This window comes from Rhinopithecus roxellana, chromosome 1 (assembly GCF_007565055.1).
Source record: "Rhinopithecus roxellana isolate Shanxi Qingling chromosome 1, ASM756505v1, whole genome shotgun sequence".
In the NCBI taxonomy this organism is placed as follows: domain Eukaryota; kingdom Metazoa; phylum Chordata; class Mammalia; order Primates; family Cercopithecidae; genus Rhinopithecus; species Rhinopithecus roxellana.
The window spans coordinates 54,864,940-55,992,752 of NC_044549.1; the positions used below are offsets into that span (position 1 = coordinate 54,864,940).

The 1,127,813-nt window shown below is 43.5% G+C and overlaps 9 protein-coding genes, 2 long non-coding RNA genes and 3 pseudogenes across 45 annotated transcripts; 7 read left to right on the forward strand and 7 right to left on the reverse strand.

Annotated features, from left to right (window-relative positions):
- Positions 1-387: 387 nt before the first annotated feature.
- On the reverse strand, positions 388-124,051 carry RAD54L2 (RAD54 like 2). 4 transcript variants are annotated; one of them, XM_010381604.2, is made up of 23 exons: positions 123,819-124,051; positions 121,084-121,145; positions 67,203-67,395; positions 31,895-32,096; positions 30,146-30,285; positions 29,225-29,341; positions 28,685-28,911; positions 25,783-25,965; positions 25,505-25,638; positions 23,769-23,965; positions 22,320-22,662; positions 21,504-21,681; positions 19,836-20,087; positions 19,507-19,625; positions 17,311-17,429; positions 15,218-15,317; positions 13,949-14,154; positions 13,395-13,567; positions 12,675-12,871; positions 7,768-7,967; positions 6,281-6,370; positions 3,535-3,627; positions 388-1,578 (listed from the first exon to the last, which is right to left on the reverse strand). In XM_010381604.2, the coding sequence occupies exons 3-23, from the start codon at positions 67,339-67,341 to the stop codon at positions 584-586; spliced, it is 4,404 nt and encodes a 1,467-aa protein (XP_010379906.1). In that variant the 5' UTR covers positions 67,342-67,395; positions 121,084-121,145; positions 123,819-124,051; the 3' UTR covers positions 388-583. The 4 variants fall into 4 exon arrangements, with proteins under 4 accessions (XP_010379906.1, XP_030790307.1, XP_010379914.1 ...); XM_030934447.1 differs by having other exon boundaries at positions 121,084-121,227; positions 123,819-124,002; XM_010381612.2 differs by lacking the exon at positions 121,084-121,145 and having other exon boundaries at positions 123,819-124,002.
- Positions 124,052-130,661: 6,610 nt separating this feature from the next.
- LOC115899581 lies at positions 130,662-131,498 on the forward strand (annotated as a pseudogene).
- Positions 131,499-162,075: 30,577 nt separating this feature from the next.
- Positions 162,076-276,363, forward strand: DCAF1 (DDB1 and CUL4 associated factor 1). Of its 2 annotated transcripts, XM_030934608.1 has the most exons (25): positions 162,076-162,223; positions 164,661-164,707; positions 184,069-184,186; positions 197,251-197,327; positions 201,054-201,127; positions 204,677-204,790; positions 224,087-224,224; positions 226,075-226,587; positions 226,901-227,002; positions 235,409-235,567; positions 238,763-238,942; positions 239,523-239,732; positions 241,407-241,576; positions 246,995-247,119; positions 248,725-249,988; positions 250,840-251,038; positions 251,841-251,923; positions 253,138-253,222; positions 258,929-259,162; positions 259,743-259,836; positions 260,401-260,505; positions 261,035-261,108; positions 261,617-261,718; positions 270,913-271,165; positions 275,381-276,363. In XM_030934608.1, the coding sequence occupies exons 3-25, from the start codon at positions 184,077-184,079 to the stop codon at positions 275,437-275,439; spliced, it is 4,524 nt and encodes a 1,507-aa protein (XP_030790468.1). In that variant the 5' UTR covers positions 162,076-162,223; positions 164,661-164,707; positions 184,069-184,076; the 3' UTR covers positions 275,440-276,363. The 2 variants fall into 2 exon arrangements, with proteins under 2 accessions (XP_030790468.1, XP_030790503.1); XM_030934643.1 differs by lacking the exons at positions 162,076-162,223; positions 164,661-164,707; positions 201,054-201,127.
- RBM15B (RNA binding motif protein 15B) lies at positions 276,308-282,860 on the reverse strand. Its single transcript, XM_030934718.1, has one exon. It carries the CDS (start codon positions 282,735-282,737, stop codon positions 280,065-280,067), a length of 2,673 nt encoding a protein of 890 aa, XP_030790578.1. The 5' UTR covers positions 282,738-282,860; the 3' UTR covers positions 276,308-280,064.
- A 1,914-nt stretch (positions 282,861-284,774) lies between these two features.
- MANF (mesencephalic astrocyte derived neurotrophic factor) lies at positions 284,775-288,913 on the reverse strand. The gene is given in 5 exon segments (XM_010381592.1): positions 284,775-285,219; positions 286,265-286,406; positions 287,799-287,926; positions 288,686-288,874; positions 288,877-288,913. Coding segments are annotated over 5 exon segments (681 nt in total). The 3' UTR covers positions 284,775-285,034.
- Positions 288,914-289,894: 981 nt separating this feature from the next.
- On the reverse strand, positions 289,895-956,733 carry DOCK3 (dedicator of cytokinesis 3). Of its 7 annotated transcripts, none has more exons than XM_030934886.1 (54): positions 956,381-956,733; positions 891,307-891,390; positions 828,544-828,584; positions 786,886-786,941; positions 750,996-751,092; positions 619,168-619,316; positions 608,706-608,790; positions 586,463-586,504; positions 585,355-585,509; positions 523,461-523,542; positions 506,328-506,388; positions 504,694-504,841; positions 458,258-458,346; positions 452,750-452,875; positions 440,627-440,751; positions 438,963-439,125; positions 438,313-438,419; positions 437,571-437,742; positions 436,494-436,591; positions 429,588-429,671; positions 428,441-428,541; positions 418,861-418,942; positions 408,640-408,810; positions 397,960-398,152; positions 393,509-393,636; positions 391,003-391,107; positions 388,529-388,627; positions 365,846-365,940; positions 364,110-364,185; positions 363,611-363,711; positions 363,286-363,344; positions 361,038-361,186; positions 344,916-345,001; positions 342,147-342,173; positions 341,921-342,016; positions 336,764-336,824; positions 336,169-336,262; positions 333,822-333,970; positions 325,730-325,816; positions 324,276-324,380; positions 319,368-319,509; positions 318,141-318,307; positions 317,906-317,992; positions 317,258-317,437; positions 316,222-316,305; positions 315,984-316,100; positions 313,379-313,500; positions 312,013-312,151; positions 311,339-311,420; positions 299,455-299,555; positions 298,210-298,297; positions 294,500-294,622; positions 293,863-293,945; positions 289,895-293,018 (listed from the first exon to the last, which is right to left on the reverse strand). In XM_030934886.1, the coding sequence occupies exons 1-54, from the start codon at positions 956,415-956,417 to the stop codon at positions 292,509-292,511; spliced, it is 6,090 nt and encodes a 2,029-aa protein (XP_030790746.1). In that variant the 5' UTR covers positions 956,418-956,733; the 3' UTR covers positions 289,895-292,508. The 7 variants fall into 7 exon arrangements, with proteins under 7 accessions (XP_030790746.1, XP_030790714.1, XP_030790675.1 ...); XM_030934854.1 differs by having other exon boundaries at positions 299,455-299,573; XM_030934815.1 differs by having other exon boundaries at positions 311,339-311,486.
- Positions 787,569-796,788, forward strand: LOC104667919 (annotated as a pseudogene).
- LOC104667928 lies at positions 851,510-883,239 on the forward strand (annotated as a pseudogene).
- Positions 956,734-982,341: 25,608 nt separating the features above from the next.
- MAPKAPK3 (MAPK activated protein kinase 3) lies at positions 982,342-1,015,483 on the reverse strand. 9 transcript variants are annotated; one of them, XM_010368961.2, is made up of 12 exons: positions 1,015,352-1,015,483; positions 1,014,780-1,015,050; positions 991,202-991,341; positions 989,884-989,948; positions 989,315-989,394; positions 987,109-987,232; positions 986,150-986,305; positions 985,862-985,937; positions 985,386-985,510; positions 984,825-984,910; positions 984,448-984,528; positions 982,342-983,752 (listed from the first exon to the last, which is right to left on the reverse strand). In XM_010368961.2, exons 2-12 carry the CDS (start codon positions 1,014,996-1,014,998, stop codon positions 983,600-983,602), a joined length of 1,305 nt encoding a protein of 434 aa, XP_010367263.1. In that variant the 5' UTR covers positions 1,014,999-1,015,050; positions 1,015,352-1,015,483; the 3' UTR covers positions 982,342-983,599. The 9 variants fall into 9 exon arrangements, with proteins under 9 accessions (XP_010367263.1, XP_010367257.1, XP_010367269.1 ...); XM_010368955.2 differs by having other exon boundaries at positions 1,015,337-1,015,477; XM_010368967.2 differs by having other exon boundaries at positions 1,015,322-1,015,475.
- Positions 1,015,484-1,018,091: 2,608 nt separating this feature from the next.
- LOC115899099 lies at positions 1,018,092-1,020,700 on the reverse strand. Of its 2 annotated transcripts, none has more exons than XR_004058744.1 (3): positions 1,020,591-1,020,700; positions 1,019,820-1,019,914; positions 1,018,092-1,018,742 (listed from the first exon to the last, which is right to left on the reverse strand). It is a non-coding gene; the product is annotated as an uncharacterized LOC115899099 (long non-coding RNA). The 2 variants fall into 2 exon arrangements; XR_004058739.1 differs by lacking the exon at positions 1,020,591-1,020,700 and adding an exon at positions 1,020,052-1,020,475.
- A 170-nt stretch (positions 1,020,701-1,020,870) lies between these two features.
- CISH (cytokine inducible SH2 containing protein) lies at positions 1,020,871-1,026,002 on the forward strand. 4 transcript variants are annotated; one of them, XM_010368994.2, is made up of 4 exons: positions 1,020,912-1,021,086; positions 1,021,581-1,021,690; positions 1,023,905-1,024,125; positions 1,024,355-1,025,994. In XM_010368994.2, exons 3-4 carry the CDS (start codon positions 1,023,984-1,023,986, stop codon positions 1,024,888-1,024,890), a joined length of 678 nt encoding a protein of 225 aa, XP_010367296.1. In that variant the 5' UTR covers positions 1,020,912-1,021,086; positions 1,021,581-1,021,690; positions 1,023,905-1,023,983; the 3' UTR covers positions 1,024,891-1,025,994. The 4 variants fall into 4 exon arrangements, with proteins under 4 accessions (XP_010367287.1, XP_010367296.1, XP_010367302.1 ...); XM_010368985.2 differs by lacking the exon at positions 1,021,581-1,021,690 and having other exon boundaries at positions 1,020,871-1,021,086; XM_010369000.2 differs by lacking the exons at positions 1,020,912-1,021,086; positions 1,021,581-1,021,690 and adding an exon at positions 1,021,704-1,022,121 and having other exon boundaries at positions 1,024,355-1,026,002.
- A 4,877-nt stretch (positions 1,026,003-1,030,879) lies between these two features.
- LOC104666870 lies at positions 1,030,880-1,034,235 on the forward strand. Of its 2 annotated transcripts, none has more exons than XR_748606.2 (3): positions 1,030,880-1,030,963; positions 1,031,524-1,031,587; positions 1,033,809-1,034,235. It is a non-coding gene; the product is annotated as an uncharacterized LOC104666870 (long non-coding RNA). The 2 variants fall into 2 exon arrangements; XR_004059710.1 differs by lacking the exon at positions 1,030,880-1,030,963 and adding an exon at positions 1,031,368-1,031,436.
- Positions 1,034,236-1,043,649: 9,414 nt separating this feature from the next.
- Positions 1,043,650-1,063,575, reverse strand: HEMK1 (HemK methyltransferase family member 1). Of its 11 annotated transcripts, none has more exons than XR_004058791.1 (12): positions 1,063,159-1,063,575; positions 1,061,205-1,061,606; positions 1,060,736-1,060,827; positions 1,060,328-1,060,421; positions 1,055,509-1,055,643; positions 1,055,122-1,055,186; positions 1,054,820-1,054,869; positions 1,053,808-1,053,913; positions 1,052,810-1,052,905; positions 1,052,520-1,052,633; positions 1,052,255-1,052,368; positions 1,043,650-1,048,254 (listed from the first exon to the last, which is right to left on the reverse strand). XR_004058791.1 is itself a non-coding variant. In XM_030936108.1 (12 exons), the coding sequence occupies exons 4-12, from the start codon at positions 1,060,476-1,060,478 to the stop codon at positions 1,052,332-1,052,334; spliced, it is 846 nt and encodes a 281-aa protein (XP_030791968.1). In that variant the 5' UTR covers positions 1,060,479-1,060,480; positions 1,060,736-1,060,827; positions 1,061,243-1,061,606; positions 1,063,159-1,063,575; the 3' UTR covers positions 1,043,650-1,052,331. The 11 variants fall into 11 exon arrangements, 6 of the variants coding, with proteins under 6 accessions (XP_030791968.1, XP_030791668.1, XP_010367313.1 ...); XR_004058788.1 differs by having other exon boundaries at positions 1,043,650-1,048,700; XR_004058781.1 differs by having other exon boundaries at positions 1,043,650-1,051,615.
- Positions 1,063,576-1,064,951: 1,376 nt separating this feature from the next.
- On the forward strand, positions 1,064,952-1,074,624 carry C1H3orf18 (chromosome 1 C3orf18 homolog). Of its 2 annotated transcripts, none has more exons than XM_030936193.1 (5): positions 1,064,952-1,065,303; positions 1,066,631-1,067,255; positions 1,070,959-1,070,984; positions 1,071,640-1,071,787; positions 1,072,922-1,074,624. In XM_030936193.1, exons 2-5 carry the CDS (start codon positions 1,067,022-1,067,024, stop codon positions 1,073,000-1,073,002), a joined length of 489 nt encoding a protein of 162 aa, XP_030792053.1. In that variant the 5' UTR covers positions 1,064,952-1,065,303; positions 1,066,631-1,067,021; the 3' UTR covers positions 1,073,003-1,074,624. The 2 variants fall into 2 exon arrangements, with proteins under 2 accessions (XP_030792053.1, XP_030792016.1); XM_030936156.1 differs by having other exon boundaries at positions 1,066,860-1,067,255.
- The last annotated feature ends 53,189 nt before the right edge of the window (positions 1,074,625-1,127,813 follow it).

Sequence of the window (1,127,813 nt, forward strand, 5' to 3'; positions counted from 1 at the left end):
TGCTCTGTTCCATACATATACATACATACATACATAAACATACACCCACACACTCATAAACACACATACCTGGTCAGCTTCCTTCCCAACCCCTAAAAAGACCCCACTTCACATGGGATCACAGTCTGCTCCCGCTACCCACCCTCCTTCTCTCACTCATTCTCCCTCCCTTCAATCCCCTCCCCAGGCCAAGCTAAGTCACCTAGTAAGGCAGCTCTCTTGGGAGAGAATGTTCCCAAAAACAGAAATGGGATGTGCGCTTCTACACTCAGATGGGCGAGCAAGCAAGCAGACAGCATAAGCAAGGCAGGAAGGAAAAGAGGCTGCACTGCCCCTCCATCCCTGTTTTGGGTCCCTGATTTCCCACTATTGCTGCTCTGTTGGACCTTTTTTTTTTTTTTTTTTTTTTGCCTCTTTTGTTAAACAGCAACAGAGCTCTGCCACTTTGGCCAACCACCCTCCTTTGTCCTCTTCCTTTTCCCTCCTGCCAAGTGTCCTATTCTCAAAAAGTCTAAATCACTGCCTTCCAGCTTGGTGGGCAACCTGCTGGGGGCCCCAAGTGAGGTGGGGAGGGGCTCCCCAGCTATTTCCCAGTGACCTCTATCACGTCATCATCCTTATCCTCATCATCATTGGAGCTGAACCCCACCTCGGCGACCTCATGAGAGTCAAATGGAGGCACCTGGGACCGTAGAAGGCCACCAGCTGGGTAGCCTGCATGTGGGGACATGTAGCCTGGATAGATAGACATGCCCCGCGAAAGGTTGCTGGGCAAGACAGGGGAAGGAAAAGGCGCAAACATCCTCGGCTCGGACAGGAGTGGCTGTGAGAATGGGAGTGAATAGCTGGGTAGTATCCCTGGCACAGAAGGGTTGAGCATGAAGGAGGGGTTGCTGGCAGTGACTGAGGTAGCCGTGGAAGAGGAACTGACGGGGCCTGCTGGCACCAGAGGGTCAGTAGTCACTGGAAACACCAGGCGGGCATCTGCCAGCAAATTGGACAGCTGGTAGTAGGAGGGGGTACTGCCCATAAACAGGGAGTTCTCCCCAGCCTGGGAGGTGAAGGGGGTGGTGAGGTTATGGTTTAAGGAGACGGGTGGCATGGCAAACCCGCCAGAGACTGGATACCCGTGTTCATACGGCTGCACGGGGACTGGCAGATGACCCTTCCTGGACCGCCGGCGGGATGACTCCTGGGCAGCAGGTGGTGTGGCCAACTTTCGCTTGTGGCCCCTTAAGTCCAGCACTGGGTGCCTATCACCACAGGGCTGGGCAGTCACCAAGAGAGAACTATTGAGGCAATGACCCCCTAGTCGAGGCTCAGTTCCGAGAGCTGTCCCAGGAACAGCACTGCTGTCCATAAGTTGGGCCGGGGGGCCAGGCAGGGCGGCATTGGCGCCTGGGGAGCTCTGATGGGATTCCCGGGCAGCAGCCACATCTGCATACTGCTGAAGCTCACTGATGATCTCTGGGCTGTCAGGAGAGACGGGCCTGGCCAGCCCCTCAGGATCGGGGGCTTTGGGTGATGAGGCACTGTGTCTGCCGTTGCTTGTGGACTCACAAGAAGGTCCCTGGGAACCTGGGGACAAAATGTAGGTAACTGAGAACCAGAGTGGCCAGGGAGAGAAGAAGGGTAGAGGAGAAAACTCCATTAAAGAAAATCCTATCCTGTAGTCCCCAAAATTATAATAGTTTGACATCTAAACAACATCACCCAGTCAACCTTTTCCAGTCACAAAGAAATTCTTTGACCCCAGAAATAAGTCTATCTATGACAAGACATGTAACTTTTCTGCACCCCAGTTCCCCAAACTGTAAAAGTATACCAAAGTGAATCCTATGAGATAAGGGATATGAAACACTAAGAGATCATTCTTAAAACTAGTCAAACTTTTTCTGGCAGTAAGAGACAGTCAGTGATCAGTGTGGGAGAAAGAGGAAAATCAAGCTAAAAAGCACTTCATTCTGATTTGAAAACAAAACAAAATCCATAGCTATGAAAGACAACTGGGACAAATAGGAAATCTCAATTTTGGAATACTAGGTAATTTTATGGAACTGTTAGCTTTCTTTAGTGTAATAATGATATTGTGGCTAGGAACAGAATATCTTTAATCTTAACAGATGTATGTTGAAGTACTTAGAGATAAAATGACATGATGAAAAACATGACATGATATCTTCAACTTACAAATGACTCAACTAATAGAAAGGGAGGGAGAGAAAGAAGGTTTATGAAAACCAACAATCATTAAATCTAGGTGCAGGATATATGTGTGCTCATAGTGCTATTTTTCAACTTTTCTGTATGTATGAAAATTTGAAATTTCCATAATACAAAGCAGGGAATAAGAGCATTCTAGCCCTCTAGAATTCTAGCTTGGGATGGGAGGATTCAATGAGAACCACTCCCACTGAGGGGAACTTGGCAAGAGTTCTTAACACTGTTCATGTGCCACACATATACCCTTTGACCTGGCAATCCCACTTTAAGGAACATATCCTATAGATATAACCACCTCTGAAAAAGCACTGTCAGTGATGGTGGAGTATAATAATCAAAATGTATGTTGATAGGGAACTAGTTAATACATTGTGTTATAGCTCATCCTGTGCGAACCTTCAAGGAGACATATCTAGAAGAAATGATAAGGAATAAACTATTACTGGTGAGTGAAAAAAGGAGTAAATAGTATTTTATGGTATGTTAGCATTTGTTTTAAAAATACAAAGAAAGTTGGCTGGGCAAGGTGGCTCACACCTTGACACCAGCAATTTGGAAGGCCGAGGTGGGTGGATCACTTGAGGTCAGGAGTTAGAGACCAGCCTGGACAACATGGTGAAACCCCATCTCTACGAAACATGCAAAAATTAGCTGGGTGTGGTGGCACGCACTTGTAATTCCAGCTAATCGGGAGGCTGAGTCAGAAGAATCGTTTGAATCCGGGAGGTGGAGGCTGCAGTGAGCTGAGATTGCACTACTGCACTCCAGCCTGGGTGACAGAGCAAGACTCTGTCTCAAAATATAAAATAAAATAAAATAAGGAGGAGCAATGGATGGCTGCGACCATGGTGGAGGAAAAACTTATGGCCCGGCATGGTGGCTCACGCCTGTAATCCCAGCACTTTGAGAGGCCGAGGCAGGCGGATCACGGGGTCAGGAGTTCGAGACCAGCCTGATTAACATGGGGAAATCCCACCTCTACTAAAAATACAAAAATTAGCTGGGCGTGGTGGCACGCTCCTGTAATCGCAGCTACTCAGGAGGCTGCGGCGGGAGAATCACTTGAACATGGGAGGTGGAGGTTGCAGTGAGCCAAGATTGCACCATTGCACTCCAGCCTGGGCAACAGAGCGAAACTCCATCTCAAAAAAAAAAAAAAAAAAAAAAACTTACTTTTCACTTTACCTCTTTGTGTACATTCTGAATTGTGAACCACGTACATATTATCTGTTCACATAATAAGTTAATACCTAACCAAAACAAAGCAAACGAATGTTTGAAAAGTAAAATGGAAAGTAAAAGCCATCACACCTGAGGCAGCCATCCGACCATCTTCAGGAACCTTTGGTTTGCCAGTTGCCCGGACAGCAAAGATCCGTCCATCACTGGTACGGATGTATGTCCCTAAGAATAGATATGAGGAAGACAGTTAGAAGCAGACATTTAATACAGCCAATCCTGGGAAACTCCAGGCTATGCACCATGGGCTTGTAAATAGCTATGCAATTAGCTATACCATCTCCCAAGATCCCTGAAATAAGGAGTGGGGTGACTGAGCTATGGACTCATAATTATTCATTTATTTCACAAACATTGATTACATGACTACCATGTGCCAGGCACTGTTCTAGACACTAGAATGCAGAAGGCAGAAAAAGGCCCTGTCTCATGGAGCTTAGTCTCTAGAGAGGGAGACAGAGACTTACACCACAAACTATCAGGAAGGGTTCAATGCAATGGAGAAATAAATAAGGTACTACAAAAGAGAGTAAGTTGGCATCCTATGTTCCCAGGCACTCTGGCCCAGGTCCTCCTCTTGATCTGGAAGGAAGGAACCTTATTGCTTCAATATCCTCTCTCCCCTAGTAGGAATAATTCAAGAAAGACCTGCATTCTATTCCCACAAGGCACTAATCTATCTTCTCTTCAGCCTTGGGTATGTCATTTGATCAACCTCCTTGAATGTCAGTGCTGCCTTTAGGCCAGGAGTTGGCAAACTTTTTTATAAGAGCCAGATAGTTTTTGGGCCAGGCATGGTGGCTCACGGCTGTAATCCCAGCACTTTGGGAGGCCGAGGCAGGAGGATCACGAGGTCAGGAGATTGAGACCATCCTGGCTAACATGGTGAAACCTGGTCTCTACTAAAAATACAAAAAATTAGCTGGGCGTGGTGGTGGGTGCCTGTAGTCCCAGCTACTTGGAAGGTTGAGGCAGGAGAATGGCATGAACCTGGGAGGCAGAGCTTGCAGTGAGCTGAGATCACGCCACTGCACTCCAGCCTTGATGACAGAGCGAGACTCCGTCTCAAAAAACAAAACAAAACAAAACAAAAACAAGAGCCCGATAGTTTTTATAAGAGCTTTATAAGCCATAAAGTCTCTGTTGTAACTCCTCAATTCTGTTGCTGTAACACAAAAACAGCTTGGCATGACTTCTCCAATAAATCTTTATGGACACAGAAATGTGAAATTCATGTAATTTCACATGTCACAAAATATTACTCTTTTGATTTTTTTTTCAACCAATTGAAAATGTAAAACCCATTCTTATCTTGCAGATATTATAACAGGTAGCAGGCTAGATTTGGCCCATGGGGCATAGAGTTTGGTGACTCCTGCTATACACTAGGAAGAGAGCAGTAAAGGGGGCTGGGATCTAGACTAGGAAGAATCCAGTAAGGAGGCTGGGAATGGTGTTTTCTGTGAGTCCGGGTATTTCATGGCACTTTTTCCCTAACCTCAAAGGTATTCTAATCCAATAGAAGCTAGGGCAAAATCTCTTTACTGAACAAAAAGTCTTAAAGAGGCTCACACAATCATGGGGCTTAAAGGCTAATATGTAAAACAGGCTTGGTTAGAAGATGTGGGTGCAGAAAAGAGGGGGAAAAACAGGCTTAGATTGTGTCTCAACACTGTTTAGCCCAGCTTTTTTATTCCACCAATCTCATGCCCCTCTGTAAGGAAGACAGAGGCAGATGTGGACTTTTCAAATTACCACATGCAAAAATTCTATCATGCAACCCATGTGTAATTCATCCACATAATACATTTCCTATCAGGGGACTCCCACCCTGCTCCAAGCAAGTGGGTAAATATATGTAGGCTTATAACCCATTCCACCACTCTTTCCCTCCAATTTTGGTCTCCTTGTGTCTACTTGTCCCATCCCAAGATTCTCATAAAAATGACAGTAAGGGCCGGGTATGGTGGCTCACGCCTGTAATCCCGGCACTTTGGGAAGCCAAGGTGGGCGGATCATGAGGTCAAGAAATCCAGACCATCCTGGCCAACATAATGAAACCCCATCTCTACTTAAAAAAAAAAAGGCCGGGCGCGGTGGCTCAAGCCTGTAATCCCAGCACTTTGGGAGGCCGAGACGGGCGGATCACAAGGTCAGGAGATCGAGACCATCCTGGCTAACACGGTGAAACCCCGTCTCTACTAAAAAATACAAAAAACTAGCCGGGCAAGGTGGCGGGCACCTGTAGTCCCAGCTACTCCGGAGGCTGAGGCAGGAGAATGGCGTAAACCCGGGAGGCAGAGCTTGCAGTGAGCTGAGATCCGGCCACTGCACACCAGCCCGGGCGAGAGCGAGACTCCGTCTCAAAAAAAAAAAAAAAAAAAAAAAAGTACAAAAATTAGCTGGGCGTGGTGGCACGTGCCTGTAGTCCCAGCTACTTGGGAGGCTGAGGCTGAAGAATCGCTTGAACCTGGGAGGTGGAGGTTGCAGTGAGCCAAGATCGTGCCACTGCACTCCAGCCTGGCAACAGAGCGAGACTCCGTCTCAAAAAAAAAACAAACAAAAAAAAAGACAGCAAGATAAGAGAAATGTAGGGAACCTAATTTCCTTCTTTTAAACCACTGACTAATATCCTATGGGCTCAACTCAACTCCCCTAAGCTCCTACAAATGCTATTTTCTCATTCAGTTCCCAAATGTGACATCCTAATGGGATGATTCCTATGCCCTGTCTAGCTCAAGTCACACATATTTATTCTTCTTCCCAGCCCAGCACATTCAACCAAAGGCAGGGGACAGGTCCTTGGTCAAGCTCTTACCTTTTGTCCCACGGATGATGTGGATGCTCTCACCAGCATTAATTCTTGCCTGTACATCTGTGGAGCTGTTCAGTCCAGGAATAACAATATCTAGGAAAAACACAGATCTTAAATTTAGATTGCACGGGGCCTGACTGAAGGAAGGGGGGAAAACTGCAAAGTCCTACATCTACCCCAGTTCTTCACTGGTTTCCCTACAGCCTCTCAGTGGGGCATAGGTCCAAAACCAAGGAAGGTAAAGCAAGCAGGATCTTTCACAATTGTCTAAACAAAGAATACTATGAAAACAGGAACCTCGCCAGAAATTTGAGCTGATTATCTTTGTAATCAATTTCCCTTGATTTAAATAGAAATTCATAGTTTCTGGTGTGAAAAATGTTTTAGTTCAGATGGTTGTTTCTATGTATTTTTTTCCTCCTCCCTAAACTATTTGCACGTATCTGCTCCACATCACTTTAGGCTCCAAAAATGGCCTAATCTTCTTCCTTGCTGGCATTACCCACACCTGGGAAACAGTATTTTCAAGAATTAGTAGATAATAGGATTACAAGGGGCTCTCTTTTTCACTTGTTTCAAATTTTTTACTTAGAAAAATCAGTTAAGATCTTTTCATTAAAATGTATATATTGGCCGGGTGCAGTGGCTCACACCTGTAATCACAGCACTTTGAGAGGCCACGGCGGGTGAACTGCCTGAGCTCAGGAGTTTGAAACCACCCTGGGCAATATGGTGAAACCCCATCTCTACCAAAATACAAAAAAGTTCACTGGCATGGTGATGCATGCCTGTAAAATCCCAGCAACTCGGGAAGCTGAGGCAGAAGAATCGCTTGAGCCTGGGAGTGCAGTGAGCCAAGATCATGCACTCCAGTCTGAGCAACAGAGCAAGACTCCATCTTCAAAAAAAATAATAATAATAATTTATATATTACAAATATTTCTAAATAACAAGATAAAAAATAGGATCACAAAATGTTTTCCATACTAATCATACTGAATTACAAAACAAGAGTGGATGGGTTGGCTACCTCCCACCACTGCTGACTGGCCCACCATGCTCAATTTACATCAGACTCGCAAAGGTAGAGGCAAGTGACAATTCAGATCTTCTAATTATGTACAAAGGTTGACAGCTGTCTTTTAAACCCAGATGGCTCTACAGTCAGGCAGGGCTCAGCATATTCACAGCTCTATAAGAACCTGAGACCGACCCTGTGTTCCAGCGACATTTCCACAATTCATGCAGCACTCAGAGTCTATCTCACCCACCAAATCCAAGAAAACCCAGTTCTGTGTTGTTATTCTTAAGATATTTCACTAGAATCCAAATTCCTCAAGACCAGGGACTGTTGTCTTCCCTATTTTTTACCAACAGTGCCAAGTGTAGTAAGGTCAAAAATACAAAAGGCGTTTAATAGATACTTCCTAAATGAACAAAGTAATTTTAAAAGGGACAGCAGCTCTGCCACAGAACCTAGGAGTTCCCACCTGTCGTGGTGACCACCTTTTGCACAAGGACTCCTGCACGCTGCAAGTAGTTGATCGGAAAGTTCATGGATGGATTTGTGCTGGAGGCAGCGCTTACGCTGCCTCCCAGTGGGACATGCCGGGGCATCATGGGGATGGGGGTGGACTGTACAGGACGAACACTGGCCACAGGTTTTTCATCACCCTTCAAAGTTGGCTGCCTGTAAGAGAAAGACAAGGACACTAAAAGAGTTTGGCAGAACAACTCTTACCTTTCTCCAAAGGCTACAGAGCCTCTCTAGGCTGCCCCATTCTACACCATCAGTTGCTGCTCAGAGAAGGATCAGAAGAATCTGCAGGGTGTGGTTAATTCAAAAGGAGACTAGAAGGCAGGACTCAATTGCAGCAAAAGAGGCAGAAGGATAAAATCTGTCAAAGTCTAAGGATAATCAGATGCTGGTGGAATAATATTTTCTGGACACGCAAGACAGTATTTGCTCCTCTAGAACCTGGACTATCTACACTAGGAGTTAGTCCCTAAAGGGAAGTCAGGAAGCTGTCAAGATGCAATAAGGCAGGAAAAGTTCTCCTGACCACAGCGTATGTTAAGTTGAGATGGGCAGAATTTTCCCCACTCACCCATGGAAAATGGGCCATGTAATGACACATGTTTAGGTGATCCTAAAAAACAGTCTGTCCCAACTTTAAACATCTTTACTTTCTCTCTGAAACCGTGAGTCTCAATAAGTAATACAGACACCTCTCTCTCTCTTCTGCATTACTTTTCATTGAGTTCATCCTAGCTCCAGCCTGGACCAACCCTCAAAGTGCCCCTCCAGTCATGACAACAACACAAGCAGCAGCTGCCAAAGCACTATGTACAAAAGCCAGGCTTCTACTGATTTAAGATTTTTGAAAAGTCCCTGTCTACAAGCTTTCTTCAGTCTGCATCTTTTGTCTTTGGGCCTGGGGCCGGGGGGACGGGGTGTGGAAACCCTTGGACTGATACATTCTTCCTCATCTGACTGAAGATTGGCACATAAAATAACACTTTTATACCACTCTGCTGTTGGAGCTGGTCTGCATGACTCCTCAATCACATTGCTCTTAGGTTTTTAAAGGCCCCTTTGGTCAGCCCCTTGTCCCTGTGGACCTCCAACTTCCCAGATGGGCCCCAGACCTGTGCTATCTGGCCTGTTTCCCCAATGTCTTCCTAGGATGGTTTGGCAGGAGTTAGAGGCCCTGGTCAGGTATCAATGTAACAGAAACCCAGCCCAAGCCTCATACCCTGCAGGGGCTAAGACTAAGAATTTGGGTAAGAAGTGTTCCTCACATGTACCCATGTGGACAAAAAAAAAAAACTCAGCAGGATCATGAACTCATCAAATGCTGTGAGAAGCTGGTGCCCCCATAGGGCCAGAACTAAGCCAGAAACAAAGCTGACATCTCCTTATAGCCAGCCTGGACCATTTGTCACATCTTCTCTCCATGTGGCTTTTCTCTCACTGGGCTCAGATTTAGTCCACTCCTGATGTTACACAGAAAAGCCCAAAAAAGGGGGGCGGGGGGAAGAGGGGGACGCTGGTAGAGGAAAAGAGAAGAGACCATTCCTGAGCAATACTATCTTGGGAAATGACAGAAATAAAGTCTGAAACTTTTGAAAGAGAGTGACTTTCTCTTTTGAGATTGGGTCCCACTATATTGCCAAGGCTGGTCTCCAATTACTGGAGTTTCCGCCCAGAGATCCACCGTTAGTCTGACGGGCTTCCCTTTGTGGGTAACCCACCCTTTCTCTCCAGCTGCCCTTAACATTTTTTCCTTCCTTTCAACCTTGGTGAATCTGACAATTATGTGTCTTGGGGTTGCTCTTCTCGAAGAGTATCTTTATGGTGTTCTCTATATTTCCTGAATTTGAATGTTGGCCTGCCTTGCTAGGTTGGGGAAGTTCTCCTGGATAATATCCTGAAGAGTGTTTTCCAATTTGGTTCCATTCTCCCTGCCACTTTCAGGTACACCAATCAAGCATAGATTTGGTCTTTTCACATAGTCCCATATTTCTTGGAGGCTTTGTTCGTTTCTTTTTACTCTTTTTCTCTAAACTTCTCTCGCTTCATTTCACTCATTTGATCTTCAATCACTGATACCCTTTCTTCCAGTTGATCAAATCGGCTACTGAAGCTTGTGCATGCGTCACATAGTTCTCATGCCATGGTTTTCAGCTCCATCAGGTCATTTAAGGTCTTCTCTACACTGTTTATTCTAGTTAGCCATTTGTCTCATCTTTTTTCGAGGTTTTCAACTTCCTTGCAATGCATTTGAACATCCTCCTTTACCTCAGAGAAGTTTGTTATTACCGACCTTCAGAAGCCTACTTCTGTCAATTTGTCAAAGTCATTCTCTGTCCAGCTTTGTTCTGTTGCTGGCAAGGAGCTGTGATCCTTTGGAGGAGAAGAGGTGCTCTGGTTTTTAGAATTTTCAGCTTTTCTGCTCTGGTTTCTTCCCATCTTTGTGGTTTTATCTACCTTTAGTCTTTGATGCTGGTGACCTACAGATGGGGTTTTGGTGTAGATGACCTTTTTGTTGATGTTGATGCTATTCCTTTCTGTTTGTTAGTTTTCCTTCTAACAGTCAGGTCCCTCAGCTGCAGGTCTGTCAGGGTTTGCTGGAGGTCCACTCCAGACCCTGTGTGCCTCGGTATCACCAGCGGAGGCTGCAGAACAGCAAATATTGCTGCCTGAACCTTCCTCTGGAGGCTTCGTCTCAAAGGGGCACCTGGCTGTATGACGTGTCAGTCAGCCCCTACTGGGAAGTGTCTCCCAGTTAGGCTACACGGGGGTCAGGGACCCTCTTGAGGAGGCAGACTGTCCGTTCTCAGAGCTCAAACATTGTGCTGGGAGAACCATTGCTCTCTTCAGAGCTGTCTGACAGGGACATTTAAGTCTGCAGAAGTTTCTGCTGCCTTTTATTCAGCTATGCCCTGCCCCCAGAGGTGGAATCTACAGAGGCAGGCAAGCCTGGTTGAGCTGTGGTGGGGTCCACCCAGTTGGAGCTTCCAGACTGCTTTGTTTACCCATTCAAGCCTCAGCAATGGTGGACACCCTTCCCCAAGCCAGGCTGCCGCCTTGCAGTTCGATCTTGGAGTGCTGTACCAGCAGTGAGCAAGGCTCCGTGGGCGTGGGACCCACTGAGCCAGGCATGGGATATAATCTCCTGATGCGCCATTTGCTAAGACCATTGGAAAAGCGCAGTATTTGGGTAGCAGTGTACCAATTTTCCAGGTACAGTCCGTCACGGCTTCCCTTGGCTAGGAAAGGGAAATCCCCAGACCCCTTGTGCTTCCCAGGTGACGCGATGCCCTGCCCTGCTTTGGCTCACCCTCTGTGGGCTGCACCCACTGTCGAACCAGTTCCAATGAGACGAACCAGGTACCTCAGTTGGAAATGCAGAAATCACCTGTCTTCTGCATCAATCATGCTGGGAGCTGCAGCTTGTTTGTTTTTAACATGAGAATCTTAATAAGGAAAAAAAATTTTAGGCTGGGCATGGTGGCTCACGCCTGTAATTATGACATTTTGGGAGGCTGATATGGAAAGATCACTTGAGCCCAGGAGTTCAAGACCAGTCTGGGCAACACAGTGAGACCTCATCTCGACTAAAAGAAAAAAAAAAATTTTTTTTTTTTTTTTTTGAGACAGAGTTTCGCTCTTGTTGCCCAGGCCAAAGTGCAATGGCACGATCTTGGCTCACCATAACCTCTGCCTCCTAGGTTCAAGCAATTCTCCTGCCTCAGCCTCCCAAGTAGCTGGGATTACAGGCACATGGCACCACACCCAGCTAATTTTTGTATTTTTAGTAGAGATGGGGGTTTCTCCGTGTTGGTCAAGCTGATCTTGAACTCCCGACCCCAGGTGATCTGCCCGCCTCAGCCTCCCAAAGTGCTGAGATTACAGGTGTGAGCCACTGTGCCCAGCCAAAAAATTTTTTTTAATTAGTCAGGCATGGTGATGCACACCTGTAGTCCCAGCTACTTGGGAGGCTGAGGTGTGAGGATCACTTGAGCCCAGCAGGTCGAGGCTGCAGGGAGCTGTGATTGCACCCCTGCACTCCAGCCTAGGCAACAGAGTAACACCCTGTCGCAAAAAAAGAAAGAAAATTTAAATCTATTCCCATCAAATAATTATTTTTAATTCAAGATAATCAAATAATTAAAAATGCAAACTACTGAATCAGGTAGCAGATCTGATCAGTAAGTGGAGGGTGAGAGCTGTGAGGCACTCTCTTGAAATTAAAAAAAAAAAATTAAACCTAGATAACTATTCTGTAATATCTTACAAGGAGCCTCTCTCTCTGCTTAGCAGTTGGCTTCTATTCTGTTAATATTCTGAACAACTCTAGATGTTGTACTCAAAAAAGAGATTTTTTGGTTCCAGATCATGGCACAGACATAGAATGAAATCCCCTTAGGAGCAGCAGAATTCCCTGACTATAATCCGAGAGAACAGATCCTTCATCCTTGAACATCACTGCTAAGTGAGGCCTAGAACTAAGGTGCTAGGGGTAAGATGCACCTGTGTGGAATGGCTGGGCCTCTTTTTGGGAAGTTTTATCCCCGACTCCTACCCAGGTGTCCAGAAGGACTCTCCTGGGTCATGGACCAGCAGCTCACTTTTCCAGCTAGGGCAGTCAAAACCAGAACCATTCAAAACACCAGGGCTGCTGAACTACTTTCACACCTACCCTAGAGCAGAGCCTGTCAATTCACAGCAGTCAAGGAACAAGTTGTAGGCTCTGCTTTTGTTTAAAATATGAACAAGTTGAAAGGTGTTTGTGCCCGGCCCAGCAGGAGATCCTCCCCTTTCTGGCCATAATGGTATACCCAACATACCGCCTGGGCATCATCGCAAGGGTTCCAGGAAGCATCAACTCACCAGTTTCTCTGGCTGAAGGCGGGGATGCTGGTCAGGCTCTGATCACTGGCAGGGTAATACTGCGCATACGATGGGCGGGTATAGGGGACTGATGTGCGTTTGTCTTCCTCATAGCTTTTCTTTGCTGCTTTTTTCTCAGCCTTGGTTAGCTTGTGATCCTTTCGGTTCAGGAGCAATGACTCATGCTCGAAAGGCTCCTGGGGACACAGGAGGATGTTGATTTAGTTATCAACATGGCTGATGGATAATGAGCCTTACTTTAAGACCAAGAAAAGAGCTGGCTGTCTCCAGCACTAGTGAAGAGACTGCTCATAAATACACAGGCTGGTTTACTGTCTTTCTGTCAAGAGTGTAATTTATAGCTCTAACCTAGTACCAGCTTTAGACATCAAAGCCTGCCTTCCCTATCAAAAGAATGGGGGAGTTCAGATAATTAACAAACTACATTTTTAGAAATTTCCCCTCTCTTTCTGCTAAGAAGACTCACACTGGTCAAATTATTATACATGGCTAACCTTAGCACTCCCAGGACCAGATTAGGGGAGGGGGTAAGTGGTTGGGGAAAGGGAGGGGGACTGAGTGGGGCAAGAAAAAGAAGCCCTTGAGTCCAAGTCACCTGCATGAAACATCACCTTGGATGAAGAAAACAAGCTTATAAGACAAGCCTCCCTTGACAGAGAGACTCCCACTCCGGGGACTGCATGCATACCAAGTTCTTACCTTGGTGATGAGGTGAGGGTACTTCAGACAGGCCAGTTGCAGGACTGACTCCTTGATCCCCTTTATGTTCAAGGAAACTTGGGGAGCTGGCTCCTTCTCAACAAAGTGCAGTAGGTTTTCCACCTCTTTCCGGGTAAAGTTCAGCATTGGATTTAGATCATCCACCACCCGATCTAGAAGGATAAAAACATGGAGAAAGTCAGCACACCGCATTAAAAACTGTAAAGGTCAACAGAGAGAAGTAGCATAACTGTCACTAATAATGAAAAGTCATCCCATATCTGAAAGTCAAAGACTAGGTCTGAGGTTCTGGTGACACTGGAAACATCATATAAAGGGAGAACTTGTATAACGAGCTTGGTTGTTATCACTAAACTCACCTTCAACAAGTTGAGGTCAATTACCTTTTAAGCAATTTGAATCAGAATGAGATAGGAGGAAATGATGGTTTTCTTGAAGCCTGCCTGTGTTCCCATATCCTGCTCCTCCTCTCCCACCCTTGATACTAAAAGGCTGTATAGATGTGCCTCTCTGAAGTCTGGAAGATGGCCCACCTGACATGCCCTGCTTGGAAATCTGACGGTCATAGATCTTCTTTTCTAGAGTGTAATCAGCCACAAGGCGATAGATGTAACAGGGCTTTTTCTGGCCATAACGGTATACCCGACATACTGCCTGGGCGTCATGGCAAGGGTTCCAGGAAGCATCAAACACCACCACTCGGTTGGCACCAATCAGATTCACACCCAAGCATCCGGCCCTTTAAAAGACAAGCCAACAATCACAGAGTCTTTAGTCTTAAAAAAGGTTTTCAAATCAGTTTTGCCTTCTGTGACTTCTACCCCAATATTACTCTGTCCTAAGCCCTAAGCACAACATACTCAAGGATTCTGCTGTCCTGCTGATAAACAGTGCATTCCTCAAGCACTGAAAATTGTGCCCTGAAATCCAACATGAAAGTGTCTACCAGCTCAGAAAGAAAACTTACTCTCCTCTTCTCTGTACCAAGTAAGGCCCCCACATCCTGGCCTTGGAGTGATGTTCTTTGGTGAGGGGAAACTTCTGCACACAGATGTTTCCACTATTTTTAGTCTAACAGCTTAGGAGAATGACTGGCTCACAGCCTGCCAAGGGCATTATGATGGCAGAAGGCGGCACAGCCTTCAAGCTGCTTGGCATGAGACAATGCCATCAGCTTTTTACATTTACCTTGCATTTTCTCCTTTTTAAAGCACCTTCACATTCACCACATCATCTAAGCCTCATAACACTCCTGAGAGAAAAGCCAATTAAAACCCTTGTGTATTTTTTGTTGCTGTTGTTTGTTTTTTTCAAAAATGAGACAGGGTCTCACTCTGTTGCTCAGGCTGGAGTGTAGTGACTCAATCAGAGCTCAATGCAGCTTCAACCTCTCAGATTCAAGCCATCCTCCTGCCTCTGCCTCCCAAGCAGCTGGGACCACAGGTGCATGCCACCACACTCAGCTAATTGTTTGATTTTTTGTAGAGACAAGGTCTTAGTACGTTGCCCAGGGTGGTCTTGAACCCCTGGGTTCAATCAATCCTCCCACCTTGGCCTCCCAAAGTGCTGGGGTTACAGGCATAAGCCACAACCATTGTTAATGAAGGTCTCAAAAAACTTTATGATACTATCATGACTGCCCTGCTAACATAATTTCCTTTTGAAGTCCCCTCTCTGACCCCAAAAACAATTACAAACCTAAGCTGATCTCTTCTGAGTGAACTTGGAGTTTTAGGGTAGCAGCCCAGGTGGCCAACAGCCTGTACAGATTCCTTTGACCTCGCCTCTTGGGATCCACTCACCTTGTAGAAAGAAGGAACAGCCAGGTGGTGAGGTTGCTGGGATCATTGAACTGATTAATGAGCCGCTCCCTCTCAAAGGCAGGGGTGCTACCATCTAGCCCTAGGAGGAAGGAAAACCATAAGAAGTGGATATATTAGAGCAAGGATATACAGCAAAATCACTGGGCAATGTTTTAAAGAGCAAAACAAACAGAAACACAACAATGCTCAGATCTCACCCCTTGGACATATCATGGGCCTATAGTAGGTAAGGCCCAGGCATCTATAATTTGAAAATATCCCCAGGTGATTCTCAGGTGCACCATGGATTATAAACTACATTTCTCCCCTTTAGTTCTTAGGTCAATTCTAAAGCCAAGAATCCTAGACTTCAGAGTGTATAGTAATCACCTAGGGTATTTGGAAAATACTGGCTCAAGGTGACCTCTCTGCCTCAGTCTTGTGAGTCCTGGTGAGTGCAGAAGGACTAAGAGTTTGTGTTTTGATATGGATTATGTTCCTCCACTAGGAATCTGCATTTTTAACAAGCTCCTGAGGCTAAGAACTTGCTGTAAGGAGACATAAAGGAAATACATCTGGAACAGTAGGATGAAACACATGAATGAAAGGCGGGAAGCTCAAAAGAGGGAGAAAAAATAGCCTTTAGGGCCGGGTGCAGTGGCTCACACCTGTAATCCCAGCACTTTGGGAGGCCAAGGTGCGCAGATCACGAGGTCAAGAGATTGAAACCATCCTGGCCAACATGGTGAAACCCTGTCTCTACTAAAAATACAAAAATTAGCTGGGCGTGGTGGCCTGTGCCTGTAGTCCTAGTACTTGGGAGGCTGAGGCAGGAGAATCGCTTGAATCTGGGAGACGGAGGCTGCAATGAGCTGAGATCGCGCCACTGCACTCCAGCCCGGCAACAGAGTGAGACTTTGTCTCCAAAAAAAAAACTTCAGTTAAGAAACATAAATAGTAAGGGCAACACTTATCATCTTGAGTAAATAGCAAAATTAAGGGCATGAAATACCACATGGAAAACTAACTGAATTACTACTGTTGTAGGAAGCAACAGTTTAATTGCTTGGTACTGGGGTTCTATGTCAGGACCCAACCTACCTTTCCAACCTGAGTTCCAACAGTTTCCAAGCACAGCTCACCACTGAGTTATAGGGCAAGCTCTGAGCCACACCTTGTGCTGGGGGTCTTCCTGCTACTCCCTGAACCTCCAGCTCTCTAAATCCTTCCATTAGGGCAGTGGAATGAGGGCGATTTCTCCACACTCCCACTCCCCACGGGATATTTGGCAATGTCTGGAGATATTTTTGGTTGTCAAGACTGAGAGATACTACTGCCATCTAGTGAGTAGAAACCAGGGATGCTATTAAATGTCCTATAATATACAGGACAGCCCCTCAAAACAAAGAATTATCTGGCCCAAATGTCAGCAGTGCTGAGGTCTGTATTTCTCAACTTTTTTTTCATTACCACCCCACTAAGGAATGACTTTTTTTCCCCAATGACACTATGTTCTCCATGAAATTTAATACCACAGATATACTGTTTATCTGTTTATGTACTGTATGTATATCTGTGACTTACACATTTTAAAAGTTAAGATTTCCACCCCCTGCTCAAAAAAAAAAAAGTTCATCCCCTTAAAGTATTATCTCCCCCACAGAGAATGCATGATCTAGGCTTGTGTTCACTCTGATCTTTCAGCCTGGAATGATCCTCAGGCAACAATAGCCCTGTATATTCAAATCCTCCCCATTTTTGAGACGCCTTGGCCAATCATCCTCACCAGAGCGATTCTATCCTCCTTAGAACCCCAGTTAGGGCACTCAATTGTTCTTGAATTGTCACATCTCAGATGAAGAGAAGGCCTATGCCTTCTATTTCTCTATACTCTCCCATCTCTCTCAATCCCCCAGCCCCTAGTACGGTACCCTGTACGCAACGGCTGGCTCTTAGTATCCCCCTGCTCCTTGGCTAATCACAAATATTCCTATGCATTTGATGGAGTGGAGAAAAAGAAAAGAGAGAGAAGGAAAGGAAACCCTTAAGCAGACCTTGCCAAGGCTTCAAGAACAACGCAACAATGAACTCACGGAAGTAGCTAATGTTTCGAACCCACTTCTGTGCTCCTTGCCCCTCGGCACCAGGTGGACAGGGTACTTCTCGTTTTCCAAGGAATTCCTCAATGAGAGCCAAGGTGGAAAGGCTCTGGCTGAAATGGAAAACATTTCGTTCAGATAGCTCCCAGAATCGAGGGAACACTGTTCCCAACAGGTTCATACTCTTGTACAACTTTCTGATAATGGGAGCTCCACAACCTAGCACTGGTAAGAGGTAACTCTAGGCTGGGCACGGTGGCTCAAGCCTACAATCCCAGCACTTTGGGAGGCCAAGGCAGGTGGATCACTTGAGGTCAGGAGTTCAAGACCAGCCTGGCCAACATGGCAAAACCCCATCTCTACTAAAAATACAAAAATTAGCTGGGTGTGGTGGCACATGCCTGTAATCCTAGCTATTTGGGAGGCTGAGGCAGGAGAATCACTTGAACCCAGGAGGCGGACGTTGCCGTGCAGGATCACGTCATTGCACTCCAGCCTGGGCAACAAGAGTGAAACTCTGTCTCAGAAAAAAGAAAAAAAAAAACGAGGTAACTCTCGGTTCGGCACAGTGGCTCACGCCTGTAATCCCAGCACTTGGGAGGCCAAGGTGGGTGGATCACCTGAGGTCAAGAGTTCGAGGCCAATCTGGCCAACATGATAAAACCCCATCTCTACTAAAAATCCAAAAATAATTAGCCTGGCATGGTGGCACGTGCCTGTAGTCCCAGTTACTTAGGAGGCTGAAGCAGGAGAAACGCTTGAACCTGGGAGGTGGAAGATGCAGTGAGCCAAGATCGCGCTACTGCACTCTAGCCTGGGCAAGAAGAGTGAAACTCCATCTCAAAAAAAGAAAAAAGAAAAAGAAAGAGGCAACTCTACCAAGAACAACCAAGGGTATCCTTCCTAGCACATAATGGGAGCAGAGTCATCCACATACTTATGACTACCACCACACTGAAAAAATACTCTCTTCATTCTTCACTTCCACAATTGAAAGTTTCTGGGGTTTAGCTCAATGCAGAGTAACAAATAGCATTTAGCATTAAACACTACCACTGCATGAATATACATCAGATATGATTATGGGTTTTACTAGAGACAAAATCACTCAACTGCTTCCAAGATATTATGAGAGCCAGTGTCCTTAGAAGTGATCCATAAAATCAACACTAGGCTCTCCCCAAGCTAGAATCACTGCTGTCCTCTCAAGGTGTGTCACATATGGAAGCCCTCACTCTGAGGCTCCTGAGCCAGGCTCCTGCCACTTGGTTCTTCTTGGAGCATAATCTGGTCAGATTATAAAGGAGGAGAAGCAATCAACTTCATTTTCCTGGGGAGTCAAGTCTTTTTTTTTTTTTTTTTTTTTTTTTTTTTTTTTTTTTAAGACGGAGTCTCGCTCTGTCGCCCGGGCTGGAGTGTAGTGGCCGGATCTCAGCTCACTGCAAGCTCCGCCTCCCGGGTTTACGCCATTCTCCTGCCTCAGCCTCCGCAGTAGCTGGGACTACAGATGCCCGCCACCTCGCCCGGCTAGATTTTTGTATTTTTTTAGTAGAGACGGGGTTTCACCGTGTTAGCCAGGATGGTCTCGATCTCCTGACCTCGTGATCCGCCCGTCTCGGCCTCCCAAAGTGCTGGGATTACAGGCTTGAGCCACCGCGCCTGGCCAGGAGTCAAGTCTTAATGAGACTCAAAGCTCTAGCCAGATTGAGAATATAACTTGGAGCAAACTACATCACTTATTTGGCTTTATAGACAAAGCTTAAAACTAAAATAAAAGGTTGGGGAGGGATAGAAGATTAAACCAAGGGTCAGCAAACATTTTCCGTAAAAGGACAGATAGCAAATATTTTAGGCTTTCTTGGCCACATAAGAGTCTCTGTCGCATATTCTTTGTATGTTTTTTATAACGCTTTAAAAATGTGAAAACTATCCTTAGCTCTCAAAGTAAACAAAAACAGGCCAGAATTTGAAAGATTAGACTCCAATGCTAACCTAGGGTTCTAAATTGTTCTCTGTGGAGAAATCAAATTGGGCAATGAAAGAAACTCCAGGAGACAGACAACATGCAAGAAGGTCCTCACCATAAGCACTTGTTGGGGGGGGGGGGGGATGGCCTTGGTCTTGTTCTGTGGTGGTTTTGTCATTCTTTACCATAGACACACAGCCTCAACTGGAAGTTTCTCATCCTACCTAAACACAAGGATCTTGTCCCCAAGCTTCACACTTTCCTCAATCAGGTGGAAAAGCAGTACCATCTTGGGAGAGTTTTCTAAGACTCCAGTCTGGTAATTAGTCAGAAGGTCCTTGGCCTGCAAGAGAGAAACAAGGCAGCTTGGAGCAGGTGCAAGGTCAGATCACTAGAAATAAAATTCTTTCCTTCCAAGGCAGCAGCTCACTGGCCACCTTTGTAATTCCATAAAGAGACCCTAGCTGTGCATCCCCACCCTTTCCCCAGGCAGGACATGCACCACCCCTTCTCAGCAATAGTTTATGGTTCCTGAAGGATTTGTTTGACTTACCCATTCATATGTGACGATGTTGTTGCCTCGCTCCTGGAAAGGGTTGAAGCCAACACCCTGTAGGAACTTGCTATTGGTTGCCTCTCCCATTGAGGAAGCCAAGGGGCTATCCTCTCCCTTGCCTTTTGTTCCCTGTGGTGGACAGCGGGCACTGGTCCCCGCAGAGCCAAGTTCTTCCACGTCTAGGTCTTGCTCATTGGCCAAGCTTTCCTTCTGAAGGGCTTCATACAGCACATCAGGGTGATTCCAGATCTGAGGTTCAAGGAAAGGGAGAGGGGACACAGGACAAAGAACAATCCAAGGGTGTCCCAGGAAGTCTGGAAACACATACTTGCTCAAACACACACGTCCCACAGTAAACACTGTCACACCAAAAATTAAAGTCAGAGCCCTTCACAGCCAAAGAGCCTGCATATTTGTTTTCTTTTTTTTTTTTTTCAGAGACGGAGTCTTGCTCTGTGGCCTGGGCTGGAGTGCAGTGGCCGGATCTCAGCTCACTGCAAGCTCCGCCTCCAGGGTTGACGCCATTCTCCTGCCTCAGCCTCCCGAGTAGCTGGGACTACAGGCGTCCGCCACCTCGCCCGGCTAGTTTTTTGTATTTTTTAGTAGAGACAGGGTTTCACCACGTTAGCCAGGATGGTCTCGATCTCCTGACCTCGTGATCCGCCCACCTTGGCCTCCCAAAGTGGTGGGATTACAGGCTTGAGCCACCACGCCCGGCCTAATTGCATATTTGTTTTCATTACCAGTTCTGGTCACCATGACACATGAATGGGAGCATTCATACCAGGAGCCATGCCAGTAAGTATGTTTGCTACATAATTAAAAAAGCTGTCACAAGCCTTTTTGACATTCTTATTCAAATAAGAGTAAGAATGTTCCAGTTTCACAGTGTGGCTACAGTCTGCTACTGTATAAAACTATAGAAAAAAATGTATCTGACTTATAGTAGACCAATCACATATCATTTCAGGGAGTATTCCTAGCAAGAGTTGAGAACTCCCAGGAGAAGAGAGGCAAGGAAGAAGGAAGGATGCAGTGACATCAAAGCATCATCATAGACCATGTTTGCCTTAGTTTCCTGGCCTTGACCCAGCACTGTGGCTATAAAAGAAATATTTGGAAACCCCTCCTATTCCCAGACACATACCTTCTGCTGACTTATTAAAGCAGTGGTCAATTAAGAATAATACCTAACAGGTCTGCTAAAGAGTAGCCAGAGGTAGAGGTACAAAGTCAACGAAACAGGTCCCTCAACAAAAGAATGAAAGTGATCTCAATCTGATTAGTATGGAATCCAATGGAAGGTATCCCTAATAACTTGTCTAAGCTATATATCTCTTGAATTCTGATTATGCTAGCAGTCAAAAACACACTGCCCCACAGTATTTTTCCATTATCCCCCTTGGTATAACAAGTTGTGCAGCTGAGTTGCACACTGCAGGGAGCATCAGTTACATTACACTGTGTGAATGGCACCCCCAGGAGTTATGTGGTACACAACCAGCACCTCTCTCCTTGGAGCCCCCAAACCTCCAGTGCAGTGAACTGAGGTGGCCCCTTCTCACTTTATTCTTTCTTTATTGAAGACTCTCAGTAGGAGTAACTCCCTTGGGACCATGTGTATCCTTAGTACCCATCTCAATCTTTCCTGAGGCCCCAATGCACCTTGCAACACACGCAGAATGCCTTAAGGGGGTTCAGCCCCAGCCAACCGCTGCTACCACAGTCCCGGAAGCGATCCATGAACTGCGTGTACAAATCTCGCTGGATCTTGGAGAGCCGCACAAGGATCACATTTTCTTCCTTGGCAGGGAGATGAATCTTCAGCACAGTGTGGCCTCTCCTACGGAGGCAAACAGATCAGAAATGGCAAGGTAGTGTGGCCAGGAGGGGTCAGAGCAAGATAAAAACAGAGCCTTTTGCACTTCTACCACACCTCCCTCTTGAGGATCTCAACATGCACTGCAACCTTGCAATAATGCAGAGTGGTTCAACAACCAAGAAGAAACTCACCTTAAGGATGAAAACTAACACTAAGGCAGAGTGACCTGTCCCAGGTCATGTCTGACTGCATGACAGAGACAGGGGAACCTGAGGTTCTTACTTTAATTTGGGCTGCCTCTCTGAGCTTTCGCTCCATATGCCATGTTAACAAGGAAAAACGAGGGGTCTGCTTTAGACTAGCCTAAGGTAAGTCAGCAGAATGGTACCTTTTACTTGCTTCTCTCAGCAAGTAAGAGAGGTGTCTCCAGTACCTTTAAAGATAATTTTTGAGAGAAGCACTTCTAGGCCAAACTTTCAGAGAATTGAAACAGTGGATATCCACCATCTGCTAGCTTGTCACAGGAAGCAAAGTTTTACTACTGCCCCAGGGAAGGGGCCCTCCTACTCCAACACCCTACCCTGTATAACAGGCTTGGCATGCCCTTGGCAACAGGGCGCTCTGAAAATTCAGGAAGCAGGACCCTGAGGATGGCTCACCTCTGCACAAAGCCCTCCAGAAGACTGTGCAAGACATGGCTCCGGTACCGCATGAGGCGGACGTCCTGAGGTGTGCTGTCAATACATTGCCCGTTCAGGATAGGGCGTTCAAACATGTTGCTGAACTCCTGCCGGGTGCCAAGGAAGTCTGGGCGCACAAAGTCCACCATGCACCAGTACTCAATGAGGTTGTTTTGCAGAGGGTACCCAGTCAGCACCACCCGGCGGCGAGAGCGGATATTCTTCAGAGCCTGTGAGGTGCTGGCCTGGCAGTTTTTGATGCGGTGTCCCTCATCACAGATTACTACATCAGGACCAGGGCGGCATAAAGCCTTCTCAAACTCTAGGGAGGGAAGAGGATCCAGAGTCAGAGGGTGACAGGGCCTGCTCTTAGTCAATAATATGAGAAGTAGGGGTGCACCCTGGAGGAGACAGAAGAAATGAAGGAAGCAGGAAGCAAGAGTCAGCCCCCCTTGGTGAGAGGGTGCCAGCCATTCAAGCTCCTGGATATGACTGGTATGACTTGGTATGACACTAATCTGGCAGTTGACTCTTGCAATAAATATCCCTTTCCCCTGTTCCTTTCCTTACTTTGTTTTTCTTTATGTGAAAAGTATAACTGACTTGCATTCCTAGGGCTTGGACCAACTGGGCAGCAGAGAGAGGGACCTTACAGAGTGCCAGCCTAGGATTAAAAATGCATCTGGATGAAACCAATGGGAATAATCCAGACACTTTAGTGTGCTCTCACCATTGCCAGCGTCTTGACTCCATCTGAAGGCTGGCTGGTAGGAGCTAGCTAAAGGACAGGGTCTTCCCGCAGTTATTCTCCAGTCATTGCTAAATGGCAAATTCATCCCAGCTCTACCATAGAAGCAAACCTAAAGCAAACATAATCTCATAGATGAAGAGACTTATAAAGTGAAATGGCCTCTGAGCCCTTAAAAACTTTCTTTCCCAAATGAGCAAAGGCCCCTTAGAAGATGGAGTAGAATTAGAACTATGACAGGAATGGTTTTCACTAAAAGCAACTGGGATACATTCTTTTTTATAAATTCACAAACAATAGTATTACTACTTTATCTTTATATTAGTGATTTAAACACTTTATATTTTCTTCATGCTTTCTCAGAACATCTCTAGAAAGTGGTAAAGGAAATGGTTACTATTCCAACTGTTCTGTGAGAGAAACAGGGACAGACGAACAGAGGAATCTCCCCCAAGCCAGTGTGTGGCCTGGCCTAACCATAACTGCACAGCTGGCAGAGAAAGCAGTACCTTCTAAGAGCCATTGGAAGTCATCCTACTCAACTTGGGAACCAGGATTTTTGATCCATGGTAACAATTCACATTAATAATGCACTTTACATCTGACTAGGTGCTATTAGTAGACATGATTTCTTTTTTCGTGAAACACCAACAAGAGTATTCCTGGGATAGGCTGCCCACCTCTCCGAAACTCCTGCTGCCGATCTTCCTCATCTAGATCAATGATGACTGGGTGAGAACGTTTCTTGGTTTTCTTCGGTCTGCCTGTGGCAAATGATTTCTTCAGAGTGAGGAGTCTGTACATCTCGTACCCCATCAGCAGCACCCCACCCTCTGACACCCAATCAGCCATCACTTTAGCACGAGATGCCATCGTCCTGCAAGGTAAACAGAGAAAACTGTGTGAGATGTGAATTATATCTCAAGAATTATTGTTTCCACTGCTCCCAAGGAAGAATTGCTCACAATCAAAGCTGTGTTGATGTACATTCAGAACTTCTTATTACCAAAGATTTCATGTGGCAGCAAGCACAGGGCTAGCCTACCACCCAAGGACCTCCCATCATCCCAGAGAAACTAATTGCACTCAGGATGAACTGGATCATTGATGGTTGTTAAACAACAAGAAACATAGCAATTCAACTACATAAGGCAACAGAAAATGACAATCCCCTTGGATATTCAGGCATGACTACAACTCAACATTTGAAGGAGCATTTCAATCCCATGATAAATACAAGGTCACAGAAGGAAGGGCAAATTCTGCAGTTTACTTGCCTGGGCTCAAGTGAATAAAGAGCCACAAACAGTAAAGAGGAAAGAGAAGAGTTACCAGATGACCCTCAGTAAGTCACTCCACTTCCAAACACCAGAGCCCTCACTGTATTTCATTGATTGCATGTGGACTAAAAGTCCTGAAATCTAAGAAAGCAGAGCAACCACCTGTGAGGTCAACTCATCATCTCCTCATTTTTATGTGCGTGTCCAAACATCACAAAAGGCACCCTCTGCAAAAAATACAGTAAGTCTACCTTCTCAATTATCCGTACCACTGAGGGGAAAGGTTAGCATATAGAGCTGGTTTGTTGGACCAAGAAATAGCTTTAGACTTTTGGAAATCAGGTTGACTTTATGGCATACATAGATAGATAATTTTATTTAAATCTAAAACAAAGCGAGACTTACACCTTTCAAAGCTTTGGGAGTTGTACCATTAAAGGTCAACTGCAGACCAGTGCTTAAGTGACTGATTAGGTTTTTAAGAAAAGTGAAATGTAATAAGTAAAAAATTAGACAGTAGAGGCCAGGTACGGTGGCTTACGCTGTAATCCCAACACTCTGGGAGGACAAGGCACGTGGATCACCTGAGGTCAGGAGTTCGAGACCAGCCTGGCCAACATGGCAAAACCCTGTCTCTACTAAAAATACAAAAATTAGCCGGGCATGGTGGTAGGCGCCTGTAAACCCAGCTACTCGGGAGGCTGAGGCAGGAGAATCACTTGAACCCGGGAGATGGAGGTTGCAGTGAACTGAGATCGTACCACTGCACTCCAGACTGGGTGACAGAGCAAGACTCCGTCTCAAAAAAAAAAAAGTGACAGTGGAAAGATCCATTGTTTCGTGTTGAATTTTACTACAATATGCATGGGGAAAATATGACCATCCCCACATATTTTTCAAGATATAAAAGCCTCCTAAAGCAGAACATAGGAAATTTCTCAGGCTACTTAACTCTGGCTTTCCTGAAAAGCTAGGTAAGGAAAAAAATGAGTAGCAAGAACAGAGAAAGTGACACATCAAGAAACCAAAACAAATCTGGATGCATGGGCTACATACTCAAAGAGACTGCCTTAACATCAGATCCCAGACAGAAGTCTAACAGGAAAGGGGCAGAGAGGAAAGGGCAGGCCACCTACTTGTGTTCATCATTTAAGATGTGAACTTTAAAGAACCGAGGCTGGACTTCTTCAGGCTTGTTGTCAGCCGGGAGGGCTTCAGGAGGTGGAAGCCACATGTTGAACTCTGCCAGCCAATTCTGAAGAGTATTAACCTATTAGAAAGCCAAGTCCAAAAAGAGAGTTTTATGGAACAAACTCAGAGCTGAGCTCATCAAGCCTTTTGGTGCCCAATAAAGGCATTAACGCAGAGCTCTTCAGAGGAATGACTTAAGTGGTGCCTTCCCAAAAACTCTTACCGGCACAATGGCAAGGACTGTTTTGGCTGGCGTGTGGCGGAAGAGGACATCGACGAAAGAGATCACTTGCAAAGTTTTCCCCAGACCCATGCTGTGGGCCAGAATACAGCCAAAGCCACTGCTGGTCTTAAACCTCTCCAGGGATTCCACCAAGTTATCGTAAAGGAACCGGATTCCGCCAATCTGACAAGGGACAAAGACAAATGTCAGAGGGGCTCAAAAAGATGAAGGCTCCAGTTTTTACTCACTTTGTAATTAGTTAAGAATTAAGTAAATGAGAAGGCATTATAATAGATAGCAGGTGTGGATGGCCATAGAAGATTCCCTGTACCTTGACTGGTCTATTTGCTGGTGACAGTCCTCTTGGAAAAAACAGAAAAGCATTCACTAGTACAGCGTAATGCCCCATGTAATGCATGAATCAGTAGTGTCAAATTCCTGACGGGATCTTTCAGTCTGGTTTCCCTCAGCGTTGGAAAGCTCACCCTCTTAAGGCAGCCCATTCCATAGGAGTAGTTTTTTGGTTTTTGTTTTTGTTTTTGAGACAGAGTCTCGCTCTGTCACCCAGGCTGGAGTGCAGTGGTACTATCTCGGCTCACTGCAACCTCTGCCTCCCAGGTTCAAGCGATTCTCCTGGCTCAGCCTCCAGAGTAACTGGAACTACATGCATGCGCCACCATGCCCAGCTAATTTTTGTATTTTCAGTGGAGACAGAGTTTCATCATGTTGGCCAGGCTGGTCTTGAACTCCTGACCTCAGGTGACCTGCTTCCCCTCGGTCTCTCAAAGTGCTAGGATTACAGGCATGAGCCACTGCGCCCAGCCACATAGGAGTAGTCCTTATTGCTAAGAGTTCTTTTTTTTTTTTTTGAGACGGAGTTGCGCTCTGTCGCCCAGGCTGGAGTGCAATGGTGCGATCTCAGCTCACTGCAACCTCCCATCTCCCAGGTTCAAGCAATTCTCCTGCCTCAGCCTCCAGAGTAGCGGGACTACAGGTACGCACCACCATGCCCACCTAATTTTTGTATTTTTAGTAGAGACGGGGTTTCACCATGTTGGCCAGGATGGTCTCAATCTCCTGCCCTGGTGATCTGCCCGCCTCGGCCTCCCAAAGTGCTGGGATTACAGGTGTGAGCCACCGCGCCCGGCCTGTTAAAGAGTTCTTAAGGCTGGGCTCGATGGCTCATGTCTGTAATCCTAGAGCTTTGGGAGGCCACGGTGTGCAGATTACCTGAGGTTGGGGGTTCAAGATCATCCAGGCGAACATGGTGAAACCCCGTCTCTACTAAAAATACAAACGATTAGCTGGCTACAGTGGCGCACAACTGTAATCCCAGCTACTTGGGAAGCTGAGGCAGGAGAATCATTGAGCCTGGGAGGCAGAGATTGCAATGAGCCAAGATTGTGCCACTGCACTCCAGCCTGGGCTACAGAGCGAGACTTCATCTCAAAAACAACAACAGCAGCAGAGTTTTTAAGCTGAGTTATGCACAATAGCCAAAATATGTAATCAACCCAAGTGTCCATCAGTGGAAGAAAGGATAAAGAAAATGTGGTGCCTATGCACAATGGAATATTATTCAGCCATGAAAAATGAAATCCTGTTATTTGCAGCAACATGGATGGAACTGGAGGTCATTATGTTAAATGAAACCCGCCAGGCACAGAAAGACAAATATCACACATTCTCACTCATGTGGGAGAGCTAAAAAAGTCAATCTCATGGAAGTAGAAAATAGAATGGTAATTACCAGAGGCTGGGAAGGGAGAGCAGGGGGAGGAAGAGATGTTGGTTAATGGGTACAAAAATACAGTTAGCTAGGTCAGGCATGGTGGCTCATGCCTGTAATCCTAATGCTTTGGGAGGCCAAGGCAGGAGGATCACTTGAGCTCAGGAGTTCAAAAACAGACTAGGCAACACAGTGAGACCTCATCTCTACAAAAAAATTAAAAATTAGCTGGGCATGGTGGCATGAGTCTATAGTCCCAGTTATTCAGCCTGAGTTGGAGGATCACCTGAGCCCAGGAAGTGAAGGCTGCAGGGAGTCACAATCACTGCACTCCAGCCTGGGTGACAGTGAAAGAGTCTGTCTCAAAAACAAAAAGTTCTCAGCCAGGCACAATGGCTTATGCCTGTTATCCCAGCACTTGGGGAGGCTGAGGCGGGTGGATCACTTGAGCTCAGGAGTTCAAGATGAGCTTGAGCAACATGGTGAAACCTCATCTCTACAAAAAAAAAAAAAAAATTAGCTGGGTGTGGTGGTATAGGCCTATAGTCCCGGCTACCTGGGAGGCTGAGGAGGGAGGATCACTTAAGCCAGGGAGGTCAAGGCTGCAATGAGCAGACATTGTGCCACTGCACTCCAGCCTGAGCAACAGAGCAAGACCCTGTCTCAGAAAAAAAAAAAAAAAAAAAAGTTCTTAATTGTAAACTGAGTCAATGTCTGTCTTCATGGAACTTTTACTCACCAGTCCTGGTTCCAGGGTCTGGATCAACACAAACTTCTCTACTCCCTCCTATCAGAAAGTCCCTCCATCTTCTGACTCTCACATCTCTTCTAGATACAGACCTTCCTAATCAAAGCACTGCTCGCCAGAGAGCACCTCAGTCGTGGGATCCCACAGAAAGAGGCTCAAATTATTAGGTCAAGAGATCCAGTGCTTTCTACAGGGTAGGGCAAACCTGAAGCTTGTCTCTTCCCTTTCCCCATCCCTTCCTATTCATCAGGAATCCTGAAGCATCAACTGTTAGAAGGAAGTAGCAGGTCTTTCCAATAGCTGAACAAGCTGCTCTTGGTACCAAACAAGTACTTCACAGGCTGTGATGCTAATAACCACCAGCAGGCAATGTTCACAACAAGGAAACAAAATGGAAAAGGAGAAACAGTCAAGGTTTGCTGTACCTGATGAGGTTTCACAGCCCGTGCCAACTGTGGGGCAAGGAAGACATTTTCCTCCTCTGGAGGGTGGTTTAGGTTGACAAGGACCCGCCCAAGGGCATCACGCTGGTTTAAGACATCATTGACATGGGTGCCACCCTTCTCTTCTTCCTCGTCGTCTTCACTGACAGACTCACTGCTGTCCACAATGTGCAGAGTGTCCTCCTCTCCAGAGCTCAGTTCTATCACCTCTGAGACAGCAAAAAAGCAAAACCAAAAATCCAGGGAGTGAAGGTAATTTACTGCACACAGTCAGAGCAGAAGACTACAGAAACTTAAAGTTAGAACTTCTCATCACTTATTAAAATTTTGACTTTTACTATTTCTCTCTTTCAGCTCAAGTTAAGACAAGCAAAAAACTTACATTTACCAATGAGACACAGGGAAATCAGTCAAAGCCACATCCCAAACTGAATGAGGAAGGACTGGACTCTTTTCGAAGTACAGTCAATCTCAGCATGAACACCAGGTCGGAAGAAAGGGAGTCACCTGGTTTCATCTTACCATCTCGACTGCTTTTTTCATCCTCACTGCCACTGCTACTGTCCAAACAAATGACTTCCTGGGCCAAGACCCGAGGAGGCAGTTGGGGACCATCACTTGCTCTTAAAGCAATTTCCTCTAGGAAAAGCAAAATGGAAGGGAACGATGTCAAGACCACATTTGGCTCTAACATATTTCCCAAAACAATTCACCACCCTTTTTCTTTTATAGCTTTCTTGGGGAGTATCCACCGAGAAGAGAAACAGAGCCCATCTCAAAAACCTCAGCCCTCCTTCCAAATTCCCTTTCTCTACTGGTTTTTCCTTCCTGCTATCCACCTGACCACTAGAAAAGGTCCCAATCCTTTGGCAAGTTAAAATCCAAAGTTATGAGAAAAAATCTAGATAAAACCTATTTAAAGAGTACATTTTTATTCATTTTAGCTTTTAAGATGATTTTCTTCTGATTGTGTGCTCTCAAGAAGCTGAATGACTTTAAAGGATTCCTGAGAGGCCACAATCATTTTATTTTTATTTACTTATGTATTTATTTTTGAGATGGAGTCTCACTCTGTCGCCTAGGTTGAAGTACAGTGGCGCAATCTCAGCTCACTGCAACGTCCACCTCCCTGGTTCAAGCTATTCCCCCTGCCTCAGACTCCTAGTAGCTGGGATTACAGGTGCACGCCACCACACCTGGCTAATTTTTTTTTTATTTTTAGTAGAGATGGGGTTTCACCATGTTGGCCAGACTGGTCTCAAACTTCTGACCTCAGGCAATCCGCCTGCCTCGGCCTCCCATAGTGCTGGGATTACAGGCGTGAGCCACAGCCCCCAGCCAAGAGGCCACAATCTTATTCCAGATCTGCTTTTGACCACTGTGTGCACCTAGGGCTTCTTCCTCCTGAAGCAAAGGGCCTTCACTGCCATGTCCACTGCTTACCAGGGAGGAATTCCAGCGGAACAGTAGGAATAGGGGCTGCATAATCTTTCCTCTGCTGCTCCAGGCGCTTCCTTCTTTCCAACTCTTCTTGCTGTGCTGCTTTGGTAACAGGCTCCAATTGATCCTCCCGGAGTAGCTTTCTAAACATTCACATAAGAGACAGCACTTGGGTTCAATTAAGATTTGGGCAATGTAATGGCAAGCTAAAGAGAGAAATAGCCATTGCTGATCTCAGAGAGTTGAGGCAGGAGAAAGAGAAGCTACATCAGCCCCACCACACCCATGCAAGGAACAGCATTAAAAAAAATAGGACATCAAGCTCAGATGGCTCTAGAAAAACATACTTTCCATATTATTTAACTCCCTGACAGATGCCTCTGCCAACTCATCTCTCCACATAACAGATCAAGAATAAACTAGAGTAATACTTGATTCACAAAGCTGAAAAGCAGTATTAAAAATAGTGTTGTTGGCCAGGCGCGGTGGTTCATGCCTATAATCCCAGCACTTTAGGAGACTGAGGCAAGTGGATCACCTGAGGTCAGGAGTTCGAGCCCAGCCTGGCCAACATGGCAAAACCCCGTCTCTACTAAAAATACAAAAATTAGCCAGGTGTGGTGGTGCACACCTGTAGTCCCAGCTACTCAGGAGGCTGAGGCAGGAGAATCGCTTGAACCTGGGAGGCAGAGGTTGCAATGAGCCAAGATTATACCACTGCACTCCAGCCTGGGTGACAGAGTGAGACTTCATCTCAAGAAAATAATAATAATAATAATAATAATAATAGTGTTGTCATGTAGAAAAGAAACTAGGATTGGCCAGGCAAAGTGGCTCATGCCTGAAATCCCAGCACTTTGGGAGGTGAAGGTGGGCAGTTCACTTGAAGCCAGGTGTTCGAGACCAGTTGAACCAACATGGCAAAATCCTGTCTCTACTACAAATACAAAAATTAGCCAGGGGTGGTGGCAGACACCTGTGGTTCCAGCTACCCAGGAGGCTGAAGCACAAGAATCGCTAGAACACGGGAGGTGGGGGTTACAGTGAGCCGAGACTGCGCCACTGCACTCCAGCATGGGCAACAGAGAGAGACTTTATCTCAAAAAAAAAAGAAATAAAAAAAAAAAAGAAAAGAAACTAAGGTTATAGGGATTTTATATTATTTTCAAACTCAGAGTAATATTTCAAGTTGTCATTATTGTTATTCTTTTTTAAGTGGAGGCAGGAGGAGAAAAAGATATCACTCATTTCCTTTCAATGGCACATATTGTTATTTGATAGAAGGAAGAACTGTTGAGGATTTGGACAGTTAAAGAAGTTCACATTTTTGCTCTTAGAAGGAGCCTTGCTTTGGGTTAGACAGTCCTCTACCATTAGAAGTTGACATCTAAGAAGATGAGAACTCAACTTGTAAAGTCTTGTTTTGAGACATAAGGAAAAATAGAGGAAAAAACCGGAAAGTCCAGCTCAGAGCACCCTATCATCTTTGGGCTGCCACCTGGGGTCTCCAGAGAGTAGAACACCCTCCCACAGTGGTCAAGGCCTTTCTCATTTTCCCTACAGTCCTCTGAAAGCCCAAGTCCAGTGATCCTGAGCTGCACCTTCACTATTAACGGAGACACACACCTGACACTTTTCTCCTTTGGAGAGAGAATTCTTCTTCCCAAATCAGTCTTTCTGCTATTGACAGCCTTAAGATGAAGGTAAAACCTCTATTCCCTTCCCTCTCCTCTTACACAGAGGACAGCTCACCGTATGTTTCTTCTCATGTGGGAGGGCTTCTGAGCTCTCTTCTTTTTGGGGTCCTCTGAGGCTAGGTTCTTGCCTTGGTGGCGCCTAAGCTGCTCTGAAGGCTCAGACTGAGATGAGGTAGTTGAAGTGCACCGCGGTGGCTGCTGCCCATCTTCTCCCAACTGGGCATGCTCAGTGCCACACATGCCTTCCAGGGATGGGTCTGAAAAACAAAGGGAAAGACATTGCTTTACAGGGGTGAGGAGGAATGAGTTTTGATGCCAGACACACCTGGCATCAAACTCAAAATCTCAACTCAGTAACTTATTAGCTGGGAATCTAAGGCAAATTATTTACATCTCTCTGAACATCAGTAGATGTATCTACAAAATGAGGATAGTGAGGCCCATACCTCAGAGCTATTGTGAGGACTGAATAGTGTGCATGCCTAGAACCAAGCCCGGCCCAGAGTAAGCCCACAACAAATGATAGCCATCACTCTTACTATAGTTTAGTGCTATGATCAGAGTGAGGAAGTTTCATGGCCTCAGAATGCTCAGAAAGGGACAATCTGAGCAGCCAGGCTCCAAATATAGCTCATAATCAGTTGTATGACTTTAAGCAAGTCCATTCACCTCTCATCTGACAACAGGAACAATATTATTCCTTTCAGTGTTGTAAAGCATTCACTCATTCAAACTTGCCAGTCATTTCATGAGGGCTTATGGCAAGCAATATCCTAGATGCTTCAAGGGATATTTCTAAGACTCCTTCCCTTCAAGAAGTTTAGAAGGTTTTGTAAGACTCCTTCCCTTCAAGAAGTTTGTGTTCTGCTTAGGGAGACAGGGCATGCACAAACACAGACTCAACATGGCAAGGTGTGCTAAATATCACAGGAAGGGCAGATCAACAGATATAAAGAACTTTAAGGTTGACGACATCACAGGAATTTGAAAGACACTAATACATGTGATGATCATGCAGGAACTATATGGGAGGTAAAATGTGAGTCAGGCCTTGAAAGATAAGCAGAATGTCTAAAGGTAATACCTTAAAAGATGGTTGGGGGCCGCGCGTGGTGGCTTATGCCTGTAATCCCAACACTTTGAGAGGCTGAGGCGGGAGGATCACCTGAGGTCAGGAGTTCGAGACCAGCCTAGCAAACATGGCAAAACCCAGTCTCTACTAAAAATACAAAAATTAACCAGGCATGGTGGCAGGTGCCTGTAATCCCAGCTACTCGGGAGGCTGAGGCAGGAGAATCACTTGAACCCAGGAGGCGGAGGTTGCAGTGAGCCAAGATCACACCACTGCACTCCAGCCTAGGCGACAGAGTGAGACTCTGTCTATTAAAAAACAAAAAAAAAAAGGTTGGGGGTCCAGGGAAGATTCCCGGCAGCGGGAATGTCATTTGTAACATCCAGTACCAGCAAGGACTGGGGTTGGAGTAGGCGGATCCATGTGCACACCCTGTCCTCAGCCTGCTGAGTAGCATTCTGTTCAATGGGTAGACAGGCTTTGAGAGTCACATAGACCACAAGCCTGTCCCCAAATTCATCAGAGCTTCCCAGACACAAGCACTACACAACCAAAAGGTCTTTCCCAAAGGTAACAGGAATTCAGAACTAGAATATAAATGCCAGAACTGAGGTGCTCTAGACAATGCCATTTGGATCTTAGGCAGGAAGGACCCAGGAGCTTTGTGGGGTTTTTTTGTTAGGTTTTTTTTTTTTTTTTTTTGAGGGGGGCAGTCAGGGGGCTGGTGGCTTATTGTTTGCTTTTAACTATAGACTTTATTTGGATTTCACCAGTTTTCCATTAATATCCTTTTTCTGTTACAGGATCCCATCCAGGATACCATGTTGCATTTAGCTGTCATATCACCTTAGTCTCCTCTAAACTATAGCAGCTTCTCAGTCTATTCTGGTCTCTCATGACCATAACACTATTTTTTAGAGACAGGGTCTTGCTCTGATGCCCAGGCTGGGCATCAGTGGCCCAATCACAGCTCACTGTAGCCTCAAACTCCTGGGCTCAAGAGATCTCTCAGTCTCGGCCTCTCAGGTAGCTGGGACTACAGGTGCATGCCATCACACCCAGCTAATTTTTTTTTTCTTTTTTGTAGAGACAAGGTCTCGATATGTTGGCCAGGCTGGTTTCAAACTCCTGGACTCAAGTGATCCTCCTGCCTCACATTTCCAATGTGCTTGGAGTACAGCCATGAGCCACTGCACCAAGCCTTACCCACTAATTTTAATGTTCATCAATGGGTCTTACCTAGAACCAATTATTACTGTAGTATGTTAATGGTGGTTTTCTATTTTCCTCTTTCCTTCTACATTTATTATTTTGGAATTTTTCTGTAGGGAAGAATTGTCCTATTGATTGATTGATTGATTGATTGGAGACGGAGTTTCGCTCTTGTTGCCCAGGCTGGAGTACAATGATGCGATCTCGGCTCACCTCAACCTCCACCTCCCAGGTTCAAGTAATTCTTCTGTCTCAGCCTCCCAAGTAGCTGGGATTACAGGCATGCACCACCACGCCCAGCTAATTTTGTATTTTTAGTAGAGACGGAGTGTCTCCATGTTGGTCAGGCTGGTCTCGAACTCCCAACCTGAAGTGATCCACCCACCTTGGCCTCCCAAAGTGCTGGGATTACAGGCGTGAGCCACCGTGCCTGGCCTCCCATTTATTTATTTATTCAATTTTTTTTCTATGAGCATGCAGTCAAGAGTCTTTGGGGTAAGAAACATTCAACCTGAGAGCCTTTGGTAAAGAGAGGTTGGGCTGTCATTAAGTCTTGATGAATGAACCTGTAGGCTGATGTCCCTAGGCCAAAAGAATGCTGTACCGTGGGTCATCATCCTATGCACTCAGTCACTACTAAGAAATAACATATGACTGTCTCACCACTCACTGGCTGAATCAGGGAATCATGAGTATCCATGTTATTGCTCACCTTCCATAGCTTGGTATGGCCTCCTCCTTGTCATATTACTACTCCAGTTTCCTTATGGTCCCTTTCAGATTGATGCCAGATTCTCTAGAATCTGTTCTAACAGCATGAAGTTAAAAACTAATGTTTGCTAAGAGTTAACATGGCATAGGGGTACAGTAAGGACACTGGAACCAGACCGATGGAGTGTGAACTCCAGCTATGCCCCTTATTATACCTTTCTGTTCATGTTTAAAAAGGGACTGGAGGAGAACAACTGTAGTAACCTCTAAGGGTTGTGGTGATGATTTTATGAGATAGCCTAAATTAAGAACTAAAACAGGCCAAGTGTGGCTCACGGCTGTAATCCCAGCACTTTGGGAGGCCATGGTCGGGGAACAGCTTGAGCCCAGGAGTTTGAGACCAGCCTGGGCAACATAGCAAAACCCCATCTCTACAAAAAAAAAAAAAAGAAAGAAAGAAATTAAATTAAATTAAAATGAGCACGGTGGCATGCGCTTATAGTCCCAGCTACTCGAGGCTAAGGCGGGAGGATTGCTTAAGCTTGGGAGGTGGAGGCTGCAGTGAGCCATGATCACACCACTCACTGTACTGCATGCAGCCTGGGCAACAGAGCAAGACCCTGTCTCCAAAAAAAAAAAAAAAAAACGAAAGAAAGAACTAAAACAGTGTCTGCCACATAGTAAACACTATATTTAAAAAACAAACAAACAAAAAACAGCTGCTGCTTTTACTGTGACTACTACTATTCCAGGTATGAGGTATGGATTTAGTTTTTTACATTGCCTCCTTTCTCTCTTATAATAACTCTATAAGAGTTTTGCTCCCCTAATTCTAAACATGAGAATTTTTGCTCCCCTCTTTTTTTTTTTTTTTTTTTTTGAGATGGAGTCTCGCTGTGTCACCCAGGCTGGAGTGCTGTGTGGCGCAATCTTGGTTCACTGTAAGCTCCGCCTCCCGGGTTCACACCATTCTCCTGCCTCAGCCTCCTGAGTAGCTGGGACTACAGGCACCCGCCACCACGCCTGGCTAATTTTTTAATATTTTTAGTAGAGATGGGTTTCACCATGTTAGCCAGGATGGTCTTGTCTTCTGACCTCGTGATCCACCCGCACTGGCCTCCCAAAGTGCTGGGATTACAGGTGTAAGCCACTACGCTCGGACTTTGCTCCCCTAATTCTAAATATAAGATACTGAAGCCCTGAAAAGTTAAAAATACTTGCCTATGGGAATATAAGAAATTAGCAGAAAAACAGGAGCAGGCAGTTAAAAGTATGAGCTTTGCATTCAGGCAGTGCTGGCTTTAAATCCTGTAGCTCTATGTTTACAGACGCAACTTCTCTGAGCCACAGTTCCCACATCTGCAAAATTAGGGATGTCAATGGTTATCTTGTGGAAGATAGTATTCTTCAAACCCTTGTCTGCCTAACACGCTGGAATTCCATACTCCCAACCACATTGAACGGTCTGGGAGCATGCAAAGCTTGGGGGCCTTGGTCAGACATGCTGAGAGGTGACATTTGTGTGACCACATGGGGAAACACATATGCTATATGGAAAGTGCCCAAGAGCAATAACACTTGAGGAAAAGACACCAAATCCAGGCTTACTGGCTGGGCATTGGGGCGCTTTCTTGGGAAGAGCGAGACCTGGGTTTGATCTAACAGAATGGGTAGGCACCAGCCAAAATGAAGGAAGTAAAGCAGCAACAGGAAGGACCTTCCAACCCAAGAACCACTTTCCTGTGCCTTTCCTAGAGCTCCTCATCCAAGGGAGACTTAGATGAGGACCCAAGATCCTTCTCTGTATGCTGGTACAGAAGTCAACCCCAGTCCTGGGGAAGACTACTCCCAAACCTCTCCTTCCTGGCATTCTACTTTCCACTGTCCCGGTGTTTGGGTGGAGAGGGGAGGCTAATGTGGTTACAGTAAAAGTGGACAATGGGTGGGTCTCACATGTGGATGCCCAGGATGATTCACTCCCCTGCAGCAGCACTGGCAGCAACTTCCTTGGTCCTCAACTGAGAGAAGGTTTCAGGTAGACAGCTTTTGCTTTTCGAAAAGCAGAGGGGACATGGTCAAGAAAGGCATCAGACAAGAAATGCTCATGATGGGACACTGCAATACCATTAACATGAGCAAGAGGTTAAAATGTCACACTCCCTTCTCCATTACCACTGGTCTATAGTAGGCCTACTACAAAAAGCCTCCCAAAGAAAGCAGAGCCTAGGGTGGCAAGCAGCACTAGGAATGTACTGTGTGTGTAAGCCTTGGCTCATGGACATGTTCTACCTGCTGAGGAAACAAAGTGCCATTGCTTATGTGCCCAGCCAGACATGAGAACTAAAAGAGAAGTTTCAAAATAACAGCTCCAAGTCTGACTAGTTGCCCTCCCAAATTCACTAACCTCTTCAAACAGTGCTCTCCAATTTCCATCTGAAACATCACAGGAGCAAGTTCAGCAATTCCCTGTTTTCCTTTAAAAGAACTATCACTCTTTCAGGCCCCCTACCCCTCCAAAGACCTAACACTTCCACAGCATTTCACATAATACTGCTGTCAACTTCTTCCTACTTCACAGCCCTGAATTCTTCCCTCCTAAAAGGGGAGGCCATCAAATTTCTCCTCCCAAACAAACAGTTGGCTGGGCAGCAGACTCCCCAAGAGGGGATATCCACTGCTAAATGACTACTTCCACCAATACTGCAGCTTGGCCTACAACATACCAACTACACTTGGGGCTGGGTTGACACATTTCAACTTAGTGTTTTGCTAGGTTCTCTGGCCTGGTTCTGATAATGACCCCTGATGCTCTCCTGGTCTTTTTTGTTTTGTTTCTATTTCACAAACAAATTTATTGAGCAATCACTTGGAGAAACAGTTGGAGGCAAGATTAGAGAGTAAGCAGATAGGACAGAGTCAGAGAACAGAGCGCAAGTCCAGAGGGTTTGAAATTGATCTGCTGGGCAGGGGGAACTTTTTGCCAACTGCTGTATTTCCTTGTTCTGGCTTCTGCCTTGCGGAATGGGCTGTTCCTGGGAGGAGAAAGAATAGAACCTGCTGACCTTTCAATATCACCAACAGATTTATTATCAAACATTCATCCCAAGTTATAAGGCTTGTGACCCAACTGTGAACTCCTGTCTGACGTGGGGCTGAATGTGGCCAAGTGCAGTAACAATTTTAAAATCATCAGGCACAGTATATTTAATTCTCATGCCTTATACAGATGATACATGTCTAAACCAGCTCCTTACCACCCAGCATTATTTGAGTGAATCCTCAGCTTCTGGGTTCATCAACTACTTTTAGCTTATTAAAGGAATTTAGTTTACAGATGTGCTAATATTTAAAGCTCATTGTCATGTAAATCAATGTCTTTCAAGTGCTTCATTTTTTCTGTTTCATGATGATTATGGTTTTTACATAACATAATAACAGATGCTATACCTTTAATAAACTATTCTTAATAAATAAATCTGTTATTTCAAAAATTCTATAATTAAATTTCCTTCAGTCAAAATGTAACTTTTCACTATGTGTTCTTTTTTTACCTTCTGAACACTGAATCAAGTGAATTCACAACCTAAGCAAAATAATTTAACTTCCAAAAAATAGCCCTTCCCCAGATTCTAGACTATAATCCACCAACAGTTACTGAAAGAAAAGAAAAAAAGTTCAATAAGGAGGAAAAGAGACATGTGCTTTGACAGACAACAAATGTAAATTAAATTAGTATCTGCATAGCTTAAAAGTCAATGACTATTACCACCACAATTCAGGATTACAGAATCAGACCTAGTTGCAAATACCCGTGAACTTTCTCCTTCACGTGAGCCAGCTGTGAGCAGTAACCGCAAGAGTTATATAAACACCAAAGAACACTTACATAAGTTTCTTGGGAATGAATTATGAACACCACCACTATAAATTTGACTAGGCAAATGAGTAGCTTTGAAAGAAAAATTCCTACATTACATTCAATGAAGGCACAAGGTACAAACACTTCCAGGACTCTTTCTCCAGGGATTCCATCTCTTCTCTCTCCTATGGTATAAAAAAGACTAACCAAACTCCTGAGAGATGCAATTTACCTATATAACAAACCCACACATGTACCCCTGAACCTAAAAGTTAAAAAAAAAAAAAGACCAGTAGGACCAGGCCCAGTGGCTCATGCCTGTAATCCCAGCATTCTGGGAGGCTGAGGTGGAAGGATCACTTGACCCCAGGAGTTCAAGACGAGCCTGGGCAACATAGGGAAACCGCCATCTCTACAAAAAATAAATAATAATTAAAAAAAATAGCTGAGCATAGTGTTGCAGGCCTGTAGCAACCCAGGAGGCTGAGGTGGGAGGACCGCTCGAGCCCAGGAGGTTGAGGCTACAGTGAGCCAAGGTTATACCACTGCACCGCACTCTAGTCTGGGCAACAGAGCAAGACCCCGTCTATTAAAATAAAATAAAATAAAATAAAATAAAATAGACTCAAAGTCACACCATATTTCTCCTGATGTGATGCAACTGGATGCACACACTACAACCTACGATGTATGTGTGCCAAAAACTCTGCACTGGAGCCTGAACACACCTTAAGATCTCACTCTTAGTTTACAAAAATACAGAGGACAACAGCAGAATGCAGTCTCTACAATGCATAATGCACAGAGACCATTGTTTAATCAAAATTCACTAGATATGCAAAGAACAGGAAAATATGATCCATAGCCCAGAAAATTCAGTCAAGAGCAATGTAGATAGACTAGTTGTTAGACTGCCAGCCAGGACCTTCCTGAATTGTTTACCTTCAGAAGCCAAGAGAAATAATAGTTTTAAGCCACTAAGTTTCAGGGTGATTTATGACACAACAGTAGTAATTGAAATAGAAATTTGGTACATGGGTCCTGTCACACAATAAAAAATTAAACCATGACATTGTATTTGAGATAAGGTGGTGAATGGAAAACTGTAAAGGCCATGAGGAGACTGATAGTAAAAGCCTATAGGTCATCAAGGATATTGTTGGTAAAGTGTAAAGGAAAACATTAAAGGAAGCTGGAAAAAAAAAAAGAGAGGGACACATTGCACTGTGTCAGAAACTTTAGCAACTTTGTCGCCTGCAATAATACGAAAAACAGAGATTGAATCCAGAGTAGGCCTACGAGACCTTTTGTTACAGTCTCAGAAATATTTAAGATAGTGCCTAGGCCAGGCACAGTGGCTCACGCCTGTAATCCCAGAACTTTGGGAGGCCAAGGCGGGCAGATCACGGGGTCAGGAGTTCGAGACTGGCCTGACCAACATGGTGAAATCCTGCCTCTACTAAAAATACAAAATACAAAAAATTAGCCACTCATGGTGGTGAGCGCCTGTAATCCCAGCTACTCAGGAGGCTGAAGCAGGAGAATTGCTTGAACCCGGGAGGCGGAGGTTGCAGTGAGCTGAGATCGCGCCACTGCACTCCAGCCTGGGCAACAGAGCGAGACTCCGTCTAAAACAAACAAACAAAAAAGATAGTGACTCATAGACCTTTTCCAACAGACAAGAGGCCTCCTGAAGATCTTAAAGGCATACCTAGCAGACCTTCTCCATTAAACAGAGCTTAGAAAAATCTTAGAGTTATCCCACAGCAGCTCCAGGAATTCCTTTCCCACCCATGTTCAAGGGAAATTAGAATCCACCTCTCAATTGGAGGAGTTATCAAGGTCAACTCTAGAAAAGCATGTGGGATAGAATATATTGTTGTATTCATCTATGGAAAAAAGTCTGTTATATTCCACTTTCTGGCCACAGTAACTCACATTCTTCTCATATGCAAAATACACTTCCCTCTCTGAAGAACACCCCCCAAGTCATTACAGCATCAGCTCAAAGTCCAAGATCTTATTGTCTAACTCAAATTGATGTATGGATGTGGCTCTCCTTTGTAGTTCCTTGGATACACTTCTTAAGTATAGTTTCTCTTTCCTTCTTTATTTTTTCAGACAGAGTCTTGGTCTGTCACCCAGTCTAGAGTATGATGGCACAATCAATGCTCACTGCAGCCACCACCTCCAGTATTCAAGCAATCGATCCTCCCACCTCAGGCCCCTGAATAGCTGGACCACAGACACACACCATCACATCTGGCTAATTTTGTAATAAAGATTTAATAAAGAAGGACACAAAAAGCTCAAATCACAAATAAAAAACCTGGTAAAATGTACTTCATCAAAATTTAAAACCTCTGCTCCTCAAAAGACACCAACAGAAAAAAGAAAATCAAGTCACAATCTGGCCGGTTGTGGTGGCTCACGCCTGTAATCCCAGCACTTTGGGAGGCCAAGGCAGGCAGATCACGAGGTCAGAAGATTGAGACCATCCTGGCTAACACAGTGAAACCCCGTCTCTACTAAAAAAAAAAAAAAAATACAAAATATTAGCTGGGCGTGGTGGCACGTGCCTGTAGTCCCAGCTACTCATGAGGATGAGGCAGGAGAAATGCTTGAACCCGGGAGGCGGAGGTTGCAGTGAGCCAAGATCGTGCACTGCACTCCAGCCTGGGTGACAGAGTGAGACTCCCGTCTCAAAAAAAAAAAAAAAAAAAAAAGACTTATATATCTAGAAACATGTATGTATTAAGTATACATCATTTATTATATATTTAAAATGTGGTGTATTTATATTTTAGAGACAGAATTTTGTTCTGTCATGAGAGTTGAAGTGCAGTGGCACAATCATGGCAGCCTGAAACTCCCAGGTTCAAGTGATCCTCCTGCTCAAGTAGTTCTCCTGAGTAGCTGGGACTACAGGCAAGCACTACCACACCTAGCTAATTTTTAAATTTTTTGTAGGGACAGGGTCTCACTATGTTGCCCAGGCTGATCTTGAACTCCTAGCCTCAAGTAATCCTCCCGCCTCAGCCTCCCAAAGCTCTGGCCTAGAGTCACCACACCTGGCTTAGAATATATTTTTAAAGCTCTTACAATTCAGTAAGACTACACAGAATCCAATAAAAAGGGGCAAATGAGGAGAAACATACTTTACAAAAAGAGATATACAAAGAGCCAATGAACATGTGAAAAGATGCTCAATATCATTAGAAAAATGCAAATTTAAAATATGAGATGACATTTGACACTCACTAGAATGACTAAAACTAGTAAGACTGACCATACCAAGTGCTAACAAAGATGTGGGGCACTTGGAACTCTCATACACTGCTGGCAGGAGTAGAGTGGTATAATCATTTTGGGAAACACTTTGGCAGTTTCTTATCAAGTTAAACACATCTATTATATAACCCAGCGATTCACTTCTTGGAATTTTATCTAAGAGAAACAAAAACATATCTATAATTTTGAAAAAAAACAGCAAACCATCTCTAGATGAATGTTCAGAGCAGCTTTATTCATAAGAGTCAAATGTCCATCAACAGGTGAATGGGTAAACAAGTTTTAGTACACTGATACAATTGGAATACTACTCAACAATAAAAAGGAACAAACTATGGACACGTGCAACAACACAGATGAATCTCACAGACATTACGCTGAGCAAAAGAGGCCATACACAAAAGAATACGTATTGTATAATTTCATTTTTATCAAATTCTAGAATAGGCAAAGCTAATCTATAATGACAGAAATCAGTTCATTGGTTGCCTGGAAAATTAAAGTTCCCAGAAAGAGGAATTTCTGGGACAATGGCTATTTTCTTTTTTCTTTCTTTTTTTTTTTTTGAGACAGTCTCACTCTGTCACTCAGGCTGGAGTGCAGTGGCACGATCCCCACTCACTGCAACCTCCGCCTCCTGGGTTCAGGCAATTTTCCTGCCTCAGCCTCCCAAGTAGCTGGGATTATAGGTGCCTACCACCAAGCCTGGCTAATTTTTATTTTTAGTAGAGATGGGGTTTCACCACATTGGCCAGGTTGGTCTCGAACTCCTGACCTCAGATGATCCATCCACCTCAGCCTCCCAAAGTTCTGGGATTATAGGCATGAGCCATCACGCCCAGCCAACAGTGGATATTTTCTTTACCTTGATTATGGTGGTGATAACCTGGATGTATACAACCAATAGTCATGTACATGTGAAATATGTGAGTTTTATTGTATTTAAATTATACAATAATACTGATTTTAAAAAAAGCTTATGATATTGCTAAAGTTATGCTTAGGAGGAAATACATAGCCTTAAATGAACATGTTTAAAAAGAATAAAAGGTAAAAAGTCAATGATATCAATTTTCTTCTCAAGAAATTAGAGATACCAGAAGTTGGAAAGGTAGGGGAGAGAGGATAAAGAGAGATTGATTAATGGGTATAAATATACAGTATAATAGAAGAAATTAAGACCTAGTCTTTGACAGATCAGTAGGATGAGTATATAATACTCTACTGTATATTTCAAAATAGTTAGAAGGGAATAATTTAAATGTTTCTAGCATAAAGAAAAGACAAATATCGAAGGTTATGGATATCCCAATTACACTGATTTGAACTAGAAACATATGAATGTACAAAATTATCACGTGTGCCCCCCAAATAGGTACATCTATTATCCATCAATTTAAAAAAAACTTTTTTTGAAAAAGAAAGAACTAGAAATTAAACACCAGAAAAGTAGTAGGAAGAAAACAAAAAGCAGATTAATAAAACAGAGAAATGAAAAATAATGTTAAGAACAAAAACATTGTAATATTCTTTATAAACCAGACATAAGTTTAAAAAAAGAACAAAACCACAACCAAGTTGATTGTTTTGAAAAGACAAGTACAAATGCTGCCTCCTCAGAAGACTCCTGACCACTCTAGCTGAAATAGGCCCTTCCTCCCTACTGCTGGGGCTCACTCCTTTATTGTCTACATGGTTCTTACCAAGATCTTATCAATTTTAGTAATTTGATCAAAAACTTGTCATCTGTCTTCCCTTCTAGAATGCAGCTCCTTGAGGGCAGGGATTATGTCCATCTCATTCACCATTGTATCATTATGCCTGACAAAAATGCCTGTCACATAACAAGCATTCAATAATTAATTTTAAATGAGCTTTTAAAATTTTCTAAATTTTAAAAATTTTGCCACTCGAGTAAAATATGGTATGAATAAAAAATCCACTGACGTATATCAGATCTTATTCAATATGTTTATTTATCATCCACAATCACATGTTGATATTCTCTGTGGACCACACTTTCCCTAATTCTTCGTGTTATACAAAGCCAATATATTTGCCAAGAGGCCTAAATAAATTAAAAACTCAGCCGGGCGCAATGGCTCATGCCTATAATTCCAGTACTTTGGGAGACCAAGGTGGATGGATCACCTGAGGTCAGGAGTTCAAGATCAGCCTGGCCAACATGGTGAAACCCCATCTCTACTAAAAATACAAAAAATTAGCTAGGCATGGTCATGGGCACATGTAATCCCAGCTACTTGGGAGGCTGAGGCAGGAGAATTGCTTGAACCCAGGAGGTGCAATAAGCCAATAAGCCAAGATCAAGCCATTGCACTCCAGCCTGGGCAACAAGAGCAAAACTCCATCACAAAAAAATAAAATAAAATAGAATAAAATAAAATAAAAAACTAATTAAAAACTCATGCAAACCAAAATGTAATTCACCTTTGAAATACTCATGAAGCCAGCTTTAGAAAAAAAAAAATTCCTCATCATAGTTACACCCTGGGACAAAAAAAAAAAAAAAAAAATCATTATAGCATTAATATTAAAGGCGGCAGGGGATTCTAAATAAATCTTTAAAAATGGGATTAGAGGCCAGGCGCTAGTGGTTCCCGCCTGTAATCCCAGAACTTTGGAAGGCCAAGAGAGGAAGACTGCTTGAGCCCAGTAGTTCAAGACCAGCCCAGACAACATAATGATACCTTGTCTCTACTAAAATTTTAAAAATTAGCCCGATATGGTGGCACATGCCTATATTCCCAGCCACTAGAAGGCCAAGATGGGAGGCTCACTTAAGCCAAGGAGTTCAAGGTTGCAGTGAGTTATAATTGCACCACTGCACTCCAACTTGGGCAACAGAGCAAGATCTTGTCTAAAAAAAACAGATCTGAGAGCAAGGGGACCAAGATCATTCTGACTGCTCAAGAAACAACCTAAGCCAGGTGTGGTGGCTCATGTTTGTAATCCCAGCGCTTTGGGAGGTTGAGGCAGAAGGATCGCTTGAGGTTAGGAGTTTGAGACCAGGCTGAGGAACACAGCAAAAGCCCATATCTACAAAAAATATTAAAAAATTAGCCGGGCATGGTGGCACATGCCTGTAGTCCTAGCTACTTGAGAGGTTGACATGAGAGGATTGCTGGAGGCCAAGACATCTAGGTTACAGGGAACTAAGATCATTCCACTGCCCTCCAGCTTGGCAACAGAGTAAAACTCTTTTTCTAGAGAGAGAGAAAAAAAAAGAAAAAAAAAATGAAGAAATGAAATGGCCAGCCTTTCCACTCAGCTCTCACAAGGGATGGGAACAACTACAGACCATTTTTAAAAGATAGCAAGGCTACACGGGGTTTCTCAACCTTAGCACTACTAACATTTGGGATTAGATAACACTGTGGTGGGAGAAGCTATCCTGTGTGCTGTAGGACGTTTAGCAGCATCCCTGACCTCTATCCACTAGATTCCAGTAGCAGCATCCTGATTGTAACAACCAAAAATATCTCCAGACATTGTCAAATGTCCCCTTCAGGGCCAAATCACTCACCCAGTTGCGAATCACTGCTTTAGTAGAATTAAGGCTGAAACAGTAGTAACGAAACAATCATTCCTAAACACAACTACATGCTTTTTTTTTTTTTTTTAGACAGAGTCTCACTCTATAGCCCAGGTTGGAGTGCAGTGGCATGATCTCAGCTCACTGCAACCTCCGCCTCCTGGGTTCAAGCAATTCTCCTGCCTCAGCGTCCAGTAGCTAGGACTACAGGTGCGCGTTACCACGCCCAGCTAATTTTTGTATTTCTACTAGAGACGGGGTTTCGCCATGTTGGCCAGGCTGGTCTCAAACTCCCGATCTCATGATCCGCCCGCCTTGGCCTCCCATAGTGCTGGGATTATAGGCGTGAGCCACCACGCCCGGCCTACATGCCTTTTTAACCATCTTAAATTCTATCCCTGTACTGAAGACAGAATTAATTTTGACTCTGCTTAGCATCATGATGATTTTTGGCCACCACTGCAACCATAGGCAAGAATTACCATGTTCTCAGCAAACCAGCCACAAAGTGGGAACGTCTCAGCTAGAAGTAAAAGAAGAAAGACTAAGTATGATAACGTGAAGGGTTCTAGTTTAATTTCTGAATAACACAGAGTTATGAAAACATATAAAGTATATGCCTGGGGCCAGGCATGGTGGCTCACGCCTGTAATCCCAGCACTTTGGGAGGCCGAGGTGGGCGGATCATGGGGTCAGAAGATGGAGACCATCCTGGCTAACACGGTGAAACCCCATCTCTACTAAAAATATTTAAAAATTAGCCAGGCGTGGTGGCGGGCGCCTGTAGTCCCAGCTACTCGGGAGGCTGAGGCAGGAGAATGGCGTAGCGTGAACCTGGGAGGGAGGGCTTGCAGTGAGCCGAGATCGCGCCACTGCACTCCAGTCTGGGCAACAGAGCAAGACTCGTCTCAAAAATAGTAATAATAATAATAAATAAAATAAAGTACATGCCCGGTTCTACTAAAATCTTTTTTTTTTTTTTTTTTTTTTTTTTTTGAGGCGGAGTCTCACTCTGTCGCCCGGACTGGAGTGCAGTGGCCAGATCTCAGCTCACTGCAAGCTCCGCCTCCCGGGTTTAAGCCATTCTCCTGCCTCAGCCTCCCGAGTAGCTGGGACTACAGGCGCCCGCCACCTTGCCCGGCTAGTTTTTGTATTTTTAGTAGAGACGGGGTTTCACCGTGTTAGCCAGGATGGTCTCGATCTCCTGACCTCGTGATCCGCCCACCTCGGCCTCCCAAAGTGCTGAGATTACAGGCGTGAGCCACCAAGCCCAGCCCCAAAGATTCATTCTTTAATAATGAATGAGATACAGGTAATAATAATAAGCACAAATCTGTAGCCTCGGGGGATTGTGATCCTTCCCTAAGGGCTCAGCTAGGTAACGCCTCATGTTATAGTGCAGAATCACACCCATTCTCCCTCCCCAAAATCCATTTATTTTATTTATTTATTTATTTATTTATTTATTTATTTATTTATTCATTCATTCATTCATTCATTTAGAGATGGAGTCTCACCTCGCTCTGTCGCCCAGGCTAGAGTGCAGTGGCTCACTGCAAGCTCCGCCTCCCGGGTTCACGCCATTCTCCTGCCTCAGCCTCCAGAGTAGCTGGGACTACAGGCGCCTGCTGCCACGCCCCGCTAATTTTTTTACCCCCAATCCATTTTAAATGGTGACAGAGATATGGAATAGTATACAAATCTTTCCATAACACACAAACTCCTCTAAGGCCCCGTGTAGAGGTGGCCACATCAAGCGAGAAGAAACTAGGAGAGGAAACTACTGTCCCTTTTAAGAAGGAATGGGCAAAAAGGAACAATAGCTCATTCTGCTTATTTTATTTGAGAGGACTTAGGTATACAAACTAAAGTGATAATCCTCCCCAATTTTTTGCTATTATGTCTGTTACCTTAAGAGAGAAGACGACAATAAAATTGATCCTATGAACAAACAAAAGCATGCTAGTAACCTGTGGGGTGTGGGGGTGGAAGCAACAGAACTCAGTTTACTATTCCATTCTACTGGTGAACACTTTGGAGGACTGAGACTATAAACCACACACACACACTTACACACACACACATACAAATGCCCAAAAGGATTCAGTAGTTGAGGAAAAAAGGACTGAACGAAGACTGGGGTTTCACAAGCAGAGCATCAGATGTCACAGCAAATACCATGCTAGGAAAGCACAAGAGCCAAGGAAGAAATAAGAAACCTTTACAAAATCACAAATTAAAGAATATTGCCATAGCCCATAATTTCCTCCACAAAACGCACTTAAGTATAACTGAAAATTTTACATGATCCCTTCAGAACCTTAATGATGATAAGAATTGCTGATTCGGGAGTAGAGAATAGAGTAGGTTGAAGAGCATATGCTGTGGAGGGCAGGGCCAAGTTACCAGTTCCCACACCCCAGCCTAAGAGAAAGCATAAAGCAAACATCATTTAAAGCCATGCCTTGGCAAAATAATAAACTAATGCATGTAATGAGCCTTCTGAACTATCTCATTAGTTGAAACCCTAAATCTTAACACTGTGAATGCAAAAAGCTGGAGAGTAAACTCTGGTCAGAGAAGGCAGGTAAAGCCTTTTCTGACTGGCCATTCAAAAAACAAAACAGGCTGGGCGCAGTGGCTCACACCTGTAATCCCAGCACTTTGGGAGGGCAAAGCAGGCAGATCACTTGAGACCAGCCTAGCCAACATGGTGAAACCCCATCTCTACTAAAAATACAAATATTAGCCGGGCGTGGTGGTGGGCACCTGTAATCCCAGCTACTCAGAAGGCTGAGGCAGGAGAATCTCCTGAACCTGGGAGTACTCCAGCCTGTGCAACGAAGCTACATTCTGTCTCAAAATAATAATAATAAATAAAACAATAGGCAAAGCACGGTGGCTCATGCCTGTAATCCCAGCACTTTGGAAGGCCAAGGTGGGGTGATCACCTGAGGTCAGCAGTTTGAGACCAGCCTGGCCAACGTGATGAAACCCCGTTTCCACTAAAAATACAAAAATTAGCCAGGTGTGTGGCAGGCGCCTATAACACCATCTACTTGGGAGAGTGAGGCTGGAGAATAGCGTGAACCCGGGAAGTGGAGGCTGCAGCGAGCCGAGATTGCACCACCGCACTCCAGACCGAGGGACACAGCAAGACTCTGTCTCAAAATATACACATACATACATACATACATTTAAAAAAATAAACTTTTTCCATAGGGTGATAGAAAATTCAAAGAAAATATGTATTTATCTGGGACCATGGTGTAACATTGCTTCCTGATGGGTGAAAAGAAAGGAACAATGAAAAGAAGAAAAGAACAAAGAAAAGAAGAACACAATACAAAGTCTCTAAGCTAGAAGGGCATTTTTAGAGCAGTGGCTCTCTCAAGATCCTACACTCCACAACGTCACCATCAAGGAAAAGAAAATCTCATCCTTGCCTTTTCTCATGTCCATCATGGATTCTGTACCTAAAGAGTATACCTAAGTATCTCAGGCTACTCCTCTCTGTACCATTGCTACTACGTGGTCTGGATTCCTATACCAACCTCCACATAGTCTCCCTGCCTCCTAACTTGCTTCCTCTCCAACCCACAATGCAGGGAGTGTGAGCTTTCTGAATTTGACCATGTGAGTCTTCACCCACCCAGGATCTTTTAAGACACTACACCTATCCCTTTTGCGCTTAGGATAAAAATCTAAAATGTTTAAGGGTTCTTTTGATTGCTCACCTCTTGCCTTCTCTCTGACCACCTAATACCTCCCTCCAACCACCTCCACCCACACAGCTTCTGCTCAATGGTCTTCAGCCTCAAAATCACAGTGCTCTCACAGGTCTCTGGGCCTTTGCTGATGCTGTCTCCTTCTTTCCCCACCTCTTAATCCAACAGTTATGAATGACTTAATTTTAATTCATGTTCTCAGGTTTCAGTTTAATGGTTATTCCTCCAGAAAGCCTTCTCTAGGTTCCTTTCACTTTACTACAGTGTGCCCAACATTGCCGTACTGCAGTGCCTATCAGTAAAGCTGCAGAGAGAAAGGCAATGGCTGCTGCTGTCTCTAATTATAATTACTGTTTGAGAAACTACATTCAAAACTAGATGTATTTAAAATACACAAAATTCAGGCCGGGCGCAGTGACCCATGCCTGTAATCCCAGAACTTGGGAGGCCGAGGCAGGTGTGGGTCACTTGAGGTCAGGAGTTCGAGACCAGCCCAGTCAACATGGTGAAATCCTGTCTCTACTAAAACTACAAAATTAGCCAGGTGTGGCGGTGGGCACCTGTAATCCCAGCTACGCAGGAGGCTGAGGCAGGAGAATCGCTGAAAGCTGGGAGGTGGAGGCTGCAATGAGCCAAGATCACGCCACTGCATTCCAACCTGGGCAACAAGAGTGAAACTCTGTCTCAAAAAAAACAAAACAAACAAACAAACAAACAAAAACCCCTCAAATTCAAGCAAATACATCCTGTTTCTGTAATCTTAATTGTATCAAAAGCCACTGGAAGGCCAGGTGCAGTGGCTCACACCTCTAATCTCAGTACTTTGGGAGGCTGAGGTGGGTGGATCACTTGAGGTCAGGAGTTTCAGACCAGCCTGGCCAACATGGTGAAATCCCATCTCTACTAAAAATACAAAATTAGCTGGGCATGGTGGTGGGGGCCTGTAATCTCAGCTACTCGGGAGGTTGAGGCAGGAGAATCACTTGAACCCGGGAGGCGGAGGTTGCAGTGAGCAGAGATTGCGTCACTGCACTGCAGCCTGGGCAATAGATCAAGACTCAGTCTCAAAAAAAAAAAAAAAAAAAATTAGCCAGGTATGGTGGTACACACCTGTAATCCCAGCTACTAGGGAGGCTTAAGCAGGAAGAATCACTTGAACCTGGGAGGCGGAGATTGCAGTGGACCGAGATCACACCACTGTCGCCTGGGCGACAGAGTGAGACTCCATCTCAAAAAAAAAGAAAAGAAAAAGAAAAAAGAAGACCACTGGAAGACTCCAGAAGATAACAATTCAAAGAAGAGTTAACCAATTTCCCTTCAGAAGGGTTGGCAGAACAAACTATTGCCTACAGCCCCAGTCCCAAGTCTGTGGTGAGCCCTTCTAGAGAGGAATTCTATTGTATTCCCACTCATGTCCAAGGCCATCCAACAACTACTCCAGTCACTCCTGCAGGAGCACTGGGTCCAGCCCATCAGCAATGCTTATTATCCTTCTTCAGCTATTTAGTCACCTTACAACATAAACTAACTCAGTCATCAAACAACCCTATTAAGATCATGCTCTAATTGTTCCCATTTTACAGATGAGGATATTTACCGCACAAAGCCCTAAGGGGTAAAGATAAGATTTGATTCCAAGTGGTTGATTTGTCTACAAGGTCCATGCTCTAACTCACCACACTGCACTACCTCCCCTCTACTCCCATTTCCCTGAAAGCTATGTGGGAACAAAATAGAGAGTTCAGATCCACACATGTACTATACCTTGGTTTACAACAAAGGGTACAACAAAAATGCAATGCAGAGCGCTGGATCAATTAGATAATCATATTGGGGCAAAGGGGGATGAACCTCGACCCCTATCTCACATCACACAAAAATCAATTCCAGATGGATTACAAACCTAAACGATGGATTCCAAAACCAAACTCCTATCTGGTCCCCGTCTGTACCTCCCCAACAATCTTCCCAAGCTCAGAAAATGGCATCTTCCAGTTTATCAGTCCAAGTACCATGGAATTCATCCTTAATTTCTCTCATACAATTTATATCCATTTGACTAACAAATCCAATTAGTTCTATCTTCAAAACATATCCAGAATCCAACTACTTTCACCACCTCCACCAAGCTATCATCACCTCCTGCGTAGATTTCTGCAATATCTTCCTAGCTGGTCTCCCTGCTTGATCCCTTATCCCCCATACAGGCAATTACCTCCATATCAGCCAGAATGATCTTTTAAAAGTCAGATTGTGTCACTCCTCTGCTCAAACTCTCCAACAGCTCTTGCTATTCCACTTGTCTACAATATTTTTTCCCTAGACAACCACCTGAGTAGCCCACTTACTTCCCTCAGGTGCAGTGGCTGATATCTGTAATCTCATCACTTGGAAGGCTGAGGTGGGAGTACTACTCAAGGCCAGGAGTTCAAGATTAGCCTGGGCAACGGAGCAAGACCCCACCTCTACCCCCAAAATTATTTATTCATTCATTCATTCATCCATTTATTTTTCAGGCAGCCTTCCAAGCCACAGTAGGCTTGGAGACTCCCATTTACTTACTTATTTATTTATTTATTTAGAGGCAGAGTCTCATTCTGTCACCCAAACTGGAGTGCAGCAGCACAATCTTGGCTCACTGCAATCTCCGCTCCCAGGTTCAAGCAGTTCTCCTGCCTCAGCCTCCCGAGTAGCTGGGGTTACAGGTACCTACCACCACGTTCAGCTAATTTTTGTATTTTTTAGTAGAGACGGGGTTTCACCTTGTTGGCCAGGCTGGTCTCAAACTCCCAACTTCAAGTGATCTACCTGCCTTGGCCTCCCAAAGTGCTGGGATTACAGGCATGAGCCATTGTATCCAGCCTATTTATTTATTTTTTGAAACAAAGTCTCACTCTGTCACCCAGGCTGGAGTGCAGTGGCACAAAGTTGACTCACTACAGCCTCAACCTCTGGCTCAAGTGATCCTCCCACCTCAGCCTCCTAAGCAACTGGGACTACAAGTGTTTGACACCATGCCTGGCTTTTTTTTTTTTTTTGGTAGTAGTAATGAGGTCTCACTCTGTTGCCTAGGCTAGTCTCAAACTCCTGACCTCAAGTGATCGTCCCACCTCAGTGTCCCAAAGTGCTTGGATTACAGGCATAAGCCACTAGTCTCAGCCTCTCTACAAAAAGTTTTTTAAAAATTAGCTGGAGTGGTGGTATGTACCTGTAGTCCTAGCTACTTGGAGGCTAAGGCAGGTGGATCCTTTCAGCCCAGCAGTTCAAGGCTATAGTGAGCTGTCTCTAAAAAAGAAGCACCACCCCAGACTTTACCTACTCTCCCTTTCTTCATAACACTTACACCTTCTGATATATTGTTTATATACTTGTTTACCATCTATCTCTCCCTACTAAAATGAAAATCCCATGAGGAGAGGCATTTTTGTTCCCCATTCCCAATGCCCACGACAATGCCTGGCAAAAAACAGGTGCTCAATTATTAGTGAATGACTGGATGAATGTATCTCTTTCCCCTGCTGCTCTCACACACTGTTATTGCTTTCCTAATGCCCACTGGTCTCTTTGATACTCATGGGGCTACACAGCTTTTCAAGTAACTTTCACTCCAAGCTGACTCTTAACTACCAGGTACATACCTAACAAGAAATTAATTTCAACTGGCCGGGCACGGTGGCTCAAGCCTGTAATCCCAGCACTTTGGGAGGCCGAGATGGGGGGATCACGAGGTCAGGAGATCGAGACCATCCTGGCTAACACGGTGAAACCCCGTCTCTACTAAAAATACAAAAACTAGCCGGGCGAAGTGGCGGGCGCCTGTAGTCCCAGCTACTTGGGAGGCTGAGGCAGGAGAATGGCGTAAACCCAGGAGGCGGAGCTTGCAGTGAGCTGAGATCCGGCCACTGCACTCCAGCCCGGGCAACAGAGTGAGACTCTGCCTCAAAAAAAAAAAAAAAGAAATTAATTTCAACTAACGCTTTTGACAAAGTCTATTCTGATAGTCCTATAGATCATATGGTGATCTGTGGGCTGGTGAGTAGTCACATAGATTCAGAGACAGATGAAAAACCTTATTCACTGAATGATAATGGTTCAGCTAAAAGGAGATCTCTAGCAAAGTGCCACTAAGTTCTATTCTCAGTTTTAATCTATTCCATTTTTTCCCCATAATGTGGATAGTCAGCAGTGTGGCAGAATCCATTATCTAAGCAAAATGAAAGCACATGCCCCACAAAGACTTGTACCTGAATGTTCATAGTGGTCTTTTTTGTAACTGAAAACAAAAACAAAAACAAAAAAGCAACGTCTTGGGCCAAAAAAAAAAAAGAAAGAAAACGAAGCTGAGTGCAGTGGCGCAAGTGTGTAATCCCAGCATTTTGGGATGTGAAGGAAGGCAGATCATTTGAGTCAGGAGTTCAAGACCAGCCTGGCCAACATAGTGAAACCCCATCTCTATTAAAAATACAAAAACTTAGCTGGGCATGGTGGCAGGCGCCTACAATCCCGCCTACTCAGGAGGTTGAGGCAGAGGTTGCAGTAAGCCAAGATCGCACCACTGCACTCCAGCCTGGGCGACAGAGCAAGACTCTTTCTCAAAAAAAAAAAAAAAAAAAAAAAAAAAAAAAGATAAACAAATTGGGATATATATCCATAAAGTGAAATACTACTGAGTAATGAAAGGGAATGAGCTATTCAAACATACAAGAATGAATCTCTGGCCAGGCGTGGTGGCAAATGCCTGTAATCCTAGCACTTTGGGAGGCAGAGGTGGGCGGATCACGAGGTCACAAGTTTGAGACCAGTCTGACCAACATGGTGAAACCCCATCTCTACTAAAAATACAAAAATTAGCAGGGCGTGGTGGCATGCACCTGTAATCCCAGCTACTCAGGAGGCTGAGGCAGGAAAATTGCTTGAACCCCTGAGGCAGAGGTTATAGTGAGCCAAGATCATGCTACTGCACTCCAGCCTAGGGGACATAGCGAGACTCCCTTAAAAAAAAAAAAAAAAAAAAAAAACCGGACACAGTGGCTCATGCCTGTAATCCCAGCACTTTGGGAGGCTGAGGCGGGTGGATCACGAGGTCAGGAGTTCAAGACCAGCATGGCCAAAATGGTGAAACCTCATCTCTACTAAAAATACAAAAAAATTAGCTGGGCGTGGTGATTAGTTAGTTAGGAAATACATTTATTTTAAAAATCATGTGTTCATAACAATACTCTTAATTTCAGTTCTCCTATTCCATATCTGTATCTCTTCTGTCCCCCAGTGAGAACCTTGTTTCCAACAGCATCAATACATTTACTTATTTGCCCAGTCCTACTCAAAATAGGTGGGTTTTGTTTTTGTTTTTTTGAGATGGAGTCTTGCTCTGTCACTGAGGCTGGAGTGCAGTGGTGTGATCTCGGCTCACTGCAACCTCTGCCTCCTGGGTTCAAGCGATTCTCCTGTCTCAGTCTCCTGAACTGCTGGAATTACAGGTGCATGCCACCACACCCGGCTAATTTTTGTATTTTTAGTAGAGACGGGGTTTCACGATATTGGTCAGGCTTGTCTCTGATTCCTGACCTCATGTGATCTACGTGCCTTGGCCTCCCAAAGTACTGAGATTACAGTCGTGAGCTGCCACGCCCAGCCTCAAAATAGTTTCAAATAGTTTCATTACAAACAATAAATCTAAGTAAAGATCAAGGTTTTACTTTATTTTTTTGAGACAGAGTCTCACTCTGTCACCAAGGCTGGAGTGCAGTGGCATGATCATAGCTCACTGCAGTCTTGACCTCCCAGACTCAATGAGTCTTCCTGTCTCAGCCTCCTGAGTAGCTTGGACTACAGCTGCACACCACCATGACTGGCTAATTTTTAAATTTTTTGTAGTGATGGAGTCTCATTATTTTGTTCAGGCTGGTCTTGAACTCCTGGGCTCAAGGGATCCTCCTGCCTTGGACTCCCAAAGTGCTGGGATTATTGGTGTAAACCATTGTGGCCAGCAATAAGATTTTTATTTTTTTACAGTTTTTTTTCCCCCATATAATATATTCCACTGAGTGGTATAGACAGAGTACTATATTAAAAGTTACTTGGGGCCAGGCACGGTGGCTCATGCCTGTAATCTCAGCACTTTGGGAGGCCGAGGCAGGCAGATCACAAGGTCAGGAGTTCGAGACCAGCCTGGCCAGCATGGTGAAACCCCATCTCTACTAAAAATATACTAAAAATACAAAAATGAGCCAGGCATGGTAGCAGGTGCCCGTAGTCAGTCCCAGCTACTTGGGAGGTTGAGGCAGGATAATCACTGGAACCCGGGAGGTGGAGGTTACAGTGAGCCAAGATCACGTCACTGTACTACAGCCTGGGTGACAGTGAGGCTCCGTCTGAAAAAAAAAAAAAGTTACTTGGGGCGAGGCACAGTGGCTCATGCCTGTAATCCCATCACTTTGGGAGGCTGAGGCGGGTGGATCACTTGAGGCCAGGAGTTTCAGACTAGCCCGGTCAACATTGTGAAATCCCATCTCTACTATTTGATTGGTGCAAAAGTAATCGCGGTTTTTGTGGGGTTTTTTTGTAAAAAATACAAACACTAGCCGGGTGTGGTGGGGTACACCTACAATTTCAGCAATCTCAGCTACTCGGGAGGCCGAGGCAGGAGAATTGCTTGAACCTGGGGGATGCAGGTTATAGTGAGCCAAGATTGCGTCACTGCATTCTAGCCTGGGTGACAGAGCATGAGACTCTGTCTCAAAAAAAAAAAAAAAAGATACTTGGATTTTTTTTTTTTTCACATTTTTCCCACCTTTATTCAGGTTTGATTGTATACTATTTATATAAAACTAATAAAAATCAAGAAAATGATCATGTGTCACCCCGAAAGTTTTTCTTATGCCCCTTTAAAGTCCTTCTCTCCTCTCTCTGCCCCTAATCCTATTCCTAGAGAAGCACTAAGCTGCTTTCTGTCATTAAGGATTGGTTTGTATTTTCTAGACTTTTAATATAAATGAAATCACATGATGTATTCTCTCTCTCTTGCTCTCTCACTCTCTTTTGGAAAAACTCTAAAACCATGGTTTTCCTCTGCTCTCACACCACTACAACAACAATCACCACCACAGAAGACTTCTAGTGACCAAATGTGTGGGGATTTCTCCCCACCGCCAAGCGACCAATTAATTCTGCAGTAGATACCAGCTAGGTGCCCTCTAAATCAATTCTAACACTATCTACCTGGAGATAATGTCAGATCCCACTAAGTCAGAGAGTATCAGATCCATTTAAGTGTTCAGTCCCAAGACTGCCCCCTGACACACACCAGTTGATAGGCTTCCTGTTGCGGTTCCCATGAACCCCTCCTTGGGTTCAATTAATTTGCCGGAACCACTCACAGAACTCAGAGAAACACGTTTACTGCTATTAAAAAGGATATTACAAAGGACACAGATAAGGAGATGGTAGGGTAAGGCATGGGGGAAGGGGTGCAGAGCTTCCATACCCACCCTTTGTATGACACCCTCCAGAAACTTCTACATGTTCAGCTATCCATAAGCTCTCCAAACTCAGTCCTCTAGGGTTTTTTGTTTGTTGGAGAGTCTTGCTCTGTCACCCAGGCTATAGTGTAGTGGTGCAATCTTGGCTCACTGCAGTCTCTGTCTCCTGGGTTCAAGCAATTCTCCTGCCTCCGTCTCCCGAATAGCTGGGATTACAGGTGTGCACCACCACGCCCAGCTAATATTTGTATTTTTTAGTAGAGATGGGGTTTCAACATGTTGACCAGGCTGGTCTCAAACTCCTGGCCTCAGGTGATTCTCCCTCCTCGGCCTCCCAAAGTGATGGGATTACAGGCCTGAGTCACCACGCCCATCCCCTCTAAGGTTTTTATGGAAGCTTCACGTCAGTATTACTTCCCGCAGCGTATAAGTGGGACCCTCTCTGGAATGAGGGTCTTATGACCCATAATTAGAAAGGGGGGCTTGGAATTTTAGAGTCCTGCCTTGGGGCAGGTAAAAGGACGGCAAGAGTAGGTCAGAGAGATTCTGTTTCCTGAGATATCCCCCTGAGGCCTAACACATGCACCATTGTAACAAAAGACTGCAACAAAGACTATGGGAGTTAGAAGCCAAGAACTGTGGAAGAAAACCAATATATATGGCTATATATATATGTATGTGTATATATATAGCCATATATATTGGTTTATATATAAATATATATATTTTTAGATATATATATCAGTGTGTATATATACATACACACATATATACATATATATACACACACACACATATATATATAGCCCCTAATCCTATCCCTAGAGAAGCACTAAGCTGCTTCTGTCATTAAGGATTGGTTTGTATTTTCTAGGCAATATATATGTATAGCCATATTACATGGCTATACATATATTTAATATGGCTATACATATATATATAAAATGGCTATTTTAGGCTTAATACCACATTCTTCCTTATTCTCTCTCTCACTCTCTTGCTCTTTTTCTTTCTCTCTCAGGAGTTCTGGCTTTCACTCAGCATAATTATTTTGATATTCATTCTTTTTTTTTTTTTTTTTTTTTTTGAGACAAAGTTTCACTCTGTAGCCCAGGCTGGAGTGCAGTGGCGTGATCTCGGCTCACCACAACCTCTGCCTCTCAGGTTGAAGCAATTCTCCTGCCTCAGCCTCCAGAGTAGCTGGAATTACAGGCGAGCACCACTGTGCTCTGTCACCCAGGCTGAAGTGCAATGGCACAATCTCGGCTCGCTGCAACCACTGCCTCACCAGTTCAAGTGATTCTCGTTCTTCAACCTCCCAAGTAGCTGGGACTACAGACACGGGCCACCACACCCAGCTAAGTTTTGTATTTTTAGTAGAGATGGGGTTTCGCCATGTTGGTCAGGCTGGACTCTAACTCCTGACCTGAGGTGAACCACCCTCCTTGGCCTCCCAAGGTGCTGGAATTACAGGCATGAGCCACCGCGCTGGGCCAAAATATCTTACTTCATCTTAAAAAATGTATGTGAATTTTTATTTCTATGTTATAATTTTCATTATAAAAAAAGCATTTAAATTCTTTACCAGTTAAAGTACCGAACCTCATAACCTTGACACCACTTCACCAATCTTCCGGTAAAACTGATGTTCCAACAAGTTTGTCAAGTTCATCCTAAAGCTTCATAAACTCCCAGTTACCCCCAACCACAAATGAAGGACCTAAGTTTGGAAATAAAACCCTTTGGCAAGCAGTCATGCTTAGAATAACCAGTAAGTTACTTATGTCTGTAGTTTCTGGTCTGGGCTTTGATTTGTTTTACAATAAAATTCTTGACAAAAGTTCTACTCTTTTTTTTTTTTTTTTTTTTGAGATGAAGTCTTGCTCTTGTACCCAAGGCTGGAGTGCAATGGCGCGATCTCAGCTCACTGTAACCTCCGCCTCCCGGGTTCAAGCAATTCTCCTGCCTCAGCCTCCTGAGTAGCTGGGATTACAGGTGCCTGCCATCACGTCCGGCTAATTTTTGTATTTTTAGTAGAGACGGGGTTTCACCATATTGGCCAGGCTGGTCTCGAACTCCTGACCTCAAGTGATCAACCCACCTCGGCCTCCCAAAGTGCTAGGATTACAGGCATGAGCCACTGCGCCTGGCCGAGAAAACCCCTACTCTTGTCTTAGCTGAATATGGCTATCCACAATGTAGGCCAAACAGTTTCGATGAGCAGTGTGTTCTCAGAAGAAAAGGATGGTGGTGGCTCATGATACCTTCTTGGAGAACCAAAGACCAAAGAAACCAGCACAGGTAACAAAGTAAAAGCAATGGAGGAAAAGAACTGGGACATCTGGCTTTTCCTTGCAAATATTCACATGAGAAAAACGGTAGCCTAAAAGAAATGTAAGTGGTACTGGGAAGGGGAATCTCATTATTAACTAAGATTTGACATATATCTGGAAAGTAGCTGAAATTCTGGAGTGAAACTAGGAACTGCATCCATAAGTCTGCATGAATAAGAAACATAAAGTTCTTGTTAAACAAAGAAAACATATTAAATTCTAACAGTCTCCTTTACCCTCCAAACTTTAGTGCATATTCAAGCCCAGGTTTCTTCTTGTTATTTTTCTCCCATGTTTTTCTGCTGCAGGAGGACAAGAAACTACTTTGGAGAAATAGTATTAGGATTTTTGCCATTTGTACAGACTGACAGACCCTTGGACATCTCTCTTAGTCTGGGCTCCCTATCATGGACAGTTGACAGAGCTATCAACCATTAAGGAAGAGTCTACTGCAGGCTTAAAGAGTGATGTACAGCCAGGAGCAGTGGCTCACGCCTGTAATTCCAGCACTTTGGGAGGCTGAGGTGGGTGGATCACTTGAGGTCAGGAGCTTGAGACCAGCCCAGCCAACATGGTGAAACCGGTCTCTACTAAAAACACAAAAATTAGCCAGGTGTGGTGGTATGTGCCTGTAATTCCAGCTACTCGGGAGGCTGAGGCAGGAGAATCGCTTGAACCTGGGAGGCGGAGGCTGGGAACCTGAGCCGAGATCCTGTGACTGTACCCCAGCCTGGACAACACAGTAAGACTCTGTCTCAAAAAAAAAAAAAACCCAAAAAACAAAAAACAGTGAAGTGACATCAAGGAAATAAATGTGCCAATGAACCAGCAATACACTGGAAAATCCCTTTACAAAGCCACAAAAACATAGGACTCTACCTGCGACATGTATCCAACCATTCTACACTTTCACATCCACTGGAACATACATTAAGCAGCAACTGGAAATAAACTTTTTAAAATAAAGGCTGGATTATTCCAGGAGTTCTTTTCATCTAAATATTCCAAAGTACCTCATGTGGGGCAATAGACTGGACCTGAAGCTAAGCTAGGAGAAAATATGGAGCTCCAAAACCATTACCAGGCCAAGTGTGGTGGCTCACGCTTGTTATCCCAGCACTTTGGGAGGCTGAGGCAGGCAGATTGCTTGAGTCCAGGAGTTTGAGACCAGCCTGGGCAACATGGCAAAACCCTGTCTCTGCAAAAAAACAAAAAAATTAGCTAGGCTGGGCGCAGTGGCTCATGCCTGTAATGCTAGCACTTTGGGAGGCCAAGGCAGGAGGACTGCTTGAGGCCAGGAGTTCAAGAGCAGCCTGGCAACATAGAGAGACCCTGTCTCTATTTTTAAAAAAAATTTTAAAAGCCTGTAATCCCAGCACTTTGGGAGACTGGGGTGGGCGGATCATTTGAGGTCATAAGTTTGAGATCAGCCTGGCCAACATGGTGAAACCCCAGCTCTACTAAAAAAAACACACACACAAAAATTAGCCAGGCATGGTGGCACATGCCTGTAATCCCAACTACTTGGTAGGCTGAGGCAGCAGAATCGCTTGAACCTGGGAGGTGGAGGTTGCAGTGAGCTGAGATAGCTCCACTGCACTCCAGCCCAGGCAACACAGTGAGATCCCGTCTCAAAATAAAATATTTTTTTTTAATTTTAAAAATTAGCTGGGCATGGTGACGCACGCCTGTAGTCTCAGCTACCTGGGAGGCTAAGGTGGGAGGACCACCTGACCCTGGGGGGCTGCAGGGAGTCGTGATCATGCCACTGCACTCCAGTCTGGGTGATCCTGGATGAGACCCTGTCTCAAAAAAAAAAAAAAAAAAAGAATGAATGAACGAATGAAAGAAAGAAAAACCATCACATAAGGAAAGCCAATCCCAGAGGTATCAAATTTTGAACCTCTACCTTTAATAACAACAGACCCTAAAGGTGTTAACACCCTACTTTCCCTACCATTCTGAAAGAATAGAGAAAGCTAAGGACAGATATCAGGAGACAAGAAAAAGAGGGGGAGTGAAAAACCAAATCTAAAATGTCTCACAACATGTCATGGGTCCTTTAACATGTTATAAACAAAAAGCACTATCTTCTCCTCACTTGAAGGTTGGTTTGAAGATAAAAGTCATGGGGCTATTCTCCAACAGCCAAACCTCTGTGTTCTATTATAACCAGTTCTTGCACTACTATCCCACTACTCAACATACAAAGGTCAGTATCAAGGAGGAAACAATGCCCCAACTTATTGTAGTAAAGCCAAAAATAGCTTTCACTCCCCCATCCACTCTCTATCCTGTTCATCCCACCTTTGTAAAAGATTTCATGATCTTCCTAGGCTTTTACCCATCCCTCTTCAATCTGCCCTACAAATCCAATAAGTCACCAAGCTGTATAAAATCCAATGCAACCAGTCTGACCATTTACTTCTCCTGTGTGATTGACACAAACAGTTCTAATCCTCATTACCCTTTCCCATAGAGTTCTACTACAGACCTAATTGATCCTGCCTATCTACAGGCCATGTCTTTGATGCAGTGCTAGAGTAACATTCCTGAAGTCAAAGGTCTGATGGATGCTCCTCAGTAAAAGCGCCCATCGGCCAGGCACAGTGGCTCACGTCTGTAATTCCAGCACTTTGGGAGGCTGAGGCAGGTGGATTAATTGAGGTCAGGTGTTTGAGACCAGCCTGGCCAATGTGGTGAAACCCTGTCTCTACTGAAAACACAAAAAATTAGCAGGGTGTGGTGGTGGGTGCCTGTAGTCCCAGCTACTCAGGCGATTGAGGCAGGAAAATCGCTTGAACCTGGGAGGTGAACCTTGCAGTGAGCCAAGATTGTGCCACTGCACTCCAGCCTGGATGACAGTGAGACTCCGTCCAAAAAAAAAAAAAAAGCACCCATCAATTCCATGTTGCCTATAAAACAAACTCTAAAATACCCCATGATCTGACCATAGGTCATCTCTCCAGTCTCACTCCGGTGATCCCCCTCTTGTATCCAGTGCATTAACAAATAAGACAGCTCATCATTCCTTAGCATTTGCCATACTTTGCCTTCTACTTTGCCTTATACCTGCAGTTACTTCTAACTGTCCTTCCACCTCTGCTCAACAGTAATCGATAATCACCTTCTTCCCTCAAAGCAGAAACTAGGAAAGAAAGCAAAATTATCACAGGAAAGGGTATTGTAAGAATCTATGGTCTCAGAAGCAGCATTGGTTTGAAAAAAGAGCACTGCCTTCAAGACCAAAAGTCTAGCTTTGCCACTTTCTTGTTAAGTTATACTGAGTAAGCTACTCACCTTTCTGAGTCTCAGTTTCCCCATATGTAAAATGTATCTACCCTACCTAACACACAAGATTATCCAGACCATAAACTATGGGCTGGGCGTGGTGGTTCATGCCTGTAATCCCAGCACTCTGGGAGGCCGAGGCAGGCGGATCACCTGAGGTCAGGAGTTTGAGACCAGCCTGGCCAACATGGTGAAACTATGTCTCTACTAAATACAAAAACTTAGCCAGGCATAGTGGTGCATGCCTGTAATTCTAGCTACTACTTGGGAGGCTGAGGTGGGAGAACTGCTTGAACTCAGGAGGCAGAGGTTACAGTGAGCTGAGATCACACCACTGCACTCCAGCCTGGGTGACACAGCAAGACTCCATCTCAAAAAAAAAAAAAGGAAAAGAAAAAAGAAAGACAATAAAGTATGATAAAGTGTGTCAAAATGCTTATGGGGGAATGGAGCTAAAGCTTATAGGGAAAATTATACCTTTAAATGCTTATATAGAAAAAAATCTAAAAATTAATGAGCTATGCACATTCTTAAAAAGTTTGAAAGAAAGCTTTAAATACTTATATAGAAAAACATCTGAAAATTAATGAGCTACACACATTCATAAAAAGTCTGAAAGAAAGGCAAAATAAACCCAAAAGGAATAGAAAACAAAATTATAAAGTAGAAATTACAAAGAAAACAAACACAATACACCAAAGCCAAAAGACAGTTTTTTGAAAAGAATAAGATTGTTCACATGCTTGTGTAAACTATGACAAACAATATAAAAGTAAGCTATGTTTATCCATTAGAAATGAAACTTCAGGCTGGGCGCGGTGGCTCACGCCTGTAATCCCAACACTTTGGGAGGCCGAGGCGGGCGGATCATGAGGTCAGGAGATTGAGACCATCCTGGCTAACACGGTGAAACCCCGTCTCTACTAAAAATACAAAAAATTAGCCGGGCATGGTAGCGGGCGCCGGTAGTCCCAGCTACTCGGAGGCTGAGGCAGGAGAATGGCATGAACCCAGGAGGCGGAGCTTGCAGTGAGCCGAGATCGCGCCACTGCACTCCAGCCTGGGCGACAAAGCGAGACTCTGTCAAAAAAAAAAAAAAAAAAGAAATGAAACTTCAAATAAAAAGGGCTGAAGTAAATTTCCTTTGTGAAATGGGTTTCTCATATCTCAGTACTATTGACATTTGGGACAGATAATTCTTGGTGTGAGCTGGGGGCTCTCCGGTGCATTATAGGATGTTTAATAGCATCCTCATCCTCTATCCACAAGATGACAGTAACATCCCTAACCCATCCCCAAGAATCCTGACAACCAACGTCTTCACACATTGTAAAGTGTTCCCTAAGAAGCAAAATCATACCAGGATGAGAACCACTGCTCTAAGAAAATAAAAAGGCCACATCACACTACGCCAACTAAAACCAGATTATTCATAGCTATTCTTTTTTTTTTTTTTTTGAGACAGAGTCTCGCTCTGTTGCCCAGGCTGGACTGCAGTGGCGTGATCTCGGCTCACTGCAAGCTCCGCCTCCCGGGTTCACGCCATTCTCCTGCCTCACCCTCCCAAGTAGCTGGGACCACAGGCGCCTGCCACCGCGCCTGGCTTTTTTTTTTTTTTTTTTTTTTTTTTTTTTTTTTTTTTGTATTTTTAGTAGAGACGGGGTTTCACCGTGTTAGCCAGGATGGTCTCAACCTCCTGACCTTGTGATCCACCTGCCTTGGCCTCCCAAAGTGCTGGGATTACAGGTGTAAGCCACTGCACCCAGCCTATTCACAGATACTCTTAATGGTGGAATAGCTAGCTGCTCTACCCATGACTATGGGATGGCAGCAAGGACAAGACTAAAGACATAGGCAGGTCTTGGATTTTTCAGGAAAATTGCATAGAGTGCTCAACATGAGAGGAAAAGAAAAGCTTTGGGCTGGGCTTGGTGGCTCACGCCTGTAATTCCAGCACTTTGGGAGGCCAAGGTGGGTGAATCACCTGAGTCAGGAGTTCAAGACCAGCCTGGCCAAAATGGAGAAACCCCGTCTCTACTAAAAATACAAAAATTAGCTGGGCGTGGCGGCAGGCACCTGTAATCTCAGCTACTCAGGAGGCTGAGGCAGGAGAACTGCTAGAACCTGGGAGGCAGAGTCTGCAGTGAGCCAAGATCACGCCATTGCACTCCAGCCAGGGCCGACAAAAAAAAAAAAAAAGCTTTAAGAGGTAAAATAGGGTAAAAGACACTATAAGTAACAGAAGTATCACTTTTACTTTTGTGGCTCTAACACTGTAGTGAAATATAAAAGATGGTCCATGAGTCAAATTCCAAGAAGTCAGTTAACCTAGCAGAGCACAGCAGGACATAGTGCCTAACGGAACTTTTGTTTATCACTCTGAACTTCAATAAAAATGAGTCATTTCAAAATCTGAAAAAAGTATTTAAGGCCGGGCACAGTGGCTCACCCCTGTAATCCCAGCACTTTGGGAGGCCAAGGCGGGCAGATCACCTGAGGTCAGGAGATCGAGAACAGCCTGACCAACATGGAGAAATCCCATCTCTACTAAAAATCCAAAATTAGCCAGGAATGGTGGCAGGCACATGTAATCCCAGCTACTCGGGAGGCTGAGGCAGGAGAATCGCTTGAACCTGGGAGGTGAAGGTTGCAGTGAGCCAGCTGGCACCATTCCACTCAGCCTGGGCAACGAGAAAAACTCTGTCTCAAAAAAAAAAAAAAAAAAAATCGAATTGCACAGTTACACTATTCTGAGACAAATCAAAATTAAATTGCTGTCATTTCTTTTTTTTTTTTTGAGACGGAGTCTCGCTCTGTCACCCAGGCTGGAGTGCTGTGGCCGGATCTCAGCTCACTGCAAGCTCCGCCTCCCGGGTTCACGCCATTCTCCTGCCTCAGCCTCCCCAGTAGCTGGGACTACAGGCGCCGCCACCTCGCCCGGCTAGTTTTTTGTATTTTTTAGTAGAGACGGGGTTTCACCGTGTTAGCCAGGATGGTCTCGATCTCCTGACCTCGTGATCCGCCCGTCTCGGCCTCCCAAAGTGCTGGGATTACAGGCTTGAGCCACCGCGCCCGGCCTGTTGTCATTTCTAAATAATGGTAAAGTCCACAGAAGCATATCATAATTTTTTTTTTTTTTTTTTTTTTTTTTTTTTTTTTTTTTGAGATGGAGTCTTGCTCTGTCGCCCAGGCTGGAGTGCAGTGGCCAGATCTCAGCTCACTGCAAGCTCCGCCTCCGGGGTTCACGCCATTCTCCTGCCTCAGCCTCCCAAGTAGCTGGGACTACAGGCGCCCGCCACCTCGCCCGGCTAGTTTTTTTGTATTTTTTAGTAGAGACGGGGTTTCACCATGTTAGCCAGGATGGTCTCGATCTCCTGACCTCGTGATCCGCCCGTCTCGGCCTCCCAAAGTGCTGGGATTACAGGCTTGAGCCACCGCGCCCGGCCCATAATTTTTGAATAATTAACAATTTTACAAGGAAAAGAGAATTCCAAGAAGCCAACAGGGAAGACAGTGTGTATATATCCATTACATTCACCAGAAGCATCTAAATCCAATCTAAACCTGATGGGAGTTCTAAGGGTGTCTGTAAATACAGTTATGAGAACCCAAATGATGAAAAGCAAAAAGTGATGTTCATACCTAGGGACTCTAACATCATCTCAGGAACAATAAGAGCCAAGCAAACATTACTGTCTTCCATTGTTTCTATTCATTCTACTTTCTAGAAATAAGACTCCAACTGAATAAGCTAGCAATGGACAGCAAATGCTATTGGGGGGATAAAAGTGAATGGTCATTTCCCTGCAGAAATGGAGAGAGGCTTCTGGACAGTGTAAAGGAGGGCAAATGGATCCCAAGCCACATGACAGCTGTTAGGATGAATGAGAACTGAAGATAGTAAACATCAGAAAAGACGGAGGATCAGTGCTTATCCTCCTGGAATCTGGAGAATGGCAGGAGTGCATTTTCCTATGTTCCTTCAGATTCAAGTAATTAGATGATCTAATGCAACATTCAGTTCCACTAGGGGGTCTGCTATGAACAGACAAAAACCCTATTCCTCAGTCAGTAGGAAGCTTACAAACAACTAAATCCCATGCCATAAAAGGCTGGAATTAATTGAGAAGTCTTGTGGCTGGCCAAATGACCTAACATTAGACTGAACATTAAAAGTCCAATGCCATTTCAAGAAGCTGAGGGCAAAGGAAGGAGTGAGCTGAGCAAACCAAATAGAAGGCATCAAAAGGGGGCCTACCAGGCATGGAGATGCAGTGCCTTCCCAGTAGGAGCAATTTATAGTCACTGGAAAGGCTAAGAGGTAGAGCAGCAATGCAGGAGATGCAGTGTCCTTTCTGAAGTTGTGAAACTGTCTGAGAATCTCTGCCTGGGGAATTCCCTCATGTACACACAAGCAGAACTGTATGTATAATTTCAGAAAACTTACAGACCACTCACAGTTACCCTCACATCTACCTGAAGAGCCCATGGCCTCCAGACTGCAAAGTCTTACCATAGGGACTCTGCCATTGACTCCTCCATGACTTGGGCAAGTATGCAACACTCGAATCTCTGGACCTGAGTCCATAAATCTGTCAGAGACAAGCTAAAGGCTAAAGGTTCTTCCAGCAGTAAAAGAAAGCTTATGTGGAGGAACAATAATCCATTTCCTAGGAAAGAGCAGCTGAGTTCATTGCATCTGAGTTCCTAGTCTGTGTCTTCTCACTATGGATGGCCTAAGAAATCCCACTGGAAACACCAAAGTCTCCCAGCAAAAATTCCATTGGAGGAAAATATAAGGCAATTTCTGTCACTCAGTAGAGCCCACTTACCATCCAGCAGGTCTTCTTCATCATCCCTGTCACACTCCTCCACTGCCACCTCCTCCTCCTCCTCCTCCTCTTCCGCATCCTCCAGCTCCACGTCCGGGTCCAGGTCTGGATCGCTCCCTGAGGCAGATTCGTCTGACATGGCTCCCAGAGGTCCTCAGTGGGCATTACCGACTCATGGTCCACTGCAGGGGTGCTAGGAGGAGGATAAGAGGCATCAGAATCACCAAGGGTTTTGCTTAGAAGCACAAGTCTTTCAAAGAAAAAACTGCCAGCTGGGCACAGTGGTTCACGCCTGTAATCCCAGCACTTTGGGAGGCCAAGGTGGGTGGATCACTTGAGGTCAGGAGCTCGAGACCAGCCTGGCCAACATGGTGAAACCCCATCTCTACTAAAAATACAAAAGTTAGTAAGGCATGGTGGCACACACCTGTAATCCCAGCTACTCAGGTGGCTGAGGCATGAGAATTGCTTGAACCAGGGAGGTAGAGGTTGCAGTGAGCCAAATGGCGCCAATGCACTCCAGCCTGAGCGACGAGGTGAGACTCTGTCTCCAAAATAAAAACAAAGAAAAAAAGCTGAACATGAATTCCCTGGAACTTCTCTAAGAAAGGAAAGCTAACCGTACCCAAATCACAACATTCTCTATGAATGTACTGGCTCTGAGTCATGTTTTGGTGACTCTGCATAGCTCAAACATCTCTTGGCTATTTTGACAAGAAAACACCTTAAAGTAACAGTAACAACAAAACTATAAACCTTGAAATTCCCATTTGTTCATTCCTTCCTGCATCAACTGTTTCCTAAGCACCAACTCTCTGTATCTCTTTATACATATACATATATGTGTGTGTGTGTGTGTGTATATGTGTGTGTGTGTATGTATATATATATGTACATATATATACACACAGAGTCCCCAACCTGCAATGGTTTACCTTACAATTGTGCGAAAATGATACACATTCACTACAAACTGTACTTCAAATTTTAAATTTTTCCCAGGCTAGTAACATATGGAACTATACTCTCTGGCAATGCTGAGTAGTGGCAACGAGCCGAAGCTTCCAGTCCACCATGCTATCATAAAGTGTGCAGTTTTCTGTGCTGCCAGATGATTTTGACTGTAGACAATGTAAGTGCTCTTTATTTTATTTATTTATTTTTAGACAAGGTCCAGCTCTGTTGGCCAGGCTGGAGTATGGGTGGAGAACAGTGGCACAATCATAGATCACTGCAGTCTCAAATTCCTGGGTTCAAGCAATATTCCTGCTTAAGACCTCCTGAGTAGCTAGGATGACAGGCACATACAACCATGCCTGGCTAAGACAGTGTTAAGTGTTCTGAGCATCTTTAAGGTAGTCTAGGCCAAACTATGATGTTCAGTAAGGTAGGTGTATTAAACAGACTTTCAACTTACCATATTTTCAACTTATGATGCATTTATCAGGATGTAACTCCACTGTACGTGGAGGAACAGCTGTATATAATCGTAGGTGCTATTCTAGAGTTTGGGGACACAGAAGGAAGCAGAACAAAGCATGCAGGGAGTACTCAAGGCTGGTGTGTGGCAGGAGGAGCTGTTAGTTTATATAGGGGAGGTCAGTGAAGTTCTCACTGAGCAGAAACTAAAAGAAAGGAAGAAAGCCATACAGACATCTGGAGGGAGAGTGTTCCAGGTACAGTGAACACCAATGGCAGAGGAGGATTGGCTGGGAGTACTCAGAAGCTAGAAGTATGTTTTACCCAAGTTATTCATTCATTCACATTCAGTCCATCATTTGCTAACCTGCTATATTATGTCTACCATGTGTCAGGTACTGTGCATGTCTGTCTCTCATCACTTTACCATTAGCTATAAAGGCCACTCCTTCTTGAGGGTTAAATAAATAACACCATGGTAAAGAGATGGCCAGTTGGGTAGCTCTGTGATAAAGTAAATATAGCAAAATGTTAACTAGTAAGTTCACTGGCCAATTATTTCCATTTTTTCTGTATATTTCAAATTTTCTTTTCTTTTCTCTCTTTTTTTTTTTTTTTTTTTTTTGAGATGCAGTTTCACTCTGTTGCCCAGGCTGGCATGCAGTGGCACGATCTCGACTCACTGCAACCTCCACCTCCTAGGTTCAAGTGATTCTCCTGCCTCAGCCTCCCGAGTAGCTGGGACTACAGGTGTGTACCACCACACCCAGCTAATTTTTGTATTTTTAGTAGAGAAAGGGTTTTACCATGTTGGCCAGGCTGGTCTCAAACTCCTGACCTTAGGTGATCCTCCCTCCTTGGCCTCCCAAAGTGCTGGGATTACAGGCATCAGCCACTGCACCCAGGCTCAAATTTTCATACTAAAATCAGGGAAGAGGTAAATCATCTTTCTTTTTTTTTTTGAGACGGAGTCTCACTCTGTCACCCAGGATGGAGTGCAGAGGCGCAATCTTGGCTCACCGCAAGCTCCACCTCCCAGGTTCACGCCATTCTCCTGCCTCAGCCTCCCCAGTAGCTGGAACTACAGGCGCCCGCCACCTCAAAATAAAAACTGAAGTACAAGTCTCTAGTCATTTAACATAAAAAGTACTGCAGAACTGCAATCTCTTACTAAGCTTCAGATAATTTGAAACATAACATCTATCTTCTCCTGAACAGAGAAGAAGAAAAGAAAAGCAAACTAGATTATTTAGAGTTTTGGAAAACTAGAACTTTAGGATTGTTCAGAGTTAGAAATAACAGGAATTAAGAGTATGTGTGTCCAGATGGTTCATGTACTTAGCCTCTCAAGACAAAGTAAAAAACAGCTGTGAAAGGATCTAGTAATAAAATTTAAATTTTTGCATTAATAACTCACTTTCAAAAACATCTGCAAAGGGCATTAAGGGACAGGGGAGAAATGTGATCAACAAATACAAATTCATATAACTAATGCTGAGCTACCATTCACTTAGTGACCTGGCAGATTTTAAATCTCTGTAGAAATGACTATCTGGACGGGTGTGGTGGCTCACACCTGTAATCCTAGCACTTTGGGAGGCCGAGGCGGGCAGATTACGAGGTCAGGAGTTTGAGACCATCCTCACCAACATGGTGAAACCCCATCTCTACCAAAAATACAAACATTAGCTGAGCATAGTGGCGCATGCCTGTAATCCCAGCTACTCGGGAGGCTGAGGGGAACTGCTTGAACTCCAGAGGCACAGGTTGCAGTGAGCCGAGATCATGCCACTGCACTCCAGCCTTGGCAACAGGGCGAGACTCTGTCTTTAAAAAAAAAAAAAAAAAGGGCCAGACATGTTGGCTCATGCCTGTAATCCCAGCACTTTGGGAGGCCGAAGCGGGCGAATCACGAGGTCAGGAGATGGAGACCATCCCGGCTAACAGGGTGAAACCCTGTCTCTACTAAAAGACAAAAAATTAGCCAGGCATGGTGGCAGGTACCTGGAGTCTCAGCTACTCCGGAGGCTGAGGCAGGAGAATGGCGTGAACCCAAGAGGCGGACCTTGCAGTGAGCCCAGATCGCGCCACTGCGCTCCAGCCTGCGCGACACAGTGAGACTCCGTCTCAAAAAAAAAAAGAAAGAAAGTAATGACTAACTATCCTGTGTCACTGGTTCATTTAATAGGTTTTAGAAAGGAAGTAGTAAATCAATTAGCTATCAACAACTTTGGAAGTAAAATTTACTTCTTAATAGTTGCAGTGAAATTTATTTTTGAATGTTAGTATATTCATCAATAACTACTCTGTGTTTGGAAGTCAATGGTTCTAATCAGCATAACCCCTCTCTTTCACCCTAGACTCCTTGAGATAAGAGCGTTTTGGCCAGGCACGGTGACTCACATCTGTAATCCCAGCACTTTGGGAGGCCGAAGTGGGCAGATCACCTGAGGTCAGGAGTTCAAGATCAGTGCAGCCAACATGGTGAAACCCCCATCTCTACTAAAAATACAAAATTAACCAGGCATAGTAGCGCATGCCTGTAATCCCAGCTACTCAGGAGGCTGAGGCAGGAGAATCGCCTGAACCCGGGAGGCGGAGGTTCCAGTGAGCTGAGATCCCGCCACTGCACTCCAGCCTGGGCAACAAGAGTGAAACTCCACCTCAAAAAAAAAAAAAAAGAGTGTTTTCTCTGCAGTGTACTTGGCTGATTTTAAAGAACCATTTTTAATTAGCAAGTACTTCTAGGTAATCTGAATGCCTGTCATTCTAGGGAAGAAACTGTGTAGTGGCGACAAAGAGAGACTCCCCGGCCCCTGCCCAAAAAAAAAAAAAGGCAACAAAGAGCCTGGTGTGGTGGTTCCCGCCTGTAATCCCAGCACTTTGGGAGGTCACAGTGGGGGAATTGCTTGAGCCCAGGAGTTCAAGATCAGCCTGGACAACACAGCGATGCCCATATCTACAAAATATACAAAAACTAGCTGGGCATGGTGGTGTGCACCTGTAGTCCCAGCTACTTGGGAGACTGAGGAGGGAGGATCACTTGAGCTCAGGCAACAAGTGAAAATGGCAGAGGAAAAGCTGGCCTTGGTGGGCAGCAGCAGTCAACTATATTCTGTCTCTAAAGGGCTCCACCCTCATACACACATACCTCTATGGGGGCATAGCCTTTAAGAACACAAGGCAGCCTTGATTCAGTACTCAGCTCTTAGTAGAACTGTTAGACGGACATGGTTGGTGGCGGTGGGGGAGGGGTGGTGATAAAGCAAATAATCCATCTCCCTCATTTGCTCCTCATTCTAGGCAAAACACTGCTTCAATCTCCATGACAAGGAGCTCTGCCTCTAATGCAGAGAAACCACAAGAGCAATAATGGGTATGCTGCACCTTAATGAGGACCTGTGTTCTTACAAAGCAAATTCTGGGAATCAAATTATATTTTAATGAAACTGGAGAACTAGCTATTTAAAGGAATTCTAAAGAGGACCACTCTGAAAAGCAAATATTCAACCCCTAAGTGTTTTAATAAGTCTACAGTTTAATATATTGGATTTGTTAAAAGGAGGCTATAATTATTAAGAAACCCACAGACAATCCTAACTAACCTAGCACCTCATGGCAATCTTGAGAGTGAAGGAAAATGTTGTTCGGCTTTGCTAAGTTCCAAGACAACAACAACTGTCAGTAGAGTGGTACCTGGCCAAGAATCAGAATTAATCATGCAGGCACAGCCCTTTGAGACATGAGGCATGGCAAGGTGGGGACATTAGGATATAAACAAGAGGAAACACACACACAAACAAAGCCTTTGTTCACAATGCAGACCACCAGACTTGCAGAGTTCACATTGAAATCATAAGACTCCGAGCACACATGCGGTCTCATCATTGTGAGGCAGCTCATGAAATTTCAAAGATGTCATTATGGTCCTTGATAGCATCATGATTGTTCCTTTTAAATAAAAGGATCCTTCCCAGACTGCCATGTCCTCATTAATTTTAGTTACTTTGAGTAGTACTAAACTCTGTCAAATGGTCTCAAAGCAAGTCCACGGCAAGCGGAAATGACTTGTTTTTCTCTTGAAGAATATCTACACAAAACACTGGATTTGAGCTAATTTACAAGGGGAAGAAACTCTTTTAAGAGTAGAAAAACAGGCCGGGCGCGGTGGCTCAAGCCTGTAATCCCAGCACTTTGGGAGGCCGAGACGGGAGGATCACGAGGTCAGGAGATCGAGACCATCCTGGCTAACCCGGTGAAACCCCGTCTCTACTAAAAAATACAAAAAAACTAGCTGGGGGAGGTGGCGGGCGCTTGTAGTCCCAGCTACTCGGGAGGCTGAGGCAGGAGAATGGCGGGAACCCGGAAGGCGGAGCTTGCAGTGAGCTGAGATCCGGCCACTGCACTCCAGCCTGGGCGACAGAGCGAGACTCCGTCTCAAAAAAAAAAAAAAAGAGTAGAAAAACAGGCCAGGCGAGGTGGCTCACGCCTGTAATCCCAGCACTTTGGGAGGCTGAGGCGGGTGGATCACGTGGTCAGGAGATCGAGACCATCCTGGCTAACACGGTGAAACCCCGTCTCTACTAAAAATACAAAAAATTAGCCGTACTTGGTGGCAGGCGCCTGTAGTCCCAGCTACTCCGGAGGCTGAGGCAGGAGAATGGCGGGAACCCGGGAGGCGGAGCTTGCAGTGAGCCGAGATCACCCACTGCACTCCAGCACTCCAGCCTGGGCGACAGAGCGAGAGTACGTCTCAAAAAAAAAAAAAAAAAAAAAAAGAGTAGAAAAACAGGCCAGGCATGGTGGCTTACTCCTATAATCCCAACACTTTGGGAGACTGAGGCAGGATAATGCACTCCAGTCTAGGTAATAGAGCCAGTCTCAAAAAATAAATAAATAAATAAAAATTTTTAAAAAAGAACATCAGGAAAACATTCAGTCCAAAGCTTTGGTCAATACCCTTAAAAAATTAGACAAGGAATTTATATAATTCAAAGACAAAAGAAAGAGTTCAGTTACTCCACAGTACTAGAGTATATATAGTACAGTATATATAGCACATATATATATAGTATATATAGTACTATATAGTACTCACTAAGTACCCACAGAATTCTTCCAGTCTGCTGAGAGATCCACCGTGGATTGTTAAAGTTCTTTCCAAACACCTTCCTATGCAAAACAGACACTACTCCAATCACAACCAATGCATACTTCAAACCTCCATGTAGCCCAATGCCTTTTGAGTGTCTATTAGTTACTTAAAAAAATTTAGATCACACAAAGCAGCCACAGAGCTAAACTGACACAACAGCTCAACATTTTACTTGGAAATATAAAGATGATTTTGGCAATTTGAAACTTAAGAGAAAATAAGAAACAAAAGGTGAACAAACGCATTCAAGACTTGAAGGACCAGGGCCACAGGAGACAACTCTCTCCACAGGAGACAACTACCTCCAAAAGATAGCACAATGGAGCCTGGCCCCAGGGAATCAGAACCTAGCATTGCACTAGACACATATTTGCAGAATCAGTCAAGAAACCTAAATCCAGCCACAGCTCTATGAGTAACTAGCTGCATGACTTTGGGCAAGTCAGTCCTCCCTCAGCTTCAATCACTCCTCTTATTCCAACCCAGGGGAGAAATGGGCCTGAGTTAATCTTCAAGATCTCTTCCAGATTCTAAAACAGCAATTCTCAAAGTGTGGCCCGGGAACCCCTCCCTGGGAGTCCCCAAGACCCTTTCAATGGAACTACAATGTCAAAATTACAGTTTAAAGAGACATTCAGGGCATCTCTGAGCCCACTCTGGCTCAAGAGGCTACCCCAATTAAAAAACAACAACAAAAAAAGCCATTCAAAGCACAAGATAAAAAATGGATTTTTATGTTAACAAAGTATAAAAAAATTTCTTCAGGTAATTTTTTCAAACTCTGTATTACAATTAACCTTTAAGAAGCTACCACTTGTCAGCCGGGCGCAGTGGCTCACGCCTGTAATCCCAGTGCTTTGGGAGGCCGAGGTGAGTGGATCACGAGGTCAGGAGATCGAGACCACCCTGGCCAACACAGTGAAACCCTGTCTCTACTAAAAATACAAAAATTAGCTGGGCGTGGTGGCACGTGCCTGTAATCCCAGCTACTTGGGAGGCTGAGGCAGGAGAATCGCTTGAACCCGGGAGGTGGAGGTTGCAGTGAGCAGAGATTGCTCCACCGCACTCCAACCTGGAGGTAAAGCAAGACTCCATCTCAAAAAACAAAAACAAAACAAAACAAAAAACTTAGTCTTTGCTGTTCTAAGACTACAAAACTCTAAGATCTATGATCTCCTCCCTCAAATTTTCAGGTGTCACAAAGAAAAAAATTTTACTTTTTTTTTTTTTTAAAAACAGAGTCTTGCTCTGTCACCCAGGCTACAGTCCAACGGCACAATCTTGGTTCACTGCAACCTCCACCTCCTGGGTTCAAGCAATTCTCCTGCCTCAGCCTCTTGAGTAGCTGAGATTACAGGCACCTGCCACCACGTCCGGATAATTTTTTGCATTTTTAGTAGAGACGGGGTTTCACCATGTTGACCAGGCTGGTCTCAAACTCCTGACCTCAGGTGATTCACCCACCTCAGCCTCCCAAAGTGCTAGGATTACAGGCATGAGCCACCGTGCCCAACCAAGAATTTTTACATTTTAAAAATATAATATGCAGAGGACCAAATTACATGTGAACATCATAAAATATCTGAACTGTTCCATATTGTCTTCAAATAGGCCGGGCATGGTAGCTCATGCCTACAATCCCAGCACTTTAGGAGGCCAAGATGGGAGGAATGCTTAAGCCCAGAAGTTTAAGACCAGCCTGGGAAGCCCGTGGTTGAGACTGCAGTAAGCTGTGATCGTGCCACTGCCCTCCAGCCTGGGAAACAGGGAGACTTTGTCTCAAAACAACAACAGGCTGGGCGCAGTGACTCACACCTGTAATCCCAGCACTTTAGGAGGCCGAGGCGGGTGGATCACGAGGTCAGGAGATCGAGACCATCGTGGCTCACATGGTAAAACCCCGTCTCTACTAAAAATAGAAAAAATTAGCCCGGCGTGGTAGCGGGCGCCTGTAGTCCCAGCTACTTGGGAGGCTGAGACCCAGGAGGCGGAGGTTGCAGTGAGCCGAGATCACACCACTGTACTCCAGCCTGGGCAACAGAGCGAGACTCCATCTCCAAAAAAAAAAAAAACAACAACAAAATATAAGATTAATCTGATAGATAAATGATATATGTATTTTACAAATGTGTTATTGATAGGTTATTTTATATATGTAAGTAGCCATCAAAGGGCAAGCTTTCTCAATGACTGAAATTAATGCTGTATTTGCAAAGTCAGCTTTTTACTTTTACCACTGAATCTGCTATCCACAACTGGTTTAAAATGGACAAGAGCTAAGAGGTTCTCTGTGGTCCCCCTCAAGACTTCCCTGGCTTAGGCCCTTCAAGTAGGAAGTCATTGAATAGCACACCCCTACAGGATTATTCCCAGATGTTTTGAGTAAATAGATGTAAAGTTCTAGAAAGCCATTCTGAAGGGAGCAAATGAAAGGTTCGTTTCCTTCTCCATGGAATCATGGCCAGCAGGAAAAAAAAAAAAAAAAAAAAACGGCTGAATTGTGGGGGGTGGAGGGTGGAAAACAATTAGGAAGAGATGAGCTAAAGCAGGGATGACAGTTTGAGCTATAAGAAGCCTATGTGACAGACACCGCTCCACCCTCTAGAAAGCTGAGCTCTGAAAAATTCACTCACAAACACACACACAAAACAAAAAACATCAGACCAGTGTAATATGAAGTGATAAAAAGAGGAAAAACATAAGATCTCTGGATACAGGGGATGAGGCAAGAATGAGAAAGAAATTCTTTGCTTGTGAACAAAGGCTTTGTGTGTGTGTTTCCTCCTGTGTATGTAGTATGTTACCATTCGACCTGTGAGTCCTGTGTCTTTCCACACAGCTCTAACTTCTTAAAATGGTGATTACTGGCCAGGCAGAGTGGCTCATGTCTATTATCTCAGAACTTTTGAGAAGCCAAGGTGGGAGGATCGCTTGAGCCCAGGAGTTTGAGACCAGCCTGGGCAACATAGTGAGATCCCATCTCTACCAAAAAATTTAAAAATTAGCCAGCATGCTAGTGCCCACCTATAGTCCCAGCTACTTGGGAGGCTGAGGCCAGAGGATCACTTGAGCTCAGGTGTTCAAGGTTCCAGTGGGTCATGATCATACCACAGCACTTTAGCCTGGGTGACAGAGTACGACCCTGACTCAAAAAAAGAAAGAAAAGAGAGAGAAAGAAAGAAAGGAAAGAAAGAGGACAGGAGACTACAGAAACAAGAACCCACATGGCAGGGACACGGAGGGCCCACTTTCCTCAGAATTCCCTAAGCCTAAATCAGCCCTGAGTTCAGAAGGGCTTAAAAGCAGATCAGGTTTATCTGCTAGACAATGAGACTGAAGAGGCTTGGAAAAAAGCCAAGCCACGCTCAGTGTCTCATCCTTCCAACTCCCCAATCACCACTGCCTCCATTCTCCCTTACCAGTCTCTTCTCAAATTTCAAGCCCTCTGAGGATCCTCCCTCTCCTGAGAGCTCTATCACAGAGCCACAGAGCTCAGTCTGGGTGCTTTCAAGCCCAGACCAAAACAAGGTGTGCACAGAGGAGATGTTTTGCCCTTCATAGCCTCACGAACATTCAGTATGAAATCCGTGACAAAGATTATATCTAGTCAAACTACTCACCAGACATGATCCCAAAAAGCTCTGTGGAAATAGCATTTCAACAAATCAAAGCTTTTAAATAAGACTTGCGGCCGGGCGCGGTGGCTCAAGCCTGTAATCCCAGCACTTTGGGAGGCCGAGACGGGCGGATCACGAGGTCAGGAGATCGAGACCATCCTGACTAACACAGTGAAACCCCGTCTCTACTAAAAATACAAAAAAAAACTAGCCGGGCGAGGTGGCGGGCGCCTGTAGTCCCAGCTACTCGGGAGGCTGAGGCGGGAGAATGGCGCAAACCCGGGAGGCGGAGCTTGCAGTGAGCTGAGATCCGGCCACTGCACTCCAGTCCGGGCGACAGAGCGAGACTTCGCCTCAAAAAAAAAAAAAAAAAAAAAAAAAAAAAAAAAAAAAAAGACTTGCAGGAATTCTACATGAATCCTTTTATAATGCAAATAGGCACAGTGCTCACGCCTGTAATCCCTGCAATTTGGGAGGCTGAGGTGGGTGGATCACTTGAGGCCAGGAGTTCGAGACCAGTCTTGCCAACACAGTGAAATCCTGTTTCTACTAAAAATACAAAAATTAGCCAGGTGTGGTGGTGGGTGCCTGTAGTCCCAGCTACCTGGGAGGCTGAGGCAGGATAATCGCTTGAACCCAGGAGACAGAGGTTGCAGTGGACCCAGACTGTGCCACTGCACTCCAGCCTAGGCGACAGAGTCAGACACCGTCTCGATAAGAATAATAACAACCACTGCCGATTTTCTGAGCTGACACTGGTCACTTTAGCTTTTCAATTACCAATTCTTTTAAAATAGCTACACCTACATGGTATATAGGTTGTTTCTAGACTACAGTTTTTCCTTAATTGGCATCTACTACAAATAAAAGTTTTAATGGATGACTACTAAAGTTGTGATACATACTTTTGTATTTTCAAAATATTCTACAGAAAATAATATACTAATATTATTGCATTTGTATGGTTATTAACGCTTTTCCACTGTAACTTTGCCAGTGACTTGGGCACTCTATGCACTTAGCTTCAAGACAGGAGTAAACTCTTTTGGCTCTGCTTCTCACAGTTTAAAATCAATGGTAATGTTAGTCAGCTGCAGGCCCTTTGTGGTGCTTTGGGTATAAGACAAAAGATATTTGGTCTTTCTGTCCCAGGTTCCCAGCACAGAACTCCTAAAACCCTTGGAATTTCCTAAGTGATAGGAGTGTCTTTTGTTATTTATAATCAGCCCCTTTTGATCACACCAGAGTTTATGCTAATAAACTTAGGGGTGGGGCCCCTAGATAGCCTCAGGATGGGACTGGAAAGACCTAGAAAGACCCTGTCCCTAGAATGACCAGGGACCACAGGGTGGAACTTTCAGCCCCCACCCAATGAACTCTAAGAAGTAGGGTTGTCGGGGCTGGAAATGGAGCTATATAAAAATTATTGAACAATGAGATTCAGAGCACTTCCAAGTTGGAGAACACATCAAATTGCTGGGAGGGTGACACTCCAGGATAGGGCACAGAAGCTCTGCCCTCCACTCCCTCCATACCTTGTCCTTGGCAGCTCTTCCACTTTGCTGTTCCTGAGTTGTATCCTTTATGAGAAACAGGTAAACCTAAGTAAAGTGTGTTCCTGAGTTCCATGGGCCATTCAGGCAAATTATTAAACCTGAGGAGGGGTCTTAGGAATGCCCTATTCATAGCTGGTTGGTCAGAAGTTACTGGTGGGCCAAGACTTCAGACTAGTGTCTAAAATGGGGGTGTTGTTGTAAGACTGAGCCCTTAGCCTGTGGTATCTGCTCTAACTCCCAGCAGTGTCAGAATTGAATACTGTTGAACATCTAGTCGCTGTCCAGAGAATCGGACAATTGGTTGTTAATGCTGGAAACACCACGGTGCTGTTTGGAGAAGTGATTGTACAAGGATTTAAGTGGCAAATAAGGGTAACAAGTTTCTATCTGCAAAGTGCAACAGAAAGTTTGAAGATTCATTTCTTGACTTCCCACATGTAAAAATAAACTGTGAAACACAACAGGTAAACTGTATCTTTTTTTATCTATATACTACTTATTTAACTTTTTTGTTTGCCTATGATACAGCCTCAGAGATCCTGAGAACACATGCCCCTAAACTGTACCTTTAAACTACTAAATGTCACATTTCTAGTTATTAATTTAATGACTTAGTCATTAAATGGTACAGGGGTTTGTAAATAGAAATATGTAGTGAGTTTCACCCCCTCAATACACAAAGGAGGACAAGAATCTCACATGAACCAAATTTGTTTCAGATGTACTGTTTTCCATATTTTAAGTAATAATAAAACTGATAATGAGAATTAGGAGAAAACTGATGGAAACAGGAGGAAGGGAAATTCTGGGCAGAAGAGGGCAGGTCCCTGGCAAGGGCCCCACCCTCAAGCCTGGAACCATGGCCCAAAGTGAGAACTTACATCTGTTTTCCCAATCAAATGTCTGCTTTTCCAAAACCACCCAAGGCCTGCCCTGCCCCCCATCCTGCACCCATAAAAACCCCAGGCTCGAGGCAGAGTTTGCAGTGAGTCGAGATCGTGCAGCTGCACTCCAGCCTGGGTGACAGAGCAAGACTCCGTCTCAAAAAAAAGAAAGAAAAAAAAAAACAGGCTCAGCCAGCAGAGAGAGAAGCAGGTGTGCATCAGAGACTATGTTTGGATGTCACAGAAAAGCAGTTTGACTTCAGAGGGATAGCTTGATGGTGTAGCTTCGGAGAGGAGTCCAGCCAGGGAAGGCCTACAGAGAAAGATTACAGTCCCGCTCTGTCCCCTTTTCAGCTCCCCTTCTGGCTGAGAGCCACTTTCCTCAGCAATAAAATCCCCCGCATTTACCACCTTCAATTCGTTCCTGCAACCTCATTCCTCCTGGATGCCAAACAAGAACTCAGGTGCTATGAGGGTGGGTGCAAGAGGCTGTCACACGGACCCTCCGCTGAGCTGTTAACACTTAAGCCATCCACAGATTACAAAGCTAAGAAAGTACTGCAACACTTCTTCAGCCTCACCCGGGAAGCACAAGGGGTCGGGGAATTCCCTTTCCTAGCCAAGGGAAGCCGTGACAGATGGTGCCTGGAAAATAGGGACACCCCCACCCTAATACAGCGCTTTTCCAGTGGTCTTAACAAAGAGCACACCAGGAGATTATATCCTGCGCCTGGCTCAGCAGGTCCCACGCCCACAGAGCCTTCCACACTGCTAGCACAGCAGTCTGAGATTGAACTGCAAGGCGGCAGCAAGGCTTGGGGAGGGGTGTTCGCCATTGCTGAGGCTTGAGTAGGTAAACAAAGCAGCCAGGAAACTCGAACTGGGGGGAGCCCACCGCAGCTCAACGAGGCCTGCCTACCTCTGTAGACTTCACCTCTGGGGGCAGAGCAGAGCTGAACCAAAGGCAGCAGAAACTTCTGCAGACTTAAACATCCCTGTCTGACAGCTTTGAAGAGAGTAGCGGCTCTCCCAGCACAGAGATCTGAGAACGGACAGACTGCCTCCTAAATGGGTCCCAGACCCCCGAGTAGCCTAACTGGGAGATACATCCCAGTAGGGGCCGACTGACACTTCATACAGCCAGGTGCCCCTCTAAGATGAAGCTTTCAGAGGAAGGATCAGGCAGCAACATTTGCTGTTCTGCAACATTTGCTGTTCTGCAGCCTCCGTGGGTGATACGCAGGCAAACAGGGTCTGGAGTGGACCTCCAGCAAATTCTAACAGACCTGCAGCTGAGGGTCCTGACTGTTAGAAAGAAAATTAACAAACAGAAAGGATCTCCACACCAAAACCCCATCTGTACGTCACCATCATCAAAGACCAAAGGTAGATAAAACCACAAAGATGGGGAGAAACAAGAGCAGAAAAGCTGAAAATTCAAAAAATCAGAGCACCTCTTCCCCTACAAAGGAACGCATCTCCTTGCCAGCAGTGGAACAAAACTGGACAGAGAATGACTTTGACGAGTTGACAGAAGAAGGCTTCAGACGATCGGCAATAACAAACTTCTCCGAGGTAAAGGAGGATGCCCGGAGCTTGCAGTGAGCTGAGATCCCACCACTGCACTCCAGCCTGGGTGACAGAGCGAGACTCCGTCTCAAAAAAAAAAAAAAAAAAAAAACCTTTAAAAAAACAGTAGATGAATGGCTAACTAGAATAAACAGCGTAAAGAAGACCTTAAATGACCTGATGGAGCTGAAAACCATGGCACGAGAACAATGTGATGCATGCACAAGTTTTAGTAGCCAATTCAATCAAGTGGAAGAAAGGGTATCAGTGATTGAAGATCAAATGAATGAAATGAAGCAAGAAGAGAAGTTTACAGAAAAAAGAGTAAAAAGAAATGAACAAAGCCGCCAAGAAATATGGGAATATGTGAGAAGACCAAATCTCCATCTAATTGGTGTACCTGAAAGTGACGGGGAAGACGGAACCAAGTTGGAAAACACTCTTCAGGATATTATCCAGAAGAAATTCCCCAACCTAGCAAGGCAGGACAACATTCAAATTCAGCAAATACAGACAATGCCACAAAGATACTCCTCGAGAAGAGCAACTCCAAGACACATAATTGTCAGATTCACCAAAGTTGAAATGAAGGAAAAAATCTTAAGGGCAGCCAGAGAGAAAGGTCGGGTTACCCACAAAGGGAAGCCCATCAGACTAACAGCAGATCTCTTGGCAAAAACTCTACAAGCCAGAAGACAGTGGGAGCCAATATTCAACATCTTAAAGAATTTTCAATCCAGAATTTCATATCCAGCCAAACTAAGCTTCATAAGTGAAGGAGAAATAAAATCCTTTACAGACAAGCAAATGCTGAGAGATTTTTGTCACCACCAGGCCTACCTTACAAGAGCTCCTGAAGGAAGCACTAAACATGGAAAGGAACAACCGGTACCAACCACTGCAAAAACATGCCAAATTGTAAAGACCATCGATGCTAGGAAGAAACTGTATCAGCTAACGAGCAAAATAACCAGCTAACATCATAATAACAGGATCAAATTCACACATAACAATATTAACCTTAAATGTAAATGGGCTAAATGCTCCAATTAAAAGACACAAACTGGCAAATTGGATAAAGAGTCAAGACCCATCAGTGTGCTGTATTCAGGAGACCATCTCATGTGCAGAGAGAGACACACAGAGACTCAAAATAAAGGGATGGAGGATGATCTATCAAGCAAACAGAAAACAAAAAAAAGCAGGGGTTGCAATCCTAGTCTCTGATAAAACAGATTTTAAACCAACAAAGATCAAAAGAGACAAAGAAGGCAATTACATAATGGTAAAGGGATCAATTCAACAAGAAGAGCTAACTATCCTAAATACATAAACACCCAATACAGGAGCACCCAGATCCATAAAGCAAGTCCTTAGAGACCTACAAAGAGACTTAACTCCCACACAATAATAATGGGTGATTTAACACCCCACAGTCAACATTAGACAGATCAATGAGACAGAACGTTAACAAGTATCTCCAGAATTTGAACTCAGCTCTGTACCAAGTGGACCTAATAGACATCTACAAAATTCTCCATCCCAAATCAACAGAATGTACATTCTTCTCAGCACCACATCACACTTATTCCAAAATTGACCACATAGTTGGAAGTAAAACACTCCTCAATAAATGTAAATGAACAGAAATTATAAAACACTGTCTCTCAGACCACAGTGTAATCAAACTAGAACTCAGGATTAAGAAACTCACTCCCAACCGCCCAACTACATGGAAACTGAACAACCTGCTCCTAAATGACCAGTGCATACATAACAAAATGAAGGCAGAAATAAAGATGTTCTTTGAAACCAATGAGAGCAAAGACACAACTTACCAGAATCTAGTGTGTAGAGGGAAATTTAGAGCACTAAATGCCCACAAGAGAAAGCAGGAAAGATCTAAAACTGACACCCTAACATCACAATTAAAAGAACTAGAGAAGCAAGAGCAAACACATTCAAAAGCTAGCAGAAGGCAAGAAATAACTAAGATCAGAGCAGAACTGAAGGAGATAGAGACACAAAAAACCCTTCAAAAAAATCAATGAATCCAGGAGCTGGTTTTTTGAAAAGATTAACAAAATTGATAGACTACTAGCAAGACTAATAAAGAAGAAAAGAGAGAAGAATCAAATAGACACAATAAAAAATGATAAAGGGGATATCACCACCAATCCCACAGAAATACAAACTACCATCAGAGAATACTATAAACACCTCTACACAAACTAGAAAACCTAGAAGAAATGGATAAATTGTTGGACACATACACCCTCCCAAGACTAAACCAGGAAGAAGTTGAATACCTGAAGAGATCAATAACAGGCTCTGAAATTGAGGCAATAATTAATAGCCTACCAACCAAAAAAAGTCCAAGACCAGACGGATTCACAGCCAAATTCTACCAGAGGTACAAAGAGGAGCTGGTACCATTCCTTCTGACACTATTCCAATCAATAGAAAAAGAGGGAATCCTCCCTAACTCATTTTATGAGGCCAGCATCATCCTGATACCAAAGCCTGGCAGAGACACAACAAAAAAACAGAATTTTAGACCAATATCCCTGATGAACATCGATGCAAAAATCCTCAATAAAATACTGGCAAACCGAATCCAGCAGCACATCAAAAAGTTTATCCACCACGATCAAGTTGGTTTAATCCCTGGGATGCAAGACTGGTTCAACATATGCAAATCAATAAATGTAATCCATCATATAAACAGAACCAAAGACAAAAACCACATGATTATCTCAATAGATGCAGAAAAGGCCTTCGACAAAATTCAACAGTCCTTCATGCTAAAAACTCTCAATAAACTAGGTATTGATGGGATGTATCTCAAAATAATAAGGGCTATTTATGACAAACCCACAGCCAATATCATACTGAATGGGCAAAAACTGGAAGCATTCCCGTTGAAAACTGGCACAAGACAGGGATGCCCTCTCTCATCACTCCTATTCAACACAGTGTTGGAAGTTCTGGACAGGGCAATCAGGCAGGAGAAAGAAATAAAGGGTATTCAATTAGGAAAAGAGGAAGTCAAATTGTCCGTTTGCAGATGACATGATTGTGTATTTAGAAAATCCCATCGTCTCAGCCCAAAATCTCATTAAGTTGATAAGAAACTTCAGCAAAGTCTCAGGATACAAAATCAATGTGCAAAAATCATAAGCATTCCTATACGCCAATAACAGACAAACAGAGAGCCAAATCATGAATGAACTCCCATTCACAATTGCTACAAACAGAATAAAATACCTAGATATCCAACTTACAAGGGATGTGAAGGACCTCTTCAAGAAAAACTACAAACCACTGCTGAATGAAATAAAATGGAAGAACACTTCATGCTCATGGATAGAAAGAATCAATGTTGTGAAAATGGCCATACTGCCAAAGGTAATTTATAGATTCAATGCCATCCCCATCAAGCTACCAATGAGTTTCTTCACAGAATTGGAAAAAACTACTTTAAAGTTCATATGGGCCCAAAAAAGAAGCCATATTGCCAAGACAATCCTAAGCAAAAAGAACAAAGCTGGAGGCATCATGCTACCTGACTTCAAACTATACTACAAGGCTGCAGTAACCAAAATAGCATGCTACTGGTACCAAAACTGAGATATAGACCAATGGAACAGAACAGAGCCCTCAGAAATAATACCACACAACTACAACCATCTGATCTTTGACAAACCTGACAAAAACAAGCATTGGGGAAAGGATTCCCTATTTAATAAATGGTGCTGGGAAAACTGGCTAGCCATATGTAGAAAGCTGAAATGGGATCCCTTCCTTACACCTTATACAAAAATGAATTCGAGATGGATTAAAGACTTAAATGTTAGATCTAAAACCATAAAAACCCTAGAAGAAAACCTAGGCAATACCATTCCGGACACAGGCATGGGCAAGGACTTCATGACAAAAACACCAAAAGCAATGGCAACAAAAGCCAAAATTGACAAATGGGATCTAATCAAACTAAAGAGCTTCTGCATAGAGAAAGAAATGACCATCAGAGTGAACAGGCAACCTACAGAATGGGAGAAAATTGTTACAATCTACCCATCTGACAGAGGGCTAATATCCAGAATCTACAAAGAACTTAAACAAATTTACAAGAAAAAATCAAACAACCCCATCAAAAAGTGGGCAAAGGGTATGAACTGACACTTCTCAAAAGAAGACATTTAATTTATGCAGCCACCAGACACATGAAAAAATGATCATCATCACTGGCCATCAGAGAAATGCAAATCAAAACCACAATGAGATACCATCTCATACCAGTTAGAAAGATGATCATTAAAAAGTCAGGAAACAACAGGTGCTGGAGAGGATGTGGAGAAATAGGAACACTTTTACACTGTTGGTGGGACTGTAAACTAGTTCAACCATTGCAGAAAACAGTGTGGCGATTCCTCAAGGGTCTAGAACTAGAAATACCATTTGACCCAGCCATCCCATTCCTGGGTATATACCCAAAAGATTATAAATCATGCTGCTATAAAGACACATGCACACGTATGTTTACTGCAGCACTATTCACAATAGCAAAGACTTGGAACCAACCCAAATGTCCATCAATGATAGACTGGATTAAGAAAATGTGGCACATACACACCATGGAATACTATGTAGCCATAAAAAAAGATGAGTTCATGTCCTTTGTAGGGACACAGATGAAGCTGGAAACCATCATTCTGAGCAAACTGTCACAAGGACAGAAAACCAAACACAGCATGTTCTCACAGGTGGGAATTGAACAACGAGAAAACTGGGACACAGGGTGGGGAACATCACACACTGGGGCCTGTCATGGGGTGAGGAAGGAGGGAGGGATAGCATTAGGAGATATAGCTAATGTAAATGACGAGTTAACGGGTGCTGCACATCAACAAGGCACATGTATACATATGTAACAAACCTGCACGTTGTGCACATATACCCTAGAACTTAAAGTATAATTTTAAAAAATAAATTAAAAATAACTTTCTAGAAGACAATTACAAGGAAGAAAACAAATATTTCTGTCCCTAGTTCTCCAAAGATTTAAACACTTAAAAAAATCCCAAAACATCTCATTTCAAAGTATAGATTTGGCGGGCACGGTGGCTCACCTGAGGTTAGGAGTTCAAGACCAGCATGGCCAACATAGCAAAACTCCATCTCTACTAAAAGTACAAAAATTAGCCAGGCGTGTTGGCACACCTATACTCCCAGCTACTCAGGCGTAGTGGCACACGCCTGTAATCCCAGCTACTTGGAGGCTGAGACAGGAGAATCACTTGAACCCAGGAGGCGGAGGCTGCAGTGAGATCGTGCCACTGCACTCCAGTCTGGGCAACAGAGCAAGACTCCATCTCAAAAAAAAAAAGATAGATTTGAAATATAACCTAACTGACCATTCTCTATAGTTAGTTAATAACAAATTAGTAACAAACTTCTTTTCCTTTAAGACACAATGACTTAGGGTTAAAAAGGCTAATTAAGCCTACCTTCTAAAGGGGTGAGTCTCTTTCCTTCTTCCTCTGAGCACAGCAGGAACTAGAACGATCTCTGAGGAAAAAGTCTCACTTGGCCTGTCTCTGGAAGGCTCTAGGCATGATCAATGATGTAAATAACAGCACCCCACATGCAGGTAGAAATTGTACTCACCAGCTTGCCCTCCCTCTGTGTATGGATGTGGCCCAGTTCTGAAGAATCTTGTAAAGAGACTTATGTATCCATCTAGATTACATATTTCACTATTACTTTATGGACAAAGTTATTCTAACCTGTGCCCACATTTTGTTTCTGTTTTAGGCTCCTACACACACACATACACACACACACACACACACACAACTCAGCATCGTAGAAATAAGAGAGCTTAAGATTTACAGCACCTTTTGCCAGGCGCAGCGGCTCACACCTGTAATACCAGCACTTTGGGAGGCTGAGGTGGGCGATTCACAAGGTCAGGAGTTCGAGACCAACCTGGCCAACATGGTGAAAGGCCATCCCTACTAAAAATACAAAACATTAGCTGGGCGAGGTGGCGGGTGCCTGTAATCCCAGCTACTTGGGAGGCTGAGGCAGGAGAATCACTTACATCTGGAAGGCAGAGGTTGCAGTGAGCCGAGATGGCACCACTGCACTTCAGCCTGGGTGACAGACAGTGTGAGGCTCCATCTCAAAAAAAAAAGATTCATAGCATTTTTTTTTTTTTTTTTTTTTGAGACAGAGTCTCACTCTGTCGCCCGGGCTGGAGTGCAGTGGCACAGTCTCGGCTCACAGCAAGCTCCACCTCCCAGGTGCACGCCGTTCTCCTGCCTCAGCCTCCCGAGTAGTTGGAACTACAGGCGCCCGCCACCACACCCGGCTAATTTTTTGTAGTTGTAGTAGAGATGGGGTTTCACCATGTTAGCCAGGATGGTCTCGATCTCCTGAACTCGTGATCTGCCCGCCTCAGCCTCCCAAAGTGCTGGGATTACAGGCGTGAGCCACCGCGCCCGGCCTATAGCACCTTTTATTTTGTTTTGAGACACCTTGTTCTGTTGCCCAGGCTGGAGTGCAGTGGCACAACCATAGCTCACTGCAACCTCCACCTCCCAGGTTCAAACCAAACAATTCATGTGCCTCAGCCTCCCAAGCAGGTGGGATTACAGGTGTGAATCACCTTGTCCAGCCTTTTTTTTTTTTTTTTAATATGGAGTCTCACTCTGAAACCCAGGCTAGAGTGCAATGGCACAATCTCAGCTCACTGTAGCCTCCATCCTTCAGGTTCAAGTGATTTTCCTTCCTCAGTCTCCTGAGTAGCCAGGATTACAGGTGCCTGCCACAACGCCTGGCTAATTTTCATATTTTTAGTAGAGACGGGGGGGGTTTTACCATGTTGGCCAGGCTGGTCTCGAACTCCTGACCTCACGTGATCCACCCACCTCGGCCTCCCAAAGTGCTCAGATTATTGGTGTGAGCCACCGTGCCTGGCCAGATTTATACCACTTCTAACCAAGCACAGTTACATATGTACAAGTAATGTATAGAGCCCTGTAAGTCTCTCTCTAGTCTAACGCTGGACATAAATACTGAAGAAAATAGTGACAAGTGAATATTAGCAAAGATAGATGAGAAAGAAAATGTACATTTCACCTAAAACCAAAATAGCACAGTAGAAAAAAGGCTTCTTTTAAACTAATATTCCTATAACTTCTCTGGGGAAAAGTATATGCAGTCTGGACAAAATCCAGACTACAGATTTTTCAAGTAAGAGGAAGTGCAGCAAAATTCTATTTCCAAAAGTAAATAAATAAATAATAAAAAATAAAGTAAAAAAGAAATAAAACAAACCCCTATTTCTGTAAGTGGAAAATAATAGATGTTAATTATTGGGAAGAAGGGGCATCTGTCAAAGAATAGAAAATGCCATGTGCGTGTGCATGCGTGCATGTATACATACCCAACTATGCATGTCCCACCACTCATCAGATAAATAAGCTATTTGAGGACAGGCATGGTGGTTCACGCCTATAATCCCAGCACTTTGGGAGGCCCAGGTGTGTGGGTGATCACCTGAGGTCAGAAGTTTGGGACCACCCTGATCAACATAGTGAAATTCCATCTCTACTAAAAATAGTGGTGCACCTATAGTCCCAGCTACTTGGGAGGCTGAAGCAGGAGAATTGCTTGAACCTGGGAGGCAAAGGTTGTAGTGAGCCGAGATCACACCACTGCACACCAGCCTGGGCAACAGAGCAAGATTATGTCTTTAAAAAAAAAAAAAAAAAAAGGCAGGTATTCCACAGAGACAAAGCCAAATTTCATTAGACACCAAAATGGGAGGTATAAAGACCAAAATAATTCATACAAGGACCTTATGGTCAGGAAATACTGTCACAGTAGAGGGAACAAGGGGCAAAGGCTGGGATGAAGTAAAAGCCTGAGAAAATATTTTAATGGAAAAAGTGGCTGACCTTTATTTTGAAGAAAAACAAAACGATGATCAAAGGGAAAGGCAGAAAGGCTAACAATTTATTTAGTTCAAAGCCTATGCATTTTCTGGCTGAGCGCAGCGGCTTACTCCTGTAATCCCAACACTTTAGGAGGCTGAGGCGGGTGGATCATCTGAGGTCAGGAGTTCGGGACCAGCCTGGACAATATGGTGAAACCCTGTCTTTACTAAAATATAAAAATTGGCCGGGCGCGGTGGCTCAAGCCTGTAATCCCAGCACTTTGGGAGGCCGAGACAGGCGGATCACGAGGTCAGGAGATCGAGACTGTCCTGGCTAACACGGTGAAACCCCGTCTCTACTAAAAATACAAAAACTAGCCGGGCGAGGTGGCGGGCGCCTGTAGTCCCAGCTACTAGGGAGGCTGAGGCAGGAGAATGGCGTAAACCCAGGAGGCGGAGCTTGCAGTGAGCTGAGATCCGGCCACTGCACTCCAGTCCGGGTGACAGAGCCAGACTCCGCCTCAAAAAAAAAAAAAAAAAAAAAAAAAAAAAAAAAAAAAATTAGCCAGGCACAATGGCGGGCACCTGTAATCCCAGCTACTCAGGAGGCTGAGGCAGGAAAATCGCTTGAACCCCTGAGACAAAGATTGTAGTGGGCCAAGATCATGCTATTGCACTCCACGTGGGCAACAAGAGCAAAACTCCATCTCAAAAATAAATAAATAAACAAAAGCTTATGCATTGTCTGCATAAAGACACCACGCCAATGACAAAACATTCATTCTTAAAAATCAAAATTTAAAAGATGGCCAGGTGCGGTGGCTCATGCCAGTAATCCCAGCACTTTGGGAGGCTGAGGTGGGTGGATCGAGAGAGGTCAGGAGTTCAAGACTAGCCTGGCCAAGATGGTGAAACCTCGTCTCTACTAAAAATACAAAAGTTAGCCAGGCGTGGTGGTGGACGCCTGCAATCCCAGCTACTCGGGAGGCTGAGGCAGGAGAATTGCTTGAACCCAGGAGGCAGAGGCTGCAGTGAGCTGAGATCGCGCCACCGCACTCCAGCCTGGGTAAGAATGAGACTCTGTCTCCAAAAAAAAAATAAAAAATAAAAAAGCTGGGCACAGTGGCTCATGCCTGTAATCCCAAAATTTTGGGAGGTCAAGGCAGGAGGATCACTTGAGGCCAGGAGTTTGAGAACAGACTGGGCAACATAGTGAGACCCTGTCTCTATAAAAAACTAAAAAATCAGCTGGGCATGGTGGTGCACGTCCATAGACCCAGCTACTCAGGAAGGTGAAGTGGAAGTATTTTGCGCCCAGAGCGTCAAGGCTGCAGTGAATTGTGATTACATCACTGCACTCCAGCCAACAGAGCGAGACTGTGTCTTGAAAATACAATAAAATAAAACAAATGATAATAAATAAAATGCTAGCATATTATAAAAATATAAATTAAAAAGACACTGTGCCAGCCACTATGATGCACAAATATAAGCATCAAATAAAAGAACTCAGATAAGAACAAAAAGCGGTAAGACTATTTGACTCAAAAATAGAGAGAATTAGGCCAGGCACAGTGGCTCATGCCTGTAATCCCAGCACTTTGGGAGGCCAAGGCGGGTGGATCATGAGATCAGGAGTTCAAGACCAGCCTGGCCAACATGGTAAAACCCCGTCTCTACTAAAAATACAAAAATTAGCTAGGCATGGTGGCAGGCGCCTGCAATCCCAGCTACTTGGGAGACTGAGGCAGAAGAATTGCTCAAACCCAGGAGGCGGAGGCTGCAGTGAGCTGAGATCGTTCCACTGCACTCCAGTCTGGGTGACAGAGCAAGACTCCATCTAGGAAAAAATAAAAAAGAGAGAGAGAGAATCAACAAAAATACCCTATTTGGTCATCAAAGAAGTCTGTATCATTTCGTGAAAATAAATAATTCAAACTTAAAGCTGTCAGAATTTTAAATTATTCTGAGCCTTGAGAGGAATGTGGCTATGCTGTCTGAGTGACTTGGCATGCAGCTATAACTACTGTATTTTTTTCTATAAACAATTAGGAAGACCAGTGGCACTAGAGATAAGATCTCTCAGATCCCTGCCCCTACTTATTAAGTAATAAAGTAATCTTGCTTGAAATGTAGCAATCTGTAACCAATCAAATGGCTGTAGATATGCATTGGTCTTCTGTGGAAAATGTTATAATCCTGCTGGAACTTCTCTGTCTCTACCTACGTAAGTAAAACCTTAACTCTTCCACTTTGGAATGCTGACCCCATTTGTTTGGACTCAGTGTTTCCAGATGGCCATCCTCAAGCTTTGCACTCAAATAAACTCCATATTATTTAAGGTTGACAATTTGAATAAACACTAAATTAAAACATATCATAATATAAAATTATATCCCTAATACAAAAATGAAAGATAGCACTACATTCCCCACCAGGAAATTTACAATCCTTTTTCTTCCCTAATTACACATCCTCCCCTGAACACTTCTACACGCTCCAACCTGGTACCCTACTGCTCAAGGATACTCAGTTAAGAGTACCATGTAGGTCTGCATGATTTCTAACCATGGGGCCGCAGCCTGGAATTAAACCCCAAATCCCTGCCTCACCAGTGCTCACTGTGTCAACCTATAACAGTTGGCAACCATTCATTGTCTCAGACAATCTAGCTGACTGAGAGTGAAAAATAAAAGTGGAACACCTAGAAAAAACTGCCAAAACTCAAGGACAGAGACTCTAGGCCTGCATTTGAGTAGGAGGGTTAATGAAGTTACAATCTTCCGGTTATTCAGTCAACAAGTAGTTATTAAACATTCTTGTGACCTAGTCTCAAGTGAACATTTCCCCAGCACTGTAGCCAAAATAAAAATGTCTGTCCAAAAAAGGGAAGAGGAGTGAATGACAGAAAAAGGACAGGATGAGGAGCTAATCCTCCCTCCTGCTCACCACAGCATACAAGAATGAGGACTGCAACTCACTGTTACATAACAGTGAAGCTGAACAAAAGGACCAGCTAAGTCAATGGTGACAGCTGCAGAACATTATAAACCAGGGCTGGAGACTGCCACTCAGCCATACTAAGTAATAAACTACCAAATGCCCCACACCACAGCCACTTCTATTTCTAGAATCTCATGATCTCTCCCACTAAAGCTAAAAAACATGAGCTACCATAACAATTCGAAAGGAGTGCACCTTCACATCCAAATGTCCCCATTTTTAAGATATTCCTGTTCTTTTTTTTTTTTTTTTTTTTTGAGACAGGGTCTTGCTCTGTCACCCAGGCTCAAGTGCAGTGGCACCAACATAGCTCACTGCAGCCTCAACCTACTGGGCTCAAGGGATTCTCCTGCCTTATTCCTGCACTAAATTATTTTTTGTGCTAGCTTGGATATGACATACTGAAAAGGCCTCTACTTAGATTTCTGACTACATATTAATACTATACCAACTGGAGTTTACTCTTTACAGTAATTAAAATATTAAAATTAAAAGAATGATTATGTATTTTGAGCTTGGATAGAATCTGAAAAACACCATTCACATAAAAGGATGAAAAGGACCCATGTCGTTTTACAAACACCTTTAGTGCTGCTGCTGTCTTGATCAATGACTATGAAATACGCCCATTTCAAATTTCAGAATTAACACAAACCAAGATTAAGTATGTCATTTTATAGCTTCCCTACTGATTCCATTTTTGCAGCAAAAGCCTATAAAATTATTATCTGCAAAAACAAAAAAATTGCAAAAGTTAACCAAAAAAAGTACTGAGAGGAAGTACTTAAATAACTGGTAGAAACCAACAAGATAACACAATGAAAAAGGTACATCTAACAAGTTGGACAATAACTTCCTACTTGGTACCTTGGCAGTTAAAGAAAACATGCAACTTATCCCAATGCAAAACACCTAGAAATGTGGATAAAATTATAGTAACTGTCCTTTTTAAATGATTCACAGCTATGCTTATAAAAAAGGTAATATAAACCCCCAAGGACCAAGAATGAAAAACAAACTGAAAACATAGATTAATACTCCTGAGAGCTGACACTGCAGCAGTTCTGGGAGAAGAGGTTGCCAATCTTGGGGAACAAATAAAAGATAAGAGATAATGCCTTGGGCTCAAAAAAGCTAAAAAGAAGTAACTATGACCTCTACCTAAAGCCAGGACCTTAAGGAGTTATAATCTCATGAAAGAGTGAACTAGAAAAAAATCTGCCAGCCAATACAGAAGACAACATAAAAGCTGCGTCAACCTAGGTTGGAGGATGGAGACAAAATGGGAGCCTGTAATCATCAGTCGGCCCTCAAATCAGTTTGAGGTTTAAATACGTACTTACCTACACTGTCCAAGAAATTAACCAAAACTAAAGTGGTCCTAGGTAAATGATACATCTTAGTTGCCTAGAAGCAAATGCAAAATAGCTCAGGCACATATCTCAACCCAGGCCATGTGAGATTCCCACAGATAAAGTCTTGCTCACAATCCAAACATACAAACACACAAGGAACTAATCAAACAGAATAAAGAGCCAATAGGGTCAACAGACATAACTATCTCTAAAAATGCAGAAAAGATGGTGGTGCATGCCTATAGTCACAGCTACTCAGGAAAGCTTGAGCCTGGCAGTTCGAGGCTGCAGTGAGCTGTGACAGCACCACTACACTCCATCCTGGGTGACAGAGTGAGACTGCCATTAAAAAACAAAAACAAATGCAGAAAAGGCTGTGATAAAATTCAGAACCTATTCATGATTACAAAAGCATACAAACTCTTAGCAAACTTGAGGAAAACTTCCACTGGATAAAACGAGTCTACTAGAAACAAGCCCCACACAGTATGACTGGGAGCGTACCCTTTAAATTCAGAACAAGATAAGGTTGCATGCAGTCAGTCAGTGTTTCTCTCTACATCAAACTGGAGTCTACAATACGTAAGATGAAAAAAAAGGCAAAGGGACTGGAACAAAGAAAGAAAAGTGTAAAGTGTCAAGGACTACATTATTTCAACATAGAAAATCCATAGTCAAACTACTAGACATAACAGGAGCTCAGAGCTGGGCGCAGGGGCTCATGCCTGTAATCCTAGCACTTTGGGAGGCCAAGGTGGGTGGAGCACGAGGTCAGGAGATGGAGATCATCCTGGCTAACACAGTGAAACCCCATCTCTACTAAAAATACAAAAAATTAGCCGGGCGTGGTGGTGGGGGCCTGTAGTCCCAGATACTTGGGAAGCTGAGGCAGGAGAATGGCATGAAACTGGGAGGTGGAGCTTGCAGTCAGCCGAGATGGCACCACAGCACTCCAGCCTGGGTGACAGAACAAGATTCCGTCTTAAAAAAAAAAAAAAAGGGAGCTCAGTAAGGTGGCTACATGAAAGATCAATAAAGAAAAATCTATTTTAGGCTGGGCACAGTGGCTCATGCCTGTAATCCCAGCACTTGGGGAGGCTGAGGCGGGTGGATCACCTGAGGTCAGGAGTTCAAGACCAGCCTGGCCAACACAGTGAAACCCCATCACTACTAAAAATATAAAAATTAGCCTGGCATGGTGGCACGCACCTGTAATCCTAGCTACTCAGGAAGCTGAGGCAGAATTGCCTGAACTGGGGAGGCGGAGGCTGCAATGAGCTGAGATGGCGCCACTGCACCCCAGTGTGGGTGACAGAGCGAGACTCCATCTCAAAAAATAAATAAAAATCTATTTAATTTCTATGTAGTCAATACCTACAAGTATAAAAACACACAAACACACACACACACACACACACACACACACACATATATATGTATATATATTTTTTGAGACAGAGGCTCACTCTGTCGCCCAGGCTGGAGTGCAGTGGTGCCATCTTGGCTCACTGCAAGCTCCGCCTCCTGGGTTCAGGCCATTCTCCTGCCTCAGCCTCCTGAGTAGCTGGGACTACAGGCGCCCGCCACTACGTCCAGCTAATTTTTTTTTTGTATTTTTAGTAGAGACGGGGTTTCACCGTATTAGCCAGGATGGTCTCGATCTCCTGACCTCGTGATCTGCCCGTCTCGGCCTCCCAAAGTGCTGGGATTACAGGCATGAGCCACCGCACCGGCCTTTTTTGTGTTTTTAATAGAGACGGGGTTTCACCGTGTTAGCCAGGATAGTCTCGATCCCCCGACCTCATGATCCGCCCGCCTCGGCCTCCCAAAGTGCTGGGATTACAGGCCTAAGCCACCGCACCACACATATATATTTTCTAAGACAGGGTCTCATTTTGTCACCCAGGCAGCTGGAGTACAGTGGTGAGATCTCAGCTCACTGCAGCCTGCAGCCTCTACCTCCCAGGCTCAAGCCATTCTTCCATCTCAGCAACCCCAACCCCAACCCCAGTAGCTAGGACTTACAGGCATGCACCACCACACCAAGCTAACTTTTTTTTCACTTTTTGTAGAGACAAGGTCTATGTGGCCCAGGCTGGAAAGTATAATTTTTTTTTAAGCCTATTTACCTTCGCTACAATAACTATCAGTATGTTTTTGACATTCTAGCACCTCATGCAGGCTTCTCCAAGCACCTGAGGACTAGCAATTAGACTGAGTAGTGAGTAGTGTACAGGAGTGAAAACGCCTCTTTGTTCTAATCTCAGGTCTAGACACTGACTTCAGAGTGTCATCAACAAAATGGGAAGAAATAAGGCTTCCCTCATTTGAACTTACAGAAAAGAATCAAACACATGATCTTCAAATGAAAAGCTGTTTCTTACCAGCATTCTAACATATAAGTAACATGTACTACATGCTCCTGCAAAGCTGTGACTGCTCTCTCTTAACTCTTTTTCCCCTATTATATTTGAGCCAGTTTTTTTTTTTTTAATTTTAAAAGCTTAATAAACAGAAAATTAAAAAAAAAAAAAAAAAAAAAGAGATGTGGTTTCACCATGTGGCCCAAGCTGGTCTCGAACTCCGGGGCTCAAGCCATCCACCCACCTCAGCCTCCCAAAGTGCTGGGATTACAGGTGTGAGCCACTGTGCCTGGCCTGAGCCAGTGTCTTCAACAGACAATATAGTTAAGCCAAGAAGCCAATGTCTAAGTTTTGCTGAATCCTAATAATACTAATTTGCCTTATTTAGAAGGCTAAAGGAAAGGGCAGACCCCAAGGGCTCCCTTTATACCTCCTCCTATCCAGTCTCTCCATTCCTAACTCCTGAGTCTATGTTTACATGTAGATAACAAACCTCCTATCTGCAGTTACAGGACTCCAAATCTAATGTATTCTGTGGCCCAGAGTAAAGCTTTCCCTGTTTTCCTGTGTAAGGCAGAGACATATTGCTTCATTGCAATTTAAAAGAAGAATAGAAAAGAAGCCTGGCCTGAGATTTCCTAAGGCTTTACCAGGCACTGGCAGCAGCCCCAAACTCTTCAGAAGGATTTGTATCTATACAAGTCATTAACATCAGAATTAAAATACTATAGCCAGCAGACTCAAAACCTTGAAAAGCCCATTGATACCTAAATCAATTATTTAATTTTGCTTTCCATAAGTTGTCCCCCTCTGGGCTGCCTCTAAACTTGACAGGAAGTGGCATGTTTTAAGAAAGATTTACAAATAACCACAGGACATTTAGGGAATTATTTAAGAGAAACGTCAGTGAAACAAAAGGGATCATGATCTGTGCAGAACAAGCTGATAGTCTACCACCTAATAACTAATCCTCCCACACCTGGGCCTTTTCCAGTGTCAATGAGAGTCAACACTTTCATTATCTGCAGGCTTAACAATCAGTTAAAACTCACTAAATGTATTACCAAATGCTTAAACACAGAAAAAAATAAAAAATAAACCCTTCTCAGCAAAATGATGAAGCAAATACTACAGTATTATTACTTTCTAACTATTGACCCTGATGATCTCTGATAAACACACCGGGGAGGGAACCATGGCAAAAACCAGGAGGTCGTTCTACTAAAATGCACATTCTATGCACCCTGACATAAAGAGGCTCTCAGGGCTTGGATCAGGCTGTTCTATGAAGCTTCAGAGAAAAAGTAGATGGGATGGATGAGAACCAATACTTGGAAAGCTCTTATACCACATGAAATGAAAGCCATTAAAATAAGGAACAGTCTCCTACGGTACTAATCCAAAAATGAATACTAAATAGTAATAGAAGTTTAAAAAGGAGGAAGAAGATGGTTCTACAAAGATAGTTCTAATACATCCAGGTGCCAAAATCTAAACATGCTCTTATTAATAGGTTTATATCCTTCAAGTCAGAAATTGACCCTTACCTACTCAGGTTTTTTAAATTTACAAAACAGCTTACCAATGTGGAAGTTTTGGTGGTCTCTGGAATGTCTGCTTCTAGAGAGTCACATCTCCAAAGATTCTGTTCAGCTCAACCAAGACTTACTAAACAACTACCATCTACTGGAGACACAAAGATACACAGGTCAGGTCAGGAAAGGCTAAAAACACTAAGAGTGAGGCTCAAAGAGAGTTTTGAAGAAAGAATTGGACTGTTAGGTAATGTCCAGGGAATGGGGTAGGCAGAGGTATTGACTGGGAATGACTGGGAATGACTGGGAAGAATTTCAAAGATAAGAAATTTCTGGCCAGACTCGGTGGCTCATGCCTATAATCCCAGCACTTTGGGAAGCTGAGGTGGGAGAATGGCTTGAGTTCAAGAGTTTGAGATCAGCCTGGGCAACAAAGTGAGACCTCATCTCTACAAAATATCAAGCTGGGTGTGGTGGCTTTCACCTGTAATCCCAGAACTTTGGGAAGCCAAGGCGGAAAGATCGCTGAGCACAGACTTCGAGACCAGCCTAAGCAACATAGGGAGACCCCATCTCTACAAAAAAGCAAACAAAAAAATTAGCTGGCCAGGCACGGTGGCTCATATCTGTAATCCCAGTACTTTGGAAGGCCGAGGCAGGTGGATCACCTGAGGTCAGGAGTTCAAGACCAGCCTGGCCAACATGGTGAAAACTTGTCTCTACTAAAAACACACACAAAAAAAAAACACACAAAAAAAATGTGAGCAGGGCACAGCGGCTCACGTCTGTAATCCCAGCACTTTCAGAGGGCCAGGCAGGCAGATCACCTGAGGTCCAGAGTTCAAAACCAGCCTGGCCAACATGTATATTTAGTCTCTACTAAATATACAAAAATTAGCCAGATGTGGTGGCAGGCGCCTATAATCCCAGCTACTCCGGAGGCTGAGGCAGGAGAATTGCTTGAACCCAGGAGGTGGAGGTTGCAGTGAGCCAAGATCACACCACTGCACTCCAGCCTGGGCAACAAGAGCAAGACTCCATCTCAAAAAAAATTAAATTTAAAAAATTTAAAGAATAAAAATACAAAAATTAGTTGGGTGTGGTTGCTCATGCCTGTAGTCCCAGCTACTTGGGAGGCTGAGGGACAATAATCGCTTGAATCCAGGAGGCAGAGGTTGCAGTGAACTGATATCACACCACTGCACTCCAGCCTGGGCAACAGAGCGAGACTCCATCTTGGGAGGAAAAAAAAATTAACTGGGCAGGGTGCCACACACCTATAGTCCCAGTTACTTGGGAGGCTGAGGTGTGGGGATTGCTTGGGCCCAGGAAGTCAAAGCTGCAGTGAGCCACAATTGCGTCACTGTACTCCAGCCTAGGCAACAAAGTGAGACCTTGTCTCAACAATAAATAAATAATCAAAAAATCAGCCAAGTCAGGCGTGATGACCCACACCTGCAATCCCAGCACTTTGGGAGGCTGAGGCAGGAGGACTGCTTAAGCATAGGAATTCAAGACCAGTCTGGGCAACATAGGGAACAAAAAACAAAATAAAATAATTAGCCAGGAATGATGACATGCTCCTGTGGTCCCAGCTCCTCAGGAGACTGAGGTGGGAGGATTGCTTGAGCCTGGGAAGTTGAGGGTGCAGTGAGCTGTGATTGCAATACTGCACTGCAGCCTGGGCAAAAGAGTGAGACTGTTTCAAAAAAAAAAAAAGATACAGATAAAAGGGAATTTCAGCGGGGCGTGGTGGTGCATGCCTGTAATCCCAACTACTTGGGAGGTTGAGGCAGGAGAATCACTTGAACCCATGAGGCGGAGGTTGCAGTGAGCCGAGATCACATTTCAGCCCTCCAGCCTGGGTGACAGAGCAAGACTCTGTCTCACCAAAAAAAACAAAGGCGGCGGGGAGGGGAATTTCATGAACAACGATTCAGAAATAAGAAAGCAGAATGTTTTCTTTTTCTTTTTTTTTTTTTTTTTTGAGACAGAGTCTCGCTCTGTCGGCCCAGGCTGGAGTGCAGTGGCCGGATCTCAGCTCACTGCAAGCTCCGCCTCCCGGGTTTACGCCATTCTCCTGCCTCAGCCTCCCGAGTAGCTGGGACCACAGGCGCCCGCCACCTCGCCCGGATAGTTTTTTGTATTTTTTTTTTTAGTAGAGACGGGGTTTCACCGCGTTAGCCAGGATGGTCTCGATCTCCTGACCTCGTGATCCGCCCGTCTCGGCCTCCCAAAGTGCTGGGATTACAGGCTTGAGCCACCGCGCCCGGCCGAAAGCAGAATGTTTTCAAGGAAATCCAAGAAGTCTGTATTACTAAAGCATAAAGTAGGAAGTATGGGAGAAGAGTAGGAAGTGAGCCTGGAGAAATAACAGGGTCAAGAACATAGAGCAACTGGAGACCTGCTAAGGAGATAGGATTTTAGCCTCCAAGCAAGAGCTGAATGGTATAAGTAGATCTGTCTTTTATAAAGGTCACTCTGTGGCACAGACTGTTAATGCTTAAAAGCAATTTCAAACTGAAAACAAGTACCAGCTCATTTTGCTACATGAGCTTCAGCAAGCTACCTAAATTCTTTGGACCACAGTTTGTTTCCTCACTTGTAAAATGAAGATATTCCCTACCTTCAAATTTTCTTAAGAGGATCAAGTGGTGAATGAATATAAATTGTACAATAAAGATACCTGGCTCAGTATTTAGCACACTGTATTCAAAACATGGCCTAGAAGAAAAATTTGCTGGAAGAAATGTGGAAGGCGGAATAAAAGGGGATTGAAAATAGAAGGCCAGTTAAAAAGCCAGAGGAAAGGCCAGATTTAAAAACTATTTGGGGGGCCAGGCACGGTGGCTCACACGTGTAATCCCAGCACTTTGGGAGGCTGAGGCGGGCAGATCACGAGGTCAGGAGATCACATCCTGGCTAATGCAGTGAAACCCCGTCTCTACTAAAAAATATAAAAAATTAGCCAGACGTGGTGGCGGGCGCCTGTAGTCCCAGCTACTCAGGAGACTGAGGCAGAAGAATGGCGTGAACCCGGGAGGCAGAACTTGTAGTGAGCCGAGATTGCACCACTGCACTCCAGCCTGGGTGACAGAGCGAGACTCCATCTCAAAAATAAATAAATAAATAAATAAATAAAAGAAAACTACTTGGAAGGTAAAATAAACTACGCTAGTAAAGTACCGCTCTTCAAGCCTCAATAAAAGAGTAAAAGACACATGAGGTTTCTTTTCCAGGTTTCCCTAACTGGGGCCTAGAGTGCTATTGTCACCTCCTCCTCAAACACCAGCCCAGGCTGAAGACCAGAAGCCACACATATTTCAGCTTTTACTATCAACACTGCTGAAGGGGCCATAGGTATATCATGGGGTGGGAGCTCTTTGGTGTCAGACACCTGGTTTAACAGCACCACTTAACTGGAGCAAATCACTTAGTTTCTCACCTGTACAACTGGCATAATGGCATCCACAGCTCTGTGCTGTGAGGATTCACACAGCATACAACATGGCAATCACTCAATAGCAGCACATCACAAACAAATCCTATATAGATGTGAAACATACTAAACAGTGTGTCTTATGAAAATACTACATAGCCTTATTATATCTGTAGTCCATTTGGAAGCTCCTGTAGCTGAAACTGCCCAGTACTCATCAGTATGTTGGCTCTCATATAGACAACCGGTGTTCCATTTAGAGCAAGATTGTTTTTATTTTCAATATAGGTATAACATCTTCCACCATAATATGTGCCATCTGGTTCCTAAACAAACAAAACTGATTTCAGAGAGTTCATCTCTAGAACAGCAGCTGGGATACAGTTTTACCCAAAAGTTAAGTAAAAATTTGGCCCCAAGCCCAGAAAACATGCATTCCTCACAGACAAAACTAGATAAACCAAATCTACAATGAGTGGATAAAACAGTAGGGAAAGGAAGAGCTCTAAGACAGCTAGAATAACCCAGATGGAAAGACCCACCCAGATTCAAGTGTAATCAAGTAAGGCAGTGGGATGAATCAGTTTGGATCTGATGAAGCACTCAGGGGAGGCACTGTGTTACCAAGTATAAGACATCAAACTTACTAAATTTAAGATATCTGGGACATAAATATTCTACATGTTATTTATGTAACATGAAAGATTTATGCAAGCACAAAAAGCCAACGTTCTACCCTCATTAAGATTCAAGATTCCTTATGAGAGGTTAGGAAGCTGGAGAGTATAACCTGGGGAGAATATCAGTGGAGATAGAATTTAGACACATTAAATGTGAAAGAGTAACCCTTTCCATTTCAGTGGGCTATTGTTGGCCAGGCATGGTGGTTCATGCCATTAATACACGCCTGTAATCCCAGCACTTTGGGAGGCCGAGGAGAGTGGATCACCTGAGGTCAGAAGTTCGAGACCAGCCTGGTCAACATGGTGAAACCCCCTCTCTACTAAAAATACAAAAAATTATCCGGGTGTGGTGATGTATGCCTGTAATCCCAGCTACTAGGGAGGCTATTGCAGGAGAATTGCTTGAACGTGGGAGGCAGAGGTTGCAGTAAGGCAAGATCATGCCACTGCACTCCAGCCTGGGCAAGAGTGAGACTCCGTCTCAAAAATAAATAGGCTATTTGTTAATGCTGCTACTGTTACACAGTTGATTTCTATTAAGGAATGTATTGACTGTATACTTCACAAGGCATTCTTTGCTATTCCACTTACGGGATAGTAAAAGAAGTGCCAGTATGGTGCCTCATGCCTGTAATCTCAGCACTTTGGGAGGCAGAGGTGGGAGGATTGCTTGAGCCCAGGAGTTCAAGACCAGCCTGGGCAACATAGTAAGACCCCCATCTCTACAATAATTAAAGAATTAGTCGGGCATAGTGGTACATGTTTGTGGTCCCAGCTACTCTGGAGGCTAAGGTCGAGGGAGTCACTTGCACCCAGGCAGATGAGGCTGCAGTGAACCATAATCATGACACTGCACTCCAGCCTGAGCAACACAGCAAGCAAGACCCTGTCTCAAAAAAAAAAAAAAAGAGAGAGAGAGAGAAAAGCGGCCCTTCAAGGGAAAAAAGCTTGCCAAAATCACTTTGAAATGAAATTGATCTTTAAGATGCTGATATGGCACATGATTTTGATTAGAAAAAAAATAGTCTTCCTCTAAACATCTAAGAAATTTTTCAAACATTTAATCTAAGAAAAAAATTAAAACATTTAAAACAGGAGCCAACTGACAGATAAGACCAGGTCACACGTCTCTGGTGGAGAAACTGGTTCTGAGAGCACGGATTAGGTCAATCAGTAAATTCTACTTTGCCCTAATCAGCTTACAAGCCAGACTTCATAAGATTCATAAACAAATCGGCCAGGGGCGGGTGGCTCACACCTGTAATCCCAGCACTTCGGGAGGCTGAGGCAGGTAGATTGGTTGAGTTTATAAATTTTAGACCAGCCTGGGCAACACAGTAAAAACCCTCTCTCTACAAAATATACAAAAATTAGCTGGGCATGATGGCACATGCCTCTGGTTTCAGCTATTCCTGGGGCTGAAGTAGGAGGATCACTTGAGCCTTGGGAGGTGAAGGTTGCAATGAGCAGAGATTGCACCACTGCACTCCAGCCTGGGCAACAGAGCAAGACCTTGTCTCAAAAAAATAAAATAGAATGTTCTTTTTTTTTTTTTTTTTGAGATGGAGTTTCGCTCGTTACCCAGGCTGAAGTACAGTGGCACAATCTCGGCTCACTGCAACCTCTGCCTTCTGGTTTTAAGCGATTCTCCTGCCTCAGCCTTCTGAGTAGCTGGGATTACAGGTGCCCACCACCACGCCTGGCTAATTTCTGCATATTTAGTAGAGATGGTGTTTCACCATGTTGGTCAGGCTGGTCTCCAACTCCTGATCTCGTGATCTGCCCACCTCAGCCTCCCAAAGTGTTGGGATTACAGGCGTGAGCCGCCGTGCCCAGCCAGAATGTTCTTATTAATTAAAGATAAACACTCAGTGTCAATGTCTAGGATCTAGGTTTAAAATAAGCCAACAACAGCCTGGTGCAGTGGCTCACATGTGTAATCCCAGCACTTTGGGAGGCTGAGGCAGAAGGATAGCTTGAGCCCAAGAATTTTGAGACCAGCCTGGGCAATGTGGTGAGACCCCATCTCTACAAAAATTTAAAAATTAGCTGGGCATGGTGATGTGCACTTGTAGTCCCAGCTACTCAGGAGGCTGAGGTTGGAGAATCCTTTGAGCTGCGAGGTCAAGGCTGCAGTAAGCCATGCCACTGCATGCCAGCCTGGGCAACAGAGTGAGACCCTGACTCAAAAAAAAAAAAAAAAGTCAACAGGCCGGGCGCGGTGGCTCAAGCCTGTAATCCCAGCACTTTGGGAGGCCGAGATGGGCGGATCACGAGGTCAGGAGATCGAGACTATCCTGGCTAACACGGTGAAACCCCGTCTCTACTAAAAAAATTTTAAAAAAAACTAGCCGGGCGAGGTGGCGGGCGCCTGTAGTCCCAGCTACTCCGGAGGCTGAGGCAGAAGAATGGCGTAAACCCGGGAGGCGGAGCTTGCAGTGAGCTGAGATCCGGCCACTGCACTCTAGCCCGGGCGACAGAGCAAGACTCCGTCTCAAAAAAAAAAAAAAAAAAGTCAACAACAAAAATTAGGGAATATATTGAAAAAGATGGGGAAGGATTGATCATTGTTAAAATTGGGTGACAGGTACATGAGGCTTCATGATGCTATACTCTCCATAGTTGTACATGTATGCCACGCATGTGCAACATCCCTCCCAGCAAGGATGATGGGAAAGGGGAAGTTAGTCAGAACAAGGGAGAATAAACATCAGGAAAAGAATCTTTGGTACAGGCAACTAGGAACTCACCTCAGAGATATTGCTCAGGAGGAATGTAGGACCAAGCCAGACAATAAAGGATTAAGAGATATACAGGGCTGGGTGCGGTGGCTCACGCCTGTAATCCCAGCACTTTGGGAGGCAGAGGCGGGTGGATCACCTGAAGTCAGGAGTTCGAGAACAGCCTGACCAACATGGAGAAACCCCGTCTATGCTAAAAATACAAAATTAGCCAGGCATGGTGGCGCATGCCTGTAATCCCAGCTACTCTGGAGGCTGAGGCAGGAGAATCGCTTGAACCCGGGAGGCAGAAGTTGCAGTAAGCCAAGATCACACCACTGCACTCTAGCCTGGGCAACAACAGTGAAACTCTGTCTCAAAAAAAGAGAGAGAGCGAGAGATAAAGCTTCTGGTTGGCACTGAGCGAGGTGGACCACACCTGTAATCCCAGCACTCTGGGAGGCCAAGGCAGGAGGATCACTTGAGGACAGGAGTTTGAGACCAGCCTGGGCAACATAGGGATACCCTGTCTCTACAAAATAAAAAATAAAAAGTGAAATCTAGCCAGCCATGGTGACACCCACCTAAGAGGATAGCATGGGCCAGGGAGGTTGAGGCCACAGGAAGCAGACCGCACCACTGCACTACAGCCCGGGTAAAAGAACGAAACCCTGTCTCAAAAACAAAACAAAACAAAAAGGCAGTTGGTAAGGAAATGGCAGTAAAACTTAATGAGAGGATGATAAAAAATAAACCAAAGGAGGACAGGAAGGAGAAGGCTAGGCTATCATGAGAGGCACAGAGCTAAGCAGTTACTGTGGTCCTACTGTTTATGTAGGAAAAAACAAAAGGGGAGGGGGTCAAGGCTAGGAAAAACTATAGGAGGACCTTAGAAAGGATGTAACAGGTAAATCAAGGTTACAGAAAAAACAGGAATAGATAAAATTCAATTGGAAGGGGTTAGATTGAAAAAACAATGAAGACCATCTCTTCTGGGAGAATGAATACAGAGAAAGGTAACATTCTGAAACTAGAATGCAAAAGGGGCCATGTAATATCACAGTTAAGGGAGGAGGCTCTGACATTCAACCATCTGACCTTGATCTCAGCTTGTTACCGTCACTGAAGTTGACATAAGTAAAGTACTTGTGTCTGGGGGTAGATACAGACATATGCTGTTTCATTACTGTCGATGAAATGAATCTAACTGTAAAATAATTAGAGATTTATTCTGAGCCAAAAATGAATGACCATGGCCCAAGGCACAGTTTCAACAGGTCCTGAAAACATGTGCCAAAGGTGGTTGAGTTACAGCTTGGTTTTATACTTTTTTTTTTTTTTTTGAGATGGGGAGTCTTATTCTGTCACCCAGGCTGGAAAGCACTGGTGCGATTTCAGCTCATTGCAACCTCCGCCTACCCCGGGTTCAAGCAATTCTCCCGCCTCAGCCTCCGAGTAGCTGGGATTACAGGTGTGCAACACCATGCCTGGTTAATTTTTGTGTTTTTAGTGGAGACAGGGTTTCACCATATTGGCCATGCTGGTCTCCAACTCCTGACCTCAGGTGATCTGCTCACTTTGGCCTCCCAAAGTGCTGGGATTACAGGTGTGAGTCACTGTGCCCGGCCAGTTTTATGTATTTGAGGGAAACATAAAACATCATCTCAGTATCTATGAAGTATATATCAGTTCTGTCCAGAAAGGTTGCACAACTACAGTGGGGGAGGGGAGAGGCTTTACAGATCACAGATTAAAAGATTTTCTGATTGGCAATTGGCTGAAAGAGTTATCATCTAAAAACCTGGAATCAATAGAAAGGAGTGTCTGGGGCCACCACAATGGCTCACACCTGAAATCCCAGCATTTTGGGAGGCTGATGGGGGCGGGTCACTTGAGGCCAGGAGTTTGAGACCAGCTTGGCCAACATGGCTAAACCCTTTCTCTACAAGAAATACAAGAATTAGCCAGGCATGGTGGCACACACCTTTCATCCCAACTACTCAGAAGGGAATCGCTTGAACCTGGAAGGCAGAGGCTATAGTGAGCAGAGGTCGTACCACTATACTCTAGCCTGGTAGAGAGAGGGAGACCTTGTCTCAAAAAAAAAAAAAAGAGAGAGAAGAAACGAAATGAGTGTCTGAGTTAAGACAAGGGATGGTGGAGACCAAGGTTCTTATTATGTAGATGAAGTCTTAAAGGTGGCACCCTTAGAGGCAATAGATGGCAAATGTTTCCTAGTCAGACCTTTAAAAGGTACTAGACTCTCAGGTAATCTCTCCAGGACTGAGAGAACCTGGAAGGGAAAAGATCTAGTTGTGTTCATGGAGACTCTTTACAGATGCAAATTTTCCACCACAAATAATGGCTTTGCAGATGTCAAAATATAGCAAAGAAATATATTTTGGGTAAAATATTTTGATTTCTTCATCTGACTTTTATTTACTTTTTTTTTTTTTTTTTTTTTGAGACGGAGTCTTTCTCTGTTGCCCAGGCTGTGGTGCAGTGGCCAGATCTCGGCTCACTGCAAGCTCCGCCTCCCGGGTTTATGCCATTCTCCTGCCCCAGCCTCCGGAGTAGCTGGGACTACAGGCACCCGCCACCTCACCCGGCTAGTTTTTTTGTATTTGTTAGTAGAGATGGGGTTTCACCATATTAGCCAGGATGGTCTCGATCTCCTGACCTCATGATCCGCCTGTCTCGGCCTCCCAAAGTGCTGGGATTACAGGCTTGAGCCACTGCGCCCGGCCTGTTTACTTATTTTTTGAGATGGAGTTTCACTCTTATTGCCCAGGCTGGAGTGCAATAATGTGATCACTGCAACCTCCGCCTCCCGGGTTCAAGTGATTCTCCTGCATCCCGAGTAGCTGGGATTACACCTGTGCACCACCACCCAGCTAATTTTTTTTTTTTTTTTTTTTTTGAGAGAGAGTCTTGCTTTGTCGCCCAGGCTGGAGTGCAGTGGTGCGATCTTGGCTCACTGCAACCTCCACTTCCATGGATTAAGAGATTCTCCTGCCTTAGCCTCCAGAATAGCTGTGATTACAGGTGCGTACCACCAAGCCCGGCTAATTTTTGTATTTTTTGTTTTTTTTTTTGAGATGGAGTCTCGCTCTGTCGCCCAGTCTGCAGTGCGGTGGCGCGATCTCAGCTCACTGCAAGCTCCGCCTCCCAGGTTCACACCATTCTCCTGCCTCAGCCTCCTGACTAGCTGGGACTACATGCGCCCACCACCGCGCCCGGCTAATTTTTGGTATTTTTTTTAGTAGAGACGGGGTTTCACCGTGTTAGCCAGGATGGTCTCGATCTCTTGACCTCATGATCCGCCCATCTCGGCCTCCCAAAGTGCTGGGATTACAGGTGTGAGCCACTGTGCCTGGTCTAATTTTTGTATTTTTAGTAGAGACGGAGTTTCACCATGTTGGTCAGGCTGCTCTCCATCTCATTTCACCATGTTGGTCTCTTGACCTCGTGATCCACCCACCTTGGCCTCCCAAAAGTGCTGGGATTACAGCCACCACGCCCAGCCTACAGAGATCTCTTTTGTGAGAGGAAAAGCTGATCAATGCAGCGAATTTCACTGTTGTCTTATTTTCAGAAATTGCTACAGCTACTCCAATCTTCAGCAATCACCACCCTGATCAGTCAGCAGCCATCAATGTCTAGGCAAGATCCACAACCAGCAAAAGGATTCCAAGTCCTGAAGGCTCAGGTGATTGGTCTTTTTTTTTTTTTGAGACGGAGTCTTGCTCTGTCTCCCAGGCTGGAGTGTAGTGGCACAATCTCAGCTCACTGCAATCTCCGCCTCCTGGGTTCACACCATTCTCCTGCCTCAGCCTCCCAAGTAGCTGGGACTACAGGCACCCGCCACCGTGCCTGGCTAATTTTTTGTATTTTTAGTAGAGATGGGGTTTCACCGTGGTCTTGATCTCCTGATCTCGTGATCCGCCCACCTCCGCCTCCCAAAGTACTGGGATTACAGGCATGAGCCGCTGCACCCGGCTGGCTCAGGTGATTGATAACATTTTTTGGCAATAAAGTATTTTAAAATTAAGGTATGTACATTGCATTTTTTAGACATAATGCTATTAGGAACTTAATAGACTATACTATGGTGCAAACATAACTTTCTTTCCACTAAGATGGGATCTTGTTCTGTCGCCCAGGCCAGAGTGCAGTGGTGCAATGATAGCATACTGCTGCCTCAAACTCCTGGGCTGGCAAGTGATTCTTCCACCTCAGCCTCCAGAGTATCTAGGACTAAACAGTTGTACACTGCAACACTCGGCTTTTTAAAAACTTTTTTGTAGCGGCAGGGTCTCATTATGCTGCCCAGACTGGTCTTGAACTTCTGGCCTCAAGTGATTCTCCCATCTCCACCTCCCAAAGTACTGAAATTATGGACATAAGCCACTATGCCAAGCCTGTACACATAACTGTTATATGTACTGGGAAACAAAAAAATGTGTGTGACAGGCTTTATTGCAATATTTGCTTTATTGTAATGGTCTAGAACTCAACCTGCAATATCTCCAAAGCATGCCTGTATACAGTATGTGAGCTGCTATTATTATTACTATTAAAACCAAAGATAGGCCAGGTGCGGTGACTCACACCTGTAATCCCAGCACTTTGGGAAGCCGAGGCAGGTGGATCACGAGGTCAAGAAATTGAGACCATCCTGGCCAACATGGTGAAATCCTGTCTCTGCTAAAAATACAAAAATTAGCTGGGTGTGGTAGTGGGCACCTGTAGTCCCACTTTGGGGGCTGAGGCAGGAGAATCACTTGAACTTGGGAGGCGGAGGTTGCAGTGAGCCGAGATTGCACCACTGCCCTCCAGTCTGGCAATAGAGCAAGACTCCCTCTCAAAAAAAAAAAAAGAAAAACCAAAGTTAAAATTCATAATAGTCAAAAACTTCTCACAAATCAACAAAATAAATTAAATCAGCCAAAAAGTTGACAAAGGACAAGAAATGAATACACAGATGAAATAAACACATGAAAAGATGCTCATCCTCTTCAATAAAGAAATATAAATAAAAATTAGTTACCTAGGCTTCAAATTGGCAAAGATTCAAAATATTGATTTCCTGCCTGGCATGGTAGCTCACATCTGTAATCCCAACACTTGGGGAGGCCAAGTGGGGAGGATTGTTTGAGCCCAGAGGTTCAAAACCAGCCTGGGCAACACAGTGAGACTTCATCTCTACAAAAAATGGACATGGTAGTGAGCGCCTGTAATCCCAGCTACTCAGGAGGCTAAGGTGGAAGGATCACTTGAGCCCAGGAGACAGGTTGCAGTGAGCCATGATCATTGTGCCACTGCACTCCAGCCTGGGCAAGAGTCAGACCCTGTCTTTAAAAAAAAAAAAAGCCAGGCACAGTGGCTCGTGCCTGTAATCCCAGCATTTTGGGAGGCTGAGGCGGGCGGATCATGAGGTCAGGTGATCAAGACCATCCTGGCTAACACGGTGAAACCCCGTCTCTACTAAAAATACAAAAAATTAGCTGGGTGTGGTGGCAGGCGCCTGTAGTCCCAGCTACTCAGGAGGCTGAGGCAGGAGAATGGCGTGAACCCGGGAGGCGGAGCTCGCAGTGAGCCGAGATCTTGCCACTGCACTCCTGGCCTGGCAACAGAGCAAGACTCCGTCTCAAAAAAAAAAAAGAAAAAGAAATGTATCCTACAGGCTGGGTGCAGGGGCTCACGCCTATAATCCTTGCACTGTGGGAGGCCGAGGTAGGCAGATCACTTGAAGTCAGGAGTTCGAGACCAGCCAGGCCAGCATGGTGAAACCCCATCTCTACTAAAAATACAAAAATTAGCCGGGCGTGTGGTACACGTCTATAATCCCGGCTACTTGGAAGGCTGAGGCACAAGAATCACTTGAACCCAGGAGACGGAGGTTGCAGTGAGCCGAGATCACGCCACTGCACTACAGCCTGGATGACAAAGTGAGACTCCACCTAAAAAAAAAAAAAAAGGCCGGGCGCGGTGGCTCAAGCCTGTAATCCCAGCACTTTGGGAGGCCGAGATGGGCGGATCATGAGGTCAGGAGATCGAGACCATCCTGGTCTACACGGTGAAACCCCGTCTCTACTAAAAAATACAAAAAAAAAAAAAACTAGCCGGGCGAGATGGCGGGCGCCTGTAGTCCCAGCTACTCAGGAGGCTGAGGCAGGAGAATGGCGGGAACCTGGGAGGCGGAGCTTGCAGTGAGCCGAGATCGCGCCACTGCACTCCAGCCTGGGCTACAGAGCGAGACTCCGTCTCAAAAAAAAAAAAAAAAAAAAAAATTAAATTAGGCTGGGTATGATGGCTCATGCCTATAATCTCAGCAGTTTGGGAGGCCAACACAGGTAGATCACTTGAGCCCAGGAGTTCAAGACCAACCTGGGAAACAGCAAAATCCCATCTCTACAAAAAATACAAAAATCAGCTGGGCATAGTGGCATGCACCTGTGTCCCCAGCTTCTCAGGAGGCTGAGGCAGGAAGACTGCTTGAGCCTGGGAGGTCAAGGCTACAAAGAGCTATAATCACACCACTGCATTCCAGCCTGGCTGACAGACTGAGACCTTGTCTCAACAACAAAAAAGATTAAATGAAAAAAAAAGAAAAGTCACAGAAAGGTAGATAGACTATGACCCCATTTCTGTACAAAGGAATTACTTTCTCTTACACATGTACACACATCTGTTAGTATGACTATCACTCAGGCTGGAGTACAGTGGCACCATCTCAGCTCACTGCAACCTCCACCTCTGGGGTTCAAAGGATTCTCGTGCCTCAGACTCCCAAGTAGCTGGGATTACAGGCATGTACCACCACACTGGCTAATTTTTATATTTTTAGTAGGGACAGGGTTTCACCATGTTGGCCTAGCAGTTCTTGAATTCCTGGCCTAAAGTGATCTGCCTACCGCAGCCTCCCAAACCAAAATGCTGGGATTACAGGTGTAAGCCACCGTGCCTGGACTTTATTTATTTATTTTTAGAGACAGGATCTCATTCTGTTGCCCTGGGCCAGAGTGCAGTGGCAAAATCATAGCTCACTGCATCTTCTACCTCCCAAGGTCAGGCAAAACTCCCACCTCGGCCTCCTGAGTAGCTGGGAACACAGGGGCGCACCACCACACTGAGCTAATTTTTGTGTTTTTGTAGAAATAGAGCCTCCCTATGTTGCCCAGGCAGGTCTCGAAATCCTGGGCTTAAGCAATACACCCGCCTCAACCTCCCAAAGTGTTGGAATTACAGGCATAAACCACCGCACCCAGCAGGCCTAAATTCAAGGTAGTTAACAATGAAACATCAAATTATGGTTTCCTTTCCCTATTTAAAAATGCCTGAATTTTACTGTACTCATACATTGTTTATGTAACCAGAGAAAAAAGGTCAAGGACTTTCTACAAGCAAGAAACTGGATGACGAAAGTATGGTGACAGAAAGAATGGGGAAAATATTTGCGAGCACAAGCCCTAAAATGAGGTCACTGGTCCAGAGCCTGGGGAAAAGGCACCTTTGGGAAACGCAAACAGCTGCTGTAGGAAATGGGATCCTTAGGAGGCAGCACAGGAGCACCCTGAGGGGCAGAGAGAGCTCAGCTCAAGTGAGGCAGTAGGAACTGCTAGCAACCAAGATAGCACATGTTCCTGACTATCCAGAAACACTAGGAATGAGCAGCCTAGGGGCAGTGAAAAGCAGCTAGGCAAGAGAATTCAAAGATAGCAACTAGCATAGCCGGCAGAGCACAAAGTGAGGCAAAGGGTTCTAATACCTGGGGAAGGAACACTGGAACTGTGGACCATGACCAACCAGAGCTAAGCTAGTAGGGGAGGTAGGTGAAACACAGAGCAAGAAAAATGAAGAGATAGGGTGTGGGGGACAGTGGGACTGGAAGGCACAATGACAGCAGAGCTCAAGCCAGAATACACCCATTTTTCTTCCCCCTTTGTGACTCGCTCTATCACCCAGGCTGGAGTGCAGTGGCGTGATCTCAGTTCACTGTAACCTCCACCTCCCGGGTTCAAGTGATTCTCCTGCCTCAGCAATACCGAGTACCTAGGATTACAGGTGTCTGCCACCACGTCTCGCTAATTTTTGTATTTTCAGTAGAGACGGGGTTTCACCATGTTGGCCAGGCTGGTCTCAAACTCCTGAGCTCAGGTGATTCCCCTGCCTCGGCCTCCCAAAATGCTGGGATTACAGGTATAACCACCGCACCCAGCCTTTTTCTTCCAATTTCTATACAATATACATTAGGAGAAAGGCTCCTACTTGTTTCATGGGCCTCAATTGCAGAACCATCTCCACCTGGTTCTGGATTTTTCTCCTGACCACTAAGCAATCTGTGAAGAGAGTAGAGCTCCCTCTAGGTTCCTCCAGCAGCCAGCTCTTCCAGAGTTACTGGGCTGCTAGGCCGGGAGCGATGATTCACACCTGTAATCCCAGCACTTTGGGAGTCCAAGGCAGGTGGATCACCTTAAGTCCAGGAATTTTGAGTCCAGCCTGGCCAAATGGCAAAACCTATCTCTATTAAAAATACAAAAATTAGCTGGGCGTGGTGATGGATGCCTGTAATCCCAGCTACTCAGGAGGCTGAGGCAGAGAGAATAGCTTGAACTCAGGAGGCAGAGGTTGCAGTGAGCTGAGATCACGCCGTTGCACTCCAGCCTGGGCAACAGAGCGAGACTCTATCTCAAAAAACAAATACAAAAAAATTAGCCGGGTGTGGTGGCCCGTGCCTGTAATCCCAGCTACTTGGGAGGCTGAGGTAGAATCGTTTGAACCCCGGAAGCGGAGGTTGCAGTGAGTGGAGACAGCACCACTGCACTCTAGCCTGGGCAACGGAGCAGGACTCCATCTAGGAAAAAAAAAAAAAAAGCAGAGTTACTGGGCCACTAGAGCAGAGATTCTACTCGCTAGAGCAGAGATTCTACTCACTGTGTAGCACTATCTTCTTTGTGAGTATCCCCTATTGGCCAGCAGCCTGAAATAAGGGGTGACTGCCATGCCAAACTGAAGCCCTAACAATATCCTATGAGGAGATAAAAAGAGATCTAAACTTAGAATCGGAAAACAGGCAGCAATTCCCAGCTTTTCCTATTAGCAGCTCCGTGTACTGGAAAGCAAGCCACTTCACCTTTTTGGGTTTGCTTCCTCATCTGTATAATGGGGATATTTGCCTCACAGGGTTGTTGGGAGGATGAAGTAAATATATATATGAAAATGTTGGCCGGGCGCGGTGGCTCAAGCCTGTAATCCCAGCACTTTGGGAGGCCAAGGCGGGCGGATCACGAGGTCAGGAGATCGAGACCATCCTGGCTAACACGGTGAAACCCCGTCTCTACTAAAAAAATACAAAAAAAACTAGCCGGGCGAGGTGGCGGGCGCCTGTAGTCCCAGCTACTCCGGAGGCTGAGGCAGGAGAATGGCGTAAACCCAGGAGGCGGAGCTTGCAGTGAGCTGAGATCTGGCCACTGCACTCCAGCCTGGGTGGCAGAGTGAGACTCCGTCTCAAAAAAAAAAAAAAAAAAAAAAGAAAGAAAATGTTGGCCGGGCGCAGTGACTCACGCCTGTAATCCCAGTACTTTGGGAGGCCAAGGCAGGCAGATCACCTGAGGTCAGGAGTTCAAGACCAGCCTGGTCAACATGGTGAAGCCCCATCTCTACAAAAATACAAAAATTAGCCAGGCATGATGATGGGTGCCTGTAATCCCAGCTACTTGGGAGGCTGAGGCGAGAGAATCACCTGAACCCGAGAGGCAGAGGTTGCAGTACGCTGAGATCACACCACTGCACTCCAGCCTGTGCGACAGAACAAGACTTTGTCTCAAAAAAAAGAAAGTGGCCGGGCGCGGTGGCTCAAGCCTGTAATCCCAGCACTTTGGGATGCCGAGACGGGCGGATCACGAGGTCAGGAGATCGAGACCATCCTGGCTAACACGGTGAAACCCCGTCTCTACTAAAAAAAATACAAAAAACTGCCAGGCGAGGTGGCGGGCGCCTGTAGTCCCAGCTACTCGGGAGGCTGAGGCAGGAGAATGGCGTGAACCCAGGAGGTGGAGCTTGCAGTGAGCTGAGATCACGCCACTGCACTCCAGCCTGGGCGACAGAGCGAGACTCCATCTAAAAAAAAAAAAAAATAAAGTGGCTGGGCGCAGTGGTTCACACCAGTGATCCCAACATTTTGGGAGGCCGAGGTGGGCAGATCACCTGAAGTCAGGAGTTCAAGACCAGCCTGCCCAACACGGCAAAACCCCATCTCTACTAAAAATACAAAAAATTAACTGGGCGAGGTGGCGGGAGCCTGTAATCTCAGTTACTCGGGAGGCTGAGGCAGAAGAATCACTTGAATGCAGGAGGCAGAGGTTGTGGTGAGCTGGGATCGCACCACTGCACTCCAGCCTGGACGAGCAAAACTCCGTCTCAAAAAAAAAAAAAAAGTATTTTATAGGCTGGGCACGTCTGTAATCCCAGCACTTTGCGAGGCCAAGGCGGGTGAATCACTTGAGCTCAGGAGTTCGAGACTAGCCTGGGAAACACGGCAAAAACCTCTCTCTGCAAAAAATACAAAAATTAGCTGGGCACAGTGGCACATGCCATTAGTCTTAGCTACTCAAGAGGCTGAGGAGGGAGGATGACTTGAACCCAGGAGGTGGAGGCTGCAGTGAGCTGAGATCATGCCACTGCACTCCAGTCTGGGTGACAGAGCCAGATCCTGTCTCAAACGTAAAAAAAAAAAAAAAAAAAAAAGTGTTTTATAAACAGTATACGTATGCAAAGTATACTTATCACAGTAAAGCAAACATTTTTCATTTCTGCCTACTATTGATGGTACTATAAAACCATAAGCACATGTTAGTACCTCCAATGTGCCTCCACTGGCTGAAATTTTCTGTGTTTGTATCACTTTCAACCTATATTATAACATCTTCCTTCCTTTTTTTGTTTTTGAGGCAGGGTCTTACTCTGTCGCCCAGGCTGGAGGATAGTGGCACAATTACAGCTCACTCCAGCCTCTGTCTCTGGAGTTCAGGCAATCCTCCCACCTCAGCCTCCTAACTGGGACACTGGTAGCTCAGATGTGGCCCATAACTTCTAGGTGTGTGTCACCTTGCCCAGCTAATTTTTATTTAATTTTTATGTAGAGATGAGGTCTCACTATGTTGCCCAGGCTAGTCTTAAACTCCTGGGGTCAAGCAACCCTCCCACCTCAGCCTCTCAAAGTGCTGGGACACTGCACCTAGCCAACCAACAACTTCCTTTTTTTTTTTTTAAGACAAAGTCAAGTCTCACTCTGTTGCCCAGGCCAGAGTCCAGCGGTGAGATCTCGGCTCACTGCAACCTTTGCCTTCCGGGTTCAAGCAATTCCCGTGCTTCAGCCTTCCAAGTAGCTGAGACTACAAGGCATGCGCCACCACATCCAGCTAATTTTTGTATTTTTAGTAGAGACGGGGTTTCGCCATGTTAGCCAAGCTGGTCTCAAACTCCTGACCTCAGGTGATCTGCCTGCCTCAGCCTCACAAAGTGCTGGGATGATAGGCGTGAGCCACCGCCCCCAGCCTCAACAACTTCCTCCTAACATCTCAACGCCACAAAATGTCATCAATTTTTAACAGCTACTGCCAAATTGAAAGTGCCTCAGTGTTTTTGTTTTTGTTTTTAACTGAGATGGAGTTTCGCTCTTGTTGCCTGGGCTGGAGTGCAATGGCGTGATCTCAGCTCACCACAACCTCCGCCTCCCAGGTTCAAGCGGTTCTCCTACCTCAGCCTCCCAAGTAGCTGAGATTACAGGCATGTGCTAGTATACCCGGCTAATTTTGTACTTTTAGTAGAGATAGGGTTTCTCCAAGTTGATCAGGCTGGTATTGAACTCCCAACATCAAGTGATGCGACCGCCTCAGCCTCCCAAAGTGCTGGGATTACAGGCGTGAGCCACAGTGCCTGGCCCTCAGTTTTCCTTTTTATCTGATATCAACTTTTATCTTTAACCTAATTACAGTTACTTTACATGCTTTTATTTTCTGCAGTCTGCTATTTTATCACTTGCATGAAAGAATAATTGCATTTGGCTGGGCATGGTGGCTCACGCTTGTAATCCTAGCACTTTGGGAGGCCGAGGGGGGAAGGGGAGGGGGGGGATCACCTGAGGTCAGGAGTTCAAGACCCGCCTGGCCAACATGGCAAAACCCTGTCTCCACTAAAAATACAAAAATTAGCCAGGAGTGGTGGCACATGCTTGTAATCCCAGCCACTTGGGAAGCCGAGACAGGAGAATCACTTGAACCCAGGAGGCAGAGGCTGCAGTGAGCTGAGATCATGCCATTGCATTCCAGCTGGGCTACAGAGTGAGACTCTGTCTCTAAAAAAAAAAAAAAAAGAATTGATGTAGGCTTTGATAAGCTTCCTAACACCCAGCCTTCAGTAGGGATTTCTATGCAGTCTAATCACCCATAAAAACTAATTTGATTGGGAGGCCAATGCAGAGGGATCACTTGAGCCCAAGAGTTCGAGACCAGCCTGGGCAACATAGTGGAACCCCCACCTTTACAAAAAATATAAAAATTAGCCAGGCAAGGTCATGCATGCCTGTACTCCCAGCTACTCAAGAAGCTGAGGTGAAAGGATTGCTTGAGGCTGAGAGGTCAAGGCTACAGTGAGCTATGATCATGCCACTGTACTTACTCTAGCGTGGATGACAAAGAGAGACTGTCTCAAAAAAAAAAATTAAAAATTAAAAAATATCGGCCGGGCGTGGTGGCTCAAGCCTGTAATCCCAGCACTTTGGGAGGCCGAGACGGGCGGATCACGAGGTCAGGAGATCGAGACCATCCTGGCTAACATGGTGAAACCCCGTCTCTACTAAAAAAAATACAAAAACTAGCCGGGCGAGGTGGCGGGCGCCTGTAGTCCCAGCTCCTCGGGAGGCTGAGGCAGGAGAATGGCGTAAACCCGGGAGGCGGAGCTTGCAGTGAGCTGAGATCCGGCCACTGCACTCCAGTCCGGGCGACAGAGCGAGACTCCGCCTCAAAAAAAAAAAAAAATTAAAAAATATCTTAAAAAAACTAATTCAAAGTAATTTAGATAGTATACTCAAGTTATTTTACCACTAAGATCCAGGAGGGTGGCTGGGCGCAGTGGCTCACGCCTATAATACCAGCACTTTGGGAGGCAGAAGCAGGCAGATCACAAGGTCAGGAGTTCGAGACCAGCCTGACCAACATGGTGAAACCGTCTCTACTAAAAATACAAAAACTAGTCAGGCATGGTGGCACGCGCCTGTAATCCCAGCTGCTCAGGAGGCTGAGGCAGGAGAATCACTTGAACCTGGAAAGCGGAGGTTGCAGTAAGCTGAGATCGCACCACTGCACTCCAGCCTGGGTGACAGAGCAAGACTCTGTCTCAAAAACAAAACAACAACAAAAAAGATCCAGGAGGGTAAATAAATTGGCACAATTCTGTAATTTCTAGGTAAATAACTCAAAACATACAGCTCCAGACGCTTCAGAATTAGTACAGTATTAGACTGAGCAGAAAACGGATACAGATAATTTTACAGTCACTGAATTCTAACCCCTGAATACAGTTTGCTCAAATAATTGTATTTCCTGAATATGGTGACACTGAGCTCAGATAGGTCTCCAAAAGGCCACCCAGGCAGCAAAAGTCACAATATCCTAGTGTTAAATTCATTACCCATTCCCAGGCCAGGCGCAGTGGCTCATGCCTGTAATCCCAGCACTTTGGGACGCCAAGATGAGCGGATCACTTGAGGTCAGGAGTTCAAGACCAGCCTGGCCAACATAGAGAAACTCCGTCTCTACTAAAAACACAAAAATTAGCCAGGTATGGTGGCGCACCTATAGTCCCAGCTACTTGGGAGGATGTGGCAGGACAATAGCTTCAACCCAGGAGGTGGAGGTTGCAGTGAGCCTAGATTGTGCCACTGCACTCCAGCCTGGGTGACAGAGCAAGACTCCATCTCCAATCAATCAATCAATCAATCAATCAGGTCATTCCCCATTCCCAGCAGGTGGTGGTTCACCAGTAGTTAGTTGTCCAGATACCCTGTGGCCCAAACTAGTCACTTCTTTACATATGAGGACAAAGTACTCAGAGCAATAAATGGCCTGCAGAAGATCAAACAATACCAATGAAGAACTGTCACATTTTCTCCCAAAGGAAATGTTTGCAAAACCCAAAAAAGGCAAGTAACAGCCCTCCAGCCTCAAAATTATGAACAAATGAATAAGCAACACATTCTCACAACAAAGTGTTGCCTTTAGCAACCTGGAAATACAAAAGCGGAGATACTGCTTCAGCCAGGATCAGAGGCAGCCACGAAGTCAGAACTCTCATCACATCACTAGCTCCACAGTGAATTATTTCCTGTTATTTCATAAGCAAAGGTTATTCATTTGTTCACTCAACAAACATTTGCCAAGTAGTTACCCTGTGCCAGAAATGGTCAGGTGCTGGGATATAAACAAGACAAGCTCCTGCCTTCAAGTAGGTAATAAACTAGGTATGGGAAACACAAAAAAAAAATACCAAAACATGGTAAAAAGGAATCTGAGGGGAAAAAAATAAAAATAAATATAATTTTTTAAAAAAATACCAAAACTTAGCAGGACAGAATGATTATAAAAGCTTGCACAGACTGCAATGTCATACAGAAGAGAGGCATTCTGCTGAACCTGGAGGGAATCAAGGAAGGCTTAACTCCTGGCTCAAGCCTTAGAGTCAGCCAAGCTGTAGAATAGAGAGCAAAATATCACAGAAGGAATAGCCTGAGAATGCTGGGACCTTCAAGGAGTTCACTATAACTGAGCCTCACGTGCCAGAGTAACTGTGGCAGGGGAGAAAGGAAGATAAAGAAGTGACCAGGTGATAAAGGTCCTTATGAGATGCTGAAGCAGACACAGGCCAGGGTCTAGATGTTCAAGACCAGAGGTATATTATTTACTCTTATCTGGATTTAAAGACCACCAGAATGGAGAGGGCATTTGACTACAGCAAGACTGGAAGAAATTAGAGACCAGTTATTTCAAATCACTTCTGGCCTCTACTTATTTTTCTCTTAAATATTAGTGGGACTTTTTTTTTCCCTCTCTTATTGGGAAAAAATAAAACTGAAAATTCTATAACTAAGTCTGTGAGCCGTCTGTTCATCAAAAACATGCCTGAACAGAGTGCTAGATTCTACCAAAGTAGCCCCAATTAAAGAAGATGACAAATCTCTCCTGCATCTGGAGAATTCCTGGCAAAAACACCAAAGCCAGGTCTCTGGTACCAGCAGAAGAAAGCTAGAAAAATGTCCTGATCGGGGCGATACAGAACACAATGCTGCCTGGTATACCGCAGTGTTCTATCAATGGGAATGCCCACTGTTCCCAAAGAACATGCCAAACGGTTACCTCCTGGTTTCTCCATACGAACTGTCAGGAAAAAAACCTTCTACTGCCAGGAATGACCCTGAGCTTTATAGTGTGGACTCCTGCCTACCAGCACTGAATAAAGACAATCTCAAAATTCCCTCACCTGTCCAGAGTGCCAACAGGTACAGACAGCTGCCTTCCTCACCAGACAAGGAAACTGGACACTTGAACCCTGCACAGCACCACAGCACCCAGCCACATTCCTACTATTAATACTACTGAGATTAGAGGTCCTATATAATAACACACATTAACTACTACTGACAGCCAGCACTGACCACCCCAGAGCTTGAGGCCCTCATCTCCAGTCCTCAATGCAATCTGCAAAGAAGGCTGTATTAGGCCTATGTTACAGATGGAAAAACAAAACAAAACCAAAGCTCAGAGAGGTTAACAGCTTATCCAGGGTCAAAAATTGAGCAATAAAAAGTGTGAAGACTCCAAAAACCAAGCTCTTCCCATTGTACCAGACATTTCTTCTCTCAGACTTTTTCTGAAGAAATAGAAGGCCGGGCGCGGTGGCTCAAGCCTGTAATCCCAGCACTTTGGGAGGCCGAGACGGGTGAATCACGAGGTCAGGAGATCGAGACCAACCTAGCTAACATGGAGAAACCCCGTCTCTACTAAAAAATACAAAAAAAAAAACTAGCCGGGTGAGTTGGAGGGCGCCTGTAGTCCCAGCTACTTGGGACGCTGAGGCAGGAGAATGGCGTAAACCTGGGAGGCGGAGCTTGCAGTGAGCTGAGATCCAGCCACTGCACTCCAGCCTGGGCGACAGAGCGAGACTCCGTCTCAAAAAAAAAAAAAAAAGAAATAGAAATACTCAAAGCCTTATTTCCAAGAATTTCTGAAGTTGATCCATTTAACTAAGAGGTGGCCAAAAACATTTATTTAAGCAATCACCTTGCCTTCAAGGCAACAAATAAACAAGTTTTTATTTTCTTTGATCAAGTGAATAGTCCAGATGGAAAATGAGAGCTATTTTGAAGAATTCACTTATTATCTAAATACCTTGATTTTATATTTCTTCATTTATTTTTGCCCAAGATACATACACAGAGAGATAGAGAAGACAGCAAAAGGCAGAATTTCATTTTACTAGATCAGAATGAAAAGTAACAAAGCAAAAAACATTCAGATTTACATTATATTTTATGCAGTAAAAATTAAGAGACAAGTGACTTTCAAACAGACTGAGCCTTACCTCAATCTTACTCCTCCTGTTCCAAGGGACAGCACTCCAGGTGATCAGCAGACACTCCCAGCCTACATACAGTGAACCAGACACAGGGGATAAGCAACGCCTTCATGCTCCCAAAACCACAGTGGGAAGGAGTGTGATGGCCTCCTAGGGAATCCGAACACATATAGTATTTGTAAATCACTTCTCGTTGAGACATACACCAAAACAAAATGTTTTACCTGTAGTTTGTCTACAGGAGTACTTAAAATTAACAGGTGTATAAAATAATGCAAAAATAATCCCACATCAACATGAACTCACAGTGATAGCTAAACTTTTTCCATGGAGATGTTAAGATAATTAACTGTCACCAGTCAAAATTAATACATTATAAAAACTTTATTCAATGGCTTTACTGATTACAAGCTTGATATACCTGAATCACTTCTTTCTTCAAAGATCTATAACCACATCTAAACCAGGAACTACCACTAACAAAATGTTAAAAATATCATCAGCATTTTGGCGGTGTCCAAAGCAGTGCCTGGCATAATGCAGTAAATGTTGGTTTATGAAACAATGAATGGAGAGAGAGAAAGAATACCACTTTTTTTTTTTTTCAGTCGGAGTCTTGCTGTGTCGCCCAGGCTAGAGTGTAGTGGCACAATTTGGGCTCACTGTTACCTCTGCCTCCCAGGTTCAAGTGATTCTTGTGCCTCAGCCTCCAGAGTAGCTGGGATTACAGGCACATGCCACCACACCCAGCTAATTTCTGTATTTTTAGTAGAGACAGGATTCTGCCACGCAGGCTCGAACTCCTGACCTCATGTGATCCACCTGTCTCGGCCTCCCAAAGTGGTGGGATTACAGGCGTTAGCCACCACACCCAGCCAAGAGAGAAAGAATACCATTGAAGAAAAATAATTATTTAAAGCTTAAGAAAAAAGATAATGTTTACAATAATGAGAACTATCAGTACAACTACAAACAGAATTACCTAACATTGCACTTGAAAGTTTATACTAGACTCCAGTTAGGCTATACTTCCTACCACTCTAAACTCAGAAGGTATAATGATTCTGATACTGTTTTTGTACATGTTGGGTTCCCTTTATACCTCACCTACAGCCAACACACCAACTTTTGCCTGAATAATACATACAGAGCTCTGGCCCACAGCTGCAGGCCTCAGAGTTGGAGTTTGCGTACTGTCTTTCAATGATACAGATTGTCAAAGGGAGACAGTGTACAGGCCAAATTCACTGAAGATGGATAATACTTCTAGTGAAGACAATGTCCTGTGAGAGTAAACAAGGATGCTGAAATGAGAGTCACTAAGATTTAACAGATTCAACGAACTCACTTCATGGCAGTAAGAGAAGATGAAATTTCATGGATTTAAGGATGGAAAGACCATTTAACAACATAAATGTTAAGGTTTTCCTATCCTTCTTTAGTGTTGCACACGTTAAACAATGGCACACAAATTAGTGAAAAGAAGCTTTTAAATTAATTTAGATTTATAAGAATTGGACTAAAAACACCTGGAACTTACATGTATGATGAAGTCTAAGTTTGTCTATCATTTCAAACAATAGCCACAGTGCTGAAAAGAAAGTATGAGTCACAATTCAAAAACAACGGAGGAAAGAAAAAAATGAACAAAGAAAAGCTTTGGATCCAAATACCACAAAGAAATTCCTTACTTAAAATGTTGTCAAATGACAGCCACCACTCTGACTTGGAGTAAGAAAGAAAGGTCCACACTGTCCTCTACATGGGAACAAACTCATCCAGCCCCACATAACCCTTCCAGTTGCATACACCTCAATGTTCAGCCACCAATACAGTCAGCCACAATCCCTAGCAAGCAACAGGAATCCTAACAGATAATGAGTCACCCACTCCCACGCAGTAAGAGGTCATTCTCCATCAGGAAGCCCACTCTGCAAAGTTTCCTTGTTCATTTCCCAGGCTGCCACCACCATGACCCAAATAAAGCTGATTCTCCAATCTCAGTAGCCTATCAACTCTCGTCTACACTCCCCAAACCACAACTCCCACCGGCCTCACCCTAACGACAAGACAGCTAGCACTACTCACCGTGTGTCACTACTCACTCCTCTGATAAGTTCCTTGCCTGTGAACCACTCCTCCTCAGGGTGCATCAGGGCCCCGGAGGATCCAGTTCTCTGCTTAACTCTCCTGTGCCCAGTTGAGCTCCTGCCTTTCCAGGAACTAATCACCAGTTACCTCAGACAAGCTAAACTCTCAATGCCTTTTCTGCCCCAGCCCGACCGCAGTCTGCCAAATTCCCAGACCTCAGGAGACGGAGTCCGGGAGACGCATCCAGATGCGCCTTAGGGATTAGACACACAGAGGCCCCTAAAATTCCAAATACTTCCCCTACCCCACACCGCGCTCTGGTCATCCTCCGGGGCGCCAGCATCCAGAGCCAAAAGCGCAGGGCGACCACAGTTAGGTCTCCGTGTCCCTATGACTCCCTTCCCCGGCTACGAAATCCTCAAATATCAAGCCTCTGAGGCCCCGCGTCGAGGCCCAAGACCCCCGCCAAGCCTCTGGTCACTGGAGTTTCCCGGGTGGGACCCTGTGTCCCGAAGGCCCGGGGCGCTGGGTCCATCTAGCTGCCCCGAGCCACTGCATGCCAGGGGCCCAGGCCGCGTCTCCAGTCGGTCCCCATTGTTGCGGGACCCGGCGGCCCCGACCGGGAGCGAGGAACCGGCACCGGCTCTCACCTCCTGCGCCGCGGCTCTGGGCCGCGCCGGACCGCGCAGGGCCGAGGGATCTCACGTTCCGCTGCGCCCGCCTAGGCAAAGTCTGCGGCGGCGGAGGCGGAGGCGGCGGCTGAGGCGGGAAGCAGCCGGCCAGGCCCGGGCGCAGCGGGCTGGCTCTGGCCGAGCGTCGGTCTCCACCGGCGGCGGCGCTCGCCAGCCTCCGCTCGCGGTCCGCGCCAGAAAGCGTCCCCCTCTCGGCCCGCGCGCCCGACCGTACGGACGGGAACACGCGCCGCGGAGAGGAAAGTTCCGCTGAGAGCCGACTAAAGGCAGTTCCCCGGCGCCGGTTGTACCGCGATTCCTTCCTGTATGGGACCGTTTCTGGAGTGAATGCCGTACGGAAATCCCAAGCCAGAAGCTGCCTGAGAATGGTTCTAGGGGTGGGTCCAACGGAATGGTTTTGCACTCGCCAGCCATTTAGCGCCTCAATTGAGCCTCAGTTTCTCCTCATTTCTCATTGGGAATAATCTAGGCGGCTTGTTAGAATTGAATGAAGCGATGCTAATACCTCGCTCAGAGATAGGGAGCTCTACACTGGGGTTACGATCGTTACTGATCCTGCCAATGCTGCTGCTACTATTGCCTCCAACGTAGGTTGTGCTCAGCCCTCAAGGGCCCTTGAAATTATGCGTACCCTGTAACTCTTCCTTTTTCACCCTTGGTCCCCACCTAGCATCCTGTTTCCTGTTAAGCTGTCTTCAGAATTCCCTGGAAGAGAAGCAGAAGCAAAAGGGGGCTTTCTTGATTGTTGACACTCAAGTGGAGGTTAAGGATGCAGGTTCTCCTTCCTCAAGTTGGGAATTACTGCCATGTGGGCTCCAGTTACTGATGGGACTATAACAGCTCTCTCCACTACAGCCTCAGGTTCTCTTCTCCTCTTCCCAAGAAGTGAATGTTAACAAAATCATCTTTTTTTTTTTTTTTTTTTTTTTTTTTTTGAGACGGAGTTTCGTTCTTGTCGCCCAGGCTGGAGTGCAGTGGTGGGATCTTGGCTCACTGCAACCTCCGCCTCCCAGGTTCAAGCCATTCCCCTGCCTCAGATTCTCCAGTAGCTGGGATTACAGGCGCCCGCCACCACGCCCGGCTAATTTTTTGTATTTTTAGTAGAGACGGGATTTCGCCATGTTGAGCAGGCTGGTCTCGAACTCCTGACCTCAGGTGATCCGGCCCACCTCGGCCTCCCAAAGTGCTGGGCCACCAGGCGTGAGCCACCGCGTCCGGCCGACAAAATGATGTTTTAAATTATGAAAGTGGATCTTTCTTTGAAGATTTTGTATTTTATTGATGAAATCAAGAGGATAACAATTCCTTTCTCGTCCCCACTTCCCTTTTCTTCTAGGCCTTCACACCTCTAAGATACCAGATGCGGTTATTTTTGGAGCTAACTATCGATGGGAATTAGGTCTGCAGAAGGTGTTCCAGCAAAAAAATCCTAGATTTCAAGTGTTCTCAAATTTCCCATTTTTACATATCCCCTCAGATAGCACTTTGCTATCTGATATGGATCTGTGTCCCCACCAAAATCTCATGCTGAATTGTAATCCCCAATGTTGGAGGTGGGGTCTGGTGGGAAGTAATGGGATCATGGGGGTAGATCCTTCATGAATGGCTTAACACCGTGCCTTTGGTTCTCTTCTGGTGATGGTGAGTGAGTTCTCACAAGATGTGGTTGCTTAAAAGTGTATGGTGCCGGCTAGGCCTGGTGGCTCACACCTGTAATCCCAGCACTTTGGGAGGCCGAGGCAAGTGGATCACCTGAAGTTAGTAGTTTGAGACCAGCCTGGCCAACATGGCAAAACCCTGTCTCTACTAAAAATACAAAAATTAGCCAGGCATGATGGTGTGTGCCTGTAATCCCAGCTACTCAGGAGGCTGAGGCAGGAGAATCACTTGAACCCAGGAGGTGGAGGTTGCAGTGAACTGAGATTATGCCACTGCACACCAGCCTGGGCAACAGTGAGACCATCTCTAAAAAAAAAAAAAAAAGTGTATGGCACCTCCCCCCACTTCTCTTTTCCTCCTACTCCAGCCTTGTGAGGTGCTCGCTCCCCCTTTGCCTTCCACCATGAATGTAAGTTTTCTGAGTCCTCACCTGAAGTCTAGCAGATGCTTTCTGTACAGCCATGAGCCAATTAAACCTCTTCTTTATAAATTACCCAGTGCCGGGCATTTCTTTATAGCAGTGTGAGAACAGACTAATAGAGTGTCCCTTCTGGAAACAGCAGGCTCATGGGTTAGAAAACAGCACAGTCAAAGCCTCCGGAAGATCCTCTGCTCCCTCAGGTGAGAGGAACTTCATTCCAGGTTCTTCAGAGGCAAAGGATGCCTCAAAAGCTGGTTCCAGCCAAGTGCAGTGGCACATTTATGTAGTCCCAGCTTCTCAGAAGGCTGAGGCAGGAGGCTCACTTGAGCTCAGGAATTCAAGTTCAGCTTGGGGAATATAGCAAGACACTGCCTCTTAAAAAAATAAATAAAAATTTTAAAAGGCTAGTTAACTTCTCTCAAGCAGCCTGAGGTCAGATCAGCATTCCAATCCCTTCCAGCTTCATGTCTTGCATTTTACCCATTTGGCCTCTTAGCTGGGACTCTCTGGGTGACACAGAGAGCAGATTTGGCCTCAGGAGTTGCAACAGGTTCACATGAGAGCCCAGAGACTACCAAAGAGAGAAGAAAGAAACCAGGTTGTTCAGATTAAAAAAACACTCCTACTGTTAATCCCCCCACCTCCATCCTCCGACCCCCAATTAAAAGACTTAAGGCACAACCACCAAAACATAGGCACTTACCTTTCTAAAGGCCAGAGCTAGCTCCCCTGGGGATGAAAGCCTCTTCCATTCCCTCCTCCCAGGATGACATTGCCCTTCTGTAACATCTGTTTCCTCACCCTCCTAGAGCTTCCCTGACTATTTGAATGATGTCACGCCCTCACAACAACCTCTGAGATTCATGGTACCCCCAAATTCACCTGTAGAAAGATGGGTTCTACTGGGGGAAGTCCCTAGAGTGATTTATGCATATACCTGCTTATTGTTGGCTATACCTTTAAATGAGTTTAAAAGATCTGGGACTGCCCTTCTGGGATTAGGCAAAATTCTCCATGGACTTGTTGATTAATCAGAAACCAGAACAAGGCTTTCTTCATCACCATGAAAACACAAATGGAAAAACACCCTCTTCGTTTTTGTTTTGTTTTGTTTTGTTTTGTTTTTGAGATGGAGTCTTGCTCTGTTACCCAGGCTGGAGTGCAGTGTCGCGATCTCGGCTCACTGCATCCTCCGCCTCCCAGGTTCAAGCCACCCTCTTCATTTTATCTGTTTCACCTCCTCCTTATTCTATGAGAGTTAGCTTAATCCTGCATCCACCAGCCACACTTAATGGCCCTCCCTCACTTCTGAATGCCAAAACCATGATCATTCTGAACCAGATTCCAAGGTGACAAAGAGTTGTATTGCTTTCTTCAACAGTTATCCCATTCTTGGGATTTTTTTACCTTTCTGCTTGTATAACACTCATCACCCAGATTATAATGTCCTAGGAGATTTTTTAAAAATCGACCCCAGTTTCTAATGACAGCCTAGTATAATTGCTACACCATAAAATTCCCCATTCAGCAACTATGTACTGGGTACCAATATGTACCAGGCACTGGCCAGGCGTGGTGGCCCATGCCTGTAATCCCAGCACTTTGGGAGGCTGTGGTGGGTGGATCACGCGGTCAGGAGATCAAGGCCATCCTGGCTAATATGGTGAAACCCCATCTCTACTAAAAATACAAAAATTAGCTGGGCGTGGTGGCGGGCACCTGTAGTCCCAGCTACTCGGGAGGCTGAGGCAGGAGAATGGCGTGAACCGGGGAGGCAGAGCTTGCAGTGAACCGAGATCATGCCACTGCACTCTAGCCTGGGCGACAGTGTGAGACTCCATCTCAAAAAAAAAAAAAAAAAAAAAAAAAAAAAAAATACGTACCAGGCACTGTACCCAATGCTGGGGAATAGTAATAAGACATGACAGGCATGACCATAAGCATTTTACAGTTATTAACTCCTTTAATCCTCACATCAACATTCCACTTCAAAGGTGGAAAAATAAGCTGAGAAGTAAGAAGAGGGATGGGGTTTGAGTGCAGACCATCTAGGTCCAGAGCCCATGCTTATAACCATCCCTATCATGAATGAAGAAGTATGTTCAGAGTTGAGCCTGGAAGAGTGTGGTCTGTAAAGTGTGACTAATAGAAACCTATCCTATATGGATGTTCATTCAGATGAACAGATGTTTATTGTTCCCCAGTTGTATTTCAGATGCTGATATGCCCTGGGGAACACAGCACTAAACAGGAGGGAACAGGTCTCTGCCCTCAAGTAGCTTACCTTCTAAACAGGGGAGAAAGACAGTACAAAATAATTGCAAATTCTAATAAGTGCTGAAAACACAAAACAGAGACCAGTATGGGAGAGAGGGTGTTGGAAGAAAGAAGGCATTGGGTAAGACCAACCCAATGAGGTGACCTGTGAGCTGAATCCTGAATACCAAGAATGCTAGAGAGAACCACGTAAAGTCTGGAGGAAGAGGAATTCTAGGCAGAGGGACCAGAACTTGGGGGCAGTATGGTGTGCAGGTGTAGTGAGAAGCCCCAGATAACTGCTCTGTGAAAGATTCTCCCCGGGGCCTGAAAGCTTGAAGGAATGAGTAACTCCTCCTGTCTCAGGCCCAGTCCCAAGGCAAAAGGCCACTTGCGCCAGCAGTATGTGTCAGCAAGATAGCAGAAGCATGAAAAGAGCCGGCCAGAAGATACCTACCCTGGCCGGAAGACACCTACCCTGGCTGGAAGACACGTAACCCCAAAGATCAAGAAAAAGGCCACCCAGATACCACGTAGCAGTTACTCCAGACTGGGACACTTCCTGTTTACAGGAGACTATAAAACCCCTGCCCCGTCCTCACTTGGGGCTGATGCCATTTTAGGCCTCAGCCCACCTGCACCCAGGGGCTCATTAAAACAGCGTGTTGCTCCACACCACCTTGTGTTGTCTGTTGGCGTGCTCCCAGGTTTCGGCATCCGATGAAAGTTCTTGTATCGGTTCAAACCCCGAGGGCATGCCAACAGACAACACGAGGAGGTGTGGAGCAACACGCTGTTTTAATGAGCCCCTGGGTGCAGGTGGGCTGAGGCCTAAAATGGCATCAGCCCCAAGTGAGGACGGTGCAGGGGTTTTCCACTCCTCCTAGGCACCACCTCCCAAAAAGCTGAACTCATTGCTCTCACTCAAGCTCTCACTCTAGCAGCTGGACAACAAATTAACATATATTTGGGTTCTCGTTATGCATTCCATATAGTACACTCACACTCATCTATCTGGAAAGAACGAGGTTTCCTAACTGCAAAAAACACTCTGGTCATAAATGATTCTCTCATCAGCAAGCTCCTTCAAGCTACCAGGCTCCCACAGAAAGTTGCCATCATCACTGCAGGGGCCACCAAACCCCAGATAATCCCGTATTGGCCAGAAATGCTTTAGCAGATCAGGTAGCCAAACAAGTAGCTCTACAACCTGTGCAAGGCCAGTTTCTGTCCCTGTCCTCGTTCTCTCCTCTTTACTCCTTAGAAGAAAAGGAGGACTTCCAGGCCCAGACCCTCCAAAAGCAAGGACCACGGTATGTCAAGGAAGGGCACTTCGTTCTTCCTCACTCTCAAACAATTCCTATCCTCCAAAGTCTCCACAACTCTTCATGTCGTTATAAACCTCTCTTAAAACTTCTCTGCCCTATTCTCACTTGTTCTCACCTTTCCAGCTGTGTCTGAGTGATTTTCCAGTCCTGCTCTATCTGCCACTCAGTGTCACCCCCGGGTTCCCTCCAGCCACTGCCTTTTCCTACCCACCAAGCCCAGGGCCAGATACCCCGGCAAGATTGGCAAGTAGACTTCACTCACATGCCGCCCGATAAACGGCTCTGCTATCTTCTAGTCTTTGTACTTTCTCCAGGTGGGTAGAAGTATTCCCAATAACTTCAGAAGGTGCAAATATCGTCACACAAACTCTCATCATGCCTATAATTTCCCGTTTCGGACTCCCAACATCCATCCAGTCTGATAACGGGCCTGCCTTCATCAGCCAAATTACCTAAGGCGTCTCTACATCCTGAGGAATAAAGTGGGTTCTCCACATACCTTACAGGCCTCAATCTTCAGGCAAAGTTGAAAAGGTCTACTCTGTCCTTAAAGCCCAACTCACTAAGCTAGCTCTAGAAACCCGTCAGTCATGGACAAGAAATCTCCCTGTTGCCCTCATGGGACTCTGCGCAACACCAAAAGCACCCTCTTTTTATAGTCCCTTTGAAATCATGTATGGCCAAACTTTTGTCTTCCTCCCCAGAACTCTGAGCCACTCAGGAATTACCTCCCCTCCGTAATCCAGACACGGTCTTTCATCTGTTAAGCAGCAAATGAGGCAATGCCTCTTCTGGTCGACACCTCCTTGTCCTCTCAACATAACTGTCTTACAGGCACAGAGGCGTTCATCTGCCAATCCGACCCTCACAAAAAGCTACGACCGAAGTGGACAGGCCCCTACACTGTGATACTCAGCATGCCAACTGTAGTGAGAGTCCAAGGACTCCCCCACTGGATCCATCACACCAGGGTTAAACTCATCCCGAAGGCTACGTCTTCCTCCAAAACATTAACAGTTAAGTGGTCATCAAGCACAATTTCTCCTACCACGCTGAAATTAACCAAAAAACTTTCTTAAAACCAAAAACCCCCTAGAAAGCATAAACACAGGGAAGACTAATTACCTGCTTCCAGAAATGGCCTGTATCTACCCAACCACTTGCTATGCCTCACTTCCAACCAAAAGTCTTTTTTTTTTCTTTTTTTGAGATGGAGTCTCACCCTGTTGCCCAGTCTGGAATGCAGTGCTGCTATCTTGGCTCACTGCAACTTCCACCTCCCAGGTTCAAGCAATTCTACTGCCTCAGCCTCCCTAGTAGCTGGGATTATAGGCGTGCACCACCACGCCAGGCTAATTTTCTGTATCTTTAGTAGAGATGGGGTTTCACCATGTTGGCCAGACTGGTCTTGAACTCCTGACCTCGTGTTCCACCTGCCTCCACCTCCCAAAGTGCTGGGATTACAGGCGTGAACCACCGCGCCTGGCCCCAGCCAAAAGCCTCAATACAGGAATATCCCTCATCACAATCCTAATGCTGTCAGTAGCCAGCCTGCTGTCCACAGCAGCCCTTCAAGTTGCCATGAGTGTTATCAGTCTTTCTACTATGGAGGAAAAAATGCAACAGTCCTTTACTTACCATACCCATATAGAAAGATCCTGCTATGGCACCTTAGTTGAAAAATGTGTTGAATCAGGGAAAAGTTATTATAAAGTAAAAAATCTAGGAGTATCTGGCAGTCGTAATGGGGTTATATGCCCCAAAGGGAAGCAGTGGCTTTGCTTCACCAAAATTGGACACCGGGGAGTAAACACTCAAGTGCTAGAGGACATAAAGAGAGAACAGTTTATAGCCAAAGCAAAAGCAAAAGCCAACAACTATCACCCAAAAACCACCCATAGTATTTCCATCCCTGTATTTAAAAAACTACGAGCAGACATATCCCTTCCCAAGCCAAGAAAAACCTGTTTGTAGATCTAGGAGAATGCATCGTGCTTACCATGAATGTGTCCAATTGCTGGGTATGCAGGGGAGCCCGTATGAGTGAACAGTGGCCATGGTATGGCATAGACATTCTCCCTTACTAATATCCCAAAACTACAGCCTCACTTTCACTCCTCAGGAATGCCCGCAGTCCTGGACACTTACCAACCCAGTAAGAGGGATGGTGTGCATATCCTACAAGTGGACTAATAAAACCCATTGCATTGTAGGTGAAAGCATTTGTCACCAAACCCTAACAGTCAACGCCTCCACAGCCGAGTGGTGGCCAAGGTTACCCCACAGAGCCTGGTCTCTCTCTAACTTAAGCTACCTCAATTGTGTTCCGTCAAAAGGGCCTGGAACTGTACAAATACCACTAACCCCTATGCCACATACCCCCGCCTAAGTGCACTATGGGACAATCCTATGAACACCGGCCTACAATGGATTGCCCCGATGGATTCTTTTTTTTTTTTTTTTTGAGATGGAGTCTCGCTCTGTCGCCCAGGCTGGAGTGCAGTGGCCGGATCTCAGCTCACTGCAAGCTCCACCTCCCGGGTTCACACCATTCTCCTGCCTCAGCCTCCTGAGTAGCCGGGATTACAGGCGCCTGCCACCACGCCCAGCTAATTTTTGTATTTTCAGTGGAGACGGGGTTTCCCCATGTTGGCCAGGCTGGTCTCGAACTCCTGACCTCAGGTGATCCAGCCCACCTCGGGCTCCCAAAGTGCTGGGATTACAGGCGTGAGCCACCACGCCTGGCCTAGATGCCCACTTTTGCTGCTTCTATTTAACATAGTTCTGGAAATTCTAGCCAGAGCAATTAGGCAATAAAAAGAAATACAAGAAATCCAAATTGGAAAGGAAAAAGTAAAATTATCTCTATTTTCAGATGGCCATGATTTTTTATTCATTTCTTTATTTTTTAGAGACAGGGTCTCACTTTGTTGCCCAGGCTGGAGTGCAGTGATGCAATCGTAGCTAAGTGCAGCCTGGGACTCCAGGAAACTTAAGCAGTGCTCTTGCCTCAGCCTCCAGAGTAGCTGGGACTATAGGTACATCAGGCTTTTTTTTTGTTGTTTTTTTGTAGAGAAAGGGTCTCACTATGTGCCCAGGCTGGTCTCAGAACTCCTAGCCTCAAATGACATTCTTGCCTTGCCTCACCCTTCCAAAGTGCGGGAGCTACAGGCATGAGCCACCACACTCAGCCAGCTGACATGATTTTATATGTAGAAAACCTAAAGAGTCTACTAAAAAAAAAAAAAGTGTGAGAACTAATAAAGGCAGCAAGGTTGCAGAATACAAAATGAACACACAGGCTGCATGCAGCGGCTCAAGCCTGTAATCCCAGCATTTTGGGAGGCCAAGGCGGGTAGATCACCTGAGGTCAGGAGTTCAAGACCAGTCTGGCCAACAAAGTGAAACCCTGTCTCTACTAAAAATACAAAAAATTAGCCAGGCATGGTGGCAGGTGCCTGTAATCCCAGCTGTTTGGGAGGCTGAGCTAGGAGAATTGCTTGAACCCAGGAGGCGGTGGTTTCAGTGAGCCGAGATTGCCCATTGCACTGCAGCCTGGGCAACAAGAGCAAAACTCTGTCTCAAAACAAAAACAAAATCAACACACAAAAATCAGTTGAAGCCAGGTGCAGTGGCACACACCCATAATCCTTCAAACTCATGAGGCTGAGGCGGGAGGATTGCTTGAGACCAGGAGTTCAAGTTCAGCCTGGACACAACAATGAGACACTGTCTCTAAAAAATAAAAAATTAAAAAATTAAAAACTCAGTTTAATTTGTATACACTAACAATGAACAATTCAAAGGAAATTAAGAAAATAGGCCAGGCATAGTGGCTCATGCCTGTAATCGCAGCACACTGGGAGGCCAAGGCAGGCAGATCACTTGAGGTCAGGAGTTGGAAACCAGCCTGAGTAACATGTTGAAACCCTGTCTTTACTAAAAATACAAAAATTAGCCAAGCATGGTGGCAAGCACCTGTAATCCTAGCCACTCAGGATGCTGAGGCAGGAGAATCACTTGAACCCGGGAGGCAGAGGTTGCAGTGAGCTGAGATTGACCCACTGCACTACAGCCTGGGTGACAGGGTGAGACTCCATACGAAAAGAAAGAAAGAGAGAAAGAGAGAAAGAGAGAAAGGAAGGAAGGAAGGAAGGAAGGAAGGAAGGAAGGAAGGAAGGAAGGAAGGAAGGAAGGAAGGAAGGGAAAGAAAGAAAGAGACAGAGATAATTCCATTTGCAATAGCATCAAAAAGAGCAAAATAGGTTAGGCATGGTGACTCACAACTGATTTTGGGAGGCCAAGGCAGGAGGATCACTTGGGGTGAGGAGTTTGAGACCAGCCTGGGCAACATAGAGAGACCCTGTCTCCATGAAAATATTTAAAAAGTAGCCAAGTGGCGAATGTCTATAGTCTTAGCTACTCAGCTACTCAAGAGACTGAGGTGAGAGGATAGCTTGTGCACCAGAGTGAGCTATGGCCATGCCAGTGCACTCCAGCCTGGGCAAAGAAGTAAGACTCTATTGCAAAAAGAAAAAAAATACTTAGGAATAAACTTAACTAAGGAGAAAAAAAGATGTGTACACAGAAAACTACAAAACTGCCGAAATAAAGACACACATAAAAATCCTGTGTTTGGCCGGGCGCGGTGGCTCAAGCCTGTAATCCCAGCACTTTGGGAGGCCGAGACGGGTGGATCACAAGGTCAGGAGATCGAGACCATCCTGGCTAACACTGTGAAAACCCGTCTCTACTAAAAAATACAAAAAACTAGCTGGGTGAGGTGGCGGGCGCCTGTAGTCCCAGCTACTCGGGAGGCTGAGGCAGGAGAATGGCATGAACCCGGGAGGCGGAGCTTGCAGTGAGCTGAGATCCGGCCACTGCACTCCAGCCCCGGTGACAGAGTGAGACTCCGTCTTGAAAAAAAAAAAAAAATCCTGTGTTCATGGATTGAAAGACTTGATGTCACTAAGATGGCAATATTACCAAAAGTGATCAACAGATTCAATGCAATCCTATCAAATTCCAACAGTATTTTTGCAGAAATAGAAAACCCCATCCAAAAATGCATGTGAACTCTCTAGAGATCCCCAAATACCCAAAACAATCTTGAAAATGAAGAACAATGTTGGAGATCCCACACTTGCTGATTTCAAAACTTATTACAAAGCTACAGTAATTAAAACTGTGTGGTACTGGCACAAAGAACACCTCATAGACTAATGGAATGGAATAGAGAACCCAGAAGTAAATCCTTCCATATATGGTCAGATGATTTTCAGCAGGGATGCTAAGGCCATTAAATGGAAAAAAAAAGACAGTTTTTTTCAACCAATGGTGCTGGGAAAATTGGCTATCCACATACAAAAGAATGCAGTTGGACCCTTAGCTTACACTATATACAAAAATTAAGTAAAAATGCATAAAAAACCTAAATGTAAGAGTGAAGACTGTAAAACTCTTGGAAGGAAATATACAGGGGAAAACTTCAGGACATTAGATTTGGCAATGAGTTCTCGGAAATGACAACAAAAATACAAGCAACAAAGTAAAATAAATAAATTGGACTTCATCAACATTAAAAACTCGTGTGCATCAAAGGACACTATTAACAGAGTGAAAAAGCAACCTATGGAATGGGAGAAAATATTTGCAAGTTATATGTCTGATAAGAGATTGGTGTCTGGAATGTATAAAGAACTTCTGCAGGAGCCAGGCATGGTGGCTCACAGCTGTAATCCCAGGTACTCAGGAGGCTGAGGTAGGAGGATAGCTTGACCCTATGAATAACATACCCTTAGCAACATAGTGAGATCCCAGCTCTCAAAAAGTAAAAAAAAAAAAAAAAAATGCTGGGCATGATGGTGCACACCTGTAGTCCCAGCTACTTGGGAGGCTGAGGTTGGAAGATCAGATAACTTCAGCCCAGGAGTTTGAGGCTGCAGTAAGCTATGATTGTGCCACTGCACTTCAGCCTGGACAATAGAGTGAGACTCTGCTTCTAGAAATAAATAAATAAATAAATAAATAAATAAATAAATAAAGACAGAAAGAACTTCTACAATTAAACAACAACAACAACAAACACCTGATTCAAAAGTGGGCCAAGAATTTGGACGTTTCTCCAAAGAGGAGCTATATAATGGCCAATAAACATGGGGAAGGATGTCAAACATCACTAAATAGGGAACACAAATAAAAACTACAGAAAGATATTGCTTCACATTTATTAGGATGGATGTTTTAAAATACAGGACGTTATTTTTTAAAAAACGAAAAATAACAATTCTCAGTGAGAATGTGGAGAAACTGAAACCTTTGTGTCTTGCTGGTAGAGATGTAAAAACTACAGCAACTGTGTAAACAGTATGGCCATTTCTCAAAAAACTAAACACAGCATCACTGTAATTCCACTTCTGGAAATATATCCAAAAGAAACAAAAGCGGCCGGGCGCGGTGGCTCAAGCCTGTAATCCCAGCACTCAGCACTTTGGGAGGCCGAGACGGGTGGATCACGAGGTCAGGAGATCGAGACCATCCTGGCTAACACGGTGAAACCCCGTCTCTACTAAAAAATACAAAAAACTAGCCGGGCGACGTGGCGGCGCCTGTAGTCCCAGCTACCCGGGAGGCTGAGACAGGAGAATGGCGTGAACCCGGGAGGCGGAGCTTGCAGTGAGCTGAGATCCAGCCATAGCACTCCAGCCTGGGTGACAGAGCGAGACTCCGTCTCAAAAAAAAAAAAAAAAAAAAAAAAAAGAAACAAAAGCAGGCCTTGAACAGATACTTGTACATTCATGTTCATAGCAGCATAATTCACCATAGCTAAAAAGTAGAAGCAACCCAAGTGTCCACAGACAGATAAATGAATAAACAAAACGTGGTGTATAAATTGATGGAATATTATTCAACCTTTAAAGGAAAGGAAAATATGACACATGCTATAGTATGGGTGAACCTTGAAGAAATTATGCTAAGTTAATTATGCCAGACATAAAAAGGACAAATATTATATATTCGACTTATATGAAGTACCTAGAATAGTCAATTTTATAGAGACAGAAAGTAGAATGGTGGTTGCCAGAGACCATAGGGAGTGGGGAATGGGCAGTTATTCTTTAATAGGTACAGAGTTTGTTTGAGAAGATGAAAAAGTTCTGGAGATCGATGGTGGTGATGATTGCACAACAATGTGAATGTAATGCCACTAAACTGTACACTTAAAAATAGGTAAAATGGGGCCGGGTGCGGTGGCTCACGCCTGTAATCCCAGCACTTTGGGAGGCCGAGGTGGGCGGATCATGAGGTCAGGAGTTCGAGACAAGCCTGGCCAACATGATGAAACCCCGACTCTAATAAAAATACAAAAAATTGGCCGGGCGCGGTGGCTCAAGCCTGTAATCCTAGCACTTTGGGAGGCCGAGACGGGCGGATCACGAGGTCAGGAGATCGAGGCCATCCTGGCTAACACGGTGAAACCCCGTCTCTACTAAAAATACAAAAAACTAGCCGGGCGAGGTGGCGGCGCCTGTAGTCCCAGCTACTCGGGAGGCTGAGGCAGGAGAATGGCGTGAACCCGGGAGGCAGAGCTTGCAGTGAGCTGAGATCTGGCCACTGCACTCCAGCCTGGGTGACAGAGCGAGACTCCATCTCAAAAAAAAAAAAAATTAGCCAGGGGTGGTGGCACGTACCTGTAGTCCCAGCTACTCAGGAGGCTGAGGCAGGAGAATCACTTGAACCCGGGAGGCAGAGGTTGCAGTGAGCCGAGATCGCACCATTGCACCCCAGCCTGGGGAACAGAGCAAGACTCCCTCTTGAGAAAAATAAATAAATGTATAAAAATAGCTAAAGTGGGTCGGGTTCAGTGGCTCACGCCTGTAATCTCAGCATTTTGAGAGGTCGAGGTGGGTGGATTACCTGAGGTCAGGAGTTTGAGAACAGCCCTACCAGTGTGGTAAACCCCGTCTCTACTAAAATACAAAATTAGCCAGGCATGGTGGTGGGCGCCTGTAGTCCCAGCTACTCAGGAGGCTGAGGCAAGAGAATTGCTTGAACCTGGGAGACGGACGTTGCAGTGAGCTAAGATCTCGCCATTGCACTCCAGCCTGGGAACACAGACTCCATCTCAAAAAAAAAAATTTTTTTTTTAAAAAAACTAAAGTGATAAATTTTGTTATGGATATTTTGTCACAATAAAAAAGCATTGGCCGGGCACGGTGGCTCAAGCCTGTAATCCCAGCACTTTGGGAGGCCAAGCCAGGCGGATCACAAGGTCAGCAGATCGAGACCATCCTGTCTAACACGGTGAAACCCCGTCTCTACTAAAAAATCCAAAAAACTAGCCAGGCGAGGTGGCGGGCACCTGTAGCCCCAGCTACTCGGGAGGCTGAGACAGGAGAATGGCGTAAACCCGGGAGGCAGAGTTTGTGGTGGGCTGAGATCTGGCCACTGCACTCTGGCCTGGGCAACAGAGCGAGACTTCGTCTCAAAAATAAAAATAAAAATAAAATAAAATAAAATAAAATAAAATAGCATTATGAAGGCCGAGTGCAGTAGCTCACGCCTGTAATCCCAGCACTCTGGGAGGCCAAGGTGGGCAGATCACCTGAGGTCGGGAGTTTGAGAACAGCCTAACCAACATGGAGAAACCCCATCTGCACTAAAAATACAAAATTAGTCAGGCGTGGTAGCATATGCCTGTAATCCCAGCTACTCAGGAGGCTGAGGCAGGAGAATCGCTTGAACCTGGGAAGCAGAGGCTGCAGTGAGCTGAGATGGCGCCATTGCACTCCAGCCTGGGCAAGAAGAGCAAAACTCCATCTCAAATAAATAAAAAAAGGAAAAAGCATTATAAAAATAGATAAATTGTATTTTATCAAAATTTAAAGTTCGGGAAATCACAGACATTATCCAAAGAGTGAAAAGTGCTGGATGCAGGGTCTCATGCCGAGGTGGGAAGAAAACTTGAGCCCAAGGGTTTAAGACCAGCCTAGCCTATCTCTACAAAAAATTTAAAAATTGGCCGGGCACCGTGGCTCACGCCTGTAATCCCAACACTTTGGGAGGCCGAGGTGGGCGGATCACGATGACTTCAGGCGATCGAGACCATCCTGGTTAACATGGTGAAACACCGTCTCTACTAAAAATACAAAAAATTAGCCAGGCGTGGTGGTGGGCACCTGTAGTCCCAGCTACTTGGGAGGCTGAGGCAGGAGACTGGCGTGAACCCGGGAGGCAGAGCTTGCAGTGAGCCAAGATTGAGCCACTGCACTCCAGTCTGGGCGGCAGAGCAAGACTCCATCTCAAAAAAAAAAAAAAAAAAAAAATTTAAAAATTAGCCATATGTGGTGGCACGTGCCTGTACTCTCAGCTACTTTGGGGCTGAGGTGGGAAAGTCACTTGAACCCAGGAGTTTGAGGCAGCAGTGAGCCGTAATCTTACCACTGCACTCCACTCTGGGTGACAGAGCGAGACCCTATTTCAAAAAAAATTAAAATTTAAATTAAATTTTTAAAATGTAAAACAAAAAAGAAAAAATGTGTACAGGATTTTATTTTGGGGTGATGAAAATGTTTTGAAACCAGATAGAGACTGGACACAGTGGCTCACGCCTGTAATCCCAGTACTTTGGGGGGCCGAGGTGGGTGGATCACCTGAGGTCAGGAGTTCAAGACCAGCCTGACCAATATGGCAAATACTAAAATTACAAAAAAGTCAGGCATGGTGTCGTGCTCCTGTTCTCCCAGCTACTCAGGAGGCTGAGACAGGATAATTATTTGAACCCGGGAGGGGGAGGTTGCAGGGAGCTGAGATCATGCCAGTGCACTCCAGCCTGGGGGACAGTGCCAGACTCCTTCTCAAAAAAGGTCTTCATTATCTAGGCCGGATTATAGTGGCATGATCATAGCTCACTGCAGGCTTGACCTCTTGGGTTCAAGTGATCCTCTCTCCTCAACCTCCTGTGTACCTGGAACTACAGGTGTGCAGCATCACATCTGGCTAATTTTTTTTTATTTTTTGTAGAGACAAGGTCTCACTATGCTGATGCTGGTGTTTTTCTGAGAGCAGGTGTTTGTAAGGGAGAAGGGATGATGCCTTCTGCATAGTAGGCACACAATTTCTGTTTCTCTGAGGAAGGAAAGAGCAATGATTCCCACTGATAAGGCTCTGAAGTCTGGAGAGAACTTAGGATGTTTAGGAGGGACCATAACTCCCTCAAAGCAATGAAAGGCTCTTCCTTAGGGATGGGAGGGAGGGACTAGCTTCTTTCACATGCTGTGTGACCTTGGTCAAATTACTTAACCACCCTGAGCTAGGTTCTTCATCTGTAAAATGGGAATAACATGCTTGCAGTGGTGAGAAATGGGGAAATGCCTATAAACACTTTTTAAAATGCTAAATGGGCCACGTATGGTGGCTCATGCCTATAATCCCAGCACTCTGGGAGGCTGAAGCAGGAGGATCCCCTGAGCCCAGAAGTTCAAGACCAGCCTGGGCTACACAGTGAGACACCATCCCTACCAAAAATAAAAATAATAGCTGGGCATGGTGGTGTACACCTGTAGTCCCAGCTACTTGGGGGAGCTGAGATGGGAGGATTGCTTGAGCTCAGGAGTTTGAGGCTGAAGTGAGCTTTGATCATGCCACTGCACTCTGGGCAACAGAGCAAGACCCTGTCTCAAAAAAAAAAAAAAAAAAAAACTAGCTGGGTTCCCCAGACTCAGCTGCACTTTTGCAGTTATCTAGATTAGAGCATCCCATTCTTACTGGAATTGTATCTGATTGCTCCAGATGGGACCAGGTCAGTCTATTGCAGTAGCCCCAAAAGCCCCAAAGTCTGGATGAGGATTGGCTTCTGTGAGCATGTACTGAAGAGGATATTAGGGTTGCTACTGCCCACACATTTGCCATCTGGGGATTCATTTTCATCCAGCAGACCCAGGGGATTTGTTATACCGAGATGAAAACCTCACAATCCCTAAGGCCCCTGGGAGAAACAGGTACACAAACATAATTTTTTTTTTTTTTTTTTGAGATGGAGTCTCACTCTATTGCCCAGGCTGGAGTGCAGTGGCACAATCTCGGCTCACTGCAACCTCTGCCTCCTGGGTTCAAGCGATCCTCCTGCCTCAGCCTCCTGAGTAGCTGGGATTACAGGCACTTACCACCATGCCTGCCTAATTTTTGTATTTTTAGTAGAGTCAGAGTTTCACCATGTTGGCCAGGCTGGTCTTGAACTCCTGAGCTCAAATGATCCACCTGCCTCAGTCTTCCAAGGTGTTGGGATTACAGGCGTGAGCCACCGCACCTGGCCAACAAACATAATTATAATACAGCCTTAACTCCTGTGAGAACAGAACTATCAGCAGCGGGGTTCAGAAAAGCAAATATTTGCCTCAGACATTTAGGAGTCAAATCCCTCCTTTGGCCACTCCTCACCCATTTCCAGGCCTCATCCTAATCCCATAAAGTCACCCAATGGGTTGGATGCACAGTAATGTGTGACTGGTCCAGTTCAAGCCAGAGGGTTATCTTTCCCTCCCAGCTAGTAAATCTACTCCCTCTAATGTCCAGCCCAAATGTCACCTGTTTTGTTATGGCGCCAAGAACTTGAAGGCTAGCCTTTTTTCTGTGCTTTCTTTGCACTTCATCCCACAAATACTTACTGGGTAAATTTCATTTTGGCCCTGGAGATGGATTTATACCACTTGGCTTCTGTCCTAAGCATGTATATCCACTGGGGAAGAGAGAACAGCAGCAGGCAGTGGTAGTTACACCACTGCAAGAGGGGAGCACAAGATAAATACTCCCTGAAGGAGCTATAGGAGACACCTTTGGGGTCTTTTTAGCCCATCTTGCCCTCTGTAAAACTGCTTACCCACTCAGAATTGAAGCTTGCAGACCCTGTGTATCTTGTGAGTCTTAGTTCCCTACCAGCAGCTGAGTGGCCCAGGGAGATTACCTCATTACAGGTGGGCCAATTCGATTCTATATCCCAGGATTTGGAATCAAGTTTCAAAGATGCAGAGAGCTGTGAAACAATCAGGCAGAAAGCCCTGGGCTGAGAGTACCAGAGGAGGGAGGGAGGGAAGGACAAGGGTTGTTGCCTGTGGAGTCTAAAGAACACCCCCATACAATCGTTCTTTACAATCCTTACAATCGTCTCCTTGTTTTGCTTAAAGGAGCTTCAAGCATTCTGGATACCATTACAATGGTCCTTATTGAGGCAAGAGTAGCCAGGCAGGCTCCCAACCTATGCTGAGGTAAAGGACAGCAGGGAGCAGGCAGGACAGGCCAGGGCCAGAAGTTGGGGTTGGGTGAAAGATGCAGGAGAGGATTCTGAGCAAGGGGAACAGCATAGGCAAAGGCCAAGAGATGGGAACTCCAGGAGTAAGGTGCAAAGAGGCAAGGCTGGAGATAGGGCCAGGGCCACACAGGAACTTGTAAGCCACAAGAACGTTTAAGACAAATTGCAATTTAAATGGACCATAAGGGCACTAAGAGTAGAAGCCTGGGGATGGGGAAACTCTATAATGGCCCCTTTGGGGAGATGGTGGTGCCCTACATTGAAAGTGAGAGGACTGGACCAGGTGTGGTGGCTCACACCTATAATCCTAGCACTTTGGGAAGCCAAGGGGAACAGATCGCTTGAGCCCAGGAGTTCGAGACCAGCTTGGGCAACATAGTAAAATTCTGTTTCTACAAAGAAGACCAAAATTAGCCAGGCCTGGTGGCACATGCCTGCAATCCCGGCTGCTTGGGAGGCTGTGGTAGGAGGATTACTTGAGGCTGGCAGGTGGAGGCTACAGTGAGCCAAGATCACACCACTACACTCCAGTCTGGATGAGAGAGAAATCCTGCCTCCAAATAAATTAATTTAATTTAATCAAATAATTTAAAAAAAAATTTTTTTTTTTTTTGAGATGAAGTCTCACTCTTGTCGCCCAGGCTGGAGTGCAATGGTGCGATCTTGGCTCACTTCAACCTCCGACTCAAGGTTCAAGTGATTCTCCTGCCTCAGCCTCCCAAGTAGCTGGGATTACAGGCGCCTGCCACCATGCCAGGCTAATTCTTTTAGTTTTGTTTTATTTATTTATTTATTTAGAGACTGAGTCTCGCTCTGTCGCCTAGGCTGGAGTGCAGTGGCACAATCTCAGCTCACTGGAAGCTCCGCCTCCTGGGTTCACGCCATTCTCCTGCCTCAGCCTCCTGAGTAGCTGGGACTACAGGCCCCCACCACCACACCCAGCTAATTTTTTTTTTTTTTTAGTAGAACCGGGGTTTCACTGTGTTAGCCAGTATGGTCTCAATTTCCTGACCTCATGATCCACCCGCCTCAGCCTCCCAAAGTGCTGGGATTACAGGCATAAGCCACCATGCCCGGCCATTTTTTTTTTTATTTTTAGAAGAGATGGGGTTTCACCATGTTGCCAGGCTGGTCTTGAACTCCTGATCTCAGGAGATCCACCTGCCTCAGCCTCCCAAGGTGCTGGGATTACAGGCGTGAGCCACTGTGCCTGGCCCTAAATCAAATAATTATAAAAAGAGGTTGGGCACGGTGGCTCACACCCGTAATCCCAGCAATTTGGGAGGCCGAGGTAGGTGGATTACCTGAGGTCAGGAGTTCAAGACCAACCTGACCAACATGGTGAAACCCCGTCTCTACTAAAAATACAAAAATTAGCTGGGAATGATGGCGCATGCCTGTAATCCCAGCTACTCAGGAGGCTAAGGCAGGAGAATCACTTGAACCTGGGAGGCACGCATCTGTAGTTCCAGCTACTCAGGAGGCTGAGGCAGGAGAATTGCTTGAACCCTGGAGGCAGAGGTTGCAGTGAGCCGAGATCACACCACTGTGCTCCAGCCTGGGTGACAGAGCAAAACTCCATCTAAAAAACAAAATAATAATAATAATAATAATAATAATAATAATAATAATGATGATGGAACCAAGCAAGAAAAGCTAAAAAAAAAAAGAGAGAGACAGAGAGAAAGAAAACTGCATGTGGCTAGATGGAGGAGCAGGGGAGAGATCAGGGGAATGGAAGAGAAAACCTGTTGGAGTCTGTGGAGAATCAGGCCTTCAGCTCCAGCAGCCCCAGCCCCAGCCCCAGCCCCAGGTCCCTAAGGAGACGGTTGAGATCCTTCCTTCCTTCCTTCCTTCCTTCCTTCCTTCCTTCCTTCCTTCCTTCCTTCCTTCCTTCCTTCCTTCCTTCCTTCCTTCCTTCCTTCCTTCCTTCCTTCCTTCCTTCCTTCCTTCCTTCCTTCCTTCCTTCCTTTCTTTCTTTCTTTCTTTCTTTCTTTCTTTCTTTCTTTTGAGATGGAGTCTTGCTCTGTTGCCTAGGCTGGAGTGCAGTGATGCGATTTCACCTCACTGCAACCTCTGCCTCCTGGGTTCAAGCGATTCTCCTGCCTCAGCCTCCTGAGTAGCTGGGATTACAGGCGTGCACCACCACACCTGGCTAATTTTTGTATTTTTAGCAGAGACAGGGTTTCACCATGTTGGCCAGACTGGTCTTCAACTCCTGACCTCAGGTGATCCGCCCACCTCGGCCTCCCAAAGTGCTGGGATTACACTTGTGAGCCACCGCACCCAGCCAATGCTTTCTTATTCTTCCCCCAGGGCAAGTGTCCCAACAGACCTGGTGGAACCACCAAGCTACTCCAGCCCCCCTGGGAAGAAGAGGCAGTACTCCAAGGTGGCCTTTTCATTAGGCCGCTGAGGGTGTGCGGTTGGAGTGTGCCTGGGGTGCTGGTGGAATGTTCACTTCTGTGCCTCCTTCCTGATAGAGGAGAGCAGAAACTTTGCCTGGACTGTTCTTGTAGCTGAGTAGCCTTGAATGTGTAATTTAACTTCCCTGGGGCTCATCTTACTCATCTGTTTAAAAAAGAACATAATGCCTACCCTACCTTGTCAGACTGTTGAGAGAATAATTTGAAGGCTGAACATAGGACCTGGCACAATTCTGTCCCCAACAGGGATTAGTAACTGTCATCAGAGGCCTGGCTTGTAGCATCACCAGTTAAGCCATGTGCCTGAGCCAGTGACAAAGCCTCTGATGCTTCAGCATACTGAGATAAAGGGCAAGAGGGACCTGTTCCCACCATCTCCCTCCCATGAATGACAGCTGAGAGGGAACCATGGGACAGAGACGGCAATAAAAGAAAAAGCCAACTCATATTGAACACTTATCTGTCCTAAGTTAAGCCCTTCCCATCCCTTAGCTCATGTAATCCTTGCAAACCCCATGGGAAGGGGTTTGCATGTATGAGTATTTATTTATAAATATACAGATGACCTTTGAACAACACAACATAGATTTGAACTGTGAGGGTTGGTTGGACATGGTGGCTCATGCCTGTAATCCCAGTACTTTGGGAGGCCAAGGTGGGAAGATGGTTTGAGGCCGGGAGTTTGAGATCAGCCTGGACAACACAGTGAGACCCTGTGTCTACCAAAAAAAATTTTTTTTTGAGACAGGGTCTGGCTCTGTCACCCAAGCGAGAGTGCAATGGTGCAATCTCGGCTCACTGTAACCTCCACCTCCCAGGCTCAAGCAATCCTCCTGCTTCAGTCCCCCTAGTAGCTGGGACTAGGGGTGTGTGCCATCACACTGGCTAATGTTGCTATGTTGCCCAGGCTGGTCTTGAACTCCTGGACTCAAGCCATACACCCATCTTGGCCTCCCAACATACTGGGATTACAGGCATGAACTACCATGCCTGGCCTCTATAAAATTAAAAATAATAATAATAATTGTGCCGGGTGTGGTGGCTCATGCCTGTAATCCCAGCACGTTGGGAGGCCGAGGCAGGTGGATCACCTGAGGTCAGGAGTTTGAGACCAGCCTGGCCAACATGGTGAAACCCCATCTCTACTAAAAATACAAAAATGAACCGGGCATGGTGGCACATGCCTGTAGTCCCATCTACTCGGGAAGCTGAGGCAGGAGAATCACTTGAACACAGGAGGCAGAGGAAGTTGCAGTGAGCAACTCATCATTGCACTCCAGCCTGGGCAACAAAAGTGAAATTCCGTCTCAATTAAAAAAAAAAAAAAAGAATTGTGCAGGTTCACTTATACAAAAATGTTTTTCAATAAATACATTGGAAAAAATTTTGGTGCAACAATTTTAAAAACTTGCAGATAAACCTTATAGGTTAGAAATATTTTTAAAATTTAAGAAACAGTTATATCATGAATGCATAAAATATAGGTAGATATGAGTTCATTTTTTCATTTACCACCATAACATATTCACAAATCTGTTATAAAAACTTAAAATTTTTAGCTGGGCATGGTAGTGCACACCTGTAACCGAAACTACTCGGGAGGCTAAGGCAGGAGAATCACTGGAACCCAGGAGGTGGAGCTTGCAGTGAGCCAAGCAAGACTCTATCTCAAAAAAATAAAAAATAAAATAAAATAAAACAAAAAGTTAAAATTTGGCAGGGTGTGGTGGCTCAAGCCTGTAATCCCAGCGCTTTGGGAGGCCGAGAAGGGCGGATCACGAGGTCAGGAGATTGAGACCATCCTGGCTAACACGGGGAAACCCCGTCTCTACTAAAAAATGCAAAAAACTAGCTGGGCGAGGTGGCAGGCGTCTGTAGTCCCAGCTACTTGGGAGGTTGAGGCAGGAGAATGGCGTGAACCCGGGAGGCAGAGCTTGCAGTGAGCTGAGATCTGGCCACTGCACTCCAGCCTGGGCGACACAGCGAGACTCCGTCTCAAAAAAAAAAAAAAAAAAAAAAAGTTAAAATTTATCAAAACTTACACATACAAGGCCACACACGTGACTCACGCCCGTAATCCCAGCACTTTGGTAGGCCAAGGTGGGTGGATCACCTGAGGTCAGGAGTTCGAGATCAACCTGGCCAACATGATGAAACCCAGTCTCTACTAAAAATACAAAAATTAGCTAGGCGTAGTGGTACACATCTGTAATTCCAGCTACTTGGGAGGCTGAGGCACAAGAATCACTTGAACTTTGGAGGTGGAGGTTGCAGTGATCTGAGATCGTGCCACTGCACTCCAGCCTGGGCAATAAATCGAGACTCCGTCTCAAAAAAACAAAACGAAACAAAACCTTATATATACAAACACTTAAAGACTATATATAGCACCATTTACAGCCAAGAAAAATGTGAACAAATGTAAAGATGCAGTGTTAAATCATAATTGGCTGAGTGCAGTGTCTCATGCCTATAATGCCAGCACTTTGGGAGTCTAAGGCAGGAGGATCACTTGAGCCTAGGAATTTGAGACCGGCCTGGGCAATGTAGGCAGACCCCATCTACACAAACACACACACACACACAACACACACACACACACACACAACACACACACACACACACACACACACATACATTGCTGGCAGAGCATGGTGGTGTGTGCCTATAGTCCCAGTTAATAGGGAGGCTGAGGCAAGAGGATTGAGCAAGCCCAGAAGATCGAGGCTGCAGTGAGCCATAGTTGCACTACCGTACTCCAGCCTGGATGATAGGGAGAGAAGATCCAGTCTCAAATAATTGAATGATAAATAAATAAATAAATAAATCATAACTGCACAGAATTAACTGTAGTATGTACGGTACTATTGTAATAATTTCCTAGCCACTTACTGTTGCTGTTGTGAGCTGAAGCTTAAAACATCATGTACTGCTAATAATCACATGAGCAATTCGTCTCTCCAGTAAACTGTGTATAGCACTAAAAGTGACCTCCCCTAGTTCTCTTGTATTTTTCATCCTGTTAAGTACAATACTGTAAACTTCGAATAACGCCATGGGACCCATGTGAAGTATCACTATTGATGCTGGAAGTGCTCCCAAGAAGCTGAGAAAAGTCATGACATTACAAGAAAAAGTTAAATTCCTTGATTGAGGTTTGCAGCTGTGGTTACCCCCATTTCAGTCAGATATCATTGTAAACAGATAATGTAAACTTACGATATTGATCAATAGAGTACTGTAAATGTATTTTCTCCTATGATTTTCTTTCTTTCTTTCCTTTCTTTCTTCCTTTACTTTTTATTAGAGCCATAGTTTCACTATGTTGCCCTACAGCCTCAAACTCCTGAGCTTGGATCCTCCTGCCTCAGCCTCCTGAGTATCTAGGACTATAGGAGGGTCACCATGCCTGGCTTGATTGTCTTATCATTTTCTTTCTCCTTTCTTTTTGTAGAGACAGGGTCTTGCTATGTTGCCCAGGCTGGTCTCAAACTTCTGGCCTCAAGGGATCCTCCCGCCTCAGCCTCCCAGAGCTGCCACTTCATCTTCCTTCTTCTTTTTTTTTTTTTTTTCTGGCTCTGTCGCCCAGGCTGGAGTGCAGTGGCACCATCTCCACTCACTGCAACCTCCACCTCCAGAGTTAAAGCCATTCTCCTGCCTCAGCCTCCTGAGTAGCTGGGATTACAGGCACCTGCCAACATGTCCAGCTAATTTTTGTGTGTGTTTTTTTTTTTTTTTTTTTTTTGAGACTGAGTCTCACTCTGTCGCCCAGGCTGGAGTGCAGTGGCCGGATCTCAGCTCACTGCAAGCTCCCCCAGCCAGGTTTACGCCCGCCATTCTCCTGACTCAGCCTCCCGAGTAGCTGGGACTACAGGCGCCCACCACCGCGCCCGGCTAATTTTTTGTATTTTTTAGTAGAGACGGGGTTTCACCATGCTAACCAGGATGGTCTCGATTTCCTGACCTCGTGATCCGCCCGTCTTGGCCTCCCAAAGTGCTGGGATTACAGGCTTGAGCCACCGCGCCTGGCCTAATATTTGTGTTTTTAGTAGAGACGGAGTTTCGCCATGTTTGCCAGTCTGGTCTCAAATTCCCGACCTCAGGTAATCCACCCACCTCAGCCTCCCAAAGCGCTGGGATTACAGGCCTGAGCCACCACAACTGGCCCTGGCCAGCGTTTTGTTTTTCCTAGTTACTTTATTCTAACAATACAGTATATAGGCCGGGTGCGGTGGCTCATGTCTGTAATCCCAGCACTCTGAGAGGCCGAGGCGGGCAGATCACCAGAGATTGGAAGTTCGAGACCAGTTTGGCCAACATGGCGAAACCCTGTCTTTACTAAAAACACAAAAATTAGCGGTGTGTGGTGGCACATGCCTGTAATCCCAGCTACTGGAGAGGGTGAGGCAGGAGAATTGCTTGAACCTGGGAGGCGCAGGTTGCAGTGAGCAGAGATAGTGCCATTGCACTCCAGCCTGGGCAACAAGAGGGAAATTCCATCTCAAAACAAAACAAAACAAAAAACAAAAACAAAAACCAAAAAACCGAATATAATACATATATAACACACGAAGTATGTGTTAATTGACTGTTAATGCTATCAGTAAGGCTTCTGGTCAAAAGTAAGCTATCAGTAGTTAAGTTTTGGGGGAATCAAAAGTTATACATGGGGCCAGGCGCAGTGGCTCACGCCTGTAATCCCAGCACTTTGGGAGGTTGAGGCAGGCAGATCATCTGAGGTAAGGAGTTCGAGACCAGCCTGGCCAACATGATAAAACCCCGTCTCTACTAAAACTACAAAAATTAGCCGGGTGTGGTGGTGGGCACCAGTAATCCCAGCTACTTGAGAGGCTGAGGCAGGAGAATCGCTTGAGCCTGGGAGGTGGAAGTTGCAGTGAGCTGAGATTGTGCCACTGTACTCTAGCCTGGGTGATACAGTAAGAGTGTCTCAAAAAAAAAGTTATACATGGATTTTCTACTGTGGTGGGGGGTCAGCACCACTAACCCCCATGCGAGAGTCAACTGTACTACTTTTTTAGAGTAATCTTAAAACAGCAAAATTGAGCAGAAAGTACAGAGTTCCCATATGCCCCTGCTCCCACACATTATCAACATCCTACGACAGGGTGGTACATTTGTTACAATCAATGAACCCATACTGATATATCATTATCAACCAAAATCCATAGTCTACATTAGAGTTTACTCTTGGTGTTGTATATTCTATAGGCTTTGAAAAATATATAGTGACATGTATAGCTTTACTTTTCTTTTCTTTCTTACTTTTTTTTGGAGACAGAGTCTTGCTCTATCCCCCAGGCTGGAGTGCAGTGGTGCGATCTCAGCTCAGTGCAAAGTCCGCTTTCTGGGTTCAAGCGATTCTCATGCCTCAGCCTCCCAAGCAGCTGGGATTACAGGTGCCTGCCACCACAACTGGCTAATTTTTGTATTTTTGGTAGAGATGGTGTTTCGCCATGTTGGCCAGGATGGTCTCAAGCTCCTGACCTCAGGCAATCTACCTGCTTTGGCTTCCCAAAGTGCTGGGATTACAGGTGTGAGCCATTGCACCTGGCCCATGCTTTACTTTTCAGTGTAATTTTATTTTTATTGAAGTGGTACATGCTCAGCCAGGTGCAGTGGCTCATGCCTGTAATCCCAGCACTTTGGGAGGCTGAGGCAAACGGATTGCTTGAACCCAGGAGTTCGAGACCAGCCTGTGCAACATGGCGAAACTTTGTCTCCACAAAAAATACAAAAATAGCTGGGCATGGTGTCATGCATCTGTATTCCCTGCTACTTGGGTGGATGAGATGGGAGGATCACTTAAGCATGGAGTTTAAGGCTACAGTAAGCTGCGATTGTGCCATGCACTCCACCTTGGGTGACAGTGTGAGACTCTGTTTCAAAAAAGAAAAAAAAAGCCACGTATACTCAGTGGCTTAAAAGTCAAAGAATATGTCGGGTGTGGTGGCTCATGCCTATAATCCCAGCACTTTCTTTTTTTTTTTTTTTGAGACGGAGTCTTGCTCTGTCGCCCAGGCTGGAGTGCAGTGGCCGATCTCAGCTCACTGCAAGCTCCGCCTCCCGGGTTCACGCTATTCTCCTGCCTCAGCCTCCGGAGTAGCTGGGACTACAGGCGCCCGCTACCTCGCCCGGCTAGTTTTTTGTATTTTTTAGTAGAGACGGGGTTTCACCGGGTTAGCCAGGATGGTCTCGATCTCCTGACCTTGTGATCCGCCCGTCTCGGCCTCCCAAAGTGCTGGAATTACAGGCTTGAGCCACCGCGCCCGGCCTAATCCCAGCACTTTCAAAGGCCAAAGCGGGTGGATCATCTGAGGTTGGGAGTTCGAGACCAGCCTGACCGACATGGACAAACTCCATCTCTACTAAAAATACAAAATTAGCTGGGTGTGGTGGCACTTGGCTGTAATCCCAACTACTCAGGAGGCTAAGGCAGGAGAATCGCTTCAACCCAGGAGGCGGAGGTTGCAGTGAGCCGAGATCACGTCATTGCACTCCAGACTGGGCAACAAGAGCGAAACTCTGTCTCCAAAAAAAAAAAGTCAAAGAATACAAAAAAGGCTTATATGGAAAACCCAGCATCTCTCTTCCCTGCCTACCCCACCCACTTCTTTTTTTTTTTTTTGAGACGGAGTGTTGCTCTGTGGCCCAGGCTGGAGTGCAGTGGCGTGATCTCGGCTCACTGCAAGCTCCGCCTCCCGGGTTTACACCATTCTCCTGCCTCAGCCTCCTGAGTAGCTGGGACTACAGGTGACCGCCACCACACCCGGCTAATTTTTTGTATTTTTAGTAGAGACGGGGTTTCACCATGTTAGCCAGGATGGTTTCGATCTCCTGACCTCGTGATCCACCTGCCTTAGCCTCCCAAAGTGCTGGGATTACAGGCGTGAGCCACCGCGCCCGGCCCCCACCCACTTCTTAACCCCAGCCCAGGCAGAGTGGCATCTTCTTATGTAATCGTCAGCCTTGGGATGGCCATACCCTTGCCACTGAGGTAATGAACCTTCTTCTCTGTATCAGGAACATCAAAGGGGACTGGAGCCAAGTGGTCAGACTGGCTTCTACTTCAAGGATCAGTCAGGCAACTCAGATAAGATAGCCTAAAGGTATTTTTAAATCCCTGCTTGCTGCTTTAGAAGCCCCAGTAGGCTGGGTAGGGTGGCTCACACCTGTAATCAGAGCAACACAGTGGGACCCTGTCTCTACAAAAAATAAACAATATATAAAAAAACTAGCTGGGCATGGTGGCATGTGCCTGTAGTGCTAGATACTAGGGAGGCTAAGGTTGGAGATTGACTGAGCCTGGTAGGTTGAGACTGTAGTGAGCTATGATCGTGCCACTGCACTGTAGCCTGGGTGACAGAGTAAAACCCTGTTTAAAAAAAAAAAGAGAGAGAGAGAGAAAGAGAGAAGAAGCCCCTATAGTAATTTTAAGAGTTTTGCTGAGAGAGGAAAACTAAAGTTCAATACAAAAAGACTGCTGTGATGTGAAGCTGCCTAGGAGGCGGCAGATTAAGATTCTTGCTGGCTGCGTGTCTGGAGCAAACCTCTCTCCTTTGGACATTGAGATCTTCACGTGAAAAACAAGGGGACTGGGTAGACGATCATTAGAGCTTTGTCCAAGCTGACAGAGGGAGCTGGAGTTGTGGCTGCTGCTGCTAGCAGCTTCATCTCTGGAGCCCTTCCTGTAAGCCAGTGCTTCCCGTTGTCCTCCTTGCAACCACCCTCAAAGCAGGTATTACTACCTCCATTTTTTTTTTTTTTGGAGACAGAGTCTTGCTCTGTTGCCCAGGCTGGAGTGCAGTAATGCAATCTTGGCTCACTGCAACCTCCGCCTCCCGAGTTCAAGAAATTCTCCTGCCTCAGTGTCCCAAATAGCTGGGATTACAGGAACATGCTACCACACCCAACTAATTTTTTATTTTTAGTAGAGACAGGGTTTCACCATGTTGGAAAGGCTGGTTTTGAGCTCCTGACCTTAAGTGATCCGCCCACCTCAGCCTCCCAAAGTGTTGGGATTTCAGGCATGATCCACTGTGCCCGGCCTACTACCTCCATTTTACAGAGGAGGAATTGAGGCTCAAAGGGTTGCCAGGCCCACACAACTAGAGAATCCAGGGTCATGATTCTAACCTAGAGTGTATGTTTCTTCCCCTCCCTGGAGCTGGGTTCCTGAGCCTTCTGTTTTGCTTTCCCCACAAGAGGTGCTGGGTGTGTGTGGGATGTGTGTGGAGGATGTGCAGGGGTGGGTAAGAAGGAGCCCTGTGGCTTCCAGGAGCAGAAAGGTACAGCTTACTAGACCCCAACATTTTAGGCCTCTAGGCCCCACCTCAGGGTAAAGGTCATCATGCCCACATCCTAGTTTTTTTTTTTTTTTTTTTTTTTTTTTTGAGATGAAGTCTAGTTCTTGTCCCCCAGTCTAGAGTGCAATGGCGCAATCTGGGCTCACTGCCACCTCCACCTCCCAGGTTCAAGCGATTCTCCTGCCTCAGCCTCCCGAGTAGCTGGGATTACAGGTGACTGCTACCATGCCTGGCTAATTTTGGTATTTTTAGTGGAGACTAAAAATACAGGCACCTGCCACCATGCCCAGCTAATTTTTGTATTTTCAGTAGAGACAGGGTTTCACCATGTTGGCCAAGCTGGTTGGTCTTGAACTCCTGACCTCAGGTGATCTGCCCGCCTCAGCCTCCCAAAGTGCCGCGATTACAGGCGTGAGCCACCACACCTGGCCTGCCCACATCCTGTTTAATGCCAGTCTTCCTCCTAGACCAGAGGTTCTCCGCCTCAGCGGAGTATGCGGAGTATTCATTATCTAGGGAGCTTTGGAAAACATTGTTGCTTGTGCCCTAGAGATTCTGACTTAATTGAACTGGGATAGGGTCTTGACACTAGAGGGTCAGAAAGGCTCTGCAGGTGATTTGAATTGCAGCCAGGGTTGAGAACCTAGTACTAGCCTGTCAGCTTAGTCTTGTTCGTTCGCCATGCCTGGTCCTAAGGAATGTTCGCTTTTCTTTGCCCTGCCTCGCTAGCCACAAGGCAGAGAGCAGCCTTTGCTCTCAGTTATAATGCAGCTCCCTTTCCCTGCAACAAGGCTCATGGCACCATAACTCTGCTCTCCTGACTTGATCTTAGAATGAGCCAACGCCATGATGCTTCTCATGAATTCTTTGAAACAAAAGCTCATAGAATTCAGACATGCCTGCCTTGTGGGGTGGGAAGCCCATCTTGCCTGTCTTCCCTCTGATCTGTATCTTAGGAGAAAAGAAAATGGAGATGGCAGGTTTTGTACTGAACTCTGGCTATCCTGAGCATCTTCTGGCAGATGAGGTTGGCAGCCCATGAAATGAAATATGCCTTGCATCCAAAAAAGGACCAGGACAATTCCAGAGGCTACAGGGATCTCAGAAGAGAGTTAGGCAAAGATGAATGTTACCTGGAGAAAGCCTCCTGTCTCCTGCCTATTGGATTCAGGTACAGAGAGGTGACTGTTGTACTCCTGACTTAGAACCAATGTGGACTTCGAGCCCCTAAGGTCTAGATGCTGATTTCAGAGCCTGTAAGAGAGGAGCAAAGGTAGGAGCAGAGGGCCCAGTGAGAGGTGGGCTGGGGACACGCTGGTGGCTGGAAATAAGCTGAACGAGAAATAGTTCTGGCAAAAATATTCAGAGCAGGACTCTTGAGGTGGCCACTACATGTGGCATTCTTTGTCCTGTTCCCATCTTTCATAAAGCCCAGGCTTTGCAGTCACAGATTCACAGCACCTGAAAGGGTCTGGATGTTTTTTTTTTTTTTTTTTTTTTTTTTGAGACAGAATCTCGCTCTGTCACCCAGGCTGGAGTACAGTGGCTTGATCTCTGCTCACTGCAACCTCTGCCTCCCAGGTTCAAGCAATTATCCTGCCTCAGTCTCCTGAGTAGCTGGAATTACAGGCGCCCGCCAACACACCCAGCTAATTTTTGTTTGTATTTTTAGTAGAGACAGGGTTTCACTATATTGCCCAGGCTGGTCTTGAACTCCTGACCTTGTGATCCACCAGCCTCGGACTCCCCAAGTACTGGGATTACAGGCGTGAGCCACCACGCCCGGCTGGCTGATGCATGGTTTTTAAACTGCATTCCTTGTAACGCTAGGAGTTTCTCTGCTACATCATGTCTTAGAATCCCTTGCATCATTCCTTTTCTCTACTTAACGAAGAGGTGTACAAGATTTCGCTGGGACCAAAAGGACTCTGTGGTAAAATTGTAATACTAATATAATTTGAAAATCATGGACCTAGGCCAGGCACAGTGGTTCACACCTGTAATCTCAGCACTTTGGGAGGCTGAGGTGGGTGGATCACGAGGTCAGGAGTTAAAGACCAGCCTGGCCAACTTGGCGAAACCCTATCTCCACTAAAAATACAAAAATTAGTTGGGCGTGGTGGCATGCGCCTGTAATTCCAGCTACTTGGGAGGCAGAGGCAGGAGAATCGCTTGAACGGGTAAGGTAGAGGTTGCAGTGAGCCAAGATTGTGCCATTGCACTCCAGCCTGGGCAGCAGAGCAAGACTCTGTCTCAGAAAGAAAGAAAGAGAGAAAGAGAGAAAGAGAGGAAGGAAGGAAGGAAGGAAGGAAGGAAGGAAGGAAGGAAGGAAGGAAGGAAGGAAGGAAGGAAGGAAGGAAAAGAAAGAAAAGAAAGAAAGATCATAGATCTAGTAAAGCCCTCTTTATGGGGGATGGATGAGGAAACTTGCCCAGAGTCACATCTAGTCTCCTGTACGTCAGACCAGACCTGTCCTACAGGATGCCTGTTGGCTCTGTAGAGCAGATGGCAGAAACCCTCAGTGGAGGCATGGCTTGAACACAAAATGGCCAAGAGGTCTCCTTGGTCTGGAGGAGACACATGGTGGTGAGCCACTCTCAACATAATGACACCAAGACCCAGACCTGCAGACCCTGAGAGGCAGTGAGATGCTGTCTTAGCTTAACTGCCAAAAGTCCACAGGATTTGGTCTGTTTTTGCCTTCGTGAAATGTAGTGCCCTGGACAGGGATACGAGGCTCTTGGGTTCCAGGCTGCCCCTGACTTCTGGGAATAGCAGCCTTCATTTTAAGGGAGTGAGCTGCACATGGTCATTCAGGCCTTAGACTGTGAGCCTTGAGGGCAGGGTCTGTGCTGCATTCTCCTCAGCACTGAAGACACAGGGTGCAGGGACAGGCACAGGACAAGGGCTCAGGAATCCTAACTTAAAACACAGTTTAGTTCTTTTTTTTTTTAACGGAGTCTCTCTCTGTCGCCCAGGCTGGAGTGCAGCGGCATAATCTTGGCTCACCGCAACCTCTGCCTCCGGGATTTAAGCGATTCTCCTGCCTCAGCCTCCTGAGCAGCTGGGATTACAGGAGCACCCAACTGATTTTTTGTATTTTTAGTAGAGATGTGGTTTCACCATGTTGGCCAGGCTGGTCTTGAAATCCTGACCTCAGGTGATCTGCCCACCTCGGCCTCCCAAAGTGCTGGGATTACAGGCATAAGGTACCCACGCCTTGCCACTTGTTTTTAAGATAAGGTTTCCATTTAGTGGCTGCCCCCATGCCCCACTTACGAGGTATGACCTTCCAAGGCAGTAACTGAGTTTCCACATTTTATGGAATGACACTTTTTCCCTCGGGTTGTTTTCTGTTTTCTCCCCTGGGTTGCCTCTTCAGGAGGTGGGAGTCTCTACCCTCTGGAGAGAGTGGGCAATGAGTGCTCCAGTTTCTTCTCTTGATACTCTTCTTCCTCTGCATAATCCAACAGGTAGGGGTGCCCCAAGGCTACCAGGGCTGCTTTTCAATGCAGCAGAATTTGGTAGCATGTGCTTGCCCAGGAAACAGGTAGAAAATGGATGGTCAGGCCAGGTGCAGTGGCTCATGCCTGTAATCCCAGCATTTTGGGAGGCCAAGGCAGGTGGATTGTTTGAGGTCAGGGGTTCGACACCAGCCTGGCCAACATGATGAAACCCCGTCTCTACTAAAAATACAAAAATTAGCCAGGTGTGGTGGCAGGCACCTGTAATCCCAGCTACTCGGGAGGCTGAGGCATGAAAATCGCTTGAACCCGGGAGGTGCACATCTCAGTAAGCCAAGATCATGCCACTGCACTCCAGCCTGGGCGACAAGAGTGAAAATCCATCTCAAAAAAAAAGAAAAGAAAAGAAAAGAAAGTGGATGGTCACAGAGGAATGGCACTGAGGAGAGAAGATCTGGTCCCTGGCTCAGGGGCCTCCTCCAGCCCTAGGGTCTCAAGGGACAGGACAATGGTCAAGGAATACAGGCACAGGCCCCAGCTGTTCTCATCTTTTGGCGATCACTGAGACATGAGAAACTAATTCCATCCTGAGTCTCCAATAACCCTTCTTGCCCACTACAGCCTGAGGCTGGTCCACTGAGCCCCTCCAGACTCCACACCCCTCTCCAGAGCCTACAGGCTGTTGTGAAGTCCTTTCTCCCCTAAAGTCATGCCCACTAGTCCCTGGTTGTCCTGGTCTCTGGTCCTGTGGGGAGGCAACCAGGTTTGTGACTTCACAAAAGGCTATCTTGTGAGAAGCCTGGACCTGGTGAAGCAGGAGCAGGGCAGAGGTGGCTCCCCTCAGGAACATCATGTGACTTTTCATAGAGAGACATCTCCACCTCTAAGGGATGAAGAACTTCCCCACGGTAAGAGCCCATGATACCCTCTACACCTAGAAACTCCCCTCCTTGATGATTTTGGCTCCCAAGCCTAACTGGGTACCCCAGGTTGTATCTGGCAACATCTCCAAGAGGGATAGGCCCATGGTAGAGGTATTTACTTCGGGTGGCGGGGTGAGTCTCTGACCTCTGAATTTGTCCCATTTGACAAAGCCATTCTTCTCTAGGCCTTCTCTTTTTTTAATTTAAAAAATTATTATTATTAATTTTATTGCTATTATTATTATTCAAGACAGAATCTTGCTCTCTTGCCTAGGCTGGAGTGCAGTAGCATGATCTCAGCTCCTGGGTTCAAGCAATCCTCATGCCTCAGACTCCTGAGTAGCTGGGATTACAGGCGTGCACCATCACACCTGGCTAATTTTTGTAATTTTTTAGCAGAGATGGGATTTTGCCATGTTGGCCAGGCTGGTCTTGAACTCTTGGCCTCAGGTGATCCACCTGCCTTGCCCCCCTGAAGTGCTGGGATTATGGCATGAGCCACCACACCTGGCCATAATAATTATTTTTATTTTTATTATTTTTTATAGAGACAGGGTCTCACTATGTTGCTCAGGTTGGTCTTGAACTCTTAGGCTCAACAATCCTCCTGTCTCAGCCTCCCTAAGTGCTGGAATTACAGGTATGAGCCACCGTGCCAGGCACAGGCCCTCTTAAAATGAAAGAACCGATAGAGTGGTAAACTCTTTCTGACCTGAGTCATTATGAGGGTCTGCCCCAGCAGTCTCCAGAGTACCTTCAAATGGGTCAGGCCAGAGATCCCTGAATCCTGTAGAATGGTCTTTCTAAAAATCCAGGGGTGGCCAGAGCACAGTGGTTCACACCTGTCATCCCAGCAGTTTGAGAGGCCAAGGTGGGTGGATCACTTGAGGTCAGGAGTTCGAGATCAGCCTGGCCAACACGGTGAAACCCCATCTCTACTAAAAATACAAAAATTAGCCAGGCGTTGTGGCAGGCACCTGTAATCCCACCTACTCAGGAGGCTGAGGCAGGAGAATCACTTGAACCCAGGATGCAGAGGTTGCAGTGAGACGAGATTGCTTCACTGCACTCCAGCCTGGGGACAGAGTGAGGCTCCATCTGAAAATAAATAAATATATAAATAAAAATTCAGGGGCTTCTGAGAGCTTGGAGGCCAGGCCAACACACACTCTCATCCCAATGTTGACTCCACTCTTCCTCCTGGAAGGAGTTCCAACCCTAGGAACCTGAGGCAAAAGAGGCTAGGTGTGCTTGCTTTTTTATCTCCCTGTTACCTGTGCCCACTGGTCGATGTGGGCACTTAAGTTGTTGACTTTGTGGAGTCTGTTTCTTTCTCTGTAAAGTGAGAGTAGTGGATGTAGATGTAATCAGACATAATTACACACCCTTTGGGAAATGTTGTGGTGTTCCCTCTCATTTTATGGGGGTGGGGTATAGGGGCCATCAGGCAGGAGCAGGGTACCCAGTGAATGATTGGGATTTCCTCTTTGTCCAGGCTGGTGTTCCCAAAGCCTGGTAGTCTTGAGCCTCTAATTGGTAGCTCCTGTGACACTCCTGGACCCTTGCAGTAGCAGTCTTGTCTAGCCAACAGGAGAGCAGGGGTGGATATGAGACAGCTGGCCTCACTTCCCAGCCCCAGGGAATTGCTGGAGGAAGCGCAGGAGTTGTGGGGTGGCACCAGGGTGAGGATGGGCTGGTGGGAGCACCTGGGTAAGCCTAGAAGGAGGTGCTGGGAGTGAAAAGCTCACAGAAGGATGGGAGCGGGAGAGGGAGGAGAATGAAGGAGAAGCTTGAAGCTCAGAGGGCTTGGTGCTGTCCATTTTCCTAGCCAGGGAGTGGGCGTGCTTGGAGGTGGGAGTAGGTAGAGCATGCCTATCTGTAGGCCTTGGTCCTGGGGCCAGGGTTGGGGTCTTCTTGCCTTTTCTCTGCTGCTGGGCAGCCCCCAAAGCACTCCTCACTCTTTCAGATGGGGCTTCCTCTTTCTTGGGCACACTATGGAGCAGGGGGTGGAACAGGCAGAGCAAGGTGAGAGGGAGTCCAGAGATGTCCTACCAACGAGGCCAATAAATCTCTTCCCAGTGGTGCAGGACCCATGTGCCAGAACTAAGCCAGGTGTGTGGGCCTGGATTGTCTGTAGCTTTGTGTGTGCATATGCTTAGATGTGAAAGTATTTGTTGTGAGGACTAGATGCCTAATGTGTATGTGCATGCTTGTGTATCTGGCACCTGTGGGTAATACTTGAACTGTGAAATATGCCACCAAGCACACTTGGAATGCGTGAGCAGTTGGGAAAGCCTGGGTGCTACCTCTTCCCCTTCCCAGAGGTGGGAAGGAGATGTTTGAAGGTGCCTGCAGGTGTGTGCCTGTGGGTGTGTTGGGGAGGGGGAGGTGTTGGCAGGGGCAGAGGAGGCTGCAGGAGTTAAGAATGCAGAATCCTGAGGGTGTGGCTGCTGGACAGGCCCTGTTTGTCTCCTGCTCTGCTTCCCCTGCTTCCTAGGCCCTGGCTTCTCCAAAGCCCCTTCTTAATGCTTCTTGCTCCCATCACCAACCCAGGACCCCAGGCTGGGTTTCTGTTTTTAAAAAAAATTAAGAAAAAAAAATTTTTTTGAGATAGAGTCTCTGTCTGTCACCCAGGCTGGAGTGTAGTAGCACAATAACAGCTCACTGCAGCTTCAACCTCCCAAGCTCAAGCAATCCTCCCACGTCAGCCTCATAAATAGCTGAGACTACAGGCATGCACCACCACGTCTGGCAATTTTTAAGATATTTTGTAGAGACAGTGGAGTTGGGGTGGGGGGCGGGGGGAGGTGTCTCTCTATGTTGCCAAGGCTGGTCTTGAACTCCTGGGATCAAGAGATTCTCAGCCTCTCAAAGTGTTGGGATTACAGGCGTGAGCCACAGCGCTCTGACCAGGTTGGGTTTCTGAAATGAAGCATTGCCATCTGGTGGCAGGCTGAGGCAGTGCCAGGAGCTGGTGAGCTGGGCCTTGAGTTCCCTTAAGGGCTCTGCCTTTTAGGACCCCAGCCAGTGGAGAAGTCATCACTGGGCCGGCTAGACCATAGACAGAGGGGAGATATCTAAGGCTTAAATGTCCCATCTCCATACATTTTAGGTTCATGGCCCAGGAAAGTCACCTGAAGGAATGCTGGAGGAAAGGCATGTGGGTTCCATTCCTTGATCTACCTCTCTGGGTTCAGATTTCTCATCTGTAAAGGTGATTAACCATATCTTCCCTGTGTGTGTGACAGGGTAGTGAGGGTTAAATGAGAGAGTGTGGCTAGAACACTTGGCTCAGAGCCCAGCATGCTCTAAAGTTGAAAGAAATAGTAGTGGCCATTACTGATAGAGGCAAAGTTCCAGAAGCACAGAGAAGAGAGCTGTGTGTTGTCGCAGGAGAAAGAAGTGAAGAGAGGTGACATGTCTGTGGCGCTCCCAGCACACAGTAGAGTACACATTTAAGAGAAGGAGGATGGTCTCTTTTCTGGAAAGAGGGAAGTGGGATCTAGTGGGGAGTGAAACCAAGGGACCCAGGATTCAGGTTTCTTACTAGCTGTGGAACACTGAGTCTAGTGGCAGGCTTGCTGTGTCTTGTGTTCATGTGACAGTATTGTCCGTGAAGACTCATGGAAATGCATGGAGACTTGCTCAGCATTCCCAGAGAGATAATGAGCTGCGTAAGGCCTTGAAGGTTGGGTAGGATCTTGTCAGGTCAAGATTCTCCTCAAATGTGGAGTCATGTTTATCTTCTATGTCCTGCAAAAGGGACTGCTGGTCAGAGTAAGGAGTCTTCTGGTTCTGCTGTTAATTGGTTGTGTGATGCTGGGCAAGTCACTCACTCCCTCTGGGCCTCATTTTTCCCAACAACATGAAGAAATTGAATTAAGTGACCTCTGAGGTCAGTCCTGCCTCAATCTATGAGCTTTTGATTTTTCACTTCTCTGCCTCACGTATAATACCTGGCAATAAATATCTATTGATTCCTACAGGCTAGGTCTTGAACAAAAAGAGAGGCTGGGCGCAGTGGCTCATGCCTGTAATCCCAACACTTTGGGGGGCTGAGGCAGGAGAATCACTTGAGCCTAGAAATTCAAGACCAACATGGACAACACAGTGGGACCTCGTCTCTACAAAAATTTAAAAAAATTAGCTGGGTGTGGTGGTGCACACCCGTAGTCCCAGCTACTTGGGAGACTGAGGTGGGAAGACAGCTTGAGCCCAGGAGGTTGAGGCTGTAGCGAGCTGTGATTGCGCCATTGCACCCCAGCGTGGGTGACAGAGCGAGGCCCTGTCTCAAAAAAAAAAAAAAAAAAAAAAAAAAAGAAAAAAAGAAAAAAAAAAGGGACGGAGAACGAAGAGGCTGGGAGGCCCCGGTGGGTGGACCGCTTCAGCCCAGGAGTTCGAGACCAGCCTGGCCAATATGGCGAAACCATGTCTCTACCAAATACACACACACAAAACAAAAATAAAAATTAGCTGGGTGTCGTGGCATGCACCTGCAGTCTCAGCTGGAGGCTGAGGTGGGAGGACTGTTTGAGCCCGGGAGGCGGAGGTCACAGTGAGCTGAGATCCTCACTGCACTCCAGCCTGGGCAACAGAGCGAGGCTCTGTCTCAAAACAAACAAACAAATAAAAAACAACCAGTGCCTTCTGTTTTAATGAGTGCTGCGATTTCTGATATGTTTATGAGAAAATATTTTCTTAGATCACGGTATGTTCTAGGTAAGATGAGGCAAATGGCCGAATAAAACACAGGCTCTTTGCGCACACACGTCAGAACAAGACACTGAAGCATCAAGCGATTATAGTACTGTCTTGGAAGGATTGACTCCCTCACTTTTCACTTCCGCCTTCCGAAGCAGCCAATGAGTACTCAGCAGTTCGCATTTATCCAAAAAAAACTACAAATCCAGAAGTCAATGCGCGGGGCGAAGAGCTCAGGCGCCAATTGGGACTGGTGGGCCCGCCCCTAGACGCGGAACTTCATTTCCCAGGCGTCCCCGGGGCTCTTCGATTTTTCCTCGGATCGTGCAGGCGTTCTCCTCCCGCCCCTTGCTCACTGTCCTCGCGCCAAGTAGGCGCGCGCGCGCGGTGCACGTAGCGCGGGAGTGACGCATAATATGTGGGCCGCTGTGGAGCCGTGGTCGCGCTGTGTGTGTGTGTGAGTGAAGAGTGAGTGCGGGACCTGAGGCTGTGTGTGTGAACTGTGGCCACTGGCGGGGTCGGGGGGGGGGGCAGTGGCGGAGCCGCCTCGGACGGTAAGTGGGAAATGGAGGGAGGCGACTCTACGGGAGGGGCGCAAGAAAGCAGGGCGCTCGGCTAGCCGGGCGGCAGAGTGGGCGCCGGGCTGGGGGAGGGGCGGCACCTGCTTGGGCCGCCGGCGAGGAGGGGGCGGGCCGGTCAGCCAGGAGGCTGGGCCCGGGGCCTGACAGGACTTTTCCTCCTCCTGATTCTTGTCCCGGGGGCGGGGCCTCCACGTTTTTCCTCCACTCCCGACGAGAAGCTTCCCGAGAGTAACTCTTCCGCCCGGAGTGGGGGGGCGGGGTGTGTCCGCCCCTACCTGGAGGGAGGGGCGTATTTCATATACCTTGTCATCTTTTCCCTTCCAATCCTCCTAGTCTCTGTTCCGTACGGGCTTGGGGGGGCTCCATCTTCCGTACTATACGGCGGGCCCCTTCACGGACTGTGTCTCCGCCTCCAGCTCCAATCACCTGGGCGGGCTCTCCCGTCTCTCGGCCTCGTGCCACCTCTCCCTGTACCCGCCCGGCTCTTGGACCTTGCGACGGGGGCGGAGCTTTCTGGTCACGCCTCTCATCCCCATGAAGAAGGGAAGGGTTGGAAAGAGATGCGCGGGTCCCGCAGCCTGGAGTCAAACCTCAGAGTGCCCGCCAAACTTCCCGGGAGTCTGTTTCCGGGGCTTATAGTCGTTTTCAGCTGGGGTTTCAGAAGCGTTTGCTTCACAACTTCACTTCTTAGACGGTTTTCTGTCTGGCTTCCTCTTACTGCAGTGGCAGCGCTCTGGTTTTCCATTTGTTGAGGAAATAGTTTTGGAGTGTTTGTATTAGTTATTTTTGAGTCACAAATGACTCGTCCTTGGCCACGTCATGTTGGTCTCGGTTTTTCCTTACCCTGTTTTTTCGATGAAGCCTTTTAATTAGTCTTTAATTACACGTTTTAATTTTTTATGTTAGTAGCATCTTCCTGTTCAAATGCATTGTTAATGTACAGAATGAGAGGTTAATTGGTAATATCCTATATTTTCTTTTTCCAGCTTACTGGAGTTTACCTTTAATGTTTATGTAAGTGTGTATATTTAGACTTTAGGAATCGATTTAGTATTTTTCTTAATGATACGAACATTTGGATTTTCTATATAGCAGTTATTCGTTACTCATTTTTGAGTAGGTATATATTTTTGGATGTTGAGATAATAGAGAATTTGGGGAATGCAGGGAAATCATTTTTTGCTTAGTATCTCTTGGGTAGTTGCTGAGTACAGTGTTTTACTGTTCTGCCTATTATACAGTTTTCAAATTTTTTTTTTTATTCATTTATTTTTTGTAGAGACAGTAGTCTTACTGCGTTGCCCAGGCTGGTCTTGAACTCAAGTGATCCTCCCTTGTCAGCCTCCCAAAGTGTTGGAATTACAGGCATGAGCCACTACACCTGGACTATTTTTTTAAAATACAGGATCTTGCTCTATAGCCTAGGCTGGAGTGCAGTGGTGTGATCATAACTCTTTTTTTTTTTTTTTTTTGAGACTGAGTCTCCCTCTGTCGCCCAGGCTGGAGTGCAGTGGTGCGATCTCGGCTCACTGCAAGCTCCGCCTCCTAGGTTCACGCCATTCTCCTGCCTCAGCCTCCTGAGTAGCTGGGATTACAAACGCCTGCCGTCACGCCCAGCTAATTTTTTGTGTTTTTAGTAGAGACAGGGTTTCAGTGTGTTAGTCAGGATGGTCTCGAGTGTGATCATAACTCATTGCAGCCTCTAACTCCTGGACTCAAAGGAGCCTGCTGCCTCAGCCTCCTGAGTAACTAGGACTGCAGGCACAGGCTACCATGATTGGGTAATTTTTAAATTTTTGTGTAGACTGTGTCTCGAAATGTTGCCCAACTGACCTCAAGTAATCCTCCCGACTTGGCCTCCCAAAGTGTTGGGATTATAGGCTTGAGCCACTGTGCCTGGCAAATTTTTAATTTTTTTTTTTTTTTTTTTTTTTTGAGACAGAGTCTTGCCCTGTTGCCCAGGCTGGAGTGCAGTGGCGTAATCTCGGTTTACTGCAACCTCCGCCTCCCGGGTTCAAGTGATTCTCATGCCTCAGCCTCTGGAGTAGCTAGGGATTACAGGTGTGTGCTACCGCGCCTGGCTTTTTTTTTAATTTTTAGTAGAGATGCGGATTTGCCATTTTGGCCAGTCTGGTCTTGAACTTTGGCCTCAAGTAATCCACCTACTTCAGTCTCCCAAAGTGCTAGGATTACAGGCATGAGCCATTGTGCCCGGCAAACAATTGTTAATATTATGCCATGTTTTTTCTGTTTTTGGTGTGGTATCTATGTATTTATTTTGTGGAATACGCTAGCAGACACTTGAAAGGATAAGGAAATTTTACATAGGTATTTCTTGAGGCTTTATATTTCCCACCATGGGGACAATATTGTCATTTAACCCCGTACAACAATTGTTTCCATCTTACAGATAAGGAAATTGAGATTTGGAGAAGTTAAATAACCAAGACTTCACAGGTATGTCAGCAGAATTGGGATTTGAATCCTTGAAATACTTTTTCTACCTAGTACTAGCTGGTCTTGGGGACCTCGGAGCTTGTTTCTTCATGTATAAAAAAGGGTAGGATGGTTGTGAAAATTCAGAATAATGTAAGTATAGTAAATTACTTAGCTCAATGTCTGTTCCATACTAGATATTCACTAATTGGTAACTATCGTGTCACCATTGGACAGACCATCATTTCTTCATAGCACTTAAAGAACTCAAGAACTTGAGTAATGCACCCTCACGGTCTTGGGCATAACAAGGTGAAGATGACTGTTTTTTTGCTCTTGTTGCCCAAGCTGGAGTGTAGTGGTGTGATCTCGGCTCCCCACAACCTCTGCCTCCCGGGTTCAAGTGATTCTCCTGCCTCAGTCTCCTGAGTAGCTGGGATTACAGGCACGTGCCACCATGCCCGGCTAATTTTTTTTGTATTTTTAGTAGAGATGCAGTTTCACCATGTTGGCCAGGTCTTGAATTCCTGACCTTGTGATCCACCGGCCTCGGCCTCCCAAAGTGCTGGGATTACCAGGCGTGAGCCACTGTGCCCGGCCTAATTTTGTATTTTTAGTAGAGACGGAGTTTCTTCATGTTGGTCAGGCTGGTCTCAAACTCCCAACCTCAGGTGATCCGCCTGCCTTGGCCTCCCAAAGTGCTGGGATTACAGGCATGAGCCACCGTGCCCAGCCTTTTTTTTTTTTTCTTGAGACAAGGTCTCGCACTTTTGCTCTGGCTGGAGTACAGTGGTGCAGTCATGACTCACTGCAGCCTCCACCTCCTAGGCTCAAGTAGTTCTCTTGCTTTAGCCTCCCTGAGTAGCTGGGACTACAGGTTGCAGTGAGCCAAGATCGCGCCCCTGCACTCCAACCTGGGCAACAGAGCGAGATTCCGTCTCACAAAACAAAAAATCAAAAACAAAAAACAAACACTGAAGTAGGTACTACTATTACTAATTTTTAAATTTTTTTCATAGAGGCAGGATTTCACCATGTGTTGCCCAGGCTGGTCTCAAACTCCTGGGCTCAAGCGATCTGCCCACCTAGTTTTTCCAAAGTGCTGGGATTACAGGTGTGAGCCACCACACCCAGTTGCTGACTGCTTTCATTGATACTAAATTAATTCACATTGCTATTATTAAGTCTGTTATAAGTTTATATTTTGCTTTATTTATGTATTTAAATAATAGAGACAAGGTCTCACTGTTACCCAGGTTGGTCTCAAACCCCTGGGCTCAAGTGATCCTCCCACCTCAGCCTCCCAAAGTGCTGGCATTACAAATGTGAGCCACCACGCCTTGCCTTTATATTTTTTTATTCTTTATTATTATTAATATTTTTTTGAGATGGAGTTTTGCTCTTGTCACCCAGGCTGGAGTGCAGTTGTGCGATCTCGGCTCACTGCAACTTCTGCCTCCCGGGTTCAAGTGATTCTCCTGCCTCAGCCTCCCGAGTACCTGGGATTACAGGCGCCTGCCACCACGTCTGGCTAATTTTTTATATTTTTAGTAGAGACGGGGTTTCATCATGTTGGCCAGACTGGTCTCGAACTCCTGACCTCAGATGATCCACCCACATCGACCTCCCAAAGTGCAGGGATTACAGGCGTGAGCCACCACGCCTGGCCTATTTTTTATTATTTTTTTAAATAATAGAGACAAGGTCTCACTAAGGTTTATATTTTCCTTGGGCAAATGATTATTCCGAAAGGTTTTTTTTTTTTTTTTTTTTTTTTTGAGATGGAGTCTCGCTCTGTCACCCAGGCTGGAGTACAGTGTTGCGATCTCGGCTCACTGCAAGTTGTGCCTCCCGGGTTCATGCCATTCTCCTGCCTCAGCCTCCTGAGTAGCTGGGACTACAGGCTCCTGCCACTGCGCCCGGCTAATTTTTTGTATTTTTAGTAGAGATGGGGTTTCACCATGTTAGCCAGGATGGTCTCGATCTCCTGACCTCGTGATCCGCACCTCAGCCTCCCAAAGTGCTGGGATTACAGGCGTGAGCCACCATGCCTGGCCTTATTCCCAAAGTTATAATTATCTTCAGGCATAGATTAGTTGGAAGTTCTGAAAATGATACCAGAAGTATATATGTTTCTAAGTTGAACTCTAAAATTTTAGTGTTTTAGACCAGGCATGGTGGCTCATGTGTACAATCCTAGTAATTTGGAAGGCCAAGTGGAGAGGGTTGCTTGAGCCCAGCAATTTGAGATCAGCCTGGGCAACATAGCAAGACCCTGTCTCTACAAAATAATAAAAATTAAAAAATTTAAAAAATATAAAATTTTAGTGTTTTAATGCCCTTGAATTCATCTTTATTAGAGGTAGTGTTTTTTTAAAAATCATGTCTTTATGTGCTCTAGTAAGCTAACTGCTTAAATTATGTAAGAAGTAGTCTCTTCTGGATCATTTCTTTTCTCATTAAAAAACTGTGGTATATTTACATAGCATAAAATTAACCACTACCGATTTTGAAGTGTACAAATCAGTGGCATTTGTAGATTCACAGTGTTGTGCAACCGTTATCTCTTTCTAGTTCTAGAATGTTTTTATCACCTTAAAAGGAAACCTCATACCCGTTTAGCAGTCACTACCCATTTTCCCCCTTCTTCAAGCCCTTGGCAACTACTAGTTAGCTTTCTATATATTGGTTTACCTATTTCAAGGTTTTTTTTTTTTTTTTTTTTTTTTTTAAATTAATGAGACGGAATCTGTCTCTGTCGCCCAGGCTGGAGTGCAGTGGCGTGATCTTGGCTCACTGCAACCTCCACCTCCCGGGTTCAAGCGATGCTTCTGCCTCAGCCTCCTGAGTAGCTGGGACTACAGGCGCACACCACCACGCCTGGCTAATTTTTGTACTTTTAGTAGAGATGGGGTTTCACCATCTTTAGCAGGCTGGTCTCGAACTCTGGACCTCGTGATCCACTCACCTTGGCCTCCGAAAGTGCTGGGTTACAGGCGTGAGCCACCGCGCCCAGCCTTCAGTGTTTTATATTAATAGAATCATACAATATATGCCCTTTTGTGTCTGGTTTCTTTCACTTACTGATTTCAAGGTTTTTCCACATCTGTAGCATGTTACTACTTCATTCATTTCTATGGCTGAATATTCCATTGTATGAATATACCACATTTTGTTTATCTGTTCATCTGGTGATGGACTTTTTGGGTTGTTTCTACTTTTTGGCTATTGTGAATAATGCTACCCTGAACATTTGTGTATAAGTCTTTGTTTGAATTCCTTTTTTTTTTTTTTTTTCCTGAGATAGAGTTTTGCTCTTGTAGCCCAGGCTGGAGTGCAGTGGTGTGACCTTGGTTCACTTCAACCTCTGCCTCCTGAGTTCAAGCAGTTCTCCTGCCTCAGCCTCCGCAGTAGCTGGGATTACAGGCATGTGCCACCATGCCTGGTTAATTTTGTATTTTTAGCAGAGATGGGGTTTCTCTATGTTGGTGAGGCTGGTCTCGAACTCCTGACCTTAGGTAATCTGCCCACCTCAGCCTCCCAAAGTGCTGGGATTACAGGTGTGAGCTACCACACCCAGCCCTGTTTTCAGTTCTTTTGGGTATATATCTAGTAGTGAAATTGGTGGGTCGTATAGTAATTCTACATGTGACGTAAAAAAAAAACCCTACAACTTTTTGAGACAGTCCCAAACTGTTTTTTATAACTACTGTACTCTTACATTTCTACCAGCAATATGTGTTCCAGTTTCTTCACATGCTTGCCAATGCTTATATTTTCTCATTTCTTAAACTATAGTCATCTTAGTAGGTGAGAGGTGATATCTCATTGTGGTTTTGATTTGCAGTTCCCTGGTGACTGATGTTGAGTATGTTTCATGTGTTTCTTGGCCGTTCTTTTTTTTTTTTTTTTTTTTAAGACAGAGTCTCACCCTTTTGCCCAGGCTGGTGTGCAGTGGGCAACCTCCGTCCCCTCCGAGTTCAAGTGATTCTCCTGCCTCAGCCTCCTGAGTAGCTGGGATTACAGGTGCCCTCCACCATGCCCGGCTATTTTTTGTATTTTTAGTAGAGATGAGTTTCAACTTGTTGGCCGTGCTTGTCTCAAACTCCTGACCTCAGGTGATCTGGCTAAAGTGTTGGGATTATAGGCATGAGCCAAAGCACTTGGTCCTTTTTTGCATATATTGTGAGGCAAAGATCCAGCTTCACTGTTTTGTGTGATAATATCCAATTGTCTCAGCACTATTTTTTTTTTTTTTTTAGACGAGTCTTGCTCTGTCACCAGACTGTAGTCCAGTGGCACAGTCTCAGCTCACTGCAACCTCTGCCTCCCAGATTCAAGCGATTCCCCTCCCTCAGCCCCCCTAGTAGCTGGGACTACAGGCGTGTGCCACCACACCTGACTAATTTTTTGTATTTTAGTGGAGATGAGGTTTCACCATGTTGGCCAGGATGGTCTCGATCTCCTGACCTCCTGATCTGCCCACCTCAGCCTCCCACAATGCTGGGATTACAGGCTTGAGCCACCGCGCCCAGCCTCATCAGTACTTTTGTGTGTGTGTGTGTGTGTTTTTTTTTTTTGAGACAGAGTCTTGCTCTGTCACCCAGGCTGGAGGGCAGTGGCTCTATCTCGGCTCACCGCAACCTCAGCCTCCTGGCTTCAAGCAGTTCTCCTGCCTCAGCCCCGTGCGTAGCTGGGGTTACACGTGCGCCACCACCCCCCGGCTAATTTTTGTATTTTAGTAGAGATGGGGTTTCACCATGTTGGCCAGTCTGGTCTCGAACTCCTGCTCAAGTGATCTGCCTGTCTTGGCCTCCCAAAGTGCTGGGATTACAGGCATGAGCCACTGTGCCTGGGCAGCATTACTTATTGAAAATACTTTTTTCCTATTGAATGGTCGTGGTACCCTTATTGAAAATTGATCATAAATGTGAGTGCTTATTGCTGGATTATCAATTCTATTGTATTTGTCTATACGTTAATCCTTATGTCAGTGCCATGCTATTCCATTTACTATAGTTTTGTAGCAAGTTTTGAAATCAGAAGTGTGATTTTTTCCAACTTTTTTTTTTTTTTTGAGACGGAGTCTCAGTCTGTTGCTTTGCTGGAGTGCAGTGACACAATCTTGGCTCACTGCAGCCTCTGTCTCCTGGGTTCAAGTGATTCTCCTGCCTCAGCCTCCCGAGTAGCTGGGATTACAGGTACATACCAACACACCCAGCTAATTTTTTTATTTTTACTAGAGATGGGGTTTCACCATATTGCCCAGAATGGTCTCGATCTCTTGACCTCATGATCCACCTGCCTTGGTCTCCCAAAGTGCTGGGATTACAGGCGTGAGCCACCAAGCCTGTTCTGTCACTGGGATTTTGATAGCGATTGCATTTAATTTGTAGACCACGTTGTAGTGTATTACCATCTTGATACTAAGCTTTCTAATCCGTGAACACAGGATATCTTTTTATTTAAGTTATTTAAAATTTAGGTCATCATGAATTGACTCCAGCAATGTTTTGTAGTTTTCAGTATACAGGTCTTGTGTTTGTGCCTTTTTTGTTGTCGAGACAGGGTCCCACTGTGTCTTCCATGCTAGAGTGCAGTGGTATGATCTTGGCTCACTGCAGCCTCAACTTTCTGGGCTCAGGTGATTCTCCCACCTCAGCCTGCCGAGTAGCTGGGAGTACAGGTGCACACCTCGTACAGTTTCATACCATGCCTGGCTAATTTTTTGCCTTTTTTGTAAAGGCTAGGTTTTGCCATGTTGCCCCAGCTGGACTTGAATTCCTGAGCTCGAGCAATCCACTCACCTTGGCCTCCTAAAGTTCTGGGATTAACAGGTGTGAGCCAACCTTCCCGGCCTTGTGCCTTTTAAATTAAATTTGTTTCTAACTATTTTGTATATTTTTGGTGCTATTGTAAATGAAATTGTTCTCTTTATTATTTTTTATTTTTTTATTTTTTTGAGACGGAGTCTCGCTCTGTCGCCCAGGCTGGAGTGCGGTGGCGTGATCTCAGCTCACTGCAAGCTCCGCCTCCCGGGTTTACGCCATTCTCCTGCCTCAGCCTCCCGAGTAGCTGGGACCACAGGCGCCCGCCACCTCGCCCGGCTAGTTTTTGTATTTTTTAGTAGAGACGGGGTTTCACCGTGTTAGCCAGGATGGTCTCGATCTCCTGACGTTGTGATCCGCCCGTCTCGGCCTCCCAAAGTGCTGGGATTACCGGCTTGAGCCACAGCACCTGGCCTGTTCTCTTTATTTACTTTCATATTGTTCTTGGCTAGTGTTTAGCAGTACAATTGATTTTTGCGTGTTGCTCTCGTACCCTACAACTTTGCTGAATTCATTTATTCTAATAATTTTTATGTGGATTCTTCAGGATTTTCTGTATATGGATTATGTCATCTGGGAATAAAGATAATTTTACTTCTTTCTTTTCCACTTGGAATACCATTCACACACACACACACACACACACACACACACACACACACAGACACATACAGACTTTTTGTTTTTCTTTTGAGACGGAGTCTTGCCTGTCACCTGGGCTGGATTGCAGTGGTGCAATCTCAGCTCACTGCAACCTCTGTCCGCTCCTGGGTTCAAGCCATTCTCCTGCCTCAGCCTCCCCTGTAGCTGGGAATTACAGGTGCACACCACCATGCCCAGCTGATTTTTGTAATTTTAGTATAGACGGGGTTTCACCATGTTGGCCAGGCTGATCTTGAACTCCTGACCACATGATCTACCCGCTTTGAGATTGCAGGCATGAGCCACCGTGCCCAGCCTATATTTCTTTTTCTTGCCTAATTACTCTGGCTAGGACCCTAGTAGAGTGTAGTTTTTTTGTTTTGTTTTTTGAGACGGAGTCTCACTCTTTCGCCCAGGCTGGACTGCAGTGGCACAATTGTGGCTCATTGCAATGTCTGCCTCTTCAGTTCAAGCAGTTCTCATGCCTCAGCCTCATGATCTGGGATTACAGGTGTGCCCCATCATACCCTGCTAATTTTATATTTTTATTGGAGACGAGATTTCACCATTTTGGCCAGGCTGGTCTCAAACTCCTAGTCTCAAGTGATCCGCCTGCCTCGGCCTCCCAAAGTACTGGGATTACAGGTGTGAGTCACCACGCCAGGCCGAGGACTCCAGTACAGTGTTTTAATAGAAGTGGCAAAGGCAGACATTCTTGTCTTGTTTCTGACTTTTGGGGCCAAGCTTTCAGTCTTTCACCGTTGAGTATAATGTTAGTTGTGGATTGCTCATAATCCTCTTTATCATGTTGTAGAAGGTCTCTTCTGTTCCTAGTTTATTGAGTGTTACCTTCCCCCCTGCCCCCCTGCGCTGAGATGGAGTCTCGCTCTGTTGCCCAGGCTGGAGTGCAGTGGCATGATCTCGGCTCACTGCAACCCCTGCCTCCCAGGTTCAAGCAATTCTGCCTCAGCCTCCTGAGTAGCTGGGATGACAGGCGCACACCACCACCCCCGGATAATTTTTTTTTTTTGAGGATTTTAAAATTTAATATAAAGCTACAGTAATCAAGTAACATTGTGCTATTTTTATAAAGACAGACACATGTATGCATGTGTACAACAAAATACAAAATCTAGAAATATACTCACATTATATAAATTTTTTTTTTTTAGGCATTTTAATTATTGAGTATTTTTTTTTTTTTTTTTTTGAGACGGAGTCTCGCTCTGTCGCCCGGGCTGGAGTGCAGTGGCCAGATCTCCGCTCACTGCAAGCTCTGCCTCCCGGGTTTACGCCATTCTCCAGCCTCAGCCTCCCGAGTAGCTGGGACTACAGGCGCCCGCCACCTCGCCCGGCTAGTTTTTTGTATTTTTTAGTAGAGACGGGGTTTCACCGTGTTAGCCAGGATGGTCTCGATCTCCTGACCTTGTGATCCGCCTGTCTCGGCCTCCCAAAGTGCTGGGATTACAGGCTTGAGCCACCGCGCCGGCCGTATTTTTTTCTTTTTTTTAAATTTTTTTTTTTATTATACATTAAGTTCTAGGGTACATGTGCATAACGTGCAGGTTTGTTATATATGTATACTTGAGCCATGTTGGTGTGCTGCACCCATCAACTCGTCAGCACCCATCAATTCATCATTTATATCAGGTATAACTCCCAATGCAATCCGTTTCCCCTCCCCCCTCCCCATGATATGCCCCGGTGTGTGATGTTCCCCTTCCCGAGTCCAAGTGATCTCATTGTTCAGTTCCCACCTATGAGTGAGAACATGCGGTGTTTGGTTTTCTGTTCTTGTGATAGTTTGCTAAGAATGATGGTTTCCAGCTGCATCCATGTCCCTACAAAGGACGCAAACTCATCCTTTTTTATGGCTGCATAGTATTCCATGGTGTATATGTGCCACATTTTCTTAATCCAGTCTGTCATAGATGGACATTTGGGTTGATTCCAAGTCTTTGCTATTGTGAATAGTGCTGCAATAAACATACGTGTGCATGTGTCTTTGTAGTAGAATAATTTATAATCCTTTGGGTATATACCCAGTAGTGGGATGGCTGGGTCATATGGTACATCTGGTTCTAGATCCTTGAGGAATTGCCATACTGTTTTCCATAATGGTTGAACTAGTTTACAATCCCACCAACAGTGTAAAAGTGTTCCTATTTCTCCACATCCTCTCCAACACCTGTTGTTTCCTGACTTTTTAATGATTGCCATTCTAACTGGTGTGAGATGGTATCTCATTGTGGTTTTGATTTGCATTTCTCTGATGGCCAGTGATGATGAGCATTTTTTCATGTGTCTGTTGGCTGTATGAATGTCTTCTTTTGAGAAATGTCTGTTCATATCCTTTGCCCACTTTTTGATGGGGTTGTTTGCTTTTTTCTTGTATATTTGTTTGAGTTCTTTGTAGATTCTGGATATCAGCCCTTTGTCAGATGAGTAGATTGCAAAAATTTTCTCCCATTCTGTAGGTTGCCTGTTCACTCTGATGGTAGTTTCTTTTGCTGTGCAGAAGCTCTTTAGTTTAATTAGATCCCATTTGTCAATTTTGGCTTTTGCTGCCGTTGCTTTTGGTGTTTTAGACATGAAGCCCTTGCCCATGCCCGTGTCCTGAATGGTATTGCCTAGGTTTTCTTCTAGGGTTTTTATGGTATTAGGTCTAACATTTAAGTCTCTAATCCATCTTGAATTAATCTTCGTATAAGGAGTAAGGAAAGGATCCAGTTTCAGCTTTCTACTTATGGCTAGCCAATTTTCCCAGCACCATTTATTAAATAGGGAATCCTTTCCCCATTTCTTGTTTCTCTCAGGTTTGTTAAAGATCAGATGGCTGTAGATGTGTGGTATTATTTCTGAGGACTCTGTTCTGTTCCATTGGTCTATATCTCTGTTTTGGTACCAGTACCATGCTGTTTTGGTTACTGTAGCCTTGTAGTATAGTTTGAAGTCAGGTAGCGTGATGCCTCCAGCTTTGTCCTTTTGACTTAGGATTGTCTTGGCAATGCGGGCTCTTTTTTGGTTCCATATGAACTTTAAAGCAGTTTTTTCCAATTCTGTGAAGAAACTCATTGGTAGCTTGATGGGGATGGCATTGAATCTATAAATAACCTTGGGCAGTATGGCCATTTTCACAATATTGATTCTTCCTATCCATGAGCATGGTATGTTCTTCCATTTGTTTGTGTCCTCTTTTATTTCACTGAGCAGTGGTTTGTAGTTCTCCTTGAAGAGGTCCTTTACATCCCTTGTAAGTTGGATTCCTAGGTATTTTATTCTCTTTGAAGCAATTGTGAATGGAAGTTCATTCCTGATTTGGCTCTCTGTTTGTTACTGGTGTATAAGAATGCTTGTGATTTTTGCACATTAATTTTGTATCCTGAGACTTTGTTGAAGTTGCTTATCAGCTGAAGGAGATTTTGGGCTGAGACGATGGGGTTTTCTAAATATACAATCATGTCATCTGCAAACAGGGACAATTTGACTTCTTCTTTTCCTAACTGAATACCCTTGATTTCTTTCTCTTGCCTGATTGGCCTAGCCAGAACTTCCAACACTATGTTGAATAGGAGTGGTGAGAGAGGGCATCCCTGTCTTGTGCCAGTTTTCAAAGGGAATTTTTCCAGTTTTTGCCCATTCAGTATGATACTAGCTGTGGGTTTGTCATAAACAGCTCTTATTATTTTGAGGTACGTTCCCTCAATACCGAATTTATTGAGCGTTTTTAGCATGAAGGGCTGTTGAATTTTGTCAGAAGCCTTTTCTGCATCTATTGAGATAATCATGTGGTTCTTGACTTTGGTTCTGTTTATATGCTGGATTACGTTTATTGATTTGCGAATGTTGAACCAGCCTTGCATCCCAGGGATGAAGCCCACTTGATCATGGTGGATAAGCTTTTTAATGTGCTGCTGAATCTGGTTTGCCAGTATTTTATTGAGGATTTTTGCATCGATGTTCATCAGGGATATTGGTCTAAAATTCTCTTTTTTTGTTGTGTCTCTGCCGGGCTTTGGTATCAGGATGATGTTGGCCTCATAAAATGAGTTAGGGAGGATTCCCTCTTTTTCTATTGATTGGAATAGTTTCAGAAGGAATGGTACCAGCTCCTCCTTGTACCTCTGGTAGAATTCAGCTGTGAATCCATCTGGTCCTGGACTTTTTTTGGTTGGTTGGCTATTAATTATTGCCTCAATTTCAGAGCCTGCTATTGGTCTATTCAGGGATTCAACTTCTTCCTGGTTTAGTCTTGGGAGAGTGTAAGTGTCCAGGAAATTATCCATTTCTTCTAGATTTTCTAGTTGATTTGCGTAGAGGTGTTTATAGTATTCTCTGATGGTAGTTTGTATTTCTGTGGGGTCGGTGGTGATATCCCCTTTATCATTTTTTATTGCGTCTATTTGATTCCTTTCTCTTTTCTTCTTTATTAGTCTTGCTAGTGGTCTGTCAATTTTGTTGATCTTTTCAAAAAACCAACTCCTGGATTCATTGATTTTTTGGAGGGTTTTTTGTGTCTCTATCTCCTTCAGTTCTGCTCTGATCTTAGTTATTTCTTGCCTTCTGCTAGCTTTTGAATGTGTTTGCTCTTGCCTTTCTAGTTCTTTTAATTGTGATGTTAGAGTGTCAATTTTAGATCTTTCCTGCTTTCTCTTGTGGGCATTTAGTGCTATAAATTTCCCTCTACACACTGCTTTAAATGTGTCCCAGAGATTCTGGTATGTTGTATCTTTGTTCTCATTGGTTTCAAAGAACATCTTTATTTCTGCCTTCATTTCGTTATGTACCCAGTAGTCGTTCAGGAGCAGGTTGTTCAGTTTCCATGTAGTTGAGCGGTTTTGATTGAGTTTCTTAGTCCTGAGTTCTAGTTTGATTGCACTGTGGTCTGAGAGACAGTTTGTTATAATTTCTGTTCTTTTACATTTGCTGAGGAGTGCTTTACTTCCAACTATGTGGTCAATTTTGGAATAAGTGCGATGTGGTGCTGAGAAGAATGTATATTCTGTTGATTTGGGGTGGAGAGTTCTATAGATGTCTATTAGGTCTGCTTGGTGCAGAGATGAGTTCAATTCCTGGATATCCTTGTTAACTTTCTGTCTCGTTGATCTGTCTAATGTTGACAGTGGAGTGTTGAAGTCTCCCATTATTATTGTATGGGAGTCTAAATCTCTTTGTAAGTCTCTAAGGACTTGCTTTATGAATCTGGGTGCTCCTGTATTGGGTGCATATATATTTAGGATAGTTAGCTCTTCCTGTTGAATTGATCCCTTTACCATTATGTAATGTCCTTCTTTGTCTCTTTTGATCTTTGATGGTTTAAAGTCTGTTTTATCAGAGACTAGGATTGCTTCCCCTGCTTTTTTTTGTTCTCCATTTGCTTGGTAGATCTTCCTCCATCCCTTTATTTTGAGCCTATGTATGTCTCTGCATGTGAGATGGGTCTCCTGAATACAGCAGACTGATGGGTCTTGACTCTTTGTCCAGTTTTCCAGTCTGTGTCTTTTAATTGGAGCATTTAGTCCATTTACATTTAAGGTTAATATTGTTATGTGTGAACTTGATCCTGCCATTGTGATATTAACTGGTTATTTTGCTCATTAGTTGATGCAGTTTCTTCCTAGCCTCGATGGTTTACATTTTGGCGTGTTTTTGCAATGGCTGGTACCGGTTGTTCCTTTCCATGTTTAGGGCTTCCTTCAGGGTTTCTTGTAAGGCAGGCCTGGTAGTGACAAAATCTCTAAGCATTTGCTCATCTGTAAAGGATTTTATTTCTCCTTCACTTATGAAACTTAGTTTGGCTGGATATGAAATTCTGGGTTTAAAATTCTTTTCTTTAAGAATGTTGGGCCGGGCGCAGTGGCTCAAGCCTGTAATCCCAGCACTTTGGGAGGCCGAGACGGGCGGATCACGAGGTCAGGAGATCGAGACCATCCTGGCTAACACGGTGAAACCCCGTCTCTACTAAAAAAAAATACGAAAAGCTAGCCGGGCGAGGTGGCGGGTGCCTGTAGTCCCAGCTACTCGGGAGGCTGAGGCAGGAGAATGGCGTAAACCCGGAAGGCGGAGCTTGCAGTGAGCTGAGATCCGGCCACTGCACTCCAGCCCGGGCGACAGAGCAAGACTCCGTCTTAAAAAAAAAAAAAAAAAAAAATGTTGAATATTGGCCCCCACTCTCTTCTGGCTTGTAGAGTTTCTGCCGAGAGATCTGCTGTTAGTCTGATGGGCTTCCCTTTGTGGGTAACCCGACCTTTCTCTCTGGCTGCCCTTAAGATTCTTTCCTTCATTTCAACTTTGGTGTATCTGGCAATTATGTGTCTTGGAGTTGCTCTTCTCGAGGAGTATCTTTGTGGCGTTCTCTGTATTTCCTGAATTTGAATGTTGGCCTGCCCTACTAGGTTGGGGAAGTTCTCCTGGATGATATCCTGAAGAGTGTTTTCCAAGTTGGTTCCATTTTCCCCCTCACTTTCAGGCACCCCAATCAGACGTAGATTTGGTCTTTTTACATAATCCCATACTTCTTGCAGGCTTTGTTCATTTCTTTTTCTTCTTTTTTCTTTTGGTTTCTCTTCTCGCTTCATTTCATTCATTTGATCCTCAATCGCTGATACTCTTTCTTCCAGTTGATCAAGTCGGTTACTGAAGCTTGTGCATTTGTCACGTATTTCTCGTGTCATGGTTTTCATCTCTCATTTCGTTTATGACCTTCTCTGCATTAATTAGTCTAGCTGTCAATTCTTCCACTCTTTTTTCAAGATTTTTAGTTTCTTTGCGCTGGATGCGTAGTTCCTCCTTTAGCTCTGAGAATTTTGATGGACTGAAGCCTTCTTCTCTCATCTCGTCGAAGTCATTCTCTGACCAGCTTTGATCCGTTGCTGGCGATGGGCTGCACTCCTTTGCAGGGGGAGATGCGCTCTTATTTTTTGAATTTCCAGCTTTTCTGCCCTGCTTTTTCCCCATCTTTGTGGTTTTATCTGCCTCTGGTCTTTGATGATGGTGACATACTGATGGGGTTTTGGTATAGGTGTCCTTCCTGTTTGATAGTTTTCCTTCTAACAGTCAGGACCCCCAGCTGTAGGTCTGTTGGAGATTGCTTGAGGTCTACTCCAGACCCTGTTTGCCTGGGTATCAGCAGCAGAGGTTGCAGAAGATAGACTATTGCTGAACAGCGAGTGTACTTGTCTGATTCTTACTTTGGAAGCTTCTTCTCAGGGGTGTACTCCACCCTGTGAGGTGTGGGGTGTCAGACTGCCCCTAGTGGGGGATGTCTCCCAGTTAGGCTACTCAGGGGTCAGGGACCCACTCGAGCAGGCAGTCTGTCCCTTCTCTGATCTCAACCTCCATGTGGGGAGATCCACTGCTCTCTTCAAAGCTGTCAGACAGAGTCGTTCGCGTCTGCACAGGCTCCCGCTACTTCCCCTGTTGGTCTTCAGCTGTGCGCTGTCCCCAGAGGTGGAGTCTACAGAGACAGGCAGGTTTCCTTGAGCTGCTGTGAGCTCCACCCAGTTCGAGCTTCCCAGCGGCTTTGTTTACCTACTTAAGCCTCAGCAATGGCGGGCACCCCTCCCCCAGCCTCGCTGCTGACTTGCGGTTAGATCGCAGACTGCTGTGTTAGCAATGAGAGAGGCTCTGTGGGCGTTGGACCCTCCCGGCCAGGTGTGGGATATATTCTCCTGGTGTGCCTGTTTGCTTAAAGCACAGTATTGGGGTGGGAGTCACCCGATTTTCCAGGTGTTGTGTGTCTCAGTTCCCCTGGCTAGGAAAAGGGATTCCCTTCCCCCTTGCGCTTCCCAGGTGAGGCGATGCCTCGCCCTGCTTCAGCTCTCGCTGGTCGGGCTGCAGCAGCTGACCAGCACCGATTGTCCGGCACTCCCTAGTGAGATGACCCCAGTACCTCAGTTGAAAATGCAGAAATCACCGGTGTTCTGTGTCGCTCGCGCTGGGAGTTGGAGACTGGAGCTGTTCCTATTCGGCCATCTTGCTCCGCCCCCAATTTTTTTTTTTTTTTTTGACGAAGTCTTGCTCTGTCACCGAGGCTGGAGTGCAGTGGTGCGATCTTGGCTCACTGCAACCTCTGCCCCCTGGGTTCAAGCGATTCTCCTGCGTCAGCCTTCCAAGTAGCTGGGATTACAGGCGCGTGCCACCATGCCTAATTTTTGTGTTTTTAGTAGAGATAGCATTTCACCACGTTGGCCAGGGTGGTCTGGAACTCCTGAACTCAGGTGATCTGCCCGCCTTGACCTCCCAAACTGCTGGCGTGAGCCACCAACCAGTCCTAACTTTTGTATTTTTAGTAGAGACAGGGTTTCACCATGTTGACCAGGTTGGTCTCGAACTCCTGACCTGATGATCCACCTGCTTTGGCCTCCCAGAGTGCTGGGATTACAGGCATGAGCCACGTGCCCGGTCTTAATTTTCTGAATACACTGTTGGATTCTGTTTGCTAGTATTTTGTTGAGGATTTTTATGTGTACGGTCATAAAGGATATCCGGCTGTGGCTTTCTTTTTTTGTGATATCTTTATTTGGCTTTGGTGTCAGTGATGATGGCTTCATGGGTGAATTAGGAAGTATCTTTCCTCGTCAGGTTTTGGAGAAGTTTGAGAAGGATTGGTGTTAATTCTTTAAATGTTTGGTAGGCCTGGTGCAGTGGCTCACGCCTGTAATGCCAGCATTTTGGGATGCCGAGGCGGGCGGATTGCCCGAGGTCAGGAGTTCAAGACCAGCCTGGTCAACATGGTGAAGCCCCCCCGTCTCTGCTAAAAATACAAAAATTAGCTGGACGTGGTGACACATGCCTGTAGTCCCAGCTACTCGGGAAGCTGAGGTACGAGAATCGCTTGAACCCAGGAGGTGGAAGTTGCAGTGAGCCAAGATCACACCTCTGCACTCCAGCCTGGGCGACAGAGCAAGATTCCATCTCCAAAAAAAAAGAAAAAATGTTTGATAGGCTGGGCATGGTGGTTCATCCCTGTAATCCTAGCACTTTGGGAGGCTGAGGCAGGAATATTGCTTGAGCCCAGGAGTTCAAGACCAACCTAGGCAACATGGGAGGGAGACCCCGTCTTTAAAAAAGAAAAAAAGAGAGAGGAGAGAGAGAGGAGAGAGAGAGAGGAGAGAGAGAAAGAGCAGAGAGGAAAGAGAGGAGAAAGAAAGAATTGGTTAAATTGTTGCCACATTCTACCAGCCTGGCTAGTACTCTTCAGGATTATCAAGGTCATATAAAACAAAGTCAAGCCCCTAAACTATCCATCATAGACCAGAGGACACTAGATAGACGTGACAGCTGAATGCAGTGTATCCTAGATGAGATCATGGAACAAAGCACATGATTTGAAAAATGGTGAAATCTGAATCAGGTCTGGAGCTTAGTTAATGTAACAATGCTGGTTTCTTAATTTTGACAGTGTACCACTATAAGGTGGTAACCTTAGTGAAAATTGAACTGGGTGAGAGGTATGTGGGAACACTGTTATCTTTGCAGCTTTTCTGTGAATCTAAAATTACTCCAAATAAAAAGTTTGTTTTGGCTGGGTGCAGTGGCTCACGCCTATAATCCCAGCACTTTGGGAGGCCGTGGTGGGCAGATCATGAGGTCAAGAGATTGAGACCAGCCTGGCCAACATGATGAAACCCTGTCTCTACTAAAAATACAAAAATTAGCTGGATGTGGTGGCGCGCGCCTGTAATCCCAGCTATTTGGGAGGCTGGGGTGTGAGAATCGCTTGAATCTGGGATATGGAGGTTATAATGAGCTGAGATTGCGCCACTGCACTCCAGCCTGGTTACAGAGTGAGACTCTGTCTTAAAAAAAAAAAAAGAAAATGTGTTTTAAAAGTATATATATCAAGGCCGGGCACAGTGGCTCACACCTATAATCCCAGCACTTTGGCAACCGAGGTGGGTGGATCATGAGGTTAGGAGTTCGAGACCAGCCTGGCCAATGTGGTGAAACCCTGTCTCTACTAAAAATACAAAAACTAGCTGGGCGTGCTGGTGTGCACCTGTAGTCTCAGCTACTTGGGAGGCAGAGGCAGAAGAATCACTTGAACCTGGGAGGTGGAGGTTGCAGTGAGCCGAGATCGTGCCCCTGCATTCCAGCCCGCGTGACAGAGCAAGATGCTGTCTCAAAAAAAATAAAATAACAATGTATATATAGTTAGTAGACAGTAAAATATGCAACCTGAGTTTTCTCAGGTTGAAGTCAGAAGTCCATATTAGTCTGTCACACCTACAGCATTTCCTTTTTGTGGCTTTGGTTAGAAAGTCTGAAAATGTGGCAGGGTGTGGTGGCTCATGCCTGTTGTTTCAGCACTTTGGGGAGCTGAGGCAGGAGGATCACTTCAGGCCAGGAGTTTGAGACCAGCCTGGGCAATAGTGAGACCCCACCTGAACAAATCATAAAAATAAAAATAAGCTGGGCATGGTAGCACATACTGTAATCCCAGCTACTCTGGAGGCTGAGGTGGGAGGATCCCTTGACCCAGGTGGTTGAGGCTGAGGTGAGCTAGGACCGCGCTACTGCACTCAAGCCTGGGAGGCAGAGTGAGACCCTTAAAAAAAAAAATGTGTCAGACATGGTTTTCACGGCTGTAACCCCAGTACTTTGGGAGGCCAAGGCAGGCAGATCATGAGGTCAGGAGATCGAGACCATCCTGGCTAACATGGTGAAACCCTGTCTCTCCTAAAAATACAAAATATTAGCCAGGTGTGGTGGCACGAGCCTGTAGTCCCAGCTACTCGGGAGGCTGAGGCAGGAAAATGACTTGAACCCAGTGGGTGGAGGTTGCAGTGAGCCGAGATTGCGCCACTGCGCTCCAGCCTGATGACAGAGCGAAACTCCACCTCAAAACAAACAAACAAACAAAAAAAAACAACTTTTTGATTTCGTTAAGTTTTGGGGGTGGGGCAGATATTTTCCTTTGGAGTTATGTGTAACCCAGGTGACGTGAATCACTACTACTGGAATTGCGTCTACTTGATTAAAACACAAATATGTGCGTTTTACAATGCAGTGCAATAATGCAATGCAATAATGATATCATCTTTTACATGTATTTTATTTGGTTTTATAATAGATATCTTTAGAAGTGTTCATTTTAGATCAGCTAGTAATTCCTTTGTGATGTGAAACTCTTTTTATGGAATGGTTGCTATTTCTGAGAAGATAATGCATTTTGCTTGGCAGAATATGACATTTTGATTTTAAGGCTACTTTTATAAGGAAGTTGATGCTCTAACCTGTCAGATATTTGCGTCTCATTTATCCCTTTTGGATCCCCTTGTAAGCCTCTTGCATGTGGGTGTCTTATTTGGACCGCCAAAGCCCACCTCAGCTCCCTGCCCTTCTGCATTCCTAGTTTGACCACTCAACCCAACCAACCTTCTCTGCCTCTCTTCCAACGTCTTCTTTCCAGGAAATCAGCTGTGAGAGAGGTTAGGAAGCTTGAAGGATAAATGAGTTTATAGTGTTCCTTCTCCACTTTCATGCTGGCAATAGGGTCCATTTCATTTCTTGGCCTTCTCCTTAAGAATTAATGGAGCTGGGCATGGTGAGTCATGCCTGTAATCCCAGCACTTTGGGAGGCTGAGGTGGGTGGATCACCTGAGGTCAGGAGTTCGAGACCAGCCTGACCAACATGGTGAAACCCTGTTTCTACTAAAAATACAAAAATTAGCTGAGCATGGTGACGCATGCCTGTAATCCTAGCTACTTGGGAGGCCGAGGCAGGAGAATCACTTGAACCCGGGAGGCGGAGGTTGCAGTGAGCCGAGATCATGTCATTGCACTCCAACCTGGGCAATAAGAGTGAAACTCTGTCTCAAAAAAAAAACCAAAAACAAAAAACAGAGTTCAAGACTAGCCTGGCCAACGTGGTAAAACTGTGTCTCTACTAAATATACAAAAATTAGCCAGGTGTGGTGGCGGGCACCTGTAATCCCAGCTATTCGGGAGGCTGAGGCAGGAGAATTGCTTGAACCCGGAAGGTGGAGGTTTCAGTGAGCCGAGATTGTGCCATTGCACTCCAGCCTGGGTGACTGAGACTCTGTCTCAAAATGAAAAAACAAAACAAAACAAAAAAACAAAAACAGGAGTGTGCCATTTATCTTTGATAGAACTTCCCTCAAAGAACTAACGAGCAAAATATTTTTAGGAGTAGTTTTAGCCACATTTTGTACTTAAAAAAATGTAAGCACAAACCTCAGAGATCTAGGCTTGGGATTATTGTATAACAGGTAGGCATTAGGTAAATCTATTTTTTTTTTCTTTTTGAGACAGAGTCTTGCTCTGTCGCCCAAGCTGGAGTGCAGTGGCATGATCTTGGCTCACTGCAATCTCTGCCTCCTAGGTTCAAGTGATTCTCCTGCCTCAGCCTCCCAAGTAGTTGGGATTACAGTCACCTGCCACCACGCCCAGCTACTTTTTGTATTTTTAGTAGAGACAGGTTTTCACCATGTTGGCCAGGCTGTTCCCGAACTCCTGACCTCAGATGATCCACCTGCCCCAGCCTCCCAGAGTGCTGGGATTATAGGCATGAGCCACCATGCCTGGCAGTAAATGCATTTTTGATGAGGGAAAGGTACCATATCTTTTGTCTGATTTTCAAAGGGGTTCCTCAAAAGGTTAAGAGTCATTGTTTTGATCCAGCTTCTTGCCTTATTTGACAGTTGAAGCTGAGGCTGAGAAAGGTGAAAGTACTTGTTCTTCATGACTGAATGGGTATCTAGGCTTGATGAGTATCCCGAGTTTTCCACTGTACCACAAATAAATCCAAAGGTTTCAAGGGGTTCAATTAAAATTTCCCTTTTTAATTATTTCTCTTACTTTCTCATCCCTTTTCTACCCCTTCTTCACTTTTATTTGCTTGTGTTCACTTATTGGTTGTTTTTTTAATTTTTATTTTTGCTTCCTTAGGCAAAGCAATGACTACAGTAGTGGTACATGTGGACTCCAAAGCTGAGCTCACTACCCTGCTGGAGCAGTGGGAAAAGGAACATGGCAGTGGGCAGGACATGGTACCTATCCTTACCAGGTATGAATAATTTTTTTAAAACCTAGTTTAATAAAAAACCTCAGACACAACTCATATGCTAGATTTCTTGATACACACACATACACACACACAAGCTAGTTTAAAAGAAGCAAAAATTGGTTTGGAGGATAGCATAGGAACATTTTCACCTAGACTGTAAATTCTAAATCAATTTTTTTCTTTCCTCAGATTTAGTCTTCATTCCTCTACTTCCTGAAGCTGTTTAATTTTCTTAATTTAATTTTTTTTTTTTTTTTTTTTGAGACAGAGTTCTGCTCTGTTGCCCAGGCTGGAGTACAGTGGCGTGATCTCGGCTCACTACAACCTCTGCCTCCCGGGTTCAAGCGATTCTCCTGCCCTAGCCTCCCGAGTAGCTGGAATTACAGGCTCCCACCACCATGCCCGGCTAATTTTTCTGTTTTTTAGTAGAGATGGGGTTTCACCATGTTGGTCAGGCTGGTCTTGGACTCCTCACCTTAGGTGAGCCACCCGCCTTGGACTCCTCCCAAAGTGAGTGCTGGTATTACAGGCATGAGCCGCCGCGCCTGGCCTTTCTTCATACGGAGTTTCGCTCTTGTTGCCCAGGCTAGAGTGCAATGGCATGATCTCGACTCACTGCAACCTCCGCCTCCTGGGTTCAAGTGATTCTCCTGCTTCAGCCTCCTGAGTAGCTGGGATTACAGGCCCCTGCCACCACGCCCAGCTAAGTTTTGTATCTTTTTAGTAGAGGTAGGGTTTCACCATGTTGGCCAGGCTGGTCTTGAACTCCTGAGCTCAGGTGATCCACCTACCTCGGCCTGCCAAAGTGCTGGGATTACAGGTGTGAGCCACCATGCCCGGCCTATTTTTAAATTAGAAAAATAAAAAAAAAAAAAATTGACTCATTTCGTAACTGTTTGGTGAATGTATCTTTTTTTTTTTTTTTTTTTTGAGATGGAGTGTCGCACTGTCTCCTGGGCTGGAGTGCAATGGTGCAATCTTGGCTCACTGCAACCTCCGCCTCCCGGGTTCAAGCGATTCTTCTGCCTCAGCCTCCTGAGTAGCTGGGATTACAGGTGTGCGCCACCACATCTGGCTAATTTTTTGTATTTTTAGTAGAGACGGGGTTTCACCATGTTGGCCAGCCTGGTTTTGAACTCCTGAGCTCAGGTGATTCACCTGCCTCGGCCTCCCAGAGTGCTGGGATTACAGGTGTGAGCCACCGCACCCGTCCTGGTGAATATATCTTTACCTGGCTCTTCTGGCTCCGTTTTTTTTGGAGACAGGGTCTCACTCTGTTGCCAGGCTGTAGTGGCATAATCTCAGCTCACTGCAGCCTTGATCTCCTGGGCTCCAGCCATCTTCTTACCTCAGACTCCATACTAGATGAGACCACAGGTGTGCACCACCACACCTGACTAATTTTTACATTTTTTGTAGAGGGAGGGTCCCCCTGTGTTACCCAGTCTGGTCTTGAACATCTGGGCTCAAGCAGTCCTCCTGTCTCAGCCTCCCAAAGTGCTGGGATTACAGGCGAAACCACTGTGCTGGCCTACTGGATACCAGGCCACAGATACCTGAAGCAGACTATGTCCAAAATTGAGGTTATCATCCTCATTTCTGTGTACCTTCTCATTTATTCATATCTTAACACTTTTTTTATTCCCTACTTAGTTTTAAACTAAATGATTTTAAACTGAAAAACTTTATTTTGTTTTTATTTTTTGGGGGGATGGAGTCTCACTCTGTTGCCTAGGCTGGAGTGCAGTGGCGCGATCTCAGCTCACCACAACCTCCACCTCCCGGGTTCAAGGAATTCTCCCTGCCTCAGCCTCCTGAGTACCTGGGATTACAGGTGCCTGCCACAACGCCGGCTAATTTTTGTATTTTTAGCAGAGGTGGGGTTTTGCCATGTTGGCCAGGCTGTGCTCAAACTCCTGACCTCAAGCGACCTGATTGCCTCGGCCTCCCAAAGTGCTGGGATTACAGGTGTGAGCCACTATGCCCGGCCTATTTTTACTTTTATTTTTTTTTGAGACGGAGTCTTGCTCTCTGCCCCAGGCAGTGGTGCGATCTTGGCTCACTGCAACCCCCACCTCCTAGGTTCAGGTAATTCTCCTGCCTCAGCCTTTGGAGTAGCTGGAATTACAGGCATGAGCCACCATGCTCGGCTAATTTTTCTGTATTTTTTATTAGAGACAGGGTTTTGCTGTGTTGGCCAGGCTGGTCTTGAACTCCTGACCTCAGGTGATCCACCCACCTCGGCCTCCCAAAGTGCTGGGATTATAGGAGTGAGCCATTGCGCCTGGCCTTTGTTAGGTATTGCTCATGTGGACTGGCCCTTTAAGCAGTGTGCCTTATAAGTTTGTCTCCAGTTTACCCTCTTAGTACATCCTCCCCCTTGCAGAAAGATTCCTTTTTCTCATACACAAATATGATTTTCCTACATTCATTCATAATTCTTCTCTGGCTTCCTTTTTCCTACAGAATAAAATGTGAAGTTTTTAGTGTGGCCTATGAGGCCATTTATGATGTGGCTCACTTTTATAATATTGTAGTTCTTTCTCTATAAAAAGTAAGAAATCAATGCGTAAAAAGTTGTTTTCACAGCTATGATATTGGGGATGGGATGTTGAGGATTCCCACGTTCCAGTGACCTTCTCCTTAGAGAACCCATGAGCACCTCTACCCAGCCTTTACTTTTCTCTCTTTCTACCTTAACACGTTTTTTTCAATAAAGTTATGTACCACACAGTTATTAAGTACCGGTAGTGGGTAAATCATTATTTGAGGAGACACCAATAAAAAGACATAGTATCTGCTTTCAAGAATTTTACAATTTAGTTAGGAAACGTGAAAAAAACAATTATAGTGTGGTATAATGGTGGAAAATAAAAATACGTACATGTGAATGATAGGAGTATCAAAACAAATCAAGGGGTGCTGGGTTTGGTGCCTCACACCTGTAATCCCAGCCTGTCATAAATGGTGTCACAACATATATAGCCCCATAGGATGAGAAAAAGAAGGATGGCGTCTTTTTTCTCCCTTGTAGTATTAGTCTCTTTCTGTAAGTATTAACTTTTTTTTTTTTTTTGAGATGAAATCTAGCTCTGTCGCCCAGGCTGGAGTGCAGTGGCACAGTCTTGGCTCACTGCAACCTCTGCCTCCTGGGTTGAAGCGATTTTCCTGCCTCAGCCTCCCGAGTCGCTGGGATTACAGGCGCCCACCACCACACCCAGCTTATTTTTGTATTTTCAGTAGAGATGGGGTTTCACTGTGTTGGCCAGGCTGGTCTTGAACTCCTGACCTCGTAATCTGCCCGCCTCGGCCTCCCAAAGTGCTGGGATTACAAGCGTGAGCCACTGCACCCGGCCGGATTAACATATTTTTAATGTCTATGTGCCTTTACACTTGATATTTCTTTGGCCTGAAATGCCTTTCATTGGCATGTCTGCATTGGCAGGCCTAGTCCTTACAAGAAGTAGTTCAAGAATCATGTCTGTAAAACCTTCACTGACTGACTTCCATAGGTAGGTTTGGGATCCCCATCATTAAACAAAAAAAAATTTTTTTTTTTTTTTTTTTTTTTTTAGTGACAGGGTCTCACTATGTCACCCAGGATGAAGTGCACTGGTGTGATTATAGCTCACTGCTAAATTTTTATTTTTTAATTTTTTTGTGTGAGACAGGGTTTCACTATGTTGCTTAGGCTGTTCTCAAACTCCTCACTTCAAATGTTCCTTCTGTGTTCTCTCCCAAAGTGCTGGAATTACAGGTGTGAACCACCATACCGGCCACCACTTTGTTTTAATACTCCCATCATTCATATGTATGTATTTTAATTTTCACCCATTATGCCACGTTGTTTTATATATATATATACATATATATATATATTTTTTTTGAGACAGGATCTCACTCTGTCGCCCGGGCTGGAGTGCAGTGGCGCGATCTTGGCTTACTGCAAGCTCTGCCTCCCGGATTCACACCATTCTCCTGCCTCAGCTGCCCGAGTAGCTGGGACTACAGGTGCCCGCCACCATGCCCGGCTAATTTTTTATATTTTTTGGTAAAGATGGGGTCTCAGGTTTCACCGTGTTAGCCAGGGTGGTTTCAATCTCTTGACCTTGTGGTCCTCCTGCCTCAGCCTCCCAAAGTGCTGGGATTATAGGCATGAGCCACCGTACCCAGCTATAATTGTTTTTTTATATGTCTCTTCACTAAATTGTAAGCTTCTTGAAGGCAGAGACTATGTCCTTTTTTTTTTTTTTTTTGTTTTGTTTTTGAGACAGGATCTCCCTCTGTTGCCCAGGCTGGAGTGTAGTGGTATGATTTCGGGTCACTGCAACCTCAACTTCCTGGGCTTAGTTGATTCTCCCACCTGAGCTTCTTGAGTGGCTGTGACTACAGGCACACACCACCCTGCCTGGCTAATTTTTTGTATTTTTAGTAGAGATAGGTTTCATTATGTTGCCCAGACTGGTCTTGAACACCTGGACTCAAGCAATCCACCTGCCTCGGCCTCCCAAAGTGCTGAGATTACAGGCGTGAGCCACCATGCCTGGCCTGCGACTATGTTTTTTTATTGGTGTCTCCTCAAATGATGATTTATCCACTGCCTGGTTCATAATAACCGTATGGTATATAATTTTATTTAACAAATGTGTCAAGATGGAGGAAAAGTGAGAAGTAAAGGCTGGGGAGGGGTGCTCATGGGTTTTCTAAGGGGAAGGTCACTGGAATGTGGGGATCCTTAACGTCTCATCTTCAATACCATAGCTGTTAAAAAATTGTTTTGTTTGTGCAGTGATCTCTTACTTTTTATGGAGAAAGAACTATGATATTATGAAAGTTTAAATGGGGATAAATGCATTGTTCCTAATTGCTTTTAATACATAGGGAACGTGAGAATACCGCGTTTTTTTTTTTAAGGAACAGGATTATTGCTGGCTGGTGGAAACTGGATTTTAATTGGTAGAGGCATTGGAGATTAAGAAAGTTAGGCCAGGTGTAGTGGTTTATGCCTCTAATCCCAGCACTTTGGAAGGCTGAGGTAGGAGGATCGCTTGAGGCCACAAGTTAAAGACCAGCTTGGGCAACATAGTAAGACCCCGTCTTAATTTAAAAACAAAACAAAAAATGAATAATTAAACACCAGCTATTAAACAAGATACTTGAAATGCAGCCACAGTGAGTTAGAGAATCTAAATATTGTGCTGTTAACATGTGTATAATTGATGTAACTGTGAAAGGAGGAGAGTGTTGTTAATGAAGATGGTTATGTGGATTCATTCACTTGTTCAAGAAATATTCTTTGAGCACTTATACTAAAAGTACTTAATGTTTTTATTTTCAACATTATTCTACATTATCATATTTTATCCTCAACTTTTTCACTATGCTATGCTCTTCAGCAATGCAAAACCTAAAATTTGTTTGGACAGAGAGGTACTGTCCTCAAGGAGATAACTACCTGGGAAGCAACTAAGACTAACAGAGGCCTGGCATGGTGGCTCATACTTGTTACCCTAGCAGTTTGGGAGGCCAAGGCAGGTGAATTGCTTGAGCCCAGGAGCTCAAAACCAACCTGCCCAACATGGTGAGACTCTTGTCTCTACAAAAAATGCAGAAATTAGCCAGGCATGGTGGCACGTGCCTATAGTCTCAGCTACTCAGGAGGCTGAGGTAGGAGGATTGCTTGAGCCAGGTAGGTCGAGCCTGCAGTGAACTGAGATTGTGCCACTACACTCCAGCCCGGGCAACAGAGACACTTCTCAACAACAACAACAAAAACTAACAGATAAGGAACAATGCATAGTAGCACAAAATAGTATATAATGATGAAGTGCCAAATCAGGCAGTATGGTGGTCTGGGTGTGTGTATATATATAAAACACACCTACTGGAATGGGAAGGTTTATAAGTATTAAAGGGGTTATCAGAATGGAAAGAAAATGAGTGAATCGGTTCATTCCACTCAACAAATATTTGAGGACGTTGCTTTGGTGTCAGAACTGTAAGAGGCACTTATCTGAACTTCCCCTTCCTCATTTGTCACTCAAAGTATCTCTGAAAGATACATCATTAAATGATAGACATTCTCAGATTTACTTGCAAAAAACTGCATAGTGAGGCAGTGGAAACTTAGTTTAGAATCCTGGGTTTTGACTTCAATTCCAATGTTTTTTTTTTTTCCCCCGAGGCTGGAGTATAGTGTTGTGATCATAGCTCACTGCAGTCTCAACCTCCTGGACTCAAGTGATCTTCCCACCTCAGCCCTCTGAGTGGCTGGGGCACATGCTACCATGCTCCACTAATTTTTTTTTTTTGTAGAGACGGGATTTTGCCAGGTTGCCCAGGCTGGTCAGTTTATTTTATTTTAATCGGGGGCAACTTCCCTCCTTCACCAAATTGCGGGTCTGTTTACTGGATATTTTCTAAAATAGTTTTAGGGTTTTGTTTTTTGTTTTCTTCCCTCATCTGGCTGCAGGTTTGGGTGTTTTAGTGTATTCCATGAAAAGCTAATGAATTTTAGGCCTGCTTGCTTTTTTATTGACCATTATTTTTATGATCTTTTGACAGTTTCGTAAGAACAATGTATGTCATTTTGTAACTTGAATCATCCTTTTATTAGTTTTTGACTTGATTCTGCTGAAAGAGGCTGGCTTTGGGCCAAACTGTGTGAGTGGGCAATTTTTTTTTAAAATTTTTTAAGTGTTTTTTTTTTTTTTTTTTTTTTTTGAGATGGAGTCTCACTCTGTCGCCCAGGCTGGAGTGCAGTGGTGTTATCTTGGCTCACTGCAACCTCCGCCTCCCAGGTGCAAGCGATTCTCCTGCCTCAGTCTCCCGAGTAGCTGGGATTACAGGCACCCACCTCCACGCCCGGCTAATTTTTTGTATTTTTTTAATAGAGGTGGGATTTCACTATGTTGGCCAGGCTGGTCTTGTTTTTGAGACGGAGTCTGCTCTGTCGCCCAGGCTGGAGTGCAGTGGTGTGATCTCAGCTCACTGTAAGCTCCACCTCCCGGGTTCACGCTATTCTGCCTCAGCCTCCTCAGTAGCTGGGATTACAGGCGCCCACCAACACGCCTGGCTAATTTTTTTGTGTTTTTAGTAGAGACGGGGTTTCACCACGTTAGCCAGGATGGTCTTGATCTCCTGACCTCGTGATCTGCCCACCTATGCCTCCCAAAGTGCTGGGATTACTGCTGGCATGAGTCACCGCACCCAGCCGTTTTTTTTTTTTTGAGATGTAATTTATATACTGTAAAGTACTCTGCTAGATGGATTTTTTTTTTGTAAGACCATTATCGAGATTCAGTTACAGTAGAACTTGAGTACCAGATTGCACCCTCCTGCCTCATCCCAGTCAATAGCTACCCTAAATTAACTGTTTTTCCTATTTTTGATTCTCAGTTTTTTGTTTGTTTGTTTTGAGATGGAGTCTCACTCTGTCACCCAGGCTGGAGTGCAGTGGTTTGATCTTGGCTCACTGCAGTCTCTGCCTCCCTGGCTCAAGTGAGTCTCCTGCCTCAGCCTCCCGAGTAACTGGCATTATAAGTGCCCACCACCATGCCTGGCTAATTTTCGTATTTTAGTATAGATGGGTTTTACCCTGTTGGCCAGGCTGGTCTTGACCTCCTGACCTCAAGTGACCCACCTGCCTCAGCCTCCCAAAGTGCTGGGATTATAGGTGTGAGCCACTGCGCCTGGCCCAATTCCCAGTTTTTATAATGCCAATTACTCTTGGAAAATGAGAAGAGAAGACTAAACAGAAGGAAAAAACCCCACAGTTAACACTTAAAGAGCTCTTACTTGTCAGGTTTTGTTCTAATTAACTTAAACCCAGGGAAACTCTAACATAGAGACTATTATCTTGAGGCACAGAGAGGTTACATAATTTACCCAGAGTGTCTCACACTGTGGAAGAGCTCAGATTTGAACCCTGAAAATCTGGCTCCAAAAGTCACTTTTATTATTATTATTATTATTATTATTATTATTATTTTTTTTTTTTTTTGAGACGGAGTCTCGCTCTGTCACCCAGGCTGGAGTGCAGTGGCCGGATCTCAGCTCACTGCAAGCTCCGCCTCCCAGGTTCACGCCATTCTCCTGCCTCAGGCTCCTGGGTAGCTGGGACTACAGGCGCCGCCACCTCACCCGGCTAGTTTTTTGTAGTTTTTAGTAGAGACGGGGTTTCACCGTGTTAGCCAGGATGGTCTCGATCTCCTGACCTCGTGATCCGCCCGTCTCGGCCTCCCAAAGTGCTGGGATTACAGGCTTGAGCCACCGCGCCCGGCCCACTTTTATTACTTTTTTGGAGACATGGTGCAGCAATTTTTCTTCTTCTTATTATTTTTTATTTATTTTTTGAGACAGTCTCCCTCTGTTGCCCAGGCTGGCATACAGTGGCACAATCTTGGCTCACTACAAGCTCCGCCTCCCGGGTTCACGCCATTCTCCTGCCTCAGCTTCCCAAGTAGCTGAGACTACAGGTGCCTGTCACCACGCCTGGCTATTTTTTTTGTATTTTTAGTAGAGATGGGGTTTCACCATGTTAACCAGGATGGTCTCGATCTCCTGACCTCGTGATCCTCCTGCCTCGGCCTCTCAAAGTGCTGGGATTACAGGCATGAGCCACAACTCCCCGCCCTGGAGTGCAGCAGTTTTATCATAGCTCACTGCAGCCTTGAATTCCTGGGCTCAAGCCATCTTCCAGTCTCAGTCTCCTGAGTAGCAGGGACTATAGGATGTGTTGCCACCATGCCTGGCTAATTTTTAAATTTTTAGAGGAGATGGGGGGGATTTCCCTATATTGCCCAGGCTGGTCTCTTAACTCCTTATCTCTAGTGATTTTCCCGCCTTGGCCTCCCAAAGTGCTGGGATTATAGGCATGAGCCACTGTGCCTGGCCCAGAGGCCATATTTTTAACTTCTCTGCTATATTGCTTAGTTTCAACTGAGGATACTAGTAGATCTTTTTGTTTTTTTCTTTTTTGATACTAGTAGATCTTACAATATATAATTCTAAATATATTTTGTGAAGCTGAGGTGGAAGTATTGCTTGAGTCCAGGAGTTCAAGACCAGCCTGGGCAACATAGCAAGATACTGTCTATATAAAACATTAAAAAAAATAGCCAGGTAATAAGGCCAGGCACAGTGGCTCACGCCTGTAATCACAGCACTTTGGGAAGCTGAGGCAGGTGGATCATGAGGTTAGGAGTTTGAGACCAGCCTGACCAACATGGTGAAACCCCATTTCTACTAAAAATACAAAAACTAGCCGGGCATGATGGCATGTACCTATAACCCCAGCTACTCAGGAGGCTGAGGTAGGAGAATCGCTTGAACCTGGGAGGCGGAGGTTGCAGTGAGCCGAGATTGTGCCACTGCACTCCAGCCTGGGTGACAGAGCGAGACTCCGTCTCAAAAAAAAAAAAAAAATAAATAAATAAATAAATAAATAAATAAATAAAAAAGTAAAAACCATCACCAACAAAAAAAATATGTACACATACATTATTTTGTGTGATTGCCCTTTGTGTCAAAGAGAGGTTTCAGAATTTAGAGGGAAAGGAAGAAAAAGCGGAAATACTTCTGAAGCTTGATTAGAGTGGACCGGTAATTTTTGCAGAGATTTAATTCTTTTATTTATTTATTTTTTTGAGACAGAGTTTTGCTCTTGTTGGCCAGGCTGGAGTGTGATGGCATGATCTCGGCTCACTTCAACCTCCGCCTCCCGAGTTCAAGCGATTCTACTGCCTCAGCCTCCAGGCATTCACAGGCATGCACCACCATGCTTGGCTAAGTTTTTGTATTTTTAGTGGAGACGAGGTTTCTCCATCTTGGTCAGGCTGATCTCAAACTCCTGACCTCAGGTGATCAGCCCGCCTTGGCCTCCCAAAGTGCTGGGATTACAGGCGTGAGCCACCACACCAGCCAAGAGAGTTTAACTGTTAAGATTAGAAAGGGCTGGGCTCACACCTGTAATCCTAGCACTTTGGGAAACCAAGATGGGCGGATCACCTGAGGTCAGGAGTTTGAGATCAGCCTGACTAACATGGCAAAACCCTGTCTCTACTAAAAAAAAAAAAAAAAAAGTACAAAAATTAGCTGGGCATGGTGGCACATGCCTGTAATCCCAGCTACTTGGGAGTCTGAGGCAGAAGAATCGCTTGAACCCGGGAGGCGGAGGTTGCAGTGAGTTGACATCGCGCCATTGCACTCCAGCCTGGGTGATAGAGCAAGACTCTATCTCAAAAAAAAAAAAAAAAAAAAAAAAAGACTAGCAAGGCTGGGTGTGGCAGCTGAACGCCTGTAATCCCAGGACTTTGGTAGACCAAGGTGGGCTTGAGCCCAGGAGTTTGAGTCAGCCTGGGGAGCAAATTCCCCATCTACAAAAAATTTTTAAAGTTAGCTGGGCATGGTGGTGTGCCTGTAGTTCCAGTTATTCAGGAGCCTGAGGTGGGAGGATCACTTGAGGCTTCAGTGAGCCATGAGTCGTGCTGTTGCACTACAGCCTGAGCAACCGAGTGAGACCCTGTTTTTTTTTTTGTTTTTGGTTTGTTTTTTTGGGAGAGTCTCATTCTATCGCCCATGCTAGACCTTGTTTCTTTAAAAAAAAAAAAAAAAGAAAAGACTAGAAAATATGGTGTCCTGGAAATAAGCATATAGGAGAGTTTGACTTAGGACAGAGCATGTTAGATGAAGAGTATGATAGTCTTATATTGGCTTGTCATTGTAATACAGTGTCAGTCTTAGGGCACTCAAATAGTAATTTTTCTTGTTTTCTTTTTATTTGAGATGGAGTTTTGCTCTTGCTTCCCAAGCTGGAGTGCAACCTCTGCCTCCTGGGTTCAAGCGATTCTCCTGCCTCAGCCTCCCGAGTAGCTGGGATTACAGACATGTGCTACCATGCCCGGTTAATTTTGTATTTTTAGTAGAGATGGGGTTTCTCCATGTTGGTCAGGCTGGTCTTGAACTCCCGACCTCAGTTGATCCACCCACTTTGGCCTCCCAAAGTGTTGGGATTACAGGTGTGAGCCACTGTGCCCAGCCATTTTTCTTGTTTTATAAATAATTCATGAGTAGCCAGGCGCAGTGGCTCACACCTGTAATCCCAGCACTTTAGGAGGCTGAGGCGGGCAGATCACCTGAGGTCAGGAGTTCGAGACCAGCCTGACCAACATGGAGAAACCCCATCTTTACTAAAAATACAAAAATTAGCTGGGCATGGTGGCACATGCCTGTAATCCCAGCTACTCAAGAGGCTGAGGCAGGAGAATCGCTTGAACCGGGAGACAGAGGTTACAGTGAGCTGAGATAGCACCATTGCCTGGGCAACAAGAGTGAAACTCCTTCTCAAAAAAAAAAAAAAAAAAAAAAAAGACTGCATGAATAAAATAGAACTTTTCATACATTCAGCAATATGGATGACTCTCAGAACATGCTATATGAAAGTCAGATGTAAAAAGATTATATATGGTTCAATTTATGTGAAAGTCTGGAACAAGCCAGACACAGTGTTGCGTGCCTATAGACCCAGCTACTTGGGTGGCTGAGGCAGGAGGATTCCTTGAGGCCAAGAGTTTGAAGCTGTAGTGTGCTATGTTTATGCTTGTAAATAGCCACTATCCTCCAGCCTGGGCAACATAGGAAGACCCCATCTCTACAAGAAAAAAAAGAAAAAAAATTCTGGATCAGGCAGAACTCACCTGCAGTGAGAGAAAGCAGATGTATGGTTACTTGGGGCAGGGGTGGAGGCTTAGATGGTGGGAAGAATGTTACAAGCTGAGGTAATAGCACTGTAACCCTGAAATAGGAGTGAAATTGGGCTCTTTGAAGAACAGTGACTGAAGCTTAATGCGGGGAGGTGGGGATGAGTGGAAGAAATGGTCAGGAAGCAGCAGGCAGAAGCCAGATAATTGCAGGCCATAGTAGTACTTGGATTTAATTCAGGGTATTGTGGTAAGTCATTGGAAGTTGGAGAATGAATTGCGTCAGGTCAGACATGGAAGCGGGAAGCAAGGAGACTGGTAAAGAGACCATTGGAAGTAATCCAGGCAGTTGATGATGGTGGTCTGGATGAGGATAGGAGTGGTAAAGAGTTAGAGAAGTGATGTGAGTCAGGAAATACCTTGTAGTAGAGCTAATAGAAATTGTTGTGGGAGAGGGAGTAGAAAAGGAAGAATTTTTGTTTTTCTTTTTTTTGATACGGAGTTTCGCTCTTGTTGCCTGGAGTGCAATGGCGCGATCTCAGCTCACCGCAACCTCTGCCTCCTGGGTTCAAGCGATTCTGCTGCCTTGGCCTCCTGAGTAGCTAGGATTACAGGCATGTGCCACCATGCCCGGCTAATTTTGTATTTTTAGTAGAGACGGGATTTCTCCATGTTGTTCAGGCTGGTCTCGAAGTCCCAACCTCAGGTGATCCTTCTGCCTCGGCCTCCCAAAGTGCTGGGATTACAGGCGTGAGCCATCGCGCCTGGCAGGAAAAGGAAGATTTTAAAGATGACTCCTAGGTTTTTGGTTTCTGAGGTGAAGGTAATGTTATTTTTTGAGGCAGGGAAAGTTTATATAAGAATGAGTTTGGGGGCTGGGTGTGGTGGCTCACGCCTGTCATCCCAGCACTTTGGGAGGCCGAGGCGAGCAGATCACGAATTCAGGAGATTGAGACCATCCTGGCTAACATGGTGAAACCCCGTCTCTACTAAAAATACAAAAAATTAGCTGGACGTGGTGGCGGGTGCCTGTAGTCCCAGCCATGCAGGATGCTGAGGCAGGAGAATGGTGTGAACCTGGGAGGCAGAGCTTGCAGTGAGCCAAGATACACACCACTGCACTCCAGCCTGGGCGACAGAGCGAGACTCCCATCAAAAAAAAAAAAAAAAAAAAAAAAAAGAATGAGTTTGGGAGAAGAAACTGTTTTATGAGATAATTGCTTGGATTTCTGTGTACGTCAGAAGAAATAGCCTTTTTCTAACTTTGGTTTTATTTTCTACCTTGACTGTCGAGTTGACTGTTGTAGGTGGTGGTGCATTTTTTAATGCTTGTCCAGAGTTGACTCCTTGTTCCCTTTGTGCTAGGATGTCTCAGTTGATTGAAAAAGAAACTGAAGAGTATCGTAAAGGGGATCCAGACCCATTTGATGATCGACATCCTGGTAAGACTTGTGCTCCTAAGTGTGGGTCTTTTTTTTCTCTTTTTTTTCTTTTAAGACACTTTTATTAAAGCAAGAGTCTTTTTTTCTTTTTTAAAAAAGAAAAATTGCTTATGGGAATATTTTTGAGTTGCAATAGCATCTTCTGTGGTAAGTTTTAAGACCTTTTATTTGTTAAAATGTTGCTCAAGGTGGAACCGGTGAGGAAAAATAAATTTCTGGAAAAAATTGGAAATATTTTTGATATTTGCTGATCAAATATCACTTAACTAACCTAAAGAAACAAAAGTAGGTGTACTTTAGTTAACTCAATTGGTATGATGACAAAGAATTAAAAAGAAAAATGATCTTCCTTTCGGAAGACTTTTTCCTTTTTGTAGACGGGTACTCACTCCATTACCCAGGTTGCAGTGCAGTGGCATGATCATAGCTCACTGCAGCCTGGATCTCCTGGCTCAAACTATCCTCCCACTTCAAGCCTCTTGAGTAGCTGGTACTACAGGCGTGTACCATCATGCCTAGCTGATTTTTATTTGTTTGTAGAGATGGGGTCTTGCTTTGCTGCCCAAGTTGGTCTCGAACTCCTGGACGCAAGCTATCCTCCTGCCTGGGCCTCCCAAAGTGCGGGGATTATAGGCTTGAGCCACTGTGCCCAGCCAACTTTTTTAAACCATAAAAGCAAAAGGTGTTCTTCTCTGTGCCTTCATGTTTCTAATAATAATTATCCTTTTAATAATTATCCTTTTACTGTTGGAGAAATATAGTTGAGAAAACATTCAGTGTCCTGCTTTTAGTTAGGAAGTTGGTATTTGGAACGTTGATGTTTATGTCTGCTTTGGTGTCTTGAGAACTAAAGTGTGCCTTCTTGTGTTAATTTGGTTTTATTTTGGGCTTATTTATTTATTTGTTTTTTGAGATGGCGCCTTGCTCTGTCGCCCGGCCTGGAGTGCAGTGGCACGATCTTGGCTCACTGCAACCACCGCTTCTTGGGTTCAAGCAATTTTTGTGCTTCAGTGTCCCAAGTAGCTGGGATTACAAGCATGCGCCACCACAGTCGGCTAATTTTTGCATTTTTAATAGAGAAGGGGTTTCACCATGTTGGCCAAGCTGGTCTTGAACTCCTGACCTCAAGTGATCTACCCGCCTTTGGCTTCCAAAGTGCTGGGATTACAGGTGTGAGCCACTGAGCCTGACCAATTTTGGGCTAATTTAAAATTAAGGCCATGACAGCACTTGCTTTGGTATGGAATTTGCTACTGTGGTACAGAATTATGAGGGACTTGGGACTGCCATTTTATGTTTACTATAAAGTAGATCACCAGTAGGCAAAGCTGAAGTCATGCATGGGCCCATAGTGCATATAAGCTCTATAGCCTGAAGCAGTCCTTTGTGGAGAGGAGTCTGAAATTTTGGCCTGGTGCAGTGGCTCACGCCTGTAATCCCAGCATTTTGGGAGGCCGAGGCAGGAGGAACACCTGAGGTCAGGAGTTTCCCACCAGCCTGACCAACATGGAGAAACCCCGTCTCTACTAAATATACAAAATTAGCTAGGCATAGTGGTGCATGCCTGTAATCCCAGCTACTCAGGAGGCTGAGGCAGGAGAATTTCTTGAACCTGGGAGGCGGAGGTTGTGGTAAGCCGAGATTGCTCCATTGAACTCCAGCCTGGGCAACAAGAGCAAAACTCTGTCTCAAAAAAAAAAAAAAAGAAAAGAAAATTTGTGTGTGGAAAGAGAGTGTGAATGAGTGGGAGTTATAAAAATAAGAACATTGTATATTCACCTGAATGTTCCAGGGTTTACTGCTATTTCTTAAACTTTTATTCTCACATGTAAGCTAGGCATTTCAGATTGAGAGTCTAGTTGCTTATGTGATGTTATCTGCTGCTCTTGTCCTGGACATCCGTACTTGTGACTACAGAGGAATATTCACGATTTAACCCACATCTTCAGTAACTCAAATCAGAGCATGAAGAAAGTAAGAAAGTGAATGTGAAATCAGAAATTAAGTTAATGCATAGGATTATGAAAAGCATTAAAAGATAGATGATCATGCTGAGTGTCATTGCCTGGAGATGGATTAAATGGCAATGAGGAAGAAGGGAGAGACAGAGAAAGATATGCCATTTTTCAGTAGAGCTTAAAAAGCAATTTTTTCCTAACTCTTAATGTTAAGCAATATTTGTCAGTGGCATTATTTCTTTCATTAAAAATAAGGATTTCAGTTTCATGATTTATAAACAGCTAACATTAGGTAATGTATAATCTTTTTTTTGGTGGTGTTTTTCTCTAATGTTTCTTTTTGTGAATTACTTTGAGATACTGATTAACAGCTTGGTAAAAACATCAGCAGCTCACATCTTGTCTTCATCCTCTATTGTATGTTTTGACTAAATTTGCCTCTCTAAATGCTCTGAAAGGAAATGAAATAAAGTAGAGGTTTCTGCTTTAAAAGCAAACCAGCCGTGCACAATGGCTTATGCCTGTAATCCCAGCACTTTGGGAGACTGAGGCGGGCAGATTACCTGAGGTCAGGAGTTCGAGACCAGCCTGGCCAACATGGTGAAACCCCGACTCTACTAAAAATACAAAAATTAGCCGGGCGTGGTGGCAGGCACTTGTAATCCTAGCTACTTGGGAGGCTGAGGCAGGAGAATTGCTTGAATTTAGGAGGTGGAGGTTGCAGTGAGCCAAGATTGAGCCACTGTACTCCAGCCTTGGCGACAGAGCAAGACTCCGTCTCAAAACCCAACAACAACAAACCGTAATTCTCCCTTCCATCAACTAATTCTTCTATCATTAGGCTATGCATTGAGTTGATCCTAGGCCCCTGGCCTCCTTTCTTTCTACAAGAGCTAGGAAGTTAAGATGGCCAAGGTTACTGTATCTTTAGGGTTAGTGATTGCTTGGTGGAATTCACCCCTGTCACCTTGACCCAGGGTGTCCTTACATGTTTGAGGATGCATCTCTGTTGCTGTTGTCATTGTAGTGGAAGGAGAGGTTGGACTTGGAGCCTGTCTTCTCCAGGCCACCCATGGTTAGAAGCATGCTTCCCACCTTTTTATGGATGGGAAGTCAGAAGTTTTCTCTCTTAGGTTCCTTTATGATTCTTTTGTAGACCTTGTATACTCTTGGTATTGCTAGTCTGGATCTAGTACTTGTTTAATTCAGCAGTGCTGTATAGGCAGTATGCTAGGAGATGGGAAGGCTAGAGAGCAGTGTCTCAGGTTTTTACATTGTTATTTTTAAAGCATGTTTCTTTTTTTATTTTTTTCCAGACGGAGTCTTGCTCTGTCACCCAGGCTGGATTGCAGTGGTATAATCTTGGCTCACTGCAACCTCCACCTCCTAGGTTCAAGCAATTCTCCTGCCTCAGCCTCCTGAGTAGATGGGATTACAGGTGCCCACCACTGCACCTGGCTAGTTTTTGTATTTTTAGTAGAGATGGGATTTCACTATGTTGGCCAGGCTGGTCTCAAACTCCTGACCTCGTGATCTGTCCACCTCGGCCTCCCAAAGTGCTGGGATTACAGGCATGAGCCACCGCACCCAGCCTAAAGCATGTTTCTTATGTAATCTAATTTAGCACAATAATCTTTTGTTTCTGATTATTTTTGCTGGCATTTTATTAGTGCTTGTAACAACCCAGGTGCCTTTCCAGAGGTCTAAGTTGCTTGACTGGGGTGACTTACTCATTCCTTTGTTTGTTCCTCCCCTCTTCTCTTGGTAGGTCGAGCTGATCCAGAGTGTATGCTGGGCCACTTGCTGAGAATACTCTTCAAGAATGATGATTTCATGAATGCAGTAGGTTTGCTTCTTACTTTTCTCCAGCAATTATCACCTGTAGATTTTGTATCTTTATTGTTTTTTCGTGAATAGTTTGCCTTCTCCTAAGGCCTTGACAAAGTTGGGAGTAGAGTTTTTTGCCAAAGTCCTGGTTGTGGCCATAATGCTTTCTCTTTGGTATGTACTTTGATATTGGTGAGGCCTCCCAAGGTATCTACGCTCATTCTTGGGCAAAATGATTTTGAATTTGAGAGTATAGGGGCCCTCTTGAGTTTTTGAATGGAAAAATAAGAGTGATGCATACAGCATGCTTCTGCACTGACACTGTGGTGTATGCATTGGGCATGCAGAGGGATAGAAAGGTGCTTTCTCTCTATCTTGAGGGGCATGTGAGGAGTAAATAAGAATATACATATTTTACTCAGCTCCTGAGCATAGTAATTGATCAACAAGTTGTGGCTGATAGTTTTGTTTTTGGAGGTGGGATGGCATGATGTTTGAGAACGTGGGCTTTGGGAGTCGATGTTTTGGATTTAAATCCAGCTCCATATTTCACTGACAGACTTAAGTCCCTTCAAGCTTTATTTTCTCCCCGCCTTCTTTTTCTTTTCTTCCTTTTGAGACAGGGTCTGGCTCTGTCACTCAGGCTGGAATGCAATGGCACAGTCTTGGCTCACTGCAACCTCTGCCTTCCGGGCTCAGGCTATTCTCCTGCCTCAGCCTCCCGAGTAGCTGGGACCACAGGCACCTGCCAACCACACCTGGTTTATTTTTTTGTATGTTTAGTAGAGATGGGCTTTCACCATGTTGGCCGGGCTGATCTTGAACTCCTGACCTCAAGTGATCCACCCACCTTGGCCTCCCAAAGTGCTGGGATTACAGACGTGAACCACTGTGCCCCGCCACAGCCTTATTTTTCTAGTCTATAAAATGGAGTTAATAGCATTTAAAACCTTTTTTGTAATCCTTGAGTGAAATTAAGCATGAAGGTGCTTGGCAGAGAGCCTGGCACATGATGAAGGCCAAATAGGTATTAGCTGTTATTATCATTTATTTATTTACTTATTTATTTTTTGAGACAGAGTTTCACTCTTGTTACCCAGGCTGGAGTGCAGTGGCGTGATCTCAGCTTACTGCAACCTCTGCCTCCTGGGTTTCAAGTGATTCTTCTGACTCAGCCTCCCGAGTAGCTGGGACTACAGGCATGCGCCAGCACGCCTGGCTAATTTTTGTATTTTTGGTAGAGACGGGGTTTCTCCATGTTGGTCAGGCTGTTCTCAAACTCCTGACCTTGGGTGATCCACCTGTCTTGGCCTACCAAAGTGCTGGGATTACAGGCATGAGCCACTGTACCCAGCCAGTGTTAGCTATTATTATCTGTATTGTGTTGACTCCCAGATTTATTTCTGTATCACCAATGTGACTTTCTTAGTTTCAGATCACTTCCAACTGCCTTCTAGACATTTCCTTCTGGGTATCTCCCATATACACCTTGAATTTTACGTGTCTAACCCCGTTTGCTCCATAATTTATTTCTCTTGTTCTCTAGCTCAGTAATGATGTCCTTGTCTAGTCAGCTAGAAAGCATCCTTTACACCTCCAAACTCTCTTATACAGTGGATTTACAGATGTCATTATTCCCTTCACCTTAAACTTCACAAATCCTTCTAGTTCTGTTCTTGTCACCAGACCCCAGTTTAGCTAGACCACAGCTGAGCCAACCATTTCTCACTTGGTTTCTTCTTGTCTTGTCCTCCTCTAATTCATTCTTCACTTTATAGCCCAGAAATTGTGGTACCCTCTTGCTTAAAATCCATTAATGGCTTTCTATTACCTTTAGGATAAATTTTAAGTTGCTTAGTTTGGTATAAAAACCAAATCTGTCTCTGAACTTTGTTCTCTGCAGTTTCAGTTCTTGCCTTCTGGCCCTCCTCTCCTCCAACGTTTCTTTAGATACTTCTTCTCGTCTTTTACATCCTGGCTTGGAATCCCTTCTTCTCTTAAGTCTTCTCTGATTCCTCTGCAGGGGCTGTGTGCCCTCCTAGGGGCTTCTGTAGCATCCTTTGCTCATGGTATTACCTGTTTTCCCAAATGTCACCTCTACTGAATCACACATCTTTTTTTTTTTTTTTTTTTTTGAGACAGGATCTCACTCTGAGTGCATTAGTACGATCACTCACTGCAGCCTTGACCTTCCATGCTCAAGGATTCTCCTGCCTCAGCCTCCTGAGTAGCTGAGACCATAGGCATGTGCCACCATGCCTGGCTAAGTTTTTAATTTTTTTGTAGAGATAAGATTTCACTGGGTTGCCCAGGCTGGTCTTGAATTCTGGGCTCAAGCGATCCTCAGATTTTGGCCACCCAGTGAGCTGGGATTACAGGGATGAGCCACCACACCCAGCCTGGATAATCTTGGGATGGTGGGACTGTGTCAGTTATTTACTTTATAGGCCCAGCACAGAACATAGTTCTACTTAATGTTAGAGATTCAGTAAATAAGTGCCAAATGGAGATTTTATTAATACATATTATTATATGTATTAATTATATATATAATTTATTATAAAATCTGAGTTTTTCATTAACCATTGTCAAGAATATGGGGCTCATATTGCCCTGCTTATGCTTTTAAAAAAGTATATGCAGTGGTGTGGGGGCTAGATGTGATGGCTCATGCCTGTAATCCCAGCACTTTGGGAGGCTGAGGTGGGAGGATCACTTGAAGCCAAGAGTTAGAGGCTAGCTCGGGCAACGTAGTGAGGCCCTGTCTCTACTAAAAATTAAAAAATTAGCTGGACATGGTGGTGTGCACCTGTGGTCCCAGCTGCCTGGGAGGCTGAAACTGGGGATCACTTGAGACTGGGAAGTTGAGACTGCAGTAAACCGTGCTTGTGCCACGGCACTCCAGCCTAAGTGACAGAATGAGACCCTGTCCATAAAAAAAATAAATAAAGTGTATATGGAAGGGGATAGGTTTCTTTGTGGCATTCTTTTCTTTTTTTTTTTTTTTTTCTTGGAGATAGGGTCTCACTGTTGCCCAGGCTGGAGTGCAGTGGTGATTAGGGCTCACTGCAGCCTTGACTTCCTTGGCTCTGGGCATCCTCTCACCTTAGCCTCCCATGTAGCTGGGACTACAGGCATGGGCCACCACCCTTGACTGATTTATGTATTTTTGGTAGAGATGGGGTTTTGCCATGTTGTCTAGGCTGGTTTCAAACTCCTGAGCTTAAGTGATCCTCCTGCCTTGGCTTCCCAAAGTGCTGGGATTACAAGTGTGCATCACTGGCGTCAGCATTTGAGCTTTAATTTCTATGATTGCTGAGTTGTTTTGAGGGGATTTGGCTTTAAAGCTGCAGAAGAAATTATGTATGATATCATCATGGCTCAGCAGGATCGTAAGTGTTTATAATAATTAAAGGTTTTATTAGTAAAAGTTTAATTAGTTACATACAGTCTTCTTTCATACCCGTTAAGAAAGTAATGGGAATATGTTGAGGTTTTATTAGATGTCCTTAGTTTCACTGGGTTGAATTTTAGATGAACACTATTTCTTTTTTTCCTTTACAGTTGGTGAATGCATACGTGATGACAAGCCGAGAGCCCCCTTTAAACACTGCAGCTTGCAGACTCCTACTAGACATCATGCCAGGGCTGGAAACTGCTGTTGTCTTTCAAGAAAAGGTACTTAGTGAAAAGTAAAGTCATAATTTTATTTTATAATTGAATTATGTTCTATTTGATTTGTGTTTGTGGTTAAAATCATTGTTACAGTTTTTGTTATTCATATAGTAATATATGTTACAAAAATCTAAGAGATCCTGACAGGCAATAATAAAATTATTTATTTTTTATTATCATTTTTAAAATTGAGATGGGGTCTTGCTGTATTGCCCAGTGAGCAACTGGGCTCAAGTGATCCTCCTACTTTAGCATTTCAGATTGCTGGGATTATAGTCGTGAGCCTCTGCGCCCAGCCAAAAATTTAAAAATAGTTATTTTGATGAATACTTGTTGCTTGGGTGCTCCAGTATTTTTTTTTTTTTTTTTTTTTTTTTTGAGATGGTGTCTTGGTTTGTCACCTGTGCTGGAGTTCTGTGGTGCAATTTCGGCTCATTACAACCTCTGCCTCCTGGGCTCAAGCGATTCTCCTGCCTTAGCCTGCCAAGTAGCTGGGATTACAGGGGCCCACCACCATGACCAGTTAATTTTTGTAATTTTAGTAGAGATGAAATTTCACAATGTTGGTCAGGCTGGCTTCGAACTCCTAACCTCAGGTGATCCACTGCCTTGGCCTCCCAAAGTGCTGGGATTACAGGTGTGAGCCATCGCGCCCAGGCAGTATTTTAAATTTTATTTTATTTACTTTTTTTTTCTTTTTTTGAGACTGAGTCTCGCTCTGCCGCCCGGGCTGGAATACAGTGGTGCAGTCTCAACTCACTGCAACTTCCTTCTGGGTTTAAGCAATTCTTGTGCCTCAGCCTCCTGGGTACCTGAGATTACAGGTGTTTGCCACCATGCCTGGCTAATTTTTGTATTTTTGGTAGAGATAGCATTTCACCATGTTGGCTAGGCTGGTCTCAAACTCCTGACCCAAGTGATCTGGTCACTCTCCTTGGCCTCCCAGAGTGCTGGGATTACAGGCGTGAGCTGCTGCACCTGGCTGTTATAGTATTTTTTTAAATCTTGAGATTATATGTTGTGTAGGTTTTTTTTTTTTTTTCTTTTTTTGAGACAGAGTCTTGCTCTTGTCGCCCAGGCTAGAGTGCAGTGGTGTGATCTTGGCACACTGCAACTTCCGCCTCCTGGGTTCAGATGATTCTTTTGCCTCAGCCTACCGAGTAGCTGAGACTACAGGCTTGTGCCACCATGCCTGCAAATTTTTGTATTTTTAGTAGAGACGGGGTTTCACTATATTGGTCAGGCTGGTCTTGAACTCCTGACCTTGTGATCCGCCCGCCTCAGCATCCCAAAGTGCTGGATTACAAGTGTGAGCCACCGCACCCAGAGTTTTTTTTGAGATGGGGTCTCTGTTGCCCAGGTTGAAGTGTTGAGATCACCATGGCTCACTGCAGCCTTGACCTCTTGGGCTGAAGCTGTTCTCCCACCTCAGCCTCCTGAGTAGCTGGGAGTACAGGCATGTGCCACCATGCCCAGCTAATTTTTAAATTTTTTTGTAGAGACGAGGTCTCACTATGTTGCCAGGCTAGTCTCGAACTTCTGGGCTAAAACCATCTTCCTGCCTTGGCCTCCCAAAGTGCTGGGATTACAGACGTGGGACACCATGCCTGGCTCATGTGTTTCTGGAATGGATTTATGATCTCAGTCAAACTCTTACTCTTGATGAACGATCTTCCCAGTGATGAAGAGCTTTGTATTTGAGGAAGCCTTTTCTACGTGGTATTTAGTATTCGTGTAGCTAATATTAGAAGATCTCTTTTGTGCTGTGTTTGTTGTAGGGGCTTGGAATATTTTGTTAGCAATATGAGAGCTTTACATTCATGTAGGTGTTTGGGGGTGGGCAAACAAATAAACTGATAATTTGAAATAAGAGTAAGTGTTAGGAAGACAAGCAAATGTTAAATTGATAGTGACTATGCACATATACTTCAACTATCAAAAATTAGGGACTGGGTTGGCCGGGCATGGTGGCTCACGCCTGTAATCCCAGCAATATGGGAGGCCAAGGTGGGTGGATCACGAGGTCAGGAGATTGAGACCATCCTGGCTAACACGGTGAAACCCGTCTCTACTAAAAATACAAAAAATTAGCTGGGCGTGGTGGTGGGCTCCTGTAGTCCCAGCTACTTGGGAGCGTGAGGCAGGAGAATGGTGTGAACCTGGGAGGTGGAGCTTGCGGTGAGCCGTGATTGTGCCACTGCACTCCAGCCTGGGCGACAGAGTGAGATTCCATCTCCAAAAAAAAAAAAAAAAAATTAGGGACTGGGCATGGTGGCTCACGCCTGTAATCCCAGCACTTTGGGAGGCCAAGGCGGGTAAATCACTTGAAGCTGGGAGTTTGAGACCAGTCTGGCCAACATGCCAAAACCCTGTCTGTACAAAAAAATACAAAAATTAGTTGGGTGTGGTGGGGTGCGCCTGTAGTCCCAGCTCCTTGGGAGGCTGAGGCATGAGAATCGCTTGAACCCAGGAGGTGGAAGTTGCAGTGAGATAAGATCATGCCACTACACTCCACCCTGGGCAACAGAGCGAGACTCCATCTCAAATGAAATGAAATGAAATAAATGAAATGAAATGAAATGAAATGAAAAAAAATAAAATATCAGAACAAAATAAAAATAAAGAAAAATGAGGGCCAGGTGAGGTGGCTCATATCTGTAATCCCAGGACTTTGTGAGGCTAGGGCAGGAGGATTGCTTGAGCCCAGTAGTTCAAGCCCGGCCATACAGCCTTGGCAATACAGCAAGACCCTGTCTCTACAAAAATAAATCATTAGCTGGGCACGGTAGGTCATGCCTGTAGTCCCAGATATTTGGAATGCTGAGGTGGGAGGATCGCTTCAACTTGGGAAGTAGAGGCTGTGGCGACCCCTATTCATGCTACTGCACTCAAGCCCTGAAAAGAGAGTGAGACAGAAAAAAAAATTAGTTGCTCAAGTTTTAGAAGTAATGTAAATATTTTGTTTTGTATCTTAGCTTTAAGAATTTGCTATGTGAATTGGATATGCCCCATGGCTTGTTTTTTTTTTTTTTTGTTTTTTTTTGTTTTTTTTTTGTTTTTTGAGATGGAGTCTCGCTCTGTCGTGCAGGCTGGAGTGCAGTGGCGCAGTCTCAGCTCACTGCAACCTCTCCCTCCCGGGTTCAAGCAGTTCTCCTGCCTCAGCCTCCTGAGTAGCTGGGATTACAGGTGCGTGCCACCACGCCTGGCTAATTTTTGTATTTTTAGTAGAGACGGGGTTTCTCCATGGTGGTCAGGCTGGTCTAAAACTCCCTACCTCAGGTGATCCACCTGCCTCAGCCTGCCAAAGTGCTGGGATTACAGGTGTGAGCCACTGCGCCTGGCCACTTGCTTTATTTTTAAAGCTATTAAAATTTTAATCTTCTTAAGCACTCTGGAAATCCTTTTTTTTTTCTTTTCTTTTGAGACAGGTCTCATTCTGTTGCCCAGGCTGGAGTGCAGTGGTGCGATCACAGCTCACTGCAGCCTTGACCTCCTTGTCTCAAACCATTCTCCTGCCTCAGCCTCCCAAGTAGCTAGGACCATAGGCAAATGCCACCATACCTGGCTAATTTTTAAAAATTTTTTTGTAGAGATGAGGTCTCCCTATGTTGCCCAGGCTGGTCTCACACTCTTGGGCTCAAGCAGTCCTACCGCCTCAACCTCCCAAAGTGCTGGGATTATAGGAATGAGTCACTGCACCCAGCCTGGAAGTCTTATCATAGTTAAGTGTATGACCCAAATGAAAGATCTGGAATCTTATTTAGCTTTTAAGAAAATTCGTATTAACTTTTATTGCAGAATAATTGTGCCACATAAAGTATTTTAGAGAATAGCATTGTGATTAATGTTAATAATTTGCAGTATTTCTTATAGACTAATATCTCCAGTTAGCAACCCCTGTGTGAGACTAGAAGAATCTATATCTTTGTAAAACCATTTTGATATGGATTCTTTTGAAAATCAGGATAATAAAAGCATTTATGTCAATATATTTGTATACACAAGGTTTATCTAAGATTACAGATTTTTTTTTTTTTTTTTTTTTTGAGACAGAGCCTCACTCTGTTGCCCACGCTGGAGTGCAATGGTGTGATCTCGGCTCACTGCAACTTCCGCCTCTTGGCTTCAAGTGATTCTCATGCCTCAACTTCCTGAGTAGCTGGGATTACAGGCGCCCGCCCCCATGCCTGGCTAATTTTTTTTTGTATTTTTAGTAGAGATGGGGTTTCACCACATTGGCCTGGCTGGTCTCGAACTCCTGACTTCAGGTGATTCACCTGCCTCAGCCTCCCAAAGTGCTGGGATTACAGGTGTGAGCCACCGCACCCAGCCAATTATAGATGATTTAGCTGGGCTTTTTGAAAATTTCCATGTTGTCCTTGTAGGAAAATCATCTCTGGTTCTTTATAGTTTCATCATTGTAGATCTAAAAAGAAATGAATACCCTTTGGAGGTTAGAAACACTAAGGGAAATTATGGATAATAAAGCTTTCTGCAAGAACAGTTTTAGCATTTCTTAATTAATGGTTTATTGGGAGAAGTGACTTACTCCATTGTGCGTTAGATTGGAAATTGTCTTGAATCCAGTGTTTAGAGGACAGATTGCAAGCCTCTTTCATATTGTGTTACTTGATTACATGATGATCTGTACTCTTCAGAAGTATCTATCCTATGCAGTTTTTTTTAATGAATCAATATTTCTTAAAATACTTTAATTATAGCAATTAATGAGTCAGAAATCATTATTTCTCAACAAATTGACTATTGGTGTTCCTCAAAGTTATAATTAAGAGTTATTCAGCCTGGGTAACCTAAGGAGAACTCATCTACAAAGAGGTGGAGTCTCTTTGTGGGTGTAGTGGTGCACACTGTAGTCTCAGCTGCTTGGGAGGCTGAGGTGGGAGGGTTGCTTGGGCCCAGGAGGTGGAGGCTGCAGTGAGCTGTGATTGTGCCCCTGCTTTCCAGCCTGGGAGACAGAATAAAACCCTGTCTCAGAACAGAAAAGAAAAAGACTTATTGCTCTAGGACAGTGTTTTTCAAATTTTGTGAAACATAGTTATGTACTTTTTTTTAAAAACTTGAAACCCAGTCCATACATTATATGTATGAAAAAGAAGTTTTAAAAACACTATTTACTCTTAGTGCAATTCATTCTGATACTTTTTTACTTTATTTCTTTTTTAAAATGCTGGTTCAGTGTACTAAGTTGATTTTATTCAGCCACTGTTTTTAAAAAGTTGTTGACTTTTACTTTCAGAGATATTGAAAAAAAAGCTTTACAATTTTTTTTTGAGACTGAGTTTTGCTCTTGTTGCCCAGGCTGGAGTGCAGTGATGCGATCTCAGCTCACTGCAACCTCTGCCTCCTAGGTTCAAGAGATTCTTCTGCCTCAGCCTCCCGAGTAGCTGGGATTACATGGACCTGCCACCATGCCCAGCTAATTTTTTGTATTTTTGGTAGACATGGGGTTTCACCATGTTAGCCAGGCTGGTCTCAAACTCTTGACCTCAGGTGATCCACCCGTCTTGGCCTCCCATAGTGCTGGGATTACAGGTATGAGCCACTGCACCTGACCTAAAATCTATTTATTTTTAAAATATATATGAAAAAATAGAGACAGAGTCTCATTATGTTGCCCAGGCTGGTCTCGAACTCCTGAGCTCGAATGATCCTCCTTGACTTGGTTTCCCAAGGTGCTGGCATTACAGGCATGAGCAACTCTGTCTGGGCTAAAATTTATTTTTATTTAAAAGTATTTGACTGCAGGCTGGGCAACATAGTGAGACCCCTTCTGTAAATATATATATATGTGTGTGTATATATATATGTGTGTGTGTATATAAATATGTGTGTGTATATATATGTGTGTGTGTGTATATAAATATGTGTGTGTATATATATATGTGTGTGTGTATATAAATATGTGTGTGTATATATATATGTGTGTGTGTATATAAATATGTGTGTGTATATATATGCATATATATATATGCTGAGTGTGGTGGCACATGGCTGTAGTCCTGGCTAGTCGGGAGTTTGAGGCAGGAGGATTGCTTCAGCGCAGGAGTTCGAGGTTGCCATGGGTTATGATTATGTCACTGCATTCCGGCCTGGGTGACAGAGTGAGACCTTGTCACTTAAAAAAAAAAAGAATTTCCTTTTTATATTTTTCATTGCTAGTGTGTAGAAATGCAACTGATTTTTGTATGTTGATTTTGTATCCTATAACTTTGCCAAATGTGTTTCTTGACAGGTTTTTTTGTGTATGGAGTCTTTAGGGTTTTATACATATAAAACATGTCATTTGGCAACAGATGTGATCTTCTTTTATTTATTTATTTATTTATTTTTATTATACTTTAAGTTCTAGGGTACATGTGCATAACGTGCAGGTTTGTTACATATGTATGTTTGTGCCATGTTGGTGTGCTGCACCCATCAACTCGTCAGCACCCATCAATTCATCATTTATATCAGGTATAACTCCCCGATGCAATCCCTTCCCCCTCCCCCCTCCCCATGATATGCCCCAATGTGTGATGTTCCCCTTCCTGAGTCCAAGTGATCTCATTGTTCACTTCCCACCTATGAGTGAGAACATGCGGTGTTTGGTTTTCTGTTCTTGTGATAGTTTGCTGAGAATGATGGTTTCCAGCTGCATCCATGTCCCTACAAAGGACGCAAACTCATCCTTTTTTATGGCTGCATAGTATTCCATGGTGTATATGTGCCACATTTTCTTAATCCAGTCTGTCACAGATGGACATTGGGGTTGATTCCAAGTCTTTGCTATTGTGAATAGTGCTGCAATAAACATACGTGTGCATGTGTCTTTGTAGTAGAATAATTTATAATCCTTTGGGTATATACCCAGTAGTGGGATGGCTGGGTCATATGGTACATCTAGTTCTAGATCCTTGAGGAATTGCCATACTGTTTTCCATAATGGTTGAACTAGTTTACAATCCCACCAACAGTGTAAAAGTGTTCCTATTTCTCCACATCCTCTCCAACACCTATTGTTTCCTGATTTTTTAATGATTGCCGTTCTAACTGGTGTGAGATGGTATCTCATTGTGGTTTTGATTTGCATTTCTCTGATGGCCAGTGATGATGAGCATTTTTTCATGTGTCTGTTGGCTGTATGAATGTCTTCTTTTGAGAAATGTCTGTTCATATCCTTTCCCCACTTTTTGATGGGGTTATTTGTTTTTTTCTTGTATATTTGTTTGAGTTCTTTGTAGATTCTGGATATCAGCCCTTTGTCAGATGAGTAGATTGCAAAAATTTTCTCCCATTCTGTAGGTTGCCTGTTCACTCTGATGGTAGTTTCTTTTGCTGTGCAGAAGCTCTTTAGTTTAATTAGATCCCATTTGTCAATTTTGGCTTTTGCTGCCGTTGCTTTTGGTGTTTTAGACATGAAGTCCTTGCCCATGCCTATGTCCTGAATGGTATTGCCTAGGTTTTCTTCTAGGGTTTTTATGGTATTAGGTCTAACATTTAAGTCTCTAATCCATCTTGAATTAATCTTCGTATAAGGAGTAAGGAAAGGATCCAGTTTCAGCTTTCTACTTATGGCTAGCCAATTTTCCCAGCACCATTTATTAAATAGGGAATCCTTTCCCCATTTCTTGTTTCTCTCAGGTTTGTTAAAGATCAGATGGCTGTAGATGTGTGGTATTATTTCTGAGGACTCTGTTCTGTTCCATTGGTCTATATCTCTGTTTTGGTACCAATACCATGCTGTTTTGGTTACTGTAGCCTTGTAGTATAGTTTGAAGTCAGGTAGCGTGACGCCTCCAGCTTTGTCCTTTTGACTTACGATTGTCTTGGCAATGCGGGCTCTTTTTTGGTTCCATATGAACTTTAAAGCAGTTTTTTCCAATTCTGTGAAGAAACTCATTGGTAGCTTGATGGGGATGGCATTGAATCTATAAATAACCTTGGGCAGTATGGCCATTTTCACAATATTGATTCTTCCTATCCATGAGCATGGTATGTTCTTCCATTTGTTTGTGTCCTCTTTTATTTCACTGAGCAGTGGTTTGTAGTTCTCCTTGAAGAGGTCCTTTGCATCCCTTGTAAGTTGGATTCCTAGGTATTTTATTCTCTTTGAAGCAATTGTGAATGGAAGTTCATTCCTGATTTGGCTCTCTGCTTGTCTGTTACTGGTGTATAAGAATGCTTGTGATTTTTGCACATTAATTTTGTATCCTGAGACTTTGTTGAAGTTGCTTATCAGCTGAAGGAGATTTTGGGCTGAGACGATGGGGTTTTCTAAATATACAATCATGTCATCTGCAAACAGGGACAATTTGACTTCTTCTTTTCCTAACTGAATACCCTTGATTTCTTTCTCTTGCCTGATTGGCCTAGCCAGAACTTCCAACACTATGTTGAATAGGAGTGGTGAGAGAGGGCATCCCTGTCTTGTGCCAGTTTTCAAAGGGAATTTTTCCAGTTTTTGCCCATTCAGTATGATACTAGCTGTGGGTTTGTCATAAATAGCTCTTATTATTTTGAGGTACGTTCCCTCAATACCGAATTTATTGAGCGTTTTTAGCATGAAGGGCTGTTGAATTTTGTCAGAAGCCTTTTCTGCATCTATTGAGATAATCATGTGGTTCTTGACTTTGGTTCTGTTTATATGCTGGATTACGTTTATTGATTTGCGAATGTTGAACCAGCCTTACATCCCAGGGATGAAGCCCACTTGATCATGGTGGATAAGCTTTTTGATGTGCTGCTGAATCTGGTTTGCCAGTATTTTATTGAGGATTTTTGCATCGATGTTCATCAGGGATATTGGTCTAAAATTCTCTTTTTTTGTTGTGTCTCTGCCAGGCTTTGGTATCAGGATGATGTTGGCCTCATAAAATGAGTTAGGGAGGATTCCCTCTTTTTCTATTGATTGGAATAGTTTCAGAAGGAATGGTACCAGCTCCTCCTTGTACCTCTGGTAGAATTCAGCTGTGAATCCATCTGGTCCTGGACTTTTTTTGGTTGGTTGGCTATTAATTATTGCCTCAATTTCAGAGCCTGCTATTGGTCTATTCAGGGATTCAACTTCTTCCTGGTTTAGAGTGTAAGTGTCCAGGAAATTATGGGAGAGTGTAAGTGTCCAGGAAATTATCCATTTCTTCTAGATTTTCTAGTTGATTTGCGTAGAGGTGTTTATAGTATTCTCTGATGGTAGTTTGTATTCCTGTGGGTTTGGTGATGATATCCCCTTTATCATTTTTTATTGCGTCTATTTGATTCCTCTCTCTTTTCTTCTTTATTAGTCTTGCTAGCGGTCTGTCAATTTTGTTGATCTTTTCAAAAAACCAACTCCTGGATTCATTGATTTTTTGGAGGGTTTTTTGTGTCTCTATCTCCTTCAGTTCTGCTCTGATCTTAGTTATTTCTTGCCTTCTGCTAGCTTTTGAATGTGTTTGCTCTTGCCTCTCTAGTTCTTTTAATTGTGATGTTAGAGTGTCAATTTTAGATCTTTCCTGCTTTCTCTTGTGGGCATTTAGTGCTATAAATTTCCCTCTACACACTGCTTTAAATGTGTCCCAGAGATTCTGGTATGTTGTATCTTTGTTCTCATTGGTTTCAAAGAACATCTTTATTTCTGCCTTCATTTCGTTATGTACGCAGTAGTCATTCAGGAGCAGGTTGTTCAGTTTCCATGTAGTTGAGCGGTTTTGATTGAGTTTCTTAGTCCTGAGTTCTAGTTTGATTGCACTGTGGTCTGAGAGACAGTTTGTTATAATTTCTGTTCTTTTACATTTGCTGAGGAGTGCTTTACTTCCAACTATGTGGTCAATTTTGGAATAAGTGCGATGTGGTGCTGAGAAGAATGTATATTCTGCTGATTTGGGGTGGAGAGTTCTATAGATGTCTATTAGGTCTGCTTGGTGCAGAGATGAGTTCAATTCCTGGATATCCTTGTTAACTTTCTGTCTCGTTGATCTGTCTAATGTTGACAGTGGAGTGTTGAAGTCTCCCATTATTATTGTATGGGAGTCTAAATCTCTTTGTAAGTCTCTAAGGACTTGCTTTATGAATCTGGGTGCTCCTGTATTGGGTGCATATATATTTAGGATAGTTAGCTCTTCCTGTTGAATTGATCCCTTTACCATTATGTAATGTCCTTCTTTGTCTCTTTTGATCTTTGATGGTTTAAAGTCTGTTTTATCAGAGACTAGGATTGCTTCCCCTGCTTTTTTTTGTTCTCCATTTGCTTGGTAGATCTTCCTCCATCCCTTTATTTTGAGCCTATGTATGTCTCTGCATGTGAGATGGGTCTCCTGAATACAGCAGACTGATGGGTCTTGACTCTTTATCCAGTTTTCCAGTCTGTGTCTTTTAATTGGAGCATTTAGTCCATTTACAATTTAAGGTTAATATTGTTATGTGTGAACTTGATCCTGCCATTATGATATCAACTGGTTATTTTGCTCGTTAGTTGATGCAGTTTCTTCCTAGCCTCGATGGTCTTTACATTTTGGCGTGTTTTTGCAATGGCTGGTACCGGTTGTTCCTTTCCATGTTTAGGGCTTCCTTCAGGGTCTCTTGTAAGGCAGGCCTGGTGGTGACAAAATCTCTAAGCATTTGCTCATCTGTAAAGGATTTTATTTCTCCTTCACTTATGAAACTTAGTTTGGCTGGATATGAAATTCTGGGTTTAAAATTCTTTTCTTTAAGAACGTTGAATATTGGCCCCCACTCTCTTCTGGCTTGTAGAGTTTCTGCCGAGAGATCTGCTGTTAGTCTGATGGGCTTCCCTTTGTGGGTAACCCGACCTTTCTCTCTGGCTGCCCTTAAGATTTTTTCCTTCATTTCAACTTTGGTGAATCTGGCAATTACGTGTCTTGGAGTTGCTCTTCTCGAGGAGTATCTTTGTGGCGTTCTCTGTATTTCCTGAATTTGAATGTTGGCCTGCCCTACTAGGTTGGGGAAGTTCTCCTGGATGATATCCTGAAGAGTATTTTCCAAGTTGGTTCCATTTTCCCCCTCACTTTCAGGCACCCCAATCAGACGTAGATTTGGTCTTTTTCATAATCCCATACTTCTTGCAGGCTTTGTTCATTTTTTTCTTCTTTTTTCTTTTGGTTTCTCTTCTTGCTTCATTTCATTCATTTGATCCTCAATCGCTGATACTCTTTCTTCCAGTTGATCAAGTCGGTTACTGAAGCTTGTGCATTTGTCACGTATTTCTCGTGTCATGGTTTTCATCTCTGTCATTTCGTTTATGACCTTCTCTGCATTAATTAGTCTAGCTGTCAATTCTTCCACTCTTTTTTCAAGATTTTTAGTTTCTTTGCGCTGGGTACGTAATTCCTCCTTTAGCTCTGAGAAGTTTGATGGACTGAAGCCTTCTTCTCTCATCTCGTCAAAGTCATTCTCTGACCAGCTTTGATCCGTTGCTGGCGATGGGCTGCACTCCTTTGCAGGGGGAGATGCGCTCTTATTTTTTGAATTTCCAGCTTTTCTGCCCTGCTTTTTCCCCATCTTTGTGGTTTTATCTGTCTCTGGTCTTTGATGATGGTGACGTACTGATGGGGTTTTGGTATAGGTGTCCTTCCTGTTTGATAGTTTTCCTTCTGACAGTCAGGACCCTCAGCTATAGGTCTGTTGGAGATTGCTTGAGGTCCACTCCGGACCCTGTTTGCCTGGGTATCAGCAGCAGAGGTTGCAGAAGATAGACTATTACTGAACAGCGAGTGTACCTGTCTGATTCTTACTTTGGAAGCTTCTTCTCAGGGGTGTACTCCACCCTGTGAGGTGTGGGGTGTCAGACTGCCCCTAGTGGGGGATGTCTCCCAGTTAGGCTACTCAGGGGTCAGGGACCCACTTGAGCAGGCAGTCTGTCCGTTCTCAGATCTCAACCTCCGTGTTGGGAGATCCACTGCTCTCTTCAAAGCTGTCAGACAGAGTCGTTCGCGTCTGCTCAGGTCTCTGCTGCTTCCCCTGTTGTTTTTTTAGCTGTGCCCTGCCCCCAGAGGTGGAGTCTATAGAGACAGGCAGGTTTCCTTGAGCTGCTGTGAGCTCCACCCAGTTCGAGCTTCCCAGTGGCTTTGTTTACCTACTTAAGCCTCAGCAATGGCGGGCGCCGCTCCCCCAGCCTCGCTGCTGCCTTGCGGTTAGATCGCCGCAGACTGCTGTGTTATCAATGAGGGAGGCTCCGTGGGCGTGGGACCCTCCCGGCCAGGTGAGGGGTATATTCTTCTGGGGTGCCCGTTTGCTTAAAGTGCGGTATTGGGGTGGGAGTTACCCGATTTTCCAGGTGTTGTGTGTCTCAGTTCCCCTGGCTAGGAAAAGGGATTCCCTTCCCCCTTGCGCTTCCCAGGTGAGGCGATGCCTCGCCCTGCTTCAGCTCTTGCTGGTCAGGCTGCAGTAGCTGACCAGCACCGATTGTCCGGCACTCCCTAGTGAGATGACCCCAGTACCTCAGTTGAAAATGCAGAAATCACCGGTGTTCTGTGTCGCTCGCGCTGGGAGTTGGAGACTGGAGCTGTTCCTATTCGGCCATCTTGCTCCACCCCCCTAGAATCGATGTGATCTTCTTTCTCTCTAATCTGGATTCCTTTAATTTCCTTTTTTATGTCTAATTAGTTTCACTAGAACTTCCAGTACTATGTTTAATAGAAGTGGCAAAAGTGGACACCTTGACCAGGTGTGGTGGCTGACGCCTGTAACCTCAGTACTTTGGGAGGCCGAGGTGGGAAGATAGTTTGTGCTCAGGAGTTCAGGACCATCCTGGGAAACACAGGGAGACTTTGTCTCTTAAAAAAAAAGTGGACAATTTTTTCTCGATCTTAAGGGAAAGCCTTTGAATCTTTCACTGTTGAGTATGATATTAGCTGTGAGTTTTCATAAATGGCCTTTATTATGCTGATGTTTCCTTCTATTTCTAGTTTATAGTTTTTTCATTATAAGGTATTGACTTGTCAACATTTTTTTGGTATCAGTTGCAGTGGTCATGTGGCATGTTGAACTATCTTTAAATTCCTGAAATATGGTTTATTTAGTCATGATGTATAATCCTCTTATGCTGCTGAATTCATTTTCCTAGTATTTTGTTGAGGATTTTTATAAGTATAGTCATTAGTGATATATTAGTCTATAGTTTTCTTTTCTCATAGTGTCTTTAGCTTTGGTAATGCTGGCATCATAAAATGAGTTACAAAGTGCTACTTCCCGGTCAATTTTTGGGAGGAGTTTTGAGAAGGATTGGTGTTAATTCTTCTTTATTTTATTTAATTATTTAAAGAGATGGTTCTGGTTTTGTTGCTTATGTTGTCTCGAACTCCTAGCCTCAAGCGATCCTCCTGCCTCAGCCTCTCAAATTGTTGGGATTACAGATGTAAGCCACTGCACCCGGCTTTATTTAATTCTTCTTTAGATGTTTTGTAGAATTTACTAGTGAAGTCATTGTGTCCTGGGTTTTTCTGTTTTGGGAAGTTTTTGATTATTGATTCAATTTTCTTGCTACTTATAGGTCTGTTTAGTTTTTCTGTTTCTTTATGAGTCAGTTTTGGTAGATTTGTCCATTTTATCTTGGTTATCCAATTTGTTGTTGTACAATTGTATATGGTATTCTCTTATAAATTTTTTTATTTCTATAAAGTTGATAGTAATGAGGCCTGTTTCATTTCTGATCCTAGTAATTTGAGTCCTCTCTTTTATTCTTGACCTGTCTTGCCAAAACTTTGTCAATTTTGTTGATCTTGGTAAGGAACTTTTAGTTTCATTGACTTTATGTATTTTTCTGTTCTCTATTTCATTTTTCTCCACTATAATCTTTATTATTTCTTTTGCTAGCTTTGAGTATTGTTTTTTTCTAGTGTCATATGGAATAAGGCATAGTTAGGCCTAGTTCCGAATTTGATTTGAGATCTTTCTTCTTTTTTAATTGTATGTGTTTGCAGCTATAAATTTCATTCTGGCTGGATGCAGTGCCTCACGCCTATAATCCCAGTGCTTTGGGAGGCCGAGGTGAGTGGATCACCTGAGGTCAGGAGTTCGAGAGCAGCCTGGGCAACATGGTGAAACCCCATCTCTACTAAAAATACAAAATTAGCCAGGCGTGGTGGCATGTGCCTGTAGTCCCAGCTATTTGGGAGGCTGAGGCAGGAGAATCACTCAAACTCAGGAGGCAGAGCTTGCAGTGAGCCGAGATTGTGCCATTGCACTCCAGCCTGGGCAACAAGACCAAAGCTGCGTCTCAAAAAAAAAAGAGAAATAAATAAATAAATTTCATTTTAACCACCGCCTTTGCTGCATTTCATAGGTTTTGGTATGGTTGTGTTTTCATTTGTCCAAAGTGACTTTCTAATTTCCCTTGTGATTTCTTTGACTCATTAGTTATTCCATGATGTTTAATTTCCGTGTTTAATTTCCATGTATTTGTGAATATTATAGTTTTCTGATATTGTTGATTTCTAGTTTCATTGTGTTGTGACTAGAAAAGATTGTGAGATTTCAGTCATTTTAAAAAATTTATTAAGACTTGTGGCCTAACATATGGTTTACTCTGGAAATAAAAAAAACGTAAAAGAACATGGAAAAAGTTCTATGTGTACTCGAGAAGACTGTGTAATCTGCTGTTATTGGATGGAGTTTTCTGTGTACATCTTTTAGGTTCAATGTCTTATAGTGTTCGCGTTCTCTATTTCCTTATTTATCTTCTGTCTGGTTGACTTAATCGTAATTGAAAGTGACGGGTATAGAGTTTTTGTCTGCATAGTGAAGAAGTTCTGAAAATAGATACTATACCGGTAATAGTTATTTAACATTGTGAATGTACTTAGTCCTACTGAATTATACTCTTAAAAATGGTTAAACTATTGGATGTAAAATAAGGAATCTGAACTCTAAGAAAAGTCCAAGACTCTATGAAAAAACAAAAATTATAGTTACGGAATTTAAAAACTTAGTAAATGAGCTGGGTATAGGGATGCATGCTTATAGTCTCAGTTGCTCAGGAGGCTGAGGCAGGAGGATCCCTTGAGGCCAGGAATTCAAGATCAGCCCAGGCAACAAAGTGAGACCCCTGTCTCTATGAGTTAGAGTGGAGTTTAGACAGAGCTGAAGATACAATTAATGGACTGGAAGATCTGACAGGATAACTAATAATGAAGCTCCTAGAAATAAGAAATGAAAAGTATAAAAGAAGTTGAAACATGGACTAGAATTAGAAAGTTCAGAATATCTAAAGGGAGTTTCAGGTAGAGGGAGTAGAGAGATGAGAAAGGACAAAGGCATATTCAGAGAGATGACAGTAGAATTTTAAAAATTAATGAAAGACATCACCATTCAGATTCACGAAGTATAGTGAAGATTACCAAAGAGGAGATCTTAAAAGCAACTAGAGTAAAAAAAATTCCTGCAAACAATCAAACAGAACAAACTTTGCCACAGTGGCAGTAGAGGTCAGAAGATAGTAGAAAATATCCTCAGTGTCTGTTTGTAAACATAGGACTATTTTTTTTTTTAATTGAGTCAGAGTTTTGCTCTGTTGCCCAGGTTGGAATGCAGTGGTCTGATGTCGGCTCACTGCAACTCTGCCTCCTGGGTTCAAGTGATTCTCCTGCCTCAGCCTCCTGAGCAGCTGGGATTATAGGCATGTGCCATCACACCCAGATAATTTTTGTATTTTTAGTAGAGATGTGGTTTCGCCATGTTGACCAGGCTGATCTCAAACTCCTAATCTCATGTGATCCACCCGCCTCCGCCTCCCAAAGTGCTGGGATAACAGGCATGAGCCACCGTGCCTGGCCTGTAAACCTAGAACTGTTAATCAAAAGAAACAGTTTAGGAGGACAAAAGGTGGAACAGAATTCTTCATAACATGTCAGTGGAAGAGAATAGATAGAATTAATATTTTAAGTTTCTTATACTGTTTGGAAAAAGGGCACAAAGAGATACACTGAAAATACGTGGTAAATATATTCTATATCGATAGTAGAAATTTTACAACAAAATTTCCAAAAATGTGTTCTTCAGAGTAGATTTTTTTTTTTTTTTGAGAGACAGTCTTGCTCTGTCACCCAGGTTGGAGTGCAGTGGCGCAATCTCAGCTCACTGCAACCTCAAGCGATTCTCATGCCTGAGCCTCCCGAATAGTTGGAACTACAAGCACGCGCCTCTGTACTCAGCCAATTTTTGTAATTTTAGTAGAGACGAGGTTTCGCCATGTTGGCCAGGAGGCTGGTCTTGAGCTCCTGACCTCAAGTGATCCACCCACCTTGGCCTCCCAAAGCGCTAGGATTACAGGCATGAGCCACCATCCCCAACCCATAGTAGGAATTTTTAAAAAATGGTAAAAACTTTTGGTAATAATATAGGAGAATGAGCTGATGACTCTTTTGAAGAATTTAAGAAAAAGAAAATACTGTTTTAGAAAATATTTAAAAATTATTATTATTATTATTATTATTATTATTATTATTATTTTTGAGACAAAGTTTTGTTATTGTTGCCCAGGCTGGAGCACAGTGGCACGATCTCGGCTCACTGCAACCTCCATCTTCTGGGCTCCGATTCTCCTGCCTCAGCCTCCTGAGTAGCTGAGATTACAGGCACCCGCCAAAATGCTGGCTAATTTTTGTATTTTTGTTAGAAACGGGGTTTCACCATGTTGACCAGGCTGGTCTCAAACTCCTGACCTCAGGTGATCCACCCTCCTTGGCCTCCCAGAGTGCTGGGATTACAGGTGTGAGCCACAGTGCCCAGCCAGTATTTTTTTTATTTTTAAATTTATTTTTATTTTTATTCTTTTTAGGGATGGAGTCTCGCTTTGTCACCCAGGCTGGAGTGCAGTGGTGCAGTCCTAACTCACTGCAGCCTTGAACTGCTGGGCTCAAGTGATCTTCCTGCCTCAGCTTCCCAAGTAGCTTCGACTACAGGTGTCCACCACAATGCCCAGCTAATTTTTAGATTTTTTTTTGTGTGTGGAGATGGGGTCTTGCTATGTTGCCTAGGCTGGTTTCAAACTCCTGACTTCAAACACCTGACTTCAAGTGATCCTCCTGCTTTGGTCTCCCAAAGCGTTAGGATTACAGGCACGAGCCACTGCTCCCAGCCTTAAGTACGCTTATAAGAAAATTAAGAACTTGGCCAGGTGCGGTGGCTTACACCTGTAATCCCAGCTCTTTGGGAGCTGAGTGGGAGGTGGGTGGATCCCCTGAGGTCAGGAGTTCGAGACCAACCTGGCTAACATGGTGAAACGCCATCTCTACTAAAAATACAAAAATCAGCTGGGCGTGGTGGTGTGCACCTGTAATCCCAGCTACTTGGGAGGCCAAGGCAGGAGAAACGCTTGAACCTGAGAGGCAGAGGTTGCAGTGAGTCGAGATTGTGCCACTGCACTCCAGCCTGGGTGACAGAGCAAGACTGTGTCTCAAAAAAAAAAAAAAAGAACTGTTGTTTAGCAAAAGACACTGGCAAAAGCAAGAGTACTTCACAGAAGCAAAAACCTGAATGGTCAACACATAAATGAAAAAATGCGGAACTTATTTAATAACTGAGGAAATTCAAATTAAATGAAATGCTATTTTTACACCCATCAGACTGATAGTGGTAGTGTTGGCAAAGATGTGGAAAAAGGAAGAGAACTTTTATTCACTATTGGTGGAAATGTGAATTGTTGCAATCACTTTGGAAAAGTTTGGCCTCATCTAGTAAAGTTGAGCATGCACATACCCTATGACCTAGCAGTTCTGTTCCTAGGTTTGTATGTTAGATACTTGGCTAGCACAAACATAGTTTATATCATCATTATTGGTCAAGCGAATAAAATGACAGAGTATGGCAGTGAAGAGCATCTGTAGGGGTACACTGTCTAGGTTCACATCCTAGCTCTGCCACTAACTAGTTTTGTAACTTTTGGTTCATTAGCCTCATTGTGATTCATTTTCCTCATCTATAAATATAGTACCTGCCCAATCCTACAGGCTTGATATGAGGATGAGATAAATTAATATTTGTAGCCTGTCTTGAGTGCTATTTAAGTGTGCTACATGCAGCAATATAGATGAATCTAAAAAACATATGCTGAGTAAAAAATAAGTTGCAGCAGAATATATACACTATCACAATTTATGTAGTTCAAAAGCATATAGCAGTTAACAAAGTTTAACAAGAAAATTCTTAAAATTTAGGAGTGTTTAAACCTCCTTGCAGGAGGTGGCATAAGGAGGGGTACATTGGAGGTTTCTATTTCTTTAAAAATTTTTTTATTTTTAAATTTGTGATCTGGAAAAGGCAAAAGAATTTTAATGTATTATTTATTTTTATTTTATGTTTTTGTCAATCTTGGCTTACAGAAGGTTTCTATTTCTTAAACTGGGCAGTAGGACATAGGTGATTTTCAAGTTCTTTGGACCATGCATGTTTATATGTATTTTATTTCATAATAAAAGAAAATTAGAAAATAAGTTTGAGAGGCCAGGCATGGTCGCTCACGCCTATAATCCCAGCACTTTGGGAGGCCGAGGTGGGCGGATCACTTGAAGTCAGGAGTTCGAGACCAGCATGGCCAACATAGTGAAACCCCGTCTCTACTAAAAAATAAAAAACTTATCGGGAGGCTGAGGCAGGAGAATGGTGTAAACCCGGGAGGCGGAGCTTGCAGTGAGCTGGGATCCGGTCACTGCACTCCAGCCTGGGCGACAGAGCGAGACTCTGTCTCCAAAAAAAAAAAAATCAGCCGGCTGTGGTGGCACATGCCTATACGCCAAGGTACTCAGGAGGCTGAGGCAGGAGAATTGCTTGAACCTGGGAGACAGAGGTCGCAGTGAGCCAAGATTACACCACTGCACTCCAGCCTGGGCGACAGAGTGAGACTTTGTCTAAAAAAAAAAAAAAAAAAAAGAAGGTTCTGGTATGTGGGGCTGAATTAAACACTGCTTCTCAGAACGTTAATATATTATTGTGAGCTTCTTATGAGGGTTACTTTTCAGTGATCCCCAGTTGATCATGGAGCCTTTTGGAAGTTAACATCTAGATTAGGACTATATTCTGGAGATTGTTAATTTTTAGCTTGAGTTTTATTTATTTTTTAATTATTTTTTTCTGACTGCAAAAACCTAAAAGAGATAGATTGAGTTTTATTGGCTGAATAGGCTTCTTTTGCACAGATACTTTATATAACTAAGGAACTTATTGGATGCTGTAGTAGTGCTTTTTTTACTCTTATGAACATTGAAATATTAAAATTTTTTTAATGAGACTGAAATCTTTGCTTATATTGTTAATCATGAACGTGGACTTTTCCCGAAATATACTATTTAATTTCCTTTACTATAGGAGGGCATTGTTGAGAATCTTTTCAAATGGGCCCGAGAGGCTGATCAACCATTGAGGACATACTCTACTGGACTGTTAGGAGGTGCTATGGAAAATCAAGACATTGCTGCCAACTATAGAGATGAAAATTCACAGCTGGTAAGGACTGTATTAGAATAAATTTTTGTATAAGTTGGGAGAGTATTCACAAATTCTTTGTTACCTGAATCTGAATAAGTAGATCATATTGATTACCTTGTACTGGAGCATGGCTATAATTTCAATATTAGTTTCCATAAGAGTTTTTAAAAATAGAAAATAGCTGCTTTTTTTTTTTTTTTTGGAGACGGAGTTTTGCTTTGTTGCCCAGTTTGGAGTGCAGTGACGTGATCTTGGCTCATTGCAACCTCCACCTCCCAGGTTCAAACAATTCTTCTGCCTCAGCCTCCTGAGTAGCTGGGATTACAGGTGCCCGCTACCATGCCCAGCTAATTTTTTGTATTTTTAGTAGAGACAGGGTTTCACCATGTTGGTCGGGCTGGTCTCGAACTCCTGACCTCATGATCCACCCACCTAGGCCTCCCAAAGTGCTGGGATTACAAGCGTGAGCCACTGTGTTCGGCACAAAATTGTCAAGGATGATGACGTTGTATGCCAATAAAGAATAGTAACATTCCCTGTTTCCCTTTTCATAATTTGTGTTATGAAAATTTTCAAACATGTAGTAAAATTGAAAGCATTTTACAGTGAACAACTACATATATACGTCACCTAAATTGATTGTGAACACTTACAATATCCATCCATCTGCCATTTTTTTTTCCCTCCCCCCCATCAACTTTTATTTTAAGTTCTGGGGTACCTCTCCTCAATGTGCACATTTATTACATAGGTAAACATGTGTCATGGTGATTTGCTGCACAGATCAACCCATCACCTAAGTATTAGGCCCAGCATCCATTAGCTCTTCATCCTGATTCTCTTCCCACTCCCCTTCGACAGGCCCCAGTGTGTGTTGTTCCCCGCAATGTGTCCCTGTGTTATCATCGTTCATTTCCCACTTATAAGTGAGAACATGCAGTGTTTAGTTTTCTTTTCCTGTATTAGTTTGTTGAGGATAACAGCTTCTAAGTGCCCTTCCTTTTATCTTTCCACTATTCTAATTTAAAAAATGCAATTCAAAGTAAAGTGCACACATAATCCCTCTCTTTTTTTTTTGAGACGGAGTTTCACTCTTGTTGCCCAAGCTGGATCACTGCAACCTCCGCCCCCCGGGTTCAAGCAATTCTCCTGCCTCAGCCTCCCCAGTAGCTGGGATTACAGGCGAGCGCCTCCATGCCTGGGAAATTTTTTGTATTTTTTGTAAAGACGGGGTTTCACCATGTTGGCCAGGCTGGTCTCCAACTCCTGGTCTCAGGTGATCCACCCATCTTGGCCTCCCAAATTACTGGGATTACAGGTGTGAGCCACTGCGCCTGGCCATCCCTCTCTGTTTAAAATGAAACACAGTACAACTTTATAGGGTTGGCCCAAAAAGTAAGTACTTAGGAAGTAAAAAAAAAAAAAACTTGAAAAATGATAATGTAGTTATGTATAATATAAATGGCAATATCTAATGGAATACAACCTGCAGTAGATAAAAGTTTGAGAAACTTTCATGTTTGGTTTTCAACGACACATGAGAAAAATCATGAATATATCTATTTTCTGCCTCTTCAGGTGTGATGGTCCAGGTCAAGTTGACCCAAACAGATCAGTTGTCAATGATGTATTTTATGTGCAAATCTTCTGGTTTGGGTTCTCTGGAAAATTTTATGAGGAACAATACTTAGCTGTTACTTATTTCATCAATTTATAGGAATCAAAGCAACATATTTATCAAATTGTTGCTATTACCAGGTATTGGGCTCACTGTATGAGTCTCCAGTTATATGGAAATAAGAATTATTAAGGATTAGTTAATCCTTAATAAAGAGGCACCCTGTTTTTCTCCAATTATCTGTTGATAGGTGGCAATAGTGCTTCGAAGACTGAGGGAGCTACAGCTACAGGAAGTGGCTTTGCGGCAGGAAAACAAGCGTCCCAGTCCACGGAAACTCTCTTCTGAACCCCTTTTGCCTCTGGATGAGGAGGCTGTGGATATGGACTATGGTGACATGGCTGTAGATGTAGTGGATGGAGACCAAGAGGAAGCTTCTGGAGACATGGAGATCTCCTTTCATCTTGATTCAGGCCACAAGACCAGTAGCAGAGTGAACTCAACAACCAAACCTGAGGATGGAGGATTAAAGAAAAACAAGTCAGCAAAACAGGGTGACAGAGAGAACTTTAGGAAAGCCAAGCAAAAGTTGGGTTTCTCATCTTCTGATCCAGATCGCATGTTTGTTGAGCTGTCTAACAGCAGCTGGTCAGAAATGTCCCCCTGGGTGATTGGCACCAATTATACCCTTTATCCTATGACTCCTGCTATCGAGCAGCGACTCATTCTCCAGTATTTGACCCCTCTAGGAGAGTATCAGGAGGTAAGCTTATTGGAAAGAGTACTGTTCACACATAGGAATTATTGTGTTCATTTCTCTGGTATTTTATGGTAGCATTTTATACAAAGATACATTCTAACTCTGCCACAAACAAGACTTTGCATGAAACTGGTCAAGTCTTAAGCAGGTTGTTCCTGATATGGTCTGTTTGATTACAGTGCGTGTATACATTTATCTTCATAGGGAGGGAGGAAGAGGTGTGTCATTTCTTTAGGCTTCTATCCTCAAAGAGTGGAATAGGAAATACATGAAAATAAAACCAAAATTTAAGACTTGTATTTGGTCTTCATTTCAGCTACTTCCCATATTCATGCAACTTGGATCACGGGAGCTGATGATGTTCTATATTGACCTGAAGCAAACTAATGATGTCCTGCTTACATTTGAGGCACTAAAGGTAAAGTTCTTAAAAATATTGGATCACTGGGGATTTTTTAAAAACTTTATTTTTTTTTAAATTTATTTTTTTAAGATGGAGTCTCACTCTGTCTCCCAGGCTGGAGTGCAGTGGCGCGATCTCGGCTCACTGCAACCTCCGCCTCCCGGGTTCAAGTGATTCTCCTGCCTCAGCCTCCTGAGGAGCTGAGATTACTGGCACATGCCACCGTGCGAGGCTGATTTGTATATTTTTAGTAGAGACGGGGTTTCACCATGTTGGCCAGGCTGGACTCGAACTCCTGACCTCAAGTGATCTGCCCGCCTTGGCCTCCCATAGTGCTGGGATTACAGGCGTGAGCCACCGCGTCTGGTGACGCTTTATTTATTTATTTTTAGAGATAGGTCTCACTCTGTCATCCAGGCTGGAGTGCAGTGGATGATCATAGCTCACTGTGGCCTTGACTTCCTAGGCTCAAGCAATGCTCCTGCCTCAGTCTCCTGAGTAGCTGAGACAAGTGCATGCCACCATGCTTAGCTAATTTTTAAAAAATTTTTGTAGAGACGGTCTTGCTATGTTGCCCAGGCTGGTTTTTTTTTTTTTTTTTTTTTTTTTTTTTTTTTTGAGACGGAGTCTCGCTCTGTCACCCAGGCTGGAGTGCAGTGGCCGGATCTCAGCTCACTGCAAGCTCCGTCTCCCGGGTTCACGCCATTCTCCTGCCTCAGCCTCCCGAGTAGCTGGGACTACAGGCGCCCGCCATCTCGCCCGGCTAGTTTTTTGTATTTTTTAGTAGAGACGGGGTTTCACCGTGTAGACCAGGATGGTCTCGATCTCCTGACCTCGTGATCCGCCCGTCTCGGCCTCCCAAAGTGCTGGGATTACAGGCTTGAGCCACCGCGCCCGGCCCAGGCTGGTTTTAAACTGGGCTGAAGCAATCCTTCTGCTTTGGCCTCCCAAAGTACTAGGATTATAGGTATGAGCCACCATACCCTGGGTCACTGACCATTTTATTGACAGAGATGTGCCTGTGTGTTTTAGCATGTAATTTCTCTGCATTTTATTGCCCAGGATATTTCTATAGCCAGATGCATCAGAATAGTAACAACCAAAACATTCTTGTTTAGATAGAAGAGAGGAGGCTTACTGTGTATCTCTACAGAAACTTAGGTGTTAATCTAAAGGGCTGAGTGTTGAGATAAAAAGTGGATCTAGACATGGGTTGGCCTCCATTATTGTGGCTGAATAGGAGAGGAAAAATATGAAATAGTGCTTGCTTATGCCCTACATTTTAGATATTACCTGTATCAACTAATAACAGTTTTTTCTTTTTTGAGATGGAGTCTTGCTCTGTCGCTGGAGTGCAGTGGCGTGATTTCTGCTCACTGGAACCTCCGCTTCCTGGGTCAAACAGTTCTCCTGCCTCAGCCTCCTGAGTAGCTGGGATTATAGGCACCCGCCACCATGCCTGGCTAACTTTTTGTATTTTTAGTAGAGATAGGGTTTCACCATGTTGGCCAGGCTAGTCTCGAACTCCTGACCTCAAATGAACCACTCACCTCGGCCCCCCAGAGTGTGGGGATTACAGGTGTGAGCCATCACGCCCAGCCACAAAAATTTTTTCTAAACTATGTACATATTGTATATGTAAAATTACCTAGGGGTAACAAAATATAAACTGGAAAATGAGTAATGAAATAGCAGACAGAATTAGCTGGCCGTGATGGCAGGTACCTGTAATCCTAGCTACTCAGGAGGCTGAGGTGGGAGAATCGCTTGAACTTGGGAGGCGGAGGTTGCAGTGAGCAGAGATTGTGCCATTGTACTCTAGCCTGGGCAACAGAGTGAGACTCCATCCCCCCCAAAAAAAAGGTCGCAGGCAGGCCAGGCACGTTAGCTCACACCTATAATCTCTACACTTTGAGAGACTGAGGCAGGAGGATAGCTTGAGCCCAGGAGTTTGAGACCAGCTTGGTCAACATGGGAGACCTGGTCTCTACAAAAAATACAAAAATTAGCCTGGCATGGTATCTTGCGCGTGTAATTCCAGCTACTCAGGAGGCTGAGGCATGAGAATCACTTGAACTCGGGAGGCGGAGGTTGCAGTGAGCCAGGATCACTAGGATGAGCCTGAGCGACAGGGCGAGACTCTCTCGGAAAAAAACAAGACAGGCAGACCCTAATTCAGTAAAGGTTGCAAAGGAGCTAAACATAGGAGGGCAACTAAGTCTAATTCACAAAGTCCACATTTAATTCAAGGTGACTAAACTGATCTGAATGGAGAGAGTTGAATGAGTAACAATGTAGCTATCATACAGTTCTCCTCAATAGGTAACTGTTGAGAGATGAGGTCATTAAAATTACTTTTTTAAAAAAATGTATAACACTTTGTCTGGCACGGTGGCTCATGCCTGTAATCCCAGCACTTTGGGAGGCTGAGGCAGGTGGATCACCTGAGGTCGGGAGTTCGAAACCAGCCTGACCAACATGGAGAAACCCTGTCTCTACTAAAAATACAAAATTAGCTGGGTGTGGTGGCACATGCCTGTAATCCCAACTACTCAGGAGGCCGAGGCAGGAGAATCACTTGAACCCAGGAGTCGGAAGTTGTGGTGAGCTGAGCTCCTGCCATTGCACTCCAGCCTGAGCAATAACAGCGAAACTCTGAAACTCCCTGTCTAAAAAAAAAAAAAATAGTATAACATAAACAACATTGTAATAATCCTGAAAGCCCAAAAGAAAATAATATTCGGTCTCGCTTATAATAAAATAACTTTTTATTTTTGTGCTTCATTCTAATCTTTATTAATAGACACAGTTGCTTTGAAAATAATTGTTAGCAAAAATAACTTTTTACTTTTGTGCTTCATTCTATTCTTTATTAATAGACACAGTAGCTTTGAAAATAATTGTTAGCTAGACTTTACAGTTCAGCTTCACTTGTATCCTAAGAATGTTTACATGTAGGTATATGATTGTTCTATACAAATTAGATGCTCTGTAATTTTCTTAGTTTTGTGAGATAACTATGCTGTTTCATTTTTTTGTTACAAAGGACATTGCAGTGAACATCTTTGCATATAATTTTGAGGGTTTTTTAAAAAGTTTTCTACTGCTTAGAACAGGGATTGGTATATGGTAAGCAATCAACAAATAGTAGTCACTTAGTAACTGAATGAATTCCCTTAATATTTGTTTGTTGAACCATGGAAATAAGGATTTTCATGAAAAACTAAAGTTACCCTGCTAGGCTAAAGTTTAATTTTAAAGTGAAATTACAGTTAAAAAAAAAAAACATAACCACACCAAACTTTCAGTGAAATCTTGGGTATGCAGAAGTCAGAAAAGAATGAATGAATATGTAACAAGTAAAATTTTAAGATGAACATGTAACAGGTATAAAATTAGCCAAGATTTGAATGGAACACAAAGATGATAAGTTACTTTGTTATAAGTGAGACTGAATATTACTTTTGTTTGGGTTTCTAGGATTGTTACAGTGTTTTCTTTCTTTTTTTTTCTGGCATAGTGACTGGACTACAACAATATTGTTTGTGTTATACATTTTATTTTATTTATTTTTTGTTTTTTTTGAGGACAGGGTCTTACTCTGTCACCCAGGCTGGAGTGCAGTGGCGTGATCTTGGCTCACCGCAACTTCCACCCCCCAGGCTCAAGCCATCCTCCTGCCTCGGCCTCCTGAGTAGCTTGGACCACAGGTGTGCACCACCCTGCCCAGCTAATTTTTTGTATTTTTGGTAGAGACTGGGTTTCATTATGTTGCCCAAGCTAGTCTCGAACTCCTGGGCTCAAGCTTTCCATGTGCCACCCTCCCAAAGTGCTGGAATTACAGATGTGGGCAACCGTGCCCAGCCCCCTGTTATACATATTATAATTAAGTAACTTTAATGACCTCATCTGTCAGTAGTTACCTGTTGAGAACTGTATGATAGCCACATTGTTATTCATTCGACTGTATTGCTCCATTCAGATCAGCTTAGTCATCATGGGTAAGTGGGGACCTTGTGAGTTAGTCTTACTTGCTCTCCCATGTTCAGCCCTTTTGCAACCCAGGAAATAATTTCCCTTTACTGAGTTTTGGGTCTTCTTGCTCTTTTTTTTTTTGACATGGAGTCTTACTCTGTCACCGGGCTGGAGTGCAGTGGTGCTCTTTGCTCACCGCTACCTCCGCTTCCCGGGTTCAAGCAGTTCTCTTGTCTCAGGCTCCCAAGTAGCTGGGACTACTGGCATAAGCCACTACACCCAGCTAATTTTTGTGTTTTTAGTAGAGACAGGGTTTCACCGTGTTTACCAGGCTGTTCTAGAACTCCTGATCTTAGGTGATCCGCCCGCCTCAGCCTCCCAAAGTGTTGGGATTATAGGCAAGGGCACCCGCACCTGGCCTATTTTTTTTTTTGACTGAGTCTTGCTCTGTCTCCCAGGCTGGAGTGCAGTGGCATGATCTCAGCTTACTGCAACCTCTGCCTTCCGGGTTCAAGTAATTCTCCTGCCTCAGCTTCCTGAGTAGCTTAGATTACAGGCATGTGCCACCACGCCTGGCTACTTTTTAAATTTTTTGTGGAAACAGGGTTTCACCATATTGGCCAGGCAGGTCTCGAATTCCTGACCTCAAGGGATCCGCCTGCCTCAGCCTCCCAAAGTACTGGGATTACAGGTGTGAGCCACTGCATCTGGCTCTTTCTTTTTTTTTTAAAGACACTCAAATATGTCAACTTTATTATTTCTCTATACATACCTTTATTTGTACTGAAAATTGTAAAAATAGCACGAAGTTTCATCTGATTGCAGTCCAGATTTTTGAAAGCCAGAAAATCTATTATACTCTAGCTAAACTACCCAATGCTCTCTTTACATTCTTTCCCCACAAGTGAGTTTGCTTCAAATTCTTGATGTTGGGTTTTGTCTCACTGACTTTGGGCTTCTAAAACACATGGGAATACTTTTGTCCTCTTGGTGCTTCTTTGGGTCAAATCAAACAGTAGAGCTGAAGTATACTGAAGTTATTCAGATACGTTCAAACTACGCAGATCCTTTATAAATTATTAGTATCATGGTAGGAAGGAAAAGATACAAGAAGAAAAATACATCCTAGAACTCATTTCAAAATTATCGGTATACAGTCTATCCTAGCATAGGGTAGCTTTTTCAATCTGCTACATAAAATTACTAGCAAGAAAGAAAAGTACAAGAATAAGGGTTATGGCTGATGTGGCTCAGTGTCGTAATTCTGTATTCTAGCATCCTCAGAAGGATCCCATCAATTAGACATGCAGAAACTGCAGCGACATCTGAATGGTCTACTACTTGATTCATTCTGAACTCTCTTAAACCGATTGTTAGTTCTCTTTCAAGCCTAGGAACTCTGCTGAGTAACATGTATCTCAATTTTGCCATCCTTTTCTTTCTACGCAGACAGCAGTGTTCTTACCCCTCTCCTGTAGAGCAAGTCATTTCTGACTTCCCTGAGGATCATTGCTCCTGTATATTGTTGGGGTGAATTTTCTGGTAGATGGTAAGGGAATTCAGTACTAGGGTGTGTAGTCAAGTTACTAAGGTTCTTTGTCAATGTCTCATAGCAGAAGTTTTGAGAGGCCCCCAAATCGTCCTGGGAATTTTCTTCAGTGAGCATTTGTGAAAACTCTGGGACCAAGGTTGGATCAAACTTTTGTGATGTGCCCATCGGTAATCTTGACACAACACTCTTCTTGCTTTTTCTTTAATCATCTTCTAGTTTATCTTCCCTTTGCCGAACTGCTTATTTTACTGCCACTTGGTAACTTTATTTTTGTGTTTGTTCTTTACTGAACATTTATTGAGTGTTTTTTATGGGCCAGATGCTTATGTTCAGGTACGAGGGATACAAGGAGGCCAATGAATAAATAAATCAAGTCTTTGCCATTTTTTGTTTGTTAAGAGATACAGACATATAAACCTATAATTTTTTTTCTTTTTTTTGAGACAGAGTTTCACTCTTGTCACCCAGGCTGGAGTGCAGTGGCACGATCTCTGCTCACTGCAACCCTGGCCTCCCGGGTTCAAGTGATTATCCTGCTTCAGCCTTCGGAGTAGCTGGGATTACAGACATGTGCCAGCATGGCCGGCTAATTTTTGTATTATTAGTAGAGGCTAGGTTTCACCATGTTGGCCAAAGTAGTATAGTTCCGAAGTATTTTGAAATGGAATAGAAATGAGGAAATTTGCCTTTCAACTTTCAGAAATTTCAAGTTTGGAGGAGGTCAGACATAATTAGAGTAACGTGTTTCTACATGTGGGATTTGGTGTGTATGTATATTAAGTGTGTAAGCTCATGGTTATACTTTGCACAGTGGGATGAAGCTGGAGGTCAAAGTTGTCTCCAGTGGCCCAACGATATTGCTTTCAGATGCAATTTCTGGTCCTGAACAGGGTGCAGTGAAAGAAGGGATTGGGCAGTTGCTATTTTTATAGGTTTTTGTGTGGAGAATTATAATGGGTGTCACATAGTTTAGCTGTGTCTTGCGGGAAGGAGTGTGTGGAAGTGTGGTAGAGTGTTGTGTAACAAACAAAAAGTAGGGTAATGATAGAAGGGATTTGAATTATATGTAAGGGTTAGCCTGAGCCTGGTTGTTGAGAGAACTTTTTTGAAGAGGGCACATCCCTGTTTTTTTCCATTCACTGTAGTGAGATTTGTGCAGATATCAAATCATGTAATTACAGATCTATGTTGTTGGTACCTGGAAGACACCTTGACATGGGAAACAGTAGGGGGAGCTCTAGCTTTCCCAAGGCCCTGTTTATGTTGGCCTAGGTTCAGAGTCATCAAGCAGCCTGCTGCTTGGATTATATTCTTTGCTCATAACATTGTGCAGGAGATCAAGTCCACCCAGGGAGGCTAGTGGGACTTGAACAGGCAGTTAAAAAACCTTAAAAGATAAACTTTAAGACATCTATTTAAAATGCACATGGTTAGTTCTAAAAATATACTTGTTTAGATAATTTGCTCAAGATTCTTCTTTTGGGGATATATTGATCAATTTAAAGGAAGGCAGATTTTGGGAATTCATTAGTTGATGAGTCATTGAGCAAAAGCTAGGATATAGAGCTATTTATATTAAAAGGATTAAAATGGGAAAGCTAGCAGAAGTCCGTTAGGGAAACTATTAAGTTGGTGCAAAAGTAATTGCGGTTTTTGCTATTGCTTTCAAAGGCAAAAACTGCAGTTTTTCACTAACCTAAATATGTAATAGTAAAATGGTTGTAGGGTTACTGATTGATTGATTGACTGACAGGGTCTTACTTTGTCACCCAGGCTGGAGTGCAGTGGTACAATTGATCCTAGCTCACTACAGCTTTGAACTCTCTGGCTCAAGTGATCCTCTTACCTCACCCTCCCAAGTAACTGGAACTACAGGCATGTGCCACTACATTTGGTTAATTTTTAAATTTTTTCTAGAGATGGTGTTGTGCTATGTTGTCCAGGCTGGCCCTGAACTCCTGACTTTAAGCAATCTTTTCACCTTGGCCTCTCAAAGTACTAGAATTACAGGAGTGAGACATGCCACCTGACCAATATCATTACTTACAGTAAATTTTTTTTTTTTTTTTTTTTGAGACAGAGTCTCCTTCTGTTGCCCAGTCTGGAGTGCAGTGGTGTAATCTTGACGCACTGCAACCTCTGTCTCTCGGGTTCCGGCAATCCTCCTGCCTCAGTCTCCCGAGTAGCTGGGATTACAGGCACCCACTACCATGTCTGGCAAATTGTTTGTATTTTTAGTAGAGACAAGGTTTCACCATGTTGGCCAGGCTGATCTCGAACTCCTGACCTCAAGTGATCTGCCCACCTCGGCCTCCCAAAGTGCTAGGATTACAGGCGTGAGCCACCGCACCCAGCCCTTATAGCAGTATTTTTCACCTTCATAAAAAAATCAGTCTGGGCATGGTGGCTTACGCCTGTAATCCCAGCACTTTGGGAGGCCCCAGTGGGCGGATTACCTGAGGTCAGGAGTTCAAGACCAGCCTGGCCAACATGGTGAAACCCTGTCTCTACTAAAAAATACAAAAATTAGCTGGACGTGGTGGCAGGTGCCTGTAATCCCAGCCACTCAGATGGCTGAGGCAGGAGAATCGATTGCACCCAGGAGGCGGAGGTTGCAGTGAGCCGAGACTGCGCCATTGCATTCCAGCCTGGGCAACAAGAGTGAAACTCCATCTGAAAAAAAAAAAAAAATCCCTGGTGTTAGGAAAGAAAAGAGAAATGTTAAGGAATCTTAGTCTTTTTGTTTATTTTAAATAATATTAGGTTTTCTTTTGTGGGGGGTTGGTTGTCTCCTTAGAGGACTTTTGTATTTAACAGTTTAACTGAATATTAGGTCAAGAGATTTTGTTAATTTTCTAGGTTATTTTGTGGTAATTTGTGTCCTCATTTTTTAGCACCTAGCATCTCTCCTGCTCCATAACAAATTTGCCACAGAATTTGTTGCGCATGGTGGAGTACAGAAATTACTGGAAATACCTCGTCCTTCTATGGCTGCAACTGGTGTATCTATGTGTTTGTATTACCTATCCTACAATCAGGATGCCATGGAAAGAGTAAGTCTCATCTATACAGGTTTGTGGATATGAGATTTGGTTGGGGACAACCTCTTTAAAAGATCACATTTGTAGAATGACTTTTGGATAAGAAAAAAAAAATAGTTGAATAAATAAATTTTAATGAAAGAAGCAAGGAACGTGAATGTCTAGTCTTTATAAAGCATTCTAAAAATGTAAAATTGTTTAGAAATGATTCTATTTTTTTCTGATTCTACTGGGAAAATGCTGGGTGGATTGGAGTCTGGGAGCTTTATTTAGTTTTTGCCATTTCTATGGCATTGAGATTAGCCTTCAGGTACTTTTCTGATGTCTTAGTGGAGTGACATTTATGAGTTATTGTAAAAACAACAGGCTGGGCACAGTGGCTTACACCTGTAATCTCAGTGCTTTGGGAGGTTGAGGCGGGTGGATCACCTACGGTCAGGAGTTCAAGATCAGCCTGGGTAACATGATGTAACCCTGTCTCTGCTAAAAGTGCAAAAATTAGCCAGGCATGGTGGCAGATGCCTGTAATCCCAGCTACTTGGGAGGCTGAGGCAGGAGAATTGCTTGAACCCAGGAGGCGGAGGTTGCAGTGAGCAGAGACTGCCATTGCACTCCAGCCTAGGCTACAGAACAAGACTCCGTTTAAAAAAAAAAAAAACCACACACAACAGACCTAGTCTCTCACTGATTCATTCACACACAAATTTATATTGTATATAGGGGTGTATGTGTGTGTATATTTTTAGAGACAAGGTCTCGCCCTATTGCTCAAGTGCTCAGCCTGCTAGGTAGCTAGGACTATAGGTTTGTGCCACCATGCCTGGCTACTTTTTATACTTTTTTTTTTTTTTTTTTTTTGACAGAATCTTGCTCTGTTGCCCAGGTTGGAGTGCAGTGGTGCCATCTTGGCTCACTGCAGTTTCCAACTCCCAGGTTCAAGCAATTCTCCTGTCTCAGCCTCTGGAATAGCTGGGATTACAGGCGCCCACCACTGTGCCTGGCTAATTTTTGTGTTTGTAGTAAAGACAGCGTTTCACCATGTTGGCCAGGCTGGTCTCGAACTCCTGACCTTGTGATCCCTGCGCCTTGGCCTCCCAAAGTGAGTGCTGGGATTACAGGCATGAGCCACCACGTCTGGCCTTTTTTTTTTTTTTTTGAGACGGAGTCTGGCTCTGTGGCCCAGGCTGGAGTGCAGTGACCGGATCTCAGCTCACTGCAAGCTCCGCCTCCCAGGTTCACACCATTCTCCTGCCTCAGCCTCCCGAGTAGCTGGGACTACAGGCGCCCACCACCTCGCCTGGCTAGTTTTTTGTATTTTTTAGTTGAGACGGGGTTTCACCGTGTTAGCCAGGATGGTCTCGATCTCCTGACCTCGTGATCCACCCGTCTCGGCCTCCCAAAATGCTGGGATTACAGGCTTGAGCCACTGCGCCCGGCCCTTTTTTTTTTTTTTAATGATAGTTTCTCGCTCTGTTGTCCAGGCTGTAGGCTGTAGTGCAGTGGTGTGATCACAGCCTGCTGTAGCCTTGACCTCCCGGGCTCAAGCCATCCTCCCTCTTCAGCCTCCCAAGTAGCTGGGACCATAGATGTGCACCACCACACCCGGATAATTTTTCTACTTTTTTTTTTTTTTTCTACTTTTTGTAGAGATTGGGTTTCACTATGTTGCCCAGGCTGGTCCCGAACGCCTGGACTCAAGTACTCCTCCCACCGTGGCCTCCCAAAGTGCTGAGATTACAGGCATGAGCTACCACACTCAGCTGATGCTTCTTTTATATTAACAAATAGTTTGTTATGGAGATAATAAACCATCCCAACTGTTATTAGGGCTGCAGAGAGGTTTTCTGTTTGGTTCTAGTGTTCTTCTAGTTAAGACTCTTTCATATATAATAAATTTTTTTTTTTTTTTTTTTTTGAGATGGAGTCTTGCTCTGTTGCCCAGACTAGAGTGCAGTGACAGGATCTCAGCTCACTGCAACCTCTGTCCCTTTGGTTTAAGTGATTCTTCTGCCTCAGCCTCCTGAATAGCTGGGATCACAGGCACGTGCCACCATGGCTAATTTTTTTTTTTTTAGTAAGTGACAGGGTTTTACCATGTTGGCTAGGCTGGTCCTGAACTCCTGACCTCAAGTGATCCACCCACCTCAGCCTCCCAAAGTACTGGGATTACAGGCTTGAGCCACCATGCCTGGCCTTGTGATTTTTTTAAAAGTATAAATGGGTTATACATATGTATGTGGTTTTTCATTTTTGTTTTTGTTTTTGTTTTGAGGCAGGGTCTGACTCTGTCGCCTGTGCTGGAGTCCAGTGGCATGATCTTGGCTCACTGCAGCCTCTGCCTCCTGGGTTCAAACCATCCTTGCAAGTAGCTGGGACAACAAGGGAACACCACCACACCTGGTTAATTTTTGCATGTTTTGTAGAGGCAGGGTTTTGCCATTTTGCCCAGGCTGTGGGTTGTACATTTGAAAAGTGATGGGCTCCTGGGATCCCCTAGGAAAGCAAAGCTCTTGTTAGTTCTATTCCTGGAACATTTTTCTAATATTCTTATTTGGGGGTGTGTCTTTTCTGGTAGAGTGAAATGGGTAATTTCTTCTTGAGCTATGACATTATCTTTGCTTATTAATAATATCAGTTTTAATTTGTTTTTCTTTTGGTGTTTATACAAGATAAGTAGTCTTTTGGGAGTAATAAACTAATCTGTGTGTGTACATACAAAATTACGGCTAAGATAGAGAAAAAAATATCAAGGAAACCTGGGGATGCTTTACAATTTCATTTTGTGACCCATAGTAGACATCAAAATGTGTGTGAATTAACCAGAGAATGAATACCAAACTCGTAGACTTAGGATCAGAAATCTGAGCCACTTTTATCACACTGGAGAAGTTCTTTACCTCTTCCTCTTCTTTTAAGTGAGAATCCTAATGCCTGTATAATGGAGCCCTTGTGAGCGGTAAATGATGTAAATATTTGTTGGAACTCAAAGTATAGGTTGTATTTAAATATTTATCTAAAATTAGGTCGTTTTCAGGTTTAGAATGGATTGTGTTCTAAAATTGCCTTTGTGTTATAACCTAAACTTTGTACTAAGAGGGAAGTGGTCATTGTATTCTGTAGATATCTATACTGGTGAATTTTTCATCCTGTTCAAGGGCTCCTTTGCCCACAATTTAAAAGCATTGTTTTATTTGTATTTTTTTGCAGGTTTGCATGCATCCCCACAATGTTCTGTCTGATGTGGTGAACTATACCCTGTGGTTAATGGAGTGTTCTCATGCTTCAGGATGCTGCCATGCTACCATGTTTTTTTCAATTTGCTTCTCATTTCGGGCCGTCTTGGAGCTCTTTGACCGCTATGATGGTCTTCGTCGTCTGGTGAACTTGGTGAGATTCTTTCAGTGCTTTTCTCACTAGGATTAAGGGTCCTGGTTGTCTTGGCTGCCCTTTAATAGCACACCGTTGAAGAAAGGAAGCTTTTGGTTAGAGGAGTTTTGCTGCCATTCTTTTTGTGAGGTTTTTTTTTTTGTTTTTTTGTTTTTTTGTTTTTTCCTTCCTTCACAAATTTCTCTTTTTCTTTAGTAATTTGAGGACACTGTGCCATTGTAGACTTGCCTTGGATATAGTAATCTTATCACGGGGATTGGCAGTTGATGATCTTGATCTTTCTAAAAGCAATAGTTTTATGCCTGTATATTTTTTGCTGTGATTAAAAGCTTGTTCATTTTTCGGTATGGGTTTAATGTTTTGTTTTCATATAGCTACTGTTACCATGTTATATACATAGATATACATAAATATGCTTTGATATTTGTCAGTATTGTTAAGCATAAAAGTTTACTGATACATAAGCAGAATGTGTGTGGGAAATAAAAAAAGTTTACTAAAATATTTTCCCATTTTTTAATCTTTTTACCTAACTCTTGCCTTTTCCCCTCTTTTACCCCAATATTTTGTATCTTAATAGATCAGTACTTTGGAGATTCTAAATTTGGAAGATCAGGGTGCACTTCTGAGTGATGATGAAATATTTGCTAGCCGCCAAACTGGGAAACATACGTGCATGGCCTTGCGCAAATACTTTGAGGCTCACCTGGCCATTAAATTGGAACAAGTGAAGCAGTCACTTCAGAGGACTGAGGGTGGCATTCTTGTCCACCCGCAGCCCCCGTACAAGGTGAGAGGACCTTGCCTTGAAAGGGAAAGTTCTGTTAGCCCTCTCTGTAGCATCTCAGTCCTGAAACTCACATTCAGATCAGCGGACTCTGTGTTATGCCCATTGTTGGAGTATACTTCCCTGTTTGAAGGCAGAACCAATTGAAAAATGGATGTAATAGGTGAATTTCAGGGAATTATTTTGCTTCCTATTGTAAGTTGCTGGGATTCTAGAACTAAAAGATTAACTGAAGTGTGTATAAAAAAGCTTTCTTTTTTTCTTTTTGAGATAGTCTCCCTCTGTCGCCCAGGGTGGTGTGCAGTGATGTGACCACAGCTCATTGCAACATTAACCTCCCAGGCTCAGGTGATCCTCCCACCTCACCCTCCTGAGTAGTTGGGGGACTAGAGGCACATACCATCATACCCAGCTAATTTTTAAAGTTTTTGTGGAGATGGGGGTCCAACTATGTTGTCCTGGCTGGTCTTGAACTCCTGGGCTCAAAGAGGCCTCCCACCTCGACCTCCCAAAGTGCTAGAATTATAGGTGTAAGCCACTGTACCTGGCAAAGAACTTTTTTGTATGAAAAGTACTAGATGATTTGCCTTCTGTGCAGAATTTCTTTTCTGAAAATGTGTTTATAACTCCACTTCTCATCATTGTGGAGTTTGATATGTTTTGGGATACAGATGAGTAGCTGCATGTTTTTTAAAAAATCACCAACTGATTTCTTGAGGCCAGTAGTTTGAGACCAGCCTGGGCAACAATAGTGAGACCCTGTCTTTACAAAAATTTTAAAAATTGGCTGGGCCCTGTGGTGTGCATCTGTAGTTCTAGCTACTTGGGGGCAGAGGTGGGAGGATCATTTGAACCCAGGAGTTCAAGACTGCAGTGAGCTATGATCATACCACTATACTCCGGTCTGGGCACAGACTGTCTCAAAAAAAAAAAAAAAAAAGACATGGTGGTGCATGAGTAGCCTCAGCTACTCTGGAGGCTGAGGTGGAAGAATCAGAGTGAAACCCAGTCTCAAGAAAAAAAAGTCACAAATTGAAAAGAAATCAGTCACATGATGCTTCTTTCTCTTGAGCTATAACTTATATGCACAAAGGAAACTTGTTACCTTTTTGGACAAATCATATTGTGAGTCTAGTTATAAATAAGATAAAAGATTAAGCAATATATGGTCATGATTTCACATATGGGCTTTTGACTCAAGAATTGTGGAATTTGAAAGGTATTATTATTTACTTTTTAATTAAAACCTTGGCCAAGCATGGTGGCTCATGCCTGTAATTCCAGCACTTCAGGAGGCTGAGGTGGGAGGATCGCTTGAGTCTAGGAGTTCAGGGCTGCAGTGAGCTATGATCGTGCCACTGCACTCCAGCATGGGCAACAAAATGAGACCCTGTCTCTATGAAAGATAAAATAATTAGCTGGGTGTGGTGGCATGTGCCTATGGTTCTAGCTACTTGGGATGCTGAGACAGGAGGATAGCTTGAGCCTGGGAGATTGAGGCTACAGTGAGCCGTGATCAAGCCACTGCCCTCCAGCCTGGGTGGCAAAGTGAGACCCTGTCTTGAAATAAATAAATAAGATAAAATAAAATATCTTGGCCAGTGAGCTGCGCTCAAGAAGGTAGTAGGCAGATGTGGAGTTATATATAATAATAATACTGTATATCTCTCCTTATAGGCATGCTCATATACTCATGAACAGATTGTGGAAATGATGGAATTTTTGATAGAATATGGCCCAGCACAGCTATATTGGGAACCAGCTGAAGTCTTCCTCAAACTTTCTTGTGTGCAACTCTTGTTGCAGCTGATTTCTATTGCCTGCAATTGGAAGACCTATTATGCAAGGTGGGACCAGAGCGAGATTTCAAATGAAGTTTGATGTATCTTTTTACTAAAGTTGATGTTGGTTTGCGCATGGTATATGCTTAACAAAATTTGTTGAATTGAATTTAAATTTTGGACTTGAAACTGAGAAATTAGATTAGGCATGAAAATATGATTTTTAATTTACAGCACACTTGTTCATATGTATGGTCTTGGTGATTGTAAATATTATATAATAGGCAAGGATCAGCGTCTGTACTGTCAGAGAAGGTACATGATTTACATGGCCACAGCTGCAGAGCTGGGGTTAAAGTCTTGTCTTGAGGCTAGAGTCCAGGATTCTTTAGTACTTAGACTTTAAGTGTCTTGCTAGTACTTGACAACCATATATAATGTTTATATTATGTTCATATAAAATTGTCCTTTTACTCTTGAAATTCAGCACACTGTTAGGATTTTCACAAAGTAGTTGAAGGCAGAGCAGGACAAGGCCCAGAAAAGGGTGGCTGATGTAATCAGGAAATTGGGTAGGTTCTATTTGAAGATGATATAAAAAGAAATAAAACTCTTTTGAAAAAGATGGGATCTTAAGAGAAGATAGTAAAAAAGTTTACAGAGTGCTTGACCTTCTTTTCCTATTTAATCACAGCCATAAAGATAAGAGGAGCTTATTTAGGGGAATATAGTATGTTAAGTCCCAGTGTTTAAATATAGTGAGGTACTCTTGGAGCAGGTGTAATTAAACTTTTTGGGTTCAGGATACCTTTACCATATTAATAATTACTGAGAACTCTAAAAGGCTTTTGTTTTTGTGATGTATTTATCAGTGTTTACTGTATTAGAAATTAAAACAAAAATGTAAAAATATTTATGCATTAAAAAAATGTGGGCCAGGCACAATGGCTCATGCTTGTACTCTCAGCACCTTGGAAAGATGAGGTGGGCAGATCACTTGAGGTCCAGAGTTTGAGACCAGCCTAGGCAACATGGTGAAACCCCATCTCTACTAAAAATAGAAAAATTATCCGGGCGTGGCATTACACACCTGTAATCCCAGCTACCTGGGAGGCTGAGGCAGGAGAATCGATTGAACCTGGGAGACAGAGGTTGCAGTGAGCTGAGATCATGCCATTGTACTACAGCCTAGGCAACAGAGCAAGTCTTCCTCTCAAAAAAAAAAAAAAAAAGTGAACCCATTGCATGTTTGCATTATTCATGAAAAATTTCCAAAATAAAACCAGATAATTTTAGCAAGTTTGAAAAAATGTCTGGCCTAATATCTCATATCTGCTTCTGTATTCAGTTTTTGTGATATCACATAATCTCTGGAAGACTCTCTTACTATGCAATGAGAGAATGAGAGTGCAAAAGGAAAGTAACATCGTATTATTATGAAAATAACTTTGACTTCACAGGACCTTCTGAAAGGGTTGCAGACTTCTCGAGGTCTCCAGACTATACTTTGAGAAGTGCTGTTTTAGAATATTGGAAAAGTAGGTTATTATATTTATTTGGAGAATTGTTTAAAAAGTGATGACAGACCAGGCATGGTGGTTCATACCTGCAATCCCAGCACTTAGGGAGGCTGAGGCAGAGTTCGATGCTTGAGATCAGGAGTTGGAGACCAGCCTGGGTAATATGGTGAAACCCCGTCTCTATGAAAAATAAAAAAAAATTAGCATGGTGTGTTGCCGCATGCCAGTAGTCCCAGCTACTAGGGAGGCTGAGGTTGGGAGGATTGCTCGAGCCCAGGAGGTGAAGGGTGCAGTGAGCCAAGATTGTGCCACTGCACTGTAGCCTGGGCAACAGAGCGAGACTCTGTCTCCAAAAAAAAGATTATGACAGCTCACAAGATAACTAGAAAGGGTATAAATACATTTTTTAAACTGGTACATATGTATTTCTTTTTTTTTTGTTGGTTTTGGAGACAGAGTCTTGCTCTGTTGCCTAGGCTGGAGTGCAGTGGCACGATCTCAGCTCACTCCAACCTCCACCTCCCACGTTCAAGTGATTCTCATGCCTCTGAAGTAGCTGGGATTACAGGTGCACACCACCAAGCCCAGCTAATTTTTGTATTTTTTAGTAGAGATGGGGTTTTGCCATGTTGGCTAGCTGGTCTCCAACTCCTGGCCTTGAGTGATCTGCCTGCCTTAGCCTCTCACAGTGCTGGGATTATAGGCATGAAACGCTGTCCGGCCTGTATTTGGATTATTGAAAAAATAGTCCTTGATTTTACAAGTTTATTTTTAGAAATAAAATTAGTAAATGTTTTTGCTTTAGAATATGCGAATCTTTTAAAGAGAAAATTGCTTAGCATTCATTACGTAATATTTGTAAGTACACATAATTGATATTATACTTTTTAATTAAATTCATCTTTTTTATGAATGTTTTCAAAACATAGAAAGGCACAGAGAATAGTATAACAACTGCTCCATCATTAACCAGGATTGGCATGTTGTTGTATTTGCTTTCCCCTCAGTTCTTTTTCTGCCTCCCCAGAGTCACCCATCTTCTGAATTTGAACCATATTCTCCCCACTCATGTTTTTATACTATATACATCTGTGCTGTGTTCATAAATAATAATATAGTACTGCTTTGCATGTTTTTAAATTGTATTTTCCTAAGTTCATCTTTTGCAGCTTGCTGTTTTTACACTTATATTCTTGAGATTTATATATGTTAATATTTATTTAAAACGCTGTATTTCTATACTGCAGTTTATTCTGCCATTGATGGCTAATTTAGTGTTTTTGTTTTTGTTTTTTTTCCTGTTAAATAAATGGTATCATGAACCACCTTTTGGAGGCTCTCTTGAGGATATGATGTAGAGTATCTGGTTTTGTAGGGTATCTGTGTTCTTACCTTTGTTGGATATTGCCAAATTGCTTCTAAAAACGTTCATGCCATTGTCATTCCCCACCAGCAATATATAGGAGCTTTCATTTCTCTACTTTTTTTTCTTTTTTTTTCAAGACGGAGTCTTGCTCTGTCACCCAGGCTGGAGTGCAGTAGTGGTGTGATCTTGGCTCATTGCAACTTCCGCCTCCTGGGTTCGAACCATTCTCCTGCTTCAGCCTCCCGAGTAACTGGGACTGCAGGCGCCCACTACCACGCCCAGCTAATTTTTGTGTTTTTAGTAGAGATGGGGTTTCACCGTATTGGCCAGGCTGGTCTCAAACTCCTGACCTCGTGATCCACCCGCCCTGGCCTCCCAAAGTGTTGGGATTACAGGCGTGAGCCACCGCACCCAGCCAGTTTTTTTTTTTAACTACAAAAGACATCCAACATTTCTCTACTTTCTTGCCAGTACTTGGTATTGTCTGATTTTTAATTTTATATCTTAACATTTTTTATTTTTGTATCATTAATGTTGTATTTTGAACCCTTTCCCTCATTCTTTAGAGTTCTTTGAAAATGATTGTCATTGACTGTAGTTTATGAGTGTACTGTAACACATATGTTGCTCTTGTCTATGTGAGTTTTCTCATTCTTTTGCTATTTTAATGTGGCTAATGAACATCTTAATACATAAATTCTTCTGATTATTTCTTTCTTTTTTTTTTTTTTGAGACTGAGTCTCACTGTGTTGCCAAAGCTGGAGTGCAGCAGTGTGATCTTGGCTCACTGCAGCCTCTGCCTCCTGGGTTCAAGCAGTTCTCCGTGCCTCAGTCTCCCGAGTAGCTGGGATTACAGATGCCCACCACCACGCCTGGCTGGTTTTTGTATTTTTTAGTAGAGATGGGGTTTCAACATGTTGGCCAGGCTGGTCTTGAATTCCTGACCTCAGGTGATCTGCCTGCCTCAGCCTCCCACAGTGTTGGGATTACTGGCATGAACCACTGCACCCGGCCTGAATCTTTTTTCTTTTCTTTTTTTTTTTTGGAGACAGAGTCTCTCTCTGTGGCCCAGGCTGGAGTGCAGTGGCTCAATCTCAGCTCGTGGCAACTTCCGCCTCCTGGGTTTAAGCAATTCTCCTGCCTCAACCTCCCGTGTAGCTGGGACTACAGGTGCCCACCACCAAGCCTGGCTAATTTTTTTTTTTTTTGTAGTTTAGTAGAGACAGGGTTTCACCATGTTGCCCATGCTAGTCTTGAACTCCTGAACTCAGGCAGTCTACCCGCCTCAGCCTCCCAAAGTGCTAGGATTACAGGCATGAGCCACCATGCCCGGCCCCGGCCCGATTGTTTCTTTAGGACAGATTGTTAGAGGTGAAATTTCTAGGACAGGGTTTATGAACATTTTAAGAATCTTGTTTCATATTTCCAGATTACTTTCTTTTTTTTTTTATTTTTTTATTTTTCTTTTTTTGTTTTTCGAGACAGGCTCTCACTCTGTTGCCAAGGCTGGAGTGCAGTGGTGTAATCATGGCTCACCACAGCCTCAACTTCCTGGGCATAGGTGATCCTCCTACCTCAGCCTTCTGAGAAGCTGGGTCTACAGGCAGGTGCCACCACATCCGGCTAACATCATTTATATATATAATATATATATAATATATAATATAATATAATATATAATATATATAATATATAATATATAATATATAATATATAATATATAATATATATAATATATAATATATATATAATATATATAATATATAATATATATATAATATATATAATATATAATATATATATAATATATATATATATAAAATATATATTTTTTGAGACAGAGTCTTGCTCTCTCCCAGGCTGGAGTCCAGTGGTGCGATTTCGGCTCACTGCAAGCTCCGCCTCCCGGGTTCACGCCATTCTTCTGCTTCAGCCTCCCAGGTAGCTGGGACTAAAGGCACCCGCCACCATGCCCGGCTAATTTTTTGTATTTTTATTAGAGACATGGTTTCACTGTGTTAGGATGGTCTTGATCTCCTGACCTCGTGATCTGCCCACCTCGGCCTCCCAAAGTGCTGGGATTACAGGCGTGAGACACCGCGCCTGGCCTGTATTTTTTTTAATAGAAAAATATAAAACCATGTTGCCCAGTCTGGTCTCAAACTCCTGGGTTCAAGTGATCCTCCCATCTTGGCCTCCTAAAGTGTTGGGACTATAGGCATGAGCCACCGAGCCTGGCCTCCAGATAACTTTCCGGAAAGAGTGTGCTAATTTCTACTCTCACTAAAAGTTTGAGAGTGTGTGTCTCTATATATTTTCACTAGAATGAAAGGATTCAGGATTATTCTGTGTGTTTTTTTTTTATTGTAGAAGTTTGATAGGTAAAAATTCCACTGCTATATTTTTTGAAAGTAATGTCATTGTGACTATAAAATCCTCTCTTGTTGTGATAGCTTGAGATAGAGCCACACTGGTAGCGGTTCTGATTTATTGTCTCTCTGTGTGTGTGTGTCTGTTTGTGTTTCTCTATCTCTGTCTCTCTTGGTTCTTGTGGCTATATTCTAATTTCCCTTTGACTAATTCTTCTTCCTGTCCAGGAATGACACTGTGCGCTTTGCTTTGGATGTCCTGGCTATTCTAACTGTGGTCCCTAAAATCCAGCTCCAGTTGGCAGAATCGGTGGACGTGTTGGATGAGGCTGGATCTACAGTCTCTACTGTAGGTAGGTTGTACTTTTCCATTTTTGTTGTTTCTTGGTCTGGGTTTGTTTTTTCTTTGCCACTCTGGTCGTGGTTACCTACCTGACCTAATTTTGGATTTTAGAACAAAAGTAGTAGAGGGGGGCTCCTTGTCTGTGCTTTATAAGGAGTACCATTCAGCAGATCAGAAGCTAATTAAAAAAAAAAAAAAAAAAAAGAAAACAAAAATACAAACGTAGTACCAGATAATTTGATTTAAGGGGGTCATGCTAGTAAACTCAGGTTCTGGCATTTCTGCTATAATGGTACATTATAGCTTTCCTGAAAAGCTCACACTCTGAAGAGTCTTGCACTAAAAATAAAGTTAATGGGAAAAATAGGTTGAGGCAGATAGTAAAAAACTTAAGCATCACAGCTTTCCAGGAGTTAAAGGGAAAAAAAAAAACAAAGTAAGCAATTTTGTAACCTGAGTCAGTAATTGGCAGGTAGCTCAAAATGGGTAGAACCCATCATACATATATAAAAAAAGGAAAATACACTTTGATAAGATACATTATTAAGAGCAAGGGTGATCAGGGCACTGCTGGGGTGAGCATGGGAAGTTGTGTGACAGGACAAGATGCAGGAAAGGACTAAGACACAGGCACTTGTTTTTAATTTTCTTAAAATAGAGTAGAAAGGGTTCAGCTTCCACAGTAGCAGCCCAACTGAGGGCTTTCTCCATTCCTAAGGTTTTTTTTTTTTTTTTTTTTGAGACGGAGTCTTGCTCTGTCGCCCAGGCTGGAGTGCAGTGGCCGGATCTCAGCTCACTGCAGGCTCCGCCTCCCGGGTTTACGCCATTCTCTTGCCTCATCCTCCCGAGTAGCTGGGACTACAGGCGCCCGCCACCTCGCCCGGCTAGTTTTTTTGTATTTTTTAGTAGAGACAGGGTTTCACCGTGTTAGCCAGGATGGTGTTGATCTCCTGACCTCGTGATCCGCCCGTCTCGGCCTCCCAAAGTGCTGGGATTACAGGCTTGAGCCACCGCGCCCGGCCCATTCCTAAGGTTTTAATGTATTAAAATTAATAAATCAGAAAAGGCCGAGCGCTTGTAATCCCAGCACTTTGGGAGGCTGAGGCGGGTGGATAACCTGAGGTCACGAGTTCCAGACCAGCCTGGCCAACATGGTGAAACCCCATCTCTACTAAAAATACAAAAATTAGCTGGGCGTGGTGGCGGGCGTCTGTAATCCCAGCTCCTCAGGAGGCCGAGGCAGGAGAATCACTTGAACTGGGAGGCGGAGGTTGCAGTGAGCCAAGATCGTGCCGCTGCACTCCAGCTTGAGTGACAGAGCAAGACTCTGCCTCAAAAAAATAAAACCAGAAAAAATTACACACGAGCCTTGATGACTTTTCCATAATTATGACATAATTTCCCTATTTAATAACCGCATATGAGATCATAAAAATACATTGTAGTAGAACTGATTGTACTTTATACAAACAATTCCTTGCAGTTTTTACAAAAATAATGTAGTTTTTTAAAGTAAAACAAAGTGAGTGAAACACCAAATTTTGACTCGAACAACTATTGAAATTGGTCATTAGTTTTATGATGAATAATACATAATTTTTTTTTTTCCCATTAGGTATCAGCATTATTTTGGGAGTGGCTGAGGGTGAGTTCTTCATCCATGATGCTGAAATTCAGAAGTCAGCACTTCAGATTATCATCAATTGTGTGTGTGGCCCAGATAACCGAATATCCAGTATTGGTAAATTTATCTCTGGTACTCCTCGGAGAAAGCTGCCTCAGAACCCCAAAAGCAGTGAGCACACCCTGGCCAAGATGTGGAATGTGGTTCAGTCCAACAACGGCATCAAGGTGCTCCTGTCCTTACTGTCCATTAAGATGCCCATCACAGATGCAGACCAGATCCGGGCCCTGGCCTGCAAGGCCCTGGTGGGCCTGTCTCGCAGTAGCACTGTCCGGCAGATCATCAGTAAACTGCCCCTTTTCAGCAGCTGCCAGATCCAGCAGCTGATGAAGGAGCCTGTGCTGCAGGACAAGCGCAGTGACCATGTCAAGTTCTGCAAGTATGCTGCTGAACTCATTGAACGGGTGTCAGGAAAACCACTTCTCATTGGCACTGATGTTTCCCTAGCACGACTGCAGAAAGCAGATGTTGTTGCCCAGTCAAGGATCTCCTTCCCTGAGAAAGAGCTGCTTTTGTTGATACGAAACCATCTTATTTCTAAAGGGCTTGGAGAAACAGCAACCGTGCTGACAAAAGAGGCCGACCTGCCCATGACTGCTGCCTCCCATTCTTCTGCCTTTACCCCAGTCACTGCTGCTGCTTCTCCTGTCTCTCTACCCCGAACCCCTCGTATTGCTAATGGCATTGCAACTCGACTGGGCAGCCATGCTGCCGTGGGTGCCTCTGCCCCTTCTGCCCCCACTGCCCATCCTCAGCCACGGCCTCCCCAGGGTCCACTAGCTCTGCCTGGCCCATCTTATGCTGGCAACTCCCCTTTGATTGGTAGGATCAGTTTTATCAGAGAGAGGCCGTCACCCTGTAATGGCAGGAAAATCAGAGTGTTGCGGCAGAAGTCGGACCATGGCGCCTACAGCCAAAGCCCAGCCATAAAAAAGCAGCTGGACAGACATCTTCCTTCCCCACCTACGCTGGACAGTATAATCACAGAGTATCTTAGAGAACAACATGCTCGCTGCAAGAATCCAGTTGCCACTTGCCCACCTTTCTCCCTCTTTACTCCTCACCAATGTCCTGAGCCAAAACAGAGGCGGCAAGCGCCAATAAACTTTACCTCAAGGCTAAACCGCAGGGCATCATTTCCAAAGTATGGAGGGGTGGATGGCGGATGCTTTGATAGGCACCTTATCTTTAGCAGGTAAGAAGAGGCCCCTTCTTGCTCTCTGGGAATTGGAACGATTCTTTTATTTAAATCAAACTGGGCAGTATCAGCATAGTTGGCCTGAAATACCACTGATTGTCACTTGGTGTAATACTTGAACAATGTAATTGTATCACCTTTTGTCAACCATGGGCTCCTTGTGTGATTGTTGGCAGTATATTGATATAATCCTTTGTGTTCTCATCTCAACTAGTATGTGTTCTAGAACCCACACCCCCTCATTACTGTCCATAAGGAGGCTCCCAAACTTGTGCTGTTGCAAGTTGCTTCCTGTTCTGATTCTTGACAAATCTTACCTAAAGGTTACGGGATCACAGGTTTTAAACATGGGAATTTTTTTGTTGTTGTTTTTTTGAGATGGAGTCTCTCTATCGCCTCGGCTGGAGTACAGTGATGCAATCTTGGCTCATTGCAACCTCTGCCTCCCAGATTCAAGTGATGCTCCTGCTTCAGCCTCCTGAGTAGCTGGGATTACAGGCAGGCGCCACCACATCTAGCTAATTTTTGCATTTTTAGTAGAGATGGGGTTTTACCATTTTGACCAGGCTGGTCTTGAATTCCTGACCTCAATTGATCCCCCCACCTGTGCTAGGATTACAGTTGTGAGCCATTGCGTCTGGCCTAAACATGGGAATGTTTGTTATTTAAATTTGTAAGTGGAAATCTTTTTCTTATTTAAAATAAAAAGCACTGAAGGTCACTGTGATTTTGGAAGAACCGATTTGAAACATTAATGGTCTGTGCTTTTTCTTCTGTCCTAGCAGTTTGCTTTTTCTGAGTCCCTGCACATTCTTGGCCTCTGATTCTCTCCTTTTTTTTGTGCTTAGATTCCGTCCTATTTCAGTGTTCCGTGAAGCCAATGAAGATGAGAGTGGCTTCACCTGCTGTGCATTCTCAGCTCGGGAGCGGTTCCTGATGCTTGGCACCTGCACAGGGCAGCTGAAGCTCTATAATGTGTTTAGTGGACAGGAGGAGGCCAGCTATAATTGTCACAACTCAGCCATCACACATCTTGAACCTTCCAGGGTAAGGGTTCCTTCCTAGGATGCTGTCTGTCATTCTTCCAAGATGAATTGGTGAACTAGAGTAAAGGAGGCTTACCCTTTATTGAGCTCTTTTATTTTTTTTTTTATTATTATTTATTTATTTATTTTTTTGAGATGGAGTCTCGCTCTGTCGCCCAGGCTGGAGTGCAGTGGCCGGATCTCAGCTCACTGCAAGCTCCGCCTCCCGGGTTTACGCCATTCTCCTGCCTCAGTCTCCTGAGTAGCTGGGACTACAGGCGCCCGCTACCTCGCCCGGCTAGTTTTTTGTATTTTTTAGTAGAGACGGGGTTTCACCGTGTTAGCCAGGATGGTCTTGATCTCCTGACCTCGTGATCCGCCCGTCTCGGCCTCCCAAAGTGCTGGGATTACAGGCTTGAGCCACCATGCCCGACCTGAGCTCTCTCTTTTAAATGAGTTCTCAACTGGAAAGTCTGGTTGAGGTTAACTCATATTTCAGATGGAAACTGAGGAATATGGCAAAATTACTAGGAAGAAAGGAACCATCTTTGACATCGTCTCATTTTCCCCCCCTCTTATCTATTCTATTTTTGTGGCTAGTTCAGTAGGAGTTAATACTCTCTTTAGTTATTTTCTAGGACACTATAGGTATATGTACTCAAATCCTAATGGCTTCTGACCATTTCTTGGTTTCTGTGGGTTATAAAATTTTCTCTTTAATTCAACAACATTTTTATGCATATATTTAAAAATGCTAATGGCAGGTAGTGACATATGCATGTATGTAAATACATGGTTACCCACCTTGCACCTTCTTCTTTTAGGATGGGTCCTTGCTGCTGACATCTGCTACTTGGAGCCAGCCTTTGTCTGCACTTTGGGGAATGAAATCAGTATTTGATATGAAGTATGTATCTGCTTTTGGAACCTAGTCTGTGCTTTATTTACCTAGTTTATACCCCCTTTCATTTGGTTTTTAGACGAAGCCTTTTGGGGAAAGAGGATGCTATCAGTTATTGTTAACTTCTCTCTTCCTCATCTAAGACTCATGTTTAATAAGACTTTATCTTTCTTAATTTATACATTCTTATTATGCAGCGGACGCCGACCCAGAATCTATGTATTTTCCCATGTTCACATAGGACATTGCAGTCTTTCCTGTGTCCCCTCCCCTCCCCTCCCCTCCTCTCTTTCCTCCTCTCCCCTCCTTTTCTCTCTCCTCTCTTCTCCTTTCCTCTCCTTTCCTTTTCTTTTTTTCTTTCTTTCTTTTTTTTGGTGAGACAGAGTCTCACTCTGTCGCCCAGGCTGGAGTGCAGTGACGCGATCTCAACTCACTGTAAGCTCCGCCTCCTAGTTCATGTCATTCTCCTGCCTTAGCCTCCTGAGCAGCTGGGACTACAGGTGCCCGTTACCACGCCTGGCTAATTTTTTGTATTTTTAGTAGAGACAGCGTTTCACCATGCTAGCCAGGATGGTCTCGATTTCCTGACCTTGTGATCTGCCCACCTCGGCCTCCCAAAGTGCTGGGATTACAGGCATGCGCCACCGTGCCCGGCTTTTTCTTTTCTTTCCTTCTTTCGACAGGGTCTCACTCTGTCACTTAGGTTGGAGTGCAGTGACACAAGCATGACCTACTTCATCCTCTGCCTCCCAGGCTCAAGTGATCCTCCCACCTCAGCCTGCTGATTAGCTGGGACCACAGGCATGTGCTGCCATGCCTGGCTAATTTTTTGCAATTTTGGTAGAGATAGGGTTTTGACATGTTGCCCAGGGTGGTCTTGAACTCCTGAGCTCAGACATTCCACCTGCCTCAGCTTCCCAAAGTGCTGGGATTATAGGAGTGAGCTACCGTGGCTGGCCCCTTTGCTGCGTGTTTCACAGGAACATGTGCCCTGTTTGTCATTTCTCTAAGGAATTCCCATTCATTATTTTGTGTCTGCTTGGACAAGCTGATAGAAGAAATTTTCTTTGTAATCTAAGTATATGATTGTTTCCTCTTTGGGAGTCCAGGATCTTTAGGTGAGTGTGATTGTGCAAGAGGCTGGGGGTCACCCATGTTTCAGTTGGTTGCAGGAATATGTCCTGAAGATCTGTCACTTCAGTGCTCCTGTTTGTCCATAGGCATTCCTTCACAGAAGATCACTATGTTGAGTTCAGTAAGCACTCCCAGGATCGGGTCATCGGCACAAAAGGAGACATTGCCCACGTAAGTACTTAAGAACCACTGTTTTCAAGCTGATTATGCCCGTTTGTTCATATTGAAATCTTGATAGAATGTGAGGACCTAAGTCCTTTGGGCAACTAGAAATCAATGATATTCCTTCCAGTTAGAATCTGAAAGTATGATAATATAGTTCTGAGCTGTATGGGAAAAATGTGTAAGGGCTCAACGTGACATTGAGAAAGATGTCATTAGCGCCACAGATATTTTTGAATTCTTAGTAAGTTTTACATTAGAAATGAAGTACCTGCCTTTAGGGACCCTCTTTGGGGAGACAATAAAGAAGCAAATAAATATATGGTGAATTTAGGTGGTAAGTGTTTCAGAGAAAATGAAAGCAGGGTAAGAGGTAGGAAATTGGTGGTGGTGTGGGGGGACTTCTCTTTTATCTAGGGTAGACAGCATCACTGATGGGGTAATGTTTAAGCAGAGCCTTGAAGGAAACACGAGGTTCAGGAAGATACCTGGAGGAACAGCGTAAGGCACAGGAAATGGCAAGGGAAAGCCCTTGCTTGGGAGGTAGGAGGAGAGCTGAGGTCAGTGAGGGGCCCATATCTGGTAGCATCTTGTAGGTGATAGTTAGGACCTTTAGCTTTTCTTTTGAGTGAGATGAACACACTGGAGGGTGAGTAGAGGATACATGAGTGGATGTAAAGTTCCTAAAGTGTGACTCTGGTTTTTGTGAGAGAAGCAAGAGCAGCCTTCCAGGTTAGAGGGAGTTGTACCGCTTGACATATGAGAGGAGCTGTGGGTTTGGGCCTGGGTAGGCATGGTAGAGGCTATGAGAAATGGAGGGCCTTGGCCATGGGATTTTGGACACATGAAATTTGAGATTCTGTTAGACATTCAAGTAGAGAATGGGGATTCAATACGAAAGTTGGGAATTGGCCAGACTTAGTGGCTTATGCCTGTAATCCCAGCACTTTGGGAGGCTGAGATGGGAGGCCAGGAGTTCGAGACCAGCCTGGGCAACATAGAGAGACTCCCCCCATCTCTACAAAAAATAAAATTGGCTGGGCTTGGTGGGCTTGGGACCTGTGGTCCCAGCTACTCAGGAAGCTGAGGCAGGAGGGTTGCTTGAGCCCACGAGTTGGGGGCTGCTGTGATCTACGACTGTGTCACTGTACTCCAGCCTGACTAAACAAGTGAGACCCTGTGTCTGAAAACAAAAACAACAAAAAATTGGGAGTTCAGGAGAGAGGTGTGGGTTGGGAAATATAAAATGGGACTTGTCCACATATTGATAGTATTTATTTATTTATTTATTTATTTATTTATTTTTGAGATGGGGTCTTGTTCTGTCACCCAGGCTGCAGTGCAGTGGCACGATCACAGCTCACCACAGCCTTGACTGCCTGGACTCAAACAATTCTCTTACCTCAGCCTCCTGAGCAGCTGGGACTACAGGCGAGCACCATCACATCTGGCTACTTTTTTTGTACTTTTGTAGAGATGGCGTCTCCCCAACGTTGCCCACGCTGGTCTCCAACTCCTAGGCTCAAGTGATCTACTTTCCTTGGTGTCCCAAAGTGTTGGCATTACAGGCATGAGTCACTGTCCCCAGCTGATAGTATTTAGAGCCATGAACTTATATGAGATCATCAAGGGGACTACAGAAGAGTTGTGGGTACATAACCCTGGCATGTGTTTAGGAGTTGCCAAATGAGGAACTTGGGAAGGAAATCAAATATAGTGGCCAGTGAGGCAGAATGGAACCCCGAGAAAAAGATGTGCCTGGCCAGGAGTGGTGGCTCACACCTGTAATCCCAGCACTTTGGGAGGCAGAGGTGGGTGGATCACGAGGTCAGGAGTTCGAGACCAGCCTGGCCAATATGGTGAAACCCCATCTCTACTGAAAATACAAAAGTTAGCTGGGCGTGGTGACGCATGCCTTATTCCCAGCTACTCAGGAGGTTGAGGCAGAAGAATTGCTTGAACCTGGGAGGCGGAGGTTGCAGTGAGCCGAGATCGTGCCACTGCACTCCAGCCTGGGCGACAGAGTGAGACTCCATCTCAAAAAAAAAAAAAAAAAAAAAAAAAAAAAGAGGTGCCCTAGAAGCCAAGGGAAGACTGTGCTTCAAGGAAGGATTGATCAGCTGGATCAGAAACTGCCGATGAGTTGCATAAGCTGAGAACTGAGAGGTGGCCTTTGACTGAACAATGTGGAGGTCATTGTTAACCATGTCAAGAAATACTTCTGAGGTCGAGGTGGGAGTCTGAGACCAGCCTGGGAAACAGAGTGAGACCCCCGTCTCTACAAAAAAAATTAGCCAGGTGTGGTGATGTGAAACTGTAGTCCTAGCTACTTGGGAGGCTGAGGTGGGAGGATCACTTTGAGCCCAGGAGGTTGAGGCTGTGGTGAACTGTGATCATACCACAGCATTGCAGCCTGGGTGAGAGAGAGAGAGACCCGGACTCAAAAACAGCAACAACAACAAAAAACTTGTGTACACGGGTGGGGCAAAAACCTCATTAGAGTTGGTTCATGAGAACAAGGGAGAAATGGACACACAATACAGACAATTATTTCAAAGTGTTTTGCTGAAAAATGAAGCAGAGAAGTAGGGTACTAGCTTGAGGGAGCGATATGAAGTGGTAAAGGGCAGCTTTCCTCTTTGACAAACCAGACAAAAACAAGTGATGGGGAAAGGATTCTCTATTTAATAAGTGGTGTTGGGAAAACTGGCTAGCCTTATGCGGGAACCAAACTGGATACCCTCCTTACACTTTATATAAAAATTAACTCAAGATGGATTAAAGACTTAAATGTAAAGCTCAACACTATAAAACCCTAGACGAAAACATAGGCAATACCTTCAGGATATAGGCATGGGCAAAGATTTCACCAAAAGAAATTGCAGCAAAAGCCAAAATTAACAAATGGGATCTAATTAAAACTGAAGAGTTTCTGCACAGCAAAAGGAGCTACCATCAGAGTTAGCAGGCAGCTTACAGAATAGGAGAAAACTTTTGCAATCTATCCATCTGACAAAGGGCTAATATCCAGAATCTATAAGGAACTTAAAACAAATTTATACAAGGAACTTAAATTTACAAGAAAAAAAAACCCCATCAAAAAATGGGGAAAGGATATGAATAGACACTTCTCAAAAGAAGACATTTATGTGGCCAACGAACACGTGAAAAAAACTCAGCGTAGGCTGGGCGCGGTGGCTCATGCTTATAATACCAGAACTTTGGGAGGCTGAGGCAGGCAGATCACAAGGTCAGGAGTTTCAGAACAGCCTGGCCAACATGGTGAAACCCTGTCTCTACTAAAAATACAAATAAAAGTTAGCCAGGTGTGGTGGCGGCCGCCTGTCATCCCAGCTACTCGGGAGGCTGAGGCAGGAGAATTGCTTGAACCCAGGAGGCCGAGTTTGCAGTAAGCCGAGATCATGCCACTGCACTCCAGCCTGGGGGACAAGAGCAAGACTCCATCTCAAAAAAAAAAAAAAAAAAAAAAAGCAAAGCTCAGTGTCACTGATTATTAGAGAAATGCACATGAAAACCACAATGAGGGTGGGGTACAGTGGCTCACACCCGTAATCTCAGCACTTCAGGAGGTCGAGGTGGGGGGATCACCTGAGGTCAGGAGTTCAAGACCAGCCTGGCGAACCTGGTGAAACTCTGTCTCTTCTAAAAATAAGAAAATTAGCTAGGCATGGTGGTGCGCACCTGTAGTCCCAGCTACTTGGGAGGCTGAGGCAGGAGAATTGCTTGAACCAGGGAGGTGGAGGTTGCAGTGAGCTGAGATTGCGCCATTGCACTCCATACTGGGTGACAGAGTGAGACTCTGTCTCAAAAAAAAAAAAAACAAAAAAAAAAAACAAAAAAAACCCCAAAACAAAACACAAAAATAGCACAATGAGGTACCATCTTACACCAGTCAGAATGGTGATCATTAAAGAGTCAGGAAACAACAGATGCTGGAGAGGATGTGGAGAAATAGGAATGTTTTTATACTGTTGATGGGAATATAAATTAGTTCATCGATTGTGGAAGACAGTGTGGCGATTCCTCAAGGATCTAGAACCAGAAATACCATTTAACCCAGCAGTCCCATTACTGGGTTTATACCCAAAGGATTATAAATCAATTCTGCTATAAAGACACATGCATGTGTATGTTTATTGCTGCAGCACTATTTACAATAGCAAAGACGTGGATCCAAGCCAAATGACCATCAGTGATAGACTGGATAAAGAAAATGTGGTACATATACACCATGGAATACTATGCAGCCATAAAAAAGAATGAGGTGATGTCCTTTTCAGGGACATGGATGAAGCTAGAAGCCATCATCCTCGGCAAACTAACACAGGAACAGAAAACGAAACACCACATGTCTTCACTCACTTATAAGTGGGAGTTGAACAATGAGAGCACATAGGCACATACATGGAGGGGAACAACACACACTGGGACCTGTCGGGTGGTGGCATGGGGGCAGGGAGAGCATTAGGACAAATACCTAATGCATGCAGGGCTTAAAACCTCGATGATGGGTTGATAGGTGCAGCAAACCACCATGGCACGTGTATACCTATGTAACAGACCTGCACATTCTGCACATGTATCCTGGAACTTAAAGTAAAAATAAAAAAGTCAACAAGGTCAACTGATAAAGAAGGTACCTTGTAATCTCTACTTCTACAACAGGAATCCAGGCCCAGTCAGTAGTTTTTCTTATTTACCAACTGTAATTAAGGTATAAGCTTCTCCCTGATATAATAAATGATTAAACGTATCAATAAGTAACTTCACATAGGTCTGGCCAAAAAAAAGAAAAAAAAGGGAGGTGGTGGGGGGAGATTTTCCCCCTCAACTTTTCATTTGAAAATGTTAAAATATACAAAGAAATGAAAAGAAGGGTCCGTATACCTACGACATAGATTCATCAATTTAATATTTTGTCATATTTTCTTTCTATGAAATGTGTTTTTGTGAACCATTTGAAAATTGCAAGCATCATGACATTTTATGGCTAAGTCTTACAGCACGTGTCTCCTAACAATGATATTACACAATGACACTATTACCAAATTTAAGAAAATTTATAATCCCTACATAATCATCTAATAGCCAGTCCATACTTACTCAGTTTTTTCATTGTTCCTGACGTGTTTGGTTTCAGTTTTTTGTTTTTTTTTTTGTCAACCAGGATCCAGCCGTGATTCACATACTGCATTTGGTTGTTATGTCTTACTAATGTTTTAAAGCCAAGAACCATTTTTCCAGTTTTCATGACATTGACTTTTGAAGAGACCAGGCTAGTTTTCTTTTCCCATGATCTGAATTTGTTTGATTGTTTCCTTCTGGTGTCTCCTTATTTGTTCCTATGTTAATGGATATTTTTTTTTTTTTAAAGATTGGAAATGTTACAGCATGCATGTTTATAAGCTGATGAGAAAGATCTGGTCTCTGGATGGGTTGTACATTATATAGACTTTGGAAACTTTTAATATGGCAGGGCTAAAATATGTACATTGGGTGATTTTAAGGAGAAAAGCGTGTTTCATTGATGCCTTTCTCCAAAAAGTAACCCTTCAGGAGTATTCTGTGGTAATCATTGATCCATGTGGAGAATTTGTGTATTAATCTTAGAAACTGCTTTGCACATTTTCTCTTTAAATTTGTCAGTGGATGGATTGGTCTGATTTTTCTCTTCCCACCCCTTCTTCTCTAAAGATTTATGATATTCAGACTGGCAACAAGCTGTTGACTCTGTTTAACCCAGATCTTGCCAACAACTACAAGAGGAACTGTGCCACCTTTAATCCTACAGATGATCTTGTCTTAAATGATGGCGTCCTCTGGGATGTCCGCTCTGCGCAGGCCATCCACAAGTTTGACAAGTTCAATATGAATATCAGTGGTGTTTTCCATCCGAATGGACTGGAGGTGATCATTAATACTGAGATTGTATCCTTTACACTCATGTCTTACCTTCCATTTGTTGTCTGGTTTGTGGTGCAGAAATAATTTGCTCTATCTTTACACCAAAACCTGGTTAAAGTATCCACACTGGTAATAATATGGTGCCTGTCCTTTGGTTTGAAATGTTAGTGAAATCTCCAAAGCACTGTTGCCAGTTGTTAGTAATTACTGACAACTTTCACTAGCATGTTTTCTGTGTGTTTGGTAAGAGTGACCAGTTTCCTACCTCCCAATTCTGCAAGAATTCAGTTAGCTCTTATCTGTCTTCAGAAGGATATTACTTTTGCACTATAAAAATCAGTTGCCACATAAGAGGAAAATGAAGTACTACTGTTGGGAGGAAAAGAGCTCTTAAAGCATTCCTGTATATGAGGATACCCTAGGATATTTTCAGAGACATCATTCAATAATATGCATTCTACATGTATTTGTTTTACCTTGATCTCATTGACTTTTAAAGTGTCAATACCTGGCAGGAGGAAAAAACGTGATATTTTAGAATTTCCTCCCATGAGATTAGATAAGTTTTGTGTAAAATAGCTTTCCTTGACCATTCCCCTCCTAGTGGGACCTTCGAACTTTTCATCTTTTGCATACTGTTCCTGCTCTGGATCAGTGTCGCGTGGTGTTCAATCACACGGGAACAGTGATGTATGGAGGTAATAAATCTTATTGTTCATTATTCTCTTTCCTTCTGCTCTACCCCTTCACTTAATTTGATACTTCTTTTTGGAACCATCTCTCACTTGTGAACTGGAAAGCATTTGAGAGTTGTAACATAAAAGATAAAAAAATTGGTAGTACAAATGGTGACAAAAGATGTGAAAATAATGTTGATTTAGGGTGAAAGGCAGCTGACTTTGAAGATAACAAGGAAATCTTGTGTGGAAAGAAATTTCATGCAGTATTTTCCAGTGTATCATTATGAACTTAAGAGCTTTTGCATTTATTCTCTTGTGGTGTTGTAAGTCTTGTAAGTACTGTAACACTTCTTGGAGGTAGATGAGAGGCTGAGGATATTATTTGTCACAATAGGTGGGATATGCAAGGAAGATGCTCTGAGAGGAGCTAACTAGATGCAGAGTAGATTTATGTACAAGGGAATCTGTATGTAAACTTATATACAAGTAGATTGTTTTGATTGACCATTAACGTTTTCTGCACTTGTGAAGAGGGGATGTTTGTGATTCTTAGTAGTGTTTCCTCCCCGACCCCCGCTCAAGCTATGTTGCAGGCAGATGATGAAGATGACTTAATGGAAGAGAGGATGAAAAGCCCCTTTGGGTCATCCTTCCGAACATTTAATGCAACTGACTACAAACCTATAGGTAAGCAGGAAGGGACAGACGTTGATCATGTTGTCATGTTTTGGTGTTCCTTATTCAAGGTCCTTCATTTTCTGGAGGCCTGTAATTTTTTATTGAAAAACAGAGGAGTTATAGGCCGGGCACGGTGGCTCAAGCCTGTAATCCCAGCACTTTGGGAGGCCGAGACAGGCGGATCACGAGGTCAGGAGATCAAGACCATCCTGGCTAACACGGTGAAACCCCGTCTCTACTAAAAAATACAAAAAAACTAGCCAGGCGAGGTGGCGGGCGCCTGTAGTCCCAGCTACCCGGGAGGCTGAGGCAGGAGAATAGTGTGAACCCGGGAGGCGCAGCTTGCAGTGAGCTGAGATCCGGCCACTGCACTCCAGCCTGGGCAACAGAGCAAGACTCCGTCTCGAAAAAAAAAAGAAAAACAGAGGAGTTATGGAAATACTTTTGAGCAATCATCCTGAATTCCTTTAGAGGAAAAGCGGGTTTTAGGGTCACAGCAATAGTCCAATCCCAAGTCTTCTCACGTTCTATTTTCCAGCAACCATTGATGTGAAACGGAACATCTTTGACCTGTGTACAGACACCAAAGACTGCTATCTTGCTGTCATTGAGGTAAAGGGAGCTTGCAGAGGCCCTGCTCTTTTGTTCTGATGTTTAGGATAATTTTCAAGTTATACTACATTTTGTCTGATATAAGATGTAAAGTCAATACATTCCTGAAGATAGATTATTGATAACCTATTCATTTGATGGGGCTTGGGATATGTACAGTACAAAGAGAAATAGTAAGAAAATCCCAATATAAGACAGCTTAGAGCATCCTATCTCCTTTTTTTCTGGACTCACACTGTCATCCCTTTCTCAGAGGAATCTGGATCTCTCACCAGAGCAAGACTGGTTTGTTCCCAGGGTGATGGTTCCTCACCAAGTCTTTTCATTCTGTTTTTATTCCCCTTTATGTGTCCTAGGTATAACATTTTCAGAGTCAGCTCAAGAATTTAGGGTATCAGAAGCTTTGATAATTACAGGGTCAAGGTCATGGGCACCAGTCAGGGCTCAGGCGTGGATGTGGACCTTGTGAAAACTAACTGCTCCTTATGGACTGGGTGTTCTATTTCAGAATCAAGGCAGCATGGATGCGCTGAACATGGACACAGTATGCAGGCTGTATGAAGTGGGCAGGCAGCGTCTGGCAGAGGATGAGGATGAAGAGGAGGACCAGGTCAGTGGTCTTTGAGATTTCTTTCTGCTGAACAGTGCTTAATAGAGGTTATGCTCTGCTTTTTGCTGTAGGAGGTTTTAAAGGTCTATTCAGCCTTTGCTACCTGTTGCCATATTCATAAGGCTTATCATGTACCCTTGATCACTGAAACTCAGAAGAAATTTTATTATAAGATTTTAACCAGTATCTGATGGTCCTATAAATTCTATTTGCAGATCAATTTAAAGCTTAGCAATCTCTGATTTTTTTTTTTGAGAACGGAGTTTTGCTCTTGTTGGCCAGGCTGGAGTGCAATGGCATGAGCTTGGCTCACTGCAGCCTCTGCCTCCTGGGTTCAAGTGATTCTCCTGCCTCAGCCTCCCAAGTAGCTGGGATTACAGGTGCCCACCACCACACCTGGCTATTTTTGTATATTTTTAGTAGAGACGGGGTTTCACAATGTTGGCCAGACTGGTCTCGAGCTCCTGACCTCAGGTGATCTGCCCACCTCGGCCTCTCAAAGTGCTTGGAGTACAGGCGTCAGCCACCGCACTCATCCTAGCAATCTCTGATTTTCATTTAGAGATTTCTTTGTGCCCTGTTCTGGCTTCAGATAAGCATCCCTTTATACTCCCAATGTCAATAAAAAACAGAACAGTCACTTTGCTGAGATGGAGGTAAAGATAAGATTTTGATGCTTTGGAGAAATTAAAGATATATAAAATGTGGGTAGATAATATCATGTCCCTCAGTCTTTGCATTTTGTTTTCATAGGGAATTTTAATTTGTGGTTGTATTATGCTAGGTACTAGCCTGTGTGGTGTGTCAGTATGGGTTCTGAAGAGTTTCTCAAACTTCTGAGTTTCAGCAGATTTTTTCCAGCCTACAGGGCTCACACCACATTCTCTTTCCAAGAGTACACTCTCCAGGGCAGATTCTTTTGTCTACTTTTCTGAGAAGTATTTATTGCTGAGTGAGTACTATAAAGTTGAAAATGAATGACTAGGATTTGACTTTGCTCTTCAGATATTAAAGCAGCTAAAAATGTTTTCTTTTCCAGTTCTTGAGTTCATTTCTGTTTTCCCCCCCGTATTCTTTAGTCTTGGTGCTCTGTCCCTTTTTTTTTTTTGAGATGGAGTTTTGCTCTTGTCACCCAGGCTGGAGTGTAATGATGCAAACTCGGCTCACTGCAACCTCCACCTCTGGGGTTCAAGCGATTCTTCTGCCTCAGCCTCCTGAGTAGCTGGGATTACAGGCACGTGCCACTATGCCCAGCTCATGTTTGTATTTTTTTTTTAGTAGAGACGGGGTTTCACCATGTTGGCCAGGCTGGTCTGGAACTCCTGACCTCAGGTGATCCACCCGCCTCGGCCTCCCAAAGTGCTGGGATTACAGGCATGAGCCACCGTGCCCAGCCAGCTTTGTTTCCTCTTTAAGGGCACAGAGGTGCTCTGGATGAGGAGCAGTGGCATCACAGGACCGGGGAAAGTACAATTCCCTCAGTTTGTATTGCCACAGCTCTCTTGCCCTCATCCCTCCCCTACTTTTTGATAAATCATGCTCAATGGTTAGGGCTAATGTAATAGTTTTCTCTTAGCGTCCTTCCGGAAGAGCTTGTACTTAGATTTAAAATAATTCTTTAAAAGCAAAAATTTTTGAAAATGGTAATTTTTGAAAATGGTAATTTTGTAAGGATGCAAGTCTAATATTAGGGCAAAGGACCCATGTTTTTCTCTAATAGGGCTTAGTACGAACTAAGCAAGGGTGTTTTGTTGAGATTTAGCTAGTTTGAGATTTAGCTATGTGTTTTACTGTTGGACGTTACAGGTTATGAGCATATAATTTGTTCTGTAAATCAAATCCTTTGAATACTGCATCACCTGTACATCAAAGATGACACAGTATACCTGGATCAAATACACCTGGGTGAAAAAGCTAGAACAGAGACTCAACCTAAAATCCCCTGTGTGTGCTCTCTTGGTCTTCACTGTTCTGACTGCCTAAGCATGCGTTTTATTAGAGGCCCGAGATGATTCATGATCTGCAGAAATGGGCTTCTGAGCAGAGTGAGGAGACTCTTGTGTGGTGGGCAGCTGGTGGCCACTGTGGGATCACAGCAGAGCTTTCCTCAGGGCCTGGTAAAGGATAATTAGGCTGTAGAGTTTGAAACAACTTCACCAAAGGCTGCCAAGGATCTCCTAGTGTAGAAAGGCTTTCCTTTACTGCTTTCCAGCTATATGGGCTCTATAGGGGCCTTGGTTTCATGGGTGAGAGGAGCCAGCAGTGTCTAAAGCTCATGTGAGTTATGAGATGTGCATAGAAGGGAGAGGTTTTCTGATGGATACTTGAGATCTTTGATTTATTTGTGACATGAATTTTAGTGTTTTCTTGAGTGCTGTGCTGTTACAGCTTGTACATGTTTCTAGTCTTTCTGGGTAGCAGAACTTGGTATTAGGTCCTCCAAATTTCATGTGGTTGCCTTGAGTGGGTTTCTTAATACTGCCTGTTCTTTTATTCTCACTTCAGTTTGCTACCTTAGACACCTCACTCCCTTAATGCCTACTTTTTCATGTTAGTTATCATGAAACAAGACGTAGTTTATTCTTGGGTCGATATAGAGGGTACAGTTGTCAAGCCATTTGTGTGTACATTGCAATGGTGTGGGTGACTGTCGACTGCTTTGTCCTCCATGGGTTTATTAATGACTACCAGGTATCAGTTCTGAATCAGGCTTCTTGGATGTTACATGTTGAAGCATAAATCTGAGGCCAAAACTGGGTTATTTGTCAACATCATTATCCCAGCCCTCCCATATCCTTGCATTTTATAAGGCAGTGGGCAGCAGTCTTCTCTGGGAACCATCACCTGGGTCCATGTGATGCCTGGTGTCTGTCTCTGAGCAGGAGGTCAACTCAGAGGAAAGTTGAGATTGCCCTAGACACCTTGGGAGTTGGAAGACTATTCTCTGGGTTGGCCTTATTTTTGCAGACATGGAGTGGTGAGAGGCAAAGGCACTGGTGATTGGTGGCTGGCTGTGGAAGCAAGAGGCCACCATAAGGGAATAATTTAAGAGTCACACTCCTCTTATCCCACCCTCTCCAGGGAGGCTTGGGTCAGGAAAAAGACTGACTAATTCTTCTTTTTTTCTGCTTAATTTTTGAGAAGTTAAGGGAGAAAGATATTAGGAAGGGCATATGGTAGTGGTCAGGACTTTGGACTTGGGTGCAGGAAGGAAAGCAAGAGGCTGCCTCAGCATGACAGCCAAGAGTGAGAGGGGCAGGCTCAAGAGGACTCTGAGGAGTGGCTCTGGGGCCCAGCCTATAAAAGAGCCAGAAAGCTTTCTAGCTCAGAGAAGACTATGTGGCAGGGTAGGTATGCAACATGGCTAAGTTATTATTGTGGCTACCAGATTTCTTAGGATCTAGGCATGTTTCACTCCATACTGATATTACAGCCCTTACTGATGATCTGGTGCATTTCATGTTTGAAGGACCTCTGTTAGAGAACTGCTTATCTGCTCAAACCCTTGGGATTTTGATTTTTGATTTAGAGATGTTTCAGGTGGGATAATATATCTATTTGAGTAGGTCTCCTTTGTAACCTTAATTCTGTTGATCCATGCTCCTTCTAGAAACTCATGGTGGGGTTTGGCTGTTTTTACTATCTCCATCAGATTTCTTCCCACTGCCTCTCATGCACAGTGTGCCAGCTTGATTTTTTTTTAAACTCACTTTCCTTTGTAGGAAAACCAGTCTCTAGTTTTACTTTGCTTTGTACGCTTCACCTGATTTTAAAACTAGAGACTTTACATTTTCCTATGAATCATTTGCTATTCAAAGTTTTGTCCTAGTCTAGATATCTGTTCTCAGGTTTTCTCAGATGTTCCAGATATGACTTATATGGCTCAAGGATACAGGCACCTGTTACCAACACCTTTGAATTTGCCTTTTCATTATAGTAAAATAAATTCAGAAACCTGAATGGTCAGCCGCCATCTAATAAAATGGTCCAGCTTATATAAAGAGCTTTATTGAGATATAATTGACATGCCATAAAATAGTTGTCCTTTGTCCTTAACTTAAATAAGTTTGGAGATTAAGAGGAAAGGATGAAAGGTACAGCTGTATCTAGATGAATGAAAACCTACACAATGTATTGGACAGCCATAAATATTTGGTCCCCGAGGCTGCTAGTCTGCCTACCTTCAGGCATTTGATGAAAGTGGAGATAAGCTAGTCACCTATCAAAGCTCATTATTATCCATTAGAAGTTTGGTATCTGTTTCTTTTGAGACGGAGTCTCACCCTGTCACGCAGGCTGGAGTGCAGTGTTGCGATCTCAGCTCACTGCAACCTCTGCCTCCCAGGTTTAGGCAAATCTCCTGCCTCAGCCTCCCGAGTAGCTGGGATTATAGGTGCCCACCACCATACCCAGCTAATTCTGTATTTTTAGTAGAGATGGGGTTTCACCATGTTAGCCAGGTCGATCTCGAACTCCTGACCTCAGGTGATCTGCCCATCTCGGCCTCCCAAAGTGCTGGGATTATAGGCATGAGCCACCGCGCCAGGCCTGGTGCCCGTGTTTTTAGAAATCTTTCATCTTTGATTTGGCTTTTAGAAAAGTTATAAAACTAAAGATGAGTAATTGATCATGCTCCTAGATTTTGACAAGCCAATACATTTTAGCTAATTATACTTAACCTTAAATTTATAAGAAAAAGCTCAACAAAGGAATAGTGCTGTCTGTGTTCTACTCCATTTTGGCATCTGGGACACACTGTGTGCCATGCTTCCTGTGTGTTCTCCACTGTCTAGAAGCAGATGGTAAAAGTCTTTACTCATTACATACACCTGGTCAGAGCTGAATGCGATGATTCCTGAAAGGCTCTTTATCCTAAAGAATTAAAATGTAACTTGAGTTAGATTCTGCCAATGAGGAAAAAAAAACACAAACATTTAGGACCCTAAAGTGATGAACCTTTAGCTTTTAAGTACAGAAAAAGTATTTTTTAAAAAGTAGGCATTTATACATTTAGCAAAATATGACATGTTACACAAAGATCAGGATCAGATTTGAATGACTTTTTTTTTTTTTTTTTTTTTTTGGAGACGTAGTCTCGCTCTATCTTGCCCAGACCTCCACCTCGTAGGTTTAAGCGATTCTCCTGTCTCAGCCTCCCAACTAGCTGGGACTATAGGCATGTGCTTGGCATGTGCTACCATGCTGGACTAATTTTGTATTTTAAGTAGAGATGAGGTTTCACTATGTTGGCCAGGCTGGTCTCGAACTCCTGACCTCAGGTGATCCACCCACCTTGGCCTCCCAAAGCGCTGGGATTACAGGTATGAGCCACCATGCCCGACCAAAGTGTAGGTAGAAGGCATCTGAAGCCTATGTAGATTGAGAGCTTATTAGGTTTGGGAGGACTGAACCTCTTGGCATGGAAGGTGAGAAGCCAGTGTGAAGGTGGTGGTGAGGTGGGGATGAGAACAGTGTCTGTGGTAACAGGGTCTCAGGGTTGGCTGAGATCCAGAGCAGGAGTAGGCAGCATGCTTCCTCCTCAGACCAGGGCTGAAGGCAGGTTTAGATGTGGAGGGGACCAGAGAGCAGCAGAAGGAGCTTATGCCAGTTGGCCTATTTTCTGTAAAGGAAAGGGGTGAGTTGTTTATCTGCAGGGTTTGGGGGCTTTGGGTAACCATGAAATTGATGTAGGTGGAATTAAGGAGAGAAGAGTTTTAGAATTCTTTCTGTAGGGAAATTTATTAGTACTTTAATTTAAAATGACCTGACCCTGAATTCCTTTGAGCCCTAAAAGAAGTCTTAGAGAATTGAAAAAAAAAAATATCCCTGGATCCAAAACATTATCTAAATGTTGTCAGAGTTGAGTCAGGATTCTAGCAAAATTTGCTTTTTATTTTTTATTTTTTATTTTTTTTGAGACAGAGTCTTGCTCTGTCACCCAGGCTGGAGTGCAGTGGCATGATCTTGGCTCACTGCAAGCTCCACCTCCCGGGTTCAAGCAATTCTCCTGCCTCAGCCTCCTGAGTAGATGGGATTACAGGTGCCCGCCATCATGCCTGGCTAATTTTTTGTATTTTTAGTAGAGACAGGGTTTCACTGTGTTAGCCAGGATGGTCTGGATCTCCTGACCTTGTGATCCGCCCACCTCGGCCTCCCAACATGCTGGGATTACAGGCATGAGCCAACGTGCTCAACCTTTTTTTTTTCTTTCTTTCTTTTTTTTTTTTAAAGAAATGGGATCTCACCCTGTTGCCCAGGCTGGAGTGCAGTGGCACAGTCGTAGCTCAGTGTAGCCTTGAATTCCTGGGCTCAAGTGATCCTCCTGCCTCAGCTTCCTGAGTAGCTGGGAGTACAGGTGCGTGCCAGTGTGCCCAGCTAAGCTTTGCTTTTTCATTAAATAATTATTTTTAGTTTTTACTTTTTGGACCACTCATTATTGGAAGCTTTATTCTTTAGATCTGAAGGAGAGGAGCTCATGCCACCAATCAGTTACTTGACCAGCAGAGAATGCTCCTAAAATTGCTTCTTAGAATCTCTTTTGGGTTCTGCCACAGCATTTTGGATGGGTCTTGTGAGCATCTGCTTCATGATCCCGGTTTCAGATTTAAAATTTGGAAAGTGAGTTTATGACTGTGTCCATGTGTGACAGAATACATGGTGAGAAATCAGCATTGGGCAATAAATACAAAGTAGAGACAACAAAGTGAGGTGCTCAACTGGAGATTCAGGTAGATCTCTTTCCTACTGATTTCCCCTCCTCTCTCATGGTCACATATGATGTGTTCGTGGCCTTCTGGGATGACTATATATACATCTGCTTCTTCTGCTATAAAACTAAGTAAAATTTGGGTTTGTCTGCTGCTGGAAGAGTTTGGAATGGTATGTAGTTCAAAGCTTAGACCCTGCTTGAAAAATTTCCAGGATTGCTCTTGATTTGGAAGCTTTTTGTTCAGTTTTCTGGATCAACTAACCCTCGATGTTCTTCAAAATGAAAGAGAATTGTCTTCATGAATTTTCTGGCTAGCCTATGCCTATTTGAGCAGTTTAACCTTTCATGTACCCACTCAACCGTGGACCTTTAGTTATGCTATCTTAAATTTTAAATATAAGTGTTCTGTCCATGAAGCCTAAAGAGACACAGGGCCCTGGATGCTTTCTTCTTTACTTACTTTTAACTGCGGCACTTTGTTAGTGGATTAGCTAATTTTGGTCAAGTCTATGAAAATATGCCTGTAAAAAGAGGCAAAAGTTGTAATCTGGTAAGCACTTGGATGATTTTCCCTGTATTTGGACCCTGCTCTCCTTTCCCAGTTATTTGTATGAGCTTGTGTGCTTGTAGGGGCTGAGAGCCTGTCTGTGTTTCAGTTTATCATTGTTGCCTCCAGACACTCGTAGTTCCTTTGAGGCGGGTAAATGCTTAGTATTTATCCACTTACCTCTGGAGGGGATGTGTGGCCAAGGCTATGGAATAGTCTCAGGCCTTCTATGTGTGCGTGTGTTGGCACATACACAAATGCTCCCACAAAATCTGGTACAGACCATACATGCACTTGCACAAGTGTTAGGAGTACTAGGTATTTAAAAGGGGCTCAGTTTTTCCCCTTTTCATAGCTGACAGAAATTTTGAAGACTCTAAATTACTGAATTACACAGTTTATCAAAAAGTCACTAGTGGTGGTTCCAAAATTACCAGAAGTCCGCAAAGTGGAGCTACCCTGCTGAATGATCCTAGCTTATGTTACACACTGGTTTCTAATGACTGGGTAAGCACAAAATGCTTGGTTTTTAAGTGCTTGGCAGGCACTTTAACCTTTCAAATGAAAAAAGATGTAACCACTCAGTATAAGTTTTAAAATAATAATAACCAAAAAAAAATTTTTTTGTGCCTACGTTGGGCTTATTCCATCTTGACTTTCATTAGGTTGATGTATTAAATGAATTTTACAATTTATTATTGTAACAATTAGAATCCTTTGCTATTGGCAAGGCTGACAATTGATGTTTGAGCAGAAAGATAAGTGTCCTGAGTGGCAGCTACATTTACTTGGGAATGCCTGTTATCCCTGTTAAAGCAAAGAGGTGGGTATCTTTGTGTCCTCTCCCTTTTGAAGGGAAACAGTTGGGATTCTAATGCAAACCTGAAATCTGTGGCAGATGCCAGAATGTACCATTTACAAAGCCCAGGGTTCCTAGAACAAAGTATTTCATTGATGTTCTGGTAATTTTCTTGCCTTTGGCAAGTTCTTGTAAGAATGGAAAGAAAGATAGTTTCTCTAGCATACTTTTTTTTTTCTTTTTGGCTTATAACAGGAAATATGGGTTTCTGTTAGTGTTCTATATTTTAAGTCTTGTTGCAATGTTCTGATCAAATGTTTATGATAGCATGGTTAAGGAGCTTATTCACATTCTTGGTTAGAAGATCAAGGGCAAGAGCTTGAAGGGCTGAGGAGATAATGAGCAGCTGTGTTCTTCCATTTTGTTAAAGTGTTGCATTTTAGATTCCAGGTAAAAGGATTTTTTCTTTTTTTTTTTTTTTTTTGAGATGAAGTCTCACTCTGTCGCTCAGGCTGGAGTGCAGTGGCCAGATCTCAGCTCACTGCAAGCTCCGCCTCCCAGGTTTATGCCATTCTCCTGCCTCAGCCTCCCGGGTAGCTGGGACTACAGGCACCTGCCATCTCGCCCGGCTAGTTTTTTGTATTTTTTAGTAGAGACGGGGTTTCACCGTGTTAAGCCAGGATGGTCTCGATCTCCTGACCTCGTGATCCGCCCATCTTGGCCTCCCAAAGTGCTGGGAATACAGGCTTGAGCCACCGCGCCCGGCAAAAGGATTTTTTCTAGTGCCTCAGCTGATTTCCCTTGCTTTGGTTGATGCAGGTGAGAAGGAAGAGCCCCCTTGGGTTCCTAGAAGATTGATGGGAGAGACTTCTGTGAAGCGAGTAGTCTTTTTCCTTGCATAAGGGCTGTGTGGCCATTAATCCTTGTCTGAGGGTTGCTTTGACAGTCTTGGGGGACATGTGTGTCTATCTCAGCCATCACTGACAACTCTGGCTGGCTCATGAAGTCTGCATTCGTCTAGATCACTACCCCTTCTACTGACAGTTTCCCACCCTGTCCCTTTGGTCAACTCGCCATGTGGCCTACATGGGTCAGGCCTCTGTGTTTGTACTAATGAACCTTTCCTCTTTTCTTACCAGGAAGAGGAAGAACAGGAGGAAGAAGATGATGATGAAGATGATGATGACACCGATGATTTAGATGAGCTTGACACTGACCAGTTGCTGGAGGCAGAGTTGGAGGAGGATGACAATAATGAGAACGCAGGGGAAGATGGGGACAATGACTTCTCTCCGTCTGATGAGGAGCTAGCAAACCTTCTAGAGGAGGGAGAGGATGGGGAGGATGAAGACTCTGATGCAGATGAGGAGGTGGAACTGATCCTAGGGGACAGTAAGTACAGGGCAGAGTTCAGGCTGAGCCTTGGCACCCAGGGCAAAATCCCTTCTTTTGTGCCCATACAACTTAGAGGGCAAAGCCATACCATGGTTCTGTGCCCTGTAACTTGATTCACTGTTCTGGTCTCTTGAGGCAAAGCACCTTTGCATCTCTGCCCTCCTCTCCTTTCAGACTATGGAACCCAACCAAATGGCTGTCATCTCTTACCTTTCAAGTAGAGATTGGCAGACTTTTTCTGTAAGACCAGACAGTAAATATTTTATGCAGCCGGGAACGGTGGCTTATGCCTGTAATCCCAGCACTTTGGGAGGCTGAGGCGGGTGGATCACCCGAGGTCAGGAGTTCGAGACCAGCCTGGGCAACATGATGAAACCCTGTCTCTACTAAAAATACAAAATTAGCCAGGCGTGGTGGCACCTGCCTGTAAATCCCAGCTACTTGGGAGGTTGAGGCAGGAGAATCGCTTGAACCTGGGAGGCAGAGGTTGCAGTGAGCTGAGATCACACCACTGCACTCCAAAGCATATATATATATGTGCTTTGTAGGCCATATGGCCTTTATTGCAGCTCTTCAACTCTGCTGTTGTAGTGAGAAAGCAGTCATAGACAATACATAAATGAATGAATGTGGCTGTGTTCTAATAAAACTTTGTTTTGCAAAAATAGGTGGTGGGCTTGTAGTTTGTCAGCTCTTGCTTTAGAGAATTATCCTTAGAATGAAAGGCCAAAGCGTAGCTCTCCGCTGAGAGGCAGGGCTAGAATCAGTCAGAAGTAGCCCGTAATGGGGTGCTGTTCTTTTTGGGGTGAATTATAAAGAAATGCAGGCCTTCTTGTGGAGGAGCCCTTTCCTGTCTCCCTTTGGCTAATCCCTCCTAACAGCCAAGGGACAAATATTTTCCCTTTGGCTTCTGGTTTATTCACTTCCTTTTATTTACCTTTTTTTCTTAATCCAAATTTTGAGGAACAAACTCTAGTTTTTCTGGTTACTTCCCATTAGGTTTCTGAAGTCAAGTTGTCCCCTGACTATGGTAATGAATCCTGCAAAAATCAGCAGATAATTCAGAGAGCCTATTAGCTCTGCAGCTGTACATGAATCTTCTTACCAAGGCTGTATTTTGAGGAAGCTTGAGGGTGGGAGGGTAGGGGAGTGTCTTCTGTTCATCTGCTGTTGATCAACTTCTGTTTTTTCATACTTGGAGGCTGAGGTGATTCAGTGGAGTAGGCTGAAGCCATGGTCAGACATCGGGCAAGTTTTAGTGAATGTTTTTGTCATATGTGAATAGTGAGACATGGGAAACAAGTTATACCTCATTTCAATTACAAGTAGTTAGCAGGGCAGGTTGGCAGGGTCAACAAACAGCAGGCCAGCTGATGGTGGTGCTCCCAGAATAAGAGAGTATCACTTTAATTTTCCATTCTTAATTTGAATATAAAGCCACTCAGTTTGTATTTGGCCTGTACAATTACTACCCCTTTTAGCTGTTTAGGAAATTCCTTCTCTCAAGCCAAAGGTAAGCTGGAAAACTTTAACTCTATCAGTTGTGAGAATGTTGTAACTTTATGAAACTATTTACGATGTGAAAATAATGGATCACAACTTGAGGACGTCTCAGAGTGGACTTCAGAATTGAGGTGGAGATGCAGAGGTGGCATCTGGTGCACACTCCATAGCTCTTTTTGTGTTTCATAGAAGATCCCAGCTGCTGTCAGCAAGCAGAGCATTCTTAGCACCCATAGTTTTGCCTCACACTAATCCTTTAGAGCAGTAGCTCTGAACCTTACTGGGCTTATGAAGAGCCCTTTTAGGATAGGGTGAAAACCATAGAAATGATAGAAAACCACACCCATGTGCCCCCACGTACCTTTACATAGACCTTGGAGTCTGCAGGGACTCGATGATTCCAGATGCAGAGCACTGGCCCTAGGAAGAGAAACACCTTGATTCTGAGACGTTTTTTTTGAGACAGAGTCTCGCTCTGTTGCCCAGGCTGGAGTGCAGTGGCTCAATCTTGGCTCACTGCAAGCTCCGCCTCCCGGGTTCATGCCATTCTCCTGCCTCAGCCTCCCGAGTAGCTGGGACTACAGGCGCCCGCCACCTCACCTGGCTAATTTTTTGTATTTTTAGTAGAGACAGGGTTTCACCTTGTTAGCCAGAATGGTCTCGATCTCCTGACGTCGTGATCCACCCGCCTCGGCCTCCCAAAGTGCTGGGATACAGGCATGAGCCACCGCGCCCGGCCTGATTCTGAGATCTTTATGTGTCTGTGCTTGTCAGCCCTGCCTCCAAAGCCTGTATGTTGTGGATTGATAGGTTAAACACTACAGGGATTAATTATACCTAGATTGTCTTTGCCTTAGTGACCTTTCAGAATGGGAGGTCCCAACCAGGGTTTAGGACTGGGTCACTTCAACACTTGGAGAATGAGGAAAGGATAAGGAAGGTAGAGAAAGGCATCCGACGATCTGACCACCAGAGGGGAGTTGGTGCCCAAGCCCTGGAGGTTTTCTCTCAGACTCTGAGCCTGACAGTTATTTGCTTAAAGAAGATTGTGCTGTGATCTCGTTAAGCTGCATTTACAGTTCTTAGATGTGCTACAGCGTGGTTAAGATTCTTAGTTCTTAAGAGCTGCATAGCTGCTGGGCAGAAGGGTCTCGCGCCAGCAGGTCTGGCATTGTTGGCTTGTGGAGAGCATGAGTCCTGGGGGATGCAGTGGATGCTGCCACAGGGATCAGGCAAGTTTGTGGTGTGGGGTGGGGACACAGTGCTGGACTTGGCTCTGGGGAGGAGGCCCTACACCTTCCTGTGACACTTCCTCCTGGAGCTCTTATAGCAGAGGAGCTGAGGCTTGCTTTGTTCAGCTGTGTCAGAAAATAGTTCTTTGCCATCTCCATCTTGTTTTCCTACTCTTCACCAGTACAGTCAGTGTGCCCACTTAGACCCAGGAACACTGGTTTTGTCAGCCATTTCTTTTGCTTACTTCAAGACTTTTCGGTATCATTGCGATGCTTTTCTTGGTTTTCCTTTGTCCACTTCAGTTTTCCTCCTAAAGGAAATTGTGTTTGGGGATGGTGAATGAAGGAAGGTTTGGGAACATGAATTGTTCTTTCCCTGTTTATCTAAGAGTTGATTCTCTTAGGCACTGGAAGAGGCTGATGAGGGATTCTTTGCATCTAGTGACTGCCCCTTAACACATGGGGCATTTGCAGGGCTCCGGCTCAGGGTTTGTCTGTTTTATGGGGGACCTTGTTAAAATGGTTTCATAGCCTCCTGAGCTACGAGTAATCAAATTGGGCACTGAGAACTTTCCTTTTCTTTGACTCAGCGAATATTAGAGTCCCTACAGCTAGGTACCCTGTTTCTTTCTGATTTTGATTAGCCAGATATGGTGTATCTACCTCATCTCGAGGGTCCTTTTTGCTACCACTTAAGTTTCACCCCTTAACAGATCCTTCCAGAAGTGTTAATGTGTCCATGTGCTGCCAGAGAAGGCAGATTATCAAACAGAGAGGGTCCTCATCAGAGACAGTGCTATCTTCCAGGGCGTCACACTGCTCCTGCTGGCCTCCTGCCTCTGGATGGGTAGCTGCTTCTCCTGTATTGCTACAAACTGGCCTGCACCTTTTTGGGAATATAATTTGCAGACCATATTCCGAAATTACAGAGGCATGAATCTAGGGTGACTATCTCTGTCTTGGTGGTTGGTCTTCTGAGGATTGAAGGGCGTGACTAAGGTGTTTCAGAAAAGTTACATCTCTCACTTTTGCCTGGTCTCAGCCTGCCTTTCTAGTAGTGGTCTCTTGAGGTCAGGCAGGCCTGTGCCCATCCTTGAAGGACACCAGAGGCCAAGGGCCATAGAGGCTCACTCACTCCTCCCCTCAGCTCTGCCCCTTTGCAGCCATTTAAAGTGGCATGGGGGGGAAGCTTCAGATGGCACTCGCTTGATTCCTTCAGCACCTCCCAGGCAGGAAGCAGGGGCACTGTGTCCAGGCCCTTAGGAGAGCAAAAGGTCCCAGGGAGAATACAGTTGCCAAGCAACAGGAGTATTCTCCAGAGCCAGCTCCAAGCAGTTAATTGATGTGTTTTCTTCTTTCTGGAAACTGGTATTTAACCTTGCTTGGCCATGAATGTATGTGAGTGCAGGTGCTTCCTTATGAAAGTTTCCTATAAGCCTAGTGTGTAATCTTGTCTCTCCCTATTCTTCCCTTTCAGCTGATAGCTCTGACAACTCTGATTTGGAAGATGACATCATCTTATCCCTGAATGAGTGAGGAACCATCACTGCTTGGAAGAGATTCTTGGCAGGCGAGAAACTGAGTCAAATGAATTCACAACATATTCCCTTCTCTTTCTCCCAGGGCTGTCTGTCTTTTAAGGAGCTGCATGCCCTGCATTCAGAGGATTATGGCTTAGAGAGCCTCATTGGCACCCGAGAGTCCTTCCAGAAACAATAACAACCACAAAAATGACAACAGGGACTACTAGGCCCTACTCTGCACCCCCCCACCCCCACCCCCCACCATTTCCTAGAATGGACATATCTTTCAAGGGAAAAAAAAACATGTCTCTGGGGTATTTCACAATATATTTTCTTTGTATAATGTTCTTTACTTAAAGAACAAGAAATAGTTTTTTATAAAACTTTAAAAAGGAAAAAAAAACAGGCATTTATAACTGAGGGTATGAACTTATATCCACCAGGTCTCTTGTCCCTGCACTTCATTTTCTTTGGAAGAAAATGATGTCTAAATAACAATATAGAGGCATTTTTACATACGTATTTAAATGAAAAGGAAAATCGTGGTTTCTTAAATTGATAAGGATTAAGAATATTTTATTATAAATATAATATATGATTTTTTAACCTGTTTTGTTGCCTCATATGCTGTCAGGTTAATTTGTTTTCCTTCGTGCCAGAGTGGGGGAGGAAGACACTCTGTCTGCTGGGTAAATGCCTAAATTCACTCACCTTCATGATTTGGGGGCAGCATGGTCATTGTGGATACTGGTTTTGTGGAGTTGAGGGAACTTAGGATATAAGTTCACTCCCTCTATTTTTCTTTGTGATTCAGTTTTTCAAAAATCTTTTTTTCTTCCCTTTCTCCCCAATGTGGAAATTACAAATCAAAGGCCTTTTTCTTTAATGTAAAGTGTATTTATTTAAAAAAAAATACAAAATAAACTACAAGTCTGTCTTTGTTTATGGCCTTTCCCTATTTTCTTTTACCCAAGTGGGGTGTGTCCCTTTTTTGCAGCTCTAGCCACGCCATAGAGGAGACGCCTTCCAGGAGAGGCAGGGAGAGCATGTTCTGCCCACATAGAGCACTCCAGGGAGGAGAGTAGCTTACTCACAGTGTCTGCCTCTGCCCTGTAGCTCTCTCATGGGGAGGACCTGTTTTTGTAAGGGTAATGTGGAGAGAGGAGAGGTCAGGGCTTTGTCCTCTGTGGGCGCAGCTCTCTGTCCTCATGTTCTGGATCCAACAGGCTGCTCCCAAGTACAGATTTGGTGGAACTGGAAAGGGAGGTATTCTGGGAAGTTTTGGAGGATGCAGCTGGTAAAGCTAAGGAGTGAAAAAGCATTTTGGCCTTCTGTGTAGCTAGGGCAACAGCTACTAATGTTTTCTGAGAGGGATTGTGACAGTGGACTTGAGCAGTCCTGGCAGGTTTGGGGTAGTGGAGCTTGGTCTGCGTTTGTAGAAAGATACTTCAGAGGCCCCTAAAATTGGCCTATGGTGAAACTGTGTAACCAATAGGCAAAGGACCAGGGATTTCTACCTTTTCACTCACCCACCCACCCCACCCTGTTTTCCATTCCCACAATAAATACAAAATCATAGTCTTTCTTCATTTGATTTTGCCCAAATAACAGCTGCTCAGTTTGTTACATAGGTATTATCCAGCTAAAGTGACTTCTCTCCCTTAACAGAGAGAAGAGGGGACAAATTTGTGAAGTAAACAAGAAACACAAGATGGCTAAAACTCTCCAGGGGCAGGTAAAGCCTTGCTGGGCTTAGGAGCACTATAGAATTTGCTGTACACACTGAAGTGGGTCTGTGTCACACAGGTATTTCTTAGTCCTCTGGAGAGCAGAGGACTCAGCTCTTTTGCTTCATGCCTCACTTTAATGGTAGTTAACACTTAACCAGTGGAATAGTCTGACTGCTGGTACTGACCAGCATCAGAAGAAAACAGGTTAACAATCAAGAAGTAGTGAAAGCACTATATTCTAGTCATTAACTCAGTGGAGCCAGTCTCAACTCTGCTGGGAGCACCCACAGGTCTCTAAGGGGCAGATAGGAACTATAATAGGGAGGCAGAATTCGGGTTGGCTTGACAACACACCCTTAGGAACATGTGCTAAGGGTCTGAGGAAGCATCAGCTCTCTTCCTTATTCTACCAGGGCTCAAAATCAGAGTCACATAGGAGGCAGCATGAGAACAGTGGCACACCACCGGTGAGGCAAATGTTGCCTTTTTGTCTTTAAGCAACACCTTAGACAGGACCTGAACCCTGGGTGGGGGCACTGGATGCCTGAGTTTTCTCACTGGGGCAGTTTCATAAAATCATCAGGGCATTGACTACCTGACTTCCCCTCACTAGTACTGGCCAAGGCCTGAGAGTTCACAGAACCTGCTGGGTCTTAAGAGCCAGAGGAAGTGGTTGAGGGCCAAGAAGCAGAAGGAAGGTCATGCCAGGGTGTTACTCCTCACCAAAACTTAGCAGTTCTTTTTGGGGCCATGGGGCACCTTTCTCTGAAGAGGGGTTGGATAAGGCAAAGGTTGAAGTGTCTTCTCCAGGCACGTTTTCTAGCATGTTTCCTTTTACTTGGTTCTGTCTCAGAAAGCTGGGAGGTAGCTTCTTCTGGGTCCTGAGCACCCGCTTCATGAAGGAAGATAGGTAGCCCAGAGAAGTTTTGGACTTACATACCAAGGCAGCTCTGGCCTGTGACTCAGGCGTTTGTTGGAGATCTGCAGGAAAAACCCTGCAGTGTGCCTTCAACAGGACAAGACCCACTCCTGTTTCTGGCAGTACCAGCTACCCTGGAATGGTGGCATGTCCTGCTGTACCCAACTGACTTGCGTAGGTACCTGGCAGCTGTGACCACAGCTCAAGTAAAAACAGGCAAATAAACATGTTTAACATGTCCTTGTGTTGCTGTTTTGTTATGAACGTGCTTGCTCTCTTGCAAAGCGCCTGTCCATTCCACATCACCGAGGGGGTCTACAAGAGCACTGCCAAGTGTTCCTGTGGACCAGCGTGGCCTCTCCACAGCCTGCACTGAGCCCCAGCCTCTAATCTCAGGTGTCACTCATGCTGCCTCATCCCAGCTCGGGTAAGGGACTAGACCTGGAGAGAGGATGCCATGGCCAGCAGAATCTGGAGTGAGTTCCTGGTTATCTAGGGGCTCATTCACTTACCAGAGCTTCTGTTCTCATCAGCCCTCACGATGTTCCGTCTGAACATCCTAGGTGCCACACAGACACTCTGAACAATGGCATTTGGGGTGTTCCATGGTGACAACTGTGTGCTCTGGTTTTCCTCCCTGGCCCACACTGTCCACACCACCTTAAATCTCACCCTTCCAGCTAGAGGGTACCTCTGCATCCCTTTCCTCCCCAACTGGCTTGAGTGGCTTCAACCTCTAGCACTGCCTGACCCCTCAGTGACTTGTGACTTACCTCCAGAAAAATATCTACTATTTCCCAATGGTCTCCACCTCAACATCAGGGCACAAAGTGTAGGCACATGCTCTGATCTTGCACCTAGGAAACCATCATGTCAGTTACCAAGGGCATCCCCTAGTCCACTGTGCTCCCCTGTAGCTTTGTAAAAGTACTTCAGTCTAGAGGTTCGGTATCCCCCACAAAGCTCTAGGTATGACTGGGCACGGGCCTGCTCTATTACCCATCAGCCCTGAACGACCCAGAGAAAGCCAAAAATCACAAACATCTAGGCACAGTTCATGAGTAAATCCAAGGAAGGCTGCCTCCAACCCTCCATTCCAGTATTTGGACTGCTGGGCCCCTGGGAATCTGAGGCAACTCCGTCTCCCAACACTGGATGTCCCCCGGGTTGAGTGAGGCTAGAAAGGAGGCCAAAACAGAGGGAACCTGGACAGATCAGGGGCCCTGAGACCCCCTGGCATCAACAGTGCACAGCGTCTCTTTGTACAAGACTGCACAGCTGCTGAAGGCTACCTGCTGCCAAACATGCTGAGTGGGCACTCTGTCCAACAGCTACAGCTCAAACTGATGATGGACACACACCGTTTAGGGCAGAAAAAAACCATCAGTAGCTGCTAACCACGGGCCTTGGGCTCACCTCATCCCTTCCTTTGCATGGGCTCTACTTGGGCTTGTGTGGCAGGGTCCAGAGCCCAAACTGAAGCTTGCCTGTCAGCCAAGATAAAAATGAGTGATTAGAGTCCAGACTCAGCCTGAAGAACTGAGAGGCCGAGAGTGACCTATGCAGCAGTGGTGCTGGAAAGATGACGTAGGACATTCGTGTACATGCACTAGGGAAGTCTTCAATTCTTAGCTTGATTAAACCAGGACTCCGAACAGGTTTAAAAATCCATCCTGACAAAGGTTTTACTGACAACTTTCCATACAGTTGGTCAAAAAATAAAAAAATACAGAACCACAGCAGACAGTATCTTGTACACTAGAAATCAACATAACCGGATTCCCTTCTCATCGTTTGGAAAAAAAAAAAAAAAATTCCCCCAAAATCTAAGAACTTAGTTTTGGTGCTGGACAGGACTTTGATCCCCACCCAAATGAACCAAAATAACCCAGGAGATAATTCAAACCAAAGTGGTAGGGTAGAGAGGGGATCAGATTAAAATAACTGCTTTTGTGACACAAACATGACGCTGGGAAAGACAGGCTTGGGCTAGGCAGTGTCTCTGACGATGACTATCACCATGTGTTCTTCTTCTAGCTTGCCCAATGTCCTTAGTGCTGACTGGAGGTACTGCTGGGAAAAGTCGCAGGGTGGGAAGGCGTAGAGCATGCCTGTGCCATCTCTGCCCTTGGACCCCCCCACTGGCAGGCTGATCACCCCTGCGGCCTGCTTCTGTTTCAAGTAGGAGACCAGGTTCCTGAGAAGCCGCCTCTGCAGACCTGGCTCCACTGTGGGCATCCCCTCAGTGCCAAGGCCACTGGGGGTTGCCTGGGTGGCTAAGAGGACCGCATAGCCGTTGGGGCTCCCCTGCTTGATGCGTCGTGTGACCTCGTCGAGCTTGGGCTGGTCCAGTCGAAGGCGCTGGGCGATCTTCAGCTGGGTCAGCTTGCTCCCAGAAGTGTGGTCTTTGAGCAGACTGCTGATCACCCCCTGGTCCCCCTCTAGGATGTGCATAGACGTGGGGAAGCAGCTGTTTTTCAACACCAGAAGCCCATTCCAACCCAGCTGTAGTGTCTGAGCATACTCTGAAAGATTCTTCAGCTTTTTGGTCTCATGTTTTGGCTCTTCAAGAGGCTTGGGCTCGGCCTCCGTGGGCCGGTGATTGCGCTCGCTGTCTCTTGCCTTCTTCCCATGGGAAGAGTCTGCAGCCTCGTGGTGGTGGTGGTGGTGGCCCCGTTCCTCAGCCCCGTGTCTGCTGTTGCTGAGGGAGTTGCTGCTGGACTCCTTGGTCCCTTCACTGGAGTGGTTCTCCTTGCGGCTGCGCTCAGGGGTGCGGTCGGAGCCCCGCTCTGACTGCTGCCCACTGCCCTTGGTCCTGCTGCGTTCCTCATATGGGGAGTGGGTTGTCCTCCCACGGTCACTGGAAAGGCTCCTCCGTTTCCGCCTCTCTTCCCAAGGCTTGGGCAAACCACGGTCCCCATCTCCCCCCCAACGCTCACCACTCCGGCTGCGCACTGAGCGACTGTAGCCCTCAAGGCTGTTTCGGCGGTCAGAGCTTTTACTGGGGCTGGTCCAGTCCCCTTCCAAAAAAGTCCGGTCTCGGTCTGAGTACAGAAGGTGTGGGGGCGTCCTGTCCCGCACCAGGTCAGTGTCCAGGTTGCGGTGCCGGGTGTATCCATCTGTCAGCAGCTCATAATGCACAGGGAGTGGTGAGGGCTGGTACTGCTGGGGGTACCGAGTCTCCTCTGCTTTGGCAAAATCCACGCGGAGCCTGCGGTCTGGTCCACCCAAGGGAAAACCCCTCATTTTAGCACAGGCGGCCTGGGCTGCATCCAAGCTCTCGTACTGGATATAGGCAAAGCTATCTCCTTTGACGTGATCAATGGTCCGAATGCTCCCAAAGCGGTCAAACTCCCGGGCCAGAGCTGCCAGTGAGGTGTTAGGTCCCAGGCCACCCACCCAGAGACGAGTGGTGGGGTTGGCCTTGCCATAGCCTATCTTAATGGGGTTGCGACCAATCACTCGGCCCGACATGGCCACCTTAGCCCTATGGGCCATATCCAGATTCTGGAACTTGAGGAAGGCATAGGCACCACCTTGGCCACGGGCAGGTCTCTTGATGACCACCTCCTCGATGATGCCGTATTTCTCGAAGGCCCGTCGCAGCTCCACCTCAGATACGCTGTGGTCCAGGTTCCCAATGAAGAGGTTGCGCGTGGCCCGCTGGTCGTCCTCGGGCATCAGGTCCTCCTCGCACACAGTTGGGTAGCCATAGGGGCGCCCACGGTCGTCGTACAGCCCGTAGTAGTCCAGGGCCCGCTCTCGGGACAGTCCCACAGCGGCGGCAGCCGCGGCATCCAGGGCGAAGGCTGCGGCGGCGTGGCGGGCGCGGGGCTCCCGCAGGGGCGGGGCAGCGACGGGGGACAGCGAGCGCTGCTTGTACTGGTAGCCTCCATGCAGCGGGAGGTAGCCGAGCGGGTCGGTGGGCGCGGGCGGCCCTTGGGGAGGCGTGGAAGCGGCGGCGCTGCTGCTGCTACTTCGTCGACTGCTCCCGCCGCCGCCGCGCAGGTACACAGGCTCTACCTTGAGCGGACGGTCGTAGAGCAGCAGCTGGCGGGCCAGGGCGTGCTGGCGGGCCTCGCGCGCGTCCTGTGGATGCCGGAAGTTCACGTAGGCCACACGGCCCAGCTCAGGCGTGTGCGACAGGCGGAGGCTGATCTCGCCGAAGCGCTTGAACTGGTGGAAGAGCCGGTCTTCGAGGTGCTCGGCAGGCAGCGCGGGGCTCAGGCTGCTGATGAGCAGCGTCTTGTACTCAGGCGCGGCTGCGGATGAGCCGGGACCCGCGGGCTCGGCCCCAGGCGGTGGTGGAGGCGGCGGCAGAGGAGACGCGCGGGGCGACAAGCCGGAGGCGCCCGGGTCCCCCGAGGCCTTGCCGCCGCGTCCCCCGCCGCCAGCGCCGGAGCCCGAGGAGCGCCCGCTACTCGCACGGTGATTCGCGTCCCCGGTGCCGCGGCCGTCGCGATGCCCACTCCCGCCGCTTCCGCTGCCGCGGGGTTTGTCGCGGGCCCGCGCTGGAACCGGGTGCTTGGCGCCGCCAGAGGCCTTGTGCGCCGCCCGCCGCCCGCCCGCCTCCGCCTCCCGTTCGCGCTCCCGCGGACGCTTGGCCGACGATGACGAGCCGCGCCCGCTCGGGCTAGAGTCTCGCTCGCTCTGCCGCTTCATGGCGCTGGCGCGGCGGGCGGGCGGCCCGTAGGTTTCTCACAGCGGCGGCGGCGGCGGCGGCCGAGGAGGCAGCGCCCCCGGCGCCGCCATCTTGGACAAAAGGACTCGGCGCGGCGGTGGCGGCGGGGCGGGGCGGGAGCGGCGCCGAGGGGCCGGGCATTGCGTTATCAAGCTGCGCCGGCCGTGCCACGTGACCCTGCGGCGGGCGGGGCGAGACCCGCGCTGGGCCTGCCTCATCGCGCAGCGTCGCCCAGTGCCACGTGACCCTGTGAGTGCCGGGAGAGTGGGCCTGGGTCGCGCGCTCTGGCGCCACCGCGCGGCCTGTATGGCCGATGCTTGAGGCTACGCGGAGTGTAGGGAACCCTGAGAGGCCGGCGGGACGACCTAACGCTTTGTGCTCCCTGGCGTGCTTTGCCGCTTTGGGTCCAACTACCTCCTCCTGCAGGCGCTGGAGCCCGCGCTGATTGGAGCAAGAGTGGCAGTTTCCATGGGCGTTGGGGTCTGGGGCATTAACCCAGTCAGTGGTCTCTTTATATAGTATCCCCTCAGTTCCAGGACTAGGCTTGAGCAAACCCCGCATCACCCTCCTTGGTATCTCCTGCCTGGGATCTGGGGTTGACAACCCCAAGGACTGATGCATGCCCTTCCTTAGCCCCTGCCCAGGATCCAAGGCCCACATTCCGTGCATTCTCCACGTGTAGGATCACCTGCAGGAGTCCCTGAAAAGGCCATGAGGACAATTGTTGTCATTCAGGTAGTAACCGAAAGCGGAGACAAGCCTGCAGTTGCAGTTCAGTTGGAATAGACTCTTTAACACCACTCTTGGGTCCCACCCTCTTCTGTGGGCATCTGGGCAGACAGCAGGCTGGAAAGGTAGGGTCACAAGAGCTAAGGATGAAGAGGCCATATGCACAGATAGTGCCAGCCGTTATCAGTTTGCCACGCTGAGCCCTCGCTGGCCAGTACCCTCCTGTTCATCACCTTCAGGAGGACCTCTTCTCCCCAGGTGAGGTGAGGGAAAGGGTGCCCAGGTGCTCAAGCCCATTGAGGAAGCTTTCATTCTCCAAGGACAGTTGCTGGAGCCATGGTAGAACCTGACCCAATTCCCGGCACAGAATCCTTGCGATGGGGAAGAGCACACCAAGTCATGCCCTCTTCTCACAATGAGAAAGCAGCTCCTGGAGCAGCTCAGGCAGGTGCAGGGGGAAAGGTCTTGGAAGAAAGCAAGGGGTTCCACAGCAGCCTGTAAGGTCTCCTACTGGCAAACTTGAGGTTAGGAGACAAAAGTGATCTGAGGCAAGAGCAATTCCTTGGAAAGCACTGGTTCTTAGTTCGTCCTTTCAGGTGGTTTCTACAGGTGTCTTCATTGAGCCACAGCTCACACTAACAACTGGGTTTCCTAAGCACCAATGCCACAGAGCGTGGCTTAAGCAGCAGACTCCAGAAAAACCCTGGACCTCAACTGTTAAGACTAATCTAGGGTAAACAAAGGCAAAAGGCAGCTTCCCACTCCCTCCTTGTATAAGCTGACTCCTGCTAGTCTTGCAAAAACTGGAATAGACATCAGAGGCTTGGGATGGACAAAAGAGCAAGTAGGTGGCCAGGCCAACAGCATCGAGATGTCAGTGCTGACATGCACTGTTACTGAAGACATCCTTGCAGAAAACCGCATTCCACACACCGTCTTGCTTGTACTGAGCCACAATTTAAGCCCCTCCAATGTATCCAGACTCACTCCTCCTAAAGCTGTGGCCTCCAGCTCTCTTGGGTGGCTAAGACAGATATGGTATCAAGGGGCTGGGTATCAAGCCCAGCACCCCCTACCTGCTTTCTGCTGAGGTGCCTGCTGCCCTCTAGTGGCACACACCCAGGCACATCAGCGGGCCCTAGCCCCTATGTCCTGCTCTGGTCTTTTCAGCGCTGGTGGGTTGAGGGATAAATGGAAATGAATATCCCCCCAAACTTTGCAACTGGAAAGCATAAACTGGTAGGAACCTCCTGGGGCAAAACCCCATTTCAGCATTCACTATAATTCTCCAAAGACAGCTAGAAATTTATTTTCTTTAATAAAAAAAATCCCAGACACACTTTGAAGTCCTAGAGTACACCAGCAACAGAAGGAAGGGAATCCCCTCACGGGGGTACTGTAGGGCCAGCATCATCAGGAAAGCTCCAGGCTTCACATCTGATACAGTATTGTCAGGAACCCACTTAAAAAATAAATTACAAAAAGGCTGTTTTGGGAGCAAGCAGTTGAACTGTTTTTTCCCCCTCAGGTGCAACAGAGATTGAGCAGACTACAAATCAGTCCGTGCACTGGCTGCCTTGGGGGCATATTTAGGCATCAGTTCATTTATCTTCCGGATGTAGTCAGACTTTTCTGCACAGCCTTTGCATGTCTCCCCCCAGTCATCCAGAATCTTCTTCAGCTCTTTAACTCGGAGCTTCTTCAGGTCCACTGTGCTCAGGTCGATCTGCTTGTCTGGAGGAGAGAGCAGGGAGAGTCACTGGCTGGGTGGAGCAGCTGCAGTCCCCCAGTAGTCCCAGAATATATCACTCCCTGAATGGCCAAACCAGCCCTACTGGTTTCAGAGGAAGAGACATTTCCAGACACATTTACAGGCATGTCAGTGCCTACTGCCCCCACAAGAGGGAACTAGCCTCTTCACCAGGAAGGCTGGCCACATATTGTGTCTACTACAGATATGCAGTGTGGACAAGGATAGGGACAGAGGCCACACTGTCCTTACAGGAGAAACATGGTTCCCATCTTCCAAGGGCCTTTGACATAGTCACCACAGACTAACAGCTCCAGGCTGGTGACAAAGAGCAGCCCTGCTCAGGCCCTTGAGGAACTTACTCTCCATGACCACAGTGACCTGGAGCCAACTGGACCTGTACCAGGATGACTCTCAGAAGACCCAAGTGGGCGAACACAGGTCCTTGGCCATTCAAGTTTTTCAGAAGACGCCCTGTTTCTGAAGACTGGGACTATATACAACCAGAGACCCGGTCAGCAAGAGACATGCTGTAGTTCCTAACTCTTGGACTTGCATACTTGGACATAGCATTTCTTTTCAGAATAGTAAAGATCACTGGGGCTTCAGAGCTTGCAACCAGAACCAGGCTGATAAACCCAAGTCGTACCATGTTGCTTCTCTGCTCAAAAACTCCTAAATGCTCCTAACTTCATGCAGATTAAAAGCCCTCACCAGCCTGCAATGCTCTCTGACTTGCCATGCCACTGGCCACCTTTATCCTGCCTGTATCTTCTGCCTGGAATGCTCTTCCATTAGTTGGCCTCTTGGCTAATCCTCACCTCCTTCAAAGTTTGCTGAAATATCACCTATTCAATAAGGCCTATTCTGACCTCCATCCACTTCCATGCCAGAGCCCTCCAGCATTTAGCACCATCTGTCAAACGATACAATCCACTCATGACTCTAGCTCATCATTTTCCTCTCCCAGATGGGAAATAAACCCAGAAGGTGCACAGCATTCATTAAGTAAGGACTAGGCGTACTCACCATACTTTAGCTCACAGATCTGGCTGTCCTTCTTCTTAAGCTTCTCACAGATCTTCTCCACAGGGATGTGGTGGGCCAGAGGCTTTGATACCTCATTGATGATTTTGGTGGCTGCATCATCTGTGGCCCCGATATAGTAGCACTGCATCAAGAAAGGACAATGGCCTTCAGGAGGTGCTTGAGAGCCATCGCCTCCAAACATACTGACACCTTGAAACATCATCTCTCTGTTAGGGCCTAACTTTTTTTTTTTTTTGAGATAGGGACTCCCTGGCGCCCAGGCTGGAATGCAGTGGCATGATCATGGCTCCCTGCAGCTTCAATCTGTTGGGTGGTGATCCTTCCCGCTCAGCCACCCTAGTAGCTGGGTCTACCAGTGTGGGCCACCACATCCAGCTAATTAAAACTTTTTTTTTTTTTGAGACAGAGTTTCGCTCTGTCACCCAGGCTGGAGTGTAGTGGCATGATCTCGGCTCACTGCAACCTCTGCCTCCCAGGTTCAAGCAATTCTCCCTGCCTCAGCCTCCTGAGTAGCTGGGATTATAGACACCTGCCACCATGCCTGGCTAATTTTTGTATTTTTTAGTAGAGACGGGGTTTTGCCATGTTGGCCAGGCTGGTCTTGAACTCCTGACCTCAGGTGATCCACCCACCTCGGTCTCCCAAAGTGCTGGGATTACAGGTGTGAGCCACCGTGCCCGGCTGAAACATTTTTTTGTGGAGATGGGATTTCACCACTTTGCTCAGGCTGATCTCAAACTCCTAAGCTCAAGCAATCCTCCCACCTTGGCCTCCCAAAGTGCTAGGATGACAGGCATGAGCCACCGCACCTGGCCCACAGCTGCATTTTTCAGTGCCCTGCCTGTACTGGTAGTCAGATTCAGTCAGTGTAAACCCTGGACTCTTAACACATGCTCAGTCCGAGCTGACAGCTACCAAATGAGTTTAAGTGTCACCAGGGTTCAAACCTTTAACAGAGAGATAAGCCAGAGACTGCCAGGGAAATTAAAGTTAGAAAACGCATTGTTTCACTAGGGCTCCTGTCTTGATTTGGCCCTTGCCTATCCTGTGGGCACCCTGTCACCTTCTCCTGTCCACATACATGCCAAACTCGTTCAGGCCTCTGGGCACGCACACTGCTCTTCCTTGTATGGGATGTTCTTACCTCACTTCAATGATAACCTTTCCTCAGAGACTTCATGGCCACTCTAAATCAGCACCTACTGGTCCATTTTCTTCATGACACCCAGACACTGCATTATTTGTGTGCCTGTCACTTCTTTCCCCTGATACTCCCAGTGCCCAGCACATAGTAGGTGCTTAACAAAGACTAACAGGATTAAAAAAAAAATCACAGTTGCAGAATACATGCCTGCTTTGGGAAGGATATAGAAGCACTTCAGTCTCACATTAGTACATGGAGAGTAGCTGGCTTCCTGAATAGAGAGGTGGGCAAGGCCTTTTATCAAATGGCTAGTGAAGCTGAGGGTTAACATGAGCCAGGGCCAGCTGGGGAGGGTCACCAACTACTTACCAACCGATTCTCTTTGCCTCTTGCTTCTCGGCAGAACTTTATAAGCTCGTTTTCAATAGTGGCTGGTGAGAATGTGACATCTCTGTCTTTGAGGTCCTGGTAAAATCTTCCCAGATAAGAAATACAAACTGGAAAAGAGAGGGACGGGAGATGCTCAGCAATCACCAAGCTGTTCCAATCCACCAGGAAGGAACTCCGCCAACAATTTTAATAGGAGACATGGGGATGAATCATTAGAGGTGAGCTTTTCCATCACCGATTTTTTCAGTTGCGTACAGGTAGACGGAACCCGGTTCAAGGTGGCAAGGGTCCCCTGGTACACCCAGGGAATCAAAAGACCAAGCATCACCCAATGACCTATAAACGACTCCTCCCTGCTCCTTTCATCAAGTTTAAGCCCATGGTGAACACGTGTCCTTGAGACGGGACTCACTGTGACCTCGTAAATGGAGAGACTGGAAGGTGAGGAGAAAAACCATCAAAATGCTGCTGCTAATTTCCAAATACAACAGCGGACCCAGAGGTGCAGCTTTGTGATCCCAACAGACAGGGCGCAGCACCCACGGCCAGCCCTGGGGCTCCCGACGTCGGACGGGGAGCGGTAACCTCTGGACGGTGGTGGGGACAATAACTCAGGCGTGATGGAGATTTCAGGCCAAGTTTTCAACGGTATCTAGTCTCAACTTTTCCTCCTCCGACCAATGTTTTCTAGGCCCGGGCAAGATTTACCAGGGCGGGTGCCGAAGCCTCCTCGTGCAGGCCCCGCCGGGACCCCCCGTCACCCCCGCCCCCGCCCTCTTGGCCCCCGCCGTCGGGTGATTTTGTGGGGTTCAGCGCCGTCGCCAGAACGGTCACGGAGCGCGGCCCCAGGCCCCCCCATCCAGCACCTTCGCAGTCGCCCGGCCGCAGCGCCCGGCCGCCCGGCAGCACGCTCAGAGCCAGCGCCACCGCCAGCCCCTGCGTAGCCCACATCCTCCTCCTCCTCCTCCTCCGCGGCCGCCGCCGACCGACTGAACCGCACCCGCCGCGCCGCACCGCCTCCAAGTCCCGGCCGCGCGCCGTAGCTCCCCATTGGCAGGGGTCCCTCCGCGCCCTCCCACACGCCACATCTCCATTGGTCCATAAGCCGTGGAGCCCAGACGGGCGGCTCCACGCTGCCCTCCCTCATTGGCTGGTGGTGTCTGAGCCCTAGACAGCTGTCGGCCGCTGATTGAACCCGGGCCGGCCGCAGGAAGCGGCTACAGCAGCGACGGAAGCGGTGTGGACCGCCATATTGGGTAAGGGCAGCGACTCTGCTGAGGCTGGGTACCGCTAGCTGAAATGGGGTTCGGCCACTGCCTTACATCTGTTGAGTTGACCCGCGTACCCCTGCTCTGGGCCCCAGGCTTGCTCGAAAAGCCCTGCGGATCTCCTCGCCCGGACTCCGACTCGTGGCGCAGTTGTTTTGGGGTCAGCCAAGACAGGTTAGGCAGGGAGGGAAGGCGGGCGACCGCAGGCAAGACTCAAAAGTTTCTTTCCTTTTTTCTTCTTTCATTCGCTTGGGCAAGGGACCCAACCTTTGGAAGCCCACCTCCTGAACCTCCACCTGACCGGAGACCGCCGTGCATAGCCTGACAGGAGACGTGCGGGGTGGACGGACGCCGGGACATCCGGAGGAAGGGCTCAAGGCGCGCCAAGCTCAAAGCTGGGCCGCCACTCTAGACCGTGGAGGGAAGCGCCCGGGCCGGATCATCGGTCGAGGTTATGGGGTCGCCTCAGAGTGGGAAGGTGAGGGACTCGGGAGGTGCCCTTACAAGCTCAGAAGCGTGGCTTGGTGGCTGGCCCGCCTCCTCCTGCCTCCCCGCTAGGCCTTCGGGGTCCCCTGCTGCTGAGGGGCCTCCTGAGTGGGGTCCCGGGGATCAGCAGAGAAGCACTGGAGGATGTTTCCATTTCGACTGCCCTCCTTCCAAGTGCCCTCCTGGCTGCCTGCCTTGAGGAAGGGTTGGCTCTACTCAGTGCAAAAAGGACATGTCTATGGGGCTAAAAAGGGCTTGGAGCCCGGCGACAAGGGTTGGAGAGGGGCACATCCTCTGCTCCCATTCAGTGAATTCAGTGGATCATTACCAGATATTCATCTTTAATTCACATCACAGCAGTCAAGGAAGTGGGGAAAGGGGGAAAAATCAAGTGGCAGATATTTACATCTAAAATTCACATTACTTGTTGGATTTTGAACATGCTACCACAATATATACAGTAAAATACCTCTTGGGACAATGGTACAATTTTGTTTCCTTTAACTTTGCTTTTCTGGTACAGGTAAGATCATTTTTAAATCACTTGTTTTCTTTAAACATGAATACAGAAAAGAATGGTTAGAAGTTTTCTTGTTTTAAATAAGCACAGAATGCGTGAGGTTAAAAACACATTTATAGTGCTGAATACCAATTGGACATCACACTCTATACATTTTTTGCTCAAATTCCTGTACAAATACACAGCATTCAAATAGGTATTTACAAGTAAGCTTGAAAGAATGAAAATCAGTATTTTACAATCTTCTCAAAGGGTTCTCATCTCTGGCCTCCCATTTCCCCTCAGACTGAATAATTCTCCAACAAAAGGGATTTCAGAATGTGTCCTTTTCATTCAGTTAGGGAAAATGGAGAGGGGAAACAAACGGTTTCAACTTGCATAATGCGAAGCCAAATGAACCCATACTCCTCTCCTTACCTCTTGTGCCACGAAGTGGAGAAGGTAGCTGTTCTTATGTGATGGCTGCCTTGTCCAGGGATTGACGTTCAGAAGTGCCTTAAAATCTAAGCTCTCCTACCTTTGAATCAAATCTGAAGCTAGCCCCGACCCTCTAACACCTGTGAACACCAGATGGTCCAGAGAGTGAAGCTTGCAAATAAATGTAGGCTGAGAAGCAGGCCAGCCCTTTGAGGGCCCACATCCTTAGCAGCCTTCTGCCCCACTCTGCCTGGAGTGAGCCTGATGGTATCAGAAGGGACCCACACTGATGATAAAGCCCCAGAAAAACCCTGGAGGTAATTTAGACCTCCATCTTTCCCAGTAGGTTACGAGCATTTCTGTTGAACAAGCTGGGGTTTGTTTACAAGTGAAAAACACCCTGACCATGGCCTTTACTGTCTGGAAATAGGGGCAGTGGAGAAGGGATGAGGGGCTTGGGCCCAGGGCCTGGCTGTGAAGGTCACACAGGCCGGCAGAAGAGGAAATGGGGGCAACATGCCTGCCCAACAAGGCAGCCTTGTGACCATCATTAATATGAACTTGAGCAAATAAAAGAAAAAATAAATTTTGTAGGCTTTTTTTTTTTAAAGTAACTTAAAAGCACCCTGGTGAAGTACTACTATACCCACCTGACCCTATCCCCCCAAATAATAAACTGAGAGGAAAATCAGTGCCCTGACTTGAATGAGTTTCCTCTGAAGACACCACTGCTCTGCTTTATAGTTTCCTATAAAGACACCAACAGACTGGGGAGACTGGAGAAACTGCCCTCCTGCCAGCCCCAAACCCTGAGTGGTGGTCCCCATGGCCTGGAGCGGATTGCTGTATGTGGCCACTTGGGAGATGACAATTCTACCTGCACGGCTATCTGCTTCCAAAAGGAGAAGCTCCTTCCCACCCTCTTTACCCAGGAGCCTGCTGAACCTGACCACATGTCCTCAGGGCCTGGAAGCCTGGCTAGGCAGCCACCCCCATGGCTCAGAGGTAGTGCTGAAAATCCCTGATTCAGGAGCTGATGGTAGGCATTCTGAACGCTTCTGAAAGCTTCGAGGATTTCTGGCGCCTGCCACACCCCAGACTCACTCTTACACCAGTCTCTACCACATAGGAAGGGGACCAGCTCTCCCTAGGAGGAAGGTGGCTAAGATAGCCCCTCTGGCTCCATACCTCCACTCAAACCCCAGAGGGTGGGAGATAACCTTTGCAGATCCAGTCACCACTGGGGCTCCTGTGGGGCATGAGGTGTTTCAAGAATGGAAGAGAGCAAATGGTCAGAAATAATGTGATGGAGAGAAAAATCCAAGATGGAGTAGGAGACGGCTGGCCCATTGAACCCTGGCAGTTCCCTGGGCATGCAGTTAGGCCAGTCACATGCCTGAGCCAGCAGGTTGGTCCAGCCAGCCCCTCAGTAGCACACTCCTGGATGGAAGAGGGGCAGGTGGACAGGCATTTGTGCAAAACGGCTTGTGGCCCTTTTTCCACCTGTGACATGTCTATATGGTCCTTGCAATCCCTGAATGCAACCATGAACTCTTCTGTCCATACAGCAAAGGAAGAGGTCCTTAGTGCAATTTCCATTCTGTGCATCTCTACCCTGGAGGGAGGGCCTGGGCTCCCGCTCCTGGGCCCTGCAGTGTGGCAAAGTGATTCTGTCTGTGCAATTTCTCCATATAGCTCCACATGGTCCAGAACTGCAGGAGGAAGAAAGCATCTACTGCATAAAGGAAAGAAAGGAAAACCCATAGAAATGGAAATGTAAAAAAATAAAAAGGGAAGCCACAACCCTTCATGCTGCTGTGGCCTCTGTACATGGCAACACATGAGTTCACGGCAGTAGAATGGAGACTTGGGGTGGTTCTCTCCTGAGTGCCAAGCCTCTCTGGCTCCCTGCGGTCGGGCTGGGGGACTTGCTTTTCAGACCTGGAGTGGTTGGCAAGCTGCTTACTGAGGGCGGCATCCCAGCCGCCTCATTGCCCCTTACTGCTCCCCTCGGCCGTGCTCCCAAGCCATGCGGGCCTGCTCCTCCTTAGCGCTCCCAGGAGGCAATGAAGCCTTGCGGTGCAGGCCTCGAGGCCTCTCAGTCTCTTCACGCAGCAGCACCCCCTCATCGTGCTCCAGGGCTGGCAGGCGGGGGTGGTAGGGCTTGGGCGGCAGCGCAGGCGGGTCCATGGGGTCCTGAGGGATGACGCACCCTGGGGCTGAGTGGCTTCGGCATGGCTGGGCCTTGATGGAGTCCAGGACGGCAGATTCAGAGAGGCTGTAGTGGACAGGGAGGTAGGGTGGCTCAAGATCTTCGTCAGCATTCCAGGCCTGGCTTGGCATGGAGTCCATGGTGTCAGTGCGAGGTGGGACCTCCGAGGAGTGCCCAAAGTTACTCTCACTCAAGGAGGACACACCGCTGCTGGCACTGCCGGACAGCGTAGAGTTGCTGCCGTCCAGACCTGACTGGGGGCTTGTTGGGGAGGCTGGGATAGGGTGGAGAGGAGACTGTGAAGGAAAGGGTGGGCATGTTAGAATCCCTCTCTCCAGACAGGCTGACTTGCCCGCCATGGGAAGACCAAGAGCCTGCTTATAAATGAACTTTAACCCTCACCAACAGCATGTTTCTTGTTTCTTCAGCAACAAGCTCCCAGCTCCTCCCACCACCCTGAAGTAAGCCAGTGGAACTCCAGAATCATCTGCATTTCTGTGGCCAAAAAATGGCCCTGCCCTGGCTGCTGGGCATTGGTGCCCCCTGGTCCCAGGTCCCAGGCTGCTGTCGGTGGCTCTGGGATACTGACATAAAGGCTGGGTCATCAGGCCTGTTGAGGGGGACAGAAAGAACCCTGGTGGGCCATGGACTAGAGGAATGTATTCTGCTGCTAAAATCTGTGATAGACTCAGTCTTTTCCAATTTGCAGACAAACTAACAGGTAGGAAATTTTACTCTCCTGAGTTTTTCATAAAGTTCTTGCTTTTACTGAATTCTAGTTTGAAATGCTCTCTGATCACCACAGGAACGTTTGTTTAGCTAGCGAACTATGGTGTGTTGATACCTTGGTGCTGGCTGACAGCCCCCAGGTTTCCCAGTGCTCACTGCCCACACACTCTTGGTACTGTGTGTTGTTGTCTCCAGGACCCTCTGATCTCCCTGCCCCCATCACATTTGCTGCAGGACACAAGTGTGCACCTGCAGCTCAAGTGTGGCTCTGGCCACCCCCAGCTTCTGCCAGGCTGGGGAGAGAGGTGAAGGGGAGGGCTCCGGTTCCTCCTGTAGACCCCAAGGGTGGTTCTAGAGCAGACAAGATGACTCATCTCACAGCCTGGTGGGGCTGCCGCTTCAGTACATTACCTTGCGCAGGGTCCGGGCAGGGAGAGCTGGGGGGGTATCACCCAGAGGGTGGTGGAAGGCGTCAAAGTGTAGGGAGTAATGACCTGCAAAGGGAACAGAACCAGAGCCTCAGCTGGGGGCCCTGCACAGGCTTCATGCCAGCACCATCTTGCTGGGCCAACTGGGCAGGCATGAGAAGAGTCCCCTGGGGACCCCTCAGCATTGAGGGCTATGGATAAACCTCTCTTTACACTGGCCTTCTCCAAAACACAGGCTGCTGGGGTAGAAGAAACCCACTCCACACAGGAAGTCAGAAAAGTTGAGTGCTTCAGAAGTCTGTGGAACAGGCCTTAGGCAGCGGCAGCTGTAGCCCACTGCTAGGCGATGAAACAGTCTGGTGAGAAGTGTGCCTGGCACAGTCAATTCCATTGTCTTCAGCCTTCTAGTTGGGATTGCCTTCCTGAGCTAACCTGTTGTACTCAGAAACCTCACTGACCCCAAAGCCCAGCAGGATCCTTCCTGTGGTGGGGCTGTTTTTGCTTTGGCTGAGTCGGCCCAGAGAATGGCCAATCTTCTCAGCTTAGATGGTTGTTGCTGTGGCCCTTGAGCAGAGTCTGAGACCAGGGACTATTGGGGGACCCGCTGGAGGTCTTCTTACCATGCAGCAGGCTTCGGGGAGGCACTGGGGGGGCCAGGATGCGCCCCATATGGGCAGACAGGAAGGGCTGGGCCTCTTGGGCTCCGCTATCCAGACTCCAGCTGCTGGGGGCTGCTGGCACAGCTGAAGGGTGGAAACAGATGGCATGAAGGGAGATTACTTCTTGAGCCACCCTCTGGGAGAAGTACAGCCTGTGGCTTCTCCAGTGTGCACCATGTATCCAGCACACGTGTGGGGCATGCCAGCACCTGGAACTAAAAACACTGGCCAAGCAAGGCACTGTGGCCCACAGGGGAGACTGCCCAGGGATTGAAGCTGCTTAAGAGGAGGGCAACAGAGTGAGCTTATGTCTAAAGAATATTCAGGATGAGATAGCTGAATGTGCAGCAAGGAGTGAACAGCTGCGGCCTCTGGGATCTGCCAGGAGGAGAAGAGAAAACAGGACAGAAGAGTAGAGATGAGAATGAGAATATAGAGAGAACACAGGACACAGAGCTCTTTGCCAAAGTCTAGAGTCAGCTCTCCTACTGCCCAGGCTCAGTAGGAAAAGCAGGGAGCAAATACAGGTACCTGTTGGAAGAAACTGCAGCCCAGATTCAGCTGGACTCACTGCTTCCTAACAGGAGGAGGGAGGGCTGTGGAGCCCATGAGTGCCCTTTGGCATCTAGAGAACCCCAGTTCCTAGCACCCACATGCCATGGATGCAGGGTGCAGTGGGCCCAGGATAAAGGGAAGCACAGAGTGTCCTTCTGTGTTAAAGAAGGAGTCCACTGCCAGAATACTGTCCCCTCAGCCACAGTTGGGATGACAGATTTTTCAGGAGGAGAGAGGAATGATGGCTGGACCCTGGGGTCTGAGGGTGCCACTCTGCAGAAGCAGCAGTGGACATGTGAATTCTCTTGGCCAGCTCCTCCTAGAGAACAAATACCAGCAAAAAGAAATATGTCCTTTCTCTGTTGGAGCCAGGCAACTCCACTCTCCCCTTTGGGCTATTAGCAGCAGAGAAGCAGCTCACAATCCAGGTGCTGTCACTGGATTTGTTCTCAGGCCGTGGTAGCTACATTGAGCCTAAGGTTTGGGTTCTTCCTGGTCTAGACACAGAGAGGGGAATTTCAGGGCCTAATGGGAGCTGAGAAGCTTTGGAAGGGAGGAGCTAGAGTCTGTTCTTTGAAAAGGATGTGGCCAGAAGGGCTGGGCCCCCTCAGCTGTCCAGGGATAAGATTGTGACATCCATCCATCATCATCATCTTCCTCTTGCTCAGGAACTGGTGTGGGCTTGCAGCAGAACATAGGGTAAAACTCCACTGTCTAAACAGCCTCAGTTCTGAGGAGAATTGCCCAGTCTCCTGGTATGGTTGATGGCTGGTGGCAGGAAGGAGGGGTGTGCCAATGATTGAGTTGCAGGTGAGACACTTAGCTGTTGCCTGAAAGGAGGAAATAATTCTGCATCTGATGAGCATCAGATGGCTTTCACCAAATAGCCTCCTCAGAGAGCCTGAGCCATCCCAAGAACAGGCCACTCACCCACACTCTCTACAAGATGCAGCATGAGCTTCTTGGTGCTAAGGCTCCCTGCACCTTCCCCTCTCTGCCAAAAAAAGCACCTTCTCCATAAAAAGCCACCAAAGAAGTATCAGGGAATAGGAAGCTTGGAAATGGGTCTGGGCAGCTTCCCTAAAGGGGTTTTGACAGCCCAGGATCTCAGATGCACACCTAGCCCTGGAAGAATTAAGGGGTGCAGATGTTCACCCACAACGGCTCAAAGGAGCTCTAGGCCAGGAAGGCTATGGGAGAAGAAAGCTGACAGGGCTGTAATGGTTTACAAAAGGGTGCCTGCCTGAGTGACTCCACGTAAACCAGAAACCATCAAGTTTGCCCTGCAGCCTGATGTCTGTGAGCAGTGGGGCCAGCAGACCTTTGTCATGTAGCACATGTGCACTGGGGCTAGAGGGAAGGCTAATATAGAATGACTTATCGTAGGAAAAGAGGGGTGATCCCAACTATATCCTGTCGCCTCCCTCCCTCACCATTAACAACTGTCCAGCACTGGCCTGAGGCCGCCAGTGCATAGCCCATGGTCCTGAAGGCAGGCTCGCCTGATCTGGGAGTCACTGCTTGGCAAAAAGAGATACCTGTGAGAGATGTAGTCCTCATGGGACTCAGAACCCTGACTGACAAGAAAATGATGACAAGTATGTACAGTTCCTGCCCTGGAGGATCCAGGTAGAGACTTAGGGAGCTACACTCCGGCCTGTGTGTTGCCACTGGGCAAATGTCTGATTAGCTGCCCTCTAAATGCTGGCCTTGTAGTATGGATATGCTTGCTCTGGGCTCAGCCTCTGTTCTGAGACAACCCTCCTTTCCTTCCACACCTAGTGGTGGGCATGTCCAGCTCCTTGATGTAGTCTGGCCTTGGCCTGAGGCCTGAAGCGCTAATGTATCTGGTTGGGGTAGGGTCCTGGTCGGGCCAACAGCACCTGTTTGAGCTCTAAGCCTATCTAGACTCTTGGCTACTTCTGACGTTGCTCTGCATCTCAGCTGAAGAAATGCCACTGTGGATTCTAGCCCTCCAGGCGAAAAGGGCACTCTGTTTTGGGTCACAGGTGCAGAAGTCCAAGAAGCTGCATGTTTTCGGGATATACGACCATGAAGCTATGAAGGCATCTTCAGCCAGTCTCCAGGCCCTTTGTGGCGGGGCACCCAGCTTCAGTGCCCATCAGTTTTTTGTCTCTTTAAAGAGGACACAGAGGTATGTCCTCCATGATGAGCAAAGGCGGAGCATAACAGTGGGGACAGCACATAGCACTTGATGAACAGGTACGATGATAACGTGATGATGACAGCTTTGGAGGAATAGGGGATGACAGGTTGTATTGGTGGGAACTGAATGTGCCCTAAACTCCAATAGATGGAGCAGCTAGGCAGAGAACCTGTGAGGAGAGGGGTGGATATGAGGCCAGGTTCTGTGTGGCAGGAAGGCTCAGCACTTAGTATTACTCTCTGTTAAAATTAATTCAGATCTCTGTGTCTGAGGTCTGAGTCTGCTTCTTCCATCAGCTTGCAGAAGCAGAACGCAGGGTAAAATGCCCACTCTCTAAACAGCCACAAGTCTAAGGAGGATTGCTTAGTCTCACAGTATGGTTGGTGGCCTGGCAATAAAAGATGAATTCACAGCAGCTGCTGGCCACAGTGGCTACAGGAGGACTGGACTCCTTTGGGGCACCCTGGGCTTCACTTGGAGAAGCCTGTCTTTGGGAAATAGCATGTCTTTCCCCTTCCTCTTGGGGCTCGTTTGGCCATGGCCTATTCTAAGCTCCAAGGAAAGATCCCTGAGGGCCCAAGCTGAGAGGGACCAAAGGGGCCACAAGGCCTGCTGAATTCTGCAGGTGGTTGGGAGGAGTCCAGGGAAGTAGTTGTCTACAGTTTGCACACACAAGCCCAAGTTTCCATAAAGGTGGGCTCAGGGCAGGAGGTACCTGGGGCCTCTTTGAGGGTAGGCCCTGGGGAAGGAGGGATACAGGATATAAACCTTAGCATCAAGCCAGACATGGGTTAAATAGTGAGCACAAGAATTGGTCAGAATTCTGGACAGACAGACAGACCTGAGTGTTGAAGTATGGCTTAGCCCTGGCCAGCTGGTACTCAGGGACAAGAGTCAGACACTCAGGATGGGGACAGACATGGGAAGAAGGCCACCTGGGGAACAATACCTTTTTCAGCCACAGACAGATTGGGATCACTGCAAGGTTTGCAGGCTCCGACCACTTGCTGGAACAGGGCTCGCTGGAAATTCGGTGGCTGAAGGAAGGAGATAAACATTATAGAGAGTGAAAACAACCAGTTATATCTTGGGAGGCAGTGTTGTGGGCCACAAGAGACAGGACATTACAAGATCAGACAGGGAAAACAAAGCAGTGGTACAGCTCACACTTGAGATATACTGAGACCTCCTGGCCAGCCCTAGGAAAAACTGTCCAGGATGTCTGGTTCTCATTGCTTCTATACACAATATTTGCGGTATCATCCTCCAGTATCTGGCTAGGACCCAGGCTGTCTTATGTAGGGCCCAAGAAACAGAACACAGCTACCTGGGAGCATCTGTTTGCATCCTTTTGTATGGCCAGAGAGATCCCCACTTTCCCATGAGCATTGACAGGTTTAGCCTCCTGGAGAGGCCCTGCACAGGCCCATGTTAGCGCCGAAGGTAGAGGAAAGGACAGCATCAAGCCTAGAGTCACAGACAGGACTTGCTGTTTTGATAGGCAGCTGCCAAGCAAACCTCATCCCTCTAGCTAGCAGAGCCGATCAGGCACAGGGAGGTGCCACTAAGAAACTCCTGGCATTCTGAGGCTAGGTAATGGTCACTGAGAGGTGACTTTTATGGACCCTGATAGAAGGGCGGGGGCAGACTGCCCAGGGGAGGGAGTTAATCCCTATAGCTTCTTGATCAAGGTCCCCAGGCAGAGCATTTGGAGAGTTGTGCAAATGGCATGTAGAACAGCCCAGCAGGTAGTGAGGGACTTCAGCTGGATGGATGAGTAAAAGAGGCAGACTTTGCTCCAGTGAGGATGCCACACAAATAGGAAGGAAGAATATCTTCCAGACCAATGTGTCCACCACTGCCTTCTCAGGACAGGCTGCAAAGAACCAATTACCTCCGCTAGACTGTTTAGGGATGAGGAGTCCAGGAATCTGGCGGGAAGGACAGATAGCTACATGAGCAGGGCTGATTCCAGTGGTGGTTCCCGCCACCATTCTACTCACGCCTACACTCTGGATTGCTGGTCCTCAGGTTCACTGCACTCCATATCCAGGAGCCCAGCAGCCTTTTGAGGGATCTTACAGTGGAATGAGAGAGGCATGTAGGACAATGCAGAAGGCCCAGCAAATGCAAGGAGGGAAGCACAGGCTAACACACTTGCAGCAGAGGGCAGTCAGTGTGGTGGGTCTATTACCTGTCCGTTCTCCAGAATGGCTGCTGGATACATAGCACTGCTTGGGCGATCCCGGTATGTGGGCAGCAACAACATCATTTCACGGGCATGGCGGTACTTATCTGGCAGAGAGGGAGAGCCTGTAACCAAGTGAGAACAATCAAGCACAGATGACAAGCCACAGATGGAGGGTCCAGCAGTCAAGCATCCTCAGGATTAGGGAACCAGAGTAGGTATCCCTTGCAGTTAGGGTGAGGATGAGCTCAGCAAGCACAGGAGGAATGAAGCAGAGCCTGGTTGTTAGATGGTGGCAGTGGCTGCACCTCATGTCCCAGCCAAGGCTGACATACGGCAGGCTGGTGAGATGCAGATCTGCTGACACAGCCCCCACCATGCTCAGAAGCAGAGGGTGAGGAGAGTTAAGAACTGGAGCAGGGTGGCTAGGGGCTCCCTGCATCCAGCACTATCAGGAAATGGGTGTGGCCTGTATGCTGGGCTCTCCTGGGGTCCAGGCATGGGAACAGGCCAGCTTGCAATGGAGACACTCACACAGAGACAGAGACACTCAGATAACATAGCCACACAGTTATTACTTGACATACTGTGTCTTTACACACTTACCTTTTGACACCACTGGCCCTGTTCTCACCTGGCTCCCTACCGGCTTTTCTCAGAGGCTTTCGCCCTCAAGATTCTAGGTCCCCAGCGCCTGGCCTCTGCCTTCCTGCCAGTCCTACTGCAACCCTACAGCCAGGCTGGCTGGGGGCCAGGGCTCTGCACCCAGGTTGCTCTCTGGGGTTTTGCTCTGTGACACTTGCCCTTCCGTGAACTCAGGGTTCATGGAACTAATGTGGAAATTATGGGGCTTTAACCCAGGCTCTTTAGTTGACTTGATTCATGTTCTACTCCTGTGAGGCCTCTGCAGTGATTTTCCCTAGCCTGAGGGACTGTTATGGAGGCCACACCAAGCCACATGTGGTGTGACTTAGTCCCCATGGATTCAGGCCACAGCCATAGGTCCAGGAACTTGTCAACCCATGGTCCTTGAGAAGATCTTCCACAGAAGCAGCAAGAGTAACTTGCTGGCTTTCCTGGGGGAATGGGTAATTTGGAAGGCCCTCCAAATGTGCTCATTGTACCAGATACCAGCATATCCATGAGAAACCACTGGGGGAATCGGAGCCATCACAGGAGGATCACCTGGACCTCAAACCTCTGCCTGGCTCTTATGGTTGAAATCCCTGTCTGGGGTGTCGTCTGAGTGAAGCTTAGACCAACCCATGGGCTCCAGCTGAATCTGCAGCAGGGGTCAATCTGCAGCTCCTAGAGGCTCTGTGTCTCTGGAACTCAGGGTCTCTGGGGCTTTCCTTTGAGTGTGCAGTGCCAGCACTGTCAGGACACAGCTAAAAATAAGTCTTCTTCAGCCAGCTTGCCACAGGAGTCCTTGAGAAATTCCTCTTGTATTCATGTTAGTCCAAGAAGATGAGACTAAAATACTTTTAAGAAGTCAGCTTAATAAATACCAGTAATGGGCCGGGCGCGGTGGCTCAAGCCTGTAATCCCAGCACTTTGGGAGGCCGAGACGGGCGGATCACGAGGTCAGGAGATCGAGACCATCCTGGCTAACACAGTGAAACCCCGTCTCTACTAAAAAATACAAAAAAAAACTAGCCCGGCGAGATGGCGGGCGCCTGTAGTCCCAGCTACTCGGGAGGCTGAGGCAGGAGAATGGCGTGAACCCGGGAGGCGGAGCTTGCAGTGAGCTGAGATCACGCCACTGCACTCCAGCCTGGGCGACAGAGCGAGACTCCGTCTCAAAACAACAACAACAACAACAACAACAACAACAACAACAACAACAAAAACCAGTAATGTAACTTTTTCCACAGTTGGTCTGAGTAATCCTGTTTGTAGAACCTCAGGGCTGGCTTTAAGACCCAGTCGTTAAAAAATGTTCTTTCACTTGTAAGAGAATGAATAAAGTATGATTTTTAAAACTCAACTTGAATTGCTATTTTGTGATTTTACTGGTTTCTATGTTCTCTTTTAGAACCTGTACTCTTAGGCAACCTCAAGAAGATGGCTATGTAAAGAGAAATGAAAAAAGCACCTGTTCTCACTGACTGATATAATGCTTTCCCAGCAAGAAACTCTCAGAATCCTTCCTGAGCCTTGCGGCCCACAGCTCTAGACAGGACTACTCTCTGTTCAGTATGCACACACACACACACACACACACACAAACAGCACTTTTAGACTAACTCAGTAACATCAAACCCATATCTAATGCCCATTCCACACCAAGCATGTGATTGGAACCTGGTATACTGTCTTGCTCAGGTTGTCCGTGATCTCTCACCTCATGGAGCTCACAGCTCATGAAGAAAGCCCCACATCTGCATACTCAATATCCTGATCCGTGTGAGGGGGTTAGGATGGAGATACAGAAGCCTGAAGGCTGTAGCCAGGGCTCAGGGGCTCTGCTGAAGATTCAGACTCTTGTTATGGTGGTCTCTCTGGGCTATGGTGGCCACAAAGGGGTGCTCCTTGCCACCACTAAATTTTTTACCTGTACCACTTCACTTCCCTTCCCCTGCCCTCTGCCCTGGGCAGCCAATCCCATGGTAGGAGAAGGTGATGGTTACTTTTCATGAAAACATTTGAACACCACAAGGGTTTCTGTGTTCATGGGACTTCTGAATTATGTGAGTTGTAGTCTAGTAAACCCCAGTGTCAATGAATTACTTAAGGATTATTCAAAATCCCTGTTTCCTAGCTCCAGTCAGCCTTTTGATCAGCAGGGGGAGCTGTCAACTCACAAGAGTTTAGACTGCCTGACAGGCCATTCCTCTCTGACATTTCCAAAGCAACAGGAATCACAGCAGTGTCCATGGGTATGGCAAGGAAAGCCAGTGGTCTCATGACCACTCTTGGGAGTGGGGAAAGTAACCCCAATGCAAAGGACTTCCCTCAAGATCACCTTTATGAAAGCTTTCCCCTCCCTGGTAATACCAAACACAAACCTCAAACAGAGTGGACTGTTTCCTCCCTTCTTAGCCCAGAGTGCATCTACATCTACTACATGCATTTGAAAGTATCAGTCTTTCTCTATGATGCCATGTCACACAGACCCTTCTATTTTGTCTCCCAGGGCCTAACACCATGCTTGACAGACGTAGGACCTGCACCTTTCTCCAGATGAGCCTGCACACGGATTGTATGGAAGTTGTGGTCTAGAAGGGACTTCCTTTCTTTCTTACATCCTCTGATCTTGTCACTATTCTCTTTGGGCCAAGTTCTAGTTAACCATTTTGCTTATTTTTGCACTTAATGTTTACCCCCGAAAGGGAAGGGGCTTCTCTCAGCCTTCCTCTGTGTGATATTCTGGAGTTTGGCCATTGTGACAGCTCCTCTCCAAAAATAGTGACCATCAACGCCTTCCCTCCCAAAACACACATGCCATTCCTTACAACATGAGGTGTAATCTCATTCCCCTCTCTGGTATCGGGGTTGACATTAGTGACTTGACGAGACAATAGAAACATGGGGGCTTCCTGGGACATCCAAGGCTGGGTAAAAAGGAGCCTTGAGGCTTCTTCCTGGGTCTCTTAGAATGCTTTCTCCGGGGATAATCAGCTGCCATGCTGTGAGAAGTCTAAGTCACATGGAAAGGTCATATGTAGGGGCTCAAGTTGACAGTCCCAGCCGCACCCCAAGCTGACCACCAGCATCAATTGTCAGCCATGTATGTAAGCCATCTCGAATATCCAGCCCAGCTGAGCCTTTAGATGATTCCAGCCAGTGACATCTGACTCCAAGTGAGAATTGCTCAGTGAGCCCTGTAAACCCACAGAATAAGAGATTATTATAGATTATTTTAAGAAGTTTTGGGGGTGGTTTATTATGCAGCAACAGATAACCAAGCATTTGAAGTAAAAAGGAGTTATTTCCAAACAAGGAGAACATAATTTCTCTCTATTCAGCACTGACGTAGTGCACCACCTGCCCCTAAGGCAAGATCCATGCAGATTCCTCACAAGCATTCAGTAAAAGCTTGATAAGTGAATAAATCAGTCAATAGCTAGAAGGGAAAGGTGGTAACCGCCATACTGTGAGGTCCCCAACAGCAGGGCCTGCTTATTCCTCCTCATTCTTCTTTTCAGGACACTGAGTATCTGGAACAGCCTAGAGGAAGTGTCTGACCAATGTCAGAGTGTAATTGAGTTCAAATGTTCATCCTTGGTTGCCTTCTGTGTTTATCAATCATCATGATTCAGAGATCTGTCCTCAGCAAGAATACCAGATAAAGTCTTAGATATGTCTGAGCATATCTTAGACACGCTTTGGGTTAGGGAAAAAAACAAAACCAGAGGGATTACAAAATCTGTTTCTGAAGCTCTGTTCAGGACTATTTACCTGAAGATACTGTAAATGCTAACCTCAACTGTGGCATTCATGGCTCAGGGTTTCTTTTCTTTTTATTCCCAAGGCTGTCTTTCAATGTGCCTTCTTGATAACACATATCACTGCTCCTTCTCTATGTCTGCAGCCTTCACATACTGACAAATCTTCAGCATGCACCAATCTTTTGGTTCATTTGTCCTATTTAGTACTAGAAATGTCTGCTTTCAAATGCTGGCTCCCCTTTTCTGACCTCAGAGTCCATGCTAGGGAGGCAATATGGGCAGTGGAATGGGCATGAGAGTGAGGGCTGGTGAGTGTAAAGATCTGTGAACCAAACTTAGCTTGGCCATGAACTGGCTAAGTGGCCTTAATCCCCTTGCCCTGGAAATTAGGGCTTGGTCTGAATACTTCAGGTGGAAGTCTGACTGCCTGTTGCAACCTTATTCCACTTCCCTCTACAATCTGCCAAGGCTTTTCCCAGGTGGTCACTGCATCTTTTCACTGTGCCACACGGCCATCACTCCTACTGTGGGCTTCTCTCCATTACTCCCAGTTGTGGGCTTTGTGGGTTTCTGTGCTTTGGAGAGCTTCTTTCCTTAACGACTTCTCATGTCATAAATTTGTGCTGTTACACCAATCAGACGTAGATTTGGTCTTTTCACATAGTCCCATATTTCTTGGAGGCTTTGTTCGTTTCTTTTTACTCTTTTTTCTCTAAACTTCTCTTCTCGCTTCATTTCATTCATTTGATCTTCAATCACTGATACCCTTTCTTCCAGTTGATCAAATTGGCTACTGAAGCTTGCGCATGCATCACGTAGTTCTCGTGCCATGGTTTTCAGCTCCATCAGGTCATTTAAGGACTTCTCTACACTGCTTATTCTAGTTAGCCATTCGTCTACTCTTTTTTCAAGGTTTTTAGCTTCTTTGCGATGGGTTCGAACATCCTCCTTTAGCTGGGAGAAGTTTGTTATTACCGATTGTCTAAGCCTTCTTCTCTCAACTCGTCAAAGTCATTCTCTGTCCAGCTTTGTTCCATTGCTGGCAAGGAGCTGTGTTCCTCTGGAGGAGAAGAGGCGCTCTAATTTTTAGAATTTTCAGCTTTTCTGCTCTGGTTTCTCCCCATCTTTGTGGTTTTATCTACCTTTGGTCTTTGATGATGGTGACGCACAGATGGGGTTTTGGTATGGATGTCCTTTCTGTTGGTTAGTTTTCCTTCTAACAGTCAGGACCCTCAGGTGCAGGTCTGTTGGAGTTTGCTGGAGGTCCACTCCAGACCCTGTTTGCCCGGGTATCACCAGTGGCAAATGTTGCTGTCTGATCCTTCCTCTGGAAGATTCGTCTCAGAGGGGCACCCTGCCGTATGAGGTGTCAGTTGCCCAATACTGGGAGATGCCTCCCAGTTAGACTACTCGGGGGTCAAGGACCCACTTGAGGAGGCAGTCTGCCCATTCTCAGATCTTAAAATCCACGCTGGGAAAACCACTGCTCTCTTCAAAGCTGTCAGACAGGGACGTTTAATTCTGCAGAAGTTTCTGCTGCCTTTTGTTCAGCTATGCCCTGCCCCTAGAGGTGGACTCTACAGAGGCAGGCAGGCCTCCTTGAGCTGTGGTGGGCTCCACCCAGTTTGAGCTTCCCAGCCCCTTTGTTTACCTACTTAAGTCTCAGCAATGGTGGACGCCCCTCCCCCAGCCTCGCTGCCGCCTCACAGTTTGCTCTCAGACTGCTGAGAGAGAGGTGAGTGAGGCTCCATGGGTGTTGGATCCTCCGAGCCAGGCGCGGGATATAATCTCCTGGTGTGCCGTTTGCTAAGGCCGTTGGGAAAGTGCAGTATTAGGGTTGGAGTGTCCCGATTTTCCAGGTACCATCTGTCACGGCTTCCCTTTGCTAGGAAAGGGAATTCCCTGACCCCTTGGGCTTCCCGGGTGAGGCGATGTCCCGCCGTGCTCCGTGGGCTGCACCCACTGTCTGACAAGCCCTTGTGAGATGAACCCGGTACCTCAGTTGGAAATGCAGAAATCACCCGTCTTCTGTGTCACTCACGCTGGGAGCTGCAGACTGGAGCTGTTCCTATTCGTGACGGGGAGAATGGAACCAAGTTGGAAAACACTCTTCAGGATATTATCCAGGAGAACTTCCCCAACCTAGCGAGGCAGGCCAACATTCAAATTCAGGAAATACAGAGAATGCCGCAAAGATACTCCTCGAGAAGAGCAACGCCAAGACACATAATTGCCAGATTCACCAAAGTTGCAATGAAGGAAAACATGTTAAGGGCAGCCAGAGAGAAAGGTCGGGTTATCCACAAAGGAAAGCCCATCAGACGAACAGTGGATCTCTTGGCAGAAACTCTACAAGCCAGAAGACAGTTGGGGCCAATATTCAACATTCTTAAAGAAAATAATTTTCAACCCAGAATTTCATATCCAGCCAAATTAAGCTTCGTAAGTGAAGGAGAAATAAAATCCTTTACAGACAAACAAATGCTGAGAGATTCTGTCACCACCAGGCCTGCCTTACAAGAGCTCCTGAAGGAAGCACTAAACATGGAAAGGAACAACCAGTACCAACCACTGCAAAAACATGCCAAATTGTAAAGACCATCGATGCTAGGAAGAAACTGCATCAACTAATGAGCAAAATAACCAGTTAACATCATAATGACAGGATCAAATTCACACATAATGATATTAACCTCAAATGTAAACGGGCTAAATGCTCCAATTAAAAGACACAGACTGGCAAACTGGATAAACAGTCAAGACCCATCAGTGTGCTGTATTCAGGAGACCCATCTCGTATACAGAGACACACATAGGCTGAAAATAAAGGGATGGAGGAAGATCTACCAAGCAAATGGAAAACAAAAAAAAGCAGGGGTTGCAATCCTAATCTCTGATAAAACAGACTTTAAACCAACAAAGATCAAAAGAGACAAAGAAGGCCATTACATAATGGTAAAGGGATCAATTCAACAAGAAGAGTTAACTATCCTAAATATATATGCACCCAACACAGGAGCACCCAGATTCATAAAGCAAGTCCTTAGAGACCTACAAAGAGACTTAGACTCCCCCACAATAATAATGGGAGACTTTAACACCCCACTGTCAACATTAGATCAGTGAGACAAAGTTAACAAGGATATCCAGGAATTGAACTCAACTCTGCACCAAGCGGATCTAATACACATCTACAGAACTCTCCATCCCAAATCAACAGAATATACATTCTTCTCAGCACCACATCACACTTATTCCAAAACTGCCCACATAGTTGGAAGTAAAGCACTCCTCAGCAAATGTAAAGAACAGAAATTATAACAAACTGTCTCTCAGACCACAGTGCAATCAAACTGGAACTCAGGATTAAGACACTCACTAAAAACTGCTCAACTACATGGAAACTGAACAACCTGCTCCTGAATGACTACTGGGTACACAATGAAATGAAGGCAGAAATAAAGATGTTCTTTGAAACCAATGAGAACAAAGACACAACATACCAGAATCTCTGGGGCACATTTAAAGCAGTGTGTACAGGGAAATTTAGAGCACTAAATACCCACAAGAGAAAGCAGGAAAGATCTAAAATTGACACCCTAATATCACAATTAAAAGAACTAGAGAAGCAAGAGCAAACACATTCAAAAGCTAGCAGAAGGGAAGAAATAACTAAGATCAGAACAGAACTGAAGGAGATAGAGACACAAAAAAAACCCTTCAAAAAATCAATGAATCCAGGAGCTGGTTTTTTTGAGAAGATCAACAAAATTGTTAGACCACTAGCAACACCAATAAAGAAGACAGAAGAATCAAACCGATGCAATACAAAATGATAAAGGAGATCACCACCGATCTCACAGAAATACAAACTACCATCAGAGAATACTATAAACACCTCTATGCAAATAAACTAGAAAATCTAGAAGAAATGGATAAATTCCTGGACACATACACCCTCCCAAGACTAAACCAGGAAGAAGTTGAATCCCTGAATAGACCAATAACAGGTTCTGAAATTGAGGCAATAATTAATAGCCTACCATCCAAAAAAAAGTTCAGGACCAGATGGATTCACAGCCGAATTCTACCAGAGGTACAAAGAGGAGCTGGTACCATTCCTTCTGAAACTATTCCAATCAATAGAAAAAGAGGGAATCCTCCCTAAGTCATTTTATGAGGCTAATATCATCCTGATACTGAAGCCTGGCAGAGACACAACAAAAAAAGAGAACTTTAGACCAATATCTCTGATGAACATTGATGCAAAAATCCTCAGTGAAATACTGGCAAACTGAATCCAGCAGCACATCAAAAAGCTTATCCACCACGATCAAGTTGGCTTCATCCCTGGGATGCAAGGCTGGTTCAACATATGCAAATCAATTAATGTAATCCATCACATAAACAGAACCAAAGACAAAGACCACATGATTATCTCAATAGATGCAGAAAAGGCCTTTGACAAAATTCAACAGCACTTCATGCTAAAAACTCTCCATAAACTAGGTATTGATGGAACGTATCTCAAAATAATAAGAGCTACTTATGACAAACCCACAGCCAATATCATACTGAATGGGCAAAAACTGGAAGCATTCCCTTTGAACACTGGCACAAGACAGGGATGCCCTCTCTCACCACTCCTATTCAACATAGTGTTGGAAGTTCTGGCCAGGGCAATCAGGCAAGAGAAGGAAATAAAGGGTATTCAGTCAGGAAAAGAGGAAGTCAAATTGTCCTGTTTGCAGATGACATGATTGTATATTTAGAAAACCCCATCATCTCAGCCCAAAATCTCCTTAAGCTGATAAGCAATGTCAGCAAAGTCTCAGGATACAAAATCAATGTACAAAAATCACAAGCATTCCTATATACCAATAACAGACAAATGGAGAGCCAAATCATGAGTGAACTCCCATTCACAATTGCTTCAAAGAGAATAAAATACCTAGGAATCCAACTAACAAGGGATGTGAAGGACCTCTTCAAGGAGAACTACAAATCACTGCTCAATGAAATAAAAGAGGACATAAACATATGGAAGAACATTCCATGCTCATGGATAGGAAGAATCAATATCGTGAAAATAGCCATATTGCCCAAGGTAATTTATAGATTCAATGCCATCCCCCTCAAGCTACCAATGACTTTTTTCACAGAATTGGGAAAAACTACTTTAAAGTTCTTATGGAACCAAAAAAGAACCTGCACTGCCAAGGCAATCCTAAGACAAAAGAACAAAGCTGGAGGCATCACACTACCTGACTTCAAACTATACTACAAGGCTACAGTATCCAAAACAGCATGGTACTGGTAACAAAACAGAGATATAGACCAATGGAACAGAATAGAGCCCTTGGAAATAATGCTGCACATCTACAACCATCTGATCTTTGACAAACCTGACAAAAACAAGAAATGGGGAAAGGATTCCCTATTTAATAAATAGTGCTGGGAAAACTGGCTAGCCATATGTAGAAAGCTGAAACAGGATCCCTTCCTTATACCTTATATAAAAATTAATTCAAGATGGATTAAAGACTTAAATGTTAGACCTAAAACCATAAAATCCCTATAAGAAAACCCAGGTAATACCATTCAGGACATAGGCATGGGCAAGGACTTCATGACTAGAACACCAAAAGCAACGGCAACAAAAGCCAAAATTGACAAATGGGATCTAATTCAACTAAAGAGCTTCTGCACAGCAAAAGAAACTACCATCAGAGTGAACAGGCAACCTACAGAATGGGAGGAAATTGTTACAATCTACCCATCTAACAAAGGGCTAGTATCCAGAATCTACAAAGAACTTAAACAAATTTACAAGAAAAAATCAAACAACCCCATCAAAAAGTGGGCAAAGGATATGAACAGATACTTCTCAAAACAAGACATTTATGAAGCCAACAGACACATGAAAAAATGCTCATCATCACTGGTCATCAGAGAAATGCAAATGAAAACCACAATGAGATACCATCTCAAACCAGTTAGAATGGCGATCATTAAAAAGTCAGGAAACAACAGGTGCTGGAGAGGATGTGGAGAAATAGAACACTTTTACACTGTTGGTGGGACTGTAAACTAGTTCAACCATTGTGGAAGACAGTGTGGCAATTCCTCAAGGATCTAGAACTAGAAATACCATTTGACCCAGCCATCCCATTACCAGGTATATACCCAAAGGATTATAAATCATGCTGCTATAAGGACACATGCACACATGTTTATGGTGGCACTATTCACAATAGCAAAGACTTGGAACCAACCCAAATGTCCATCAATGATAGAGTGGATTAAGAAAATGTGGCACATATGCACCATGGAATACTATGCAGCCATAAAACGATGAGTTCATGTCCTTTGTAGGGATATGGATAAAGCTGGAAACCATCATTCTGAGCAAACTATCGCAAGGACAGAAAACCAAACACCGCATGTTCTCACTCATAGGTGGGAACTGAACAATGAGAACACTTGGACACAGGGTGCGGAACATCAGCACTGGGGCCTATTGTGGGGTGGCAGGAGGGGGAAGGGATAGCATTAGAATATATACCTAATGTAAATGATGATTTAATGGGCGCAGAACACCACCATGGCACACGTATACATATGTAACAAACCTGCATGTGTGCACATGTACCACAGAACTTAAAGTACAATAATAAAAATAAATAAATAAATAAATTTGTGCTATTTTTCTTTGGTTTTATAATAATGAGAAGAACAAAGAGACTCCCTCCTTCTGAAGCCTGGAAGCAAGAGCAAGTGACTGGCTGGCAAGTTCAGACCACTGTCACTACCCTGCAAGCCAACCCTGGAAAGCATTAGATCCTATTTACCACAGCTAATTTCCATTCCACAGCAAATGTTTCTGTCTACAAGGACAGAATCAACTTTCACTTGGGAACTAGGATTAGAATGTGAAAAAGATGCTGGCTCTCAAAGAACAATATTTATTCAACTGAACTAGAAAACAAGTAATAATTGGCAAAGTAAATAGGTTTTTACAGAGCCATCTTTTCTGAGAAAGCCTTTCCCAACTGAAGAAAAACTTTTTGGTTGCTGTTACTGTTTTAGAATAACATTTTCCAGGGTTAATTTTAGTCTCCTGATTTACTTTCCATACTTTGTCATCATGCCTGATTCCTCAAGACAAAATACTAACTTTTGCCTTGACTTTGATCTTTGTTCTAGCAAAAATTTCAATGGGAAAGAAGTGAGCTTTCTTCTAAGCTGTGTGTCCTTTCACTGAGGTAGAAATGCAATGGCTGCACAGCAGCAGCCACTGCTCAGAGTGGAGTCTAAAGCCAGCCAGAGAAGAGGCCTGGAGGCAGGAACTCTCGAGTCCTTAGTGGTAAAAGCACAAATGAGTATTCTCTAAGTCACAGGGCTGCTCTCAAAGACACAGTCACAGATAACGGGAAGCCGAGTGGGGTTCACGAAGACCTCTCTTCTCCATTCTGCAAGTAGCACCCTGCCATCCTTACCTCGGGCACTGGAAGGGGCAGAGGTAATCATCTGGGATGGTGCTGAGTGAGTGGAACTCAGGCTGGAGGAAGAAGGGCTTGCCTGGGACGAGGACAGAACAGAGACGTTGGTGACCGAGCCCTGGTACCTGGGGTTGGGATACACAAGCTGCAAAGGGAGAAAAATCAGCAGGATAGAGGTCTGAATGGCCAGGACTTTAGGGCTGGCACAGAGTTGGCTTTTTCATGCCCTGAGGTGCTCTGCCCCAGTGCTTTATGCTATACCCTGAGCCCTGATGGAGGCCAGGCTAATGGTTGGGCACTAGGGGCCACCCATACCACCCATATGGAACAAAGTTGTTGGGCTGGCCATACTACGGTGACCACAGAGGAAGCAGGACTAAGCCAACAGGAATGCCAGGCAAGGGGGCACTCTGGCAGAGGATCTTTCCCATGGGATCTCTTGAAGCAACCAGGGCTGAAGCTGGATTTTCTTCTTGGGAAATAAGGCCTGGGAACCGATACTTAGGATGGTGTGTGGAGGAAAGGCAGCTTTCTAGCTCTGATGAGGGGTGTTCTGAATTTGGAGCTAGAGAATTAGGCAGGGTTGCCAGCCCTCAGATCAGACATTGCAACAGCAAGGTGAGTCCTGTAGGCATGGTGACCTGGCCCACTCTCCCTGGACAGCTCTGTACCTGCATGTGGTGGTACAGGTCCTCGGGAGCATCGCCCATGGAGCCGTCGCCCAGCATCACCATGTTTCCTGCTTCACTAGACGCATGTGAGGAGAGAGAGGATGATGAATGGCGGCCTGTGCCCATCAAGTTCATGGGGCTGTGAGTAAGAGTGGGAAATAGGGAGGAATCAGGCCGATGGCAGGTGGCAGGGGGACAACAGAGCAGAATGTGTGGAACAGTCATCCCTGGTTTCAGCTACCACCGGTTTGGAGGGTTCCATAGCCAATGCTCATACCCATCTGAGGCCTGGAGCAGTCCTGAGCTGTACCCTGCTACTCAGGAGCCCTTGGTCTGGGAGAGACAATGGTGTGGTACACTGGACAAGCCTCTACCTACAGCTACATGGCTTATGGCCACTCAGTTTAACGACATTAGCAGTTTCTCAGGAGGAATAAAGAGATATGCCAAATCAGGTCAAAGATCTCAGGTCCCCCTTTCTATGGGGTATTAGTCTGGGTCAGTGCCCACCTCTCCACCCCCAACACCATGATGGGATCTGCTCCTTGGTCAGAGGCTTCTTCCCAGTGTGGGAAGCTACCAAAATAGCTGGCTGTGAACTATCTGCGGTCCTCTGTCCACATCTGTGGCCAAAAGGCTTGTCAATAGCTCTCCTCTAGCAATACCAGGAAAGCCTCTCATTCATTTGTTCCTTATTTACTAAGTGCCCATTCTGTGCTGAGTTGCCGCTCACACTGGAAAACAAGCCTAAGTGAGGGGCTCCTCTCACTGGTCTCCTCCTCCAACCTGGCCTTCCTGGCTTAGAGACTTTCAGTATTCTCAGTTGAGCCCAGGCAAACCAGTCTTTGATGTTCACATCACTATGCTGTTTCTTCCTTAAAACTGACTTGGTGATCCTCATTCTCCTTGGGATCAAGTCCAAAGGCCTGCATGAACAAGGCTCATTCAGAGTTGGTCCTATCCCCTTTTCCATGCCCTGGAATCCTGCACTCCAGCCACTTGGCTCTACTCAGAGTGCTGACCAGGCTGGCTTGTTCATATCTTGAGGCTTCTGCATGTGTCAGTCAATTTGCCTAGATCTTGCCCTATCACCCTCCTAACCCCTAGCAAACATCTATTTATCCTTCAAGACTTACCCCAAATGCCCCCTCCTCCATGCTGCCACAATATCATGTATACACTTCTCTTAACCAGGATAGTGACTGACTGAATGCAGGGTGTGGGTCCTACGGCAGGAGCCACATAAGTGTTTGCTGTGTGCATGGGTAAGAGGGAACATGAGTATACACAAGGACTCTTTTGTCTGACCCTTGACAATTTAGACTCACCTCTCCAGAGGGAACCCTCCCCAGCCCTAAGGCCATACCTGTGCCGATGGGTCATCTTGATGCTCTCCGGACTCATGGGGCTATGGGATGCCAGAACATTTCCCCGTGGGGTGCTGGTGCCTGAACATGCAGGACTTAGCTTATCCAAACCTGGAAACTCCTGTTGAGAAATGAATGCCTTACTCAACTCCTGTTGAGTAAAGAATAAATAAGTAACTAAGAATAAATAAGTAACTAAGAATAAATAAGTAAATAAGAATAAATAAGTAACTAAGGGATGTGAGGGAAGAACTGACTGGTGATCAAAAATCTAAAAGAAACAAAAAAGAGTCATATGGTTGGCTGAACCTGAACTGATTCCTTTGGGCAATGCCCCCTTTATGACTAAAACACCCTCCTAACTGCATGGGAACCTAGACCAAAGGCCGTGTGCGAGGCCCCAGGTTGACTCCACACTAAGAGAAGCACCTCTGGAATGAACTGAAGCTGGTCTGAGCTCATAGGAATGTGTTAACAGGTTTTCTCACTATGGAATAAGTAGAACAAGATTTGGGAAAAAGTAGAGGAAGAGCTTATTATTAGTTGTCAATCAGTGGGCACCAATTACATAAGGATTGGTGTCGAGTTTTATTAGACTGCTAAATGGCCTAGCTCTTAGTGACCTGGGTTGTCTGTGACACAGTCTACGGGGAGACAGAACATAAAATCCTGATGTATGTAACTGAAAAATAGCACAGATCTATTTTAGCTTAATTAATTCATATTAAGTATACAGATTTCTGGGCACAGAGTTCTGATCTCAAACCCTACTGGGTGACAGCATGTTTGTTTGCATCCCTGTGTGCAATCAGAAGAAATAACTGTTCAGGTTTCCTCAAGTCCTTCAAAATCTGTAGTGAACAGGGGCCCTAAGTCCACTGGGGATATTTCTGAGGTTGGTGTGAAGAAGCACTGGGTTTTCCACCCACTTCTTCCAAAGCATACAGAGGGCTAAAATGTATTTTTGTAGCTGGATAAAGGATATGTGTGCACACGGAAGAATGTGATGTATATAGGAAAGTGTTTTGTGCTTTTTGCTGCAACCCACATGGCAGGGAACCTCCCCACTGGCCAGGCTCCAGCCTGCCTGGGTCACCTGCTGTGATGAGGAAGTATGCACACAGCAGAGACCAAACAGGCAGGAGACCCTGGAATGAGAAGTAGTGGAATGAATACCCACCAGACTCAGCAATACTGCCCAAGTTCCTAACTAAACGACACTCCAATTTTAAGGTGGAGATGTAAAAGAGCTTCTCTGCATATTTCACCTTGAAATACCATGGGAGAATCCTAACAGATGGGAGAAATTTCAGGATCTCCAGGCTTTCCTCTGGAAAATGTGCCCTTACCCCTCAAACTACAACAAGCTTCTTTTTCTCTTTTCATGCTATCCACACTTGTCCACACAGGCTGAGACCCGCACTGGGAGCCTGGAGGGACAGAGGTGACTAGAACCTGCAGCATCCAAGAACAAAGCAGGTCCGCCCCAAATGGGTCAGGCCCACTGTGTTTAAGTAGTTCAGTCTCCCTCAGGGCTCCTGTGGCCATGGGTATCCCCAGAGGGGGATGTTTTTTGCTCATGACAACCTTGTGCAGCTCAAACAGCTCTACTTCTTGTCGCCCTGCCACTACCCAGTGGTCCTGGGTGATGAGAAGAGAACTTGGCTTGGGTGCCAGGTAGCAGCAGGTAATTGGGCTCATACCCCTTAAGATCTGAGAGACAGCCTGTTTAGCAGGAAGGGATCTCTAGAAAACATTTGGAGTCAGCCCCACAGTTGAAAATGAGGTTTGGGTATGTGACTAGGGGGCTCTATCCTCAGCCAGTCAGCACTTCCTCTAAGACCCTGCCAAGGAATACTGGTCCTGGAATGTAAGTCCTGTTTGTGTGTTTAAGTCCTTGGGCCAAATGCTACTGTGGAGGCTGAAGAGCTGGGCTAGAGTTAGGGAGACTTTCAGGAGCCTGGTCCAGCCCCAGGACCTGGCTGACCCCTTTAAGAACCGCTAGCATCAAAGTACTGCTCATCCTACACTATCTCAGATGTGAGCTTGGATCACCAGACATGATAGAGGAAGTTGGGAAGAAGAGAGAGGGAGGGAGAGAGGGAGAAAGGGAGCTGGGGGAAGACTAAAAAGAGGGAAAAGAGAACGATTAGAGGGAGGAGAAAGAATGAAGAAGGGCAGAGAAAGAGAAGAGAAGGAGGAGGGAGATGGGGAGAGAAGGCTGGCTCAGGCCATGCCTACCTCTTTAGGTTCTTGAGATGAAAAACATCTCCAAAAAGATCCCTACACGTGGGCCATATACTTTAGCTCTTTTCCTCCACATATGAAAACCTGTTCACTAGCACAGTGCTCTGAAACATGTTCTCTGCCCTTGAATCTGGCTCCTCCTTTGGGAGTGAGTGAGTGAGAGGATCCTTAGCATCCTTCCCCTGGATATAGCATCCATCCTTGTCCCCTGTCCCTCTGTGGGGAGGACAGCTTCTCTCCCTGACCCGGCCCCCACCCAGGCTCCCTCCCTCCTATTTTCCTTTGGCTTGTGGTATAGGTCTGGAGGAAGTGACACCTGGTTCTACTGCAGCAGGGGCAGGACAGGGATCAACTTACATGGTAGAGACTGGCCCGCAACATCTGGAACTGATCAATTAGCTTCTTATGCAGAGGTCGCATTTCTGGGTGCACAAACTTCTCATGAACTGCTAGCCCAACTCCAAGGACATGAACCTATCAGAGTCACAAACAAGGCCACTCTGTGAACCATGAGCAGCCCCTGAGAACTGAAGCCATCTCGTAGTGCATGGCTTTTCTCACCTGGCTGCTGGTCCCCAAGCTCTCCAAGACATACCTGCTCCTGCATAAGCTCCTTGAGCTGGGTGATCTTCTCAGCATCTCCTGGGTGCTTGTTGATGTAATCTTTATCAAAGAAGGCCTGTGAAAGGAAAGGCCAAGTCAGGAAGACTCTTCCCAGGACTACTACTTATATGGGGCCCAGGAGACTTGAGTTCACTAATGCCACCTAAAACGTAGCCAGGCTGTCTCCTCATAGGTACATATACCAGTCTGGGCTGTTTGAACTTCTGGCAATTAGAGGTGTGTGTGTTTTATTTTATTTTATTATTATTTTTGAGACGGAGTCTTGCTCTGTTGCCCAGGCTGGAGTGCAGTGGTGTGATCTCGGCTCACTGCAAGCTCTGCCTCCTGGGTTCCCGCCATTCTCCTGCCTCAGCCTCCGAGTAGCTGGGACTACAGGTGACCGCCACCATGCCTGGCTAATTTTTTCTTGTATTTTTAGTGGAGACGGGGTTTCACCGTGTTAGCCAGGATGGTCTCAATCTCCTGACCTCGTGATCCACCCACCTCGGCCTCCCAAAGTTCTGGGATTACAGGCATGAGCCACCGCACCTGGCGAGGTGTGTTTTTTGTCTGAGAAGGATTGAACGTGGCCAAGCCATCTAAGTCTGGATGCTGACCCCAGTCCCTTATGGAGCCTGGATGGCCTAGGTAGGGCAGGCAGGACTGGTGGACTGGGAGTAGGGGCTAGCCTCTTATCCAGCCTACGACTCACTTCTCATGATGGGCTGGGCTCCAAGGCTCCTCTTGGAGGGCACTTAACATCTTCCCGTAATCAGGATTACAGATTACCCATCTCAGAGTTCAGAGAATAAAAATGAAGAAAAGGCCCTACCAGAGAACTATGCCAAAGAAATAGGGAGTGATAGGGAGCTTAGGGCCTCATTCCAGGACCATCCCAAGTTAGTTTAGCCAAGAGAGGGCATGTAGGGAAGGCTACCTAAGGAGACTACAATCTTGAAAAGAGAAGCCTGTGAGCCACCTTCCCAGCCAGGCTGCCTGCATGGGTTTGGTCTGTGGCCACAGCTCACCTCCTGATAGCGTGCAATGCCTCCATTGACAGCTGCATCAATGACACCATTCAGGCACATGCTTAGCAGGTTGATGTTGCCATGCACCTGCTTGTGTTGATACTGGCTGATCAGGGAGCGTAGCTCCTGGTTCTTATTCTCAACCACTTGGATGGCATTCTCCAGAGGGCTCACCTCCACCTAGGGGTATACAGCACACAGAGTCATCCCAGAAATGATGATAACCCCTCATCATATTCCTGAGACCTGGGGTCTAAGATCTGTGGTATTGATTCCCGTTCCTTGTTCCTGTGAACTTGAGACTCCCTGGACCCTTTCCACTTCTGTTTTCTGATTTATAGGCACTTGGAAGTATAGCAAATAGTGAAGAACACTAGTTCTGAAATCAGAACACTCTGCTTTCTTAAATCTCAGATAATAGTTTTCTCATATGTAAAGTGGGAGGTTGAAAATACCTGCTGCTCAGGGGTGTTGTATGGATTAGATGAGAGAAGATACACAAAGATCCTAGCACAGGGTTGACCTGTGGGAGCCTAGGCCAGGCAGGTGGCCGAAGCTCTCTTTTTCTTCAGTCCTTAGAGAAGGGCCCCCAGAGCTGGGGCCGAGGGAGCAGTTGTGAAGCTCAGCTTCATCTGAGACATGTCTCACCAGTTCCCTCCTCTCCACTTCAAACCACCGAGAGATGCCAGGCAAGCTGTGGGTCAGGGTCAGTGTGGTACGTTCAATCCACAGGCTCTGTAGGGAGGGAACAGGCAGGTGTGGGCAGTTAGGCAAGTTTTGCCACACCCTGCCTACCTGAGGGATAAAACAGTGAGTTCCCAAGAAAGTTGAGCTTGCCCCTGGACTTGCTGTGTGTACTGCCCGTTTTCCTAGATTTGTTCACCTTGAATTCATTCTCCTTGTCCTTGGGGCCTTTGTGAAAAGGCCTGTCGTACCGGAACTTCCTCACATTGTTGACGCGATAGAAGCTCTTGACGCGATCTGGTACCCTATCCATCTGCAGAACATCCACATAATCTGGAATGGGCGTCACTGCATAGATCTGCAAGTCTGGGCAGGAAGTGAAGGAGAAATGCAGACTTGCCAGAGATGGACCTGAGAGGTTGACCCCTGTTATCTCCTCAAAGGGGAGAAGTGCACCATAGCACCTGCTCCTTACTGACAGCCCAGTGGTGGAGGCAGTGGCATCTCTAGGGGCAGATTAGACCCAAGCACAGTTAGGTAAATCTGTATCTGCTCTCTCCCTCTCCCTGCTCTAGTAGTTGAGTTTCATGAGCACTCAACCAAGGTGAGATGTCAACAGCCAAGTGTTCTCCGGTGCCCCTTTAAGAAACAAAGGGAAAGAGGGGAATGCAGGCATCCACCCCATGGGAGTGAGAGAAGGCTGCAAGGGTCTGGGCTTCCCCTCTATAGGTAAAGTATATTTACTGAAGAACAACTTTTAAATAAAATACTGTTTGAAATCTTTGTGGAAAAAAGGCAGATAAGAGTCCACTTGCCCTCCCTTCTCTGAAACAAGCTTGCCATAGTCATGGCATCTGTCATGTGGTCCCCAAGGAAGCTGTGTGTGAAAGGTGAGGGGGAGGGCAGTGTTTCCATTCAGACTTCCAAGTGCCACCAAACCAAAGAAACTCCCCATCCTCTCCCGCTCTGCACATCCTTGGGCCCTGCCCCAGTCCACCTGACGAAGACAAGGGACAATAACAGTACACATGGGAGTGGAGCAGGTCACAGCACAGGTGGTATTCCTGTGACAAGAGCCCTGATAGGACCCCAAGTCACCCTGTACAGTGATTGCTCCTGGCTGCCTGGGCAGACTCCTCATAGGGCAGGGTGAGGATTAAGCTGTTGGAAGCAGCCAGTCTGAGGGATAAAGACCTTCCTGAAGCCCCACTGATGACTAGACCACCTACTGCTAAGGGCACGCCAGTGCTTCCTCTTTGAGGCATTAGTGCATTTCTAAGTGTGTGCTAAGCAATGAGGACACACTCAGGTTTAGGGCTATGGGATATCTAACCTGTATGGTTGGCAATGTGGTAGAGGGCAGCTGACTGGGTGGACCTCACCTCCCAGGGCCCCTGCTGTCCTCCCACCCAGTATCAAAAGATACACTGGGCATCGCACTGTAGGATGGCGTCATCAGGATGGTTGGGGTGCTGCATGGCGACAGCCTGCGGGAACTCACTGAGCATCCTCTGCTGGAAGGCCTCCAGCCTCTCGTAGTCATGGCCACGGCATACGTATTCTTTGTTCTGCCACAAACATAAGAGCATACTCTATGTATACCTTGCTTATAGCCCCCAACCTCCACACTGGAGTCAGTAGCTACATACATCACAAACGTATCTTAAGAGCCTTCTCTGTATCAGGCCCTGGGACAGGCACAGGGCATTGCCCTCAGTCCCCAGATAATCAAGGAGGGAGAAGAAAAACAAAGCGAGAAGGCTGGGCGCGGTGGCTCAAGCCTGTAATCCCAGCACTTTGGGAGGCCGAGACGGGCGGATCACGAGGTCAGGAGATCGAGACCATCCTGGCTAACACAGTGAAACCCCGTCTCTACTAAAAAAATACAAAAAACTAGCCGGGCGAAGTGGCGGGCGCCTGTAGTCCCAGCTACTCGGGAGGCTGAGGCAGGAGAATGGCGTAAACCCGGGAGGCGGAGCTTGCAGTGAGCTGAGATCCGGCCACTGCACTCCAGCCTGGGCGACAGAGCGAGACTCTGTCTCAAAAAAAAAAAAAAACAACAACAAAAACAAAACAAAACAAACAAACAAAAAAAAGCGAGAATTACCCTGTGGTGTGGCAGCCCCGAGGGAAGGGTACAGGCTGCAAGAAGCTTGGAAGGAGAAAAACCTTACACAGGAAAGAGAGCAAGGTGGGAGATGTGATTTTAGAAAAAGTTATGTTTAAAAAATGTCCTGAAAGGTCCACCTAGGTCAGGCTGGTATGGTATGGCATGAGTGGAGAAGGGCAATCTACGTGGATACCGTGACAACCAGGGCAACAACAATCAAGACAGGAAAAGGTGGAGCTGGAAAGAAGGTGTCTGTGTAGAGAACTGGTAAAAGCAGTTGGGCAGAGGGGCACTGCCAGCCCCTCTTGGCATGTCTTCAAAGGAAGAAAGAGAGAGAGAGGCATCACAGCCATATGCTTCCTGGGACAGGGTTAATCACTGGGCAGGCCTTGGAAGACCCTGATCCTGACTCCAGTGTTAACAAGGAGTGATTGCTATGGGTGCCATCAAATAAATTTAAATGGGGGGGGGGGTGATCAAGTGTGTGATTCTGAAGGATCACTTTTATTAGTTGGGACAAACAGTCTAATGTTGCCCAGTGCCCAGGAGGCATTCAGTAGCTGTTTATTGCATTAATAACCCTTTGGCAGCAAACTCCTTTGCAAACATGTCAGCAGAACAAATAGACATCATTCTAAGTACAAATTTCTTAAAATTTTACGTTATGTCACATTTAGTTTGGGTTATGTCTCAGTTTTTCTCTTTGTGGACAAGGCACCCCCAACTCTGCTTGCTTTGCTTATATCATAGCTAGTCATGAGTGGGTGGCTGGAGCAAGTTCCCCTGAAACCCACTGGTGACACAGTCTGCCCAACCAACTGCCTAACCAGACCCATTTCAACAAAATGGTATCAGGCACTGCCAGCCCCTCTTGGCATGTCTTCAAAGGAAGAAAGAGAGAGAGAGCCATCACAGGGCCAGCCATATGCTTCCCGGGAGAGGGTTAATCACAGGGCAGGCCTTGGAACACCCTGACCTTCTTGAAATAGGATTTCTGTCTCTCTTTTACTTCCTCTCTCACTATGGGAGAACTTGGCTAAGGCTGGGCCATGTATCTATATTGTTTTTTTGTTTTTTTGAGATGGAGTCTCACTCTCTTGCCCAGGTTGGAGTGCAGTGTTGCAATCTGGGCTCACTGCAATCTCCACCTCCCGGGCTCAAGTCATTCTCCCACCTCAGCCTCTGAAGTAACTGGGATTACAGGCATCTTGTACCACACCTGGCTAATTGTTGTATTTTTAGTAGAGATGGGGTTTCGCCATGTTTGCCAGGCTGGTCTTGAGCTCCTGACCTCAGGTGATCCACCTGCCTCAGCCTTCCAAAGTGCTAGGATTATAGGCATGAGCCACTGCGTCTGGCCTGGGCCATGTGTCTGGATGAATCAGAATGGAAGGGCACGCTAGAAGGGAAGTTAAGGTCAGGAGGAACAGGCTGGCCTCTCCAGTGGAACAGACCAGTAGTCAAAGGACAGAGGCATTTCTACATCTTTGGCTTGATAAACAAAACTGACAAAGAAAGTACTTGTGAAGAACTGGCCTTTTCATATCATTCATATGTACAACCCTCACCAACATCTGTTCATGGGTCAAATAATGAGAAATATAAATTCCCTCAAGAAGGGAGGGTTGGATGTTTTCCTGACTCTTTGCAGATTAGTAGATAATCACATTTGTGAGGGGAAGCAGGCAGATGGTCCAGAGAAACCAAGCTGACAGAGCTAAAGTAATAGATGGCCTGTGCATTCAGGGATGGTAGGAGAGTAGCCTAGCCTTCTGGGGAAGGCCCAGCAGGAAGAACACACACAGTGTTGACCTTGAGGCTGACTGTTGGTTTCATGTTCGCCTGGGCAAGAGCCCCAGCATTCCCACAAAAGACAGATCTGGCCGCCACTCCTTTGTACCTGGTTCTCACCATCTGCAAGGCAAAGAGCTACCTCCATTGGGACTTATTATGTCTGCCACAGATGAACTGAGCAGCTGAAATAAGGGAAGGTAGCATGTGGGTTGGCCGAGGAAATTTGTATGCATGAATTATACATGCATTATACCTCCCCTTGAGATTGCATCTTGTGTGGAGATGGGAATGTATTGATGGGTGATATTTCCTAACACCCCTTGTTATTCTTCCTCCATTACCAGGGTCTTTGAAACCACATTTGAACATTTGGACTGTTACTTGTGAGCATGGTTTGGATGGCTTAGATGCAGGTTTTATGCCAGGTCCTACCTGTTAGAAAGCTCCAAGCACCCTGAGACACTAATGTGCCCTGTGACATGCGCATGAAAGGGTGGGAAACAGGTTGGACCATGATGGAGCATTCCTGCTTGGCAGAATAGAAACAGGGGACACCAGGGCCTGATTCTGTAATATCCAAAATAATGATGTTTTACAGTGAAATCTCAATTTTGATGTACAAATTGTGGATCTACACAAGAAGAAGAAAATGACCAGAAAGCATAATTTGCAAAGATAAAATGAGAAAAAGGCAAGTTACAAGACCAGAATCATTAGTTTGTCAAAGGACTTTCTGGAAATGCTTTTGGTTTCTAATTCTTGTACAGCTGCTACTACTTCTTTTGCTGACCTCCACCACTTCCATTGTTCTTATATGATCTATGTTGATGGGGCTAGTAAATATGCCACTTCTGAAATGCCTGGGTTGGATGGTCACTAGAGATGAAGGAGGCCCAGTCCTCTTAAGAAAGTCTCTCTACTCATTGTTGGCTGGGCGCGGTGGCTCACGCCTATAATCCCAGCACTTTGGGAGGCCGAGGCGGGCAGATCACTTGAGGTTAGGAGTTCGAGACCAGCCTGACCAACATGGAGAAACCCCGTCTCTATAAAATACAAAATTAGCTGGATGTGGTGGTGCATGCCTGTAATCCCAGCTACTTGGGAAGGCTGAAGCAGGAGAATCGCTTGAACCTGGGAGGTGGAGGTTGTGGTGAGCTGAGATCGTGCCATTGTACTCCAGCCTGGGCAACAAGAGCGAAACTCTGTCTCAAAAAAAGAAATTCTCTCTACTCATTCCCATTCTGCTACTAGAAACACACTCCTGTGGAACAGGGTTAGAGCCTTCCTGGGGATCACAACTAGGTAAATTAGGCAGTGAGCTTGCTGTTCCTGTCGTATTACCAGTGCCCACACAGATCATTTTTCCTTCTAGCCTAGAATGACTACTGCCCAAGAAAAGTGCAAGTTGACCTGCCTTACTTCTGCAATGTGGTTAGCCTGGACTCTGCCGCTAGCAGACTAGCTTTTTGTAAGGAGCTATTAAGTCCGGTTGACCCTTGATGTGATAACAAGCTTGTTATTGCTCATTGGCTAACCCAATTTCTCCAAGAAGACAGGATCCCAAACATATCAAAGCGAATTTTCCCAGCTACTTTCTGAGACTTGTGGACAGTAAACTTTAAAGATATTGGAATTGGGGGTGATCAGAGATTAGGTCTCAACTGCTCCAGGGCCCACACATCAGGGCAGCTTCATTTAGATCATCTGAGAACACATCTCTATGGGACTCAGCCTACAGTGTATGCTGACTACTCCTGGAGCCTCTGAGTTGTGCTGAATAAATAAGAAAATCACAACTGGTGTCAGTAGATCTATGCTCAGTCATCCTTTCCACTCTTTTTATATTCCAGTTCAGCCTGCCAGGGAATGGTAGAGAGAAAAGGCTGTTGTCATCCTGGGTCAGAGAACTGGCTGCCTAGAAGAGGCTTTCTACAGCCAAACGCAGTGCTTGGCAGCTCCCTCAGGATCCCAGGAACCACATGCTGGCTACAGTGCAGTCAGGAGGAAAAACCATCATCTCAGATGACAAACCATAAGAGGTCAGTCTACTGTTAAGGTCAGGGCTTTACTGGTGCCCTGTATGGCTGACAAGAGTCACATTGGAGGTTCCAGGCACTGGAGGCAGAAGTTGGAAGGTACCTATGGGACATACTTAGACCCTGGTCACTTCCTGAAGAAACTCCATTGATTTGGTAAGAAAGCCACCCTCACACATTCCTGGTAGCTACAGAATAACAGAGCAGACTAAAACAGAGCCTGAAGTTGGCAGCCAGTCCAGTCAAATAAAACCAAATGCCTGTTGTTAACTGGTCTATCCTCTGTAAAAAAGTATTCAGCAGAAAAGGCAAAAAAGGGAAGAAAAGAATACAGGTGTTAAGTGAATTATGTGTAAAATTATGTAAGTTCTTGTGACCATCTGAATGGACTCACCCGAAGAAAGAAAGGAAACTTCCTGCCATAGAAGCCAACCCGAAAGAACTCAGGCTCCAGGCGTTGCTGCTCCATAATGTTGTCATAGTAGCTGGCCTCCATTTTCTGTGAATGAGAAAGGTCTTCAGGTTGGCTTGACTGCTGCTGGTATCCAAAGCAAGTTCTCCTAGGCCCAACTGGACACTGTCTTCCGGAAAGGGATCATGGCAACTCAATCTAGATAAGAAGTAAGTGATCCTCTAGACATGACCAGCCTCTCTCCAGGGAGTTGCATTACGGAAGAGAAGGCCCTCCATCACCACTGTCTGATGGTGGGATGGGGACAGGCCTGCCCACTGCAGCCCTGTGTAGCTGCTGTGAATGTCCTTCCTAGGGAGTGGACTCAGCCCTATAGATTCCTGTACTTGGGAGTACAGGAGGCACACTTTTAACATGGACTTTTTCTGCCCAGGGATGTCTGGTTTTGACCAATACTCACTATACCAGTTGACCCCTGACTAGGTTGCTTGTAGCTCGCTATCAGCAATTCTCACCATTTTGCATCAGTCCAACTCTTGTTCATCTATTATCTGACTAAAGATGCTAACAACTGTAGTGAGGAAGGCTCAGATGCTAACAGCACTGGTACTCATTCCAAGTTAAGATATTTTGAATTTGAAAAGCTAACTAATATCTATGATGTCTAGCATTCCAAGGTCTGTAACTTTTTTAGTTGTGGCTGACCTGGCTTCACATTCAGAGAAAACTCACTGAAACTTCGATTGGGAATATAGCTCTAATGCATTCAATCAAGCCAGCCTGCCAGAACGGGTTAAGAAGCCACTGCTAGAGGAACATGCCCAAACACCAATCTGGATCAGAGAACAGGAGAGTTAGCCACAAAGATGAGGGTGCAGAAAGGGTGAGTTGAGACTCCTAGCCTCTTTTTCGCTGATGAAATCAGCAGCCATTATGATTGAGAACCCAGCACCAGCAACCAGAAAAAATTTGGTGCAGACCTTCAAAGCCCATTGGGCATTTGATTTAACTTTTTAATATTCTGCATCAAAGAAGGCAGCAAGTCAACATGTTTAAAATTGACCATAAGCAAAGTGGGGAAAGCTCTTATAAAGATTTTGGATGAAGCATCCATAAACAAAACCATTCCAGGAAAAGCTTCTCTGTGAAGCTGAGCTGCCACCTCCTTCTCCTTCTTGAAACCACCATCCTATCCTGCCTATGCCACTTATCCCTTCTCTGAGCACCATGGCTCTTGGGGTCCAGATCATACAATTATTTTTCAGGTGTTATTTTTGGTTTCCTAGTCAGACTGCAAGTGTCCTGAGGGCAGGAGTCTTGGCTTTTGTTTCTCTTGTATTGTCCACAGCACTAAACCAAGGTCTAGGCCCATAGAGAATGCTCATTTAGAAACTGATGCCAGTCAGGGCTGGGGTGGTTGGAGGGGCACAGCTCACCCGAATCCAGCTGAGGCTCTGGTAATCATAGAGGCTCTCGTACTGACACGCCAGCTCCCTGCACAGTGGGATCCCAAACTCCCAGCTCTGTGTCAGAAATAGAAACAGGGCTTCAGCATCTCATCCTCAGAATGGCCAAAGCCCACATTAAACACATCAGAAGACACACAACAAAAGGTCTCCCGCCAGCTCCAACTCGTGTCACAAAGAACATATGCCTCAAAACCAATTTGGGGGTCATGACACAGCCGTGTGGGTTTCTAGCTCAAGCATAGTTTTTAGGTCTCTGCTCAAATGTCTCCACCTCCAAGAGGCCTTCCCTGACTACTTTGTCAAGAATAGGCACTTCCTTGTCCATTTCTGTTCTGTTACTATGAAGTTATCTTAATTTTAAAAAATTACTTACTTTTTTGTTGTATTAGTCTCAATCAGATGATAAACACAAAGAGGGCAGGGACCCTGTTTGTTTTATTCTCAGAGACTAGAACAATGCCAGGGATGTATCAGGTACTCAGTAAAGATTTATTTGATAAGTTAATGAAACACTGATTTTTAGATTAAGATTGTTTAAGCTCCAAAAACAAGTATGGAAATCAGGAAGAAAATGCCTACTCAAGGACTTGGCAGTAGGTCAGGCAATTTCCTTTATGGAACTATTTGACCTTAAATTAGGCTTCAGATGATCCTTGCCTAGTTAGATTCCAGGCTTTCTGTGGTATGGCTCCTGTTATAGCAACATGTCCATGCAACAGCCTGAGGGAAGGCTGCAGTGGCCTTCATTAAGAGGTGATATTATCCATTTCCTCCTTTAAAAAATATATACATCTTTTGGAAGTCAAATTGTCCCTGTTTGCAGATGGCATGATTGTATATTTAGAAAACCCCATCGTCTCAGTCCAAAATCTCCTTAAGCTGATAAGCAACTTCAGCAGTCTCAGGATACAAAATCAATGTGCAAAAATCACAAGCATTCTTATACACCAATAACGGACAAACAGCCAAATCATGAGTGAACTCTCATTCACAATTGCTTCAAAGAGAATAAAATACCTAGGAATCCAGCTTACAAGGGATGTGAAGGACCTCTTCAAGGAGAACTACAAATCACTGCTCAATGAAATAAAAGAGGACATAAACAAATGGAAGAACATTCCACGCTCATGAATAGGAAGAATCAATATCGTGAAAATGGCCATATTGCCCAAGGCAATTTATAGATTCAATGCCATCCCCATCAAGCTACCAATAACTTTCTTCCAGAATTGGAAAAAAACTGCTTTAAAGATCATATGGAACCAAAAAAGAGCCCGCCTTGTCAAGAAAATAAATCCTAAGCAAAAAGAACAAAGCTGGAGGCATCACACTACCTGACTTCAAACTATACTACAAGGCTACAGTAACCAAAACAGCATGGTACTGGTACCAAAACAGAGATATGTACCAATGGAACAGAACAGAGCCCTCAGAAATAATGCCACACATCTACAACCATCTGATCTTTGACAAACCTGACAAAAACAAGAAATGAGGAAAGGATTCCCTATTTAATAAATGGTGCTGGGAAAACTGGCTAGCCATATGTAGAAAGCTGAAACGGGATCCCTTCCTTATACCTTATACAAAAATTAATTCAAGATAGATTAAAGACTTAAATGTTAGACCTAAAACCATAAAAACCCTAAAAGAAAACCTAGGTAGTACCACTCAGGATATAGGCATGGGCAAGGACTTCATGACTAGAACACCAAAAGCAACGGCAACAAAAGCCAACATTGACAAATGGGATCTAATTCAACTAAAGAGCTTCTGCACAGCAAAAGAAACTACCATCAGAGTGAACAGGCAACCTACAGAATGGGAGAAAATTGTTACAATCTACCCATCTAACAAAGGGCTAGTATCCAGAATCTACAAAGAACTTAAACAAATTTACAAGAAAAAAATCAAACAACCCCATCAAAAAGTGGGCAAAGGATATGAACAGATACTTCTCAAAACAAGACATTTATGCAGCCAACAGACATACGAAAAAATCCTCATCATCACTGGCCATCAGAGAAATGCAAATGAAAACCACAATGAGATACCATCTCACACCAGTTAGAATGTCGATCATTAAAAAGTCAGGAAACAAGGCCGGGCGCGGTGGCTCAAGCCTCAAACAAGGCCGGGCTGGGATTACAAACTCAAGCCTGTAATCCCAGCACTTTGGGAGGCCGAGACGGGCGGATCATGAGGTCAGGAGATCGAGACCATCCTGGCTAACACTGTGAAACCCCGTCTCTACTAAAAATACAAAAAACTAGCCGGGCGAGGTGGCGGGCGCCTGTAGTCCCAGCTACTCAGGAGGCTGAGGCAGGAGCTTGCAGTGAGCTGAGATCTGGCCACTGCACTCCAGCCTGGGCGACAGAGCGAGACTCCATCTCAAAAAACAAAAAAAAAAGTCAGGAAACAACAGGTGCTGGAGAGGATGTGGAGATATAGGAACACTTTTACACTGTTGGTGGGACTGTAAACTAGTCAACCATTGTGGAAGACAGTGTGGCGATTCCTCAAGGATCTAGAACTAGAAATACCATTTGACCCAGCCATCCCATTCCTGAATATATACCCAAAGGATTATAAATCATGCTGCTCATGATTATAAATCATGAGACACACACACACGTATGTTTATGGTGGCACTATTCACAATAGCAAAGACTTGGAATCAACCCAAATGTCCATCAATGATAGAGTGGATTAAGAAAATGTGGCACATATACACCATGGAATACTATGCAGCCATAAAAAGGATGAGTTCATGTCCTTTGTAGGGACATGAAGCTGGAAACCATCATTCTGAGCAAACTATCGCAAGGACAGAAAACCAAACACTGCATGTTCTCACTCATAGGTGGGAATTGAACAATGAGAACACTTGGACACACAGTGGGGAACATCATGCACTGGGGCCTGTTGTGGCGTGGGGGGAGGGGGGAGGGATAGCATTAGGAGAAATACCTAATGTAAATGATGAGTTAATGGGTGCAGCACACCAACATGGCACATGTGTACATATGTAACACACCTGCACGTTGTGCACATGTACCCTAGAACTTAAAAGTGTAATAATAATAATAATAATAAATATATATATACCTCTTTTGGTTAGATTGAGGGTCATTAGTTTACTTGATATTTTACCCAGACTCCTCAACTTCTCAATACTAATAAAAATTTTTTATTATAGGAAATTTAAGCATATAGAAAAGTAGAGAGATTAGAAGAATAAACCCCTATCCATCATCCAGCTTCAACAACAACCAACTCACAGCCAATCTTGTATTATTCATACCCCATTCACTTATTCCTCCCCATAGCATTTGAAGCAAATCTCAGATATAATTTCACCAGTAAATATTTCAGCATAAATCATTAAACATAAGGACTATATTTGTGAGAATACTCTTTGAAATAGCATCAGGGAGAAGGAAAACATTGTTTCATTTGCAATTGTGTTTCTCAAAGGAGTATATTTTTCTATCCTTCAAAGAAATTAACACCACATGGATTGCAACTGCAGGACCGATTAAAAAGATTAAAACAAACCAAAGAGGTTTTTTTTGTTGTTGTTGTGTGCATTTTTTTTTTTTTTTTTTTTTTTTTTTAGAAACAAGGTCTTGCTCTGTCACCCAGGCTAGAATGCACTGGCATGATCATAGTTCACTGCAACCTTGAATGCTTGGGCTCAAGAGATTCTCTTGCCTCAACCTCCTGAGTAGCTAGGACTACAGGTGGGGCTAGGTGTGTGCCACCATGCCTGGCTAGTTTTTAAAATATTTTATAGAGATGGGGTCTCGCTATGTTACCTCGGCTGGTCTCAAACTCGTAGTCTCAAGCCATCCTACCACCTTGGGCTCTCAAAGTGTTGACATTACAGGCATGAGCCACCATGCCCAGCCAAACGGAATTTTAAATAGACCCTGACTCCTTGCTTTAATATAATGCCTGTGCCTCAGTGAGCTAGAAAGCCTCTTGTACCCCCATTATCACAGCTTTCAAGGGGGCGTATATCAGTCCTCTGCAAGTGCCGCTTGGGCAGGTTTCAGCAATGGACCCAGAACAGGGTCTATCTGGCTGGCAGCTTCATGGGGGCTAGCTAAGTTTATAGCTGAGTTGTGTAGAGACTTCTGGCCAGCCTTTCAAGAGCCACTCCATGGGAGACTGCTCATTTAGATGACAATGGCTAAATGTGGGGCTAAAGATGCCTTGTCTGCTAACAGTAGCTTCCAATAAAAACAGGTCTTCTCCTCCACTGGGATCAATGCTCATCTATCTTGCTGGCATCTCTGCCCTAACTTATAACCCTGATGCTCCAAGGCATCCCTCCCCACCATAATTATCTTTAGAATGAACCAGGACCAAGAATTTTAAGACAACCTGCAAACCTTGAGGGGTATGCTGGAACACTGGTGGGCTTGGGGGCTTTGAGAGCTGCCTCTGCACAGAGTTAGTAAATATACTACAGGTGCAATGCATCCCCATCCACATCTTTCGCCTTGGTTTCCATCCTTCAGGCAGGAGGCAAAGCTAACTCTAAAATTCCCTACCAGTGTCTAAAATCCAGTCACTTCTACCAGCTCCTGCAGATTTGTGCTTTTGTTTTGTTTTGTTTTGTTTTGACACAGAGTCTTGCTCTGTCACTCAGGCTGGAGTGCAGTGGTGCAATCTCAGCTCACTGCCACCTCCACCTCCCATGTTTAAGTGATTCTCATGACTGAGCCACTTGAATAGCTGGGACTACAGGCGTGCACCACCACACCCGGCTAATTTTTGTCTTTGTAGTAGAGACGAGCTTTCACCATGTTGGCCAGGCTGGTCTTGAACTCCTGACCTCAAGTGATTCGCCCACCTTGGCCTCCCAAAGTGTTGAGATTACAGTTGTGAGCCACCTTGCCTGGCCTAATATGTGCTTTTATATATCCTTGTTGCTCCCTTGCAGGGACAGCACAAAAAGTTGTACTGACTTAGGGCTCATTCTAATCAAATGGCAAAGGAAGGGAAAAGCATGGGCCACCAGTCTGTTTGCACATTACATATTAGAAGTAACAGTCATTCCTTCAAAAGAGTGTGTACCATGGTAAACCCTCAAGCAGGAGAGCTCAAGCCCACTCCCACAGAAGTGGTTGGTGTAGCCCTGATGCTCTGCTAGCCTCTGTCCAGCTTCTCCTCCTGCCTGCTTCCTCCACCTAGAGATAAGAACCAACTCTGACCTTCACATCACCCCTTTCTTCTCTCAACTCTCACCCTGCCACATCCTGTCTCTTTGGAGTTTCCTTCTCTCCTTGTCTGGCCTGGGAGAGCTGACTCTCTGTGGACCAGAGCCCAGTCCAACTTGTAGCAGGTTTATAAGTCAACCACCTCACTACAGGACAGAATGGCCCAGAACTAGACTATGGCCATGTTATTAGCCACTGCTAATCCTCTTGGGTACCCAGGACATAAACATGGGACCAAGGGAGATTGTGTTGTCTAAGGCAGACACCAGAGAGCATGTGCCAGCTTTGAGGGGTGTACTGGAACAATGGTGGGTCTGGGGGCTTTAAGAGCTGCCTCTGCACAGAGGTAGCGAATGTACTACAGGTGCAATGCATCCCCATTTACATCTTTTCCCTTGGTTTCCCTCCTTCAGGCAGAAAGCAAAGCTACTCTAAAATGTCTTACCAGTCTCTGAAATCCAGTCACTTCTCTTCTACTACTCTTTGTCCTTGTTCATTCTAAAGATAACTGAAGTAGAGGCCTTGGAGCGAGTGCCTTGGAACAGCAGGGTTACAAACTAGGGAAGAGATGCCAGCAAGACAGATAAGCCTTGATCCCAGTGGAGGACATTTGTTTCACTGGAAGCTACTGTCAGCAGGCAGGGCATCTTTAGCCCTACATGAGGCCATCATCACCTAAATAAGCAGTCCCTGTGGGGCAGGTCTTGGGGGTAATGTGTGGAAGAAAAGCCAGGAGGGGCTTGCCTTGTGAGGCAGTGTGTGCTGGCAGTGTTGAGAGGTAGAAACTCACTACCTGTTCCTCCTTTCTTTCTTTGCCCTTCTCTTGTTGCCAAGGTGGCTTTTCTCTTGGTGCCAAGCATCCCTGCCCCATAAGAACATTTTTTTCCCCATAGCATCTGGGTTTTGCTTTTCTAGAACCATGGTTTTCTTCTTGAAAACCCTGAATATTTTCAAGAACAACTGGTTAATCTCACCTAATGGTTTCATCAGGAGCTGAGGCATAGGAACAGACAAGGTAGGTCTCCTGTGTGAGCCTAAGACAGTGGGTCTGATGACTACCCCTTTGAGGATAAACTCATGAGAGGGCTCACTGAGTGGTCTCTACTCAGCATAGACTCTGCTCCTCCAGCAATTCAGGGCAAAGGCAGGATTGCAGAAATGAGGAGATTCCTGAGAAGGTGACCTATGGAGTCTCCTAGTCCTTCTCTCCTTCTTGTCCATCTATAATACTCAGGAACACTTTGTGGTTTACTCCCTAGTCCATGTTAAAGTTTAATCCTGCTTTTCTATGCATTACTATAATGTGGGATGAAGAGGGGACCATCAATGCTCATGCATCCCACAGGCAGACTCAGTCAGATTAGGATAACTCTCTACTCTGTACTCTGTGCCCATGGAAAGAAATGAGAATGAACACACTAGAAGCACACATGCATACTCACACCATGCTTATGTCATTCCCTGTGAGCTAGGAGGGCTTGCTGGGCATGTAGGTGAGGGGCAGCTCCAGGTTAGCCAGGAGCCAGAAAACCGGCCTAAAACTGCAAGTGAGGGGCTCTGTGTCAGGTCCTGGATCAGCAAGGACCAGAGGTTTTGGGTCAGCTTTGTGGATCAGTCGCATGGGTAGTCTCTAACACCTACAATCTGGATATGGCTTTCAAGTCACAGAATTAAGCTGTTGTCTTTTTCTCCCTCAGAGAAAATCATGCGGCCTCCACATCTTAGGCACATAGATAGGCACCCACCCAATCACCACCCCGCACACCACCCCCTGTAGCTGCTGTTAACCCTATGGTGTCAAGATGCCATGCATCACAGCAGAAGCTGAAAGGTTCTGAGAGCTGAGCATGGGCATCCTTTCTGGGCTAGGTTACGTAAGAGTTTCTGTGCTTTTGGAAAGGTTCCTTCTTACCAGTGCATTCTCTGTATGGGGAAATGTTTTCTGAGTGAATATTTTTGACAAACACAGAAGTCCGCCATGTTATGTAAAACTGAAGAATGTTTTCTGATTTATAGGCAAAAGCCATTAATGTTTAAAACTTTCTTTTCGATGAAAAAACTCATCTCAAACACCAATTTCCATCTGAGTCAGGGGCTCAGCTACTACAGTTCCCTGAATGACCCTATTTCAGCTTCAAAATGTGCTCAAAGCTTAGTAATGAGAAAATGGCTTCAACAAGTTTTTCCAGCACATGGGCCACATCCAACAGTAGGTAGTCAGAGGGCCCCACATAGAGCTCTCCCAGAGATGGGAGCAGAATGGCTGGAAAGCCCCAAGGAAGCCTAAACCAGTGCTGACAATGCTACCAATCCCAAAGAAACTAGTTTGATGGAAAGTAACCCCAATCCGAGAGGAGCCCTGGCTGTGCTGTAGGGAAGGGAAATCTAAGAAAAGAACATATACCAGTAAGAAGCAGTTTAGGCCTCCTTTGGTTGTGATTAAAATCCATTCATTTCTACCACTCATATTTTATAGGCAGCAGATTAGAAAGCCATATCAGTTCTTTAAGTAAATCCAATAAAAACAAACAGGGTTCCAGAAGCCCCTGCTGTAGAAGCATTCGTATTTATAAATATGCAAAGCTGGTACGTGGGGTAGTCTCTAACACCTACAATCTGGATATGGCTTTCAAGTCACAGAATTAAGCTGTTGTCTTTTTCTCCCTCAGAGAAAATCATGCGGCCTCCACATCTTAGGCACATAGATAGGCACCCACCCAATCACCACCCCGCACACCACCCCCTGTAGCTGCTGTTAACCCTATGGTGTCAAGATGCCATGCATCACAGCAGAAGCTGAAAGGCTAAAGGGCTTGCCTAATGACGCGTACCTTGCCTTTGTTGAAGTAGTGAATGATCTTCCGGCACAGTCCCTCCTTCCGCTGCCACTCTGTCTGCGATGGGTAGTGGAGGAATTCCCGCAGTGGCCGGTCCTCCCACTGCAACAGCTCACAGTAAAGGAGCAGGGTAAATGCGGCCTCTGTGGGGACAGACACCATGGAGGTCCAGGGGCTTTTCTTGCTCAGGGGCCCAGGAGCAGCCTAGTGTCAGAGGACTATGCTGGGCAGGATGCCAGCGCAAGTCATGTGCAGCCCAGGTCAGGGACACTGGATACCAAAGACGGAACAGCGGGGCTGCTCAGCAAGCCAATAACCCTGGTCCATAGCATGAAGGAGCCAAATATCCTGGTAGACACCTTCCTTCCATGGCCTGGTCACCTGTTCTGGTCTCCAGATTAATAAAGAATGACTCAGCTACCCAAAAGTCTGTGTACAGGTGGCTTTGCTGTGGGAGACGTTGACACATCAGAGAGAGCTCTTGGGTTCCTTTCTGCTCAACTGACTACAGCTTCCTTTCCAACCTTCTCAGAACTAGCTCTTAGGGCTCCATTACCAAAGGAACCTAAATTGATACTAGACCCAGAGTGAAGGCCTGGCAACATCTTACTCTATGTGTGGAACAATTAGAGAGGGTTATGTAAAACAACAGCAGTGAAATACCATGGCTCCCTACATTCCGAGGGATGAGTCAAACTGAATCACAGCCATGGCTCAGGGGCCTCATTACACAGTTTTCTCTCTTCTGTTCTATTTGTTCATTTTTAGTGGGCATCTCCTACTGGCAAGTTAATTAGTTCTAGCTTCTGTGCTTCTGCCTGGTTTTCAAGGTTCTGCTCAAATCTACTCTCCATGACTATGAAGAATCTCATTTCTAACCATTTATCGACCCACTTCCAGCTTTAGCTAGGCCCACTTGCCTGTGTCCACTCTTTAGGCTCCTCCTTATCCTTGCCCCTTTGCCTATGCCCTTGCCACTGGAACTTCCCGCCAAGGAATGTACACACCTCCTCATGGGATCAGGAAGCCTTTTTTCTCTAGGGACAAGCCTTGTGGAACTCAGGGCCTCCCTCTGGAGCTTAGGAAACCATGGAACGTCTTTTTCTTCCTTGACTATATTCTTTTCAGATGTCATTCCCTGAGCCATCAGAGACAAGGCTTAGCACTCTTTCTCTGTTAAAGTCCCTGACCCAGCCTCTCAGTCATGGCCCAGTTCCCCAGAAGTTTAGCAAATGCTTCTGCTGATATACAACATTTATTAAAGTCTTTCTCTTCACTGCCCTCTCAGAGGGTTGCTGGATCACGGGTGCAAGTGGATGCAGAGAATGGTAGACTCAGCCCAGTCATTTTATTAGTCAGCTGAATTTAAGATTCAAAGCCCAGTCATTTTAGATTTAATTCTTGCCAAGCTGTGCTATCAGATAATATACCATCTAAGCCAAACACTCTCTAACAGCTAGAGATAAAGGAGGATTCTCTGTTTCTACAAATCTATCTAATTGCAATAGTGTTTGCAGAGAAGGATAGCTTAAATTTCCTGGTCTATCACACAAATTCAAGTCCTATCACCTAAGAGCTAAGACATAATGGCTGGTCACTGCAATGGAGAAAATGGCTTTTTGGGGGGAACGATGGCATGTCAATCAGACAGGACACACACGCATGCACACAACCCCCTGATTCAGCGTGGTTCTCAATAAACAGTTGTGACAGCCACTTTGAAATGCTTAAAATTTGTTCTAGTTAGAAAAGGCCGTGATGTTGGATTAAATTGTAGATACAATGACAGACCCTGTCTGGCCTGTCAAGAAGTCAGATGAACACTCTTCATACTCTGCACTGGGAGCGCAATGTGAGGCTGCTATGCAGTTGCAGGGTCTGAAGAACCTAGCCTGCAAGGAAGGTCTGCTAGTGAGTTCTGGAAGTTCCAGGGTTCAGGGGATATTCCTTTGTTATAACCTTAGCTCCAGCTTTGAAAGTCCTAAAAAAGGCTCTCTGTTCATAAGGAGTGACAGTTAGCTCAGGATGCTCTGAACCTGGTGCACCAGAATTTCGAGGTCACCCTTGAGACTTCAGAGGGGTGGACAGGAGGGAAGGAGAGTGAAACAGCCTCAAGTAGTGGAGGACATGGCACAAAGGTACAAGTGGAAGTTCTGCCTGCTTTCTCTCTACCATGTGCCACAAGGAGTTGAGGGAAATGAGTGAGGTGAGGGGATAGCACAAGCCCCAACATTCTGCTGAGATCTGGCAGGCACCAGCCTGAAGCCTTTCTCTGCCTATTGTACAAATCCCTTCAGTTTGTCCTCATGGTCAGGCATGGCTCTCTCTTTTCCCCACTTACCTGTGTAGTTTTCGGCCTGCAAGTGCATGTCACAAAGCTTATGGATGTAGCGGATATACATTTCTTCCTTGTTAATCTCAGATTTGTAAAAATTCTATAATAAAGAGAAGGAAACACCTGTCAACTACCTGTGGAGGCCATAGCCAAGCTCTGGGCAGCTGGCCAAAGCCGTGCGTGTGCTGGGCAGGAGAGGGAGGGCAGGCCCTGGAGGCAGACAGCACCAGAAGGAGAAAGCACCAGCCAGAAGGAACACCTGCTGTGGGTGGAACCACTGGCAGGTCTATGGGAGCCTTGGGTAGTGTGAAAGAGGAAAAGCATTAGGGCAGATCAGGAGTCAGGGTTGACTGAATTGGGGCATGTCAGACTTACTGAGTCCCTGCCAAGAGGCCAGGCTAGAGCTCTGTACAAAGAGAAGCTCATTTCATTCCTTCCCCAAGTAGGAATGTGTCTGGGGAAGTGCAGGCCTCTAAGATACCAGTAACTGGGCCAATGTCCTGATTCAAACCCTTAGGCCTATAGCCATGTAGTGTAGAAGGGCCAAGCCAATCAGAAACCATTTCAGTAGGCAGAGAGGTCAGGGCCCATGTCCTCTCACCATCAGGTTAACAGTACAGCCGATCTTCTTATTCTCTGTTTCCTCTCCTTTCATGCAGTCCCTGGAAGAGACAGCACAGATGAGCACCAGATACGAAGTGGGGCCGTGAGACAACACATAGAACTGCACTATTACTGGGGCATTAGTATGACCAAATCCCAGATTGAGATGGCCTCCAACATCTGCTTCCATAGGAACTGCTTCCATAGATGAGGAGTCTACTGTGAGCTCCTTCAGCTTTGGACCCACTCTCGGGGTTCAAATATCTCTGTTCAACTGAGCCCCTTATTCTGGTGGCAGAGCACAGAGAGAGCCCAGAGCTACATCAGGGTATTAAGTGGCACCTACAAAGGTCCTTGGCACAAAAGGACATATTAAGTTAAAGGCCAAATCCTCAACTTCCCATTAAAGGGAGGCACAGAATTCTCCTTAAAGGACAGGTTTCATTTTGTAGGAGTGCTGAATAGAAGCCAAGATCCTCCACTTCATGGCCCTAGCTTCAGGGCTCTGTACATGTTCACCACATAGTTGATATTTCTCCCTATGGTTTCCTTCCTGTGTACTAGTCTTTGGAGCCATCTATCACCAGAAGCAGCAAGTCTCGTGCTTAAAGCATCAGCCAGGACTGAGCTGCATTCATACCTAGCAGGGTCTGGGTATAGGAGGTGTCAGGGATGGCCTGTGAGAGACAGGAAAATAGGAACACTGAGAATGAATCCTTTCCAAGATAGGGAGAGGGTTGGTCAAAGCCAAGCTCCTCTGGAAAGGAGCAGAAGCCTGGCACAAGGAGATGAAGGAGAATGAGAACCAGACTGGTGAATCCAGCAAGAAGTCTCCTATGCACACAGCCAGTCAGAGAGCCATCTGCCTGATGTGTCTCCTTCCATAGCAGCCCACACTGCTCTAGAGAAGATCTAGTTCCTTGTGCAGCTGTGTATTAGCAGCTCTGGGGAAAAGCTGCAGAAAGGGGTTTATACAGATTTCTAGGGTCAGGTTGGAGAGTGTCTTTGGCTTTGCTCCACTGACAGGCATAGGGCCCAGTGAAGAGCAGTACAGCTGGGAATCAGGGGCCCTAGGCCAAGTCACTGAGCCTCTGGATGGCCATTTGACAAACCCAGTTCTCCCCACCTTCTCATGATGCAGAGGAAGAACCCTGGGATGACTCCTTTGAAAGAAAAGGATGTTGAAAATCCATACTCCTCTCATGATATTTTGCAAAGCCAAATGTCCTTCCTGTGGAAGTCTCTGGTCAGAGTTGACAGGTTTGTGATGTTTGGAACCAAGGCCCTCCTTTCTTGGGGGGAGGGGGTTGACCTATCACCACATAAGACATTTGGTTCCTATGTAGCCACACATGGGGGTCCTGAACATCCTTCTGCACAACCTGTCCCTTTAGTGCTAGCAGGGCCAGGAAACTGCTTGACTTTTCAAGAGGAGTGAGCCTGAGGTCAGATGGGCAAGCTGTTCCAAGCAACCCACACAATGGTAGAAGGCATCTGTCTCCCCAGTAAGTTGGCCCCATGAAGGGCAGTGAGATCTTACCTAGCCACTTCGGCATTTAGTGTAGCTGTAGGCAGGCATGTAGCTGTGCTACAGAATGGGGGGATGCTTAAGACGAGAGCACATTTCTCAGGAATTCCATTTCCATTTAGTGATTTGTATTTTCTATAAAGCACCTGAAACACTTACCAAGCATTAACTTCTGTTTGGCCATAACCAGAACTTCATAGCTAAGTCCCTTAAACAGAAAGGAACTGGCCTCAACACTATGATACTAGGGGTATCCTACACACTTCTGTGCTCTATGACTGCTTCTCCTCTGCACTGCTGACAGCAGACTCTTTTTTGTGTAGCTTTGCACCACTTCTGTGTGGCTACTTCATGGTGGATGTCTTTTAAAGTTTGACTTAGGTGCAGCTGTTGCTTTCCCTCTTGCTCTTTCTCTGAAGGGTGAGCAGGGAAGACTCCTGAAAGAGGCTTCTGAAGCATCTGGCTCACCTGGGTAGTGGGTTGGCTGGGGACTACATCAGTGACCAGGCAGCCCTCATTGCAACCCGAGGGGTCTGGGAAAGGCAGGCTTCATAACCCTCAGTTGCCCGTTCCAGGTACAGGTTCCACTTTGAGCCACAAGGGCTTGGCAACTCTAGCTCTGTCCCTGTCTGTTCCAGGCACAAAGAAAACCCTTCTAGGGCTCTGCTTCCTATCCTGGGAAATATAGTTACTACCAGTGAGAATCTTCATGTTTGACACAGAGTGTCTGAAATTCACACAAAAGTTAAAGACATTGATATAAAAGCTGACGAGGTATTCCTTTGAGTACCTAAAGTTTTGCCAGTCTAACATTGAATCTTACATAACAGGTTCAGGTAATTCTACAGTACAATCTGTTGATTATGTTTAATCAATGTATATATTTTAAAACTTTGAACAATTATTTTTTTCCTTTTTGTTTGATGTCCTTTCCTTGAGTCATATCAACAACTATTTTCTTTTACTTTTTTTTTTTTTTGAGACAGGGTCTCATTTTGTCACCCAGGCTGGAGTTCAGTGGTGCAATCTTGGCTCACTGCATCCTCGACCTCCCCAGATAAAGTGATTTGCCCACCTCAGTCTCCAAAATAGGTGGGACCACAGGTGCATGCCACCACACCTGGCTACTTTTCCAATTTTTCATAGAGATGGGGTTTCGCCATATTGCCCAGGTTGGTCTCGAACTCCTGAGCTCAAGCAATTTGCCTGCCTTGGTCTCCCACAGTGCTGGGATTACAGGCATGTGCCATTGTGCCTGGCCAACAACTCTTTTCTTAGTAAGTTCTTGAACTAACTGCACTGAGGTAGAGGAAAAGAGTTGCTTGGTTTCTGCATGGTCTTTCCAACAAGTTTATCACTCATTATTTACTCTGTACCTGCCAGGAGCCAGTCCCCATACAGGGGAACAGGGAGATAAGGACAAGGTTCCTATCCTCAAGGAGCTGGTCCTCTTTTGTAAGGTAAGACAGAAAGATGACAAATGATCATCATTCAATGCGTGCACAGAAAGGTAAGCTCCTGGCTTGGGAAAGCTTCCTTAATAGGGGTGAGTTGGAAAACCACTCTTGGGAGAGAACACAGCATATAGAGAAACCTGAAGGGAAAATACAAGTGATTAAGTGGTGACAACATGGAGAAAGAGACAGGGCATGGTTCTTGAGTCAGCTAGATCTGGATTCAGATCCTAGCAGTGGTACTTCTTAGTTTCTCCTCATGGATAAAAAGAATGAGGATGCTTATAGGATTAGAGAAAATGTATGTAGAGCACTCAAGTGGTAGATTTTCAATAAACAGGGGCCATCATCAACATTATGCTGTTTCCTTTCACGTTAGCAAGGAGCAATACTGGGAGGCTGGGGTGTAGGGCATGAGTACTGGGGACTAGCAGAAGATTGGTCTGGAGAAGTGAGCAAAGGCCAGTGATGCCATATTAAGGATTTTGGACTTTTTGTAGATACCACCACTGAGACAAGAAATAGAGAATGAAGTTGGTTTTGGGCATGAGTTTGAGCTGCTTGTAGAAGGGAGCTAAAGAAATCAAACAGGCAGCTAGAACAAGACCTTGGAGCCTAAGAAATTATTTTCTGCTCCTTCGTTAGGCCGTGGTGAATAAAGCCAAACTTTAGAAAATGTTTTGGTAAGGGGGAGGTGCAGCGCTTTGTCCATCTCTCTGCCCTGTCTAATTGTAGCTGCAGGAGAAGCTACGGACCTGGTGTGAACAAAGAAGTCTCCTGCTGTAAAAGGGGCCCCAAGGCCAGCTTTGAACTTGAAAGGCCCAGGAAAAACGGCCTGAAGTTCACATAAGCATAGCTGTGCTACAGAATGGGGGGATGCTTAAGACGAGAGCACATTTCTCAGGAATTCCATTTCCATATCCAGGCCAGTGCATTGGACACCTGAGTCTTTTGCACAGCAGCACCTTCTACTTCAGCAGCAACTGGAGCCAGGCTTAACTCTCCTATTTCCTGATCCATGAGCTCAAAATGCTCTCTTCATTTGGCATTTGCACAGCTTTTACCACAGAGAAGGCAACTATTGCTTGGAGCTGGGTTTCATTTATCATTTCTCCTCACCTTCTTCCAGGCTCCCAAAAGGTACCTTTAGCCATCACCTGAACCCTGCTGAGAGAATGATTAAGGCTGCAGTTGTGGTTTCATTGTTATGTTTGGACTAATTCAAAAGCCATGATACAACCGAGAAGGCAGACTTTCATTAAGAAATTCTAATTCTGGCTGGGTGCAGCAGCTCAGGCCTGTAATCTCAGCACTTTGGGAGGTCGAGGTGGGAGGATCACTTGAGCCCAGGAATTTGAGACCAGCCTGGGCAACACAGTGGGACCTTGTCACTACAAAAACAAAAAACAAAAACCAAAATTTAGCCGGGCATGGTGGCATGGGTTTGTAGCCTCAGCTACTCGGGAGACTGAGGTGGGAGGACAGCTTGAGCCTAGGACTTCGAGGCTGCAGTGAGCCATGATTGCCCTCCAGTCTGGGTGACAAAGCAAGACTGTCTTTAAAAAAAAAAAAATTCTTATTTCACATGAACTCCCAGACTGAACAAAATATGAAGATCTCTGAGCTCACAGGCTGTTTCCTCTAATCTATTCTGGCCATGACCAGGGGACAGAAATAAATAGACTTTAGACAAAGAACATAGGCATTGAAAAGTGGGGTCCCTAGTCCCTGGAAAAGCCAACTTCAAGTCCTCTAGGTGATACTTCTCTGCTCATCTGCCATATGGTTCGGAGGAAAGTCTGCACTAAGGACCTACAGCTGTTCCCTGCCCTGCTCTGGAGATAGCTTTACTCTTCCCTCTTGCTGTGCCCATTCCTCTGAGCCTTAACCCTTCTGGATGGAAGGCCAGATGACTACATATCCCCAAGATCCCTCCTGGGTACATGTGCCCACATTTTAGCGGGGAATCCCAGGAGGCCCTACCCTACCCCTGGGAAAAGTCTCTGTCTCTTCTTGATCATCATCAGATTCCTACTGACTGGTGATGGCACCCAATATCACAACAGTCCTCCCCATGAAGGGCACATGGTCTCAGTTTTCAGGTCAGGGGGATTCCCTTGCTAGAGAGAGTGTCCTGACAAAAGAAGAGGTGAGCGGGTGGCTGAGAAGATACCTGTAGTCAAGAAGACGTTCCATGAGGCGGGTGACTGAGGTCACAAAGGAAATGCCGGTCTCACGCCATGTTTCTTGTTCAACCTTCTCCAGCAGGCTATTGGTGGAGGGGTGGAGAAAGCAAACACAATTCATGAGCCTTCCCCTGGGCACAAGAGTGAAGTCCAAGAGCCCATGGAGGCTGTGATGGATCTGGAGACAGCAGACTTACCACACTGCAGTCTTACCTGGGGTAGGGCCCAAACAGCTGGGTTCTACTCCATGCAGCAGAAAGCGAAGACAAGGAGGTTACTGAACTGGCAGCAACAAGTGAAAACACAGCTTCTATTTCCATGTACAAGTTCCTAAGGATGCCACTGAGGAGGAGGGGAGGGAGGGGCTTGGCTCCAGCCACCTTAGGCATACACTGTAACTCACTTCTGTTCTGAAGGAGTGTTGAACAAGAGCCCACTGAGGGATAAGCCTGGCTTTGCCAATGGCTGACTGTCTTTATCACTGCCCAGTGCCATCCTCAGCAAACATACAAACCAAGCTCTGTTTTTCAAAATTTTAATTTTTCTTTTTTAAGATGGGGTCTTGCTATGTTGCCCAGTTTGATCTTGAACTCCTAGCCTCAAGTGATTCTCCTGCCTCGGCCTCCCAAAGTGCTTGGATTATGGGCATGAGCCACCGTACCCAGCCTAAACCCATCATCTTCATGGAAACTAAGGGAAAGATTCTCATTAGTCTTGGGGCCCCAATATAAGGGAAAGTGAGCAAGTCCAGGAGCTATACTTGGCCATCCTACTGTTGCAGGGAATGCTCCCAAGCAAAATGTGCCAGAGCCAGGAGCTAAATGCACAGGTTCTTTTCTTACTTGACAACCCCATGCTCCTGGTACCTCAGGGCAGCCCCTGGCTTCTCCAAAAGCCTGGCTTCTGAGATCCTCTGCCATCCCACAGGTCTTTCCTAAGGGACAATGACTTGAACTCTTCCTGCTCGCTCCAGTGATGAGCCTAGGTCCATCCTTCACTCCATACAATTTTATTCCTGATTTCTTTCCACACTGTTCCTTGCTCTCTAAGGTCATGAGAGTCACCTAGGGTGGCAGACCCAGCTAGGGGTCTAGTACTGGGTACTTAAACCCACAGCCTGACTGCTGTTAATGCTGCTGCTACAATGATGGCTGTCTCCTTGCACAGAGCATACTGCCTAGGCCAGGCTTCTGGGAAAGTGAGGGTTTTCCAGGTGACTCCTGTTGTTAGAGAAGGTTAAGAACACTGAATCTGACTTCTGTGGCTTTATCTGTTGAGAAATGTACCAGCATTTTTCAACTGTGTTCTGCAGAGGTCTCTGTCCTAGAGGACAGGTGGAAATGTTCTGTGAGCACACAAGCATGGGAAATTGGGAAATGCTGATCACTATACCCTCCTTTTGGAGATTTTTCATATCCTTTTTTTTTTTTGAGATGGGGTCTTGCTATGTTGCTCAGGATAATCTCGAACTCCCGGGCTCAAGCAATCCTCCCACCTTAGCCTCCCAAGTAGCTGGGATTACAGGTAAGTACCACTGCACCCAGCTCATATCCTTTTGCACAACAAAGTCTTTGAGAAGTCCTATAATAAAGAGGCTTGTTCAATTTTGCTTAGTTGAATCTTTTTTAAACTAATTCACCCATGATTTACATTTTTTTTTAGCTTCCAAAAACACAAATTTGAAAATGCTGTTCCATGTTATGAGTGGTTCTCAGTTCTTACACTGATTTTAAAAGAGCTTATAAACATGATTTCGTCAGGTAATTAGTAATTGCAGATTATTTTTGTACTTTTTCCTTTGTAGCAGTCATTTGTTAGTGGCCAAGGAACACTGCCTTGTTTCCACAATTAGACAAATCTTCGGCTAAAAAAGAAATACTAAAGGATGGATTCATTTTCACAAATTATAATTATTTAAATTTAAAATAAATTTACATTTTGCCTCATGACTCCTTAAGAAACAAAGTGGGCATGGTATAGCAGAAAGATTCCCCCATCTGGAAATTAGAAGATCTGGGCCCTCCTTCCAGAGCTGTCTGTTACTGATGACACAACTGAGGGCATGCTGGCACTTCCCTGAGCCCAGTTCTTTATTTCTCAAGTGGGAGGGAAGATAATTTCTACTCTGTACACCTTGCAGGTATGTTGTGAGGATCAAATAAGGTAAGAAATGCCAATACATTTTGCACACCGGAAAGTTCTAAGCCAATGGATAGTATTACTCCTGAAAAAATATGCTAGAGGTTTGTTTTCAAAATGGAACAAAAACAAAGAACATCTCAAAGTTGGACATAAGTACGATGGGGAGGGTATTCTGGAGCTGTAAATATCTTAAGATTTCATTTTTTAGGAAGATAAAATAGCAACATCACTATCTACTTGGGAGGGCCATAGTTCCCCTGGGTCTCTCTTCAGGTCTCTTGGCCTCCATCAACTTAAGCCAGAAACCATGGAATGGAGGACCCAGAAGAACCCTGGTATCATTCAGTACAACCATCTCATTCCACAAACATGAAAACTGGCCTGGAAAGAGTGTTGCAGCTTGTTCAAGAGCTCACTGCAATGTTTTTCAAGCTGACTGTACTAACTTACAAAGCAGGGCAATCAGGAACCTGTCTCTCAAAGGAGGATTTATCCCCCACCTTGAAATGCCAGCACTGAGCCCAGAACTGAGTCTCCATGAACTGCCTGTCCCCCATCCAGATGCAGTGCATGTTATGAAGACAAACGATGATCCTTTTCCTGTCAGCAAATCTAGGAGCTCAGAGGTTACCTGTTTTCTATCTTTTCAGTCAACTATGGGAATCCCTGAAAGAGCTTGCTTTCTTGGTGACAGAAGTTGAGCATTGCTACCATCAGGAACCCAGGTCTCTCTTGATAACCAAACTCTAAAGCTTGCCAGTGCAGTTGCAAACTCTACTTTTCATTGGCCCACTTCATCCCATCCCCCATTGTGATGTGCCTGGGGCTGGAGCAGCTTACAGTAGGCTGAAGAGCTCCCTGTAGCTCTCGTCACCTTTCCCTTCTGATACCATGCTGTCCAGCTTGTCAATCAACTCGGCCTCCACCTAGAAGGAAGCAGAAACTTCATAAACCTGAGATGACCTCAGAAGGAGAATGGGAAATCCAGTTCCTGTGGTGGGTGAGGATGGTGGGAAACTACTTCCTGATTCTTTCCTTGTTCCAAAGAAATCCCAGGGAAGACAGTATCTTACCTATAGCACCAAGAAATCACTCTGCCTCCCCAAATCAAGAAGGCCTCCCACCCTAGTGGTTTGAAAAAGAGGTAGGACTTAAAAGTCTCAGGTACTCTTTCCCATCTAAGGGCAAAAGGCAAGGATTCCCTACCAAGAAAAGTATTTTCGATTCAAAAGAGGGCATTTTCAGATTTTTCCCCCCTTTAAAAACATTAATTCAAAATAATTTGTAGGCATAAAATACATTTGGTTAGAACTTTACCCTCTAGTCAGCCAGTCAAAAAAGATGCTTTCTGGGGAGCTTGTCCTCTCTCTAATGGCTGGCATTAAATGGAGCTGAATGAGATTTGAGTGTTTCCTCCTGAGATTTTCCTTCAGGATAACAGGCTCCACTGTTTGTACCCACAGAACCTAGAGCCCTTGAGGCTGCTGTTCCTATCACTGGACCATCACTAGGCCCCTGCATTTGTTATCGGATATCTAAATCCTAAGAAGCAAGACTATATTTGTTTCTACCCTGTGGATTTGCAAGGCCATTCAGCAGTACTCACTTTTCTTTCTTTCCTTTTTTTTTGAGACGGAGTCTCGCTCTGTCGCCCAGGCTGGAGTGCAGTGGCCGGATCTCAGCTTTAATTTAATTTAATTTTAAGTTCAGGGGATACCTGTGCTTGATTGTCTGATTGTTGATTGATTGATACCTGTGCCAGGTTTGTTATGTGGGTAAACATGTGCCATGGTGGTTTGCTGCACCTATCAACCCATCACCTAGGTATTAAGCCTCAGATGCATTGGCTATTTTTCCTGATCTCAGCCACTTTTCTAATAGGTCTCACTGGATTTACTCTGAGGTGAGAAACTGGTTGTGATATGATATAAAATTGTTTTAACTTTTTATTAACCTTTACTTATTTATTTTGAGATGGAGTCTCACTATGTCACCCAGGCTGGAGTGCACAGGTGTGATCTCAGCTCACTGCAACCTCCACCTCCCAGGTTCAAGCGATTCTCCTGCCTCAGCCTCCTGAGTAGCTGGAATTACAAGCATGCATCACCATGCTGGCTAATTTTTGTATTTTTAGTAGAGATGGGGTTTCACCATGTTGGCCAGGCTGGTATTGAATTCCTGACCTCAGATGATTCACCTGCCTCAGGCTCCCAAGTGCGGTCGAGCCACCACGCTCGACCCCTTTATTAACCTTTAAACTATAGTACTGTGACATTATTTATTTAGTATTTCATATAAACAAAAAAGTCACAGCATGGCTGCATGAAATAATGTGCTATAAACAGAAGCCTTTCTCACTCTACAGAGAACAAAGAATCCTAAGGCTAAGAAATAATGAAAGAGTAACTGAATTAGTAAATTCAGTGAAGGCAATTAGGGCCTCTGAAGTCCGATGACCAGAAAATGAGGCCTTTTTTTTAAATAGTGGTCTGCTACATGGCCAGGGCAGGGATGAGTGAGTTGCTTGAATACACATTTGAGAAGAAGCAGAAAGTCTGAGACCTGGAGTCTTTAGGGATTGAAGCCATCTCACTCTCTCTGTGTGGAGAAGAGGCATAAGCAGGAACTTGCCTGGGGTTATGTTACGTCAGGTAGAGCTGAATCTAGAAGCCAAGGTGGATTAGTCCCAGTTCAGAGCTTTTCTTGCCTCACTGGGTCAACCTGCTGGCTAAAAGGCCCCCAAGAGAAGGGTCTGATTATAACAAGGGATCTCTCTTCACACATGGTGGTATAGGTAGATTGTGCCTTCAGAACACAGCAAAAAGGTGGGGAGGGGACCTGGAGCAGCAGAGCGTACAACAGCGTAAACAGGGTACAACAGTCCACTGGAATCTAAATGGTTCTCAAAATGGGTCTCTGAGCCAGCAGCAGCAGTTTCACCAGAGATCTTTTTAGAAATTAAAATTCTCAGGCCTCATCTAGTTTGTTGGATCAGAAACTCAGGGTGGGAGTGCACAAGCTGTGCTTTAATGAGTCTTCCACGTGCTTCTGAAACCTATTCAAGTGTTTTGAACTTTGTATTAGGCAAAGACGCTGGTGATGGGGCTGGGCGTGCTGGCTCATGCCTATAATCTCAGCACTTTGGAAGGCTGAGGCGGGCAGATCACCTGAGGTCAGGAGTTTGAGACCAGCCTTACCAGCATGGTGAAACTCCATCTCTACTAAAAATATAAAAAAATTAGCCAGGTGTGGTGGCACCTTGCCTGTAGTCCCAGCTACTCGGGAGGCTGAGGCAGGAGAATCACTTGAACCCAGGAGGTGGAGGTTGCAGTGAGCCAATATCATGCCACTGTATTCTAGTCTGGGCAACAGAGTGAGATTCCATCTCAAAAAAAAAAAAAAAAAAAAGCTGGTGATGGAAGGATATGGGAAGCATGACTTAATCACCCCTACAGAGCTCATAAAGGAAGAAGTTATTAGGAGAAATCTAGAAATCTAAAACATGGGACACTGAATATCAACACATGCAAAATCAACATCTCTAAGTCAAACAGTAAGTTCTTCAAACATATTATGTCAAAATTAGTGACACTGACCATCAAGTTTGCAGTTACTTTTCTTCCATAGAACCAATATTCCTGAAGTGACATCTTCATTCAACAAATATTTGTCCTGTGACATAATGAGATGCACAGTTCTAATATTTACCTCTCTAAGCCCAATTTTCTACGTTTGTGAAACAGGAATGGTGGCAACATTCCTCTTTGGTGTCACTGTGCCCTGGATCTTGGGAAGTACTCAATAAATGCTAGTTTTGATTTTCATCTCTATGAGCCTACCATGTCCCAGGCACCATGGTGGGTTCTGAGATATAAAAATGCACAAGAAATAATCCTGGTCCCTAAAAGCCCACCATCTGGCAGAGGAGGCAGGTATGACAGCTGACACAGCTCAGCATGGTAATTGCTTAGATGGAACATACACAGAAAAGGTGGTCTGGATTTCAAAGAATTGTGCTATAAAAACTTAAGAAAGGTTTCTGATTCTTTGATCTAGTGATTACAGGTTGAGAAATTTATCTAAGAAAATAAGAATAAATGTTTTTGGCAATATTAACAACAAAAATTTGGAATGAACCTAAATTGCTAAAATTAGGGGCTGAGAGAAGTAGGTCATGACAGTAATCCCAGCGCTTTGGGAGACGGAGGTGGGTGGATCACATGAGGTCAGGAGTTTGAGACCAGCCTGACCAACACGGTGAAACCCCATCTCTACTAAAAATACAAAAAAATTAGCTGGGCATGATGGCACACACCTGTAATCCCAGCTACTTGGGAGGCTGAGGCAGGAGAATCGCTTGAACCTGGGGAGGAGGAGGTTGCAGTGAGCCAAGATCATGCCATTGCACTCCAGCCTGCACAACAAGAGGGAAACTCCATCTCAAAAAAAAAAAAAAAAAAAAAAAAAAAAAAAAAGTCTGCAATCCCAGCACTTTGGGAGGCCCAGGTGGGCAGATCATGAGGTCAGGAGCTTGAGACCAGCCTGGCCAACATGGTGAAACCCAGTTTCTACTAAAACTACAAAAATTAGCTGGGCGTGGTGGCATGCACCTATAATCCCAGCTACTCAGGAGGCTGAGGCAGGAGAATCACTTGAACCCGGGAGGCAGAGGTTGCAGTGAGCCGAGATCATGTCGCTGCACTCCAGCCTGAGCAACAGAGCAAGACTCTGTCTAAAAAAAAAAAAAAAAAAAAAAAAAAAATATATATATATATATATATATATATAAATTTAAAAAATTAAATTAGGAGCTTAACAAAATACGTTATGATCCAGCCATATAATGGAATACCACATAGCCTCTAAACTGACGGGGTAGTATAGGGGAGCATTAATTCACATGAAGAGGTAGTCATGACAAGTTGCTACCAAAAAAGGGAGATTACAAACCAATATATACAACACTTTCATTTTTTTGGCCATTTTTTAAAATACTTTAGGTTCTGGGGTACATGGGCAGAATGGGCAGTTTTGTTACATATGTATACACGTGCCATGGTGGTTTGCTGCACCCATCAACCTGTCATCTACATTAGGTATTTCTTCTAATGCTATCCCTCCCCTAGCCCCCCCTCATTCCCTGACAGGCCCTGGTATGTGATGTTTTCCTCCCTGTGTCCATGTATTCTCATTGTTCAGCTCCCACTTATGATTGAGAACATGCGGTGTTTGGTTTTCCATTCTTTTATTAGTTTGCTAAGAATGAAGGTTTCCAGCTTCATACATCTCCCTACAAAGGACATGAACTCATCCTTTTTTATGGCTGCATAGTATTCCATGGTGTATATGTGCCAGATTTTCTTTATCCAGCCTATCATTGATGGGCATTTGGGTTGGTTCCAAGTCTTTGCTATTGTGAATAGTGCCACAATAAACACACATGTGTATGTGTACAGTAGAATGATTTAGAATCCTTTGGGTATATAGCCAGTAATGTGATTACTGGGTTAAATGGTATTTCTGGTTCTAGATCCTTGAGGAATTGCCATACTATCTTCCACAATGGTTGAACTAATTTACACTCCCACCAACAGTGTAAAAACGTTCCTATTTCTCCACATCCTCTCCAGCATCTGTTGTTTCCTGACTTTTTAATGATTGCCATTCTAACTGGTGTGAGATGGTATCTCATTGTGGTTTTCATTTGCATTTCTCTAATGACCAGTGATGATGACCTTTTTTACGTATGTTTGTTGGTCGCATAAATGTCTTCTTTTGAGAAGTGTCTGTTCATCTTCCTCACCCACTTTTTAATGGGGTTGTTTTTTTTTTTTGTAAACTTGTTTAAGTTCTTTGTAGATTTTGGATGGTAGCCCTTTGTCAGATGGATAGATTGCAAAAATTTTCTCCCTTTCTGTAGGTTGGCTGTTCACTCGGATGATACTTTCTTTTGCTGTGCAGAAGCTCTTTAGTTTCATTAGATCCCATTTGTCAATTCTGGCTTTTGTTGCCATTTCTTTTGGTGTTTTAGTCATGAAGTCTTTGCCCATGCCTATGTCCTGAATGGTATTGCCTAGGTTTTCTTCTAGGATTTTTAAGGTTTTAGGTCTTACATTTAAAGTCTTTAATCCATCTTGAGTTAATATTTGTATAAAGTGTAAGGAAAGGGTCCAGTTTCAGCTTTCTGCATATGGCTAGCCAGTTTTCCCAACACCATTTATTAAATAGGGAATCTTTTCCCCATTGCTTGTTTTTGTCAGGTTTGTCAAAGATCAGATGGTTGTAGATGCATGTTGTTATTTCTGAGGCCTCTGTTCTGTTCCATTGGTCTATATATCTGTTTTGGTACTAGTACCATGCTGTTTTGGTTGTTGTAGCATTGTAGTATAGTTTGAAGTCAGGTAGCATGATGCCTCCAGTTTTGTTCTTTTTGCCTAAGATTATCTTGGCTATGCAGACTCTTTTGGTTCCACATGAAATTTAAAGTAGTTTTTTCTAATTCTGTGAAGAAAGTCAATGGTAGCTTGACGGGGATAGCATAGAATCTATAAATTAGTTTGGGCAGTATGGCCACTTCATAATATTGATTCTTCCTATCCATGAGCATGGAATGTTTTTCCATTTGTTTGTATCCTCTCTTATTTCCTTGAGCAGTGGTTTGTAGTTCTCCTTGAAGGGGTCCTTTGCATCCCTTGTACTTTGTATTCCTAGGTATTTTATTCTCTTTGTAGCAATTGCGAATGGGAGTTCACTCACGTTTTGGCTGTTTGTCTCTTATTGGTGTATAGGAATGCTTGTGATTTTTGCACATTGATTTTGTATTTTGGGACTTTGCTTAAGTTGCTTATCAGCTTAAGGAGATTTTGGGCTGAGACTATGGGGTTTTCTAAATATACAATCATGTCATCTGCCAAGAGAGACAATTTGACTTCCTCTATTCCTATCTGAATATCCTTCATTTCTTTATCTTGCTTGATCACCCTGGCCAGAACTTCCAATACTATACTGAATAGGAGTGGTGAGAGAGGGCATCCTTGTCTTATGCTGGTTTTCAAAGGGAATGCTTCTAGTTTTTGCCCATTCAGTTATGATATGGCTGTGGGTTTGTCATAAATAGCTCTTATTATTCTATTTTGTTGATCTTTTCATAAAACCAGCTCCTGGATTCACTGATTTCTTGAAGAGTTTTTGTGTATCTCTATCTCCTTCAGTTCTGCTCTGATCTCAGTTATTTCTTGTCTTCTGTTAGATTTTGAATTTGTTTGCTATTGCTTCTCTAGTTCTTTTGTGATGTTAGATTGTCAATTTTAGATCTTTCCTTCTTTATCTTGTGGGCTTTTAGTGCTATAAATTTCCCTCTACACACAGCTTTAAATGTGTCCCAGAGATTCTGGTACATTGTGTCTTTGTTCTCATTGGTTTCAAAGAACATCTTTATTTTTGCCTTCATTTCATTATTAACCTAGTAGTCATTCAGGAGCAGGTTGTTCAGTTTCCACGTAGTTGTGTAGTTTTGAGTGAGTTTCTTAATCTGTGGTCTGAGAGACTGTTATGATTTCCGTTCTCTTGCATTTGCCAAGGAGTGTTTTACTTTCAATTATGTGGTCAATTTTAGAATATGTGCAATGTGGTGCTGAGAAGAATGTATATTCTGTTGATTTGGGGTGGAGAGTTCTGTAGATGTCTATTAGGTCCACTTGGTCCCGAGCTGAGTTCAAGTCCTGAATATCCTTGTTAATTTTCCGTCTTGTTGATCTGTCTAATATAGACAGTGGGGTGTTAAAGACTCCCACTATTATTGTGTGGGAGTCTAAGTCTCTTTGTAGTTTTCTAAGAACTTGCTTTATGAATCTGGGTGCTCCTGTATTGGGTGCATATATATTTAAGAGTTAGTGCTTCTTGTTGCATTGATCGCTTTACTATTATGTAATGCCATTCTTTGTCTCTTTTGATCTTTGTTGGTTTAAAGTCTGTTTTCTCAGAGATTAGGGTTGCAACCCCTGCTTTTTTTTTTTTTTTGCTTTCCATTTGCTTGGTAAATATTCCTCCATGCCTTTATCTTGAGCCCATGTGTGTCTTTGCATGGGAGATGGGTCTCCTGAATACAGCACACTGATGGGTCTTGACTCTTTATCCAATTTGCCAGTCTGTTGTCTTTTAATTCGGGCATTTAGCCTATTTACATTTAAGGTTAATATTGTTATGTGTGAATTTGATCCTGTCATTATGATGCTAGCTAGTTATTAGCTAGAAACTAGCTAGCTAGTTTCTTCATAGTGTTGACGGTCTTTACAATTTGGTATGTTTTTGCAGTGGCTGGTACTGGGTTATTCCTTTCCATGTTTACTGCTTCCTTCAGGAACTCTTGTAAGGCAGGCCTGGTGGTGACAAAATCTCTCCACATGTGCTTGTCTATAAAGGATTTTATTTCTCCTTTGCTTATGAAGCTTAGTTTGGCTGGATATGAAATTCTTGAAAATTCTTTTCTTTAAGAATGTTGGCTGGGCGTGACGGCTCACGCCTGTAATCCCAGCACTTTGGGCGGCTGAGGTGGGCAGATCATGAGGTCAGGAGATTGAGACCATCCTGGCTAACACGGTGAAACACCGTCTCCACTAAAAATACAAAAAAATTAGCTGGGTGTAGTGGCGGGCACCTGTAGTCCCAGCTACTCGGGAGGCAGAGGCAGGAGAATGGCATGAACCCAGGAGGTGGAATTTGTAGTGAGCCGAGATCGCACCACTGTACTCCAGCCTGGGTGACCAAGTGAGACTCAGTCTCAAAAAAAAAAAAAAAAAAAAAATTGAATATTGGCCCCCACTCTCTTCTGGCTTGTAGGGTTTCTGCAGAGAGATCAGCTGTTGGTCTAATGGGCTTTCCTTTGTGGGTAACCTGACCTTTCTCTCTGGCTGTCCTTAACATTTTTCCCTTCATTTCAACCTTGGTGAATCTGATGATTATGTGTTTTGGGGTTGCTCTTCTCAAGGAGTATATTTGTGGCATTCTCTGGATTTCCTGAATTTGAATGTTGGACTGTCTTGCTAGGTTGGGGAAGTTCTGCTGGATAATATCCTAAAGAGTGTTTTCCAACTTGGTTCCATTCTCCTCGTCACTTTCAGGTACACCAATCAAACACAGATTTGGTCTTTTCACAAAGTCCCATATTTCTTGGAGGCTTTGTTCATTCCTTTTCATTCTTTTTTCTCTAATCTTGTCTTCTTGCTTTATTTTATTAAGTTGATCTTCAATCTCTGATATCCTTTCTTCTGCTTGATCAATTTGGCTATTGATACTTGTGCATGCTTCATAAAGTTCTTGTGCTGTGTTTTTCAGCTCCATCAGGTCATTTATGTTCTTCTCTAAACTGGTTATTCCAGTTAGCAATTCGTCTAACCTTTATTCAAGGCTCTTAGCTTCCTTGCATTGGGTTTGAACATGCTCCTTTAGCTTGGAGGAGTTTGTTATTACCCACCTTCTGAAGCCTACCTCTGTCTATTCCCCAAATTCATTCTCCATCCAGGTTTGTTCCCCTGCTGGCTAAGAGTTGTGATCCTTTGGAGGAGAAGAGACATTCTGGTTTTTGGAATTTTCATTGTCTTTGCAGTATTTTCTCCCCATCTTCATGGATTTATCTACCGTTATGGTCTTTGATATTCGTGATCTTCTGATGGGGTCTCTGAATGGACGTCCTTTTTGTTGATGTTGATGCTATTCCTTTCTGTTTGTTAGTTTTTCTTCTGTCAGGCCCCTCTGCTGCAGGTCAGATGGAGTTTGCTGGACGTCCACTCCAGACCTTGTTTGCCTGGGTATCACCAGCAGAGGCTGCAGAACAGCAGATTGCTACCTGTTCATTCCCCTGGAAGTTTTGTCCCAGAGGGGCACCTGCCAGATGCCAGCCAGAGCCCTCTTGTATGAGGTATCTTTTGGTCCCTAATGGGAGGTGTCTCTCAGTCAGGAGATATGGGGGTCAGGGTCAGGGACCCATTTGAGGAGGCAGTCTGACCCTTAGCAGAGCTCGAACGCTATGCTGGGAGATTCGCTGCTCTCTTCAGAGCCATCAGGCAGGGACGTTTAAGTCTGCTGAAGCTGCGCCCACAGCTGCCCCTTTCCCCAGGTGCTCTGTCCCAGGGAGATGGGGGTTTTATCTATAAGCCCCTGACTGGGGCTGCTGCCTTTTTTTCAGAGATGCCCTGCCCAGAGAAGAGGCATCTAGAGAGGCATTCTGGTCGCAGCGGCCTTGCTGATCTGTGGTGGGCTGCACCCACTTCAAACTTCCTGGCGGCTTTGTTTCCACTGTGAGGGTAAAACCACCTACTCAAGCCTCAGCAATGGCAGAAGCACCTCTCCCAACCAAGCTTGAGCGTCCCAGGTCGACCTCAGACTGCTGTGCTGGCAGTGAGAATTTCAAGCCAGTGGATTTTAGCTTGCTGGGCTCCGTGGTGGTGGGATGCACTGAGGCAGACCCCTTGGCTCCCTGGCTTCAGCCCCCTTTCCAGGGGAGTGAAGAGCTCTGTCTCACTGGTGTTCCAGGCACCCCTGGGGTATGAAAAAAAAACAAAAACAAAAACAAAACAAACTGCAACTAGCTCGGTGTCTGCCCAAAGGGCCGCCCAGTTTTGTGCTTGAAACCCAGGGCCCTGATGGTGTAGGCACTGGAGGGAATCTCCTGGTGTGCGGGTTGCAAAGACCATGGGGAAAGTGCAGTATCTAGGCTGGATTGCACCGTTCACAGTCCCTCATGGCTTCCCTTGGCTAGGGAAGGGAATTCCCCGACCCCTTGTACTTCCCGGGAGAGGTGACACCCCACCCTGTTTTGGCTCACCCTCTGTGGGCTGCACCCACTGTTCAACCAGTCCCAATGAGATGAGCTGGGTACCTCAGCTGGAAATGTAGGAATCACTCGCCTTCTGTGTTGATCTCGTTGGGAGCTGTAGACCGGAGCTGTTCCTATTCGGCCATCTGGCCAGCCCTCTAACAATTTCATTTTTTAAGTTTAAAAAAGCCTACGTAGAAAAAATCTAAAAAAGACATAAACTGTCTCTTCTCCAAGTTCCTAACAATGGTAGGATTGTGTTAAAATTCTGCATTATAGCTATTGCATTTTTTAATTTTTTTGAGATGGAGTCTCGCTCTGTCGCCAGGATGAAGTGCAGTGGTGCAATCTCAGCTCACTGCAATCTCCGCCTCCCGGGTTCAAGCAATTATACTGCCTCAGCCTCCCGAGTAGCTGGGACTACAGGCACACGCCACCACGCCCGGCTAATTTTTGTATTTTTAGTAGAGACGGGGTTTCACCATGTTGGCCAGGATGGTCTTGATCTCTTGACTTTGTGATCCACCTGCCTTGTCCTCCCAAAGTGCTGGGATTACAGGTGCGAGCCACCATGCCCAGCCCACTATTGCATTTAAAATTTTTCTACATTAAATAAATATTGTTCTATAATTAGAAAAAGTAGTTTTAGGCTGTCAGTGTTAGTGATGGTGGAATGCAACCCAGTACCATTTTCAGCTGACTTAGATGACCCACAGTGCAGCTCTGCAATGTCATCCACTTCTTGGTAAAATTTTTTTTTTTATCAGGTGGTGTGCATTTTGCACATTTAGAAGGCACAAGTTGTGACAATACAGAAAAGTAACAGTTCCTGTTTTGTTTGAAATTATTATTTCCCAGAGACCTGGAGGCATTAGAGTTACACACTCCCAAACTGATTTAATCTTAAATACTATTTACCCATGATAAAAAGAATCTATAAAAAATTTAGAGCTAGTATCATATTTATTTATTTGTTTAATAGGAGAACCACATAAGGATAGTATCATATTCACTGGTAAAACACTGGTGAATACTTTCTCCTAAGAACAAAGCATGTTTCTCATTGCTCTTATTTAACATCATCCTGGAGGTCCTAGCTGATGTGATATGGCAAGAAAAATAAGAGATATATAGAGTAGAAGGGAAGAAATAAAACTCTCTTTTCTCAGATGACATGATTGTCTAAATAGAAAATCCCAAGGAATCTGCAAAAAAGCTTCCAGAACTAATAAGTAAATTTAGCAAGGGTACAGGATATAATGTTAATATATAAAAATCAATTGAATTTCTATATCCTAGAAACAAAAATAAAACAAAATTTAAAAATTGCAATCATTTATTTATTTAAACAAAGTGGAACATTTTAATTGAACTTTCTTAAAACTAATGGATCAAGTAGCAAAGCAGTAAGGCTACAGAAGTTCAAACAATATAATTAAGGAGCTTGAGCTACTAGATAAACATAAATTTTACTCCCTCACCCACAGAATACCCATTGTTTTCAAGTTCATGTAGAACAATTTTTTGAAATGCTGCATACTTGGCAATATAGGGAGTCTAAAATTTGCTCAAGGAATTAATATCAATCAGTTGCATGGAATTATTTAGAAGAGCACCAAAAAACAGGAAATACATAAAAATCTAATAACATGTGTAAGATCTCTATATAAAACACTGATGAAGGAAGCAAAAGAACACCTAAATAAATGGAAAGATATACTGTTTTCATGACTATTAAGACATCAATTCTTCCCAATTTTATATATATATTTATTATTTTTTTGAGACAGAGTCTTGCTCTGTTGCCCAGACTGGTGTATAGTGGTGCGACCTCAGCTCACTGCAACCTCCCTCTCCTGGGTTCAAGCAATTCTCCTGCCTCAGCCTCCTAAGTAGCTGGGATTACAGGCACCTGCCACCACGCCTGGTTAATTTTTATGTTTTTAGTAGAGATGGGGTTTCACTGTGTTGGCCAGGCTGCTCTCAAACTCCTGATTTCAAATGATCCACCTGCCTTGGCTTCCCCAAGTGCTGGGATTACAGGCATGAGCCACTGTGCCCGGCCCCCACTTTGATTCACAGAATCACTGCAATCCCAGTCAAAATCTCAGCAGGAATGTTATAGATATTGACATGCTGATTCTAAAATTTATTTAAAAAAGGAAAAAGAATTAGACAGCTAACACAATACTTGAAAAAAAAAGAACAAAGCTGGAAGACAGATTCACATCACTTAGTTTTAAGACTAACTATAAAGCTACTATAATAAGGTAGTGTGGTATTGATGAAACAATAAACATGGATCTATGGAAAGACTAGAGTCTAGAAAGAGATTCACACAAATATGGTCAATTGATTTTTTTAAGTAGTTTTAAGTGACAATAATTATATGTATTTATGGAGTACAATATGATGTTTTAATATATGTATACATTGTGAAATGATTGAATTAAGCTAATTAACATATCTGTCACCTCACCTAATTATTTTTTTTGCAATAAGAACATTTAAAGTCTACTCTTTTAGCAATTTTTAAATATACATTATTATTATTATTATTATTATTATTATTATTATTATTTTGAGATGGAGTCTCGCTCTGTCACCTAGGTTGGAGTGCAGTGGTGCGATCTTGGTTCACTGCAACTTCCACCTCCCCAGGTACAAGCGATTCTCCTGCCTCAGCCTCCTGAGTAGCTGGGACTATATGCACGTGGCACCAAGCCTGGCTAATTTGTGTACAATATATTATTATTAACTATAGTCACCATGTGGTGCAATAGCTCACTAAAGCTTATTCCTCCTAACTTTGAAACTTTGCATCCTTTGATAGTCAGTTGATTTTTTCTTTTTCGTTTTTTTAAGCCTCTCCTTATCCAAACCCATTTGTTTTTCTTTTTTTTTTTGGCAATTGATTTTTGACCAAAGCATAAAGACAGCGGAAGAAAGGATACTCTTTTCAACAAAAGGTGCTGGAATAATTGGACATCTTGTTGCAAAATAAAAAAAAGAACCTGATCCATCCTTCATACCTTATACAGAAATCAACTCAAAATAGATCATAGATCTAAATTTAAAATGTAAAATTATAAAACTTCTAGAAGAAAATATAGGAGAAAAATTTTTGTGGCCCTATGTTAAGAAAAAGTTCTTGGGGTATGACCCCAAAAGCATGATCTATAAAAGAAAAACACTGACAAATTGGACTTCATAAAAATTAAAAACTTTTGTTCTAAGAAAGATATTGTTTAGTAAATGAAAAGATAAGCTAAAGATTTGCAGAAAATATCTGTAAATCATATGCTCAACAAAGGACTTACATACACAATATATAAAGAACCCTAAAATTCAACAATAAGGAAAGCAACAACTCAAATGAAAATGAACAAAAGCTTTGAACTCATTTCACCAAAGAAATATAAGGATGGTAAATAAGCACATGAAAAGATGCTCAACATCATTAGTCACTAGGGAAATAGAAATGAAAACCACAATGATATACGACTATACACCTATTAGAATGGCTACAATAAACGAACAGATGATAGTAAGTACTGGTTAGTATGTGGAGCAATCGATTATATACTGCTGCTGGGACTTCAAAATAGTATAGCTATTTTAGAAAAGAGTTTGAGAACCTCTTTGAAAGCTAATTATACACTTGTCACAAGGCCCAACAATCCTATTCCTAAGTATTCACTCAAGAAAAATGAAAGCTTATATGCATACAAAAACCTGTAAAGAAATGTTTTTAGTAGCTTTATTTATAATTGACAAAAAAGGAAACAACCTAAATGTCTTTCTTTTATTATTATACTTTAAGTTCTAGGATACATGTGCACAACGTGCAGGTTTGTTACATATGTATACATGTGCCATGTTGGTGTGCTGCACCCATCAACTCATCATTTACATTAGGTATATCTCCTAATGCTATCCCTCTCCCCTCCCCCAACCCTACAACAGGCCCCAGTGTGTGATGTTCCCCTTCCTGTGTCCAAGTGTGCTCATTGTTCAATTCCCACCTGTGAGTGAGAACATATGGCATTTGGTTTTTTGTCCTTGTGATAGTTTGCTCAGAATGATAGCTTCCAGCTTCATCCATGTCCCTACAAAGGACATGAACTCATCCTTTTTTATGGCTGCATAGTATTCCATGGTGCATATGTGCCACATTTTCTTAATCTAGTCTATCATTGATGAACATTTGGGTTGGTTCCAAGTCTTTGCTACTGTGAGTAGTGCTGCCATACACCTACGTGTGCATGTGTCTTTATAGCAGCATGATTTAAAATCCTTTGAGTATATAAACAATAATGGGATGGTTGGGTCAAATGGTATTTCTAGTTCTAGATCCTTGAGGAATCGTCACACTGTCTTCCATAATGGTTGAACTAGTTTACAGTCCCACCAACAGTGTAAAAGTGTTCCTATTTCTCCACATCCTCTCCAGCACCTGTTGTTTCCTGACTTTTTAATGATCGCCATTCTAACTGGTGTGAGATGGTATCTCATTGTAGTTTTGATTTGCCATCTCACACCAGTTATAATGGCGATCATTAAAAAGTCTAAATGTCTTTCAAATGGTGAATGAATGAACTAAATAATTCTCAGCACAGAAAAAGTACTGATACATACAGTAACATGGATGAATTTCTCAAAGCATTATGCTAAGTGAAAGGGGCCAGTCTCAAAAGGCTGCACTTTGTTTGATTCCATTTATATGACATTCTAGAAAAGGTACAACTATAGTGATGAAGAACAGACCTATGGTTGCATTTGCTAAGTATAGGGGAAGGGTTTGACTACAAATAGACAGCAAGATTGAATTTTTAAGCATTCAAAAACTCTTGATTGCAGTGGTGGTTACACGAGTATGCATTTGCCAAAACACATAGAATGTAAATCAGAAAGAATACATTTTACTCTATGTAAATTTAAAAATAAATAAATATTTAAAAATTACTGCTTCCCTGGTCTACTTCTCACTGTTACAGTCACCTATTCTAAGACCACTGGTTCGGCCGGGCGCGGTGGCTCAAGCCTGTAATCCCAGCACTTTGGGAGGCCGAGACAGGCGGATCACGAGGTCAGATCAAGACCATCCTGGCTAACACGGTGAAACCCCATCTCTACTAAAAAATACAAAAAACTAGCCGGGCGAGGTGGCAGGCGCCTGTAGTCCCAGCTACTCGGGAGGCTGAGGCAGGAGAATGGTGTAAATCCAGGAGGCGGAGCTTGCAGTGAGCTGAGATCCGGTCACTGCACTCCAGCCAGGACGACAGAGCGAGACTCCGTCTCAAAAAAAAAAAAAAAAAAAAAAAAAAAAAAAAGACCACTGGTTCATCCTAGAATCACAAGCTCAGAAGGAGCTTAGTGGGAACTGGTACAATTCCCAAGCCAATACAGAAAACTCCCCTAGAGGTGTCCTGGGAGCTTCTGCTTGAAGATCATCTGCCAAGAGAGAAAATCTCTATCTCCCAAAGCAGGCCTGCTTACAGTGGACAGTTTTTGTTGTTAGCAAGTTATTTATTTTATTAGCTAAAATTGGCTTCCTCACCAATAGCCCCTATTGGTCCTGGTATTATGCCCTGGAACTACGGATATAAAGGCAGAGGCCATGTCCTACACCTTAGTGGTGGCAAAAAAACTACACAGGAGGACAGCCTGAAGCCACTCAGTTGAAAACCAAAGAGGCCTGTATCTCCTGGAGCAACCTCTCTGTGCAGTAGTCTGTAAAATGCTGGGCTACCCTGAGCCATGAGAACTCAACTGGTCTGGGCTACAGCCCTAGAAATGCCTGGACTATACAGTGAAAATCCTCTGTAAAGGAATGACATCACACACTCCCAGGGCCCTATCCTGAATGAAACTGGGAGGCTACAGTCTCAATCATTCTCTCCTTGATCAGAAAGTTATAGTGATGTTCATTCTTTCCTGGCCTCATTATTTTCTGGCCTCTAACTTCATGAAGAAAATCCACAAATCAATTATGGCTAGCAAGTAAGGGAAAATCCTTGAACAGGATTCAAATTAGCCAAGCTACAGCCCATTCCCACTAGAATCATGGCTTGATCATCTAGGCCATCTGCCTAAGCAGAAGGGATCCATTCCAGAGAATACCCTGAACACTGTGCCAGGTTTCTTACCTGTTTGAAGTTGCCATTTTTTCTCTGCTCCCAGTCCATCATGTCATGAAAGATGGGAATCATGATATTCCGTACTTCTGGCTGTGGGACCAGTGTCACACCCAGAAAAGGACCAATCATTCCCGGAATAAAGTGGATCTTATGTTCACCTGAAAAACAAAACCCAAATTAGTTTACGCCTGCTTTGCTCCTTTCATGGAAGATTCCCAAATGGGGCCACAACACATGCTATAATCTATACTGGAAGCTTCTGAGAGCAAAGCAAGCTCTCCCCTATGGTTTTCTGAGATACTCCCCCTCAACTTTTTAGAGTTTATGGATAAAGTTGGCCTAGCCCAGTTAAAGCAAATGTGCAACAGTCACAAAACTGCTTTTCCAAAGAACTTCCTGACAGGTCCCACAAACTATCTGAAAATCTCTCTGAGATGAAGGAACAGAGTTTGCTACTCTAGACAGAACAGGTTTCTGAGTAACCTATGAGTATCAGATGGTCTATTCACAGTGTTTATTTAACAGGAAAAACCTATATATTTCTGCTTAAATACAATGCACTCCCCTTGGAGTTTCTAGCTCTAGCCCAGAGACATTTAAGTGATGAGGATATCCAGTCCCTGGTCTAGCCACCAGAGGTCTAATAAGTCCATGGACCTTTACACCGCCTATGTTCATCTATGCCAAAGAAGTCCTCCTCCTGAGCTAGCAGGAGCCTCCTGTACAGCCCTACCCTAAAAGGCTGGCTTAGAGATTCTCTCTTTACCCACCCTGAACTCCCTTTGTGTTCATATTGCATTTCTGATGGTACCATCACACCTGCTTGGCTCAGCTCAACCCTCAACTTCCTTAATGAAGCATTTCCATGGTAAGTGCGTGATGTGGGTTTCCCTCTCATTGGCCTGCCATCTAGAGTATGTTACCAGAAGCCAGAGACAGTCCTGTGGATGTTGGGATAGGATTTTTCTCTTCCTTGCAATGGTAAAACGGAGTGAACCATCTTTCAGAGCTCTGCTCTCAGTCCTTCAGAGACTAAGGAGGAGATAAACTGTGGGTCTGTGCAATGAATGCTACAGCCAAGTAAAACCATTTCTTGGGGACCAGAGAATGTCATTTTCACCAAAAGCAATGAGGCAGAAGAGGTTTTATCAGGCAAATATGGCATTAAAAAAATTTCCATTTTGAAAACCTGTCTAAGAAGCAAATGTTTAGCTCTGAAGCTGGTTCATCATATTCCAATTTTGGTACGTGGCACAGTAGCCAGTCTCTTGCATTCCTGGGAATTTCAGAGTCAACTTTGGGTTAAAATCCATTTCCAAACTGTGCTGGATACAGGGAACTAGAGTGCTGGAAAGTCATGCTTGGGGAAATGCATCCCCACTCATGAATAGAAGGCCCTCCCACTGGCAGAAATACCTCACATCTTGCTTGCTGCCTCTAGGTTTGTGGTGGGGATGGTTAACAGAGGACTGGAGATTTTATGACTATCATTCCTATAGCTTCAGAGCCATGAGCTCAGCTGAAAGCAAACTTTACTTGAAATAATAATAGTTATCTAGCATCTTGACAGGCCACTCAGAACTCTACAATATCACAGGATGGCCCATTCAGTCACCAGGGCAACCCAGAAATTCTACCAAAAACACTGATCTGACAAATTTAGATTCAAAGCAGTGGCTATTTTCAAAGCTTTCAAAGCAGAAGCTGTGCAAAGAAGGAAAGCCAAAGCTGATCTCACTCAGAGGCTGCAGTTCTCTTCTCATATGTTACTCCATGCAATTGGTGTCAAGTATCTGATCTGGATGCATGAATACCAGAGATCCAAGAAATGTTTCAATCTTTATTAAAATCAATGGCCACCTCTGATCATGTATTGGGTATCTCTGATCTAAACTTTTGAGCCTGCAACATCCAGACTGGGAAGTGAAGAGCATGGAGGATCTTACAGGCATGGGTTCTCAAATTGGAAAAAAACTACTACAGCCCTCCTCTTCTTTTTCTTCCTTTTGACTTTAGTTCCTAAAAAAGGGGATTTTGCACATGTATTACTGAGGTCTTATTTCTCAGCCAAACTCTCCTTGCCAAGGGCTTTATGCACATGTGCTACACCATCCATCTGAGGTGTTATGTGAAAGATATGTAAGGATCTCTTGGGTCTGAATTAACATTCATAAAGCCTGGGAGACGTTATTAGTCTTGCTACTTTCTATTTGGCTATGCAATATATAGAAGCGAAGAATAGGGATAAAAAACCTACCCAAATTCTGCCACATGCTGAACAGTTCATAAGCCATCATTACACGCATGTCCCCATACCTAAGAATAGTAACACATGAGCCAACCGTTAGTGGGAGAAGGTTCAGGAAGATAGGGCTGCAAACCCATGAGGCCAGTACTTCAGTACTGTTTGTTTCTAATGCTTCCCAATGAGCTAAGCCATTGGGCTCTCGACTGAACTCCCACACCTGGCCCCTGGGAAACCACCCAGCTGAGAACCTTGTGAACCTCTGAAGGAACTGTCATGGAAACATAGCCCTATTTGGCCAAGTGGTAATGAGGTGAATATAAGACGTTTATCTTACTTATCTAGAATCTTCTTCCTTTTGACTGAGGTGATAATTTCTAGCTGAAGGCTTGGCTGATTTATGAATAGAACTGCCAGGCTAAAATAAGAATTCCACACCTAGAGAGACAGAGAAAGAGAAAACGTGACAGTCTAAGAACTTAATCTTGTAGGGAGAGTTACTAAATACATACATGTAGCATAGAACCCATTTTACAATCTTAAGATCCTCATTTTTTTTCCCTTTTAAATATCTTTGCGAACAGGAATTTGTTCTTCTTTTTTCCCCTCTTGACTCCTTCTGAAGCCAACTGTGTTGATTCTGGACTAGAAAGCATACTCATGGAAGTCTGGCTACCAACACTTCCAACAGGGGTACCCCAGGTCATATTCTAATCATCATCAGGCTTAGAAGCTGTTTGATACTATGAATCTGTTAATAAAGCAAAAACAAGTGAGCTTGGTTTTGGCTTTCTAAGGTTATTGCAATAATATTGATGGATTTCAGGAGTGCCTACCTTAAAGTCAAAGTCAGTCTCTGTGAAATTCTTGTGCAGTGCAGAGGACAGGTACTGGACAGTAGTGACTATAATACTGCAGTAAGGAAACAAGGTATTGGCAGAATTAAAAGACTAACAATGGCATCTAATGGCTTGGCATCAGCTGTCTATAGCCTGTGTGCAAGCTTCTTGGGTACAACTTGTTCCCATGTAAGATGTGACTATAAAGGAAAGAGAAAATGGTACAAACTCTATAGAAAAAAACTCTACAGAAAACCAGTCTTGGATAAATGCCCCACAGTTGGCAGGACAGCACAGGACATCACTGGGTTCTAGACCTAGTTCTGCCATTACCTGGCCTTCATACTTCTCTCTGGGTCTCATTTTCCCTACCTATAAAAGGTGGTAGGAGTTCGATGGTTCTTTAAAGTTTCTCTCAGTTCAGAGTAGTTCTAGTATTTTGGAGACCTCTGGGTAATCAACAGATATTATGATCACTTTGTAGGACTTAATAATAATTTTATTATTATACTGGATAACAGGGGTTTATATAGGTAATAAATCTTTAATCATATACTATTATTTTCATCTATGTGTCATTTGAATTCAGCTCTTTTGGTCTAGCTTGAGTCATCACTCTCAATCTTAGCCTGGGCACACAGAAGGGACAATGCGAGGCTGTCCTGCTGGAACAAGAGAGTGAAATGGAGAGGAAGTCTAGTGGGACAGTAGGTTTCATTTTCATTACATAGGGCCTTGGCTACCTGACAAAGAGACTTATGTCTAACAGTGGCCACCTCTGCTTAGATGCAGAAGAACATGACAAAAACAGTGCATTAGAAAGACTAGTCCACCACTAGAGGGGGTGAAAAATTTAAAGGGTCACAGCTTTGAAAGAAAAAACTGCTCTTGCAGGACAGGCTGGGGAGCCTGAAGTGCTCTGAATGGAGCTAAGAGATAGAAACAAGAAGGATTCAAATGGAAAAGTCACTATGTGAGGAAGTATCTGTGCAACTTTGTTTGTAACCATCCTTCTATTCTTTATAAAACATTTGTATTTTGGAAAAAGTTACAGTGTGCTATAAAAGGTATAAAGTGGAAAGACTATGCTAGTATCTTGCTAATATACCTAACAAATACTTTCATTATATTTTATATGTCAATATAAAAGGCAGATCAGCGGGAGGACGCAATGGGCTAGAGTGTGTAGGCCAAGTAGCCTTCTTCTGAATAGAGAGAGACCAGATGAGCCAGCCCCTTACCACATGCATCATTTGTCTGGTTTGCCAGGAGGAAGCACAGGCTAGAAATATAAATGAAGCAGTCAGGTTAGGGTTATCTTGAGAATAAATTCTATGTCAGTAATCAGAAGTGGTTAGAGCCTTGCAGCCAGGTCTCAGGTGGGTAACTGGCACTGACTATGGTAGACAACAGAATTTACATCGAGAAGGCGGCTTGGGACAATGCCTAAACCTACAGGGCAGCAGAGGCCAATGGGACACTAAGCAGGCCTCCCTCAAGGAAGAACCCTTCTCAGGATATTATATTTCACATCCTGAAAACTTCCTTCTCTATCCTTACTGTACCATCATCTGCCAAGCACAAAAACGTTTTTCTCATTTGCTCTCTCCTCTCTTTTCCCATGGTCCTGGCCTTCATTTGTCTTGCTCATGTGCTCCCTCTCTGAAACACACATACTCTTCTTAGTCTGAGAACAGCTCAGTAATGCTGATACAGAGCCCCTCCATACTTACTTGCTTGTGAGCAGTCTCATTACCATCCAGTCCCGAGGGAAGACACTCATCTTCATTAGGTTCCGGAACACACAAAAAATCTTCAGCAGAAATTCCTGACAGCAGAGGAAAGCTGATGTGAGATACCACCACCACAATATGCATCTCCTCAATAGGCCACTCCTGGCCACCAGATCATGAGAATGGGTGGGACTAGTGAGTTAAGTATGGTTCTCTCTGTGAGTTGTTTCTTAGATGGCTACATGAGAGTGAGTTCTGGGTACTCTCACAGGCCAGATGGAAGCAGACCCAAACTGGGCAGAACAGAGGTAGCTCTATTCCCACAGTGCCCAAAGCAGCTTTATACCCATTCTACACCCCAAAGCCCAAAGCATGGGACAGACTAAGGTCTAGCCAAACTGGTGTCTGACTGAGTCCATGGGCTTAATTTTCTGGGGCATGGCCCCTGAACGTTTGATTGTAAGAACATGCTTTTTTGGATATTAAGAACACAATGATGGGAGAGGCATTTTAGGAATGGCAGAGTAAAGATCTCTGAAAATCTGCTTGTCCATGAAAGCAATGGGGTGGCTAACACTGGTTAACCAAAGGCTTGTGACAATCCAAGAAATGTTTATTCAATGACAATGGATGAATAATAACAATGAGTTTTGTTGAATTTTTAACTTGCACTATTCCCATCCCCTCCTACCTCCACAGTAGCCTTAAAAACAAGCTGCTGTAGAATCATGAAAGTCATGAAAACCAGCAGCCTAGCAGCCATTAGAAGGGAGAGAATGGTTTTGGAACTCCTACAAAAAGTTCCGACCCCCAGAATTGTTATTATTTGATCTGTTTGGCAGCTTCTTGGAAAAATTCCATTCATAGGGCTTGTCTTAATTTAACCTGGCTCAGAGCTCACTCAAGTGAGGAAAACACGATACCCAAGGCATTTGTTGGAGCAAAACAAAAAACAAAAAAAAGTATAATTTAACATCCCAGCTGCATGAAGCAGCCATGTCATTTGAGGCAAACAAGAGAACGACAAAAAAAAAAAAATTATATAAGGAAAATCTGAGGAATGAAATATCTGTAGGGGGCCTTGAAAAGCTCTGACATATTCCTGGGAATTTAGAAGGCCACACATGTATACAGGGCTGTGCACATTCCTAGAGAAGGCCTGAGAAGGCCTAATCTCTCACCTGTGCTGACCTTGAGGCTCTGGGTAAGCAGGAAGTGAAGACTATGGCTGAACTTAAAAGTGCTGGAGCAATGACAGTGAGCCTCAACACATACATATAAAAACCCCCCTAAAAATGTGGAGAGTTATTGATTTAAGGCATTTAAGACTATCTCTGTTCAGTTATTAGCTGATCATTAACTAACTGCATGGAGACTTTAGTGACTGCATATAATTAAAAAATACAGATATTAAAGAATGGGTCCAAGAATGGTGGCTCACACCTGTAATCCCAGTGTTTTGGGAGGCTGAGGCAAGAGGATCACTTGAGGCCAGGAGTTTGAGAACAGTTTGGGAAACATAGCAAGATCCCTGTCTTCACAAAAAATTAAAAAAATAGCTGCATGTGGTGGTGCATGTCTGTAGTCCAAGCTACTCAGGAGGTTGAGGTAGGAGGATTTCTCGAGCCCAGGCAAGGTTGTAGTGAGCTATGATCACATCAGTGCGCTATGGCCTGAGCAATACAGCAAGACCCTGTCTAAAAAAACCCCAAAAAGCAATGAGTCCAATAATATTACTAAAAAAAGAAACAAGCATCATCAACAACATAAAGCAATAAAAAGCAACAATAACAAGCCCTGGGGATGTGGGGAAGGGATCTGATTTCCAGAGTTGCCAAATTATTTAAAATGTCCAGTTTTCAACAAAACATCATAAGATATAAAAAAACAGGAAAGTATGGCCCATACACAGGCAAAAAGAAGTAAATAAAAACTTTTCCTGAGGTAGCTCAAATATTGGACTTGCTTGGAAAATACTTTAAACAAAGAACTGAAGGAAATCACACTTAAAGAATTAAAGGAAAGTTTAAGAACAATGACTCACCAAATAAAGGATACCAACACAAAGGGTAGAAATTACTTAAAAGTACACCAAATATAAATTCTAGGATTGAAGAATACAATCACTGAAATGAAAAATTCACTAAAGGGGCTCAGCAGCGGATCTGAGCTAGCAGAAGAATTAGCAAATTTGAAGCCAAGTTAACTGAGATTACCTCAAGTAAGAAAAACAAAAAGAAAAAAGAATGAAGACAAATGAACAGAGCCTCAGATACCTGTGGGGCATCATTAAGGGTATAAACATACACACAGTGGTAGTGCCAGAAGGAAAAGAGAAAGAGAAATGGGAAGAAATAATGGGGAAAAACTTTCCAAAATTGATGAAAAAGTCTTCACACAGGCCGGGCGCGGTGGCTCAAGCCTGTAGTCCCAGCACTTTGGGAGGCCGAGACGGGCGGATCACGAGGTCAGGAGATCGAGACCATCCTGGCTAACACGGTGAAACCCAGTCTCTACTAAAAACTACAAAAAACTAGCCGGGCGAGGTGGCGGCGCCTGTAGTCCCAGCTACTCAGGAGGCTGAGGCAGGAGAATGGCGTGAACCCAGGAGGCGGAGCTTGCAGTGAGCTGAGATCCGGCCACTGCACTCCAGCCTGGGCGACAGAGCGAGACTCCGTCTCAAAAAAAAAAAAAAAAAAAAAAGTCTTCACACGGCCAAGAAGCTCAACAAACTCTACACGGGATAAAATCAAAGAGATTCACATATAGTCACATTAGAATCACAAGTGTCAAAAGCCAAAAATAAAGATTCTTGAAAGCAACAAGAGAAAAACAACAAATAACCCTCAATAATATTAACAGGTGACATCATCAGATATAATGGAGGCCAGAAGGCCGACAGCAGAAATATTCAAAGTCTGAAATGAAAGACCATCAACAAAGAATCCTATAGCCAGAAAAACTACCATTCAAAACTAAAGAAACTGCAAAGTACAGTGGCTCATGTCTGTAATCCTAGCACTTTGAGAGGCTGAGACAGGAGGACTGCTTGAGCCCAGGAACTTGATACTAGCCTGAGCAACATAGCGAGACTCCATCTCTACAACAATAAATTTAAAAAAAGAGAGAAAAAAAAAAACTAGCTGGTGTGGTGGTGCGCACACGTAGTCCCAACGACTTGGGAGGCTGAGGTGGGAGGATTCCTTGAGCCTGGGAAGACTGAGGTGGCAGTGAGCTATGATTGTGCCATAGCACCCCAGCCTGTGTGACAGAGCAAGACCTTGTCTCAAAAAAAAAAAAAAAAAAAAAAAAAGAAGAAGAAATCAAGGCATTCTCAGGTAAAAACAGAGAGAATGTTCTACTTGTAGACCTGCCCTATAATAAACACAGACACACACACACAAACATATACACACATACACAGAGGGAATTAAAATGGCATACTAAATACATTTAACACAAAAGAAGGCAGTAATGGAGGAACAGAGGAACAAAGGTGACATAAGATCTATATAAAGTACATAGCAAAATGGCAGATGTAAAACCTACCAATTACCTTTAATGGCAATTATAGTAAACATAAATGAATTAAACAGTCCAACTAAAAGACAGAGTTGGGAAAAATTAATTTAAAAATGTGATCCAACTATATCTACATGGTACACACTTTAGATTCAAAGGCACAAATACATTGAAAATAAAATAATGGAAAAACATATACCATGAAAATGGTACCCAAACGAGAACTGGTATGGCTATATTAACATCAGACAACACAGACATTAAGACAAAAATTTTTGTTAGAGACAAAGAAGAATATTTTTATAATGATAAAGGGGTCAATTATGTCTGGAAGACATAATTATAAACATATATGCAACCTAAAAACACAGGCTCAAAATACATAATGCAAAAACTGACAGAATGGAAAGTAACAGTAGACATCTCAATAATAGTTGGAGACCTCGATACACTACTAATGGTCAGAACAAGAAGACAGAAGATCAGCAAAGAAACAAAAAACTTGAGCAATATTATAAACTATCTAGCTCTAATAGACATCTACAGAACACTCCATCTAACAACAGAATACACACGTTTCCTCAAATGCACATAGAAGGAAAAATATGTGCATTCTCTTCTCTAGGATAGATTATATGTTGGGCCATAAAGAAAGTCCCGATAAATTTAAAAGAAGTAAAATCAGAGGGGTGAGGATGGCCAGCTAGAAACAGCTGCAGTTGGAGGCTCCCACAGAGAAGAACCAAAACGGTGAGTGAACCCTGCAGCGGCAACCAAGGTATCTAGGTTCTCTCACTGGGACTGACTAGGTAGTTGGCATGACCCATGGAGAGTGAGGAAAAGCAGGGTGGTGTGATGGCTCACCTGGGAGCCATATGGGGTAAGGGGGCTCCCCACCCCCAGCCAAGGGAGGCAGTGAGGGATCACGCTACCCAGACTGGGAAACCATGCTTTTTCCACAGATCTGTGCAACCCATAGATCAGGAGATCCCATTTGTGAGCTCATGCCACCAGCGCCTTGGATCCCAAGCACACAGCTGTGCAGATTCTCAGTGGCCACTCAGCTGGAGGCTAAGACAACTGAGTTCCCCAGGGGAGGGGTGGCAGCCATCACTGCAGCTGCCTGCTGTCTAAGACAACTGAGCTCCTGAGGGGGGGGGGAGGCCGTCATCACTATGGCTGCCTGCTGCCTAAGACAAATGAGCTCCCCAGGAGAGGGGCAGCAGGCATCACTATGGCTGCCTGCTACCTTATAAGTACCGTGTGCTATTGCGCCACTGGAGCCACTGCCTGCTACCTAAGATGATTGACTCCCTAGGGGAGGGGCAGCAGCCATCACTGTAGCTCCAGTCTGCAGTTTTCCCCCTGCTGGTGCTGGGGAGGCTGGACAGTTTGGACCCAAACTGCCACACTGGTTGTGGCAGACTGCGGCCAGACTGCCACTTTAGGTCGGACCCTGACCCATTCTTCTTCATTGGGTGGGGCCTCCCCGCAGGAATTTCAGCAACTCCAGCCAGGGGTTTAGGGACAGAACTTTGATCTCCCTGGGACTGAGGGGTGGCCATGGTCTCCGTGGATCAGCAGACTTAGTCTTTCCCCCTGCTAGCTCTGAGGAATCCAGGCAGCCCAGACAAGTGGGACTCCCCCTTAGCACAGCACACCCCCTCTACCAAGGGGCAGCCAGAGTGCTTTATTAGGTGGGTCCCAGATCCCGTGCCCCCTGACTGGGTGAGACCCTCCAATAGGGGTTGCCAGACACCTTATATAGAAGCATTCCCACTGGCATCAGGTCAGTGCCTCTCAGGGACAGAGATCTCAGAGGAAGAAGCAGGCAGCTATCTTTGCTGTTCTGCAGTCTCCTTAGGTGACACCTCTGGGTGTGGGAGGGACCCAGGTGAATAGGTTCTGGAGTGAACCCTCAGCAAACCACAGCAGCCCTACAAAAAGGGGCCTGATTATTGAAAGAAAAACAAACAGAAAGCAACAACAACAGCATCAACAAAAAAGTCCCCACAAAAACCCCACCCAAAGATCAGCAGCCTCAAAGACTGAAGCTAGACAAACTCATGAAGATGAGAAAGAATCAGTGAAAAAACACTGAAAACTCAAAAAGGCAGAGTGCCTCTTCTCCTCCAAATGATTGCAATACCTCTCCAGCAAGAGCAAAGAACTGGGCAGAGGCTGAGATGAATGATTTGACACAAGTAGGCTTCAGAAGGTGGGTAATAACAAACTTCGCTGAGCTAAAAGAGCATGTTCTAACTCAATGCAAAGAAGCTAAAAACCATGATAAAACATTACAGGAGCTGTTAACCAGAATAGCCAGTTTAGAGAGGAACATAAATTACCTCATGGAGCTGAAAATACAACATGAGAACTTCATAGTGTAAACACAAGTATCAATAACCGAATAGACCAAGCAGAGAAAAGAATTTCAGAGCTTGAAGACCATCTTGCTGAAATAAGGCAGACAAGATTAGAGAAAAAAAAAAAAAAATGAAAAGGAATAAACAAAACCTACAAGAATATGTAAAAAGACTGAACCTATGACTGATGGGGGTACCTGAAAGAGACAGGGAGAACAGAACCAAGTTGAAAAACATACTTCAGGGTATCACCCAGGAGAACTTCCCCAACCTAAAAAGACAGGCCAACATTCAAATTCAGGAAATCCAGAGAACCCCAGTAAGATACTCCACGAGAAGATCAACCCCAAGACACATAATCATCAGATTCTCCAAGGCTGAAATGAAGGAAAAAATGCTAAGGGCAGCCAGAGAGAAAGGCCAGGTTACCTACAAAGGGAACCCCATCAGACTAACAGCAGACCTTTCAGCAGAAACCCTATAAGCCAGAAGAGATTGGGGGCCAATATTCAACATTCTTAAAGAAAAGAATTTTCAGCCCAGAGTTTCGTATCTGGCCAAACTAAGCTTCGTAAGTGAAGGAGAAATAAAATCCTTTTCAGACAACCAAATGAGGAGGGAATTTGTCACCACCAGGCCTGCCTTGCAAGAACTCCTGAATGAAGCACTAAATATGGAAGGAAAACCATTACTAGTCACTGCAAAAAAAAGTACAAAGGCCAATGACATTATGAAGCAACTACATCAACAAGTGTGCAAAATAATCAGCTAGCATCATAACAGAATCAAATTCACACATAACAATATTAACTGTAAATGTAAACAGGCTAAATGCCCCAATTAAAAGACACAGAATGGCAAACTGTATAAAGAGTCAAGACCCATGGGTGTGCTGTATTCAAGTGTGCCACTTATTATTTTGAGATATGTTCCATCAATACCTAGTTGATTGAGAGTTTTTATCATGAAAGGATGTTGAATTTTATCAAAGGTCTTTTCTGCATCTATTGAGATAATCATGTTGTTTTTATCTTTTGCTCTGTTTATGTGCTGAATTACCTTTATTGATTTGCATATGTTGAATCAGCCTTGCATCCCAGGGATGAAGCCAACTTGATCATGGTAGATAAGCTATTTGATGTGCTGCTGGATTTGGTTTGCCAATATTTTATGGAGGACTTTTGCACCAATGTTCATCAGGGATACTGGCCTGATGTTTTCTTTTTCTTACTGTATCTCTACCAGGTTTTGGTATCAGGATGATGCTGGCCTCATAAAATGAGTTAGGGAGAAGTCCATCCTTTTCAATTGTTTGGAATAATTTCAGAAGAAATGGTACCAGCTCCTCTTTGTACCTCTGGTAGAATTCAGCTGTGAATCCATCTGGTCCTGGGCTTTTTTGGTTAGCAGGCTATTTATTACTGCCTCAATTTCAGAGCTTGTTGTTGGTCTGTTCAGGGATTCAACTTCTTCCTGGTTTAGTCTTGGGAGGCTGTACCTGTCCAGGAATTTATCCATTTCTTCTAGATTTTCTAATTTACATGCCTGAAGGTGTTTTTAGTATTCTCTGATGGTTGTATTTCTGTAGGAACAGTGGTGATATCCCCTTTATCATTTTTATTGTGTCTATTTGATTCTTCTCTCTTTTCTTCTTTATTAATCTAGCTAGCAATCCACTTATGTTACTAATTTTTTCAAAAAGCCAGCTCCTGGATTCACTGATTTTTTTTGAAGGCTTTTTCATGTCACTCTCTCCTTTAGTTCTGCTCTCATCTTGGTTATTTCTTGTCTTCTGCTAGCTTTTGGTTTGTTTGCTCTTGGTTCTCTAGTTCTTTAGTTGTGATATTAGAAAGGTTTATTTGAGATCTTTCTAACTTTTTGATGTGGGCATTTAGTGCTATAAATTTCCCTCTTTAAACTTTTTTAGTTGCATCCCAGAGATTCTGGTACATTATCTCTTTGTTCCCATTGGTTTCAAATACCTTCTTGATTTTGGTTTTAAATAACCTGATTTCTGCCTTACTTTCTAACCCTATTTTTAAATTTTGTTTGCACTTTGGTGTTACATCTATGAAACCATGGCTTAACACAACAAGATATACTACTATGTTTTCTTCCAACAGTTTCATAGTTTTAGCTCTTACATTTAGGTCTAAAATCCATTCCAAGTTAATTAATTTTGTATGTAGTATAAGGTAGAGGTGCAGTATCATTCTTTTACATGTGGACTTTTTTTTTTTTTTTTTTTTTTTTTTTTTTTTGAGACAGAGTCTTGCTCTATCCCCCAGGCTGGAGTGCAGTAGTATGATCTCGCCTCACTGCAACCTCTGCCTCCTGGATTCAAGCGATTCTCATGCCTCAGCCTCCTGAGTAGCTGGGATTACAGGTGCCTGCCACCATGCCTGGCTAATTTTTAAATTTTTAGTAAAGATGGGGTTTCCCCATATTGGCTAGGGTGGTCTCGAACTCCTGACCTCAGGTGATCTGCCTGCCTCGGCCTCCCAAAGTGCTGGGATTACAGGCGTGAGCCACTGCACCTGGCCCTACACGTGGATATTAAGTTGTCCCAAAACCATTTGTTGAAAAGACACTTCTTTCCTTACAGAATTACCTTGGCATTATTATAAAAAATCAATTTACTTTGGGAGGTCAAGGCGGGCAGATCATGAGGTCAGGAGATCAAGACCTTCCAGGCTAACATGGTGAAACCTCGTCTCTACTAAAAATATAAAAACATAGGCGGCCAGGCGCGGTGGCAGGCACCTGTAATCTCAGTACTTTGGGAGGCCGAGGCGAGTGGATCACGAGGTCAGGAGATCAAGACCATCCTGGTTAACACAGTGAAATCCCGTCTCTACTAAAAATATAAAAAATTAGCCAGGTATGGTGGCGGGCGCCTGTAGTCCCAGGTACTTGGGAGGCTGGGGGAGGAGAATGGCATCAACCCAGGAGGCGGAGCTTGCAGTGAGCCGAGATGGCACCACTGCACTTCAGCTTGGGTGACAGAGTGAGACTCTGTCTCAAAAAAAAAAAAAAAAAATCAATTTAAATAAGAGTTTATTTTTGGACTCTTCAGTTTTGTTGATCTATGTATCTATCTTTATGTCAGTACAAATCTTGATTACTGTTACTTTGCAGTAAGTTTTGAAAATGGGAAGTGTGAATCTTTCAATTTTGTTCTTTTTCCAGATTGTTTTGGCTGAGTCCCCAATATTTCCACATGAATTGAAGGCTCAGACTGTCAATCTCTGCAAAAATAAAGCTGGAACTTCTTTTTTATTCATTTTGATGATATTGTAACTGGAATTTTAATCTTAATTTCATTTTTTGGATCATTTATTGCTAGTGTATAGAACTACAGAGTTTTGGATATTGATCTTACGTCCTGAAATCTTGAACTTGTTTGTAACTTTTGATAATTTTCTTGTAGATGCCTTAGAATTTTCTGTACATAAAATCAAGTTAGCTTGAGCAACATAGTGAGACTCCATCTCTTAAAAAAATTTAAAAAGTTAGCCAGGCATGATTGTGAGTGCCTGTAGTTCCAGCTACTTGGGAGGCTGCGGCAGGAGGATCACTTGAGCCCAGGAATTTGAGGCTGCAGTGAGCTATGATCATGCCACTGTACTCCAGCCTGGATGACAGAATGAGACATCATCTCCTAAAAAAAAGAATCAGGTCATCTGTGAATAGAGATAGTTTCACTTCTTCCTTTCTAACCTGAAGGTTACTTCCCACCCCACAATGCCTTATTGCCCCAGCTAGACTCTCCAGTATAATACATAAAAATGGCTAGAGCACACATCTTGCCCTTGTTCCTGATCTTAGGGGAAATAAATTAATCTTTTGTTATGAAGTATGATGTTAGGTGTGTGTTTTTCGTAGATGCCCTTTATAAGGTTGAAGAAGTTTGCCTCTATTTTTAGTTTGTTCAGTGATTTTATTACAAAACAAATATCAAAATTGTTGGCACATTTTTTTAGTGCTTTTTCTACATTTGCTCTGGTTTGGATATGTCCCCTCCAAACCTCATGTTGAAATCTCATCCCCAATGTTGGAGATAGAACATAATGGGAGGTGTTTGGGCCATGGGGTGGATCCATCAAGAATAGATAAATCCCTTCCCTTGGGGGAAAAGTGAGCTCTCACTCTATTAGTTCCCATGACAGCTGGTTGTTAAAGAGAGTCTGGCACCTTCCCCCTCTTTCTTGCTTTCTCTCTCACCATGATATCTCTGCACACACTGGCTCCCCTTCACCTTCTGCCATGAGTGGAAGCAGCCTGAGGCCTTCGCCAGAGATCCAGTCTTAAACTTTTTCAGACATTAGAATTGTAAGCCAAACAAACCAGTTTTCTTTATAAACTAATCAGCCTCAGGTATTCCTTTATAGAAACACAAAATGGACTAAGACAACATTCACTGAGACAATCATGTGGTTTTGTCCTTTATACCATTTAAGGGTGTATTACACTTATTTTCTTATTAAAAATTTTATTTTAATCGACAAATAATAATTGTATATAATTATTAAACACAATCTGATGTGTCAATACATGTATACATTGTGGAATGAACAAATTGGGCTAATTAGCATATCTATCACCTCAGATATTTCTTTTTTTGTGGTGAGAACACTGAAAATACTCTTTTAGCTATTTTGAAATACACAATCCATTATTAACTATTGTTGTCATGCTGTGCAACAGAACACCTGAACTGAAACTTTGTACCCATTGACCAACGTCTCCCCTTTCTCTGTCTACTGCCCCCACCCCCAGCCTCTGGTAACCATCATTCTACTACCTACTTTTCGAGTTCAATTTTTATTTTTATTTTTATTTTTTGAGATAGAGTCTCGCTCTTTCACCCAGGCTGGAGTGCAGTGGCGCGATCTTGGCTCACTGCAAGCTCCGCCTCCTGGGTTCATGCCATTCTCCTGCCTCAGCCTCCAGGAGTAGCTGGGACTACAGGTACCTGCCACCACACCTGGCTAATTTTTTTATATTTTTAGTAGAGACGGGGTTTCACCATGTTAGCCAGGATGGTCTCGGTCTCCTGACCTCTTGATTCGCCTGCCTAGGCCTCCCAAAGTGCTGGGATTACAGGGGTGAGCTACCATGCCCAGCCTCAAGTTCAATTTTTTTAGATTCTACACATAAGTGAGATCATATGATTATTTGTCTGTGCCTGGTTTACTTCACTTAACATAATGTCCTCCAGGTTCATCCATGTTGCTGGAAATGACAAAATTTCCTACTTCTTTTAAGGCTGAATAGTATTCCCTGTGTATATATACCACATGTTAAAAATCTACTCATCTGCTGATAGACACTTAGGTTTTTTCCATGTCTCTGTTATTGTGAATAACATTACGATGAACATGGGAGTGTACATATCTCTTTGACATACTGATTTTAATTCCTTTGGGTATATACCACCCAGAAGTGGAATTGTTGGATTATATGGTAATTCTATTTTTAGTTTTTTTGAGAAAACTTCATACTGTTTTCTAAAATGGCTGTATTTACAATATCACTAACAGTGTACAAGAGTTCCCTTTTCTCTACATCCTCACCAATACTTATCTTTCATCTTTTTGACTACAGCTTATCTAACAAATGTGATGTGATATGTCACTGTGGTTTTACTTTGTGTTTTCTGATGATTAGAAATGTGGAGCATTTTTTCATATATCTGATGTCTTCTTTGAAGAAATGTCTACTCAAGTCCTTTGCCCATTTTAAAAATAGGGTTATTTGTAGTCTTGTTATTGAGTAGCTTGAGGTTCCTTGTGTATTTTGGATATTAGTCCCTTATCTGACATGTAATTTGCAAATATTTTCTGCCAATCTGTAGGTTTTCTCTTCATTCTATTGTTTTCCTTACTGTGAAGAAGCTTTTTAGTTTGATGCAATCCCATTTTCTATTTTTATTTTCATTGCCAGTGCTTTAGGGATCATATCCAAGAAAGCCCTGCCTAGATCAACATCATGTGTTTTCTCCTATGTTTTCTTCTAGTAGCTTTATCATTTCAGGTCTTCAATCCATTTTCAGCTGATTCTCGTATAGGGAGGTGAGGTAAAGGTCTACTTTCATTCTTCTATATGTGGTTTATCCAATTTTCCTAACATCACTTATTGATGAGACTCTCCTTTCTTCATTGTGTGTTCTTGCCATCTTGGTCAAAAATCAATTAATGGTAGATGTGTGAGTTTATTTCTGGGTTCACTATCCTATTCTATTGGTCAATGTGTCTGTTTTTGTGCCAGTACCATGGTGTTTTGATCGCTATAGTTTTGTAATATGCTTTGAAATATGGTAGTGTGATACCTCCATCTTTGTTCTTTTTGTTCAAGCTTGCTTTGGCTATTTGGGGTCTTTTTTGATCCATACACGTTTTAGGATTTTTAAAAAACTTCTGTGAGGAATGACATTGGAATTTTGATGGAGATTGTATTGAATCTGTAGATTGCTTTAGGGAGTATAAACATCTTAACAATATTAATCCTTCTAATCCATAAACATGAGATATCTGTCAATTTATTTGCATAATCTTTAATTTCCTTAATCAATATTTTATAGTTTTCAGTAAACATGTAGATCTTTAATTTCCTTGGTTTTGTACCCCTAAAACTTGGTCAACATGGTAAAACCCCATCTCTACCAAAAAATACAAAAAAATTAGCTGGGCGTGGTGGCATGCACCTGTAATCCCAGCTACTCAGCAGGCTGAGGTGGGAGAATCCCTAGAACCTGGGAGGTGGAGGTTGCACTGAGCCAAGATTGTGCCACTGCACTCCCGTCTGGGAGACAGAGGGAGGCCCTGTCTAAAAAAAAAATTTTTTTTTTTAACTCCTAAGTATTTTGTTTTTTAAAAATACCACTGTAAATGGGATGGTTTTTGTAAATTCTTCTTTAACTTTTATTTTTGTAGAGAGGAGGTCTGACTATGTTGCCCAGGCTGGTCTCAAACTCCTAGGCTCAAGTGATCCTCCCATCTCAGCCTCCCAAAGTGCTGGTATTACAAGTGTGAGCCACCATACCTGGCTTGTTTTCATAATTTCTTTTTTAGACAGTTTGTTGTTATTGTATAGAAACACAACTAATTAGGTGTTGTCTCCTGCAACTTTACTGAATCTGTTTTCCAGTTCTAACAGGTTTTTCTGTAGTCATTGAAATTTTCTACATATAGGACCATGTCAATGGCAAACAGACAATTTTACTCCATCATTTCCTATTTGGATGCCTTTTCTTTCTTTCTCTTGCCTAACTGCTCTGGCTAGGACTTCTAGTATTGTGTTGAACAGAAGTAGTCAGAGTGGACATCCTTGTCTTGTTCCTGATCTTTAAAAAAACTGCTTTCAGTTTTTCATTGTTGAGTGTGAAGTTAACTATGGGCTTATCATATATGATATTTATTGTTTTGAAGAACATTCTTTCTTTTTTTTTTTTTTTTGAGGCGGAGTCTTGCTCTGTCGCCCAGGCTGGAGTGCAGTGGCCGGATCTCAGCTCACTGCAAGCTCCGCCTCCCGGGTTCCCGCCATTCTCCTGCCTCAGCCTCCCAAGTAGCTGGGACTACAGGCGCCCACCACCTCACCCGGCTAGTTTTTTGTATTTTTAGTAGAGACGGGGTTTCACTGTGTTCGCCAGGATGGTCTCGATCTCCTGACCTTGTGATCCGCCCGTCTCGGCCTTCCAAAGTGCTGGGATTACAGGTTTGAGCCACCGCGCCCGGCCAGAACATTCTTTCTATATGTAATTTGTTGGGAATTTTAAAATCATGAAATGAAGAATTCTTTTTTTTTTTTTTTTTTTTTTAGGCGGAGTCTCGCTCTGTCGCCCAGACTGGAGTGCAGTGGCGCAATCTCGGCTCACTGCAAGCTCTGCCTCCCGGGTTCACGCCATTCTCCTGCCTCAGCCTCCCAAGTAGCTGGGACTACAGGCGCCCGCCACCTCGCCCGGCTAGTTTTTTGTATTTTTAGTAGAGACGGGGTTTCACCATGTTAGCCAGGATGGTCTCGATCTCCTGACCTCGTGATCCGCCCGTCTCGGCCTCCCAAAGTGCTGGGATTACAGGCTTGAGCCACTGCGCCCGGCCGAAATGAAGAATTCTTTATATGCTTTGCCTGCATTTATTGAGATGATCATGTTTTTTTTTCCTTCATTCTGTTAATATGGTGAATCACATTTATTGATTTGTGTATGTTGAACCAACCTTGTATTCCAGCGATAAATCCCACTTGATCATGGTGAATAATCCTTTTAACGTACTGTTGAATACAGTTTGCTAGTCCTTTGTTGAAGACTTTTGCATCTATATTAATCCATGTTACTGACTTACAGCTTCCTTTTCTTGTAGTGTCTTTGTCCAGCTTTAGTATAAGGGTAATGCTAGCCCCATGAAATGAGTTTGGAAATATTCCCTCCTTTTCAATTTTTAAGAAAAGTTTGGGAAGGATTATTATTAGTTTGTCTTTAAATGTTTGGCAGAATTCAACTGTGAAGCCATCTAGTCCTGGGCTTTTCTCTGATGGGAGACTCTTAATTACTGATTCAAGCTCTTTACTAGCTATTAGTCTGTTCAGATTTCCAATCTCTTCATGATTAAGTCTTAGTAGATATATGTTTCTAGGAATTTATCATTTTCTCCTAGCTTGTCCAATCTGTAGGGATATAATTATTTGTACCAGTCTCTTATGATCCTTTATATTTGTGTTGTCAGTTGTAATGTCTTCTCTCTTTCATTTCTGACTTGAGTCTTCTCTCTTCTTCTATTCTAGCTAAAAGTGTCGATTTTGTTTTCTCAGAAAATAAACAAGTTTAGTTGATTTTTCTTTTTTCTTTTTTTTTAGTCTCCATTTCATTTACTTCTACTCTGATATTTCTTATTTCTTTCCTTCTGTTAACTTTGGGGTTAGTTTTTTCTTATTTTACTAGTTCCTTGAGGTGTGACACTGCGTTGAGATCTTTCTTCTTATTTGATGTAGGGATTTATTGCTATAAACTTTCCTTCCAGAGCTGCTTTTGCTGCATTCTGTAAGATTTGATATGTTTCCATTTTTATCTCTAGATATTTATTATTTTTGTTATTTTTATTTATTTTTTTTGAGATGGAGTTTCACTCTTGTTGCCCAGGCTGGAGTGCAGTGGTGCAACCTTGGCTCACTGCAACCTCCGCCTCCCGGGTTCAAGCAATTCTCTGCCTCAGCCTCCCAAGTACCTGGGATTACACGTGCCCGCCGCCACACCTGGCTAATTTTTGTATTTTTAGTAGAGACAGGGTTTCACATCTTGGCCAGGCTGGTCTTGAACTCCTGACCTTGTGATTCACCTGCCTTGGCCTCCCACAGTGCTGGGATTACAGGCATGAGCCACTGCACCCAGCCTATTGTCTCTTTTTATAACTTTTGACCTAAAGTCAACTTTGTCTGAAATAGTATAGCTACCTCTGCTCTTTTTGTTTCCATTTGCATGAAATGTCTTTTTTCATCCCTTCACTTTCAGTGTATGAACGTCCTTTAAGGTGAAGTGAGGCTATTGTAGGCAGCATATAGTTGGGTCTTTAAAAAAAATCGATTCAGGAACTCTACATCTTTTGATTGGAGAATTTAATTGATTTACATCCAAAGTAATTACCGATAGGCAAGGACTTATTTACAAGTGCTGTTTTAATTGTTTTCTGGTTGTTTGTAGATCCTTTGTTCTTTTCTTCCTGTATTGCTTTCTTCCTTTGTGGCTGGATGGCTGTCTAGTGGTATGTTTTGATGCTTTTATCTTCTGCATATTCATTACAGGCTTTTGCTTAGTGGTTACTCAGTGGCTTACATAAAACATCTTATACTTACAACTTGCTACTTTAGGCTGATAACAACATTGATTGCATAAAGAAACTCTATACTTTAATTCCCCTCCTCCTACCCTCTACCTTCAAATAGGCCCTAGTGTCTGTTGTTCCCTTCTTTGTGTCCATGTATAGCTCCCTCTTATAAGTGAGAACATGCAGCATTTGGTTTTCTGTTCTTGCATTAGTTTTCTTAGGATAATGGCCTCTAGCTCTATCCGTGTTGCTGAAAAAGACATAATCTCATTCTTTTTTATGGCTGTGTAGAATTCCACGGTATATACATTCTTTTTTTAAATAACCTAGAGCTGTTTCTCTATTTTGTCACTCCCGTCCTAAGTCATTTGTACTCAAGTCTCTCATCTGTCTTCCCCCAGGCTATTCCCTTTCCTCTCTTTACTTCCTCAACCCATTTAAATACACACACATGCACGTGCGTACACACACACACACACACACACACACACACACACACCCTCCTGGGCTAGGCCGTTTCAGCTTAGGAAATAAAAAATAAAATCTGTTGGCTTATGAGTAGCCTTTACCTGCAGCCAGAGAGGCATACTGCTATCAAGGAAGTCAGTCTTTCATGCTCTCAGTTTCTTTCTTCAGGACCATTTCCTCTAGTCCTTTTCTTTCAAACTCATTTTCAGGAAAACTAGGCCATTAGTCATTTACTCCCTCATTCTAAGTGAGTTTTTGTCACTTGTTACTCTGAGTAAAAGGTATTTAAAAGTCTTTATGTTAATTTTTTTCTTTCTTTTATTTTAGGTTCAGGGGTACATGTACAGGTTTGTTATACAGGTAAACTGAGCATCATGGAGGTCTGGTGTCCAGATTATTATATTGCCCCAACAATAAGCATAGTACCTGATAGGTAGTTTTTTGATCCTTACCCTCCTCCCACCCTCCACTCTTAGTTAGGCCCTGATGTCTGTTGTTCTCTTAATTTTTTTTTTCTTCTTGAGACGGAGTCTCACTCTGTCACCTAGGCTGGAGTGCAGTGCTACTATCTTGGCTCACTGCAACCTCTGCCTCCTAGGTTCAAGTGATTCTCCTGCCTCAGCCTCCTGAGTAGCTGGGATTACAGGCATGTGCCACCACGCCTGGCTCATTTTTGTATTTTTAGTAGAGATGGAGTTTCACCATGTTGACCAGGCTCATCTCAAACTCCTTCCTGACCACAAATGATCCACCTGCATCAGCCTCCCAAAGTGCTGGGATTACAGGCATGAGCCACTGAGCCTACCTGTTGTTCTCTTCTTATGTCCAGGAGTACTCAATGTTTAGCTTCCACTTACAAGTGAGAACATGTGGTATTTGGTTTTCAGTGTTAGTTCACTTAGGACAATGACCTCTAGCTCCATCCATGTTGTTGCAAAGGACATGATCTTGTTCTTCTAAAATGGCTGTGCGGTATTCCAACGTGTATATGTACCACACTTTCTTTATCTAGTCTACCACTGATGGGCATTTAGGTTGATTCCATGTCTTTGCTATTGTGAATAGTCCTGTGATGAACACATACATGTGCACGTGTCTTTATGGTAGAATTATTTCTTTCCTTTGGGTATATATCCAGTAATGGGATTGCTGGGTTGAATGATAGTTCTTTTTTAAGTTGAGAAATCACAAAACTGCTTTTCATAATGGCTGAACTAATTTACGTTCCCACCAGCAGTGTATAAGTGTTCCCTCTTCTCTGCAACCTCACCAGCATTTGTTATTTTTTGACTTTCAATTTTTTAATTTTACTTTTTACTATTTTGAGACAGGGTCTTGTCCTGTCACCCAGCTGGGAGAACTGTGGTATAATCAGTTCGCTGCAGCCTTGATCTCCTGGACCCAAGTGATCTTCTTACCTCAGCCTCCCAAACAGCTCAGACCACAGGCACATGTCACCTTGTCTAGGTAATTTTTATTTTTATTTTTGTCAAGATGGGGTCTTGCTATGTTGCCCAGGCTGGTCTTGAACTCCTGGGCTCAATTGATCTTGCTGCCTCAGCCTCCCAATTTTTTTTTGACTTTTTAATAACAGCTATTCTGAGTGGTCTCAGATAGTATCTTGCTGTGGTTTTCATTTGTATTTCTCCAGTGATTAGTGATGCTGAATTTTTTCATGTGCTTGTTTGCTGTATGTCCTCTTTTGAAAAGTGTCTGTTCATGTCTGCTGCCCACTTTTTAACAGGGTTGTTTTTTTTTTTGCTTGTGAATTTAAGTTCCTTACAGATTCTGGTTATCAGAGCTTCGTCAGATGCATAGTTTGCAAATATTTTCTCCCATTCTGTGGCTTGCCTGTTTATTCTGTGGAGAGTTTTTCTGTACAGAAGCTCTTTAATTAGATCACATTAATCAATTTTTGCTTTTGTTGCAAATTGCTTTTGGTGTCTTTGTCATGAAATCTTTGTCAGGGCCTATGTCCAGGTAGTTCTTTTTAAAGTTATTTGAAAATCTTCCAGAGTTTTTATAGTTTTAGGTTTTACATTTAAGTCTTTAATGCATTTTGAGTTAATTTTTGTATATGGTATAAGGAAGGGGTCCAGTTTCAATCTGCATATGGCCAGCCAGTTATCCCAGCACTATTTATTGAACAGGGAGTCTTTTCCCCATTGCTTGTTTTTGTCAACTTTGTTGTAAATGAAATTGTTGTAGGTATGCAGCTTTATTTCTGGGCTCTGTATTCTGTTCCTTTGGTTTATGTGTCTGTTTTTTTGTATCTGTACCATGATGTTTTTGATACTGTAGCCTTGTAGTATATAGTTTGAAGTCAGGTAATGTCACACCTCCAGCTTTGTTCTTTTTGCTTAGGACTGCTTTGGCTATTCAGGCTTTTAAAAAAATTCTGTATCAATTAAATTTTTTTTTTTAGTTCTGTGAGAAATGTCATTGGTAGTTTAATAAGAATAGCAATGAATCTGTAAATTGCTTTGAGTTGTAAGGTCATTTTAACAATATCGATTCTTCATTTCCTATCCATGAACATGGCATGTTTTTCCATTTGCATTTCTGGGATAAATCCTACTTGATCATGGTATATAATCCTTTTACTTTACTATGTTGGTGGATTCAGTTTGCTAGTATTTTGCTGGAGATTTTTGTGTTTATATTCATAAGGGGTATTGGTCTGTAGTTTGCTTTTCTTGTGATGTCTTTGTCCAGTTTTCTTATCACAGTATTTATTAATGACCTCATAAATTGAGTAGGTAAATGTTCTCTCCTCTTCTATTTTTTGGGATAGTTTGCAAAGGACTGATATTAATTCTTATTTTAAAATTTGGTAGAATTCACCAATTAAGGCATCTAGTCCTGGGCTTTTCTTTGTGGAAGTTTGTTTGTTTGTTTGTTTGTTTTTTGAGACAGAGTTTCGCTCTTGTTGCCCAGGCTGGAGTGCAATGGCACGATCTTGGCTCACCGCAACCTCTGCCTCCCAGGTTCAGGTGGTTCTCCCACCTCATCCTCCCGAGTAGCTGGGATTACAGGTGTGCACCACCACACCCGTCTAACTTTGTACTTTTAGTAGAGACAGGGTTTCTCTATATTGGTCAGGTCAGGCTGGTCTCAAACTTCCACCCTCAGGTGATCTGCCTCTGCCCACCTCGGCCTCCCAAAGTGTTGGGATTACAGGCGAGAGCCACTGTGCCTGGCTGGAAGTCTTAAATTATTAACTTGATATCACTATTTGTGATGAGTCTTTTTAAGATGGATATAATCAGAAGCATTAAATTATACACTTGTGAAAAGTATGAATTTTACGGTATAATTGTATCTCAATAATACTGTCATAAAAAAAGAAAACACATACAAAGTTCCATATTCAGTGTGGTGGACAGAACATGTTCCCTTACCACGGCCTCTCCTCAAATCCTCTAAAATAATAGCTAAGAAAGAGAAATGCACAGACCCACACAAAGAAAAGAAGAGGGGAGAAGATGGTAAGCAAATGAGGTCAACAAATACTGAAAACTTGAAAAAGAAGAAACTGGTAACTGACTTAACAGACCTGGGAATACCAAGAGCCAAGGGCCTTCGGGGATGAGAAGCAGCAGCAGCAAGGCACACAAACTGAAGCACCACTAGGCACCTCCCGTAATCTAAGGTATGAGGGCTAAGAATAGGAAGATTAAAGTCTAACATCCCCTCTGCTATCTCATGTCACTAGCTAATAAGTCTTTCCCTGCCCTGCCAGAGTACTGAGGGCTGTTTTCTGGAGGAGGTGATCACTGAGGGTCTTCAAGGATACATTAACAGCTGAGGACTGAGGTGCCAAAATGAAAATAGGCATTTAAAGAAACTTTACCTGCTGAACTGGAAGACTCACAGCCCCTTTTTGCTATGTGGTTCCTAAAATATTGGTAGATTACTCTATTTCCAGAATGCAGAAAATGAAATACACAGAGGTTCCTCTTCAAAGGAACTTTCCTCCCAGTCTAATTAAGGATAGTAACCTCTCTTAGAAGCAAAGTTTACTCAAAGACCAGTGCTAATATTCTTAAATTCTGCTAGCTGTAATAAAGAAATCAATATACTCTGTTCTCAGCTTTCACATTTTAGCCTAGATATTTGCCCTGGCATGCCTGAACCAATCCAAGCAAGCATTAGGTCATAGCCTATTCGTCTCCCTTATTTGGAAGTGTTTTTGCCTCTCTCAGCATTCCACAAGTTACTTCCTCTCTTCCTTTGTTCTCCTCTACCTTTGCCTCTTTTGGGAAGTTCTAAGTTGCTAGCCAATCAGGTCAAGTATAGAATGTGAGATCCCGTTCCAGCCAATGGAAACCAGACACAGCAGTAGGGTGGATGGGTCAGGTTATAGATGACCCTGTCTCCTTTGTTTGTGTGTGCTCTTGTGGCTGGACTGCTGGCGAGTGCACCCTTTCTGCAGAAAGTAAACTAGCCTTGCTGAGGAATCCTTTGTCTCAGTGTTGATCTTTTGTGACACTGAACTCCTGTGCCCAACACAGAAGTGGAAGACTCCCCTCTGGGGAATGAACAAGTCCAAGTCCTGCAGATATAGGAATTAGGGAATGCTCTGACCAAAAGGGCAGATCCTCTTTGGCCATCTACAGGGGAGCCTGCTAGAGAAAGCCCTGTCTATACATAGAGTTTGTAATCAGCACTAAAGGACTTCACTTTTAGATACACACTATCATCCAGGAGTCTCTACAGGAAAGTCTGTAGGAGGAGAGTCTCCAACACAAAAGATAGATACTGAAATAAATAAAAGCAGTAGGGGAGAAAATCTCTAGGAAAAAAAAGTGACCTGACATCTGATAAATTTGACTATAAGGCAAGCTGGAAGAAGAGATATGTTAGAAAGATGATAGTGGCTGGGCGCGGTGGCTCAAGCCTGTAATCCCAGCACTTTGGGAGGCCGAGACGGGCGGATCACGAGGTCAGAAGATCGAGACCATCCTGGCTAACACGGTGAAATCCCGTCTCTACTAAAAAAAAAAAAATACAAAAAACTAGCTGGGCGAGGTGGCGGGCGCCTGTAGTCCCAGCTACTCGGGAGGCTGAGGCAGGAGAATGGCGTACACCCAGGAGGCGGAGCTTGCAGTGAGCTGAGATCCGGCCACTGCACTCCAGCCTGGGCGACAGAGCGAGACTCCGTCTCAAAAAAAAAAAAAAAAAAAAGAAAGATGATAGCAAGAGTGGGAAATCCTCACCAGATTTGAAGACCAAAAAAAAAAAAAAGAGGCAATTAATTTTTATAAAAACAATAGTTTGACAACAAGCTTGTCTAACCCACATGGCCCATGGGGCACATGCAGCCCAGGATGGCTTTGAATGCAGCCCAAAACAGATTTGTAAACTTTCTTAAAATATTTATATATATGTGTGTGTGTGTGTGTGCGCGCACATGTATATATATGTGTGTGTGTATATATATATTTGTTTTTAGCTCATCAGCTATCATTAGTGTTAGTGTATTTAATGTGTGGCCCAAGACAATTCTTCTTCCAATGTGGCCTAGGGAAGCCAAAAGACTGGACATCACTGCTCTATAAGAAAAGAAACATAATCCCAGGACAGTCTTGGCTCACCACAGTACTTATTTAGCTGTAATAAAGAAAAGATAAACAATATAATCAATGCAAACAAAAATATATGAAAACTACATTGGGAGAATGGAAGAAAGGATGTGTGTGAGAGAGGAATGATTCTGGAGAATCATCTTCATTTTCCATAGAAAGGGAAAAACAGATAATAACTAATAGCTAAAAATAGTAGTAGAAGCTTCCTGAAGAATAGCAAACGAATTGAAAGTGGCTGCCTTTGTGGAGCAGGGACTGGACATGAGTCAGGCTGAGCCAGGAAACCACTATATTTTTTAAAAAAATTATTCCTGGGCTCAATCAATCCTCTCACTTTAGCCTCAAGAGTAGCTAGGACTACTAGCTAAAAAGAAACCAGGTGTTTTATATTATGAACTTTGTAGTACACTTTGGCTTTTTAAATTATGTATAGCAATCTGTGATAAAAATAAGCCCTTCAGTGTTCCAGACCCAGAGTCTGGCAGCAAATGAGCAGTGCACACCTTGCTCTCTAAAGGTGTCTTCCACAAATATATTTAAATGAAAAAAAGTTGTCATCATCATTATTATTAAAGGCATTAAAACAGCAAATCCTAATTTGTAGGTACAAAATATAAGGGTAACTGCCAAGTTACTAAGAAAGGAAGGAGTCCTGGTTTTCTGACAACCAGTGTGGGAGTCTAATAGAGGCACATGATCACAGGGCTGCCAATAGTCAAGGAAAACTTGGCACTGTTACCAGGGTCCAGCTGTGTGGGGACACTGCTGGCTTTCAGCTTCTGGAGGCCAACACTCAGCTGTAAAGTAGGGCTGGTGAATCCTACACCCGTGGCAATGCTAGTCACTTGCACTCATCCCCCTGACAGGGAAAAAGCCCCTGGGGAGTGTTGGCTCCCAGATGAAAGGTGTTCTACTGCCTACCTTGAGTTCATCTTTGCTCTGGAAGTTGTCCAGGAGGTGCTGGAAATGGGTGTCACACATCTGGCGGAGCAGTGAGAGAAGGCAGGACACATATTCGCCCTAGGGACCAACCCAAAAAGACACTTAGCATGGCCAATTGCAAGGGCTGTGTTCCCCCCATCCATAGAGGGCAAGGAGAGAAGGGAGGGTCTGAGATGGCCCCAATGATCATGGAAGAAAGATGACAAATATGGCCCTCTAAAGCTTTCTTTTCTGCTAATGAAAGCCTGGAGGGATTGGGGGGGAATAAGGTCTCTGCAGCATGGGGCTACTGAAAAATCTTAAACAATAATAAAGTAGTATTGCAAAGTGAGACAAATATTCTCCCTTTTTTTCCTAGGAAAGTTTTGGCTAAATAGTCCTTTGCTGCCAAGGCACTGTACTGAAGTCTATAGAGGATACCTGGAACAAGGGAGAGCTTAACCTTCTCTGGACAGAATTTGGATTCTGCCGATCCTGCTGGGCTACAGCAGCCCTTATACAAGGACTTCTTTGGAACCTCCTAGAATTTGCACAGGGTTACTGGACTGGGCAAACAAAACACAGCAGATCAATATGCCTGTCTGAAAGGCAGAGGAGTTAAAATTGACCTTTTTGAGGGGACAAGCTATGGGCTTTAAGACAAGTAGAAATTAAAGGATAAATATCAATGTTCAAAATGTCTTCAAGTTCCAACTGGGATACATGGAATAAAATCCTGCTTTAAGGACTTCAAAAACCATCTTATAGCAACTTTTGGCATGGAGCAGACAAGCATGGCCTCCTCTTAGTTGCCTCTTTAAAAGGGAGGGAGAACATTTACTTCACTTGGGCAATTTTCAAATATTTATGAACTCGTGAGAAAGTGACAACAGTTTTTAGTCTCTCAAACCCTTTCTAGGTCTCTGAAATTATTATTCTTGTTTCTTGAGACGGAGTTTTGCTCGTCGCCCAGTCCAGAGTGCAATGGCACGATCTTGGCTCACTGCTACCTCCACCTGCTAGGTATAAGCGATTCTCCTGCCTCAGCCTGCCGAGTAGCTGGGATTACAGACACCCACCACCACACCTGGCTAATTTTTTTTGTATTTTTAGTAGAGACTGGGTTTTGCTATGCTGGCCAGTCTAGTCTTGAACTCCTGACCTCAGATGATCCGTCCTCCTTGGCCTCCCAAAGTGTTGGGATTACAGGCATGAGCCACCGCACCTGGCCTGAAATTATTAAAAATACATGTGTGCAAAATATATATGTTCATGAACCTCATTTTTATCTCAAAAATGGACATAAAAAGCTATAGGTAATTTGTCATGAGGGTCACATGGGTTAATGTACATAAAGCATTTAAGAATAAAGTCCATTATGTAAAAAGGTACTAAACAAATTACAATTATCATCATCCTCATTAAAATCTACATAAAATGAATCACTTCCTCAGTACTGCTAAATGAGCTAATATTGGACAAGTGCTTAAAGCACATTCTGGCCCACAGCAAGCACTGTGTAAGTGTTGGTTAGAAGGCTGGGTTACCAGGAAATGCCAGGGTACACATACATATATGTTTTTTACTTACAGTGAGAGTACCTTCAACAGAGGCTCCTAAAGGAGCAGACACTCTTTCCAAGCCCAGTGCTTCAGAACACATACCTGCTCCCTGAGTGCTCCCTGCTCCCCCTAGCATGCTGTAGCTTGGCTTGCTCCAGAGGGTTTTCTTCAGAGAGATCACTGTAATCTCCCATCTGCCAATGGAAAGATTCCACGAAAACTGTTTATCATGTCCCCACCTCAGGGCTGAGAAGTCTATTCTGGAGTTGGGGTACATGAGGGGCCCAAGGTATCGTCTCTCTGCCCCTCCTGAGAAGCCTTCCCCAGTTTGTTTCTCTTCTAATTAGATTACAGAAAAATCATTATTCAGTAATGCCAGTGAAATTTACCTCATCACATTTTTCCAAATGCTAAAAACATAGATATAAACATAATGGACAAAAGCAACTAATTTGTAGATAGAAGCCAATTCTGAGAAAATTATTCTGTCCTGTACATCATTTAGGAGAACCTATATGAGGGGGTTCCTAGAAGTAGTCTGTTTTTCATCTTCAGCCTCTTACTACATCTTACATACATCCCTGCTTCATTCCACAATATAGAAAATGACTTGGCTCAAAGTATGCAGGAAAACAGGACAAGAAACATTCCCCGGATCTGCCCTAAAGAAGAGTCCTGAGAATATGAACCTAGAGCTTTCAGAGTGGAGAGGAGAGTCAGATTCAAGAAGGGAAGAGGGCAGCATGCTGACAACCATGCAGGAGGGGAGGCTGAGATGAAGGTGGTGGGATGGTAAGATGGAGGGGGAGTGCTTTGGAGAAGCCCCAGGTTAGAAAAGAAGGCAAGAAAACCTGGATGTTAGTTACTAACAGTGATCTCGGCTGTGCACTGCGGGCACCGCTGCCCTCTTACCGCCTCCTGAGCATGCGATTTGCTCATGATGGTGAGCAGAGTCTGCAAGAGCACGTCCAGGAGGCTCTCCACCATCATCTCTACTTCCTCCATGACATCTGCCTCCTGGAGCGAGCAGCAAGAGAGCACACCGTTAGCACCAAGCCAGGCTGAAGTACAGCTGGCAGCACTTACTATGTCAGGCACATCAGCAGTAGTCTTCTGGATTCCCAACACCAAGCTCTCAGTCTCACCAACATGCAGTGTCAAGGAACCCAGGACAATGGCTTTGACAGGAGGTGAAGCACAACTGCCACTGCTGCCCAGGCATGGTGGCTGGGGCCTTACCCTAACACAACACCACCTGCAACTTTGAATCTCAAGCAGATACATTAATTTTGATATACAGGGCAGAAACAAAGATCCTGAGTTAAATGTTTTCTTTGATTTCCCTAGAATAGTCAGGAGAAGGCACAACTCTGCTGACACTTTTGGAAATGATAAAGTTTGAGAAATGGTGACGAATTCACACTACAGGGTGTGGCAGCGGCACCTTCACTAGTGCATAGCACTAATGCACAGAAGTAGCTCATCTTTCTGAGCACCCTGTTTTCTCCTCAGGGTTTTCCCCCTGGGTGCCCTCAATTTTTGCCAGCCCGGACTACTGCCTAGATATGCCTGGGTCCACTTCTAGCTCCTCAGCTCTCTCGTTCGTGTTACAGGGTCCATTTGAAGGACTCCAGCCTCAGTGCATCTTTCTCTAGCCACCTTACAAAAACAATGAAGCATGTCTCCTCACTGAGGGCCACTTCCTAATTTAGGAAGAGTCTGTTATCCTATTATAGACCTCTCACATTCATCTCAAATTCTGTAGCATGATTTTAATTATCTCACAAAGAGATTCCTGTTGCCCCTTGTCTAAGATATTTATACTATCACTGGTCCTAGTGTCTATCCTTTACCCATCCATCAATCTATCATTCACTAAACATTTACCATGTGCCAGTCACTGTTTGTGAACCTGAATATATAGAGGTGAACAAGAGAGAGAATATCTCTGCTCTCATTGAGCTTCAATTTCATTGTTCTTCTACCCATCCATCCATTTTAACTATACTCTGCCCCATTCCACATGAAGAATTTGAGTAGCTCTTGGGACCAAAGTCATCTTTCCTATCTGTGGAACTGATCATAACACTTACCAGTGATGTATCTTTGGGTAGTTATAAGCAACTCATTACACTGACTCTAGCCCCACAAACACAACCAAACCATCGCCTCCAGCTTTTTACTGGTTCCCACTCCTGTTCCATTCCTCCTCTTTTTTTGCTTCAATTTCTCTCCTTCCTTTAGCAATAAGCTGTCCACCCCCTCAATACAACCTTGGGCTACGAGTAGATCTTAGGTGCTTGGTGTGGCTTCTCTGAGGCCTGGTGGGAAGAAGAGCTGCCAAGTCTTACCTGGAGCCAAGAGCAAATAATAGGGCCATTATCACCATCATAGTCACTCTCTGCCAAGCTAGACCCCTGTCACCAGATGGTACTTTGAGTTTGAACATCAGAGTATCCCACTGAGTCCCTGTCCCCTGCTCAAACAAAATAGACTTTTTTTTTAGGTGCCTCTCCCACTACATGTGGCTAGCCTATCCTTGTATATTCTTATCACCTGGTAACTGCCCTTCATTTTAAATGCACGTGAAATTCTATTCTCTAGCAACTTAATAAAATGGTATAATTTAAAAATCCATTTTTGTTTTACATTTCTTTCCTTATGCTTTCCTATCATTTCTGAATTTTCTGTAAGTAATATGCCTTTCTTCTATTATCAAAAGTACATGAAATAAGTATCATTAAAATAAATTCCTACCCTCACCTGTGCCTGATTCATATCTTTTCTTCTCTCTTTCCCTACCTCAGTTCATCCCCGCCTACCACCGATTTCTTTCAAAAAGAAAAAATAAAGAGGAAAGAAAATGGGTAAAAGCAGTATCAGTTGAAACCTGACCCTTAAAGCACAATTCTACCATCCTCTGAGGCTCAGAGCTCTAGTGGGCAACATTAACCTCTTGTATGCCCTGACCTCATTTGGCACAGTATAGGAATGCGATATGGGTGGAATCAAGCTGTCAGGAAGCTAACAGAAGAGCCTGAATAAGCAAGCTACCTCTCAAGTCTGGGTCTGTCTCCCTGTGCTCATGCCTGAATATTCTCAGAAAACTCCCAAGAATGCAGAATTAAAACCTATTGATGGAAACAGCATGACACAGAATTGGGCTTTGTGGTACTACAGATAACTATATTTCTGGGTAGATTTGATAGTGCAACCTTTAAAAATAGCAAGCATATGTTGTACAGAGAAACCTGTTGGGAACACACAGGCCACCACTCACTTGGGCACCTTCCTGTCACTGATGAAAGCATCTGTGACTGAAAAGTGTACAAAGCGATCTTTGTTGGTCTGCCTCTGGCTAAACTAACACAAGACTAGGGAAGAGCTGAGCAGGGTGGAGTGGGTGTGGGGCTACTACCAGAGAGCTGGTCTTGACGATGGAGAAGATGCTGCCAAGAATTCCTGAGCAAATAAGCAGCTCTTTCTGCTGCCTCAGGTGAAGGTGAATGTGATGGAGAACCACAGGAAGCAGGATGCGGCGGGATTCTGGGAGAGAAAACACAAAGGTGAAGAAGGCTTTAGAGGAGAACTAGCTACTGCAGCAAGCCAGTGGCATTGTAGGACTTAGCTATTCTCAAAGCAGGTGGGGTTGAGACTAGAGCAAAAGTGAAGGTAATCCCCTTACCTTACAAGGGCCTGAAAGCTCACTGCCCGGAAATTATAAGCCATCACATGACATTATTCTTCCATCTTTCCTTTGTTCTCATTTCAATACCAAGTATCCATAACATTTTGTGCAGGATGAATGTTAGGAGTCTGCTTCATTTGGAATGAAGTCTCTTTTTTTGGAAACAGGGTCTCATTCTGTCACCCAGGCTGGAATGCAGTGGCATGATCATGGCTCCTTGCAGCTTCAACTTTCTAGGATTGCTAGAGCATGACACCACACTCGGATAATTTTTTAATTTTTTGTAGAGATGAGGTCTCACTATGCTGCCCAGCAAGTCTTAAACTCGTGGGCTCAAGCGATCCTCCCTCCTTGGCCTCCCCAAATGCTAAGATTACAGGTGTGAGCCACCACACCCGGTCCCAAATGAAATCTCTTTAATGAATAGACTCCAAATTAAAAGCACAGTTTACAGTGAAAATTCCATTTAAATGGTATACTTAGTATGAACTACACTGACTGAACTTGCAGGCTTGAAATGGATTATAGATTGTCCCTCTTTATGCCCTGGCTAGGTAGGTAGTCTGACACTTCCACCCCTGTGAGCATTTACCTTGCCACAGCCAACAGACCTGCCCCCTTTCCCCCACAGCCTTGTGAGATTGCTACTCAGTGTGTACACAGCAATGAACACAATTGAAGCACGACCTTTGTATTGTCACAAGACTTTGATAATTAGCCAACATTTATCACCAATCCCACTGAACACTTCAAATGATTTTCTTTTATTTTCTCCCAATGTTACCAGAATAGCACTTTCATCAGGAGGTGACTATATTTAGAATCTCAAATTCAGGAAGGCTGTCCTACTTCAAGCTCCTTTATTAACTCATTCTGAGACCTCAGGCTAGTTGACTCCTCTCATGAGCTTTATTTTCCTCATCTGTAGAATGGGGTGTAAGGGCCTCTTCTATAATACATTTACTTCACAGGGGAGGTTAGGAGACAAGTGAAATGCAAATGTGAATGTGTTTCTGGCACCCTGTATTCCTACGTGGTCAGTGATGGTGTGACTCTGCAGGTCCCATCATATCTGGCCAGCATGATTTAGTCAGATTATCAGTAACACAAACAAGTCATGGCATTTTGGATTTATCGTTCATATCTGTCTTTAGTTAAGAGTTCCACATGAAATTCAGACCGAAAATCTTTTTCAGTCAAAGACAAATTGCATGATATATAAGAGATTTGGGCACTGCCTTGTGAAATGCTTAGAATATGTTCAAACAGAATGGAATACTAGCTAGTCTAGATTTAAAAGGCTGCTTGAATAAAAAAAGTTGATACCGCACTGTGTGGATGAAAATACCAACGTACTTAGTATTTGTAACAACCAATAGCTGCTTACAGAAAAAAACAGTGGTTTGTTACTAGAACCTGCTGAAGAAGAGACCAAACTTATCCTTTGAGAATACCAGTGCTGGTTAAAGGACATCACTGGTAAAGAACCTCTTGCTGGCCGGGCGCGGTGGCTCAAGCCTGTAATCCCAGCACTTTGGGAGGCCGAGACGGGTGGATCACGAGGTCAGGAGATTGAGACCATCCTGGCTAACACGTTGAAACCCCGTCTCTACTAAAAAAAATACAAAAAACTAGCCGGGCGATGTGGTGGGCACCTGTAGTCCCAGCTACTCGGGAGGCTGAGGCAGGAGAATGGCGTAAGCCCAGGAGGCGGAGCTTACAGTGAGCTAAGATCCGGCCACTGCACTCCAGCCTGGGCGACAGAGCCAGACTCCGTCTCAAAAAGAAAAAAAGAACCTTTTGCTTCAGGGAAGATGCTGCAACTCAGGCATTTAATGAAAGTGAGATGCAAACGAAATTTTGGTGGTGTTTGTCATCTAAAATCTAATTACATAGTCCAAGGCCACATAAGTATTAAGAAAATTTTTCTTAAGTGTTTGTGTGAAGCAGCAAGTACATGCAGAGATACTAGAAATAAAGTATGCCAGTGAGAGCAGTCTGCTGTTCCCCTTCCCACATATTTTGAAAGCATTTTCTTTTTTTTGAGACAGAGTCTTGCTGTCGCCCAGGCTGGAGTGCAGTGGTGCGATCTCAGTTCACTGCAAGTTCCACCTCCTGGGTTCACGCCATGCTCCTGCCTCAGCCTCCTGAGTAGCTGGGACTACAGGTGCCTGCCACCTCGCCCAGCTAATTTTTTGTATTTTTAGTAGAGACGGGGTTTCACCATGTTAGCCAGGATGTCTCAATCTCCTGACCTCATGATTCGCCTGCCTCAACCTCCCAAAGTACTGGGATTACAGGCGTGAGCCGCCGCGCCCAGCTGAAAGCATTTTCTTTTAAGCAGTGCACAAAGCTCAAGTGTGTACAGTGGCCTTCAGTGACAGTGTGCCCAAACCATTAATAAAATCTTCAACATAGGAGCTGAAGAGAGAACTGTTTACCAGCATAAACAGTTACTGGTCAAAAAAAGATGACTTTCTTGGTGGCAGCTTTACTACTACTAGCAATACCATATGCTGGCAGAGCTAAGTCAAAGGGAACACCTATTTAGTATTACAAATGTGTGTGGCACTGGGCTGAGAAATTTTTGGTCTTATACTTTAAAAGTCAAACCTGGCCGGGTGCCGTGTCTCACGCCTATAATCCCAGCACTTTGGGAGGCTGAGATGGGTGGATCATGAGATCAGGACTTCGAGACCAGCCTGGCCAATATGGTGAAACCCCATTTCTACTAAAAATACCAAAAAAAAAAAAAAAAATTAGCCGGGCATGGTGTTGCATGCCTGTAGTCCCAACTACTCGGGAGGCTGAGGCAGGAGAATCGTTTGAACCTGGGAGGCAGAGGTTGTGATGAGCCAAGATCATGCCACTGGACTCCAGCCTGGGCAACACAGCAAGACTCTATCTCATTTAAAAAAAAAAAAAGTCAAACCTAAAAAATTAACCACCAAAAATTATAAAAATTCTAATAATTGCTTAGCTGGTGTTTTGGATTTATTTTGGTGCCTCAGAAGTTTATCCTAGCACAATGATATTATACTTAAAGAATGAGGCTCATATTGATCTTAATATATGGCCATTGAGCATTTGGTTGTCCCTGCAAGGCAGAACTTGATCACATATGATGTGGCTTCAGGAACAAAACCAGAAGTTCTTCGTGAAAGACAGACTAGGCTGCTAATATATTAGATTGTCCTGACCCCTTGGGGAGCATAAAGAGCTCCCTGTCTATTTCTCTCTCTAATCCTGGTTGGTTCTCCAAAGACTGGAAAAGATACTGACTGGTATGGCAAGGAAACAAGCAAGCACAGGGTCCTCAGGGCCCCCTTTCAGGGCCACCCCCTTTTTTTTTTGAGACAGTCTCGCTCTGTTGCCCCGGTTGGAGTACAATGGCATGATCTCAGCTTACTGCCACCTCTGCCTCCTGGGTTCAAGCAATTCACCTGCCTTAGCCTCCTGAGTAGCTGGGATTACAGGTGCCCGCCACCACGCCTGGCTAATTTTTTGTATTTTTAGTAGAGATAGGGTTTCACCCTGTTTGCCAGGCTAGTCTTGAACTCCTGATCTCAAGTCTTCTGTAGGGCCTCTTTTATTTTCTTGGCTTATCCTTGTTTCCTTGAGATAGTCCCTTCTCTCTTCCTCTCCCTCCTTTTCTGAGCATATGGCAAGCTCTGTTCTTGGAAGCTGTGGGCCTGGAGGCAGGGCCCTCATGAACAAGATTAGTGACCTTTTAAAAAAAGAGACCCCAGAGAGCTGCCTTGCCCCTTCTGTTATGTGACAACACAGAGAGAAGACAGCTGTCTATGAACCAGGAAGTGGGCCTCACCAGACACTGAATCTGCTGGTGCTTTGATCTTAGACTTCCTAACCTCCAGAACTGAGAAAGTTCGTTGTTTACACGCCACCCAGTCTATGGTATCTGTTACAGTAGCCTGAATGGACTCAGACACCACCCCAGTGACATGCCCGTATGTGTGGATTCCTAGGAATAAACTGTGAGTAAGACAGTAGGCCTAGGTCTTGGCTGCATTCTCTATTATAGTTTACCAAAATATTCTGCATCTTAAGGGTCACTGGTTTCTTGCATAATGGTTGAGGAAACTGATCCTTTGATTACCACTTGGCTATCACTCCTAGAAGGAAGGAAAGGTGAGTCTGACTCTCATCCCAACTTGATTTACCTGAGAAAGAAAACAGGCGGCTATCCACTGTCCTGGCAATGGACTGCAGCTTGACCACGTCCATTGACTGCCCAATGTGCACAGTGCTGGGCATGCTCCCCAGTGTCCCTCTCACAAACTCTGCCACCTCTTGCACGGTGAACATTTGCAGCAGCTCGTCAAAGATGGTTGGGAAAGAATTGAGGAGTGCAGCCTGCAGAAGCAAATGAAGCTGTGGTTAGCACAGAGTTAGGGTGTGTGTCTATCTTTCACACTTAGACAATGATACAAGGTGGTGAGAGGCTGAGAAGGCACTGTAGCATCTCTGCCTTGGGTGGGCTCCTCCCTGGCCACTGACTACAGCACTCAGGTATGGAGCAGGAAAAACCAAAAAGGAAACCAAAACAAGATAATTTACTGGGATCCAGGAAAACTGAGGCTTTCATAACTTGCATATAGCATTTGCTGGCAAGAGAATGGGGTATAAAGAAAAATCTGCTCAGTGTGGCTTAAGATCCACAGCTGTTTTTGTTCATAAAATGTATTTATATTTTTGTTCGTCTCTATGATCAAGTTCTTAACTTTCCAATTTTGGTTCCAAACCCAAGAAAGTATGGCAGAGAGATGAGTTCCTTCAAGCAGCATCAGCTGAACTCTGCTCACAGCCCTGCAGCCAATGATCCAGTTCTGAGAGCTGTACCATTTCCCCAGAATAGAGATTCTCATTTGCAACCATGAAATATGAAGGCTTCATAAATTATTTTTTTCATAAGTGATGCCTGGTAGTCTCAAGAGTAAATTTAAGAGGATGGGAAATGTGTGTGTTTGGTTAGCCATAAACTCTTGACGACTGTTGACGTGGGCTTAGAGTTCAGCGACCTAGACACCCAAGCAAGGGGAGTGGGAGTGTGCATGTTAGACTTTTCTTCTAGGATGTAAGCTCTGGTAGACCATAAGGTAGTTTCTTGAGAACAATCTGATAATAGAACAGTTCCAGAACCTTTGGGAGGCAGAGCACTATAGGAGAAAGACAATGGGTTTTGGAGTTAGACACGGGTTCAAATTCGAACTTTACCACTTAGCTGACACATAAACTTTGGCAAGTTAACCTAATTCTTTGTTTCCCCATCTATAAAATGGGGATGATGCTATTACTCATTTCTTGATGCTGGTATGAGGGAATTTTTACATAAAGTTTCCAGTAGAGTGTCTGGAACACAACAGGCCTTTGATACATGCTGGTTCTCATGATTTTCTCTTGTGGAAGTGGAAGCAGCATGAAGACATTTTTTCACTTCTCAGTCCCCTTATGCCATTAACTCAGGATTTACAAAGAGAAAGGGAGTGCCACCTTGAGATAAAAAGGTGAGAACGCACCCTTCCCAAATGGTAGGTTGGGGAGGGAAGGCTGTTTTCTTGACTGCTCCATCAGGCAACAGACACTGTCTTAGAGTGAGTGAAAATTTATGCCATGGAAAACAGGCTTGTGCTGTGGTCTTTATTCAGGTCAGGCCCAACTGGAGCACTTATATGAGTTCTATCTGCAGATTTATAATTCCTGGAATATTGAGGAGATTGTTTTGCAGTAATTAGAACCAGAACAAAACATATTGTTAGCAGCTTAGATATAAAAGACAAAGGAGTGGTGAAGTAGGTGCTTTATAATCAATAACAAACAGTAACTCATTTGCTCTCTTAAATGGTGAAATATCCTGTACTTAGACACCAGGAGAGAAGGACTCTCACATCCTGACATCTTCTAGTGGTCATAATCAAAGATATAAAGTCTAAGTGAATAATACGCATACATATGTGTGTGTGTATCTCTCTCTCTCTCTCTATATATATATACACACACACGCATATACATATATATACACACACACACACATATATATATACACACATATACACACACACACACACACACACACACACACACACACACACACACACACATATATATATATGAAACTCAGGAAACATGAGCCTTGCACCAAAGAAGAAGGTCAGATTCTCACACAGGTCTTAGCTGAGACCAGATCTAAGCTATTTATCTTGATGTAGTAGGAGTGTGCCACTCAGTACAAGGCATTACTGTGTTACCAAGTTCCCAGAAAGCATATGTGCATTGCTTTGCTAGCTACCTCTAATCTCTCCATATTCTGGCTGTGGGAGGGGAATGGAAGAGGAACATGAGTAGCTTAAGGTACTTAGAAGGGGAGATCACAGGTGTCTTCCTTACAGAAGCACCTGGAAGCCTTGAGGTACTCCCTTATAGAGTTCCTTATAGACTCCCTTATAGAGTATATTCCTTTATACAGTCAAGGAAGCCTTAAGGTACTCCCAGTTGATCACCTGTCCTCTGGGCTGAGAAACCTACAGGCAACTGGTATCAAGAGGCAACACAGAGGCAAGTGGAAAACAAATTTTTTTTTAAATTTTTTGTTTTTTAATTTTAATCTTAAATGAGACAGTTTAAATATATACTTGGGCTAACAATATACTTGGCAGTAACTGAATGGACATAAGAGAGGCTGTCTGATCTTTGCTTACAGGTTTTGGCGTAATATTTAGCTTCAAAAAGTTGAAGAATATAATCCATTACATAAAAATTCTGACATTCATTTTATAAGGAAAAATACCTCCCTGTTGACTGGGGTAATTAATTCTTGATTTGTTCTAGGGTAAGACTGTGTGGAAAGGTAACAGATTAGCTGGCTAGGCAGTTTTGTTCGTTTTCGAGACAGTGTCTCACTCTGTGGCCAGGCTGGGGTGCAGTGGCGCAATCACAGCTCACTGTAGCCTTAACTTCTTGGGCTCAGGTGATTGGCCAGGTAGTTTTAATATAAGAAAGCAAATTTTCTTCCCATACTGATATTTCTAATATTGAATCTAATCTAATCTTTTTTTTAGTTTCATTTTAATTATTTAATTAATTTATTTATTATACTTTAAGTTCTGGGATGCATGTGCAGAACGTGCAGGTTTGTTATATAGGTATACACGTGCCATGGCGGTGCGGTGTGCTGCACCCATCAATCCATCATCTACGTTAGGTATTTCTCCTAATGCTATCCCTCTCCTAGCCCCTGATCCCCCCTAGGTGTGTGATGTTCCCCTCCCTGTGTCCATGTGTTCTCCTTGTTCACCTCCCACATATGCCACATATGAGTGAGAACATGTGGTGTTTGGTTTTCTGCTCCTGTGTTAGTTGACTGAGAATGATGGTTTCCAGCTTCTTCCATGTCCCTGCAAAGGACATAAACTCTTCCTTTTTTATGACTGCATAGTATTCCATGGTGTATATGTGTCACATTTTCTTTATCTAGTCTATGACTGATGGGCATTTGGGTTGGTTCCAAATCTTTGTTATTGTCAACAGTGCGGCAATAAACATACGTGTGTGGCTGGACGCGGTGGCTCATGCCTGTAATACCAGCACTTTGAGAGGGTGAGGCAGGTGGATCACCTGAGGTCAGGAGTTCAAGACTAGCCTGGCAAACAGGGTGAAACCCCATTTCTAATAAAAATATAAAAAATTAGCTGAATATGGTGGTGTGTGCCTGTAATCCCAGCTACTCAGGAGGTTGAGGCAGGAGAATCGCTTGAACCGGGAGGTGGAGGTTGCAGTGAGCTGAGATCGCTCCATTGCACTCCAGCTTGGGCAACAAGAGTGAAACTCCATCTCAAAAAAAAAAAAAAGAAAAAGAAAGAAAAAAACATACGTGTGCATGTGTCTTTATAGTAGAATGATTTATAATCCTTTGGGTATATAGCCAGTAATGGGATTGCTGGGTCAAATGGTATTTCTAGCTCTAGATCCTTGAGGAATCACCACATTGTCTTCCACAATGGTAGAACTAATTTATACTCCCACCAACAGTGTAAAAGTGTTACTATTTCTCCACACCCTCTCCAGCATCTGTTGTTTCCTGACTTTTTAATGATCGCCATTCTAACTGGTGTGAGATGGTATCTCATTGTGGTTTTGATTTGCATTTCTCTAATGACCAGTGATGATGAGTTTTTTCCATGTTTGTTGGCCATGTAAATGTCTTCTTTTGAGAAGTGTTTGTTCATCTCCTTTGCCCACTTTTTGATTTTTTTTTTCTCGTAAATTTGTTTAAGTTCTTTGTAGATTTTGGATGTTAGCCTTTTGTCGGATGGATTGCAAAAATTTTCTCCTATTCTATAGGTTGCCTGTTCACCCTGATGATACTTTCTTTCGCTGTGCAGAAGCTCTTTAGTTTCATTAGATCCCATTTGTCAATTTTTGCTTTTGCTGCAATTGCTTTTGGTGTTTTAGTCATGAAGTCCTTGCCCATGCCTATGTCCTGAATGGTATTGCCTAGGTTTTCTTCTAGGGTTTTTAAGGTTTTAGGTCTTACATTTAAAGTCTTTAATCCATCTTGAGTTAATATTTGTATAAGGTGTAAGGAAAGGGTCCAGTTTCAGCTTTCAGCATATGGCTAGCCAGTTTGCCAACACCATTTATTAAATAGGGAATCCTTTCCCCATTGCTTGTTTTTGTCAGATTTGTCAAAGATCAGATGGTTGTAGATACATGCTGTTATTTCTGAGGCCTCTGTTCTGTTCCACTGGTCTATGTATCTGTTTTGGTACCAGTACCATGCTGTTTTGTTCGCTGTAGCATTGTAGTATAGTTTGAAATCAGGTAGCATGATGCCTCCGGCAGTGTTCTTTTTGCTTAGGATTGTCTTGGCTATATGGGCTCTTTTTTGGTTCCATATGAGATTTAAAGTAGTTTTTTCTAATTCTGTGAAGAAAGTCAACGGTAGCTTGATGGGGATAGCACTGAATCTATAAATTACTTTGAGCAGTATGGCCATTTTCACGATATTGGTTCTTCCTATCCATGAGCATGGAATGTTTTTCCATTTGTTTGTGTCCTCTCTTATTTCCTTGAGCAGTGGTTTGTAGTTTTCCTTCAAGAGGTCCTTCATATCCTCTCTAAGTTGTATTCCTAGGTATTTTATTCTCTTTGTAGCAATTGTAAATGGGAGTTCACGCATGACTTGGCTCTCTGTTTATTATTGGTGTACAGGAATGCCTGTGATTTCTGCACATTGATTTTGTATCCTGAGACTTTGCTGAAGTTGCTTATCAGCTTAAGGAGATTTTGTGCTCAGACGATGGGGTTTTCTAAATATATAATCATGTCATCTGTAAACAGAGACAATTTCACTTCCTCTCTTCCTATTTGAATGCCCTTTATTTCTTTCTCTTGTCTGACTGCCCTAGCCAGAACTTCCAATATTATGTTGAATAGGAGTGGTGAGAGAGGGCATCCTTGTCTTGTGCCAGTTTTCAAAGGGAATGTTTCCAGCTTTTACCCATTCAGGATGATACTGTCTGTGGGTTTGTCATAAATAGCTCTTATTACTTTGAGATACATTCCATCAATACCTAGTTTATTGGGAGTTTTTAGCATGAAGGGATGTTGAATTTATCGAAGACCTTTTCTGCATCTATTGAGATAAGTAGTTTTTGTCATTGTTTCTGTTTATGTGATGGATTACATTTATTTATTTGTGTATGTTGGACCAGCCGTGGATACGCTTTTTGATGTGCTGCTGGATTCGGTTTGCCAGTATTTTATTGAGGATTTTCACAAATGGATGTTCATCAGAGATAGTAGCCTGAAATTTTCCTTTTTGCTGTGTCTCTGCCAGGTTTTGGTATCAGGATGATGCTGGCCTCAAAAATGAGTTTGGGAGGAGTCCCTCTTTTTCTATTGTTTGGAATAGTTTCAGAAGGAATGGTACCAGCTCCTCTTTGTATCTCTGGTAGAATTTGGCTGTGAATCCGTCTGGTCCCGGGAATTTTTTGGTTGGTACACTGTTAATTACTACCACAATTTCAGACCTTGTTATTGGTCTATTCAGGGGTTCAACTTCTTCCTGGTTTAGTCTTGGGACACTATGTGTCCAGGAATTTATCCATTTCTTCTAGAGTTTCTAGTTTATTTGCACAGAGGTGTTTATAGTATTCTCTGATGGTAGTTTCTATTTCTGTGGGATCAGTGGTGATCACCCCTTTATCACATTTGTTGTTGTGTCTATTTGATTCTTCTCTCTTTTCTTCTTTATTAGTCTGGCTAGTAGTCTATTTTGTTGATCTTTTCAAAAAACCAGCTCCTGGATTCATTAATTTTTTGAAGGAGTTTTCATGTCTCTGTTCTGACCTAAGTTATTTCTCTCTTTTTTTTTTGAGATGGAGTCTTTCTCTGTCGCCCAGGCTGGAGTGCAGTGGTGCAATTATCGGCTCACTGCAAGCTCTGCCTCCCAGGTTCACACCATTCTCCTGCCTCAGTCTCCCAAGTAGCTGGGACTACACACACCTCCACCATGCCCGGCTAATTTTTTGTAATTTTAGTAGAGATGAGGTTTCACCCTGTTGGCCAGAATTGTCTCAATCTCCTGACCTCATGATCCGCCCACCTCGGCCTCCCAAAGTGCTGGGATTACAGGTGTGAGCCACTGTGCACAGCCAGTTACTTCTTGTCTTCTGTTAGCTTTTGAATTTGCTCTTGCTTCTCTAGTTCTTTTAACTGTGGTGCTAGGGTGTTGATTTTAGGTATTTCCTGCTTTCTCCTATGGGCATTTAGTGCTATACATTTCCCTCTAAACACTGCTTTAGCTGTGTCCCAGAGATTCTGGCACGTTGTATTTATGCTTTCATTGGTTTCAAAGAACTTATTTATTTCTGCCTTAATTTCGTTATTTACCCAGTAGTCATTCAGGAGCAGGTTGTTCAGTTTCCATGTAGTTGTGCAGTTTTGAGTGAGTTTCTTAATCCTGAGTTCTAATTTGATTGTATTGTGGTCTGAGAGACTGTTATGATTTCTGTTCTTCTGCATTTGCTGAGGAGTGTTTTACTTACAATTTTGTGGTCATTTTTAGAATATGTGCAATGTGGTGCTGAGAAGAATGTATGTTCTATTGATTCGGGGTGGAGAGCTCTAGTAGATGTCTATTAGGTCTGCTTGGTCCAGAGCTGAGTTCAAGTCCTGAATATCCTTGTTAATTTTATGTCTCATTGATCTAATACTGACAGTGGAATATTAAAGTCTCCCATTATTATTGTGTGGGAGTCTAAGTCTCTTTGTTGGTCTCTAAGAACTTGCTCTATTGGAACCTGAGTGCGCCTGTATTGGGTGCATATATGTTTTGGAGAGTCAGCGCTTCTCGTTGCATTGATCCCTTTACCATTATGTAATGTCCTTCTTTGTCTTTTTTGATCTTTGTTTAAAGTCTGTTTTATAAGAGACTAGGACTGCAACCCATGCTGTGTTTGCCTTCCATTTGCTTGGTAAATAGTCCTCCATCCCTTTATTTAGAGCCTATGTATGTCTTTTCATGTGAGATGGGTCTCCTGAATACAACACAATGATGGGTCTTGACTCTTTATCCAATTTGTCAGTCTGTGTCTTTTAATTGGGGGCACTTAGCCCATTTACATTTAAGGTTAATATAGTTATGTGTGAATTTGATCCTGTCATTATGATGCCAGCTGGTTATTTTGCCTGTTAGTTGATGCAGTTTCTTCATAGCGTCAATGGTCTTTACAATTTGGTATGTTTCTACAGTGGCTGGTACCAGTTTTTCCTTTCCATATTTAGTGCTTCCTTCAGGAGCTCTTGTAAGGCAGGCCTGGTAGTGACAAAATCCCTCAGCATTTGCTAGTCTGTAAAGGATTTTATTTGTCCTTCACTTATGAAGCTTACTTTGGCTGGATATGAAATTCTGGGTTGAAAATTCTTTTCTTTAAGAATGTTGAATATTGGCCCCCACTCTCTTCTGGCTTGTAGGGTTTCTGAGGACAGATCCACTGTTAGTCTGATGGGCTTCTCTTTGTGGGTAACCCGACCTTTCTCTCTGGCTGCCCTTAACATATCTTCCTTCATTTCAATCTTGGTGATTCTGACGATTATGCATCTTGGGGTTGCTCTTCTTGAGGAGTATCTTTGTGGTGCTCTTTGTATTTCCTGAATTTGAATGTTGGCCTATCTTGCTAGGTTGGGGAAGTTCTCCTGGATAATATCCTGAAGAGTGTTTTCCAACTTGGTTCCATTCTCTCTGTTACTTTCAGGTACACCAAACAAACATAGGTTTGGTCTTCTCACACAGTCCCACATTTCTTGGAGGCTTTGTTTGTTCCTTTTCATTCTTTTTTCTCTAATCTTGTCTTCATGCTGTATTTCATTAAGTTGATCTTCAATCTCTGATAACCTTTCTTCCATTTGATTGATTTGGCTATTGATACCTGTATATGCTTCACGAAGTTCTCGTGCTGGGTTTTTCTGCTCCATCAGGTCATTTATGTTCTTCTCTAACCTGGTTACTGTGGTTAGCAATACCTCAAACCTTTTTTCAAGATTCTTAGCTTCCTTGAATTGGGTTAGAACATGCTCCTTTAGCTTCAAGGAGTTTGTTATTACCCACTTTCTGAAGCCTACTTCTGTCAATTCGTCAAACTAATTCTCCGTCCAGGTCTGTTCCCTTGCTGGCTAGGAGTTGCAATCCTCAGGAGGAGAAGAGATGTTCTGGTTTTTGGAATTTTCAGCCTTTTTGCACCAGTTTTCCTTGTCTTCCTGGATTTATCTACATTTGGTGTTTGATGCTGGTGACCTTCGGATAGGGTTTCTGTGTGGACGTCCTTTTTGTTGATGTTAATGCTATTCCTTTCTGTTTGTTGGGTTTTCTTCTAACAGTCAGGCCCCTCTGTTGGAGGTCTGCTGGAGTTTGCTGGATATGCATTCCAGCATATCCTGTTTGCCTGGGTATCACCAGCGGAGGCTGCAGAACAGCAAAGATTGCTGTCTATTTCTTCCTCTGGAAGCTTCTTCCCAGAGTGGCACCCACCAGATGCCAGCCACAGCTCTCCTGTATGAGGTGTCTCCCATTCAGGAAGCACGGGGGTCAGGGATCCACTTAAGGAGACAGTCTTTCCCTTAGCGGAGCTCGAGCACTGTGCTGGGAGATCTGCCAATCCCTTCAGAGTCAGCAGGCAAGAACATTTAAGTCTGCTGAAGCTGTGCCCATAGCCATCCCTTCCCCCAGGTGCTCTGTCCCAGGGAGATGGGAGTTGGATCTATAAGCCCCTGACTGGGCTTGATGCCTTTCTTTCACAGATGCCCTGCCCAGAGAGGAGGAATCTAGAGAGGCAGTCAGGCTACAGTGGCTTGGCAGCACTGTAGTGTGCTCTGCCCCCTCCAAAGTTCCTGTCAGCCTTTTTTACACTGTGAGGGGAAAACTGCCTTCTCAAGCCTCTGTAATGGTGGATGCCCCTTCCCTGACCAAGACTGAGTGTGCCAGGTCGACGTCAGACTGCTGTGCTGGCAGTGAAAATTTCAAGCCAGTGGATCTTAGCTTGCTGGGCTCCGTGGGGGTGGGATTCACTGAGCTAGACCACTTGGCTCCCTGGCTTCAGCCCCCTTTCCAGGGGAGTGAACGGTTCTGTCTCGCTGGTGTTCCAGGTTCCACTGGGGTATAGAAAAAACTCCTGCTGCTAGCTCAGTGTCTGCCCAATCAGCTGCCCAGTTTTGTGCTTGAAACCCAGGGCCCTGGTAGTGTAGGCACCCGAGGGAATCTCCTGATCTGTGGGTTGCAAAGACTGTGGGAAAAGCATAGCATCTGGGCCGGAATGCACCGTTCCTCAAGGCACAGTCTCTCCTGGCTTCCCTTGGTTAGGGGAGGGAGTTCCCTAACCCCTTGTGCTTCCCAGGTGAGGTGACACCCCACCCTGCTTCTGCTTGCCCTTCATGGGTGCATCCACTGTCTAGCCAGTCCCATTGAGATGAGCCGGGTACTTCAGTTGGAAATGCAGAAATCATCCGCCTTTTGTGTTGATCTCGCTGGGAGCTGTAGTCCAGAGCTGTTCCTATTTGGCCATCTTGCCAGCCCTCTGATCCTAATTTAATCTTAATTCTTAGCCAAAGCTTCCTAGTTAATCCCACTGTTTTACAAATTATTTCATTCAACTTCTGGAATGGACAAAAGCTAATCTAAATTTTCTTTTTTTCTTTTTCTTCTTGGAGACAGTCTCACTCTGTCGCCCAGGCTAGAGTGCAGTGGTGCAATCTTGGCTCACTGCAACCTCCACCTCCCGGGTTCAAGCAATTCTCCTGCCTCAGCCTCCTGAGTAGCCGGGACTAGAGATGCATGCTAATTTTTTGTATTTTTAGTAGAGATGGGGTTTCATCATGTTGCCCAGGGTGGTCTTGAACTCCTGAGCTCAAGCAATCCGCCCGCCTTGGCCTGCCAAAGTGCTAGGATTACAGGCATCAGCCACTGTGCCCAACTTTCATTAATACAATGATTAATCAGGACATAAAATTCCCCATACATTCTGATTATCTCCTATGAATAAGATGTTCATAAAAAACTAAGTAGTATGTAGCTAAATAAATTTGGTCTAAAGACTGTTCACAAGAACAAATTTGTGCTTCATCTCCAACATAAAGCCACTGAACTGTTTTACATCTGGCAGCTGAGGCACAGCCAGATTTGCAGTAAAAGCAGCGTTTTGTTGTATCAGGTATTTCCTTATAAATCACCCCTTACCCAACACACATGATCCTGGCAGGGCTTCTTCATCTCTGAAAACCAGAAGACAAAGAAACCACCCGCTGAGAAAGAGGAACCCAGCAGCAAAGCTTCCCTGCAGTGTGCGAACCTGAGTAAAAAGGAGTGTTTCTGAGTTTCTGCTGTCCAGACTGAGCACAAACCGGATGGACTGGAAAAGTTCTTGGATACTGGATCTGAATTGTTCCTCTTCCATTCCACAAGTGGCTCGTGAGTACAGGATCCGTGACTGTACAATGAACTTGAAAAGGTACTCCAAGGCCTGGAAAATGTGGGAGAAAAAGTGATGGAGAGGTGTTGAAGATGGTCAGGAACTCACATAGCAGAAAACAAAGGGCAAAGTAACAGCAGTTTCTATACCAAAATCAGGTGATGGACAGTTCTAACTATGGAGATAGATAGGTACTTTATTTTTTAAATTTTTTTCTCAAATATCCAAATCGTCACTAAGCAGCAGCTACCTTCTACTGAAAGAATCATTAAATAATTTCACAACTGTTTTCTGAGATTCTGGAATTAAGGAGCCATAGACTTTTATAGAAATAGTTGAATTCAAGGACATTCAGAGTTTAAAAAATAAGTTTCTTTGTATTTTTTTTCAGGTCTGGAAATAAAAGTCACAAGGCAAGGATGTAAGAAACACTCAAGTTTACTGCAAGAAGGAAGCGTCCTAAAGGACTCAGGAGTCCTCAGACTTAGGAGTCTCCTACATCTTTAAGATACAGCTGGGGCCTGACACAGTTCCTCCTTTTTCACCAGGGGTCACAGAAATCTGAAGAAAACTTGCCCCAGGCTGCACAGCAGCCGATAGGCCTGATACATCCAGTATCCACCCTCTTTCCACGAAGACATCTGCCATAAACAGTTCATAAATAGTATAAGATGAAGCTTCTGCAAAAAGTTTGGAAGCAGAATCTGATTCTGAGGAGTTCCTGACGCTTGGCCCATGGTTACAGAGTAATTTCCTTTTAAGAGAACACGTTCAAGACCCAATACTATGTTTTCTAATTAAAAAAACAAAAAAACCACAGATTTCCCAGACACTGAAAAGGCAGAGATAATGGAGAGAAACTTACGCAACACTGAAACAAACAGAAGTCAGGTACCTGAAACATAAACAGGAAACAATTCCTAAACTCCCTTTCATGATCTATCCAGCTGTTAGACAGTTTGGAAAAGCAGAACTTAATATTTTGTGGCCCATACAAAATTCAGTTGGCACTGGGGAATGCCAGTTTAGAAAATGTGTCATCCATGGCTTGTACCAGTTGATTCTGTAGAAGAAATGAGTGTGCGGCCTCGTCTCCATAAATGCTACACCCTCTGTTCTAGTAGCTTTTTAATGCCTAGTCTATAAAGAACTTGAAAAATCTGTCAGTTGCTAAACCCAGACACTTGCAGGCTGGACTCTGCCACTGCTCTAGTATGTCTATATTGTGGTGACTCTTCAGGCCCATGAAGTAGAAGTATACACTTCTGAGCCAGCTTCATTTATTAGGTTATGCCAGTTTGAAGTCACTGAAGTAGGACGTATTTTCTATTCGAATAAAGAAAATAAACGTGTGCATTTTCCAAACTAAATGCCTAGGTAGCAGGTCTGACCTTTCCCTTTAGGTACTTTGGTTTTGTATGATTAACATGGCTTGCTGGGCTCAGCAGAGGACAAAAGAGGGACAGGGTCAGGATTGACACCCTGGAATCCTTAGAGGTAGGGATTAGAATCCCTATAGGTAAAAGATAGAACAGATCTGGGAGCAGCCTAAAAAAGCCAGGATTGCTTCCTCAGTTAAGTCACACAGAAAATGTAAAGCATGCTAAGACCTGGAAAGATTCACCAAAAATGTATTATGCATAGAAGAAGAACATGAACTTATTGAGCATCCTACTATTATATGCCCAAGCCCCGGAAGATGCAGGAAGGACTGGCAATTACGTAGAGCATTGGAAATAAAGACAGGAAAATAAACTAAATTTTTTTTTGAAAAGTGTAATTTTAGGACACCTGAGAGGTAAGCAAATCTAATTATGTGCTCCATACTACTCCTCTAATTTTAAAAAGTTTTTTTGTTTGTTTGGTTTTTAAGTTTGAAACCACTACCACAAGAGATGTAATGACTGGCATGAAACATTTGCCAGTTTCAGGGAGGTAGAACTAGACAGCAAAGTGACTTGCACCTTTTGGGCATGAGAGCTTGCTTCCACTAGAGGAGCACAAGGCTGATGTCAGAGAAGTCTCTATGCAAACCCGGATGAGGACACGGAAAATAAAGCCACTTCCAGTCATTCGTCAGTACCTGACGTCCCTCTTCCCTACTCCTCTTAAATCTCTTGACTTTTGGATCAGTACCATCCTGATCAGGACCAGGTGATGCTGGCCACCTCTGACAGATTCAACTGGGGAAGGAGAGTGGGGCACAGGAGTGGAACAGAAGGTAAGAGGTGGAGCCTGTGGAATTTGTTCAAGCTTTAAAGGTGCTCCAATTACTCTCCAATTACTGTGTAGAGACAATGGAGCACTTAACTGTGGCTGAAGCAACGGCCCTGTCCATTTTTGCTTAAGTTAATAAACCTGTAAGAAAAAGAGATCCTAAAAGTTATTACCATGTTTGTATCACCAAAAAGATCCACTGTGCCCTCTCTTTCCTCCTTGTGGCTACCTGCTAAGGAACTGATACAGCTCAGCACGGAAAAGTGTGCTGTTGTTTTGGAATGCCTTGTGAAGAGCCACCCTAAAACCCACAATGACACCCTTACATGCCTCTCACATTGTGAACAAACAATAAAACCAAGTAAGAAATAATGAACTTTTCATTTTCACCTTCTTCAACAGAACTTTTTTTAAGGTCATGATTCTGAAGGTAAAAGGAAGAGATAAGGTTATGAGTGGAAAGATATATCGAATCAAAAGTATTAAGGAAGAAGTTTCCTAGTTCATGGCTTTTGATACTGGAATGAGAAGTATCAGGCCAGGAGCATGCATCCTATGAAGGAGGAAAACAGGATTAGATGGAAACCTACTAATTCGGTGAAGGAGACATGTAAACTGAAATCAGATGAAGAAGAGGAAACAAACTGATAAAACCTTAGTGTTGGATGTATTACAGAACAAGTGTGAAATTGTGAGAACAAATATGAAAACACCTCAGAAAAATGCTCCCCGAAAGAGAATTCTTCCTTCTCCCTACCCAAACCTTATCTTTCCCAGAATTCTGTACCTCCACAAATGGTCTTGCCATCAACTCAGCTGATTTAGCAAAGACCCCTTGGAAACAGTCGCAGTTCTCCCTTATTATCATCTTCTACATCCAATCTAGCATTTGAAAGCCCTTGCTTTAGTCACATCAATTGCCTTTTGGTTCCTTAAAAATCCAAGCACTTGGGGCCCGGTGCAGTGGCTCATCCCTAAAATTCCAGGACTTTGGAAGGTGGAGGTGGGTGGATCACCTGAGGTCAGGAGTGGCTAACTAGAATACACAGCATAGAGAAGACGGTAAATGACCTGATGGAGCTGAAAACCATAGCACAAGAACTACGTGACACATGCACAAGCTTCACTAGCCGATTCAATCAAGAGGAAGAAAGGGTATAAGTGATTGAAGATCAAATGAATGAAATGAAGTGAGACGTTTAACAGAAAAAAGAGTAAAAAGAAATGAACAAAGCCTCCAAGAAATATGGGACTATGTGAAAAGACCAAATCTACGTCTGATTGGTGTACCTGAAAGTGACAGGGAGAATGGAACCAAGCTGGAAAACACTCTTCAGGATATTATCCAGGAGAACTTCCCCAACCTAACAAGGCAGGCCAACATTCAAATTCAGGAAATACAAAGAACACCACAAAGATACTCCTCAAGAAGAGAAACTCCAAGACACATAATTGTCAGATTCACCAAAGTTGAAATAAACGAAAAAATGTTAAGGGCAGCCAGAGAGAAAGACTGGGTTACTCACAAAGGGAAGCCCATCAGACTAACAGTGGATCTCTTGGCAGAAACTCTACAAGCCAGAAGGGAGTGGGGGCCAATATTCAACATTCTTAAAGAAAAGAATTTTCAACCCAGAATTTCATATCCAGCTAAACTAAGCTTCATAAGTGAAGGGCAAATAAAATCCTTTACAGACAAACAAATGTTGAGAGATTCTGTCACCACCAGGCCTGCCTTACAAGAGCTTCTGAAGGAAGCACTAAACGTGGAAAGGAACAACTGGTACCAAACACTGCAAAAACATGCCAAATTGTAAAGACCATTGATGCTAGGAAGAAACTGCATCAACTAACGAGCAAAATAACCAGCTAACATCATAATGACAGTATCAAATTCACACATAACAATACTAACTTTAAATGTAAATGGACTAAATGCTCCAATTATAAGACACAGACTGGCAAATTGAATAAAGAGTCAAGATCCATCAGTGTGCTGTATTCAGGGACCTATCTCACATACAGAGACACACATAGGCTCAAAATAAAGGGATGGGGGAAGATCAACCAAGCAAATGGAAAACAAAAAAAAGCAGGGGTTGCAATCCTAGTCTCTGATAAAATAGACTTTAAACCAACAAAGATCAAAAGAGACAAAGAAGGCCATTACACAATGGTAAAGGGATCAATTCAACAAGAAGAGTTAACTATACTAAATATATATGCACCCAATACAGGAGCACCCAGATTCATAAAGCAAGTCCTTAGAGACCTACAAAGAGACTGAGACTCCCCCACAATAATAATGGGAGACTTTTAACACCACACTGTCAACATTAGACAGATCAACCAGACAGAAAGTTAACAAGGATATCCAGGACTTGAACTCAGCTCTGCACCAAGTAGACCTAATAGACATCTACAGAACACTCCACCCCAAATCAACAGAATACACATTCTTCTCAGCAACACATCACACTTATTTCAAAACTGACCACATAGTTGGAAGTAAAGCACTCCTCAGTAAATGTAAAAGAACAGAAATTATAACAAACTGTCTCTCAGACCACAGTGCAATCAAACTAGAACTCAGGATTAAGAAACTCACTCAAAACCGCTCAACTATATGGAAACTGAACAACCTGCTCCTGAATGACTACTGCGTACATAATGAAATGAAGGCAGAAATAAGGATGTTCTTTGAAACTAATGAGAACAAAGACACAACATACCAGAATCTCTGGGACACATTTAAAGCAGTGTGTAGAGGGAAATTTATAGCACTAAATGCCCACAAGAGAAAGCAGAAAAGATCTAAAATTGACACCCTAATATCACAATTAAAAGAACTAGGGAAGCAAGAGCAAATACATTCAAAAGCTAGCAGAAGGCAAGAAATAACTAAGATCAGAACCAAAGGAGATAGAAACACCAAAAACCCTAAAAAAAAAAATCAATGAATCCAGGAGCTGGTTTTTTTGAAAAGATCAACAAAATTGATAGACTGCTAGCAACACCAATAAAGAAGAGAGAAGAATCAAATAGATGCAATAAAAAATGATAATGGGGATATCACCACTGACCCCACAGAAATACAAACTACCATCAGAGAATACTATAAAAACCTCTACTCAAATAAACTAGAAAATCTAGAAGAAATGGATAAATTTCTGGACACATACACCCTCCCAAGACTAAACCAGGAAGAAGTTGAATCCCTGAAGAGACCAATAACAGGCTCTGAAATTGAGGCAATAATTAATTTTTTGGTCTACCAACCAAAAAAAGTCCAGGACCAGACAGATTCACAGCCGAATTCTACCAGAGGTACAAGGAGGAGCTGGTCCCATTCCTTCTGACACTATTCCAATCAATAGAAAAAGAGGGAATCCTCCCTAACTCATTTTTGAGGCCAGCATCATCCTGATACCAAACTCTGGCAGAGACACAACAAAAAAATAGAATTTTAGACCAACATCCCTAATGAACATCAATGCAAAAATCCTCAATAAAATACTGGCAAACTGAATCCAGCAGCACATCAAAAAGCTTATCCACCATGATCAGTGGGCTTCATCCCTGGGATGCAAGGCTGGTTCAACATACAAATCAATAAACGTAATCCATCACATAAACAGAACCAAAGACAAAAACCACATGATTATCTCAACAGATGCAGAAAAGGCCTTTGACAAAATTCAGCAGCTCTTCATGCTAAAAACTCTCAATAAACTAGGTACTGATGGAACGTATCTCAAAATAATAAGAGCTATTTATGACAAACCCACAGCCAATATCATACTGAACGGGTAAAAGCTGGAAACATTCCCCTTGAAAACTGGCACAAGACAGGGATGCCCTCTCTCACCACTCCTATTCAACATAGTGTTGGAAGTTCTGGCTAGGGCAATTAGGCAGGAGAAAGAAATAAAGGGTAATCAATTAGGAAAAGAGGAAGTCAAATTGTCCCTGTTTGCAGATGACATGATTGCATATTTAGAAAACGCCATGGTCTCAGCCCCAAATCTCCTTAAGCTGATAAGCAACTTCAGCAAAGTCTCAGGATGCAAAATCAAAGTGCAAAAATCACAAGCATTCTTATACACCAATAACAGACAAACAGAGAGCCAAATCATGAGTGAACTCCCATTCACAATTGCTTCAAAGAGAATAAAATACCCAGGAATGCAACTTACAAGGACTTCTTCAAGGAGAACTACAAATCACTGCTCAACAAAATAAAAGAGGACACAAACAAATGGAAGAATATTCCATGCTCATGGATAGGAAGAATCCATATCGTGAAAATGGCCGTACTGCCCAAGGTAATTTATAGATTCAATGCCATCCTCATCAAGCTACCAATAACTTTATTCACAGAACTGGAAAAAACTACTTTAAAGCTCATATGTAACCAAAAAAGAGCCCGCCTTGTCAAGAAAATAAATCCTAAGCAAAAAGAACAAAGCTTGAGGCATCACACTACCTGACTTCATATACTACTAGGCTACAGTAACCAAAACAGTATGTACTGGTACCAAAACAGAGATATAGACCAATGCAAGAGAACAGACCCTCAGAAATAACACCACACACCTACAACCATCTAATCTTTGACAAACCTGACAAAAACAAGCAATGGGGAAAGGATTCCCTATTTAATAAATGGTGCTGGGAAAACCGGGTAGCCACATGTAGGAAGCTGAAACTGGATCCCTTCCTTACACCTTATACAAAAATTAATTCAAGATGGATTAAAGACTTAAATGTTAGACCTAAGACCATAAAATCCCTAGAAGAAAACCTAGGCAATACCATTCAGGACATAGGCATGCGGAAGGACTTCATCACTAGAACACCAAAAGCAATGGCAACAAAGCCAAAATTGACAAATGGGATCTAATTCAACTACAGAGCTTCTGCACAGCAAAAGAAACTATCATCAGAGCGAACAGGCAACCTGCAGAATGGGAGAAAATTGTTACAATCTACCCATCTGACAAAGGGCTAGTATCTAGATTCTACAAAGAACTTAAACAAATTTACAAGAAAAAATCAAACAACGCCATCAAAATGTGGGCAAAGGATATGAACAGACACTTCTCAAAAGAAGACATTTATGCAGCCAACAGACATGAAAAAATGCTCATCATCACTGGCCATCAGAGAAATGGAAATCAAAACCACAATGAGATACCATCTCACACCAGTTAGAATGGCGATCATTAAAAAGTTAGGAAACAACAGGTGCTGGAAAGGATGTGGAGAAATAGGAATACTTTTACACTGTTGGTGGGACTGTAAACTAGCTCAACCATTGTGGAAGACACTGTGGCGATTCCTCAAGGGTCTAGAACTAGAAATACCATTTGACCCAGCCATCCCATTACTGGGTATATACCCAAAGGATTATAAATCATGCTGCTATAAAGACGAATGCACATGTATGTTTATGACGGCACTATTCACAACAGCAAAGACTTGGAATCAACCCAAATGTCCATCAATGATAGGCTGGATTAAGAAAATGTGGCACATATACACCATGAAATACTATGCAGCCATAAAAAAGGATGATTTCATGTCCTTTGTAGGGATATGGATGAAGCTGGAAACCATCATTCTGAGCAAACTATCGCAAGGACAGAAAACCAAACACCGCATGTTCTCACTCATAGGTGGGAATTGAACAATGAGAACACTTGGACACAGGGTGGGGAACATCACACACCGGGGCCTGTCGTGGGGTGGGGAGAGGGAGGAGGGGGGAGGGATAGCATTAGGCGATGCTATCTAATATAAATGATGAGTTAATGGGTGCAGCACGCCAACATGGCACGTGTATACATATGTAACAAACCTGCACGTTGTGCACATGTACTCTAGAACTTAAAGTATAATAATAATAATAATAAAACAAAAACAAAAACAAAACCCAAGCCCTTTCCCATCTAGGCTTTTAAAGATTCTGTTTCCTCAGTCTGGAGTGCTCATTCCTTAACTCTTAACACTGACTTCAGCTCAGAGATCACCTCCTCAGAGAAGGTTTCCCAAACCCTTGATTTGAAGTAAACCCCCCTTTCCAGCTAGTCTGTTCCGTGATCTTGTTTATTTACTTCATAGTACTCAACTATTTTTTTTTTTCTTGAGATGGAGTTTTGCTTTGTCGCCCAGGCTGGAATGCAGCGGCACGATCTTGGTTCACTGCAACCTCCGCCTCCCAGGTTCAAGCAATTCTCGTGCCTCAGTCTCCCGAGTAGCTTGGATTACAGTTGCATGCCACCATGCCCGGTTAATTTTTGTATTTTCAGTAGAGATGGGGTTTCACCATGTTGGCCAGGCTGGTCTTGAACTCCTGACCTCAGGTGATCTGCCCACCTTGGCTTCCCAAAGTGCTAGGATTATAGGCGTGAGCCGACATGGCCAGCCAAGTTTTTTTTTTTTTTTAACTGACTTTGTAAGCCAAGGTTGGTGGCAACATTAATTAGAATTATGATAAATACATGTATTTATCTGTTTTACATATATTGTACGTCTTTCCCCACTTGAATGAAAGTACTATGAAGCCCTAGCCATTTTTGTTTGGGCCCCTGCTGAAACTCCAGTGGTTAGTACAATGTCTGAAGCATGGTAGGTATCAAGCAACATTGACTGAATGATTAAACGAATTATTTTTAGGAGAAATCAACTTCTGTGCTGCCTTCTCCAGTATCCTTAAGCAATTATTTTTTAGGCTCATATAGAATCTTTTGCATTTAACTCAACTTTTATCCACTCAAATATTGTGTTAGGCACCTGACAGGTGCCAGGGTTCTGAGAAGAGGAGAACCCAGGCCCTTTCCTCACATGCCTCAGCACTCTGCCCTACACTTGTGTTCGTGCCTCCCCTTAGGACACTGCAGATATGTTCTTCAAGAAGATGGGCTGATTTTATTCATCGTTGCATCTCAGCCCCTAGGACAGATGGTACTGCTCAGTAAACATTTGTGTGAAAGAGGACAGAAAAGAACTTTGTAGCCTCAGATTTTTACAGAATGTGCAAAGAAGAAGCAGGGTAAATGCAAATCTATGATTTGATTTTGCCCCTTCAGTCTGATAATGCTTGAGAAGACATTGTGCTGCACCTGTTAAACATGTGGAAAAGGACAAAAACACAGGTCCAGTACTTTGAGCAGGTGATGTGATATTAAAAGAGGACAGAAATAAAGCAAAACTAATTTGCTTTTTTTTTTTTTCAGAAGCAGTAGCCATGAAAAGAAGTTACCAGACAGTGGAGTTAACTCAAAATGAGAACAGTCCCCTGTCAATTGGAGCTACCCAGCAATACAAAGGGCTGCCTTGTCAGGGAACCTGTCCAAGCAGGAATGCTGACAATGGTCACGACCATGGAAGACCACAGGTTCTTCCTAAGGCCACAATTTTAAGATTATCTTCTTCTGAACAAATCCACATACAGTGCATCCACTCAGCTTTTCTTACTTAAAACAGTTCAAAAAATGAATGCTTAGTAACTACCAAAAAAGAGAACCCTATTAGAGGATCTCAATTCAATCAACGTTGCCACCAACATTGGCTTAGAAGGAGTTACTATACTTTAGCCAGTGGTAGAAAGGACTGATACTATGGGTAGAAATCAAGCAGAGGAGGATAGCCAGGAGCTATGTGCACATCATCTCTCCCTCCTTCTTTAAAATTACCAGGAATAAAGGTTTTCCGGGACAAAATCAAGGTAAAGAAAGAGAAATTATGTGGATCAAGACAGTAATTCCTGAAAGTAGGCCAGGTACTGTGATGTCAACATTTGTCCTGCACATTATATCATTGAGATTACTCCAAATAATTGCATGAGTGGGTCTCTTATGTATGGAGAGGTTAGTACATTACCCGCATGGCTTCTTGAATGTGGTCCTGTCGAATCAGTTCTGCTGAGCAGTCCATATACCATTTCAAACAGCGGATGAGCTCCCTGGGAAAGAGAATAGTTCCAGAAACCCCACTTTAATTCAAAAGTAATGTAGACTGAAATGTTTGTAGCCCTGAATTAGGCAAATAGGAAATAATATTCTGCTGATAAGCTAGAAAGGAGTGGCAGATCCATTACAGCTTTGGAATATTCAGGTCACCTGAAAACAAACAACACTCTTTGTCCACAGGAGTTGCCACATTTTAAACAGCAACTAAAATAACTTTCCCCCCACTATCTCTGACATACATTTCTTTTTGATTACAAGAAAGTTTCCACCCAAGTCTGGGCAACATGGTGAAACCTTATCTCTACAAAATAATACAAAAATTAGCCAGGCATGGTGGTGCACGCCTGTAGTCCCAGCTACTCAGGAGGCTGAATCAGGTGGATCAATTGAGCCCGGGAGGTAAAGATTGCAGTGAGCCATGACTGTGCCACTGCACTACAGCCTGGGCAACAGAACAAGATCTCAACTGAAAAAAAAATTTTTTTTTTCCTAAAGACCTGGACTGAATGTGTATATTTTTGTTTTGTCTTAAATTGCTAGGTTTTCAGAACATCTGACACCAGCTAGTAAATAGTAGACTCTGAATAAAAGTATGCAGTCCCAGGAGTCCCTATTCACAACCCCTGCTCTATCCCATCTATCTTATTTCCTTAGGACTAAGTCATCTGAATGGAATGAGATTACTGGGTCAGAAGGTCTGCATATTTATATGGCAACAGAGCACACAGGTCAGGAGTATAGGCTGTGGATATTCTGGAGCCTATCAATATCTAGTTTTGTATCATTGAATGAGTTATTTAATCCCCTGTGTCTCGTTCTCCTCAATGAAAATATGGGGAAACGGTACATCTCAAAGTTATTGTAAATACTAATAGAATGATGCATATAAAGCACATAGTACAGTCCACTCTCCAAAGTGACATTAAAGTATCAGAGTTCCAGTGACTCCATAGCCTTGCCACCATTGGGTTTTATTTATATTTTCAATAATTATGTTAATTTCATATAAGAAAATGGTGATTTCTGGCTGGGTGTGGTGGTTCATGCCTGTAATCCCAGCACTCTGGGAGGCTAAGGCGGGCAGATCATGAGGTCAGGAGTTTGAGACCAGTCTGGCCAACACAGTGAAACCCGATCTCTACTAAAAATACAAAAAATTAGCTGGGTGTGGTGGTGTGTGCCTGTAATCCCAGCTACTTGGGAAGCTGAGGCAGGAGAATCATGTGAACCCAGGAGGCGGAGGTTGCAGTGAGCCAAGAACAGGCCATTGCACTCCAGCTCAGGTGACAGTACAAGACTCTGTCTCAAAAAAAAAAAAAAGAAAGAAAGAAAGAAAGAAGGAAGGAAGGAAGGAAGGAAGGAAGGAAGGAAGGAAGGAAGGAAGGACGGACGGACGGAAAGACAGAAAGACAGAAAGACAGAAAGACAGAAAGAAAGAAAGAAAGAAAGAAAGAAAGAAAGAAAGAAAGAAAGAAAGAAAGAAAGAAAGAAAGAAAGAAAGAAAATAGTGATTTCTTATTGCTTTAATGGTCTTATTTATTTTTTTCTTTGAGACAGACACTTGCTCTGTCAACCAGACTGGAGTGCAGTGGCGCAATCTTGGCTCATTGTAACCTCTGCCTCCAGGATCCAAGCAATTCTTGTGTCTCAGCCTCCCAAGCAGCTGGGATTACAGGAAGGGGAGGATGCACCACCATGCTTGGCTGATGTGTGTATTTTTAGTAGAGATGGGGTTTCACCATGTTAGCCAGGCTGGTCTCGAACTCCTGGCCTCAAGTGATCCACCTGCCTCAGCCTCCCAAAGTGCTGGGATTACAGGTGTGAGCCACCATGCCTGGCTTGCTTGAATGGTCTTAGATAACCTGTGTTTCTCACATTTGTTTACTAGTTATATAAACTCTTTTATGAACTGTCTTTTTATATTCTTTGACATTTTTTTGTGGGTGCTATTTTAGCTATTCAAATGTTTCTCATGGAAAAAACAAGACATTTTTAGCAGCTTTACCATCATTTCCTAGAAGTAAAAGTATAGCAACTATGTAACAAACTATAGTTTGAAATATCAGCTGAAAGCCCACAGCTAACATCAAACATAACGGTAGAAGACTGAAAGCTTTTCATCTAAGATCAGAAACAAGATAAGAATGTTTGTTTTTGACATTTTTATTCAACATAGTACTGGAAGTCCTAGCCAGTGAAATCAGGCAAGAAAAAGAAATAAAAGACATTCAAATTAAAAAGGAAGAATAAAATGCTCTGTTTTCAGATGATATAATCTTATATGTAGAAAACCCTAAAGAATCCCCCCAAAAACCTGTTAGAACTAATAAATACATTCAGTAAAGTTGCAGGACACAAAATCAACACAAAAAATAAAATGCATTTCTATATGCTAAAAATGAACAATCTGAAAATGAAATTAAGACAACAATTCCATTTACAATAGCATCAAAAAGAATAAAATACTTAGGACATATTTAAGGAGACAAAAGAGTTTTATACATGTTGCTTAAAGTAATAAAAAATAGCAATAAATGGAAATACATCTTATATTCATGAATTAGAAGGTTTAATATTGTTATTAAAGATGTGGGCCGGGCGCGGTGGCTCAAGCCTGTAATCCCAGCACTTTGGGAGGCCGAGACGGGCGGATCACGAGGTCAGGAGATCGAGACCATCCTGGCTAACACCGTGAAACCCCGTCTCTACTAAAAAATACAAAAAACTAGCCGGGCGAGGTGGCGGGCGCCTGTAGTCCCAGCTACTCGGGAGGCTGAGGCAGGAGAATGGCATAAACCCGGGAGGCGGAGCTTGCAGTGAGCTGAGATCCGGCCACTGCACTCCAGCCTGGGTGACAGAGCAAGACTCCGTCTCAAAAAAAAAAAAAAAAAAAAAAAGATGTAAATGCTACCCAAAGTGATCTACAGATTCAATGCAATCCCTAACACAATTCCAATGGTATTTTTTGAAGAAAAAAAAAAGTCCATCCTAATATGGAATTACAAGTGACTTGGAATAGCCAAAAGCATCTTGAAAAAGAGGAACAAAATTACAGTCTCATACTTCCTAATTTCAAAACATCACAAAGCTACAGCAATCAAAACAACGTTGAATTAGAATAAAGACATATTTATAAAACAATGGAAAAAATAGGCCAGAAATAAAGCCTCACATATATGGTCAAGGGGCCAAGGTATCACCCTTTTGACAAGGATGCCAAAACCATTCAGTGGGGAAAAGACAGCTTCGATAAATGGAACTGGGAAACTGGATATCCACATGCAAAAAGAATGAAGTCAGACACTTATCTTACATAATATACAAAAATTAACTCAAAATGGATCAAAGACCTAAATGTAAGGGCTAGAATTATAAAACGCTTAAAAAAAAGATAGGTGAAAGCTTCATGACATTAGGCAATGATTTCTTGAAAATGACACCAAAAGCACAGGCAACAACAAAAAACAAGGTGGACTACATCAAAATTTTAAAAACTTTTGTGTCTCAAAGGACAAAATCAACAGAGTGAAAACGTAACCAAGTGACTGGGAAAAATATTTATAAATCATATAACTGATAAGGGGTTAATATCCAGAATATATAAAGAACTCCTATAACTCAACAATAAAACAAATAACCTCTTTTTAAAAAATGGGTGAAGGACTTGAATAGACATTTCTCCAAGGAAGATAATTAGGGAAACACAAATAAAAAACATAAAGAAATATCACTTTACGCCCATTAGGGTGGTTACTATCAAAAAAAAAAACCCAGAAAGCAGCCTGGCCCTCAATGGCTCTGGAGGAAAGGTGAGTGAACTATTAAGGAGCAACTTGCTCTTACCAATGGCCTCTGGAACCCTGACAGAAGGAGAACCCTCAACTACCACAGATACTTGAGTTGGCAGGGAGAGCTGCTTAGAGAAGTGGTAGGGGTAGCAAACCAGCTGATGTGGAGCCCAGGGGGGTTGGTGTGGGAGTGTCTACAGTAGTGCATAGCCAGGGATGGCCATCCCCTTAGTCTCGACTTGCTCCCATGGGAGACTTCAGCCCTAGGGGAACTGTTGGTCTTGAACTCTGTAGGGCGGTCTTGCCCATCAGATGGGTCTGTGGTCCTGCCCATTAGATGGGGCTGGTCTATCCTGAGCACTCCTTGATCGGCTAGCCTCTCCTGGGGCCCAAGTCTGGCCATACCTGCTTGCAGGGCAGCCTCAGGTGACCTGGGGGCCCCACATCATAGTTTCTACACAGACCGTGCTTGACAGTGGGGAGAGCTCCACTGTGGCGACCCTATGCCACGCACCAGCCCGCATGCCCCCTCCCCATGCTGCAGCTTCCCCAGGACCCATGGCAACTCTCCACAATGCTTTACTGGCTTGTGTCTGCACTGGCAGGTTTTGCTTTCCTTTTTCCTATTAAAAAGTGGGCTAGCATGTAGGAGTGCAGCCTGCCCCCTGCTCCCACCACCACTGCAGACAGAGCCTTGGTGGGCACAGAGCCAGCCAGCCCTGCCCCTGCCAGTGCCCCACCCTTGCCCTAACACTGTGCAGAGAATAGCAGACCCTCCCCTATCCTGAGTGACCACTTCTGCTTGCAGGACACAGAGAAAGCACCCAGACCTTCAGTGTCCCAACCCTGAGCCATGACCACCTCTACTGTGACTGTGCAAAAGTTGCCAGCAGGGGCCCCAGCTCTGCCCAGTTGTGCTGCCTCTGCTACCTTGGTCAATGCGTGCAGGGAGGCAGGGACCCCAGCACCAGCACCTGCTAGCACTCTGCCACAGGTGACTCTGCCACAGCTGCTGTACCCACTGCTGCTGGCACATGTGAAAGGGGATAGATCCAGCTGTCACTGCACTATGAAATACTTTGGCTTACACCACCCAGCCAAAGTGAAATGGTCAGCAGTCTGGGAGCATCTCAGCCTACCCAGTACAGTGGATTTCTAAGCTTGAGGAGCCAGAGAACAAAGCTGGGGCCTAATACAAGTCCCCAAGTTGTATTAGAGTGCACAGTCCAGGAGTTAGGAGTTGAGCACTGTCCCCTAAAATGTTCCAGAAATGAATCCAGCTGGCTGAATCCACCTTACACCACAATCAAACACTCAAGGTCATCAAATAGGATAAAAGGAAAAAAAACCAAAACTCATCCAAAGGACAGCAACCTCAAAGATTGAAGAGTGACAAGCCCACAAAGATGAGAAAGAACCAGCACAAAGACCCTGGCAACTCAAAAAGCCTTTTTTCCTCCAAATGATTGCATCACCTCTCCAGCAAGGGTTCTGAACTGGGCTGAAAGGGCTGAAATGACAGAAATAGAATTCAGAATATGAATAGGAATGATGATCATGGAGCTACAGGAGTATGCTGAAAGTTAATCCAAGGAAGCTGAAAATCATGATAAAACAATGCAGGAGCTGACAAACAAAATAGCTAGTATAGAAAAGCATGTAACTGACCTGACAGAGCTGAAAAACAGTCTACAGGAATTTCAGAATGCAATTACAAGTATTAACAGCAGAACAGACCAAGTTCGGGAAAGAATCTCAGAGCTTGAAGACTGGCCTTCTAAAATATGACAGTCAGACAAGAACCGAGAAAAAGGAATGAAAATGAATGAACAAAACCTCTGAGGAATATGGGATTATGTAAAGATACCAAATCTACAACTCACTAGTGTCCTTGAAATAGACGGGGAAAATGGAACCAACTTAGAAAACATATTTCAGGATATCATCCATGAAGACTTCCCCAACCTAGCTAGAAAGGCTAACATTCAAATTCAGGAAATGCAGAGAACCCTAGTAAAATACTTCACAAGAAGATCATCTCTAAGATACATATTCATCAGATTCTCCAAGGTCAAAATGAAAGAAAAAAATGTTAAAGGCATTTAGAGAGAAGGATCAGGTCACCTACAAAGGGAAGCCCATGAGACTAAAAGTGCACCTCTCAGCAGAAATCCTACACATAAGAAGAGACTGGGGGCCAATATTCAACACTCTTAAAGAAAAGAAATTCCAACAAATAATTTCATCTCCAACCAAACTAAGCTTCATAAGTGAAGGAGAAATAAGATCCTTTTCAGACAACCAAATGTTGAGGGAATTTGTTACCACCAGACCTGCCTTATAAGAGCTCCTGAAGGAAGCACTAAATATGGAAAGAAAAGACCATTACCAGCCACAACAAAAACACACAAGTACACAGACCAGTGACAATATAAAGCAACTACATAAACAAGTATGTAAAATAACCAGCTAACATCATAACCGGATCAAATCCACACATATCAATACTAACTTTGAATATAAATGGACAAAATTTTCCAATTAAAAAGCATAGAGTGGCAAGCTGGATAAAGAACCATAACCCATTCGTATGCTGTCTTCAGAGAGATCCATCTCACATGCAGTGACACAAATAGGCTCAAAATAAAGGGATGGAGAAAAATCTACCAAGCAAATGGAAAACAGAAAAACAGTAGGGGTTGCAATGCTGATTTCAGACAAAACAGATTTCAAACCAACAAAGATTACAAAAGACAAAGAAGGGAATTACATAATGTTGAAGAGTTCAACAAGAAGACTTAACTCTCCTGAAGCATATATGCACCCAACACAGGAGCACCCAGGTCCGTAAAGCAAGTTCTTAGAGGACTTCACAGAGACTTAGACTCCTCCACAATAATAGAGGGAGACTTCAACACCAATATTAGACATATCATCAAGACAGAAAATTAACAAAGATATTCAGGACCTACATCAGCACTAGATCAAATGGACCTGACAGACATCCTACAGAACTCTCCACTCAAAAGCAACAGAACATACATCTGTCTCATTGCCATATGGCACATAGTCTAAAATTGACCACATAATTGGGACACAAAACACTCCTCGGCAAAATCACTGAAATCACACTCTCTCAGACCACAGCACAATCAAATTAGAAATCAAGACTAAGAAATTCACTCAAAACCATAAAATTACATGGAAATGGAATAACTTGCTCCTGAATAACTTCTGGGTAAATAATGAAATTAAGGCAGAAATCAACAAGTTCTTTGAAACTAATTAAAATAAAGACGCAATATACCAGAATCTCTGGGACACAGGTAAGGCAGTGTTAAGAGGGAAATTTATAGCACTAAATGCCCAAATCAAAAAGTTAGAAAGACCTCAATTTAACAGCCTAACATCAGAACTAAAAGAACTGGAGAACCAAGAGCAAACCAATCCCCAAACTAGCAGAAGACATAAAATAACCAAAATCAGAACTGAACTAAAGGAGATTGAAACACAAAAAACCATTCAAAAGATCAATGAATCCAGGATGATTTTTTGAAAAAAAATAAAATAGACTACTAGCTAGACGTATAAAGAAGAAAAAAGAGAACATTCTAATAAATACAGTCAGAAATGAAAAAGGGGATATTCCCTTTGATCCCCCACAGAAATACAAATAACCATAAGAGAATATTATGAACACCTTTATGCACATAAACTAAAAAATCTAGAAGAAATAAATAAATTCATGGACACAAACACTCTCTCCCGAGTGAACCAAGAAGAAATGGAATCCCCGAGCAGACCAATAATAAACTCTGAACTTGAGTCAGTAACAGCCTACCACCACCACCACCACCACCACCACCACCACCACCACCACCACCACCACCGGCCCAGGACCAGACAGATTCACAGCCGAATTGTACCAAATGCACAAAAACATGAGGCCAGCAGCTAGGTGTGGTGGCTTACACCTGTAATCCCAGCACTTTGGAAGGTCGAGGCAGGCAGATCACGAGGTCAGGAGATCGAGACCATCCTGGCCAACATGGTGAAACCCTCTCTCTACTAAAATACAAAAAAAAAAAAAAAATTAGCCAGGCATGGTGGTGCACACCTGTAGTCCCAGCTACTCAGGAGTCTGAGGCAGGGGAATCACTTGAACCCAGGAGGTGGAGGTTGCAGTGAGCCAAGATGGTACCACTGCACTCCAGCCTGGCGAAGCACAAGACTCTGCCTCAAGAAAAAAAAAAAAAAAATGAGGCCAGCATCATTCTCATACCAAAACCTGGCAGACACACAACAACAGCAAAAAGCTACAGCCCAATATCCTTGATGAATATTGATGCAAAAATCCTGAACAAAATACTGGTAAACCAAATCCAGCAGCACATCAAAAAGCTTTTCCACTACAATCAAGTAGGGTCAAGTAGGGTTTATTGGCCGGGCACAGTATACACCCCAAAGAAGTGAAAGCAGGGTCTTGAAGAGATATTTGTACACCAGTGTTTATAGCAGTGTTTTCAATAGTCAAATGGTGGAAGTAACTCAAGTGTCCACAGATAGGTGAATAGATGAATTTAAAAATGTGGTAAATGGCCAGGTGCTGTGGCTCATCACACCTATAATTCCCAGCACTTTGGGAGGCCAAGGCAAGTGGATCACAAGGTCAGGAGATCGAGACCATCCTGGCTAACACAGTGAAACCCCGTCACTTCTAAAAATACAAAAAATTAGCTGGGCGTGGTGGCGGGTGCCTGCAGTCCCAGCTACTTGGGAGACTGAGGCAGGAGAATGGCATCAACCCGGGAGGTGGAGCTTGCAGTGAGCTAACATTGCGCCACTGCACTCCAGCCTGGGCGACAGAGCAACACTCCGTCTCAAAAAAAAAAAAAAAAAAAAGTGGTAAATATATACAATGGAACATTATTCAGTCTTAGAAAGCAATGAATTCTGACCCATGCTAAAACATGGATGAGCCTTGAAGACATTATGCTGGGTAAAATAAGCTACTCACAAAAGGACAAATACTGTGATTACACTTACATGAGGTACCTAGAGTAGTCAAACTCATAGAGACAGAAAGTAGAATAGAATGGTGGGTGCCAGGGGATAGGGGAGGGGAGAATGGGGAGTTATTTTTAATGATTACAATATTTCAGTTTTGTAAATGAAAAGAGTTTTGGAGATGGATAGAGTTCTGGTGATGGTTGTACAATGATGTGAATGTACTTAATGTCACTGAACACTACACTCAGAAAATGGTTAAGATGGTCAATTTTATGTTATGTGTATTTTATCAAAATTACAAATACAAAGTTTTTAAAAAGTCAGCTGAACTTTTTTTTTTTTTTTTGAGACGGAGTCTCACTCTGTCGCCCGGGCTGGAATGCAGTGGCCGGATCTCAGTTCACTGCAAGCTCCGCCTCCCGGGTCACGCCATTCTCCTGCCTCAGCCTCCCGGGTAGCTGGGACTACAGGCGCCCGCCACCTCGCCCGGCTAGTTTTTTGTATTTTTTAGTAGAGACGGGGTTTCACGGTGTTAGCCAGGATGGTCTCGATCTCCTGACCTCATGATCGGCCCGTCTCGGCCTCCCAAAGTGCTGGGATTACAGGCTTGAATGGTGGTTGCAGTTAAACTTTTTTAAAGCCTATATTTCTACTCAAACACAAGTCCTAATGATGATACCAAATGGAACTTACTTGTATGCCAGAGCTCCAGCAAAGTGCTTCTGGATATACGTGTCCATCACAGGTCGAAAGTGAAAATACTTGATGTCTCGGAGCAGGTTGATGATGAACACCTGGGAGATATGGAGAGTAAGCCACCAGGGTTCACTGGAGGCCTCAGATCTATCCCTAGCAGGAAACACAGTCTTCCTTCTCCAAGGAATGGCAAATTGTCAGTGCTTTCCTCTAGCATTCCCCATGGGTAGTGAATGTAAGATTTCCATTCTGTGTCTGTATTTCTGTCTTGTCTTTTCTCTAACACCCCAGCCTCCTAATTCAGACCCAGGCTCATCAGTCTCTTCCTGTATTTACTCTGAGCCTCTCCCTTCACAGTAACACTGGGTAGGGAAAGGCAAAACAATATGTGTGCAGATGGCATAAACAATAAGGTATCCCCCAAAACTTGGAGAAGACAGGAGAAAAAGCTTGTCCTCTGAGCCAAATCAGCCTATGAAAGGCTGTGCCCTTCAGAAATGGGGCTGGTGGACAGGGAAGTTAGGACGAAGAAGAGCCAGAGGGGCAAACTATGCAAGTACTCATTCCAACTCTCACCTTTGCTCCCCATCTCTCAGAGTATCTGGCTCTCCTTGAATGTATGGCTCTCCGTGGGACTGGATATATTATGCAAAATGCACTAAAAATTCAAATCCCTGTCCATTTTCATTAACCAACCTTCTGAGACTCTAGTTCTGAAACAACTGCATAGATTCTGGACCTGCACAGGTCTCTAGAGACCAGCATTGGTAAGTCTCTGCTTTTCATGATGGTTATATCCTACTCTGTAAGCGAAAAAATGGGCCATCTGATTTCTTGTATTACTCTCTGGGTTTCTGACCTCATGGAGGTCACTATTTCAGGGGCCAGGCATACTGCAATAGTGATGAGATGGAAGATCCAGAAACTATAAAGCCAAGGTCTGGACTTGATCATGTTGGATTCTTCAAATTTGATCTGCATGGTTGGTTGCTTGGTCTTCCTTGGGCGACACTCCTTAGTCCCTTTTCTATTGGAAACAGCTATATCTTATGCTGATTCACTCTAATAAATTGCTTCCCTTAAATTTTCTGAAATACATGACAGGAATAATTAATAAAAGTAAAGAGTCGGGAAGGTGACTTACCAGAGACTGAAAAACCAACAGGCCATACTTCTCTGTATTATCATCCAAAATTACAAAGAGTGTATCTAAGATGTCCTGCAGAAACTGAAACAACATAAAAAGCAGAGGGTTCATGTCTTAGGACCTTACATGCACAAACTTCCATAAACCAATGAATTTAACTTCCAATAAAAAAGTGAAAGATCTCTTAGGATCTCAAAATACCACTTAAAAATCATCTAGTACCCTGACCCTCCACCCAGCTAAGTGATAACTAGGTGGAATTGGGGTGTTGGCTTATAGCCCAAAGGGCCCCAAGAAAGACTTAGAGAGGCTCTTCCTGTTCGGTGGGTGATACATGTCTAAGGAAAGGGCAATGACCTAAAAACCACAGAACATCTATGCAGAATAGCAATTTTGAAATAAAAACAATCTAAGTGATACTGATGCCAAATTTATTTTGAGAAAAAGAGCTCACTTCACTGGTATCCCCAAAAGTTCAGTAGTCTCTTGCTCTCTACTGTGGCCTAACTATACAGAGTATATTTGGATAAGGGTATGGCAAACTAGGCTTTACCTACAGACACTATTTTTTGGTCTAAGAATTAGTATTACAGGAGAAGGGAGAATGCAGTCAATGAGGGCTGTCAGTGGGGGTAAAAAATGTGGCAGTATTTTTGCTGTTGTTTGACCATGTGACTATTTTTGAGATGCAAAACAAAGGAAGAGAACAATAAATATTGATGGACACTTGCAGCCTTTAAAACTCAAGTATATCCTTCTTCCAGTTTAAAAGATACAATGTTTACAATTCATTTCTGAAAAATATGAGGCAGAAGGTGTAGATAGGGGTAATAATGATGGGTCAAGACTGGTCATGGGTTAACGGTCTTTGGGGCTGGGTTGGTTCTTCATACTATTCTATATACTTCTGCATATGCTTGAAATCTTCCAATAAGAAGTAAACATATTTCAAAATGCTGGCACATTCTTTTTACATTCTCTTCTGTGGGGAAAAGAGAGATCAGACTATTACTGTGTCTATATAGAAAGAAGTAGACATAAGAGACTCCATTTTGTTCTCTATTTGAGATGCTGTTAATCTGTGACCCTACCCCCAACCCTGTCCTTGCAAGAGACATGTGCTGTGGTGACTCAAGGTTTAATGGATTTTGGGCTGTGCAGGGTGCGCTTTGTTAAACAAGTGCCTGAAGGCAGTATGCTTGTGAAAAGTCATCACCATTCTCTTAATCTCAAGTACCCAGGGACACATACACTGCCAAAGGTCGCAGGGACCTCTGCCTAGGAAAGCTAGGTATTGTCCAAGATTTCTCCAGATGTGATAGTCTGAAATACGGCCGCGTGGGAAGGGAAAGACCTGATTGTCCCCCAGCCTGACACCCGTGAAGGGTCTGTGCTGAGGACTAGTATAAGAAGAAAGAAGGCCTCTTGGCAGTTGAGATAGAGAAAAGCATCTGTTTCCTGCCCGTCCCTGGGCAATGGAACATCTTGGTGTAAAACCTGATTGTATGTTCTGTTTACTGAGAAAGGAGAAAACCGCCTTAGGGCTGAAGGTGGGACGTGCTAGTGGCAATGCTGCTCTTTATGCACTGAGAAGGTTTATGGAGATGTTTACATATGCATATCAAGGCACAGCACTTTTCCTTAAACTTATTCATGTCACAGAGATCTTTATTCATATGTCTTACTGCTGACCTTTTCCCTACGATGATCCTATTATCCTGCCACTTCCTTTTTTTCTAAGATGATAAAGATAATGATTAATAAATACTGAGAGAACACAGAGACCCGTGCTGGCGTGGGTCCTCTGTATGCTGAGCGCCGGTCCCCTGGGCCCACTTTTTCTTTCTCTATACTTTGTCTCTGTGTCTCATTTCTTTTCTCAAGTCTCTCATTCCACCTAACGAGAAACACCGACAGGTGTGGAGGGGCAGGCCACCCCTTCATCTTCTAGCTAGCTAAAGACAAATTATTGATGCTAAAACTAGATATGCTGGTAGGATGTTCTCTTCTCAGGAATATAAAAGCTCACCCTTGAAAAGGCAACAGACTTCTTAATACCTTGTTTACTGGTGGATGTTTTCAACATTCTTAGAAGGAAAATATGAGTATGAATTTTTTTTTTTTTTTTTTTTTTTTTTTTTTTTTTTTTTTTTTTTTTTTTGAGACAGAGTCTGCTCTGTTGCCGGGGCTGGAGTGCAGTGGCCGGATCTCAGCTCACTGCAAGCTCCACCTCCCGGGTTCCCGCCATTCTCCTGCCTCAGCCTCCTGAGTAGCTGGGACTACAGGCGCCCACCACCTCGCCCGGCTAGATTTTTGTATTTTTTAGTAGAGATGGGGTTTCACCGTGTTAGCCAGGATGGTCTCAATCTCCTGAACTCGTGATCCGGCGTCTCGGCCTCCCAAAGTGCTGGGATTACAGGCTTGAGCCACCGCGCCCGGCCGAATTTATCTTAAGTTTCAAAACTAGCATTAGATTGTTTTGAATAGTTTAAAAATTTTTATGATAATCTGATCACATAATTAAAACAAAATTCATACATCAACTTCATGAAAGTACATAGTGGTATACAGACTTTAAAACTGTTCCTCATTTGGAAACACTGTGTTGTATATTACTGAGTTAATGGAGCTGTGAAAGCAAAATTAGATGGTGCATTTTTTCTAATTCATTTGACACTTGCGATGGCAAAGCTAAGAATGTTCATTATGGACAGGATGCCTCCTGCAGATTTAATCTCTAGTCTACATTCCATTGCTTGCTGATAACGAAAAATACTTCCATTTTCCTCAGTAGAGTTCAGTCTACTGTGTAGGATTCACCTGATGGGCTTTCACCACCAGGAAGTGCCTGGGGTTTTTATTGAGCTAAGGGGAAACACTCTGCCCAGAAAAGCCCTATGAAGGCAACTGGGGACTGGCAGTGTTGATGTCAGCCTGCTAAAGCCATTAGATAGGAAATGTCACAAAGGTACAGTTAACGTAGGGGTAAGAAAGGAAGGTATTATGGACTCCAAGTGAGAGACTAGACAAAATCAGCAGGTACAAGTCAATGAGCAGTATTTGGAGTTCTTAAAATTAGGAGAGTAGAGCCAGAAAGATATCAGGCTTAAATATAGTTTTTAAAAGTTAATAAACTGATATGCTATATACCTTTAAAAACAGAAGCTAACAAAAAAATCCCAAAGTATGATTTCTTGAGTATGACCCCCAAAGCAAAGGCAACAAAAACTGATAGAAAAAACAGACAACTCATGGATTGGAAGAAAATATTTCCAAACCATGTATCTCTGATAAGGAACTAATATCCAAAATGTATAAAGAACTCAAACAACTCACTAGCAAGGAAACAACCCAATCAAAAAGATGGGAAAAAGGACCTGAGTAGACATTTCTCAAAAGAAGATACACAAATGGCCAACAGATATATGAAAAAATGCTCATCATCACTAATCATCAGGGAAATGCAAATCAAAACCACAATGAGATGTCACTTCATCCCAGTTGGGAGAGCTATTACCAACAGATAAAACATAACAAGTGTTAGTGAGCATGTGGAGAAAAAGGAATTCTTATGCACTGTTGCTGGGAATGTAAATTAATACAGCCATTATGGAAAACAGTATAGAGGTTTCTCAGAAAACTAAAAATAGTATTACCATATAAGCCAGCAATCCCACTACTGGGTATATGTCCAAAGAAATCGAAATCAGTAGGCTGAAGATGTCTTAACATCTTCAGAACATGGGAGATGTCTGCACTTCCATGTTCACTGCAAAATTATTCATAATAGCTAAGAAATGGAAACAACCTAGGTGTTCATCAGCAGATGAATGGATAAAGAAAATGTGGTATATGTTAAAAAAAAGCCAGTAGCTTTTCTCTATACCAACAACATTCAAGCTGAGAGCCAAATCAAGAACTGCAATTGCATTTACAGTAGCCATACATGCAAAATACCTAGGAATACATCTAACCGAAGTGGTGAAAGACCTCTACAAGCATAACTACAGAATACTGCTGAAAGAGGACAGGTGCAGTGGCTCAGGCCTATAATCCCAGCACTTTGGGAGACCAAGATGGGAGGATCACTTAAGGTCAGGAGTTTAAGACCAGCCTGACTAACATGGTGAAACCTCGTCTCTACTAAAAATACAAAAAAAATTAGCAAGGCGTGGTGGCACATGCCTGTGATCCCAGCTACTAGGGAGGCCGAGGCAGAACAATCACTTGAATCCAGGAGGCGGAGGTTGCAGTGAGCCAAGATTGTGGCATTGCACTCCAGCCTGGGCAACAAGAGCGAGACTCCATCTCAAAACAAACAAATAAACAAATAAATAAATAATACTGCTGGAAGAAATAATAAATGACACAAACAAATGGAAAAACATCCTGTGCTCATGGGTTGGAAGAACTGATATTATTAAAATGGCCATACTGCCCAAAGCAATCTATAGATTCAACACTATTCCTATCAAACTACCAACATCATTTTTCACAGAATTAGAAGAAACTATTCTAAAATTAATACAGAACTGAAAAAGAGCCCAAATAGCCAAAGCAATCCCAGACAAAAAGAACAAAGCTGTCGGCATCACATCACCCAGTACCAGGCTACAGTACGAAAAATGCATCATACTGGTACAAAAACAGACACACAGACCCATGGAACACAACAGAGAGCCTCAAAATAAAATAGCCTACCTACAGCCATCTGATCTTTGACAAAATCAACAAAAATAACAATAAGGATATAACTCCGTATTCAATAAATTATGCTAGCAGCAAAAGAAATATCAACAGAGTAAACAGACAACCCTCAGAGTGTGAGAAAATATTTGCAAACCATGCATCCAACAAAGGGCTAGTATCCAGAATCTACAAGGAGCTCAAACAGATCAGCAAAAAATCACAAATAATCCCATCAAAACCTGGGACAAAGGACATGAATAGACATTTCTCTAAAGAAGTTATACAAACAGCCAACAAATGTATGAAAAAATGTTCACCATCATTAATCATCAGGGAAATGCAAATCAAAACCACAATGAGATACTATCTCACACCAGTCAGAGTGACTATTAAAATGTCAAAAAGCCTGGGCATGGTGACTCACTTCTATAATCCCGGCACTTTGAGAGGCTGAGGCAGGCGGATCACTTGAGGTCAGGAGTTCAAGATCAGCCTGGCCAACATGGCGAAACCCTGTCTCTACTAAAAATATGAAAATTAGCCAGGCATGGTGGCACACACCTGTAATCCCAGCTACCTGGGAGGCTGAGGTAGGAGAATCAGTTGAACCCAGGAGGCAGAGGTTGCAGTGAGCTGAGATCATGCCACTGCACTCCAGCCTGAGCAACAGAGCAAGATTCAATCTCTCAAAAAAAAAAAAAAAAAAAAAAAAGTCAAAAAATAACAGATGCTGTTGAAGCTGCAGAGAAAAGGGAACTCTTATACCTTCTTGGTGGGAATGTAAATTAGTTTAGCTCCTGTGGGAAGCAGTTTGGAGATTTACTAAAAAAAAAAAAAAAAAAAACCTAGAACTACCATTCGACCCAGCAATCTTATTACCGTGTATATATCCAAAAGAAGAAAAAATCATCCTACCAAAAAGACCCATGCACTTGAATGTTCATTGTGGTATTATTCACAATATCATAAGACATAGAATCAATCTAGGTGTCCATCAGCAGTGAACTGGATAAAGAAAATGTGGTACATAGGTTGGGCGCGGTGGCTCACGCCTGTAATCCCAGCACTTTGGGAGCCAAGGTGGGCGGATCACGAGGTCAAGGGATGGAGACCATCCTGGCCAACATGGTGAAACCCCATCTCTACTAAAAATACAGAAATTAGCTGGGCATGGTGGCATGCGCCTGTAGTCCTAGCTACTCTGGAGGCTGGGGCAAGAGAATTGCTTGAACCTGGGAGGCAGAGGTTGCAGTGAGCCAAGATTGCGCCACTGCACTCCAGCCTGACGACAGAGTGAGACTCTGTCTCAAAAACAAAAAAAAAGGACAATGTGGCACATGTATGCTATAGAATACCATGCAGATAAAAAGAAGAAAACCATGTCCTTTGCAGCAACATGGATGCAACTAGAGGCCATTATTCTACGGAAACTAGCAGGAACAGAAAACCAAATACTGCATGTTCTCACTTGTAACTGGGAGCTAAACATTAGGTACTCGTGGACATAAAAATGGTAACAACAGACACTGGGGACTACTAGAGTGGGGAGGGATGGCGGCAAGGGTTGAAAAACTCACGGCTGGGTACTATGCTCAGTACGTTAGTGATTGCATCATTCGTATCTCAAACCTCAGCATCATGTAATATATTTATGTAACAAACCTGCACAAGTACCCATTAAATCTAAAATAAAAGCTGAAATTATAAAATAAAAAAAGAAAACATGGCATATAAACACAGTGGAATGCTATTCAGCCTTAAAACGGGAGAGATCCTGTCGTTTGAGACAACATGGATAGAACTGGAGGACATTAAGCTACGTGAAATTAAGTCAGGCACAGAAAGACCACACTATGACACTTATATGCGGAATATAAAAAATTGAACATATAGAAGTAGAAAGTGTAATGAGGAATACCAAAGGCTGAGGGAAGGTTGTGGTCATTCTGCATTGTGAACATATATTCTGCATTGTCAAAACATCGTATCGTATCCCATACAGATAAATAATTATTATTTGTCAGTTAAAAATAAAATCATAAGTATTCCAAAAGAGGAAAAGGAAGCTAACAACAAAAACAGCAACAACAACAACAAAAAACAACAATCTGATGAAACAGTCTCAGAGAGTTATTGGCAAAAATCATGACAAAGTAAGGTCTTCTGCCCAGATTCTTCCTCATGCAGTATGTTTAAATTATGTGGAAGACATACCTTAACAATTTCCTCCCCACTGACATGCCGCAGCCGCCCTAGTACATCCATGATCCGGTCGGGGAAGGCCTTCCACTTCAGCAGAGCTAGGAGGTCCACTAGAAAGCAAGCCCAAAAGAGGATGAACCCTGGCTATTTTTTGTCTTTTTTTTTTTTTTTTGAGACGGAGTCTCGCTCTGTCGCCCGGGCTGGAGTGCAGTGGCCGGATCTCAGCTCACTGCAAGCTCCGCCTCCCGGGTTCACGCCATTCTCCTGCCTCAGCCTCCTGAGTAGCTGGGACTACAGGTGCCCACCACCTCGCCCGGCTAGCTTTTTGTATTTTTTAGTAGAGATGGGGTTTCACCGTGTTAGCCAGGATGGTCTCGATCTCCTGCCTCGTGATCCGCCCGTCTCGGCCTCCCAAAGTGCTGGGATTACAGGCTTCAGCCACCGCGCCCAGCCGTCTTTTTTTTTTTTTCTAAGACAGAGTCTCACTCTGTTTTCCAGGCTGGAGTGCGGTTGCGCGATCTCAGCTCACTGCAACCTCTGCCTCCTGAATTCAAGTGATTCTCCTGCCTCAGCCTCCTGAGTAGCTGGGATTACAGGCATGCGCCATCATGTCCAGGTAATTTTCGTATTTTTAGCAGAGATGGTGTTTCACCATGTTGACCAGGCGGGTCTCGAACTCCTGACTTCAAGTGATCTGCCCACCTCAGCCTCCCAAAGTGCTGGGATTACAGGCATGAGTCACTGCATATGGCCAAACCCTGGCTATTGTAAGGTCAAGCAAGGCCCAGACTCTCCCAGTCAAGGACAGGTGAAATCTAGAGGAACAGAACTAGCTGCAAGCATCACCGCAGACTGAGATCAAGGCCAAAGACTCATCCGTGAACTCTGGATGTATTGTGGAGCTACTAAAACCATGGAAAACCTTGTAGGCTGCTATTGCTGAGTGATTCCTTCAACTTCAAAAGAAAAGAAGCTCATTATTATGGCATCAAGAAGGAATAATTTCTGTCTCCCTTCACATGCACTAGTAATGTGGAGTGAACAATGGAGGAGGGTGGAGGGCACTACCATGCAGGCACTATCACCTACCATTCTGGGTGAGTTTGGTAGAGGAGAGCTGAGTGGAGATGAAGAAAGACTCTTTGGTGCTGCGCTGGAAGATGAGGCTAGACGGGATATTAGGGCAGCCATTGTAGTCCTCTTTGCAGCAGGGCAGGCCCAGGTACAGAGCATGGTTATTAAACGTGCTATTCTCATCACACTGTAGGCAAAAATGGAGAAAAAAATGTCCCCTGAGCCATGCAACACGCAAAAACCAGATCCTAGGAATTTCTGGGCTGATATTTGCTCTCATCTTCCTAAGGCTGAACACTGGGCCTCAGGTCATCTTGGAAGAGTACTTTCTGTTCAGAAACTCCCTAGAACAGCTCATGTGCCTTTTAAACAGAATATGGTAGGGCATGTGGTTGCCACCTGATGTGCAAGTAACCTTGGGTGGCAGCTATGCTGTGGTAGCTGACAGTACCATGATCTCAAATAGCAGGTCTAAGAATGTACTAAACAAGACCACAATGGCAATGAGGGGTTGGTAATGGATTTCCATCCAGTGAAGTGAGAAGTAGAAAACAAAGAACCTGTTGGGATTACTTGTGGGAGGAAGGCCACTGCACTTAGAAGACAGAAGCCTACTCAAAGATGTCCCATTGTCACCCATCAGTGTACTTCCCTGGGTCTTCTGGCCTGCCCAGTGAAAACCACCTAACTGAGAACCATATGTGAGAGCAGCCTCGGCAGGTGAGGGGTGGGGATGAAAGGCAGCTAGGCTTCATACCTTGTACACATAAAGCTCGTGAATATCATCTGAGAGGGTGGTGCCATCGTCACGCATCAGGGGTGAGAATGCAAAGCCAAAGAGTTTCTTTTCCCCTTTGTCCTTTGCTGCAATCAGAGCCAAGTATTAGTTGTTTTTTGCCTCCCACTCTGCTTCCTCATGGAAATTCTCCTTGTGCTTATCACCTATGCTTTTGTCCCTCACCTCTTTCATTAACTAGGTGGCAACCTGACTGCAGGAATGACGAGAAACGTACTGAAATGAGTTTCCATTCATACTCAAGCCATATAGGCTACCTAGACCCAAAAAGAAACTAAATTGCTGGTCTTGATGAACCAGGGTCTCTTTAATAAGGAGTTTAATAATGGTACAAAGGAATATTCAAAGGAGAATGACAATGGACAATAATTTCAGACACTAGGTCAGACACTAGGAAGGGCCAACACAAGACTTTGTGGTTTTGAATTACTGCTTTTACAGTCCCAAGAACAGCCTCTAGTGACAACCCATCTCTGAGTATCTGTTTATTCCTAACTCCTCATTTTCTTGCCCAAATAATAAGAATCCACTTAATTCTGTTCCAGAGAGGAGACAGTTATATTTATACTCTCAAGGGAATGTGCGTGTGTGGCGGGGGAAGTCTAACTCACTGGAACAATGTCTGAACTCGAAGCGCAGGTGGGAGCCCCGGAACCGGTCAATGGGGATAGGCAATTTGATAATTTCTCCCCAGCGAGGACTATTACTGTGGTAGAGGACAAAGGAGTGGTAGGAACTCCTATTTGGCTCTCCTGAACCCAAGCTGATGCAATCCTGGAAGAAAGAAACAAAATAAGATGTCATCTTTCTGGTAGGAAATGTCTGGATTTCTGTGTCACTAGGACACTTTTCTTTCTCTTGTCTAAAGGTCTCATTTTTGCTCTAATCAAAATCTATGAGATAAGAAAATACATTTGATTTAAATTCAATACTTTTGGAAACAGTTATGTAGATGGTATATGAAATCAGCAGTCACAATGCTGCTTGTTTTCTTTGGGGTGAAAGTAACCACATGTACTCCTCAAAAACAGAGAGAAGCAGGGTGGTGCATCTAAATCACTAAGGTAGGCTCTTCATCCTCACTAAGAAGAGAAACAACAAGCTGCATGAGAAAAGTCAACTGTATGTAACATTTTACCAGATCAGAAAAAAAATTAAATTACAAAGTGGAGAGAGCCTGTTTTCTAATTGTCCTCAGTCCCACACTGGACTGGCATTTTAGGTCACCCCTGGCTGACTTTCTTTAGATATAACCAAGTTAGACTTAACCCATCTCCCAAATATTGCCATGAAGATGCAGTCTCAGTACTGCCCATGCCCTTGTCTGGACGACAGGAAGCTTTGGGCCACATAATCCAGAGTAGGTCCCTGTCCACACAGGGGTGATGTGATCAGCTGACCATTCTCCTGCCACTGGCACACTCCATGCAAACAGTGAACAGGCTTAGGTTCTTGAGTTAAGTTTTTAAAATGACACATAAATCATTGTTTCTACTACTATTTCAACATTCTCCTTTATTTCTGTCTTGATTTGGGAAACAATTTTGACTAATTTTACCTTTTTTCTCTGTCAAATGGGAAAGATCATTCCTGTTCTATCTCACAGGGCTGCTGCCAACACACAGAAGCAAGGTTTATACAACACCGATTTGTCTTCTACCAAGCGGACTGCAAATGATGTCTTGTTATTCACCGCAGACTTTACCATGACAAGACTGAAGAAAAAGCTCACATGCAACAGAAAAACAGCACTCCAAGTCTTCACTTTCAGTGAAGAGTAACAGAGGACACTTGTACTACATTGGCTTTAATCTTCCAGGGCCTGAGTCTGCTGTTCTTTGTCCTATAACTTGGTACCAGGAAGTGATTGTCTAAGTTCCACTCTTGACCAAAGTGTAAATATAACTTTCTGTATTAGCTCAAGGAATAAAAAGGCAGAATGGGACCTAATAACAGTTATCAAAAGTAGGCAGCTCTATGCTAGGTGGAATGGCAAGAGAGACAACATGTAGGACAGAACTAGAGGGAATAGGTCTAAAATGGAGCAAGAGGGATTCAGGTCAGACACTAGGATAAATTTCCACAATGGCTATACAATACTGGAAGTCATTATCAAAGCACACTTTAGGGTTTTCTTCAAGAAAGAAAAAGGCAGAGAAAAAGGCTGATGGGGTGATTTTAATCCTGCTTGAAGAGAATGGGCCTCTGGATAAAGTCCACAGAGAATTATTATAGGATTATCTTCCAACCCAAATGACTGACTGGCAAGCCTTACCTTCAAGATTTCTCCATCTGCATAAAGCACATACATGGTCACTTCAATATTCTTTTGTACACTCTTTCCTCCTCTCTCGAAATCCCCCTTCTCCAGGGTTAGGTACAAGTCATTGCGGATATCACCTGCGGGGAAAGAAATGCCACAACCTTATGACTCCAGAAGTCATACTGCCCCATTTTCACAGAGAACTAGGCTAGCATTTGGACCTTCTGGGGCTTGGGTGGCTGCTCAGGGCATTCCAAGCTTGGTTAATAATGATGGACATTCTACCAGTATCAGTGCAGCAGCACCCAGGTTGGTTAGTCATGTGTTCTCTAAGTTTGAGTTCTAAAGATGTTCACTACACCTTGTCAAGGGTGGAGAATCTTTCAGATTGTAGATACTCAGACTGCTCAGTCTTTCTCCCCTCAAGGAGAATGGCTGTAATGTAAGCCTCCCAAAGTGGGAAGATTCTAGAATCAACAGGAATAACATTTTAACATGCCTATGTTTTAACTACTAATCCCTCTTCTTTTCCCTCAAGAAGGGTTTCTCTTTTATAGATTTATACTTTTTATATGCTTTCTTTTTGCAATCCACATCCATTCTGACTAGAGGATATATTACTTTTCCTTCCTCCTGGAGGCTTTGTTCCAAATCCCATTGCCTGCTGGAGTGACAGGTAGAGGTCACTGGACTACCTGTCACTTTTTCTTCTTTTTGTTTGCAAGTGCACTGGAAGATCACTTTCCAGAAGCATAGGCAGTAAGGCAATGAGGCAACAATGTGTTGTGCTTTTTTGCTTCCCTGTGCTCTGACTCCAGCCCAATTTGCCCATCTCTGTTGTTCAAGACTGGGGAGGAGAAGCTCAAACTTCAAGTCTAAAATGACCCAAGTTATATCTTCCTTTTTAGGGTGATGAGTTGAGGGGAGACAGCATTGCCTGTTCATGTATAAGAGTGTACTTAGGCTGCTCTAAGTTCCTAAACCTTTAACATGACCAGTTTTATTCATATGAAAAAAATAGTAAAAGTTGTGGGGGCAACAAACTTCAAAGGGAAAAAAATGGCAAAGGAAAATGGGTAAGACCAAAATGACGATGTGTTAGCAGCCTGAAGAAACCAAATGAGAGGTAATGAAACAACTTGCAAAACATGGCAATTCGGAAATCAGGTATTTTTTTCTACTTCAGTTCTTAGAAAAACTGGTACATTTAAATATGTTACTACCTGGAATCACAATGATAGAAGCAGGGTTTGTTTTTGGTTAGCAAGTGGACTTTCTGGTTTGGTCAGAGATAAATGATAATGCTCTTTTTTGCACTGACTACCTTTCTAATAATGGAAGCATCTGAGTTTCTCTCATGCAGGAAACAGGAATAGACCAGGACTGGCACATATTTGAGGATTTCAGGGTCTTTGTGACTAGCCCTTCCATTATTCAGGTCATTTTCCTATCACAGGTATGCAATCTTGCAATCGTGGTTATTTGGTGGCATAATGAAGGTTCTCAAAATACTGTAGCTAAAGTGGGGAAGAAAAGTTCATGACAAGTAATTAATTATCCCTCAGGAGCCCTAAGAACTTTCCCTAATGTGTGAAAGCCATCTTCTTTCCCAAACAAGCAACCTTGAGGTTACCATGAAGGAAAAAGAAAATGTGTTTTGAAAATCATACCAAAATGCCACTGTTGCATATGTGGGATAGTCTGGAGGACCACATCTGCACAGACCCTTGGATTGGGAAGTGCCTCTGCTTTAAATTCTGATGAGTCTAGAATCTTAATCTGCTTCCTTTTGGACATTGCTGCTTGGGCCCTCCTGGTACACTATTTAAAGCACCCAGGAGTACAGGGTAGGTTTGGGTGGGGAAGACAGGTAGAACGAGAAAGGAAGCTCAAATTTATCAGTCTGTTACTGTCAGGACAGAGGCTGAATAAAGTCAGTCCTGAAAGTAAAATCCAAACTTAACTGAGAACTTTACTATGGCTTATTGCTATTTTTCTTCATTTTAACTTTCTCCTTTAAAGTCAGGTTACTGCTATTATAGTGGGATAAATCATAGTTACACCTGGAATTTTTAACAATTGAAACAGGCTTCTTATAAAGGTCTTTTAATTGCACATTAGTTTTCCTATGGAATTTAAGTAATAAAAGCTAACACAAAGTGAATAATCTAGAATTTTTTTATTATTTATTCTAAAATTCTAATTTTTATCCTTTTCTGAGTCAAACAGTCCAGAAAATTTTAATGCTTAATCTAAAGAATAGGTGCTTAGTTTAAATACTACCCTGATTTGAACTCTCTGGAAGTTATTCTCAAAATAATCTATGAGGTTTTTAAAAGCAGTTACCTGTTGGCTACCAGCAACATTATTGTAGGCTGTACAAACATTTTTAGTTTCTGTGGCTCTATACACAGGTTAAACAACAAACATGTCCTTCAAATGAAACATTTTCAAATTTTTCCTAGTTATATATTATATAGATTACTAATATAGAAAACTAGGGGCTGAGCATGGTGGCTCATACCTGTAATTCCTGCTATGGATTATAAGGAGGCTGAAGTGGGGAGATAGTTTGGGGCTAAGAGTTCCAGACTAGCCTGGGCAACATAGTGAGACTCTTCAAAAAAAAAATTTTTTTTTTAAATTAGCTAAACATGGTAGTGCACACCTGTAGTCCTAGCTACTCAGGAGGCTGAGGAGGGAGGATTGCTTGAGCCCAGGAGTTTGAGGCTGCAGTGAGCTATGATCATGCCAGTGTACTTCAGCCTGGGTGACAGAGTGAGACACTGTCTCTTAAAAATAAATAAATAGATAAATAAATAAATAAATAAAATTAGTGTCTTGGAGATTGTTAATGACAGAATTTGATCTGTGTTGACCATACAGAGATATGCTCAGTTTCTGGGCAGAGCATTTTAAGGTAAAATGCCAGTTTCAAAATGGAAGGATTAAGCTACATATTCCTGTAGTTTTCATTTTTTAAAAAAACAGAATGCCCTTGGTGCTCATCTAGCTGAGAAAATTTATCAATACAAGTAATTGTACCCTCTGAGTTACAGACTGAAGCAGTTTATTTTCATCAGGTCTTTAGCTGCTCTTCATTTGGCGAACAGACCTGTCTAGACTAGAACTATTCTCAGCCAGGTTAGGTATTAGGCTACTGGGCTTATGGGTTGCAATTATGCAATTATGGTTTCAATTTCAAGAGCGGCAATTTGTGAAAATGAATGTTGCTGGGAGGGAGAGGCTTCTTGTCAAAATCTCTCTGGGGGATCATTTCAATCAAGCTCTCCACTAATTCTCTTGGAACTAGAAGAAAACATAAGCAGAAGCAAATGTGAAAAGCTCCAGGGATCTATTGACCCAGGCCTGCCTGCCTACCTTACAGATAGCCTTCCATGGTTCCCCCACTCTTCAGCTGTCCCTATTGCATGTTACATGTTCACAAAACCTACCAGTGGGATCATGCCTTTGGGTTAAGGTTCTGTTTCCAAGAGGCTCCTGTAAACTTTGGCACTAACTGCCAGGAAATATTACCAGGAGAGACAGGCATGAGGGCAGGCACATTACAATGAAGATGAGAAAGAGAAAGATGGAGCAGTGGTTTTGGAGGTTAGTTTGCATACCAGTGCCTGGATGATTGCATTCGAACCACCTGGGGAACTTGTTGAAAACAGATTTCTAGCATACACACCTTGAAATTCCAGTGGGTCTTGTGTACATATATTTTTTTTTAAATCACCAAGTGATTCTGATGTTCTTCATTGTTTAACACTAAGAAACCAGAACATGGAGGTCTGCTGGGAGGACACTGATGGAGTTTGGGTAGGGGTGGAGGACTGGGCAACTCTTAGGCAGCATGGAGGAGTGCTGAGAGGGTGAGTCTTTACAAGAAGTAGGAGTAGGTATTTCTGAGGGTAGCCCTGATGATGGGTCTCTCTTTTAGGAAGGACCTTGGGCAGCCCTGACTCCCTTTGTTAAGTGCCTTCTGCTTCCTAAGGTTGGCAGGGTATCTTACAGCATCAGTAATGCCTTACATTGAGTGCTTAGTGCCTGGGTGACATCCATTAGAGTTTCCTGAATGAAGTGGAATGATTTGAGTTTTTTCTTATAAGAGGGTCTTGGAATAAAATATCTGTCCCTTTCACAGTCTCACAGGATCTGTTGATACAGCTGCACTCAGAAAACTGGGCACTTAAGTTTACAGGAGTTGACAAACGTTTTCTATAAAAGACTAAATAGTAAATATTTTAGGTTTTGTTGGCTACGTATGTCTCTGGCAGGTGTTCTTTGTTTTTACAACACTTTTAACACATAAAAGAAAAACATTCTTAGCTAGCAAGAAGTACAAAAATAGGCTGTTGGCTGGATTTGGCCCATAGGCTATAGTTTACTGATACCTGGCTAGAAACGTTTATGTGTGAAGAACAGCTGCACTACACTGCAACTGCACATCAAAAATACAGATTGTTGTGTGCCTAGACAAACAGCTACTGGGACAAAGCAAGGTAATGAACCTGGGGCTATGTTATTATGACAGGGATTGGCCTGGAATACTCTGAGGTGCTTATGGAGTAAGCGATCTTAAAAGTAAACAGTGCTGTTCAACCACCAGAAATCTTAGGGGGATAGATAGGGAGCTCTGTGACAGACGAGTGACAGGTCTGATCCTCTGAAGACCTGCATCCTGGTGACTCTGGAGAAACAGTTCATGATGTGTTTGCAGATTTCTTCTGAGAGTAGTCTCAGAGGTCTCCCAACCTCTGAAGTCTAGCTCAGACACCAGAACATTTGTTAGCAAGAGAATCTCTTGCCAGATACTCCAGTACTACTTGGAACTTGGGGCCAAATGTTTCATTAGTGCTAGCCTATGTGGAATTCCATCCCAGCAGAAATAACCTGGGAAGGCTCAAACAAGTTTGGCCAGTCAAAATCTGATATGAGTTCTTTATTATATCCACATTCCTTCTGTATAAACTACTCACACTTCGTATTAGGAGGCTCTGGGTTCAAGTATTTATATATATATATATATATATATATATATATATATATTTTTTTTTTTTTTTGGGGGGGGTGATGGAGTCTCGCTCTGTTGCCAAGGCTGGTATACAGTGGCACAATCTTGGCTTACTGCAACCTCCACTAACCGGGTTCAAGCGATTCTCCAGCCTCAGTCTCCTGAGTAGCTGGGATTAAAGGCTCCCGCCACCACGCTGAGCTATTTTTTAATTTTTAGTAGTGATGGGGTTTCACCATGTTGGCCAGGCTGGTCTGGAACTCCTGACCTCAGGTGATCCGCCTGCTTTGGCCTCCCAAAGTGCTGGGATTACACATGTGAGCCACCACACACCACCCAATAATATTTAATACTATATTATTTATACCTTGTCTACTTCTAGACAGGATTAGGAGGGGTTTCTATAGATGTGCTTTCTCTTCCTTAAGATCATGTAGATGAGAACTGACTTTCTTTCAGTACAATTGGGATGATGCCAAGCCTATCTGTTGGAAGAATAGAAGGATGTCTCCTAACAGTATACATGGAAATGTAGCGATGTCAGCTACCATTTAACTTGGATGGTTTTAGGTATGTAACCAATGGAGTATTCTTATTTTCCTGAGGAAGAGACAAAAAGAAAAAAGAAACGCTCTTGAGAGGACTTCTTTAGAGTACCCAGGAAAGGAGGATTCTTTCTTTTTCTTACCATGTCTTTGGTGTCACACTTCCGGTTTCCATTGCAACAAAGTCAGTGATGCTCTTTGCTCTAACAGGATGAAAGGTATGGGCATAGTGTGACATCACTACATATAGTTTTTCTTTTCTTGAATCAGGGATGTGATGATCTTCCAACCTCTTTTGAGACTAGATGTGATTATTCTTAAACCATCCCTTAGATACACTGCCATAGCCTCATTTGACACTCAGATTGACCAGCGCTATGAACCCACTTGTGGTAAACAACGTCATTGCTCCCCTTGAGGAAAGCTTTCTTCCAAAAACTATGTCTCTGTTAGTTTGCCTTTTCATGTGAAGTATGTCCCAACAAAGCCAAAAAGAGAAGCTTTCTGCCTTTCTGATTCTTTGTGGCTTGGAGTAAGCACGATTCCTTTTCTTTTCAATGAATGCAACTGATCAGTCTCACACAAAAATTGTTTCCTGTATCTATACACCTTAAGCTTGTTAAGATTTTCTAGACCCAGTTTCTTCAGATCTTAGCGAATACTCAAAAGTAATACATAGTGCTATAGGATGGGCTGGTAGCTTTTCTTTTCATGTCTTGTCAGTTACCCAAGAAGGTGAGGCTGATGAGGATTATTAATATGTACATGACACCCCACCCCAGTATTGCAACATTCCATGAAACAAATGAAGATGAGAACAAAGCAGGCAATAAGCAGACAGAGCACACAAAAGACAGAACTTACACCCAACTATCTTCATCTCTGCATCAGAAAGAAAGGGACGAAAATGAAGGGACAGCACAGAGAAAAACAAGAACAATTAAGACAAACAGGAAAAGAAAGAAACATCACTTGAAGGTCAGTGATGAAACATGCACATTTCTGTCAGGAGTCAAAGAAAAGGACAGAGTGTGTTTCTGAGCACAAGGGGAAGAGTCAGAGGGTCCTCTAAAAGGATGTTATGCCTATATAGCTGCCTTCTAATAGATACGTCCAGAGGGGAGGAGTAATTGAGTACAGGGAATCAAGAAGGGGAGAAGCATCCATAAGCAGAGTACTTTCTAGGACATGGTTCTCAAAGGGGGTCCCAGACCAGCAGCATCACCATTATATGAGAGCTTGTGAGAGATGCAAATTGCCAGGTCCCACCACAATCCTACTAAGTTAGAAACTCTTGGGGTGGGCCCAGAAATCTGTGTTTTATGGGCCTTGCAGGTGATTCTGAAGCACACTAAGGTTTGGGAACCACTGCTTTAGGAAAAAAACTTAGTCATCTGTTAGAACAACATAATGAATCGTAGATGGGCTTCTTATGACAAGACAGAAAACCATTTAATATGAAATTTGGCTCATATCACCTACAGTCAATGATAACTTTAGAAATTCAAGGCCTAGAAAACAGGTTAAATCATTGTATTTCCCAAAGAACCATGACAAAGCCCTTTATTTCCACTGACTACAGGGTACAGACTTTCCAGGAAAGCAAAGAAAGAGAGCCATAGCAAGTGGTGGCACATCTCTGCTGGCTTAGACATGGTCTGAAGAAGGGTACAGTCCCTTCTTGAGCAAGAGGTTTTCGTTTGGTTTTGGTTTTGAGACAAGTTCTGCTCTGTTGCACAGGCTGGAGTGCAGTGACACTATCTTGGCTCACTGCAACTTTCATCTCCCGGGTTTAAGCAATTCCCATGTCTCAACCTCCTGAATATCTGGGACTACAGGTGCACGCCACCATGCCCAGTTAATTTTTGCTTTTTTTTTTTTTTTTTTTTTTTTTTTTTTTAGAGATGGGGTCTTGCCATATTGGCCAGGCTGGTCTTGAATGTCTGACCTCAGGTGATTCACCTGCCTCGGCCTCCCAAAGTGCTAGGATTACAGGCGTGAGTCACCGCGTCTGACCAAGCAAGAGGTTTTATTTTATTTTAATGTTTTTGTTTGAGTTGGGGTCTCGCTCTGTCACCCAGGCTGGAGTGCAGTGGTGCCATCTTGGCTCACTGCAACCTCCACCTCCCAGGTTCAAGTGATTCTCCTGCCTCAGACTCCTGAGGAGCCAGGATTACAGGCGCCCACCACCACCCCTGGGCTAATTTTTGTATTTTCAGTAGAGATGGGGTTTCACCATGTTGGCCAGGCTGGTCTTGAATGCCTGACCTCAAGTGATCTGCCTGCCTTGGCCTGCCAAAGTGCTGGGATTACAGGCATGAGCCACTGAGCCTGGCCCGAGTTAGAGGTTTTAAATCATTTCTTTCAGGTTATACATTTTTGGCTAACCGTTTTCTTTAAAGTTCTATTATAGCTAATTCTGACACAGGAGCTACAGAAAACAATGTTAACATCAACTTGTTTACCTGGAACACCTGTCCTGTTTGTCTTGCCTGCCCATCTTCTTAAAAAATCTAGAAAAGGACTAAAAGTGTGCCATAGAGTTATTATTAGCTTTTGTACTTCACTAAAATGAGTTCAGAAGGAAAGAAAAAGTATCCACTGAAATATGGTGATCAACTAACAAAAGGTTATATGCTCAGTTTAAAAAAAAGTGGCTAGGCTGGGCGCGGTGGCTCAAGCCTGTAATCCCAGCACTTTGGGAGCCCGAGACGGGCGGATCACAAGGTCAGGAGATCGAGACCATCCTGGCTAACACTGTGAAACCCCGTCTCTACTAAAAAATACAAAAAACTAGCCGGGCGAGGTGGCGGGCGCCTGTAGTCCCAGCTACTCGGGAGGCTGAGGCAGGAGAATGGCGTAAACCCGGGAGGCGGAGCTTGCAGTGAGCTGAGATCCGGCCACTGCACTCCAGCCTGGGCGACAGAGCGAGACTCCATCTCAAAAAAAAAAAAAAAAAAAAAGTGGCTAAATTTCTCATATCTATTTGTTCTTCCATAATCTAAGATGGCATTTCCTGGGTTGGCTCCCAGAGCATCAGCAGTATCACTGTTGCCTCTTGCTCATTACCAAGGGTCATGAGCAGAACTGAATGGCTGTGTAGTCATGGCCTCAGTCATGGAAGAGCAGAATATCTCATGCTCACATCATCCCTGTGATATGTATGTATGCTCTCATGGAAAGCAATGGTAGAATGCCAAGAAGATCTTTTTAGAAATCATATGTTAGCTACTGGTGTGGCTAGACCTTGTGTGAACTCTCCCTTACAGCTTTGCTAGTATGCTTTGACAAGGACCTATCTGGGCCATCCTGACCAAAAAAAAAAAAAAAGACCTTTCCAAATGAGTGTTTGATAGTTTCTGCCAAATGCTGGATAGTTTTAAAATAAGGATCACAGTTTATGAATAATTCTAGTTTTTTCATTTACTTTAATTTCTCAGACTTATCATGCTGTCATGGTCACAGTTACTGACATGATTTCTTTCCTTCTTATTTCTCGACATGTTCATGGGTCAAGAAGATGAAGTTGCAATTTCTTGTAACTTGGTCACACCAGCACTGTGAGAGCTGAGGGACTGCACAACTCAAGTAAAACACTCTCACAGATGATGGGTGGACTAGCTGCAGGTAGAGATGTGGCCAGGGTTTGAAAAAGACTCCTAAGGATTTCTTAACAGTCACTGTTTCCCCAGACAGGCTGACCACAATGTAAAACACTCCTGCATACTTTTCCTGCTGATCCAATAGGACCTGCAGGTACAGTCCTATCACTTTGCCCAGGGACTGCAAACCTACAATTGACAGTATATTGGGGCATATTAAGGGGGAAATGAGAGTTGTTAACAGCCCACAACCCTGGGAGTGGCCATCTGTGCAAAAGTTCTTTTCTCTGGAAGAGAAAGGATGGAAGAGGGGGCAGATTATGCAAAAGGGCTGCTCTGCCTATGAATCAGTCCTCACTTTCGGCTATAGCGCTCAGTACTTCAAAGGCAGGCTCACAGCCCCACCCTGGGCCTGCCAGGACTGCCCAGTATCTCTGCCTTGTGGGGAAAATCATATGATGATACCTTAGCTGCCCAGAGGGAAAATCCCCTTAACCTCAGCTTGCCTCACCAATGCTTGAAATTGCACATTTCCACAGTCATGTCTAGCTGTGTGCCAATGATACGAAGAGACGCAGAGTATCCTAAAAAAGATTTCTTTCCACAGATGAGATTTTGACAATGTAACTTAAAATCAAATTTTGCTTAAATACATTTTTGACTGAAGCTTGTTCCTTTCTAGTCTCTGATCACTTGGTTTTAATCCCAGGAGTATGTGAAGACTATCAGGAAGGTAGTATCTGAATCTTAGAAAAGTTCTTAAGAGAAAAGAAGGACTTTAAGTATATCCCCTTGGGATACATTCCACCACATAAACCTAGATATTTAATTTTTAAAAGATCACCAGGTTGATTTTGGTATCCATTTATTCTTTTTTCAATTTTGGTAACTTTTTTTTTGTTTGTTTTTTGTTTTTTTTTCTGAGACGGAGTTTCCCTCTGTCTCCCAGTCTGGAGTGCAGTGGTGCGATCTCGGTTCACTGCAAACTCCACTTCCTGGGTTCACGCCATTCTCCTGCCTCAGCCTCCGAAGTGGCTGGGACTACAGGCGCCCACCACCATGCCCGGCTAATTTTTTGTATTTTTAGTAGAGACAGGGTTTCACCGTGTTAGCCAGGATGGTCTCGATCTCCTGACCTCCTGATCTGCCCGCCTCAGCCTCCCAAAGTGCTGGGATTATAGGCGTGAGCCACTGCGCCCGGCCCTTTTTTTTTTTTTCATAGTCAAGAAGCCTGACTATGCTTGGGCTCTTTTCGTAATTAGCAGCCTAGAAAGAGCTAAGAAAGGTGTCACGACAGGATGGTAGAAGTGTCCTGTGGCGGTCATTACCCCTACAACAGCTTTCATAAGCATGAAGTCTCCCTAGCATTTAGAGAAAAACATAATTGATCTACTAGCCTATGTTTCCCATCCAAAAGACTCTCCTGTGTGCATCAGTAGAAGATGAAGGCTGTGCGTAGCAGCTTGCTCTGCATTTACAGTGTCTATGGAGAGAAAATGAAGGTGACAGGAAATAAATCTGGGCATAGCCTGGGAAGTTGGAAGGCAGCTGGAACCCATCACATAGGCCTTCTCTATGGCCAAGCTACCCAACCCTTTGTGTATGTGCTGGCAAATGCTTCCAACAAGAGAATTTAGTGAACCACCATGAAGAACTCCAAATAAGTGATATTTAAAGTGATCACAATCAGTTCAGTCTAGTCTGGCCTGGCCCTTTACAATAAAAGCAAATAAGCTTTCAGCAGAGCATTAAAACTCAACTGAGGCCAGATGTAGTGGCTCAAGTCTGTAATCCCAGCACTTTGGGAGGCCAAGGTCAGGAGTTCAAGACCAGTATGCCAGTACTGGATCACTTGAGGTCAGGAGTTCGAGACCAGTCTGGCCAACATGGTGAAACCTGTCTCTACAAAAATTACAAAAATTAGGCAGGTGTGGCAGTGTACATGTGTAGTCCCAGCTACTCGGGAGGCTGAGGCAGGAGAATCGCTTGAACCTAGGGGGTGGAGTTTGCAGTGAGCCAAGATAGCGCCACTGCATTCCAGCGTGGGCAACAGAGTAAGACTCTGTCTCAAAACAAACAAACAAACAAAAAACAACAACAACAAAAAACTCAACTGAGAGGGTAGGTCCACTCCTCCTATAATCTATTCAGACAACCAGACATTTACCTGTTCTAATCTTCTTCTCCTTATTTGCATCTTCTCTGGTTATCTGGACACCTACCATCCATCTGAACCATGCCTCTACCCCTTCTTCATTCCTGATAACTCCCTTGGCTCTGATGCCCCATTGGGATCCACTTTTCCAGTCCTACCCACGTCTGCCTAATTAGAAAACATGAACCTGATATCGACCTACTGGGACCACAATTGAGGGTCAATGCATTCCCAATTTGTGCCCTGGCTCTCCACTGGGCATTAGATGAAATGGGTGAGACAATTCCTGAGAAGCTGACCAGGTAGTGCTATATTCACAATGTCTAACTTATACCATTTGCCTGATCTATTTTTCTGATACATGAAAATGGAAAGGTATCTACTATTCCTACACATATGGGATTCACTGATACTACACGCATATATTTTGATATATTTTTCCCCTTAAGCAGGAAGTTCTTGTGAGACAATTATCTTCTAAGAAAAGGAAGGAAGAGTATAAAAACTCTCCATGAAGGTTCCATATTCACTCCTACCATCCAGCCTTCATAGAAGACAACAAAGCCTACCTATCTGCTGGAATGTCATGTTGCACTGGTGAATGCAATGTAGGGGCTTCTGGAAAAGAACAAATGCCTATAAGAGCCGAAGGGCCATTGACTGCAGACTGCAGTAAGCAACCTGACTTGGGATGTGGGAGATTTTAATAGTTGCAGGTCTCCTCCATAGCACAGTTCACCACCTTCTCAGGAGGGGAGCACTAGACTCCATCCTAACCCATCTACCTTCCCAGCCCCAAGCAGTTCTGCATACCTGGCATAATGACATCAGGAAATCCCAATTTTCTTGTAATTGCCAATCCCCTATTAAATATCATGGGATTTTCTCTCCGAATCTGTTCCATGTCTCCACGAAGAAGCTGCAGAGAAATGATGAGACCTGCAAAACCAAAAGCATTTTCTTAGAATCACAGTTCTACCCTGTTATATAGTACTAGAAAAGACATAGTCACGTTTTCCAGAAGAAAATTTGCAAAGTTCAGCAAAATTCTTGAGAAAAACTTTGAGGCAAAAAGTGTAAGTTATTTTCAAGAAACATTTTGGAAAGCTAAAGAAATTTAAGTCAAAGTGACCCCAATAACCCAGAAAACTAGTCTATTAAACACAGACCGAGGTCTGGGAGATTGAGTTGTCTCTCCCTCCGTTCCCCAGCATCCAACTAGGGTCCAGCTGGCCCTACTGAATGAGAGGGTTGAACTACATAAGTTATATATTTAGGAACCTAGAGAAATCTATAGAGTAGAAACAAGCATGACCAAAGAAGACCTTCAGTCAGGGCATCCCAAATATGAGAAATGAGCAAGCTAAGATGTGCTGTGTTTTATGCTGGGAGTATGTCAAAGTGTGGGAAGTAACTTGCTAGTTTAATCTTGCACTGGCTAGCAACAGAGGAGACATCACATTCTGCAAAGAAAAGAGGGTGCTTTTGCGGGACTAACCAAGCCTTGACTCCATGAGGATTTCAGATCCTCCACATGATCTTTAATCAAAACTTGGAAGTATTTGAAATATCCCCCCAGGTGAGCTGCCTTCTGGCTCATTACTTACACCCTTGGAGTTGTGCACAAAGCTAGAATCTCCTGAAATTTCCACCTCCACAGCATCCTCCTGAGGGTCCCCTCTGCAGCTACTGGCTAGAAGGCTGTAACAGTCAAGCCTCTATGGAATTAGGAAGCGTTACCTCTATAACTGTGAATGGGTTTAGCTGTTAACAGGATGAAGAATTTAGGCGTTGATCTATGGGTTGAGAGGAGGCACCCTCATTGGTCTATAAACTTGTGAGTTAAATAGCAGATGAACATCTATAGAAATGAGGGAATAAGGTGTTATGATAATGAATACAATTAGAAGAGTCGTAGCTGGAATGGAGATAGTAACAAGTAGAATTGTAAAATAAGAATGGTCTAGGAATGGGGAGGGAGGAGGGAATGGAAAAGTAGTCAAAGACAGAAGTCAGATAGAAGGGTTACAGATATTTTATCTGGCAAGAAAAGTATGCCAGTAGCCAGGAATATGTACTCTCAGAGGTGGGCCAAGGGATGAAATACGGTTCTACTACAGCCCAGACAGAACCTCAAGATTATCTTGTTGCTTCTACTAAACTCATGCTTCCCAAGAAACCTTGGGATTACAAACATGGTATCTCAAGTGTCATTAACACCAGGATCACAGTGCCCTGAAAAGGCAAACATACAGTATTCCAGTTGGCATTCTGGTTAGATAATCAGTGTTTAAGATTTCAGCCCCTCTAAAGTAATTATCTTAAACCTAATCACTGTCGGACTAAACTGCAATTAGTTTATGAACCTGAAAGGCTGGGAGCCATTACCAAAACCACAATAATCTTTGTAGAGAACAGTTTAGGATATATCTGCTCTCCCCTCATAACCCTAACTTATTCATCTTTGTTGTGTTTACGTAGCTATCAAATCATATCCTCTGGGTAAACAGAAATCAGACTTACAAAACAGCCCAGCATGAGCAAATAGCTGGGGATGAAAGTCTCCGTAATTTGAGGGAGTTGCGGTTGGAGGGCAAAAGCCAAAAAAAAAAAAAAAAAAAAAAAAAAAAAAAAAAAAAAAAAATCAGTGGGTGTACTCTAACCATTCTGCATTGGCAAGGGTTTATTTAAGTACTTGCTGACTGCCTTTTGTCTCTGCATTTTCTGAGCAACCAAAACGGCCTATAGATGCAAAGCGAAACTCATGAAGATGTTGACTAAAGGTGCTGAGAGTATCACAATTAGTTTTTGAGCTACCCAAAGGGATCCTAAAGAGCTGCTCTCTACTTCTAAACGTAACAAATAAGAGAAAACCTTCAAGTTCATGCAAGAGATCAGATGAAAAGACATGCAAAGAATGAAAGAAATCACCAATGGAGGCTATAAAAACTGTATGTCCTTTTGTAGAGATGGGATCCTGGAACTTGTGGGTTTCCTTTCTAGTTCTGAAACCCTGTGTTGGTATGAAGCACATACCAAATAATGCTAAGGCATGATTCTGGGCACAAGAGAGCCTTCATAGTTCAGAAAAGTGACCCACTCACTCACCCAGTATGCAACCAGTCCCTTGGCAACACTTGATGTTCTACCTGACTATCATCTCAATGGGGCCCTCAAATCAAAGAATTTGAAAATAACAAAGTCTATACAATTTCTCCATTAATCTGGTCTCACTGATCACCTGATACAAGAAAACCATTTTCTTACTGAACCTCTTATCGGATTAAAGACTGACCCACAAAAAGTAACTGGACAAATTAACACCTGTGTAAAATATTGGAGGGCACCAACTTGACTCTGTTCTTGTGCCACACGCCCCCACCCCTCCTTGTGGAAATGCTGGATGAGGATTAATTATATAAATTAATGTCAGCCCAAGATATGGAAATAAATTGTAGTTAACATTCATTTTAAAATAAATAGAAAACTTGTGTGTCAACTGCTTTATCTTCACTTGTCCTTAATACTCTTCATGCTACTACTGGAACTGTTAAAAGTTCAGTTTGTAGCTACATATCCAAGAGGCCAACAATGGAAATGAAGACCCACATCTATTAAAGTTCACATAAAAGAGTTATTGCTGGATGATACATTTACTCTCAGCATTCAAACCCAGTATAGCAATTGCTTCTGCATTTTTAAATTATGTGACTTGAAGGAAAAGCACTAATGACTTCGGAAACAGAACTGCAAGGCAATGACCTGCCCACAATATTTAACAAAGATGAGTAAAAATTTATAGCAAAGTAAACTGATTTTTAATAAAGATGTATCTTTAATTAAGCAGACTAATAAAGACCTGAAATATTCCTTGAGCAATCTATAAAATTCTCTGACACGAAGACCCCAGAGTCCTGCAGTAGAAAACCCATGCTCAGAAGCTTGGCAACTGAGTAGAAAGGTCAAAGGTCTGGAGTCTGGAGACCTGGGTTCTATCCTTGTTCAGCCACTAAGTCATTTTGCTAAGCTTCAGTTTCCTCATTTATTTAATGAGGGGGTTGAAACAGGTGATTTCTAAGGTCTCAGCTAGTTTCTAACATACTTCAAAAAGAAGCAGCCTGTTCCTCCTACTGACTTTTCCACAACTACACAGACCTCCTCTCATTATAGCCATCCCAACTGAGGCTCTCTGAAGTCTGTGGTGTCCCACAGAGAGGTCTTTCTAACACTGTTTAAATGGCAAGTGTCTGTGAGTTCTAGACAAAAATCAGACACAGCACATGGCACAGTCCCTGCTCGCTCTGGGGAGCAAGACAAATCTCATCATCTTAACCTGGTGAAGCAATGGTAGAAGTTGCTCTTTCACGAATTAGTACTACCATCTCTCTTTTTAAATATTCTCTATATGTTTTAATCATACTATGTCCCAAGAATGTGCAGTCAAGGGCACTTCTTTATAAATCAAATAAGTAAATAAAGCAAAGAACATGACAAATATTGATGTGAATTGTAGTTTCCCAAATTGCTAGTAACTTTCCTACATTTTCAAAATAAATTTTTTTTTTTTTTTTTTTTTTTTTTTGAGATGGAGTCTCGCTCTGTCACCCAGGCTGGAGTGCTGTGGCCGGATCTCAGCTCACTGCAAGCTCCGCCTCCCGGGTTTACGCCATTCTCCTGCCTCAGCCTCCCGAGTAGCTGGGACTACAGGCGCCGCCACGTTGCCCGGCTAGTTTTTTGTAGTTTTTAGTAGAGACGGGGTTTCACCGTGTTAGCCAGGATGGTCTCGATCTCCTGACCTCGTGATCCGCCCGTCTCGGCCTCCCAAAGCGCTGGGATTACAGGCTTGAGCCACCGCGCCCGGCCCAAAATAAAATTTTATTTGTCTCTTGCGTTAGCCTAGATTTAGCACACTGCATGGAGCTACTTGGCATCCAGGCACATGTATAAGGGAAAACTGTCATTTAAAAATAGTGAGAGGCTCTCAGATATCGCCTAAACCCCCACTAGGGTTTTAGAGGAATCAAGTTGTTACCGCTGAAGGTCTCAATCTTGGCAGTCTCTGGTGTGGATCTCCTCTAAGGATCCTCCTAGTCAAGTATCTGCTCACCCCAACAGAGAAAAAACAAAGTTTTCTACAACATGTACTACTCTTTAGAAACTGCTTGCCTCTCAGTGATTTTACACTGTCATTTAAGGACAACTTATAATTTCCAACAAGGTCTATGCAAGTTAAAACAAAGAGGATTATGTAAAAGAGGTTATAAAATGATTTAGAGGTAAAAACTATCAGGAGTAACCTGGTTCTGCGTAAATTAGATAGCTATTTGCAAGGGTCTATAAAGGCACATAGGCTTTTATTTATTTTTATTTTTATTTTTATTTTTGAGACGGAGTCTCACTCTGTCACCCAGGCTGGGGTGCAGTGGCCGGATCTCAGCTCACTGCAAGTCCCGCCTCCCCGGGTTCACGCCATTCTCCTGCCTCAGCCTCCCGAGTAGCTGGGACTACAGGCGCCCGCCACCTCGCCCAGCTAGTTTTTTGTATTTTTTAGTAGAGACGGGGTTTCACTGTGTTAGCCAGGATGGTCTCGATCTCCTGACCTTGTGATCCGCCCGTCTCGGGCTCCCAAAGTGCTGGGATTACAGGCTTGAGCCACCGCGCCCGGCCGCACATAGGCTTTTAAATAATGTTTCTAATTTAATCAAGCATTAATGTTTAACTTAGAAAACAATACAATATGTAGAACTGTACTGAGATTTTATAGAAATTATTTAAACAGAGTTTTTAAAGAAAGGAAGGGAAAAGGAAAAGGAGAAGTTGAGCTAAAATGAAGCTTCTTTGAAATAAAGATTTTCCATTCTAGTTTCAGAATGACTGATACTGACAGACTAATCACTGATTCTATTATGGTCAGTCTTTCAGAAATAGAAAGAGAAGTGTGTAATGTCTATATCTATATAGATACCTAGCTATATATATAGAGAGATATTTATTTGGCTGCGTATAATCTTTTTTAGGCAAACATAGACTTCACAATGTAACAAACCCTGCAATATTTTTGCTCACTCTGGATTTGAATTAGAACTCAAGTTACCTATCAAAGCATATAGAACTCATCCTAGAAAAAGCAGAAAATGTATTTTGGTCAGCAGATATTAGGGAAGGCCTCAAATTACTACAAAAAGAATGAGTAGGAAATGCCTGGACAGAATAAATGTCTGTAGGGAATACAGCAGGCAATCTGCACCAACCAACTGAAGTACTATATGATTAGCAACTACAAATGCAACACAAAATGTTCTAGTCAGAGAAGTACCTCACCATGGCTGGCGCTGGGGGCAGAGTACTTGGCACTGGACTTTCGGATGATGTTCTCGTGGATCTGGGACCACTCACTCTCATTGTTGCACCTATAACAGAAGGACAGGTGTTATAGCACTCAAGTATTTTAAACACCTGGTCTGATGTTCCAATGTGTAACACTTAAGTTCGAAGGGAAAAGGATCCCTCACTTTCCTAAAGAAATGGTGTTATGTTTTACTAAATTAAACAAGGCTCATTTCCTATTAAGCACAAAAGACATACTTGGGCAAAGGATAGAAACTCTAAAATGAATCCCTACAAATATTTAATTGGCAAAATTCCTTCTCTCAGAAGTAACACTATCCCACATGAAACGTTGTTTCTTTTCTAGCACCCATTGCATGCGTGCACACAGACATATAAACAGGTCCCAGAGGAAAGTTCCTGATAAGAGGAAAAACATTTCCTCTCAACAAGTACTACTGTTTAGAAACTGCTTTGGCATTGGTTTTTTACTATCATACAACTGTCATTATGACTGGCCCCAAAGGAAAGCCCTGCTAAGCTATAAGCAATGTTGATACTATTTGCATGAAGCTATGTTTCAACCAGACCAAGTTAAGAAGAAAAGCTTGTGAGAGCAGTGGGCTTGATTTACCATGAAGTCTTCTGTGGTCAGAGAGAAGGAGGACTTAGCAGACAAAGCTGATGCCTAAATGTGTAAGAATGAAGTTCCTTCCTAGGAATAAAGCTGCTTCCTAGGAACCATGGGATAGAGACAAAAGAGGGGAGGAATAACAGTGCATTTCTGTTACATTCCGATGTTTTAGTGTCTTCCTTCTAAAGGTCAATTCCTGGAGAACTGCAACCACATAACCATTTGGAACAAAGTTTAGGAACAGAGACACGAATTCCTTATGCTAGTACAGACACCTTAATAAAACAATTGGAAAAAGATGAGGGTAATCTCTTGAAAATTCCATTTGACACTCAGGGAGTTCCCACAGCCCTGGTTCTACCCCCTCTCCTGTTGGTTAGGAAGGTATGGATCTACCTATCTCAGAAAACAGGACCCATGCAAAAAGGAGAACCCATGGAACTTTCCATGGATTACTCAGATGTGTCCAGTTCAGCATGGCCACTTCCAGGAGGACACCCCAGTAAGAGTTATAGAATGTGCCATCCAATAGTATGAAGCGTATCAGGTCTCTAAATAAAAGGGTTGGAATAGAGGCCACTCAGAGATAAAGCAGGTTAGTTACTAGCTTAACTAACTGCTACCCAGTCAGTGGCTCTTTGGACTCCTTAGCCATACAAATATGCCTCATTTACTCAGAGCTGTTGTGATGAATGGTTAAAGGAGGTTCTCACAGCCCAGGGCTCTGAGAATAACTTTCTGCCTATAGAATTCCTTCCAAACAAGGAAAGAGGGAAGAGTATCCTTTAAAACAATCTCTTGTGATTTAGCAACTTAGCAGGAAATTAAAAGCCTTGAAAATTACCTCCCCTACTGGATGGGGCAATTTCAGTTTTTCTCCAATAAAATACTCACTGGTCCCTTGGTGGTATAATGCAGCTGGAGTTTTGTCAGTCATACCAACAGTGGCAATCTGTATTATTTCACTCACATCTACCCCTCCACCCAACACATATAATTCAGATGCTAGACAACTGACAGCCTGTTCCTGCCATTCCTCTCCCCTTGCATATCCCTTACCTATTAGTGACCTTCACAGCTCCGCCTTCAGCCCATTTCTTTCTTACTCTACAAGCCTTCATGGGCAATCTCAACCATTCCCATAGCTTCAACTACTGCCAAGCTCCAAAGCATTGTCTCCAGCCCAGACTCATCCTAAGCTCCTGATCTACATGGCCAAAAAAATTCATTTCTCCCCAACCTGACTGGACCCAGAGATGCCCTCTCACTGAGAGGAACTCAGTAGTACTATATCCTTCCAGCGTTCACCATATCCTACAGATTTTGCAATAATCAAATCTCACATTTGACCTCTCCTCCCTCTTCATTGTCTTGGTTTCGTCATTATCATCTCTCTTCTGGACCAGTACAATAATCTTCTAACTGGTCTTTTACACATCTTCCTTTCCAGAATGTCAATTTGGTTATATGGCCACCCTTCTTAATGCCCTTCACAGGTTAGAGTTCAAACTTTTCAGCAAGTCATTTAAGGCAGACTCATCAGGGTCCTCTCTTACCTCTCCAGATCTCCTTTACATTGAAAAAGCCTACAAAGACTCTATTAATTGTATTTATTTCCTTTCTTTCCCCCTTTTTTTTTTTAAAGGATTCAGTTCAATATTGCTTTTTCTATGAATCCTTTCCAGCTTGCTCTATTATTCTCCATTCTCAACATCCCTACCTTAGACCTGACCACTACCTCTTTTGGGTCTTTGCTGAATTCTGATTTCTAGAAGAATGCCTATTATATTTTAGGGCACCTATTTGTCTACTTCACCCGACTGCAAGTCCTTAGATGATAAGGACTGTGTCTTGCTAATCATCTCCACCATGTAGCAAAACTTATAGCACATAATAAGTGCTTAATATAATATTTGTTGAATAAATAAATGGAATAATTGCCAAGGTCAACTGGTTATTTCTTATAGCTTAAATGTTGCTAATTAAAACTTTGCCATCATTCTGCATCAGAATTACATTACACTAAACGCAGATATTTAGGAAAACATTCTGCATTATGGTCATCTTACGAAATCATTACTATATTTATCTTAAGAGGAAAACAGTAAAAGAGCAGTGAAAACAATCACATTTCTGGGAAAAGTAAAGGAAAAATGGATGGCCATATTTGTGCCTATTTGAATCAAGGAGGATGGGAGCACCAGTGGCTGGAAGTATGCTTTAAAGAAGCTCCTGCTAGCTCCAAAGGAAAGATGGTTTGAAATCAAATGTCATGCAGATTCATTCACAGGCTGCAAAGGGTGAACTCTCGAAATTTTGCAGTCTACTCATGACTGGCCATAAACAAGATTTAGCTTTGCAGAACTGCCAAGTTATTGTTACAAAGGCATCAATTTACCTTCAATTACCAACGCTTCTTTTTATTCTCTTAATACAATACTTGCTTTCAAATACTATATGCTGTTAACAATGAATTCTTTCTTTCTATCTATCTATTGACTGATCTATACAGGGTCTCACTGTCTCCCAGGCCGGAGTGCAGTGGTGTGATCACTGCTCACTGCAGTCTTGACCTCCCCAGGCTCAGGTGATCCTCCTACCTCAGTCTCCAGAGTACCTGGGACCACAGGCACACACGACCATACCCAGCTAATTTTTGTCTTTTTTTTTTTTTTTTTTTTTTTTGTAGAGATAAGGTTGTACCATGTTGTCCAGGCTGGTCTCAAACTCCTGCGGCTCAAGCAATCCTCTTGCCTTACTTAGCCTCTCAAAGTGCTAAGATTACAGTCATGAGCCACCACACCTGGGCCAATTGTTCAGATTTTAAAATTATTCTCTTTAGTCCTAACCCTATAAAAGTCTTCATCATTTCATGCCTATCTTACTCTTCCATTCCTTTAGCAGCATCCTCACGTTATATCTGATGTAGTTATTAAAGGTATATTTAGATAAAATTGCTTTCTAAACTCTTAAACCTCACTATGTGGTGACAGATGTACTACATCTTCTTTTTTTCTTTTTTTTTTGAGTAGGAGTCTCCCTCTGTTGCCCAGGCTGGAGTGCAATGGCACGATTTCGGATCACTGCAACCTCTGCCTTTCTGGTTCAAGCGATTCTCATGCCTCAGCCTCCTGAGTAGCTGGGATTACAGGCACCCGCTGCCATGCCTGGCTAATTTTTGTATTTTTAGTAGAGACAGGGTTTCACTATGTTGGCCAGGCTGGTCTCGAACCCCTGACGTCAAGTGATCCGCCTGCCTCAGCCTCCCAAAGTGCTAGGATTACAGGCATGAGCCACTGTGCACAGCCTAGATGTGCACTTTCTAAAGCTATTCTTACTCACAATTCTTTAGTTTGAATTAGTATAAAGAGCAAGTGGGTTTTCAAACCCACAGAAATGCACACACAGATTATATTAGACACAGTCTCACTAGCTCCATCCCTCCCGTTCCCTGTCTTTTTTTTTTTTTTTGTGAAGCTACAAATGACCTGTCAGTGAATGATAAATAATATTACATTCAAAATAAACTTTTGAATGTAATCACTGAGCATCAAGAAAAAATATATTTCTGCAAGCTCATGATGAAAATAAAACCTAAGTCAGCCTTTGTCTCTTGTCTGCTCACTGAATTGAGGGACCCACCCCACTGCTCTGTATCCTCTGCTCTAAGAGGCCCAAGTGGCTCTGTTGCAGTCTCTGTCACTCTTTGATTTGAAGTTAGTGGGAGATCCCTAGGAAGATCTTCAAAGTGTCCAGAGAATTGTCCCTGTATCCCAGAACAAGGAGCTGAAGAGAACAGAGTGAAAAGCACCTGTGGTTAAGCAGCTCTGCAGGTGTACAAGGTGCAGAAGCAGGTTCACCAAGAGGTGGAAAACTTTCCTGAGTCTATTTGCTTCTCCAGCCTCCCCTGACACCTCGTCCCTGAAATGTCTGAGGAGCAGGATATCATTTTCAAACCTAGCCTTTGACAGACTGCTTGCTGTCCTGCAGCCCAGCAGTGCCAGGGCTGAGGCATGACAGAAACTCGAGCTGTCGCTACTGGGACTGGGGAGTATGCTGGAAGCATACCTACAGCCAGAGCTAAGAAGCAAGCAAGGCATGGGGTGTAGCTGCTGGAGATGAGAAGTGAGTGCCACCAGGATGGAGACTGGGATGCAAGTGGCGTAAAATTTGCCACTGGGACTTGATCACCAGTTGGGTGGGGCTCCTGCAGCTGAGGTGGGCTACCCCTGCCAGAGCCAGGGAGCAAGCCCCATTGAGACTAGGGTGTGAGGAATGTGCATTCCCACCCGCTGGCCCAGGCTCTGGTCACCGAGGATGACCCCACCCTCTATTGTGACAGGGTGTTAGCACAGCTGCTAATACCCCTCACCTGAGTACTCCACCTGGGGCCTGCGGAGTGCCCTGTCCATGACGGCTAGTGCTGTTCTCACCATTCGAAGGTCTGAGCACAAGCCTACCTAGTCCAGCTTCATTCTCTGCTGTGTGACAAGAGAACACAGCCTAGGGTCCTGGCAAATACCCAACCCAACCACTTCAGGCACCTGAATACTTCTCCTGGGGGCATAAACTCCTGGCTGCTATCACCTCATCTGCACCTACCTGCAAGTGACACCTGAGTTCCTGGAGATTGGGTTACCCAGCCCCTCAGAGCCACCACCAACATCAACACACATCACTCAGGACCCAGAGAGTTGTCCCACTCCTGCTACTGCTATCACTCATGCCATGTAACTGCCCAGGAACCTAAGAATCTATCCACATGTACAACCCACCACTGCCACTACCAGCATCTGAGCAAGCCATGTGGAGGCCCACCAACTGACACAACAATAATTGCCAACATGGCTGCCAGTGTACACTGCCCAGTGACACTATCACTGACCCACCTGCCATCCTAGTCCCCAGCACAACTTCTCCACAGCCTTAACTAATAACTGTACCCTAACCTATCAAGGAAATCACAGATGCCACTAATGCTGTTTACAACCAAAGAAATCATACAGAGATGACACTAATGCACACACCAGAGTCAAAGCCAAAGTACCCTACCCAACCAACACCACAGACACCATAGATCTTTAGGAAAAGGTCTTTCCCTACTAAAGTAAATTCAAAACAGGAAGAAGTGACTGTTACTCCAGATGCACAGATTTCAATGTAATGACACAGGAAACATGAAAAAGCAAGGAAATATGACACTTCCAAAGGAACATAATAAGTCTCCAAAAATAGATCTTAATCAAAGAAATTTTTGAAATCCCACATAAAGAATTCAAAATTTTGATTTTACAGAAGCTCAGTGAGATACAAGAGAATTCAGAAAAACAATTCAGGATATGAATGAGAAATTTACCAAAGAGACAGTTTTTTTTTTTTTTTTTTTTTTTTTGAGACAGAGTCTTGCTCTGTCGCCCGGGCTGGAGTGCAGTGGCCGGATCTCAGCTCACTGCAAGCTCCACCTCCCGGGTTTACGCCATTCTCCTGCCTCAGCCTCCCGAGTAGCTGGGACTACAGGCGCCCACCACCTCGCCCGGCTAGTTTTTTTGGTGTGTTTTTTTAGTAGAGACGGGGTTTCACCATGTTAGCCAGGATGGTCTCGATCTCCTGACCTCGTGATCTGCCCGTCTCGGCCTCCCAAAGTGCTGGGATTACAGGCTTGAGCCACCACGCCCGGCCTAAAGAGACAGTTTTTTAAAGTACCAGATAGAAATTCTGCAATTGAGTTCCTGGAGCAAGATGGCCGAATAGGAGCAGCTCCAGCCTCCAGCTCCTAGCACGAGCGACACAGAGGACGGGTGATTTCTGCATTTTCAACTGAGGTACCGGGTTCATCTCACTGGGGAGTGCCAGACAATCGGTGCTGGTCAGCTGGTGCAGCCCAACCAGCGAGAGCTGAAGCAGGGCGAGCCATCGCCTCACCTGGGAAGCGAAAGGGGGAAGGGAATCCCTTTTCCTAGCCAAGGGAAACTGAGACAAACAACACATGGAAAATTGGGTAACTCCCACCCTAATACTGCGCTTTACCAAGGGTCTTAGCAAACAGCACACCAGATTATATCCCACACCTGGACAGGAGGTTCCCACGTCCACGGAGCCTCCCTCGTTGCTAGCACAGAAGTATGAGATCTAACTGCAAGGCAGCAGTGAGGCTGGGGGAGGGGGACCCACCATTGCTGAGGCTTAAGTAGGTTAACAAAGCTGCCAGGAAGCTTGAACTGGGTGGAGTCCACTGCAGCTCAAGGGGGCCTGCCTGTCTCTGTAGACTCCACCTCTGGGGACAGGGCATAGCTAAATAAAAAGCAGCAGAAACCTCGGCAGAGGTAAATGACCCTGTCAGACAGCTTTGAAGAGAGCAGTGGATCTCCCAGCATGGAGGGTGAGATCTGAGAACAGACAGACTGCCTGCTCAAGTGGGTCCCTGACCCCTGAGTAGCCTAACTGGGAGACACCCCCCACTGGGTGCAGACCGACACCTCACACCTCACACAGCAGGGTACACCCCTGTGACGAAGCTTCCAGAGGAAGAATCAGACAGCAACACACGCTGTTAAGCAATATTCTATCTTCTGCAGCCTCTGCTGCTGATACCCAGGAAAACAGGGTCTGGAGTGGACCTCAAGCAAACTCTAACAGACCTACAGCTGAAGGTCCTGACTGACAGAAGGAAAACTAACAAACAGAAAGGACACCCACACCAAAACCCCATCAGTTTGTCACCGTCATCAAAGACCAAAGGCAGATAAAACCACAAAGATGGGAAAAAAGCAGGGCAGAAAAGCTGGAAATCCAAAAAATCAGAGCACATCTCCCCCTCCAAAGGAACGCAGCTCATCGCCAGCAATGGATCAAAGCTGGATGGAGAATGACTTTAACAAGTTAAGAGAAGAAGGCTTCAGTCAATCATACTTCTCAGAGCTAAAGGAGGAACTACGTAACCAGTGCAAAGAAACTAAAAATCTTGAAAAAAGAATGGAAGAATGGATAACTAGAATAATCAATGCAGAAAAGGCCATAAACGAACTGACAGAGATAAAAACCATGACACGAGAAATACGTGACAAATGCACAAGCTTCAGTAACCAACTCGATCAACTGGAAGAAAGAGTATCAATGATTGAAGATCAAATGAATGAAACGAAGCGAGAAGAGAAGTGTAGAGAAAAAAGAGTAATAAGAAATGAACAAAGCCTCCAAGAAATATGGGATTATGTGAAAAGACCAAATCTACGTGTGATTGGTGTGCCTGAAGGTGACGGGGAAAATGGAACCAAGTTGGAAAACACTCCGCAGGATATTATCCAGGAGAACTTCCCAACCTAGTAAGGCAGGCCAACATTCAAACTCAGGAAATACAGAGAATGCCACAAAGATACTCCTCGAGAAGAGCAACTCCAAGACACATAATTGTCAGATTCACCAAAGTTGAAATGAAGAAAAAAATGTTAAGGGCAGCCAGAGAGAAAGGTCAGGTTATCCATAAAGGGAAGTCCATCAGACTAACAGCAGATCTCTCGGCAGAAACTCTACAAGCCAGAAGAGAGTGGGGGCCAGTGTTCAACATTCTTAAAGAAAAGAATTTTCAACCCAGAATTTCATATCCAGCCAAACTAAGCTTCATAAGTGAAGGAGAAATAAAATCCTTTACAGACAAGCAAATGCTTAGAGATTTCGTCACCACCAGGCCTGCCCTACAAGAGATCCTGAAGGAAGCACTAAACATGGAAAGGAACAACCAGTACTAGCTATTGCAAAAACATGCCAAAATGTAAAGACCATCGATGCTAGGAAAAAGCTGCATCAACTAACAAGCAAAATAACCAGCTAATATCACAATGACAAGATCAAGTTCACACATAACAATATTAACCTTAAATGTAAATGGACTAAATGGTCCAATTAAAAGACAGACTGGCAAACTGGATAAAGAGTCAAGACCCATCAGTTTTCTGTATTCAGGAGACCCATCTCACATGCAGAGACACACATAGGCTAAAAAAGGGATGGAGGAAGATCTACCAAGCAAATGGAGAACAAAAAACGCAGAGGTTGCAATCCTAGCTTCTGATAAAACAGACTTTAAACCATCAAAGATCAAATGAGACAAAGAAGGCCATTACACAATGGTAAAGGGATCAATTCAACAGGAAGAGCTAACTATCCTAAATATTTATGCACCCAACACAAGAGCACCCAGATTCATAAAGCAAGTCCTTAGAGACTTACAAAGAGACTTAGACTCCCATACAATAATAAGGGGAGACTTGAACACCTCACTGTTAACATTAGACAGATCAACCAGACAGAAAGTTAACAAGGATATCTAGGTATTGAACTCAACTCTGCACCAAGCAGACCTAACAGACATCTACAGAACTCTCCACCCCAAATCAACAGAATATACACTCTTCTCAGCACATCACACTCATTCAAAAATTGACCACATAGTTGGAAGTAAAGCACTCCTCAGCAAATGTAAAAGAACAGTAATTATAACAAACTGTCTCTCAGACCACAGTGCAATCAAACTAGAACTCAGGACTAAGAAACTCAATCAAAACCACTCAACTACATGGAAACTGAACAACCTGCTCCTGAATGACTACTGGGTACATAACGAAATGAAGGCAGAAATAAAGATGTTCTTTGAAACCAATGAGAACAAAGATACAACATACCAGAATCTCTGGGACACATTTAAAGCAGTGTGTAGAGGGAAATTTATAGCACTAAATGCCCACAAGAGAAAGCAGGAAAGATCTAAAATTGACACCCTAACATCACAATTAAAAGAACTAGAGGAGCAAGAGCAAACACACTTAAAAGCTAGCAGAAGGCAAGAAATAACTAAGATCAGAGCAGAACTGAAGGAGATAAGAGACACAAAAAAATCCTCCAAAAAGTCAATGAATCCAGGAGCTGGTTTTTTGAAAAGATCAACAAAATTGATAGACCGCTAGCAAGACTAATAAAGAAGAAAAGAGAGAAGAATCAAATAGACACAATAAAAAATGATAAAGGGGATATCACCACCGACCCCACAGAAATACAAACTACCATCAGAGAATACTATAAACACCTCTATGCAAATAAACTAGAAAACCTAGAAGAAATGGATAATTTCCTGGACACTTACACTCTTCCAAGACTAAATCAGGAAGAAGTTGAATCCCTGAATAGACCAATAGCAGGCTCTGAAATTGAGGCAATAATTAAGAGCCTACCAACCAAAAACAGTCCAGGACCAGATGGATTCACAGCTGAATTCTACCAGAGGTACAAGGAGGAGCTGGTACCATTCCTTCTGAAACTATTCCAATCAATAGAAAAAGAGGGAATCCTCCCTAACTCATTTTATGAGGCCAACATCATCCTGATACCAAAACCTGGCAGAGACACAACAAAAAAAGAGAATTTTAGACCAATATCCCTGATGAACATCGATGCAAAAATCCTCAATAAAATACTGGCAAACTGTAATCCAGCAGCACATCAAAAAGCTTATCCACCGTGATCAAGTGGGCTTCATCCCTGGGATGCAAGGCTGGTTCAATATACACAAATCAATAAATGTAATCCAGCATATAAACAGAACCAAAGACAAAAACCACATGATTATCTCAATAGATGCAGAAAAGGCCTTTGACAAAACTCAACAGCCCTTCCTGCTAAAAACACTCAATAAATTCGGTATTGATGGAACGTATCTCAAAATAGTAAAGAGTTATTTATGACAAACCCACAGCCAATATCATACTGAATGGGTAAAAGCTGGAAACAATCCCTTTGAAAACTGGCACAAGACAGGGATGCCCTCTCTCACTACTCCTATTCAACATAGTGTTGGAAGTTCTGGCTAGGGCAATCAGGCAAGAGAAAGAAATAAAGGTTATTCTGTTAGGAAAAGAAGAAGTCAAATTGTCTCTGTTTGCAGATGACATGATCGTATATTTAGAAAACCCCATTATCTCAGCCCAAAATCTCCTTTAGCTGATAAATAACTTCATCAAAGCATCAGGATACAAAATGAATGTGCAAAAATCACAAGCATTCTTATACACCAGTAACAGACAAACAGAGAGCCAAATCATGAATGAACTTCCATTCACAATAGCTTCAAAGAGAATAAAATACCTAGGAATCCAACTTACAAGGGATGTAAAGGACCTCTTCAATGAGAACTACAAACCACTAGTCAGTGAAATAAGAGGACACAAACAAATGGAAGAACATACCATGCTCATGGATAGGAAGAATCAATATCATGAAAATGGCCATACTGCCCAAGGTGATTTATAGATTCAATGCCATCCCCATCAAGCTACCAATGATTTTCTTCACAGAATTGGAGAAAACTGCTTTAAAGTTCGTATGAAACCAAAAAAGAACCTGCATTGCCAAGACAATCCTAAGTCAAAAGAACAAAGCTGGAGGCATCACACTACCTGACTTCAAACTATACTGCAAGGCTACAGGAACCAAAACAGCATGGTACTGGTACCAAAACAGAGATATAGACCAATGGAACACAACAGAGCCCTCAGAAATAACACCACACATGTACAATCATGTGATCTTAAAAGTTCGACCTTGCTGTCTATTTGTAAGCCAAGCCCTTCCCCTATACTTAACAAATGCAACCATAGGTCTGTTCTTCATCACTATAGTTGTGCCTTTTCTAGAATGTCATATAAATGGAATCAAACAAAGTGCAGCCTTTTGAGACTGGCCCCTTTCACTTAGCATAATGCTTTGAGAAATTCATCCATGTTACTGTACGTATCAGTAGTTTTTCTATGCTGAGAAGTATTTAGTTCATTCATTCACCATTTGAAAGACATTTAGACTTTTTAATGATCGCCGTTATAACTGGTGTGAGATGGTAAATCAAAACCACAATGAGATACCATCTCACACCAGTTAGAATGGCAATCATTAAAAAGTCAGGAAACAACAGGTGCTGGAGAGGATGTGGAGAAATAGGAACACTTTTACACTGTTGGTGGGACTGTAAACTAGTTCAACCATTATGGAAGACAGTGTGACAATTCCTCAAGGATCTAGAACTAGAAATACCATTTGACCCAGCCATCCCATTACTGTTTATATACTCAAAGGATTGTAGATCATGCTGCTATATAGACACATGCACACGTATGTTTATGGCGACACTATTCACAGTAGCAAAGACTTGCAATCAACCCAAATGTCCATCAGTGACAGACTGGATTAAGAAAATGTAGCACATATGCACCATGGAATACTATGCTGCCATAAAAAACGATGAGTTCATGTCCTTTGTAGGGACATGGGTGCAGCTGGAAACCATCATTCTCAGCAAACTTTCGCAAGAACAGAAAACCAAACACCACCTGTTCTCACTCATAGGTGGGATTTGAACAATGAGATCACTTGGAAATGGGAAGGGGAACATCACACACTGGGGCCTATTATGGGGAGGCGGTAGTGGGGAGGGATGGCATTGGGAGTTATAACTGATATAAATGACGAGTTGATGGGTGCTGATGAGTTGATGGGTGCAGCACACCAACGTGGCACATGTATACATATGTAACAAACCTGCACATTGTGCACATGTACCCTAGAACTTAAAGTATATTAAAAAAATAAAAAATAAAAATAAAAATTAAAAAAAAGAAATTCTGCAATTAAAGAATTCACTATAGGAACTACAAGTTAAAGTTGAAAGCTTCTGCAGTAGACTAGAATAGGTAGAAGAATCTCAGAACATTAACAGACATCTTTTGCAATAATCCCATCAGACAAAAATAAAGGAATAAAAAAGACTAAGCAAAGCCTTTGTGACAATTAAATATTAAAATTATCAATATCCACAAGGTCAAAGAGACAAAGACAGGATTGGAAAATGTATTTAACTAAACAATAAATGAAAACATCTCAAGTCCAGCAAAAGATTTAGACATTTCAGATACAAGAGACTCAGCAATCCCCGGGAAAATAAAAATACAATGCAAAAAGGTCGTTTCCACAACACATTATAGTTAGACTGCCTAAAATCAAAGATGAAATACAAATCCTAAAAATAGCAAGAGATAATCATCTATTCACATATTCACAGGCCAGAAGAGAATGGGATAATATATTTAAATAACTAAAAGAAAAAAATCTGGCCAAAAGCAGTGGCTCATGCCTGTAATCACAGCACTTTGGGAGGCTGAGGCAGAGGCTTACTTGAGTCCAGGAGTTTCGGAACAGCCTAGGCAGCATGACAAGAACCAATCTTCGACAAAAAAAAAAAAAAAAAAAAAAAAAAAAAATTAGCTGGGTGTGGTGAAGTGTGCCTGAAGTCTTAGCAACATGGGAGGCTGAGGCAGGAAGATTGCTTGAGCCTGGGAAGTTGAGGCTGCAGTGAGCTGTATTTACACCAGTGCACTCCCACCTGGGTGACAGAGTGAGACCCTGTCTCAAAAAAAAAAAAAAAAAAAAAAGAAAAAAGAAAAAGAAAAAATCTGACAGCTAAGAATGCTATACACAGCAAAATTATCCTTCATAAGTGAAGGAGAAATAAAATCTTTCCCAGACAAGCAAATGCTAAGGGGATTCATTGCCCCTGGACTGGCCCTACAAAAAAATTCTCATGAGTCCTAAACCTGCAAGTGAAAGGATGACATTTACCAAGATTAAAACACACAAAACGGCCAGGCGCAGTGGCTCATGCCTCTTATCCCAGAACTTAGGGAGGCTGAGGCAGGCAGATCACCTGAGGCCAGGAGTTTGAGACTAGCCTGGCCAACATGGTGAAATCCCATCTCTACTAAAAATACAAAAAAATTAGCTGAGCATGATGGCACGTATCTGCAATCCCAGCTACTCAGGAGGCTGCAGCAGGAGAATCACTTGAACCCAGGAGGTGGAGGCTGCAGTGAGCCAAGATCTCACCACTGCATTCCAGCCTGGGTAACAGAGCAAGACTCTGTCTCAAATAAAGAAAAAAAGAAAAGAAAACACACGAAAGTATAAATCTCTTTGGCAAAGTAATCACATGGAGAAAGAGAAAGAACTCAAATGGTACCACTGCAGAAGTCCAGCAAACCACAACAACCAGTAAAAGAAAAAGGAACCAAACTGTATAAAACAATCAGAAAACAATTAAGAAATGACAGAAACAAAGCACCACATATCAATTATAACGCTGACCATAAATAGATTAAATTTTCCACTTTACAGATACAAAATGGCTGAATGGATTTTTAAAAATCCACAATTCAACTACACGCTGTTTACAAGAAACTCAGGCCAGGTGTAGTGGCTCATGCCTGTAATCCCAGCACTTTGGGAGGCCAAGGCAGGTGGATCATGAGGTCAAGAGATGGAGACCATCCTGGCCAACAAGATGAAACCCCGTCTCTACTAAAAACACAAAAAATTTAGCTGGGCATGGTGGTGTGTGCCTGTAGTCCCAGCTACTTGGGAGGCTGAGGCAGGAGAATCACTTGAACTCGGGAGGCAGAGGTTGCAGTGAACTGAGATTGCAACACTGCACTCCAGCCTGGGCAACAGAGCGACACTCTGTCTCAAAACAAAACAAAACAAAACAAAACAAAAAAAGAAACTCACCTTAGCAGTAAAGACACATACAGACTGAAAATAGAGAAATGAAAACAAGATATTCCCTGCAAATGGAAATCAAAAGCGAGCAGGAATAGCTATAAGAGAAAACAGACTTTAAGTCAAGAACAGTAAAAAGAAACAAAGAAGGTCATTATATAAAGATAAAGGGACCAATCCAGCAAGATGATAAAAAAATTCTAATAAAAAATTCTAAATATATATGTAACCAACATTGGAACACCTGCATTCATAAAGAAAATGTCATTAAAGCTAAAAAGAGAGAGATAAACTGCAAAACAATAATAGTGGGGGACTTTAACATTCCACTCTCAGCATTCCACAGATAATCTAGACAAAAAAAATCAACAAAGAAACACTGGATTTAAGTTGCACTTTAGACCAAATGGAGCTAACTGACATTTCAGAACACTCTAGCCAACAACTGCAGAATATATATTCTTTTCATCAGCACAAAGAACATTCTCCAGGAAAGATCAAATGTTAGGTCACAAAACAAGCCTCAACTCATTTAAAAAAATCGAAATCATATCAAGTATCTTCCCAAACCACAAGGGAATAAAACTAGAAATCAAAGCCAAGAGGAACTTTAGAAACTATATAAATACATGGAAATTAAACAACATACTCCTGAATGACCACTGGGTCAACAAAGACATTAAGATGGAAATAAAAAAAATCTCAAAATAAGTGAAAACTGGAATACAACATACCAAAACCTGTAGGACACAGTAAAAGCAGTGCTACGAGGGAATTTTATAGTAATAAATGCCTACGTAAAATAGTTGACAGATTACAAATTAACAATCTAACAACATATCTCAAGGAACTAAAAAAAAAAGAATAATGAACCAAACCCAAAACTAGCAGAAGAAAAGAGCAAAATGAAATAGAGACTGAAGAAAAACAAAACAAAGGATCAACAAAATGAAAAGCTGATTATTCAGAAACATAAACAAAACTGATAAACTGCTAGCTAGACTAACCAAGAAAAAAAAAAAAAAAAAAAAAAAAAAAAAGAGAGAGAAGCCCCAAATAAACAAAATTACAAGAAACAAAGAAGACATTACAACTGATACTACAGAAATGCAAAGAATCATTAGAGACTATTATAAACAACTATATGCTGACAAACTGAAACACTTAGAGAAAATAAATAAACTCCTGGAAACATACAACCTACCAAGATTGAATTGGAAAGAAAGAAAAACCCTCAGCAGACCAATAATGCATAGCAAGATTGGATCAGTAATTAAAAAGTCTCCTGAGAAAGAAAAGTCCAGAACCAGATGGATACACAGCCAAATTCTACCAAATGTATAAAGAACTAAATACCAATTCTCTTGAGACTACTCCAAAGACTGAAAAGGACAGAATTCTCTCTAACTCATCCTACAAGATTATCAATACTCTGATACCAAAACCAGGCAAGAATGCAACAACAACAAAAACTACATGCCAATATCCCTGGTAAACACAGATGCTAACATCCTAAACAAAATACTAGCAAACCCAATCTAAGAGTCAATCAAAAAGTTAATACATTATGATCAAGTGGCATTTATACCAGGGATTCAAAATGGTTCAACATAAGTAAATCAATAAACATGATACATCAAGTAAACAGAATAAAGGACAAAAATCATATGATTATCTCAACAAATGCAGAAAAAAAAATTGATAAAATTCAACATCCCTTCATGATAAAAACTCTCACAAAACTAGGCATAGACAGAGCATATCTGAAAAAAATAAAGGCCACATACAACAAACCCATAACTACCATCACACTGAATATGGAAAAATCTGAAAGCCTATCCTCTGAGAACTGGAACAAGACAAAGTTGTCCACCTTCACCATCCCTATTCAATATTGTACTGAAAGTCCTAGCAAGAGCAATCAGGCAAGAGAAAAAAACTAACAGTCATCCAAGTTGGATGATTTAGCCTGAGTTAGCTAGAAGACTTCCGTGAAGTCCCCTATGATGGAGAATCAGGAATGGCTTCCCTTGGTCCAAGCTGAAGCCTGGGAATGACCACAAGGCTGCACATCTGACTACTGCACTTGTAGCTACTGCACACTTCCCATTTGCCCCCTGGTTCTGACCAAGAGAATTCATCCCCACTCAAGATTATATCACAAATTTCAGTTGGGAGCTTCTCTCAACCTGTGACTGCTGCCTGAGTTAGCTAGCAGACTTCCATGAAGTCTCCTGTGATGTAGAATGAGGAACGGTTTCCCTTGGTCCAAGCTGAAGACTGGGAATGCTCACAAAGTTCTTTCCCTGCTGCTCCTACTTTTATATTCTTCACCACTTCCTAAATAGTTCCAGTGCTGGGTGGGGTTAAGGCCTTCCTCTGTGGGCTGAATTGTGAGGCACTGGCATCTGTGTTTATCAGGGATATTGACCTGTTAGTTTTCTTTTTCTCTTGTGGAGTTATTGCCTGGTTTTGCTATCAGGGTGGTGATGATCTTGTAGGATGAGTTAGAGAGAGTTCTGTCCTCTTCAATTTTTTTTTTTTTTGGAACAAGCAGAAGAATGCACCTGGACCCCTATTTCTCACCATATACCAAAAAAATCAACTCATTATGGATTAAAGACTTAAACATAAGACCTGAAACTATAAACATAATAGAAGTTTGAAAACCTAGGGAAAATGCTGCTGGACATTGGTCTACGCAAAAAGTTTATGACTAAGATCTCAAAAGCATAGGCAACAGAAACAAAAATAGGCAACTGGTAGTATATTAAACTAAAAAGCTTCCGCACAACAATAGGAGATGTTGTATAAGTAGTTTGGAAACACTTTTCCCTTTCAACAAATTGTCTGTTTACTCTAGCAAACCAGAAGCAAACCTGAGTAAACAGACAACCTGTTGAATGGGAAAAATATTTCCAAACTACTTGTACAACAAGGGACTAATTTTCCAAACTACTTATACAACAAGGGACTAATATTCAGAGTATACAAGGAACTGAAAAAACTCAGCAGGAAAAATAAACTAATAATCCCATAAAAAGTGGGCAAAGAGTTTTTGTGTTTTTCCTCCCAAGATGGAGACTGGAGGTAGTGTCAGCATGTCTCTTCCACTTGGAAAGACAATAGCGTGTAGAGATTCACCCTGAACTTTTTTTTCCAAGAAGCAACACAAGAACTGAACAGGAAAGCTTAAAGAAACCACAGACCTTTGAAAGAAGTGGCAAGCTACACATTATAACATGAAGCAGGTATAACTGACACCAAATCCCCTGAGTGTGAGGGGGAGACACTGCCTCCAGGATATACACCACCACTGGGAACCTGGCAATTCAACCACAGGGAAAGGCCTTAATCCTATCCAGCACTGGAACTGGTTTAGGGGGTGGTGAAGAATATAAAAGTAGGAGCAGCAGGGAAAGAGCCTTGTGAGCATTCCCAGTCTCTAGCTTGGACCAAGCGAAGTCATTCCTCATTCTACATCACAGGGGACCTCACCGAAGTCTGCTAGCTAACTCAGGCAGTAGTCTCAGGTTAACGGAAGCTCCCAACTGAAATTTGTGATATAATCTTGAGTGGGGATAAAATCCCTTGCCCAAAACCAGGGGACAAGTGGGAAGTGTGCTGTAGCTAGGAGTGCAGGAGCCAGGTGCTCCAGTTTTGTGGGAGTGGACTGGGAGGGGTATAGCGTGAAAGCCCCAATTGCTGTCTCCATGGGGAAGATTTATAGCCTGGGGCAGTTTCGAGTTCTGAGTGTAGACAGCCTGGAACTTAGCTAGCTGCTGCTAATGGATCACTGCAGGTGTGAAACCTGCCTTGCCAACTGTGTAAGAGCTGGGTGGGGCTTACACTCATCTACCAATTTCCATTCCCTCTGCAATCTCTTCTGTGCAGCAGAGGCAGCCACCTTCCTCCATGGAACATTACCTCAGTGTCCAGTAAACCACCTGCAGAGGCAGTAATCTCCACAGAGATCTCTGTGATCTCGAGAGAGGCCAGTGCTTGCCCTGCAAGTGGAGAGCCAGGGTGTGGACCTACCTGACCCAGCTCCCATCTGGCTTTGTCCCTCCACCCACCCTGGTAGCATAACACAAAGAACAGAAACTTTTGGGAGCTCTCTAGCCCCACCCCTCACTTGAGAAACCAGAACACCTCTCCTGGGTAACATAAGGCAAGCACAAATCCCACTGCTACTAAAGCAGGTGGTGCTCTTTTCCTAGTGCTGTCTCCTAGGAAGAAGGCCAAATGACACAGTTCATTGCAGCACCTGCAGATAGAATAACACTGTGTCCGGAAAGGAGAAAACTTGTATGTTACCTCAGGTATTACCATTGCCTGCACCACCCTAGCTAACCAGGAGGTCCTGAGTCTGTCCCGGTGACCAGTTCATTACTACTACAACTGGCATCTGAGAAAGTCAACACACTAAGGCTATTTATAACCAAGGAATCTCACAGAGTTTACATCACTCCTCTGCCATGCCTATCAGAGCTGGTGCTGATAGCTGCTGGTGGGAGACCTGAGGACAGGTCATATCACTGGATCTCTTGCATAGGATCACCAGCACCAGTCTGCAGTATGGCAGCCAGACTGGGCAGCTAGACCCAGAGAGCAGCACCATTCACAGCAATCTGGCTCTAAGTGACTCCTACCCCTAAGGAAAGGGGGAGTACATCACATCAAGGGAACACCCTGTGGGACAAAAGAATCCAGATGGCAGGCCTTTCCAATGGTGGGAAGTTTCCTTCAGCAGAGGCAGAGCTGAAGTGCTGGGCTTAGTGGGGAAAGTCTGTGGCTGTACCCCACCAGTCAGAAAGCCCTTGCACTTGTGAAGGTTCCTGAGAGGGATACATCTTTTCCCTCTCATAACCACTGCAGACAGAGCTGAGGCTTCTCCCATGGGAATTCAGTATGGGAACACCTATTGAAAGCCTTTCAGGAATGTGGTGAAAAGGAAATGCTTATACACTGCTGGTGGGATTAGTACAACTTCTATGGAAAACAGTATGGGGATTTCTTAAAGAACTAAAAGTAGATATACCATTTCATCAAGCAATTCCACAACTGGGTATTTATCCAGAGGAAAAGAAGTCAACATACCAAAAAGACACTTGCATATGTAAGTTTATTGCAGTACAATTAACAACTACAAAGATATGGAACCAACCTAAGTGCCCATAAACCAATGAGTGGGTAAAGAAAATGTGGTATATATACACCATGGAATACTACTTGGCTAAAAAAGAAATGAAATAATGCCTTTTGCAGAAACTTGGATGGAGCTAAAGCCCTTATTGTAAGTGAAATAACCCAGGAATGAGAAACCAAATATTGTTATGTTCTTACTTGTAAGTGGGACTTAAGCTATGGTATGCAAAGGCATAAGGAATGATATAATGAACTTTAGAGATTCAGAAAGGGGAGGGTGAGAGAGAGAGATGAGGAATATAAATCTACATATTGGATACAATGTACACTACTCACGTGATGGCTGCACAAAAATCTGACTTCACCACTATATAATTCATCCATGTAACCCAAAACCACCTGTACCCCAAAAGCTACTGAAGTAAAAAAATAATAGCGGGCAAAGAATCTGAACAGAATTTCTCAAAAGAAGACATACGAATGTCCAACAGATGAATGTAAAAATGTTCAACACCCCGAATCATCAGATAAATGTAAATCAAAACCACAATGAGCTATCATCTTATCCCAGTCAGAAAAAGAAAAAAATAACAGATGTTTGCATGGATGCAAAGAAAAGGGAACTCTTTTTTTTTTTTAATTATACTGTATGTTCTAGGGTACATGTGCACAACGTGCAGGTGTGTTAAATATGTATACATCTGACATGTTGGTGTGCTGCACCCATTAACTCATCATTTACATTAGGTATATCTCCTAATGCTATCCCTCCTCCCTGCCCCCACCACACAACACGCCCCGGTGTGTGATGTTCCCCTTCCTGTGTCCAAGTGTGCTCATTGTTCAATTCCCAGCTACGAGTGAGAACATGTGGTGTTCGGTTGTCTGTTCTTGCTACAGTTTGCTGAGAATGATGGTTCCCAGCTGCATCCATGACCCTACAAAGGACATGAACTCATCCTTTTTTATGGCTACATAGTATTCCATGGTGTATATGTGCCACATTTTCTTAATCCAGTCTGTCATTGATGGACATCTGGGTTGGTTCCAAGTTTTGCTATTGTGAATAGTGCCGCCATAAACATATGTGCTCATGTGTCTTTAGAGCAGTATGATTTATAATCCTTTGGGTATATAGCCAGTAATGGGATGGCTGGGTCAAATGGTATTTCTAGTTCTAGACCCTTGAGGAATCACTACACTGTCTTCAACAATGGTTGAACTAGTTTACAGTCCCACCAACCGTGTAAAAGTGTTCCTATGTCTCCACATCCTCTCCAGCACCTGTTGTTTCCTGACTTTTTAATGATCACCATTCTAACTGGTGTGAGATGGTATCTCATTATGGTTTTGATTTGCATTTCTCTGATGACCAGTGATGATGAGCATTTTTTCATGTGTCTGTTGGCTATATAAATGTCTTCTTTTGAGAAGAGTCTGCTCATATCCTTTGCCCACTTTTTGATGGGGTTGTTTTTTTTCTTGCAAATTTGTTTGAGTTCTTTGCAGGTTCTGGATATTAGCCCTTTGTCAGATGAGTAGATTGCAAAAATTTTCTCCCATTCTGTAGGTTGCCTGTTCACTCTGATGGTAGTTTCTTTTGCTGTGCAGAAGGTCTTTAGTTGAATTAGATCCCATTTGTCAATTTTGGCTTTTGTTGCCACTGCTTTTGGTGTTTTAGTCATGGAGTCCTTACCCATACCTATGTCCTGAATGGTATTACCTAGGTTTTCTTCTAGGGTTTTTATGATTTTAGGTCTAACATTTAAGTCTCTAATCCATTTTGAATTAATTTTTGTATGAGGTGCAAGGAAGGGATCCAGTTTCAGCTTTCTACTTATGGCTAGTCAGTTTTCCCAGCACCATTTATTAAATAGGGAATCCTTTCCCCATTTCTTATTTTGGTCAGGATTGTCAAAGAACAGATGGTTGTACATGTGTGGTTTTATTTCTGAGGGCTCTGTTCTGTTCCATTGATCTATATCTCTGTTTTGTACCAGTAACATGCTGTTTTGGTTACTGTAGCCTTGTAGTATAGTTTGGAGTCAGGTAGCGTGATGCCTCCAGCTTTGTTCTTTTTGCTTAGGATTGTCTTGGCAATGCAGGCTCTTTTTTGGTTCCATATGAACTTTAAAGTAGTTTCTTCCAATTCTGTGAAGAAAGTCATTGGTAGCTTGATGGGGATGGCATTGAATCTATAAATTACCTTTGGCTGTGTGGCCATTTTCACGATATGGATTCTTCCTATCCATGAGCATGGAATCTTCTTCCATTTGTTTGTGTCCTCTTTTATGTCACTGAGCAGTGGTTTGTAGTTCTCCTTGAAGAGGTCCTTCACATCCCTTGTAAGTTGGATTCACAGCTATTTTATTATCTTTGAAGCAATTGTGAATGGGAGTTCACTCATGATTTGGATCTCTCTTTTGGTATATAAGAATGCTTGTGATTTTTGCACATTGTTTTTGTATGCTGAGACTTTGCTGAAGTTGATTGTCAGCTTAAGGAGATTTTGGGCTGAGACGATGGGGATTTCTAAATATGCAATCATGTTATCTGCAAACAGGGACAATTTGACTTCCTCTTTTCCTAAATGAATACTCTTTATTTCTTTCTCTTGCCTGATTACCCTGGCCAGAACTTCCAACACTATATTGAACTAGGAATGGTGAGAGAGGGCATCCCTGTCTTGTGCCAGTTTTCAAGGGGAATGCTTCCAGTTTCTGCTTATTCAGTATGATATTGGCTGTAGGTTTGTCATATATAGCTCTTATTATTTTGAGATATGTTCCATCAACATCTAGTTTGTTGAGAATTTTTAGCATGAAGGGCTGTTGAATTTTGTTAAAGGCCTTTTTTGCATCTATTGAGATAATCCTGTGGTTTTCGTCTTTGGTTCTGCTTATATGCTGGATTACATTTATTGATTTGTGTATATTGAACCAGCCTTGCATCCCTGGGATGAAGTCCACTTGATCATGGTGGAGAATCTTTATGATGTGCTACTGGATTTGGTTTGCCAGTATTTTACTGAGGATGTTTGCATTGATGTTGAGGGATATTGGTCTACAATTCTCTTTTTTTGTTGTGTCTCTGCCAGGGTTTGGTATCAGGATGATGTTGGCCTCATAAAATGAATTAGGGAGGATTCCCTCTTTTTCTATTGATTGGAATAGTTTCAGAAGGAATGGTACCAGATCCTCCTTGTACCTGTGGTAGAATTTGGCTGTGAATCCATCTGGTCCTGGACTTTCTTTGGTTGGTAGGCTATTAATTATTGACTCAATTTCAGAGCCTCTTATTGGTCTATTCAGGTATTCAACTTCTTCCTGGTTTAGTCTTGGGAGAGTGATTCTTCTCTCTTTTCTTCTTTGTCTTGCTAGTGGTCTATCAATTCTGTTATCTTTTCAAAAAACCAGCTCCTGGATTCATTGATTTTTTGGAGGGTTTTTTATGTCTCTATCTCTTTCAGTTCTGCTCTGATCTTAGTTACTTCTTACCTTCTGCTAGCTTTTGAATGTGTTTGCTCTTGCTCCCTAGTTCTTTTAATTGTGATAGGGTGTCAATTTTAGATCTTTCCTGCTTTCTCTTGTGGGCATTTAGTGCTATAAATTTCCCTCTACACACTGCTTTAAATGTGTCCCAGAGATTCTGGTATGTTGTGTTTTTGTTCTCATTGGTTTCAAAGAACATCTTCATTTCTGCCTTCATTTCGTTATGTACCCAGCAGTCTTTCAGGAGCAGGTTGTTCAGTTTCCATGTAGTTGAGTGGTTTTGAGTGAGTTTCTTATTCCTGAATTCTAGTTTGATTGCACTGTGGTCTGAGAGACAGTTTGTTATAATTACTGTTCTTTTACATTTGCTGAGGAGTGCTTTACTTCCAACTATGAGGTCAATTTTGGAATAAATGCGATGTGGTGCTGAGAAGGATGTATATTCTGTTGATTTGGCGTGCAGCGTTCTGTAGATGACTATTAGGTTCGCTTGGTGCAGAGCTGAGTTCAATTTCTGGATATCCTTGTTAACTTTCTGTCTTGTTGATCTGTCTGATGTTGACAGTGGGGTGTTAAAGTCTCCCATTATTATTGTGTGGGGGTCTAAGTCTCTTTGTAGGTCTCTAAGGACTTGCTTTATGAATGTGAGTGCTCCTGTATTGGGTGCATATATATTTAGGATAGTTGATGAATTGATCTCTTTACCATTACGTAATGGCCTTCTTTGTCTCTTTTGATCTTTGTTGGTTTAAACTCTGTTTTATCAGAAACTGGCATTGCAACCCCTGACTTTTTTTTTTGTTTTCCATTTGCTTGGTAGATCTTCCTCCATCCCTTTATTTTGAGCCTATGTGTGTCTCTGCATGTGAGATGGGTCTCCTGAATACAGCACACTGATGGGTCTTGACTATTTACCCAATTTGCCAGTCTGTGTCTTTTAATTGGAGCATTTAGCCCATTTGCATTTAAGGTTAATATTGTTATGTGTGAACTTGATCCTGTCAGTATGATGTTAGCTGGTTATTTGGCTTGTTAGTTAATGCAGTTTCTTCCTAGCATCGATGGTCTTTACATTTTGGCTTGTTTTGCAGTGGCTGGTACTGCTTGTTTCTTTCCATGTTTAGTGCTTCCTTCAGGAGCTCTTGTAGGACAGGCCTGGTGGTGACAAAATCTCTCAGCATTTGCTTATCTGTAAAGGATTTTATTTCTCCTTCACTTATGAAACTTAGTTTGTCTGGATATAAAATTCTGGGTTGAAATTCTTTTCTTTAAGAATGTTGAACATTGGCCCCCACTCTCTTCTGGCTTGTAGAGTTTCTGCCGAGAGATCTGCTGTTAGTCTGATGGACTTCCCTTTGTGGGTAGGTAATCCGACCTTTCTCTCTGGCTGCCCTTAACATTTTTTCCTTCATTTCAACTTTGGTGAATCTGATAATTATGTGTCTTGGAGTTGCTCTTCTCGAGGAGTATCTTTGTGGCATTCTCTGTATTTCCTGAATTTGAATGTTGGCCTGCCTCGCTAGTTGGGGAAGTTCTCCTGGATAATATGCTGCAGAGTGTTTTCCAACTTGGTTCCATTCTCCCTGTCACTTTCAGATAGATCAATGAGATGTAGATTTAGTCTTTTCACATAGTCCCATACTTCTTGGATGCTTTGTTCATTTCTTTTTACTCTTTTTTCTCTGAACTTCTCTTCTCGCTTCATTTCATTCATTTGATCTTCAATATCTGATACCCTTTCTTCTAGTTGATCGAGTTGTTTACTGAAGCTCTTGCATTTGTTACGTAGTTCTCATGTCATGGTTTTCAGCTCTATCAGGTCATTTAAGGACTTCTGTATATTGGTTATTCTAGTTAGCCATTCGTCAAATCTTTTTTCAAGGTTTTTAGCTTCTTTGCGATGGGTTCGAACTTCCTCCTTTAGCTTGGAGAAGTTTGATCGTCTGAAGCCTCCTTCTCTCAACTCGTCAAAGTCATTATCCGTCCAGCTTTGTTCCACTGCTGGCGAGGAGCTGCATTCCTTTGGAGGAGAAGAGGCACTCTGGTTTTTAGGATTTTCAGCTTTTCTGCACTGCTTTTTCCCCATCTTCGTGGTTTTATCTACCTTTGGTCTTTGATGATGGTGACGTACAGATGGAGTTTTGGTATGGATGTCCTTTCTGTTTGTTAGTTTTCCTTCTAACAGTCAGGACCCTCAACTGCAGATCTGTTCGAGTTTGCTCTAGGCCCACTCCAGACCCTGTTTGCCTGGGTATCAGCAGCGGAGGCTGCAGAAGAGTGAATATTGTTGAACAGCAATTGTTGCTGCCTGATCATTCCTCTGGAAGTTTCGTCTCAGAGGGGTACCCGGCCATGTGAGGTGTCAGTCTGCCCCTAGTGGGGGGTGTCTCCCAGTTAGGCTACTTGGGGGTCAGGGACCCACTTCGAGCAGGCAGTCTGTCTGTTCTCAGATCTCAAATGCTGTGCTGGGAGAACCACTACTCTCTTCAAAGCTGTCAGACAGAGACATTTAAATCTGCAGAGGTTTCTGCTGCCTTTTATTTGGCTATGCCCTGTCCCCAGAGGTGGAGTCTACAGAGGCCAGCAGCCCTCCTTGAGCTGCGGTGGGCTCTACCCAGTTCAAGCTTCCCAGCCGCTTTATTTACCTACTCAAGCCTCAGCAATGGCAGGCGCCCCTCCCCCAGCCTCACTGCCACCTTGCAGTTAGATCTCAGACTGCTGTGCTAGCAATGAGGGAGGCTCCGTGGGCATGGGACCCTCCGAGCCAGGCGCAGGATATAATCTCCTGGTGTGCTGTTTGCTAAGAGCCTTGGTAAAGCGCAGTACTAGGGTGGGAGTGACCTGATTTTCCAGGTGTTGTGTGTTACGGTTTCCCTTGGCTAGGAAAGGGAATTCCCTTCCCCCTTGCACTTCCTGGGTGAGGTGATGCCTCACCCTGCTTCAACTCTCACTCAGTGGGCTGCACCCACTGTCCTGCACCCACTGTCTGACACACCCCCGTGAGATGAACCCAGTACCTCAGTTGGAAATGCAGAAATCACCCATCTTCTGTGTCGCTCATGCTGGGAGCTGGAGGCTGGAGTTGTTCCTATTCAGCCATCTTGGAACCCTCCAAAAAGGAAACTCTTATACACTGTTGGTGGGAATGTAAACTAGTACAGCCAGTATGGAAAACAGTATGGAGAGTTCTTAAAAAAAACTAAAAACAGAATTACCATTTGATCTAGCAATCCCACTACTGACTGTCTACCCAAGGGAAAAAAAAATCAATATATCAAAGGGATATCTGAACTCACAGGTTTATTGCAGCACTACTCACAATAGTGAAGACATGGAATCAATCTAAGTGTTCAATGGATGAATAGACAAGAAAATGTGATACACACAGCCACCCCCCCCCCCCACAAAATACTATTCAGCTTAAAAAGAATCAAATCATGTTACCTTTAATAACATGGATAGAACCAGAGGTCATTTTTTTAAATGAAATGAGGCATGAATAGACACTCTCAGTTGCAAGTGGGAACTAAGAAATTTGATCACGTGCACATAGAGAATGGAAAGATAAATAACAGAAGCTGGGAAGAGCAAGTAGCGGGAAGGAAACTGATGAAGACAACTGGGTTAAAGGATACAAACACACAGTAAGGAGGATAAAATTCAATGTTTCAAAGTTGAGTAGGTTCACTATACTTACCAAAATGTATTGTACTTGCATGGTGGACACCCTAAATACCCTGATTTGACCACTATGAATTATATACACATAACGAAATTCCTCATATACCTCACACATTTGTAGAAAATAAAACCTATATCATTTTTAAAAACAATCACTATGTTTAACCTATGCTGTCTTCAGTGAAACCTATTTAAATAAGTAATACGTTTTAGCGTTACAATGTTTAGCATATTTAACAAACTTCATTTTCTCTTAGAATAACATTAATTCTCTGCTTTCTACTTGGTACTAATGTGCCTCCAAGATATGAGGGCATCTCAAGAAGAAATTTTTAAAAATGAAAATATTTTAAAATACAAATGAGAAAAAAGGAGCACAAAAGACTATGTTGAGCATTTCTCTAGGGAACAGATAAAGGAAGGCTCTATTGTTCATCCTGAGTCTAGCTCTTTCCTCTAACAGCTTATAAGTCACTAATGCCACTCTGCCCTCCTTCACTACCACAATCATATTACACGAAGGCACATCTTGAGAAATTATTCTGTACTATAGTCACTGTATTGGTTTGTTTTCACACTGCTGATAAAGACATACCCCAAACTGGGCAATCTACAATAGAAAGAGGTTTAATTGGACTCACAGTTCCATGTGGGTGGGGAGGCCTCACAATCACGGTGGAAGGCAAGGAGGAGCAAGTCACATTTTACAAGTATGGCAGCAGGGAAAAAAAAAAAAAAAAAAGCTTGTGCAAAGAAACTCTAGTTTTTTAAAACTGTCAGATCTCAAGAGACCCATTCATGAGAACAGCACAAGAAAGACCTGCCCCTATAATTCAATCATCTCCCACTGGGTTTCTCCCATAATATGTGGGAATTATGAGAGCTACAAGATGAGATTTGGGTGGGCCAAACCATATCATTCTACCCCTGGCTCCTCCAAAATCTCGTATCTTCACATTTCAAAACCAACCATGCCATCCCAACAGTCCCCCAAAGTCTCAACTCATTTCAGGATTAACTCAAAAGTCCACAGTCCAAAGTGCATCTGTGCCAAAGCAAGTCCCTTCCACCTATGAGTCTGTAAAATCACAAGCAAGTTAGTTAATTCCTAGATATAATGGGGGTACAGGAATTGGGCAAATACAGCCATTCCAAATAGGAGACTTTGGCCAAAACAAAGGGGCTACAGGCCCCATGCAAGTCTGAAATCCAGCGAGGACATCAAATCTTACAGCTCCAAAATGATCTCCTTTGACTTCATGCCTCACATCCAGGTCATGCTGATGCAAGGGGTAGGTTCCCATAGTCTTGGGCAGCTCCACCCCTGTGGCTTTGCAGGGTATAGCCCCTCTCCTGGGTGCTTTCACAGGCTGGCGTTGAGCATCTGTGGCTTTTCCAGGTGCAGGGTGTAAGCTGTCTGTGGATCTACCATTCTGGGGTCTGGAGGATGGTGGTCCTCTTCTCACAGATCCACTAGGCAGTGCCCCAGTAGGGACTCTGTGTGGGGGTTCCAAACCCACATTTCCATTCTGCACTGCCCTAGCAGAGGTTCTCCATGACAGCCCTGCTCCTGAAGCAAACTTCTGGCTGGACATCCAGGCATGTCCATACATCCTCCCAAATTCCAATTCTTGACTTCTGTGCATTGGCAGGCTCAACACCATGTGGAAGCTGCCAAGGTTTGAGGCTTGCATCCTTTGAAGCCACAGCCCAAGCTCTTCACTGGCCCCTTTCAGCCACAGCTGGAGCAGCTGAGATGCAGGGCATCAAGTCCCTAGGCTGCACACTGCACGGGGACCCTGGACCTGACCCACGAAACCACTTTTTCCTCCTAGGCCTCTGGGCCTGTGATGGGAGGGGCTGCCATGAAGACCTCTGACATGCCCTGGAGACATTTTCCCCATTGTCTTGGGGATTAACATCTGGCTCCTCATTACTTACGCAAATGTATGCAGCCAGCTTGAATTTCTCCTCAGAGAATGGGATTTTCTTTTCTTTTGCATTGTTAGACTGCAAATTTTCCAAGCTTTTGTGCTATGCTTCCATTATAAAACTGAATGCCTTTAACAGCACCCAAGTCACCTCTTGAATGCTTTGCTGCTTAGAAATTTCCTCCACCAGATACCCTAAATTATCTCTCTCAAGTTCAGTGTTCCACACATCTCTACGACAGGGGCAAAATGCTGCTGGTCTCTTTGCTAAAACATAACAAGAGTCACCTTTGCTCCAGTTACCAAAAAGTTCCTCATTTCCATCTGATAGCAACTCAGCCTGGACCTTATTGCCCATATCACTATCAGCATTTTGAGCAAAGCCCGATTCAACAAGTCTACAGGAAGTTTCAAACTCTCCCACATTTTCCTATCTTCTTCTGAGCCCTCCAAACTGTTTCTCTGCCTGTTACCCAGTTCCAAAGTTGCTTCCACATTTTTAGGTATCTTTTCAGCAGTGCCCCACTCTACTGGTACCACCTCAGTCTCATCATATCATATCAAGGGTACATACTGCAGCATGACTTATGCCTGCTGATGTTATCCCTGATCATCTGGTTGAAGTAGTGCTTGTCAGGTTTCTTTACTGTAGTTTCCCTCTGCTCTCTTTCCACACTGTTCTCTTTAGAAAGCATTCAGTATGTACATCTCACACTTAAGGAGTGGGGAATTATGCTCCATCTCCTTGATGGTTGAGTATCTATATACATACATTACTTGAAATTCTTCTACATAGCAGATTTGTTTCTTCTCCCTCAGTTATTTATTCCATCATATTTATTCAAGTATTGACTCATGGATATTTATCTTATACTTTGGGTTAAAATTCAGTATCTTTTTTTTTTGTTCCAATTTTGGCCATTGGAAGTTCTTTCAGTTGGCTTCAATGTTCCTTTGATATACTCCCACCACTGTAGATCTTCTAAAATTTAAAAAAATTTTTGAGCACGTCTTTGCTTTCTGACACTTTCTGCTCTAGGATCATTTTGTATATTACCTACTCTAGTCCTAGACTGAGCCATTTATCTAAAGAGCCCTGGGTTTTTTTCTTTTCTTTCTTTCTTTTTTTTTTTCTGGAGGTAGAGTTTTGCTCTTGTTGCCCAGGCTGGAATGCAATGGCATGATCTTGGCTCACTGCAATTTTTGCCTCTCAGGTTCAAGCAATTCTCCTGTCTCAGCTTCCCAAGTAGCTGGGATTACAGGCACCTGCCACCATGGCCAGCTAATTTTTGTATTTTTAGTAGAGACGGGGTTTTGCCACATTGGCCAGGCTGGTCTTGAACTCCTGACCTCAGGTTATCTGCCCACCTTGGCCTCCCAAAGTGCTGGAATTACAGGCGTGAGACACCACTCCTGATCTGTATTTTTTTGTTTGTTTGAAAATGATATTAGAAACCAAGGTCTAGGCTCTAGGTATGGTCATTGCAATTGGAGTGTTGTTTCCTGTAGGCCCTCTCAACTGACAAAGTGAGGAAATATTTATGTGTATACTAATGTATGTATGTAAATATATTTAAAATCTTTTAATACGTAACTGTATATACCTATATTAAGCTAGACATGAGTTTATACAATGTCTCCAACCCTATCCCATTGCTGTGTGAAACATTTCAATCTATAGCCCCTGCTTATGTATAATCTCCTACTCTAAGAATGAGTAGGAGTCTGGCATAAACTGCTCCTTCATGTTTATTCTTGTGAAACTTTATTTTTACTTCTATTTTATCATGTATTTATCATGTATTATAATTAATTTATGTTTGGTTTTCCCAATGAGACCGTTAACTCCTTGAAGGTTTGGATGATGTCTTTAATTACAGAATATTAGAGGTAAAAGGAATTTTAGAAATCTAGAGGAGAAAAGGATACATACCATTTAGACCCTATAGGGATCTGAGTCTCAGCTCCCTGATGTACAGACCAAAGTCCCTCCTACTATTCCTCTTCCTCTCCCTCTTCCTGTCCCACCTGGCAACCATTTCAAGATAGCTCTTCTTCTCACTCTTGACGAGAATGAGGAAAAATGCCACTGGTATCTCACCATTCTTTCACACTTGAATACACCCAGAAACCAAAGAATGGGTTAGTATATATCTAATATTTACAATGCTAGGCACATGCAATCAACCATGAATAAGTAAATAAAAATGTTTGTATTTTCACAAAGCAGATTTGATTTCCTCAAGTATTTAATTTCATATCAGAGGACAATGCTTAATCAATGTCTAATCAATACTCAAAGTAGAAATGAACTACTTTAATTCATTTTATTTCAAGTATACAAAGGGCCACACAGGAAGTGGCAGATGGAGAAATTCTGGGAATTAGGGTTCATGCCTTAAAGGAGATAGCCAGACTTAAGTTAGTCAGATGTTAACGAGGAACCCAGGTGCATACATTTGTCTGTGAGCCAGGATTAGAACAAAAACTGTACTCAGAGAGGAAATAGCAACAGGCTGTTTGCTGACCAAGTTCTCACTGAAGTTACACCACCAATTGGGCAGAAGTTAAAAGCATGAGTTACAGAGCTGGAGAAACAATTCTGCCTCTGTCTATAAAAGCTTTTCTGGAACTGACTGAAGAATCACATAACCCTTTGAAAATTTTAGAGAGTATCTGATAGCAGGAGAAACATCACTATCTTCACTATGGCTTAACATCCAGGGCAATAAAGATCAAAACCTCTCATTCTCATTACACCATTTGGAGAAGTCTCCACTTCTCAGTTGGTTTAAAAGCCAAATATATTATAATAATCAATAAGAAAAACTTTAAGGTGAAATATGAAGGTTTCAAAGAATACTACTTCCTCCAAGTACCTCTTTCTCTATTAGCAAGAAAACAGGCAGCTGGAGGCAGAGAAAGACTAGTGGCTTCTTATGGGGAACCTGAACAGGAGGTCCTCTCTGGAAAGCAAGGAATAAATACACTAAATAGTACCTCCAGGATGGAAACCGCCAGGGAAAAAGTCTAATACCTTAGAGTAATGTGGCAAAAACCACAATTACTTTTGCACCAACCTAATAGTAGCAACTGGCCCTTCCTAATTGACCAGGTACCATACCAAGGGCTTTATCTATATTGACTCATTTGATCTTCACTGCAACCCAACAGGACAGACATCGTTAAAGATGAGAAAACTGAGGGATAGACAAATTAAAACCCTTGCCCAAGGTCATACAACCTATATAGTGGAGCCAAGATTCAAACATAGGCAGTTTAGCTCTGGAATCTGTACCTTTAACTATGCTAGCTCTATTGGGAAGGCACCTACCTCTCTGTGACTATTAAGTAAAAGCAAATCCACCCTTATCCCAGAGCAGGGAGTTAAAAAAACAGACTTTGCTTTGTATACTCTTTTCTACAAAATTATTTTTTTAACAACAGTGAATGGATATAAAAGATAATTTATAAAATGTATAAGAAGTACTGTCCTCAGACCAGCAGAACTGGCATCAACAGTGAACTTGTTAGAAATGGAAATTCTTGCACCCCATCCCAATCTACTACATTAGACACCCCACGGGGTGCCATTCAGTACTGTGTTTTAACAAGCCCTCCACTGATAAAATACTGGTATCATTAACACCTGTGTACTCACTGCTCTTGTTAGAAAATAAACATTCTAACACCTCTGAAGTTCCTCCTCAATCCCGTACCCTTCTCTCTCAGGAACTCCTCAGAGGTAATCACTATCCTGAACTTTGTGGTTATCATTTGTTTTTCCTCCATCACTTTCTGTTTTGAATCTATAATAAATATACTGTTTATATGTTATTAAATAGGCTATTATGCCTTTCTGAATAAGGTTCTTACAGCAGTTAACAGGAAACGTATTAAAAATCACATTGATTTATAAAAATTTAAACTATTTCTTATTTTACAACTTGTACATGTTTACTTTAATAGTCGATTAAAATAAAGACAAATAGCCTGTATGTGAATATAGTAATTATAGCAATTTAGCAGAAACATTTATTTTTACTCCTCCTTCCATGTTTCTGTAACACTGAGGGCCTCTCTGCCCATTCACTCACCTTACTGGGAGAAGTAGTAAATTCTCTTGTTAGTGCATCTAGAACGACATGTGTATGAATATCTCAGTTCTGCCTCTTCCCTCCTTTGGACTAACCTCCTTGCAGAGAGCACACAATCTCTCCACCACAAGGCTCCACATTGACAGTGATTTTAAAGTTCTTTCTAATTAAGTGTTCATGTTAATCACACGTTGTAATGGGTTGAATCGTGGCCCCCACAAAGATATGTCCTTATTTTAATCCCCAGAACCTGTGAATGTTACCTTATTTGGAAAAAGGGTCTTTGCAGATGTAATTAAATTAAGGATTTTGAAATAAGGACATTATCCTGGATTATCTGGGTGGGCCCTAAATCCAATGACAAATATTCTTATAGGACAAAGACAGAGGGAGATTTAAGACAAACAGAAGAGAAGACAATAATGTGAAAAAGCAGCAGACAGGAGTGATGTGGTCCCATTCAGGCATGTTGACAGCCAGAAGTTGGAAGAGGCAAACAATATGTTCTCCCCTACAACCTCAAGCGCGAGTACAATTGTGCTGACATCTTGATTTCAGACTTCTAGCTTCCAAAACTGTGAGAATGAATTTCTGTTGTTTTAAGCCACCAAATTTGTGATAATTTGCTATAGAAGCCACAGAAAACTAACACACAAGTCCACGTGGCTCATAAATCTAAACCATGATCTCAAATTCAAGTTTGTTGCTAACAAAGGTGGCACTTGTGGTTTGCTTTTTTTTTGATACAGGGTCTTGAACTGTCACCCAGGCTGGAGTACAGTGGCATGATCTCAGCTCACCGCAACCTCTGCCTCCTGGGTTCAAGTGATTCTCCTGCCTCAGCCTTGCAAGTAGCTGGGATTACAGGTGCCGGTCACCACGCCTGGCTAATGTTTGTATTTTTAGTAGAGATGGGGTTTTGCCATGCTAGCCAGGCTGGTCTTGAACTCCTGACCTCAAATGATCCACCCGTCTCGGCCTCCCAAAGTGCTGGGATTACAGGCATGAGACACCACGCCCGCTGGCACTTGTTTTTTCTTGAGACAAGGTCTCGTTCTATTGCCCAAGCTGAGTGCAGTGCCATAATCATGGCTCACTGCAGCCTTGAACTCCCAGGCTCAAGCAATCCGCTGACCTCAGCCTCCAAAAGAGCTAGGACTACAGGCATGCACCACTACGCCCGGCTAATTTTTTATTTTGTAGATATGGGGATCTCACTATGTTGCCCAGGCTGGTCCTGAACTCCTGGACTTAAGTAATCCTCCTGTCCCCTTGGCTTCCCAAAGTGCTGGTATTACAGGCAAAGGTGGCACTTTTGTCCACACTACTTACTACTTACATTAGATATTTATATTTATGCTGTTCTACATTGTATGTCTATTTTTATCTATACCTGCTTTACATCTATGTTTTGATTTGTTTTGATCTCAGCCAGGGAGATCTATGATATCCATTAGGCAATGAATAACATTCTTAGTTTTCTTGAAATTGTTAAATAATTGAGAATGAGGGCAAATGGCAATGAATAACATAGTTTACTAACTGGAAATTGTTAAATAATTGAAAATGAAGGTTGATCTGTGTCAAATACTTTTTTGATATCAGGATGACTATGGTATTCCACCTTTGGATGACTGGTATGATGCAATGTACAATAATTGCACTGGGATGAGAGAGTAAAGGCTGTGCAATTTCTGCCTTATGAAAATTATAGAAGTTTTTTCTACGAACAATTTTTGTAAATGTTCCACAAGCAATGGAAAAGATGTGTTCTGTTTGTTGGACAAAAAAATGTGTTTACAGCTGGGAGGACAATATGGCCTGGAATACTCTACACCTGTTGTCCTGACATCAATACCACTCCCTTTGACTATCACAGTGTTCTGGTTTAGACTAAGTTATGCTCACCCTACTTAAAGGTAAGAGAGAAAGTGGTTAAAAGCATGGTCTATTAACCAGGTTGCTTAGGCACATTCCTCCCCACTCTGTACCTTGTTTCCTCATCTGTAAAAGAGAAAAAATAACAGCCCATGGTGAGTGCTCAATGATGCCTTTATTATCTGTTACATCAACTTTATCCAAATTCTCTCTGTACTTATTTCTGTGTTCGTATCTGTCAAGAAGCAAGTGAAAATATCTTTTTACTATACTTTCGTCTTTGCTTTTTATTTCTAATAAATTGACCAGAACTTTGAGTTAACATTATTATATGCTTTAAGGTCATGACAATTAGATTTTCACTATAAATTCCACCATGGACTGGAATGACTCTTCTATCCCTGTGAAGAAAAAAATGGGCTTTCTGGAACAGTAAGAGCTGGAGGCAGACTCTTCAAAGGTCCCCCAGTTCTGGCTCTACTTTCTCTTCCTAAGAAGGCGGGTATGTTAAGGCTGAATTTGGTCAGTGTTCCTTTAAACAGAAGTGCATGAATGGTCAGGAAAATTCCTCCAGAATGGGGGTGTGAACGCTGAATTTAATGGGTAGCAAAGAGCAACCCTCTACTTTGCAGAGATCAGGCAATCAGGGGCTGGTCCTGCTAGGGATTCTGGGGCTGAAGGAGTGGTGATGTCACATGCCATGCTTGTGCCAACCCTGAAAGGCCACTTTTGCTTGCCATGAGATCATGTGTTCTTGCATGATAAAATAAGAAACTGAATTTAACCTTACAGTGGGCATATGTTCTCTTTCCATCAAACCCTGATACTCCTGACATGACACATCCATTTCGTATCTTTCACCTTATACTTTATTTTTATCACTAATATTGTGACATTTGTTTTCATTCTGTTTGTATTTGATTATACTCAGCCTGTTTATTTTTAGTCTTTGTGAAACTCTTATTAATATCATATAGATGGATTTTGTTTGTTGACTATTTTAAGACTTTTTTTTTTTTACTATTTTGAGATTTTTTTTTTTTTTTTTGAGACGGAGTCTCACTCTGTCTCTCAGGTTGGAGTTCAGTGGCATGATCTCAGCTCACTGCAATCTCTGCCCCCCAGGTTTGAGTGATTCTCTTGCTTCAGCCTCCTGAGTATCTGGGACTACAGGTATGCACCACCATGCTGAGCTAATTTTTGTATTTTTAGTAGAGACAGGGTTTCACCATGTTGGCCAGGCTGGTCTGGAACTCCTGACCTCAGGTGATTTGCCCATCTTGGCCTCCCAAAGTGCTGGGATTACAGGCATGAGCCACTGTGCCCGGCCAAGAATTTTTATCTTACATATTTTTTCATCTTATTTACATTTACTGTTGTAACTGACATGGATAGGCCTTCTCCTATGCTTTGCTCATGGCTTCTGATTTTTAAATGCTATTTTACAGCAGCTTTTGAACTATATGGTTTGCGTTCTTACCTGTACCTTTGTGGGGAATAATTATACACCCTGCATTTGTTTCTATGAGGGGTTACCTCTAGATTAGCATTGTCCAAATTTTTCCTATAGTTTGCCTCTAAAACAAAAAGAATGCCTAAATTTCAACTAATAGAAATATTAATGCTATTTTTGATCTAATATATGCCTATATTATTGGTTAATAAGAGGTATGAGAGCCCAACAGCAATAAAAACTAAATGCTGATCATAAAGAAGAATAACACTTTAAAAGTAACATGTTCTATAAAGCCTGTGATATGGTATCTATCCCTAGCATTTTTGGTTATTGTTGCTTTATTTTGAATCATCACAGATTAAACAAAAATTTAATTTTGAAATAAAACTACAATTACTAGCATTATCTTATTCTTTCAAGAAATGTTATCAACTTGCTGGGTCACCTACTTAACCAGGGTGTGACCATATCCTCCCCGTAAAGCCTGACTGATTACACAGGGTTAGTATGAGGTTTCAAACTGTATATCCAGAAGGGCCCTGAAAGTACACAGAGTAATAAACAAATGTATGCTGGCATTATTATTAGCACAGGTGACATTTTATGTGACCACTATGGAGTAATTAAGATATTATTGATGGAATTATGTAGGATTTGTAGTTTAAATGTAAAAGTAGAACTTATCAATAACCAACAGTCACTAGAAAAAAAAGACAAACCATTTTAGATGGCATGCAGCATGCCCATTATTTCAGTACACCTCATTTTCTGAACCTCCAGTTGTATAATTTATGTTTTTCATCTCTTTCTTATTTGATTCACTAGTTCATAGGGGTTCTCTTTTTCTGTTTCTTTAGATTGCCTTATTCTTTTAAGTCACCTGACAAAGCTGACTTAACAAAAGGTAACAAAGTTGACGGCAGCAGACCTTACTAAGACTCTGTTTGTCCACTCTTTCACAATCTTTTTTTTTTTTTTTTTTTTTGAGACGGAGTCTTGCTCTGTCGCCCAGGCTGGAGTGCAGTGGCAAGATCTCAGCTCACTGCAAGCTCCGCCTCCTGGGTTCATGCCATTCTCCTGCCTCAGCCTCCCGAGTAGCTGGGACTACAGGTGCCCACCACCATGCCCAGCTAATTTTTTTTTGTATTTTTAGTAGAGATGGGGTTTCACCGTGTTAGCCATGATGGTCTGGATCTCATGACCTCGTGATCTGCCCACCTTGGCCTCCCAAAGTGCTGTGATTATAGGCATAAGCCACTGCGCCCGGCCCACAAAACAAGTCTTAGCAAATTCAAGAAGAATGAAATCTCAACTATTTTTTCTGACCACAACGGTATCAAACTAGACATCAATAACATAAAGAAAACTGAAAATTTCACAAATATGTGGAAACTAAACAACACTTTCTTGAACAACTAATGGGTCAAAGAAGGAAATTCAAAATATACCTTGAGATAAATGAAAATGAAAACAAAACCTATCAAGACTTAATGGCATGCAGAAAAAGTAGTTCTCAGAGAAACATTTACAGCAATAAATGCCCACCTGCAGAAAAAAGATCTCAAATAATGTAATGTTATATCTCAAGGAACTGAAAAGCAGCCAACTAAGCTCAAAGTTAACAAAAGGAAGAAAATAATGAAAGTTAGGGCAAAAATAAATGAAACAGAGACGAGAAAGACAACAGAAAAGATAAACATAACTAATAGTTGGTTTCTTGAAAAGCTAAATGAAATTGATAAATCTTTTTTTTTTTTTTTTTTTTTTTGAGACGGAGTCTTGCTGTGTCGCCAGGCTGGAATGCAGTGGCACGATCTTGGCTCACTGCAATCTCTGCCTCCTGGGTTCAAGCCATTCTCCTTCCTCAGCCTCCTGAGTAGGTGAGATTACGGGCATGTGTTACCACACCTAGCTAATTTTTGTATTTTTAGTAGAGATGGGGTTTCACCATGTTGGCCAGGATAGTCCTGATCTCCTGACCTCGTGATCTGCCCGCCTTCGCCTCCCAAAGTGCTGGGATTACAGGCGTGAGCCACTGCACCCGGCTGACAAATCTTCAGTTGAATTAACCAAGAACAAAAGGAGAGAAGACTCGAATAAATAAAATTATAAATGAAAGAGTAAACATTACAGCTGATACTACAGAAATACAAAGTTATCATAACAAACTTCTATGTACATGTTAAGAAATTAGATAACCTAAGAAAATGGATAAATTCCTAGAAACATACAACTTACCAAGATTGAATCATAAAGAATCAAAAAATATAAACAGATCAATAATAAGAATACAGAAGCAGTAATAAAATCTCCCAACAAAGAAATGCCCAGGACCAAAAGGCTTCATGGGTAAAGTCTACTAAACATTTGAAAAATAATTAATGTCAATCCTTCTCAAACTCCTCCAAAAAAAAAAAAAAAAATGAAGAGGAGTGAGCATTTTCAAACCCATTTTACAATGCCAACATTATCCAGATACTAAAGTCAGATAAAAATACTATAGGTTGAGTAACCCTTATCTAAATGCTTGGGACTAGAATTGTTTCGGATTTTTAATTTTTTCAGATGTTGGAATATTTGCATTATACTTACTGGTTGAACATTCCTAATCTGAAAATCTGAAACCCAATATGCTCCAATGAGCATTTTCTTTTGAGAATCATACTGGCACTAAAAAATTTCAGATTTTGGAGCATTTCAGATTTTAGGTATTAAACCCATACAAAAAAAAGAAAATTACAAGTTTGATGAACACAGATGTAAAATTTCTGAACAGATGCAAAATTTCTCAACAAAATACTAGCAAACCACATCCAATAGCACACTGAAGGGATCATACACCACAATCAAGTGAGATTTCATCCCTGGGATAGCAGGATGGTTAAACATAAATGAATCAATAAATGTGGCATACCACATTAAGAAGATGAGGATAAAAATAATACGCCCATTTCTTTTTTTTTTTTTTTTTAACTTTTATTTTAGGTTCAGGGGTAAACGTGCGGGTTTGCTATATAGGTAAACTCGTATCACAAGGGTTGGCTGTACAGATTATTACCCAGGTACTAGGTCTAGTACCCAGTAGTCATTTTTTCTACTCATCTCCCTCCTCCCACCCTCATCCTCAGCTGGGCCCCGGTGTCTGTTGTTCCCCTCTTTGTGTCCATATGTTCTTATCACTTAGCTCCCACATGCAAGTGAGAACATGTGGTATTTGGTTTTCTGTTTCTGAGTTAGTTTGCTAAGACTGATGGCCTCCAGCTCCATCCATGTTCCTGCAAAGGACAGGATCTTGTTCTTTTTTATGGTTGCACAGTATTCCACGGTGTATATGTGGCACATTTTCTTTATACAGTCTACCATTGATGGGCATTATGCTGATTACATGTCTTTGCTATTGTGAATAGTGCTACAATGAACATACATGTGCATGTGTCTTTATGACAGAAAAATTCATATTCCTTTGGGTATATATATCAGTCATGGAATTGCTGGTTCAAACGGTAGTTCTGCTTTTAGGTTTCTGAGAAATCAACATACTGCTTTCCACAATGGTTGAACTAATTTATACTCACACCAACAGTGTATAAGTGTTCCTTTTTCTCTGCAACTTCACCAGTATCTGTTATTTTTTGACTTTTTAATGATAACCACTCTGAGTGGTGTGAGATGGTATCTCATCGTGGCTTTGATTTGCATTTCTCTAACGATCAGTGATGTTGAGCTCTTTTTCATATGCTTGTTGGCCACATGTATGTCTTCTTTTGAAGGTGTCTATACATGTCCTTTGCCTAGTTTTTAATGGCATTCTTTTTTCTTATAAATTTGTTTAAGTTCCTTATCAATGCTAGATATTGGACCTTTGTCAGATGCATAGTTTGCAAATATTTTCTCCTATTTCTGTAGGTTCTCTGTTTACTCTGTTGATAGTATCTTTTTTCATGCAGACTCTCCATTTTAATTAGATCCCATTTGTCAATTTTCACATTTGTTGCAATGGCTTTTGTCATTTTGATCACGAAATCTTTGCCCATTCCTGTGTCTAGAATGGTATTGCCTAGGTTGTCTACCAGGGTTTTTATAGTTTTGGGTTTCATGTTTAAGTCTTTAATCCTTCTTGAGTTGATTTTTGTATATGGTGTAAGGAAGAGGTCCAATTTCAATCTTATGCTTATTGCTAAAAAGTCATTCCCATGCCATTTACTGAATAGGGAGTCCTTTCCCCATTGCTTGTTTTCGTCAGCTTTGTTGAAGATCAGATTGTTGTAGGCATGCTGTCTTATTTCTGGGCTCTGTATGCTGTTCTATTTGTCTATGTGTCTGTTTTTGTACCAGTACCATGCTGTTTTGGTTACTGTAGCCCTGTAATATAGTTTGAAGCCAGGTAGCATGACACCTCCAGCTTTGTTCTTTTTGATTAGGATTGCCTTAGCCATTTGGGCTCTTTATTGGTTCCATGTGAATTTTAAAATAGTTTTTTCTAGTTCTATGAAGAATGTCACTAGTAGTTTGATAGGAATAGCACTGAGTGACCATTCCAACAGATGTAGAAAAAGTGTTTGACAAAATTTAACATCCTTTCATGATGAAAACTCTCAATAAATTAGATATATAAGAAATGTATATAATAAAGGCCATTTACAATGAGCCCACAGCTAATATCATATTCAATAGTGAAAAGCTAAAAACCTTTTTTCTAGGATCAGAAACATGACAAAGATGTCCACTCTCATCACTTTTGTTCAACACAGTACTAGAAGTTCTAGCCAGAGCAACCAGGCAAGAAAAAATAAGACACATCCAGACTGGAAGTGAAGAAGTTAAACTGCCTCTGTTTGCAGATGACATGACCTTATATACATATAAAAAGCCTAAAGACTCAATCAAAAAACCGTTAGAATAAACAAATTTGGTAAAGTAGCAGGAGACAAAATCAACATAAAAAATAGGCAATATTTCTATATACTAATGACAAGCTCTCAAAAAAAGTTAAGAAAACAATGTCATTTATGATTTAGGAATAATTTAACCAAGAAAGTGAATGATCTATTTACTGAAAACTATAAAACACTGATGAAAGAAATTGAAGAAGACACAAATAAATGAAAAAATATCCAGTGTTCATAGATTGGAAGAATTAATATTTTTTAAATGTCCATATACTACCCAAAGTGATCTACTGATTCAAGGCAGCCTGTATGAATATTCCAATGACATTTTTCACAGGAATAGAAAGGAACAATCCTGAAATTTGTATGGAACCACAGAAGTCTCTGAATAGCCAAAGCAATCTTGTGAAATAAGGACAAAGCTAGGGGCATCACACTTCCTGATTTCAAATAATGTTGTAAAGTTACAGTAATCAAAATAATATGGTAATGGCATAAAAACAGGCACACAAACCAGTGGAACAGAATACAGCTCCTGGAAATAAACTCAGTGAACAGTCTTTAACAAGGGCACCAAGAATACACAATGGGGAAAGGACAGTTTTCAATAAGTGGTGCTGGGAAAACTGGACATCCACATATAAAAGGATGAAATTGGACCTTATCTGACATAAAACACAAAAACTAACTCGAAAGACATTAAATACTTAAATATAAGACCTGAAAGTGTAAAACTCCTAGGAGAAAACAGAAATAAAAGCTCCTTGACATTGGGTCTTAGCAGTGATTTTCTGAGATATGACATGAAATACACAGGCAAGCCAAAATAAATGAATGGAACTATATCAAACTAAAAACCTTCTTCACAGCAAAGGAAACAATCAACAAAACGAAAAGGCAATCTATGGAATGAGAAGAAATATTTGCAAACCATGTAACTGATAGGGGATTAATATCTAAAACTATATAAAGAACTCATATAACTGAATTCCATAAAAACAAATAACTCAATTACAAAACAGGCAAAAAGGCCTGAAAGACATTTTCCCAAAGAAGACACAAAAATGGCCAACAGGCATATGAAAAGGTACTCAATATCACTAACCATCAGGAAAATGCAAATCAAAAAGAAAATGAGATATCACCTAACATCTCTTAGGATGGTTGTAATCACAAAACAAGAGAGAGTGATGACAAGAGTGTGAAGACAAGGGAACTCTTGAACACTGTTGATGGAAATGTAAATTGGTATAGCCATTACGGTATGGCAGTTCCTCAAAAAATTAAAAATAGAACAACTATTTGATTCAGCAATCACACTTCTGGTATATCCCAAAGAAAAAGAAATCAGTATCTTGAAGAGATATCTGCACTCCCAGGTTTACTGCAGTATTATATACACTAGCCATGGTATGGAAACAAGCAACCATCAACAGATGAATAATAAAGAATATATATAGGCTGGGCATGATGACTCACGCCTATAATTCCAGCACTTTGGGAGGCTGAGTATGAGGTCAGGAGATCAAGACCATCCTGGCCAACACGGTGAAACCCCATCTCTACTAAAAATACAAAAATTAGCCGGGCGTGGCGGTGAGTGCCTGTGGTTCCAGCTAGCTACTCGGGAGGCTGAGGGAGGAGAATGGCTTGAACCCACGAAGTGGAGGCTGCAGTGAGGCGAGATCGCGCCACTGCACTCTGCACTCCAGCCTTGGCGACAGCGCGAGACTCCGCATCAAAAAAGAAAAAAAAAGGCTCCTAAACAAGTACTCTTAAGACAGTTACGTGGGTAAGGTGATTACGAAGCAAAGAACCCAAAGACAGTATTCTCAAAAAATGCCTGAATAGGCCTAGTGTCTATCCCAAATATGAGGAGCAGTTCCCTTCCAGTCATCACTCACAGAAGAGGTTGCCACCTCATATTGCTTTAATTAAAAGAAGTTTATTTCTTCACATTTTTAATTGTTGTGGGTACACAGTAGGTGAATGCCACTTGATGTTTCCAGTCTCATAAAGCCTTTCATGGTATGGGGCATTCTCTGAATCTCTCTTTTTTTTTTTTGAGATGGAGTCTTGCTCTATCGCCCAGGCTGGAGTGCAGTGCCGCCATCTCAGTTCACTGCAAGTTCTGTCTCCTGGGTTCACGCCATTCTTCTGCCTCAGCCTCCTGAGTAGCTGGGACTACAGGTGCCCGCCACCACGCCCGGCTAATTTTTTGTGTTTTTAGTAGAGACGGGGTTTCACAGTGTTAGCCATGATGGTCTCGATCTCCTGACCTTGTGATCCACCTGCCTCAGCCTCCCAAAATGCTGGGATTATAGGCGTGAGCCACCATGCCCGGCCTGAATCTCTTTATTTTGAACATCGCAGTACTATTTGGGTAAGTTATGCTATCCTGAAATTACCTCAATCAATGGGAGTTTTTAGATGCTTATGAAGGTTATCTGGCAGAATTGGTTGACTTTTTTTTTTTTTTAAAAAAGAGCAAAGCTACATAGATTTAGTAATTATGGTTGGGATATGATCACCAAACTGAAGTGTTAAATGCGATTGTAAAAATCACCATAAAAGTAGCAGAGTAAGTGGCGGTATCATCTTGTGCCTCAAGATGAATTTCCAGTGTGAAAGCATCATGAAAGTGTCAAAGAATGATGCATCAAAGCCAATCTGATGGGAGTAAAAATAATGTGCCTCAGAAAACTGTGTCAGATAATTCAGAAAGTGGCTTAAGTGAAGACAAAGACCTGATCACATGGCTGCATATGAATAATTTAAATAAATTTTTTCATAAAATTTGAGAGTCAAGAATAAGCAATACACCTCAATTTTACATAATATGTGATTTTATATGTGTATTACATAAATTGTAATACATATTTTAAAATATAAAATATATTGTAACCCAAAATAAAAATTTAATGTTCAAAATATGTATTTATCTGTTTCATTAAGGTTGGCCTAAATACGTTTATTTGGACATTTTTCATTGTAAAATTGGACAGCAATCATCGCATATTCAAAGCCATCTTGTATTTGGTTACATGCATTATTTATGGACACCCACCTCCTCCAATGTGGGCTTTAGCTCCTGGTTTTTGGGTTCTAAGTACAGCATGCCCTGTGCCTGCTTGTGACCCCTTGTCCTTCTGGTCAAGAAAAATATGGTATCTGTATCAGACTGAAATGTACATATGGTTATTTATTTGTGAGTTTTAAGGCTTTTGACTTATTAGGAAGTGACCTAGTTTTCATGCCTCAGCTTCTTATTGCAATTTTCTTAAAAGGATGTGGTACCTTCCCATACACATGTGAAAACAACATTATATAGCAGAGTAGTGGCCTTGGCAGAGACAGACAGGAGTTTCTATCTTCTCTGTTCACTATGAACAATGAAAGAAATGATGAGAACGTGAACAACTAATCAGATACTTGCCAACTCATTCATTAAAACTGTATAAGAGGTTTTCATCTTTGTAAAGTCCTGTCCTAGCAAAGGCTAAAGCACTATCAACTGCAATTAGTAAACTCTTTAAGCTTCCAATTCAATCTAACCAACAAAAATGTTGCCTGAAACTTACTGGAAAATATTGCTTCTCCTGGGGGATAGATTCACTGTGCTGATGTGGATTAAAATGACTAATCCTAGAATAATTCTATACTGCACACAAAATCAATTTCACAAACATGCATTTGATAGTCCGTTTGAAAGTCTGTTAACATTTTCAAGTGGAAAAATTATTGAACATTTTTACTCTATTAATCCTTCAAAAGAAAATTTGAAAAAAAATCTTCTCTATAAACATATTTTTCTTCAGCTTTTTAGAGCTAGTATATTAGACACAGCCCATCCATAAGAAGGAGCTAAGAAAAATATATACATGAATCCTGTTTCTCGCAGAAAGCTGTTGCTTTAGAAGCAATTAGGCCAATTAAGCCTGACAGCATGATTTCAGGAGGAATGCTGTGCAAGCTCCTATCTGTAATGAAAATTTGCACCGAAATGAGGAAGGGATAATACATGCAAAGAGATAACAATTCTGGAGTGCTCTCTATAAATCCGTTGCCCTTAGAAGGAATACAGTGGAGTAAGATGATAATGATGATTTTGGATTTCCGTTTAGTCCTTTTCAAAGGGAGGAAGGCATATAAACCAGCAGGTTCCACCACCCATCAATGTGAGGATTTGGTAAATGGAGAAAGCCTGTGACTGATGCATGGAAGGAGGAGAAAACCAGCCAAAATCTTCTTTGTAAGTTATGATTCCAAAGGAAGATTCCTCATCCCATAAAGTATACAACTCTGAATAGAACAAAGCTGAAGGGAAAATAGGTAATGAGGAGATTGGGATTTTATTTTGAAATTAATCAAATGTGGCTTAACGAATATTGTGAATTAAGCTTATTTCATGCCCAAGTCAGAAACAACAACAGATAATACAGAAAAATCTCTATACAGTATTATGGTGAAGATACATTAACATGGTGATTAGCAGTATTTGATTTAATTTGGACAAACAATACTGGGTTTAAACTGAAAGATGAGTTTTTAAAAATTCTCATAGTTTTAAATATACTTGCTTTAAAAACTTAATAAACTCACCAGTGATTTTTTAGCACTACAATTTGTGTCTAACTCTATATGAGCAAAGAAGAAGTATATGACTGAATTCTGCACTTCTTTTCATTATTGTGTTTTTCCTATTGTTTCACAAGTTAGAAGGAGATGGACTGCTTATCTAAGACAATATCCCTTGGTTGAAGATCACTAAAAATAATGCCATGCCTGGCTGGATGTGACTTATCGATCTCCAGTGGCGCAAGTGAAGAATAGTATCTTGGCTCCTCAGAAAAACTAGCTATCTTTCAAAGATAGAGAAACTTGACTCATGATCATTCTTTTAAACAATCTTGATCATTAGCCAGCTCAGTTATAATAACTGGTGGGCAAGCATTAGACACACAAGACTCTCATAGCCAAGGCACATGAGAAGTATGTTGTTAGCTTTTCGGCAAATATGTAAGATTGGTTAATTCTGGAGAAAAAAGAAAATGTGTACTACACTGTCGCTTTAGGACAGAAGGTCCCAAACGAAGCTGTTTCAGAATTACCTGGGAAGCTTATTAAAAATAACGCTGCCTGGGCCCCACCCCAAATCTTAGATCAATCTCCTGCATTTTCAAAAAGCTCCCTTTCCTACATCCTGGTGATTCTATGTCCACAAGGTGTTTTTTTTCTTTTTTTTTTTTCTTCTTCTTCTCTGAAGCAGAGTCTCAGTCTGTCACCCAGGCTTGAGTGCAGTGGTGCAATCTCAGCTCACTGCAACCTCTGCCTCCCGGGTTCAAGCGATTCTCCTGCCTCAGCCTCCTGAGTAGCTGGGACTACAGGCACGTGCCACCATGCCCAGCTAATTTTTTGCATTTTTAGTAGAGACGAGGTTTCACCATGTTAGCCAGAGTGGTCTTGATCTCCTGACCTTGTGATCCCCCCACCTCAGCCTCCCAAAGTGTTGGGAATACAGATGTGAGCCACTGTGTGGCCCGTGTCCTCAAGGTTTGAGCACTGCTGCTCTCAAGGACAGTGGTGGGATGTCTTATGCTACAAATCATTAATATTCCTGATGTCCATTACTCACGTGTAAACCTTAAGAACAAAATCCTTTTCTTCCTTTACTTCTGTGAGTGACTGTAGGACATCCAAGATGCTTAGGACCGCACAGCCATATGGTCGCCTGTAGTGCAGGTGAGGAGGACCTTTCTTTGAGTCGTTCAGGAGCATCCGGCCTTGGGCACAGCAGAAAACACCAGTCAGATTGAAAAAAGCATGCTCCTCTCCAGTATTGCCTAATTGTCATTCAAGGATGCCTGAGCTACAGGCACCTACGAAATCCTCTAAGTTGGAAGACTACAGGGCTGAAGGGAGTCATCCAAGAATATTTATGTGCAAGACACCAAAGAGGCCTCTGGCCAAAGCTCTTCCCTGTACTACATTCAATCAATCATTCTTATCTAACTCTAAACCAGTATCAACAGTTCACTTATTAATCACGTAAGAAAAAAAGTGATTTTATGAATTTCTTAGAAAAACCAATGTGCTAATAATAGATTTACACTTCTCAGGTACGTTATAGATACAAAGTTTAGTATTTTAGCTGCCAGGTATAAGCTACATATGTACAGACAAGGAGGATACCGTGTTCTTTCAACCAAATTCCGCTGTCCAACATCATCCTGAACAATTGTGGGATTGAGAGTAGTCTTAAAAAGTGGGTGAGTATTTACTTTTCCAGCTTACCAAAGCTGTGCCTACAGCAGCAAGAAAAGTTGCAAATGCTGGAACCTTAACAAATACTTTAAGTACAGCAAAATAACTGTTTTGCTGGCAAGGGATTAAAAAATATTCTTTGATAAAAATGTACATGACAGGCCAGAACTCAAACCTATGAAGGAGGACTTGGTTCACCAGAGCCCCAGAAGTTATATCATAAACTTGAAATAAGTCTGAGCAAACTAACAACAGAACAGTAGTAAAAATCACTTTTTCATCTTGGGTGGGGTAGAAGTGAAATACCATCCATCGTTGGGAGTGATGACAATAACTCTAATTTTGTGGAGAGAACCACAGATACATAATTTAAAACACAACCAATAGGTGCTGAATGGCATTTGGTGTGAAGTTGGCACCTCCAGAAAACTGCTGTAAGATCTCTGAGGGAAAGGGTAGGTACAGAGGCAGGGCACTGTGTTAGAAATAATGTCTAACCCCGTCTCTACTAAAAAATACAAAAAACGAGCCGGGCGAGGTGGCGGGCGCCTGTGGTCCCAGCTACTCGGGAGGCTGAGGCAGGAGAATGGCGTAAACCCGGGGAGGCGGAGCTTGCAGTGAGCTGAGATCCGGCCACTGCACTCCAGCCCGGGTGACAGAGCGAGACTCCGTCTCAAAAAAAAAAAAAAAAAAAAAAAAAGAAAAGAAATAATGTCTATAAGCAGACCATTTTAAATAAAAACTTTGGGTCTAAAAACAGATAGGGAGCAGAAGGTTTTAAGTGATTAAAAACCACAAACAAAACCCATTCCCCCAAATCCATTTATATCAAACCAAGCTACCACAGCAGTTGAGCTTAGGTATAGCTTCAATACAAGCTGGACTCTAATCCTGAGATCTGAAATGACAGGTAAGATCTAGGGAGAAAACAAAGCTCATGCACAAGACATACTTGTTCCAAGTTGGGCCAGTCTTAGTCATGTGAATGGGTAAGGAGAACAGTACCTATTCGGATCACATGGGCAACGATATACAAATCTCTCTTCATATCTTTGCTGCTCAGATCCTAAGAGAAAAAATAAGTAAACTCAGGCAAGGAACACACAGAAAATAATTAAAAATTCATTTTGAATCTCTAGTCATTTGCTTTTACTGTATGTTATAGGTAGGGGAAGGGAAATTACAGCACATAGCACTTTAATAGTTTATAAGAGGCCTGGAGTAAAAGTCTGGATATCTTACAGGCCTTTGGAAGTTTACTTTATTGACAACATTTTTCCAGCTCTCATTTAAACCACTTAACAAATAAAAAGTCTATAAAAGTTCTCACATTAGAAATCTTCATGATATTGCATATTCCATGTTTACTCTAACATCATATAAAAACATTCCGTAACAGAAGGAATAAATGTTCAGTACAGAAAAAAATGAGAAACCACCAAAAAGCTCTTCAATAACTAAAATTCTGTAAGTTTGTTCTCCACTAATTTTACATTGATTCCTCTGTCCACAGATGATGTTCTCCACTAATTTTACATTGATTCCTCTGTCCACAGATGATTATTACACACAAAGTATGTCCCACTTAAAAGAGATTAATTTGTTATCAGTGAAACCTCAATAATTTGATTTCCATTTCTAAATTCTGATATTTATCATTTGTACTAAATTATAGTTGAAAATAATCTTATTGAAAAAAATTAAGGGTTTCCTTTAAGTAAACAGATACAATCTAGAATCAAAACTAATTTCCAAACCAAAGAGTTATGAAAATCATTCCTTTTTCTTTCTTTCTTCCTTTTCATTAAAAAACAAGGTCTTGTACAAAGATACTTAGACTCCCACACAATAATAATGGGAGATGTTAGCACCCCACTGTCAACATTAGACAGATCAACGAGACAGAAAGTTAACAAGAATATCCAGGAATTGAACTCAGCTCTGCACCAAGGGGACCCAATAGACATCTACAGAACTCTCGACCCCAAATCAATAGAAAATACATTCTTCCCAGCACCACATCACACTTATACCAAAATTGACCACAAAGTTGGAAGTAAAGCACTCCTCAGCAAATGTAAAAGAACAGTAATTACAACAAACTGTCTCTCAGACCATAGTGCAATCAAACTAGAACTCAGGATTAAGAAACTCACTCAAAACCACTCAACTACATGGAAGCTGAACAACCTGCTCCTGAATGACTACAGGGTAAATAACGAAATGAAGGCAGAAATAAAGATGTTCTTTGAAATCAATGAGAACAAAGATACAACATACCAGAATCTCTGGGACACATTTAAAGCAGTGTGTAGAGGGAAATTTATAGCACTAAATGCCCACAAGAGAAAGCTGGAAAGATCTAAAACTGACATTCTAACATCACAATTAAAAGAACTGGAGAAGCAAGAGCAAACACATTCAAAAGCTAGCAGAAGGCAAGAAATAACTAAGATCAGAGCAGAACTGAGGGAGATAGAGACACAAAGAAACCCTTCAAAAAATCAATGAATCCAGGAGCTGGTTTTCTGAAAAGATCAACAAAATTGATAGACCGCTAGCAAGACTAATAAAGAAGAAAAGAGAGAAGAATCAAATAGACGCAATAAAAAATGATAAAGGGGGTATCACCACTGATCCCACAGAAATACAAACTACCATCAGAGAATACTATAAACACCTCTACGCAAATAAACTAGAAAATCTAGAAGAAATGGATAAATTCCTGGACACATATACACTGCCAAGACTAAACCAGGAAGAAGTTGAATCTCTGAATAGACCAGTAACAGGTTCTGAAATTGAGGCAATAATTAATAGCCTACCAATCAAAAAAAGTCCAGGACCAGACGGATTCACAGCTGAATTCTACCAGAGGTACAAGGAGGAGCTGGTACCATTCCTTCTGAAACTATTCCAATTAACAGAAAAAGAGGGAATCCTCCCTAACTCATTTTATGAGGCCAGCATCATCCTTATACCAAAGCCTGGCAGAGACACAACAAAAAGGAGAAGGTTAGACCAATATCCCTGATGAACATCGATGCAAAAATCCTCAATAAAATACTGGCAAACCAAATCCAGCAGCACATCAAAAAGCTTCTCCACCATGATCAAGTGGGCTTCATCCCTGGGATGCAAGGCTGGTTCAATATACGCAAATCAATAAATGTAATCCAGCATATAAACAGAATCAAAGATGAAAACCACATGATTATCTCAATAGATGCAGAAAAGGCCTTTGACAAAATTCAACAGCCCTTCATGCTAAAAACTCTCAATAGATTAGGTATTGATGGGAGGTATCTCAAAATAATAAGAGCTACTTATGACAAACCCACAGCCAATATCATACTGAATGGGCCAAAACTGGAAAAATTCCCTTTGAAAACTGGCACAAGACAGGGATGCCCTCTCTCACCACTCCTATTCAACATAGTGCTGGAAGTTCTGGCCAGGGCAATCAGGCAAGAGAAAGAAATAAAGTGTATTCAATTAGGAAAAGAGGAAGTCAAATTGTCCCTGTTTGCAGATGACATGATTGTATATCTAGAAAACCCCATCATCTCAGCCCCAAATCTCCTTAAGCTGACAAGCAACTCCAGCAAAGTCTCAGGATACAAAAACAATGTGCAAAAATCACAAGCATTCTTATACACCAATAACAGACAAACAGAGAGCCAAATCATGAGTCAACTCCCATTCACAACTGCTTCAAAGAGAATAAAATAGCTAGGAATCCAACTTACAAGGGATATGAAGGACATTTTCAAGGAGAACTACAAACCACTGCTCATTGAAATAAAAGAGGATACAAACAAATGGAAGAACATTCCACGCTCATGGATAGGAAGAATCAATATTGTGAAAATGGCCATACTGCCCAAGGTAATTTATAGATTCAACGCTATCCCCATCAAGCTATCAATTACTTTCTTCACAGAATTGGAAAAAAACTACTTTAAAGTTCATATGAAACCAAAAAAGAGCCCACATTGCCAAGAAAATCCTAAGCAAAAAGAATAAAGCTGGAGGCATCATGCTACCTGACTCCAAACTATACTACAAGGCTACAGTAACCAAAACAGCATAGTACTGGTACCAAAACAGAGAGATAGACCAATGGAGCAGAACAGAGCCCTCAGAAATAATATCACACATCTACAACTATGTGATCTTTGACAAACCTGACCAAAACATGCAATGGGGAAAGGATTCCCTATTTAACAAATGGTACTGGGAAAACTGGCTAGCCATATGTAGAAAGCTGAAACTGGATCCGTTCCTTACACCTTATAGAAAAATTATTTCAAGATGGATTAAAGACTTAAATGTTAGACCTAGGACCATAAAAACCCTAGAAGAAAACCTACACAATACCATTCAGGACATAGGCATGGGCAAGGACTTCATGACTAAAATACCAAAAGCAATGGCAACAAAAGCCAAAATTGACAAATGGGATCTAATTCAACTAAAGAGCTTCTGCACAGCAAAAGAAACTACCATCAGAGTGAACAGGTAACCTACAGAATGGGAGAAAATTTTTGCAATCTACCCATCTGACAAAGGGTTAATACCCAGAATCTACAAAGAACTCAAACAAATTTACAAGAAAAAAACAAACAACCCCATCAAAAAGTGGGCAAAGGATATGAACAGACACTTCTTAAAAGAAGACATTTATGCAGCCAACAGACACATGAAAAAATGCTTATCATCACTGGCCATCAGAGAAATGCAAATCGAAACCACAATGAGATACCCTCACACCAGTTAGAATGGCGATCATTAAAAAGTCAGGAAACAACAGGTGCTGGAGACGATGTGGAGACATAGGAATGCTTTTACACGGTTGGTGGGACTGTAAACTAGTTCAACCATTGTGGAAGAAGACACTGTGGCAATTCCTCAGGAATCTAGAACTAGAAATACCATTTGACCCAGCCATCCCATTACTGGGTATATACCCAAAAGATTATAAATCATGCTACTGTAAACACACATGCACACGTGTGTTTACTGTGGCACTATTCACAATAGCAAAGACTTAGAACCAACCCAAATGTCCATCAATGATAGACTGGATTAAGAAAATGTGGCACATATACACCATGGAATACTATGCAGCCATAAAAAAGGATGAGTTCATGTCCTTCGTAGGGACATGGATGAAGCTGGAAACCATCGTTCTGAGCAAACTATCACAAGGACAAAAAACCGAACACCGCATGTTCTCACTCGTAGGTGGGAACTGAACGATGAGAACACTTGGACACAGGGTGGGGAACATCACACACCGGGGCCTGTCGTGGGGTAGGGGAAAGGGGGAGGGATAGCATTAGGAGATACAACTAATGTAAATGACGAGTTAATGGGTGCAGCACACCAACATGACACATGTATACATATGTAACAAACCTGCACATTGTGCACATGTACCCTAGAACTTAAAGTATAATAATTTTTTTAAAAAAGAATAAAAGTTTTAGAAGAAAACAAAAAAAAAAAACTAAGGTCTTGCTCTGTCACCAGGATGGAGTACAGTGGTGTGATCATGGCTCACTGCAGCCTTGTCCTCTGGGTCAAGTGATTGTCCCACCTCAGCCTCCCAAGTAACTGGTACTACAGGTGTGCACCATCATGCCCAGGTATTTTTAAAATTATTTGTAAAGATGGGGTCTTGCTATGTTGTCAGAAGTGGTCTCAAACTTCTAGGCTCAAGCAATCTTCCTGCCTCGGCCTCCCAAAGTGTTGAGATTACAGGTGTTAGTTACCATGCCCAGTCTGATAATCATTCTATTTGTGTTTAGAACATATGTTGAAATGTTTGTTGATAAGTATGCATTATGCTTTTTAAATGTATTATACTTGAAATAACAAAAATTCATTTAATATAGATTCTGTTTCAGATTTTTCACCAGGCCATCAACTTGCTGCTCTCTCAGTCATTATTGTGAGTTAATGGTATTTGATGGAATAACCTTTGTCCTCAATGTGACAGGTTTCTGTGATCTCCCTTTTGCTTCTAGGAAAGGCTCCCTTAGTTTCACTTCCTTTTCCTTTTTCATCTTTTGATTGATCCCAGATGCCTGTCTCTCTTCAGGCATAAATGTCTTCTTTTAAGAAGTGTCTGTTCATATCCTTTGCCCACTTTTTGATGGGGTTGTTTGTTTTTTTCTTGTAAATTTGTTTGAGTTCTTTGTAGATTCTGGGTATTAACCCTTTGTCAGATGGGTAGATTGCAAAAAAAAAAAAAGGTACAATAAAATGGCAGTCATGATTTGGAAAGAGCTTAAGAGATTCATAGTCTCCATGTTTCTTAGTTTGTAAACCCTGTTGCAGGGTTAGCACTAGGGTGAGGCAAGCAAGGCACCTAAGGTGCAAAATTTAAGAAAGTACTCACTCTCAAGATGCTGTGCTTTTGTTTGCTTTGCCTAGTCTCAGCCTTGCCCTATTAAATGGCCCTGAACATATGAAAGAAAAGGAGACATTAAGAAGTAGTATGTGGGCCAGGCGTAGCGGCTTATGTCTGTAATCCCAGCACTTTGGGAAGTCAAGGTGGGAGGATCACTTGAGGTCAGGAGTTCGAGACAGCCTGGCCAACATGGTGAAACCCCACCTCTACTAAAAATACAAAAATTAGCCGGGTGTGGTGGCACGCACTTGTAATCCCAGCTACTCGAGAGGCTGAAGCAGGAGAATGGCTTGAACCTGGGAGGTGGAGGCTGCAGTGAACTGAGAATGTGCCACTGTACTCCAGCAACAGAGAGACTCCATCTCAAAAAAAAAAAAAAGTAATACGTAGTGGTGAAATTGAAGCTTTTAGATGGTTACAATATTTTGCCAAGTTCTTAAAATAATAAAGTATGTTTACAATGAAACAAGTTACAAAATAATTAAACATAAATTGATACCTGGAATCATAAAGATATGTTTTTACATGAAAGTTGTGTTTGATATTGAAAAAGGATGTTTCAGGGCCCATTACACGAATTATTTTAATTAAAAATGGAATTTAAAATAATATTATTAAAATAATGCTATATTTTGACACTTATTAAGGTGGTACTAAACAAGTGAAAATTGAAAACCAGGTTACCATTTTTATATACTTTTTGGATGGAAAGATGTTGATTACTAAAGGATATAGAAATGTTCGACACATTTCAAAGTGAAATGGTTTCTCCTACACAGCCTGGATTATGTACATCCAAACTATCAAATGACTCATGTAATCACTGACTCCAATGTACCTATGGAATTCAAGCCAGTTTCCAAAGATGTCCAAATAAGGGAAAATAATCTGATGGGTTGTACACAAAAATACTAAACGTTTCTCTTGGCTCTGCTGAGTGAATAAAAGAAGCCTTAAGTATAATTTATGGTATTTTCCAAGTGGTTGAGTAGGGGCTCTTTCTAACATCATGTGCACAGCATCCAGAACTTTCAGTGGTATTTATTTGACATCAATAGAAATAAGACAATAATTAATGCAAGAAAATATTTTAAGCAAAATAATTATTTGTGAGTTCCACAGAATTTCAATATAAAAGCTATCTTTTTTTTTTTTTTTTTTTTTTTGAGACGGAGTCTCACTCTGTCGCCCAGGCTGGAGTGCAGTGGCCGGATCTCAGCTCACTGAAAGCTCTGCCTCCCGGGTGCACGCCATTCTCCTGCCTCAGCCTCCCGAGTAGCTGGGACTACAGGTGCCCGCCACCTCGCCCGGCTAGTTTTTTGTATTTTTTAGTAGAGACGGGGTTTCACAGTGTTAGCCAGGATGGTCTCAATCTCCTGACCTCGCGATCCGCCCGTCTCAGCCTCCCAAAGTGCTGGGATTACAGGCTTGAGCCACCACGCCCGGCCTAAAAGCTATCTTATTAAACATAAGTGCATGGCTAAACACAGTTACCACAGGGTTTGTTAAACACATATTCTTCAAGACTAAGCACCAAGGGTGGTTATCTATGTTAAATTACTGACATGACCTGTAAAAGCAAGATGAGAAGAAGAGTGATGTATCTATCATTCATCTGGTGAGCAGGATTTCAATCCTGATTACATGGCAGGAATTAGATTTGTTCACTGGACCAAACTCTCTAATCCTACTTACCTAGGAAGCTGGTCCCAACTAAACAATGTGTAGAAGAGACAATTGAGGACAGTGACTTAGGGTCCAGCATCTTAGACTCACTCATTTGAAACATTAAAAAGTTAATTAACTTACCTGTGCTGGGGATACTCTTTTTCTATAGAGATAATGAGATTCATGAATACAAAATAAAACCAGCTTATTCGTATGTAAGTTGCAGAAAAGAAGGTATTTTAATACATAATGTTATTATAGTAATAATCAAGTTCAATTCTGAACTAAAAAGATCACTACTTAAAATTCTATCTTGGAATGTAGAAGAGTATAAACAAATATATAAAATAAAATGCCAACTAATGCATGGATAACTGTACAAATTCATTCTCTGAGTTTGTCACTTGAATATGACAGCAAATAAACATACATTCATTTGTTTATGTAACAATTACTGACACCTTTCAGGTAGTGTGTATGAGGTCATGAATATCTAAGAATGAGTAAAAACAGATAGATATACTTTCACACATTTGTATATAGAGCCACTGTTTAGCATGAAAGTCAGCAAAATCCTCATTATATTGGCCATCCACATAAGTATAAAACACATTCCCCTTGGATAAAATTCTTCCTTGGTAGGAAACCCTAAAATCTAACCAAGTTAGAAAAACTAAGGCCTCAAAGAGAATAAGGCTGTGCCAAATAATGTGACTTTAATGTGGCTCTGAAGTGTGCTGAGTAACCTTGTAATCTGCTCAGTTTGTAAGATTCCCTTTTCCCCATTCTAAGGTAAGCTAACAGGTCAGCATCAACCATAGTTGTGGCTACATTTTCTTGCATTTACTCTGAGACTTTGCAGCACATATGTCAATCTAGGAAACTCCTTTAGTTCATAGGAGGAACTCAAGTCTCAGATAATGAGAAAACAGGTCCCACCAATATAATCTCATATAGCGTAAACTAAAACATAAAAATCCTGGCTAAGATAATCTTGTTCAGAAATCTTGTGTGCTTTGTAAAAATTCCTCAAATCATGTTTGGGACCTTTTTTAAAAATCTAGGGCTGGGCTGGGTATGGTGAGTCACACCTGTAATCCCAGCACTTTGGGAGGCCAAGGTGGAAGGGTTGTTTGAGGCCAGGAGTTCACGATCAGCCTGGGCAAAATAGCAAGATGCCATCTCTTAAAAAAAAAAAAAAAAAAATTAGCCAAGCTTGGTGTGCGCCTATAGCCCCGCTACTCAGGAGACTGAGGCAGGAGGATCGCTTAGAGCCCAAAGGTTCAAGGTTTCTACGTGAGCTATGATCAGGCCACTGCACTGAAGCCTGGGCCACAGAGTGAGACCCTTACTGCAAAAAAACAAAAACAAAAAAATAAAAAAATCCAGGGCTGCACTGCATATAGAATTATGGAAGTATTAATAGTATATTTAGCAGCCTGTACCTTTCCATTGTGGCAGAACAAGAGCACATCATGCGTGTTATGTACAATAAAGTTGGAGCTATAGCTTTGGCCTCTGGGCTCATATGGATAATTAAAATGCTAAATGAAAATTTTGATTTATTGTAATTACATTTAAATACCACCTTAATTAAGTTCATTTTTCAAAAGACAAGGACTGTACTCATCATATTCAAGAATTCAAGGACAGTACATGCATGCAGCTCTGTTCCCACAAATCCAAGAAACAAGGAATCAACAATTTCTCTTGATGCTTTACCAGGTAATATCAGAGAATCAGAATTTAGAAAAACCTCCTAAGGTTACTGAGACATTCTAGAAGATGGGTGTCTCTTACTAATTCTGTTTCAGAAAGGAGGTCCCACAAAACCACCTCAGTGTTCAGGCACTCTCACTTCAGAAGCTCTCACTCAACAGACTAACTTAAATCCCATTTACTACAATTTAGATTCTTTCTTTCATTCTTTTCCAATTGAAGACAGAGTGCTGATCTTCCCAGACTAAGACATCTCAACTCCCTTAACCACCATCATGGGTCTGCTTTTCCTGTTCTTTCTCCTTGTATTATCTCCTAAGCCTTTACTGCTAAGCTCAAAGATAGATACAATATTATTTTACCTTAGCTAGATTTATAAATCTTTCCATACATCTGGAGTATTATCAATAAAAGCTATCTCTGTGAAAGTGGTATCTGATTCTGCATAACATCATTTGATGTTTTGAAAGATAAAGTCACAGTAAATGAACTAAAAAGTGAGGTGAACAAATGTAACTCTATCTTTTACAGAAAGTCACATATCAGATCTCCAGATAAATCCCATTTGCATTTAAGAGGCCCAATGTAAGCATTACAATATCTGTCACCTGTCAATCACACACCATCAGCAAGGTCAGTGAAACTGTGAAACCAACACAATAGGTTTTGATATATCTCAGGATCACTGAAACAGATCAAAGAATTCACAATAATCAAAACTGGTTTAAAATTGTGACACAGTCTTGTTTTCTTCTATAGTAAATAAATTAACTCAAATAAATACTGCTGGATAGTTTTTTTAACAAGATAAAAACAAATTAGTAAATCAGAATAAACTTGAAGAACACACAAGGCAAGATGGGATTGTGAGGTTTTGTATTTTCTAATCAGCAGGTTTCCAAAACTTTTCTAACTTGATTGGTCCATGGTTGTAGAGATCATGAACAACAGTATGACTTTTCAGAAAAAACTAAAGTACAGAAACAAGGGTATTCTGTTCCAAGACAGGCGAATAGGAACAGCTCAGGTCTGCAGATCCCAGCGTGACTGACGCAGAAGACGATGCTTTCTGCATTTCCAACTGAGGTGCCTGGTTCATCTCATTGGGACTGGATGGACAGGGGGTGCAGCCCAAGGAGGGCAAGCCGAAGCAGGGTGGAACATCGCCTCACCTGGGAAGTGCAATGGGTTGGGGGATTTCCCTTTCCTAGTCAAGGGAAGCTGTGACAGACCATACCTGGAAAATTGGGACACTCACGTTCAAATACTGCACTTTTCCAATGGTCTTAGCAAATGGCACACCAGGAGATTATATCCTGCACCTGGCTCGGCGGGTTCCATGCTCACAAGCCTTGCTCACTGCTAGCGCAGCAGTCTAAGATCAACCTGCCAGGCAGCAGCCTGGAAGGGGGAGGTGCATCCGCCATTGCTGAGGCTTGAGTAGGTAAACAAAGTGGCTGGGAAAGCTCCAACAGGGCAGAGACCACAACAGCTCTGCAAGGCCTGCTGCCTCTGTAGACCCCCCCTTGGGGGCAGGGCATAGCTGAACAAAAGGCGGAAGAAACTTCTGCAGACTTAAACATCCCTATCTAACAGCTCTGAAGAGAACAGTGGTTCTCCCAGCATGGCATTTGAGCTCTGAGAATGGACAGACTGCCTCCTCAGGTGGGTCCCTAACACCAGTGTAGCCTAACTGGAGATACTTCCCAGTAGGGGCGGACGGATACCTCATACAGGTGGGTGCCCCTCTGGGACGAAGCCTCCAGAGGAAGGTTCAGGCAGCAATATTTGCTGTTCTGCAGCCTCTGCTGGCGATATTCAGGCAAACAGGGTCTGGAGTGGACCTCCAGCAAAGTCCAACAGACCTGCAGCTGAGGGACCTGACTGTTAGAAGGAAAACTAACAAACAGAAAGGAATAGCATCAACATCAACAAAAAAGGACATCCACACCAAAACCCCATCTGTAGGTCACCAGCATCAAAGACCAAATGTAGATAAAACCACAAATATGGGGAGAAACCAGAGCAGAAAAGCTGAAAATTCTAAAAACCAGAGTACTTCTTCTCCTCCAAATGACTGGAGCTCCTTGCCAGCAACGGAACAAAGCTGGACGGAGAATGACTCTGACAAGCTGACAGAAGTAGGCTTCAGAAGGTTGGTAGTAACAAAATTCTCCGAGCTAAAGGAGGATCTTCAAACCCATCGCAAAGAAGCTAAAAACTTTGAAAAAAGATTTGACGAATGGCTAACTAGAATAAACAGTGTAGAGAAGACCTTAAATGACCCGATGGAACTGAACACCATGGCACAAGAACTACATGACACATCCACAAGCTTCAATAGCCGATTATCAAATTAATGAAATAAAGTGAGAAGGGAAGTTAAGAGAAAAAAAGAGTAAAAAGAAACAAACAAAGCCTCCAACAAACACTGGACTATGTGAAAAGACCAAATCTATGTTTGATTGGTGTACCTGAAACTGACAGGGAGAATGGAACCAAATTGGAAAACACTCTTCAGGATATTATCCAGGAGAACTTCGCCAACCTAGCGAGGCAGGCCAACATTCAAATTCAGGAAATACAGAGAATACAACAAAGATACTCCTCAAGAAGAGCAACCCCAAGACACATAATTGTCAGATTCACCAAGGTTGAAATGAAGGAAAAAATGTAAAGGGCAGCCAAAGAGAAAGATTGGGTTACCCACCAAGGGAAGCCCATCGGACTAACATCGGATCTATTAGCAGAAACTCTACAGGCAGAAGACAGTGGGGGCCAATATTGAACATTCTTATTTTTATTTTTTATTTTTTTGAGACGGAGTCTCGCTCTGTCACCCAGGCTGGAGTGCAGTGGCCAGATCTCAGCTCACTGCAAGCTCCGCCTCCCGGGTTCACGCCATTCTCCTGCCTCAGCCTCCTGAGTAGCTGGGACTACAGGCGCCACCACCTCGCCCGGCTAGTTTTTTGTATTTTCAGTAGAGATGGGGTTTCACCGTGTTAGCCAGGATGGTTTCAATCTCCTGACCTCATGATCCGCCCGTCTCGGCCTCCCAAAGTGCTGGGATTACAGGCTTGAGCCACCGCGCCCGGCCTGAACATTCTTAAAGAAAAGAATTTTCAATCCAGAATTTCCTTTTCAGCCAAACTAACCTTCATAGGTGAAGGAGAAATAAAGTCCTTCACAAGACAAGCAAGTGCTGAGAGATTTTGTCACTACCAGGCCTGCCTTACAAGAGCTCCTGAAGGAAGCACTAAACATGGAAAGGAACAACCAGTACCAGCCACTGCAAAAACATGCCAAATTGTAAAGATGATCGATGCTAGGAAGAAACTGCATCAACTAACGGGCAAAATAACCAGCTAACATCAAAATGACAGGATCAAACATCTACTTATAACCTTCTGTCTCGTTGATCTGTCTAATATTGACAGTGGGGTGTTTTTATCTATCTTTGGTCTTTGATGCTGGTGACCTGCAGATGGGGTTTTGGTGTGGATATCCTTTTTGTCGATGTTGATGCTATTCTTTTCTGTTTGTTAGTTTTCCTCCTAACAGTCAGGTCTCTCAGGTCACATATAACAATATCAACCTTAAATGTAAATGGGCTAAATGCCCCAATTAAAAGACACAGACTGGCAAAATGCATAAACAGTCAAGACCCATCATTGGGCTGTATTCAGGAGACCCATCTCATGTGCAGAGACACACATAGGCTCAAAATAAAGGGATGGAGGAAGATCTACCAAACAAATAGAAAAAACAAACAAACAAACAAACCAACAAACCAGGGGCTGCAATCCTAGTCTCTGATGAAACAGACTTTAAACCAACAAAGATCGAAAGAGACAAAGAAGGCCATTACATAATGGTAAAGGGATCAACTCAACAAGAAGAGCTAACTATCCTAAATATATATGCGACCAACACAGGAGCACCCAGATTCATAAAGCAAGTCCTTAGAGACCTACAAAGAGACTGAGATTCCCACACAATAATAATGGGAGACTTTAATACTCTACTCTCAACATTAGACAGATCAACAAGACAGAAAGTTAACAAGGATATCCAGGACTTAAACTCAGCTCTGCACCAAGAGGACCTAATAGACATCTACAGAACTCTCCACCCCAAATCAACAGAATATACATTCTTCTCAGCTCCACATCACTTTTATTCCAAAATTGACCACATAGATGGAAGTAAAGCACTCCTCAGCAAATGTAAAAGAACAGAAATCACAACAAACTGTCTGTCAGACCACAGTGCAGTCAAATTAGAACTCAAGATTAAGAAATTCACTCAAAACCAGACAACTACATGGAAGCTGAACAATCTGCTCCTGAATGACTACTGGGTTAATAACTAAATGAAGGCAGAAATAAAGATATTCTTTGAAACCAATGAGAACAAAGACCAATGTACCAGAACCTCTGGGACACATTTAAAGCAGTATGTAGAGGGAAATTTATAGCATTAAATGCCCAAAAGAGAAACCAGGAAAGATCTAAAATTGACACCCTATCACAATTAAAAGAACTAGAGAAGCAAGAGCAAACACATTCAAAAGCTAGCAGAAGGCAAGAAATAACTGAGATCAGGGCAGAACTGAAGGAGACAGAGACACACACAAAAAAACCCTTCAAAAAACCAATGAATCCAGGATCTGTTTTTTTTTTTTTTAAAGATCAACAAAATTGATAAATCACTAGCAAGACAAATAAAGAGAGAAGAAACAAATAGATGCAATAAAAAATGATAGAGGGGATATCACCACAGAACACCACAGAGGGGACCCCACAGAAATACAAACTACCATCAGAGAATACTATAAACACCTCTACGCAAATAAACTAGAAAATCTAGAAGAAATGGATTAATTTCTGGACACATGCAACCTCCTAAGATTAAACCAGGAAGAAGTTGAATCTCTGAATAGACCAGTAACAGGCTCTGAAATTAGGCAATAATTAATAGCCTACCAACCAAAAAAAGTCTAGGACCAGATGGGTTCACAGCTAAATTCTACCAGAGGTACAAGGAGGAACTGGTACCATTCCTTCTGAAACTATTCCAATCAATAGAAGAAGAGGGAATCCTCCCTAATTCATTTTATAAGGCCAGTATCATCCTGATATCAAAGCCTGGCAGAGACACAACAACAAAAAACAGATTTTTAGACCAATACCCCGATAAACATTGATGCAAAAATCCTCATTAAAATACTGGCAAACTGAATCCAGCAGCATATCAAAAAGCTTATCCACCACGATCAAGTTGGCTTCATCCCTGGGATGCAAGGCTGGTTCAGTATATACAAATCAATAAATGTAATCCATCACATAAACAGAACCAACAACAAAAACCACATGATTATCTCAACAGATGCAGAAAAAGCCTTCAACAAAATTCAACAGCTCTTCATGCTAAAAATTCTCAATAAACTAGGTATTGATGGAATGTATCTCAAAATAATAAGAGCTATTTATGACAAACCCACAGCCACTATCATACTGAATGGGCCCAAACTGGAAGCATTCCTTTTGAAAACTGGCACAAGACAGGGATGCCCTCTCTCATCACTCCTATTCAACATAGTATTGGAAGTTCTGGCCAGGGCAATCAGGCAAGAGAAAGAAATAAAGTTTATTTCTTTATTAGGAAAAGAAGAAGTCAAATAGTCTGTTTGCAGACGACATCATTGTATATTTAGAAAACCCCATCGTCTCAGCCCAAAATCTCCTTAAGCTGACAAGCAACTGCAGCAAAGTCTCAGGATACAAAATCAATGTGCAAAAATCACAAGCATTCCTATACACTAATAACAGAGATCCAAATCACGAGTGAACTCCCATTCACAATTGCTACAAACAGAATAAAATACTACCTAGAAATCCAACCTACAAGGGATGTGAAGGACTTCTTCAAGGAGAACTACAAACCACTGCTCAGTGAAATAAAAGAGGACACAAACAAATGGAAGAATATTCCATGCTCATGGATAGGAAGAATCCATATCATGAAAATGGCCGTACTGCCCAAGGTAATTTATAGATTCAATGCCATCCCCATCAAGCTACCAATTACTTTCTTCACAGATTGGAAAAAACTACTTTAAAGTTCACATGGAACCAAAAAAGAGCCCGCGTTGCCACGAAAATCCTAAGCAAAAAGAACAAAGCTGGAGGTATCACGCTACCTGACTTCAAACTACACCACAAGACTACAGTAACCAAAACAGCATGGTACTGGTAACAAAACAGAGATATAGACCAATGGAACAGAAGAGAGGCCTCAGAAATAACACCACACATCTACAGCCATCTGATCTTTGACAAACCTGACAAAAACAAGCAATGGGGAAAGGATTCCCTATTTAATAAATGGTGCTGGGAAAACTGGCTAGCCATATGTAGAAAGCTGAAACTGGATCCGTTCCTTACCTTACAGAAAAATTAATTCAACATGGATTAAAGACTTAAATGTTAGACCTAAAACCATAAAACCCTAGAAGAAAACCTAGGCAGTACCATTCAGGACATAGGCATGGGGAAGGACTTCATGACTAAAACACCAAAAGCAATGGCAACAAAAGCCAAAATTGACAAATGGGATCTAATTCAACTAAAGAGCTTCTGCACAGCAAAAGAAACTATCATCAGAGTGAACAGGTAACCTACAGAATGGGAGAAAATTTTTGCAATCTACCCATCTGACAAAGGGCTAATATCCAGAATCTACAAAGAAATTAAACAAAGTAACAAGAGAAAAAACAAAGAACCCCATCAAAAAGTGGGCAAAGGATATGAACAGACACTTCTCAAAAGAAGACATTTATGTAGCCAACAGACACATGAAAAAATGTTCATCATCACTGATCATCAGAGAAATGGAAATCAAAACCACAATGAGATACCATCTCACACCAGTTAGAATGGCAATCATTAAAAAGTCAGGAAACAACAGATGCTGGAGAGGATGTGGAGAAATAAGAACACTTTTACACTGTTGGTGGGAGTGTAAGCTAGTTCAACCATTGTGGAAGATAGTGTGGCGATTCCTCAAGGATCTAGAACTAGAAATACCATTTGACCCAGCCATCCCATTAATGGGTATATACCCAAAGGATTATAAATCATGCTGCTATAAAAACACACGCACACGTATGTTTATTGAGGCACTGTTCACAATAGCAAAGACTTAGAATCAACAGAAATTCCCATCAATTACAGACTGGATAAAGAAAATGTGGCACATATACACATGGTATACTATGCAGCCATAAAAATGATGAGTTAATGTCCTTTGCAGGCACATGGATGAAGCGGGAAACCATCATTCTGAGCAAACTATCGCAAGGACAGAAAACCAAATACCACACGTTCTCACTCATAGGTGAGAATTGTACAATGAGAACACTTGGATACAGGGTGGGGAACATCACACACTGGGGCCTGTTGTGGGATGGGGTTAGGGGGAGGGATAGCATTAGGAGAAATACCTAATGTAAATGACGAGTCAATGGGTAGAGCAAACCAATATGGCACATGTATATCTATATAACAAACCTGCATGTTGTGCACATGTACCCTAGAACTTAAAGTATATATATAAAAAAAAGTACAGATGACAGTAGGAAAATATCCCCCATTTGGTATTTGGAAGAGGACTATTTAGTTTGTCTTGCTGTATATGAACTCACTAACAAAGTACAAAGCTGTAAACTTGTTGGATACCTTTAAAATAAATTATGCATTAGAAATTATACACCTCAGAGAAATTCCCAGTGGCCTTGGATAAGAATAGTAAGAAAGACCTATGTCAGATTTTGGTTTGTTTGTTTTTTGAGACAAGGTCTGGTCTCACTTTTTCACCCAGGCTGGAGTGCAGTGGTGTGACCTTGGCTCACTGCAGCCTCAACCTCCTGGGCTAAGGCGATCCTCCCGCCTCAGACCCCCAAGTAGCTGTGACTACAGACACATGCCACGCCTGGCTAATTTTTTTATTTTTTGTAGAGATGGGGTTTGGCATGTTGTCCAGGATGGTTTTGTCAGATTTTAAGTGTCTATTGTAAGAAATAGCTTATACAGTCTATATCAGTGAAAGGTACTTGATTATATTTCATTAATAAAAATTAGGTTTAAAACTGTATATAATTTCAGTTTTCTACAAATATTTCATTAAAACCTAACAGAAACATAAATCAAGTCCTATTCTCTCCCGTGTGTGTGGAAATAAGAATAAATGCTTGTTTTCAGGGTGACAATACCCACATAGCAGGCCACTGGTTAGAGTCAACAGCAAAGAAGGAAAAGAGAATTTGTACATACTGTAAAAAGGGCACACATTCGTTCGATCTTCTCTGGGTTCCTTGGCCCACCATTCTTGTTCAGTCTTACCAGAAACCGCTCACTGGAATGTAGGAAAGAAAGATACAGAGAAATGTGAGTAACACACTCCAGAACAGAGAAAAAGGGCAGATATGGAAAAACACTAAACATATTTACATAACAGCTTGCAGTGACAAGCAAGGCCAAAAACACATGTCTAGTGGCAGGATACCCTCTTTTTTCCTGCTAAGTAACAAACAAAGGATACTACAAACTGTCTGATAGGTGCTTCTGTTTATTTGCTGATTGTAGCTGTGTGTTTTATCTGTTTAAGGTGTGTGAGCCCTGAGGGCAATAAGGAGGACTGTATCTTAAGGTGTGTGCTCCCTGAGGGCGGTAAGGAGGGCAGTAACATCTCCCCAATATTCCCAAAGCACTGGCATGATGCAAAATCCATAACAAGCATATACATTCTTAGATGTGAGCACTCAGATCATCATAAAACCATTCATCATATTAGATCCGAAAGAATCTACATTACCAAATTTACATCTTCTATATCAGAAGTCCCCAATCCCCGGGCTGCAGACTGGTATGGGCCTATGGCCTGTGAGGAACTGGGTCACACAGCAGGTGAGTGGCAGGTGGGCAAGTATTACCACCTGAGCTCTGCCTCCTGTCAGATCAGCAGTGGCATTAGATTTTCATAGGAGCACAAAACCTATTGTGAACTTCACGTGGAGGGATACAGGTTGTATGCTCCTTATGAGAATTTAACTAGTGCCTGATGATCTAAGGTAGAGCTAAGGTAGAACAGTTTCATAGAACAGTTTCATCCCAAAACCATCCCACACCACTGCCTCCACCCATCAGTCCATGGAAAAACTAGCTTCCATGAAATTGGTCACTGGGGCCAAAAACATTGGAGAATGCTGTTTTATATAACTCTTGAGAATCACTTTAGGGCATCGGAGTCCAATCTTTTGGCTTCCCTGGGTCGCATTGGTAGAAGCAGTGTCTTGGGCCACACATAAAATACACTAACACTAATGCTAGCTGATGAGCTAAAAAATAAAAATCAAAATTTAAAAAGTCTCACTATATATATATATATATTTTTTTTTTTTTTTTTTTTGAGGCGGAGTCTCGCTCTATCGCCCGGACTGCAGTGCAGTGGCCAGATCTCAGCTCACTGCAAGCTCCGCCTCCTGGGTTTACGCCATTCTCCTGCCTCAGCCTCCTGAGTAGCTGGGACTACAGGCGCCCGCCACCTCGCCCGGCTAGTTTTTGTATTTTTAGTAGAGACGGGGTTTCACCGTGTTAGCCAGGATGGTCTCGATCTCCTGACCTCGTGATCCGCCCATCTCGGCCTCCCAAAGTGCTGGGATTACAGGCTTGAGCCACCGCGCCCGGCCTCAATATTTTAAGAAAGTTTATGAATTTGTGTTGGGCTGCATTCAAAGCCATTGTGGGCTGCATGTAGCCTGTGGACTGCAGGTTGGACAAGCTTGCTTTAGGTCTTAAAAAATGTTACAGCAACATATAAAAACTTTGGTGGAAATTCAAAAAGAAATGATGTGTTATAGCTAAAGCTACAATCAGAATTTAATAGAGCCACTAACAATTTTATTCTCCAAATAATATACATAATTTCAGAAGAAAATTACAATTACTGGACTAGAAAACTTTAGAAACAGTGTTTGCAATGTTTGGAGAAATGTCTCTTTAATCTCGCATCTCCTTCCTGCCCCTGTGCAGAATCTCATTCCCATCTCTTTATCCGAAGATTCACTACCAACTGTAAAGGAAGACTGTACCATGGTGAAGACAAAGTATGTAATTCCAAAAGTAACTTACTTATTTTGTGCCTCCAGTCATATATTCACGGAATATATGTGGTATCAGTTTAGTTTGCTCATGTATTCATTTGATCAGTCTACAAATTGTAATTAAGTTCTGTGTGCTTGGCATGTGAATATAAATGTGAACAAGACATATACAAGGTACTTTTTCCTCATACAGCTGTGGTCCTGGTAGGCAGTTAGACATGCAGAAATGAATCTCAGAAAGATTTGGGTCAGACATAAATTTGAGATTCTTTAGTCAGGGGAACAAATGGGAATAAGCAGGGAACATGCAAAGAACAAAGAGGAAAAGAGGCTTTGGTCAGAATGCTGAGGGACAATGACATTTAAGAAATGGGTCAAGAAAAACTATCAAAGTAGACACATGGGGCAAATGGAAAAACAGAAGAAAAATAAAGGATGGTGAGATGTTGCACTGGTCAAGTAAAGAGAGTGTCTGAAAGAGGAGGGAGGGGTGAGCAAGGTCCAAGACCACTGAGAGTCACATGTAACAAGGACAAAACTCTTGAACACAGGTCACTGGTGATTCTGGCAAGAATCGTTTTAATGAAATGGTAGAGAAAGATGCCAGTGTAAGGAGTAAGAAAGAAATGATGAAGCACAGTCTAGACCACACTTTAAAGAATGGTTGTGAAGAGGTGGAAGTGATGCATTTTTAGTTACATGGGCATGTGGGGTTGAGGGAGGTCTTTGTTAAAATATGGGATAACCCATATATACAAAGTCAACTGATTTCAAATAAAGGTATCAAGGCAGGTGTATAGCACGTTCAGCAAATGGTGCTGAACAATCCATATGAAAAAACTAAGCCTTGACCCTTGCTTACAAAAATTAACTTGAATGTATCATAGGCTCGAATACAAGAGCTAAAACTATAAAAGAAGAAAACTCAGTGAAAAATGAAGACAAGTATCTTGTGTATCTTTTTCACATTTGTTTCCACATTTAGCACACAGTAGAAAACTTTCTCTGGCCCGAGATTATTAAGCAAAAATCACAAATCACAACAAAAATGATAAATTAGACTTAATTTAGACAGAAATTAAGTTTTCTTTTTAAAAGACACTGGTGAGAAAATGAAAGGACAAGCTACAGACTGAGAGAAAATAATCACAAAACATTCACCTAAGAAAAAATTGTATTGAGAACATATAAAATGCCCAAAAAGAATAAACATTCAAATAAAAAATGGACACAAGATCTGAACAGACCCTTCACCAAAGGATGTGCAGAGATGGCAAATAAGCACAACAAAATATCATTAATCATCAGAGAAATGCAAATGAAAAACACAGTGAGGGCTGGGTGCAGTGGCTCACACTTGTAATCCCAGAACTTTGGAAGGGTGAGGTGGGTAGATTTCCTGAGGTCAGGAGTTCGAGACCAGTCTGGCCAACATGGTGAAACTCCATCTCTACTAAAAATACAAAAATTAGCCAGTCATGGTGGTGGGCGCCTGTAATCCTAGCTACTCAGGAGGCTGAGGCAGAAGAATCGCTTGAACCCAGGGGGCAGAGGTTGCAGTGGGCCTAGATCGCGCCACTGCACTCCAGCCTGGGCAAAACAGCAAAACTCCATCACAAAAAAAACAAAAAACACAGATACCATTACACACCTACTAGAATAGCTATAATTAAAGAAAGAATATACTGGCCAGGTGCAGTGGTTCATGCCTGTAATCCCAGCACTTTGAGAGGCCGAGGTAGGCAGATCACTTGAAGTCCAGAGTTCAAGACCAGCCTGGCTAACATGACGAAACCTCGTCTCTACTAAAAACATAAAAATTAGCCGGGCATGGTGGCATGTGCCTGTAATCCCAGCTGCTCTGCTCTGGAGGCTGAGGCAGGAGAATCACTTAAACCTGGGAGGCAGAGGTTGTAATGAGCCGAGATTATGCCATTGCACTCTAGCACGGGCAACAAGAGAGAAATTCTGTCTCAAAAAAAAAAAAAAAAAAAAAAAAAAGGAATCAATATACCAAAGGTTGGTAAGAATGTCGAGCAACTAGAACTAAACCTCTCATAAACTGTTGGCAAGAATGCAAAATGGTATATCCACTTTGGAAAATAGCTTGACAGTTTCTTATAAACATACATACTAAATGACCCAGTAATTCTCCTCCTATGTGTTTACTCAGGAGAAATGAAAAAAATTACCCAAAGATCTATATATAAATATTTATAGCAGCATTATCCACAATGGCCAAAACATGTAAGAACCCAACTATCCATCAGGGGGATAAATGAATAATCTACATAATAGAATATCATTTCACAATTTTAAAAAACAAACTACTGCGATGTATAATAATATGGATGAATCTCAAAAGCATTATACTAAATGAAAAAACCCAATGAAAAAAGGCCATAGGCTCTATGTCTCCATTTATATTGCATTCTGGAAAAGGCAAAACTATAGGAACAGAAATCAAATCAGTTGCTAGGGCTGGGGAAGAAGGGTAGGGACTGACTGCAAAGGTACATGAGGGAACTTTTTGAGAGTGATGAAATGTTCTATTTTTGACTGTGGTGATGGTTTCACAACTATATACATTTGTTAGGACTCACTGAACTGTGCATTAAAAAGGGTGAATTTTACTATGTATAAATTACATTTTAAAAACCAGACTCAAAAAAAGATGGAATACACCTAAGAAAATGTATATCTAATGGGACAAGGCTTATAGAAGGAGAACTACTGAAGACACAGGATATAACTGGTAAAGGAAAATCACTGAGTAGGTGAAGAGGGATAGAATCCAGGAAAGAGTGAAGAAGGAAACAATAGGTGTAGATACAAATAAGCTGTGGTTTTAGTAATAGTGTAGATACAAATAAGTTGTGAGTTTTATCACAGACAGGAAATAAAAAACAGTAAAGTAAAAAAAAAAAAAAATTCCAAAAATAACAAAAAATTCTCAAGACCATTTAAGAGAAAATATAATGGGGAAAAGTAGAAAAGACAGCTATGACACAGACAAGTGAAAAAGTGGCAAAAACATAGAGTAAAGGCAATTCTCTCTCCAAACTATCTTCAATCTTGATAAAGCTTGCCATCTTCTTTGCTGTCACTAGTCTCGGCCATTACTTGACTAACTTGGATTATTATAACAGCTTCCCAGCTCTACTTCCCTTTTGCCTCTCTAAAAGCCATCCTTGGAGAGACTGATCCTTTTTTTTTTTTTTTTTTTTTTTTTTTTTTTTTTTTGAGATGGAGTCTCACTCTGTCGCCCAGGCTGGAGTGCAGTGGCCGGATCTCAGCTCACTGCAAGCTCCGCCTCCCGGGTTGACGCCATTCTCCTGCCTCAGCCTCCCGAGTAGCTGGGACTACAGGCGCCTGCCACCTCGCCCGGCTAGTTTTTTGTATTTTTTAGTAGAGACGGGGTTTCACCGTGTTAGCCAGGATGGTCTCGATCTCCTGACCTCGTGATCCGCCCGTCTCGGCCTCCCAAAGTGCTGGGATTACAGGCTTGAGCCACCGCGCCCGGCCGAGACTGATCCTTTTAAAGTATGAATCAGATCATATCTTTTCCCAGCTTAAAACCTTTTCATGAGGTCAACTGATTTTTTACAAGGGTGTTAAGACAGCTCAGTGGAGAAAAGTATTTCAACAAACAGTGTTGGGACAACTAGATATTCACATGCAAAAAATGAAGCTGGATCTTTATTTCACACCATATATAAAAATTAAGTAAAAACGAACCATAGACCTACATGTAAGAGCTAAAACTACAAAATCCTTAGAAGAAAATGTAGGTATAAATTTTCATGACCTTGAATTAAGTAATGGTTTCTTAGGTAGGAAGGACACCAACAGCAGAAGCAACAACAACAACAAAAGGGACTTCGTTAAAGCAAAAAATTATTGTGCATCAAAAGACACCATCAAGAAAGTGACAAGCCACGGAATGGGCAAAAATATTTACAAATCATATACAGATACATATACCTAGAATATAGAAAGCTCTCTTAAAATTCAATAATTCAATAATAAAAAGACAATTCAAAAGTGGGTAACTTGAATTGGTGTTTCTCCAAAGAAAACACACAAATGGCAAATAAACACATGAAAAGATGTTCAACATCATTAGTCATCAGGGAATTGCAAATCAAAAGCACAATGAGAGTACCACTTCAAACCTCTAGAATGGCTTTATTCAAAATGATAGATAATCGTAAGTGCTGACAAGGAAATGGAGAAATTGGAACTCTCATACACAGCTGATGGGAATGCAAAATGGTATTGCCACTTTGGAAAAACAGTCTGGAAGTTCCTCAAAAGGTTAGCATAGTTACCATATGACTCAGAAATTCTACTCCTGGGTATACATCCAAGAGAAATAAAAACATACGGTCACACAAAAATTTGTACATGAATGTTCATAGCATTATTAATAGTAGCCAGAAGGTGAAAACAACCAAAATATCCACTGACGAATGTATAAATGTGGTAGATATAGCCAAATAACAAAATATTATTCAGCCATAAAAGTAACAAAGTACTGACACACACTAAAATGTTGATGAACCTTGAAAACAATATGCTAAGTAATGGAAGCTAATCACGTAAGACCACACACTGTCTAATTCCATTTTTATGAAATGTCTACAATAGGCAAACCTACAGAGACTGAAAATAGATTAGTGGTTGCCTAGGGCTGGGGGTTTGGAGGAAACTGAGTGACTATTAAATGGTATGGGATTTCTTTTTGAGTTGATGAAACTGTTTTAAGATGGACTGTGGTAATGGTTGCATAACTCTAATAAAAGCCACTGAACCGTACCCTTTGAATGGGTAAAGTCTACAGTATGTGAATTATATTAAAGCTGTTACAGAGAACAAACAACAACAAACTTTTTTGTGGTTTACTCTCACTCTCAGATAACAAATAAACTCTCCAAGATCTGCATGGCCTTGTGTGAAACACTTGACTCAGCCTATCTTACAGCCCTATCTCATCTCACATGAGCCTTTCTTGCTTACTCGCCACACACACACTGGTGTCCTAGATACAAGTTTCTCCAACATGCCAAGCTCATTCTTGCCTTAGGACCTTTGTGCATGTTGTTTTCTCTGGAATGCTGTTCTTTCAGCCCAAGTGGCTGGCTCACTACCATCCTTCAGATCTTAGCCTCCAGTTTCCTAGAGAAGCCAACTTTGATATGTTGGCAAAAGCAGTACTGCTTTACCCCTTCCCATTACTTACTCTCTTTTTTACAGCATGTGGCACAAACTAATCATTTTCTTTCTTTATTGTCTTTCTCTTACACAAGAGAATAAACTCCCAAGGATAAGGACATTGTTCCCCTCGGTACCTCTAGTACTTCTAAGAGCCTGACCCTATAATAAATGTTGAATGGAAAAAGGTGGAAATGACCTGAGAACTGCTGTGTGGTATGTGGAAGTTTGCTAATGAGGGTCACCATAAAATGGATGGGTACATCACCATCACACTATGCAGAAACATCTATGAGCCAGGAGGGAGCAAATGAGATAGCACAAATCAACCTTCTAATTTGGTGACCAAGGATCAAGATGCAACAAGTATGTTGTGACAGACACAGTCCCCCAGATGCTCACTAAATCCATGTTTTCTGTTTCTTCTTGGGTACAGAGCTAGAGTATACATCTTAGCCTCCCCGTTGCAGTTGAGTGGAGCCATGTGACTGAATTGTGGACACTAAAATGTGAATGAATGTGATGTGTGCAATTTCTAGGCTTAGTCCTAAAAATTTCTTATATATGTGCCTTCATGTTTTTTCCCCTTCTAGAAAGCTGGAGTGGAGATGATCCCCGGTACAACCTTGGTGCTATGTATTGATGATGGCAGATTATCCATTAGTCTTGATCCCTAAATGATTGTGTGGATGAAGACTGTCTTACTAACTTAAAACACCCACCCAGGGCTGTTATAAAAGCAAGAAAATACACTTTTATTGTGTTTGAACTATAATATATTTTTTATTTGTTACAGAAGTTGATCTATTCTAACTAATATGTATACCATGCACCTAACAATCCCCAATTATCTGATAATGTGATAATATATCTTTACAAATACATGAGTATAAAAGTAGGTTTCGGGAAGTTTATGTCTTTCAAAGAGATTTTCAAGAGAATCTATCATAACTTCTGTACTATTCTTCGGAAGGAAAACATGCAATTGCTCTCATCCTCATGCTATACACTCTGTGAATCTCTCAAGAGCAGACACCTCCCCAACAGGCTGCTTTTTGGAGCTGCCCATAGAGGGGTACTATTTGGAGGGACTTACACAAGGTCTTGTTCAAAGATAAAATGGTAGATGAAGTAACTATCTAGGTAAATAGGGTTGCTGGCTCTAACAGAACATAGGAACTTCTCTTTTTCTCCTCAATAATGAAAGAAAGCCCTTTCCTTTCATTAGTTCTCACATTGCCAACCTGAGCTTTATATCTCCTCAAGACTTTCATACTCTAGTTTCACCTGGCCTTTTCGATGACTTTTAATACACAAAATAACTGTTTTTTTCACTTCAGAGAGCTTATGGCATACATAGAATTATTTCATTTATTTATCACACCTGTTTATATACCCGTTTATTTATATATTTTGCTAGCTTCCCCAATGGGTATGATAAATAAATGCTTCAAACTATTTGAAGACAAATAATCTATCCAATGTTTCCATGATTTGTCAATAGATGTTTTACAAAAAAAGTGGCAAAATATTGTTGGGAAATACTGTATTGAACACAGACAGGTTTCTACCCTCTAGGACTTTTCAGAGGCTTAAAATGGTAGTATATATATATATATATATTTTTTTTTTTGAGGCGGAGTCTCACTCTGTCACCCAGACTGGAGTGCAGTGGCCAGATCTCAGCTCACTGCAAGCTCCGCCTCCCGGGTTTATGCCATTCTCCTGCCTCAGCCTCCCGAGTAGCTGGGACTACAGGCGCCCGCCACCTCGCCCGGCTAGTTTTTGTATTTTTAGTAGAGACAGGGGTTTCACCGTGTTAGCCAGGATGGTCTCGATCTCCTGACCTCGTGATCCACCCGTCTCGGCCTCCCAAAGTGCTGGGATTACAGGCTTGAGCCACCGCGCCCGGCCAATGGTAGTATATGTTTTAAGTAAGGGGACAAGTTACATTTTACCCCACAACCCACTTTTGTGTAAGCAATGGAGTTTGTAGAAACATAGTAGATAAATGCTGATTGAATCTACCTGGCAACTAGAGCAACAGCAAGTACTTGTATTCTTCAAAGGTGTAATAGAAACTGTGGCCAAGAGAGTCAAATTTACCCATGAGATTTCATAAATAATCACACCTCTATATGAATAACTCTCTTTAATATGAATGAGAAACCATCTAAGTTACTATTTGATCTCTTTCAAGTGAAAAAGAGATGATTAATTCTTACTCTTCAGTAAGCAATATTACAAGGGAACTACTCTACCTTTAGTTGATTTTATGATGATGAACTACAGACATACAGCATATAAAGTTACATTAATTTCATATTGTTGATCAAGTTCTTACAAATGAATCCCATAATTTCAATCTGTGACAAGTCTAATGGTGTCTTAATTTTAAGATAACTTCCTTTTTTGAGATTTATAATTCTTGGATGGCACTGTATTTTGTATATGCCTTCATTGATGGCAATTCATGCATCCCTTCAACAAATGTTTGGTGACTGCCAATGAGGTACCAGCCCATGTCAGGCACTAAGGCAGAGACGGGTTTCTTATCCTCAAAGAGGGTACATCCTAAAGACACTATTTTGGAAACAAAGGCAGTTTTCTCAAATAAATTTAGAGGAATTCTCCCAACTTTTTCAATTTAATCTTTATGTTCCTCGTTCAGTCCTCCATGAATATGGATGCCAACTGCTTAGCATCTCTCCCATGATAACCTGCCAGGTGCTTAAAAATAAGCAAGTAGCCCCAAGGTTATACTACACTGTATGACCCAACAGAGTAGGAAATATCTAATATCCCCTCATAGATTCATTTTCCAATTTAGATCACTTGGCTTTATTTCTCAAATTCTTTAAGTTTTCCCACTTCATTTTAAAGCACAGAAAGCAGAAATCCACACAAAAAAAACTGTTTTATAAAGGCAAATGATGGTCCAGGGCTATGGTTTCCAAATTTATTTTTAGTGTCAGCTTTTCTCCTCTTTTCAACAAAACCTTACCCTGTTCACCAACATGGAGAAAATTAAGAAGCAGATTTTCTTGGGTTGAATCAGAGGTGAGGGTTTCAGGAAACGGGGATAATGCAGGAATCCTTCATAGTTAGGCCTCTACTCTGACCACCAGTTCTCCTTGAGACACTTCAGGACTCCAAGTAACATTTTTGTAACTACTGGTATAATGCAAGCGTTCTTTCTGGCCTTCCTCTTTCCCTTTTATTCTTTTGACAAACATTCACTAACTTCTATCATTTTGCAGAAACTGAGCTAAATGCTGAGGCTATAGAAATGAAGTAATCCCTGTCCTCAAGTCTAGTGGAACAGAGACACACATAAACAAAAAATTGCACCACAATGTGAAAATGCTGTAATTACATAGAAAGGGGCTGACAAGGCTGGGCATGGTGGCTTATGTCTGTAATCCCAGCACTTTGGGAGGCCTAGGTGGGCGGATCACAAGGTCAGGAGATCAAGACCATCCTAGCTAAAATGGTGAAATCCTGTCTCTACTAAAAATACAAAAAAAAAAAAAAAAAAAAAAAAATAGTCACGCATGGTGGCGGGCACCTGTAGTCCCAGCTACTGGGGAGGCTGAGGCGGGAGAATGGCGTGAACCTGGGAGGCGGAGCTTGCAGTGAGCCAAGATCGCGCCACTGCCCCCTGCAGCCTGGGTGACAGAGCAAGACTATGTCTCAAAAAAAAAAAAAAGTGGGGGGGGGGGGGCGGCCGACAAACTACTGGAATGAGGGTAGGCTGCCTGAAGGAGGTACTGGAACAGGTTCTTGAGAGACTGCAAGGCTTTTGCCACTTGGTAAGGGGTAATTAGAGATGAAGAAAAAGGTATTCTAGGAGAGTGAGCAGTGCAGACTTTCTAAAGGATGATGTAGCTTATTGTATGGGGAAGCTCAGAGCATGAGTTAAGAGGGTACTGGAGGCTGCATGCAATGGCTCGCACCTGTAATCCTAGCACTTTGGGAGGTCGAGGCAGGAGGATCACTTGAGCCCAGGAGTTCAAGAATAGCTTTGGAAATATGGTGAGATCCTGTCTCTACAAAAAATTAAATATTAGCTGTGCATGATGGTATACATTCATAGCCCCAGCGACTCAGGAGGCTGAAGTGGGATGATTGCTTTGAGCCTGCTGACGTCAAGGCTGCATGCAGCCTTGCACTCCCAGCCTGGGCAACAGAGTGAGACCCTGTCTCCCAAAAACTAAAACTAAAACTAAAACTAAAACTAAAATAAAATTAAAAAGAGAGTACTGGATAGCTGGTCAGAGGTGCCATGCAACACAGTGTGGATTATTTACGTGTGAGGATTTTCCAAATTTGGCTGCCATTTGTAGTACCTGGCAGCTTACTTAAAATGCAAATATCCTGGGCCAAACCCAGGATCATCTGGATCAGAATCTCTAGAGGAAAGGATTCCCGGAGACAGTCCAGGAATCTATAATTTCAAGGACTTCAACTGGTGTTAGGGTTAACGAGTTCGATAAACCCTATTGTGGGCCCTAGAGAGGCTCTGAAAGTTCAAACTTGAGAAGCAGCATGATCCCATAAGTGTTCAGACTCATCATTTGGGCTGCAATGCAGAAACCAGGTTGGTAATACAGAAAGTACTCCAGAGAGACAACAGGAGTAGCCCAGGCAAGCTATGACACAGTCTTGAAACTGAGGAGAGGTGAACGGATGTGAGATATATTTAGGAGACACAGCTGACCAGATTTAGCAGTTGACTGGATGTGGTTGTATCAACCAGAGAAGATATAAAGGAAGATTATATAAATTTCAGGTGTACATACTGAATTTGAGGTCTCTGTGGAACACATATGTGAACAGAAAACAGGCAGCTAAAAACTCATGTGTGAAAGTCAGAGAAAATACGTGAGAGGGAGATACAGCTCTGGTATTAATTATTTTGCTGTAGTAGCTGCAACAGCAGCCACTTAGTGTTTTTTGTGTGCCAGGCATTGTTTTAAGTATTTCTTTTCTTACCTAATTGCACTTGATCTTTACAACAGGTATTTTACCTCTGAAAAAACTGAGTCAGAAAGGCAAAGTTCCTGGCTTGAGATGAAAAAGTGGAGAGTAATAAAGTTGAAATTCAAATCTGGATCTGTTTGACCTCAAAGCCCATGCTTTATCTGTTATTTCATCTCATGAAATAAGTACTGAAAAAAAAGTGTTGGGGTGTGGAAAGTTGGGTTCCATGGGAAAATATACCTGGGAAATGCTGCAAGCCACATCTTGCTCCAGAGATGAAGAGTGTCTGTGTGGCATAGGCTCCTAGAGGTGCTGCATGAAAGAAACCTATCTCCAGGATTCCTATTACCTACATGTACTCTGACTCTTCCAACTAGAAAGTCTATGCCACGTTCCCACTCCAGCTCTTCTGGAGGCACACTGTTTGAAGTTCATGACATTCCCACCGAAGAGACGTAGATAATGATTTGCTTAAGAACAAGCAGAAACTTGAATGGCAAATAATCCCAGAAAACTGGCTTTTTCCATTTTGTCTAAGATAAAACAGACACAGGAGTAAATCTGTTGTTACATATTCTCAAGTAATTATAATAACGTTTTTGTAATTATACAGCCCCTATCAAGTCTTCAGAAAACAGAACTACCATTTCACCCAGCAATTCACTGCTGAATATATACCCAAAGGAATATAAATCATTCTACCATAAAGACACATGCAGGCATATGTTCATTGCAGCACTATTCACAACAGCAAAGACAGGGAATCAACCCAAATGCCCATCAATGGTAGACTGGATAAAGAAAATGGGGTATATACACACCATGGACTACTATGCAGCCATAAAAAAGAACGAGATCCTGTCCTTTGCAGGAACATGGATGGAGCTGGAAGCCATTATTCTTAGCAAACTAATGCAGAAACGAAAAAACAAACACTACATGTTCTCACTTATAAGTGGGAACTGAATGATGAGAACACATGGACACAAAGAGGAGAACAACAGACACTGGGGCCCACTGAAGGTGAGGGTGGGAGGAGGGAAATGAGTAGAAAAAATAACTATTAGATACTAGGCTTAGTACCTGGGTAATGAAAGAACATTCTATCACCTCTGAAATTCCTTCTCAGTCCTGCACCCTTCCCTCTTAGTGGGCCCAAATCAGTAATTCAGCCTGACCCAACTTTATTTTCCTTCCACCATTATCCCACAGTCTTAATATCCATTCCCATGCCTGTTCTCCAGATTTCTGTTTGTATAAATTAGACCCAGCGAACCTATTACTTGGTATATATCCAAAGGATTATAAATCATGCTACTATAAAGACACATGCACACCTATGTTTATTGCAGCACTATTCACAACAGCAAAGACTTGGAACCAACCCAAATGTCCATTAATGATAGACTGGATTAAGAAAATGTGGCACATATACACCATAGAATACTATGCAGCCATAAAAAGGATGAGTTCATGTCCTTTGTAGGGACATGGATGAAGCTGGAAACCATCATTCTGAGCAAACTATTGCAAGGACAGAAAACCAAACACTGCATGTTCTCACTCACAGGTGGGAATTGAACAATGAGAACACCTGGACACAGGGTGGGGAACATCACACACCGGGGCCTGTCATAGGGTGGGGATAGTGGGGAGGGATTGCATTAGTAGGAATACCTAATGTAAATGATGAGTTGATGGGTGCAGCATACCAACATGGCACATGTATACATATGTAACAAACCTGCACGTTGTACACATGTACCCTAGAACTTAAAGTATAATAGCAATAATAATAAAGAAAACTCAAGCAGTTCTTTTCGAGTGTAGTGCACCTTCTCATGGGTCACACTCTCAGCCTCACCTCTAGGGACCCACCGGGACTTTAGTTATAGCTCTAGAAGCAAACGGGGTGTTGGGAGTGGGTCCTGAGGAAAATCAACATTATTCTGCCTGGCAACTGCCTCAGGGGAGGACATCAGTGTTGTCTCAGGGAGCACAGCATTTATCTCCTCAGACAAAGGTGGAAAGGCTGATGGCAGCTTGGGCCAGGGAGGGGATGCTGACATGACTGGGGATGGGGACAGTGTTCCTTCTGGCAAAAGGAACTCAGTGTCCCCAGCTTCATCAGGGTCCTCCCACACGTCCCTATTCCAAGTTGCAGGGTCCCATTCTTTTCTAATAAATGCCCTCACTTTAACAGTAGACACCTGGCAAAGCTGTGCATCCATCTTTTATTGCAGAACAGCCATTCACATGATAAGAGCTTATGTGTTTTTCCACAATTCCAGCTCTTTCTCTACAGGAACATAATGAAGCTGGTTGGTTGCTCCTAAGTTCGGTGGACAAAGTGATGAAACAAAATGATGAACTTAGGGATTGTATCTCCCAGCTTCAGAAGCAGATACCGAGCCTCAAATTTGCTACGATTGCCCTGAGTGAGAGTCTTATCTCCTGAGGCAGTTGCCAGGTAAGATAATGTTGATCCTCCTCGGGACCCACCCCAACACTCCTGTTTGCTTCTAGACCTATAACTAGGCTAAAGTCCCAGCAGGCCTCTAGAGGTGAGGTTGAGAGTGTGACTCATAAGGAGGTGTGCTACACTTGAAAATAACTGCTTGAGTTTTCTAATTTATATAAACAGAAATCTGGAGAACAGGATGGGAATGGATATTAAGGGTATGGGACAATGGTGGAAGAAACACAGAGTTGGGTCAGGCTAAATTTATTGATTTGGTTCCACTAAGTAGGGACTCTGCATTTAATGTTGCAGCTTGGGGAGTTAAAAAAGGTTCTAATAGTCTCTTTGGTTAGCTGAAGTATGGATTAAAAGATGGTCCACTGTGAGAGAGCTGGAAATGCCTGATCTCCCTTGGTTTAATGTAGAGGAAGGGATCCAAAGGCTTATGGAGAGGGATGGTGGAGTGTATTAGTCACCTTAGACCTACTCATCCCAGCTGGGAGGGTCCAGAAGATACACCCTTGACCAATGTCTTGTGAAACAGATTTGTGAGGGCAACACCTGCATTTTGAAGATGTCCTATAATTTGAAGAGCCCTGTAACTGCTCTTCTCTGTATGCCAGATCTAGCAGTGGGAACCACAGTCACTCAACTACAAAATTTAAATACAATGGAAATAACTGGATCCCGAGGTGGCAGGGACCAGGTGGCAGCACTCAACTGTCAAAGGCAAAATGGGCCTACCACAATGGACAGCGGGGGCAAAGCAGCAATCAGAATAGTCTGACTCATGTAGAGCTCTGGCATTGGCTATTTAATCATGGTGTTCCTAGAGGTTAAGCGAATAGGAAGCCTACTGCATTTCTACTTAATTATACAAGCAGAAAATTTCTAGGTTGAACAGACACAAGACTAATCTGAATTATAAAAACGGAGAATCATGGCCCCAAATCAATTTCCAGACTTGAACCAGTTTACAGATCTAGAACCCCTTGAATGAAGGGAGGCCAGGTACCCCCAAAGAAGGACCCCACTACATTACCAACAATTTATGCAGTGAATCTTTCTCCCATCCTTCCCCAAGGAGACCTCTGGCCTTTTACCAGGGTAGCTGTGCACTGGGGAAAGAGAAATGATCAGGCATTTCAGGGACTACTAGACACTGGCTCTGAGCTGATGTGGATTCCAGGGGACTGAAAACATCACTGTGGCCCTCCAGTAAAAGCAGGGGGTTACAAAAGTCAGGTAATTAATGGAGTTTTAGCAGGTCTGACTTACAGTGGGTCCCCTGACTGATCCTATGGTCATTTTCCCATTGCCTGAATGCATAATTGGCATAGACATATTAAGGAGCTGGTACAACCCCCACATTGGCTCCCTGACTAGTAGGGTGAGGGCTATTATGGTGGGAAAGGCCAGATGGAAGCCATTAGAGTGGCCTCTACCTAGACGAATAGTAAATTAAAAAACTATTGCACCCAGGTGCAGTGGCTCACGCCTATAATCTCAGCAGTTTGGGAGGCCGAGGTGGGCGGACTGCCTGAGCTCAGAAGTTTGAGACCAGCCTGGGCAACATGGTGAAACTCCACCTCTAAAGTACAAAATATTAGCCGAGTGTGGTGGTGCACACTTGTACTCCCAGCTACTCAGGAGGCTGAGGCATGAGAATTGCTTGAGCTCAGGAGGCAGAGGTTGCAGTGAACTGAGATCACTCCACTGCACTCCAGCTTGGGCTACAGAGTGAGACTCCATCTCAAAACAAACAAACAAACAAAAAACCAATATTGCATCCTTGGAGGGACTGCAGAGATTAGTGCCACCATCAAGGACCTGAAAGACGTATAGGTGGTGATTCCCATCACATCCCCGTTCAACTCTCCCATTTAGCCTGTATAGAAGACAGATGGAAATTGAAGAATGACAGTGGATTATCGTAAACTTAACCAAGTGGTGACTCCAATTGCAGCTGCTTTACCGGATGTGGTTTCATTGCTTGAGCAAATTAACACATCTCCTGGCACCTGGTATGCAGCCATTAACTCTGCAAATGCCTTTTCGTCCATTCCAGTCCATAAGGCCCACCAGAAGCAATCTGCCTTCAGCGGGCAAGGCCAACATTATATCTTTACTGTCCTACCTCAGGGGCATATCAACTCTCTGGCTTTGTGTCATAATCTTATTTGGAGAAACCTTCATCACTTTTCACTTCCGCAAGATATCACACTGGTCCATTACGTTGACGACATTATGCTGATTAGATCCAGTGAGCAAGAAGTAGCAAACACGCTGGACTTACTGTGAGACATTTGTGTGCCAGAGGATGGGAAATAAATCTGACTAAAATTCAGGGAACTTCTACCCAGTAAAATTTCTAGGGATCCAGTGGCGTGAGGCCTATCAAGATATTCCTTCTAAGATGAAGTGTAAGTTGCTGCATGTGGGCTCTCCGACAACCAAGAAAGAGTCACAACGCCTAGTGGGCCTACTTGAATTTTGGAGGCAAGATATTCCTCATTTGGGTATGTTACTCTGGGACATTTATCAAGTGACCTGAAAGGCTGACAGTTTTGAGTGGGGTCCAGAACAGGAGACGGCTCTGCAACAGATCCAGGCTGCTGTGCAAGCAGCCATATGACCCATCAGATCCAATGGTGCTTGAAGTGTCAGTGGCAGATAGGGATGCTGTTTGGAGCCTTTGGCAAGCCCCCTTAGGTGAATCATAGCAGAGGCCTTTATGATTCTGGAGCACAGCCCTGCCATCTTCTGCAGATAACTACTGTCCGTTTGAGAGACAACTCTTGGCCTGTTACTGGGCTTTGGTGGAAACTAAACGTTTGACTATGGGTCATCAAGTCACCATGCGACCTGAACTGCCTATCATGAGCTGGGTGCTTTCTGACCCATCTAGCCATAAAGCGGATTATACACAGCAGCATTCCATCATCAAACGGAAGTGGAATATACATGATCAGGCTTGAGCAGGTCTTGAAGGCACAAATAAGTTACATGAGGAAATGGTTCAAATGCCCATGGTCTCCACTCCTGCCACCCTGCCTTCTCCCCCTAACCTGCACCGATGGCCTCATGGGGAGTGCCCTAGGATCAGCTGACAGAGGAAGAGAAGACTAGGGCCTGGTTCACGGGTGGCTCTGCCCGATATGCAGGCACCACCCGGAAGTCGAGAGCTGCAGTACTACAGCCCCTTTCTAGGACATCCCTGTAGACAGTAGTGAAGGGAAATTTTCCCAGTGGGCAGAACTTCAAGCAGTGCACCTGGTTGTGCACTTTGCATGGAAGAGCAAATGGCCAGATGTGTGATTATATACTAATTCATGGACTGTAGTCAATGGTTTGGCTGAAGGGTCAGGGACTTGGAAGAAGCATGATTGGAAAATTGGTGAAAAAGGAATCTGGGGAACAGGTATGTGGAAGGACCTCTCTGAGTGATGAGAAACTGTGAAGATATTTGTATCCCATGTGAATGCTCACCAACAGGTGACCTCAGTAGAGGAGGATTTTAATAATCAAGTACACGGGATGACCCATTCTGTGGACACCACTCAGCGTCTTTCCCCAGCCACCCCCGTCATCCCACAATGGACCCATGAACACGGTGGCCATGGTGGCAGGGATGGAGGTTATGCTTGGGCTTAGCAACTTGGACTTCCACTCACCAAGGCTGACCTGGCTATGGCCATTGCTGAGTGTCCAATTTGCCAGCAGCAGAGACCAACACTGAGCCCTGGATATGGCACCATTCCTCAAGGTGACCAGCCAGCTGTGGCAGGTTGATTATATTGGACCTCTTCTATCATGGAAAGGGCAGAGGTTCATCCTCACTGGAATAGAACTTACTCTGGATATGGGTTTGCCTATCCTGCATGCAATTCTTCTGCCAAGACTACCATCCACGGACTCACAGATGCCTCATGCACCATCATGGTATTCCACACAGCATTGCCTCTGACCAAGGCATTCACTTTTACAGCTAAAGAAGTGCGGCAGTGAGCTCATGCTCATGGAATTCACCGGTATTACCATGTTTCCCATCATCCTAAAGCAGCTGGATTGATAGAACAGTGGAATGGCCTTTTGAAGTTATAATTACAATGCCAACTAGGTGACAACACTTTGCAGGGCTGGGGCAAAGTTCTCTAGAAGGCTGTATATGCTCTGAATCAAAATCCAACGTATGGTACAGTTTCTCTCATAGCCAGGATTCACTGGTCCAGGAATCAAGGGGTAGAAGTGGAAATGGCACCACTCACCATCACCCCTAGTGATCCACTAGCAAAATGTTTGCTTCTTGTTCCCGTAACATTACATTCTGCTGGCCTAGAGGTCTTAGTTCCAGAGGGAGGAATGCTGCTATCAAAAGACACAATGATTCCATTAAACTGAAGTTAAGTTTGCCACCTGGACACTTTGGGATCCTCCTACCTTTAAGTCAACAGGCAAAGAAGGGAGTTACAGTGTTGGCTGAGGTGACTGACCCATACTATCAAGATGAAATCAGTCTACTGCTCCACAACAGAAGTAAGGAAGAGTAAGCATGGAATACAGGAGATCCATTAGGGCATCTCCTAGTATTACCATGCCCTGTGATTAAGGTCAATGGGAAACTACAACAGCCCAATCAAGGCAGGACTACAAATGGCCCAGACCCCTCAGGAATGAAGGTTTGGGTCACTCCACCAGGAAAAACCCCATGACCTGCTTAGGTGCTTGCTGAAGGCAAAGGGAATACAGAATGGGTAGTAGAAGGTAGTCATCAATACCAGCTATGACCACATGACCAGCTGCAGAAACGAGGACTGTAACTGTCATGAGTATTTCCTCCTCCTTTTGTTAAGAATGTTTGTGCATTTGTACTAAGAAAATATCTTGATTTTATTTTCTTTCTCCTTTATCACGTGATATAAGATTTATTGACTTCACATCAGCATTTAAGTATTGTTAACTTACTGTAATAGTATTTGGGTCGGGGATTGGTGCGTTTCGAGTTGTGTGAAGGATAGTTGTATTATGTTGGGCTTAATTATGACCTTATTATTGTCTTTATTCAAAGATTATGAATGATTTCAGGAGATGTGTATGGGTTCAAGTTGACAAGGGATGGACTTGTGATGCTTAATACTGAGTGTCAACTTGATTGGATTGAAGGATACAAAGTACTGATCGTGGTAAGTCTGTGAGGGTGCTGCCAAAGGAGATTAACATTTGAGTCAGAGGGCTGGGGAAGGCAGACCCACCCTTAATCTGGGTGGGCACAATCTAACCAGTTGCCAGCACAGCTAGAATACAAGCAGGCAAGAAAATGTGAAAAGAGAGACTGGCCTAGCCTCCCAGCCTACATCTTTCTCCCAAGCTGGATGCCCTCAAACATGGGACTCCCAAGTTCTTCAGTTCTAGAACTCGGGATTACTCTCCTTGCTCCTCAGCCTGCAGATGGCCTATTGTGGGCTATCTCATTAGTTCTGTCCCGGTAGAGAACCCTGACTAATACAGAGGGGAACAACAGACACAGGGGCCTACTGGAGGGTGAAAGGAGGGAGAGGATTAGGAAAAATAACTAATGGATACTAGGCTTAATACCTGGGTGATGAAATAATCTGTACAGCAAACCCCCATGACATGAGTTTACCTATGTGACAAATCTGCCTATGTACCTCTAAACTTAAAACAAAGAAACCATGTACTTAACAAAAATTAACTAAATGGTAGCTTAATGTGGTGAGCTACAAACAGCTGTTTTCACTCTAATAATTTCTGCTCTTATCCCAGGATCAGGCTCCTAATTCTAACAATAACAAGCATGTAGATGAATAAATGGTGGTAAGGCTCTGATGACAGGACAGCACAATGCTCAGTCAGTTCATCTTTGCTGTCTCCAACATTCAGGTCATAACGCTTCTGAGGAAGGTGTGTGTCCATGTGAGGACGCCGGAGGATGAGAACACTGACCCTCCCTTCCATGTGTTTTGTTAATCACACCTATGGGGACTAGAGAAGTGTACATTTTCTATTTCTCAGCTGAAAGTTAAGTAGTCTGAAGTACTTACAGAGAGAAGTAATCCTGCTTGGCCCTTGATGCCAAAAAAGCAATGTTATTAATAGAATAGGAGCTGTTTTTCCTTATTCAGGAAAAACTCTTTTGCCTGGTGTAGAAAAATGCTACCTTTCCTTTGCAACTTCTCAAGAGTAACCCAGACCTAGCAGTTTTGAATGGCATGCTGAAATAATGATCAGATAAATAAATGAATGAAGGTTGAAGAAGCCAATTTAGTTTAGAATTAGTTCATCAAGTGTACAAAAGACTATTCTCTCAGTCAATCTGACTGTACTTAAATATGTAACCTAGCACTATCACAAGAAAACAACATATTTAAGAGCAAATAACTGATAACATGGTTTAGTGTTTTCCTATTTATTGTTTTCCAACTTATTTACTATATAAACTGAAAAGATTTAAACAAGTGCTAAAATGTGCTTGCTCTCTTAAAGCCTCATGTAAAAACACTGTCTTAGCAACAATAACATTGATGGTTTTCCTGATTTTGTTACTCTCCCTCATTACCTATGCTGGTATTGATAATCTTATTCTGTGCTTTCCAGTTCCTTACCACAACATGAACATTTTTGTTCTTTTTAACTTCATTCCTTTACTCATTACACAAGTTTTTCTCTGTTCGGCATAAAACAAGATATAACAATATTTAAGGGTTTTTATAGTTTGCCATGTAATATACGTACTCCTCTATATTTGTCCTGTTGTGATTACAGAAGTCCTCTAAGAATACCAGAATATACAGTATTTATATTTATTAACTTGTTCTTTTCACTATTTCTGCTGCTGTTTCTGTGTCTCAATGAGGCAAAGTCTTGCTTGTTTAATATGATAACATGTCACAGCACAAGAGACAGCTAGTTATAGACTTAGTTCAAAATGAGGGAATCCTGACGAGAAAGGCAGAGCTTACAGAAACTAAACACACACAGAGGAAATAGACAAATATAGAGTGTTTATAAATGGGAGCTAGAAAATTCAGCCATCCTGAAAGCCACATTAATATTTAAATTTGTCAGATATTTCACTAGCTATTTTCTAGGCTTTTAAAGTACACAACCGGGAAGTTCAGGAACAATTTCAGGGAAGAACAGCAAAGAAAGTTCCTAAATGCTTTAGAATTTTTAGTACTTAAGAACTTTTAGGTTTTAGAAACATTTAAAATATAAGAATGTCCACTGCACTATGTTAAATTATTTTTTACTCTCCCTTAATATAAAAAAATTATGGCTATTTATTTATTTATTTATTTATATTTGAAGTGGAGTCTCACTCTGTTGCCCAGGCTGGAGCGCAGTGGCGTGATCTCAGCTCCTAGTTTCAAGCGATTCTCCTGCCTCAGCCTCCAGAGTAGCAGGGACTACAGGCACGTGCCACCACACCTGGCTAATTTTTTTTTTTTTTAAGTAGAGACAGGGTTTCACCACGTTGGCCAGGCTGGTCTTGAACTCCTGACCTCAGGTGATCCACCAACCTCAGCCTTCCAAAGTGCTGGGATTATAGGCGTGAGCCAACGCACCCAGCTTTATGGCATTATTTTAAAAACAGTGTTATATTATAGTATTGTAGCTAACAAGCTACAGAGACACGATTTTAGCCTAAGCCTGGCTTTTCCAAAATCTGTACTCATTCCAACTGTCTTTCAAGATATAGTATCTGAATGGTGAAAATAAGATTTAATATTGATCAAAAAGAAAGAAAGCATTTGAAAACAGCTACATCTCTCTAAATATTACATATTTATAAATGGGCACAAATGGATATATCCAGACTTCAAAGAACTCTCTTAATTTTCTTCTTTTGCTTCATGTCTTTCCTTCCTCTTGATATCCTGTGCACTCAGTCTATCCTTTCTGCCATGGCCCTGCACAACCAGCTTATCAGATCGTTCAGGCCACCAGGTTTTATGCTGTGCTAACCAATAGGGTAGCCACTAGCCACATATTGTTATTTACATTAAAATTAAGTAAAGTTAAAGACTCAATTCTCAGTCACATTAGCCACATTTCAAGTGCTCAACAGTCACATGTGGCTAGTGGCTACCAAAATGCCCCCCATATATAGAACAATTCAGTTGTATTGGACAGCATAGCCCTGCAGGGTCTGTGAGGGGTCACTGAGATAAAGGACCCTGTACTATTGCATAGCAGCTCTGTTCTCATATTAGAGAAAACTACATCAATTTCCAAAGTACAACATTACAATGCTAGCAGCACTGAGGTCAGGATACACAGGTGGGGTTCTTGGGCTGGAAGGAGGATGTCCAGAGGGCCAGATCTAGGAATGGCACTCTCTGGTACAGGCATTCCTGGTCTCCAAGGCTTAGAAATAGCAAGAGGAAACTTGACATCTAAAAACCTAGCAGTCGAAGCATAGCTGAAGAAGTCTGTGGTTTACATGGACATGGTTGGCCAAAATTCTATGAAACAGGAGCTTGGGGCACAGAAAAGAGTTAACATAGCAGGCCTGAGACTGCTATCCTTAGAAAGGTCTGCTTTCAAGGCTGGCCCTTGGCTGGCATCTGGTATTTGGCTTTCAGAGTGTTCCCAACAATTAAGGGTGGCTCACTATGCCTAGACTGTCTGTGTGAACAATATGGCTTATGTTATATACCTGCTTCCCTTCTGGGAGCTTGGAATTTGGCATGTGCTACACAGAGGGTGCCTATGTGACAGCCCCAATAAACCTTGGCTGCTGAGTCCCTAATGGGCTTCCCAGGGCTGAAACATCGCATACATAATGCTACATATTCATTGCTGGAAGAGTGCTCTGTGTGACCCCTCATGAGAGAGAGAGAGAGAGCACAAAGAAGCTTGTGCATAGATTCCTCCAAAGTCTGTGTCTTTCTCTGTCATGATCCAGCTACGTATCCTTACTACATCACTGTCATAAGTCTTAGCCATGACTACAAGTATATGCTGAGCCCTATGAGCTCTTTGTAGTGAATAATCACTAAGGGTGGTCTTGGAGAACTCCAACACATCTTTTAAGTCCAGTGTCCTTGTCTGCAAAGCAGCAGAGACTATAGGTCTTACATCTCTGCAACCCTCAAAGAATATAGTGTAGGGCAGGTAAGGCCAGTGGCAGTGTGAGTTCAGAGTTTAGGACAAGTACAAGGACAGATCTCAGGGGTCAAACTCAGGAACCCTTATGAGTTCTGACATATGGGGCTGAAGCTGGAGAACCACGGGTAGGTCTAGTGTTGGGTGGAGATGGACCGTGGGTAGGATGAATTATCCTCAGGGGCAGTGGAATGAAGCTACAGACTGGTTATGGCTGACCACACCCTGGTCAGGAGCAAAGTGTGGAGCTAGAGTAGGTAGATAAAATGAAGTGGATGCTGAGACATGAGTATATGACAGCATGGGAACTGTTACCAAAGTGGGTCTTTTATGGTTTAAAGTACAGTTTTCAATCTGGGCTCGAGACAGGTTTCAGAAGATCCATGTATCCTCTGCAGCAGGATGTAAACAATTATGTGTCTGTGTGCACATGCAATCTTCTAAGGAGAGAGTAGCAAAGGGTCCCAGCATCCTTCCTAATCTATCTCTATGTCCTCATATATCCATGAATACTGCCAGGCCCATGTCAGATGTCAGGGTGCTCTTCCGGGCAGTGGGAAGCTGGCTGCAAGTCAATACCTCCATTTCCTTTTTCACTTTCTCCATTTCCTTTTTCACTTTTAGGGTCAGAAGTCAAAAAGTCTGGTTTTTGACTTTTTGACTTTTGACCCTATGCAAATACCACTAACCAAGTCAAAATAAATTAGGTTGGGGGGGCGCGCCCAAGATGGCCGAACAGGAACAGCTCCAGCCTCCAGCTCCCAGGGTGAGCGACACACAAGACAGGGGATTTCTGCATTTTCAACTGAGGTACCGGGTTCATCTCACTGGGGCGTGTCGGACAGTTGGCGCTGGTCCGCGGGTGCAGCCTGACCAGCGAGAGCTGAAGCAGAGCGAGGCATCGCCTCACCTGGAAAGCGCAAGGGGGAAGGGAATTCCTTTTCCTAGCCAAAGGAAATTGAGACACACGATACCTGGAAAATCGGGTAACTCCCACCCTAATACTGTGCTTTGCCAAGGGTCTTAGCAAACGGCACACCAGGAGATTACATCCCACACCTGGCCCAGAGGGTCCCACACCCATGGGGCCTCCCTCATTGCTAGCACAGCAGTCTGAGATCTAACTGCAAGGCAGCAGCGAGGCTGGGGGAGGGGCGACCGTCATTGCTGAGGCTTAAGTAGGTAAACAAAGCCACCAGGAAGCTCGAATTGGGTGGAGTCCACCACAGCTCAAGGAGGGCAGCCTGCCTCTGTAGACTCCTCCTCTGGGAACAGGACATAGCTAAACAAAAAGCAGCAGAAAACTCGGCAGAGGTAAATGACCCTGTCTGACAGCTTTGAAGAGAGCAGTGGATCTCCCAGCATGGAGGCTGAGATCTGAGAACAGACAGACTGCCTGCTCAAGTGGGTCCCTGACCCCTGAGTAGCCTAACTGGGAGAGATCCCCAGCTAGGTGCAGACCAACACCTCACACCTCACACGGCGGGGTACACCCCTGAGATGAAGCTTCCAGAGCAAGAATCAGACAGCAACATTCGCCGTACAGCAATATTCTATCTTCTGCAGCCTCTGCTGCTGATACCCAGGCAAACAGGGTCTGGAGTAGACCTCAAGCAAACTCTAACAGACCTACAGCTGAGGGTCCTGACTGACAGAAGGAAAACTAACAAACAGAAAGGACACCCACACCAAAACCCCATTAGTACGTCACTGTCATCAAAGACCAAAGGCAGATAAAACCACAAAGACTGGGGAAAAAGCAGGGCAGAAAAGCTGGAAATTCAAAAAATAAGAGCACATCTCCACCTCCAAAGGAACGCAGCTCATCGCCAGCAACAGAGCAAAGCTGGACGGAGAATGACTTAGACGAGTTGAGAGAAGAAGGCTTCAGTCGATCACACTTCTCAGAGCTAAAGGAGGAACAATGTAACCAGCACAAAGAAACTAAAAACCTTGAAAAAAGAATGGATGAATGGATAACTAGAATAAACAATGCAGAGAAGATCTTAAAAGAACTGATAGAGATGAAAACGATAACATGAGAACTACGTGACAAATGCACAAGCTTCAGTAACTGACTCGATCAACTGGAAGAAAGAGTATCAATGATTGAAGATGAAATGAATGAAATGAAGCGAGAAGTGTAGAGAAAAAAGAGTAAAAAAAAATGAACAAAGCCTCCAAGAAATACGGGATTATGTAAAAAGACCAAATCTACATGTGACTGGTATGCCTGAAAGTGACGGGGAAAAGGGAACCAAGTTGGAAAACACTCTGCAGCATATTATCCAGGAGAACTTCCCCAACCTAGTAAGGCAGGCCAACATCCAAATTCAGGAAATACAGAGAATGCCACAAAGATACTCCTTGAGAAGAGCAACTCCAAGACACATAATTGTCAGATTCACCAAAGTTGAAATGAAGGAAAACATGTTAAGGGCAGCCAGAGAGAAAGGTTGGGTTACACACAAAGGGAAGCCCATCAGAATAACAGCAGATCTCTTAGCAGAAACTCTGCAAGCCAGAAGAGAGTGGGGGTCAATATTCAACATTCTCAAAGAAAAGAATTTTCAACCCAGAATTTCATATCCAGCCAAACTAAGTTTCATAAGTGAAGGAGAAATAAAATCCTTTACAGACAAGCAAATGCTTAAGAGATTTTGTCACTACCAGGCCTGCCCTACAAGAGATCCTGAAGGAAGCACTAAACATGGAAAGGAACAACAGGTACCAGCCACTGCAAAAAATGTGTCAAAATGTAAAGTCCATCAATGCTGGGAAGAAACTGCATCAACTAGTGAGCAAAATAACCAGCTAATATCATAATGACAGGATGAAGTTCACACATAACAATATTAACCTTAAATGTAAATGGACTAAATGGTCCAATTAAAAGACACAGACTGGCAAATTGGATAAAGAGTCAAGACCCATCAGTTTGTTGTATTCAGGAGACCCATCTCACATGCAGAGACACACATAGGTTCAAAATAAAGGGATGGAGGAAGATCTACCAAGCAAATGGAAAACAAAAAAAAGCAGGGGTTGCAATCCTAGTCTCTGATAAAATACACTTTAAACCATCAAAGATCAAAAGAGACAAAGAAAGCCATTACATAATGATAAAGGGATCAATTCATCAGGAAGAGCTAACTATCCTAAATATATATGCACCCAATACAGGAGCACCCAGATTCATAAAGCAAGTCCTTAGACACTTACAAAGAGACTTAGACTCCAATACAATAATAATGGGAGACTTTAACACCCCATTGTCAACATTAGACAGATCAACAAGACAGAAACTTAACAAGGATATCTAGGTATTGAACTCAACTCTGCACCAAGCAGACCTAATAGACATCTATAGAACTCTCCACCCCAAATCAACAGAATATACATTCTTCTCAGCACCACATCACACTTATTCCAAAACTGACCACATAGTTGGAAGTAAAGCACTCCTCAGCAAATGTAAAAGAACAGTAATTATAACAAACTGTCTCTCAGACCACAGTGCAATCAAACTAGAACTCAGGACTAAGAAACTCAATCAAAACCACTCAACTACATGGAAACTGAACAACCTGCTCCTGAATGACTACTGGGTACATAACGAAATGAAGGCAGAAATAAAGATGTTCTTTGAAACCAATGAGAACAAAGATACAACATACCAGAATCTCTGGGACACATTTAAAGCAGTGTGTAGAGGGAAATTTATAGCACTAAATGCCCACTAGAGAAAGCAGGAAAGATCTAAAATTGACACCCTAACATCACAATGAAAAGAACTAGGGAGCAAGAGCAAACACATTCAAAAGCTAGCAGAAGGCAAGAAATAACTAAGATCAGAGCAGAACTGAAAGAGATAGAGACATAAAAAACCCTCCAAAAAAATCAATGAATCCAGGAGCTGGTTTTTGAAAAGATCAACAAAATTGATAGACCACTAGCAAGACTAATAAAGAAGAAAAGAGAGAAGAATCAAATAGATGCAATAAAAAATGATAAAGGGGATATCACCACCGACCCCACAGAAATACAAACTACCATCAGAGAATACTATAAACACCTCTATGCAAATCAACTAGACAACCTAGAAGAAATGGATAATTTCCTGGACACTTACACTCTTCCAAGACTAAACCAGGAAGAAGTTGAATCCCTGAATAGACCAATAGCAGGCTCTGAAATTGAGGCAATAATTAAGAGCCTACCAACCAAAAAAAGTCCAGGACCAGATGGATTCACAGCCGAATTCTACCAGAGGTACAAGGAGGCGTTGGTAGCATTCCTTCTGAAACTATTCCAATCAATAGAAAAAGAGGGAATCCTCCGTAACTCATTTTACGAGGCCAACATTATCCTGATACCAAAGCCTGACAGAGATACAACAAAAAAAGAGAATTTCAGACCAATATCCCTGATGAACATCGATGCAAAAATCCTCAATAAAATACTGGCAAATCGAATCCAGCAACACATCAAAAAGCTTATCCACCATGATCAAGTGGGCTTCATCCCTGGGATGCAAGGCTGGTTCAACATACGCAAATCTATAAACTTAATCCAGCATATAAACAGAACCAAAGACAAAAACCACATGATTATCTCAATAGATGCAGAAAAGGCCTTTGACAAAATTCAACAGCCCTTCCTGCTAAAAACTCGCAACAAATTTGGTATTGATGGAATGTATCTCAAAATAATAAGAGCTATTTATGACAAACCCACAGCCAATATCATACTGAATGGGTAAAAGCTGGAAACATTCCCTTTGAAAACTGGCACAAGACAGGGATGCCCTCTCTCACCACTCCTATTCAACATAGTGTTGGAAGTTCTGGCTAGGCCAATCAAGCAAGAGAAAGAAATAAAGGGTATTCTGTTAGGAAAAGAAGAAGTCAAATTGTCCCTATTTGCAGAAGACATGATTGTATATCTGGAAAATCCCATTGTCTCAGCCCAAAATCTCCTTAAGCTGACAAGCAACTTCAGCAAAGTCTCAGGATACAAAATCAATGTGCAAACATCACAAGCATTCTTATACACCACTAACAGACAAACAGGGAGCCAAATCATGAATGAACTCCCATTCACAATAGCTTCAAAGAGAATAAAATAGCTAGGAATTCAACTTGCAAGGGATGTAAAGGACCTCTTCAAGAAGAACTACAAACCACTGCTCAGTGAAATAAAAGAGGACACAAACAGATGGAAGAACATACCATGCTCATGGATAGGGAGAATCAATATTGTGAAAATGGCCATACTGCTCAAGGTAATTTATAGATTCAATGCCATCCCCATTAAGCTACCGAAGACTTTCTTCACAGAATTGGAAAAAACTGCTTTAAAGTTCATATGGAACCAAAAAAGAGTCCGCATTGCCAAGACAATCCTAAGTCAAAAGAACAAAGCTGGAGGCATCACGCTACCTGACTTCAAACTATACAACAAGGCTACAGTAACCAAAACAACATGGTACTGGTACCAAAACAGAGATATAGGCCAATGGAACAAAACAGAGCCCTCAGAAATAATACCACACATCTACAGCCATCTGATCTTTGACAAACCTGACAAAAACAAGAAATGGGGAAAGGATTCCCTATTTAATAAATGGTGCTGGGTAAATTGGCTAGCCATAAGTAGAAAGCTGAAACTGGATCCTTTCCTTACTCTTTATATGAAAATTAATTCAAGATGGATTAGAGACTTAAATGTTAGACCTAAAACCATAAAACCCTAGAAGAAAACCTAGGTAGTACCATTCAGGACATAGGCATGGGCAAGGACTTCATGTCTAAAACACCAAAAGCAATGGCAACAAAAGCCAAAATTGACAAATGGGATCTAACTAAACTAAAGAGCTTCTGCACAGCAAAAGAAACTACCATCAGAGTGAACAGGCAACCTACAGAATGGGAGAAAATTTTTGCAATCTACTCCTCTGACAAAGGGCTAATATCCAGCATCTATAAAGAACTCAAACAAATTTACAAGAAAAAAATAACCCCATTAAAAAGTGGGCAAAGGATATGAACAGACACTTCTCAAAAGAAGACATGCAAACAGCCAACAGACACATGAAAAAATGTTCATCATCACTGGCCATCAGAGAATTGCAAATCAAAACCACAATGAGATACCATCTCATACCAGTTAGAATGGCAATCATTAAAAAATCAGGAAACAACAGGTGCTGGAGAGGATGTGGAGAAATAGGAACACTTTTACACTGTTGGTGGGACTATAAACTAGTGTAACCATTGTGGAACACAGTGTGGCGATTCCTCAAGGATCTAGAAATAGAAATACCATTTGACCCAGCCATCCCATTACTAGGGATATACCCAAAGGATTATAAGTCATGCTGTTATGAAGACACATGCACATGTATGTTTATTGCAGCACTATGCACAATAGCAAAGACTTGGAATCAACCCAAATGTCCATCAGTGACAGACTGGATTAAGAAAATGTGGCACATATACACCATGGAATACTATGCAGCCATAAAAAAGGATGAGTTCGTGTCCTTTGTAGGGACATGGATGCAGCTGGAAACCATCATTCTCAGCAAACTATCGCAAGAACAGAAAACCAAATACCGCATGTTCTCACTCATAGGTGAGAAATGAACAATGAGATCACTTGGACACAGGAAGGGGAACATCACACACCGGGTCCTATTGTGGGAAGGGGGGAGGGATAGCATTAGGAGATATACCTAATGTAAATGATGAGTTAATGGGTGCAGCACACCAACATGGTACATGTATACATATATAACAAACCTGTATATTGTGCACATGTACCCTAGAACTTAAAGTATAAAAATAATTTTAAAAAATTAGGTTAAACTGTTCCTCTTAAGCTATCCATAGGGTGCTCAGCCTTATAAGCTGAGCATTAAGCTGAGCTTATAAGCTGAGCATATAAGCATTAATATACTTCACACATTTCTTAATGGAAGTAAAAACATGTTTGAATGCAAAAATCCAAGACAAACTATTTAAGACATATAACATGGTGTATTTCAGGGTTTCTGAAGCATACAAATGTTTAATTGTTTTCCTTTCTTTCTCTCTCTTTATCTTTCTTTTCTTTTATTTTGAGACAAAGTCTTGCTCTGATGCCCCAGGCAAGGGCATCTCTGAAAGAAAGGCAGTAGTCCCAGTCAGGAGCTTATAGATCAAACTCTCTCCCTGGGACAGAGAACCTGCGGGAAGTGGCAGGTGTGGGCGCAGCTTCAGCAGACACAAATGTTTCTGCCTGCCGGCCCTGCAGAGAGCAGTGGATCTCCCAGCACAGCGCTTGAATTCTGTTAAGGGACAGACAGCCTCCTCAAGTTGGTCCTTGATCCCTGTGCCTCCTGAGGGGGAGAAACCTCCCAGCAGGGGTCAACAGACACCCCATACAGCAGAGCTCTGGCTGGCACCTGGTGGGTGCGCCTGTAGGACATAGCTTTAGGAAGAAGAACAGACAGCAATCTTTGCTGTTCTGCAGCCTCCACTGGTGATACCCAGGCAAACAGGGTCTGGAGTAGACCCCTAGCAAACTTCAGTGGACCTGCAGAAGAGGGGTGTGATTGTTAGAAGGAAAACTAACAAACAGAAAGGAATAGCATCAACACCAACAACAACAAAAAAACGACCACACATAAACTCCATCCAAAGGTCACGAACAGCAAAGACCAAAGGCAGATAAAGCCAAGAAGATGAGGAAAAACCAGTGCAAAAAGGCTGAAAATTCCAAAAACCAGAACACCTCTTTTCCTCCAAAGGATCACAACTCCTCGCCAACAAGGCAACAAAACTGGACAGAGAATGAGTCTGATGAATTGACAGAAGTAGGCTTCAGAAGGTGGTTAATAACAAACTCCTCCGAGCTAAAGAAGCATGTTCTAACTCAATGCAAGGAAGCTAAGAACCTTGATAAAAGGTTAGAGGAATTGCTAACTACAATAACCAGTTTAGAGAAGAACATAAATGACCTGATGGAGCTGAAAAACACAGCATGAGAACTTCGTGAAGCACACACAAGTATCAATAGCCGAATCGATCAAGTGGAAGAAAGGATATCAGAGATTGAAGATCAACTTACTGAAATAAGGCATGAAGACAAGATTAAAAAGAATGAAAAATGAACAAACAAAGCCTCAGAGAAATATGGGACTATGTGAAAAAACCAAACCTATGTTTGACTGGTATACCTGAAAGTGACGGGGAGAATGGAACCATGTTGGAAAACACATGTCAGGATATTATCCAAGAGAACTTCCCCAACCTAGCAACACAGGTCAACATTCAAATTCAGGAAATAGAGAGAACACCACAAAGATACTATTTGAGAAGAGCAACCCCAAGACACATAATCATCAGATTCACCCAGGTTGAAATGAAGGAAAAAATGTTAAGGGCAGCCAGAGAGAAAGGTCGGGTTACCCACAAAGAGAAGCCCATCAGAGAAACGGCGCATCTCTCTGCAGAAATCCTACAAGCCAGAAGAGAGTGGGGGCCAATATTCAACATTTTTTTTTATTATACTTTAAGTTCTAGGGTACATGTGCATAATGTGCAGGTTTGTTACATATGTATACTTGTGCCATGTTGGTGTGCTGCACCCATCAACTCAATATTCTTAAAGAAAAGAATTTTCAACCAGAATATCATATCCAGCCACACTAAGCTTCAAAAGTGAAGGAGAAATAAAATTCTTTACAGACAAGCACATGCTGAGGGATTTTGTCACTATCCAGGCCTACCTTACAGAAGGAAGCACTAAATATGGAAAGGAAAACCTGGTACCAGCCACTGCAAAAACATACTAAAATGTAAAGACCACTGACACTATGAAGAATCTGCATCAACTAATGGGCAAGATAGCCAGTTAGCATCATAATGACGGATTCAAAGTAACACATAACAATATTAACCTTAAACGTAAACGGGCTAAATGCCCCAATTAAAAGGCACAGACTGGCAAATTGGATAAAGAGTCAAGACCCATTGGTGTGCTATATTCAGAAGACCCATCTCATGTGCAAAAACACACATAGGGTCAAAATAAAGGGATGAAAGAATATTTACCAAGCAAATGGAAAGCAAAAAAAAAAAAAAAGCAGGGGTTACAATCCTAGTCTCTGATAAAACAGACTTTATCCAACACAATCAAGACCAACAAAGATCAAAACAGACAAAGCAGGGCATTATATAATGGTAAAGGGATCAATGCAACAAGAAAAGCTAACTATCCTAAATACATATGTACCCAATACAGGAACACCCAGATTCATAAAGCAAGTTATTAGGGATCTACAAAGAGACTTAGACTCCCACGCAATAATAGTGGGAGACTTTAACACCCCACTGTCAATATTAGATCAATGAGACAGAAAATTAACAAGGATATTCAGGACTTGAGCTCAGCTCTGGACCAAGCAAACCTAATAGACGTCTACTCTCCACCCCGAATCAACAGAATATATATTCTTCTCAGCACCTTGTGGCACTCATTCTAAAACTGACCACATAGCTGGAAGTAAAGCACTCCTCAGCAAATGCAAAAGAATGGAAATCATGACAAATAAAATGCAAAAGAATGGAAATCATGACAAATAGTCTCTCAGACTATAGTGCAGTCAAATTAGAACTCAGGATTAAGAAACTCACTCAAAACTGCACAACTACATGGAAATTGAACAACCTGCCCCTGAATGACCACTGGGTAAACAATGAAATTAAGGCAGAAATAAATAAGTTCCTTGAGACCAATGAGAACAAAAACACAATGTACCAGAATCTCTGGGAAACAGTTAAAGCAGTGTTTAGGGGGAAATTTATAGCACTAAATGCCCATAGGAGAAAACAGGAAAGATCTAAAAGCAACACCCTAACATCACAATTAAAAGAACTAGTAAAGCAAGAGCAAACAAATTCAAAAGCTGGCAGAAAAGAAGAAATAACTCAGATCAGAACAGAACTGAAGGAGATAGAGATGCAAAATACCCTTCAAAAAATCAATGAATCCAGGAGCTGGGTTTTTGAAAAGATTAACAAAAATAGATCACTAGCCAGACTAACAAAGAATAAAAGACAGAATAATCAAATAGACACAATTAAAAATCAAAAAGGGTTGATCACCACTGATCCCGCAGCAATACAAACTACCATCAGAGAATACTATAAACATCTATAAGCAAATAAATTACTATAAACATCTATAAGCAAATAAATTAGAAAACCTAGAAGAAATGGATAAATTCCTAGACACATATACCCTCCCAAGACTAAACCAGGAAGAAGCCAAATCCCCGAATAGACCAACAAGTTCTGAAATGGAGGCAGTAATTAATAGTCTACCAACCAAAAAAAAACCCCAGGACCAGATGGATTCACAGCCAATTTCTACTAGAGGTATAAAGAGGAGCTGGTACTATTCCTTCTGAACTTATTCCAAACAATAGAAAAAGAAAGACTCCTCCCTAACTCATTTTATGAGGCCAGCATCATCCTGATACCAAAACGTGGCAGGAACACAACAAAAAAAAGAAAATTTCAGGCCAATATCCCTGATGAACATAGATGCAAAAATCCTCAATAAAATACTGGCAAGCCCAATTCCAGCAGCACATCAAAAAGCTTATCCAATATGATCAAGTTGGCTTCATCCCTAGGAGGCAAGGCTGGTTCAACATATGCAAATCAATAAACGTAATCCATCAAATAAACAGAACCAATGACAAAAACCACACGATTATCTCAATAGATGCAGAAAAGGCCTTCGACAAAATTCAACAGCCCTGCATGCTAAGAACACTCAATAAAGTAGGTATTTGTGTTAAATGTCTCAAAACAGTAAGAGCTATTTATGACAAACCCACAGCCAATGTCATACTGAATGGGCAAAAGTTGGAAGCATTCCCCTTGAAAACTGGCACAAGACAAAGATGCCCTCTCTCTCCACTCCTATTCAACATAGTATTGGAAGTTCTGGCCAGGGCAATCATGCAAGAGAAAGAAATAAAGGATATTCTAATAGAAACAGAGAAAGTCAAATTGCCTCTGTTTGCAGATTACATGATGGTGTATTTAGAAAACCCCATCGTCTCAGCCCAAAAGCTTCTTAAGCTGATAAGCAACTTCGCAAAGTCTCAGGATACAAAATCAATATGCAAAAATCACAAGCATTCCTATATGCTAATAATAGACAAATAGAGAGCCAAATCATGAGTGAACTCCCATTCAGAGTTGCTACTAAGAGAATAAAAGGCCAGGTGCAGTGGCTCAAGCCTGTAATCCCAGCACTTTGGGAGGCCGAGGCGGGCGGATCACAAGGTCAGGAGATCAAGATCATCCTGGCTAACACGGTGAAACCCCGTCTCTACTAAAAATACAAAAAACTAGCCGGGCGAGGTGGCGGGCGCCTGTAGTCCCAGCTACTCAGGAGGCTGAGGCAGGAGAATGGCGTAAACCCAGGAGGTGGAGCTTGCAGTGAGCCGAGATCGCGCCACTGCACTCTAGCCTGGGTGACAAAGCAAGACTCCGTCTCAAAGAAAAAAAAAAAAAAAAAAAAAAAAGAGAGAATAAAATACCCAGGAATACAACTTACAAGAAATGTGAAGGACCTCTACAAGGAAAACTACAAACCACTGCTCAAGGGAAGAAGAGAGGACACAAACAAATGGAAAAACATTCCGTGTTCATGGATAGGAAGAATCAATATCATGAAAATGGCCCTACTGCTCAAAGTAATTTATAGATTCAATGGTATTCCCAGCAAGCTACCACTGACTTTCTTCACAGAATTACAAAAAACTACATTAAATTTCACATGGAACCAAAAAAGAGCCCATATAGCCAAGACAATTCTAAGTAAAAAGAACAAAGCTGGAGGCATCACGCTGCCTGACTTCAAACCATACTACAAGGCGACAGTAATCAAAACAGCATGGTACTGGTACTAGAACAGCATGGCACTGGTACCAAAACAGATATATAGACCAATGGAACAGAAGACAGGCCTCAGAAATAACACCACACATCTACAACCATCTGATCTTTGACAAACCTGACAAAAACAAGAAATGGGGAAAGGATTCCCTATTTAATAAATGCTGTTGTGAAAACTGCCTAGCCATATGCAGAAAACTGAAACTGGACCCCTTCCTTACAATTTATACAAAAATTAACTCAAGATGGATTAAAGACTTAAATGTAAGACCTAAAACAAAAAAACCCTAGAAGAAAATCTAGGCAATTCCATTCAGGACATAGGCTTGGGCAAGGACTTCATGTCTAAAACACCAAAAGCAATGGCAACAAAAGCCAAAATTGACAAATGGGATCTAATTCAACTAAAGAGCTTCTGCATAGCAAAAGAAACTATCCTCAGGGTGAACAGACAACCTACAGAATGGGAGAACATTTTTGTCATCTATCCATCTGACAAAGGGCTAATATCCAGAATCTATAAAGAACTAAACAAATTTAGAAGAAAAAAACAACCCCATCAAAAAGTGAACAAAGGATATAAACAGACACTTCACAAAAGAAGACATTTATGCAACCAACAAACATATGAAAAAAAGCTTATCATCACTTGTCATTAGAGAAATGCAAATCAAAACCACAATGAGATACCACCTCATGCCAGTTAGAATGGTAATCATTAAAAAGTCAGGAAAAAATAGATGCTGGAGAGGATGTGGAAAGATAGGGATGCTTTTGCACTGTTGGTGTGAGTGTAAATGAGTTCAACCATTGTGGAAAACAGTGTGGTGATTCCTCAAGCATCTAGAATGGTATTTCTCCATTTGACCCAGCAATCCCATTACTGGGTATATACCCAAAGGACTATAAATCATTCTACTATAAAGACACATGCACACATATGTTTATTGCAGCACTATACACAATAGAACCAACCCAAATGCCCAACAATCACAGACTGGATAAAGAAAATGTGGCACATATACACCATGGTATACTATGCAGTCATACAAAAGGATGAGTTCATGTCCTTTGCAGGGACATGAACGAAGATGGAAACCATCATTCTCGGCAAACTAACACAGAACAGAAAACCAAACACCGCATGTTCTCACTCGTAAGAGGGAGTTGAACAATGAGAAAATATGGGCACAGGGAGGGGAATATCACACACCAGGGCCTGTTGGGGGTTGAGGGGCAAGGGGAGGGATAGCATTAGGAGAAATACCTAATGTAAATGACAGGTTGATGGGTGCAGCAAACCACCATGGCACACATATACCTATGTAACAAACCTGCACGTTCTGCACATCTGTCCCCGAACTTAAAGTATAATAGTAATAAAAACAAAGAAATAGCAACAAAAAAGCCTTCCCTAACCCTGTCCATTTTGTTTTCCACCTAACTTCTACAGAGGTATCCTCATTTCTGCCTGTATATTCCTACACTGCTCTTTCATTCCTCAGCCAACTTTGGTTAGGTTTCTACTTATCCAAAAATTCAAAACACTTTATTTAAACTAAAATCTCCACTGATGGCCTCCATATCCAATCTTATCACTGTGTCACTGCTCTGCAGTCTCTGGCATTGATGCTGGTGTGAAATAATGTTGGCCACAGGAAGCTTCCCTGCCTTGTCCTATCTCTGCTCTTGAAACGTTTCCTTTGTTGGCTTCTATTGATTCTCCTGTCTGACCGCTCCTTTACAGTCTACTTAGCTAGGTCTTCTTCCTTTTCCTTCCTCAGTTCTTTCTTTCATCCAATTCTCTATCTAAAATATTCCCCCTTGGTTATGTGGCACACTGTTCTGATGTCAACAACCATTGAGTGCTAATATCTAAATCTCTGGCCTAGACCTCTTTCTACATATTTAACATTCCAATCATTCAGGCATTTTTTTTTTTTATGAGACAGGGTCTTGCTCTGTTGCCCAGACTTGAATGCAGTGATGCAATCATGGCTCACTACAACCTCGACCTCCTGGGCTCAAGTGATCCTCTCATCTCAGCTTCCCAAGTACCTGGGACTACAAGCATGCACCACCATGTCTGGCTAATTCTTATTTTTTTTTGTAGAGATGGCGTCTTGCTTGTTGCCCAGGCTGATCTCAAACTCCTGGTTTCAAGTGATCCTTCCTCCTCAGCCTCCCAAAGTGCTGAGATTACAGGCTGTGACTATCAATTTCTAACAAACTCTCAAGTTTTACTGATGCTATTTGTCTTTGAATCAAACTTCAAATAGCAAGATTTGAAAGACTTCTAATGACAAAAGATTTGTTGAACCACTGGGCACTGCAGAATAGAGGAAAATTCTGAGTATCAGTGTTGGGGTATGAGGGATTAACAGGTATATTAGATCACTGATGGAGACATCTATGTCAGTCCAGTGATTTATCTGGGGTCCTGCAGTGTCTCAGTGTCTTATGACTGGGAGTCTGTCTGATTTATAGTCCAAGGGCAGTCGTCAGCAGCTCTGGAGTCAGGGTGGATTAGTGTTACTGGTACGTGGATTAATGTTCAAGAAGCTTCAGCGTTTCAGTGATGTTACAGCATCTAGCGATAGTATGTGGGGGGCAACACCAGTGGATTACTGGGATCTTTTAGAGGTCAATGGCTGAGGAAGCCTAGAGTTTTGCAATTGAAGGGGAATTGTTGTGGGGTCACTGGGGTCCTGAAATGTTCAATGTTTTAATAACCTGCAGAGTCAGCGCTACCTCTTTAGAGAGGTCATGCCTAACCGCCCTACTTTAAAAAGTGCCATGCCCTATTTCTGTGATTCTCATTGCTTCATTTTCTTCGAAGAATTGACCCAATGCTAGTTTTATAGTATATATTTATTTATTGTCTATCTCCCCCTCTAGAACATAAACTACAAAAATAAGCGGATTTTCTCTGTCTTGTTTTATGTTGAATCCTCAGCACCTGGAACAGTATCTTATACATGGTGGCATACAATGTGTTTTGAATAAATAAACAAGAAGAATATTATAATCTCAAATCCACTCAAATTTGTAAAAAGTATATGATTTTCAAATCAGCATTGTGTTAGTAACAAATTGCTTATAATACCCTCTTAATACCTTTCAGGTGCAGCAGCTCTACCCAAAATCCAACAGAGTCCTTGAGCTCAGCTGTCACAAGCACTAGTTCTTCACCTTTCCTATACGTTGAAATCATCTGATAAATCCTCATTTAATTAATCTGTAGAGTGGCCAGAATATAAAAAACTTTAATTGTATGTGCATTTAAGATTAAGAACTCCTGGTTCAAAACCTGTCCACTCCTTTTGCATATCCTCCTGTGGCTAATGGCTTCTACATACACTCAACAGTCGCCCCCCCACTTCACATACTTCTAAAAACAAGTCTCTTGAATGTGTCCTTTTATCTTTATTGTCACTTCCACTACCCAGGTTGCAAACTATGCCATCTCTCTTTTGCTCTCTAAATGTACCAAAGCACAGTTTACATATGGTAATAGGCACAAATCTAAGTATACAACTTGATGAATTTTTGCTTAGGGAACCACCATGGCAGATCATGATGCAGAATTAATTCCGCCATCTAAAAGATTCCGTTGTGATCTTTCTAGTGAATACTACTAACCACGACTATAGTTCAGGTTTGCCTATTCTTGAACTTTACATAAACAAAATCACTCAGTACGTATCCTTTTGAGTCTGGCTTCCTTTTTTACTTACTTATAATCTCTTTTTTTCTCCAAAAAATGTATTAGTGCTACAATGAATATACGTATGCATGTGTCTTTATAACAGAATGATTTATATTCCTCTGGGTATATACCCAGTAATGGGATTGCTGAGTCAAATGCTAGTTCCGTTTTTAGGTCTTTGAGGAATTGCCACACTACTTTCCACAATGGTTGAACTAATTTACACTCCCACCAACAGTGTATAAGTGTTCCCTTTTCTCCACAAGCTCACCAGCATCTATTATTATTATTTTTTTTTACTTTTTAACAGTAGCCATTCTGACTGGTGTGAGATGGCATCTCATTGTGGTTTTGACTTGCATTTCTCTATTCAGCATCAGTGATGCTGAATTTTTCATATGCTTCTTAGTCACATGTATGTCTTCTTTTGAAAAGTGACTGTACACGTCCTTTGCCTACTTTATAATGAAGTTGTTTTTTTCTTGTAAATGTGTTAAGTTTCTTACAGATGATGGATATTAGACCTTTGTTGGGTGCACAGATTGCAAAAACTTTACCCTATTCTGTAAGTTGTCTGTTTACTCTGTTGACAGTTTCTTTTCCCATACAGAAGCTCTTTAGTTTAAATAGATTCCATTTGTCAACTTTGCTTTTGTTGCAATTGCTTTTGCTGTTTTCATCATGAAATCTTTGCCCATTCCCATGTCCACAATGCTATTGCCTAGGTTGTCTCCCAGAGTTTTTATATTTAAGACTCTAATCCATCTTGAATTGATTTTTACATATGGTATAAGGAAGGGGTTCAGTTTCAATCTTCTGCATATGGCTAAGCAGGTATCCCAGCACCATTTCTTGAACAGGGAGTCATTTCCCCATCGCTTATTTTTATCAGCTTTGTCAAAGAACAGATAGTTGTAGGTGTATAGCCTTATTTCTGGTCTCTCTATTCTGTTCCATTGTTCTATGTGTCTGCTTTTGTACCAGTACTATGCTGTTTTGGTTACTGCAGCCTTGTAGTATATTTAAAAGAACAAAGTAGAGTAGCATGATGTCTCCTGCTTTGTCCATTTTGCTTAAGATCACCTTGGCTATTCTAATATTGATTCTTCCTATCCATGAGCATGGAATGTTTTTCCATTTGTTTGTGTCATCTCTGATTTCTCTGAACAGTTTTGTAATTCTCATTGTAGAGATCTCTCACCTCCATAATTAGCTGTATTCCTACATACTTTATTTTTTTGTGTGGCAATTGTGAATGGGACTACCTTCCTGACTTGGCTCTCAGTTTAGCTGTTGTTGGGTATAGGAATGCTAGTGATTTTTGTACACTGATTTTGTATTCTGAAACTTTGCTGAAGCTGTTTTTCAGCTTAAGGAGCTTGGGGCCAGGATTATGGGGTTTTCTAGGTATAGAACCATGTCATTTGAAAACAGAGATAGACTGACTTCTTCTCTTCCTATGTATAGGCCCTTTAATTCTTTCTTTTTCCTAACTGCTCTAGTCAGGTTTCCAATGCTCTGTTCAATATGAATGGTCAGACAGGACATCATTGTGCCAGTTTTCAAGTAGAATGCTTCCAACTTTTGTCCATTCAGTATGAGGTTGGCTGTTGGTTTGTCATAGATGGCTCTTCTTATTTTGAGGTATGTTCCTTCAATATCTAGTTCATTGAGAGTTTTTAACATGAAGAAATGTTGAATTTTATTGAAAGCCTTTTCTGCATCTATTGAGATAATCATGGAGTTTTTATCTTTAGTTCTATTTATGTGTTGAATCACATTTATTGATCTCAGTATGTTGAATCAACCTTGCAAACCAGAGATAAAGCCTACTTGATCATGGTGGATATGTTTTTTGGTGTGCTGTTAGATTCAGTTTGCTAGTATTTTGTTGAGGATTTCTGCATCAATGTTCATCAAGGATAATGGCCTGAAGTTTCTGTTGTTGTTGCTGGTGGTGGCACACACCTGTAGTCCCAGCTACTTGTGAGGGTGAAGTGGGAGGACTGGTTGAATCTGAGAGGTAGAGGTTACAGGAAGCCAAGATCATACCACTGTACTCAAGCCTGGGTGATAGAGTGAACTGTATCTAAAAAAAGGAATGAAAGAAAGAGAGGAAAGAAAGAAAGAGAGGAAAGAAAAAGAAAGAAAGAAAGAAAGAGAGAGAGAGAGAGAGAGAGAGGGAGGGAGGGAGGGAGGGAGGGAGGGAGGAAGGGAGGAAGGAAGGAAGGAAGGGAGAGAGAAAAGATTCAAAAACACACAATCTGGAATGACATTTCAGACATTTACCACTATATAATGCTCTTGTCTTTTTTATTTTTGTTGGTGTTAAATCTGTTTCGTCTGAAATCAGGATTGTAATCCCTGCTTTTTTCTGTTTTCCATTTACTTGGTAGATTTTTCTCCATCCCTTTGTTTTTAGCCTATGGGTATCAATGAATGTGAGATGGGTCTCTTGAAGACAGCATACCACTGGGTCTTGCTTCTTTATCCACCTTGTTACTCTGTGCCTTTTAATTGGGGCATTTTGCCCATTTACATTCAAGCGGTGTTCCAGAGATTCTCATATGTTGTATCTTTGTTTTCATTAGTATCAAAGAACTTGATTTCCACCTTAATTTCATTATTTACCCAAAAGTCATTCAGGAGCAAGTTGTCCAATTTCCCTAATAATTGCATGATTTTGAGAGATTTTCTTATTCTTGAATTCTATTTTTATTGCTCTGTGGTTTGAGAAAGTGGTTGGTGTGATTTTGCTTGCTTTGCATTTGCTGATGATTGTTTTACATCTAATAGCATAGTTAATTTTAGGGTACGTGCCATGTGTAGATAAGAACGTATTTTGTTTTTTTGGGGTGAAGAGTTTTATAGATGTCTATCAGATCCATTTGGTCCAGTGTTGAGTTCAGGTCCTGCATATCTTCATTAATTTTCTGCCCTGATGATCTAATACTGTAAGTGGGGTGTTGAAGTCTCCCACTATTACTGTGTGGGAGTCTTAAGTTTCTTTGAAGGTCTCTTAAGAATTTGCTTTATGAATCTGACTGCTCCTGTGTTGAGTGCATATATATTTAAGATAGTTAGGTCTTCTTGCTGAATTGAACCCTTTACCATTATATAATGCTTGTCTTTTTTATCTTTGTTGGTGTGAAATCTGCTTTGTCTGAAATCAGGATTGCAATCCCTGCTTTTTTCTGTTTTCCATTTCCTTGGTAGATTTTTCTCCATCCCTTTATTTTCAGCCTATGGGTATCAATGAATGTGAGATGGGTCTCTTGAAGAGAGCATACCACTGGGCCTTGCTTCTTTATCCACCTTGTTACTCTGTGCCTTTTAATTGGGGCATTTTGCCCATTTACATTCAAGGTTAGTATTGAATGTGTAACTTTTATCCTGTATTCACGTTTATTTGTTTAAGGTTTAAGCTGTTAATTTGCCAACTTGTGTGGCTGCTTTATAGTGTCACTGGTCTGTGTACCCAAGTGTGTGTTTGTGGTGGTTGGCAATGGTCTCTCCTTTCCATACTTAGTGCTTCTTTTAGAAGCTCTTATAAAGCAGGTCTGGGGGTAACTAATTTCCTCAGCATTTGCTTGCCTGACAAGGATCTTCTTTCCCCTTTCCTTATGAAGCTTAGTTTGGCTGGATAAGAAATTCTCTGTTGCGATTTCTTTTCTTTAAGAATGATGATACCGGCCTGGCCAACATGGCAAAACCCTGTCTCTACTAAAAATATAAAATTAGCCAGGCAATGCGCCTGTAATCCCAGCTACTTGGGAGGCTGAGGGAGGAGAACTGCTTGAACTCAGGAGGCGGAGGTTGCAGTGAGCCAAGATCATGCCACTGCACTCCAGCCTCAACAACAAAGCAAGACTCCGTCTCAAAAAAAAAAAAAAAAAAGAAAGAAAGAAAGAAAAAGAATGTTGAATATTGGCCCTCAATCTCTGCTGGCTTGTAGGATTTCTGTTGAGAGGTCCACTATTCGTTTGATGGGCTTCCCCTTGTAGGTGAGCTGTCCTTTCTCTCTACCTGCCTATAATATTTTTTCTTTCATTTCAAACTTGAAGAATATAATGACTTATGTGTATAGGGGATGATCCTCTTGCGAAGTAGTTTGTGGGAGTTTTCTGCATTTCCTGAATTTGAATGTTAGCCCCTCTTGCTGGGCTGGGAAGTTCTCATGGACGATATCATGAAATACGTTTTCCAAGTTCTTTCCATTTTCCCCATCCCCAACAGGGATGCCAATGACTTATAGATTCAGTCTCTTGATAATCCTATATTTATTGGAAGTTTTGTTTGTTCCTTTTCATTCTTTTTGCTTTATCCTTGTCTGTCTTATTTCAGAAAGCCAGTCTTCAAGCTCTGATATTCTTTCCCCAGCTTGGTCTATTCTGCTGTTAATACTTCTTCTAGAGTGTTTTTCAGCTGCTATCAAATTGGTTATGTTCTTTTCTACACTGGCTATCCTGTATTGTATTATTTTGATTCATAGCTTCCTTAGATTGTGTCTCAACGTTCTTCTGAATCTCAATGATCTTCATTCCTATTCATATTCTGAATTCTATTTCTGTCATTTCAGCCATCTCAGCCCAGTTAAGAACCCCTGTTGGAGAACTGTTGCAGTTGTTTGGAGGAAAGAAGACACTCTCTGGCTTTCTGAGTTGTCAGAGTTCTTGCACTGGTTCTTTCTCATCTTTGTGGGCTAATGTTCCTTCACTATTTGAAGTTGCTATCCTTTGGATGGGTTTTCGTTTTTTTTCCCCCTTTTATACTACTTAATGACCTTGGGGTTTGACTGTGATATAAGGTGGGTTCAGTCAACAAGCTTCATTACTGGAAGCTTTTAGGAGACCAAGGCTCAGCTCAGGACTTCTATATTGTGTGGTTTCACTCTAGAAACTGATATTGGGCTTGGCTTCGAAATCTGGCTTGAGGTTAGGAAACTGCTGCACTGGAGGGGCCAAGGTGCCCTGGGATTGCTGGTCACAACACTCTGCTGGGTGGTGCCAGTCAAAGTACTTCATATGGTGGTGGCAGCAGGATCTGTCCTTGTTTTCATGTGCCAATGGCAGCAGCAATGGAGCAGGGAGCACACTGGGGCAGGGTGCTAGTGGGTACTGAGGTGCCAACCTCCATTTAGGCATTTGAAGTATGGCTGGGGGGGCAACCCCTCCTACTAGTGACTATGCTCACATTTGCACAACGGTGGTGTTAGCATGGGGGCGGCACACTGGTGGGAGCAGGACTGTGTGTATCCACTGTATGCACTGACGCTGGCAGCAGTGGCTGCTCAGGGCTGGGGTAAGTCCACTGTTTTCCATGCCTAGTTTTGTGCCAGCACCCCTGGTGCAGGGGCAAGGCACTGGTGGGGGAAGGAGCCCACTAACATTCTGAAAACAATGGCGGTGTGGCAGGGGGAGGCAAGGGTGAGGTACACTCATGTAGGCAGGTGTGGTATGGCAGGGTGCATGCACACACACATACCTGCAAAGTGATATGGGGAGTGGCCGTGGTCAAGTGTCTGCAGGCAAAGTGGCATGGGGAGGCTGCAGTGGAGGAAGGGTGTGGGTGGGCTGGAGCCTGTCAGTGGGAGCTGCTGTGCTGGAGCTCTCTGCCAGTCAATGTGGTCTGCCAGTGCAGGAGCTATGACGTGGGTACCCACAAATTACCTGAAGGCTGCACTGATGCAGGCACAGCCAGGCTGGGGCCCTGGGAGAGACTAGCCAACTGAGGGGTGCTCAGGTCTGACCCGGCCCTATCTCATGGGCCAGAACACCTTACAGAGTTCAGGTCAGACAGTTCCCCTAAGGGCTAAAAAGTCTCCTATTGGAGCAAGTGAAGCCTAGCGGGAGGGGCATCTCTGGCCATGCTCCACTACCCATACTCCCACACCAAACCCTCTGGGCTCCATCCTGGCCAGAGTTCTGCCCCTACTACTTCTCTAAGCAGCTTTCCCTGTCAACGTAAGTGTCTGTGGTGGTTGAGGGATCTCTTCCTGCCAGGATTCCTGGGGCCTGTGGCAAGAGCAGTTAGTTCCTTGTCTGTTCAACTCACCCCCTATGCAGGGAGTTGTTTAAGGTCAGGAATGAATCCTGGTGCATGGTAGCCCCATGCAGAATTCCCAGCTTCTTCCCCCCTTCAATCCAGCCTCAATGTCTTCCCTCCATTTACTTGCAATGCCTTCCCTCTGAAGATCTGCTAGGAGTGCAACCATCTTCTCAATGTCTGGATCTCTCAGTGGGAAATATTCTTCTGGTTCCGTCTAGTCAGCCATCTTGGAGTAGGAGTCTGTGTCTGGCTTCCTTCACACAACATAATGCTTTCAAGATTCATTCATGTTGCTATATGAGTACTTCATTCTTTATTGTTGAGTAATATTCCATTATATATAGATACAATGTATGTATATAGATACGATTATTTATCAATTCTCCTGCTGATATGTGATTTGTTTCCAATTTTTGGCTATGATGAACAAAGCTTCAGTGAACATTCTTGTTTAAGTCTTTTTTATGGGCACATGCTTTGTTTCTCTTGGGTATATATCCTAGGAGCAGAACTGCTGAAACAGAGCAGGCATATGCTTAACTTTGTTAGAAACTACTTAAACTTCAGACCCAACCTCTGTACATTATCTGTGTGCTATGAGATCCTCACCATCAGAGGCATGATTTGATATTTAAAGATGACTATGCCAGGCCCCTCCTTAAAATTCAATCATGTTCTTTATCACTTTCTTTATAAATAAGGCCCAAGACCCTTAGTTGGCACAGAAGACTCTTTTCCCTCATCTCTGATTTCACCATTCATACTATAACAACATCAAATGCTTGTGGTGCTTCCTGCCACTGCTTATGTCCCAAGTCTTTACTCACACTCTCTTCTTTGCTTGGAATACCTTCTGCCCTCAGTGCCAAGATTAGTAGGAGTACTCATGCTTTCCCACTATCTCTTCCAGAAAACTTTTCCTAACCCTCAGGAAGAAATGGGAAATTCTCATTAGCTAGGTGTGGTGGTGTGCACCTGTAGTCCCAGCCACTCAGGAGGCTGGGGTTAAAGGATCACTTGAGCCTAGGAAGTTAAGGCTTCAGAGAGCTGTGATTCCACCACTGCACTCCAGCCTGGGAGACAGAGCAAGACCCTGTCTCAAAAACATTAAAAACATTTTAAAAATTAAAAAAGGAATGGGAAATCCTCCTAGACATTCTGACAATACCCTGAGCAACTCTTCATTGTTAATATACTTTTCTCAGATTATAAATGTTTACTACAGTAAATATGGAAACTACTTAAAAGCAAAAGCAGAAAGCTATAATTGTCCACAATCTTACTAAAATTGTTCACTCAGAGGCAATCATGATCACTGTTAAAATTTCCACATAAAAGCCATTTTACTGCTGCCACTGGTCCAAACCCAATCTCTCCAGCTATGATTATATTAGTCTCCCAACTGGTCTCCTTGTTTTTGCCTGCACTTCCCACAATCCACTGTCAATATGGCTACTACTGTGAACAGGTTAAAACCCAAGTCAGAACATGTCCCTCTTCTCCTCAGAAACTTCAGTGGTCCCCATTTCACTTAAGAGTAAAATCCAAAGCATTTACAATGGCCTTCAGAACCCCACAGTTCTCTACTACTCCCTCGCCAAGGCCAGACATTTCTTTCTCTGACTTCATGGCCTACTTTGTCCTAAGTCCTTGCTCACTTTGTTCCAATGACACTGGTCTCCTTGCTGTCCTCAAGCTCATGCTTCTGCCTAAGAGCTTCTGAACTTGCTCTGGTTCCCTGTACATGGAAACTTCTTTTCCAAAATATTCACCTGACTGTTGCCCCAATTCTTTTAGGTCTTTACTCAATTGTCATCCTCTGAGTAAACCTCCCTCCTCATTTATCCTATCAAAAATTTCCCCTATTCCATGTTCTAGCTCCCTTCTCTGTTTTATTTTTCTAATACATACAATATCTGTATATAAACAATTGAACACATTACATATTCCACTTATCCTGTTTTTTGTCTGCTTCTCCCTCATCCCCCATGATGGGTAGAAATATTGCTGTCTAGCTCCCTAGTATATCCACAGGACATGAGAAGAGGGCTCATTCCATTGTGTAGTTGGATAAGTGAATATCCTCCCAGTTTTTTTTCTCCTTGAGCACAAACATAGCTCAGGAAGCTCACAGAGTCCAACTTGGCCAAAGAAATGTATCCTTCCTTTGTATACATACGGCAATAGATTTATATTAAGTCCTTGTAGGCAGAGGTATTTTACTCGTTTTCACTGATATCTGGGACTTAGAATAGGACCTGGAACACTGTAGGCACTAAATATAGTTAACCTGTTTTAAGCATTTGGAGAATTGTTTTGAACCTTCTATGAGACTGTTGCACATGGCTTAAGTATCTTGGGAGTAGCTCATCAATTTTTTTAGGGTAAATTTATTAGAAATGGCAGAAAGTAATTCAGAGCTAAGTTTGGTAAAGGTAGATAATCAAGAAAGGTAAAATTATTTTTGTCTAATAAACAGGATGACAATAAGACTCGTTTTCCTGTGCCATTTATAAACTAGCTTTGCTTTCACTTTCTGAGATGCTAGAATTTATCTCTTCTGCTCTATTCCCTTTTTTCTGCGTGAGCATGTCACCTACTTTGCTCTGTAGTCTCACTGTAGCACAGGCTCCAGCTCTTGGACCTGTACCATCATTGATTTAGTGCATCTGCTATATACTTCTCTCCATTCTATGTCTTGGGGTGCTGAAATATTTATATTTTCCATTAAAGACCATTGAAAGAAAAGGATGTCTTTTTATATATTTAGGTTCAAAACTTAATAGCAACAATCAGATAGACATTCAATAAAGAGTTTTGCCATTTTGATTTGAAGAGTCCATATATAAAGTGTATTGTGGCTTTCCTGCAGTGGGAGGGGAATAGTAGTTTTAATGATAATTGAGTTCAAGATAAACAACTGGCAGAATCTATTTCCAAGGGAGTCTGTTCTAAATATGCTCAGAGGGAAAGATATTTAGAGTATTCCTTCTCAGAAACCAGCAGCCATATCTCTAGATGCCATTAAAAGTTTACACATAGACAAAATATTCTCCCTTTTCTAACCAAGAACTGATTTTTAAAAACTCATAATTGTATATATTTTGTATGTGAAATTCTAAATTTCTATTTTTCTCTCATACCATTTAACTTTTTCTAATGAGTCATAATTATTGGACTCCTGGTTCCCATGCACTGCAAAGGAGCCATCTAGTCTCAGGGCTTCCTTTTGTTTGTGCTATTTCTACAACACTATTTCTTCTGTTCTTTTGTAGCTGATTTCTAGTTACCCTAACAACAGCCACACAGCTTACTCCACGGACAGCAAGTGTACATACATGTCACTCAATTTTCCATTCTCTCATGAGTCTCCAGACTTTGTTTTTAAACATCATTTAGCACATTCCTCAAAATATAAATCCTGATATACTGATCCAGACTTTGTTTTTAAACACCATTTAGCACATTCTTCAAAATACAAATCCTGATATACTGACTGATTTGCTTACAGGATCCAGTACCTTGTGTTCTTCACTTCCATGTGAAGATTAAAATATCCAGTTTTTTAAATCTTGCTCTGTCTTGAGATGATCTTTAATAAATCCTGATCTACAGCCAGGCAGATATTTTACATTGCTTTGTAAATGTAAAAGTAGAGAAAATAATCCCCAGTTTATGAATAAATGCTCTGGCTCTGACAGAAACACCTCCAGTCACTAGAAGTCTGTGTCAGGGAATCAAGCCTCAGAGACCCTCAATGATTGTTACTCCAAAGACACCAGCCACAGGCCTTACAATTGAGTTGTTTCTCCAAGTACCATGTTTTCAGATAAACACAAATTAGTTAAAATTTCCCCAGCTAAATATATTTTAACAACAACAAAACTTTTTAAAATAAGTGCAAGAAAGGTAGCAAACTTCAATCTTGTATTTTATTTGATTCCTTCATATTTTCCAACTCTGGAAAAGCTTTAGTGGTACTTTGCAAATTTGAGGTTTAGCCAAGTGGATGCTGGGATCAGAGGGGAAGTGACTGTCTGTTTAAATCACCCTTTCTGTGAGCCTGGCTTTGAGGCAGGAGTAGACATGGGAAAAAGCCTAGAATGCCTTAATCTGAATTCAGCTGGATTCTACACGAAGCCTTTTTTGCAACTATAGATTTAATGCTGGAACTCCATCTTGAGAGTTTATAACAAGTCATTTGTTCATTTGATAAATGTTACCAGCTCATAGCAGGCTCTGTAACAGTCCAAAATTTTTTAGCCTTAGTTGCTAGCTGCTTTGCGTCTGCCTTGGATATGCATGGTTCAGAGGTGAGCCAGTGACATGGGCAGAGCTCATACACAGAATTTGAGATTCCCATTTCCTGCTCTCTTCTCTCCAGAACTCCCTCTAGTGGCCATACTTGCCCCAGGTTCCATCTCTTGGTTCCTCAGGCTAAAAATACTGGCAGGCTTCCTAATGGAGTTTTAGACACTCTATATTATGCTAGGAGTACAGCTCACTTTCAGATCAAAACCACAAAAACAGAAAATTCACCTCATGTTGGTCTTTTTCTCCAACTTTTTACTGCTTTACAATATCTGCCTGCTTTATTCATTCAGCAGTACTGTCAGGCAGTTTTTGGATTTTGCCCAGTGTTAATTGTAGGAGGGTCAGACTGTCAGGGACTTACTCCATCATACCAGAAATAAAATAAGCACAGTTCTACCTTTAGAAGATAGCCAGAATCCAAGCTACCATCGTCTGTCATCTGGTCAATGCAAAGACTTTCTATCTAGTTTCTTTATTTATCCTTAAGTAACTAAGGATGACATGGCTGCCAGTAATTTGATCCCTTAGCTCCACCTCATTAATTTAGAAATCATTTAGAGATCAAAGGATGAAAGGATGGGAGAAATTAAGTCTCTTCCCTGGAAGGTAGCTGCATGGTAGGTGTACCTACCCTGACAATCTTATTTAGCATAGCAGATCTCCCTTATACTTTACTTTTTCTATTCCATAACACTTATCCGTTCAAATATGATACAATTTACTTATTTTAATTTACTGTCTCTTCCTATTATGTAAGCTTCATGAGAACATGGATTTTTGTGTGTTTTATCCACTGCCACATTACTAGAGCCTATAACAGCACAAGCACATAGCAGGTGTAAAAATAAACATTTGGTGCATAAATGACTTTACCAAACACTGTATCTTCTACCTCTGATTTCACTTAATTCTCCACATTCCTCTCCTGACAGAGGATTTCTTTTTATATGTGAAAAGCATCAGTCATTCTGCTCTATTTTGTCCTATGTATTATGTTTTAGGCAGAGAAGAAGTCAAATTTCTTGTAAACAATGTGAAACTTTCTAAAGAAACTGATCATTTCTTTCACTGTTTTTAACCAGACTCTGTAGGATGATACATTAAAAATTTTCCGCAGCCTAACAGCTAGACTCAGAACATAATGAGGGATGGCATATACAGAACAGCAGTTTCTGATCTTATTTTCAGACGAAAAAGGCAGGTTTAACCATAGGCCAAAGTATATATCTAAAGTAAAAGTTTCACCATGTCTCTCTCTCAAAAGACTTCACTTTAATGCTTCTGAGTAAGAGCTGATGTGTTGGGCATATATGTAGAAGCACGTCAAGATAGCCTGACCACTAGTATGAAACATATTTAGCTTTAAACCCTATTTGAATTCATTCTCTCTATATTTTCAGTTTTGAGTTATGTAACAAAATATATTAATGAAAAACTTAGCAGGGCACCAGGATTATAAAGTTTCACTTAAACATCCATTTGTTGGCCTCCTCATCCAAAGGGCACAGAAATCATTAGCTTTCTTTGCAGATGTGTGAGAAAGAGAAAGAGAGAACACTATTAATTTCTCTAGACCCTTGTAATTTTTAGGGAAGATACGTATACTGACAATGACAGATCAGAGAGCAGGGCAGAAAAAGAAAGTGATGTTAACAGTTACCAGAGACAAGGTACCAGCTCCTCTCTTATTTCTGCTGGAACTCACAGAAAATCCTTGTGAAAATGTTGGTTAGTGAGCTGAAGCCTATGTCCTGGACCAAGTTAAGACAGGCTAGACTGTATCATGGGGCCTAGGGTCAAAGGACCAAGACTAAATTGCAGGTCTATTAGTAAACTGCCTAAACCCTACAGATAAGCTCCAGCTGCATTACATACATAACCTCTTTTGCAGACAGAAACAAAACTGTTTGCTTTAATAAAAAAGTGCTCACCCATCATTTTAAAATAAAATTTATCTTCAGGGTCCCCTAAAATTTTCACAGACGCAGATTATCTCATTTAGGTAGAATGCTTGACTCTCAGGGAGAGCCCTCTATTTCAATTATAGAAGCAGCTGATTTTCAACAAAAAGTTTATTTTATGCAAGGGTATCTTGAATGCTGAAAAAACTCCAAGAGAATAAGAATCGGACTATGGGTCAGGCACGGTGGCTCACACCTGTAATCTCAACATTCTGGGAGGCTGAGGCAGGCAGATAATAAGGTCAGGAGTTCAAGATTAGCCTGGCAAACACGGTGAAACCCCATCTCTATCTAATAAAAGTACAAAAATTAGCTGGGTGTGGTCGTGGGCACCTGTAATCCCAGCTACTCAGGAGGCTGAGGCAGGAGAATACTTTGAAACCAGAAGGCGGAGGTTGCAGTGAGCCGAGATCGCGTCACTGCACTCCAGCCTAGGCGAAAGAGCAAAACTCCAATTGGTGGCTGACAAGATGGCCAAATAGGAACAGATCTGGTCTGTAGCTCCCAGTGAGATCAAAGCAGAAGGCAGGTGATTTCTGCATTTCCAACTGAGGTACCCAGCTCATCTCACTGGGGCTGGTTAGACATTGGGCACAGCCCATGGAGGGTGAGCTGAAGCAGGGTGGGGCGTTGGCTCACCAGGGAAGTGCAAGGGGTCAGGGAACTCCCTCCTCTAGCCAAGGAAAGCCATGAGGGACTATGCCATGAGGGACAGTGCACTCTTACTATGCTTTCCCCACGGTCTTCTCAATCCACAGACCAGGAGATTCCCTCAGGTGCCTACACCACCAGGGCCCTGGATTTCAAGCACAAAACTAGGCGGCCATTTGGGCAGATACCGAGCTAGCTGCAGGAGTTTTTTTTTTTGTACCTCGGTGGTGCCTGGAACACCAGAGAGACAGAACTGTTCACTCCCTTGGAAAGGGGGCTGAAGCCAGGGAGCCAAGTGGTCTAGCTCAGCAGATCCCACGGCCATGGAGCCCACCCAGGAAGCTAAGATTTACAGACTTGAAATTCTTGCTGCCAGCACAGCACTCTGAATTCAACCTGGGATGCTCGAGCTTGGTAAGGGGAGGGCCAGCCACCATTACTGAGGCTTCAGTAGGTGGTTTTCCCCTCACAATGTGAAGAAAGCCACCTGGAAGTTCAAACTGGGTGGAGCCCACTGCAGCTCGACCAAAGCCTCTGTAGCCAGACTGCCTCTCTAGATTCCTCCACTCTGGGAAGGGCATCTCTGAAAGAAACTCAGCAACCCCAGTCAGGGGTTTATAGAACAAACTCCCATCTTCCTGGGACAGAGCACCTGGGGGAAGGGGCAGCTGTGGGCACTTAAATGCTCCTGTCTGTGAATCTGAAGAGAGCAATGGATCTCCAAGCACAGCACTTGAACTCTGCTAAGGGATAGACTATCTCCTCAAGTGGATCCCTGACCCCTGTGCCTCCTGACTGGGAGACATCTCCCAGCAGGGGTCGACAGACACCTCATAAAGGAGGCTCTGGCTGGCATCTGGAGGGTGACTCTCTTGGACAAAACTTCCAGAAGAAGGAACACTGCTGTTCTGCAGCTTCCGCTGGTGATACCCAGGCAAACAGGGTCTAGAGAGGACCTCCTGCAAACTCCAGAAGACCTGCAGCAAAGGAGCCTGTAAGAAGGAAAACTAACAAACAGAAAGAAATAGCACCAAGATCAACAAAAAGGATGACCAGGCATAAACTCCATCCGAAGGTCACGAACAGTAAAGACCAAAGGTAGATAAATCCAAGAAGATGAGGAAAAAACAGTGCAAAAAGGCTGAAAATTCCAAAAACCAGAACATCTCTACACCTCTTCTCCTCCAAAGGATCACAACTCCTCGCCAGCAAGGCAACAAAACTGGACAGACAATGAGTTAGGTGAACTAACAGAAGTAGGTTTCAGAAGGTGGGTAATAACAAACTCCTCCAAGCTAAAGGAGCATGTTCTAACCCAACGCAAGGAAGCTAAGAACCTTGAAAAAAGGTTAGAGGAACTGCTGGCTACAATAACCAGCTTAGAGGAAGAACATAAATGACCTGATGGAGCAGAAAAACACAGTACAAGAACCTCATGAAGCATACAAGATGACATGATTGTATATTTAGAAAATCCCATCATCTCAGTCCAAAATCTCCTTAAGCTGATAAGCAACTTCAGCAAAGTCTCAGGATACAAAATCAATGTGCAAAAATCACAAGCATTCTTATACACCAGTAACAGGCAAACAGAGAGCCAAATCATGAGTGAACTCCCATTCACAATTGCTTCAAAGAGAATAAAATACCCAGGAATCCAACTTACAAGGGATGTGAAGGACCTCTTCAAGGAGAACTACAAACCACTGCTCAACGATATAAAAGACGACACAAACAAATGGAAGAAGATTCCATGTTCATGGATAGCAAGAATCCGTATCGTGAAAATGGCCATACAGCCAAAGGTAATTTATAGATTCAATGCCATCCCCATCAAGCCACCAATGACTTTCTTCACAGAATTGGAAAAAAACTACTTTAAAGTTCATATGGAACCAAAAAAGAGTCCGCCTTGCCAAGAAAATCCTAAGCAAAAAGAACACAGCTGGAGGCATCACTCTACCTGACTTCATACTGTACTACAAGGCTACAGTAACCAAAACAGTATGGTACTGGTAACAAAACAGACATATAGACCAATGGAACAGAACAGAGCCCTCAGAAATAATGCCACATATCTACAACCATCTGATCTTTGACAAACTTGACAAAAACAAGAAATGGGGAAAGGATTCCCTATTTAATAAATGGTGCTGGGAAAACTGGCTAGTCAGATGCAGAAAGCTGAAACTGGATCCCTTCCTTACACCTTATAGGAAAAGTAATTCAAGATGGATTAAAGACTTAAATGTTAGACCTAAAATCATAAAAACCCTAGAAGACAACCTAGGCAATACCATTCAGGACATACACATGGGCAAGGACTTCATGTCTAAAACACCAAAAGCAATGGCAACAAAAGCCAAAATTGACAAATGGGATATAATTAACTAAAGAGCTTCTGCATAGCAAAAGAAACTACAATCAGAGTGAACAGGCAACCTACAGAATGGGAGAAAATTTTTGCAATCTACCCATCTGACAAAGGACTAATATCCAGAATCGACAAACAACTCAAACAAATTTACAAGAAAATATCAAACAACCCCATCAACAAGTGGGCAAAGTATATGAACAGACATTTCTCAAAACAAGACATTTATGCAGCCAACAGACACATGAAAAAATGTTCATCATCACTGGCCATCAGAGAAATGCAAATCAAAACCACAATGAGATACCATCTCACACCAGTTAGAATGGCGATCATTAAAAAGTCAGGAAACAACAGGTACTGGAGAGGATGTGGAGAAATAGGAACACTTTTACACTGTTGGTGGGACTGTAAACTAGTTCAACCATTGTGGAAGACAGTGTGGCAATTCCTCAAGGATCTAGAACTAGAAATACCATTTGACCCAGCCATCCCATTACTGGGTATATCCCCAAAGGATTATAAATCATGCTGCTATAAAGACACATGGACACATATGTTTACTGCGGCACTATTTCCAATAGCAAAGACCTGGAACCAACCCAAATGTCCATCAATGATAGACTGGATTAAGAAAATGTGGCACATATACACCATGGAATACTATGCAGTCATAAAAAAGGATGAGTTCACGTCCTTTGTAGAGACATGGATATAGCTGGAAACTATCATTCTGAGCAAATTATTGCAAGGACAGAAAAACCAAACACCTCATGTTCTCATTCATAGGTGGGAATTGAACAATGACAACACTTGGACACAGGAAGGGGAACATCATGCACCAGGGCCTATTGGGGGTTGGGGAGCAAGGTGAGGGATAACATTAGGAGATATACCTAATGTAAATGATGAGTAAATGGGTGCAACACACCAACATGACACACGTATACATACATAACAAATCTGCACATTGTGCTCATGTACCCTAGAACTTAAAGTATAATAATAAAAAAAAGGTTAAACTGAAAAAAAATAGTCAAATCAATCAAGTGGAAGAAAGGATATCAGAGATTGAAGATCAACTTAATGAAATAAAGCGTGAAGAAAAGATTAGAGAAAAAAACAAATGAAAAGGAATGAACAAAGCCTCCAAGAAATACGGGACTATGTGAAAAGACCAAACCTGTTTGATTGGTGTACCTGAAAGTGATGGGGAGAATGGAATGAAGTTGGAAAACCCTCTTCAGGATATTACGCAGGAGAACTTCCCCAGCCTAGTAAGACAGGCCAACATTCAAATTCAGGAAATACAGAGACCACCACAAAGATACTCCTCGAGAAGAGCAACCCCAAGACACATAATCATCAGATTCACCAAGGTTGAAATGAAGAAAAAAATGTTAAAGGCAGCCAGAGAGAAAGGTTGAGTTACCCACAAAGGGAAGCCCATAAGACTAACAGCAGATCTCTCTGCAGAAGCCTTGCAAGCCAGAGAGAGTGCGGGCCAACATTCAACATTCTTAAAGAAAATAATTTTCAACCCAGAATTTCATATCCAGCCAAACTAAGCTTCATAAGCGAAAGAGAAATAAAATCCTTTACAGACAAGCAAATGCTTAGAGATTCTTTCACCACCAGGCCTGCCTTACAAAGGCTCCTGAAGGAAGCACTAAATATGGAAAGGAACAACCAGTACCAGCCACTGCAAAAACATACCAAATTGTAAAGATGATTAACACTATGAAGAAACTGTATCAACGAATGGACAAAACAACCAGCTAGCATCATAATGACAGGATTAAATTCACACATAACAATATTAACCTTAAATGTAAATGGGCTAAATGCCCCAATTAAAAGACACAGACTGGTAAATAGGATAAAGAGTCAAGACCCATCAGGAGACCCATCTCACATGCAAAGACACACATAGCCTCAAAATAAAGATATGGAGGAATATTTACTAAGCAAAAAGAAAAGGAGAAGGGAAGGGGAGGGGAGGGGAGGGGAGGGGAGGGGAAGGGGGGAAAGGGAAGGGAAGGGAAGGGAAGGGAAGGGAAGGGAAGGGAAGGGAAAGAAAGAAAGGAAGGAAAGGAAGGAAGGAAGAAAGAAAAGAAAAGAGAAAAGAAAAGAAAAGAAAGAAGCAGGGGTTGAAATCCTAGTCTCTTATAAAACAGACTTTAAACCAACAAAGATCAAAAAAGACAAAGAAGGGCATTACATAATGGTAAAGAGATCAATGCAACAAGATTGATCTTGTTGATATTGATATATTGGGTGCATATATATTAACTATCTTAAATATATATGCACCCAATACAGGAGCACCCAGATTCATAAAGCAAATTCTTAGAGAACTACAAAGAGACTTAGACTCCCACACAATAATAGTGGGAAATATCTAAAATCTATGCCCTAACATCACAATTAAAAGAACTGGTGAAGCAAGAGCAAACAAATTCAAAACCTAGCAGAATATAAGAAATAACTAAGATCAGGACACAACTGAAGTAGATAAAGACACGAAAAACTTCAAAAAAAATCAGTGAATCCAGGAGTTCGTTTTTTGAAAAGATCAACAAAACAGATAGACTGTTAGCCAGACTAATAAAGAAGAAAAGAGAAAAATGAAATAGACACAATAAAAAATGATAAAGGGGATATTACCACTCATCACACAAAAATACAAACTACCATCAGAGAATAAACATCTCTAGGCAAATAAACTAGAAAAATATGGAAAAAATGGATAAATTCCTGGACACATACACCCTCCCAATACTAAACCGGGAAGAAGTCAAATCCCTGAATAGACCAACAAGTTCTGAAATGGAGGCAGTAATTAGTAGTCTACCAACCAAAATAAGCCCAGGACCAGAGAGATTCACAGTCGAATTCTACCACAGGCACAAAGAGGAGCTGGTACCATTCCTTTTGAAACTATTCCAAACAATAGAAAAAGAGGGACTCCTCCCTAACTCATTTTATGAGGCCAGCATTTAACCTGATACGAAAACCTGGAAGAGACACAACAATAAAAAGAAAATTTCGGGCCAATATCCCTGATGAACATTGATGCAAAAATCCTCAATAAAATACTGGCAAACCCAATTCCAGCAGCACATCAAAAAGCTTATCTACCATGATCAAGTCAGCTTCATCCCTGGGGGGCAAGACTCGTTCAACATATGCAAATCAATAAACGTAATCCATCACATAAACAGAACCAATAACAAAAACCACATGATTATCTGAACAGACACAGAAAAGGCCTTTGATAAAATTCAACACCCCTTCATGCTAAAAACTCTCAATAAACTAGGTATTGATGGAAATAAGAAGAGCTATTTATGACAAACCCACAGCCAGTATCATACTGAATGGGCAAAAGCTGGAAGCATTCTCTTTGAAAACTGGCACAAGACAAGGATGCCCTCTCTCACCACTCCTATTCAACATAGTATTAGAAGTTCCGGCCAGGGCAATCAGGCAAGAGAAAGAAATAAAGGAAAGAGAGGAAGTCAAATTGTCCCTGTTTGCAGATGATATGATTGTAAATTTAGAAAACCCCATCATCTCAGCCCCAAATCTCCTTAAGCTGATAAGTAACTTCAGCAAAGTCTCAGGATACAAAATCAATGTGCAAACATCACAAGCATTCCTATACACCAATAATAGATGAGCAGAGAGCAAAATTATGAGCGAACTCCCATTCACAATTGCTACGAAGACAATAAAATACCTAGGAATACAACTTACAAGGGATGTGAAGGACCTCTGCAAGGAGAACTACAAACCACTGCTCAAGGATATCAGAGAGGACACAAACAAACGGAAAAACATTCCATGCTCATGGATAGGAAGAATTAATATCATGAAAATGGCCATACTGCCCAAAGTAATTTACAGATTCAATGCCATCCCCATCAAGCTACTACTGACTTTCTTCACAGAATTGGAAAAACTACTTTAAATTTCATATGCAACCAAAAAAAGAGCCTGCATAGCCAAGACAATCCTAAGCAAAAAGAACAAAGCAGGAGGCATCATGCTATCTCACTTCAAACTATACTACAAAGCTACAGTAACCAAAACAGCATGTTACTAGTACCAAAACAGATATATAGACCAATGGAACAGAAGAGAGGCCTCAGAAATAACACCATACATCTACAACCATCTGATCTTTGACAAACTTAACACAAACAAGCAATGGGGAAATGACTCCCTATTTAATAAATGGTGTTGGGAAAACTGGCTAGTGCAGGGGCCATTGAAAACAATATGCTAAGAATAGATAGGGCTCAAAGACAGTATCTCCAGTTGAACTTTTAATGAACTCCAGTAGGCGCCAAGAAGGCAGACAAATAAGGAAGAGCCTAGAGACAAGGAACTAAGCAGAAGGTTACATCTGGGTAGAGAAAGTTTGTTTTGCATTGTGTTATTTCTGCTGACGTGAGGTTTATGGAGTATAAATAAAGTGAGGCGGAGGCTCTGTGCGCGGCCGCCATGTTCTCTGTTTGTCTTTGTCTCTTGTGTCTGTTCATTCTTCACCACCCCCAGCGCAGGTCCTCAATAGGCTAGCCATATGCAGAAAACTGCAACTGAACCCCTTCCTTATACAAAAATTAACTCAAGATGGATTAAATTGCTGCCTGTTCTTTCCTCTGGAAGGTTCGTTGCAGAGGGGCAACTGACAGATGCCAGCAAGAACTCTCTTACATGAGGTGTCTATAGGCCCTTACTGGGAGGCGTCTCCCAGTCAGGATACATAGGGGTCAGGGACCCACTTGAGGAGGCAGTCTGACCCTTAGCAGAGCTCAAACGCTGTTCTAGGAGGTCTGTTGCTCTCTTCAGAGATGTCAGGCAGGGACTTTCAAGTCTGCTGAAGCTTCACCCACAGCCGCTCCTTCCCCCAGGTGCTCTGTCCCAGGGAGATGGGGGTTTTATCTCTAAGTCCCTGACTGGGGCTGCTGCCTTTTTTTCAGAGATGCCCTGCCCAGAGAGGAGAAATCTGGTAGTCTGGACACAGCAGCCTTACTGAGCTGCAGTAGGCTCCACCCAGTTCAAACTTCCCAGCGGCTTTGTTTATACTGTTGAGCATAAAACCACCTACTCATGCAACAAGCAATGGGGAAATGACTCCCTATTTAATAAATGGTGTTGGGAAAACTGGTTAGCCATATGCAGAAAACTGCAACTGCACCCCTTCCTTACACCTTATACAAAAATTAACTCAAGATGGATTAAATTGCTGCCTGTTCTTTCCTCTGGAAGCTTCGTCGCAGAGGGGCAACTGCCTCAGTAATGGCGGATGTCCCTCGCCGCACCAAGCTGGAGTGGCCCTGGTTGATCTCGGTCTGCTGCTGTGCTGGCAGTGAGAATTTCAAGCCAGTGAATCTTAGTTTGCTGGGCTCTATGGCAGTGGGACCCACCAAGCCAGACCACTTGGCTCCCTGGCTTCAGCACCCCTTTCCAGGGGAGTGGACAGTCTCTTTCTGTCTCGCTGGCATTCCAGGTGTCATTGGGTTATGGAGAAAAAAAACTCCTGCAGCTAGTTCGGTGTCTGCTCAAATGGCTACCCAGTTTTGTGCTTGAAATCCAAGTCTCTGGTGGGTTAGGCACCAGAGGGAATCTCCTGGTCTGTGGGTTGCAAAGACCATGGGACAAGCACAGTATCTGGGCCGGAGTGCACGGTTCCTCAGGCTCAGTCGCTCATGGCTTCCCTTGGGTAGGGGAGAAAATTTCCCAACCCCTTGCGCTTCTCGGGTAAGGGGATGCCCCACCCTGCTTCGGTTTGCCCTCCATGGGCTGCATCCACTGTCCAACCAGTCCCATTGAGATGAACCAGGTACCTCAGTTGAAAATGCAGAAATCACCTGACTGCTGCATCAATCTTGCTGGGAGCTGCAGACCAGAGCTGTTCCTATTTGGCCATCTTGCCAGCAATCCACCTTTTTTCTTTTTTTTGAGACCAAGTCTCGCACTGTCAGTTAGGCTATAGTGCAGTGGTGCGATTCCAACTCACTGCAACCTCGATTCTCCTGCCTCAGCCTCCGGAATAGCTGGGCTTACAGGAGCCCGCCAACATGCCCAGCTAATTTTTTGCATTTTTGGTAGAGATGGGGTTTCACTATGTTGGTCAGGCTGGTCTCGAACTCCTGACTTCGAGATTCACCCTCCTCAGCCTCCCAAAGTGCTGGGATTACAGTTGTGAGCCACCGCGCCTGGGCCACAATAATGGAATAGTTTTATCTGTTTCATATATTGGACTTTCTCATAAAATTTAGCTTGAAGAAAGGATTTTTACACACACACACTCTCTCTCTCTCTCTCACACACACACACAAATAGAGTTCACAAAAATTCTGGGTAGGAAAAGAACAGCAGCCAGCATCTATATCCACACAGGCCTGGCCCGTAGACTTGCCTGTGTGCAACAGTTTTAGCTTTCATCAATACCACTACTACTGTCTCTATAATAACTGTCCCAAGGCACATACTAGGAGCCATTGGTGATAAGGAAAATTCATATGTCCTGATCAATGGGTGCATCATTTCATTCCTATGCCAAAGTAAAGCATAGTGTATTAATATTATTATCAAGATCAGAGGCACTGTGGGACATGCAAATTAACTGTTTTTCTTTTGTATTCTACTTTAACTTCCATTTCTAATTTTCCCACATGTGATGTATAATTCGAAAAGTGAAAAATCTGCTTTCAAATTTTAAGTACTAAAGCAAGTAAAAGCCATAAAGCACTCCTAACACAAGAAGTTCCCAAGCAATGTAAAAGAAACCCAGAAGATGGTCTCCTTTCATGGGCTGCCCAGACAAGACACCATCAGCCCCTTTTTTTCTGCAAAACCTCTCTTCCACAGCAGCAAGTCAAGGCCCAGGGCTTCCTGCACTCTGGAACTGTGTGTCTCTGCTGCATTTGCCTGGTTCTATGTTTCTCCTGTGCCTTTTCTTGGTATTAAATAGATGCATCCTTTTCTCTCTGTGAGGTGGTGGCAAAGACTCAATTTTGAGTTTCTATGTGGAAAAAGGCATAAAAAAGGTGGCCACCCATGGTATGGTTTAGATGACTTAAGGGCACACAGGGAATTGGGGCCAAAACTCCTAGCTAATGAGATGAGGTTACCTTATCTTGTTTTGCCTCTTCTGTGCATCTGTCTTCTCTGAAGGTCAGAGATGCCTATGACCCATACCATCCTAATATAGAATCACAACCTCACCAGAATTTCCAGTGACTCTCACCTGATCTGCTTGCCTTCCCTCATGTCATATAAGGAAAAGAAGACATCGGTATCTTCCCCAATGGTATTGTAAGTGAAACTCTTCAGGCTCAGGAAGAAGTGATGTGGCACTGGCATCCGACATGTTTCCCCATGACGTGGGCGCATTGTATCTACCTAATGAGGAAGAAGAAAACCCGGTGATTTTTATTTTAGTTTTTATATTGATCATTAACAGGTGCAAACTAAATTACAAACTCTTTTCACACTACTGAAGGAGATTATTTGAGAAACTGAAAATGTTTTCTTTGCTTGTAGAGGATGCTGCATCAACAGACTTGGGTTGAGGTGGGCAAGTAAGCAGCTGGGAGAAGTAAAGAGTGAAAGAAATATAGGGACAGTAATTCCAACTTACAAGTGAACTAAAGATCTCCACTAGGTGACAAACATCTTAATTCTCCAGGAAACCATTTTCTTTTTTTCTTTTTTCTTTTCTTTTTTTTTTTTTTTTGAGACAGAGTCTCACTCTGCCACCCAGACTGGAGTGCAGTAGCATAACCTCGGCTCACTGCACCTCTTACTCCAGGGTTCAAGCAATTCTCCCTTAGCCTCCCATGTAGCTGGGATTACAGACACTCACCACCATGCCAAGCCAATTTTTGTATTTTTGGTGGAGACGGGTTTCACCATGTTGGCCAGGCTGGTCTCAAACTCCTGACTTCAGGTGATCCACCTGTCTCGGCCTCCCAAAGTGCTGGGATTACAGGCATGAACCACCGCGCCCAGCCCAGAAAACCATTTTCAAAGTCATTTTTAAGAAATGCCATTATGACCCCAATGCACTTGATTTACACTGTTACCTAGTAATAGTTATCATTCTAAATAGCATTTTTATTTTCTCTCACACTGATTCATTTTAGTTTCAGTCTGCTTTAATTGTGCTTATGCAAATTTGCACAGTAGAAGTAGAGTCTGGCCAAAACTGTTTAGAGGTCAAGGCTCCTCAGATAAAGACACCACACAGTCGAGAAGTCAGTGGTGTCTGTCATTTCCTGGTGTATTCATATGTTGTAATCTCTTAATAGAAAAAGTTGAGGGGAAAGGCTGGAAGACCCAGGAAAGCCACTTACCTGGGATGTGCTTTGCTGTACACTCTGCCGACTAGATAAATGCTATGGAAAGAAGGAAAGAAAAATAAACTCTACCAGGAAAGAAACTAAATTTTATTAAGTACTTTTGATATGCTGGGCAGTCTGCTATGCCTTTTATATTCATGATCTCATTTGATACTGATAACTCTGTAAAATAAGTGTTACTCATATTTGGTGGAGACAACTAAGGCCTAGAGTAAGGACATGATTTGCTGAAGGTCACATAGCAAGAAAGTGGCAAAGTCCAGATTCAAACCTTAGCCCTTCCAGATCTGACTAACAGACAAGTCACGAGTGGGTGACTGCCACTAAATTTTTGCTTTGCCACTGTCCTCTCCACATACTGTACCACTTTCTGAGCTGCCTGATCCGGCTTCTTCAGACTTTCCACACTGATGCCTTTAACAATAAAGGGCTCCCTCCCAAACACTTCTCCATGCTATTCCTTTACTGCTGGCTGGTTGAAATTATAAGAAGCAGATTCTAATTCGAGCTATGCCACTCATAGACTGTGAAATTTCAGACAAATCACTTAATCTCTCCAAGAGACATTTTCCTGAACATAAAATTCAGGTAAGAGTCTATATTATCTTCCTTACAAAGTTATTGAAGCTCAAATTACATAATGAGCATCAGTATGTTAGGGACCTAAGTGCAGAAGTGAGGATCCTAGGTTTTGAATTTTTTAAAAATGTTTAAATTGATACATAATATTTTAAAATATTTATGAAGTACATGTGATATTTTGATACATGCATACAATGTGTAACTATCAAATCAGGATATTTAGGATATTCACTGCATCAAACATTTATCATTTCTTCCTGTTGGAAACATTTCAAATCTTCTCTTCTAGCTACTTTGAAATGTACAATAAATTACTGTTAACTACACTCACCCTACGGTGTTATCAAACACTAGAACTTATTCCTTCTAACTATATGTTTGTATTTGCTGACCAACCTCTCTTCAACCCCACCAACCCACCATTCTCAACCCTTGGTAACTACTATTCTATTCTCTGTCTCCAAGAGATTCACTTTTTTTTTGGTTTTGTTTTTGTTTTTTAGCTCCTACATATGAGAGAATATGAGATATTTGTCTTTCTGTGCCTGGCTTATTTCATTTAACATATTGACCTCTACTTCCATCCATGTTGCTACAAATGACAGGATTTCATTCTTTTTATGGCAGGATAGTATTCCATTGTGCATATATGCCACACTTTCTTCATCCTTTCATCTGTCAACAAACACTTAGATTAATTCTATATCTTGGCTATTGTGAACAGTGCCGCAATAAACACAAGGGTGCTGGTATCTCACTGATATACTGATTTTTCTTTCTTTTTGACAAATATCCAGTAGTAGGATTGCTGGATCGAATGGTGGTTCTGTTTTGTTTTTTGGGAAGTCTCATACTGTTTTCCATAGTGGCTGTACCAATTTACATTCCCACCAACAGTGCGTAAGAGTTGCCTTTTCTCTCGTGAACCCGGGAAGCAGAGCTCACAGTGAGCCAAGAATGCGCCACTGCACTCCAGCCTGGGCGACAGAGTGAGATTCCATCTCAAAAAAAAAAAAAGAGAGTTGCCTTTTTTCCACTTCTTTGTCAGCATTTGTTGTTTTTTTTTTTTTTTTGTCTTTTTGATAATAGCCATTCTACCTGTGGTTTTCTGCTGCGGTTTCGACTTTGAATTTCCCTGATGATCGTGATATTGAGCATTTTTTCATATAGTTGTTGGCCATTTATATGTCTTTTTTGGAGAAAGATCTATTAGGATCCTTTGCCCACTTTTTTTTTTCCTTTTTGTTTTGAGACATAGTCTTGCTCTGTTGCCAGGCTAGAGTGCAGTGGCGCAGTCTCAACTCACCGCAACCTCCGCTTCCCAGTTCAAGCGATTCCCCTGCCTCAACCTCCCGAGTAGCTGGAACTACAGGCATGCCAACACTCCCGGCTAATTTTTATTTTTTTGTATTTTAGTAGATATGGGGTTTCACCATATTAGCCAGGATTGTCTCTATTTCCTGACCTTGTGATCTGCCTGTCTCGGCCTCCCAAAGTGCTGGGGTTATAGTCGTGAGTCACCGTGCCTGGCCCCTTTGCACACTTTTTAATGGAATAATTTGGTGTTCTGCTGTTGAGTAGTGTGAGTTCCTTGTATACTCTAGATATCAGTCCCATGTTAGATGAACAGTTTGCGAATGTTTGCTCCCATGCTATAGACTGTCTCTTCATTCTGTTGTTTCTTTTGCTGTGCAGAAGCTTTTAATATGGTCCTCTTGGTCTATTTTTGCTTTTGTTGCCTGTGTTTTTGAGGTCTTAGTCATAAAATCTTTGCTTTGATCAGTATCTTGAAGTTTTTCTCCTATGTTTTCTTCTAGTTTTATAGTTTTGTGTCTTAAGTCTTTAATCTATTTTGAGTTGATTTTGGTACATAGTGAGAGATAGGGGTTTCGCTTCATTCCTCTGGATATGAGTATCCAATTTACTCGGCACCACTTATTGAAAAGTGTCTGTATGTTCTTGGTGCATTTGTCAAAAATCAGTTGACTGTAAACAGTTGGATATATTTCTCATTTCTCTATTCTGTTCCATTGGTCTATGAGTCTTTTTATACAATAACATGCTGTTTTCATTAATCTGAGTTTGTAGTGTGTTTTGAAGTCAGCTAGTGTAATGCCTCCAGATTAGTTCATTTTGCTCAGTATTGCTGTGGCTGTTTAAGGTCTTTTGTGGTCCCATACAAATTTTAGGTTTTCTATTTTTTGTGAAGATTGTCATTGGTATCTGGATAGGAGTTGCACTGAATCTGTAGATTTCTTTCTGTAGTATGGTCATTTTAACAGTATTATTAAAATCCATGAGCATCAAATGTCTTTATGTTTGTGTCCTAATTTCTTTCAATAATGTTTTATAACTTTCGTTGTAGGGGTCTTTTACCTCCTTGGTTAAATTTATTCCTAAGTATTTTATTTTTCTGTAGCAATTGTAAATGGGATTGCTCTCTGATTTCTTTTTCTGCCACTTCATTATTGGTGTATAGAAACACTACTGATTTTTGTATGTTGACTTTGTATCCTACAGCTTTCCTGAATAGATTTATCAGTTCTAAGAGATTTTTAGTAGAGTCTTTAGGTTTTCCTATGTATAAGATTATGTCATCTACAAAGAGGGACAATTTGACTTCCTCCTTCCCAATTTAGATGCCTTTTATTTCTTTCTCTTGCTTGACTGCTCTGGCTAGGACTTCAAGTACTATGTTGAATAGGAGAATTAAATTGGGTATCTTTGTCTTGCTCCAGTCTTAGAGGAAAGTATTTCAGCTTTTCCTCATTCAGTGTGATATCAGCTGTGGATGTGTCATATACAGCTTTTATGTTGAGGTATTCTTCTTCTATGTCTAACTTGTTGAGAGTTTTTAACAGGGAAAGATGTTAAATTTTATCAAATACTTTTTCTGTCCTATTGAGATGATCATATCGTTTTTGTCCTTCATTCTGTCAATGTGATGTATCACACACTGACTGATTTGCACATGTTGAACCATGCTTGCATCACTGGGATAAATTCCATTTGATTATGGTTTCTAATCTTTTTGACATGTTGGATTCAATTTGCTAGTATTTTGCTGAGGATTTTTGTGTCTGTGTTCACTGTGTTCATCAAGGATACCGGTCCATTTTTTTTCTTGTGTCCTTGTCTGACTTAGTATCAATGTAATGTGTAATGCTGGTCTCGTAGAATGAGTTAGGATGAATTCCTCTCTGCCTCAACTTTTTGGAATAGTTTGAGAAGATCTGGTGTTAGTTCTTCCTTATAAGTTTGGTAGAATTCAGCAGTAGAACCATACAGTTCTGGGTTTTTCTTTGCTGAAACATTTTTTTTTTATCACTTATTTGATCTCTTTTCTTGTTATTGGTCTACTCAAGCATTTCATTTTTTTCTGGTTCAATTTTGGTAGATTGTGTGTGTCCAGGAATTAATCCATTTCCTCTAGGTTTTCCAATATGTTTGCATATAATTGTTCATAGCAGTCTCTAATGATCCCTTGTTTTTTTTTTTTTTTTTTTTTTTGGAAACTGAGTCTCACTCTGTCACCCCGGCTGGAGTGCAGTGGCAGAATCTTAGCTCACTGCAACCTCCACCTCCCGGGTTCAGGTGATTCTCTTGCCTCAGCCTCCTGAGTAGCTGGGATTACAGATGTGCACCACCAAGGCCGGCTAATTTTTGTATTTTTACTACAGATGGAGTTTTGCCATGTTGGCCAGGCTGGTCTTGAACTCCTGACCTCAGGTGATCCACCTGCCTTGGCCTCCCAAAGTGCTGGGTCTACAGGAGTGAGCCACCATTCCGGCTGATCCTGTGTATTTCTGTGGCATCAGCCATAATGTATCTTTTTTTGTTTCTGACTTTATTTGGATCTGCTGGGAACGGGTTCCCAAAATCTGGCCATAAACTGACCCCAAAACTGGCCATAAACAAAATCTCTGCAGCACTGTGACATGTTCATGATGGCCATGATGCCCATGCTGGAAGGTTGTGGGTTTACCGGAATGAGGGCAAGGAACACCTGACCCACCCAGGATGGAAAAACCACTTAAAGGCAGTCTTAAACCACAAACAATAGCATGAGTGATCTGTGCCTTAAGGACATGCTCCTGCTACAGACAACTAGCCAAACCCAACCCTTTGTTTTGGCCCATCCCTTTGTTTCCAGTAAGTAATATTTTTCATCTATAATCTATAGAAACAATGCTTATCACTGGCTTGCTGTTAATAAATACATGGGTAAATCTGTTCGAGGCTCTCAGCTCTGAAGGCTGTGAGACTCCTGATTTCCTACTCTACACCTTCATATTTCTGTGTGTGTGTCTTTAACTCCTCTAGCGCCACTGGGTTTGGGTCTCCCAAGCAGAGCTGGTCTCAGCATGAGTCTTTTTCTCAATTAGTCTAGTGGCTTATTGATTTTATCTTTTCAGAAAACCAACTTTTTGTTTCACTGATCCTTTGTATTGGTTTTTTCAGCTCTATTTTGTTTAGTTCTGCTCTGATCTTTATTATTTATTTCTACTAACTTTAGGTCTAGTTTGTTTTTCCTTTTTGGGGGTCCTTAAGTCATACCATTAGGTTGTTTATTTGAAATCTTTCCAATTTTTATGTAGGCATTTATTGCTGTAAACTTCCCTCTTAGTGCCATATCTCATAGAATTCGGATGTGTTGTGTTTCCATTTTCACTTCTTTCAAGTAAGCTTTTTGTTTCCTTTTTAATTTGTTCATTGACTCACTGCTCATTCAGGAGCATGCTGTTTAATTTCCATGTATTTATACAGTATACAAAGTTTCTCTTTTTATTGATTTCTAGTTTTATTTCCCTGTGGTCTGAGAAGATACTTGACATGATTCTGATTTTTCAAAATTTGTTGAGATTTGTTTGTGGCCTAATATGTGCTGTATCCTGGAGTATGTTCCATGTGCTGATGAGAAAAATATGTGCTCTATAACTGTTGAATGAAATGTTTTGTAATGTCTGTGAAGTACATTTGTTCTATAGTGCAGAGTAAGTCTGATGTTTGTTGACTTTCTGTCTGGATAATCTGTCCAATGCTGAAAGTGTGGTGCTGAAGTCCCCAACTATTAATGCATTGGGGTCTGCTGAACTCTTTTGCTCTAATAGTATTTGCTTATATATCTGGTTGCTCTGGTATTGGATGCATATATATTTACAACTGTTATATCCTCTTGCTGAATTGATCCCTTTATCATTACATAATGACCTTCTTTATCTATTTTTATGTTTTTTGATGTAAAGTCCATTTTCTCTGATATAAGCATAGCTATTATTGCATACTTTAGGTTTCTATTTGCATGGAATTTTTTTCAATCCCTTCACTTTCAGTCTGTGCGTCGTTATAGGTAAACTGAGTTTCTTGCTGAGAACATATAGTTGGGCCTTGATTTTTAAAATCAATTCAGCCAGTCTATATTTTTTAATTGGAGAATTTAAACAGTTCACATTCAAGGTTGTTAGTGACAGGTAAGGACTCATTCCTGCTCTGCTAATTATTTTGTGATTGTTTAATACACTCTTCATTCCTTTCTTCCTTGTTAAGATTTGGTGGTTTTTTGTGATGGTAATGTTTAACTCCCTTCTCATCTGTGTATGTATGCCACCAGTAAGCTTTATACTTTTGGGTGCTTTCATGATGGTGGACGTTGTCCTTTCACTTCCAGATATAGAAATCCCTTAAACATTTCTTGTAGGACTGGTCTAGTGGTGATGAATTCCCTCAGCTTTCGCTTGTCTAAGATTTTATGTCACCTCATTTAAGAAGGATAGTTTTGTTGGGTGTAGTATTCTTGGCTGACAGTTCTCCTCATGCCCCAACCAATCCCTCACCCCAGAACTCTGAATCTGTCATCCCATTCTCTCCTGGTCTAGAAGGTTTCTGCTGAGAAATGTACTGTTAGTCTGGTGGAGACTCCCTTATATGTGACATGATGCTTTTAACTGTTTTTAGAATTCTTTGTCTTTGATTTTTAAAAGTTTGATCATAATATGCCTTTAAAATCTTATTAGATTAAATCTATTTGGGCATATTTAAGCTTTCTGTATTTGGATGTCTTTATCTCTTGCAAGACTTGTGAAGTTTTCAGCTATTATCTCATTAGCAGGTTTTTTATATCTTTGCCCATGCCTTCTTCCTTGTGAAACTCCCAAAATTTGAATATTTGTTTGCTTCTGGTATCCTGTATCTCACATAAGCTTTCTTTACTCTTTTTTTCTTTTCATCTGTTTTATATCAAAAACCTGTCTTCAGATTCAGAAATTTTTATTTATTTATTTATTATTTTTTTGAGATGGAGTCTTGCTCTGTCACCCAGGCTGGAGTGCAGTGGCATGATCTCGGCTCACTGCAACCTTCACCTCCTGGCCTTAAGTGATTCTCCTGCCTCAGTCTCCCAAGTAATTGGGCCTACAGGTGCAGAGAATCATGCCCGGCTAATTTTTTTTTTTCTATTTTTAGTAGAGACAAGGTTTCACCATGTTGGTCAGGCTGGTCTCGAACTCCTGGCCTCCTGAAGTGCTGGGATTACAGCCATGAGCCACTGCACTTGGCTGGAAAGTCTTTCTTTTGCTTGATTCAGTCTGTTGTTGAAGCTCTTGATTGTATTTTTAATTTCATTCACTAAACCTTCAGTTCCAGGATTCTGTTTGGTTCTTTTCTATGATGCACATCTCTTTGTTAAACTTCAGCTCGTGAATTGCTTTTCTGATTTTTTATTGTTTATCTGTGTTCTCTTGTATCTCACTGAGCTTCTTTAATCTTATTTTGAATTATTTTTCAGGGATTTCATATATTTTCTTTTCTATGGGATCTGTTACTAAAGAACTATTGTCTTTGTTTGGAAGTGTCATATATCCTTGCTTTTTTATGCTTCTTGTGTCCTTACATTGATATGTGGACATCCAGTGTAACAGCTGCTTGTTCTAATTTTATAGATTGGTTTACACAGGGAAAGGCTTTTTCCTATAGATATATATTTAGTGTGAGGTAGGATGCTTTGGCTTTGATTCTAGGTGAGTGCAGCAGCAGACTCTCCATATGATTTCTTCAGCTATAATCAGTGTCAGTGGTGTTTGTGAGTTCTGTAGTGACTTAGACTGTGGTTGTTAATGGATGCTGTGGTGAGGCTTAGCTAGGAACAAGAATGTCAGACGGGCTGGTCCTCAGGTCCCTAGGTGGTGTATGTGGGACCCCATGGTGGAAGGTCAGTCCTTGGGCCTCCAGGCAGCATGCTTGGGTGCTAATGATAATGATCAAGTGGGTACTCAGGCCCCCAGGTGGTACACATGGCACTGGCAATGGCAGTAGCATTGGTGTGCCACCTCTCAGGTCCCTTAGTACACAGGCAACATCTAGGGCAGTTTCATCAGGCTGATCACAAGGCCCCTGGATGGCACATGGGCACAACAGTTATGGGTAGGACAGGTCTGTTCTCTGGCCCCCAGGTGGTAAACACAGTTGTGGTGGCAGGAGGAATGCTAGTCAATACTCAGGTCCTGGAAAGCACGTGTGGGTACTGGTGGTCATAGGTGAGGCAGGTCGATCCTCAGTTCTTTGGACTATGCACTTATGTGCCCGTGGCAGTGTATGAGGCAGATTGGTCTTCAGTCCCCGGGACAATGTACACAGGTGAACCAGTCCCCCTGCCCCTTGGATGTGTTGAATGTCTGCGCAGGTATGCAGAGGCTCTGCCACTGGAGGGAGCAGGGTTGCTATCAGTGGCAGTGGCCCCAGACATGCAGCTCTCAGGCTCTGGGGAGCACAAGCTTTAGCTTTCTTTGTCATGGGGGCAGTCTCCTAGGTGCACTAAACCACTCATTCCCCAGGTAAGTCACTGTGTGGGCTAAAGTGCTGGAGACCCAGGCACAATGCTGGGGCCAGTATGTATTGTGATGCTGCAGCCCTCTGAATGGACATAGGGGGATGTCAGCAGGGTTCCAGGGATGTGGAGTTTCGGGTGTGTTGGACCCAAGGGTAGAAAAATGTAGTCTGGTGGAAGCTAGGCTCTCAAAATGACACCGTGCTGTGGCCGCTTGAATCTCAGAGGTAGTGTGAGGCCCAGCCCAAACTCTTTCTCTGGAACAATGCCTTTTCCCCACAATGGGGAGTTCCTTCTAGCTCCAAGCTTATCCTGGGTGGGCTGGCTGCTTTGCTTCCCTCTCCTTCCATGACTCCAAAGTTTCCTGTCACTTCCCTGATGAACTCCAGTATTCAAGTATTAGATGTTCTATTCAATATGTAGTTAATTACTCACTGAGTAGAAGGTAAGTGACTGATGCCTCTACTCAGCCATCTTGATGCTACCCCCTGCAACCCTCTAGTTTTGAATCCTTTTTTTTTTTTTGAGACGGAGTCTCGCTCTGTCGCCCAGGCTGGAGTCCAGTGGTGCGATGTAGGCCCACTGCAAGCTCTACCTCCTGGGTTCAAGCCATTCTCCTGTCTCAGTCTCCTGAGTAGCCGGGACTACAGGTGCTTGCCACCCCACCCGGCTAATTTTTTTTTAATTTTTATTTTTATTTTTAGTAGAGATAGGGTTTCACCATGTTAGCCAGGATGGTCTCAATCTCCTGACCTCGTGATCTGCCCACCTTGGCCTCCCAAAGTGCTGGGATTACAGGCATAAGCCACCGCGCCCGGCCTAGTTTTGAATCTTGACTCACACTTATATCTGTGTATTCATTATCTGAAAAGTGAGTATAAAATTTTATGCCTAATTCAACCTCACAGAGTTTGAGCAGACAGACTCAGCGTATTACCTATCATACTGTAAGTGGCTGATAATTATTATCCACAATTGGTATTTTTATTATTAGTATAATTGTTATTCTTTTTTATAACTAGTTATTATAGAAAGTCATTCACATTTAGAAGTAAACCCTGGCCAGGAATAATGGTGAATTTACAAATGTTCAGTGCCTGGTGTTGGTAAACTCAACAACGAGAGATTTCATCCTGCTTCCTTTTGGACCCTAGAGGTATGGTACCACACTCATTTGTTGAATTGCTCCATATCACATGGGTAAGAAGAATGGTTGTGGCAGTGGAAGTTTCCATTTCTTTTCCAAACACATATATTTAACCCTATATAAAAGAGAAGTAAAATTAAATATTAATTTAAATGTGTCTGACCAGCTATATTTGCTTATTATTCAATATCCATGTATATATTAGCAATATTAACTAATTATTATTGAATATTAATGTTCATTCATGGAAATATATGTTCCCATGATATATATGAAATACAAAAAAATTAAGTCTCCACCAGCTGGGCAAAACATCATATAGAATGAATATGCACAAAAGAAAAATTCACATATAAAATAGGTTTTTAAAAAGTAAAAAAAAAATTCAGGAAGGGGCAAGATGGCCGAATAGGAACAGCTCCAGTCTCCAACTCCCAGCGCAAGCGACACAGAAGACCGGTGATTTCTGCATTTTCAACTGAGGTACTGGGGTCATCTCACTAGGGAGTGCCGGACAATCGGTGCTGGTCAGCTGCTGCAGCCTGACCAGCGAGAGCTGAAGCAGGGCAAGGCATCGCCTCACCTGGAAGCGCAAGGGGGAAGGGGATCCGTTTTCCTAGCCAGGGGAACTGAGACACACAACACCTGGAAAATCGGGTAACTCCCACCCCAATACTGCGCTGTAAGCATACAGGCATTCCAGGAGAATATATCCCACACCTGGCCGGGAGGGTCCCACGCCCACGAAGCCTCCCTCACTGCTAACACAGCAGTCTGCCGCGATCTATCCGCAAGGCAGCAGCGAGGCTGGGGGAGGGGCGCCCGCCATTGCTGAGGCTTAAGTAGGTAAACAAAGCCGCTGGGAAGCTCGAACTGGGTGGAGCTCACAGCAGCTCAAGGAAGCCTGCCTGTCTCTGTAGTCTCCACCTCTGGGGACAGCGCACAGCTGAAGACCAACAGGGGAAGTAGCGGGAGCCGGTGCAGACGCGAACGACTCTGTCTGACAGCTTTGGGGAGAGCCGCGGATCTCCCAACGCGGAGGTTGAGATCTGAGAACGGACAGACTGCCTGCTCATATGTGTCCCTGACCCCTGAGTAGCCTAGCTGGGAGAAATCCCCCACTAGGGGCAGTCTGACACCCCACACCTCACAGGGTGGAGTACACCCCTGAGAGGACACTTCCAAAGGAAGAATCAGACAGGTACACTCGCTGTTCAGCAATATTCTATCTTCGGCAACCTCTGCTGCTGATACCCAGGCAAACAGGGTCTGGAGTGGACCTCAAGCAATCTCCAACAGACCAACAGAGAGTCCTTCTGACTGTCAGAAGGAAAACTATCAAACAGGAAGGACACCTATACCAAAACCCCATCAGTTCGTCACCACCATCAAAGACCAGAGACAGATAAAACCACAAAGATGGGGAAGAAGCAGGGCAGAAAAGCTGGAAATTCAAAAAATAAGAGCGCATCTCCCCCTGCAAAGGAGCGCAGCCCATCACCAGCAACGGATCAAAGCTGGTCAGAGAATGACTTGGACGAGAGGAGAGAAGAAGGCTTCAGTCCATCAAACTTATCAGAGCTAAAGGAGGAATTACGTACCCAGCGCAAAGAAACTAAAAATCTTGAAAAAAGAGTGGAAGAATTGACAGCTAGACTCATTAATGCAGAGAAGATCATAAACGAAATGACAGAGATGAAAACCATGACACGAGAAATACGTGACAAATGCACAAGCTTCAGTAACCGACTCGATCAACTGGAATAAAGAGTATCAGCGATTGAAGATCAAATGAATGAAATGAAGCGAGAAGAGAAACCAAAAGAAAAAAGAAGAAAAAGAAATGAGCAAAGCCTGCAAGAAGTATGGGATTACGTAAAAAGACCAAATCTACGTCTGATTGGGGTGCCTGAAAGTGAGGGGGAAAATGGAACCAAGTTGGAAAACACTCTTCAGGATATCATCCAGGAGAACTTCCCCAACCTAGTAGGGCAGGCCAACATTCAAATTCAGGAAATACAGAGAACGCCACAAAGATACTCCTCCAGAAGAGCAACTCCAAGACACATAATTGCCAGATTCACCAAAGTTGAAATGAAGGAAAAAATCTTAAGGGCAGCCAGAGAGAAAGGTCGGGTCACCCACAAAGGGAAGCCCATCAGACTAACAGCAGATCTCTCGGCAGAAACTCTACAAGCCAGAAGAGAGTGGGGGCCAATATTCAACGTTCTTAAAGAAAAGAATTTTAAACCCAGAATTTCATATCCAGCCAAACTAAGTTTCATAAGTGAAGGAGAAATAAAATCCTTTACAGATAAGCAAATGCTTAGAGATTTTGTCACCACCAGGCCTGCCTTACAAGAGACCCTGAAGGAAGCACTAAACATGGAAAGGAACAACCGGTACCAGCCATCGCAAAAACATGGCAAAATGTAAAGACCATCGAGGCTAGGAAGAAACTGCATCAACTAACGAGCAAAATAACCAGTTAATATCATAATGGCAGGATCAAGTTCACACATAACAATATTAACCTTAAATGTTAATGGACTAAATGCTCCAATTAAAAGACACAGACTGGCAAACTGGATAAAGAGTCAAGACCCATCAGTCTGCTGTATTCAGGAGACCCATCTCACATGCAGAGACATACATAGGCTCAAAATAAAGGGATGGAGGAAGATCTACCAAGCAAATGGAGAACAAAAAAAGCAGGGGTTGCAATCCTAGTCTCTGATAAAACAGACTTTAAACCATCAAAGATCAAAAGAGACAAAGAAGGACATTACATAATGGTAAAGGGATCAATTCAACAGGAAGAGCTAACTCTCCTAAATATATATGCACCCAATACAGGAGCACCCAGATTCATAAAGCAAGTCCTTAGAGACTTACAAAGAGACTTAGACTCCCATACAATAATAATGGGAGACTTCAACACTCCGCTGTCAACATTAGACAGATCAACGAGACAGAAAGTTAACAAGGATATCCAGGAATTGAACTCATCTCTGCACCAAGCGGACCTAATAGACATCTATAGAACTCTCCACCCCAAATCAACAGAATATACATTCTTCTCAGCACCACATCGCACTTATTCCAAAATTGACCACATAATTGGAAGTAAAGTACTCCTCAGCAAATGTAAAAGAACAGAAATTATAACAAACTGTCTCTCAGACCACAGTGCAATCAAACTAGAACTCAGGACTAAGAAACTCAATCAAAACCGCTCAACTACATGGAAACTGAACAACCTGCTCCTGAATGACTACTGGGTACATAACGAAATGAAAGCGGAAATAAAGATGTTCTTTGAAACCAATGAGAACAAAGATACAACATACCAGAATCTCTGGGACACATTTAAAGCAGTGTGTAGAGGGAAATTTATAGCACTAAATGCCCACAAGAGAAAGCAGGAAAGATCTAAAATTGACACTCTAACATCACAATTAAAAGAACTAGAGAGGCAAGAGCAATCACATTCAAAAGCTAGCAGAAGGCAAGAAATAACTAAGATCAGAGCAGAACTGAAGGAGATAGAGACACAAAAAACCCTCCAAAAAATCAATGAATCCAGGAGTTGGTTTTTTGAAAAGATCAACAAAATTGACAGACCGCTAGCAAGGCTAATAAAGAAAAAAAGAGAGAGGAATCAAATAGATGCAATAAAAAATGATAAAGGGGATATCACCACTGACCCCACAGAAATACAAACTACCATCAGAGAATACTATAAACGCCTCTACGCAAATCAACTAGAAAATCTAGAAGAAATGGATAATTTCCTGGACACTTACACTCTCCCAAGGCTAAACCAGGAAGAAGTTGAATCCCTGAATAGACCAATAGCAGGCTCTGAAATTGAGGCAACAATTAATAGCCTACCCACCAAAAAAAGTCCAGGACCAGATGGATTCACAGCTGAATTCTACCAGAGGTACAAGGAGGAGCTGGTACCATTCCTTCTGAAACTATTCCAATCAATAGAAAAAGAGGGAATCCTCCCTAACTCATTTTATGAGGCCAACATCATCCTGATACCAAAGCCTGGCAGAGACACAACAAAAAAAGAGAATTTTAGACCAATATCCCTGATGAACATTGATGCAAAAATCCTCAATAAAATACTGGCAAACCGGATTCAGCAGCACATCAAAAAGCTTATCCACCATGATCAAGTGGGCTTCATCCCTGGGATGCAAGGCTGGTTCAACATTCGCAAATCAATAAACGTAATCCAGCATATAAACAGAACCAAAGACAAGAACCACATGATTGTCTCAATAGATGCAGAAAAGGCTTTTGACAAAATTCAACAGCCCTTCATGCTAAAAACGCTCAATAAATTCGGTATTGATGGAACGTACCTCAAAATAATAAGAGCTATTTATGACAAACCCACAGCTAATATCATACTGAATGGGCAAAAACTGGAAAAATTCCCTTTGAAAACTGGCACAAGACAGGGATGCCCTGTCTCACCACTCCTATTCAACATAGTGTTGGAAGTTCTGGCTAGGGCAATCAGGCAAGAGAAAGAAATCAAGGGTATCCAGTTAGGAAAAGAAGAAGTCAAATTGTCCCTGTTTGCAGATGACATGATTGTATATTTAGAAAACCCCATCGTCTCAGCCCAAAATCTCCTTAAGCTGATAAGCAACTTCAGCAAAGTCTCAGGATACAAAATTAATGTGCAAAAATCACAAGCATTCTTATACACCAGCAACAGACAAGCAGAGAGCCAAATCAGGAATGAACTTCCATTCACAATTGCTTCAAAGAGAATAAAATACCTAGGAATCCAGCTTACAAGGGATGTAAAGGACCTCTTCAAGGAGAACTACAAACCACTGCTCAGTGAAATCAAAGAGGACACAAACAAATGGAAGAACATACCATGCTCATGGATAGGAAGAATCAATATCGTGAAAATGGCCATACTCCCCAAGGTTATTTATAGATTCAATGCCATCCCCATCAAGCTACCAATGACTTTCTTCACAGAATTGGAAAAAACTGCTTTAAAGTTCATATGGAACCAAAAAAGAGCCCGCATTGCCAAGACAATCCTAAGTCAAAAGGACAAAGCTGGAGGCGTCACGCTACCTGACTTCAAACTATACTACAAGGCTACAGTAACCAAAACAGCATGGTACTGGTACCAAAACAGAGATATAGACCAATGGAACAGAACAGAGTCCTCAGAAATAATACCGCACATCTACAGCCATCTGATCTTTGACAAACCTGAGAGAAACAAGAAATGGGGAAAGGATTCCCTATTTAATCAATGGTGCTGGGAAAATTGGCTAGCCATAAGTAGAAAGCTGAAACTGGATCCTTTCCTTACCCCTTATACGAAGATTAATTCAAGATGGATTAGAGACTTAAATGTTAGACCTAATACCATAAAAACCCTAGAAGAAAATCTAGGTAGTACCATTCAGGACATAGGCATGGGCAAGGACTTCATGTCTAAAACACCAAAAGCAACGGCAGCAAAAGCCAAAATTGACAAATGGGATCTAATTAAACTAAAGAGCTTTTGCACAGCAAAAGAAACTACCATCAGAGTGAACAGGCAACCTACAGAATGGGAGAAAATTTTTGCAACCTACTCATCTGACAAAGGGCTAATATCCAGAATCTACAAAGAACTTAAACAAATATACGAGAAAAAAACAAACAACCCCATCAAAAAGTGGGGAAAGGATATGAACAGACATTTCTCAAAAGAAGATATTCATACAGCCAACAGACACATGAAAAAATGCTCATCATCACTGGCCATCAGAGAAATGCAAATCAAAACCACAATGAGATACCATCTCACACCAGTTAGAATGGCAATCATTAAGAAGTCAGGAAACAACAGGTGTTGGAGAGGATGTGGAGAAATAGGAACACTTTTACACTGTTGGTGGGATTGTAAACTAGTTCAACCATTATGGAAAACAGTATGGCAATTCCTCAAGGATCTAGAACTAGATGTACCATATGACCCAGCCATCCCACTACTGGGTATATACCCAAAGGATTATAAATTATTCTACTACAAAGACACATGTACACGTATGTTTATTGCGGCACTATTCACAATAGCAAAGACTTGGAATCAACCCAAATGTCCATCTGTGACAGACTGGATTAAGAAAATGTGGCACATATACACCATGGAATACTATGCAGCCATAAAAAAGGATGAGTTTGCGTCCTTTGTAGGGACATGGATGCAGCTGGAAACCATCATTCTTAGCAAACTATCACAAGAAGAGAAAACCAAACACCGCATGTTCTCACTCATAGGTGGGAACTGAACAATGAGATCACTTGGACTCGGGAAGGGGAACATCACACACTGGGGTCTATCATGGGGGGGGGGGAGGGGGGAGGAGGGAGGGATTGCATTGGGGAGTTATACATGATATAAATGATGAATTGATGGGTGCTGACGAGTTGATGGGTGCAGCACACCAACATGGCATAAGTATACATATGTAACAAACCTGCACGTTATGCACATGTACCCTAGAACTTAAAGTATAATAAAAAAAAAAAAAAAAAAAAAAAAAAAATTCAAGCATTCAAAAACAAATCAGGTTTTTTGTGGTTTACTGTTCATATCTCACTGGAAGGTAACTAGAGTAAAATAAATTCCATTGTTTTACTTTACATTCAGGAGCTGCACTAAGCCATTTTCTCAAGTAGATTTACTGTTAACCCATTAAAAGGTCTACCAATCTTGGTAGGCATAAATTTTTTTTTTTTTTTTTTTTTTGAGACAGAGTCTCGCTCTGTCGCCCAGGCTGGAGTGCAGTGGCCAGATCTCAGCTCACTGCAAACTCCGCCTCCCGGTCCCAGATTCACGCCATTCTCCTGCCTCAGCCTCCCAAGTGGCTGGGACTACATGTGCCCGCCACCATGTCCGGCTAATTTTTTGTATTTTTTAGTAGAGACGGGGTTTCACCGTGTTAGCCAGGATGGTCTTGATCTCCTGACCTCGTGATCCACCCATCTCAGCCTCCCAAAGTGCTGGCATTACAGGCTTGAGCCACCGCGCCCGGCCGAATTTTCAATTAGAATTATATACAGAAGGAGTTTATGAAACAGCTAATTTCAGTATGAAACATCCCTGTTGACAATAACAAGTCTTTTTTTATTTCAGTCATTAAATTTTGAGAGAATGACTTAGTCTGAAAGCACACCACATGGGCAGCCAGAGAAAGGCATCGGAACTGGCATTCTGGAACCTCTTTCAGGGCACTCTTGTCAACTAGCCTTCAGCTGGTCAGCCAATACCTCCCTTTTCAGTGTAATCATCATCTCTATTAGGGTTGTAATGCACTGTTTCCCTGTTTGCTACGTAACTCCAGACTTTGCACTTACAAGGAGCAAAACACTGTCTTATTTATCTTTATATTCCAAGTGCCTAGCAATGTACATCCAAAATATAAATTAATTAAGAAATGCATGGAACACATTACTGCCTCTGCCATTTTTCCCCAGTAGAGAAGTCATTTTCAGCCCTGTAAAGTCTCTTGTTCATTAAATCTACAAAAGTCTAGCAATATGGAAAGAAACTATGTAGCTTTGGATATGCTAATCAACTGAATAACAAAATTAATTGCCTGCTATATATGTTGGGGATTGTGTTAAATATTGTGAGTCTTACAAGGAAATATAAGGCATATCTAGTCAGAATCTATGAAAGGATGAAGCATATAAAATCATTGATTTTTAGTAAAGAATCTAATTGATTTATCCCAGAAATGAATGTATAAACATTGAGCTATTAAAAATATTAACACGAGAAGACAACAGGCAAACATAAATCCCAATACATGATAATGTGGATGGATAATAATGAAGCAGGGGGCTACAATGTGAGCATTCTGTTAGATCTTGCCACAATTTAGAAACTCTCATATTATGTAATTTTTGAGTGTCACATTTCACAAAGATGCATGGCTAATTAAGATTAACAAAAATAGTTTGTGGTGCCTTTTGAAATACTTTATATTTTCGGCAGCACCAATTCTCTATTGTTTAAAATGGATTTCGAGTTATGATGACGCAAAATTGAAGAGCACTAAGGACTTCCTCTGGTTTTCATCATAAAGAATGCAAAGTCCTGCTAAGCACGGTGGTTCATGCCTATAATCTCAACATTCTGGGAGGCCAAGGTGGGAGGATCGCTTGAGCCCAGGAGTTGAAGACTAGGCTGGGCAACATGGCGACATCTCGTCTCTACCAAAATAAATAAATAAATAATAATAATAATAATAATAAAATAAAAATTAGCTGAGTATGGTGGCACGCACCTGTACTCCCAGCTACTTGGGAGGTTAAGGTGGGAAGATTGCTGGAGCCCAGGAGGTGGAGGTTGCAGTGAGCCCAGATCACACCACTGCACTCCAGCCATGGCAACAAAGACAGACTCTGTCTCAAAACAAACAAACAAAATAAAACAAACAAACAAAAAGAATGCAAAATCCAACTGTGTATTTAAAGAGACTTTTATCAATCATTATCATTCAACATTTGCATGGAGGCTTCATTTTTTTATTTTTTTATTTTATTTTTTTTTTTTTTGAGGCGGAGTCTCGCTCTGTCGCCCGGACTGGAGTGCAGTGGCCGGATCTCAGCTCACTGCAAGCTCCGCCTCCCGAGTTTACGCCATTCTCCTGCCTCAGCCTCCCGAGTAGCTGGGACTACAGGCGCCCGCCACCTCGCCCGGCTAGTTTTTGTATTTTTAGTAGAGACGGGGTTTCACCGTGTTAGCCAGGATGGTCTCGATCTCCTGACCTCGTGATCCGCCCGTCTTGGCCTCCCAAAGTGCTGGGATTACAGGCTTGAGCCACCGCGCCCGGCCCATTTTTTTATTAAAAAATGCTATGAGTGTAAACTTTAAGTATAATCTTATTCATACAGAATTTTTTTCCCCAAAAATCAATGACAAGGGTTATTATAATCAGAAAGTTTCATATAAAGTATTCATAATTTCCAGTAATAGATTTACATGTTAACACAAAAAGGTTCTAAAAGGATATTCTTTTGAATCTTGAACTTTTAAGATTTAACCAAAACATTTACTGTGCAATTTAACATATAAATCCTAAGTGGTTTTTAATAAATTTGTGGACTCCTTTGTTTTTTATCATATCTAACTGTTTGTATGAAAAAGCAAATATATGAGATAAAAAAGACAGAAAATTTAGCAGAAAATGAAATAAACAGGGCTTTCATTGTGTCAGAATCCCTTTTCTGGATAACACACAGTAGACCTTTTGATTTACTCCTTCATTTTAGAAGGAATAACTTACTCTTCAGTAGTTTCCTGAAAAGGAGTTAAAGAGCATTGTTATTACTGCTGTTTTGAGACTCTGAGTGACCAAAATTCTCTTTAGGCTTCTCTCCCACTTGATTTATAATGTGGCTGAGTAAATATAGAACTATGGGTTGAATGTTATATTCCCTCAGAATTTTGAAGGTAATGCTCTTATGTTTTCGAATTTTTAATGCTGCTATCAGAAAGCCAAATGTTTTTATTACAAAAAATCCTTTGTATGTAATCCATTTTGTTCTCTGGAAGTTTTAAGCTCATCTCCATCTCTAGTGAGCTGAAATTTCATAATTATATTGGGCCCTTTAAATCTGGAGACTCATATCCATGTTCTGAGAAAGTTGTTAATATGATTCCTTCAGTAATTGTCTTTGTTTCTTTATTCTCTCTTCTGAATACTGAGCTTCCTGAATTGAACCTCTAAACTTTTAAACCTTGTCTCTCCTACTGTTACTTTATTTTGTTGTTCTGTTTTCAGGGAGATTTTTCTCTATTTTCTAACCTTTATTCCAAGTGTAATCCAGTAATCTGTTTTTTAATTTTGTAAAGCTCTTTGGATTGTTGTACTCTGTTTCCTAATTGTTTCCCCATTTCTCTCTGCAGACAGCAATCACCATTTTCTTCTGTTGGGCTGTCTCTTTCTTCCAAGTTCCTTTTATATGTTGTTCATTTTGGTCTCTCTCTCTGTTTCTCTTTCTCTCTCTGTCTGTCTGTCTGTCTCTTTTTTGAAGATTCACATTCGTCGTATGGATGTTGCAAAACTGTGAGGTCTGGGCTTCTAGTGTACCCATCACCCAAATAGTGAACATTATGCGAGAGCTTTGCCTACTGATGCTTGGTTGGAAGTGTTGTATGGGCACTGGGTTTCAATGTATGAAGGTTTGGGCAAGGGGGTGGTCATCTAATTCAGCCCTACAGCTTTATATACCATATGTAATATGATGGCTCTAAAACTGTTTTATCTGAACTTCACTTATGAGCTCTAGTCTTTCAGCATCTCTGGTGGGATGTCTAAAAGGCATCTCAAACGTGAAAAGAAAATCAGAACTATAGATCCTTACCTGCCTCACTCTACAAACTGCTTCTTCCACAAGGTTTCCCATTTCACTTTTATACAATTAGGCAGGTCAAAAACACAGGTATAATTCTTTTCTGACCTTTCCCTTTCTTATATACACGTACAGCAATTTAATCTATCAACAACTATGGTTCTGACTTCAAAATATATTCCGAATCCAACAACTTCTTACTAGTTTCACTCTTCCAGCTCTAGCTCAAGCTACTGAAATTAAGATCTCCTGCTTGAATGACTCCTCTCTACTTCTATTCTTGTCCCACTCCAATCCTTTTCCACACAGCAATCAGAGGCATCTTTTAAAAATGGAAGGCTGATCATGTGATTCTCCTGCTCAATTACCTTCACAAGCTTACTGTCACACTAAGAATAGAATCCAAAACCTTTATCAAGAAAACAGCATCCTCCAAGCCACTATTCCAAGAGGAATTCTTAGTTTCAAACTCTCAATCTCTCTTCACTTTCCATATTTAATTGATCATCAAAATGTATCAGTTTTAATTCCAAACATCTACATTCTTATTGTATTTCTTGTCCATTGCTGCCTAGCCATTTTTCTTACCTGAATCACTACTGTGGGTCTCTGAGTTCTATGCATGGGATTCCTCCCTCATTCCAGTCTTTTGCATTTTATATTATCTCTAGACAGAGTCAATGTTTGAAATCACTATCTGCTTATGTCACTCTCATGCTTCTTTCAGACTACTGGATAGAGTCTAATTTGAGAAATGCAAAGCTCTTCATGGTCTGACTTTTGTCTCCTTCATGGCCTGACTCCCACTAACTAACATGAGTTAGTGGTACTCCATGCTGAAGTTATTAAATGTCTTATATAGTTTCCTGGAACTGCCACTTCCATATGCTGTGTGCCTTTTTGGAATGTCTTTCCTTCTCCTTTCCTAGTCCCAGGAAACCAGTCACTACCTCTAAGAGCATCAGTGTATACTTAAATTATGCTACACAGCACATATATGCAGCTCACGTATGGCTGTTTGACTGTGGTCTGTTGATTCCACTAGAGTAGAGTTTATAACATACGGTCCATGCATGGGCTTCACAGCAAACATCAGGAGAAACTATCCATCAATTCTCTAAAACTGATCATAAAACTTTGTATGCAAAGCATACTTGCATTGTCCTGGGAGAAAGTTTCACCTGATCTTCTATGACCCAAAAGGCATTAGAAACCAATATCCTAGATAGTGAGATTCTTTAGGGAATAGATAAGTCTTGTTCATACTTTTTGTTTTTTAAAGAGATGGGTCTCACTATGTTGTCCCAGCTGCTCTCAAAATCCTGAGCTCAAGCGATCCTACCACTTCAGCTTCCAGAGTAGCTGGCTGTACTTACAGGTGCATGCCACCACATCCAGCTGTCTTTAATCTCTGTATCTCACACTTATCAACCTATTGCATTGCATACAGCATAGTTAAAGCAACGGTACACAATTGCTTGGGTATGCTAGTAAGTACACACAAGGAAATATGCAGAAGCAACTGATATGTTATTTGCATATTAGGCAAATTTCGTTAGGTCCTTGTCCAGGCAACATACTTAGTACCCTCTAAGTTCCCTAAAAATATTACAGTTTCTTAAACAGACTCTAAAACTTATAAATCTCACCAATACATACTCATCAAATACATACTCTTCAAAATGAGTTTTTATCCAGTCTGTTAGTCTAAGCATAACTGCCACCACCTAACGTTTCTTCTGTTTATTTATTTTACTTTAAAATATTGTACCCTTCATTTACTCACTTTGCATCTAGACTATAAAATGTAATCTTGATTAGTCGACCCAATAGATTTTTATAATAACCAACAGATAGCTAAGAATCTATCAGGTTCTGTCTCTCTAGAAAGACTGGTACATTACTTCCAGGCTCAATTTCTATATTACCTAATAACTGGCTCTTTCCAGCTTTAACTACTTTCTCTTTTAAAGAGATGAGAGGAAACAGACATAACTTTAGTTACGCTGCAGGCTGAAGGAGCTCTGGTTTACCAGGAAAGTCAACAAAGAAGTAATGCTTAGATAATCTAGTAAGCCCAGTATCCGTAGGTTACTACACTGGAATCCCATTTGGAAAGCTAGTGTGATAGATATGGCCAGAATAAGAAATATCACTTAAATACACTGGGAAAGAGGCAAAAAAAAAATAATTTTAGCAATGTTGTTTCATAACATTAGAGAAAATAAAAGAAAGAGAAAAAATGAGGTATGCAGAAACAAGCTACCTCATGTTAGATTTCTTACCATCTTATAGAGATCTGAGACACTAATCTGGTCCGAGTCCACTACTTCAAAGTCCTTCCGAGGCACCAGGTCCAGGCCCAAATGTCTAGTAAAGAGAGAGACTACACTCAGTATGCCATGTACTCATATTACTTATCTCTCTTTATGTGCCTGGGAACCCATACCGGCCACATCTTGTGGACAGACGATCAGACACTGTCCTAGCAGGAACATGTCTTTATAAAGCAACATCTAATTGTGTTCACTTCTGGGTAAATAAATGAAGCTAGGGATTTAAGATTGACACAATTCCAGTTCAGGCAGTTCCACTCATGACGGTAAAAAGGTTTCATTCAGTATTACATTATATTAGCATGCTTGAGTTCATTAAGGATAGGTTTTCTTTAGATCATTAATAAGTCATGTTTATTTTTCTGTTTCTCCCCATCTGACAAATATGCTCAAGGTTTAGTTATGCATTAGTTTCATTAGGATGAAAAAAATCTTCAGGATGTAATTCAAAGTCAAACACATAAAATTCACCTCTTAAAAGTTACTGAATTCAAAGAGATGTATCTTTTTCTCTTTATTCATTTATTTTATTTTTTATTTTTAAGTTCTGGGGTACATGTGCAGGATGTGCAGGTTTGTTACACAGGTGAACATGTGCCATGGTGGTTTACTGCACCTCACAACCCACCACCTAGGAATTAAGCCCAGAATGTATTAGCTATTTTTCCTAATTCTCTCCTTCCCCTCACCATACCCCCAGATAGGCCCCAATGTGTGTTGTTCCCTTCCCTGTGTCCATGTGTTCAAAGAGATGTATATTTTGGCTGAGTTTCACCTCATTTTCAATTTAATTAATACTGATACTGGTAAAGACCTAGCTATGCATTAGCACCAATATTTTAAGAAACATTAGATAAAAGTTTAACCAACAAGTATTACTACTCAAGACAATAGTATTTGAAGGATCTTTGGGGCAGTAAGAAGAAGTGATGGTAATGGCAGTACTGGGCAGCGGAAATAACTCTGGACATTTTGGGTTCAAAATGGTATATAATTTATGGTCAATAAATGTTAGCTCCTTTTTCACACTCTAAGACAACAGTTCTAAGCCAGGAATTCAACGGAGTTTATAGGGTTGTAGACCTCTGAAACTACTTATGACACTGGATGAGTTTGTATGTGTGTTCATTATACATTTTTTCTGATGAGAGGGTCTATAACTCTCATCAGAATTTTGGAGACGCTCTGTGACCACCCTACTACAAAACAAGGGTTATGAATTATTGTGCCTGGCAAAAGCATTCCATGGGATTACAGAAGAAGAAAGACTTTTTTATCTCTTCAACTAGACTATGAACTATTTTAGAACATGCTAGCACAGCTAAATCTGTAAGCTCTTTCTGTGCATAAAACTCGTCATTAAAAATAAAATCAGGTGCACATCCAAAATTCAGATTCATTTACAATTTATACGCCGTTTATAGGAAAATATGATAAAATTACATTGCAATAAGATTGATAAAATAAAAATGGAAAATCAAACCTATATGGAGGAGGTATTAAACAAGCAAACGTATTAATAGCATACACTAAAATGATTACTAGGATTAAGACTTAAAATTTAGATGTACACTTTCTAGCAGGCAAGAAAAAAAGGAAAAACATGTTATTATATTAAATGACAATTTAAAGGATAAAAACTATTATATTAAATAATTTAAAGGATAAATGACTATTAAAGGATAAAAACTTCTGTTTTTCTATCAAAGTAGTGTTTTTTCTATTATCCATTAATTTAAAAAATAAGATTTTAAAGAGAAAAAAGTTTTGAATCAAATGTTAAAAATAACCCACAGTTTTGTATAATGAGATCAGTAACAACCTTTTGGCCTTATCCTTGATGGTTTACAATCTAATGATAAAACTATGCCAACTGAAGTTAATGCATTTAAATCTATGAAATTTTATTTTTCTACAATTGGGATCCTGACTTCTTATATCAAAGAAACACTCAATTCCATCACCTCTTATTAGCTATTCTTCATTTCCTTGAAACAATTTCAGTCCTCTGGCTTCTAACGCTTAGAGCATGCAAAGGCAGTAGTGTTCATGGAGTCTAAGAGAGAGCTGCATTTCTACCTTGAAAGGTAGAAAATATCCTTTCTACCCCCTTCTTAAAAAAAGCAACTGACATTATAAAGATAATTTTGCAGATATAATCTCAAATATTTAAAATATTTTCATGGAGATATGGAAAAACAATGGAAAGATCACAAGAATATTAGCATTTTTATTAGAAAACTGAAATAGTACTATTTAAAACATTTTCAAAATTTTCTGTAGTCACGTTATTTAAACTTTTTAAAATAATAAAAAATGAAGAGACAACATTTCATACATATTCTTTAATTATCTGAAATCTAAAAATATATGTGAACTAGTCTACAATTAGGAAACAACAACAACAAAAAAGAATGAGTAAATAATATAATCAAAATAGGTGTTTTTTATGGCCAGGTGCAGTAGCTCATGCCTATAATCCCAGAGTTTTAGGAAGTAAGGGGGAGAGGACTGCTTGAGACTAGGAGTTCGAGATCAGCCTGGGCAACTCAGTGAGACCCCTATCTCTAAAAAAAAATAAATAAATTAGCCAGGTTGTGATGGCATGTGACTGCAGTCCCAGTTACTCAGGAGGCTGAGGCAGGAGGATCACTTGAGCCCAGGAGTTTGAGGCTGCAGTGCATTATTATTGTCTCACTTCATTCAGGCTTCAGCGACAGAGCGAGACCCTGTCTCAAAAAAAAAAATGTTTCCAGCTGGGCACCGTGGCTCAGGCCTATAATCCCAGCACTTTGGGAGGCTGAGGTGGGTGGGTCACCTGAGGTCAGAGTTCAAGATCATCATGGTGAAACTCCATCTCTACTAAAAACACAAAAATTAGCTGGGTGTGGTGGTGTGTGCCCATAATCCCTGCTACTCGGGAGGCGGAGGCGTGAGAATCACTTGAAACCAGGAGGCAGTGGTTGCAGTGAGCTAAAATCATGCCACCGCACTCCAGTCTGGATGACAGAGCAAGACCCCATCTCAAAAAAAAAAAAAAATGTATTAGATACAACAGTTTAAAAAATATCCAGATGACATTTAAGTCATTAAGCCTAGAACTGAGTGTATGTGCTCCTCTGTGGTAGTGCACCACACAGTGATGGCCGTGTCTGGAGACTGGTATTATAAGAACTCTATCTTAGCATCATGGCAACCTTAGCTTGCTTGTACAGTCAGCCACCCACCCATATAAATATCCATTCACCCCAGAGAACTTTCTGAGGAACTATCATGTGTCCTACCAATGGTGTTAGATATAGAGAATACAGCAGCTTTGAGTCATGCAAATGTTCATATTCTTCATGTTAATCCTCTCTTGAGAGCAGAGTGTTTTCCCTCTCCTAGAAGTAACTAGAGCACAGTATCTTTCAGTTTTGTAATTTCATTATCTTGAGAAATAAGAGAATAATTAATGGGTGATTTGGTAAAAACCAAAAGGAGTTCCTCCTGTTAAGACTATTTTTAACGGAGAAAGGGTACTTTGCCAGTTATATTAGTGACTGTCCTCATTTGAAAAAGGCAGAGATGTTGGACAGTGAGAACCAATATGTGTTCACTACAAACTTCACTCTCAAAAAGAGGCTCCTGGCTATTTTTTCCTATGGTTTACTCCAAGAACAGTGAACATCGAACACAGGGAATGGTCAACATGATCTCTATCTTCACAGCAAAAGATGCATTGCATTGCAGTATTCAGGAGCATGGGTTCTGATGTCAGTTCGCCTGGTATGTATCTTGGGTATACCACCAAACCACACTGTCTAAAATCTACTATAATAGGCTGTTGTAAGGATTAATCCACATAAAGGACCCAGCACAGTACCTGGCATTGTAAATTGCTACTGTTGTTTTAATTATCATCCCTATGTTACACTGTTAGCCAAAAAATGGCTTAGACTATAGGGATTGTGATCAAAGAAGTATGGCGTCTGAATAAAACACTCTTTAAACAGATGAACGCAAGCAGGGGGCAAACATCTATGTATATCTACATGCATATGTAGTACAGAGTTAAGTTTTCAGAAATGGTCTTACCAATTGTTTAGGTAAACAGTCTTCACAAAAATACTTGGTCTTCTCTCACCTATCATTGATCATTCATTCTTTCATTCATTCCAATAATCCAACAAATATATATTAGAACCTACTCTGTGCTAAGCTCATGTTGAACCTAGGGACACAGCAGCTAGTAAGGGACATAATCCTGACCCAATATTCTTTCAAGTGGAGCTCTCTGAGGCCCTGAATCTCTATTTCTTTTAAATGCTCTATACTCTGTATTCTATGTCCTATTTTATCTTTTTCCTCTCCTCATCTGAACCACAGAATATAGAAAATAATCTGAAGTTAATTAATTATATACAATGGATACTTTAAGGCAGTGGTCCCCAATCTTCTTTTGTACCAGAGACTGGTTTAATGGAAGACAATTTTTCCATGGACAGTGGCAAGGGTGCAGGGGTTAGGATGGTTTCAGGATGAAACTGTTCCACCTCAGATCATCAGGCACTAGAGTCTCATAAGGAGCACACAACCTAGATCTCTCGCATCACAGTTCACTATAACAGGGTTCACACTGATTTGAGAGGAGGTGGAGCTCAGGCAGTAATACTGGCTCACTGGCAGCTCACCTCCTGATGTGCAGCCCAGTTCCTAACAGGGGTCCGCAGCCCAGGGGATGGGGAACCAGTATCAGTTCAGAAAAGATGAAGATGTTAAGATTTCTTGTGGAGCAGTGCCCTTTTCTAATGCTTATAGTAAAAACAGCATACAGATAAGAACTATACTAATGAAAACATAGCATATTTATATTTATATAACATATAAAAAGATATAATTAGTAATTACTACCCTTTCCCAAACATTTACTTGGGCTAGGCACTTTATGTACATCATCTCTAAGCACTTTGGGAAGTAGATAGTATTAGACCCATTTGCTAACAGAGGAAGCTGGGGCCCACTGAGGTTAACTAAGTGGCCTTAATATTAAAAGAGTGGAGCTGGGCTTGTCTCAAGTTGGGTTGTTCTCATTCTTAACTTACGGTATTTCCACTATACCTGCTGTCTTTTTAAAAATAACTGTGAAAATTTTAAATAAGTAATAATGGCTACAAGTGGTTGTAAAATCAATTTAGTCATAACTGTTTGAAAGATGACTGTGTGTCAAACATCAAACCAGAAGGAAACTGTCCACCAGGCATGAAAACAAATCCACTTTATTACTCAAATATGTTCACATAGTGCCTACCAAGTGCAGAGTGCAGGTTATAATGATAAGCAAAAAATGCCAAAAGAGTGTCAGTGTAAGAGTGTGTGTTAGTCAGTCGACTGAACATAAACTTGACAGGACTTCGACCATACATACTTTAAACATAGCCAAGACATCCCAGACTGTGAACAGGGCAAGACACTGATCAGTGAGCACACCACCAGGTATGGGAAGAACCGTAACTGTGAAATCATTGAAAATTTCTGCTAATTTCAGGTGTCCCAAAGCTGGAAAATATCAGTATATCCTTAAGGGTAAAGTACTAAGCCACAAACCTTTCTGGATCCTGGCTAAAAATCTACTTAGAGGAAACTCACTGGGGGATATTTTCTGCATATAACAAACTAAACTACTGCTTGTATATCTTACTCCAAAAGCAATTCCCTTGATGAGAGACATATACTAAGTGGGAAGAAAGAGACAGAGACGGCTTAGAATATGTAAAAATATGAGAAAGTAGAAAAGAGGAGGAGGAAGAAAAAATGACAGAGGGGGAGAAAGAGAGAATAAAAGAACCAGAATTATATATATATACATATATAAATACATGTATATGTATATATATTAGTGATTTGTGTTAAATTATTATTCGAAGAATAAAATATTTCTTAGGTATTTTTCTAAGGCAGAGATCAATTAGGCTATGTCAGTTCTGGGTTAATGCAATTTTAACTTAGCTAGCTACTATAGTGATGAAATTAGAGACACAAGAAACTTAGCATCTTTAGAAAAGATGTTGAAAATATTAAGTTAAAATTACATCACTAGACAAATTATTTTAAAATTTATTTGGAGTAGATCTAATTAACTGACTAATTCTCTATGTAAGACACTTGAGCAAAGATGATGACTAATTTGAACACAGCTTTATGCCCTTCTAGTATTGCAGTTCCTAAAAATATAAGAGTACAATGTAGTAAGTGCTGGTTTCTATTTGATACAATTTCATAATTTTTACTTATGAAGTATCTACATACAGGCCAGTAAGTTTAAGTCACATAAGTTTAATGTCTGAATATTCAAATTTTAGGCCAAATAAATAATTCCTAATCTCAGGAAACAAAATAAAAAATTATTATCTAGATGTGGAGAGTTCCTCACTAAATTAAAACTCTAAATGAAAGATTACAGGACCAGGTCAGTTTCTATCCTTGGAAGTTCTAACTGAATGTTACTCAGATATACATCACAGGATATAACAGTATTCACACTTGCAGAACAGAACAAAGATCAAATAGCCTAACGACTAAAAATATTGGCCCAGGATGGAGTGCAGTGGCATGATCTCAGCTCACTGCAACCTCCGCCTCCTGGATTCACGCCATTCTCCTGCCTCAGCCTCCTGAGCAGCTGGGACTACAGGTGCCCACCATCATGCCCGGCCAATTTTTTTGTATTTTTAGTAGAGACGGGGTTTCACCGTGTTAGCCAAGGTGGTCTCCATCTCCTGACCTCGGCCTCCCAAAGTGCTGGGATTACAGGTGTGAGCCACCGCGCCCAGCCAAGGCATAGTAGCATTTCATTATAACAGTGCATGAAGTGAGACCATGTACTTGCCACAGTGATGTAGACATATTTAATCAATACACTACTAATAACAAATAGTAGTTTGTGAAATAGATTCTAAAAAGGCAGAGCTATAATGTCTGTGTAAGAGCTTAAAGACACATGAGTTTAAAATCATATATTTAATTACATCAATTAAAACATTAAAATACATTTGGCAAACACTGATTCACATGTTAACATGTGCTAAACTTCAAGGTTTTATGGCATTTATAAAAGTGTGGTGGAACAAGAAGTGTGGAACTATCAGAATAAAATGGGAACAATGGTTATAGTCATCTGTTCTCAGCTTTTGTGTGGAACAGTCTATTTTACATAACCTAATGGTATGAAATGACTTTGTTTTTACAATCTGCCATCTTTTCTTTCAAAACAGGAAGAAAAATTTTTAAAAAGCTCAAGGAGAAACCAGAAACAAGAGTCCTATCAGTTTTGGTGCAACATGTTTTTTCCTTTCAATAATGACAGACCTGCAAAGTTCTTATTTAGGTTTTTAAGTGACTATATTTCCACTGAAGGAAAGGAGGAAACAAGAAAAAAAAAGAAGAGAGGGGTGGAGGGAAAGAAGTGCAAGGGGAGGAAGAAAGGAGAAAAAAAGAAAGAATATGGAAAGTAGGGAAGGGAGAAAAGGAGAAATAGGAAAGAGGAAGAAGAAAAGTAGGGAGGGGAGTGGAACTGTGTTTTTTACCTTTGCTTATTAAAATATGCATATACATACCCCTCCAACTCACAGACACACACACACACATTTCATTGAGAAAAAGTTAGTCATGAAATTGGAATAGCCCTGTAATTTACTGGCAGGTATTTATAATGTTCTGAGCCTTTTTCGAGTACAATTTGAACTTGTTTCTAAGCTATCATCTATATATTTTCAGATTTGATTGCAAAATCAGATTGGATTGTTTTTCAAGTTTCATAATAAAGAGGTATACGTACTCATAGTTCTGAAATAATTCTATTTACTGGAATCTATAGTGGCAGTTAAACTGCAACATAATGAATTACACATTTATTAGTGTCATCAATTCAAGTGTGACCAATTTGCTTGCCACACAGTAATGTTGTATTTGCAAATTTCTGTATTCTTATCATTGACTTAAAAATAAAAACAGTGACATAATTTTATAACATAAAAAAAATATTTGGGTTTGAAGAGGCAGAATCAGTAGCTATGCTGCACATCAACATACTGTATTTTACTAAATTTTTATTCCCCAAAGTTAGATTTAGAGAACACTGATCTATGGTACACCTAAATTCATGTTATATACTATTATAGAAGGTAGTCTGTGGTAGGTGCCAAGCAATCCTACTAACAGTCATGAGAGGGTGTAATTAAACAAAACAAACAAGGATAGAATGTTGTGGCTTCAAAAAGATCACAAATAACCAATTTAGTGTTATATTTTCTCTTTTCTACTGACGAACAGTAAGAATTTGGGTGTGATCCACTGTTTATTAGATTCCATGTTTCCTCTTTCCTGATTTATTCTACTTTGCAGGAGCACATCCTCAAGTCCCTTCTTAAGAAGGGGTCATGAGAGGTAACTTTTGTGCATCCCTGAATATTTAAAAATGCCTTTATGGCTTTGTGTCCCCTCTCACTTAATTAGATGGTTGGGTTTTTTAAAATAAAACCCTGGCTGGCAAATCATTTCCCTACAGAACTCTGAAGATATTATTTCATTATCTTCTAGCACCCAGTTAATGATAAAACTTTTGAGGACAGTATGATTCTTACACTTTTGTAAGAGGAACTATTTTTCTCTTTAAAACCCTTAAATAGTCTTCTCTTCATTCCTAGAAAACTAAGGTATCTTAATGTGCCTCGCTGTGAGTTTTTTTGTGTGTTTTGTTTTCCTATTCATTGTAAGTATCTGGTGGGGCCCTTTCAATCTTAAGATTCTTCTTTTTTGGCTCTGACAAATTCTCTATTATTCCTTTAGAATTTCCTCTGTTCTTTTTCTGGAAGGCAAAATGTTTGATATTGGACCTCCCTGGGTAGAGCCTTTGTATTGAACTTCTTTCCTCATGTATTGCCTATATATTTGATTTATTTTCCTAGAGATTACATAAAATTTATCTTCTCTGAGTATTTTATTTTGGAAATTACATTCTCCATTTCTTTTACATGGCATCTTACTCTACATAATAGATCTTCTAGATTCTATTTGAGGATATTAAAGTGTTTTTGTTTTGTTTTATTTTAAAGTACTTTATCAATCTCAATTTGCTCTGGGGACAGGTTACTTTCTTTGGGCACAGGTGTTTTGTTAATCTTGGTCTCTCTCTTCCTGTAGAAGCATTTCTTCAAACATCTGGTGATACTTGATTGTCCATTCAAACTTAAAAGACAGCAGAAGAAATGCAGAGTTTTTTTGTACATGGGTAGGTGACTGGCAAGTTTCCCTTTCTGCTAAGTGGGAGCAATCTGCTCATTATACTTTAAAGTCCTTAAATGCCAGAATGTGGAGGGTTTGCAAAGTCCCAGTTCACATCCCTGTTGCCCAGTTTTCCAAGAGGAAATACCTGCCCAGGCTTTCTGCTCAATGATTGGGGTAGACTGTTCCCTAGACACTCTTTTAAGCCAAACCCTTTACAAAGCTTCAAGGCCTATCCCACCTTCCATGATTCTGGGAGCTGTGAGGCAGACTGACTCTCTCATTAACTAAGGTTTCCTCCACATATAATGGACTTACTCTGTCATTAATCTTTCATCTACTTTCCGGCTTCCAGAAATGGGCTCATAGATCTCATTTATTGGTGGACCCCTCCCAAAAAGGATAAGGAGCTAAAGAACCACGTTTAAATATACTTAAGGCAATGCATATTTTAAGTAGAGGCAACCTGGTCACTTAAAAGTTCAGTGGACCCAATTTTAAGAGAATGAGCCAAAAGCACCTGACATTTATATCAATTATAAAATTATATCATTATATCAATTATTGATATATCAATTATATCAATTGAAAATTATACCCTAACTTCCCATACCAAAGTCTTCAAATTGTACTTGTATGGCAATAGCAAATCATAGTCATTTCATAAATGCAAGACTATTACTGAATGACAAAGTAGTTAAAAATATTCTGAAGTACAAATGTAGACAGTTTCCATTTGTAAGTTATGCTCATTCAGATTCATTGCATGGCTATAAAATGTAAAGGACACCAAATTCACATTGAAGAAAGCACTAAAGTATTTTTTTAAGTGTATTCTGATTAGGAGGTATAGAATCAAGAAATCTGAGGTCAAAGAAATTTAACTTTATAGGATAATCTAGTCGTATTATTTACCTCTTCTTTCCAGAAGCAAAAACAGAGGCTGAAAGAGGTTCAGCAACCAGAAGCAGTGAGTACCCTTTGCTAACTAGGACAAATAACTGTTCCTACCAAAAATGATAAAAGCTTAGTGAAGAATGTAACATCGTCTTTGAATCATTAAAGAGAAGCTTTGTATAGGTGCAAACTCCCTGAAGAATGAGTTACCACAAGTGAAACTTAGAGATACCCAAACAATTTTCATACTTACTCATTACCCCAGTCCAGGCGCACGGTGATGTGCCGCTTAACCTCCCGCACCTGATCCTGAGTCAGGTGACCAGACAGTAGCTGCCTTCGCAGGTCAATAAGTTCATTCATCACATGGCGTAGCTTGTAGAAAAGATCTACTTTGTGTTTCTGAAAGGGCATTTTTGGTGTTGGATGAAATACAAGAGATATGGAAAAGGAATGAAAAGAAAAAGAGAAATAGTTAAACTGTGAAAAGTGCTCATTTCTCTGAACCACTAAGGTAATATAAAGAGGAACTTAATTTTAAAGTCTGAAAGTCATTACCTCCTTCTATCCAAAAGTCTCTACATAGTGACATCTAAGAAAGTAACATAATTGATCTGGATCATGCAAAAGTAGCATTTATCTCTACCACATCCTAGATTATTCACTTCTTTAGGAAATCAAAGTTACTAAACTTAGAACAGAATGTTACACAGGAGCCCAGAGATGTTTTCCCTCATAGAAATTGCAGTTCACATAAAAGCAAAAATTTCAACCATCCAGCGATAACCCTGGTTTCTCCAGGAGGGATATCCAAGTTGGGAGAGGAAGAATCATTTGCCCTATTTTGAAGCAACTAAAGTTTCAATATAAAGCCACAGTCCCTGGAGTGAAATTCACTCCTGATTTCTAGGCCTCATCTAATTTTCTAATTAGCTTTTCTAAACAGTGTGTCGTTCCCCAATTCCCTCTGGTGTAATAGATTTCCCGTCTTTTCCATTTAATAAAACTCGTCACCTTTGTAAGAGTTAAATGGAAACATCTTAACAAACTTAATTATGGACATTATAGTGGTTTTAACCTTAAAAGTAGAAAAATGTAAGTGTCACGAGAACAGATGCTTCAGAAAAAAGATGTACTTAAAAATAACGTATGAATTTAAAAACTCAAGTCCTATTTGCTGATACGTGAAATCTTGATTTTAGAATCTTTTGGTTTCCATATAATTAAAATTCTTGGGATGTAACTGATCTATAAATAATGCTTCTGAAGGCAGATTAAGATGTTAGTAAAATATCTGTATGAGATTTACCCTAAAAAAGATGTTTGTCAAAATAAGCTCAAGTCAAAGAAGCTATAAACAAAATTAGCTATAAAGCAAATCACAAAACAGCAGAATCAGCTAGTGTTTTGAGGTGGCAGTGATCTTATAACGAAAGCATTCAGAATATCACACTACTTAGAAATCATCTTATGTGATTTTTTTCTATTAAGAGACAGGATCTCACTCTGTCTCCCAGGCTGCAGTGCAGTAATATAATCATAGCTCACTGCAGTCTCCATCTCCTGGGCTTGAGCAATATCCCAACTCAGCCTCCTGAATGGCTGGAATTACAGGCCTGGCTAATGCTTTTTTTGTTTGTTTTTTTTTTTTTTTGAGATAGGGTATTGATATGTTGCCCAGGCTGATCTCAAATTCTCAGGCCTAAGTAATCCTCCTGCCTCAGCCCCCTAAAATGCTGGGATTAGAGGCATGAGCCACCATGCCCGGCCCCACTAGACTTTTAAAGATCCATCTTAAAGAGAAATTATTTTAAACTAGAAGATGTTAGGAATCATACACTCTAACTTCTCCTTTCTTTAATCGATGAATCGATGAAGAAAAGTTAAGCATCCTGATGGTACACAATGCTGGCAAAAGGTGAGAACTTACAAATTCCTGCCAGCTCAAAAATCAGCAAAGCCTAAGCAAACTATACCATCTGGAAAACTGGAATCTTGAAGATTAAGCAATAAAGGCAATGTGATATTTGTTTCCAACACATAACATTTCTTATTGACAAAACAAAGTCACCTGTTTAAGTATAAAACAGAAAGTTTGAATTATTTTTCCCATCAAAGCCTATATGATAGTCCATTGCACGTATACATCCACAAGCATTCATTCATTCATGCAATTAACAGATGCTTGTGCAGCACCTGCTGAGTTCTAACACCTTGTTGCGATCAAAAGTCCCTGCTCTCATGGCACTTTCGTTCTAGAGAGCAGGCAATAGGCAAATCATTAATGATGGTAATAAATTATAAAAAGAAAAATCAGAGTGGCCAAGGGTAGGCTGGTTGGGGAATTGGGGAAGGTACTGCTTTAGGTGGAGTTGTCAGGGAAAGACTTTTTGGGAGCTGAATTTTGAGAATACACCTGAATGAAGTAAGGTGGCAACATTTAAGGAAACTGGTGACGTTTTTCAGGCATAAGAAACAAGTGTAAAGGCCTTGAGGTGGAAGTCAATGTGGCACGTTCAAGAAGAACAGGGTCAGTGTGTCTTGAGCAAAGTGAACAAAGGGAAGAATGATGATGCAGAGAGGCGCAGGGACCAAGTTAAACGGAGATTTTGTAAACCACCTTTAGGGCTTTGGCTTTTATTCTAAGCAAGATGGGAAGTCACTGGAGATTTGGAGCAGAAGAGTGATGTGACATGACTTAAGTCTTGAAAGCATCATTCTTGAGTGCTCTATTGAAGATAAACCATAAAAAGGCAAAGAGGAAGGCAGGGATTCCAGTCAGGAGGCTATTCAGTGTAATAATTTACAGCATAACAGCTGCTTGGATGAAGGTAAGAATGCTGATGTTAAGAAGAGCTTGGAGTTTTGACATGTTTTGTAGTTAGAGGTGTGAGAATTTGCTGATAGACTAGATGTGGGTTATGAACAGAGTATCATTTGCGAAAACTAATTAAAAGTAATGTGTGTGTGTGGTTTTTTTTTCTAGCCGAGTGTAATGAAGTATCACTCTTGTTTTGTGGCCTGGAAAGCATGCCTGGAAGAAGGAAACTAAGTTTAATTTTGGACATGCTAAGTCTGACGTTGATTTCCAACATTCAGAGGTTAGGAAAGTGAGAAGTATTTAGCAGAGGAAACCAAGAAGGAGTAAGCAGTGAGGTGAGAGGAAAAGCAGAAGAGTATGTGTCATGAAAGCCAAATGAAAATTGGATTTTAAGGAGGACTTTGTCAAGTGCATGGGGCGGGGGGGGGGGGGGGTAAATAAATATGAACTTAGAATTGGCCAGGGGATTTGGCATTGTGGTGGCTGTCACTGACCTCTACAGGAACAGTTTCAATGAAATTGTTTGAGTGAGATGGTGAGAGGAAGAAGTGGAGAAAGAGCACAGACAACTCTTTTGAAGAATCTGCAGTAACTAAAAGCAGAGAAATGAGGTAACAGAATGTGACTGTGTGGTTAAGGAAGGGTTTTTTAAAGATTTGACAAAATTTCAAACTAAATTTTGAAGGGAGTAATCTAGTAGAGAGAGAAAATGTGATGATGCAGCTGTTAAATCCTTGAGTAGACATGAAGAGATGGATCCTGGGGGAAAAAGGGGAAGGTTTGATTTAGGTAAGAGGCTTGATACTCTGTGTCACCTATTTCCTCACAGAGAGGAAAGATACAGAATATGGGTAGTGAAACAGGTAGCTGGTAGATCTGGTAATAAGAGAACTAAAATTTTTCTCTGACTGCTTTATTCCCAGAGAAATAAAAAGCAACATCATGAGCTGGGAGTGAATAGAGTGGGAAGGGGTATTTGAGATTTGAGAATAGAGGAAACAATATAAAACAGTCTCTTATGGAGTGGTAAATCGAATTGACCGGAAAGTTAGTTTCATTGCTAGGTAGTTTTGAGATTTGTGAAAACTAATTAAAAGTAATGTGTGTGTGTGTGTGTGTGTGTGTGTGTGTGGTTTTTTTTCTAGCCAAGTCTAATGAAGTATACTGATACTGAGGCATCATGTGTATTTATGTACATGTGTGCTATGGTCCAAATGTCTGCATTTCCCCCTCAACAAATTCATACATTGAAATCCTAACCCTCAAGGAAATGGTATTAGGAGGTGAAACTATTTGTGAGATGATTAGGTCATAAAGGCCAAGCCCTCATGAATGGGATTAGTGCCCTTATAAAACAGGCCCAAAGGCATTATCCTAAGAAAATTAATGTAGAAACAGAAAAACAAACACCGAATGTTCTCATTTACAAGTGGGAGCTAAACTCTGGGTACTCATGAACATAAAGATGACAGCAACAGACACTGGGGACTATTAGAGGTGGGGAGAGGGTGAAGTACAAAGGTTGAAAAAAATTACCTGTTAGGTACTATGTTCACTACCTGTGCGAGGGGATTATTCGTATCCCAAATGTCAGAATCATGCAATATACCCATGTAACAAACCTACACATGTACCTCCGGATCTACAAGAAAAGTCAAAATGATTTTATACATACATACATATATATGTAATTACTTTATATATATGTATGTATACACAGACAAATCTCCTATTAACTTTTAATTAAATATTTGTATTTATTACCTTAAAAAATAAAATAGGCCTAAGGGGAAGGTTCCTTCATCCATTCTCCCATGTGAAGCCACAGCAAGAAGGTGCAAACTATGAGGAAGTGGACCCCCACCAGACACTGAATCTGCCAATTCCTTGATCCTGGACTTCTAGGCCTCCAGAAATGTGATAAATAAACTTCTGTTGCTTATAGACTGCTCAACTTAGAAAATTTTGTTATAGCAGCCCAACAAACATGGCATACATGTATTATCTATGTGAATATTAATGCATATACATGTACATATACACACATATACACACATAATATATACATAAATGCACAATACACATATACAGTATCTATGCCACATATGCACACACACAGTATCTATGCAACAATATACAAATGCAGTTTTTTAAGACATTGTACGTGTTCTTTTTTTAATCAAGAGCTTCACAGATTGCATTTTCCAAAGACAACTACAATATCTCCCATGCCAAGTGGTCTTTTGCAATAATGTCACTTTGATACACTTCCAGCATGACATGGAGTCTATTTCCCTACAGTTTTGAATCTGGGCAGGCCCTGAGAATGCTCTGACCAACAGACATGGCAGCAGTGAGCCAGGCCAGTTCTCAGCCTTTAACTAATCTGGCTGCTTCTGATTCCTGTGTTTTGGAATGCATGTTCTTGGCAGCTGGGGCCACAAGTAAGGAGTTTCTTTTTTTTTCTTTTCTTTTTTTTTTATTAATTTTTTTTTATTATACTTTAAGTTCTAGGGTACATGTGCATAACGTGCAGGTTTGTTACATATGTATACTTGTGCCATGTTGGTGTGCTGCACCCATCAACTCGTCAGCACCCATCAATTCGTCATTTATATCAGGTATAACTCCCAATGCAATCCCTCCCAACTCCCCCCTCCCCATGATAGGCCCCAATGTGTGATATTCTCCTTCCCGAGTCCAAGTGATCTCATTGTTCAGTTCCCACCTATGAGTGAGAACATGTGGTGTTTGGTTTTCTGTTCTTGTGATAGTTTGCTAAGAATGCTGGTTTCCAGCTGCATCCATGTCCCTACAAAGGACACAAACTCATCCTTTTTTATGGCTGCATAATATTCCATGGTGTATATGTGCCACATTTTCTTAATCCAGTCTGTCACAGATGGACATTTGGGTTGATTCCAAGTCTTTGCTATTGTGAATAGTGCCGCAATAAACATACGTGTGCATGTGTCTTTATAGCGGCATGATTTATAATCCTTTGGGTATATACCCAGTAGTGGGATGGCTGGGTCATATGGTACATCTAGTTCTAGATCCTTGAGGAATCGCCATACTGTTTTCCATAATGGTTGAACTAGTTTACAATCCCACCAACAGTGTAAAAGTGTTCCTATTTCTCCACATCCTCTCCAGCACCTGTTGTTTCCTGATTTTTTAATGATTGCCATTCTAACTGGTGTGAGATGGTATCTCATTGTGGTTTTGATTTGCATTTCTCTGATGGCGAGTGATGATGAGCATTTTTTCATGTGTCTGTTGGCTGTATGAATGTCTTCTTTTGAGAAATGTCTGTTCATATCCTTTGCCCACTTTTTGATGGAGTTGTTTGTTTTTTTCTTGTAAATTTGTTTGAGTTCTTTGTAGGTTCTGGATATTAGCCCTTTGTCAGATGAGTAGATTGCAAAAATTTTCTCCCATTCTGTAGGTTGTCTGTTCCCTCTGATGGTAGTTTCTTTTGCTGTGCAGAAGCTCTTTAGTTTAATTAGATCCCATTTGTCAATTTTGGCTTTTGTTGCCATTGCTTTTGGTGTTTTAGACATGAAGTCCTTGCCCATGCCTATGTCCTGAATGGTACTACCTAGGTTTTCTTCTAGGGTTTTTATGGTATTAGGTCTAACATTTAAGTCTCTAATCCATCTTGAATTAATTTTCCTATAAGGAGTAAGGAAAGAATCCAGTTTCAGCTTTCTACTTATGGCTAGCCAATTTTCCCAGCACCATTTATTAAATAGGGAATCCTTTCCCCATTTCTTGTTTCTCTCAGGTTTGTCAAAGATCAGATGGCTGTAGATGTGTGGTATTATTTCTGAGGACTCTGTTCTGTTCCATTGGTCTATATCTCTGTTTTGGTACCAGTACCATGCTGTTTTGGTTACTATAGTCTTGTAGTATAGTTTGAAGTCACGTAGTGTGATGCCTCCAGCTTTGTTCTTTTGACTTAGCATTGTCTTGGCAATGCGGGCTCTTTTTTGGTTCCATATGAACTTTACAGCAGTTTTTTCCAATTCTGTGAAGAAACTCATTACTAGCTTGATGGGGATGGCATTGAATCTATAAATAACCTTGGGCAGTATGGCCATTTTCACGATATTGATTCTTCCTATCCATGAGCATGGTATGTTCTTCCATTTATTAGTGTCCTCTTTTATTTCACTGAGCAGTGGTTTGTAGTTCTCCTTGAAGAGGTCCTTTACATCCCTTGTAAGTTGGATTCCTAGGTATTTTATTCTCTTTGAAGCAATTGTGAATGGAAGTTCATTCATGATTTGGCTCTCTGTCTGTTACTGGTGTATAAGAATGATTGTGATTTTTGCACATTAATTTTGTATCCTGAGACTTTGCTGACGTTGTTTATCAGCTTAAGGAGATTTTGGGCTGAGACAATGGGGTTTTCTAAATATACAATCATGTCATCTGCAAACAGGGACAATTTGACTTCTTCTTTTCCTAACTGGATACCCTTGATTTCTTTCTCTTGCCTGATTGGCCTAGCCAGAACTTCCAACACTATGTTGAATAGGAGTGGTGAGACAGGGCATCCCTGTCTTGTGCCAGTTTTCAAAGGGAATTTTTCCAGTTTTGGCCCATTCAGTATGATATTGGCTGTGGCTTTGTCATAAATAGCTCTTATTATTTTGAGGTACGTTCCATCAGTACCGAATTTATTGAGCGTTTTTAGCATGAAGGGCTGTTGAATTTTGTCAAAAGCCTTTTCCGCATCTATTGAGATAATCATGTGGTTCTTGTCTTTGGTTCTGTTTATATGCTGGATTATGTTTATTGATTTGCGAATGTTGAACCAGCCTTGCATCCCAGGGATGAAGCCCACTTGATCATGGTGGATAAGCTTTTTGATGTGCTGCTGAATCTGGTTTGCCAGTATTTTATTGAGGATTTTTGCATCGATGTTCCTCAGGGATATTGGTCTAAAATTCTCTTTTTTTGTTGTGTCTCTGCCAGGCTTTGGTATCAGGATGATGTTGGCCTCATAAAATCAGTTAGGGAGGATTCCCTCTTTTTCTGTTGATTGGAATAGTTTCAGAAGGAATGGTACCAGCTCCTCCTTGTACCTCTGGTAGAATTCAGCTGTGAATCCATCTGGTCCTGGACTTTTTTTGGTTGGTAGGCTCTTAATTATTGCCTCAATTTCAGAGCCTGCTATTGGTCTATTCAGGGATTCAACTTCTTCCTGGTTTAGTCTTGGAAGAGTGTAAGTGTCCAGGAAATTATCCATTTCTTCTAGATTTTCTAGTTGATTTGTGTAGAGGTGTTTATAGCATTCTCTGATGGTAGACTGTATTTCTGTGGGGTCTGTGGTGATATCCCCTTTATCATTTTTTATTGCGTCTATTTGATTCTTCTCTCTTTTCTTCTTTATTAGTCTTGCTAGCAGTCTGTCAATTTTGTTGATTTTTTCAAAAAACCAACTCCTGGATTCATTGATTTTTTGGAGGGTTTTTGTGTCTCTATCTCCTTCAGTTCTGCTCTTAGTTATTTCTTGCCTTCTGCTAGCTTTTGAATGTGTTTGCTCTTGTTTCTCTAGTTCTTTTAATTGTGATGTTAGAGTGGCAGTTTTAGATCTTTCCAGCTTTCTCTTGTGGGCATTCAGTACTATAAATTTCCCTCTACACACTGCTTTAAATGTGTCCCAGAGATTCTGGTATGTTGTATCTTTGTTCTCATTGGTTTCAAAGAACATCTTTATTTCTGCCTTCATTTCGTTATGTACCCAGTAGTCATTCAGGAGCAGGTTGTTCAGTTTCCATGTAGTTGAGCGGTTTTGATTGAGTTTCTTAGTCCTGAGTTCTAGTTTGATTGCACTGTGGTCTGAGAGATAGTTTGTTATAATTTCTGTTCTTGTACATTTGCACAAGGAATGAAATGGATTAAGTAAAGCAGCACTGTTATTATAACCAATGTGGTGTTAATTTCTTTTTCCAGGTCAACCTAATGACCTCTCTGACCAGAGACCCTAGCAGCAGAGGCTCCACCAACATTGCTCCGACACCAACTGTGTTCTTGGGTTTGTTAGCATAAGACAGTATATATCACTCAAGGTGAGCAATCTGGGTGACTAGCCCGAGAGCATACATTCACCTAGAATCATCTGATGCCACAAAACAGCTGAATACCTCACTCAGGATAAACAATCCTTTTCTACTTAGAGACCTGCTCCTCAGTGGATTAAAATAACAGTATAATTAGGTTGGCACTACAGGTTTTGTTTTCTGGCACAATCATCCCTATTTCCTGTCACCACTAAAATAAAAGGAAAATTCCACGAGGAGGAGGTTGGGCAGAAGAAACCTGTATAGCTCATCTTAGCAACACATCCAGCCTCTCCAAAAACTCTACAGGCTAGTATTTGTCAAGATCAGTCACAGATTATTTGGAAAGTACACTGAACAGTCACCAGAAATCATAAATTTAGAATGATTAAACTACTTTACAAACACATGCCAAGTACAGTTTGCCTCACTGGTGTGAAACAATCCCTGGAGCTCTGCAGAAAACAAGAATACATTTTAGTGCTCGTGTTTTAAAGATAATTTTTGCTAAATTATTTTTAACCCAATATGGAAAGAAAGGTTATGCCACAGTGATGCCTCTAAGTCAGTAAATGAGCAAAGTTGTAGGGCATTCACCAGAAAGTATATTACCTTTATTTTAAAACTACATATACTTAAAGACCAATTAATTTAAACTAACACAGCATCATAAAAATCTAATTAAAGAAAAATGACATCAGAAATACTGCTCTCCTCAAAGAGAATAGTGTCCTTCCATGAGTACTAAAAACTTTATATCAAAATCAATTTAATGGAAGCTAAACACTGCATTTAAATTTCAAGTTGTTGTGGGAAGATTACTAGATCTCCCCTATTTTACATTTTCTTTTTGAATATTCCTTTATTTATACATAAGTAGATGGGTTTTTACTCACTTTCTTTTTAACAAATTAACCATTAAGAACTTGAGTTTATTCAAAACTCCCAAAACAGCATTCTCTTTTCATTACTACTAATAATCAAGTCTCTTCTCATGAAGTAACCTCTAATCCTATTCCAAATGTTTTCTTATATTCCAAAATTCATCCCAATATAATGAAAAAATTTCTAGGCTGCAGTAGTTGGAACCCTAATGACCTTTATGTCAAAAATACCTTTAAACGGCCGGGCACGGTGGCTCACACCTGTAATCCCAGCACTCTGGGAGGCTAAGGTGGGTGGATCACAAGGTCAGGAGATCGAGATCACCCTGGCTAACACTGTGAAACCCTGTCTCTACTAAAAATACAAAAAATTAGCCAGGCGTGGTGGCAGGTGCCTGTAGTCCCAGCTACTCGGGAGGCTGAGGCAGGGAAATGACACGAACCTGGGAGGCAGAGCTTGCAGTGAGCGGAGATTGCACCACTGCACTCCAGCCTGGGGCACAGAGCAAGACTGGGAGGACAGAGGGAGAGAGGGAGGGAGGGAAGGAGAGAAGCAGGGAAGGAGGGAGGGAGGGAGGGAGGGAGGGAGGGAGGGAGGGAGGGAAGGAAGGAAGGAAGGAAGGGAGGGAGGGAGGGAGGGAGGGAGGGAGGGAGGAAGGACGGGAGGGAGGGAGGAAGGAAGGACAGGAGGGAGGGAGGGAGGGGGGAGGTGGGAAGGGAGGAGGGAGGGAGGGAAGCAGGGAAGGAGAGAAGGAAGGAAGGAAGGAAGGAAGGAAGGAGGGAGGGAGGGAGGAGGGAGGGAGGGGAGGGAAGCAGGGAAGGAGAGAAGGAAGGAAGGAAGGAAGGAAGGAGGAGGGAGGGAGGGAGGGAGGGAGGGAGGGAGGGAGGGAGGGAGGGAGGGAGGGAGGGAGGGAGGGAGGGAAGGAAGGAAGGAAGGAAGGAAGGAAGGAAGGAAGGAAGGAAGGAAGGAAGGAAGGAAGGAAGGAAGGAAGGAAGGAAGGAAGGAAGGAAGGAAGGAAGATGAATGAATGAATGAATAAGTATTTTTAAAAATACCTTTAAATCCAGGAATCTAAATTTTCATTTTAGGTTGCCGAACAACATAGTCAGAAACTGAGTAAAAAAGATAGACATTTTTGTGAAACAAAACAGTACTTAAACCAAAACTAATTCACATTGATTTTCAAGCACATATTTTCAACAAATGAGAACGCAAAGAAACAATATGAAAATTCTTTTTCTCTTCACTAATATGAGGAAGTACCTATACAATATCTATTTCCTTGACACACACATCTAACTCCTCCACATCTCAAGGGCCACGATGTCATCCTCACTCTACCCCCAGCCCAAATACATCCTCCATTATAGAGTTGATATTCCAAATAACAAACAGCGTTATAGCTCTATTCCTCTCTTACAACACACATATTTGCAGAAGAACTAAGATTTGAAAAAATCTTTCTATTCCACAGAGCAGATCTTCATAAGAAAGGAACAACAACAAAGGTAGAAAGGTACAAAAAATATTAGAGATATGAAAATGGAGGCTGTAGTTGCTGAAGTCATCCATTCATGGATGGATAGATGCCAAGTGAAGGGCATCCATTCACAATACTGAACAAGGTAGACTTATCTAACAGTGAGCAGTAAACGGCTGAGGCGTTCTCAGGCTCACAGTCATTCCTACTACACAGGACAGATCAAATCTCTACTTAAAGTCAGTCCTTAATGTGTCCATAGGCATCTCTTCTTAGGGAGATGAATAAAAAGCCAGCCTCAATCTTTCCCATGCACAACTACCCACTCCACCAAACATTAAAGGTGAAAGCTGGAAAGTAGATGACTTGTAAAAGAACAGAAAACTAAAAAGCCCTCAGAGTAGGGATGCAGGAAGACAAGTGAGGAGGGTGGGAAATAGGGAAGAAATCAGTAAGACACAGCAAGCATCTTACTTCTGGAGGTACCAGAAACCTCTGAAGCCTAGAAGTATTATCAGAAACCTCTGAAGTATTATCAGAAACCTTTGAAGAAACCTGGAAGTAAACCTATTATCAGAAACCTAGAAGTATTATCAGAAACCTCTGAAGCCTAGAAGTATTATCCCCCTTTACCCTCAACCCCTGCCCACTGCCCTTTCCACATCGAGCTCCCCAAATGTTAACAACCAGGCTGATACCTTCATATGAAGAAGAACGGGAAAGATTCCTCTTTAGGAAAACTCAGCCCAGGGGAAAAGATCCAGAAACATTGACAGCTGCTCTACCTTTTCCCTGAAAAGCCAAGCCCTATTCTAATCCCTCTAAAGTAATGTTCACCAATTGATAAATACTAGCCCAATTCACAGAGCTTTCTGTCAACATTTTAATGTCTCATTCTTAAATATGAATGGACAAAGAACACCATACAATAAGGAAGGCTTCCAACATGAAGGAAAGGGACCAAAACAATCAGAAAAATAGATATTGGAGGAAACAGACACAATGACAGGAATAAAAGAAAATTTCAAAGAAACAATAATATTTTACAAGACCATAGAAATTATAGCACATCCATCCAAAGAAGAACAGGGCATAATAAAGGGGCATAACACCCAAAACCCAAAAGGGCTTTTGGAAGTTAAAAGCAGGTAGTTGTAATTTAATATTTAAAAAACAGTAAAATAATAAAACACAAAATTGAGGAATCCTGCCTGAAAGTAGAATGAAAAGGTAATGCAATCCAAGAGATAAATGGGAGACAGAATGTAAGAAAATTAGTGAATCATTTAAAGATGTCCAATTCTAATCAAAGGGTTTCAGGAAGAGAGAACTGTGAAAACAAAGAGGAGGGAAGTATCAAAAAACGAAATACAAATAAAATGTCCCAGAATTGAAAGAAATTAGCTTTTAGGCTAAAAGAATTGGCTGATTAGCCAGAATTACCAAAGAAAAAAATCTAACTACATCAAATCATTGTAAAATTTCAGAACACTGGGTCAAAGAGATAATACTAAATTTTTCATAAAAAAAAACTTGTCAATAAAAGGATCAGGAACTAGAAGGGCATTGGGACAGGATATGGAACATCTCAACAACACTGGAAGCTAGAAAATAATGAACCAATGCTTTTAAAATTCTTCATCTTATTTGTAACAAAGAAGTATATATCCAGCCAAACTATCAATCAAAGGTAAGGGTAAGCTAACACATTTTAAATATGTAAAACCTCAGAAATAAAAATTCTCCCACTTTTTTTTTTTTCTTCAGGAAGCTATGGGGAAAGTGCTTCACCAAATGAGGAAGTTAACCAAGAATTAAAGCAACACTGACTTAACCTAAGAGACAAAGGGACCTAGGAGAGAAGCGAAGAAAATTCTCAGGTTAGAGTAACAAAGAGGGTGGCAGGGTCCATGCAAGATATAATTGAGAAAAAAAATTCAACTGATAAAATACCTGAAGTTCTTGAACCTAGTCAAAGATTTTCATTTATGCCACAAGATTGAAACATAGAAAACAGAGGAAATAAAGCAAATTAAAAAGGAGAAATAATTATTAACTATAAGAAAAACAAAGTTAAGAAAGGAAATGTAACCTTAATTCACTATATGTGAAGAGGCTACACAGACATAGTAACAACTAAACACTGGTTCAAAACATGGTGATACAGCCGGGCATGGTGGCTCATGCCTGTAATCCCAGCACTTCCGGAGGCTGAGGCGGGTGGATCACGAGGTCAGGAGATCGAGACCATCCTGGCTAACATGGTGAAACCCCATCTCCAGTAAATATACAAAAAATTAGCTGGGAGTGGTGGCGGGTGCCTGTAGTCCCACCTACTCGGGAGGCTGAGGCAGGAGAATGGCGTGAGCAGAGATGGCACCACTGCACTCCAGCCTGGGGAACAGAGTGAGACTCCGCCAGAGGGGGAAAAAAAAAAATAGTGATACAACTAGTTTGGAAGTACTGAAAGGGGAAAAGTATGTATGTAGGGACAAGAGCATTCGGAGCTTAATTCCTATCTTCTATAATAAGGAGATCACTGAACTATAACTTAAATAGAAAAATCAAGATATACATTAAAATAACATTATTTAAAAATGTAAAATACCAGAAGAAACAGCTAAAAGGGCTTAAAAAATGTGGAGTGAGAATCAGGAATGGGGAGAGATAGGGCCAGGAATTTAAAGCTATTTGTTCAATGCCAAGTAGTCTGTAATATATGACTTTAAAATCCATATATACCTATATCTTTGACTTTTTTAAAAGATGAAACTGAATAATTCTTACTATAAAGGGCCCTCCTCCATCCTCCACCCCAACTGGGTTGCTATGGGTCACAAAGTTAAGCAGAGTCTCAATTTAGCCCTCACTGCTATTTATTACTTTAAATAAATATAACCAGCCAAATCTGCACTAGTGCAATGATCTGTCTCAGAGTCAACACAAAAGCTAGACCATTTATACATCTCATTCCTAGAGTGGATGAGAAATGACACACATTCCACAGCAAAAGAATGCCCTAGGGAAAGCTCTGTCTCTTGATTACATATAGCATCAGTCCCTTCACAGCTTTCACATTGGTGACGGTACATACAAGGCAGAAATGATAGTAGCTACCCTGCCAACCAAGCCCCTACAAGATCTGAGTCTCCCTGCTAAGGCAAAGAAAGGAAAAAAGCAGAAGGTGCACACTGGCATGCAAACTCTAGAGATGCAGCAGGCTCAGTCCTTTCACACGAAAAGAGCTGAAATTCCAAAGGCATCCAGGAATTCTCTATTAAAGACATTATGTTGCGTTAACTCCTACCTCTAATTTACTCTAGTCCATTCATTCATTCATTTTTTAGACAGGGTCTTGCTCTGCTGCCTAGGTTGGAGTACAGTGGCACAATCACGGCTCACTGCAGTCTTTACTTCCCAGGCTCCAGTGATGCTGCCACCTTGGCCTCACGAGTAGCTGGGACTATAGGCACACCATGCCCAGCTAAATTTTTGTATTTTATAGAAACAAGGTCTTGCCATGTTGCCCAGGCTTGTCTTGAACTCCCAGGTTCAAGCGATCCACCCGCCTTGGTCTTTTAAAGTGCTAGGATTACAGGCATGAGCCACTGCACCCAGCCTACTCTAGTCCTTTTAAACGACTGTCTTACCTCGTAAAAAAGAAAGCTGAGAACTTCAAACAAATCTGTGAAATTTATCCAGATCATTTCCTGCCTTCCTACTACTCATCCTTCCTCTGGAGTTTCATAATTCTTTAATATAAAGATAATAGAGCATAGTGGGTGATACAGTACAAATGCCCCCTCCAAATCTCATGTTGAGATGTAATCCCTACTATTGGAGGTGAGGACTAGTGGCAGGTGTTTGGATCATGGCGTGTAGCCCTCATGAATGGCTTAGCCCCATCCCCTTGGTAATGAGTGAGTTCATGTGAGATCTGATTGTTTAAAAGTGTTTGGCACCTCTCCCACCCCCCTGCTCCCACTCTTGCCATGTGATGTGTCTGCTCCCATCTTGCCTTCTGACATGAGTAAAAGCTCCGTGAGGCCTCCCCAGAAACTGAGCAAATACAAGGCCATGCTCGTACACCCTGCAGAACTGTGAACCAATTAAACTTCTTTCTTTATAAATTACCCAATCTCAGATATTCCTTTACAGCAATGCAAGAATGGCCTAACACAGTGGGAAAGGGTATTGGCTTTAGAGTCAGAATGGTTGGTTTTCTATCTCAACTCTGCCAACTACAGTATCTTAGGCAAATTTATTAACTACTTGTGTGCCTCAATTGGCTCATCCCTTTACAAAAAGAAAAAAGAATAAGGTCATCTACCAAGGATTATTACAAGGGTTAACTGTGCCTAGTACCCAGTAAGGGCTCTGTGATTGTGACTATTACCACATTCCTTGACTTCCCTCCAAAAGACACTCTGCTCTGAGCCTGGCTCCCAAACATCAACAAGTCTTCTAGTTATGTTTCCAGGACACCACATCTGGCCTTTGCTGTTGAGTCTCATGTGCACCTCTCTAATAATAATCCTTTTCAACTTCCTACAGGTAACCATCTTCTTAATTAGTATCCTTTTGTTCCTTTAAATTTAACTACTTATATATCCCTTTAAAAATTGTTTCATTTTATCTATTTTTAAAAACTTTGTATGAAGAAATTCTGTACCCTCTTGACCAAGTCAACCTTTACTTTTGAAGAAGATGTTACTCTGAATAAGGTAGACAGAAACTATTTATAATTTTTTTCTCAAAACTGAAACAAATAAATTGAGCATTACTAAGTCCTAGACTCGAACCCAAGGAACTGCCATCAAACTGTTACACCACAAAGTGTAAAACCAAAAATTTAATAAGAATTAAAACATTTTCACTTGTCATTTTCTTTAAAATATATGTGGTTATCTATACTCATATAATGCTATATGTGATGGTTAATGTGTTAACTTGACTGGGCTAAGGGATGCACAAATATCTAGTAAAATATTACTTCTGGGTACCTCTGGAAGAGATCAGCATTTGAACCAGCAGACTGAGTAAAGAAGAACTAATATGGATGGGTATTATACAACATGCTGAAGGCCTGAGAAGAATAAAAAGGCAGAAGAAGGTCAATTCACTCTCTGCTTGAGCTGAAACATTCATCTTCTCCTGCCCTCCATTTGCCTCTCATTTCTCAGGTTCTGACTCAGACTGAATTATACCACCGGCCTTCCCGGTTTTCCAACTTGCAGACAGAAGATCATGGAACTTCTTGCCCCCTATAAGTGTGGGCCAATTTCTAGACTAAATCTCCTTTTATGTATGTATCTATATATATCCTATTGATTCTGTTTCTTTGGAGAACCCTAATGTGCTATAATTCTATAAATCTCCTATATCAATTGGCATGCTGATGTTTACTGAACAGAGTATTAGTTTTAAGCCGCATAAAAATATTATTATTTAATCTGGACTAGAGTGTAGTGGTGCAATCACAGCACACTGTAGCCCCAAACTCTTAAGCTCAAGTGATCCTCCCACCTCTGCCTCCCGAGTACCTAGGACTACAGGTGTGCACAACAATGTCCAGGTAATTTAGTTTTTGTTTTTGGTAGAGACAGGGTCTAGCTGTGTTTCCCAGGCTGGTCTCAAACTCCTAGCCTCAAGCAATCCTCCCACCTCAGCCTCTCAGTAGCAGGGATTACAGGTATAAGCTACCACACCCAGCTTATTCTTTTCAATCCATGAACATGAAATATCTTTCCCATTTGTTTGTTTGAATTTCTGTCATCAAAGTTGTATATTTTTTTTATTGCAGGGATCTTCAATTTCCTTGGTTAATTTCACTCCTAAATATTTTATTCTTTTTGATGCTATTATAAATGGGATTTTCTTAATTTCAAATAGTTCTTTATTACAGACATGCAGCCGATAGTTGTGTGTTGATTTTCTATCCTGCAACTTTACAGAATGTGTTTATTAGTTCTAATATTGGTTTTTTTTTTGTTTGTTTTTGTTTTTGGTGTGTGTGTGTGGACCTGTTAGGGCTTTCTACACATAAGGTCATGTTTTCTGAAAACAAAAGGTAATTTTTCTTCTTCCTTTCTGATGTGAATACCTTTTATTCTTTTTCTTGTCTATTTGTTCTGGCTAGGACTTTCAGTATAGGTTGAACATCCCTAATCCAAAAATCCAAAATGCTCCAAAATTCTAAAATTTTGAGCACCAATATGACATTACAAATGAAGAATTCCACACCTAACCCCATATGATGGGTCACAGGCAAAACACTGGTACAGAACAGTTTATTTAGTGTCCCCAAAAGAAAACTGACCTATAAAGTTAGCTAGCCATTTAAAAAAGGAACCAGCATAATGCCTCCTCATCCCTACAGGACCAACTTCCAGGTCCCTCAACTGCTTCTGGTATTTCTTCTCACCAAAACAATTAAAATACAGTGTACAGTAATCTTCCTTTTCTTTATTTCTTTCTTTCTGAGACAGGGTCTCACTCTTTCACCCAGGCTGGAGTGCAGTGGTGCAATCTCAGCTCACTGCAATCACCACCTCCCAGGCTCAAGCGATCCTCCCGCCTCAACCTTCTGAGGATCTGGGACTACAGGCATGCATCACCACGCCTGGCTAATTTTTGAATTTTTTGTAAAGACAAGGTCTTGCCATGTTGCCCAGGCTGGTCTCAACCTCCTGAGCTCAAGGAATCTGCCTGCCTGGCCTCCCAAAGTGCTGGGATCACAGGCGTGAGCCACGGCACCTAGTCTACAGTAACCTTTTAATCAAAACACAGTATTGTAAGTAGAGACTGAAAGCCTGCCACTGTTTGTTGTTGCTGTTGTTTAAAAGCTGATACAGGTATTCTGGTGATTCTGCTGTGCTGCTCAGTTACCCTGAACACATTATTTTCCACTGTATTAATGGTGTGTCATAGTTTTTACTGTTAAGTACTTATGTGTAAGTTTAAGAAAATAATTGCTTATTGCTAGCATATAAATTCAGTCAGGAATGACGATGACGCCAAACAATCCAGACTACCCATATGGATGGCTGAGATAATGGCATCTTTGCTTTATGAAGGTTTGACGTAAACAAACTTCGTTTCCTGCATGAAATTATTTAAAATATTGTACAAAGTTACCTTCAGGCTATGTGTATAAAGTGTATACTAAACATCAATGAATTTCATGTTTAGAAATTCTAAAATTTCTTGGGGTCCCATCTCCAAGATACCTCATTACATATATGCAAATATTCCAAAGTCCAAAAAATTCCAAAACACTCGTAGTCTCAAGCATTTCAGATAAGGGATATTCAACCTGTACTATGTTGAATAGTGTCAAGAGTAGGCATCCTTATCTTATTCCTGATCTTAGAAGAAAACTATCAGCTTTTCACCACTGAGTATGATATAAGCTGTGAGGCTGTCATACATGTAGCCTGTATTATGCTGAAGTACATTCATTGTATACTTAATTTGTTGAAAGTGGTTTTTTTTTTTTTTTTAATCATGAAAGGTTGCTGGATTTTGTCAAATGCTTTCCTCCCATCTATTGAGATGATCATATGATTTTTATCCTTAATTCTGCCATTGTGGTATATTGCATCAATTAATTTGTATATGTTGAGCCATATTTGCATCCCAGGATTACTTGGTTTGATGTATGATCCTTTTGGTGTGCTGCTGAATTCAGTTTCTGAATACTTTTTTGAGGGTTTTTGCATCTATGTTCTTAGGAATAGAGGCCTGAAGTTATCTTTTCTTTTAGCGTCTTTGTCTTGCTTTGGTATCATGGTGATGCTGGCCTCATAAAATGAGTTGGAAGTGCTCCTCCTTCTGTTTTTTGTAAGCGTTAACAAGGATTGGATTAATTCTCTAAATGCCTGGTATAATTCAGCTGTTAAGCCATCTGGTCCTGGGATTTCCTCTGTTGGGAGATTTTTGATTACTGATTCAATCTCCTTATTTGTTATTGGTCTGTTCAGGCTTTATCTTTCTTCTTGATCAGTCTCGTGAAGTAGTATATTTCTAGCAATTTATCCATTTCTTCTAGGTTGTTAATTTACTGGCATATAATTATTCATAATAGTCCCTTACATCATCTCTGTGGCATCAGCTGTAATGTCTCCTCTTTCAGTTATGAATTTATTTATGAGTCTTCTCTCTTTTTTCTTAGTCTACCTAATAGTTTGATTTTATTTTTCTTTTCAAAAAAAAATTGTCTTTTTGATTTTTTTCTATTGTTTTCCATTCTCTATCTCTGCTGTATTTCTTATTTCCTTCCTTCTGCTAACTTTAGGCTTAGTTCTTCTTTTTCTAGTTTATTGAGGCATAAAGCTGGACTGTTTATTCAAGATCTTTTTAAAGTGTAGATATTTATCACTATAAATTTATCTCTTTGTACTTAATTCTCCTGCATTCTAAACATTTTGGTATGCTTTGTTTTCATTTTCATTTGCCTTGAGATACTTTCTAATTTCCCTTTTAATTTTCTCTTTGACCTAATAATTATTCAAGAGTATTAATTTCCATGTATTTGTAAACTTTTATTTTCATTCCACTATTATTAGAAAATATATTTAAAATGATTTCAAACAAGTATGTTAAGACTTATTTTGTGATCTAGCACATGATCTATCCTGGAGAATGAACTTGGAAAATGACTGATTCTCTTGCTATTGGGTGACATGCTCTGTATATGTCTATTGAGTCATTTGGTCTATAGTGCTGTTCAGGGCTGCTGTCTCATTGATCTTCTGTCTGATCTATCCATTATTGAAAGTGGGGTACTGAAGTCTCCTATTACTGTATTGCTATTTCTCCCTTCAGATATGCCAATGTTTGCTTTATATATTTAGGTGTCATGATGGGTGCATATATATTTATAATTGTTCTATCTTCCTGTTAAATTGATTCTATCATTATACAAAAACCTTCTCTGTCTCTCACAACAGTTTTTGCCTTAATATCTATTTTGTCTGGTACACATATAGCTACCTTTGTTCTCTTCATTACCATTTTTATGGAATATTTTTTCCATCCCTTCACTTTTAGCTTATGTGTCTCCTAAAGCTAAAGTGAATCTCTTACAAACAACATATAATTAGATCTTGTTTTTAAAATCCATTCAGTCACTCTACATATTTTGCTTAATGAGTTTAATGTATTTACATTTAAAATAATCCTTGGCAGTTAAGGACTTACTATTAACAGTTTGTTAATCACTTTCTCTGTTTTATATTTATGTTGTTCCCCTCTTCCTCTCTTCCTTTGTGATTTAATGACTTTTTTTGTAGTGATATAATTTCATTCTTTTTTCTATATCTTTTAAAAATCTACAACAGGTTTTTTTCTTTGTGGTTACCATTAGGCTTTTGTAAAACTTCTTGTAACAGTCTATTTTAAGCTGATAACAATGTTACTTCCAACTGCATACTATAACTACAGTGCTGCAGGCCTGCTGTCAGGGTCCACGAGCAGGAGAGCTGCTACCCATTTTATTTATCTCAAAATAAAAAGTACAACCCAAAAAATGTAAGACAAAAAAATAAGATGCTCATAGTAAGAACGACTTAATATTTTAAATAAATCAAATATCTCCTAATTAATCCCTAATTTCAATGCTATTCCATTATAAATTCCAGGAGCTTTTTTAATAAAGAAATTCTTTTTTTTTTTTTCTTTTTTTTTTTAATTTAATTTTTTTTTTTTATTATACTTTAAGTTCTAGGGTACATGTGCATAACGTGCAGGTTTGTTACATATGTATACTTATGCCATGTTGGTGTGCTGCACCCATCAACTCGTCAGCACCCATCAATTCATCATTTATATCATGTATAACTCCCCAGTGCAATCCCTCCCTCCTCCCCCCTCCCCATGATAGGCCCCAGTGTGTGATGTTCCCCTTCCCGAGTCCATGTGATCTCATTGTTCAGTTCCCACCTATGAGTGAGAACATGCGGTGTTTGGTTTTCTGTTCTTGTGATAGTTTGCTAAGAATGATGGTTTCCAGCTGCATCCATGTCCCTACAAAGGACGCAAACTCATCCTTTTTTATGGCTGCATAGTATTCCATGGTGTATATGTGCCACATTTTCTTAATCCAGTCTGTCACAGATGGACATTTGGGTTGATTCCAAGTCTTTGCTATTGTGAATAGTGCCGCAATAAACATACGTGTGCATGTGTCTTTGTAGTAGACTAATTTATAATCCTTTGGGTATATACCCAGTAGTGGGATGGCTGGGTCATATGGTACATCTAGTTCTAGATCCTTGAGGAATTGCCATACTGTTTTCCATAATGGTTGAACTAGTTTACAATCCCACCAACAGTGTAAAAGTGTTCCTATTTCTCCACATCCTCTCCAACAACTGTTGTTTCCTGCTTTTTTAATGATTGCCATTCTAACTGGTGTGAGATGGTATCTCATTGTGGTTTTGATTTGCATTTCTCTGATGGCGAGTGATGATGAGCATTTTTTCATGTGTCTGTTGGCTGTATGAATGTCTTCTTTTGAGAAATGTCTGTTCATATCCTTTGCCCACTTTTTGATGGGGTTGTTTGTTTTTTTCTTGTATATTTGTTTGAGTTCTTTGTAGATTCTGGATATTAGCCCTTTGTCAGATGAGTAGGTTGCAAAAATTTTCTCCCAATCTGTAGGTTGCCTGTTCACTCTGATGGTATAAACCAAAGTATGGTATCATATGAATTAAGACCATGAATAGCTACATCAACTTTGAAAAAGATGAAAAATAAAAATAGACCTGCCCTACTAAATACAGGCATACCTCATTTTATTGCATTTCACTTTATTGAGCTTCACAGATATTACAGTTTTTACAAATTGCAAAACTGGGTCAAGTGAGTCTATCAGCTCCATTGTTCCAAGAGTATGTACTCACTTTGTGTTTCTGGAATTTTGGTAATTCTTGCAATATTTCAAATGTTTTCATTATTAATACATATGTTATGGTGAACTGTGTGTGATCAGTGATCTTTGATGTTACTATTGTAATTGTTCTGGGGCATCATAAACCACACTAATGTAAGATGGAGAAATTAATCGTAAATGTCTGTGTTGTCACTGCTCCACCAATCAGGCATTCCCCTATGTTTTTCCCTCTCAGGCCTCCCTATTCTCTGAGACAAAATAATATTAAAATTAGACCTAGTAATAACTCTACAATGGCCTCTTAAGTGTTAAAGGGGAAAGAAAGAGTCATGCATCTGTCACTTTAAATCAAAAGCTAGAAACAATTAAGCTTAGTGGCAAAGGCATGTTGAAAGCTGAGACAGCCCAAAAGCAAGGCCCCTTGCACCAAACAGCCAAGCTGTGAATGCAAAGGAAAAGTTTGTTGGGGGAAATTAAAAGTGCTACTCCAGTGAACACGAAAATGGTAAGACAGCAAAACAGCCTCATTACTAACACACACAAAAATTTGAGTGGTCTGGGTAGCAGATCAAAATGACTACAATACTCCCTTATGCCAAAGCCAAATCTAGCACAAGGCACTAATTCTCCTTAATTCTATGAAGGCTAAGGTGAGGAAGCTGCTGAAAGAAAGTCTGAAGCTAAAGAGGTTGGTTCATGAGGTTTAAAGAAAGATGCTATCTCCACAACACAAAAATGCAAGGTGAAACAGCAAGTGCTGATGGAGAAGCTGTAGCAAGTTACTCAGAAGATCTAGCTAAGATCACCGATGAAAGTGGGTACAGTAAACAACAGATTTTCAAAACAGCCTTCTATTGGAAAAAAACAAAGCAGTCTTTATTAAAAGAAGACAGGAAGATGCCATTTAGGGCTTTTTTTTTTTTTTTTTTTTTTTTTTTTTTAACTTTTAAGTTCAGGGATACAGGTGCAGGCTTGATACATAGGTAAACTTGTGTCACGGAAGTTTGTCGTACAGATTATTTCATCACCCAGGTATTAAGCCTAGTACCCATTAGTCGTTCTTCCTGATCCTCTCCCTCCTCTTACCCTCCACCCTCTGAAAGGCCACAGTGTGTGTGGTTTCCCTCTGTGTGTCCATGTGCTATCATCATTTAGCTTCTACTTATAAGTGAGAATATGTGGTATCTGGTTTTCTGTTTTCTGTGTTAGTTTGCTAAGGATAATGGCCTCCAGCTCCATCCATGTCCCTACAAAGGACATGATCTCATTCTTTTGCGTGGCTGTATAGTATTCCATGGTATATATGTATCACATTTTCTTTATCCAGTCTATATCACTGATGGACATTTAGGTTGATCCCATGTCTTTGCTATTGTGAATAATGCTACAATGAACAGACACGTGCATGTGTCTTTATCATCAAATGATTTATATTCCTTTGGGTATATACACAATATTGGGATTACTGGGTCAAATGGTATTTCTGTTTTTATGTCTTTTAGGAATTGCCACACTGTCTTCCATAGTAGCTGAATTAACTTACACTCCCAAAAACAGTGTATAAACATTCCTTTTTCTCCACAACCTTGCCAGCATCTATTATTTTTTGACTTTTTAGTATTAGCCATTTTGAATGGTATTAGATGGTATCTCATTGTGGTTTTGATTTGCATTTCTCTAATCATCAGTGATGTTCAGGTTTTTTTACATGATTGTTGGCCGCATGTATGACTTCTTTTGAAAAGTATTTGTTCATATCCTTTGCCCACTTGTTAATTGTTTTTTTTTCTTGTAAATTTGTTTAAGTTCCTTATAGATACTAGATATCAGACATTTGCTGAATGCATAGAATGCAAAAATTTTCTCCCATTCTGTAGAGTGTCTGTTTACCCCATTGATAGTTCCTTTTGCTGTGCAGCTCTTTAGTTTAATTACATCCCATTTGTCAATTTTTGCTTTTGTTGCAATTGCTTTTGGTGTCTTTGTCATGAAATCTTTGCCTGTGCCTACGTTCTGAATGGTATTGCCTAGGTTTGTCTTCTAGGGTTTTTGTAGTTTGGGATCTTACATTTAAGTCTTTTATCCATCTTGAGTTAATTTTTGAATATGGTGTAAGGAAGGGGTGCAGTTTTAATCTTCTGCCTATGGCTAGACAGTTATCACAGCACCATTTATTGAATAGGGAATCCCTTCCCCATTGCTTTTGTCTGTTTTGTTGAAGATCATATAGTTGTAAGTGTGTGGTCTTATTTCTATGTTCTCTGTTCTGTTCCATTGGTCTGTGTGTCTGTTCTTGTACCAGTACCATGCTGCTTTGGTTATTGTAGCCCTGCAGCAGTTTGAAGTCCGGTAGTGTGATGCTTCCAGCTCTTTTTGCTTAGGATTGCCTTGGTTATTCCGGCTCTTTTTTGGTTCCATGTGAATTTTAAAATAGTTTTTTCTAGTCCTGTGAAGAATGTCAGTGGTAGTTTAACGGACTAGCATTGAATCTATAGTTGCTTTGGGCAGTATGGCCATTTTAATTATATTAGTTCTTCCTATCCATGAGTCCGGAATTTTTTTTTAATCTGTTGGTGTCATCTCTGATATCTTTGAGCAATGGTTTGTAGTTATCCTTGTAGAGATCTTTCAACCTCCCTGATCAGCTCTACTCCTAGGTGTTTTATTCTTTTTATGGCAATTGTGAATGAGAGTTTGTGATGTGGCTCTTGGCTCTACTGCTGTTGATCTATAGGAACGCTAAAAGTTATTGCACATTGATAGTGTATCCTGGGACTTTGCTGACGTTGTTTATCTGCTTAAGAAGCTTTTGGGCTGAGATGATGAGATTTTCTAGATATAGAATCATGTCATCTGCAAACAGGGATAGTTTGACTTCCTTTCTCCCTATCTGAATGGCCTTCATTTTTTGCTCCTGCCTGACTGCCCTGGCCAGAACTTCCAATACTATGTCGAATAGGAGTGGTGAGAGACGGCATCCTTGTCTTGTGCCCATTTTCAAGAGGAATGCTTCCAGTTTTGCCCACTCAGTATGATGTTGCTCATTCAGTCCGTGGGTTTGTCATATGTAGCTCTTATTATTTTGAGGTGTGTTCTTTCAATACCTAGTTTATTGACAGTTTTTAACATGAAGGGATACTGAATATTATCAAAAGCCCTTTCTGCATCTATTAAGATAATTATGTGGTCTTTGTCTTTAGTTTTGTTTATGTCATGAATCACATTTATTGATTTGCTTGTGTTGAACCAACCTTGTATCCCAGGGATGAAGCTTACTTGATTGTGGTAGATTCACTTTTTGACGTGCTGCTGGATTCAGTTTGCCAGTATTTTGTCGAGGATTTTGGCATCAATGTTCATTAAGGATATTGGCCTAAAGTTTTCTTTTCTTTGTTGTATCTCTACCAGGTTTTGGTATCAGGATGATGCTGGCCTCATAGAATGAGTTAAGGAGGAGTCCCTCCTTTTCAATTTTTTGGAATAGTTTTCAGTAGAAATAATACCAGCTCTTCTTTGTACATATGGTAGAATTCAGCTGTGAGTAAGTTAGGGCTTTCATGGCTAGGGAGAAGTCAGTGTCTGGTTTCAAAGCATCAAAGGACGAGCTGGCTCTCTTGGTAGAGGTTAATGCAGCCAGTAGCTTTAAGTTGAAGACAATGTTCATTTGCCCTTCCAAATACTCTGGTGCTCTTAAGAATTATGCTAATTCTACTCTTCTTGTGCTGAGTGGAACAATAAAGGCTAGATGACAGCCTATCTGTTTACAGCTAGTTTACTAGAGTATTTCATGTCCCCTGCTGAGACCTATTGCTCAGAAAAAAAGATTCCTTTCAAAATATTACTGCTCTTTGAAAGTACACCTAGTTACCTAAGATCTCTGATGGAGATGCACAAGGAGATTCATGTTTTCATGCGTGTTAACACAAGATCTATTCTGCAGGCCATAGATCAGGGAGTAATTCCCACTTTCAAGTCTTATTACTTAAGAAATACATTTTGTAAGGCTGTAGGTGCCATAGATGGTGATTCTTCTGATGGATCTGGGCAAAGTAAATTGAAAATCTTCTAGAAAGGGTTCACTATTGTAGATGCCAATAAGAGCATTTCTGATTCATAGGAGGAAGTCAGAATATCAGCAGTAACAGAAATTTAGATGTTCATTCCAACCCTCATGAATGACTTCAAGGGGTTCAAGACTTCCATGGTGAAAGTAATCACAGATGTGGTAGAATTAGCAAGATAACTATAATTAGAAGTGGACCCTGAAGATAGAACTCAACTGCTACAACCGCATGATAAAATCTGAACAAATGAGGAGTTGCATTTTATGGATGAGCAAAGGAAGTGGTTTCCTGAGATGGAATCTACTCCTGGTGAAGATACTGTGAACATTATTGAAATGACAACAAAAGATTTAGAGTATTATATAAACTTTATTGATAAAGCAGTGGAATGGTTGGAGAAGCCTGACTCCAATTCAGAAAGAAGTTTATGGGTAAAATACTATCAAACAGCATTGCAAGCTACAGAGAAATCTTTCATGAAAGGAACAGTCAGTTGATGCAACAAATTTCACTGTTGCCTTAAGAAATCGCCAAAGCCAGACCAACCTTCAGTAATCACCATGCTGATCAGTCAGCAGCCATCAATACGTAGACAAGACCCTCCACCAGAGAAAAGATCATGACTGGCTGAAGGCTCAGATGATCATTAGCATTTTTTTAAACAATAAAGTATTTTTAAAATGAAGGTACATATAGTGTCAGCATAATTTTTATATTCACTAGGAAATCAAAGCGTTCATGTGACTTGCTTGAGTGCAATATTCACTTTGTTGCAGTAATCTGGAACCACTTTTACAGTACCTCTGAGGTATGCCAGTAGTAAGACATGCCTTGTCATGTATTAAAACAGACCACAAAGCCATTTTGATTAAAAACTGGCACATTTCAGACAATAAAAGAAGAGTCTAGAAAGAAACTGAAGTATACATGTGAATCTGGTATTTGGTAGAGACAGCATTAGAAGTCAATGAAGTACAAACAGATTGATTAGTAGGTGGTATAGAGAAAACTGGCTTATCATATTGAGAAAAGTAGAGATTACAAATTTCCATCTGGACAGTGAGTCCCAGATGGTTTAAAGACATGAATGTGAAAAGTAAAATTATGGAGCTAATAATATAAAAAGTAGTAGGAATATCTTTGTGACTCTGAAATGAGAAAACAAATAAAATGAAGTCTTACATGTTTAAAAAAAAAAAAAAAAAAGACCTCAAAGCACAAGCTATAACGCAGAAACCTGAGGGTGATTACATTACTATTTAGAATTTCTGCAGTATGAAAGAATCGCAAAGGTAACAGACAGATGATAGACTGTGGGTAGAGAGTAGACATGATAGATGGGGGTAGATATATATAACAGCCAAAACTGACCATGAGAGTTCTAAAAAATTATAAGGAATTTCTACAAATCAAGAAAAAACAAACCCAAAAGGAAAATAGACAAAAGATAACAAAGAATAATTCAGAGAAAAAGAAATTTGGATAACAAAGCAACTGTCAACAATACCACTAATCAGAAAAATGCAAAGGAAAGAGTAAGATGCTACTTTATAGTCCCCAGAATTGCAAAAATCATGGTAAAAGTACAGCTTAGCCAGCAATTTGCGGAGTGATTTGGTAAAATTAAATAGGCATGTACCCTACAATCCAGCAATTCCACTCCCAGTAATATCCCAGAGGAACTCTCACACTGGTCCTTGAGGAAACATTTATAAGGATGTTTATCTCAGAACTTTTTACCCTGGCAGAAAACTGGAGGCAAACTAGAAGAAAAAATAGAAAATACACTGGGTGCAGTGGCTCACCCCTGTAATCCCAGCACTTTGGGAGGCCGCGCTGGGCGGATAACCTGAGGTGAGGAGTTTGAGACCAGCCTGGCCAACATGGTGAAACCTCATTTCTACTAAAAATACAAAAATTAGCCAGGTGTGGTGGCAGACACCTGTGGTCCCACATACTCGGGAGGCTGAGGCAGGATAATCCCTTGAACCCGGGAGACTGAGGCTGCAGTGAGCCGAGATCGAGACTCCATCTCAAAAATAATAATAATAATAATATTAAATAATATGTATACAACATTATTCTGTGTAAAGAAATACATGTTTCGATAACATATAAATTAAAACACATTTATAAAACATTTTGGAAATAACTGCATATCCAAAAAACATATTAGAATACGAGCCCATACTTGATACATGTGTGGAAGAACAGGAGATGGGATATGGAATAAAGGGGAAAAAGAGCCATATATAAATAAGATTAGAGAGGATCATTAAATTGACTGATGACAATAACGTGCCATGAACCAGGAAATATGATTACTTCAACCCTTACTTGGGGTCCAAAAGAAACCGTAATGAACAAAAGCAAAACAATCTGCCAAGTTATTACTATATGGTGAGAAACAGTAATAGAGCTGGATGTTAGCACTGGCCTTACCAACACTGTACATAGAGAGTTAAAACATCAAAATCTTACTAATTTGGAATAAACTTTAACAAGAAGAATCTGGTATCATTTAAATGTTTAAAGAAGTCACAGTGTGATGGTCTGATGTATTCACGTCCACAGTGTATTGAAACCAGATCTCTCTCTGCTATACAAATGCCTCTCTTCTATGAACTAGGGCTCATGAAATCTCCACTGGATATGATTATTATGAACGGCTGGTTTCTACTACAGTACCTGGCTTTTACCTTTTTCTCACCCAATCTCAAATTCCATTTCATTTCATAGCTGACTCCTGAAATCAGTTCTCTCTTGCCTAGATCCTAAAACCCTGCCCACCCACCTCATATACCCTATACAGACCCTAACTTACCAGTAAAGGTATACCCTAAAAATGGAAGTAGTAGTTGGCCAGATTAATAGGGCTCCCTTTTAGTAAAAAGTATCTGGATAGGCAATGCTAGCACTTGACTCTGTGATTCTATCCACCAGAATTGCAAAAATCATGGTAAAAGTACAGCTTAGCCCGCAATTTGGGAGAGTGATTTGAAAAAATTAAATAGGCATGTACCCTACAGTCCAGCAGTTCAACTTCCAGTAATATCCCAGAGGATTCTCCCTTCTTTCTTCTGTTTCAATTGTTTAAAAATTACTCTTCTGGCTGACACATTTTTCTTTAGATGAATTCACACTGGTTCCTAAACAGTCTGGTAGGCTGCATTCTCTTTCTAAGGTGTCTTAGTCAGCTGCATTTACTGTAACGAAATACCATAAACTGGTAGCTTCAACAACAGAAATCTATTTCTGACAGTTCTAAGGACTGTGTTCTAAGGCATAACACAATTCCTTTAAGTACTCAAGAACTATTTGATTAATGAATAAAACAATGAGACAAAGAAAAAACACTTGATTATGCTCCATAGATATGACCCTACTCAATAAATCTTCTTACAGGTTCTCTGAGAGGTAATTTAATGAAATTAACTACAAAAGTTCTATCACTAAACTGTAAAGTCCATGAAGGCAAAGATAGTGTATATTCATTAACTGTTGCAACTCTAGAACCTATAATAATGTGGGGCATGTAATAAAAAACTAATATTTCTGGAAAGGAATGAATAAAAACCTCATGAAGTATTCACATAGGAAGAAAACTATAGAGAACAAGAACAAGGAAATGATTATCACCAAAACCAAAATCTCACAAATCACCAATAAAGAACTAATTCATGTAACCAAATACCACCTGTTCCCCAACAGCCTATGGAAATTTTTTTTTTTTAATTTTAAATAAAGATAATGGTCATTTCAGTAGGAAGGGAAACACAGGGGACTTCTAAAGTACTGATAATGTTTTATTTCTTAATATGGGTGGTTGTTACACAGCTGTTTGCATTACATTTTTTAAAATTGTACCTATATTATTTACATACTCTGCTCTATGCATATTTTGTCATTTAAAAGGAAAAAAAAATCCCCAAGTCTTAAAGGTCATCAAAAATATAAAACATATAAATAGATGTGTATTAGTCTGTTTTCAAGGTGCTGATAAAGACATACCTGAGACTGGGAAGAAAAAGAGGTTTAGTGGACTTACAGTTCCACATGTTTGGGGAAGTCTCACAATCATGGTGGAAGGCAAGATGGAGCAAGTCACATCTTACATGAATAGCGGCAGGCAAAAAGAGAGAGCTTGTGCAGGGAAACTCCCATTTTTAAAACCAGCAGATCTCCAGACTTAATCACTATCAGGTGAACAGCATGGGAAAGACCCACCCCATGATTCAGTTACCTCCCACTGGTTCCTCCCATGACACGTGGCAACTGTGGAAGTTACAATTCAAGATGAGATTTGGGTGGGAACACAGCCAAACCATATCAATATGTTTTTTTTTAATTAACCTAGTTGTGACTCCAAATACATCTAAAGTAAAGAAAAATGGAGCTTTGGCTGGAAAGAGCGCTAAGGGTATCAGAGTAAGGTATAGTATGAAGTTCAGCATTCTGTCCTTTAAGACATATTAAACCTTTAAGGTAGCATTTTAGATATATGACTATGAGAGAGTAACAGGTATAAGACTTACAGCATAAGAGAAACTACCGAAAGGTAGAATGTTCACCCATTTAAATTAATCATTGCTCAGACTGTCAGGCAATGAATATTTTGATCTCTACAATCAGAAATTAACAGGAAAGATAAATTTTATGAAAGATTGACTGGATTATAGCCATAGGGTACCAGGTATCCGGGTTCTGCAGATCACAACTGTACTTCATTCCATTCCCTCAAGAAGGAACATAGTGTTGGAGTTCCACTCCCCAGAGGGAGGAGTAAGTGTCTAGCAAATTGATCCTCCTATAAATGACAGCTATAAACTCTGGGCAAAACACAAAACACCAACCATATGAGAGTTCTGAAGACTGACTGAAGGCAGGCAGATTTTGGAAGGGAGTATGGAGCAAGTGACTACCATGAAATACCACCACATCCCCAGTGACCTTTAAAAATTTTTTTTAGAGATTTTGCCCTAAGGACATCTACCGTCTTCATATCTGCTAAAACTCTGATAAGAAGCCAGTCACCTTTCTGGCCAAAGGAATCAGGAGAAGATTATAGGCAACCAGGGCACTAGTGAGGGAGAAAAAATACTAAAAAGGAGAAAGCCTGTTAAGGGTGACCCTGACTTCTGTGTTTAAATGCAGACCAAGTCTTTGGCTGATTTCTGAGTCATGCATGCACAGAGCAAACTGAAAGCAGTTTGTACCTGGGGTTTAGAGAACTGAACTGAGATCTAAGCCACTGCCTGCCATAGGCATAACAGTGTATAGTTTCAGTCTAGCCAAATTAACCAACTGTACAACCAAAACACCAGTATTCTCAGGATCAACAAAAAAGAATCTAGATTATCGATAACATTTACAATGTTTAGGATACAATAAAAAATTAACCAACATCTGATAAGCCAAGAAAAGCTTACCCAGTCTCAGGGGAAAAGACAGTCAACAGATGTCAACCCTGAGATGATAAGATGTTGGAATTATCAGGCAATACTTTAAAAGAGTTACTAAAACTACACTCAGTGAGGTAGAGAATGATATGCCCTTAGTAAATGACAAAGTAAGAAATCTCAAAAGAAAAACCGAATTATAAAAAGAACTATTTGGATTTAATTTTAGAACAGAAACACAATATGAGAAATTTAAAGATCACTGCATGAGCTTAATGGCAGAACAAAAATGACAAAACAGTTGGTGAACTTGAAAGATCAACAGAATTAATTTCATCTGAAAAGACAAAGAACAAAAAGAAACAGAATCTCAGAGACTGGAAAAAATTTAAAATATCTAACATAATTAGAATCTAAGGGTTGGAAGAGGAGAGAAAAAGACAAAAAGAGAATGAGGCAGAAAAATATTTGTAGAAATAATGACAATTTCCCAATATTAGTGAAGCATGTAAATTTAGAAATTTTAAACTACAAGAAATGTATAATATATATTCAGTAATAAGCTCAATGAATCGCAAACAGACTAAAGGAATTAATGCATAGGTACACCATAGTCAAACTACTAAATATAAAAAAAAAAAGACCTTAAAAAATCAAAGGAAAACAACAGATCACATAGAGCAGAACATGATCACTGATATCACACAATTATCAGAAACTGAGGCCAGATGACAATGGAATAACATATTTAATGTATTAGGAAAGAAATCATCCCAGAATTCTATATCTAGAAATAAAGACCGTTAAAAAAAAATGAAGGTGAAATAGGGTATTTGCAGAAAAAGAAAACTGAGAGACATCACCAAACTCACACTAAAAGAAATGCTGAAGTTTTCATACTGAACTTTCCCAAGGGGAAACTCCTAAATCTATAGAAATGAGTAACACTGAAACCAGTAAATGTATAGATAAATATTGAGGACTATTTTTGCTACTGATTTCTTTAAAATATAATTGATTAAAGAAAAAACCATAATACTGTCTTAAGGAATCATAATATATAAAGATATAATAGAAATGATAAATGTAACAAAGAATAGAGTAGGATGTATGTTTATAAATACACTCATCATACAGTTGTAAAGTACCTACATTTCATGTGAAATGGAACAATACTAACACCAAGTAGACTATAAAAAGCTATAACTGTATAATTCCTACCGTAATAACCAAAAAATAATGCAAAGAAGTATATCTTAAAAGCTGATACATAAATTATAATAGAATTCTTAAAATTATTCAAATAATCCAAAAGAAGATGCAAAAGGGAAAAAACACATGGAACAAGCTAATGAAATGGTAGGCATACAAAGAATATCAATGATTGCATTAAATCTTTATAATATAGAGTAAAAACTCTATATTATAAACAAACTTACTGTGAGGTTTAAGTGGAAGAATGGTGAAATCATTGATGCTTTACAAAAAGTTTATAGAGATTTTTACCTATAAACTTTTGGGCCCCAAAAGTTTAAGTTTATTAAAGTTTAAGTTTATTTCTTTGGGCCCCAAAGAAATAAGCAGTTTACAAATAGATAACTTGTTTTGAGAAGGGAAGAGGCGATGTTGAAGATGAAGCCTATAGCCGCAGACTACCCACCATGTCAATTTGTGAGGCAAAAATTAATCTTCTTCATGCTCGAATTGAAAAGGACCAATGATTAACAGCACAAACAACAGCCAACACCACAGATATCTCAATTGGTTCAACTTACACAATTATAACTGAAAAATTAAAGTTCAGCAAATGTTCCACTCAATGTCTGCCCAAACTGTTAAATTGCATCCAGAAAGCTACAGACAACAGCAGAGCTTTCAACAGAAAGTTCAGACAAGTGTGATCAATATCCTGAAGCACTGCTTCAAATAATTGTTAACAGGAGATGAAACATGGCTTTATCAGTATGATCCCGAAGACAAAGCACAATCAAAGCAATGGCTACCAAGAGGTGGAAGTGGGCCAGTCAAAGCAAAAGTGGACCAAGTAAGACTGAAGGTCACAGAAACAGTTTTAAGGAAGGCTCAAGGCATTTTGTTTGTTTACTTTCTGAAGGACGGAAGAAGTAACATCTGCTTATTATGAGATTGTTTTGAGAAAGTCAGCCAAAGCTATAGCAGAAAAATGCCTGGGAAAGTTTCACCAGAGAGTCCTCCACTACAACAATGCTCTTGCTCATTCGTCTCATCAAATAACGGCAATTCTGTGAAAGTTTTAATGGGAAATCAAGCATCACCTTACAAAGTCCTGATGTGGCTCCTTCTGACTTCTTTCCTAATCTTAAAAAATCTTTAAACAGTACCCACTTTTCTTCAGTTAATAATAGAAAGGACTACATTGACATAGTTAAATTTCCAAGACCCTCAGTTCTCAAGATGAACTAAATAGTTGATACAGAAGAGTCTAAACTTGATGGAGCTTATTTTGAGAAGTAAAGTTTATATTTTTATTTTATTTTTGAGACAGGATCTTGCTCTGTTATCCAGACTGGGGTACACTGGCATAATTGTAGCTCATTGCTGCCTCAAAGTCCTGGGCTCAAGCAATCCTCCCACCTTAGCCTCCCAAGTACCTGGGACTACAGGACAGTGCCACCATGCCTGGCTAACTTTTTTTTTTTTTTTTAATTTTTAGAGTCCAGGTCTCATTATGTTGCTTATGCTGATCTTAAACTCCTGGCCTCAATCGATCCTCCTGCCTCAGCCTCCTGAGTAGCTGCGATTATAGATGTTAGCCACTGTACCCCAGCTTCCACATTTTTCATTTTTATTCAGTATAAGAAAAAATTTGTCCATGAACTTTTTGAAGTCTCCTTATATATGAACACAGAAAGACTGAAAATAGTTGGAATAAAAAAATAATCATGCAAACACAATAAGCATAAGAAGGCTGGAGTGGCTAAATTAAAAGAAGATAAGATAAACTTCAAAACAAGGATACCAATGTCAAAATAAAAACTGTACATTTTAAATGGATGCAATATACTCCATGTAAATTATTTCTCAATAAAAAAATTTCAGTAGAGTATCAATTTAGGATTTGGGGGCACTAACATGAAACTTAAGTTGTAGGGACTAAATCATATTCTTACTAAGACTACTAAAGTAAGCAACTTTCTGTTTTATCAAGATTGCAAACTAGTTTGGGATGCCAGCTACATCTCCCAAAATAAACTCTGGAAAAATCACTGAAGTGAGAAATAAAGTAGAGATTCTTGGAACTAACATGCACACTTATACACACACACACACACACACACACACACACACACGGAGGGAGGTACTTGAGGACACTCAAGATTATCTTAAACCGATGTATATGTGGAAGGTGGTGTCTTAGTTTCATTTAATTTGTGCAGCTGTAACAAAATACCTTACACTTGGGTACTTTATATACAATTAAAATTTATTTTTCACAGTTCTGGGGGCTAGAAAGTCTAAGATCAGGATACCAGTACACTACACCCATTATCTGATAAAGGCTGCTTTCTGCCTCCAAGGTGGTACCTTGTTGCTACATCCTCTGGAAGGAATGAATGCTATGTTCTCAACATCCTCTGGAAGGAATGAATGCTATGTTCTCAACATCCTCTGGAAGGAATGAATGCTATGTTCTCAACATCCTCTGGAAGGAATGAATGCTATGTTCTCATATGCTGGAAGTTCCCTCCAGCATTTTTATAAGGACATTAATCCCACCCATGAGGGCAGAGCCCTCATGGTCTAGTTACCTCCTAAAAGGAGGTACCTCTTTTAACTCCCAGTATTTCTGCATTGGGGGTTAAGTTTCGACATGAATTTAGGGGCAGATACAAACATTCAAACCACAGCAGGAAGGTAACTAGTATGAGGCATTATTTTGAATACTGCTGTTGTCTCTCCAAAAATACTAAGAACATTACTGCTGGTTCTTTCACCATAAAATCAGTAGCAACAATTAGGGTTGCCCTATCAACATGGTAAAATCAGGATAAAGGGCAAGGTTTTCTGGGACAAAGTACTGATGAAAATAAGTACTGGCATAGACTTCTTTATCCTCTTGCTTCCCATTCAGAGACTCTAAGGCTGGTGGATTAAAATATAAGGAGACATCTTCCTCCTGATGCTGCTTATCCCTGAGTTTAAAGGTATAATCATGGGCCAGAGTTTTCTTGGAGATATAACAAAACCTGCAGTGATCAATATATGGTTTTATGATCTTGTACTCTCCTTTCTAAAGCTCAACCCTTAAAATTAATCAGGATAGATATCCGCTAAAGCTTAGATTTCAGCTCTAACCTACCCCAAAATCTATTACCAACAAAGTAGCTGATCAAAAAAGGATGAAAATATAGAAAAAAAACTAATTGTTATGGACATATCAAAGTGAAAAGTATGAAAATTTCTGTGTCCTAGTGATGACAGTTTCCAGCAGCCCAAAGCTCCTGTGAGTACAGCTAAAAAACATGAAAAAGTACAAAGCATATCTTTTTGAAGTTAACGAGTTTTCAAGACAGCCAGGCATTACAAAGCAAATATCAAGGAAAGAAGGAAAACTCAGTGGGGTAGCCCAACGTTCTGCATGCCATTTTCCCAATCAGAGATGTAATGATTCTTGGGTTGGCAAGAAAGGCTAAGAAGCCAGAAAGAGGGTGGCCACTAATAGTTGAGAGCTTTTGGCAGTCACACAGGACGAGGAAGACAAAAATTGGGATTTGTGCTGCCAAGGTTGCCAAAATTTGAGGGGCTAAGATTTAAAAGAAAACAGAAGCCTATTTAGGTATACTCTATGCTCTTGGAGATGTTATTCCTCTTGACACATTTGCTGATTCTTAAAATGCTTATTACTCAGCACTAAAATGACTAACAGAAAAGTAAACTAAAAGTAGAACAGATTTTAGCAGTGTTTTGGAGACAAAAATTGGATTCAGAACTTGATAAGAGGGTAAACAACACACAGTAAACAACCTAGCCTCTCAACTAGAACCACTAGAGGGTGTATCCTAAAAATGAGTATTAATCAGAGGTAGACTATACCTTACCACGACTATAATGCTGCCTCATCAAAGAATCTGCCTCACTCAAATAGCCAGGGGATAAGGTGAGCACTCTATGGGGGAAGAGGACAGCATGCGAAGTCTCTGTAATTTTTCATACATGATATCTGGGATTCCACTAAAAATTATCAGGCCTACCAGGAGACACGACCATGGAAAAAAACAGTCAATTGAAACAGACCAAAAGATGGCTGACTAGGAACAGCACAAACAAATTCTCCTCAGAAAAAATATCAAAGTTATTAGTGAATGGTCAAGTTTTGAGAGGAAAATGGAAGGTAGAGAGCCAGGACTTGCTGGAATGCCCAATCAAAGAAGTGGGGTGAGCAGCAAAAGTCTGTCTGGCATTGACCTCCAAGGAGGTCGGAGTCCAGTGGAAAGAGTAGGAGAGAGTGCTTTCCCCCTCCCCTTCTCCCTCTGATAATCTGCTTACTGCCAAACTGTTGAAGAGCGCCTCTGCCCCCCATGACTCAGGGAAACACAACCGGTGGCAATCAGAGATCTTCTCAGGAACGGAGAACCAGGTGGCCACCTTGAGCAGATGTGTTGAACCTGCCCCTTCAGATGCAGACTGAGATGGCAGGTGCCATGCTAGCTGTGCACATGTGGTACCGCTGCCCTGATAGGAGATTCTCCACCTTTGAGCCACTGCACTCTCAGACCACCAGCAGACATACTCCACCACCCACTCTGACTCTGGCAAGCATGAGGGACTCTTGGATCTCTAGGGAGTTGTGGGTCCCCTGGAGATACAACCGTCAACATAAACGGCACCTTGGGAAGGAGGAGTACAGCACACCAAAGCCCCACCTTGGGACAAAGGGAATGCAGGTGTGGCACTAACCACTTCAGGGGGTTCCACCAAAGCCTGGAAATGAACATGAAGAGAGAATCGTCTCTTTCCCCTGTTCTCCTCCCCCAGGCACTATTGCAGACATGGCAGAAGCCCTTCCCACTGGGACCTCATGAGCGTGCACTGAAAAAGAACAATTTTTGTGCTTCTTTGGCAGCCCCACCCCCACTGAAAGCTAAGTACATGCTAAGAGAGAGAGCTTTTCATGCTTTTATGGCAGCTCCAGCCCCGCAGAGGGTGAGCAAGCATGAACTAAGTAAAAGCCTACATGCTGGCTCTTACTCTTAGGCACCATCTACCAGACTGCAGCCTGAATTACACAACTAAACAAAAATACATCATTACAAGTAGCATCTGAGAAAATGACTGCATGAACCTATCTGTAACCAAGGAACTCATACAAAACCTTGGCCCTCTGAAAGCATAGAGAAATGAAGAGAAATGATCATACACAACATACAGCACAGTCATACCCTCAAGGGAAAGAAGAATAAAAAATCAAAAAAGCCCATTAAAATTAAAGTAAATTTTTTTAAAAAAGAGACATCAGCTCTCTCAGATGAAAAGGAATCAGCACAAGAACTCTAGCAATACAAAAAGCCAGTGTTTCTTCACCTCCAAAGGATCACGCTAGCTCTCTAGCAATGAATGCCAACCAGACTAAACTGTCTGAAATGACGATATAGAATTGAGAATATAGATGGCAAGAAAACTCAATGAGATTCTCATGGACGTTGAAATTCAACATAAAGACACCAGAGAAATGATCATGATATGAAAGACAACATAGCTATATTAAAAAAGAATCAAACAGAACTGGGATTTAAAATTTCACTACAGGAATTTCAAAATGCATTGGAAACCTTAACAACAGACTAGACCAATTAGAAGAAAGACTTTCACAGCTTGAAGACCAGACTTTTGAATCAACCCACTCACACAAAAATCAAAGAAAAAACAATTAAAAAAAACAAAACCTTCAAGAAATATGGGATTATGTAAAGCAACCAAGCCCATGACTTATTTTCATTTCTGAGAAAAAATACAAAAAGTAAGCGATTTAGAAAACCTATTTGAGGGTATGATTCAGAATAATTTCCCCAATCTTGCTAGAGGTTGACATGCAGCTACAAGAAATTAAGAGAACACCTGCAAGATGATATACAAGACAACCATCCCAAAGTTAGACAGTATTCTGATTATCCAAGGTCAATGTGAAAAAAAAAAAAATCTTAAAAGTAGCTAGAAAAAAGGGCTAAATTATCTATAAAAGGAATTCCATCCGACAAACAGCAGACTTCTCAGCAGAAACCTTATAATCCAGAAGAGACTGGGGGCCTATTTTTAGCATTCTTAAAGAAAAGACACGCCAGCCAAGATTTCATGTATCACTAAGTTAAGCTTCATAAATGAAGGAGAAATACAATCCTTCCTAGAAAAACAAATGTTAAGAAAATTCGCCACCACCAGACTGGCCCAAAAAGAAATGCTTAAGAGAGTTCTAAACACGAAAATAAAGAACAACACTTGCTACACAAAAGCACAAAAAAGTACAAAACCCACAGACCCTATAAAGCAACTACACATTCCAGCCTACAAAGTAACTAACTAACAACACTAGGACAGAAACAAAACCTCATATATCAATATCAAGGTTGAACCTAAACAGCCTAAATGCTCCACTTAAAAGATATAGAGTGGCAAACTGGATTAAAAAAAAGAGAGAGAGACCCAACTTTCTGCTGTATTCAAGAGACTCATGGTCTCATGTAATGACACTCATTGGCTCAATGTAAAGAGATAAATATCATGCAAACGAAAAACAAAAAAAGAGGAAAGTGGTGCTAGTCCTGTATCAGATACAACAGATGTTAAACCAAAGACAATAAAAAGGACAAAGAAGGGCATTACATAATGATAAAGGGTTAAATTCACCAAGAAGAGTTAACTATCCTAAATATATATGCACCCAACAACAAAGCACCCAGATTTATAAAACAATTACAACTAGACCTAAGAAAACAGCCACAGAGCCACACAATAATAGTGGGAGACTTCAACACCCCATTGACAGAGTTACATAATCATCAAGGCAAAAAACTAACAAAGAAATTCGGGACTTAAATTGGGTACTTAACCAATGAGACTAACAGACATCTACAGAATACCCCACCTAAAATCCACAGAATATATACAGTTTACTCATCTATACATAGAACATACTCTACGATTGACCACATGCTCAGCCAAAAAGCTAGTCTCCATAAATTGAAAAAAAAAAAAATGTATCAGTCATACTAAGCATCTTCTCAGACCACAGTTGAATAAAATTAGAAATCGATACCAAGAGGAACTCTCAAAACCACACAAATACATGGGAACTAAACGAGTTGCTTCTAAATGACTTTTGCATAAAAAACAAAATTAGGGCAGAAATGAAAAAATTATTTCAAACAAATAGAAACACAACACACCAAAACCTCTGGGATGTAGCAAAAGCAGTGCTAAAAGGAGTTTATACTGCTAAATGCCTACATCGAGAAGACAGAAAGATCTCAAATTAACAACCTAGTGCCCTAAAGGAACTAGAAAAATAATAACTAAATAAAAATCTAGCAGAAGAAAAGAAATACCTAAAATCAGAGGACTGAACAAAATAGCAACCAACAAAACTATACAAAGGATCAAGAAGAAATTTGGTTCTTTGAAAAAATAAGATTGATAGACTACTAGTTAGATTAACAAAGAAAAAAGAGAAAATTCAAAAAAGCACAATCCAAAATGATAATACAACTGCTGCCACATAAATACAAAAGATTCCCAGAGATAACTGCAAAAATCTCTATGTGCACAAACTAGAAAATCTAGAGGAAATGGATAAATTCCTGTAAACACACAACATCCCAAGACTGAACCAGAAAGAAATTGAAACCCTGAACAAACCAATGATAAGTTATGAAATTGAATCAGTAATAAAAAGCCTAGCAACCAACAAAAGCCCTAGACCAGATGGATTCACAGTTGAATTCTATCAGATATACAAAAAAAAGAGCTGGTACCAATCATACTGAAACTACTTCAAGAAAATTGAGAAAGAATGCCTCCCCAACTCATTCTATGAAATCAGTATCATCTTGATACCCAAAGTTGACAAGGACACAATAAAAAAAGAAAGAAAGAAAACTACAGGCCAATATCCCTGATAAACATAGATGCAAAACTTCTCAACAAAATACTAGCAAACCAAATTCAACTGCACATCAAAAGACAATTCACCATGATCAAATGGGTTTTATTCCTGAGATGCAAGGATGGTTAAACATACACAACTCAATAAATGCGATTCACCACATCAATGGAACTAACAACAAAAAACCGTATGACCATCTCGATAAGACTCAGAAAAACAACTGAATAAAATCCAACATCACTTCATAATACAAACCCTCATTTTTTCATTTTTTAATTTTTTCAAAATGGCAGATTGGAGGCAGTGTGAGCTTGCCTCTCCCACTTGGAAGGACAGAATAGTGGGTAGAGATTCACAATGTGAATTTTTTTTTTTTTAAGCAAGAACCAACACAGGAACTTAATAGAAAAATCAAAAGAAGCCACAGATCCTTTGAAACAAGTGGCAGGCTGCAGCCTACTCCATGAAACAGTTGAAAAACTAAGTTCTCAGAGTGTGAAACTGGGAGAGTCTGCCTCTGAGTACATCCCCACTGAGGAATCTGAAAATTCAGCCCATGGAAGAAGACCTTAACTCTGCCAAGAGCTGGATCAAATTTAGAAAGTGGCATAAAATATAAAAATAGAAGCAACAGTGGGAAGGGGCTTGCAGGCATTCCCAGTCTCCAGTGTGAACCAAGGGAAGCCACTCCTGACTATATCTCACAGGGGCCCTTGGGGAAGTCGGTCAACGAGGGAGAATTCACAGGGTAAAAGCAGCTCCCAACTGAATTTTGTGATATAATCTCAAAGTGGGGACAAACACCCTCTGAACAGAACCTGGGGAGTGAGCAGGAAGTGAGCTGCAGACAAGAGTGCAGAAGTTGGGCACCTGACCTTGCAGAAAGAGGAGGATAAGCGTGGCCTGAAACCTGTGGTTGCTGTCTTTGTGGGGAAGCTTATAGGCTGGGGCAGGTCTGAGTTCCGTGTGCAGACTGCCTAGATCTAAACCAGGGGCTGTAACCAGAGTACTGCAGGAGTGACACCAACCTTGAAAACTATGTGGGAACTAGGTAAGGGTCACTGCTGCCCACTACTCCCCACTCCTTTTGCAAAATCCTCTGTGTAACAGAGGCAGTTATACTCCCCTGTGAAACATTACCCCAGTGAACTGAGAACCACCTTCTTCTCTCACCGGGGCCTTAGCTGCCTTGCACAAGGAGAATCAGAGCTCTGGCCTACCTAACCCTGACCGAACCTGGTGGTATTTCTCCACCTGCCCTGGTAACTTAATACAAAAGACATAAACTTTTAGGAGACTTATAGCCCCACCCATCACCTAAGAAACCAGAATACTTCCCTGAGGCAACTTAGGGCAAGCTCAAATCCCACTGTTACTACGGCAGCTGGTGCTCTTTTGAAAGTGGCACCTCCTGGCTGGATGCCAACCAACAAAGATCTTGACACCATTTCTAGATGGAATTACACTGTGCCCAGGAAGGAGAAAACAGCTGCATGACCTCAGCAATCATCACTGCCTGCAACACCCTGGCAAACCAAAGGTCCTGAGTCTATCCATGTGACAAGTTCACTACTAATATTACCAGCATTCAAGAAAGGCAGCACACTAAGCCTATCTACAACCAAGGAATCTCAGAGTCTCTATCACATCACTGATCCCTTGCAGACATTCCCCAATTCAGGGAAAAATTCAGGGTGACTGCAGCCCCACAGGAGGAGCATTGCCCAGATGTAGGCTTGCACAAGAGGCAGAGTCACAATTCCTCCCTACCTGGAACATCAATATTCCCACAGAAGACGTGCCTGTCTGATCTGAACAGCCAGAACACTGGGAAAAGAGTAAAGCTGCGAAGTAGAAAGCTTTTCTGCTGGCTTAGCAGGGAAGCTGAAGTAGCTCTCACCCTTCACCCTGATAAAATCTCAGAACACCTAATTGAGAGCAACCCCTGACCTCCCTGTTGCCTTCATCAAGGATGGGACCTCCGCCCACCACTGGGTATTACTTCTACCCACCTGCTTTAGCTACAGCCAGTGCCTACCCAGGGATACCTCCACAACTGGCCTAAAGTCTGAATCATCAACTTAGTTAATAAAATACTGGGGAAAATTGAATAAATAAATAAACAAACTGTACCCCATGAAAGAATGAGATAAGCTTCAAGGAATCCCTGCCATTTCAACCCAATAGGAGACAGTGAACTGGCCCACACACCAAATACATAACTACTACAACCAGCATCTGGGAAAGCCACTGCACAAAGACTTTCTATAACTAAGGAACTCATACAGAGTCTTAACGAAGCCCCAAGAATCAAATTAGGCTAAAATAATTTACTACAATGAAGTCAGACCCTTAAAGTAAAAAAACCATTTAAAAAAAAAAGTGTAGTAAAAAATAAATTCAAGAACAATTTGAAAAAATAGCCTACCCAAATTAGAAAGAAAATCAGAAATGTAATTCTGGTAACATGGCAAAATAGGAAAACCCCCAAAACATCACAACAGCTCTCCAGATATGGATCCAAATGAAGATGAAATACTTGAAATGAGACAAAAATAATTCAGAAGGTTGATTATCAAGCTACTCAAGGAAATGCCAGAGAAAGGTGAAAAACCAACAAAAATGAATTAAAAAAACAGTCAAGGATATGCATGAAAAATTTCCAGATAGATAGATAAATATAAAGAAAAAAAAAATCAGACCAGGCGTGATGGCCCATGTCAAATCCCAACACTTTGGGAGGCCAAGGCAGGCAGATCAGCTGAGGTCAGGAGTTTGAGACTAGCCTGGCCAACTACTAAAAACACAAAAATTAGCAGGGTATGGCAGTGTGCACCTGTAGTACCAGCTACTCAGGAGGCTGATGCGGGAGAATCGCTTAAACCCAGGAGGCAGAGGTTGAAGTGAGCCGAGATCATGCCACTGCACTCCATGGTGCAACAGAGCAAGACTCTGTCTCAAAAAAACAAAAAACAACAACAACAAAAAGAAAAAACAATCAGAACATCTGGAAATGAAAGACAAACTTAGGAAAATGCAAAATACGGCGGAAAGTTTCAACAACAGATGAAGAAGAAGGAAGAATTTCAGCGCTCAAAGACAGGCTTCCAAATTAATGCAATCAAAGATAAAGAAAAAAAAAAGGAAATGAATGAAGTCTCCAAGAAATATGAGATTATATAAAATGGGTAAACCTAAGAATAATTGGTGTTCCTGAGGGAGAAGAGAAGTATGAAAGTTTGGAAAACTTATTTGAGGGAATAATTGAGGAAAACTTCCTTGACATTGTTAGAGATCTAGATATCCACCTATAAGAAGCTCAAAGAATTCCTAGAAAATTCATCGCAAAAAGACCATAGCCAAGGCACATACTCATCAGGCTATCTAAAGTTAACACCTACACCAACTGATCTTTAACCCAGTCCACAAAAATAAACAATGGAGAAAGTACACTGTTAAATAAATGATGTTAGAAAAACTAACCATGTGCAGAAGCCTGAAACTGAGCCCCTACCTCTCACCATATAAAAAAATTAACATAAGGTAGATTAAAAACTTAAATGCAAGAAGTGAAACGATAAAAATCCTAGAAGAAAACCTAGAAAATACTCTCGTGGACATTGGCCTAGGCAAAGAAAACAAAAATTGACAATTGGGACCTAATTAAACTCAAGAGCTTGTGTACAGCAAAAGAAACAATCAACAGAGTAAACAAGAAACCTACAAAATGGGAGAAAATACTTGCAAACTATACATCTCAAAAAGGACTAATATCCAGAATCTATAAGAAATTTTATATGCATAAAATAAATGTAACTATTGTGTATGCCAGTAACATACACATTGGCAGTATGTTCCATGTATCTAACATACATGTGACTGGAGTTCCAGAAAGAGAAGAAACAAAAATGGAGCAGAAGTAATATTTAAAAACATAGTTCTTTTAAGTCAAAGAAATACATCAAGCCATAGATTAACTTAGTGCTAAGAACTCCAATCTGCATAAATAAAAAGAAATCCAGACCAAAGCACATTACAGTAAAAGTGCTGAAATCCAAGACAAAGTGGAAATGTTAAACTGTCATTATTCAAAGGCAACAGAATTATGTGCAAAGAACTTCCAGAAGAATCTACAAGTAAACCATTATATTTAAAAAATGAATTTAACAGGGTCACTAAATACACAGTCAATGTATAAAATCAAATCAAGTCTATCTACCTATAATAAAAAACTAGAAAGTAAATTGTCAAAAAACTTAAAAGTTACAAGTGAAAAAATAAATACAAATTTCTAAGTTTAAAGCTAATAAAAGAAAAGCAAGACTTTTGTACTGAAAACTCTAAAACATTTCTGAGTAATATTAAAGGTGACCTACATAAATGGAGGGATGGATCACATTCACTGATTAAATAATTTAACATTGTTAAAAAATGTAAATTCTCAGCCAGGTGTGGTGGCTCACACCTGTAATCCCAGCACTTAGGGAGGCTAAGGCAGGCGAATCACAAGGTCAGGAGTTCAAGACCAGCCTGGCCAACACAGTGAAACCCCTTCTCTACTAAAAATACAAAAAATTAGCCGGGTGTGGTGGCGGGCACCTGTAATCCCAGCTACTCAGGAGGCTGAGGCAGGAGAATTGCTTAAATGCAGGAGGTGGAGGTTGCAGTGAGCCAAGTTCATGCCATTGCACTCCAGCCTGGGTGACAGTGCAAGACTCTGTCTCAAAAAAAAAAAAAAAAAAAAGTAAATTCTCCCAGAAATTATCTATTGATTTTAAAACAATCCTAATCAAAGTCCTAGAAAGAAACTTATTAAGGAAAGTAAATTGGCTGAAATGCTCATTTTAAAATTTGGATAGAAATATAAAGGGCTAAGAATAGCCAAGAAATCATAAATAACTTCCTTAAATCTTAAGGAATTTGGAGAATTTATACTACTAGAAAAGGAAACTTATGAATCTACATTAATTGAGATATGTCTGCTAAAAGAATATATAAATAGGATTTCCACTGAGAAGTTCACTGTTAGTCTGATGGGGTTTCCCTTTGTAGGAGACCTGGCCTTTCTCTCTGGCTGCCCTTAACATTTTTCTTTCATTTCAACCTTGGAGAATCTGATGATTATGTGTCTTGGGGTTGATCTTCTAATGGAGTATCCTACTGGAGTTCTCTGGATTTCCTGAATTTGAATGTTGGCCTGTTTTGCTAGATTGGAAAAGTAAAGGACCTCTTCAAGGAGAACTACAAAACACTGCTGAAGGAAATCAGACAGGACACAAACAAATGGAAAAATATTCCATGTTCATGGATAGGAAGAATCAATATCGTGAAAATGGCCATACTGCCAAGAACCATTTATAGATTCAATGCTATTCCCATTAAACTACCATTGACATTCTTCACACAATCAGAAGAAACTATTTATTTTAAAATTCCTATGGAACCAAAACAGAGCTCAAATAGGCGAGACAACCCTAAGCAAAAAGAAGAAAGCTGCAGGCATCATGCTACTTGACTTCAAATTATACTACAGGGCTACAGTAACCAAAACAGCATGGTACTGATACAAAAACAGACACATAGACCCATGGAACAGAATAAGAGATCTCAGAAATAAGACTTCACACCTACAACTATCTGATCTTCGACAAACCTGACAAAAACAAGTAACGGGCAAAGAATTCCCTATTTAATAAATGGTACTGCGAGAACTGACTAGCCATATGCAGAAAACTGAAACTGGATCCCTTCTTTACATATTATACAAAAATTAACTCAAGATAGATTAAAGACTTCAATGTAAAACCCAGAAATATAAAAACCCTGGACGACAACCTAGGCAATATCATTCAGCATACAGGAAAAGGCAAAGATTTCATGATGAAAACACTAGAAGCAACTGCAACAAAAGCAAAAATTGACAAATGGCATCTAATTAAACTAAAGAGCTTCTGCACAGCAAAAGGAACTACCATCAGAGTAAACAGACAACCTACAGAATGGGAGAAAATGTTTGCAATGTATTCATTCGACAAAGGTCTAATAATCAGCATCTATAAGGAACTTAAACAAACTTACAAAAAAAAAAAAAAAAAAACAACCCCGCTAAAAAGTGGGCAAAAGACATGAACAGACACTTCTCAAAAGGAGAAACACATGCGGCCAACAAATGTATGAAAAAAAGCTCAACACTGCTGATCATTAGAGAAATACAAATCAAAACCCCAATGAGATATCATCTTACGCCAGTCAGAAGGGCTATTATCTAAAAGTCAAAAAACAACAGATGCTGGCGAGGTTGCAGAGAAAAAGGAATGCTTTTACACTGTTGGCGGGAATGTAAATTAGTTCAACCCTTGTGGAAGACAGTGTGGCAGAAATACCATTTGACCCAGCAGTTCCATTATTAGGTATATACCCAAAGGAACAGAAATTGTTCTATTATAAAGACACATGCACACATATATGTTCACTGCAGTACTATTCATAATACCAAAGACATGAAATCAACCTAAATGCCCATCAATGATAGACTGGATAAAGAAAATGTGGTATATACATACCATGGAATACTATGCAGCCATATAAAAGAAACAAGATGATGTTTTTTGCAGGGACATGAATGGAGTTGGAAGCCATTACCTTCAGCAAACTAATGCAGAAACAGAAAACCAAACACCACATGTTCTCAATTTTAAGTGGGAGCTGAATGATGAGAACACATGGATGCATGGTGGGGTGGGGGAACAACACACACTGGGGCCTGCTGGAGGTGGGGGTGGAGGGAGGAAGAGTATCAGGAAGAATAGCTGATAGAAGCTGGGCTTAATACCTAGGTGATGGGTTGATCTGTGCAGCAAAGCACCATGGCACACTTTTACCTATATAACAAACCTGCATATCCTGCACATGTACCCCAGAACTTAAAATAAAATTTGAAGGGAAAAAACAGAATATATAAATAAATCAATGAAATAAAACAGAATATGGAAAGAGACCCACACATATACAGTCACTAGATTTATGACAAAGGTGACACTGCAGTATAGTGAGAAAAGCATTTTCTTTTCAACATGAGGTGCCTGTTCAACTAATCAATTGATACCATATTTCCAGGACTAAAATTCAACTCCAGGTGTATATTAGATCTGAATGTAAAAGGAAAACAATAACGTTTGTAGGTGGTAATCCAGTCACGAATTTGCAATAAACAAAGATTTCTTAAAAAACAACACAAAAAGTGCTAGGTATAAAGGGAAAGGTTGATAAAGTAGACTACGTTAAAGATAAGAATTTGTGTTCACCAAAGACACCACTGACAGCCTAGGCAACATAGCAAGAACCCATCTCTACAAGAAAAGGAAAATAAAAAAATTTACCAGGAGTGGTGGTAGCTCATGCCGATGTCTTACTCCACTCCCTCCAAAAAACGACACCACTGGGATTAAAAATATAAGCTACAGTGTAGGAGACTATATTTCTACTATATTTCTAACAACATATACAATAAAAGATTCCTATCCAAGATAACAAAACATGTCTACAAATCAATAAAAACACTGGTAATTTTTTAAAAACTGAACAGAAGAATAGGAATTTTACAAAAGAACATATAGGATGAGCATTTATAATCTAAAAGTTGAAAATCCAAAACTTTTGAGCACCGACATGATGCCACAAGGGGAAAATGCCATACCTGTTATCTTTGTTTCATGTCTAAAACTATTAAAAACAGCACATAGAATTACCTTCTGACTACATGTATAAAGTATACATGAAATATAAATGAATTGTGTGTCTAGATTTGGGTTCCCTTCTCCAAGACATCTTATCATATATATGCAAATATTTCAAAATCTGAACAAAATCTGAAGTATTTTACATAACAGAGACTCAAACTGTACTGATATATCCAAATGGCCAGTTAGCTTATAACAAGGTGTTCTTTTGTTTTTTTTATTTTACTTAAAAAAAAAAAAACTTTCTTGTAGCAATACTGTCTCACTTTGCTGCCCAGGCTCGTCTTAGACTCCTGGACTTAAGTGATCCACCTACCTGGGCCTCTCAAAGTGCTCAGATTACATGCGTGAGCCACCACGCTCAGCCAACGTGTTTTTAATCATTAGGAAAAAACCAAAATTACATTGACATGTTAGTAAATGCTCAGCAGACTAGACAAATGAAAAAGACTGACAAAACCAAGAGTTTTGGTGAAAGATAAAAAGATACAGAAAACTGGCGGTGGCTCACACCTGTAATCCCAACACTTTGGGATGTTGAGATGGGTGGATCACTTGAGGTCAGGAGATCAAGACCAGCCTGGCCAACATGGTGAAACCCCATCTCTACTAAAAATACAAAAATGAGCTGGGCATGATGGCAGGCACCTGTAATCCAGCTACTTGGGAGGCTGAGGTAGGAGAATAGCTTTAACATGGAAGGCAGAGGTTGCAGTGAGCTGAAATCACACCACTGCACTCCAGTCTGGGCAACAGAGTAAGACTCAGTCTAAAAAAAAAAAGAAAAAGATATAGAAAATCTAAAATTGTCATACATCGTTGATAGCAGAGTAAATTTGCATAACTATTTGGAAAGTTGTTGGGCAGTGTCTATTGAAGTTAGCATTATTTTCTCAACACATGATCACTCTCAATGATAGACCATATGTTAGGACACAAAACAAGTCTTAAAACATCAAGTATCCTCTCTGACCACAACAGAATAAAGCCAGAAATCAGTAACAACAGAAATTTTGGAAACTATACAAACACATGAAAATTAAACAATATGCTCCTGAATGACCAGTGAGTCAACGAAGAGGTTAAGAACGAAATTGAAAATTTTCTTGAAACAACAGAAACACAACATGCCAAAACCTATTGGATATAGCAAAAAGCAGTACTAAGAGGAACATTTATAGCTACAAGTATCCATGTCTAAAGAAGAAAAAATTTAAATAAACAACCTAACAATGCATCTTAAAGAACTGGAAAAGCAAGCACAAACCAAACTCAAAAAGTCAGCCAATGAAAAGAAATAATAAAGATCACAGCATAAAGAAATTTAAAAGAAAACAAAACAAATGATCAATGAAACAAAAGTTGACTTTTTGAAAAGATAAACAAAACTGACAAACCTTTAGTCAAACTAAGATAAAAAGAGAAGACTCAAATAATAAAATCAGAGACGAAAAAGGAGACATCGCAACTGATACCACAGAAAAATCAAAGGATCATTAGTGGCTACTATGAAAAACTATATGCCAATACACTGAAAACCCTGGAAGAAATGAATAAATTCCTTGACACACACAACCTACAAAGATTGAACCATGAAGAAATCCAAAACCTGAACAGAATAACAACAAGTAATGAGATCAAAGCCATAACAAAAAGCCTCCCAGCAAAGAAAAGACACTCAATGGTTTTACTGCTGAATTTTACCAAATATAAATGCCAACACTACTCAAACTATTCCAAAAAACACACGTGAAGAAAATACTTCCAAACTCATTCTACAAGGCTGGGATTACCCTGATACCAAAAGCAAAGACACATCAAAAAATAAAAACTACAGACCAATATCTCTGATAAATATTGATACAAAAATCCTCAACAAAATACTAGCAAACCAAATTCAACAACACATTAAAAAGACCATTTGTCATGACCAAGTGGGATTTATCGCAGAAATTCAAGGATGGTTCAACATATGCAAATCCATCAATGTGATTAATCACATCAACAGAATGAAGGACAAAAACCATGTGATCAACTGATGCTGAAAAAGAATTTAACAAAATTCAACATCCCTTCATAATAAAAATCTTCAAAAAAATGGGTAAATTAGAAACACACTTCAACACAATAAAAGCCATATATGACAGATTCACAGCTGGTATCATACTGAATGAGGAAAAATCCAAAAGCCTTTCCTCTAAGATCTGGAACATGACAAAGATACTCATTTTCACCACTGTGATTCAACATAGTACTGGAAGTCCTAGCTGGAGCAATTAGACCAGAGATATAAAGAAACAGCATCCAAAGTGGAAAGAAAGATGTCAAATTATCCTTGTTCCCAGATGATATGACCTTATATTTAGAAAAACCGAAAAACTCCACAAAATAACTATTAAAACTGATAAACTCAGTAAAGTTGCAGGATACAGAATCACATTATGAAAATCAGTAGCATTCCTGTATGTCAACAGCAAACAATCTGAAAAGGAAAGCAAGAAAATAATCCCATTTACAATACCTACAAATTAAATACATAGAAATTAATTAAATCAAACAAGTGACAATTCTCTACAATGAAAACTACAAAACACTGATGAAACAACTGAAGAGGACACTAAATGGAAAGACAGTCCATGGATTGGAAGAATTGATATTGTTAAAATTTCCATACTACCCAAAGCAATCTACTGATTCAATGCAACCCCTATAAAAATACCAATGACAATCTTCACAGAAATAGAAAAAAACAATCCTAATATCTGTATGGAACCGCAGAAGACACAGAATAGCCAAAATCATTCTAAGCAAAAAGAACAAAACTGGAGGAATCACATTAATAATACTAATTTTATATTTAAGAGATTATGAAAAGTTTGTGTACCATGTTGAAGAATCTGGACTGCATTCGAGAGATGACAGCAAATCAATGGAGGTATTTAACCAGAAAATAATATTATCAAATAAATTCAGGAAACTGATTCTGAAAGCATTGTACAGAATGATGGGTATAACTGTTGAGGGAGGTGGAGAATGTAAGAGAGAATGAGTCAAAAACATGCCAAATTGTAAAGAATGCTAGGAAGAAACCGCATGAACTAACGGGCAAAATAACTAGCTAACATCATAATGACAGGCTCAAATTCATTCATAAAAATATTAACCTTAAATGTAAATGGGCTAAATGCTCCAATTAAAAGATACAGTCTGGCAAATTGGATAAAGAGTCAAGACCCATCATTGTGCTGTATTCAGGAGACCCAACTCATGTGCAGAGACACATATACGCTCAAAATAAAGGGATGGAGGAAGATTTACCAAGCAAATGGAAAGCAAAAAAAAAAAAAAAAAAAAAAAAAGCAGGGGTTGCAGTCCTAGTCTCTGATAAAACAGACTTTAAACCAACAAAGATCAAAAGAGACAAAGAAGGCTATTACATAATGGTAAAGGGATCAACTCAACAAGAAGAGCTAACTATCCTAAATATATATGTACCCAATACAGGAGCACCCAGATTCATAAAGCAAGTCCTGAGAGACCTAAAAAGAGACTGAGACCCCCACACAATAACAATAATAATGGGAGACTTTAACACCCCGCTGTCAATATTAAACTGATTAAAAGACAGAAGGTTAACAAGGATATCCAGGACTTGAACTCAGCTCTGCACCAAGCGGACCTAATAGAAATCTACAGAACTCTCCACCCCAAATCAACAGAATATACATTCTTCTCAGCACCACATCACACTTATTCCAAAATTGACCACATAGTTGGAAGTAAAGCACTCCCCAGCAAATGTAAAAGAAGAGTAATTATAACAAACTGTCTCTCAGACCACAGTGCAATCAAATTAGAACTCAGGATTAAGAAACTCACTCAGAACTACTCAACCACATGGAAACTGAATAACCTGCTCCTGAATGACTACTGGGTAAATAACAAAATGAAGGCAGAAATAAATATGTTATTTGAAACCAATGAGAACAAAGACACAACGTACCAGAATCTCTGGGACACATTTAAAGCAGTGTGTAGAGGGAAATTTAGAGCACTAAATGCCCACAAGAGAAAGCAGGAAAGATCGAAAATCGACACCCTAATATCACAATTAAAAGAACTAGAGAAGCAAGAACAAACAAATTTAAAAGCTAGCAGAAGGCAAGAAATAACTAAGATCAGAGCAGAACTGAAGGAGACAGAGACACAAAAAACCCTTAAAAAAACAAATCAATCCAGGAGTTGGTTTTCTGAAAAGATCCACAAAATTGTTAGACCACTAACAAGACTAAAAGAAGAAAAGAGAGTAGAATCAAATAGATGCAATAAAAATGATAAAGGGGATATCACCACCGATCCCACAGAAATACAAACTACCATCAAAGAATACTATAAATATCTCCACGCAAATAAACTAGAAAATCTAGAAGAAATGGATAAATTCCTGGACACATACACCCTCCCAAGACTAAACCAGGAGAAATTAAATCTCTGAATAGACCACTAACAGGCTCTGAAATTGAGGCAATAATTAAGAGCCTACCAACCAAAAAAAGTGCAGGACCAGACAGGTTCACAGCCGATTTTCTACCAGAGGTACAAAGAGGAGCTGGTACCATTCCTTCTGAAACTACTCCAATCAACAGAAAAAGGGAATCCTCCCTAACTCATTTTATGAGGCCAGCATCATCCTGATACCAAAGCCTGGTAGAGAAAACAAAAAAAGAGAATTTTAGACCAATATTCCTGATCAATGCGAAAATCCCCAATAAAATACTGGCACACTGAATCCAGCAGCACATCAAACAGCTTATCCAGCAAGATCAAGTTGGCTTCATCCCTGAGATGCAAGACTGGTTCAACGTACTCTAATCAATAAACATAATCCATCACACAAACAGAAACAAAGACAAAAACCACATGATTATCTCAAAAGATGCAGAAAAGGCCTTCAACAATATTCAACAGCCCTTCATGCTAAAAACTCTCAATAAACTAGGTACTGATGGAACGTATCTCAAAATAATAAGAGCTATTTATGACAAACCCACAGCCAGTATTATACTGAATGGTCAAAAACTGGAAGCATTCCCGTTGAAAACTGGCACGAGACAGGGATGCCCTTTCTCACCACTCCTATTCAACATAGTGTTGGAAGTTCTGGCTAGGGCAATTAGGCAAGAGAAAGAAATAAAACATATTCAATTAGGATAACAGGAAGTCAAATTGTCCCTGTTTGCAGATGACATGATTGTATATTTAGAAAACCCTGTTGTCTCAGCCCCAAATTTCCTTAAGCTGATAAGCAACTTCAGCAAAGTCTCAGGATACAAAACCAATGTGCAAAAATCACAAGCATTCTTATACACCAATAACAGACAAACAGAGAGCCAAATCATGAGTGAACTCCCATTCACAACTGCTTCAAAGAGAATAAAATAGCTAGGAATCCAACTTACAAGGACCTCTTCAAGGAGAACTACAAATCACTGTTCAACAACATAAAAGAGGACACAAACAAATGTAAGAACATTCCATGCTCATGGATAGGAAGAATCTATACTGTGAAAATGACAATACCACCCAAGGTAATTTATAGATTCAATGCCATCCCCATTAAGCCACCAACGACTTTCTTCACAGAATTGGAAAAAACTACTTTAAAGCTCATATGGAACCAAAAAAGAGTCCGCATTGCCAAGACAATCCAAAGTCAAAAGAACAAAGCTGGAGGCATCATGCTACCTGACTTCAAACTATACTACAATGCTACAGTAACCAAAACAGCATGGTACAGTACCAAAACAGAGATAAAGACCAATGGAACAGAACAGGGCCCTCAGAAATAACATCACACATCTACAATCATCTGATCTTTGTCAAACCTGACCAAAAACAAGAAATGGGGAAAGGATTCCCTATTTAATAAATGGTGCTGGGAAAACTGGCTAGCCATATGTAGAAAGCTGAAACTGGATCCCTTTCTTACACTTTATATAAAAATTAATTCAAGATGGACTAAAGACTTAAATCTTAGACCTAAAACCATAAAAACCCTAGAAGAAAACCTAGGCAATACCACTCAGGACATACACATGGGCAAAGACTTCCTGTCTAAAACACCAAAAGCAACGGCAACAAAAGCCAAAATTGACAAATGGGATCTAATTCAACTAAAGAGCTTCTGCACAGCAAAAGAAACTACAATCAAAGTGAACAGGCAACCTACAGAATGGGAGAAAATTTTTGCAATCTACTCATCTGACAAAGGGCTAATATCCAGAATCTACAAAGAACTTAAACTAACTTACAAGAAAAAATCAAACAACCCCATCAAAAAGTGGGCAAAGTATATGAACAGATATTTTTCAAAAGAAGACATTTTTGCAGCCAACGGACACATGAAAAAATCCTCATCATCACTGGCCATCAGAGAAATGCAAATCAAAACCACAATGAGATACCATCTCACACCAGTCAGAATGGTGATCATTAAAAAGTGAGGAAACAACAGGTGCTGGAGAGGATGTGGAGAAATAGGAACACTTTTACACTGTTGGTGGGACTGTAAACTAGTTCAACCATTGTGGAAGACAGTGTGGCGATTCCTCAATGATCTAGAACCAGAAATACCATTTGACCCAGTGATCCCATTACTGAGTATATACCCAAAGGATTATAAATCATGCTACTATAAAGACACATACACACATATGTCTACTGAGGCACTGTTCACAATAGCAAAGACTTGGAACCAACCCAAATGTCCATCAATGATAGACTGGATTAAGAAAATGTGGCACATATACACTATGGAATACTATGCAGCCATAAAAAAGGATGAGTGCATGTCCTTTGTAGGGATATGGATGAAGCTGGAAACCATCATTCTGAGCAAACTATCGCAAGGACAGAAAACCAAACACCGCATGTTCTCACTCACAGGTGGGAATTGAACAATGAGAACACTTGGACACAGGAAGGGGAACATCACACACCAGGGCCTGTCATGGGGTGGGGGAATGGAGAAGGGATAGCATTAAGAGAAATACCTAATGTAAATGACAAGTTAATGGATGCAGCACACCAACATGACACATGTATACAAATTTAACAAACCTGCACGTTGTGGACGTGTACCCTAGAACTTAAAGTATAAAAAAAAAAAAAAAAGAAATGATGAAGGTCTGTGGAAGCAGAGCTTGAGGGGAATGGGTAGCTTTGGAAAGTATTTAGGAAGTACAATTGATGAGACTCAATCTTTTGAAGGAGTGAAGGAAAGGTAGAAGTCTTTGGCAACTTCCAGGTTTCTTTACAAAAAATCTGAAGGAATAAGGAATATTTGGGAGTACAGGAGAAGCATTGTAAAGTATATTGATTTGAAGTATCAATGGGATCTACTAGAGAGGTACAGTGGGTAGTTGGCTGTAAGCAATACACAAAACAATTTTTTTAAATCCCTTCTCTCATGAAGTTTACATTATCGGGGAAAGGAGAGAAAAGATAATTAAGCTTAATAACTAGGTTGTAACTTAGAGGTGATAAGTGCTACAGAAAAAAAAAGGAGGATTGGGAAATAAGTGTGAGAGGAAACATTTATAATTTTAAACACAGTGGCTAGGAGACTGGCTGAGACAGCAACACGAGCAGAGACACGAGGGAGACAGAATGAGCTGTGAAGATAACTAAGTGGGGAGCATTCTAGGCAGACAGAACTGGAAAGACAAAGGCTGTAAGGTCAATGCTTGCTTGGCACTGACATACTTCAAGAATACAAAAGAGACTACTGTAGCTGGAATGAACTAAAAGAAAGGGGCAAAAGAGAAAGCAGGAAATAGAGTCATATATATAACCAAGGGCAGATCCAATGAGACCATTTCTAGACTTCTGCTTCTACTCCGGGTTAGATGATAGCTATTGGAGGGTTTTAGGCAAAAAAAAAAAAAAAAAAAAAGACATCTGGTCTTTGATTTTGAAACATTTCTCTGGATGTTAGTTGGGGGAAAAATGGAAGGGGCAAGGGAGGGAGGAGAGAAACCAGTTAGGAGATTATTGCAGCCATCACATAAATGATGATGGCTTATATGAGGGTGAGAACAGTTGAGGTGGCAAGTGGTCAGATTTAGATGTATTTTGAAAGTAGAGCTGACAGAACCTGCTGAATGTTTGATTGGAGTTATAGTATGAGAAATTCCAGATGTTTTTTGCCTAAACCATTGACTGAGATAAATACCAAGAAAGGAACCGTTTTGCTGATACAATATGGAATTCTGTTTGGGAGCTATCGAGTTTGAGGTGCTTATTAGGCATCAAAACAGAGATAAAGTTTAGTTTAAAGTGTGGAGTTCAAGGAAGCAATATGCACTGAACGAAGTTCAAGGAAGCAATCTGCAAGTTTGGAAGTCAATGGTGATAAAGTGGCAGGATTGAGGCCGGGCGCGGTGGCTCAAGCCTGTAATCCCAGCACTTTGGGAGGCCGAGACGGGCGGATCACGAGGTCAGGAGATCAAGACCATCCTGGCTAACATGGTGAAACCCCGTCTCTACTAAAAAAATACAAAAAACTAGCCGGGCGAGGTGGCGGGCGCCTGTAGTCCCAGCTACTTGGGAGGCTGAGGCAGGAGAATGGCGTAAACCCGGGAGGCGGAGCTTGCAGTGAGCTGAGATCCGGCCACTGCACTCCAGCCCGGGCGACAGAGCGAGACTCCGTCTCAAAAAAAAAAAAAAAAAAAAAAAAAAAAAAAAAAAAAAAAAGTGGCAGGATTGGGTATAAACAAAAAAGAAGAGGTCAGAAATTAAGTTTGGGGGTGTCACCAGTGTTAGAAACATAGAAACATGAAGAGGAACCAGTAAAAAAAAAATTGATAAAAGTTACTGGTGAGTCAGAAGAAAAAAATTGCCTTAGTGCAGTGTTCTAGAGGTAGAGAAAAAAAATCTCAAAGTGAAGGGAGTAATCATCTCTGTGAATAGACTACTGAATTCCGCTTAGAAATACTTTTAAATTGGCCGGGCGCGGTGGCTCAAGCCTGTAATCCCAGCACTTTGGGAGGCCGAGACGGGCGGATCACGAGGTCAGGAGATCGAGACCATCCTGGCTAACACGGTGAAACCCCGTCTCTACTAAAAATACAAAAACTAGCCGGGCAAGGTGGCGAGCGCCTGTAGTCCCAGCTACTTGGGAGGCTGAGGCAGGAGAATGGCGTGAACCCGGGAGGCGGAGCTTGCAGTGAGCTGAGATCCGGCCACTGCACTCCAGCCTGGGCGACAGAGCGAGACTCCGCCTCAAAAAAAAAAAAAAAAAAAAAAAAGAAATATTTTTAAATCTTCTTTTTAATCTTTACTTCAAAATAATTTCTTTAAAATGTGACTAAAAACATAGGATGATATGACATCATAAACAGTATTTTCTCTTAAAATGAAGAATGTTTCATGTTCAGTCAATACAACATATAAATTAAGAAATAAGAAGACTTAGTTGCTCCACCAATCTTAAATGAATAAAAGGACCTTTAAAATTAGATTAACTCCATATATCCAAGATGCTGTTGTCAAATGAAATATGAAACGTAAAAGATGTGTAGGCCCGAATGAGTAATAGTTTAAGAGTAAGAATACTATGGGAAAATATATTCCACTTAAGTAACTTACAACTATATAGCAAAAGTCATTGTGATCATCACTGTTCTACATTTCCAGTCTGACCACCTAATGAGAAATTATGTAGGAGGTTTGTAAAAAAAAAAAAAAAAAAAAAAAAAACCTTAAATCTTTTCTTCAAAATGCACTTTGCATTATAGTAGAAAGGGGAGAGAAAAGAGTAAAATTAAATCAGTAGAATAATGCAGTATTATAAATTATCTACTACAATCATTCTAGTATATCATACTACTTATAATCATGGTTCCAAAGTTTCATAAACACGGTTGGAATCACAATCTCTACCATATTTATGACAAGAGAAACTTAAACCTAATCCATTATTTTAGTTCTCTATTGCTGTATAACAAATTACCCTACAACTTAAAGCCTGGAAATCACAAATATGATCTCATAGTTTTTATGGATCAGGAATCTGAAGTGGCTTAATTAAGTAGTCTAGCTTAGGATCTTATGTGAGACTACAATTAAAACATGTTAGCCAGGCTGCTGCCATTTCAAGACTTGGCTGAAGTCAAGTCTGCTCTTAAACTCAACTCACATGGGCCTCTCCATAGCTTGCCTCACAACATGGTAGCTGGATTCCCCCACAGTGATTGATCCAAAAGACAGAGACAGAAAGACAGAGAGAGAGAGAAAAAATGGGCATCCAAGATGGAAATTCCAGTCTTTATAACTTAATCTCAAAGATGACAACCTACATCATTTTTACTGCATTCTATTCTCTAGAGGCAAGTCATTACATCAAGCCCACACTCAAGTGGAGGGTATTTCATGCGAGTGTTAATTATCTGAAGTCAATGAGGATAATTGGAGGCCATTTCAGAAGCTGCCTAACACACCTACCTTTCCCAGCTACGTACATATTTAAAATTTCTTGATTCTTAGGAAGGTAGGCTGTTTTGTTGTTGTTTTTACTTTAAGTGTATTATTTTTTGGTAATATCCTAACAGCTAGCAGTTTTTCCCCAGCAAACCCAGAACTCAATGCATTTCACCAACATCTGGACAAAAACTGCTCAAATCCAAACACATTTGGAAATAATGTATTTCCTTTTTCTCTGAATAAAATGTGTCCAAGTGGTAGCCGGGCACGGTGGCTCAAGCCTGTACTCCCAGCACTTTGGGAGGCCGAGACGGGCGGATCACGAGGTCAGGAGATCGAGACCATCCTGGCTAATACAGTGAAACCCCGTCTCTACTAACAAACACAAAAAACTAACCAGGCAAGGTGGCGGGCACCTGTAGTCCCAGCTACTCGGGAGGCTGAGGCAGGAAAATGGCATAAACCCAGGAGGCGGAGCTTGCAGTGAGCTGAGATCCGGCCACTGCACTCCAGCCTGGGCGACAGAGCGAGACTCCGTCTCAAAAAAAAAAAAAAATGTGTCCAAGTGAAAATTACATTGAAGACATTCCAAGAGGCAAATATGCTATGAAATTGTACCAGCCTATTATATCAAAAAGTAGGAGAAGCTGATTAATGATAGAAAATCAAAAAGTTGGCATAGAAAATGGGTAAAAGTTACCTACGAATTCTCCAGTATGGAAAATGTTAAGATTTCCCACTTGGTATCAGGTCTATTACTAACAAATAGGATCAGTAAGATCCATCATGCATATATATAAATCATTAGGGTAAATGTATGCCTTTCACTTGCAGCTCTATGAATTGTTTTGGTAAACAGTAAACTGTACTATAACTAAAAATTTATCTCTAGATGTTTTTAAGTTTCACCAATATATAGAGAGAGGGATTCAGAGATTATAGAATTTCACTTGTAAATTGACCTTACCTCCTTACCTGCTTTGCTGTACAGCTCTCTGCTTCCATTCCCAATCAGCCTACAGACTACAGAGTAATGTATTGCTTAGGCTGGACACACTTTCTGCTAAAAGACTGACTAGCAGCTCTTTAAAAAATATGAAGAGTCACTAAGATCTATTTGAGGTTTTCTTGTCATCTTCTTTTCCCCTTAACTACTTTTTAATGAATCAATAGGAAAATGCAAAGCACTGAAAAGAAGAGAGCTACAAAGACAGTCCAGCTATCTGAAACATTTTATGTTAGGAATATATATTCACGTTTCCCTCTTTATGTTTCTAGACTCTATGCTCCATATCTAAGGAGTAATCTCTTTATTGTATTTGACGAGTCAGAGCATACCACATAGACTTAAATAATGCTTTCCAGAATGAATAATAATCATTTAAAATTAATCACATTAACAGATCAGTTATTTCTTTTCAAATACTTTGAGGTTGAAAGGGTCAAATACAGCTTAAGAAAAAAATGTCATACCAAGTGGAAATGTAATTTGTCTAAGATTACTAAGTGGGTCAGAAAGGAGCTACAAGCTTTTTATCCCAAATGACAAGGGAATAAACAACTAGGAGGGGTGATAAGTCTGAGTGCAGAAAACAGTCCTTTTAATGAATTGAATTTGTCAAAGTTCAAGGCTTTTAAAACAAATGTGGTTTTGAAACAACTGGATATCCAAATGCCACCGCCTCCCCAAATAAACCTTGAATCTTACACAAAAATTAACTTAAACTGGATCACAGCTATAAGACTATACAACTTATAGAAGAAAATATAGGAGAAAATCTTTATAAGCTGTGGATGAGCTAAGAATTCATAGTCTTGATATCAAAAGCATAATCTATAAAAGATCAATAAACTTGGATTTCAAATTTTGAAACTTTTGCTGCGTAAAGTTACAACTAAGAAATGAAAAGACAAATTATAGACAAAGAGAAAATATCTGCAAATCAAATATCTGACAAAGAACTAATACCCAAAATATAGGAAAAACTCTACAATCTCAACAAATAAACTAATTTTAAAATGAGATAATTCACTAGAGAGGATATACAAAGGAAAAATCAGCTGGGTATGATAGCTCATGCCTGTAATCTCGGCAATTTGGGAAGCCAAGGCGTGAGGATCACTTGAGGTCAGGAGTCTGAGATCAGCTTGGGGAATATAGTGAGACCCTGTCTCTACCAAAAAAAAAAAAAAAAAAAATAGCTATGCATGGTCATATGTGCTTATAATCCTAGCTGCTGAGGAGGCCGAGGCAAGAGGATTCCTTGAGCCCAGGAGTTTGAGATGGCAGTGAGCTATGAATGCAATACCACTGCATTCCAGCTTGGGTGACACAGTTAGGCCCTGTCTCTTAAAAAAAAATAAAAAATTAGTCATGAAAAAATGTTCAACATCACTAGCCACTAGTGAAATTAAATTAAAACAATGGTGACAGACACACCTATCAGAATAGCTAAAATAAAATATACTGACAATGACAAGTACTTTGAGAATGAAGTACAACTGGTACTCTCATATATTACTGGTAGGAATGTAAAATGTGACAATTTTGGGAAACAGTCTGGCAGTTTCATAAAGTAAAACATATACTTACAGTATGATCTAGTGATTCCACTCCTAGATATTCACCCAAGACAAATAAAAAGATACATCTACATAATATATACACCTGGTATTCGTAACTGTTGAGCATTCTCCAGAGAAACAGAACCAACAGGATGTCTACATACAGAAGGAGACTTATTACAGGATTTGCCTCATGCAATTATGGACACTAAGAAGTCACAAGATCTGCAGTTGGCAACTTTGACACCCAGGAGAGTCAATGATGTAGTTCCAGTCCAACTCCAAAGGCCCAAGAACCAGGAGAATCTATGATGTAAGTTTCAGTCTGACAGCCAGCAGGTTCAAGACCCAGTCAGAGCCAAATGTTTCCGTTTGAGTTAGAATGCAGGAAAAAAACAATGTCCCAGCTCCGTAAGTCAAGCAGGAGGAGTTCCTTCTTACAGGAAAGTCAGTCCTTTTTGGTCTGTTAGACCTTCAACTAATTGGATGAGGGCCACCTACACATGGGGAGGGCAATATACTTTACTCAGTCTATTCATTCAAAATTTTAATACTACCCCAAAACGCCAGATTAATATCTCACCAAATATTTGGCAGCCCAATCAAGTAGACAAAATTAACCATCACAACTGCTTTATTCAAAAAAGACCAAAATTGGCAATAATCCAAAAGTTTCCCGACAGGTAGATAAATCAACTGTGGGATGTCCATCAAATGGAATTCTACTCAGGATAAAAACAAATTAACTGGGTGATGTTAGAAAATGGCAGAACAGGCTGGGTGTGGTGGCTCACGCCTGTAATCCCAGCACTTTGGGAGGCCAAGGAGGATGGATCACCTGAGGTCAGGAGTTCAAGACCAGCCTGGCTAACATGGCGAAACCCTGTCTCTACTAAAAATACAAAAATTAGCGAGGCATGGTGGCGTGTGCCTGTAGTCCCAGCTACTCGGGAGGCTGAGGCAGGAGAATTGCTTGAACCCAGGAGACGGAGGTTGCAATGAGCCAAGATGGTGCCGCTGCAACCCAGCCTGGAGACAGAGTGAGACTCTATCCCCCCACCCCCAAAAAAAAGAGAGAAAAGAAAAAGAAAATGTTAGAACAGGCACCTCTAAGTGTTTGTTCCCTTATAGAACCACTGAAATATAAGAAGAAACTATCAGAACCAACATTGTCAGAACTCTGAAAACCAAGCAAATGCTAAACCAAGAAAAAGGCAACTTGAAAACGAGTTTTGTGGTGCTTTTATTTGCCGTTGTCCTAGCCCTTCCCCAGCAAGGCAACAGTCTTTAAGCAGTGGTAGCAGTCAGGCAGCAAGCTGTGTTCCCAGTATGGGACCCTGGTCCCTGGTTCTGAGGGGAGCAGAAGAGACTTTATTCACAAATTATTTTATGTGTCTTTTCTAACTTGTCTATTTGGATACCTGAAATGCTGCCACAAGGCACTTTTGTCTGTTTTGCCTAATTTGGACATAGGCTGAAAAAGTGGCTGGCATTGTTCAAAAACACTGCAAGATGAACTTACAAACCCTAGTCACCTGGGCAAAAGATCATGGGGGTCAAAACATATAACAGGCCATTCAGATTCTATGGGAAATTAGAACATTTAAAAGCATCCGGGTATACAAGGCAATTTAGAAAGCACACACATGCTAAGAAAAGACCAGAGAAGACCCTCAGTTTTCACTTTGGGCTGATCACTAGTTCCACTGCAAGCCTAACTAGGTGTTGAAGCAGTGGCCAGCACAGGGCCAATCTACAAAGAATGGGAGTGCTATTTAGTTTTATTGTGTGTTGTTTTACTGTTTTTTAGTTTATGGCATTCAATGACATCTGTTAAAATTATAGATGAACCCAAGCTGAAGAAACAGAGACACTTCAGTGACCATACACAACAAGGAGTGCAGTCTTTGCAAAAATAGTTTGAAAAGTAAAGAGACCTTAATCATTTTGGTCTATTAGCAGGATTGAACTGCCATTTACCAAGAAGGAGAAGTCTGAGGTGGGAAGCAGAGTCTAAGCGTTTGTTTTGCCCATGTTGAGTTTGAGATTCCTATTGAACACCGAAGCGAAAATGTTGGACAGACAGTGGATATCTGAAACCTGAGTACGAAGAAAGGTTCTAACCAGAAATATAAATTTCTGAGTCATCAGTATAAAGAGAATATTTAAAGCTACAAGGCTGGATAAAACCTAGGGTATGAGGAGAGGTCTGGGTACTGTAAATTTTAGAGATCATAGAATGTATGTTTCAATATAAATAACTAGCTTTCTATTTGGAGAAATCCCCAATATAAGTACTTGAGTAAGAGCAGGGGCTGGATGTTATCTCCTTTGAGTCTCCCCACAGCCTGTTATCACAGTGTCTAACTCTAACCAGAGATCTCCATTGCAATGGCTATGCCATAGCTTCAAGAGCATATGGTCTTTCAATCCCTCTCTTTGGAAATTTCAGATCAAGCTGAAAAACTGACAATATATTAACTAATAACTGTTATTTATACTTACATCTTAACAGGTTGTGCAAATATTTCCTATTTTGGTTGTCATTTTCTGCTAAACGTGCATTTGAAACATTATTTCTATGGTTTTAAGCACTAAAATTCTTTAAAAATATTTGCTTCATTGATAGCAATAAATGCTACACCACAATAAGCTATAATTTTAACTATTTTTAATTTCTAGAGGAACATTAGTGTTGGTTAAATGAGCCTAAAATTTTAATAAAACTTAGAAGACTATTACTTAAGTACAGATTAATAACATTTTAAGCCAACATTTTGATATGAATATTTCAAGTTTTACAATTAACCAGAACAACATCCAAAGGAAATAACTTCTGTAATCTTTTTAATCACACTGCAGGATTAGTTGCTAGATTTATGGTGCTTATCTAAACGACAGTTTTCCGCGGATAAAATAAAGATGTTTAAACTTTTGTATATTAAATTTAAGTAATCCTTTGCTTATGAAGCCATAACATAATCTTTACATTGTTTATTTAGAATCTGGACATTTTCCAAGGAAATAATTAGACATACAGTAGTTAGACCTCCAGGTCTTGAAGAAACTAAAAGATATTGCTATATTAATGATGCTATGATTTTTAACACTATTTGTAAAAATTTTCTAGGAAGAAAGTATTCAGAGCATGGCCTTGGGAATACCAGGTGCCCATGGCTTAGGTATCAGAGACTAACCTTTTTTTTATTGTCTCCCTCCCAGCTTTCCAGAAATTGTATCAACTCATGTGTAAACCACGGATGCTAGCTCCAATAGTCTGCAATAACCCTCACTACATCAGAAACACCTGAAGAGTCTGTTGTTTTTTCTTAAACAAATCTGGGCCCCATCTTCAGAGATTCTGATTCAAATACTTGGTGTGCAGCCTGGGCGTATTTTAAAAGCTCTCCAACTAGTCTAATCAAGAGCTAGCATTCAAAGTCCCAGGTCTGGAGTACACCCAGATCTAATGCTGAGGGATGAGGGCTAGGAAGACCTATAACACAAATCTAGCTCCTCTGTTTACTAGCTTTGTGCACAGGGCAATTTTTGTTACCTCTCTAATTCTCAGTTCCTTTGTTTGTAAAATGTGGTTAATATTATCTTCAACGCCATTTCAAGGATTTGATAAAATAATGTCTATATATAGAAAACATTCAAAAAGTGTATTACTCATCTCAAAAAGTTTGTAATATAGTACCCCAACATTATATTCTTTAAAATTAGATCCATTAAAATACATTATATTCTTTAACATTACATCTCATTACAATTGAGAGAAGCATCAAAGTCTTCAACAGAAAATAAAAAAGCTCTTTCCAGTCTGCTTTATTTTAAGCAAGTAATTTTAGACATCTAATTTTCTCTTCTTGGTAATTGGCCGCAATAGGGATTTTAATTTGATTTAGAGAAAAAGCTACCAAACACTCCTCCAACTGATCCCTATACATAGCCAATTATTTTTCCAACATCAAAAAGAGCGAGGTGGGTGGGGCGGTGCATTCAACCCAGCCAATGCAGCACCAAAGCAACCACCAGCACAATGGCACAGGTGTCATGGGGAATTTGGTCCTTTCTGGGTCCCATTTCTAAAAAGAGACTGTTCACTCTTATCATTTGAGAGTATTTTTTTCCAATGTTTTATTCATTATAAAATAATATATCCTTATTTTTAAAACTCAATATAGACATAAATTCAAAGTCCTCTATTTCTGGAGTATGCCTTGCCTACACCTACTCCCACTATCATTTCCACAATAACCAATACTAATGGTTTAACTATATATATATATACACACACACATACTTCCAAGTTTTTGTACATTATGATTATCTTTTCTCCTAAAAGATATGAACATATAACCAACATTTTTCCTCACATACATTGTTCTATAATTTGTTTTTTATTTAATATATACTAGACAATCTTTAACTTCAATAAAAATTCATTTATTCAATAGATATTGTGCATTTTTTTACGTTTGGCATAATGAAAATTAATGAGGTAAATAAACAAATGTATTTGTATGTATAGGGTGCATTATTAGGCACTGGGTACACAGCGATAAAGAGAAGAGTGCTCATTTTCATGGAATTTACAGATTAGCAGGGAAAACAATAATAGCTGAATTATAAACACAGAAGATCACTGAAGGTAATCTACATAGTACTGTCATAACAAATACCAGGGACCTATTTCTATAGGACTGCTGGGGAAAGCCTCTCAGATGAAGAGCCAGGGATGACCAATCCAGATAGCAGAAGCAGCATGAGCAAAGATCACAGGTAGGAAACAGGTTAGTACCCCAGCAAATGGGCAAATAGAAAAGAGGTGCACACCAGGCCTGCCTTACAAGAGACCCTGAAGGAAGCACTAAACATGGAAAGGAACAACCGGTACCAGCCATTGCAAAAACATGCCAAATTGTAAAGACCATCGAGGCTAGGAAGAAACTGCATCAACTAATGAGCAAAATAACCAGTTAATATTATAATGGCAGGATCAAGTTCACACATAACAATATTAACCTTAAATGTAAATGGACTAAATGCTCCAATTAAAAGACACAGACTGGAAAACTGGATAAAGAGTCAACAACCATCAGTCTGCTGTATTCAGGAGACCCATCTCACATGCAGAGACATACATAGGCTCAAAATAAAGGGATGGAGGAAGATCTACCAAGCAAATGGAGAACAAAAAAAAGCAGGGGTTGCAATCCTAGTCTCTGATAAAACAGACTTTAAACCATCAAAGATCAAAAGAGACAAAGAAGGACATTACATAATGGTAAAGGGATCAATTCAACAGGAAGAGCTAACTATCCTAAATATATATGCACCCAATACAGGAGCACCCAGATTCATAAAACAAATCCTTAGAGACTTAGAAAGGGACTTAGACTCCCACACATTAATAATGGGAGACTTAAACACCCCACTGTCAACATTAGACAGATCAACAAGACAGAAAGTTAACAACGATATACAGGAATTGAACTCATCCCTGCAGCAAGCAGACCTAATAGACATCTATAGAACTCTCCACCACAAATCAACAGAATATACATTCTTCTCAGCACCACATCACACTTATTCCAAAATTGACCACATAATTGGAAGTAAAGCACTCCTCAGCAAATGTACAAGAACAGAAATTATAACAAACTGTCTCTCAGACCACAGTGCAATCAAACTAGAACTCAGGACTAAGAAACTCAATCAAAACCGCTCAACTACATGGAAATTGAATAACCTGCTCCTGAATGATTACTGGGTACATAACGAAATGAAGGCAGAAATAAAGATGTTCTTTGAAACCAATGAGAACAAAGATACAACATACCAGAATCTCTGGGACACATTTAAAGCAGTGTGTAGAGGGAAATTTATAGCACTAAATGCCCACAAGAGAAAGCTGGAAAGATCTAAAATGGACACTCTAACATCACAATGAAAAGAACTAGAGAAGCAAGAGCAAACACATTCAAAAGCTAGCAGAAGGCAAGAAATAACTAGAATCAGAGCAGAACTGAAGGAGATAGAGACACAAAAAACCCTCCAAAAATATCAATGAATCCAGGAGTTGGTTTTTTGAAAAGATCAACAAAATTGACAGACCGCTAGCAAGACTAATAAAGAAGAAAAGAGAGAAGAATCAAATAGACACAATAAAAAATGATAAAGGGGATATCACCACCGACCCCACAGAAATACAAACTACCATCAGAGAATACTATAAACACCTCTACGCAAATCAACTAGAAAATCTAGAAGAAATGGATAATTTCCTGGACACTTACACTCTTCCAAGACTAAACCAGGAAGAAGTTGAATCCCTGAATAGACCAATAGCAGGCTCTGAAATTGAGGCAATAATCAATAGCCTACCAACCAAAAAAATTCCAAGACCAGATGGATTCACAGCTGAATTCTACCAGAGGTACAAGGAGGAGCTGGTACCATTCCTTCTGAAACTATTCCAATCAACAGAAAAAGAGGGAATCCTCCCTAACTCATTTTATGAGGCCAACATCATCCTGATACCAAAGCCTGGCAGAGACACAACAAAAAAAGAAAATTTTAGACCAATATCCCTGATGAACATCGATGCAAAAATCCTCAATAAAATACTGGCAAACCGGATTCAGCAGCACATCAAAAAGCTTATCCACCATGATCAAGTGGGCTTCATCCCTGGGATGCAAGGCTGGTTCAACATACGCAAATCAATAAACTTAATCCAGCATATAAACAGAACCAAAGACAAGAACCACATGATTGTCTCAATAGATGCAGAAAAGGCTTTTGACAAAATTCAACAGCCCTTCATGCTAAAAACGCTCAATAAATTCGGTATTGATGGAACGTACCTCAAAATAATAAGAGCTATTTATGACAAACCCACAGCTAATATCATACTGAATGGGCCAAAACTGGAAAAATTCCCTTTGAAAACTGGCACAAGACAGGGATGCCCTCTCTCACCACTCCTATTCAACATAGTGTTGGAAGCTCTGGCTAGGCCAATCAGGCAAGAGAAAGAAATCAAGGGTATCCAGTTAGGAAAAGAAGAAGTCAAATTGTCCCTGTTTGCAGATGACATGATTGTATATTTAGAAAACCCCATTGTCTCAGCCCAAAATCTCCTTAAGCTGATAAGAAACTTCAGCAAAGTCTCAGGATACAAAATTAATGTGCAAAAATCACAAGCATTCTTATACACCAGTAACAGACAAGCAGAGAGCCAAATCAGGAATGAACTTCCATTCACAATTGCTTCAAAGAGAATAAAATACCTAGGAATCCAGCTTACAAGGGATGTAAAGGACCTCCTCAAGGAGAACTACAAACCACTGCTCAGTGAAATCAAAGAGGACACAAACAAATGGAAGAACATACCATGCTCATGGATAGGAAGAATCAATATCGTGAAAATGGCCACACTCCCCAAGGTTATTTATAGATTCAATGCCATCCCCATCAAGCTACCAATGAGTTTCTTCACAGAATTGGATAAAACTGCTGTAAAGTTCATATGGAACCAAAAAAGAGCCCGCATTGCCAAGACAATCGTAAGTCAAAAGGACAAAGCTGGAGGCATCACGCTACCTGACTTCAAACTATACTACAAGGCTACAGTAACCAAAACAGCATGGTACTGGTACCAAAACAGAGATATAGACCAATGGAACAGAACAGAGTCCTCAGAAATAATACCGCACATCTACAGCCATCTGATCTTTGACAAACCTGAGAGAAACAAGAAATGGGGAAAGGATTCCCTATTTAATCAATGGTGCTGGGAAAATTGGCTAGCCATAAGTAGAAAGCTGAAACTGGATCCTTTCCTTACCCCTTATACGAAGATTAATTCAAGATGGATTAGAGACTTAAATGTTAGACCTAATACCATAAAAACCCTAGAAGAAAATCTAGGTAGTACCATTCAGGACATAGGCATGGGCAAGGACTTCATGTCTAAAACACCAAAAGCAACGGCAGCAAAAGCAAAAATTGACAAATGGGATCTAATTAAACTAAAGAGCTTTTGCACAGCAAAAGAAACTACCATCAGAGTGAACAGGCAACCTACAGATTGGGAGAAAATTTTTGCAACCTACTCATCTGACAAAGGGCTAATATCCAGAATCTACAAAGAACTCAAACAAATATACGAGAAAAAAACAAACAACCCCATCAAAAAGTGGGGAAAGGATATGAACAGACATTTCTCAAAAGAAGATATTCATACAGCCAACAGACACATGAAAAAATGCTCATCATCACTGGCCATCAGAGAAATGCAAATCAAAACCACAATGAGATACCATCTCACACCAGTTAGAATGGCAATCATTAAGAAGTCAGGAAACAACAGGTGTTGGAGAGGATGTGGAGAAATAGGAACACTTTTACACTGTTGGTGGGATTGTAAACTAGTTCAACCATTATGGAAAACAGTATGGCAATTCCTCAAGGATCTAGAACTAGATGTACCATATGACCCAGCCATCCCACTACTGGGTATATACCCAAAGGATTATAAATTATTCTACTACAAAGACACATGTACACGTATGTTTATTGCAGCACTATTCACAATAGCAAAGACTTGGAATCAACCCAAATGTCCATCTGTGACAGACTGGATTAAGAAAATGTGGCACATATACACCATGGAATACTATGCAGCCATAAAAAAGGATGAGTTTGCGTCCTTTGTAGGGACATGGATGCAGCTGGAAACCATCATTCTTAGCAAACTATCACAAGAACAGAAAACCAAACAACGCATGTTCTCACTCATAGGTGGGAACTGAACAATGAGATCACTTGGACTCGGAAAGGGGAACATCACGCACTGGGGCCTATCATGGGGAGGGGGGAGGGCGGAGGAGGGAGGGATTTCATTGGGGAGTTATACATGATATAAATGATGAATTGATGGGTGCTGACGAGTTGATGGGTGCAGCACACCAACATGGCATAAGTATACATATGTAACAAACCTGCACGTTATGCACATGTACCCTAGAACTTAAAGTATAATAAAAAAAAAAAAAAAAGAACCACATGATTATCTCAATAGATGCAGAAAAGGCTTTTGACAAAATTCAACAGCCCTTCATGCTAAAAACGCTCAATAAATTCGGTATTAATGGAACATATCTCAAAATAATAAGAGCTATTTATGACAAACCCACAGCCAATATCATACTGAATGGGCAAAAACTGGAAAAATTCCCTTTGAAAACTGGCACAAGACAGGGATGCCCTCTCTCACCACTCCTATTCAACATAGTGTTGGAAGCTCTGGCTAGGCCAATCAGGCAAGAGAAAGAAATCAAGGGTATCCAGTTAGGAAAAGAAGAAGTCAAATTGTCCCTGTTTGCAGATGACATGATTGTGTATTTAGAAAACCCCATTGTCTCAGCCCAAAATCTCCTTAAGCTGATAAGAAACTTCAGCAAAGTCTCAGGATACAAAAAAATCACAGGCATTCTTATACATCAGTAACAGACAAACAGAGAGCCAAATCATGAATGAACTTCCATTCACAATTGCTTCAAAGAGAATAAAATACCTAGGAATCCAACTTACAAGGGATGTAAGGGACCTCTTCAAGGAGAACTACAAACCACTGCTCAGTGAAATAAAAGAGGACACAAACAAATGGAAGAACATACCATGCTCATGGATAGGAAGAATCAATATCGTGAAAATGGCCATACTGCCCAAGGTTATCTATAGATTCAATGCCATCCCCATCAAGCTACCAATGAGTTTCTTCACAGAATTGGAAAAAACTGCTTTAAAGTTCATAAGGAACCAAAAAAGAGCCCGCATTGCCAAGACAATCCTAAGTCAAAAGAACAAAGCTGGAGGCATCACGCTACCTGACTTCAAAATATACTACAAGGCTACAGTAACCAAAACAGCATGGTACTGGTACCAAAACAGAGATATATAGACCAATAGAACAGAACAGAGTCCTCAGAAATAATACCACACATCTACAGCCATCTGATCTTTGACAAACCTGAGAGAAACAAGAAATGGGGAAAGGATTCCCTATTTAATAAATGGTGCTGGGAAAATTGGCTAGCCATAAGTAGAAAGCTGAAACTCGATCCTTTCCTTACTCCTTATAGGAAAATTAATTCAAGATGGATTAGAGACTTTAATGTTAGACCTAATACCATAAAAACCCTAGAAGAAAACCTAGGCAATACCCTTCAGGACATAGGCTTGGACAAGGACTTCATGTCTAAAACACCAAAAGCAATGGCAACAAAAGCTGAAATTGACAAATGGGATCTAATTAAACTAAAGAGCTTCTGCACAGCAAAAGAAACTACCATCAGAATGAAGAGACAACCTACAGAACGGGAGAAAATTTTTGCAATCTACTCATCTGACAAAGGGCTAATATCCAGAACCTACAAAGAACTCAAACAAATTTACAAGAAAAAAACAAACAATCCCATCAAAAAGTGGGCAAAGGATATGAATAGACATTTCTCAAAAGAAGACATTCATACAGCCAACAGACACATGACAAAATGCTCATCATCACTCGCCATCAGAGAAATGCAAATCAAAACCACAATGAGACACCATCTCACACCAGTTAGAATGGCAATCACTAAAAAGTCAGGAAACAACAGGTGCTGGAGAGGATGTGGAGTAATAGGAACACTTTTACACTGTTGGTGGGATTGTAAACTAGTTCAACCATTATGGAAAACAGTATGGCAATTCTTCAGGGACCTAGAACTAGAAGTACCATATGACCCAGCCATCCCATTACTGGGTATATACCCAAAGGATTATAAATCATGCTGCTATAAAGACACATGCACATGTATGTTTATTGCGGCACTATTCACAATAGCAAAGATTTGGAATCAACGCAAATGTCCATCAGTGACAGACTGGATTAAGAAAATGTGGCACAGATACACCATGGAATACTATGCAGCCATAAAAAAGGATGAGTTTGTGTCCTTTGTAGGGACATGGATGCAGCCGGAAACCATCATTCTCAGCAAACTATCGCAAGGACGGCAAACCAAACACCGCATGTTCTCACCCATAGGTGGGAACTGAACAACGAGATCACTTGGACTTAGGAAGAAGAACATCACACATCGGGGCCTATCACAGGCAGCGGGGAGGGGGAAGGGACTGCATTGGGAGTTATACCTGATGTAAATGACGAGTTGATGGGTGCTGACGAGCTGATGGGTGCGGCACACCAACATGGCACAAGTATACATATGTAACAAACCTGCACATTATGCACATGTACCCTAGAACTTAAAGTATAATAATAAATAAATAAATAAATAAATAAATAAATAAATAAATAAAAATACGATACCAAAAAAAAAAGAGAGAGAGATCAATAACACAGCCAGGTGCAGTGGCTCACGCCTGTACTCACACCACTTTGGTGGGCCGAGATGGGCGGATCACCTGAGGTCAGGAGTTCGAGACCAGCCTGGCCAACATGGTGAAACCCCGTCTCTACTAAAATTACAAAATTTAGCTCGGTATGGTGCTTGGGAGGCTGAGGCAGGAGAATTGCTTGAACTTGGGAGGAGGAGGCTACAGTGAGCCGAGATCACACCACTGTACCCCAGCCTGGCTGACAAAACAAGAGTCAGTCCCCTCCCCCGCAGCCAAAAAGGAGATCAACAATACCTGATGACAGAATAAGTGGGTAAATAAACTGACGCACCATGTTGGTCCTATTCTACAGGACCAATGCCTGACATTCTGAGACCCTGTCCAGTCTCTCTAGGTTGAAACACCCTTCTTCCCATTATGCCCCTGCTTTCTTTCAATATTTCAATCTTATAGATATAATTTCTCTTCCTGACCACACCTGCCGAACTGTTCTCACCAATCTCAAACTTTCAAGAAGGCCTGTAATACGCAGTCTCTACTACTTGTTAGGGAGTAGACAGAATCTTTTATTGCCCTCTCGTGTGTGAACCTTTCTTCCTCTGCAAAGTCTGTAAGCACTTGAAGGTCTCGGACCATATTTTATATGTGCATTCTCCACACTCCACTCTTCCTCTTTCTCCAACTGCCCAACCGAGACCTTAAAGGAGTATGAGCTCAACAAATAATGGCTGTTCACAACGTCTTTTTTGCTTCACACATCAACATCTCAGAGCCTTATTGCTAAGGACTATGCCTCTTCATTAAATACTAAACTTTGTAGGTGGCACGGATTAAACTGCTAAAAAACACTCCATACCTAGTCTGTTTAAACAGAAACTAACAGCTGGCAACCTTTTGCCAGACAGTTGTAATTTAGGCTTCTTATTATAGATGTAAAAGTTTAAATCAGTTGACTTTTCCAAATGAATGTAATCACTAGAAGAACATTTTTCTATTGAAAAAATAAAAGAACATGTGAAAGTAACAGTAGTACATATAAATATAAAAACACTGTATTAAAATAATACTAAAGATGAGAATCCAAATGCTTTTCATTTAGAAATATGAATACTAAGATAAACATTGAGTTATTTACCTCCTATAGAATGCCTGCTCTTTCATGACATACCTAGCATACCACCATAATTCATTAAGAAAATCATGCTATACATGTTTAGCAAAATTATAAGAAATCTGAGTTCTCATCCTTACTGTCTTTTAATGGTATACAATAATGATGATAACAGGTAACATTTACTGATCTCTTAGAGTGCTCCAGGCACTGTGCTATGTGCTCTTTATATACCTTATCTAATTGAACTCTCCCATCAGGCCTCTAAAGTCACACTTTCTCCCTGGGGAATCTTGGGCCCTTCTATGTCTCTAAACATCACTGACAAACAATTGCATAACCTCACTCTGCAATCCTACACTGCCTTTGGAAATCTACAACCATACGGCCAACTGTTTACAGATATCTTCACCTGGATGGATATCCAGAAATAAAGTCATCTTTTGTTTTCCCACTTTCATCCCCATCTTTTGACACATACACACTTGTTCTTCAAAATCTTTCCCATTCTTAGATTTTACATCTTAGCTAACACAACTGATGTCCACTGGCTTTTCTGAGTTAGAAACAGCACAACTTTTGACATCACACCACATTTGAAATCTTACTGCCATCACTCTATAGCTGTGAATGGGTAAGGTACTTAATATCTCTATGTCAGAGTCTCCTTTACTGAAAAGCTGAAGATATTAATAATACTTATCTCACAGAATGACTGTAAGAAGTAAAAGAGAATATAGTAAAAATGTTTAAAATGGTGTCCAAAACATTGTAACTGCTTGATAAACTTACATGTGAAATATTTTATAATTTTGACTTCTGTTTTTCCCTTACCAACCACATGCAGTAAGTTGCTGACTCTCACTAATTCTATCTCAAAAAGCATTTCTGTATGAAACCTCTGCCATCCTCCTGGACCAGGCCCTCACTACTTGTCATCTTCACAGGTCCCTCAGTCCTGCCACTCAGTCCAGTATCAATGCTACAGAGGCAGAAATATCTTTCTACTGCTTTAAGTCTTTTCTTGTGGTTCCCTGCAGACTCCTCACTACCATAAAAAAAAAAAAGAAACTTTATAACTTAGGACCAACAGCCTTTTCCAGACCTGTATTAGACAGTTTTACCTCCAAGGCCCTGTGGCTGGGAGGCAGCACAGGGCAGACAGAGCAGAGCCTGATCAACAATAGTAGTAATTTGGGTCTTTGCTCTCAATATCATAGGAAGTCATTAAAGGACTTTAAGCAGTGCAATGGCATGATCAAATCTGAATTTTAAAAAGGTAATTTTGGCTACTATCTCTAGAACAGACTACAGGAGCCTAAAAATGGAGGTGTAAATTCTACTACTGTTGTACTGGTGAGTAATGACAGATCAGAATGAAAGCAATGGAAGTAAAGCGATTAAAGAAATATTTAGTAAAACTATAGAGAACCAGATAGTGAGTTCATATGGATTTTTCATGTGCACAATAAACTGATGAACACTGGAAAAAGACCATGCTGGGGATGCAGAGGAGGATAGAACTTTCTTGTTTTGAAAGTCCAGGGCTGAGTTGCCTTGAGACAATCTGAAAGAGATGTTAATTAAGAAGATTTCTATTTCCAGTCATTCCAGGCTGAGCTATTTATATCTCCTTGCTGAAATTACCTAAAATTACTGGATAAAATATTATAAAAATTCAGCTTCTGAAAAGTATCAAAGAGCTAGCAGGATGGCAAGGAATTATTAAGCCAAATTTTGAAAAAAGGCAAAAACCCAGAAAAAGAAGCCAAGTAACCAAAACTGCTTTTTCCCCAAGGGCAACTGCTAATCCAAGCAAAACCATAGTTTTGACAGCTCTTTTAGCCAAGGGGACAGATAGGAAAGCTCACTCAAGTGGAGAGTCTAATAGGAGGTCCCATCATATTCAACTAGAGCCTCAATGGCTACAATCCAGAGATAAGAGAACTAGAAGTAAACTGCCCTCTCATATTAATTACCCCAAGGGATTGAGGAGATGGTCTATTGCTAAAGAGCAATGTCCCTAAAGGGTGTAATAATTAATGGCTTTTGTGTAAATTTGATGCCCAATGTACTTAACACATCACTGGCATAGTACAAAAAAAGAACACAATTTTAGGTTTTTAGGCTGTGAATCCATCAGGTCCAGAGGTTTTTTTGATCGGTAGGCTAATATTACTGATTCAATTTTGGAGCTCGTTATTTGTGTATTCAGGGAATCAATTTCTTCCTGGCTCAGTCTTAAAAGGATATATGTGAATTTGTCCATCTCTTTTAGGTTTTCTAGTTTGTGTGTACAGAAGTGTTCGTAGTAGTTTCCAATGGTTGTTTCTATTTCTGTGGAGTAGTAGTAACATTCCCTTCATCATTCCTAACTGCGTTTATCTGAATATTCTCTTTTCTTAATCAGTCTATCTCTATCTAGTGGCCTATTCTATTACAAAAAAAAAAACAAAAACAAAAAAAAAAAAAAAAAAAAACAACTCCTGGGCTGGGCGCAGTGGCTCATGTCTGTGATCCCAGCACTTTGGGAGGCCGAGGCATGCGGATCACCTGAGGTCAGGAGTTCAAGAGCAGCCTAGCCAACACGTTGAAACCCCATCTCTACTACTAATAGAAAATTAGCCAGGCATGGTGACACGTGCCTGTAGTCCCAGCTACTCAGGAGGCTGAGGCAGGAGAATCGCTGGAACCTGGGAGATGGAGGTTGCAGTGAGCTGAGATCATGCCACTTCACTCCAGCCTGGGTGACAAAGAGAGACTCCATCTCAAAACAAAACTAAACGAAACTCCTGGATTCACTGATCTTTTGAATTGTTTTTTCACATCTCAATTTCCTTCAGTTCAGTTCTGATTTTTGTTATTTCTCATCTGCTAGCTTTGAGGTTGATTTGTTCTTACTTCTCTAATTCTTTCAGCTGTGAAGTTATGTTGTTAATTTGGGATCTTTCTAACTTTTTGATGTGGGAATTTAGTGCTGTGAGTTTCCCTCTTAACACTACCTTAGCTGTGTCCCAGAGATTCTGGTATGTTGTTTATGTGTTCTCAGTACTTTCAAAAAACTACTTTATATCTGCCTTAATTTCATTATTTACCCAAAAGTTATTCAGGAGCATGTTGTTTAATTTCCATTTAATTGCATGGTTTTGAGTGATTTTTATAGTCTTGACTTCTATTTTTATTGCACTATGATTGAAGAGTGTATTTGGTATGCTTTTGGTTCTTTATATTGGTTGAGGATTATTTTACATCCAATTATGTGGTGGATTGTACAGTACGTGTCATGTGGCGATAAGAAGAATGTATATTCTGTTGTTTTTTTGCTGGAGAGTTTGTAAAGGTGTATCAGATGCAATTGGTCCAATGTAGAGTTCAGGTCTTGAATATCTTTGTTAATTTTCTGCCTCAGTGATCTAATAGTGTCCGTGGAGTGTTGAAGTCTCTCACTACTATTGTGTAAAACTGTGTGTCTCTTTGTAGGTCTCAAATAGCTTGCTTTATGAATCCAGGTGCTCCTATGCTGGGTGCATATATTTTGAAGATAACTAAGTCTTCTTGTTGAATTGAACCCTTTATGATGATACAAAGCCCTTTACTTTTTAAATCTTTGTTGTTTTGAAATGTTTTATCTGAAATTAAAAATCACAACACCTGCTTTTTGTTTTCTATTTGCTTGATGAATTTTCCTCCATCCCTTTATTTTGAGCCTATGAGTGTCATTATGTTTGAGATGGGTCTTCTGAAGACAGCATATGATTGGGTCTTGCTTTTTTATCCAGCTTGCCACTCTGCCTTTTAAGTGGGGGATTTAGTCTGTTTACATTCAAGGTTAGTATTGGTATGTGTGGATTTGATCCTGTCACTGTGCTGTTAGCTGGTTATTATGTTGGCTTGTTTGCATGGTCCTTTACAATGACACTGGTCTGTATGTTTTTGTATTAGCTAGTAGCAGTCTTTTCTTTCTACATTTAGTACTCCTTTCAAGATCTCTTGTAAGGCAGGTCTGGTGGCAATGAATACCCTCAATGTTTGCTTATCTGAAAAGGATCTTATTTATCCTTCACTTAGGAAGCTTAGTTAGGCTGGTATAGTGGTATAATACTGAGTGTGAACTTGATTGGATTGATGGATGCAAAGTATTGTTCCTGGGTGTGTCTGTGAGGGTGCTGCCAAAGAAGATTAACATTTGAGTCAGTGGACTGGGAGAGGCAGAACCACCCTCAATCTGGGTGGGCACCATCTAATCAGCTGCCAGCATGGCCAGAATAAAAAACAGACAGAAGGACATGGAAACATTAGACTTACCCTCCCAGCCTACATCATTCTCCCATGCTGAATGCTTCCTGCCTTTGAACATCGGAATCCAGGTTCTTCAGCTTTAGGACTCAGACTGGCTTCCTTGCTCCTCAGCCTGCAGACGATCTACTGTGGGACCTTGTGATCATGTGAGTTAATACTCCTTAATAAACTCCCTTTTATACATACATCTATCCTATTAGTTTTGTCCCTCTAGAGAACCCTAATACAGCTAGATATAAAATTCTTAGTTGAGGAATTTTTTCTTTAAGAATGTTGAATATAGGCCCCCAGGGTCTCTTCTGGCTTGTAGGGTTTCAGCTGAGAGGTCTGCTGTTAGCCTGATGGAGTTTCCCTTGTAGGTGGACCTGCCCTTTCTCTCTAGCTTCCTTTAATGGTCTTTCTTACATTTCAGCCTTAGAACATCTGACAGTTATGTGATGTGTCTTGGGGATGATCTTATGTATTAACTTGCAGGAGTTCTCTGTATTTCCTGAATTTGACTGTTGGCCACTCTAGCAAGGTTGGGGAAGTTTTCGTGGATGATATCCTGAAACACATTTTCCAAGTCGTTTTTGCTTTCTCCCCCTGCCTTTCAGGGACGCCAATGATTCATAGATTTGGCCTTTTTACATAATTTCATACTTTTCAGGGGGTTTTGTTCATTCACGTTTAGTTTTTCTTAATTTTTTTCTCACTGTCTTATTTCAGAGAACCAGTCTTCAAATTCCAAGATTTTTTTCCTCAGCTTGGTTCATTCTGCTGTTAATACTTGTGATTGCACTGTGAAATTCTTATACTGTGTTATTCAGCTCTGTCAAACCCATTAGGTTCTTTTTTATATCTGCTATTTTGTTTTTCAGCTCCTGTATCACTTTGTTGTGATTCTTCTTTTCCTTGGATTGGGTTTTGCCATCCTCCTGACTCTCAATTATCTTTGTTCCTCTCCATATTCGGATTCTAATTCTGTCATTACAGTTGGTTCAGCCTGGTCAAGAACTCTTGTTGGAGAACTGGTGTGGTCATCTGGAAGACATATGACACTGTGGCCATTTGAGTTACAGAGTTCTTACATTGGTTCTTTCTCATCTCCACATGTGGGTGTTCCTTTAACTACAGTGTAGATTGAGTACAGTCAATAGACTTTTCTGGATGTTTTCACTGAGCTGAGGTGCTGTGCAGGGGTTTTATTTGAAGCTGACTTCTTTCTGGTTTCAGAGGTGGGTATGTAAGAGAGGTATTTTGTGTTGGAGCTTCGGGATGTGATCCAGCTAGTGGTGGCACTTACGTTTATTGGTTAGTCGGTAGATGCTTCCTTCGTTGTGTGGCTCTCCTGTGTTTCCTCACAGCTGCAGCCATGTTCCCTCTCAATGCTGTGAAAATGTGGGTTCCTCTCCCCCTTGACTGCTAGCTGTACACTGTGACTTGGCACTCCTGGGCTGCCCACTGTAGCTCTGGGGCAATCTCAGTGTTTATGTTATGCCTCCTCCAACTTGGAGGCAGCAGAGGAAGGGATCTTAATAGTAGATTTGCCCAAAAGTCATTTCCGTGTCTCCTGGGAGCTTCACCCCAGAGAGATGCAGGTCAGCAATTACTCAGTGCAATCAGCCCAGGATGGAGGGTCTGTGCTGTGGGCCCAAGCCAGGGGTTTCCTGTCTGGTGACAAGCACTGCAGGGGGTGTGAGACCCACAGGAGACAGACCAGCCTCTTCTTGGGTCAACTGCAGCATATAGGAGGTGTGGATAAAGCACATAGGGGTCTTTGCTCCCTTTTTAGTCCCAGGGTGGCAAGGGCGGTTCTGCTGCAGAAACAGTGCCAGAGAGGCTTTCTATTGCCCCTGGAGGCTCTGTCCAGGGAGTTGACAAGCTGCTACTCGCTTGATAGCTCTGGCTGGGGGAGGCTGGAGGCACAGGCCTGGGGGACCTGCCCAGTGAGGATATATGGGAATGGGTGCCCACATAACAGTCTGACCACTTTTCTGTAGGGCTGCTGCAGTATGCTTGGGGCCTGTTCCAGTCCCTAGTCACTTTGGATTTTCCAGTACCTGGAGGTGTCACAAGTGATGGCTGCAAAACAGCAAAGATGGCAGTCTGTCCCAAGGAGATACGGGCCAACTGCCAGCCTAAAGACATCTGTAGGTGGCTAGAGACGCTGGTTGGGAGGTCCCATCTAGGGAGGAGGAACGGGATTAGGGACCCACTTAAAAAAGCAGTCTCGCCACATTTTGGTAAAGGAGCTGTGCTGTGCTGGGCATCCACTTCAGCCCCCTATCACTTTGGACACTCTGAAGCCCGATGGTGGGAACAGCTAAGTAGCCCAAACAGCAAGGATGGTGGCCCGCCTCTCCCCTGGCAGCTCTATCCCACAGAGGTTACAAATTTCTGTCAGCCACAGAACACCAACAGGGGTGGCTGGAGGCCCTGATTGGGAGCTATAACACAGTGAAGAGTGGGCTCTGGAGCCTGCTTAAAGCAGCAGTGTGGCAATGTTTTAATAAAGCAGTTGTGCAGTGCTGGGGGGTCCCTTCTGTCCCCAGGGGGGTTCACACTCTCCAAAGCCCAAAGGCTGGAATGGCTAAGGTGCCCAAAGAGCAAAGATGACAGCTCCCTCTCCCCTCAGGGACTCCTTCTTAGGGAGGTACAATGCTGCTACCAGTGGCTGGGTGGAATTCCAAGCCAGTGGGTCTTGTGAGGCCTGCAGGTTGTCACTGCTTAACTCCCTGGATTCAGCCTCTTTCCTAAGGGTACATACAGGGGTCTAAACTCCTACTTTTCAGCTACTTTTGCCAGAAAGCCCAAATATCTAAGGCTCTAGGGTCTCCATGCATGCTTTAGCAAATGCTCTGCTGAGACTCCAAATAGCTCTGTCTGTCAGACTGAAGGCCCCGGTGGAGTGGGTTCACAAGGAGATCTTCTGATCCAAGAGTTGCAAAGATCCATGCAAGAAGCGCGAGTTTCCCAGGGTTGCACATTCACTCACCACTTCCCTGGGCCGGGGGGTTCCCCTGGCTACATGTTGCTCCCTGGTGGGCCACTATCCTGTCTTTTCTTTGTTCTCCATGCCTCAAGTTGTTTCCTTGATTAGTCCTAATGTGAGTACCTGGATGTTTCAGTTGAAGGTGTTTTATTTACTTGTCCCTTCCATTCCTCTCTGTGAGAGCTACATATACTAGCTGCTTCTGGTGGGCCATCTTGGCCACTTGCCCCACCAAATTTTTAAAGTTAGTATTGTAAACCACAAATAGTAAATAATAAAAAGTAACCCAGGGTATTTTTGTCCTTCAGTATCCTCCTCTAAAAACGGAATCATAATTATATCTCACTCATAAGATTGTTCTAAGGATTAAATAAGATCAGGCAAATGATCAATACACAGTCATTTAAAAATGTAACTAACTACCAGCTACCATTATTAACACATTAAAATAAAATGTAAAAGGTCAGGGAAAAATTCCTAGAATGTATTCTCTATGAACAGAATTTCTAAATATTAAATCAATATAAAAAAGAAACTCTTCTTACAGATTCTAGCATTTCAATCCTACCAATGTGTATTCAACAGCAAAAAACCAGTATTGTGATAAAGAGACTGTAAGGAAATAGTAATTAAGAACACACATATCCCTTGTCATGTAGCCCTTTGGGAAGGTACTCAAAAATATAAGAAACATACTTTGTTAAAACATTAAAATCTCTGTGACTGAAACACATAAATACCAGGAAAGACAAACTGGACTACAAATTGGAGAATGTTGCCTGGAGAATGGACAGAGTTAGTATGTGGTTGCTAGGCAATGGGTTTCCAGGCTCCAGCACCTTAAGATCATAGCAGCATGCTGCTTTCATAAATGATACATAGAGATTTAATTTGTGGGAAAAGTATGAACAACTTCAGGATCTTTAACATCTTTTCTTGTAAAAATTTTATACTAGGTAGTTTAATCTGTCTCACAGATATTTATACAACATAAAATATACATTTTAAAATATAAAACATGCCAGGTATGAAGCAGAAATAAAAGATTCAGTATAATGTTAAGAGAGAAAATCCAAAAGAATATGATTATTTGGAACATTTGGAAAAGCAATGCAAATTGTAATTGGGCTTACTTTGAAATTTCCAAAGCTATTCTAGTAAGGATGGGAATGGGCCCAAAAAATCCTGTACCAAGAAAATGTCATTGTGTAACTGGGTAGGAATACAGTATGGGATGTATGTGAGTATGTGGGTGAATTTGTCACATGTGAATACTACTACACACAGCATTTATAGTAGCCAAACTGATCTTCACAGATGAATGTCAACTTCACTGACATTTGTCATTCTTGGAGAAGTATGTCACAGGCTATCAGGCAAACTTGTTAGATAGCATTAAAGGGGTTTGTGATAAGGAGAAAAGAACGGGCATATATATGGGTTTTACTTTAGATTGTAACTATATACTTGCAAAATATTTTATTGGTTTATTCATCTACCTCTTCCATCACTCTTTATACACTCTAGGATAAAAATCATAGGTCATTTCTCTTTATATTGCTGGGTTCTAAGGGAGGATCTGGACACATGGTAGCTTCTCAGTAAATGTTAATTAAACATAATAGAAACTGAATCAAATCAATGTTGTACTAGAAATAGTGACTCAAAGGTTCAAAGTCCAAATACTTGCAGATTGGGGAGTGACAACATATAGAGTAAATAGATATTTAATAAAAAAATAAGCACAAGGTAGAATGCCTAGGAGAAAAATTTACTATATTGACATAAAATTTTTAAAACATTTAAAATAGATTAGCTAAAAAAAAAATCTTCGAAGAGCGTCACATGGCTATCTTACAGAGACAATACATCCCTGGTTTATTAAATAAATTTATTTAATTAATTTAATTAATTAATTCAAATTTAAAATACTATCTCCATAGTTCTGGAAATACATTCACACCTGTCAAAATAAAACGCTGACCTAAGACATGATAGAGGTCTCTTGAGTTCAATAACCTGTCTTAATTATATGTTATGGTGCCCAGCACAATGCCTGGCACATCATGAAAGGAGCTCAGTATATTTATTTTTTGAACTGACTAGAAGCAGAGTTGTCATTATAAATGGGAAGTCCAATACTTGCCTGTCCAACAAACAAATATGTACTCTCGAATTCCACTGAAAGTGATTAAAAGCTATGCAACCAGAACAAAGTGTCTCTACAATGTTGCTCATGCAACTGTCCGTTAAAATCACCAGAGAAGTTTTTAATCTATTAAATAGAAACAATAAAAACATTAATGTTTAATGCGAGGATACAGGAAAAAAATTAGGTTCACATGACATATCCATAGGCATTTTCATGAAAAAATGTTGCTGAAAAGCAAAACTTACTCTTGTACAAATCTGCTTTAAAAGGACAACTGAGGATACAGTGGAAAATTTGTATACATATTTTCACTGTAGGCTTTTAATAGTAATCAAAATTTAAAAGCATATGTCCAACACAGAAAAACCTAATATGCATCCATATGTCAATACACATTCAGTTTTAAAATTTTTGGTGATTGTTTGTAAAAATTCTGACAATTCAGGAATACAAAAGTGAAAAAAGCAAGTCTCATAAAACTACATATAATGTGATTCTATTGTATATATTTAAGACTTATACATATGTGTGAACGTAAGTGTATTTACACGGGTACACAGTCATCCCTTGGTATCCCTGGAAAACTGGCCCCAGAACCCCCTTGAATACCAAAACCCATAGATACTCCCCACTTATATAAAAAGGCACAGTATTTGCACACAACTTACCCACATCCACACATGTACTTTCAATCATCTCTAGGTTACTTACAATATCTAGTAACAAATGTAAATGCTATGTCAATAGTTGTTATATTGTTTTTAAATTTCTGTTATGTTTTATTTATTTTTTATTTTGTTGTTGTTCAAACATTTTCAATCCGTGGTCAGTCGACTCCTCAGATACAGAACCCATGAATAAAGAGGGCCAACTATATATATACAAATAAGTGCCGTTTTGGTTATTTTTACCTGACATTCAGGGGTCCCTTTCGGTCTGAAGTTTATAGCAAGAGAAATGAATAAAGTAACATGTAAGAAAACCCCCATCAGACTAACAGTAGTATTCTCAGCAGGAACCTTTTCTCCTTAGGCCAGGAGAAAAGAGGATAATGGCACAGTGAAGAAAGAAAAAAGTGCTAGCCAAAAGTACTATATGAAGCAAAGCTATCCTTCAAAAATGAAAGAGAAATAGTCTCTACCAGACAAGCAAAAATTGAGGGAACTCATCACCACTACACTGACCCTACCAGAAATAGCTTAGGAGAGTCCTGCATCTAGAAGTGGAAGGATGATATGTGCCATCATGAAAACACATAAAAGTAAAAAATTCACTGGTAGAGCAAGCAAACAAATGAGAAAGAACTCAAATGTTACTGTTACAGGATCTTTGGGGTGCCGCTTTTCTGACTGGAAACTTTTGTGGCCAGTGACAACTTTGCTCGTTTTGCTTGGGTCCACTGGGTTTCTTCTGCCACTCAGCCTGGTAGGCTGCACTGGGCTCATGCAACTGGTCAGGATCCCACACCTGTCAAGGGCAAGTAAGGCATAGAGTGGCAAGGGGTGTGTGAACAAGTGTGGGGTCTGGTAACTGTGCAGTCAGACATACTGGCTGCTGCAGCGGGCAGGCAGCTTCAGGTGCCAGCTCTCCATGAGGCTGCGGCTGGACCAGGTGCACTGCAAGCAGCTTCCACAGCTGGCACCGGGGAACAGAGTGGCAACAGGAAGCTTGGAGACACCAGGAACAGGAGGGCCCCAAAGAGAGAGTCATAGTCCTGGCTACAGTCATAGCCCAGGACTGAGCTCCCCAAAGGACCGCAGCTGTTCTCTTCACCTACAACATGGCAAGCAAGGAGCATGTTTCAGCCCTGTTTGTGTTATAGCTCTTTTAGCCTCACCAACTGGCGGGTCCTGACTTCTTGTTCTGTGACCAGGAAGAACGAGATATGCAGGCAAGTGGAGGGTGAGCAAGACGAAGGGAATCTTTATTGGGCAATAGAACAGCTCAGATGAGACTCACAGTGGGCAGCTGCTCTCTGCAGCAAGGGTGTCCCAATGAGTGTTCAGCTCCTAACACAGAGGGTAGGTAGCTCCTCTCTGCTAGGCAGGCTATCCTGACTAGTGTTCAGCTTTCAGCAGAAAGGGTAGCTCCTCTCTGCAGCTGGTCATCCCAAAAAGTGTTCAGTTATCAGCAGATATGGTAGCTCCTCTCTGCAACTGGTCATCCCATCGTCTGTCCAGCTCTGGCTGAGCCTGGGCTTTTACAGGCCACAGAGGAGAGGAAATGTGTATGATTGGTCCATGGGCAGCCATGGGTGTGCCCAGAAAAGGTACCACAAGTTCCTCGATTAGCAGCCCAGCCCACAGCCTTCAGGTCCTCCCTAGCCAGAAGGTGGGGCCTCATCGGGGACCAACCCCCTTCCACCCAGGAGCCTGTCTGCCTCCTCCTGTCATCATGGCACTGAGACTGCTTGCACCAAGGGGCACCTGCAGGCCAGCACCAGAGCCACCCTCAGCCCCACCTCAGCTTCCCCACCCAAAGTCCAGAGGGGCACCCAAAGTCCAGAGGGTGCTGAGGCAGCAGAGGTCTGGTATGTCGGCATTGCCTCAAGCATGCACACACCTGGCTGGGCTGTGACAGTGCCTGGGCTTGGCCCGAACCCTGCTCCAAGATCTGAGCGGGTACTGGGGGCAGGGAGAGGCCAGGCAGCCAAAGTAAAAACCCTTGAGCTTGTCGGGGCATGGGCGGTCTTCCCAGGTGCCCAAGAGTGCGGAGATGCCCAGGTCCTGCACCTGGGAGGGTGGGGCTCCCGCTCACTCCCGCTCACTCCCACTCAGTGGAGCACGCAGGCAGCCCTGGCTGGGCCTCCTTGCAGCCTAGGGCAGGAGCTCCAGGTCCCCTCGCTGGGCCCCTCTCTGCCCACCCCTGTGCCTGACCGCACTGCTCCTCCACTGGCAGGCAGCTTAGCCCAACCCCATCGTAGTGATCCCTAGGGTGGTGGGCTCAGGTGGAGCTCCTGCTTGTCCCTGGTTCACGCTGCCTCCATGGAGCCTAGCACTCCCCAGGCCCAGCTCCACCTCCTCCCTGTACCCTCTCAGCAGCAGCAGCAGGTGAGAGCAGCAACACAGAGCCAGGGTCTGGAGTGTTGGAGACTCCGGGCCTGGGGCTGACACAGTCGGCTGCCTCAGGGACACGAGGCACAGGGGTCTTACCACCGCCACTGCTGCTCCTGCAGCAGCCATTCCTGTCACCACTGCTCGCACCTTCCTGCTGCAGCCAGCATGATGGCAGTGGCTGCTACAAAAGGCCTGCTGCTGCCATCATTACCACTACAGAAAACCACCAAATTGCGGTGATAAACAAAAATACAGGAAGAAATAAACAAAAGATATGAAAAATAACCAGCAATTAACAAAAAGAATATGATCTATCAATGATAACTTTGAGCATAAGCAGATTAAATTCCCCACTTAAAATACACAGACTGAATGGATTTTTTAAAAATATGACACAGCTATATGCTGCCTACTAGAAATTCACTTCACAAGAAACACAGATTAAGGCCAGAGGCGGTAGTTCACCCCTGTAATCCCAGCACTTTGGCAGGCAGAGGCAGATGGATCACCTGAGGTCAAGAGTTCAAGATCAGCCTGGCCATCATGGTGAAACCTCATCTCTACTAAAAATACAAAAATTAGCTGGGCATGGTGGCATGCTCCAGTAGTCCCAGCTACTGGGAAGCTGAGACAGGAAGAGGGCTGCTTGAACCCAGGAGGCAGAGGTTGCAGTGAGCCAAGATTGCGCCACTGCACTCCAGCCTGGGTGACAGAGAGAGACTCCATGTCAAAAATAAAATAAATAAAATAAATAAAAAATGAAACATAGATTCAAAGTAAAGGAATGAAAAAAGACATTTCATGCAAATGGAAACCAAAAGCAAGTAGGAATAGCTACATATACATCAAACAAACTTTAAGTCAAAAACTATTTTTAAAAAGAGATAAAGTCCTTACACAATGAAAAGGGGATCAGTTCAGCAGGAGCATATAATTATTGTAAATATATGTGCACCTAATACTGGATCACTCAGATATATAAAGCAAATATTATTAGATCTAAAGAAAGAGCAGACTCCAATACAATATAGTTGAGGACTATAACAGCCCATTCTCAGCTTTGGATGGATCATTGAGACATAAAATCAGCAAAGAAACACTGAATTTAAACTACACTTTAGACTGAATAGATAAGACAGAACATTTTCTCCAACAGCTGTAAGACACACATTCTTCTCATGAGCACATAGAACATTCTCTAGGCCACCTGATAAGTCACAAAACAATTTCAACAAAATTTTAAAAACTGAAATCATATCAAGTAAGTTGTCAGATATACTGTGATCTGTCACAGTGGAATAAAACTAGAAATCAATAACAAGAAAAACTTTTAAAATTGTACAAATACATGCAAATTAAACATGCTCTTGAATGACCACTGGGTCTATAAGGAAATGAAGAAGAAAATAAACTTTCTTGAAACAAATGAAAATTAAAATACGGTATACCTAAACCTATGGGATACAGCAAAAGCTGTGCTAAGAGGGAAGTTTACAGCAATAAATGCCTACTACATAAAAATGTTGAATAAGTTATAATGAACAACCTAATGATGCACCTCAAGGACAGAGAAAAGAACAAACCAAATCCAAAATTAGTGGAAGGAAATAAATAATAAAAATGAGAGCAGGGCTAAACAAATTACAGATGAAAGGCAATACAAAGGATCAATAAAACAATAAGCTATTTTTTTAAAAAAGATAAAATCAACAAACCACTATCTAGACTAACCAAAAAAAAAGAGAGAAGACCCAAATAAATAAAATTAGAAATGAAAAAGCAGGTATTATAGCTGATACCAAAGCAATATAAAATATAATTACAGAGAATTATGAACTATATACTAACAAACTGGAAAACCTACAGAAAACTGATAAATTCCTAGACATATACAATCTACCAAAATTGAAGCAGAAAGACAAAGAAAACCTGAATAAACCAGTAACAAGTAATAAGACTGAATCAATTATAAAAAGTCTCCCGGGAGGGCGGAGCAAGATGGCCGAATAGGAACAGCTCCAGTCTCCAACTCCCAGCGCCAGCGACACAGAACACCGGTGATTTCTGCATTTTCAACTGAGGTACTGGGGTCATCTCACTAGGGAGTGCCGGACAATCGGTGCTGGTCAGCTACTGCAGCCTGACCAGCGAGAGCTGAAGCAGGGCGAGGCATCGCCTCACCTGGGAAGCGCAAGGGGGAAGGGAATCCCTTTTCCTAGCCAGGGGAACTGAGACAGACAACACCTGGAAAATCGGGTAACTCCCACCCCAATATTGCACTTTAAGCAAACGGGCACACCAGGAGATTATACCCACACCTGGCCGGGAGGGTCCCACGGCCACGGAGCCTCCCTCATTGCTAGCACAGCAGTCTGCAATCTAACCACAAGGCAGCAGTGAGGTTGGGGGAGGGGCGCCGCCATTGCTGAGGCTTAAGTAGGTAAACAAAGCCGCTTGGAAGCTCGAACTGGGTGGGGCTCACAACAGCTCAAGGAAACCTGCCTGTCTATGCCTGTCTCTGTAGAATCCACCTCTGGGGACAGGGCACAGCTAAACAACAACAACAAAAAAGCAGCAGAAACCTGTGCAGACGCAAACGACTCTGTCTGACAGCTTTGAAGAGAGCAGTGGATCTCCCAACAAGGAGGTTGAGATCTGAGAACGGACAGACTGCCTGCTCAAGTGGATCCCTGACCCCTGAGTAGCCTAACTGGGAGACATCCCCCACTAGGGGCAGTCTGACACCCCACACCTCACAGGGTGGAGTACACCCCTGAGAGGAAGCTTCCAAAGTAAGGATCAGACAGGTACACTCGCTGTTCAGCAATATTCTATCCTCTGCAACCTCTGCTGCTGATACCCAGGCAAACAGGGTCCGGAGTGGACCTCAAGCAATCTCCAACAGACCTACAGCTGAGGGTCCTGACTATTAGAAGGAAAACTATCAAACAGGAAGAACACCTATACCAAAACCCCATCAGTACGTCACCATCATCAAAGACCAGAGGCAGATAAAACCACAAAGATGGGGAAGAAGCAGGGCAGAAAAGCTGGAAATTCAAAAAAATAAGAGCGCATCTCCCCCTGCAAAGGAGCGCAGCTCATCGCCAACAACGGATCAAAGCTGGTCAGAGAATGACTTTGACGAGATGAGAGAAGAAGGCTTCAGTTCATCAAACATCTCAGTGCTAAAGAAGGAATTACGTACCCAGCTCAAAGAAACTAAAAATCTTGAAAAAAGAGTGGAAGAATTGACAGCTAGACTAATTAATGCAGAGAAGGTCATAAACGAAATGACAGAGATGAAAACCATGACACGAGAAATACGTGACAAATCCACAAGCTTCAGTAACCGACTCGATCAACTGGAATAAAGAGTATCAGCGATTGAGGATCAAATGAATGAAATGAAGCAAGAAGAGAAACCAAAAGAAAAAAGAAGAAAAAGAAATGAACAAAGCCTGCAAGAAGTATGGGATTATGTAAAAAGACCAAATCTACGTCTGATTGGGGTGCCTGAAAGTGAGGGGGAAAATGGAACCAACTTGGAAAACACTCTTCAGGATATAATCCAGGAGAACTTCCCCAACCTAGTAGGGCAGGCCAACATTCAAATTCAGGAAATACAGAGAACGCCACAAAGATACTCCTCGAGAACAGCAACTCCAAGACACATAATTGCCAGATTCACCAAAGTTGAAATGAAGGAAAAAATCTTAAGGGCAGCCAGAGAGAAAGGTCGGGTCACCCACAAAGGGAAGCCCATCAGACTAACAGCAGATCTCTCGGCAGAAACTCTACAAGCCAGAAGACAGTGGGGGCCAATATTCAACATTCTTAAAGAAAAGAATTTTAAACCCAGAATTTCATATCCAGCCAAACTAAGTTTCATAAGTGAAGGAGAAATAAAATCCTTTACAGATAAGCAAATGCTTAGAGATTTTGTCACCACCAGGCCTGCCTTACAAGAGACCCTGAAGGAAGCCCTAAACATGGAAAGGAACAACCGGTACCAGCCATTGCAAAAACATGCCAAATTGTAAAGACCATCGAGGCTAGGAAGAAACTGCATCAACTAACGAGCAAAATACCCAGTTAATATCATAATGGCAAGATCAAGTTCACACATAACAATATTAACCTTAAATGTAAATGGACTAAATGCTCCAATTAAAAGACACAGACTGGAAAACTGGATAATCAAGAGTCAAGACCCATCAGTCTGCTGTATTCAGGAGACCCATCTCACATGCAGAGACATACATAGGCTCAAAATAAAGGGATGGAGGAAGATCTACCAAGCAAATGGAGAACAAAAAAAAGCAGGGGTTGCAATCCTAGTCTCTGATAAAACAGACTTTAAACCATCAAAGATCAAAAGAGACAAAGAAGGACATTACATAATGGTAAAGGGATCAATTCAACAGGAAGAGCTAACTATCCTAAATATATATGCACCCAATACAGGAGCACCCAGATTCATAAAGCAAGTCCTTAGAGACTTACAAAGAGACTTAGACTCCCATACAATAATAATGGGAGACTTCAACACTCCACTGTCAACATTAGACAGATCAACGAGACAGAAAGTTAACAAGGATATCCAGGACTTGAACTCAGCTCTGCACCAAGCGGACCTAATAGACATCTATAGAACTCTCCACCCCAAATCAACAGAATATACATTCTTCTCAGCACCACATCACACTTATTCCAAAATTGACCACATAATTGGAAGTAAAGCACTCCTCAGCAAATGTACAAGAACAGAAATTATAACAAACTGTCTCTCAGACCACAGTGCAATCAAACTAGAACTCAGGACTAAGAAACTCAATCAAAACCACTCAACTACATGGAAACTGAACAACCTGCTCCTGAATGACTACTGGGTACATAATGAAATGAAGGCAGAAATAAAGATGTTCTTTGAAACCAATGAGAACAAAGATACAACATACCAGAATCTCTGGGACACATTTAAAGCAGTGTGTAGAGGGAAATTTATAGCACTAAATGCCCACAAGAGAAAGCAGGAAAGATCTAAAACTGACATTCTAACATCACAATTAAAAGAACTGGAGAAACAAGAGCAAACACATTCAAAAGCTAGCAGAAGGCAAGAAATAACTAAGATCAGAGAAGAACTGAAGGAGATAGAGACATAAAAAACCCTCCAAAAAATCAATGAATCCAGGAGTTGGTTTTTTGAAAAGATCAACAAAATTGACAGACCGCTAGCAAGACTAATAAAGAAGAAAAGAGAGAAGAATCAAATAGACACAATAAAAAATGATAAAGGGGATATCACCACCGACCCCACAGAAATACAAACTACCATCAGAGAATACTATAAACACCTCTACACAAATCAACTAGAAAATCTAGAAGAAATGGATAATTTCCTGGACACTTACACTCTTCCAAGATTAAACCAGGAAGAAGTTGAATCCCTGAATAGACCAATAGCAGGCTCTGAAATTGAGGCAATAATTAATAGCCTACCAACCAAAAAAATTCCAAGACCAGATGGATTCACAGCTGAATTCTACCAGAGGTACAAGGAGGAGCTGCTACCATTCCTTCTGAAACAATTCCAATCAACAGAAAAAGAGGGAATCCTCCCTAACTCATTTTATGAGGCCAACATCATCCTGATACCAAAGCCTGGCAGAGACACAACAAAAAAAGAAAATTTTAGACCAATATCCCTGATGAACATCGATGCAAAAATCCTCAATAAAATACTGGCAAACCGGATTCAGCAGCACATCAAAAAGCTTATCCACCATGATCAAGTGGGCTTCATCCCTGGGATGCAAGGCTGGTTCAACATTCGCAAATCAATAAACATAATCCAGCATATAAACAGAACCAAAGACAAGAACCACATGATTATCTCAATAGATGCAGAAAAGGCTTTTGACAAAATTCAACAGCCCTTCATGCTAAAAACGCTCAATAAATTCGGTATTGATGGAACATATCTCAAAATAATAAGAGCTATTTATGACAAAGCCACAGCCAATATCATACTGAATGGGCCAAAACTGGAAAAATTCCCTTTGAAAACTGGCACAAGACAGGGATGCCCTCTCTCACCACTCCTATTCAACATAGTGTTGGAAGTTCTGGCGATGCCAATCAGGCAAGAGAAAGAAATCAAGGGTATCCAGTTAGGAAAAGAAGAAGTCAAATTGTCCCTGTTTGCAGATGACATGATTGTATATTTAGAAAACCCCACTGTCTCAGCCCAAAATCTCCTTAAGCTGATAAGCAACTTCAGCAAAGTCTCAGGATACAAAATTAATGTCATACAAAAATCACAAGCATTCTTATACACCAGTAACAGACAAACAGAGAGCCAAATCAGGAATGAACTTCCATTCACAATTGCTTCAAAGAGAATAAAATACCTAGGAATCCAACTTACAAGGGATGTAAAGGACCTCTTCAAGGAGAACTACAAACCACTGCTCAGTGAAATAAAAGAGGACACAAACAAATGGAAGAACATACCATGCTCATGGATAGGAAGAATCAATATCGTGAAAATGGCCATACTGCCCAAGGTTATTTATAGATTCAATGCCATCCCCATCAAGCTACCAATGAGTTTCTTCACAGAATTCGAAAAAACTGCTTTAAAGTTCATAAGGAACCAAAAAAGAGCCCGCATTGCCAAGACAATCCTAAGTCAAAAGAACAAAGCTGGAGGCATCACGCTACCTGACTTCAAAATATACTACAAGGCTACAGTAACCAAAACAGCATGGTACTGGTACCAAAACAGAGATATAGACCAATGGAACAGAACAGAGTCCTCAGAAATAATACCACACATCTACAGCCATCTGATCTTTGACAAACCTGAGAGAAACAAGAAATGGGGAAAGGATTCCCTATTTAATAAATGGTGCTGGGAAAATTGGCTAGCCATAAGTAGAAAGCTGAAACTGGATTCTTTTCTTACTCCTTATAGGAAAATTAATTCAAGATGGATTAGAGACTTAAATGTTAGACCTAAAACCATAAAAACCCTAGAAGAAAACCTAGGTAGTATCATTCAGGACATAGGCATGGGCAAGGACTTCATGTCTAAAACACCAAAAGCAACGGCAGCAAAAGCCAAATTTGACAAATGGGATCTAATTAAACTAAAGAGCTTCTGCACAGCAAAAGAAACTACCATCAGAGTGAACAGGCAACCTACAGAATGGGAGAAAATGTTTGCAATCTACTCATCTAACAAAGGGCTAATATCCAGAACCTACAAAGAACTCAAACAAATTTACAAGAAAAAAACAAACAACCCCATCAAAAAGTGGGCAAAGGATATGAACAGACATTTCTCAAAAGAAGACATTCATACAGCCAACAGACACATGAAAAAATGCTCATCATCACTGGCCATCAGAGAAATGCAAATCAAAACCACAATGAGATACCATCTCACACCAGTTAGAATGGCAATCACTAAAAAGTCAGGAAACAACAGGTGCTGGAGAGGATGTGGAGAAACAGGAACACTTTTACACTGTTGGTGGGATTGTAAACTAGTTCAACCATTATGGAAAACAGTATGGCGATTCCTCAAGGATCTAGAACTAGATGTACCATATGACCCAGCCATCCCACTACTGGGTATATACCCAAAGGATTATAAATCATGCCGCTATAAAGACACATGCACACGTATGTTTATTGCGGCACTGTTCACAATAGCAAAGACTTGGAATCAACCCAAATGTCCATCAGTGACAGACTGGATTAAGAAAATGTGGCATATATACACCATGGAATATTATGCAGCCATAAAAAAGGATGAGTTTGCGTCCCTGTAGGGACATGGATGCAGCTGGAAACCAGCATTCTTAGCAAACTATCACAAGAACAGAAAACCAAACACCACATGTTCTCACTCATAGGTGGGAACTGAAGAATGAGATCACTTGGACTCGGGAAGGGGAACATCACACATCGGGGCCTATCATGGGGAGGGAGGAGGGGGGAGGGATTGCATTGGGAGTTATACCTGATATAAATGACGAATTGATGGGTGCTGACTAGTTGATGGGTGCAGCACACCAACATGGCACAAGTATACATATGTAACAAACCTGCACGTTATGCACATGTACCCTAGTACTTAAAGTATAAAAAAAAAAAAAAAAAAAAAAAAAAAAAAAAAAAAAAAGTCTCCCAATAAGGAAAAGCACAGGAATGCATGGCTTTATTGTTGAACTTACCAAACTTACAAAGAAGAACTAACACCAATTCTTCTCAAACTATTTCAAAAAAAACTGAACCAGGGAAAACTATTTCCAACTTACTCTATGAGGCCAGCATCACCTGATAGCAAAACCAGACAAGAACACAACAAACAAAAGAGAGAACTACAGGACAATATCCCTGATGATCATGGACACAAAAATCCTCAACAAAATACTAGCAAACTGAATGCAACAACACATCAAAGAGATAATACATCATAGTCAAATAGAATTTATCCCAGCAATGTAAGCATGATTCAACATCTGCAAGCCAATAAATGTGATACATCACAGCAACAGAATGAAAGACAAAAGCCATATTCTCATCTCAATAGACACAGAAAAAGCATTTAATAAAATTCAACAAACCTGCATCACAAAAACTCTCAGCAAATTAGGCATTGAAGGAACATATCTCAAAATAATGAAGTCAATACATGAAAAATCCACAGCTAACATCATACTAGAATGGGAAAAAGCGGAAAGCCTTTCCTCTAAGAACTGGAACAAGACACAGATGCTCACTTTAAACATTCTTTTTCAACACAGTACTAGAATGCCTAGCTAGAGCAATCACGCAAGAGAAAGAAAGAAAAGGCATACAAGTTGGAAAACAGATAATCAAGGTTTCCCTATTTGTAGATGATATAACCTTACATATATAGAAAAAGCTAAAAACTCTACCAAAAAACTCTTAGAACTAATAAATGAATTCAGTCAAGTTGCAGGATACGAAATCAATACACAAAAATCAGTACCATTTCTATATACCAAAAAGAAACTAGTTGAAAAAGAAATCGAGAAAGCAATCTCTGTCAGTCTATTGCTATAAAGGTATACCTGAGGCTGGGTAATTCAGTTGTTTTAAAAAAGAGGCTAATTAGTTCATGGTTCTGCAGGCTGTACAAGAAGCATGGCACCAGCGTCTGTTACTGGTGAGGGGTTTAGGGAGCTTCCAATCGTGGCAAAAGGGAAAGGGGAGTTCAAGTGTGACACAGCCAGAGATGGAGCAAGAGAGTAGGAGGGGAGGAAGTCCCAGACTCTTTAGCACCCAGAGCTCATATGAACTAACAGAGCAAGAACTCTCTTGTAATGGGGAGGGCACCAAAACATTCATGAGGGATCCACCCCCATGGCCCAAACACCTCCCACTGAGCCCCATCTCCAATATTGGGATCACATTTCAACATGAGCTTTGGAGGGGGCAAATATCTGAACTATATTACAATCCCATTAACAATAGCTACCAAAAAATGTAAAACCTAGAAATAAACTGAACTAAGGAAGTAAAAGACCTCTACAAAGAAACTACAAAACACTGATTAAAGTAGTTGAAGACACAAATTGAAATACACTGAATGCCCATAGATTGTAAGAATATTGTTAAAATGACCATACTTCCCCCCAAAACCTACAGATTCAGTGAAATCCCTATCAAAATACCAAATACATTATTCATAGAAATAGGAAATCCATGCTAAAACTTGTATGGAATTAAAAAAAAAAAAAAAGAAAGGAAAAGAAAAGAAAAAAGAAAAACAAATAGTCAAAGCAACCCTGAGCAAAAAGAACAAATTTAGAGGTGTCACATTACCTGATTTCAAAATATACTACAAAGCTATAGTAACCAAAATAGCATGGTATTGGTATAAAAACAGACACATAACCAATATGACAGCATACAGAAACTAGAAATAAATCCACCAGGGAACCTCATCGCTTGTGTTTCCACATCAGTGGAGTCCTAGCAGACATTTCTCAGCACCCACATGAATTGCAGCAGCCATACTAGGCTGGTTGAACCAAGGAGAGCTGCAAGGTTCCCAGTGTCCCAGTCCTCAGGGAATGTTGTTCCTAAGGGAAGAGTGCAGCCCACCAAAGGGGCACCCCGTGAGACAAAAGAGACTATAGTGCATGCTTTCCCTTGCCTGAGAGCTGCCCATCTGTGGGGTAAAAGTGACTACACCACTTCCAGTGGAGATGCAGATGTTGCACTTAGTTCCAAAAGGGAAAAGTGTGGTTCCATCCCAGGAGCCAGGCAGCCTCAGTGCTCGGGCACAGATATACAGAGGGAGACTTCTCTCCCACCATTACCCACTGCTGCAGACAAAGTCATGGCTGTTCCTGCAGGAGGTTGGTGAAGGCACACTGGAGGATGCCTATTCTAGGGCTATTAGGTGACAGCAGCATCCCCACTAGTGGTGTGCCCACCTGGCCTGGCCTTGCACAAAATGCAGGGCCCCTCCCAGCAGCAGCATACCTGCAGTGAAGAGCAGGAGAACCACAGAGCTGTGTGTTTTGGGATGAGGGAGGAGGTTCCACACAAAAGACATTCTCACTGTGAGCTACAGGATAGGTGTCTTCACAGTTCTTGGCTACACCGTAGCCTGGAGATAGAAAGCACTGTCTGTCCAATCTGAGTGTTCTGAGCATTGGACAAAAGCATGACAGGGAAGTGGATCATATTTCTGCCTGTATAGGTTGTGGAGCTGGGGCAGCAACCCCACCTCCTGTGGGGACCTCAGCAGATTTCACCAGGAGCTCCCCTTGCCACTCCAATCAGTGTTGGTGCTTATGCTTGGCATTGGGGTATCTGAGAGTAAGTGTGGGAGTTCAGATCTGCCTGGTTTGTTCCCCACGTCAGTTACTGAGCAGGGATCTAAGGCTACTGTGTATTCTACAGACCAGCCCAGTTCCTCAGGCAACAGAGAGCTGCTTCTGGTAAATAAAGTCCTTTATCTGTCTAGCATATACACATCTGCTTCAGCCTCAGCCAGCCCTTACCTGTAGGCGCCACCTACTGGCCTAAATATTGAACTGCAAAACCCAATACAAAATCTGCTGACACAAGTGCACAGCACCAGGAAACAAGGTTAGTTTCCTAAGACCTCGCCATCCTGGCCCCGCAAGAGGGAATGGTCTGTTCATACATCTAGTGCATTGTTACTACAACCAGCATTTAAGAAAACCATCCCACAAAGGCTATCTATTACAAGGAGTTCATATAGTCTTTACCACTAAAAGCATCCAGAACCTAACAATCCTATACAATATACATTATAGTCATTATTTTCAAGGGGGAAAACTAATACCATCCAACATAAGTAAATTCAAAAATAAGAAAAATAGATAGTTTATTTAGACAAGAAGGAAACAGAGAAACAATTCTGAAAATATTTTTTTTTTAAGAGCATTACAACACCCCCAGAGGATCATACTAATTCTTCAGCAATAGATCATACTAACCAAAATGAAATCTTTGAAATATCAGATAAAGATTTCAAAACTGATTTTAAATAATCTCATTGGGGCTGAGCATGATGACACACAGCTGTAATTCCACCATTTTGGGAGGACAAGGCCAGAGGATCACTTGAGACCAGGAGTTCAAGACCAGCCTGGGAAACACAGTGAGTCCCCTATCTCTAAAAAAAGAAAAGAAAAAAAAATCAGATCAGTGTGGTGGTATGTGCCTGTAGTCCAAGATACTTGGGAGGCTGAGGCAGAAGGATCACTTGACCCCAGGAGTTCGTGGCTGCAGTGAGCTATTTTTGCATCACTGCACTACAGTCTGGGCAAGAGAGTGATACCTTGTTTTAAATTAAAAAAAAAAAAAAAGAAAAAGGCTCAATGAGATCTAAGAGAAAGTTGAAAATCAATACAAAGTAATCAGAAAAAAAATTCAGGATATAAATGAAAAATTCACTGAAGAGATACACACTTTTTAGAAAAAACAAATAGAACTTCTGGAAATAAAAGGTTCACTGAAGACAATAGACTAGAACAAGCAGAGGAAAGAATCTCAGAGCTTGAAGACATGTCTTTCTAATTAACCCAAGCAGACAAAAATAAAGAAAAAAGATTTTAAAAAGTGAAAAGCCTTCAAGAAGTAAAGGATTATGCAATATATCCAAACCTATGTGTTATAAATATTCCAGAGGGAGAAGAAAAAGGAAAAAGTTTTGGTATACCTATTTGAGGAAATAATTGAGGAAAATTTCCATAGTCTTGCTAGAGATTTAGATACCCAGATATGAGAAGCTCAGAGAACTCCATAAAGATATATTACAAGATTGACCTTAGCAAGACATATAGTCATCCAACTATCTAAAGTGAACATAAAGGAAAAAGTCCTAAAATCAGCAAAATAAAAGCACATAATCACCTATAAAGGAGTCACATCAGACTGACAGCAGACTTCTTGGCAGAAACTTTATACGCCAGAAGAGACTGGGTCCTATTTTCATGGTTTTGTTTGTTTTTTTGTTTTGTTTTGCTTTTTTTGTGTTTGTTTTGTTTTTTGTTGTTGTTTTTTTTTTTTTTTGAGACAGAGTCTTGCTCTGTCGCTCAGGCTAGAGTGCAGTGGCACTATTTTGGCTCACTGCAAGTTCCGCCTCCCGGGTTCATGCTATTCTCCTGCCTCAGCCTCCTGAGTAGCTGGGACTACAGGCGCCCGCCACCATGCCCAGCTAATTTTTTTGTATTTTTAGTAGAGATGGTGTTTCACCGTGTTAGCCAGATGGTCTCGAGCTCTTGACCTCATGATCCGCTCACCTCGGCCTCCCAAAGTGCTGGGATTACAGGCGTGAGCCAACATGCCCGGCCTCATAGTTCTTAAATTAAAAAGTGTCAATCATGAATTTTTTATCCTGCTAAACTAAGTTTCATCATGAATGACAAAGTCTTTTCTAGACAAGCAAACACTAAGGGAATTAATCACCAACAGATCAATACTAAAACAAGTGCTCAAGAGAGTTCTAAACATGAAAACAAAAGGTCGATGCTTGCCATCATAAAAACACACAAAGTATAAAACTCACAGGCCTTATAAAACAATTACAAAATTGAGACTACAAAGCAACTAGGCAACAGTTAACATTATGACAGGAACAAAACCTCATGTATCAATATTAACTTTGAATATAAATGAATTAAATGCACCATTTAAACGATACATATTGGTGGAATAAATTTTAAAAACAGGATCCAACCATATACTGCTCACAAGAAACCCATCTAACTTGTAAAGACATTTATAGACTCAATGTAAAGGGGTGGAAAGGGATATTCCATGCAAACAGAAACCAAAAGTGAGCAGAAGTGGCTATATTTACATTAGATAAAAAAGACTTCAACAACAGAAAAAGATAAAGAAGGTCATTATATAAGGATAAAGAGAACAATTCAACAAGAAGTTATAACAATCCCAAATATTCATGCCCCCAAAACCCGAGCACCCTGATTTATTTAACAAATACTACTACACCTAAGAAAAGAGACATCAATAGAATAACAATGCGGAACTTCAAAACCCCACTGACAACACTAGACAGATAACTGAAACTGAAATCAACAAAGAAATCCTGGACTTAAATTGGACTCCAGGCCAAAATGGACCTAACAGGCATGCATAGAACACTCTATCCAATAACCATAAAATGTGCATTCTTCTCATCAGCACATGGAACATTTTCCAAGATGGGCTACATATCAGGACACAAAATTAGTCTCAATAAATTTTTTAAAAATTGAAATCATAGCTGGGCACGGTGGCTCATGCCTGTAATCCCAGCACTTTGGGAGGCCAAGGTGGGTAAATCACTTGAGGTCAAAAGATCAATACCATCCTGGCCAACATGGTGAAACCCCATCTCTACTAAAAATACAAAAATTAGCTGGGCATGGTGGCGTACACCTGTAGTCCCAACTACTCGGGAGGCTGACGCAGGAGAATCGCTTGAACCTGGGAGGCGGAGGTTGCAGTGAGCCAAGATAGTGCCACTGCACTCCAGCCTGGCAACAGAGCGAGACTCCGTCTCAAAAAAAAAAAAAAAAAAATTGAAATCATATAAAGTATCTTCTTGGACAAAAGCAGAATAAAGGTAGAAATAATTCCAAGAGAGGCTCTCTAATAAACTATACCAATAAATGAACCCTTATGAGTACAATGTACACTACTCAGGTGACAGTTACACTAAAAGCTCAGACTTCACTTTACACAATACAACCACAGAACAAAACTGCACTTGTACCCCTGAAATCTATTTATTTTAAAAACAGAGGTAGACAGGGTGATGTGTGCCTGTAGCCTCAGCTACTCCAGAGACTGAGCTGGGAGGATTTCTTGAGTTCAGGAGTTTGAGGCTGCAGTGAGCTATTATTGTGCCACTGCACTCCAGCCTGGGCGACAAAGACCCGTCTCAATACAAAAATGAAACTAAAAAAGAAGACATACAAATGGCCATGAGGTAAATGAAGACATGCTCAACATCACTAATCACCAGGGAAATGCAAATCAAAACTATAATGAAATACCACCTCTCCTCAGTTAGAATGGTTAATATAAAAAACAATGCTGCTGAGGATATGGAGAAAAGGCAACTCTTACACACTGTAGTGGGAATGTAAATTAGTACAGCCATTATGGAAAACAGTATGAGATTTCTCAAAACAACTGAAAACAGAACTACCATATGGTTCAGCAATCCCACTAGTGGGTATTTGATATGGTTTGGCTGTGTTCACTCAAATCTCATCTTGAATTGTAGTTCCCATAATCCCCACATGTCATGGGAGGGACCAGCAGGAGATAAATGAATCATGGGGCAGTTCCCCCATCCTTTTCTCGTGACAGTAAGTTAGTTCTCACGAGATCTGACGGTTTTATAAGGGGCTCCCTCCTTCACAGGGCACTCATTCTTATCCTTCCTGCCATTATGTGAAGAAGGACGTATTTGCTCCTCTGACACCATGATTGTAAGTTTCCTGAGGCCTCCCTAACCATGCGAAACTGTGAGTCAATTAAAACTGTTTCCTTTATAAATTACCCAGTCTCAGGTATGTCCTTATCAGCAGTGCGAAAAGGGACTAATATGGGTATTTATCCAAAGGAAAGGAAAACAATCTAAAAGATACTGGCACTCTCATTTATCAAGGCAGTATTCACAATGGCCAGGATATAAAATCAATCCGTCAATGGATGAATGGATAAAGAAAATGTGGTATAGATACACAATGGCATGCTATTCAGCCATAAAAAAAGGAAGTCCTGCCATGTGCAACATGGTTGGATCTAGAGGTCATTACGTTAAGTGAAATACGCCAGGCACAGAACGACAAATATCACATGTTCTCGCTCATACATGGGAGCTAAAAAAGTGGAGGCACAGGGTAGAATGTTTACCAAAGGCTAGAAAACGTGGGCAGGAATGAAGACGTTTGTCAATGGCTACAAATATACAGTTAAATGATTAAGTTCTAGTATTCAACAGCCCAGTAGGGTGACTGTAGTTAACAATATATTACGTATTTCAAAATAGCTAGAAGATATGAAAAATTCTCAACACAAAGAAATTATAAGTGTTTGAGGTAACAAAATATTCTAAATACACTAATTTGATTATAATTACTACATATCAATAAAAAGATTTTTTTAAGGAAAAGGTGAAATTCTGCCTCATTCCCCTATAAGGTTGCAGAAAAAAAAATGGCATTATAAATGTTTGATTCTAATCATCACAAGACTTTTGTTTCATTGTTTCCAATCTGGGCTTGTACCCCTTCCTTCAGGCAACTTGGTCATCCCCTACTCCCAGGAGTTTAAAATACTAACATCCATGTTAGTGCAGACATCCAATCAGCATAGTACAGTACAGCCCAGAAATCCTGGATGCAATTCTCCTGCCTCAAATTCCAAGTAGCTGGTGCCTTTTACCACATCTGTCTATAGATATTTTCCCAAAGATATACCTATGGCAACAGGTGTATGAAAAGGTGTTCAATATCACCAATCTTCAAATAAATGCAAATCAAAAGTAAAATGAGATATCAACTCACAAGTAAGTGTTAGAATGGCTATTTTTTTAAAAAAAGAAAAACGAGATAATCAGTATTGATGAAGGTGTAGAGAAAAGAGAATTATTGTACACTAAAGACGGGAGTGTCAATTAACATAGCCATTATGAAAAAACAGTACAGTGGTTCCTCAAAAAAATTAAAACAGAACTACCATACAATCCAGCAATCCCACTTCTGGGTATATATCCAAAGGAATCACATCAATATCTCAAAGAGATATCTGCACCCCCATATTCATCCACAATAGCCAAGGGGTGGAAACAACCTAAGTGTCTGTCAGTAGATGCATGGGTAAAGAAAATGTGGTGTATATATACAATAACATGTTATTCAGCCACAACGAAGAAGATCTAGCCATTACAACAACATGAATGAAATGTCCTGGAGGATATTATGCAAAGTGAAATAAGTCAAACACATAAAGACAAATCTGTATTATCTCACTTACATGTGGAATCTAAGAAAAAAAAGAACTCATAGAAACAGAGAGTAGAATGGTGGCTGTCAGAGACTGCAAGGTTGGGGAAATGTGGAAACATTGATCAAAGGATACAAACTTTCAGTTCTAAGATCAACAAGTTCTAGGGATCTAATGTACAATATGTGTGGTGATAAATGTGGTCCTTTGAGTGTGATAATCATCATGTAACGTGTATATAATACACCCAATCATCCATTGTACACCTTGAATATATACAATCTTCGTCAATTAAATATTTTTAAACTAAAAAATGTTTAATTTAAAAATGTTTGATTTTGTCTTCAATTTCAGGAAGAACTTGCACAGATCTGGTACAATCTCACCCAAAAACATGTAAAATTCTAAAGGGAAGCCATTTGAGACTAAAGTTTTCCTTGTGAGAAAGTGTTAAACTAAAAAATAATTTTATTTGATTGATAGATATATTACAGTTATTATATACAGAAACAGATCACCTATTTCTACAGTAAGTCTCAGTAGTTTACGTCTTTCATGGAATTTGTCCATTTCATCTAATTTGTCAAATTTACTGGCATAAAGTTTTTCACAATATTTCCCTCATTCTCTGTCTCCCAGCCTCTATTTGGTTTTTCTATTTCATTTATTTCTGCTCCGATCTTTATTATTTCTCCTTTTCTATTTACTTGGGAATTAATTTGCTCTTCTTTTTCCATTTTCCTAAAGTGAATGCTGAGGTCACTGAGATCATTCTTTTCTTTTTTTTTTTTTTTTTTTTTTTTTTTTTTTTTTTTGAGGCGGAGTCTTGCTCTGTCTCCCAGGCTGGAGTGCAGTGGCCGGATCTCAGCTCACTGCAAGCTCCGCCTCCTGGGTTCCCGCCATTCTCCTGCCTCAGCCTCCCAAGTAGCTGGGACTACAGGCGCCCGCCACCTCGCCCGGCTAGATTTTTGTATTTTTAGTAGAGACGGGGTTTCACTGTGTTCGCCAGGATGGTCTCGATCTCCTGACCTTGTGATCCGCCCGTCTCGGCCTCCCAAAGTGCTGGGATTACAGGCTTGAGCCACCGCGCCCGGCCCATTCTTTTCTAATATAGACATTTAAACTATAAATTCTTCTCTACTGCTTTAGCTGCATCCTACAAATTCTAATACCTTTCATTTTTATTCTAGTCAAATACATCATCATTTCTTTTTTGACTCATGAATTATTCAGAAGTATGTACATTATAAACATTTTGAGATTTTCCAGATGTTTTTAACATTGATTTCTAACTTAATTCCACTGTAATCAAAGAACATACTTTATATGACGTGAACTGTATTACTTTTATTGATTCCTTCTGCCTGAAGAAATTCCTTTAACATTTCTGGTGGTTCAGGTCTTCTAGTAATACATTCTTTCAGCTCGGTTTATATCTAAAACATCTTTATTTTACTTTCATTTTCTAAAGATAATTCAGTGGGTATAGAAATCTAAGTTCTTCTTTCAGATTTTGTTCTTCTGTCCTCTCATTTACATTGTTTCTGATGAGAGCTCTTGTTATCCTTATTTTTTATTCTCTTTACCACTGCTTTTGAGTAAACTGATTATAGTGTGTTCATTTTTCATTATGAGGTATATTCTTTTGTTTCTTCTATTTGAGATTCATTAAACATCTTTCACAGTAGGTTTGCAGTTTTCATCAAATCTAATTTTTTTAGTCATTATTTAACTATTTCATCTACTTCCTGTCCCTTTTTGGAAACTCAAAATTACACATATATTAGGCTGCCTGAAGTTGTCTCACAGCTAGTTCACGCTCTTTTCATTATTTTGGCTTATTTTATCACTTTTGAGCTTCATTTTAGAGAATTTCTATTGCTAAGTCTTTTAAATTCACTAATCTTTTCTCCTCCTTTCTTCAATCTGCCATTGATCTCATTCAGTGTATATTTTATTCCAGACGTAATTTTTACCTCTAAAGATTCAAACCTGGGTGTTTTTTAAATACCATCCAGCTTCTATTTCACTTTTTGGACATACTGAATACTGCTGTAACAACCACTTTAACATCATTGTTTGGTAATTCCAATATCTGTGTCAGTTCAGGGCTGATTTCAAATTATTGATTATTATTCTTTTTTAATAATATTGAAGTGCTGTTTCTAAATTTCTATAATTATCCCTGAGTTTTATTCTGGTATGCAGTTAAACCATTTGGAAATAATTTGATCCTTTTGGTCTTGCTTTCATGAATTGTTTTATTATTTATAGTGCTCAATATAGTGCTGATAATTCCCCACTATTGAAGCAAGTCCTTCCTGAGTATTCTACCTAATGCTCTGTGAATGATGAGCTTTTTCAGTGTGCACTGTAGGAACAGACACTATTTGCAGCACAGTGTAAATGCAGGCACTGTACTATTAAATCCATTCTAATGAGTGTTTCCCCAGCCCTGAGTAGTTTCCTCACATGATGCACTGATGAGCACACTGCTGAATACACAGAGGATACCCTCTACAGATCTCTAGGTCTCTTGAAGCTCTCCCCTCTTCAGCACTGTGTCCTGCCAACTCTAACTGCCTTCTTGTTCTCCCTAGAATCTCAGTTCTGTCTCCTCAGTTCAGGGAACCCACTGGATTCCACTTGAATTCCATCTCCCTGTAATGCAATGCAGAGGAGATGCCCCAGGCAGTAAGCTAAAGCAATCTTATAGCTCACATTATTTGTTTCCTGTGTCTAAAGGATCACTATCCTTTTTGTTTGATGTCCAGTTGCTTTAAAACCCTTATTTAGTACATTTTATCTGTGATGTTGCTGTTGTTCAGGTGGGAAGGTATATACTGTCTGGGTATATACAGTCCCAGTGACTTTATCACGGGCAGAAGCAGAAGTCAATATTGATTTTTAAATATTAAATCAAGTTTATATTCTCAGATAAACAATATTTGGTCATGATGTGTTACTTTTTACATATCTGGATTCAATTTGAATACTTTCTTTCATGTCTAAGTTCATGAAACAATATAAATATAATGGCTACCACAAGAAGAGGCATAAACAACACTACCACCCTGTCATATTCACTAGAAGTAATCAGAATGACACAAGAGAAACAGAAGTACAAATGTTATGCAAAGCTTTTCAGAAACTGACAAAAGAAACACGACTTACAGGTAAGATGGTCTGGATATACATTATGATGTTTTGCAAGAGGACTCAGCAATTTATTTCTTTGCTTTTGTTGTTGTTTTTCAGACAGTCTCACTGTCACCCAGGCTGGAGTACAATGGTGCAATCTTAACTCACTGCAACCTCCACCTCCTGGGTTCAAGCAATTTTCATACCTCCCATGTAGCTGGGATTACAGGTGTGCACCACACCTGGCTAATTTTTGTATTTAGTAGAGACAGGGTTTCACCATCTTGGCCAGGCTGGTCTCAAACTCCTGACCTCAGGTGATCCACCCACCTTAGCCTCCCAAAGAGTGATGGAATTACAGGCATGAACACTGCACCTGGCCCAAATAATTTCTTTTCAAAGTAAGTTTAACTATTGCATTTAAAACTTCCAAAGCTATTGCATAAAGGCAGGAATATTTACATACTCTGCATATGGTTGCAGGAATATTTACATACTCTGCATATGGTTGCAGAGACCCATAACCGAAAAGAATTAGGTAGAACCTAGAAGAGATGAAAGCATGTACAAGAAAGAACAAGATGAAAAAATAAAAAAAAGTCCTAGGCATTAGTAATGCTCTCTGAGCTACAGGTCTCACTAGGTCTAACTATCTCCTTACCCAGGAACAGTATTCTGAATTTTTATAAAAATATTCAAATATTAAAAGTATACAAGGATTTATTTGAGCTCTAAGAAAGAAAAGTGGTGTAAACCATTGTTGCTCTTAGAGTGAACTAGCTCTGTACATCTATCTAGGAATATAACTGTGTTCCATGGCAGGTATCTAGTCCTCATGAAAACTGGGAAGTGAGAAACAGAAGTCCACACAAAGTAATGCTACAGTGCCACACAAGATTTGCCTAGATGTAAAAAGTCAAAAGAATTACTTTAATACCAAAATCAGGGAACTAAATAACAGCCCTTTAGATAGATATCAGAGGAGGAACTTTCTTTTTTTTTTTTTTGAGACGGAGTCTCGCTCTGTCACCCAGGCTGCAGTGCAGTGGCCGGATCTCGGCTCACTGCAAGCTTTGCCTCCCGGGTTTATGCCATTCTCCTGCCTCAGCCTCCCGAGTAGCTGGGACTACAGGCGCCCGCTACCTCGCCTGGCTAGTATTTTTTGTATTTTTTAGTAGAGACGGGGTTTCACCGTGTTAGCCATGATGGTCTCGATCTCCTGACCTCGTGATCCGCCTGTCTCGGCCTCCCAAAGTGCTGGGATTACAGGCTTGAGAAGAGGAACTTTCACTTCAATATGCATTGTAAGCCATCATGATTTTCATAAAATATACCTTTACATCTTTTGTTGCAAAAACGTGGTTCATCTCATAAGTGGGAGTTGAACAATGAGAACACATGGACACAGGGAGGGGAACATCACACACCAGGGCCTGTTTGGGGGTCGAGGGGCTAGGGGAGGGATAGCATTAGGAGAAATACCTAATGTAGATGACGGGTTGATGGGTGCAGCAAACCACCATGGCACATGTGTACCTATGTAACAAACCTGCACATTCTGCACATGTATCCCAGAACTTAAAGTATATATATATATATATATATATATATATATAAAAGTGGTTCATGTTACATCGATGGTTTCATAACTTCTAGTAGTTGTGTACTATGAACTAAACAAGATTATGCATGAATTTTTTCCCCATAAGAAGGCTTGGATAATATTTAAAAATTAATAATTCTTTTCTATTAAAATTACGAAGCCATTTCATACATACCATACTAAACAGATCAGAGATTTAGTAAGACCAAGGAGTAGACCAAGATGGGTAAGGGGATAAATTATATCATGTAAAGCTTGCACTGTCTTTGGAAGAATTATATTCTCCCTATATAAGTACTCATTAACTTTTGTTTCATTTAACCTTTAGAGAAATAAGATTCAAAAGTCTAATTAAAGTCCTCTTATCTCATTTACCACTTTCTCCCCTGTCACTTCCCTAAAGCTACACATACAATGATCTAATTTTTGTTCCTGGAATAAGTTCAATATGTTCCTAACTCAGAGCCTTTGAACTTGTTCTTCCTCTGCCTAAACCACTTTCTCCAGATATCATCAAGTTTCAACTCTTCATCTTCTTCAGGACTCTGCTCAAAAGTCACCATATCATGAAGGACTTCCCTAACCATTCTGTTTATAAACTAGCAATCCAACACCAGCCCTAGAACTTTCTATTCCTCTCACTGCATTCTTTCTTTTGCATGTATCCTCATTTGATATTTTACCATTTTTCCCTCAATCTAAGATATTATTCAGTATAACATCACTTTGACAGAAAAAAACATGCCAACCATAATTGTAAGAAAACTTATGTTTCCCAAATTTTTTAAAAAGCTGATCCTAAAACTTACATGAAAATGTAAAGGACCCAAAATAGCCAAAGCAATTTTGAAAAAAAGAGAACAAAGCTGAAGGACTCACACTTGTTAACTGGTTTTACAATTACTATAAAACTATACTTACTATATTTACCTATAAAACCACAGTAATCAAGTAAATGTGGTATTTGTATAAAGACAGAAATATAGAACAACTGAACAGAATTTAGAGTCCATAAACTTTCCCTTATATTTTTGGTCAATTAATTTTTGACAACTGTGCCAAGACAACTCAATGGGGGGAAAGAACAGTCTTTTCAACAAATGATGGTGGAACAATTGCACATCTACTTGCAAAAAACTTAATTTAGATTTTTATCTCACACCACCACAAAAATTAACTCAAAATGGATTATAGGTCTAAATATAAAAGCTATACTATAAAAGTCTTAGAAGAAAATATAGAGTGACCTTGAGTTAGACAGAATTATTAAATATGACACCAAAAGCACAATACATTTTTAAAAAATGGATAAACTAGGACTTCATCAAAATTAAAAATGTCTCCACTTTAAAATATGCATTAAGAAAGTGAAAAGAACAGTCACACACTGGCAGAAAATATTTTCTAATCATACCTCTGATAAAAGGATTATCTCCAAAATATATAAAGAACTTTTATAACTAAGACAAACAACCTAATGGAAAAAAAATGGGTGAAAGATTCAAGTAGACATTTCACCAAGAAAGATACATAAATGGCCAATAAACAACTGACAAGATGCTGAACATCATCAGCCACTAGAAAAATGCAAATAAAAACTACAACGAGATGCCATTTCTCACACAGAGAATGGCTATGATTTAAAAAGGGAGACAACAATAAGAGTTGCCAGAGATGTGGAAGAAATAGATCCCTCACACATTACTGGTGAAAATATAAAATGGTACAGTCATTTTGGGAAACATTTTGGCAGCCTCTTTAAAAATTAGAAATAAATTTACTATAGGACCCAGAACTACTACTCTTAGATATCTACCCCCACAAAAGGAAAACATATGTTTACACAGAGACTTGTACACAAATGTTCATTGCAGTATTATTTATAATAACCAAAAAGTGGAAACAATCCAATGAATGATAAAGTATTATCCACAGAATGGAATACAATTCAGCAATAAATGAGCATGAACTACTGATTTCATGCAATGACACAAATAAACCTCAAAAACATTACGCTAAGTGAAAGAAGTTGACATGGATGAACCTAGAGGACATTATGCTAACTAAAATAAGCCAGACACAGAAAGAAACATACTGCATGAAATCACTTACATGTGGAATCTTAAAAATATATACATAGAGGGCTGGGTATGGAGGATCACACCTGTAATCCTAGCACTTTGGGGAGCCGAGGCAGGCGGATCACGAGGTCAGGAGATTGAGACCATCCTGGCTAACACAGTGAAATCCCGTCTCTACTAAAAATACAAAAAAATTAGCCGGGCGTGGTGGCAGGCACCTGTAGTCCCAGCTACTCGGGAGGCTGAGGCAGGAGAATGGCGTGAACCCGGGAGGCAGAGCTTGCAATGAGCCAATATCTCACCACTGCGCTCCAGTCTGGGCGACAGAGTGAGACTCCAACTCAAAATAAATAAATAAATTAAATAAATGAATAATATATATGCACACACACACATATATAAAAAGTAAAATGTGATCACTAGGGATTGAAAATGGGAAGATGCAGGTCAAAGGTAGACAGTTGTAGTTATACAGGGAGAATAAGTATAGAGATCTAATGTACAACATGAAGACTATCATTAATGATACTGTATTTCATACTGGGAATTTGCTAAGAGTAGATTTCAGATACTCTCATTATTAAAAAATAAAGAAAGGTAACTATGTAAGATGATAAAGTATGTTCATTTGCTTGACAGCAGAAATCTCTTCACCTTAAATGTTTGTCAAAACATGATGGACACTTTACATACAGTAAAATCAACCTATTCATCAATAAATGCAACAGTCTATTATTTAAAAAGATGCTAGATACAAAAGGCTGTGCATTATATTACTGTATTTAAATGAAACGCACAGAAAATGTAAATCTACAGAAACAGAAAGCAGATTAATGGTTGTTTGAAACTTGGCAAAAGTGAGGAATGACGGCAAATGGGAATGACGGATCTTTTTGGGGTGATGGAAATATTCTAAAGCTGGATGTGGTGATAGTAGCCCTACTTTGTAAATCGACTAAAGATCATGTAAATCTATACTTAAAATGAATGAATTTTATGGGTAGGTAAATTGCAAAATTATTTGGCAAAAATGCTTCCCAATGTCTACTATAAATCAGAAACGTGAAACATATATCTTACAATATATTAAATCCATTTCATTTTTTGGGGGGGGGCCTCACTGAAATTTTTTTTAAAATGCATTTCGTGTATTTGTTTTCCCACACTAGAAAGTGAGCTCCAAAAGGGCAAAGATTTTCTTTTTATTTACTGTTGTATTCTAGCAGCAATGTGGAGCAACCTTGTAATGTACAGAGCATAGAAAGCACTCAATATTTGTTGAATGAAAAAATAAATTATCAATGTCCTTTGAAGAGAATATAAATTCAGCTTCTGTTATGCTCAGCACTGCCCACCACTAATTGCATACACTTTTAGAAGTGCATCTGGAGCAATGATTATCTAGGGCTTACATATGTATTATCGTAGTTGATCCCTGCAAGAGCCTGGTGACATAAAAAAGATGAGAGGGCACAGAAGCCGAAAAGACATGTTGGCCTTGATCCACCTGTGGTACACGCAGGCAGATATAACTAACAAGCCAATAGGTAGTTGGAAATAGGAGGATGCTGCTTGGTGGAATGATTTGACTCATCATACTTTGGGAATCATAATTTTTGTGAAACTACAAGACTGAGCAAGCAGGGGCAATGAATATAGAATGAGAACTGAAGGTGCAGCTATTCTTTCTGCTGAAAACAACCCAGTCAAGGATGACTTCTGAGTAGAGGAATAACATAATAAAAGAAGAGTGACATGTAATAGTTTGCAGGAAGTAACACACTAAATTTTATCAGAGGAGATGAATATCTAGACAATAGCAGTGGGACTGGACAAAGAGAGGAGAAATCAGAAGACATATCAAAGGAAGAATTGGTATGGGTGACAAAATACTCATTGTCTGCAGGGTAGGAGAGAAAAAGAATAGGAATCTACAGAAAGAAACCAACTTAAGAGGCCAAGAAAAACAAAACAAACAAAAAAAAAACACTAAATTAAAGAATAGGTTCTTAAAGAGAAAAAAAAATAGAATAAACTAGGGAAATTGTGGAGTGGAAATTTTGGCTTTAGTTAATTTAAATAATTTAACAATCTTTCCTTCTCAATTAACCTAGCGAAGTCAATGAACAAACGAAGAGAACTAGAATTATTCTAACACTTCCTAGAGAATAATACAAACAAGCTGTCACATACCAGAAGGTTTCTGGATAAAAACTCGTCTGATGTTCTGGCTGGTGTTCAACAGTGTAAGCATTCCTTACAATATTTACCTGAGTGTCATAGATTTAGTAAACAGAAATGTTATTCATCTAAAAAAACAATTCCTCCATGAAATGTTTGGTTCTACTTTAACAAAGTATTGTTATGTAAGTGCACAGAATGATGAGACAAGAAGCTGGCACTGTGTCTAGTGGTAGCAACATCCAATGGAAGTCTCCTGGCATTGGTTTTGATAGGTTAGCAGAATAACTTTCAGAGTAAGGTAGTCCTAAAAATATTCAAGATCTGGAATAGCAACTAGGTAGTTCTAGATTACAGAAGCTAGGGGAGTAATTAGAAATGAAATCTAATGTTCATTAAATGTCCATTTTTAAAAGAAAGTTATTTTATCTTAAATATCAATTTGAAACCAAAGGAACTTCAATATCAGTACCTGGCTCTAAATGTTTTCCTCTTTGTTGGCAGAAAAGTATTGTTTCTGTATTTAGACAACAGCTATTTATTTGCAATATTATGAATCAAAATTTTCTTACAATATTAAACATCTCAAATAAATACACAAATATAAAAGGAAAGGGCTGGTACAATATTGCAATTTGTCCATGACTTAGCATGGACCAGATGCTTCAATGAAAAATTGATTAATATAAAATACTCTGGGGCCGGGCATGGTGGCTCACGCCTGTAATCCCAGCACTTTGGGAGGGCCAGGCAGGTGGATCACTTGAGGCCAGGAGCGAAGGCAGAGGCATGAGAATCACTTGAACCCAAGAAGTGGAGGTTGCAGTGAGCCGAAATGGCGTCAATGCACTCCAGCCTGGGCAACAAAGCAAGACTCTGTCTCAAAAATAAAATAAAATAAAATAACTCATCAACTTTTCCATTTTAAAATCTTTACACTTAATGGTTAACAAGTACTGTGAATTTGTTCATTTTATTTGGACCTAACTTTCTTAAAATGGAAAACTTGGAGTCAAAGCAAGGCACTTAGATTCTAGTTTCATTTTGCCTACTCAGCTAGACAAAATCTACGTCCTTCAGCTTGGCCATGACACTCCTCTTCTCTAGTCTTCCGTTTCCTTATCTACAAAACAAAGAGAATGAGGAAAAAGCAATCATCCCTGTCCACCTTCTGGGATATAGTGAACATAAAATGGAATAATGGACTCCAAAGCACTGAAATTGACAAAAGAATGCACTGGTATAATCATCACCAAAATCCAACCTGTAGTTCACAAAATTTAAATACTAAGCTGCTTGTTTTAATTCAATCTTATAAACAGCCAAAATGAATTAAGCCCAATACTGTGACTCACAAGATAAAAATAAAGCATCTAATTATACAAGGAGTTGTAGTGAAGACATGAGGAATCTTGATATAACAATCTGCGGTTCTTAAAATATCTGTGCTTCTAACAACTGGTCCACTGGTACTAAAGTTTCTTATTTATTATTGGAGATGCTCTCCAACCATGTATTTTTTTCCTTTTTCCACAGCTTTCTCTAAAATATCTTCTATAAAATGAAATATGAAGTTCAGATAGACTTGATATATCTAAGTTCAGAATGCTAAGAAATCAGTTGACTTCTCAAATTCTGAACTAAGTGCAAATGAAACAGTGGCTGGTGACTGACCAGCTTTTCAAAAAAACAAATGTGGTACACAGAAAATAAGCAGCTGACCTCAGTAAAAATTCAGCATTACAGTCAAGGTAGGCTCTGTTGTGAGTAAAGGGAAAATTCCAGATACTGATTTGAAATAATTTCAACAAAAGTACCATCATCCTCAAAGGACATAAAGAGGGCCAGGCATACATAAGCATCTTCAGAAGGGTTAGTAGTAAGCAATCAACTGTTATCCTTTTTTTAGCTTTTGTTTTCCATTCAGGGGTACACATGCAGGTCTGTTATATAGGTAAACTCATATCACAAGAGTTTGTTGTACAGATTATTTCATCACCTGGGTTCTAAGCCTAGTACCCAATAGTTATTCTTTCTACACTCCTCTCCTTCCTCCCACTCTCCACCCTCAAGCAGGTCCTAGTGTCTGTTGTTCCCTTCTTTGTGTCCATGTGTTATCATTTAGCTCCCACTTATAAGTGAGAACATCAGGTATTTGGTTTTCTGTTCCCACATCAGTTTGATAAAGATAATGATCTCCAGCTCCATCCATGTTCCAGCAAAAGACAAGATCTCATTCTTTTTTATGGCTGTATAGAATTCGTGGTGTATATGAACCACATTTTCTTGATCCAATCTGTCACTGATGAGCATTTAGGCTGATTCATGACTTGGCTATTGTGAATGGCACTGCAATGAACATTGGTGTGCATGTGTCTTTACGGTGGAAAAATTTATATTCCTCTGAGTACATAACCAGCAATGAGACTGCTGGGCTGAATAGTTCTGTTTTTAGCTCTTCGAGGAACTGCCACACTGCTCTCCACAATGGTTGAACTAATGTACATTCCCACCAACAGTGTGTAAGTGTTCTCTCTTCTCCACAACCTCGCCAGCATCCATTATTTTTTGACTTTTTAAAAATAGCCAATCTGACTGGTGTGAGATGGTATCTCATTGTGGTTTTGATCTGCATTTATCTAATGATCAGTGACACTGAGGACTCCCTTTTCAATAAATGGTGCTGAAATAACTGGCTAGCCATATGTGAAAGATTGAAACCGGACCCCTTCCTTACACCATATACAAAAATCAACTCAAGATGGATTAAAGACTTACATGTAAAACCAAAACTATAAAAACCCTGGAAGACAACCTAGGCAATACTATCCTGGACATAGGAATGAGCAAAAATTTCATGACAAAGATGCCAAAAGCAATAGCAACAAAAGTAAAAACTGACAAATAGGATCTAACTAAACAGCTTCTGCACAGAAGAAGAAACTATCAACAAAGTAAACAGACAACCTATAGACTGGGAGAAAATATCCGCAAACTATGCATCTGACAAAATTCTAATATCCATCATCTACAAGGAACTTAAACAAATTTACAAGAAAAAAAAAACCTCATTAAAAAGTGAACAAAGGACATGAACAGGCATTTTTCCAAAGAAAATATACACGCAGACAATAAGCATATGAACTTTTACCCTTAATTGTTCTCCTTGGGCCAGTCACTATATTGAGTACTTTATATAGATAATATAATTTATACAACAGTCCCATCAGAAAGGCTTTATTTTCATTATTTCATAGATGAGGAAGCTGAGATTCAGAGAAATTACAAATCTCCAACAAGGTCATAGAGCATGTGAGTGACCTAGACAGGATTTAAACCCAAGCATATACATTTAACTCCCAAATCCTGGTTCTTTCTGTATTGTTATATATATGAAACTCAGATTCCACTGACACTGTACATAAGATAGAGAATATTCAGCCTTAAAAAGGAAGGAAAGCCTGACACATCCTGAACCCATACAGATGAACCCGGAAGACATTATGCTAAGTGAAATAAGCCAGTCACAATAGGACCATACGATTCTATTCATATAAGGTACTTAGAGCAGTCAAATTTATAGAAGTGGAAAGTACACTGGTGGTTCCCAGGGTATATGGGAGGGAGAAACGTGGAATTAATGTTTAATAGGGATAGAGTTTTAATTTGGCAAATGAAAGAAAATTCTAGTGATGGATGGTGGTGGGGGTTGCATAACAATGGTGGGGAATGCATAACAATGTGAACGTACTTAATACCACTGAACTATACACTTAACGATAGTTGAAATGGTAAATTTTATGTCATATTTTGCTACAAAAAGACTTTAAAAATTAAAAAAGAATAGGTAGATATATAGTTGTTTTGTTGTGTGAGAATTCAAATATATGTAGAAGAGTGCATATGAAAGCTTAATAGCCAAAAGAATGAACTGTGCTAGTTAGCAATTTGTTGCCTCTCACATCCAAATTCACTCTGTTTGTCCACTCTGCAAAAATTATTGTGAGGAGGTGAAATTTTAGCTGAGAATTAAAGAATATGACAATAGTCACATGAATGTTAACACATTTTTTTCATTCCTCCCAAAATATCCTAGGAAGAATCTATCTATGTATTTGTATATGTAATTATATTTATCATATTTCCTAAGGAAGTACATTCTTCAGTTGGGAGTCATCCACATGCATTTTACATTCAATGTACTGAATTTTCTGAGATTTCCAGTCATCTAAGAAATGAACCTTTCCTCTTCCCATGAGACCCCAATTGGCAGGCTGTATAACTAGGTGTGGAAAGTGGAATGAGACAATTCAAAATAGTATTCTATGGTTCTCTTGGAACACAGGAAGAACACAAGCCCTGCTATGTCCACTCTGAGAATACTGCCCTAATGTGAAGACTTTATCTTCTTCACTTTTTTGGTTTTGGGAAATTTAGCAGATCAACCAGCCATTCATTCACTTGTGGACTATCCTAGAAACCAAACATCATTTTCTAAATAGGAAGAAATCTGAGTTTTTAAAATTACATTTTAAGACTGGAGTCTTTTCTTTTCCCTACAGTCTACTTGATTCTGCTTAATTTCAAAAGAGTGTTTATTCTAAAATTAAAGAAGAAAGATTAATCAAGTTTCAAGAAAACAATAAGCATCAACTCTGAGAAAAACTTCTAAAATCTTTAGTTAGGGATTAGAAAGTCAGAGAATGGTTTTAGGAGCTGATGTGGTTTTAGGAGCTATGACATCTTCTGAGGAAGGTAAGAGTCACATAAGCAATTAGCAAATATCTTAAGAAAATCACTTAAGTTTCATCAACCTTCAGTACTTCAAACATGCCAGATACTCAGGAAAGGGCCTTCATGTACTGTTATTCATTTATTATTTATTTTCACAATAAGCCAAGATACTGGCTCTTGTCTCAGCTTCACAGATGAGGAAACTAAGATTCGGTGTTTAACTAATTTGCAGTAACACACAAACCTAGAAATTTGGGGAGTTGGGATCCAAGCACAGGTATATAATATAAAAGCCTATGTACTTTCCACGTCTTCCAACTATTACATACAATTAAACTGGTATTGTGCCTGATAATTATGGCCTCTCATGGAACCCAGTGACACTGATTCTCCTGGGTGGAAGTTGTGACAAGGGATGATGAAGAAGCTGGCCAATCTAGGAGGCACTACCAAATCCTTTACATGGGAATAAGTTAGTAAACAGATATTTATTGAGCATGAAAATATATGGTATTTCTAAAGGCAAGTTTCTAAAAACCAGGTCCTTCTTTAGGAGAGAATTTTGAGAAAACTAGACATCCACTTTCTTTGAAATATCTTTTTTTCTATGAACAGTTTCTTAAGTTTCTTAGTCCCTAGGTTTGTCCTTTGGTGAAAAAACAGATTAATATCCTTTGAGCCATCTCTAAACACTGCTGTGCTCCTGCACGTTTTTGATCCAAAGTTTTAGAACATTTGATAACTGAAAAAATCACTCTCAGGTTCTGTTAGGTAAAAACATTTCCCAGGAATTAGGAAAGTATTATACTATTCCAATCTTTTTAATATGCTGCTGTCATAATTCAGATTTAAAGAGCAAACCTCAGAGCTGGCTATGTCTCACTGAAAGAATGTCCTTGGGTATAGTTTGCTCTTCCAATTCTCTGCACACAAATATAAGAGGACACGCAACTCCACTGGGGCGGCTTCTGAGACAACTAAAGCTCCCCAGTCAACCCACCACTGTTTGTCTGAAATATTAAGTGTATTTCTATTGAAAATGTGCTTAAAAGAAGCCTAATAAGTTGGCCCAAACTACATTTACACAGAAGGATGCCCTGATTTTTAGATAATGTTGGAAATGAATGTTGTGCTATAACTGCCACAGGTCATAATGGCATCAAACAAAGGTAAGTTAAATGAAATCAACTGCATTATGCCATCATGAAAGTAGTGAGGTCTTACGTATCATTTTTTTTCAGTCTTAGCATTATATAATCTCCTTTAACAGTGATTTCTATCAAGATTGTTTTAAACCAGGAAACCAATGGTCTAAAACACCATTGCTAAAATTAAAAATAATTATGAAAGAACCGACAACCCAAAACAGTCTGAGTAATCCTACTATAAATGAAGGAAAAGCTCTAACAGCAAATTAGATAGAATCATGCAATTTTAAATACTATTTTATGTCCCTTGTTTCACTGATGTAGATAAATCAGGACCAAACGTTAGCCTGTAAATCAAGATTTCAGTATAATTTTTACATTGATATTGCCCCTAAACAGGTTTAAAGAAAAGCCATGATATAGTCCATAAAGAACTCATATGGAAAAAAATACTGATTTTTCATTTGTGAACTCACAGGAAGCCAAACGCGGAAAAGAAATGAAGATTAGTCAACATAGTAATACAGTGAATCTTCCTGGGAACTGGTTGGAGACAAGGTTTGAGGCAACAAGGATAACCCAAATTTGTTCATCCATCAACTATTATCTAGTGAAATCTCGTTGATAGGAGAGAAAAAAGGAAGGAGGCAGTGTGTTACCAAGTCAGTTTAGTTACTTCCTACATGTGAGACTAACCAATGCTAAAACAGGATATCAATGCACATCTCACAAGTTTATTGTGAGAACAAAATAGCTGTAAATGTATAAAGTGCTGTGTCTGTAGCAAATCATCAATAAATAAGGGCTATTTCTTACTAATAGAGGGAAGAAACCCCTTTCAGAGAGTTGTTTTAAAAGAAATAGGAGCTTTCGAAAGCAAACAATATTTATTCTAAGATGTAGGAATATCACAGGAGACAGCGCGAGAGAGAGATTGATTCCCTCCACATAAAACATATCAGCAAATGTTGGCTAACATCAAAACGAAAGTAAAACTTATTTACTATAGGGTTGAGTAGAAAGTAAGACCAAAACAACTGTAACGTTGTAACGAGGACTGCATTTTAGCATCGGATTTCCCCTTGTCCTGTGAGCACCTGCCAATCCCTGGGTTTTGGGTAAAGTGGGTCAGGAGGCCAGGTCTTAGGCAAAACCTAGGCAACAGGAGGTATCAAAACCTGGAAGGCTGAATTCTAGAAGGTGGGTGCTCTCCTAGAATTAGGAGGGGAAAATTCCACCAGGCATAGAGGCACTGAAGCTAGGTATGGGTCTCAGCTTGGGTCTCAGGGGTAAAGGGCAAAAAGGAATATTAACTGCAAATGAGCACTACTATGAGTTTAAAGAAGAAATCCACACTACTACGTTATGGCCTAACAAACTTCAATCTAAATTTTAATGTGTTTCCAGGTAGGTAATACTTCAGGCACTTGGCAAAACCACCAAATGCAAAACTTCCTTGGAGAAATGTTTTAATTCTAGTTTCAAGGCATTACTGCACTTAAGAGTTCCAACGGACATTAGCTCAAAATAAAACATGTCAAAAACAAAACTAAAACAAGTGAACAAAAGCAAGAGTCAGTAGATTTTTAAAAATTTGAATCAGAACAACAAAACCTGAAGGTATTGAAATCATCAGATACAGAATATAAAATGGGTACCCATAATAAGTTTAAAGAAATAAAGGAGGACACTGAAAGTATACAACAGGCAGAAAGGACCGTCAAAATGAACCAGGCAAACTGAAAAATAACCAAATAGAATTTCCAGAAATGAAAACTGTAATGAATAAAATATGAACTTGTGGCTGTTTAAACAGCAGACCAGACATGGCTGAAAAAAAGAATTAAAAATAAATAAGCTAAGTATCTAACTTTATAAGCTGGAAAAAAAATTGGATAAACCCACAAAAATGTAGAGAAAGAAATGAAGAAGTTAAATAAAAAATAAAACTATAATAGAGGATTGGCAAAGTCAAAAGTATTTCCTATATAGGTTACTAAAACAGACACAAGTCTAGCAAGAGCAAGAACAAATAAACACTAGCAATGTAAAGGGGAAATAACTATGGGTATGGGAGAAGGCAATTTTACGGCTTTACCACTAAAAACTTGGGTAAGATGGAAAAATTCCTAGAATCTAAATTATCAAAATCGATCAAAAACCTTGAATGATTCCCAAACCATTAGATAAATGGAATCAATAATTTTTAAATGACTAATATAAAGAAAACACAATCCCAGATAGCTCAAAGGTGAATTCTACCAAATGTTTAAGGAACAGATAATCACAAACTTAAAAACTGATTACAAAAGCAGACAAAGGGATTGAAGCCCAAACTTACTCCTAAACATGGATAAAGACTAGAATTAATGTCAAACAACAATGAAATGGAGAAATTTTTAATTTGTGTTTCCCTGATGAGTAATGATGTTGAGTATCTTTTCATTGGTCATTATTTTTTCTTCTTCTATAAACTGTGTGTTTAAATCATTTGTCCTTCTCTGTTGGGTTGTTTTATTATTGAATTGTAAGAGTCAAGAGTTCTTTTCTCTTGATGTGACTCCTGATATATGAAACACAAATATTTTCTCCCACTCTGGGATTAGTTTCCATTTTCACTGTAGTATATTCCAGAGAACAAAAGTTTTCTTTTATAGAATCCAAAACGTCAGCTTTTTTCTTCTATAGTTTGTGCTTCTAAAGTACTAAGAAATCTAGCCTATTCTAAGGTTAGGAATCCTTTGGTTCTAGTACATGGTGTAAGATAAGGAACAGGGTTCATTTTTTCCTCCACATGAATATTCATTTATCCTGATTTGTTATAAAGCCTTCCTTTTCCTCAGTTAAGCGCCATCTCACCTTTACCTAAAATCAGCCATATATGAATTGTCTCTATTCTGTTTCATTGATCTATATGTCCATCCTTTTGTTAATACCACAGTCTTGATTACTATATTTTATATTCTTGAAATCAGGTACACAAAGACCTCCAGCTTTGTTCTTCTGAGGTTTTTCTAGTCATTTACTTTTTCCATATACATTTTAGAGTCAACTTATCAGGCTGGATGTGGTGGCTGATGCCTGTAATCCCAACACTTTGGGAGTCCAAGGCGGGAGATAACTTGAAACTAGTAGTTTTGAGACCAGCCTGGGCAACACAGTGAGGGAGTGAGGGAGGGAGAGAGGGAGGGGAGGAGGGGAGGAGCGGGGGAGGAGGGGGAGCGGGAGGGAGGGGGGGGAGGGGGAGGGAAAAGAAAAGAAGAAAGAAAAAGAGAGACAAAGAGAGAGAGAGAGAGAGAGAGAGAAAGAAAGAAAGAAAGAAAGAAAGAAAGAAAGAAAGAAAGAAAGAAAGAAAGAAAGAAAGAAAGAAAGAAGAAAGAAAGAAAGAAAGAAAGAAAGAAAGAAAGAAAGAAAGAAAGAAAGAAAGAAAGAAAGAGAGAAAAGGAAAGAGAGAGAGAGAAAGAGAGTGAAAGGGAAAGGGAAAGGAAAAGGAAAAGGAAAGAAAGGGAAAGGGAAAGGAAAAGGAAAGAAAGGGAAAGGGAAAGGAAAAGGAAAGAAAGGGAAAGGGAAAGGAAAAGGAAAGAAAGGGAAAGGGAAAGGGAAAGAAAGGAAGAAATAAAAGATGAGCCGGGTTTGGTGGTCCCAGCTACTCAAGAGGCTGAAGTGGGAGGATATCTCAAGTCCAGGAGTTGCAGCTTACAGTGAACTATGATTGTGCCACTGCATTCCAGCCTGGGAGACAGAGCAAGACTCTGACTCAAAAAAAAAAAAAAAAGATTAAAACTTCAACATCAATTTCTACACACAAAAAATATCTGCGAAGGCTGGGCACGTTGGCTCACGCCTATAATCCCAGCACTTTGGGAGGCTGAGGTGGGCAGATCACGAGGTCAGGAGATCAAGCCATCCTGGCTAACACGGTAAAACCCTGTCTCTACTAAAAATGCAAAAAATTAGCCAGGCGTGGTGGCAGGCGCCTATAGTCCCAGCTACTCGGGAGGCTGAGGCAGGAGAAAGGCGTGAACCCAGGAGGTGGAGCTTGCAGTAAGCCAAGATAGCGCCACTGCACTCCTGCCTGGGTGACAAAGCGAGACTCCGTATCAAAAAACAAATCTGCGGAAATTTTGATTTTCACTAGGATTATGTTGACACTATACATCAATACTGGAGAGAACTAACATCTTAACCATATTGAGTCTTCCACTCCATAAGCATATCTCCTCCATTTATTTCAGGTCTTTTAAAATTTCTTTCAGTAGTGTTGTCTAGCTTTTCGTGTGCAGGTATTCCATATATTTCATTAAACTCACCTAATGCTAACCACACATGCTTCAGTTTATTAGCATATCTTGCTTGGAAAATGGGAGTAGTTCAGGAGCCCAGAATAGGATTTGTGAATATGTGAGATACAATCCAATTTTAACATTTTGTTTCCATACAGCTATACTGATGCTATCTTATTGTATTAATACAATTCCTCAATGATGACATAAAAGTAATCTAAAAACCCTGATAAATTATTTCTCCTGCAAACGCTTTCAACTGAAATGGAAATTTACTTCACACTGAAATCTAGTCAAGTAGAAAAGGCATATAATCACTCTAAATAATTTGACTACTTAGGTTATCTCTTCTATAGTTACCATGTCTTCTTGGGGACTAAAAGCTTTCAAACTATAATTATTAAGTTGACTATGTCTGGTGTGAAAGCTATATATTACAAAATTAAAATAAATCATATTTTGAAGAAAAAGTAAATTTTAAAACATATATTTATACAAATAATTTGAGAATCAATTTCTATTTCAATACAGACAGTAGTGAAGGTAAGCACACTATATTACATAAAAAGCTAGTAAATTAAAAATAGTGGGAATCAATCATTTAATGAGTTAGTTCACTATTCCTCAGTGACATCTCATAGATCAATTAGGTTTGTATTTGGTTTTTTCATCCTGTTGTTAACAGGATTTAACTAATATATTTTCTCACATAAAAAGTTCAGAAGTTAAATAGGATTGTTACAGTGACTGCACAACGTAAACAAAGTTTTAGACATCTTCCATCGTTGCGTCCTGACATCCCTGGAACATAATTTTTAACCTCGTAGTTGTCATATCCTGGTAATAAGATGGCAACTCCATCATAAGCTTATCCAAAAGTAAAAAGAGAGAAGGCTGAAGGACGATAGGCTAATGAGCATGCTAACGCAGTTACCAGAAAACAATCTTGTGAAAATGCAGTCTGCTACAAGCAAAACAACGGCATTTCCAGAAATCCCTTGTACAAACTACTTATTATTTCTTTTTTTTTTTTTTTTTTGAGACGGAGTCTCGCTCTGTCGCCCGGGCTGGAGTGCAGTGGCCGGATCTCAGCTCACTGCAAGCTCCGCCTCCCGGGTTTAAGCCATTCTCTCGCCTCAGCCTCCCGAGTAGCTGGGACTACAGGCGCCCGCCAACTCGCCCGGCTAGTTTTTTTTGTATTTTTTAGTAGAGACGGGGTTTCGCCGTGTTAGCCAGGTTGGTCTCGATCTCCTGACCTCGCGATCCACCCGTCTCGGCCTCCCAAAGTGCTGGGATTACAGGCTTGAGCCACCGCGCCCGGCCAAACTACTTATTATTTCTTACAACCAGAAGTGTATCATACAACCTCCCCTAACTTCAAGGGAGTCAGGAAAGCTGAATACTTTTTAGCTGTACACACTGCCTACCTAAACAGTTCTGAGATCTTTTAATAAGGAAGAAGATTCTGGATACTGGACAGCCACTAGGGTGTCTGCCAAAATATACTTTTAGATTGTAAACCTAGCTAAAATGAAATACACTAAAACTTATCTTGAAAAACAAAAGACAGCCTTACATAATTAAAATACTAATTTTAATTACATTGAGAGAAAAATCTTTGAAACTATCATATCTTGTTATGTATAAAATATACCTTTAATGCAGCAAAAAATAGGCATGATCTTCTAAAGATTAAAAGGTTTAGGGTGGGTGGGATAGGGAACTAGTACATATTTGAAAAACAGTAGGGCTAAAGCAGATCAAAGACCTTCTTCAGTAACAGACTCCTACAACAGTAAATACCCATTCCCATGAAACAGCAACAAAAGTCAAATATGCATAAGCATTTAATCACTGAAAATGCACAAGGCACAGTTACAAGCCTTTTTTTCTTTTTTTTCTTCTTTTTTTTTTAAGAGACAGGGTTTCACTCTGTTGCCCAGAGCTGGAGCAAAGTGGCTCAATCACAGCTCACTGCAGCCTCAAACTCCTGGGCTCAAATGATCTTCCTGCCTCAGCTTCCCAAGTAGCTGGGATTACAGAAATGAGCCACCACACTGGCTCTAAGCTTTTTATATCATTTAAACAACATGACAACCCTGGAATGTGGGTACCATAATTATCCCCTACAATGAAGCTAAAGTACTCAAAATCATGCAGCTAGCAAATTGTGACATTTGAATCTGAATTCAGGAAATCTGTTTCCAAAGCCTGTACACTTAGCCACTATATGATATTCCTCTAAATTTCTCTTATATATAATCTGAATATACAAGGGTGCAAAAACGTATGTTCCTAATCTTTGACAAATCAATATTCTTGGGATAACCATAAAAATTAATAATAGAATTTTGCATATTTTGTTCTTTATGAGGAGTCTCAACGTGATATGCCATCTTCCATTTACAAATTTAATCTTCCAGGGATTTAAAGGAAGGGATTATATAGCAGAATTTAGAGAACTGTGTCTTGTTTCTCATAAAATCTAGAAATTGTTCATTTCTTAAAGACTTTAAAAAATAAAACATAATCTCTTATAGTAATACAAAATAGAACTGTTACAAAGCATGTCATCTTCAGTAACTATGCTCTAGTAGAAATGTGTTTAATCTCTTCCTATGAAATGAAACTACTATTATACCAAAGTACGTTTCATTACAGAAAACAAACTATATGGCAAACTTCATCATACATACCCACTTAAGCTGAGTTTTTAATAGGAAAGCAAAAATTATAATATTGTCACCCTATGGTAGTACACACAAAATGACTGAAGCAATTTATCTACAATTATAAAACGCTTCAGTTGTACACTTGAGGAAAGATTCATAGTCAAAATTAACTCAAACACACATACCTTTCTTTACCTTTTAGTTTATCCTTATCTTATTAAGTGCCATTTTAACGGAATACTCTAGTTGAATGTTAAATCCTCTCACAGAAAATGCCATGTTTAATGTGGTAGGAAACAACTACAAAGCTTTTTGGGGTTTTTGTTTGTTTGTGCTTGTTTTTGTTTTTTTGAGATGGAGTTTCACTCTTGTTGCCCAGACAGGGGTGCGATGCCACGATCTCAGCTCACTGCAGCCTCCACCTCCCAGGTTCAAACAATTCTCCTGCCTGAGCCGCCTGAATAGCTGGGATTACAGGCTCCTGCCACCATGCCCAGCTAATTTTTTGTACTTTTAGTAGAGACGGGATTTTGCCACGTTAGCCAGGCTGGTCTCGAACATCTGGCCTCAGGTGATCCACTCACCACGACCTCCCAAAGTGCTGGAATTACAGGCCTGAGCCACCGTGCCCCACCTATAAAGTTTTTTGATGAAGATTTCCTAGTGGCTAGAAAATTCCCTTTTTCTTATTGCCAGAGTAACTCTAAAAATAAAGAATAAAGATGATTCTGGGCAATAAATTCATTTTCTAGCTTATATTAGTTCTTGGCCTTAATTACTATCTTGGCAGAGGGAAAAATATAAATTCTTTGTGTGACCTCTAGTGTGCTTTTGGCTTTTAAAAAATAGTATGTGAAACATAAATAACTATTTAAAATATGACAATCTTTTGTATAAGACCAGTCAAGTGCAGTATCGAGAAGAGGGAACAAGGAGAACAAGGAGTTCAATCTGTAATGACAAATCTTGTTCTGACAGGAATGCATAATATAATGTCAACATTTTCCACAAATGATGGTGCTCAGATAATCTGTTTCGCATCAAAACAAGATTACTGGATAGAGAGATTAGGGTTTTAACTGCCTCAGAGGAATGGGATTTTTCTGTTCTGGTTCAAATAAAATAATTTAGAATAATTTATTTGACTTTAGAGTAATCAGTTATTGATTCTGCAGTTATCAGTTTCAAAACCATAGCCAAGTTAAGTAAATTCAGACCCTCTTATGTTAACTTTGTAGCATTAACATCAAATCCAAAAAGGATTCTTCAAATTTATGTTACAGTTTTTGGAGTCAATTTAGTTAACACTGCCAATCATAATTAAAATCTCATGCATAAATAATAGCATAGCATAATAGCTATTCATAATAGCATAATAGCATAATTCATGCTAAAAATATCTAAAACCATTATTATTTTTATTAGTAAAAGTTTTTAGTTTTAACAAAAATTTTTGAGACCATCTCTGTCACAAATAAGCTATTTCTTTCCATGAAGCTTAAAATTTAACTTTGTTCATATGGAATGTGGTATCAGGAAGAAAATGTCAATCACATTGACAATTTTTGTCCTAAATTACTGAACATCTGGCAAACATTCCTTTTTAAACCTCTGGTGTGTACGACTCTGATATTCACCAGGACTTGCCAAAAACATACAGAGAATTCCATATACCATTTACCTAGCTTCATCCACTGATAAGATCTTATGTAACCACAGTACACTGTTAAAACCAAGAAACTGACATTGTTACAATATTATCAACTCCATTACAAAGAAACCACATGTGTAAATTCAAATAGCTATCACCACAATCAGAATTCAGAACGGTGCCATCACCATAAAGACACTCTCTCATATTAAGCCTTAATAGTCACACCCTGACCTCAACCTTAACTCTTGCCAAACACAAATCTGTCTTAATTGCTATAATTCTGTCACTTTGAGAATGTTATGCAAATGGAATCATAGAGTATGCAACCCTTTGAAGTTTTTTTTTTTTTTTTTTTTTTTTTTGAGACGGAGTCTCGCTCTGTCACCCAGGCTGGAGTGCAGTGGTGTAATCTTGGCTCACTGCAAGCTCCGCCTACTGGGTTCATGCCATTCTCCTGCCTCAGCCTCCTGAGTAGCTGGGACTACAGGCACCTGCCACCACACCTGGCTAATTTTTTGTATTTTTTTTAGTAGAGACGGGGTTTCACCATGTTAGCCAGGATGGTCTCGATCTCCTGACCTCGTGATCCGCCCGTCTCGGCCTCCCAAAGTGCTGGGATTACAGGCGTGAGCCACCACGCCTGACCAAAGTTACATTTTTTTAAATAGCATCATGCCCTTGAGATCAATCACTCTAAGTTGCTGGATGTATTAATCATTACTCCTTTTTGTTTCTGAGTAGTATTCCATAGTTTTTTCTTCTATGCACCTACTGAAGGATATTTGGATTGTTTCCAGTTTATGCTATTACAAATAAAGCTTTTATAAACATCCATGTAAAAGCTATTATTTGAACAGAAGCTTTCACTTCTCTAGGGTAAAAACAGGACTGTTATGGCTGGGTCATATGTTAAGTATATGTTTAACTTTATAAGGAAAGTCCAAATTTTTCTCCAAGTGGGTGTGCCATTTTACCTTCTAACCAGCAATGTATGAGATCCAGACCCACATCCTTGACATCACTTGGTATTAGCAGTACTTTTTATTTCAGTCATTCTAACAGATATATATTAGTATCTCATTGTAGCAATTATTTGCATTACTCTATTGGCTAATGATATGGCAAAATCTTTTCATGTGCTTACTGGCTAGGCACATATCCTCCTTGTCCCTATTCAAGTATTTTGCCCAATTCCTAATTGAGTTGTTGTATTACTGTTCCATTTACAGAGTTCCATAAATATTCTAGATACAAATCTTTTGATGGATATACAATTTTCAAATATTTTCTTCTAGTACATGGCTTACCTTTTCATCCTTTTAACAGGGTCATTCAAGAGCAAAAATTTTGGTTTTGATGAAGTCCAATGTATTGCCTTTTTACTTTATGGATCATTTCCTTTAGTGTCATGTCTCCACTTAAGACTAGGTCATGAACGTTTTCTCCTAAAATTTTCTTCTGAAAGTTTTATCATTTTACATTTTACATTTGAGCCTACAATCCATTTTGAGTTAACTTTTTATAAAAAAGGATGAGACTTAGGCAGGTTTCTTTTTTTTTTTTCCTTTTGCCTATGAATATCCAACTATTCCAACACCATTTGTTGAAAACACTATCGTTCCTCTACTTAATTGCTTTTGTACCTTTGTCAAAAATCAGTTGTGCACACTTGTGTGAATCTACATCTCAGCTCTTTATCTTGGTCCCCTTAAGTGTCTATCCCTCTGCCAGTACTACTCTGCCTTGATGACTGCATAGTAAGTGTTAAAATTACATTGAGTGATTCTTCCAACTTTATTATTCTTTTCAAAATTGTTTAACTATTTTAAGTTCTTTTGCTCTCCCCTAGAAATTTTAGTTTTTTTTTGTTTTGTTTTGTTTTTTGAGACGGAGTCTTGCTCTGTCGCCCAGGCTAGAGTGCAGTGGCCGGATCTCGGCTCACTGCAAGCTCCGCCTCCCGGGTTTACACCATTCTCCTGCCTCAGCCTCCCGAGTAGCTGGGATTACAGGCGCCCGCCACCTTGCCCAGCTAGTTTTTTGTATTTTTTTAGTAGAGGCAGGGTTTCACCCCCTTTCTTATTTTTCTGTAGGTTATTTGAACATTTTTAGTATTCTATTTTGATTTATAGTACTTTTTATTATATCACTTTATGTAATATCTTAATGATTGCTCTAGAGATTGCAATATACATATGGAGCTGCTCAGTCTACCAGTATTAATTTTTGTTACTGTTGTTTTTCGAGACAGAGTCTCGCTCTGTCGCCCAGGCTGGAGTGCACTGGCATGATCTTGGCTCACTGTAAGCTCTGCCTCCCTGGTTCACAACATTCTCCTGCCTCAGCCTCACGAGTAGCTTGGGACTACAGACACACGCCACCACATCCGGCTAATTTTTTTATATTTTTAGTAGAGACAGGGTTTCACCGTGTTAGCTAGGATGGTCTCGATCTCCTGACCTCATGATCTGCCCACCTTGGCCTCCCAAAGTGCTGGGATTACAGGCGTGAGCCACCACACCCGGCCCAGTTTTCTTAAATATTAATTCAACATACCCTGAGAATTGTATCAACATTATAATTTTTGCTTTGTATTATCAAACATAACTTTAAAAACTGAAGAGAGAATTAATCTACCCTTTCCATTGCTTTCTTCATTCCTAATGTTCCAAGCATCCTGTTGTCACTTCCTTTCTTTCTGAACAACTTCCTTTATAGTCATTCTTTTAGAACCAATCTCCTGTCAACAAATTTTCTTACTTTCCTCCTTCTGATATGGGTTGATTACCCATTCATTCTTGAAGCATATTTTTGCTGGATACACAATTCAGGATAATCTGCTTGTTTTGTTGTTGTTGTTGTTGTTGTTGTTGTTTTTAAATTTAAGCAGTTGAAAAATGATGGGATACTTCCCGTCTGCCATACTTTCTGATGAGAAACCTGTTATTCAAATTGTTGTCACAGGTAATGTGTTAAATGTCCTCTAGCTACTTTCAAGATTTCTTCTTTGGCTTTAATTTTCAGAATTTGGACTATGATGTGTCTGAGTATGGATTTCTTTGGGGTTTTCCCATTTGGAGTTCACTAAGCTTCCTGAATCTAAAATGCTTATGTCTTCTGCCAAACTGGGAAATTTCAGCCATTATTTCATTAAAAAAAAGAAAAAAAAATTTTTTTTAACTCCACATCCTGTCCTCTCTATCTAGTATTCTGAGGCTACAGTGTTACATCTTATCTTATTGTCCCATAGGTCTCTGGAAGCAGAGCTCATTTTTTCTATTTTTCTCTCCATCATTTGTACTGGAGAATTTCTAGTGAACTATCTTCAAATTGACCAATTCATTTCTCTATAATTTCTATAGGCTGCTATTGAGCTCATATAATATTTTTTTAATTTTGGTTATTGTATATTTCAGTTCTATCATTTTCATTTGGTTCTTTATAGTTTCTACTTTGTTCCTAAGGTTGTCTATGTTTGTTTGTTTCAAGAGTGTTTGTAATTGCTTGTTGAAGCATTTTTACAAAAGCTGTTTAAACGTCCTTGTCGATCATTCCACATCTGTGTCATCTCAGTATCAGCATCTGCTGAGTTTAGATTTTCCTGATTTTTCATATGACAAGTAATTCTGGGCCATATCCTGAACATTATTGTACTATGACACTCTGGTTCCTATTTAAATCATATATTTTAGCAAGTAGTCAACCTGCTTAAAACTGCAACCTTCTCACCTTTATGAGCTGTGGATGAATGTCAATCTAGTTATAAAAATCTCTGCAGTGCTTTTCTAATTTCCCTCATTTGTGTTATGTAGATGATATAACTTCACCCCACTATCTCCTCAGTTTGGGTTTGGGTGGGGACAAGCACTGCCTCATTTTAGCAGGGCAAGGATGGAAGACAGGGCACTATCCCACAGGGTCTGCCTCATCAATGCAGTGGGGAAGGGAGGGTGGAAGTCAGAGTCTTGCCCACAGACTCAGCTGGGGAAAGCACAACAAGGAAAGTAGAAGTCAAGAGTTCCAACCACAGGTTTCTCATGGAAAGTTACTTCCTCCTTACTTCATATTCCGCTGAGGTGGGGCACCACTTCATTACTATAGGGTAGGGGGTGAAAGTCTAATTTTCTGGGTTCCTCCCAGCCACCCGCCCCCACATTTTTCCAGATTTGTCCAGTTCATTCCACAGCCTCCACTGGAGAGGGGCATCCTCTTGTTACTGTAGGAGGGGGAGGATGTATGTATAAAACAGCACTGGTTATGGATGCCACTGCTGAAATGCCTGTTAGAGTAGGAGAGAAATACAGCTTTTATTGTGTGTTCTCTTAGAGAGCAGTAAAGTATTACTAAAAAAGTTTCTGTCTTTTGGGGCTATCCTTTGGCTAGAGAGAACAGGCTTTCCTTGGCACTAATTTTCATTTGTTGGTTTCTACCCACTGGCATTTCCAAGTTGTGTGCCTCTCTAGAGACAAGGTCAGGATATATGAAGGTAAGGAAAAGGGAAAGGGAAAGAGAGAGAGAGAGAGAGACAGAGACAGAGACAGAGAGAGAGAATTCATGTGATCCTGAGCCCCCAAATCCCTTGGCAGTTCTTTCTCTTTTTTCTAACTTTGAGTTTTCCAGGAGGTGAATTATGTGTTTTATCCAGGGCTTTTTGTTGTATTAGTAGAAGTAAAATAAAATGTGTTTACTCCATATTGTCCAGAGTTCAAACCCTGTCACTTATTTTTAGTGTAGATATTATGATTATTTCTACATCTTATCACTCTCTACTTTCTAAGTTTTCTGAGAACTTTATTACTTTTTTATTAGGTTTCCATTACTTTTTTTTTAAGAGACAGGGTCTCTCATTCCTTAGCCTCCCAAGTAGCTAGGACTACAGGCACACACCACCATACCCAACTAAATTTTTAATTTTGTGTAGAGATGGTGGTCCCCAAGGTGGTTTCAAACTCCTGGCCTTAAGCAATCCTCCTGCCTCAGCTTCCCAAAGCACTAGGATTACAGGTGTGAGCCACCATGACTGGCTTTTATGACATTTTCTATTTATTTACTGGGCCAGCAAAGTGTCAGATATGACATATCCTTGAAGCTTAGTAGCTGCTAAAAACTGTTAACACAATTTATTGGCCTTTATATCCACCATTAGGTTCACAAAAGATAAAAATAAATAACTCTCGAGTTGGTTCATTTGTTCTGTAATATCTATTTTATGAAAGCATCTGGGGACACAACAATGAGTAACTGACAGCTAAGATCCCTGGTGCTATGTAACATATTTCAGCGACTGGAGTAGAGAAGCTACAGGCATATGAACAATAATGTGTGCTCCTCAGGTTGAAAAAACTCAGTCTGCTATGTTTCAGTAAATACTAAGAATATACATTTGATAAACTGCAAATATTCAGAAATCTAAAACTGCATACTTAGCACAGGTTAATATTTTTACTTGGTACACTAAACTTTAATGATCCAATAAACCAGTAATCAACTACTTACCACATACAACTGTTTCCACAAACTTGCCCATTCTTGTAGAGTTGCTGTAACCTCAGTCACAATAGAATCTTCAAGTGGAACCACAGTTTCATACTGCCTAGAACCAGAGCCACAAAAGACAGCCACATTATCTCTGAAAAGAATCTCAGCAAATTGTTTCCTGTCTTTTACTTGTTTAACTCACATTTTAAATTTATGCAAACAAAAAGTACATCTAATTGATCAAAGACCTTTTTATAATGATATACTGCAACAGTGAAAGTGAACTGAATTAAAGAGATTTGGGTTTTACTGTATAAGTCCTCAGTTTTACTTTTTATAATACTATCCTTAAAACACACTTTTTAAAGAACAGTCTCTAAGCTTTTTTCCTTCAAGGAAAACCCATGATACTACCCAAGTCTTGCTCAGATTAATTTCTTAAAATTATTTATGTCCTTTAACATTTTTCTGCATGAAAGTTTGCTCATACCCTTGGTTAAAAAAAAAAGACCTGGAAAAATGTGGGGAGTTGTGGCAGGGAGGAACCCACACAATTAAACTTTGAAAAGTTTAATGCATACTCCCTTATATTGGTATTGTATTTCTTGCAACATAATGTCAGCAGAGGAATTCTAAGTCTGGTAGAGGAATTCTGAACCTGGTAACAGAAAGGTGCTTGGATTCTCTCTGACTACTTCATAAGCAGTATCCACTATAATGCCAGTCCCTGTGCCAACTGTCAAAAATTTATCAGCGAACAAAAATGAACAGGATTACTATCTTCAGAAAGCTCTTGGTCTGGATAGGGAATCAGACAGACATGGACAGTAATAAATCTAAAATGAAAATGAAAAGGTACTGATGTGGTTTGGCTGTGTCCCCACCCAAATCTCATCTTGACTTGTAGCTCCCATAATTCCCATGTGTTGTGGGAGAGACCTGGTGAGAGGTAATTGAATCATGGGGGCGGGTCTTTCCCAAGCTGTTCTCATAATAGTGAATGAGTCTCACAAGATCTGATGGTTTTTATAAAGAGGAGTTCCCAAGCACATGCTCTCTTGTCTGCTGCCATTAAGATGTGACTTTGCTCCTCCTTTGCCTTCCACTATGATTGCAAGGTCTCCCCAGCCACATGGAACTGTAAGTCCATTAAATCTCTTCTTTATAAATTACCCAGTCTCAGATATGTCTTTATTAGCAGCATGAGAACAGACTAATACAGGTACAATGAAAGATTTTTAGCTGTGGTATACAATTTACAATGAGCAGATCAATAAACTCTTCTCTGAAGAAGCGTCAAGGCCCAATATATGCAAAAAAATCATGACATGAAAAGTGCGTGCAGAGGGAGAAAACGAGTTATGGTGCCACCTGCAAATGAGAAAAGTATGTAAGATGTCACTGAGTTGGAAAACAATTTCACACATCCAAGATGAAAAAAAGCTGGTATGACTGGGACCAGCTCTCACAGGACCTTTTCAAAAGACAGTAAAAATTCCAGATCTTAACACAAGTAACCTGAAAGAAAAGTTACTGAAAGCAGGAAGACTAACTTGATAATATTTCTATAATGTCTATACCAATGTTGAGGGTTAACAAAATACTTTATATGACCAAAGATTTGATAAACTGATATACTGAGGTAACTTATACCCATTTATTAGCCAAGGGGAATATCATCCATCTGAAAAAAAAAAAAGTCCAGGAAAATATATTCCACAAAATTAGCATCAAGTATTATTTGTTTCCACAAGAAGCAGCTGACAAAGCACCACTGTGTTCAAAGATGACTCAGTGCATTAATATTGCGCATCAATGAACATATAAGTTATCTGATTATGCCTTATGGTTTTACTGTGTTCTTATTTTGTGTGACTTACCCCCACAGATTACAAAAAGTCACCTTGAAATAATGCCATGGCATTATCTATATCCATCAAATTTACAAGCTCATTAATATAAAAGCCTTCATCAAGGGCTTGTTAAGAGTAAAATGTGACAAAGGTAATATCAGCAAGATGGCAGAAGAGGTGCTTTCTACTGTCACATGCCCCCAAAGAAGCATCAATTTTGACAACAACTTGTGGACAAGAGCACCTTTGTGGGAGTCTAGGAATCCCGCAGAAAAGTTTCAGCACTCTACTGAGGCAAAAAACCCAAAATAGACGCAGTGGAGAGAGTAAGAAGTTTCATTTTACCTGCATCGTCCCTCCCACAAAGCAGCACAGCTCACAAGAGAAACTCCATAACCCTGCAATTTCTCACAGCAGAAAGTAAAAGCACAATGATTAGGCACCCGGCTCCACCAGCCATGTAAGACACTGCCCAAGAGACTCACTTTTCTCACCCCACCCCGAATATTGTGGTGATCAGCATGCTGAGTATTTAGGGAAGATGGGAGCAGGAAAATAACTGTGGTTTAATTTACTTTCATTTTTTGAAATAGATCATATTGATCTTCTCATATGAAAAAGAGGAAGCTAATGATAAATGTCATAAGAAAGTCATAATGACTTGCTACACAAATTTGAATTGAATCAGAAGACATCCTTTATTTCTTCAAAATACTGGTTAAAAGTTGCAATTTCTGAAGTTATTTCCATATACTACATCTTAAGAATGCTGCGGAGATAATTAGGAGATGTACAGAAACAATCAGGGAAATCACAATCTTAGTAACAAAACTTAAACATAAAGCACAAATAGATGCTATATGTGTGACATCAACTATAACATCTAATGTTCTAAAAAGGTTCACTGTAAACTGTTGCAGACAAAGATTCATGAAGAAAGTGAAGTTACTAGAAGAGGCTTGCATCTGAAAGGCAAGCAGGTGGAGAGAGAGTCCTAAAGACCGTACTATGCTATAAAAAGTGGTATAGAAAAAATAATGAGCAAGGCATATTAAAGAGAATTCACGCTACTGATGGCAGCAGGCCGTGTGTAGTGGGGAGGTGTGGGCGGTGGAGGCAGGAGTGGCTGCAGGAGCAGCAATAGCTGTGGTGAGTCTCCCGTGCCCTACCTCCAGGAGGCAGCTGACTGCACTGCCCTCACCCTTACACAGCCCGGCAGGACCCAGCCCCAGGCCCGGAGCCTCTGTGGCTCCATAACCTCTCCCCAAGTCACTGCTCTCTCCTGCCACTGCTACAGGGAGGGTGACGGGAGAAGGCAGTGCGGGGGCCACGCTTCAGTGGCCAGGGAAGTAAGAGTGGTGCCCACTTCGGGGATCAGCCAGCAGTGCAGTCACTATGCCCACCTCGCAGAGAGCACTGGGTTCCTGCACCTCTGGAGGAGGCTGTCTGCACAGGCCCGCCCAGGGTTGCATGCCCAGGGTCACACCCCCAGGGTCTACCCCATATGGGTCTGCACAGTATCACTCCCACTGGCTGGCCCGAGGCCTGCGATCCACTCCCAGAGATGCCCACCCTGGGCAGGGCCCCAAGCCAGGTGAGGGGGAGCTCTGGGCCGCCCCTGAGCACTGGAGCCACCGAGGGAGCTCAGGGAGACGTTGCCCCTGCCCTGGACACTGGCCGGGGCCCAGCAAGAACCTGGAGCCCCAGCCCCAGGCTGTGAGGGAGCACAGCAGGGGCTGCATGCTCCAGGGGGCCAGGAGCTACAGGTAGCAGCCCCACCGTTTTGGGCACGGCTGCAGCTGCCCAAGTCAGGGTTGTGGACCTGGGCCTCCCTGGGCTCTTGGGGGGCAAGGAGTAGGCAGGAGCCTTGCACCAGTGAGGCTGCAGCCGCCCAAGTCGGGGCTGTGGATCCGGACCTCTGCACTCACTGCAAGGCTGTGAGATTTTAAATCTGACACTATGGAAACAGGGAAACATGAGCGATGTTAAAGGAGTGTTGTGTTTTAGTAAGATTAATGCAGAAATGATATGCAAGAGAAAGTAAAATACAATTTCCTTGGAGTTTCATCTATTAGGTCTTTGGCTACTTTAATCATTAAGATCTATAAACAGGCCGGGCGCGCTGGCTCAAGCCTGTAATCCCAGCACTTTGGGAGGCCGAGATGGGCGGATCACGAGGTCAGGAGATCAAGACCATCCTGGCTAACACGGTGAAACCCCGTCTCTACTAAAAAATACAAAAATCTAGCCGGGCGAGGTGGCGGGCGCCTGTAGTCCCAGTTACTTGGGAGGCTGAGGCAGGAGAATGGCGTAAATGCGGGAGGCGGAGCTTGCAGTGAGCTGAGATCCGGCCACTGCACTCCAGCCTGGGCAACAGAGCGAGACTCCATCTCAAAAAAAAAAAGATCTATAAACAACTGAGATTGTTCCTATCTTACAGTTCTAACACATAGGACTTATGATAATTTGGCCTCACCTGCTAGTTTCCTCACTTCCTAGCTATGCTACTTTAGTAAAGGTATTTGAACTCTCACAGCCTTGCCTTCCTCATCGGGAATAAGTGGATAATTCCACTACGAATCTGGGATACCAAAGTGTGATGTGGTTAAGTGTGAAGTACCAAATAAAATGATTAGTATATAGGATATTTAATAAATGGTAGCTATTGTTGACTCTCAATCTTTAATTTTCATTGCTTACAATTAAGCAAAGAGTTTCTAGAATCAAATGTCAAAATCAGCCAGATTTTATATTGTACTTTAAATATATTTTTTACTGACATCTTATCAAAATAGCTCAGTAAATTCTTATTTTGACATATTTCCTCAGCTCCAAAGACACAGCAATTATAGGTAAAATATAAATATTTTTGAGATCCAAAATAAAATAAATATCTCAGCACAGCAACAACAGAACAACAATGACAACAACAAAAACACAGCAGCGAACGAGGGTGAAATCACAGGTCTTCTAGACTCTGAAGTCAAAAGCCAGCACTGGTGACTAGGAACTTAGGGGGATAACAAGGAGGAAAAAAGTGCTCAAAATGAGATGGGAACCAAGGCCAGATTCACTGGTTGAAGTTTGGGAAAAGAAAGCCAACATAAGGCACAACACCAACTGCTATTAAACCTCATTTAGGACTATGGTTTTCAGCAAGCTGCAGGACTAAGGAGACTGGACCTTAAGCAGCCCCCTCCCCACTTCAGCCAAGGGTCAGAATCTACCACAGCCCCAATGTCACTGTGGGGAAGAAGCTCTAAAATGCTGCTGAAGGACCTGGTTCCACACTGGAGGTTAGGGGACAGATAGCAGTAACTGCTCAAGCACTAGACAGATATGCTCAGAGGGAAAAACGGAGAGGGGAAACAAAATCATCCACTTCTGAAAACCAAAATTCTACAATGCATGAAGACTCTATTATGTTAAAAGGCTTAAAAATAACACAAATGCTGTTCAACTTACAACGGGGTTACAACCTCATAAACCCATTGTAAGTTGAAAATATCATGAAGTCAAAGATGCATTTAATACATCCAACCTGCCAAACATCCATAGCTTAGCCTATCCTCCTTTAAATGTACTCAGAACACTTATATTACCCTATTGTTTGGCAGAATCATCTAACAAAAAGTGTACTTTATAATAAAGTGTTAAATATTTCAAATAACTTGTTGAACACTGTACTGACAGTGAAAAACACAATGTTTGTACAGGTACCCAAAGTATGGTTTCTACTGAATGCGTATCACTTTCTCACCACTGTAAAGTAGAAAAATCTTAAGGCAAACCATCATACACTGGGAGCCATCTGTAAATCCTTTTCAGATAAAATTAACTTTATGAAATGGCCTGATAAACATTTTTAAATGTTTAGGATGCCTAGAGAAATGAAAAGAATCACTTCCATTTCAGAAAGGAAAAAGTATGAAACAGAACCAAGCATAAATAAAACAAGAAATGATGATATGCAATAGAATCAACTAGGAAACTTGCAAACGAAAATTATTAAGACTCAAGTGTCCATCAATAGATGAATGGAAAATTTAAATGTGGTCTATATAAGTGCAATGGAATATTATTCAACCTTAAAAAGGAATGAAATTCTAATACATTCGACAACATGGATGAATCATCAAAGCACTATGCTAGTGAAATACGCTAAATACAAAAAGACAAATGTTATGATTCCATTTATATTAGGTACCTAGAATATGAAAATTCATACAGACAGAAAGTAGAACAGAGATTACCAGGGGCTGGGTAGAGGGAGAACGGGGAGTAACTGTTTAATAGGGACAGAGATTCTTTTGGCAATAATGAAAGTTCTGGAGATGAATTGTGATGACAGCTGCACAACATTGTGAATGTATTTGATGCCACTGGGTTGTACACTTAAAGAACTGAAATGGTAAACTTTTTATTATATATATATTTCACCACAGTAAAATCACACAAAAACATTGCCAATAAAAAAAGAAAACCTCAATAGAGAGGATATATGTTAGAATTCAAAAGAAAACAGTTGCAAGCAAGTACTGATGAAATCTCTCTAGAATGCAGGCCAGGGAAAAAAAAGAGACCCAAAGTATCTGTGAGTACTCAAGAGTACATGGGAGAGAGGTGGAAAAACTCTAATCTACTGCTAATAGGTATCCCAAAAGAAGTAAATGGCAGTGTTACAGACAATTGTGGGATTATTTTTTTCCTTTTCTGTTCTGCCTCATAATCCCCTTCCCCTAGGTGGAATGTAGAGACAGATTGTCCTTCATTCTGTGAGTGTAAAATGATGGATGCTTGATTTATCAACCTTCCTGCATCTGGGGAACACAGGGCTATGACCTAAGTTCCTTTCAACCCAGACTTAGAAAAGGAAACCAATGACTTAAAGAAGCAAAGAGTGAAAAGATGACAACTTGGTAGCAGCTACAGTCAATTTCCTGACAGCAGTCTTTTTCTAAATTTCCCGTGCAGTACTTATTTTATTTTCATTTTTTATGGATGTGTAATAGTTATACATATTTATGGGGTACATGTAATATTCTGATATAAGCACACAATGTATAATGAGAAAATCTTGGTAAATGAAATATCCATCACCTCAAATATTTATCATTTCTTTATATTGAGAACATTCTAAATCTTCTCTTCTAGCTATTTCAAAATATACAATAAATTATTGTTAGCTATAGTCATTCTGTTGTGCTATAAAACCACTAGATCTTATTCTATCTAACGGTATTTCAGTACCCATTAACCAATCCCTCCTCATTCTCCACTCCCCACTGCCCTGTGGGAGCATCCAGTTTTAAGTTGGTGAGGGGAAGAAAGGAGGCAGAAGTAAATACTGTAGTCAAGGTATGTTTCATTGAGAAGATTTCAGAAAAGGCCTGAAGGAAGTAACAAAGCTAATCAGGCACAGCATCCCACGCATAAGAAACAACATAAGCCTCAAGGCAGGGGCATACCTGAAATGATTGAATAAAAGCAAGAAAACCAGTGTCACTGAAGGTTACAGGGTGACAGGAAGCCACATCATAAAACTTGTAAGCCTTTGTAAGAACTTTAGGGTTTGCTCTGCGTGAGATGGGAGTCGCTGGAAGGTTTTAAGCAAAGGAGTAACATGATCTAACATATTTTTAAAGAACGACTCTGGCAGTTATGTTGCGCTATAAACTGTAGGGGAACGTGGATAGAAACAGGGAGACCAGCTAGAAGGTAGTGCTGTAACACAGGCAAGAAAATATAACCCCAGGAAGTACCTGTTTTTCATTCCATGCCATAATGGGACAATCTAGGACACCAAGATTCTCCTTCTTCTCAGCTGTCTAACGCTGTACCAACTCTAACTGACAGTCCATAAGGTGCTCACATCTTTCCTACTGTTCTTTGGCAGCTGACTCTCAACAACTCTCACAATCTTGCTACAGTGGGCACGCATGCTAATTCCCTTTCAATTCCCACTTTCATCTAACCACTTTGGAGCCCCAGATCTCTAACCCTCTCTGGTTATGATAATGTCAAGGTTCCTATAACACTTATAAATAAAATACGTATAACTAGAAGCAGAGTCTAATACTGTCTCCATCCTAGAGGAAAGCATGAGATTGAGTTTGAGAAAAGCTTTGCTAAATAAGACCAAGAATGAGGTCACAGAATGAATTAATAAATGGATGAACAAACAAATGAACAAGGCCGGGCGCGGTGGCTCAAGCCTGTAATCCCAGCACTTTGGGAGGCCGAGACGGGCGGATCACGAGGTCAGGAGATCGAGACCATCCTGGCTAATACGGTGAAACCCCGTCTCTACTAAAAAATACAAAAAACTAGCCGGGCGACGAGGCGGGCGCCTGTAGTCCCAGCTACTCGGGAGGCTGAGACAGGAGAATGGCGTGAACCCGGGAGGCGGAGCTTGCAGTGAGCTGAGAGCCGGCCACTGCACTCCAGCCTGGGAGGCAGAGCAAGACTCCGTCTCAAAAAAAAAAAAAAAAAAAAAAAAAAAAAAAAAAAAAAAACAAATGAACAAATAAATAGGCAAACTTTAAAAAAAAAAAAAAAAAAAAAAAACCCTTGGTCTGGATGCTCAAAAGCAAGAAATCTTCCAGGTACTGCTGATCTACTGATTCTCCCTTTAACTCTAACCCAAACTACGAGTTAACAAATCTAGCATATGTAGAATGGATATATAAAAATTGATTACATGAATTGGAATTATCTTGGCATACCCAACTAAATAAATGTCAAGAGACTGGGTCAGGGGAGGAGGGAAGCACTCGGGCACAAAGCACCTGTCCAAGGGTTCTATCACAAGCCAGCTGCCAAAACGGCCCGCTATAACTTTGGGAGGCCGAGGTGGGTGGATCACCTGAGGTCAGGAGTTCGAGACCAGCCTGGCCACATGGTAAAACCCCATCTCTACTAAAAATACAAAAACTAGTCAGGCGTGGTGGTGCGTGCCTTGTAATCTCAGCTACTCAAGAGGCTGAGGCAACAGAATCACTTGAACCCGGGGAGGCAGAGGTGACAGTAAGCCAAGACTGTGCCATTTGCACTCCAGCCTGGACAACAGAGTGAGACTCTGTCTCAAAAAAAAAAAAAAAGACCAGTTTTACCTAGTAGCTGCTGAAATGAACTGCCATGACTCTAAGAACAGTTTTACCTACTGCCATCACTCACCCAACCAATCAGAGCTTGCTGGCTCCCAAAAACTTCCCTAGTGTAAGTTTTCTTTCAAAACAATATGTAACATTTCTCTAATAAAACCCCAACCTTCTGTTTCTTCTTCAGACACACAGAAGACTACCCTGTCTGTGTGTATGCCCTGAATGGCAATTCTGCTTTCCTAAATAAAACTTTTTTTTTTTTTTTAAGGAGGCAGAGGCTTGCTATGTTTCCCAGGCTGGAGTGCAATGCCTACTCACAGGCATGATCACAGTGCACAATGGCCTCGAACTCCTGGGCTCGAGTAATCCTCCTGCCTCAGCCTCCTGAGGAGCCAAGACTACAGGTATGTGCCACTACGCCTGGCCTTCCAAATAAAATGCTTTGTTTAGAGATTTGTCTCTCTATTTTTATTTGACTTTGACAGATGGATGAGACAATTTGATATATACAAAATACTACTTGGAAGAATAATCTCTAATCAGGAAACTAGGACTGCAAAAAGCTTAATGCTCACTTTTCTGATGCTCATGCAAGAGTTCATTTTCTCTTTCAGCTTCATCACTCATATAGCCAAAAATCAAACTCAAGTTTTGATCCTAAGGATTGCTGAATTACAAGATCAGTTAAATTCATGGCCTTTTCATTAAAATTAAGATAAAAGGCAGCGTAGTAACATAAAAATAACGGTAACCTGTGAATCAGAACGGAGACAGAAGAAAGACATGGGCTAACTTAGGAAAGTCTGAGCTCCACCCCTAGTAAACCTCCTTCTGGCATCGGAAAAAGTCCCTCCTTCTGGGCTGATGAGGGTATCCTTGCCTTGCTTACATACTGTGAGATTACCTCACCTGAGTGAATTATCTTGCAAAGAGAAGCCCATTTTCCTTAGACCGTACACCATCCCCATAACTGTCCCCAGTGTCCTGTAAATTCAATCTGTTTACTTTCCCAGCCATCCTGAAAAGAATGCTGTGAAAGAAACAGCAGCTATAGAGGAGCTCAACTCCATGAACTTTCCCTCACCGAGGCTGATCTGACACCACAACTACTGAATCAGAACTGACCAGTAGCAGTGGGCAACCCTGAGACTTGGATGTGGTACACATACTCCAAGTGTATTAGCCAACTGCCTACAGGCAAGCTTATACTTTTGACCCCGTTCATGACAAAGAGGATGAGATTTGGACTTACTTTCCCTGGCTGCTTTATTTCTGGAAACATAACCTTCAGCAGAGTCTTCAAAACCTTATTTGCCATAACTCTCTTGCATATAAAACTGGAATATGAGCAAGGAATTCACTTTAAACAAAAAGAAGGAAAATAAGGAGCTGACACTCACCGGATTAACTGATCTTACTAATTACTTCATCACCCAGAGCAACAGACTGTATAGAACAATAGACAAGACTATAGAAGACTCTGTTATACTAGCTTTTTCAAGGCTGGGGCAATCCACACGTTAAGACAATTATTCGGAACCAGTAACTAATATAAAGTTATGTTTCTCCCATAACCAGAATACATGGATCCAGAAACATGAAGTAGAAATGTAAAGGACAACTTCTCATTCTCACATGTAATGACTCACTTGCAAATTTTTTGCTTTCTATCTTTGAGGACTCTGGCTCTGCTAATTTAGAATTCAAGGGAAACATGCATACACCAGATAAGAATATGATTCAATTATATTGAAGCTGAGATTCCCATGTGGCCATTTCAGGTTCAGGTTACCCCTGCCACTGAGCAAACAAACAAACAAAAAACAAAACAGAGGCAGTTTTGGCATTGGTTGGCAAGATTTGTACAAGTCTTTAACAGAAATATTTTTGGTGCTATATAATAGAGTAGGAAGAAGCATGAATGGAACCCAAAAGATCCCCAGGGAATATCATAATACTACCATGCTCTGTGGTAAAAGTTAGTGCAAGAGAACAGCATCCCTCTGCATACTGAACCATCAAGGGCTCAAACACCACAGCTAAGTAGTACCTAGCTAAGGCAAGGAAATTATAAAATGGGTGGTAAAGTAAGGAAATCACTAATGCAAATTAATTCCTGTGACCAAGTAGAGAAACATGTCTGTAATATCCACAATATATTATTCCTTGCTATGTCATGTATTCATTTATAAATTTAACTTCATTGACTTTTCCCCTCTTCCATTCCCCAGTGATTGTTTCCCCACCTATTTTTTAAAAGGTAGTGATAAGGTTTAGCTTTACACTAAAATCTATAATTTACAGAATAGCAAAAGAGAAACATTATAAAACCAAAGGAGAATATTGGAGAGACTATCAATTTGTAAATTTATATTAAGTATCAAATATTGTGGAATACAGCTAAGGCATTAAATAGAGGGAATTCCATAATATTCAATTCTTGCATGAGATAAACCTAAAAATAAAAACTACTGTGGAAAATAGCATGGAGTTTCCTTAAAAAACTAAAAGTAGAACTACCATTTGATCCAATAATCCCACTACTGGGTATCTACCCAGAGGAAAAGAAGTCATTATACAAAAAAAAAGATACTTGCACACGCATGTCTATAGCAGCACAATTTGCAATTGCAAAAATGTGGACCCAAACCCAAATGCCTATCAATCAACAACCGGATAAAGAAACTGTGGTATATACATATACGATGGAGGACTACTCAGCCATAAAAAGGAATGAATTGATGGCATTCACAGCAACTTGGCTGAGACTGGAGTCTATTATTCTTTTTTTTTTTTTTTTTTTTTTTTTTTTGAGACGGAGTCTCGCTGTGTCGCCCAGGCTGGAGTGCAGTGATGCGATCTCGGCTCACTGCAAGCTCCGCCTCCCGGGTTCACGCCATTCTCCTGCCTCAGCCTCTGAGTAGCTGGGACTACAGGCACCCGCCACCACGCCCGGCTAATTTTTTGTATTTTTAATAGAGACGGGGTTTCACCGTGTTAGCCAGGATCGTCTCGATCTCCTGACCTCGTGATCCGCCCGCCTCGGCCTCCCAAAGTGCTGGGATTACAGGCTTGAGCCACCGCGTCCGGCCTGGAGTCTATTATTCTAAGTGAAGTAACTCAGGAATGGAAAACCAAGCATCGTATGTTCTCACTCATAAGTGGGAGCTAAGATATGAGGATGCAAAGGCAAGAGAATGATGTAATGGACCTTGGGGACTCAGGGAAAAGGTGGGAAGGGGGTGAGGGATAAAAAGACAACAAATTGGGTGCAGTGTATACTACTTGGGTGATGGGTACACCAAAATCTCACAAATCACCACTAGAGAACTTTCTTGTGTAACCAAATACCACCTGTTCCCCAATAACCTATGGAGAGAAAAAAAAAAATTTTTTTTTAAAGACTAAAAACAAATTCGCTAAGTGCATAAACCTCAGAATTGACAAGAACAAAAAACAAAAGTACAAAACTTCAGAGGTAAGAAAAAACACAAAATACAAACTATCATTCATGACAACTGAAACAATGAGATAGAAAACAAACAATATTAAGAATAAGCAAAATATACAGTAACCAAAACAGCATGGTACTGGTACCAAAACAGAGATATAGACCACTGGAACAGAACAGAGTCCTCAGAAATAATACCGCACATCTACAGCCATCTGATCTTTGACAAACCTGAGAGAAACAAGAAATGGGGAAAGGATTCCCTATTTAATCAATGGTGCTGGGAAAATTGGCTAGCCATAAGTAGAAAGCTGAAACTGGATCCTTTCCTTACCCCTTATACGAAGATTAATTCAAGATGGATTAGAGACTTAAATGTTAGACCTAATACCATAAAAACCCTAGAAGAAAACCTAGGTAGTACCATTCAGGACATAGGCATGGGCAAGGACTTCATGTCTAAAACACCAAAAGCAACGGCAGCAAAAGCCAAAATTGACAAATGGGATCTAATTAAACTAAAGAGCTTTTGCACAGCAAAAGAAACTACCATCCGAGTGAACAGGCAACCTACAGAATGGGAGAAAGTTTTTGCAACCTACTCATCTGACAAAGGGCTAATATCCAGAATCTACAAAGAACTCAAACAAATATACGAGAAAAAAACAAACAACCCCATCAAAAAGTGGGCAAAGGATATGAACAGACATTTCTCAAAAGAAGATATTCATACAGCCAACAGACACATGAAAAAATGCTCATCATCACTCGCCATCAGAGAAATGCAAATCAAAACCACAATGAGATACCATCTCACACCAGTTAGAATGGCAATCATTAAGAAGTCAGGAAACAACAGGTGTTGGAGAGGATGTGGAGAAAGAGGAACACTTTTACACTGTTGGTGGGATTGTAAACTAGTTCAACCATTATGGAAGATAGTATGGCGATTCCTCAAGGATCTAGAACTAGATGTACCATATGACCCAGCCATCCCACTACTGGGTATATACCCAAAGGATTATAAATTATTCTACTACAAAGACACATGCACACGTATGTTTATTGCGGCACTATTCACAATAGCAAAGACTTGGAATCAACCCAAATGTCCATCTGTGACAGACTGGATTAAGAAAATGTGGCACATATACACCATGGAATACTATGCAGCCATAAAAAAGGATGAGTTTGCGTCCTTTGTAGGGACATGGATGCAGCTGGAAACCATCATTCTTAGCAAACTATCACAAGAACAGAAAACCAAACACCGCATGTTCTCACTCATAGGTGGGAACTGAATAATGAGATCACTTGGACTCGGGAAGGGGAACATCACGCACTGGGGCCTATCATGGGGAGGGGGGAGGGGGGAGGAGGGAGGGATTGCATTGGGGAGTTATACATGATATAAATGATGAATTGATGGGTGCTGACGAGTTGATGGGTGCAGCACACCAACATGGCATAAGTATACATATGTAACAAACCTGCACGTTATGCACATGTACCCTAGAACTTAAAGTATAATAAAAAATAATAATAATAATAATAATAAAGAATAAGCAAAATAAAAAAAGCTGGTTCTTTATAAAGTCAAAGCAGAAAAACTTCCGAAAAAATTGATGTGAAGAAAAATTTAAAAAAACACAAAAACAACATTAGTATAAAAGCGATGAGCATCATCACAGATTAGAGCTGAAATTTTTAAAATATCCTTAAAAATACAATGAATAAGCTTATAGTAATAAGTCTAAAAAAAATATGGATGTAAAAATTTCCAGGAAAATATAAAGTACTAAAACTTACTCAAGAAGAAATAGAACACCCGGATAAATAAAAAAAAACCATTAAAGAAACTGAATTAACCCAGTAATCAAGTTTTTCTCCCCTACCCACCCTACTACCCAACTCATTATCTAAAAGATAGCAGGCCCAGACATTTTAAAAGACAAGTTTTATCAAACCTTTAAAGAAGGGTTAATCTCTACATTAACTTTTTTAGTCTAGCAATAATGTGAAGGTTATTCAACTCATGCTACAAAACTAGAATAGTATTTAGATCCAAATTAGTAAAGGATATGACAAGAAAAAATCATAGACCAATCACATACATAAATACAGAAGCAAAAATCTAGAAAATCAAAAGCAAGAGTGTAATAAAAATAATACATCATTACCATGACAGGTAATGGGAACATCCGTGTCTTGCCTCTAATATCTCAACATTATTACATTCCATAGGTCTTTCCTATTTCTTAAAATATGTATTTTGAAATGATTACCAAGCAAGATGTACACCTAAAAGCCTCTAGCACTTGTTCCCCTCATAAAGGGAGCCAAAACAATTAAAAGACAACTACATTTTTTTTTTTTTTTTTTTTTTTTTTTGAGACAGTCTCGCTCTGTCGCCCAGGCTGGAGTGCAGTGGTACAATCTCGGCTCACTGCAAGCCCCGCCTCCAGGGTTCACACCATTCTCCTGCCTCAGCCTCCCGAATAGTTGGGACTACTGGCGCCTGCCACCATGCCCGGCTAATTGTTTTCTATTTTTCCTAGAGACGGTGTTTCACCGTGTTAGCCAGGATGGTCTCGATTTCCTGAGCTCGTGATCTGCCCGCCTCATTCTCCCAAAGTGCTGGGATTACAGGTGTGAGCCACCGCACCCGGCCAAGACAACTACATTTTAACAAAAATAACTGAGGACAGTGCCAGAGTGCATCAAAGGAGCAATACAAACCCTGGTGAGAAAAGAAACTTGGCCAAGTAGAGAATGGAAGGAAGCATCGGGCCCATATCCCAACTGGGCTCAGGTGGAAACCAGGAGGAACTTATCCCAACAGTAAGGAGTTAAGCTAAAGGATCCCAGGAACACACATTAACACCCTGGACACTTGCAGGCCTCACCACTCAGCCCAATGCAGTCCTCATAGGAACTAGACACAGCTGAGGGAGATGCCTGGAGTTCACACAGCTGTGCTTTCCCCAAAGAAGGCGCTGACACCATCTCCCATCCCCTATGGCCCGCATGGCTATCACACTTCTCCATTTTGGAACTGGAACTATGGTTGGAGTGTATCTTGCTTTGGGGGCGGGCAGACGTGGCATTCCTTCATCTCTGTGGCTGAGGCAACACAGAACCATCACAAACCTATGGCTGGATATCCCCAAGCTAAGTTGTGAGCAACTGTTAGACCCCTCCCCATAGAAACAAGCAAAGATGGGGCCACTCTACCTAACCTTCCCTGTACTGCTGTGGGCTAGAGCTGAAGTAGTATCCTCATCTTGAAAACACGGTACCTTAGTCACCTAGAACAGTCATGCCTCTCCAGTAACTAAGCTGAAACAAAACAGTGCCTTGGCCATCCGGAGTGGCTACATACCCTAGTACCTCAGGTGAAGCAGCTCCCTGCATTCCAGGAAAATGATACGTGGGTCACCCAGAACAGTCAGACCTCTCCCCAGGCCTCAGCTGAAGCAGCACATCACCCCCTGGGAAACTAGTGCCCTGGCAAGTGGAGCAGCTGCACATTCCAGGACTGAGTTGGTGTAGTACCCCATGTCCCAGAGAAACAGAATGGTGTCTGAACTTGGATACCTTGCTCTATAGGCCATGCAATACTAGCATCCTGCCTTCCATGCAGGTGAACTCGTCCCCTAGTGCATACACCGCTGAAAGACTGCTCTCCCTGGGGAGGGCAGTCATTGCTGTACTGTTCCCTGTACCCTCCAGGGACCAAACAACAGCTGTGCTTCACCATTCTACAAGGGCAGGTACACTCTGCCCCTGTACCTGACTTCACATAGTCTGAGATACTGCAAAGCCCCGCCATCTCATGGTCTAGAGTCACTACTACAAGATGCCTCATGCCTGCCCCTAAGTTCCATTGGATCAGGATGCCAAACTGCAGCTGGACCCTGCTCCTAGGCCCAAACCTCTAGAATACCTCTTCCCTGGAATCAAGCCAGTGCTGTGCCCTACCAGGCAGAAGTAGAATCACAACTAAAACCTGGCACTCAGCCCATACTGCTAAGGGGTGCCTCAAATTCACAAATCTTAGCTGTGTGAGCAATCTATATCCAACTCTGCCAGAGAGCAAACCTAAACCCCAAGACCCAGGTGCTGCAATACATTCATGACACCCCGAAGCTAGAACACTAGTCCCACAGCCACTTCAAGAACATCCACCTAGAATCCAGCACCACTGCAAGTGCTTGTAGGCCTGTCAAACATGACACCAAGAGGGATCCCATTGGTTAAGTCTCCCCATTGTGGGAAAAGCAAAAATTAAAGAACAAATTGGCTTTGGAGATTTAAACACCCTACTATCAGCATTAGACAGATCATCTGGACAGAAAATCAACAAAGAAACATTGGATTTAAACTATACTTTATATTAAATGGACCAGACATTAAAGAACATTTCATCCAATAGCTGAAGGGTAAACATCCGTATCATCAGCACATGAAACATTCTCCAGAACAGACTGTATATTAGGCCACAAGTCTCAACAAACGCAAAAGAACTGAAATCATATCAACTATCTTTTCTGACCACAATAAAACTATATATCAATAACAAGAAAAACTTTCAAAATTACAGTTACATGCAAATTAAACAACATGTTTCAGAATAACCAATGTCTCAATGAAAAAGTTAAGAATAAAATTTAAACATTTCTTATAACAAGTGAAAATAGAAACACAACATACTAAAACCTACGGATACAGCAAAAGTGTTATTAAGAGGAAAGTTTATAGAAATCAGTGCCAATATCAAAAAAGTAGAAAGCTCTCAAATGAACAACCTGAAATAAACAACAAGAATGAATGTAAATAATTAGATGAGCAAGAACAAACCAAACCTAATTATAAGAAAATAAACTATGAAGAGCTGAAATAAAATTGAGGAAAAAAATACAAAGAGCCACAAAATAAAAACTGGGTTTTTTAAGAAGGTAAACAAAACTGACAAACTACTACCTATACTAACCATGAAAAAAAAAAAGACCCAAATAAATAAAATAAAATAAAAAAGAGAGACAATACAGGGAGGCCAAAGCAAGATGCCAGAATACAAGGCTCAACCAACTGTCCTCTCCCCGCAACACAAGGACACCAATTTAACAACCATCCACACCAAAAAAAAGCACCTTTATGAGAACTAAAACTCAGAAGACCTCCATATAGTACCAAGTTTTAACTTCACACTGCTGAAACAGGCACTAAAGAGGTATAAAGAACAATCATGAATCACCGATGCCACTCCTCCCCAATCAGCCAGCAGTAGTACAGAGAGGGTTCCTGTGCACTGAAGACAGGGAACTTGCAGCAATTCTAAGGCACTGAATTCAGTGCTATTCTGTTATAGCACAAAAACAACACAGACGAAACTCAGCTGATACCCACCAACGAAGGGATCACTGTAAACTAGCCGTAGCCAGAAGGGAATCAACAATTCCAGTGGTTGGAATGTGAGTTCCCGCAAGCCTCACCACTGTGGACATGCTTTGGGGCCCTAATCTTGAAAGGCAGTCCAGGGCACAAGTACTGCAACTCCTATGTGAGTGCTGAACTGGGCCCAGAGCCAGTGGACTGGAGGTGCATGAGACCTAATGGCACAAGAGTCGAAGCAACTAAGAGAGTGCTGACATCACCCCTCTCCTAGCCCCAGGCTGCACAGCTTGCAACTCCAAAAGACAACTCCCTTCTGTTTGAGGAGAGAAAAGAGTGGGGAAGGCTTTGTTTTGCATATTGGATAACAGCTCAACCACAGCAAGATAGGGCACCAGTCAGTCACAAAGTCTCCTTTCCAGGTCCTAGCTCTCAGACCTTACTAAGCTGCTAAACTAAACATACCCAGGCCAGAAAAAAACCCGCTGCCTTGAAAGGAAGGACCCATTCCAAAATAAATTGATCACCTGCTAACTGAAAAGCCCTTGGGCCACAAATAAACACCAGTGATACCCAGGTACTATGTCAAGGGCCTTGGGTGAGAATCTGAGACCTGCTGCCTTCAGGTGAGACACAGAACGTTCCCAGCTCTGATGGCTACAGGGTAAGACTTCTGCTTGAGAAAAATGGAGGGGAAAAGTAAAGAGGGCTTTCTCTTGCACCTTAGGTACCAGCTTGTTCACCGGTCAGTAGCGAACAAAGTGGGCTCTAGGGGCCCTCAATTCCAGGACTTGGCTCTTGGATGGCATTTCTGGAACTGTCCTGGGTCAGAGAGGAGGCCACTGCCCTAAAGGGTGAGTCCCAGGCAAGGCAAGATTCACTGCACGCTGACTCAAGAGCCCTTAAGACTTAAGGGAACATCAACAGTAGTCAGGCAGTACTCCCTGTGGGGCTGTGGGCCTGTGGGCCTGTAGCAGCAGTGGCTACAGGGTGAGGTTTCTCTGCCTTTGGAAAAGGGAGGGAAAAGGGGGAAGGATGGTGTCTTGTGGTTTCAGTAACAGCTCAGCTACATAGCACAATAGAACACCAAGTAGATTTCTAAAGTAGTGGGTGAAACCCCACCCCCGATATTCACATGAGTTCCTTTCTATTTCCCTAAGCATTGGCTGGTCTGAGAAATAAAGGGAAAGAATACAAAAGAGAGAAATTTTAAAGCTGGGTGTCCGGGACAGACATCACATGTCGGCAGGTTCAGTGATGCTCCCTGAGCCGTAAAACCAGCAAGTTTTTATTGGCAATTTTCAAAACGGGAGGGAGTTTACGAATAGCGTGTGGGTCACAGAGATCACATGCTTCACAAGGTAATAAAATATCACAAAGCAAATGGAGGCAGGACGAGATCACAGGACCACAGGACGGGGCGAAATTAAAATTGTTGAAGTCTCGGCACGTATTGTCATTGATAACATCTTATCAGGAGACAGGGTTTGAGAGCAGACAACTGGTCTGACCAAAATTTATTAGGCAGGAATTTCCTCATCCTAATAAGCCTGGGAGCACTACAGGAGCCCGAGGCTTATTTCATCCCTTTGTCTTCCACCGTAAAAGACAGCCGCCTCTAAAGCAGCCATTTTAGAGTCCTACCCTCAGGGGCACATTCTCTTTCTCAGGGATGTTCCTTACTGAGAAAAAGAATTCAGCGATAGTTCTCCTATTTGCTTTTGAAAGAAGAGAAATATGGCTCTGTTTGGCCCAGCTCACCACCAATCCCTATTCACCATCAGCACATGGAGAGATAATCTGTGTGCCTGGGAGACGGAGAACAAAGTGACTGTGGGGCTTTGCATTGGAACTCAGTGATTCCTTATCACAGCAGAACATAACACAGGGCAGAATTTGGCCAGTGCCCATGGAGGGGGCTCTTAGAGCAGCTTCAGCCGGAGGGTAATCTTACACCCCAGCAGTAGGCACCTGAGTGGTGGCTAGCCCCACCACCAGTGCACTAAAGTGCCCTTGGGTTCTGAACAAATCTGAAACGCCATCTAGGCCACAAGGACTGCAGTCTTTGGGCAAGTCCTGGGGCTGTGCTAGGCTCAGAACTGGTGGACTTGGGGTGCACATGACCCAGTAAGACATGAGATGGGGCAGCCAAAGGAATGCTTGTGTCACCAGTGGAAGAGATCTCTCCCTGAGCTGCACTGCCTAGAGTGTAAGGAGGGATGATGCTGAAAACTCAAAAAGCCAGAGTACCTTTTCTCCTCCAAATGACTGCAATACCTCTCCAGCAAGAGCACAGAACTGGGCTGAGGCTGAGATGGCTGAACTGACAGAAGCAGGCTTCAGCCAGCTTTGCTGAGATAAAGGAGCACATCCTAACCCAATGCAAAGAAGCTAACAATCATGAAAAAATAATACAACAGCTGATAATGAGAATAACCACTTTAGAAAGGAGCATAACCGACCTGATGAAGCTAAAAATAAAACACAGGAAATTCACAATGCAATCAACAGCAGAATAGACCAAGCAGAGAAAATAACCTCAAAGCTTGAAGACTATCTTTCTGAAAGAAGACAGGCAGACAAGAATATAGAAAAAAGAATGAAAAGGAATGAACAAAACCTCTGAGGTACATGGGATTACATAAAAAGACCAAACCTACAACTGATTGAGTTACCTGAAAGAGATGGAGAGAACAGAACTAGGTTGGAAAACATACTTCAGGATATCATCCAGGAGAGCTTCCCCAACTAAGCAAGACAGGCCAACATTCAAATTCAGGAAATCCAGGGAACCTCAATAAGAAACTCCACGAGAAGATCAATCCCAAGACACAAAATCATCAGATTCTCCAAGGTCAAAATGAAAGGAAAAAAGGTTAAGGGCACCCAGAGAAAAAGGACAGGTCATCTACAAAGGAAAGCCCACTAGGATAACAGCAGACCCCTCAGTGGAAACCCTACAAGCCAGAAGAGATTGGAAACCAATATTCAACATTCTTTAAAAAAAAAAAAAAAAAAAAAAATTCCAACCCAAAATTTCACATCTGGCCAAACTAAGCTTCATAAGCGAAGAACAAATAAGATCCTTTTCAAAGAAGCAAATGCTGAGGAAATTCATCAACAGGCCTGCCTTGCAAGAGCTCCTGAAGGAAGCACTCAATATGGAAAGAAAATACCATTACCAGCCTCTACAAAAATGCACTGAAGTACACATAAGAACAGTGACACTATGAAGCAACCACATGAACAAGTCTGCAAAATAACCAGCTAACATCATGACAGGATCAAATTCACACACAACAATATTAAACTTAAATGTAAATGGGCTAAATGCCCCAATTAAAAGACACAGAATGGCAAGATGGATAAAAAGTTAAGACCACTGGTATGCCATCTTCAGGAGACTCATCTTGTATGCAAAGACATACAAAGGCTCAAAATAAAGAGATGGAGGAAAATTTATCAAGCAAAAGGAAAACAAAAAAAAGCAGGGATCACAATCCTACTTTCAGACAAAACAGACTTTAAACTACCACATATCAAAAAAGACAAAGAAGGGCATTACATAATGATAAATGGTTCAATTCAATAAGCAGAGCTAAATAACCTAAATACATATGCACCCAACACAGGAGCACCCAGATTCATAAAGCAAGTTCCTAGAGACTTACAAAGAGACTTAGACTCCTGCACAATAATAGTGGGAGACTTTAATGACCCACTGACAATATTAGATCATCAAGACAGAAAATTAACAAAGATATTCAGGACCTGAACTAAGCCTGGATCAAGCAAACCTGATAGATATCTACAGAACTCTCCAACCAAAACCAACAGGATATACATTCTTCTGATTGCCACATGACACTTACTCTAAAATAGATCACATAATCAGAAGTAAAACACACCTCGGCAAATGCAAAAGAACTAAAATCAAGACAGTCTCTCAGACCACAGCACAATCAAATTCAACGTTAAGAAACTCCCTCCAACCCTCACAACACATGGAAACTGAACAACCTGTTCCTGAATTGACTACTGGGTGAATAATGAAATTGAGGCAGAAATCAAGAAGTTCTTTGAAAATAATGAGAACAAAAAGACTATGTAACAGAATAGCTGGGATGCTGCTAAGGCAGTGTTAAGACACAAGTTTGTAACACTAAATGCCCACATCAAAAAGCCAGAAAGATCTCAAATGAGCAGCCTAACATCGCAACTAAAAGAACTAGAGAACCAAGAGCAAAGAAACCTCAAAGATAGCAGAAAGCAAGAAATAACCAGGATCAGAGCAGAATTGAAAAAAATTGAAATAAAAAAAAAAAAGCAGCCCTTCAAAAAAAAAAAATCAATGTATCTGGAAGCTGGTTTTTTGAAAAAATTAATAAAATAGACTGCTAGCTAGACTCATAAAAAAAGAGAGAAGAATCAAATAAACACCATCAGAAATGATAAGGGGGATATCACTACTGATTGCACAGAAATACAAACCACCACTATAGAATACTATGAACATCTCTACGCCCATAAACTAGAAAATCTAGAAGAAATGAATAAATTACTGGATGCATATGCCCGCCCAAGACTGAACCAGGAACAAACTGAATCCCTAAATAGAACAATAACAAGTTCTGAAATTGAGGCAGTAATAAATAGCCTACCATGCAAAAAAAAGGCCCGGTACCAGAAGGATATACGGCTGAATTCTACCAGAGGCACAAAAAAGAGCTGGTACCATTTCTACTAAAACTATTTCAAACCAATGAAAAGGAGGGAACTTCTACCTAATTCATTCTATGAGGCAATACTTTGATACTAAAATCTGGCAGAGACACAACAAAAAAAGAAAACTTGAGGCCAATATACCTGATGAACATCAATGCAAAAATCCTCAACAAAATACTGGCAAACTGAATCCAGCAGATCATCCAAAGCTTATCCACCATGATCAAGTCAGTTTCATCCTTGGGATGCAAGGCTGGTTAAACATATGCAAATCAATAAATGTAATTAGGCACATAAACATAACTAAAGACAAAAACAACATGACTATCTCAATAGATGCAGAAAAGGCCTTCAATAAAATTCAACATCCCTTCATGTTAAAAACTCTCAATAAACTAGGTATTGAAGGAATATAACTCAAAATAATAAGAGCCACACAGGACAAACCCACAGCCAATATCATATTGAAAAGGCAAAAGCTGGAAGCATTACCTGTGAAAACTAGGACAAGAAAAGGATGCCCTCTCTCACCACTCCTATTCAACATAGTATTGGAAGTTCTGGCCAGGGCAGTCAGGCAAGAGAAAGTATTCAAATAGGAAGAGAGGAAGTCAAATTATCTTTGCTTGCGGATGACATGATCCTATATCTAGAAAATCCCATCATCTCAACCCAAAAGCTTCTTAAGCTTACAGGCGACATCAGCAAAGTCCCAGGATAAAGTCAATAGTGCAAAAATCACTAGCATTGCTATACACCAACAACAGGCCAGCAAAGAGCCAAATCATGAATGAACTCTCATTCACAACTGCTATGAAGAGAATAAAATACCCAGAAATACCGCTAACCAGACAGGTGTAAGATCTCTTCAAGGAGAACTACAAACCACTGCTTAAGGAAATCAGAGAGGACACAAATGAAACAATATGCCATGTTCATGGATAGGAAGAATCAATATTGTGAAAATGGCCACACTGCCCAAAGTAATTTATAGATTCAGTTCTATTCCCATAAAACTATCATTGACATTCTTCACAGAATTAGAAGAAACTATTTTAAAATTCCTGTGACAAAAAAAAGATCCCAAATAGCCAAGGCAATCCTAAGGAAAAAGAACAAAGCTGTAGGCATCACTACCCAACTTCAAACTATACTACAAGGCTCAAGTAACCAAAACAGCACTGTACTGGTACAAACACAGGCAAACAGACTGATGGAACAGAACAGAAACCTCAAAAATAAGACTGAACATCCACAGCCATCTGATATTTGACAAACCTGACAAAAACAAGCAATGGGGAGAGGATTCCCTATTTAGTAAATGGTGCTGGGAGAACTGGCTAGCCATATACAGAAAATTGAAACTGGACCCTCACATCTTATACAAAAATTAACTCAAGATGGATTCAAGACTTAATTGCAAAACCCAACACTATAAAAACCCTAGAAGAAAACCTAGGCAATATCATTCAGGACATAGGCACAGGCAAAGATTTCATGACAAAAATGCCAAAAGCAATTGCAACAAAAGCAAAACCTGACAAATGGGATCTAATTAAACTAAAGAGCTTCAGCACAGCAAAAGAAACTATCATCAGAGTAAACAGACAACCTATAGAATGGGAGACAGAATCTACAAGGAAGTTAAACAAATTTACAAGAAAAAACCAAACAACAACACTAAAAAGTGGGCAAATTACATGAACAGACATTTCCCAAAAGGAGACATACATGGAGCCAGCAACACAAACTGGGACCTGTCAGGGGGATGGTGGGAGAGAGAGGATCAAGATGAATACCTGCTTGCTTGCTTTCTTTATGGCAAGATGGCAGAATAGGAACAGCTTCGGTCTGCAGCTCCTAGTGACATCAATGCAAAAGGCAGGAGATTTCAACATTTCCAACTGAGGTACCCAGCTCATCTCATTGGTTAAACAGTGGGTGCATCCCACAGAGGGTGAGCTGAAGCAGGGTAGGGTGTCGCCTCACTTGGGAAGAGCAAGAGGTCAGGGAATTCCCTCTCCTAGCCAAGGGTAGCCATGAGAGACTGTGCCTTGAGGAACAGTGCACTCCAGCCCAGTTACTATACTTTTCCCATGGTCCTCGCAATCCACATACCAGAAGATTCCCTCGGGTACCTATGCCACCAGGGACCTGTGTTTCAAGCACAAAACTAGGTGGCCGTTTGAGCAGACACCGAGCTAGCTGAAGGATATTTTTTTCATACTCCAGTGGCGCCTGGAATGCCAGCAAGACAGAACCGTTCACTACCCTGGAAAGGGGGCGAAAGCCAGAGAACCAAGGGTCCAGCTCAGTGGATCTTACCCCATGGAGCCAAGGAAGCTAAGATCCACTGTCTTGAAATTCTTGTTGCCAGCACACCAGTCTGAAGTTGACCTGGGACACTTGAGCTTGGTGTGAGGAGGGGCATCTACCATCACCGAGGCTTGAGTATGCGGTTTTCCCCTCACAGTGTAAACAAAGTCATCAGGAAGTTCGAACTGGGTGAAGCCCACTGCAGTTCACTAAAGCCACTGTAGCCAGACTGCCTCTCAGGATTCCTGCACTCTGGGCAGGGCATCTCTAGAAGAAAGGCAGCAGCCCCAGTCAGGGGCTTATAGATCTAACTCCAATCTCTCTGGGACTGAGCACCTGGGGGAAGGGGCAGCTGTGGGTACTGTATCAGCAGACTTAAATGTTCCAGCCTGTCAGTTCTGAAGAGAGCAGCGAATCTCCCAGCATATTGCTCAAGCTCTGCCAAGGGAGGGACTGCCTCCTCAGGTGGGTCCCTGACCCCGTGCCTCCTGACTGGGAGACACTTCCCAACAGGGAGCAACAGACACCGCATACAGGAGAGCTCCAGCTGGCATATGGTGGGTGCCCCTCTGGGACAAAGTTTCCAGAGGAAGGAACAGGCAGCAATCTTTGCTGTTCTGCAGCCTCCGCTGGTGATACCCAGGCAAACAGGGACAGGGTCTGGAGTGGACCTCCTGCAAACTCCAGCAGACATGCAGCAGAGGGGCCTGACCATTAGAAGGAAAACTAACAAACAGAAAGGAATAGCACCAACATTAACAAAAAGGAGGTCACACAGAAACCCCATCCAAAGGTCACCAACATCAAACACCAAAGGTAGATAAATCCACAAAGATGAGGAAAAACCAGAGCAAAAAGGCTGAAAATTCCAAAAATCAGAATGTCTATTCTCCTTCAAAGGATCCCAACTCCTCGCCACCAAGGGAACAAAACTGGATGGAGAATGAGTTTGACAAATTGACAGAAGTGGGTTTCAGAAGGTGGGTAATAACAAACTCCTCCAAGCTAAAGGAGCATGTTCTAACCTAATGCAAGGAAGCTAAGAACCTTGAAAAAAGGTTAGAAGAATTGCTAACCAGAATGACCAGTTTAAAGAAGAACATAAATGACCTCATGGAACTGAAAAACACAGCAAAAGAACTTCGTGAAGCATACACATGTATCAATAGCCGAACTGATCAAGCGGAAGAAAGGATATCAGAGATTGAAGCTCAACTTAATGAAATAAAGTGAGAAGACAAGATAAGAGAAAAAAGAATGAAAAGAAAAGAACAAAGCCTCCAAGAAATATGCGACTATGTGAAAAGACCAAACCTTCATTTGATTGGTGTATCTGAAAGTGATGGGGAGAATGGAATCAAGTTGGACAACACTCTTCAGGATATTATCCAGGAGAACTTTACCCCAACCTAGCAAGACAGGCCAACATTCAAATTCAGAAAATACAGAAACCATCACATACCACAAAGATACTCCTCAAGAAGAGTAACCCCAAGACACATAATTATCAGATTTACCAAAGTTGAAATGAAGGTAAAAAAGTTAAGAGCAGTCAGAGAGAAAGATCGGGTTACCCACAAAGGGAAGCCTATCAGACTAACAGCAGATCTCTCTGCAGAAACCATACAAGCCAGAAGAGAGTTGCAGAGGTCGGGGGGAATATTCAACATTCTTAAAGAAAAGAATTTGCAACCCAGATTTTCACATCCAGCCAAACTATGCTTCATAAGTGAAAGAGAAATAAAATCTTTTACAGACAAGCAACTGCTGAGAGATTTTGTCACCACCAGGCCTGCCTTACAAGAGCTCCTGAAGGAAGCACTAAATATGGAAAGGAAAAACTGGTACCAGTCACTGCAAGAACATACCAAACTGTAAAGACCATCGACAATATGAAGAAACTGCATCAAGTAATGGGCAAAATAACCAGCTAGCATCATAATGACAGGATCAAATTCACACATAACAACATTCACCTTAAATGTAAATGGGCTAAATGCCCCAATTAAAAGATAGACTGGCAAACTGGACAAAGAGTTAAGACCCATCAGTGTGCTGTATTTAGGAGATCCATCTCAGGTGCAAAGACACAATAGGCTCAAAATAAAGGGATGGAGGAATATTTACTAAGCAAATGGAAAGCAAAAAAAAAAGCAGGGGTTGCAATCCTAGTCTCTGATAAAATAGACTTTAAACCAACAAAGATCAAAAGAGACAAAGAAGGCCATTACATAATCGTAAAGAGATCAATGCAACAAGAAGAGCTAACTATCCTAAATATATATGCACCCAATACAGAAGCACCCAGATTCATAAAGCAAGTTCTTAGAGACCTACAAAGAGACTTAGAATCCCACACAATAATAGTGGGAGACTTTAACATCCCACTGTCCATAACAGACAGATCAATGAGACAGAAAATTAACAAGGATATTCAGGACTGGAACTCAGCTCTGGACCAAGAGGACCTAACAGACATCTACAGAACTCTCCATCCCAAATCAACAGAATGTATGTTCCTCTCAGCACCACATCACACTTATTCTGAAATCGACCACATAATTGGAAGTAAAACACTCCACAGCAAATGCAAAAGAACAGAAATCATAACAGTCCCTCAGACCACAGTGCAATCAAATTGTAACTCAGGATTGAGAAACTCACTCACAACCACACAACTACATGGAAACTGAACAACTTGCTCCTGAATGACTACTGGGTAAGTAATGAAATCAAGGCAGAAATAAAGATGTTCTTTGAAACCAGAGAACAAAGGCACAATATACCAGAATCTCTGGGACACACTAAAAGCTGTGTGTAGAGGGAAATTTACAGCACTAAATGCCCACAAGAGAAAGCAGGAAAGATCTAAAATCGACACCCTAACATCAAAATTAAAGGAACTACAGAAGCAAGAGCAAACAAATTCAAAAGCTAGCAGAAGACAAGAAATAATTAAGATCAGAGCAGAAATGAAGGAGATAGAGACACGAAAAACCCTTCAAAAAAATCAGTGGATCCAGAAACTGGTTTTTTGAAAAGATTAACAAAACAGGTAGACCACTAGCCAGACTAATAAAGAAGAAAAGAGAGAAGAATCAAGCACACACAATAAAGAGTGATAAAGGGGGTACCACCACTGATCACAAAGAAATACAAACTACCACCAGAGAATACTATGAACACCTCTATGCAAATAAACTAGACAATCTAGAAGAAACTGATAAATTCTTGGACACATACACCCTTCCAACACTAACCAGGAAGAAGTCAAATCCCTGAATAGACCAATAACAAGTTCTGAAATGGAGGCAGTAATTAATAGCCTACCAACCAATAAAAGCCCAGGACCAGACAGATTCTCAGCCAAATTCTATCAGGGATACTAAGAGGAGCTGGTACCTTTCCTTCTAAAACCATTCCAAAAAACTGAAAAAGAGTGACTCCTCCCTAACTCATTTTATGAGGCCAGCATCATCCTGATACCAAAACCTGGCAGAGACACAACAAAAAAAGAAAATTTCAGGCCAATATACCTGATAAACTTCAATGTGAAAATCCTCAATAAAATACTGGCAAATCGAATCCAGCAGCACATCAAAAAGCTTATCAATCACGATCAAGTCGGTTTCATCCCTGGGATGCAAGCTTGGTTCAACATACACAAATCAATAAATGTAATTCATCCCATAAACAGAACCAATGATAAAAACCACATGATTATCTCAGTAGAGGCAGAAAAGGTCTCCAATGAAATTCTACACCCCTTCATGCTAAAAACACTCAATAAACTATATTGATTGAAAGTATCTCAAAATAGTAAGAGCTATTTATGAGCCCACAGTCAATGTCATACTGAACGGGCAAAAGCTGAAAGCATTCCTCTTGAAAACTGGCACAAGACAAGGATGCCCTCTCTCACCACTCCTACTCAACATAGTATTGGAAGTTCTGGCCAGGGCAATCAAGCAAGAGAAACAAATAAAGGATATTCTGATAGAAAGAGAGGAAGTCAAGTTGTCTCTGTTTGCAGATTACATGACGGTGTATTTAGAAAACCCCATTGTGTCAGCCCAAAATCTCCTTAACCTGATAAGCAACTTCAGCAAACTCTCAGGATACATAATTAATGTGCAAAAATCACAAGTATTCCTATACACCAATAATAGACAAACAGAGAGACAAATCATGAGTGAACTCCCATTCAGAATTGCTACAAAGAGAATAGAATATCTAGGAATACAACTTACAAGGGATGTGAAGGACCTCTTCAAGAAGAACTACAACCCACTGCTCAAGGAAATCAGACAGGACACAAACAAATGGAAAAACATTCCATGCTCATGGATAGGAAGAATCAACATCATGAAAATGGCCATACTGCCCTAAGTAATTTATAGATTCAATGCTATCCCCATCAAGCTACCACTGACTGTCTTCACAGTTTAGAAAAAAAGTACTTTAAATTTAATATGGAACCAAAAAAGAGCCCGTATAGCAAGCTGGAGGCATCACATTACCTGACTTCAAACTATACTACAAGTCTACATTAACCAAAACAGCAAAGTACTAGTACAAAAACAGATATATAGACCAATGGAACAGAACAGAGGCCTCAGAATTAACACCACATGTCTACAATCATCCAATCTTTGACAAACCTGACTAAAACAAGCAATGGGGAAAGGATTCCCTACTTAATAAATAGTGTTGGGAAGACTGGCTAGCCACATGCAGAAAACTGAAGCTGGATCCCTTCCTTACAGAACCTTATACAAATATTCACTCAAGATGGATTAAAGACTTAAACCTAAGACCTAAAACCATAAAAACCCTAGAAGAAAACCTAGGCAATACCATTCAGGTCAGAGGCATGGGCAAAGACTTCATGACTAAAACACCAAAAACAGTGGCAACAAAAGCCAAAATTGACAAATGGCATCTACTTAAATTAAAAAGCTTCTGCACAGCAAAAGAAACTATCATCAGAGTGAACAGGCAACCTACAGAATGGGAGAAAATGTTTGCAATCTCTCCATCTGACAAAGGGCTAATATCCAGAATCTATAAAGACTAAACAAATTTACAAGAAAAAACAACCCCATCAAAAAGTGGGCAAACTATACAAACAGACACTTCTCAAAAGAAGACATTTATTGGCCAACAAACATATGAAAAAAAGCTCATCATCACTGATTATTAGAGAAATGCAAATAAAAACCACAATGAGATACCGTTTCATGCCAGTTAGAATGGTGATCATTAAAAAGTCAGGAAACAACAGGTGCTGGAGAAGATGTGGAGAAATAGGAACACTTTTACACTGTTTGTGGGAGTGTAAATTAGTTCAACCATTGTGGAAGACAGTGTGGCGATTCCTCAAGGATCTAGAACCAGAAATATAATTTGAACCAGCAATCCCTTGGGTATATACCCAAAGGATTATAAATCATTCTACTATAGAGACAAAGGCACACGTATGTTTATTGCAGCACTGCTCACAACAGCAAAAACTTGGAACCAACCAACCAACCCAAATGCCCATCAATGACAGACTTGATAAAGAAAATGTGGCACATACACACCATGGAGTACTATGCAGCCATAAAAAAGGAATGAGTTCATGTCCTTTGCAGGGACATGGATGAAGCTGGAAACCGTAATTCTCAGCAAACTAACATAGGAACAGAAGACCAAACACACATGTTCTCAATCAAAAGTGAGAGTTAAACAATGAGAACACATGGACACGAAGAGGGAAACATCACACACTGGGGCCTGTCGGGGGGTAGGGAGATAGGGGAGGGATAGCATTAGGAGAAATACCTAATGTAGATGATGAGTTGATGGTGCAGCAAACCACCATGGCACATGTATACCTATGTAACAAACCTGCACATTCTGCACATGTATCCCAGAACTTAAAGTATAACCAAAAAAAGTTAAAAAAATAAATCTTTGTATCCCCTTACCTCCCTGAGCATGCACATGGGCACACAGTTTATGATGGCCTGCATACTGCCATTGCAAAGCTCAGTCCTGAATAAATACAATTTCCTTAATAAAAAAAAAGAAGAAGAATAGCCAATGAATGCTGGGCTTAATACCTAGGTGACGGGTTGATCTGTGCAGCAAACCACCATGGTACACGTTTACCTATGTAACAAACCTGCACATGCTGGAACCCTATACCCTGGAAGTTAAAATAAAAGTTGAAGGAAAAAAAGTTTTTCAAAGTTTAAAAAAAAAAAAAAAAAAGAAAAAGAAACGTAACTAAGCATTTCATGTGGATGCTGAAATAAAAACTAAGATTACTTTTTTATGTGATTCATTTCTGATGTTTTTTGCTTGAAGCTTTTATCCCAACTGATAAAAAAAAATCATTAAAATTTCCTTTAATAGAAGAAGTGGTAGAAACTAGACCTTTAACATTACTGGAGGAATACTTTGAAAATAAATCACTTAGCAGTCAGAATAACAATTTAGAATTGTGACCAAATAGTCAAAAACAGCTGGGAGACCTAGAATTCAACAGAACATTGTTTTAACACTTAAGAGTTGTGTGACCTAACAGAAGGGAAGAATATATAAGAATAAAGCTTAATTAACCAACTATGTAAACAGAACCAATCATTATTCATAGTTCCCTTAAAAGTAATTAATATTTGCTAAACTTAAAAGATTTGCACGCTGTAAAAAAAAAATCAAAAACAAAAACCTGACAATTTTAATTCCCTCAACAAATGTTTTATTGTTTATGACACAATTTACATATTTTATATTGTGCATCTACTAACAAGTTTTTGTAGTTATATTCTTAATACTTCTGTCTTTTAACTCTTAGACTAAAATTGTTTATATACTATCTTTACAGTATTCAAATATTCTGTATATGTGTATATATTTGCCCTTGCCTGTGAATTGTATACTTTTGTATGCTTTCTTGTTGCTGTGTAGCATCATTTTGTATCAACTCAAAGAACTCCTTTTAGCTTTTTTTTATAAAGCAGGTCTAGTGGTGATGAACTCCCTCAGCTTTTGTCTATCTGGGAAAGCCTTTCTCTCTACTTCATTTCTGAAGGACAGTTTTGCTGGGTACTGGTTGACAGAGTTTTTTTGTTTCCTTCAGTATTTTAAATATATCATCCTGCTCCCTTCTGTCCTGTAAGGTTTTGGCTGAGAAATCTGCTGATAGCAGATTTATGGGGGCTCTCTTATATAAGACAAGTCCTTTTCATCTTGCTACTTTCAAAATTCGCTTTGACGTTTGGCAATTTGACCACAATGCATCTCAGCATGGATTCCTCTTAAAGGGGTTGTTTGAACTTCAAGGATCAATGTTCCTTTCCCTCCCCAGATCTGGGAAGTTTTCAGCCACTGTTTCTTTAAATAAATTTCCTGCTCATTTCTCTTCCTGCTCTCCCTCTTCCTCTCTCTCCTGCCCTCCTTCTGATAATCCCATATTGAGCATATTGGTTTGCTTGATGGTGTCCCATTAGTTTCTTAGGATTTCTTCACTCTTTCTCCTTTTTGATTCTCTGAATGAATCATTTCAAATGACCTGTCTTCAAGTTGACTCGCTCCTCTATTTGATCAAGAATGCTGTTGAAGTTCTCTATAGAACTTTTGTATTATTTATTGTATTCTTCAGCTCCATAATTTCTGTTTGGTTCTTTGCTTTCTTATGGTTTCTATCTCTTTGTTGGTATTCTCATGATTTTCACTTTTCATTTTCCTCATTTAATTTAGTTGTCTATCTGTGTTCTCTTGTAACTCATTTAGTTAAGCAATCTTTAAGACTATTATTTTGAGTTGTCTTGTAGGCAATTCATAGAACTCCTTTTCTTTAGGGTCTGTTATTGAATATTTATTTTGTTCCTTTGATTGTGTCATGTATTCCTGATTCTTCATCTTCCTTGCACCTTTGCTTTGGGGCCTGCACATTTGAAGAAACAACCACTCCTCCCAGTCTTTATGGACTGACTTCAATAGACAAAGACCCTCACCAATCAGCCCAACCAGATTCTGGGAACCTCTCAAATCTATTTTATGAATGTACGCACTTCATTCCTCCATCCAACCTGAGAGTCTCAGGGTTGTGCGCCTTCTCCAAATCTCACAAAGAAATGATGGCCACAGTAAGAGGCCCATCTCTTTTCCCTAGGGCAGTACTCTAAAATTCCAGGATGCATGCTTCATTCTTCTCATTCCCTTCTGAAGCAGAAGACTCACAGATATGCATCTTCTCCCAACCCTGCAGAGCTCTACTGGCCACAGTTGCCTGCCCTCCACTTTTCTCTAGAGTGAGGCACTGAAATGATGGGATACTGCTCCCACTCCTCTCCCTCCCTCCTACAGAAATCTGAGGGTTGTACATTTTTTCCAATCTTGCAGAGGTAAGCAAGCTGCAGTGAGCCTCTCATTCCTTTTCTTTGTTCTTAGCTTTCCCCACAAGTTTAAATTATGCTGGCTACTCCAGCCCTCTGGGTGAGATGGGATAGAAAGAGGTCATTCAAGCAGCACCCACAAATGCTAGAGATGTTTGTTGTACAGTCCACTTGTTCTTTGCCCCACTGGAGGAGTCACAGTCTGGGACAAATTCTCTCTTAACCAGCTGGAAGAAGGGACTGACAAAGCTAAGAGTGAAATTGCTCTTCTTAGCCATTTCAATGTGTCTACTCTCTGTTTTGTGCTCCTCTGGAGTACTGCAACTTCTTCACTGGATCTGGACCTCTTATAAAGGTATTTTTCTTGGTATACCATTGTTAAATCTGTGTTTCTGTAGGGGAATGAGAGCTGAAACTTCTTATTCTGCCAAATTGCTGATGTCATGAAAGACTACTACTTTCTGGTTGGGTTCTATTCCACTACAACATAGTAAAATGAAAAATTCTCTGGAGAAAAAGGCCAAAGTAAACATTAATCTCTCCTTGTGCACATCCCTTCCATCAAAGATCACAGCCCCTCAAGATTGGTCTTGCCCAACCAATTGTTCTCCAGTGCCTGTAGACAACTGTTTTTTAATATTTTCTCCAGATTTTAGAATTTTTATTCTGGACCATCAATTTATTGGACATTTGGATATGGAAGTAAATTCCAAATAGCTTTCTAAGATTTACATCCCACTTCCAGCAAATATGGCTTCTCTGTGCATAATTTTATGTACAAGCCACAACACTTCTACTTTCCTGAAGCAAACTGAATCCAGGTAGGGATTCTTCTGCTAGCAAAGTGTTCCCCAATGTCCTTTGTAACTATTATAAATGGGACATATGACTCATGAACTTATGGTAAGTTCCTTATCATCAGAAAGTGTATGATTTTGCTGGTATTTTCTAAGGCACTCTATTTCAGAATCCCTAGATACTATCTATATCTCTTTTTCTCACCTTGGTCCCTCACAGCTTCTGCCCACTTTCAGCTCTGATCAGTCTCATTACTGATAAATCAAGGATATTATTTCTGAATTTTGTGATAAGCCATTCACATTCAGAAAATGTTTTTAAGCACTTTCCAAAATATATGCTTTGCTAATCCCAGGTCAAAACACTCTCTTTTCCTTTTCCCACACTTCTATCCAGGCTCAATACTTTTGATAGTCTTTACTTATAAACTTGAGATGGCAGATTATTTGCTGCAAAGGTTCATAAACATGAGATGTATAAGTTGTTTTTCTTTTTTATGTCCTTATGGCTTTACATGTTTTGTAAAAGGAGAACGAGAAGAATAAGAGGTATGCTAGTTGTGGATTCACATCAGAATCTTCTAAGTTATATTCTTACTATTTCCCCAAATTTTATATTGGAAGGCATACAAGACAATTAATAATAACTATCATCTCCAAATCTATTCTTCTAAGTACTAATCTCGAAGCTAAAATTCGCAAGCTGTGTTTTGCAGTCTCCATTGCCAGCTGGGAGCATTAGAAAGATACTGGGGAAAAGAAGGTAAAGAAGTGTGTTTCCTGCTATCCCTGTAAACAATTTCTTTCAGTGAAAATTGGTTCCAGCCTCCAGTTGCTTTTGGCATTCCCCAAAACAGCCTCATTACCACCTTCTTTATACATACCAACAGTAGCTATTTGATATTTCCTCCTCAAATTTCTGAGCTCCAGTGTCTCTAGATCTAATTTCTGAGTTCCTGGGTTTCGGTATCCCCAATCCACTATCTTTTGTATCCCCACCATTAATGTGTAGGCCGCTTTATGCAGTTATAATCTATGGGTTACATCAGGATTTCCTCTTTTGTTCTTTCACTCTTCAAACGTGTGTAAATAATTTTCCACATTAAATTCCACCTCATAAAGTGACTCATGTTTCTATTTTCCTGAATGAACCCTAACTGACCAGAAGATCACTCTGATGCTTACTCACCCTCCAGTCAAGAACAGTATTTCTACTTTAGGAAGCTACCTTGGTTACAAATTATACAGTACCTACATTTTATGTTTTAAAATAATAAATTTTGAAAAATAAAATCAAAACTATAATACTATTTTTAAAAACAGAACATGACAAAGAATTGTTTGAAAACTCATTCATATTCCCAACATGCAAAAACAAGTGGTAACACTTTGATATATTTATTTCTTGTCTCTTTTTAGGGAGATTGCTTTGCTTTTAAAATTTGTGATAAACCATTTTGTATATTGTCTTCTTATGGTTAAGGTATATATACCTTTAAACTTTTTCAATTTCAACTTGCAAATAAAAAATTTTTAAAGTCTCTTTCACTTTGTAAAAACAAAATGACATATTTTTATTTAACTCCTACCCTATGAATGACTATGCTGAAAATAGTACATAATTTTTTAAAACATACTGCATGCCTAATTTATTTTGTAAAATTCACAGCTAACGTCACTTCTTCCGTATACAAGAAAACAGATTAAAGTTGTCTGTATTTTAAGAAAACATTATTCCCTTAGAATTACATGATAAAGCATGTATATTTTTGCCAGGAAAACATGTCAATTGTATATTTTATACTATGAACCAAAAAGAAAAACAATCCTCCTCTACAGCCTATAAAAATTGTAAATAAATTTAGTAAGGCCAACTACTCACCCCCTATTACTGACAATTGCCTTTTTCAAGTGAATGTAATTTGCAGGAAAGATCCCCTGTAAAAGAGAAAATATTTCCTGTTAGAAAAAATAAACTGTGATTAACATTCATATATACGAAAATAGCAATCAGATCTCAGCACAGAAACATAGTAGATCTCCTGCTACAGCAACCACTTTGCACATTAAGTATGCAGAGCTGTACAAAGTATATTAGGTAGGAATTTCATGGCCATATGCTATCAAAATCTATCCTCAGGAGACAACCATGATCTTTAGCACTGCAAAAATAAAACTTTAAATTTTAATTTTAAAAGAGTTATAGATTAGAGATGGTCCATCAATTCACTCTCCAGATATAGTATTATGTACAAAACTTGTCACATATCTCCAAAACTAATATCATCATCTAACCAACAACTTACAGATTATCTAGCTCTGAGCTGGAAAAACAATTCTCAGACTCTAGCTAACATTAACGTTCACAGGAGTGAATCAACTCGAGAACTTCTAAAATATGTCTTCTTTTACTCTTTCCAAAACTGTTTCTACTTTGTTATTTACCATAATTTGATTCTCATTCCTAAAGAATAAGTAGCACATTAAAAAAAAAAAAAAAAAGTCAGTTTTCCAATCAATGTTTCACCCCATCTCCTGATGTATAAAATGCTCTTCAAATAAAACATGAATGGCTTACAGGTTTGGTGGCTCATGCTTGTAATCCCAGTGCTTTAGGAGGCTAAGGTGGGAGGACTGCTAAAGGTCAGGAGTCCATGGCTAGTCTGGGCAACATAGCGAGACCCTGTCTCTACAAACAATTAAAAAGTTAGCCAGGTGTGATGGTGCACACCTGTACTCCTAGCTACTTGGGAGGCTGAGGTGCACACCTGTAGTCCTAGCTACTTGGGAGGATGACTTGAGCCCAGAAGTTGGGGCTATAGTGAGCTATCATAGCACCACTGTACTCCAGCCTATGTGACAGAGCAAGAACCTGTCTTAAACACACACACCCGCACACACACACACACACACACACACACACACACACACACGGCCTAAATATTTTTTATACTCTGTGGCCCACACTACCACCAATAATCATCCCAATGAAGGCTATACGCAATTAGACTACAGTAATAAATTCTGTGTGTTGGCTCATAATAAAAGAGCATATGCTAACGTAAAATCCTAATATGGGAGAATAGTGGGACTTAAAAAAGGATTTAAAATGCAACCACATGTAACCATAGCTAAATGATGACTATTGTTTATCTGTTTTTAAAAAAAAGGAACTGATAGTAAAAAGCTTTAAAATATACATGCTCAGCATACACTTCTGAGAAGATGAAAGAAACATACTTTTCAGTACTCCTCCAAAAAAACACCTAGTGCATACCTAAAAACTCTGGAATATATATACATACATAACCAAAATAAAAATATTCTGAAAGGTAGAGAGAAGAAGGCAGACCAACTAGGGATTGTGGGAGACACAGAAAAACATAGTGGTGAATTCCCTAGTTTATCTTTTTGCATATATATCAGGCTATTTGAAAGTGAAGAAGCTGGAAACCTGGAAGCACTAACAGGCACAGACAGAAAGAAACTCCAACAAAAACTTGCTCTCTCTAGCCAAAGAACCAGGAAAAGGTCATCCTATTAAGACAGAAAACTTTTAAACAATAACCACTATACTGCTGTCAAACAGCACTCCCTTCTGCCCCAACCCCAAAAAACTGTGCCCTAATCCCCACCCACACAAGCAAGGTCAATTGGAGATACTACACTTTCACCATCATCAGGCAGTAACTAAGCACTCAGACCCATACTGGAGTAACATAAGAGGTGGCTGGCTGTTTAAGGACCCCAAAACCTTCTCCAGTAGCTAGTAACAAGCTCCCACCACACAGTGGCAGTGGAGATTGCCTGGATTATCTGGACTTATACCCCTAACCAGCATTAATAGGACTCCCTCCATCAGCCTTCTCTGGTGGTATCAGAACTGCCCCACGGGACAGTTAGACTGAAAAAGTACATGAATAATGGTATACTAGTGAGGATGTGACTCATCCTCATTCATTGCTGGTAGGAATACAAAATGGTATAGTCACTTTAAAAGACACTCTGGCAGTTTCATACAAAACTAAACATAGCCTTACCGTATGATCCAGTAATTACGCTCCTAAGTATTTACCCAAATGAGTTGAAAACTTGATGCCCATACAAAAAAACTGCATACAAAAGCTTATAGCATTTTTCTTCATAAATGCCAAGACTTGGAAGCAACTACGATGTCCTTCAACAGGTGAATGGATAAGCAAACTGTAGCACATCCATACAATGAAATATGATTCAGCAATAAAAAGAAATGAGCTATAAAGCCACAAAAACATAGGGAAAACATTAACTGCATATTGCTAAGTGAAAGAAATCAATCTGAAAGGCTACATACTATATGACTCCACCTATATGATATTCTAGAAAAAGCAAAATCATAGAGACAGTAAAAAAACACAGTTATTTCCAAGGTTCCTAGAGGAAGTGGGAAAGGATGAACAGGTGGCACACAAGGGCATTGTTAGGGCAGTGAAACTATTCTGCATGGTACTGTAACGATAGCTACATGACATTGTGCATTTGGTAAAACGCTTAGGACTGTACAACACAAAGAGTAAACCCTAATGTAAATAATGAATAATATTAATAGTGTATCAATACTGGTTCATCCATTATAACAAATGTTCCACACTAATGCAGGATGTTAATAATAGGAAAACTGAGGTGGGGGGTGGGGAGGAAAAGCCTGTACTTTATGCACAATATTTCTGGAAACCTAAAACTCTTTAAAAAATAAAGTCTAATTTGAAATGTAAAATTTTTAAAATGACACAAAACTTCCAAATTTGGAAAAAGACATAAAGGTACACATTCAAGAAGTTGAATGAATCCCAAGCAGGAAGAAAACCAAGGAAATACACAACAAGTTACAACATAGTCATTTTGGAATACCATGGGCAAAGAAAAAATTGACAAGAGAGAAACAACACTTTACCTACCGTGAAAAAAAATTATATGAATTATCAGCAAATTTTTCATCAAAACCATAAAAGATAGCAGCACCAGTCACAATAGCCAAAAGCTGTTTACAACCCAAATGTCCATCAACTGATAAATAAATGAGCTGTTCATATTATTGAATGGTATATATCCAGCCGGGCACAGTGGCTCACGCCTATAATCTCAGCACTTTGGGAGGCCAATGCGGGCAGATTACCTGAGGTCAGGAGTTCGAGACCAGCTTTGCCAGCATGGCGAAATCCTGTCTTTACTAAAAATACAAAAATTAGCTGGGCATGGTGGCGGGTGCCTGTAATCCTAGCTACTCAGGAGGCTGAGACAGGAGAATCGCTTGAACTTAGGAGGTGGAGGTTGCAGTAAGGTGAGATGGCGCCACTGCACTCCAGCCTGGAAGACAGAGCGAGACTCCATCTCAAAAATAAAAAAAAGAAGAATGGTGTATACTTGCAGTGAAACATTATTCAGTCATAAAAAGGAATGTACATGAATGAACTCAGAAAACAATATGCTGAATGAAAGAAGACAGATGCAAAAGACACCTATTACATAATTTCATGTACATGAAATATTCAGAATAGGCAAATACACAGAGATAGAAAGAAGTCAAATGGTTGTCAGGAGCAGGAGGATGAAAAAACGTGACCACTTAATGGGCTTGGAAGTTTCTGTTTGTGGAAATGAAAATGTTTTGGAGCATAATAATGGTGATGTTTGTAAAACATTATGAATGTACTAAATGTCACTCATGGTAAATGTTACATGTATTTTACATTCTAGATTTTTGAAAAATAAGTATAAAATATTTAAAATACAAATTCCTATAATTTTCATTGAAAATATAGAAGACAGAAGGAAGTGGCACATTTGTCAAATGCTGAAAGGAAAGTATTGTCAATCTAGAATCTTATACCTACCAAAAATACATTTCAGGAATGGAAGAGAAATCAAAACATTTTCAGATGAAGGAAAATGAAAATAATTTGTCACTAACAGAAATACCCTAAAAATAAAGGTGAAAGAAAATTCTCTAAGCAGAAAGAAAATGATGAAACAAAAAACCATGGAACTACACTAAGAAGAAAAAAATGTAAGCAAATCCATGGGTAAATATAATAGATTTTTATTTTTCTCTTGAATTTTCTTAATTAGATTTGATGGTTGAAGCAAAAACTATAATACTAACTTATATGATTCTTAGTTTATGTAGAAAAATAACTGATACAATTATATTATCAAAGAGGTAAAGTGATATAAAAGAAGATAACGTTTCTATAATTTACTCCATTGGAAAAAATGACAACAACAGCTGACTATAAGTTCTGCATATATGATATAAGCCTAGGGGTAACTACTAAAAGAGCTCTACAAAGGGATACATTCAAAAACACTATATATCTAGACATGTGTACATGTGAAAATGGAATTCTTTTCAAAATTTCATTTAAACCACAAGAAGGCAGGACAAAGAAAAGAGAAAAATAAAAAAATTATTTTATAGAGAAAACAGGAACAGAACATAACAAAATAAAATGGCAGACTTAAATCCTAATATATCAATAATTACATTAAATGTAAATTATATAAATGCACTAAAAGACAGAGACAGGCAGAGTATACAGGTAGATATGATCAACCTATATGCAGTCCACAAAATAACTCATTCTAAATACAGTGATACAAGCTAGCTGAGTGTAAAAGGACAGCAGGATATGTTATACAAAAATTAATCAAAAGAAAGCAGTAGTTAATATCAGATAAAGTGGACTCCAAAGCAAAAAAAAAAAAATTACAAAACACAAAAAGATACATTATTTAATGACACAGGATTAACCACCAAGACATAGCAATTATCAATGTGTATGCACTAAACAAAAGCTACAATATATGAAGTAACACTGACAGGAATAAAAATAGGTAAACCCACAATTACAGAGAGGTATAGAACTAGACAGAAAATCAGCAATGATAAAGAAAAACTCAACAACACTATCAACCAACAGGATCTAGCAACAGTCATTGAATAGCCACCTAACAAAAGCAAAATATACTTTCACTTCAAGTGTGTACACCAAGGACATACACCAAGAGGACATACACCAAGAAAGATCATATCCTGGGGGAAAAAAAACATAAGATTAAAAGAAATGAAATCGTACATGGAATATTTTCTCCAACCACAATGCATTGAAACTAAAAATCGGTAACAAAAAAAATTTTCTAAACGTTTAGAAACAAAACAATATACTCTAAGTAATCCATGCAAAAAGGAATTCTCAAGGCAAATAAAAAATTACACCAAACTGAATGAAAATGACAATACAATATAACAGAATTTACGGAACACAGGTAAAGCAGTGCTGAAAGGAAATTTTATGACAGCTAAATACACATATTATTAAAGAAGAAAAGTTTCAAATCAATAATCTAAGCTCCCACCTCAAGAAACTAGAAAAAATAGAGAAATATAAAACTGAAGCAAGCAGAAAGAAGGAATACAATGTAGAAATCAATAAAATTGAAAACAGAAAAGAAACAGAGAAAATCGATGAAATGTAAAGCTGGTACTGGACAATATATATAAAATCAATTGATTTCCAGTCAGGCAAAGAAGAAAACAGAGAAGATGCAAATTATCAGTATCAGGAAAGAAACAGGGTATCATTACAGATCCCACAGATATCAAAATGTTTATTTTAAAAATACTATAAAAATCTCCACACACATCAATGTGACAACTTACAGGAAATGGACCAATTCCTTGAAAAACACCAACTACCACAACTCACTCAATCTAAAATAGATAATTTGAACGTCCTATATACTATTAAGAAATTCTAATTTATATTTTGAAAACTGCTAAAAACTCTGCAGCCCCAGATGGCTTCACTGCTAAATTCTATCAAATGACTGCAGAAGAATTAGCTCTAATTCTACCAAATCTCTACCATAGAATAACAGAAGAGGGCCAGGCACAGTGGCTCACACCTGTAATCCCAGAACTTTCAGAGGCAGAGGCAGGAAGATGGCTTGAGCCCAGGAGTTTGAGACCAGCCTGGGCATTTTGTAGAAACCCCATCTCTATTAAAAAGTTTAAAAATTATTCAGGTGTAGTGGCATGTGCCTGTAATCCCAGTTACTTGGGAGGCTACGGTGGATCACTTAAGACCAGGAGTTCAAGGCTGCAGTGACCTATGATCACACCACTGCATGCCAGCCTGGGTGACAGAGTGAGACTCTGTCTCTAAGAAAATTTTAAAAAGAATAAAAGAAAACAATATTCTTCAATACATTTTTAAAAGCTGGTACTACCCTGATACCCAAATTGAACAAAGACAATATAAAAAAATCACAGACTAATATTCCTCATGAATATACGTATAAATATACCTAATCAACTATTATTACATATAATTCAGTAATATGTAAGAGTTAGGCATTGTGAGGGTTATTCTAAGGATGCAATTCATCTTCAATATTCAGAAAAATCAATGTAATCTACCACATTAATAGCTTAAAGAAAACAATCATATAATCATATCAATTAATGCAGAAAATAAATATGACAAAATTCAACACATATTCATGATAAAAATAAAATTCTTGGAAACACCAAAATAGAAAATTTCCTCAACCTGATAGAAAGCACCTACAAAAAAAGCTACAGCTGGCTGGGAGCAGTGGCTCATGCCTGTAATCCCAGCACTCTGGGAGGTCAAGGTGGGCGGATCACTTGAGGCCAGGAGTTCAAGACCTGTCTGGCCAACATGGTGAAACCCCATCTCTACTAAAAATACAAAAATTCACCAGGCATACTGTAGTCCCAGCTATTCGGGAGGCTGATGTGGAAGGGCTGCTTGAACTCAGGAGGCAGAGGTTGCAGTATGCTGACATCATGGCACTGCACTCCAGCCTCAGAGACAGAGCAAGACTCCGTCTCAAAAAAAAATAAAATAAAATAAATAAATAAATAAATAAAAACCTATAGTTAACATTATTTAGTGGTGAAAGAATGTATATATTTTCCTCCCAAGATCAGAAACAAGGCAAGGTCCACTTTCAACACTCACATCAATATACTGCTGGGAACTCTATCCAGTGCCATAAGGTAAAAATGTAGAAAGTAAATAAAAAGCATACAAGATTAGAAACAAAAAAATTAAAATGCCGCCTAGAACAAGAGAATTCTGAAAGGTTGCAGATACAAATAAACATACACAAATCAATTATATTGCTATATGCTAGCAATAAATTCTGAAACTAAAAACACAGCACCATTTACACTCAAGAAGAGTGATTTAGTTAGGTATAAATCTAACAAAACAGACACACAACTTGTATGTAGAAAACTAAAAAACACAGATAAAGATATCAAATATCATACTATGCTTATGAAAGACTCAATAAAAGGATGCAAATTCTCCCAAATTGGTAAATATGTTTAATATGATTCCCATAAAAATGACTTATATGGAAAGGCAGAGAGACTAGAAGAGCTAAAAATAATTTTGAAAAAGAATAAAGTAAAAATAACAGTCTACTTGATTTTGAGACTTATTATATAACTAATCAAGACTGTGCAGTATTGGCAAAGGAATTTACATATAGATCAATGAACCAGAGAACCTATAAACAGACCCATACAAACATATGCCACTAATCTTCTATAAAGATGCAATAGCAATTTAATGGGAGAAAATAACCCTTTCAACAAATGATACCAGAGCAAAGGGACACCCATAAACAAAACTATAACCCTCAACCTAAGTTTAAAACATTCTATAAAAATTAACTTAAGATGGATCACATCTTAATTGTAAAACTATAAAACTTTTAGAAATATAACACAGAATAAAAATTTCAACTTCTAGGATTAGCCAAAAATCCACAGACTTGACACCAAATGGACAATCCATGAAAGGAAAAATTAACAGATAGGAATTCATCAAAATTAAAAACTATTTCTCTGTTCAAAAAAAGAAAACTGTCAAGAGCATAAAAGGACAGGTTACAGACTGGAACAAAACATTTTCAAACCACACATCTGACACAGACTAGTATCTAGAATATGTAAAGAACTCTTGCCCCTTTCTATTGCAGTCAAACTGAGCCAGCATCTGGGCCCATCATCAGGCCACACCCTCCTCAGTCACGCCCTCTGCATCCTGATCACTGACGACAACTAAGTGAGCTAGCCTCAGCAGGATCCAAACATTCTGCATACCAAAAAAAAAAAAAAAAAAAAAAAAAAATGCGCTTCCTGAGGAAGTGGGTGGAGAACATGGAGGCTAAAGTATTACCTGCTATTTGCAAAGTTGAATCAGAAGAAAATACCAAGGAAAAAAACAGAGTAGGAAAGTAAAAACAAAAAGATAGCTGAACCATTAAGTCAGGAAAGTGATCTAGAAATCAACAATGAAGATGTGATTGAACCAGACACTGATGCCTCTCAAGAAATGGGAAATGAAAGTGTAAAGATAACTAAGAAGATGAAGATCAGGCAAATGGTAAGAAAGCGGCTGCAGCCAGGTGCAGTGACTCACGCCTGTAATCCCAGCACTCTGGGAGCCTGAGGCAGGCAGGTCACAAGGGGAGGAGTTCGAGACCAGCCTTACCAACATGGTGAAACCCCCTCTCTACTATACAAAAATTAGCCAGGCGTGGTGGTACACACCTGTAATCCCAGCTCCTCAGGAGGCTGAGGCAGGAGAATCGCCTGAACCCAGGAGGCGGAGGTTGCAGTGAGCTGAGATCACGCCACTGCACTCCAGCCTGGCCACAGAGCGAGACACCATTTCAAAAAAGAGAAGAGAAGAGAAGAGAAGAGAGGGGAGGGGAGGGGAGGGGAGGGGAGGGGAGGGGAGGGGAGGCGAGAGGAGAAGAAGTGAGGCTGCCATTGAAGCCCTAGATAATGGTACACTACAGAAAGCCACTGTCTTGTTCACAGATGCCATCAAGCTGAATCCTCGCTTGACCATTCTGTATGTCAAGAGAGTCAGTGTCTTTATCACATTACAGAAGCCAAACGTTGCCGTTCGAGACTGACAGAACAAATGAAATAAATTCTGATAAGGCTCAGCCTTACAAGTGGTGAGGAAAGCACACAAATTTCCAGGCCATTGGAAAGCAGCAGCTATAATCTTGCCCCTGACTATAAACTGGATTATGATAAAGATGCTAGTGCAATGCTGAAAGAAGTTCAACTGAGGGCCAAGAAAATTGCAGAACATTAGAGAAAGGTTGAATAGAAGTATCAAGAGCAAGAAATCAAAGAAAGAATAAAAAGGGTTAAAGAAGGTTCCATAAGATCATGAGAGAGCTCAGAGACAGCCAGATAACATTCAGGAGCTCAGTATGGCTCTTTTCGAAGTGGCTTTCCCAGGGGAATGCCTGGTAATTTTCCTGGAGCAACGCCTGGAACGGCAGAAATGCCTGGATGCAATGAAATTCTTAGTGATCTAGAGCAGCGGTGTTCAATCTTTTGGCTTCCCTGGACCACACTCAAAGAAGAATTGTCTTGGGCCACACATAAAATACAGTAACACTAACAAGAGCTGATGGGCTTAAAAAAAAAAAATCGCAAAAAATCTCATAATATTTTAAGAAAGTTGACAAATTTGTGTTGGGCCACATTCAAAGCTGTTCTGGGCTACATATGGCCCATGGGCTTGACAAGCTTGATCTAGAGGTTCTTGCAGCCATGCAGGAAACAGAAGTTATGGTGGTCTTCCAGGATGTGGCCCAGAACACGGCAAATATGTCAAAACACCAGAGCAACCAAAAAATTATGAATCTCATCAGTAAATTGTCAGCCAATTTTTTAAAGTAAAGCAAAATGCCCTTTGGACAAGCAAAAGGCCCTAGGTGAAGGAAAAGCAAACTAGATCACCTAATAAATGTTATAATAATACAAACAAGTGTACCTCTGATCAAGACAACTAGAAGGCTTTGAAGATCATCTCTATCCCTCTTTCCCAAATGCAGCTGAATATTTTACTGTGGTTTGCCATTAGGATATTCATTCAAATCATGTGTTCCTGCTAGAAATTACAAACTATAATAAAATACTAAATATTTATACTGAATAAAATACTAAATATTTTAAAACTTAAAACATTTAAAACAAAAGGATGTGTTAGTTCATATATTTTTCTTTAATAATCATTTTGTATTTTTCCCTTAAATCATTAGGCAAGGAAGATACTTAAGTATGGAAGATTTACTGTTCTGGTTTTAGTGAAATACAGGTTTACAAGTGGGAGACAAATAAAACTAATTTAAGTAGATAAAGTTTGAGTTGAATATATGATTAGTGAGGAATTTTGATTTCTCTTTTTAAATGATTTTTTTAACATGAATAATTCTGATAAAACTATTAATATTACCAGTATTTCAACAGAACCTGAGGAAAGACTGGAAGTACTTGGTATAGCAGCAGTAATCTTATTATGTTTTACATAGCATGCACCCTCGTGCCAGTTACATTTAAACCTTACATAATGGTAAAGAATTTTTTTTAATGCTCCAGTAGAGCTGGCTTATTCAGCTCTGTTCAAAATGTTTCATATTATTTCAACAGCGAACAGGCGAAGACTCTCAAAACACAACAGTTATTTTTTTTTTTTAATTCAAAAACTTAAAGAGGAAGAGACGATTGCAACTTCATTCTATGAGGCAAGCATTGCTCTGATACCAAAATCAGACAGGGACACAACAAACAAGAAAACTATAGGCCAATAATCCTGATCAACATAAATGCAAAAATCTTCTACAAAATATTAAATACTCAAATTCAACAACATATCAAAAACATCATTCATCATGATCAAGTGGGATTCATCCAAGGGAATCAAGAATGGTTAAACATATGAAAATCAATAAACATGATACATCACATCAACAAAATCAGATACAAAATCCATATCATTTCAATGGGTGCTGAAAAAGCATTGATAAAGTTCAAAATCCCTTCATGATAAAAACCTCTAAACAAACTGGGTACAGAAGGAATTTACCTGAGCACAACAATGGCCACACATAACAAACCTATAGCTAATATCATACTGAACGAACAGGGAAAAATTGAAAGTCTTTCCAAAGAGATCTCAAACAAGACAAGGATAAGACTTCCACCACTTTTATTTAACATAGTACTGCAAGTCCTAGCCAGAACAAACAGGCAAGAGAAAGAAATGAAAGGGCACTCAAATTGGAATTTTAAAAACCCAATTATCCTTGTTTGCAGACAACATAATTTTTTTTTTATTTTACTTTAACTTCTGGGATACATGTGCAGAACGTGCAGGTTTGTTACATAGGTATACATGTACCATGGTGGTTTGCTGCACCTATCAACTCATCATTTAGGTTTTAAGCCCCGCATGCATTAGGTATTTGTCTTAATGCTCTCCCATCCTTTCCCCACAACTCTGGTGTGTGATGTTCCCCTCTCTGTGTCTATGTGTCCTCATTGTTCAGCTCCCACTTAAGAGTGAGAACGTGTGGTGTTTGGTTTTCTGTTTCTATGTTAGTTTGCTGAGAATGGCTTCCAGCTTCATTCATGTGCCTGCAAGCACATCAACTCGTTCTTTTTTATGGCCACAATGACCTTATATTTAGAGAAACCTAAAGACTCCACCACAAGAAAGCTCAGAACTGAAAAACGTATTCAGTGAAGTTGCAGCATACAACCTCAACATACAAAAATCAGTAGCACTTACACATACTACCAGTGAAAAATCAAAAAAGCTATCTGATTTACAATCGCTACCAAAAATAAAATAAAATACTTAGGAATAAATTTAACCAAGTAAGTGGAAGACCTCTACAAGTAAAACTACAAAACAGTAATGAAAGAAACTGAAGAGGACACAAAATAAATGGAAAGATATGCCAGGTTCATGGATTAGAAGAATTAATATTGTTAAAATGCCTATACTTTTTTCGTTTTAATTTATAAGATACAAGGTCCCATTTCATCACCAGGCTGGAGTGCAGTGGAACAATTAGCTCATTGCAGCCTTGAACTCCTAGGCTCAAGGGATCCTCCTGCTTCAGCCTCCCAGGTAGCTGGGACTACAAATGCATCCACCATGCCCAGCTAATTTTTTCTTTTATATTTTGCAGACATAAGGTTTTGCCATCTTGCTTAGGCTGGTCTCAAACTTCTGGGCTCAAGTGACCCTCCCACCTCAGCCTCCCAAAGTGCTGAGATTACAGATGTGACCTATAACATCCAACAAAATATCTATACTTCCCAAAGCAATCTATACATTTAATGCAATTCCTATCAAAATACCAATGACAGGAGGGAAAGATGGAGCAAGACGCTGACATAGAAGGCTCCACTGATCACCCCACTGAGAGGACAACAATCTAACAAAAAACAAAACAAAAGAAAAAAAAACCTTCATAAAAACCAAAACTCAGGCAAGTACTTACAGCATCTGATTTTAACTTTACTTTACTGAAAGAGAAAAAGAAGAGGTAGAAAAAACAGTTTTGAATCACAGACACCACACTTCCTCCAACCCATAGCAGCTACTGCATGGTGCAGAGAAAAATTCTGCACGCTGGGGGAGAAAGAGCGCAGAAATTGGGAGGCACTGAACTCAAAGCTGTTCCATTAGAGCAGAAATAAAAACCAGAATAAATTTGGCTGATGTGTGCCCATGAAGAAAGCATTTAAACCAGCCCTAGGCAGAGGAGAATAGCTGATCTTAGTGATTGGAACCTGAGTTCCTGAAAGTCTCACCCCTCAGGCTAAAGACTCTGGGGCTCTAAATAAACTTGAAAGGCAGTCTAGGCCACAAGGACTGTAACTCCTAGGTGAGTCCCAGAGGCAAACCAGACCCAGAGCCAGTGGATTAGGAAACACACAATCTAATGAGAGAACAGCTAGGGTAGCTAAGAAAGTGCTGGCATCACCTCTCCCTTAACCTCCCAGGCTGCACAGCTTGCAGCTCCAACAGACCCCTTCCTTTTGTGTGAGGAGAGGAAAGAGTAAAGAAGACTTTGTCTGGCATCTTGGATATCAGCTCAGTCACAGCAGTATAAGGTACTGCTCAGAGTCGTGAGGTCATGAGGTCCCCTTTCCAGGCCCTAGCTCCCAGATGACACTTCTAAACATGCCCTGGGCCAGAAGAGAACCCGCTGCCTTGAAGGGAAGGGCAAAATCCTAGCAAAATTCATCATCTGCTACCTAAAGAGCCCTTGGGGCCCTGAATAACCAGGAGTGATACCCAGGTACTACATCAAGGGCCTTGGGTGAGAATCTGAGACTTGCTGGCTTCGGGTGAAACTCAGCACATTTCCAGCTGTGCTGGCTACCAGGCAAGCCTTCTGCTTGAGAAAAGTGGAGGGGAAAAGTAAAGGGGGCTTTCTCTTACACCTCAGGAACCAACGTGGTCACAGGTGGGTACAGAACAAAGCAGGCACTTGGGTCCCTGATTCCAGGACTTGGCTCTTGGACAGCATTTCTGGACCTGTCCTGGGCCAGGGAGAAGCCCGCTGCCCTGAAGGGTGAGTCTCAGGCCAGGAAAGAATCACCACAAGCTGACTGAAGAGCTCTTGGCCTTAAAATATTGGTGGTAGTCTGGCAGTAGGCCCCATGGGCCTGTGATGGCAGGAGTCACAGAATGAAGCTCCTTTGCCTTTGGAAAGGGGAGGAAAGAAGGGGAAGGATGGTGTCTTGTGGTTTTGGAGTCAGCTCAACGATGGTACAAGAGAACACAAGGCAGACTTCTTAGGTTTTTGACTCTAGTCCCTGGCTCCCAGATATCACCTCTAAACCCACCCAGGAACTGGGGAAACTCAGTACCCTGAAGGAAAGGATACAAGCCTGACTGGCTTTGCCACCTGCTCATTCTAGAGCTCCAGGGCCTTGAACAGACATATACAGTAGCCAGGGAGTGGTTACAGTAGGCCTTGGGTGAGACCCAGTGGACCTGGCTTCAGGTCTGACCCAGCACAGTCCTAGTGGTGGTGACCACAGAGGTGCTTGCGTCACTCAAACTCCAGCTTCAGGTGGCTCAAAACAGAGAGAGAGACTGCTTGTTTGGCAGAAAGCAAGAGAAGAGAACAAGAGTCTCTGTCTGATAACACAGAGAATTCTTCCAGATACTGTCCGAGACCATCAAGGTGGTCCCTCTATAAATCTGAAAAAACCACAGCATTAACTAGACTTGGGGTCTTCCCTAAAGCAGACATAGCTTAAATCACAACAGCCAAGTCCCTTTGAATATCTGGAAGGCCTTCCTAAGAAAGACAAGTACAAACAAGCTCAATAAATAACTAACTCAAAGACTACCTTAAATAACTAACTCTTCAATGCCTACCACAGACAAAACTCCACAAGTATCAAGACCAAATCCAGGAAAATACGGCCTTACCAAATAAACTAAATAAGGCACCAGAACCAAATCTAGAGAAACAGAGATATATGACCTTTCGGAGAACTCAAAATAGTTGTTTTTAGTAAACTCAAAAAAATTCAAGATAACACACAGAAGAAATCCAGAATTCTATCAGGTAAATTTAGCAAACAGACTGAAATAATTTAAAATAATCAAGCCAAAATTCTGGAGTTGAAAAATGCAACTGACATACTGAATAATGCACCAGAGTCTGCTGAATCAAGAATGATTCATTGTGCAGAATGAATCAAGCACAAGAAAGAATTAGTGAGTTTTAAGACAGGCTATTTGAAAATACACAAAGGAGACAAACATTAAAAGAATAAAAAACAACGAAGCAAGATGACAGGATCTAGAAAATAGCCTCAAAAGAGCAAATCTAAGGGTTGGCCTTAAAGAGGAGGTAGAGAAAGAAATAGGGTTTGGAACTTTACTATAAGGAGGAAAAAAAAAAATTAGCCAGGCGTGGTGGCGGGTGCCTGTAGTCCCAGCTTCTCAGGAGGCTGAGGCAGGAGAATGGCATGAACCTGGGAGGCGGCAGAGCTTGCAGTGAGCAGAGATCTCGCCACTGCACTCCAGCCTGGGCCACAAAGCGAGACTCCGTCTCAAAAAAAAACAAAAAAAAAAACAAAAGAAATAATAACAGAGAACCCTCCAAACATAGCGAGAGACATCCATATCCAAGTTCAAGAAGGTTACAGAACACCAAGCAAATTTAACCCACAGAAGACTACCTCAAGACATTTAATAATCAAACTCACAAAGATCAAGGATTTTAAAAAGGATCCTAAAAGCAGCAAGAGAAAAGAAACAAATAACTAACATACAATGGAGTTCCAACATGTCTAACAACAAACTTTTCCATGGAAACCTTACAGGCCAGAAGAGTGGCATAACATATTTAAAGTGCTGAAGAAAAAAACAACAACAACTTTTACCCTAGAATAACGTATCCAGGGAAAATACATTTAAAACATGAAGGAGAAATAACGACTTTCCCAGATAAACAAAAGCAGATGGATTTCATCAACACCAGACCTGTCCTACAAAAAATGCTAAAGGGAGTACTTCAATCAGAATGAAAAAGGATGATGACAAGCAACAAAGTAATCACCTGAAGGTACAAAACTCATCGGTAATACTAAGTACACAGAAAAATACAGAATATTGTATATAAAACTGTAACTGCAGTGTGTAAACTATTCTTATTCTAAGTAGAAAGACAAAATGATTAACCCACAAAAATAATAACTACAACAACTATTCAGGATAGGCAGTACAATAAAATATAAAAAGAAACAACAAAAAGTTGAAAAGCAGGGGAATTAAGTTAAAGTGAAGTTTTTCTAAGTTTTCTTTTTGCTTGTAAGTTTATGCTAACAGTGTTAAGCTGTTATCAGCTAAAAACAATGGATAATAAGGTAGTGTTTGCAAGCCTCATGGTAATCACAAAAAAAAATACAAGAGATCCAAAAAAAGCAAAAAATTAAATCATATCACCAGAGAAAAATATCTTCACAAAAAAGTAGAATGGAAAGAAAGAAAAAAGAGAAGACAACAAAACAACCAGAAAACAAATAACAAAAGAACAGGAATAAGTCCTTACTTATCAATAATAATGCTGAATGGAAAGGGACTAAACTTTCCAATCAAAGGATATAGCATGGTTGAATAAATGAAAACACAAGACCCAATGATCTTTTGCTTACAAGAAGCACACTTACCCTATAAAGGTACATATGCACTAAAAATAAAAACATGAAAAAAGATATTCCATACCAATGGAAACCAAAAAAGAGTAGAAGTAGCCATACTTAGACAAAATAGATTTCAAGACAAAAATTAAAAGAAGATTTGAAGAAGTACACTATATAACAATAAAGTGTCAATTCAGTAAGAGAATATAACAATTTTAAGTATATATGCACCCAACACTGGAGAACACAAATACACCAACCAAATATTATTAGAGTGAAAGACAAAGATAGACTTTAATACGATAATAGCTGGAGACATCAACACCCCACTTTCAGTATTGGAGATATCTTCCAGGCAGAAAATCAACAAAGAAACATCAGACTTAATCTACACTACAGATGAAATGAATCGAATAAATATTTACAGAACATTTCATGCAAAGGCAGCAGAATACACATTCTCTTCCTCAGCACATGGATCATTTTCAGGGACAAACTATATGTCAGGCCACAAAACAACTCTTAAAATATTTTTAAAATGGAAACAATACTAAGCATCTTCTTTGACCACAATGGAATAAAACTAGAAATCACAACAAAAAGATTTGTAGAAACTATACAAATATACACAAATGAAACGACATGCTCTTGAATGACCAGTGGATCACTGAAGTAATTTTTTTAAAAATTGAAAAATTTCTGGAAAGAAAAATACAGCAAAAGCAGTACTTTGATGGAAGTTTACAGCTATAAGCACCTACATCAATAAAGAAGAAAAACTCTAAATAAACAATCTAACAATCCATCTTAAAGGACTAGCAAAGCAAGAGCAAATCAAACCCAAAATCAGCAGAAAAAAAATAATAAAGATCAGGTCGCACATGGTGGCTCACACCTGTAATCCCAGCACTTTGGGAGGCCAAAGCAGGTGGATCACTTGCTCTCAGGAGTTTGAGACCAGCCTGGCCAACATGACAAAATCCCATCTCTACCAAAAACACAAGAAACTAGCTGGGCATGGCAGCACGCGCCTGTGGTCCCAGCTACTCAGGAGGCAGAGGTGGGAGAATCACTTGAGCCCAGGAGGCAGAGGTTGCCGTGAGCTGAGATCACACCACTGACTACAGCCTGAGTGACACTGAGACCCCATCTCAAAAAAAAAAAAAAAAAAAAAAAAAAAAAAAAATAAGAGCAAAAATAAAATTGAAACAAAGAAAACAAATTTAAAAATCAAAAAAGAGTTGGTTTTTTGAAAAGTTAAACAAAACTGACAAACCTTTAGTCAGACCAAAAAAAAAAAAAAAAAAAAAGCCAGATTATCCAAATAAATAAAATCAGGGATGAAAATGGAGACATTACAACTGATACTGCAGAAAAATAAAGGATCATTAGTGGCTACTATGAGCAAGTATATGCCAATATCACTAAATTGGGAAATCTAGAAGAAATTCCTAGACCTACAACTTACCAATATTAAACAATGAAGAAATCCAAAACCTGCAAAGACCAGTAACAAGATCAAAGCCATAATAAAAAATCAGCTTGGTGCAGTGGCTCACGCCTATAATCCCAGCACTCTGGGAAGCTGAGGCAGGTGGATCACTTGAGCCCAGGAGTTTGAGACCAGCCCAGGCAAAATGTTTCGTGAAACCCTAACTCTACAAAATATACAAAAATTAGTCAGGTGTGGTGGTGTGTGCCTGTAGTCCCAGCTACTTGGGGATCTGAGGTATGAGAAATGCTTGAGTCCAGGGAGGGTGAAGCTGAAGTAAGCCATAATCATGCCACCACACTCCAGAATGGGTGACAGAGTGAGATCCTGTCTCCAGAGAAAAAACAAAAGCAGGCTGGGCATGGTGGCTCGAGCCTGTAATCCCAGCACTTTGGAAGGCTGAGGCGGGCGGATCACAAGGTTAGGAGATTGAGACCATCCTGGCCAACATGGTGAAACCCTGTCTCTACTAAAAATACAAAAATTAGCTGGCTGTGGTGGCACGTGCCTGTAATCCCAGCTACTCAGGAGGCGAAGACAGGAGAATCACTTGAATCCAGGAGGCGGAGACTGTAGTGAGCCGAGATCGCGCAATTGCACTCCAGTCTGGCGACAGAGCAAGACTCCGTCTCAAAAGAAAAAAAGTCTCCCAGTAAAGAAAAGCCTGGGACCCAACGGCTTCAGTGCTGAATTCTACCAAACATTTAAAGAACTAATACCAATCCTCTTTAAAATATTACAAAAAATAGAGGAAGAGGGGATACTTCCAAACCATTCTATGAGGCCATTATTACCCTAATATCAAAATCAAACAATGACACATGAAAAAGGAAAACTACAGGCCAATATCTCTGATGAACATTGATGCAAACATCCTCAACAAAATACTAGCAAAACGAATTCAACAGTACATTAAAGAGATCATTCATCATGATCAAGTAAGATTCATCCCTGGGATGGAAGGATGGTTCTACATACACAAATCAATGTGATACATCATTATCAACAAAAGACAAAAACCATATGATCATTTCAATTGATTATGAAAAAGCATCTGATAAAGTTCAAAATCCCTTCATGATATAAAAAAAAAAAAAACCCTCAAAAAAAAAAAAACAGCAAGTAACTAGGAACGCACCTCAACATAATAAAGGCCATATATGACAGACCCACAGCTAGTATAATACTGACTGCAGAAAAGCTGAAAGCCTTTCTTTCCTCTAAGATCTGGAACACTATAAGGATGCCCCCTTTCCATGTTTCTCAACATAGTACTGGAAGTCCTAGGTACAGCAATCAGACAACAGAAAGAAATACAGGGCATCCAATTTGGAAAGAAAAAAGTCAAGTTATCCTTGCAGATGATATAATCCTATATTTAGAAAAACCTAAAGACTACACACACACACACACACACACACACAAAACCTATTAGAACTGATAAATTCAGTAAAGTCACAGGATACAAAATGAACATACAAATATCAGTAGCATTCCTATATGCCAACAGTGAACAATCTAAAAAAGAAATTCAAAAAGTAATTTTCTTTACAACAACCACACATAAAATTAAATTTATGAGGTAACCAAAGAAGTAAAAGATTTCTGTCATAAAAACTATAAAACAAGGACTAAAGAAATTGAAGGGATGCCAAAAAATAAAAAACATTCCATGTTCATGGATTGCATGAATCAATGCTGTTAAAGTGTCTATACTTCCCAAAGAAATCTACAGATTCAATGCAATCCCTACTAAAATACCAATGACATTATTCACAGAAACAGAAAAAAAATCCACCCATAAGGGAGGGGGAAGTGCAGCCCACCAAAGCCCTCGTTGGCACAAATAAAACACAGGAGTAATGCCAATCACTGCAGGGGCCAGCACCAACACCCAGAAATGGCTGTGAAGAACGGGTCCTCTCCCACCCTAACTGCTCCCATTCATTGTTGCAGAAGCAGCAGCAGTTCTTCCCACTGGAGGAAGAGACACATGTGTACTTGCAGAAAGTGTTATTTGTGCTTTTCATGGTGGCTACACCCTTGCTGAATGTAAGCCCATGCCACTTGGGCCTACATGAAAGGAAGTGCCCAACTCCCCCTCCCTACACAAAATGGCAGTGTCCTGGCAATAAAGGACAGCCAATTCATGGAGTTGCCTGCTCTGGATTAGGGGAAGAGGCTCTGCCCAGAGCTCATTTGGTGGTAGCCATGAGAAGGGCTGCAGCCACATTGAAGCCAGGAATGAAAAGACAAAGTCTTTATGAAGTGAAGGTCATGAGCCCTGCAACAAAGGCATGATAGGGAAGCATATTGCACTCCTACCGAATAATGACGAGGAGCTGATGCACTCCTGAGCCCCTTCCGTAAGAACTAAGCACACTTGGCCGGGCGTGGTGGCTCAAGCCTGTAATCCCAGCACTTTGGGAGGCCGAGACGGGCGGATCACGAGGTCAGGAGATCGAGACCATCCTGGCTAACGCGGTGAAACCCCGTCTCTACTAAAAAAAAAATACAAAAAACTAGCCGGGCGACGTGGCAGGCGCCTGTAGTCCCAGCTACTCGGGAGGCTGAGGCAGGAGAATGGCGTAAACCCAGGAGGCGGAGCTTGCAGTGAGCTGAGATCCGGCCACTGCACTCCAGCCCCGGCGGCAGAGACTCCGTCTCAAAAAAAAAAAAAAAAAAGAACTAAGCACACTGCAACAGGATCGCTTCCTGCCACCCCCACGGCAGGGCAGGTGCTTCCACTTATCATCAGCCTACCTAAGGGAGAACCAGCTCTTACTCTTAAGCACCACCTACTGGATTTCAGCCTGAACTGTACCACCAAATAAAAGACATGCTGCCCAAAGGGCTTGGTGCTAGATAAGTTAAGCTTCCTGAGTTCTCTGTATCCTCAGCCCTGAAGGATATATGTAAGCTAATTCATCCAATACATCACTACAACAAACAGTATCTGAGAAAGCTGCCACACAGAAGATATCCACAACCAGGGAACCCATACAGAGCCTTGGCCCCCTGAAAGCACCCGAGAACTAAGCCAAACGATTATGCACATCCAGACAAGCAACTGCTAAAAGAAATCGCCACCACCAAATCAATCACACAAGAAATGCTCAAAGGAGTTCTAAAGATGAAAAGGAAAGATACTTGCTACCATAAAAGCACACGTAAGTATAAAGCTCACATATCATATAAAGCAATTATACAATTGAGACAGCAAAGCAACTAGCTGACAATATTATCACAAGGACAAAACCTTACATAGCAATATTAACCCTGAACATAAAATAAATGAAACAGCACATTTAAAAGACACAGAGTGGCAATTTGCATTAAAAAAAAAAAAAAAGAACCAATATTCTGCTGCCATCTCATATGTAATGACACCCAAAGGCTCAACATAAAGGGATAAAGATCGCACAAATGCAAAGCAAAAAAACAGAGACAGTGTTGCTCTTATTCTATGAGATAAAACAGACTTAAGACCAGCAACAAGAAAAAAAAGACAAAGAAGGCCATTATGCAACGATAAAGGGGTTCAATTCAAAAGAAGACTTAACTATCTCAAATATATACACACCTAATATCATACCACCCAGGATATAGAACATATACTACCAAAATTACAAAAAGAGAGAGTCGTACAGCAATAGTGGAGAACTTCAATACCCACAGACAGAACTAGACACATCACTGAGGCAGAGAAAAAAGAAACTGTGGACTTAAACTCTTCACCAAATGACCTAATAGACATCTACAGAATACTCCAGGCAACTACCAGAGAATACACCTTTTTCTCATCTGCGCATGGAACAGTCTCAAAAATTGACCATTGGGGAGTGGAAAAGATGGCTGACTATAAGAAGCTAGTGTATGTGTCTCTCACAGGAACAAAAGGGGTGAGTAAATACAACACCTTCAACTGAAACATCCAGGTACTCACACTGGGATTAATCAAGGAAACAACCTGACCCACAGAGAACAAAGAAAAGCAAGACAGGACAACGACCCACCTGGGAGCAACATGGAGCCAGGAGATCCTCCACCACCCAGCAAAGTGGTGAGTGAATAAGCAACCCTGGAAAACCATGCTTCTCCCACAGATGTTTGCGACCCTCAGATCAGGAGATCGCACTAAACCAGGACCTTCAGTCTTCAGTCTGAGCTACGTAGAGTCTCGGCAGAGCAGCCCCTCAGGCATGCATGGAGACCCTGGAGCCCTAGATACTTGGGCTTCCAGCAAAAGTAACTAGAGCTACAGCAAAGTGGAAGGTTAGGCTGCTGTATGTACCCCTAGGAAAGAGACTGAATCCAGAAAGCTCAGCAGCAATGGCCTGCAGGCCCCACTTCCATGGCACCTCAGAAGATACGACCCACTGGCTTGGAATTTCAGCCAGCTACCAGTAGTGGCATTGAACCTCCCTAAGAAGGAGCTCCCAGTGGGAGGGGAAGGCTGCCATCTTTGCTGTTTGGATGACTTGGCCATTCCAGACTTTGGGCTTTGGAGTCTCTGAAGCGAGCAGGGACTGAACAGGACCCCAAGCACAGCACATCTGCTCTACCAAAACATGACCTGCTTTTTCAAGTAGGTCCTGACCCATTACTCCTCACCAAACAGGACCTCTCAACCATGGTCTCCAGCCACTTCCTACAAGTGGCTTTAGGCCAGCAGCCAGTTCGTATGTAGAATATACCCCAAGCATACAGTAGCAGCCCTTTGGAAAAATGGCCAGACTATTACATGAGTACCTGTTCCCATAACTCCTCACTGGGCAAGTCCTCCAGGCCTGAGCCTCGAGCCAGCCCCTACCAGAACTATCAAGCCAATACCAACTCAGCAACTCCCTAAGTGGAGCCTCCAGGGGCAACTGAAAGCCTCTCTGGCACTGTTTCTGCAATAGAACTGCCCTTCCTACCCTCGGAATAGAGGAAGAAAAGACCCTAAGGGCCTTATCCACGCCTCTAACAAGCTGCAGTCGACCCAAAAAGAGGAGGCCATTCTGTCTCCTGCAGGTCCCATACAACCCCCACGGCTCATCACCAGACAAGAAACCCCTGACTTGGGCCCACAAACCCTCCATCATGGACTGACTGCACTGAGCAAATTCTGACCTGCATCTCTCTGGGTTGGGGTCCCCAAGAGTCAATCAAACGACCCTTGGCCACAACCACTACCAAGATCTCTTCCTCTGCTGCCTCTAAGCTGGGAAAGAAACATAAACACTTGGCACAGAGTTGTAGTGGGCGGTCAAGAAGTACAAAGTCATAAATTACAGCCAGCACTCAAGAAAGAGAGGAACCCACACTTTCACAGCATTGAGAGGGAACATGGCTGCAACTGTGAGGAAACACAGGGAAGCCACACAACCAAGCAAGAGTCTACAACTGACCAATGAGCCTAAGTGTCACCTTCTGGATTATACCCCCAGGCTTCAACATCAAAAATACCTCACTAACACAACCCCCACTGAAACGAGAGACAAGAAGTCAGCTTGATATAAAACCCCCACACAAAGCCTCAGCTTGGTGAAAACATCCAGAAAAGTCTACCGACTGTACTCAATCTATGCTGTAGTTAAAGGAACATCCCCGTGCAGAGATGAGAAAATACCAATGCAAGAACTCTGGTAACTCAAATGGCCAGAGTATCATATGTCCTACAAAAAAATCACACCGGGCCAGGCGCGGTGGCTCACACCTGTAATTCCAACACTTTGGGAGGCCAAGGCGGGCGGATCACGAAGTCAAGAGATTGAGACCATCCTGGCCAACACGGTGAAACCCAGTCTCTACTAAAAACACAAAAATTAGCTGGGCATGGTGGCGTGCGCCTATAGTCCCAGCTACTTGGGAGGCTGAGGCAGGAGAATCACTGAAACCCGGGAGGCAGAGGATGCAGTGAGCCAAGATCAGGCCACTGGCACTTCAGCCTGGTGACAGAGTGAGATTCCATCTCAAAAAAAAAAAACACACCAGTTCTCCAACAAGAGTTCTTGACCAGGCTGAATTAGCTGGAATGACAGAAATAGAATTCAGAATATAAGTAGGAACAAAAATAATCGAGAGTCAGGAGGGTGACAATATGAAACCCAAGGAAAGTAACAACCACAATAAAGTAATACAGGAGCTGAAGGACAAAATAGTCGATATAAAAAAGAACCTAACGGGTCTGACAGAACTGAATAACCCAATACAAGAATTTCACAGTGTAATCACAAGTATTAACAGCAGAATAACCAAGCTAAGGAAAGAATGTCAGAACTTGAATACTGGTTCTCTGAAATAAGACAGAGAAAAATAAAGAAAAAAAGAATAAAAAGAAATGAACAAAACCTCTGAGAAGTATAAAATTATGTAAAAAGAGGCCAAATTTATGAATCATTGGCATCCCTGAAAGGGAGGGCGAGAAAGCAAACAACCTGGAAAATATATTTCAGGATATCATCCATGAAAACTTCCCGAACCTTGCTAGAGAGACCAACAGTCAAATTCAGGAAATACAGAGAACTCTTGCAAGATTCTGCACAAGAAGATCATCCCCAAGACACATAACCATCAGATGTCCCAAGGTTGGAATGAAAGAAAGAATGTTAAAGGCAGATAAAGAGAAAGTACAGGTCACCTACAAAGGGATCCCCATCAGGGCAATAGCAGACCTCTCAGCTGAAACTCTACCAGCCAGAAGAGACTGGGAGCCTATACTAAACATTCTTTATTACTATTATATTATTATTACATTTTAAGTTCTAGGGTACATGTACACAACGTGCAGGTTTGTTACATAGGTATACATGTGCCATGTTGGTTTGCTGCACCCATCAGCTCGTCATTTACATTAGGTATTTCTCCTAATGCTATCCCTCCCCCCTGCCCCCCATCCCACGACAGGCCCCCGGGTATGATGTTCCCCACCCTGTGTCCAAGTGTTCTCATTGTTCAATTCCCACCTATGAGTGAGAACATGAGGTGTTTAGTTTTCTGTCCTAGTGACAGTTTGCTCAGAATGATGGCTTCCAGTTGCATTCATGTCCCTGCAAAGGACATGAACTCATCCTTTTTTATGGCCGCATAGTATTCCATGGTATATATGTGCCACATTTTCTTAATTCAGTCTATCATTGATGGACATCTGGGTTGGTTCCAAGTTTTTGCTATTGTGAATAGTGCCACAATAAACATACATGTGCATATGTCTTTACAGTAGCATAATTTATAATCCTTTGGGTACACACCCAGTAACGGGATTACTGGGTCAAATGGTATTTCTAGTTCTAGATCCTTGAATAATTGCCACACTGTCTTCCACAATGGTTGAACTAGTTTACAATCCCACCAACAGTGTAAAAGCGTTCCTATTTCTCCACATCCTCTCCAGCACCTGTTGTTTCCTGACTTTTTAATGATCGTCATTCTAACTGGTGTGAGATGGTATCTCATTGTGGTTTTGATTTGCATTTCTCTGATGGCGAGTGATGATGAGCATTTTTTCATGTGTCTGTTGGCTGCATAAATGTCTTCTTTCGAGAAGTGTCTGTTCATATACTTTGCCCACTTTTTGATGGGGTTTTTTCTTGTAAATTGTTTAAGTTCTTTGTAGATTCTGGATATTAGCCCATTGTCAGATGGGTAGATTGCAAAAATGTTCTCCCATTCTGTGGCTTGCCTGTTCACTCTGATGGTAGTTTCTTTTTCACTGTGCAGAAGATCTTTAGTTTCTTTGCACAAACTAGAGGAAATAAATAAGTCCTGAAAAGAATCTCCCAAGATTGAATCAGGAAGAAGCTGAAGTCCTGAACAGACCAATATCAAGTTGAAAAATTGAATCAGTAATAAAAAAACCTACCAAGCAAAAAAAGCCCTGGACCAGGCAGATTCACAGCCGAATTCTACCAGATGTACAAAGAAGAGCTGCCACCAATCTTACCAAAACTATTCCAAAATATCGAGGAGGAGGAACTCCTCCCTAACTCTTCTACTAAACCATTATCATCCTAGAACGAAAAGCTGGCAAGGACACAACAAAAATAGAAAACTATAGGCCAATATCCCTGATAAACATAGATGCAAAAATCCTCAACAAAGTACTAGTAAACTGAATCCAGCAGTGCATCAAAAGATAATTCATCACTATCAAAAGGGTTTGATTCCTATGATGCAAGGATGATTAAACATACGCAAATCAATAAATGTGGTTTACCACATAAATTTTTTTTAGAAAACATATGATCATCTCAAATAGATGCAGAAAAATCATTCAATAAAATTCAACATCCCTCATGATAAAAACCCTCAACAATCTAGGCATCACAGGAACATACCTCAAAATAATAAGAGCCACAGATGACAAACCCACAGCCAACATCATAATAGGCAAAAGTTGAAAGCATGCCTCCTAAGAACTGGAACAAGGCAAGAATGTCCCCCCACACCACTCTATTCAACACACTACTGGAATTTTTAGCTAAAGCAACCAGGTGAGAGAAAGAAAGAAAAGGCCATCACAGCAAAAGAAACTATCATCAGAATAAACAACCTACAGAATTTTTGTAATCTATCCATCTGAAAAAAGGTCTAATATTCAGAGTCCACATGGAAATTAAACAAATTTACAAGAAAAAAAAACTCCATTAAAAAGCAGGCAAGCAACATGAACAAAAACTTCTCAAAAGAAGACATACATGTGGCCAACAAACATATGAAAAAAAAAGGCCCAACATCACTGATCACTAGAGACATGCAAAATTCAAAGGACAATGAGTTACCATCTGATGCCAGTCAAAATGGCTATTATTAAGAATTCAAAGAACAACAGATGCTGGCAAGGTTGAGGAGAAAAGGTAACATTTTTACACCGTTAGTGGGAGTGTAAATTAGTTTAACCATTGTGGAAGACAGTGTGATGATTCCTCAAAGACCCAGAGGCAGAAATACTATTTGACCCAGCAATCCCATTACTGGGTATATACCCAAAGTAATATAAATCATTCTATTATAAAAATACAACCACACATGCTCATTGCAGCACTATTCACAATAGCAAAGACATGGAATCAACCTAAATGCCCATTAGTGACAGACTGGATTTTTTAAAATGTGATATATGTACACCATGGAATACTATGCAGCCATAAAAAGGAATGAGATCACGTCCTTTGCAGGGACATGGATGGAGTTGGAAGCCATTATCTTCAGCAAATTAACACAGGAACAGAAAATCAAACACTGCATGTTCTCACTTAAAAGTGGGAGATGAATGATAAGGACACACGGACACATGGGGGGGAACAACACACACTGACGCCTGTCGGTTGGGGGGCGGATAAGGGGAGGGAGAGCATCAGAAGAATAGCTAATGGATGCTAGGCTTAATACATAGGTAATGGAATGATCCGTGCAGCCAACCACCATGGTACATGTTTAGCTATGTAAAAAACCGCCACATCCTGAACATGCATCCCTGGACTTAAAAGTTGAAGGGAAAAAATAAATAAATAAATAAATAAATAAATAAATAAATAAATAAATAAATAAAGGCATCCAAATAGGAAAAGAAGAAGTCAAATTACCTGTTCACTTATTACGTGACCCTATCCCTAAAAAATTCTAAAGATTCCTCCAGAAGTCTCCTAGTCCTGATAAATTACTTCAGTAAAGTTTCAGCATACAAAAATCAATGTACAAAAAACAATGTCATGTCTATACTCCAATAGCATTCAAGTTGAGAACCAAATCAAGAACTCAATCCCATTTACAACTGCCACAAAAATAAATAAAATAAAATAAAACACCTAGGAATACATTTAACCAAGAAGGTGATGGATCTCTACAAGGAGAACTATAAAACACTAATGAAAGTAATCATAGATGACACAAACAAATGGAAAAACATTCAATGCTAATTCAAAGATCTGTATCATTAAAATGACCATGCCGCCCAAAATAATCTACAGAATCAGCACAATTACTATCAAATTACCAATATCATTTTACACAGAATTAGAAAAAATAATTGAAAAATTATTTTTAAAACCAAAAAAGCACCTGAATAGCCAAAGTAATCCAAAGCAAAAAGAACAAACCCAGGAGCATCACATTACTTCAAACTATACTACAAGGCTATAGTAATGAAACAGCATGGTAATGGTACAAAAACAGACACATACATTAATGAAACATAGAAAACCCAGAAATAAAGCCACATACCTACAATTAACTGATCTTTGACAAAGTTGAGAAAAGTAAATAATGGGGAGAGAACACCCTATTCAATAAATGGTGCTAGGAAAACTGGCTAGCGCTAAGCAGAAGAATGATACTGAATAGATCTCTCTCATCATTTACAAAAGTTAACTCAATATGAACTAACAACTTAAATGTAAGACCTGAAACTACAGCAATCCTAGAAGAAAACATAGGAAAAGCCCAGCACAGTGACTCACATCTGTAATCTCAGCACACCGGGAGGCCAAAACAAAGAGGAATGTTTGAGGTCGGGAGCTCAAGACCAGCCTGGGCAACACAGTGAAATGGGGGGGGTGGGGAACAGCTGGGGTGATGATGCTCATCTGTAGTCCAAGCAATTCTTTTGAAAGCTGAGGCAGAAGGATCACTTGAACCCAGGAGTTCAAGGCTTCAATGAGCTATGATCGCAATACTGTACTCCAGCCTGGATGACAGAGCAAGACCCTGTTTACCAAAATAAAAAAAAAAAAAAGATGAAGGGAGGGGAGGGGAGAGAAGGGGAGGGGAAGGGAGGGAAGTAAAAGAAACAACTTCGGCCGGGCGCAGTGACTCACGCCTGTAATCCCAGCACTTTGGGAGGCCGAGGCAGGTGGATCACAAGGTCAGGAGATCGAGACCATCCTGGCTAAGTCACTGAAACCCTGTCTCTACTAAAAATACAAAAAATTAGCCAGGCGTGGTGGTGGGTGCCTGTAGTCCCAGCTACTCGGGAGGCTGAGGCAGGAGAATGGTGTGAACCTGGGAGGTGGAGCTTGCAGTGAGAGCAGAGATCGTGCCACTGCACTCCAGCCTGGGCGACAGAGCGAGACTCCGTCTCAAAAAAAAAAAAAAAAAGAAAAAAAGAAAAAAGAAACAACTTCTACACACTAGCCTAGGCAAATAATTATAATAACTAAGATTTCGAAAGCAAATATGAAAAAAACAAAAATAGACAAATGGGGTTTAATTAAACTAAACAGCTTCTACACAACAAAAGAAGCAATCAAGAGTCAACACACAATCTACAGAGTGGGAGAGAATATTTGCAAACTATGCATCTGACAAAGGACTACTATCTAGAATCTATAAGGAACTTATTAAATCAACAAGAAAATTACAAATATCCCCATTAAAAAGTAAGCAGAGGACATGAATAGACAAGTCTCAAAAGAAGACACAAAAGCAGCCAACATACATGAAAAAAATGCTCAATATCACCATTTATCAGGGAAAAGCAAATTAAAACCACAAAGAGATACCACCTCATACCAGTCAGAATGGCTATTACTAAAAAGTCAAATAGTAACAGATGTTCTCAAGGATGCAGAGAAAGCGGAACACTTACAAACTTTTGATGGGAATGTAAATTAGTTCAGCCCCTGTGGAAAGCAATTTGGAGACTTCCCAAAAAATAAAAATAAAAATAGAACTACCATTCAACCCAGCAATCCCACTACTGGGTATCTACCTAAAGGAAAAGTAAATGTTTTATCGAAAAGATAACTGCACACATATGTCTATCAGAGAACTAATCACAATAGCAAAGTCATGGAATCAACCCAAGTATCCATCAACAGTAGACTGGATAAAGAAAATGTGGTTATATATAAAACAGGAAATACCAGGCAGCCATAAAACAGAATGAAATCATGTTCTTTGCAGCAACATGGATGCAGCTGAGGCCATTATCTGAAATGAAATAACACAGAAACAGAAAAACAAATACCACAAGTTCTCACTTAGAAGTAGGAGCTAATCCACCAGGCGCGGTGGCTCAAGCCTGTAATCCCAGCACTTTGGGAGGCCGAGACGGACGGATCACGAGGTCAGGAGATCGAGACCATCCTGGCTAACACCGTGAAACTCCGTCTCTACTAAAAAATACAAAAAACTAGCCGGGCGAGGTGGCGGGCGCCTGTAGTCCCAGCTACTCGGGAGGCTGGGGCAGGAGAATGGCGTGAACCCAGGAGGCGGAGCTTGCAGTGAGCTGAGATCCGGCCATTGCACTCCAGCCTGGGCGGCAGAGTAAGACTCCGTCTCAAAAAAAAAAAAAAAAAAAAGAAGTAGGAGCTAATCAACGAGTACACGTAACATAAAGATGGAAAACAGTGGACACTGGGGACTCCAAGAAGTGGGAAGGAGGGAGAGAGGCAAAAATTGAAAAACTACCTCTTGGGTACTATGTTCATTATTTGGATGATGGGTTTGCTAGAAGCGCAAACCCCATCCCTCATTACACAATATACCCATGTAACAACCTGTACACGTATCCTTCTAAATCCATAATTTTAAAGAAAAAAACAGTCACAGGAAGAAAAATACCATACGCTCTTACTCTTATGTGGGAGCTAAATAAGTGGATCTCATGAAGAGAGAGAGTAGAATGATGGTTACCAGAAGCTGGAAGGGAAGGGGGAGAAAACAATGAAGAGAAGTTGATTAATAGGTACTAAAATACAGTTAAAAGGAGTAAGTTCTAGTATGCGACAGTACAGTAGGGAAATTACAGTTCATAATTTATTGTCTATTTCAAAACAGCCAGAAGAGAAAAACTGTAATGTTTCTAACAGAAAGGAAATATGAATGTTTGAGATGATGGATATATCCCAATTACCCTGGTTTTGATCATTACACATTGTATGTAAGTACCAAAACATCACATGTATCCCATAAATATGTACAACTATGATATATCAATTTTCAAAAAAGAAATACTGTAAAGCCAGGAGACAATAAATTGATGTGTTTAAATTTTCACCTAGAATTATATATCCAATAAAAATACCTTTTAAAAATAAAACTGAATAAACCCAAACTCAGTAAAATGAATAGGATAAGAGCAGATATATGTTAAGTAACAGAAAAAAAATCAGAAAGTTAAAAGTTGATTTTTGAAAACATCGACAAATGGAACAAAAACCTAGTTAGACTTGATCAAGAAAAAGAAAGGACAAAAATTCCTAAAATCTGAAATAAATGAGGATTATCACTAAATACCTCACATGCATTAAAAAATAACAGTATGATTAACTAAAACAAATTCAAAAATGTAAAGTGGACAGATTTCTTAAAATATAAACTGATCAAAACCAGAAGATGAGAAGTTAGACAATCATAATAAAGACAAAACATAAGAAACCTCGACAATAAACAAAAAGTTTAAAATGACAAATTGGACTTCCTTGAAGTTAATATCTACTCCTCAAAACACAACATTAAGAAAACAAAAACGCAGGCTACGTATATTGAAAGAAGGACTAGTATTTAGAATGAAGAATTCAGAAACTGGCAGATTGGAGGCTTTTAGCATGCCTTAGCCATTTGGAAACAGCAAGATCATGCATAAAGATCAACTCTCTGAGCTTTAATTCAAGAAGGAAAATACAAATCCACCAGAATTGTGAAGAAACCTCAGATCCCAGGGAGGAAAATACTAGCAAACAACTCCTGTGACAGTGTCCAGCTGATAAAAGTGAGTGAAGCCCTAGTATGTGCAAGAGGCAGAGAATCTCCCTCTGTAACTTAACTTTCCACTGGGGATCTAAGCAAGTCAGGCCAAGGGAAAGTACTCTGCTTCTCCCAAGCACTGGAGTTAAACTGGGGAGAGGCTTGGAGATACTGTGAGAAAAAGACACCAGGAAAAGATGCATACAGTTTTCCAGGTCCAGGCCCAAGAGCAGACCATATAGGCATTTTAGTGTTGAATCAGAGATCAGAGTACATGTTCTGAAGTAGGGTAGAGGCCGCCACAGCCAGAACTGTGGAAAGCACATTAACAGTAGGTGCTCAAAGTGTGCTTTACCCTGTCATAAGCCTGTGGTGGGAGAATTGCTACAACTGCGGTTTCTCCAGGGCAATGAGACTGGCAGCCAGGGCCAGCTTGGTGACCTGGAACCAGTCTGCATGTGCCATTGCTGGATGCCCCAGTCTGCTTCCCTGAGATCAAGATGTAGCAGAGTCCTCTCCATTCCACCCCTAGGCAGAAATTCAGGCATATGGGGTATCTGCTTGCCTAGACCAGCAGCCTGTGCCATCCCATCCCTTATGGTCATTGACCATGGTGCAGCAAGACCCTCTCCACTCCACGCCCAGGTAGATCTCCAGGCATTTGGAGTTTTAGCTCATCTGGATCAGCCGCCTGAGCTGCCCCACCCTTACTGTGCAGAGATCCTGGTGCAGGGAAGCTCTCTCTGCTACACCCAAGCAGATCTCCAGGCATTCAGAGCATCTGCTTGCCTTGTTCGGCAGCCTGAGTTGCCCCACCCCTCTTGTACATAAATCCTGGTGCAAAGGGGCCCTTCCCCGCTACACGCCCAGGCAGATCTCCAGGCGTCTAGAGTACCCAATATGCTGAATTAGGAATTTAGGCCACCCTCAATCCCACCATTCATAGGCAGAGAATTTGGGGCCAAGGAGGTTTCCCATCTCCACACCTAGGCACTCTCTGAGTGCTTGATGGCCACCTACTATATTCTCCCTCAGTGCTGGTGCTTGTGACAGCACTAGAGGACCTACAGGCAGACCTGTATGGTCCACCCTGCCCATCATGGCCCCCACTTCCCTGGGGCTGAGCAGGGAGCTCAGACCACTGTGTATTTCATGAATCAGTCCACTGCCTGAAGCAACGGAGCCTTCTGCCAGTAAACAAGGACCAAGTACATATTCAGTCCCATTGGCCACAGGTGGCTTTTACCTATAAGTGCCATCTATTGGCTTGTAGGTTGAACTGCACAGCTGAATATAAAACCTGCCAAAGTGTGTGCATAGGGCTACAGAAGCAAAGCCAAAGTCCCTACCCAGCATTCTCTACTACTGCATATCCTAAGGAGAAGGAGAGAGGGAAAACAAACAAAACAATATCATAGGGAAAGAAAGAAAAAGAAAAAATCCTATTCACACAAAAATAATTTTTAAAATTAGAAGTGCCAGTGTCTCCAGATGAGAAAGAACCAGGGCAAGAATTCTGGCACCATGAAAAATATGAATATAGTGACACCATCAAAGAATTGCACAACCTCTCCAACAATGGTTCCTAACCAAAATGGAGACTCAGAAATGACAGATAAAGAATTCAAAGCATGGACTGTAAGGAAGCTCAACAAGATCCAAAATGAGGTTAAAAATCAACACAAAGAAACTTTTTTTTTTTTTTTTTTGAGACAGTCTCACTCTGTCGCCCAGGCTGGAGTGCAGTGACACAATCTTGGCTCACTGCAATCGCCACCTCCTGGGTTTAAGCGATCCTCGTGCCTTAGCCTTCCTAGTGGCTGGGACTACAGGCGCGTGCCACCATGCCCGGATAATTTTTGTATTTTCAGTAGAGATGGGGTTTCGTCATGTTGGCCAGCTGGTCTCAAACTCCTGAGCTCAGGTGATCTGCCTGCCTCGGCCTCCCAAAGTGCTGGGATTACAGGCGTGAGCCACTGCGTCCAGCCAACACAAAGAACCTTCTAAAGCAATCCACACAATGACTGAAGAGATAAACATCTTAAAAGGAAATCAGTCAGAGCTTCTAGAATTCAAAACTCAAAGAATTTCAAAATACAATTGAAAGCTTTATTGGTAGACTGAACCAAGCAGAAGAAAGAAGGTCAGAGCTTAAATACTGGTTTTTTAAAGATGAGGTTTCGCTATGTTGCCCAGGCTGGTCTCAAAGTCCTATGCTCAAGTGATCCCACTACTTTGGACTCCCAAAGTGCTGAGATTACACGCATGAGTCACCGTACCCAGCTGAAAAGTATGCTTTTAATTGTATCCTTCTGGAATTTGTTTTTCTGCAAGTTGTGAGAAAGGCATCTAATTTTTACGTTTTCCAAAAGTGTATCTGATTTTCTCAATAGCATTTACTCTGATTTTGAATACTCTAGTCTTCATTGATATTTTTTATCAATTCCTGTGCCTGTTTAATTACTGTATCCCAGGCATGGTGGCATGTGCCTGTAGTCCCAGCTACTCAGGAGGTTGAGGTGGGAGATCACTAAGGCCTAGGAGGTCAAGGCTACAGTGAACTGTGATAGGGCCACCGCACTCCAACCTGGGTGACAGAGAGATCCTGTCTCAAAATAATAAGTAAATAAATAAAGCAAATATATATATATATTTGATATATATATACACACATGTTTTTTGGCCAGGCATGGTGGTTCCCACCTGTAATCCCAGCACTTTGGGAGGCTGAGGAAGGAAGACTGCTTGAGCCCAGGAATTCAAGACCAGCTCTAGCAATGTGGCAACACCCTGTCTGTACAAAAAATTTTTAAATTAGCCAGGCATGATGGCATGTGCCTGTGGTCCCAGCTTCTCAGGAGCCTAAAGTGGAAGGGCCGCTTGAGCTTGAGAGGTCAAAGTTGCAGTGAACCATGATCACACCACTGTAGTTTAGTCTGGGTGACAGAAAAAGACCCCGTCTCAAGAAAGAAAAAACAAAAGTTTTTTGAGCTCATCCAGACAAAAATAAAGAAAAAAGAACTTTTTAAATATGAACAAAGTCTTCAACAAATATGGGATTATGTAAAGCAACCAAATCTATCAATTACTGGCATTCCTGAGAAAGAAGGAAAAAAGGTAAACAAGCTGGAAAACACATTTGAGGAAATAATTAAATAAAATTTCCCTAATCTTACTAGCGAAGAAGACATCTAGACACAAGAATTCTAGGGAACACTTGTGAGGTGCAATATAAAATGAAAATCACCAAGGCATATAGTCCACAATACTGAACAAGAGCAGTGCTAAAGAAAAAATCTGGAAGGAAGCTAGAGAAAAACATCAGACCGCATACAATGGAGAACCCCATCAAGATAACAGTGGACTTCTCAACAGAAAACTTACGAACAGGAGAGATTGGGGGCCTATTTTAGGCATTCTTAAAGAAAAGAAATTCCAACCAAGAATTTCATATCCTGTCAACTAAGCTTCATTAGCAAAGGGGAACCAAAATCTTTCCCAGACAAGCAATCACTAAGGAAATTTATTACCACTAGTCCAGGCTTACAGGAGATCCTTAAGAGTTCTAAACACGGAAACAAAAAGAACGATACCTGCTGTCACACAACCACACTTAAGTACATAGCCTATAAAGCAACTACACATTAGAAACTAAAAAGCAGCCAGCTAACAACTTCACGATAGGATCAAAACATCACATATCAGTATAAATGTTGAATGTAAATAGTCTAAACACTCAATTAGGAAAGAGTAGCAAGTTGAACAACAACAACAAAAAGACCCATCTGTCTGCCATCTTCAGGAGATCCATCTCAGATGTGACAACACCCATAGGCTCAAGGTAAAGGGCTGAAGACAGATCTACTATGCAAATAAAAAAACAAAAAAGATCAGGGGTTACTATTCTTATATCAGATAAAACAGACTTTAAACCAACAATAATTTAAAAAAGGACAAAGAAGAGCATGATATAATGATGAAGAGTTGAATTCAACAAGATTTAACTATCCTAAATACATATGCACCCAATCTTGGAACACACAGATTCCTAAAATAAGTACCTCTAGACCTATGAAAAGACTTAGACAACTTCACAATAACCGTCAAGGACTTTTTTTTTTTTAAATGGAGTCTCGTTCTGTCACCCAGGCTGGAGTGCAGTGGCACAATCTCGGCTCACTGCAACCTCTGCCTCTGGGTTCAAGCAATTCTCCTGCCTCAGCCTCCTGAGCAATTAGGACTACAGGTATGCACTACCATGCCCGGTTGATTTTTGTGTTTTTACTAGAGATGGGGTTTTACCATGTTGGCCAGGCTAGTCTTGAACTCCTGGCCACAAATGATCTGCCCACCTCAGCCTCCCAAAGTGCTAGAATTATAGACATAAGCCACTGCACTCAGCCATAGTGGGGGATTTCAATATCCCACTGACAGCATTAGATCACTGAGACAGAAAACTAACAAAGAACATCTGGATTTAAACTCAACACTTGACTAGTCAGATCTAATAGACAGGTACAGAATACTCCACCCATCAACCACAGGATATTCTCACATTCTTCTCATCTTCAGAAGTTAATGCAATCAGGACATATTCCAAGATTGACCACATGCTCAACCATAAAGCAAGTTTCAATAAATTTTAAAAAATGGAAGTCATATCAACTATTCTCTTAGGTAACAATGGAATAAAACAGGAATCAATACCAAGAAGATTGCTCAACACCACATAATTACACAGAAATTTAAAAACTTGTTCCTGAATGAATGTTGGAAAAACAACAAAAGTAAGGCAGAAATCAAAAAATTATTTAAAATAAATGAGAACAGACACAATATACCAAAACCTCTGGGATGAAGCAAAAGCAGAGTTAATAGGCAAGTTTATAACACTAAATACCTACCTCAAAAAGTTAAGAAAAAAATTAGCAATTACACCTGAAGGAACTAGAAAAACAAGAAAAAAGTAACCCCAAAGACAGCAGAAGAAAACAAATAACTAAAGTCAGAGCAGAACTGAACAAAATTGAGACTCCAAAATCCACACAAAGAATCAACAAGATTGATGGACTGCTAGGTAGATTAAGAAAGAAAAAAGAGAAAAGATCCAAATATGTACAAACAGAAATGACAAAGGTGACATTATAGCCAATCCCACAGAAATATGAAAGATCCTCAAACACCATTAGGAACACATAGAAGATATACAGGAAACTGGAAACTAGAAAATCTAGAGGAAATGGATAAATTCCTGGAAACACACAAGCTTCCAAGATTGAATCAGGAAGAAATTGAAACCCTGAACAGACCAATATCAAGTTCAAAAACTGAATCAGTAATAAAAAACCTACCAACCAAAGCAAGTCCTGGACAGACAGATTCACAGCCAAATTCTATTAGATGTACAAAGAAGAGCTGCCACCAATCTTACTGAAATTATTTCAAAACATCAACAAAGAGGGACCCTTCCTTAACTCATTCTACTAAACCAATATCATCCTAGAACCAAAATATTTCAAGGACACAACAAAAAGAGAAAACTATAGGCCAATATCCCTGAACACAGACCAAAATCCTCAACAAAATACTGGTAACCTGAATCCAACACCACATCAAAAGATAATTCATCACAGACTGTTGCCCCAACACCTTTTCCCCTTTGCTGATTTTTCTTTCTATTCTTTCACTGTAATAATTCACAGCTGTGAGTACAACTATATGCCACTATTCAGTACTCATGCTACTCCACAGTACCTGAAACCATTAATTACCCCTGTTTTTAAAAAATGTTCTCCTTGGCCAACTATGACCTCTATTAGTCTTTTTTTGCCAGTTCCTCTTTCTCTGTCCTCCAAGTTAGCAGTCTTTGCAGTCTCATTTGCAGTGCTATTCTTTAATAGTAAAAGATGATAGTGAAAAAGAATTATCATGTTCTTATGTGCTAGGCACTGCAATAAAGGCTTCATATCAACTCCTTGATTCCTCATTACAATTCCATGAGATAAGTAATAACATAATACCCATTTCAAATACAGACAAAATTAGATAACAGTATAAGGAATCTCCACAAATCCATCACTCACCTTCAACAATTATTAACATTTTGCCAATCTTAACTCATCAATCTATACACATTTTACCCATTATAGTATTTTAGAGAAAATTTCAGAAATTATCCATAAATACTTCAATATTTACCTTAAATATTCAAGGAGGTTCAATCGCTTGAATCTCTGCCTCCCAAGTTCAAGCGATTCTCTTGATGGTAAACACCTTCAATATTTACCTTTTGTTTTTCTGATAGGCCCTATCTTCTAGTTATACTGTATGACAGTAATGGATCCACATCCCTGTTGAATGACAGATTCCCTGTTGCCAAAGCATAAACTCCTTAGATTTCTTTGGCATATAACTCTAAATGTATAGGTCCAATCTACCTTTCCTGCCTTACCATCCATCACTTTCTCCTGCACTATGCCTTACCCAGCTTAAAACATTTACTATTCCACGAACATATCTTGCAACTTTTTTGTTGTGCAAAACATTCCATAAGGCCCTGTTCCTATCTCACAGAATACTACACATCCTGTTCACAATTATTGTATAAAAGCTGATCCTGAAATCACAAAATGGAAGTAAATATAAACTGCACTGAATTTCATTATTCCTCTTGAGCATATATTTTATAAAAAGCACAAAATTAAAATCAATATCTGTTGTCCTTTTTTCTCAATTTTATTTCTTATTCTTTAATTCTTCACGTATACTCTTAAGTTTTTTTGTTTGGTTTTTTTGTTGTTGTTTTTGTTTTTGTTTTTGAGAGAGTCTTCCCTTGTTGTTCACGAGATCTCAGTTCACTGCAACCCCCACCTCCCGAGTTCAAGCGATTCTCTTGCCTCAGCCTCCCGAGTAGCTGGGATTACAGGAGTGCACCACCAAGCCAGGCTAATTTTTGTACTTTTAGTAGAGACAGCGTTTCTCCCTGTTGGCCAGGCTGATCTCAAACTCCTAGCCTCAAGTGATCCACCTGCCTGGGCCTCCCAAGGTGCTGGGATTATAGGCGAGAGCTACCGTGCCTGGCCAGAAAGTTAATATTTTGATGACTCTAACAAATACATATCATGGCATTTCAGCAGTGGAACAGAACACTATGTCTCAAAACCTTGCTTTGGTCTCTAAAATTATAAAACTAAAGTAAGTTCTACTGTAGAAGTGTATGCAGAAAAACAAAAACAAAGTCCTCAAAAAATGAAAAGACAATAAACTACATTCTGAAAATCATCTAGCATAAAATTTAGTTATACTTCTTGCCTACCATGCTTCTCTTTAACTGCAAAATTTTAATATGTAGTCATAACAGAAAGGGTATTTTATAATCACCCCAGTTTTTCCTTCTAAATCTTTTACTATAAAATAATATAGGCAACAAAAAGATTAAGCTTTGCAAATTTTTTAAAACTTTTATAGGAAGAACTGTTTCATCATTTACTAATATATCTAAGTGCTGGCCAGGCACAGTGGCTCACGTCTGTAATCCCAGCACTTTGGGAAGCTGAGGCAGAAGCATCAATTGAGCTCCAGAGTTTGAGACCAGCCTGGGCACATACAGATACCCCATCTCTACAAAAAGTGTGAAAAAAAAATTAGCTGGGTATGGTGCTATGCACCTGTAGTCCCAGCTACTCAGGAGGCTGAGGGAGGATGGCAGCCTGAGCCCAGGAGTTCAAGAATATAGTGAGCTATAATCATGCCATTGGACTCCAGCCTGGATGACAGAGAGACTCAATCTCATTCATTCACTCACAAATAAATAAATAAATAAATAACTATATTCACTGTCTAGTTCAGATATTATTTTATTTGAGCTATTTTGTGTTTTACTTATTAGTATAAATCATACATGACGAAAGACAAACTTTAATAAGTCATGTTTATTTTTTCTTTTAACCACTAATAGCTATGAAAAACCTATAGAAAATTTTACTTATTATGACTGAAATAAGATCACTTCTTAGCCTTTTGGCTAAGATCAAGTATAGTAGGACCACAATATTAGCACAAATAATATATAGAAATGCACTTATTTTTGTATCATTTTAATTATGTGGTATCCCTAAATGATTATATTTTAAAAACACTAAATAACTGGTTCCATAAAATATCACTGACACAGGATGAAATTCAGTTACTAATACTGTCTTTCTATCCTTTTTTAAGTCTAAGAATACAAATACAGGCTATTAAGAGATATAGAGATACATGTTGCTAATAAATGCTGTAATAACCTAAGATTCTAGAATAGAGATATTACCAAAATATGCAATCTCTGAATACATTAGCCCCCAAAGTAATAAAATTAAAGGAGTCTGATCAGATAAAAAGAGCTCTAACATTCTTTGGAGTAGTGTGAGATAGGTTCCTCATTTTGCTTAGCTTGCCAAAACACTGCTAAGAGTAATCACAAAATGTCCTCTCCCAGAGAGTCCAAAAACTAAGAAAGAGAATTAAGAACTTAAGTATGGGGTTCCAAGTACTTTTCCTTAACTCTAAAATAAAACTCTAATTACTTGCTGGAGAAACCATGTGAAGGCACATGGAAATAGGGAAACCCTGAGACTACACAGAGACGCCTGGTTATCTTGGTGGTCTAGCTGAAGACAGTCTTCCAGCCAACCCTGCCAAGATGCCAGACATATCAGTAAACTCTCTTGGACATTCCTACCAGAATGTCTTGGACACTGACCCCACAGCTGACTGTTGCCACAGGTAACCTCACACATCCCAGAATAACTAGCTACCCAGCTGACCCAGTCAAGCCACAAAAGCATGAGAGATAAAATGTTTATCAGTTTAATCCACTAAATTTTGGAGTACTTTGTTGCACAGGAAGATATAATCAAAACAGTTATGTTTAATATTTTAAGGGTATCATCATTCCTGTCTCAATAATGTTTTCAAGCCACAAACTTTGCATCAATCTGATACTTTAATCACAAACATACAATAATTTTAATGAGCACAGTCTACACACTGATCCCCAAACACTAGTATTAGAAATAAGGTAGGGGGAGGTAGCCAAGATCACAAATATTACTAAAAATAAATCAATAGCATGCAATATCACAAATAACAAATATTCATTTATAAGATTCCTCATTTATTCCAGTTCTAACTTTTCAACAATTTTAAATCAAAATTTAAAAAATAAACCACAAGTAGAAAATATTCCCACAGAAGTATTCATGAATGTATTTCAAAATGGAAGTATAAGAAAAATTACCTATAAGCAGTGGTTCTCAACCAGGGGTCATTTTGTCCCCAAGACAAATTCAGCCATGTCTGACGTCCTCTTTTGCTGTCATACTAAGGGACAGAGGGTTGCTGGCATCTAGTAGGTAGAAGCCATATACTCTGCTAAACATCTCACATTGCACAAGACTGTCTCCCACAATAAAGAATTACCTGGCCCAAAATGTCAACAGTGCCAAGAATGAGAAACCACAGCTAGGAGGCATTAAAATATAAAGATATTATTTCCTTATAATCATTACCTTAAAATTAATCAAACTGAATGATTCTACTGGCAAAACTGATTATTAGAACTCAAACAATTTTCTTTTTGAATGAAAACGTGATAATTTTGGTATTTTTCTATATAAAGAAAAGCATACTGCATCAAACATTAAGCTACAGAAACATACAAGAAAAATTGATAATATTAATTACATGAAAAAATATGCGGAAAGAAGTGTTTGCAAATACATTACTGGGAAAGATTATTTCTAACTGCTTTATAACTGCTAATTAAACTATATTTTGTTTCATCAATATTAATTGTAATAAATATAAAATCTAGTACATAAAATTAGTATTCTACACTAATACCTTGCTTAAATTCATATTTCAATAAATTATGATTAGAGAAATATCTAATTGGATTATTTGAAAATATTTTCCATTGTGCATTTTAGAAACAATTCATCTAATTATATGGTTCCACAGGACTAGGCCTGTGAATAAGTCAATTTACTTTTTGTCAAATACCTTAAGGAAAAAATATTTAAAAGCCTGAATAGGCTTTTTCAAGATAAGCTTTGGAGCTATGACCATATTTGCATTTCCTGTCCTTTTAGAAGAAACATTTTAATATGCTGAGACAGAGAAGAGTTTTCTGCAGTTTTGTAAAGGAAAGAATCATTGTGGCTATTGTAAAAGATTAAAAGATGAACCACTAAGAGTTGTTATACCAAACAAACGTAAAAGGCATTTCCTTCCTACATTAGAACAGGTAACAATAAACTTTTCATTACCTTCACATTTGGCTTCTTTGTTGAAACTCCTCTGTACCAACCTAAAACAAAGCATAAGAGGATATTAAAATCACAACGTCATGTTCAATAAGAGACACAATAGTATTTTTTGAAAAAAATAGATAAATGCACATCTTTCCTTAAATTACCCATTGTGGCTTTATTAGGATCTAGAGTTGTCATAGTAGCTTACTCCAAAAGGTACAGTCATATGGTGAATAAAACATTTCTAATTTTCATTACAAGGCATAAAAAGCCTTTCAACTGAGTAAAATGTAATTAGAAAAGACCTCAGAGGACATGTAATTCAAGAGCACAAAAATTCCTACATAAAGGTGTTGGGGCAGAGAAATGCTAAAATTGTATCACTTTTTTCAAGGCAGATAGGGAGTATAGCCCAGACTTTCTGTTTCATGGTCTCATCCAATCTCCCATGCAGTATACTACACTACTCTCATTTATTTGCCTTCCAGCTGCTAAAGTCAACATCCTTGCTAGTGCAGATCACCTTCTTGATTTATTTCCTTTCAGCATTCACATTCAGCAATACCAATAAAAGTTTTAATTACACAATAAAAAACAATTTTCAGAGAAAGAAAATTTTACTGTCAACTTTTCTCAATTTCAATGTATTATTTTCAGAGCTTTGCTACAGTTTCTTTATTTGGGTTTAAAAGGAAGCAGTTCCAATGGGTAGGAGAGGAAGCCAAGAGTCGTATTTAAAGAATGAAGATAAAGAAGAGATTGCTGATGATAGCTAAATTAATTGAGAGGTTATTACTGAGAGTTTGTCCCACATATTAACTTTTAAAATAACAAAGCTATGAAAAAAATCAACTTTTTTCACCTGAAAACATAACAACAAAAGAGATGAGCCTTGCTCCTATTTAGAACAATAGCTGAAAAAATAAATTTCATGAACTCATTTTATACCTTGCGTCTCAGTTTCTCCTTTTTGAAAAATGATAATAACTTACCAATGTGACATTTTACAGTATTTTAAGAAACATAACAGAAAATGACATCAGGAGGTATGGCAGAGTAAGTCTCTTCAAAAAGCCTCTCCTCAAAAGCAATGAGAACACTATAAAGCTAAAGTAATCAAGACAGTATGATATTGGTGAAAGATTAGGCAACTAGAGAACTTAATAGAGAATCCAGAAATAGACCCACATAAATACAATCAACTGATATTTGACAAAGGAGTAAAAGTAGTAAAATGGACAAAAAAGAGTTTTCAACAAATGGTGCTGGAACAACTGGACATCCATATGCAAAAAAAAATGAATCTATGCACAGATATTACTCTAGTCACAAAAATAAACTCAAAATGTATCATAGAGCTTAACATAAAATGCAAAACTACAAAACTCCAACAAGATAACATAGGAGAAAATCTAAGTAATCTTGAGTACAGCAATGACTTTTTAACTACAACACCAAAAGCATGATCCATGGAAGAAATAATTGATACACAGAGCTTCATTAAAATTAAAAACTCCTCTGTGAAAGGCAATGTTAAGAAAATAAAATGACAAGCCACAAACCGGGAGAAAATATTTACAAAAGACCTATCTGATAAAGGAATGTTATCCAAAACATACAAAGAACTCTTAAAACTCAACAAGAAAACAAACAGCCCAGCCAGGTGCGGTGGCTCACACTTGTAATCCCAGCACTTTGGGAGGTTGAGGTGGGCAGATCATGAGGTTAGGAGTTTGAGACCAGCCTGACCAACATGGTGAAACCCCGCATCTCTACTAAAAATACAAAAATTAGCCAGGCATGGTGGCATGTGCCTGTAATCCCAGCTACTCAGCAGGTTGAGGCAGGAGAATCACTTGAACCCAGGAGGTGGAGGTTGCAGTAAGCTGAGATGGTGCCACTGCACTCCAGCCTGGGTGGCAGAGCGAGACTCCATCTCAAAAAAAAAAAAAAAAAGAGGCCAGGCGCAGGTGGATCATGAGGTCAGGAATTCGAGACCAGCCTGAGCAACATGGTGAAACCCCACCTCTACTAAAAATACAAAAAAAAATTAGCCGGGCATAGTGGTGCATGCCTGTAATCCCAACTGCTTAGGAGGCTAAGGCAGGAGTATCACTTGAACCTAAGAGGCAGAGATTGCAGTGAGCAGAGATCACACCAGTGCACTCCAGCCTGGGCAACAGAATGAGACTCTGTTTCAAAAAGAAAAAAAAAGAAGAAGAAGAAAAGAGCCCAATTAAAAAATAAGCAAGACATCTAAACAGACACTTCACCAAAGATACAGGGATAACAAATAAGAATATGAGAAGATGCTCAACATCACTGTGTGATTAAGCAATTGCAAATGAAAACAACAATGAGGTACCACTACATGCCTTATCACAATGGCCAAAACCAGAACACTGACCCGAACCAAATGCTGGTGAAGACATAAAGCAAAAGGAACTCTCTCATTCACTGTTGATGGAAATCCAAAATGGTACAAAAGCACTCTGGAAGACAGTTTGGCAGTTTCTAACAAAACTAAACATATTGTTACCATATGATTGAGCAATCCATTCCTTATATTTACCCAAATGAGTTGAAAACTTACATCCACACAAAAAAACTACAAATTGATGTTTACAGCAGCTTTATCATACTTTCTGCCAAAACTCAAAAGCATCTAAGATGTCATTCTTCAGCAGATGAGTGAATAAATCAACTGTGGCACATCCATTCAATGGAATGTTATTCAGAGACAAAAAGAAATGAGCTAACAAGCCATGAGAAGACACTGAAGGAATCTTAAACGCCTACTGTGGATACATTTAACACCATATAATGATAATGCAAATGTGACACCATGCTCTCTTGTAGTCAACCCTCCTCCCCAACCTCTTCCCCCGGCCCTGACAACCATTAAGTAGTTTCAAAACCACATTATCATTTATAAGGGATGCCACCATTATAAGGTGCACATGAGAATTCTGCTCAGTGAACTTCAGCCATCACCTTTTCTTAAAACCGAAACTCTGCTACAAGCTTTGCCAAATTTATCCATTCTATGACTAAGAAGAATTGAAGACAGTAAGGAAAAGAGAAAAGGAAGAACAACTCATTATTTTTGTCTCTCACATAAGAAATAAAAAAGTTCATAAGCTCTCAAAGAAACAACTAAAATATCTCCCAAATCATTATGAATCAACAGGAAATATATGCTTTTCATGAATCAGTACAATGAAGTATTTTCCAAATGTCAATTTACCTACTGTCCAAGAACTCTGGACAATCTACCTCTGCAATTATATTCTCCCCTTTCATTTTCATCATTAATATCTTGACTTTCCAAAATTTCAGAATACTAGCAAAGAAAGTGAAACTCCCCTTGATGTTCCGATTGTCTGAGCCTTCATCAATTTCAACGTCATCATATGCATTTAACCGAAGAACACATCAGAGTCTCATTTGGTGAGTAAAACATCTGCTGGTTTGATTACTACTACGAACTTAAGGTTAAGGCAAAGTTTTACACTCTAACATTTTCAGATATAAATTTTTGTAGAAATTAAAGAAAGGAAGGCATTCTCACAACACTCAAGTTTATAAAGATTTATGTCGAACTTTAACTTAAGTCAGAAAAATATAATTGAATTCTATAAAATGCTAAACAAGTATTGCCTCCAAAAGTTCTCTATTGGTCTTCTATCCCTTCTACCTATAAATACCAGCTCTTCCCTTCCTCAGTAACTTGCTGCAACTCTCCAACTTCTAAGCTAGGGGCATGTTACTCACAGTATAACTGCAAGAAACACAGACTTTTCCCACTTTACCCAAATGTATGGAAATGAAAGAATTACTGGAAATGGTTTGGGTATTAACTTGAGATTCCAAAAGAAAAGTTTAACTTTTTGAGCCTCAGTTGCTCCTCTGCTCTAAACTCTCCAAAAGCATCCCAGGTCAAAATAAAATCCAAACCCTTTATTAGAGCCTCTGCCGATCTCAACGTCCACCACACTCTCTGCTTCTCCCCATCCCATCCATCCACTGCAGCCATAGTAGTCTCTCTGCAATTCCTTCAACTTACTAAGCTGGCTCCCGCCTCAGCACCTTTATACTTTTTGCACCATATTTCTGGACGGTTCTTCCCCTCCCCAAACCCCTTCTACCCAGAATATCTCAGGATTACTTCCTCATTTCCATCTGTTCTCTGCCCAAATGTTATCTTCTCAGAAAGGCCATCCCAAATCATCCTATATAAATAAACAGAAGAGAGAAGCTTCCCCCCACCCACTTCCCCACTAATACGGTCTGGCTCTCTGTCCCCATCCAAATATCATCTTGAATTGTAATCTCAATTCTAATCCCCACATGCTGGGGGAGCGACCCAGTGTGAGGTAACTGAATCTGGGGGCAGTTACCCCCATGCTGTTCTCATGATAGTGAGTCCCCATGAGATCTGAAGGTTTTATAGGGAGCTTTCTCCCCTTTGCTCAGCACTTCTCTCACCTGCTGCCATATGAAGAAGGACATGTTTGCTTCCCCTTCCACCATGATTATAAGTTTCCTGAGGCCTCCCCAGCCATGCAGAACTGAGTCAATTAAACCTCTTTTCTTTATAAATAACCCAGTCCTGGGTATTTCTTCATAGCAGCATGAGAACAGACTAATACACTATATTCATACTGCAGAGTGTAGGGTGCTGCTAAAAGGATACCCAAAAATGTGGAAGCAACTTTGGAACTGGATAACAGGCAGAGGCTGGAACAGTTTGGAGGGTTCAGAAGAAGACAGGAAAATGTGGAAAAGTCTGGAACTTCCTAGAGACTGAGGGCTCAGAAGACAGAAAGATGTGGGAAAGTTTGAAACTTCTGAGAGACTTGTTGAATGATTTTGACCAAAATGCTGATAGTGATATTGACAATGAAGTCCAGGCTGAGGTGGTCTCAGATGGAGATGAGGAATTTGTTGGGAATTGGAATAAAGGTGGCTCTTGCTATAGTTTAGCAAAGAGACTGGTGGCATTCTGCCCATGCCCTAGAGATCTATGAAACTTTGAACTTGAGAGAGATGATTTAGGGTATCTGGTCAAAGAAATTTCTAAAGAGCAAAGCATTTTCAAGAGTGTAACTTAGCATAAAAGTTTGGAAAATCTGCAGCCTGACGATGCGGTAGAAAAGAAAAATCCATTTTCGGGGAAGAAATTCAAGCCTGCTGCAGAAATTTGCAAGGTAATGGGAAGCCAAATGTTAATCACCAAGACAATGAGGAAAACGTCTCCAGCGCATGTCAGAGACCTTCATGGCAGCCCCTTTCATCACAGTCCCAGAGGCCTAGGAGGGAAAAATGGTTTCCTGCACAAGGTCCAGGGCCCCACTGCTGTGTGCAGCCTGAGGACTTGGTGCCCTGTGTCCCAGCTGCTTCAGCTCCAGCCATGACTAAAGGTACACCTCAGGTCATTGCTTCAGAAGGTGAAAGTTACAGCTCAGGCCACTGCTTCAGAGGGTGGAAGCTCTATGCCTTGGCAGCTTCTATGTGGTATTGGCCCTGTGGGTATGCAGAAGACAAGAATTGAGGTTTAGGAACCTCCGCCTAGATTTCAGAGGACGCATGAAAATGCCTGGGTGTCCAGGCAGAAGTCTGCTGCAGGGGCAGAGTCTTCATGGAGAACCTCTGCTAGGGCAGTGCAGAAGGGAAAGATGGAGTAAGAGTCTCCACACGGAGTCCCCACTGGGGCACTGCCTAGTGGAGCTGTCAGAAGACAGCCACCATCCTCCACAACGGGATCCCTGGGAATTAGAAGTGATAGATCCCTCTCAGAATCTAAGGCTCTGTTCTGTTTTGCATTGTGTTATCTGATGTTTTTTACTTTTGGGTGTATCAGAAATTACTTCACATTATGACAGAACTTTGGGGTGTGATAACCAAAATATACTTTGGTAGGAAATATATTTTTAGCAATAGCTACTGCAGTTATGGGGGGATACTTGGCTCTTTGCATGTTTGGATAAGAGAAGCAAGCTCTTGGCAACCTGGAAGGAATGAAGATATCCCTCTCCCACAACTGAGAGGTAAGATCTCATGGGGTTGGGTTAATCACAGAATGAGCTGATTGGCTTTGGGTTGCTTTGCAATGAAATGCACAGTAAAATCATTGCACTGTCTTGTTCCATAATGTTTTTCTTTTGGGGATCCAGAATCTGCTACAAAAATGGAACCCTTAATTTTGGGTTTTGTTAATCTGCTTTGCCTTACAGTTGTGCCTGCTTATTAGGCCCTAAAAACTGCATACTTTAAAGAAAAACCTAAAAACTGGCGAATAAAAAAATCTTACAAGTACTGGATCTTCTTCTGTCTGTGTGTTTATATGTGCTGTATATGTGATATGAGGCTTTAATAGAGGCTGCCCTAAGGAATTTTGTCATCCATGAACAATTGTTGTCTTGTTTTGATCCTCTTAAAAAGATGGTTTATAGTCAGCTATATAACTTTGACAGGTGCTCTTGAATGGAGGTGTCTGGTAAGTTTGAAGACTGTGATTTTGATTAATTGGTTTAAAGGTAATAAGCACTTAAATCAAATATTTTGTCAGAGCAGTAAAAAGTGCAATGCCTTTTAGCTCATGTGACTTAAGTAATCTTTGGGAAATAAAAACAGTTTTGCATGCAAGGTGTGTAAAGAAAGTGATATGTGATTTGGTAAAAGATTATAAAAAGGCATGTGAATGTGAGGTAGTTTTGCCTAAAGGGTTAAATGATTGTTTTACGTTAGATAGGATACAGCTGAAGATTTGTGCAAGTTGTGAAACATTTGTAAAAAATTAATCTTGTAAAAAAAAGTCTGTGTGTGAACAATGGAATAAATATACAACAGGGTTTTCTCAGAGCACTAACCTGCCTTCTGTAACAAAAATTTGTAAACAGTTATAAAAAAGGTTTATGAGAATCTACCTTATGGTCAAAGTGATTAAGATTGAATAGAATTGTCTATAAGGTTTTAAGAATTGGGTGTGACATTAATAGTACACCAATGCAAGGGTGAAATATGGCTTTCTGTCTTGAACAAGATTTTCATGTCACATTAAAAAATAATGAAGGGGTCGGGCGCGTTGGGTCACACCTGTAATCCCAGCACTTTGGGAGGCCGAGGCAGGCAGATCACGAGGTCAGGAGATCGAGACCATCCTGTGAATGGTGAAACCCCGTCTCTACTAAAAATACAAAAAATCAGCCGGGCATGGTGGCAGGCACCTGTAGTTCCAGTTACTCAGGAGGTTGAGTCAGGAGAATGGCGTGAACCCGGGAAGCAGAGCTTGCAGTGAGCCGAGATCATGCCACTGCACTTCAGCCTGGGTGACAGAGCAAGACTCCGTCTCAAAAAAAATAAAAAATAAAAAATAATGAAGGATTTTTGTTTGCTCCTTTTGAATAACTACAGGAAAAAGAAGGGAAAGAAAAAAGACACTTTGGAAAGCTAAGTCTTCCCTCTTAGTTTTTGCCTTTTTTAAATGTTTGAGTTATCATTTTGGCTAAATGAATGACTTACAGTGACATGGAACTCTATTTTATAATATGAAGTGTCTTAAAACTTTGATATTTGACAAACTTTCCAAAATCAAACTATAAAGTATGACTTTCTCTGACTTAATTAATATTTTAGCTATTAAGTCACCTAAGGTCCAAAAATAACATATTCGACTTATTTGGTATACAAACCATACAGAAAATACCATCAAATAAGAAATGGTGTTTGGCTTTCTCGGGGATACATCTGCGTTAATGTTATTGTTATGTGTCCCAAAATTATGAAAAACTCCTATAAGTCTGATATGACTTAGCATGTGTTATTAATAATTATAATTGTTATGTAAAATTGTTGTATGCCACAGAACTAAAACTCCTAGTCAAATGTAGCTTTAATAGGGGCTTCCCAAAAGAATTTGGTCATCCACGAACACTTGTTTTCTTGTTTTAATCCTCTTCAAAAACAATTGTTTTCTTGTTTTGATCCCTTGAAAAAAACCTCTTCAAGGTTTATAATTAGCTGTAGAACCTCTGACAGGTGCTCTTGAATGTAGGTTTCTGGTAAGTTTGGAGATTACAACATCAGAATGCAGAAAAAGCTTTCAGAACTCTCCTGGAGAGCTGAAATGTTCATGAATATCAAGCAGAAGAGGAGTTAACTGCAAAGACTAAACTAAAAAGTTCAAAGTAATCTTTTTGACTTTGCTTAAAATGTTGCTGATCCTTTGTTTTGTTTTTTAGAGTCAAGAAAACTTTTCTTTTGAGCTACTTACAGCTTTTAACAATTAAGTAAAGTATACTCCTGTGAAAAAAATTTGGAGCATATTTGTTTCTCTCTACCTGATTTCTCCAGAATTTGGAAACTATTTGTGAGTATTCTTAATTTATGGCAATATAGTTATTTGCATAAGTGCAGTAAGAATGTTTTCTTTTGCAACAGGACACAATTTGAGAAGCTGGTTATTTTTCCAAGGTTTTGACTGGAATGGTGTGCTTTCCTTTAAGGAATCAAATTTGACATACAGAGCAATGAAAGCCCCATGGGAAAACCGACCTCATACCTTGCCTACACAGTCCCTGTACAGGATTCCTGACCTCTGGTAAGTAAAGAATGTCACTTTCTGAAAGGTCCAGGGGCCCCAAATAGTCTTGAGACCTCAAGAGGAGATGAGTTTACCCAATTCATAGGTATTTGAGGGTACACAAACCCATGGCTGGGCTGGGCTTTAAAAAAAAATCTTATCTGAGATTCCTTATGGAACACAGTTCCATCAAAGCCTATTTAAAAAGTCTATGTGACAAATAATTATTCTTGCTGCACTTTAAACAAATAATCAGGCCAAGTATAAGAATAAGGCTTATTTTTGCAAACAAATTGGTCCTATTACAATTTGTCTTTAGTAAAAATGGAAGACTAAAGAAAAAAAATGTTTCAAGAATTATGGTATGCCTGTTATTAGATTCTAGTCTCATCAGTTGTTTCGAAGTTTTATCTGCATTTTAGACTAATCCTGCTTATCCTGTGAACCAACCAGTGATCTCTGACTGCTGCTCAGAAGAAAGAGAGGGATGACTAATGCAAACATCTGGATCAATATTCTAATTCTGGGCACACATTGGCATCAGCTAGCAACCCCATATCAGCTTGGTTCCAACAATTGCCCAGTTCATGAAAAGCTTTCTTATTTAGTTTACTTGGGATAATTTTACTTATTTTGCTTTACTGTTGTGGAATATATTGCTGTTATACTCTTTGTATAGGAATGCAGGATAAGCTTACCGAATGTTTTCTTAAATTGAAGACTTGTTGATCTTCCAGATATCACCTTTCTTCAAACTCACAGCTATGAATGGCCCTCGACATACCAATGCTTTCTGACTGAGTTCCTCTCTAACATGAATACAAGAGACCCTGAGAGTTAGGCAGGAACATCACCGCCCCTATTCAGCCTGAAAAAGTTACAGAAGATGGATCTTCGTCCCTCTACTAACCTTAGGATTAAGAGTTCCCTTGTAAAAGGGAGAAGAAAAATATGTCAGAGGTGTTTGAATAAGACCAACTCCATCTCGAATAGGCGCTAGGTAAAATAAGGCTGAGACCTACTGGGTTGCATTCCCAGGAGTTTAGGAATTCTAAGTCACAGGATGAGATAGTAAGTCAGCACAAGATACAGGTCATAAAGACCTTGCTAATAAAACAGGCTGCACTATTCTTATAAATCTGTTTAAGTTCCTTATAGATTCTGGATATCAGACCTTGGTCAGATGGGTAGATTGCAAAAATTTTCTCCCATTCTGTAGGCTTCCTGTTCACTCTGATGATAGTTTCTTTTGCCATACAGAAGCTCTTTAGTTTAATTAGATCCCATTTGTCAATTTTGGCTTTTGTTGCCATTGCTTTTGGTATTTTAGTCATGAAGTCTTTGCCCATGTCTATGTCCTGAATGGTATTGCCTAGGTTTTCCTCTAGGGTTTTTATGGTTTTAGGGCTTACGTTTAAGTCTTTAATCCACCTTGAGCTAATTTTTGTATAAGATGTAAAGAAGGGGTCCAGTTTCTATTTTCTGCATATGGCTAGCCAGTTTTCCCAACACCATTTATTAAATAAGGAATCCTGTCCCCATTGCTTGTTTTTGTCAGGTTTGTTGAAACAACCTCATCAAAAAGTGGGCAAAGGATATGAACAGACACTTCTCAAAAGAAGACATTTACGCGGCCAACAAACATATGAAAAAAAGCTCATCATCACTGGTCATTAAAGACATGCAAATCAAAACCATAATGAGATACCATCTCATACCAGTTAGAATGGCGATCATTAAAAAGTCAGGAAACAACAGATGCTGGAGAGGATGTGGAGAAACAGGAAGACTTTTACACTGTTGGTGGGAGCATAAATTAGTTCAACCACTGTGGAAGACAGTATGGCGATTCCTCAAAGATCTAAAACCAGAAATACCATTTGACCTAGCAATCCCATTACTGAGTATATACCCAAAGGATTATAAATCATTCTACTATAAAGACACATGCACACATATGTTTATTGCAGCACTATTCACAATAGCAAAGACTTGGAACCAACCCAAATGCCCATCAATGATAAACTGGATAAAGAAAATGTGGCACATATACACCATAGAATACTATGCAGCCATAAAAAAGGATGAGTTCCTGCCCTTTGCAGGGACACAGATGAAGCTGGAAACCATCATTCTCAGCAAACTAACACAGGAACAGAAAACTAAACACCGCATCTTCTCACTCATAAGTGGAGATGAACAATAAGAACACATGGACATAGGGAGGGGAACATCACACACCAGGGCATGTCGGTGGGTGGAGGACTAGGGGAGGGACAGCATTAGGAGAAATACCTAATGTAGATGACGCATTGATGGGTGCAGCAAACCACCATGGCACGTGTATACCTATGTAACAATTCTGCACATGTATCCCAGAACTTCAAGTATAATTTTAAAAAATAAAAATAAATAAAACAGGTTGCAGTAAAGAAGCCAGCCAAAACCCACCAAAACCAAGATGGCAATGAAAGTGACCTCTGGTTGTCCTCACTGCCCATTATATGCTAATTATAATGCATTCGCATGCTAAAAGACATGCCCACCAGTGCCATGATAGTGCACAAATGTCATGGCAATGTCAGGAAGTTATCCTATATGGTTTAAAAAGGTGAGGAACCCTCAGTTCCAGGAATTGCCCACCCCTTTCCTAGAAAACTCATGAATAATCTACCCTTGTTTAGCATATAATCAAGAAATAGGCATAAAAACAGTCAACCAGGAGGGCTGCTCTGCCTGTGGAGTAGCCATTCTTTCATTCCTCTATTTTCCTAATAAACTTCCTTTCACGTCAAAAAAATAAAAATAATATGCATTCTTATTTAGATTGTGAAATGCCCTTGCCAGTCACTCAATGCAAGTGAGGCTATACTATCCCAAAGAGCCAACAGTACCACAACAATTGGTGCTGACAGAGAAGCTGCAGAACAGTGTCAGCAGTGTGAACCTAAACGAATGAAGCCTCTATACAGATCAGGCCATGCGACAGTCAACAATCCGCAATCCTTTACAAAGATTCCAGGTGCAAACCAATCAAACCAGATCAAAAGCATCAAATGCAGTCCAACAAAAAAATACCCCTTTGACAAGAAGTTTCAAAGATTAAAGTTTTTTATTCCAAAGGTTTAACATATATTCCTCACTGATGAAAGGAAAAAATGAAAATGTATTTATATCCAATACCTGGCTAATAGCTGCACAGGAAGTAGAGACAGGTAGAAGATAAGCACAAATTCTCTCCCATTCCATTCCATGATTTAAAGTAACTTAATAACAAACCATGGTTCTTTGCGAAGACTTGCACAAGGACCCACTTTAGAGATCATTTAAGCAACCAACTGTAAATTCAAAAGCCAAAAACAAAATCCACAATCTTTTTAAAATACTGATTTTTTTTCCCTTTGGTGAATCAATAAAAATATATGGAGTTCGCCCAATTCTGGATCCCTTTTCCAGTTATATAACTAATGATAGGCAGGAAACAAAGTACCAACCACTTGTAAAAATAAGAAACTTGTAAGAGAATTCAGCCACAAAATAGAAAAATGTAATTATTCAAAAGGTCTACATTCAAAATCCTCTTTCCACTATTTGCACTGAAAATTTTACACAAAAATCATCTGCATTTATTTGTATAGTTTAAAATTATATTAAATCTTCATTTGTGATCTGCAAATTTAAAGATAATAATCACCAATAAATAAATTACATTAAAAACAGGATTTTTACTTGCAAATGAGTCATTATTTTGTTAAGATTAGTCACTCTGGAGGGCCATAAGCAAATTTCAATAATACTGCCACTGATCAAGATATTTTTAAACTCTTTTGGAATTATAATACTATATATTTGTCAACTTCTGGTTCTAGTACTGACAAAAACTTTGCTTTGGACAAAATAAATGAAACAGCTGTGTAAGGATATTGGAAAGCAACTATCATCGACAGAACGTCAGACACTATAATCTCCAAGAGAAGGAAACCACATCAAGGTGAGCTCCTCATTCACCTGACTTTTTTTTCTGAGGGCATACCAGCAGAAAATAATAGTTCCATTGAGATAAGAGAAAAATGTTGACAGTGAGGGCTACCAAAGTAACTGAGCCTTAGGGACAAAAATCTCAGAAAGAAATGAATTACAGTAAATCCAAAATTTTATGTATAATCTCCACTCCTGAGATTTCCCAATTCCCAAAATGGCATCCAGGGCTCCAAGAAACCCCACAAAAAGCAGCAGACGAGAGGCTGAAGAGCTGAGCAGAGCCACATTACATTTAGGAGAAATCAGTAACACCGTGACTTTTCAAATAAATTATGTAAGTCAAATATTAACTAAATGAAACCTTTAAAATGCTAAAAGAAAATACCCATCAACCTAAAATTCTATACTGAGGACAAATATCATTCAAAAATGATGACAAATTTAAGAGATTCATATAAGCAGAAAGTGACACAATGTGCAGCAAATCAGCGCTGAAGAAATACTACTAAAAGGTGTATCTAAATGGCAAATAAATAAATAAATAAATAAATAAATAAATAAATAAATAAATAAATCCCAGCTAGAACTATGTAAAAGCATGATAAAAAAGATAATTGAAAAGGGTAAAAGGGTCCAGGTGCGGTGGCTCACGCCTGTAATCTCAGCACTTTGGGAGGCCGAGGCGGGCAGATCACAAGGTCAGGAGTTTGACCTCATGTCTGACCAACATGGTGAATTCCGTCTCTACTAAAAATACAAAAATTAGCTGGGCATGGTGGCACACACCTGTAATTCCAGCTACTCAGGAGGCTGAGGCAGGAGAATCACTTGAACCTGGGAGGCAGAGGTTGCAGTGAGCAGAAACTGCCACTGCACTCCAGCCTGGGCGACAGAGCAAGACTCTGTCTCAAAAAAAAAAAAAAAAAAAAAAAGGGTAAAAGGCTGGGTGCAGTGGCTCATGCCTGTAATCCCAGTACTTTAGGAGGCCAAGGCAGGCATATCACTTGAGGTCAGGAGTTCGAGACCACCCTGGCCAACATGGTGAAACCTTGTCTCTACTAAAAATACAAAAATTAGCAAGGTGTGGTGGCACACACCTGTAGTTCCAGCTATTCGGGAAGCTGAGGCCACGGAGGCAGAAGCTGCAGTGAGCCGAGATGGCACCACTGCACTCCAGTCTAGGTGACAGAGCGAGACTCCATCTCAAAAAAAAACACACACACACAACAAAAAGGAGTGCATGTTTCAAACTCTAGGATAACCACTAAGGGAAAAGCTGTAAAACCAGTAAGCTAATAGAGGAGCCTAAATGAAATAATTAAAATGCTGAGTTAATTCAAGGAAAGTAAGAAAGGGTAAGTTGAGAAACTAAGGAACAAAAAGAAAACAAGGACCAAGATGATACACTTACACCTAACTATATCAAACTGTAAAAGGACTAAATAATCCAGATTGCTAGATTAAACAAAAATAAACTCCCAAACTATAAGCTATAGGTTGGTGCAAAAGTAACTAGGGGTTTTGCTGTTACTTTCAATGGCAAAACCACAATTACTTTTGCACCATTCTAATATTTATACATGCTACAGACAGAATGTTTTGTGTTCCTCCAGCAAATTTATATGTTGAAACCTAATCCCCAATATAAGCGTATCCAGACGTCAAGCCTTTGAAAAGGTGATTGGATCATGAGAACAAGGCCCTTATAAAAGGGATTAATGCCCTTACAAAAGAGACCCCAGAGATCTCACTTGCTCCTGTTTCATAGATGCAATATCTTCCTTTGTCTCTCAGAGGATATTAATGGTAATCTTTCTTCACCCTGTGCAGTCTGTTTCCTACAAAGTGATTTTTCATTTTGGGGGACAGAATGGGAGATAGTTAAATACGGCCATCTTTCATGTTAGATGCATCCTCAAATACCCTGTATCCTTGGTTGCCAGTTCATATTTAAGGCAAAGGAAATAAAAAGTTAACTGGAAGCTCCAAATAGTTGAGTGAAGCTTGCTGACCTTATGGTTCACTGCACAGAGATCTCACTGTATCATTTGTTGTGGAGACCCAGACTTCAATAGTATCAAGTAGGAAAAGTCAGGAGACAGAAAACATACCAATCATTCAAACAGGAAAAATTTACTATAAAGAAATATTAAATAGGTAAAAGATGGTAAACAACTGAAAATGGAAGAGAGCTCTAATATATAAGAGAGGTAGCAACTACAGAAAGCAGCTGCCACATTTAAGGCTGAGGGAAAAGTAAACAAGGAAAAAAAAAGGCTTACCAGCTTACAAAAGGGGCCCCAAAAGGCTAAGATACAGATCTGTGAGGAAATGTTCGACTACTGCAGAAATATGCTATCCACTGACTACTCAGTGAGAAAGGATGTTGCTGAAGGTCATGCATCAGAACAAAGACCACTGCTTGCCATGGGAAATACTGTGGGCCTCAACTACTTGCAGAGCAGTCTGCCACTGTGATTAAAAAAAAAAAAAAAACATGAAGAACCACATCCCTTCTTCCTAACAACCTCCCTCCTGCACTCCTTTATTGGCAGTAACTAACATAGATTCAGCTGACAAAGAAAAAATATATTTTGCAGAGTCCAGGGCCTTCCCCTTATCATGGATTGCCCACACAAAAGTCTTCTAGTCTCCTGCTTGAAAGGGGAAAGGACTCGCTGCCAGGATTTTGAGAGCCGAGTACAGGATGAAGGCTGTCAGTCTTCAATATTCAGTAGGCATACTGTCACTTAACCACCCCCGACCCAGTTTTAATATGGAACGCTTCTCCTCAACTGTGCATGAAATCTCCCAATCCAAGGATGCTCTATTTTAACCCTCCATCAAAAATAAACCTCAAAACTTCTACCAGGATGAGATAAGAGTGGCCATCAAATGAGATGAAGTAAAGGAGAACCACTTAAAAATATATTCATCCTCAGTTCCAAAGGTATCTGGTGCTAAAATTTACTATGCTTTTTGAGGATATGCTGTGTAAACAAGGTTAGTTCTCAGCTATTCCTGCTACCACCTTGAGATTCGGCTGTCTCAGCTCTACTAAGTGACAGTTCCTACTCTTTCAATGCCTTGCCAATTTCCTTGTCCTTATGGGTATATGACATTTTATAATCTCTGTATCTTCTTTTTTGTAGTGTTTCAGAGAGAAGCAAAGTTAAATGCAGATATTCAATACTCCACTGTAACCCCAAAGCTTCCAAATACTATTTTCAACTTGGTAGCAAATTTTTATCCTTTGACAGTTTGTAAACTTACTCTGAGGGAAATTCCAAATATTTTTTATAAAAGCCCATTATTATTAAAAGAATTATATAATCTGCCCAAGTGCCTGTTACAGGTACAACATTCCTCTAGATGTACATGCTATAACATTTGCTTTTAAACTGTTTGCTAATTTATGATATTTAATATTAAACAAAATTACAAGGAGGATTAAAGATTAATACAAAGATACATGTTCTTTTTTGAGTCCTAACACTAGCACTGAAACAAACATAAGAGAAAAATTGGAATGAACACCAACCATGGCACAGATATAATCTTCCTAGTCATAGCTCAAAGGTTATTAGTTCATTTATCCACCTAAAATTTACATGGAAAAATAGCTATGTTGCAGAGGATAACTTGAGGCATCAGAAAGTCATGCTAACTGTCATAAATCATCCAAAACAGAGCTAGAAATACACCCTGGTCCATTATCCTCTCTACAAAGCCAATAATATATCTAGAAAAAGGTACACTAGGAAATGGCAGTGAACAGGCAAGACTTGGGAGCACAAGGAAAAGATACATATCAGTCTGAGTTGCCTGTGAGCCATTCATCAAAGGCCATGAAAGACTGAGGTTATCTACATCATTTTGACCCCCTAAAAAATTTGGTTTCAAATATGTACACAAAATCACAAAACAAATTACAACCCTCCTCTGCCTACCACAGGCTATCTTCAAGACCCAGGAGTATGCAAAACATATTAATATAAACCTTCAAACCCTGAGGCTTCTTTTTCCAATAGCCCACAGTCTATTACTAACTTAGCAAACTCTTATATAATTCCCCATGAATGAAAAGCTTTCCAGCTGACCAGAGAACTATAGTTCAAAGTTACCTCTATTGCTCATGTGTTCAAACATAGAAAACCGCATAAATACGTTGTATTCATTTATCCACTTTTTAAAGTAGCCTAGTAGGGTAAAGAGCAAGCCCCATACAACCCAACAGACTTTGTAAATGGCTCTCAAAAAATACTGCTCTAGACTATCAGTGATCTTTCTAAACTTAAGTCACTCAGTGAGTTCCAAACAGCTTAATACTCAAGGCAGATCAAGAGAATCCAAATATACCTTCTGTCACATATAACCTATGTTCTACTCAGCCACTTTTAGTTTTCTCAACTAAAAAAATGGAGGTAGTAATGTCTCACAAGACTACTGTGAGATTAGTTAAAATAATGAATGTATAATACCTACTAGTGGTGCCTAGATTAAATAATGAATGTATAATACCTACTACTGGTGCCTAGGACATGGTGGTTAATGAGCAAATGATAACTATTATAAAATTCCAATTTATTTTTAAAAATTAACTTAAGTTGCAAGTATAATGAAAAATCTGTCAAACACATTTAAAAGTAATAGTGTTAAGTATTTAGAACTATATTTTACAAATGTATGCTAAGTATGCTGATTTCAAATTCTGTGACAATATTCAAACATAAATCAGTTTCTAGAGCTAACAGAAATGAGGTCTTTATAACTACAAGAAGCCTTTTTTCTTATCAAAAAGATGAAAATGTTAATTCTCCATATAATCTCATTAAAATTTGAAATGTTAAGTGTCATTAGTAAGTGGCAGGAATATATTTATCCACCAAAGTACAGTAGAGACTAATAAAAATGGTACCTAAGGCCAGGCACAGTGGCCCACGCCTGTAATCCCAGCATTTTAGGAGGCCAAGGCAGGGGGGATTGCTTGAGCCCAGGAGTATGGTACCAGCCTGGGCAACACAGCAAGACTCTACCAAAAAAATTTTAAAATTAGCTGGGCATGGTGGCACATGCCTGTAGTCCTAGTTATTCAGGAGACTGAAATGGGAGGATCATTTGAGCCCAGAAGTTTCAGGCTGCAGTGATCTATGATTGAACCACTGCCCTCTAGGCTGGGTGACAGAGCAAAACCCTGACTCTAAAAAAAAAAAAGTATCCGAGCTAGAAATACCCTTATATCTTTATTGTATAATTTATCAATATCATTCTGACAATGTAATTCTATACCTAGAAAATCCTAGACTCTGCCAAAAGGCTCTAGGAAGTGATAAACAACTTTAGCAAAGTTTCAGGATACAAAATTAACGTACAAAAATCAACAGCATTTCTACACACCAATAACATCCAGACTGAGTCAAATCAAGAACACAATCCCACTTACAACAGCCATAAAAAATAAAATAAAATAAAATAAAATAAAATAAAATACCTAGGAATATAGCTAACCAATGAGGTAAAAGATCTCTACAAGGAGAACTACAAAATACGGCTGCAAGAAATCAGAGATGACACAAATAAATGCAAAAACATTCCATGCTCAGGAACTGAAAGAATCAATATTGTTAAAATGGCCATACTGCCCACAGCAATCTACAGATTCAACACTATTCCTATCAAACTATCGTCATTGTTCATAGAATTTAAAAAATAATTCTAAAATTCATGTGGAATAAAAAGAGCCCAAATAGCCAAAGCAATCCTAAGCAAAAAGAACAAAGCCAGAAGCACTTCATTATCTGACTTCATACTATAAGGCTACAGTAATCAAAAGAGCATGGTACTGGTACAAAAACAGACACAAAGACCAATGGAACAGAATAGAAAACTCAGAAATAAAGCTGTAAAACTGAGAAATAAGGCTCAGCTACAACTGTCTGATCTTCATCAAGGCTGACAAAAGCAATGGGGAAAGGACTCCCTATGCAATAAATGGTGTTGGAATGGCTATTAGCAATATGCAGAAGAATGAAACTGGATGCTTAACTTTCACCATACATAAAAACTTACTCAAGACATATTACAGATTTAAATGTAAGACTTCAAACTATAAAAATCCTAGAAGAAAACCTAGGAAATACCTTCTCGGCATTGGCCTTGGCAAAAACAAACTGTGGCTAAGTCTCCTTAGCAACTGCAACAAAAACAATTGACAAGTGGGACCTAATTAAAGAGCTTCTTCTGCACAGCAAAAAAAAAACAAACAAACAAACAAAAAAAACATAATGAAAACTGTCAGCAAAATAAACAGACAACATACAGAATGGGAAAAAATATTTGCAAACTATGCATCTGACAAAGGACTAATATCCAGAGTCTACAAGGAACTTAAATCAATAAACAAAAAACAACCCATTAAAAAATGGCCAAAGGACATGAACAGACACTTCTCAAAAGACAACATACAAGCAGCCAACAAACATGAAAAAATGCTTATCATCACCAAAACCACAATGAGATAGCATCTCACACCAGTCAGAATGGCTATTATTAAAAGTTTTAAAAAAAAAAATGCCAGCAAGACTGTGGAGAAAGGGGAACATTTATATACTTTTTGATGGGAATGTAAATTGGTTCTGCCCCTGTGGGCAGCAGTCTGGTGATTTCTCAAAGAACTTAAGGCTACCATGTGACCCAGCAATCCCATTACTGAGTACATTTCCAAAGAAAACAAATCATTCTACCAAAAAGATACATGTACTCGCATGTTTATCACTGCACTATTCACAATAGCAAAGACATGGAATCAACCTGGGTTCCCATCACTGGTGGACTGGATAAAGAAAATGTGAAACATATATACCATGGAATACTATGCAGCCATAAAAAATAATGAACTCCAATAAAAGCCAAAATTGACAAATGGGATCTAATTCAACTAAAGAGCTTCTGCACAGCAAAAGAAACTACCATCAGAGTGAACAGACAACCTACAGAATGGGAGAAAATTTTTGCAATCTACTCATCTGACAAAGGGCTAATATCCAGAACCTACAAAGAACTCAAACAAATTTACAAGAAAAAAACAAACAACCCCATCAAAAAGTGGGCAAAGGATATGAACAGACATTTCTCAAAAGAAGACATTCATACAGCCAACAGACACATGAAAAAATGCTCAGTGATGACACTGGCCATCAAAGAAATGCAAATCAAAACCACAATGAGATACCACCTCACACCAGTTAGAATGGTAATCATTAAAAAGTCAGGAAACAACAGGTGCTGGAGAGGATGTGGAGAAATAAGAACACTTTTACACTGTTGGTGGGACTGTAAACTAGTTCAACCATTATGGAAAACAGTATGGCGATTCCTCAAGGATCTAGAACTACAAGTACCATATGACCCAGCCATCCCATTACTGGGTATATACCCAAAGGATTATAAATCATGCTGCTATAAAGACATATGCACATGTATGTTCATTGCAGCACTATTCACAATAGCAAAGACTTGGAATCAACCCAAATGTCCATCAGTGACAGACTAGATTAAGCAAATGTGGCACAGATACACCATGGAATACTATGCAAACATAAAAAAGGATAAGTTTGTGCCCTTGTAGGGACATGGATGCAGCTGGAAACCATCATTCTCAGCAAACTATCACAAGAACAGAAAACCAAACACCGCATGTTCTCACTCATAGGTGGGAACTGAACAATGAGATCACTTGGACTCGGGAAGGGGAACATCACACACCAGGGCCTATTATGGGGAGGGGGGAGGGATTGCATTGGGAGTTATACCTGATGTAAAGGACGAGTTGATGGGTACTGACGAGTTGATGGGTGCAGCACACCAACATGGCACAAGTATACATATGTAACAAACCTGCACATTATGCACATGTACCCTAGAACTTCAAGTATAATAATAATAAAAATAATAATAATGAAAACATATCCTTTGTAGCAACATGGATGCAGCTGGAGGCTATTATCCTAAACAAATTAACACAGGAACAGAAAACCAAATACACATGTTCTCATTTATATAAATAAGCGTGAGACAGGAATTTGGCAGGACTGATTTCACAACGTACAGGTCACAAAGATCCCACTGATAAAAAATGAGAGGTGATCGCTCCTACTTGTCACAGGGCGAACCCCAAAACTGGGGTTTAGCTGGGAGGCCATGTGCGTTCTTGGCTTCACACAGGAAGGAATTTAAGAGTGAGCCAACAGAGTAAAGTGAAAGCAAGTTTATTAAAAAAAATAAAGGAATAAAAGAATGGTTACTGTATAGACAGAGCAGCGGCATGGGCTGCCTAAGTATACTTATGGTTATTTCTTGATTATATGCTAAACAAGGAATGGATTATTCATGAGTTTTTTGGGAAAGGGGTGGGGAGTTCTTGAACTGAGGCTTTCTCCCCCTTTCAGACATATACTGTAACTTCTAGATGTTGCCACGGCATTTTTTGTTGTTGTTGTTTTTTATTTTGAGATGGAGTCTCGCTCTGTCACCCAAGTTGGAGTGCAGTGGTGAGATCTCAGGTCACCACAATCTCCACCTCCCAGGCGCAAGCAATTCTCCTGCCTCAGCCTCCTGAGTAACTGGGATTATAGGTGTGCGCCACCATGCCTGGCTAATTTTTGTATTTTTAGTAGAGACGGGGTTTCGCCATGTTGGCCAGGCTGGTCTCAAAACTCCTGACCTCAAGTGATCCACCTGCCCTGGCTTCCCAAAGTGCTGGGATTACAGGCATGAGCCACTGTGCCCGGCCCACCATGGCCTTTATAAACTGTCATGGCACTGGTGGGAGTGTTGTTTAACATGTTAATGCATTATAATTAGTGTATAATGAGAAATGAGGACAACTAGAGATCGCTTTTGTCACCATCTGGTTCTGGTGAGCTTTGACTGGCTTCTTTGGGATTACAGGCGTGAGCCACCATGCCACACCTAGATTCTGTTTTTCTTAAAACTTTGGCTAATCTAAGGAATAATGTGTTCGATACACTTTAAAAGAGAAATCTGCTATCAAGTATGTGTGAAACTATCTATGATTCAGAAAAAAATCAGATTTATACTCTCCAGCTTGATGGCAGAAATGTTCTTACAGAAGAGCCAACATCAATGTTACTGCTACAGGCAGCACAGGAATGGGCAGCTAAGTCAAATCACACTAAGAGAACAAGAAAGAAGAGGTAGAAGGCAGAAATGCTCCAGGTAAACTGCAAGCTGGAATCAAGCAAAAAATCTATAGCAGAAGTACATGCAAGTGTCAAAGTCAAAGCATGATACAAAACTCAAGTCTAGATTATGCTAGGACATGAAAAAGATGGCCTCAGGGAGCTATCTAGAGAACAAACCAACAAACTGATGCAGTTTGGATCATTGGTACCAGTCTTCCAGCACAAAGCATTTATTTAAAAATAATAATAATATATCAATATTTAAGCTAGAGAATGTTTAAGCTAGCAATACTTAAGCTAGAGAATGAGCCCAGGAAGTGCCTATTAAGAAGAATCCTGGCTTAGAGGTGATCTAATGAAGACAAGGTACCTACTTGAATAGGCTCTTGAAACAAAGAGATTCTAACACTAATTAGGACAGGGAAAATGACATTAAATAACCAACAAACATCATGCCATGGTCTGAGGGCACCTGACTGCCACCATAAGCAATTTCTAACTACTTTAAACACCATCAACCTCTAAGACATGGTAAACTTTTCTTTCAAGGCAGTTCAATACCAAATAATTTCTAAAATCTTCCCTGCTCTTCTCCCCTCTCCCTTCCTGTCCCAGTGAAGCCAACAGCTCAGACCCTCTGTGTAGTAACCATAATACACTGCACTTGACCTCTACCTAACATGTTCAAATATAAATATGTCTTCATATATCTGTCACCCCAAGCCGACATGCACTCCTTGTAGGCAGACAGAGGAACTATAACATTATGTATCACCAGAGCCAGCCCAGCAAGGGTTTACATGCAGTAGGTATCAGGCATCTGCCTAGGACAAAATAATTTAGATGACAGCAAACAAGAAGCACTTAAAACATTTGGAAACGTAAGACCCAAAAGACAAATACTGAAATCTAAGCCCACCTGCAGAGAAGTCAACAAGAGTCAATTCCCATTATAAAACCCCAGAAAATATTAGGAATTCAAGGCATCAGACAATTCAGGAGGCTTGGGTATGGCATGGGTCTGATAACAAAAGAACTAGTTGACACTGTTCAAGAAAAACAATCAGAACTCTATGGTTCTTCCTCTATTCTGCCCACCAAGTAGGGCTAGACATGTGTCCACCACCAATCTGAAAAGAGAATAATCACCCCTAGAGAATTTGGACAAGTCAGGCTCAAGGTTCAGGGACCTAGGTTTTGCTGAGTATCAGGGATGGGCACCAATCTGAAAACAGATTCCAACCCCTATTCCTACTGGGCAGCCAGGACAATGGCAGAGGCTTCTACCTCCATGCGTAATACTGAAGGATTAGTCAAGATAACTAGATACAGAGAAAAAGACAAAGATAGTAGCAGTTGGGCTGGGAGTGAGGCAAAAACTTTAAATGAAATGAAAATGTCAAGGTAGCTAATCAAGTACTAGTATAAAGCCCTCTTCTCAGCCTCAAACTTGCAAAACTAACGCTCAGCAGCCATTTAAACAAAGCCTTTAGCACAAAGCACAAAAGTCAAAACAGAAAGATTTGAGGAAGAGAGAAAAAGGAGACTCAGAGGAGAAAGAATCCAGCAAGTGGGAAAAAAAAAAAATAGCCCCAAAGAGAAAAAGTAGACTTACATCCATAAAGCAAGAACAAGAAGTTATAACATTTAGATAGTGAGAAAATGCTCTTAGAAAATGAAAATATGGCCAGGCACAATGGCTCACGCCTATAATCCCAGCACTTTAGGAAGCCACAGTGGGAGGATCACTTGAACCCAGGAGTTCAGGACTAGCCTGTGCAACACAGGGGGAACACTGTCTACACACACACACACACACACACACACACACACACACACACACACACAAAAAACAATTAGCTGGCATGGTGGCTCATGCCTGCTGTCCCAGCTACTTAGGAGGCTGAGGTGGGCAAATGGCTTGAGCCTGGGAGGTTGAGACTGTGTCAGAGGCATGTGAACCAGAACAACTCCATCTTAAATAGGAGCTGGGTAAAATAAGGCTGAAACCTACTGAGCTACATTCCCAGACAGTTAAGGCATTCTAAGTCACAGGATGAGACAGGAGGTTGGTACAAAATACAGGTCACAAGAGTGACTTTTGGTTGTCCTCACTGCTACACTCTCATTAGTGCCATGACAGTTTACAAACGCCATGGCAATGTCAGGAAGTTACCCTATATGGTCTAAAAAGAGGAGGCATGAATAATCCACCCCTTGTTTGGCATATCATCAAGAAATAACCATAAAAATGCCAGCAGCTCTCTGGGCTGCTCAGTCTATGGAGTAGCCATTCTTTTATTCCTTTACTTTCCTAATAAACTTGCTTTCACTTTAGAAAGCAAGAATTCTAAATTTAAATTTAGAAGAAAGAATTCACCAAGAATCCTCTCTTGGGGTCTGGATTGGGACCCCTTTCCTGTAACAGCTGCAGTGAGCTGTGATCATGCCATTGCACTCCAGCCTGCGTGACGGGTGAGATCCCATCTCAAAGAAATAAAGAAGAAAGAAAAGAAATGAAAATATAAGAAAGAAACAAAAATCCAATAGAAGGCTTGGAAGATATTACCTATATATACCAGAACAAAGAATAAAAAGATAAAAACAAAGAAAAGATTAGGAAAAAATAACAATTACAGACTCAGCCTAGATAGGAGGGGCGCCATTCAAGTGACAGAAGTTACAAGAGGCCGGGCATGGTGGCTCACACCTGTAATCCCAGCACTCTGGGAGGCCAAGCGGGCAGATCACCGGAGGTCAGGAGTTCGAGACCAGACTGGACAACATGGTGGAAACCCCATCTCTACTAAAAACACAAAAATTAGGTAGGCATGCTGGCAGGCACCTGTAATCCTAGCTACTTGGGAGGCTGAGGCAGGAGAATCACTTGAACCTAGAAGGCAGAGGTGGCAGTGAGCCGAGATCACACCATTGCACTCCAGCCTGGGTGACAGCAAGATTGTCTCAAAAAAAAAAAAAAAAAAAAAAAAGAGTTACAAGAACAGAAAAAAACATTAAGGGAGAAAATAATCCTAAAAACAATGAAAAAAAAAACTGAGAATGGAAAAACATTAGCTTCCAGACTGAGTACTCAGCACAAAAAAATAATAAGGGGAAAAATAATACATACCTGTTAAGACAAAATTATGAAAGGCAATTGTTTTGGACTGAGCTCCTGTACTAGGAGGTGCAACAGATCAACCAAATCAAAATGAAGTTACTCACGTTAAGTGCCACATAATCAAACTGAAACTTGAATGAAGCAGACAGATCTAAAAAAAAGACCGGTTTTTGCTGAACACAAGAGATTCCAGGCTACCTGAGTCAGTGTTTAATAAAGTCCTCTCTGCTTTAACCCTTACAAAAAAGTAAGCTAACATTAACCAGTCAAGCGTTTTTTCTATTTTTCCATTTCTCTGTTCCGACCTTACAAAATGCACATTCTGCTACTGCCTAGTGGGAGCTCTCACTCTATTCTGTAGAATGAAGTCTACCCCAACTCATGACTCACAAATAAAGGCCAACGAGATCTGTAAGTAAATCTGTTGTAATTTTGTCTTTTGACATACCCAAAAGTATATCACAGTAAAGTGTCAGAATCCTGCAAATAAAAACAGTCTAAAAAGCTTTCAGGTAATAAAAGGATCAAAAATCAGAATGCCATCTTAATAACGCAACGCAAATGAAGCAATGCCTTGAAATTTAGGATAAATAATTCCCAACCTAGGAGGCCACACCCACTGAAATTATCAATAAAACATGAGAGCAAAATAAAGATCTTTCAGGCATTCAAACACTCAAAAAAAAAAAAAAAAAATGCCTTCCATGACATTTTTTTCTTAGGAAACTCCCAGGGGATTTCCCAGAGGACAAAAATTAGAAAACTGACCAAGAAAAGGTTTAGAATAGGACCTAGGAAATAGAGGGGGTCCAACATGAAAAGAGACAAAGGTCAATTTCATGATTATGAAGTGAGGTACAAAAAACAAAATCCAAAACATCTGAATGGTCTAACAGTTTCATTTCCAGCAAAGAATTTGGGGAGAAATTGATACGTACATGAAAAACTCGGTAAATGAAAAAATAAGTTAAATATTAATTCCAAAGAAAACAAAAAGTAATACAAGATATAACCATAAGATGCTATATAGCTAAGTTATGAATTAATCATAAGCCAAATACTAAATTAACCAAAAAAGGTAAATATATTGGAAGATTGAAAGGAGAAGTATGTTTGGAATAGGAAATAATAATAGAGAGAAGTCCTGATTTATACTGCAGAGTGAATATATAAAAATAAAATGAGGCCGGGCACAGTGGCTCACATCTGTAATCCCAGCACTTTGTGAGGCCAAGGCCGGCAGATCACAAGGTCAAGAGATGGAGACCATCCTGGCCAAAGTGGTGAAACCCCGTCTCCACTAAAAATACAAAAATCAGCTGGGCATGGTGGTACACACCTGTAGTCCCAGCTACTCAGGCGGCTGAGGCAGGAGAATTGCTTGAACCCAGGAGGCAGAGGTTGCAGTGAGCCAAGATTGTGCCACTGCACTCCAGCCTGGTGACAACACAAGACTCCAACTCAAAAAATAAAATAAAATAAAATAAAAATGAAGAAAAGTAAGAAATAGAAATATAAGCATGTTATTTTAAAATATGAAAGTATATTCCAGAAGAAACAAAAAATTTTTTTAAAAATTGACTTTTGAAATATAATTCTTTAAGATAAATAAAACTGCAAGAGAAAAGGCATTTTATATCCAGTTTTAATGCCTCTTCAAAAATCTATCATCCTGGACTGGATTACAGAACAGAAAAGAAACAGCAGTGAGCAAATTCAAACAAAGTCTATGGTTAAGTTCTTAATATTCTACCAGGCCAGGTGTGGTGGCTTATGCCTGTAAATCTCAACGCTTTAGGAGGCCAAGGCAGGGAGATCACTTGACACCAGGAGCTCAGTACAAACCTGGACAACATGATGAAACCCAGTCTCTACCAAAAAAAAAAAAATTAGTCTGGCATGGTGGCATGTGCCTGTAGTCCCAGCTACTCAGGAGTCTGAGATGGAAGTATGGCTTGAGCCTGGGAGGCAAAGGATGAAGTGAGCTGAGATTGCTCCACTGAACTCCAGCCTGGGTGACAGGGCTACACCCTGTCCCAATAATAATAACTTACAAATATTAATTTCTTCCTTTTAATAATTTTATCATGGTTATGGAAAAATATAACATTTAAGGGAAGCTGAATGAACAAGGATATTCAGGAACTATGTACTATCTATATCATGGTTATGGAAACATTTAAGGCAAGCTGAATGAACAACGATATTCAGGAACCATATACTATCTTGTAACTCTTCTAAAAGTCTAAAATTATTCCAAAACAGAAAGTTTTATTTTAAAATCTATCATGAAGTATTTGAGAAAGAAAGGGTATGAAATATTAGTATTATAATAAGGCCATGTACTCACTCCACAACTAAGAAAAGAAACAGTGCCCATACATTTTGTACCCCCTACCCAGATACATTGCACTTGGTATTTATTATTCTTACACATTGTTTATTTCTACTTTCATTACACAGCATAACCTCCATGCATACACACAGTATTCTTTCGCATGCTTTTACACTTCATAAAAATAGCTTCATATAGTGAGTATTCTGCACACTTAGTTTTTGATTGATGTTGTTATGTTTATGAGGTCTGTTTATATTAATATGTGAGCTACAGTTCATTCATTTCATTTTGAATACTATTTCATTGTAAAATATATCCCATGATACACAGATGGTCCCTGACTTAAGGTGGTTTTACTTAAAATTTTTCAACTTCATGATGGGTTTATCAAGACATAACCCCATCATAAGTCAAGAAGCATCGGAACTTAAGGTGGTTCAACTGAAATGATTTTTCAGCTTTAAAATATATTTATTGAGGTATTAAATGCATTTTCTTTCTTTTTTCTTTTTTTTTTTTTTTGTTCTTTCTTTTTAAGACAAGGTCTCACTCTGTCACCCAGGCTTGGAGGCAGTGACGATCACAGCTCACTGCAGCCTCAAACTTCTGAGTTCAAGCAATCCTCCCATCTCAGCCTCTTGAGTAGCTGGGACTGCAGACATGCTCCACCACACCTAATTCTTGTTTATTTTTTGTAGAAACAGGGTCTCACTATGTTGCCCAGGCTGGTTTCAAACTCCTGGCCTCAAGTGATCCTCTCTCGCCTCAGTGTGCCAAAGTGCTAGGATTACAGGTGTGATCTGTATCAGTTAAATGCACTTTTTACTTAATATTTTATTTTCAATTTACGATGGGTTTACCAGGACATAACTCCACTGTAAGTCAAGAAGCATCTGTATTTCTCCAACTTTGTCTTGTTGGTAGACATTTAAGACCAATCTTTTGCTATTACAAACAATTCTGTGGATGTCTTCATGTGTACATGTGTAGAAGTTTCTCCAGATCCGCTTTTGTGTATTTTTTTTTTTTACCATGGCCCAGACTTAGAAATATGTTTTAGATCATAACCCCATTCACATAAAATTGAAGTGAATCTCATGAAGAAAAAAAACTTAATGATGCTACATGCAATTGTGCCAGTTACCAATTTATTGCCCCTCAGCACTAAAGTCACCCTTCTTTGCCCTGGTTAGTAATACCGGAGTTGGAGCCTGTGATGGTTACCATTATGTGTCAACTTGACTGGGGCCACAGGATGCCCAGATATTTGATTAAACACTATTCTGGATGCCCCTGTGAGGGTGTTTCTGGATGAGATTAACACTGGAATCAATAGACTGAATAAAGCAGATGGCCCTCCCCAATGTGGGTGGCCCACATCCGATCTTCTGAAAGCCTGAATAGAACAAAAAGGCAGAGTAAGAGAGAATTTGCTCCACCTGCCATTCTCTCTGAGCTGGAACACTGGTCTTCTGCCCTTTGGGCTTGGATTAGAACTTACACCGTAAGCTCTCCTGGGTCTATAGCCTGCTGACTGCCCATCTTGGGACTTCTCAGCCTCCGTAATATCTTTTATTTATATATAGATGTATTGGTCTGGGTTTTCCATAGAAACAAATATTCCAGAGCACACACACACACACAAAATCCTTCTCTTGAAAAGAGACTAATACAACCCTATGAACATTTTTCTTTTGCCAGCTCACAGGGAGTTGGGCTTTAAGAGAGCATGCTGAAGGGATTTGGTGTGCTACTGTCTTATTGTAAGCACTCTACCCAGGGGACTTGTAACACTGGAGACCCAGTAGTGCTTATCTTAGCCACCTGCACACACTAGCTATGGCCCTTATTCTCTGGCAAGTTTCTCTACCACCTGCAGAGCCACACCTATGAATCTGCTCTGGCTCGTTCATGCCTTCCCACAAGTTTCTCTACCACCCAGGTTGCTCCTACAGACCAGCTCCAACGCATGCCCTCTGGCAAGTTTCACCGCCACCAGCAGGCCGCACATTCCTATGGAATCCATGCTCTTTCCCATAAATTCTGAATCTTAGGCTAGAAGGGATACGGGTTAAGTTCTTAGTTTCTTGCTTGTCCACTCCCTCTCAGCCCTACAGGCAGTAGCTGATTTCTGCATTTGCTATTCCTTTGAGTCTTCCTTTAGCCCTTTTAGCAGTTAACTACTTTTTACTAGTTAACAATTATTTATATTAAATATTCTCTATTCAAATTAATGTGATTTCTCTCTCTTGATTGGATAATTGTTATAGCAATATATTTAGATATTTATTATTCTATTCTTTTTTATTCATACAGAAAAGTGAGCCACTAAATATAACCGTAATAATCCCCTAATGATTTGATAAAGATAGCTTGAAAAACATTTATCTAAGGTATGTACTTAAGAATTAAATGGCTAGGTCATAGGATATGCACATCTAACTTCACAAGATACAACCAGCATATAAGCATTCCAATGGTAACATATCTGTGCCAATATCTGAATATGTGAGACATTTCAGTTTTCTCAAACTGATATGTATAAAACCATTCATCATTCTGATTTTAACTTGCTATTCTATGAATGACTCTTTTTCTTTCTTTTTTTTCTCTTCTTCTCTCGCTCCCTCCTTCCCTTCCTTCTTTCCTTCCTAACAGGATCTCATTCTGTCACACAGGCTGCCTCCTGAGTAGCCAGAACTACAGGCATGCACCACCACACCCACCTAATTTTTTCTTTTCTCTCTTCTCTTTTTTCCTAGAGACAGGGTCTTTCACTTGTTGATTAGGCTGGTCTTGAACTCCTGGCCTCAAATGATCCTCCCACCTCAGCCTCCACTGAGGATTACAAGCATGAGCCACTATACCTGGTACTCACCTATTATTTATTCTTATTGGTTTATAAGAGATCTTTTATATTCTGATTGCTTATTTTTGTTGTATCACTGCAAAAATGTTTTTATCTGTGACTTGATTTTTTATTTTTAAACCTTTAATCCAGTTCATTGATGCATAATTTACATATAGTAAAAAATACAGATCATGAACATACAGTACAATGAGCTTTGACAAATGTCAATAACCCACATTTCATCCAGATACAGAACTTTTTAATCACCCTGAAAGTTTCCTCATACTTCTTTCCAGGCAACCCTTTCCAAGAAGCAACTACTGTTCTGGTTTCTATCACCATAGATTTGTAGTGTTGCTTATTCTTGAACTTCATATAAATGGAATCAATACATAATGTAAACTTTTATTTGTGTTCTTTTGTTTAATATATTTTTCAGATTTTTCCATATTGTTTAGTTTTATGCTTTTATCAACTTTTTGACAAAGTTGTTTCACTTTTTAAAATAAACGTTTTATTAATATGTAACACCCATAAGTGTGAAAATCATTAGTGTACAACTAAATAAAAAAAAAACAGTTTTTAGAGACAGAGTCTTGCTCTGTTGCCCAGTCTGGAGTGCAGTGGTGCAATACCGGCTCACTGCAACCCAGGTTTTAAGTGATTCTCCTGCCCCAGCCCCCCAACTAGCTAGGATTACAGGTGCCCACCACAACACCCTGCTAATTTTTGTGTTTTTAGTAGAGACTGGGTTTCACCATGTTGGCCAGGCTGGTCTCAAAGTCCTGACCTCAAGTGATCCACCCACCTCGGCCTCCCAAAGTGCTAGGATTAGAGGCGTGAGCCACTGCACCCCCCCCCAATGTAAATAAATTTTTAAAGAGTATACATACCTGTCTGCCCACCACTTAGATAAATAAAACAATAGCAGTATCCTAAAAGCCACCTGTACCTCCTCCAGTCATCAACACAATGCACACACCCTTAAAAAGGTTTTTTTGAGACAGGTTCTCACTCTGTCACCCATGCTAAAGTGTAATGGCACAGTCATAGCTCACTGCAGCCTGAAACTCCTGGGCTCAAGCAATCCTCCCACCTTACCCACCTGAGTAGCTAACACTACAGGCACATACCATCATGCTAATTTTTAAATTTTTTGTAGAGACAAGATCTCGCTATGTTACCCAGGTTGTTCTCAAATTCCTGGCCTCAAGTGATTCTCCTGCCTCGACCTCCCAAAGTGCTGAGATTACAGGCACAAGTTACTGCTCCCAGTCAATAACCACTAATCTGACAAATATCACCTGATTCAGTTTTGCCTGATTCTGTCCTTTTTGTATACAAAATCATAGTAACACTAATTCTCGTATCTGGCTTCTTTTCTCAATAACATGTCTGTGATGGGTCATTGTATTGTATGTAGCAATAACTAACTCATTTTCCTTTCCGTATCACATTCAGCTGTACTAATATACCACATATTTGCCCATTCTGCTGCTGATGAACATTTTCACTTTTTCCAGTTTGAGGCTATTATGAACAAAGCTGATACTAACATTTCATAGGTATTTTGCTGTTGGGTTCATATTTATGAGTAGAATTGTTAAATTATAAGGTATGTGTATATTCAGCTTTAGTATATAGTGCCAAGGAGTTTTCCAAAGTGCTAATAACATTGTCCCCACCATCAGTAATGTCTGGGAGTAACAACTGATCAACATTCTCACTAGCACTTGGTATAGTGTTTTAATTCTTAGTCAATAAAGTGGCCATCTGGTAGTAGCTCACTATAGTTTTAATATGCATTTCCCTGATGACTGAGATTAAGCACCCTTCCATATGTTTTTGAGCCACCAGGATATGTGTTTTTTCAGGAGTCTACTCAAGCCTTTTGCCTGCTCTTCTATTAGATTATCTTTTAATTTTTGACTTCTAGCCATTCTTTATATGCTCTGAATACAAGCCTTTTGTAAAATAACTCATTGTGACTTCCTTTTCCCTCTACTTAATGATCTTCTGAACAAGAAAATTTTCATTCTAATAAAGTATAACTTACCCATCTTTTCCTTTATGGTTAGTGCTTTTTGTATCTTTATAAAAAATCTTTGTATACACCAATGTCAAGAAGAACAGTTTCCTATGCTTTCTTCAAGGTGAATTATTTTTACATTTCACATTCAGATCTACCATCTACTCGGAATTGAGTTTGGAGTATATTCTCTGAGGCAGGAATCAATATTCATTGCTTTCAGTATTGGTCCAGTATCATTTATTGGATAGGTCATCATTTTCAATTTCAATTGGCATAGCATCACTTATTGTAAAGGGCATCATTTCTCCACTGCACTACAAGGTCACTTCTCTCATACATCAGTGGATGATATATGTCCACGGAGTGGACAAGCAAGAAACTAAGAACTTAAAAGAACCCCTTTCCCTTCAAGGCTAAGATCCAGAATCTGTGGGAAACAGAATGGCTTCCACAAGAACATGGAGCCTGCTGGTGATGGCACAACTTCCCAGGGCACTTGGGTTGGAGCTGGTTTCTAGTAACAACCTGCTGATTGGCAGAGCAACTTTTGGAAAGACATGAGTGAGCCAGAGTTAGCCCACAGGTGTGGCTCCAGGGTCTATTTCTGGCCCCTCTATTCTGTTTCAGTAGTCTGTCTTTCACCCCAAATCACAGTCTTAATTTATAATAAATCTTGATATCTGGCAGCATAAGTCCTCTAGTTGAGATAATCTTCATGATTATCATGTTCTTTGTAACCTTTTGCATTTTCATATGAATGTCATAATTAGCTGTTCAATTTCCATAACCAAAAAAGGCCTGCTGGATTTTTATCAGGATTGCATTAAATCATTAGATTAACTTGGGGAGAACTGGCATCTTTATGACAGTCTTTCAATTCATAAACATAGCAAATCTTTCCATTTGTTTAGATTTTAATTTTTTCAATATTTTTGTAGTTTTCAACATGAATGTCTTGTATTTTTTATTAATTTCATTCCTTAGCTTTTGATACTACTATAAATAGCATTGTTTTATTCGTTTTGTAATTCTTCTTTGTAAACATAGAGAAAAACAATGTGTTTTTAAAATACTGACGTTTTGACTAAGTGCAGTGGCTCATGCCTGTAATCCCAGCACTTTGGGAGGCTGAGGTGGGAGGACTGCTTGAGACCAGCCTGGGCAACATGGCGAAATCCTGACTTTATAAAAATAATTAAAAATCAGCTAGGCATGGTGGTGCACACCTGTAGTCCCAGCTACTCAGGAGGCTGAGGTGAAAGCACTGCTTGAACATGGGAAGGCCAAGGCTACAATAAGCTGTGACTGTGTCACTCCACTCCAGCCTGGGCAACAGAGCAAGACTTTGCATCTATCAATCAATCAATACAATACTGACATTGTAACCATCGAAATCTCTTAGTTATTCTCAGTATTGTCTACAGATTCTATTGAACTTTTTCACATAAAATCATATCAAATATATATGATTATTTCAACTTTTCCTTTCCATTCTGTATGTTTCTTACCTTACTGTATGTACTAGCTAGTACTTATAATACTATGTTCAACAGATGTGGTGATAGCAGGTGCTGTAGTTTGAATGTTTGTACTCCCAGACATCATGTTGAAATTTGATCCCCGATGTTGGAGGTGGGCCATAATGGGAGGTGTCTGGGTCATGAGGGCGGATCTCTCATGAAGAGACTAATGCCCTTCAGGAGGGGGAAGGTGAGTGAGTTCTCACTCTGTTAGTTCCTGGGATAGCTGGTTGTTAAAAGATTGAGCCCAGGAATTCAAAGTTGCAGTTAGCTATAATCATACCACTGCACTCCGGCCTGGGTGACAGAACAAGATCCTGTCTCCAAAAAAAAAAAAAAAAAGAGCTTGGCAGAACAAGATGGCTGACTAGAAACACCTGGTGCTTGTCTCCTCAAGAACGAACAGAGGTAAAAAAATAAATAGCTAAGATTTGACTGAAGTGTTGAAGAAAGAAAAGCGGAATGCCACAGGGGAGGGGAGATGCATCTGTGGTGACTGGAAATCCAAGAAGGCAGTGTAAAGGCATCTGACCTCTGCAGCACCGTCTCACCAAACCAGCCCAAAGACAGGAGGGACTTCCCATTGTAAGTGAAAAGTAAGCAGAAGATCCTCACCATCCCCTACCACCACTGCAAAAGCCTACAGTCCTTACACACCCTGAGCCCAGTTTGGAAAGCTGCCAGAAATTCATGCAACTACACTGCTCCAGATTGGGAACACAACGTGTGCTAACCCACCCCTTGTGAGCCAAGCTATTGTAGCAAGACACCATCTTGAGACTAGAGCCACCTCTGGAATGCTCCCTCCTCTGGGGTACAGTAGGCACTGTACCTCTCCAACACTGGGGCTCCATCTTCATTATGCCAAGCACCCACAGATGGCTAAATGCCACAACCCCAGATGCACAAAGCTTGGGCTCAGGATTGCCTGTGACTCTGGTCCTGCACAGCAGGGAAACCAATGCCTGCTGCTACACTTCCAGCCAGAATAACAGTCTGCCATTCCCACCCAGGGTGAACATGCCCTTGAGAGCCAGCTAAGTCCTTGCCCACCACAGCAGAAGAGGTCCCTGAGCCTACAAGGAGCCAATATTCCCTGGGGCCAGTGGCCTGGCTACAAGCCCACAGCACTCCCACCAACCACAGACATGCCCCTGGCCTACGCAAAGGTCCTATGCTCCCAATAAGGGCTTGAGAGAAGTCCCATAGGCTACCCTCACAGGTGTGTCCCCAGGCCAGCCAAGCAGCAAAGAGCTCAAGTCTTGGATCTGAAAAATAGCCCTGCAAGCCACACCCAGTAAGCACACCCCTGAGCTGGCTGAGCAGCCTTACACCTGCATCTCAGACCTGAGAAACAGCCTCATAAGCCACCCCTGGCAGACACACCCCTAGGCCTGCTGAGCAGTTGTGTACCCACATCCCAGCCTCAAGAAACAGGCCTGTGGGCCACCTCTAGCAGGCATGCTCCCAGGCCAACTAAGCAATCCTGTGTCTGCATCTCAGGCCTATGAAACAGCCCTATGGGCCACCCTCTGCAGAAGCACCCCCAGGCCAGCTGAGCAGCTGCAGCCATGTCACAGGCTTGAGAAACAGCCCTAAGTCTGCCCCCCAGCCGCTGACGTATTCCCCCAAGCGAGGCAAGCAGCCTTGCACATACCAGGCCTCAGAAACAGCCCTACAGGTTGCCAATGGCAGACACAGACCCAGGCCAGTCAAGCAGGTGCACATCCACATCATGAGCCAGAGAAACCCAGTGAACCACCTCCAGCAGACATGCACCCAGGAAAGCTGAGCAGCCACTCACCCACACACAAGGCCAAAGAAATAGTTCCACGGCTGTCCATGGTGGGCAAAATCCAGATCAGATGAGTAGCCTTGTGTCCTAAGCCGAAGAAACAGCCCTGTGGGCTGCACCTGATACACAATCCCACAGGTCAGTCAAAAAGTGTTGTGTCCACATCCAGCACCTGAGAAAAGGCCCTGCAGGCAGACCCTGGCAGACATGTCCCCTGGCCAGCTAAGCAGCTGCTTGCCTGCATCCTGGGCCTGAGAAACAGCTAAGACATTCCTGGAAGGCATGTCCACCAACTAGCCAAGCAACTGTATACCTATGTTCAAAACCAGAGGAATGGCTCATGGCCCCAACCCCAGCTGACCACACCCCAAGATGGCTGATCTACTGTGTACACACACATGCCCCACCCAGAGAAACAGCCCCAGCAAGCCCATCCCTGGAAAACCTGTACCATTATCACCACAAACTCTCTCAGCCTAGGCCACTCAGAAACATGCCAAATTCCACTACTATGGGTTACAGCTGAAAAAACTACATGGAAACTAGGTCAATACACCCCACCAAACCAATGCCCCAAGACTCATTCAAATAAGAATTTCCCTAAGAAACCTACTCCATAAAACTGGAAGAGGCGACTTTTCTGCTAGATGGATACAAATCAATATAGGGACATATCAACCAAGAAAAAGCAAGAAAACATGTCACCTACGAAGAAAAACGAATTATCCAGTAACAGATCTCAATCATAAGAAAATATGTGAAATGCCAGAAAAAGAATTAAATGTTAATCTTAAGGAAACTCAGTGCCATACAAGAGAAGACAGATGATTCAACAAAATTGGGGAAATCAGCTCATGATTTGAATAAGAAATTCAAGAAAATCGGCTGGGTGTGGTGGCTCATGCCTGTAATCCCAGCACTTCGGGAGGCCAAGACGGGCGTATCACAAGGTCAGGAGATCGAGACCATCCTGGCTAACATGGTGAAACCCCGTCTCTACCAAAAATACAAAAAATTAGCCGGGCGTGGTAGCGGGCACCTGTAGTCCCAGCTACTCGGGAGGCTGAGGCAGGAGAATGGCGTGAACCCAGGAGGCAGAGCTTGCAGTGAGCCGAGATCACGCCACTGCACTCCAGCCTGGGTGACAGAGCGAGACTCCATCTCAAAAAAAAAAGAAAAGAAAAGAAATTCAAGAAAAGATAAACCAAACAAAAAATCTTACAGTTGAAGAATTCAATTACTACAACAAAAAATAAAATCAAGAGCTTCTAGAACAGACTAGACTAAGCAGAAGAAATAATTTCTGAACTTCAAGACAGGTCTTTTGAAATAACATAGGCAGACAAAAACTAAATTATAAAAATGAAGAAAGCCTGCAGGATTTATGGAACACCATCATGTGAATAAAGTATTACAGATATTCCAGAAGGAGGAGAAGGAAAAGGTAGGGAAAACATGTTTAATGAAATAGAAGAAAATTCTCCTGAGTATTGGGAAAGATATGGACATCCAGAATCAGGAAGCTCAAAGAACCCCAACAGATTCAACCCAAACAAGTCCTCACTGAGGGACATATATTATATATCTAACTGTCAAAAGTCAAAGACAAAGAAATAATTTTAAAAGCAGCAAGAGAAAAGTGTCAAGTCACATATAAAGGAAACCCCACTAGACTAACAGTAAATTTCTCAGGACAAAACTTACAGGCCAAGAGAGAGTGGGATGATATATTCAAAGTACTGAAAGAAAAAATTAAAATTAAAAATGGCAATAAGGAATATTATACCCAGCAAATCTAGACATTAAAAATGAAGAATAAGGCCGGGCGCGGTGGCTCAAGCCTGTAATCCCAGCACTTTGGGAGGCCGAGACGGGCGGATCATGAGGTCAAGAGATTGAGACCATCCTGGCTAACACAGTGAAACCCCGTCTCTACTAAAACAAATACAAAAAACTAGCTGGGCGAGGTGGCGGGCGCCTGTAGTCTCAGCTACTCGGGAGGCTGAGGCAGGAGAATGGCGTAAACCCGGGAGGCGGAGCTTGCAGTGAGCTGAGATCCGGCCACTGCGCTCCAGCCTGGGCCGCGACAGAGCGAGACTCCGTCTCAAAAAAAAAAAAAAAAAATGAAGAATAAATAAAATCTTTCACAGACAAGAAAAACTAAGAAAATTCATCACCACTAAACTGATCTTGCAAGAAATACTCAAGAGAGTCTTACATCTGGAAGAAAAAAGATGATAACCACCATCAATAAAATATATGAAACAATAAAACTCATTGGTAGGACTCATACACAAACAAGAGAGAAAAAGAAAACCTTATCACTGTGAAACACCACTCAACTGTAAAAATAATGAGAGGAAGTAAGAAACAAAGGATATAAAAAACAATCAGAAAACAGTAAAATAACAGGAGTAAATCCTCCCCTATCAATAATAATCTTGAATACAAATGGATTAAATATACATTTAGAAGATACAGATAGACTGAATGGATAAAAAATAAAGACCCTATGATATACTGCCTACGAGTAACTCACCTCACCTATAAAGACACACATAGACTGTAACCGAAGGAATAAAAAAGACATTCCATGCAAAAGAAAACCAGAAGTTAGCATGAATAGTTGTACTTATATTGGACAAAAAAAGACCTGAAGTTAAAAGTTGTAAAAAGAGACAAGGTGACATAGCAACAAAGCAATCTATTTAGCAAGAGAATATAACAATTATAAATATATATGCACCCAACATCAGAGCACCCAGACATATAAAACAAATATTATTAGACCCAAATGAAGAGATAGATCCAAACACAATAATAGTTGTGGACTTCAACACCCCACTCTCAGCAATGGACAGATCATCCTGACAGAAAACCAACAATGGGACATTAGATTTAAACTGCACCACAGACCAAATGGACATAACAGATATTTATAGAACATTTCACCCAACAGCTATAGAATACACATTCTCCTTATCAACACACTGAACATTCTCCAGGATTAACCATATGTTAGGACACAAAACAAGTCTCAAAAAAATATATTAAGATTGTTAGATATTAGTTCTAAATTTCTCTTCAAAGAATCAGTATGTCCGTATGTCCAATTCTTTGCCTTCTACTTTTAAACTTAACTTCCTCATAAAGCAACCTTTTTCAATCACCTGCTCCACCCTGACTCATTCCGATTACCTGCTCTGCCATAACCATTTTTCCCACCAAACCACTCACCACGTCACTCTCTTTAAATTAGCCAATCAGAATTACTTTAGCCTGTGTGGCATAACCCTAGTCAACAGGGGGAATGACACAGCAGCAGGGGCCACAAGTGTCAGGAATAAGAACCCTTTCCCCTCCCTTGTCCTGGTGTGTGCTCACCATTGCTCCATCTGTGAGGGCGCACCCTTCTATAGAAGTAAATTGCCTTGCTGAGAAGAAAAAAAAAAGAAAATTTTATATTCGAGTGCTATTTCTTTTACAACACCGAAACTGTATTTATAACAAGATCAAAATCATATCAAGTATCTTCTCAGACCAAAATGGAATAAAACTAGATATCAACAGGAAGAGAAACATCTGAAACTATATAAATGCATGGAAACTAAACAACATGCTCCTGAATGACCAATGGCTGGAAGAAGAAATTAAGAATGAATTTCAAAATTCCTTGAAATGAAAATAGAATCTTAAGATCCCAAAACCTAGGGAACACAGCAAAAGCCATATTTAGAGGACACTTTAGGGAAATAAATGCTGAAATCAAAAAAACTAGAAAGATTTCATATAACCTAATGGTGCACCTCAAGGAACTAGAAAAGCACGAACAAACCAAAACAAAAAGTTAGCAGAAGTAAAGAAATAATGACCAGGCCAGGCGCAGTGGCTCAAGCCTGTAATCCCAGTACTTTGGGAGGCCGAGACGGGCGGATCACGAGGTCAAGAGATCGAGACCATCCTGGCTAACACGGTGAAACCCCGTCTCCACTAAAAAATACAAAAAACTAGCCGGGCGAGGTGGCGGGCGCCTGTAGTCCCAGCTACTCAGGAGGCTGAGGCAGGAGAATGGCGTAAACCCAGGAGGCAGAGCTTGCAGTGAGCTGAGATCCAGCCACTGCACTCCAGCCTGGGCGACAGAGCGAGACCCTGTCTCAAAAAAAACAAAAAAAAGACATAGGCCGGGCGCAGTGGCTCAAGCCTGTAATCCCAGCACTTTGGGAGGCCGAGACGGGTGGATCACGAGGTCAGGAGATCGAGACCATCCTGGCGAACATGGTGAAACCTCGTCTCTACTAAAAAAAAAAAATACAAAAAACTAGCCGGGCGAGGTGGCGGGCGCCTGTAGTCCCAGCTACTCGGGAGGCTGAGGCAGGAGAATGGCGTAAACCCGGGAGGCGGAGCTTGCAGTGAGCTGAGATCCGGCCACTGCACTCCAGCCTGGGCGACAGAGCGAGACACCGTCTCAAAAAAAAAAAAAAAAAAAAAAAAAAGACATAATGACCAGAACAGAAAACAAAATTGAGACTAAAAACAAAAGATCAACAAAACTAAAAGTTGGTTTTCTGAAAATAAATAAAATTGGTAAACCATTAGCTAGACTAAGAAAAAAGAGAAAAGATCCAAATAAATAAAATCAGAAGTGAAAAAGGAGACAGCACAACAGGACCCACGGAAATACAAAGGCTCATTGGTGATTACTATGAAATACATCAATAAATTTATAAACCTAAAACAGATAAATTCCTGGACACCTACAACATACAAAGAGTAAACTAAGAAGAAACAAAATCTGAACAGACCAATAACAAGTAATGAGATCAATTCAGTAATAAAAAGCCTTTCAACAAAGAAAAGTCCAAAAACAATGGCTTCACCAAAGAATTCTATCATTCTTTTAAAGAAGAATTAATACCAAGTCTTCTCAAACTATTTCAAAATGTTGAAGCAGGAAATTCTCACTAATTCATTCTACAAGCGCAGCATTACCTTGATAGCAAAACCACATAAAGACACAACCAAAAAAGAAAATTACATGCCAATATCCCTGATGAACACAGACACAAAAATCCTCGACAAAATACTAGCAAACCAAAGCCAACAACATATCAAAAAGATAACCATAACCAAGTGGGATTAATCCCAGGAATATAAGAATAATTCAACACATGCAAAGAAATAAACATCATACATCACATTAATAGAATGAAGGACAAAAACCATAACATCTCAGTAGACTCAGAGAAAGCTCTTAATGAAATTCAACATTCCTTCATGATGAAAACACTTAATAAATTATGTGTAGAGGGAAAGCATCTCAATATACAAAGGTCATATATAACAAACCCACAGCTAGCATCTTCTGGAATGGGAGAGAAACTGAAAGCTTTTCCTCTAAGAATTGGAACAAGACAAGGATGTTCACTATTATTCAACATAGCACTAGATGTCCTAGCCAGAGCAATTAGGCGAGAAAAATAAGTAAGAGGCATCAAAACTGGGAAGCAGAAAGCCAAACTGTCCCAGTTTGCAGATGACATGATCTTATATATACAAAAACCTAAAGACTCTACCAAAGATCTCTTAAAACTGATAAACTAATTCAGCAAACTTGCATTATACAAAATTAATGAACAAAAATCGGTAGCACTTCTATACAGGAACAATGAAAGAACCAAAAAATGAAGAAGGCAATCCTATTTACAATTGCTACAAAAAAAAAAAATACTTAAGAATAAATCTAACCAAGGAGGTGAAAGATCTCTACAAGGAAAACTACAAAACACTGATAAAAGAAATCGAAGAGGACACAAATAAATGGAAAGAAAGGCCAAGTTTATGAATCAGCAGAATAAATATTGTTGAAATGGCTATACTACCCTAAGCAATCTACAGATTCAACACAATCCCTAACAAAATACCACTGACATTCTTAACAGAAATAAGGGGGAAAATCCTAAAATCAGCATGGAACCAGAATAGATCCCAAATAGTCAAAGCAATCTTGGGCAAAAAAGAGCAAAGCTAGAGGCATCATACTACTACAGCTCAAAACATACTACAAAGCAATAGTAACCAAAACATCATGATACTGGCATAAGAATCCAGAAATTGGCCGGGCGCGGTGGCTCAAGCCTGTAATCCCAGCACTTTGGGAGGCCGAGACGGGCGGATCACGAGGTCAGGAGATCGAGACCATCCTGGCTAACACGGTGAAACCCCGTCTCTACTAAAAATACAAAAACTAGCCGGGCGAAGTGGCGGGCGCCTGTAGTCCCAGCTACTCGGGAGGCTGAGGCAGGAGAATGGCGTAAACTCGGGAGGCGGAGCTTGCAGTGAGCTGAGATCTGGCCACTGCACTCCAGTCCGGGCGACAGAGCGAGACTCCGCCTCAAAAAAAAAAAAAAAAAAAAAAAAAAAAAAAAAAAAAAAAAAGAATCCAGAAATTAATGCACATATCTACAGCCAATTCGTTTTTGATAAAAGTACCAAGAACACTCATTGGCAAAGGGACCGTTTTTTCAATAAACTATGCTGAGAAAACTGGATATTCATGTGGAGAACAATGAAACTAGACTTCCACCTCTCTCACCCTATACAAAAGTCAACTGAAAGTAAATTGAAAACCTAAATCTAAAACCCAAAACTATAAAACTACTATAAGACCACTATTTGTGGTCTACACAAAGATTTTATGAATAAGACCTCAAAGCGACATAAGCAACGCAAGCAAAAATAAACAAACTGGATTACATAAAATGAAAAAGCTCTGCAGAGAAAAGGAAATAATAAAGTGAAAAGACAACCTACAGAATGGGAGAAAATATTCTGAAACTACTCATCTGACAGGAGACTTAATAACCAGAATATGCAAGAAATTCAAACATCTCAAAAGCAAAATTTAAAAAAATCAAATTACAAAATGGGCAAATGAGCTCCTGTGAGAATGCAGGCTTGACCTAATATCTGATCTCCTTCCCCAGGACACTGTTCTTTCTGTGGCACAGCCCCTGAGATGGCACTAATAAGACCGTATCTGCTATTGCAGGTGGGATGATCTCATTTCATTTGCAGGTGGCCTTTCTCATTCTCTTGTCATTGTCATGAACTGGGGTATCCCCAGCAGGAAAACTGAGTATTATGCACATAACTCTGCAGATCATGGGCAGTGCTTGGTCAAGCTCCTTCTATGGCACTGTGATTAAAAGACTACAGACCATTCCATAGTGAGACCTGGTTTTTCTCTACATTTTGCTCTTTTTGTCTGTGAAGTATGACTCTTGCCTCAAGATCTGGTTGACTGGCATGGTTTTTCCAGCATTGTTAACTAAATTCCTTGATATATTTCCCTCCTCCCATGCAATACATTCCGCCTATGATCAATACTTTCTACCTAACAGCTATCGCTTAACTGCCGTATATTTTTGCATTTATTTATACTGTGGTCAGAATACAAAATTAGCTATTCTTTCTTTGTTCATCATTACAAGAAGAGTGACATGTGTGTTACAATGCTTTGTATTCTTTGTCTAATGCTGTGAATGCTGTGCCCCATAATTTTCATAAATTTTCTATCTGTAATTCGTCTTTAGATTTGAAAACACAATTAATGTTGATATTAAAGGTTGAAACAATTAAAATTGAAAACCGGCAAATAATCTGAACAAACATTTCTCAAAAAATACATATAAATGGCCAATAAATATATGAAAAAAATGCTCAATATCATTAATCATCAAAGAATTGCAAATAAAACCAACAACGAGGTATCATCTCACTCCCAGTTAAAATGGCTATCATCAAAAAGACAAAAATAACAAATGCTGGCAAGGATGCCAGAAAACAGAACCGTTATACACTGTGCTGGAGATGTAAACTAGTATACCACTATGGAGAACAGTACGGAGGCGCCTCAAAAATACTACAAATAGCTCTTCCAGAACACAGAAGCAGAGAAGCCTCTGAAGCACTGACATTTAGCTGGAAAGGCGCTGCACCTTGGGTCTCATCTGCTGTCCAGGACAAAAGAGAGGCCAAGATGACCAACCAGACACAGCTGAACCACCACTGCAGTCAGAGCCTTGCAGGGCACAGAGCAAGGCAGACCCACCCCTTCCGAAGCCCCGCCCTTGCACCAACACTGCCACAGGAGTGAAACTAGGCCTAGAGAAGAGCAGACTCTCTCACTTTCTGAATGACTACCCCATAACACACAGGCCTGCGCCTGACAGCGCCCCACCTCCATCCTCACATCACCACTAGCACACCCATTTGCACAGTCACTAACAGAAGCCCCCAACCTCCCCCAGTCATACTGCCTCCTCCGCTGTGGTGAATGCTTGCACAAAGGCAAGAACCTCAGCATTCACCAGCACGCTGCTGCAGCAGTGTGCACTCCACCATGCTGTCACTGCTGATGCTGGCAGCACATGCAAACAAACATGGATCCTGCTGCCACCACACTACAAAATGCACTCCAATTGGAGTGTAAGTGACCTGTGGTCCAGGAGCACCTCAGCCCCCACCCCCACCAGCACAGTGGATTCCTAACTTCAAGGAGTCAGAGAGCAAAGTCAGGACCCAACACAAGTCACCCAGAGTTAGAGCATGCAGCCCAGAAGTTGTGAGTGGAGCATTAGCCCCCTAAAATCTTCTGCAAACTAAGCCAGTCAGCTGAATTCACCTTATAACACAATCAAAACCCTCAAGGTCATCAAACAGGATAAAAGTTAAAAAAAAAAAAAAAACTCTAAAGGTCAGCAACTTCAAAGACTGAAGAAACATCAGCCCACAAAGATAAAAAAGAATCAGTGCAATAATTCTGACAACTCAAAAAGTCAGAGTGCCATCTTTCATATAAACAACCACACTAGCTGGACATGGTGGCTAACACCTGTAATCCCAACACTTTGGGAGGCCGAGGCAGGCGAATCACCTAAGGTCGGGAGTTCGAGACCAGCCTGACCAACATGGAGACATACTATCTCTACTAAAAATACAAAATTAGCTGAGCATGGTGACGCAAGCCTATAATCCCAGCTACTCGGGAGGCTGATGCAGGAGAATAGCTTGAACCTGTGAGGCAGAGGTTGCGGTGAACCAAGATCACACCATTGCACCCCAGCCTAGGCAAGAAGAGTAAAACTCCATCTGAAAAAAAAAAAAAAACCACACCACCTCTCCAGAAAGGGTTCCCAACGGGGCTGAGATGGCTAAAATGACAGAAATATAATTCAGAACATGGTTAGGGAGGAAGATCATTGAGATAACAGAATATGTTGAAACCCAACCCAAGGAAGCTAAGTATCATAATAAACTGATACAGGAACTGAAAATCAAAATAGCCAGTATAGAAAAGAATGTAATTGACCTGACAGAGCTGCAAAACACACTACAAGAATTTGATAACGCAATCACAAGTATCAACAGCAGAACAGACCAAGGTGAGGAAAGAATCTCAGAGCTTGAGGACTGGGTTTCTTAAATAACAACAGTCAGAAAACAACAGAGAAAAAGAATGAAAAGGAGCAAAACCTTCAAGAAATATGGGCTTATGTAAAGAGAACAAATCCAAAGGCCAAGGCAGGCAGATCACAAGGTCAAGAGATCAAGGCCATCCTTGCCAACGTGGTGAAACCCCATCTGCACTAAAAATACAAAAATTAGCTGGGTGTGGTGGCAGCACGCACCTGCAGTCCCAGCTACTCAGTAGGCTGAGGCAGGACAACCACTTGAACCCAGGAGGCAAAGGTTGCAGGGAGCCGAGATCATGCCACATGGCACTCCAGCCTGGCAACAGGGCAAGACTCCATCTCAAAAAATAAAAAATAAAAAATAAATTTTAAAAAAAGACACCAAATCCATAACTCATTGGTGTCCCTGAAAGAGACGGGGAGTGTGTAAGAAACTTGAAATTTGAAAAACATATTTCAGGATATCAACAATGAGAGCTTCCTCCAACCTAGACAGGCCAACATTTAAATGCAGGAAATGCAGAGAACCCCAGTAACATACTTCACAAGATTATCTCCAAGAAATACAATCATCAGATTCTCCAAAGTCAAAATGAAAGAAAAAAATGTTAAAGGTAGCTAGATCAGGTGACCTACAAAGGCAAGCCCATCAGACTAACAGTGGACCTCTCAGGAAAAACCCAAGCCAGGAGAGACTGGGGGCCAATAGTCCATATGCTTAAAAAAAGAGATTCAAACCCAGAATTTCATAGCTGGCCAAACTGAGCTTCATAAGCCAACAAGAAATAAGATCCTTTTCAGACAATCAAACACTAAGGAAACTCATTACCCTCAGACCCACCTTTTCAGAGCTCCTGAAGGAAGCACTAAATATGGAAAGGAAAGACCATTACCAGCCACAACAAACACAAACTTAAGTACACAGACTAGTAACACTATAAAGCAACCACACTAACATGTCTCCATAATAACTAGCTAACATCATGATGACAGGATCAAATCTATGCATATCAATAATAACCTTGAATGTAAACGGGATAAATTCCCCAATTAAAAAGTGCAGAGTAGCAAGCTAGACAAAGAACCAAGATCCATTAATATGCTGTCTTCGAGAGATCCGTGTCACATGTAAAAACACCCACAGACTCGAAATAAAGGGATGGAGAAAAATCTACCAAGCAAGAAAAAACAAAAAAGCAGGGGTTGCAATCCTAATTTCAGACAAAACCAACTTTAAACCAATGAAGATCAAAAAAAGACAAAGAAGGGCATTACATAATGGTAAAGGATTCAATTCAACAAGAAGACTTAACTATCCTAAATATATATGCACCTAACACAGCAGCACCCAGATTCATAAAGCAAGTTCTTAGAGACCTACAAAGAAAGACTCCCACACAATAGTGGGAAACTTCAACATGCCACTAACAGTATTCAATAGATCATCAAGGCAGAAAATTAACAAAGGTATTTAGTACTTGAACTCAGCATTGGATCAAACAGATCTGATAGACATTTACAGAACTCGCCACCCAAAAGCAACAAAATATACATTCTTCTCATTACCACATCACACACAGTCTAAAACTGACCACATACTCAGGACACAAAACACTCCTCAGCAAATGCAAAAGAAGTGAAATCATAACAACCAGTCTCTCAGACCACAGCACAATCAAATTAAAAATCAACACTAAGAAATTCACTCAAAACCATACAATTACACATAAGTTAAATAAACTGCTCCCAAATGACTTCTGGGTAAATAATGAAATTAAGGCAAAAATCAACAAGTTCTTTGAAACTAATGAGAACAAAAATACAATATACCCAAAATCTCTGGGACACAGCTAAGGCAGTGTTAAAAGGAAAATATATAGCACTAAATGCCCACACCAAAAATAAATATCTGTCTCAATCTAACATTAAAACTAAAAGAACTAGGGAGCCAAGAGTAAACCAAGCCCAAAGCTAGTGGAAGACAAGAAATAACCAAAATCAGAGGTGAACAGAAGGAGAGGGAAACACGAAAAACCATTCAAAAGATCAATGAAGGCAGGGGTTGGATTTTTGAAAAGAAAATTAATAAAACCGGCCAGGCAAGGTGGCTCACGCCTGTAACACCAGTACTTTGGGAGGCCGAGATGGGTGGATCACATGAGATCAGGAGTTTGAGACCAACCTGACCAACAAGGCGAAATCCCGTCTCTACTAAAAAATACAAAAATTAGCTGGGTGTGGTGGCACATGCCTGTAATCCCAGCTACTTGGGAGGCTGAGGCAGGAGAATCACTTGAAGCCAGGAGGTAGAGGCTGCAGTGAGCTGAAATCATGCCACTGCACTCCAGCCTAGGCAACAAGAGTGAAACTCTGCCTCAAAAATAAAATAAATAAAATAAAATAAAAAATAAAGTAAAGTAAAATAAAGTAAAATTAAATTAAATTAAATTAAAATTAAAATTAAATAAATAAAACAGATAGATGGTTAGCTAGACTAATAAAGAAGAAAAGAGTGAATATCCAAATAAACACAATTAGAAACAGCAAAGGGGATATTACCACTCATCCCACAAAAATTCAAATAATCATCAGAGACTATTATGAACACCTCTATACACATAAACCAGAAAATCTGGAAGAAATGTTTATATTCCTGGACACATACACCCTCCCCAAAACTGAACCAGGAAGAAACTGAATATCTGAACAGACCAATAATGAGCTCTGAAACTGAATTTTAATAAACTTCCAACCAACCAAAAGAGGCCAAGGAGCAGACAAATTCACAGCCAAATTCTAACAGATGTACAAAGAAGAGCTATTACCATTCCTACTGAAACAATTCTAAAAAACTAAGGAGGAGGGACTCCTCCTCAACTCATTCTATGAAGCCAGCATCATCCTGATATCAAAACCTGTCACAGAACAGGCCAATATCCTTGATGAACATCAATGCAAAAATCTTCAAAGAAATATTCGCGGCCGGGCGCGGTGGCTCAAGCCTGTAATCCCAGCACTTTGGGAGGCCGAGACGGGCGGATCACGAGGTCAGGAGATCGAGACCATCCTGGCTAACACAGTGAAACCCCGTCTCTACTAAAAAATACAAAAAACTAGCCGGGCGAGGTGGCGGGCGCCTGTAGTCCCAGCTACCTGGGAGGCTGAGGCAGGAGAATGGCGTAACCCGGGAGGCGGAGCTTGCAGTGAGCTGAGATCCGGCCACTGCACTCCAGCCCGGGCGACAGAGCGAGACTCCGTCCCAAAAAAAAAAAAAAAAAAAAAAAAAAAAAAAAAAAAAAAAAAAAAAAAAAAGAAATATTCGCAAACCGGCCGGGCGCGGTGGCTCAAGCCTGTAATCCCAGCACTTTGGGAGGCCGAGACGGGTGGATCACGAGGTCAGGAGATCGAGACCATCCTGGCTAACACGGTGAAACCCCGTCTCTACTAAAAAAATACAAAAAACTAGCCGGGCGAGGTGGCAGGCGCCTGTAGTCCCAGCCACTCGGGAGGCTGAGGCAGGAGAATGGCGTAAACCCGGGAGGCGGAGCTTGCAGTGAGCTGAGATTCGGCCACTGCACTCCAGCCTGGGCGACAGAGCAAGACTCCGTCTCAAAAAAAAAAAAAAAAAAAAAAAAAAAAAAAAAAAAAAAAAAAAAAAAAAAGAAATATTCGCAAACCAAATCCAGCAACACATCAAAAAGCTTATCCACCATGATCAACTAAGCTTTATCCCTGGAATGCAAGGTTGCTCTAACATATGCAAATCAATAAACATGATTCATCACACAAACAGAACTAGAGACAAAAACCACATGATCATCTCAACAGATGCAGAAAAAGCTTTTGGTAAAATTCAACACCCCTTTATGATAAAAACTCTCAATAAGCTTGGTAAAATAATAACAGACATCTGTGACAAACCCACAGCCAACGACATAATGAATCTATAAAGCTGGAAGCAGTCCCCTGGAAAACCAGCACAAGACAGAGGTGCCCTCTCTCACCACTCCTAGTCAACACAGTATTGAAAGTCCTTTCCAGAACAATTAGGCAAGAGAAAGAAAGAAGTGGCATTCAAACAGGAAGAGAGGAAGTCAAACTATCCCTCTTTGTAGATGACATGCCTTATACTTACATAATCCCACAGTGTCAGCACCAAAGCTCCTTAAGCTGAAAAACAATTTCAGCAAACTCTGAGAATACAAAATCCACGTGCAAAAATCACTAGAGTTCCTATACACCAACAACAGCCAACTCGAGAGCCAAATCAGGAACAGAATCTCATTCACTGCCATAAAAAGAATGAAATACCTAGAAATATAGCTAACCAGAGAAGTGAAAGATGATTACAAAAAGAACTACAAAACATTGCTCAAAAAAAAAAACAGAGAGGACACAAACAAATGGAAAAACATTTCATGCTAACAGAGAAGAAGAATCTATATCATTAAAATGGTCATACTGCCCAAAGCAATTTACAGATTCAACGCTATTCCTATCAAACTACAATGACATTCTTCACAGAACTAGAAAAATCTATTTTAAAATTCACATGGAACAAAAAAAAAAAATCCCGAATAGCCAAGGCAATCCTAAGCAAAAAGAACAAAGCTGGAGGCATCATGCCACCCAAATTCAAACTACACCACAGGGCCACAGTAACTAAACATGGTACTAGAACAAAAACAGACACAGAGAGCAGTGGAAAACAACAGAACACCCAGAAACAAGTCCACACACTTACAACCATCCAATCTTCAACAAACCTGACAAAAACAAGCACTGAAGATGACTCCCTATTCAATAAATGGTGCTGGCATAACTGGCTAACCATATGCAGAAGATTGAAACCGGAACCCTTCCTTACACCATACACAAAAATCAACTCAAGATAGATTAAACACCTGACCAGGTGCAGTGGCTCACGCCTGTAATCCTAGCACTTTCCAGGCCGAGGCGGGTGGATCACCTGAGGTCAGGAGTTCCAGACCAGTGTGGCCAACATGGTGAAACCCCATTTCAACATGGTGAAACTAAAAATACAAAAATTAGCCAGGCATGGTAGCACACACCTGTAGTCCCTGCTACTTGGGAGGCTAAGGCAGAAGAATCGCTTGAACTGGGGAGGCAGAGGTTGCAGTGAGCCAAGATCGTACCACTGCACTCCATCCTGAGTGACTGAGCAAGACTCCGTCTCAAAAAAAAAAAAAGATAGATTTAACATTTAAATGTAAAACCCCAAAACTGTAATAGATCACCTAGGCGATACCATTCTGGACATAGGAATGGGCAAAGATTTCATGACAAAGGCACCAAAAGCAATCACAACAAAGGCAAAAATTGACAAATGGGATCTTATTAATTTAGAAGCTTCTGCATAACAAAAGAAACTATCAACAGAGTAAACAACCTACAGAATGGGAGAAAAATTCTGCAATCTCTCCATCTGAAAAAGGTCTAATATCATCTACAAGGAACTTAAATTTACAAGAACAAAAAAAATCCATTAGAAAGTGGGCAAAGGACACGAACACATGCTTCTCAAAAAAAGACATTCATGTGGCCAAGAAGCAAATGCAAAAAAGCTTAGTATCATTGATCATTAGAGAAATGCAAATCAAAATCACAATGAGATACCATCTCACACCAGTCAGAAGGGAAGATCATCACCCAGGCACACAGCCATCAGGTTATCTAAAGTCAAGACAAAGGAAAGAATCTTAAGAGCTGTGAGGCAAAAGTATCAGGTAACCGATTAAGGAAAATTTATCAGATTAAAAGCAGATTTCTCAGCAGAAACCCTACAAACTCAAAGGGACTGAGGTCCTGTCTTTAGTCTCCTTAAACAAAACAACTATCAGTCATGAATGTTTTATCTAGCAAAACTGAGCTTCGTAAATGAAGGAAAGATAGTCTTTTTCAGACAAACAAATGCTGAGAGAATCTGCCACTACCAAGCCAGCACTACAATAACTGCTTAAAAAAAAAAAAAGAAGCTCTAAATATTGAAACAAAACCTCAAAATACACCAAAATAGAATCTCCTTAAAGGATAAATCTCACAGGACCCATAAAGACCTATAAAACAATAGCAAACGAGAAAAAACAAACAAACAAGGTATTCAGGCAACAACCAGAATGATGAACAGAATAGTACCTTACATCTCAATACTAACATTGAATGTATGGCCTAAATGCTCCACTTTAAAGACACAGAATGGCAGAATAGATAAGAATTCACCAACCATGTATCTGTTGTCTTCAAGAGATTCACCTAACACATAAGGACTCACATAAACTTAAGGTAAAAAGGTGGAAAAAGATACTCCATGCAAACATCAAAAGCAAGCAGGAGAAGCTATTCTTATATCAGACAAAACAAACTTCAAAAGCAAAAGCAGTTAAAAAACACAAAGAGAGATATTATACAATGATAAAAGGACTAGGCCAAGCATGGTGGCTCATGCCTGTATCTCAACACTTTGGGAGGCTGAGTTGGGCAGATTACTTGTGGCCAGGAGTTCCAGATCAGTTTGGCCAACATGGTGAAACCGCATCTCTACTAAAAATACAAAAATTAGCTGGGCATGCTGGTGTACAACTATAGTTCCAGCTCCTCAGCAGGCTGAGACACAAGAATCGCTTGAACCCAGAAGGCACAGTCACACCATCGATGACACCAAGATCACACCACTGCATTCCAATCTGGATGACGGAGAGAGAGACTATCTAAAAAACAAACAAACAAAAAGATTAAAAAACTAGTCCAACCGGAAAATATCAGAATCCTAGATATATATGCACTTAACACTGGAGCTTCCAAATTTATAAAACAGTTACTACTAGACCTAAGAAATGTGATGGATGGCAACACAATATTGGTGGGGGACTTCAATAATCCACTGACAGGACTGGACAAGTCATCAAGACAGAAAGACCACAAATAAACAATGGACTTAAACTATACCCTAGAACAAAGGAACTTAACAGATATTTACAGAACATTCTACCCAACAACTACAGAATATACATTCTTATCATCAGTATATGGAACATTATCCAAGATAGATCATATTACAGGCCACAAAACAACTCTCAATAAATTTAAGAAAATCAAAATTACATTAAGTACTCTCTCAGAACACAGTGGAATAAAATTGGAAATCAACTCCAAAAGGAACCCTCAAAACCATGAAAATACATGGAAACTAATCTGCTGCTGAATGATCACTGGGTCAGCAATGAAATCAAGATGGAAATTAAAAGTTATTTGAACTGCACAACAGTGACACAATCGATCAAAACCTCTGGGATGCAGCAAGAGGTGATAAGAGAAAAGTTCTTAACGTTAAACACCTACATCAAAAGTCTGAAAGAGAAATAAGAAGGCAGTCTAAGGTCAAACCTCAAGGAACTAGAGAAACAAAAACAAACAACCTAAAACCCAGCAGAAGAAAAGAAATAACAAAGATCAGAGCAGAACTAAATGAAATTGAAACAAACAACAAAAAAGAAACAATACAAAAGATAAATGAAACAAAAACCCAGTTCTTTGAAAAGATAATAAAGGGGGGTGGCCAATAAAGAAAGGGGACTGGGCAGGCACACGCCCTCGCAGCCACTCACCTCCCTCCCTGCACGCACACGCACACACCCACACTCCCTCCCCTGCCTCCCTCCCTGCACTCTGCCCACCCTTCCGCCCTCCTTGCCCTCAGACAGAAGGAAGTCCAGAGACATGGCAGCGGTGGCCACGTAGCACAGCGGCCAGCAGCCAAGGCCGGGTCTGAGGAGCAGCCCTGAGGACAGACATTGGGCAGTAGTGAGGAGCCAGACTGGCTGGAGGTTGTAACTCTGGCTACAGTCCCCCCACGCAGGGACAGACTGCCAAGGCTTTGATCTAGGTGGTGGAAGTGGCCGGCCCAGATGAGATGCTCCAAGTCCCTTGTAATTCTGTTCAGAAGAAAAATCACTAGTGGTCTGCTCTTGCCATAATACCAAACCTTTTTGACTTACGCTTTGGTGCTGCAACACTGGAAGAATTCAGTTTCCAGGAATATCTTTTTTTCATTTGAGTGATTCTTTGGGATGGAAAATATTTCAGTCTTAATAATTACTTTGTTTTAAAGCTATTTTCTTTACAGTCTGAACTGCTTAAAAAATTGAACCATTTACCAACAAGGCGCACAGCCATTTCTCACCAGGAGCTGGTTGAAAACTGTGCTGTGAGTATAGCAGGAATGGCACAAGAGGTAGCCATCATGGGCAAGTGCCATCCAGCTTTCATCATGGTGTCAACAAGGAACTTGACCTATCCACCAAAGTGTAACACAGGGAATCAGGAAGTCCTTATTTTACGTTTGTGGACACCATGATGAGTAAACCACATCTCAATGAAACAAAGAAGAGCCATACTTCAGGGAGACAAGAGCAGAGTCTAATAGGCATGCTATTACGGAAGACAAGGAGAATTCTGATGACACAGAAGAGAAAGAAGAAGAGGAAGAAGTCTCTTGCAAAAGGGAGCAGATCATAGTGGAGGTAAACCTTAACAATCAAACATTAAATGTACCTAAAGGGGAAAAGGGTACCTCTTCTCAATCCAAAGAGACTCCTATTCTTCAACAATGAGCAGGAAGAGAGTGAGGAAGGGGCCACAGATAACAGCAATGACTGGAGAGAATGAAAAGCAGAAGAAAAAGAAGAAGATAATAGAGAAAGTCAGAATTACAGAAAGGAAAACGAGGAGAGCTGCCTCTGTTGCTGCAGCTACCACTTCCCCTACTCCCAGAACTACAAGAGGTTGCAGGAAGAGCGTAGAGTCACCTGGGCGTAAGAAGCGGGCCACAAAGGAGCCTGAAGCACCAGTTCAGAAAGCTAAGTGTGACCTGTGAGAAGTGCCCCAGGGTTTTTTGTTTTGTTTTGTTTTTTGTTTTTTTTGAGACAGAGTTTTACTCTTGTTGCCCAGGCTGGAGTGCAATGGTGTGATCTCGGCTCACCACAACCTCCACCTCCTGGGTTCAAACGATTCTCCTGCCTCAGCCTCCCGAGTGGCTGGGTTTACAGGAATGCATCACCACACCCAGTTAATTTTGTATTTTCAGTAGAGACGGGGTTTCTACGTGTTGATCAGGCTGGTATCAAACTCCTGACCTCAGATTATCCACCCGCCTCGGCCTCCCAAAGTGCTGGGATTACAGACATGTGCCCCAGGGTATTTAACACTCACTGGTGTCTGGAGAAGCACATGAACATTACTCATAGGCACATGCGGATTTGTGATAAATGTGGCAAGAAGTTTGTCCTGGAAAGCAAGCTGTACCTTCACCGGCAAACAGACTGTGAAAAAAGCATTCAGTGTGTCTCCTGTAATAAATTGTTCAAGAAACTGTATCCTTCATTAACATATCAAGATCATCTATGGTTACGCAGAAAAGAAATTTTCCTGTGAAATTTGTGAGAAAAAATTCTATACCATGGCTCATGTGCGAAAACACACGGTTGCACACATGACAGACATGCCATTTACATGTGAAACCTGTGGAAAATCATTCAAATGCAGTATGCCACTCATGATGCATTCCCTGCAGCATTTTGGAGAGAAGCTCTTCAGAGGCAAGAACTGTGATGAAAGGTTTCAGTACAATTATCAGCTACACACCCACATGAGCATCCACATTGGGCACAAACAGTTCATGTGCCAGTGGTGTGGCAAAGATTTCAACATGAAGCAGTATTTTCACGAACACATGAAAACAAACACTGGAGAGAAACCCTTTGTGAAATCTGTGGCAAAAGATTTCATAAATCATAAAGGCCAGAGTAAGGACAACTTTAAATGATAAAGGCCAGAGTGAGAACACCTTTGTGCGGCAGCTGGCAAAGAACAGTTCAGCATAGCATCACTAATATCCATCTCCTTAAGTGTGTTCTCCAGGAGATACGTTCCCATGTGTGAATGTGCAGAGAGGGAGTCAGTGGGTGTTTCTTTAGTTCTCAGACTCTCCTCGGCCTCCACTAAGAGTTCTGTCATTGTCACTGAAACAACAGATCTAAGGAAATGAACAAGACGACGACCTTGAGCTCACAGAGGGACTGTCATCTAAACCAAGGGAACCACCAAACTAAAGCCCAATTTGCTTGTATTTTCTGGTGACTTTTCTAAGTTTCAAATACTCAGACTTCTGGAATTTTATAATTTCATATCAGCTGATTAAAGAAAAAAGAAAAGATGGGCCGGGCGCGGTGGCTCAAGCCTGTAATCCCAGCACTTTGGGAGGCCGAGACGGGCGGATCACGAGGTCAGGAGATCGAGACCATCCTGGCTAACATGGTGAAACCCCGTCTCTACTAAACACTACAAAAAAATAGCCGGGCGAGGTGGCGGCGCCTGTAGTCCCAGCTACCCGGGAGGCTGAGGCAGGAGAATGGCGTGAACCCGGGAGGCGGAGCTTGCAGTGAGCTGAGATCCGGCCACACAGCACTCCAGCCTGGGTGACAGAGCGAGACTCCATCTCAAAAAAAAAAAAAAAAAAAAAAGAAAAGCTGAATAACACTGATAGACCATTAGGAAGATTAACCAAGAAGAGAGAAAATCCAAATAAGCTCAATTAGAAACAAAACGAGAGATATTACAAGCAATACCAAAGAAATACAAAAGATCATTCAAGGCTACTATGAACACCTTTATGGGCACAAACTAGAAAACCTAGAGGAGATGGACAAATTTCTGGAAATATACAACCCTCTTAGATTAAACCAGGAAGATATAGAAACTCTGAACAGACAAATAACAAGCAGTGAGATAGAAATGATAATTAAAAAAAAAAAAAATGCCAACAAAAAAAGGCCAGGACCAGAAGGATTCACAGCTGAAATCTCTCAGACATTCAAAGAAAAACTGGTAAAAATCCTACTGAAACTATTCCAAAAGACAGAGAAAAGAGGTACTCCCTAAATCATTCTATAAAGCCAGCATCACCGTAATACCAAAACCAGGATAGGACATAACAAAAAAAGAAAACTACACACCAATATCCTTGATGAACATAGATGTAAAAATCCTCAACAAAATACTAGCTAACTGAATCCAACAGCATATCAAAAAGATAATACACCACGATCAAGTGGGTTTCATACCAGGAACACAGGGATGGTTTAACATAGGCAAGTCAATAAATGTGATATACTACATAAACAGAATTTAAAACAAAAATCACATGATCATCTCAATAGATGCGTAAAAAGCATTTGACAAAATCCAGCACCCTTTATGATTAAAAACCTCAGCAAAATTGGCATAGAAGGGACATACCTTAATAAAAGCCATCTAAGACAAAGCCACAGCCAACATTATATTGAATGAGGAAAAGACAAAAGCATTCCACCTGAGAACTGGAACAAGACATGGATGCCCACTTTTACCACTTCTCTTCAACATAGTACTGAAAGTCCTAGCCAGAACAATCAGACAAGAGAAAGAAATAAAGGACATCCAAACTGGTAAAGAAGCAGTCAAATGATCACTGCTCACCAATGACATGATCATATACCTAAAAAACCCTAAAGACCCATCCAAAAAGCTCCTAGAACTGAAAAATAAAGTCAGAAAAGTTTCGGAATACAATCTTTTTTTTTTTTTTTTTTTTTTTTTTTTGAGATGGAGTTTTGCTCTTGTCACCCAGGCTGGAGTGCAATGGCACAATCTCAGCTCACTGCAACCTCTGCCTCCCAGGTTCAAGCAATTCTCCTGGCTCAATCTCCCAAGTAGCTGGGATTACAGGCGTGCACCACTACACCCAGCTAATTTTTGTCTTTTTAGTAGAGACAGGGTTTCTTTTTTTTTTTTTTTTGAGACGGAGTCTTGCTCTGTCGCCCGGGCTGGAGTGCAGTGGCCAGATCTCAGCTCACTGCAAGCTCCGCCTCCCGGGTTCACGCCATTCTCCTGCCTCAGCCTCCCAAGTAGCTGGGACTACAGGCACCCACCACCTCGCCCGGCTAGTTTTTTGTATTTTTAGTAGAGACGGGGTTTCACCGTGTTAGCCAGGATGGTCTCGATCTCCTGACCTTGTGATCCGCCCATCTAGGCCTCCCAAAGTGCTGGGATTACAGGCTTGAGCCACCGCACCCGGCCTAGAGACAGGGTTTCACCAGTTAGCCACGCTGGTCTCAAACTCCTGACCTTTGATGACCCACCCACCTTGGCTTCCCAAAGTGCAGGGATTATAGGCATGAGGCACCGTGCCTGGCCACAGGATACAAAATTGACGTACACAAATTTGTAGCACTGCTATACACCAACAACCACCAGGCTAAGAATCAAATCAAGAACTCAACCCCTTTTACACTAGCTGCAAATAAAATAAAATACTGAGGAATATACCTAATCAAGGAAGTGAAAGACCTCTAGAAGGAAAACTATAAAACACTGCTGAAAGAAAACATAGATGACACAAACAAATGTAAACACATCCCATGCACATGAATAGGTAGAATCAATATTGTGAAAATGAACATACTGCCAAAAGCAGTCTACAAATTCAATGTGATTCCCATCAAAATACCACCATCATTCTCCACAGAACTAAAAACAACAAACCTACAATTCATATGGAACCAAAAAAGAGCCCACACAGCCAAAGCAAGACTAAGCAAAAAGAGCAAATCTGGAAGCATCACATTACCCTACTTCAAACTATACTATAAGGCTATAGTCACCAAAACAGCATGGTACTAGTATAAAAATAGGCACATAGACAAATGGAACAGAATAGAGAATCCAGAAACAAAGCCAAATACTTATAGCCAAATGATGTTTGACAAAGCAAACAAAAACATAAAGTGGGGAAAGGACACACCTTATTCAACAAATGGTGCTAGGATAATTGGCAAGTTACATGTAACAGAATGAAACTGAATCCTCATCTCTCACCTTACACAAAAATTAACTCAAAGACGGGTGCAGTGGCTCATGCCTGTAATCCCAGCACTTTGGGAGGCTGAGGCGGGTGGATCACTTGAGGTCAGGAGTTCAAGAGCAACCTGGCCAACATGGTGAAACCCCATTTCTACTAAAAATAAAAAAATCAGTCAGGCGTGGTGGCAGGCACCTGTAATCTCAGCTACTCGGGAGGCTGAGACAGGAGAATTGCTTAAACTTGTGAGGCAGAGGTTGCAGCGAGCCCAGATCATGCCATTGCATTCCAGTCTGGGCAGAGTGAGGCTCCATCTCAAAAAAAAAAAAAAAAAAATCAACTCAAGATGGATCAAAGACTTAAATCTAAGACCTGAAACCATAAAAACTCTACAAGGTAACATCGGAAAACCCCTTCTAGACACTGGCTTAGGCAAAGACTTCATAACCAAAAACACAAAAGCAAATGAAACAAAAACAAAGATAAATTGATGGGACTTACTTAAACTAAAAAGCTTCTGCACAGCAGAAGAAATAATCAGCAGAGTAAACAGATAATCCACAAAGTGGGAGAAAATCTTTGCAAACTATGCATCCAACAAAGGACTAATATCCAGAATCTACAAGGAAGTGAAACAAATCAAGAAGAGAAAAACAAATAATCACATCAAAAAATGGGTTAAGGACACGAATACACAATTCTCAAGAATTGTCCATTCAGAATCTTCTCAAGAAGATATACAAATGGCCAACAAACACATGAAAAATGCTAAACATCATTAATCACCTGAGAAATGCAATTAAAACCACAATGAGATACCACCTTACTCTTGCAAGAATGGTCATAATTTAAAAATTAAAAAATAATAGATACTGGCATGGATGTGGTGAAAAGAGAATACTTTTATACTGCTGATGAGAACATAAACTGGTACAACCACTACGAAAAACACATGGAGATTCCTTAAAAAACAAAAAGTAGATCTACCATTCGATCCAGCAATCCCACCACTGGGTATCTACCCAGAGGAAAACAAGTCATTATACAAAAAAGACACATGCACACGCACGTTTATAGCAGCACAATTCTCAATTGCAAAAATATGGAACTAGCCCAAATGCCCATCAGTCAATGAGTAGATAAAGAAAGCAGGTGGTGGTACAGACACACACACACAGACACACACACACAGATACACACAGACACATGCCATGGACTATTCGGCCATTAAAAAAAGAAAAAAAAAAATCATGGCATTCACAGCAACCTGGATGGAACTGGAGACCATTATTCTAAGTGAAGTAACTCAGGAATGAAATACCAAACATTGTATGTTCTCACTTATAAGTGGGAGCTAAGCTATGAGGATGCAAATGCATAAGCATGATAGAATGGACTTTGGGGACTCAGTGGGGGGAGGAGTGGGAGGTGGGTGAGGGATAAAAGGCTACACATTGGGTACAGTGTACACTGCTCAGGTGATGGGTGCACCAAAATCTCAGAAATCACTACTAAAGAACTTACTTATGTAACCAAACACCACCTGTTCCCAAAAACCCCACTGAAATTAAAAAATTTAATTTCAAAACAATTTTCTTTAAAAAGCTACATGCAAAAAACAAAAACCTCAAAAAATAACAGGTACTGGTGAGACTGCTGAGACAGAGGAATGCTTAAAAACTGTTGGCAGGAGTGTAAATTAGTTCAACCATTGTGAAAAACAGTGTGGCAATTCCTCAAAGACCTAAAAACAGAACTGCCATTCGACCCAGCAATCCCAATATTGCATATGTACCCACAGGAATATAAATCATTCTATCATAAAGACATATGCATGTGTATGTTCACTGCAGCACTATTCACAATAGCAAAGACATGGAATCAATCTAAATGTCCATCAATGGCAGACTACAGAAAATGTGGAACACATACACCATGGAATACTATACAGCCATAGAAAAGCACAAGATCCTGTCCTTTGCAGGAACAAGGATGGAGCTGGAGGCTATTACCCTTAGCAAACTAACATGGGAACAGAAAACCAAATACCATATATTCTCACTTACAACTGGGAACTAAAAGATGAGAACACATGGACACATAGAGGGCAACAACAGACACTGGTGCCTACCAGAGAATGGAGGGTAGGAAGAGGGAGAGGATAAGGAAAAATAACTAACGGATACTAGGCTTAATACCTGGGTGACGAGATAATCTGTACAACAAACCCCTGTGACACGAGTTTACAAATATAACAAACATGTGCATGTACCCCTGAACCTAAATCAAAACTTAAAATAAATAAATATTTCAATTAAAAAAAAATACTACAAATAGAACTACTATATGGCTGAGTGCGCTAGCTCATGCCTCTAATTTCAGCATTTTGGAAGGCTGAGGTGGGCAGATCACTTGAGCCCAGGAGCTCAAGACCAGCCTGTCTGGGCAACATGGCAAAAACTCTGTATCTACCAGAAAATGCAAAAATTAGCCAGGCCTGGTGACGTGGTGCACCTGTAGTCCCAGCTATTCAGGAGGCTGAGGTGGGAAGATCACCTGAACCCAAGGAGGTCGAGGCTACAGTGAGCTGTGATGGCACCACCGCACTGCAGCGTGCTGACAGAATGAGACCCTGTCACCAATAAAGATACTCAAGATATGGAATCAACCTAAGTGTCAAATAACAGATGGATGAAGAAAATATGTTGTATATACACAATGGAATACTATTCTGCCATAAAAAAAAATACTGAAATCCTGCAATTCGTAGTAATGTGAATGGAACTAGAGGACATTATGTTAAGTGAAATAAGCCAAAAAGAGAAAGTTAAACACCTCATATTCTTACTCATACGTGGAAGCTATCAAAAAAAACCTGAACCAAGGATACTGGGAGGGGAGGGGTAAGGGAGGATTTGAAGAGATTTGTCAAAGATACAAAATTACAACTAGATAAAAAGAATGAGTTCTAATGTTCTATCCCATATGACTATAATTAATAATAATATATAGTTTCAAAAAGCTAGAAGCAAAATATTGAACTTTCTCAACCAAAAGAAATGATGTTTAGGATAATAGATATTCTAGTTACCCTGATCTGATCACTATATATGTATCAAAACATCACTATGTACCCATGAATACCATTATTATTTGTCAATTAAAAAATAAAAATTTTAAACAGAGCCTGGCACCGCCCCTCACTCTTGCTTTCTCTCTTGCCGTGTGATCTCTGCACGTACAGGCTTCTCTTTGACTTTTGCCATGAGTGGAAGCTTCCTGAGGCCCTCACCAGAAGCAGAAGTTGGTGTCACAGCCTACAGAACCATGAGGCAAATAAATCCCTTTTCTTTATAAATTATGCAGCCTCAAGTACTCCTTTATAACAACAAATAAACAGAATAAGACAGTAGGTATTCTTGTCTCACTTTCAGATCTCAGTGAAAACTCTTTCAATATTTTACGACTGAATATGATGTTTACTACAGGTATTTTAGTAGCTACCCTTTATTAAATAAAGAAAATTACCTTCTATTCTCAGTTTCCTTAGAGTTGTTATCATAAAAGGGTGCTGATTTATACTTCTGTTCTTAAAAAAATTTAAAACAGGTGTAGCTCACTTTCCAGAAAAAGTGCATTCCTAAATATATATGATTCCTGGGTCATGGTAGGTTACATGTCCCCCCATAACCCTCTTAACAGTAACCCAACTAGATTAGAGCTCCACTCCCATATACATTGGTTCTATACCCACACTGCAACAGTTCTACTTCATTATATCATCTGAGATGGCTTGTAGCCATGCTGAACTGCTAGTCCAGGCTTCCCAAGTTATTTCCCATGGCATCAATTTTGCTTTTGTTAATACTCTGATTTTGTGTAATTTCTCTCTAAATTTATTTTTCCCACAAATCTTATTGATTTAACTACAGATTCTGAAGAACATGATCCATCTCAAGAATGTGTAAATGTAACAGTAGAAATACCCACATATGCCACAGAAGAGGACAGCAGTCAAGCCAAACTACATTTAAACGTATTTAGGCTGGGTACAGTGGCTCACGCCTGTTAATCCCAGCACTTTGGGAGGCTGACGCAGGTGGATCACCTGAGGTCAGGAGTTCAAGACCAACCTGGCCAACATGGTGATATCCCATCTCTACTAAAACTATAAAAATTAGCTGGACGTGGTGGCGGGTGCCTATAATCCCAGCTACTAGGGAGGCTGAGGCAGGGGAATTACTTGAACCCGGGAGGCAGAGGTTGTAGTGAGCCAAGATTGCACCATTGCGCTCCAGCCTGGGCAACAAGAGCAAGACTCCCTCTCAAAAAAAATTATAAATAAAAATCAAAAAATATTTAAGGGCTTGTTTTAATTAGGACTAAAGATGCCCAGTCAATCAGATGGAAACACACAAATGAATGGACTGTAAGGTAGTTCTATTCAAAGGCAGCTAAGCACAGGTAGATTACCTATTTGTAAAAAATAAATAAGAGGGCACAAAATACAGTTAGATACAATGAGTAAGATCTAGTATTTGATAGCACAATAGGGTGACTACAGTCAGCAATAATTTGTTGCATATTTTTTAATAATTGAGGGAGTACAACTGGAACTTTTGCAACACAAAAAAAGGTAAATGCTTGAGGTGATAGATACTACATTTACCATGTGATTATTACACATTGTATGTCTGTACCAAAGTATCTCATGTACCCCATAAATATATGTAAAAAACGTGTTCTGATAGCCAGAAATTAATTATCTAATTGTTGCTAATACATTAGAATCAAAAAAGCCCACACCTTTATGCTGAACATAGATCAGAATTTTATATAACACTATTTCATCATGTGACTAATTATGGCTCCAGAATTACTGCTTATAATCTTATTAGCACAAAATAAATGTATATAATACTGCCAAAAATGATCACAATTTATGTGCTTTGTAGGTCCATACTCACCTTCACATTTTTCAAGAATCTGGACTGTTTCTCCTATTTCTAAGACCAACCCTTGAGGGACAGATCCTCGAAAGCTGCATATCACTAGAAAAGCAAGGATAAACACACCAATTAGCATTTTTAAACACTGAGACAGGGTTAGAGTCACTGAATTAAGCACTAAATTTTCTTAAATGTATACCTTCCCTTCTTTACTAATTCCTCTTTCTAAAGTGTAAACCCCTTTCCATTTAATCTACATTTTGAAAAATAATATTAGCAGTTTGGGACAATAAGACACATTGTGGGAAAAATGCTATCCATGAGTGGTGGGTGCATGTGTGCTTGTAGAAAAACATTTCTATTAACAGAGTCTCTGTCCCTTGGATATCCTGTGTTCGAGTGTCCTTTTTGAGCAAGTTTGTATCAATTACTTAAGAAAAAAATAATATTAGGAGCTTCTTATCTACCACAAGCAAACACAGATATGTTTTAAAAGAATCATCAAATAAATTTGATTATGCTTTGAAAAGCAGAAATTTCATAATAAAAATGAACAGAAATTAATGAAATAGAAAGCAAATGCACAACAGAAAAAATCTATAGATAACAATCAAAATCCCATAACTTTTTTAAGGAAATTGACAAACTGATTACAAAATTCATATAAGAATACAAAGAATAAAGAAAAGCCCCATCTTACCTCAAAGTAATAAAAGCCACATATGACAAACCCACAATCAAATCACACTGAATGGGGAAAAGTTTAAAGCATTCCCCCTTAGAACTGGAACAAGATAAGGATGCCCATTTTCACTTGTCTTTGACATAATACTAGAAGACCTAATCAGAGCAATCAGGCAAGAGAAAGAAATAAAGGGCATCCAGATTGGAAAAGAAGACGACAAACTGTGACTATCCATCAATGATATAATCATACACCTAGAAAACCTGTCATACAAAAGATTCCTAGATCTAATAAACTAATTCAGTAAAATAAGGTCTCAGGTACAAAATCAATGAAACAAATCAGTAGCACTGCCATACACCAAAAACCAATCTGAGAATCAAATCAAGAACTCAATCCCTTTTACAACAGCTGCAAAAAATAAAAATAAAATACCTAGGAATATACTTAACCAAGGAAATTAAAGTTCTCTACAAGAAAAACTACAAGGCACTGCTAAAAAAAAAAAAAAAAAAAAGTCACAGATGACACAAACAAATGGCAACACATACCATGCTCACAGATAACAAGAATCAATATTGTAAAAATGACTGTACTGCCAAAAGCAATCTATGGATTCAATGCAATTCCCATTCAATTTCCCATCAATGCAATTCCCATCAAAATATCATCATCATTCAATGCAATTCAATGCAATTGCATCATTCAAAATATCATCATCATTCAATGCAATTCAATGCAATCATTCAATGCAATTGCAATCATTCAATGCAATTGCATCATTCAATGCAATTCAATGCAATTTCCCATCAAAATATCATCATCATTTTTCCCAAGAACTAGAAAAAACAATCTTAAAATTCACATGGAACCAAAAGAGGGCCTGAACAGCCAAAGCAATATTAAGTATCACATTATGGGACTTTGAATTATACTACAGGGCTATAGTTACCAAAACAGCATGACACTGGAATAAAAATAAGCAGTGGAAAAAAAAAATAGAGAACCCAGAAATAAAGCCAAATGGTATTCAACAAAGCATACAAAAACATAAGCTGGGAAAAAAAAAACACTGATATCATTTGGCTCTGTGTCCCCACCCAAATCTTATCTTGAATTGTACTTCCATAATTCCCACGTGTTGTGGGAGGGACCTGGTGGGAGATAACTGAACCATCAGGGCAGTTTTCCCTATACTGCTCTCATGGTAGTTAAAAAGTCTCACAAGATCTGATGGTTTGATAAGGGGAAACCCATTTTGCTTGGCTCGCATTCTCTCTTCTCTTGTCTGCTGCCATGTGAGAAGTGACTTTCACCTTCCACCATGATTGTGAGGCCTCCCCAGCTACATGGAACTGTAAATCCAATAAACCTCTTTCTTTTGTAAATTCCCCAGTCTTGAGTATGTCTTTATCAGCAGCATAAAAATGGATTAATATAGACACTTTATTCAATAAATGGTGCTGGGAAAACTAACAAGCCACATGTAGAAGAATGAAACTGGGTCCCCATCTATCACTACACACAAAAAAAAACTCAAGATGGATAAAATACTTAAATCCAAGACTTGAAACCATAAAAATTTTGCAAGATAACATCGAAAAAAACTCTCCTGAACATAGGCTTAAGCAAAGAATTCCTGAGTAAGACTCAAAGGCAAATGCAACAAAAACAAAAATAAATGGAACCTACTTAAACTAAAAAGCTTCTGTACAGCAAAAGAAATAATCAACAGAGTAAACAGACAACCAACAAAGAAAATATCTGCAAACTATGCATCTGACAAAAAACTAGTATCCAGAATCTACAAGGAACTCAAATCACCAAGAAAAAAAAAATCACATAAAAAAGTGGACAAAGAACATAAATAGGCAGTTCTCTAAACAAGATAGACAAACAGCCAACAAACACATGAAAAACAAAAATGCTCAACATCATTAATCATCTGGGAAACGCAAATTAAAACCACAATAAGACACCACCTTCTGCAAGAATGGTCATAATTTAAAAATCAAAAAACTATAGATGTTGGCATGGATGTAGTGAAAAGGGAGCACTTTTACACTGCTGATGGGAGTGTAAATTAGTACAACCACTACAGAAAACAGTATGGAGATTCCTTAAAGAATTAAAAATAGATCTACCATTCGATCTAGCAATCCCACTACTGGGTATCCATTCAACGGAAAAGAAGTCATTATATGAAAAAGACACATCCACATGCATGTTTATAGCAGCACAATTCACAACTGCAAAGACATGGAACCAACCTAAATACGCACTGACCAACAAGTGGATAAGAAAATGTGGTATATACACACCATGGAATACCACTTAGCTATTAAAAGGAACAAAATAATGTCTTTTGCAGCAACTTGGATGGAGCTGGAAGCCATTATTCTAAGTGAAGAAACTCAAGAATGGGAAAGCAAATACCGCATATTCTCATTTACAAGTGGGAGCTACGCTATGAGGACACAAAGACATACAAACTGATATAACAGACTCTGTGGACTTGGTGGAGGGAGGTTGGAAGGGGCTGAGAAATAAAAGACTACATATTGGATACAGTGTACACTGCTCGGGTGACAGGTGCACTAAAATCTCACATTTCATCACTAAAGAACTCATCCATGTAACCAAAGCCTACCTGTACTCCCAAAACTGTTGAATAAACTAAGAAGAAACTCCCTGTCAATCTTAAACAATTTCCACTACCGTAAATCAAGCCTTATAATCTAAAAATTGGTTCTTTGAAAACACTAACATTGACAGATATCTAGAAAAACTAATTAGGAAAAAAAGAAAAGAAACAAATTATCAATATCAGCAATCAAAACATTAAAATCATCATAAAAGGATATTACACAACAAAACTTATACCAACTAATTTGAAATTGTACATGAGAGATGAATTTACAGCAAGGCAAAATCTACAAAAACCGGCAGAGAAGGTAAAAATTTAAATAGTCCTATATTTATTAAAGTAAAGTGAATCTGTAATTAAAAACTTCCCACAAATGAAATACCAGGTCCTGATGACTTTATCAGTGAATCTGTCCAAACATCTAAAAAAAACAACACCAGTCATAAATAATCTCTTCCAAAGAGGGAATTCATTTTGAACTCAGCATGATAGCAAACCCTGAGAAGGACATGAGATGAAAGGAAAATTACAGGCTAATCTTTCTCATTAATATAAATAAAAATATTTTTTAAAAAAATACAAAGCAAATCAAATCCAATTATGCATAAAAAGGATGATGCATCATGACCAATTGGGGATTATTCCAGGAATGCAAGATTGGTTTAATATTAGAAAATCAATGAAGGAAAAAAAATCATATGATCATCTCTATATATGAAAAAACTGATAAAATTCAAAGTCCACTCATGACAAAAATTCTTAACACAGTAAGACTAGAAGAGAACTTCCTTAATCCGATAAAGAGCATCTACAATGTGTCTACAGCAAACATCATACACACTGGTGATATACGAAACATTTTATCACTAAGATTAGGAACAAGAAGAGGACAGTCACTGTTACCATTTCTATTCAACACTGTATGCAGGACCAGTCAACACAAATAAGGCAATTAAAGGTATAATAATTGGAAATGAGGAAATAAAACTGTCTTCATCAGCAGGTCTGACTGTGTATGTAAAAAAGTCAAAAATAATATAGACATAAACTATTACAACAAATACATGATTGTAGCAAGGTCACTAGATACAAAGTGAATATTTTTAAGTCTATATATCAATAAACAATTAGAAAATTAAATGTTTTGAAAAATACACCACTTAAAACAACATCAAAAAATGCCATGTAACTGGAAATAAGTCTAATGAGACATGTAGAAGAACTCTACACAAAAAGCTATAAAATATTAGAGACATTAAAAGCCTAATAAAAGCATATATCATATTAATTAGAAAACTCAATAGCATAAAAATATATATTCTCCCTAAATTGATCATTACATTCTCTGCAATCCCAATCAAAATCCTAATAAACTTTTTTGTAGAAATCAATAAACCGATTCTAAAATGTGTATAAAAATGCAAAGGATGAAGGAGGTGAACATATACTAAGAGATATCAAGCCTTTCAGCTGCAAAGTAAACAAGCTGTGAAAAAAATGTATATACCATGAGTCTATTTGCATGTGTATATACGTGTATATTTATATTTGATCTCTGCTGAAGACATCAAACCTGCCATTGGTAATCTGTATACTGTGGGAATATTTGGCTATATTTGCAAATACTTGTAGCATTATAAATCTGTAAATGTTTTAAATTCTCAAATTTAAAACAATTTAATTAATTTAATAAAATTAAATTCTTAAATGTATTTGGAAAATAAATTCTGAACAAAAACTTTTCAAATTTTTTAAAACTTTAAAAAATAGTTATACCAAGCTCTCACTTAATATTGTACAGACTTGGGAACTGTTAAGAAACTCAGATACTCATCAGTATCTTACTCTGACTACCAAGTGAAAAAGAAATGGTCTACCCTAGGATTTATTGCATTGAACCCTCCAACGTGGAGAGGAAAGGATTAGGTTCTGTAGTCTCAAGTCATTGCAGGTAGCCACAAATTAACAATGATATAGCTGTCTAAGATCAAAAATGTATTCTAAGCATGGTTCATAAATAAAACTACAATGAATTGCATAAGCACTTAATAATTTAACATCAGCAGTTCTTTTACTCTTTAACAAACTCTTTATCGAGGCCCTTACTATTAAATTTCAATCTCCAGAGCACTCCCCACCACTCCCGTCTTCTTATCTACATCACTAATTAACAAGAACATGTAAATTAATAACAGCCTTCATTGTTTAAAATTGAGTGTTTCGGCTGGGTGCGGTGGCTCACGCCTGTAATCCCAGCACTTTGGGAGGCCGAGGCGGGCGGATCACTAGGTCAGGAGACCGAGACCATCCTGGCTAACACGGTGAAACCCCGTCTCTACTAAAAATACAAAAAAATTAGCCGGGTGTGGTGGCAGGCACCTGTAGTCCTAGTTACTCAGGAGGCTGAGGCAGGAGAATGGCGTGAACCTGGGAGGCGGAGGTTGCAGTGAGCCAAGATTGTGCCACTGCACTCCAGCCTGGGCAACAGAGCAAGACTCTGTCTCAAAAAAAAAAAAAAAAAAAAAAATTGAGTGTTTCATGTGTATTCAGAGAACCGATGTAAACTTTCCATTTCCATAACTATTTTCCTTCTACATTGGCTTTCAAATTATTTTTTAAAAATTAATACAGATCAATGTCATGAAGTGCTTCCCATTTTCTTCTAGCAGTTTTAGAGTTTCAGGTCTTACATTTAAGGGTTTAGTCCATTGTGAGTTGATTCTTGTAAACGGTAAGAGACAGGCGTCTAGTTTAATTATTCTGCATGTGAATATTCAGTTTTCCCAGCATAATTTATAGAAGAAACCATTCTTTCCCCAATCAGTATTCTTGGCACCTTTGCCAAAATTAAGTTGGCTGTAATTGTGGACTTATTTTAGGTTCTCTATTCTGTTCCATTGGTCTATGTGTCTGTTTTTATGCTAGTACCACACTGTTTGGGATACTACTGCTTTATTGTATATTTTGAAGACAAGTAGTGTGATGCTTCCAGCTGTGTTCTTTGTGCTCAACATTACTTTAGGTATTCAGGGTCTTTCGTGGTTCCATACTAATTTTAGGATTTTTTTTTTCTATTTATGTGAAGAATGTCATTGGTACTTTGATAGGGATTTCACTGAATATGTATATCATTTGAAATAGTATGGACATTTTAACAATATTAATTCTTCAAATCCATGACCATGAGATCTTTCCATTTATGTCTGTCCTCTTCAGTTTTTGTCATTAATAACATTAGTTTATCATTGTAGAAATCTTTCACCTCTTTGGTTAAATTTATTCCTAGGTATTTTTTGTTTTAGCTATTGTATGAGAGATTGTTTTCTTGTGACTGAATATTCGTAGCATATATAAATGTTACAGATTTTGTATGTTAATTTACGTTTATTTTTAATTTTTGTGGATACACAGTAGGTGTATATGCCTATGGTATACATGGGATGTTTTGATACAGGCATACAGTGTGAAAATAAGTGCATCATGAAGAATGGAGTATCCATCCTCTCAAGCATTTATCCTTTGAGTTACAAACCAATTACACTCTTTAAGTAATTTTAAAATGTAAATTACGTTACTGACCATAGTCACCCTGTTGAGCTATCAAACAGTAGGTCTTGCTCATTCTTTGTAACTATTTTTTGTACCCATTAACCATCCCACCTCCCCTCACCCAGCCACCCACTACCCTTCGCACCCTCTAGTAACTATCCTTCTACTCTCTGTCTCCAATAATTCAGTTGTTTTGATGTTTAGATCCCACAAATAAGTGATAACATGTGATGTTTGTCTTTCTGTGCCTGGTTTATTTCACTTAATGTAATGATCTCCAGTTTCACCCATGCTGTTGCAAATAAAAGGATCTCATTCTTCTTTATGATCGAATAGTACTCTGTAGTGTATGTGTACTACATTTTCTTTATCCATTCATCTGTTCATGGATGCTTAGATTGCTTCCAAATCTCGACTACTGTGAACAGTGCTATAACGAACATGGGAGTGCAGCTATCTCTGATTTCCTCTCTTTGGGGTATATACCCAGCAGTGGGATTGCTGGATCACATGGTAGCTCTAGGTTCTGGGGGGGTTTTTTTGTTTGTTTTTTTGTTTTTTGGGTTTTTTTGTTTGTTTGTTTGTTTGTTTGTTTTTGAGATGGAGTCTCACTCTGTCGCCCAGGCTGGAATGCAGTGGCGCGATCCCGGCTCACTACAAGATCTGCCTCCCAGGTTCACGCCATTCTCCTGGATCCTCGTGATCTGCCTGCCTCGGCCTCCCAAAGTGCTAGGATTACAGGTGTGAGCCACCACACCCGGCTGGTAGCTCTAGTTTTAGTTTTTGGAGGAACCTCCAAACTATTCTCCATAGTGGTTGTATTAATTGACATTCTCACCAACAGCATACAAGGGTTCCCTTTTCTCCACATCCTCACCAGCATTTGTTATTGTCTGTCTTTTGGATATAAGCCATTTTAACTCGGATGAGATAATATTTCATTGTAGGTCTCATTTGCATTTCTCTGATCAATGACGTTGAGCATCTTTTCATATGCCTGCTTGCCATTTGTATAACTTCTTTTGAGAAATGTCTGCTCAAATCTTTGGCCCATTTTTTGATCAGATTATAAGATTTCTTTCCTATAGAGTTGTTTGAGCTTCTTGTATTTTCTGGTCATTAATCCTTTCTCAGATAGGTAGTTTGCAAATATTTTCTCCCATTCTGTGGGTTGTCTGTTCACTTTGTTGATTGTTTCCTTTGCTGTGAAGAAGCTTTTTAACTTGATGTGATCCCATGTGTCCATGTGTGCTTTGGTTGCCTGTGCTCTGACATATTGTTCAAGACGTTTTTGCCCAGACCAATATCCTGGAGATTTTCCCCAACGTTTTCTTGTAGTAGCTTCATAGTTCGAGGCTGTAATCCATTTTGATTTGATTTTTGTATATGGCAAGAGATAACTGTCTAGCTTCATTCGTCTATATATGGATATCCAATTTCCCCAGCAGCATTTATTGAAGAAACTATCTTTTCCAGAGTGTATTTCTTGGCATGTTTGGTGAAAATGAGTTCGCTGTAGGTGTGTTAACCTTAACCCTAACCCTAACCAGCCAGTTAAGGTTACAGTTAGGGTTAGGGTTAGACAAACCCTGTTTCTGGGTTCTCCATTCTGTTCCATTGGTCTGTGCATCTATATGGAGCATAATCTGAAAGTCAGGTAATGTGATTCCTCCAGTTCTGTTATTTTTGCTTAGGAATGCTGTGGCTACTCTGGGTCTTTTGTGCTTCCGTATAAATTTGAGATTTTTTTTTTCTATTTTTGTGAAGAATGTCATCACTGTTTTGATAGGCAGTGCCTTGAATCTGTATCTGTAGATTTCTTTGGGTAGAATGGACATTTAAAAAATAGTGATTGTTCCAATCAATGAACATGGAATTTTTTTTCATTTTTTGTGTCCCCTTCAATTTCTTTCATCAGTGTTTATAGTTTTCATTATGGAGATCTTTTACTTTTTTGGTTAATTCTTAACTATTTAATTTTAGGTGTAACTATTGCAACTGAGATTGCTTTTTTCTTTCTTTTTAAGATTGTTCACTCTTGGCATATAGAAATGCTACTGACTTTTGTATGTTGATTCTGTATCCTGCAACTTTACCGAATTTATCAGTTCTAATTGTTTTTTTGTTGGAGTCTTTAGATTTTTCCAAAAATAAGATAATATCATCTGCAAACATGGATAATTTGACTTCTCCCTCTCCAACTGGGATGCCATTTATATCTTTCTCTTGTCCGACTGCTCTGTCTAGGACTTCCAGTACTATGCTGAATAACTGGTGAAAGTGGGCATCCTTGTCCTGTTCCAGATCTTAGACGAAAGGCTTTGTATGTTGATTTTGTAGACTGCAACTTTACTGAATTCTCATTTCTCAGTTTTAATAGTTTTTTTAGTGAAGTCTATAGTTTTCAATATATAAGATCACGTCATCTGCAAACAGGGACAATTTGACTTTCTCCTTCCCAATTTAGACAACTTTCTTGCTCTTGCCTAATTGCTCTGGCTAAAACTTTTTTTTTTTTTTTTTGGAGACAGAGTCTCACTCTGTCACCCAGGCTGGACTGCAATGGCACAATCTCAGCTTACTGTCACCTCCACCTCCCAGGTTCAAGTGATTCTCCTGCCTCAGCCTCCCAAGTAGCTGGGATTATAAGCACCCACCACCACACACCCAGCTAATTTTTGTATTTTTAGTAGAGACAGGGTTTCACCATGTTGGCCAGGCTGGTCTCGAACTCCTGACCTCAAGTGATCTGCCTGCCTCAGCCTCCCAAAGTGCTAGGATTACAGGTGTGAACCATCGTGCTCAACCAAGACTTCTAGTACTGTGTTGAACAGAAGTGGTCAAAGTGGGCATCTTCATCTAGGTCCATATTGTAAAGGAAAAGCTTTTAACTTTTCCCTATTCAGTATGATGTCAGCTATGGGTTTGTCATATACGGACTTTATTGTGCTGAAGTACGTTCCTTCCATTAATATATCTAACACGTTTAGAGTTTTTATTATGAAGGGATATTGAATATTATTGAATGCTACCAGTAAAGACCATAGGAGAAACAGCCCACAGACATATATAGTAGAACAGTGGTTACCAGAGGCAGGGGCAGGGGCAGGGGCTGGGGGTGGTTAAGGTATGGGGAATGGTTAGAGGTTTGGTCAAACCAAGTTGCAGTTAGATAGGAGGAATACATTCTGGTGTTCTATTTCATAGCAAGGTGACTACAGTTAACAATAATGTATTGTATATTTCAAAATAGCTAGAAAAGAGGATTCTGAATGTTCTCACCAGGAAGAAATCACAAGTGCTTGAAGTGATGGAAAACCTAACAGCCCTGATTTGATCATTACACAATGTGTACATGTATCAAAATATCACACTGTACCCCATAAATATGCATAATTATTATGTGTCGATTAAAAATAAAACTTTAACAATGAATTAAATTTTTTTAATTAATATAAAAAGAGGAGAAAAAAATAAATTTTGCCTGCTAGAAAAGTAGGGAGCCTGAAAGAGAGTAAAGCTTTCTCCCTATAATCATGGATCCATTTTCAGGCCTACACTTTATTTGCAGGCATATCATGAAGATTAAATCTACAAGTTAATAGATTGTTTGGCTCTGTTCCCCACTGTGTCTGTCAGATACTACATAAATTCTAAGAAAGGCCTGACACGGAGGCTCATGCCTGTAATCCCAGCACTTTGAGAGGCTGAGATGGGCAGATCACTTGAGGTCAGCAGTTTGAAACCAGCCTGGCCAACATGGTAAAACCCCGTCTCTACTAAAAATTCAAAAAAAGTAGCCAGGCATGGTGGCACGTGCCTGTAATCCCAGCTACATGGGAGGCTGAGGCAGGAGAATCACTTGAACCTGGGAGGCAGAGGTTGCAGTGAGCCAAGATTGCGCCACTGCACTCCAGCCTGGGCAACAAAGCAAGCCTTTGTCTCAAAAAAAAAAAAAAAAAAAAATCTAAGAAAGTGGCAGCTTCCGAACAAATATGCCCACAATCTCAGCACTTTGGGAGGCCGAAGTAGGTGCATCACTTTGAGGTCAGGAGTTTGAAATCAGCCTGGCCAACATGGTGAAATCCCATCTCTACTAAAAACAAAACAAAACAAATATGCCCTTTAACATTACTCACTGTTAACTATATATAATGAAGGATTTATCCATGGCAAAATAAAACTGAAGACTTTTGAAAAACAACGTATTAGGAAGAAGATACACTAACTGTTTTAACACTTAAAAAAAAATTTTTTTGGCCGGGCGTGGTGGCTCAAGCCTGTAATCCCGGCACTTTGGGAGGCCGAGGCGGGCGGATCACGAGGTCAGGAGATTTAGATCACCCTGGCTAACACAGTGAAACCCCGTCTCTACTAAAAATACAAAAAAATTAGCCGGATGCAGTGGCGGGCACCTATAGTCCCAGCTACTCGGGAGGCAGAGGCAGGAGAATGGCGTGAACCCGGGAGGCGGAGCTTGCAGTGAGCCGAGATCGTGCCACTGCACTCCAGCCTGGACGACAAAGCGAGACTCTGTCTCAAAAAAAAAAAAAAAAAAAAAAAAAAAGAGATGGGGTCTTGTCATGTTCCCCAAGCTGGTCTCAAACGCCTTGGCTCAAGTGACCCTCCTGCCTCACCCAAGCAGCTGGAACTACAGGTACGTGTCATCATACTGAGCCGCTAATTCTTAAATTTTGTAGATATTTATTAACTTCAATTTTTTTCATACTATGTTAAGTAGAAAGGGTTATAAACAGTATTTACAGCATAATTCCACACAGTCATCCTTCAGTGTTCATAGAGGATGGCTTCCAGGAATTCCTAGATAACAAAATCCATGAATGCTCAAGTCTCTGATATAAAATGGTGTAGTATTTGTAAATAACCTATACACATCCTCTTGTATACTTTAAACCATCTCTAGATTAGTTATAATGCCTAATACAGTATAAATTCTGTATGCCTATAATAATTTTGTATTTTTTATCATGGTATTGTTATGTTGTTTTCTATTTTTGATCTGCTGTTGGTTGAATCCACAGATGCAGAACCCAAGGGTATGAAGGGCCAATTGTATACAGCTTCTGTAATATTTATTTCTGTTTATTATGCAATAATATGAAATCTGTGCTAAAAGAATACATGTTAGCATTACCAGACTAAGCACTAAGCACAATATTCCCAATTCACAGGAAGCCATCAGGAAAAAAAAAAATGTAATACAACATCTCATCACAGAACGTCACAAAAATAGAAATGAAAATAAAACCAGCAAAAGTAAATTTCTGAGTAGCTTATTAGCTAGTCATACAAGGAAAGCCACCTACAAATAATGAATTAATTAAATAGTGTTTGATCACAGCGAACAAAGAAATATGTCCTGAGAATATAAACTTGTTCAAGACCATTAGCATTTTGGTGAGAACAAGTGCTCTAAGAGTTGTATACATATAGACCAATATCCATAGTCAATTTGAAAACAGAGCAAAGAAATTGATGAAACCAAATGTTACTTTCTTTGAAAATATCAATAGAATTGATTAATCCTTTAACCAGATTGACCAAGAAAAACAGAGAGAAGATTTAAATTACTAATATCGGGAATGAAAGTGAAGCTATTACTACCAACATTTTAAAAAATATTAAAAAGACATACTTAGAACAACTGTATGCCAAAATTTTCGATAAGCTAGATTAAATGGACAAATTTCTAAAACGAAACATATGATCAAAATTGACTCAAGAAGAAACAGAGGTCAGGCACGGTGGCTCACACCTGTAATCCCAGCACTTTGGGAGGCCGCGGCAGGTGGATCACCTGAGGTCAGGAGTTTGAGACCAGCCTGGCCAACATGGCAAAACCCCAACTCTACTAAAAATACAAAAATTAGTCAGGTGTGGTGGTATGCACCTGCAATCCCAGCTACTGACGAGGCTGAAGCAGTAGAAACCACTTGAACCCAGGAGGCAGAAGTTTCAGTGAGCCGAGTATCTCACCACTGCACTCCATCCTAGGCAACAGAGTGAGACTCCATCTCAAAAATAAAAATAAAAAAGAAGAAACAGAAAAATCTGAATTGATCTCTAATATGAAAAGAGACTGAAGCAGTAATCACAATGCTTCTCACAGGTCCGAGACCAGACAGATGGTCCCTGACTTAACAATGGTTAGAAATATAATTTTCAACTTTCCAATGGTTTATTGAGATATAACCCCATTGTAAGTTGAAAAGCATCTGAACTTACAACTTTTTGACTTTACAATGGGTTTATCAGGGTATTTTCAAATGGATTTTCAACTTACAATATTTTCCACTTATGATGAACTTATTAGGAAATAACCCCATTGTAATTCAAGGGGCATCTGTCCTGGTGAACTTTACCAAATGCTTAAAAAAGAACACTAATCCTTCAAAAAAACTTTCAAAAAAAAATAAAAAAAGGAAGGAACAACTCTCAAGGCAATTATTACTTATTCTCATGCCAAAACCAAACAAACATATCACAAGGAAAAAAATATCCATAACATATAAAGATGATTATATGTGATGAAATGGGATTTATTCTGGATGCAGAAATAACATTTGACAAAATCTAGTGCCCTTTCATGATTAAAAAAAAAAAAAACTCAGAATATTAGGAATACAATATATCTTCCTCAACCCAGAGGTAACATCACACTTACTAAAGAAAAACTGAATGCTTTGTAAGATCAGGATCAGAAAGTAGGGTACAAAACTACTCCCATTTAAAGATGACAGGATCTTGTGTGTATTTTTTTTTTTAAATAAAGAATCCATCCGGGTGCGGTGGTTCACACCTGTAATCCCAGCACTTTGGGAGGCTGAGGCGAGCGGATCATGAGTCAGGAGATCAAGACCATCCTAACATGGTGAAACCCCGTATCTACTAAAAACACAAAAAATTAGCCAGGCATGGTGGCAGGTGCCTGTAGCCCCAGCTACTCAGGAGGCTGAGGCAGAACGGCATGAACCCGGGAGGCGGAGCTTGCAGTGAGCCGAGATCACCCCATTGCACTCCAGTCTGGGAGACAGAGCAAGACTCCATCTCAAAAAAAAAAAAAAAAAGAAAAGAAAAGAAAAAATCCACATGAAACTATTAGAGGTAGCAAACTAGTTCAGCAAGATTGCAGGATACACAATCTGTACAGATGCTCCTCAACTAACAATGTGGTTACATTCTGATAAATCCATCGTAAGTTAAAAATATCTTTAATTGAAAATGCATTTAAAATATCTAACCTACCAAACATCATAACTTAACCTAGCCTATTTTAAACATGCTCAGAACACTTCAATTAGCCTACAGCTGCACAAAATCATCTAACACAAAGCCTATTTTATAAGATGTTCAATGTCTCATAGAATTTAGTGAACATTATACTGAAAGTGAAAAACAGAATGGTACTATGAATATTCAAGGTATGATTTCTACTGAATTCACATCACTTTCGCACCATAGTGAAGTCCAAAAACCATAACACAAACCATCCTAAGTCAAGAACTATCTGCATATAAAAATCAGTTGTGATCTGAGAAACAAACCCTCAAATAAATGATCACTTGATTTTTGACAAGAGTGCCAGGACCATTCAACAAAAGAACTGACTGTCTTTTCAATCAAAGGTGGTGGAAAACTGGATGCCACATGCAAAAGAGCAAGTTTGATGGACCCTTATCTCACATCATATACAAAAATAAACTAAAAATGGCTCAAAGACTTAAAAGTAAAAGCTATAACTGTAAAACTCTTAGAAGAAAACAAAAGGGAAAAGCTTCATGACACTGGACTTGGAAATGATTTCTTCATGACCAAAAGTAGAGGGGGGAAAAAAAAGAGTCTGACTTCATCAAAATTTGAAACTTTTATGCATCAAAGGCTACATCAATAACAATCCACAGAATGGGAAAAAATATTTTTAAATCATATATCTGATAAGGAATTAACTGACAGGATAAAGAACTCCTACAGATCAGCAACAAACAAACTGATTTTTTTCTTTTATTTTTGAGACTATCTCACTCAGTCACCCAGGCTGGAGTGCAGTGGCATGATCACAGCTTATTGTAGCCTTGAACTCCTGGGCTCAAGCAATACTCCCACCTCAGCCTCCCAAGCCTTCCTGTAGCTGGAATTACAGGCATGTGCCACCATGCCCCAGTAATTTTTTCCATTTTTTTGTAGAGACGGGTCTCACTTGTCACCCAGGCTGGTCTTGAACTCCTGGGCTCAAGCAATCCTCCTGCCTTGGCTTCCCAAAGTGCTGGGATTACAGGTGTGGGCCAACACACCCAACCCAAACTGATTCTTAAAATGGGCAAAAGACTTTGAGTAGGCATTTTTGCAAAGAAGATACACAGATGCTCAACAGGCACATAAAAAGATGTTCAACATCCCTAATCATGAGGGAAATGCAAATCAAAGCACAATGACGTGCCACTTCATACCCATTTGGATGGCTGTTATATAAAAAAAAAAAAAAAAAAGAACAAATGTTAAAGGTGTGAGGCAATTAGAACCTTTTTGCATTGCTGGTGGGGATGTAAAATGATGCAGCTGCTGTGGAAAACAGTATAGCAATTCCTAAAAAAATTAAACAGAATAATCAAATATAATTATTTTAATTTAAAAAGAATTTAAATATTTAATTTAGTTAAATACCTAATTTTATTTAACAAATTTAATTTTAATTTGATATTAAACAGAATTATATGATCCAGCCATTCCACTTCTGCGTATATATCCAAAGGCAGGAGACAAGGACAGATATTTGTATACTCATGCTCTAGCACGATTATACATAATAGTCAAAAGGTGAAAGCAATCCAAGTGTCCACTGACAGATGAACAGATAAAATATGGTATGTGCCTACAAAGGAATATTATTCAGCCTTGCAAAGTAACAAAATCTTGACATGCTACAACATGGATAAACCTTGAAAGTACTACACTAAATAAAATAAGCTAGTTACAAAAGGAAAATTTTGTATGATTCCACTATAGACAATCCTCAACTTATCAAAATCAATTCATGATTTTTCAATCTTACAATAAGCTTTTTGGATGTACCCTCATCAAAAGTGGAGTATCTGTAATATAATGTTCCTAGAGTGCTCAAATTCATAAAGAAAAAAGTAGAATTTTGGTTGCTGGGGGCTGGGAAAGTGTGGAATGAAGAGTCAGTGTTTAATGGGTACAGAGTTCAAGTTGAGGAAGATGAAAAAGTTCTCGATATAGATGGTGGAGATGGTTAACAACAGTGTGTATGTACTTGATGCTGCAGAACTGTACACTTTCAGACAAGATCGGGTGTATTCAGGGTAGTATGGCCACAGAGCTGTATACTTTCAAATGGTTAAAATTGTAAATTTAATTATATATCTTTTTTTTTTTACTGTGGTAATATATAAGCACAATAAAAAAATAGAGATACAGAGATCCAGAATATCCAAAACAATCTTGAAAATGGGGACAAAATATAAAGGATCCGCACTTCCCAATTTCAAAACTTACTATAAAGTTACAATTGTGAAGATAGTGTAGTAGTGGCATAAGGATAGAATTATGTCAAAGGAAAAGAACAAAGACTCCAGCGGGATGGGGGGTGGTCCCGGGAGATAACTTTCAAAATTATGTCCAATTAATTTTCTTTCTTTTTTTTTTTTTTTCGACAGAGTCTCACTCTGTCGCCCAGGCTGGAGTGCAGTGGTGCGATCTCAGCTCACTCTAACCTCTGCCTCCCAGGTTCTGGTACCAAAACAGAGATATAGACCAATGGAACAGAATAGAGCCCTCAGAAATAATACCACACATCTACAGCCATCTGATCTTTGACAAACCTGACAAAAACAAGAAATGGGTAAAGGATTCCCTATTTAATAAACGGTGCTGGGAAAATTGGCTAGCCACAACTAGAAAGCTGAAACTGGATCCTTTCCTTACTCCTTATACGAAAATTATTTCAAGATGGATTAGAGACTTAAATGTTAGACCTAAAACCATAAAAACCCTAGAAGAAAACCTAGGTAATACCATTCAGGACATAGGCATGGGCAAGGACTTCATGTCTAAAACACCAAAAGCAATGGCAACAAAAGCCAAAATTGACAAATGGGATCTAATTCAACTAAAGAGCTTCTGCAAAGCAAAAGGAACTACCATCAGAGTGAACAGGCAACCTACAGAATGGGAGAAAATTTCTGCAATCTACTCATCTGACAAAGGGCTAATATCAAGAACCTACAAAGAACTCAAACAAATTTACAAGAAAAAAACAAACAACCCCATCAAAAAGTGGGCAAAGAATATGAACAGACACTTCTCAGAAGAAGACATTCATACAGCCAACAGACACACGAAAAAATGCTCATCACTCGCCATCAGAGAAATACAAATCAAAACCACAATGAGATACCATCTCACACCAGTTAGAATGGTGTTCATTAAAAAAATCAGGAAACAACAGGCCGGGCACGGTGGCTCAAGCCTGTAATCCTAGCACTTTGGGGGCCCGAGACGGGCGGATCATGAGATCAGGAGATCGAGACCATCCTGGCTAACACGGTGAAACCCCGTCTCTACTAAAAAATACAAAAAACGAGCCGGGCGATTTGGCAGGCGCCTGTAGTCCCAGCTACTCGGGAGGCTGAGGCAGGAGAATGGCGTAAACCCAGGAGGCGGAGCTTGCAGTGAGCTGAGATCCGGCCACTGCACTCCAGCCTGGGGGACAGAGCGAGACTCCGTCTCAAAAAAAAAAAAAAAAAAAAATCAGGAAACAACCGGTGCTGGAGAGGACGTGGAGAAATAGGAACACTTTTACACTGTTGGTGGGACTGTAAACTAGTTCAACCATTGTGGAAAACAGTGTGGCGATTCCTCAAGGATCTAGAACTAGAAATACCATTTGACCCAGCCATCCCATTACTGGGTATATACCCAAAGGATTATAAATCATGCTGCTATAAAGACATATGCACACATATGTTTATTGCAGCACTATTCACAATAGCAAAGACTTGGAATCAACCCAATTGTCCATCAGTGACAAACTGGATTAAGAAAATGTGGCACATATACATCATAGAATACTATGCAGCCATAAAAAAGGATGAGTTCGTGTCCTTTGTAGGGACATGGATGCAGCTGGAAGCCATCATTCTCAGCAAACTACTGCAAGAACAGAAAACCAAACACCGCATGTTCTCACTCATAGGTGGGAAATGAACAATGAGATCACTTGGACACAGGAAGGGGAACATCACACACCGGGGCCTATTGTGGGGAGGGGGTGGGGGGAGGGATAGAATCAGGAGATATACCTAATGTAAATGACAAGTTAATGGGTGCAGCACACCAACATGGCACATGTATATATATGTAACCTGCACGTTGTGCACATGTACCCTAGAACTTAAAGTATAATAATAAAAAAAGAAAAAAAAAAGTAAGCAAAGAACATGAACACTTTTCAAAAGAAAACATACACTCAGCCAACAAGCATATGAAAAAAAGCTTAGTATCACTGATCACTAGAGAAGTACAAATCAAAACCACAATGAGACACCATCTAACACCAGTCAGAATGACTATTATTTAGAAGTCAAAAAATAACAGACACTGGCAAGGTTACAGAAAAAAGGGAATGCTTATACACTGCTGGTGGAAATGTAAATTAATTCAGCCATTGTGGAAAACAGTTTGGGAATTTCTCAAAGAACTTAAAACAGAACTACCATTCAACCCAGCAATCCCATTACAGGGTATATATTCAACAAGCAATTCCATTACTGGGTATATATCCAACTAGCAATCCCATTACTGGGTATATATCCAAAGGAATATAAATCATTCTACCACAAAGACATATGCATGTATATGTTCTTCGCAGCACTATTCACAACAGCAAAGACGCAGAATCAATCTAAAAGCCCATCAATGCTAGACTGGATAAAGAAAATGCGATACATATACACCATGGAATACTACACAGCCATAAAAAAGAATGAGATCATGTACTTCACAGTAACATGGATGGAGCTGGAGGCCATTTTCCCAAGTGAACTAACACAGAAAAATAAAAACTAAATATTGCATGTTCTCACTTATGAGTGGGAGCTAAACACTGAGTATACACTAACACAGATAAGGGAACAATAGACTAGGGCCTGCGTGAGGGTGGACAGTAGGAGGAGGGTGAGAATAGAAAACAACCTATTGCATACTATGTTTACTACCCGGGTGATGAAATAATCGTACGACAAACCTCCATAACAAGAAATTTACCTATATAAAAAATCTGCACATGTACCCCTGAACCTAAAATAAAAATTTTTAAAAAACAAGATTCCAGGTAACAACTTTGTATGTTAAAGTTTGAAAAACACTATTCGAGAGCATTATTAAAAGAGTAGATTTTAAATGTTTTCACCACAAAGCAGAACACAGAATTAGTGAACTTGAAGACAGATCAATAGAAAATATCTAAACTGTCTTTGTAGACATTGACACCACCCAGAGCCCTGATATCACCGTGGATGGTATGCCCTTGGGCTGCATCTCCTTCAAGCTGTTAGCAGACAAAGTTCCAAAAAACTTTCATGCTCTGAGCACTCGAAAGAATGCATTTGGTTATAAGTGTTCTGCTTTCACAGAATTATTCCAGGGTTTATGTGTCAGGGTAGTGACTTCACATACCACAATGGCACTGGTGGCAAGTCCATCTATAGGAAGAAATCTGATGATGAGAACTTCGTTATGAAGCATACAAGTCCTGGCATCTTGTCCGTGATAAACGCTGGACCCAACACAAATGGTTCCCAGTTTTTCATCTGCACTGCGAAGACCTCAGTGGTTGGATGGCAAGCATGTGCTCTTTGGCAAGGTAAATAATAGCATTAATATCATGCAGGCCATAGAGTGTTCTGCATCCAGAAATGGCAAGAACAGTGAGAAGATCACCATGGCTGACTGTGGACAATTTTAATAAATTTGACTTGTGCTTTATCTTAACCATCAAACCATTCCTCCTGTAGTTCAAGAAAGCACCCTCCACCCCATTTGCTCACAGCATCCTATAATCATTGTGCTTTTGCTGCAGTTCTTTGGGTTCCATATTTTCCTTATTCTCTTCCATGCCTAGTTGGATGCAGAGTTAAGTTTAAGAGTATGAAATAAAAACTAACAAAAAAAAGAAAATACCTAAACTGAAAGAGAGAGGGAAAAACAAGTAAGAGTATAATAGACGTGTGAAACTTGATCAAAAGATCTAAAAAACTTACAACTAGAGTCCTTAATAAAAGAGAATACAAGAGAAACGATATTCACAATGATAATGACTGATATTTTCCCCAAACTGATTAAAACCATCAACCCGCGGCCGGGTGTGGTGGCTCACGCCTGTAATCCCAGCACTTTGGGAGGCCGAGGCAGGTGGATCATGAGGTCAGGAGATTGAGACCATCCTGGCTAGCATGGTGGCAGGCGCCTGTAGTCCCAGCTACTCAGGAGGCTGAGGCAGGTGAATGGTGTCAACTCAGGAGGCAGAGGTTGCAGTGAGCCAAGATCACACCACTGAACTCCAGCCTAGGTGACAGAGCAAGACTCCGTCTCAAAAAAAAAAAAAAAAAAATCAACCCACAAACTTGAAGGGAGATTATAGCGAGAGAGGATGGCAAAAAAAAAATCCAATATATGCATAACTGAAATTCCTAAACAAACCCAAAACAAGAGAAGATTAATTCAGAAATATAATTACAGAGATATAATTCAGGAAGGTTTTCTTGTGGGAGGATGAAAAATACTGTAACATATATTTTGTGCCAAGAAACACTGACACAGAATGCTCCACACAAGACATAACCTAGAAAATTTATTAGACTTTAAAACTTAAAAAGAAAAATAAAAATGGTTAAAGTCATACTAGCCTCAGATTTCTCCACTGCAATATCTAACACTGAAAGACACTAGAGAAACATTTTAAAGATACTGAAGGAAAGAAAATATAAGCAAAAGATGTTCCATCCAACCAAGATGTCCTTAGAGAATAAAGTATAAAAGCTACAAACAGTTCTGAACACCTAAAAACTCAGGGAATATCTTGCTCATGATCTCTTATTGAGGAAACAGGATAGTTTTGAGGAAATTTCACAAAAAAGAGCTGACAATGAGCACTGAATAAATTTGATAACTGAACTAAGAATAAAACAAATATGGAGATTAGAGTGACAGACAGGATATAAATGTTATATGCCCTGATAATGCAGAATGACACACACAAGAAAAAACTGAAAAGGAAAGAAGGTGAGAGGCAGATTAAAGGCGCTGATGGCCTCAACTGTAACCACTGGAATTCAAAGTATATTATTTAGATATTCTGATATACTTGATATATATTGTGAATGCTTAATATAACACAAACCAAATAAAAAATTTGATAATGCAAAAGTAAACACAAACACGGCTGGCTGCAGTGGCTCACGCATGTAATCCCAGCATTTTGGGAGGCCGAAGTGGGCGGATCACTTGAAGCCAGGAGTTCAAGACCAGCCTGGCCAACATAGTGAAACCCCAACTCTACTAAAAATACCAAAAAATTAGCCAGGCATGGTGGTGCATGCCTGTAATCCCAGCTACTTGGGAGGCTGAGGCAGGAGAATCACTTGACCCAGGGAGGTGGAGGTTGCAGTGGGCTGAGATTGCACCACTGCACTCCAGCCTGGGCAACAGAGTGAAACTCCATCTCAATTTTAAAAAAGTAAACACCTCCAGCCTGGGCAACAGAGCGAGACTCCGTCTAAAATAATAATAATAATTACTAGAAGAATCTAAAAACTACCTATTGGGTACTGTGTTCACTACTTGAGTGCAATATACCCATGTAACTTATCTGCACATGTACACCATGTATCTAAAATAAAAGTTGAAAAAAAGATTTCAAAAATAAAAGCATTTTACTCCCCCAAAAAAAGTAAACACAAAGACACTTTGTTATTAAAATCAGGTATGGACAGAAAGGGAAAAAATAAACACTATTTTGTAGGTGATTTCACAAATTCAAAAAACCCAAGATAATCAACTAGAAAAAAAGTTACAATTAAAGGTATATATATGTGTGTCTATATATATATATACACACACATATACACACATACATATGTGCATATATATGTATACATATACACATATACATAAATATATGGAATCAACAGAAATACAATCATAGAAAAGATCCCATTTACAACAACTACAAAAAGGTAACTACCTAAGAACAAACTAAGAAATGGGCAAGATCTGTATAAAAAAGAAAAAGAAAAAAACTTCAAACCACCACTGAAAGACAAGTGCATATACTCAGAGATTCTACACGTCCAACACCTCTAACTTTATCTTACAAGTATATTTGCACAAGTGTAAATGAGGATTGGCAAGTATATACAAGGTCATTCCCTGAAGCACTGTTTCTATTAGCAAAAAAATGTACCTAATGCAAATATCCATCAATAAAGGACTAGGGTTAAATTATGGCATATCCATGTACTAGAACACTATGCAGATTTTTAAAATAAGGACTCTCCCTATGGACTATATTAAAAGATCTCGAAGAAGTATTAAGTAGGGGGAGAAATTTGCTGAACAGTAAATACAGCATGCTACTTTTAGTACCAAAAAAACCAGAATGTAAGAATATGCATTAATATTTGCTAGTATTGTGAATGCACAGAGAAACTCCAGAAAAATACATAAGGAACAACTGTGGAAACAGTAGAGAACTGAATGGGCAAGAGAAGCATCACGGTGGTGTATACCATATCATGGGATTTTGAAGCCTCTATTAGTTATGCAAATATATAAATAAGATCCAAATAAAAAAATAAGTCAGAATTAGAAACTAAAACAGTTTTACAGGAATAAAGATTAAAATCCCTAATTTAGGTTCCAAAGATCAACTACAAATAAAAAAATCTTAAAAGTAATTCATGTAAAAAGCTTGATAAGCTTTGGTGGATAAACATAAACCAAAAATTACTATACCCAAAAATATATATATTTATGTATATAATTATATAAGTATATATAATTATATATAATTACATAAGTATATATTACATATAATTACATTTATGTATATAAATATATAATTATATTTATGTATATAAATACAAATATATAATATTTATGTATATAAATATATAAAATATAATATTTCTATATATAAATATATAATTATATTTGTATACATAAACAATTATATTTGTATGTATATAAACATATATATATATTTTTTTTTTTTGGAGACAGAGTCTCGCTCTGTCACCCAGGCTGGAGTGCAATGGTGTGATCTCGGCTCACTGCAAGCTCTGCCTCCCAGGTTCACGCCATTTTCCTGCCTCAGCCTCCCAAGTAGCTGGGACTACAGGCGCCCGCCACCACGCCCGGCTAATTTTTTGTATTTTTTAGTAGGGATGGGGTTTCACTGTGTTAGCCAGGATGGTCTCGATCTCCTGACCTCATGACCTGCCCGCCTGGGCCTCCCAAAGTGCTGGAATTACAGGCATGAGCCACTGCGCCTGGCCAACTACACCCAAAGATATTAATGCCACTGTCAATTTCATTAAGAAAGCAGACAGCAAGAAACACAGGTAGTAAAAGTGTTATTCTACAGGATTCATCTGGTATGCTGTACTGATTTTGAAAGAGGCAATGATAAGAGTATATCAAAACTGTACCAAAAATGACCTAAGTTCTCTGTGGGATACAGAGAAGTGTAATACACAAAATCCGATTTCAAAGAATAATGATCTTGCTTAGGATATAAACACCTAGTATATCAGGATAAATAAGATAGCAGCCTTCACTCACTTAAGATGAATCACAGATGACAGAAAGAAGACTGTTGTATTAAATAATACATTTTTAGAAAAAAACCTAAGGCATAACAAAAGTTTAATAAATGTTAAAATATCCTCCTTAACATGAATGGCTCCTAATGCCAACCAGAAGATAATTACCTTTAAGGCCCTCCATGATCTTGTCTCTTCATCACCTAGTCCCATCTCTCAAAAATTCCTCAAATTCACACTCTACCTGGTTGGAACTGTGGGCAGTCAGCTGCCTAATGTCCTGTGCTTTTTCGTATCTTTGTGCCTTTGCAAATGGTGTTCTGTCCTCCCAAAATGCCCTTCCCCTCATCACCTTTGTTCTCACTCCAAAATAGTGAAAACACCTACTCACTTTTCTTTTTTTTTTTTTCCTGAGACAGGGTCTTGCTCTGTTGCCCAGGCTGCAGTGCAATGGCACGATCATGCTCACTGCAGCCTCAACCTCCAGGGCTCAAGTGATCCTTCCACCTCAGCCTCCAGAGTAGCTGGTACTACAGATACACACCACCATGCCTAGCTAATTTTTGTATTTTCTGTTGACATAGTGTCCTACTATGTTGCCCAGGCTGGCCTCAAACTCCTGGGCTCAAGTGATCCACCCACCTCAGCCTTCCAAAGTACTGGGATTACAGGCATGAGCCGCCACCACGCCTGGTCTACCTACTCATTTTTCAAGCCCCAACTCACATGCATTTCCTTGTCTCTGAAACATTTCCTGACCCACCCAAGCAAAGTTAATTATGACAGTCATTTCTCAACATTCAGTAAATATGCACTGAGCATTTTCCATGTGTCTGGCAAGATGCCAGGTGCTGGAACTACAGTAGTGAACCAGACAGACCAAGATGCTGTCCTTTCAAAGCTCACAGTGCTGTGGAGAAGAAAAACAAGTAATCATTATAAAATATGTTGAGTGCAATTGCTAAAGCACATAAAAGGTTCAGTAGGTGCATGTAACAGAAAAATCAAACCTGGTCTAGGGGTCAAGGAAGGCCTCCTTGAACAACCTCAAAACTGAAGAATGAATAGGAGTAAGGCAAAAATGGGTGAAAAGGAGTAAAAGTGTTAGAACAGCATACGCAAAGAGCCAAAAGGCAAGAGAAAGAATAACTCTCTCAGGAACTAAAAGATACTGGATTAGTTGGATAATACAGCTGGAGAGAGGGAGACTTAGAGAGGTACTTAGAAGCTGGGTGCGGTGGCTCACCCCTGTAATCTCAGCACTTTAGGAGGCTGAGGCAGAAGGACTGCTGGAGACCAGCCTGGGCAACATAGCGAGACTCCATCTCTACAAAAAAAATGTAAAAATTAGCCAGACGTCCTGGCATGCGTCTACAGTGCCTTGAGCCCAGGAGGTCGAGGCTGCAGTGAGCCATGATCACACCACAGCACTCCAGCCTCGGGTAACAGAGGGAGATCCTATTCAAAAATAAATAAGTAAATAAAAGAAGTAGTTAGAGACATAAATCAGGACCAGATCTGCAAGAATAGCAGGCTACAGAGAATAGTCCACATTTTAAACTCAAAAAGTTCAATATGGCAGATTAATAGCTCGGTGACAAAGGATGAAGCTGGTGAAGTAAGCAGCAGCCAGAAGTCCAAGTTGCTTTTAAGTCATTTAAAGAAATGTGGACTTTATCCTAAATGATGCAATAAGAAGGTTTTAAGAAAGGGAGTGCCAAGACATGGTTTGTTTTTATTAAAATCACTTGGGAAGTTACAGTGTAGAAAAGGGAGAGAGAACAATAGCAAAATTGAATGCAGGAAGATTCTGCCCAGCATGGTGGTGTACGCCTGCTGTTCCACTTAGGAGGCCGGGGCAGGAGGAATCACATAACCCCAGGAGTTTGAGGCTGCAGTGCGTGATAACTGCTCGGTGTAAACTGCCTCTGCATTCCATCCTGGGCAATACTGTGAGAGCTTATCTGAAATTAAAAAATAAATAAAAATACAAACGAAGGCCAGGCGCAGTGGCTCAAGCCTGTAATCCCAGCACTCTGGGAGGCCGAGACGGGTGGATCATGAGGTCAGGAGATCGAGACCATCCTGGCTAACACGGTGAAACCCCGTCTCTACTAAAAAAATCAAAAAAACTAGCCGGGTGAGGTGGCAGGCACCTGTAGTCCCAGCTACTTGGGAGGCTGAGGCAGGAGAATGGCGTGAACCCGGGAGGCAGAGCTTGCAGTGAGCTGAGATCCAGCCATTGCACTCCAGCCTGGGCGACAGAGCAAGACTCCGTCTCAAAAAATAAAATAAAATAAAATAAAATAAAAATCCATCAGTCCAAAAAGAGATAATGGTGTAATGGTGGCCTGCTACACTTACCTCAAGAGATCTTCAGAATCATTAATACTTGGTGACTAATTGAATATGGACTTGCAAAATTGTAACTTCATCTAATATCATTTATTGAGCCAAAAAATACTAAAACAAGAACAGACTGGAGATGACTAAAGATCTCCATCTAGACATGTAGTTGAGGTCCCTGGGAGCATCCAAATGGCAAAATCTAATAAGTATGGGATATCTGCATCCAGAGCTCAGAACACGTATCTAAAACAAAATATATATATATATATATATATAATGTATCAGACTACAGACAGTAATTTTTCTTGTGCCACCACCATACCTAAGACATATCAAAATTACTGTACTTGAAACACTGAATGTGATTGTGAATTCTTGAATAAGAGGAGCTCAGCCCATGCCTAACACAAAATAAATTCTCAACAAGTTTTTAATGAATTGAATGTAAATTTCTTTCTGCATACACTCTAAATAGGCTTCATAGTTCTAGTCTCTTCTTCCCATTATCCATACTAACCTCACTAAAACAAAATGTTTATTTCCTAAAACTTCAGTAGTTTCCCAGGGCATATAAAACCAAATCCTTAACCTTAACTCTTTACAAGATTCTTTCAGTTTATCTTCAACCTGGGGCACGCACACCCCTGGAGAAAAATAAAGTCCTACTAAAAGATAAAGAACCACAAATGGTTTTAAGATAATCCATTTCCAGATCCTTTGTCTCCTTTATAAGACTTCCTCAAACAAATCTGCCTGAGAACACACTTAAAGTTGAGGCACCCATACTGGTTCCTCCTTTCTCATCTCTCTTCGCACAGTAATGTCTCTTCACCCATCTTCAAACTAACCAAGGTGCACTCCCCTGAAACTCCATCCAGGACATCAAAGGAATCATTCTAAGAACTGGGAAAGAACCAGAGACCTACATATATTTCTTACTAAGGGCAAAACATTGTCTGTTTTAGGCCTAAGAGACAATTACAAAACATTCCACCCAACAACAGCAGCATAGTTATCTAGTGCTCATGAAACACTTGATAGAGCCTGTTATGCCATAAACAAGTTTCAATAAATGTAAAAGGGCTGAAATTACATAAACTATAATCAATCTCCTGTAACAGCAGGAAAATTAGGGAATATACAAATATCTGGAAATTAGACAACACACTCCTAATTAACCAGTGAGTCAAAGAGGAAATCACAAAGGAAAACAGAAAAGAATGAGACTACCACCTGTCAAATCTTACAAGAGGCAGCCGGACATGGTGGTTCATGACTGTAATCCCAGCACTTTGGGAGGCTGAGGCAGGCAGATCAGTTGAGGTGAGGAGTTTGAGACCAGCCTGGCCAATATGGCGAAACCCCGTCTCTACTAAAAATACAAAAATTAGCCAGGCGTGGTGGAAGGTGCCTATAGTCCCAGCTTCTCGGGAGGCTGAGGCAGGAGAATTGCTTGAACCTGGGAGGCACAGGTTGCAGTAAGCTGAGATCATGCCACCGCACTCCAGCCTGGGCAACAGACTAAGACACCATCTCCAAAAATAAAAATAAAAAGTCTTACAAGAGGTGGCTAAAGAACTGCTAAGGGGAACATTTATTGCTATAAATATCTCTGCTAAAAAAGAAGAAAAATTTCAAATAACTTCAACGTCCACCATAAGAAACTGGAAAAAAGAATAGAAAATTAACTAAGGCAAGCAAAGGAAAAAATGACAATGACTAGAGTTGAAGTAAATGAAATAAATGGAAAATAGAGAAAACTGGCAAAACTGAAAGTTGGTTTTTTGAAAAGATCCATAAATGTGACAGGCCTTTAGTTGGATTGACCAACATTTTTTTAAAAGACTTAAATTACTAAAATCAGGAATAAGACATGGAACATCACCACCTACCTTATAAAAGTAAAAAATGATTATAAAAGAACACTATGGACAACTGTATACCAGATTAAATAATTTACATGAAATGGACAAATTCCTAAAAAAAGACAAATTACTGAAGAAATAGAAAATCTGAATATGCCTGTAACAAGTAAAAGGATCAAATTAGTACTTTTAAAACTTCCTACAAAAACAAAAGCACAGTCCAGAAAAGCACAGCCCAGATGGCTTCTCTGGAGAAATCTACCAAACATTCAAATAATTAATATCAATCCTTCATTAACTCTTCCAAAACAAAAGGAAAGAACATTTCCCAACTAATTATATGGGGCCAATATTACCCTAATATCAGAACAAGACAAAGACATCAAACAAAAACTACAGAGTAATATTTTTTATTAATACAAACACAAGAATCTTCAACAAAATATTACCAGCAACATTAAAAAGGACTGGGCCGGGCGCGGTGGCTCACGCCTGTAATCCTAGCACTTTGGGAGGCTGAGGAGGGTGGATCATGAGGTCAGAAGATCAAGACCATCCTGGCTAACACAGTGAAACCCCGTCTCTACTAAAAAATACAAAAAATTAGCGGGGCGTGGTAGCAGGCGCCTGTAGTCCCAGCTACTCGGGAGGCTGAGGCAGGAGAATGGCATGAATCCAGGAGGCAGAGCTTGCAGTGAGCCAAGATCACCACAAGCCTGGGCGACAGAGAGAAACTCTGTCTCAAAAAAAAAAAGGACTAAGCAACATTACAAGTATGATTTATTCCAGGAAATGCAAGGTCAGTTCAACATATGAAAATCAATTAATGTACTATGTAATATTAATAAAGGACAAAAACCATAGTCATCACAATATATGTATGCAAGAAAAAAGCCAGTGACCTTCTTTTTTATTTCAAAAGTTTTTGGGAAACAGGTGGTTCTTGGTTATATGGATAAGTTCTTTAGTGGAGATTTCTGAGATTTGGGTACACCCATCACCTGAGCAGTCTATGCTGTGCCCAATGTGAAGTCTTTTATCCCTCCTCTTACGTCTTTACATCCTCATGGCTTAGCTCCCACTTACAAGTGAGAATGTATGATACTTGGTTTTCCATTCCTCAGTTACTTCACTTAGAATAATAGTCTCCAACTCCATCCAGGTTGCTGCAAATGCCATTATTTTGTTCCTTTTTATGGCTGAGCAGTAGTCCATGCTGTCCATATCACATTTTCTTTAGACACTCATTGGTTAATGGGCATTTAGGCTGGTTCCATATTTTTGCAATTGCAAATTGTGCTGCTATAAACATGGATCTATAAGTATCTTTTTCATATAATGACTTATTTCCTTTGGGTAGTAAGACTGCTCAATCAAATGATATTTCTACTTTTAGTTATTTAAGGAATCTCCATTCTGTTTTCCATAGTGGTTGTACTGGTTTACATTCCCACCACCAATTTAAAAAGTGTTCCCTTTTTACTATATCCACGCCAACATCTACTTTTTTATTATTTTTTAATTATGGCCATTGTTGCAGGAGTAAGGTGGTATCTCATTGTAGTTTTGATCTGATTTCCCTGATAGTGACGTTGAGCATTTTTTCATGTTTGTTGGCAATCTGTATATCGTCTTTTGAGAACTGTTTATTCATATCCTTTACCCACTTTTTGATGGGATTATTTGTTTATTTTTCTTGCTGATTTGAGTTCCTCATAGATTCTGGATATTAGTCCTTTGTCCAATGCATAGTTTGCAAAGATTTTCTCTGGGTTGTCTGTTTACTCTGCTTTTTTTTTTTTTTTCTATACAAAAGCTTTTTAGTTCAATTAGGTCCCATCTATTTATTTTTATTTTTTGTTGCATTTGCTTTTGGGTTCTTGGTCATGAACTCTTTGCCTAAGTCAATGTTTAGAAGAGTTTTTCTGATACTATCTTGTAGAAATTTTTGGTTTCAGGTCTTTTTTTTAAAGAGATGGGAGTCTTGCTATGTTTCCCATGCTGGCCACAAACTCCTGGGCTCCAGTGATCCTCCCACCTCAGCCTCTCAAGTACCTGTAACTATGGCAAACATCAGCATGCTCAGCTTCCAGCATCCTTTTGCAATAAAAACACTGAACAAACTAAAATAGAAGTGAACTTCCTTGACCTGATAAAGCCCACCTGTTTGTTTATTTCTGAGATGGAGTCTCGCTCTTGTCACCCAGACTGGAGTGCAATGGTGTGATCTCAGCTCACGGAAACCTCCACCTCCCGAGTTCAAGTGATTCTCCTGCCTCAGCCTCCCAAATAGCTGGGATTACAGGCACCCACCACAACACCCAGCTAGTTTTTGTATTTTTAGTAGAGACAGGGTTTCACCATGTTGGCCAGGCTGGTCTTGAACTCCTGATCTTAGGTGATCCGCCCGCTTCAGCCTCCCAGAGTGCTGGGATTACAAGTGTGAGCCACCATGCCCAGCCCCACCTGTTTAAAAAAAAAAAACATCATGGCTAATACTACAATGGTGAAGGACTGAATGCTTTCTCCTTAAGATCAGGAACAAGACAAAAATGTTCACTACTGTCAGCTCTACTTAACATTATAGTGGAAGAAAAGTCATTTGGTAAGAGAAAGAAAAAGGCATCCAGATTGGAAAGAAAGAAGTAAAACTATCCCTAGTAGCTGACGGTATGAGTTTCTATACAGAAATTTCTAAGGACTCCACTAAAAAATCTATTAGAATAAACAAGTTCAGCAATGTTGCAGGACAGATGATCAACATACAAAGTCAAGTGTATTTCTATGAATTAGCAGGGAACAATCCAAAAATAAAGTGAAGAAAACAATTCGCCTGTAGTCCCAGCTACTCGGGAGGCTGAGGCAGGAGAATGGCGTAAACCCAGGAGGCGGAGCTTGCAGTGAGCTGAGATCCGGCCACTGCACTCCAGCCCGGGCGACAGAGCAAGACTCCGTCTCAAAAAAAAAAAAAAACAATTCCTATTATAAATAGAATTCCACTAACAAATGTCTAACGAGTGACATCTCTTGACTATTATCAGGATTAGGAGTCTCAGCACTTTTGTCCATTGCATCTTGGTATCACAGCTGCCAAGGAAAACACAACAAAGTCGAGCACTGGATGGAACAATGCTTTACTTGCATAAACGAAAACAGAACAGAGAGATGATGGTGGGCTTCAAGATGGCTGACTGGAGGCGACTAAGGCTCATTTCCTTCACCAAAACACTACGTAGATAACCACACATCAAACAGAGCTTCTAAGGAAGAACACTGAAATTCAGCATAGAAGTGACAAGAAATCTCTGAGACATAAAAGGAAAGGAAAGCAAGGCAACCAGCCAGGTTTGGCTCAGTGCCAGGAGGCACTCCTCATTGTGAAAAAAAGGTAAATGAGAGTTCCCCAAGTGATGCAAATTCCCGTTGCAGACTCACACAATCGTAGCCATGCGAGAGCCCCTAGGCCCTTGTGGACCCTAAGACTATTAAAGGGAGATCCCAGGAGCCCACACAATGGCATTATTGCAGAGAAGGCATTACTGCCAGGTCCTACATACCCACTAGAGACACGAGCATCCGCAGCATAGTGCCATTTTGAAATCACAGCCCCCACTAGACTACATCCTCCACTAGGGCCCTACAACCCTTAAATCTCCACATCCCTAAAGCCGCAGTGACATCCTCCCATGTCCACCTGAAGCATCAAGACACACCACCTGGACCCAGTAGTGCAACCAGGTCCCCTGCACTACAGCCAATGCATTGCCCTACATCCTGAGAAATGGGCAGCACAGCACACCAGGGAGGCTGCCCCCAAAGACAAAAAGAACAGAAGCATGCACTCTCCACAGCCTGAGAGCCACCTACACAGGGCCACTGCCACTGAGAGCAACCTCAACCCCTCCAGCAGCAGGGTTCCCATGAATATACAAGGGCCTTTAGAGTGCCTAGAGACCAGTCTGCCTGGATGCCATCCCAGGAACTGAAAATAGGTCCACACCGCCCACCACCACCTGCATGCACCATTAGCAGGGCCAGAGGACTGCCCACACTACCCACCACCACCATTGTCAACACCTGCACATGCTATCCAAGTGTGTGTGGATGGGCCACTCTGCCCACCACTAGCAATGCACATGTGGGCTGTCCAAAGGCATAAAAAGGTGGCCACCCCATCTAGCTGAAAACACCTATGTGCACCTCACGGGGGCCTAGGGATCAACATGCCAAGACTGCACCACCACCATCACACACATACCCCACCTGGGGGCCAGGAGACTGTCTTGCCCAGCCCAACACCACCACCACTGGCATCCATGCACACCAATCGCAGCCTAAAGGTGGCACACCACTGCCACAGCCACCACCAACGTCGTGCACACCACCCAGGGGCCTATGGCAATGGCCACTCAGCCCACCACTGTAATCACTACCACCTGAGCATGACACCAGAAGGCCCAAGAACTGACCCAGCTCAGACTCAAACTATAGATACACACATACACTGCCCAGTGGCCCAAGGACTAGCAAATCTCTCCCGCTACCACTGTGCCCAAGGACCAGGCCATCCGACATCCCCATCCCCACCAAAGACTCACCACAGTTTCCACTAACAACCACAGCCTAAGCCACTGAAAAATTCACAGACAACACTGACACTCATTACAGCCAAAGAAACCATACAGGGATGTATTAGGCTGTTCTAGCATTGCTATGAAGAAATACCAAGGACTGGGTCATTTTTTTTTTTTTTTTTTTTTTTGAGATGGAGTCTCTCTCTGTTGCCCAGGCTGGAGTGCAGTGGCACAATCTTGGCTCACTTCAACTCACTTCAACCTCTGCTTCCTGGGTCCAAGTGATTCTCATGCCTCAGCCACCCAGGCAGCTGAGATTACAGTCGTGCCCCACCACACCTGGCTAATTTTTTTTGTATTTTTAGTAGAGATGGGTTTTCACCATGTTGGCCAGGCTGGTGGTGTGAGCCACCGCACCTGGCCAAGACTGGGTAATTTTGAAAAGAAGTTTCAAACTGGCTCACAGTTCCACAGGTAGTAGCATGGCAACATCTGCTTCTGGGGAGGCTTCAGGGAGCTTTTACTCATGGCAGAAGGCAAAGCCAGAGCAGGCATCTTCACATGGCCAAAGCAGGAGAAAGAGAGAGAGGGAAGACATGAACACTACACATTTTTAAACAACCAGATCTCACAACAACCCACTCGCTCACTATCATAAAAACAGCACTGAGGGGATGGTGCTAAGCCATTCATAAAGGACCATCCCCATGATCCAATCACTTCCTACCAGGCCCCACCTCCAATACTGGGGATTACAATTCAACGTGAGATTTGCTGGGGACACAGAAAAAATTCAGAACTTGTCTCTTTTCAAACAACCAAGTCAGACCAAAAAAAAAATATAAAAGAGTAAAGAAAGCCTATGAGTCACACAAGACACCATCATAAAGCAAATAAATAATTGAATTTTGAGAGTTCCAGAGAAGAGATGGGCAAAGGTATAGAAAACTTGCCTAACAAGATAATAACTGAAAACTTTCCCAGTCTTGCAAAAGACAAACACATCCAGACACAGGAAACTTAAAGGTCTCCATATAGATTCAATTCCATAAGGTTTTCTCCAAGGCACATTTTACCCAAATAGTAAAAAGTCAAAGACAGAGTTCTAAAAGCAGCAAGAAAAAAGCATCAAATAACATATAAGGGAAACTTCATCAGACTGACAGCAGCTTCCTCAGCAAAAACCTCACAGGCCAGGAGAGAAGAGAATGATATATTCAAAGTACTGAAAGAAAAAACCTGCTAGGTAACAATACTATATTCAGCAAAACTATCCTTCAAAATAGAAATAAAAGTCTTTCCGAGACAAGCAAAAACTGAAACAATTCATAACCATTATACTGGCCCTGAAGATATGCATAAGGGAGTCCCACATCTGTAGCAGTCCTTTTTCACACTGCTATAAAGAACCTCCCTGAGACCGGGTAGTTTATAAAGGAGAGGGTTTAACTGACTCACAGTTCCACATGGCTTGGGAGGCCTCAGGAAACTTACAATCATGGCAGAAGGCAAAGGAGAAGCAGGCACCTTCTTCACAAGGTGGCAGGAGGGAGAAGTGGACATAAAGGAGAAAACTGCCACTTTTTTTTTTTTTTTTTGAGACAGAGTCTCACTCTGTCACTCAGGTTGGAGTGCAGTGGTGCGATCTCAGCTCACTGAAACCTCTGCCTCCCAGGTTCAAGCAAGTCTTATGCCTCAGCCTCCCGAGCAGCTCAGATTACAAGCATGCACTACCATACCCAGCTAATTTTTGTATTTTTTAGTAGAGACGAGGTATCACCATGTTGGCCAGGCTGGTCTTGAACTCCTGGCCTCAAGTGATCCACCTGCCTCAGCCTCCCAAACTGCTGGAATTACAGGTGTGAACCACCATGCCCAACCAGAAAACTGCCGCTTTCAAAACCATCAGATCTTGGCTGTGAGGGGTAGCTCATGCCTGTAATCCCCGCATTTTGGGACGCCGAGGTAGGCAGATCAAGAGGTCAGATTGCCTGGCCAGCATGGTGAAACGCCATCTCTACTAAAAACACAAAAAATTAGCCAGGCATGGTGGCACATGCCTGTATCTCTGCTACTTGGGAGGCTGAGGCAGGAGAATTGCTTGAACCCAGCAGGCAGAGGTTGCAGTGAGCCAAGATCATGCCACTGCACTCCAGCCTGGGCAACAAAGCGAGACTCCGTCTCAAGAGAAAAGGAAAAAAAAAAAAAAAAACCATCAGATCTCATAAGAATTCACTCACTATCAAGAGAACAGCATGGAGGGAACTGCCCCCAGGATCCAAGCAACTCCCTCCCTCAACACGTGGGGATTACAGTTCAAGACAAGATTTGGGTAGGGACACAGAGCTAAACCATATCAACATCTCAAAGCAAAAGGTGATACCTATCATCATGAAAACACATGAAAGTATGAAACTCACTGGTAGAACAGGATACACAAAAGAGAAAAAGAGTCAAACATTACCACTACAGAAAACCGCCAAATCATAAAGGCCAACAATAAGAGAAGAAGAAAGGAACAAGGAATAGATTTAAAAAAAAAAAAAAATCAGAAAACAAGTAGCAAGTAGCAAACGGAGGTGTAAGTCCTTAACTATCAGTAACAACCTTGAATGTAAACAGCTTAAATTCCCCAATTAAAAGATATAGAGGGCCGGGCGCGGTGGCTCAAGCCCGTAATCCCAGCACTTTGGGAGGCCGAGACGGGCGGATCATGAGGTCAGGAGATGGAGACCATCCTGGCTAACCCAGTGAAACCCTGCCTCTACTAAAAAAATACAAAAAACTAGCCAGGCGAGGTGGCGGGCGCCTATAGTCCCAGCTACTCAGGAGGCTGAGGCAGGAGAATGGCGTGAACCTGAAAGGCGGAGCTTGCAGTGAGCTGAGATCCGGCCACTGCACTCCAGTTTGGGTGACAGAGCAAGACTCCGTCTCAAAAAAAAAAAAAAAAAAAAAAGATATAGAGGCCGGGCGTGGTGACTCATGCCTATAATCCCAGTACTTTGGGAGGCCAAGGCTGACGGATCACTTGATGTCAGGAGTTTGAGACCAGCCTGGCCAACATGGCAAAACCCTGTCTCTACTAAAAATCAAGAAAAAAAAAATTAGCCGGGCGTCACGGCACATGCCTGTAATCCCAGCTACTCGGGAGGCTGAAGCAGAAGAATAGCTTGAACCCAGGAAGGGGAGGTTTCAGTGAGCCGAGATTGAGCCACTGCACTCCAGCCTGGGTGACAGAGTGAGATCCTGTCTCAAAAAAAAAAAAAAAAAAAAAAAAACCACTACATTATGAACCACTGTATGCCAAGAAACTGGATAACCTAAGTGAAATCAGTAAATACCTAGAAACACAAAACCTAACAAGAATGAATCACTGCCAGGTATGGTGGCTCACGCCTGTAATCCCATCACTTTGGGAGGCTGAGGCAGGAGGGTCACTTAAGCCCAGGTGTTCAAGATACGCCTGGACAACATAGAGAGACCCCATCTCTACAAAAAATAAAAAATAAGCCAGGCATGGTGGTGCACACCTGTGATCCCAGCTATGCAGGAGGCTGAGGTGGGAGATTCACTTCCAACTGGGAGGTCAAGGTCACAGTGAGCCATGATTGCACCACTACACTCCAGCCTGAGCAACTGAGACTGTCTCCAAAAAAATAAATAAATAAATAAATAAAAATGAAGAAATAGAAAATCTGAATAGACTCATAACTAGTAAAGGGACTGAATAATCAAAAACCTCCCAGAAAAATGTAAAAAGCCCTGGATCTGATGGCTTCACTGATAAATTCTACCAAACATTTAAAGAAGAACTAACACGAATCCTTCTCAAACTCTTCAAAACAACTGCTGAGAGAAAGCACTTCCTAACTTATTCTGAGGCTGCCATTGCCCTTATACCAGAAGCAGACAAAGGCACAATAAGAAAACTATAGATCAATATCCATCATGAACGTTACTAGTATTTTGTTGATGATTTCCACATCAAACAGAACTCAGCACCATGTGAAATGGATTATACATCATCACCAAGTAGAATGTATTCCTGGAATACAAGGATGGCTCAACATATGAAAAATTATCAATGTAACCAGGAAAGTAATCCCAGCACTTTGGGAGGCTGACGTGAGAGGATCACTTGAGCCAGAAGTTTGAGACCAGCCTGGGCAACAGAGCAGAACCCCATCACTTAAAAAATTTTTAAATTAACTGGATGTGAGGGCACGTGCCTGTTTCCCAGCTACTTAGGAAGCTGAGGCGTGAGAATCACTTGAGCCAGAGAAGTCGAGGCTGCCATAATCATGCCACTGCACTCCAGCCTGAGCAACAGAGTGAGTCCCTCCCAGCCTCAAAAAAGAAAAAAAAAAAGAAAGAAAGAAAAGAAATGATCAATGTAATACACCACATTAACAGAATACATGGGGGAAAAAGTACATGATTATCTCAGTTGATGCAGAGAAAGCATCTAGCAATATAATACCCTTTCCAGACTAAAACACAGACACACACAACAAATCAGGAATAGAAGGAAACTACCTCAACATAGTAAGTCACATATGAAAAACTCACAGCTAACACACTCAATGGTGAAACAAAGTTTTTCCACTAAGATCAGGAACAAAAGAAGGATGCCTATTTTTGCCACTTCTATTCAACAGAGTAGTGAAAGTTCTAACCAGAACAACTAGGCAAGAAAAAAAAATAAAAGGCAACCAAATTGGTAAGGAAGAAGTACAATCAGAAACCTCTGGATCACTGAACATATGAAGGCATCTGGAGGGCGATACACTGAGAGAACACGGATGGTTCACACCCCTTCCTCAACACCTTGCCCTATGCATCTCTTCCATTTGGCTGTGAATCTGCATCCTTTGGCTTGGATTATTTTCTTCTCCCTGAAATACAACCTTTAGAACTTTAATGGAGATCTGTGGTAGTAGGTACCTGTGAATGTCACCAATCAAGATCACTTTGAGACAGGGTCTCACTCTGTCACCTAGGCTAGAAAGCAGGGGCGCAATCACTGCACATTGAAGCTTTGATCTCCCAAGCTCAAGCAATACTCCCACCTCAGTCCCTAAGCAGCTGGGACGACAGGCATGCATCAGCATATCAGGCTACCTTTTTTATTTCTGTAGAGATGTGGTCTCATTATGTTGTCCAGTATGGTCTTGAATTCCTGAGCTCAAGTGATCCTCCCATCTTGGCCTCCCAAAGTGCTGGGCTTTGGGATTACAGGCATGACCCACCATACCTAACTCAAGATCACTTTCATATTTTTACTTCATCTATAATTTAGCAGACAGTTTTTTAAAAATTATTTCTATGTGCTGGTATTATGATCTTATCTATGGAAAACTAAAGATTCTGCACCAAAAAATGTTAAAAGGATTCAGTAAAGTAGCAGGATAAAATACCATCAACACACAAAAATCAGCTGTATATCTATACACTAACAATAAATAATCTTAAAAAGAAATGGAGAAAAAAATCTACTTACAATAGCATCAAAGAGAACAAAATACTTAGGAATTAACTCAACCAAAGAGTGGAAAGCCTTGTATAATGAAAATTACAAAACACTGCTGAAAGAAAATAAAGAAGACATAAATAAATGAAAGGGATTCTCATGCTTACAAACTGAAGAATTAAAACTGTTATGATGACAATACTGCCCAAAGCAATCTACAAACTCAATGCCCTATCCAATACCTAACAACAGGCCAAGCGTGATGGCTCACACCTGTAATCCCAAAACTTTGGGAGGCCAAGGTGAGGGGATCACCTGAGATCAAGAGTTCAAGGCCAGCCCAGCCAATATGCTGAAACTCTGTCTCTACTAAAAAAATCCAAAAAAAAAAATTAGCTGAGCATGGTGATGGGTGCCTTAAATCCCAGCTATTCAGGAGGCTGAGGCAAGAGAATTGCTTGAACCCAGGAGGCAGAGGTTACAGCGAGCAGAGATCATGCCACTGCACTCCAGGCTGGGCAACAGAGCAAGAATCTGTCTCGAAAAAAAAAAAAAAAGCCCAACAACATTCTTTGCAGAAATAGAAAAAGTCCATCTGAAAATTCACATGGAATCCAAATAGCCAAAATAATATTAAAAATAAGAACAAAGTTGGAAGGCTCAACTTCCTGATTTTAAAACTTATGACAAAGCTACAGTATCAAAACAGTATGACACATGTGTAATGACAGACAAATAGACCAGCGAAACAGAATAGAAAACCTATAAATAAACCCCCACATATATGGTCAAATGATTTTTGACAAGGGTGCCAAGATCTCATTTGATGGGAAAAGGACAGCCTCTTCAACAAATGGTGCTGAAAAAACTGAATATTCACATACAAAAGAATGAAGTTGGACCCTTCTCTACTATCACATACAAAAATTAACTCAAAATGGATAAAAGACCTAAAACAGATTTGGCCATGATTTCCTTGATACACCAACAGCACTGATGACAAAAGAAAAATTCACAAATAGGACTTCATAAAAGCAAACAATCAACAAAGTGAAAAAGCAACCTATAAGATGGGAAAAAAATCTGTAAATCACTTATCTGATAAAGGATTGGTATCTAGAATATGTAGAGGACCCCTAAAACTCAACAACAAAATAACAGACCCAATTCAAAAATGGGCAAAGGAACTGAACAGACATTTCCCCAGTGAAGGGATACAAATGGCCAATAAACACACAAAAAGAGACTTAACATCATTAGCTATCAGGGAAATGCAAATTAAAACCACAATGAGATGTCACTTCTTAAAAGAAAGAAAACAATTAGTATGGGTGAGGATATGAAGAAATTGGAACCCTTGTGCACAGCTAGTGGGCACATACGAAAAACAGTGCAGCCTATACTGAAAAAAAGTGTAACAGTTCCTCAAAAAATTAAAAAATTACCATATGATCCACTAATTCCACTTCTGGGTATATAGCCAAAAAAAAAAAAAAAAAACTGAAAACATACATCCACAGAGAAACTTGTATATGAATGTCCATAACATAATTATTCATAATGATGAAAAATGAAAAAGTAGAAACAATCCAACAAGTATCCATTCTGGTAGATGGACAAATATAGTATATCCATATAACAGAATATTATTCAGCCATAAAAAGGAATGAAGTATTGATATATGCTAAAACATAGATAAGTCTTAAAAACATACTCAGTGAAAGCAGCCAAACACAAAAGGTCACATATTACATGATTCCATTCATATGAAATGCCTAGAATACGCAAATCCTTAAGAGACAAAAAGTCAATTGGGGGTGCCAGGGTGGGGGAGACAGAATGAGTAGTGACTGCTAATGGATATAGCATTTCTTTCAGGGGTAATGAAACTGTTCTGGAATTAGATACTGCTGATGAAGGCACAACTCTACAAATATACTAAAAATAATGGGACAGTACACTTTAAAGGCTTTTATATGGTATGTGAATTATACCTTAACACGCTATTTTTAAAAGATAAAAAAAGAAAAATAGTAAGCAAAAGATGATAAACATCATGGAAGAAAATTTATTATGAGAATAAATTTTATATAACTGATTTTTACCTCAAAAAAATTAAAATAGCAAAGACTTTAGGACCTAAGACCAAATACAATCAATTATCACAACAAAGCAGCAGACAAAAACAGGTGTCTCTCCAGTCACAGGAAGTCATCACAGAAGAACTTTAAAAGCATTAGAGAATTATAACGACAAGCTGAGTCACCCTGAATAAACAAAAACCCATGAGTCCCTAATAATAATAAAAGAAGAAATGGCAAAACAAGACACAAAAGCAAATCTTCTAGAGGCTAAGGTTGTGCCCAGCTCATTTTTGGGGTTTGTTTGTTTTTGAGACGGTGTTTTGGTCTTATTGCCCAGGCTGGAATGCAGTGGCGTGATCTCAGCTCACTGCAACCTCAACCTCCTGGGTTCAAGTAATTCTCCTGCCTCAGCCTCCCAAGTAGCTGGGATTACAGGCACCCGCCACCACACCCCCAGCTAATTTTTTGTATTTTTAGTAAAAACAGGGTTTCACCATTTTGGCCAGGCTGGCCTTGAACTCCTAACCTCAGGTGATTCACCTGCCTCGGCCTCCCAAAATGCTGGGATTACAGGCGTGAGCCACCATGCCCAGACTTGCATTTTCCTTTAAACTTTTCATTTCAATTAAGTAAATGACAGAAATAAATTCTGAAACTAGAATTCAGTGCTATGGGCAGGCACAGTGGCTCACGCCTGTAATTCCAGCACTTTGGGAGGCCAAGGCAGGCGGATCACTTGAGGTCAGGAATTTGAGAGCAGCCTGGTCAACATGGTGACACCCCGTCTCTACTAAAAATACAAAAATTAGCCAGGCATGGTGGTGCACACCTGCAATCCAGCTACTCGGGAGGCTGAAGAGGGAGGACTGCTTTAACCCAGGAGGTAGAGGTTACAGTGAGCCTAGATAGCGCCACTGCACGCCAGCCTGAGCAACAGACTGAGAGTCTCTCTTTAAAAAAAAAAAAAAAAGAATTCAGTGCTATGTGTCAGAAAATCAGGAGCATAAAGGTGGGCTTTAAAAAGTATATACACAATGTAGAGAAAAAAGACAAGTTTAAATGTTTAAAGTAGAGATTCTTAACCTAAGTCCAAAGATAAGCAACAAGAAGTCCATAAATATTTTGACACGACTAGTAAAATTTTACTTGTGCATATGTGGGTTTCCCATAGCACTTATCAGATTCTCAAAATGGAATTGACACCTACTCCACCCCACTCCCAAAAAAGTACCACTAGATTAAAGGGAAGATGGTAGCTGCAAATAACATGGTCCTCCCAAAACACCTTGCACAGATCTTTCATACCTTACTGTCCCCTGCGACCTGAATTTGCTCTCATGCTTCTTCTTCACTCAAAATCCTATTCACTCATCAACACTCAGTTGTACTTTCACTCTTAGGGATATCGCCTTGTACGCCCCCAAGCTCTGAACTCCTACAGCACATTCTACTTCTATCCATTGTACATGTTTGACATTTACAATAGCTTTGTGCACGCAATGTGCATCAGGTACTCTTGTCTCCTTACTGTTCTGTGTGTTCAGCATTCCTAATTCTTACCTTTTACAAAATCTCCCCCACTCTAGTGATTTCAGTGGGGCTATGAATTGGACCCCTTCAATAACTGGGCATATGAAGTAGACTGGGCCATACCATTCATTCCCTTAAGTTTTCCTGACTGGAAACAGCTCTTTCCTATTCCATCATGCTGTTGTAAACATGTACCCAGAACTACAGGAGCTATGGTCCCCAAAAATAAAAGGAGTAAATTTTTAAAAGTTAATGACTGCAAGAAAGAAGGCAACACATAGACATTGAGATATCAAATGGAGACACTAAAGTCTTGATGCCTTAAGGACCTGATTTTGTTTAAACTATGTTCAAATAAGACAAATCCCACACTACAACCAATCTGGCTACTTCTGTACCTCACTTCATTTTCCGTACATCACTTTCCTTTTTCTGTCCATAAATCCTCCTCTACCATGTGGCTGGGCTGGAGTCACTGAGCCGACTCTGGCTCAGAAGGCTGCCCAATTCGTGAATTGTTCTTTGCTCAATTAAAGTCTTTTAAATTGAATTCAGCTGAAGTTTTTCTTTTAACAGATGGTGTCAGAAGTGGGATCCAAAGTAGAGCTTCTAGTGACCCCCAGGAGCACTGAGGGACCAAGCAAGGCACCCACCAGGCCCACTGTGTCCATTCCTCTCTCAGAACATCTGAGGATCGTGGTAAGTTCTCTCTCGGATTCCTAAGTTCCACAGATTTGTGTTTAGAGCTCTTCGAGTTTATTTGAGCAAATTTCTGATCCAAACTGGGTTTGGAGGTCATGACAGAAACTGGACTGTCTGGGATTAGATTACATCTGATATTAACTGGCCTGGATCCAGTTAGAGGCCTCTTACATTTGACTGGGTCAGAAAGAAGCTGGTAGTAAATGGCAATAATTGGAGAGGGTATAAAATTTGGCTTTTGGAAATTCACAGGGATTTGTGCGTTCTACCCTCTTTGTTTCATTTTTCTTGTGTACTTAGATAGAAAAAAAAACATCATTAGCTAAGTTGATTAGGGAACCTGAGAGCAAAGCCAGTATTTGAGGTAAAAAGAGGCTCCTTAATTTGTGAAGAACTGAGTTCCTTCCTGCTTATATACGCATAAGTATTAGGGCCTGCAGGCAGCAAAGTCTTACAGAAATGGTGAAATCTTACTAAAGTTACAGCGCAACGTTCCAAAGGAACAACACTGAACTGAAGTGCATGTGATTGGGGGGTCCCAAATTAGTCTTATCTAGGGATGCCTATTGATATGTAGAAGCTTCTAAAAAGATTGCAATATTTTTATCTAAAGACTTTATCAAAGGCAAATAAAAATCTTAAGTAACTAATTGATTTTTAAAAAAATTATACCTGCTAACCTTTTGGCTTAGTTACTAGCCTGCCCCAAAGGGGAAAAGAAAGCTATCCTAGTAAGGTGTTTATGAAGGTAGGCCCTCAATTAAAATAGGCTTGCTTCTTTTTCAGATCTATTTATACTGAGTTATTTTTGTTTTTTTGGTTTTTGTTTGTTTGTTTTGAGACAGAGTGTGGCTCTGCCACCCAGGCTGGAGTGGAGTGGAGTGATCTCGGCCTCACTGTAATCTCCACCTCCCCGGTTGAAGTGATTCTCATGCCTCAGCCTCCCAAGTAGCTGGGATTACAGGCATGCACCATCACGCCCAGCAAATTTTTGTATTTTTTTAGTAGAGACAGGGTTTCACCATGTAGGCAAGGCTGGTCTCGAACTCCTGGCCTCAAGTGATCTGCCCGCCTTGGCCTCCCAAAGTGCTGGGATTATAGGGGTGAGCCACTGCACCCAGCCTGTTGGCCCCATTCTTTAATGGGCTCCAACCATTACTCTGAACTCAGTAATTTTAGCTAAGAAACAGTAGTTATGTTAAAAAGAATACGCTATTGAACTAAAATACACCTTTCTGGAATTTAATTGGCTATCCTGAAACTCTTTTGTAAAAGAAATCTATATCTACAAAGGAAATCTACATTTTTAAGGATATCTGCCTGTGAGTATTAGAAACTCTTAAATTCTTTAATTTTTATTTTTATTTATTTTTTAGTTTTTTTGGATACAAAGTCTCACTCTATCCCCCAGGCTGGTATGCAGTGGCACAGTCTCAGCTCACTACAACCTCCACCTCCCAGGTTCAAGCGATTCTCATGCCTCAGCCTCCCAGGTAGCTGGTATTACAGGTGCCTGCCACTACACTTGGCTAATTTTTTGTATTTTTAGTAGAGATGGGGTTTCGCCATGTTGGCCAGGCTGGTCTCAAACTCCTGACCTCAGGTGATCCTCCTGCCTCAGGCCCCCAAAGTGCTGGGATTACAGGCATGAGCCACCGCACTCAGCCAACAATTTTGTATATAGCAAACCTTAAAGTATTTTTTTAAGGCCTATTAGAGCTAATAAATGAATTCAGCAGTTGCGGGACATAAAATCAACATGCAAAAACCAGTTGTATTTCTGTATATAAACAACATGAGAATGATATGAAAAGGAAGGCCAGGCACGGTGGCTCACACCTCCCAGCACTTTGGGAGGCCAAGGTGGGAGGATCATCTGAGGTCAGGAGTTCGAGACTTGCCTGGCTAACATGGTGAAACCCCATCTCTACCAAAAATACAAAAAATTAGCCAGGCATGGTGGCAGCTGCCTGTAGTCTCAGCTACTTGGGAGGCTGAGGCATGAGAATGGCTTGAACCCAGGAGGTGGAGGCTGCAGTGAGCCGAGATCATGCCACTGCACACTAGACTGGGCGACAGAGTGAGACTCCGTCTTAAAAAAAAAAAAGAAAAGAAAAGGAAAGGAAAGTAATTAACAATATGAAAAGGAAGAAAACAATTCCACTTACAGTAGCATCAAAAAATGCAATACTTAGGTATACGTTTAACCAAAAAAATGAAAAATTTGCATACTGAAAATTACAAAACACTTAAAAAGAAATTAAATGCCTAAATAAAGATAGCCCATGTTAACTGATTGGAAGACTTAACATTGTTAAGACGACAATCCTGCCCAAAACAATCTACAGATTCAATTCAGTCCCTACCAAAATCCCAACAGTATTCTTTGCAGAACTATTTTAAAATTCATCCTGAAATTCACATGGAATCTCAAGGGTCCTCTAATAGCAAAAATAATCTGGAAAATTAGAACAAAGTTGGAGGACTCACACTTCTGATATTTAAACTTAGTATAAACCTACAGTATCAAAACAGTGTGATACTGGCATAAAGACAGAACCATACAGACCAATGAAACAGAATACAGAGCCCAGAATAAACCCTCACATATACTGTCAAATGATACTCGACCATGGTGCCAAGACCATTTAATGAGAAAAGGATAGTATCTTCAACAAATGGTGCTGGGAAAACTGGATATCCACAAAGAATAAAATTGGACCCTTATAATACCCACATAAAAACTGACTCAAAATGGATCAAAGCCTTAAATATAAAAGCTAAAGTTAAAAAACTCTTAGAAGAAAACATACAGGGAAAGGTTCGTGACCCTGGATTTGTCCATAATTTCTTAGATATGTCACCAAAGACACAGGCAATAAAAAAAAAAAAAAGATAAATCAGCTTCATCAAACTTAAAACTTTCACGCATTAAAGGACACTATCAACACAGTGAAAAGGCAAACAGTTTCAGAATGAGAGAAAGTATTTGCAAACCATGTATCTCATAAGAAATTAATATCTAGAATATATAAAGCAGGGGTCCCTAACCCCTGGGTCACAGATTAATACCAATCTGTGGCCTGTTCAGAACCGAGCCGCAAAAGCACGAGGTGAGCAGTGGGTGAACGAGCATTATTGCCTAAGCTCTGCCTCCAGTCAGATCAGCAGGGGCACTAGATTCTCATAGGAGTGTGAACCCTACTGTGAACTGTGCATGTGAAGGATCTAGGTTGCACACTCCTTATGAGAATCTAATACCTGATGATCTTGAGGTGGAACAGTTTCATCCCGAAACCATCGCCTCTGTGGTCCGTGGAAAAACTGTCTTCCACAAAACCAGTCCCTGGTGCCAAAAATGTTGGAGACTACTGAAATAAAGAACTCCTACACTTCAATAAAAAAAAAAAAACAAAAACAAAAACAAAATTGAGGCCAGGCACAGTGGCGCATGCCTGTAATCTCAACATTTTGGAAGTCCGAGGCAGAAAGATCTCTTGAAGCTAGAAGTTCAAAACCAGTCTGGGCAACATAGCAAGACTATTACCTCTAAAAAATAAAAAATAAATTACGCACGGTGGCACACAGCTGTAGTCCCAGCTAGCCAGGAGGCTGAGGTGGGAGAATCCCCTGAGCTCAAGAGTTTGAAACTGCAGTGAGCTATGATCATGCCACTGTGCTCCAATCTGGTAACAGGGCAAGACTCTGTCTCAAAAAAAAAAAAAACTTTTTAAATTGACTTCCAAAATGGGCAAAGGATTTGAACAGACATTTTTTCCAAAAAAGACATACAAACGGCCAATAAGCACGTGAGAAGATTCTCAACATCACTAATCATTAGGGAAATACAAATCAAAACCACAATGAGACACCACTTCACATCTATTTGAAAGGCTATGATCAAAAATCAGAAAACAACAAGTACTGGGGAGGATGCAGAGGATCTAGAATCCTTGTGCAATGCTGGTGGGAATGTAAAGTAGTACAGCCACTACAGAAAACAGTACGCTAGCTACTAAAAGCACTAAAGACAGAATTACCATATTGTTCAGCAATTCCACTTCTTGGTATATACCCAAAGAAATAGAAAACAGGGAGCTTAACAAGTATTAGCATGCCAATGTTCACTTCAGCATTATTTACAATAGCTAAAAGGTAGAAACAACCCAAGCGTCCATCAGCAGAAGAATGAATAAATCAAATGTGGTATACCCAAACATTGGAATATCATTCAGACATAAGAAGGAACAAAGTTCTAACATAGACTACACCACGGATAAACCCTGAAGACCTCATGCTAAGTGAAATATGCCAGACACAAAAGGACAAACATTGTATGATTACTTTTTTTTTTTTTTGAGACAGAGTCTCACTCTGTCGCCCAGGCTGGAGTGCAGTAGTACAATCTCAGCTCACTAAAAGCTCCGCCTCCTGGGTTGATGCCATTCTCCCGCCTCAGCTTCCTGTATATAAGAGAAACTGGATAGTTACATTTAAGGAATTTTATTTCTGTATTGGACTTTTTTTCTTTTTTTTCCTTTTTCTTTTTTTTTTTAGACAGAGTCTTGCTGTGACGCCCAGGCTGGAATGCAGTGGTGTGATCTCGGCTCACTGCAATCTCCACTTCCTGGGTTCAAGTGATTCTTCTGTCTCAGCCTTCTGAGTAGCTGGGACTACAGGCGCCCGCCACCCCGCCTGGCTAATTTTTTTGTATTTTTAGTAGAGACAAGGTTTCACCGTGTTAGCCAGGATGGTCTTGATCTCTTGACCTGGTGATCCGCCCGCCTCAGCCTCCCAATGTGTTGGGATAACAGGCGTGAGCCACTATGCCCAGCCATATGGTTACATTTATATGAGTTACCTAGAATAGTCAAAATCACGGAGATAGAAAGTAGAGGCCAGGCACAGTGGCCTTTACTTGTAATCCCAGCACTTTCGGAAGCCAAAGTGGGTGGATCACGAAGTCAGGAGTTTGACACCAGCTTGGCCAACATAGTGAAACCCCATATCTACTAAAAATACAAAAATTCGTTGGGCATGCTGGTGTGTGCCTGTAGTCCCAGCTACTCAGGAGGCTGAGGCAGGAGAATCACTTGAACCCAGGAGGCAGAAGTTGCAGTGAGCCAAGATCATACCACTGCACTCCATCCTGGGCAACAGAACAAGATTCCATCTCAAAATAATGAATGAATGAATGAATGAATGAATGAATGAAGGAAGGAAGGAAGGAAGGAAGGAAGGAAGAACAGTAGTTGCCAGGGGTTGGAGGTGAGGGGGAATAAAGAGTTATTTAACTGGTGTAGAATTTCAGTATGGGATAACAAAAAAATTCCAGAGATAGACATTTGATGATAGTTACACAACACTGTGAACATACTTAATGCCACGGAACTATATACTTCAAAATGAGCAGGGCACAATGGCTCATGCCTGTATCCCCAGCTCTCTAGGAGGCCAAGGTAGAAGGGTCTCGAGACCAAGGGTTCAAGATCAGCCTAGGCAACATGGCAAGACCTCATCCATACAAAAAATTTAAAAGATTAGCCAGGCATGGTGGCACACACCTGTAGTACTAGCTACTGGTGAGGCTGAAGCAGAGGATCACTTGAGCCCAAGAGTTTGAGACTACAGTGAACTATAACTGCATCACTGCACTCCAGCCTGGGTGAGAGAGCAAGACCTTGTCTCAAAAAAAAAAAAAAACGGTAAAAAGTGCAAATTTTATGTTACATATGTTTTGCCACAATAAAAATAAATTATAAACAACCATGGGGAAAAGCTTCATGATCCTGACTTTGGCAACAGTTTCATAGCATGACACCACAAGTATAGACAACAAAAGAAAAAAACAGATAAATTGGACTTCATCAAAATTTAAAATTTTTATACATCTAGAGACACCATTAAGTGAGCAAAAAGACAACCACAGAATGGGAGAAATATTTCCAGATCACCTATCTGATAAAGCAGGGCTCCCCAACCCTGCTTTATCCTGGTTAGGAACCAAACCACACAGCAGGAGGTGAGCAGTGGGTCAAGAAGCAAAGCCACATCAGTATGTACTTACAGCCACTCCCCACTGCTCACATTACCACCTGAGTTCCGCCTCCTGTCAGATCAGCAGCAGCATTAGATTCTCATAGGAGCACGAACCCCACTGTGAACTGCAAATGCAAGGGATCTAGGTTGTATGCTCCTTATGAGAATCTAATGCCTGGCTGATGTGGTTTGGCTGTGTCCCTACCCAAATCTTATCTTGAATTATAGCTCCCATAATCCCCACGTGTCGTGGGAGGGACTTGGTGGGAGGTAATTGAATCACGGGACCGGTTACCCCAATGCTGCTGTTGTCATGAAGATTTGATGGTGAGTTCTCACAGGATCTGATGGTTTCACAACGGGCTTTTCCCCCTTTTGCTCGGCACTTCTCCTTGCTGCTGCCATGTGAAGGACATGTTTGCTTCCCCTTCTGCCATGATTGTAAGTTTCCTGAGGCCTCCCAAGGCATGCTGAACTACAAGTCAATTAAACCTCCTTTCTTTATAAATTACCCAGTTTCAGGTACGTCTTTATTAGCACCATGAGTACAGACTAAGACACTGATGATCTGAGGTGAAGCTGAGGCAATGATGCTGGCACTGGGGAGCAGCTGCAAATATAGATTAACATTAGCAGAGAGGTTTGACAATCAATTGCTTGTAGACTCATCTGAAACCCTATCAGTGAGTGGCAAGTGACAATTATGCTGCATTGGGTGGCCGGCTTTATAGTGGCAAGTGAGTTAATGTACTTAACACAGCTGTATCTGGTGGCAGGCTTTAAGTCACAATCCGACACTTAATTTAGTCCTTAAATGGGCCGCCCATTATTTTATTTACAGTCCATGCCTCTTTCCCACATGGTGTATTTGTCTCAGTCACAGTTTTGGTAAGCTCACAAGCTAGCTCTAGCCAAAATGAGTAAAAAATAAACATCACTGGAAAGCATCTTTGAAAAGTGGGGAAGACTCAATGATGAGACAGAAGACTCTAAGACACTCTAAGAATGCCAACAATAAAGAAAGCTGCATTTAAAAGAAAATACCGGCTGGGCATGGTGGCTCATGCCTGTAATTCCAGCACTTTTAAGAGGCTGAGGCGGGCGGGATCACCTGAGGTCAGGAGTTTGAGACCAGCCTGGCCAACATGGCGAAACTCTGTCTCTACTAAAAATACAAAAATTAGCCTGGTGTGGTGGCATGTGCCTATAATCCCAGCTACTTGGGAAGCTGAGCCAGGAGAATCGCTTGAACCCAGGAGGCAGAGGTTGCAGTGAGGCAGAGGCTGTACTCCAGCCTGGGCAACAGAGCAAGACCCCATCTCACAAATTAATCAATTAATTAATGAAAATACCAAGAGTTCTACTTACATTACAGGTTCCTTGCAACAAATGATTCACATTCTCCAAGTGCTTTGTATAATATGTGGCAACGAGCTATCCAACAAAGCCATGAAAACCTTCAAAACTGTCTCATCACATGGAGACCAAGCACCCTGAATTAAAAGACAAGCCTTTGGAATTTTTCAAAAGAAAAGAAAAATGAACCACTAAGAATAGAAGCAATTACTGGAGGCCAAGTGCAGATCAAATGTGTCTGCACTTGAGAGCATCATTCTTAGTAGCTAACCACATAGCTAAAACTAAGAAGCCCTTTACTATTGGTGAAAAGTTGATCCTGCCTGCTGCTGAGGACATTTGCCATGAACTTTTAGGAGAGGCTGCAGTTCAAAAGGTGGCACACATTCCTCTTTCGGCTAGTACTATAATTAGACAAATAGATAAAATAGCAGAATATATTGAGGTACAACTGTAAGAGCGTATTGAGTCACTGTGGTACGCAATCCAGGTTGACAAGTCTAGCAATGTCGACAAGGCAACAGTGCTTGCTTTTGTGCAATATATTTTTCAGGAGGATGCACATGAGGATATGTTGTGTGTACCTTTGTTGCCAATCAGTATCAAAGCTGCAGAACTATTCAAGTCTCTGAATGATTACATATCAGGAAAACTGAATTGGTCATTTTGTGTCAGTATATGCATAGATGGAATGGCTGCCATAACTGGACAGCTTTCTGATTTCACTACTCAGGTCAAAGAGGTCACTTCGGAATGTGAGTCTATGCACTGTGTCAAAAAATGACCAAAAAAAGTCGCCTAAACTTAACATTTTGCAGGATGTGATTAAAATTATCAACCACATTAAAGTACATGCCCTTAGCTCATGTCTATTTGCACAGTTCTGTGAGGAGATGGATGCAGAGCTTACATGTCTTCTCTTATATACAGAAGTGAGATGGCTTTCTAACGGTAGATCACTGGCCAGAGTTTCTGAGTTATGAGAGCAGCTCCAGTGATTTCTTTTAGAAAAACAGTCACCACTGGCAGCACATTTCAGTGACACAGAATGGGACACAAACTGCTTACTTCTGTGACATATTCAACCTGCTCAATCTGTCACTTCCAGGGAGAACAACAACTGTGTTCAAATCAGCAGATAAAGTAGCTGCATTCAAAGCCAAACTGGAATTATGAGGGCGATGAGTGAACACTGGAATTTAGCAGAATTTTTTTTTTTTTTTTTTTTTTTGTGACGTAGTCTCACTCTGTTGCCCAGGCTGGAGTGCACTGGCGAGATCTTGGCTCACTACAACCTCTGCCTCCCAGGTTCAAGTGATTCTCCTGCCTCAAACTCCCGAGTAGCTGGGATTACAGGCATCTGCCATCATGCCCAGCTATTTTTTGTATTTTTAGTAGAAATGGGGTTTTATCATGTCGGCCAGGTTGGTCTCGAACTCCTGACCTCAAGTGATCCTCCCACCTTGGCCTCCCAAAGTGCTGGAATTACAGGAGTGAGCCACTGTGCCCAGGCTTTTTTTTTTTTTTTTTCTGAGACGGAGTCTTGCTCAGTCGTCCAGGCTGGAGTGCAGTGGCACAATCTCAGCTCACTGCAAGCTCCGCCTCCCGGGTTCATGCCATTCTCCTGCCTCAGCCTCCTGAGTAGCTGGGACTACAGGCGGCCGCCACCACACCCAGCTAATTTTTTTTGTATTTTTAGTAGAGACAGGGTTTCACCATGTTAGCCAGGATGGTCTCGATCTCCTGACCTCGTGATCCACCCACCTTGGCCTCCCAAAGTGCTGGGATTACAGGTATGAGCCACCGCACTGGCCTTTTTTGTTTGTTTGTTTGTTTTTGAGACAGAGTCTTACTCTGTTGTCCAGGTTGGAGTGCAGTGGCACAATCTCGGCTCACTGCAGCCTCCACCTCCCAGATTCAAACGATTCTCCTACCTCAGCCTTCCCAGGAGCTGGGATTACAGATGCATGCCACCACACCCAGCTAATTTTTGTATTTTTAGTAGAGATGGGGTTTCACCATGTTGGCCAGGCTGGTCTCAAACTCGTGACCTCAGATGATCCACCTGCCTTGGCCTCCCAAAGTGCTGGGATTATAGTTGTGAGTCACCACACTCGGCCAGCAGAGATTTTAAAAGAGACTGAGCCAGGGCCTTCTTTCTCCCAGCTGGTGCATGATCACCTATCTCAGCTTTCAAAAGAGTCAGCATTATTTCGGAACCACAAAAGACCCCCAAACTGGGAAGGAATAAATCCACGACCCATTTGTGAATAAACCAGGTGAACTGACTTTGTGCGCACTAGAAGAGGATCAACTGCTTGAGATTAGAAATGACGGTAGCCTTAATAGTATGTTTGGGACTTCAAATCTCCATATATTCTGGATTAGAGTCAAGGCGGAATATCCTGAGATTTCCACAAAAGCACTGAAAAGCCTGCTTCCATTTCCAACATCTTATTTTTGTGCAGCAGAGTTTTCTGCAGTGATGGCAACCAAAGTGAGACTAAGGCATTGACTGGACATAAGCAACACACTTCTGGTGTCACTGTCTCCCGTCACTCCCAGATGGGACCATCTAGTTGCAGGAAAACAAGTTCAGGGCTCCCGTTGATTCTACATCATGGTGAGTTGTATAGTTGTTTCATTATACATTTCAATGTAATAAAAATAGAAATAAAGTACACAATAAATGTAGTGCACTTTAATCATTCCAAAACCATCCCCTCATCCTGTCCAAGGAAAAACTACCTTCCATAAAACCAGCACCTGGTGTCAAAAAGGTTGGGGACTGCTGTATAAAGGATTAATATCCAAAAAAATATAAAGAACTCCTATAACTCAACAACAAAAAACCAAACAACTCAATTAGAAAATGGGCAAGGCTTTGGAGATGCCAATGCTCCCCAAAGCTCCCTGCCACCAGCCATGGTCAACCCCACCATGCTCTAGGCCATGGACAGCCCTTGAGCCACGTGTCCTTTGAGCTGTTTGCAGACAAAGTTCCAAAGACAGCAGAAAACTTTCATGCTGCAACCACTGGAGAAAAAGGATTTGGTAATAAGGGTTTCCGCTTTCATATAAATATTCCAGAGTTTTTGTGTCAGGGTGGTGACTTAACACACCATAATAGTGTGGCAATTTTCATAATGGTGTGGCAACATCCATAGGAAAAACTAGCAATTTTCCTAAGATGTGAGCGAGGAAGAAACAAATATCCCTGTATTAATGTCATAACCATCGTAATCACTTGTCTGTATTAATAATGTCAAATCACCAGAAACTCAGTTAAACAATTGATACTCAAGAAGCGGAACTGGGGCCAGGCGCGGTGGCTCACGCCTGTAATCCCAGCACTTTGGGAGGCCGAGGCGGGCGGATCACAAGGTCAGGAGATCGCGACCATGGTGAAACCCCGTCTCTACTAAAAATACAAAAAAAATTAGCCGGGCGCGGTGGCGGGCGCCTGTAGTCCCAGCTACTTAGGAGGCTGAGGCAGGAGAATGGCGGGAACCTGGGAGGCGGAGCTTGTAGTGAGCCCAGATCGTGCCACTGCACTCCAGCCTGGGTGACAGAGCGAGACTCCGTCTCAAAAAAAAAAAAAAAGAAGAAGCGGAACTGGTAGTAGGGGACCTTTTACTTTTGTCATGCTTGAGGATTTACTCCTCCCAAGCATGTATCAATTTTGAAATTATTCTTTTTTTTTTTTTTTTTGAGATGGAGTCTCGCTCTGTCGCCCAGGCTGGAGTGCAGTCGCGCGATCTCCACTCACTGCAAGCTCCGCCTCCCGGGTTCACACCATTCTCCTGCCTCAGCCTCCCGTGTAGCGGGGACTACAGGCGCCCCCCACCACGCCCAGCTAATTTTTGTATTTTTAGTAGAGACGGGGGTTTCACCGTGTTAGCCAGGATGGTCTGGATCTCCTGACCTCATGATCCACCCGTCTCGGCCTCCCAAAGTGCTGGAATTACAGGCATGAGCCACCGCGCCCAGCCGAAATTTTTCAAAATGCAAGTCTGCGGAGGAAATAATGCCCTATTATAACAAAGACGCAGAAAACAAGTACCCTCACTGTCCTGGAGGGCAATCTGGCAACAGTTAATTTCAAACAACCAACTGCTCAAAAGTAGGAAAGTAAGTAAAGGACAGTATATATGTATTACAGAACGGCAGTTTTAAAAAAGTGAAGAATCCAGATATAAGAACATGTTCAGGCCGGGCACGGTGGCTCAAGCCTGTAATCCCAGCACTTTGGGAGGCCGAGATGGGCAGATCACGAGGTCAGGAAATCGAGACCATCCTGGTTAACACAGTGAAACCGCGTCTCTACTAAAAAAAAAAAAAAAAAAACTAGCAGGTGGCGGGCGCCTGTAGTCCCAGCTACTTGGGAGGCTGAGGCAGGAGAACAACATAAACCCGGGACGCGGAGCTTGCAGTGAGCTGAGATCCAGCCATTGCACTCCAGCCTGGGCAACAGAGCGAGACTCCATCTCAACAAAAAAAAAAAAAAGAACATGTTCAAAATACAACAGATTTAAAATAAAAGTAGATCATAAGACAATATAAGCAGTACGGTTCCAAATTTATTTTAAATGCCTACTTAAATGTATATACAAAAAAAAAAACTAAAAAGATATGCCAATATGTTGAGAGGTACTGTCTGGGTAATGAAAATAAGACATCACCTTTATGTTCTTTTTTGTATGTTTTTCTGTATTTACTGACATTTCTGTAATGACATATATGTTATGTAATCAGAAGGAAATGTTACCTAGGAAAATAAAAAGCTCAAATGTATTCAAGATACTGAATTCACAATATAGGAAAGACTAGATGTTATATTTTAGAAAAATTTCTAACAAAAATAGACAAAATCCTTTCTTGGTGCTCTTAAAGGTTTAACCTTGAATTCCCTGGAAAAGTCACTCATCCAAAACACAGCATTCCCCAAAGATGTCAAACAAAAGAGGTATTGTCAGGATAAGTTCAAACTGCATCCCAATTACCTACTCTAAGATTTCTGGATCACTGTTGTGATGACTGTGAAACTGGAGGTGAGAGAGAGGGATTCATACTGGAATCCTAAGGCTCCCACTCAAAATCTGTCATTTGAACTTAGCCATAGGCACTAAACCTCTCTAACAGGCTCAAGAAAGAGAAAGGGCAAGAGAAAAAAAGAAGTATACTCATGATGTCACAAATTTCTAACAATCAAATATTATTACGTTTACAGCCTGCCTTTTAAAATACCATCAGGATTAATAAAACAAAATAAAATTCTTCACTAGGTTGGATTCTTAATTAAGCATTCACCAGTCACTCACTATGAACTAGGTCCTGATGATACAAACATGAAGACAAAGTTCCTTATCCTCAAGAAACTCAGTCCCTGAGGCAGAGATGCAATTAAGCATGATCTAAAAGGCTAAATGCCATACTAGAGGTTGGTACTAACTGCAGTAGAAGCAGCAATGCTTATTTATATCAGGCAGAGTGGGAAAAGGCATAAAAAAGAGATGACATTTGAGCTTTTTCAGTTAACATTCCCCAAGCAGAGAAAGGGAATCATGGGATTCCAATGATATAACAACACCCAGAGCAAAGCAATAAAGGTAGGAACATTATAGCCCTGTCTGGAAAAGGGTGAGTTGCCCAGCATATCTAGAGCATAGAAAATGTGGAGAGAGACCGGGCACGGTGGCTCACGCCTATAATCCCAACACTTTGAGAGGTCAAGGCAGGCAGATCACTTCAGGTCTGGAGTTCAAGACCAGCCAAGAGAAGAGGGAAGAGGGGAGAGAGGAAAGGGGAGAGGGGAGACGGGAAAGAGGAAAGGAAAGAGGGGAGAGGGAAGAGGGGAGAGGGAAGAGGGAAGAGGAAAGAGGGAGGGGGGTCAGGGAGAGGAGAGCAGGGAGGGGAAAGGAGAGGAGGGGAGGGGAGAGAAAATGTGGAGAGAATGTCAGAAACAAAACTCTGAGAAAAGTTTAGTGCCACCCTTCCTCCTGTACAGGAAGACGAAAATAAAGTTAACATCTTTTCAAAGCTGATATTTCTTTCTCATTCCCCATGCCTTAGTAAGTCCACACAGACCTTTCAGCAGCATCTTTCCCCCTTGTTAAAACACCGTAGCCATGAACTAAGGCTAAGGAGCCCATCTTAACCCCAAACATTATCAAGTTCACAAAGGTGGCACAGCTGGCACTATCATAAAATGTTAATACAGATAATCTGCATTCAAATCACAACACTGCAAACACTACTTGTTTATACACTAGACATAATTTCCCCCGAGGACAATAAAATTTTCTTCCTCTCCTGTCCAACACTTTTTTTTTTTTTTTTTTTTGAGAAGGAGTCTCACTCTGTCGCCCAGGTTGGAGTGCAGTGGCGCGATCTCAGCTCACTACAAGCTCCGCCTCCCAGGTTCATGCCATTCTCCTGCCTCAGCCTCCCGAGTAGCTTGGACTACAGGCACCCGCTACCACGCCCAGCTAATTTTTTCTATTTTTTACTAGAGACAGGGTTTCACCATACTAGCCAGAATGGTCTCGATCTCCTGACCTCATGATCCGCCCACCTCAGCCTCCCAGAGTGCTGGGATTACAGGCTTGAGCCACTGCGCCTGGCCCTGTCCAACATTTTTATTAGCCACTTGGAAAAACATAGAAGACAAACTGTGTAAAGGTTCAAAGAAAATATAGTAATATCTTGGATCACAAACGTAAGCTTCAAAAAGATTTGACAGGTTGTACTCACGAGCCAAATACAGTGGTTAAAATGTTAACAGAAATATAAAATATTGTTTAAATGAAACTAAAATTTTACATTTCTGTTTAATATCATACAAGTTCAGGATGGAGGGGATATAGCTTGACCTCAGTTCATATAAAATAAAACTTAGAGTTGTTAAAATTTCGGTATCAGCAATTAGTGTGAAATGGCAGCTCAGAAGTCTCTAAAAATCAGTCTTTATATCACATTAACAAAAATGTCCAATTCAGTGCTACAAATATGTGTGTAAAACCTTCTGCATGCCTGGTTCTGAGGTGCATCGGCCAAGAATACAAAGATAGCCCAGGCACGGTGGCTCACGCCTGTAATCCCAACACTTGGGAGGATCACGGAGTCTTACTCTGTCACCCAGGCTGGAGTGCAATGGTGCGATCTCAGCTCACTGCAACCTCTGCCTCCCAGGTTCAAGTGATTCTCCTGCCTCAGCCTCCCAAGTAGCTGGGATTACAGGTGTGCACCACCACGCCCAGCTAATTTTTGTATTTTTAGCAGAGGCGGGGTTTCATCATGTTGACCAGGCTGGTCTCAAACTCCTGACCTCAAGTGATCCACCCACCTAGGCCTCCCAAAGTGCTGGGAATACAGACATGAGTCACTGTGCCTGGCCCAAGATAACAATTTTAAATGTATTTTTTTATTGTAGGTCATAGTCAAAAGTTGGAAAGACATTGGTCTAATGAAACAGGATAAAGTATACATATCACTATAAACTACAAAGTATAACAGGATTTAACAGAATAAAATATATCTGGTTGGAGAAAGAGAGGGGTAGGGCCAAGAATCTAGGAAAGGATTTACAGAGATAACAATATATGAGAGAAGTCTTGGCAGGCTGGAAATAATTTAAGAAATAAAGACACGGGGGAAAGGCACTCTGTGTAGAAGGAACAATATAAACAAAGACATGATGCAGCAAATAAGTGTTTAATGGTCCTGGGACATGGCAGCACTGGTTATAAGTTAAGCACAAACAGAAGAACCTGAGGAAAGTTCAGTTTGGCTAACGTGTAAAGTATTAACAAGTCAGTGGATGAGGCTGAACATGCACATCTGAACCATAACATAAAAGTGCTGGATACATGATAAACAATGAGTGCTAGCTATTCCAACTAGTCTTAGCTCTGGGTCCTTAAACCATATTATCTCTAAGATTTCTTAGAGTTCTAAAATTTATGACTTACTGAAGAGCTATGATACAAGTTATTTATATGCAGGCACAGAACAAGGACTTATAAGAAACTACAGGGAGTCATTACTCTACTCAATAAGAAAGAATGTTCTCATTACAGCTAACAATAAAATGGGTTGTCCCAAAAAGTAGTGAGGGCACTGGCAATAGATATGTTTGAATATAGGCCAAATATATATCTGCTGAAGGTATGGTACTAAATCAGTACTATCAAGTTCTGTGTTTATTACACTCTAATTCTTCTATCATGTTGGTTCTCACTTATTAGCAAGAGCTCATGAATGAGTTCCAAAGGGAGAGGGAGAATCATATTGAAGTAGGAGGATGGGATTTTATTCCATTGTAGATAAGCAGGAAAACGGGAAGCTTCTGAATGACATTTCCCAACATAGTAATTATCTTTACTAGAGTATCCTAAGGTGTGATATAGCAAATCAACTGCAAGTACTTAGCTAAAATAATTTGGTGATGTATAAAAAAAAATTTTAAGGTTTTAAGAGCTAAAATAAGTGAAAAAAATACTTGCTTTTCCAGGCAAAAGCTGTCAAAGGGGGTATGCAAACACTTAAATGCATAATCATAAACAGGTTTGGTTTGTTCATTACAATAAAAGCATAACATTGGAATTAAATATTGGGAATAATTTCAGATCATTCTTAAAGAATAAAGACACAAAAATTTTTAAAAATTCAAAATACAAGCTATTAAAAATTAAAATTTAGCACCAATATAAAAATATGGGGCCGGGCGCGGTGGCTCAAGCCTGTAATCCCAGCACTTTGGGAGGCCGAGACGGGCGGATCACGAGGTCAGGAGATCGAGACCATCCTGGCTAATACGGTGAAACCCCGTCTCTACTAAAAAATACAAAAAACTAGCCGGGCGACGAGGCGGGCGCCTGTAGTCCCAGCTACTCGGGAGGCTGAGACAGGAGAATGGCGTAAACCCGGGAGGCGGAGCTTGCAGTGAGCTGAGATCCGGCCACTGCACTCCAGCCTGGGCAGCAGAGCAAGACTCCGTCTCAAAAAAAAAAAAAAAAAAAAAAAAATATGGTATGAAGATAAAGTAGTTTCTAACTCAATGACCATTCTTTTGAGACTGTCCTGCTTCAGAATGCGTCTAATACTACACAGAAATAGGTGCCATGTTTACAATTTAACTTAATGTTTCTAAATCATAGTCTAATACTCCATGATAAAATGAACTAGAAATCTGAAGTCTACTCAATAGACTTAAGATGATTAAAAACTTAAACATAAGACCCAAAACTATAAAACTACTAAAAGAAAACATAGGAAAAATGCTTCAAGACATTCATCTAGGCAAAGATTTTATGACTAAGACCTCAAAAGCACAGGCGACAAAAACAAAAATAGACAAATGGGGCTACATTAAACTAAAAGCTTCTGTACGGCAAAGGAAACAAACAGTAAAGAGACGATCTACAGAATGGGAGAAAATATCTGCAAACTATTTATCTGATAAGGGACTAAAATACAGAATATACAAGGAACTCAACAGCAAAACCAAACAATCCCATTAAAAAGTAGGCGACAGGCCGGGCGCGGTGGCTCAAGCCTGTAATCCCAGCACTTTGGGAGGCTGAGACGGGCGGATCACGAGGCAGGAGATCGAGACCATCCTGGCTAACATGGTGAAACCCCGTCTCTACTAAAAAATACAAAAACTAGCCGGGCGAGGTGGCAGGCGCCTGTAGTCCCAGCTACTCGGGAGGCTGAGGCAGGAGAATGGCGTAAACCCGGGAGGCGGAGCTTACAGTAAACTGAGATCCAGCCACTGCACTCCAGCCTGGGCGACAGAGCAAGACTCCATCTCAAAAAAAAAAAAAAAAAAAAAAAGTAGGTGACAGGCTGGGCACAATGGCTCATACCTGTAAATCCGCCACTCCTCAGGAGGGAGGGCCTCTTGAGGCCGGGAGCTCAAGACCAGCCTGAGCAAAATAGCAAGACCCAGTCTCTACAAAAAAAAATTTTAAATTAGCTGGGCATGGTGGCATAGAACTGTTGTCCTAGTTACTGGAGAGGACGGCTTGAGCCCAGGAGTTCCAAGGTTACCGTGAGCTACGATCATGCCATAGCACACTAGCCTGGGTGACAAAGCAGGGCTTTGTTTTTTATTTAAAAAAAAAAAAAAAAAAAAAAAAAAAAGCAGGGCACGGTGGCTCACGCCTGTAATCCCAGCACTTTGAGAGGCCAAGGCGGGCAGATCACTTGAGGTCAGGAGCTCGAGACCAGCCTGGCCAATATGGTGAAACCCCGTCCATCTCTACTAAAAATACAAAAAAATTAGCCAGGCGTGGTGGTGCGCACCTGTAATCCCAGCTACTCAGAAGGCTGAGACAGAAGAATCACTTGAACCCAGGAAGTGGAGATTGCAGTGAGCTGAGATCATACCACTGCATTCCAGCCTGGGCGCCACAGCAAGACTCTGTCTAAAAAAAAAAAAGAAAAAAGAAAAAAAGAAAAGAAAAGAAAAAGAAAAAGGAAAAAAAAGTTAAAAAGTCCAATACAGAAATAAAATTCCTTAAATGTAACTATCCAGTTTAAATTGAAAACTGTGGAGTACATCTCATCTTTCAACAGAGTCATATACTACTGACACATTCTTCTCAGAGGACACAGTGTAATAATACAATCTGTGGCTTAGAATCTCAAAGTTCTACGTTCAAATCTCAACTCAGCACTTACTATCTAAAGTACCTTAGATCAGTTACTTAATTTCTCTCAGCTAAAGCTTCTTTCTCATCTGTTTAAAAAAGAGGGGAGAGGTGGTGATATAGTGTAAAGCTCAAGTAGAACCATGAATGTGGAAGTTCCCCATAAACACTAAACAAGACATCAAGCACATCCTCACTTTTCAGAACAAAATACAGTCATAGGTATATGAAATCTTTCCTACCCCTAGTGGATGATGTCTTTACCTCTAAAGGGGTATTGAGGTCCTTCCAGAGGTTGCAAAGGTTGGGCTTCCCTCACTGAATAAATACCTAAAGAGCATACTGTTTTCAGACAGTGTGAATTCTAGTACATTTACCAACAAATTTACTCAAATTTTGTGAACACTAATTATTTCAGATCTGGTTTCAAGGATCTATTCCCTCCCCACCTTCAGAGTATTTTCCTGCACCACAGGATCTTTACAAGTTTCTTTTAAGGACTCAGGGTTCATTTTTTTGTTTGTTTTGTTTTGTTTTTTTGTTTTTAAGTGCTTTTCTTCCCTCTCTGGGGAAACCTAACCAAAAGGAAATTAGGTAAAAATAATGCATAAAATATGCATTACTTTTTAAATAGGAAAAAATATAACATTACAAAACTAAAATGTAAGGTCTTCAGATTGGTAATGAGAAAAATTTTTCATGTTCTACTAAAAGGGATTAAGAAAAAATAAGCAATAAATGCCCTAATTACTTAAAAATTTGCCTTAGCTGGGCACAGTAGTTCACAGGTATAATCCCAGTGACTCGGGAGGCTGAGATGGGAGGATAACTTGAAGCCAGCAGTTTGAGACAAGCCTGGGCAACATAGCAAGACCATGTAACTAAAAAATACTTTTTTAATTAAAATTTTAAAATTAGCCAGGCAAGGCTGGGCATGGTGGCTCACACCTGTAATCCCAGCACTTCAGGAGGCCAAGGCGAGCGGATCATGAGGTCAGGAGATCGAGGCCATCCTGGCTAACACGGTAAAACCTCATCTTTGCTAAAAATACAAAAACAAAATTAGCCAGGCATGGTGGCGGGCACCTGTAGTACCAGCTACTCGGGAGGCTGAGGCAGGAGAATGGCACGAACCCGGGAGGCGGAGCTTGCAGTGAGCCAAGATCACGCCACTGTATTCCAGCCTGGACAACAGAGCAAGACTCCATCTCAAAAAAAGGAAAAAAAATATTAGCCAGGCAAGGTGGTAAACACCTGTAGTCCCAGCTACTTGGAAGGCTGCAGTAGGAGGATTGCTTGAGCCCAGGAGTTCAAGGCTGCAGAGAGCTATGATCACGCCACTGCACTCTAGCCTGGATGACAAGAGCAAGATCCCATTTCTAAAAAAAAAAAAAAAAAAAAAAATTGCCCACGACAGCAGCAGAATAAACAAGATGACCTTCTGAAGCAGCTTCCACTTCTAAGACGTCAAACTAATACATACTCAAACCTTTACTGCTTCTCTATTCAAGGAGTTTAATTACAAACATTCTTGTTTTAAAAATTGTTTGGTGTTTGTTGCTCCTGATGTTGCTCCTGTTAGAGGGTAAGAAAAGTATTTTCTTGGTTTTTGTATTCTACATTTGGTACTTTGGGTACAGTCAGTATAGGGAAAGACAGGTATTTCACAAAAATAGCTGGATTTTTCTCACCTAATACACTTTAGAGCAGGAAGCTTCTTGGAAAGGTAGAATAAAGAATGGAAGGATGCAGGACTTTCCAAGCATTCATGACAACAGAAAGGAAAGCAGAGATTCTCTAAGAGGGAAAGAGACATAAGAAGTCAAAACATGGGCGAATGGGTACGGTAAAGAACAGTACCTTACAGTACCAGAGAAAGAAAGCAAGACAGTCAAGTGTGTCACAAAATACTGCCCACTGCCAAGAAGAAAATTAAGGAAAATATACAATCGTTGAAAGACAAAAAAAAATATTAACAATCTTTGGGATTCAGTTTCTTCATCTGTGATAGTCTTAAGACTACTCTGGAAATGGACATGGGGTTACCTAAGTGAGAGTCCCGGGCACATTGACAGGCTGATCACTGACCCTCAGAAAAGGATAATGTCCTCCCCACTGCCTAAAGTCACTCACAGAATATTACAATGGAAAGGGGAGCTCAGTAATCACCTCATCCTAAATGAATAAGCCAAACAATTCAGTTGTTGTACAGAATTCTTATATTATAAAAAATTTAATAAGATATTACTATAGGATCTCAAAGCCTTACCAATGTCAAATACAAATGAACAGCTGCAGTGGAAAAAACCCCTTTGTACTGCTGCAACAGGAGACTCCTTCCCTCACTAACATCAGGGCAAAAGGAGGCCCTCGAGGCCCTCCTCCACAAATTTCTCCAAATTGGTAGGAAGTTAAGTATAAGGGGTTTTCCTCCCTGCTCTATGGTTATAGGTTGACAAACAGAGACAGAAATCTGTGCTCCAACTTAGTCATAAAAATCAAAGCTGAAACTCAAACATTTTCTCACAGGAAAATGATAATGGTTAAATTTTCAAGCTAGCCCTCATAGCAATTAAATGATGCGGCAAAAATGCCATTTTAATTGACTATTTTTCTCATAAGTATAATGTATAAGCTACTTTATAAAGCCGATTTTATGAAAAGGTCTAGAAGTGTAGCCCTAACATCCTTACGGTAAAAAAAAAAAAAAAAAAAAAAGTGTCCTGAGTTTTAAACAATTTACACAAAAACTTTTAGATCATAACTAAGGAGGGGACAGCAGAAGACTGTGAGATAAATAGGGAGAGAGTTGCTTGGTTTGGTCGAAAAGGCATCTAAATTATACTAAACCACAGCTGCTATGAAAATGTCTTCAGTGTAACTGTCTCTCTCATTTAGCAAGCATTTAAGCTCTGCCCTGAGCCCAATGCAGTGGCCTCCCAAAAGGAGTAACAATTTTTCTAAAGCTAAACACACAGTCCTAGGAATGCAAGAATTCCGTTGCATCTTGCTGGGTAAATCACACACCAAATCCTAGTGCTTTCAGATTCACATGTACCTATCTTGATTACCTTGCATTGGCTCTGTCTCAGAACTAACACACTTAGTGTTATTAGTCTAAATACTAAGGGGAAAAGAAGAAACTAACGCTTATTAAGCATTCAGCATGTTCTCATTTCACTTTCACAACCCTGTAAGATAGGTAAACATTATCCCCAATTTATACATTAAGAAAATGATGTTAAATTACTTGCCCACACCACCAGTAAAGAGAAGCTAGGACTCTGAATTCCACTTTGTCCACTATTCAAGGGCTCCTCCCCACCCCCAAAAAAGGGCTCCTCTCCCCTCCAAAAAAATCAATCATGGGGTGCCACTGGAGAGTTGACCACTCACATTAATTACTTGTTATTCTAGTTCAGCAGTTCTGGGAGCGAGTTATGAAGAAGAAAAACCACCAACTCCTCATTTCACAGAATCAATTCAGTATTCAGGGAATACTCTAAGGGGTAAAATGTCCTTAGAGGTGAATCCTAGCTCTTCGCATCATTTCCCAATTCCTTCTCAATAGAGACTCTAGGACAAGAGCTCCCGTTATCACCTCCATCCTAGCACAGCTAATTGTTTCACAAAGTTTCCTTTTAAAACAAGACTTTCTACCAGAATAGAAGACCTCTCTGCTGGTCCTCAAATTTAAATAAATTTCATTTTCACACGATAACCTGCCTAACAGCATTCCAAAACACTCGTTACCACCGCAGTTTCAAGTTATTTTGTAGTGAACTGTGAACTAAATCTTGACTAAATTGCAGTAAAGATGGGAAACAAAAATCTGTTTAGACAGATTTCCTATCTAAAATTTTCCATTACGAGCTTAGGAAAAACAAAACCTGTACACTCAACATTTTAAATCTGTTTCTAACTGAACAAGATGATAGGTGATGCAATGAGGCTTAACTCTATCACGTAATTGACACAAAAAACTAAAATTGTAAAACATTCAATACTTTAAATAACTGAATATTCTTTTTAAAGAAGTAGAATACTGTAAGAGTTATTTAGCTTCTGGAGTTTAACACTTAGATAAAAAAGGTTTCTAAGAGGAATAGGGTCTCATCTGAAAACACGTTTTAAAAAAAAAACCGTGTCTATAAAATATCTAAACATTGATACATGTCCAAAAACATTTCCCATTGTAAAGTATTACTTCTAATACTAACGGCAAAACAAATTAAAACAGATCAAACATTTGCAGTCAAATGTCCAAATTTTTGAACTGGGAAAAATGATGTCAACGTTTTTCATCCGTTTAAGGTTCCAGACCAAAAATAAACAGCCACCGGGTTCATCAATTCAGGTGCGGAAACTCATTAAAATTGAGCTTCTGGAGCGAAAAAAACATATTCCCAGAATGTGGCTTCTCGGGTAAAACTGCCCCGTGGCCCACACCAGAAACCTCGGGCAACTGCCCGGGCCTTGCCCACCCCTCCCGCGGGCCGCACCTGCCAAGGCCGCACCGCCAGCGCCCCCTGCCGCCCTCTCTGCACAGAGACCCGCGCCCACCCCCGCACCCGCACCCGCACCCGCCCCCACCCCGCGCTAGCCCGGCGCCGAGGCCGCGCAGCCTGCGGGCAGGGGCGGGGGCGAGAGGATGCGAATCTAGGCGGGGCCGGGAGCTGGGCGCGTCCCTGAGAACCCCAGTCAAGGCCAGGCCGGAGCCTCACCTACCTACGCCGTATTTCTCCTCCTCCGTGGGGGTCCACATGACCGTGCTGGGCGCGGCCCCGCGGGCGCGGCAACCGGGCGACAACGCGGCGGGGACGGCCGCGGGCCCGGCTGTGGCGCACCGCGAGTCGAGGCGGGGACGGTCAGGCAGCGCGGGGCAGTGGGCGGCGCATCCCTCACAGGCCGTCCGGGATGCCGCCGCCACCCCCTCCACGTCTGGACCGCGAGGCTCCGCGGGTGGCCCTGCAGCCCCTGGCGGCGCGGGCGAAGGCTCGCCACCTGTCCGTCGCCGCTGCTCCCGTGCCGCCGCTTGCTTCCTCACAGCTCCGCCGCCGGGCTCCCGGCGCCGCCGCGGCTCGGCTCGCCCCAGCGGGCTCGCAGGACGCCCGCGCATGCGCCACTCCCTGCCGCGCAGGGGCTCGCGCTGCCCGGGCTCGCGCCGTCCCGAGCCCGCGCGCGAATCCACGCGCCGCTGCTGCGCGCCAGCGGAGGGAAATCCGCGAGAAGCGATTGGACTGCCCGGCCCCGGACCGGCTTCTTCGCTGGTCTGGGGCCCTCAGCTGCAGCAAACTCCGGAGGGAGCGAGGCCGGTCAGGTGGGCGACTCCCTCTATCCGGACTGCAGACTCGCTTCCGCTTCTAGTGCCTCCTGCCTGCGCCCGGAGATGGCCACAGGCCTCCTGCTCGGAGAGGGAAGATCTGGAAAAGGAGGAGACGACACCATTTTCAGACCCATCCCAGTGTCACCCACAGTGCTGTCGGAAAGGTCCCCGGAGCCACCCTGTGCATTCCCAGGGTCCGCAGGGTGGAGTCGCCACGAGGGAACTAGGTGGGGTGCACTCGTGGCCGCCTCTCCTGGATACCCTCTGGGCTGAGGCCGCTGACACCTGGGTTCTTGCTTCTCTGAGTTGGCCTCAGTGGTGAATGTTTGGGGCCAGAACAATCACAGCTGCCTTGCTATACTAAAGAAGCACTTCATTGGGCCCTTCAGGTTCCTACCCAGGACACCGCCCCTGCTTCTCCTGGGTGTCTGCCTCCCTTGGGGCCCTAAGTACAGGCTCCTACGGGAAACTCCTCCTCTCTCTCCTCCCTAAGAATCCATTCATTCTGATGCCTGTAAATGTCACCTTGTGACCCCCAAGTCAACCACTTACCAAATACCATGAACTGCAGAACTTCTCCTTTCCACCTACATTTGGACCACGTGCCCTAATCCCAGCAGATTTGCCCATCTCTGTCACTAGCACTACTAAGTCAAAACCCTGGTGTCATCCTTCACTAGCACTCTCAGACACCCCCACAACCTTCAAAGTCCAGCTCAGCCCCTCACCTCCAAGAAGCCTGCCCTGACCCATAGGCTCCTTTCCTTCTTTGTCTGGAACTGGAGCTATGTTCAATTTGTCTTATTTCCCTTATAAGACTGTCAGCTCCCAGAAGGCAAGCTCCAGGCTAAAATCATCTTTCTAACCCCTCACCACCAACCCAGCACCTGGTGTATAGTTGCATGGGAAGCCAGACTAGTACAAGAATATCTTGTAATCAACAGATCTTGATTCTTCCTTCAAAGTGTTATTATTGGTAACTCCTCCCAGGCCTGATTGTGCTCTCCTGGGTTATGGCCACCCCTTTCCACCTTCTGATCTTTAGGCTCCTCCCCTCACTAATCATAGCTGCCCACTCCTGCCCAGAAAATGTCTGTTCTGTGAATGATAGAATTTCTCAATAGCCAGATACACTTCTATTTAGGGGTAGCAGGGGTGTCCAACAACATAACGAAAGAGCTAACCGTTCCGAGAAGATAGACCCCTCCCCAGTGGCCACCATGGAAGTATACTATGGAATGAAGCCACATTCTTACAGAACTCTCTAGGGAGCTAGTCAACAAGTGGGGCTGAGCTACGCAGGCCTTCGGGTAACAACCTTAAAGCTCTTATTTCATCCTCTAAGTTCACTCCCTTGTCTGCTGTATGTGATGACAATCACAGAGCCTAGGGCCAGTTTTTCCAAAGTTTATACTCTTGTTCCCAGTCTGAATCCATCTTAGATTATGGCTTTCCCAGATGAAGAAAATTCTCCATGATTGTACACCTCAGCTCCAGGGTGGAAGGGCATTAAACCCAACCAGGGAAGGGAAAAGAAGGGACCAAAGTGAAAAGGAAGGGACTTAGTAAGCTTGGACTCCTACACTCTTGCTATTTGTATAAATTTAGATTGTGTGAGTTCAAGCAAAAGGGCATAGCACACACTGGCCTTCAGCAGGACCGTGCACCTGCTCTCTTATCCCCCAGCATCTGCTCTGATCCTTTCCTTCCTCAGGCTCCCAGTCCACTCAACACACCACACACACACACACACTCCCAGCATATGAGCTACCTTCCAGCTTGCCTCTGAAAATCAAGACCCTCAGCATAGTAACCTTCCCTCCTCTCCAATCGCTCTGCTTTGTGTTCTTGCCACCACCAGGCTCACTGCCTACTGCTTCTCAGGAGCCTCAACTATCATTGCCCCGTCTCCCATTTTCACCCTGATCTGCTCCACAGACTCCTTCTGCAGTCCCAGGAAGACCTGCCCTGTTGGTACCCTCATCCCCCCATTCCCTCTCTCTTCCTCCTCTCTCCATCTGACTACAAAGGAGAATCATCCACTCCAAATCCTTTTATTTCAATGTAATTCATTTGATTCTCAGCACCTGAAGGTCTGCATTCTGACACTATCACCTCGTGGAAAGTACTTTCCCAGAATTTCCCAGGGCCATCCCAACTTCAGACCATTGCCTGGTTCTGGCTGGGCTTTTGCATACAGTTTCCCTCAACTCATGTCCTCTAGTCTTGAAACCCACACATCTGCATCATCCTCCAAGAGCTGTCTCAGGGCCACTTTCCTGAGGAAGACTTCCCCAACTGCCGTTAGCTCAGCTGGATTTTTCACACCCATTATGTCCTTTCCTGTAGCACTTACTCATTCCACCCTTCTCCAAGAAATCAATTGGGTCTGCTTCTCACATTGGCAAACATCTGTTTTTTTCTTCAGTGACAGGGATTGTTCTTCAGTTGTTTTTACCTTACACAGAGACTAACAAACTGCCTACCACCTAACATGAATTTAACATACAATCTTGGGTGAATGATCTCCCTGTATGTTTTCTGAGACCATAATGAAATAGGTTGGAAGAGAGAACTGAGATATTTACCTCAGCAAGTCACAAATCTGCAAACTCAGAAATTCTAATTAATTAAATTTCTTTGTTATAGACATATTGGTTTTAATTAAAAATTCATTGCAATGTCTTATTGAGTAGCTATATAAAAGAAATATGATAGAACAATTTATCTAAGAAACAAAGTATGCAAACCGTTCGACTTATGTCACTGTTACTTTTAGGTTTAACTCATTACCTTAGATGATAAATTGCAACTCGATGAGCAAGAAAGGAATCAAGTTTTCTACAGGAAATTCGTTAAGACTGGTAGCTGTTAAAAACAGCCTATAACCAAACAAATTTTATAAATGATTTACAAGAAATGCAGACAGCATCATCTTTTTCTCTTAGAGTTTAAGTTGATCAATAATTTTTTATCACGCGCGAACTCCATAACGGTAAATCCCCCATCACCTTTGGTGAATGATACTGGCCCTTTGCAAAGCTCGGTGAGATACACTTCTTATGTTCTCTCCTTGTTTTCTGCTGCCTGGAGAATCACACAGCAGCACTTAAGGAGCCAGCCAGTCTGATGACTCAGCTCATAAAACAATGTGTGGCCACAAAGATGATGTTTATCCATGAGCATTCTGGAGGCTCTTGCTACTGAAGTCGGCAAGCAGTGGGTAAGTGGCACACGATGCTCATTCTCAAGAGTTCTGGCAACGGTGCCACCACAGCACTCACTTCCCTCTCTCAGCAGTTGATTTCATCTGATGCTCTGTCCAAGCAGAATGGTAGAAAAAAACTTCAGAGAAATGCAATGGGTATAGAGGCAAATCCAAACAAAGTGCAGGTGATAGTGGTGACATTCTGCATTCTCTTGATCAGGAAGTGCCAGCAGCTGGAGCTTATACCCATATGAACCGCAGGGTCAGGTAAATGGAAAGCTCAAGAACACGTTACCCAACTTACTTCTGCCCTTCTGGGTTCCTCAAGGAGTGGGTCTGCTGTGGTTGTAAAACATCTGCAGAGCTAGTTTTCTTCGTGGCAGAGAGACGCGCAAGCTAGTGCCACTTCACCACCACCCCTTATTTATCCCAAAGCAAAACCTTTTAGGAAGCCTCCTTTCAGGAGGCATCTTTAGAATAAGGGGCTAATTCGAAGTAAGTTAACACAAAGGCTGGACACAGTGGCTCACGCCTGTAATCCCAGCACTTTGGCAGGCAGATGACTTGGGGCCAGAAGCTCAAGACCAGCCTGGTCAACATGGTAAAACCCTGTCTCTACTAAAAATACAAACATTAGTCAGTCATGGTGGTATGCGCCTGGAGTCCCAGCTAATTAGGAAGCTGAGATAGGAAAATCACTTGAACCTGGGAAGCAGAGGATGCAGTGAGCCGAGATTTTGCTCCACTGCACTCCAGCCTGGGTAACGAAGTGAGAACATGTCTGAAAAAAAAAAAAAAAAGATAAAGTTAACACAGAGATGGCTGACACAGTTAGAGCCCCTTCAGGTGAAGAAACCTAAATGTCTAAGAAGATATTAGTGTTTTGCTTTAAGTTTTGTTGCATCTGAATATATTTTCAGTAGGGAGGGGATAGGGAAGAGTGTGACAAGAAGACGGATTAAGCAGTGCAATATTTCATTATTTTCCCTAAAATGACACACTTGAACCATCTGTTCCTATTTTATCAACCCATTCAAAATATTATTAAAATGTGGATTTATTTCAGTTAGCCAAGGTTGTCAAATGAGAAATGGCCAAATCTCCCCTGATTGTAATTCCTGGAGACTGATATGGCACTTCTGGATGGGGTGTAATGAACAAGCCCCACCATGAGAAGCACCCCCAGATGTGTCCAGATGTGTCAGAGAATTCTCAGTACTTGCTTCCTGCCCACTCAAGACTGTGAGCTACCTGGAGACAGCACTATGCTATATTCTTTTTTATTTTTAGTGACTAGCACGCAGCATCTGACACATAGTAGGTGCTCAGTAAATGTTGTTTGGATGAATACATTCGTAAATTAGTGCTTTTAATGTTTTCCAGAAATTCATATTTTTGTTCCAATAGAGTTTTTGTTTGCTTGTTTATTTTCTGTCCAGGAAAAAGGGCGGAGATAGAATCAAAAACAAGATACCCCCTGGAAGGAAGCGCAAGTAGATGGAAACTTGGCATTACCTAGTTCTCTTTTCCCTTGGGGGAAAATAATTATGTCCTTAAATTTCTGCACTAAGTCACCAAGGAGGGCTTGAAATTAAAAACCTTGGAGAGTAATTAGCAACAAAACGTTCTGATGTCAAGAAGCGAATTTTATGGGACCATATTTGTAATATTAATTGGGCCTCTGCATAGCCAAATGGTGAAATTATTGCTACAATACAAATAGGCCCAAAAGAGTAAAACAGCCCAAAATAGCACAGATATTCCAAATCAGGACAGAGGTAATTTCTCTACACATAAAAAGCCACCAATGGAAATGCCTTCACCAATTCACTTGAGTTAAATGAGTTAAAAAGCAAAAGCCTGTTGTGTAGTGTAGCACCACCTACCCCATCTCTGAAATGCTGTGGGATTGGGGCTAGGAAGAGAACTGAGACTTTATCCCCACCAACTTTTCCTACTTTTTATCTTGAAGTGTAAAAAATTTGAGTCATTTATTTACCAAAAATTTACTGAGCACCTATTATGGGCCAGGTCCAGAGCAAATAAATAAATAAATAACAGGGAGCCACTGCGTCCAGCCTCTCTTCATGGAGTTTAACATCTAGCTAGGTGAAGAGACATTGAACCAATAATCACACCAGCAAATATCTAATGAAAGACACAGGACAGGCGCAGTGGCTCACGCCTGTAAATCCCAGCACTTTGGGAGGCTGAGGCGGGCAGATCACTTGAGGCCAAGGGTTCCAGACCAGCCTGGCCAATATGGCGAAACCCCATCTCTAATAAATATACAAAAATTAGCCGGTGTGGTGGCAAGCGCCTGTAGTTCCAGCCATTAGGGAGGCTGAAGCAGTAGAATCACTTGAACCCAAGAGGCAGAGGTTGCAGTGAGCCGAGACTGCACCACTGTACTCCAGCCTGGGTGACAGAGCAAAACTCCATCTAAACAACAACAACAACAACAAACAAAAAAACAAACAAACAAACAAAAAACAAGAGAGATGCAAGTACTAGGAGAGAAGAGAAAGAGAAAGTGTACATGTACAGAGGGAGCCTCAACCAGGGGTTCTGACCTAGTTTGCAAATAGGGAAAACTTCCTGGAGGAAATAATATTTAAACTAGAGGCTGACAATACATACAAATCAGCCAAGTAAAGAAGAGAAAAGTGTTCTAGGCAGAGGGAGTATAGCATTTGGGGGAGGTGAATCTGGTGAAGAAGGAGCTTAACGTATCCAAGGAATGGAAAGGCCAGTATGACCAGGATGTGATGTGTGAGTGAGCAAGTAGGGAGTGGGGAGAAATGTGGGGACTAGAGTGGGAGACAGGGCAGCCGTTGGGGCCTTGCCACGTCCCGTGACATAGGGAGCCAACCATTGACAGACCTTGGATCAGAAGCAGAGATAAGAGACAAGAATAAGAACGTGATCTCCCCTCAAGGAGATCCTGGGCTTGTTGAGGGAACAGCTTAGGAGAAGACCTATCCTCTTGAGTCCTGGGCTCAGAGGCACCACTGCACATTCCCCAATTCTCTGAGCACCAACAAAGTCTGCCCAGAAGCATCTAGGACCACTGCTCACACAGGACCACTCCAGGCTTCTTTCTCCTCCTTGAGCCAATCTTTCCTTTGTTCTCGAGATGGCACACCTGTGTCCAGGGTACAGTGCTCATCTCCCAGGTTTGGAGGGGAAGCACAGCTTATGTCCCTACACAGCCCACTCTCCAGGTTCTGTGACCCACTGCTTTAGCTGTGGTCTCAACACCTTGCTTGTCCATCACACCTCTGCCCATGCTAAGGGTCCAGAGAAAGAATATTGCCAGAGGCACCAACAAGCAATTGGCCCTGAATCTGATCAAGGATTACGGCTAATCTCTTCCTTGAAGAACATTTAGTAGGGGATGCCAACAAAGAGAAATCTTTAGAAAACTCTCTCACAAGATCAAACCTTGGACTTGTACTCAGAACATGCAGGGCCCTGACCCAGAGAGCAGCAGGAATAGTACTCACCCTGTCACCACTGAGGAAGAGCAACTCTAAGAAATGGGGACTATTCTGTTCTCCAATTAGCATTGAGGGTGATGGATCAGAATTTATAATATGTAGTTATGAATTATGGAACAGAGAAGTGATCCTGATTCAGAAATCTGCCATTCCGGGAGCCATGGCAATTTTTCATGAGAACTCAACATGTGGTGGCCCCTGGCAAAACCTCACTTGCACCCAGCCTGTCCCAACCCCAGTCTGTCACTCCAGCCCACTGACAGCCTCAGGCTTTTTCAAGTTTCAGGTGACCTAGCAATAGGGAATAGAACTTGAGGGCTCTGGAGTCAGAGCTGGGTTCACATCCAGCTCCAGATAGACACTTCCTAACTGGGCGACCCCAGGCAAGTAGCTTAATCCCTCTGAGCCCAGTTTCTTCCTGTCAGGTGGGAATCAGAACGGCTTCTACGTCAGGGATGCGTCTGAGGATAAAGCCTGCAAAGTTCTCAACACAGAGCCTGGCACAATGTAAATGTTCACAAAACTTTGGAACCTTGATCCCCTCCTACCGGCTCAAATTGCTTCCCAGAAATGCTGGGTCTCCTTGTATTTGTGGTATCTACTTCTCCTACAAGTTAGCCTGTGAGAGCTGGTTTGGTCACCCCTGTGCAGCTGGGCTGGCCTCCTGCGTCCGCCTCTTACCAGCCGGCACTTAACTCAGCGTGAGCCTCTTCTCTCTATTTAACACCAAAAGGTATTGATTTCCCTAAGCTATTTCCATGATGCAACACCCCTGAGAACTACGTATTGCATCAGTTCTCCTCCGTGACCATCAAACCCCTGCTCACAGCCACTCTCCCTAGAGCCACGGGGTCCTCAGCTGCCAAGGCATAGATCTGTTTCATTTTGCACTTGCTTAAAGGTCAAACATGAATTTCTCCCCATTATTGTACTGTGTCTTGTCACACAGACTCTCTGTTTCATGGATTAGTCATAGTCTTGCTATCAAATTAAATATTCCTTGGTAGTTATTTTTAGAGAAATCTTTTTCTAATTCTACATGGTGCAATGATGTGTGTGCACCCACAGCTCTGGAATCCAGGCATTACCAGGTGGGTTCCAAATTGTATGAGGGTTCACATTCCTCTAGAAAGCAACAGCCAGTGGAGCAGTGGAGTTTGTAACCTGACTCTGTCCATGGACTCTTCTGTCCAGCCCAAAATAATTAATCCCCATGCCTTGGATAATCCAGTCACTTATCATCAGTCCAGTAAAAGCCCAAAGGAGGTTCTTGATACAATTGTGAGTTAAGCAAAACATGTCTATGCCATCCCAACCTCTTGTTTGACTCTCTCCTTGATCTTAGTACAGAGGCACCAAGGGCAATTGTGCCTTCATGCCCTGGAAGACTGCCCTCAGGAAAGGCCCTGTCACCCCCCTGACTGAGGCCTGAGTGAATGATACTGGTTACATCCCTGCCTGCTCCCATGGTTCTCACCTGCTGGAAGGCACTGTGAAGATAAGAAGCTGTACCTACCTTGGGCTTTAAGGACTTTATATAGTTGGTCGAGCATAGTTGAAGCAACAAAACCCATAGTAACTCTATTTTTGTTGTTGTTGTTGTTTGTTTGAGACAGAGTATCGCTCTGTCACCCAGGCTGGAGTGCAGTGGCATGATCTCGACTCACTGCAAGCTCCGCCTCCCAGGTTCACGCTGTTCTCCTGCCTCAGCCTCCCAAGTAGCTGGGACTACAGGCACACACCACCTTGCCCAGCTAATTTTTTTGTATTTTTTAGTGGAGACGGGGTTTCACCGTGTTAGCCAGGATGGTCTCGATCCCCTGACCTCGTGATCTGCCTGCCTTGGCCTCCCAAAGTGCTGGGATTACAGGCGTGAGCCACAGCACCCAGCTAACCCACAGTAACTATTAATTCAAGACAGGATTTAGCATTTGCTTCTGGGGTATGAACTGTGAGGAGGGGGGCAGATTTCCCACTCCCATGCTTTCTTCTATGTGTGGGTCTCCACTTGCTGGGATGTGTGGGGCCTCATTTACCCAAAACAAGTGAGACTAGGGGAAGGGGGAAAGTCAGCCCAACACAGACCCATGTGACTTCACACTATAAGCCACTTCCTCCTCTAAGCCTTCTTCAGTAAAGAAAAAAATGCTTTGGCCTCCATCTGAGTTTTTATCTCTCCATTGTTCAGAACTTGGATGAGGTAAAGAGGGCTACTTATTGGGGACCGTCTCAGAAAGCCCCTATAGATTATAAATGCTTCAGCTGTTCAGAGGTAGGGGGAGGCTGAGTGGATTGGAAAAATCTGGGTAGGCTCGGCTGAGGAGGCGAGATCTCAGAGGATGAGTTTAAGTGGATATGACCCTCAGGGTGGTCTCATGAACCAAGGCACAGAGGCAGGAAGAGCAAGATGAATGGGATGCAATGACAAGGCCAGTGTGACCAGAGCCCAAGACTTCCTTGGGGGTGGGGGCAGGGTGGCAGGTGGGTGGAGGCAGACTATGAAGAATTCTGAGTAGTCAGTAGAGACTAAACTAGTCAGTGGGTCAAGGTATATTTTCTGAAGGCTCTTCAGGGTCCAGGGGAAGTGGCTAGGGATAGTCAATGTTGGTTTAGAGGAGAGTCTGTGGGGCAGGCCAAGAGGCTGCTATGAGGCATTTAGGAGGAAGAGTGCAGCTGTGAAGACTGGCTGAAGGCATGGAGACAATGCAGGAGGACACAGAGATTTGACCTTGCATCATTCCAGCTGGTGAGGACAGCCCTAGCAGGGCTGAGGAGCCATTCAGAGAGCCCCTGGGGAAAGGTACAAATTTGGGTCACCTGATGGAAACTGCGTCTTCCCATGAGGAGAAATAGAATAGTAAATGAAAAGATGGGAAAATAAATATCTTCTTTAACTATCAAGAAAGACAAATTGAAGCTACAAGAAGACCCCTTCTCTTTTTTTTTTTTTTTTTTTTTTTTTTTTTTGAGACGGAGTCTTGCTCTGTCGCCCAGGCTGGAGTGCAGTGGTGCGATCTCTGCTCACTGCTTCCTCCGCCTCCTGGGTTCATGCCATTCTTCTGGCTCAGCCTCACTAGAAGCTGGGACTACAGGTGCCTGCCACCATACGCGGCTAATTTTTTTGTATTTTTAGTAGAGACGGGGTTTCACCGTGTTCGCCAGGATGGTCTCGATCTCCTGAACTCGTGATCCGCCCGCCTCAGCCTCCCAAAGTGCTGGGATTACAGGTGTGAGCCACCACGCCCAGCCTCCTTTTTTTTTTTTTTAATGGAGTCTCACTGTCGCCAGGCTGGAGTGTTGTGGTGTGATCTCGGCTCATTGCAACCTCTGCCTCCCAGATTCACGTGATTTTCCTGCCTCGGCCTCCCGAGTAGCTGGGATTACAGGCGACTGCCACCACACCCAGCTAATTTTTTGTGGTTTTTTTGTTTTTTTAGTAGAGACGGGGTTTCACCGTGTTAGCCAGAATGGTCTTGATCTTCTGACTTTGTGATCTGCCTGCCTCAGCCTCCCAAAGTGCTGCGATTACAGGTGTGAGCCACCACACCTGACCTTTTTTTTTTTTTTTTTTTTTTTTGAGATGGAGTCTCACTCTGTCGCCCAGGCTGGAGTGCAATGGTGCAATGTCGGCTCACTGCAGCCTCTGCCTCCCAGGTTCAAGCGATTCTCCACCTCAGCCTCCTGAGCAGCTGGGATTACAGGCACAGGCCACCACACTTGGCTAATTTTTCTATTTACTTAGTAGAGACAAGGTTTCACCAGGTTGGCCAGGCTGGTCTCGAACTCCTCACCTCAAGTGATTCATCCGCCTCAGCCTCCCAAAGTGCTGGGATTACAGGCGTGAGCCACTGTGCCCAGCCCATTAAAATCTTTTTATTTGGGTCGGGCATGGTGGCTCATGCCTGTAATCCCAGCACTTTGGGAGGCCAAGGTGGGCAGATCATGAGGTCAGAAGATGGAGACCATCCTTGCTGACACACTGAAACCTTGTCTCTACTAAAAATACAAAAAATTTAGCCCTGTCTGGTGGCAGGCGACTGTAGTCCCAGCTACTTGGGAGGCTGAGGCAGGAGAATGGGGTGAACCTGGGAGGCGGAGCTTGCAGTGAGCCGAGATCACGCCACTGCACTCCAGCCTGGGCGACAGAGCGAGACTCTGTCATAAAAAAAAAAAAATTAATGACTGTGTGCAGGCAGTTAGTGAATAGTAGGCTACTTATTTCAAGCAGGGTGGGTCCAGGTTGACCCTCCCACCAACCTATGGCAAGTGGGTATCAAGAACCCCTCCAAAAAAAATGTTAGTTCTGTGAAAATGGATTTAGAGAAGTTTCATTTCTATAGATATCCAATGTAACATTGTCTATAAATATTGGAAATAATCCAAATGACAACCAGTAAGGGATGAAGTGATTGAACATGGGACATTACCCCATGTAATTGTATGCAACCAATAACAACCATGAAATCTATCTATCAACAAAAAGAATGCTAGTATATCACATTCAGCAAAAAAAAATCAGGCCCAAAACTCTGTTCACAATGTGGTTATAATTATGCAAGAACAATCACATGTAGATACAAACCAGAGTAAAATATACCAAGAAGAGACCCTTTCCTCCTTTCTGCAATTTCCCAGTGATTATGTGTTGCTTCTCTGACAAATTTACCTGTATACAGCAGTACCACTTTCTCAGGAGAATAATACACACAGACGGAACATGGAGCTGGGCAGCACTGGCCACCCTGTACTCTGGAGCCCACCCACTTTGGAGCTCATCCTTCCTGCTAATAAGCAGGGAGTAGTTTTCAAAGCTAAGCTCTTGTAACAGAGAACTGTGACAGCACTGAACATGGATTCTTGTACCTGATTCATCCTTCCCAGCCTAGCTCATCTACTCATCCACTCTGGCCAACCCAGACCCTGAATTCCAGGACATAGGACCCATTTTTGTCTTTCTCTATGGCCACTGAGGGCTCTGGTCAGTCAGAGGAGAAGCCCAGAACTCAAGGCTCCTTGTGGTGTGCCTGGAAAAAGGCTGCCACTCCCCTTCACTGCACTCACTGTCTCCACCTCCATATCTACAGCTCCCACTTCTCCCCATTTGGGCTTCCAGTCCTATTGGCAAATCTGATTATTGCTTCTCTGTCTTCATCCTACTTTTCCTGTGCAACAGCATTCAACACAGTGACCATCCCTTTTTTATTTATTTTATTTTCTTTTATTTTGAGACAGAGTCTTGCTCTGTCTCCCAGGCTGGATTGCAGTGGCACGATCTCGGCTCACTGCAACCTCCGCCTCCCGGGTTCAAGCGATTCTCCTGCCTCGGGACTCCTGATTAGCTGGGACTACAGGCGCATGCCACCACGCCTGGCTAATTTTTTTGTATTTTTAGTAGAGACAGGTTTTCACCGTGTTAGTCAGGGTGGTCTCGATCTCCTGACCTCGTGATCCTCCCAGCCTTCCAAAGTGCTGGGATTACAGGCATGAGCCACCCGCCCAGCCGTGACCATTCTTATAATACTTGCTTTTAGAAGCTTCCAATAAACCATATTCTCTTGGTTTTTCTCTTAGCCGGCTGTTCCCTCTCAGTTTACTTTTCTGGATTCTTCATGTCTCCCCAACCTCTGCCGCAGGTTTGAGTCCCCTTTTCGTCTCTCTCCACATTCTCTCCTCTTGTCTGATCTTGTGGGTTTGGACCCCCTATAAATCATGATGTCTTCCAAAGCTGTGCCCCAAGCTCCATCATTCCAACTGCTTTCCTGACACCTTGAATGTCTAATACTATCTTGAAATGAGAGTGGCCAGTGCTGCAAACCATCCCCTCCACACACAGTCTTCTCATCTTAAGAGACAGCACCTCCATCTCTCTAGCAGCCCAAGGCAACACTCTAGCAGTCACCTTGGTGCCTCTCTCCCTTTTACATGTCCATCTATGATGAAATGGTTTTGATATTTGTCCCTGCCAAATCTCACGTTGAAATGTTATCCCCAGTGTTGAAGGTAGGGCCTGGTGGGAGCTGTTTGGATCATGGGGGCCGATCCCTCATGAATGGCTTAGCGCCATCCCAGTGGTGATGAGTGAGTTTACCTGAGATCTGGTTATTTAAAAGTGTATGAAGGCCAGGCATAGTGGCTCACGCCTGTGATCCCAGCACTTTAGGAGCCTGAGGCAGTCAGATCGCTTGAGGTCAGGGGTTCCAGATCAGCCTGGCCAACATGGTGAAACATTTAGTCTCTACTAAAAATACAATAATTAGCCAGGTGTGGTGGTGCACCCCTGTAATCCCAGCTACTTGGAGGCTGAGACACAAGAATAGCTTGAACCTGGGAGGTGGAGGTTGCAGTGAGTTGAGATGGTGCCATTGCACTCCAGCCTGGGCAACAGAGTGAGACTCTATCTCAAAGAAAGAAACAAACAAACAAAAAAGGTGTATGACACCTCTGCCTTCTCTCTCTTGTCTCCACTCTTGCCACGTGACATGCTGGCTCCTTTTGGAAGCTACTTGTTTGATCATGACAGTGACCAATGGACAAACCTATGGTGCTGTTCTTTGTTTTTTTGAGACAGAGTCTCACTCTGTCACCTAGCATGGAGTCCAGTGGCGCAATCTCGGCTCACTGCAACCTCTGCCTCCCGGGTTCAAGCGATTCTCCTGCCTCAGTCTCCTGAGTAGCTGGGATTAGAGGCGCCCGCCACCACGCCCAGCTAATTTTTGTATGTTTAGTAGAGACGAGGTTTCACCATGTTGGTCAGGCTGGTCTCAAACTCCTGACCTCATGATTCACCCGCCTCGGACTCCCAAAGTGCTGGGATTACAGGCGTGAGCCACCGCGCCCTAGCCCTGGCACTGTTCTTAGAGTCCATCACAGACCTTAATTGCTGAATGCTATTCCTCATAGAAACTGAGACATGGACATTTCTGTAGCTCCCCCTTGGATGTGGCCTGGAGGAGCTGGAGAAATCAGGCCTGGGAGCATACAGCATGTATTTGATCTGATTCATTCATCAGGTTCAGGTTAGGCCTTGACTTCTGAGCTTACAAAACTGGCCCTGGGGAGCATGAGGCGTGTGGATCTGCGCTTAGTAAGATGGACCAGGACTGCCGGGGGACGAGGCTGGAACAGGGGGCTGAAAGCATGCCTTCCTTGGGCCTGGAACCAGGTAGTGCCCTCAGAGTTTATCGTTTGCTTAGGAAACGTTCTCATTCCTGTTGGGCTGTCCCCCAGCACCCAAGGCCTGAAGCATAACCCAAGTTCATGAGCATAGGTGTGGCCTTTGGAAAAGAGCACTATGTCTCCAGCTCTCTCCACCTACTCTCTTATTCCTCCAGGCTGGCCACTGGCCTCCCAGTACTGGCTCCCTGGACCCCAAGGTTTTGACTATTGTCTATATAAACTCTTCTAGGTAAACAGCAGACTACCCTCAATGTCTGCAGGGCAGGCATTGTACAGCAGAGACCTGGGCACAGCATAGGAGCCCCTGGATGAATATAACTGCTCTGGCCCTCTCTGTCAGATCAGATGCTACCTGCCCTCCAGCCCCTTTCGCCTCCCCATTCTGTAGAGCTGGTCCAGGGCCCCCCAACTCCCCTCTAACCTGAAGTAATTCTATTCTTGGAGCACCAGACTCTGTAATTATGGTATTTTCTCATGTATTCTCACATGAAATCCTCCCAATAATCCTGTGAGCATAATTTTGGCCATTTTACAGTCAAGGGAACTGAGATTGCAAAGAACAGAAGAGACTTGTCCAAGATCAGCCATAGCAGCCATCCTCAGAGTTCTGAGGACTTCCCGACACCAAAACCCCTTCTCTATATCCAGGGAAATCAGCAACCACAATCTTTAAGAGGCTGACCTTCAAAGTTCTGAAGAACCTGGAATGGGCACTATCAAACCTAAGACTGTGACATAGTCTTAGTAATAAGTCTGGAAGCTGTGGAAGATACTTTGGGGAAGAGGAAAGTGGGAGAGGCTTTCCCCTATGCCCTGCCCACTTCCAGGATATAGTCTATGTTTTTGTGCTCTTTTCTAAATGCAGAGAAAACCCTGAGGGCTTCTTGAAAGGTGGGAGAAGTGATGGTGGTTCTTGATGCTGGCAACCACCAGCCAGAAAAAGACCGCTAGAGGTGGCCACCTGGGGCCAACCTCCCCATACCCAGTTGTGGAGCAGTATCACTCAAGAAGCCTACAGTAAATGCAGGCACCATCCACACTCAAGCAGGTTCTCAAGGTAGGGGCCCCAGGGAGGTTCTGATGGAGCCCAGAGCCAGGGAAACCCCAGAGTCAAGGGACCAGTAGGGACTGTGGAGTCTGAGAAGACTTGGCTCATCGGGAGATGTTAGGTATAAAATGGGTGTGTGAATGGCACCTGCCTCTGACTGCTTACATGAGCTGAGGGGTTCAGGATCCATCTGTCAATAATGCCAGTTTTCCTTTTTCCTTCCATTGGACAGGAAGTCCTAGGCTGTGGGGAACCTCAGGTCTGGCAGCATGAGAGCTGCCCAGCTCACCTGGAAAACCCACCTGGTGCTGGTTTAAGAATGCCCCAGGGAGAGCTTGTCAAGGAAGACTCTAACCAAGGGTGGACATGAGCCAGGGGTTAATGATGATTTGCATGGGAATCATCCTGAGTTGTCTCTGAGCATCCATCCACAGTCCCAGTCCCAGTCACCCTTGGAGAGGAACATCTACCCTGAGGCTGTGCTGCTTGAATCTGGGAGAAATTGTGAGGAGAATTCCTCCACTCTGGCTTCGTCATTGCCAATTCCCAGGCTAAGCTGCCCCAAACCACTCTCTTGTCACTTCTCTTCAGTCCAAGAGACCCTAATGGCTCCCTGTTGCCTCCAGAGTGGTGTCCATACTCAGCCTGGCATTTATTTTTCCACCCCAGGCTGGGCACTTAAAGCTTAAGAGAGGCCCTGCCCTTTCCTAGCCACACTCCCCACACCCAAATCAGCAAGACTATTCCCAGAGTCATGCTGTGCCCTCTCTGCTTTGACCTTCCACATTCCTTCCAAACCCACCTCAAGTCCCAAGGCCAAGCAAAACTACTACTCTCCTCTCATGATCTCCATAGCCCTGATTCTCTGAAAGACATCCTTATGCCGTAGAGCCTACAGGCAGTGGCCGCATTTCCAGCCGGAGAGTAGGGACTTCAACTTAGCCAGGCCATGGCATCCAACATTTCCACAGCCCCACTCCAACCACAGAATGCACCCAAGAAATCCCTGTTTGTGTCCAGCCTTTGGGCAGTTATAATCCTGAGAGTTGTAGGCAGGGGGACATCAGTAGCCAGCCCAGAAGCCAGGGCTCTCAGGCTTGAAGGGCCTCTGCGTTCCAGCAGAACATGCATGGGATGGGGTCTGAAAAACCCTCTTCAGGCCTCCAGGCTCTCTAGGCCCCAGTAATTCAACCAGTCTCCCTGCACATCTGCACTTCTCTCCATGCTATGGGCAGAGCCCCTTACACTGATCCCAGTGCCAAATACTGATGGTCTTTTCACTCAAAGCCTTTTGAAAGGAGGCCTAAGGAAGCCTAATTAAGAGCTATGGATGCCACAAAAACAGTCACTGATACAGTCCCCTTCAGGAATAAGCAAAAATGGAAAACAGCTCTACAGGAGAAGGTGAGAGCCAGAAAGACCTCAGAGGGAACTCTAAGACCAGGGAAGGCAAGGTGGCCCAGCCAGTGGTCAGGGGCTGCAATGTTGGGCGAGACAGTTGAAGCTGGGTAGCGGGCTTCTGAGTCTCAGTTTTCTCATTTATAAAATGAAAATCAAATAGTACTTCCCAGCTCTGCCCGTCTTGAAGTCTATTTAGTACTGCCTGTCCATTCCAGCTCTCAAGCTGTTTCTGAACCATGCCTGTGTCAACTTTCATTTTTCCTGGATCTGCTTCCATCCTTGGAGGACTGGGTTTGGCCAGTACAAGAGGACAAACATGGAGGCAAGAAACTGCAGAGGCCCAAGAGGTACCATCTTTTTCTAAGGGTAATCATACTCTAAGGAGGAATCATCACAAGTCCTGAAGCTAGAACCACAAGCTCTTCTAAGTGCCTCCAGTCCTGATGCCCTCTTCCTCTGCCCCTATGATTCAGACCATCTCCAGGGAGCCTTCTTTTGTTCATAGATCCAGCTACTAACCTTCTGGGCAACCTTGGACAATTCAGCTGACCTCTGACTATCATCTCTCCAGAGTGTGGAAACTGGCTATCTGCTCCTTCCCTAAACCCCCTTTCACACATGCATGGCATCCTAACCTCCTCCAGGCAGCCCTCCCAGCTTCAGGTGGGAAGTATTTATTCCATGGAACTAACTCTGTCAGAAACCCACCTGACTTCCAGAGCAACAGAAGGAAGAAAACCTTCTCAGGGCAGGCTGGGAAAGGTGGCCATAGGAGGAAGATGGCTGTCCCAGGAAGAATACCTTGGGATCCCCTCATCCCTTGGCAGTACTCCTAGCCCAGGCCCCTAGCCTGCACTGACTCATGGGCTAGAGGGAGGAGGGGCTTGTCTCTTGCTTGCTGAGATTAGAGTGTATGACCATTGCTGAAAATCTCTGCTCACCTCTACTCCAGGATCTCCCTCCCAAGCATTCATATAACTGTGATAAGATCAAGCCCAGTTACAGGAGCTCAGTAACAGGAATCCACCTCTCTCTTCCAGGCCCAAAGGGCAGAGCCCTATCTCCACGTAATCTATCTCCAGAGGTGAGTTGTATCTTATTGCATCTTGGTGTGAAAACAGGGACAGCCACTGGCTTTGCTGATGTTAACAGCCCCAATGAGCTGTGCATCCACAGTTTTGTGGATTTAATTTATTGCCAGCAACTAGGTATCAAAGCCATCTTAGGAGCTGGTGCTCCATCTGTAAAGTCAAGGGTCAGGTGGGGGCTGATTCACATCTGGCCAACCCATCCTGAGCCCTGGACTCATTCTGTTCTGGGTGGTCAGTGGCAGAACCTAGAGAAAGGTGCCTCCAAAAAGCTTGGCTTCCTTGGGTCCCATAAGAGTGCCCACATGCTCACTTCTGTCCGGAGGAGGCTAGACGAGACCAGCGCTCTCTATATTGTGCTCTTTTCTGCTCCTCAGAATCTCAAAGGCTGTTTCCACTATAAGGCCTTTGCGCTTGCTATTCTCTCTTCCTGGGATGCCCGTCTTTTCTTTTCTTTATCCTTTTCTTTTTTTTTTTTTTTTTTTTTTTTTTTGAGACGGAGTCTTGCCCTTTCATCCAGGCTGGGGTGCAGTGGTGCGATCTCGGCTCACTGCAACCTCGCCTCCCAGGTTCAAGCAATTCTCCTGCCTCAGCCTCCCAAGTAGCTGGGATTATAGGCGCATGCCACCACACCTGGCTAATTTTTGTATTTTTAGTAGAGATAGGTTTTCACCATGTTGGCCAGGCTGGTCTTGAACTCCTGACCTCAGGTGATCTGCCCACTTCGGCCTCCCAAGGTGCTAGGATTACAGGCATGAGACACCATGCCCGACCTCTCTTTTCTTATAATCAACTTCTTGTCATTTGTCCTTGGCTGAGTGTCCCCTTCTCAGAGACACCCCCCACCCCCCGAACCCTTCTGTCCCTTTCTGTCACTCCACTGTTTGGCTGTTTGCTCCATCATTGTAGAAGGAGTCCTGTCTGCTTAACTTGACTCAGCCAACAGCACAGAGACACTTGCCCAAAGGAGGCACGCTGGGCCAGTCCATCCTGTCACTAGCTGGTACGATGCCCCACAGTCTCTGGCTCCCTTCCTGACCTTGTAAGGAGGGGTTCTCTGTACCTGCCTGATGCCACTGGGCAGAGCCTCACCTGCTTCACCTGTATTTCACAGCAGCCCTGGCCAGTCTCACTGCGCAGCCTACTAGGGCCTGGCCTGGCAGGAACCAAGAGAGAGAAAGAGACCGACCGAGACCTCAAGGGCAGGTGGGCGGCTCAGTTAGACAGGAGCTCTGACTGCAGCTTCTCCCAGGAAGTCAGCCTCCTTTCTGAAGGTTTTAACCTGTGACTCAATACTTCCTTAAACACCATCCCACCCGACGCGGTCTCATGTGAGGTGAATTTTTTCAGGACCTGTGGCATGCTGGTAGCGCAGCAAACTGTCGTGCCTGACCTCTCCCAGTCTCACAGTCTGGGGGGCAGGCATTGCTATCCATATGTTCTAATGAGGAAATGGGCTCAGAGATATTAAGGGAGTTGTCCAAGGTTGCAGAGTGGAGTCAGAAGGGAATCCCAAGCTGTGTGACTCAGACCCAACATCTGTCTCCTCTGCAGGGAAGCACTCTGACTTTAAAGCATCCCGAGAGGTGCCAGGCACTCCTTGCCCAAGTTCAGGGACCAGAGGCCATAGAAGGGCACCCCCAAGAATCCTTCCTCTGGCATCCAGGGGTATAGAAGTTCAGGGCAGAGGAGGAACGGGTTTGTGATGTCTTCTCCAGCTAGACCAGATCAGGGAAGGGGTCAGATGACATTGGAACTCTTTGGGAAGGGATAGCCTTCCCATTAGGAAGGGGATTGTGAAGCTCCATGCCCCTAGCTTCAGACCCTGGTCCTGCCACACACCACTCATAGGAACCTAGGAAGTTTCTTCTGCTACTATTCAAGTTTCTGTGACTTCATCTGCAAAATGGGCATAATCTCTGCCTGGGAGGGCTACTAGAAGAACAGAAAAGTAAACAAAGTCAAGTATGAGATATGTCAGGCACACACTATGTGCTAAAACATGAACTCCAAGGCATGACTCAAACAGGCCCAGAGCTAAGAGCCCAGCCCCTCACCCCCCTGGGCCTTTTCAGGGGGCTCTGAGACCCTCCATCCAGCCCTAGTAGCTCATATGGGGGAAACATGACCCATGAGTCAAGATACTGTCACCTGGAAGGGAGGCTGGGGTGGGGAGAGTCCCTGCACCAGGGACACTGCTTCAAGAGGTGGCTGAGGGGCCTGCCTCATTCCCACACAGAGCATCTCTGCCAGGTTTGAGGGTTGATTACTCCCTGGCTTGCTGTGAACACAGATCAAGGTCAGGAATGGGAACGGGGGTGTCATCTGCTTTATCTACACAGCCTCTACACCGGGGCAGGGTTTATAGGCTAAGGCAGGCTTCCCAGTGCTTCCCCTGCTGCCTCAGTCCCACCACCCACTCTCTGCCCCAACTGTCTCTGTCCAGAGTGAACTCTCCAGAAAGGGGAAAGCAAGCCTGCCTAAGACAGCCATGACCACCCAGTCATCTCTGCTCCCCTTGTCAGCACCACTGATGCCCCACCAGACAATGCCTGCAGGTGCCTGTGCCCATGAAGTATGGACTCTCTGAGGGCAGGAACCGTGGGAGAAAGGACAATCTTGTAGCCATTTTGCCACATCAGAGCCCTGCCTCCTGTCCTCACCAGCCATGAACCTCGGCAAGCCACTTAGTTACTCCAAGCCTTGGTTTCTCATCTGTAAAATGGAGATCTTAATGCCTGACTTGCAAAATTTGAGATCAGTTTTGTTAATGTCTAGTTCAGTGTTCCATAAACTTTTTTAATGCATGTAAACTTGTTCAAATTAAATCTCAGGACACCAATCTATAAAATAGCTGTGTTGGAAGGAAAAGTGGAGGGCCCTAGGACTCCTTCACCAAATCCTGGGGAGTTCAGGGAGTCCAATATGAAAAGATCTGGCCCCGACTCTAACAGCCAACTCTGAAATCAACCAGAAATGCTAGAGCAGTAAAAGGGGATGGATAGACTGTCTGACACATCGGCTGGGTCTATCTCCAGAGGAGCCAGAGGTGCACATGTGGAGGGGGAATGCACCACCCATGGGAGAACCCTGGGGGGTCTAAGAAAGAGGAGCTGTTACCAGGGGCCCATTGTCTCACCCCTGAGCACCCCATTCTGACTTCCTACAGGAGGTGGGACAAGGAAATGAGAGACCCCTGTGCCATGGCTGCCTCTCACCCAGTAAATAGACTTGTTCTCCATTCTTCACACAAAATGCCTTGCCTCCCCGTGTACCTGCCAGCTAAGTCCCTAAATGTTCGTCTATCCAAATCTGGCTTTCTCTTTGAGTTCATATTGTCACCACCTTTTGGAAGTCTTCTGTGATTGCCCCTAGCCAAAAATAGCATTTCCTTCCTTTGACTTCCTCTAGCACAGACAGCAGCAGCTAAGAGCTTGGGACTCAGTTTCTCTATTTGTAAGATGAGAATGTGAGGACTGAGATGATCCATGTAAAGCTTTAGTACAGTCCTGGCACACAGTAAGCACTCAATAAATGTCAGCTATTCATTATGGTGCTGTGGTCTCTCCCCTGCCCCACAGTTCCTTCAGGCTGTGGCACACAGTAGGTGCCCACCGAATGCTTATCCAGGTGACCAGCAGGTGGCCCCACACCCCAATTAACCTCTCTACCAGCTCCTCTGAGCCCCAGAGAACTTGTTCCCTTGAGTCAACAGCTGCCTTCTCCTGGTCAGGGGACACAGAGAGGGTAGAACTGGCAGAGTGCTGGGCAGCTTAGTGCATCACCTAGCAGACACTTGGGCTATGCTGGTGACCAAGGCCTTTGGGCTGAGCCATCCCTCTCCCTGTCTTCATTGCAGCCCTGCCCCATCCTTGTGAGAATTATGCTAACAGATAAGAAAACTGAGGCTTGGAAAAATGCATGATCTGCTTGAACATAGAGCATTCCTCACAATCCATCAACTGGTAGTGATATGTCTGTCAAGGGTGCTGGAATAATCTGGTCCTGTTAATTCAGTCTCTCACTTTACTGATGGACAGCCTCAAAAATAAGAACTGCCTTGCTCAAGGCCTCATGTAAACCAAAGCTCAGGTCTCCTGGCTCTAGACAACCCCACTCCATCCCACACACAGCAGGGGAGGTGGGCTTGCCAGACCCTTCCCTCCTGCTGGTTAAGCATGCTGGCTGCTCAGTATGACAAAATGAAGAATTTTACCCTGCTGGGTTTGTGGGCAGCCATGAGGACCCACGATGGATGCAAAGGCTCGGCCCAAAGCAGCCGGGCCCAAGGCGGCCAGGTCTGGTGACAGCCACACACAGCCTGCCCTACCCCCTTCCCCATGCCAGCCAGAAAGAAAGTTTCAAGCAGGCTTGGAAGCATGGAGACCCCTGCAGAGGCTGTTGCAGGCTGCATTTTGAGGCTCAATTCTGACACTGCAGTGAAGGGGCTGAATTGAGGGCAGAGAGGGGCTGGTGTAGAATAGCAATGAGCCAGGCTATTGGAAGCCAGCCAGCATCAGGTTTGGAGGACAGAATCAGGGCAGTTGGCCAGGTCAGGGGGAACATCACTGGGAAGAGATGTCACACATGCACGCATGCATGTGCACACGTGTGTATATATCTTTTGTGGCTTTTTTTTTTTTTTTTTTTTGAGACACCCACTCTGTCACCCAGGCTGGAGTGCAGTGGCGCGATCTCGGCTCACTACAAGCTCCGCCTCCCAGGTTCACACCATTCTCCTGCCTCAGCCTCCCAAGTAGCTGGGACTACAGGCGCCCGCCACCACACCCGGCTAATTTTTCATAGTTTTAGTAGAGACGGGGTTTCACTATGTTAGCCAGGATGGTCTCAATCTCCTGACCTCGTGATCCACCTGCCTCGGCCTCCCAAAGTGCTGGGATTACAGGCGTGAGCCACTGCGTCCCGCCTTTTTTTTTTTTTTTTTTTTTTTTTTTTTTTTAAGAGACAGAGTCTCGCTCTGTTGCCCAGGCTGGAATGCAGTGGCACAATCATGGCTCGCTGTAACTTCAAGCTCCTGGGTTCAAGCTATCCTCCTGCCTCAGCCTCCCAAGTAGCTTCTTATGGAATTCCTTACCGAAAGCTGCCAGGGAAGCTATCATAGAGCCCATGCAAATGCCTGTGCGTCTGGACTCGCTGATGAGAACAAGTGGCCACTTGGCTTCTTAGCTCACCTAATACTAGCTGATTGTCAGAGATTTGTGCCCATTTCATGGACAGCCACACTGAGGCCCAAAAAGGAGTGTGACTTGGCCAGGCATCCAGCCTCCCGGTCCTGGCTTGTAAGAGCGACACCTGATGCTGGAGATCACGGAGCCAGGCCCTGGGCTGGGCTAGCGGCTGGATCAGGATCCTCATGGGTTCTTGGAAGTGGCCAAAAAGATGTGGGAGATAATGGGGCAATCCTTCCATCTGCTCCTCTGCTAACTGCCTCTAGGGCACCCCACCTCACCTAGTTATAGGAGGGGCCCTACCCTCTCCCCAACAACAGCAAGGGGCCAAATGTGACCAATAAGAACCCTCCCCTGAAACTGACATGTGGACACCTGAGCAGATGACCTCCCCAGCTAGGACTTCTGCAGCTCTGGTTTTGCCAGAGCTGTAGAGGTTTAAAAAAAAAAAAAAAAAAAGATGGCTGGGCGCGGTGGCTCACGCCTGTAATCCCAGCACTTTGGGAGGCCAAGGCGGGCAGATCACAAGGTCAAGAGTTCGAGACCAGCCTGACCAATATAGTGAAACCCCGTCTCTACTAAAAATACAAAAATTAGCTGGGTGTAGTGGCGTGCATCTGTAATCCTAGCTACTTGGGAGGCTGGGGCAGCAGAATCGCTTGAACCCGGGAGGCAGAGGTTGCAGTGAACCAAGATGGCACCACTGCATTCCTGGGCGACAGGGCGAGACTCCGTCTCAAAAATCAAAAAACAAAACAAAACAAAACCACTAGTGCAGGCAGAGGATCAAGGCCAGCCCCAAGGAGAAGTTCAGACTGGCAGAGCGGAGTGGCAGACAGAAGTCCTAGAGCAGGGAGTCCCTCTGTCCCTGAGGCCCTGGTGCCTGCACTTCTGCCTGTAACCCTGTATCCTATCAGGCACCTAGGTACCTTTCCCAGCACTGGGATGCATACATTCTCTCTTTGGCTCAAACTGTCCCATGACACCTCCTTCTCCTGGAGCCATGTTCTTCCATCACAGACCATATCAGACCTTGATTAAACATTTTTTTTTTTTTTTTGAGATGGACTTTTGCTCTGTTGCCAGGTTGGAGTGCAGTGGCGTGACCTCGGCTCACCGCAACCTCTGCCTCCCGGGTTCAAGTGTTTCTCATGCCTCAGCCTCCCAAGTAGCTGGGATTACAGGCACCTGCCACAATGCCTGGCTAACTTTTTGTATTTTAGTAGAGACAGGGTTTCACCACATTGGCCAGGATGGTCTTGATCTCCTGACTCCGTGATCTGCCTGCCTTGGCCTCCCAAAGTGCTGGGATTATAGGCGTGAGTCACCACGCCCAGCCAGTTTAACATTTTCAACATGTGATGTTTTCACCTTCTCCCACATGAATGTAAACACCTTGAGGTCAGCCCCCTGTCTGAAGTTCTCACTGCAGCCTTCCTTGCACCCAGCACAGCATCTCAGGTACACTGGATGTTTGGCAGCCAAGCGAGGGAGGCCATCTGTGCCTCCACAGCTTTATGACTAGATGGACTACATCTACCTTTGCATCTGGCCAGCATTCCTCCAGATGTAGAGTACACTAGGAAGGCTGGGCTGAACCACAGGCTCCATGGGGTCTCTTGAACTTATCTGGCCACCCTCCTGGAAGCCCAGTACTGGAACCAAAGCCCAGTACTGGAACCAAAGCCCAGGAGGCCCACATGATGCTGCTCTGGAAATAAAACCCCATGGGTGAGGAAGGCCTGATTGTCCGGAAAGCTCCTGAGGTAGATTTGGGGCTGCTTTTTCTTCTAGAGACTTCTAGATATTCTCTCCTTCCTGAGGTAGATTTGGGGCTGCTTTTTCTTCTAGAGACTTCTAGATACTCTAGATGTAACTCTAGATACTTCCTTCCTTCCTGATGACTAAGGATGTTAGAGTAGCTAATGACTGTGGGGCATAAGCCACGCACCTGGCACCTCACTAAGTACTTCACACACATCATCTGCTCAAATCCCCCACATAACTCCATGAGATGGGCACTATCATCACCAGGGCACAGCTGAGGAAACTGAGGCCAAGAAAGCTGCCCAAGGTCACCAGGCTGGAAAGCAGCAGAACATCTCAGGCGTGTTTGCCTGTCCCCTGCCTTCCAGCAGCTCTGCACCCTCCCCCACACCCTGAAGGAAGCAGGGTGGAGGAGCGAGCACTGCAGGCAGCAGATGAGCTCTTGGAAAACTGGGAGTTTCAAGATAGGAGCTGGGAGAGAAATGCCACAGTTAGAGCCCTCCTTGAGGCTGCCCGCAAGGGCTCCTGAGGAGTGAGAGTGCTCTGTTACTGGAGTAGTCAAAAGACAGTCTTGCAGCATGCCGCCCCCTCCCCTCCTCGATATTCTCACTGCCAAATGAAATCTGGCAGTTTCTGAAAATAGCTCAGTGCTGCAGCAGGCACTCTGCCCGCCCTTCAGCAGGCTGGCACGCAGCTGGGGGTGGCCACTGTGGGCAGACACTGGCACACACAGGACCGGGGGTAGGTGTCACACACACTGCACAGGGGCGTCACAGAGCTGGGGGCATGTGGCAGCTGCCATCCCTCAGCTCTTCTGACCTTTCTATGCCTAGCAAGGACTCAGTGGCCTTGGAGTTAGCATGGCATGCTTATCAGGCCTGAGGCACCCCCTCTAGCTGGGGTGAAATCACTAGTGGGTCTAAGAAGCTGCCCTTGGGCCACTTTTGTCCACCCCTGTAGACAAAAAGTAAACCCAGGAGCCAGGAGAAAATGATGAAATGCTGTTTATTACTATCTGGATGTAAAACCCAGCAGTGTTGTCCTATCTGACATGGTCTAGGGTTTTCTAGCCAGTGAGAGAGGGGCCAGGAAGAAACTAGGCTGGGTGTCAGGCACTTGTCAGGCAGCACCAGGCACTCGGCACCCTGAGGCTACCATGGTGGGGTGGGGCTGGTAAGTCCTGATCAGCCAGGAAAGGCCCTCTCTGCCCCACTCAGGCCCAAGCCAGGACCAGACGTTCTGAGCATGGCTCAGTTGCCTTCCCCAACCTCAGGTCTGACCCAGAGTAAAGAAAGAGACCTCAGGTTAATGGGAAGCCTCTTGGCCCTGCTCCCAACCAGCCACTTTCACACAAGTACACCAAAAGATAGCCCCTGACATCAACAGAGAGGGGCTTTCCTGCCTGAGATCTGGTGAGCAGATGGGTGCAGGGAAAGTATACTGGCTTTTCTTACAGTGACATTTTCCAAAGCGGAAAAAGGTTAAAAATATCCCCCACCTTAAGTTCAGATGAAAAGCCACCATTTGGGTAGGGAATAGTGAGGGGATAGCTAGGCCCAGGGACTCCCTCAGGGGAGAGTGCTGAGTTCCCTCTGGGCTGGGCTGCAGCAAGGCAGGGCTGGACTGCACAAGGAGGCAGGCAGACCAGATCCAGCAGCCTCGGGGAGCCCAAGGAGGAGTGAGACTGAGGGGGCCAGCCAGTGTGCGAGAAATCAGCCTCCCCAAGAAGGCAGAGGTGAACCCTCAGTTGCCCCTCCTCCCTTACTCGCTCACTCAGCATTCACAGGCAGTAATGTGGTCCCTGGTCACCATGGCAACCAATGGCCAATGCCTTTCTCAAGGCCAGGCCCATCTGCCCACCCCGCAGTGGGATGTCTCTGTGGAAGACGTGGAAGATGGGAAGCCCAGCCACAACTCCCAGTGGCCTAGAAAGCTAAGGCCATGCACCAGGGCAGGACAGCACAGAGGCCTCACTCAGGCCATCCTGGCTAAAGGTGCTGCTATGGCAGCAGGCAGCTCCCAGCCCCTAGGCCCTGCCCGTCTCTAGGGCTTGAGCCTGGGCCAGAGATCTGAAGGAGGTTTAGGGTCAGGGTCCTCCATCCTGAAGTTCCAAGTGACAAATTAAAACACAATAAAATAATCCTTTTGTTAAAAGAATGACCCTGGGCCCTCCTGGCCAGGGCCTCAGCACATTCCAGTCTGTTATGCAGGCTGAGAGGCCAGGCTCCTCCAATGTCCCATGAGCTACTGGTTGTTGCAGCCCTGAGAGGCAGAGGAGCTGCCTGCCTGCTTTTTTCTCCTCTTGTTGAGGAGCCGGTTGTTAGAGGTCTTCAGGTCCTTGATCTTCACCTGGTCGTAGTCCACCCGCATAGTGGCCAAGGCACTGGTCATCTCCTCCTGGGGACAGACAGGATGGGGGGCACTAAGAGGTCAGGATGTACTGACATTAGGAACTATCACCCCCTGCCTGGGCAGCCCCTTAACAGTGTCAGTGACAGCCTGTGCTGCCTCTGTGCCCACTGTGTTCCCAGCACTGGGCCAAGACCTTTGCATCACATGAGGGACCTCACTACAGTCCTCTGTGGTAGACACTGAGCTTCTTCACAACGGCACAAAAGGAGAGTTATTCCCTGGGACCACACCAAGGGTAAGTGGGATAGTGAACTAAACCACTTCCACCACAGAACCACAAGACCTTCAGAGAATGCCATCTCGCTGAGCAACCAGCACACTGGGGCCTGGAGTTTGTGCCACTGGAGCTGCTACCCCATATGTTCAAATGTGGCCTCTGCTGGGTCTAAACCAGGCTGACCACCCTCCCAAATGTTGTTGGTTATAAGAGAGGTCATCATCCAAGCTTGGTACCAAAGCCCTGTTTCATTGAGGAAGTAAGCCAGGAGCACCACACTGAATGGGGTAGTGAGGCCCAATCCTTGGAGTGCCATGGTTGGACCACTGCGACAGTCACTGACACCCTGTCCTCCAGGCATAGAAAGGGGCCAAAGACCCCAGACTCTGGGTAGCCACCCCCCTGAAGTCCCTTTTGCCCAAATCCTGGCACCTGTAGTGAGACTGAGGCAGAGCCCACCCACCTTGACTTCATCCCAGTGGTCTTTGTCCTCCTGCAGCACTCGGGCCGTGTGGAGTGGGGTCTGTGGCACCACCATCGATTGCTGGAAGGAGCCCCATGCCCATGGATTAGAAACTGGAGGCACCTGGGACAGCACTGGTTCCCCCAACTCCATCCCTTCTCCCAGTCTCAGATGGGAAAACTAAGGCTCGGGGTTGGGAAGGAGCCTCAATGGGGCAGTGGCAAAGCCAGGTTGTAGGTAAGGCCCTACTATCTACCTGTGCGCATGGGCCCATTCCAGCCCTGTACTGGGGCCTCAAAGCAGAGCCACCACCCTCCTGCCCAGCAGTCCCACTCCAGCTGGACACCCTGCCTGCCATGGGAGGAGGAGGGGCTCACGTTGATCCAGGGGTGGTTCATAAACTGAGTGATGGTCAGCCTCTCTGTGGGGTCCGTCTTCAACAGGAGGCGGATCAGCTGCTTGGCTAGGGAAGCCAGGGAAGAGAGGGGAGAAGTGAGGTTGCAGAGTTCCTCAGAGCCAGTCCCTCCACCCTTCCCCATAGACCACAAGCTCTGCTGAGGCAGGGGCTGCATGTGCTCCCAAATTCCCAACCCACAGAAAGAGTGAGCTAACAACTATTTCTTGTTTTGAAGCACTAAATATCCAGGATAACTGGTTAAGTAGCAGTAGATAACTCATACAGGGCAGCCTTGTTTGTGGTCCTCAGAAGGGAAAATATGATTGAGGAATAGGAGTTAGAGGGAGTTTTGAGGAAGCAAGTTTTGAGCCTGTTTGACAGATGTAGAAACTGAGGCTCAAGAAGGTTAGGGGACTTGCCTAGGATCCCACAGCTGGGAAGAGGGGAGCCAAGATTTGAACACAGGTCAGTTTGACACCAAAGTGATGTTTCCCAGAATGAAAGTCGCAGGGGCCAGGCTGGGACAGAGAGGTTCACTCACCATCCTCAGAGACCTCTGACCACTCAGGATTGGGGAAGCCATACTGGCCCAGGCGGATCCTTCTCTTCATCCCTGGGGAGATGGCCTGGCCCGTGTTGGAGTAGAAGGGTGGGAAGCCACAAAGGCTGGGGGAAGGGGTAAGTCATTTGGCATAGGGTGGGACCAGTGCCAGGGTGGACCCATTTCCCCTCAAAAGTCCCTGACTGGGGAGACAGGCAACCAGACACCATGGCAATAATACCAGCCCTCCGGACTCCCAGGCATATCCCAGGAATGCCATCAGCCCTTGGCATGGGGAGACCCTCAGGCACCTGAAGGAGTGGTGTCCCATGATCAAAAGGGAAGGGCAGCCTGCATGAGGAGTGACACACACAAGCCCCTCACCAAGGACATGGGGTAGGGGGACAGAAGTGGTCCTAGGCTCACAGTGGGGGTGAGGGCAGGAGATGGAGGCAGGGGGTGGGGAAGGTACTCACAGGATGTACATGATGACACCCAGGGACCACATGTCACATGACTTGTCATACTTCTCTGGACCCAGGACCTCAGGGGCTGCCAGGGCAGAGGGACAGCAGGGCTCTCAGACCCAAGGGTCTTAGAGCCCAGGCAGAAGCCTGAAGCCTGGGCGAGGTGGGGAGCAGGTGCCTGGGCTGGGAGGTAGGGCAGAGCAGACTGGCGTCTGGCACCTTTTGGAAAGGCAGCACGTGTGTGAAGCTGGGGGAGGAGAAAGCTCCCGGAAAAAAATCAACCACTTTCAGACATACCCCTAGCTCCCTTGGGCCTGGGCCCCTCTGTCAGTCTCAGCCTTGGTGAAAGAAGAGAAGAGAAGGCCAGTCTGGGGCTTGGTGGGAAACTGCCGTAGGTGAGAGGGTCTTGGCCTGCCAGCTGTCCTGTGTCCCTTGCCTCCCAGAATGCACAGCCTAGGTCACAGGCAAGGAGGAACCAGGGGCAAGGCTCTGCATTCCATCATCAGCTTGGCTACCAATCCATGGGGCCTGTCTTCCCTGTGCAATGAGGTGGGTAGGCTAGAAGATTTCTAAGTTAAAATACTGCAAAACACATCCTAGTTAACAGAGTGCCATTTCAACTATCTCAGGGAGCTTCCCACCCCTTCAGCAGCCCTCCAGGAAGACCTCTTCTGAGGAAGAAAAGCCCTCTGTCCTCAGCCCACTCTTAGGTTAGGGGGCAGTTTTGGCAAGGAGCATTTTCAGATCTGGGGGTTGCCCACTTACAGAAGGGCAAGGAACTTTTCCAGGAAACATGAGTATGTGCACACCTCCAAGCCCTGGCTTTAGTGACTCTCTCCCACAAGGCAGGTGACTGGTACCCTTTGTCCCTCCAGGTTAGGAGGAAATGCCTGCCCGCTTTCTGAATATGAATCCCAGGAAGACAAAAACTAGAGAAAAACAACCGCGGTTGGGCTCTGTCCCAAGCTGATGGCAGCCTTTTATCACATATATATTTAGAGCTGCTGTGATGTCATTCAGCTCACAGGCCACAGCCAGAATTTTCCTGGATCTATTTTCAAAAGCAGAAGCTGAAGTTTGGGAGAATATTTTTGCAGCCTCCGGCCCCCCACGTCACCCGCCTCCATGCAGACAGAATTCTCCCCCTCCCTCCTTGCTGGGCTTTAACCTTTTGTTTTCTGCAACCCACCGGCTACCCTACAATACAGCTGTATAAGTTGGGGTGAGGAGTTACAAATCATGTCCCAAGGACTCACCCACATAATAGGGAGTATAGCAGGGTGTCTGCAGGGCATTTTGGGTGGTCTCCTTAGCAAAGCCAAAATCGGTGAGCTTAAGCACTGCATCTTTCTCCTTAGATGTGTACAGCAGGTTTTCAGGCTGGACCAGAAAGAGAAAACATTGGTTTGGAGTTAGGAACCAGGCAGGAGCAGAGCCCCAAGGTGATCTTCAGCCAGACTCCCCGACTCCATCCCAGTGCAGAAGGAGCCAGGTCCATTTATAAAAAGACCTGGGCCTTGCCCACCAACATGGGTCAAATACAGAGAAACCCAAGGTGCTACCTGCATTCACAAAAGGGGAAGCAAGGCAGGTGTTCAGCCAAGACTGTGAATGACCAAGTGCCATAGAAAGCCTCGGGGCAGGAACTTCTGATCCTGAGTTGGTGACATTGCCATGAAATGCTACAGCAAGGGTGCTAGGGGAAGGCAGGCTGCTCATAAGTCAGTATTGCCAAGCACATGTCCCATACCCAGCCCAGAGTGAATCCTACAGGGCTAGAAGGACAGCCCCATCTGAGTTTGCTCAGGGGAGAAGGCCCTGGTTGCTCAGACCCCAGGAGCTGCACAGGGGCAATCTTCCTGTGTCCCAGGAGTAGCCAGGGGCCTGGCAGATGAGGGCAGTGGGGAGGTCTGTCCCTGAAACTGGTTTTTAATGAATGGGTAGGATATAGGGCCATGGAGAGGAGCAGAAGAGACCCCTAAGCAGAGCTGGGGTAGAAGGATGGGATGTTAGTAGAAGGATGGGGTGGTGGTTTAGAACCAATGGATGCTATTTCTCAGGTTCTGTTTGAGAAGATCTGACCTTTTCAATTGTGATAAAAATTGTGATAAAAACAGAAAAGCAGTTTTAGTCTATTCAAGGGAATCTCCTCTGCAGAAGACTTTTCTCTCTTTGGGAAAAAAAAGAAGCCAGGGTCCAAGTAAAGCAAGGATTTACAGGTTGTGGTGCTCAGCCAGAGGGAGGACCTGATGCAGCAACTGGAACCTCAGCTCGCCTCTGCCCAGTCTGAGGAGGAAATAAGCCAAGGAAGGTAATGTTCTAGGCTTGGGGCAGAGGGTCCAGGAGAAGCAGACTCTGCTCTGATAGTGCTCACACATGCTTATGTGTGCACGTGCATATGTGTGCTGTACATGCAGAGTGCCTTGGTTTGCATTTCATCCATCTGGTCCAGATGACCTCTAAGACCCAGTTCTCCCAGGATAGAAAATTTGGAGAGCTGAGCTTCCAGCCTCAAGACTGGAAGGTGGCCCACCAACTGGCACTATCTCTGTTCCTTCCTCCAGTGCTCAGCAAATGGCTTCTTTCCCTTAAAATGCTGGTATCAGAGGGCCTGATCTATCAAAGCTATGGCTGTGACTTCACAAAAGCCCCAACAGGGCCAGGTGCAGTGGCTCACACCTGTAATCCCAGCACTTTGTGAGGCCGAGGCAGGTGGATCACATGAAGTCAGGAGTTCAAGACCAGCCTGGCCAACATGGTGAAACCCCGTCTCTACGAAAAATACAAAAATTAGCCAGGTGTGGTGGCGGGTGCCTGTAGTCCCAGCTACTTGGGAGGCTGAGGCAGGAGAATCGCTTGAACCCGGGAGGTGGAAGCTGCAGTGAGCCGAGATCATGCCACTGCACTCCAGCCTGGTTGACAGAGTGAGACTCTGTCTCAAAAAAACAGAACAAAACAAAACAAAAAACCCCAACAGCATCAGGCAGCCCCTTCCTGAGGTTGTGTGCACACAAAATTTCTTGCTGAACGAGTGAACACATGAATGAATGAATCCCAGTGCAGCAACTACACAGCCCTGGGCATGTCACTTAATCTTTCTCTGAGCCTTGTTTTCCTCATCTGTAAAATGGGTAATGGCACTTGTCTCACAAGGCTGGGTGAGAATGAAATGAGATTGCTTGTCAGGGCCTGCTAGCTTCAGGCGGGCACTCAGTTATTCTCATTACTATTGGGATTACTCAGTGTTTGAAAGAAACAAGGGGACCCATCTGGTGAGAACAGAATGAGTTACGCTGAAACCAGAGAAGAGGCTGAGAAGAACAGTCTGGGACACAGAGTGGACGCTTTGAATGTGACTATGGAATATGGCCTCCATCCAGTGGGTCTTGGATGCCATCAGGGATTGTGGAGTGTGACAATATCCTCTTCCCTGGGTCCCCAACCTGAATCCTAGAGCCTCACCTTGACATCTCGGTGGGCGATGTTATGGCTGTGCAGAAACTGGATGGCAGTGCCAATATCCCGCATTATCTCTGCAGCTTCTGCAGAAACAGAGGAGGAGGGGGTCAGTGATGCCAGTCAAAGGTCAAGCTCCCACCCTATCATCCCTCCTGGACACAGTCTAGCAGGCCAGGACAAGACAAGAAGACAGTAACAGCACTCCTGCTAGCCAGGTTCTCTATCCCGGGATGTCTACCCCACCCCAGACACCCCAGTTTCCTCCGAGGATACCCCCAACCCATCTAAACTTCTTTCCTCAGTCCTGAACTACCTCTCCCTAGCTCAACTGCAAGGCAGCACCAAGAGGCTTTGAGGCCTCCATCCCAAAGCCATAGAGAGTTCATCTTCGACAAAGTGTCTCAGACTCAGAGAGTTCCTTGTGGGGTTGGACACTGAGTCCCACCCTTTCTTATTCAGATGGGAAGACTGAGGTACAGAGAGGAACAGGGTCTTGCCCAGCATCACACACAACTCTCTGGTCCATACCTCTCATCCTGAATCCTCCTACTGGTCCAGCTACATGCACATACCTCTCTCAGTGAAAGCCTGGTCGCCACGCTCCTGAATCCTGCTGAACAACTCACCACCTTCCATGCTGTAAAAGAGGTGACTATAAGCAGAGAGGGGGAAACTGCACATCCTCGTACCCTTGCCCCTGCCCCAAATCACAGGCCCAGGCTTCAGGCCCTACCACTCCACTCCTCCCCTACTGAACAGCCACTGTCACCCTCCCTGTCCCTTGCAGAACCTAGTGCATGGTGGGTTGTCAGCTTGGGTGGGTTGAACTGAACTCTTGGAACTAGAAGAGGATGGTGGGCTCTGATCCCTGCCAAGAAGCCTGTGTGTTCCCAGTGGCATGGCCCCTACCTGACTGTGAGGGCTTGGGTACTCCCAACCCTATTCAAGTCTCTGTTTCCCCAAATGTGGGATGAGATGTTAATTATCATCATATGACCACTCTTCTCTGGGCACCTACTATGTGCCATGCCCTGGGATCCACGTTTCATGAGCGCTGTTGTGTGATCCTGGGCTGGTTCTTTCACCTCTCTGTGCCTCAGCTGTCTCTTTTGTATAATAGGGATGACAGCACCAACCCCATAGTCATGCAGATTGAATATGCAATACACATGGGCCACGTAGAATGGAGTCAATCACAGGGTAAATGCTACATTAAGATCTTCCCCACATCTTACATCTGAGTTACAGAGATTCAGAGAGGTTAAGAGCTGCCCATGGTCACACAGCTAGTGGGTAGCAGAGGCAGGATCTGAACCCCAAATGTGAAGAACTGGCTAACCGGTACAGGAAGGGGGGACTTGAAAGGCAGACAGGGAGGAACTGAGGATCCAGAGTCTAAGGACAGCTGGTGCTGAGCCACGGTGTTACAGGAAGAAGCCCAGGGTGGAGAAGGCTGCTGGCTCCTGGTTCTAGGCCCCAAGCACCCAATTCCTGGTGGGACCATGGGAGCACATACCCAGGTCAAAAGGAGAGAAAGTTGAGGGAACTGTGTGGGTCCTGTTCTTCCCCAAATCCCCCATCCATCCATATTCAGGGATTGGGAGGCTTCTCTGACAGCTCTTCTAGTCCTCCTCACAGAGTAGAAATCACACTCAGGGAGGCCATATTAACCCCTATGGTTTCTTGCCCACCCTTGAGGGAATGTCCTTATGGCCAACTCCATAGATCCACAGGCAGGGCCTGTGGCTGCCTGCTCCGTTGCCCCTCAGGGGCTACAGTGGCACCCAGATCTGCTACCTGGAAAACAAAGAAAGTCTCTAGAAGCATAGCAGGGAGTCTGGGGGCCACAGGGATGCCGAGGGGGTATGGAGACAGGGCAGGCCAGCATACCATTCCATGATGATGAGGAGACAGCGCTTGCCATGGTGCATGTTCTCATACACATCCAGGATGCGGACAATGTGGGGGCCGCCAGAAGCCTGCCAGTGATGGTCTACCTCCTGCCGGGCCTTGGGGCTGTCATATAGGAGCTGTGGGTGGGTGGGCATAGAAAGCATCAGGCTCAGAGTCCTCTACCATCACTTTGCAGACAAAAACATATAAGCTCAGAGGCCTGTGACCTGCCCCAGGTCACACAGCTTATAAGGAGCAGAATGAGAATTTGAATCCAGGTTTCTCTGACTCGTGGTCCAATGAGCCTCTGGACTTGAGGGTCAGTCCTGGGCTCAAGCAGCTTGGCAGGTAGTTCAAGGAGTCTCTGGGAGGTAGCTGACTGCTTCGAGGGGCTCAGAGGCCAAAGAAGCCCTTGCCTCCCTTCTCAGGGGCTGCAAATAAGATGGAAATTGAGTGGATTTTATAACCCCACTCTAATCACACAGCAGCCATGGGACCTCAAGCCAGGGGCCACACATCCCCTGAGCCTCATTTTTACAATGAGGATGACACAGTTGTTCCATTTCCTAGGCTAGGGTTGGAAATTGTACATGTAAATTGAACAGGATAGCACCTGGCACATAGTAGGCCCTTGGTGCCTCCCTTGTGATTCTCACCCAGCACATCTATGAGAAACATAAGTGTAGATGTAGAAGGTGCTGGGGCAAGGCTGGGGAGGGGAGACGGTGCACTAACACACAAATCTGCCCTACAGGCCGCAGCATGATCAGGAGAGTGCTGGAGTGGGAAGGAAGACTTCCTGCAGGAGAGGTTGAGGCCTGTGTCTGTCAATCTATCTCCCACAAAGAAACTGGCCCAGAGTGGAGGGAGACAAGGCCACACTCCTGTAGGGGTAAGAGTAATTAAGACTTCAAATTCTCCAGGAGTGGGAGCGAGAACAAAACTGTCACTACCAAGAAAAGTGCTTCTAAAATGAGTTGCTTGGTCATGACCGCCCAGTCAGTCCCCAGCTCCCAAGGTAACTTTGCAGCCTGCCTGGGAGCTGCTATACAATACCAGGGCAACAATGTCATCCCGCTGTGAGAGAGGTGGGGCCATCTCAAGGTGACCTAGCTGCCTAGCCTCCACCCTCATCCCATGCTTACAGATCTCTGGTGAGGACCCAGAGGTAGAGACTGGGGGCAGGGAGGACCCTAGTTGAAGGAGATGACAGCTGAGTGGAGTGAGATGTGGGTTTGGGATTGAATTCCTCCAATGACTCGGTGTGACCTCAGGCAAACATTCACAGCTCCAAGCTGCAGCCCACAACTCTGTAAAATGGAGTAACAGCAGAGTCATTCCCACAGGGTGCATCACAGCAAGGCAAGCATCCGGTGGGCGGGCATCAGGATCCTTGCTCGGGTTAACTCAGCCCTGGACTGTGGCTGCCAACCAGCACCAGAAATGAACAAGGCCTCACAGTGGCCCTGCTGTAGCGGGGAGAAGAAGTCAGCATGCATGAGGAGATGGCCCAGAATGGGGACAGCAGGGACAAGCCACCCCCAAAAGGGTTGCTCACTCAAGGACCAGCCATGACACTGTGTTTCCTAATGGAGGAGGGCTGGGGACCAGGACTGATGCTCAAGACTGGGGCTCGGATCAGTACTGCTCAGCATCCGTAGGACCCTGGGCTGCCCCAGCCTTAATTTCCTCCTCTGCAGGATGGGGACAGCCAGGCCACTTTACACAGGGCACTGTTGGGGGCAGGCTCTGGGACCACGCACGCTCTCTAGGTAAAGACAAACTGGGGCAGGGCAGTGTCCCAGAGAGGGGAAAGGCAGGCAATGGTTTCTTGAGCCTGCTGCCCCTTGGCTGTCCCTCCTTTTCTGGAGCTGCTCCCGTCAACTCTAGCCTGGGAATACAGGCAGTGCAAGGAATATAGAGAGCCAGGGGCTGGACAAGCCCTCCAGCAGCTCTGTGCCCCTGCTCCATTACCCAGAGCAGGCTGGGGGTATGTGTCAAGGCTGCTGTGGGCAGACGCTCCTGCCTGGACACTGTGGATCCTTGCTTATGCTGCCCTTGCCTTCCAGAACACCCCTCAGGTTGGTGTCCGCACAATTCCCAATCACCAGCTTCTTCCTCAGCGCTGGGACCAGAAAGCTCAGTGCCCCTCATTCGCCTCCACCATGTCCTGGGATGGTACCCCAATCCTCAGCCAGAGAAGCCAAGAGGCACCATCCTCCCTCCCTGTACCCGGTTCCTTCTTTGCCTCCTCCCCTTCCCCCTGCCTAGTCCCCTCCTCCCCAGCCTGACCTAACCACCTCCTCTCAGGTCTAGCAAGCTGGCTCCCACACTCCCTCCTCACTGCCCGTCTTGTGGCATCTCACTCCCACATCAGAATCCTCCTCTTCTCTCTTAAAAGCCCCAGCTTACAGCTGGAATGCTTTCAGTAGGGTCCTCAGCCCTGCCTCTCCCTTTATGACTCTAATCCACCTGTGGCCACAGATACTTTCTCACGTCTTCCAGATAAATGTCCTCCCCCAGCACGCAGGGCTTGCCTTCCTTTCCCACCTCACTTCCTGCCACCTCTGGGCCAAAACCACTTTGTTCTGGCCAGAAAAATACATGTGCTCTTCCCAAACAGGCCTTACTCCCCCAAGCCTCTGTGTCTAGGCCTGTGCTGGTCCCTGTCATGTGCATTCTTGTCTCATCTTCTCTGTTGGGTCAACTCCCTCTTTTTGAGGAACGTTCAGGGCTCAATTTAGATCGATCGATCAATCTCTCTCTCTCTCTCTCTCTCTCTCTCTGGAAAATCCTCCCAGTACCTCTCTTACTGGTTTTGCCTCTGTTCCTCCTATCAGCCTGGGAGCAGCTTGAGGACAGAGGCAGGTCAGGTTCACCTGGGGGTCCCCGGCTGGGGCCTGGCAGGAAACACTGGGCTCCTGAGCAAACAAAGGATGGGAGGATGGGCCCAGGACTGGAGGGAGAGAGGGAGAGAGGGAGGGCGATCAATGGCCAAGGAGCTGCCAGAGAGCCTTCCAGCCTGGGCCTGTAGCCTGTGCTTTGCTGAGGTAGAGGAGCAGGTGGAGCTGCCCTGAGCTGGAGCCTCTCGAGGCTTCCTGCCCCACTGAGTCCATATTTAGGAACCCATTTCCCACATGGATTAAAATAGTCCTTCTACAAGTGCCAAAGCCCTGAAAATAGGTACAGGGGCAGGGGAGAGGGCTGTCTCCGGAAAATATAATAAATGCCCCACTGGCCTCTCTACAGAGCACATCACAGGAGACAGACCCCTCAGCCTGGGCCCAGGTCCAGCTGCCAAGAAATCTCCTAAGCTGTCTCTCCTGACCCCTTGAGTTGAACCTGAGCATAGCCCAAAACCTCCTAGAGCCTCAGTTTTCTCATCTTCCTTCCCCTTAGCCAGAGCCTTCTCCTCCTCCAGGTCTCCCCTCAATGTGGTCCACCTCAATGTCGTCTCATCTCAGAAGCCCTCCCTCTTCATCCTTTGTTTTTCTTTCTTTCAATATATGCTTCGTTTATTGAGGTGTAATTGACATATAGTAGAATGCACAGGTCTCAAGGGTCCAATTCAATGAGTTTTGACGATTGCACACACCCTTGGGACCCAAACTTCCATCAAGATAGAAAACATTCCTAGCTCCCCAGAAAGCTCTCACATCATCACCCTTTTCACTTCCTGTGCAGCACTTGCTCACAACCTGCAATTAGCTTGTTCCTTTGATAACTCTTTAAGCAAACACACACATACAGATATTGTACTTTCAATGTGCCTGGCTCTGTATGGGGTACTTTATAAACATTAGGAGGAAAGGACTTCATTATCACCACTTTTTGGATGAGAAATTGAGGCAGAGAGAGAGGAAGTAACTGGCCCCAAATCACATGGCTGATCCCTCATCAGACTGTGGGCCCACAGGGCAGGGTCAGTCTGCCTGGCCACCTCTAGGTCCCAGTACTGGGATACAGGGCCTGATGCAGAGCACTAACTCAGGCAATACTTGTAGATTTCTTTTTGAGACAGAATCTTGCTCTGTCATCCAGGCTGGAGTGCAGTGACACCAGCCTCGATCTCCTGGGCTCAATGATTCTCCAACCTCAGCATCCCAAGTAGCTGGGACCACAGGTGCATGCCACCACACGTGGCTAATTTTTTTTTTTTTTTTTTTAAGGGACGGGGTTTTATCATGTTGCCCAGGCTGGTCTCGAACTCCTAGGCTCAAGTGATCCTCCTGCCTTGGCTTCCGAAGCAGTGAGATTACAGGCATGAGCCACTGCACCTGTTAATATTGGTAGATTTAATAAATCTAGAGAGTAAGGATGAGGGGAAAAACCTCTCACAACCTATCATGAGAACAAGATAAGATTAAATTGGCCGTGCGCGGTGGCTGACACCTGTAATCCCAGCATTTTGGGAGGCCGAGGCAGGTGGATCACGAGGTCAGGAGTTCAAGACCAGCCTGACCAACATGGCGAAATGCCGTCTCTACTAAAAAATACAAAAATTAGCCACTGTGGTGCTGTGCGCCTGTAACCCCAGCTACTCAGGAAGCTGAGGCAGGAGAATCACTTGAACCTGGGAGGCGGAGGTTGCAGTGAGCCGAGATCGTGCCACTGCACTCCAGCCTAGATGACAGATTGAGACTCCATCTCAAAAAAAAAAAAAAAAAAAAAAAAAGATTAAATTGAGGAGGCCCCAGTGAAGCTCAATAAATGGGAGACATGACAACCTGGCCAAACTTTCTCCCTGCTGCCCAAGGGCAGCCTGTACCTCACCTACCCGCTCTGTTCAACCAGGCTTTACCTCCTCTTCCAGGGAGCCCATCATGACTGCTCCATTCCACAAGGCATTGCTGCAAGTTGGCCTCCTTCACACAGGTACATGACTCCACACTACTCTTCACAAAAGATGTCCCAAAGTAAGAGCTTCATCTTCCCAGGTATGAGGATGAGCACAGAGCCAGGACACAGGAGGCCCAGGTTTTATCCCTATTCTCAGTATGACCTTAGGCCAATCCCTTTTCCTCTCTGGGCCTGTTTCCCCAGTGTTAAGCTGTAGGGCTTGGGCTATACAGGGTGGGGGAGAGAAGTGGACTTCTAGACAGGGGTTCTTTGCAAAGTATCTACCATAGTACCACTCCCACATCATTGCCCCATGGAGCAGCCTCTGGGTCCCCATGGCCTCCATACCACATGCCTGAGCCCACTGGGGGCTACCTGGAATGGGCAATGATGTCATGGTTCCCAGTCACAGCTGGGAAGACAAGAAGATAGGAGGGGGCTAAGCACGGTGGTTCATGCCTGTAATGAGCCATGAGCTCATGATGTAAAGTCATCCCAACACTTTGGGAGGCCGAGGCGGAAGGATCACCTGAGGTCGGAAGTTTGAGACCAACCTGGCCAACATGGTGAAACCCCATCTCTACTAAAAATACAAAAAATTAGCCGGGTGTGGCGGCACGCGCCTGTAATCCCAGCTACTTGGAAGGCTGAGGCAGGAGAATGGCTTGAACCTGGAAGGTAGAGATTGCAGTGAGACAAGATTGCACCATTGCACTCCAGCCCGGGCGAGAGAATGAGACTTTGTCTCAAAAAAAAAAAAAGAAGAAGAAGAAGAAGATAGGAGGGGACTTCTGACAACCCAACAGGCCCCCACCCTTGCCTCACTCCTCTCTTATGTTCCCTGAGCTCCCCAGCGGTCCACCAGAACTGGAGGGTCTGTGATGGCACTTGGGCAGCTCCACAGCTCTAGCTAGTGCCCAGTAGGTACACACAGAGACACACACTCACCACACACACACAGACATACACACACATACACCCCTGTGAGGTGGAAACTGCGCTTCTTCCTGAAGAAGGGGATTCCTGGCCATGCACCTGAGGTGTGGGTCCCCACTGAAGCTCAACGAGCATTGAATTTGAGATGACATTTCCTTTAGCGAGTGACCACAGGCCTCAGGCTTTGATGTACTGGTTTTCACTTCCCCCTTCTCCCCTCATCCTCCTTTGCCAAATTCTCTCTCTTGCCCCCAGAGCCAGCAGCCAGAGGCCAAGACCCCTACTGACTTCACCAGCTAGTGAGTCCCAGCAAAATTTGAGAGCAGAAGGGCCAGTGCCCCTCTAGAATCACCAGGTGGAATGTGAGGGCCTCAAAACAGGCCAGGCCCCTCACCGTCACCCCACTATGTCCCTTCCCACCCTTGCAAGGACACGGTTTACTTGTGGGTGGAGGAATTCTTGAGTTCCATAGCTGGGAAAACAACAGCACCATTTGCCTGTTTGGAAAACAATTTGCAGTTTACAAAACACTCCGCTGTCCCTTATCTCATGGGAATCCTTGGTGCCACCCTGTGAGGCAAGCAGGGTGGGAACCATTAGCCCCAATTTACAAATTGAGGAAACACAGGCTCAGGAGGATGAAGTCATTGCCCTGTGGCCACCTGGCTACAGGATGGGAAGGCTGGAGGAGGAAGGAGAACAGGACTTTTGAGAGAGCACCCAGACAACCCCTCCCTGAGGGAATATGAGAGGAGGGGGTGGCCCCAAGTTGGAGAGGCACTGGTCAAATCCACAGCTTGCACAAGACTCAGGAAGCTTGTTCTGAAATAAATGTGTGCATCGGTGAGTGGGTGTGTGCATATGTAGGGGTATGAGGAGGGTATGTGGGGGCATGTGTGTGCGTGGGAACATGAGTGTGTACATGCATGCGTACATCCATGTGTAGGGGTGTGTGCATGGGTGTGTGGGGCGTATGGGAGTGGGTGTGTGGGCCCATGGGCATATGTGTGTCTCCAGTCTCTGCAATGTTGACTTTGAACTCGCAGAGAACAGGATTTATCCATCTGTCCATTTGTTCATCTAGTATTTTCTACTTCTCCAAAGTACCTAGCAGAGAACTGGCCACAGAGAGGTGCCCAAGAAACATTGGGGGGTCTTATTGCTACAACTCAACCTAGGACAGCCTGTGCAAGAAGGTGACCAAGAGACAGGCGGATCATGAGGTCAGGAGATCAAGACCACCCTGGCTAACACGGTGAAACCTGATCTCTACTAAAAACACACAAAAAAAATTAGCCGGGCGTGGTGGCGGGCGCCTGTAGTCCCAGCCACACAGGAGGCTGAGGCAGGAGAATGGCGTGAACCCGGGAAGCGGAGCTTGCAGTGAGGGGAGATCATACCACTGCACTCCAGCCTGGGCGACAGAGCAAGACTCCATCTCAAAAAAAAAAAAAAAAGAAGGTGACCAAGCCCAGGTGCCTCTATTCAGACCTCCTCTCCCACTGGGACCCCATCTCCATGGCAGGGCCTAACACTTCTTTTTGCCCAGAACTAGAAAAGCACTCTGTCTTCTTAGAGATCGAACAAAGCTGGGGTGTCCGCAGTGACTCTTGGGAACCAGTCCCCAACACCCTCCTCCAGCCACCTCCTTTCCCAGGACGGGCCCCCTATCCAGGTCCACCCACCCACACATGGGTATCCCCATCCAGCTCACCCCAGTGCTGGGCTCTTCTCAAGTAAAAGTGCCCACAGTATCTCCGTCTCTCACATACAGGAAGCGCCGAGGCTACCAGCTTGGAAAAGCAGTTTCCCCAACACCCGCTGCAGCCACACCCCAACCTCCATACCCCTGGCCAATTAACCTGCAGCCCCGGCCAGGCTGCTATATGTATGGTCTCTGCCAGAACACCCACTCTTTCCGGGGGAAGAGAGCTGACTTATCTCTCCCATCAACGAGGCAGTAATAAATTAAGAAGCTGAAGCTCTGGATTTTGTGACAACATATGAGAGACATCAGCCCTACAGCAAAAAGAAATTCCTCCTGGAGGCCAGGGTTCTAGTTCCTCTCACCACCCCTTGAGGCCCTCCAAGCCCCATTATTTCTGCAAGCCCTGCTTATTAACAACAGTATTTCAGACATTTTATAATTCTAAAACAAGACAAAAGCCAAACCAAACAAAAACAGCAGATTCTCTTTAGAATGAAGAAAAAGATAAAATGCACCAGAAACCCATGTAAGTTCATAACTATAAATGAAGACAAATTTTAATTCTGAGCTTCCTGGAAGTCTTGGCAAAGAAGGAAACCAGTTAGGCTCTGCTGCTTTTATTACCCCATGAAGAGGAGCACAGACATTCACTGAACATTTTCTAAGACAAAATTCTAAAAAGGATTTCACATCAAACCTTATATGGGAGAAAACCTTCTGACAACACCTTCAACAGCAATTTTGCAAGAGATACAGACTCAGATGAACATATCTAATATGGATTCCCCTATGAAGACTGATGCCAGCACGTGGGCCTCAGCTATTGCCTGGCATGTGGGCCAGGATTGCTGAGATAACATCACCAGACCTTCATTTTCTTGGGATTCCAGCTTCGTTTTGTGCCGGAGGGCAGAGAGGAGAGGAGCAGCAGGGACCATCATGGCCTCCAACACCTTCTGTCCCACCTAAGGGTCTCGTCCCAGCCTCAGGCAAAGGCAGGCCAGGACGCTGAAGATTAAATCTCACGTGCTCAACACCAAATCTCAGGCAGCAAAACTGTGGAGAATGTTGTAGGGAAATTTAGGTTTCATTGTTGGGAACCCCTATTCTTACAGAGACAAGCCATGAATAAGACAAAGCACTTTGAACCTACCATACTTCCTCCTTGACAAGTCTTCGACTCAGCCATCTCTAAGATCTCTCCCAGCTCCCAGTTGTATGATTATTTGTGATTGTTTCCCATGAGGATCACATCTCAAATGATGTAAGAGACACCACTGGAATAGCAGAATTCATTTTACAGCCAGTTGTTGAAACCCCTGGCAGCAGTGCTGGCACCTGTGCGGGCAATTAACACACTCGGCCCTGCCAGCCAGTGTGACCCTTGCGGGCTGCTTTGCCCACTTAGAGAATGGGTCACAGCCTCAGCCTCTGCTCTGTGGGGAAGGCGTCAGGATGGGACTGACCCTGAATTTAGAGTTCAGAAGCAGGCTTTTCCTTCTTAAGGCTTCAGCATCTTCCTTATAATGCCAGAGCCCTGCTCCTGCTCCCCGTGTCCTCCTTCTCCCTCCCACCAAGGGCACCGGTGCTATTTGGAGAGCTGGAAGTAGTGTCACATCTAACTTTTTAGCCACAGTTTCAAATCAGAGCTGCAGACCTGTGCCATTATTCTCTCACACACTCATTTTCCCAGCTTTCGTATCTCATTAAAGGAGCTAATGGAACCAATTTTGCAGCTATGGATAAGTTGGCCTCCTGACAGATGAGACCTCACTTCATTAAGTTCTGACCACATCCTGTCCTCTGTCTCACCCTGCCCACTGACCTCTCCTCCTCAGAGGCTCAGTTCCAAGGAGGGCGGCTCACGTGATACTACTGACCCCAAACGTCCAGGCCCCAGGTGGGTGCTGAGGGAATGATGGAGTCAGGTAGGATTAGCTCTCGCTACATGACAACAGTCTGTCCCTGGTGCTGGGCCAGTACTGTGCTAAGGCCACCTCATACAGTGCTCACCATAACCCAACGAGCATCAGCAGTGCCCTTCTACCTGTGGGGAAATGTCCTTCCGGAAGGTTAAGTGACTTGCCCAAAGTCACACAGCTGGGCAGTGAGAGTCAAGACTTGAACCTGGACCTGTCCCCTGCACTGGGAACCATGTATAGCTGCTTCACCCCTTTTCCATGCAGCTTCAAGGCTTGGAGCAGGCACTCATCCCCACAACACCAGCCTGGGGAAAACAAACAGAGAAGGCCCTGCCACTCCTTCCGAGAGCTTGGCCCACGCCCCTGGTCTGGACCAGGCCCTGCTGCTCAGTGGCTGTTACAATAATGGCAGATGTTCACGGAGCCCCACCCTGTACCAGACATGTCACACCCATTAGTTCTTGCCCTTCAACAACTCCATTGTTAGCCACCATTTTCAGATGAGGAAACTGAGGGTCAGGGAGGCTTTGTGGATTCTCTGGGTCACATGGTTTGCACATGGCCACCTCTGAGTCAGAGTTCTTTGGGAAGCAGGATTCAACTTTCATCCCCAAGGAGGCCTGCCCATGTACAGATCCCCTCCCAATTCCTGCAAACATGTACTGGCCCTGTCTGGGGGCTAGGCCTGGACTGGGACTGGGAATGCTGCCATGGGCACTCTGTACTCAAGGATTTAGGGGTCTACGGATGAGTCACTGCCAATTGGGATCCTTGATGATGACATGTACACCTGGGAAACTGGTCCTGGCTCCTTCCCTTCTCCTTTCTTTCCAGAACCAGAACCTGGCAGAACAGGCGAGATGGGGAAGGCCAGCCCCTCCTGAGGGAACTCACAAGAAAGGAGGATGCCTGAACAACCACTCCCCTTCTAGGCCAAGGCCAGGACACCTGATGGGGGAAGGGGGGCAGCTTGACAGGCTGGGAACCTCCACCTGACCGCTTCCCACTAGAGTTCTTGGGAGGAGAGGGAGTAGCTGAGGTTCCAAACCTAGTGTCTTCCCAGGAAGCTCTGCTGACAGGACAGCCAACACAAATTTTGAAATCATCAAGTCTTAGGCCGGGCGCGGTGGCTCACGCCTATAATCCCAGCACTTTGGAAGGCTGAGGCAGGCGGATCACAAGGTCAGGAGATCGAGACCATCCTGGCCAACACAGTGAAACCCTGTCTCTACTAAAAATACAAAAAAATTAGCCAGGCATGGTGGTGGCGGGTGCCTGCAGTCCCAGCTACTTGGGAGGCTGAGGCAGGAGAACAGTGTGAACCCAGGAGGTGGAGCTTGCAGTGAGCGGAGATCGCACCACTGCACTCCAGCCTGGGCAACAAAGCGAGACTCCATCTCACATTAAAAAAAAAAAACACACACCTGTAATCCCAGCACTTTGGGAGGCCAAGACGGGCGGATCATGAGGTCAGGAGATCGAGACCATCCTGGCTAACACAGTGAAACCCCGTCTCTACTAAAAAATACAAAAAAACTACCCGGGCAAGGTGGCGGGCGCCTATAGTCCCAGCTACTCGGGAGGCTGAGGCAGGAGAATGGCGTAAACCCGGGAGGCGGAGCTTGCAGTGAGCTGAGATCCGGCCACTGCACCCCAGCCTGGGAGACAGAGCGAGACTCTGTCTCAAAAAAAAAAAAAAAAAAAAAAAGAAATCATCAAGTCTTAGGAAGACAAGATTCCTCCAACTCCAATTTACTAAATTTTGATAGCCTCAGTTGGTCTGCTTCCCACCAGCCCCAGACAACCTGGAAACAAAGGCTGAAATGCTAAGTCTGGGGGATGGGAAGAGTGGAGGGAAATGCTTCCAGAAAGAGGGACCTGAGGGAGGCTCCCGGGAAGGAAGAGGGAAGAACAGTGGGAATGTGAGTGCTAGGGGGTCCCAGTGCCCCAGACCAGGGACCATGCACAGCAGGACTAGCTGCGGCCACAGGGGTCCAGGTCTGTCCCCAACTCCCCTGCGGCCTTAAGCAGGCCATTCAGCTTCTCTGAGCCTCACGGGCCCAATCTGGAAAGTGGGGATGGTGCTAATACTCCTGTTCCCAGGGAGCCACAAGGAGGGAATGAGAGCACACGCAAAGAGCTCAGATGAACTCGGTGTCAGGTGCACACTGAAGGAATTGAGGGGCCATGATGGTACGGGTGAAAACAGTTTCCGGGTTTGCTTGGGGACTCCTGACTTCAGGATTCCCCTCGGTCTTCCTGAAATGGCCTTACACTCCTCCTCTCCTTGTTTCCCAGAACTCAGGCAAAGCGAGGGCAGCCTTGGGGACCTGGGGGAGGCAGAACCCCTCCAATCCAGCAGGTCACAGGAAATGGTCTCATATCCTCAGAGGTGCACGGCCAGACTGGGCTCTTCAAAGATGGACCAAGAACCTCGAGTCCATGAATCCTGTTTAGCTGTGAAAGGCTCAATAAGGAAGGGGAAGACCCTCCAGGGTGGAGAGGGTGGCTGATCTCAGGGGAGGGACCCTGGGGAATGGGAACCAACACTGAAAGGACAGAGACCCACAACAGGGAACTCACCCAGCTTTCAAGCTTGGTCAACTACAGGAGGGGGCCCATCTTCACTTCTTTGTGGAAGCCCCCTACTCTCCCAGGTGGCAGACACCTTTACACCCCTTGATAACTCCTCGCATCCTTTTGAACAATGTCCCTCCTGCAAAGTGTGTGACCATGGCCAGTCCTTTTACCTTCCTAAGCCCCAGCGTGCATCTGTGAACTGGGCACCCACTCTCCTCCCACATGGCACCTGTGTTACAGGTGGGGAGAGACCCAGAGACAGCTATGGCCTCCTCCCCTCCCCCAGAGGTTCTACAGTGAGAAAGTGGCAGGATCAGAACTCCCTCTGCCCCTGACGGGTGTGGGATCCCAGCATTCTGCCCACGCCCTTCCCACAGAGGGCTGGGGGAGGCCACAGAGACCACTTGTGAGCCCCCAAGTACATACTCAGAAGATCCAGGTTCTGGTATCTTCCTTTAACTTCAAAGAGGAAAAGGGGATTTTTCTATCAAAATCAGCTACCTAATCTGTGAAACTTTACCCTGGTTCTATTTCTTCTATGACAGTGTAAAAATAGGACATTTTCATCATAAGACTGGAACATTTTAGCAAACACAAGTGTTTTGTTGTGATCTCAGAAACAATGTCCCATCAGCGGTCTCTCTTCACGAACAGACCCCACAGCAGCTATGAAATATGTGCCCCCAATTGGCCAGTTGTGTGGCAGTGATGCCCACATAGCTGCCACAGGGTTACAAATGGCCATACAACCCACCCTAGCAGGGGTGGCCAGGGCAAGTAAGGTCATGCCTAGGTGACCCCTGCTGAAGTACTCAGCAGGTCAGGCCTCTGGTCAGCTCTGGAGAGAGGGGACCCAACACCCTCCAGCTTTCAGAAGAATGACAGCTGGTCTCTCTCACTCGGAGGAGATGTCACAGAGATGACAAAGGAATCAGAAGTGGGTGTGGGGAGATGCACTGAATCACCCTCAGAGGCATGGCACAGAGGCCCTAGGGAACCTTCCATCCCCACCCCCGACACTGACCTTCTATCTCATATCTGCTCAGCATCTCTCCCTCATCCTTTGGCTTCATTCACGTCTCTGCAGCTCGCCACGCAGGCCTGGGTGAGCACAGGCAGCCATTGTTCTCCTCAGGCTCCTCCCAGGGGTAGCAGGGGCACTGGCCATCCAGGCTTCCAGTCTCCCTTGGTCCTCGGCCCCTCTCCCCTCCTGCTCATGCTCAACCAGAGGACTCCCAAGGCACTGACACCCAGCTGGCTCCCAGAAGGCTTTCCTAGTCTCTGATCACACCATGGAGCCATAGCTACGAGGAAGAGGGGGAGGCCCTGCCCTCTAGGGGACCAGGGTGGTGGCCTGGCAGCTCTGAGGGACACTGCCTGTTCCTGCCATGAGACTAGGTGGCAGTGACTCACTCCCCCTCTCCTGGGCCTGCCTAGGGTAAGGACACACCCTGGCACTGGCTCAGCCTGACTCAAGCACTTAATTAGGCCATGAAGTACAGGAGAAGGGGTCCCCAAACCTGAGTCATAACCCCCAGAGCTCCTGAGCCTGGGAGAATATAGCCCCTGCTGGTGGCATCACCATAGACAAATGATCCCCCTGACAACACCATTTGCTGACTGGTGTGAGAGAGGCATCCTGGGGCACCCTCTGACCAGTCTCTATGCTGTCTATCTACTTGCAAGATCAGCCCCAGCAGTGGGCAAGGCAGGCCCCCCTGACCTGCCTGCTTCCCTGGCACTGCCGATGATCATTGCCCACCTAACATGTCTTCACAACCAAAAGGGAGGCCTTTGCCAAGCAGAGCACCCGGCTCTCGTATTTTTTTTTTTTTTTTTTGAGATGGAGTTTCACTCTTGCCGCCCAGGCTAGAGTGCAATGGCGCCATCTCAGCTCACTGCAACCTCTACCTCCCAGGTTCAGGTGATTCTCCTGCCTCAGCCTCTCAAGTAGCTGGTATTACAGGCATGTGCCACCTCATCCAGCTGATTTTTCTATTTTTAGTAGAGACGGGGTTTCACCAGGCTGATCTCGAACTCCTGACTTCAGGTGATCCACCTGCCTCAGCCTCCCAAAGTGCTGGGATTACAGGCATAAGCCAGTGCACCCGGCCCAGGCTCTCATTTTGCAGATGAGCAGACTGTGGCTCCTGATTCCCAGAGGAGCACACACGCAGGGAGGAATGGCTGAGAGCCAGGCCTGGGTTCCAGCACAGGGCCATGTCCATACTACGTGACCCTGGGTGAGTTACTCTGCTTTTCTGAACCTGTCTCTGCATCCATGGCATGGGGGTGATAATCCATTCTGATTCTGCCGTGTTTGTGCCTGGCATCTAGGAGACACTCAGCAAGTGGGCACCCTTATTGCCATCCCCCAGCCCCCTGTGCCACTGCCTGTCAGAAAGCATGGAGAGGCCAATCCTTCTGCCACATCCTGAGAAAGGGGCTGTTAATGTTGGGTGAGCATCTCTGGATGAGCTATGGGTCTCTTGTGGAGGCTGAACCCTTAAGAATGGGGCAATGAGTGTGGCAGCTCAAGGTTCTGGTCCCACAGGCCCCTGAATGTAGCCTCTGAGCCTTAGCAGGGCGAGGGCGGTCAGGTGCAGGGTGCCAGCTAGAGATTCTTGAGTGTTCACCCCAGCTAGTGCAGGTGTAGCTCACACTCAGTTATGCCCTCTGTAAAAATGGAAGCAGGTTGTACCTCACACCTTGAGCCCTCCCAGACTCCCACCAGCTCCTCTGGCTGGCTCTAAGGCTCTGACTCAGGTCAGATCTCAGCCCCATCTACACCTGACTGTGGCCAGGGAACCCTTGGGGGTCATACTGTGCCTAGTCCCACACGATTGTTCCAAGCAGAAGTCTCAGACCATTGGGCCGTAAAAGGAGACCCAACAGCAGAGACTGCAGCTGAAGCTGACTTCACACAAGCCATGGGGGGGTGGCGGGGGACCTCCTCAGGTTACAGCTCAGCCCAAGAACTCCTGACTCCACTGTTCTGACTGCCAAGGCTGCTGACACCTGGTCAATTCGGGTAGCGGGAGGGGACACTGTGAGTGGCATGGGTACAGTAGTCACTCCTTCCTTCCCCACCCCCACCCTCCCCTGGGGTGGGGGTGGGGGAGTGAGCTGCCTGCTGACCAGGATGAGTCCTCAGCACCTGACCTGGCCCTGCTCTGTCCTCTGCCTGCCCTCAGCCTGCCGGGCTGCAGAAAAGAGGCCATCAGGCCTGAAACACATGAGACAGGCAAACTGACAAGGCCTGGGAGAGTGGGGACAGAGCAATAGCAGGAGAAACAGGTGGAAAAGGAGAAATGAGAGGGACGAGGAGGCAGAGGACAGAAAGATCGCTAGTGCCATGAGAAGGCAGCAAAGACAAAGCCCTATCCAAAGAAAAAGGCAACCCTAATCCCAAACCCGCCTCAAAAACAAAAGCAATCTTTCAGCATCTCTGGCCTGTCTAGTGCTGAAAGGGCCTCCTGAGGCTCCTTGTTCCCCAAACAGGAGCCTCGTGTTCCTGCTCTAAGCAAAACCTCCACGGTTCCCACACAGCAGGATTTTAATCACAATTGCACAGGGCCTAATCCACTTAGTTCCAAAAGGGCAGGAGGGTGGGGAAGAGACCAGGACCCAGAGCTCCCTTCACACCATTCTTTCCTGTCCCTCAAGGGGCTGGCTTCCCCAGGTGCAGGGTGAACCCTCATAAAAACCAATAACATTTCACCAGCAAATGCCCCCAGGCCACCCCAAATGAGAGCCCTGCCTTCTGAGAGTGTCTGCTGGCCTATGTTGTCTCATAGCATGAATGCAGGGATAGTAAGTCACCAAGACTGGATCCTATTCCCCACCACATACTCAAATCCAGGGTTCAACTGCACCACAAAGATGACGGTTTTGCAAAAGATTATGAAACCACCTTTAGTCCAAAGTTACTTAGGGAGAATGTCGCAGAAAACATTTTAAGCTGAGAGCGCTGTTCCTCTCTCAACCCCAGGTGGGGCCTTTCATCTGGGACCACACAAGATGTCCAATGATGGAGGGAGAGCAGTAGAACTAATATTCTCCAGGGAAAACACCAGCGCTCACAGGAGCCATGGTCTCACTGCCCTGAGAGCAGCAGAGCCAGCTCTCCAGGAAGCGCTTGGTGCACAGTCTCACGGCACAGGTATGCTTGGAATGTCTATCACCTAGGGATGTCCTCAGCTCTTGCCTGTGGGCCTTCACTATCAGACATGGCAGCCTGGAGCCAAGGGAGGCTGCGGGCTTACAGAGCCACATGTTCCAACCGCTGCCTCCACCCAGGGGTCTTCCATGATAATGTCCCCAGTAGAGGAAGATGAGGGATCTAACTCCACCTCCCCAGGTGTGAAGCTCAGAAGAGATATAACAGACCTCTGTTGTAATGAAAACTGAGTCCTTCCCACATAGTCTGAACAACAGCCCAGGTGATCCAGGAGTCCCTGCAGCACCCTCAGCAATGGTGCTCTACCCTTTAAAGCCCTACACAAATGCCTCTTCCTTCACAGATTCCTCTGGTCCTCCCTCAGCTTTCCAGGCTTTGTCAGGACTTTGACACCGGCCTGCTGAGGTCAACCACATCCTGCCAGAACACAGGTCTGCGAGTGGGAAACTGGTACTCCACAGCAGGTACTGAATATCTAAACCAGGCATGTTGTCACACACACGCACACACACATACACATACACGCGCGCGCACACGCGCGCACACACACACGCAGAGGCACACACATGCACCCTGTGCCTTCCTCTGTCATCCACATCCTTCTCAAACCAGAGGTCTGGATTAAACTGGAAACCTCTTCCAGGAAGCCTCTCCTAGCTGGCCCAGCCCAGATATAGTTTCCACTCGCCCACTCACCAGTCTGACTTCCTACCCGTGGTGCTCTGGGCTCTGCTCAGCTCTACTTGTCTGAGACTCACAAGGCCTGGGAAAAGGCACATGACCTTTTCTGAGGTGGCCCCCACAGTCATCATGGTCCTTGTGTGCTGGCCTCACGGGACTGCCACCTGTCCAATCACCGGCATAGAGTTCCATACAGTGAGGAGGACTGGGCAGATGTAGGCAGACACTGGCAGCAACACTCAGGGCCCAGCTGGGGCTGCCAGGGCTCCCAGTGGAGCCAGAGAGGACAATGCCAGCATCCTTCCGAGGGCCAAGTCTCAGAGACCCTCCCGTGTCCCCACAGACTTGCATTGAGGAGTGAGATGACTTAGATGCTAGGACTCTGGCATCAAACTGCCTAGGCTCACAGCTCAGCCCTGCTACCCACTAGTTGTGCACTTTGGGCAAGTTGCTGACTTCTGAACCTCATCCATATAATGGGAGTGATAAGAGTTAGGTAAGATAACTCATGCTGTGCATCGTTGTGCACTGTGGACAGGACCTGCTGGGCAGAATGCTGTGAAAAACTGTTAGCCGTTTATGGGGGTATCAGAATCCACAGCACCAAGGCTTGAATCCTGGAGAGCTGGCATCAGCTCCTAGATGGGATGGGGAAAGATCCTAGAAGCCCCAGCAGAGGTGACCCTCAGAGTAGGCTGGTAGCATAGCTTCGAAAACAGTGAGCAAGGCCAGCCAGGCACGGTATGAACCATCTCAGAACAATCAACCTCTGCCTAAAATTCCACTATTTGCATTTTGTAGGGTTTGATGCCCTCCCCAGGATCTTCATGAAAAAGCAAATTACCCATCCCTGGCAGTTAACACTCTGGCTCCTCAGATTCTTTCCTTCCAGGTAAGGAGCAGCATTGGGAGAACGCAGGGGGCAGTGAAACTATTTCAAGGGACTCTGTTGTACAGAGCTGCCAGGCCCTCCGTGTGCCTCCTGATTTGTTGCCTCTGATGAGTGGCCCTGCGGAGGCTGATCTGACCGGTCTGGAGATGGTAGGTGAGGGGTTGGTGGCTGCCAAATGAAGAAGGGCCTGGCTTGCCTGGCAGCTTCACCTGGCTTCAAATCCAGCTCAACAGCACTAGCCCCAACAGGCCAGCCTCACCCATGGAGCAGTGGGCACCATCCCCCCAGGGAGAGTGAGGCATCCAGGGTACTGGGCTCTGGATCCACTGCTTTCCAGTCTCTGCATCCATCATGTTCTCTCTTCCTTTCAGCATTCTGGTTACACCCTCTGTCTACTCAGAGGTGCAGCCTGGACAGCAGGCAGTGGGCAGAAACGGCCTCATGAATGGGCATTTCCTTTCTCCCAGGAATTCCCCATGAGGTCTGTTGAGGCAGTGGAACTGTTAGATTCCAATAACAATGTGAATTCTCAGACTTTAGGAGAGGAGAAATAACATTTCTCTGTGGTTTATCTCTGAGCTGCAATCCAAGAACCCCTCTCCTGTGGAGAAGGTGTAACCTGGAAAAAGTCCAGCTCCTGATGCTCCTTCCAAAGCTCAGAAGGGCCAGAGCCTGCTTATTTTCATAAGCACTCATGAGTCCCCGATATATGCCAGGCGTTGGGCCCAGGTGCTATAAAGGTGCTTTGAGTCAAAGGGGAGTATTATGGCTTTAGGGGTTAAAGAAGGTTCCATTGCCCCAAAGCCAGGAACTCTGGGCAGCTTCCTGGAAGAGGTGGCACTGGGGCTGAATCTTGACAGATGGGAAGAAAGTCTTCAGTGTTGGAGAAGGAAAGATGTCACCTAAGGTAGAAAAGGGAAGTGGGTTGGACTGTAGAGGCTTTGAATGCCACAATTAGAGGCTCAGAACATATACAGCCAAGTCCCCAAATCCCTGTGTAATCTCAAATCCCTGTGAGATCTCCTCCTGGTCTCCAGAGCTTAGTTTCCTATCTGTCAGGAGAAATATGCTCTCTTCTGTGTTGTGCTTTGGGGCATCACTGAGATCCCACATGCAGAGCAGCCTGGCTCACGGAAGCCAACTGGTATCAAGGGGAAGGAAACTATCCCAGAGAAGGCAGCTCCAGCAACCTCCCCAGATCCTGGGAACCAGAAGGAAGATGCCTGCTACAAAGACTTGACCCAGAGGACTCTGCAGGGGTCTCCTGGACATGTGGATCCACCACCCCACCACTCTACTCTCCTTAACAAAGAAGGCAAGAGGGCACTGGGAGCCCAGAAGAGCTTCTAACATGCTTTAGGGGTCAGAGGGGAAGAGCCCCCAGCCCCACAGTCCAGAATACAGGGGCAGAAAAGAAGACCCCACCATTATGTCTCCGTAAGGCCTTTTATTGCTTTTCTTTCTTTCAACTTTTGAGACAGGTCTCACTCTGTCACCCGGACTGGAGTTACAGTGGCATGACCACAGCTCACTGCAGCCTCAAACCCCTAGGCTCAAGCAGTCTTCCCACCTCAGCTTCTTGAGTAGCTGGGACTGCAGGTGTGTGCCACCACACCTGGCTAATTTTTTTTTTTTTTTTCTGAGACACAGTCTCACTCTGTCACCCAGGCTGGAGTGCAGTGGCATGATCTTGGCTCACGGCAACCTCCGCCTCCCAGGTTCAAGCGATTCTCCTGCCTCAGCCTCCCCAGCAGCTGGGATTACAGGCGCTAGTCACTGTGTTCAGCTAATTTTTGTATTTTTTGTAGAGACACGGTTTCGCCAGGTTAGCCAGGCTGGTCTCAAATGAACTTCAAGTGATCCTCCTGCCTTGGCCTCCCAAAGTGCTGGGATTACAGGCATAAGCCATCATACCCAGCCCTAATTTTTTAATTTTGTATAGAGATAGGGATCTTACTATGTTGCCAGGACTGGTCTTAAACTCCTAGACTCAATTAATTCTCCTGCCTCAGCCTCTCAAAGTGCTGGGATTATAGGCACGAGCCACTGCACCCAGCCTATTGCTTTTATTTAGAGATACTAAGTGCCATGGTCACTTCTGCCTGCCAAGAGGCCAAAAACCACAAGAGGGCTGGGCAGGAAATCAGGAGGGGAGAAAATTATGGCCTCTCCTACACCCCCCACTTCAAGTCATGTGACTCAGTTTGGTTCCCAATTTTCACATATACGATACAGTTGGAGGGACTGGGTCTTGGATGTGGTGGGGTAACTGATATGTGATAAATCTGCAGGGCTGTGCCCAGTTAAAGGGAAAGCTGAAGGGTACTAATTAACTAGTTAAGCCTGGGAGAGGGCACAAGCAAGAGGTCAGGAGGAGCAGACACTGGAGGACTGCCTAGCCCATACACCCTCTCCAAGAAAGGCAGTCCTCCAGTTCCTGCCAAGAGGACAGCAATGAGTGCTTGGAGTAGAATGGAGTAGAATGGCTGCACTGGCAGCAGAAGGTAGCCTTGGGAGGGAGCCACTGAGTATGACTGAGGCCAAGATGAACCTAGCAGGTGGTCAGGGGCTAAGGGAAAGCAGAAGAGGCCCAGCTCCCTGGGAGGGAGGGACCTGTTCCTCTAGGGCCTCCACAGAATAGCAACAGTTACAGGGACAGTGGCCACAGCTCTTCCTGTTTTATGAGTGTTTGCTGAGTTTCAGGCTTCCTGTTAAGCACTATCTGCCATCTTGCTGCAACAGAGTCAAGAGAATGAGCATGAGACAAATGGGCAGAGATGGCCTGAACAAGTTCAGGTTACAAAACAAGGACGGGCCAGCCTGATAACCTGGGGCACATCTCCAGGGAGGCAGAAAGACACAGAGCCCGTGCCTGTTGCCTACGCTGAGCTGGGGCAGCTGCAGGGAGAAGGCTAGGCAGATGCAAGGAAAGGACTGTGATCCATCACGAGCTGGCGAAGCTCCCTGGGCCCAGGCCTGCCCATGTACTGAGGTCCCCAGGTCCTGGCCCTCCTGGGCAATGGGCAGAAGCTATAAGTGGGGAAGTGCCACCTTCCTCCTCATGGCCACAGCTACCACTCACAAGACAGGTAAAATGACTGTACCAGAGGTTGTGCTTAGCCCAATATTGGGAGATAGTAAATTCCTACTTAGCTGGGTAGTGACTTCTAGACTTGGTCACTAGGGATACCAAGAACAGGAAGGTCCTGGAGTGGGAGCCACAACTAATCCATGTCCCCTTTGAGCACCAATTTAGGGCCAGATCCTGAAGGTCCCAAGCTAGTAGCCCCAGCCATGCTCACCCATAAAGGGGTACAGAGGGAAACCCACTCCAGGCCTGACCCAATTCCCAGTCCAGAACAAGGAGAGCACTGATGAGGTGCTATGGAAGTTCTTGCAGTCAGAAGTTACCCCAAGTCACTCATCAGACATAGCATCTATGGGGAAGGGGTTAAGTCCAGCCTTACTTATAGCTGGCACTGTGTGGGCCTACAAATTCTCATCTCCCACCCCATCCCTGACTCACCCACAGCATCTCAACACCACAGGGGCTGGTCAGAGCTCAGTCTTGGCCCACAGGGCCAAAGCCTTGGTATTAAGAAGTGGGTCTCTGGCCTCAATCCCTCACCCACCCAGACTGCCCTCAATCATAGCACAGGTGGAAGGGCTAAATGGTGCCCAGATGGGGATGAAAACTCTCATTCCTCATCCCCTTATCCCCCTCTGCCCTGAGAATCCCCGTCTGCCCTCAGAATCCCCGTCTGCCGTCAGAAGAGTCACTTTTTCCCTTAAAGACTCAGAGAATCCCATTCCTGAGACTCTGAAAAGCTCCCGCACCCCATTCGACTGCTGGGTTAGTGGGCAAAGAAGCTATACCTGGGGCCCAGCCCCACCAGCCCAACCCTGATCCTCTCCTAGACCCACCCGCATGATCCCCTCCAAGGCAGTCTGGGGAGACAACCTCCTCTGTTGGCCCTAGTGGTCCTGGGAAAGACACAAGAGAGCTGGGCCCAGCTCCCTGCTCAGATGCTTTAAGATCCTGTGCTTTAGGTCGGGCGCGGTGGCTCAAGCCTGTAATCCCAGCACTTTGGGAGGCCAAGACGGGCGGATCACGAGGTCAGGAGATCGAGACCATCCTGGCGAACACGGTGAAACCCCGTCTCTACTAAAAATACAAAAACTAGCCAGGCGAGGTGGCGGGCGCCTGTAGTCCCAGCTACTCGGGAGGCTGAGGCAGGAGAATGGCGTAAACCCAGGAGGCGGAGCTTGCAGTGAGCTGAGATCCGGCCACTGCACTCCAGCCTGGGCCACAGAGCGAGACTCCGTCTCAAAAAAAAAAAAAAAAAAAAAGATCCTGTGCTTTGAATAAGTCCTGTAACCTCTCCAGACCTGTATCAGGTCCTGTACCAAGTGCTTTAAACGTATAATCTCATTTCATATTCACAACAACTCCTTATCTTTCCCCATGAATAGATGCAGAAACCTGGCTTCAAGAGTCTAGGATATCATCCAAGGTCATGAAACTGGCAAACACAGGATACCTATTAGCCATATCTAGAGGACTCTGCACTTGGACTCATAATTAAAAGTTGTGTAAAGGCCAGGTGCAGTGGCTCACGCCTGTAATCCCAGCACTTTGGGAGGCCGAGGCAGGCAGATCACGAGGTCAAGAGATCGAGACCATCCTGGCCAATATGGTGAAACCCTGTCTCTACTAAAAATACAAAAAATTAGCTGGGCATGGTGGCACACACCTGCAGTCCCAGCTACTTGGGAGGCTGAGGCAGAGGCAGGAAAATCACTTGAACCTGGGAGGTGGAGGTTGCAGTGAGCCAAGATCGTGCCACTGCACTCTTGCCTGGCAACAGAGCCGGAGACGGAGCTCCAGAGAGAGATGGAGTCTCAAAAAAAACAACAACAAAAAAAAATCTTTTGTAAAATGAGAAGGGCCTTTGCTGTACTGCTAGCCTCCAGAAGTCACTATCCCTGCCATGCTCTACCTATCCATTGGCACAAGCTACAGAGGAGTAAAGACCCCAGAGATGACAGATTCAAGGGATTCTGGGTATGGGGTGTGGCCCAAGGCCCAGATGTATGCCTTAAGCCAGAACTAGGTAACCAACCCCACATCCCCCGACCCCCACCATGTCACCTATATCAGCATGCTAGGTCTCCAGGGAGCCTATAGTCTGAGGTGGTTAGATGGCTGGCCTGCCCTCTGCCCAGGAACCAGGGGTGGGTTGGATCAGGGCCTGTCCCTTTCAACATGGGACCAGCGACTCGACAGGAGTCCATCAGCAGCCTCCTGAGGCTCCACAGGTGCAGTGGGCATCAGCCTTGTCCTCTGGCCAGCCCTGGGAGGCTCACACCACTCCAGCCCAGACAGGCAGGGGCCACAGGGAAGAAGCAGTCCCACCCAAGCCTTGGTGAGGGCTCAGCTTCCAGCAAAGGGAAACAGATCCATTCCAGTCAGAGGAGCTTCACATGGAAGGGGCAGCCAAGCTGAACAAGAGACCCCCTTTGGGCCTGAACACATGGGTCCAGCCAGAACCCCAGAGTCAGGAGTCACCCCTTCCCTGCTTCCGGGTACAGCAGCTCTAGCCATACTGACTCCACTCCTTGCTCACTGGGACACCCAAAGCTTAGCTAGACTACGCCCTCAGTTTCCCCAACTGTAAAGCAGGGAGGACCACAAGCCTGACCTTACAGGACAGTATGAGGATGAAACATGTTGCTGAGCATAGGAAGCTTAGCAGGGGCGCTAGACATAGCTTCACCCACAGGCTTCCTCTGTGGACCCTCCAGGATAGCCCAGGCCTCAGTGAGGGCTCACTGACCTTCAGGGCACACTTCTGCCCAGTGCGCCGATGGAAGCACTCCAGCACCTTGCCGTTCACACCCAGGCCCAGCACCTGCTTGGACAACTGGTAGTCGTCGGTCACTGCGTACTTCTTGGGCTCCCGCCGCCCCCCTGGAGCACCGCCCAAGCCGGGTCCGCCGGGTGCAACTGACGGGGGCACAGGGCCCCCCTGCTCATCTGCTGTTTCACCATCCATGGCCCCCGCGGGGCGCTCGGAGGCGGCCCCAGCCTGGCGCTTCTAGCCGCACCTGGGGGAAAGGGGAAGAGTGAGTCCCGCCCAGACTTTTCCAACACACCACAGCTTTGGAGCCTCTGAATTGGGCTGGGCTGCTAGCCCGGGGCAAGCTGGGAGTGCGGGACGAATGGCCAGAGAGTACAGACTTGCCGCAGGGGTCGGTGGTCGCGCGGCCGGGTACAAGCGAGCGCCGCCCGGGCACGTGTCAAGAAGGGAAGGGGCCGGGCGCCTAATGGCCGCGAGGTCCCCGAAGGAGGCCGCAGAGGGGACCCAGGAAGGCGTACCTGGCGAGGGCGTACCTGGCGGCAACGCACCTTGCTGAGGCACCCGCGAGGGGCAGGGGCGGCGGTCGCGGGAGCTGGCGGCCGCAGAGCGCCCAGGGCCGAGAGTCGCGCTGCCGGCGCCCACGTGACCTCCCCCGCCCTCCACCCCCAGCTCCCTGCGCGTCATCCCAACTTGGGGCCTCGCTAGGTCAGCCTTAAAGGGCCAGGCGGGCCTCGACTGGGTCCCGCCCCCAAGCCGGAACAAAATAGGAGGCGTGGCTTCCCGAGGGGGCGGTAACTTCCTCGGTTTCCAGGGACACCACCCAGGGAGGCTCCTGCACTGGCAGTGCGCTACTGGGCGGGTCCCTGGTTTTATTCGTGACCTAGAACGTGACAGCGCAGGACGTCTTCTTTCTCTTGAAAGCTCTCCTTGAGTCAGGTGTTTGCTCTGCACGCTGCCAAGGTGCCCTCCAGTATGGCTTGCTAGGCTTCCGACTTGCCTAGTGGTGGCCAACCCTCAGAGTACTCAACTTTTTAATTTTTGCCAACATGCCGAGGGAAGTGGCATCTCGTCGTTGTTGAATTCGCCACTCTTTAGCCTCTGGTGGCTCTGGGCGTCTCCAGCACTGGCGACTGCCCGCTTTTGTGCAGCTCCCGCTTGACTCGTTGCTTCCCTTTGGTATATACAGCGTCCTGGGGACCAGAAATCCCGAGTTGCCATTTGGTCAGATCCGCCAACCTTTCACCTTATGGTTTGGGCTTTTGGCGTCGTGTTTAAAAAGTCTCTGCCCCCCATCCGAGTCACAGATATTCTCCATTAGCTTTCTAGTTTTGCCTTGCACATTTAAGTCTCTGTTAAGCCCATCTTAGACCACATTATGTATTTTGAGCTAGTTTTCCCAACACCGGCTGTTAAACAGCTCTCATTTCACAGATGAGGAAACTGCGGTCCTTGGGGAGAAAACAACTTGTCTAGAGCCATAGGGAGGGTGGCTGTGGCTGTCTCCTGGGACAGATCTGAGCTACTTGCTTGCGCACAGTACGTCACTCCCCCAATCCGGAAGTTGAGGGACCTGAGCGAGCTGGTTCACTTGAGACTGGGAAGGTTGGGGCTCAGGGCAGGGGCTCTGCATGGGCCTCTGCTGTCATCTACAGGCCATCTACAGGACTGCAGGTACCAGGACCTCGGTCCCACTCAGAGGCATCTCCCAGCCATCCTACTCCTGGCGTCCGAATTTAGGCCTAGTGAGCGCCTTCCCCTCAGCCCCACTGGTTAACACACACACACTCAGGGACCCCTGGGCTGCATGTCCAGCCTCATCAGAGAAGTAGCTCTTGGAAAGATGCTCGTCCTGTGAATGAATGAGTGAATGAGTGACTGAAAGGGTGCTACAACTTATTCGTGAGTACCCACTGTGTGCAGTTGTTGAGTGGAGACAGGGTTGGGGGCTCTGCCCCTATTTCTTTCAGGCGACCTTTAGGCTAGCAGTATTCAGTGAAGCAGGAGGCTCCAGACAATAGCCTCAGCTGGCCATAGTGAACACTTCTTGTAGACCAGATGCTGGGTAGGTGCTCTCCCTGGAACCGACCTTACAGAGACTGGAGGAGGTCACACTATCCCTTCTGCCCCACACTACAGACACACAGGACAGAAAAGCCCAGAGAGGTTAGGTGACCTGTCTGAGGTCAGCAGCTGTCATGACAGAGCCCCCATTCCAACTCCAAAGCACAACCTCAAGGCTGGGCTCTTATCCTCAAACTATGGCCTCCTCTCCTAGTCCTTTCTGGCTCCTCGCACAGCCACATGTGCAAAAACATACTCTCACACATGTACACATGCAGTCACACCTTTACACATTGCATACACATTCATATAACACACAAGCACACAGATACACATGCACATGTGCACACACACGCATTTATGCCCAGCTGGACCCAGGACTGATGTCCCTGAGCCCAACCTGAGAATCTGATTCAAGATCTCAGAGCCTCTTAGAAAGCCCTATGATCTGGAAGCTTCTACTGCTGAGGGCACCGAAGAAGGCTCTGCTCTCTAAAGGCAACTAGTTTGAGTCTGGTGAACCTGAGGCTGAGCAAAATGTCATTCTGGATGAGCAGAAGGCTAGGCAGCTGAGGGTGGAGGCTGGCTCCTTGCCTCAGCCAAAGGCATCTCACTGAATGTTACATGAAGATGTCTTGTTTCTTTAAAATGGAGTTAGAGTATAATTGCTCTAAAAAGTTTATAATTGTATTTTTAAGCTTGTCTCTTTTTATTAAAATTTTAAGTTGCATAAGTAAAACTTGCTCATTGTCATTAATTCAAATTATACAGAAGTATGAAAAGTAAGCAAAGGTGCTGCTTCTCCCCTCCCAGTCCCTATAACCAGTGTCCATGCTTCCATAGGCACATGCATTCCCCCCATGGGTCCATCAGAGAGATGACTTGCAACTACTCACCTAGCCCAGGAAAGTCAGAATATGTGGTTTTCCCTTAGTGCTCATGTTCCAGCAACCACCTGCCACATCCCCTCCACTATGATGGGAGGATTTGGCATGTGGGATGGCTAGGCCTGGTGAGGAGTGGGTTCATGGTGGCAGACTCTGCCACACAGCCCTTCATATAGCTGTGTGTCCAAGGGGACAGAGACTTTGGAATAGCTTAAAGTGAAGGTGGCTAAATCCTACACACACACACACACACACACACACACACACACACATTCTGTCCTTCCTGGAGAGGGGAGGCTGCACATGATGACAGGCTGGAGGCCAAATGAGGGAGACTTTGGGGAAGGCACTGCTGTGTATTCTTGTGACTCATCTTGTGATTGTTCTGGGTAGGGAGGGTCAGGGGAATCTTGCAGTAAGGTCAATCCCTGGGGTGCAGGGGAGGGTATCCTAGAAGGGAGGAATCTATGGAGATTTGGCTAGTGAGGGCATGAGAGGAGCCACCGCTAGGTGGCAGTGTGGGCTCAGCAATCAAAGCCGGGGCTTCTAGGGAGCAACTAGGGCAGGAGAATGAAGTACTAAGTTGGCCAGAGGGACCCACAATGCCTGAGGCAGGCACTTGGGGCAGAACAGGGGCACATCACTATTTCCAGCATGCAGGTGAGGTGCGAGTGCTGTCATAGTCACACACACACAAAACTAGTTGGAAGGCCAAAAGCCTTGGGATCCTTTGGTTTACGCATAGATCGCATAATCACTGGCCTCTGTAGGAGATGCTTTCAAAGGGACACCCATGGTGCTCTCACATTGACAGGCCTGGGGGCAGAGAAGCTTCACTGAGGACCTTAAAGCTGGATGTCTAGGAGTTGGCAGATCACCAGCACCCACAGAGGAAGTAGGAGGAAGTGTGTAGGCTCCTGACTTCAACCATTACTTGCCAGTTGGGAGATCAAGGGTATACTGTAACCTCTCCATGCCTCAGTTTCCACACCTGTAAAGAGGAGATAATATGTGGTAGTTGTGACAACGACATGAGGCTGCAAATTGCTGAGAGTGCTTGGCACATAGTAAGTGTTCAGTTGAATAGTTATGGTGAGGGATAAGAAGTATAGTTTTGGCAGAGAGCTTGGGATTTGGCCCCATAAGAGACCCAAGTTCAAAACTGTAACTCTGTTGCCTGGCAGCTGCAAAGTCCTTTTGTCTTCATAGTAATGAGACAGTGGGCAGTTCCTTCTGCTAAGTCAGTGGTCCACACAGGGGCCAAATACCAGGCTATCCAGGTATCCCACCCCTCAAGGTGGGTTATAAGGTATCCATCCCCTCTACCCCCATTCCAAGAAACTTTAAAATGGAGTTAGAGTATAATTGCTCTAAAAAGTTTATAATTGTATTTTTAAGCTTGTCTCTTTTTATTAAAATTTTAAGTTGCATAAGTAAAACTTGCTCATTGTCATTAATTCAAATTATACAGAAGTATGAAAAGTAAGCAAAGGTGCTGCTTCTCCCCTCCCAGTCCCTATAACCAGTGTCCATGCTTCCATAGGCACATGCATTCCCCCCATGGGGTGTTGGGATGGCCGCTTCTGACCAACTCAGGAGGGGGCTGGCAGAGTTGAACTGATGAAGCCTGGCTTCCCTTCAGGAAAGCTGCAGAGAAGTTACTGCCCTGAAGTCTGACACTTAAACCATTTTCCCCCAGTTTCATAGGGTTTTGCTTTCAGGTCTCTTGCCTTCTGCCATTCTGGGCAGAGCAAGCTGAGCTCTGTCTTCCCTGGACGCTATCGTTCAGGCCCTTCAACACAGCCAGGGGTCTATCATACCTGCCCAGGATCTCAAAGCTAGCCTCCTTTCTGAGGACCCTGGGTGCACACACTGGGAGGGGATGGGGGTTGGGGAGTGGACCCTGCGACCTCTCCAAATCCCACAGTTCTTCTGGCCCAAGGATTTGGAGGAGATTCACACAGACCCCACATAGATGCTCCACAGTGAATCCAGTGAACTGAAACAAGTGGAGAGGGTTCTGGTAGGAGTGTGGGCTTCTGATTCAGAGCTGGGATCAAGCTCTTACCCTGCCATTTCCTAGCATTTGTTCCCTGGGGCTGTCTTCCGTCTGCATAATGGGAGCAACACCAGTTGTAGAGGCTCAAATGCAGCAAGTACTCCCTGTAGATAAGAGCGAGTGTTACTACTCTGCCCCACCACCCTGCCCCAACCTCTACTACCCTGCTCCCAGATTATCTCCCAATGTTTTGAGCTGCAGGACTCTCTCAGCATTTTTTTTTGGGGGGGGGGGCACCAACCCAGAGTCCGGGCCATCTGGGGCTGTCTCTGCTTGCTTCCTCCAATTTGTAGTCTCTTGTCCCCTGACTGGCCGGGCCGGCCAGAATTTGAAAAGTTGGGATGTGCTTTCTCCTTCAACTCTTTCAAAGGAAACCTTCTTGTCTGGATCTTTCTGGCTGTGGTGACCGCCGGCTTGACCCCAGTGGACCCACTCATTTCTGGAACCGTCCTCTGCACCCTCCCTGCCCTAAGTCCCGCTCCAGACCTCACCCCATGCCACCCAATCCGACACCCGACACACAGAGTCCTAGGGTCCAGGAGCGGCCATCCCAACACCGGGCGCTTGCCCACACCGACAGACCTCCTTGGAGGAGTCGCTAGTAGGGAGGACAAGGCCGGGACTCCGCCCCCCGCCCTGCCAGGAGTTCCACGGCGAGATAAGAGGGCCCTTCCCCAACGACGCAGAATGCCAGAAGGCAATCTGGGCGCGGGTTGCTGAGCCCGGGCCCCTCCTTAACTTTCCCCACCCGGTCTTTCCCTACTGATCTCTCCGTCCTACCCCGCTGGGTAGCGTCAGCCCCGGGTCCACGCGCTGCTATTGGCCCTCCCCGACCGCTCGGCTCCACCTTCAGCGTCGCGATTGGTCGGCTCGCAGGGCCCCGCCCCGTTTTCCTGGAAAGTTCTTGGAAATCTGTCAAAGTATTTCCTTTCACTGCCCAGGGCCCCAGACCCGGCGACGGCGCCCGCGCACCCCGCCCGGGCCCCACCGCTCAGCCTGCGGTTCTAGGAAGACGCCGCTTCCGGGAAGGGCTGGGACGCGGCAGACAAAGGATTAGGCAGCAGCTCGCCCCGCCCCGCTCGTCCGGCCCGCCCCACCTTGCCCTCGCAGGCGGTCCGCGCCACTGCCTCTCAGTCCCTGCCCTGCGCCCGCGCGCCCCGGGAGCCTACCCTGCACACACTCCGCGCCCACTGGTTCCCTCCCGCCGCCGCCGTCCAGCCGAGTCCCTACTCCGGAGTCGCCGCTGCCGCGGGGACATGGTCCTCTGCGTTCAGGGGTAAGCGCGGCTCTCTGCCCCCGCCCGGCCACCAAGAGGGGCGCACAGGAGAACAGGGGCCATGTGCTAGCTGCCGGGCATTGGGAGGGCTTGACCGGCCAGAGGTGACTGAGCGCGGACAGACCTCGGGAGCGAGGCTCTGTGTGGGGCTGTGACACTCCTACTCCCCACCCCTACACACTCACCTCAATTCCCACTGTGGATTGGGAAACCCGGGGCTGGCCGGCTACAGGAGGAATTTACAGGGTGGGCTCAGCCTGGGTTCTTACTGGAGCAGATAGACGCCAACAGCAGGGCGTCCACCAAGATGTGGCCAACAATCCCAGATCTTCTTCTGGGCCCAGAGCACTCTACGCTAGCCTGCCGGCTGCCCTGCCTACTAGTAACCTTGGACCAGCCCCTGGCCCGCTCTGTCCTGGTGTCCCCTCTCCTGCCCCAGGCTAGCAAATAGGCTCTTCTTGGGAAGACAGTCCGAGATCCTTGCCTTTCCTCAGGCTGGCACCTGATGGTCAGCAACTCTTGGGAGCAACCCTTTCAACCAAAGGGTCTGATGCCGGCCATGGTGATCTGACAGGAGTTCAGGGACCTCCAAGGAGAGAAGAAGGTATAAATGGGTGTTCTGCACTCAGAGAGAACTGGGTGGCTGTGCTTATCACAACTGGCCTGGTGCCAAGTGAGGGAGGGTGGAAGGTGAGGCCAGGGAAGAGGACATGAACGTGCTGGGAAGACTACTTCTCCCTTGCTGTCTCCAGCAAGTTCCTTCCTCCTGTCTGCATTCTGGGACTCCTGAATACCTGCCCCACGACTACCTTCCTCTCCAGGAGCCTCCCCCTGCATTCTGGGGTCCCATAGCCTCTTTCACTTTTTACCCTAGCTGAGCACCCCCTTATAAGCTCAGGGCCAGTGTTGGGTGTCGGGGAACAAAGTTTTTAACAGACTGCTGGGCTCCAAAGCAGGCACACACATGTACCTAGAACACACCAGCCACTGTCCCCACCATGATGATGACACAGCCATGGACACACCCCTGCCCAGGTACACAGTCACTCACCAGGAGCTTGTGGTGATCAACACAGCTATTCATACACCCAGCTACCAGGTCAGCCCCAGAGGTGCCCACACCCACAGGTGGAATCTGTCTGAGGACCGGCTAAGCTATCTGGACATGGCCACCCACAGAGGTTCCAGCCTGACTGGCTAGCCACCAACCATGCCTCTGGGAAGGTAGCTCTGGGCCCGAGCAGGCAGGTCATCTCAAAATTTGGCCTCCAGTTCTCCAAGAGGGATTTCCGAGCTCCCACAGCACAGCCAGGGTAGGTGTGGAACAGTTTTTGGCAGTCTGTGGTGTGCCAGAGTTGTGTGGCCCTTTCTCACTGTGAGTGGTCATAGGGCCATGATTTATTAGAACCTAGAGGGTCACCTGTAACCTACACAGGAGTCAGGTCTGGCTCCTGCTACCGGCTCCTGCCTACCCCTCCCTGCCTCACAAGCAATACTGGCGCTGTTTGCCCATGCTGTCCTCTCTGCCTGGGGTCCCTTCCCCCAGCTCCTTCCTTTGTCCTGGAATACTCAGCTCAGGAGCAAGCAGACCCTGACTCCCCCATGACACCTGCAGTTTTATGACTTTGCATTATAATTACTTAGTGCCATCTTCCCCAGCCAGTCTGATTGTCCTTGAGGGCAAGGCCATGGTTTCATTATCTCAGTGTCCTGAGGCCCAGCCAGGGACTAGACCCAGAACTGAGGCTTGGAGATGTATTTTGCAAGGAGTGAGGGAGGCGCAGCAGTCTTCTTGGGGAAGTAGAGCCAGTCCCTGCTGCTTTCCCAAGGAGGAAGCCCTAGTATCACCATGCTGGGTGGGCTTCCCCTAGGAGAAATCCCCCTACTCAGAATTTGGTCGGTTTGGTTCCCTCAACCCCAGCCATCCAAGAATATGGTGTTACTGAACCTCTCAGTGTGTGAGTTCGTGGGACCCTTTATTTCGGGAAAGAGAAACTGAAGCCCAGTGAAGAGCAAGCTTTGTACAAGATCATAGAGCCTGATAGGGCTGGCTTGCCAGGGTGGGATCTGGAGTGTGGGCTAGGTCCCTGCTATTTGGTGGGAGCTCATACTGACAGGAGGTGAGACTTGCCAGTGCCTTTAGAGGCCACTGTCCACCCCAGACCCTCCACTGAAGCAGAGGCCAGGATAGGCTGACTTGTATGGGCAGGGGATTATTTCAGTCTCTATGTCCTGGCCATTGTGGACCTAGGTCCCTCTGAGAGACACTCCTATCCATGGGGAGGTAGCGTGTGACCTCAGGCAGCCTACCATAATCCTGGGACTTCTCTGGAAGACCCCACACAGATCTATTGTAGGATAAATCTACCTGTCTATCGTAGATCTATCGCTCAACTAGGACTGTTCGTTAGTGGGCCACTTAGTCAGCCCACCTCAGCTAGGAGGGCATAAAACATGAAGCTACTTTGCACTGAATCCTATCAGTGTGGCAAGAACATTAGAAATGCCTATAGGGAATGATCTGTGTTTTTGGTTGATGTAAAATAGAGAGCGATTAATTACTGTTTAGTAAATGCGGGGCAGTGGAAAAGAATCTTTCAAAAGAGGATCCCCACATGGAAACAAGGGGGCTTTTGTGATGACAAGCGGGGAATGAGATACTGGACTAACTGAGCCCATGGCTGGGTAGAGGGGAAGCTGAGGCTTATAGTGAGATGGGCCAGCCAGAGGTCATGCAACTAGTCTGGGGCCTAGGGGGTGTCTCTGGAGATGGGAGAAGCATGGGTCCTCCACTCACTGCTCATCCACTGCTTTCTAGACCTCATCCTTTGCTGGCTGTGGAGCGGACTGGGCAGCGGCCCCTGTGGGCCCAGTCCCTGGAACTGCTCGAGACAGTCATGCAGCCCTTGCCTGCTGGGGCCTTCCTGGAGGAGGTGGCAGAGGGGACCCCAGCCCAGATAGAGAGTGAGCCAAAGGTGTTGGACCCCGAGGAGGATCTGCTGTGCATAGCCAAGACCTTCTCCTACCTTCGGGAATCTGGTGAGTCTGAGAGGGGAGGCAGGCCTTTTCCTGGGTGGTCTGGTGGAAGAAGCTGAGTTCTGCCATTGAGTCTGATTTGAGATGCATAGCCCTGCCCAGGAGAGTCTGATGGGAGAGGCACAGCCCTCTCCAGGGAAGTGTGAAGCGAGAGGCATTGCCTTGCTTTACCCTGGATTGGTACCCCCAGCTAATTTCAACTATGTCCCTTGTCCCCTCTGCACTTGCCTAGGCTGGTATTGGGGTTCCATTACGGCCAGCGAGGCCCGGCAACACCTGCAGAAGATGCCAGAGGGCACGTTCCTAGTACGTGACAGTACCCACCCCAGCTACCTGTTCACGCTGTCAGTGAAAACTGCTCGTGGCCCCACCAATGTGCGCATTGAGTATGCTGACTCCAGCTTCCGTCTGGACTCCAACTGCTTGTCCAGGCCACGCATCCTGGCCTTTCCAGATGTGGTCAGCCTTGTGCAGCACTATGTGGCCTCCTGCGCGGCTGACACCCGAAGCGACAGCCCTGATCCTGCTCCCACCCCGGCCCTGCCTATGCCTAAGGAAGATGCGCCTAGTGATCCAGCACTGCCTGCTCCTCCACCAGCTACTGCTGTACACCTAAAACTGGTACAGCCCTTTGTACGCAGAAGCAGTGCCCGCAGCCTGCAACACCTGTGCCGCCTTGTCATCAACCGTCTGGTGACCGACGTGGACTGCCTGCCACTACCCCGGCGCATGGCTGACTACCTCCGACAGTACCCCTTCCAGCTCTGACTGGGCCGGGCACCCTGCCCAGCCTCACCCAGTTGCACCCTGGAGGGGACATCAGCCCCAGCTGGACTTGGGCTCCCACTGTCCCTCCTCCAGGCATCCTGGTGCCTGCATACCTCTGGCAGCTGGCCCAGGAAGAGCCAGCAAGAACAAGGCATGGGAGAGGGGAGGCGTCACACAATCTGGATGTAAATGCCCCCAGGGCCCTTGTGGCTTCATTACACTGAGCCATATGTCAGAGGATGGGGAGACAGGCAGGACCTTGTCTCACCTCTGGGCTGGGCCCAGACCTCCACTCACTTGCCTACCCTGGCCACCTGAACTGTATGGGCACTCTCAGACCTGGTTTTTCAATCCCCAGGGTCAGGTAGGACCCCTACCGGCAGCCAGCCTCCATTTCTAGGAGGATGACAGGCAGAGGAACTGAGGTCAACCATGACTAGTGACCCCTTGTTGAGGGGTAAGCCAGGCTAGGGGACTGCACAATTATATACTATTTATTTATTTATTCTCCTTGGGGTTGGTGTCAGGGGTGAACCAACCCCACCTCTATGCCCGGAGCCCTGGCAGTCCAGAGACCCCAACTCTGCCCTGGCTTCTCTGGTTCTTCCCTGAGATATGTTGCTGGAACCAAGGCAATCCTGGATGTCCTGGCACTGACCCACCTGTCTGTGAATGTGTTCACTCTCTTCTGCCCCCAGCCATACTTGGGGAGGATGGACAACTACAATAGATAAGAAAATGCAGCCAGAGCCTCAGTCCCCAGCAGAGCCTGTGTCTCACCCCCTCACAGGACAGAGCTGTGTCTGCATAGAGCTGGTCTCACTGTAGCACAGGCCCCGGGGAAATGCCTGTGCTGTCAGGAAGGTGGGGTGCTAGTTTGAGGACCGCCGCTGCAGTTCTGCTGGGTCTGCTTCCTGCCCAGGAAGGTGCCTGCACATGAGAGAAGGAGAGAAATACACGTCTGATAAGACTTCATGAAATAATAATTATAACAAAGAACAGTTTGGTGGTCTTTTCTTTTCCACTGATATTTCTGTAATGACATTATACCTTTATTACCTCTTTATTTTATTACCTCTATAATAAAATGATACCTTTCATGTATGGAGCCTTCAATGCGGCCGCTTTTGAGTTGTGTACACAATGTGTCCCCTTTGATCTTGTTATCATTAGCCCCCATTTGATATCTGGGCTAGTGGAGAGGCCCAGAAACCCTATGTGGCTGAGCAGTCCCTGCTGGGGACTCACTGAGGAGTGGAGGAGACAGGGAGCAGCCTCTCCTGTCGTCTCCCCTGGGTCCCCTTGGGAAATGGGAGCTAGGAGACGAAGGCCAGTTAGACTGCCTGCAGGGTGATTGTCCTGGCCACTGCCAGGCAGGGGCTGGGGGGAGGTTGGCAGAGGGGCACCAGCCCTGAGAGATGTGTAAACAAGAAATGCCAACTCCAAATCGCAGGTGGAAAATATCCAGGGGGAGAGAGCTGTGGACCACTCCTGGGGTCAGTGTCTTGAGATGAGGAAGCCAGTAGTCAGAGAGATTAGGGCTGGTTCTCCTAGAAGAAGGTACAGTGAGTGCAAAGGCACCGAGGCATGACTGAGAGGCCCATGCTCCTGACACAGAGACCTGAGGAGGGCTTGCTCTGCAGTGGGGCAGGGCAATTGAATCAGGGTAGGGGCCAGTGAGCTGGCGGAGTCTGGCCTGGGGCAGGGGTGTCCAGATTCTGGTCCAGACTGGTTGGAATTGGGGCATCCTTTCTTCTCTCTCAGGGTTCAGCACACCAGAAGTGTGTGGAAGAGCAGTTACAATGAAAACACCCTCCTTTACCAGACAGTCTGACTTTGGAACACTATCTGTTGCGATCGCCCTGTGTCCTGAAGTTTTCTGCACCTTTGCTTGAGGGCCCCACAGGAAAGCTTCTCTAAAGCTTTCTAATCTTTATTCTGGAAACAATCCTAACCTTCCTGTTGTCTTAGCCCTCAAGCAATTAGAAGTTTTAGAGTAAAAGAGACACTTGTTGGCAAGTTGAGAGCAAGAAAGGGTGAGGAGTGACAGGCTGATGACAGGGAGGGGTGAGGACGAGGATAGACAGCAAGAACCATGGAGTTCACACAGGACCCTGGGGACATGGAGGCTGTCATGGCAAAGAATAGGCCTGACGTTAGGTGAGAGTGGGCAAGAGGTGGATGATGGAGGGAGGGCTGTCTTTCCTGGATGTGGCGCCCAGACCCAGGTGGCCAGCCACGTGCCTTCCCTGTTGCTGGCGGCGGCCTGGGCACTTGGCTGTCTGTAGGGCCAGATGGCACACTTCCTTCAGGTCACCATGACCCAGCCAGGGGTATTTGCAGTTCCTCATTCCTTCAGTCTGAATTTCAGCTGCTTCATTGCTTCCAGAATACCTGAGGTAACTGCTCTGTCTGCTTCACCCCAGATTTGTCACCTAGTGGACGGGTAGTGGACACAGAGGGGCCAGTGTCAAGCTCTTCCTCACCTGGTGCTGCAGCCTGGACAGAAAGCTGCTGTGGCGAGAGGAAGCACAGAAAACTGCTTTGTCCACAGAGAGAAAAGTCTCAAGGTGCCTGCCAGGTGCTGGGCATGGGCCGAGGGCTTGCACCTCATACAGCACTCACCACAACTGTGGGAGTCAAGTCCAAATATTACCCACACTCCACAGATGAGGAAACCGAGGCACACAGCAGGGAAGGGGCTGACCAAGGCCACTCAACAAGTGGGGCTCAGAGCAGAGCTAACCCTGGGGGGTCCTGACTGACCTTTTGTCCTCTGGATTACTACATGAGATGGGGAGAACAGGGATGGCGGCTTCCAGGCAAGTTGCTCTTGGATGCTGTTTTCAATCTCCTGGTCTCCCTGCCTGCTGAGAGCTCTTGGCCACTGGCCTGGCCACCAAGGTCCTGTTCTCTTCACCCTGGCCTCAGCTCAAGCCAGGGCCCAGCTCCTATCTGGGGAGGGGCTGCCAGCTACTTCTGACTCCCAACATGTTCCAGGTTCCATCTTCTTTTCTTGTTTCCCTACCAGGGTAGTGAATGATGCCTGCCCAGACCCCAATCAGAGATTCAGCCTAACAGATACTGAAGATCCGCTGGCCAACACGATCACCACTGGGTGGTTCTGGCCTAGGAAAAGGGGCACACATGTTGACACTAGCCAGGAACAAAGGGATGAGCTTTCTGGTGAGTGCAAGGACCCTGCACAACATACAAACAGTAACGAAGGTCACACTTTACCATTAAGTCCTCCACCAGCACACGTGCTCCAAAGGCACCAACTGGGCCAGACTCCATCTAGGTCCTGGGGACAGCAGGAAACAAGACAGACACGGTCCCCACCCTCATGGGGCTCATGGGTTAGTGGGAGAGACAGAGAGTGAACTACTGAACAAATGGGTGCACAGGACAAGCTTTGAGAGTGTAAAGAAAGAAAAGCAGGGGTGCGGGGAGAGTAACTTTGGGTACAGGGACACCCTACAGCTGGGAGGGCATTGGGGATAGCTCTGCAACTTTGGGTGGCACTGAGCCTGGAGACCCAAGCAAAGAGCAGGAGCTGGCCATGCAGACAACTTGCAGAAAGGATGTCCCAGGTGAAAGGAACTACAAGCGCGGTGGCCCTGAGGCAGAAACCTAGAGCCCAGAATGGCTGCCCAGGAGGGGTGGGAAGGGCAAAGGAATCAGGTGGATTTTATTTGAGGATGGCGAAGCACCTCTACAGAGCCTACCTAGCAGGGGAGTGCTGTGATCTGACCCTCATTTCTAAGGGAGGTATCTGTACTCATGAGGGCCTGGAGGCAGGAGGTCAGAAAGAAGGATCTGGAGGGTAGAGTGTGGGAGCAGGGGCAGGAAGAGGTGAGGGCAGCAATTCTGTGACTCTGGATGGGGTTCCTGCCCCACTAGCAGAGGCTGTCCTCATCTACAGCTGGAGAGGGAAGGCTCAGAGAGGGATGGTGAGAGGCAGAGCCAGAGTTCACATCCTGATTCCAGACCTTGTTTATGTAACCACTGCTCTATTCTGCCTCCAAGGGGCTGGCTTGCTAAAGCCTAGGCACCCACAGGTTCAGAAGGCATGCAGAAGGGTGGGGAGATTCAGGAGGGCTTTCTAGAGGAGTTGGTCTAGGGGCTGGGCCCTAGAGGATTCTGTCTTCAGGTGGGAAATGGGTGTGGAGATTGATTCTGTGTGGTGTCCCTCCCTGGATTCACAAGCCTCCCTCTGGAATGACCTTGGGACAGAGATGCTACTAAGCCATCCAGGTATTTCTTGTTGCCCCCAAGGAGTATTTGCTGGATACCAGCCCCCTTCAAGCCACGCCACTGGGGTATCATTGGTGCCAGTGTGTACATCTCACTAGGTCCCTGCACCTACACCTATGCTGGACTTTTAATCTACTGACTGAGCAAATCTCTCCTGGCCAAGTCTGAACACACATCTGAGTGGGGCTGGGGGCCATGACTAGGCCCACCTCACTCTCAGATGGGGACCCTCCCATCCTGCACGGCTGCCCACAGTGAAGTGGAAGGTGAGGGGCCGGGGGCCTAAAGGCCTAGAGGCCCGACTATGAAGGCAGGAAGACGCAGGGTCTGTGCACAGGACATCCCAGACTTCTTGGGCTCTCATAAAGGCCCTCTTCCTCCAGGAGAAGTAGGCCCTGTGCAAGCCTGGGCAGCCTTTGACACCAACCTGCTAGACCAGTTTTAATATAAAGTAGGCTTGAGCTTTGCCAGAAATTCAACAGCCTCTCATGGTGGATGCGTCCTCCCTACCCCTCCCTGGCTCACGTGGGACACCCAAGGGGTCACTCCAAGAGTCACTCTGGGGCAGCAGGCTGGAGTTCCCACATCTGAGACTCAAGCTCGAGGAAGTCCCTGGAGGTTTAATTTTGGTCATAATGCAGACCTCAGAGTGGTTGGAGAGTGGCTGGGCCTCGATGCTGGAGAATGGGGAGTGAATGGAAACGGATGCTCTGAGCAGGAGGAGACACAGCAGGCTCAGGGCAGGGGAGCTTTTGTGATGTGGTCAAAGCTTCTTGCTCAGTGGAAAGACAGTTGCTTCCATGACCCGGGCCTCATTAAAGCAGGCAGGGCCTCTGAGGGCTACAGGAACCTAGGACTGCCATGACTCCTCCAGGCAGCCCTCCAGGACTATCTCACCCACACAGACCCTACTAGTGAGATGCTTGTGCTGGCACCGATGATGCCCTGATGGCATGCTTGGTGGGAGGGTGGTATCCGGCAAATGCTCCTCAGGGCAGAGTCCTGCTCTAGGGACTCTCCCCACACCCAGCACCCATGAGCCACATGGAGCACTTCCTGTCACCAGAGCTGGGCTCCTCCACCTGAGGTGGGGGTTGCACTCATAGTCCAGACTGGGCCAAAGCTCTGTTCTTCAAAGTACCTCCCAACCCTCAGCCTCCTCCCAGGAAGCACTTCACTGCTCCCACCCCTACCAGCCTCATGTCAGCGACATCACGTGTGTGTGTGCGCGTGTGCACGCGCGCGTGCGCACGCGCGTGTGCGTGTGCTGACCTTTCCACTTGGCCAACATTCCTTTGTTTTTCTCAGCTCCTTCAAGTGGATGGCTGTGGGAGGAGGAGCTGCTGGGAGAGTAGGTTCTCAGGAAACATTTCCCCCAAAGCTCCAGAGACACGGAGCCCAGGAGACACGAGAAAATGAGACTTAACCAGAAGGAGAGGTGTTCCAAGGGCAGTTCGAGGGGTGTGGGTGAGAGACAAGGAGAGACCCCTGGCAGAGATCACTGTTAACCCTGGTGTGTGAGTGCCTGCGGGGGCATGCTCCCAGGCATCCTTGCCAGAGCAGCACCATCAGCCTGGCACCTAGTGGGCAGGCTGAGCTTATAAGGGCAGCCAAAGATGGGTGGCCCTAGGCAAGTTGCTGCATCTTGCCGGGACATATATGGCTCAGAGTAGGCCAGGGTCCTGGGTTTGCTATTGTGGGATCAGTTCACTCTCTCTCCTGCCCAGAGGCGCCTGGTTGGGAGCCGTGGACTTTGGGGGCAGGAGCACCCCCTCCCAGTACCTTGACAATTACCCCCTTTCTCTTCTGAGTCTCAGTGAGTAACTGGGGTGGATGCTAGCTTCCAGAGGACCCCTGGGCCTTGCAGAGGGCAGAGAAGGCCTGGCGTGGGCACCCCCCACCCCCAGCCTGGGTGAGGTGTTTTCGCCAGAATTGCAGCAGCTGCGGCTGGAGGCCTCTTCCCAGGAAGAGCAGAGCGCCTCTTCCAAGAACTCAGAGGAGGCCGCAGGCGGGAGGGGAAGCGGGGGAGTTAATTTTAAACCACACTGCCTTCAACGCTTCTCAGGAACTGGTTGCTCAACGTGATCTGGCAGGTCCCAGGCGGCTGGGCAGGCCTGGTGCCAGCTCAGAGGTGGCGGGTGGAGGACACACCCCAGGGGGAGGCCCGGTGACCTTGAGGGAAGTTGGGCCCTGTCCTTGACCACTTATCAGGGCCTGTCCCCCATTCACCTGACCCAACTTGCTGGGGGGTGTGAGGTGGGGTGATTTACTCAGTTCTAACCAGGCAAGGTAAAACCATAACAGAATTAATAACACAATTGTCATGGCCTTCCAAGGGCCCCAAGACTGACGATCCCATCCCCTTTCCCTGCTCAGAACCTGCCTGTCCTGCACCCTGGCCTGTCCTCTGGAGGTTATCTGATGAGGGCCTATTCTAAGGGTAAGACCTGTGCTGATTCTGTATGGGACCCTGGTACCAGGCTAGTCGGGGGAGGAGAGGTGGGGGGGTGGAGGGTGACATGTGGCAAGCTGGTGGAAGTTCTGGACCTAGGGAGTGAGCCTCCTTTTTGTGCAGGGAGAACTCATGGGCCCGTACCCCATGGTTGACTGGAGTCAAAGCACCCGCATTTCACCGACCTCCTGTCTCCCACCCTAGTGTGGCCAACCACTCCTGGCTGACAGCCTAGGTCCACCTCCCAGTGTCTGGTCCATGGGATGTTCTCCCTGCAGAGACATGTCCCAGGGCACCCCCTTCCCCCACTACCCCCACTGGCTGCCCTCTGAGACCCCAGCAGTCTGGGCAGAGCAAGCCTTGAGTTCTAGGAAAGGATCCTAAGCAAATGCTGCCAAGAGCTGCAGTTCTTGGAACCAGCACTGCAGGGTGAGGGGACACTTCCTGGAACCTGCTGGCCCTTCCAGGGAGTGAGGCTCAGAGAACAGCCAGTGACCTGGGGTAAGTGGGGGGAGACGGTGCTGAGCCCTTAGCTTGGGTCTCTGCCTCCAGGAAGCCCTCCCTGACTGCAGGTGCCTCCTTAGACTCCTCCATGCCTGTGCTGGATCTGGCATGACCTCTGAAGTGCCCAGTGTCCAGCCTGGCAGAGTGGACGACGAGAAACAGGTGTTAGCAGAGAAAAAAAGGGCATGTGTACCTGTGGAGGCAGCATGTGGGTGTGGGTCCACAGGGAAAGCAGGAGGTTAGATAGGAGTGTCCTCCCTAGGCCAGTGGGCAGCCGGGGGTGTGAAGCTCCAAGGGAGAGTAGGAGGGAAAGCAAGGTGGGGTCAGCAGTGCCAGGCCCTGCTTACTGAGCCCTCTTTGCTGGTGGGCAGGCAGCCTCTGGCTCTAGTCACTCCAGGCCAGCCTTGTCTCACCCACAGTTCCCTGTCCCACAGCAGGGAGCCTAGGCCCCAGCTTCAGCGTCAAGCCACCCAGGACATGCATCCAGCCTGTTGGAGAATGGCCTGGAGAATGCAGAGAGGCTGCAGTGGGTGGGCACCTACACCTGTCTGGGACTGGATTGAAGTCTGGCCACATCTCAAGGGAATGGCCATGAGTGTTCCCATCACGGGATCCCAAGGGCAGCATCGTCAGAGCAGTGGACTGGAAGTCTGGCTGAGGGTGCTGAATGAGCAGGTTAGGGTCGCATAGCTGGGAGGCACTAGGACAACCTATGACCCATTTACCTTCAGAATGGAGAACCTCCCCTGGCCAACACTGGACAGGGGTGTCAGCAAGAACTTGCCTCTCTCCTCCCACCCTCAGGTCACTCTTTGGCCCTCACTGAGCACAGCGCCAAGCTTGCTACCCACCCACCCCAATGTCACAGAGAAGGTAGGGACAATGCTGGGGTTAAGAAGGGCTAGGCCCCAGTGGGTGGGTGGCAGCTGTGAGGTGGGGCTATGGCAGAGGTCTTCCCACCCCTGCAGGAGGGCAGTGGGGCAGCCCAAGGACACAGGTCATTGCTGTGCTTGCACATTGCAGTGGCCAGTTCTCAAAGGCTACCTGGGGCAACTGGCAGTGGGCGGGAATGCTGCATTCTCTGTCACTTAGAGGCCTTGGTGCCTGCACCCAGGTCAGGCTGGCTGTGGCTGGAAAGAACCTGCTGTGGATGAAATTCACCTGGGGACCACCTGACTTGAGTGAAAAGAGCTATGGGTTTGCAGGGGACTCCGGTGCCCTGCTGCACGTGGTTCTAGAACTAGGTATCCTGCGTCGTGACTTTAGCAAGTCATGAACCCACTCTGAGCCTCAGTTTCTCACTCTGTTTTTGGTGTTTTGTTTGGTTTGGTTTGGTTTTGAGACAGGGTCTCACCCTCTTGCCCAGGCTGGAGTCCAGTGTAACAATCTCGGCTCACTGCAGCCTCTACCTTCTGAGTTCAACCGATCCTCCTACCTCAGTCTCCAAGTAGCTGGGACTACAGGTGTGTGCCACCACACACCACTAATTTTTTGTACAGATCTAGTTTCACCATGTTGCCCAGGCTGGTCTGAACTCCTGGGTTCAAGCAATTCTCCTGCCTCAGCCTCCCAAAGCACTAGGATTACAGATGTAAGCTACTGCACCGGGCCTCCACCTCTGTTTTGGGGACAATGTTATCACTTGCCTTATGGAATCTTTGTAAGAAGGAAATGTGTAGACTTGGTGATTTTTGTTTCTACTCAGAGTCTTCCCCTGGATCCCACCTCACCCCTCCAGCTCCCGCTTCACCATGAGCCCATGGAGACATGAGCCCCAGGACAGCTCTTTCTCTGGTCTCTCTTGCAGCGAGAAGTACCTGTGGGCACACTGGAGCACAGGCCTTGATGTCTGCAGTGCTCCGGGCAAAAGGACAAATGGAGGCCCACACACCAGAATCTAAATATTAAACAACCATAAATCAAGCTGCTAATAAAATGTGTTCCATCCTCCTACTGAACAAATAAGCTTTCATAGCAGTAAAAACATCTGTAAATCTATGGTTTTTATGTCTGAAAGTCCGCAGATATCCAAAATGATGGAACTTAATAATTATCACTCATGTCCAGGTGTTCAGTGACCTGAGGTTTAAGTGAGAGAACGAAGACTTGCCTGATGCCTAAGACATTCTGTATTTATTCTGTAACATTGATTCTCCTCGTCTTTATTCTAGTAAAACGATTGATTATGTTGTTACAGTCAAGACTTCTACACTATTACTGTTCTTTTCGTGGTAATGATTCAAAAGATTAGAATAAGGCTGGACATGGTGGCTCACACATGTAATCCCAGCGCTTTGAGAAACCAAAGTGACAGGATTGCTTGAGGCCAGCAGTTCAAGTTTATAGTGAGCTATGACTATACTACTGCACTCCAGACCAGGCAACAGCACAAGACCCTGTCTCCAAAAAAAAAAAAAATTTTTTTAGAAAGACTAAAATAAAATATTGGCCAGATGTAGTGGCTCACACCTGTAATCCCAGCACTTTGGGATTCCAAGGCGGGTGGATCACCTGAGGTCAGGAGTTCAAGACCAGCCTGGCCAACATGGTAAAACCTCATCTCTACTAAAAATACAAAAATTAGCCAGGCATGGTGGTGCACACCTGTAATCCCAGCTACTTGGGAGGCTGAGGCAGGAGAATTTCTTGAACCCGGGAGGCAGAGGCTGCAGTAAGCCGAGATCGCACCACTGCACTCCAGCCTGGGTGACAAGAGTGAAACTCCATCTCAAATAAATAAATAAATAAAATAATGAAATAAAATATTACATTCAAATAACATAAAAATATGTTAAATGAGATATATCAAAATTTCAAAATATGTTATAGTCCAAAAAGTTATTTTTATTTTAAAATTAATTAAATTATTATTATTATTTTTTGAGACAGGGTCTCACTCTTTTGCCCAGGCTGGAGTGCAGTGGTGTAATCTTGGCTCACTGCAGCCTTGACCTCCTAGGCTCAAGTGATCCACCCACCTTAGCCTCCCAAGTAGCTGGCACTACAGGTGTGTGCCACCACACCCCACTAATTTTTTGTATTTTTTGTACAGGTGGAGTTTTGCTATGTTTCCCAGGCTACTCTCAAACTCCTAGGCTCAAGGGATTCTCCTGCCTCGGCCTCCCAAAGCGCTGGGCCTTCAGACATAAGCCACTACGCCTGGCCTTAATTGTAATTATTTTTTGAGGGGGTGGTCTTGCTCTGTCACCCAGGCTGGAGCACAGTAGTTTGATCATAGCTCACTGACACCTCAAACTCCCGGGCTCAAGGGGTCCTCCCACCTCGGCCTCCATGAGTAGCTGAGACTACAGGCACCTGCCACCACACCTGGCTAATTTTTGTATTTTTTTATAGAGACAGGGTTTCGCCACATTGCTCAGGCTGGTCTTGAACTCCTGAGCTCAAGCGATCCACCCACTTCAGCCTCCCAAAGTGCTGAGATTACAGGCGCTAGCCACCACACCCAGCCTAAAAAGTTATTTTTTAAATAATCAAAATCACCTAGTAAAATTGAGGTAAAACTAACTATAAGTTATAATTGTATTAAAATTTAAATTAAGAAGATTTCAAACTAAAATTTTACTTAACTTTTTGAAATTGTTATTGAATATTGCTAAACATTTTTATAAAAAGAAACCTTAGCAGAGTGCAGTGGCTCACACTTGTAATCCCAGCACTTTGGGAGGCCAAAGTGGGAGGATCGCTTGAGTCCAAGAGTTCAAAACCAACCTGGACAACATAGTGAGACCCTTTCTCTACAAAAAATATTTTTAAAATTAGCCAAACATGGCAGTGCATGTCTGCAGTTCAGCTACTTGGGAGGCTGAGGCCAAAGGATCACTTGAGCCCAGGATTTCGAGGCTGCAGTGAGCCATGATTGTACCACTACACTCCAGCCTGGGTAACAGAGCAAAACTCTTCTCAGAAAGAAAGGGAGAGAAGAAAAGAAATCTTCAGTATTCACAGTCAAATTCTCTGTGAAGGCTGAAGTAGTGTTTGCTCTGCAGTTAGCCAAAGCACAACCTCCATGCATTGCCCTAGAACCTAAACGGTGTTATCATGAGTATGGGTGTTTGGGTTTGTCTCACACTGCACCAGCACTGAGTGTCAATCCCAGTGATGGGAATGCACATGAATTCTTTAATCAATTTATTTGAAATTGATCACTTGTATGTTTGTGATACACTCCAAGGAACAGGCCACAGGCGGATTAGAAGAAAGTGGTAACAGACCAAGCACAATTTCCAGTCAGTGATACTGGAGCAACTTGGAGGGAAAAAAAGTGCAATGTCTACCTCACACCTTCCACCATAAATTCTAGATGGACCAAATATTAAACGTTAAAAATGAAATTCTAAGAGTCTTTTAGAGCACCTGCCCTGAAGTCCCAGCAGTATCAATCCTAGGTGTGGAAACCTCTTCCTTTGTGTGACTCCCCTGCGATGTTTGCAGGACAGGTCTGCAGGAAAGAGAGTCACCCCAGAAATACATTGATGCCTATATAGTGTTATCTCTCCATCTTGGGTTTTTCCCCCCAGAAACGACTCTGAGACAAGCATCCAAATGCAAATAGATTATTTGGGAAGTAATGCCAAGAAGCACCAGTAAGGTATTGAAAGACAGTTCCCCATGGTTCTCTCCTATTTCTGCACACTTGCCAGTAGAGGCACTGGTTGCCCTTATTCTAAACTGTCTTTACAAGGGTGATTATTATAGTGAATAGCGTTAGAAGATAGAGGTAGTATCTCCCTCCAGGGCAAAAGGCAGATTTGTTTATTGTCCCATATACTAAAGATAACATCTCCCACCTGGGCAGGTTTGCTTGCAGCTTATTATACAAGATGTGGGTCCTCTAAATTCAGCATACAGTTTCTCCACTGTAATGCAACCCAATGCATATGCAGGCATCACCGGGCCATCAACACATCACTCTGTGGGAACTGGGGTTCAAGGAAGTGGTGCAAGAAAATGGTTTTGGCCGGGCGCGGTGGCTCAAGCCTGTAATCCCAGCACTTTGGGAGGCCGAGGCGGGCGGATCACGAGGTCAGGAGATCGAGACCATCCTGGCTAACACTGTGAAACCCCGTCTCTACTAAAAAATACAAAAAACTAGCCGGGCGAGGTGGCGGGCGCCTGTAGTCCCAGCTACTGGGAGGCTGAGGCAGGAGAATGGCGGTAACCCCGGGAGGCGGAGCTTGCAGTGAGCTGAGATCCGGCCACTGCACTCCAGCCTGGGCGACAGAGCGAGACTCCGTCTCAAAAAAAAAAAAAAAAAAAAAAAAAAAAAAAAAAAAAAAAAGAAAATGGTTTTACTCTGTCTACTGCCGTTACTGTAAACAATAATCTGTTTCTGTTTCTGAACCAGGAGTTCTGTGCCTTCTGCCATGATCCTTGAGAATATGACAGACTAACTTGTTTGCTCGAAAGTCAGATAAGCCGGGTGCGGTGGCTCATGCCTGTAATCCCAGCACTTTGGGAGGCCAAGGTGGGCAGATCATGAGGTCAAGAGATTGAGACCATCCTGGCTAACATGGTGAAACCCCGTTTCTACTAAAAATGTAAAATAGGCCAGGCGCAGTGGCTCACGCCTGTAATCCCAACACTTTGGGAGGCCGAGATGGGTGGATCACAAGGTCAGGAGATCGAGACCATCCTGGCTAACACGGTGAAACCCCATCTCTACTAAAAATACAAAAAATTAGCCGGGCACAGTGGCGGGTGCCTGTAGTCCCAGCTACACGGGAGGCTAAGGCAGGAGAATGGCGTGAACCCGGGAGGCGGAGCTTGCAGTGAGTCAAGATCGCGCCACTGCACTCCAGCCTGGGCGACAGAGCGTGACTCCGTTTCAAAAAAAAAAAAAAAAAAATAGCTGGGCATGGTGGCCTGTGCCTGTAGTTCCAGTACTGGGGAGGCTGAGGCAGGAGAATCACTTGAACCCGGGAGGCAGAGATTGCACTCCAGCCTGGCAACAGAGCGAGACTCTGTCTCAAAAAAAAAGAAAGTTGGATAAAATCTCAGCCTTCACACTTACTGATGTAAAATGGGAAACGGGGTGAGACAGGGAAGGAAAGAAAGTCAAAGGAGATAGGTGGGTTAATGAGAGGGTTCCTTCTGTAGGCAACTGAGGCCCAGTTTTCAGTTGAGAGCTGGCAGAAAACACAAGCCATGGCTGTCCCACGCAAGGGATGAGGGAGCTGGACATGTGTTTACCAACTCTCTCTCTTCCTTGGTTTCAGGCTGCTCCAGGGGATTAGCTCTTGGGCACTTTTGTTTACTTACCCACCTGGCCTCTGCAGCAGAGAAAACCTCAGCTCTCCATTGCAACTACTCTGTGGGAACTTGAGTGAGAGGGGATGTGAGCTGTTTGGACCCCACCAGACTGTGATGGAGGCCTGCCTGAATAGTGCCCATTCCTGGTGCTTGGCACAGTGCCAGCAGATGGTGATTGAATGCACGCCCCATGGCCTAAGGATAAGGATCTATTTGCCTGCCTCTATCTATCCTCCACCAGGCCATGAACTCCTTATGAGTAGGGACCATGTCAATTTTTCTTTGGTACCACAGTATGACAGTGTAGTCCTGGCAATCAGCTCACTGAAGGTCTGTTGCATGAATGAAAGTTGAAAAAAAAAAAAAAAGCCTCTAAAATAAACAAAAATCAGAGTCAGCCAGAACTAGACTGAACCATTAAGTAGAAAAGGGCCGTCTATCCAAAATCAATAGCAAATGCACTCGACAGGGAGGGACCAGAGGCACCCCAAGTGAGAAACAATATACACATGCTCTAGTTGTTACTGTTTTTCAATATTGTATTAAAGGTCTCAGCCAAGCTATTAAACAAGAAAAATAAATAAGAGCCATAAGTATTAGAAAGGAAAAGACAGGCCAGATATGGTGGCTCATGCCTGTAATCCCAGCACTTTGGGAGGCCGAGGTGGGCAGATCACTTGAGGTCAGGAGTTCAAGATCAGCCTGGCCAACACGGCAAAACCCCATCTCTACTAAAAATACAAAAAATAAATTAGCCTGGCATGGTGGTAGACGCCTGTAATCCCAGTTACTTGGGAGGCTGAGCCAAGAGAATCGCTTGAACCTGGGAGTCGGAGGTTGTAGTGCGTGGAGATCACACCACTGCACTGCAGTCTGGGCAACAGAGTGGGAATCCATCTCAAAAAAAAAAAAAAAAAAAAAAAAAAAAGAAAGAAAGAAAGGAAAAGACAAATTTGTCATTATTTTCCGTGGTAAAATGTCAATGTAGAAAATCCAAGAGAAGAAACAACCAGCACATCTTGTAAAAGAAACCAAAAAGGTGTCCAGTTATAAGATAAACCCCTGTAAATTAATGGCTTGACCATGCAGCAGCAAGAACCAGTTAGGCCATCTCTCTGTGTAATACTTAACAAGAAAAACTGTAACACCTGAGACTAGATAAGCAGGAAAGCGAACCTTCCATGAGGGGCATGGCCCTGGTGCAGCCAGGGTAAAAAGAAATGAGAAGCGGGGAGCTGAAAGCCACCTTCTGCTTGGCTGTGAGTTGTATTCTCCTGCCCACCCTCAGCCCACCAAATCTTCTCTGGGGCCCCTGAATCAGGTGCACAGGTAGGTTCCTAATGTCCTTCCCTAAACTAGCCCCTCTGCACTAGGGACTGGACGCAAGCTGGCTGTCCCAGAGTGTGGAGTGGCTGTGTTCTTTCCCTATAGCAAAGCCAAGGACATCAGTGCAGCTATGGGCAGGGTTCCTAAGCTGGGCCTGAGGCTCCCATCAGGAGTGGGAGTGGGTGGTGAGAGAATGAGGGGATAGCCAGATAGTGAGAGGGTTCAGAGCTCATGGGGTAAAGGCAGCCTCTCTGGCCTCTCCTCAAGACCAAATGGAAGGGAAGAGCTCTGCAAACTGGCAGAGAACTTGGTCTGGGGCCATGTAGTGGAGGGGCAACACCCCAAAGACCTGAGGCTTCTCTACAATTTGTCTGGCCCCCACCCCTCACCCTGCCAAATGCAGGCACAGGCCTGACACCCAGTTAATGGTGCTCAGGGTACAGAGGAGTAAATAAAAGCTGGAATAGCAAACTCCACGGGGCCAGCTTTGCCTCGGGCACAGTGCCCCAGGTCTCCTCCCACAGCCACAGCCAGCGGCCTCCTCTGTCCTTGGAGGGCGCACAGGACCTTGTTGGGCCTTCGGAGGAGAAGCAGGGTGGAGGGCAGGTGGTGACTCTGGTGGAGGCTGTTTCCTCTTCCAGCTCCAGGGCCCACCCCACTGTGACTGGCAGAGTCTGAAGGGCTGGGCTGTTCTGGGTGTGGTCCCAGCTAAGAAGATCCTCCACCCAGAGTCTCGGGCTCTAGGGGTCAATTTTTGGCCTTTGTGGGGAAGTAAACAGGAGGTGAGAATGAGGGGACAGATGCTGGAGGGAGACTGGTGACAGGGGAAAGTTCCAGGGGTCAGAGAAAGTAGAAGCATTTGAGTAAAATTTGGAAGGCTGAATTTTATTCAAGGAATCAGGGAGGGAGGGTGGCAGGGAGAATGAGTTTCAGGTGCCCAGCACAGCTAAGCAAAGTACTGGTGTTGGAAATTCTGGGGTTGGTTAGTGAAGGTTGGGAGGAGCCTGTGGTTAGTTCCCAGGCGGGTTTGCTGGGAGAATCACCAGTCTCCATTTCCCAGAGGTCAATGGAGTGTGGTTCGCAGGGGGTGCCAAGCTCAAAGCATGAAGTCAAAAAGGTCAGGGATGTGGATAAGGTCTGGTTCATTTCCCTCCCAGACCTGCCCCACCTTGCTGTGTGACACTGGGCAAGTCATGGGCCCTCTCGAGCTTTGGCCCTCTTTTCTATGACATGGGGCAGTGTTTGAGCTCACATGGGCTCTGCACTCCCATGACTTGGAGTCAGTGGTTGGGCCTCTGAGGCAGAGTGACACGACACCACACGCACACACACACACACACACACACACACACACACACGTGTGTGTGCATGCAGCTCTGACCTGGTTTCCAGAGCCTGGAGCTCCCCCATCCAAGGGAGGCCCTGTGTGGACACCTGTGATTATGGACATGGACCAGTTGGCCAGGTGCAGTGGCTCACGGGACCCAGTGCTCGAGGCCCACGCCCATGAACATACATGTACATGTGGCTGCCTGTGCAGGGGCGTGTGAGTCTCTGTGCTATGTACATGTGATGTGGCTTGGCTTCCCCAGAGCCTAGTGCCTCCCATGGCTCCCCATTGCTGACCAAAAAACTTGTAAAGACCCAGCCACTCATGAGGGGCCTGTCAGGAGGAGTCTATGTGCAAGTCCGTAAGTTCTGCAAGGACAGGGTCCCACCTGAACCATCCAACCTCCTGGGCCTGGCTTACAGTTGGTGCCTAATAAATGACTATGCAGGAATGATGGGCCTGTAAGTAGGAGGTGAGACAGGTCAGATGAGAACCTCAGTTACCCCTTTCCCAACTTTGGGAAGGCGGTCTCAGCCCTCAGCAATCCTAGGACCCCTCACGGAGGCTGTTGGCAGGAAAGGAGGACTCGTCCCAGATGCTGTGTCCTGGCCTGACCTTGAATTCTGCCCCACCCAGTGGCCCTAAGGGAGGCTCAGATACTGAGCTCTCGGCTGTGACTAAGCGGAAGGAAGAAAGGAGGGGTGATACTGGGGCCCTAGGGTTTTGCTTCTCATTTCTCTCTTTCCAAAGCACAGTCAGTTCCCAGAAATGAAGGTACCCAGAACCAGTGAAACTCTGGGGTTTCAGGGGCACAGGGTTCCCCAGTCTTTCCACCCTTGGAGGCACCACCAAGGGCCTGGGGAAGTCCCTAGCCCACGTCTACTGCTCGGGGCTTTCTTCCCTGCCCCAGATCGGGGATGGAGTACTTGGAGCATCCACACTGGAACCAGGTGGGGCTCCCAGGACCTTTCAGGAGAATGTGGTCCAGATTCATTTGCTGTGACAGATGCTGGGTGGGAGGTGCCGGGAGCCACAGGCTATGGGGGCTGGAGCAGTTGGGGCAGACCTCCGGGAAGGGAATGGTCACGTGGGGCATCAAGTGCCCCAGATGCCCCACCCCACAGGAGTTCCTTTTCTTTCTTTTCTTCTTCCTTTTTCAGCTCACTGCAACCTCCGCCTTCCGGGTTCAAGAGATTCTCCTGCCTCAGCCTCTCAAGTAGCTGGGATTACAGGCATGAGCCACCACGCCCGGCTAATTTTTGTATTTTTAGTAGAGACAGGGTTTCACCATGTTGGCCAGGCTGGTCTTGAACTCCTGACCTCAGTTGATCCGCCCGCCTCAGTCTCCCAAAATACTGGGATTACAGGCATGAGCCACCGTGTGCAGCCCCTTTCTCTCTTTCTTGCTTCCTCCTCCCTTCTTCCTTTTCTTTCATTTTTAAAACATTTTTTAAAATTACTATAATTTTTAAATTTTATTTATTTTTTTGAGACGGAGTCTAGCTCTGTCACCCAGGCTGGAGTGCAGCGATGCGATCTTGGCTCACTGCAACCTCTGCCTCCCAGGTTCAAGCGATTCTGCTTCAGCCTCCTGAGTAGCTGTGATTAAGGGAGCCCGCCACCACGCCCAGCTAATTTTTGTATTTTTAGTAGATGGGGTTTCACTGTGTTGGCCAGGCTGGTCTCAAACTCCTGACCTTGTGATCCCTGGCCTCCCAAAGTGCTGGGATTACAAATGTGAGCTACTACGCCCGGCCTATTATTATTATTTTTGAGACAGAGTTTCGCTCTTGTTGCCTGGGCGGGAGGGCAATGGCGTGATCTTGGCTCACTGCAACCTCTGCCTCTCAGTTTCAAGTGATTCTCCTGCCCCAGCCTCCCAAGTAGCTGGGATTACAGGCGTGAGCCACCACACCCGGCTAATTTTTGTATTTTTAGTACAGACGGATTTTCACCAGGTTGGCCAGGTTGGCCTTGAACTCCTGACCTCAAGTGATCTGCCTGCCTCAGCCTCCCAAAGTGCTGGGATTACAGGCGTGAGCCACCGTGCCCAGTCTAAAATTTTTTTTTTAGAGACAGGGTCTGACTCTGATGTCCAGGCTGGAGTGCAGTGGTACAATTATAGCTCATTGCTGTCTTAAACTCTTGGGCTCAAGTAATCCTTTTGCCTCAGCCTCCCAAGTAGGTGGGACCACAGGAATGTGCCACCATGCCCAGCTCATATTTTTAATTATTGAAAAAAAATCCAATTTTTAAAACCACGCACAGACTCAAATGGGCACAGCACCAAATTATGACACATTAGAATCCTTCCCATGTACTCAGAGAACAGGGTTTGTGCTGAGCTTGAAAAAGGGCTTCTCTTGCTGTCCCTGTCAATCAAAGAGACTGCAAGGTGGGCTTCAGACACAGTGCTAGCATTCGTAAACACTTATTTGTGAGAATCAGCGGTCACTTCATCCTGTGCTACCAAAATCAAACACTGAAAGAAACTGGACATTGAGACCAACATAAGACTACAACTACCATCCCAGCCCCCAGTTCAAACATTTGTGTTCATTGCTGTTCGCCTTGATGGACTGTATGCTGAGAAATAATTTGCATTTGCAAAATACATTTATGCTAACAAGATGCTCATTTTATCTGTTAAAAAATATGTATTTGAGTTGCACACGAAACGTGCTTTGAAAGAATCAGCTCCAAAGTTCTGGGGGACTGAGGCAGGAGGGCTGAGGGAAATGATGAAGAAACAGTGGTTTTCAGTGCGGGCCAAGAGAGTAGGCAGCAACGGTCAGTTCTTGAGCTGTGGAGTGCCTTCAACAAGGGTTTTTAGACACATGCATCTGGTGCCTCATCCCAGAACCTCACAGGCCTAGGGACCTGAAATGCTCCCTGTGACAAAGCAAACTTCATATCCTCACATGCTGAGATGGACTCAACTTTCAGTCGGGAATTGGGCTGGGTGTCTGTCAGTCTGCGCCACCCATATCCAGAGTGTATCAGAGTCTGGGTTCAGTGGCAACCACTTTCACTGCCCTCTCCTGCCCCACACCTAGCGCTCTGCCTGGCCCCTTTGCTGTGGGCGTGAAAATCTGGCACCCAGGCTGACGGGAGAGAGCTCAGTCTGCCTCTGCTGCTTTCTGTTTCATTCATCACTTTCCCCTTCACTCTGGAGCCCACGTTGGCTGTGGGGCACCTCACTGGCTCCTGGGGCCCCTCTGGGGGTTGAGGCTCTGGGCTGCATTTGGCCTCTGCAGCCTGGTCACGCCTCTCCTGGCTGGGACGTCAGAGGACTAGGTTCAAACTCCAGCATGGCCAGTTGCTGGCTGTGTGACCTTGGGCAGGTTAAGCCTCAGTCCCTTCATCCGTATAGTGGGCCAAGGAAGGGATCCCTGATGTGCCAACAGAAAGATTCATGACAAAGTGTGTGCGGCACCTGGCACTAGTTTACATACTGCAGATGCCCGGTACTGTTGTCAGCACTTCAGGTCTAGGAGGGTGTTCTTCCCAACTCTACCTCAAGGGCTGCCTTTGGACTGTGTCCCCACATGGTCACATTTGCATCTCCAGACACTCCGATGCTGCCTCTCAGATATTCTGAAAGCATCCTATGCTGTCAAGCTTCCCGACTGTCCCCCCCAGCACCCCAGCCTCCAACTCAGGTGGCCCCATTTCCCCCAGGTCCCAATCAGAGCCCTGGGCCCATTGTGGTGGTCCTGGCCATCCCACATCCAACCCCTCAGCAATGGCTGAGTCAGTTCTGTTCCAGAGTATCTGATGCCACTGCTGCAGACTCCAGCCGCCTCCAGACCCTGGACAGTTGCAACCTCCTGCCCCGGTCCCTTTTTCCTGGAATCCAGAAAGAGCAGCCTCAATGCCTCTCTTAACTCTGTAACTCAGCTCAAAAACCTCTTTAGGGTCCTGGTCCCCAGAAATGCATTCAGCGCTCAGCCAAGGGCACCCCCCAGCACCAGCTTACCCCTACACATCCCTACCCATGTGTCTGCAGAACTCCAGGCCTTTGTCCAGACTGTCCCTACTGCCTGGTATATTCCTGTCCTATCCGCCCCTCCTCAAGCCTGGTGTGACGACTAAGGCATCCAGCTCCAGGTCACTCAGCCTGTGCCAGAATCACAGCTCAGACAGCATACAAGCAAGTTTCTTAGCCCCTCTGTTTGTTTCCTCGTAGGTATAATGAGAGGGTTCACAGCCTCCATCTCTCAGGATGTCATGAAGGTTGAGTAAGATAATCCTGGAAGTACTTGGCGCAGGATGCACCATATTCTATAGGACCCTCCACTTGGTATCATCTCCCGAAGTACTTGGCGCAGGATGCACCATATTCTATAGGACCCTCCACTTGGTATCATCTCCCTGGTGCCTGACACATAGTAGGTCTTGAGAGACTGAGGCCCTGGCCCTATACCTCAGGAGACACACCCAGGTGTAGCTGCAGGTCTTCTAGAAAGCCCTCTAGGGACAGTCCTGGAAACCCTTGCTCCTGCTCCAAGGGTCCACAAGCCCAGGTGACTTCTGCATTAAGCTCTGTAGGGGACAGCCCAGGACCTAGTTATGCTGGCCTCAGTGTCTCTGATAGTCAAATGGGCACCAATGGCAGCCTCATCCTCCCTTCCAGTCTAGCTATGCATCCTGCTGACCCGTAACTGCATCCTGCTGAGCCTTGATGTCCTCAACTTTGTAATGTAGGGACAATTAAAAACCCCATGTGCCAGCCCTGGCAACATCAAGAGACCCTGTTTCTACAAAAAAAAAAATAATAATAAAAATGAGCCAGGCAGGGTGGTTCACACCTGTAGTCCTAGTTTGCTTTGCTTGGTCATGTAGCTCAGCCTCACGCTGACTTCCAGGAAGAGCAGAGGGACTTGGCCGCCTCTCCAGGCAGGCAGGCCTGTTCCTGGAAAGCAAGGCAGGGTAGGGGGTCTTCAGGTGGCAAAGGAAAGACCGGCAGCTTGGAGCCAGAGAGGAGACCTGGGATTGTGCCCCAACTCTGCTCCTGTCCTGCTAAGCCTCATCTGTAGCACAGGGATCTCTGTGTTTCAGGCACCAACAATCTGCTCCCTGGGCTCAGTAGGGGATATCTGATCCCACCATTTCCCCAGCCACATGCCCCAGAAAAGGGCTGCAGACCTAGTACAAGACGGAGCAAAAAGGTGACATCCTCTGCTCTGAGAGTTAGTGTCTGAGGAAGACTCTAGACCCTGGGAAGGGGGCCACTTAGCCAGGCCTGCCTACCATGGGGCATGGCTACTCTGAGCTGTCACACCCTCCCCCTTTAGGCATAGCTGGGGCAGGTGGAGGTCAGCCCAGTTCAGGGCTTTCAGTGAGGCTGAGGTAGGCTTCCCTGCCTTTCCCACTCTGTGAGCTGTAAACTTGGCCTTTCCTGACCATTTTCCTGCAGGACTGTTGTATGTGTGAGAAGTCGTCTTTGGAAGAAAAGGGGCCCCTAGAATTTGAAGCTTCTGATTCCTGGTTATGAGGCCAAAGATCCCAAAGGTCCTTCCAGACATCTCAGGAGGGCCCTGGGGGGGAAGAGGCTGGGGGTTGTACAGTCAGTTCCCTCACCGGGAAAGCGCCCACTCATTCCGCAAGCGGGGGATATCCTGCTCTCCTCCCACAGCTACCAGTTTCTGATGGGACCCAAATCTGTCCGCACACTCAGGGGCTACAGTTGGCCTAATGTGGCTCTTACCTGCCCATAAACATGGCCCAGAGGGCTTTATGGGCCTGAATCCCTGGGTTTAGTAGCTACAAGGACAGCCATATGAGCACCACCTAATTAACTTAATTAACTAACCACAGGCCCTTGGAAGCAATGGCAGATGAGAGCACCACACTGGGAGTCAGTAGTCAAGTGCTGTGTTACTTCAAGTAAGCCCCATCCCTCTCTGGGAAAAAAAGATCAGGGATTGAACATAAGCCTTGCCAAGACCCACCCCTTCCAGTATAAACAGGCCCTCCTGGCTTCATCCAAAGTGTATCTAGGTGATTTGGGGCCAAGGTGACCCTTGAACCCAGGTGTCCATGCTCTCTGTCCCCTAGCTTCTCAGTTCTGAAACCCAGCATGAGGCCCATGTCTGGCTTCCCAGTAGTTCTCCATATGGCTCCTGGGTTAGGACTGGCCTCAGGAGCCCTAAGCCTTAGCCAGGTGGGATAGTGTCTCCAGAGTCCCTTAGTACCCCTGGAGAGGGAGGTCCTAGTCCCAGCCTGGACAGGGACAAGGCTGAGGGCACCAGTTGGCCACTTCAGTTTTAGGGACCAGGAGGTTGAGAACCCCAGGGATAGCCCCATTCCACCATAGGAACAGAATGGTGACACAGCTCTGCTCAGGCCTATGGCTTACATGGAGGGGCCAGGCCCATTTCCTCAAAGTCAGGGGCTGCTGTGCTCATTTCACAGATGCAGTACTTGCAACCCAGAGAGTACAGGGCCCCTGCTCATCCTCACACACCCAAGGGGTCCTGGGCCAGTCACATTAACTCCACAGGAAAGCAGGAACAGCCTTGGCCCCAGTCTCTGAGGTCCTCTCTGGACCCAGTCTCTGGAGATGGGTCATGGAGGCCAGCCTTGCACTCTCTCCCCACATCCCAGTACCATTCCTCAGCCACTCCCTTCTGGGACCCATGCTGGTCAGTCTTCCAGTCTTCTCACTCTGGGAAAGGGCCACCTCTCTCCAAATATGAGTAAAAAATGGGGAGCCCGGGCAGTTTAGGTCTGAAGGTTGAGTAAGAGTTCACCGGGCCACATCACCTATCTGAAGAGAGGTGGTTAAGGCAATTTATCATGACTCAAAACTCTTCCAGCCTCTGCCCATTTCCACATTGCAATTCCAAAGCCACTTCAATCAGTAGGCATGTGTTACAGCAGCACTAATTTGGGCACCACAATCTGTATTCATTTCCCATGGCTGCTGTAACAAATTATCACACATTTAGTGGCTGAAAACAACACAAACCTATGATCTTACTATTCTGGAGGTCAGCAATCTGAAATCAGTTTCACAGGGCTTAACATCAAGGTGTTGGCAGGACTGCATTCTTCTTGAGGCCCCAGGGAAGAAAAGGCTGTCTGCATTCCTTGGCTCATGGCTCTTCCTGCAGCAGTTGCATCACTCTGACCTCTGCTTCCATTGTTACATACATTTTCTTCCGTCACTCTGACACTCCTGCCTCCTTTACAGAGGCCCTTGTGATTATACTCAGTTTACCTGAAAAATCCAGGAGACTCTTTCCATCTCAAGATCCTTAATCACATCTGCAGAGTCTATTTTCCTATGTGAAGGTAATATAGTCACATGTTAAGGATTAGGTGATTAAGACACTGCGATTTTGGGGGGTCACTGTTCAGCCTACCAGAGCAGTGGTAGAGTTGCTTTGACAGTCCCAAATCCAGTTCAGGGGGCTTGTCCAAGGTAGAAAGTCATGAGGGGGAGATCAGGTCTCTGTCCTAGCCAGGACTCTGGCTGGAGGCTGGCCGAAGCCAAGAGCTCCAGGAAACCTGGCGCCTGCTCCTACTGCCGCCAAGGACAGCCAGTTCTCCTGGCACGGCTGTCGCACAGGGATCAGGTGCACTTGAGCATTCGAAGTGGCCACTGCTCAACTTGAATGGCTGCCTGGGTCGGGCAGAAGGCCAGGTCCTCATGGCTTCCTCTCCCTAATGACCGGAATACATGGGCCACCAGGTCAGATGTGGGCCACATGGGAAGTCCCAGCTCTATTCTAGAAAATGCATGTACCATCAGCTTACCGGTAGACATTTACTGAACTTGGGTATGCCAGATCCACAGGGGGCCCCAGAGATGAGAGGGATAAGAAGGTTTCTGAAGGCATAGTACAGAAGGTCATTGGTGCCAGCAGAGGTATGAGCTAGGGGAGGCAGGAAGAGCACAGAGCAGGTGTCCTAAAGGAAGCAGCATTTGTGTTGGAGCTTGAAGAAGTGGATCGTTTGCACTGCCTGGGCAGAGGGAAGGTGTGTGTTCAGGGCATCAACAGTGCTGCGCAAAGGCTGAAGCCCAGGGCAGTAGAGAAAAGAATCCACTAAGAAGGAGCCAATGAAGAGAGAGAAAAAAGAGAGAAAAGAATCGAAGGTGGATAGGGAAAGATATGCTGTCCCGCAGAGGTTAAAGGGGTTCCCACCTCAAGCCAGCAGTTCTCAAACCTTGTCAGCAGTGGAACCCTTTGTTCTGATGGCAGCCTACTCAGAGCACTGATGGGGCCTTGGGAGGGCCCCCAGGGCTTTTCCCACAGTTGTCCTCCCCCATCTCTTCAGAACTGGATTCCATAGGACACAAGAGAACACACTTAAGTCATGGGGAGCCAGCTAAGTGTTTGGGGCAGGGATTGGGAGCAGCCAATGGCCCAGGGCCCAGGTGGGGGTAAAGGAGCCAAAAAGAGTAGATTTCTTGCATTTACAAGGTTGGAGGCATATTTCAATAAGGCAGCTGGATGAGCCCCATGGAGAAACCCATTGACAACTGGGAAAAGCATCCAACTGTGAGACAAGGCCTCAGTTTCCCCAACTATCAGAAGAGGAGATAGAATACTTTCCCAGAGTACATCAAACAGGGGCTCCTACACTCCTGTCTGTGCTCTGGGCTCTGGCTGAAGGAGGCTGCATGGGCAGTAGGCACATCTCTCAAGACCTCAGGGGCCTGCACAGCCTGGACTCCACCATCAGCTCCATGTCCTCCTCCCATTCTGCCTGCAAGTGCTCCTTGACATATGCTGGTGGTGGTGGGGAGGTAGTTCGAGTCTCTGGCTTTGGCCTCAGGAGCAAGGGAGGGGATAGGGCAGGTGAGCCTGGCTTTCCCTGAGCTGGAGCCACTGGCTGCCCTGGCCTGGGCCTCAAGGCACTGGGGCCATAGTGAGGAGGGGCTGAGGGGAGATGTGGGCTGCCAGGCTACCAGCCTGCTGGCTCCATCTCCAGACAACGATGAGGAGTCAAGAGCCCAAGACTGAAACTCCTGCCTACCCTTCTTTCCAGACTGCCTTGTATCCCTGCCTGCCTTATGTTGGTCCCAAGCATCAGATGGACACCTGAGGGCATCAGGGCCTTCCTCCCAGTGTCTGCCCTCTGAGGAAGGCAAGAAAAAATGCCACAATATGCCAAGTCAGGCACCTTCCATGGGCTCCTCACACGCATCCTATGAAATAAAGCATTTAGTCACATTTCTCAGTCTTAGAAGCCAAGGCTAAGTGAGGTGAAGTCATCTGCCCAAGGTCACATTGTGGTGAGGGGCAGATTCTGGGATTGAAATCCAGGCTGGTGTGGCTACAACATCAGGGCTCAATGTCCAGGGCCCAATCAAGCCAGTGGCTGCAGGCTTGAGGCCCCACCTGCCAGTCCTCTTGGCTTGGACCTTTTCCTCAGCAGAGTCAAGCTGCACATTTTTCTGGGCAGAAAGTTGTCCCCGAGGGCGGCTCCTGCTTGTGGCCCCAGCTGCCCCAACACTGTCACTCTCCAACACTGCACTCTCTTCTGGTGCAACATCCACAAGCTCGCCAAGGCCCTTCCTCAGGAATAGGCCTGAGGCCAGGAGGGTGAGACCATCAGGGAAGTCAGGACTGGCTGAGGGGTAGGGGATGACAGACTACACTAAGGTCAGGGCAACTGCCCTGAGATGCTGCTGAAGACAGCAAGAGCCAAAGGGCACAGGGAGGAAGACAGAAAGGGCAACACTGGTGAGGACCTTAGCAGGCAAAGGTCTGTGAGCACGGAGGACTCAGGGAGTGGGAGCCTCGCCCTGGTTGTGCACCCCTTTGCCCTCCCGACCCAGGTTCCTTCTGGAGCAGCCTCCTCAAAGGAAGCCAGGGGCAGCTCAGGGTTCATGCAGCTGGGGCTGGGCATGGGGCAGGCCACTGGGGCGCTGGAAACTGCAGCGTGACCTCTGCCAAATGCATCCTCCAGCCATAGTGCAGGGCGACACTTAGGCTGGTTATGACTCCAGCAATATAGGCTCCCCAAAGGGAGGGATCTAACTTACTATCTCCACTTGGCCACTGTCATGGGACCTCAGGCAGTCCACACCTTCTCTTGTTCTCTCTGCCTGGAAAATGGACATTCAGATGCCAGCATGCACATTCCACTTGGCTAAGAGGAAAGAGGCTGCCACTTGGCGTTGGCCTTGGACTCAGAAGAGCCAGCTTCTCACAGGGAAAGGAGCTGCCCAAGGTCCCACTGCAGGACACAGCCTTGGAACTCAGCTCTCCTGGCTGCAGCAGAGGATGCTGCCCATCAGACCATACTGCCAGGCCCTGGAAGTGCTGGAGTGGCAGGGGGCAGTCTAGTGGAATAAGCCAGCCTGGTTTGCCATGTTCCTTAGGACCCACCCTGAAGCAGGCTCACACCACCAGTACTCACCAACCTAGAGATTTCCTGTCACTGTTGATAGGAAGGCTGGATCTGCAGGCCTCCTGGTGGCCATGAGTCTGCACAGACCAGAGCTGGGGTGGAGGCCACAATCCTGTGCCCAGTATCTCAGTTTCTCACTCTCACCAGTCCCAACCAGGTACACATGCGTTATTTGAAACCCCAGGGGGTCAACTCAGGAGGGATGTTTTAGTTAAAAGCTATGGGGATAAAAAGGAAACACCCCTCACTGGCTCAAGCCTTCCGTTAAATCAATGTGGATGTGCGACCCAGGAACTGTGCAGCAAGGACCTCCAGGCCCTCCCCTCCAGAAAGCAGGCAGTCATCCTTGAGCCGAAATGCAGATGAGCTTCCTGTGCTTGAGCCAGGCTTGGCCAGAGAAGTGTGTACGCATGCACCCAGGGCAGTGGAGGACTGATCAGTCCCTGGGAGTGAGCTGCTCTACACCAGGCCCCATGGTATCCAAGGCCAGGAGTGAGGACTCATGTGCCTTCCTCCTCCACGCTGCACCTGCACACCCCTACCAAGCAGGGGACTGACGGCCAGCCCTGCTGGGGCAGAAGGAAACTCTCACCCCAGCGCTACCTGGGAGTAAGGGGTCAGGGGACCTGCAAGTCATGCACAAATCATTAGGTCACCATTTGTTAGTCTCTCAATACTTTACTGGCCATATCCCCCAATACTCCCACATCTATTTCAGCAACACACAGCAACTGCCCTCGGCCATCCTGATGTGATGGAGCCAGACTGAGAACTTGGGTTTACCCAGGTGTCCTAGAAATATCCCAGAAATGCAGAGCATGGGGAAATCACAGAACCTTGGGAAATACCATAAGCACCTGGGTTCTGGAAAGTGCCATCCACCTCCCTCTGGTCAGGCTGGCGCCACAGACAAGGCATCCACAGGGCAGCCACACTATGGCCTAGACCTCTGGATATGCAGGAACCGGGGCCTGAGGAGACAGGGATAGAGGCTGGTTACCACCTGGGCCTCAGGGAATGAGCAGGGAGTGGGAACAGCACACTCTCCTGACAGCCAGGGCTGAGGATGGCCCCAGTGGAAATACTAGCATGCTACAGGGCTAAAGAGGGGTAGGATCTCACCTCCCACAGAAGTCCCTGCGCACAGCCACAAGATTAAGGTACAGTTCAGGCCGGCTCTGAAGCCAGCTGCTGACAAGCTCCGGGTGCCTTGGGTCCACTTCTAAGAAGATACTACTACATGGGGGAGAAACGGGTGGGCTCAGTAGGACAGGTCTGGGGCCTGCCCTTCTGGGCTGCTTGGGCTGGTGAGGTGAGGGTCCTGTGCTCATCTCTGCCAGGGCCTGCCCAGTACACATTAGGAGCAGCGGAGGCTGCTGGGGACAGACCTAGGAGACCCATCCCATTCATACCCAGAGTCCTTCAGGAGCTGGGGTGCCAGGGCCAGGATGTGGGTAATGATGTCCATGCCCTCCTCCCCACCGTCCAGGGCCGCAGGGTCTTCATAGCTGAAAGGGAAAGCAGTGGGAGGTGACAGCCTGAGGAAGGGGTATCTGAAATGCATGGAGGGCATGGGCAGGGCCTCCACAAATGGGGCCCTGTGGAACTTACACTCTAGACTGAAGGGCAAATCTGAGGACCCAGAGAAGGGCCCCAAATGGGTGGTAGCTCCTCTTCCCTTCCTCTCATGGGCAGCACCCTGCCAGGCAGCGCCAGGCGTGCTTGCTGAATCCCACTGGCTGATGGCCTCTCCTGATGGACTGACTCATGTCAGGGACATGAATGTCTCCCCACAAGGCTGCTCCTCTTCTTGGTTTGGGAGATCTGGGGCTTGCCCTGATCACTCCTGAGAGCCCAGAAAGGGAGAGCCAACACCCCAACCCCATCCAACATGACTACTGCCCCATCCAGGACTCCTGGGCTGCCCCTGGTTCTCAGCCCCTGTGTAAAAGCAGGATCACCTGGCGTAAAGCTAGCCTGGGGCCAAGTTTTAGTCCCAGTTTTCCCACTGAGCCCCCATGTGACCATAGACAAGACACCTTCCCTCTCTGGGCCTCAGTATTCTATAAAATGACGTGCCCATCTACAGAGCACCCCCTATGAGTCTTCCACTGTGTTTGATGCTTTCAAGTCATCACTGAGTCCTCCCATGGCCCTGCAGAGGACTACCTCTCTTTTTCCAGAGGCAGGAAACAGGCCCAGAGAGGTTCGGTGACTGTCCAGTAGTCTTAAGTAGGAAGGCAGATGCTGAATCTAGGTAGGATTGTGGGCTCTCCAGTGCATCCACGTAACACCACTGCCTGCTTCAGTACCAACTCCCCTGTCCCTCCAGATGGTGTGGTCCTCGAGGGCAGACTAATCCCATTAGGCCTTTCCAGGCCTGGCCTCCCTGGCCCACCCTGCTTAGCACCTGCGGATCTCGGGGGCCAGCTGTTCCATGTCCTGGTGGAAGACGTAGGGAGGGTTGCTGACGACCAGGTCCACAGGGCCCAAGGGCAGGTGTGTCCAGCTCCTTTCTGTAGTCAAAGAAGAGGACACACAGTAGGGACTAACCCATTGGGAGGTAAAGGATGGTAGCTCCCCCTGCCACCATGTCCCTCCTATCACGCCACACCCTGGGCCTGCCAAGGGATCTGATAAGTCAGACCTGCAAATTAGTGCCCAGAGTCCTCAGCTGACAGCCTGGTGGAGCATGTACATGCTTTAACATGGCAGCCCTTCATTTCAAGACATAGAATGTCCTTGCCAAAAATCCTCATTACACAAGACTCCGTTCAAGTGCCACTTCCAGGACGTCCTTCCTGACTGCCTAGGCAGGAAAGAGCCTTTCTCTTCTGTAGCTCCACCAGCCTTATAGCCAACATGGACTGAGAGTACATGGAGGGTAGACCTGGCCTCATCAGCCAATTCCTGATGGCTCTGACTACTGGTTTCACCCTGTGCCGGGTGCTACACCAAGCATATCACACTCCATGGAGGGGGCACACAAGGCTCAAGGATCCCATGGGTAAGGCAATGGAGCCAGAACTGGAGTTGGAGGCCCGGACACACTGTAAAGGCTATGGCTGAGCTGTGCAGTGCCTGGATCGCTTCTTCCCAGGCCAGGCAGGGGGAGAGGGGCACTCTAGTATTTTGGTCCTGAAGGCATTAATTTAAGCTTTTGCTTATCTGTTGCCAACAAGCAAGCCCTTAACTCATTAGTTATGAGGAATTCATTGACCTGACCCCTGATGGGTCAGGTCAGCCTAGGAGGCAAAAGCAACTTGTCTGTCCTCAGCCAAGACTTTGTTTGAACTGCCATACACATGTGTGGTTGTGTGGCTTTTGGGGAAGCCCTCCCTCCATGTCCACGGAGTGCCTCATCCACCCAGCAGCACCTGTATCTAGTCTCCCTATCTTAAGGAACATGCAGGGGAGAGTACCTGAGGTCATGTCAAGGTGGATGATCCAAATCCTGTCCTGCAACCGAAGCCTAGATAGACAGGGAGAAAGGGGTGGGCACGGGGGTAGATCCCTACCCTTCGCTACAAGAATGAGGTCTTGTAGTCAACCTTTCTTGGACCAGCAAGATACTCACTGCCCACTACCCATTCAGAACTCCATGGGACCCATGCCAGGCTACCCCACTGCTTCCTCCTTCTTGGGAGGAGAAATCAGACATTAGTGAGTTTGAAACCTGAAAAGGAGTCAAGATCAGGCCCCAAAGTGCAACTCCCCCACCTACCTCTGAGCGTTCTCATGGGTCAGAGAGATGGCAGCCTCCCCCTTATCCACAGCAATGACTCGGCTCTGTCCCAAGAACAAACAGAGGATATGTGGAAGGCAATGCAGAGAGATGCTGGGAGATACTGGGCCTGGGAGACCCTCCTCCAATCCCCCACCAGAAGAGAAGGGAAATACCCAACAGCCTTTTCTTCTTGGCCAAAATCTAGCCAGATAGATGTGGTAGGCATTAGAGTCTGTGAACCACAGTGGGCTAGGGGCAGCCCTGTCCTCCCTCATCTAGCTGCTTCCCCTCAAGTGCTCCTAGCAGAGGGATGTGGGGGAAGCACTAATGGGAGGGACAGTGAGTGTCATTCGCAGTCTATCCAGAGTGGGTGGAGAGGCTCACCTGAGGGAGCTGGCTCAGCAGGCTGAGGGAGATGGCTCCCGATCCACAGCCTACCTCCAGAATGAGGGGGCTGCCTGGGGATCCCACAGCATAGGACCTCTGAGCCACCTCTTCCAGCACCCACTCAACCAGTTCCTATGAAGCAGAGGGGTCTGGATCAGAGTTGGTGCCTGGGGGTGTTGGTACAGAGGCCTAAGCAGTTACCCCTGTGAACGTAGGAAGGGGAGGTAGCCAAAGCCAGACTGACCTTCATGTCAGCTGGGCCATGGCCAAGTCACCCTGCCCCGCCAAGCCTCAGCTTCCCCATCTGTACAACTGAGCCCAGTTGAGGATAGCCCACCTCATGGGGATGTGGTGGGGATTAAATGAGCTAATCCATACCTGTTTCATGTTAAGTGTTTAATCAACCCCAGCTAAGCCCTTTACAGACATCCTCCCATTCTTAGCATTTCTTAGCAGAAATGCTAAGAACTGGCTGGGCACAGTGGCTCACGTCTATAATCCCAACACTTTCTGAGACCAAGGTGGGCAGATCACTTGAGTTCGGAGTTTGAGACCAGCCTGGCCAACATGGTGAAACCTTGTCTCTGCTAAAAGTGCGAAAATTTGCCGGGCATGGGCATGGTGGCGGATGTCTCTAGTCCCAGCTACTCGGGAGGCTGAGGCGGGAGAACTGCTTAAGCCCGGAAGGTAGAGGTTGCGGTGGATCAGGATCGTGCCACTGCACTCCAGCCTGGGAGACGGAGCAACACTCCATCTCAAGAAAAAAAAAAGAAAAGGTAAGAACCGTATCTGATAGTTCCTGGCCACTCCCTCTGGCCTGACCCTGCTCCCAGAGCTTTTCCTGTATTAATCTGTTAAATCCTCACAAGTGTCCCATGAGGAAACTGAGGCCCCACCTGAGCCTGGCCTGTGGTTCATGGTGGCCAAGAATCAGGAGCTGGTGTGACAGAGCTGAGCTTGAGAGGCCCCAGGGAGGCTCCTAGGCCAAAGGGACAGGGAATTTCCTCCTTTGGAGAAGATGGGTCATGGGGAAACATGGTCCTGACTAAGGACCTGAGGGCTGTGGCATACACAGGCATAGCTCAACAGGCATGGGTGCAGAGGGAGGTGCCTGACTGCACTGTACCTGCCCTGGCAGCAGGAGGACATTTTCAGACATTGCCACTTTGGAAACAAGACAGTTTCAAGCCTTGCCTACCCAGCCACTGCCTGCGAGGACTATGCCTGCAAACCAACATAGGGTAGGGGTGAAGGGTGGAAGGCTCCTACCGTCCAATGGCCAAAATGTTTCCCAGAGGGTCAGAACTCCTGGGACCCCAGGTCTCAGGAAAGACTGGCTCAGGGAGCTAGGGATGGTGGGCAGCAAGTGGGTGCTTCCCTGATCTGAAAAGAGGACCACCTTTTCCATAAAGCCTTCCTCAAGCCTGGGCCAGGCTCTACCACGGCTTTCCCCACCCTGAGCCTAAGGTCTAGCCTAAGGATGCGGTATGCCTCTCCCACCAGACTCCATAACGGGAAGACCTGAGGTCCAACTCATCGTAGTGTGTCCCACACTGGCAGGGCTTGGCCCACAGACAGACTTCTTGGCTACTTTCTTTCTTTCTTTCTTTTTTTTTTGAGACAGAGTTTCACTCTTGTTGCCCAGGCTGGAAGGCTGGAGTACAATGGCGCAATCTTGGCTCACCGCAACCTCCGCCTCCCAGTTTCAAGCGATTCGCCTGTCTCAGCCTTCCTGAGTAGCTGGGATTATAGGCATGCAACACCATGCCTGGCTAATTTTGTATTTTTAGTAGAGACAGGGTTTCTCCATGTTGGTCAGGCTGGTCTCGAACTCCCAACCTCAGGTGATCCGCCCGCCTCGGACTCCCAAAGTGCTGGGATTAGAGGTGTGAGCCATGGTACCCGACCCTCTTGGCTACTTTCTAAGTGCTGGGCAAGCTCTCTGTGGCACCACCCTCTGCATCTCACACCGCCAGGTCTCCCCAACACCCCAATGCCATCAGCCAGGCTCAATGGAGCAGAGGGCTCCAGATCACTCACACCCATTTGCCACATAAGTTCCCCAGTGCTGGGTTCCAAAAAGCATCTCACCCTTCCAGGCCCCCAACCCCAACAACAATGTTCACCCACCCTGAGGATGTCAAGTCCAAGCCAGGCAGAACTTGGCCAGCAGGTGCAAACCTCCCTGTTCCAAGCCTCTTCTGCACCAAACAAATGATTGCCTGTGGGTGAGGGGGCCCAGCTCCAGCAGGAGAAGGCATATATTCACCAGCTCTCACCAGCCCTGTGCCAGGCACTACCGGAGACCACTAGGGTACTTGTGGCAAGCTGGGCCTGCAGGGTTGGGACAGGTACAGAGTGAGCAGTGTAGGGTTGTGGCTGAGAGCCTGTGGTCTCAGTGGTGAGGCCACACACTGAGAGGTTGGCAGGGTGACCAGGACTTGTCAGGTGTGTGAGCCTCTCTTGGTTTCCTGGCCATAGACCTACTCTGGCTGGGGAATGACCCCTCAGTCAGCCACACTGGCCAGTCACCTCACAGAGATACTCAAAGACCTCAAAGACACACACCACGTATGTGGATGGCCACATTGGGGAGGGTGAGAAGCTGAGAAACTAAGCCCCTGCCACCGCTAGTGGCCTCTTGCTTGCCATAATACTCCAGAGCACAGGAGGCTCATCTTGGCTGTAGGGCCACTTGGGGCAGGGGTAGACAACAGCACAAGAAGTCCAGAAACTTTCTCTTCTCCGCCCAGTGAAGAGCCTCCCTCAGCCTGACGCTGGTGGCTCTTTCAGGGAGACTAAAAGCCAAGCTGGTCACAGGCTCAAGGCACCCCCTCCAGGTGAATATGGAAAGAATCCAAGAACAGGGTGGGGCGCAGGGGCATGCGGGAAGGAGGTGAGGGGCAGGCAGTTGTTGGCTCTGCCTAGAACTGCTGCCCCAACATGGACTTCATACCCCATCAAGAGGTTGGCCCAAGGCCTCAGCAGAACCTGAGTGCCCAAAAGTACCCTCTATTAGGATGGCATTCCTGGTGGAGCAGACACAGGGAGGTGGCATTGCCTCCTTCAAGTCAATCACAGACAAAACACTGATCCTCCCACAACCTGTACAGCCTCACAGCAGGCCAGGTGAGAATGGTTCACACCCCCAGCCCTGAGTTTCCTACTGTACTCACTGCCAGGCCAGAAGCTGAACCACCTTCTCACCCCTAGGGAAAATCCAACTCACTGGGTCACATGCCTCCTGCAAGTTTGCACTTCAGACTCCCCCTTCATCAGACACCATCCTCTGCACCCATTCTCACCACTCCCTGCCACAGGCCACGTCCTCTTGAGTTCTTGGTAAGGCATCCCCCGATGTGGCTTTACATTGGGGTGAACCTGGTGAGTTCTCAGAAATGTCTGCACAGTGAGGTGAGCACCTGGCCTCCCAATCGCAGCATCTCCCCTCACCCCACCCCTTGCAGTAGAGCTGCTCTCTTGGCCCAGACCAATCGAAGAATCAGGGCCCACATGGGAGCCAAAGTCCACACTTGATACTCAGAACCCTGGCACATATGGCTGGTGCCAGGTCAGCTCTGAAGGAACTCAAAGGTCACCATGCCCTGACCCTGGGCAGCCGGAGACAGCAAATGATCTCTTTGCTAGAGATCATGTGTTTTTGGGAGCCACAGGTAAGCCTCCCAAGGCCTGCAGGTGGCAGGCCACACCTTGCTCTGGGTCTCCATACTGTGTCCTAGGTCATGCCAATCCCAGATAGGGGAGCCACCACGAGAGGGATGGGGCTCTGACCTGGGAGTCAGGAAGTCCAAGTGCTGCCCTCATGCTCCCTTCCTTGACAGCCCTATGACTTCAGCAAGGCCTCAGATTCCCTGCTGTCCCTGCCCTAACACTGGGCAGTGAAGCAAGGACCTGGCCTCCCAACCACATGACATGGAGGGGAGAGGGATCAGAGAGTTTCTTGGCTAGGGGACAGAAGCTGGGAAAGTGCAGGAAGGGTTTGGGGCCCCTAGCCATGGCAGGGGAATGGGAATCTTTCCCAGAAATGTTTGTGTGCTTGGGTCTTTCTAGAAACATTCCTTCTCAGAAACTGGCGCCCTCTGACTTGCCCACCAGCTCTCACTCAGCTCTACTCCCTGGTCTGCACCCTCTGGGTCCCAGCTCTACCACCTACAAAGTCAGAGGGGAGTCCAAGAAGGGCCATAGAAAGTGTCTCTTCCAGGACCAGGGTGCCTTACTAAGGGATAGCACACTTGCGCCACACATCCCTAGTCCTAGTAATTTGAGGGACAACACAGGTGATTACCAGACCAGTCAGTAGACCAGATTCTCTGGTCTGGAGGCCTAACCCTCTCATCAACTGGGCCCAGAGAGGGCAGTAGGGCAGTGACCTGCCCGAGGTCACACAGCTGATACCAGGTCTCCAGGTGTCCTCCTGGAGCCCTCTCCACTTCCTCCATGCCTCCTGAGAAGCTGCTGGAGGACACTGTTCCCTGTGGGTTGGGTAAGCCATGGGACAGCTCCCAGAGAAACAGCGGAACAGTCTAAGTACTTGGGCAGCACTATTTGAGGCACTCTGGGACATTGCCAGACCTAGAGGCTGGGGTGGTAGCTTAGAACATGACAGTCAAGGGGACCAACAGGAATCATGTCCTCTGGGCTCTGCCAACACAGACAGCGAGGAGATACGTGTCTAGAAAGGCACTGTCCCTGAAGTCATGGGGCCCCAGTGCCCCCTGGAGGAAGCCTAGGGTAAGACCGGTACCCTGAACTCCACCCTCATCCTGATCCTGCCTTGCCCTGGTGGCACACCTACCTCTGTTTCTGGCCGAGGAATAAACACTGGGGGCACCATCCTCAGGCTGAGCCCCTGAAAGTCCCACTCTCCAAGGATGTACTGCACCGGCATCCTGCAGAGAGGGCAGCCAGGTGGTCATCAGTGACAGAGCCAGGAACAACAGGACCATGCCTGGGTTGAGAGATACCACTTGTGGCCAAAGATATCAGGCAAGACCATGTCTCCAGGGCCTTGGGACTCCTGAGGCAAAGCCTTCCCTCCCTCCCTTCTTCCTATTCACTACCCTGGCCCCACTCTTGCCACCCCGAACCCTAACACTTCCTTAGTCCTTGGACATTCTCCTCCTCCCTGAACTTGGTGAGGATACGGGAAGCTGGACTGCTGCTCCCCAAACACATCCTTCAGGTCTGATCCATGGGTGCTCACCTCTGCAATCGACGGCTACTCAGCTCCTGGATACACTGTAGTTGCTGAGAGGTCAAGGGCTGGGTCCAAAGTGCCGGCCTCAGGCTCTGAAACTGTCCCCACAGAGAACGTAAGTGGCTGGCTCACTGGGCCCAGAGGCCCCAACCCAGGTGTCTTATGTGGATAATGCCTGCCTAGCACTGGTCTGGAGGCCCAACGCTCTCATCATCTGGGCCCAGAGGTGGCAGCATCCTGCCCAAGGTTACACAGCTAATACCAGGCCTCCGGGTGTCTATCCCAGAACACTTAGGCAGAGATTTATTCATTCATCCAACAAACTGTTACAGTGTGTGCCAGGCGTTAAGACGTTCCTTCAGAAAAATCCCATCAGTCTCAGCTAAGAACTCTAAGTGAACAGAAAACCTGGATATCTCTTCCCGAAGTCCTCCCTCCTCCCTCTTCCTGTCCTTTTGACAACACTGAACTTAACTGTTTTGGCTCCAAGGACATGAGCCACGATGTACTCACTGGATTCCCGGGCCTCAGGGATACCTCTCTTCTCAAAGACCCTAGTCCAGTGGCTGACCAGTTCTGTGGCACTGGATAACCCAGCCAGAGGTGGTTGGGGTTGCCATGAGCTGAAGGCCCAGCCCAGGGTACGTCCCCCTCTCCCTGGGCCAGACAGGAAGGCCCACAGCATTCGGCCCCAAAGCTCCATGTCTCAGGAAAAGGTTCTCCAGAGTGCTTCCAGGTTCCCAAGTCTGCCGTATGATGTCAGCTGCTGAGGTGGGTGCTGAGAGTGGCCCCTGGACCCAGCTGGGTGGAGATGGAAAGGTCACAAGTTCTGGTGCCCTAAAATGGCTCTGGTCCTCAGATATAGTTGGTTGCCACCCTGGGAGTGAGAGGAACCAGGAAAGCAGGTGAGCCTTGTATGACATCCCCCCTTCTACCAATACATTGCCTAAGAATAGTTGTGCTCTTGCTGACACCCCCTTGACTCCATTTAGAGCCTCACCCACCTATCTGATCATTCTTGTCTTGGCCACTTATGTTTTCTTCACATTTTTAGCTGGAATGGGCTGAGCCCATGGCTCAGTCTCTGCTAATAAATGGGTTGGTGGTAGGTTAGGGTACATATTTGGGGATAGGACAGATCTGTGTCTAACCTAATGTGTGTGATCTTGAGCAAGTCATTATTTCTGAATTTCACTTTCTTAATCCGTAAGATGGGGGAAAATCACACCAAACCTATGGCAAGCAAAGCATTAGACTATGAATATCCAAGGCCTGGGAGGCAGCTCAACACACAGCAGAGACCAGATGTTACATGATCTTAACTGATGTTACAAGGGGCAGATGATTGCTTTTGATTGGGAGCTTTGAATCTGACGTTTTGTGTGTACTGTCATGGATTTATATGCTGAAAATTTCCTCCTAATTTAACCCATAATCCAGGACATCAGCATAAACCGCCAACTAAAAAATTTACAATTTTATATTTAAAGATGTCACAAGCAAATTTAACTGAAGGTTTAAAATCAGTGGTCCCCTTTGCTTCCAGATAGAAGTCCAAACTAGCGTTTATTGAGCACCTGCTAAGGGCCACATCTTCAAATACAAGTAGGGTCCGAGAAGGGAAGCGACTTGCCCAACGTCACTTAGGTAGAAACTGTCCCAGGTAAGCTGGGCGCGGTGGCTCACGCCTGTGTAATTCCAGCACTTTGGGAGGCCGAAGTGGGCGGATCACGAGGTCAGGAGTTCCAGACTATCCTGGCCAGCATAGTGAAACCCCGTCTCTACTAAAGATACAAAAAATTAGCCGGGCGCGGTGGCGGGTGCCTGCAGTCCCAGCTACTCGGGAGGCTGAGGCAGGAGAATGGCGCGAACCTGGGAGGCGGAGCTTGCAGTGAGCCGAGATTGCGCCACTGCACTCCAGCCTGGGCGACAGAGCAAGACTCTGCCTCAAAAAAAAAAAAAAAAAAAAAAAAAAAAAATTTAGCCGGGCATAGTGACGCGCGCCTGTAGTCCCAGCTACTCAGGAGGCTGAGGCAGGAGAATTGCTTGAACCCAGCAGGCAGAGGTTGCAGCGAGCCGAGGTCACGCCACTGCACTCCAGCCTGGGTGCCAGAGAGAGACTCCGTCTCCAAAAAAAAAAAAAAAAAAAAAAGGAGAGAGAGAAAAAGAAATTGTCCCAGGCAAGACACGAACCCGAGTTCATCAGACTCCAGAAGCGGCTCTGTGCACCAGTACGCCGTCCCAGGAACCAAGGCCCGAAGTCAGGTGTAAATTCCCTCACAGCTACGTACTGCATTGTTAACGACCCAGACGGGGTCCCCTCCCTCCAACCCCGTTTCCCCATCTGCACTATGGAGAATGGGACCGGCCAGGTCTCCAGGGGGTTGCAGTCGAAACATCCCCTTCCGATCCCCACCTCCCGTGCATACCTGCCTGAGAGGCTCCCCACCCTCCCACCAGCCGGAGAAGCTGCCCCGTACTGAACGCCAGGACGTGCGTGGCCCGTCGCTCGCTCCCTTGGATGCCCCGCTTCCGGGGTTGGCGCATTTAAGAAAAGGCTCGGGCGGACGCCGTAGCTCAGCTTCAGGGTTCCCATCGCCTGTGGATTCCTCCCAGGAGACCCCTGCGGATGGGTGGGGAGGCTGTGAATTCCACGCCCTCTACGCCCGCAGGCCTACATGCGGGAAAGTGCGGGGGATTTGTGTGGGGTTGACCCCTGGAGACCCGGACCTGCTGGTCTTCCTTAAAATCACATCAGGGATTTGGCTGCAGCCCAAAGGGATTGCTCCGAGCTGGCTTTTAGGAACCGAGTCTGGTAGGTGTGTGGGCAGAGCCCAGTAGCCTGCCGGAACGGAGGCGTGTCACCAAAGGACCTGTGTGTTCTAGCGGGGACCAGATGTCCGGGGGCGTGGTCTATCTTAGCCTGGGGGCCGGGTGGAGCTGTGCGAAGGCGGGTTCTAGTGTTGAAGATAGGTCCAACTTTGGGGTCCAGTCCCAGTGTCGTGACCCTACCTAGGTCAGTGGCCGAGCCCACCAGGGGGCCGGCTGAGTGGCGGCGAGACCCCAGGGGCCGCTCTTTTCCTGGTGCGAATCCTGACTCTATTTGGCAACTCATCAAGAGACTTTGTCCAGGTGTTGGGACCCCTCGGGACCTCAGTTGCGCCTTCTATAAAATACACGGCAGCGTCTCCCAAGGTGTGTCTTGTCAACATCCCCCCACCAGAATGTACTAACTACTTTTTTTTTTTTTTTTTGAGACGGAGTTTCGCTCTTGTTGCCCAGGGTGAAGTACAATGGCGCGATCTCTGCTCACTGCAACCTCGGACTCCGGGTTCAAGCGATTCTCCAGCCTTAGTCTCCCAATTAGCTGGGATTACAGGCGTGAGCCAACACGACCGGCTAATTCTGTATTTTTAATAGAAACGGGGTTTCACCATGTTGGTCAGGCTGGTTCGAACTCCTGACCTTAGGTGATCCATCGCCTCGGCCTCTCAAAGTGTTGGGATTACAGGCGTGAGCCACCACGCCAGGCCTTAAACTATTAAACATGCTGTTTCCCTGGCTCCTTCCCAGACCAGGAGACACAGGAGCGTTCGCATTTGTACCAGGCTACCCTGTGACCCCCATAATCTCCTTTGAAAACCGGCGGATTAGGAGTATCTGAGGGCTCCTTCCCTGAGATGATCATGCTGTGGATGGAAGCTATTGTGAGGGTATATGTAGACTTGCCTGGGTCGGGGTGCCCAATAATAAATCCGCCCCACTCTCAACTTCTCTGGACGAAGATTCCCCATTTCTAGCCCGGGGTTGGAGTCATTTGCCAAGAACCCTCACACCAGAGGACCCATCTGAGTAGAAAGCCAAGGTTCGGGAAGGGAAAAGTAATTTCTTCAAGGTCACAAAGTCAGCCAGAGTTCAGTGCAGGCTCAAGGACTTCCAGTCCACTGCTCTCCCCAAGTCTCCTCTGTACATCCGCGTTTTGGGGGCGTGAGTCTGTCCTGGCACGGGTAGCTGGCAGGGGTCCCGAGGTCTGGCCCGGGAAGGACCTAGCCACGCACGGTCCCCGGCCCAACTTCAGCGGAGGCCACGCGGTCAAGGGTACTCTCTAAAAACTGCAACCAGGCTCCAGGCGCCAGGCTCCAGGATCCCTCTAGGGGTGGAGCCAGACCCGAGCGACAAGCGAACAGTCCAATTCTGGGCGGGCTCTAGGCCCGACAGCCAATCGGGGACCGGGGACGCGGAGCGTGCAGTGAGGCAAGGCGCTGTAGCTTTGGGGATCCCCCGAGGCTGCTCCGCCCGGCCCCACCCCCGCCGTGGGTCCCGGCGCTACCCACCCTGGCTCACCCACCCTGGCTCACCCACCCTGGCTCAGGCCGGCCGAGCCAGCGCTCGCAGCTGAGGCCGGTGCGCAGTAGTGGGCCTGGCCAGCGGCTCGGAGCTTGCAGGGAGGGTGGACCTCTGGTCGGACCCGCAGCCCCCGACGCCGGGCCTGGGGGTTCCCCCCGCCCCGGCCTCCTGCCAGTCACTACCACCCCCAGCCTCTCCAACTGAGCTCGGCGCCGGGAGAGGATTAAGTAAGTGCTGAGGTCGCTGCTCCTGTGCAAGAAGGGAGGCATCACAGGGTCGCGGAGGCGGGCATAGGGATTGGGACAGGGAGGACTGAGAGACCTGGTGGAGAACGGCATGCGGGTTCTCGAAGGTCGCGGTGCCGACCCCTTTCGCCCTGGTTTCCTTCCCTTACCCTTTGGACCCTGAGGCAGGCCTGGAAAGTGGTCAGTAGGGCCCCTTCTCTCCTTTGGGAGGCGATGTAAACAGAGCCCCAGAGTTAAGGGTTTGGCCCAAGGTCACGCCCGGGATCAGTTGCAAAGCCAAGAAAAGAACCCAGGACTTCCTATGTGCCCAGCCTAGCTGGAGGGAGAAGACAAAGAGGGATGAGCCTTTCTACCCAATAACCCTCTGCCAGCCTTGCCCCTTCCTCAGGGGCCACCAGAGCTGTGTACACACCTCACACACGTACATGCATCTGCACAGGGAGGCACCCCCACTAATGCCCATGAACCAGCACAGAAAGGGACGTGTGCACCCATGAGCTAGGTATCCTTCCTCTCCCTAGGCCGCCCCGTCTGCAGCTTGGCTGGGACCTCTTCCCACCCCACCTTAACCAGGGCCCTCTTCACTGGACAAATCTCTCACCTTCTGCTAACAGAGGAGGAGGGTAAAGGAAGAGAAGGCACCCAAACTGGGAGCTCCGTTCCTGCCTCGCCTTTCTTCTTGACCCTAGCAGCCCCTCTATTGTTGGTGGGTGGGGAGGGCAGTCCAATGTCCCTGAGAGCCTGCAGAGAAGCCCGGCCAAAGAACCAGAGTCTCTCTCTCCTTCTTGTCTTCTGGTCTTTCCACATCAGCCTCCACCCACACTCCAAGCATAGTCTCGACCACACAGTGGACTGGTTCCAGGGGCTCCCATGGCTCCCCTTTGTGACTGGGTTGGCCATGGGGAGAAAATCTAACATGTAGTGGATTCTTACTGTGGATGGGGGTTGTGCTGAGCTAAGTCTTTCTTTGAGACCTGTTTGTTCTGCCATTTCTGTAACCCCATGACCCTGTAGACTCAGGAAAACGGAGACAGAGAGAGGTGGAGTGACTTTCCAGGGATCACTAGTTAAGCGGCTGAGCTAGGTTTCAAAGACAGGCTTGTCTGACTCTTGGGCAAGTGTTTCCCTACAGGAAAGGAAAAAGCTGTGGTATTTTTTCCCCAAGCAGGATGAGGGATGTGGGAGGCAGGGAATGAGGCGGTGGATGTGGGGTGGTGGGGGATATGGGGACACAGGTTGGGGGGAGTTTTTGATCAGGGGAGGGAGACCTTTTCTTTCAAACATCCCTGCTGTCTTTCATATCTTCCAGGTTTGATCACTATGATCATCTTATCCACAGAGGATGCAGGGCTTCAGTTTTGTTCCTAAAAACAGGGGTACCATAGATATGTAAAGTATGTGTCCTAATGCCTCCTGAACTTGCCCTCATCCTTGCCCTCAAACCTTTACCTCACCAGTGCTTTCAGAACCTACAGAGACTCCATCTCACTACTGAGTCCCTGTCCTCAGCCTTATGTTTCTTATTCTTTCCTTTCTAGCACCCAGGAAGGCAGGGGGCTCCCTTTATCCAAGGAGGTGGCTGTGCAGGTGACCACCACAGGTGGCAAGAACCACAGGCTGGGGCACTCCGGAGTCAGGAGTGAGTGGGCAGGTTGACTGGCCTCAGGCAGCCTCTCAGCCAGGGCCCTCTCCGCGTCAGCATGAACTCCAGGACCGCATCTGCTAGGGGCTGGTTCAGCAGCCGCCCACCCACCTCTGAGTCTGACCTGGAACCTGCCACAGATGGGCCAGCCTCCGAGACCACTACCCTCAGCCCAGAGGCCACCACCTTTAATGACACCAGAATCCCTGATGCGGCTGGTGGCACGGCCGGCATGGGTACCATGCTTCTGTCCTTTGGGATCATCACGGTGATAGGCCTGGCTGTGGCCATGGTGAGACTGGGGTAGGCTGGGGGAGGATAATCAGTGTTTAGATTTATAGAGAACCTGTTCAATCAGAAGACAGTCTGGTTGTTGTTGTTGTTGTTTTTGAGACAGAGTCTTGCTCCGTCATCCAGGCTGGAGTGCAACGGCTCGATCTCGGCTCACTGCAACCTCTACCTCCTGGGCTTAAGCGAGTCTGCTGCCTCAGCCTCCCAAGTAGCTGGGATTACAGGTGTGAGCTGCCATGCCTGGCTAATTTTTTGTATTTTTAGTAGAGATGGGGTTTCGTTATGTTGGTCAGGCTGGTCTTGAACTCCTGGCCTCAAGTGATCTGCCCCCGTCAGCCTCCCAAAGTGCTGGGATTACAGGCATGAGCCTCTTCGCCCAGCCAACAATCTATTAATGCGAGTGCGGTCCTCCTCTCTCACAGAGATTTGTCCATTGGGGCCCAGAGACCAGAGACCAGAGAGACAATGCTTCCAACTGGAAGAAACAGAAAAAGTTCTCGGGAATTACATGGTGTCTTGAGCTGGGTGGTGAGGGCCACATAGTAGTCCGGGAGTTCCAAGTGGAGGGTCCTGATGGGCAAAAGTTTGGAGGCAGACAGGAGGTTCTGTGAGCAGCCAGCAGGACAGTTAGGGCAGTGGGTATGGGGTTACAATAGGAGAAGAGGCTTAAAGGTGGTTGATGTGGACTGTGGGCAGCAGAGTCTGGGTGAGCTGATCTGCGCCTGGGAGGCTGTTGGCAGTGAACATTCATTTATTCACTTTACTGAGTGTACCTGCCCTGGACCAGGCCTTTGGGACCCAACAGAGGCTAGGAAGACAAGGTCCTGCCCTGTGGTTCTTACAGGAAGCAGGAAACATAAAAACCAAGGGTTCCAAGGGAAGCCTGCAGGGACTGACTTGGGGACTCAAGCAGGAAAGCAGGAGCTTTCCAGGCTGGGTGGTTAGGGACAACTGAGAAGCAAAATTAGAGTTGAGACCTCAAAGTGCAAGCCTGGCCTCCGTGTCATGAGAAGGGGTGGAGGTGGCAGCCATCAGGAAGGAAGGGGGCTGGGGAGAGGGCTGCAGGTATCATCCAGCAGTGAGTGTGACGCCTCTTGATCTGGTGTCAGTCCCTAAGGATATGGGCTGTCCCCCTAAGATGATACATGGACACTCAGAATGTCACTGAGGGACCACTGGAGATCATGCAGGCTGAGACTAGGGAGAATGGGGTGCCCCTGAAGTTCCCCAGTGTGCCTGGCAATGGTAGGATTCTGCCCACTGCCCCTTGCAGGCTCTGATGGCTGGCCTTGGGCTCAGGAGCATGTTGCTCTGACAAGTAGGGCTGTGGATGGTCCATCATGGCCTGGTTGGAGCTGCTGTTAAACCAGGGTTGCCATATGGGCCCCACAGGCTCCAGATTGCTGCCAGGGAGCAACTGCCAGCCAGGAAGCAGGCCCAGGGTGCAGCATAGGCAGAATGAGGCCAGGGCCTGAGAGGTCTCCTGGGTGGGGGTAAAGCAGGATGCCAGTGTTTTCCCTTGGCACCCATGCAGTGGGTAAGCAGATGGAGGCACCCTTAAGGGCAAAATGGGGCCTAGAAACTGCCCTCTTTACTCTCAGTGAAAGGTTTTGTCCTTGGAACTTGAGAACGCTTTCTTACTCTTTGTTCTAGAGGAACATTCAGAAGGCCTGGGTGGATGGCCCGCTTGCCAAAATCAGAGAGGTAGGAAGCTCATAGGACAAAGGCAGCGGAGGGCAGAAGATAGCTCCTGGGGACTGTAGACAGGCCCAGAGGTGCTCACTAAGTGCTGCTTCCTCTCCCCGATGCCAGCCTCAAGGAGGGCCGTGGGTACAAGGAGGAGCAAATCTGCACCAGGCTTTCTGCCTTACCCAGGAGGGAAAAGTGCTTGGCACGGGCAGACCAGGATCAGTGGTGGGGGAGGTTCCTGGAGGAGGCGGGGCTGCACCTGCTGGACAGTGAAGGGTAGAGAAGATTTGGAAAGGAAGGTGTGGGGGTGGGTGTTAGCTGAGGAACAGGGGAAAAGGCATGGAAATTGGGTAAAAGTTCTGGCCTTTTCTGTAGATCCTTCTGAATCCCAGGGTCTCAGGGGAGGGAGGTGGGCTTGGGGCAAGGGCTGAGAGGTGGGGACCACAGGGGCTGGGGCTGGGGCTGGATCCACTTGCTCATGGTGGCAGGGCCTGGGCCAGAAGATCCCAGAGTTCCTGTCGCAGCCTACCCACAGGAGAGCAAGGGAGCACCCCTACATGGGACCCTGGACAGGAGGGGAGAATGAGGACCGATACCCCAGTTTCTTTTTAGGTTTGGGGGTCCTGCAGGAGGAGCTCTGGGCCAGGCTGGAAACCAAACCAGATTCAAGCTGTGAATGGGCCACAAAGAATGTGGGAGGATTTGGAGGAAACCACAGGGCTGTGCTTTCCCCCAGGCAGAGGTAGTCATGCTCCTGGTAGTCAGAAACTGCCAGTTTAGGGAACAGCAGGATGATGGCAGAAGTCCCTGGATTCCCTACCCAAGGTGGTCCCCCAGTTGTTACCCGCTTCCTTCCTCTCCTCAGTGCATTGTACAGGGTTTCTTGCTCTGACCTAGAGGTCCTAGATGTTTACTCAGGCTGCCTAGGCCCTCATCTTTAAGGTTGTATATTGGGGGACCGGACCTCAGGGGTTCCTCTTGCATCAGAGCTTTGGGAGGTTGACCTGGGCTGATGCCTAGGGGCTCCGGTCCCCCACCCCTACCTTCGTCCACTGGGAGCCGTCAGCCTCCCGTAGGAACTCCAGAGACCACCAGCTCAGGGCCTTGCCTAGAGCCACTGCTCTACACACTACAGAGTCTGGCCACTGCCTGTCCCTGGTTCTTTTTGTTGTTATAGAGACGGGGTGTCAGTATGTTGCCCAGGCTGGACTCGAACTCCTGGGCTCAAGAGATCCTCCTGCCTCAGACTCTTGAGTAACTGGGACTACAGGCATGCACCACCTTACCTGGTCCCTTTACTTTTTGCCTGCATGTGGCTTTGGGCCTGGGAAGAGTTGAGGGGAGGGTACGTGCTGAAGTCTTCCCTTTCCTCTTCAGCCCTGGGGAGCCACAGGTGGGTGCTGAGTGGCTGGAGCTACAGTTAGTATTGGCAGCTCAGCCAATAGTTGGGGCCCACCAGTCCCCAGGCTGGGCCTAACTGTATGGGCTCCCAGGCTGGAGGGAGCCTCTGAGTCCCCAAACTCAGCCTGGGCACTGTCTGCAGCTACAATGTCAAAAGGAGGCATGGGGCGGGCACGGGGGCTCACGCCTGCAATCCCAGCACTGTAGGAGGCCAAGGCGGGCTGATCTCGAGGTCAGGAGTTCAAGACCAGCCTGGCCAACATGGTGAAACCCCATCCCTGCTAAAATTATAAAAATTAGCCAGGTGTGGTGGTGCACACCCTCCCAACTACTTGGGAGGCTGAGGCAGGAGAATCACTTGAACCTGGGAGTGGAGGTTGCAGTGAGCTGAGATTGTGCCACTGCACTCCAGCCTGGGTGACAGAGTGAGACTCTGTCTCAAAAAAAAGAAAGAAAAAAGGAGGCATGAAGATGAACGGGGGGTGTATGTGTCATTAGGATGGGGACCCACGGGTCTCTTATTCGTCAGCCTCAGCATGTCCCCATCCAGAAGGGCTGCTGGGTTCCTCAGGGCCTCCTCTCCTTGCCATTTGATGCTGCTCCTTCTCTTGCAGGTTTTGTACATCAGGAAGAAGAAGAGGTAATTCCCCACCCCAACCAAAATCCCAACCAAATCTCAAGCCCATGGGCAGTGCTGGGCTGGGGTCTGAGGGAAGTGGGTGAAAAGCTGGTCAGGGAGTCAAGGCCTCTTCTGCCCATTCACAGTTGGGGGTGACCACTTTCCTTTGGGGAGGGTTGAGGGCCCCCCTCCCACAAGGATCTTACACACAGGGCAGGCAGGTGTGAGGATTCTAGATAACTGGGTATAACCCTGGGATTGGGGATGGGCAGGGAGGGGGAAGGCTGGGATTACTCCCACCCAACTGCCCACCACCCTTGCCCTGCTGCTCTGAGCTGACTGCTACTGGCTCCCCAACCCCACCTGAGACTCAGACGCTGTGGATTACAGCAAGGCCCTAACCTAGGTGATCCCTGTAGGGCCCATGGATGACAGCTACTTGGCCTATGGCATTACCCTGGAGGATAACTGCTGCCTCCCTGGCTACCCATTTAAGGGATTGAACTGGTACTATAGGTGCAGAAATGTCTGTCATTTGTTCTCATTTCAAGGGAAATCTTAAGGCCCTAAGCATGGTTGTGTGCTATGGCTCAGCTAGTCAGCAGGCAAGGCCTGGAGGGCTGCTGGGAGGGGAAGGGCCTGCTCTGTCCCCAGCAGCCTTTGCCCCCATCCCCAGGCTGGAGAAGCTACGCCACCAGCTCATGCCCATGTACAACTTCGACCCCATGGAGGAACAAGATGAGTTGGAGCAGGAGCTGCTGGAACATGGGCGGGACGCCGCCTCTGTGCAGGCTGCCACTTCTGTGCAGGCCATGCAGGGCAAGGTGGGCACTGACCAGGCTCCCCAACCCGCCTGCAGCGTCCTTTGTCCTCCATCCTCACCCTCCCTCCTTCTCATGCAGCTTTCTAGCACCTGCCTTCTGGTCAGATGGCAGGTATTGGGTACATGGCTTTTGCCAGATTTGTTCAGAAAGTGGTCAGATTGCTCTGGGGCCACACACAAACTCACAGCACAAGGCCAGGCTGAGGCAGTCCTGGGATCCAGCCTGGCTCTGCCTCATAGCCTGCTGATCTTGGGAGACCCACTGGCATCTCTGAGCTTCAGTGTTCTCATCCACAAGTGAAAATCCTAATTCTTGCCCCGTGTGCCCCCATATACTGGTTAGGAAAGTAGGAAAGGACTAATGGGGGAGATTGTTGGTGGCTAGGACCCCAGGTTCCTCTGCTTCCTGAGAGTCCGTGGCCCTGAGTGGGTTGTGGATGGGGTCAGACTCTTGGGCAGCAGTACCTCTGAGTAGGCTGGTAGATTCCCAGTGGCTGACAGACCCAGGCATGTGAAGATCCCAGCCAAACTTGCCTCCTGTGTCCAAAGGGATAGGTGCCTGTGTGGCCATCCTGCTGTAGCCACTGGGCTGCCTGACCATTTGCTACCATTCCCCCAAATCCCCACGGGCCAGAGCACCATCAGCAGGCCTGACCTGCCCCTGACTCATCCAGCCTCTTTGCATCTTCTTGGGCTCAGAAAGAATCCAGGCTGGGAGTCTGAAGACCCTTTGGTTTTGCCAAAGGTTCTGCATCACCTGGGTCAGAATATATTGCCCCCTTGGGATATTCAGGAACTCGCACTGACACTTGTTTCCATGTTCCTCCCTGTGCCAGGCCCTGTGCTAGGGCTTGGGGGTACAGAGTCCTGCCCTCTGATCCCCCGCTGGGAAAAGGCAATGCATGTGTAATTAAATCAACACAGTAAGTGCCTCCAAGGTGACAGGGCAAGCTGGGGAGGAGTCATCTGAGCAAGTAGTATTTCTAGGCTGAGCTTGCAGGGAGGGCATTCCAGGCAGAAACCATTGCTGGTGCCAAGCATAAGCAGGCACCAGGAAGTGAGGGTGGAGGTGACCGGGCCAGTGAATGCATGGCCTTGCCCATGGTCTCTGATGCCTCTGCCTGTCTTCCTGCAGACTACTCTGCCCTCCCAGGGCCCACTGCAGAGGCCCAGCCGGCTGGTGTTTACCGATGTGGCCAATGCCATCCATGCGTGAATGGCCTGGGACAAGCCTGAACTTCTGATAGAGACCCGCCGTGGTGCCCACAGAGCTCCCCACTCCCTGATTGTCAAGACCTACTCTGAGGACCTGCCCTGCCAAGACACGAGAGGGCCCTGCCAGGCCCCAGCTGTTCTCCAGACCCACCTGCTGACTCTAGGCTCTAAGAGAGGGCCCTGGCCAGGCTGGACTTCTGACCACTGACTTCTCCTGACCTGAAGGCCCTGGCACAAAGGGCATCCCTCATGCTGAGAAGGTCAAGAGCCTCTGCTGGCTTCCTCATCCCCTGTCCAGATTGCTCACATTAGGGTCTGCCCCACTAACGTGGAGGAAATCGGGGGAGATACGGAGTGGGAGGAATTGGGGGAGGAAAGGGGAGGTTTCCCTCTGTTAGGGAAAGACCTGTTTTTTGGAATCTGGAGCCTCCTCTGGGGTGGGGAGAGGAAACCACCCAAGTTGTAGGGACAGGGTAGGGCAGCACCTGTTATGGGCCCTGAGAAGCCCAGAGATGGAGCTGAAACTGCCCAGTATGCAAGGATGCCAGGAGAAGGACAGTTTACACCCAGGGTCCATCCATACTACAGAGGGTCCAGGAGGTCTCCCAACCACCCATCCTTGGCAACCAGATGTTACTGGGGCCAAGCTAGGATGGGAGCTAAGGGGGAAGGAAGTAGGGGAACAGAAGTGGAAAGATGCAGCCCCCGCAGACCTGCCGAGAGGCCTCATGTATGTGCATGAGTGTGCCCGTGGGCAGACGTGCCTGTCCCAGCACAGAGGGCAGGATGAGATTGTCCACATTGGCCCCACCCTCCAAGTCGACCTGTACCCCATGGTATGTAGCGGAGCATCAGGGTAGGCTATCTTCTCTGCCTTCAGTCTTCAGGGACTGCAGGGAAGAGGGAAGCATGCACGGCAGGGTTTCTCTCTCCACTGCATTGCTTCACTAGGCTCACCTGCTTCTGAAAGCGGCTCCCTGTCTTGGGCTCTACTGAGGATCTGGGGTTGGGAGAGGCTGTTGGTCTGAGGGCAGTAATCACAGGCTGCAGGCTAGAGGGGGCAGTTACGACTGCCTGAAATCGAGTGAGGGATTGCACCTCAGAAAAATATCTATAAAACCTAGTCTATGAATTTCCCACCTCCATCCCATCTATGGGAAGAGCCATTCAGTGTTTAGAGAGTGGGGAGATGGGTCCCTGCACTTGCCTCTCCATAAGCCTTGGAGGGTCAGGGCTGATGCCAGGGGTCCTGGCAAGGCATTGGGCAGAGACAGACCCCAAGAGCGGGGCATCTTTTTACGCTGGGCATACGTATACACACAAGCATGCACAGAGGCATGTCCCGTGCCCAGCCTCTCCACCATCACTGTCCGCCGCTGGTTGGAGGGGATGCAGGGGTAGTGTGTGCAGACCTTCCATTGGGCAAATGCCACGTGTCAGGAGGGAAGGGCCTAGGAAGCCCCCATGAGGAAGGTTCTGGATTTATTCCCTCCTCTAAATGCTATAAATATGTTAGCACTTGAGCCGACTGGAGGCTGCCAGGAATTTAGGATACAGCTGTAATTTAACCCAGAGCAGCTCCATGTGAGAGCATTAAAGATGTAATGAAGATGTTTACATGGAGAGAGTGTGAGCCTGTGACACTTGGGGTGTGGAACCCCAGGAGGGGCAGGATGGGTGAGGGGCTGTGGGGGGCCTGGGGATAGTTGCTTGGATCACAGCTAGGAGGTGGCAGCCCAGGTTTCTCTTGAGCCGTCGGAGGAAATGCCTCTGGCCCTGACTTCAAGGTTGCGTTGGGGCTTGGGGTCCCAAGACCTGCCACCCCCTAGGGTGGAAAGGTCAACTGGACAGGACCTTGTGGGACTGGGGGAGGAAGGAGGCTTGAGCCCCAAGTTCCCTGGGGGAGGTATGGCGCCTCAGGACCCATAGGAGCTGCGTCTGAAACACAAAAGGAAGCAGAACAGTGTGGCTTTTTCTGGAGCACAAGGGTACAGGGGAAGGGTGAGGGGTGGGAAGCCATTAGGGTCATCTGTGTGGAACCCACCTGCAGGGTTCAGAAGGGTTTGGGGGAGAATGACACTAGGGTGACCAGCCATCCTGCTTTTCCCAGGACTATTCCAGTTTTAGCCCTGAAAGTCCCACAAACCAGAACTCTAAGTGACATCCAGGCCCTCCCCAGAGAACTGAGCCTTCAGGCCAGCGTCATGGAAATAAGGGGTGGGTGAGCCCCCACCAGTTCCACGATGGAGGGCTGAGCTAGAGGAAGGGGCTGGGAGACAGGGCCTTAGGTGAGGGGAGGGCCGTGTGCCCACGGACCAACCACACTGGGGCCACAGCTCAGCCTGTCAGTGGTGGCCTTGATCTTTGGAAGAGGTCTCCTTCCCTCAACAGATTGGCAGGATTCTGGAGGGGCATGGAGTGAGAGGAGAGGTGGTGGTGGGCTGTGTCTTCCCTTCCTGTTGGGTGGCCCTTCAGCCTAGGGATGTGGGAGCTGCAGAAGACCCAGCATCTGGGGGATCCTGAAGAAACGGGGCCTGTAGAGTAAGGCTGGCTTCCAGGGACCAGGACCTGGACAGTGGCTCCAGGAGGACCCCAGTGCCTATCCGCTCCTGCTGCCTGCCCCATGCCCCTCTCCTGCAGAGCGGGCTTGGCTAGATGATGTGCACAGGGCAGCAGACTCTCTGGGTGCCAGGGCCCCTGTTCGTACCTCTTGTGCCCTCAGAGGCACCTTCTCCCCAATCCACCCACCTTCTCTCTATCTCTTATTCCCAGTCCTTCAGGAAAACCAAGTTCCCAGGTCTTCCAGAGTGTGGGGTCAATAAATATTGGGATGAAAGGTTCTGGTTGGCGTGTCCTCCTTGAGGCCTTGAGCCTGATGTGCTCACCACCCTCAGCCAGGCAGTGGAATGAGATGGAGTCGCCTGCCTGCCTCACTGCTCCTGAAATTGACTGTTAAATGGGACCCTTTGAGAAATGCCCCTTGCCCAACAATACACCCCCCCCCCCCCACACACACACACACCCACACACTCTTCCATAAGTAAAACCCTTCCTTGGGAGTAGCAACCAGGACTTGGGCTCAGAAGTTGGGCAGTTTGCAGTAGGTGGTATCTGAAGACGTGGCTTGGCGCCTTCAGAGGCCATCTTCTTGTTTAATAGAGTGAAATGAATTCATTTGAGCCAAAGTGAATGAAATAATCCCATTGCCTGGCTGCAGGCAGGCACTGGGGACGCCTACAGAATATAAAGGAAAGTTCTTGTGGGGGAGGGCCCAGAAACTCCAGTAGAGCAGCCTGACCTTGCTATGGATTCCTTCCAGAAACATTGCTAAGTGTCTATCATGAGCCTGGCATCACAGTCCTGAGGGTGAACCAACCTAGACTCTGCATTTCCATTCTAGATAGAGGAGACAGATGTCAAATAGGAAAAAAGGTGTGTGTGTGTGTGTGTGTGTGTGTGTGTACACACATAACACACATTCTATAGGTCTATATATCTCTATATCTACAGCTGTAGGAAAAAGAAGGTGGGGTGGGGGCAGGGTGTGCCTAGGGATTTTATAGGCTGAGGGCAGACACCCCCGCCCCATCCTGCCCAGCTGCACCCCTCAGCAGGCCTCAATGTGGAGAGCTGTGGTCAATGATATCTGGGGGAACCCCAGGAGACGCTGTTTTGACATCCCCACACAACTTGTCCTCTGAGGGCTCAGGACAGGGGGCCTTAGTCACCCAGAGGACACTCTAAAAGGCCAGAATTGCTGAGAAAAGAACAAGAAGTATGTAGACATCAGCTGCAGGAAAAGGAGGAAGGGAGAGGGAGAGCATGGAGACCCCTTAGGTGGGGTGGGACCAGGATGCCCTCCCACCTGGGCCTGGGTCTGCCTGTGGCACCTTCTGTCACCTCCCCTCAGCCCTCAGAGCCCTGGCAGCAATCCCTGCCCCCTCACCCTAGGTGCTTTGGTGCTGCGAGTGGAAGATCAGGGCAGGTGTCAATGCTCCCCAGGAACAACTCCCTGCCCCTCTCCCCCAACCCGAGGGAGCTAGGGGAAGGGCAGCAGGCATACAGGGAGGAACAAGAAGTGGGTGTCGCCTCCCTCGCCCCAGAGAAAACTCTAGGGCTTCAGCCCAAGAGAGAGTCTGTCGGGGAAGCAGAGAGGGAGGCGGAACTGAGACCTATCTGGGAAGGTGGTTTCCTTTTCCCAGCCCCTGGCCTGGGGAAAGCAGTCTGTGTCAAAGAGACCTTCTACTGGGTAGAGGAGGAGGACCTGCTTCTCAGGTCTGCCCTCAGCTTTGAAGAATCCCTCTCTCTCAGGGTTCTGCTGGGATGGTGATCCTCTGGGAGCCTGGAGCCACGGTTTCTGTCTGGAGATGTTACCCTGAATGCTGACAGGGGAGGGAGGTCTAGACAACCTTTACTCTGAGGCCAGGGAGCCCCCTACCTGGCCTCACCCAGGGGATACCAAGGCCTTCAGTAAGCCAGTTCAGCTCTGATCAGTTGGTCACAGCCTGAGCCAGATGTTCACATTTTGGGCAAAATCTCAGGTAGCCCATCACGCCATTTAACTTGAAAGCAAAATGAAAAATCACACAGGGGCCTCCCTGGTGTCTCCTTCATGCCGAGTCCGCAGGAGGAATCAAGCACTTTCGGTATGCTCAACCATGTGCTTGTGCTGCCCTTGAGAGCCAAGTCTGCTGGTCAGAGAAAGTGTGCTGACTGAGTTGCTCCCAACTCCAAGAGTTGCATTCAGGGAGACCTGCCTGGAGGAGGCACAGGAGCAGCACCAGCCACCTTCACTTTCTGCCTGACTCACCAGGACCTGGGTTGCAGGCCAGGATGTGACAGCCTCTGCTGCCTATTCTGTGGGTGTGGTTGTGGCTGTGACAGATGTGGCACAGGCTGTCTAGCAGTGGAACAGAACAACAGAACCCAGGGAGAAACTTTCTCTACCCGTGGGCATTTCCCAAGAAACCCAGTGGAGTGCTGCTCTCTCTTCCAGCAGGCACAGCGGCATCCAGGAGGTGCCATACTCCTGGCTGATCCTCCTGTGGCAGCAACACCAGCTTCCCTTCTCTGGGTCGAGCTCGTGGCCCAGCAGAGCAGCCCCTCATTCCCAGCCTGGGGGACTCAATAACATAAAAGCCAGTCCCACCAAGGGGTGTTAAGAGGGCAGGTCACCAGTTAGAAGCCACTGGGCCTGGGCTGATGGATGGCCCCAGTGGGCCAGACTTGTAAGAGGTGCCCAGCCCCATTTACCCATGAAGAACTGGGTGGTCAGAGGGGCTGAATGAAGTGTCCATGATTGCCCCACTGTGTGGGGCCCACTGTGTGGGGCTTTGGAACCCCATGCTGTCTGCTTTTCCCACAACACCAAGGGAGAAAGTGAAGTTGGCAGCCACTTGGCCCCTTACCACAGTTCTTGGTACCAACTTCAGGCTTGCCCTGGCTGAGAACTTTGGGGGCTGCAGAAGAAGATGGCCCCATGGTTCCAGCCTGGGTGAGTGGGCAGAGCGATGGGGAGGGGAGCTGGGGTGGAGGCTTGAGAAAGAGCAGGTCCTAGGCCATAGAGGGAGCAAGAAATGGGGGTGAGGGGGTTGTTCCTCGGGAGTCTCAAGGTTCAGGCCCCAGTCCTGGATTTGGCATGAACTGACCAAACCAGGAGGGAGGATCTGTTCCCTCCTCTGGCCCTCAGTTGACTCATTTGTAAAGTGGACAAAGTAATCCTGCCCTTCTTTCTGCCCAGGCACGGGGAGGTGGGAGGCAGGAATTGGTCGGATAGGCTTTGAAAAGGGAAGGCCTAGGTGGAGCGGGGAAGGGGCTAGGGGCTGTCATCTGGGCCCAGCTTCAGACTGGCCAAGCTCCAATAAGGCTCAGAGTCACTCGGTGCTTCCCCTTCACTGGGAACCTTGGAGAGACAACCTAGGACAAAGACAATGATTCAGAGCTTCTCCAGTCACACCAAATATAACTGCTTCCCAGGCCCTGAAGTCTCCCAGGTCTGAAGTGAAGGACAAGGATTGTCTCTCAGCAGGGGACCTTGGAGGGGGATTTGGATGAAGTCTCCTTGGGGACCTCATATCTTTGATTTTGGAGGGGGCAGGGTGGTGGGTATGAGAAAGAGGCCTGCCTGATGGGTTCCTGGGCACCACCTCTGTCCATCTGTCCTAGTGACAGAAGGAGACACAGTTCAGCCAGTGGCTGGAGCTTGGGTAAAGCCTGGAGTCCAGCTGGAGGGGCTGGCAGGGCAGGGGCCTGGTGCGCCCTCCTGCCGGGGGTACGCTCTTGCTGGAGGCCAAGGCAGGCGGGAGGCTATCCCCTGTGCCAGAGCCATCGGCAGGGAAGGCACGGAGAACACATGAAGCTCCTGGCTTCAGGCTAACTTCATGGGGACTTTCCCTGGGACGTCCCTCACCTGTGGCTCTCCCTGATCCCTCAGGCTCCTCAGCCTTGGCCCCTTCATCTTCACCTTCTCTTTGAATTTTGTCCTGGCCAATGTTCTCTCTTTACTCTAAATGAAGGCAAGTGCCTGGGCTGGTCTAAGCCCTGTCTGAGTCCCTAGTCCCCACTTGGACTTGAGCCCATGCCTGTCTTGAGCCTGGTACCCTGAGAGGGGCTGTCCACGGGGATCTCTACTCCTACCCCACCGTACAGCACCTACTGCCTGCTGTGTACCCCCTCCCATCATCTCATTTAATCCCTGTGATAAACATTAGCCCCCTCTTATAGACAAAACACAGGGGGACTCAGAGAAGCAGTGAGACTGGCCGTGCAGCCGCGACGCAGGGATGGCAGGTCACAAGGGCAGAGCTCGGGGAGAGCCTGAGAACAGGGCCGGCTCCCTGCACATAGCTGGCACCCAGGAATGTCACCAATTTCACAATCTTCCAGGCCATTTTCTAACTAAGTGGTCTTGCTCATGAAGATCCCTGTCAAAGAGATAGGACCCCTAACCTTGGTCCAGGTGCGGCAGGTGAGGCACTCAGCAAATGAGACTCCCCAAACCTGGGCTCCTCAAAGAGCAGCAGAGCCCCTCACCCCAGGTAAGCCTCATCCTGACCACCTCTTGGCTGATCCTGGGACCCTAAAGCTCCCTCTTGGTTTACTGCCCACCTTGAGGTTTCTTCCTGGCTATGGTTTCCCATGGCACCTTTCTGGACGCTAGTGGGATGGGGGCTGGTTTGAGAGTTCAGTCCAATTCTATCTACCTCACCTAGCACATCTCTTATATGCTGAACTGAGAGCCCTGTAAGGTGGTTTTGCACACAGGCCCCTGTATCCCCAACCAGGAGTGGTGCCAGACATGTATAACAATTTCATACATGCACTTCCAGGTGCTCCAGCCAACAACTCCGGAGAGCTGCCAGAGGGCCTTGGTAGTGAGCCTTTGGCTACCTTGAGGGCCAGAATCTGGTCCTAATAAGTCACTCTTGATTGGTGCAATCTGGCACCATCTCACTTTACTCTCAGTAGTCCCTGGGAGGCTATACGGTCACCCCTATTGCAGAGGAGGAGACCCAGCACCCAGAGACTGAGGGCATCTGACTCAGAGCCAGGGACGTGGCCCTTCTCCCACACCATTCTAGAAAGGAGCCTCAGATAAGATAAGCCTCAGAGACTGCGGGTGCAGGGGCCTGACAGGGCACCCAGCAGGCACTATCCACTTCACTCCCCAATCTGCCCGCCAACCTTCCATGCCAGCCTGTTCTGCCACCTGCTTGCAGTTCCAGGCACTGCCACTCTCAGACAGGTCACCTGTCTGGTGGCCCAGGGGTTCTGTGGTCCCACCCTCAGATCTCTTCTCTGCACTTGGCCTCTCCCACATGTGGCATGAAGAGCAGACCCCAGACTGCAGACCCTGATGTAGGAATCAACTGGCAAGGCCAGGACTAGGCCAAGTGAATGAAGGGCCTAGGCTTCAAAGTTTAAGGAGCCGCTCACTCTCAGGTACTGACACTGCACTTTCACCAACATTAATGTGTGTGCCTCACTAAATCTCATGCCCTGGATACCTCGCTCACCCGAATCTCCGGCCCTCCCTAGCTAAGGCTGATATTAAACCCCTGCCCTCCTCCCACACCCTGCTAGCAGGCTGGAGGCCCCAGAGGTCCAAGCAATGAGAGTGTGGGCCAAACCCTGCCCCAGCTGAAGCTCATCAGGAAGCTCTTTACCCAGAGGAGGCTGAGAACACCAGATTATGAGAGATTTAAGGGATTCCTCAGCGGCTCAATAATGGGTCAATAAAAATGACACTCTGAAACTCCAGGTGAAGGAGGCAGGAAGATTCATGCTATAAATCCCTTCAGATGAGTCAGCCCCAGAGTCTGTGTGCGTGAGGACCTCCTGGGGCACTCACAGACAGAATCCGAGCCCATTTAATTCCCCAGCAACCCACAGAGTGGGCACCCCTTGTGCTCCCACATTACAGATGGGGAAACTGAGGCACAGGGCAGTAGGGTTGCTCAGCACAAGGCAGGGCCTGAATTTGATCTCAGGTAGGTGAACCCAAGTTCACACCCCCAAAGAAGGAAAGAATATCCTCTGAAGACAGAGCTGGCTTCTCCTGACACCACTCATTCATTCTCTTCACACGTTCCCAGCTCTTCCACAGCAGGCCCTCTGCTGGGCTCTGGTGCTGAGGGGCACCCAGTTGGTGCTGGACTTGGAAGAGACCCCCCAGCAGGAAAGCCAGGACAGCAGCACTGACAGCAACAACAGCCCCTTCGGGAAGAAGTGATCAGAGAGGCAGCTGGGGACAGGGGACTCCAGAGGAGCCGACACCACTGCCTGGGAGTGAGGCAAGGCTTTCATGTGCTGGGCCTCTTGCTGGGTTTGATAAAAGGTGGCGGTGGATGTTTCAGGCTGGGCAGGGGGCAAGGGGTGAAGGACATGAACTTCCCCACAGCCAAGACACTAAGATGGTGACCTCACCAGGTGAGTCCGGTGGGCATGGAGCGCCCGCATGGTGCTGGGCCAGCACGCCGTGCGATACTTATCCTGCCTGCTCTGCTGAGGCCCTTGTCGCAGATGATGGTGCTGGGTGGGGAGTGGATCTGTTGGACACTGCTCTGTAAGATCTACCAGGACAACAGGTGCTGCTAAATGACTCCCCCAGAGAGACTGCACCTGCCTCCATACCCTCCGAAGGGGCCCAGGAGGTCTGTTCCCATCGCCCAGATGGTGACCATCCCAAACCTGGGTGGGTGGGGTGGGTGCAAGTTTCCTTCTTGGAGGGGGCAAGGGCACACTGTTTGGAGCCATTCTGAATGTGAACACCAGGTGGCGGTGCAGACCCAGATTATTAGGTGGGAGCAGGCAGGGGCTTGCCTGAAATTTGGCCTTGAGGCTTTTTTCAGGGGCCTGGGGTCTGGGAGGCTGCTGCATTGGAGCTGTTTGCTTCCTCCCTGCCAGGGTTGGGTCAGGCACACTGTCTGGTCACCACTGTATCCTGAGTCTGCCACATAGTGGGTGCTTAGGGCTATTTATCAAATGGAGAATTGAATAAGTGGTCCTTGCCTCATGGGAATTAAGTCAGTTAATATATTAAAAGCATGTGGAGAGCCATCAGTGAAAGTGTGCAGCTATTTGTACTTTTTTTTGTTGTTGTTGTTGAGACCGGGTCTCGCTCTGTCGCCCAGGCTGGAGTGCAGTGGCCGGATCTCAGCTCACTGCAAGCTCCGCCTCCGGGGTTCCTGCCATTCTCCTGCCTCAGCCTCCCGAGTAGCTGGGACTACAGGCGCCCGCCACCTCGCCCGGCTAGTTTTTTGTATTTTTTTGTAGAGACGGGGTTTCACCGTGTTAGCCAGGATGGTCTCGATCTCCTGACCTCGTGATCTGCCCGTCTCGGCCTCTCAAAGTGCTGGGATTACAGGCTTGAGCCGCCGCGCCCGGCCTATTTGTACTTTTATTATGGAGGGTGGTTCTTCTCATCAGGGCCCACCTATCTGGGCTCAGGGCATCTAAACTGCGGGCCCTGCCCTGGGATTTGGACAGCCTCCGCCAGCAGGGGATAAAGACTGGACCCCAAGGCCTTACCACTCGATGCAGCAGCCCTGTGGGCAGTTAGGGGACAGAAGGGGCCTGTCATAAGCACTGAGGATGGCACACAGGGGTCAGGCCCCTAGGCCTCACCATGCAGCTTCCATAGCAGGGGGAGAGGCTACCTGCTACTGTCCCGTAAGTGCTGTCAGGACTGGGCCACTGGCAGGGTTAGCTAGCCAGAGGTTAGGGAGGGATGAGGGTGGGGATGCCCCTCAGTGGTCAGGGCCCAGGCTCTCAGAGTCATCTGATCATTCCCTCCCAGGCTTTCCTCGTTGCACACCTTTGCCTTCCCTGAGACCTCCACTGTAAATGCCTGTCTCCTTCTTACTTCAAATCCTGGCTCCCTTCCCTGCCCACCCAAGGCATTGCACAGAAAGCCGCTCTCAGACGCCAACCTCCCTCCCCCAGGTCCTCCCCACAGAGCTCTCATGAGCTCCATCAGTCACCTCGCCTGACGCAGAGTCTCAGTAAGGTTGGGTGACTTGTCCTAGGTCACACAGGATTTGCACCCAGCTCTGTTGAACTCCTTCAGCAGTCTTGAACAGGCCTGGGTTATCTCTGCATCCCTTATGGTGGGTTCCTGAGTGTGTCACCAAGGGCCCCTTCTTTTTGGCTCCTGCATCCCCCAACATGAACAAGCGAGATGGGGACATTTGCCACCTCCAGCGACCTGGCTGTGACTGGGAGGGCAGGAACTATACCACCTCTTCCCCATATATCATCTCCAGCAAGGCAGACAGCAGGAAACAAGCCGCTGCTGCGCCGGGACTCCTGGTGATCCAGTGCAGCAGGCGGCTGGACTCTAGGGAGGAGCTGCGACTGGCCCCACACCTCTTTGGGCTTCCAGAGGAGGCATACCTCAAGGCGAGTCAGCTCTGCATTCTATAATACCATGGGTTCTGGTGCCAGGTGTCCCAGACACCCCTGTCCAAGGGCCCTGGGGCAACTGCATTCTCCTGAGTGCCCCTTGCTACATGAATGAGCTTATCTGAATCACAGCTAAGCCACCATGCAACTCCAGGCAAGTCCCTGAACCTCTTGCCTCAGTTTCTTCATCTGTAAAGTGGGGCAAGTCTTCCTACTTGACAGAATTAAGAGTTCAATGCCAGTGAGTACCAAGATATGGAAAAAAAAAGTATAAAAAGAGTTCAAGCCCTGGGTTTGAGACCGGCCTGGGCAACACAGCAAGACCCCCGTCTCTACGAAAAAAAAAAAAAAAAAAAGCTTTTTTTAATTAGCCAGGCGTGGTGGCATATGCCTGTAGTCCCAACTATTAAGGAGGCTGAGGTGGGAGGATTGCTTGAGCATGGGAAGTCAAAGCCAGCCTTGGTCACATTCTCCACTTTAAAGACCCTGTCTCTAAAAATAAAAATAAAAATAAAATAAAATAAAATAGTTCATATGTGTAGAGGGTCTAGAACAGTGCCTGACACATAGGAACACTAGGTAAATATTTGCTTAGTAAATGACACGCTAAAGGTCTGAAAGGTGGCCCACGGGGGACAGAGCTTTTGCAGGGGTGGGGCCTCTGAGCCATACAGAGGCTCAGCCCTCGGGCAGCCCTGAGGTCTACAGGGGCTGCAGGGCCACCCAGTTCTAGGTTACACTTCCTGGCTCCACAGTCTGGAAGGTCTAACCCTTGAAGTGGCCCCGAGTTCTAAAGTTGCCTCTACCTAGCAGTGCATGTGCCCTCACCAAGTCCCCCACTGCCAGGTGGGGTCAGGGTCATGGGGCAATCCCGTGCTCTACACCTGGCTTGACCTGGAGCCTCCTGAAGACACAGCCCAGACTCGGATCCAGCCTGGGAGAGATGAGTAGGGGCAGCTGGGGCAGGTGAGAAGGATGGGGCAGTAGTGCCCCATCTTCTGAGCTCTGGGGCCAGGGAACCCTCTGACCTGGCTCTAAGCAGCAGCCTTGGGCCACAAGATCATGGAGTATTTTTCCACTGGGGAGGATGGGGTGAGCCCTCTGGCTCCTGAAAATTCCTGAAAACTAGTGGGTGGCTGAGGCTACTTGGTCACTTCCCCAGTCACTCCTTAATACAAGAGCCACAGAAGGGCTCAGGGCCTAGGAGGCCTGGGGGTCCACAGGCTGCAGGGGAGAGGCTGGCTCCTTTCCCCAGCCAATTCTCTGTCTGGCTCAGCGATGCCCACTGTCTTCCTAGTCCCCAGGCCACAAACCAGGGTCTTCCCCCAGCCCTCAGCCCCCAAGGCTAGCATGACATAAGTACCACCTGGTCAGATTTTCCTGGGCCTCCCACCCTCCCCTACGGAGCTCCCAGACACACCCTATTTGCCAATGCCCCTCTATCCTCCACTCAGGCCTGCAAGACTTCTTCTGAACTCTGGAACGCCCAAGTCTGGCCTCCAGAGTCCTCAACCTGCTGCCTCCCATCGTGCCCAGGCCATCTGCTCAGACAGCAGCCAGTCTCCTGCCTCTACGCTCTCCGCCCATGCCTGTGCCAGGGTTACTTCCCACCCTGCCTCTGGCTGGGCCTTGCCTCCCTGACATCTTTCCAGCTCTCTGGCAATTACCCAGGTGATTAATTTGGCAATTAATTTGGTAATTAATCATGCTTCTGCTGCTTAGGATGCTCCCCTTCCGCCAGCCAGGCCAGAGATCTGCTTGGCTTGGCTTTCCCTGGGAAGAGGGGTTGAGCCCTGGAGGCAGGAGAGGCGGTCCACTCTGAGTCCCATTGCCTGGCCCTGCAGCAGCCGTGGGCCAGGGATTGCATGCAAAGGAGCCCAGGATTCAGCTGAGATACAGACCCAGGTCCTGCCTCTGAGGAGGCCCCAAGGGTGCCCCAGGATGCACCTTAGCATTGTTTCTCAGCCTGTCTCTAGCTGCAGGAACTCTCTATCCACACTGTGGCCCCAGCACCAGCTCAGCCTTTGCTCAGCCTCCTGGTGACTCTTCCTCCAGCCTCCTGAGGGAGCTGGTCACTGGTGGAGAACCATGGTCCTAAGTGAGCTCACAGCCTCCTGAGGCCTCGGAACAGGCCAAGTCCTTCCATCTGGTGAGAGGGACTGGGCAGCCTTCTGACAGGCACCATTTCAGGTGGGCTTTGATCAATAGCAGGATTTTGTGGCAGAGGAGAAACTGAGTCCTGGTGTCCAGTGGGGTTTGGGGCCAGGTCTAACTCAGGTGGCCCTGGCCTTGTTGTGGGCTCCAGTGGGGCTAGCTACCAGATGTGTAGCACTACAGGTACAACCAACAGATGTACTGCCAGGACAGGGTCCCGGTGGAGCCAGCCCTATGGCATTGATTGAAATGCCCACCTGCCAATTAGGAGTTTTAAAGAAATGCATAATGATCCCTAATTGGTACCCTCATTAGTTGCTAATTAAACACTTAAGCATTTCTTACAAGTTTAACACATTAATAAGGCAGTTCATTATATGGTAACGAGATTTATTTCTCATATTTATTATATTGTTTCACCACTACTGACGGCAGAGTTATTTTTTTAAAAAACATGGCTTCTTACTGATTACACACAGTCCCCTTCCTACCCTGCCTCAACTGACAGCTGTTCCTGCCAGTGCCCTGAGCCTTGCTTTCTGGTGGGCCAGGAGCCAGTGTCCTGGGTCCTCCCTGCTGCTTTTGGTCCAGCCTCCCAGAGGTGAGTCAAGCAGGGCACCTTCTTCCCGAAGTCTGGAAGGGCCAGAGCTGGGCTGTGCAACACAGCACAACCCCAGAGGGCTTCATGGCCAAGACCCCTGGGAAAACCTCTGTGCATTTAGTCAACCTCTGCATTCCAGGAGCACCTGGGTGGGGTGGGGGATGGACTTCCTGCTTTCAGTGCCCTGGAGAGCCCAGTTTCAGGACAGGCACCACACTGGGGGCTGACACTGATGGCAGGAGCACAGCAGCCAGGGGAAGATAAGGAGGTCCTTTGAGGCTGTCCCCTCAAAGTGCGCAGGAGGAGGGTTACAGATGGTGGGAACTGGGCTGAGACCAGGATCCTGGGAAAGGTTAGGGAGTCTACAGGATGGGTGGCTAACAGAAGCAGACCCTCAAAAGCAGTGGTGGGGACCAGGCGCAGCAGCTCATGCCTGTAATCCCAGCACTTTGGAAGGCCGACGTGGGTGAATCACTTGAGGTCAGGAGTCCGAGACCAGCCTCGCCAACGTGGCAAAACCCTGTCTCTACTAAAAACAAAAAAAAATTAGCAGGGCATAATGGCACATGCCTGTGGTCCCAGCTACTCGAGAGGCTGAGTCATAAGTATAGCTTGAACTCGGGAGGCAGAGGTTGCAGTGAGCCGAGATCACGCCACTGCACTCCAGACTGGGTAACAGAGCAAGACTCCGTCTCAAAAAAAAAAAAAAAAAAAAAAAAAAAGGCCAGGCGCAGTGGCTCATGCCTGTAATTCCAGCACTTTGGGAGGCTGAGATGGGAGGATCACAAGGTCAGGAGATCGAGACCATCCTGGCTAACACGGTGAAACCCTGTCTCTACTAAAAATACAAAAAACTAGCCGGGCGCGGTGGCGGGCGCCTGTAGTCCCAGCACTTTGCGAGGCCGAGGCGGGCGGATCACAAGGTCAGGAGATTGAGACCACGGTGAAACCCCGTCTCTACTAAAAATACAAAAAATTAGCCGGGCGCGGTGGCCGGCGCCTGTAGTCCCAGCTACTCAGGAGGCTGAGGCAGGAGAATGGCGGGAACCCAGGAGGCGGAGCTTGCAGTGAGCCGAGATCGCGCCACTGCACTCCAGCCTGGGCGACAGAGCGAGACTCCATCTCAAAAAAAAAAAAAAAAGCAGGTGTGGGGATCTGACCTCCTCCTGACCTCCATCCAGAGGGCAATGGGGAGCCACAGAGTGTTTTGAACACGGAGAGATGTGACCAGATCTCAGGGTCAGAAAAATCAAGTGGAGGGTGGACTGGAAAGGGCCAAGGGAATAAATACGACCTCCCCATCCTGCCTGCTAAACTCCTGGGGGACTCTATTGTCCAGATTCAACTGGACGCCAGAGGGCAGAGCCAGACGAATGCCACACATGCAGCTCAGCTTCCTGGGAGATGGAGGCCAAGAGGTCTTGGGGATACCGGCAGTATTTGGGAACACTTACCTTCTTCCTTTTAAAAAAACATGAGTTCACCATCCTATACATATACTACACCTTGTCCTTATGGCCCTACGTGTGGCTCTGCCTCCCCCTCATTGGTTCCAGTAATTGCAGAGTATATATGGTGAGGAAGCTCCCTATTCACTCAGTCAGCTTTCCTGGGGTAGGCTGTTTCCAATCGATTACTCTTAGAAACATCATGCAGTGAACACCTTGGGCATAATTTCACATGTGTGTCAGTCTGTAAAATAAATTCCTAGAAGTGGGCAGTGCTATGTCAAAGGGTCTATGCATTTTTAATTTTGATAGATATTGCCAAATTGTTTTCATGAAGGCTGCACAGATTACATTCCAATGAGCAACTCTAAGTTTCTGATTTTCCTCATGGTCACCAGCAAGTGCATCAATCTTTCATGGCTTTGCCTATTTAATTTGCATCTCTCTTAAAGAAATGAGGGTAAGCATGGGTTCAGTGGTTGAGACTTTTGGATTTCCTTTTGTGTGAATTGTATGTTCATCTTGTTTGCCCCTTTTCTCAATGGGATTCTTGATCCTCTCATTATCAATTTATAAAGACCCATTGTATATTATGAAATTTGCATTTTTTCCTTAACTTGTAGTTTGTCTTTAAATTTTGATTTTTTTTCTTGTCTTTTTTTTTTTTTTTTTTTTTTTTTGAGACAGAGGCTAGCTCTGTCGCTCATGCTGGAGTGCAATGGCACGATCTTGGCTCACTGCAACCTGTGCCTCCCGAGTTCAAGGGATTCTCCTGCTTCAGCATCCTGAATAGCTGGGATTACAGGCGCTCACCACCACACCCAGCTAATTTTTGTATTTTTAGTAGAGACAGGGTGTCACTGTGTTGGCCAGGCTGGTCTCGAACTCCTGACCTTGTGATCCACCCACCTCAGCCTCCCAAAGTGCTGGGATTACAAGTGTGAGCCCCCACACCTGGCTATTAATTTTTTTTTCCAGGTAGAAATGTTTGGTTTTTATGGAGTCAGGTGTATCCATGTTTTCTCTTATGGCTTTTCTGTTTTTTGTTACATTTAGAAAAGGCTAGACCAAATCAAACTTGTCTAGGGATTTTTTCTTCATTCTTTAGTCCCCCTACCTTTGATCCAACTGGAACTTGTTTTGGTGTTTTAAGGTGTGAGGTAGGGATCCAAGTGGATTTTCCCCCACCCCCTGCCCCTGATTATCATCTAGTGATTTCAACACCATATTTTCCCAGAGGTTATGCTTGACTGAGTTGTTGAGACTTTAGGAAGTGAATGACAGGGGAAATAGTGCATCCTGTTGCCTGGTGGGTGGAAAGGGGCAAACCTTGTCAGGACACCATCCCCAGTAGGACAGGGTGAGCTGGGTGGGATTTACCTCCTGGAGGTTGACGAAAGGGAGGTAAAGGTTCATGGGAGGAACTGAATTTGACTTTTCCCTTGGATTCCAGGAACAGTCCATCTTTGTACCCAATTTTAACTTTGCCTGCCACATCAGGATTCCTTCAGTAGACTTTATGACTTTGACATAATCTTTTTTTTCTTTTTTCTTTTTTTTTAGACAGGGTTTCACTTTATCACCCGTCACTATAGCTTTGACCTCCCCTGCTCAAGCGATCCTCCCACCTCAGCCTCCTGAGCAGCTGGGGCTATAGGCATGCATCACCATGCCCGGTTAATATTTAAAATATTCATTTGGAGATATGGGGTCTTGTCATGTTTCCCAGGCTGATCTCCAACCCATGGGCTTAAGAAACCCACCTGCCTTGGTCTCCCAAAGTGCTGGGATTATAGGTGTGATCCACCATGCCTGGCCCCTTGACATAATCTTGAGCTTGAGGTAGAGAAAGGAACTATGTTCCTTCCTGAGGGCCCTCTGCTGGGGGCTCGTGAGCAAGCCTCCCCTCTTCCCCCCACCCCTGCCCCTGCTCTGGAACTGGGGGCGGTGTATTATGACATAAGTAGGTGACACTGGGGTGTGGAAGAGAGCCTCATGGGACTCACTCCAGGTCCTGCAAGAAGAGGACCAGCAGCATTTGTGAGTAAGGCGAAGACAGAGGAGGCAGGGCCTGGCTAGACTGCACCCACCTCCCAGCTCCACCTTCTCCCTGCCTCCCTCCCATATCCCACTGTTCCCTCTCTTCCGGACACCAAGACCCATTGTGTGCACCCCTGGATGTCATTTGGGTCCTCTGTCCCCCTCAATATAGCAGAGGCCAAACAGGCATCCCTGATGCTAGATTGGCCTTGCTGGCATTTTGGAAGGCTCTGGTGGGCAAATGTCTGATGGCACCTGGGAAAGCTCTGAGCCAAGTTGAGTGAGGGCAAAGGTTGCAGGCCAGGATGCTGACCTGGATCAAGGAGTGCATATTCTACCACTCCATGCCTCTGCTCCCTGAGGAGCACGCTTCCCTCCACCGCCTTCAATTCCTTCTGGGAATTGGAAGAGCAGATGTTTTAGGTGCTTTACCTCTTTTAGCCACCAGGTGGCAGCAGTGCAAGCCATACTCTGCCTCACTCCATTCCCGGATTCTTTGGAGTTGTGGATTTAACCTCCAAGGAGACTCTGAGGTTATCTAGAGGCCCTGGACATGCAAGAGTTGAGGAAAGATGGGGTCATGCCCCCCCCACTCCCCGAGGCACAGGAACCCCTTCCATTTCAGAGGAATGAGGGGCCTGTGGCTCTGGCTCCCTTCCTAGCCCCACCTCTGTAGAAGCTGCTGGGGCAGTAGCAGGGCTGCAGGGACAGACTGGGTGCTACTAGGGTGAGCCTCAGGGTCTAGGCGCCCTGAGATGCTCACACTGACCAGGCCCACTGATTCTCAGATGTCAACCAGAGAGGACCCTTCCTGGAGCCCAAGGAGGCAGGGAGTGTAGAGGAAGAGAAGAGGAGCCAGGACCTGGCTGGCTCCTCCACTTCTCCTGCCTGGTTACCCACCCAGGGCTCAGCACAAGGGTGGTGTTAAAGGCTCTGGCACTGGCCCCCCAGGAGCTGAGCTGGGCCCCAGAGCTACCCCCACCCCACACACACCTGTGGAGCACACCTTCCCTCCTCCCCATAGAGGGGAGGGTTTATGGATTCTCTCAACATATTGTGCCCTCCTCTGCCCCGCCTTGTCCCCCTGCATAACCCCTGCATCACTAAAGCTGCACCAACTTCCTCACAGTCCACTACAGCTCCACACCCCTCTCATTTGTCTCCATCATTGGGGGTGGAGGTGCCTTGACTTGCTAATGTCTACATGCACCCCACTCTGGGCTCCAGTCACAGGGGCCCGCCCAGGCAGGGCTCAAGGAACCTGCTTTCTGGGTGTGCAAGGTCCTTGGGTCCTGGCCATCTGAACCCCCTATGAGAGCCTAGATCCAAACCCATAAGCCTTTACATAGAGTCCCTTAGAGATGGGGCAGCCTGTTGCCCTGGAAACACTCCTCTTGTTTCCTGTCCATGACCAGGGCCTGCCTTATGCTGATCTGAATGACCCTGGGGACTCGAGCACTCATGGACGGTTGGGGAAAGCAGCTGGGACCTTGGCTCCTATGCAGGGATTGGTGAGATAGATAATAAACAGGTGTGTCAATAAACAAGGTATTTTCAGGCTCTGGAGGAAACAAACCAGGACTGCATGGGAATAAAAATGGAGGGGGCAGCTTCTCATGGCGATCAAGGAGGGAGGGTACCTTCAGCACTGGCTGAGACCGGAATGTCAAGAGTTGCTGGCCATGCAGGGATCTGGGACAGAAGGGTTCCAGATGAGGGAAAAAAAAAAAAAAACCGCAAAAGCAAAGTTCCAGAAGCTTCTTGGGGAAACAGCAGGAAGCTGACGTGGCAGGAGGGGAGCGGCATGGGCAAGGAAATGCCAGGGCGGAGGGGAGGGCCTGGCCTCACTGGGTGGAGGGTCCAGAAAGGACAGCAGGGGCAGATGTGGGAATGAATGAATGAAGAAATGAACAAGGCCTGGGACCGGGCCTTTCCAGCAGCCTAGCCCTTGCCCTGAGGTCTTTCTGGGTCCAATTGACAAATGGGGAAAACCCACCACTCCTTGCTCTGGCGGAGGCTTGGCCGACAGAGCAGTTGAGGGCCGGGCAGGGCTCAGCTTTCCAACCTGAGACAGGGCGGAGCCAGCCCACCTCTGCTGATACTCTCAGCCGCCGCAGGGGGTGGCGGGGGATGGCCCAGGCAGGCTACGGAGAGTTGGGTCCCAGCTGCCCAGGAAGATCCACTGCAAGAGGTCTCTTTGACTTCCTGGCCCAGCCCAGAGCCATCTCTCAGGCCCAAGACTGCCTTGCCAGGCCCTGACCTCCACCCCGGACGGGAACCATTTATCTCCATCAGCTGCTCCCAGCAGCCAGGCTCTCGGCTAGCAGGTACTATCTCCATTCCATGAGGCTGACACTGGGCAGCCCTTCCTCCACTCTCAGTCTCATCAGCTGGACTCCCTAGGAGGAGGCCAAATCAGGCAGCCCCTGCACAGTCTGCAGGGGCTTCAAGGAGCGACCCCTTCCCTCCAAGCCCCCAGAAGACCCAGCTTCTAACACCTCAGGGTTAATCCACCCCCAGACATCTGCAAGTGCCCACTGCAGGCCCACCATGTGTTGGGCACTGGGCTCGGCATAGTGAACAAGGTCAGGGTTCCACCCCCACCCACACAGAGCTATATTCTCCTGGCCAGGAGGGACTTGGTTCCCCAGGCCCAGCCACATGACCAGTGCAGGCTCAGGGAGCCTCAGGCCTGTCTCAAGCCCAAGGCCCAGTGGCCATGGGCCTCTATGAGAGGCCACTGCCCTGCCCTGGAGGGGGAGAATGGGGGTGTCCTCAAAATCTGCCTCTGAGAATAACAGCATACCATACACGCTGATATGGGCCTATCTTCACCTGCCCCAGGTGACAGGCTACAGGCACCAAGCTGAGTGTGGGAATCTGAGAGACCAGATGTGGCCAAGCGTGTGTGAGAACATGGCTGCAAAGGACACATGTGCGTAATGGGCCAGTCTCCACCAGGGCAGGGATAGTCCCTGTTGTCTCCGTGAGCTGACATGCATGCCCGTCGAGGTGTGATCATTCCAGGCTCATGGGGGATGGGTCATGACTTGTCTTTGACTGGAGGAGAGCCCTGAGCTCAGGGAATCTGTCCTGTCCCTCTTGGCCCTGCCCAGGTCCAGAGGCCTGGGTCTGCTTAGACAGCTCACTGTGCAGCGGAGATGGGGTAGGGGTGGGAGGCCTTTCTCTTCACTCACCAAGGGCACAGGGGTACCCTGAAGCGATAGCTTCCTCTTCCCTCCTCCCATCTCACTAGGGCTGCCCTTCTTCCTGGGTTTCCACCCACAGGCCCAGGACAGGCCCTTGAGCCCCTAATCCCTGCCCTCCCATCAGCGTCTGCGCCTTTCTCCCCAACCTTATCTGTCTCCTGCAGCCATAGTCGACTCCCCTGTGGCCCGGGCTCCCCCTCCCTCCAGCCTCCCCGAAGGTCAGGTTGGTGTGTCCTCTCTCCACTGTCTCCTCCCCTCCCTCTTGCTCTCCTCCCTTCACCTTCCTCCTCTTTTCCCTCTCCTCCTCCCCACCCCCAGTCAACCTACCCTCCTATCTCCCTGTCTCCTTCTTTTCTTCCTCCCCCTGCTTCCCCTGCTTCTTTCCCTTTCCTGCCTTTCCTTCCTTCATCCTCTCCTCCCCAGTCCTCCCTAGGGGAGAGGAAGGATTTGCAGGGTGGGGGGCAGCCACTGCACTCAGTCACCCCAGGTCAGCCTAAGAAGCCCTGGCACAAAGACTCCTTTGGCTGCTTTCTTCTTCTTTTTTTTTTTTTTTTTTTTGAGACGGAGTCTCGCTCTGTCGCCCGGGCTGGAGTGCAGTGGCTGGATCTCAGCTCACTGCAAGCTCCGCCTCCCGGGTTTATGCCATTCTCCTGCCTCAGCCTCCCAAGTAGCTGGGACCACAGGCGCCCACCACCTCGCCCGGCTAGTTTTTTGTATTTTTTTTAGTAGAGACGGGGTTTCACCATGTTAGCCAGGATGGTCTCGATCTCCTGACCTCGTGATCCGCCCGTCTCGGCCTCCCAAAGTGCTGGGATTACAGGCTTGAGCGACCGCGCCCGGCCGGCTGCTTTCTTCTAAACCAGAATATAATCATGAGCAAGTGAGGGAGAAACAGCTAATTACACCCAACAAAGAGAGGCCCCCAGACAGTTTTATGGTGAAGATGAGAAGGTATAGGAAGGGGCACATTTACCCAGCAAATGTGGGCTGGGACCCAAAGGGTTTGCGTCTGGCCTGGCAGCCTGAATGAGTTCCCTCACAGGTGGAGCCCTCAGCAAGGCTTCAGGAGGAAGCTTTGTGTTCCAGGTCAGGAGAGTAAACGGAATATCTTCCCTCACCCATTGCAAGAGTCATGACTGATACCCCTATAACAAAAGACAGATTGACAGAAAAGCAGAACACATTGATTTCACCAAAGTTTTAAGTGACTGGGGAGCCTGAGGAAATGAAGATCCAAGGGCCTGGGAAAACAGAATATTTTTATGCTAAGTCTGATGAAAGAAGTTGTGGAAAAATGCTCAAAGCAAAAGGGCATGGCCTAATGCTAATAAGCTGGGAGCAAGGCTTCAGCAAGACTCATTTGTTCAGGTTTCTTCCTGGGTCTCTGCATGATAGAGGTGCCCCCACCCCTGCCCAGGGCCAGAACCCCTGTCTCATGAGGATCTGTACAAGAGAAGGGAGGAGGTCAGAAAGTGACCTTTCTAGGTTTTATGGTTTGCTTGGCCAGGAGAGGGGTTCTAGTTCCTATGACCACTTTCCGGGAGAAAAGCGAGTGGAAAAAAAGGAGGGCTGGAGAAGGGCAGAGTGACCTGCAAGGTGCCACATTCTGGAGTCATGTTTCTTTCTTTCTCTTTCCTCTTTCCTCTTTCTTTCTTTCTTTCTTTCCTTCCTTCCTTCCTTCCTTCCTTCCTTCCTTCCTTCCTTCCTTCCTTCCTTCCTTCCTTCCTTCCTTCTTTCTTTCTTTCTTTCTTTCTTTCTTTCTCTCTCTCTCTCTCTCTCCTTTCTTTCCTTTTTAGACAGAGTTTCACTCTTGTCCAGGCTGGAGTGCAATGGTGTGATCTCGGCTCACTGCAACCTCCGCCTCCTGGGTTCAAGCAATTCTCCTGCCTCAGCCTCCCGAGTAGCTGGGATTACAGGCATGTGCCACCACACCTGGCTAATTTTGTATTTTTAGTGGGGTTTCTTCATGTTGGCCAGGCTGTCTCGAACTCCTGACCTCAGATGATCCTCTCACTTCAGCCTCCCAAAGTGCTGGGATTACAGGCGTGAGCCACCACGTCTGACTGGAGTCATGTTTCTTGAACCCCAACAATACCGTGCACTGAATACCACACACCACACACCGTGGAGCATCCCAGTGCCAGGGGCCACCATGCAGCTTTCTTTCTTGGCCTCAGGTCTTCAATCGTCCCATCTGTACCAGGGTGTGGGGTGCAGACCCAGCCTAGTTGGTGACCTGACCAAGATCCATTGCTGCCACAGCTACTTTCTACCTGTGAGCTCCCCAGTAAGTCACTTAAACTCCCAAAGCCTTACTTTCCTCATCGCTCAATGGGGTCATGGGGCATGCCTCTGCCACAGGGCATGTGAAGACTTCAGCAGTGGCCTGGTATACCAGACATTGCCCATAGGAGTCAGGAACAGAGTATCACTGTTGAAAGCAGCAAGATGAACCTAGGTTAGCAGTGAGCAGAAAGGACAATGACACTCCACTCCCACCAAAAAAAAGAGATGCAGCTTGGTTTTACCCCTGACCTTGCAAACACAGCCAGGGAAACTGAAGAGGCTCCAGCAGTCTGGGTGTGACTTGGGAAGTGTGCTCCCTGAGGAGCTCATTCCTTGTGTTCAAGAGGAGGGAGAAATGAGGGATATGTGGGCAGGGGACAGAAAGACTGGAAAGACTGTAATAACAACCAACTTCAACCATGGTGTGAAAGCTCCAGAACATAATAGGTACTCAGTGAGGGCTCACTGTCCTCTGAGTTCTGCCTCCTCCAGGAGGTGCCTTCCCTGTGCCCCACCTCTTCTCCTGTTCCTGGGATCAGCTTGGGGCAGGTGAAAGTCCAGGTGCTGCCTGGCACAGGGTGTCAGAGGAGGGGAGATGATGTCTGAGTGAGAGACCTGCTCAGAGTGTCTGCCCCAGGGGCTCCCCCAGGGTGACTGACACCCCCACAGACACACAGACTGATGGATAGAGATGGAGAGCCTCCACTTCTCTGGCCAGGCCTGAAGCTGGCAAGCTCCTACCCCTCCAGCCCTGTCCTGAGGGTGCCTCAGCCCCTGCTGTGTCCAGGGATATCTCAGAGAGGTGTGGCTGACATGGTCTGTTGAGGTTTGATCATGGAGGCCTCGAATATCAGGCCCAGGACAGACATAGTAATAACAGCTGTTGGCTGCAGCTGGAAGCACAGTCAGCTAGTACGGATATGTGTGTGGGAGATGGTGATGTGTGTTTGTGTCTGTGTGCATGTGTGCATGCATGGCTGGCCACGTGGGATGTGGGGTGTGACTGTGCTAGTGTGTTATACATGTGGAAACACAAGGGTGTGTGTGTTTGTGTGTGTGTATGCGTGTGGGTGGGTGCATGTACTCCTCTCCTGCTGCCCTGGCATCCCAGGGAAGCACACCCGCACTGCTGTACTCCCAGGTGCACAGGCAGGTGCCCACTGAAGGTCTGAGCCATCCCAGCTGTCCACCTGCCCACCAGCTTACCCACCTCTGCCAATAGGCCATGCAGGCAATGAACACATCAGATAATTAAACGGAAGATCAACTCAACGTGGAGGAAAGCAGCCGTGCCTAGTGGAGAGGAGAGACAGGGCTTCAGGAGGCTGAGCCTGAGCAGGGAGTGGGTGGGGAACTGGCAGGGAAAGATGGGAGGGGGTGGCTGCTGGAGTAGGATGTGCCATGCACCCTGCGGAGGGGAGCAGAAGCCGAAAGGAGAGGAAAGGAACTATGAGGACCAAGGCCACTGACCAAGGGGGCGAGGGGACTGGCTGGTGGCACAGAGAATAGGAAAGATGTAAGGAAGAACCAAGGCCAGCAAGAGGACAAGGTTGTGTCTCCTCAGCTTCCCAGGAGTTCTTTCCTGGTGGGAGAGGGGCCAGCGGTCAGGACGGGTCTATCACCCAGCTTCCCAGATGGCTCACAACCTCTTCAATGGTCCTGCTAGCCCCGAGCATGTGCACAGAACTTGCCCCTGTTGGCTCTGTAGGGTGTGGCCCAGGAGGATCTTTGACCATGCCCCATTGTTCACCGGCAGAACTGGCCCCAGGTGTGAAGGCCCCATCACTGGAAGGTCATCCATTCATTCAATGAATACGCACCAAGAGCGGCTGAGCACCAGCTCAGGGTCTGACATGGGCTGACTCCAGGAGGAATCACACACTGGCCACCCTCGAGGGGGCAGAGTGTCCCTGGAGAGAACATGCAGACACAGACAGATATCCTACAGCAGAGGAGGGGACAGTGGCAGACCACAGAAGGCTTCTCTGTGACCCCTGAGCTATACAGCTTAAAGAATAAGGGCAGCTAACCTGGTAAGGAGGAGCGCTTGGTGCAGAAGGCCAGGGAGGAAAGGCACTTAGGCCCTGGGGAGGGCGGCAGCATAGGCAGAGAACCTACGAGAATATCCCCCAGAGATGGCATCTTGTCTGTGGGGACAAGAGAGTCCAGCGTCCATGGGGCCACCAGGGCCTTGGGAGCAGGGGTGGGCTGGGCAGGGGCTAGCATGAGACAGCTTCGGCACTGAGGAGGTGGAGAACAGAGAGGACACCACAGGAGTTTAGGCAAGAGGGATACATGGACATGCAGAGCTGGAGGCCACACGAGTAATGGGGGTGGTTTGGGCTGGGGGCAGATGACATAGAGCTGTGGGAAATGGAGGGTTGGTGCAATGAAGATGGCATAAAGACAGAGCACAGGGGGCCTTGGCATGAACATGGATATGTGATCTTAGTTAAGCCCCTGCCTCAGTTTCCCCATCTGTACCATGAAGGGCTCCCCCTCACTCACGGACACTGGGAATCCTGTGGTAAACAGGACAGCCTGGTTCCTGCCTCTGGGCTCACAGCCTAGGTGGAGGTGAGACAGAAAGAGAATTAACTCTCTCAAGGAGTTAACCAAGGAAGGGGAGTTGAGGCACTGTGGAGGCTCGGCAGAGGCCGGGCCATGCTCGGGTGCTCACTCTCAATTGTCCTTGGGGAACCCCTGACCCCATCATCATGGGTTGGGAACAGTCACACGCCTCCGCCTTGACGTAGGCCTGGCCAATCAATCAGCTTCCTTCATCTCCAGGCCCACGGTGATTTTCCAGGACAGGCATGTGGCTGACGCAAGGCTGGGGCTCCAGCTGGGGGATCAGGGAATGAGGTGCCTTGAGGAGCAGAACCGGGGAGGCCTGGCTGGGCATGGAGCTCACATTCAGGTAAGTATGACAGGCAAGAGGCCAAGTCATGGTAATAACGTTTGAGCACCTGTACCCAGCCATACCTGAAGTTCTCAGACCTGGATTTTTTTTTTTTTTTTTGAGACGGAGTCTCGCTCTGTCGCCTAGGCTGGAGTGCAGTGGCCGGATCTCAGCTCACTGCAAGCTCCGCCTCCCGGGTTCACGCCATTCTCCTGCCTCAGCCTCCCGAATAGCTGGGACTACAGGCGCCCGCCACCTCGCCCGGCTAGTTTTGTGTATTTTTTAGTAGAGACGGGGTTTCACCGTGTTAGCCAGGATGGTCTCGATCTCCTGACCTCGTGATCCGCCCGTCTCGGCCTCCCAAAGTGCTGGGATTACAGGCTTGAGCCACCGCGCCCGGCCCAGACCTGGATTTTTAAATTACTTGTGCCAATAAATTCCATTTTGTGACTGAAGTAACTTGAGTCTCGGTCTTTCCCTCCTGACTCATGGCCTGAGGGGAGAGAGTGCTTCCCAAGCTTTGAGAACAACATGGGCAGAGGCCCCGGCCTGAGAACAGCTCCATGCTGCTGAGGAATTGGAAGTAGCTGCTGGGGCAGGGAGTGTAAATGGTGGCGGGCCAGGAGCTTCCGGAGCAGCTGCCTTGGCCAGAGATGAGAGGGTCCGTGGAGTGAGTGGATCAGGGGTTGGCTGAGCAAGAGGGGATTGTGTAAGCGGGGAGTGAGTGGGGCCAGCAGAAAACGAAGGGGGCAGCCAGCACAGGGTTCCATCCTGGGACCAGGAGGACGTCTAGGAGATCTTAGGAAGAACAGAGCCTTGAAGAGGCTAATCCTAGAGGCAAAAAAGGGAGTACAAGAGTAGGCCCAGGACAGAGACCCAGGTAGCAGCCAGACATGGAGCTAGGCGAGGGCAGTGGGGTCTGGAGAAGCAGCTCACTTCACCCCTCATGGAATCTGCCCAGTAGGGTCTTTGGTGATCTTGGCCTGAGCCAGTTCTGGCGTGTGGAAGGGTCACAGCCAGGGCTGGCCAGGAGGAAGAATGGGATAAGCATGGATGAGGCTGAGGACACCAGGGCTCGGCAGAGGAGGCTGGGAGGCTGGAACAGCACACTACGGGCACAGACATGGGCTCTGCAGACTCTCTGGAGAGTCCCTCCTCACCTCTCCTGCCGGGGCTGGGGACAGGAGGCAGAGGACCAGGCAGGAGGGAGCAGGAAATTCTAAAAGAAGGGTCAGGAGACTCAGGGGAGCATGGAGCTTGGGGGAGGAGCCAGGCTAGGGAGACAGACTGGGGTTGCAGGACAGAAAGAGCTTTTGAGGCTCCAGGGAGAAGGCGGCATTCCAAACTGAGGCCACAGCAAGAGCAGAACCACAGAATGAGTTGGAGTGGGACTGAGTCAGGGGACTGACGAGAGAGGAGGCCCAGGGGTCGGCCTGACGGCAGGCCCAGGAGACCCCTAAAAGGCAAGAGGGATCCAGAGGGCGCTCTGCCATGTCCTGTGGCCAGTTTCAGGCGCTCCGCTGGCCTCCAGCTTCTCTCTTCTGTGAAATGAGGGTGCCCTGCGACTCCTGGGGGGAGGGACAGGACACCCAAGCCCCTCCCTAAATCAATGCTTCCTCACCCCTCCCCACCCCACCGGGTGGCTAAAAATAAAAGCAACGATAATTTCCCTAAATGAAACCTCCACTTAAACACTTAAAAAGCAATAAAAACTCAATTTTCTTTCTCTCAATTATTTTACTTATTCCATTTTCCAAAAGGTTCACCCTGTTATGAAGATGTATTTTTCCCCATCAGCAGCAACGTTCTCCGCCATTACTCAAACTGACTCAGCCTCCCCCTGCCAGGAGGGTCGCCTGGTCTCCGCGGCAACCGAGTGCCTTAGGATTGTGACTTCACCACTGCTGCCTTCGTTAGTGGGGATGCTCTGAGGGGGCAGTATCTGCCTCCCTCTAGCCCTTGCCTTGGTTTCCCGACCTCCCAGCACCATCCCTAGACCTCCTGCCTCCAAGCCTCTCCCACCAGCCTCTGCACCTGCCTGCTGGCCCCTCTGAAATGTATAGAGGGAGATAAAGTTCCACCGACCTCAGGGCAGCATACGGCCTGGTTCGGGAGCAGGCCCAGTGCTTCAATCACCCAGTCCTGACACTGTAAAAATTAAGTTTTCCGATGTCATTAGTGCTTTGTGATCGGCTCCATTTGTATTGTGCCAGCCCTGTTGCCTCATCTCTGCTAATTGTTTTTACTCAGTCCTTTCATTTTTAAACCGCTGTCTTGCTGGTTTTTAATTTTTAATTATTGCTGGCTCCCCTTCCGTCCTAAATGGTCCAGGCCCCTATTGAGTGAGGCTCCCTGTGCCTGTGGCTGTGACCAGTTCCCTCCTGGTAGCCAAGGCTTGCCCACCGCCTGCCCCCAGTCTGTCCGAGTTGGTCACAGCCTTACTCCAGAGGCAGGCCATACACCTGGCCCCTGGTGCAGCAAAGGCATCGTGATCCAAGTTCATGCTCCAAACACACATTGGTCACTGACTGTACAGGGTGCAGTGATCCTTGGGGGATGTGAATAACCAGACCCACCTGAATACTGCCTTTGTTCTGTTGTGGGAAGGCTGCCTGTGTTAGGCAGGGGCACTGGGAGGCGGGGGATCACAGCCACCTCCCAACCACCTGCCCCTCCAGCTCTGCTTTCCTCATGGCCTTGGGCCTCTGCGATGTACTATAATAGGACACCAGCCTCCTCCCCTACTGCCCCTAGCCCAGAGGTCACTTGCAGCCTCCCCTCCAAGCCTTTGCTCACACCGGTGCCCCTAGGGATGCTGTTTCTTCTCCTGGCTCTGCTGAATCCTGCTCAGTGCTCTCTGACTGTTCGAATTGGCTTGTCCACTTGTCCATCCCTCTGTCCATCATCCTCTCATTCATTTGTTCATCCCTCTGTCCTCCTGCCTGCGTTTATCAGCCTGTCTATGAGTCTGCTAGTCGGATTTTTTGCCACAAGTCCCTCTTTGCATCTGCATCTGCCCTGACCTCAGTCCTTCCCATGTGTCTGCCTTGAAACCTCTGGTTTTCCCTTCTGTGAAGGCCCCTCCTGTATTTTATTTGGTCACAAACAACCAGCCAGAGCCAACTTAAACTTGACCCTCATTTGCCCCAGCTTATGTCACACACATTCCTGCCTCCAGGCCTTTGCATTCAGCAGGCATCTCTGCCAGATGTGCCCTCTCTTCCCCTTGATCCATCCAATGACCACAGACCCCCCAACCTGGAGTCAGAGGCCTGGGCTCTGTTCTGGGTTCTGCCTCGCTCCTGCAGAGTGACTGGGGCAAGATCTTCCCTTCTCTGAGCTCCCACTTTTCTCATCTGTGAATGGGAACAAACCACAGGTGGTCTGATATGTTTGGTGACTGAAGACATGAGAGAAGAAATGAATGTCTCAGCCCCACTTGGCCTCTACTGAATGCAGCCCCAGGCGCTAATGGGCTTCTCATTCAGAAGCACCTGGACTTCAAAGGAGGATCTGGAGGAGGCCAGGCATCACTAATGAAATTGCAGGCACAGAAGAGTTGGGAATCCGCGGGAATGGGCTGTCTTCCTGGTGCCCCTGCTACCGGCTCTCGCAGCAGCCCCAGACGACTCAGGCTCCTGGTACTAACCCCCTGTCTACCCGACGTGTTCTCCGCTACCGCCGTGCGCCGTCCCCCGTCCCTGCGTCCCCGATGTTGGCACCCTGCGGGCCCGGGGCTGCCATGCCGGCGCCGCAGAGGAGAGCAGGGCCACCTGGACGGGTGCACATGCGCGGAGCAGCCGCCTGGCCCCTCCGCAGCAGCCGGTGCCCCCCGCCGCCGCCCGCTCCCCAAACGCAAAGAAAAGCAAACAGAGACGTATTGGTTTCTGCTCTATTAGAGGCGCAGGAGGGGGGAAATCAATGTTTAGTAAATGGGAAAAGAGAAAATCGTTCAGGAAAGACAGTCTATTTCCAAGCCGGAGAGGGGTTAGTAAACAGCACAGGCCATTGCGGAGGAAGCACCGCGGGCCATAAAACTCCCCCAGCCGGGGAATGTTCACTTAGCGAGCCCTGAGCCGGCCCAAACACGGTGACACTGGAGGCCCCAGGGAAAGGGTGAGGAAAGGACCTGGCATGTCCTTTTAAAGCCGCACCCAGGCACTTTGCATTGACTACACCGCTCCCCTTTAATCCCTTCCATGGCTCACCATTGCCTGGGTTGAATCTGAGTCCCCTACCCGCCTGCAGGGGCCTGCAGGGGCCTCTCTCCCAGTGCCCCATCCCATGGCTCTAGCCTCCCTGATTGGCTGGACTTGGCTGTTCCCAGGAGGGTCAGGGCTGGCTTCCTGGAGGAAGAAGTGTTTGAGCTGGGCATTGAATCTTGTGGAGGAGTTCTCCAGGTCAAAAAGGGAAGGAATGTTGATTTAGGGTAGGAAACAGCCTATCCAAAGGGCAGCGGTACTTGGGAGGAGACCACAGTCTCTAAAGGGGTGGAGTTCAGAAAGGGATGGGGGAAATTTTATTAGGGAGAGAGTTGATGAATTGCCGCTGTGACTGAGTGAGGGGAAGAGGCTAGGGATGGAGAAGTGGAATTGAGATGGGGATTGGCTTCTAGGAAGTTGGAGGTGGCTTAGTCTACTCCCTATCCAGGCTGCACTGCTCCCAAAAGACCCAGAAAAAAAATAGCGCATCAGAGAGGGACTGTCTGACCCTCCAGGACGCTGCAGATGGGATGACTTAAGTCAGAACATTTTCTACTCTGGACCCAGATCTGCTGCTAGACCGTTAGAATCCATCCCTTGAGACAGCTGGGATGACCCCTCCAGCACCTCACCCATCCCTACTGGGCCCTTGTGGCTGGCATTCCATTGTTTCAGAGAGGAAGGATCAGCCAGCTACGTGGGACAGAGTGTTGTCCTCTCCATCAAGGCCCAGTGGGCCATGCCAGGAAGTATTGAATTTTAGTTCAAGATGGATAGCACGACTGGAGTCTCCTTTACAGATGAATTATATTCTGTGTACTGTTTGTGCATGCATGTGTTCAAGCATGTGTGTATGTGCCAGGTTGGGAGGTGTGGATTTGTGGCCTATTCCCGTGACGGGCATGCTCCCATGGGTAGGCATGAATGTGTAGGAGTTTGTGCTTGGACAGGAAGAGGCAGCTAGTATGCAGGCAGCTTTTATAAGAAGTTTGATAGAGAAAAAAAGATCTTTATGGGTGAGAATCCAGAAAGGGGGATGTAGGGAAAGGCAGAGGCTTTATTATTGCTGTTGGTGTTACTATTGTGTTGGTACAGGACCCTGTCCACTGCACTAAGTTCCTTCCAGGTGAGCCTTTTAGCCTCTGGACAGCATGTGAGGTCAGCTCTGTTATTTCTCATCTGCTGAGAAAATGAACATTCAGAGAGGTGAGGTGAACTATCTGAGGTCACACAGCTGGAGCTTGGATCTGGGACTCTGGAACATGGCTGGGCCTGAGATGATTTTCCTAATGAGATGGACCTGAAAGAGAGCTGGTGGAGGGCAGAGGTTGAGGGACAGGTGAGTGCTGAGTCTCCCCAAGGAAGAGCACTGAAATCTTATTTGCTCTAGAGAGGAAAAGAGGCTGGAGAGGGAATGTGGCCAGGCAAGTGGCCCAGCAGAGGGACCTGCCTTTGAAGCAGTCAGGGGAACCAGTTGGACCCCTATCCCCTCCCTGGGACATGACAGCTCCACCTCCCACTCAGAATGACTGCTTCCATTCCTCCTCTTTAGGGCTCTGCTTTACCACCTGTACAGCAGGGCATCCGGACTGGGTTAGAAGGTCGCAGGCTTCTGGGAGTCTCTAGGCTTCGATCTTCTGGAGCCCTATGTTGGACAAATGCACAGGTTTGTGGATACACATTTTTGTCTGGAGTGTGTGCCCAGAGTAAAGCACAAGGCAAAGTGGGGGTCCAAAGGTATGCAGGCATATGCTGTGTGATCAGTGGGGTAGGGAGTATGTTTGCACTGGGTAGGGGGGTGTCCCAAGGGTCTGCTTGGTAAGTTTAGTCCAGGGTGAGAGGGGTGAGTAAGTGTAGGTATGAGCAGTAGATTGGGGTAGGCCAGGCCTGTGCCTGGGGTCTAGGAGTGGAGGGGTTGGCATGGGGTCCAGGTGCAGGAAGAGAGGACAGAAGAGGCCCATGGATGTCAGCACTTGAATTTCCACCTGCCATGGCCCATTCCCATCCTTGCACTCACTCTGGCCCCACTGCTAGGGGCAGGCACAAAGAAAATGACTTTCTCCAGTTAAGGCCAAGCAGGAGATGGAGATGGTGAGAAGGGAACTTCAAGGTGAAATCTGTCAGTATGGCCCCTGGGCTGGCCAAGAGAGGAGCTCAGAGAGGGGAGGGGGCTAAAAGGAGGAGGTTCAGAGGCTCTGGGGTTCGGGAGCCTGAGAGAAGGAGGGGTGGGGGAAGACCACCTTGGGGGCAAGTTGCAGGGAGACAAGGATGACTCAGGGACATCAGGGATGGATGAACACGTTGAGGAGAATGCAGGCACTGAATGAGGAAGGGGCTTCCAGGCCTGGTCCCTGTGAGACCCTTGGGGACTCACCACTACAAGCACCTCCTGAGTCCTAGAGTTATCTTCAGCATGGGCATACAAAGGTGGCTGGATATGGGTTGCAGGTTCAGGGAAGCCCAAGTGTTGAGAGGAGGCCAGGGCTAGACCTTGGCCTTTAGTGCCAGTAGAGAATCAAACACGGCCAGCCACAGGGATGCTAAGCAGGAAGGTGGCTGGGGGGTTCCTGGCACCAGAGGCAGCTCCCTTCCCACCTTGAAGAAGGCAGGCATCTTTCAGACCAGAAGCCTGGTGCCAGGTGGGCACCTTCACCAGAGGAGGTGTTGCCAGGCAGGGGTTCAGGCCACAGTACACTTGGGCCCACTTGCTGATGGAAGAGCAGGTAGCAGAGTGAAGGCCATTCTGGGGTCATGCTGGGGCCTATTCAACCGAGCAACTTCAGTGCCCTGTCCTGCCATGGTTTGAGGTCAAGCAGGACTGGGCAGCAGTCTCGGGATGAGGGAGCAGCTGGATGAGTGGGGGCAGGTGCTCCTGGGCCTGGTGAGGAGGTGCCCTTGCTGCAGGAACCCCTTCCACCTCCAGCAGGAGCCAGGTCAGGCCCTGTCTGGCTACCAAGCCCTTGCTGCACCCAGGTCATCTGCCCATCTATGGCAAGTGTGCCATAGATGACCCTGCTGAGACCCCCTTAAAAACAGGAATAGGCGCCCAGCATAGCTAGCCTGGAGCATCCCTCTTCCCCATGGCTGTGGTGGGCGAGCAAATGGCCTGGAGGCTGTTGCTGGGAGTGGGATGCCTTTTTAGTGTATTTTGCTCATTGAAGAAACAAATGGGTCCCCCAACCAGAACCTCTAGAAAAATAGTTGCAGCTTCAGAATTGCTCTGGCCCCTCCAAGGGGGTAGCCTGGGAGTACAGGTTGTGTGTGGTGGAGTGGCAGAGGAGGTGAGAGGTGTGTATTTTCTGCCACTCCAGCCCTTATTAGCCAGCCCTCCCAGGGGATCCTATCTGTTTCCTTAGGCTTGATACCCCTCATTCTCTGAGTGTCTTCCCTGCCCCAGTTCAACCCTACAGGCCCAGGAGTACTGGGTTGCTGACTGTACTCCTGGCCTAGGCCTTCAGGTATGTGGGTCTGGGGTCTGAATCAGACTCCAGTGAGAAATGCCACCCACTGGGGAAACATCACTGTGGAGGTGGTCCATCTGCCAGGCAGTCAGGGGCTCTGTCCATCCATCAGTCTCTTTCCACTGCTCTGACTAAGGCAGCCTTGGAAAATCTCCCTAACTTTCTTGGTGGGAGAGACAAGGAAGAGGGTGAGGAGGGACCAGAAGAGGAGTGTTTGCAGAGGATAAACAGAAGGTGGAGCAAGCTGGGCTCTTATGTCAGCTGTTGGCCTGTCTCTGGGTCCCAGACTCAGGTAGAGAAGGAGGAGCCCCTGACCCTGCTATGGGAAGGGCAGGATGGGTAGCAGCCCTCTCACCTGGTAGATGGGCCTCAGCACCACGGAGAGCTCCCACAACCCTACCAGGCCCCAGCCTGAGCCCAGCCACATGTCTGCTGAGTCAGTGCCTGGGGTTCCTCCTGCTGAGTCTCATGGCTATGCTGCCCACAATGGATGGGGCCCCATCTTTCCTGTGTTTCCCCTATATTGGCCTGGACAGGCCAAGACCTCAGGAAGGACCAGCGTGTTTGCTGATTGACTGAATGATGTTCTCCATGCTACCCCTACCATGCCCCAGCAGCTCCTGGACCATCTTCCCACACTCCACTTCCTCTCAAAGTTTTAATTTAACCAAGCCATCCTTTCTTCTCCCTGAAGAATCAACATTTTCTCTGTCTTTTGACATTTATTTTATTTTATTTTTACATGTGGCCTCCCAAAGGCTGTAATTTATGGCTAATACCATGCAATCAGAGACAATGGCTGGGTGCCTGTGAGCGAGAGCAGGCAGGCTCCCTGCCAGGTGCCCCTGCCCCCACCACCACTCTCTAGGGTGCCTGTGACTGTAAGACCTCTGGGTGCAAAGTCCATGGGCAGGGTGGGGAGGCAGGCATGAGTTAAGACCTCAAGCCCTTATGTGAGGACACAAAGAATAGGTTCCCAGCTGCCCTGAAGCAGCCCAGTGGTGTGGGGGCTTCTGTGGGGAACTAGTCTGGGTGGAGGGGAGGTGGGATGTTCAGGGACTCCCTGCTGGGATGGCCTCAGCTGCAGAGAAACCCCCCAGCTGAAGTGCCAAGGAGGTGCCTCTTGGCCCGCACCTCCTCACTGCCCTCCCCCCGCCTCTGCTGTGCTGTGCCCGCGTGGCTCCCGCACTGTAATCCACGGCGCTGTTACTCTGTGTCAGTGATTTAAATCCTCTGATGGAGCTGGTGACAGCTTAAATGGCTTCCATCCCCTCCTAGTACCCGCCAGGCCCTGACGAGACCCCATGTGGGGAAGGAGAGTTAGCCAACGTGGGGTTCAGACAGTATTTTGCAAGCTTGAGGGTGGCCAGGCTGTTCTTCCTTGCCCCTCTAAAGGGGAGGGAATGAAGCATTCCCTCTCTATCCCCTCACCAGTGATCAAGGAGGGAAGATAAAGCCCTCTATAAATCCCCCGGAAATGGAGTGTCTGGAGCATGCTCAATTCTACCTGCCCGCAGGTGAGAGACCCAGGGGCAAGGGCCAGGGAGCGAGGCACCCAGCAGCCCATCTCCGCAGCCCTGTGGCCTGTGACAGCTGGGAGCAGGGCAGGCCTGAAGCTCAGCTGTGCTCAGACCCTGCCCCAACCTCACCAGTCACCCCCAATTATGCTGATGCTCAAACCTCAGCCCTCCCAGGGCCTCCTTCCTCTTCTGAAATCCTCCCCTCCATTCAGATATTTGATCTCCAGCCCAATCTCTGTTCTGCTAATGGGGTGGGGGTGGGGATATTGTACCTATGGGGAAACAAAGGTACACAGTGGCAGAGCTGGCTCAGGTCACCCAGGAGTCAGTGGCAATGCAAACCCTGGCCCCCAGCCCCTGGCTCGTCCTGAGTTTCTTGGAGGGTGTGGGCATCTCGAGAGTGGGGCTGGCAGCAGGTCCAGAGCAGGGCACTCAGCTGGGGGCAGAGAGCAGAGCTGGCAGGTCTTGTTGCTGGATGGGGTCTCTCAGACGAGATCGGGTACGTTCAGGGCGGCATGGCCGTAAACTGAATGGGGTCATTCAGGGCTGGATCAAGAGAGCCTATGAAGGCTCAGCACTGCCTGTTCCTCTGGTTCTGAGGTCCTGGACCCTCACAATACACCCACAGAAAGAGTGGTCTGCCCAATCCAGCAAGGTTCAAGTCTCTCGTGGGAGTCTCGTGTGGATGGGGCTTGGGGGTACCAGGTCTCAGCTCTGTTGGGGGATGTCAGGGATGAGACCTGGCCTTTCTGAGCCCCATGCCTTACACCACATGCATTCACGGGACATTGTTCATGACTCTATTGAGCTTAAGTCAAATGCTTTGTATCCCCAAATGCAACTGATTAATAATTACAAGGAGCAAGTCTGTCTTTAGTGTAATGTGTTTAGGAAAACTGATGGATTTAATTTCAGGCCTCTGCTTTAATGACCTTCCCCTAGTCTGGGCAGGAATACCCAGAGGGCCCCACCCAGATTTGGGGAAGGTTGCCTGAAGAAGAGTGAGTGGAATTCAGAAGAAAGGCTCGTGGGAGAGGGTAGATATTCCAGTCAGAGGGAACCACATGAATGAAGCAGCCCCTGAGGGGGAGCCAAACTTTGCCCTGATGGCAGACAGGGAGAGAGGTGATGTGACAGAGCTCCCGCCCAGGAGACACAGGTCTCATGACCTCCTTGTCCTGTGTGAGGAGACAGGACCCCTTTTGCTAGAAGTGGAAACTGAGGCTCAGTGAGTTTAACTAACTTGTCCAAGGTCAGCAATTTGCAAGTGGCTGAGCTCTGACTTGAGCCTGGGTCCTATTGCTGCCCTTCGGCTCCCACCTGAGCCAGGATGCAGGCTAAGCTGGGCTTGTAGCTTGCCAGCCTCCTAAACCCCTGTAAATCCCTCCTGGGAGCAGGAAGTGTCAGAGGAGTAATTAAATGATTGAGTGAGCAAGCCCAGCAACTGGAACAAGGCACTCGGCCACACCAGGTGTCCTTCCAAATAGCCACATGTCCCCAGCTGGGGGCTCCAAGGGCCTGAGCTGGTAGGAGGGGCCTGTCTCCCTGCCAGGGGTAGGAGTCAGGCTGTCAACCGTCAGTGCAGGACCACTGGAGAGTGGGCTCAGGACTCCATAGGGCAAATTGTTCCCCCTGAGTGACCCATTACTACATTACTGCCACCGTTCCATCCGGTGAGCTCACAACCTGAAGGAGTGGACTCTGGACAGATGAATGAGTATAGTGTGAGGTCGCTGAGGTGGGGGCAAGGCCTGACTCCTGACTTCCTTTTTTTGAGCTGTCATCCTGGCTGGAGTGCAGTGGTACAGTCTCAGCTCACTGCAACTTCTGCTTCCTGGGTTCAAGCGATTCTCCCGCCTCAGCCTCCCAACTAGCTGGGACTACAGGCATGCACCACTGTACCTGGCTAATTTTTATATTTTTAGTAGAGAAGGGTTTTCACCATGTTGTCCAGGGTGGTCTCGAACTCCTGACCTCAAGTGATCCCCCTGCCTTGGCCTCCCAAAGTGCTGGGATTACAGGTATGAGCCACCGCACCCAGCCTTGAGGCTGACTTCTTAGTGTCCCATTTCAACTTGAGCAGGCCCCTCAGAGCCAGGTGTAAGAGTAAGACACACCGGGTTTCTTCCCACTTGCAGAGAAGCCCCTTGATGACTCTACACCCCTGATCCACAACCCTGACTCAGCAGCTTAGTCCAGCTCTCCTTACCTCCCACCCCAACTGCCTTAATGACTTTTTAATAAATTGAAAAATTGTTTCAATACCACATGCGATCCCGGGACATTGTTCGTGACTGTATCGAGCTTAAGTCAAATGCTTTGCATCCCCAAATCTGACTGATTAATAATTACAAGGGGCAAGTCTGTCTTTACTGTAATATGTTTAGGAAAACTGATGGATTTAATTTTTTTATCGGCCAAAGTAAGAAAATGTAATCTTTCTGAAAGTATCTAATACAACAATGCACCATAATTAGTTTCTCTGGAAACAGGCATAATGGAATAGAATAATAAATCACTTCTCCTCTCATCTCTTTCCTCTGATGGAGAGAGATTTCCCTTCCATGGGGCTGGGAATGGGACAGGGAACAGAACTGGGGGAGATGTGCAGCCCTGGCTCCTCTCCGTTGAGTCTGCAGATTTGGCCCTGCCCCACCCACCAAGGAGCTCAGGGTGCAACTCCCCTATTCCCAGGCCAGACCCCAAACATTTCTCAGAAGCTGGGACCCAGGCTGCAGGGTTGTGGGTGTTCCTGCCTCCCTTACCAGTCAGATCCATACCCATTGCCTTTGACATCTCCCTTCCTGGGCAACCAAAATGACATGCCTTGGGGGACTGCAGTGACAAATTATTGTTTTGGTTGACTGTTTAGGCATCCCAAGACGAGGGAAGTACAATAGACCAGCAGAGATGGACTCTTAATTTGTGGCGGGAATAGCTCAGTTACTAACTTTCCTGATGTGCCCTCTGTCCCCAGCTGAGGTGGCTGGGGAAAAAGGGAAGAGGGAAACATCAGAAAGAAGGGAGAGGGTGAGGGGTGGGTCTAGTATGGCCTCTAGCCTCCTTCAGGCAGCCCCCTGGGGTGGCTTACCAGACAGAGCTCAGTCTTCCTGGGCCCTGCCCCCTCTGTAGGGCAGCCCTGCCTGGCAACCTCCACAGTCCTCTTCCCCTGCACCCCCATCCTGAGCCAACCCCTGAGGTGGGGGTTGTTCTCATCAGAAACTCCCATTTACTGGGTGCTCACCACTGTTTACCGGTGCCCCCCACTTAGCTGCCACCCTGCCCCCGGCCTACAATCAGCAATGACAGGATAATTGTTTGTTTATTGATCCTGACCAGCCTTCTGTGGCCTAGTGATGGATGATGTGGGAAGAGCCCTACTTGCCGGGGCACAGGCACCCCAGTACCGGAAGAATCAGAGGTGGGCCTGCCTGGACCCATCCCCATCCTGACACATCACTGCCCCTCTCCTGGCCTTGGCCTATGGTGATGGAGCAAAATAAGCCCCAGATTGAGAATCTGGAGCCCTGGGGCTGAACCCCAGAATTCCAGACTGTTACTCAGAGGCCCCAGGAAGCCATCTCTCTCCTTCCCTGCAATCCCTAGCCTCGGATCTTCTCCTACAGCCCAAACCCTGGGGCTAGACCAGACTGCAGGAACCCTCAGCCAGGTTTGAATTTGGAGGATCAGCATGTGACTAGGGTGCCCCAGCTGGTGCCTGATAGATGCTTGCACAGACCCAGAGGCTCATAGCCCACCAGCCATTCCATACCCATTGTCTTTGACATCTCCCTTCCTGGGCAGCCAAGATGACCTGCCTTGCGGGACTGGAGCCCTGGATCTGAACCCCAGAATTCCAGACTGTTACCCAGAGGCCTCATTCCTCTCTGTGTGTACCTCATTCACCCTCCTCCTCTGTCTTGGCCTTCTTGCTGAAGCTGGCCCGTCCTCTCCCTCTCTTTACCCTCCTGAGACAATCCCAGCTGCTTCCTGCCCCAGCCTCTCTCATTGCAACTCTCACCACACCCATGGCCAGAGCCACTGTCCAAAGCCCAGCTCAGCCCCTCCCTCCCTTTCCACAAGGCTCCCCTGGGACAGGACAGGCTCCCACGTGCTGCTGGCTCACCCAGCCTCATCTCCGGGGGTATTCTTTCCTGGAGTCCCAGAGCCTCGCCCATCTGCCTCCTGAGGAAAGGCTGTCTGACATCTGGGAGCCGGGGCCTGGAGCAGAAAGCCCAGCCTGTGATCCCAGGAGGACCGAGGAAGCCCCACCTGAACCCTCACAATCCTGCTGGACCAGGGGGCTGGAGGACATGGGTAGGTGGAGCAAGGAGTGAAGGCAGGGAGAGGAAGAGAAATCTCCACTGTTGGTGGGTGCCAAATCCGCCTGATCTCCTTGCTTCCTGGCTAAAGGTAGGATTGCACCTTCCTGCCCCCTGGTGGTCATGCGGGGGTGTGTGCCTGGTTCTGGCGACCAGTGGTGAGCAGAGGCAGCACTTTCAGGGCAGGGTTTTTAATCGCTGGCATGGGACCTTTAGGGGCCAGCTCTCCCTCCACCATGACAACAGTCAGTTTTCCAGAATTTGGCTGTCTGGCCAGCCGGGGCTCAGTGTGAAGATGACACAGAACAGAGCCTCAGCTGACCCATGAAGAGCACGGAGCAGGAAAAAGAGATAAACCTTCATTATTTTAAACCAGTAAGATTTTAGAGTTGCTGTCATTGCAACCTAACTGAGCCCATCCTGACTGGAATGAGGAGGAAGGATCTTCCCTGTGAGCAGCTGGTATTGGAACAGGGGAGGGGTCGGATGGAAGCGACAATAGTTTATATGCCACGGGGCCGGCTTCTCTCTCTTGTTTAGATGACATGGCCCTTTCTCTCTCTGTGCCTTGGTCTCCCTACCACTAAGCTGCCTGTGTGTCTTTTGGGACTGTGGGAACAGTGTAAAAGTGTCTTGAGTCGGGGAAGAGTAAGCACAGGTGACTGTGGGTGGGGATGGTGATAGTGAGTCCCGGTAGGGCAGGGCAGGGTGGGAGAGTCGCTGCTACCATAAGGGTGACAGCAGTGTGACCATGATGGGAACAGCAGCACTGAACTGCTAGAGGCAGTGTTGGCGATGGTGTTTGTGCTGGCAGTGAGGATGCTGACAGTAACTGAGTCCCTGCCTGTCAGCCTGGCCCAGGCCCTGACTTCTACCAGAGCACAGGCGTGGCAGCGATCACAGCATTCCCAGATGGAAGGCCCCAAACATTGATTAATTACCTCTGCTGGAGCTGGCTAATTGTCCATTGATCTCTGCCCTGCCTGCCTGACCTGGGCAAGCCTTCCAGAGCAGTACTGCATGGCGTCAGGGCAGGGGTTTTCCAGATATGCCAGCCTCGTGTCCTCTTCATTAGTCTTAGATGAGCAGCCCCTCACTGCACACAACGCAGGCTCCTTCTGGGAAGCTGGGTGCTGTGCTGGGCAACTATACAAGGCATCAGATGGTGTTTTCCTGAAACTTGATGAGCACAATATGGAGTTGCCATGTGCCAGTGATGTGTGCCGGGTGCAGTCTGTGGGGGGTGGGGTGCTCAGGGACATGGCCATCGGAGTCCACCCTTGGATGCTCCTTACAGATGTCGTGGAAGTAGCCTTGGCTCCATCAGCAAAAATCTCTGCCCCTTCCATGTGGGACCTTGCACTGGCCGCTGAGGGCACCATGGATTCTGCAATGATTCCACCCTGCCTGGCCCCGTGGGAGTCCCAGTCTGAGAAAGGAGGCAGCTCCAGACCCAGACATACCCAGTGTAATGTGCTTGACATGGACATCTGAGCAAGGGCCAGGCCAGAGCAGCTCTCTGATCCTAAGAGCATCTGCCTCCAGCCCATCTCACTCCTGATACTGATGGGCAAACTGTGGTTGGGAATGGGTGAGGCAGGTCCCAGGCCATACCAGGATGAGCTTAGCCAGGGCCACATTCCTGTCTCCTGGCTGGGGCTCCTCACACCACACCCCACCTCCTCACTCTGAGGTCTATTTTTGCTGGAAGGCACAGATGAAGATTAAAAAAAAAAAAAAAAATCCTGTTTTGTTTTTTGCTGAATAGGCACTTCTGTCATCCCAATCTGAAGGCCTTGGCTTGTCTGCTCTGCGGGGGAATATGCCTCCATTTAAAAGCAGAACTAAAAGAAAAACATCCACAGGCCCCATTTCACTGCGCCAGACACGATGAGCAAACCATGGTCGTTAACATGATAAAAGTCACTTTGTCTGGGTGTAAAATTCATTTTTCCCCATTTAGCACATGGTGCATTTGCATCATGCTGCAGTTCCCAGGCTGCGGTCTCCTCCCAAGGATGTCCCAAAATTGTTCCCATTCCCCAGGCAGGGTCCTTAAGGCTGGGGCCACAGCAGCTGTTCCCTTGGCCATGAGGTTTTCTTCCTGGCAGCATCAAGGGAGACCTCGAATCCCCATATTTTCCGGCCAGGCCTGAAGGGCACTTGGCAGGAGAAATGAGTGGAGTATCTGGGCACCTCAATGCACCTCTGTTGGCCCAGTCCTTGCCCGGGTTCTGCCACACAGTACCCACAGGGGTCTCCCTGTCCAGCAGCCTGACCCAGAGTCCCATCTGCACCCCCTCAGCCCCACAGCAGGGCCTCACCCACTCCTGCCTCAGAGGGAAGGGAGTTGCCTTTCGTTACCTGTGCAGTTGAGGCAGGGCTCATTTAGTTCCACCACACCAGGGCCGAGAGTTCAAATCCCATCATTACCAGTGCCAGGGCCAATAAGGGTCAAACACCAGGGCTGAAGCTGACAGCTTGAGTCCTGCTTCCCATCCTGTCTTAGAATATAGCCTCAGAGCTTCCTCTCACTTGGATTTAGCTTTCCCAACTGTACAGTGACCCGTTCCATGGGCCAGACTCTGAGGTCCCTTTCAACTGTATCCTTCCCTGAAAGTTCTTCAAACATCATCAACTCTTCAGCCTGAGCCTTCAGGGGGACCTAGCACCATGGGGGCACCACAGCTGTGGGCCAAGTGGCAAGTGGACAGAGTGGGCAGGAAGCAGCAGGCCAAAGAAGACCCAGGGCCTCCTAGAAGACCCCAGCCCCAGCTTTTCCCCACAGAGGCCGGGCTGGCTCCTGGAGGAGCTGGCATCAGTCTGCTGCCTCAAATGGCCCAGGTGAGGCAGCTGCTAATGCTGAGTCTGTGGATAAGATCCAGCCCCAGGGATTTGGGAGGTGGGAGCGGAGGCCTCCTTTCTGCAGAGCTTTGCTAGCAGACATGGGAAAAGGGGGAAGACCAGGACTTCCAGGTCCCTGCCTCTCAGCCCTGGGGGCTTAGACACAGTAACTGATAAAGCTGCCAGCTGCAATGGGCAAAGAAACAGAGACAGCCCCTCCTAGAGAGAAGGAATGTAGAGGGCCCTGGGGAGAGTGAAGGAGGCACCAAAGAGGAGATGAGCATTGGCCCCAAGAAGGAAAGGGAGGGACCCCTTTGGTAGCATCTTTACCTGGCCCAGGGGTGGGCCTGGGGAGTGGACTCAGAACACACAATCTGGAGAAATGGATTCACAAGCAGCCTGCCCTGCCCCCTTGACTGGAGAGCCGGAGAGGCTGCGAAGTCCTGGGCAGCAGACGGGAGTCCTGCTAAAAGTAGGGAACATGTCCAGGCTACAGGGGCAGCAGAACAGGCTGCAGGCCTTTTAGAGATGATGCTGGGGTCCCCACATGACTTTTTCTGGGACAGGCAGGACCCCAGCAAGGCCATAGTCCAGCCTCAGGTCATGGTGTGAACTGTCCCTCCCCTCCAGTCTGGGCCATGGAAACTGTGCCCCACACCCACAACTTACATCCTGCTGCCTGAAGAGGGGCTCCTGGCTGCTGGCCAGAGCACTGTTCTCAGGGACTCTGGAGCCGCTGGGGAGGGGCAAGGGGCCCAGCCCTAATTCAAGGGTGCAGGAGGCGCAGTGCGCATGGCGGGCAGGGCCCGGCAACAGCTGTTCACTTACTGAAGCTATTTTATAATATTGCCAGAGCTTTTAAAATAATCCCATTTCGGCAGAATATTCCCAGCTAATTGGAGCTGTCTCTTTCTTATTAAACAGAAAGGTTATAAAAATGTGTGTTGAGGGTTTAAGAGCAATACCTCTCGGCTGCTCTGATTGTTATGACAAGGATAACGTACCGGAAGCCCGTGCTTGGCAGGCTGGGCGGAGCAGGCTCTGGTGGCTGGGCAGGGGCAGCAGTGGGGCAGGGGCGGGCAGAGGAGCAAGGACAGGGGCAGGGACGGGGGCAGCGGCAGGGTTGGGCTAGCTCTCCTCGTGGCTCCCCGCACAGCACACGCTTGAGGAATGGCAGCCTTCCCCGGAACAATTGCTCTCTAAACACTTAGGCTGCTGTGACAGGGCTGTCCATCACCCAGGCCTCTGACTGGGGGAATTCGCATAATTTACTGAGAGGCAGAGGAGAAGTAGGGAAGTGATTCCAATTAGCTGAGCTGGGAGGCAGATGAGTTCGCCAAGACCTCGGTTCTTAGGGAGGATGAATAAATACCTGCCCCCTCTCCATGAAGTGGGGCAGCTTGAGAGAGAGGGATCTCTGCCCCCACAGTTGTTCTGGCAACTAAGGGGCAAGCTGGGCCGGGGTACCAAGAGCTCCCATTCTGCAGATGAGAACATGAAGCCCACGGCTGTAAAAGGCTTTTTACAAGGTCGTCTTAGGAGAGTGGAAACCACAGTCCAGACCCTGTCAGGGGCAGAAGCCTCTGCCCAGCACCTGTACCACCTCCAGTGCAGGGCATGTGCCCTGATTCTGTCCTGGGAGGCTCTTGACCCCCTGACCATCCTCCATCAGAACAACCCTACTTCAATCTGCCATATATTAGGGACCTGCATCCAATGTAGTTTAAAAAGAATTCCTTGTTGCTTTAAAACCAGTTTGAAATCCAGTGTCCTGGAAGGGGTAGACCCAGCTTCCATGGATCCCCTCCCTACCTGGAAGCTGCCCCTGTCGGATCAATTTACCAGACCCTCCTGGGGCCTTTCTAACAGCAGGTAAGGTTCCAGACTGAGCTCAGCCACCCACCTCTGGGCCCTGTCTGTCTGTCTGTCTTGCAGTCTCTCTCTCTGAGACTCTGCCTCTACCATTGCTCACCACAGGCCACCCCACTTTCCCTGTGCACCTCATAAACGGGTAGGGAGGCCTCCACATGCTGCCCTCCCTGCTGACCTATCACTGAAATGGACCCTGAGCCCGGCCCTAACCTTGGCTTGGGGCTCTGTTCCTAGCTGGCTAGGGGTGTCTGGCAGGTGCCAGGCCTGGCTCATCGCCTCGGGGAGTGATGTGTGCAGGGGTGGTGGTGGCATTCCTGCCCTGCCTCCCTCTGCAGGTCTGGAGGGCACCATGGGTACAGCCTTTCCATAAATGCTTTATGATTCAGCAACGGGTGAAGCCCCCAGCTGCCTCCCAGCAGCTCTGAGAGGAAGATGAGGAATTTACTGAGCCCATTTTACCTTCAAGAAGACTGAGGTGCCGTGACGTTAGCTAACAAGCTCAAGGTTACCTGGGCCCGGTGGATGACCGCTGCCTCCCTAGCCGTGAATCAGGCCAAGGTGCTGGATGACTGTCCTTTCCACCCTGTGCTCATGGGACATTTCTCCCATGATTTGTGGCCGCAGTTTGGATCTAACCTGGCCACCCGCCTCCCAGCCTCCTGGCCTGCCTGCTCCGGTGGAAAGGGCTTTCATCATGGAGAAGCCTCATTCCTCGAAATGTAGCAGACCTTCAATGCTTCACTGGCTTTCCCTGGAGCAGATCCTACCTCGACACCTTTTACTAGTTCTCCAGTGTTCCCTTCATCTGGAATGTCCTTTTCTCCTCCACCTCCAGAAAGCCTTCCCACATTCTGGCAGCAGAAAGCAGCCCTTGTCCTCGTGCACACCAAAGTGCAGACGTTCAACTCTGCTGAGCCCCAAGGAGTCCAATAAGGGACAGGGGAGGCAGGAAGGGGGCTGGGCATAAGACCCTTGCCTCATTCATGGGGTCTGAGGCTGCTCACCTCACTGGCCATGTGTCAATAAACCTTCAACTCTCCTGCAACGCCCTCCCCAGAGGTACCTTGGTGGGGAGGCAGAGTAGAGAGGCTCAGCTAAAGCGAGATAGAGGCCCCCGAATTGTTGGATCATTGGTGAAACCCAAAGCCTGCACTGTCACCCTGGGAGCTTTTCTAATAATTTGCATGCCATGTGCATAGTTTTGCATATTGAGATAAAACGGGCTTGCTAAAAAAAAAAGATTACAATATGCTCCTCATGAATCAACCCAGGAGGAGCTGGATCGGGAGTTGGAGCCCATCTTTGCTGCTTCCCAGCCAGGCTTAAACAAGCCACTCAGAACTACTGGAGCCTCAGTTTCCTCATCTGCCCAATGGGGCATTGGGGCTAATGCTACCTACCTGGAAAGCTGTTTTGAAAATTAGACATCCTTCTGACCCAGTTCCTGGTAGGAAGTGGGGATGAAGGGGTTGAAGAGGAGGGAGTGGTGATGGGGGTTATTCTGGAGGAAACATCAGGAATTCTTACTTGAAAATCACAAGCCCCAGTGACCTGGGGCAAGCCCTTTTCCTCTGTACAGTGAACATACAGTCCCCAGAGAAGGTTGGAAACAGGGGAACTCCAGCCTGGGGTCCAGCCCCTTGGGGCCTACTTATGGGGATACTGCAGCAAGACTCAGAGAGGTCACAGTGTGGTCCCTGTGGTCTCAAGCCTCTGCCAAGAACAGGCTTAGGGGCCTGAAGGGTGAGCAGAGCCTGGAGTAAGAAGACTCTAGAGCTGTCCAGCTTTCTATGTGAGCAGCCAGACCAGCCTGAATGGGCAGCAGCTACCCTGGCATGTCCAGGAGAATGGCAGTAGTGTGTGTGCGTGTGTGTTGGGAGAGGGGGCCATTGAGTTGCTGGGGCTTACAGGGAGCTCTGAATCTAATCAGAAGATGTGGCTGGCAGGGAACAGCAGGGCAACCTGGGAGGAGGTTACATGGAGTTCTGAAGGCAGGGTTCATCTTTTTTTGTTGTTGTTTTTGTTTGTTTGTTTGAGACAGGGTTTTGCTCTTGTTGCCCAGGCTGGAGTGCAATGGCGCAATCTCGGCTCACCATAACCTCTGCCTCCCAGATTCAAGCAATTATCCTGCCTCAGCCTCTTGAGTAGCTGAGATTACAGTCATGCGCTACCAAGCCCGGCTAATTTTGTATTTTTAATAGAGACAGGGTTTCTCTATGTTGGTCAGGCTGGTCTCAAACTCCCGATCTCAGGTGATCTGCCGGCTTCAGCCTCCCAAAGTGCTGGGATTATAGGCATGAGCCACTGCGCCCAGCCAGGGTTCATCTTCCTCCCAGGAATCTGACCTGCAGGACTGGCAGGGGTCACGTACCAGGCCTGACCCCAGGCCCCAGAGTGATGGAGGTGAGGTATGATTGCATAGTCATTTATTCATTCACCAACACTTGATAATGCCCTACACTCTGAGGGGTGAGCCTTCCTGGTATACCCGCTGCCCTGGTGTTTGAGTTCTACCTTCCACTCTTGCTCCATGCCTGGCTTACTGTCAGTCTTTCCTGTCCATGGCCTGCTCCCAGCCACCCCATGGCAGCCGGCTTAGATTTTCAGGTAAGACCTTGATGGCTTGTTGCAAACTGCTGAGTCCACATGCTGATCCTCCCTGAGATCTTCGCCCTCCCCGCCGGCTCTGCCTCCCTGAAGCTCCTCCTTACTCATTTAGAAATTAAGACCTCAGCAAGATGGTGCTTTGGAGCTGCCAAGCAGGGCTCAGGAAGGCCATGGCAGGGGGAGGGGAGGGGGTTCCAGCTGGTGGGAATATAAGTAGGTAGAAGCCTCCTCACTCTCCTCTGGACTCTCACTAGCCTATGCAGGTACAGCCTCCCAAACATCCCTTCTGGGGCCTAGAGCCCAGCAACACTCTCTGGGAGGAGAGAGGGTTTAGTTCTGCCTTGGGGGCTTCCAGACCTGTAGAGTCTGTCTAGGCCACCAAGGGGCCCTCTGCTCTCTGCATTTGTCCTGGCACCTGCCTTGCTCTCCTGGCCTCAGTATAAGCCCCTTATCAGCAAGTGGAAAACAGACACCCAAGATGGGAACATGGGCCAGCTCTAACCATCAGACAAGGCCATGGATAGCCCCAAGCAATGACCCAGGGGGACCTGGGACCTGGTCTCTACTGCTTACTGGGTAACTTTGGGCCTACCCCAAACCTCTGAGGCTCAGTTTGCCCAACTATGGAATGGAGTAAGGGGTCCACAGAGGTCCTGCTGTCCTTTGAAAGGGATTCTGCCGCTCAGTCATCTCCAGAGTGGCCAGGATGTTTCCTGTCTGCAGATACTGAGGGCCCAGGTGGAACAGGACCCAGAATTCCGACAAGCCATAGTCATTTCTGGACTTGTACCCTGGACAGCATCCCCTTCCCCACCCCACACCTTTAGGGCAATGATGCCCCTCCCTCAGCTAGCCCACCTGGGGGCAATGGTCCCAGGCCAGCCCCTGTCCTGTCTATCCTCCGCAACTCCCATCCCTGTCCTCATTTCCTGCCATACCACACATGGCCTGCATCTTCCATCCTGCGCAGATGCTCCTTGCATTTGCTTAACTAGGTACTACTTCATGCTAGCAGATGAGAGAGAGGAGTGTTTCCACCAAGTTTGGGGAGGGACAGACCTGCTCACTTTGCCCTTTTGCGTGGCCTGAAGAGCCAGAACTCCCGGCCCTGCGGCCTGCCCTGCCTGGGCCCATCTCTCGACTGTGCCTCCGAGGCAGCAATGTAGCCTCCAATCCAGAATGACCTTCCACAGCAGGGGCTTACCCTTTCCCCCTTGGGTCAGCAGCATTGACAGTTTTACAGAGGCCTGGACTGGAAAATGCCCTCCTCCATTTGGAGTATGTTCAAGGCTGGTGGCCTGGCTTCTGGGGCAACAGATCCAGACTGAGAGGGGCTCCTGCAGCGTTTACATCCTTAGGTTACTCCAACCAGCTGGGGAGTAGCCCCACGCCTCCTTGCTCTCTGCTCCCCCATGCTAGCTCACCTCGGACCTGGAAACAGGCAGGGGTCCAAAGGTCCCAGCTCTAGGGAGAGCAATGAAGACTGCAGATGGGGCCATGATGCTGGGGTGGAGAGATCTACACCCGTGCTAATAGGAAAGCTGGATTGATTATTGGCTGAGAGCGTCCCTTCCCCTCCCTGCCCAGTATCCAAGAAACTCAGGTGGAGGGGCCTGAGTGCCAGCACCACCCGCAGGAGGCAGGCGTCTCACCAAATGCAGCAAGGCTGCTCTCAAGCCCTCCAGACTCCCATGACATGATGCTCCTCCTGGCCCTGCTTCCACCCCACACAGCGCCACCCTCCCCTGCAGGTTCCAAGAACCACCTAGCTTCATCCATCTTCCAGGTTCAACAAATGGAGTGCTAACTGCCCCTCACAGGAACAGCAGCCATCAGTTAAATTAAGTGATGGTAGAGCCAGGTCCTGCCCTCCCGACAGCTGCCTAGCAGAGGCTAATTCCCTAAGGAGTTGATGAGCAGAAGTCAAGAGGTGCTTTTTGCAGAAGCAGAAGACTTGAGGACTTTCCTCAGTGGCTTCCCCCACCTGTGTGCTGAAGAAGATACTTCACTGGGTCTACAGCCTTGATCTCTCCTGCCATTTCACATCCATCCGTACTTAGGGTAGTCACTCAAGTGCCTTCTGTTGTTACCAACAGGAAGGTGGATGGCATGAGGTGTGGCCCTGCCCTCAGGGAGCCTCCTCTCAGGAAGCAGACCCCTCATTCCTGACACAGTGGGCAGAGCTGACTTATTCATGAGATGCATCCCTGGCTCTCTCGTTTCATTCAGCAAGTCACCAAAATCCTCTGTGCCTCAGTTTTCTCAGTTGCAAAATTAATAAGTAAGTTAGGGATAGTTGTCTTCAGAATTACTGACAAACGGATCCCAACCTTGGGCAGGAAAGGGAACCGCCCAGGAAGCTCTCCCTGAACCCCCTTGGTGGGGGGGGCTGGTCCCGCTTCTCACCCTTCTCTGACTGGCCTCAAGGGGCAGCTATCAGGGGAGGCAATTTGCCATGGTCATTCCACTGAGGCGCTGATGGGATGTTGGGCAGTGATGGAAGGCTGCCTTGTTACAGCCTGGCTTAGCCTACCACCGACACTCTTCACTTCCACCTGGAGGCAGAAAAACACATCTTGTGGGGAGTTAGAGCTGCTGTCAGTGCTGGCCGGGGGCTCTGAGATTTTTATTTATTTGGAAGCCATTCAGACACCTAATGCTCTTCTGAAGGGAGAATTTCTCTCTTTTATTTGTCCTCATTTTCTCCTGCCAGAGTGGGATGAAGGCCTTAAGCGGGGGAAACCAGCTCCGGGCCCTTGCACTACACGTATCAAGGCACGTGGGACATGGGTGGCACCAAGAGGCCTCCTCCTCCCCTGCACAGATATTTGGGCCAGGGTCCTCTCAAAGAGGGTTCTGAGGGCTCTGAAGACCCCAGTGACTGGTACCAGGTACAGAGGATGGAACTTAGACCTTAGCCGGGAGTCTGTGTCTCTTTGCTTTCCTGGAAGCCTGAGACCAGCCCTGCCCCTCCATGGGCCTCAGTTTCTGCATCTATAAAATGAGTAGGTTGATCCCGACCTCTCTGAAGAAAACTCCAGACTGTTTGGAGCAGCTGCCAGTGGCAATGGGAACAGCTGAGGCAGGGGCTTCCGGTGGGAGCAGACCCTCTAGCTGAGCAGTTGCGCCCATCTCTATCTATTGAAGCTATTGAAGCTGGGAGGACCTGAGTTTTGTGAGGGTAGCCGAGGCAGTGAAGGTGAGGCCGAGCTTCCCTGTGCTCACACAACCAATGATCAACTTGTTTCTCCTCCTTCTCTAAGGATGAAGCCACCCAGGGTCCTGGAGTCCTGGATGCAGGAGTGAGCAGGCTGTCCTGTCCTGACACTGCCCAGCTTGCTGCCTGTGAGGCTACACCACCTCTCTCCCTGCCTCTGCCAGGAGCTCACTTATTCAGGCATACACCCCCCAGGGGAGCTGTGCCTATCCCCAGGGAAGAAGGCCAGCTCGCTTCTATCTCAGACCTTTGCTCTGACCCTCTGCCAGGGACACTCTTTTCTCCCACCTCCAGCCATCCATTTGTCCAAGCCCTTCCTACCCTTGTGTGCCAGTTTCAAGGTCCTCTTATCCAGGAAGCCTTCCCTGATCACCTGGGCCTCCTCAGAACATTGAGGGACCACTTGCTGTTTTTCCCTGACATGATGTAATTATGTGTGGTTTGAGGTAATCACCATGTTTTTCCTGTGTATCACATTCCCCCACCAAGTGGGGAGCTCCCAGGGGCCAAGGATCAAGCCTCTTATACTTGCCAGAACCTACTCAATTAACCAGCATCCTCCCTTGCTCAGTCAAATAATCTGAGTTCAGTGACTCTTGGGATGATGGAGGTCTAACCAGGGGGCTTCCACTGCAGTACAGGGAGGCATGGTTTCCCCATGGCCCAATGCTGGGTTATGGGCTTCCCTTCAGAGGCCAGGATGGAGACATCAAGACGCATGGTTTGGGGGCTCTGACTGGCTTATCCTTGTTCATAGGGAGATAGATCTGGGATGATGACCCAGGTCTCCAGACTCAAAGCTCCACACTCTGATCTGCATTGACCACTGGGCAGCCTCAGGCAAGTCTCCACCCCTTTCCAGGCCTCAGTTTCCCCTCTTTCTAATGAGGAGGTCCTATAGGTTCGGACTGTTTATAACCTGGGACTTGGCCCTAACTTTGATGTGCAGGTAGTGATAGCTTGCAATGCCTGAAAGGGTTAAACTCCAGCCCCCTCCATACATTACAGTAAATGGTACTAAACTGCTCATTGGCTGATAATGCACCAAGGATCCCTGAAAAATTATTGACATGTCCAGAGGTAGGGTCCTGTCTGATTGCATCTGGAGGCCACTAAGCATCTGCACCATGCTCAGACAGGGGCATTTTGGGGAGCATTGCATCCCTGGGTATCCACAAGGAACTGATGGGCTAGCCATGGCAGCCACTGGCAGGTGCAAGTGCTGGTAGTCAGCCCACATGTGGAATGAATCCCAGCTGGGGGCCCTTGGGGACCATAGAGTACAGCCCAAAGAAGGCAGAGAATAGGTATGTTAGAGTGGGCTGAAAGAGGCAGGGACAGCAGAACAATGGCCAAGGCTGGGGCCAGTTCAACGGGCCCAGGTGGAGGCAGAGCTCGGTAAACAGGGCTCAGAAGGGCAAATGTTGGCTCAAGTCATGCTCACCCAAAAGCATGTCCCCTCCTCCCCTCCCTAATATGCCCATCCCAACCTATTCACCTTGCAAGACTGAGCTGGAATCCCTCCCCCTTTTCCAGGAGTATTTCCCTGTCTGTCTGCATATAGGGCCTGCCCTTCTTGGGGATGGCCGGGATGGCCGAGTCTGTTGTCTCCCCTTCGCTAAGCCCTTGCTGAGTACCAAGTCTTCCCTCAGGGTGTTAGACGCTTTGAGTCTTCAGACTACCCCTGCCACATGGGGTGTCTCCCACTATATGGATGAAGAAGTGCGCTCGCAGAGGCAAAATGACTTGCTTACACAACCTGTGATGTCTGATGTCAAAGCTGACACACCTCATGCCCAGGCCAGACCACCCTTCTTGGGCACACCCCTGGGCTCCTTGACATGCCACATGCCATCAAATGATTCTTTTTTTGTTTGTCTTTTTTGGAGACAAAGTCTTGCTCTGTTGCTCAGGCTGGAGTGCAATGGTGCGATCTCGGCTCACTGTACCCTCTGCCTCCCAAGTTCAAGCGATTCTCCTGCCTCAGCCTCCTGAGCAGCTGGGACCACAGGTGGCGGCCACCATGCCCAGCTAATTTTTATCTTTATTTTTTAATTTTTAGTAGAGATGAGGGTTCGTCATGTTGGCCAGGCTGCTCTTGAACTCCTGACCTCAGGTGATCCACACACCTGGGCTTCCCGTAATGATAGGGATTACAGGCATGAGCCACCGTGCCTGGCCCCAAATGATTCTATATGTCAAAGACTTCCTGGGCCTTCCCATGGCTAAGCACTGCTTGAGGCCTGGAGGGAGTGACAAGGACTAGGGAGCCTCAGGGCTCAGCTTGACAAGAGTCCAGAGTAGGCTGGGCGTGGTGGCTCATGCCTGTAATCCCAGCACTTTGGGAGGCCAAGGTGGGTGGATCACGAGATCGGGAGTTCAAGACCATCTTGGCCAAGATGGTGAAACCCTGTCTCTACTAAAAATACAAAAATTAGCTGGGTGTGGTGGCGGGTGCCTGTAATCCCAGTTACTGAGGAGGCTGAGGCAGAAGAATTGCTTGAACCAGGGAGTTGGAGGTTGCAGTGAGCCGAGATCATGCCATTGCACTCTAGCCTGGCGACAGAGTGAGACTCTGTTTCAAAAAAAAAAAAAAGAGTCCAGAGTGCAGGTGTGTTTCTGAACCCAAGGCAGAGGCCACAGCATACTACTGGCTGGGGCAGGAAGCAGAGGGACAGGACCAAGAGGAGGAGGCCCATCCAGTTGGGGGTGGTGGTACCCCAGGAAGGCTTCCTGGTATAAGTGTATTAATGGGCTCATAAATATCTTGAGTTCAAATGGTAGAGGTAAAAGAGGGTGTTCCAGGCAGGAGGAACTGCAGGAGTAAAGCCCGAGGCAGGAGTTTTTTCTGAATAAGGAGCTGTCCAGCCTGTTGGTAAAATGTGCGACTGGACGCGGGGCACGCTAGGGTGAGAATCTTGCCACCACAGGCATCCTGGATGTTCCTGATGGGTTTCCTCTTCCCTTGAGTGGCACAACTGAGCCCATGGCCTGCTTGGCACATAGTAGGTTCTCCCTATGGCTCTGTCAGTCTCTTCTGACCTGCTGAGCTAGCACCTATCAGCCCCCCTGTCAGAGCCAGGGCCCTCTCTGCTTACTGCAGCTTCACCTGCCCCTGCCACCCTACATCTTCCAGCACAGGCAACTTGGGCCACGTAGGCCTTTCCTACCCAATTTACCAATGTGCCTGCCATGGAAGTCCCCCTATTCCTTGTAAAGGCTCAAATTTTTCTCCTAAGATCTTAATGTGTTGCTGTAGCTAGCCGCCAAGAGGGCCGAGGATGTTGTGAGCCTCAAAAGTTGTAATGCGTAAACACTTACCACTCGTTTACTCTTAATTACCTCCCCTCCTTATTTGTCTTCCTTTAACGGCCTGTCAACCAAAATCTCCCGCCTTTCCCTTGGCGCCAGCGGCCTCAATTAGGTGCACATCTGTGGAGGCTAGAACTGAAATGTCCAACTGCCAAAACCCACCCACTGTTCCTAGACTGACTCCATGTGCCTGATGGCCTGGGCACTTTGGGGATAGTGCTGCTACCCTGGTGTTGGAGGGCAGGGAGGTTGGCCCTCACATTTCTCAGGCCACTGCAGAGTCTGCCTTGGGAAGTCACCTGCCCCCGACAGGGCACCCAAGAGGAATGATGTCCTTTATGCTGGTTCCCTAGGGCCACGGGCACAGGTATTATTTGTCCAGCAAGCAGGTAAGAGAGGATATCACAGGCCAGCCCTACCTTGGGCATAAGGAAGACAGAGATGCTGGGCACAGGTCTCAGCAGGCGGGGCTGGGAGAGTGGCTGTTTAGCTCACGCTTATCAACTCCTGGGCAGAATCCCCTGCCCCCTTGCCCTCCCATTGTGTCCAGAGGTTGGGGGGCAACTGGCTCAGTGAGGACCCTGCTTGTCCCCCCATAGAGCTGGACTATTGTCTCCCATAGTCCGTCAGGTTCCACCTGTCCACCAGGCCCCTGGACCCTGTGTTGCCTTCCTCTGATACTGTTTTTGGGGTCTCACGGTTTGGGATCGCTGGCAAACCTCAGTCTGGCTCCTGAAGGCTCATTCAGGTCAAGGAAGGAGGACACTCCAAGAAATGAAGGAAACTGTTCCCTGTCAAGCCCTGGTTTGCTGGGATTGGAGGAGCCAAGGCAGGACTAGGCAGCAAGGGAAGGTTGTCTTGGGCCCTATTTCCAGCCCCTACCCCTACCCTTTTCAGTCCAGGGGCTACTATTCCCTCTCAACTGCAAGCCCTCCTTGGGCTGACTTGTGAGTGGGCGACAGGAGAGCCACTGATACCATAAGGTGGGGCGTCTGGACGTTTCTGAAACATCCTGCCCAGCTGGTTACTATCCCTCATTCCTCGTGATAGGCCAGGTCTGTGGGCAGTTATTGCTGAGGGGGTCCTTCCCCGTGTCAAATTGGTGGGGAGCATTCTCTCATCCTATTTGCACCAGAGGCAGACCTGGGTTCCAGAGCAACTTCAATAGAATCCTAGGGATGGTCTCCCCTCATTTTGAATGCTTCAGTTTACCCAGCGATTTTCCCCATTCTCACTTCATTCTGGAAATGGGAGTGGGCACCCACACAAGCATTCACAAGCGAGGACACTGAGACTCTGAAAGGGCCACAAGCTGTGGAGTTAAGGTTGACACCAGCCCCAGTCTTCTCCCCACAGCAGGGAAGAGCCAGGGGCCTCCAGGACAGAAAGGACTGGGTTGTGCAGACATGAGCTTCCTGGCTCTGGAAGAATCTAAATAAGAGGCTGTGCAAACCCCGGGAGCTGGGGCTTGGGACTGGCCAGCACACAGTGCCTGTTCAGCCCAGGGAAGCGAAGCAAGTGGCTGCAGAGGGCTGCATCCTGCCGCCCCCAGTCCCCAACAACCGTACAGCCGGGCCCAGTTTCCGCTTAGGGAACCAGGAGGTCCAGGCCCTTTCTGCCAGCAGCCGGGCGTTCAAGCCCCCAACAGAGAGAAATCTTGAAGATAGCTAGAGCTACGGGGTCTGTGAGTTCAGCATGCCTCCTCTGGTCTCCGCTGAAGCTGTCACTCTACCATTAAACCTGTGACGCCAGGCCTTAAGCCTGTTGAAGGTCGAGCCCCCAGAAAGGTCACATATGCTCCTGCCTTGGGCCGCGGGGCCCGGGTCTCTTCCCAAGGGTTGGGTGGAGAGGAGCGGCAGGGTCAGAGGCGTGGGGGCGGGGTCGCACCCGAGGCCTCGGACAGCGGCTAGGGC

Coding starts and splice junctions, on each gene's coding strand:
- RAD54L2 (XM_010381604.2), bottom strand. CDS start 67,341: ATGTCAGACGAATCTGCCTCAGGGAGCGATCCAGACCTGGACCCGGAC. Junction 17,430..19,506: donor GACAAGATCCTTGTGTTTAG/GTAGGATGAGAA, acceptor TTTCCATTTCAG/CCAGAGCCTTTCCACCTTGG. Junction 6,371..7,767: donor AAAGGTGGTCACCACGACAG/GTGGGAACTCCT, acceptor TGTTTTTCCTAG/ATATTGTTATTCCTGGACTG.
- DCAF1 (XM_030934608.1), top strand. CDS start 184,077: ATGACTACAGTAGTGGTACATGTGGACTCCAAAGCTGAGCTCACTACC. Junction 204,791..224,086: donor CTGTTGTCTTTCAAGAAAAG/GTACTTAGTGAA, acceptor CCTTTACTATAG/GAGGGCATTGTTGAGAATCT. Junction 238,943..239,522: donor TTCGTCGTCTGGTGAACTTG/GTGAGATTCTTT, acceptor GTATCTTAATAG/ATCAGTACTTTGGAGATTCT.
- RBM15B (XM_030934718.1), bottom strand. CDS start 282,737: ATGAAGCGGCAGAGCGAGCGAGACTCTAGCCCGAGCGGGCGCGGCTCG.
- DOCK3 (XM_030934785.1), bottom strand. CDS start 956,417: ATGTGGACCCCCACGGAGGAGGAGAAATACGGCGTAG. Junction 388,628..391,002: donor AATCGCATGCTCAGGAGGCG/GTAAGAGGGCAG, acceptor GTTGGTCCCTAG/GGCGAATATGTGTCCTGCCT. Junction 361,187..363,285: donor CAGCATGTGGCAGAATTTGG/GTAGGTTTTTTA, acceptor TTTGTTTTTCAG/GTGAACATAAGATCCACTTT.
- MAPKAPK3 (XM_010368961.2), bottom strand. CDS start 1,014,998: ATGGATGGTGAAACAGCAGATGAGCAGGGGGGCCCTGTGCCCCCGTCA. Junction 989,395..989,883: donor CCAGGCTTTCACTGAGAGAG/GTATGTGCATGT, acceptor CTGTTTCTGCAG/AAGCTGCAGAGATAATGCGG. Junction 987,233..989,314: donor TCGCCCACCGAGATGTCAAG/GTGAGGCTCTAG, acceptor TTTCTGGTCCAG/CCTGAAAACCTGCTGTACAC.
- CISH (XM_030935502.1), top strand. CDS start 1,023,801: ATGGGCCAGCCAGAGGTCATGCAACTAGTCTGGGGCCTAGGGGGTGTC. Junction 1,024,126..1,024,354: donor CTCCTACCTTCGGGAATCTG/GTGAGTCTGAGA, acceptor GCACTTGCCTAG/GCTGGTATTGGGGTTCCATT.
- HEMK1 (XM_010369011.2), bottom strand. CDS start 1,061,432: ATGGAGCTTTGGGGCCGAATGCTGTGGGCCTTCCTGTCTGGCCCAGGG. Junction 1,054,870..1,055,121: donor ACCCATGAGAACGCTCAGAG/GTAGGTGGGGGA, acceptor CTGTCTATCTAG/GCTTCGGTTGCAGGACAGGA. Junction 1,053,914..1,054,819: donor CCACCTTGACATGACCTCAG/GTACTCTCCCCT, acceptor CTTTGACTACAG/AAAGGAGCTGGACACACCTG.
- C1H3orf18 (XM_030936193.1), top strand. CDS start 1,067,022: ATGAACTCCAGGACCGCATCTGCTAGGGGCTGGTTCAGCAGCCGCCCA. Junction 1,067,256..1,070,958: donor TAGGCCTGGCTGTGGCCATG/GTGAGACTGGGG, acceptor CTTCTCTTGCAG/GTTTTGTACATCAGGAAGAA. Junction 1,071,788..1,072,921: donor TGCAGGCCATGCAGGGCAAG/GTGGGCACTGAC, acceptor GTCTTCCTGCAG/ACTACTCTGCCCTCCCAGGG.